This window comes from Penicillium paradoxum (assembly GCF_028828445.1).
Source record: "Penicillium paradoxum strain IBT 22861 chromosome Unknown utg000004l_segment0_segment0, whole genome shotgun sequence".
Lineage (NCBI taxonomy): Eukaryota > Fungi > Ascomycota > Eurotiomycetes > Eurotiales > Aspergillaceae > Penicillium > Penicillium paradoxum.
Genome location: NW_026643182.1, coordinates 1 through 1091786, shown reverse-complemented (window position 1 = coordinate 1091786; position 1091786 = coordinate 1). Strand labels below are relative to the sequence as shown.

General features: G+C 47.3%; 367 protein-coding genes across 367 annotated transcripts, besides 9 other annotated features; 172 read left to right on the top strand and 195 right to left on the bottom strand.

Annotated features, from left to right (window-relative positions):
* Positions 1–205: 205 nt before the first annotated feature.
* N7457_004149 (uncharacterized protein) lies at positions 206–2221 on the top strand (the record flags this gene model as incomplete). The annotated part of the gene is made up of 2 exons (XM_057175194.1): positions 206–743; positions 804–2221. The coding sequence occupies 2 exons, from the start codon at positions 206–208 to the stop codon at positions 2219–2221; spliced, it is 1956 nt and encodes a 651-aa protein (XP_057032241.1).
* Positions 2222–3171: 950 nt separating this feature from the next.
* Positions 3172–3946, bottom strand: N7457_004148 (ribosome biogenesis protein RRS1; the record flags this gene model as incomplete). Its single annotated transcript, XM_057175193.1, has 2 exons — positions 3172–3778; positions 3882–3946. The coding sequence occupies 2 exons, from the start codon at positions 3944–3946 to the stop codon at positions 3172–3174; spliced, it is 672 nt and encodes a 223-aa protein (XP_057032240.1).
* Positions 3947–4222: 276 nt separating this feature from the next.
* Positions 4223–5800, top strand: N7457_004147 (mitochondrial 37S ribosomal protein mS29; the record flags this gene model as incomplete). Its single annotated transcript, XM_057175192.1, has 2 exons — positions 4223–4868; positions 4938–5800. The coding sequence occupies 2 exons, from the start codon at positions 4223–4225 to the stop codon at positions 5798–5800; spliced, it is 1509 nt and encodes a 502-aa protein (XP_057032239.1).
* A 334-nt stretch (positions 5801–6134) lies between these two features.
* Positions 6135–7511, bottom strand: N7457_004146 (aldo/keto reductase; the record flags this gene model as incomplete). The annotated part of the gene is made up of 5 exons (XM_057175191.1): positions 6135–6718; positions 6767–6905; positions 6968–7190; positions 7253–7339; positions 7393–7511. 5 exons carry the CDS (start codon positions 7509–7511, stop codon positions 6135–6137), a joined length of 1152 nt encoding a protein of 383 aa, XP_057032238.1.
* A 495-nt stretch (positions 7512–8006) lies between these two features.
* Positions 8007–10826, bottom strand: N7457_004145 (uncharacterized protein; the record flags this gene model as incomplete). The annotated part of the gene is made up of 1 exon (XM_057175190.1): positions 8007–10826. The coding sequence occupies one exon, from the start codon at positions 10824–10826 to the stop codon at positions 8007–8009; it is 2820 nt and encodes a 939-aa protein (XP_057032237.1).
* Positions 10827–11612: 786 nt separating this feature from the next.
* On the top strand, positions 11613–15064 carry N7457_004144 (uncharacterized protein; the record flags this gene model as incomplete). The annotated part of the gene is made up of 2 exons (XM_057175189.1): positions 11613–11882; positions 11936–15064. The coding sequence occupies 2 exons, from the start codon at positions 11613–11615 to the stop codon at positions 15062–15064; spliced, it is 3399 nt and encodes a 1132-aa protein (XP_057032236.1).
* Positions 15065–15991: 927 nt separating this feature from the next.
* Positions 15992–16309, bottom strand: N7457_004143 (uncharacterized protein; the record flags this gene model as incomplete). The annotated part of the gene is made up of 2 exons (XM_057175188.1): positions 15992–16096; positions 16121–16309. 2 exons carry the CDS (start codon positions 16307–16309, stop codon positions 15992–15994), a joined length of 294 nt encoding a protein of 97 aa, XP_057032235.1.
* Positions 16310–17668: 1359 nt separating this feature from the next.
* On the top strand, positions 17669–19231 carry N7457_004142 (uncharacterized protein; the record flags this gene model as incomplete). The annotated part of the gene is made up of 2 exons (XM_057175187.1): positions 17669–18127; positions 18206–19231. The coding sequence occupies 2 exons, from the start codon at positions 17669–17671 to the stop codon at positions 19229–19231; spliced, it is 1485 nt and encodes a 494-aa protein (XP_057032234.1).
* A 1842-nt stretch (positions 19232–21073) lies between these two features.
* N7457_004141 (uncharacterized protein) lies at positions 21074–22063 on the top strand (the record flags this gene model as incomplete). Its single annotated transcript, XM_057175186.1, has 1 exon — positions 21074–22063. One exon carries the CDS (start codon positions 21074–21076, stop codon positions 22061–22063), a length of 990 nt encoding a protein of 329 aa, XP_057032233.1.
* Positions 22064–23194: 1131 nt separating this feature from the next.
* Positions 23195–24453, bottom strand: N7457_004140 (zinc-dependent alcohol dehydrogenase; the record flags this gene model as incomplete). The annotated part of the gene is made up of 4 exons (XM_057175185.1): positions 23195–23967; positions 24029–24185; positions 24235–24283; positions 24332–24453. The coding sequence occupies 4 exons, from the start codon at positions 24451–24453 to the stop codon at positions 23195–23197; spliced, it is 1101 nt and encodes a 366-aa protein (XP_057032232.1).
* Positions 24454–25191: 738 nt separating this feature from the next.
* atmA (DNA-binding protein kinase TEL1) lies at positions 25192–34425 on the bottom strand (the record flags this gene model as incomplete). Its single annotated transcript, XM_057175184.1, has 9 exons — positions 25192–25211; positions 25272–26238; positions 26298–27359; positions 27439–27834; positions 27878–32328; positions 32386–32717; positions 32832–34172; positions 34244–34286; positions 34344–34425. Coding segments are annotated over 9 exons (8694 nt in total), but the record flags the coding sequence as incomplete, so codon positions are not given.
* A 266-nt stretch (positions 34426–34691) lies between these two features.
* N7457_004138 (nuclear pore complex Nup192/Nup205 family protein) lies at positions 34692–39943 on the top strand (the record flags this gene model as incomplete). The annotated part of the gene is made up of 5 exons (XM_057175183.1): positions 34692–34878; positions 34966–39303; positions 39361–39516; positions 39565–39833; positions 39893–39943. 5 exons carry the CDS (start codon positions 34692–34694, stop codon positions 39941–39943), a joined length of 5001 nt encoding a protein of 1666 aa, XP_057032230.1.
* Positions 39944–40641: 698 nt separating this feature from the next.
* On the top strand, positions 40642–41670 carry N7457_004137 (uncharacterized protein; the record flags this gene model as incomplete). Its single annotated transcript, XM_057175182.1, has 1 exon — positions 40642–41670. The coding sequence occupies one exon, from the start codon at positions 40642–40644 to the stop codon at positions 41668–41670; it is 1029 nt and encodes a 342-aa protein (XP_057032229.1).
* Positions 41671–44652: 2982 nt separating this feature from the next.
* N7457_004136 (putative cyclin-dependent protein kinase complex component) lies at positions 44653–46170 on the bottom strand (the record flags this gene model as incomplete). The annotated part of the gene is made up of 2 exons (XM_057175181.1): positions 44653–44937; positions 44995–46170. The coding sequence occupies 2 exons, from the start codon at positions 46168–46170 to the stop codon at positions 44653–44655; spliced, it is 1461 nt and encodes a 486-aa protein (XP_057032228.1).
* A 1181-nt stretch (positions 46171–47351) lies between these two features.
* Positions 47352–48300, bottom strand: pre3 (proteasome core particle subunit beta 1; the record flags this gene model as incomplete). Its single annotated transcript, XM_057175180.1, has 5 exons — positions 47352–47676; positions 47737–48012; positions 48076–48090; positions 48166–48211; positions 48261–48300. 5 exons carry the CDS (start codon positions 48298–48300, stop codon positions 47352–47354), a joined length of 702 nt encoding a protein of 233 aa, XP_057032227.1.
* A 384-nt stretch (positions 48301–48684) lies between these two features.
* On the top strand, positions 48685–49780 carry N7457_004134 (alpha/beta hydrolase; the record flags this gene model as incomplete). Its single annotated transcript, XM_057175179.1, has 4 exons — positions 48685–48821; positions 48876–49388; positions 49445–49570; positions 49621–49780. 4 exons carry the CDS (start codon positions 48685–48687, stop codon positions 49778–49780), a joined length of 936 nt encoding a protein of 311 aa, XP_057032226.1.
* An 835-nt stretch (positions 49781–50615) lies between these two features.
* On the bottom strand, positions 50616–52203 carry N7457_004133 (uncharacterized protein; the record flags this gene model as incomplete). Its single annotated transcript, XM_057175178.1, has 2 exons — positions 50616–51925; positions 51981–52203. 2 exons carry the CDS (start codon positions 52201–52203, stop codon positions 50616–50618), a joined length of 1533 nt encoding a protein of 510 aa, XP_057032225.1.
* A 399-nt stretch (positions 52204–52602) lies between these two features.
* Positions 52603–53985, top strand: N7457_004132 (uncharacterized protein; the record flags this gene model as incomplete). The annotated part of the gene is made up of 1 exon (XM_057175177.1): positions 52603–53985. The coding sequence occupies one exon, from the start codon at positions 52603–52605 to the stop codon at positions 53983–53985; it is 1383 nt and encodes a 460-aa protein (XP_057032224.1).
* Positions 53986–55692: 1707 nt separating this feature from the next.
* N7457_004131 (ATP11 family protein) lies at positions 55693–56772 on the bottom strand (the record flags this gene model as incomplete). Its single annotated transcript, XM_057175176.1, has 2 exons — positions 55693–56539; positions 56594–56772. 2 exons carry the CDS (start codon positions 56770–56772, stop codon positions 55693–55695), a joined length of 1026 nt encoding a protein of 341 aa, XP_057032223.1.
* A 412-nt stretch (positions 56773–57184) lies between these two features.
* On the top strand, positions 57185–57562 carry N7457_004130 (uncharacterized protein; the record flags this gene model as incomplete). Its single annotated transcript, XM_057175175.1, has 1 exon — positions 57185–57562. The coding sequence occupies one exon, from the start codon at positions 57185–57187 to the stop codon at positions 57560–57562; it is 378 nt and encodes a 125-aa protein (XP_057032222.1).
* Positions 57563–57861: 299 nt separating this feature from the next.
* N7457_004129 (putative NF-X1 finger transcription factor) lies at positions 57862–61371 on the bottom strand (the record flags this gene model as incomplete). The annotated part of the gene is made up of 1 exon (XM_057175174.1): positions 57862–61371. The coding sequence occupies one exon, from the start codon at positions 61369–61371 to the stop codon at positions 57862–57864; it is 3510 nt and encodes a 1169-aa protein (XP_057032221.1).
* Positions 61372–62251: 880 nt separating this feature from the next.
* On the bottom strand, positions 62252–64025 carry N7457_004128 (LYAR-type C2HC zinc finger protein; the record flags this gene model as incomplete). Its single annotated transcript, XM_057175173.1, has 3 exons — positions 62252–63691; positions 63796–63918; positions 64005–64025. The coding sequence occupies 3 exons, from the start codon at positions 64023–64025 to the stop codon at positions 62252–62254; spliced, it is 1584 nt and encodes a 527-aa protein (XP_057032220.1).
* Positions 64026–65599: 1574 nt separating this feature from the next.
* On the bottom strand, positions 65600–66478 carry N7457_004127 (flavin-linked sulfhydryl oxidase ERV2; the record flags this gene model as incomplete). Its single annotated transcript, XM_057175172.1, has 4 exons — positions 65600–65615; positions 65677–65964; positions 66046–66174; positions 66255–66478. The coding sequence occupies 4 exons, from the start codon at positions 66476–66478 to the stop codon at positions 65600–65602; spliced, it is 657 nt and encodes a 218-aa protein (XP_057032219.1).
* Positions 66479–67021: 543 nt separating this feature from the next.
* N7457_004126 (uncharacterized protein) lies at positions 67022–69447 on the bottom strand (the record flags this gene model as incomplete). Its single annotated transcript, XM_057175171.1, has 2 exons — positions 67022–67622; positions 67676–69447. 2 exons carry the CDS (start codon positions 69445–69447, stop codon positions 67022–67024), a joined length of 2373 nt encoding a protein of 790 aa, XP_057032218.1.
* Positions 69448–71821: 2374 nt separating this feature from the next.
* On the bottom strand, positions 71822–72192 carry N7457_004125 (uncharacterized protein; the record flags this gene model as incomplete). The annotated part of the gene is made up of 2 exons (XM_057175170.1): positions 71822–71943; positions 71997–72192. 2 exons carry the CDS (start codon positions 72190–72192, stop codon positions 71822–71824), a joined length of 318 nt encoding a protein of 105 aa, XP_057032217.1.
* A 1512-nt stretch (positions 72193–73704) lies between these two features.
* Positions 73705–74918, top strand: N7457_004124 (uncharacterized protein; the record flags this gene model as incomplete). Its single annotated transcript, XM_057175169.1, has 5 exons — positions 73705–73942; positions 74003–74146; positions 74199–74312; positions 74362–74556; positions 74623–74918. The coding sequence occupies 5 exons, from the start codon at positions 73705–73707 to the stop codon at positions 74916–74918; spliced, it is 987 nt and encodes a 328-aa protein (XP_057032216.1).
* Positions 74919–83360: 8442 nt separating this feature from the next.
* sit2 (putative siderochrome-iron transporter) lies at positions 83361–85359 on the top strand (the record flags this gene model as incomplete). The annotated part of the gene is made up of 3 exons (XM_057175168.1): positions 83361–83677; positions 83753–84366; positions 84422–85359. The coding sequence occupies 3 exons, from the start codon at positions 83361–83363 to the stop codon at positions 85357–85359; spliced, it is 1869 nt and encodes a 622-aa protein (XP_057032215.1).
* A 2792-nt stretch (positions 85360–88151) lies between these two features.
* N7457_004122 (MFS transporter) lies at positions 88152–90029 on the top strand (the record flags this gene model as incomplete). The annotated part of the gene is made up of 6 exons (XM_057175167.1): positions 88152–88167; positions 88234–88504; positions 88563–88957; positions 89010–89071; positions 89125–89697; positions 89775–90029. 6 exons carry the CDS (start codon positions 88152–88154, stop codon positions 90027–90029), a joined length of 1572 nt encoding a protein of 523 aa, XP_057032214.1.
* A 1788-nt stretch (positions 90030–91817) lies between these two features.
* On the bottom strand, positions 91818–92081 carry N7457_004121 (uncharacterized protein; the record flags this gene model as incomplete). The annotated part of the gene is made up of 1 exon (XM_057175166.1): positions 91818–92081. The coding sequence occupies one exon, from the start codon at positions 92079–92081 to the stop codon at positions 91818–91820; it is 264 nt and encodes an 87-aa protein (XP_057032213.1).
* A 3358-nt stretch (positions 92082–95439) lies between these two features.
* Positions 95440–96239, bottom strand: N7457_004120 (uncharacterized protein; the record flags this gene model as incomplete). The annotated part of the gene is made up of 2 exons (XM_057175165.1): positions 95440–95922; positions 95973–96239. The coding sequence occupies 2 exons, from the start codon at positions 96237–96239 to the stop codon at positions 95440–95442; spliced, it is 750 nt and encodes a 249-aa protein (XP_057032212.1).
* A 1945-nt stretch (positions 96240–98184) lies between these two features.
* N7457_004119 (uncharacterized protein) lies at positions 98185–99514 on the top strand (the record flags this gene model as incomplete). Its single annotated transcript, XM_057175164.1, has 4 exons — positions 98185–98226; positions 98279–98955; positions 99012–99059; positions 99121–99514. 4 exons carry the CDS (start codon positions 98185–98187, stop codon positions 99512–99514), a joined length of 1161 nt encoding a protein of 386 aa, XP_057032211.1.
* A 620-nt stretch (positions 99515–100134) lies between these two features.
* N7457_004118 (gamma-glutamyltransferase) lies at positions 100135–102248 on the top strand (the record flags this gene model as incomplete). Its single annotated transcript, XM_057175163.1, has 6 exons — positions 100135–100384; positions 100541–100700; positions 100751–101333; positions 101530–101551; positions 101639–101746; positions 101815–102248. 6 exons carry the CDS (start codon positions 100135–100137, stop codon positions 102246–102248), a joined length of 1557 nt encoding a protein of 518 aa, XP_057032210.1.
* A 595-nt stretch (positions 102249–102843) lies between these two features.
* Positions 102844–104331, top strand: N7457_004117 (uncharacterized protein; the record flags this gene model as incomplete). The annotated part of the gene is made up of 1 exon (XM_057175162.1): positions 102844–104331. The coding sequence occupies one exon, from the start codon at positions 102844–102846 to the stop codon at positions 104329–104331; it is 1488 nt and encodes a 495-aa protein (XP_057032209.1).
* A 113-nt stretch (positions 104332–104444) lies between these two features.
* Positions 104445–105512, top strand: N7457_004116 (putative pre-mRNA splicing factor; the record flags this gene model as incomplete). The annotated part of the gene is made up of 1 exon (XM_057175161.1): positions 104445–105512. The coding sequence occupies one exon, from the start codon at positions 104445–104447 to the stop codon at positions 105510–105512; it is 1068 nt and encodes a 355-aa protein (XP_057032208.1).
* Positions 105513–106143: 631 nt separating this feature from the next.
* N7457_004115 (uncharacterized protein) lies at positions 106144–108651 on the top strand (the record flags this gene model as incomplete). The annotated part of the gene is made up of 1 exon (XM_057175160.1): positions 106144–108651. One exon carries the CDS (start codon positions 106144–106146, stop codon positions 108649–108651), a length of 2508 nt encoding a protein of 835 aa, XP_057032207.1.
* Positions 108652–113236: 4585 nt separating this feature from the next.
* Positions 113237–114523, top strand: gprC (the record flags this gene model as incomplete). The annotated part of the gene is made up of 1 exon (XM_057175159.1): positions 113237–114523. One exon carries the CDS (start codon positions 113237–113239, stop codon positions 114521–114523), a length of 1287 nt encoding a protein of 428 aa, XP_057032206.1.
* Positions 114524–114980: 457 nt separating this feature from the next.
* N7457_004113 (GNAT family N-acetyltransferase) lies at positions 114981–115475 on the bottom strand (the record flags this gene model as incomplete). The annotated part of the gene is made up of 1 exon (XM_057175158.1): positions 114981–115475. One exon carries the CDS (start codon positions 115473–115475, stop codon positions 114981–114983), a length of 495 nt encoding a protein of 164 aa, XP_057032205.1.
* Positions 115476–115750: 275 nt separating this feature from the next.
* fleA (fucose-specific lectin FleA) lies at positions 115751–116127 on the bottom strand (the record flags this gene model as incomplete). The annotated part of the gene is given in 2 exon segments (XM_057175157.1): positions 115751–116079; positions 116094–116127. The coding sequence occupies 2 exon segments, from the start codon at positions 116125–116127 to the stop codon at positions 115751–115753; spliced, it is 363 nt and encodes a 120-aa protein (XP_057032204.1).
* A 697-nt stretch (positions 116128–116824) lies between these two features.
* N7457_004111 (uncharacterized protein) lies at positions 116825–117089 on the top strand (the record flags this gene model as incomplete). Its single annotated transcript, XM_057175156.1, has 2 exons — positions 116825–116884; positions 116910–117089. 2 exons carry the CDS (start codon positions 116825–116827, stop codon positions 117087–117089), a joined length of 240 nt encoding a protein of 79 aa, XP_057032203.1.
* An 821-nt stretch (positions 117090–117910) lies between these two features.
* N7457_004110 (putative glycosyl hydrolase) lies at positions 117911–119154 on the top strand (the record flags this gene model as incomplete). Its single annotated transcript, XM_057175155.1, has 3 exons — positions 117911–118381; positions 118432–118688; positions 118743–119154. 3 exons carry the CDS (start codon positions 117911–117913, stop codon positions 119152–119154), a joined length of 1140 nt encoding a protein of 379 aa, XP_057032202.1.
* Positions 119155–119618: 464 nt separating this feature from the next.
* Positions 119619–119914, bottom strand: N7457_004109 (Glycoside hydrolase family 35; the record flags this gene model as incomplete). Its single annotated transcript, XM_057175154.1, has 2 exons — positions 119619–119885; positions 119906–119914. The coding sequence occupies 2 exons, from the start codon at positions 119912–119914 to the stop codon at positions 119619–119621; spliced, it is 276 nt and encodes a 91-aa protein (XP_057032201.1).
* A 762-nt stretch (positions 119915–120676) lies between these two features.
* On the top strand, positions 120677–121403 carry N7457_004108 (glutathione S-transferase family protein; the record flags this gene model as incomplete). Its single annotated transcript, XM_057175153.1, has 2 exons — positions 120677–121062; positions 121121–121403. The coding sequence occupies 2 exons, from the start codon at positions 120677–120679 to the stop codon at positions 121401–121403; spliced, it is 669 nt and encodes a 222-aa protein (XP_057032200.1).
* Positions 121404–121983: 580 nt separating this feature from the next.
* N7457_004107 (uncharacterized protein) lies at positions 121984–122298 on the bottom strand (the record flags this gene model as incomplete). Its single annotated transcript, XM_057175152.1, has 1 exon — positions 121984–122298. One exon carries the CDS (start codon positions 122296–122298, stop codon positions 121984–121986), a length of 315 nt encoding a protein of 104 aa, XP_057032199.1.
* A 1087-nt stretch (positions 122299–123385) lies between these two features.
* On the bottom strand, positions 123386–125144 carry N7457_004106 (Zinc finger CCCH-type; the record flags this gene model as incomplete). Its single annotated transcript, XM_057175151.1, has 5 exons — positions 123386–124024; positions 124085–124428; positions 124489–124789; positions 124842–124889; positions 124947–125144. 5 exons carry the CDS (start codon positions 125142–125144, stop codon positions 123386–123388), a joined length of 1530 nt encoding a protein of 509 aa, XP_057032198.1.
* A 1684-nt stretch (positions 125145–126828) lies between these two features.
* N7457_004105 (uncharacterized protein) lies at positions 126829–128287 on the bottom strand (the record flags this gene model as incomplete). The annotated part of the gene is made up of 2 exons (XM_057175150.1): positions 126829–127502; positions 127579–128287. The coding sequence occupies 2 exons, from the start codon at positions 128285–128287 to the stop codon at positions 126829–126831; spliced, it is 1383 nt and encodes a 460-aa protein (XP_057032197.1).
* Positions 128288–128893: 606 nt separating this feature from the next.
* On the top strand, positions 128894–130072 carry N7457_004104 (uncharacterized protein; the record flags this gene model as incomplete). Its single annotated transcript, XM_057175149.1, has 2 exons — positions 128894–129225; positions 129277–130072. The coding sequence occupies 2 exons, from the start codon at positions 128894–128896 to the stop codon at positions 130070–130072; spliced, it is 1128 nt and encodes a 375-aa protein (XP_057032196.1).
* Positions 130073–130257: 185 nt separating this feature from the next.
* N7457_004103 (serine hydrolase domain-containing protein) lies at positions 130258–131418 on the bottom strand (the record flags this gene model as incomplete). Its single annotated transcript, XM_057175148.1, has 2 exons — positions 130258–131205; positions 131335–131418. The coding sequence occupies 2 exons, from the start codon at positions 131416–131418 to the stop codon at positions 130258–130260; spliced, it is 1032 nt and encodes a 343-aa protein (XP_057032195.1).
* A 710-nt stretch (positions 131419–132128) lies between these two features.
* N7457_004102 (NCS2 family permease) lies at positions 132129–134005 on the bottom strand (the record flags this gene model as incomplete). The annotated part of the gene is made up of 3 exons (XM_057175147.1): positions 132129–132863; positions 132920–133840; positions 133907–134005. 3 exons carry the CDS (start codon positions 134003–134005, stop codon positions 132129–132131), a joined length of 1755 nt encoding a protein of 584 aa, XP_057032194.1.
* Positions 134006–134321: 316 nt separating this feature from the next.
* N7457_004101 (uncharacterized protein) lies at positions 134322–134531 on the top strand (the record flags this gene model as incomplete). The annotated part of the gene is made up of 1 exon (XM_057175146.1): positions 134322–134531. The coding sequence occupies one exon, from the start codon at positions 134322–134324 to the stop codon at positions 134529–134531; it is 210 nt and encodes a 69-aa protein (XP_057032193.1).
* A 612-nt stretch (positions 134532–135143) lies between these two features.
* On the bottom strand, positions 135144–136995 carry N7457_004100 (MFS transporter; the record flags this gene model as incomplete). The annotated part of the gene is made up of 3 exons (XM_057175145.1): positions 135144–135405; positions 135461–135867; positions 135919–136995. The coding sequence occupies 3 exons, from the start codon at positions 136993–136995 to the stop codon at positions 135144–135146; spliced, it is 1746 nt and encodes a 581-aa protein (XP_057032192.1).
* A 1804-nt stretch (positions 136996–138799) lies between these two features.
* Positions 138800–139737, bottom strand: N7457_004099 (uncharacterized protein; the record flags this gene model as incomplete). Its single annotated transcript, XM_057175144.1, has 2 exons — positions 138800–139256; positions 139310–139737. 2 exons carry the CDS (start codon positions 139735–139737, stop codon positions 138800–138802), a joined length of 885 nt encoding a protein of 294 aa, XP_057032191.1.
* Positions 139738–141686: 1949 nt separating this feature from the next.
* On the top strand, positions 141687–145985 carry N7457_004098 (uncharacterized protein; the record flags this gene model as incomplete). Its single annotated transcript, XM_057175143.1, has 1 exon — positions 141687–145985. One exon carries the CDS (start codon positions 141687–141689, stop codon positions 145983–145985), a length of 4299 nt encoding a protein of 1432 aa, XP_057032190.1.
* A 942-nt stretch (positions 145986–146927) lies between these two features.
* On the bottom strand, positions 146928–147725 carry N7457_004097 (uncharacterized protein; the record flags this gene model as incomplete). The annotated part of the gene is made up of 1 exon (XM_057175142.1): positions 146928–147725. One exon carries the CDS (start codon positions 147723–147725, stop codon positions 146928–146930), a length of 798 nt encoding a protein of 265 aa, XP_057032189.1.
* Positions 147726–150179: 2454 nt separating this feature from the next.
* N7457_004096 (uncharacterized protein) lies at positions 150180–150407 on the top strand (the record flags this gene model as incomplete). The annotated part of the gene is made up of 1 exon (XM_057175141.1): positions 150180–150407. The coding sequence occupies one exon, from the start codon at positions 150180–150182 to the stop codon at positions 150405–150407; it is 228 nt and encodes a 75-aa protein (XP_057032188.1).
* A 706-nt stretch (positions 150408–151113) lies between these two features.
* On the bottom strand, positions 151114–153205 carry N7457_004095 (fungal specific transcription factor domain-containing protein; the record flags this gene model as incomplete). Its single annotated transcript, XM_057175140.1, has 3 exons — positions 151114–151656; positions 152506–152613; positions 152672–153205. The coding sequence occupies 3 exons, from the start codon at positions 153203–153205 to the stop codon at positions 151114–151116; spliced, it is 1185 nt and encodes a 394-aa protein (XP_057032187.1).
* A 793-nt stretch (positions 153206–153998) lies between these two features.
* On the bottom strand, positions 153999–154217 carry N7457_004094 (uncharacterized protein; the record flags this gene model as incomplete). The annotated part of the gene is made up of 1 exon (XM_057175139.1): positions 153999–154217. The coding sequence occupies one exon, from the start codon at positions 154215–154217 to the stop codon at positions 153999–154001; it is 219 nt and encodes a 72-aa protein (XP_057032186.1).
* A 2648-nt stretch (positions 154218–156865) lies between these two features.
* On the top strand, positions 156866–158457 carry N7457_004093 (uncharacterized protein; the record flags this gene model as incomplete). Its single annotated transcript, XM_057175138.1, has 3 exons — positions 156866–156973; positions 157056–157241; positions 157297–158457. The coding sequence occupies 3 exons, from the start codon at positions 156866–156868 to the stop codon at positions 158455–158457; spliced, it is 1455 nt and encodes a 484-aa protein (XP_057032185.1).
* A 1323-nt stretch (positions 158458–159780) lies between these two features.
* N7457_004092 (sugar porter family MFS transporter) lies at positions 159781–161545 on the top strand (the record flags this gene model as incomplete). Its single annotated transcript, XM_057175137.1, has 4 exons — positions 159781–159856; positions 159912–160741; positions 160816–161124; positions 161186–161545. 4 exons carry the CDS (start codon positions 159781–159783, stop codon positions 161543–161545), a joined length of 1575 nt encoding a protein of 524 aa, XP_057032184.1.
* A 2238-nt stretch (positions 161546–163783) lies between these two features.
* On the top strand, positions 163784–165413 carry N7457_004091 (HesA/MoeB/ThiF family protein; the record flags this gene model as incomplete). The annotated part of the gene is made up of 3 exons (XM_057175136.1): positions 163784–164018; positions 164099–164312; positions 164381–165413. The coding sequence occupies 3 exons, from the start codon at positions 163784–163786 to the stop codon at positions 165411–165413; spliced, it is 1482 nt and encodes a 493-aa protein (XP_057032183.1).
* Positions 165414–165553: 140 nt separating this feature from the next.
* On the top strand, positions 165554–166027 carry N7457_004090 (uncharacterized protein; the record flags this gene model as incomplete). The annotated part of the gene is made up of 1 exon (XM_057175135.1): positions 165554–166027. The coding sequence occupies one exon, from the start codon at positions 165554–165556 to the stop codon at positions 166025–166027; it is 474 nt and encodes a 157-aa protein (XP_057032182.1).
* A 10322-nt stretch (positions 166028–176349) lies between these two features.
* Positions 176350–179865, top strand: N7457_004089 (uncharacterized protein; the record flags this gene model as incomplete). The annotated part of the gene is made up of 6 exons (XM_057175134.1): positions 176350–176546; positions 176602–176634; positions 176692–178039; positions 178098–179227; positions 179282–179641; positions 179706–179865. 6 exons carry the CDS (start codon positions 176350–176352, stop codon positions 179863–179865), a joined length of 3228 nt encoding a protein of 1075 aa, XP_057032181.1.
* A 279-nt stretch (positions 179866–180144) lies between these two features.
* On the top strand, positions 180145–181210 carry N7457_004088 (uncharacterized protein; the record flags this gene model as incomplete). The annotated part of the gene is made up of 2 exons (XM_057175133.1): positions 180145–180987; positions 181055–181210. The coding sequence occupies 2 exons, from the start codon at positions 180145–180147 to the stop codon at positions 181208–181210; spliced, it is 999 nt and encodes a 332-aa protein (XP_057032180.1).
* Positions 181211–181893: 683 nt separating this feature from the next.
* On the top strand, positions 181894–183679 carry N7457_004087 (Major facilitator superfamily domain general substrate transporter; the record flags this gene model as incomplete). The annotated part of the gene is made up of 3 exons (XM_057175132.1): positions 181894–182154; positions 182221–182967; positions 183020–183679. The coding sequence occupies 3 exons, from the start codon at positions 181894–181896 to the stop codon at positions 183677–183679; spliced, it is 1668 nt and encodes a 555-aa protein (XP_057032179.1).
* A 198-nt stretch (positions 183680–183877) lies between these two features.
* N7457_004086 (uncharacterized protein) lies at positions 183878–184898 on the bottom strand (the record flags this gene model as incomplete). The annotated part of the gene is made up of 2 exons (XM_057175131.1): positions 183878–184324; positions 184383–184898. The coding sequence occupies 2 exons, from the start codon at positions 184896–184898 to the stop codon at positions 183878–183880; spliced, it is 963 nt and encodes a 320-aa protein (XP_057032178.1).
* A 1341-nt stretch (positions 184899–186239) lies between these two features.
* On the top strand, positions 186240–188333 carry N7457_004085 (putative MFS hexose transporter; the record flags this gene model as incomplete). Its single annotated transcript, XM_057175130.1, has 10 exons — positions 186240–186400; positions 186453–186578; positions 186627–186730; positions 186785–186931; positions 186986–187096; positions 187155–187486; positions 187542–187644; positions 187702–187939; positions 187997–188060; positions 188145–188333. 10 exons carry the CDS (start codon positions 186240–186242, stop codon positions 188331–188333), a joined length of 1575 nt encoding a protein of 524 aa, XP_057032177.1.
* Positions 188334–188697: 364 nt separating this feature from the next.
* On the bottom strand, positions 188698–189819 carry N7457_004084 (uncharacterized protein; the record flags this gene model as incomplete). The annotated part of the gene is made up of 3 exons (XM_057175129.1): positions 188698–188958; positions 189021–189276; positions 189326–189819. The coding sequence occupies 3 exons, from the start codon at positions 189817–189819 to the stop codon at positions 188698–188700; spliced, it is 1011 nt and encodes a 336-aa protein (XP_057032176.1).
* A 401-nt stretch (positions 189820–190220) lies between these two features.
* On the top strand, positions 190221–191341 carry N7457_004083 (putative sexual development protein (LsdA); the record flags this gene model as incomplete). The annotated part of the gene is made up of 2 exons (XM_057175128.1): positions 190221–190574; positions 190634–191341. The coding sequence occupies 2 exons, from the start codon at positions 190221–190223 to the stop codon at positions 191339–191341; spliced, it is 1062 nt and encodes a 353-aa protein (XP_057032175.1).
* A 354-nt stretch (positions 191342–191695) lies between these two features.
* N7457_004082 (polysaccharide lyase family 1 protein) lies at positions 191696–192991 on the bottom strand (the record flags this gene model as incomplete). The annotated part of the gene is made up of 4 exons (XM_057175127.1): positions 191696–192034; positions 192103–192433; positions 192482–192607; positions 192657–192991. 4 exons carry the CDS (start codon positions 192989–192991, stop codon positions 191696–191698), a joined length of 1131 nt encoding a protein of 376 aa, XP_057032174.1.
* Positions 192992–194327: 1336 nt separating this feature from the next.
* On the bottom strand, positions 194328–196200 carry N7457_004081 (putative amidase; the record flags this gene model as incomplete). The annotated part of the gene is made up of 4 exons (XM_057175126.1): positions 194328–194607; positions 194645–195359; positions 195413–195840; positions 195905–196200. The coding sequence occupies 4 exons, from the start codon at positions 196198–196200 to the stop codon at positions 194328–194330; spliced, it is 1719 nt and encodes a 572-aa protein (XP_057032173.1).
* Positions 196201–197488: 1288 nt separating this feature from the next.
* N7457_004080 (uncharacterized protein) lies at positions 197489–198925 on the top strand (the record flags this gene model as incomplete). The annotated part of the gene is made up of 3 exons (XM_057175125.1): positions 197489–197707; positions 197847–198355; positions 198415–198925. 3 exons carry the CDS (start codon positions 197489–197491, stop codon positions 198923–198925), a joined length of 1239 nt encoding a protein of 412 aa, XP_057032172.1.
* A 1190-nt stretch (positions 198926–200115) lies between these two features.
* On the top strand, positions 200116–201147 carry N7457_004079 (uncharacterized protein; the record flags this gene model as incomplete). Its single annotated transcript, XM_057175124.1, has 3 exons — positions 200116–200424; positions 200477–200571; positions 200625–201147. 3 exons carry the CDS (start codon positions 200116–200118, stop codon positions 201145–201147), a joined length of 927 nt encoding a protein of 308 aa, XP_057032171.1.
* A 638-nt stretch (positions 201148–201785) lies between these two features.
* Positions 201786–202714, top strand: sdh2 (succinate dehydrogenase iron-sulfur protein subunit SDH2; the record flags this gene model as incomplete). The annotated part of the gene is made up of 3 exons (XM_057175123.1): positions 201786–202128; positions 202187–202338; positions 202394–202714. The coding sequence occupies 3 exons, from the start codon at positions 201786–201788 to the stop codon at positions 202712–202714; spliced, it is 816 nt and encodes a 271-aa protein (XP_057032170.1).
* Positions 202715–203880: 1166 nt separating this feature from the next.
* On the top strand, positions 203881–205755 carry N7457_004077 (cytochrome P450; the record flags this gene model as incomplete). Its single annotated transcript, XM_057175122.1, has 5 exons — positions 203881–204088; positions 204186–205054; positions 205125–205235; positions 205358–205524; positions 205581–205755. The coding sequence occupies 5 exons, from the start codon at positions 203881–203883 to the stop codon at positions 205753–205755; spliced, it is 1530 nt and encodes a 509-aa protein (XP_057032169.1).
* A 1589-nt stretch (positions 205756–207344) lies between these two features.
* N7457_004076 (uncharacterized protein) lies at positions 207345–207926 on the top strand (the record flags this gene model as incomplete). Its single annotated transcript, XM_057175121.1, has 1 exon — positions 207345–207926. One exon carries the CDS (start codon positions 207345–207347, stop codon positions 207924–207926), a length of 582 nt encoding a protein of 193 aa, XP_057032168.1.
* A 273-nt stretch (positions 207927–208199) lies between these two features.
* Positions 208200–209066, bottom strand: N7457_004075 (class II fructose-bisphosphate aldolase; the record flags this gene model as incomplete). The annotated part of the gene is made up of 1 exon (XM_057175120.1): positions 208200–209066. One exon carries the CDS (start codon positions 209064–209066, stop codon positions 208200–208202), a length of 867 nt encoding a protein of 288 aa, XP_057032167.1.
* An 840-nt stretch (positions 209067–209906) lies between these two features.
* N7457_004074 (uncharacterized protein) lies at positions 209907–211348 on the top strand (the record flags this gene model as incomplete). The annotated part of the gene is made up of 3 exons (XM_057175119.1): positions 209907–210162; positions 210234–210727; positions 210788–211348. 3 exons carry the CDS (start codon positions 209907–209909, stop codon positions 211346–211348), a joined length of 1311 nt encoding a protein of 436 aa, XP_057032166.1.
* Positions 211349–213797: 2449 nt separating this feature from the next.
* N7457_004073 (uncharacterized protein) lies at positions 213798–214253 on the top strand (the record flags this gene model as incomplete). The annotated part of the gene is made up of 1 exon (XM_057175118.1): positions 213798–214253. The coding sequence occupies one exon, from the start codon at positions 213798–213800 to the stop codon at positions 214251–214253; it is 456 nt and encodes a 151-aa protein (XP_057032165.1).
* A 544-nt stretch (positions 214254–214797) lies between these two features.
* On the top strand, positions 214798–216738 carry N7457_004072 (ankyrin repeat domain-containing protein; the record flags this gene model as incomplete). The annotated part of the gene is made up of 2 exons (XM_057175117.1): positions 214798–215165; positions 215217–216738. 2 exons carry the CDS (start codon positions 214798–214800, stop codon positions 216736–216738), a joined length of 1890 nt encoding a protein of 629 aa, XP_057032164.1.
* A 1349-nt stretch (positions 216739–218087) lies between these two features.
* Positions 218088–218852, top strand: N7457_004071 (LITAF-like zinc ribbon domain-containing protein; the record flags this gene model as incomplete). Its single annotated transcript, XM_057175116.1, has 3 exons — positions 218088–218124; positions 218175–218622; positions 218690–218852. 3 exons carry the CDS (start codon positions 218088–218090, stop codon positions 218850–218852), a joined length of 648 nt encoding a protein of 215 aa, XP_057032163.1.
* A 627-nt stretch (positions 218853–219479) lies between these two features.
* On the bottom strand, positions 219480–220580 carry N7457_004070 (uncharacterized protein; the record flags this gene model as incomplete). The annotated part of the gene is made up of 1 exon (XM_057175115.1): positions 219480–220580. One exon carries the CDS (start codon positions 220578–220580, stop codon positions 219480–219482), a length of 1101 nt encoding a protein of 366 aa, XP_057032162.1.
* Positions 220581–221623: 1043 nt separating this feature from the next.
* Positions 221624–222331, top strand: N7457_004069 (uncharacterized protein; the record flags this gene model as incomplete). Its single annotated transcript, XM_057175114.1, has 1 exon — positions 221624–222331. One exon carries the CDS (start codon positions 221624–221626, stop codon positions 222329–222331), a length of 708 nt encoding a protein of 235 aa, XP_057032161.1.
* Positions 222332–222812: 481 nt separating this feature from the next.
* Positions 222813–225341, top strand: N7457_004068 (uncharacterized protein; the record flags this gene model as incomplete). The annotated part of the gene is made up of 1 exon (XM_057175113.1): positions 222813–225341. One exon carries the CDS (start codon positions 222813–222815, stop codon positions 225339–225341), a length of 2529 nt encoding a protein of 842 aa, XP_057032160.1.
* A 1080-nt stretch (positions 225342–226421) lies between these two features.
* N7457_004067 (uncharacterized protein) lies at positions 226422–228284 on the top strand (the record flags this gene model as incomplete). The annotated part of the gene is made up of 4 exons (XM_057175112.1): positions 226422–226910; positions 226973–227223; positions 227276–227359; positions 227423–228284. 4 exons carry the CDS (start codon positions 226422–226424, stop codon positions 228282–228284), a joined length of 1686 nt encoding a protein of 561 aa, XP_057032159.1.
* Positions 228285–230774: 2490 nt separating this feature from the next.
* Positions 230775–231340, top strand: N7457_004066 (uncharacterized protein; the record flags this gene model as incomplete). The annotated part of the gene is made up of 4 exons (XM_057175111.1): positions 230775–230820; positions 230879–231003; positions 231054–231153; positions 231204–231340. The coding sequence occupies 4 exons, from the start codon at positions 230775–230777 to the stop codon at positions 231338–231340; spliced, it is 408 nt and encodes a 135-aa protein (XP_057032158.1).
* A 46-nt stretch (positions 231341–231386) lies between these two features.
* N7457_004065 (1,4-alpha-glucan branching enzyme GLC3) lies at positions 231387–233233 on the top strand (the record flags this gene model as incomplete). The annotated part of the gene is made up of 4 exons (XM_057175110.1): positions 231387–232072; positions 232126–232461; positions 232520–233150; positions 233207–233233. 4 exons carry the CDS (start codon positions 231387–231389, stop codon positions 233231–233233), a joined length of 1680 nt encoding a protein of 559 aa, XP_057032157.1.
* A 1062-nt stretch (positions 233234–234295) lies between these two features.
* Positions 234296–236301, bottom strand: N7457_004064 (F1F0 ATP synthase subunit beta; the record flags this gene model as incomplete). Its single annotated transcript, XM_057175109.1, has 6 exons — positions 234296–235228; positions 235287–235603; positions 235720–235762; positions 235825–235910; positions 236051–236220; positions 236291–236301. The coding sequence occupies 6 exons, from the start codon at positions 236299–236301 to the stop codon at positions 234296–234298; spliced, it is 1560 nt and encodes a 519-aa protein (XP_057032156.1).
* A 1160-nt stretch (positions 236302–237461) lies between these two features.
* Positions 237462–238479, bottom strand: N7457_004063 (cytochrome c oxidase subunit IV family protein; the record flags this gene model as incomplete). The annotated part of the gene is made up of 3 exons (XM_057175108.1): positions 237462–237551; positions 237644–237837; positions 238002–238479. The coding sequence occupies 3 exons, from the start codon at positions 238477–238479 to the stop codon at positions 237462–237464; spliced, it is 762 nt and encodes a 253-aa protein (XP_057032155.1).
* A 631-nt stretch (positions 238480–239110) lies between these two features.
* On the bottom strand, positions 239111–240056 carry N7457_004062 (actin-binding ADF family protein; the record flags this gene model as incomplete). Its single annotated transcript, XM_057175107.1, has 4 exons — positions 239111–239245; positions 239303–239351; positions 239414–239659; positions 239959–240056. The coding sequence occupies 4 exons, from the start codon at positions 240054–240056 to the stop codon at positions 239111–239113; spliced, it is 528 nt and encodes a 175-aa protein (XP_057032154.1).
* A 780-nt stretch (positions 240057–240836) lies between these two features.
* Positions 240837–241607, bottom strand: N7457_004061 (glutathione S-transferase family protein; the record flags this gene model as incomplete). Its single annotated transcript, XM_057175106.1, has 2 exons — positions 240837–241385; positions 241455–241607. The coding sequence occupies 2 exons, from the start codon at positions 241605–241607 to the stop codon at positions 240837–240839; spliced, it is 702 nt and encodes a 233-aa protein (XP_057032153.1).
* A 790-nt stretch (positions 241608–242397) lies between these two features.
* Positions 242398–244071, bottom strand: N7457_004060 (SH3 domain protein; the record flags this gene model as incomplete). Its single annotated transcript, XM_057175105.1, has 3 exons — positions 242398–243781; positions 243836–243919; positions 243977–244071. 3 exons carry the CDS (start codon positions 244069–244071, stop codon positions 242398–242400), a joined length of 1563 nt encoding a protein of 520 aa, XP_057032152.1.
* A 1381-nt stretch (positions 244072–245452) lies between these two features.
* On the top strand, positions 245453–245975 carry N7457_004059 (putative stress response RCI peptide; the record flags this gene model as incomplete). The annotated part of the gene is made up of 2 exons (XM_057175104.1): positions 245453–245510; positions 245569–245975. 2 exons carry the CDS (start codon positions 245453–245455, stop codon positions 245973–245975), a joined length of 465 nt encoding a protein of 154 aa, XP_057032151.1.
* A 1313-nt stretch (positions 245976–247288) lies between these two features.
* On the top strand, positions 247289–248814 carry she9 (putative mitochondrion biogenesis protein (She9); the record flags this gene model as incomplete). The annotated part of the gene is made up of 2 exons (XM_057175103.1): positions 247289–247886; positions 247955–248814. The coding sequence occupies 2 exons, from the start codon at positions 247289–247291 to the stop codon at positions 248812–248814; spliced, it is 1458 nt and encodes a 485-aa protein (XP_057032150.1).
* Positions 248815–249507: 693 nt separating this feature from the next.
* Positions 249508–250499, bottom strand: rip1 (ubiquinol--cytochrome-c reductase catalytic subunit RIP1; the record flags this gene model as incomplete). The annotated part of the gene is made up of 4 exons (XM_057175102.1): positions 249508–249689; positions 249751–249901; positions 249974–250062; positions 250208–250499. The coding sequence occupies 4 exons, from the start codon at positions 250497–250499 to the stop codon at positions 249508–249510; spliced, it is 714 nt and encodes a 237-aa protein (XP_057032149.1).
* Positions 250500–250933: 434 nt separating this feature from the next.
* On the bottom strand, positions 250934–251669 carry N7457_004056 (histone-fold domain-containing protein; the record flags this gene model as incomplete). The annotated part of the gene is made up of 4 exons (XM_057175101.1): positions 250934–251262; positions 251326–251416; positions 251471–251556; positions 251612–251669. 4 exons carry the CDS (start codon positions 251667–251669, stop codon positions 250934–250936), a joined length of 564 nt encoding a protein of 187 aa, XP_057032148.1.
* Positions 251670–252073: 404 nt separating this feature from the next.
* On the top strand, positions 252074–254990 carry N7457_004055 (chloride channel protein; the record flags this gene model as incomplete). The annotated part of the gene is made up of 7 exons (XM_057175100.1): positions 252074–252551; positions 252615–252682; positions 252745–253104; positions 253155–253232; positions 253285–253610; positions 253665–254019; positions 254076–254990. 7 exons carry the CDS (start codon positions 252074–252076, stop codon positions 254988–254990), a joined length of 2580 nt encoding a protein of 859 aa, XP_057032147.1.
* A 2086-nt stretch (positions 254991–257076) lies between these two features.
* On the bottom strand, positions 257077–257977 carry N7457_004054 (uncharacterized protein; the record flags this gene model as incomplete). Its single annotated transcript, XM_057175099.1, has 2 exons — positions 257077–257395; positions 257454–257977. The coding sequence occupies 2 exons, from the start codon at positions 257975–257977 to the stop codon at positions 257077–257079; spliced, it is 843 nt and encodes a 280-aa protein (XP_057032146.1).
* Positions 257978–258126: 149 nt separating this feature from the next.
* N7457_004053 (putative salicylate hydroxylase) lies at positions 258127–259674 on the top strand (the record flags this gene model as incomplete). Its single annotated transcript, XM_057175098.1, has 5 exons — positions 258127–258425; positions 258482–258648; positions 258708–259023; positions 259077–259158; positions 259210–259674. 5 exons carry the CDS (start codon positions 258127–258129, stop codon positions 259672–259674), a joined length of 1329 nt encoding a protein of 442 aa, XP_057032145.1.
* Positions 259675–260191: 517 nt separating this feature from the next.
* Positions 260192–261319, top strand: N7457_004052 (uncharacterized protein; the record flags this gene model as incomplete). Its single annotated transcript, XM_057175097.1, has 1 exon — positions 260192–261319. One exon carries the CDS (start codon positions 260192–260194, stop codon positions 261317–261319), a length of 1128 nt encoding a protein of 375 aa, XP_057032144.1.
* A 452-nt stretch (positions 261320–261771) lies between these two features.
* On the bottom strand, positions 261772–262547 carry N7457_004051 (uncharacterized protein; the record flags this gene model as incomplete). The annotated part of the gene is made up of 2 exons (XM_057175096.1): positions 261772–262482; positions 262539–262547. 2 exons carry the CDS (start codon positions 262545–262547, stop codon positions 261772–261774), a joined length of 720 nt encoding a protein of 239 aa, XP_057032143.1.
* Positions 262548–263787: 1240 nt separating this feature from the next.
* Positions 263788–266035, bottom strand: N7457_004050 (pyridoxamine-phosphate oxidase PDX3; the record flags this gene model as incomplete). Its single annotated transcript, XM_057175095.1, has 5 exons — positions 263788–264024; positions 264129–264222; positions 264347–264499; positions 264745–265747; positions 265852–266035. 5 exons carry the CDS (start codon positions 266033–266035, stop codon positions 263788–263790), a joined length of 1671 nt encoding a protein of 556 aa, XP_057032142.1.
* A 577-nt stretch (positions 266036–266612) lies between these two features.
* On the bottom strand, positions 266613–270416 carry N7457_004049 (pentatricopeptide repeat protein; the record flags this gene model as incomplete). The annotated part of the gene is made up of 1 exon (XM_057175094.1): positions 266613–270416. One exon carries the CDS (start codon positions 270414–270416, stop codon positions 266613–266615), a length of 3804 nt encoding a protein of 1267 aa, XP_057032141.1.
* A 2387-nt stretch (positions 270417–272803) lies between these two features.
* On the bottom strand, positions 272804–273694 carry N7457_004048 (uncharacterized protein; the record flags this gene model as incomplete). The annotated part of the gene is made up of 1 exon (XM_057175093.1): positions 272804–273694. The coding sequence occupies one exon, from the start codon at positions 273692–273694 to the stop codon at positions 272804–272806; it is 891 nt and encodes a 296-aa protein (XP_057032140.1).
* Positions 273695–273738: 44 nt separating this feature from the next.
* N7457_004047 (uncharacterized protein) lies at positions 273739–274169 on the bottom strand (the record flags this gene model as incomplete). Its single annotated transcript, XM_057175092.1, is given in 3 exon segments — positions 273739–273877; positions 273891–273987; positions 274016–274169. 3 exon segments carry the CDS (start codon positions 274167–274169, stop codon positions 273739–273741), a joined length of 390 nt encoding a protein of 129 aa, XP_057032139.1.
* A 5766-nt stretch (positions 274170–279935) lies between these two features.
* N7457_004046 (SAM-dependent methyltransferase) lies at positions 279936–281113 on the top strand (the record flags this gene model as incomplete). Its single annotated transcript, XM_057175091.1, has 2 exons — positions 279936–280252; positions 280357–281113. 2 exons carry the CDS (start codon positions 279936–279938, stop codon positions 281111–281113), a joined length of 1074 nt encoding a protein of 357 aa, XP_057032138.1.
* A 921-nt stretch (positions 281114–282034) lies between these two features.
* erg8 (phosphomevalonate kinase) lies at positions 282035–283552 on the top strand (the record flags this gene model as incomplete). Its single annotated transcript, XM_057175090.1, has 2 exons — positions 282035–282381; positions 282445–283552. The coding sequence occupies 2 exons, from the start codon at positions 282035–282037 to the stop codon at positions 283550–283552; spliced, it is 1455 nt and encodes a 484-aa protein (XP_057032137.1).
* Positions 283553–284704: 1152 nt separating this feature from the next.
* On the top strand, positions 284705–285692 carry N7457_004044 (uncharacterized protein; the record flags this gene model as incomplete). Its single annotated transcript, XM_057175089.1, has 3 exons — positions 284705–285287; positions 285390–285473; positions 285535–285692. 3 exons carry the CDS (start codon positions 284705–284707, stop codon positions 285690–285692), a joined length of 825 nt encoding a protein of 274 aa, XP_057032136.1.
* Positions 285693–286824: 1132 nt separating this feature from the next.
* On the bottom strand, positions 286825–287566 carry N7457_004043 (proteasome maturation protein; the record flags this gene model as incomplete). The annotated part of the gene is made up of 3 exons (XM_057175088.1): positions 286825–286892; positions 286959–287403; positions 287564–287566. 3 exons carry the CDS (start codon positions 287564–287566, stop codon positions 286825–286827), a joined length of 516 nt encoding a protein of 171 aa, XP_057032135.1.
* Positions 287567–287868: 302 nt separating this feature from the next.
* Positions 287869–288673, top strand: N7457_004042 (mitochondrial 37S ribosomal protein uS12m; the record flags this gene model as incomplete). Its single annotated transcript, XM_057175087.1, has 3 exons — positions 287869–288316; positions 288419–288519; positions 288608–288673. 3 exons carry the CDS (start codon positions 287869–287871, stop codon positions 288671–288673), a joined length of 615 nt encoding a protein of 204 aa, XP_057032134.1.
* A 699-nt stretch (positions 288674–289372) lies between these two features.
* Positions 289373–290711, bottom strand: N7457_004041 (glycosyltransferase family 15 protein; the record flags this gene model as incomplete). The annotated part of the gene is made up of 4 exons (XM_057175086.1): positions 289373–289440; positions 289500–289788; positions 289840–290601; positions 290664–290711. The coding sequence occupies 4 exons, from the start codon at positions 290709–290711 to the stop codon at positions 289373–289375; spliced, it is 1167 nt and encodes a 388-aa protein (XP_057032133.1).
* Positions 290712–291489: 778 nt separating this feature from the next.
* On the top strand, positions 291490–294081 carry N7457_004040 (deadenylation-dependent mRNA-decapping factor PAT1; the record flags this gene model as incomplete). The annotated part of the gene is given in 4 exon segments (XM_057175085.1): positions 291490–291617; positions 291673–292143; positions 292163–293899; positions 293958–294081. The coding sequence occupies 4 exon segments, from the start codon at positions 291490–291492 to the stop codon at positions 294079–294081; spliced, it is 2460 nt and encodes an 819-aa protein (XP_057032132.1).
* An 891-nt stretch (positions 294082–294972) lies between these two features.
* On the top strand, positions 294973–296290 carry N7457_004039 (NAD-dependent epimerase/dehydratase family protein; the record flags this gene model as incomplete). The annotated part of the gene is made up of 4 exons (XM_057175084.1): positions 294973–295001; positions 295061–295295; positions 295372–295828; positions 295896–296290. 4 exons carry the CDS (start codon positions 294973–294975, stop codon positions 296288–296290), a joined length of 1116 nt encoding a protein of 371 aa, XP_057032131.1.
* A 228-nt stretch (positions 296291–296518) lies between these two features.
* N7457_004038 (putative oxidoreductase) lies at positions 296519–297856 on the bottom strand (the record flags this gene model as incomplete). The annotated part of the gene is made up of 2 exons (XM_057175083.1): positions 296519–297619; positions 297680–297856. The coding sequence occupies 2 exons, from the start codon at positions 297854–297856 to the stop codon at positions 296519–296521; spliced, it is 1278 nt and encodes a 425-aa protein (XP_057032130.1).
* Positions 297857–298010: 154 nt separating this feature from the next.
* N7457_004037 (putative G-patch domain protein) lies at positions 298011–298796 on the top strand (the record flags this gene model as incomplete). Its single annotated transcript, XM_057175082.1, has 1 exon — positions 298011–298796. The coding sequence occupies one exon, from the start codon at positions 298011–298013 to the stop codon at positions 298794–298796; it is 786 nt and encodes a 261-aa protein (XP_057032129.1).
* A 466-nt stretch (positions 298797–299262) lies between these two features.
* On the bottom strand, positions 299263–301745 carry N7457_004036 (Sec1 family protein; the record flags this gene model as incomplete). Its single annotated transcript, XM_057175081.1, has 7 exons — positions 299263–300391; positions 300450–300916; positions 300981–301183; positions 301246–301392; positions 301452–301539; positions 301607–301644; positions 301709–301745. 7 exons carry the CDS (start codon positions 301743–301745, stop codon positions 299263–299265), a joined length of 2109 nt encoding a protein of 702 aa, XP_057032128.1.
* Positions 301746–302096: 351 nt separating this feature from the next.
* Positions 302097–304489, top strand: N7457_004035 (ATP-dependent RNA helicase SUV3; the record flags this gene model as incomplete). The annotated part of the gene is made up of 2 exons (XM_057175080.1): positions 302097–303352; positions 303406–304489. 2 exons carry the CDS (start codon positions 302097–302099, stop codon positions 304487–304489), a joined length of 2340 nt encoding a protein of 779 aa, XP_057032127.1.
* A 351-nt stretch (positions 304490–304840) lies between these two features.
* On the top strand, positions 304841–308536 carry N7457_004034 (uncharacterized protein; the record flags this gene model as incomplete). The annotated part of the gene is made up of 1 exon (XM_057175079.1): positions 304841–308536. The coding sequence occupies one exon, from the start codon at positions 304841–304843 to the stop codon at positions 308534–308536; it is 3696 nt and encodes a 1231-aa protein (XP_057032126.1).
* A 1431-nt stretch (positions 308537–309967) lies between these two features.
* N7457_004033 (NPA1/URB1 family protein) lies at positions 309968–313476 on the top strand (the record flags this gene model as incomplete). The annotated part of the gene is made up of 3 exons (XM_057175078.1): positions 309968–310124; positions 310177–313085; positions 313153–313476. The coding sequence occupies 3 exons, from the start codon at positions 309968–309970 to the stop codon at positions 313474–313476; spliced, it is 3390 nt and encodes a 1129-aa protein (XP_057032125.1).
* Positions 313477–313722: 246 nt separating this feature from the next.
* On the bottom strand, positions 313723–314650 carry N7457_004032 (Cellobiose dehydrogenase cytochrome; the record flags this gene model as incomplete). The annotated part of the gene is made up of 3 exons (XM_057175077.1): positions 313723–314292; positions 314360–314538; positions 314602–314650. 3 exons carry the CDS (start codon positions 314648–314650, stop codon positions 313723–313725), a joined length of 798 nt encoding a protein of 265 aa, XP_057032124.1.
* Positions 314651–317381: 2731 nt separating this feature from the next.
* On the top strand, positions 317382–319356 carry N7457_004031 (uncharacterized protein; the record flags this gene model as incomplete). Its single annotated transcript, XM_057175076.1, has 3 exons — positions 317382–317793; positions 317849–318693; positions 318745–319356. 3 exons carry the CDS (start codon positions 317382–317384, stop codon positions 319354–319356), a joined length of 1869 nt encoding a protein of 622 aa, XP_057032123.1.
* A 2515-nt stretch (positions 319357–321871) lies between these two features.
* Positions 321872–324600, top strand: N7457_004030 (OPT family oligopeptide transporter; the record flags this gene model as incomplete). Its single annotated transcript, XM_057175075.1, has 7 exons — positions 321872–322159; positions 322215–322775; positions 322882–322998; positions 323054–323599; positions 323656–323833; positions 323895–324184; positions 324262–324600. 7 exons carry the CDS (start codon positions 321872–321874, stop codon positions 324598–324600), a joined length of 2319 nt encoding a protein of 772 aa, XP_057032122.1.
* Positions 324601–325120: 520 nt separating this feature from the next.
* Positions 325121–326017, bottom strand: N7457_004029 (metallophosphatase domain-containing protein; the record flags this gene model as incomplete). The annotated part of the gene is made up of 1 exon (XM_057175074.1): positions 325121–326017. The coding sequence occupies one exon, from the start codon at positions 326015–326017 to the stop codon at positions 325121–325123; it is 897 nt and encodes a 298-aa protein (XP_057032121.1).
* Positions 326018–328362: 2345 nt separating this feature from the next.
* Positions 328363–330906, top strand: N7457_004028 (uncharacterized protein; the record flags this gene model as incomplete). The annotated part of the gene is made up of 4 exons (XM_057175073.1): positions 328363–328457; positions 328532–328665; positions 328758–330578; positions 330650–330906. The coding sequence occupies 4 exons, from the start codon at positions 328363–328365 to the stop codon at positions 330904–330906; spliced, it is 2307 nt and encodes a 768-aa protein (XP_057032120.1).
* A 2057-nt stretch (positions 330907–332963) lies between these two features.
* On the top strand, positions 332964–334226 carry N7457_004027 (uncharacterized protein; the record flags this gene model as incomplete). The annotated part of the gene is made up of 3 exons (XM_057175072.1): positions 332964–333017; positions 333098–333359; positions 333415–334226. 3 exons carry the CDS (start codon positions 332964–332966, stop codon positions 334224–334226), a joined length of 1128 nt encoding a protein of 375 aa, XP_057032119.1.
* Positions 334227–334892: 666 nt separating this feature from the next.
* On the bottom strand, positions 334893–339071 carry N7457_004026 (putative SNF2 family helicase; the record flags this gene model as incomplete). The annotated part of the gene is made up of 12 exons (XM_057175071.1): positions 334893–335195; positions 335258–335434; positions 335492–336525; positions 336579–336777; positions 336833–336920; positions 336970–337069; positions 337132–337286; positions 337341–337620; positions 337675–337759; positions 337809–337829; positions 337886–338621; positions 338671–339071. 12 exons carry the CDS (start codon positions 339069–339071, stop codon positions 334893–334895), a joined length of 3579 nt encoding a protein of 1192 aa, XP_057032118.1.
* A 2754-nt stretch (positions 339072–341825) lies between these two features.
* Positions 341826–345530, bottom strand: N7457_004025 (uncharacterized protein; the record flags this gene model as incomplete). Its single annotated transcript, XM_057175070.1, has 12 exons — positions 341826–342116; positions 342187–342363; positions 342425–343308; positions 343363–343540; positions 343602–343689; positions 343756–343855; positions 343915–344072; positions 344129–344248; positions 344306–344387; positions 344452–344536; positions 344594–344614; positions 344673–345530. The coding sequence occupies 12 exons, from the start codon at positions 345528–345530 to the stop codon at positions 341826–341828; spliced, it is 3042 nt and encodes a 1013-aa protein (XP_057032117.1).
* A 1613-nt stretch (positions 345531–347143) lies between these two features.
* Positions 347144–349951, bottom strand: N7457_004024 (uncharacterized protein; the record flags this gene model as incomplete). The annotated part of the gene is made up of 3 exons (XM_057175069.1): positions 347144–348009; positions 348064–349861; positions 349910–349951. 3 exons carry the CDS (start codon positions 349949–349951, stop codon positions 347144–347146), a joined length of 2706 nt encoding a protein of 901 aa, XP_057032116.1.
* A 1499-nt stretch (positions 349952–351450) lies between these two features.
* Positions 351451–353215, bottom strand: N7457_004023 (uncharacterized protein; the record flags this gene model as incomplete). Its single annotated transcript, XM_057175068.1, has 3 exons — positions 351451–352608; positions 352667–353058; positions 353128–353215. 3 exons carry the CDS (start codon positions 353213–353215, stop codon positions 351451–351453), a joined length of 1638 nt encoding a protein of 545 aa, XP_057032115.1.
* Positions 353216–354471: 1256 nt separating this feature from the next.
* N7457_004022 (MCM DNA helicase complex subunit MCM6) lies at positions 354472–357530 on the top strand (the record flags this gene model as incomplete). Its single annotated transcript, XM_057175067.1, has 4 exons — positions 354472–356090; positions 356147–356282; positions 356342–357322; positions 357411–357530. The coding sequence occupies 4 exons, from the start codon at positions 354472–354474 to the stop codon at positions 357528–357530; spliced, it is 2856 nt and encodes a 951-aa protein (XP_057032114.1).
* A 2206-nt stretch (positions 357531–359736) lies between these two features.
* N7457_004021 (metallophosphatase domain-containing protein) lies at positions 359737–360744 on the bottom strand (the record flags this gene model as incomplete). The annotated part of the gene is made up of 1 exon (XM_057175066.1): positions 359737–360744. The coding sequence occupies one exon, from the start codon at positions 360742–360744 to the stop codon at positions 359737–359739; it is 1008 nt and encodes a 335-aa protein (XP_057032113.1).
* Positions 360745–364588: 3844 nt separating this feature from the next.
* N7457_004020 (uncharacterized protein) lies at positions 364589–365632 on the bottom strand (the record flags this gene model as incomplete). The annotated part of the gene is made up of 1 exon (XM_057175065.1): positions 364589–365632. One exon carries the CDS (start codon positions 365630–365632, stop codon positions 364589–364591), a length of 1044 nt encoding a protein of 347 aa, XP_057032112.1.
* Positions 365633–367424: 1792 nt separating this feature from the next.
* N7457_004019 (uncharacterized protein) lies at positions 367425–368090 on the bottom strand (the record flags this gene model as incomplete). The annotated part of the gene is made up of 2 exons (XM_057175064.1): positions 367425–367766; positions 367842–368090. The coding sequence occupies 2 exons, from the start codon at positions 368088–368090 to the stop codon at positions 367425–367427; spliced, it is 591 nt and encodes a 196-aa protein (XP_057032111.1).
* Positions 368091–368538: 448 nt separating this feature from the next.
* N7457_004018 (uncharacterized protein) lies at positions 368539–369453 on the bottom strand (the record flags this gene model as incomplete). Its single annotated transcript, XM_057175063.1, has 2 exons — positions 368539–368795; positions 368907–369453. The coding sequence occupies 2 exons, from the start codon at positions 369451–369453 to the stop codon at positions 368539–368541; spliced, it is 804 nt and encodes a 267-aa protein (XP_057032110.1).
* Positions 369454–370095: 642 nt separating this feature from the next.
* Positions 370096–371279, top strand: N7457_004017 (uncharacterized protein; the record flags this gene model as incomplete). Its single annotated transcript, XM_057175062.1, has 3 exons — positions 370096–370486; positions 370540–370813; positions 370865–371279. The coding sequence occupies 3 exons, from the start codon at positions 370096–370098 to the stop codon at positions 371277–371279; spliced, it is 1080 nt and encodes a 359-aa protein (XP_057032109.1).
* A 660-nt stretch (positions 371280–371939) lies between these two features.
* On the bottom strand, positions 371940–373472 carry N7457_004016 (MFS transporter; the record flags this gene model as incomplete). Its single annotated transcript, XM_057175061.1, has 1 exon — positions 371940–373472. The coding sequence occupies one exon, from the start codon at positions 373470–373472 to the stop codon at positions 371940–371942; it is 1533 nt and encodes a 510-aa protein (XP_057032108.1).
* A 1573-nt stretch (positions 373473–375045) lies between these two features.
* Positions 375046–376400, top strand: N7457_004015 (MCT family MFS transporter; the record flags this gene model as incomplete). The annotated part of the gene is made up of 2 exons (XM_057175060.1): positions 375046–375384; positions 375438–376400. 2 exons carry the CDS (start codon positions 375046–375048, stop codon positions 376398–376400), a joined length of 1302 nt encoding a protein of 433 aa, XP_057032107.1.
* Positions 376401–377043: 643 nt separating this feature from the next.
* N7457_004014 (tyrosinase family protein) lies at positions 377044–378302 on the top strand (the record flags this gene model as incomplete). The annotated part of the gene is made up of 4 exons (XM_057175059.1): positions 377044–377153; positions 377213–377527; positions 377598–377988; positions 378045–378302. 4 exons carry the CDS (start codon positions 377044–377046, stop codon positions 378300–378302), a joined length of 1074 nt encoding a protein of 357 aa, XP_057032106.1.
* A 207-nt stretch (positions 378303–378509) lies between these two features.
* On the bottom strand, positions 378510–380622 carry N7457_004013 (Zn(II)2Cys6 transcription factor; the record flags this gene model as incomplete). Its single annotated transcript, XM_057175058.1, has 2 exons — positions 378510–380204; positions 380266–380622. The coding sequence occupies 2 exons, from the start codon at positions 380620–380622 to the stop codon at positions 378510–378512; spliced, it is 2052 nt and encodes a 683-aa protein (XP_057032105.1).
* Positions 380623–381211: 589 nt separating this feature from the next.
* On the bottom strand, positions 381212–382149 carry N7457_004012 (uncharacterized protein; the record flags this gene model as incomplete). Its single annotated transcript, XM_057175057.1, has 2 exons — positions 381212–381925; positions 382018–382149. 2 exons carry the CDS (start codon positions 382147–382149, stop codon positions 381212–381214), a joined length of 846 nt encoding a protein of 281 aa, XP_057032104.1.
* Positions 382150–382527: 378 nt separating this feature from the next.
* On the top strand, positions 382528–383069 carry N7457_004011 (uncharacterized protein; the record flags this gene model as incomplete). Its single annotated transcript, XM_057175056.1, has 3 exons — positions 382528–382532; positions 382583–382915; positions 382970–383069. The coding sequence occupies 3 exons, from the start codon at positions 382528–382530 to the stop codon at positions 383067–383069; spliced, it is 438 nt and encodes a 145-aa protein (XP_057032103.1).
* Positions 383070–383371: 302 nt separating this feature from the next.
* On the top strand, positions 383372–383824 carry N7457_004010 (uncharacterized protein; the record flags this gene model as incomplete). The annotated part of the gene is made up of 2 exons (XM_057175055.1): positions 383372–383589; positions 383665–383824. The coding sequence occupies 2 exons, from the start codon at positions 383372–383374 to the stop codon at positions 383822–383824; spliced, it is 378 nt and encodes a 125-aa protein (XP_057032102.1).
* A 220-nt stretch (positions 383825–384044) lies between these two features.
* Positions 384045–384093: a sequence feature (Protein overlapping with rRNA (N7457_004009, KAJ5782235.1) was converted to a misc_feature.).
* Positions 384094–384199: 106 nt separating this feature from the next.
* Positions 384200–384298: a sequence feature (Protein overlapping with rRNA (N7457_004009, KAJ5782235.1) was converted to a misc_feature.).
* Positions 384299–384464: 166 nt separating this feature from the next.
* Positions 384465–384784: a sequence feature (Protein overlapping with rRNA (N7457_004009, KAJ5782235.1) was converted to a misc_feature.).
* Positions 384785–389659: 4875 nt separating this feature from the next.
* Positions 389660–391140, bottom strand: N7457_004008 (uncharacterized protein; the record flags this gene model as incomplete). The annotated part of the gene is made up of 2 exons (XM_057175053.1): positions 389660–390703; positions 390751–391140. The coding sequence occupies 2 exons, from the start codon at positions 391138–391140 to the stop codon at positions 389660–389662; spliced, it is 1434 nt and encodes a 477-aa protein (XP_057032100.1).
* Positions 391141–391424: 284 nt separating this feature from the next.
* N7457_004007 (uncharacterized protein) lies at positions 391425–393695 on the top strand (the record flags this gene model as incomplete). The annotated part of the gene is made up of 4 exons (XM_057175052.1): positions 391425–392965; positions 393023–393194; positions 393270–393626; positions 393687–393695. The coding sequence occupies 4 exons, from the start codon at positions 391425–391427 to the stop codon at positions 393693–393695; spliced, it is 2079 nt and encodes a 692-aa protein (XP_057032099.1).
* Positions 393696–394159: 464 nt separating this feature from the next.
* Positions 394160–394849, bottom strand: N7457_004006 (ankyrin repeat domain-containing protein; the record flags this gene model as incomplete). The annotated part of the gene is made up of 1 exon (XM_057175051.1): positions 394160–394849. The coding sequence occupies one exon, from the start codon at positions 394847–394849 to the stop codon at positions 394160–394162; it is 690 nt and encodes a 229-aa protein (XP_057032098.1).
* A 1563-nt stretch (positions 394850–396412) lies between these two features.
* Positions 396413–397468, bottom strand: lea1 (U2 snRNP complex subunit LEA1; the record flags this gene model as incomplete). Its single annotated transcript, XM_057175050.1, has 4 exons — positions 396413–396775; positions 396856–397116; positions 397253–397293; positions 397390–397468. The coding sequence occupies 4 exons, from the start codon at positions 397466–397468 to the stop codon at positions 396413–396415; spliced, it is 744 nt and encodes a 247-aa protein (XP_057032097.1).
* Positions 397469–398101: 633 nt separating this feature from the next.
* N7457_004004 (putative nucleoside diphosphatase (Ynd1)) lies at positions 398102–400416 on the bottom strand (the record flags this gene model as incomplete). Its single annotated transcript, XM_057175049.1, has 4 exons — positions 398102–400077; positions 400137–400263; positions 400318–400352; positions 400407–400416. The coding sequence occupies 4 exons, from the start codon at positions 400414–400416 to the stop codon at positions 398102–398104; spliced, it is 2148 nt and encodes a 715-aa protein (XP_057032096.1).
* A 1064-nt stretch (positions 400417–401480) lies between these two features.
* Positions 401481–403134, bottom strand: N7457_004003 (ammonium transporter; the record flags this gene model as incomplete). Its single annotated transcript, XM_057175048.1, has 5 exons — positions 401481–402167; positions 402224–402544; positions 402604–402784; positions 402847–403061; positions 403123–403134. 5 exons carry the CDS (start codon positions 403132–403134, stop codon positions 401481–401483), a joined length of 1416 nt encoding a protein of 471 aa, XP_057032095.1.
* A 2994-nt stretch (positions 403135–406128) lies between these two features.
* Positions 406129–409683, top strand: N7457_004002 (putative C2H2 finger domain protein; the record flags this gene model as incomplete). The annotated part of the gene is made up of 1 exon (XM_057175047.1): positions 406129–409683. The coding sequence occupies one exon, from the start codon at positions 406129–406131 to the stop codon at positions 409681–409683; it is 3555 nt and encodes a 1184-aa protein (XP_057032094.1).
* A 1433-nt stretch (positions 409684–411116) lies between these two features.
* Positions 411117–413408, top strand: N7457_004001 (putative C2H2 finger domain protein; the record flags this gene model as incomplete). The annotated part of the gene is made up of 5 exons (XM_057175046.1): positions 411117–411122; positions 411170–411840; positions 411898–412161; positions 412211–412816; positions 412877–413408. 5 exons carry the CDS (start codon positions 411117–411119, stop codon positions 413406–413408), a joined length of 2079 nt encoding a protein of 692 aa, XP_057032093.1.
* Positions 413409–413609: 201 nt separating this feature from the next.
* Positions 413610–414076, bottom strand: N7457_004000 (uncharacterized protein; the record flags this gene model as incomplete). The annotated part of the gene is made up of 3 exons (XM_057175045.1): positions 413610–413665; positions 413733–413859; positions 413945–414076. 3 exons carry the CDS (start codon positions 414074–414076, stop codon positions 413610–413612), a joined length of 315 nt encoding a protein of 104 aa, XP_057032092.1.
* Positions 414077–414588: 512 nt separating this feature from the next.
* N7457_003999 (uncharacterized protein) lies at positions 414589–415861 on the top strand (the record flags this gene model as incomplete). The annotated part of the gene is made up of 3 exons (XM_057175044.1): positions 414589–414858; positions 414914–415401; positions 415465–415861. Coding segments are annotated over 3 exons (1155 nt in total), but the record flags the coding sequence as incomplete, so codon positions are not given.
* A 2358-nt stretch (positions 415862–418219) lies between these two features.
* On the top strand, positions 418220–423191 carry N7457_003998 (chromatin segregase YTA7; the record flags this gene model as incomplete). The annotated part of the gene is made up of 2 exons (XM_057175043.1): positions 418220–420239; positions 420295–423191. The coding sequence occupies 2 exons, from the start codon at positions 418220–418222 to the stop codon at positions 423189–423191; spliced, it is 4917 nt and encodes a 1638-aa protein (XP_057032090.1).
* Positions 423192–423685: 494 nt separating this feature from the next.
* On the top strand, positions 423686–424651 carry N7457_003997 (Sec63 complex subunit SEC66; the record flags this gene model as incomplete). The annotated part of the gene is made up of 3 exons (XM_057175042.1): positions 423686–423791; positions 423900–424210; positions 424265–424651. The coding sequence occupies 3 exons, from the start codon at positions 423686–423688 to the stop codon at positions 424649–424651; spliced, it is 804 nt and encodes a 267-aa protein (XP_057032089.1).
* Positions 424652–425023: 372 nt separating this feature from the next.
* Positions 425024–427603, bottom strand: N7457_003996 (pentatricopeptide repeat protein; the record flags this gene model as incomplete). The annotated part of the gene is made up of 1 exon (XM_057175041.1): positions 425024–427603. One exon carries the CDS (start codon positions 427601–427603, stop codon positions 425024–425026), a length of 2580 nt encoding a protein of 859 aa, XP_057032088.1.
* Positions 427604–427770: 167 nt separating this feature from the next.
* N7457_003995 (uncharacterized protein) lies at positions 427771–430228 on the top strand (the record flags this gene model as incomplete). Its single annotated transcript, XM_057175040.1, has 8 exons — positions 427771–427830; positions 427884–428096; positions 428154–428227; positions 428280–428514; positions 428567–428706; positions 428759–429032; positions 429082–429203; positions 429253–430228. The coding sequence occupies 8 exons, from the start codon at positions 427771–427773 to the stop codon at positions 430226–430228; spliced, it is 2094 nt and encodes a 697-aa protein (XP_057032087.1).
* A 164-nt stretch (positions 430229–430392) lies between these two features.
* On the bottom strand, positions 430393–431602 carry N7457_003994 (uncharacterized protein; the record flags this gene model as incomplete). Its single annotated transcript, XM_057175039.1, has 5 exons — positions 430393–431024; positions 431081–431217; positions 431273–431333; positions 431384–431503; positions 431560–431602. The coding sequence occupies 5 exons, from the start codon at positions 431600–431602 to the stop codon at positions 430393–430395; spliced, it is 993 nt and encodes a 330-aa protein (XP_057032086.1).
* A 148-nt stretch (positions 431603–431750) lies between these two features.
* N7457_003993 (snoRNA-binding rRNA-processing protein NOP14) lies at positions 431751–434521 on the top strand (the record flags this gene model as incomplete). Its single annotated transcript, XM_057175038.1, has 2 exons — positions 431751–432038; positions 432098–434521. 2 exons carry the CDS (start codon positions 431751–431753, stop codon positions 434519–434521), a joined length of 2712 nt encoding a protein of 903 aa, XP_057032085.1.
* Positions 434522–434957: 436 nt separating this feature from the next.
* Positions 434958–436705, bottom strand: N7457_003992 (uncharacterized protein; the record flags this gene model as incomplete). The annotated part of the gene is made up of 2 exons (XM_057175037.1): positions 434958–435992; positions 436493–436705. The coding sequence occupies 2 exons, from the start codon at positions 436703–436705 to the stop codon at positions 434958–434960; spliced, it is 1248 nt and encodes a 415-aa protein (XP_057032084.1).
* Positions 436706–437606: 901 nt separating this feature from the next.
* N7457_003991 (putative G-patch domain protein) lies at positions 437607–438765 on the top strand (the record flags this gene model as incomplete). The annotated part of the gene is made up of 2 exons (XM_057175036.1): positions 437607–437705; positions 437794–438765. 2 exons carry the CDS (start codon positions 437607–437609, stop codon positions 438763–438765), a joined length of 1071 nt encoding a protein of 356 aa, XP_057032083.1.
* A 396-nt stretch (positions 438766–439161) lies between these two features.
* On the bottom strand, positions 439162–439995 carry N7457_003990 (uncharacterized protein; the record flags this gene model as incomplete). Its single annotated transcript, XM_057175035.1, has 1 exon — positions 439162–439995. The coding sequence occupies one exon, from the start codon at positions 439993–439995 to the stop codon at positions 439162–439164; it is 834 nt and encodes a 277-aa protein (XP_057032082.1).
* Positions 439996–440543: 548 nt separating this feature from the next.
* Positions 440544–441305, bottom strand: N7457_003989 (uncharacterized protein; the record flags this gene model as incomplete). The annotated part of the gene is made up of 4 exons (XM_057175034.1): positions 440544–440594; positions 440642–440748; positions 440835–441110; positions 441215–441305. The coding sequence occupies 4 exons, from the start codon at positions 441303–441305 to the stop codon at positions 440544–440546; spliced, it is 525 nt and encodes a 174-aa protein (XP_057032081.1).
* Positions 441306–441620: 315 nt separating this feature from the next.
* On the bottom strand, positions 441621–443228 carry N7457_003988 (uncharacterized protein; the record flags this gene model as incomplete). Its single annotated transcript, XM_057175033.1, has 1 exon — positions 441621–443228. One exon carries the CDS (start codon positions 443226–443228, stop codon positions 441621–441623), a length of 1608 nt encoding a protein of 535 aa, XP_057032080.1.
* Positions 443229–444676: 1448 nt separating this feature from the next.
* Positions 444677–444980, top strand: N7457_003987 (uncharacterized protein; the record flags this gene model as incomplete). Its single annotated transcript, XM_057175032.1, has 2 exons — positions 444677–444817; positions 444876–444980. Coding segments are annotated over 2 exons (246 nt in total), but the record flags the coding sequence as incomplete, so codon positions are not given.
* A 149-nt stretch (positions 444981–445129) lies between these two features.
* On the top strand, positions 445130–447618 carry sip5 (Sip5p; the record flags this gene model as incomplete). The annotated part of the gene is given in 3 exon segments (XM_057175031.1): positions 445130–445489; positions 445544–445761; positions 445776–447618. The coding sequence occupies 3 exon segments, from the start codon at positions 445130–445132 to the stop codon at positions 447616–447618; spliced, it is 2421 nt and encodes an 806-aa protein (XP_057032078.1).
* A 729-nt stretch (positions 447619–448347) lies between these two features.
* On the top strand, positions 448348–449258 carry N7457_003985 (Tetracycline resistance protein TetA/multidrug resistance protein MdtG; the record flags this gene model as incomplete). The annotated part of the gene is made up of 6 exons (XM_057175030.1): positions 448348–448361; positions 448429–448560; positions 448650–448768; positions 448829–448885; positions 448939–449024; positions 449082–449258. The coding sequence occupies 6 exons, from the start codon at positions 448348–448350 to the stop codon at positions 449256–449258; spliced, it is 585 nt and encodes a 194-aa protein (XP_057032077.1).
* A 73-nt stretch (positions 449259–449331) lies between these two features.
* Positions 449332–449773, top strand: N7457_003984 (uncharacterized protein; the record flags this gene model as incomplete). The annotated part of the gene is made up of 2 exons (XM_057175029.1): positions 449332–449632; positions 449706–449773. The coding sequence occupies 2 exons, from the start codon at positions 449332–449334 to the stop codon at positions 449771–449773; spliced, it is 369 nt and encodes a 122-aa protein (XP_057032076.1).
* Positions 449774–450144: 371 nt separating this feature from the next.
* On the top strand, positions 450145–453402 carry N7457_003983 (uncharacterized protein; the record flags this gene model as incomplete). The annotated part of the gene is made up of 1 exon (XM_057175028.1): positions 450145–453402. The coding sequence occupies one exon, from the start codon at positions 450145–450147 to the stop codon at positions 453400–453402; it is 3258 nt and encodes a 1085-aa protein (XP_057032075.1).
* A 3457-nt stretch (positions 453403–456859) lies between these two features.
* Positions 456860–459501, top strand: farB1 (putative C6 transcription factor (Ctf1B); the record flags this gene model as incomplete). The annotated part of the gene is made up of 3 exons (XM_057175027.1): positions 456860–457074; positions 457128–457294; positions 457349–459501. Coding segments are annotated over 3 exons (2535 nt in total), but the record flags the coding sequence as incomplete, so codon positions are not given.
* A 192-nt stretch (positions 459502–459693) lies between these two features.
* Positions 459694–461817, bottom strand: N7457_003981 (transcription factor domain-containing protein; the record flags this gene model as incomplete). Its single annotated transcript, XM_057175026.1, has 3 exons — positions 459694–460436; positions 460493–461681; positions 461731–461817. 3 exons carry the CDS (start codon positions 461815–461817, stop codon positions 459694–459696), a joined length of 2019 nt encoding a protein of 672 aa, XP_057032073.1.
* A 357-nt stretch (positions 461818–462174) lies between these two features.
* N7457_003980 (uracil-DNA glycosylase) lies at positions 462175–463409 on the bottom strand (the record flags this gene model as incomplete). Its single annotated transcript, XM_057175025.1, has 3 exons — positions 462175–462468; positions 462540–462999; positions 463054–463409. 3 exons carry the CDS (start codon positions 463407–463409, stop codon positions 462175–462177), a joined length of 1110 nt encoding a protein of 369 aa, XP_057032072.1.
* Positions 463410–463750: 341 nt separating this feature from the next.
* Positions 463751–465485, bottom strand: pdiA (protein disulfide isomerase PDI1; the record flags this gene model as incomplete). The annotated part of the gene is made up of 4 exons (XM_057175024.1): positions 463751–464105; positions 464163–464602; positions 464671–465049; positions 465112–465485. The coding sequence occupies 4 exons, from the start codon at positions 465483–465485 to the stop codon at positions 463751–463753; spliced, it is 1548 nt and encodes a 515-aa protein (XP_057032071.1).
* A 725-nt stretch (positions 465486–466210) lies between these two features.
* atg22-1 (putative autophagy protein Atg22) lies at positions 466211–468060 on the bottom strand (the record flags this gene model as incomplete). Its single annotated transcript, XM_057175023.1, has 2 exons — positions 466211–467874; positions 467928–468060. The coding sequence occupies 2 exons, from the start codon at positions 468058–468060 to the stop codon at positions 466211–466213; spliced, it is 1797 nt and encodes a 598-aa protein (XP_057032070.1).
* A 1011-nt stretch (positions 468061–469071) lies between these two features.
* Positions 469072–472369, top strand: N7457_003977 (mediator of RNA polymerase II transcription subunit 14; the record flags this gene model as incomplete). The annotated part of the gene is made up of 2 exons (XM_057175022.1): positions 469072–469764; positions 469817–472369. 2 exons carry the CDS (start codon positions 469072–469074, stop codon positions 472367–472369), a joined length of 3246 nt encoding a protein of 1081 aa, XP_057032069.1.
* Positions 472370–472553: 184 nt separating this feature from the next.
* Positions 472554–474795, bottom strand: N7457_003976 (DNA polymerase epsilon noncatalytic subunit; the record flags this gene model as incomplete). Its single annotated transcript, XM_057175021.1, has 2 exons — positions 472554–473667; positions 473735–474795. The coding sequence occupies 2 exons, from the start codon at positions 474793–474795 to the stop codon at positions 472554–472556; spliced, it is 2175 nt and encodes a 724-aa protein (XP_057032068.1).
* A 414-nt stretch (positions 474796–475209) lies between these two features.
* On the top strand, positions 475210–476636 carry N7457_003975 (SHNi-TPR domain-containing protein; the record flags this gene model as incomplete). The annotated part of the gene is made up of 2 exons (XM_057175020.1): positions 475210–476283; positions 476352–476636. 2 exons carry the CDS (start codon positions 475210–475212, stop codon positions 476634–476636), a joined length of 1359 nt encoding a protein of 452 aa, XP_057032067.1.
* A 273-nt stretch (positions 476637–476909) lies between these two features.
* Positions 476910–477293, bottom strand: N7457_003974 (yippee/mis18 family protein; the record flags this gene model as incomplete). Its single annotated transcript, XM_057175019.1, has 1 exon — positions 476910–477293. The coding sequence occupies one exon, from the start codon at positions 477291–477293 to the stop codon at positions 476910–476912; it is 384 nt and encodes a 127-aa protein (XP_057032066.1).
* A 678-nt stretch (positions 477294–477971) lies between these two features.
* Positions 477972–478842, bottom strand: N7457_003973 (ornithine decarboxylase antizyme; the record flags this gene model as incomplete). The annotated part of the gene is made up of 3 exons (XM_057175018.1): positions 477972–478188; positions 478333–478751; positions 478810–478842. The coding sequence occupies 3 exons, from the start codon at positions 478840–478842 to the stop codon at positions 477972–477974; spliced, it is 669 nt and encodes a 222-aa protein (XP_057032065.1).
* A 943-nt stretch (positions 478843–479785) lies between these two features.
* N7457_003972 (cleavage polyadenylation factor subunit MPE1) lies at positions 479786–481826 on the bottom strand (the record flags this gene model as incomplete). The annotated part of the gene is made up of 4 exons (XM_057175017.1): positions 479786–481080; positions 481132–481232; positions 481286–481583; positions 481655–481826. The coding sequence occupies 4 exons, from the start codon at positions 481824–481826 to the stop codon at positions 479786–479788; spliced, it is 1866 nt and encodes a 621-aa protein (XP_057032064.1).
* Positions 481827–483094: 1268 nt separating this feature from the next.
* Positions 483095–484885, bottom strand: N7457_003971 (imidazoleglycerol-phosphate synthase; the record flags this gene model as incomplete). Its single annotated transcript, XM_057175016.1, has 3 exons — positions 483095–483184; positions 483246–484688; positions 484763–484885. The coding sequence occupies 3 exons, from the start codon at positions 484883–484885 to the stop codon at positions 483095–483097; spliced, it is 1656 nt and encodes a 551-aa protein (XP_057032063.1).
* Positions 484886–485891: 1006 nt separating this feature from the next.
* N7457_003970 (deoxycytidine monophosphate deaminase) lies at positions 485892–487319 on the bottom strand (the record flags this gene model as incomplete). The annotated part of the gene is made up of 7 exons (XM_057175015.1): positions 485892–485951; positions 486009–486059; positions 486123–486210; positions 486272–486404; positions 486474–486835; positions 486890–487232; positions 487298–487319. The coding sequence occupies 7 exons, from the start codon at positions 487317–487319 to the stop codon at positions 485892–485894; spliced, it is 1059 nt and encodes a 352-aa protein (XP_057032062.1).
* Positions 487320–487844: 525 nt separating this feature from the next.
* N7457_003969 (putative autophagy ubiquitin-activating enzyme ApgG) lies at positions 487845–490294 on the top strand (the record flags this gene model as incomplete). Its single annotated transcript, XM_057175014.1, has 6 exons — positions 487845–488035; positions 488089–488197; positions 488250–489028; positions 489087–489231; positions 489294–489746; positions 489800–490294. The coding sequence occupies 6 exons, from the start codon at positions 487845–487847 to the stop codon at positions 490292–490294; spliced, it is 2172 nt and encodes a 723-aa protein (XP_057032061.1).
* Positions 490295–491941: 1647 nt separating this feature from the next.
* On the bottom strand, positions 491942–493610 carry N7457_003968 (uncharacterized protein; the record flags this gene model as incomplete). Its single annotated transcript, XM_057175013.1, has 3 exons — positions 491942–493084; positions 493226–493516; positions 493578–493610. 3 exons carry the CDS (start codon positions 493608–493610, stop codon positions 491942–491944), a joined length of 1467 nt encoding a protein of 488 aa, XP_057032060.1.
* Positions 493611–493993: 383 nt separating this feature from the next.
* N7457_003967 (OST3/OST6 family protein) lies at positions 493994–495168 on the top strand (the record flags this gene model as incomplete). Its single annotated transcript, XM_057175012.1, has 4 exons — positions 493994–494338; positions 494393–494490; positions 494553–494908; positions 494987–495168. 4 exons carry the CDS (start codon positions 493994–493996, stop codon positions 495166–495168), a joined length of 981 nt encoding a protein of 326 aa, XP_057032059.1.
* Positions 495169–495815: 647 nt separating this feature from the next.
* N7457_003966 (oligosaccharide translocation protein RFT1) lies at positions 495816–497482 on the top strand (the record flags this gene model as incomplete). The annotated part of the gene is made up of 2 exons (XM_057175011.1): positions 495816–496567; positions 496630–497482. The coding sequence occupies 2 exons, from the start codon at positions 495816–495818 to the stop codon at positions 497480–497482; spliced, it is 1605 nt and encodes a 534-aa protein (XP_057032058.1).
* A 161-nt stretch (positions 497483–497643) lies between these two features.
* Positions 497644–499206, bottom strand: dbp3 (RNA-dependent ATPase DBP3; the record flags this gene model as incomplete). The annotated part of the gene is made up of 2 exons (XM_057175010.1): positions 497644–497800; positions 497864–499206. 2 exons carry the CDS (start codon positions 499204–499206, stop codon positions 497644–497646), a joined length of 1500 nt encoding a protein of 499 aa, XP_057032057.1.
* A 536-nt stretch (positions 499207–499742) lies between these two features.
* N7457_003964 (replication factor A subunit protein RFA1) lies at positions 499743–501854 on the bottom strand (the record flags this gene model as incomplete). Its single annotated transcript, XM_057175009.1, has 6 exons — positions 499743–499836; positions 499892–500790; positions 500854–501397; positions 501447–501537; positions 501599–501750; positions 501811–501854. The coding sequence occupies 6 exons, from the start codon at positions 501852–501854 to the stop codon at positions 499743–499745; spliced, it is 1824 nt and encodes a 607-aa protein (XP_057032056.1).
* A 457-nt stretch (positions 501855–502311) lies between these two features.
* On the top strand, positions 502312–504949 carry N7457_003963 (ubiquitin-specific protease UBP14; the record flags this gene model as incomplete). Its single annotated transcript, XM_057175008.1, has 6 exons — positions 502312–502342; positions 502407–502474; positions 502536–502676; positions 502738–503011; positions 503064–504750; positions 504805–504949. The coding sequence occupies 6 exons, from the start codon at positions 502312–502314 to the stop codon at positions 504947–504949; spliced, it is 2346 nt and encodes a 781-aa protein (XP_057032055.1).
* Positions 504950–592145: 87196 nt separating this feature from the next.
* N7457_003962 (uncharacterized protein) lies at positions 592146–594446 on the bottom strand (the record flags this gene model as incomplete). Its single annotated transcript, XM_057175007.1, has 5 exons — positions 592146–593437; positions 593574–593718; positions 593778–594044; positions 594094–594313; positions 594361–594446. The coding sequence occupies 5 exons, from the start codon at positions 594444–594446 to the stop codon at positions 592146–592148; spliced, it is 2010 nt and encodes a 669-aa protein (XP_057032054.1).
* A 1625-nt stretch (positions 594447–596071) lies between these two features.
* On the bottom strand, positions 596072–596469 carry N7457_003961 (DNA-directed RNA polymerase core subunit RPB10; the record flags this gene model as incomplete). Its single annotated transcript, XM_057175006.1, has 4 exons — positions 596072–596114; positions 596175–596261; positions 596319–596377; positions 596434–596469. 4 exons carry the CDS (start codon positions 596467–596469, stop codon positions 596072–596074), a joined length of 225 nt encoding a protein of 74 aa, XP_057032053.1.
* Positions 596470–596801: 332 nt separating this feature from the next.
* Positions 596802–599615, top strand: N7457_003960 (WD repeat protein; the record flags this gene model as incomplete). Its single annotated transcript, XM_057175005.1, has 3 exons — positions 596802–597097; positions 597160–597881; positions 597940–599615. 3 exons carry the CDS (start codon positions 596802–596804, stop codon positions 599613–599615), a joined length of 2694 nt encoding a protein of 897 aa, XP_057032052.1.
* A 420-nt stretch (positions 599616–600035) lies between these two features.
* Positions 600036–601899, bottom strand: N7457_003959 (Clr5 domain-containing protein; the record flags this gene model as incomplete). Its single annotated transcript, XM_057175004.1, has 2 exons — positions 600036–601713; positions 601784–601899. 2 exons carry the CDS (start codon positions 601897–601899, stop codon positions 600036–600038), a joined length of 1794 nt encoding a protein of 597 aa, XP_057032051.1.
* A 1103-nt stretch (positions 601900–603002) lies between these two features.
* Positions 603003–604304, bottom strand: N7457_003958 (uncharacterized protein; the record flags this gene model as incomplete). Its single annotated transcript, XM_057175003.1, has 1 exon — positions 603003–604304. One exon carries the CDS (start codon positions 604302–604304, stop codon positions 603003–603005), a length of 1302 nt encoding a protein of 433 aa, XP_057032050.1.
* Positions 604305–605075: 771 nt separating this feature from the next.
* Positions 605076–607545, top strand: N7457_003957 (Het-C domain-containing protein; the record flags this gene model as incomplete). Its single annotated transcript, XM_057175002.1, has 3 exons — positions 605076–605407; positions 605459–605631; positions 605687–607545. 3 exons carry the CDS (start codon positions 605076–605078, stop codon positions 607543–607545), a joined length of 2364 nt encoding a protein of 787 aa, XP_057032049.1.
* A 48-nt stretch (positions 607546–607593) lies between these two features.
* On the top strand, positions 607594–607845 carry N7457_003956 (Heterokaryon incompatibility Het-C; the record flags this gene model as incomplete). Its single annotated transcript, XM_057175001.1, has 1 exon — positions 607594–607845. One exon carries the CDS (start codon positions 607594–607596, stop codon positions 607843–607845), a length of 252 nt encoding a protein of 83 aa, XP_057032048.1.
* A 79-nt stretch (positions 607846–607924) lies between these two features.
* Positions 607925–609959, bottom strand: N7457_003955 (FAD-binding oxidoreductase; the record flags this gene model as incomplete). The annotated part of the gene is made up of 4 exons (XM_057175000.1): positions 607925–608017; positions 608117–608292; positions 608356–609630; positions 609713–609959. The coding sequence occupies 4 exons, from the start codon at positions 609957–609959 to the stop codon at positions 607925–607927; spliced, it is 1791 nt and encodes a 596-aa protein (XP_057032047.1).
* A 733-nt stretch (positions 609960–610692) lies between these two features.
* N7457_003954 (NAD(P)-dependent alcohol dehydrogenase) lies at positions 610693–611877 on the top strand (the record flags this gene model as incomplete). The annotated part of the gene is made up of 3 exons (XM_057174999.1): positions 610693–610707; positions 610762–610884; positions 610951–611877. The coding sequence occupies 3 exons, from the start codon at positions 610693–610695 to the stop codon at positions 611875–611877; spliced, it is 1065 nt and encodes a 354-aa protein (XP_057032046.1).
* A 307-nt stretch (positions 611878–612184) lies between these two features.
* Positions 612185–613382, bottom strand: N7457_003953 (putative Ras family GTPase (Rab4b); the record flags this gene model as incomplete). Its single annotated transcript, XM_057174998.1, has 3 exons — positions 612185–613044; positions 613109–613143; positions 613210–613382. The coding sequence occupies 3 exons, from the start codon at positions 613380–613382 to the stop codon at positions 612185–612187; spliced, it is 1068 nt and encodes a 355-aa protein (XP_057032045.1).
* A 1194-nt stretch (positions 613383–614576) lies between these two features.
* Positions 614577–615488, top strand: N7457_003952 (uncharacterized protein; the record flags this gene model as incomplete). The annotated part of the gene is made up of 1 exon (XM_057174997.1): positions 614577–615488. One exon carries the CDS (start codon positions 614577–614579, stop codon positions 615486–615488), a length of 912 nt encoding a protein of 303 aa, XP_057032044.1.
* A 538-nt stretch (positions 615489–616026) lies between these two features.
* N7457_003951 (putative extracellular serine-rich protein) lies at positions 616027–616449 on the top strand (the record flags this gene model as incomplete). Its single annotated transcript, XM_057174996.1, has 1 exon — positions 616027–616449. One exon carries the CDS (start codon positions 616027–616029, stop codon positions 616447–616449), a length of 423 nt encoding a protein of 140 aa, XP_057032043.1.
* A 784-nt stretch (positions 616450–617233) lies between these two features.
* On the bottom strand, positions 617234–618931 carry N7457_003950 (putative mRNA processing protein (Mss51); the record flags this gene model as incomplete). Its single annotated transcript, XM_057174995.1, has 3 exons — positions 617234–617264; positions 617324–617981; positions 618070–618931. 3 exons carry the CDS (start codon positions 618929–618931, stop codon positions 617234–617236), a joined length of 1551 nt encoding a protein of 516 aa, XP_057032042.1.
* A 307-nt stretch (positions 618932–619238) lies between these two features.
* Positions 619239–624875, bottom strand: N7457_003949 (ATP12 ATPase F1F0-assembly protein; the record flags this gene model as incomplete). Its single annotated transcript, XM_057174994.1, has 7 exons — positions 619239–620009; positions 620074–620427; positions 620499–621883; positions 621956–623169; positions 623410–623429; positions 623746–624515; positions 624593–624875. 7 exons carry the CDS (start codon positions 624873–624875, stop codon positions 619239–619241), a joined length of 4797 nt encoding a protein of 1598 aa, XP_057032041.1.
* A 1188-nt stretch (positions 624876–626063) lies between these two features.
* Positions 626064–628091, bottom strand: N7457_003948 (glycosyltransferase family 2 protein; the record flags this gene model as incomplete). Its single annotated transcript, XM_057174993.1, has 4 exons — positions 626064–626174; positions 626550–626841; positions 627141–628004; positions 628054–628091. 4 exons carry the CDS (start codon positions 628089–628091, stop codon positions 626064–626066), a joined length of 1305 nt encoding a protein of 434 aa, XP_057032040.1.
* Positions 628092–632921: 4830 nt separating this feature from the next.
* On the bottom strand, positions 632922–633884 carry N7457_003947 (SSH4 family protein; the record flags this gene model as incomplete). Its single annotated transcript, XM_057174992.1, has 1 exon — positions 632922–633884. The coding sequence occupies one exon, from the start codon at positions 633882–633884 to the stop codon at positions 632922–632924; it is 963 nt and encodes a 320-aa protein (XP_057032039.1).
* Positions 633885–634850: 966 nt separating this feature from the next.
* Positions 634851–635543, top strand: N7457_003946 (uncharacterized protein; the record flags this gene model as incomplete). The annotated part of the gene is made up of 1 exon (XM_057174991.1): positions 634851–635543. One exon carries the CDS (start codon positions 634851–634853, stop codon positions 635541–635543), a length of 693 nt encoding a protein of 230 aa, XP_057032038.1.
* Positions 635544–637508: 1965 nt separating this feature from the next.
* On the top strand, positions 637509–640238 carry N7457_003945 (uncharacterized protein; the record flags this gene model as incomplete). Its single annotated transcript, XM_057174990.1, has 3 exons — positions 637509–637598; positions 637648–638782; positions 638938–640238. 3 exons carry the CDS (start codon positions 637509–637511, stop codon positions 640236–640238), a joined length of 2526 nt encoding a protein of 841 aa, XP_057032037.1.
* A 1270-nt stretch (positions 640239–641508) lies between these two features.
* Positions 641509–642587, bottom strand: N7457_003944 (NADPH:quinone oxidoreductase family protein; the record flags this gene model as incomplete). Its single annotated transcript, XM_057174989.1, has 2 exons — positions 641509–642501; positions 642555–642587. 2 exons carry the CDS (start codon positions 642585–642587, stop codon positions 641509–641511), a joined length of 1026 nt encoding a protein of 341 aa, XP_057032036.1.
* Positions 642588–643014: 427 nt separating this feature from the next.
* N7457_003943 (Clr5 domain-containing protein) lies at positions 643015–644190 on the bottom strand (the record flags this gene model as incomplete). Its single annotated transcript, XM_057174988.1, has 2 exons — positions 643015–643996; positions 644063–644190. 2 exons carry the CDS (start codon positions 644188–644190, stop codon positions 643015–643017), a joined length of 1110 nt encoding a protein of 369 aa, XP_057032035.1.
* A 1967-nt stretch (positions 644191–646157) lies between these two features.
* Positions 646158–646707, bottom strand: N7457_003942 (uncharacterized protein; the record flags this gene model as incomplete). Its single annotated transcript, XM_057174987.1, has 2 exons — positions 646158–646421; positions 646552–646707. The coding sequence occupies 2 exons, from the start codon at positions 646705–646707 to the stop codon at positions 646158–646160; spliced, it is 420 nt and encodes a 139-aa protein (XP_057032034.1).
* Positions 646708–647556: 849 nt separating this feature from the next.
* Positions 647557–652557, bottom strand: swr1 (putative SNF2 family helicase/ATPase (Swr1); the record flags this gene model as incomplete). The annotated part of the gene is made up of 1 exon (XM_057174986.1): positions 647557–652557. One exon carries the CDS (start codon positions 652555–652557, stop codon positions 647557–647559), a length of 5001 nt encoding a protein of 1666 aa, XP_057032033.1.
* Positions 652558–653026: 469 nt separating this feature from the next.
* On the top strand, positions 653027–653623 carry N7457_003940 (uncharacterized protein; the record flags this gene model as incomplete). Its single annotated transcript, XM_057174985.1, has 3 exons — positions 653027–653149; positions 653217–653528; positions 653594–653623. The coding sequence occupies 3 exons, from the start codon at positions 653027–653029 to the stop codon at positions 653621–653623; spliced, it is 465 nt and encodes a 154-aa protein (XP_057032032.1).
* An 804-nt stretch (positions 653624–654427) lies between these two features.
* Positions 654428–658655, top strand: N7457_003939 (C2 domain protein; the record flags this gene model as incomplete). Its single annotated transcript, XM_057174984.1, has 4 exons — positions 654428–656349; positions 656403–656588; positions 656645–657113; positions 657171–658655. The coding sequence occupies 4 exons, from the start codon at positions 654428–654430 to the stop codon at positions 658653–658655; spliced, it is 4062 nt and encodes a 1353-aa protein (XP_057032031.1).
* A 1113-nt stretch (positions 658656–659768) lies between these two features.
* Positions 659769–660859, top strand: N7457_003938 (uncharacterized protein; the record flags this gene model as incomplete). The annotated part of the gene is made up of 4 exons (XM_057174983.1): positions 659769–660066; positions 660123–660446; positions 660507–660616; positions 660668–660859. The coding sequence occupies 4 exons, from the start codon at positions 659769–659771 to the stop codon at positions 660857–660859; spliced, it is 924 nt and encodes a 307-aa protein (XP_057032030.1).
* A 1848-nt stretch (positions 660860–662707) lies between these two features.
* N7457_003937 (uncharacterized protein) lies at positions 662708–663867 on the bottom strand (the record flags this gene model as incomplete). Its single annotated transcript, XM_057174982.1, has 4 exons — positions 662708–663040; positions 663098–663207; positions 663265–663597; positions 663642–663867. 4 exons carry the CDS (start codon positions 663865–663867, stop codon positions 662708–662710), a joined length of 1002 nt encoding a protein of 333 aa, XP_057032029.1.
* Positions 663868–664604: 737 nt separating this feature from the next.
* On the top strand, positions 664605–665648 carry N7457_003936 (uncharacterized protein; the record flags this gene model as incomplete). Its single annotated transcript, XM_057174981.1, has 4 exons — positions 664605–664875; positions 664928–665257; positions 665317–665426; positions 665475–665648. The coding sequence occupies 4 exons, from the start codon at positions 664605–664607 to the stop codon at positions 665646–665648; spliced, it is 885 nt and encodes a 294-aa protein (XP_057032028.1).
* An 872-nt stretch (positions 665649–666520) lies between these two features.
* On the bottom strand, positions 666521–667573 carry N7457_003935 (uncharacterized protein; the record flags this gene model as incomplete). Its single annotated transcript, XM_057174980.1, has 5 exons — positions 666521–666931; positions 666984–667147; positions 667203–667262; positions 667310–667421; positions 667478–667573. 5 exons carry the CDS (start codon positions 667571–667573, stop codon positions 666521–666523), a joined length of 843 nt encoding a protein of 280 aa, XP_057032027.1.
* Positions 667574–667774: 201 nt separating this feature from the next.
* Positions 667775–667871: a sequence feature (Protein overlapping with rRNA (N7457_003934, KAJ5782160.1) was converted to a misc_feature.).
* Positions 667872–667888: 17 nt separating this feature from the next.
* Positions 667889–667990: a sequence feature (Protein overlapping with rRNA (N7457_003934, KAJ5782160.1) was converted to a misc_feature.).
* A 137-nt stretch (positions 667991–668127) lies between these two features.
* Positions 668128–668237: a sequence feature (Protein overlapping with rRNA (N7457_003934, KAJ5782160.1) was converted to a misc_feature.).
* A 23-nt stretch (positions 668238–668260) lies between these two features.
* Positions 668261–668366: a sequence feature (Protein overlapping with rRNA (N7457_003934, KAJ5782160.1) was converted to a misc_feature.).
* Positions 668367–668424: 58 nt separating this feature from the next.
* Positions 668425–668458: a sequence feature (Protein overlapping with rRNA (N7457_003934, KAJ5782160.1) was converted to a misc_feature.).
* A 45-nt stretch (positions 668459–668503) lies between these two features.
* Positions 668504–668537: a sequence feature (Protein overlapping with rRNA (N7457_003934, KAJ5782160.1) was converted to a misc_feature.).
* Positions 668538–668910: 373 nt separating this feature from the next.
* On the bottom strand, positions 668911–669627 carry N7457_003933 (uncharacterized protein; the record flags this gene model as incomplete). The annotated part of the gene is made up of 4 exons (XM_057174978.1): positions 668911–669057; positions 669159–669332; positions 669449–669462; positions 669582–669627. 4 exons carry the CDS (start codon positions 669625–669627, stop codon positions 668911–668913), a joined length of 381 nt encoding a protein of 126 aa, XP_057032025.1.
* A 385-nt stretch (positions 669628–670012) lies between these two features.
* On the bottom strand, positions 670013–671884 carry N7457_003932 (uncharacterized protein; the record flags this gene model as incomplete). Its single annotated transcript, XM_057174977.1, has 2 exons — positions 670013–671527; positions 671729–671884. The coding sequence occupies 2 exons, from the start codon at positions 671882–671884 to the stop codon at positions 670013–670015; spliced, it is 1671 nt and encodes a 556-aa protein (XP_057032024.1).
* A 2287-nt stretch (positions 671885–674171) lies between these two features.
* On the top strand, positions 674172–674839 carry N7457_003931 (adenine phosphoribosyltransferase APT1; the record flags this gene model as incomplete). The annotated part of the gene is made up of 2 exons (XM_057174976.1): positions 674172–674640; positions 674694–674839. 2 exons carry the CDS (start codon positions 674172–674174, stop codon positions 674837–674839), a joined length of 615 nt encoding a protein of 204 aa, XP_057032023.1.
* A 398-nt stretch (positions 674840–675237) lies between these two features.
* N7457_003930 (gamma-glutamylcyclotransferase family protein) lies at positions 675238–675984 on the bottom strand (the record flags this gene model as incomplete). Its single annotated transcript, XM_057174975.1, has 1 exon — positions 675238–675984. One exon carries the CDS (start codon positions 675982–675984, stop codon positions 675238–675240), a length of 747 nt encoding a protein of 248 aa, XP_057032022.1.
* A 399-nt stretch (positions 675985–676383) lies between these two features.
* On the bottom strand, positions 676384–678674 carry N7457_003929 (Hsp70 family protein; the record flags this gene model as incomplete). The annotated part of the gene is made up of 8 exons (XM_057174974.1): positions 676384–676728; positions 676792–677026; positions 677092–677213; positions 677264–677363; positions 677414–677678; positions 677744–677810; positions 677871–678480; positions 678535–678674. 8 exons carry the CDS (start codon positions 678672–678674, stop codon positions 676384–676386), a joined length of 1884 nt encoding a protein of 627 aa, XP_057032021.1.
* Positions 678675–679296: 622 nt separating this feature from the next.
* Positions 679297–680670, top strand: N7457_003928 (uncharacterized protein; the record flags this gene model as incomplete). The annotated part of the gene is made up of 2 exons (XM_057174973.1): positions 679297–680125; positions 680189–680670. The coding sequence occupies 2 exons, from the start codon at positions 679297–679299 to the stop codon at positions 680668–680670; spliced, it is 1311 nt and encodes a 436-aa protein (XP_057032020.1).
* A 743-nt stretch (positions 680671–681413) lies between these two features.
* N7457_003927 (Hsp70 family protein) lies at positions 681414–683809 on the bottom strand (the record flags this gene model as incomplete). The annotated part of the gene is made up of 9 exons (XM_057174972.1): positions 681414–681654; positions 681732–681758; positions 681837–682094; positions 682160–682269; positions 682336–682435; positions 682490–682757; positions 682844–682910; positions 682972–683578; positions 683628–683809. 9 exons carry the CDS (start codon positions 683807–683809, stop codon positions 681414–681416), a joined length of 1860 nt encoding a protein of 619 aa, XP_057032019.1.
* A 3030-nt stretch (positions 683810–686839) lies between these two features.
* Positions 686840–690270, bottom strand: N7457_003926 (uncharacterized protein; the record flags this gene model as incomplete). Its single annotated transcript, XM_057174971.1, has 4 exons — positions 686840–689056; positions 689110–689654; positions 689741–690102; positions 690164–690270. The coding sequence occupies 4 exons, from the start codon at positions 690268–690270 to the stop codon at positions 686840–686842; spliced, it is 3231 nt and encodes a 1076-aa protein (XP_057032018.1).
* A 956-nt stretch (positions 690271–691226) lies between these two features.
* Positions 691227–691750, bottom strand: N7457_003925 (uncharacterized protein; the record flags this gene model as incomplete). Its single annotated transcript, XM_057174970.1, has 2 exons — positions 691227–691489; positions 691570–691750. The coding sequence occupies 2 exons, from the start codon at positions 691748–691750 to the stop codon at positions 691227–691229; spliced, it is 444 nt and encodes a 147-aa protein (XP_057032017.1).
* Positions 691751–692539: 789 nt separating this feature from the next.
* On the bottom strand, positions 692540–693860 carry N7457_003924 (WD40 repeat domain-containing protein; the record flags this gene model as incomplete). The annotated part of the gene is made up of 5 exons (XM_057174969.1): positions 692540–692592; positions 692647–693402; positions 693469–693549; positions 693606–693651; positions 693723–693860. 5 exons carry the CDS (start codon positions 693858–693860, stop codon positions 692540–692542), a joined length of 1074 nt encoding a protein of 357 aa, XP_057032016.1.
* An 815-nt stretch (positions 693861–694675) lies between these two features.
* Positions 694676–695559, top strand: N7457_003923 (TRAPP complex core subunit BET3; the record flags this gene model as incomplete). Its single annotated transcript, XM_057174968.1, has 4 exons — positions 694676–694710; positions 694895–695114; positions 695174–695365; positions 695440–695559. 4 exons carry the CDS (start codon positions 694676–694678, stop codon positions 695557–695559), a joined length of 567 nt encoding a protein of 188 aa, XP_057032015.1.
* Positions 695560–695977: 418 nt separating this feature from the next.
* N7457_003922 (uncharacterized protein) lies at positions 695978–696691 on the top strand (the record flags this gene model as incomplete). Its single annotated transcript, XM_057174967.1, has 3 exons — positions 695978–695996; positions 696028–696089; positions 696200–696691. 3 exons carry the CDS (start codon positions 695978–695980, stop codon positions 696689–696691), a joined length of 573 nt encoding a protein of 190 aa, XP_057032014.1.
* A 647-nt stretch (positions 696692–697338) lies between these two features.
* Positions 697339–699914, top strand: somA (putative cAMP-dependent protein kinase pathway protein (Som1); the record flags this gene model as incomplete). The annotated part of the gene is made up of 5 exons (XM_057174966.1): positions 697339–697818; positions 697877–699229; positions 699303–699359; positions 699424–699681; positions 699744–699914. The coding sequence occupies 5 exons, from the start codon at positions 697339–697341 to the stop codon at positions 699912–699914; spliced, it is 2319 nt and encodes a 772-aa protein (XP_057032013.1).
* Positions 699915–701775: 1861 nt separating this feature from the next.
* On the top strand, positions 701776–702006 carry N7457_003920 (uncharacterized protein; the record flags this gene model as incomplete). The annotated part of the gene is made up of 1 exon (XM_057174965.1): positions 701776–702006. The coding sequence occupies one exon, from the start codon at positions 701776–701778 to the stop codon at positions 702004–702006; it is 231 nt and encodes a 76-aa protein (XP_057032012.1).
* Positions 702007–703259: 1253 nt separating this feature from the next.
* Positions 703260–707113, bottom strand: N7457_003919 (uncharacterized protein; the record flags this gene model as incomplete). Its single annotated transcript, XM_057174964.1, has 4 exons — positions 703260–703615; positions 703692–704471; positions 704528–704858; positions 704933–707113. The coding sequence occupies 4 exons, from the start codon at positions 707111–707113 to the stop codon at positions 703260–703262; spliced, it is 3648 nt and encodes a 1215-aa protein (XP_057032011.1).
* Positions 707114–707625: 512 nt separating this feature from the next.
* On the bottom strand, positions 707626–709167 carry N7457_003918 (uncharacterized protein; the record flags this gene model as incomplete). Its single annotated transcript, XM_057174963.1, has 1 exon — positions 707626–709167. The coding sequence occupies one exon, from the start codon at positions 709165–709167 to the stop codon at positions 707626–707628; it is 1542 nt and encodes a 513-aa protein (XP_057032010.1).
* A 1606-nt stretch (positions 709168–710773) lies between these two features.
* N7457_003917 (RNA-binding protein) lies at positions 710774–712112 on the bottom strand (the record flags this gene model as incomplete). The annotated part of the gene is made up of 3 exons (XM_057174962.1): positions 710774–711560; positions 711620–711766; positions 711820–712112. 3 exons carry the CDS (start codon positions 712110–712112, stop codon positions 710774–710776), a joined length of 1227 nt encoding a protein of 408 aa, XP_057032009.1.
* Positions 712113–712168: 56 nt separating this feature from the next.
* N7457_003916 (uncharacterized protein) lies at positions 712169–712758 on the bottom strand (the record flags this gene model as incomplete). The annotated part of the gene is made up of 2 exons (XM_057174961.1): positions 712169–712254; positions 712623–712758. 2 exons carry the CDS (start codon positions 712756–712758, stop codon positions 712169–712171), a joined length of 222 nt encoding a protein of 73 aa, XP_057032008.1.
* A 3070-nt stretch (positions 712759–715828) lies between these two features.
* Positions 715829–716822, bottom strand: N7457_003915 (general transcription factor IIH subunit TFB6 family; the record flags this gene model as incomplete). Its single annotated transcript, XM_057174960.1, has 2 exons — positions 715829–716271; positions 716438–716822. 2 exons carry the CDS (start codon positions 716820–716822, stop codon positions 715829–715831), a joined length of 828 nt encoding a protein of 275 aa, XP_057032007.1.
* Positions 716823–717522: 700 nt separating this feature from the next.
* On the bottom strand, positions 717523–718504 carry N7457_003914 (putative ribosomal small subunit assembly protein; the record flags this gene model as incomplete). The annotated part of the gene is made up of 2 exons (XM_057174959.1): positions 717523–717531; positions 717593–718504. 2 exons carry the CDS (start codon positions 718502–718504, stop codon positions 717523–717525), a joined length of 921 nt encoding a protein of 306 aa, XP_057032006.1.
* Positions 718505–718815: 311 nt separating this feature from the next.
* N7457_003913 (uncharacterized protein) lies at positions 718816–719160 on the bottom strand (the record flags this gene model as incomplete). The annotated part of the gene is made up of 2 exons (XM_057174958.1): positions 718816–718883; positions 718935–719160. 2 exons carry the CDS (start codon positions 719158–719160, stop codon positions 718816–718818), a joined length of 294 nt encoding a protein of 97 aa, XP_057032005.1.
* Positions 719161–719232: 72 nt separating this feature from the next.
* On the bottom strand, positions 719233–719598 carry N7457_003912 (recombinase DMC1; the record flags this gene model as incomplete). Its single annotated transcript, XM_057174957.1, has 1 exon — positions 719233–719598. One exon carries the CDS (start codon positions 719596–719598, stop codon positions 719233–719235), a length of 366 nt encoding a protein of 121 aa, XP_057032004.1.
* A 1506-nt stretch (positions 719599–721104) lies between these two features.
* gisB (putative zinc knuckle nucleic acid binding protein) lies at positions 721105–722152 on the bottom strand (the record flags this gene model as incomplete). Its single annotated transcript, XM_057174956.1, has 6 exons — positions 721105–721587; positions 721649–721767; positions 721828–721869; positions 721926–721937; positions 722008–722043; positions 722098–722152. The coding sequence occupies 6 exons, from the start codon at positions 722150–722152 to the stop codon at positions 721105–721107; spliced, it is 747 nt and encodes a 248-aa protein (XP_057032003.1).
* A 927-nt stretch (positions 722153–723079) lies between these two features.
* On the bottom strand, positions 723080–724716 carry N7457_003910 (UDP-N-acetylglucosamine diphosphorylase; the record flags this gene model as incomplete). Its single annotated transcript, XM_057174955.1, has 3 exons — positions 723080–723151; positions 723205–723939; positions 724003–724716. 3 exons carry the CDS (start codon positions 724714–724716, stop codon positions 723080–723082), a joined length of 1521 nt encoding a protein of 506 aa, XP_057032002.1.
* A 411-nt stretch (positions 724717–725127) lies between these two features.
* Positions 725128–726693, bottom strand: N7457_003909 (PPIL4 family peptidylprolyl isomerase; the record flags this gene model as incomplete). Its single annotated transcript, XM_057174954.1, has 4 exons — positions 725128–725544; positions 725595–725791; positions 725841–726541; positions 726614–726693. The coding sequence occupies 4 exons, from the start codon at positions 726691–726693 to the stop codon at positions 725128–725130; spliced, it is 1395 nt and encodes a 464-aa protein (XP_057032001.1).
* Positions 726694–729546: 2853 nt separating this feature from the next.
* N7457_003908 (uncharacterized protein) lies at positions 729547–731057 on the top strand (the record flags this gene model as incomplete). The annotated part of the gene is made up of 3 exons (XM_057174953.1): positions 729547–729702; positions 729756–729863; positions 729927–731057. 3 exons carry the CDS (start codon positions 729547–729549, stop codon positions 731055–731057), a joined length of 1395 nt encoding a protein of 464 aa, XP_057032000.1.
* A 1970-nt stretch (positions 731058–733027) lies between these two features.
* N7457_003907 (uncharacterized protein) lies at positions 733028–735493 on the top strand (the record flags this gene model as incomplete). The annotated part of the gene is made up of 1 exon (XM_057174952.1): positions 733028–735493. One exon carries the CDS (start codon positions 733028–733030, stop codon positions 735491–735493), a length of 2466 nt encoding a protein of 821 aa, XP_057031999.1.
* Positions 735494–736627: 1134 nt separating this feature from the next.
* On the bottom strand, positions 736628–737317 carry N7457_003906 (40S ribosomal protein eS24; the record flags this gene model as incomplete). Its single annotated transcript, XM_057174951.1, has 3 exons — positions 736628–736704; positions 736790–737037; positions 737241–737317. 3 exons carry the CDS (start codon positions 737315–737317, stop codon positions 736628–736630), a joined length of 402 nt encoding a protein of 133 aa, XP_057031998.1.
* A 274-nt stretch (positions 737318–737591) lies between these two features.
* N7457_003905 (protein-lysine N-methyltransferase) lies at positions 737592–738920 on the top strand (the record flags this gene model as incomplete). The annotated part of the gene is made up of 4 exons (XM_057174950.1): positions 737592–737825; positions 737990–738547; positions 738599–738734; positions 738799–738920. The coding sequence occupies 4 exons, from the start codon at positions 737592–737594 to the stop codon at positions 738918–738920; spliced, it is 1050 nt and encodes a 349-aa protein (XP_057031997.1).
* Positions 738921–739403: 483 nt separating this feature from the next.
* On the bottom strand, positions 739404–742136 carry N7457_003904 (uncharacterized protein; the record flags this gene model as incomplete). The annotated part of the gene is given in 3 exon segments (XM_057174949.1): positions 739404–740519; positions 740530–741588; positions 741963–742136. 3 exon segments carry the CDS (start codon positions 742134–742136, stop codon positions 739404–739406), a joined length of 2349 nt encoding a protein of 782 aa, XP_057031996.1.
* Positions 742137–742774: 638 nt separating this feature from the next.
* Positions 742775–744654, bottom strand: N7457_003903 (uncharacterized protein; the record flags this gene model as incomplete). The annotated part of the gene is made up of 6 exons (XM_057174948.1): positions 742775–742905; positions 742980–743492; positions 743546–743792; positions 743846–743976; positions 744029–744255; positions 744317–744654. The coding sequence occupies 6 exons, from the start codon at positions 744652–744654 to the stop codon at positions 742775–742777; spliced, it is 1587 nt and encodes a 528-aa protein (XP_057031995.1).
* Positions 744655–746282: 1628 nt separating this feature from the next.
* On the bottom strand, positions 746283–747176 carry N7457_003902 (uncharacterized protein; the record flags this gene model as incomplete). Its single annotated transcript, XM_057174947.1, has 2 exons — positions 746283–746691; positions 746779–747176. 2 exons carry the CDS (start codon positions 747174–747176, stop codon positions 746283–746285), a joined length of 807 nt encoding a protein of 268 aa, XP_057031994.1.
* A 1045-nt stretch (positions 747177–748221) lies between these two features.
* N7457_003901 (J domain-containing protein) lies at positions 748222–749403 on the bottom strand (the record flags this gene model as incomplete). Its single annotated transcript, XM_057174946.1, has 3 exons — positions 748222–748710; positions 748772–749293; positions 749359–749403. 3 exons carry the CDS (start codon positions 749401–749403, stop codon positions 748222–748224), a joined length of 1056 nt encoding a protein of 351 aa, XP_057031993.1.
* A 102-nt stretch (positions 749404–749505) lies between these two features.
* N7457_003900 (DNA-directed RNA polymerase I subunit RPA43) lies at positions 749506–750831 on the top strand (the record flags this gene model as incomplete). The annotated part of the gene is made up of 1 exon (XM_057174945.1): positions 749506–750831. One exon carries the CDS (start codon positions 749506–749508, stop codon positions 750829–750831), a length of 1326 nt encoding a protein of 441 aa, XP_057031992.1.
* A 181-nt stretch (positions 750832–751012) lies between these two features.
* On the bottom strand, positions 751013–753113 carry nfr1 (putative AIF-like mitochondrial oxidoreductase (Nfrl); the record flags this gene model as incomplete). Its single annotated transcript, XM_057174944.1, has 3 exons — positions 751013–752249; positions 752626–752818; positions 752891–753113. 3 exons carry the CDS (start codon positions 753111–753113, stop codon positions 751013–751015), a joined length of 1653 nt encoding a protein of 550 aa, XP_057031991.1.
* A 591-nt stretch (positions 753114–753704) lies between these two features.
* N7457_003898 (uncharacterized protein) lies at positions 753705–757783 on the bottom strand (the record flags this gene model as incomplete). The annotated part of the gene is made up of 3 exons (XM_057174943.1): positions 753705–754878; positions 754926–757364; positions 757431–757783. 3 exons carry the CDS (start codon positions 757781–757783, stop codon positions 753705–753707), a joined length of 3966 nt encoding a protein of 1321 aa, XP_057031990.1.
* Positions 757784–758475: 692 nt separating this feature from the next.
* N7457_003897 (arrestin (or S-antigen), N-terminal domain protein) lies at positions 758476–760536 on the bottom strand (the record flags this gene model as incomplete). Its single annotated transcript, XM_057174942.1, has 5 exons — positions 758476–759183; positions 759234–759803; positions 759870–760082; positions 760134–760247; positions 760324–760536. The coding sequence occupies 5 exons, from the start codon at positions 760534–760536 to the stop codon at positions 758476–758478; spliced, it is 1818 nt and encodes a 605-aa protein (XP_057031989.1).
* Positions 760537–761240: 704 nt separating this feature from the next.
* N7457_003896 (triglyceride lipase) lies at positions 761241–762730 on the bottom strand (the record flags this gene model as incomplete). The annotated part of the gene is made up of 8 exons (XM_057174941.1): positions 761241–761266; positions 761321–761355; positions 761407–761643; positions 761692–761821; positions 761884–761922; positions 761973–762061; positions 762240–762480; positions 762532–762730. 8 exons carry the CDS (start codon positions 762728–762730, stop codon positions 761241–761243), a joined length of 996 nt encoding a protein of 331 aa, XP_057031988.1.
* A 963-nt stretch (positions 762731–763693) lies between these two features.
* Positions 763694–764473, bottom strand: N7457_003895 (uncharacterized protein; the record flags this gene model as incomplete). The annotated part of the gene is made up of 5 exons (XM_057174940.1): positions 763694–763861; positions 763932–764032; positions 764176–764209; positions 764266–764304; positions 764357–764473. The coding sequence occupies 5 exons, from the start codon at positions 764471–764473 to the stop codon at positions 763694–763696; spliced, it is 459 nt and encodes a 152-aa protein (XP_057031987.1).
* Positions 764474–764637: 164 nt separating this feature from the next.
* N7457_003894 (protein PET117) lies at positions 764638–764964 on the top strand (the record flags this gene model as incomplete). The annotated part of the gene is made up of 2 exons (XM_057174939.1): positions 764638–764733; positions 764791–764964. The coding sequence occupies 2 exons, from the start codon at positions 764638–764640 to the stop codon at positions 764962–764964; spliced, it is 270 nt and encodes an 89-aa protein (XP_057031986.1).
* A 913-nt stretch (positions 764965–765877) lies between these two features.
* On the top strand, positions 765878–766795 carry N7457_003893 (glycosyltransferase family 34 protein; the record flags this gene model as incomplete). Its single annotated transcript, XM_057174938.1, has 2 exons — positions 765878–766050; positions 766099–766795. The coding sequence occupies 2 exons, from the start codon at positions 765878–765880 to the stop codon at positions 766793–766795; spliced, it is 870 nt and encodes a 289-aa protein (XP_057031985.1).
* A 1090-nt stretch (positions 766796–767885) lies between these two features.
* N7457_003892 (uncharacterized protein) lies at positions 767886–768700 on the bottom strand (the record flags this gene model as incomplete). The annotated part of the gene is made up of 5 exons (XM_057174937.1): positions 767886–767986; positions 768046–768173; positions 768234–768360; positions 768419–768447; positions 768504–768700. The coding sequence occupies 5 exons, from the start codon at positions 768698–768700 to the stop codon at positions 767886–767888; spliced, it is 582 nt and encodes a 193-aa protein (XP_057031984.1).
* Positions 768701–769722: 1022 nt separating this feature from the next.
* N7457_003891 (beta-mannosidase) lies at positions 769723–772539 on the top strand (the record flags this gene model as incomplete). Its single annotated transcript, XM_057174936.1, has 5 exons — positions 769723–769853; positions 769909–770871; positions 770951–771381; positions 771457–771692; positions 771757–772539. 5 exons carry the CDS (start codon positions 769723–769725, stop codon positions 772537–772539), a joined length of 2544 nt encoding a protein of 847 aa, XP_057031983.1.
* A 2272-nt stretch (positions 772540–774811) lies between these two features.
* N7457_003890 (Major facilitator superfamily domain general substrate transporter) lies at positions 774812–776614 on the top strand (the record flags this gene model as incomplete). The annotated part of the gene is made up of 4 exons (XM_057174935.1): positions 774812–775028; positions 775082–775351; positions 775408–776081; positions 776150–776614. 4 exons carry the CDS (start codon positions 774812–774814, stop codon positions 776612–776614), a joined length of 1626 nt encoding a protein of 541 aa, XP_057031982.1.
* An 875-nt stretch (positions 776615–777489) lies between these two features.
* Positions 777490–779813, top strand: N7457_003889 (Zn(II)2Cys6 transcription factor; the record flags this gene model as incomplete). Its single annotated transcript, XM_057174934.1, has 3 exons — positions 777490–777710; positions 777796–778858; positions 778929–779813. 3 exons carry the CDS (start codon positions 777490–777492, stop codon positions 779811–779813), a joined length of 2169 nt encoding a protein of 722 aa, XP_057031981.1.
* Positions 779814–780617: 804 nt separating this feature from the next.
* On the top strand, positions 780618–781280 carry N7457_003888 (uncharacterized protein; the record flags this gene model as incomplete). Its single annotated transcript, XM_057174933.1, has 1 exon — positions 780618–781280. The coding sequence occupies one exon, from the start codon at positions 780618–780620 to the stop codon at positions 781278–781280; it is 663 nt and encodes a 220-aa protein (XP_057031980.1).
* A 1167-nt stretch (positions 781281–782447) lies between these two features.
* On the top strand, positions 782448–784209 carry N7457_003887 (indoleamine 2,3-dioxygenase family protein; the record flags this gene model as incomplete). Its single annotated transcript, XM_057174932.1, has 4 exons — positions 782448–782941; positions 783031–783351; positions 783631–783934; positions 784003–784209. 4 exons carry the CDS (start codon positions 782448–782450, stop codon positions 784207–784209), a joined length of 1326 nt encoding a protein of 441 aa, XP_057031979.1.
* A 624-nt stretch (positions 784210–784833) lies between these two features.
* On the bottom strand, positions 784834–786889 carry N7457_003886 (Leucine Rich Repeat domain protein; the record flags this gene model as incomplete). The annotated part of the gene is made up of 6 exons (XM_057174931.1): positions 784834–785538; positions 785589–786132; positions 786184–786311; positions 786386–786496; positions 786554–786685; positions 786743–786889. 6 exons carry the CDS (start codon positions 786887–786889, stop codon positions 784834–784836), a joined length of 1767 nt encoding a protein of 588 aa, XP_057031978.1.
* A 413-nt stretch (positions 786890–787302) lies between these two features.
* N7457_003885 (uncharacterized protein) lies at positions 787303–789219 on the top strand (the record flags this gene model as incomplete). Its single annotated transcript, XM_057174930.1, has 4 exons — positions 787303–787569; positions 787621–787701; positions 787758–788954; positions 789022–789219. 4 exons carry the CDS (start codon positions 787303–787305, stop codon positions 789217–789219), a joined length of 1743 nt encoding a protein of 580 aa, XP_057031977.1.
* A 348-nt stretch (positions 789220–789567) lies between these two features.
* On the top strand, positions 789568–790674 carry N7457_003884 (NAD(P)-dependent alcohol dehydrogenase; the record flags this gene model as incomplete). The annotated part of the gene is made up of 1 exon (XM_057174929.1): positions 789568–790674. One exon carries the CDS (start codon positions 789568–789570, stop codon positions 790672–790674), a length of 1107 nt encoding a protein of 368 aa, XP_057031976.1.
* A 1211-nt stretch (positions 790675–791885) lies between these two features.
* Positions 791886–793205, bottom strand: N7457_003883 (Zn(II)2Cys6 transcription factor domain-containing protein; the record flags this gene model as incomplete). The annotated part of the gene is made up of 2 exons (XM_057174928.1): positions 791886–793076; positions 793131–793205. The coding sequence occupies 2 exons, from the start codon at positions 793203–793205 to the stop codon at positions 791886–791888; spliced, it is 1266 nt and encodes a 421-aa protein (XP_057031975.1).
* A 471-nt stretch (positions 793206–793676) lies between these two features.
* On the bottom strand, positions 793677–794282 carry N7457_003882 (uncharacterized protein; the record flags this gene model as incomplete). The annotated part of the gene is made up of 1 exon (XM_057174927.1): positions 793677–794282. One exon carries the CDS (start codon positions 794280–794282, stop codon positions 793677–793679), a length of 606 nt encoding a protein of 201 aa, XP_057031974.1.
* Positions 794283–794974: 692 nt separating this feature from the next.
* N7457_003881 (putative nuclear pore complex subunit Nup85) lies at positions 794975–798578 on the top strand (the record flags this gene model as incomplete). The annotated part of the gene is made up of 2 exons (XM_057174926.1): positions 794975–797503; positions 797562–798578. 2 exons carry the CDS (start codon positions 794975–794977, stop codon positions 798576–798578), a joined length of 3546 nt encoding a protein of 1181 aa, XP_057031973.1.
* A 1178-nt stretch (positions 798579–799756) lies between these two features.
* N7457_003880 (uncharacterized protein) lies at positions 799757–800008 on the top strand (the record flags this gene model as incomplete). The annotated part of the gene is made up of 1 exon (XM_057174925.1): positions 799757–800008. The coding sequence occupies one exon, from the start codon at positions 799757–799759 to the stop codon at positions 800006–800008; it is 252 nt and encodes an 83-aa protein (XP_057031972.1).
* A 732-nt stretch (positions 800009–800740) lies between these two features.
* Positions 800741–802475, bottom strand: N7457_003879 (fungal specific transcription factor domain-containing protein; the record flags this gene model as incomplete). Its single annotated transcript, XM_057174924.1, has 2 exons — positions 800741–802028; positions 802279–802475. 2 exons carry the CDS (start codon positions 802473–802475, stop codon positions 800741–800743), a joined length of 1485 nt encoding a protein of 494 aa, XP_057031971.1.
* An 829-nt stretch (positions 802476–803304) lies between these two features.
* On the top strand, positions 803305–804712 carry N7457_003878 (FAD-dependent oxidoreductase; the record flags this gene model as incomplete). Its single annotated transcript, XM_057174923.1, has 2 exons — positions 803305–803621; positions 803674–804712. Coding segments are annotated over 2 exons (1356 nt in total), but the record flags the coding sequence as incomplete, so codon positions are not given.
* A 3940-nt stretch (positions 804713–808652) lies between these two features.
* Positions 808653–809051, bottom strand: N7457_003877 (uncharacterized protein; the record flags this gene model as incomplete). Its single annotated transcript, XM_057174922.1, has 1 exon — positions 808653–809051. One exon carries the CDS (start codon positions 809049–809051, stop codon positions 808653–808655), a length of 399 nt encoding a protein of 132 aa, XP_057031969.1.
* Positions 809052–809995: 944 nt separating this feature from the next.
* Positions 809996–810751, top strand: N7457_003876 (uncharacterized protein; the record flags this gene model as incomplete). The annotated part of the gene is made up of 4 exons (XM_057174921.1): positions 809996–810224; positions 810289–810423; positions 810479–810565; positions 810621–810751. 4 exons carry the CDS (start codon positions 809996–809998, stop codon positions 810749–810751), a joined length of 582 nt encoding a protein of 193 aa, XP_057031968.1.
* Positions 810752–812649: 1898 nt separating this feature from the next.
* Positions 812650–814227, top strand: N7457_003875 (nicotinate phosphoribosyltransferase; the record flags this gene model as incomplete). The annotated part of the gene is made up of 5 exons (XM_057174920.1): positions 812650–812755; positions 812806–812889; positions 812945–813564; positions 813628–813955; positions 814007–814227. 5 exons carry the CDS (start codon positions 812650–812652, stop codon positions 814225–814227), a joined length of 1359 nt encoding a protein of 452 aa, XP_057031967.1.
* A 225-nt stretch (positions 814228–814452) lies between these two features.
* N7457_003874 (uncharacterized protein) lies at positions 814453–815384 on the bottom strand (the record flags this gene model as incomplete). The annotated part of the gene is made up of 2 exons (XM_057174919.1): positions 814453–815301; positions 815364–815384. The coding sequence occupies 2 exons, from the start codon at positions 815382–815384 to the stop codon at positions 814453–814455; spliced, it is 870 nt and encodes a 289-aa protein (XP_057031966.1).
* Positions 815385–820280: 4896 nt separating this feature from the next.
* On the bottom strand, positions 820281–822647 carry N7457_003873 (transcription factor domain-containing protein; the record flags this gene model as incomplete). Its single annotated transcript, XM_057174918.1, has 2 exons — positions 820281–822014; positions 822069–822647. 2 exons carry the CDS (start codon positions 822645–822647, stop codon positions 820281–820283), a joined length of 2313 nt encoding a protein of 770 aa, XP_057031965.1.
* A 1438-nt stretch (positions 822648–824085) lies between these two features.
* Positions 824086–824403, bottom strand: N7457_003872 (uncharacterized protein; the record flags this gene model as incomplete). The annotated part of the gene is made up of 3 exons (XM_057174917.1): positions 824086–824092; positions 824163–824212; positions 824278–824403. The coding sequence occupies 3 exons, from the start codon at positions 824401–824403 to the stop codon at positions 824086–824088; spliced, it is 183 nt and encodes a 60-aa protein (XP_057031964.1).
* A 345-nt stretch (positions 824404–824748) lies between these two features.
* N7457_003871 (beta-catenin-like protein 1) lies at positions 824749–826993 on the top strand (the record flags this gene model as incomplete). The annotated part of the gene is made up of 10 exons (XM_057174916.1): positions 824749–824775; positions 824826–824880; positions 824936–825165; positions 825224–825330; positions 825386–825620; positions 825671–825764; positions 825824–826338; positions 826389–826673; positions 826739–826856; positions 826911–826993. 10 exons carry the CDS (start codon positions 824749–824751, stop codon positions 826991–826993), a joined length of 1749 nt encoding a protein of 582 aa, XP_057031963.1.
* Positions 826994–827680: 687 nt separating this feature from the next.
* Positions 827681–831503, top strand: N7457_003870 (DNA-directed RNA polymerase II core subunit RPB2; the record flags this gene model as incomplete). The annotated part of the gene is made up of 3 exons (XM_057174915.1): positions 827681–828374; positions 828395–831284; positions 831341–831503. 3 exons carry the CDS (start codon positions 827681–827683, stop codon positions 831501–831503), a joined length of 3747 nt encoding a protein of 1248 aa, XP_057031962.1.
* A 1107-nt stretch (positions 831504–832610) lies between these two features.
* esdC (GTP-binding protein EsdC) lies at positions 832611–833389 on the bottom strand (the record flags this gene model as incomplete). The annotated part of the gene is given in 2 exon segments (XM_057174914.1): positions 832611–832751; positions 832766–833389. 2 exon segments carry the CDS (start codon positions 833387–833389, stop codon positions 832611–832613), a joined length of 765 nt encoding a protein of 254 aa, XP_057031961.1.
* A 1646-nt stretch (positions 833390–835035) lies between these two features.
* On the top strand, positions 835036–836640 carry N7457_003868 (class I SAM-dependent methyltransferase; the record flags this gene model as incomplete). Its single annotated transcript, XM_057174913.1, has 11 exons — positions 835036–835056; positions 835115–835170; positions 835219–835275; positions 835325–835354; positions 835407–835448; positions 835496–835568; positions 835623–835663; positions 835712–835737; positions 835796–835982; positions 836063–836491; positions 836544–836640. Coding segments are annotated over 11 exons (1059 nt in total), but the record flags the coding sequence as incomplete, so codon positions are not given.
* Positions 836641–838507: 1867 nt separating this feature from the next.
* Positions 838508–840114, bottom strand: N7457_003867 (F-box protein; the record flags this gene model as incomplete). The annotated part of the gene is made up of 3 exons (XM_057174912.1): positions 838508–838911; positions 838969–839274; positions 839343–840114. 3 exons carry the CDS (start codon positions 840112–840114, stop codon positions 838508–838510), a joined length of 1482 nt encoding a protein of 493 aa, XP_057031959.1.
* A 747-nt stretch (positions 840115–840861) lies between these two features.
* On the bottom strand, positions 840862–842131 carry N7457_003866 (LysM peptidoglycan-binding domain-containing protein; the record flags this gene model as incomplete). The annotated part of the gene is made up of 5 exons (XM_057174911.1): positions 840862–841038; positions 841100–841167; positions 841250–841717; positions 841779–841895; positions 841957–842131. The coding sequence occupies 5 exons, from the start codon at positions 842129–842131 to the stop codon at positions 840862–840864; spliced, it is 1005 nt and encodes a 334-aa protein (XP_057031958.1).
* A 1511-nt stretch (positions 842132–843642) lies between these two features.
* On the top strand, positions 843643–844890 carry N7457_003865 (putative PHD finger domain protein; the record flags this gene model as incomplete). The annotated part of the gene is made up of 1 exon (XM_057174910.1): positions 843643–844890. One exon carries the CDS (start codon positions 843643–843645, stop codon positions 844888–844890), a length of 1248 nt encoding a protein of 415 aa, XP_057031957.1.
* Positions 844891–845354: 464 nt separating this feature from the next.
* On the bottom strand, positions 845355–846471 carry N7457_003864 (RPC34 RNA polymerase subunit family protein; the record flags this gene model as incomplete). Its single annotated transcript, XM_057174909.1, has 2 exons — positions 845355–846165; positions 846227–846471. 2 exons carry the CDS (start codon positions 846469–846471, stop codon positions 845355–845357), a joined length of 1056 nt encoding a protein of 351 aa, XP_057031956.1.
* A 425-nt stretch (positions 846472–846896) lies between these two features.
* On the top strand, positions 846897–848793 carry sti1 (Hsp90 cochaperone STI1; the record flags this gene model as incomplete). Its single annotated transcript, XM_057174908.1, has 4 exons — positions 846897–846961; positions 847024–847217; positions 847286–848571; positions 848641–848793. 4 exons carry the CDS (start codon positions 846897–846899, stop codon positions 848791–848793), a joined length of 1698 nt encoding a protein of 565 aa, XP_057031955.1.
* A 2076-nt stretch (positions 848794–850869) lies between these two features.
* On the top strand, positions 850870–855631 carry N7457_003862 (uncharacterized protein; the record flags this gene model as incomplete). The annotated part of the gene is made up of 4 exons (XM_057174907.1): positions 850870–851076; positions 851148–851210; positions 851266–853951; positions 854007–855631. 4 exons carry the CDS (start codon positions 850870–850872, stop codon positions 855629–855631), a joined length of 4581 nt encoding a protein of 1526 aa, XP_057031954.1.
* Positions 855632–857418: 1787 nt separating this feature from the next.
* Positions 857419–859329, top strand: ugp1 (UTP glucose-1-phosphate uridylyltransferase; the record flags this gene model as incomplete). The annotated part of the gene is made up of 2 exons (XM_057174906.1): positions 857419–857511; positions 857866–859329. 2 exons carry the CDS (start codon positions 857419–857421, stop codon positions 859327–859329), a joined length of 1557 nt encoding a protein of 518 aa, XP_057031953.1.
* Positions 859330–860822: 1493 nt separating this feature from the next.
* N7457_003860 (uncharacterized protein) lies at positions 860823–863255 on the top strand (the record flags this gene model as incomplete). Its single annotated transcript, XM_057174905.1, has 6 exons — positions 860823–860999; positions 861087–861704; positions 861758–861909; positions 861963–862139; positions 862190–862537; positions 862592–863255. The coding sequence occupies 6 exons, from the start codon at positions 860823–860825 to the stop codon at positions 863253–863255; spliced, it is 2136 nt and encodes a 711-aa protein (XP_057031952.1).
* Positions 863256–863754: 499 nt separating this feature from the next.
* Positions 863755–866438, top strand: N7457_003859 (uncharacterized protein; the record flags this gene model as incomplete). Its single annotated transcript, XM_057174904.1, has 5 exons — positions 863755–864276; positions 864345–865071; positions 865149–865522; positions 865563–865600; positions 865622–866438. 5 exons carry the CDS (start codon positions 863755–863757, stop codon positions 866436–866438), a joined length of 2478 nt encoding a protein of 825 aa, XP_057031951.1.
* Positions 866439–866971: 533 nt separating this feature from the next.
* On the bottom strand, positions 866972–869452 carry N7457_003858 (uncharacterized protein; the record flags this gene model as incomplete). Its single annotated transcript, XM_057174903.1, has 1 exon — positions 866972–869452. The coding sequence occupies one exon, from the start codon at positions 869450–869452 to the stop codon at positions 866972–866974; it is 2481 nt and encodes an 826-aa protein (XP_057031950.1).
* Positions 869453–870458: 1006 nt separating this feature from the next.
* On the bottom strand, positions 870459–871824 carry N7457_003857 (TDT family transporter; the record flags this gene model as incomplete). Its single annotated transcript, XM_057174902.1, has 5 exons — positions 870459–870599; positions 870649–870934; positions 870999–871295; positions 871348–871716; positions 871763–871824. 5 exons carry the CDS (start codon positions 871822–871824, stop codon positions 870459–870461), a joined length of 1155 nt encoding a protein of 384 aa, XP_057031949.1.
* Positions 871825–874925: 3101 nt separating this feature from the next.
* Positions 874926–876042, bottom strand: N7457_003856 (polysaccharide deacetylase family protein; the record flags this gene model as incomplete). The annotated part of the gene is made up of 4 exons (XM_057174901.1): positions 874926–875070; positions 875124–875227; positions 875305–875882; positions 875937–876042. 4 exons carry the CDS (start codon positions 876040–876042, stop codon positions 874926–874928), a joined length of 933 nt encoding a protein of 310 aa, XP_057031948.1.
* Positions 876043–877731: 1689 nt separating this feature from the next.
* On the bottom strand, positions 877732–878878 carry encD (Fe(2+)/2-oxoglutarate-dependent oxygenase encD; the record flags this gene model as incomplete). The annotated part of the gene is made up of 2 exons (XM_057174900.1): positions 877732–878606; positions 878653–878878. 2 exons carry the CDS (start codon positions 878876–878878, stop codon positions 877732–877734), a joined length of 1101 nt encoding a protein of 366 aa, XP_057031947.1.
* A 456-nt stretch (positions 878879–879334) lies between these two features.
* Positions 879335–880819, top strand: N7457_003854 (uncharacterized protein; the record flags this gene model as incomplete). Its single annotated transcript, XM_057174899.1, has 5 exons — positions 879335–879472; positions 879532–879558; positions 879609–879774; positions 879831–880372; positions 880424–880819. 5 exons carry the CDS (start codon positions 879335–879337, stop codon positions 880817–880819), a joined length of 1269 nt encoding a protein of 422 aa, XP_057031946.1.
* Positions 880820–881558: 739 nt separating this feature from the next.
* N7457_003853 (uncharacterized protein) lies at positions 881559–884057 on the top strand (the record flags this gene model as incomplete). The annotated part of the gene is made up of 3 exons (XM_057174898.1): positions 881559–881715; positions 881768–882193; positions 882241–884057. The coding sequence occupies 3 exons, from the start codon at positions 881559–881561 to the stop codon at positions 884055–884057; spliced, it is 2400 nt and encodes a 799-aa protein (XP_057031945.1).
* A 62-nt stretch (positions 884058–884119) lies between these two features.
* N7457_003852 (alkene reductase) lies at positions 884120–885447 on the bottom strand (the record flags this gene model as incomplete). The annotated part of the gene is made up of 3 exons (XM_057174897.1): positions 884120–884787; positions 884848–885178; positions 885229–885447. The coding sequence occupies 3 exons, from the start codon at positions 885445–885447 to the stop codon at positions 884120–884122; spliced, it is 1218 nt and encodes a 405-aa protein (XP_057031944.1).
* A 1417-nt stretch (positions 885448–886864) lies between these two features.
* N7457_003851 (uncharacterized protein) lies at positions 886865–887560 on the bottom strand (the record flags this gene model as incomplete). Its single annotated transcript, XM_057174896.1, has 1 exon — positions 886865–887560. One exon carries the CDS (start codon positions 887558–887560, stop codon positions 886865–886867), a length of 696 nt encoding a protein of 231 aa, XP_057031943.1.
* A 376-nt stretch (positions 887561–887936) lies between these two features.
* Positions 887937–890979, bottom strand: N7457_003850 (uncharacterized protein; the record flags this gene model as incomplete). The annotated part of the gene is made up of 9 exons (XM_057174895.1): positions 887937–888809; positions 888864–889174; positions 889225–889591; positions 889640–889814; positions 889863–890076; positions 890136–890238; positions 890287–890343; positions 890393–890753; positions 890804–890979. Coding segments are annotated over 9 exons (2637 nt in total), but the record flags the coding sequence as incomplete, so codon positions are not given.
* Positions 890980–891296: 317 nt separating this feature from the next.
* Positions 891297–892861, top strand: N7457_003849 (uncharacterized protein; the record flags this gene model as incomplete). The annotated part of the gene is made up of 5 exons (XM_057174894.1): positions 891297–892002; positions 892049–892187; positions 892235–892381; positions 892432–892759; positions 892805–892861. 5 exons carry the CDS (start codon positions 891297–891299, stop codon positions 892859–892861), a joined length of 1377 nt encoding a protein of 458 aa, XP_057031941.1.
* A 341-nt stretch (positions 892862–893202) lies between these two features.
* N7457_003848 (uncharacterized protein) lies at positions 893203–893538 on the bottom strand (the record flags this gene model as incomplete). The annotated part of the gene is made up of 2 exons (XM_057174893.1): positions 893203–893456; positions 893517–893538. The coding sequence occupies 2 exons, from the start codon at positions 893536–893538 to the stop codon at positions 893203–893205; spliced, it is 276 nt and encodes a 91-aa protein (XP_057031940.1).
* Positions 893539–894259: 721 nt separating this feature from the next.
* N7457_003847 (putative sugar transporter) lies at positions 894260–895780 on the bottom strand (the record flags this gene model as incomplete). Its single annotated transcript, XM_057174892.1, has 1 exon — positions 894260–895780. The coding sequence occupies one exon, from the start codon at positions 895778–895780 to the stop codon at positions 894260–894262; it is 1521 nt and encodes a 506-aa protein (XP_057031939.1).
* A 750-nt stretch (positions 895781–896530) lies between these two features.
* On the bottom strand, positions 896531–897190 carry N7457_003846 (uncharacterized protein; the record flags this gene model as incomplete). Its single annotated transcript, XM_057174891.1, has 2 exons — positions 896531–896998; positions 897059–897190. The coding sequence occupies 2 exons, from the start codon at positions 897188–897190 to the stop codon at positions 896531–896533; spliced, it is 600 nt and encodes a 199-aa protein (XP_057031938.1).
* An 814-nt stretch (positions 897191–898004) lies between these two features.
* On the bottom strand, positions 898005–898442 carry N7457_003845 (uncharacterized protein; the record flags this gene model as incomplete). The annotated part of the gene is made up of 2 exons (XM_057174890.1): positions 898005–898160; positions 898218–898442. 2 exons carry the CDS (start codon positions 898440–898442, stop codon positions 898005–898007), a joined length of 381 nt encoding a protein of 126 aa, XP_057031937.1.
* Positions 898443–899513: 1071 nt separating this feature from the next.
* N7457_003844 (uncharacterized protein) lies at positions 899514–900988 on the bottom strand (the record flags this gene model as incomplete). The annotated part of the gene is made up of 5 exons (XM_057174889.1): positions 899514–899701; positions 899760–899925; positions 899981–900282; positions 900336–900658; positions 900717–900988. 5 exons carry the CDS (start codon positions 900986–900988, stop codon positions 899514–899516), a joined length of 1251 nt encoding a protein of 416 aa, XP_057031936.1.
* A 9145-nt stretch (positions 900989–910133) lies between these two features.
* On the top strand, positions 910134–911414 carry N7457_003843 (uncharacterized protein; the record flags this gene model as incomplete). Its single annotated transcript, XM_057174888.1, has 1 exon — positions 910134–911414. One exon carries the CDS (start codon positions 910134–910136, stop codon positions 911412–911414), a length of 1281 nt encoding a protein of 426 aa, XP_057031935.1.
* Positions 911415–913632: 2218 nt separating this feature from the next.
* Positions 913633–913929, top strand: N7457_003842 (Carboxylesterase type B; the record flags this gene model as incomplete). The annotated part of the gene is made up of 1 exon (XM_057174887.1): positions 913633–913929. One exon carries the CDS (start codon positions 913633–913635, stop codon positions 913927–913929), a length of 297 nt encoding a protein of 98 aa, XP_057031934.1.
* Positions 913930–914055: 126 nt separating this feature from the next.
* Positions 914056–914328, top strand: N7457_003841 (uncharacterized protein; the record flags this gene model as incomplete). Its single annotated transcript, XM_057174886.1, has 1 exon — positions 914056–914328. One exon carries the CDS (start codon positions 914056–914058, stop codon positions 914326–914328), a length of 273 nt encoding a protein of 90 aa, XP_057031933.1.
* A 620-nt stretch (positions 914329–914948) lies between these two features.
* On the bottom strand, positions 914949–916557 carry N7457_003840 (uncharacterized protein; the record flags this gene model as incomplete). Its single annotated transcript, XM_057174885.1, has 2 exons — positions 914949–916400; positions 916459–916557. The coding sequence occupies 2 exons, from the start codon at positions 916555–916557 to the stop codon at positions 914949–914951; spliced, it is 1551 nt and encodes a 516-aa protein (XP_057031932.1).
* Positions 916558–917718: 1161 nt separating this feature from the next.
* N7457_003839 (Zn(II)2Cys6 transcription factor) lies at positions 917719–920020 on the bottom strand (the record flags this gene model as incomplete). The annotated part of the gene is made up of 6 exons (XM_057174884.1): positions 917719–918402; positions 918452–918958; positions 919009–919559; positions 919613–919706; positions 919778–919895; positions 919950–920020. 6 exons carry the CDS (start codon positions 920018–920020, stop codon positions 917719–917721), a joined length of 2025 nt encoding a protein of 674 aa, XP_057031931.1.
* A 757-nt stretch (positions 920021–920777) lies between these two features.
* Positions 920778–922000, top strand: N7457_003838 (uncharacterized protein; the record flags this gene model as incomplete). The annotated part of the gene is made up of 2 exons (XM_057174883.1): positions 920778–920919; positions 920973–922000. 2 exons carry the CDS (start codon positions 920778–920780, stop codon positions 921998–922000), a joined length of 1170 nt encoding a protein of 389 aa, XP_057031930.1.
* Positions 922001–922938: 938 nt separating this feature from the next.
* Positions 922939–923261, top strand: N7457_003837 (uncharacterized protein; the record flags this gene model as incomplete). The annotated part of the gene is made up of 2 exons (XM_057174882.1): positions 922939–923045; positions 923102–923261. 2 exons carry the CDS (start codon positions 922939–922941, stop codon positions 923259–923261), a joined length of 267 nt encoding a protein of 88 aa, XP_057031929.1.
* Positions 923262–923854: 593 nt separating this feature from the next.
* On the top strand, positions 923855–925762 carry N7457_003836 (putative acetamidase; the record flags this gene model as incomplete). Its single annotated transcript, XM_057174881.1, has 4 exons — positions 923855–923895; positions 923947–924350; positions 924409–924879; positions 924939–925762. 4 exons carry the CDS (start codon positions 923855–923857, stop codon positions 925760–925762), a joined length of 1740 nt encoding a protein of 579 aa, XP_057031928.1.
* A 2213-nt stretch (positions 925763–927975) lies between these two features.
* Positions 927976–929837, top strand: N7457_003835 (uncharacterized protein; the record flags this gene model as incomplete). Its single annotated transcript, XM_057174880.1, has 2 exons — positions 927976–929051; positions 929108–929837. The coding sequence occupies 2 exons, from the start codon at positions 927976–927978 to the stop codon at positions 929835–929837; spliced, it is 1806 nt and encodes a 601-aa protein (XP_057031927.1).
* Positions 929838–931228: 1391 nt separating this feature from the next.
* N7457_003834 (putative MFS transporter Fmp42) lies at positions 931229–933422 on the bottom strand (the record flags this gene model as incomplete). The annotated part of the gene is made up of 3 exons (XM_057174879.1): positions 931229–932711; positions 932763–932925; positions 933017–933422. 3 exons carry the CDS (start codon positions 933420–933422, stop codon positions 931229–931231), a joined length of 2052 nt encoding a protein of 683 aa, XP_057031926.1.
* A 1731-nt stretch (positions 933423–935153) lies between these two features.
* Positions 935154–937229, top strand: N7457_003833 (Zn(II)2Cys6 transcription factor domain-containing protein; the record flags this gene model as incomplete). The annotated part of the gene is made up of 9 exons (XM_057174878.1): positions 935154–935164; positions 935222–935250; positions 935311–935505; positions 935559–935863; positions 935919–936186; positions 936264–936731; positions 936783–936889; positions 936948–937047; positions 937099–937229. 9 exons carry the CDS (start codon positions 935154–935156, stop codon positions 937227–937229), a joined length of 1614 nt encoding a protein of 537 aa, XP_057031925.1.
* A 336-nt stretch (positions 937230–937565) lies between these two features.
* N7457_003832 (putative C6 transcription factor (War1)) lies at positions 937566–940244 on the bottom strand (the record flags this gene model as incomplete). Its single annotated transcript, XM_057174877.1, has 3 exons — positions 937566–938632; positions 938687–938970; positions 939022–940244. 3 exons carry the CDS (start codon positions 940242–940244, stop codon positions 937566–937568), a joined length of 2574 nt encoding a protein of 857 aa, XP_057031924.1.
* Positions 940245–940983: 739 nt separating this feature from the next.
* N7457_003831 (phosphatidylinositol-3-phosphate-binding ubiquitin-protein ligase) lies at positions 940984–942586 on the bottom strand (the record flags this gene model as incomplete). The annotated part of the gene is made up of 3 exons (XM_057174876.1): positions 940984–941544; positions 941615–941896; positions 942020–942586. 3 exons carry the CDS (start codon positions 942584–942586, stop codon positions 940984–940986), a joined length of 1410 nt encoding a protein of 469 aa, XP_057031923.1.
* Positions 942587–944040: 1454 nt separating this feature from the next.
* Positions 944041–947488, bottom strand: N7457_003830 (uncharacterized protein; the record flags this gene model as incomplete). The annotated part of the gene is made up of 2 exons (XM_057174875.1): positions 944041–946819; positions 946887–947488. The coding sequence occupies 2 exons, from the start codon at positions 947486–947488 to the stop codon at positions 944041–944043; spliced, it is 3381 nt and encodes a 1126-aa protein (XP_057031922.1).
* A 3650-nt stretch (positions 947489–951138) lies between these two features.
* On the top strand, positions 951139–954867 carry N7457_003829 (uncharacterized protein; the record flags this gene model as incomplete). Its single annotated transcript, XM_057174874.1, has 5 exons — positions 951139–953980; positions 954035–954232; positions 954282–954333; positions 954393–954739; positions 954794–954867. The coding sequence occupies 5 exons, from the start codon at positions 951139–951141 to the stop codon at positions 954865–954867; spliced, it is 3513 nt and encodes a 1170-aa protein (XP_057031921.1).
* Positions 954868–955082: 215 nt separating this feature from the next.
* On the top strand, positions 955083–956333 carry N7457_003828 (cystathionine gamma-synthase; the record flags this gene model as incomplete). Its single annotated transcript, XM_057174873.1, has 2 exons — positions 955083–955244; positions 955302–956333. 2 exons carry the CDS (start codon positions 955083–955085, stop codon positions 956331–956333), a joined length of 1194 nt encoding a protein of 397 aa, XP_057031920.1.
* A 204-nt stretch (positions 956334–956537) lies between these two features.
* On the top strand, positions 956538–956798 carry N7457_003827 (MoaD/ThiS family protein; the record flags this gene model as incomplete). Its single annotated transcript, XM_057174872.1, has 1 exon — positions 956538–956798. The coding sequence occupies one exon, from the start codon at positions 956538–956540 to the stop codon at positions 956796–956798; it is 261 nt and encodes an 86-aa protein (XP_057031919.1).
* Positions 956799–957006: 208 nt separating this feature from the next.
* N7457_003826 (uncharacterized protein) lies at positions 957007–957716 on the bottom strand (the record flags this gene model as incomplete). The annotated part of the gene is made up of 3 exons (XM_057174871.1): positions 957007–957091; positions 957143–957471; positions 957555–957716. The coding sequence occupies 3 exons, from the start codon at positions 957714–957716 to the stop codon at positions 957007–957009; spliced, it is 576 nt and encodes a 191-aa protein (XP_057031918.1).
* Positions 957717–958683: 967 nt separating this feature from the next.
* Positions 958684–960451, bottom strand: N7457_003825 (FAD-binding oxidoreductase; the record flags this gene model as incomplete). The annotated part of the gene is made up of 6 exons (XM_057174870.1): positions 958684–959010; positions 959079–959274; positions 959327–959693; positions 959742–959855; positions 959911–960143; positions 960195–960451. 6 exons carry the CDS (start codon positions 960449–960451, stop codon positions 958684–958686), a joined length of 1494 nt encoding a protein of 497 aa, XP_057031917.1.
* A 3203-nt stretch (positions 960452–963654) lies between these two features.
* Positions 963655–966884, top strand: N7457_003824 (exoribonuclease II; the record flags this gene model as incomplete). The annotated part of the gene is made up of 2 exons (XM_057174869.1): positions 963655–963762; positions 963813–966884. The coding sequence occupies 2 exons, from the start codon at positions 963655–963657 to the stop codon at positions 966882–966884; spliced, it is 3180 nt and encodes a 1059-aa protein (XP_057031916.1).
* A 1537-nt stretch (positions 966885–968421) lies between these two features.
* Positions 968422–969147, bottom strand: N7457_003823 (succinate:quinone oxidoreductase subunit C; the record flags this gene model as incomplete). The annotated part of the gene is made up of 3 exons (XM_057174868.1): positions 968422–968887; positions 968946–969036; positions 969108–969147. The coding sequence occupies 3 exons, from the start codon at positions 969145–969147 to the stop codon at positions 968422–968424; spliced, it is 597 nt and encodes a 198-aa protein (XP_057031915.1).
* A 2041-nt stretch (positions 969148–971188) lies between these two features.
* On the bottom strand, positions 971189–972042 carry N7457_003822 (Frag1/DRAM/Sfk1 family protein; the record flags this gene model as incomplete). Its single annotated transcript, XM_057174867.1, has 4 exons — positions 971189–971328; positions 971381–971595; positions 971649–971918; positions 971975–972042. 4 exons carry the CDS (start codon positions 972040–972042, stop codon positions 971189–971191), a joined length of 693 nt encoding a protein of 230 aa, XP_057031914.1.
* Positions 972043–972772: 730 nt separating this feature from the next.
* N7457_003821 (putative C6 transcription factor) lies at positions 972773–973833 on the bottom strand (the record flags this gene model as incomplete). The annotated part of the gene is made up of 3 exons (XM_057174866.1): positions 972773–973352; positions 973402–973752; positions 973802–973833. The coding sequence occupies 3 exons, from the start codon at positions 973831–973833 to the stop codon at positions 972773–972775; spliced, it is 963 nt and encodes a 320-aa protein (XP_057031913.1).
* A 6595-nt stretch (positions 973834–980428) lies between these two features.
* On the bottom strand, positions 980429–981923 carry N7457_003820 (O-methyltransferase family 2; the record flags this gene model as incomplete). Its single annotated transcript, XM_057174865.1, has 5 exons — positions 980429–980742; positions 980817–981271; positions 981340–981463; positions 981513–981642; positions 981693–981923. 5 exons carry the CDS (start codon positions 981921–981923, stop codon positions 980429–980431), a joined length of 1254 nt encoding a protein of 417 aa, XP_057031912.1.
* Positions 981924–982406: 483 nt separating this feature from the next.
* N7457_003819 (FAD-binding oxidoreductase) lies at positions 982407–983915 on the bottom strand (the record flags this gene model as incomplete). Its single annotated transcript, XM_057174864.1, has 2 exons — positions 982407–983705; positions 983799–983915. The coding sequence occupies 2 exons, from the start codon at positions 983913–983915 to the stop codon at positions 982407–982409; spliced, it is 1416 nt and encodes a 471-aa protein (XP_057031911.1).
* Positions 983916–984833: 918 nt separating this feature from the next.
* Positions 984834–991436, top strand: N7457_003818 (uncharacterized protein; the record flags this gene model as incomplete). Its single annotated transcript, XM_057174863.1, has 1 exon — positions 984834–991436. The coding sequence occupies one exon, from the start codon at positions 984834–984836 to the stop codon at positions 991434–991436; it is 6603 nt and encodes a 2200-aa protein (XP_057031910.1).
* Positions 991437–992672: 1236 nt separating this feature from the next.
* dprB lies at positions 992673–994269 on the top strand (the record flags this gene model as incomplete). Its single annotated transcript, XM_057174862.1, has 2 exons — positions 992673–992880; positions 992942–994269. Coding segments are annotated over 2 exons (1536 nt in total), but the record flags the coding sequence as incomplete, so codon positions are not given.
* Positions 994270–994521: 252 nt separating this feature from the next.
* Positions 994522–996546, bottom strand: N7457_003816 (acyl-CoA synthetase; the record flags this gene model as incomplete). Its single annotated transcript, XM_057174861.1, has 5 exons — positions 994522–994562; positions 994634–994860; positions 994915–995816; positions 995868–996166; positions 996225–996546. The coding sequence occupies 5 exons, from the start codon at positions 996544–996546 to the stop codon at positions 994522–994524; spliced, it is 1791 nt and encodes a 596-aa protein (XP_057031908.1).
* A 242-nt stretch (positions 996547–996788) lies between these two features.
* Positions 996789–997230, top strand: N7457_003815 (BolA family protein; the record flags this gene model as incomplete). Its single annotated transcript, XM_057174860.1, has 3 exons — positions 996789–996830; positions 996891–996997; positions 997056–997230. 3 exons carry the CDS (start codon positions 996789–996791, stop codon positions 997228–997230), a joined length of 324 nt encoding a protein of 107 aa, XP_057031907.1.
* Positions 997231–997791: 561 nt separating this feature from the next.
* On the bottom strand, positions 997792–999027 carry N7457_003814 (syntaxin; the record flags this gene model as incomplete). The annotated part of the gene is made up of 5 exons (XM_057174859.1): positions 997792–997853; positions 997915–998194; positions 998263–998735; positions 998790–998958; positions 999022–999027. 5 exons carry the CDS (start codon positions 999025–999027, stop codon positions 997792–997794), a joined length of 990 nt encoding a protein of 329 aa, XP_057031906.1.
* Positions 999028–1000595: 1568 nt separating this feature from the next.
* Positions 1000596–1002403, bottom strand: N7457_003813 (uncharacterized protein; the record flags this gene model as incomplete). The annotated part of the gene is made up of 2 exons (XM_057174858.1): positions 1000596–1002312; positions 1002372–1002403. 2 exons carry the CDS (start codon positions 1002401–1002403, stop codon positions 1000596–1000598), a joined length of 1749 nt encoding a protein of 582 aa, XP_057031905.1.
* A 5195-nt stretch (positions 1002404–1007598) lies between these two features.
* On the bottom strand, positions 1007599–1008426 carry N7457_003812 (eukaryotic translation initiation factor 4E; the record flags this gene model as incomplete). The annotated part of the gene is made up of 3 exons (XM_057174857.1): positions 1007599–1008066; positions 1008127–1008198; positions 1008253–1008426. 3 exons carry the CDS (start codon positions 1008424–1008426, stop codon positions 1007599–1007601), a joined length of 714 nt encoding a protein of 237 aa, XP_057031904.1.
* Positions 1008427–1008993: 567 nt separating this feature from the next.
* N7457_003811 (Mpv17/PMP22 family protein) lies at positions 1008994–1009757 on the bottom strand (the record flags this gene model as incomplete). Its single annotated transcript, XM_057174856.1, has 5 exons — positions 1008994–1009040; positions 1009106–1009411; positions 1009470–1009575; positions 1009637–1009691; positions 1009747–1009757. 5 exons carry the CDS (start codon positions 1009755–1009757, stop codon positions 1008994–1008996), a joined length of 525 nt encoding a protein of 174 aa, XP_057031903.1.
* A 613-nt stretch (positions 1009758–1010370) lies between these two features.
* On the top strand, positions 1010371–1011522 carry N7457_003810 (40S ribosomal protein uS5; the record flags this gene model as incomplete). Its single annotated transcript, XM_057174855.1, has 3 exons — positions 1010371–1010637; positions 1010786–1011043; positions 1011131–1011522. The coding sequence occupies 3 exons, from the start codon at positions 1010371–1010373 to the stop codon at positions 1011386–1011388; spliced, it is 783 nt and encodes a 260-aa protein (XP_057031902.1). The 3' UTR covers positions 1011389–1011522.
* Positions 1011523–1013350: 1828 nt separating this feature from the next.
* N7457_003809 (uncharacterized protein) lies at positions 1013351–1014318 on the top strand (the record flags this gene model as incomplete). The annotated part of the gene is made up of 2 exons (XM_057174854.1): positions 1013351–1013453; positions 1013558–1014318. 2 exons carry the CDS (start codon positions 1013351–1013353, stop codon positions 1014316–1014318), a joined length of 864 nt encoding a protein of 287 aa, XP_057031901.1.
* A 378-nt stretch (positions 1014319–1014696) lies between these two features.
* Positions 1014697–1015840, bottom strand: N7457_003808 (opsin family protein; the record flags this gene model as incomplete). The annotated part of the gene is made up of 5 exons (XM_057174853.1): positions 1014697–1014778; positions 1014830–1014964; positions 1015021–1015508; positions 1015584–1015650; positions 1015704–1015840. The coding sequence occupies 5 exons, from the start codon at positions 1015838–1015840 to the stop codon at positions 1014697–1014699; spliced, it is 909 nt and encodes a 302-aa protein (XP_057031900.1).
* Positions 1015841–1016215: 375 nt separating this feature from the next.
* Positions 1016216–1019215, bottom strand: N7457_003807 (isoleucine--tRNA ligase ISM1; the record flags this gene model as incomplete). Its single annotated transcript, XM_057174852.1, has 1 exon — positions 1016216–1019215. The coding sequence occupies one exon, from the start codon at positions 1019213–1019215 to the stop codon at positions 1016216–1016218; it is 3000 nt and encodes a 999-aa protein (XP_057031899.1).
* Positions 1019216–1019706: 491 nt separating this feature from the next.
* Positions 1019707–1023991, top strand: N7457_003806 (ABC transporter ATP-binding protein; the record flags this gene model as incomplete). The annotated part of the gene is made up of 9 exons (XM_057174851.1): positions 1019707–1019790; positions 1019839–1020026; positions 1020080–1020736; positions 1020794–1021968; positions 1022198–1022202; positions 1022264–1022793; positions 1022867–1022982; positions 1023035–1023222; positions 1023317–1023991. 9 exons carry the CDS (start codon positions 1019707–1019709, stop codon positions 1023989–1023991), a joined length of 3618 nt encoding a protein of 1205 aa, XP_057031898.1.
* An 860-nt stretch (positions 1023992–1024851) lies between these two features.
* On the bottom strand, positions 1024852–1026487 carry N7457_003805 (uncharacterized protein; the record flags this gene model as incomplete). The annotated part of the gene is made up of 4 exons (XM_057174850.1): positions 1024852–1025729; positions 1025786–1025998; positions 1026035–1026296; positions 1026353–1026487. 4 exons carry the CDS (start codon positions 1026485–1026487, stop codon positions 1024852–1024854), a joined length of 1488 nt encoding a protein of 495 aa, XP_057031897.1.
* A 428-nt stretch (positions 1026488–1026915) lies between these two features.
* N7457_003804 (UPF0183 domain protein) lies at positions 1026916–1028499 on the bottom strand (the record flags this gene model as incomplete). The annotated part of the gene is made up of 2 exons (XM_057174849.1): positions 1026916–1028375; positions 1028436–1028499. 2 exons carry the CDS (start codon positions 1028497–1028499, stop codon positions 1026916–1026918), a joined length of 1524 nt encoding a protein of 507 aa, XP_057031896.1.
* Positions 1028500–1029646: 1147 nt separating this feature from the next.
* Positions 1029647–1033328, top strand: N7457_003803 (putative kinesin family protein (BimC); the record flags this gene model as incomplete). The annotated part of the gene is made up of 4 exons (XM_057174848.1): positions 1029647–1030114; positions 1030166–1032313; positions 1032364–1032971; positions 1033025–1033328. The coding sequence occupies 4 exons, from the start codon at positions 1029647–1029649 to the stop codon at positions 1033326–1033328; spliced, it is 3528 nt and encodes a 1175-aa protein (XP_057031895.1).
* Positions 1033329–1033722: 394 nt separating this feature from the next.
* On the bottom strand, positions 1033723–1034847 carry N7457_003802 (uncharacterized protein; the record flags this gene model as incomplete). The annotated part of the gene is made up of 1 exon (XM_057174847.1): positions 1033723–1034847. One exon carries the CDS (start codon positions 1034845–1034847, stop codon positions 1033723–1033725), a length of 1125 nt encoding a protein of 374 aa, XP_057031894.1.
* A 1062-nt stretch (positions 1034848–1035909) lies between these two features.
* N7457_003801 (anaphase promoting complex subunit 11) lies at positions 1035910–1036409 on the bottom strand (the record flags this gene model as incomplete). Its single annotated transcript, XM_057174846.1, has 3 exons — positions 1035910–1036107; positions 1036165–1036196; positions 1036268–1036409. The coding sequence occupies 3 exons, from the start codon at positions 1036407–1036409 to the stop codon at positions 1035910–1035912; spliced, it is 372 nt and encodes a 123-aa protein (XP_057031893.1).
* A 233-nt stretch (positions 1036410–1036642) lies between these two features.
* Positions 1036643–1037729, top strand: N7457_003800 (sulfurtransferase; the record flags this gene model as incomplete). The annotated part of the gene is made up of 2 exons (XM_057174845.1): positions 1036643–1037607; positions 1037672–1037729. The coding sequence occupies 2 exons, from the start codon at positions 1036643–1036645 to the stop codon at positions 1037727–1037729; spliced, it is 1023 nt and encodes a 340-aa protein (XP_057031892.1).
* A 505-nt stretch (positions 1037730–1038234) lies between these two features.
* On the top strand, positions 1038235–1039587 carry N7457_003799 (uncharacterized protein; the record flags this gene model as incomplete). Its single annotated transcript, XM_057174844.1, has 2 exons — positions 1038235–1038355; positions 1038434–1039587. 2 exons carry the CDS (start codon positions 1038235–1038237, stop codon positions 1039585–1039587), a joined length of 1275 nt encoding a protein of 424 aa, XP_057031891.1.
* A 703-nt stretch (positions 1039588–1040290) lies between these two features.
* On the top strand, positions 1040291–1040879 carry N7457_003798 (RPEL repeat-containing protein; the record flags this gene model as incomplete). Its single annotated transcript, XM_057174843.1, has 3 exons — positions 1040291–1040421; positions 1040486–1040586; positions 1040704–1040879. 3 exons carry the CDS (start codon positions 1040291–1040293, stop codon positions 1040877–1040879), a joined length of 408 nt encoding a protein of 135 aa, XP_057031890.1.
* A 496-nt stretch (positions 1040880–1041375) lies between these two features.
* On the bottom strand, positions 1041376–1042261 carry N7457_003797 (translin family protein; the record flags this gene model as incomplete). Its single annotated transcript, XM_057174842.1, has 2 exons — positions 1041376–1042012; positions 1042065–1042261. The coding sequence occupies 2 exons, from the start codon at positions 1042259–1042261 to the stop codon at positions 1041376–1041378; spliced, it is 834 nt and encodes a 277-aa protein (XP_057031889.1).
* A 229-nt stretch (positions 1042262–1042490) lies between these two features.
* On the bottom strand, positions 1042491–1045239 carry N7457_003796 (beta-mannosidase; the record flags this gene model as incomplete). The annotated part of the gene is made up of 5 exons (XM_057174841.1): positions 1042491–1043288; positions 1043338–1043573; positions 1043624–1044054; positions 1044108–1045058; positions 1045118–1045239. 5 exons carry the CDS (start codon positions 1045237–1045239, stop codon positions 1042491–1042493), a joined length of 2538 nt encoding a protein of 845 aa, XP_057031888.1.
* Positions 1045240–1047289: 2050 nt separating this feature from the next.
* On the top strand, positions 1047290–1049694 carry N7457_003795 (uncharacterized protein; the record flags this gene model as incomplete). The annotated part of the gene is made up of 3 exons (XM_057174840.1): positions 1047290–1047519; positions 1047578–1048649; positions 1048708–1049694. 3 exons carry the CDS (start codon positions 1047290–1047292, stop codon positions 1049692–1049694), a joined length of 2289 nt encoding a protein of 762 aa, XP_057031887.1.
* Positions 1049695–1050299: 605 nt separating this feature from the next.
* Positions 1050300–1051710, bottom strand: N7457_003794 (DUF3712 domain-containing protein; the record flags this gene model as incomplete). Its single annotated transcript, XM_057174839.1, has 3 exons — positions 1050300–1050985; positions 1051041–1051465; positions 1051523–1051710. The coding sequence occupies 3 exons, from the start codon at positions 1051708–1051710 to the stop codon at positions 1050300–1050302; spliced, it is 1299 nt and encodes a 432-aa protein (XP_057031886.1).
* Positions 1051711–1053481: 1771 nt separating this feature from the next.
* On the top strand, positions 1053482–1054887 carry N7457_003793 (glycosylphosphatidylinositol-alpha 1,4 mannosyltransferase I; the record flags this gene model as incomplete). The annotated part of the gene is made up of 3 exons (XM_057174838.1): positions 1053482–1054465; positions 1054516–1054623; positions 1054696–1054887. The coding sequence occupies 3 exons, from the start codon at positions 1053482–1053484 to the stop codon at positions 1054885–1054887; spliced, it is 1284 nt and encodes a 427-aa protein (XP_057031885.1).
* A 408-nt stretch (positions 1054888–1055295) lies between these two features.
* N7457_003792 (uncharacterized protein) lies at positions 1055296–1057197 on the bottom strand (the record flags this gene model as incomplete). The annotated part of the gene is made up of 3 exons (XM_057174837.1): positions 1055296–1056539; positions 1056606–1057113; positions 1057192–1057197. 3 exons carry the CDS (start codon positions 1057195–1057197, stop codon positions 1055296–1055298), a joined length of 1758 nt encoding a protein of 585 aa, XP_057031884.1.
* Positions 1057198–1057522: 325 nt separating this feature from the next.
* On the bottom strand, positions 1057523–1057815 carry N7457_003791 (uncharacterized protein; the record flags this gene model as incomplete). Its single annotated transcript, XM_057174836.1, has 2 exons — positions 1057523–1057630; positions 1057669–1057815. 2 exons carry the CDS (start codon positions 1057813–1057815, stop codon positions 1057523–1057525), a joined length of 255 nt encoding a protein of 84 aa, XP_057031883.1.
* A 110-nt stretch (positions 1057816–1057925) lies between these two features.
* Positions 1057926–1060271, bottom strand: N7457_003790 (DNA damage response protein RcaA; the record flags this gene model as incomplete). Its single annotated transcript, XM_057174835.1, has 6 exons — positions 1057926–1059278; positions 1059308–1059737; positions 1059790–1059941; positions 1059991–1060070; positions 1060126–1060188; positions 1060235–1060271. 6 exons carry the CDS (start codon positions 1060269–1060271, stop codon positions 1057926–1057928), a joined length of 2115 nt encoding a protein of 704 aa, XP_057031882.1.
* A 169-nt stretch (positions 1060272–1060440) lies between these two features.
* On the top strand, positions 1060441–1062347 carry N7457_003789 (Y-family DNA polymerase; the record flags this gene model as incomplete). The annotated part of the gene is made up of 2 exons (XM_057174834.1): positions 1060441–1060575; positions 1060638–1062347. The coding sequence occupies 2 exons, from the start codon at positions 1060441–1060443 to the stop codon at positions 1062345–1062347; spliced, it is 1845 nt and encodes a 614-aa protein (XP_057031881.1).
* A 606-nt stretch (positions 1062348–1062953) lies between these two features.
* N7457_003788 (uncharacterized protein) lies at positions 1062954–1064755 on the top strand (the record flags this gene model as incomplete). Its single annotated transcript, XM_057174833.1, is given in 2 exon segments — positions 1062954–1063144; positions 1063162–1064755. 2 exon segments carry the CDS (start codon positions 1062954–1062956, stop codon positions 1064753–1064755), a joined length of 1785 nt encoding a protein of 594 aa, XP_057031880.1.
* Positions 1064756–1065284: 529 nt separating this feature from the next.
* On the bottom strand, positions 1065285–1066479 carry N7457_003787 (uncharacterized protein; the record flags this gene model as incomplete). The annotated part of the gene is made up of 3 exons (XM_057174832.1): positions 1065285–1065684; positions 1065742–1066328; positions 1066384–1066479. 3 exons carry the CDS (start codon positions 1066477–1066479, stop codon positions 1065285–1065287), a joined length of 1083 nt encoding a protein of 360 aa, XP_057031879.1.
* A 1810-nt stretch (positions 1066480–1068289) lies between these two features.
* N7457_003786 (uncharacterized protein) lies at positions 1068290–1068683 on the bottom strand (the record flags this gene model as incomplete). The annotated part of the gene is made up of 2 exons (XM_057174831.1): positions 1068290–1068519; positions 1068575–1068683. 2 exons carry the CDS (start codon positions 1068681–1068683, stop codon positions 1068290–1068292), a joined length of 339 nt encoding a protein of 112 aa, XP_057031878.1.
* A 1015-nt stretch (positions 1068684–1069698) lies between these two features.
* Positions 1069699–1070415, top strand: N7457_003785 (uncharacterized protein; the record flags this gene model as incomplete). Its single annotated transcript, XM_057174830.1, has 3 exons — positions 1069699–1070135; positions 1070199–1070338; positions 1070396–1070415. 3 exons carry the CDS (start codon positions 1069699–1069701, stop codon positions 1070413–1070415), a joined length of 597 nt encoding a protein of 198 aa, XP_057031877.1.
* A 588-nt stretch (positions 1070416–1071003) lies between these two features.
* Positions 1071004–1072695, bottom strand: N7457_003784 (DnaJ domain protein; the record flags this gene model as incomplete). Its single annotated transcript, XM_057174829.1, has 5 exons — positions 1071004–1071174; positions 1071226–1072268; positions 1072328–1072421; positions 1072489–1072532; positions 1072590–1072695. The coding sequence occupies 5 exons, from the start codon at positions 1072693–1072695 to the stop codon at positions 1071004–1071006; spliced, it is 1458 nt and encodes a 485-aa protein (XP_057031876.1).
* Positions 1072696–1073080: 385 nt separating this feature from the next.
* Positions 1073081–1074565, top strand: erg9 (bifunctional farnesyl-diphosphate farnesyltransferase/squalene synthase; the record flags this gene model as incomplete). Its single annotated transcript, XM_057174828.1, has 2 exons — positions 1073081–1073148; positions 1073212–1074565. The coding sequence occupies 2 exons, from the start codon at positions 1073081–1073083 to the stop codon at positions 1074563–1074565; spliced, it is 1422 nt and encodes a 473-aa protein (XP_057031875.1).
* A 1716-nt stretch (positions 1074566–1076281) lies between these two features.
* N7457_003782 (A4/G1 family peptidase) lies at positions 1076282–1077094 on the top strand (the record flags this gene model as incomplete). Its single annotated transcript, XM_057174827.1, has 1 exon — positions 1076282–1077094. One exon carries the CDS (start codon positions 1076282–1076284, stop codon positions 1077092–1077094), a length of 813 nt encoding a protein of 270 aa, XP_057031874.1.
* A 199-nt stretch (positions 1077095–1077293) lies between these two features.
* Positions 1077294–1078694, bottom strand: N7457_003781 (FAD-dependent oxidoreductase; the record flags this gene model as incomplete). The annotated part of the gene is made up of 2 exons (XM_057174826.1): positions 1077294–1078034; positions 1078089–1078694. 2 exons carry the CDS (start codon positions 1078692–1078694, stop codon positions 1077294–1077296), a joined length of 1347 nt encoding a protein of 448 aa, XP_057031873.1.
* Positions 1078695–1091786: the final 13092 nt, after the last annotated feature.

The window sequence follows — 1091786 nt, the reverse complement described above, 5'->3', positions numbered from 1 at the left end:
ACGCGGTCAGACCTTAGGCGTCCGCATTGATAACCGTACGAGACTCTCAGCCGCATACGCGAGTTGGATCTCAACGCTGGTCAAGTATATCTTGTGGCCCAAGGATCACTTGTTTCGAAGCTATTACTGGGTCTAGAACCCATGAAACCTTGGACTCCGAACCTTCGCATACACTCTGGACCGGGTCCTTTAATCACCGCCCAACATGCCAAACCGAACTTCAACAGTGCCCAACCTCGATCTGAGCTATTTCAAGAGCGATTCAAAGAAAGACAAGATTGGTTCGCCTTTAACGCCCAATGACCACAGTTCAGATGGACCGAGTCCCTTGACACCTCGTTCGCCCAAGTCCGCATCAAGCTCCCCGCTCTTCAAAGGCGCAACGATTCGCTCTGTTACACAAGACTCCAACGGCAAGGCAACCAGCCCTACCATCCCCCTTTCGCCTGGCGCGGCTCCCATTGAACCTACGACACCCGGTATCACAGCCATTCCTCAACATTTCCCTTCTCCCAAAGATTCAAAACATACGCGCGATGCCTCGAAATCGTTCTTTGGCAATCTCAAAGCACCGAAATCATCACATAAATCACAGCGGTCAGACAGCTCGGAAAACTCAACCGAACTTTCTAAGAGCCGGGGTAGCTCCAGAGAACGGAGGACACAAATGCCCTCCAAATCATATGAGTCAACACCTGATCTTCTAGGGGCACTTGCCCGTTCAAATGGAACCGAAAGGACAAGTAAGCTCCCACCTCTTCTGCCCATATATAGACCATGTCTAACCGTTTGTTTGAATATAGATGGAACATTCGGCGATAAGAGCTCTTACCCACAAGATGTCAAGAAGGTTGGCACAGATCTAGAGTCGGCGATGCCAAAGAAAAACAAACAACGATTCGCAAGCCTTTTGACCCGATCTCGCTCCATTCGAGTTGACGACTCCTCCGGTAGCAGACCGACACCCCGACGCCCGTCCACTGGTCTAGCGAAGCTGGAGGAGTTCAATCAAAGCGACATAACTACAACGATCCCACCGCGCTGTTCAACTGCCCGACCGGAACGCTCTGTCCGGGGAGGCTTGCATCCTCCTGATCGTCAATTAGACTCCACATCGTTGCGAAAAGAGCGCAGCCATGGCAACATGGTTGCATCCGGTTCCTTGAGTCAAGTTTCCGGCGCCTCAGCTGCTATTTTCAGCAACCTGAAGTCGTCCTCTAGTGGTGCTGCTGACCGTATTGGCAAGGCCGGGAAGGGATTCTTTGGCAAGATTACTCGCAGTGGTAGCACTAACGAGCGTGAACTAATTACCGATGACTCGTACACATGCTCTGTGATCAATCTTCCGCTCATTGAACAAGCGAGAAAGACTCGTATTGCGAAGAAACTCGAAGACTGCCGTGACAAGACCGAGTTCTGGATGCCTGCTTTGCCATACCGCTCCATCGATTATCTCAATTTCAAGGGTTGTGAGGAAGAGGGTCTGTACCGTGTTCCCGGTAGCGGCAGAGAGGTCAAGCATTGGCAACGACGTTTCGACACGGAACTCGACATTGATCTGTTTGACGTTCCTGATCTTTACGACATTAATACCGTCGGCTCGCTCTTCAAAGCTTGGCTTCGTGAGCTGCCGGACGAGCTTTTCCCCAAGTCAACACAATTAATGATAGCTCAGAAGTGCGAAGGCGCCACAACGGCACCACAGTTACTCAAGGATGAGCTTTCCAAATTACCGCCATACCATTACTACCTTCTTTTCGCCATCACCTGCCATCTCAACCTTCTTCACTCATATGTGGACCAGAATAAAATGGACTACCGCAACCTGTGTATCTGCTTCCAGCCCTGTATGAAGATCGATGCATTCTGCTTCCAATTCTTGGTCTGTGACTGGAAAAACTGCTGGCAAGGATGCTGGACTGAAAAGGAGTATCTCGAAATCGAAAAGAAAATGGACGAGCGTGACCAGCGGGTCTCGCAAGAGCAGGAGGCCGCTAAAGCGAAGGCACGTGCCTCTGCTGTCCATGAACGCGCCGTGTCCTCTTCCAGCAGCAGCGCTGGGGAAGAGGCTTCGCGTGAGCGTCAGCCCCCTCGGGAGCCTACTCGTCCAGCGACTGCTCGCACTCGGAAGCCTCCCCCGAGAAACATCGAGACGGCACACTCACGAAGCGTTTCTCAGCTTCCCGAACTCGGTCCACCGCTCTCTCCTATCAAAATCTAAAAGGCAATCTCTCCTTTTAACAAGCTTGTCTTAAATAATTACAGGGTCATGTTGTCGTCTACGTCTTGTTATTTGCTTTTTCATTGGCTGGCCGGATATTTGTTCTATCTGCAGGACAGATAGGACTGGACAAGTTGTTTCAGACTCGACATTCCCTTCCCCTTCCTCCTCTACCACCTCTCCTCCTAAATGACTTCTCCCTTATCTCCATCGTCGGGTATCTGTGTTATCAATCGGCGTTTCTATCGTCCTGTGGTCTCATTATGTCTTGAGATTAACGTTTCCATCATTTCCCTTTTCCCATATGTACATCTTGCTCTCTTGGCATCTACTCCAACAGTTGTGAATGGCTGGCCGTTTTGTTTACTTGTGCCAATTTGCTTGACTTTCATGTCCTCTCTATTTTGCTATGTCTGGTCCATTTGGAAGCGCGATAGTTCTCATTCCATGTTTTGCTTGATATTGCGACATCTACAGATTCCCCGCTGCGGTTGACATTGATTATTATCATTGCTATTGGCTTCATGTCTGTTTTGTCGGATCGTTTTGCAATGGGCATTCTCATTCCCATTTAGCTCTTTTCTTTTGGTTGACATTGTGTATTTGGCGTTCCCTTACGAGATTTGTACAATAGATGAAGTGGGAAAGGCACTTTTCGGTTCGATCATCCAAGATAATTTCTCGTACAATAATCCCCGTAGCATCACACAGACCGATCAATGCTACTAAGCTATCGAGTAAAGGCCATCGCGAATATCGACATATGCAACAAGAGTGCTTTTGGTGAATCACGGTATATCCACAATACATGAAGAATCCCATTCGACTCCCAACCCCAACGCCAGATGAATAAAAACAATCAAGACAAGAAGCCCAGAGGCCCCAGGTAACATAATCGAGTAAAATAAGGGTATGAAAGAACCCGATAAACCAGCTCAATCAACCATCCTTTACTTCTCACGGGCAGGGTTGGATCTCTTCTCGTTCGAGCGCTGCTTACGCTCATTGCGCTTGATCCGCTCTTTGCGCTCAGTCCGCGACATACCACGGATGGAGCTTCCCTGGGCATTAGCCTCCGCCTCCTTCTTCCACTTCGTCTCATCGACCTCAACAAGCCACTGGTTCTCGTCGTCCTTGTTCTTGCCCTTGTAGCCCCAGCGCGGCACCCACTCGCCGGTGGCCTCGTCGTAGACGAGCTTCTTGCGGCGCTCCTTGTCCATACCGGCCTTGCCGGGGTTCTGGTTGAACTTGCCGATACCCTTCTTGCGGGCGAACAGCTCCCATTTCGTGGGCGCCTTGGGGGTGGGCAGCGGCTTGTGGCGCGGGAGGTGGATGTTGGGTGCGGGCAGGGTGAGCAGCACGCCGTCGGCGACGGAGGTCTTGATCTCGCAGGTGGTCAGGAGCTGGTTCAGCAGGACTTGAACGCCGTCGCGGGCTGTCGCTTTCAGAGAGTCGTTGAGCTTCTCAGTCGCAGGGAGCTCGAGAGGATTGGGGTCGTTGACGAGCAGGTGGCCAAGATCGAATGTGTAAGGGGAAGGCTTTGAGACGGTAATGGGGCTAGAAGAAAATATTAGTTTTCTGTGTTTTGCTTCTTTTTTATGTCTTTTTTTGGTCCTGGGTTTGTTTCGTCGGGTATCTGGTTCGGGAGAGGGATTCTTACAGTCTCTCGGTCTTGGAAGCAGCCGCGGCCGCGGTTGCGGAGTTCGCCATCTCAATGTCAGACATGACGATACTGGTAGTATTTCGGTAATCTGTTGATGTTCGAAAGTGGTATCAGCCCGAAGAAAAAAAAAGTTGGTTATCAGATACACCCGCTTTTGCCTTTTTCTGCCATGACTAAGACACCGCGACCGCCTTTTGTTCCTGGGCGGGCGGATTTCGCATCAAATTATTGAGCGAACTGTTAACTGCTGTTGTCCTCGCAACTCAATTCCCATCCACCTCTCCACCTCAGCACTGGTTGTCCCCTCACTGGCCGCGCCGGTGTTCCTGACAACCACAATGGCCTCCTCGTGGTGCTGGAATTGCCTCTCGAGGCTTCGCCCGACGCCGCGAGCACTCCTCACTCCGCCGTCCGCAACGCCCCGGATTTCGAGCGCTCCCTTCCACTCCACCGCCGTGCACTATGCCCAGCCGGCTAAGAAGAAGGGAAACAGCTTGACTGTCATGAAGCACAGACAGTCAACCAGCTTGAGAAGGAAGAAGAAGAAGGTCACTGAACGCTCGCGTCCACCTGCCGTGGGTGAGCGCAAGGCTATGCGGAAACGCATTGTCCTGAGCAACCCCAATGCTCTCGAGATTGAGGGCATGTTGGATCTTTCCCCGGAGACCATGGTTGACTCCCGTCTCCGTGGTAGTGTTCTGGGATTGCCTGTGCCCATGATCGATCAATTGAGAGCAGTGCAAGCGTTCAAGCCTAAGCAGGGTTGGTCGATATTCCGCCGGCCTGGAACCGTCCTTCGCCGTGATACCATTGAGATGGGTCGTTTGTTCGAGGAGATCTCTGCGGAGGGCGAGAATGCCCAAAAGGGCAAGGTTGTCAAGAAGATTATCACTGGTATGCAGGGTTCTGGCAAGACTGTGCATCTGCTCCAGGCTATGGCTATGGGCTTCCTGAAGAAGTGGGCTGTAGTCACCATTCCTGATGGTAAGTATTCGACAAAGATTTACTAGTTTACATTATAATTGTGCAGCTGCTAACGCGTCGATCTTGCAGCCCGCGAACTCGTGTCCGGTAGCACCGCCTATGCCGCCATTGAAGGCTCCAACCCTGTACAATATGTCCAGCCTACCGCGACTTCCGAACTGTTGACTCGCACTGTCGAGGCCAACCGAGAGCTCCTGGCTAGCTTGAAGGTCTCCCAGAACCACCCTGCTCTGAAGATGCTGAAGCCATCCTCGACCCTCGAGGACCTCGCCAAGCTTGGTTTCAGCGATCCCGCTGTCTCATGGGCCGTCTTCCAGGCTCTGTGGACCGAGCTGACCGCTACTGCCCCTGCTGCTGGTTTGGAGAAGGACTTCCAGCCCCGTCCTCCCATGCTCGTTGCTGTGGATGGTCTCGCCCACTGGATGACCGAGAGTGCCTACCGCTCCGCTGAATACAAGCTGATTCACGCCCACGACCTCGCCTTCGTGAACCACTTCCTTTCATTGCTGAAGGAAGGTGATTCCCTGAAGAACGGTGGTCTCCTCCTTTACGCCACCTCATCCTCCAACAACCCTAACCCCAAGGGTCTCAAAATTGCCCTGGATCGTCTGGCTGCCCGCCAGGCTGGTATTAGCGCCTCTTCGCCGGAATACCCTCAGCCAGCAGCCTACAGCGATGCCGACCCTCGCGTCCTGGATCTGCTCAAGCCCGAGGAGAAGGCTGTTAGCCCCGTTGAGTTGCAGACACTCGGTGGTCTCACTCGTGAGGAGGCTCGTGGCTTCATGGAGTACTTCGCCCACAGTGGTTTGCTGCGCGAGGTCATCAACGACCAGTGGGTGAGTGAGAAGTGGAGCTTATCTGGCGGCGGTATCATCGGCGAGCTGGAGAAGCTCGGCCGTCGTGTTCGCACCACTGCATCTGCCTCTAAATAAAGGCTTTTTATCTTGCATTTCTTTCCCCTTGTCTTATCCCCGGCTTTCAAATTTGTGTTTTACGTTACAACTGTATATCGGATGCTAGGGTTTTCCTCGTGTGTTCTTCGCCCATGTACTTTACAAATCTCACTTGGTCTGCTTGTGTCTGTATGCATATAATGGATTTGTTTTGGAAAATTCTTATATCCTTCCTTCCGGTACTATTCCACGATGAGAACATCATGGTTCTGCTGGTCTCACAGCTTAATGGGACCTTGAATCCCCGATCTGAACATGATCACATAGGTCATCCATTAATGTGGTTCACAGCAGATGCAATATCAGTCCCAAATCAAGCATCCAACTTCCTCGGCCTAATAGCCCGGACCAAATCCGGATAATCAAACTTGGCTGCAGTATTCAAGAAAGGTGAATTCCCCGGATGCGCCTCTTTCTTGACACCCTCACCACGGAACAAAAAGCTCATCGGGAACCCAATATCAAACTCATAAGCTCCCTCAATCTCCTCCACATCCTCATCTGACAAATCAAGCGCAAGCCCCTCAATATTGCTCAGCAAGTGCTCAACCTTCCGCCCACCCACAATCGGCGTCACATAGGGCGCCTTGCGCATCACATATGCCATCGCCACGCTCGTAATCGCCGTCCCATGTCGCTCCGCAATCCCCTCCAACACCTTCGACACAGCAATCTCCCGCTCCGTAGTCGGCACCTGCCGTCCCGGATTCCCAGAATTGGCGATCTCCTCGCGCTGCGCAGTCGTCTTGAACTGGCCAGCGCCTAGCGCCGCCCACGGCGCAAGACCCATTCCCTCCGACGCCGCCATCGGGATTATATCCCGCTCGAAGTCGCGATTTGCGGCATTCCATTTACCCTGGTAAACGGAGAACGGGCGGAGTCCGTGATCGCGCGCGTCTATCCAAGGTCAGTTCCAGACTTGAGCGTACCGCTAAACCAACTTACATTGATTTGCCTTGGTCACGACCCACGCGGGTGTATCGCTGATGCCCAGATACAGCACTTTTCCCGAATTGACCAGCTGGTTGAGCGAGGTCATCACCTCCTCGACGGAGGTACTGAAATCCCACCAATGGACATAGAGCTGTTTCGGGGGTTAGCACCGGCTTCACAAACTAGGCATCCTGAAAACCTCTCAGTACCTACCAGATCGATATAATCTGTTCTCAATTTCCTCAGACTAGCCTCGACTGACAGCTTCATACTCTTGGCATTATTGCCGACGTAGTTCGCCTGGATCTCGGATTGGTTGTGCGTGCGGAACCCGGTGGTGTACTTTGTCGCGAGGACGATCTGGTCGCGCACGCCGCGGGCTTCCATCCATTCGCCGAGCCATTGCTCTGATTCTTCGAACTGGTAGTTGTTGGCTCTTTTGGATGGTCAGTTGGGGGTTTGGGTTAGAGATTGGTTACACATGGTTGCAGTACATACGTGTCAATGAAGTTACCTCCGTTCTCGTAGTAGGCGTCTAGAATTGCGAAGGAGGTCTCTTTGTTGCATTCGCCGAGGCCTTGTTTCCTGTTTCTTGTGTTACTATACAGGTACGTGTGGCATTGGGGTATGTCTCATACCAGCCCTCGCCGAAGTTCATGGCGCCCAGACATAATGGGCTCACCTTAACGGCTGCGGTGGGGGCGAGGAGGCGGTAGCGGCCGAGATGGGACTTGGGGGTTGCAGCTGGAGCGAACATATTGGAATTGCTGGGGGATGAATTGGATGGATGGTGGTAAGGATTGAGGGATCGAGGAGTGAGGGGCAATCTAGAGCCACCTTTATAGTGCTTTCATACCCTTGTATGCGGGGTTGACGATGTAGATTAATAATTGCCAGTTTCAATGGCTGGATCTTTACGCACTAAGTACTTTTAGCTCTGTAGGTTGGCTTGTTTTCTATTTGCCTAATTCCTAAGTCCGGGGAATGGGCAGTTGTCAGGAGCAGGGTTTCGCAGTTAGGGTTATCTCCGTCTGTCGAAAAGAGGACTTAAATGGACATGCGACCTGCAACTGGGCAGACAGAATCGAGTATGAACGATCTTCCATTCGCATTCGGTATCAGTTACAAATCTGAATCGAAAGTGCTTGCACTGTGTGTATCCCAATTTGCATCCTTCTTGTCATCCTCTGTTTCATCATCCTCGCCTTCTTCGCCATGCTCATCCTTGTCCTTTTTCTTTCTGCTCATCCTTCTATTTCGTCTTCTCCTTTGCCTTGGCTTTGCCGTTCTCTTTCGGCTCCTCTTTCTCATTTTCCCGTTCAGGACTTAGACTATCACGGTAGACCTCGGGAATGGCGGTGAAAATATCATCCACTATCTCTCGAGTCACCTCCAAATATTCATCTAGATCGGAGTCATCTTCCCTGAGGAGCTCATCCCAATATTCTCCCTTCGGGGGGTATGTCACTGGACCCGGTGTCCAATCAGCAGACCCATCGTCCAGCGCAGTATTGCCGCCAAAGCTAGTTCTAGGCGTGAGTCCCCTGCCCTGGCACCGGGGACACTGACAGTTCTTCCCAAATAACTGATTGGCGTGCATATTCAAATCGGGGTCTTCGCCGACAGGATCTGCGATTCTATACCGTTGATACGGCACTCGGATCTCTTCCCCGGCGTGGATATCTTTACTTGCCCAGAGAACTATGCGGTTGGGGACTTTTTGGTCAAACCCCCACTGCGCATTCTCATGAAACCGACAGGAATGGTTGAACATGCTCAGTCCGGGGAAAACGTAAAGATTTTCAAATGATGGATCCATTGCGGTGAAATCTTGTCCCCGATCCCTCATCCTATTTTGAGTGATCGGATTGATCACCGGCTTGGGACCGTCTCTTTGGGTAAACGTTGAGTTCTTATTTCTTCGTGCGCGTTCCCAGGGTACAGCATTGACCAGCAATTTCCGTAGCACCGTTTGAATAACCCAGGTATCGAACGAGAGATCGCAGAAGACATCTACTCCAAGGTTCAGGAGGATATCGAAAGGCACTTGGATATTGGCTGCCAGAGTGAAGGGGAACCAGCTATCTTTCCACGGCTTGTTCGAGTCAGTGCCTGACTCGAGGACGAGGAGTTCATTGATTTCGTGCGCGAGCAGATTGGGGTCATCTTTGCGACGGTGCAGAGTGAGCTCGAAGACGCTTTTCAGTAGTAGACTCAGAATAGTCCCGTGTCGCTCATTGTTGTGTGAGAAATATTCTGTATCGCTCCACGTCTCTTTGTTGGGTCGCATGGCATCGTGCAACCAGCCCCATTCGATACCGCAGAACTCACTGAAATGGTATGTCTCGCGGGCAATTTCTAAGCAGTCAGGCGCCACACCGCGTGAATTCACATGGTTCAAAGGGCAGAATAGCAGACCGGCTGCCGCGCCCCTTGACTCGCCTGGATTGGTACATCTACAGATCATAGTACGACACACGCAATCGGTCGAGTGCAGGTTCTTGGGATCGGGTACCTGGCCAGAAATCAAGTCCCAATTATTCTCAATATGTTCAACGGCCGATGGCTTGATCTTCTTTTGGCAGTTATCACAGCGTTGTGCATGGAGGGGATGTTCGCTGCCATCATCAACCAGTGCGTTCGGAATGAGATGACCGCGAATAACAGGCTCCTCGTAATGGATCAACGTTCCTGCTCGGATGTTTGTAGTAGCAAAGACTCCTAGGCCATTGAAGGAATTGTCCGGCTTGAGCAAGGGTAGTACTTGGCATATCTTCTGGAGGAAGTTTTGGGTGCTAGAACTGGCCGTGATAAGATTGGCGTTGAGTGCAGTGAGGAAATCTGGTGCTTCACGTTGCACGTCTCCTTGGTCGTATGGATATCGTTCGGCGCCGGAGATCCATCCTCGACTCCATTCGTGTCCATAAAGAGATTGATGGAGCTTTGTCGGGTTTCTTCTTCTTTTCTCCATCTCCTTGCGAATAGGTTCGCTCACTAGTAATCTTTTCCGTGGAACAGACGCGTCGCGATGCGCCAGAGGCCTTCGGAGTTGCCCCTCCATATGGTCGGTGAAATCATCCCAGCAATTCAGTGCTGCGAGGCTGAGGCTGGTGATGCTGTGGAGAGCGTTCCGTAGAGTTGGAATGAAGTAGTTCACCCCATTGGCCTTTCTCATTAATTTGACCTCATCTGTTTTTGATACACCCTGGATCTTCAAGCTCATCATCAGGTGTAGCTGAATCGCGTCCCAGACCCGTGTGTAAAGCCCTGGGCGCTTGTTTCTTTGGCTTGCCGTCGTCAACACTTCGCAGAGAAGCTCTCCGCGGTAGGCATCCCCAATGGCGAGATCGAAATAGCCCAGCAGATAATGGCAATACGCTCGGCTATTCCAGTAGGTTGGATTGTATGGGCTCGTTTTGATTGCCGCAGTGTACATTTCAAGCGCAGTCATATCTGTTCTCATGGCGGGGCGCATTACAGGCCTTGATTCACGAGAAATCCCCCAATGTTGCAGGTTACTTTGTTTCAGAACTCCGAAGCGCTCGTCGCATTCGTATTCCCAAAGCCGTTGTTGCAACTCCACCTTTTTCCCTTCTATGTTGAGACCTCTTAATAGCAATTCTTCTTTGACCGCCTCTTTCGTCCAAAGCGAAGGGTCTTTAACGTTCAGGCCGTGTATGAACACTTTCTGCTCCACTGCATCCAATCCCTGCACACCGTTATAGAGTTCGCCCAAGCCCTCCGCGTTGAATTTGTCTCGTGCATCCTCGCGTGAGATCGGCAGGAACGGATTGCTCATCAGATGCTCATAGACATTGTGGGCTAAGACATGCATTTCCGGTCCCTCCTCATTCTTTGCGCGTGTGAAGGGTCGCTTCGGATGTGCTTTCCATGCAAGTCCAAGAGTATCATCCGGCTGCTGCCAGAACTGTCGTGCAAGGAATGCGTCATCCTCGGTCAATGCCGGGCCTAGCGGCACAGTATTGAAGATATCTGGCCGCTTGGGGAACGCGGGTGGTCTGACGATATCTGGCCCCGGAAACGCTTCGTATAATCGATTCTGCTTGTCCATTTCGATATTTTGAGATGCCAAATGGTTGTCAGTAGTCGCAAGGGCAGTTTTACGATTCGAGAGAAGATTTGACGGCTTCCAGGCTACCCTTGGATAGTGTAAAACTTCCGACGCAGACTCGTAAAGTCGAGACGAGAATATAAATGAGAGATCTTTCTCCTTCCCACCAGTTGCAGTTTGGGTGAAAGAAGTGGCAATTTCAAAGAGCCTTGGGGGATAAAGAAAAGAGACAACATCTCGATTTATTTTTGGAGATGGATATAGTCGACTTGATCATGGTTCAACAAAGAACAGCAAAGAGGGTGGATGTTCAGTCTTCGAGTGACAAAGAAATCCAACTAGTCCTTTGACTCCCATCGTATCACCATCACCTTGGATAGGCTGAAAAGACCTCATGAGAGGTCTTGGAAGTCGATCTTCAGATCTTCACTTTGGAGTCGACTTGCCTGGGAGTATCCATCATAGATACTCCCGATTGTTTAGGTAAACAGGGCCAAACTCAATGGACCAAACGAGGAGACCAATGTAGTCTTATGGGCATCCCTAAATGGCCCTTCAAAGATCTGACTTTTGCGCAAATTCCGCGTACAAATGTCTCCCAGCGCGTAGAGGAAGACTGTTGTAGTTGCTCAGTTGCACCGAATCGGAGCGGGTGAACCGTGCTGGCGCGCCCCATCGACCTAAGCACAGCCAGGATCTTTCGCTCCAAAGTCTTTTTGAGACTTTGAAATCCCCTTTTTTTTTGCTCATGTCTCCTTTGTGAAGGGCTTTGGTTCGTTTTCTGCCATGTACGGACAGTCAAATCACGATCCCTCACAGCCCGAGTGGCGGCTCCCTCCACGCCTCGCGTCGCAGCCGTCGCAGCCGTCGCAGCCAGGGCCTCCACCTCCTCCTCGACCCCCGGCAGCTCCATACTCCCCAGCTGCTACATACTCACCGGCTACTTATGGACCGATTTCAGCTCCCCAGATCCCAAGGTTGTCATCGCCAGGTGCAGCCCCGGATACAACCACGTGGGGAGTGCGGTACAACCAAAATTCCGGCCCCCCATTGCCAGTAAGACCAAGCTTGAGGAGGATGCAAGCCCTCAATAACTAACTGTCGCATAGCCTCGACCTTCAAGCAGAAATGAACAACAACATACCTACGGACAACCTCAGAACCCCGCCATCGCAACCCCTTTTCAGGGTTCCCTAGCCCCTACAAACGCTCAGCCGCCCCCACCTCCGCCTCCACCTCCATATACATCGACATCGCCAGTAGGTGTTCCACAACCGCCACCCAAGATCCCTCAAGGACCTCAACATGCAGCAACCCTACAAGATGATCGGACGGGGAGGGCTCCACTGCTCGCCCAGGGCCCAGGGCCGGCTGCCATGACAGGGTCTTACGCATTCCGCCCTTCACCCGTAGTTAATACAAACACAACGTCTCCCGGCGCGTCGGCTCTGGGCGTTGGGACGCCGTCTGATTGGGAGCATCTTGGTCCTACCCCGGGAGACTTTGACGATGCAGCTTGGTTCCCACCTCGCAGGACGCCTTCTCAACATCGCGAAAGGTTACAACCCCCTTCAGGGCCTCCAGGCGTTTATCCTATTGTGTCCGTGGGAGGCGAGTCTCATAATATCCTGCGCCCAAGGACAGATACAAATGAAACGCATTTAAGTAGTATCTCTGGGGGGACACAGCCAGGACAAGGCAGCGCAGGTTCGCCCGTCAGTCCATGCACAACACCACCTCCACTGGCCCGCATGGACACCAGCAGCTCTGCCATGTCTATGAGCGCACATTCAGAAAGCATCGATAATGTGATAGATGCATGGGCTCGCCCATTATCCCCTGCGCAAAAGCCAGTTCAGCCCGAACATGACCGCCGCCCTAGCCCATTGTATCAAACTAGCCCAGTCGAGCGCTCACAGTCAGCGCAAGCTAATCCGGCTCTTGTCAGTCATCTGCGGTCAAGCTCGTATACTTCTGGGCGAATTGCTGAAAGACCCGAGAGTGTGCCACCCCCGAAACCCGCAGATCCCTTCGAGGATTTGGATCCCTGGTCTAAATCATCGTTAGAACGGTGTGTCGCTATGCTACGTAAGGAAGCAGTGGCCGATTCGGACGAAGAACGATATAAAATTTTCACGGCCTTCATGTCCAAGGAGATCAAGCTCCGAGAGATTCTTTATAATATTGAGCATGAACCTGAAAATGTCCCTGTGACTACGCAGGCTCCTGGCCCCGCTCCTCAGCAACCACTATCGATTCCCAAGAAAATCGAGACGCCGGTGGAATCGGGGCTGATACCCGTTGCATCGGAAGATATCGCGCCCCTCTCAGCAACAACAGAAGACGAGGATATTGATGATGTGGGCAGCGAGTACAGCTCAGGCGGTCGGCCCCTTCTCGGCAAGCAGGCGCGACAGGGCTCGCAGTTCCTTCCCAGCCTATCTACGGTGCCCCCGGGCGCAGATCAAAACGACCGCTTCGCGAGACCCTTGTCGATAGCCATTTCTGCGGATTCGCAGAAGCAAGCATTGGAGCCTTTGACCACAAACCCTCCGCGGCCCATATACACACCATTCCAATATACAGAAGGTCCCCAGAGAGGCTCGGATGACCTTACCTTTGCTCGCCCAGCTTATCAAGGCTACTCTGATCTCCGGCAGGCAGCCATTAGTGGGCGAGTCATGTCAAATACACCGGCACCTGCATCTCGACCGCGGTCCAATACTGCAATTCCCTCCCCAGCCGAACAGGATGAGACTTTCCTTGGTCTCATCCGCCACAAGAGTGTCGCTTACTTGAAACCTGCAGAGCGAAACTCCCCGCCGCTTCCAGTGTTGCCAGAAGTTCTTCGTCAAGGCCCACCGACTGGCCTTGTAGAAGAAATACGCACCATCGTGTGGACACCTCTAAATAAGCAGTCCGACAGCTCCTGGCATATCACTACTCGGGATGAACTTGAGAAATTCTCCGATGATTTCTCGTACATCCAACGTACAGTTGATCAGTGGGAGGAAACCGCGCAAGCCAGGCGACAAAAGCTGGACCAGGAGCGCACGGTTCGTCAAGACGAATCCGAAGAGCATATCGACGAGCTCTTCAATGGGAAGTTGATCGGATATGCGGATATCAATACCTTGGAAGAGGAATTTAGACAAACCGAAGCTCGGGTCCAATTAGAGGAGGAACGACATGAAGTAGACGATTTCATCGCGCACATCTTCAACCCCTTAGATGAAGGCCTGAAGAATGAGATTTCGGTGCTTCGCAAGTCGTACGACTCTGCTCTCAATCAACTCGACCGTGATCAGCAGAACGAAGGCTTAGCAGCCGAGCGACGCAGTCCGTCCGTCACCATGAAAATGGTCAACGAACTTCATAACAAGCTCGAGATTCGGTTCCAGAAACGCCTTGACCTGGCACTTGACTGCGAGCGACGACGGAAGAAGGCTGAGCGGCGACCGCTTGTGTTTATGGGTGACCTGGCAGGTCTGCGAAAGTTAGATGGCGAGTTTGACCAGATGGAGCTCCGCAACATTCTGGAGGCTTGTAAGGATCGTGATGACCGAGCCAACCGACTCATGGATTCGTTTGACGATGCGATCTTGCATGGTCTGGGTATAAATCAGAGCCTCCTGGATGAGGTTTCCTCGAAAGCAAATCGACTAGATTCGGCTGCTCTTCGTGCTTCCGGGCTGCCAGATTCCGAGATTGAGCAGATCCTTAAATCCGCTGCCACCTTTGCGGCGTCGCTCAGAGCAGATTCTGAGGCCATCATCCGCAGCTCTGGGGTTGCGGATATGGCTCTCAACGATGCCGACTACGGAGTTTCCGTCGCCGAAGCGCGATATGCCAATTCAGATCCGGATATTTTCCACCGTCTGGCGGATGAGAAGAAAAAAGAGGATGAAAAAATTCAGATTGATCTAGATTCGAAGTTACAGAGCATTCAGAAGGGGCCTGTGCAGATTGCAGCTACAATTGAGCATCTTCTCCTTGGCTTGCGCAACGAGCCCCAAGCCGCTGCACCAATTCGTCCTCTCCCGGGCTCTGTTCCGACCAGTCCATCCGGGGAGGTTCCTCTACCTCCGAGTCTACGCCCTTCGACTGCTATTCCCGGTCCATCTTCCAGTCCAGTGCCCGTGCGCCAAAGCACAGACGAAGAGTCGGAACACAAACAGAGGCTCCGCAAAGCACTCGACGATGCCAAAAAGCGCAACGCTGCTAGGGTTCAGCATTAACACGTGTTTTCCTGGAGATGGATGTCGGGGGAGTTTGACCACATGCATGACGCGACGAATTTTCTTTTCCAAGATACCCTCTATCACTCTGTTTTGTCTTAATTGTTCAGCTGTCATTTTCCCCGTTACCCACTTTCTGCAGTGTGCTAGTTAAATGAAGACTAGGGCCAAACGACTATTTTGATTAATCTCGCACACATACCTTCACACAACCAATCCTCACTCGGCTGTGGGCCTGTCATATTTCCTCTTCGGTAGTCAACGGATTAAAATAATATTCCCAGCAACACTGTGGATACCGAAGTATGTTGTATGTCCTGTTTGAGTAGCATAGAACGAGACGGAGTCTTTTTCCCCGTCACACGAACATTCTTGGGCAATTCTTCAGGGCTTCCATCTCTCGCTTTCTTTGCTATAAGAGGCGCCACCCTGGCGTTCTGGTGCAATTGTCCTTGGTATACGGTGAATTCATAGGTACCTACCTAGGTGCCTGGATTTTTTTTTCTCCCACCAATGCCGTAAGATCCCGATGTCGTTGTGTGAAGGCATACTGATTTTGGTTTCTCCTCCGCGCCACTGTGGCTGCGTCATAGGTAGGGGCCAAATCAAAGTGATTCAACGTGCAGGACGAGCGAAAAAGGGCGCACAGACGATATCTTCGAACCGTCAAGTTCGTGGAGGACATCACCTTCCACAGCTCACGTGAAGGCGATCGCAGAGCAAGGCACAATTTTTAGGCGCCCAGAGATGGCGATTGGTAGGCGATAACCAAGCCCAAGAGCTAGACGCCAATTGCTGCCGATCGATGGTGATGCGCAGTCAAATTGTGTCTGCCGCAGCTCAACAGACCCGTCTCAGCTTGCCCCAGTGCTTGGGCCCCATCAAGCGTGCAGGGATAACAGATTACCTCGAAACCCAATACCCAATCTAGCGGGTCTCCTGTGCCGCACAGCACCCTGTGCCGCACAGCACCCTGTGCCGCACAGCACCCTGTGCGCCGTGACCCGTCCTCGGATTCGCTGCACCCTCGCACTATGCGATGGATATAAATCACACCCTGGACAACTTGCGGCCGAAAGAGAAGGGCGCATAGACTGCTGCGCAGGACTTTTGGAGCCCAGTCGACATGTCGTCTTCTGTGCTCCTCTCGGTTGCCTTTCGATACTCCACTTTCCAATGACGCTTTAGTCGATATGCAAGGCAGGCCTTAGCTATCACCAACGCATCCTCGATGGTCTTGAACATCCTATCGAGTCGGAGAATCGGAGGACTCGAGACGTTGCGGCGTCTCGAGTTTGCCCCTTCCATCAGCTGACTTCCGTTGCCTTTGGAGATCGGGGCATCGGATTTCTCTTCCCATATCTGCCAAGCAACTAGTCACCATCCCCCTGTGCGAAGGACCATCGCATGGAACCACGTCGATTAACAGGGATTTCATTAGTGCGTTTTTGGTTTCCCTCTGATGCACGGGTACAACGTGGATCGGCTATGGCACGATGTGGACAAAAAAAAGAAGGGCCTTGGGTCCCCGACCTATCCGAGAGCGATGATGTCCTAGCATTTCTCCACTATGGAAAATACCAGCAATCATGGCCAACGAAACGGACCTTGTCCCAATGGCGGGTCCGAGGGATGCTCGAGGGAAATTCCGATTTCTTTGCGGTTGCTCGGGCGGCGATCACAGGCTTGCTGCGCTTCACTACACTGTACAAACCGGATCACGCTGTCAAGGGCGGCTTCTCTTACCTCATCGGCTCGTGCAGCATGGTATCCTCCCTTCCCTTACGTCAGGAGCAATATCATTACCTCCAACAGCGTCTACTATGCAAATACGAGATGCATGCTTTACATTGGCCAATTGTAGAAACAGCCATCTCGCAACTCCCAGGGATCAGCATACAACATACCAAGTTTAACTTTTTGTCGAGACTCCGTTACATTCTTTACCGATTGCGCGCATTGATTGTGGGCAAGAATTGCGCAGCGTCTTTACGAGACACAGCTCTGTGTCTCCGGAAATCACCGTAGCTATTTCCGTGACACCGACAATTGTGTGCTAGGGGGTGCCAGCCACGAAACCCCGGATCTTTCCAAGATCCCCCATTAGTGCATGTCTGTGCGTTGCGATGATGCTGATCAATGACTTGGTCTTAGAGATCATTAAACGGTGCGGCTTTGTTGAGACATCACCCCTTCGCTCTCTCCTGCGGCACATCCCATTGAGCCTCTAAATTCCCCCCCCCTCTTTGCCACCTGGGCACCCAGGTTTCCTTCGCACTAAGCGCCGTTGGAATAAAAATTTTGCAAATCCGAGATCGATCTTCCCGCTCTTGGAGAGATGACAGATACAAAATATTTTGCGCAGGTGAAATGAGCACATGAAATTCGTTGTGTCCCTCTCTCTCAATGGCCCCTAATTATTTAAAGCGGGCGCCAGCGAAGCCCGTTCCATGGTTCAGAGTACCCGCTTCCGTCCATGGGTCGGAAGAACTCTGTGAGTCTACGAAAGTCCACCGTGTGGGAAAATATATCTGTTTGTCGCTCTCTGCAGCCCCTCTTTGATTTCCTTAAGGGAAGTTCGTCTTCCTCCCTTTTCTTTTCGTCATGTCCGCTCCAACCCGGCAATTCAACAGGCTGTCCATCGGTCGAAACATGTCAGAAACGAGCCTGCCTGCGAGAGTGGCCCGCGCGCCGCGGCCGGACCCTTCCACCGACGACAGTGGTCATGAAGACGACAGTTCGTCGGAGGAAAGCTCCGGTGATGGCGAGGAGGGGGATGGGGAGGAAGAAAGCAGTGATGAGGAAGAGTCTGAATCAACTAACGCTTCCTTCGTCGCCCCGTCCGGCATTACCTATGACTTGAGCCAACTAGATTCCGAGTCTGAAGCCAGGGCCATCGTGGGCTTGAGCGGCCATTTTGACGTTGTTAACTGTCGCTCTACGCCCGCTGGATATGACTTCCAGTTGCTAGATCGGCCACAGGTGCATATTGGCTCGGACTCGTCTACCTGCAGTTGCCCAGTCTTCCAGAGTCGGCCGGAAGGGGCGTGTCAGCACATCTTTGTGAGTATGCCTATTGTGGAAAGGAGGCTTTCAAAAAGGCTCGATGGTTTGGGATGATCATGCTAATTCCTTGAACAGTGGCTCCTCGACCAACTGCACCGCTGTTTCCTTCCTGCCCCTCAGTCGATGGAGGTAGCATTGGCTCCAGACGGACGCCCGGACCGCCTCCCTCGCATCGAGGTTCTCCTAAAGGGTAATCTGAAGTCGGTTGCGGCACAACTCAAATGGCAGTATCTATGGGACGAGGAGGATGCGATAGGCACGGGGATGACACGGACAGAGAAGGTCCGAGATATCTTCTCGGCGTTCAGCAAACGAACCCTTCCAGAAGACACCCGCCGGGACTTGACAGAAACGATCGAGCACCCACGAACGGCAGAGCAATGTGTTGTGCAGGGCGATTTCGAAGCGACTATGTTCCGGCTGGCAGTACACGATGACGTGGTATTCAACAGCCTCTGCAAGGTGATGCCTGCAGGCGCGTGTGCGGCCATCTACTTCGACAAGATACAAGAACAGTCACGCCGATTACTCAATGACTTCGACCGATACTGCACAACCGGCGAGTTGCCCGCAGACCCTGTGATCCCAGGCTTAGGCGTAGAGGTCAACGATGTCGTGAGACATCTCCAGCTTTCGGCATCACGGATTGCAGTCAACATTGCGGCTCGTGCCCCGCACGGCTCTGAAGGCGCCGCTGAGGCTCTAGTATCTCTCCTGGAGTCAGTCGTGGCTCGCAATAATGATCCCCTGGAGGGCAATCGCCTAGGCCGCCGTTCCTTCCACGGCGAAGACGAGGACCAGCGCAACCTATATCATTTGCTCATCGGGTCGGTTGAAACAGACTCCGAAACAGACGCGCGGCACTTTGTGCTTCACGCGCTTGATGCCCTGCCGCCGGTGGACCTCCACCAGTGCGCCAACCGCCTGCGCGACATCCTACGTAAAATCGAAGTCAACCGTGCCCCCAAGCCTTATCTTCTCCACCTAGGCTCGATACTTCGTATCGCTGAATCTGCTGCTGGCGGCCCTATGGGATCTGGCCAGAAGCGCCCTGCGGCTGGAAATGGTACTTCGGGGGGATACTCGAAACGGACCCGCTGATCCATTTGTGGATTTTTCTTTTTTTTTACATGCATATGTTTTGTTATCTTTGTTCTGGGAGGCTACCGTGTTCATTCATTGCAATACCCCGCTGCATCTTGTCTTTGCGTTCCATCAGCGATGAAATCACTCCAGTTCCTTTTTTGCATTATCAGCCATGTCTTTCGCATGTTTTGATGCCTTCTACGATCATGAGAGCTGTCAGTATTGCCATAGTCATTTACGCGCACGTCCCTTACATAGTTAGAGACTATTACATTCAGAGTGCTATATCCAAATTTTGCTGCGAAAATTCCCAACCCTATTAGAAGTATCAATCCTCATCTCCGTATAGAAGGCAACATCCCAAGTCCCCGTAAAGCATGTCGTCATTCCAAACCCAGCACTATGGCCCTGGGACCCCGCGTCCACGGTCCGGGCTGTGAGCCGGGCGTGTCACCGTTGCCGCCCAGGGATGAGTTAGCCCGATTTGCGAGGCCAAACCATGGAACACCGGTCGGGCTAGAGTGGGTCACCCACCCTTTTGGGAAATCCATTAATTTTTTTTGTTTCCGAATACGAAAATACACACGAATCAGCACGACGATACAACAATCCCGAGATCAAGATCGGACCTCATCCATGGGAAGTATCCAACTCCCGATCTCAAGATCGGGGCCCTTCGATCTCCGTCTCTCCGCCATTCAAACCCGGCAAATCTCACTTCCATTATCGGATATACGGAGAAACGCGGCAAGCTCGCCTCAACACGCCGCCCTAAAGTTAAGTTCACTAACTCATCCTTCCGTACTCCGTATATTGCCTCGATGCACACTCGTGTGGAACCGTCCATTGCGCGTAGCGCGGCCCAATCTAAGCGGAAATTCCACGTGAATAATTAAAAGTGGATATGCCTCGCCTAGGACAACTTTTCTATCCCCTATAGGGAAATTTACGGGCCCTACGCTGGCGCGGACGTTGTATCCATCTTGGAGGTATGTATGCGATTTGGGATAGTCGTCGGATCCAAGCCGAGTTTAGGCCGCTGGGTTTTGTGCACTTGGGCCGTGCACGCGGTTATGCGCCTGTACATCCAGGGTGGGTAGCGTTGGGGCTAGTGTGCTTAGCTGGTTAGTTTATGGGGGTCTTGGTGGTTTGGTGTCCACCTGTTACAGGGGTATATATCTGGACCGTTGGATAATGGGTTTGTGTCTATGGAGTATGGGGGTGGGATCTCATGGTGATTGACGGGGATGGTGCGAGGAGGTACTTATTGCTCGTGAGATGAATATTTACACTGTTCGTTGCAGGTGGATTAATTAGCAGATTGTGTATTAAAGCGTTGTTGGTGCTTATAGGATGGAGTGCAATGGTGGAGCTTCACTGTATATGAAAATAGTACCCTGGTGCTGCCTGTGCATCGCTAACATCAGTCTATATCTATGCTCGGCGTCAAAGTACATCTAAGATATGTTAACCAGATGGTTATCACGGATCACTATTGGGATTTACTCAATGATATTTGTTCATTCCACAGTATAGAGTATATTTTACTAGAATGCATTGGAAGATTGTTGGCGTCATTCTGCGGAAATGTTGTGGGCAATGAGGCAGAACCCACGTAAACGAGAAAGAACGCGAGTAAACTTCCTAAATCCGCTCAAATTCCCAGGGTCGAACTATCTTTCCAAACTGGGAACTTTTGGATGAGCTCCGATGCCTATTCCGTCGGCGGCCGACTCATAATGTGTCCATAAAAATGCCACAACTCACGCTGTCACTCTACCATCTACAAAACCATCACATAATATCCAAACCAACAACATTCATATCATATTCAAAGCAAAAAGAGAAAAAATGACCATGCGACGAGAACTACAACTACGCGTTGAAACTCTCACATCACGCAGAAACTGGGCGTCATGGAAAAGTACGATCGAGGCACACGCCCGGTTAGAGGGCGTCTGGGGATACTGTGACCCTGATATCCCCGATGAACAGTACTTGGAGCTAAAAGAACCCGAGAAACCACATTTTTCCACCGTACGACCTGGAGCAACTTCCATCGTTGACCTTGGCGAGGCGGACTTCGCCGAACTATCCTCGATTGTGAACCAATACTGGAGTCAGATGCGGGTATACGAAGAGACCCAAGATAGATTGAATACCATCTTCAATCTCATCAAAACTCATGTCAATCGTGATCACTTCCATCTCATCGAGCATTCAAATACCCCTCGAGAGCAGCTGACAATCCTATCTGTTGAGTTCAAACAATCTCCCCTGGAAAGCCTCGAGCCAGAATGGGAGATAATCCAGTATCTGGCGCGGGAGCCTGAGGTACAAGAGTTATTCGCACGATGGAATAATCTGTTTGCCGATTGTGCGAAGTGCCTTAATCAGGATGCTCGGAGGGAATATGCCTTTTGGGATTGTCTCGAGGGAGCGGCGAATCGGGGAAATAAACGGCGGCCTCTAAACTCTCAGCACTGGATTCAAAGCAAGTACTGGCCTAAAAATCTAGGGCTGGAGAGCTGCGCGTCGAATTACAATCAGCGTCGTGCACAGGCTGAGAGGGATTGGGATGCTATCTTCTCCCGAGGCTGTATTGATAATTCCCCGCCTTCGATATCCACTGAGCCTGTATCTCAGAGCTTTTATCCCGATACTGAGAATGATCTGAGTGATCAGCCTACAGAGGTTTGGGATGGTTCGGAGGCAGCTGAGGATGTCCCGGAAGTTGAGAAGCCTCTCGGTACACAGCACGGCGGTGAAGAGTATCAATCTTCTAAATTGGGTGTGGCCATGGCCGGGGAAGAAGACATAAAAGATCACTATTTGGAAGATTGGTAAAGGTATTTGGACATGATTTGTGCTTTTTGGGAGATTTAATGCGTTTCGGTGGAATATCAGACTATGTTTGCTTCTGGGAGGATATAGCCTCCTCCAAAGGGGATTGACATACCTCTTTCCATATGACTGTTGCTAATATGACTCGACTATGTCATTTAATCAACCAGTTGGCGGCCTGTTTTGCTTATCAAGTCTAGGCTTATATACAACAATGCCAGTCTTCGTTTTTTTCAATTATAATTTATCGTGTACACTAGAATATAGTTGTCCGATGTGCTCTATAAAATAGAAATAAAACCCACACCCGCAACTCTTCTATCTCTGTTATGAGCACAGTCAGAAAGCCCAACTCAAGGCCGGCTACTTTCCAAACAATTAGGACTACCATTGTCACCATCCACGGCATGCCCTTTATGACAGCCATCTTGCTCACACTTTTGAGACCAAGACTACCGTTGAAGGACCAATTCTGTGTCCCTCCTGGTCGTACCTTCAAGTCAAGACACATTACAGCTTTTGCATTTCGAGATCATTTCGTGCCATGGAGTGAGCTCGCTGGTCTCGATTTGATCTGTGCCGTGATGTCTGCCAATACACAGGCAAAATGGCCATGAAACGCTATATGCACCCGTTATGTCCAATCGTTGCTTCGGTGGCTGACGGGAGAACGGTGTCTTAGGGCTTTGAGTGGAGCTGCCGGTTCATAATACACATTCTGGCAAATCAATACAACAAGGCCGGCTGGCCCAATGGCAAGGCGCTTGACTACGAATCAAGAGATTGCAGGTTCGATCCCTGCGTCGGTCATCATTTTTTGTCGATTCTACATTGAGGAGAGACCCTTTTCTTTTTGTTGCCTTGGTTTTTTTTTGTTTCTCGAATCTTTTTGGTGGACGATGTACTAGAAACAGGTCTGTTGGTATTCAATGCTACAGATAAAGGTAGAAATACCCATTTGGCGTGGAATATCAAAATTCTCGAGCGCGGATAATCAGCTGGCAGAGATATATATGTGTACAGCATCACTCATATAGTCCATTCGATGTCAAATGGGTTTAACCTCGCACGATCAAAATGGACTCTTCCATCAAACTGATAATCAATTTCGATATATTGCACTCATACATCAATTCACCCAGAAAGATCCAAAACAACCCTCCCCTGCAGCTTACCCTCCTCCATCTCCTTAAACACCTCCGTCAAAGCCTCCATCTTCTCAGTCCGATAATGCACCTTAATCACCCCCCGCGCAGCAAACTCCATCGTCTCAATAGCCTCCGTCCGATTCCCCACCGCCGACCCCGTAATATGCAAATGCTTGCTAATCATCGTAGCCGGATACGCCGTCGCAATCGCCTGCGGATCGTTCTCCGGAACCCCCACACAGACCAGCGTACCATTGAACCGCAGAAGCGGCAACGCCTGCGCATACGCACCGTTCACAGCAGTGCACACAATCGCCGCATGAGCGCCCAGCCCCTCCGTCAACGACTGCACATGCTTCGCCAGTGCGTCGCCATTGTCGTCCCGCGGGAATTGTGTGATATCGACGAAATGCTCCGCCCCGGAGTCATTCACTAACCCCTCTTTGCTGCCGTGGTCGATGCCGATCACGCGGAGACCCATCCCCCGACTGGCGAGCTGCACTGCGAGGTGGCCTAGGCCGCCACCGGCGCCGGAGATCACGACCCATTGGCCTGGGCGGGCGTTGCTGCGCTTCAGTGCTGAGTAGACGGTGACGCCGGCGCAGAGGAGAGGGGCTGCCTCGGCGGAGTCGAGGCCGTCGGGGATTGGGGTGACGTAGTTGGCTGGTCCGACGGTGTATTGTTGGAATGTGCCGGGGTGGTAGTAGCCGGAGATTTTCTGGTTGAAGCATAGGCCGTCGGCGCCGATGCCGCAGGGTTCTGGTGGGGGGTTGTTAGTTTCCATTTCTATATTAGGGGGGGTGGGGGCGGGGTTGGGTACGACAATGTCCGCATGCGCTGGCAATCCATTTAACGCCGACTCGATCGCCGATCTTGAGGTTTGAGTTCTCAGCGCCGGGGCCGAACTTCACTACTGTGCCAACGCCTTCGTGGCCACCTACTTGGCCGGGTTGGGTTGGGTATGGGAGCATGCGCCACTTCGTGATGTTAGGCTGGGATTTAGTTGATGGGAGGGTATGTGCGTACTGTGTTGGTCATGACACCAAGGTCAGAGTGACACACGCCTGAGTGTGTTCTATAAGAGTTAGCATGGTTCACGTAGCAATGTATACTCTACACATACAGGTTGATCAGGACCTCGCCGGCACCGGGCTCTGGCACATCGATCTCGACGAGCTTCGTCGAGACCGTACCAGGCTGGTCGAAGATGAGGGCCTTTTGCTTAGCGGGGATCTCAGCGGCCATGGTGATTATTGATAGATGCGAAAAGGTGAGAGTAGGATACGAGCTCAATCGCACAAGAATCTTGGGCAGAAAGATGATTGCGACATCGAACGCGTAACCTGCCCTTTATATAGCCTGAGTATCCCCGCATTATGCCAAGTCAGCAAGGTGTTAGAAAGAGGAGAAAGACATGGATTGTGGAGAGTCTGGAGTCAATTCGGCGGGGGGAAGCGTCGGACCAGCGAATCATTGGTGCGCGCTGGAAGCATGCTGGCTGTGTTTCGGATAATTGAATGTATATGCCTCGGATCCTGGCTATTGATACGACGTGCATGCGGCGTGCAGGCAGTAATATGCAACGTGTTTGGGCGTGAGACTAATGGTGGTGGTGAGGGGCGATGTGGAGTCGCGGAAGGGCCTCGGTTGTATTAAGATGCTTATGTTCACGATCGCCGCGGGGAACGGGAAGAGTAGAACCTTGGAAGATAAAACAGGAATTCGAGGATAGAAGGGATTTATATATACTTGAGAACCTCCAAGGTCCTTCCAAGCTTTTCTTGGGGATCACCGGTGCGTTGACCTCGGCATTATACGGGATTTGATTAATAGGCTCGAGCACCTACAAAGCGACCCATGCAGTTATGTATATGGTATGATCTTACATATAGATGAGGATGGGCCTATCAATGGATTTTGCCAACTCTAATTCAAACGATATGTGCATTATGAAACTGGAAGATATTAACATCGCAACAAAACTCATGCATAAGATGCCCAACCTAGGAACGTCAGTAAGATAACAGCCACGAAGAAAGAAATCAAGGAACAAGTAAACATACCACAATACAACATGGCAAGGTTCTTCTCATCAGTTGCCTGCTGAACCAACTCATTCACAGTAGCAGTGACACTGAGTGTTTTACTCAATTTTTTCGCTACCACAGTTAACGCGCGGTCAGCCTCACTGGGCTCATTTTCGTTCTTGGAGAGGTGATCAGCTGCACCAGGTAGAGCTGGAGGCCCATCGGTAGCCTGATTATCCTGCATCTGCATCTTCTTGATTCGAAGCGGGGAAACAGTCCAACTATACAACGGGTCATATCGCAACACATCGAGGATGGTCATAATGCTGTATGACTCCTGACGAAGTGCTTCAAGGGTGAATTCACAGCAGCGTCGGAAGACACCTTCAGTCTTGGTGATACCGAATCCGTCAACCAGGTCCCGCGTCAGACGGAATGGCACCACCTCAGGAACAGGCAGAACTCGTCCTTGTTCGAACGCCACACCGAGATCGATATGCACCACTTCTCCGGTCTTCTCATCCAGCAGAATATTATGTCCATGGCGATCACCGAGTCCGAGGACGTGGCCGAGGATGGAGATTGCAGCGGTGCTTCGAGTGTAAGCCAACCGCTTGCTGAACCAGTCATCTGGATTGTTGAATTTCTCCATGAAGAAGTACTTCATGACGGGATGGAAATGCTCAGTCACTTGCCGGTAGGTTCTGACGCGTTGCTCGAACGATCTCGTCTGCACATCTGCGATGTGTTTCCGGCAGGAGTTGGGTTTCATGTCCTTGGGGTAGTATTTTTGATGGGCGGGCATCAAGTAGTCATGTAGGGGAATTGTGTTCGGAACAAATTCGATTATTCCAGCGCTTGGTGTTAGCGGGAGAACCTTATAGGTTCGGATGCCTAGGCTGCGCTGGCGTGTGGGTTGGTGGTCTTTCAGAAGACTGCTGACTTGCTCGAATACTTGTTCCATTATAGCGTCTTGCCGTAGGTCGTCATTTCCACCCTTGTACTGTTTTTTTTTTTGGTTAATAGGAGAAAAGCATTGTCAGAGTCTCGAGTATAACTTACCAGCTGTTTGTAGCGTTCACCGTTGGATGCAACGGCAGTCACAATCTTCGGTGCACTGACACCGGAAGCAATGGTAAACTCAGGTTGGAACTTCGCGACTGTAGGAACTTTACTGTAATCACAATCTGCGCGGAGGTCGATTTTCATCGTCGGTGGTGGCAGTTTGTAGGTGACAGCATCCTGCCCAAGGCGCTGGCCAGTTGTCAAGATTTTCAGTGGGACCTTAGCACCACTCTTGTACTTGCTGTCTGGTTTGTCGACCGCGAATCGCACATAGCTGATATTCACATTGTGCACGGCAACCCAGGTCGAGCCAATGTTACTATCGTTCTTGAGACGTTCCACAAGCTGGTTGGCAGCACGGAAACGCGAGTGGGACGATTGGTCTTTACCCCCCTTGGACTTGCTGCTAGCAAAAAGTTGGTACATGCCATGGAAAGGATGTTCAGCACAGATCCTGAACACTAATTGAGTGAGCAAGGTTTGGAAGCTATCGGAGACATCAAGTAGCCGAGAAGATAACTGGTTCATCAACGGTGCGAATTTCCGACTGGGTACCTCGCTGAGATATCGGGAGACAGCAGAATTTGCAGTCGCACTGTCGGACTTGTCAAGCCACAGAGCACAGAAACGTAGCGCATCATTGTTATACGTATCGCTCTCCCTCAAACAGAGAAGATAGTTTTCGAGGCACTGTTGCAGAAAAGCCTCCCGACTTCGCAGCAAACGTTGATATTCGCGGTCGTCAAGATCGAACCATTGCTTCGATTTGGCGCGATAATTCTTCAAGTAATCTCTTTCCTTGCCTGTAGTGTTTTTCATCATCTCTTCAAGACCATGGACTTCTTTTTCCTTGCGATCGCGCAGTTGTTCTACTCGCTTGAAATCTTCGAGCCCATCAGGGTTCAGAAGTTGCTGATCACAGAATGTTGCAAATCCATGATAGACTCGTCCAGCCTCCTCTCCATCGGAGTTTCCCTTGAGTTCTTTGACCGCGGGGTACAGATATTCTTGAAGAATAGAGTCAGGCTTTTCTAAGCGTGCTTCAGCGACGTGGTGACCCTGAGAATGACTGGTAAGAAATTGAACCGAATTTTTCAAGAAAATTCTTTCGGGGGCATTTGGAGGATACGTTACTCACCAGAGTTACGAGAAGTTCAGCCCGGCTGAGAGGGATGGCTTGTTTATGGAGGTCATTTTGGCCCTTCAGCTGCTGGAGCATGCGGATAGATGCCGTCATCTCTCCTTGATCCCACAAAACGTTGGCGAGGTCGAATTTGGCAGCCCCATCAATGTTCATTCCCAACGCAGCACATGGCTCAGCAAGCTTGGAAAGGCTCATTGCGGACTTGAGTGATGCCTGATAGATACCATGGGTCCTTGTGATTTCCAATGATTGTCGAATGACTTTCGCTTCCAGCAGACGCGAATCCTCAAGACTCAGGTTTGCTTGTGATTTGAGGATATCACTTTTCCTGACCGATGAAGACAACGCTTCATGCCAGGAGAGAATTTCTCCAACTTCGTGGTAGCTGCTCTCGTCAGTATCCTGTAGATAAATGCGGAAAGAAGAAGAAGACCCACCTCTCAGTTTTCAACCAGCTGCTTCTTGCCATGATCTTCTGCCATCCTTCTTCCATCTTTTCGGGACAAGAAGAACGCAAAGTATCGCTGATCTCAGTCATGATTCCCAAGGCACGCATGGAACTTCGCAACTGAATGGCGGACCGACCAGTTTTGAGAAGGGAATCCAATGTCGTCAACAAACCGCTCTCAATCGAGTTAGTGACCTCGAGCAGAGAGCCCGAGGTGTTGAGACTTTGGAAAGTGCGGAAAACAGTTGCAGAAGGTGAAGAGTTTAAGGGTGATACTGGAATGTCCCATTTCTGAAGACTAGTCGCCGCTTGCAACATGCTACCAAAGGCGACAGGAGCATCTTTCGCGCTGCTGGATGCAGACAGCATCGTATTAGCAATGCCTTGAAGGTTGGTAGAATTTAAAGCCTTCAAAACTCCGTATGATTCCGCACTGTCAGTCATCTGTATTTCACTGTCGTATTTTGCACTCTGGAACAGAAGGTTTTTGAATCCAGAGCTTTCGTACTCTAACCGTTCCATGACGCTGGTCAGAGACGAGCTCTGCTGAATGCCATAGAACAAGTCCGGGTCGTCTATGTTCTTGAAAACATCATGTAGCAATTCAGTTGGTGGCTCGTATCTGACGACAGATGACCGACGAGATGTCGTAGCGACCCTGGAACTTTGGATTTCCAGGAAGAGCAGCGAAGTTTTATGCAAGCCGCAACGATGAGCAGCGGAAGATGCCTCTCCAAAATCTATATCCAGCCATTTGTCGCGCTGAACGATAGTTGCTTCGTCTGGCACAGGTTGATTGCGGAGGTAGAGAATGCAGTTGATTACAAGATGGGCATGAGACAATGTGTCTTCACTGACCTCGCATAACACCTGGCGGAAAGCGGCAGAAATTTCTGCTCGAATCTCTCCTCGTTCACCCTTTTCGTCCCTTTCTGAAAGCAAGACATCATGGACCACGTAAGGAAGCAGCTGCACTGCTAACCCAGGGGCTACATTGAGAATTTTGCGGAGGGAGCCGATGACCGGATCCTCTAAAGCGGCATTCGACAAGAAAAGAGAAACGCTGCGAGCCCATTCAGCAACTGAAAGTCCGGAGAAACTTGTTGCCGCAGTGTTGCATCTCTCCTGCTCTGAATTTGAAAGTAAGACCGCGGGACATGTGTATGGGTCCCAAATGAGAGCTTTCATTAGAGATTCGGGAATCACCTCCCCACAAGCCTGGAAGTCTGGATAATTAGCGATATTGCTGACGATCAGCTGCAAAGTACGCTCGACCAGGCCAGCTTCGATGTGCTTTTGCACGTGTAACATATCACAAAGAACCCGAAGAATCCTGGACTTGGAGTGACAGAAAATATCCGACGATAAGGAAGTCTCAGGGGATTGAAATAGTGAGAGATCCTGTTCCCGCAGGAGTAGTTGATTGATTTTTCCAGTGGCAGCAAATGATCTTCCAATAACCTGCGCAGCCCAAAGTCGATACTGAGGCCCTCCGTTGGAACTGTGGAGTGTGTTCCACAGGGAGACGACATGGGAGGTGGGATCCACGTCTTCATGCGAAGGCGAACCTCCATCATCAGATATCTGCTCGAATTTGGGACATAAGAGCGATAAAACGAGATCAGCAACAGGCCTACTCAGCAGTGATGTCACAGAATCTCGATCTTGAAGGATCTCAAAAACCAGATCCTTCCCAACCTGTCCACTTGAAGAGTTCTCAGATGTTGAGAATTGTTCAGCCAATGACACGAGTCGATCAAACGATAACGTTGTCGCTATTTCCCACTCAGAGGAACGAAGATCTTCAAGCAGCGTCACCAACCATTGGTGGAACTGTTTAGCATTTGACTGCACTGTTCTCAATTGACTTTCTTGGGTTGCGTTCTCTGGTGATAACGAGAAAAGTCCGCGGAGAGTTACCAGCGTTGAGACAGCAATACCTGCAGTGAATCCCGGAGCCATTTGGAGATAGGGTTTGCCAGCCTCGAGAAGATACCAAAAAACCCCAAGGGCATCCTCAGAACAATGAATGTCATCAAGGAAAGGCCGCAAGGAGCTGAGTGTCATCTCGAGAGGATAATCTTGAAGGATGATGGGGCCAGCCAGACAGGTTAAGATTCTTATTTTGCGGATCACAGAGCAAGCATGGAGTGAGCCCAAGGCAGGATGTATGGATTCAAGAAGCGAACGGCAGACAAAAGAGACCAGTGATGGGGTCCATATTGATTCAAATTCAAATCCAGTGCGCTTGCAGAGGAACTCCAGCTCATCCAGAAGATACCGTGCTCGAAATGAGGGTTGTTGATTTGCTGGCAATGCACTTTCAGATACACTTTTGTTGATTATTTGCGCCTGAATCTCAAGTGCATAGCTGAAGCTCTGACGCTTTGAAAACGCTCGTTCGATCTGGTCATAGTAGTCGAGGGCTTTGAAAAAGGCAGCAATGATCAGCGGGAATTGGCTTTCGATTTGTGCCATGAACTGGTCTGCACCCAGTAGTTTCCGCAAACGAACCTCAACGCCCTTGGGTTGGCTGCCTTGTCCCGGAGGAGTGCTGATGTCTCTTGCAATGCTGTATGCCTCGGCCTTGTAAAAAGAGGTTGTCAGGAGCCCGATATGTGGGACTTGAAGGTATTTCGCAAGCTCAATTGTCTCCTGTTCCTTAGCACGCATCATCATTTGCCCGACAATCTCATCTTTAACATCTGCTAGCATGTCTTGGAGACTGTCATATCCAAATATACTAAACGGCATAGACATTACACTCTGTGTCTCGGTCCAGGTATAGAGAATTTGAGATGAAAAAAGTCGGAAGAGTTCTTTAGTATCTTGCAGGCCAAGAGTCTGAGACACAGAGACCATGCATCTCTTGGCGTACCACAGTGACTGTGGCACCTGGGCGGGCGTTTCAAATAGATGATATATGCTTCTTCGCAGCAAAGTATGCCATCTTGATGCCAGTTGAGCAAGCACAAAGAGACGGACTGCAATTCCCTCAATCCATTCCGGATCCCGAGGTAAACTTTCCAACACATCATCGAAAATGGCATCGTGATCTTTGAAAAGGAACCGCTCGAATAAAGCAGGGATAAACTTCGCAACATTGAATTTGACTTGAACATCACCTTGCCGAAGGATTGTGAACAAGCTTGTTCGTGGCGACGGAAGAGACTGTTGATTGCCGTATGAAGGGCAGGTGCCGATCACCCCTTGGATGAGCTCGGCCAAGGCAACATAGACTTTAGGAGCCGCTCGTTTTCGCGCTACCAGAACTTCCATGAACCAATTATACAAGTCCATAGCTGACTCCTTTAAAGTATCGTCAGGTCCATTGGTCCAGGACTCCACAAAGCTGGTCATCATGCGGATGCAAATACAATGCGAAGCCTCGCACCGTTCCATCTGATAGGACTGTAGACACTTTTCACCCAAATCTTCCAGAATTGAGAGTAGCGCAGATGGATTCAGAGTTGAGCAGAGCCGAAAGAAATCGGGTAAAACTGCCTGGACTGATAGAAGGTCGGCTTCATCCAGACTTTCGAGATATTCAACGAGAGATGAGGATGAATCAGATCCAGCTTGAATTCTCAGAAATACCGAAAGTTGGATGGTTATGCAGCGTTGATATGTGTCCGAGTCAGAGAAGATAGACAAAGAATTCCGGTTGTTGGCAAGAATAATCTGATCAGTCGTCACCGGGTCTTCGGCCATGAATCGGTCATCCAGATCCATGGGATCTTCGGCTGTAGATGGACTCTTTGAGCTTTGGCGTAACTGCTCAAGCGTTTTGGAGAGTGGAGTAATCAGTTCTTGAAGGCTTGCCTGGATGACAGAAGGAGTGTCCAGACTCGTCAAAGCACCAAGGAGCGGTGATACCAAATCCATGCAAGATTGAATAAAGGTGGTTTCGTGAGTATGAGCAGCCAGAAATTCGCATATCTCGTCCCACAAAACTCGACATCTCCGGTGCAAGTCTTGTGATCGAGACTGTGCTTGCAAGGAGTTAGGAAGACATGCCGTGAAAAGGGAAGCCACTATACAAAAAGACACCAGAATCTGCAAATTGTCTGGGGTAATATGTAACTTTTCTTCGTTCATAGCGTACCATGAGTGCAGAAACGCCTCGGATCTCACGCGAAGCAGATCTAAGATTACTGTATCATCCGGATCTTGTCTAGAGAATTGCTCCAGTGACCATGTTTCCTGCAGCGACCAGGGGTTTGCGGGGGCATGATTTGTATGAAAGCCGTAATCTAATAGCTCGCGGTTTTCATGAAGAAAATGCCACATCCGGGCTATATAGCCTGTTGGCCCTGTAACTTGGTACCGAGGAATGGCGAAGGATCGGTTGGTGCATGAGAGAAGAAGGTCTAGTAGGTCCAACGGACGGGCATATGCAGCCACTCGGGCTGTTTGAATGCGATCGGTCACCGAACCTGCAATATGAGTGTCAGAGCTAACAATTGCGGACTAAGAATGTCAGAATCTCATACCAGCCCAAACTTCTCTCAGCCAGCCACATATCTGCATCGATGCTTGCTGCGCCGACCCAGGATCAAGCTGTGTCTTCGTTCGTGCAATCGAGGCCCATAGCCTCAGCGATGCGTCCGACATGACTGATGGCCCGTTGGAAGAAGCCAAGAGTGATCGAGTTGTCTCCATGGATATTGAGAAATCCAATAAATCAGACTGTAAAATCATACTCATTAGGTTACAAGCGGCTCTTGATGTTGCCGGAGATGAGAATGCACGCGTAGTAAATTCGACGACTCGCGGCCAGTGTGACTTGAATCCAAGCGATTGGGCAGATTTTCCATTCGCAATGCTGTTTTATGCTAAAATCAGCGTGCTGCTTTTCTTGTATACCCAAGGACCCCTTTGAGTGCGTTCATCGAAAGGAAGTTTTCCGATATATTCTCCGCGGGCGTATTTTACGTACCTTGTCAAAGCAATCATTGTCCAGGATGAGACAGCGCCATTGGGGTCAGAAATGTTAAGAACAAGTTGCTTGAAGAAAGATTCTTTGGTCTCAACCTCAATCTCGGATTCAAGAAATGGGATTAGTTGCAATGCGCAAATTCGCTTCGTACTCGTAGCCGATACCGAGTCGCGAACAATGTCTTGGATCTCAGAACTGAAGCGCTGCCTTTTGTTTGAACCTTCGCGTGGTAACCCAGACCTGATATGAGTATTGATATCCTCCGAAAGCTTGTGCAATTCTGCAATCAACCAGATGATTGTCCAGTTATGCTCAGACCTAGCAAGTCCCAGACGAGGCCCATATATTGGTCTGCTTTGACATGCCTCATTTTGATATAGCGTTGTTTCGTCAATTTGTAGGATCTCTTTCTCAGGCCGTCTCACATATTCTGAATGCAGCATGTCGGCTAAGCCTTCGGCATCATGTGCTAAAGATTCAGATGGATCTTTCCGTGCAGTATCCGCGAGAACAACCATCAAAAGCACCAAGGTGGCCAGTAATTCCTCCTTGAGGGTGGGTAGTTTAGTAGCCCATAGGCGTCGAATTACTGGAACCAAGCCCAGGAGAGCGGAACGGGCAAGTTCCGATTGGTCAAACAAGACTTTTGTAATGACTGAATTGATGCTATTGAATGCGAGCTGATGTGCATTTCCAGCCACGGATGACTCAACAAACTCCGTGAGTCCGGCAAGTATGCTTTGGGCCGTGGTCTGAAGAGGAGGGTTTGGACTGGTTGTCAACAGTTGAATACAAATTACAACTTCTTCAATGACATTTCTACTGCCACCGAGTTTGTCCCTGCTGATTGGGGCAGGGGTCATAGCCATCCTGGAGGGCGTTGAACGGCTGTCGCTGGCATCTTGATCTTCGAGAACGGATCGATGACCGCTCCGAATACTCAACTGACTCTCTTCATTCTCCCGGAGTGCAATGCTAGCAAGGCAAAAGCTTATTAGGTTTTCCCAGTCTTGTCCGTCCAGGTGCTCAGCATGAGGGCGGTAGCGTAGAAGCGACGTCAAACACTTGGTATAATCCAGACTAAGCGGTTCCCATAAACCTTCTCCGGGGATCGGTATGGTTTCAGTGATATGATCGATGATGGCGCGGACTGTTTTTGTTCTCAGGTTTCTCAGAAAGACATCAACCGCCATTCGCAGTACCAAAGCACATGTTGAGAGCCGTGATGCAGACGAGGTTTTGGTGTACTTTTGGGCTCGATTGTATATGGACTTTTCTGTTGCGACGAATCGAAAGAGTGATTCAAAAATCTTATGGCAAGCCTTATCATTAAATGTTTGCCTGAACAGGTAGAATGTTGATTAGTTACTTGGATAGCTATCAGGCTTGATCCGCGGTATTTGGGTCCCTACAGCTTAGAGCTCTTCTTATTTTGCTGGAAGATATGTTTCAAATCTAACTAGGGTATTAGCACCATTCGGTCCCTCAGTAGTAAGATGGGAAGCATCAGACCTGCTAGACCGTCGGCACGAGCCTTCTGCTTGTCTGACGAGAGCAGGCCAATGGTCTTGTCGAGAAAGATTTCACCCATCGCGCTTTTATTGGCCGTCTCAGCAGCGCAAGATATACTTGATTATTTGAAACTCAACAATCCTTCCTGCGCCCAATAGGAGAATCCATCCCGAATCAATCCGCCAGCGAGCAACACGAGTTGATAAGCGCGAGGTGATTGTGTTGGAAAGTGGAGTGGCAGTATTTGCGGAAGCTGTCTCACCGCCCGATTTTTGTCGCGCTCCGCTTTACTGGACTTAGGAACAAACAGAGAGCTCGAGCTTCACTTGCCAACTTCACCCCGCCGTTATGGCAGAGCTCCAAGACACTCGGAATGGCCTCCGTGGTCTGTATCAGGACCTCTGTGCTCTTTCGACCTCTCAGCTTCCAAACGTCGATCGCTTGTGTTTCGAATTAGAAACCCATATTCAAGACTTCCGCAAACTCCTAGACAAGCCAGCAAAGAATAATGCAAGTCGTCAAGCTGTTCTGTCGGGTAAGTGATACCTAGATATTTTGGTTGAAATGAAAGCCCGTCTTCGTCCGTCCTGATGACCGACTAACGTGGAATGCGATATCCTAGGGAAGATCACGATTGCCGATGTTGAATACTCGGTGAACCAGGATTTCCAACAAGGTGTACTGCAGCTCGCGGATGCCCTCGACATCGATGAATTGGAAGCCGCAGTTATGTTTCTAGCCGCGCAGGGAGATTCGCAAGCGCTGGACCGGCCTCCACTGATCGCTGCGATAATAAGTTTCCACGAGCGCCGCCTTTTTACTCTCGAGTGTCTACGTCTCATCTTCCGTGAATCGCGCGAAATTGAACATGAAGCGACCCATGCAGTCATGCACGAAACACTTGCTTATGTTCTGGAAATTAAGGACAGCCCTTTTTCGAATGCATCCCTCTTCGCCCGAAAGGCATTAACTTCTATGGCCAACATAGAGAAATGGCTATCATTGCTCGGTGACCAAGTTCAAAAGGCCTCAGTCGTTGGTCAGGAAAATGATCGTGATATAATGGAAGCGATTGAATACCAGCGTGTAAGTCTGCAGCAGCAGCATGAGTCTCTTGGGGCGATTCTATTCTACATGTTCAAAGGGACATACACAAGTTGCGAAGACTTCCGCGTGCTCGTGGGTCAATTGAGAAACTTAGATCGTTTCGACGGACTGTTGTTTCACTACATTCCAGTCACAATTGTGTCTTTCGTACAACACGGCTCTCCCGAAGGCTCGGGATCTGAGAAAGAGGCACGCGATCTGCACAAATTAATCACTGCATCCAAAGATCTTCAAAGCTGGAAGCTGTCAAATTTTCACGCCGCCCTCGTGGCTCTCTGGCTTTCCGTCTACAGTGGATGGTACTTTGATGGTCTTTCCTCGCCATCAGTTGATGCAGAGAAGGAGTCAGAAGAGCGTACTAAGATGTTCATGTCCTCTCTTGACGATGGCGCCCTTGACTTCATGCTCGCAATCTGTTCCAGCGTCAATACCGAAGAATGGGCGGACCCCGCGCGCAGTGAGCTAGTGACCTTGTTGCTCAGGGAGAGTGTTGTATCATTGCCCGACCCTGAGCCATGTTCTGGCTTCATGAAAGATTTATTGATGGAGAACTTGGAAGTTTTCGTGGAATCATGCGTTGCGAACATGCCAGATGCCGTCCGACGGCTGAAATCAGAAGAGGATTCACAACGACTGGACCAGATTACTGCACTTAGAGATGGCCTCACTTCCAACCTCCACCGTGGCTTAGTAGAGGTGCGAACTCATCTTGAATCCCTGCTTATGATCATCTCATTCGCATTCGAACACCGACAAGACGCCGCTCAAGAATTTTGGGCTGATCCTGATGGTAATCTCTATGGATTCCTTCAGTGGGCGTCCAAGCGACAGACTGTCCCTCGGGTCAGTGCTTTCTGCGAAATGCTGTGTTCGATCTCCGAAGGCGAAGAAAACGCAGCCGCGGCGCATCGATTCCTATCGGAAGAAGACAAATTTATGCCCTCTAAATTCAGACGATCCACAACCATGAATTGGTCGCAAATGTTTGCCGAACTGAAACTCTACGCATCGCGAGTCACCGAGAAACCTTCCACCGCCACAACCCCACAAGGGGTACCAGGGATGTTTCGACCTCGAAAACCAGAGCCCGTGGAAATGAACGAACCCGAAAGCCCTGTGATGCTGACATGCTACCTCCGGTTGATGGGTCATTTGTGCAAGCAAAGTGGGCCTATCCGAGAATGGATGCTGCAAAATGAATCTTTCAATGTAGTTAGCACATTGCTGGACTTGTGCAGTGGACCGATTCCATCCCATCTTCGGGCAACCACGTTCTCAACCCTCTCAGCACTAATGACTGACAAAGTTTCCATCACTGGGCATGAAACGTGGGTCCGTCTCGATGGGTGGTTATCAGGGGGTAACATGAGTGCATCGGGCATTGGCAAAGTTCCTTTGGTTTTGAACCCTGCCGTGTGGCACCAACAGCAAGCTCTGCAAAAGATAGGAGAGAGCTTTGACCAAACAAATGCATTTGTCGTTCTGATAAATGCGCTTGCTGCGCCCTCATCCGATTCAATTGGCGATGTGATGTCACTTCCTTTCCCGGATACCCTAGGTGGAACTTATCGCATGTCCGGGATTGAACCCTACATCGATTTTATCTTAGGACATGCCTTTGCACGGAAGATTCAAGATCTCAACGAGTACCAATCCCGCCTTTTGGGCTTCAACTGCCTGAACTTTGTGGTAGCAAGCTTGAAATCCTTCAACGAAGATCTAGTCTTGGTTTTGAGCCAGCCGTCTGTGTCTGATTCCCCAACACAGACTTCCTCGCTGCTCACCTATGTCCGCTCTCATCCATTTGCCCGCGTAGTAGACTGGCTTTTCAACGAGGATGTCTTGAAAGCTTTGTTTGCAGCATCTAAGCAAGACGTTTCCGAGGTTGCAACTGCATCCTCCGACTCTTTGTTAGTTCTCACCTTGCACCGGAGTCTAGAGGTTATGAATTTGCTTGTGGATCTTCAGTCAACATACTTCAACATTGTGAAGCCTTTGGTACACTCCCAACCCGCACCCTCCCGGACGGTTGCCGCAAACTCTTCGCTTGCTTCATTCGAAGATACCGTGCTGAACAATCTAACCCTCATTCCGTCACTTTGTCTTTATTGCGGTACGGCACACGAACAACTTACCGTCATCTCCATGGCTTTGCTAGAAAAGCTCACTAGTTCGAGAAAGCTCAACAAAATGACTTCCCCAGAACTCATCAAGTGGCAATCCTCGAACAAGATTGTGGAGGTGCTTGCATCTGAGGTCGACGTGGACAGCATATCCAGACCTCTTGTATTACAAATGGAGCCCGACGTGAGAGAACTTGATTTCGGCCCCAATGCCGCCGGTTACGTCATCCGAGAGAGCCTCCTAGCTCTTTTGAACAGCTGCCTAGGAACTATCACAGATCGTCCGACGGTAGCTCATTTATTGCTTGGCTTCGACTGCGTGGGCAATATTCTTGATGTTTCGCCAGATGGGCTATTCGCGAATCAAAGTTCCTTGCTGCATGCCATCGTTAATTTCTTGAAGTCTTATCCAGAAGTTCTCGACGGTGGCATTGTATCTTGGGTTGTTCACCTCAAACGCATGGCTTTGGAAGTTTTGAAGCATTTGTGGTCATCAAAACTGGCGAACTATTACACGCTTGGTGAGATACGCGCGCAAGACTTCCTACGTGACATGTTTTCTTGCCAACCCATAATCGGGCCAAACACTGCCTGGAATGGATTCCCCGTCGATTCCGAGGAATTTTGGCTCACAGACGCTACAAATGCTTTCGCAGAATTTATGCTTTACCGCAGTCATCTATTCACATACGCGGCGACCGAGGTTCGCTCGACGGCTAAGGCTAGATCACCTGCTCTGCGTGCTCAGATTCTTGCAGTATTGCTTGGAAACACGCTTGCAGACAACGGTGAACCGATTCCTAGCCCGTCCGTGTTTGATCTTTTCGATTTTGCCGATCTTGACGTTGGACGCGAGTTCAACGTACCCCAGCTATCTCTGCTTGGAGATATTGTTGTCCAGTTGGAAAACAAGCAAGCAGAGGGCGTGTGGAACATGGAAGGGGTAGAGGAAATGATACAAATGCGGAGAGCAGAGCTTGTGGCGAATGCATCGCTCCGCCCGCAGGACGAGGAGCAGTTGGCGGCTGAGGCGCACGACCTGAAATTGTTCATCGCTGCAACAAATCAAAACAAGCTGATTCAAATCAATCGCTACCACGCTCTTCGGTCCTGGGTGGAGCTTATTGCTACGATGATCACTTGTTCTGCCATTGACGAAGGGAGCAGGCCGGCTTTCATCCTGCACTCAATCCAACTAATTCTTCCCAAACTTACGACAGCAATCGAGGCGGATCTTCCCGAGGCTCTTGAACTAGCACGGTTGGCTGAATTGTTGATCGAGAGACTTGGATCTGAAACGCCAGGTACAGATGTGTCTCGAAGCGGAGATGTTATCGACGAAAAGCTCCATCAGCTCTTCCAACTTTCCATCCGAGGCACCAATATGGCTACAGGAAATGTACTATTGAGAGAAACTCTTTACAATATTTGCTCTCACTACATCACGCGCATCACGTCTTCGAACACGAGTCACGAAAATCTTCGACGTCTTAGCCAACAGGTCATCAAATCAGCCGGTTCTGGGATTATCGAGACCATGTGCGATGACGCCTACACCGGCCAAGAATCGTGTCGTGCATCCGCTCTGGTGCTTTTGAACCATCTGGCTGTTCTAGATCGCCAAACTGATTGCATTCTGGCTGAGCTCATCTCACGATCGAATTATTTGAGTCTCTTCCTCGATGCACTCCGATCTCTTCCCCTCGAACTTCAAAATGCCGAGGGAAACGGTCAGTCTTTGCCCCAACATCACATTCCGATTCTTTTTATCTAATCAACAAGTCCAGACACCCCAGCACTACTTGCATACTACGAGTCGCTCTTGTCGTTACTCCAACGGTTATCTCAAACGAAGGGCGGGGCAAATTGTGTGCTTAACTCTGGTCTGTTCCAAGCTGTTCAGGAATCGCGGCTTTTCGCTGCTGATCCAGATATCGGCATTGGTCAGTCAATTCTATTCCCGTTTACTGATAATCTGCTAACCCTATTAGACATTGAAAATCCCGATGCTCTCCAGAGGTACTACGACCTCCTCCTGTCAGTTCTTCGGGTCATTGTATATGCCGTTTTCTCCCGTGGAATTCACAACGAACAACTCAAGGAACAGACCCGGAGGTTCTTGGCTGGAAATCGGCCATGCATGGTGGGCATCTTCAAACGATCTGCCAAGATTGGAAATACATCCAATGCCCACCAGGAGACTTTGCTGGACTTGGTCAAGGCATTCATGGCTCTCGTTTCTGCGACGAATTTTATGGAGGTAGGTTTTCTTGCGATTTACCGTGTTGGATGAACGATCAAGTGACTAACTTTGTTCAGTTTGAGGACCAGGAAGTCCAAGATATCACTCGACCAGCGTTGTTTTCGTGAGCCTTTGCCTACCGATGCTCACTGGATAGTTGAGGAGAAATGCATGTAACATTATGACCCGGTGGAGTGCAGGCGGTTTCCAGGTTGAGCGACTTTTTAGTTTGAATTCATTTTTGCGTCACATCTAAACCTGGCGTATATCAAATTTCCGCCCACTATGAGTTCTCAGGTCCTATCATGGCTTGTCTATTTCGTAGTCATGGATCATGCTCATCCATTCTGATAGACACATCAAATTCGTACTGCCAAGGTTGATGCCATGCATGTCCTGCTAGCCCTAAGCTCTGATGGTCTTACCTCTCAAATCTGATAGCCACTCCCTACATGGATGTTCTAATCTATACCTGCGTCTGTAGCCTGCGTACGAGTGGTGAGACCATCTATACAGACTCTATGGCTGTTCTTCCCCCGTTGCTTCCCTCGTTCCTTCCCCGTTCGCGGGCCCTCTTCTCTCGTTCCCATGGCCACCCTCGTACCTTCCCTGGATACTGACTGTTGACAGTTGTTTGCCTCTGGAACGCTCTTTCCTGTTGCCATTGCCCGTTGCCATGGATCCTCTCCGGTGTTGTTTATAAATTCTCCCTCCTCTTCTTTTTGTTTTCTTCTTTCTCCTCTCCCCATGCCACTGGCTTCTTATCATTTGCATCTGCTCTTGATTACCATAACCATTCTCATTGCTGCTTCCAAAGCTTTTTACAATGCATCCCGCTTCCTTCGCCAAGAAGCCTCCTCGCTATCCTCGCCGTCTGCTCTGTGTAGATCGGCCACCTCCTCTGAAGTCTTGCCTCGCCATCCCCGATCTGGACGATGACTTGGATGCTCTGCCCTCTGACGAACCCTTCGTCCGGAAGTCTGTGCACTTCCCCGACGATGAGGACCTCGTTCAGGTTAAGACCATTCCTGCACGCCCTCCTCGCCTGACCGAACTCGGCAAATTCAAGGTTGCTCGACCCGGTGACGATTCCAGAAGAATGTGCATCTTGTACTACTCTCCTGCCACCATCACCAACGCACGGTTCCTCCGCCAGCGGCCTGACGACCTGGTTCGACCAAGGTTCGAAACACGCAACCCCTGGGGTAGTGTGCAACGTTCCTATCGTTTTGCTGCTGCGTACGCCACTGAACCTCGTTCTCCTCGTTCTGGACCTGTCCCCGATGGTCCCCAGCATACGCCTGAACCGCCTGCGACACCTTCCGATGGGTCTTTGCAAGAACCTGCCTCTGATGGTTCTCTTGATGCGCCGACCTCCGATGGACCACTGCCCGCGACTTCCTCCGATGGATCTTCGCTTGAACCTGCCTTCGACGGTTCACATGCTCCTTCCGCCGACCTGTCCTCTCTGACGCGTGCCCTGCCTAGCAACCACGCTGCCTCCGACATGCCTTCGGCATTGCATGCACTGCCCGATCCCGACGCCGGTCCCATGTTCGACATGTCTTCCTTGATGCGAGCTTTGCCCGACCCCGACGATTCCTCTAATGCATCACCCATTGCGCCTGTACCTGAGCCCTTGGATGCTTCCATCACTCGCCGCCGTCCAGAGGTTGAGTATATTCGTGTGGTTCAGACCCACGTCCAGGTTGGTCCGTTATCGACCACTTGGTTCAACCGCCTCTGCTGGCTTATTGTGTTGGTTGCTTTCTTCCCAAGCCTCATGCCTGCAGCTATTGCCGTACTTGCGCTCCTGTTTCTTTATGGGGCATACACATCATCGGGTGGCAACTAACCCACTGCTCGTTCTCGGGTGCTTGACTTCCTCTCCTCTCCGCTGTCCTTTTTTTCCTTTGTTTTCGCGTGTTTTGTTCTGTTTTTTCCTTGCTCGAGGCTTTTGCCGTTTGCCTTTCCAGAAAACAAAAAAACCCAAAAAAAATTGTCGTTTCTGTTTTGTTTTTGCTCGAGGCTTTTGCCGTTTGCTTTTTTTGTTTTGTTCTGTTTTGATTTGTTTCTTTTCCTTCTTGTCTTTTTCCCCTTTCTCCTTTGACGAGCTGCGGGGGCTTTTACTTGGAACTCTGCCTGTGGGCATGCAGAAAGCAGAAGGATGTGTGGTGGCTTGATGCTGTTGACTCGGGGTAGGTACGAGGCCTTCCTTCTCAACGATGATGGCAACATACTGATCACGAATAGTCCGCTGGAACGTCTCTGTCTGTAAACATGCGGAAGGCAACAGAGCGTGTGGTAGCTTGATTGGGTGGTGACGCGGGTAAGTCTTTCTAAGACCTGAAGATTTCATAGGCTCACATTACACTCGCTTGCAGGTGGCTGGTGGGAGTCGTCGCCTCGAATCGAACCGATCGAACGTCTCTGTCTGTGAACATGCGGAAGGCAGCAGAGCGTATAGTAACTTGTTCCCTCCCCTTGAACCTACTAGATTGATTTTGAAAACAGCATGGTTGAACCGTAAGGTCTTCCCGCTTTTTGTGCTAACATCCTATAGATCGGTCGAACGTCTCTGTCTGTGAACATGCGGAGGGCAGCAGAGCGTATGGTGGCTTAATTGGATGGCGACAGGGGTAATTATTTCCCCTATATATGATATTTTCATGGGCTGACATTGGATTCGTCTATAGGTGGTTGGTGGGAGTCGCTGCGACAAATCGAACCGATCGAACGAACGTCTCTGTCTGTGAACATGCGGATGGCAGCAGGACGTGTGGTGGCTTCATCTTTCCTTTCTAAAGGTAAGTCGAATCCACTTGTTGTTCCTTATTTTTGATTGCATACTAACCATGTATCTCGTAGGTATGGAGAAACATCCTGTCTGTGATCGTGTGGAGGGCAGCAGGACGTGGTGGTTTTATCTTTTTTCCATCAAGGTAAATACCATTCTTCTTGTTCCGTCTGTTGAGCTGTATACTAATCACCTATCTTCCAGAGGAGGGATCGGCGACTCGGCGAACGTTTCTGTCTGTGAACATGCGGAGGGCAGCAGGACGTGTGGTGGTTTTATCTTTTCTCCATCAAGGTAAATGCCATTCTTCTTGTTCCGTCTGTTGAGCTGTATACTAATCACCTATCTTCCAGAGGAGGGATCGGCGACTCGGCGAACGTTTCTGTCTGTGAACATGCGGAGGGCAGCAGGACGTGTGGTGGCCCACATTTTTGGCGAAGACAGAAAATGGTAGGTTTGGGATCACTCTCTTGGCTTTCCTGTTGGTATTCTGGCTGATCATTTCAGCCCTCGGCGTTCTGTCTCTCTATCTTATTTTCACCATGTCTTCCCGTGGTACGAAGAGTCTGGGGGGGAGAAGATGAGGTTGTACTGCAGAGTATGGTTCAACACTGGTCCATGGCATGTGTACATCAATAGCATGAGATATTGATAATCAACTCCTCCATACCTAAATGGTTGTATCATCGACTCCTCGCAAATATAGCCTGAGGCGCATTGCACTAGCTTCTTAGTGATAGTCCTTGAGGCCGGGGGGTTACAGCATAGTGTTGAAACTTGTCAAGGTGCTCTCTGCAGTGAGCAAGTCTTTAGTACTCGGCCGTGACTGTCGGTGTGCAAACACTTTCTGTCTCGGGATGGTGAGTTGACCCATCTCTATCTCGATTTCCACCGATTATGGCCGTCTTATGAGCGTTGCAAAATCCATAACAGCCCAGTGATCCTCGTCATTTGAATCGTTCTTTGCATATGGTCCTCATCAGTAATGATGGTACGATGCGTTTATCCGAGAAACTCCCGACAGTAATTGACACGGAATGCCACCATACACTCTCAAGGATATAAACCGAGGATCGACGCGATGCCAACATTCTCATTTGCTCAATCAAGTCAGGATATAAAAGTTACCCCTTCGTACATCATCCCAGTGATCAGGGCTACACGAGTAGCTGGGAGCAGAGCCAGGAAGTGTCTGCCACAGAAGGACTGAAATGACAAGATCAGCACCAGCACGGAGCGCTGAAATCGATTCACAAGCGATTTGTTCTCTCTCTGGGAGATCAAAGCATGATGCTGACGTTGCGAGGTATCGGTGCGGCGGGTATATTCTCCGAGGAATGCGGTTGGCTACTTTGGATCTGTAGGGCTAAGTCGATGCCGAGATCCGTAAGCTCCTGACATTCCACCATTGGCGTTGGGGGTAGATTTATGATCCACATGGATCTATGTGTGTTGTATAAAAGAGTATAAAAGACCGAGCTCAGATCTATCGGCCCGGTGTCTGCCAACCTACACTACATTTGTCTACAACATTGGAGATGAAGAGGTTAGAAAACGACAAAGCATATTAAAAGGATCATTCAAGATAAATCCCTAAGGCAGGCGACAAGGTACCCGGTAAAACAAACTCGCAATGCAAGAAAGCGCCAGCATAACGCCAACCCATGAGATAAGAGAGACAACACAAACTCGTAAGACCAATAAAAAAAGATCCAGTAGATGTTTATGTGAGGGGGAATAAGTTGTAGACAACCCGATAAGCCCGGCCAGCTGAGAACCAAAACTCTATACAAGTCGTGACGTGTAAATGCGCTGAAACAGATCCTTGGAGGTGTACTCGTGTACGGGGGAAGGGTATGAAACGCCAGAAATAAGAGGAAAATGGATACAGGGTTGAAAATGGGGGGTAAGCAAACGCTCAACGGATCGATGGGTAAGAAAGGGGGGGAAATGGAAGGGGGGGGGCAAGGTGAGGATCATGAACTGGGAGGAAGGTTATGCCATGGGAGGAGTGGCCAAATCTGGTACCTGACCAATGGATTATGGTGGTGTTGGGGTTTGTCCGATCTCTGCAGGATTGCGAGTCTTGTCGCGGGATCGCATGTACATTGAGTCGGAGTATCCATCGGCCGGGGGATCGATCGATCGGGGAAGACTTCGGTGATATTGCTGTTGTTGTTGGGCGACAACCTCCCGTGCATAAAACTCTACGAGCATTGTCCCATACGACTCTAGCTCCTCGACCGTGATGGCCAGTCGGAAGTCGTTGAGGAGGAGGAACTGTAGTTCCAAGTGGTTGAGCTCCACTAGTGGAAGACCGCCAACCTACCGATCCGGTCATGATTAGTTGGTTTCACCGAATCGGGTGAAGGAATCACATACCTTTGCATAACGTGAATTGGTGTAGAAAACATCGGAAAAGAACTTGCTCGCGCAGGTCACAGCGGCGATGACCAGTCGGTGGATATTAAAGCTATCGACAACGAAGAAATGTGAAAGAGCCTCGGCATCTGACTGAGGCGAAAGACCGGGTGAAACAGAAGCGTTTGATCCTTGCGAGTCCTGCGCAGGGAGGCCGGTTGAGCGAGGCGGGGTTGCCATGGGTGAATCCTGAATCTGGTGCGCCCCTGAGGATTCAGTGGAGGGAGATGAAGGGTCGGATTCCTCGGCCGAGTCCCATCGTTGGCGCAGATGGTCGAGCTGCCCACGGTTGACCAGCTCGGTCATGCGATCGAAGTAAACCAACAAGCTTAGGAATACCTCGTAAGTGGTCGGGCAGTATTTGTGAATACGAGTCAAGTAGCTCAAAATTGTGATGCTTGGGACGTTCTTGCCATGGAACGCGAGTACGCTGGTAGCCTGCGGGCTGAGGTTGGAAGTGCCTTCGGGCGGCGGGATGTGGCGATGTACATGTTCGTGATGCATATCATTCGTGGTCGTGATTTTCGTCAGAAGTCCAGCGACCATCTCGATTATCTCCGTGACCGGCATGGAGCTGATCTCATATTGTCGTTGCTGCGATCCAGTTCTGGGAGTGTGTGAGCTCGGACCCAGGAACTCCTCATTGGCGAGGCTCTGGATGTGGGATAAGCTTTGGACGCGAATACGGCTGGGTGAATTGGCCTCGGAGCCTGGCACAGACTGCATAGACCGATATGTAGGTTGAAGTCGCGGAGAGTCCGGCGTGGACTGGTTAGAATATGAGCCCGCCATGGACTCAGCCATGGCCGAGTGGCTCTGGTGCGTAGGTGGGGTACGTGTCGAGTAAGGGTCGGGAGGATAAGCATCCGAATGAGACGTCATTGAAGGCGGTCGCGAAGTCAAGGGAGTGTGAGAGGAAGCGCGTTGAGAAGAGTTGATGTAAGCCGGTACATCATTCGCATGCACAGGAAGCCGGGCAGAGCCTACGGCCGGTGGGGCAATAGAAGTGGGGGTATTGGAGGAGGATGTTGACCTCGATTCGTGAGATGGGGCGCAAGAATAGACTGAATCCGAATTGACAGTGCCCATCATGTCGATATGATCCGACGACACGTGGTTAAGAACAACGGAGCCCATCTCCTTGTTTTTCTGCGGGTCAAGGCGGTCGCAGGGGATTCTCGCCACTAATGACCCCCGACGAGCCAGAGACCGAGACGCGTAATGAACAGAGAGGGGTTTGCATACAGTGGCAAGGGCTAGATCTCAGAAAGGCTGCCCCCGAAACTGAGAGAGAGGGAGAGAGAGAGATGGATCATCGACTGTCAATCGGATCCATGGAGAAAAAGCAAAAAGGCGAAAGGGCGAAAGGGCGAAAGGCACCAACCGCATAAAAAGACGCAAAAAGAGGGGAGGAAATCAAATTCAGGGGAAAGGACCGATATGCGTGAAGTGGCAGGAGTTTGGTCAAGGTGAGGTCAGTGGAGATGAAACCGGTTTCCAGATTCGTCGTCTACAGCCATTATACCTCACAGGATGCTACGATCAAAGACGCCCTCTACAACATCTCTCAAAGAAGTGATCTATGTACCAAGTTGGACTTGTCAACACTCCTGAAAGACGGTGTAGACCCTTTTATAGGCGTTTCTGGGAATATCGACGAATGATACAGCGATCTGCGCCCCCGTGTCATCGCGGAGTCCAGGCCCTGATATCGTCGGTGGGAAGGGAAAATGGGTTAAGAATCCAGTCCGACTGATATAAAACCTTATGGGCATTCTACGGGTGTGGATAATTCCCGATGGACAGAATAGAGATGCATTTCCCTTGCTCCAGGCCATCCGCATGCATCAAATCAGCTTGTGGTGCATGTGGGAGGTGTGGGATATGACTTGTTCAACTGCAGATGGTCTGGACAGGACTAATCGAGGCTGCGGATCTACAAAGTGCGGAGTGCGGAGTGGGAGACTTCTACTTCCAAGGTACGGGGCACACTCCGTCTATGATGTGCTAGACTTGAGTATATCCAGGTCTTGTTCTCTCCGGGCCTATCTATAAATACCACTTGGCAGTTATAGCCCAATAGTCCGTTGGCTGAGCCCTTCCGATCCCATCCTGCTTGATGTGCTCTCGGCCCATTTCTCCCTACAAAGCCCGATGATACAGCGGGGATATGCAGCACTAGTCTCGGGCGGTCGGATTGCCACGGTCAGACTTGTCATATTGGTATTCAGACGGTATATCCCCGGAGTATAGGAGAACGCGAAGAACCATGGGATCATGAAACCATTTCATTTGGAGACGCAACATTAGAACACTTATTAATTCGTCACGCCCGGTCCAGTGTAGCCGTTATCTGGCAGGTAGAGGTGTCTCACGGCACCGGCCTTGGTCAGGACCACGAGACGAATGACACCACCAGAGCTGCCATCCCATTTAATCGCCTCCTGCAAGGCATTCCGCACAAAGTCGATGCCCTCTTGCTCTGTCATCTGTTCCCGCCAGTGGGCATCGGTATAACCGTAGATGTAGGTCGAGCCCGAACCGCCGATAGCGAACGACTGCTTGTGAAGGGATCCTCCCAAAGGTATCGAGTACACCTGACCTCCGTGTCGTGCATCCCATCCAGCAAGAATGATACCCGCACTGTTGTTCAATTAGCATGGCTTTCGGGCCGCTACCGAGAGTAAAGACTCAGGTACACACCTCAAAGCGTCCTTGTTCTCATAACACAATTCCTGGAAGAGTGACGCGGCAACCTGTGTGGTTGGGGCCTCGGCGTTCGTTACGCCGTACATGTTGAGGTGGTAGGAGACAATGTCGGCCACGGCCTGAGTGTCGGCGGCGGAACCAGATCGGCAGCACCAGATGGTGTCGTGCACCTGTGTCAATTTGTCGGTGACTCGGTTGGCAATGTAGGCACCGGTGGTTGTTCGGCTGTCTGCACCCAAAATGACTCCGTCTTTGAAGTTGATAGCCATGCTATTGGAAGATTAATGGGGATGTTGGCAAATGGTAAGGTTGAAGAGCTCCGGCTCAACTCACATCGAGGTTCCCAAGCTAAATGGAGAACGACGGGTTAGTATATGTCGAGGAGCTTCATAGCTTCATAGTACCATCATAGATTAAACTTACTTGACCTCGCCAGACTTCAAGTGGTTCATATCGACGTGAATGCCATCTGGAGATGTTAGTTGGTGCTGTCGGCGAATGACGATAGCTCTACTCACCTTCACCGAGCATTCCTGATGTTCCATGGGGGGCGACCATTTTGTGCTGGGATCTCAAGGGGGAGGAAAGAAAAAAAAAGGATTGCTTCAAGAAACCAGATAAAACGGCAAGGAAGAGCAGGTGAGGGAGGAAGTCAAGGTGATGCTATCATGAACACAGGCAGAAGCTCACAACGCGGCAGCTCGGGCGGTGAGGCAACCCCAGCCCCTGCGATCGACTTATCATCTTTCACCCCCCACGAGTCCCCTGAAGCTCAATTTATCGTTTTTTTTCTAGGAGCTGCTCCTTGCATCTTATTGTATTCAACCCTGGTTCCATTGGCCACATCTGTTAATCAATAAATTTGCAATAACAGAACCTCCCAAAGCTCTTGTTGTCGCATCCGCTATCTGGTCCCCACTCTCAAGGCCCAACTTGAGCGCCATGTCCGAATCTCCTCCGCCTCCGTCCTGGAGCATCAGCAACATGGCCAACAGTGCTGCGCAGTTCATGCGACTCCCAGTTCTCGCCTCGTCGGGTCTGGCTGTTGTTGCAAGTGGGCTTTTATACTTCAAGCAAAAGTACGCTACTGATATCTAGACCACTTGCTTACCGAAGCTAACCACTTTGCCTAGTGAGCTAATCTATCCCCGCAATGTTCCTGTGGATGCACGCACGAATGTTCCTAGTCCTCGTCAATTTGGTATTACCGATTTTGAAGATCTTCAGATTCCCACCCCCGACGGAGAGTCTTTGCACGCTCTTTTCCTCCGGCAGCGACCAAGCCGTTCTTCTCGCAATGTGACCGTCTTGATGTTCCACGGGAACGCAGGCAATATCGGACACCGCGTTCCTATTGCCAAAGCTTTGCAGGATACGCTTCGGTGCAACGTTTTCATGTTGGAATATCGCGGATACGGAATGTCAACAGGCACTCCAGATGAGGCCGGCCTTAAGATTGATGCTCAAACCGGTCTTGACTACCTGCGACAGCGCCCAGAGACGAGAGATACGGAGATTATCGTCTACGGACAGAGTCTCGGTGGTGCCGTTGCTATTAACCTGGTTGCTACCAATGAGGAGCAAGGCGATATTGCCGGCCTGATTTTGGAGAATACTTTCCTGAGCATTCGCAAATTGATTCCTAAGTATGTTTTCGGATCGTTAGTAGATATCGGAGCGATAAGTACTAATCTTTGAGCAGCGTGTTCCCCCCCGCGCGGTATCTCGCACGTTTCTGTCACCAATATTGGACCAGTGAAGATATACTGCCTAAGATCACGCAAACTCCGGTTCTTTTCTTGAGTGGACTTAGGGACGAGCTTGTTCCGTAAGTCATCTACTCTTGCCATTGAGATGCTTATATCTAACGTTTCTTAGCCCCTCAAATATGACCCAATTATTCGCCGTTTGCAATTCTGAAACCAAGATTTGGCGCACACTGCCGAATGGCAGCCATAACGACTCTGTTGCCGAGCCAGGTTACTTTGAACACATTCTCTCCTTTGTTACGGAAGAGGTGCTATCTAATAAAGAATAAATCGACATGACCTGCCTCTCTTGCTTGGAGTTTCCATTCTCCTTTGGCAAAGCCTTGAGACCTGCCAAGGAAGCCGGATTTTCCCTTCAACCATTCGACTTTGCATTTTCCTTTTCTTTTCCTGCCAAGAAGTACAATTCCCTCAAGCTTCCCTCCAACCCTTCGCTGTTGAGTATCTCTTGACAAAAAATTTCGACACTCAATCTGGACATCTGGTCTCGGCCCCAACAACACAAGAACCAATTGACAAGAACTGTCAATTATGACCATGATACCCCATGCTACGCAACCAAGACACGAACTTTACTCTGAATGCACTCAAATGAACAGGGCCTGCCCCTCATGGTCCATATATGGCCCTCAACGACTTACTCAATCGACCCTCATCCACGCGGCGGGTGAAGGACCATATCCATTTGATGACATCGGCTTTTTTTCCATTCTTCTTTTTTTATCTCTTGCCTAATTCCCGATCCATTCTTGTTTACTTACGGTTTTCTCCTTTCTCGCTGGTTACATTGACTCGCGGTAATTACAATCTTGGCTCGATATTGGGCGCTGGGCGTGTTTCTTTTCTTTGCTAATTTTTCTTCGGGCGTTTGCGTCTTTTGTTGCTTGTCGGCTACTTGTCAACCCTGCAAGCTTCCTTCTGTGCAAATATTCAATGGTGAATGTCTAAGAGGTCGGTACGAATGTTATAATACTTTTTCTTATCCATGAAGCTTCCGCTGTGATATCCGAGGGTATGCACAAGAAAGCGTTGATATTGCTGGACAATTTTGGAACTTTAGACTAAAACACTCGTCATTGTCCAGACCGCTGCAGTTGTTGCGTATTAAAGTGCGTCTGTAACAAAACAGTCGCATCGTCGGCCTCCCGTGCTGTTGAGAGCATGTGGGGGCTCTAGAGAAGGAGTGTGCGTCCCAATCAGACGAGCGACGTCGCCCTTTTCAAATTGACATGGTAGTATCTCATCAAATCCGCTGCTCCTCACTGGCAAAACTGGATATATTGGAAGGAATTTTGGTTGAAGCTTGAATATCAACAGGCTTCGTCCCATCAAAATTGTTTCATCGACAGATTGAACCTCGAACTGACTTCCAGGGGGAAACGTATATTCTGTTTTCTTAGGATCGATTGACAGAGGCGTTATATACGATGCCGTTTCCCAAACACGAGAGTCATCCGAGAAGTCCGCCACAAGAATGATCCCATTCGAATAATGCATTGCCTCATCAATGCTATCCGTGAAGCTCCAGGTGACTTTCGTCGTGACAACCTTACCCTCCGCGAGGTAAGTAGAAGTCGCCTTCGCCAAATCATGCCTCAGAGGCTGGAAGATAGGACCTTTATTCGAAGGACATTCCCTAAACGATATTGCAAAATCCCCAATGTCCAGCTGAGAGAGATCCAGCTGTCCGCTGAACAAGTGCGGTTTAGACAAGATCGAAGTACGCGGCAATGACTCCATAGCAGCGGATAGTAGCCGATTCTCGACCTCAACAGCTTTCTCCAGTTTTGCGCGTATATGTAACAGCTGCAACTCGACTTCCAACTGGGTCCATGCGGGCTTCATCATAAATGAGGCCATGAAGTGGGGATCCTGGGCTGTGAAGGAACCCCAGTTGCTTGTCCAGATTGCTTTTGCGATGCTTTGCTGATCCCGGGGAGTAGTGTGCTGGAGTTCAAGAGCTGTGTATTGAAACATGTTTAATAGAACCATACGGCTGAATGAGGCTGTTGTCCAGTCATAGACGGCCATGGCGAGTTGGAAGGAGTATGGGGAGAATGGGAATAACTGTTGTCCTAGTGCGCGAATCTCGTCTTCGCTCTTTCCCGGGGCATCGCCGATTTCGGGGTATGGTACGAGCTTGTCGGTGATCATGGAGTCAAAGAAGGCTGCGTCGAGTGCTGACACTTGGGGTAGTGGTTTCAAGTCTCCACTGGCCATATGCTGTGAAGAGAGTGTGAGGTCGAGCAATGGTGTGGAACTGGTCTGTTCTTCTATACGACCCGTGGAATCTTCAGTATTTGATATCATGAACAAGTTGAATTTTCCGTTCGTTTCTATCTCAAGATGGAGGGCCAGAGATAGGTCGGATGGTTCATGATCAAGGCCTTTCCATAGTCTCAGGCCGTTGACATCTAACACTGTCAAGGGGTTAGCAAACCTCCAAGTCCTTGACTTCGCACCACTTACTAAAAACAGAGGCAATCTCCTCGTCTGTTGAATTTAGTCTTGAGTCAATCAGGATCCATTCTGCCTCTTCTCCCATGACCTTCAACTCAGTAATATCCAGAAACCCTTGCCCATCAACAATGAATCTCGAGGACTCGCCAACGCCGCCTCGAATCGCGTCAATAGGCTTTCCATCGCTACACCAGAGTGTATAGGGACTGTTCACAGTCGCGAGGTGCCACATATCCAGGCAAGTTTAGAACGAGCTGGGAAGCCAAGGGTGGACTGGCATGTTTTAATGCCGCAGCCAGGCGATAGTTATAGCATGAAGTCAATAGTACCTTTTCCCAGACAATGATTCCTCCTGTCAGGTGGATAACCTGCCAAATGACTGTGGACCTGCACTAGCAGCGAATAGACGGCCTGCGACTAACTGCCTCGATACGGAGAACTCCGTATATGCAGCGACCTGACTCCATCAGCAGATCAGCCCCCCCACATATAGTCCTTTTCAGCTCCGACGTCTGCCACCAACTCCTGCTCTTTCTTCGCCGGGAAATGATAGACGCAAGTGGATCTTCGCAAAATTGAGACGTCTTCCGCGACGTCCGGTTAGCTGTTCCTTTTCTGGAAAAGTAACCAAATGTCCAGTGCGAGCGAAGGGAGTGACTGGCAGCAAGTCCGCCACTACTCCGACCACCTCGGTCATGCAGTCGTGTTGGAGCGACACGTCGCCAGTTACACCCCAGATCCTAGTGATCTGGTGCCCATTCAGATCTACAGTCTTGTCCCTTTGGATGCAGACCACGAACAGCTCCGAGCATACCTGATGCATAGTTTCTTCAATGAAGAGGTCCTCCCATTATTCGAGATATACTCTTATTGTCCACCCGACCCATTTACCTGTATCGAGCATCATCGTCGTGAAATCGCTCATCGAAAGCAGCAACACCGGTCGGGAGTCTCCAATCCGCCTCCCCTAATCCCCCTATTTTTCTGTTCTAGTAGCGAGACGCCCATTGCTATTTGCGTTCTACTACGCTCCCATAGTCATCGATTGGGCTATACCAATCAAGAGGACAACCTTGCAGAAGCTGGCGAAGGCCCTGACTTCCTTCACTTCAACCGCTGCTTCTCCAGTACTCGCAGTCATGTTGACGAAGTGCAGCGGGCATCCTATCCCCCCGGCGAGCTCACTCCAGAAGCTTTCGAACTATCGACCGAGCGAATGAAATGCCAAACGGACGTTGGCCAGACAATAATGAACGAGATTTTCCTTAATGCCGGTAATCCGTTTCTGCAATATGCAATGGATGTGGACGAGGGCGAGCCTACCAGCCCAAATCCAGAATCCGAAGAGCAGATCCACCAACAAATCATCCAACAAATAGCTATAGGGGGCTTTTTTCCTAGTCCAGCGTTCCAAATCGCAGAGGATGCCGGTATCGTGAGCATCACCAATACCCCCAAAGACGCCGAACCTGATCTACAATATCTTATCTATGCATCCTTCCTAAGCCATCTCCGCAACACTCCTGAATCCTCTCTTCTCAAGAGCACCGCTCGTCTCTTCACCGCTGCGCTACTATCCAACCTCCCAGCCCAGACGACCGTCAATCTTACATTCTCCATCCCAGAATCTATGTCCTGGTCCGCCATCCATCCCGCCCACGCCCTGAGCCAGGTAACTGATTTGCGCATCGGTGCCCTGCATACCTTCTCTGCTAATGAAGACGAAACCCCCGCCCCGCACCGCATCCCTCCGAGTTATCCTCATGACTCGATATACGCGGCCAGGGTAGGACTCTCCACGCCTTACCGTGTATTTGCAGTCGTACTAGACAGAGCAAACTTTGTCAGCGAGGCAGGTATTTATTTCTATATGGCTGATTGGGACGCGTCGAATGATCCAGATCCCTTTCTGGAGGTCTGTCCCGATGACGCCGAGGTGCGGCGTTGTGTGGGCATGTCTGAGGCTGCGAGACGGCTGGCGATGTTGGCTGTTGACGAAGCGCAATCATATTAAACAGGCGTTGTTGATTATAGCGAAGTAAGCTATGCATTATCTAGATTTAGAGGACAGTACATATCCGGCTAGTGGAGGCGAGATCTAAGTTATGCAACAGCTCGAGAAAGGAAAGAAAGATCCATAGAATAGAATTGTGAATTTGAAGTCAAATCTTCCAAGCTCTTCGGACGAAGTTGGTCTCCCTGTGATACGGTGCATATTTGCACACCAACATTCCCCAGTCTTCTACCTGTTGAAGCCAATGACATAACTGCAATCACCTAAGCCCGTATCCCACACTTGTTGCAATGTATTCCCTTCGTTAATCAAACCCGCACAGAACCGAAGTATAACCACCAACTACCGCAGGAATAGCAGTCCTCACCTTATGGATGACAATTCCATGAGATAGCCTAAGCCCAACTGCGATGCGAACAGGGGTCGGCTTCAGGTCTGTCATGGTGACCGCTGAAGAAGGCCTCTCGATGACCACAGGTCGCATCCATTCCGTTCATTCGTTGCCGGGCTATGCCACCCGCTGACAGGTGCCGCAGGGGCAAGTTCCAGACGACATTTTATCATATAGTTGAATGCGGTCTTGATCGAACGATCGACGTGGCTATATGTACATGGTTGGTAGTGTGGTCTAGGAATGGAGCAGTGGGTGATGGGTGGAGATGTACCAACAAGGAGAGGGAAAGATAAAGAGGCTTTAATAGCTGGATTAGGCGTGGTAGAGGCGATTGTTTGGAGTTAAGGAGAACGAGGTTATGAGAAGTTGGAAGAAGAGAAATGGGAAACTTTGGCAATGTAGGTACGTATATAGAGGAACTGGGGGAGGTGTGGGATGGTTTATGAATCAAGTATATATAAATAGCCTAGAATACTCTGATGAGAGCACCATATAATGACAGTGGTATAAATGAAGTTGGTGTTCTACCTAAATATATATAGACAGACCCCATACATATAAACCACCATATGCAGTGAGCGATATAGTCGAAATTGTTTATTTAAATACAAACAAAAAGCCAAGTAGAAGGGTGAACAAACCACACAAGCATAAACTTATTCAATTGGCTCATATCACTCAGAAAACACAATTGACGACGCTTTGTACAAAAAGCGAACCTCATGTCCGCCAAAAAAAGATAACAGGCCCGAGCCGCGGATTGAACGCGGGACCTCGCGCAATATTGCTCAGGTTTTGAATACCCTAAGCGCGAATCATACCACTAGACCACCCGGGCTGTTGTATGATTACGTACGATTTATGGAAACTATGTTTGGGGACAGCATGTGCGGAGAAATATCGTATTATGCCCTGACGTTATATCCGGGAGTATAAGTCCCGAGAAAGTTGAAATATTGGACTTGTGTGAGAATCCGATGGATATGTATGAAATATTGCCCAGCTCGCTTGGAAATAGCAAGATTAAGAGAACACCTCATTGTCATTTTAGTGGTCGGAGACTTGCTTATGCCTCGCACAATTGACATGCAGAATCGAGGTATATGGCTAAGGAACATCGAGGCTAGTAGGTGGAAAACGACCCAATGGTGGTTTGGCTTATTCTTTTGCGAATTCGCTTATTATTCTATGACTGTTGGCCAATGTTTTCCAAGGATACGTGTCTATTGTCGAAACTAGGAGAATCTATCTATAAAACAGACAAATTGGTAGAGGAGGTACATATAATACAAGCCAAAAGGTTCAAAGACAAATTACTGGAGTCGTTCCGACTCCTCCAGCAATTCCTCAACCTTGAAGTTCTCAGCATCACCCCGGGTGAACATCCGCACAAGCTCGCTCTTGCGGCCACTCGCCTGGCCCTCGAAGTCATAGAAGCGCTGCACACAGCTCACAAGCCAAGTCGCCTCGGGAGCCGAAACACCACCATCAGGAATAATCTGGCCATGCATAAGGACCAGTCCCTTCTCATCCGCCAGATCAAGGTGGTGAGTAACAGTAGTGTGAGGCTGGGCAAATGCGCCGTGCATCTTATAAGCACCCAGGTTCGTGAAGATCACAGTGGAGGTGTGGTTGTTGGAAGGCGAGAGAGTCGATCCCTCAGCAGGGGGGTGGAAAGCCCATTGCAGGAAGTGGATGTCGGCAGCGGTGCCGGTTGCTCCCTCGGGTGTCTGCTCTGCCTCTTCGGCGGTCTGGGGCCGCGGGAGAGGAAGGATGAACTGCGGGTTCTCGCGCGCAGCCTTGATGATGCGCTGGTAAGTTTCCAGTGGGATGGCGGCGGTGATGGAGTGGGGTTTGTCGGCGAAGCGCAGGCGCCAGAGGGCCTCGATCTCCTTGGCTGGGAGCTCGCGGATCTTCTCGACGTCCAGGTATGTGCTGAGGGGCTTGACGGGGCTGGAGTCTTTGGAAACGGAGCGTGCGGCTTTAGCGGTGCGCGATTCCTGAGGAGGAGGGGGCGCTTGGAATGCGGGGGGTGTGCTGGCAGTGGTAGGTGTGGGAGATTCGGGCTCTGGGGTAGCTACGGTGGATGCTTTGCGGCGGAGCTCTTTGATTTTTTCGTCGTAGGCTTCCTTCAAGGACTCCACTGATTCAAGTCCCTCTCTATTTTATGCAATTAGCATACGCCTAGAGCCAGGTGTTAGGAAATGGACTCACTCCTTGGCCTTCTTGTCCAGCTTGGCCCGGTACTTGTCCAAGACATGGTTGGGATCGTGGTGTGATGCGAGGAAGCGGACGTCGTGGACCTGCGCGCAGCGGCGCTGCTGATGGCGCAGCAGGTGAGGGTTGGTGCCACGGATCACCGATCGGAAACCTTGCAGTCGGAATGATGGCATTTTGAGTCTGAAGAGTAAATCTCACGAATCTCCGAGTCTCCAGATAAGAGAAACGCCGCACTATCAGATGACATAATACCTGACATAATCACATTGTTTGGCCCCACTTGGACATCCCCGAGGCGACGACTTGAGCAGATGAATTTATATCATGGAGAAGATAGAGATAGATCTACTAAATTGTTTGCGAAAAGACATTGACTCCATCTCATATCATCCACCGTATTCCTAGATAGTATATCACATTGAATTGAGCAATAAATGGAACTTCATTTGTCAGCACTTTACTGTGCCCAATGGGCCTCGAAGTATAACTTTAAAGGCACCGTCAACAACTCCATCTCACACGATCTTCCACACAAAACCATCCCCTTACACCAAAATAAGAGAAACCAAGAACAAAAAAGAGAAAATGCCGTTTCTTCAAAAAGAATTCTCGATCCCACCACCCCATCCACCAGTGGGCACAGCCCAGCACTCCGCATCCGCACTGCCCTGGTACTCAATCGCGCCGGGGGTCTGGGAGTTCCTCTTAAATGGCAACGCAGAACAAAAAGCCGTGCTGCAATGGTGGGAGCCGAATGCGGTGTCTGAACAGACAGAGCCAATAACACATGCCTACATCGAAGAAGTGTGTACTTTGCGCGGCGGGCTGGAAGATCTATCGCTCGCACAGACGTGGGGTATTGGTGCATATGCGTATCGAAAGCCTGGGATGAAACATGGGCCGTATCGCGCGACGAAGGATGGATGTTTGCAGTTTGTTAAGGTCGTACCTGCGAAGAAATAAGAGCATCGGTTGGAATATGATGATAGCTGGAGATATACATCGCGACCCCATTACGCTTTGGCTATATGGGATTACTGCATTCATTCGCTTTGGAACTTCTTTTTTTTATTTTTTCTAGCTGGTTGTTTTTTTTCTTTGTAATAGGCAATGCCAAAACATGATGCTTGTGATACTCCATATGATGAAAACCCCCGAAGAGGTTAATGCAATAAACTCCGCAAATGATGAGCCATGTCCAACGCTTTTGAAACGTAACTTTTGTTTCTCAAGTCATCAATCATCAAAACCCATCTAATAATCTAGACCGGGACATCGTCTGTAACAGATGTCTCGGTCTGAGTGGGGCGATCTTCCTGGGGAACCTCAACCTCGGGTTGAGGACAGCGAGATTCAGACTTTCCCTCAGGGTCCTCATGGACAGAGTTCTCCCCATCCTGCGCCTGTCCCGCCGATTCCTCTCTCTCCTCTTTCTCCTCTGCCTCTTCCTCGGCTTGCTCCCAATTATCAACAACCTCAGCAGCAGGTGTCTTCGCACGCAAAGACTTGCCCGCTCCAACACCCGAGCGAAGAACCAACCGTTCCTTCTTCGCTCCATCACCGTCCAGAGCAGCATATATAGACTTGCTCACCCACGAGTTCTGAATGGGTGTCCCAGTCCTCGAACTGGCGCCACTACCACCCTTGCTCTTCGAGGCAACCTGAGCCCAGCCGCCGTCTCCAGAACTAGCCTGTGCCTTGGCGGCTTCGCGGGCGGCCTTTGCTTCAAGAGCAGCAACGCGACGTGCCTCTTGTTCTTTGCTGCGCTCGCGTTCCCGGAGCTTCACGCACTCACGCACGCTCATACCACCAATACCGATGGTCGAGGCGCTGCCCATGCCGAAGAGAGGAGGCGTCCAGGCAACGGGCTTCAAGACGAAGACGTGGCGGTGAGGTTCCGGATCGTGGCTTTCTGTCACGAAGCCCCAATCTGCAGCGAGGGAGTGTGCGAATGCACGGAGAGCGGGTTTCGCAGGCTGGAAGCGGAATGAGCGAGTGGACTTGTCTGCAGCAGCAAGGGAGTGAAGACTGGCCTCGTAGCCTTGGAGAGTCGCCAGAGGCGAAGAGGCTGCAAGTTTGACATAATTATCCAAAGTCTCGTCCGAGTAGGGGAGGTTCTCGGCGGTAATGGTTTGCGCGGTGGTTGACTGGTTGATATCGATGCCGAGAGCGCCTGCCAGCGAACGATTCCGCTCGAGACGTGCGCATTCATCGTCGCAGGCCAATGGGGTTAGCTCGGGGTGGCGCTGAGGCGTCTGGACTTGGCCCTTGGATGTTACGGCCTTGGCGGCATTGCAGCGTCTTTCTTGTCGGAGTCGTCCACAACCACAGGTCACTGCAATCTTGGACGAACAGGGAGTCTTTTCGGGACACGCGTATGGCGCATGACATTGGTCTGTGCAAGGGTGGCCGCACATCGTCTTGTTCTTCCCACAGGACTGACTGCAAGGCTTGGTTGCGTCTTCGCAATCCTCTGGGCGATGACAGTCTTTCCGGCAGAAATGGGAGCCGCACTTGAGCGGCCGCCCGCATATCTGACCACAGCGCGCATCTGATAACCAGCAAGGCACGTTTTTCAATACCCGCTTACCGCACAGACAGGCCTTTTCGGTCAAGAATGGACACTTGGGACAGTTTTCCTCATCCGTGTGGCAGTTGTGTACGGCTTGAGGGTGACCACACCGTTTTGGACGGTTACATTGGAAGCTGCAAGCCGGTGGCTTTGCGCCACATGGTTGCGGTGGATATAGAACAGATCTTCCGCAATTGCACGCAATCTCCTCGAAGACTGCTTCCCTGCAGGTATTGCAGGCACCCTTGTGGCAGAGCTCTGGGCATGTGTGCCTTCCGCATTTCAGCATCCGGCCACATATGCGAGTACAGATATGCTCGGCCTCAATATCTTCCTCAGCAGGGCGGAGATGGGATCTGAGCTTACGACGCGCGGCCTGGCGCTCGTTGGCCCTTTGCTCTCCTGGACAACATCTTTCAGTGCATGTATGCCGACCGCAGTGCAGAGTCGCCTTGCACATGCGTGGGCACTGAGGAGGCTCATTGTGGCCTTGATGACAGATCGTCAAATTATTAGTACGGCCGCAGTGGCACTTGATGTAGACATTTTTTAAACACGCGCCACAGGATCCAGTGTGACACAGCTTCTCGCAAGGATGACCACATGGCAATGTCTTGCCACATGGCTTTTGGCAGTTCAAGATTGGATCTTCGCAGGAGGTCCGAGGTGTATATCCGGGGATCTCAGACAGTGGTGTCTTGCCGCAGGCGCAGTTGACAATAACGTCCGGTGACCGCGGACAGTGTGCGGGATGAGAGTCTTGCGGATGACAATTCTTCTGGCATGAATGAATGCCGCAATCAAGTGGACGATTACAAGTCTCTCCACAACCAAAGCAGCCGGTCCATTCATCTTCCGAGCCATCCTCGCTAACAATCCGACTATCCTCCTCATCATCCTTGGACTTGCACAGCATCTCTGTTTGCAATTTTCCACAATAGCAACGAGCATCAATGCTAACCTCACAGCCACCACATAGTCCCTCGTGACAGGGTAGCGGACATGTATGTTCTCCGCATGGCAGTAGCTCGCCACAGATTTCACCGCAGCTCCATCCATTTTCATAATCGGTATCCTGACAACGTTTTGAGGATGAATTAAGGCCGCAGAAGCAATCCTGCGTTGGGCCCATGGCAGTACAAGGCGCACAAGGACCGGCATGGCAAGTCGCGTCACAAGGGTGGGGGCATCCCTTACGAGGCCGTGAACAAGTCTGACCACACGAGTGTGGAGGTAGACCAGCAAGTGGCCTCGGATCGATCTCTTTTTCACACCAGCAAGAGTAGCTCGAGGGGAAATTTTCGTGAGAAAGGTTACAACCCGGACAACGCCAAGCGCGAGGCGTGACGGTCTCCTGTCCATCTTCTTGAGCAGAAGCTCTCTGGGCAGCTGCGCCCTCATTCGTGGACCACTTCTTGACACAGCTCAGGTGGAAAACAGTCCAACAAAGCTCACAGTTCCAAATCTTGGACCTGCGACCCAATTCACTGCAGCAGATAGGACACTCGTATAAATTGTGCGAGATATCCTCGTGAATGCGGGTAGCCAGATCGTCAGCTGTAGATTTCGTCGTAACTTTGGGTGGCGGTGCCCTAGGCTGCCTAGCTTTTCCTTTCCCTTTCGTAGATGGCGCTGATTCCGAAGATGGTCCCTGTGCAAATGAGGGCATTCCTGGTACAAAATCCGCTACATCAGCCCTGAGGCCATGGTCGTGATCCGTACTATCCAATGAGGGGCCGTTCCCAGCCTGATCTGGTCTCGTCAACTGAGCTTCAAAGCCACGAGCTCTCATCCCACGGGTTTGGGGCTCTGGTCGCGGCTCTTGGCCTTCAGGTCCTGCATTTTGACCTTGTCCTCGCCGGGGAGCTCCATTATTTCTTTGTCTCCGGCTTTTTCCTTCTCTGTTTCCTCCTCTCCGCGAGCGAGACGTTTGATCCTGCTGACCAGGCTGAGGTGCTGTAGTCGGCTGTTGCTCAGACTGTGTCGGTTGTATTTGCGGGGCAGGCTGATTTGAAGGTTCGCTCACAGGCGCAGTTCTTTGTTGTTGACCATCACGATTCGCAGGACCCCGTCCTCTACGTCTAGACGGCCTAGAAGAACGTGGATGACGTGGCCCAGTTGGAATTGAGGTATCTGGCTGCGGTGTTGTCATGGCAGGGAATGTGGTCGAGGTCTGAGTAAGGCCGTCTGCCGTACTCATATGCTCGCGGTGGGTTTTCTCACTCAATGCGATGCGCTCAGGTAGGAAGAGAGTGATAGACGTGCTAGCTATGTCCTAGCTTAAAATCCACAGCCAAGTGAAAGAGAAAAAAGCCGGACCCTAAGCAGTGAAAACAAAGGTAAAGGCAAAAATGCTGGCCCGCTCAGAGAATGAGGTTAGAAAATAGCATAAGGAATTATCGCGAAGGCGATAAAAGCTCTCGCGGCAGAATTGGGCGGTGCATTAGGCGGTGACGTAGTGGCGGCCTGCATGTGTGACTCAGGAATCACATAACATGACTCACGGTGGCTCCTGAGCATCCGAGATGCGGGTCGGTGATCTATGGATTCGAGTCATGATTCGTATCAGCGGGAAATTCTAAGCTAGAATCATAGAACACTCAGATATAGCCATTCGCTGATCTCGAAGTTGAATTTCACAAAGATAGAGCCTGAGGAAAAAGGTGGGTAAACGACCCCACTTTCTCTGCGCCAAGGAAATAAACAAAGATCCAGTGTCTATGAGGCTGAAACACCTTGGAGTACGGAGTATATCAAAGCCCTATTGGATGGAGATGAAGAGGTGATTATTCCAATTCTCGGCCTCTTCTTGAGACCATTGACATTATAACACCCTTTATACTCCCGCACACTACAGAGAGACACCAAATAGAGTCCAAGCACAACACAGATTATCAGCATTTGAATGCAATTTAGTACCAGCCCTGAATTAATACAGAATGCAATATCAAAGACAGCGCGTCAAAAGAAACAAGGCGCTATGCAAGTAACCAGCCCATTCACCTCGTAACAAAGAACCAAACTAGTCACCATCGTATCCAACTTTGGTTAACATCGTACACATCGAGAACCAAGGTCCCTTAAATGAACAAAACAATCTCGCCACGATCATTACGTCTGACCCTCAAGGCGCGCCACAGATCCTTCTCATCATCAACTCTGCGCTCACGGTCCGCTCGGCTGCGGCCGTTATCACGACCACGATCAGCATCATACTCATCAGAGAGGTCGCGGTGGAAACGCTTAAGCGCTTTGTTAATGGAAATACCACGCTCACTATCCTTTGTCACAAGCGAGAGGAAATGGTGGCCCAGCTCACGCTGTAGATCCTCTTCAGTGCGTGCGAGTCCGCGTGACTGCTTGTAGACAGTGACCTGGTGGCCGTGGGCGGAGTCAACTGAGCCCCGGCGCTCGTCGATCTGCTTGAGACGGCGGGAGGGTCTGTCGCCGTCGGTGGGGTTGGAGCTCTTGCGCTTGGACTTGTGGGACTCGTCGTCATCGCGCGAGCGGTGCGACTTCTTACTCTTACGGACTTCGAGCTGGCCGTCGCCGCTGGAGGAGCTGCCGCGTCGGGCGCGGGCCAGGGTCTTGGAGGGGAGGTCTGCGGTGGCGCCGCTAGCGCTGGAGACGGCTGAGCCGCCAAACATGGAGGAGACAAGGCGGCCGGCGCGGTTCTTCATGGAGATTCCGAGACCTGCGTCGCCATTGCCGTTGGCTTCTTTCCCGTTGCGGCGGCTGCGCTTGATCGGGGAGGAGGCGTCTTGGTAGGCGCGACGGCTAGTTTCTGGGCTGTCGTCGCCATCGACGGAGGGAGAGCGCATCATGCGGTTGAGGCCGCCGGTCAGGCCGGAGTGGTTGAGCATGGGTGTGCCGGCGTTGTTGATGATGCTAGAGGGGGCGTCCAGCATGGGAGTGTCGACTTCTTCCCGGGGAGTACTGAGAACCTCTGCTTGGCCGCGCTTACGCTTCTTTTCGCTGACAGTGCCGGGGGCCTTCTCCCGGCGCTCCTTCTTCTTGGGTGCGGGTGTCACCAACTCTGTTGACACGTTAGGAGGGAGATCTGAGTGCGGGATGGTGCCGGTTCCATAGGAAAAGCCATTCTCCTCGTATGCGATATCGTAGTTCTTACCTTCGTCATCCGTGTTCGGGTTGGTTTCGACTCGAGTTAGCGATTCGCTGGGCTCAAAGACCGATTTGGCGTTGGATTTCATCTTCATCTGTTCCTTGGGCTCGGCGAGAGAGGCTTTAGATGCGTTTGGGGTATTTTCGGCGACCAGGTAGTCGAACACATTGACAGGCTTATCGTTGTTGACCGCAGGAGCAGGGGTCCGCACTGCACCGGCAGGCGGGGGTGTGGGAGCAGGAGGAGGGGCCTCGAGAGAAGCGTAATCCACGCGGGGTTGCTGGTGGTGGCCATTTTGGTTCTGGTTCTTCTGGTTGTTTTGTCCTTTCTTCTGGCCCTTCTGGGGCTTCTCTTTATAGAGAGCGCCCTGATACTTTTGCGCCTCGCTCATGCATGACTGTAATGGCCGGTCTGATTAGCGGATATCTTCCTTGTGATTCAATTGAGGTATCGTTAAATCCCTAACCCGCTATTGGTAAATGCGACAAGGAGCTGACATACCGTATGGGCTCTGTACTCAGTTCCCCAGAAATGCACCATGCAATCGATACAGGTGAAGGTAGCGCCGCGACAGCCGTTGCGGTGAGGGTCGAGCTTTTTCTTGGTGAGAATATCACCGCAGGCCTAGCATATCAATAATTGTTAGCAATTATTACGCGCAGTGACCCGTGTGTCGAACTCGGACAACAGATAAGACATGTCGGACTCACCTCGCAAGAGAAAGAAACCATTTTTGACACTGAGAAATGCCCCACCTATCAGGCGCTGGCGCAGGCAATAGTCGGATAGAAGTAAATGGCGATTTGCCGCAAGGTCAAATGTCAGATTAGAGAGACGAGATGCGCAGTGAAAGTATGCGACAATGGGGGTGTTTCAAGAGAGGGAGTATCCCTTGGAAGAGACGAGATAAGGTTAGGTATGTGAGTTAGGCTCAATCGAAGCGTCTGAGCGGGGAATCTCTGAATCTGCCAGCCTTCTTTTCCTCGTTTCTGGCGCTTTTTCTTTTTTTTTCTCTTTTTTTCTCTCGTTTTTTCGCGTCGAATTTTGGAAGCGCGCGACTCCACGCTAGTCTCGATTGGGCACGCACTAGGCTACTTTAGGGAGTATTGACAGTCTGCGCGGAGGGAGCAACGTGCATCTCTTTGTACTCGAAGCAGAATGATATGCGGAACACATTGGAATAGAGCGGAATGGGCGACTACGCCAAATATATTATCCTTAGTTCAGGGTTACGAACCGCAAAGGCCCTGGTGCAGCCGATGATCCACGCGGACAGTGTGGTTGGCTAGACGCCAGGCCTGTCAGGAGACCCCATGCTTTCATTTGTCGTCTTCTTCTCAGTTGAACGGACCTCACAGGGAAGATCCGCGAAAGCAGGAAGATTGGCCCCTCGAAATAGGGCCCCTCTATCACGACGGCTCTGCTATTTTGGGCCCAAACTCAAACATATTTCCCCATCTATCCCTTCCGGCATCTACACACGACGGGGCTATCGAGGTGCATATCTGTATCTCATAGCCTGACGGGGGCCCCATTATACCGCATGGGACTAGTCGATTGCTTGGAGGGTTGGTATCACGAGGGTGCAACCTATCGACATCATGGTTGTTGACGGCGCAGCGACAACAATCGAAAGTTTAATCGGTGCTTTCTGCTAAGACATTGAGTCGAATGAGATGGAATGCGTGTTTTAGTCCACTCTGGCTTTGCAGGATGTACCGGCCAGGCTTCGCGGGTCATGCGCCACCTTCCGCACTTGATCACCAGGATGGCCTTGGTGTGTATAATGCCCAGGTCATGCACTTTGAACTAGGGATCGGCAAAAGACCCTGGGTCACGTACTAGTGTACTGCTAGTATTTATCACCGACTCGTAGCTCAATCGCTTTTCACATGTTGAGAGAATCAGGAAAACCCTTCGACGTATGTGTGAGTGCTGACAAGTGGAGATGCTATTGAGCAAAGTTCGCCAAAGTGATGACCAGGAACAAGAGACAGGGAACGAGATTTGTCTAGAGATGTCTGGGTATGTACAATGTAGGTATACTCAGTCGGTACAATGCTAGTCCAGTACATATAGGAATGGACCCCTCGCTATACCAAGAGTCACAAGCCACATGCAGAACATAATAAGGGTATATTGATATTGGTACAGTCAAATGGCGATCTATTACTATACAGGGGAGACCAGCTCCATATGCGCCAACGATCGGGGATCCAAAAGCATCCAAAAACTGGGTAAAAACCAGACGGAGTGAACCAAGCAAACTCAAGGAATAGAGTGAAAATGTCAAGAGTTTATGCCGTCACCCACGGGTAGTCCTAAATGGCAGTTAGCAACAAGATAGCTATACTCAATGGGCCTCAAGCTGATGTCACTAACTCTTCCTTTGAAATCTCCACAGCAGGGCCATCATGCTGCCCCGTGCCCTCCTTCGCTGCATCAGAGCGAGAGGAAGCCGACCCTTCCTTGGCCTTATCACCTTCGTCATCCTCCTTGCAGCCGCAATCATAGAAATCCCCGAGATTGGCGCAATCAAAATCGGGCTTACCAAGCATCGCATTGACCTCATTATGAATAAAACAGCCCCAGCCCGAAGCAGCATTCCGAGATGACACCTGGGGAGGATATTTCTTTAAATGTTGCTGGAAATGCTCGGCACATTCTCCACTGTCATCAATCGTTAGCCCCAGATCTAGTATAGACATCGCACCGGAATGAGTGAGCAGAGAAGGTACGGGGGCTTATTACCAGGGATATAGCCGGGCAAATAGGTAGACATAAGAGCGCAGCGCTTCCTTGTGGTCTTCCGTGGGGGTTTCGGGGAACCGTGCCATGACGGTGTGGAAGTACTTCCAAGTCGCACGACCTAGCTCAGCCCTAGAAATCGACGATTCCACAATCAGCAATTTGTCCCACTACTCCCACTGACTGCCAATGGGTCTCTCCGTGTGCCTTACTTGGCTGTTTCGTTACCTAGCCTCGGCATCACCACGCCTCCTTTCAGTGTGCTATCTTGAATCGTTATCCCCGGCGCGGATGCCGATGCGGAGCGGTCGATGTGGCCGGGGGCGCGGACGGCGGGGCTAGGTGGCCCTTGCGGTCGAATAAAAACGAGGAAAATAAGGCATAATGTGATCGCTGCGCTGGTGACGATGCGCCGTGTGATTTGCCGATTCGCCATGCTGGTCTGGAAGGCGGAAGATTGGGGAAAAGCAATGTCGCCAAGCGTCCGATCGCGGGAGCTGGGATTCTTGAACGGGGAAGAGATTATTCTCTCTCGGAAGACGAGAGGCAAAGTTTCAGCTCGATTAACGAGTTATTGCAAAAGAAAGCTTTGAGACGAAGCTGGAGGGATCATTCCACGTGTCGCACGATACAGCTTAGTCATGGATGTGCGGCGTCCACCTGGGCCTGCGGGTATAGGAGATAGGAAGCCTGGAGGACACTTGAGCTGTTTTCTTTATTACAATGTACGTTTATCAAATGAGACAATTACAAGGATGGTCTTTCCCTCCCAATTGCGTCCTGCGGATCATAGATCTCCAAATCATTGATCTAGCCCATCCAGACCCACATCGGATGTGCTCCGGAGGTCTCACTCTAGTCGCAGGGTTCAGTCTGGATGTATAGGTTGCACAGGTCGCAACATATCAATCTCGGTTATTAGGTGTGTGATCTGTCTGACCAAATGGTTGTGGCCCATTCAAAGCTATATTCGATATCCCTACATTCCATTGTGTTCTGCAACAACCGAATCACTCAAGCTTGGAGGCAAGTCTTCCTTGCGTGTACCCCAATCACTCTCCTTGTCGCCAAGTGTCAATTCCAGCGTCATACCTTGGGTGAAGAACTCGTGCCCAATCCAGCTCTTGGTATAAGCCTTTCCATTAAGCTTGGCACTCTGGACATAGATGTTCTTGTAGGTTTTGTCGAAATTGACATTTCGAATTGTAGCCGTTTGTTTAGTTTCAGGATGAGTGATTGCGACGGCCTCGAAGAACGGAGGAATAATGAGGTATACATTTTGACCGGGATTCGGGAAGAGGCCCATTAGGCTCCACGCAAGGAATGATCCCATGGCTCCTGAGTCGTCGTTGCCAGGTAGCCCATTATGTGTGGCATTGAACGAGGATGGGATGTAAGCGTGGGCTCGACTGGCCGACAAACCCGGGCGTCCGGCATAGTGGTAATCATACACGGTCAGGAAAACTGGCTCATTACCCATGTCTGCCAAGCCAGATGTGTGGAAGTAGTCCAGCCGAGACACGAAGGATTGTGGGCCGCCGACCATCTTGATCAACTTTGCCATTTCGTGGGGTACGAAACTAGACAGAATTAGCCTTCGAGAACTGTCGGGGATTGAGGATTGAAGACTCACAATATGTACTCCCAGATACTGGACTCGAATGTCTCTGAAGGGTTTGAGGTGAGAGAGCACCACGATGCCAAAGCACTGCAGGCAATAGGATCCTGATAGCCCCAAGTGCCATTGATGTATTTTGGCTGGAAGAAGCCAGTAAAGCCGGTATCTGTCCCGTTATCCAATAGCGACTTCTGATCTTCTTTGTACAAGTTCTGCCAATTGGCAGACCGAGACAAGTAAGTAGTGTAGTCTTTCTTGCCGAGGCCTTTGCCCACAACTGACAGAGCATAGTCATTGTATGCGTACTCCAGTGTCCTCGAGATACTCCGCGAATTGGTCCCAAAACCAATGTAATCGAAATCCAGATATGGAATATAATTGAGGTGTTTCCAGCTCTGCAAGCCTCCTCTTCCTTCGTATGACCACTCGAGTGGCTCATTCTCTGCATCATTGACCATAGCTTTGTAGGCAAGCTCCCAGTCTATACCAGTGAGGTTTTTCACATACGCATCTGCGAGGACGATGTCGGCATTAGAACCACCCTGCGTCCAGCCTTTGCAAAGACTCATGCGGCAATCCGGGAGCCATCCTTCATGCTTGAAGGTATCCAGCAAGCTACGGACCATTTTCGATTGTGCCTGTGGGTCGATAATCGTGAGAAAAGGGTGCTGTGACCGGAAGGCGTCCCATAAGCAGTAAAATGAGTCAAAGTACGGCTCCTCGCTTTTCCACAGTGGATTCTCCCCAGTCAAATCTTGAGGTGACAACATGGTGCGATAGATACCGCTCCAAAAACTGCTGATCATATCGTCGCTAACACCACCTGGTGTGACCTTGATTGGACTGAGCTTCTCCTTCCATGCAGTCTCTGCCTTCTTGCGCAGATCATTGAAAGCATCTTCTGGATGGGGTACCTCCGTTTCGGCGTTTTTGCAGGCTTGATCTGAACTGATAAAGCTGACCCCTACCCTCACTGTGACGATTCCATCGTCCGGGCGATCAAAGGTCATATAACCACCAGCCTGGAGGTAGAAGTTATTGAATCCACGAGTGACGAACAACTCCTGTACTGATCCGGCTCGGTCATTCACCCAAATCCCACTGTCATCAACCCCAGCGTCCACAATATCAGCACAGAAATATGACTTGTACGAGCCGGCCCCGAAGCTAGGCAAGAAAGTGCCATTGCCTTTGATTCGACCGCTATCGGCGTTCAGACTGATAGAAGCGTTCTGCCGACTATCCCATAGATCAGTCAGATCCACCAAGATCAGAGGATTTAAATCACTCCCATCTGCCGTCTGCCCCGCTGGGAAGGTGAACCGGTACAGCGCTGTGCGCCGCGCCGCAGTTATCTCAGCCTTGATGCCATTCTCAAGTGTCAAGGCAAAGTAACCAGGCTGTGCAACCACGGAGTCGTTTTTGTAATGAGTCGCGCGAGCAGCTTTGGGAAATTTGCAATTGTCCACGATATTATCCTTGCAATATTGGGGAAACAAAGGGAAATTCCCCATAGATGGGTTCCCGCCTGTGCCGCTGTCATGCATATGCGAGAAACCAGTGACATTACTTCCATCAGTCGAAAAACCTCCAGTGTTTTGACCGTCGACGTCGGCAACTGGTTTCGCCATACCGTATGGCAGACTTGCCCCTGCAAAGACGTTGCCGCCATTGGTTGACCCGATCAGCGGGTTGACGTAGCGGAGGTCATCCTGCGTTGCTACTGTGGTCAGGGCTCCTTGGAGAAGGATAACCATATACAGAGTGGCTTTCTGCAGAATCCCCATGGTGCTGTGGAATGTGAAGGTTGGGGCATGCGCAATGCCGCGTTGGATTCGTCGATTTGAATTGCGAGGACCGTGATGGGGGCAGGAAGCGGGAAAAATAACCGAGTGTCGTTTTCCTGCAAGGAGTATACGTTCTATCTGTAACGTCGCATTGTTCTTGTGATCGATGGCCTAATCTGTGTTAGTGCTGGATGCCAGGGAGGCCTTGTGTGCGGGGTTAGTGTATTACCAAGTGAATGCACCGTGTTGGTGTCTTGGGAATTGATCATTGTCATTTGACAGGTTACATAATAAGAGGTCTATATTCATAACGTCCTGAGTTAATACGGGCAGGTGCAGGTCTTGCCATAGAAACATATATCTTGCTATAGAAACCTATAGAGTAATATACCCGCTTCTTGATGAAATCACCCATTGCCAATACACAGCCATTTATCTACCCATTTTAGGCTGACCTGAACTTCTTGTTGGGATTAAGCCCCTTCGGAAGAGCAACAAACCAAAGAGCATATCTGTACACAGGCAAAGTTGGCTACATCGATAGTTGTAGGTATACTCATTAACACATAGTGGATCATGTGACAGGTCACAGCTCTATTTAACCTTAACTGTAGCGCCTACTTGGCAATATTATTACCGCATCACAATATTATCATCTGAGTTCTCTTTCTTTTCCAAACTCCAATACTCTTGGTTTTCTCAGTGTCCCCGGAATTTCCTTTGCGATTTATCCTGGTCTCATTTCTCTTATCTACTCGGGAACCCGCTTCATCATAGTGTTCGCTAGACAAGAAGTTCGATTTGAGTTGTGGAGCAACATCTCACCAAGGCTTCTTGGCTTGGTGAGAGTGAAGTCATGGAAAAGCACAAAAATAAGCCGAGAAACTTGGATAACATTCCTCTTGAGCTCTTGCTCATGGTATCTGAAGCTTTGTCGCCTGTCGATGTTGCCTGTCTCGCCTTATGCAACCACCGCTTGTTGTCTTCATTGGAATTTGCGTGCCGCAACCTTCCAAAGGGCCGCACTGGGGAGCCCAAGGATGAACCACGGATTGAATTTCTGACGCGGCTTTCTCGTGACTTGTCACCGTATTATTTTTGTTATGCCTGTCTACGCCTTCATCCCTGGCAAACAGTGGGTCTACCAGGCCCCAGACTCAAAGTACCAGACTGCGTAGAGTCCCTGCATATATTGGAACACAGGCTCAAAAGTCCGCTATTCATCAGACATTATCCGAACTATGCACATTATGAATTTTATTTTGTTCATCTCCAACTTGCTATGCGAAGATTTTACTATGGAGCTCAATTTGGAATTCCCGTGCAGTCCTTACTCTACACAGAGGTGGGGACGTATGCCATCACAGACAAACTATGGCTTCCATTCTGGACCCCCAAAACGTCGCTCGATGAAGAAGAATTTCAACAGAATAACAGAACAACGCTCCTGTCTGTTGATGTTCGAATCTGCTCAGAACCCCCATGTCTTTACATGCGAACGCAAGAGCTCGCAGTGGTAGGGAAGCAGAACTTATCCCTGATATACGAAAGCCCAAGACAAGAATATCTTACCATTTGTATGCACATTGGCAACTATACGTCCAAATTCGACACAATCGTTTATGGCCTTATCGAGGAATATCGCTCTGATACAACGAAGAAACCACGAAACCAAGGCCTCTGCAGTGAATGCAATACCTCATGGAACATTGAGATACGGAGTCTAGAACAAAAGAATGTGTGTCTTGTGCTCACCCGGTGGCTTGATTTAGGACCAGGGCTAAACCCGGATGATGGCCGATGGAGAAGTCACATTGAATTCGAGATTTGTGCCGCATTGAAAGAGCACGAAAGGACAGATCCGCGACGGCGATTCGAAGAAGACTCTATTCAAGCTAGGTGCTCAGATGCATTATCAGAGGAGGAGATGTATCGTCGAAACACATCACTTCTCCAAGACCAGGCATATCGAAGCTTGATGACTCGGTTCGGGGAAACTAGATGGTGCTCACGCACAAAAACCAAAAAGTATAGTTCTTCTCGCTGTATCGTAAGTTGAGGAAATCAAGCCGTGAGGTTGGTACATGCCATTCCGGTCCCCGTCTAAACAGGAAGGCGCCCATTCCCGTCCCTCAACAACAGCTCCCTCCTCTCTTCTTCTCCTCCGTTCCCATTTCCTTTCAACTAAGGTTAATTTATTGCTATCTCTCCATTAAGTAAACTTCCTCAATTAGTTATAGACGGTCGAGATTGCAAAGCATGAAGCAAGTTGGGATTCGACATACTCGGACGGTAAATTGAAATTGATTGAATCAGAAATGAGCGCTATACAACTTCGCAACTGGTAATTTCTCCGATTCCAGATCTTGTCCTATTAACTCTGCTCTTCTTCCGAGGAATAGATATCACCATCCAAGATGACTCCCAATTCTTGCACCCACATCATCTTCTCATAATTTGGATAATCACGAGCTGAGGACTCTCTTTCAATCTCTCCTACCCAAGTAGTTGTTAACAACAACCACAAAGGAGAAGCCGATTCTTCGTACCAATGAAGGAAATCAGCAACCAGTCGATTGAGGAGCCTGACCTGATCCTCATGTTCGTCGTTGATCTCTTGATCGCCCCGGCATCCTTATATCCCCCGTGAGGAGATGTGTGCGGGATTTCGAGCTTCTCAAATGTCAACAGATGGATGATGGCGGCATAATGAGTATCGAAGCTTTCCTTCAAGTCAGTGGTCATGCACGATGTGACAAATGGCAGCAATCTGTGAAATTCAAATTCACATTCTAGACCGGAGTGAGAGAGTCTTTACACGAAGCATGATCCCATAATCCGAAGAACTCAAAAGTTTATACCTTGAATTGTTCCGTCGCCTGTGTCTATCATTATGGAGAATATGTCTAAGGAACCCAGGGGTAACTCCCCACTGTTCTCAGACCAGTCAGCAATCGCAAATACCAATTCATGGCTGGCAGTGCGTCCGTTGTTGTTAGGTTGGCTGCCGAGAATATTTTGTGAAGATAAGTCAATGAGCATCTCACGAGCAGCCTGTATGAAGTTGATGTTAGCAGAACGGATCTTAAACCCTATTAACGTTGCCAGAGCCTAAATTAGGCATTAGAATCAATATGGAAGTTGTCAATCCGTGAAAAGAGAGGTGATTAGTTTATGGGCTATGGTGATTCTCACATGAATAGCTGTATCTCCATCAATTATACTTAGGTAGGTTACACAAGTCCCCCTTGGACCAATGGTTCCTGATTCCCCGATTGCTTAATTTGACGCCAGGTCCACAAATTCAATCCTATGGCCCCGGGAACGACCGATATCTGGCTGCGAGCTTCATTTTGAATACGATAAACGTTGCCCTTCTTTTACCCGGAAAGCCAATCCTCTGGTATCACACAGATATGGATTTTACTATTGGTCCAGGTATCTAAAGGAGCTGATACACCTAGGAGTCTAATATGTTCGAAAGATTATGCATTTCATTCATCTATCCTGGAGAAACGTCCCCGATATTGATGCGGTGTTCAAATACCACCACTTTGACTCGCCCTATCAAGGCTGACGGGGTCTCTCTCCAATTCATTAGATTTGAGATTACAAGGGACGAAACCGAAGTGAAACTGGGAGAAAACCGTGCTAGATAAGGGAGACGAGCTCTCGGAATCTCCAAGGAACACTGGGTTTTATCCCAGCCGATCTCAGCTATTCGATCGTATGAGTTACTGATGACGCACGCCCACTCGAAGTCTGCTAGTTTTGTTATGCCTGGATAGTGTCCTATGCGTTGAGGGCGGGGTTGATTTCGGAGTTAGGCATCGGAACACTCGGAAACCCATCATTGCTGACAAAAGCCTTTGTATTGCAGCCTGGAGAAAAATCCCATGCACAAGACCATCGTGAATGCCAAACTCGACTGTTTTTCGCATACTTGGGTCAATCGACCTCAGATTGCTTCTCCCTCTCTCCACCTTATGGTTAGCCATATTAAAACATCTCTCATCGACAATTCATAGATCGTGTAGCATTGAAAGTGAAGATTACAATGGTCTTAAAATTACATCAGAGCTAACGGAGTTAAGAACAGCCTAACCTTGGAAGATGACCCACAATCATGGGAGGTTAGTAATCCCCCAGTCTTAAATCCGGGACCGATATATAAACCCGAAGCCCATCATTACTTCTTGTCCCTCTGTACACATCAAGATAGCCTACGAATATCTCCATACCTTCAGCTCAGTCAAAATGGTCCAGACACTCCCCTTCGGCGACATTCAAGTCCCAACACCGGGCTTCGGTGCCATGGGTTTGAGCTTCGGTATGGGCTCCAATCTGAGCCTTGAAGAAGCCGAACCAGTCTTACTGAAGGCGATTGAACTGGGATGCACTTTCTGGGATACTGCTGTTGTCTATCAAGCTGGTGTGAACGAAAAACTTCTAGGAGATTTCATCAGGAAACACAATGTTCGCGACAAAATCTTCAGTATGTTCTCACTTCATCACATTTAGATACATGGTTTGGACTGACCGTTGTCGGCAATAGTTGCTTCCAAGTGTGGCTTCGATGTCATTGGAGGAAATGGCTCGGTCACCAATTCTGCCTCCCATATCAAGAAGTACATTGAAGGCACTATTGAGAGACTCGGCTTTACTCCTGACCTGTACTATCTGCACCGTATTGACCCTAGTAAGTCGAGTGTATATGTTTGGTTTCAGGTTTCAATTTCTGATTTTAGCAGATACACCTCTTGAGGAATCTATTCCCGCTCTTGATGAAATTCGCAAGGCGGGGAAGACCAAGTATATCGGACTTTCCGAATGTTCAGCTGCCACACTACGCAAAGCGAACTCGAGTGAGTTTTCTTCCGGTCGATCCGAAAACATGGTGCTGACTGTCAATAGTTGCCAAAATCGATGCCGTTCAAGCTGAATACTCAGCGTTCGAGACACTCCATGAGACAGATGGCTTGATTGAAACAGCGAAGGAGCTGGGCGTGGCCTATGTCGCATACAGCCCACTGGGACACGGCTGGCTCGTAGATAACTTCGATTACAAATCCCCCGACGACTTTGCTCCCGATGATTTCCGTCGCAAAGGTATATATCCACTCACAAGTGCGCCCTCCAACTGAGCATACCCGCTAACACTGCTCCTTCCAATAGTCCCCAAGTTCCAAGGCGAAAACTTCTACAAGAATCAGGCCATCGTCGAGCAGATCAAGAAGATCGCTTCTCGGAAGGGCTGCAAGATTAGTCAAGTCGCGCTTGCTTGGGTTGCCTCCCAGGGACTAATCGCCATCCCAGGAACAACGAAAGCAACCCGCCTAGAGGAGAACTGGGCATCGAGAGATATTAGTCTGACTGAGGAGGAGAAGCAGGAAATGCGGAAAATTATTGATGCTGCTAAGCCGCACGGCAATAGATATTCTCCCGCACAACAGGCCTTGGTTGGCCACTAATTCAGCGGAGGGTTTTGACAGCATGACTGTCGTCGACCAACCCAGGTATTTTAGTGGATATCAAGTCATGATCCCAAATAACACATCTATTTTTTACACTGCCCTTGCCCGGCTTAAGCCTGGATGCTCAAGCTCTTATTCGCTTTGGTCCTCAATTGTGTGTTTTCACGGGCTCAAGGGTTGGATTGCTGCTGGCTACAGGCGTGAATAAACGCAAAAGCTCTCCGACACGAAGTAAATTGATTCAATATCGAAAGGTTGTTGTTAGGTTGCCCTCTTAGCGCGCGACTTCGAAGTCGCTGTAAGCTTTCGGTGAATCCCAGCACGGCCGATGAAAGTACCGAGAGATATAGAAAAGAGGACCACTCAACCGCTTTGCGCCCGCGGAGGATGCGGGATCTGGACCCTTCATGCATTGACTTTGTTTGGACAATCTTTGTCTTGTTTGCACTGAAGCCTTGGCCTGACATTTCAGGTTGCCAGTCCCCGAGGCTGCGTGGACGCCTCATGTACACTGCGAGGACTGGCATACAGGGTGGATCCGTGTACGGAGTATTGGGGATGCACCACCATTAGTTGTTGTGGAAGGAGCCTTTGGGATACTATCCCGCACAGCACAATTTATGTAAAAACAAGCTACATTGGGTAAATGAGATAATCATAATCGCTATTATTATAATCCAGTACAGCCTTCACCGTCTTCGCCCGCGAGACGCTGTCCGGCCTACCTCCCTTACCTCCTCGAGTGCCGCTTTTGAGCCTCGGGCTGGGCTTCCGGCGGGCGCGGGATCCTTTCATCGGTGAGACAACGAAGGGAGTAGCATATGAGGGCTGGCACAAGCTGGTTTAGCCAGACTTCAAGGCGTCCTTGCTCTTCGAGGATTGATGTGAAGTCGTGGGGTGTAGAGGTGCCGGAATCGAGTAACCCGCTGGCTTAGATAAATTTATTGTCTCCCCCGAGGAGGGTGCTACATTTATCCATATTGATATTAGTGAAAAATGGAAGAGAAGATAGGGGACGGCCGCCGATGAGGCAAGCTGTTGACGGTGAAGACAGCTGGTCATGAGGTACGCTGTTAATGATGATAGTGCTGATGATAATGATATTAATGTTTATAACAAAGTTGATGAGATGATGAAGAAAGATCATGAAACGCTAGAGGAGAAAAGGAGCCCATAACCTATTGGGTCGTGTAGGATGGTTGATATTCTCACTCTCTGGACTACCTATATGTAACATGTAGGTAGCCACTAGAAGGAGAAGGCGGGGAAGGGGGAGCCTGACTACCCCGGCAGCCATTGTCAACTGACGTGGTATTCAGTATAGTAGGGGTCCAATCAAGGGAGTTGAAATCTCTGTCTTTCTGTATCCACTATTCTAGCAGGAAATATGACTATCTGACTAATATCAAAAATACTGCGTGGATAGGATAAACTAAACTTCCGGTATGCCGATCTCATGCTCCGACACACCCCCTCAGCTAGGCCAGTATGGTCTAGCTGCTTCCTGCACCTAAGTCGGTATGCTATTTCTCTCCCTTTGTTGATCAAATGACCTATGCTGTCAAATAGCTCCTACTATTAGATAGCTTATATCTGTCATCCTTAATATTTTGAGGAAAGCTTTATGCTTTTGCCTGGTGAGCAACTTTATGAGTCCGTCTATAGCTATACTAGCTGTCGGCACCTATTTCACCTTGATTCTTCCTTCCCTGACTTCCTATCTAAGCTAGTGCCGATGAATATTAATATGTCGTAATTTCGTCTCGAACGCCGTATTCTCGCTAGTTAGAAGACTGATAGTGCGCTAATTGTCGCAATTAATGCTTAGTTAATAGGAAGGGATAAAACCGAGGGTATTAAGAAGTCTACGCTACTATTGTAGCTATTTTGTAGTCTCTAAGAGACCGAGGAGCTTAGCTTTAGTAGTAGAGGTGGTAACTATAGGCTACTTACTAGCCTTCTAGTCGATTAGCCCGCCGTACACCTAGTAGATATAGCTAGCGGAGCTCTTTCTATCGGGATAATCCCTATATAAGGTATTACTAGTAAATTATATAGAGTCTATTCTAGAATCTATACTATATTTAATAGCGAGATAGCGGGTAGAATTAAGATAGGTAATAACTCTATTAGCTACTTAATAGTGCTAGGGGCCTAGGTTTATTAAATATTATACTAGACGAGTAGTCGATTTTATAGTATCTAGTCTTATAATCGTAGTAGTATATCTAGTAGATCCTACCTTCTTTTAGTATAATAGGATCTCTTAGGCTATAGCTATACCCTAATATAGAGTTAGCTCTTCGATAGGTATTAGGGTATATACCGCTAGTCTATCTATAAGGTTATATTATATAGTAATACTTACTATATAGCTATCTTAATAAAGCTATAGCTTCTTTTACTACCTATCTCTAATAATACGGATATTAAGAAACTATACTACCTCTCTATAGTCTATTAATTCCTAGTATACTTCTAGATCTCGCTCTAATTATATAGCCTTTCTTTATATATCTTTATAATAAGTAATTAAGATATCGTCTATATAAAAGAAGACTATTAGTCTATTTCCGATAAAGATATAGAGGTCTTCTAGGGCTTATTATAGACCTAGTTTACGAAATATACTAGCTACTTCCTACTACTAAAGTCTAGGTAAGATCTATAGCCTATATAGTGCGCGGCGGAGTTTCTAGTATTTACCGGGTAGTCTAAACCTATTAGGTATCTAGGTATAGACCTCTTTTTCTAGTGTACTATTTAAAAAGGTAGTGATAGTATCCCGCTATCTTAGATCGAGATTAAATACGGTAATAAGGGTAAAGATTATCCTTATAGTCCTTACTACTAGTGTAGTAGCTCTCTTTTCTTCGTGCGAAATAGTCTCTAGATCTCCCCGTACGTATATACGAGCTTTAAATTTAACTAGATAACTATCTTAATCGTATTTATAGGTGAATATCTATATAAGAGGTAGTATTTACTTACCTCTATCCTTTAGTCTCTCTATAATCTTATAGGTTTCCTTTTCTATTAGAGAGTTAATCTCCTTCCTTATTACTACGAGAAAGCCTTCCTAAAATAGATAGTTTATAATATCTTTATAGTGTTTTAGGACTAGGAGGAGATCATCTTAATAACGTCTAATTTTAGGTTTCTTAGTATATAGTCCTATAGCGAAAGTATATAGTAGTGTAGGAGGGTCTTCCTCTATATCGGTAGATCTTATTATATAGATATAGTCTTTGTCTTACCTAGCTTAACGCCTTCGTTTTCTACTAATAATATTACTAGTATTAATATCTCCTATAATTTATCTACTTAGGGCGAGAAGTTCCGCCTATAGTTATCTTTCTAGCTTATTTTCTAGCTTATCTTCTATAGTAGGAATAGCTTTATTATTCTAAGCCTAGTCGCTAACTAGATCCTCTAGATCCCCTAGTATATCTACCCCCTAACTAGGGGTAGTATAGGGATCTTACGGCGGCGTGATAGGGAGCGGAGGAAGGGGTTTATCCGGAAATACGCCTAGCGGAGCTCGGGGCTTATAGATCTTAGGTATTTACTATATAATCGTAGTTTTTAGGGAGGGTAGGACCACTTACTAGTCTACCCCCTAAAGTAGGGTAGTATCTCGCTAACTAATTTCACTAGCTATCTCCCTCTACGGAGAGTTCTACTATATATTCTACTAGTTTTCTTACTAAGATCCTTACTAAGATCCTTACTAAGATCCTTACTAAGATCCTTAATGATTATAGTGCTAAGTTTCTTATAGATTATTAGACTAAGTTTCTTATAGATCTCGATAATCTCTCTCTTCTATTTCGCTAGTCTCTTAACTAGCTATTACGCGATTAAGTACTTAGGTGAACTCTTCTACGGTAATTTCCTAAGGTTCTTACTATATTAGTATTAGAATAAGCTAATATCTATTATAATTAGGGGTATATTTACGAGTTTTATTAAATATTATATCTCTAATAGGCTTCACTTTCCTATTATATAGAAACTAGATTTTCTAGATATTAGATACTATATAGCTAACTAAGAATCCGATCTTAGCTCGTAGGTTTATTTTATTAGACTAGACCTATTTATCGATCCTATAGTATACTAAACTTCTATATAGTTTGATATTTAATAGGTTAATCCTCGGCGCCTACGGTACGAACTCCTTCCGTATCTCCTCCTATAGTATAACCTAGCGGTTTTCGGTAGTGATATATATTAGCGTACGATTTAGTAACTATACCGTAGCGTTAGCGGCCTCTAGCTATAGATCTTTTAGGAGTTTTCCTTTAAGCACGAGTATACGTATATAGGTGATAATTATACTACCGGATCTTTCGGTATAACTATTTATTTCGGAATACCTTAGGGAGTTATAATATATAAGGATACTATTAGAAGTAAGGCTATATTCCGTAGGTTTTCTAGCTAAGGACTTATTATCGTATTAGAAGGCTTTAATTAGTAGATCCTATTAGTTTCTTACTAGTTCTATAAAGCGATTAATCGCTAGCTAACACTTAGGCTTTATTTTATAGGTTATTAGCTAATAAAACCTAGGACCTTCTAGGTAAAAATAAGAGATCTAGCGGTACTTATTCTCTACTAGCGGTAGCTAAATAAGATTAAAGTGCACTCTTCTAAATCGTCTAAAAGTGCGCCCGATAGCTCGTCTTAATATCTATCTTAGTGCACGACCTAGCTAGTAAGTCTAGTATAATATCTACGTTTCTATAGTCTCCTTTCCTATAGACTCTTTTCCGGTAGACTCTTTTCCTTTATTATTAAAACTAACTCTATCTACTATAATAGCGAGTTTTGCTATACTTCGTTAATTAATATAAGCTAGTCTCCGGTGCTAGATATCTAATAAGGCCTTTAATTACTAAGGTTTCACTAACTTTCTCTCTATAAAATAGGCTTACTAAGGCTATATAAGTTCTCCGGGTTAATTAAAGATCTAGAGGTTAAACTAGTCCTAAAGGTTTATATAGACGACTAGTCTATTATTAGGGTCTCTAATATAGTTTATACGCTAGCACTATATCCCGCCCTTCTTTTTTAGTATAGAATAGGATACTAGGTTTATATAGAAACTAGGGGAATAGAGGGTATCACTAAGTATAATCTCTATTTTACCTTTTATTAGATATCTACCTACTAGTCTAACCTTCCCCTTTCCTAGTACCTAGGTGGTACTATCTCCCGTCGTAAGATCCGAAATCTAGGGTATAAAGTCGATAAAAAGGTCTCTATTATTATAGATATAGGTGCTAGATCCTATATTAAGGATCTACCTATCTTTTAAGATAGGTTCTCTATTTTTAGTAAGGGAGAGGGCGTATTTATAGTTTTATATTAGCCCCCCTACTATATAATATAGGGCTTAAGAGTGGTAGCAAAGCTTACTTAATCTTTAAACTCTCCCTTCTAAGGTTACTAATATTACTATATAGGGGTGGTAGCGAAGCTCACTTAATTTATAAACTCTTCCTTCTAAGGTTACTAAGTTTACTAAGTTTACTATACCTTTTCTACCTTCTTTTCTACCTATTTCTTCTAAGTAGGCTCTTTAGCGAGTTTTTGCTTAATCTTTTCTAGCTTTCTAGGGTTAATATAGGTCCCTTCGGGGCGGTTTTCCTTATTAAGATACTAGTATATTACTATTTTATATAAATAGTAGGGGTTCCTATATAGGTACCTCCTCTTTTTAAATAGGATTACCTTCTTAGTTTAGGACTAGGACTTTGCTTCTTAGTGTCCCTACTAGGTTAAAAATGCCCTTTTTAGGGGTGTAGTAGATAATACCTTTTATACCCCTATTTCTCGATTTATTACGCGGAACGACTCGAGGAGATCACGGGTTTAATAGACTTTCTTATCTATAACGATCTCTTAATATCTTCCTTACTACTAAATAGGTAAGACCTCTTTAATAGTATATAGGAAGTCCCTATTTACGTCTCTATTATTAATACCGAGACTAATAGCTTACTCCCTTAGGGTATTCTATTATTTAAGCTATTATTCGATATCTCTAGTCGGCTTTTAGATAGCGAAGATCTTCCACTTTATTCGGACTTCCTCCTCGTATATAGTCGATCTCGCGAAGCGATCTCTTAGGTATACTAGTCTCTTATACGGGGTCTAATAGTCAGTGATAGCGGTATAGTAGATTAGGTCTAGGAAGGTATAAATATAGTTATTTATATTAGAAAGCCCTTTTATCTCCCTATCCTATTTCGATTAGTCCACTTTAAAGATGTCCATTTTATCTCTCTAATCTCTTTTATCTAATTCGGTCCCTCCGTAGGGGTATTCCGGCCTAATAGGCTCTTCTTTCCTAACCGGTCTCTCTATCGGGGGGGTATCTAGGTTATAGTGCTTCCAGACTTATTTTTATATCGTATATAGCTTTACCCGGGCGAACCAGGTGCGCTATTAGGGCGAGTCCTTCAGTTTTTCGCCCTTTGTGGCGGAGAGAATTGTTAATGCTTCTATTGTTAGGGTTAGGTGCTGTATAGCCTCAGCAGGCTACTATACAGCTTTTTGGAGGTTTTCAGGTGCTGATAGGCGCTATATCTTGCGAATAACGGCCTTATTTCGTGCGAACCGGGCTCATAACTGTCAACTGACGTGGTATTTAGTATAGTAGGGGTCCAATCAAGGGAGTTGAAATCTCTGTCTTTCTGTATCCACTATTCTAGCAGGAAATATGACTATCTGACTAATATCAAAAATACTGCGTGGACAGGATAAACTAAACTTCCGGTATGCCGATCTCATGCTCCGACAGCCATGAGCGTCCCAACACCATCTACTGCACCATCATCTCTACCATTATATTAAGCCACTCCAAACCTACCGGGGCCGGCAGACAAATCATGATCCACCATTATTCTAGAACAACTGAATGGATGGGTTTCCACGATCAGAGTAACCGGCATAGTCCACAAAAATTATCGTTGATGTCAAAACCCATGGGACAGATACTGCAAAGCCATCATCGATGAGTGACTCAAGATCAGATTAGATACAATCTGGTGATCCATTTGATTGATAAATCCTATTCTTTGCTAACCCGCATGACCATTGGCTCGTTCTATATAGAGTTTCAATTAATCCTCCGATGAACCCGAAAAGCACCAGATCAAGCTTTTGCTCCGAGTCAGTCGCACGGTCTTTGGTAACCACCAACGACCGAGGAAGGGAACGGGTGAAAGTTACACGAGGCGAAGATGGGCTAGACTGATGTCAGAATTCAGACGCGATCAATAAATAGACTCTGGGATGAAATGTCGCCGCTTCAAACGCGCTCATACGATGAGATATCCGTGGATGATCCACCCCGCCGGGATCGCGACAAGCTTTAGTCCCTGCCTTTCATAGACCATGACGGAAGAGGCTTCGTTAGTTCTACGGGAGGACGAGCTAAGAGAAAGCAAGATTGGGCTCGGGGGATCATGGATCCTGGCTTACAGATATCTGATCGAGATCAGATAACAGGCGTTAAAGTTAAATCTGCATGGGCGGAAGGCAAAAGATCTGTGGTTCCATGGTGTTCAATTGAGTTAAGCTGACGAGCTTCCGAGACAAAAAGCAAGATAAAAGAGACTGGCGGGATACCTTAGGTAGGCCACACAGTCTCATCTAATAATTGGTCGTCACTTCGGGCGCCAATGAGAGCCCTTACCATCTTTAAGGTTTGCGGTCATGTTGGAACCTTGCTTGCACTACGTGGACAAAATAGGCGCATAGCTCGCTTCTTGCTAGAAAAGAGTACGGAGTAAGAGGAACGAAATCGTAGTGGGACGGATACTGCCATAGCCTGCATATACAACCTCAGATCGTGAAGTCGAGAACATCGTACGGCCTACTCCGTGTCGTTGACGCAAACGGGGTACCGCATCAGGCAGGTAGCTGAACGAGGAAACTGCGACCCTGGAAGCCTCGGGCAAAGGTTACGCTAGTCCCGATTTAGAAAGCAACTTCAATACCAGCCAATCAGCGTTGTGGATTTGCCACCGACAGGGACGAATGGTCGGCGATCATCCGCCACTGCAACCCTTGATTGGAACAGCTCCCAGATGGAGGATCCACCCATCCCGAGATTTATCTGATCTCAACGCATCGGGGTCTCCGACCTGAGAGCCAGGCAAAGGAGGGAAAAAACTGGAGACGATCTCGGTGGGCCAACTGCGGGAATTTCTCGCCTGGAAGCTCTCGGGCCTCTGCTCTTCCAGATCCCAAAATATAGGCAAAAGATCTCCTTCCGACACTGCAGATCTTTCCGCTCTTCTTTCCTCCACCCTCCTGTTTCGCCTAGGAATCATTGCCCAACCTCACCTTGCCTCTCTGGAAGCGACTGAGGATCAAATACACGATCCAAGCTTCCTGTGGCCCGATTAAAGGGAGCCATCAGTAATGGGCGTTCCCGAGGCCGATCGAGGCCACGATGACGATACAAGCCTCGACCGAACTATAGCTGGAGAGGGGCCTCAAAACTCGAAAAATGAAAAATGGGATGCAACTGGGAACAAAGTCGGCGCTGGCTCGCCGTTACACGATCCAGAAGCACCACCTTTCTCGGAGGGCTCCCATGGGGGCGACGTGATTGACGATGCGAAGGAATTGGCACAACACCCAGACAGTGTTACAGAGGGTGCTGAGTTGGGTCAACAAAAGGCGGAGGCAGCTGCTCTTGCTTGGAGTTGGCCAGCTTTGGTTCTCATATATGCTTGGTACGTCGACCACAGCTTATTTGCCTCGAGAGACTTGTGATCAAACTCATTTTCTGACAATCATTGAACCCACAGGATCTGGATCTGTACTTTTATGTTGGCTTTCCACTCGAATATTAGCAGCTTTTTGATCAACTACATACAGGGAGGTTTCCGGTCCGCGCCGCAGGTCTCAACCTCCTACATCCTCGCGAATATCGTGGGCGGCGTTCTGAAACTTCCGCTGGGCAAAACCTTGAATCTGTGGGGTCGTGCTGAGGCCCTGGTGGTCTCAACCGGAGTTTACCTTCTTGGCATGATTATCCTCACTTCGTGCAACGGTCCCAATGGATATGCAGCTGGATATGTCCTTTACTGGATTGGCTACTACTGCTTGTATTTGATTTTGAATATCTTCGTCGCCGATACATCGGGGCTGAGAAACCGAGCGTTTGCCTTTGGTTTCATGCAGACTCCGTTCATATGTACCGCGTTCACTGGTGGACTCGCGGCGGACTCAATATACGAGAAATACGGATGGCGCTGGGGTTATGGCATATTCTGCATCGTGATGCCATTTGCGTTCTTGCCCCTTGCTATGGTTTTCAAGTACTTCGAAAAGAAGGCCGAGAAAAAGGGCATCTTTCGCCGACAGCCTAGTGGTCGCACTGTGAAACAATCCATTGTGCACTATATCCATGAGTTTGATGGTAAGTTCTGCCCAACTCAAAGCTTGGTATATTTATACTAACATTTCATAATCAGTGATTGGTGCTTTCTTGTTAATGGCTGGTTGGGTGATGTTCCTCCTACCGTTCAGTCTGGCGCAATATGGCCGCTCTCAGTATTCAAGCGCAAGCTTTATTGCTCTCCTTATCGTCGGTGTCTTCGTGTTAGCACTCTTCGCAGCGTGGGAGAAATGGTGTGCACGAACCCACTTTATCCGCTACGAGCTGATCAAGCGCCCAACCATTCTAGGCGCTTGTATACTAGCCTCGGTGCTATTTTTCAGTTTCGAGCTCTGGGATCAATACTTCTACAACTACGTCCTGATCTCCTATGATATATCCGCAGTTGAAGCAAATTATATGCTCCAGATCTACAACGTTGGGTCTTGCTTCTTCTCGCCTATCATCGGTGCCGTCATCTGGGCCACTTCGCACTTCAAATATATCTGCTTGTTCTTTGGTGCACCGCTCATGATCCTCGGCTCCGGACTGATGATCTATTTCCGTGGTGCAGATCACGGGATCGGCTACGTGGTCATGTGTCAGATATTCATTGCCTTCGCCGGTGGCACCCTGGTCATCGGCGAAGATATGGCTGTGATGGCCGCCGGTGGTCGCGAGGGCACTCCGATGATGCTGGCCCTCATCGGATTGTTCTCGAACATCGGCGGTGCGATTGGCCTTGCTGTTGGTGCTGCCATCTACAACAACGTCTTTGTCAATACCCTCACGGCACAGCTGCCGGACGATTTGAAGTCGAACGCCACTCAAATCTACTTCGATGGCATCAAGGCGCAGGCGACATACCCCTGGGGTAGCCCCCTTCGCGAAGCGGTCGCATATACCTGGGGCTATGCCCAGCGTTTGAACTGCATTGCTTCCACAGCGATCTTGGCTTTGACTATACCTTGTATTCTGGTCTGGAAGAACTACAATGTTAACCAGAAGCAGAACAAGGGTAAAATGATATTCTGAACGGACCCCTCATTGTACAGTATACCCGGTTATGATATACGGGTTGGGGGATTCTGTTCATATCTCATCTTTTATTTTTCGGCTGTGAACAGGTGTTGCACTCTCCGTTCTGCCGAGAATGGCGCCCCGTCGATGTACATTCGTTGTAATTATCTTGTTAGGTGACCCTACTCTCGTATATATCGCATTATCTTACCGTTGAGGTGGCTATGTAGTATTCATCTAACACACAGAGCAACAATCGTTAACATTTGATTGTTTATTCCGTATCGAAGATGCTAAGATATCCGTCACTGCTGTCTGTCATAAATTTGAACTAGATATTTCTTAAGTCCCAACTTTTGATTAGCCAGTCTCATTAAGACCAGGGTCCAAGTAGAGGCACCCAATCCCCGCCCTACTTCACTCTATTCCGAGGAATCTGAAACTGTCACTTTGAAATTGTGCTGCAGAGTTGGTGCATTTCTAGCGTCTTCAATGATCAGCCTTGTGCTGGTGGCAAGGGGACAAATCTGAGATCAAACCCGGATCCAATCTCACGCGGTATCATCTCACAAAAGACAGGAGAAGAAGTATTCTCATTTTATAATCACGAATTGGATCCTTACATCCACAATATCGTTAAAAACAACGATAGTTTACTAGCATCCAGGGACGCTCATCCTTTCTAACTATCGCAGACATGCACGGTACAGTGTCTGCCTTCTGTATTGGACCAGAGAGGCACAGCGATCTGCTAAGTATTCTCAAACAAACATACATTTGATGACGTCTGCGCTTTGTGTATTGGGGTTTTATAGCTGAACGAAGTCTCTACCGCGCCCAATAGCTTAGGTCAGTACCGACGGGACCTACCTAGGTACTATCTAGGCTCTTGTCTGTTCTTATACTGAGTTGGTAAAGCTGTTCGCATATATTCGGAACTCGATTCACACAGATGTTTCACAAAGATGTCTCACACGAAATGAGCCTGCGATGACCGTATCTGAATATACTGGCTTGTATACTTGTGTGATCACCACTGCTCCCTCGTCCACGGGAGGCCCCTCTCACAGGCGATTTCCACCGATTAAGACCGCCACGAGTCTCCTCCAAAGTGGCCTTACCAATTCTTCCGATCTGAGTTTGATCAGTCAGATTGCGCTGTGATCGATCACCAGTCGTGATTTTGACGTGTTCGGTGCTGACACTGAATCGTGCGCCCCAGGCCAGCGATTAGCTTAGCTGGCGCAGCTAAATGCTAGCCACGATGGATGGTCGGAGCAATGGCTCACCGCACTTTCTTTCACAGAAGGAACATATTCATTCTCGCGTCACGTTTCTGATCTTTACTTCTGTTCTGCAAAGTTATATCCGCCCTCACATACATTTCGTGGATCCTCGTCGGACACCCAGAATACCAGATCTGGATCTCCGTCCGATCTCATGATCATTGATAACCAAGCATCTTTGTGGCTTGGAAAACTACCAACTTACATTGGGACCATGGTGGCGTTTGCTGGCGTCTGCTTGGTGAAGGCCTCCCGTCAGCCAGGGCCATGGGCGTATGACTCGCAAGGATGAGGGTATTCCCAGCTACCTTCATTAATTACTCCATTTTCTCCGTTCGTGTTTAGTCGTCGATGACCCCACACACCTTTGCTGATCGTTGCCAAGAGCCTGGAAACCGCCACTACTGGCGTGGCAGGGGAACATGGCCAAGACTCTCTACCTTGGAGTCATATGCAAGATTTGGATTTTGATCTAAGATCCTTTGACATGTCCACTAACGATCCGTCGGATCCTTGCTCTGATAGCCATACGACGCTTTCTATGTGAAGTTCCGTTTCAGACCCGTTTATGTGTTTAGGGGGTATTCCGACTTGTCTTGGTCGATTCCCAAATCAAAGTGCATTGGATCAAGACTGGAAACAGGGATCTGAGAAGGGGAATTGCTATCTGAGCCAACTGCCCCTCGACCCGAGGTCAGGTCGGCATCTCTGTGCCGAGATCGAAATACCCGACCAATCATGGCGTGGGACGGAGGCTGATGTAGGATTCTAGGCGTCGTTAGCTGCAGAGCCAAGGATTCAAGCCACGAGTTTGGGAGGTCGGAGCTTCGCCGGTGCATAAGATTTGTGCATTTGCCTGAGTTGAACGCCAATTGCGGACACGACTTTGCGGGGAGAAACATTCTCCACGGATCCATAGTGCGGGGAAGAGACCCCTTTCTACAGATTTCTCGACGTGGGGATTCATTGCCAAAGCCATTTCGCTTTGCGCCTTGGAGTCGTTCCATCCAGAACGCCCGGACCCCTCAATCAGTTGGGCTCATCTTCTCACCCCGTATTCCCCCTTATGTCCATTCCGACCGATATCCCCGGGGTTATGCATTGCAGCCCGGGTCTGTGAGGCCCGCGGCATACATTGTGACCTTAACGAAATTTAGAATCCGTCCAATGAATGCGTTCAACTAGAGCCTGGGGGCCAACTACAAGATAGGTCCCATTGTCTGAGGACATTGTGCAGCGCGGTGGGAATCCCGAAGCTAGTGACATTGACCAGGCTTGTTTCTGGTTAGAGCGTGATTGGGGGGTTCCTGTGGGCTCCTGTCTCTTTCGCCTTTCCTTTCTTCCTCATCTCTCTTCATACTTTGCTGTCTGTGGCTTCAACGATCCTATCATCCATGCCAAACTGCCCGTCCTGTGTGACCTCGTCTTATACAGAAATCGCATATATCAACCGAAGGAACAGGGACCGGCGCAAAGGTGCCCCACGAGAGGATAGTGCCGCTTGATTTCTCTTTTCTCAAAATGAACGATGGAGAAGGTAAGCGCCTTTCTTATTTCACATCAAACCGACGAAGGGAAGATGTGCAATACCTAATTCATGCAGCAACTCCTTCTGTCGATGGATCGACACCAACAGCAAGCAGTCCGGTAATAAGCCGCGTTGATGACGAAAAGCCTATAGTCAGCAACACTGCCCAGGAGACGGATCTCGAGAGCGGGCTGGCCAAGCAACGAAGCGTAGAAAAAGCGGCAACCGTCGTTGACCCGAATATCGTCGATTGGGACGGTCCAGATGACCCCGAGAATCCCCTCAACTGGCCAATGAAGAAGAAAATCGGCGCGACAGTTTCGATCTCGGTGATCACGCTTCTGACGTATGAAAATGCTCTCTCTATCACCTTGAACCAAAGCTAATACTCTGCACGCGAACAGCCCTTTAGGATCATCAATGTTTGCTCCCGGCGTCCCTGAGCTAGTGAAAGACTTTGGGGTCACCAACATCGAGCTGTCATCGTTCGTGGTCTCGGTCTATCTGTTGGGATACTGCTTTGGGCCCCTGCTAATTGCACCTATATCGGAAATGTACGGCCGACAGTACATCTATACGGGTTGCAACATTCTATATGTGATCTGGACTATCTGTTGCGCAGTGGCACCCGAGATCGGCAGTCTGATTATCTTTCGATTCCTCGCTGGCTTTGCTGGTAGTTGCCCACTGACTATTGGCGCCGGCTCGATTGCCGATATGTTCGTACAGGAGAAGAGAGGCAGTGCTATGGCAGCTTGGTCTCTTGGTCCTATGATCGGACCGGTCATCGGTCCAGTTGGTATGTCTACAGATTGTCGTCTTTTGGTAATTTGATTGCTAATATCAGCTAGCCGGTTCGTACCTCGCCCAAGCAAAGGGCTGGAGATGGACCTTTTGGGTCCTCTCTATTGCTGTAAGTCGCGACCATGATCCGAGGCACGGGAACATACTAATATATCTGGATAGAGTGGAGCTATTGCAATCAGCTCAGTATTTACAATTCGTGAATCCTATGCCCCTACTATCCTGCAGCGCAAAACCAAGCGACTCCAAAAGGAAACCGGAAACATGAACCTGCGCTCTGCACAAGACACAGGTCGTACACCGAAGGAGCTATTCCTCGTCTCCATCGTGCGACCTACCAAAATGCTCTTCTGCTCTCCAATCGTCTTCCTTCTCTCGCTTTACGTCGGTGTGATCTATGGATACCTATACTTGTTGTTCACAACTATCACCACTGTATTCACATCACAGTACGGTTTCTCCCAGGGCACAGTTGGTCTTACATATCTTGGTATGGGCGTTGGCTCTTTCATCGGTCTCGCCATACTAGGATCAACATCTGACAAATTACTCAATTATCTATCCACCAAGCATGGCGGGCCAAAGCCCGAGTACCGTCTTCCGCCTATGATCCCCGGATCTATCTTCGTTCCCATCTCGCTATTCATGTACGGCTGGAGTGCTTATTATCAAACTCACTGGATCGTGCCTATCATCGGAACCTCCTTCCTAGGTATCGGAATGCTGATGACCTTCGTGCGTAACATCCCTACTATCCCGGAATTTACTTTTTGCTGCGAATTGACTGACTGATACTTGAACTGGCTGTTTAGATGTGTGTCAGTACCTATCTGGTCGATGCGTTCACAGTCTACGCTGCTTCCGCTATGGCGGCCAATACAGTGTTCCGTTCCCTGGCCGGTGCCATGCTTCCTCTCGCCGGACCAAGAATGTATGAGACTCTCGGACTTGGCTGGGGAAATTCCCTGCTTGGGTTCATTGCTCTGGCCTTTTGTGCGCTGCCCGTGGTGTTCTGGGTGTATGGTGAGCGCATAAGAACTCACCCGAGATTCCAGCTGAACCTCTAGTTGGATCGTTGGATCGTAGTACGAAGTACTCTCTCCGCTCATTTTCCATTGCATCCAATGGTGTTCTCGATGCAGAAAAGACCAGACAAATAGTTTCTGAGAGCATGGACTGGCGCAACGATTGTTTGATTTATAAACCAATAGCAAAGTATTTGTCATTCAAAGCCTCTAGCCGCTAATTGCGCTGATTAAATATTAACCCCGGCGTTACCCTGTGGATAAGGCTTGAACCTATCAAATCTCTCGCTACTGTAGCAGATTGCCGCGACTATCCGCGATTTTTGACTGTACCAGCCAGCCGATATTGCCGAGGTACCTATGCAGACAGAGAAACAGTCACTAAACCCTCAATCACTAGGACCTACGTGAACTGTATAGTGGCCAGGGGTCGTATGGGATTAAAGTCAGAGTTTCTGCCTGAAATCGCTTTACTTTAGCCTGATTTTATAACATTTTTCACCCCGCTCTAGACAGTGTACTGTAAATACATAGTATATCTAAGGTGAGGGATTCTTGTGTATATATCCTTTGAGCGAGTTGATCCCCATCAGTCCCAATAGACTTAGTTATAGCTAAGCGCCGGCCGTTCAAGGTTGGGATTTCGGGTGAGCTCCACAACTCAGAGACGAGGTCAAATGCGGAGTAAACTTCAAATGTTTTCAACCCACGAATGCCATCCTCCTCATACACCTTGTCCAACCTCTATATAATATCATATATCATAAGAGATAACGATAGAAGCAAAGCATGGCAAGTTGGGCAGACAGAGAGGAACCCTGGCACCCTTCCCCCCCCCCCCCCCCCCCCCACGCCGCGACTGTAACACCCACCGACGTGATCAAAGTGACAACTCAGTATTATCAGGCCAACACATCAGCCTTGGAGCCTTGGGCCACACTTGGAGTGCATCGACATGATACCTGGGAGCTTTGTATTTTAGTGAGCCTGGTCACGCCTCCACATGAAGGTTGAGCTGAGATGCATGTACAACAAAGCATGAGAATCCAGGCCCATCATAGCCCGACCTTCCCCTCTCCCCCGCAAAGCCTGTGGGCTGGAAAGCACTAGTTCTGGTGATATATTAATCATGTCTCCCTTTCTTAGGCATTCATCCGCCTCGGTCTTTCAGATGGGATCTACCTAGATACCTAGGTGCTTATACAAACCGGCGTTTATCGGCATTTGCCCGTATTTCGAATACTCGCAGCCATGCAATCCCGAGTAAGGTATCTGGCTATCCTTGGCGTCCTTGCTCATAGACTCATGTTTCGACCCGATCTTAGCCTTCCATAACGTCCGATACCTCCCCATGCTTAGGGAATAACCCTAGAGAGCACGCGTCCTACACCGTAACTTCGGTTCAAGAACAGCTCCACGATTACCGTCGCACCTTTACCCTGTCGTCAGACCGCTGTCCAATTATGTCGAGTCTAAACCTTCTCAATGGCCGATGAGCCCGACAAAGGCCCCGATTCCGTACCACATCCAGTTTCGTGGCTGAGACACTGAGACTAGGGTCTAATTGTCGTACAATTGGGACATCTTGAGGACTATCTGAGGATATAAAACGGTATACCGACAATGATCCAGCACTAAGATCACAAAAGGACTGCCTTGAGCTCGACTCTGGTTGGCCGAGCCTCGGGGTGGAGAGGGATATGGCCGCGAAGAAAGAACACTAACATCACTAGACTCTCTAACCATCCTTCTCCTCCCATCTCGTACCTCCGAACCTACCTCATCTGTATCCATCAACAGACATATCCTATCCTCCCCTCCGTTCGTACCTCACCCTTCGGCCTTGGGGTCCATACCACACAGAGGACATCCATTTCTTTGTGCCGGGAACTTGATGCTAGTTGAAGCTGCAGGAGCCAAAGCTACAGCGGGCACTAAGCTCGGCCATATCATAAGCTCCGAATTGATATACTGGTCATCAAGCCTACGTGTGCCCAGACACTTCGCATTCGACCCATCACGGTCCTCGACAGCACGCCGCATGTCGATTCCATCGCCGAAAGTGAAGAATGGGCTTTTAGGAAGGGCGATCATCGTCAACTCGCGGACAATTCATACAAGTTGAGACTTCTGTCAGAAACGGGAGGTCCTTCGTTCCACTTCACCCAATTGCAGTGAGTCCTGCAACATGGTCATTTCTACCAGAATTCAGCGTGGATTCTAACACAGAAGACCTCTAATGGTCCCTCGCCGTAAAATGGGGTTGGATTCGGATATCGGGTTTGTACTGGTGTTGGGCTAGCGCGAAACTCACTGTTTATGAAGATACCGTTGTGGGTTTGGAAATTTAAGCTTAGCCTAGTATGAAGCTAATGAAAATGAGATATCAGAAGATAATTTGACGTATATACTGGAATTCAAACCACGAGGAAAGGTCAGATGTAGTTTGGTGTATGTTTCGCGGTGAGGCGTACTTTCCTTAGCAGACAGATGAAGGGACTTCCCCCCCCCCCCGATTTGTAGATAAAGGACGTGGCGTCTGAAAGGACATACATATCTCAACCTGCATAAATACCTGCATGTCAAGATGCGCTCCGTCCGACGGTATTTCCTTCTATGGCCTTCTAATCCCGATGGTCGAGGCTGAGCATGGTACCCAACGTATCTTGCGACGAGAAGGCACCGAACCGGGTCCACAAATGAAATGACGATATTCATGACACCCGGGATACCATCGAAGGGCAGAGACCCATTTCCTGCAGAACAGGGCGCAGCAGCCAATGCGTTGAATTCCAGTTTTCGACCTGAACCAGACACATTCTAAGCGACTCGGGCTGGCCTATTGCTGTATGCTGGAAACTCATTTAAAATATGATGGTCATGTTGAGATGAGAGAGAACCGCCATCAACTCAGAGCCGAGCAATGTCTGCTTATGTGCATCTATAAACAAGAGACCCTTTACTTAGTATCTGTTCACGACTGTTCAACGTCGTGTTGGAGGTGACTAACCGGTTATAGTCAACAGTAGAGCAAGCCCTGAAAGCCACTCCCAATTCAAAAAAGCCCTCTCACCTGTCATTGGAACCTGCTAATGACATGGATTGTCGCACTGACGGGGTAGACCAGGGGCAGACCGGCGACATCAAGGCAAATGGACCCGCAGGTGCAGCGTAAATATGGTTGGTTCCAAAGTTACGAGGCTTCCTTTCAACCAATTATTGTCCTCGCATGCGGCGACACATGCTGCAAATGGGGGGATAATGCTCGGACTACTCCGTAAATTGTCCTAAGTTAAGGGGTTGCCTGAATTCGAACCGCTGCGGCTGGGTCGCTCTCTTAGATTGGACTAATATGGGGTCGCAAGGGAAATAAATCCACAGTAATTAACCGCCACGGCCTGTCTATTGCGAGTGGGAAGAGTTGAACCTGGAAACGTGAGTTGTCACCGCTGTTGGGCTTTCTTCTGACGAAACTGGACAATTTGGTGAACTTATTTTTTGTGAATATTTAAACCCCTTCCTCTCACATTGGCAATCAGATTGCAACTCCTCTTTCGATTCCTGTTCTAATCTTGATTCTTTACCTCTTCATCTAGTGCTCCTTGTACTGGCCTTGATGACGCCGTTTTCACCATCCGGTGGTTCCCCGGGCTACCCGGGCCCATATCGTCGGCACGGGCCCGATACTCGGCTCGCCCGTGGTGGTGGCCCATCAGCTACACAGACACCTACTCCTACGAGGATACCTTTGACATTCCCCGCGGATTATAGCGCTCTCTATGCCTCCGTACCGAATGCTTCAGAGCTGCTGGCTCCTAGCTCAGCCCACGGTGCCTCGACCTTCCCTGGCATTATTGGTCCTATGTCAACCATTCATAGTAATATGAATACCAATCAATTTTTATCCGCTACATGGAATGCTGCACCACACATCCCGAACGTAGACTTTCCCAATACAGACTAGGACACTGTCAGTCCGTATTGGGAGTCTCCTTCTCCGTCGCAGCTGTCCGGGAACCCTTCAACTCATGTTTCCAGGGAAAACCTGAGCGGTGATTATCAAGCGGGCGAACAAGAGTAAGTTATCTACAACAATATTGGAACTCAGTATTAACGAATTCTTTCTAGGCACCGTGAAGCCCGTTTCAGCTGCGAATGGGGAAACTGCAAGTGGACCGGCGGGTTTTCCAGCCGAGAAGTCTTGATGCGTCATGTCAGAACGCAACACGTCTATTCGCAGTCCATCAGATGCCGTAATTGTGGTAAGCTCTTCAATCGCCTCGATAATATGAAGGAGCATCTCGGAAGGATTCATCGTGAATTTATCTAGAACGGGGGTGGGGGAGTTTTGGGGAGTTTTGGGGAGTTGGACGAGGGCCGGGGCTGAGAATCGAGAATTGCAGTTCGCCGATATTGTATTCAACATACAGCTTGACTTTTTTGGTGCCTTTTTTTTGTGAATTGCATGTCTATATCTGGAGGATCTGGGCGCAGGAGGCCATCCCTGCCTGCCTAGGGCTCAGGAAGGTCCCTTTGCTCTGTGAGGCGCCAGACCAGAGGGCCCCCCTAGGGCTCCCAGCAAAGAGCGGACTTTGGACACCTGCATATTTATGGAGTACTCCTGAGCTAATGAAATTGACATTTTTCGTTCTCATCGTCCCTGCGCAGGGAAGAATAAACACGCTTTAGCTTGGTGACATGGCCTAGATTCGAGCGGCTGCTAAATCTGATGATATTGAGAGGCCCGTCACCCTCCTCGGTGTATTAAAAAAATGACCAGGGAAATTCAGAAGGGGAAACAGTTTCCTTGCTCCACTGGGCGATAGCAAGTAACTCATTCTCTATCGTTGAATGTCATTTCAATCATCGAGTCCCTATGGTACAGGACTTTTCGTGGAAGCGGCCAAAAGCACGCCAAATACTGTAGGCTTTTCCTGACCATGAATGGGATATAAAGACACCGATTGATTCGAACCCGCCTCATGCAATAGCGAAGGCAAGTATATCAATCACTCTGGTTGATGCTGCTAATTGATGTGAGATCTTCTTTCCAGAGTGGTAATTTGACCATGTGGTTGTTAGATGATCGACTCCGAGATTTAGATTCTCTACTTCCAAATGGTTTGCGAATTGACAACCTCATGCATCAAGTCTCCGAGGCAGATTATGAACATGACATGTTCAGCGTTGTTGATATCCCACTTCATTATGCCGCGGAAAGAGGCCTATTCGACTATAAAATTGCTGGTTGAGAGGGTTGTAGAATATATATATCCATGGGATATTTTGAGATGTTTCATGTAATTAAAGGGGTACACATTGAGCGTCCACATGCGCGAATAGATAAGGAAAGCTGGGTATAGACACATGGAAGCAGAATTTGACAGAATTAATGCGTTCTAATAAGAATTTGGACGAAAGAAAGGACTGAAGGTCAACTTCAAATGGAGCATCACTCACGAGGTGACGAATCAGTCCCGAGGAATGATGTCGGTTCTAGCTCATGGCGCTGGTATTGATTGGAGTCTGCCTCGAAGATAGGCTTGGAACCACCCATTTCCAGAATATTATTCGACCCATCTGCCTCCACGATGGGGTGCGATGCGTCTGCTTCCACGAGTGGATTCAAGGCAGCCCGTTGACTCCAAGGGCGGGAGCCGACTTCACCTAGTGGCTGTGGTTTGTTTCCATCTGTCGATTTTCCTTCTTCTAACCTCTGAGCGAGATGTCCAGACAATAGACAAAACCCAAGAAGGCTGCCGTATATTCCAATGCAGAAGAAAATTTCCAAAAAGGATGTCGCAGTGGCTGAGTCGTACTGTCCTTTGTCGTCCCAGTCCCATACTCTCGCAAACCAGCGAATATTATCAACCGCCCGCATGAAATTGAGCACGGAGAAGATGGTACTACTGCAAAGCAGAGCAAGAGCAGGTTTCTGTCCATAGAGTCAATCGTGCTTCGTGATACGAGCTGGTTCTGACTTACCTTTATGATTGATCCACTTTTCATTGCTCTGACGAACACATATATGGCCAGTGCTGTAACCTCCCACGAGGCTACCCAGTAGACAACGTCCAATGTAATTGTTATGGCCTCGTAGACTCTTATCAGCTCATATATTCCAAAGCTGAAGACAATCCATATCACAAAGTCGGCAACACTTAAAACGACGATGATCCCCATAATGACCCAGTGGAAGATCCTGAGTGCAGTCGGCGGTCTGCCTCCGCGTGCGGTCATTCCCAAAGTCATATGGATAAGTCGATAGAAGGTGGCGAATAACAGACATATAGCCGCATACATGAAGAAAAAGCAAATGACTTGATAAACCGAGCCCAACATGGCCACCGGGCCGCTGATAAGACTTGTGATGGCCAACACAAGGTACCAGATGTAATACCTACGAGAAAGGGATTGCAATCAGCGCTGCGCTCGCAACGGATGTGTCCTTTGGGTGAAGATCTGACGACACCCTGATGAGTACTCACCAAACCCACGCCCAAATAGCAGCCATAACCAACCATATTGGTATGATCTTCCAGTCAACACCTCTCTGTCGACGCATTACCAGAACGGCGGAACAGGCCAAAAGTGAACTGACCACCATGCAGTCTAGCACGATGAGTGCAATGATCACTTTTAACGAGTTCGCGAAATAATTGACTGGGAGTACTTGCACCATCTTCACAGAGCTTCAAGGAGCAAGAGAGAACATCTAAAGTGCGACGTGTGCGGAGGATCATGAGTGTTCAATATATTCGCCAAGCTTTGGAGCGAGCCTCGTGGCTGACGGCAGACAGGAAGGCTAGGGCATTCTTGTTGATCCTCTTGGTTGGCCAGTTGTTGGATATTTCGGTGGGTACGGAATACAGCAGGCTGTTAGCTTGATTCGTGATGGGTCCATGTTTATCACCTGTGATCGGGCCTCTTTAAACGCATATCTCGATTTTGGCCCCCAGCCTTGCGCGGAATGCAGAATCAGGGTTTTGGTATGGCATCGGATTATTGAATATGGCGATGCTTTTCTTGCATAAAGCCCCTGAAGTTTTGATTGTAAATATTTTTATTAAGAAATTTGAAGTAGAAAGCGGGTTTGACAGTAAGCAGTCTTGGTCTCCGAGTTGAGACGCGGGAGGCGTAAAAGTGATCGACACGCCCGCTCAGCCTTGGAGGCGAAACATGTCGAGAACCGAGTTTGCATTGCCCTGTCGTGTCAAACCACATTGGGGTGCGCGTATGACGTAGGATATTGTCGGTTTTATTGCCAAGTTAATAGACTGGTGTGCACATCTATACCGCTGAATCGGGATTCTTAAAGTACCATCCTAACAATATTAGGCTCATTATCCGGGGTATCCATATTCAGTGTCTCCCCCATCACATAGTAGATCATGATTTATTCATACAGTGTTCCTAGATAGTGATATTCTTTAAGCGAGGTGCATCCCAAATCTGCGGAGGTCTATAGATTGTTGTTTATAGTCACGACTCCCCACTGTGCAGCGGTTTGAACCCTAACTCCGAGTGCCTTGAATCCATTTCAGTTCCTAGGTGACTATCACAAGCCTAATCATCCTCCTCGCCGCCGTCAACCGTGGTTCTTTGCATTAAAACGCGTTGAAGGAAGCGTGGAACACCGAATAATCCCACAAGTCTTCCGAGCTTCCCTTGGATATGGTGAGATGGCTGTCTACGGGACTACGATATAGGGAGTAATTTCAACCCCGTACTCCGAATGTATAAATGGACCTAGGTAACTGAGGCCCGGTGAAAGGCCGAGGCTGCCTGTATAATTTCCGTTTTGCTTTTTTCAAGGCCCAAAGTGGTTACATAAGCACCAATGGCCCTACCTGGAGCCCCGGAGCGTCGGCGCCTCCAGGTACCCGCGAAGGACACTGTCGCTGCCCAATCAGGCCCTGTCATGGGCAGATCCCCCAGAAAGGGACCGAGGTCGGCATGCGGATCGAATTGATCCGAGATATGACTTGGGCTGAGGCTTGTGGAATTTTTTTTTTTTTTCATGTTTCTTGCTTATTCTCGGGTCCTCCAGATTCTGTTCCTAAATGGCAGCTGCCATCAATGCCATCGCGTCGCAGCCATACTAAGTCGCGGAAGGGGTGTTTGGAGTGTAAACGGAGACACGTGAAGGTCAGTCCGATGAAGTTCACTTCACCAATCTCACCAATCGGGGCAAAATATGAACGGTGTGCCGGGATGGATTCTGCCTGAGATGATCTTGGTGGACTGGGATACCCCACCATTTGAGACCGATATTCTAACGCAATACTCAGTGCAACGAAGGCATGCCTAAATGTACCCTGTGCAAGAAACGAAGATTGGAGTGCAACTATCCTTCCCAAAATGACGATGAGGATAGTCCTGTAGCCTTATCCTCTGCCCAGGATGGTACAGAGAGCGGCACTGTGACCCCAGCAGAGTATTCACAGGCAACACGCTTGCTTGAGACCAGATTATTCCACCAGTGGATGACTTCGACGCATCACACTCTGTCGCAAGATGGATTGTCAGCGCACCACCTGTCCATGATCATCCCTCGCATGGCCTCGTCTTGTGCATATTTGCTCGACAGTATTCACGCGCTGTCAGCCTTACACTTGGCGTCGATAGAACCTGAGAATCGGGCTTCATGGCTGGACGCTGCTGTACGATATCAGGGCCAGACATGTGCTGGTCTGGGTAAAATTCTTCCCGCCATCTCCGAATCGGATTATGAACCAGCATTTGTCACTTCTATCTTCATTATGCTTTTTGCCATGGGTGTCCGAGTATTATCTCTCGACAGTCGACCACTAGACCCGCTTTCAGTGGTTCTTGAGTCGCGCACATTGATGTCCGGTCCTGCCATGCTTTTCTGTCGACTAAATCAAGGTGGGATTGAAGCACAGTTGGATGGCTGGCTGTGCGCCCCCGATACACAAGAACGCCTCGAGACCGGGGAAGCTAGTCAGTATGGGACCCACCCTCTCCGATTCATTCATACAGAGCTTTTAACAACATAAACAGCGGTGGGGTCCCCGTAGAGAACACAGAGATTTTATTCAACCTCCACGAGTATGTTCTGGTGAAGTGTGGATGCCGTGTGTAGTGTTTGTGAAGCTGACCACTAGAGCAGAAACATAATGATGTCGTTGGCTCGACTGCGTTCAATGATTGACACAATGAAAGGACCGGATCAACCGATTTACCAAGTAACCTGGCAGCAGCTACATCAGGCGATCGAGCCTTGGCCCAGAATTGGACCATACGGCGGTCCCATCGCATGGCCCTTGTTCCTCGATGACAGATTTTCCTCGTTGCTTCAGAACGGCGACTGGATGGCGCGTGTCTTGTTCCTGCATTATGGTATAGCTATGCGTCTTATGTGCCATCGATGGTACGTACGCGACTGGGGTCGTCGCCTTGTCTTGGCTACGCTCGAACAACTGGACAATATTCCGCAGGAGTGGGAGGAAACCATTGCTTGGATTCGACTCGCTGCCGAAAGGGAGCTACAATTGCTACCATAAGCATTTCGGGTGCCGGTAGGACAAAATTCAGGGTTCAACATGTGTAATTAGTTAGATATTATGGTCAGGGGAAGGACTTTAATTCGTAAACCCATATTCAAGTGAAGATAAGAGGTCGCTCTTAGACGTCGGGGGCATCGAAAACGACTCCAATTTCCCCAACTTCAGTCACCCGCTTATCAGCGGGGTCAGCATCCATAGATGTCCCGTGGTATGGCCCTGTGATATTACTACACTAGAAGTGAATACACCGCTATATCTACTAAGAGACGGTGACAACGTTTAAAATGTTGCTCGGTCCTCTATCCCCGTTCTTCCATACCGGTTGCATTCGCCGAGCGACCTCGAGCCCGCCGATCCCACACGAAAGCGTCCAAAGCCAACACCGATGCCCTCCAACGGTGACATGCACCAACCCTGCCAGATCGCCCAAGATGTGGAGAAACAGGTAAAAGAGCTAACTGCTTCCCTTCTAGAGTAATTTCCCCTCGAAGGCATAATATTAATACATGATGGTGCCATAGCCCCCGTGGGCCTTGCCAGCCTTTTCTTCTTCTCCAAGCGCGACTCCCGTGGGAAGTTCCATAGCACAGAGAAATCGCTGGGAGAGCTTTCTCAAAATGTTCCAACCGATCAGACTCGGGCTTTTGGCGGTCTTGTCGCTGGTGTTGATTATCACTCATCTGCCCAAAGCAAACACTTCGCCTTTGGAATTATTCGAGCGGGATCCCCATCCGAATGCCGGTCATGGGTCGCATCATGGAGGAATCGAGCCTGGAAAATTGGGCGCTATTGCGAGCGAAAGCTCAGTGTGTTCCCGTCATGGATCCGATATTTTCAAGAAGGGCGGAAATGCCGCTGATGCTGTCAGTTTACCTTACATATACCGATATCTTGATTTAGGGGCTTATTTCTGAACTGACACACTGATGTAGCTAATTGCAACTCAATTTTGTATTGGTGTTGTTGGTAAGCTTGCATCGATTCGCTTAGTTCTTGGATATGGACATAGCTAATGGACCCTAGGGATGTATCACAGTGGAATTGGTGGCGGTGGCTTCATGCTCGTGAGATCAGCCAATGGGAGCTACGAATTTATCGATTTCCGAGAGACGGCTCCAGCTGCGGCCTTCGAGGATATGTATAAGAATAACGAGGACGCCTCAATTCATGGCGGGCTGGCGAGGTAAGACAGGTTTACGCAAGGGATGAAAGCCACGCTGACAAGCAAACTAGTGGAGTACCAGGAGAAGTGAGAGGGCTTGAGTACCTGCATAAGAACTATGGCTCTCTTCCATGGGCGACCCTTCTAGAGCCGGCGATTCAAACAGCCCATGATGGGTTCCCCGTCACGGAAGACCTGGTCAAATACATGGAATCTTCTGTTGGCAATGGCGAGGATTTCCTTTCCAAAGATCCTACATGGGCAATCGATTTCGCTCCGAATGGAACTCGTCTTGGGCTGGGCGATACGATCACTCGACGCCGGTATGCGGATACTCTTGCAGCGATTGCGAAGCGTGGCCCCGAAGCATTCTACTCCGGACCCATCGCGGAGACCATGATCGATGCGTTGCAGAGTGAAAATGGCACAATGACGCTTGATGATCTGAGCAATTATACCCTGGCTATTCGGGATATCACCCAGATTGACTACCGCGGCTACAAGGTTACGAGCACGTCGGCTCCGTCGAGTGGTATTGTTGCTCAGAGTATCTTGAAGATTGTCGGAACATACAACGATTTCTTCACGACTAAGGATTCCGTGAACTTGAGTACCCACCGGCTAGACGAGGCGATGCGATTCGCCTATGGTCAGGTAAGAGTGCTTTGATTTTGATTTATTTTTGGTCAGTTGGAGCTTACACGAATGCAGAGATCGAACCTGGGAGATCCCCTTTTCGTTGACGGAGTGTCGGAGTATGAGAAGGATATTCTGGACCAGTCGACAATTGATGAAATCCGATCTAGGATCTCGGATTTGCGGACACAGAATGTGTCTGCATATGATCCAGCCGGGCTGGAAAGCTTGGATACGTAAGTCCTAGGTGTCTTGTTGGATGATTCCTTGTCCGATGCCTGATTCCGTACCTTGCAGACCTGGAACTTCTCATATCGCTGCAGCCGATCACTCTGGTCTCGCCATTTCGGTAATTACCACGATCAATCTGCTCTTCGGCAGCCATGTCATGGTCCCAGAAACCGGTATCATCATGAACAACGAGATGAATGGTACGTCGAACGAGCTCATGTTTCGGCCACATTGTCGACTTACATCTCCACAGACTTCTCTATCCCAGGCTCATCGAACTCATTCGGATATATCCCCTCCGAGTCCAACTATGTTCGTCCTGGAAAACGCCCTCTCTCCTCTATAACGCCGGCGATAGTCGAACGTCCCGACGGCAAATTATTCTTGATTGCAGGATCCGCAGGAGGCAGTCGCATCATCACCGCTACAGTACAGAACATCATCCATTCTATTGACCAAGGACTTTCCGCTGCCGAAGCATTGGCCAGCCCTCGTCAACACGACCAGCTCGTGCCAAACCAAGTTAGCTTTGAGTACGCTTTCGATAACGCAACGGTTGCCGATATGAAATCTCGTGGCCACAATGTTACATGGGTTGCGCCAGGACAGAGTAGTGCCCAGCTTATTCGGGTCTTGCACAATGGGACATTCGATGCGGCCGGTGAGCCGAGACAGCTCAACTCGGCCGGGTATTCCGTATAAAAGGTATGTTGGGGGCAATGGATGCCGGAGTACATATATGTGCCATCTTAAATGTACATGAAGTGCAAGACCATCACATCACATACATCAGCTAGATCAGTGATTCCAATCACTTCTCAGCAGTCAAATGCCATTTCCACTTACACGCGTCCACGCGTAGATTGCTTATCAGGGTGGTCCGTGCTTTCGAGATTCCTTTTAGTACAGAGCTCAGTGGCTCCTTATTCTCCTGAAGACCCAGCTTGACATTGAAGGTTGGTCAAGTTAGCTCTTTTCAAAGATTGCAGTCTTTCTTCCATCAACACGACGCCTTGCCTTGTTACGCTTGTCTGCGATCGACCTCTCCCTGTCAAAGAGCACAAGAAAGCTTCCTTAGTATTTCTTTGAGAGTACATACCTCGCCTTTGATTCGTACAGGAGACTGATAGGTAGGGTTCATGTTCTTTGATGACTTTCTTTCTTTCACTAACCATAATCTCTTATTCCAGTTGTTCGCACCCCACTAAAGAAACCCCTCGATATGTTTACCAGACCTGCGAACTTCATTAACTTGTCGACCTAAACAAGCTCGCATCCACTGTGGTACCAAGCCAAGATGGCTTGTTCTAGCAATATTTCTATTGTTGTTCCTCTTCCTTCCTTCGACATCGACCCCCTCAAGAAGTTTGACGAAGACTTCTTTGACCGTGCCGTTGACACCATCCTGTCCGAGGAAGTGAGCATGGAAGAATCCCGAGAGGAGATGGATGACAATATCGGTATCTCTAGTCCCTTTGGGAATGATGGTACAGCCGACTCTTCTGCCTCCGCTGCCTGTCCCAAAGGAAAGAGCAAATCCAAGTCGCCTCATTTCGCTACACCTTCTACCAGTTCACCTACAAAGAGGAAGAAATCCAAGCCGAAGTCACCCGCTCAAACCATGAAGGACGTGTCAGTGCAGGACGAGAACCGTGATGATCAAATGGCAATTGATGATACGGAAATGACGGCTGAAGATAAGATCTTTGCCTCAATCGATATGGAGAAGCAGATGGAGGTGTTGCAATTCATCGCGGCACACCCCTTCATGGCGAATCAGGCCCGGCCTGTTGTGCGTTCGGCCAGGACGCAATTTACTGACGAAGTGCGCCAGATCGCTGGAAACGCTGGGCTAGATGATCCGAGTACCAATGACTTGATTGACCTTGTTCGCAAGACGTACCTTGAGGATCGAGGGATTACAGCAGCAGAAAACGTATCTACGTTTGGAGATGAAGTGGACGATGAGGAAGAGCCAAGCACCAAACCTTCACACCGCAAGCGACGCAAGAGCGACTCAGATCACTACGAAGAAAAGGAACACAAGAAAACCAAGAGGCGTCACTCAGATAAACATAGACGTCGTAGTGACGAGCCTGTGTCGCTTGATGATACAACCAAGGGAGTGGAGGCGCCAGTCTCAACCGAAGTTTCTACTGAAGTTCCCACTGAAGCCAAGGAAAATGGATCTGCCCAAGCGGATGCCCCTGAAACCCCGATGGGCTCCGTTCTGGACAGCCGCAATGAACCGTCAGCGATGGTTGACTTAACCGGATCATGGCCCGTGGACGAGCTCGTCGTTAAACCTCAAGCCAATCTACGTCAAAGTGAAGATATCGATGCTATCGGCGACCTGAAGAGCCTCAATGCGAGCAATGACGAGGAAGCTCAGCTTTCACGTCACTTGTTAGACGAAATGGCTTCAGCTTATGCCCCGAAGGTATCTATTCCCGAGAGCCCGCCTGTTAAATCAGAGCTGCAAGAACCGCAAGGGCAAAATGGACCGGACTCCCGTGACCATGACAAGAAACAAAAACACCACAAAGCCCGAAATCAGCGTAAACGTCAACGCCAACGCGAACGCAAAAAGGAATTCAACAAACAGCGCGCGAGCTTGAGCGCACAGACACAGACCCAAGGAAACCCTTTCGCCCAGGCAGCTGAAGAACAGACGCTGCCCTCTACTCCAACAAAACAGGCCCCCCAAAGCCCTAATGGAAGCGGACGGAGTTCCGTATTACCCGCGCTTGCTGCCGATCCAGCAAAGTGGGACTTGGATTTTTGAAGACCAATGATTTGCCAGGTATGACTCCAAGTGATGAGGTTCAGTCTAAGTATTTCGTGGGAGCCGGCAAGCCTCAACTCGTTCCAAGAAGCAAGCAAAAAAGGGCTCCCTGGATGTATGATACGTCTATTCCCCCAGAAACGCAACAGCTGTTAGAAAATTTCAATCTGCCCCCGGACTTCTTGTCATCAGATTCGTCCTTGAGTGATGCGCCCAGTCAATTCGATTCTGATTGGGATGATTTGTTTGATTCTCCGTCGCATCTTGCCATCATTCCATCGCCTCCTAAAGACAGCTACCATGTACCCCAATCTGAAAACTCTGTCCCCACAACACCTGTCAAACGCACCAATTTCCTTCATCCAGAACTGATTAAAGCCAAAGCCCCGAAACATTCTCCATATTTCCCACGTGTGCATGTTGGTCCTGAATCCTGCCTCCCATTTCCCCCAATCGATGCAGCCGGTTTTGGACTCATTCAAGAACAGCTTGCGCATGATCCTTTTCGTTTGCTCATCGCAACCATCTTTCTCAATCGTACCCGAGGTGGCGTTGCACTGCCTGTATTGTTCAAAGTCTTCGAACGATATCCGACAATCGAGGCGATGGCGGAGGCAGACCAACCAGAGCTCGTGTCGATGATCAATTGCCTGGGATTCCAAAATCAACGCGCGAGGAAATGCATTACACTCGCTCAAACATGGCTCTCAGAGCCCCCGAACAAAAGCAAAAGATATCGCAAACTTCACTACCCGCGCAAACTAGACGGTCGAAATGTTGGTTGTGAAGAATGCATTGATGAGGAAGACATGCGCGTAGCATGGGAGGTTGCACATTTACCCGGAGTTGGAGCTTATTCCCTTGATAGTTGGCGGATCTTCTGTCGCGATGAGCTGCGTGGAAAGGCGTCCGACTGGAAAGGCACAGATGCTACTGAAGCGGGGTTCGTGCCTGAATGGAAGTGTGTGTTGCCCTACGACAAGGAACTACGTGCCTATCTTACTTGGATGTGGCTGAAAGAAGGATGGGTTTGGGATTACAACACCGGCGATTTGACGGCTGCGAGCGAGAAGATGATGAGAGCTGCGCAAAGTGGCGGAGTCGCTCGTGAGGAAGAAGGAACCTGGGTGCTGGAGACGTCCCCCGTCAAGGCTGTGAATGGATTGCATGCACCAGATTGATTTTGGAGTGTTTGCCCTCAATGTACACGATACCCAAATACTGATATCCCTTGTAATACTGATATCCCTTGTATGAGACCAGAAGACTCCATGTTGGTGGTTGGGTACCTATGCCGTACACTCCGTACTCCGTACATCATCGTAGGCTGTAAAAAAGAGGCCATAAAGGTAGCTCCTACCTCAGGCAGTGGATGACGAGGCCGAGACTGTGAACCCCAAAAATCCGGCTGAACAGTGGCTTTTATAGGCATTGCGTAAGTATCTGGTCTTAGGCTTCCATGCAGCACAACACGTCAGTTGGCGAGGGGGGCCGAGCTTGTTCACCGCATAATCCCATAGTGCGCTTCTTTCCCTCCACTTCACCAATTTCATGCGCCGTACCTGAATGAGCTTATTCTCTGTTCTTTTTTTACTCTTTGCCAATTATTCCAGCGCGGAATGCCGGGTTGCTGCATATTCTGCCCGTGACTTTAAGCGACCAGAAACACCCGCCTTAAGCGCCTAGGGGAATTGGAGACAAAAATAGGATCACATTCCCCTCAGTGGCGGTGCGACAGTCTAGACGACATACGAGGTAATCGACGACCCGAATTCGCGAACGGGTGCACCTCGATCTTCGAACGAGTTCGCCATGTTTCCAGTTAGACTAAACCGAGACGATAGGAAGAAGTCGAAAACTCCCAAGCCGACCTCCAAGTCATCGACCCGCTCGTCAACCAAGGATCGTGACCTCGACTCTCCCACGGCTCGGTCCTCCTCAATATCATCCAATACCGCCCGTCAACGCCGGTCCTCGATGCCTGGCCTTGACACCACTCGGTCGGGAACAGCTTCGTTCCTCGAATCGAGAAGCAGTCTACCCTATCCCAATTTCTCGAAAGCTCACAGCAAGGAGGACGTTCGAAAAGCCAATATCCCCACGCCGGACCCGACCGATTTGACGGAACTCGATGAAGATGGGAAGACAAATGGCGCCGGCCATCACCGCACCGAAAATCACCATGCGCCTCCTAGTCCGCCCTTGACTGGCCTAGACCACGAGTCGGCGAGGAAGGACAGTGTTGTTAACGAGAATGACAAGGAGGATAAACCCAAGAAGAAAGCAAGCATCAGGATCAGAGCGGAGATTAACAGGTCCTCATCGAGTTTACGATCGAAGCGGGATGACAGCGACAAGTCCAAGTCCAGCAAGACTTCGAGAACAGAGACGCCTACAAGATCTAAAAGCACCAGGGAGGAGAGCGAACCGGCTCGCTCGTCAAGCCACAAGTCCAAACCAAAGATTTACGATGATATGAAACTACCCAAACGGTCGAGCCGCTCGACCATGTCCGCCTCACAGTCCAACGTCACACTTCGTGATATCGGCCCAGAGTCGCCCAATGGATCCGACGCGACATCCATTGCTCCCAATCAGCAGCATTCAGTACCACGAAAGCCCATGACCCCGCCCACCAAGCCTCCCTCCCGCACCCAGAACCGATCGTCTATGTCCCACCGCCGCCCTGCCAGCGATGAAGAATCGATCGATTTTGTGAAGCCTATGAACCCGAACGCGTTTGGAGCACCCCCACCGCCTCCACCTCCGCCTGAAATGCCCGCCACTATACCTCGTGTGGATTACTTGTTGAAAAATGGTGGACTGGATCATAAAGTCTCGAGGGCACTGCTGGCTGGCATCGGCCAGACTGATCCATTCTCGCAAGGACAAGCCCACTCCCGGGCTGTCGCTGGGAAAATCTTTGATCCATATAACCGCTTATTAGATGACTATCAGAAAGTCATGAGCAAGAATGGATCTCTTGCTGTGGCTACAGGATATCGATCCGTCGCCCGGCGTCTATTGGATCGTCTCGAAGCAGTATTCGCGCGCGATATCTCGTCTGAACCATGTAGTTGCCAGATTTGCGACCAAGCGGAGTTTGAGGATCGGCCGGATGGGGTGAGCTGGGGCGAGGTTCTGGAGCTCGTTTCTGGCCGAAGGGAGCTTCCGATGTGGCCTCCTTTCACGATGGCGCCAGCTACTGTCGATACCGGTGCACCAGGCGATGAGCATATCCCAATGCAAAAGCTTGACGTCGATGTTCCTGAAGAGTACCGTGAGCACTTCATCAGGCAATCGCGAAAGACAAAAGTCGCCGTCGACAAATGGCTTTACGAGCAGAACGACCCAGGCACTAGTGCTCCTAATGAAGTCGACGATGAAACATTGACCTTTGCTATGCTCACGCACCTCCACTCCCACCAACGCTCCTTATTCTGCTCTTTGCTCGGCATCAATTCTGCTACTCCTGTCCCACGATCCGGTGATGAAAAGCCCCGACCGAAGCCTTCTGCGCTTGTCTCATCGGCCTCGGCCATTCAGCGTCTTTACCGACTATCATCCCTCCCCCGCGACCCGGAGACTGCTATGTTTATGTTGAACAACCCCTCTCTCCACCACATTCTCGCCACCTTATCCGCTATCAGTGATGACGAGTGGGAGATTCTCATATCTGGCCGATTCGACGGGTTCCTTCGCAGCGGCGCGGAAGACACAGGTCCCTCTGTTGCTACATCTGGCTCTCGCTGGGGAAGTCGCTCCAACACACCCTTGGGTGCTGGAGGTATTTCCCGAGGACCGACTCCCAGTTACATGGATGGCAGCTTCCGACCACCAAGCCAGGCAACCAGCGGACTATCCTACTCAGCCTCTTTTGGCGCCCCGATCGCCTTGGACGAGGAAACAGAAATCGCTGCATTGGCTGAAGTCGAGCGTGACATCTTCCTAGGCATGGAAGCCCTCGAAGATGCATTCGAAGCCCTGCACTGCAAAGCCGAAGTTATCCGCCGCGCGCTCCGCGAACGGAGCGCCGGTCTCTCAGTCGCAAACCAAACCCGCCGAGGCTCCCACGTCGAAGCACGTCTAGGCACGCCATTCTCTGGTGTCGGCACATGGGAAAGTGGCGGCGAAGACGACTTCCTCCTTGACGACGATCGCTCTCTTGCACCAGACGATTCAGCAAGTAACATCAGCTCGAACCGCCGCCGCCGGCCGAAGAGGCGTACGGAGCGTCGCACACCCGCACCAGTGGAGGAAGAAGACGAGGAAGACGACGGCATCGGTCGCCGTGATTCCCGCCACTCTCGACGGAGATAAACCGGGACTAGCGGAAGGGAATAATTCATGCGACATGTTTCTTACGTGAAAATCATTGGGGGGAAAGGGCTTTTCTTCATTTCATGCATGGGAAATGGATATACTGTTGCTGCACGCAATAGCTTGACGAACTCATGATACCCCCACCATTTGTCTTGTCATCTTGGATGTTTCTCAGTGATTTCTTTGCATTGTTTCTTTTTCTTGTTATCGGCCCAGTGGCCTTTTTATATTTGTTTTGATGATTGATGAATGCCATGAGCTTCCTTCCCGTTCACCTAGTTGTGGGCTTGGGCTATGATACAAGAATGATTTAGCATCATGCAGCGCTTTGATTTGTTCATATTGTGGAATAAGAGAGACCAGCATCTAGCTATTAGGCTGTACTATTGCTATCACCCTCTGACTTTGCCTTTTTGATCTTATGAGTCGTGGAGACTGGTGCTACTAGCCTCGTCTTTTGCAGAAAGAGTGGACAATGCTCTGAAGGCTCGCGTCTTGCAAGCATCTTGTCACACCATTCCGTTGATATCACTCTGTGCATTGCGCACAGTCTTGTGCCCGCGCGTCACCAGTCAATATTGGATAGCTATCACGACAACATTCCTGCAGAGATGAGCATATCTAGCATGGACTGCTGGGCTGCACGGGGCAGGCTAATACCAGAGACCATACCAGAACAGCCTGGACACATTATTCACATGGAATCTAGGCCACGGAGGCAGCCGATACCAAAGCTTGAGCTCGGCGTAACAGAAGACGGCACGGCGTATAATAACCGAGCAAGGTCCTCCACTTCGAGCAAAAGTCCTTTGAACAAGAGCTGCCCTTCCATTTCTCCATATATCCCGCTCTTGTAGGATGCAATATATCCATATTCCCAATGCTACATCAACCATGCATGTCTGAAACCTGCAGCACGATCATGACTCGCCGACAGCGACCCCTTTGAGCTACTTCGAGGCGGACCCCATGTGATTGTGTTTGAGGACCTTCCTTCTCGGATGGAGTATGTGACAGTCTAGATATTGAAATTCCTTGTGACGACAAAGATAGACACGAAAATAATCCCTTATTTCCTTTCAAAATCTCACCTCAATTCAAGCATCCGCCTAAGCAAAAATCGGAACAGCAGCCGGCCGATCAGTGGGAAGAACCGGATTCACAGGCTTATTCTGGAACTGTACTCCGTCCATATGGCCAGAGCGAAGTCTTGACCTGTAGCGTAAAAGCCCATTGGCTAGGATGTCCGAATTCTTGCATATGCCATCAACCAGACCCACCATAGCTACGAGCATTACTCCATAGTGTTATCAGGAAATGCAGATCTTGGACGCATTCACCATGGACAAAAGCAACACGTCCTTCGTCTAGCAGCTGTTTCTGAGCGAGCCCCGCTCTAGACCAACATAGCCAGTCATTCTGCCGCCCCCATGGACCTCGGCATCGTGATAGCTGCTTTTCGAGTCAATGACTATCGAGAGTGTAGCGTGCCGCTAATTTTCCACTACAGCTCATTCCCCCTGGAACTTACGCCAGTTTAGACATCGACACTGATTCCAACATCCAGAATCCGGTTAAAATCACATGCTGCCAGGCAAGTGGAGATTACCCACAGCTGAAGACCAGGGTATGCAGTTTCAAAACGTCCTACAGCAACCTGGGACCGGAGTGCTCATTCAGGGGGTCGTCTGGTTAGACGTTAGAGTCTGTTCCATGCACAACATAGCTTTCGGCGTCCGGAGACTGTGTTTCACAATGTATATGTCGAGAGGACTGCGAAAGAACGATGGGGCGATCACATGAAATGCGGATTAGCAAAAGTACCATGGGGAGTGGTTTCATTATACGGGGCACGCTATCCAAGGGACTATTTCTTTTTAGCTACATATTCACAAGGTCAAATCTCCGTGCGGAGTGCGGGATACGAAGTACTCCTTGCCTGATTGCGAATAAGCGACTTGCCGGGGTGGGAAATTTCGAGATCAGGGATCGGCCATCGACCATTGAACGGACAGATTTGGGGGTATAATTTTCCGCAAACAAGTCCCTTGCCGATGCTGAATCGATTTATGCGAGGATAAATATTTGTATTTTCTATCAAAATTGGGAGGATTAAAATGGAGTGAAGTTTACCACGAAGTATTGTCGCTTGCTATAAGCGTACAAACTTCTAGAAGGTGGAACACGGGGTAATCCATGGCTTAGCTGACCTATCTCACGATGAACATCTTGGACACAGGCTGATCGCATGACGATATGGTCTTATGAATACCCCCAATAAAAAAGAGGAATCCCGAGAGATCGTATAACTCCATCTCCAAATTTGCCGCTCCAATATGAGAAGTGGCTGCCGCTTCCGCACTGGGCAAATTGCGCTTAGATGGGGTATGGGCGAACTAGGCTATATACCATTCCGTACTCTATATCGTATCCATAAATTCGTCTATGTCATAGTAAAAAGAACATAGTCAAGTGGCGAAAGAAGGTTCAGGGACATGAGTTTGACGTCGCCGGTAGGTGTTATTAGGACAGCTATCTTCAATGTTTTAGGGGGTTAAGCTTTAAACTCTTTCTAATAGGGTGCCAATCGGTGCCAATCGGCGTCAATCTCTTTGATCTTCGACTCTGAGCCCAGGAAGATAGCCGGTGGAATTCGGATCGGCGCCGAGCGGGCCAAGAGCCAAAGGCAAATGTGTGGATAATACGGAGTAGATGAAACAGGGCGTGAGCTGAGCTTACTCGCCCTAACTAGTGGCAAAAAGTAATTGATATCCGATCATTCCATACTCTAGAAGGCCATGGAACATCTGACAGCTCGGTCGAACTGTCGAATGAACTGTCGAATGTGCTACATTCATGCAATATAAAAGCTCGGCTGCTTCCGATTTACCCCTGACGAATCTGAGACATCTCCAAACTGCTCACCCGCTTTGTGTCGGGGCAGACCTTCTCACAAGATCGCTGCTAGCGGCTCAAGGTCGCCGTGCGTAATAATCCTTTGGTTTCCGATGGTTGATCTCCAGGGCTCTAGGGCCAATCCCCACTTGGAACTCCGCTAGCTCGGAGTCTGTCCGGGCATGGGCTGCCCTCCGGCTCATGATAAATGCAACTCTCAGTAAGGAGGTCTGACGAGAGGCTGCAGCTCGCGTGATGTTCAATGATCACTTATTGATCCTTCTATCTTATGTGCAGACAAAGTGATGGGAAATGGGAATGACCGCCTACCTTCGGGGCCAAGTTGCAAAAGAAGAACAACGCCCTGTGACTCCACGGAAAACCTGGAGAATTGATTTGTGGACGGGGGATGTCCAGGTGGACCGAAGCTTAACCCGACCCAATCGCAGGGCCAAGAGAGTTGAATGTCCACTCCTCCGTACTGCTCAATGCATCATTGTAACCACAGCGATCAACACGTTTCGGTATAGCGTATATGCAGGACGTCAGACATGGCGTTCTATTTGCAATGCCGGTCAACCGGAGACCTTCTCATGCGGGGAATGCTTCCTGCTTGGATCCGATAGTGCGCCTTGAATGTCCACGTTTTTTTTTCCTTGCATTTTTCTTGCCTTTCTTTGATCTGAACGAACACACTAACACAGTCTAGCCTCGCCGATCGGCCTAAAAGACTTCCAGGCGAGCCAAAAGAGTGTGGATAAGGCAAAAGCACACTCCGTACTCCGTAGATGTTTTCCAAAGCCCATGGGCGCCCCCATCCTGCTCTAGTGCCCCAGAATCATTGCCCCTGCAGCGAACGTACGATTGAGGCGATCCGAGCCCCCTATCAAGGAACCAGCTTGTGCTTTGGCCTTGGACACTAGATCTAGACACCGTGGCAAGGCTTGGTGGATCTGGAAATGAGGGAAATGGGCTTTGCTTTTTCTATGGATTGTTCCCAGGCAGTTCCCCTGATTTAGTGCCCTTTTAGGTAACCTGAGACTATGGGCTTGTGCGTCGTAAACGTAAGTCATCTAACTAAACTTCGCCGTTATTATCTCACATCGCGTGGCAATGCCCGTCGCCTACTTGGTCCATTTGGGCTAAACTTGAGCTAAATAGGCTAAGCTGGAGAACAATACTCCGTCGACGTTGTATACAGGGATTCACGGGCTCGGGGCTGCGAAAGTACAAAATACCATGAAGATCACTCCCCTTCAGGTGTCCGTATTCCCCCAATGCTATTGACGCACGAGAGGAATGGTTCAATTATCATTCCATTATCTCGGCCTATGAGATTCTAAGTTCGATCTGTCCCCGTACAACTTAGTGTGGCGCTGGGGTCTTTCTTCTCTCGTTGCATCTGCTTCTTGCAGTCGTGTTTCTTTTTTGACTGTAACCTCTGACCCTCGGCTTGATCCTTTGTCTCCTTTTCACGACTGGTGACCAATTGCAGAGGTATAATATAACGTTGATAACTTATTACCCATTCACTGGCACTTGTATTGGGTTTATATATCTCCATTGTCCGGCCTTCATCGGATCGTGGTCAGTGACGCTGGAGACGTCACTTCGCCACCTCCACACCCACCTTGGACCAGGCAATGATAACGACCGTTTACAAAAATTCCATCAAGACATTGCAAAAATGTCGACGCTCATTCTCATGGGCTTAATGCCCAGAGATAATGAGCACTCATTGGTCGCGCGATTGACCAACTTCGCGGAGCTTGATATCGACCCTCTCCCAGTATCTCACCGACGAGGGTTAATAGCGATTTCCGTCATGGCTCTTTTTTCCCTCATCGCAACTGCGGTGCTTCTTGGATTCATCACCTATCGACTATTCTTCTGGCGTGGCAGCTATTCACGATACATTGGTTACAACCAGTACATCATCTTGATCTATAACCTAGTCCTGGCAGATTTCCTACAGTCGCTTGCATTCATTCTTTGTCTAAGATGGATTTTGACAGATGAAATTACATCCGGCAGCGCCGCATGCTTCCTCCAAGGACTGTGGCTGCAACTTGGAGATCCCAGCAGTGGTCTGTTCGTGTTGGCCATTGCCTTCCACACATTCCTTTTGGTTGTCTGGGGGCATAAAATGAGCTACAAAGTGTTCGTCTGCTTTGTTGTCGGTATCTGGGGCGTTGTGGTTTTGATGGTGATCATTCCATTGGCAATCCACGGCAGCAACGTCTTCGTGCCAGCAGGGGCCTGGTGCTGGATCAGCCAGGAATACGAAGCGACTCGTCTCTGGACTCACTACATTTGGATTTTCATCGCCGAATTCGGGACAGTGCTTCTTTACGCCATCATGTACCTTCAGCTTCGCCGACATATTGCAGCCTCTGCCATCCTCGGCAGTCCCCAGCTGCAAAGTCTTCAGCGTCTCCGACGCGTTGTCGGATACATGACCATATACCCAATCGTCTACGTCACTCTATCGCTCCCTCTTGCAGCAGGTCGTATGGCCTCGGCCAATCGTGATGAACCCAGTATTACATTCTTCTGCTGTGCCGGAGCTATCATCACTAGCTCCGGGTTGGTTGATGTCATCCTTTATACCCTCACCCGCCGCAACCTGATCATCGACTCGGAGCCGAGTCAGGACAACTCTTACAACAAATTCACCAGCAGCAGAGGGAGGCGAGCAGACAATATAACCACCATCACTGCAGATCCACACAAGCGCAAAATTGGTGGTTCTTTCAATGATGATCTCGACCGCCACGGCTCGACCGAACAAATTGTGTCCCCCACCGCACGAGGGCAACAACCCCATGACCATGAACTGGCCCCGATCGGAAAAGTGTACCAACATACTACCATTGAGATTACGAGTGAGCCTGCTTACCCCGATGAGGAGTCCAGCGGGCGTTCCAGCAAAGAGAATTTCCCAGAACGGCCGGCTCCTGTAGCATGGAGATGAATCAGTCTATGACCCTTCCGTTTTTGTCTTTTATATACCTCCGAGCCATCCGCGTTTACCACTTATAATCTTTTTCCTTTGTTAATGTGGTATGACCTAGACTCTGTCATTGTTCCACTCATTTCCCCACGATCTTGTCACTACTTTGATGTCTCCTTTCCTCTCTCCTCACCAACATACCTCTCCATGGTCCCATTCCTACCCCCCTCTCTGATGACGGAGCCCATGTATATACTTTGAAAAGGACGGAAAGTCCTCTAGACGAATCACAGTGATTCTAATGTATTTAATCGAAATACAGATACCAATTTCAGAAAAAGAATCCCTCTTCTCCTCCCCTCTAGTTGCGGGGATCGTGCTGCGGCCCGTTGATATATAGTGGCCCCCAAGTCTAACAGCGGGGGGGGGCCAGGGATTATAAACCAAAAGAAACTCCCCAGCACTCGTATCAACTCCTCTATTCAAGCCTCTTACGAAAATAAACCCGTTCGAACCCCTCCTCGATCAGCGTCCCCTCGTTCTCAAACCCTAATCGCCCATAGTACCCAATGTTCTCAACCATCTTCACATTCGTGTACAATGTAACGCTGTGCAGATCCTGCTTGAGCGCTTCCTTCTCCACATAACTGATCATGTAGGATCCATACCCCCGACCCTGGATGGTCGGATCCACCACCGCGTTCTCGATTTTAAGCGAGTTGGTGCGATCCTCTCGGTGGTAGGCGATCGAGCCGACCGCCCGTTCGCTATCTCTCAGGACGAGAATGGTATAGTGTTTCATCATTTCGGCCCAGTCTGCTGTCATGGGCGCTGGGCGCTTGCCAATGCGCTCAATGTATTTCGAATACGCAGCGTCGACCATGGCTTTGATGGTTGGGATATCTTCGATAGTGGCGTTTTGGAAGGTGAGCTGTCTATCTGCCAGAGAGCTGGAAGAAGGCTTTGTGACCATGTTTGAGAGGCGATGAAAAAAAGAAGATTCGGATAGCGGACTCATCAACGCATCTGATGTATAATTGGGAGAGAATATTCCCAAAACACAGTGGTTATACGACTCTTTTCCGCCCCCATCATCTCCTGAGTCAGAACGCCCAGCGGGGAAACAGCCCAGGATCTACACGTGGAGATGATCAACGCAATCAATTAATTCACTAAAAGATGAGTCCAATTGATCGTCAATCTGACATGCATCTGAAAAAGCCGACATAGAATTGCCAAGCCTCATAATCATGCAGGAGGCAGCGCCAGTCTCCCCGCCGACCAAATGCCCTTCGTCCACACATACTCCGAAATAGCAGAGACCTCATGTCCAGCCTGGAAATACAGCCGGGCACCCGGGTGCGCTTTATCGAGCCAGCTGATGCACGCGATCTGCGTCCCGGGGATACATTCCGCATGGAAGTGTCCCTCAACCCAGGAATCGCCCTTGTGGTGCAACTCCCGGATGAGATTGGTGGTGTTGTAGAACACGTGGATACCGACAGTGTGCGAGGTTGTGTCCGAGGTGACTGTGTCAGCAGTGGTCCTGTTCGAGGTTGTCGTGTAGCTTGTACAGGCTATCGAGGTTCACGGCTGGACCGTGGGGAATCGGACGCTGCCGTCATACCTACTATTCAGCACGAAGAAGTTCGGGGAAGATACTGGACATCCGCAATATATTTCAACACGTCTAGCAAACGAAAGAGTCAGTCTGTCAAAGCCTATCGGAATGAATAAAACCCGAAGCAAAATAGGGCATCGCGGCTGGACATATCTGTGGGAGACTTTGGATCTACTTGGAAGCTCCGGGATAGTCATAGAATTGGCTCAGCGCTTCTATCACCCACTAACAGAACGTGATTTTCTCTAGATCTGACTGTCCAATTTGGAAGAATAACATGTTCTGTCTTTTCTAGAGTGGATATGCCCGGCGTCCCTACGTCGGGTACAAAGCTCACGACAGAATAGAGAAGTGAAATCAGGTCTGCAAGATAATGGATATATATCATTTGGCGGATCAATGAGTATTTAAATCGATGTCGTGAAGATCCATGAGTCCTTTTAGCCCTCGGGTGCTATGATCTGGTGATTGATGTCACATTGTGTTATTATAGTTCCTATCAACTGTATATACTCCATTCACCGATGTAGTCAATCAGTTCAGCACGAATTTGCAATTACTCTCATGCCGCACCACCTAGTGAGACATTTATACCAGGTCTCTCAGAGTTGCAATGGAAGGGATGCCCAGTCCCTGGGTTTACTTGGCCATCCTGCCGCTTCTGCAGCCCTGTCTCTCTATGTCCTCATGATGCATTAGCGATGCAGTCAATAAAAGCCAGAGGATGTGAAGATGGCCAAGCATTTGCATTGACTCGCGTGGTATGTTTGTCTCATTGTATCACAGTGCCAACCCGATCGTGAAATTAAGCGAAAGGGTCCATTTTCCACTCTGGCCAACTGTTTCAAGAGAGTGGACCCGGTTGAGAGCACCAAACTCTCCCTTTGGCTGGAGACACAGGGGAAACACATCACGTCTTCCACGATGACATCCTTGGAACTGGAGCTGACGTCAGTCCGGCAATAGGCCGATTTCAATGTTGTGCCTGTGTCTCATAGACACAGCAGTCACTACTTCCCTGTCTTGACCGACTGCACCCGAGCACACAAAAATTGAATTCCGATACAGCCCTAGATTTCCATTGCATTGCAGCCGGGTTCCAGAAAGCGCGGTCGCGTTGGAATCACTTTCGTGGATCATTGCGATGGGCCAATGAGATGCAACGAACAGGCAATCAATTCGAAACCGATGGGCCTCCAAGTGGACTTTATTCAGACGGTGCTGTTCGAGACCCTGATAGAAGATTCAACTCAGATGAACTCATAGCGGGTCTGAAGCGATGAGTTGTTCACAATGGAAATCTGGACTCTTGGTCGTCGACTCGACTCTTTCAACTGACGAACAATAGCGGGGCGCTCAGCCTTGCAAGGGATGAGCGCTCAAGGCAGCGCCTGGATGCCTGTCTGAAGGCCGAAGAACACAACTGTCCCCTTTGATCAGGTGGAATAGGGGGCATTTCTAAATTGACTGTGATCGGACCGGTCATTCTGCAAGGCCGGTTCCTTGGTTTGCCAGCGACACACACTGATGAATGTGTTTCAGTCTCACAATGAGGACGATCATTTGCAGATCAGGGGTCCAGCGATCCGCGACGGTGGACCAGCTTGGAACTGATCGCCAACCAAGGCGCCACAGTCGCAAATATGCATAATTGTTTTGGATTCGCAGCTATGTGTCCAGGAACTGGGCATGGGAATCAGAGCTATCGTATTTAAGGAGGCCAAGGACTCCCAATTCTGGCTTCCGTTTCAATAGTGGTTTCCTTTTTGCATTGGCACCTCTCGACCATGCTGTTCTTACGCCATAGTCTTCTAGCTCCCTCGCTAGTATCGCTCCTACTCACAGGCGATGCGGTCGCCGATGACGCGCGAATACGAGCCCGCGAGGCGCTCGAAACCCTCCAGGGCTGGTATAATGCCTCGAGTGGCATTTGGGATACATGTGGTTGGTGGGATGGTGCGAGCTGCATGAATACAATCGCGGATTTAGCTGCTCTGGACCCAGCAGTGATGGCCACCGCGACATATGTCTTCAATAATACATTCAACGTGGGGCCTGTATCGAACCCGAATCCCGGACCTGAGCACAAGACTGTTTTTACGCGTGGGAATCAACAATCGAATGCTGTCAATGCCAGCCAGTGGCTTGATCAGGCCTATGACGATGATGGGTGGTGGGCCTTGGCATGGATTGGCGCATACGACGTGACCAAGGAAGCAACATACCTGGAATTGGCGGAGGGAATTTTCCAGAGCTTGGTATGTATAGCCTCAGGCCCTCATTCTATGTTTATGCTAATTATGAGTAGGTGGATGCATGGGGCACAAATTGTGGCGGCGGTGGTATTCCTTGGAACCCGTCGAGCACATATGTCAATTCGATCACGAACGAACTGTTTATGTCCGTCGCAGCACATCTTGCCAACCGAGTCCCCGAGAGAAAAGAGTACTATGTCCGTTGGGCTCAGAAAGAATGGGACTGGTTCACATCGCAGAGTTTCTTTGGTGAAAATGGGACTATCAATGATGGACTTTTGGAGAACTGCCAGAATAATGCTGATACTGTGTATGATCTATTGACCCCATGACAATATCTCGCCCCTTTTCTAACATTCTACAGATGGTCATACAACCAGGGGGTCGTCCTCGGCGGGCTAGTCGAGTTGGACAAAGCGGCACCGAACAACACATACATACCCTCAGCCAACAAGATCGCAAAGGTTGCTATCGAAACACTGGCCGATTCCAACAATGTGATCCACGAATTCTGTGAGCCCGAGTGTCTCCCAGACGGCACACAATTCAAGGGCATCTTCATTCGCAATCTGCGGAAGCTGCAGAAAGCGTCCCCGCATGCTCTGTACCAGGAGGTCATCAGCAGCTGTGCGGAAAGCATTTGGGCCAACGATCGCAATGAAAAAGGCCAATTCGGCGTCAATTGGGCTGGTCCCATTCAGGCGGTGGTGGATGCTTCGACACATAGCTCTGCCCTCGACGCGCTGGTCGCGGCAGTTGCTGCAGTGAGTCCTTAGCGATGGATCCAAGGGCTAATTTTCTTTGATTTTGGGTGTTAAATGGAGTTTTCACAAATTGATGGCATATAGAAATTCCTCGTTCTCCGTGTACATACTTGAACCATTGAACTAAAGTTCATGTTTCAATTTCTCTCTTCACGATTTCCACTCAGCGATCGTCAGCTATGGCGCCGAGATGGCCCAATTACACCACGAATCCGGAACAGTATCCACAGTCCATGGAGTCTAGACTACTAGGGTTTCTCACCTGGGCAGTCGCCGTGGGTTATGTGTTGAATTCACTGTACAGGTTGAATGGCCATACGAGGACTGAATCGCAAACAAGGACTCAAAGTACCCCCATATCAGGTTGGACAGATCTGGAATGTTCCAATGCCGGAGGATGATACAAGACAGTTTCCGGAGCTTCCCATTGGCAGCTTTAGAGTCTCTTAACATTTACTTGTGGGAGGGGATGCCCCTCAAATTTGTGCCTGGGCTGGAAATGAGTTCAATTTGATAGTAGCATTGTCATCCCCTGTCAACTGCATTTGTCTGCTTGCCAGATTTACTGTGCGGATAAGAAATCCGGCTTTGACGACTGCCAGGCTCTTCGATAAGTAGAAATTTCCAACTGGACCTGGAGTTGATAGCTCTATGACCCGGTAGTTATAGGCCTTGTTATACCAGAGCGAGCATGCTTCAAGATCTCCCACCCGAGTGATGCGTCGGTCCGGTGTGAAATGCCACTGTATCACCCCGAGTAGACCCGAGCCATCTCATTGTGGTAGCCCCCTCCTGCGGCGACGGATGGCTTTCCAAGGTGACTGGACACAGCAAACTTATGTTGTTATTTCTCCGGCCCTCCGTAGAGAATCAATCACGTGCTGATCTAGCCCTGGAGGCCCTTGTGCACTTAGGAATATTCCTTCGGAGGGGTGCATCGAAATGATACCGCATTGTAATCAATGAGATGGAAAGTCCAGGGACCACGTCGGCCCAGCTTCGAGTTTTCTTGAAACAACATCTTTCAGAATGAGTGGTGGGCACCACTGGATAAATAAACTGGCGACGGTTCTTGGTGGCACACTCGCAATGTGATGATGACAAGGCAGGAACAACATCTTGCACTCTAAAACATGTAACCTTTTTAATTTGTATTCTATCGTTACATTCGTCCTCATCATCCCTAATATCACGTCCAGATCACACAGTATGAGCGTCGCAACAATCGATCCGATTAAGATGAAACCCCTCCAATGAATCGGCGTGCCGGTAAAGCTGCAACCTTTCCAATCCCCCAGCCAGAAGAATAGAGATAATATGACGTGCATGATAATTTGGCCTCGATATAGCTGCTACGTACCAAAGAATCGGGCGAAGTCCACTTCGGCGACTACCCGGGCTCCACCGGGCAAGTTACATCACCACTACCTTATCTCGCCATCGTCCAACATATAAGTTATAACTTCGAGCTACCTGAGATAAAATAATCCTCAAATAACATCCAGTGAATAATCACCAATCTCCTAATCCGAAAATGGCGAGCCATATCAAGCCACTCCTCCTGCACGCCCATTCGTCGGGCCCGAACCCAGTCAAGGTAGCCATGGCACTCGAGGCACTCCACGTCCCATACGAAGTGAAGCAGTGGGAGATGGGCGACGATGCCGAGAAAGGCGTGAAAGGCGCTGTCTATCTCAAGATTAACGAGAATGGCCGTGTCCCTGCCCTCGAAGACCCCAACACGGGTGTCGTCTCGTGGGAATCGGGTGCTTGTATGAACTACGTCCGCCGTGTGTATGACAAGGGTAACACGATCGGTCCGGCGGGCGACTCGGGACAAGATCTGGTGGACTTTGAGAAATGGGAGTATTTCTTGTTGTCGACTCTTGGTCCGATGATGGGACAGACGAATTGGTTCAGGTTTGTGCTTGATTTGGAGTTGAATGGCTGAGTGATGCTGATTATTCTTTTTTATCAGACACTTTAATGCCCAGAAGAATGAGGATGCGCTTCAAAGATATACAGCTCAGAGCTATCGTTGCTATGGTGTTATCGAGGGACAGTTGGCGAAGACTGGGGGCGAGAGCATTCTCCCTGGGCGGGTTACTGCCGTGGACTATCATTTTGAGCCTTGGCTTCGTATGCATTCGTTTGCTGGGCTGTCATTGGATGAATACCCTTTGATTGCGAAGTGGCTTGGGCTTATGGAGACCCGCGAAGAAGTACGGGAGGCATACTTCAAGGTCCGGGGTAAGCAGTGAACAGTGGCAATGAACCCCTGGCAATCGGATGGGCCACGTACATAGGGTGAATGGGAAACAACCCGGTGAAGAATTTTACTACAAAGAAAACTTCATTTATAATAAACCCAGTCCGCAGGTAGATCTCTCAATGTCATAAGTATCAAAGCTCTACCTGGACCCTGGATAAAGAGGAAAGTCTGACGCCAAAGCCATAGGTTTTAGGAGCTGCAATAGACCGGGGTTTTCAAAGTCGCAAGCTGGAATCCTCTGTACTTTCCGAATGTATTTGGATTCTTCAGCTATGCAATGCCTATTAAATCTTTCTCTGTCTGATTGATAATGCATGTTACCATGATTGGGGTGCCGATTGAAGCTATTATATCGTCCCTCCTCACGTAGCCAGAAATCAAATCCCAATTGAATCCTACTTCGCGTGACTATCCTGTCAAAAGAATATTTGGGACATCAATCAGATAGAGCATATACGCCTATCAATCAGGGGGACTTGCTCGGCATCTTGTCTCGACGAAAATTAACCTGTATAGACTGATGCATAAGTGTCGGCCCGGGTATTCTCTCATCTGGCTCATTTCTCCACTTAGCAATCATCATGTGTCGAATCATTCTTACCATACTCATCTTTCCGCTCCTGTTGGCCTACCGCGAGATATGGCAGCGGATAGTCATAACCCGTAAAGAATTTCGCTTCCGGTGGGAAAGAGAGAAAACCATCACCAGTTGGGGAATCATATCGTCCATTAGAAATATCCGGATTAAAGATGCTGTCTCCGATGAAGATATTATTGCTGATTTCGTAACCTCCATGATCAGGCGTGTCCAGGAAGATCAATGGCGGCAGCGGGCACCTCGCAGATGAATATTTCGTCTGGCTGGAAGAGATGATCGAAGCCATCGTCTAGTCCTTCTCTCGGGATGTGGTATTTGTGTGCGAAGTGACTATAGATGATTTTGAGGTTTCCTCCAATCTAGATCAGTGCCTGCGTGTGGTTGGTCCCGGGCTCAGAGTGTTTGTTGGATCGACTAGGCGACTGAGAGGGTGTCGCAGTGGGCATGGGTCTGTAGCAACATGGTAACTGCGTAGTTATTTCTGGCAATGCGGCCAATGAGCTCGTCATCGGATGTTGAGGTGATGAAGGCTGCTGGGATTGAAAGCTAGGACCGGATCGATGATAGCTGCCTCTTTCGCTACAGGACAGGCTACTACATACGGTGAGGAATTTGTTCCAGCCTCAAAGAATGAATGAACTTTAGGGTACATTCTTGGTGTTCGGTGCGTCAATTTCATGGGACAAGAAGTGTTTTCCGTGTTTTCCTACTGTTTGCATGGCGTGGCTGATTGGAATTAAGCATTTATAGGTCATCAATGCCACTTGGGCAACCTGGTAGCCCCAAGACTAGAACTAGGGATTTGGCAATGCAAAGCTTTCAACAACTTGGTCTTTGATGGAAAGATAGCATACAGATGAGCTGATCTTTGAAGCTATTCCTTATGCTTAACCTCACATGTTCTCTCATCTGGAATCTCGGGAGCCTTGCTTTAAAGATGGCGTCCAGCATCGCAGATCTGGAGCTCAAATTAGAAGAATAGTTGGCTTCTTACAAAGAGGACGTAGATGCAGATAATAAGATTGAGTAGATAAAATGTAAGGACTGTCAGAATAAAGGTTCAGTATGTGTCGAGATGTTTACCATATGAGATCACCCGGTGTAGGAATTGAAAATAAACCAGCAAAGAGCAACTATGGATACAGAGTTGAACTTCACATAGAAAATTATGTCTCGAACTATTCTTTCTAGCCCATCAAGATGACCTTCTTAAATGTGTCTTTTGTCTTTGTTTAGCGCTAGCCACCCATTGTTTTGTCTAGCAACCTTTCTTGTAGTTGCGGACTTTGTCGCACATACGAAGACATTCCTGGTAAGAGAGTGTCCGTAGGCGTGGATTGCGAAGTCTTTAATCTTCGCGAGGGACGAATCCACTAGAATGAGAGAGGAGGTGATGATCGTCTCCCAATAGAGACGTCGCTGACCGACCATTGGTCAATCTCGCTCTGGTCACTTGGCACGTCCCATCGTGCAGTTTGGAGGTCAAGTGTATGAGCATTGTGATTGAATCGACATTGCCAGCTCTTCACGGCCTTGCATCCGGGCTTCTGGCATAGGTGACCCATGTAGCATTTGATTGACCGACAAGCCCCGGCCCGGGTGCAGGGGTGTTGGAGGAGCATGTACCGCAGAACATCAACGATCACATTAGAGACATCGCTATGGTCATAGAGACAGCTCATGTCACCGCATTCTCCAGATAGATGGTAGCTATTGCAGACCTTGTGTTCCTTCGCCCGAGCGTGGTATTCCTCGAAAGCTTCGGGTGACGGGTGAGGATAGTATGGGTCGATACGCTCTCCATCTTTATTAACTGGAATGAACTCCTCCGTTTTGATGCTCGGCAGAGGGAGCATCGATCTTAGAAAATCTTCGGAGCGACCCACAACTGTGGGAGAAGACCATAGCAGTTTAGGTGAATCACCTGAGTGTTTAGACGACGGCGGGTGATTCAGTGATTGGTTCGGCATGACATGTTGTTTATTGCAACCGTTGCCAAACTTGCAGATACCCTAGATCGATGTCAGTCATTGTTTGACTAGCGATAGAACTATATAGTCGTTGTTAAATACCTTTTGGAAGTGCTTGCAGACGGGCTTAAGTGCATTTGCACCATTCGAGCCATTAGAAATATGGTGTATGCCGTTTCCACCATTGAATTTCGCAACCGAGGCCGCAGCCGGGCCTGTTGGCGGCTTGCTGTTAGCTAGGGGTGTAGACATGAAGACCGAAGGCAATTCTCTGATAGGCAGATCTAGAGCCTCAAATTCACGATGGAAACCAGCGGCTTTGATGAGGGTGATACGGTCACCTCTGCCTCTATAGGGCGTCAGCAGAGAGCCGTATCCAGTGTCGTGGCAGCCGGCGAAATAAATATGTCGGCATTGGTTGAGGTCCACAAAGAGACGGAACATTTCTAGATTGGAGAATACAGATCAGGACAATGAACCGCCAACAATTCTCGGGAACTAATTACCTCGGATTTTGAAGTCGCTGCCTTCCTTCTTCTCTGCAGCATCAACGTAATCGAAGAGCTCTTGGGCACGGGTAAAGGAAGAGGTAAATGGTGACATTGATCGAGCTTCGTGGCCCATAAGTCCAGCGCGAGCTAACGCCTTCGACAAACCGAGAACGTTCGCATAGACACGAACCATGATGCGACACTGCTCTGCTTGCATTCCCATGGTCGAATGCATAAGTTCCTTGACGGAGTCACTAAGCTCGCGGGCTGCCTTAATGCCGCCTTCGCTGCCGTTCTTCAGGAAATGCTCTTTGAACTAATGTGGTGGGTTAGTTAATTGATTGCAGATTGACTCAATACAGACTCACCAGATACCCATCTCCATCTACGAGGACAAGGACGAAAGGGTTACGGTCCTAGTTGACAGTCAGGGTCGCAGCTCTCAGACCATCTGGAAGCTTGTCAACTCGTACCTGGCCACGGGCTTGTCGTTTGTATTTCTCCCGGCCTTCTTTAACCTCTTCATAGTCACTTTTGAGTGAGCTGTAGTCGTCTAGCAAGCTCTTAAACTGAGCGAGAAGGTCTTGCAGGTTGTCATGTTGCTTCTGTTGCTCTCGTGATAAGGACGCTAGATGCCCGTTCAGGGAATCTATATCAGAATCCCGCAGCATCTTGTAGGAGGTACCGGGACGGCATGTGCCAGTCCCACAATCCGAGTTAATTCGGTGCAGGCTGTCAACATTCGAGTTGGAAATGAAATACGAAGTACGAGTTTCCAAGCTGGGGGGGGTTGAGATGGGGAAGCTATGGTGGGGAAAATTATTTGTCTGTTTAGGTAGGCTTGGGCGGTCAACGCCCGTTAGGCATCAGGTGATTCTCCACCAGGGGCGCTAACGGTGTCACGTGTGCCCCCATCCAAGCCCGCTCAACGGGGACTAGCGTCTGCCCGGCCCGTCCTGCACAAAGCCAATCAACTGCCAATTGGCCTGTTGATTGGTTGTCCGTTTCACCTTCCTCTATAAATAATGGCTTTTGCGAGCATTACGATGCTCTACCGGAACTTTGATGGAGCTTAGAGTGAATTGAAGCTTCTAATTGCGAGTTCACCGCCGAATTACTCAGAAGGATAGAGTGCAAAGTGAGTGAAAACTGATAACTAGCTTCCTTGTATTCTCGATCATTCTACATAAACAAACCAAGGCCCATGACGATAATCCTTGGACCATGTCCTCCCGGGAGAATCCCGTGTCATCGAATTGTGTACCGTTAGCATTAGGGTAGAAATCAGGATCGAGTGGACGTTGATAAGATCCAGCCTCTCGAGTCTCTCACGATTACTTTATGTAGGAAGTGATATACTCACGTATGCGAATATCGGGATAATAACTTCCCATTTATACTTACTCTACCACTCCTAGTCCCTTTTCATTATCACCTCACATTGAGCTTCATCTTACGCCTACATTTCTCCTTGTGGCTAACTTCATCAACACATCCAGGGATAAGTCTGACACTGTCATATATGCTTGACCTGACGGCATAGGGGAAGTTCCGAAAGAGGTTCGATCCCGTAATTGTCAATATCGCAAAGCGATAGTCCAAGTAGAGCTTCGATTGCAAGTTGGGGTCGATCCCCCTCTTGCTTTGATGTTCCATATATACCAGATTTCATAGATTTCTATTCCATCCACGCATGTGTTGATAATATTTGCCACTTTACACTTGCTGTGCTGAGAATATACAGGACGCAGCGTAAGCTGGCTGTATCTAGGACTGTAGGTTCGTGTTCCAGTGGAAGACAGACTATGATGGCTCGTACAATGACTAGATACGAACCGTGGCTTGATTCTGATGCTACAATCTTTTCATAACGAGAACTATGTTTCCAAGTATAAACGTAGTTTCAAGGACATGCAAGTCAATCTGCAAAGGTTCCCATGCGAATTGCATACATTTGCTATAAGCCAGTAATTCCTATCCCTTTTCAAATCAAGGCAGATACCCCAAAAATTGTAGAAAGGTCCGTCCATCAAAGCGGTGATACTGAATACAGCAAGACTCTCCCTGCCGATATGATGCGCCTTTTGAAATTCGTTCTTTACGAGTCGCTTGCGCCTGTTCAACTCGATTACGAATCCCTGACTACATTTCCATAGCAAGATGTATGGATGAAGTGGAATGTGGATTCAGATCGTTGTACTTGAAACTGTTTCATCCAATGGGATTAACGTTCTTAATTTCCGGGGTCGTTGGACAGATTTCAATTGTGCTATTTTTAGAACTAAAATAATTATACTTTGAGAACCAACCATCACAATATGGATAGAAAAGAACATATTTCATTGTCACTCGATCTTAAATATCACCATCATCACTATCCACAGTACCGCTATTTGTAACCTCAATGGATATCTGATCATTTCCATGAGACCGGGCTGCAGCGTTCCAGGTGTCTTCAACTTCTGTCGAAATATCAAACTTCGAATCGATTGACCACCGTGCACTGCCCACGTTTGCAACGTAGACGAAATCATGGAGAAGCCCATGAGGCAATTTGGCCTCGAGCCCCATTCCATTAAGTCGCGGCATATGTTGAGCAGCGCGTCCAGCAGCTAGATATAATTTATCCAGGTATTTAGTTGGAAGCCAGCTCCAACGGGGAAGTCCGTTTGAGATATCCGACGAGCCAGAGCCAAGGGAAGGGCTATCTTCCGACTCGGGACGCTGTTCAAAGAACCAGGCTCCGGACGTGGAAACAAATGTATAGCTCATGAACAAGTTCGTCAGATTCGGCCAATAAGGTGCGGATTTATTCGCGTCCTCTGGCCAGAACAATTCGGGCCCAATCATGAGTTTGTCTAAGCTGAGCGTTTCCAATTGCTGTGATAGCTGATGCAAAGCAAGGCAAAGACAATCATTGCCTGGTTTTGATCTCTGCGGTGACGGGGGAGTATCGGTAAAATTTGGCTTTGCCTCATATACGAGGCCCAGATGCCGCAGGGTGGCTGACCAATTGGATGTAGTAAAATCTATTCTCCCTGTCAGCACAATCGATGGTCTACGAATCATGAGTAAGCGTGACAGGAAAGTGCTGGCGCAACTTACCATCGCGAAGACTATCTCGTAGCAGAGTGTCCATTGCCTCACTGTCGGAAAGCTTGACATCGGTATATTGTAGTCTGGGGAGATGAGCGATCATCTCAGATACAGCCCCCGGTGCGATATTGCGATAGGGATAATATCCACTTATATCGATTGCAGTGATACACTTGGGCTTAGATAGGTGTTTCGCCTCCGTTAGCTGCAGATAGGAACTTTGATACCGGAGGTCTAGAAGGTCCTTTTCTGGGAATAGACAGCCCGTTCTGTGCCGCGTGTGACGTTCTTTCCAGTTTGGCTCTGCTCTCCAATCACTTGGGGAACGAGCATAGATTTCCAGCGAGACCTGGGACCGTTCGTCATAGGGCCATGAGCTCAAGATCTCGAATAGAGAGCTTATCGATTGCGTGAAGGCGTTGTTATTGCCATCACGATCCTCTTGATTCTCCAAATGGGCACGGGCGGCGACATCATAATCCAGAAGAATAATCTTGAAATAGATGTGTCGGACATATCGAGCCCGCCAGTTGCAAGGAGAGGCCGAGACTATCCGACGCAAGTCGTGGACGTTGGCCGAGTTGACGTGGATGTTGGAGAAAGTGAATGTCTCGGCGGCGATTTGCCAGTCTCGGCAGACACACGCGCACGATATCACGTCATTTGGCAGGTAAGAGAATATCTGTAGCAGGGTATCGAAGGGCAATGACACAGCCATGGTGCATGAAGTGGATGTTGATTGGGAGAGGGGCCAACATAGGGCGTGTGGGGCCTGACATTCCAGGCGACTAACTCCAAGCCCCTGTTAACAAATAGTACGACTATGGCAACATGTATGATCAGGTCGATGGCCAACACAGATATCTGTTACTTCATCAACTTCGTCTTTTATCCGACCTTTTCGCCAACATATATTATTCGACAGTGCAGCCATCTAGACTCCTCACTGCTATATCACTCTCCCCACCAACTCGCTCGGACGAATGGCTAACAAGTATTGAGAACATTCTCATCTTCTACTCCTATATCAGTGGATATTAGAGCTGATACGTTGATCCCCTATGAAAACCCACGCTAAACCACTTCAGGCATGCACGATGCTCACCCCTTTTCCCCCAGTCCCCCGCATCTCATTGCGCATGTGAAGAAACGACCGGAAATCGGTTACTCTGGACAAGCTGTTCCCCCCTGCAGGGCCTCGGTCTCACACATTACCAGGGGACTTGGCGTGCATCATCGTGTTGATAAATTCTACGGCCTCTGTCAGCTTGCCTTTTGAATCAACTGCGCAAGGCCATCCGTTACACCGGGTATTAGCTGCATCATGAGGTTCATACTGTTTTCCCTGAGCGCATCGGTGTTCTACGCCATTTTCTACTTTTCCTGGATTAATGGGCTCGATGCGCTGGGCCACAAGTGTATTGAATCCGGCAAACTTCCCACCGTGGATGCGCCTCTGCGAACGGTGTACACGGGGATCGAGGTGGTAGATAATATGCTGGCCCTGCTGGTTACATTCTTCTATCCTACACTCGACGGCTCGAATCCTGGTCTTTTGCTGCACGGCATTGCGTTCACTGGTACTTTCGGCGCAACATGGACCCTGATTGTTTTGGAATCTTGGAGAAAGGGCAATGCCGGGACGATCGCTGCTTAGTATGACATTCTCGCCGACCATAGTAGCATGATCCTAACTGACGGATTTAGCCCGATGGTATTCGGCCTCATCGCTCAGCTTCTCACCTTTGCATTCGGTATTCCATTGACTTGTGGTCTTCAGCTTGGTTCCTCAATTACTGCCCGTCGCCCTAATGCAGATAACATCCGCGTCCCTCGAGCAGTTCTCGCCATTCTCCCCTTGACATTTATCATCGGATTCATGGGGCCGACCGTGGCAATGTCCTTGCCCGCTCCCTCCGTCATTTCCCTAGACATGAGGCAGATTGCAATCGCCATCTGGCAGCCCTGGCCCGCGTATGTGTCGATCCTGAGCACCGCGGGCTTTTACCTTCTGTCTCCGTTCATCTCGGAAAACGAGTGGGCGTCGAGATCTAGCTTGCGCTGGGTCTACGCTTTTGCATTTGCCAATGCGTCTCTGACACATCTCGTAGCATGGATTGTCTCTCTGGCAACTGTGATAGCGCCGAATATGTTCCAAGGCCATTTTGTGGAATCACTCCACCCGGCGAAGGTTTTCGCTCTTCATTTGCCCTGGTCTGGACTAACAGTTGATGATGTCGGTGTGGGTCTCCATGTCTTCCTCCGGTGGGATTATACGATTGGTACTACGGGTGTTTTGGTTTGGGCTTTGTCCTTGTACGTAGTCGCTCACTACCAGCTGCTCAAAACTGTCTCCTGGCCGAGCCTGCTTCTCAAAGTTGCGCTTTTGACTGTGTTCACTAGCCCCGCGGCCGCGGCGGTGGAGCTGATGTGGGAGAGGGATGAGCTGGTGTTTGCCGAGACTGGTAGCAAGCAGGTTTCTAAGGTCAAGAAATCCATATAACCAATGGCGGAGCTGTCGTAAACTTGACTTTTGGTACGTGAATGGAAGGGTTGGCTTTGAATTTACAAATTGAAATATGTTACAATCAACGACTTCATAACTCCACAGTGTTTCTTAGTGCTCAGTATGTGTCTTAGTGTTCAGTTTGTGCAGAAAGAATATATAGACAGCCCCCACAAAATCGATCAGAGCGAAGCAGAAACCCCTTTATCCGACACAATCTCATAAATCGCATCAATGTAAGCCTTGGCATTATCACTCCCCAAAATCCCCGCTCCCATCTTGTTCATAGTACAAGCAATCGTCATCCGACGATCAAGATCCATCACCACAAACGACCCACCCCAACCACCCCAGAAGCAAATCCTCCCCTCAGGAACGAAAGGAATACTATCCGGAACGGGCAACCCAAGCCCCAGCCCAAATCGCAAATTCATGAGCAAAACCAAATCAAAACCACTGACCCGCTCCTGAAGAACCTGCTCAACAGTCTTAGCCCCAAGATACCGCTTCCCATCAACAGTCCCATTTAGGGACATGATAGAGCCAATCCGGGCCAACCCCCGCGCATTGCTAAACCCATTCAACCCGCCAACCTCAGTCCGCCGGAACCCAGGAGTCTGAGAATCCTGAGGCTTCGTCCCGAGATTCGAATATGTCCGTACAGCCACACTCTCCGGATCCAAATCCCCAGGCAGACGAATCGGAGGGGGATCAATAACATCCGCCGCGCGAGGCCAGTCCTCCTCAGGAAGTCCTAGAGTGAAATCCGCACCCAACGGCGCAGCAATTTCATCCGCAATAAACTCCGTCAACGACTTCCCACTAACCCGTCGTACAAGCTCGCCAATCAGATGCCCATGCGCAACAAGCTGGTACGCAGATACCTCGCCGGCCTTATACCACGGCGCCTGTCCAGCAAGCATCTCCGTCGCGGCTTTCGTGTCATACACGAAATCCAGCGTAACTGGTTTCTCCCATTGCGGCACGCCGGAGGAGTGACTGAGCAGATGCCAGACTCGTGTGTCTTCTTTGCCGTTGACGCCGAATTCAGGCCAGTACGTTGAGACTCGTTCTTCGACGTCGAGGAGCCCGCGGTCGACGAGGATTAGGGCTGCCAGCGCGGTGACGATCTTGCTGCACGACCAGACGATGCAGACGGTGTCTTTTTCCCAGGGGCGGGTTGTGGCGGCGTCGGCGTGCCCGCCCCAGATGTCGAGGATGTCTTAGCCGTTGATGTTGACGCAGATCGAGACGCCGACTTCTTTTCCGGAGGTTTTTCTTTCTTGGAGGAGGTCGCGGATGCGGTTGAATGCGGGGTTGCAGGGGCCGTGGATTTCGGACATTCTGGGGGTTTCTTTGATCTGAGGGGTTTGAATATAGGAGACTTGGGAAGCTTGAAGAGGGGGTTTAGTAGGGAATCGAGGATGGAAGTGAGGGGTTATTGAAAGAGACCGGGGGGTGTCTATACCTGGTCATTAGTAGATTTGACCTTCTTAGTACTGACCGGGGAGACAAAGAAGAGTTGAATGCGAGTTGTGACGGTGAGCTTGTACTTTGGGATGGGTTTGGGCATTTATACTGATACAAGGATGTGACCTATTTGCGAGGGACCATTGAAGGTTATGGGAACTGTTTTAAGATGCAAGGACTGAGACATGATGTACCTATACTGCATCACCATGTTGTTTCTTGTACGTGCAATTCAATATAGCGAGGGACCGGATGGACATAGACAAGTCGCTATGGAACGAATTAGAAGGGCTGCCAGACCCCAAGCATCAGCCCTACTATATTCTAGGCCCGAGGCTAACTGGATACAAGGTAATCCGACAAAGGGCGGATGTCATCTCTAAGTAGAAATATAGTTGTGTGGTATTAAAACAATATGTTCATTCCCGGGCATGTAAAACACCTCTGAAGGAGGTCAGGTGTGGATAGTAAATCAGTTAACATCGAAAAAAATATACAAAATGAACATAACCGCTATAATGCCATGCAAATAAAAAACACTCCAATATTTTTGAAACTCCGCTGTGAAAATCCTAATCCGCCTTCACGGGTCGCGCCTCTGTAGGGTCATGGGTTTTCTCATTGACCGCACGATCCTCGGAAGAGGAAGAGAAGGAAAGGGCTTCGCCAGAGGCGACATGCTCCTCGGCATATTCCTCATCGGCTTTCCAGAAATTGGGCTTTCCGTGAGCAGCACGGTTAACCCAGGGGGAAGGAATCCACCCTTGAGCTTCCAAGACCAAGGATCTGACTCGTCCTTGTTGGGGGGAACGATACGTCCGCCGCTGACTTTCTCAAGGATCCAGGCGATACCGTTCAGGGTGATGTAGCTGGTGATACCAGCGATCAGGCCGTAGGCGATACTGTATGTGAACGGCATGACGGCCATGGTAAGGAAAGCAGGGATGGCATCGCCGTAGTAACGCCAGTTGATGTCCTGGGCAGCCTTGGCCATCATAGCACCGACGATCACGAGCGTGCAACCCGTGGCCCAAGGGGGAATGGAAGCAAAGATCGGCGCGAAGAACACAGCAATAAAGAAGGCGAAACCGGTGACACAGGATGTCAGACCAGTCTTTCCTCCTTCGGAAATTCCGGCGCCGGACTCGACGAATGCTGTGACGGGGGGACTTCCGAACAGGGCTCCGATTGAGATGCAAATCGCGTCAACCATGTAGGCAATGGCGCTGCCCTCGAAATCTTGGGTCTCCTCGTCGATCACACCGGCGAATCGGGCCATGGAGTACATTGTACCGGTGGTATCCAGAATATCGACATACTGCGGGTATATTAGTATTGGTGTTTTTCCCGTCAGATAAAAACTTTGCGACTTACCAAGAAAGTGATGAAAGCAAGTCCGAATTCGCCACCCTTACCGGAGATATCCCAATCTTGGGCCAGTAAAGTATGCTTGATGGGATGGAAAGTGACAACTTGCTTGAAGAAATCAAACTTGCTGGTTCCAAGATCGGTGTAAGGGAAGTAGGTGACGGGGGTAGTGCGAGGCCAAGAGATGATAGAAACCAACAGAATGCCGATAATAACGGCACCCTTCACGCGGTACATCATCAGCATAGCGGTCAGGATACCACCACAGAAGATACCAATCCACATTGTAGCACTGCGCATCTTCTCGCTGCTCAAGCAAAGACCAGTCAACTCATCGAAACTGCCATCGGGACAACCAGCCAACTCCATAGGAGTATCTCTGCCACCCTGAACTAATCCAATACCGGCACTGTAGGTCAAACCGATCAATGAAAGATAAAGACCGATACCGACACCCGTTGCGAGTTTGATAGAGGCAGGCAACGCACGTGCCAGCCACTGTCGCATACCGATGAATGTCAAGCCCAGGAATACCCATCCCTCGACGAAAACCGCCGTCAGGGCTGTCGAGTAGGGAACCATGCCGGAACCACGGGGTCCAACAACAGTGTAAGCGAAGTAAGCGTTCAGACCCATTCCAGGTGCAAGCGCAATGGGCAAGTTAGCGAACAATCCCATGCAGAAGGTTGACAGAGCGGCGATAGCGGCGGTGGCGGTAACGAGATCACGATTGACTTCTTGCGTGCACAGAGCGTATTCGGCATTGGTTGCGCAGTAATCTCCCATGTCCTCCGGGGGGCAGACGCAGGTACCACCGGTCAGCGAGGTAATGTTGCTGTTCACGGAGATGATGTATGCCATGGCGAAAAAGGTGGCGAGGCCGGCGCGAATTTCAGTGAAGAAGTAACTACCCTTCCTCTCTCGAGGCTATACGACCGTTAGTCCCCCATGCACTAACATTGCGATATCACACATTGTAATAGCATGACTTACATGTCCGGAGCCATCCAGACGAAACCATGTCCCCACGGGACTGCGGGCAACCCGCAAGTTGGTTTTATCGATCCAGTCGTTGAAACCCTTGAAACCCATTGTGAGAGTGTGTAACACGTCCTGTGCGGGGTGTATACAGGGTGATTCGCTGTCGTCAGACGCGGTATTTAAAGATGGGACTACAGTAGGAGTTGGAAAAGGAAGAAATGGGCGAACGGCCTCGGCCAACCATACACTGATAAGAAGTCAGCAAGAAAAAAAAAATTCGCCTCCATTTGCTATCGCTCTCGAGTAGCCCGGCTTGGCGTCCCGAAACAAGCCGCGATGATGTTCTCATTGGCTGGCCACTTGCCGACTGTAGTCTGGTCCATGGCTCGTAGCTCGGCAACTCGAAGAAAAAACTGAAAAAGATGCCATGTCAGGTGAATCGCGTGACTCATCCATCTCACAGCCACAACGCTCTCGAAAGCAGACATTACAGAGTGTCCTCTTAATCTATCTCGACAATGTGCAATGTAAATCCCTGCACCGCCAAGACCCCGAGGGTGCCGCCCTCACGAGCTCGATCTTATCACAATTGGCTCGTGGAGTTGAGGTTGATAACGGGGCCGGAGAAGGCCGATGACATAACATGGCCTTTATGTAGTGCACAGAGGTCTGGAGAATATCACTTCCTCAGAACCCTGGGGTAGCTGCAGCGTCGGCAGATTCCGATTCTATGTTATCAGAGGAAGATCTGGTATCTCACCCGCTGATACGTTCGTCAGACACGAATCAAGCCTTTTCCACAAGTTCGTATCCAAGCGGTTACAGCACCTGCAAAAGCACTTCCAATAGCACGTGCATGTACTGCGTACCGATGGGGACCCCATCAATAGGGGCTAAACGATGTACTCCGTACTCCGTACTCGGTAGCCTAAACCCGATAAGACGCCCCTTATCTCGCGTGTGCGCGATCTAGCAACAGGGAAAGGTGAGAACATCCCAACGTCAACTATTAGAGACATGCCATTCATTTTGTTCATATAATATCAATTGTATGCCCGGTATATATATGCAGACGGTAGGCCGTCGGGACAAACGTCCCTCCCTCTTTCAAGCAGAGAAGGGACATTGATAATACATACATGTAATGCACGATTAAAGGGGGTCCACGGGTAACATCGGGATGACGCGCATATGGATATTAGTAACAGGGAAAGTAATGCATGTATGCAAGATGAGAACGAAGCCATTTCTAGACAGAGGCCCTCAATCTTTTCTCCGAATCTGCGACAGAGGGAATCTCCATCATGGGAGCGAATTTAGACCTCCTACGCAAGGCGGGTCCCCATTTGATGAATGCCAGTGGGATTGGCACCATAATGAGCGCGAGACATCCAAGCAGTGTGCCAGCCCACTGCACACCTAAATTGAGGAACATTTGTTTTGAGAACAAGGGGAATGCAGCTCCCACCGCTGATCGGATGATGGTATTTGCAGCAAACACAGACGCAGCACTAGGTTGGAGGTCAGTATAGTCAACCACAGTGACACAAAGGGTAATCGACTTACAATGTCAGGTATGAGTCAATCAGGTAATTGAAGCACTGCAGGAAAATGACATAGATACCAAAGCCCGTCACCACTCCGCTGGCGGTGGGAGCCATCCAATGGATTGATTTTGTCCATCCAGTCCAGCCATACCAGAACAACCCAACACAGAAGCACAGACCGCCCAAGATGGCGGGGGGCAGTCGCCATTCCGGGACAGGGATGTTGTTGTTCGCAGCTAACTTCTTGAGATACGCTTTCTGGTCGTACATGGTATATGCACCGGCTAAGAACTCGCCGATGATCAACCCGATGAATGGAAGAGCTCCAACACCAAGGTTCATTCCGTGGATGCCCTGGAATACAACGGGGTAGGCACTGAGCAGCGCGTACATCAATCCATATACGAAACTCATCCACAGGGAGATCTGCAAGACAAGTTAGCTTATTACAATTGGGAACATGTGATGATGACTGACCAGGAAAACAATCGGCTCAGTGAAAAGCATACGGAACGGCCGACTGAAGTTGTTCGTGAGAAGCTCACCCCAATCCAGCTCGATTTCTTCTTGTCTGGCACGGATTCCCCAATTATGTGTTTGGCGTCGCAGGATTGCTGCTTTTTCCACGAGCACAGCGGGGGCATATGTTTCTTTCAAGAATACAAGACACAGACCAGTGGCCAGCCAACCCATGATAGACGAGATGTACATAGTCCACCTCCATCCCAGATACGACATGGTGATGAAGCCGCCAGTGAACGGAGAAGCGAACGGTCCCACGAATACAGCCATGGCGAACATTGCGATAGCCACACCGCGCGTTTGATTATTATAGATGTCCGCGTACACGGCAGGAACAATGGCGATCGGACTAGCAGAAAAGAAACCGGCGAAGAATCGGGTCAACATCAGAGTCTGGACATCTTTACTGGTCGCCGTCGCAATCGTGAACAGGGAGTATCCAAACATGCCAATGCAAATTGGCCATCTTCTACCAATCAGCTCGCTGGCCGGTGCCCAAACCGTCGGCCCCGAAGCAAATCCCAGGACATACAGGGTCACGCCGAGGATGGCGACTTCCGTGCTGATGTTGAAGTTGGCGCTGATTGCGCCAACTCCGGAAGAGTAAATGGCACTAGCAAAAGATGCCACGAAAGTGGTGTAGGCTAGCACCACGGAGATCGTGATCTTGCGTGCTAAAGACCAGTTCTGAGGGTGCAAGGGATCATCTGCATCGTTGAACTCCACAATGTATTGTTCCGGGTCTGGGAGATCTGGAGGATGGGGCTTGCCAGCTCCGAGTGGGAGCCACTGGTCCCGCGGTGTGAGTCCAACCCCAGAGCCGACGGTAGAGCGGTGCTGAAGTCTAGAGGTCTCGATTCGCTCTAACTCGACCTCATTGAGGTGGCTTTGGCGACGGTCAAAGTTCCCTGATCGGGAGGAATTGAGCTCCGATAAGCGGCGATCGGGTCGTGTCTCAATTGTACTGAGGCCTTCTCTTCCACTTTCACTTTCACTAGAGCTACTCCCGTAAGAATCATGGCGGGTTGCCATGCTGATGGAGTATATGCTATGCGATGCAATGTGTTGCTAGCAAGTAATTGGATTCAGGGAACATAAAAAAATATTTATATTTTGTGAGTACCACAGCAAGATTCGGGAATTCGGTTCCTGGGGATCGAGTGGTCACTTTCATCATATCTTGATCGCAGTCATCAACGTCATCGACTGTACCTTTCCCCGGTTGACCCGCCGGCTGAGTGATGGACATCCATAGAGCCAATGCCGCTGTGGACTGCCGCAGCGTTCCAACAAAGTAATTCCCCCCGGCCGCGAGTACACAAGACTATGAAGACACCATCTTATGAACTGTTCGATGCTCATAAAATATCCCAAGAAACAGGATCTACAGCGCCGGGTCCGAGGCCGTTCACTAATATGTCATTAGTCATCATTGGCCTAACCCGCCGCCTACATGGAGGTAACCCGCCCGGGCGTGGATGCCGAGTACAACACCCTCTACAGTGTTCCTAGGCCCTATGTATTTGTGCCTTTTGTTTGGAAGATGCGTATCAGGATCATGGTCGAAGATGAATAGCCCTATCAATATTTTACTCACCAAATTTCTCTGACTTGTCTCCACTCCCATGTGCACTGCTGCAGGGCGTATCCATTAAACCAAGTAATTCAATGAGCATACAGGATTAGTCACAACATCGATTGGTGATTGACACCAAAGATAAAAATGCGTTGAACCCGTGAATGCATCTAATCTTGCTAATTTTTGGGACTCAGATCTATGTTCATGTATCCTGATCCGAATGCGGCCCCAGAGCTCGAATAGGCAGTGTTGATCCAATCGGGGAAGAGATGATCATTTTGATATCCTCGTTGGATTCATGTATCCCTCCCCTTCAGTGTAGATTGAATCCTTCTACAGATACATCGCACATTTTCATCGCGTATTTTCATCGCGTATTTTCATCGCGTATTTTCATCGCGTATCATAACCAGTCTCTCAGCTCTGTACTCGGTACTTCGTACAACAACCAGCCAAACTACGGTATAGAATTCCAAGAGTGGGTGGATTCCAAAGGTGGGTGTTCAATCGAGATTGTGGCATCCAGGGATAAAGCCCGTCGAGCTGAAACCATATAAAAGGGGTAATTAGGCACAAAAGCTGAATCATGGATACTCCATAGCCTCTTAAGTGATTCCAAAGTACGGAGCATACAAAATCAGTTTACCACCTGAGCACCCTAGAAGATCTGGAGAACAATCGCAAACTATTAGGGCAAGGGTGGCCTCAAATTTTGAGGAGCTCATTGTCAACCCTACATGTTGTGGCCAATCAACGATATTTGCAAAATAAGACGGAAGGTGTGACTGGATCTTCGACATGGTCTTCGGATGCATGGTCGAGAAACTTGCGAGGTACGAAACTGTATCTTGGGGATATTCAGCCGGATGCTGATGTTGGATGCATTGCTTTGTCCACCTCAGTACAGGGTGTATCTCCCAGGTTGGTGAACGACAGACTATATAATTGAGAATAGATAGGAATACATTGTCTGTTGATACGAGATCAGACATAGGATTATCAGCGCTTGGGCTTCTCATATATCGTCTCAAAATATCTGTTTGTACATTTTTGATGATGGAAGGGAGAGCAGTTTGTACACACAAAAACATAAAGAGCTAACTGCAATATATGTCTCTAGCTCACTGACAAATGAGATCCCCCACTAGAAAGAACATCGAGGGCTAATTAACGCATAATGTCAATTGGACAACTATCTTCCTCATGCAAAGAAGGAAGGTTGACAGGCGGGCCGAACCTTAATTTTAAGATGAGCATCTATGCCAAGAAACCTCTGGAAAAGAAGAAGGGTCTGAGCCTGGAAGCACCACTGCTGGCTGTAGCAGAAGTTGCCCCAGAGGCGGACCGAACTGGTGAGGCGGTCTCCGTCGCTGTAGTCGATGCTGAGGTAGTGGAGATCGCAGCTTCGGTGCTAGTTGAGCTGCTTACAGATGAAGTTTCAACGGTGTCGGTCTTTGTCGCACTTTCGCTGGTGCTAACGGAGCTCACATCGCTTCCGTCTTTGTGGCACTTTACCACTGTTTCCCAGCCCTCGGCAAAGACATCGTCCCACCATGAAGTTTGGGTGTTAAGCGAAAAGTAACTGAAGAAATATGCCGAGCCAGGTTGGTTGTGCGCGTTTTGGAAAAACTTAACTGCACATTCGTTGTCACATGGGAACTCCCCACTGGCCCAATCAGGACTTCTGGGATAGGTCACGAAGCAGTAATCAGACCTGCGAGCAATATAAGTACATGGCCCTAGGCAAGCGTTATGTATCAGACTCACCCGCTTGTGGCACAAGCTTGGCTGTATTTGTACTGGAAAACCTCGCCGACGGTGGCCACGGGAACCTCGTAGTCAAGCTTTCTCCCCGCGTTAAGCCCGGCTAGATCACCGTCCTTGTCGCATTTAGCGTTGACGTTCTTGATGTACTGCGACAAGGAATCACTGCATGTTGTGGTACACATAGCTTCCAAGTCTGCAGGTTGTGGGTCGAAGTCGGGATCCATCGACGCTACGATCTTAAGGAGAGTTTCATCGCAGTTGATACTGGCGCTGTAGGCATCCTTGCAAGCCTGGGATGTCGTGTCTGCGAGGTCCTCGGATGTATAGGCCCAGCTAGGACCAGAAGTATCGAGATCGAAGGTAGCAGTCGCCTGGCTCAGGGCAGCGGCCAACGCCATGAGGCGAAAGATCGTGGTGTTGGGGCCCATTTTGTGTCGATTTTGAAAAGAGTGACAAAAACAGTTGAAGTAAATGAATCCTGACAGTAAAAAAAGAGAGACGAAAAGTGAGCAGTGGGATGTAGATTTAGTGATATGAAAAAAATGAAAGACAGAAAAAAGGAGCTCCGTATAAAAGCAAGATGGGTGGCTATGTCTTGTTTCTGACCCGGGTCAGCTACATTGAACAGCTATAATAAGCGAGCTTCAAGTCCTGATATGAAGCCGCTAGTACGGAGTAGACAGCCCCCAAATTCTCAGGGGCAATTTCAAAATTTAAGCCGCAAGACCCACGGCGTAAAAAGTCTGCTGGGGCCAATTTCCATCGAGGTCTACTCCGTTGAGACCTGGTGGCAACTGTGCGCTTCTTCGGCCTCCAGCGCTTGCCGTGTCTCGTATTTCGGGTTTGATTCTCGTCTCCAATTTCCTTCTCTCTACTCCGTACCTATAGCGACCGAATCCACTGAAGTTGTGCCAAGAGGCCCATTGCAATCATAAACTATCAAGCAACAATCGGTGCTGCCTTGGGCTCCGTGAGTGGCTTATCCGCCCCTTGCACGCCGCCAAACCCCCACAGTTTGTCCATCCTCTCGGCATGGAATTTCTCTAGAAGTTGGCATTCTCGTAGTTCCACTCCTGGGATTATGATCATGCGCTGAGATCCCGCGGAGCTCCGCCCGAATGCCCTCGTTAGCAAACTATTGTAGGAGGCGCAGGCATCTTTCAAGGTAAGTCTGGCCATACGCTATCCTCGGGGTTTAGAGAGCTTGCCGGTTTGGCTTTTCGTGAAGAAGTTCCCCCATGAAAATATAAACAAAGAAATGATAACAAAACAATTCCCTAGAAATGAAAATCATGACCAAATTCTGATCCTTGTCAAAAAAGAAAAGGGAAATAAATGCTGGGCAGAAAGTAGAGACAGCAAGCCGCCCCCAAAAGGCGAGCAATCGCAAAATGCCTGACCAAAGTGCCAAACACGGATTCTCGCTCAGGTGTACGGAGCATGCCCAATGCAGGTAGCTAGAACAATGAGAGATGCAAAACTTCACGAGGGAGCAGTCTTTGGCACAGGCATGTCAAGCTCGCGGAAAGCCCTCTTCCAAAACTTCTTCTCCGCATTGGTTCGATACCACTCCGGCTCGTACTTGACAAGCGCGGGAAAGAATTCGTGCATCAAGGCCACTCCAGCCTTGGGAAATGTCTTCTACAGCTCTCGTATAGCACCACGGACTCCAGGGGTCATCTGATACTCCAACTCCCGACGCCACTCCTCAGTCTCGTCCTCCATGTCCTAGTCCGAATTCTCGCCGTCATGCGGATTTCTGTGTATCCACAGCCAGCGGCTGTAAGCCTCATTGGGTGTCAAGGCGTTAAAATGAATGACATGAGCCGCTTTGGTGCGTTGGCGGGTGGGCCTCTGGGGAGCAATCATAGTGAGGCGGGCTGGGTTTAACAGCCTTTCATTCGTAGATGATGTTGTATGTCGTATCTTTAGTTAGTGGTAAAAGACTCGTTTGCGAATGTGTATAGCGGCCAGGGGTCAAGCGTAATTTATCGCGTGGTTGTTGCCTGGTTTGTCTGATTCGGTATCGCCGTGAACGGGCAGTGAACACCGCCATATACCGTCCCCGTACCATGACCCCCCATAATTGAAGCCATTTGCAGTACACATATCTCCATTTTGCCCCGAACTCTGGGTGTTTTGAAGCTCACCTATGAGTCTTTGGCTCATTTGACTGGAAGAACCTCTTTTGCGTTAAATTGTTAACTGTGTGCTATCAGAAACCACACCATGGTGCCCTCCAAAACATCAACCCTGTCTGCGCAAGGTATGTAACAATCGAGCGACATGTGGTACTATCTTGTCGTGTGCTTTCTGCATTGAAGTGCTGACGGGAACTCTGATGTTCGCTGTAGCAGACAACGACCGGAGAAATGAAATGTTCGAAAGAATATTAGGAATTTGGAGGCACCTCAAGCTGTTTAAAGAGTCTCCCAAAGTCTTCGTCATTTATGCGCACGGTTCCAAAGCAAAGCAGGAAGCCGTCAAGGAATTCATCCAGTGGTTTAAGGACGTCCGTTTTGACATTCATTCAGATCAATCCCCGTGCGGATACGGACCGTCAGTGATTCGTGCTGGTAATGCAAACGCCGATACTTCACTCGCCGCAAGGAATATTCTGGAGAATCAGCTCTGCGTACTTCCGCAGAAAGCATTTACAAATTCCGCCAAATTTGTCATCTTGTGCGGCACTAACATCCTCGCCGAATACATGAACAAGAGTCAGTTCAATTCCTTTGTCGAGGCTATGGTTGACAGCTTCTCCCAACTTGGACACACTCAGAAGTCGGATAAGGACACACGCGAACGTGTGCGCAATGTCAGCGCATTCTACTCGGAAGCAATGCAGGAGGACTTCCATCATGTCCAAACAGAGTTGGCACTTTTGAACGTCAGATATAAGGAGGATAGTAATCAATTCATCATCCCCTTGCTGCTCAATGGAGACTACAAGGAATGCTTCCCAAAATACATTGTCGACGATAAAACTACCCTTCGAATCGAGCTGAATGACCAGAGATCACCACACAAATGCTTTTTCAGGCTTCTGGGCCTGGTTGCAGCGGACCAGAAACTATTTATCGATGCCTTGAGAAAGAGCTATGAAACATGTTCTAGAGTTCTGGATGACAAGGGATCGCAGTGGGATTCCAACACGTTCCGCCAATATTGTGAAACCGAAAATCTTAAAGCGCTAATGGAGTTGACGAATGATCAAGACCCTCGGATGGATCACAGACCGATCGAGATTGGTAGTATTTGGGTAGCTCTGAGAGAGTATTACTCTTCTGGGCACTTATCTATCCAGCGAGTGTCAGGCCAGGCATTCCCAATTGACTTAAGCTACATAAATCTGACACTTGTGCAATCCAAGTCTTCAATGTCAAACGAAGAAAATCAATCCTTTCCGGAAGCGGGCCCTCCACAAACGCCTATACCTCTGGATGGCCTTTTTAAGGAGAGAATCTTAAAGGACGGCAGCAAGGGTCGGCCGAAGCGAATACTTATCCGAGGCCAACCGGGGGTGGGAAAAAGCACAATATGTAAACGGATAGTAACCGAATACCAACAAAACGAAGCCCTTCGAGAGGAGTTTGACTGGGTTCTCTGGGTCCCGCTGAGCAGGCTCGAGCTCACAGAAGATCTGGAGGATTTCTTCTATAAGGAATATTTCCAATTGACCGACCGAGGGCGTGAACTGGCACAAACACTCTACAGTCGAATTTTAGGGCAGGATAAAGCAAAGACGCTGCTCATTCTCGATGGTTTCGACGAAACGCACGGGTGGGCACCGGGCAAAGCTGATCTTGTTGCACGACTGGCCAACCATGATGCGGTTATCATCACATCGCGTTTCAGCGGGTGGCCTGGCGAGCGCATTGTTCCTATCGATCTGGAACTAGAGGCCCTCGGCTTCAGTCAGGAGACAGTTTCAAATTATCTCGAAAACCGAACCATCGTTCCATCGCAAGAAACCGCCGATGAAATCAAGGGGTTTATCGACAGCAACGAGTCTGTTCTGGAGCTGGTCAAGTTACCCATATATCTAGATGCGCTGTGCTACAGCTGGGATGAGCTGAAGCGAAAGACCCAGTTTGGAAGCATTCCCACTGTCACTATACTATACCAGACAATCATGACCAAACTCTGGCGGAAGGATATTCCTTATCTCCAAAAGCGCGATGCGGTCGATGGATCCCCATTGACGCAGGAGATCGTACAGGCAGTTCGAGACCCGAGGCGTCTCGAACATGTCGTCCATCGAGAGATCGAGTTCCTTGGCAGACTGGCCCTGGAACTTACCGAGCAAAATCGAACAAACTTCGGCAATTCAGAGATCGATGAAATCATCCACCAGACAGAGCTTCACGGCACTCGTCTGCCCCTTTCGTTCGAATTCAACTTGAACAAACTCTCTTTGCTACATTTGAGTGGCCCCGTCTCGAAAGCTAACTACAACTTCATCCACCTTACCTTTCAGGAGTTCATTGCTGCCCAATGGCTGATACAAGATCCAGACCGATTAGATCTTTACATCCGGCAGTTCAAATATAATCCCCGTTTTGAAAATGTCTGGCGATTTGTTACCGGTTTATTCCATTCCAGTGGGGATGAGGAACAACTCCTTCGCTTCTTCGACACAATTGAGAAAGATCCGCGTGACCTTTTGGGTCCTGTATATCAACAGCTTATTATGAACTGCCTCAGCGATGCCCCCCGGTCGCAGAAGCTTGCCAAATTCACTCGACTTGAAATAGAATTGGAAGATCAACTATCGCAGTGGCTATGGTTTGAATGCAACTACATGGGATCCTCGCGACTGGCCGGCAGATTGGAGTTCCCAGAACAAGTAATAGAAGACAGCTTACAAAAATCTCCCGATGATATGAGGATAAGGATTTTACATTCACTGTGCAGCAGGCCAAAAGTCTCACAGCGGATAATAAGGCTGGCGGCCTCCTGGTTGGGAGACAATGTCTCGACAGAATTCATTCTGGGAGTTGTCTACTTTCTCCGGGACTGTCCTGGAGATCTGCCAGACGATATCCTACCAACCTTGACCGGATTGTTGAAAGATCCAGATTCGCGGGTCATAGAAGGTGCGGTTGATGCGCTAGAAAGGCTGCCAGCCCTAACAGAAGAGATCCTACGAAATTTCACAGAATTGTTGACACGTCCAGAGCCGAGCGTTCCTGAGATTGGGGGTAACGCCCTCAAGAGGCAGGCGGCTCTACCAGAGGGAATCCTACAGACTTTAACGGAATTGTTGAAACACCAAGGATGGGGGGTGCCTCACATTGCGGCTCAGATCCTGCAGAGGCAGGCGGCTCTACCAGAAAAGATCCGACAAAGCTTAACCGAATTGCTCAGAGGCCCAATCAAGAACATCTCCATCAGCGCAGCTATAGCCTTACAGGGGCAGAGGGCGGCCTTACCAGAAGACATCCTACAAACTTGGATAAAGTGGTTAAAAGATCCAAACTCGGAGGTTCGTGAGAATGTGGCTTGGGCCCTACGGCAGCAGATGACCCTACCCGAAGGGATCATACAAACGATCACAGAGTTCTTAAAAGATTCCAACTTGGACACTCCTGACAGTGTGTATGACGCTCTGAGGCAGCAGAGAGCCCTGCCAGATGAGGTCTTACAAACCTTAATAACATTGTTAAGAGATCCAGACTGGAGGGTTCGTTATCATGCGATTCAGAGCTTACAGGCACAGGCGTCTCTAACGAAAGAGACCCTACAAATCTTTGTAAAGTTGTTCGAAAATCCAAACCGGGAGGTTCGTGAGTTCGCGCATCACATCCTACGGAACCAGGCGGTCCTACCTGAAGAGGTCCTACAAACCTTGGCGGGATTGCTGCAATCTCCAAGCGAGGATATCCTCATCATGGCGACAACTGCCTTACAACTCAAGGCGGCTCTCCCAGTCGGGATCCTACAAGCCTGCACAGAACTCTTAAAACATCCAGACTGGGAGGTTCATCACGGTGCGGCTCAGGTTCTACAGAGGCGGGTGGCACTACCAGAAGAGATCCTACAAACCTTCACGGGATTGTTAAAATCTCCAAGCCAACATACCTTAATCAGCGCGATGACAGCCTTACGAGGGCAGTCTGCTCTACCAGACGGGATTCTACAAACCTTGACGGAATTTTTAAAGGTTCCAAACTGGGAGCTTGGTGGCCCTGCGGCTTCGATCATACAGCAGCAAGCAGCCCTACCAGAAGGGGTCCTACAAACCATAGCAACATTGTTAAAAGATCCAGACTGGGTGGTTCGTTGTAATACGGTTCGGGCCCTAGCGATGCAGACGGCTCTACCAGAAGAGATCCTACAAACGTTGGGTGAATTGTTAGAAGATTCAAGCGAGCAAGTCAGTGATGAGGCACTGAAAATCTTAGGTCGGCAGGCGATACTACCCGATGAAAAGTTCTGTTCATTGCATATCGATATGGCCAGCATGTCTTTCACGCGCTTGTACGAAATGTGGCTGAAGCGAGCGTTTGAGGAACATCTGATTTGGCATATGAATGAAGAAAGCTTCCAGATTGATATACAATCCGAATGCTGGAACTATTCTCAGGGTGATTTTTTGAACGCAGTCCAAGAGGTACAAAGATCGTTGGGTATGCCTGTTGTTCATGGCTCAGGTGGTTGGTATAATGCTTGAACTGCGGTTTCTCGCGATCATGACTTGAATGATCGACGGACCAGTCTCGACTATCTTCAATCACTATTTCAAGAGGGTTCTTTATAGCAACATAGAGGAAGGTCAATTATCCTTGTTTGCAAGGATTGATTCCGTGGCTCTAAATCCCTACACTCAATCGACCCTTTTAGTCTGGACTGTGTAATTCACTATAAAGCGATACTAGATGGCTGTAGCCGCAGATGCAAGGCGCTATAATGGCACCTAGCTGTATGTACAAGACGCCGAATTATCCATGAGCCCGTATAGATCATCCCCGGAAGTACTGTAGGGCGGACAGGAAACCCTCACTTCTATCGGCAACTGGGGCGGACTAGCTGGCGCAGGACACATAAAGCACGACTTGAAACCCTTGAAATGTACATTTATCTCGTATGTACCCCGTACGGAGTACTGCTGGACCATGTGGCGAGTATTGAGAAAATATAACCCAGCCTTCGGCAACCTATCGTGTTCGTATTGTCCTATTATTAGGATTCAGCCCCTTATCTCGGATCCCAATTTCTTTCTTTGGACTATAGAGTACAGAGTACCCTGGTGGGAATTATTGGACTTCAACTAATGAAGATTTTCCCTAAATATTATTATACATCAAATCTTGTGAGCCTGATCATCAGGTGCGTTGTCAGATATATATATGGGAGACACGATGAAGTGCAAAACGAAGGGATCGTGCGCCATGTTAGAGATGTGAGGTTGAAGATTCTATATATATCAATGCCGAGTGTTCACCCGACGAGAAAAAAACAAGCAAGAAGCCTGTATCTTGGACACGATTGCCAAGGTCAGAAAGAATGAATTAAATAATGCTCGCTCCCAAAAGCACTAGATTAGATACAACGATTTTCTGAATGCCTATACAAACTTCTGCATGGCTGATCGTAAAATTAGACGTATGACACCTCAAGTCCGGTCAAACTTCTTCTGGCTCTGCGCATCCATCTCACTGATCGGGCTGCTGCCCAGCTCAGCAGTCCCTTCATCCCCTGCCAACTCAACAACCCGCGATCCAGGCGGTGGTCTGAACGCGCGCACAGCTGATAAGCTCCCATCTTTCTCCACAGCTGTGGTACCGCTGGTGGAAGACCCAGTAGCGTCCACCTCATGGGGCCCGTAACCACCATCTTGACTATCAACCGGAGGCTTTGGCTTGTTTTTCTTTTTCATGTAGAACACGACAAGCCCGACGATAATCAGAACACCTGCTACGACGCCAATCACAACGCCTGCAATAGCACCTCCAGAGAGAGAAGACCCGCCCGAAGAACCGCCGTCGGCATTGCTGGCCGCAGCGGGAGGTGTTGGGGTTACGGAGGCGGAGACGGAGGTCACAAATGTAGAGGTAGGTGTCGAGGACGATGTGGAGGTTTGTGTCAAGGAGGACTCCGATGCCCGGGATTTTGCAACGATCTCACTCTCGAGCATGACATCGAAGGCTGAGAATGGTGCGCTGGCATTCTTTCTCCAGATGCCACATGCGTATCCGCCTCTGGAAATACAGTCTGTGTCGCGGTAGATCGACACACAGAGATCAGACCCCTCCGGATCCCAGGTGAACAGTCTGTCCTGGCCGATGGGTGAATTTGTGCAATTCTGGGGTTCATCACCACGCGCGATCTCGGTGGCGTTTGTTACGTTGGTGTAGCGGAAGGTCCAGGCGTTCACCAACGGAGCGAACAAGAGCGCGTATTGTAGCAGCATCGTGCCCCTATTCATTGACGCAAAAGGATAACGTTCAGGGAGGGTGAGCAAAAAGGTCGGAATTAAACTTCGCGCAGTCAAACGTGCGGGAGGGGGGATATGTCAGTGATATAAGGGATGCAGGCACCCTAGTCCCTCGTTGGATTTGGGATGAATAAACCTCGTATTCAAATGAGCCTCGTCTGTGCCGGTGTATCTTCTAGCCTATGTCTAGGACCAGTCGAAATCCTGGCGGTGGACCCTCCGATGACTGCAGTCAGCGATGTTTACTGGGTGGGGAAGACACCGATGGAGACCGAAAAGCTAATTTAGATGCATATTCGCACGATCTCGAGCCCATGGCAAGGTTAGGATCGAAGGTAGGATAGTACCTTCAGGATGAACAGGTGGCCAGGGTGGAAGATTCAACACACTGCATCGAGAGAATCCATATTAGCCCCGATTATAATTCTAGAGAATCCTGATAATCTCCACATCCAGACTCTACCTCGTATGTACGGCGTAGTCACTGCATTATCCAACCCAATACTATCTGACACCTGGTGGCTGGCCGGTTGGTGAGAATACGGGGTGCAGCAGTCCTCTGCCCTTACTCCGTACTTCGTGCATCCCTGTCAAAATCGTAGTCTGAATAGGAATCCTTTAGCCTTTTCTGTCTCGATTGTGCGAAAAGGTGCAACTCAAAGTCTGGGCCTGCAGCCGTCGTGCTCATGAAGAATGGTGATTGGTGCACTATGGCCCGAACACGAGGTCATGGACAATTTAGAAAATTTAAACAACAAACCAAAACATTGCATGGGATGTGGACAAGGAAACCAATGATCAATGGGAGAGATGATCTGAAAGGTAGAAAAAGAGCTTGTTGCCCTCTTTTGAAGTCTTTGATATGTCGCGGTCATCGTGGAGCGCGCGGACAAACAAAAGACAGGCCGCCAAGAGTCTGTGCACGAATACTCTTGGCGAGATGAAATGGAGCTCAGCCGACAGGGGTCTAGGTAGTTCTTCAGTGTTGGGTTCCGGCCCACCAGGACTGTGTATTCAGGGGGATCAGAGAATTAAAGTAGCGGCCTGTTCTAAACTGGAATCTCAGGCCACTACTCTGTGGCTAGGCGATTGATATCGAGTCGTTTGGGGTCCCCTTAGTCGTGGTGCATGCTCCGGTACTAAATGGTTTATCAAAGTGGCAAACTACGCCATAGATTCCCAAATCAATGGCCATGCATGTGAGATTGTGGGTGAAGTCCGAGACCTAACTGCCTCAAATATAACTGAAATTGAGCTTGATACCGGTAACAACTTGCTATGAAGATGGAGGATTGGAAATAATAGCTTACCATGATGTAGATACCTAGATCTTATGTGATATGGCGTCAAAATATATGCAGGCGAAACGATCGCTGAGACATAACATTGCTCCAGGACAGCCGCGAGATTGGGGGTATGCTTAACCCTATTTATGTATACACTGAACAGTGTGATCTGCCTTGTTCAAAGGCCCCAGATGTCATCGAATTGACTTGCTAGTCGGTACTGGACGAGCCGAACATAAAACATGACTGATGGGTGACGTGGTATCACAGGGATGTCCAGACTTATTCAATTGTGAACAGCGTCATCCGTTACCCTCCTCAAATTCTATGCCCAACATATCCATGATCGATATTGTTGACTCTGCACGCCATATAGATGGTCCCCAGTTGAAACACAACAACCTTGCACTGTAGGGCCGCTCGAATGTTGCGGGGGAAGCTGCCAGCTCAACATCGGAGGTCAGCGGAGCTCGTCTCCTGGGATCTACAATTCACCAAACACCGTAGCCATGGTAATATATTGCCAGAACCCAATCACATCAGTCGTCTTCCTCGTCCTAAAGCTTAAATAGGCACAATGAGAGGCACCAGGGCAGCTAGCATCATCGATTGGCAATGTGTATTGTCCGTCCCGTGCCGGAGGCTCCTCTAGTGAATGAAACGAACCTCATGCCGTCGACTCTACCTAACCCTCTCGAGACTCATCTAAAAAGATCGCCGTCGTCTGCTTGATAGTCGCCAATCCCGTGCAGCCTGTCAATTTTCATTCCATTGTGGATTGGCTTCTTTCTCGTGGAAAAGCTTGTCTTAGTATCTCAGTACGTATTTCTGACCGTGTCATTGCGATATCTCATTCTTTGCTGTTGTCCTGGGATCTCTCGTTTTCAATCGTCTTCTTGACCCAACTGCGCTTCCCGCGGCCATAGATCAAAACGCTTGCTGACAAGTGTTTTGTATAGTCGAATCAACAGTCGAAAACCTAGGGTTAAGTCCTAAGGAACCCACCATAACCCGTGAGGATGTCCTTCTTGAACCCATAATCCCGGCCCCTCAGCTTGAGAAATTGAGTTGATGAGACCATAGTCCAACAATGACTGACACGCAGAACAGAAGTACTCTTCTCGCGTACCATCACTCTGACAGCATGGCGGCAATCAATGTGATCTACCATGGCAACTCCGCGTCGCCGTCCTTGCACTCAATCGTCAAACGAAGCGGCCATAAAGGCAACTGGGCGAACAGAAATCGAGGTGTGGTGCTTGTATTTTGTATTGTATTCCTCGTTGTTGTCGGAATCATGGCCCTTTTTGGGTACCGGCGATTTTTGAAACGGAAAGTTGAAAAGCAGTCCTATGAGACGACCAAGGACTAGTTATTCAGCTGCATTGCAATTGACACGGAGGTTGCTAGCAGTCAAACTCGGTGGATGGGCCCGCTATCTCATGCAGCTGCGTGCTGGATTCCAGTTCATTGAGGCTTTCCGGGTCTGTCTTCTGTGTGTGCATGCTTGTGTCTGCCGGTTCAAGGTCGGTTGGTGGTTTCGATCTCGGGAACGAGGACTCGTTTTCGCAATGAGGTGGTCATGTCGATGGTGGGGGGTATGGGAGGACTGGGATGTGAGTGTGGGATGTGAGTGTGAGATGTGAGCAATGGGATATGATAGCTCATCCCGACGTTAGAATGCTGAGGATCAATAGTAATTAATAATACACTCCGCGTTGCAAGCTTTCTTGACGTGCAGATGGCCTGAAGAATTGGATTCAACATGTCTGAAATGAAGAACACGTGCTCCGTATCGGGCTAGCTCTTGCTTTGGGACTGTTCATTGTAGTCATACATACCTAGGTACTCGATGAGGAAAGCCCTGTGCTTGGACAAAAGGGTGATGCGTTATGGGAAGGAAAAAAACTCCGGACCCGTTCTTCACCTCTTTTGTATGCCTTCCGTTCCGCCCAACCTGAAGAAATTGCTCCTTCGCGCGCATACAATTTGTCCCCAGGTAAAACACCCATGACTGTGAAACGTGTGTGAATTGATCTACTTGACAGAATACTACCCCAGAGAGTAATCCACGCTGTTTACTGCGAACCCAACTCCGTCCCCTCCCATGCTGTGTCTTCCAATCCATCGACCGAGCGGCACACAGGTGTTTCTAACTCAGGGGTCACCTGCAGGTCGTCGAACTTTTCTAGGAACACATCGAGCTCGAACTCCTCCCCTTTGCCGCGATTCATCGAGTGTACAAAATTGGGATACTGGCTGCTCAGGGCCTTCCGGTCTTGGTGTCGCCAAAGTTGCGCTTCAAAGTCCGAGAACAACGCCTCGGTTTCGGGTGGCAGAGTGACCTCCATCTGCTTTGATGTGAGCTGGACCAATCGCAGCATACCCCTCCCTAGTGCCCACCGGTGAGATGCTGCTTTTGCCGCTATGCTGAGGCTGACGAACGCATCACGGCTCGCCTGGTTGTCCAGGCTTTCGAGGAGAGTATACATCGATACGGTGAACCAGTGAATGTCAATTGGCGGCATACAGTCGAGACCCCAGGATTCGCGTTGCTGTTGGATCAAAGCAGCATTCTGACGTGCGGCCTTGGCACAAAGATCTCCGGCCTTCTGACGAGTCTTTTCCAATTCGTCATCCTCATCCTCGCTCGAGTCTTTGCATTTCGGCAAGCCTTTCAAATACCCAAATATCGTTTGGATAATGGTGTTATAACTCATACTATTACAAATTCGTCAGTAAGGGACTGCACCGACCTTCCTTCACGACGGAGATACGAACTGTAGAGTCAACACGTGTGGAGTGGCATCATTTACCCCAAGGCAGTCAGGTAAGACCTCATACCACCCCTGCAGTCGACTATATAATCGCTCCGCACATGCGGCGGACTCTTTGTTAAATCTTCGGTCTTTGCCTTCGAACAAGTCAAGGCAGACGTCATATATTATTTGGCCCAAGTCACACAAAGCGGCGAAAAGACATTCACTGTGAGATTTCACGGGTTCTGAGTGGATAGGATACTGAACCCACTCATCCATGTGAACGTTACAGCTGGGTGTTGGACTTCGCCACCGTGGAACAGTGATCTGTGCTTCTTTTTGATATGCGAGAGCTGTCATCCTGGATGCAAACCAACACATTTAATTCGAGGCTCAGGCACTTATATGGGAGCCGTGCACTGCAGCAAGGTTATACTCACGAGGCAAAATTGAAAATCCCCCACAAGGTCCGATCAATCGCCCTGCTCTCCTGTATCGTCGTCTCATCGGCGTTTTGGGGTGGTGGTTTGTGCCTTCGAGAAAATTCTTTCGTGGCATTTGCTAGTTGACCGTAGTAGACCCAACCACTTCGATCTTTCCCGATCATACAAGATCTGATTCTGCCATGAGCGAATGCCGCATGCTTTGTCGATGTGGGGAAACTCACACAACATATAAAACACAAAGACCTTGCACGTTCACCAGACTTACCCTGCCTTCTTGTTCATCGAGCAACCGTTTGGCTTCATGATAGAAATGGATCCCTCGGGACGGCTGTTCATCTTTGGCACCATACGCCTCTGAATAGTCAGAAAACCCCTGTTCAGATTTATCAGTGTCACTAACAGCTCAATTACTCCAGACAATGTCAACTTACGCAGGCATCCGCAAGGATAACATTCACCAGAAAAGGTGAACAGAACTTGGCCTTTGGATTTCCGGACTGCATGTCTCGAATAAAAAGATCTCGATCGATCCAATTCAGGTACGGGTGAGACCAAGTGAACCACAAAGACATCAGATGCGATACAAAATCGTCATCGTCGGTCACCGTCGTCCATGGTTTCGCCGGCACCCGAAATAAAACCATCTCATGTAGGCTTTTATCCTTCGACTTTGGACGTGAAGTCTTTCTGGGGACGTCATCAAGCCTTTTCGCCTGGGTAAGAGCTTCAAGTAACTCTGGGCTCATTTCTATTCTGGCACGGTTCACAATGTCATCGACATACATTCTGATCTGCTCTAGGGATGCATGGCTGCGAATCAAATTCAGCACCTGTGCTGCGCAAACCTCGTCGGTTTCCTGGAGAATGAGCAGCAACTGATCTAGGAGCTTTGCCTTTTCTTCGAGGACTGAGATCTTGCGTTTCATTGCTTGCTTCCGGCGCTGATCAGCACTTTCGTCGACCATGCACACGGCGCCATTCTTCTGACAAGTGACGCATGGCACTCCTCCCGAACACTGGGAAAAGGTTACTTGCTGAAACAAACCAGGAACAAAGCCTCGATCTACGGGATCAGAATACCTTTAACTTCCGCCGTTTGCAATTTCCACATGCTGTCCTGGCATTTGTTCGCTTGGGCACTTTCGACGGCCCCGGAGGTCGTTTTTCCGTGTCCTCTGTAGCAAACTCCGGCCACTGCAGGAAGCTAGCCATGCCGGGCTCTTCGCTCAGTCATTCGTTCAATAATCACAGCTCTCCTGTCCCATGGCAGGTAAAACGTTATGTGCGAAAGGGTCGCTTTTTATTGAGATGCAGCCGCCGCGGAGATAGCTTCTCAATGTCAAGTCAAGCCAAAAAAATCCTTTATTCCAATTATCTGTACACCGGAACTTCGAATTTTTACCGTTCAAGGATGAGATAGCGAAACCGTTACAGAATCGAGGAATCTCAGGTATGGCTTTGGTATCATGAGGCTACAGGCGCCCTAAAGAATCTATCTAACGTCTCGAAGCTCTTTGCTGTTTAGCCAAGAGGTGGGCGAGATTCGGATCGGAAACGCGTCTTTTTGATTGGATTTCGGAAATGATCCCCTTCAGCAATCACCAGCTTTCGCGAGCGCGTCAAGTGGGTCCGGCTATGAATTCCATCCAGCCGTTCTATATCGCGCAGTCTTGTTCCCCTTCTCACCGGCAATTCCAACCCTTTTAGTTACCTTACTCAGGGACTTCGACTTTGCTGTCAATGATATTTTTATCGCCGCTAGTCGCTGGCCACTGCATTCTTGGGTCCCGGTACCTGCACTATTGCCTCGTGCTCGCGTAGCCTCAACTGGCGGTCTTGGACGTGGGGATTCACGTCACTAGTTTCACCAGGGGCATGAATTACAGATCGAGTCTTCTCCACCGGGCGTTTTGCTAGCATTGGGCTGAGGCGGCTCGGAATGCCCTTCTGAGCGGCCATCGAGACCAACTCGCCCATTTTCAAAGTCTTGGCGCGTCTCCATACTCAACAATCGCCACTAGCAAAATATGCTTAGCCTGGCGGTGACATGTCAATAATAGCCTTCTTGCGACCATGAAATGTGCATTATCCATGCATTTCCCCATCATGTGACTTGTACTTCACAGCACAGCATAGCAACCGGCATGTGAGATCACCCGTTTCATCCTACTCTTTATCCGTATTGGGAGCCGTGATCTTGATCTAACTACATACCGTAGCCTGACGCTGAACGCCAATCTCTCTATTCCGTATGGAGTACAACGCCAAGACTAATTTTTCCCGGCAATATGTATTTTACGCCGGCGTAAGCAACCTAATTCGCCTCCGCGGATCGGGGCTAGCGAGGCTGGCCCAGTCGGAGTGCCGCTGATATAACATACCGGGATATCCATGGATCCCAAGGGGCATCTCGTGTCCGCACTGGAACCTCACTGGAACCGATGGGGGTGCATCGGCCGCGCTACCACACATTCACCCAACAGCCTTGGTTACCCCACATATCAAGGCTATATATGAACCGGTGTATACCTTTGTAGTTGCTTGGGTGAGGCTCGCAACCTCCTGGGTCTCGGTCTGAGACAGCCAAGAATTAGATCGCTCGATTCACGCCTCGCCTCCCAGCTGCGTGCAGTCTAGCCCCCCCTAGGCTAACATTGCATGTATGGTTTGATAGAGTGGCACCTGGTCAACCGGAAATATGTAAGTCTCTGGTCGGTTTCTTTGACCCGTGTGATAGATTCAGACCGACACTTACCACGCCTCTTCCATTTCCCTGGTTGTTGTTCGTGGGTTTGCCCTGAAAGGCGAACATTAGAAGTTTCCCTCGAACACGCTTGATTTTTGACGCACTCCTCCTATTCGATACACACCCTGAAACGGAAGAATCTTCGTATTGCCGCTTGACTGTAACTGAAAGCCTAAGACTCGTCTGGTACTATGTAGCGAGCATGTATTTGCCTCCTGAATATTGCTTTACCACCCGACACAATACCCGATCCCTACATCTCCCGTCGCCTTAGGCATCCAAGCATTTCCATCCTACCGAGATCGTCTTTCTGCTGCGTACGCTATAATGAACCATATCGTGAATCCAAAATTCACTCTGCCATATCGTCTACACAGAGTTGATTTACTCCACGATGTTTGGCAAACCCACCATATTGCCGTACGACCCACACCTACTGAGCCTTTCTTCCCGTCTCTGCACATATGCGACGATCTCGGAAGATTTTAGCGTCTCATGCAATCTCGTCACAGTCTGATCACCAATCATTGGAGCTCCTAATTCCACTCTGCTAGGAAATCTCTATCTCCTCCATCCTTCCAATCAGTGAAATCTAGCCTACGCTGGTCCTGATGCAACTGGTGTCACTCATCTGCACCTCGCACTACCTAGTGGCCTGGCAGCTTCTCACTTCAGTATGGACAAACAATCAGGATAGAGGGTGCCAGTGACGGCCTATCATGTGAGGAGCCAAGACTCTATTCTGTCGCTGAAGACACTGGCTAATTATCTCGCACTGCCCTCAGACGAACACCACGGCTCCCATCCACGAATGGCCATGCTGTTAAACTTGCGAAACACCATCGGCCCTGAACATGGTGCCCTCGAGCTTCCACTCATGCATTATCGATCATATGCTGTTTCATCAAGCACACGCCCTGTGTATGGGTCCATAGCAGTGGTACTCGACGATCCTCTTAGACAGCCATGACCGATCCCATTTTGCAGAGCCGCGAACCAACCCGCTTCCAACCTCCCGCCTTTCACTTCTACGAGGTCGACATGAAGAAATATGGCTGAATTGGATTGCGCTTGATCCTGGACTCTTCAGTCCGACGCCTCACCATGCATCGACCAACGAGGATAGGACTGAATCAAGACTTTGAGACGGCCCACTGTCACGGCTTGGGTTTACAAATCGAACATCACCGGTGACCAATGAACAACTGATATCTTGTTACCCACGGATATCATCGGTCTCACAGAGCTAGAAAAGCATACTACAAAGAGGTAGAGGGAGTAACGGTCGAGTGCCGGCATGCGGATATCTGTCCAGACATATCAGCTACGATAGTATCTATCTCCACGAAATGAGGAGCTGGTATGAGCCATCGCACATGACCCGCAACAGTATATGATGGCAGAATTGTGCACACCACGCTAGTCTACCGAGTTCGGTGTCGAGTAGGCCATCATGATCAACTGAGTGGGATTGTGAGGAAAGAATAAGAGCGAAATACAACTACATGTCGGTATAGATATGAGAGATGCATGGGTCTTGGTATTTTGTCGCATCTCCCGTACCTTCCCAGTTCCCTGGATGGACACTGGCTCTTGCCCTCTACCACATCGGGCTCAATTCAACATTTCACAGTATTCCAGGCTAGACAGTCACAACACGGCATGGATTTCTTTCTATAATACTTGCTTCAATGGATTGATCGGTTCTCTGGTTCATGCGCACATCTGCACCTTGTATAGAACCATACTTTTTCCTTGACCGTGTCGGCAAATTGTTACCTCATCTCCATCAAGACGTCCTCCGTGTATTCCTGATCTCCCGTCTGTTCCAGGGACCACTATCCTCCATCTTTCCTACCGCTTTAGCTTAACTCGAATCATGACGACGGGGGCAGGACCGTCGCCCGATGCCTCTGCCAGCAATGCGACTGGTGCAAAAGGCAAAAGAAAACGCGTGTCGTTCGCTGAAGACACAACGCCTACTAGGGTATGTATATTCGCAGCACTTGGTTCGTGGAGAAATGTAATTCATCGTATATGCATAGCCTAGCACTACTCATCCTCCCCAGCGGCAGTCACCTGGAATCAATGCGTCCACGGGAAACCAAACTGCCGGTACTAGATCGCCTGGAGCTGGTTTCGTGGTGGAGCAAATGGCCATTCCCCTTGCTCCTATTGGAACAGTGCCTGAACGAACAATACCGGAGCAAGCCTTGGGTGGATTTTCTCAGACCCCAATGCAAACTTGTGATGCGGTACGTAAATCAAGAGCCCCCTTCCCCGTGGCAACTGTTAATGAGAATGAGACAGACGGCGATGCGGAACAACCAGCCGACTAGAGGGGATTCCCCCGATCGCGCGTTTGATAACCTTGGCAACTGGAGCATGTTCCTACGGGACTCCAGTGATGAAGCTAAACTTGCCCAATACTTTGGACTGGAGCGCAAATGTGACTTGAGACACTTTGCATTATCCTGGCCTGTCATTAAAACGTGGATAAGAGCACCGCACGAGCAGACAAGTGCCTTGAAGGATGAGATCAACCTCCTTGTCCAGAACAGCAAGGATGTATTGTCTTGCGTTGAGGACCCTTGTAACGTCTGGCCGCAGCAGCCACTGGAGACAGTGGCAGCAGCTTCTTCAAGACGAACACACATAATGGCATGGCATCTAGTACAGATGTCAAAAGACACTGAGGAATATATGCGATCGAGCGATGCACAGAATTCCCACCGTACCAGAAAGTCCCGTGGCGAAATAGGTGTGATCCTTGAGGTCGATCTGCCGCTTGATGATATCCGCCATCCTCGTCCCCGGCTGACAACCTGGAGAAATGAACTCAATGACCGATTGGACCGCTGCTGGGCTATACTGGGTTATGTCTCGTGGATTCCATATCTGATGTCCTGGCAGAAGGTCCTGCAACATACAGTCTCTGTCACAACCAACACATCTTTATACGATGTGAGAATGCCGACTAGTACAAAACCAAGACCTGGTCACGTTGCGTTGTACCCGCAAACTTCTTCGCTTCAAGAACAGACAACTACTCCGGTGCCGTCTCCAATCAAGATATACTGGCATATCAACAATAACACCTCCGAGAAGCCGGATCTGTGCCGAATCATCACAGAACTTGTCAATGATGGAAACGTCCTTCCTCCGACAGACCAGATTATGACGCAGCATCCTCGGCATTGCAAATCTGGAGCATCATTTCGGGACACCATTCGACGTATGATGGGATGCGGTACTTACGGATTGAACTTGTGTGATTTGATCTTGTCGTATCGATCGACCATTGAGGATGCCTACTATGAGATCAATATTTTCCGAATGCAATGGAAGGTGCTGAAAGGTATCTTTATCGACTTGGATAACTCGGATTTCTTGATTCGGGTGCTTCTGGATGTTCATGATTTTCAGCATGGCGATATTTATGAGACCACTGAATTGCCACCGGTGAAGTGAGTGCTTTTTATCACAACGTGTGGTCAATTGGGGTCGAGGCGCGTCGCCACCGTGCATGGTATATCCTTAGCGTCCTTTTTCTTTTGCCTCTTCCTATGCCATTGTTGATTTTCTTTTTCCAAGTCGCTGGAATTCTGCAACTCATGCCATCCACTGGCTACAGGGCATAGTTGAAGAGTGCCAATACTGCATTGATCGATATTTATATCACATTGTTATTCCTATGGGCCCTGGGCTTAGTTCTGTCTATAGGTACTCACCACGGCAACGGGATTTACCCTTCTAGTGCCTCCTGCAGCCAATCTAATTTTCATCCGTTATCCGTCGTGTATAATTAGATCTAAACCAATTGCTGATGGTGTAGAAGGCTCGCAAATCACCAGATTCCCCCAACTTGCCTAGGCATATCTAAAGGTTCGCTGTAAGAAGTCGGCAAATGGCATCGGCAGACTGGCAAACTCACACCCGCCTAAGTCCAAATGGCGATTGCCAATGAGCCGAGTGGCTATTGGATTTGTCTATTTACCGAGCAACCCGGAATCAAATGACATCAAAGCCGTAAGGATTGACTTATTTGATCCTAGCTCGTCGCGGTGTCCATACTGCGTGCAAGAGCGCTGTCGGCGATTGAAACTAATAGCCGTCGGGTTTTGAAGGGATGCTACATGCAACTGCCAACTGTCCAATTATTCAGACCGAATACTACAACCATAGCTATCCGCGAACCCGATCAACACAGTATCAAACCACCCAATAGATGACGAACCCTGGTCTTATACGTCGCTGTTCGCCCAGTGGAGACCGGAGGGAAGGTGGAAATTGTTCCATCAATCACCGATCCCCCGCGTGGGAATAGCCGTCGGGGATCCACAAGCCACTCGCTCTACACCAACGCCAATCGTCTTTCCCCGCGGCCAAGAACTGAGCACTGGTCCGATGGGCTAAGACCGGCCTCGAATGGATGGAGAAACTACCTGTCGCCAGTCCATCCAGTGGGCCACCCCGCCATTAATTTCCCCAATTCGTTCCCCAGTCTCCACATCTATACCCCCCGGACTGTCCAAGCTCGGCAGCTTGAGGAGGCTATCAGCCATGGCAAAGATGGTGAAGCCACTTGATTGCTTATGGGAATTAGGTTGGCCCTTGGCGTGACACCGTACCATTGTGCCGTGGCTTAAGTATAAATCCGGATGGTTCCCAAACTGGATGGTTCTTTCTTTTCTCCCTTTTTCGCTACGGAAGACTTCTCTTAGAGTCAATTCCTCCCAATCTTGATCTTTCTGTTGGAATTGTGACTGGGGAAGCCACCTGTTTCCTTTCAAAATGGGTTTCGTCAATTTCAAGAACTATCGGGTCTATATCCTCACCTCGGTGGCCTATCTAGGCTCACTGCTCTTCGGTTCGTTGGCCCTGCACACGGTGAATCACAGCTCGCTAACACATATCCTTCACAGGATATGACACGGGTGTTATGGGCTCAGTCCTGGCTCTTTCGAGTTTCAAAAAGGACTTCGGCCTCCCCGTGGACTCGTCTGGATTCAGCAGCGACGAAAATGCCCATGTCTCCTCCAACGTGGTCTCACTACTCACAGCAGGATGTTTCTTCGGTTCTATCCTTGCTGCTTACATCAACGACAAACTAGGCCGTCGATATTCACTAATGATCTTTGCCGTGATCTTCCTCGTCGGAGCCGCCGTTCAAGTCGCCGCGCACCACGAGATCGGCATGATCTACGGCGGACGTGTCATTGCGGGTTTCGGTATCGGTGGAATGTCTAGTATCACTCCCGTCTTCGTCAGCGAGAACTGCCCGCCCGAGAACCGTGGCCGTATTGCTGGTCTATTCCAGGAATTCCTGGTTATCGGTAGCACTTTCGCCTACTGGTTGGATTACGGTGTCGCCCTGCATGTGCCCGAGGGTACAAGCCAATGGCGTATTCCAGTTGCTATCCAGATCATCCCCGGTGGACTGATGCTTATTGGATTGTTCTTCCTCAAGGAGTCTCCTCGCTGGCTGATGAAGAAGGGCCGCCGCGAGGAAGCACTTAGTTCGCTCGCTTACATCCGTAATGAACCGGAGAACAGCGAGGCTGTTCAGACCGAGTTTGCTGAAATAACGGCCGCTATTCACGAGGAAACACGGGCCACTGAGGGTTTGACTTGGAGGGAATGTTTGAAGCCAAGCAACCGATACCGGTTTTTCCTGGCTTTCGTTCTCATGTTCTGGCAGCAGTTCTCTGGAACGAATAGTATTGGATACTATGCTCCTCAAATCTTTGCTAGTGTGAGTTGACCCGGACTCTATTTGATATTATCCCAACTTGTGGTTTAGCCAGAGTCTAATCATGATCCTTCCAGGTCGGATTGAGCAAAACGAACTCCTCCTTGTTCGCCACTGGTATCTACGGCACTGTCAAGGTGGTTGCAACAGCCATCTTCCTGATCGTCGGTATCGATCGCTGGGGCCGTAAGAAGAGTTTGATCGGCGGTGCTGCCTGGATGGCCAGCATGATGTTCATTATTGGCGCTGTCCTCGCCACGAATCCCCCCGACGCGAAATCCACCTCCGTCTCATCAGCATCCATCGCCATGGTCGCCATGATATATCTCTATGTCATCGGTTACTCTGCATCCTGGGGACCAACTCCCTGGGTGTACCTCGGCGAGGTAAGTCCTGCATTTCAGTTCATCACGTTTCCGCTGCCGTCGACTAACATCATCCCCTTAGATCTTCCCCACTCGTCTTCGCGCGTACGGTGTCGGCTTTGGTGCCGCCACGCAATGGCTATTCAATTTCGTCATTACTGAGATCACTCCCCGTGCTATTAACAAAATCGGATGGAAGACGTTCCTCATGTTCGGCATTTTCTGTTTCGCCATGGGTGTCTTCGTCATTGTTTTCTTCAAGGAGACTAAGGGCCGAACACTGGAGGAGATGGATCTTATTTTCGGGGCTGTGGATGAGCAGCAGAGACGTGCTGATGTCGAGCATTCTTTGCAGAAGACTCAAATTATGCATGAAGAGCATGCAGATACTGAGACTGCAGATAATGAGAAGACTGCTCACCCTACGGAGCACAAGGAGTGAATTAGATGGTAGACTAGATATTCCTCACTTTAGAAGATACATGCATCCAAAGAACTTATGATGTATACATATGCTCGTCACATGAAGCACTCGACTCAACTGGACTAGCATTCCCTACAGCGGGGTGACATTTTCTAAGAGTATCTACTAACTATAGTCTGTTCAATCATTTGTCTCGGCTCGTAAGATACATCCGCCTGTCTACAAAGAGCATAGAGCAATCCTGAAAGCCAGCCAACGAGGAACAACCAAGCAAGTGTCACCAGTGGAAACCAGCCCTCCGTCCAGCCCCAGCTGCTTCGGGTCCAGAAACACACTCATTGTAATACTAATCGCGCTAATATTATCAACGCGGAGCTCCATATACATCTCCGAATAATCAAACTTGCTATGGACAGCCCTCGTCCAGACCCGGTCAGCAGGTTAATTGCCATTTGTAGCAATCAATACACTCACTCTCATATAATGATTCTCGCTCGTATGGAAAGGACAATCCAAAGGCCCAGATGTTGCTTGTACTTCAATGATATATCCCAGACCCTTGTCCGTCCAATCATCATCGAGATAGCCATGAGCAACAAGCAAGGCTGCGTTAGAAGTTCGCTGGGATGTAGCACACGCTGGCTCGAGGATGATGTGACAACACTCCTTGGCTGTGTGTGACTTTGACTCGATATTGGAAGATACGTTTGTGGCGTTTCAGCTTGTGAGCCATCGTCGACGTCGGGATTTTCCTTGGGTATATCGATTTTGGCGATACCTCGACGTTCCAAAACCAGATCGGCGGCACATGGATGGATGCTTAAGATCATGGACGTCCCTTTGAGTGCATTATTTTCAACAGTTTCCAGGATCTAGCTTGTGGAATCACACATAAGCCGTTCAACAAGCTGTTGAGGTAGAAGGGCGCAAAGGCAACGTTCCTGCGCTTTCCTATCTCTAGACACGTAGATGGAGAGGCCAGACGCTTTTTAGCTAGGTAATTTCTAATTTCATGATCAATTCTTCGACCTTGGCTACTATTCAATCTTGAGATATACCTAAAATCGAGATAATGGAATTGTCTCGACAGTAGCTGTCTGTAGTAATCTGTAAAGCTCTTGGGATTGGGGTGATATCTCGAGCTGTTGAATGTGACTGTGATACTGAACGATAATCAATATATTAGTAGTATACGCTATAGTTGTGTCTCTGCCACCTGCCTTGAGATTGGTTTTTCTGACAGGTAAGAGATCAAAGACTGGTTTTTTTTTTCATTTTTTTTTTTCAAGAAGTGGCTTTCGGTCTTGCGTCCAGGCGAATGCCAGCACGATCTCGGCCTAAGAGGATATGCGTTTTCCCTCAGCAGTGTCTGGCAGTTCACGGTTCTCGCTTCTTGAAAGGTCAGTTGTAATATAAAGCGTGACAAAAGAGCCTTTTCTCTTGGGTGAACTATCACCATTGGCATCGATTGACTCGGTATTGAGCAACATTTCTCGTTGAGAATGACTGTCCAGGTAAAGCTTTTTGGAACTCTTTAGTTTATAATCTTTGTCAAAGAAGAATACCATTATCTCGTTCAAATTCCTCAAAAAGAGAAGGTCTGTTCGGAGTCGTTAACTTGTTTGATAATAGTCCTGTGAAGATGTTCGATATCATTCCTATCCCCATTCCAATGAAGATGAAGCGTTATGCGAGTCAACGGGCCTTCGGTTTTCCCATGGAGAACGCGCTTAGAGAATTCACGATCTCTGCTCCGCAAGTTTCCGCGCAGTTAGATACACCGACGCATATATTATGTGATGCGTCATTTGGTGACCTTGTCGTGAGATTAATAGGCTTCCACTCGTCTGGCTGTCCGGAGTACGGAGTAGATACGAAGGTGGAATCTCCTGGGGTTATTATTAGCTTGTCATCAATTCCAGCTCATGCTGCAGCGAATGGAATTTCTAAGAGGCGCATATAGTCCGGAGTACTACATCCTGATACTTAGCTTGTTGACAGGATTGCCTCGCGGTTTTTGGAGTCCTCTATTTCATCCGCGTGATTAGCACAGCATTGGAGCACTTAGGTACTCAGAGATGAGTATAACCACCTCCATTGAGATTTGCACCCTTGATTTCGCGTTAGAATGCCTCATGAGGGTGCTATATCTGGCCGTTGTGCCTCTCGGCGACATCGAGCCCCACAATAAATGCCGCGGGGAAACTTCCGATTTCCCTCGCCTTCCTCTTCACGTGTGCAGCGCCCACAGTCTCGATGGGATCCCTCGAAGAAACATGCGCTTCCTTGCGTGCTCAGATCAGCGCAACTGAGGCACAACTTGATGGTTTGAAACGCGATCTTGCGATCGCCGAAAAAGCGCAATCGGAGAACGCAGCGACTACCGAAACCCAGCACGACACGAATGCCGACTCAAGGCGGTGGCCATTGCTCCCAGAGGAATATAAACGATATGGACGGCAGATGATTGTTTCTCAAGTTGGTCTCAAAGGTAGGATATGCTTTCTCCCGGTGGAAGTTGAGAAACGCGCTTCTTGGACAGTTGGGCTGATCGCGATCTTAAAACTTTAGGTCAGCTCAAACTCCGGTCGGCCAAGGTTCTACTCGTTGGGGCTGGAGGACTGGGATGTCCAGCGGCGCAGTATCTTGCTGGAGCTGGTGTTGGCACGATTGGTCTCATTGATGGTGATACGGTCGAGGTGTCGAATCTCCATCGCCAAGTGCTGCACCGCACGCAGAATGTGGGCAAGTACAAGGTGGATAGTGCTATTGAGTCCTTAATGGAGTGAGTGTGATCCTATCAAGAGAAATCGTGTGGAGCTAGGCACTGACGATTTCTGCGACATTTGCTAGTCTCAATCCGCATCCCACGTACATCGCGCACCGAACACATCTCACGCCCGAGGACGCGTCGGCGATCTTCCAGGACTACGATCTTATTCTGGACTGCACCGATAACCCGGCGACGCGCTATCTGATTTCGGATACTGCCGTGCTTCTTGGAAAACCATTGGTTTCTGCGTCCGCCTTGCGCACTGAAGGCCAGCTGATGGTCTTGAATAACCCACCCCGGGCACCAGGCGACAAGACTGGAGGGCCATGCTATCGATGTGTTTTCCCCAAGCCACCACCTGCTGATAGCGTGGTGAGCTGTGCAGACGGGGGTATTCTGGGCCCCGTCGTTGGCACCATGGGTGTCTTGCAGGCTCTCGAGGCAATCAAGGTGCTTACTGCACCTGATCTTGACACCACAGATGGTAACACGGGCCGCCCGCGTGATCCTCCGTCCCTGCATATCTTCTCCGCGTACTCATCGCCCCTGGTTCGCACAATCCGTCTTCGGTCGCGCCGAGCCAATTGTGCAGTGTGCTCTGCTGAGGCCACCGTCTCACTGGATACAATCAAATCAGGATCGACAGACTATGTGTTCTTCTGCGGATCCACAAGTTTACCCTCGCTACTGGGTCCTGAGGAACGTATCTCTGCTGAAGAATACAGCCAAAGATACCCATCTGGTTTGGATTCGCAGCGACACACAATAATTGATGTCCGAGACGAGGCCCAATTCGGGATTTGCAGTCTGGAGAATAGCATCAACATCCCTATCTCTAGCATCCTTTCCTCGGGTTACTCCTCTGGCATCCAGGGGTCCGATAATGAGCAGCAAACCCCACAATTCCCTTCGTGGTTGCCATCTGAGGTTGCCTCGTCTGAGACTACGGACCCAATCTACGTTGTTTGCCGTTTAGGAAACGACTCGCAGATTGTTGTCAAGAAGATGAAAGAGCTAGGTCTGGATCGGCATGGAAAGCGATTTATAGGAGATATTCGCGGAGGACTACGATCATGGAAAGAACAGGTGGATTCCGATTGGCCTGAATATTGATTGATCAAGTCGATAAATATCTGAGCGCCTATCTGAAAACGATCTTCAATTTGCCCATTTTCTCAAGCTGCCGGCCTTCCAGAGTCGCCTGTGTGAGCGAAGAAACATGACGATCTTATTTATATCCACCACCAATCTACATGCACACGTCCTTCATCGAGATTTCCGAGTCGCTGGAAAACACCGGTGGTAACATCAATATCAAACTCTTGGCATCCCTCGCATCGATCTGCAACAGTCACATCTATGCCATTACCTCCGCGCTGGACGTGGATCCTCCTCCCACAGAGCTGATTATGGTTAGGGTTGCCGTCTACATTCGAGCGATCATATACGACGCGCGAAATCGCGCAAATATCATCACCTGCGTTGTTGAACCAACCGCACGCTCCAACTCCGGTGTTATACCAGGTCAGATCACCACCGAAGGCCTCAATACTGGCCGGGATATATGTGTTGTTCGATTGACTGGAGTTTGGGTCAATTCCAGGATGAAGATTCCAATGGGTAGTGCTGCAGATAGGAAGGGCCCTGTAGATGCTTGCTTACGTAGTGGTCTCATGTGGAATTGGACCATGGGGAAAGGGATCATTGGTAGGAGCAGCACTAGCTAATCCCATGTACAGGAGTATCATCATGGTGATGAATCTGGCTGTACATATCATATTGGACATCGTTGTGAATTTCTCCTCTTCTCGCTTTTTTGGCAAATGTAGGTTCTGGTCGGGAACTCGCTTGTGGGCGATGTAGCATATAATTCAGGTCTTTTCATGAATAAAGTCGACGATTATATGATAACTGCTATGGAGGACCCTCCCCTTTTCGGCGTCTTTTTTCATCTATATAGCGGAGTATCAGAAGCATAGAATGGAATGAATCGGACTATCTGAAAATATCGGGGTGAATGGAGTGTTTCTAAGCATTCTCTGTGCCGGAATGGTATAATCTAAGCAGAACAGAGCCATTGACCGTATATCGTTCACTCAATTGAGGGTTTGGCAAGTCTACCATCAAGCGCTCCTAGAAGACCATACATATAGCGCTAGACTCTAGGGAATGGATCACAGAAGGCATTCTTCCATAGGATACACTCGGTCTTCGGCATGCCATGAATACTACGAAAGAATCGATGAATTAGTGCCTACTTTCTTGGTATCTTGAAAATTTGGGACATCGAGTTATGAGCTCTAAAACTCTTCGGTCACTTATTGCCTTGAACCAAAATGCCTCGCAGGGTCTTTGGTCACTCCACATACTTTGCGTATCTTGCCATCCCTAAGGGGAGCTACTATGTGGTATCCCCTCGGAGCATTTCATACGGAAGTAGATCGAGCTTTTCCAAATTCCCAGAAAGCGGTTCAAGAATATCATGAGTACTTCCTTTTCTAAATTTGCAAGATCTCTCGTTTCATCGCCCCGGCCCCCTTGCCTTAGGTCTATAGTGGATATCGAAGAAAGAGACATGCCACCAGACCAGTGGGTAGGTGGGCTCAGCTACGACGCAAAAGCTGACCTCACCTACGACCCACCTAAAAAGTGGAGCAAAAAAAATTAGATTACAATCACATGACATATAGCATGTAATATTATGTATGAAGTAATTAATTTCTAAGCCATACCGGACCTTCTTTCTTCCCCACCCTTCCTCTCCACATCACCAACCAATTACCACCTAGGTAACACCCTTTGCGCATTAGGATTTGATGATTAATCTAATTACTTATCTAGCGCAATTATGTCATCACTAAAGAAATTCAAACCTTACCTCGATTATTAGGAGCTAAGTGTAACTGACCTAAAGCTTATGCCTAACCTTAAGGAGAGAGTGAGTTATCTAATGCATTATTAATACTTTAAATCGCTAATAATATATATTAAAGGAGGGCATATTCTTACTATATTACGGCGAAACGTTCTATAGGGTTACTAACTATCCTAACGAAGTAAGTCTTTATATTCCTATTCTTTACTTTAGCAAAGTTATTAATAATAAATTAGATACGGTTCTTAAACTTTACTAATCTAAAGTTCTATATTTAAAATAAGTATCCCGAAGTCTATAAGAGGCTTATATAGAAAACCGAAGATAGTAAGAAGCCTAGCGGAAGACCTCTTACTAAGGTAACTAAGCTATTAAAAAGTAAGTTTAATTTAGAATTAATAAATTAATAATTACTAAAGTTAATATTAGTATTCTACTAATCTATTATAGATATAGTTAACGCCCGAATTACTATATAAGAGTAATAGAAACTTAACCTACCCCTTAAGACTATTAAGGGTATTACGTCTATAAGTTTAATTTATTATAAAGGACTTAATATTTAACTAATCTATCTAGGTAAATATAACCTATATAAGAGAGGTACTTCTAGAGAGGTTCCCTAAAAAGAAGTTCCCTTATATCGCTTATAAGTTAGATAACGCTTCTAAGGGTCTATCCTTCCTATAATCACTCTATTTAATATATTACTAATTTATTAATAGAGTGCGGAATATTCGCCTAATATAATAAGTGCGATTATCTATAAGAGTTTAACCTACCGCCCCTTAAAGATAAGCTAGAGGTAGAAGAGTTAGATAATGACTTTACTATAGTTAATAGGTAGCTATAGAGTGATTAGTAATAGGTTATTAACCTATTACCTATATAAACTTTCGTTATAATCTTTTATTTAATTATAATACGTATAGAGGTCCTACTACTACCTACTATTTTAGAGCTAGGGTATATAAGGTAACCTAGTAATATCCTTAATATATTATAAATAAATATATCTTTACTAATTATAGTGAATAATAGGAGTAAGGTTAATAGGGTTAATATATTACGAATATATTTAATTTTTCTAAGTAAAATAGAATAATAAGTATAAGGTAGATAGGGTTAATATATTACGAATATATTTAATTTTTCTAAGTAAAATAGAATAATAAGTATAAGGTTAATAGGATTAATATATTACGAATATATTTAATTTTTCTAAGTAAAATAGAATAATAAGTATAAGATTAATAGGGTTAATATATTATGAATATATTAAGTATTTATATCTTTAGTATACGTATCCTACCTTCTTTAACTCGATATAATAAAGAAGGTAGCGTAAGATAAAAATATATCTTTATCCTAATAATTTAGTAGATAAAAGAAATAGATTACGCTTTCTTTTAGTACCTTTTACTAAATATACCTCTTTATAATATAGTTCTTTATAATTTAGTCCTTTATCGAGTTATATAAAGTTAAATAACTACCCCCTCGATACTAAAGTATAAAGGGTATCTTATATCTAGTCTAATCTCTAGTTTTATTAATAAATATTATTATATTAATATCTTACTATACCTTCTATTAAGAATTCTAATACCTAGAAAGCCTATATAGCTATAAACCTCGCCGATTTATAACTCCCTAATATCTCCTAAAATATTAGTTTATACTATAATAATATATTTATTATTTATTAACCCTATATAGGTACTCACTTAGGACCTCCTTTACTACGATAAAGTATACTACTATACCCTAGGCTATTCTATAATAGTATATTTTCTTCCTTACTTCCTTTAAATACTTATTATATCACTCGAATAATATATTACTAATATATTTATAGACTAAGTTCTCGAACTTTACGAACCTTAAAGCCTACTATTAGGCTAAGTATCCGGAGATCTATAGTAATCTTATATTTAATACCTTTAGACGCCTATCTAATAAGGCTATATAAGAATCTATTAGTATATATAAAATATTAAAAGGGTATTATTAAGTAGTTTATTATATTTAATAGTCTTAACCTATAGAGTGGTTCGAAGGGATTATAGCTACCTATAAAGCCCGGCGTACTACGCGGTTAAAACTAGACCTCCCCCTTAAAATCCTTCGAGGGGTTACTATAGTAAGTTTAAATAGATTTATTATCTATTATTAAATAATTAAATAGGCTTATTAATATCTAGATAAACCTTACTACTATAATAGCTTCTATCTATAAGTACTATCCCCGTATCCGGTACCTATATAAGAGTTATAAGCGTAACGGTATACGATAAGGTACGCTATTAAATAATATAACTCTATCTAAATTAATTAATAAGTTATTAATAGTATACGGTAAACTCTCTCGCCGAACCTAATATAATCTATTTAATTACTTTACCGACTAAAAGGAGGAGGAAGAGAAGGAGGAAGAGGAAGAGGAAGATAAAAAGGACTATAAGGTTATATTAGATACCGCACTTAATTAGGTTTCTAACTAAAGGAGTATATAAATAGATAAGTATATTAATAGAGAAGTATATATAGATTTTACGTTAATTAAAATAGCTAATATATTCCTAATATATTATATTAAATTCTTTTATATATAATATACTATAGGATTAATTATTTACTAATATATTATTTCTAAGATCTATAAAGGTATAGGGAAATTTCTTATATTAAAATCCTTAACTATTATATAGGTCCTAGAATAGGGCGAAGTGTTTATACTTTGCCTTCTATGAATCCGAGTAATAAACTCGATAGTAGTTAGCTTTATTCTACTTAATATATTATTAATATAGGATAATATATTATAGATATATTAGGGAACGAGATCCTACCTTTTTTAGGTATATAAGCGCCTTTATAGGCTATATAAGGAATTAAATATCCTAGTAATCGTATAGCTTTCCTTATCTTATTAACTAATACCTAGGGAAAGGTAAGTAATTAAAATATTAATAATAGATTATCTTAAACTTACTGTAGTACTATTTTTACCTAAAGGTAATATTAGTAAATCGAGAGAGGTATCTTACGTCGGCGATAGTATAGCTAGTTCGTACGTTAGCGATAGTATAGCTAGTATCTTACTACCTATATTACCTAGTAACTAGATAAGAGGGGTAGTAAAGACCTTACTTTCCTCTTCCTCGGGAATACCTATAGGTATAGGTATAGTAGGCTTACTATAAGACGGGGGATTAATCTAATTATTAGAGTTATAGATAATCGTATCGTAGAAGACTAGTTTAAATAAATAAGGTATTAGTATTATATATTTAATAAATTAATAAAGTATTATATACTTACCTATAGACTAAGCTCGTTAAGGATTAGTATACCTCCTAAAGGTATAACGACTATAGATATTAGGATACCTCCTCCGATAATAACTAAGAAGATTAGTCGACGAGCTAAATTATCTCTATTAATATATTAATAGAAATTTATAATATATTAAAATAGTTAGAACTTACTATATATAAGTATCTAGTAGTACGATAATATCGCTTACTAACCTCGAGAGAAAATTTATTCTCTGACTATTTCCCGTTAGTATAAGCGCTAATTCCTAAGCGAAGCTACTAGTTAATTTAGTATAGCGCTAGTAGCGTACTAAAATAGACTAGTTATCTCGGCTAAGTGCTAGCGGCTTAGCAGTATAGTACTAATCTATTAATAGAAGGAGAAAAGCTTATATTTAGAATAAAGGGAGGAAGTCGAAGTTCCTCGCGCGGTATTTTAAGGTATCGGTTAAAGTTAACCTATAGGTATAATATATAAGTAAGATATATATAATATATTTATAATATATTATATATATATCGTAGCGGATTAAGTTATAATTAATAATTAACTCACTTATATATTTATTAAGATAAGCTATCGTATCGTCGAGAGTACGCGATTATAGGTGATAGTAATAAAAAAATAATTAAAGATAATAAAAAATGAATTAACCTAAGCGGTATTTTATACTTTATTATCGGGTACGGATATATATTTTATTAAGAACCATACCTAAGGTAGGATTCTCTTATCCGTAGGATTATTAACGCTACGCCCTTTTTATCTTTTCTACCGAAAAGCCTACCTTTAGGGGCTAAATTAAGGACTCCGATCCTCGGTATATAAAGGGGTATAAATAGTAGGAAAAGGTAGATATTATCTAGATCTTTAGATAATTTAATACTTCTATAAGAGATCCTATTCCTAGTATCATTTAAACCTATTATTGAAACCCTATATACTATATTATACCTCTATATCTTTAATATATTTCTACGTGTACTTTTAAATTAGGAATATTATAGACTATCCCTAAGGAATAACATTATATTAAGTTATTATAAATGTATTAAATCCCTTAATATACTCCGTTCTAGATATTTTATTCTTAGTCTTAAGAAGCTAGGGCTTTCCTTCTTTCTAGTAATTCTAACTCTCCTCGCTCTACCTCCTACTCCTTAAGCTTCGTATTAGCTTCTACGATATATATAGCGATCCGCCTTTCTTTATAGGCGAGTTACCTCTTATCGTCTACTTAGGTATAGGAGTTATATACTACTACCCTCTATAGATTAGGTGGACTACTATATATTAGTAATTTATTTATAATTACTTAATATACGATTTTAACTTATAAGGAAGGAAGAGCTAGTGATAATAACCTTAGCTAACTCGAGCGAGTACGAGATAATAGGGTTCTATCGAGTATTAATATTAGTAATAAATTAATAACTTTATAATATATTAAGCCTAATAACTTCGTAATATATAAAGCCTAATAACTTCGTAATATATTAAGCCTAATGACTTCGTAATATATTAACTTACCCTTATCGACTACTAATACTTCTACCTCTACCCATAGTCCTTCCTCTCCCTCTCGATTAGGGCTAGGTTACCCTCCCTAATAAGTTACCTTCCTAAAGAAGAGCCTTACTATCCTCTATCTTAAAACCTTAATTTAAAGAGTCGCTAATAGTAAGACTCTATTTATATACCTCTAGATATAATATTAATATATTATTTATATATTTTTAATACCTTATACTTACTATTTCGTCTAATATTTACTAGCTCGCGTACTATTAGATTTATTAAATAGTATATAGATCGGATTTATAGCTCGTTACGTATTCTATACTAAGTTATATCTCTCTAATCTAGGACGCTTAAGCTAAACGGTAGTTAGTATATAAGTAATTAGTATATAGGTCTTAATAACTTACTATTATATTATATCGACTAACGTATACCGTATTCCCTATCTATAGGACTTCTAATAGGTTTACTCGGCCGCGTTAGTTAAGTTACGGACTTCTTAGAAAATTAGCGGGTCTATTATCGAGTAACCTCTATATAACCTAATAGCGATAATAGGGTACTTTTTATATCGAGCCTACCCTATAAAGGTAGTATCTACTACTATATATAACTTAGTAATAATTTTATAAGTTATTATTTAATACTTACCTATTACCTTAGTAAGGATTATATCCTATTCCTCCTTAGAGAAGTAGTCGGTAATACTCCTTATCTTCTTTATAATCTTAGGTATATCCCTATAATACCGAGGAGTAAGGAGCTCGCTAAGTATACGATAAAAGTATATCTAGTAGAATACTAGGATATAAACTACTATATCCTACTAAGTTCTTTAAGAGTATAGATAGATCTAATAATTAAGCGTCTATAGATAATATCTAAACCCTATTAATATATTAGTAATTTATTAATATTATATTTAGTAAATATTAGATCACTTACCTAATATCTATTTAGGATCTATATCTACTACTAAAGCCTATAGGCTACGGCCGTATAAGTAGTAAAAGTAGAAGGGCTACCCTATAATAGTAGCTACTAGGTTAAATATATGTTAGAAAAGTAATATATACCCGAGTATTATATCTTAATTAGTGAAAACTCGTAAAAGCGTAATAACTAACTCTATTAATAACTTAAATATTTATTTATAATATATTAAATACCTTTATTATACCCCGGATACCACTTCGTAAATACTACTTTATTTATAGATCCCCGGATATATTTAAAGGATATATCGATCTCGAAAAAGTCTAATATAGCGAGATACTCGATCTATATATTATATCTATATATTACTATAATACCGCCCTTATCTACCTATAACGCGCGTACGTATTTCTATAGAAAATTATATTAGTATAATTAGTATTAAGTTATTAATAAAATATTATTTCCTACCCGGAGTTCGATATTAGAACTATACTTATAATATAGGCTAGCGAAGTCCTATCCTTTTCGATAGGTAAGCGCTTACTACTTTTATAGTAAAGCTAATATAATATTAGTATTAATAAAGCTAGCGTATATATTAGCGAGTGTTTTCGCTTAGTTCTTCCGAAGGAACTCTTACACTAAGGGATTTATCTTAAATCGTGCTAGTTAAAATATTAGTAATATATCTTTAATAAATTAGTTTATAACCTATATATCCTAAGGTCCCCTCTCCTAACTCGGGTTATTATATTAACTAGTTCGTTAATATAATAAATTAGAGCTTTAGTAGGAGGTAGAGGTAGATAAGAGTACTCTCTATAGGAGACTAATAGTGCGAAGTGATATAGCTCGGGCTCTATAGGTATATAAACGAAGTATTCTACGCTATATTTAGAGCTAGATTAGAGTATCCTACGGCCTTAAGGATATTATCGATCTATAATAAATATATTAGAAAATAATTAAAGAGGAAATTAATATATTTAAAATATATTAACTTAATACTTACCGTAATCTATACGTCTAGTTATTACTTACTCTACTATTATATAGTATTTATCTTCGATTAGTAAGCGGCCCCTATTTCTATATAACTCTTCGAGTATTATAAGATCTAGGCGGCCTAGCTTTAGGCGTAGATTTAAAAGCTAATATTCGCTTCTATTAAGATATATTCGATTACTATATACGAAATATAGAGTTAGAGGATAACTAGAGAGCTTAATAACTTAGTAATATATTATAAAGTTATTATATCGCGAATTAACTTACTAACTCTCGCTATTTCCTCGTAAGCTTATATAAAGTTAAGTAGTTCTTATACCCTCTTTTTACCTTAGGGCGTACTATTTTATTATTAAATAGTAACTACTACGCTTAGAAATAACTAGGATAGGTTAGTATACTAAATTTATTATAAAGTAGCTTATAAGTTATTAGTTACCTAACTATATTCCGTTAGTAGTCCGATAGTAACGTTTACTATATAATTAGATCTTACCTTATAGTTATCTAACTAATAAGGGCTAGATCTTAGTAGTAATAACGGATACTATAATATAGCGGATTAATATATTAGTAAACCTTTATCCCGGAGTAAAGGGATCAGGTTTTAACTATAAAATAGTTAAGATAGGTATTCTAGACTACTATCTTATTCCTTCTTAGGTAGTGACTATACTTAAACTAGTTTAATAAGGTATTAGTAAGTTATTAATTATACTCGATAATAGATTAACTTTACTAAGTGTATTCGAGTAGATATCCGATCTAATAGTATCCCCCTAGTGTTAACGATATATACGTAACCACTATTATAAGAGCGAGGGTAGTTAGGGAGTATAACTATATACTTAAATACGATCGCCTAGACTAGGTTATATCTATTAGTCGAGAGAGGAGTTAGGAGTCGGGTAGGCTAGAATAATATTAATAACTTATTAATACATTTAGAATTTATTAATATATTCTAAATATATTAGCTTATATCAATTCCGTCGTTATCCGCCTATATAGTTTTAGGACTCGTAGGCCTATAGTCAGATCTATTATATAGGTCGGAAAGCCCGTTAATTTCAGGTTCGGAGAGAGGAGCTATAGGTAGGAGGATTTCAGAGAGTAGAGTATCACTCTCTGCGACCTATACGTACTTATTAACGTTAGGCATTGTTAGCGAAGTAGGTGAGAAAAAGGAGAAATAATAAATAAATAATGAGTTATTACGGAATATTATTTTCTTCGTCATATCAATACTACTTATAAATGTTTTCTGAGTAGACCTCAACTACGGATCCACCGGAAGTGGATCAAAAGTGGATCATAGATGAGGTCAGCTTTTACGTCGTAGCTGAGCCCACCTGCGACCTGCCACCAGACCGAGCTATCGTGAGCCAGATTTACAATTATGGGGCATTAGCAATATGAAAAGCCTCATGATTGGTGTGCTAGATTTAATCGTTCCTCAAATGAAACTAATCCCCACGCAGTTTTCTCCAGTCAATCAACAGCCAATAAGCGCACGCAGGCTCAACCTAGCACAACGTCGGATGTCTTCGGGGAGATAGCAATATCGGCTGAACTTAAGCATATTCTACACCCTGCAGTTCTAGATCTTGTTTGAGTATCACACATACCGATCGAGCCCTCAAACTTGTGCACTATGGGCGTTTCTCCTAGGGTTAGAAATTTCTGTCAAGATCGGCAGCTCAGTCTTGGCCCACAAGTTCTAGAAGCCTCCACCAGCGGACCCAACATCTCTTTCAATAGCAGGGAATCACAAATCCAATGATGTTCGAGGTCCAATACGCTAACTGGCGTTCTTTCGGCATTCGGCTCGGTTCCCGGGACTAAAACACGATAGGCAGCCACTTTCCGTGGAGAACGGGCTCTCCGATGCCTCTATGAGCTACCTCGCTACAGAGTACAGAGTACTGATATAACTCCAGATACTGGCTAGGATGTAGTATGCAACATGTGCAACGGGCGCTGACAAACAAAGTACTGTCTCCATTTAGCAAAAGTACCCAGGTACATACTCCGCACTCTCGTTACGGTATATATAGAGGCAATCGAAGATATACCGTGGCTGGTCGCATATATCCGGGGCATACCTGTCCATGCACATCTGTTTATATACCTTGCACCACACTTCAGCCAAAACAAAATAGATGTTTCTCTTCTTCGTCAGTCTGGAGTGGAGGTCCCCAAAAACGTGAAGGCGGGGCCCAGAACGTGGATCGACGCGGGACTCCAACCCGAGTTTTTGTTTGCCCTTTCACATCTCACCAGAGGACTCGTCGCATGTTGCCTTCCTTTTCACGGCTTCGAATCACATGGCTGCAGGGGAGTTCCTGAAGATCTGGATCTGCTGTGGCTGAAAGGCGCATTGTTATGCGACCCCTTGTAAATATGGCGTCGCGACCGCGATCTCATCAATCAGGCCCATCCTCCAACTCGTCGCATTCCCAGCGCGATACACAAGATGCGCAAAATGACACCCAAAAGGAGAAATCTTCGTACATGGATTCAGTGAAAAGGATCTGGAAGAAAGCTGATCTGGATTCATCCACTATTCTGCTGATGATGAAGTAAGTTATCGAACTTCGGTCTTATGGAGTAAGCTATTTCTAACGTTGAATTCAGAGGTGGTCTTGCGCCAACCATAGCTGTGGCCATGTGAGTTGCCACTGGAAGACCTTTCCTTTTATCAACACATGCTAACTTCTAGTCTAGTTACCAATCCAAGGCTGTTGCTGATGAGTACACGACCTTGGGCTATCTTGTCGCCATTATATCTATCATGGGCTTCGCGATCATGCCCCGCGCAAAGTTTATTCAGATGATGATCTTTGATGTTTTGTCTGTCTGCATAGCTTCATGTTTTGCACTGTTGACGATGTTTTCCAGTGTGAAGGCACGCCAGCACACTGCCAAAAATGCCGCTGATACGTACAATTCCTCAGCGTCGGCAGTCAGTGGTGTTTGGCTGTTCTTCCAGATCTGGATGGTTCACACCTTCCGCGCCAAATATCCGCAGTTGCAATTCCCCGTGATTATCTATGCTATTTTTGCGAACGTCTCCTCGGTTTATGCTCCGCAAACGCAGGATATGCCGGCTGCGATCAATATGGTGACAAAGATGCTCAAATCATTTCTAACTGGTCTGGGGATTTCAACCGCTACGTCCCTTCTGATCCTCCCGAGAACATCGCGCCAGATCGTCTTCAAGCAGATGGCTGGGTACATTGGTGGACTTCGCTCTGCCTTGCATGCCCACGCTGTATACTTTGAGGCATTGGAGAAAGATGATATGTTTGGTCGCACGGAGACTTTTGATGATGCCCGTGAGAAATTCGGCAAGAAGGGAAAGGTCTACAGCCCCGAGGCAGAAGCCATCCGCGGTGCGATCCGAGCGATCACGGACCTCCACGCCAAACTCCACAGTGACCTCACATTCGCGAAGCGTGAGATCGCCCTCGGGAAATTGGGACCTGATGACCTTCAAACGATATTTCGTCATCTCCGCCAGATCATGATTCCTGTTGTGGGATTGAGCTTTGTGGTGGACATTTTCGAACGACTGTCAGACTATAACCGATGGAACAAACCGATCGATCTCAATATGGTGGTGGTCCCAGAAGAAGTACGACAGCGTGTTGTGCACGAGTGGAACGATATCATGAAAGCAGTACATGATCCCTTCGCGATGATGATCCAGACTATTGACGAGGGGTTGTTGCACACATCCTACGTTTTCAGATTAACAAAGCCACCTAAGCGAACACGTACCGGGAAGTCCCCACAAAGGAATTCACCAGGGGAAAACAAAGACGTGGAGGCCGCAGCCGAAGACACTGGTCCTGGAGAAAAGCACTTCACCGAGCATTTTGAAAAGAGACTTGGCGAATTCCGAAATGCAAAGCGCCTCGCTTTGCAGATTTGGGCGGAGGAGAAGGGCATCATACTCCCGCCCGACTTTTTTGATCATCCTACCACGCCTGAGATCTTAAAAACGGACTTTCTGGATAACTCAGCCACGCAAAAAGACCGCAGCCGACGGCAATTGTATCTATTTCTATACGTAAGTTTTCATCTCTCAACCATATCAATATAGTGCGTGCAAGCTAACACCAGCTCAGATGGAACAATTGCTGTACTCAACCGGTCAAACTGTGCTAGATTTTGTCCGATATGCCGACCATATCGAGGCCAAGGGAAAGCTACTGAAGACTAGGCTTGTCATTCCTGGTGGTAAACGATTGTGGAAGTGGGCCAAGTCCTTCTTGGATGCCGAGGAATCTCACGAAGATGATAACATGGGCGACATTCACACCCAAAACAATATCCTTCACCTTGGTGAGGCATATAGGCTTCGCAAAGACCCCGAGCACCTGCCACCAACTACTGTTTTTGAGAAGATTGGGGACAAAATTCGAGTTTTCCCGTGGTTTTTGCGCTCGTTTGAGTCAACCTACGGCTTTCGCGTTGCCTGTGCCACCATGAATATTGCAATTATCGCGTTCCTCCACGATACACAAACGTTCTTCACCGCGCAGCGATTGGTGTGGGCCATGATTATGGTCAACCTCAGCATGTCCCCCACCTCGGGACAGAGCATTTTCAGCTTTGTGTTGAGGATCGTTGGTACAATCATTGCAATGGTAGCAAGTCTATTGATATGGTATATCCCAGGCCAAAAGACACCGGGAATATTGGTTTTCCTATTCGTCTTTGTTACCATTGCCTTCTACATCCCGATCAAGTTGTTCCGTTTCCGAGTCGTTGGCATAATCAGCATCGTGACTACGACCATGATCATCAGTTATGAGCTTCAGGTTCGTCGAGTTGGAGAGGCCGTCGCGACATCCAATGGACAACCTTTCTACCCCATCTATCTTTTGGCGCCTTATCGATTAGCTGCTGTGACAGGCGGTATCGCCGTGGCATTTTTCTGGACGTTTTTCCCATATCCAATCTCTGAGCACTCAGTCCTCCGTCAAAGCCTGGGAGCATCACTGTATCTGCTGGCTAACTACTACTCAATTATCCATGAGACACTCTCTGGTCGCATGCGTGGTGACGGGGGTCACTATTTATTGAAGAGTGCAGCGGGTCGCAAGCTTGAGAAAGCACGGCACAAAGTATTCTCAAAGCAAATGCTTATGCTAGCTGGCCTACGAACATACTCCGAGTTCCTGCAGTGGGAGGTCCCGGTTGGTGGCCGATTCCCCACGAAGCAGTATGATTCGATTATCCTCTGTGTAGAAAAGTATGTTCTGATTCATGTTTTCCATTCTTCATATTAATCTTTCTGTCTCTTCAGCATCGTCAACTACCTCAGTTTGCTAGGTTATGCATCCGACACTCTTATGTACCTGAGTGACGGCGAAGATCCTACAGATACAGCCTGGATGATCGATTTCCGACGCCTGTTCAATACTGCGAAAGTCACGACACACGAGGTCACATCTTTGCTTTGTCTTCTCTCTGCCAGCATTACGAACCGCCAACCTCTCCCACCATACCTCAGAGCACCCCGTCCATACAGCTTCACTAAGCGTTTGGAAGATCTTGATGCTGACCTTCTGAGCCTTCGGCACATTGCTGAGCCGGGATTTGCAGCATTTGCAGTCTTGCAGATCTCGACTCGGTGCATTGTCGGTGATGTGGAAAGATTACTCCGGTGTGTTTCAGTAGAAACTCCGAGGCGAGAGCGTACCTTTGCTAACATGCCTTTTTTGTCCTAGTCTTGTCAAAACTTTGGTCGGAGAATTAGACTTCTCTTTCCACGCAGTCGGCACTGGAGAATCGATGGCTGCGTCTCGAAAGACGTCTCGAGCCGGTTCAAGAGTGGATTTGAGCGATATGCCAACATTCCAACCTGATGGTCGAGATAAGAAAGATTGATCTTCTACTCCTTCTCTCTCTAGAATTGGGTGACACCCTTTGCGTACATAGGACATGCATTGAATATAACGAGGAAACGGCCGTTATTGATCATTATTGCCCGGTGATTCCCTTGGCCCATTGCGACATCGTACCTTCCTCGCGCAGTAGACGTTATCACCAACAAAACCCCGCAGTATACCTTTTCGCACCCTGTCTATATACAAAAGCCTTGTAATCTACGCTTCCGCTTCGTCTGTCCCCGTCGATGGGCATATTGGCTACTATAGACCCACCAGGATGGCTGAAGTTCATGTCGACCCAGCCGTCTTCGCGAAATCCGCCGGTAAAACAGTCCTGATAACTGGTGCTGCGCGCGGTATCGGAGCCGCAACGGCCATCTTCTTTAACGACCACGGCGCGAATGTCATCCTTGCCGATCTCCCTCATCTCCAAGACAGCGCCGAAGAAGTAATCAACAAGCAGATACAGTTCCCAGAGCGAGCCATATTCGTGGCTGCCGATATAGTCAACTGGGCACAGCTGACAGCATGTTTCGAAGCCGCAATCTCTAAATTTGGAAACCTCGACATCGTCGTCGCTAATGCGGGGATCATGGAATCTAAAACTGTCCTTGATCTGGACGTGGATGAAGATGGTCATCTTCTTGAGAATGAAGAGGCTGGAAGGGTAATCGATGTCAACATCAAAGGAACATTGAACAGTAATCTTTCCTTCTATACCTTCCTGCAATTCCCAGATCATGGACATACTAACAAGCATGAAACAGCGCTCCGCTTGGGACTCCACTACATGAAATCCCCCCCAAATACAGAACCTAAGCCAAACAAGTCGATCTTGCTCGTTGGATCCACTTCGAGCTACTTTGGCGGAACAGCAGTTACCGCGTACATCGCCTCAAAACATGCCATGCTAGGGCTTTTGCGCGCGTGCCAGCGTGTGGCGTGTGGGCACGGTATCCGTGTGAATGGTGTCGCGCCGTTCCTGACACCGACGCACATCACGGCTGGCTTTTCAGATTTATGGATTGAGTCCGGTCTGGAGACGAATACACTGGAGCGGGTTGCTGAGACTATTGCGCTTGTTGCTTTGGACACAGCGAGGCAGGGGGATTGTGTCCTGGTGAGAGCGTCATATTATAAATGCTGCATTCGGGCTGAAATGCTAATTCCCGATTTACGAGGTATAGGTCGCTGGAAGATATCGTCTAGAGCTTGAGAAGGCTATGGTAAGGCTCTTGCCGTTGTGGTTGGGGGAAGACCTTGGTGGGTTTATGGGCTATGCTATGCAATTCCTTGCTAATATTGGGGGGTATGTTTTGCCCAAGAGGGATGAGCCGGAGTGATTGAATGCACGTTTCGATACACAAGGTATGAACTGAGCTGCTGCTATGCGAAACCAAATGCATAACTTAGTCGGTGGTTTGATATTGATACTCCATAATTACGCGCGGCGATAGTCTTCACATGGATGTTGCAATTCAATGATGCAATCACACAATTATCAATGCTGTTTCAAGTACGGAGTAGAAAAGTAAGAATACCTTGCATAACGGAATGTTCATGCTCATATCATAATATACAACAAGGGATGAGGTGGCTGGAATGCCGGACATATTGAGGCCTGTAACCCATCATTCCTAGGGGTTTGTTTGGCTGCCATTCTCCCCCGCTATAGTAGAAGGGCCATTCACGGAACTTTAGATGTCAACTCTACTGCGATCAGGGGCCAATCGCGATGCACAGATGGGTCTCCCTTGTCTTGTGGAATCCTCCTAAACGGGCTCCTTGACAGGTTCGTCGACGACTAAGGGGCAGTGGAGAGCTCCTATTACCCACAAGGACTGCAATTCTTCTGTCCCACGTTGATGTGCGTAACACACGCTAGATATGAAGTTTTCTCCGAGAAACGCTGTTCTGTTCTGTTCAATGTCCCAGGTAACCTCCACAACAGCAACCATCTCCCCATGAGGAACGGCAGTACAACCGGATATACCTTGAGATAATTCAGCTGCCCACATCAAAACAAATGAGACGTCACTCAATAGCCGAAGAAATATACGAAAATGAGACCAAAATCAACTTCGGCGTACCGGACAGCGTCCGAAGCATGGGCGATAGGACTCCCAATCCAGCGCTAGGAAGCTCAATCCAGTTATTTGAGAGCGAGTCCTCAACCGAAGAAGAAAAAAGACGCCTCGGAATCAGAGGATGGCTGGTCTTCATCTGCATCGTCATTTTGGCTATAATGGATTCCTTCAATGCTACCGTGTTGATACCAGCGTTACCTGTATGTCCACACCCGCGAATGCCTTCTGTATCCCCAGATACAAAACTAAACACACACTCGATCTAGGATCTGGCCAATAAATTTGGAAAGCCATTAGCAAGCACATTCTGGGTTAACACAGTCTACCTCCTCTTCGGCACAACTAGCCAACTATACTTCACCATGATCAGCGAGGTCTTCAGCCACGGACCCGTCTGGATCATCGCCGTCGTTCTGGCAACAGTCGGTACAGGAATCTGCTGTGGCTCGATGTCTCTCATTGAGTTGATCGTCGGACGCATGATCCAGGGTATCGGCAGCGGCGGCGCGATGAGTCTGTGTTCCGTGCTAATGACCGAGTCCGCGCCAAAGGCCATCCATTCTCGTTATTCATGCTACATCCTGCTTACGCGCATGTGCGGCGCGATCCTAGGCCCCATCGTCGGCGGCTTGTTTGTCGATAATGCAGAATGGAGATGGGCGTTCTATTTCAACTTCATTTTCTGTGCTCTCGGCTTGCTGGCCATTCCGTTTGCTGTGGATCTGCGCGCTTCGAAGTATTTCCTGTCGCGCAAGGAGCAGGTTTTGGATTGGCTGGGTGTTGCGATGGCCTTTTTGGGGCTTGGGAGTATCTTGGTCGGTCTCTCTTGGGGTGGGAGTTTGTATCGGTGGGGACAGTGGCAGACTGTTGTGCCTATTGCGGTGGGTGCGGTGGTTCTTCTTGCGCTTGTCTTGTATCGGACCAAATGGGCTGCGCATCCGCAGTTTGGGAGGGTATTCCGGTCGAAGATGATGACTATGACGCATCTAGGGTGCTTTTTACATGGCTTTGTGGTTAGTCCTTGTCTTTGTTGCGAACTTATGTGATTTGTCTGACATCACCTAGTTTTTTGCGCATTTGCAATTCTTCCCTTTGTACTTCATTTCCGCTCATTATATGTCGGTCAGTCTGTCCGGTATCAGCTTGCTAGCCCTGATTGGGTTTGCGATTGCCCCTACGGCAGTGGTTGGTGTCATTCTTGCGCGAGAATTGAGATGTACTCAGTGGACCATCTCCGGAGGCTGGATTCTGACTGTCCTTGCGAGTGGTTGTTCTATTCTTTTGGATCATACCACGCCGACTGTAGCGTGGGTGTTCTTGTTGTTCACGGCTGGTCTTGGACACGGTCTGTTGCTTTCAAGTTACAATGTTCGCGTTCAGAACTTGCCCAAGGATGAGGATGGGGATAGCTCCCCTTCTATCTTGCCAACGACCATGTCCTACTATATAAGAGCTTGGGGGATGGCAGCTGCGGTTCCTGTCGGGGGAGTCGTGCTGTTTAATTTCTTCGGTTATAGGCTGGAAAGTGTGGGAATGAACCGGGAGTTGGTAACAACTGCCAATGGGTATCTTCTGTTGATGAAAGACGTGAGCATGACAGTCGAACAGAGAGACGCAGTGACATTTGCCACGGTCGCAGCGTTTCAGGTGTTATGGGGGGTCATCACGGGCGTTGCTGGGCTCGGAGGCATATCTTCTGCATTTTTGTGGCGGAAGTACCAATGAGTGGAAAGTGTTAGACATCAAGGATGTTAGCGAATGCCTCGAATTAATACAGCGAGCTAGCCTGATAGAGGCAATGAGAAGGCAAGCCTTCGACGCATGGACTACAAGTTGGTAATAATAACTTGGATTCCGGCTAAAGGCTAACTTGACTTAACAATAAAACATTTCTCGGCTAAGGAATAGGTCGTATCATGGTAATTAAGCGGACAAGCGTTGTCCAGTGATCCTTTCGAGTCTTTCCATCTCGCCATCACTCTTGCGATTTTCTCCTTTCAGCCTGTCAGGGCAAATGAATTCTCTCTTTCCCGTGATTTTCCAGCCTGATAGCCTCTCCTTGCCAAGCATCTCTAGCGTCTTTCTCTCGACGATGCTGTATTTCGAGGGATCGTCCCGGTCAAACTGGAACGGCTGTTTCAAAGCCACTGGCGGGTTGGTGATTACTCGTGGATGTCTCAGGCTGTTGACCGAAATGGAGTGACACATCAAAGGATGAAGAAGAACCACATCGCCCACTTTGCCAGTCATCTCATGGAATTCGTGGCAATTCTTGACAATATCCGAGTAAAATGGTGTATCAGTAGGACTCCCATCAGGTATTTCGCCACGTGGATACATATAGGGTGTCACGCCCTCGGGATGGTTGTACTATATTCACTACTGGTTAGAATCCGGTAAAAGTGGAACGAGAGGCTTGATCGCATACCAAATGCTGCGCAATGGATTTCATCGCATCCGGACAGGTCATAGTGCCACCTGCACGATCCTGGATGTCGGTAAATAGCGGGATAACCAGTAGAGCCTGTTCAGGCGAATCCAAGTAATGGGTAAAAAAGTCGCCATCCACATGCCATCCCGGCAGATCAGCAGGATGGGGCCATGTACCCTCGGTCTCGGGGGAGCCGAGATTGACGATCAAGGCATCGTTCCAAGTAGCCGAGTCCGGTGCTACACGGTCTTCGCCGCCGAGAAGCTCACAGATGGCCGCCCATGCCTTAGGGGCAAAGGTCCTCACCGGTTCTTCCTTGGTGTCCCCCATGTGGGTGACTTCAGTTGTCCAGGTTGATTTGTCGGAGGATGACATTCCTAGTCTAGTCCACACATCTCCGGCCCATTCGTTTGCTTTCTCTTGTGAGAAACAGCCTGGTAGACGCACGTAACCATATCGCATGAAATGATCGATCTGCTCTTGTGAGAGCTTGTGATTTGGTTTGGCTGCCATTGTTTCTTCTTAATGTATTCTCTGACTGAGCAGCGGAACTATAGAATGAGCCCATCTTCCCAAATGCGATCAAAACAATGGCAGTTACTTACTTCGGGAAGGTGGCTTGCTCGATGGGGTCACTATTCTGCCGGCAATTCTAATCTGACCAATGAGACGCTGTTCCTTCCCAACCAAGATAGAGGGGCGGTCACTATCTCAGCCCAAAGAAGGAAGCGGTGGAATCGGATATACAGGCTCAAGATGCAAGTTAGGCTATTCTTACTCGTATCACTTACCCTGCACTCTCTGTTCTTTAAGATGGCGTTAGCTTGGAACAGAATAAGATTTGTGCCAAAAATCCTCCCGAAGCGAACTAATAAATGGCGGTGCCAAGGAAGGATTCCGGCTAAACACTGTCCAGGCCTCGTGCCTGTCCCCGCAGATACAGCTCCAGCTTTCCCCCACCGCGCTTGGCATCACTAGTCAAATCACCCAATGGCCTTCAGGTGGCGCCCAGGCTAGCTTGATCGCTCAATTGGCCACGGAGAATGGTACGAAAACCGTGAATGTGCTCGCCGTACAGCGCACTTGCAACACGAAGCATCCTTTGGACCGGAGTAAGATCTGACCCAGCTGAACAAGGCTACGCAAGGCTGAGGACTCACTGTAAGCACCTTGCCCTCTCCAGGGCCCATTGTACTGTGGGCCTCGGCCCGCCCAACCGACTGAATCTGTGGGGAGAGCGGGCATTCTCCAGGGGAACGTTGGAGAAAGAAGTTATGGTTTCACCTTTCCCTAAGGTTGTAAGCGAGGCTAGCTCTTACCACGCGACTCGACTGCTATGGCCCATTCATCCATACCAATCATGGCTTTACAGGGGTTGACCCGCCGGCAAAAGTCCAAGGGATTGGACTGGGTCCGACACCTTGTGGCCCTAAAAGCCGGGGATGGAACGTTGCTGGTGGACTTGCAGTCTGACTGACTACTGAATCAAGCTAGTCTGCGCATGAATAGACATTGCTAGTCCCAGCTCTGCACGAAATCGGCTCTAGCGTCTTTTGCAGCCATATTCGCCTTTTTCTTTTTTTCCAGCAGAATGACTCTCGATCGCGAAGACGGGGGGGAGCTCTTGACTCAATCAGCCTAGTTCAGGCACTAAGTCAGCGTACCCGGCTAATATCACAATGCTACACAATCCAAGATGGCAAATTTCAATTCTTTAAAAGGGTTGGGAAGCCCCCCTTAGCTCTGCTTTACCCTCGTGTTGTGCTGTGCTAGCTCAGTGGAACTTTCAACTTCCAATCAAGATAATTGCATGCTTGACATCTTGTGTTTATATAAGCACACTACACAGACAACATGGGTATCGCTGTCGGAGCGTCGACTCTACAAACCGAGGCAGCTCAGGCTGAGCAGCCTGAGCTGGAGGAGGTTACCTGGTATCAGGATCCTGGTCTTCGCAAGCTCTATTTCTGGGCTGCCATTCTTTGCGTCGCATCTGCAACTACTGGTTACGATGGGTAAGTCAAGAATCCTTGTTATTGAATGCAAAGCTAAGAGAGCACTCTACAGAATGTTACTTGACACTTCCCAGAATTTGGATGAGTGGCAAACGTATTTCAACACACCAGGCGGCTCTAAGCTGGGATTGATGAACGCGATCTACCAGATTGGCAGTCTGGTCAGCTATCCTATTGTGTAGGTGGTTCTCTGCTCGCTGGGATTGGATTTCGCTGACTCGATTAGTCCCTTCATCGCCGATCGATGGGGTCGCAAGCTTCCCATCGCCATTGGATGTGTCTTGATGATATTCGGTGGCTTACTCGGTGCATTCTCCACAAACTACGGCAGTAAGTCTGAGCTCCCTGGCTCCGGAGACCATGGTATTGACCAATTCTATCTAGTGTACGTCGCCGGCAGATTGCTACTTGGCTGCGGTAACAGTCTGGCCCAAATGGCATCCCCAGTCCTCCTCGTCGAAATCTGCCACCCTCAACACCGCGGGATAGTCACCACTATTTACAATTGCTTGTGGAACTTGGGTGCACTACGTAGGTTTCTTTCCAATACCGCTTGCCGGGTGCTGAGGAGCTGACTGAGTATAGTTGTCGCATGGATCGCATGGGGAACTATGTATATTACCAACGATTGGTCATGGCGCAGTTTGACTCTGCTCCAAATATTGCCCGCGGCCATTCAGATTGTTTTCATCTGGTGTAAGGTTTCCCCCCATCTTTTGGCCTGGTTTGGATCTTAGTGGCTGACCGTGATTAGGGGTCCCGGAATCTCCGCGTTGGCTCGTCTCCAAGGAGCGGTATGAGGAAGCACTGGATACACTTTCCTATTACCACGGAAATGGAGACAAAAACAATACTACTGTTCAATTTGAGTACCGTGAGATCAAGGAGACGATCAGCTTGGAGATGCAATACCAGACCAACAGCAGCTACCTGGACTTCATGAAGACCAGAGGTAACCGTTACCGTCTGGCAATTTTGATCTCTCTGGGCATTATCTCGCAATACAGCGGCAACGCCTTGTTTAGCAACTACACGAATTTGATTTACAACAGCATGGGTATCACCGAACAGAACAAGAAGATTCCGGTTTGTTTTCCCTGTCCATCTCATTCTCAAATGAAGCCATGCTGACCTTGTATAGATCAATGGTGGAAAGACTTTGCTCAGTCTGATTGTCAGCGTTGGATGTGCATTCTTCGTTGACCGGTTTGGCCGAAGACCTCTATTCCTTGTTTCCACAGTTGGTACGTGCCAGTTGCCCCCGGCCTTGAAAGGACTGAGTACTAAATTTCCCTCCTTAGGCATGGTCCTCATCTTCCTCGGATGGACCATTGTCTCATCTGAATTCGAACGTACCGGAGATGTCAAGAAGACAGGCTACCCACAGGTCGCCTTTGTGTGGCTGTACGCCGTATTTTACTCCATCGCCTGGTCCGGTCTCCTTGTCTCCTACGCGCTGGAGATCCTGCCCTACCGTCTGCGTGCTAAGGGTATGATGATCATGAACTTGACGGTGCAGGCAGCGCTGGTTCTTGGAAAGTACGTGTCCCCACCTTCAACTACTCTGCCTTTTGACAAAACTGACCTGTCTGCCAGCTACACTAACCCGATTGCATGGGAGGAACTCCCTCACCACTGGCATCTGTCCCTCATTTACACTGTACGTATTTTGAACTCACCACGTGTCGGGTACCCCTTACGCTACGTGCTTTCGAGGTGCTAATCTACGGTTGCCCTTCTATAGATTTGGATCTTCGTCGAGCTCCTCTTCGTCTACTTCTTTTACGTTGAGACCCGTGGCCCTACTCTTGAGGAGTTGGCTAAGATCTTCGATGGCGAAGATGCTGTTGTGGCACGTGTTGATCTGCAACAGGTCGAGAAGGAGATTGAGATCACCCAGAAAGAGTCGCCTGATCATAAGGAACGTGCTTGATTTTGTGTTGTTACGAAACCTTTACGCAGGACACGCTTTGACGTTCATTATTGGACAAACCTATACTTGCTTGTTATACTCAGCTTGGACTAATTTGATAATATTCTATTTTACGACTTCTTTTTCTGTTATATTTCTCATAATGCCAAAGGGTACAATGTACCAGTGGTATGTGGCTCCGGAATAGACACTTCATTATCTGTAGCTGTTAGACAAGAAGACTAGATTTGCAATTTTGTTATTTGGCAACTTCCTCTAGGTGTTCTGACTCTGTATCTGGCCCGACGCATGGGCACATTTTCTGGAACATCTTTTGAAGGGTTCCTTCTTTTGCCATGTCCACGTTCGCGGCCGCCGATGAACTCTAATGGATGGTTAGAGTGCTTTCTGAATCCATTGCATCTTTAGTACAAGCCTTTGGAATATATGTAGGGATTGTGGGTCCTTTAGGATCTCCGACTAGGTCTCCGGCCATGAATCCAAGTAGAATATTCATATTCTTGTTGGCGAGTTCATTGGTAGAGAAGTCAAGAAGCCGGGTCTTCTTGATGACTAGCTCTTGCTGGCTGGTATGGGCTTCCAGTACTCGTACTTTCATTCGGCCGAAGAATGTGATGACCATGACCTATGTCGTGATTTATTTACTTTAGCATGAGTTATATAGTGGTGTTTTGAGCCTGTACTCACGGGAATGGTATTATACTCTGAGGATTCCTCGCCTTCTAGCCGTGTGATCATAACTGCGGCAAGGGCCATCACCTCCAATCGCAACAGCTCTTCGCTGGGCTCCTCTGCAATCAAAATTGAGATCATAATGTGCGGGGGTGCTCCTAAGGGATACAGAAGTGACTTCGGCACAAACACAGCGGCTGGCGATGATCGAATTGATCCCCAAATAGCTGGGTAGAACCTCTCAGCAACAACCGAAGGTACAACCTCGCCGCTGTAAATTTAGCGTACTCGTCAAGTCACAAAGGATGTTGGTCTCTTACCTCTCCAGCCATTTCGACATCTGCCTGAGGTTTGGTGGGTCTCTATCATCTTCTGGAGGGTAGAACTGACGGCGGAACTGGAAGAACATCCACTCTACACATGAAAACACATAGGATGCTTGGCTATGAAGGCTCCGAAGGAGTCGATCATTTTTGGTGTTCCCCCACCCATCAGTAATCCCTTTCAGTTGTTTCATATATTCGGAGTTGGTAACAACAGGGGGAACCCAGGCGGCTCCTCGCGGTTCAAAGAAAACAGGGCCGGATGGATCGGAATTCGGGGGATGAAGATGTTTACCATCATCATCCAACTCAAGCAATCGACAATTAATACCGAGCAACTTGTAGGATGCTGGGTCGATCTGGGCGGAGCTGTAGATTTCGACCCGCTTGTAGATCTCGTCCATAGCGGCAAGGACTTGACTGCGAGTTTGGAGGTAGGCTGCGACCCGTTGGCTCTCACCGGGTCTCAACATGGAGAGGCTGATAGGCATGTTGCTACAACGGGTGTGCAGTGCAATATAAAATCAAAATGGACAGAGAGATGGATGTTGGATGAAGAGTCCGGAACTCGTCCGCTGGGCAACGAGAAATGTTGTTAACCGATGGATAATGAACCATGACCGGCTGAAGTGTAATAAACTCTCCATCCTCCGCGACAGTAGGGTGTGTCGCTGCCTAAGTAGTAAGGCCTCATCTATATAAGTCTTAACTCCCGTCGAGAGCACCTTCCTCAATCGTTCCTTACGATCTGCACTATGGACTCGACTCAACTTCCATCGTTTCTCTCTTCATACTTCCAGTCCTTTACACACTATCCACTCTGTCATCACAAAACATCGATATCAGCTTCTTTCCTTCTATCAATTCTGAAATTTTCTTATTTACCCCCAGAATGCGCATCCGCGTTGCGGCCGTCCTCCTGGGCGTAGCCCACTGGGTATTCGCCCTGCCCGTTTTGAACGTATCAAGTGATCAGGGCCTGCCGGATGGGATGCCTTATCCAGGACCCAGTGAGCTAGAGATGATTGAAGAAAAAGCGCATGGAACTTTGCCGAACGGACCGCCTCCTCCTGCCCTGAGCGAAGCAGGAATCACCAACCTCAAGCTGATCGCATTCAATGAATTGTTCGAAGTTGCATTCTTCCACCAATTGATCACAAACATCACTGAAAAGGTTCCGGGATATCGCTTTTCAGAGGAACGTGATTATGACTTTGTTTTAAATGGTTTGAAGGTGATTCTGGCTGTATGTAATCCACTTTCTATCATCATTGGCAAGTGATATTTACTGATTCTACGCTGTAGCAAGAGGAGCTCCATGCCCTGGACGCGAACAATGCCCTGTCCCATTTTGCTATTGATCCTATCGAACCTTGCCACTATACCTTCCCCGTTGACAACTTTGATGCAGCCATCGTACTCGCTAGCACCTTCACAGATGTGGTTTTGGGAACCCTACAGGATGTTGTAGAGAGATTTGCTATCAGTGGTGACTTTGGGCTTTCTCGCGAGGTTGCGTCTATTATTGGTCAGGAGGGAGAACAGCAGGGCTGGTTCCGCGTCATGCAGGGCAAGGTTCCCAGTGAACTTCCCTTCTTGACAACCAGTGATCTCAACTTTGCCTTCACTGCCATTCAGAGCTTTGTTGTGCCTGGCACTTGCCCTAACATTGACACGATTCCACTTCAAACGTTCGAACCTCTCACCTTCGTTAATGTTCCGACTGCGAAAACCAAAACCATCAAGGTTTCCTTTACTGATCACCACCATACGAATGAGACCATATTATGGATTACCTATATCAACCAGCAGAATCTGCCGATTGTGGAACCTCTTCGAGTGCTCTCAAAGGACGATGACGATATTATTGCGGAGGCTTTGTTCCCCTACGATGCACATGAGATGAATGGACTGACTATTGCTGCGGTGACTTCTACGGATGGGCCATTCCCCAATGCGTACAGTGTAGCCAAGGATACTCTCGCCGGACCTGGCCTTATCATCATCAACTGATTGGAACGCGTCGTCAACTGCTTGTCTCAGATGACTTCGCGATATACACACATCACTATCATTAGCTGCCCTATGTCTTGAATTCGAAGTGTACATACCATCTCTGTTTACCGTTGTTCTTCTTGTTAATAAACAAAATTCATCACTTGCTCTCAAGGGTCTACTAAATAATACTGATCACATAACCAACCAGTTGTTCAAATGACAGAGAAATAGTTGTATGAGCCAACAATCGACATACAAACACCACCCCAATACTTCCATATCAAGTTTGCATAAAACCACTGCCAGCAGTACCTATAATGGCTCTGAGCCCAATCCACCCCCGATCAGTCCCCGTTCCCAAGTCCCGTCTTACAGTTTTCCTTGCCCAGCATTCGCCGTAACGCTAGAAACCACAGAAGTATAAGCCGTCGCAGCAGCAATATTCTTGCCCGAGAAATTCGTCAAAAACGCCGTATCAGCCTGCTTAAACGCCCCCGACGACCCAAACCCATTATTCTCACACACCCGACCCAAATACGTACTGCAGACGGCATTGGTATTCGTATCAGGCGATGAAAACAACTGTCCCGAAATCGGCGATTCAACCACCGTCGGAATATTCTGGAACACATTCCCCTCTGCTAGAACATACCCGCCGGAACCGATCTCGAAGGCATGGCCCGAGCTGGAGTACCAGTAGTTATTGACCTGGGAATGTATTAGGGTACATAGTCTTTTTCAATGATCATGCTCATGAAGAAAGTATTGGTACTCACAGCATGCAGAAGCGTATTACCCTGCACCTTGGGCGCACGTCCGCTCGTGCGGTAGATATAGTTGCCCTTCATGGTGACCAGATCGCTTGATCCAGCGAAGTAAATTCCCCAGTAATGGTATCCGTCGCAGGTAGCGGAATAATCGCTCACCCCGTTGATGTAGCTGTTAGAGATGGTAACGCGCTTGGAAGCGTCTTCGCCCAGCACGATGTGTTGTCTGCCGATACGTGCTGTCGTGACGTGGTCGATCCAGACCATATCGGCGTTGTTGATTGTGATTGCGTCGCCGCCCCATACGTATTTAGGGTTTAGGTCGGTGATGGCCACGTTTCTGGGTTGTTAGTTTTGGTGGGTTTCGTCTTGGTGTTTGCTTTCTTACTGGATGATGATGTTGCTGGCGCCGCTGACCATGCGTAGACCTTTGCCTTTGATTATACCCGCGGAGCCGGAGCCGATGAGGGATTTGTTGGATTTGACGGTTATACCGAGGACCCCGGCGTTGTCGCTGCGATATATTAGTATGGTGGATTAGATAGGGTTAGGGTCACGCGTACTAGCTGACAGAAACTGATGGTGCTGATGATTGGTAGTTTGTACACCAGTTGTCCTTGTTAATGGCCACTTGGCAGGCAGATGCGGTGCCCCATGGAGCGCAGCCGGTGCCGGTGGTTGTTCCCTCTGTACCGGTGAAATCGAAGGTCTTGGTTAGGACGATCACTCGCGCTGAAGAGTCGCCTAGGTATGAGACTAGCTCCGCTGTCGTACTAGGGTAGACGGGAGTGGCAGAGCCACCGCCAGTCACGCCTTTAGCGAATCCCTCTGCTGCGCCGGAGACTCCGACGGCGGCAGCTTGGGCTGCGAGTGTGGTGATTATGGCTGCGAGTTTCATTTCGAGACCTGGTAATGGTACCTAGGTATGATGGGTTGGTTGGGATAAAAACCTAAGAGAAAACATGTCGAGTGTGTGTCTCTTATATAAGGATATAGAACATCCAAGCTGGGAGGGATAGACACGGTAAAACAAGCATGTTTGAGATCTCAGTTCTCTCCGCATGCGGTTAAACTCCGACATGAAGTGTGCGTTGACCTAACTCTGAGGTTTGGCGTGACATGGGCCCCATGCTTTGACCGGGTATTAGCGTGGTGACCCATGTGTATGCAGTCCACAATTTTGCGGAGAAAGGTAGCTGAAACCGACTAGTTTGTCTATGCAGAAGAGAGTTTCCTGAGAGAGCTTCGGCACTGGAGGAATTTCATTGTGTGTGTCCAGGACGATGTACGGGAGATACACCAATAGGGGGTGCATAAGCCCCTCTTAGGAGGTAATTGGTATATAACGTCCTCCGTGGCCGAAAAAGGCCTTGCAGAACAATTCCAGGAATTAAAGTAAAGTTATTCAACGCCACGGGGCGCTAAATTATGCCAGCGTTAGAGGATCCGGTCTGGTGCGTGAAGATGTCTCATCCCTGGGATGGTCCCCACGTTGAAACTGCATAGTACCAACTCTATGGCCCTTTTACTCAGATGGGATTGGTGTTGCGGGTGGATTTGGGCGTATGATCCAGTCAGCGGTGTTGTTTATCGCGGTCTAATTCGGCAGCACCCCTGTGTTCTGGTTTCTCCTATGGTGGGCTTATGGGGTCAGGTGTGATGTTGGTTTGGGAACAATTCCTCCGTCTTGGCGAAAGTAGTGTCGAGGTAATTTCCTGTGTCGATCCACGGAGAATTGATATGTGAGATTGATTTCGCATCAATCAGGACAGCTCTGTACTGGAGCTATGATCCATGTGAAGACCACCTAAACAGGTAGCTGGTCCTGCCGGACGGGCGTTAGTGTTCTCCACAGTCTCAGAGCTATCAGATGTAACCCACTGCTCTGAAGGCCTTTTTTGTGTTCTAGAAGGACACTCCTCATTTCGCGGAATCAGCTGTGGGCTAATTATAGTCCATGCTAGTCCATAGCCTGTCAAGTGGGCTGTTTCATCTTCAGCGGTCTAGATTCTAAGGATACCGCTTCATCTAGAGCATTTAGGTTAGTTCAATTAGAGACTCGGGTTCCACCGAGAAGTGGACAGTAGAACGGTAAAAATTAATGGGAAGTTTTCAAGGAACTCTATCCATTAGAGAAATCTAGTCTACGTAGAAAACGATGTGTGGTATACAACAAGAAATGACAATGATCAGACCTCGACAACCATTTCAAATGGTTGTTCCCTCCTCTTGACTTAGAAGGGAACAGGCAAGTTGCGCTCCAGGTAGCCGCGCCACTGGGGGAGGGGACGCTGCCACTCGGCGCCAGAGTTCTTCTGCAGATCCTCAATAGCACTGGCATACTTGATCAAGCTAGCCTCGGAGAAGGCAGTGTTCATGATAGCAAAACCGAAAGGCATGCCCGTGACATCGCTAACACCGCCAGGCAGAGTGATGACGGGGTATCCAGCCTGGGCAGCGATCTGAATGCTCTGAGCCATATCGGGGGGCACGAGGAGACCGTCCAGGGTAACGCTGCCTTGCTTCAGGGCAGCATCAATACCCTCCTCACGGGTAGTGCGCTGGCAGAACTCGAGAGCCTGGAAGTAGGTCTCGTCCATGACACCCCTTGCTCTCAAGGGAGGCGAGGAGACCGTCCTGGCCGGAGGCGAAGGCAGGGTGGACACCGGGGAGACCACCCTCGGAGCCGGAGTTGTCAATGTTGTACTGGACGAGGTCCTCGACGGAGCGGACGTTGGTGTTCTCGACCTCGGAGAGGTAGTCGCGCAAGTTGTTGTAGAAGTCGACCTTGATGTAAGAGTAGGATGACTCGTTGGCGAAACCGCGGGCGGTACCGTAATCCCAGTTCCAGCCGTCGGGCGAGACGATCTCCTTGTAGTGGGGCAGCTCGGTACCGTTGATAACGGTGGCACCAGCGGACTCGATCAGCTCAACCAGGTCGAGGAGACGGGTGACTTGATCGGGGTCAGCAAGGGCCCAGAAGGACTCCCAGGGGATACCGAAAACGGCACCCTTGAGGGCGGTCTGGTCGGTCAGGAATTGGGCATAGCCACCAGTAGGAGTAAGACCCTCCTGGGCGGAAGTGTAGTTGTCGCGGGAGTCAACGCCGTAGATGGCATCGAGAGCATAGACGGCATCACGAACGGTCTTACCGAAGGTGCCAATGGTGTCCTGGTGAGCAGACTCGGGGATGACACCGGCACGGGAGGTCAGACCAACAGTAGGCTTGATGCCAACGATGCCGTTGCGCTGAGCGGGGTTGATAACTAGTTTTCATTAGCGAATATTCAAAATCCATGCAATGAGGTTTTGTACATACCACTGCCATCAGTCTCAGTTCCAAGAGCGATAGGCACAAGGTTGGCACCGACAGCGACACCGGAGCCAGTGCTGCTACCACCAGGGTTGACGTTCAAGTTGTAAGCACTGCGGCACTGGCCGCCACGGGCACTGAAGCCCTCAGAGTAGTCGTTGGAACGCATATCGGCCCACTCGCTCAGAGCAGCCTTTCCGAGCAGCAAAGCACCGGCATTGCGGAGACCGTTAACAACGAAAGAATCACGGGGCACAACGCTGCCGAGCAGAGCCCAGCTACCGGCAGTGGTCTCCATGCGATCCTTGGTGGCAATGTTATCCTTAACAATGAAAGGAATACCGTGGAGCGGACCACGGACATTGCCCGCGGCACGTTCAGCATCAAGCTTCTGAGCAATGGTGAAAGCATCGGGGTTCACTTGCAGAATAGCGCTGGAAAATTTGTTAGTTGATTATTCTATGATGCTGAAGACTGAAGATTAAGATAGGAACATACTTCAAGTAAGGTTGAGTCTGGTGGACACGATCCATGTAGCACTCCAGCAGCTGAACGGTGGTGAAGGTACCCTTCTCAAGCTGGGCCTGAATCTCATCCACAGTTGCCTCGGCCAGGGTAAAGCCATGGCAGGGGCGCATGGGAAACTGGCTAGCGCCGTCGCCGTTCAGACGAGGGAAGTCATAGAGATAGGGATCAGACACAACCTGGGATTCGATCAAAGAGTCGGATTCCTGAGCAACAACGGAGCTCACCAAAGCGAGACCGCTGACCAAAGTCTGAAAGAGGGGTGCCATGGTGAAACTAGATTGATAAACCCCAAAAAAAACCATGTGGCAGGAAAGCCAATCTTTTGGGGGGTGTTCGCGTTGTTATACTCCCGGCCCAAGCAATATACGATGGACCGTGGATCCAGCCCCCTCCCCCTGGTCGTTCCCACGTTGTGACTAATCACCAATCACCTGGCCAATCTACCGGAAATGTACATCCTGATCCAGCGCGTGGTCCATATTTCTCAATCCTTTTACCTCTTTTTGCCTTTTTTCGCTTTCTTTGACAATTCTTGCTCCAGTCTCAACAACGGTGGTATCCATTTCCACCGGATCATTTCGGATTGGTGGCGTTGGCCACTATCTTTGTACATGAAAAATTGGCAGTTCAATCTACTTTGGGTCTTAATTAATCTATATGGTCCCAGAAGCAGTGCTCGGCTAGAAGACGGAAACGGTCGACCTGCCTAATTGGCACGTTTGGCTGTGGAAGAATCTGCGGGCCCCATCGCGTCCCTCGGAACCGAATTGCGTTCCGCGCGATCGATCCAGATCCACTCCGTTCCTCTGGTTCCCGCTTGTGATTGGCTGTCGTCTCTGAAGATATCCGGTTGTGCGCTTTTGTGTCACCGCATCCGAGACAACGTTGGCTTGGCCCCATCTTAAGCTCGGTCATTACGTAGTTAGAGAAGTCAATTGGGATTGATACAAGGCGTAAGATAGCAACAGAGCCAATGGGATGGCCGGATGCCAATGGAAAAACCACCCGCTTAGGGCAACCTCGCCTCCAACCGGTCTTCCCACGTGGCAGCTCAGGATTCTGCAGGACCAGGGCCTTAAATGCGTGTTTAATTAATACCTTTTTTTAGTTTGACATGGTCTGATGCTTGTTGTCAGTGGTGCATACCTCGTGGGCTTAACCCGGCTATTGTCACTAATTTCACGTAAAATGACATTCCAAGCCTCCAGGGCTGCTGGTGGGTTGGACTGCATCAAAGTTTGAATCCAACTCCACTGGGAGGAACTATGCCTTCCAAGATTTTGGGTCTGGAGCACCGTGAGTCTGGTACAGCACGTCGTTGGCCACCGAAGTCTTGCCCTGGTGCAGTTATTTGGAACGCAGCATAAGCCCCGCTGCTTCCACTTTCTCATCCAAACTTCGTCTTTCTTTTCGCGGTTCGGTAATATCCCCTCAAGATCGTCTTATCCCACCGGGGGATCGCCATTTTATTTATCCCTGATCATGTCTGGTTGATCTATCTTCAACTTATATCAGAATCCTCCTGGTCATGTTTACTCTCTTACATAGCCTACAATGACCATTCCCGCCGACATCCTTGCTGCACAGGCAGCAGGGAGAATCCCCAGCGACATTTCGCTAGAATATCTAGCGGAGACCTCCGATCGTTCCGCCATTGTGGGAATCATTTTCATGATATGTTTTACTGGTCTTTTGATGCTTCTACGACTTTATGCCCGTGCATTCATTGTAAAGAAGATCGGCTGGGACGATGCATTGGCCATCGCGACGTTGGTAAGACCATCCACTTTTCACCCCAGATCTGCACACCAACACATGGCAATTAAGTTGCCATGCATACGTTGATGAAATGGATATCAATGCATACTTGAAATCAAGCTAGATTAGCCACTAACAGCAATTCCTATTATAGATGCTCTATATTGCTTTTGTGGTTCTTTCTATCATCCTAATCAATATCGGAAGTGGCCGGCACATCGAATATATCCAATATGTGGTACCAATGCCCAAGGTCCGCGAAACTGAAGTCCTAGACCTTGTGGCCCACATCCTCTACACCACGGCTCTTTTCCTATGCCGTCTCTCCGGTCTAGCCTTCTACTACCGGCTCACGGCTCGCTCAACAAAACTGCACATGACCATCATCGCTGCGGCACCACTCCTCACGGCTGCATACCTGCCCCAACTATTCCTGCTCATTTTCCACTGCAAGCCGGTGACCGGCCTCTGGCCCTACGAATGGCAGGAGGAGCCTAGGGAGTATCAATGCCTTACATGGGGACTTGTATACTCCGTCAACTCAGCTCTTTCGCTCGCCTGCGACTTGCTGATGTTCGGCATTCCAGCGGTGCTCATTAAGGGACTGCATATCTCGATGGAGAAGAAGATCAAGTTATCGATCGTGATGTTCCCAGGTGTCTTGTGAGTAACTCTAAAAGCGCACCACTCCCCCCAGAAACCACCACTAACACTCCAACCAGCGTAATCGTGATCTCCGCAGTCCGCGTTTGGCTCGTAGTAGCTGGCCAATGGAAGGCCGACGGCAGTTGGTTTTATAACCCTCTGATGTGCGTCGAGAACGCCGAACTCGCAGCAACACTTATCGCGCTCTCGGTGCCTGCCTTGAAGCCCGTCTGCGGTAATCTCTTCGCCCACCTGACCGAGTACACGTCCAGTCACACCCTCTCGCGCTCGGCCAAATTGCAAAGTCGTGGGAATTCAAAAAACTTGTGTAGCGGTGCTGTCTCCAGCACCGCCGATAACAAGCGACTTCTCAATTGGTCCAAAGTTGGGAAAGATGATTATGAGATGATGGCTTCTGAGGTCTTGGTTTCCCGGGATATCAGAGGTAATTCCAGGGGGAGCGATCGCAGTGGCGATGGGAAAGACGATTCCGATAGTCCTGGAATTCGGGTTACGAATGAGGTCAATATTAGCCGTGATCATGAGCAGGCCGTGAGGTTTGAAAAGCCCGGCTCTAGAGATAGCTAGACGGTTCATTTTTCTTCTTATAATAGAATAGAGACACAACATAGATGTCAAAGACCTTTTTACTCTGCTATAGCATTCTATGCCTTAGTCACGTACTTACTATTGACTACCTAGGTACGCCTGGGCTTTCTATTCAGATGAAAATTCCTCTCTGTAACTAGAACTCGCGCAATCAGATCAATCTGTGCAGCGAAAGGATATACACGCGACTATTCTTTACATATAATGGACAATTTTTGATACAATTCCAGTTCTCACTCTATTTCCATCATGGTTTATCCATGAGGATCCATTTCTCAACATCAAAATTAAGCGCGGCAGATCCGGCACATCTATCTCATAGATCACCAAACGAGTAATATGGGCCTGTCAACGACAACCCCGCTGTGGATGCTAGTGAAAAAAAAACACGCCATAACTCGCAGGGAATAATTGCCTGCTTTGGTTATTGGTCGATAACTCTACCTAGAGAATTGGAGTCGTAGGACTTTTTGGGGGCCGTTACATACTATTGGAGGCGTTAAATAGTGCGGCGCGTAGTTGCTTCACTGTGAAACAAGAATATTTCTCTTATATTCTGTCGGATCGTGATAGGCACTCGAGTATTCTGTCTAATCTATAGTGGATACGATACTGAAATGAGTTCTGGGTGGGTAATTTCGTTGAAGACAAGGGGATTTCCCAAGGGTCTGGTTTATTATAATGTGCATAAGTTTTTTAATCAAAAAAAAGAGATTGCGCTGGATATGTTCTTAAGGAGGGGAGAGATAGGAAATTTCTTACCCCCGGTGCTCAGTTCCATCTGATTTTACCTTTAGTTGGCTACGATTAACGGAATATCCAGCTTCAAACCACACAACCCCTGGAGGCGGGCTTCGGACAGAACAAAACGCGAGCTCTCGGTCTTTTAATCTCCAATTCGGCCCCCAAATGAACGTTCGAAGCACTGTCATTTGTCCAGATACACGACCTAGTCTCATTTCGGTGTAGTCCCAATTGATTATCAATACTGGTGCTTACCAACATTCGTGGTATTTACAAAGCTCTGGTGCAAGGCTGTTGATCACTGAAACTTATACAAAAGAATACTGCTTGACCTAGAAATCATTCAAAATAAGATATCTACTTCGATTATTACAATTTGGCTTGTGATCCTTAGCAAAGCTCTTTAATTTCTACGGCTCTTCATAATGACTCTCAAATACCTCATCACAGGAGCGACTGGAGGCCTTGGAGCAGGAGTTCTATCCTACCTAGTTGCAAATGTCCCCGCCTCAGAATATGCAGCAGCGTCCTCGAAAGAGGAAAATCGCAAACGATTCGAAGACCAAGGAATCGCATTCCGAGTAACAAGCTATGACGACCCTCAGACCTTAGAAACCGCATTCGAGGACGTGGAGAACCTCTTCTTCGTAAGCACCAACACATTCGATGTTGAGAAGCGGCGAAAACAACACCAGAACTTCGTGGACGCAGCGAAGAAGATGAACGTGAAACACGTAAGTCATCGGTATCCCCAGACAACTGCCATAGCTAACATCCGCCTCGCAGGTGTGGTATACATCCCTGGCCTTTGGTGGCTATGGTTCGGATTCCAAAGCAGATGTCCAACAAGCCCATCTCATGACAGAGAACATGATGAGACAGTAAGCTGAAGCCCGACCGTGATAGTCCATCCAGCCTCGCTAACACCACCCAGAGCTGATATTAACTTCACCTCCATTCGCGAGGGTCTATACACGGACGCCTTCCCAGTATTCATGGGTTGGTATCCGAGCACATCGACCGTTTATCTCCCTTCCGACGGACCGGTGGCCTTTACACTGCGATCAGAGCTAGGCGAGGCCAATGCACGACTGATGATTCGCGGTGGGCATGAACGGGAGACGGTACTCCTCACTGCACAGCAGACCATCACATTCTCCGAGATCGTGAATTTAATCAACGAGACGACTGGTCGCCACGTGCAGTTCAAGCTTGTTTCCCCGGAGGAGTTCGTGCAGTTGAAAGCGGCCGAAGATGAGGGTGGGAAACCCGAGGGATTCTTTCGAGCGCTGGTTTCGTGGTATGACGCTATCTCAAAGGGGGAAACGAGCACTATTGATCCACTCATGGCGGATGTGCTGGAACGGCAACCCGTACCGCCGCATGAGGCTCTTCGGGCTTTTTTGACGGAGAATCGGGACTATGAGTGGCATCAGAATTATGTTGATCGCGGTTAGTGGCTAGCGTTGTAGATCAGTTGTGATGGTCAGATATTGAATATGAGTGATGATGCCCGATGTTCCAATGTTCCCTGTTTCCACTGGCACATGTCTGCTCGGCCGGACAAGCCGCGATGCTACCGGCAAGCAGATCGGTAGTGGCCTTAGAGCCTGAGGCACATCATTTTGTGGGTTTGACTGGAGAACCACTGATCAATCGAGCATTGGGATTGCCAAGGAGACAGATTGATACGGTTGAGCAATCACAGATCATTGGCATTCCCATTGACCAGTAAATCCGCTGAATATCTCCATGTTGAAGGGTCAAATCGGCAATAGACAAATCCCAGCTTCTCAAGTCGACCGCCGTGTCCGCCCGAGGCTTGCAAACACCCTCGTTCTGATTGGCCAGGAGTCGCTGATGTCAGCATCTACACACCCGACCCGTCAAACCCGAGGTTACTAGCGAGACTCCTTGGACTTCATTTTGTTGGCAATTGGATTCTTTGGACTTGGACCGTGACTGGACTCCGTGGTCGCTAACTTCCACTTGAAACTCTCCCCTCCCTGCTTTCTTTGATCGCTGTCTTCAATCCCAATCTCCCATCTTCTCTGACCTCATCACCTCGATATTTTTCGACTTCCGATCACCCGCCATGGCCTCCCTCCGCACCACTTCGCGACTGCTCACAGCAGCGCGGCCGATGTTCCGCCCTGCCTTCGCTCGCACCTATGCGACCGTTGAGCCCACTCCCTCCCAGGAGCCCAAGATGAAGACCTTCAAGGTCTACCGCTGGAACCCGGACCAGCCCACCGAGAAGCCCCAGATGCAGTCCTACGACCTCGACCTGAACAAGACTGGACCCATGATGCTCGATGCGCTCATCCGGATAAAGAACGAGCTCGACCCTACCCTCACTTTCCGCCGATCCTGCCGTGAGGGTATCTGCGGTTCTTGCGCCATGAACATCGACGGTGTTAACACTCTTGCTTGCTTGTGTATGTAGATCTAGACATCCGACAGCTCCCGGCCAAGGCTAATCTCCTGTTTGTATAGGCCGCATCCCCACCGATACCAAGGCCGAGTCTCGCATCTACCCTCTGCCTCACACCTACGTCGTCAAGGATTTGGTCCCTGATATGACCCACTTCTACAAGCAATACAAGTCCATCAAGCCCTACCTCCAGCGCGATACTCCCACCGAGGATGTGAGTTTGGTTTCATTCAAGTATCATAGTTGAAATCACTAACATATGCCATCAGGGTCTCGAACACCGTCAATCTCCCGAGGACCGCAAGAAGCTCGATGGTCTCTACGAATGTATTCTGTGCGCCTGCTGCTCGACCTCCTGCCCCTCTTACTGGTGGAACAGCGAGGAGTACCTCGGTCCCGCCATTCTGCTCCAGTCTTTCCGTTGGTTGGCCGATTCCCGTGACGAGAAGACCCTCGAGCGCAAGGCCGCTCTCGACAACAGCATGAGCGTGTACCGTTGCCACACCATTCTCAACTGCACACGGACTTGCCCCAAGGGTCTCAACCCCGGTCGCGCCATTGCCGAGATCAAGAAGATGTTGGCTGTCTAGATTTGTGGATATAAAACGGAGTACTGCGGAATTTTCTTTTTCTGTCCAATGTCTTTCCAGTCGTCTTTCCTCTGTTTCTCTATTTCCTATTTCCTCTTTCCTTTTTACTTTTTTCCCCCGACTACTTGGATGTTTTCATAGGTGTAAATTGTGGACCTTTGTTTCTTACAGGAATGCACTGGTAGTCCATTCGGCTGCATGATGATAGCGCAACCTATACCTTTGTACTGTATCAATATAAACGTCTGATTTTCTAAGTTGATGTCTCAAGTGATCTAATATATAAATATATCAATCCATACTACCCATCTATCTACTCCAGACTCCGTACTCCGTATGTCTCTCCCCATACACGGACACTAAGCGAACCCCAGGACACTTATCCTTGTAGGGATTAGGCTAATTCGGCTACATGCCCACGCTAACCTGTGCCTCCACAAATCGTTATAGCCATTGATCGATTACTCAGCTGGGCTGTTAGCACAGTTGGTAGTGCGCCCGCTTCGCATCACTGCGAGCGTGCGGGAGGTCCTGGTTTCGATTACCAGATAGTCCATTGTGTCATCTTTTTTTTATCTTTTTTTTCACTGCCTCCTACTCTGTCGGGTCACATTCTCACCTTGTTTGCTTTATGCTCTTCTAGCCATAATCAAAAGCAGACTGCAGCAAATTAAAATCCCAACATAGTGATCAGGGGTCTTATTGGGTCTCTGGAAGTATATCAAATGCAGACTGTACCTCACCCCGACATATCACATTGATTGACCAAGGATCACCTATTAGTATCGCTTTTATGATGTACGGTGTACTCCGTAGGGACAAAAGCATTGTTCTCAAGCCGAGCCTAGCGTTAAATACGCCTGCATCTGCATGGTGGGCGAGGTCGGATGATACTCGACGAATGACAGCTCTATATAGCACCCTAGCGGCGGCGCAGAACGTGATGGCTTCTAGGTATCTCTGCACTTTCTAATTAGCCGGGTTGAATCAGGAAGGAGTTCCAACATTCCTGTGGACACTAAAATCACGATACACTAGCTCCCTCGTGGGGGTTTGCATCTCCTCCTTTTCCCTTCTTTTTCTTGTAATGCGTTTTCCCCTCATATAACACAGGCCTGGGCCTTGCTTTTCCTTCCTCTTTTGTCCATTAACCGAGCTTATCTAGAATGGACTCCGCAACTATCTACGCGGCCTTGGTGACGTTACCGTTGGGACTACTGATCTTGCGCACTGTGTACCATTTGTACTTCCATCCGCTGGCCAAATTCCCCGGTCCAAAAATTGCTGCTGCAACCTTTCTCTACGAGTTCTATTACGATGTGATCAAAAGCGGCATGTATATCTGGGAGGTTGAGCGCATGCACGAGAAATATGGTGAGTTTATAAAAGAGCCCATCTAAATATCCGAACCAACCCTAACCATAACTGAAATTCACATGTCACTAACAACACACCGGATGTAATTCCCTAGGCCCAATCGTGCGCATCAATCCACGAGAAATCCATATCAAAGACCCATCTTACTACGATGAGATCCATGCCGGCGCTTCCCGGAAACGCTCCAAAGACCCTAAATACGCTATCTCGTTCGGCGCGCCCTGTTCGCTCGTGGGAACAATAACACACGATCACCACCGCTTTCGTCGCAGCCTGTTAAGCAACTACTTCTCCAAGCGCTCGGTTATCAACCTGAACCCTTCTATCCAAGAAAAAGTCGATAAACTAGTCGCCCTGTTCGAGCAAGCCTACCGAGCGGGTGATGTGCTGCATCTGCATCTAAGCTTCGCTGCGCTGACCGCAGATGTCATCACAGACTACTGCTACGGCTGGAGCTATGGATATCTCGATGGCGAAAAGGGATCGCGAAATAATGACCTCGTCGACGCAGTCAATGGACTGATGGTAATGTTCCACATCAACCGATTCTTCCCTTTCCTCCTTACCATTTTTCGCAATGTGCCACCTAGTTTGGTGCGCTGGCTACAGCCGGCGATGGGTGATTTGTTTGATTTGAAAGTGCGGCTTAGACAGCAGGCCGGGGATGCTTTGGAGAAACAGAGTCTGAGGAAGCTGGACTCGGAGACGAGGCCGAACATTTTTGATTCCTTGACTAGTTTGGATTTGCCGGAGGAGGAGAGGACGCTGGACCGGTTGGAGGATGAGTCTGCATTGCTTCTTGGTGCTGGTACTGAGACGACGGCTAGAGCTATTGCGATGTCGATGTTCTATCTTATCAGAGAAAAGGACATTATGGCGAAGTTGCGTGCGGAGTTGAAGACTGTGCTGCCGACGCCGCTGTCTAAGGCTGCGTGGGTGGATTTGGAGAAGTTGCCTTATTTGGTAAGTTTTGGGATCTCTGTCTTCTTGCTTGTTATGTGAGTTGCTGATCTCTGTTGTCTTTGGGCTATAGACGGGCGTCGTCAATGAGGGTCTCCGTCTCAGTCATGGGATGACAGCACGGTTAGCCCGTGTCTCGCCGACCGAACCTATGATATACCGCGATTGGGTTATCCCTGCAGGGGTGAGTGAATAATTCTGGCTTACGGGGTGCAAACCTCTCGACGTGGCAGTTAGACGACGCACATCATACCGAATTGAATTCTAGCTAGGCCTGGCGAAGATGCTGACCATCCCGTATTGCAGACCCCCGTCAGTCAATCGAACTATTTTGTCCATATGGACCCCACACTATTCCCCGAGCCGAATAAATTCGACCCTGATCGTTGGATCCGTGCCGCGGAGGATGATGAGCATCTGGGACGATATATTGTTGCCTTTACCAAGGGCAGCAGACAGTGTCTGGGGATGAAGTGAGTCGGTCCTACACCCCACATTTGACCACAGTCACTAACTATTTTTCTTTTAGTCTTGCGTATGCGGAAATCTATCTCGCACTAGCGCATATTGCTCGTCGCATTGACTTTGAGCTGTATGAAACTACGATTGATGATGTCTGTGTTTATCGTGAACTGGGAATTGGCTGTCCCGAGGTTGGTATGTTTAGTGTTAGGGCTACGGTCAAGGGCCTAGTGGAGGAATAACGTCATCGGTGCGATCTGTAAGTTTTCACCGGCATGATTTGGGAGGGCTGGCATTTTGCTGGCTGGTGCTGGGTATTTGTGGCATGTGGGTAAGTTCAAAATGCTTTGATGATTTACAGCTATGACTTCTGGAATATCTAGGTATGTGCAGGTTTCAGTTACGAATTAATGAATGGCATTGCGAAAGTAATCATGTCCAAGAACCTTGGAATACATGTAAACGGCCACTTGAGTGGATCATGATATACACCTCATATACCTCCACAGAACTTGATGAAGATAAATGGGCTAAAAACAACGCATTAGAAATCATGTTGGAGCGTTGAATCTTCATTCAAAAAAGAAAAGAAGAGAAGAGAAGTGTTAGTGGGAGAAGGAAGAGACATTGAAACTGAAGCTAATGCAGCAGAAATAGGCGGTGAGAGTGTCTATATCTGAGGCGACAAGCAAGTATACCAAGAGTCAGATGTGAAGGAGTCATTAAAAATGACATGTCAGGGGTTATCCCTGAGCTGGGATGCTTCTTATGGCCGCTTCTCCTAGACAATTCTCGCAAATAAAAGTTTCTAGCCATCTCAGCCCTATTACACCTCTCATGACCAAGATATCAAACTAGGGCTGCGTATAGGTGGATCACAATATGACAGTGATAGATCAAGCCAAAACGTGAGATCAGATCGGATCTGATGCAACTCTGGAAGTATGTGATCAGATTCAAAGATACATACGGAGTACTCCGTACGGAGTACTGACAGCCCAATCAACCCGAACCCAAAGTAAGCTGGCACATATCGTGGAGCAAGGGGGTATAAGGGATGCCAGGGAGACACGTCCCGCGTGCCAGCAAATCCCCTATACATTCACCAGATCAGCCCTTTGAATTTACATAAGAAAATATTCCCTGTTTACACTATAGGTCTGGTGCTCTTTGGCTAAAGGATTGATCGTATCCATCCCACAATGTTGTATACCGCTGATCTCCCGATAGGACTGATCAATATTCCCTATACGGAGTAAGCCCATCTGCCCCTAGAAGAATCTGAACAGCGGCCAGGTAAGGGACGATCCACAGACGGTTCGTCAATTAGTAGATTCTGTGTTTGACAAAGACCCACGAGGGCAATGAAATCAGCCAGATGTGCGCCACCATGTCAACCTCATCCAGTACCTCCGAGATCCATAGCCCCCCCTTGGGGAATTAATTGCATGCTTTGCCTACTCCCTATTTGTTGCACACCACTGGATTGACACTAAGGTAAGCTTTCATCATCGGATAAGCTTTGCTAGGCATGTTCCTGGACGATCATTCCACAGCCATACGCGGCAATTCAGTCCTTTAGCCCGCGCTCTCATACCTAGGCATAGGCGCCCCGCTGCTATGTTGTCGTCATCCCGCCCAGCCATGTTGATCGTTGTCAAGAAGAGCGCGAGGTATGGAGGACGCGCATTGCAAATAACAACAGTCCGTCCAGTGCCCTGAGTTCCCCTACATAAACGAACGCCATCGTATGCCGTTTGCCCGATCCCATCCCAGTCTTTCATTTCTCCATCTGACCATCTATACTCTCCTTTATTACCCAATTATCAAGATGCACGTCTCGTACATTTCCCTGGCCCTCTTCGCCGTCGGCGCCATCGCCGCGCCTGCTGCTCCCAAGCCTGACGGCGACATGACCACCGGCTTCCCTTTCAACCCCAGCGGCTCCTCTACTGTCCAGGACAGTGATGATGGATTCGACAGTCCCTTCCCTGTCGTTATGCACGCCCTTGAGCAAGCCCAATCTTCAAAGCAATCCGGTCACCCATCTCCCACTCAGGGTGCGGGCAAGCCTGATGCCCCTCCTATCCACGCTGCCATGGCCTCCAACATGGCTGCCTCCACGCAGAATGCTCCTAGCTTCCCTGCTCCTGTCGCCTCACAGGCAGCTACCTCGAAGGCCCCCAAGTTCTCTCACATTCCCATGATTTCCGGGACTCCCGTCGCTACTCCATCGCACGCCGTTATTCACTCTGCCAGGCCGAGCTCCGCCACTCCTTCCTCTAGCGCTGCCCTTGCTCCTGCTCCTACCGTATCCGCTCCTTCGGGCCGTCTTGGCGGCATTGTCCACGGTCTCCCCGTCGTTGGAGATCTCGTCGGCGGTCCCGTTGCTGGCCTTGGTCTCCGTCGTTAAGTCCTTCATTAAATGATATCCTCTCACGTGCAATGTTGTTTATTGCTCGTACCAAACTACCATGTTGGTAAATCTCGCTCGCTTTGTTTTTCGATTTATCTGGCAATGGATTGGCGGCGCTTTTCCTTTCTGGCAATCATTCATATATCCCAAGACCTTAGTCTCAAGTAGCTGACAACCAGTATTGGTTTCAATCTTACACATTCAATTCATGGCATCACAAACATTGAATTCATATCTTCCCATAAGGAACACATCTATCCCACATGAACCCTAAGTAGATGGGTATCTACCTCCAGACCCCAACCGATCAATGCATCCCTCCACAGCCTTCTGCATCGCATTCGTCGCCTCCTCCAACAAAGTCGTCAACGGCACCTTCCCAGCCTTCTCCGCCTGAACCCTCACATACTCATTATTCAACACCTTATTAATGTTGACCTTGCTCACGCCACAATCAATACACTTCTGAAAGATCTCCTCCGTAAACGGATCCGCCCCATGAAGCACAAGCCTAACCTCCTTCCCAACAGCCTCATTAATAGACTGCAACCGCTCATACTCCAACTGAATTCCACGCGGTCCATACTCCCCATGAACATTCCCAAACGCCGGCGCCAGCCAATCAATCCCCGTATCCACAAACTCCCGACTCTCCTCAGGCGTCGTCAGCAACCCCTCCAAATCAACGGTATCAGCAACGCCGTCTTCCCCACCCTCAATCCGCCCAGGCTCTGCCTCCGTCGCAATCCCCCGCTCGTGGCAGTACGCCACCAGCTCGCGCGTCAGCGCTAGGTTCTCCTCTTTCTCGTAGTGCGACATGTCCACCATGATGCTGTCGAACCCGCCCATGTCCGCCGCGTACCGGATGATTTCGGGTGTCTGTGCGTGGTCCATGTGCACTGTGATCGGGACGGAGGCTTTGCGCGCGGCTTCGGCGGCGGCGTGCACGAGGAGGCCGTCGGCGTAGTGGATGGCCCATGGGAAGAGGAGGATCATGGCGGCGGAGCGCTTGGCCTCCGCAGCGCGGACGGTCGCGAGGATGCCTTCTACGTTGTAGCAGCACATTGCGGGGACGCCGTAGTGGTTTGCGGAGGCATGATCCAGGATGCGCAGGGCGCGGTTTTCTTGGAGAGGCATGGTTGTTTGGTAGGTTGGGAGGGTGGGAATGATATATGGTAACTGTTTTTGGATCAATAAATGAGCCGGAAATATGTCTTTCACGCTGTTATATAGCCAAAGTCGTGGGGTTGTTCGAGTCGCTGCGCATCCGAGCCTCGGAGTTGCTCCGGCTACGTCATTTTGAGCTGTCTGCTCAGGTACCAAGGGGCATCCCGCGGATATGGGGTATTTGGGGGTGTTAAGTTGTATACCATAGATTTTGAGGGAATATATGTAGGTATCACATTGGAGATCTCAGGCAAATGAAGTTCGGCTACATACAGGCATGACATCTGAGGTGATGGAATGATACATGCTCCCATATATATCTCTCGGGAAGTGAAGTAAAATGGTTTTTTTTCTTCAAGAAAACTAAATGGATATTAGGCCTTTTTTTGTTTGTTGTAATATCTTTTCCTACATAATTGACCATCGGGCGTATACCATCTAAGTATAAACTCATGTTTAGTCTAAATGAGCTGTTCGGCAAACCCCCGAACTTTGAGCAAGTATGCATCAACAACCACAGCACAACGATATTCTCGGGCCAATATATTTAACCGGAAACTTATCACGCTCTTCATATCCAGAATATCTGGCAGAACCACTCTAACTCGGCCCACAGCAAAAGCCAAGGGTCTTCGGAGTTGTCCCGAATCATCCCACCCCCATACCCAGCTTCCCCGGACACTTTCCCCTCATTGAACCCCCACGCGGGTCGAAATACGATTATTTCATTTTGTACAGAGTACATATATACGGGCATTTTCCCAGTCTTAATTTGCCAATTGTATATCCGTTTACTTCCATATATCCACAATGTCTAAACCGGCCATCGGCTTTGTTGGCCTCGGCGCCATGGGCTTCGGCATGGCCACTCATCTCGTGAAAGAGGGCTATGCAGTACACGGTTACGACGTATTCCCTGCATCAGTAGAGCGGTTTACAGCTGCAGGCGGAATTGCAGCTTCATCACTACAGGACTCGGCCAAGGAAAAAGATTTCTATGTTTGCATGGTAGCCTCGGCTCCACAGGTGCAAAGCGTCCTTTTCGGGGATGAGGGCATAGTTGCAGGTAATAAATCCATGAAAATATCCACCGCGTTGTAATAGTTTGGTTAAACTCACATGGCTTTTTTATTCCAGCTCTTCCCCAGAATGCAACCCTCCTCCTCTGCTCCACCGTCCCTGCATCATACGCCCAATCCGTCGCCGCTGAGCTAGCCTCCCTTGGCCGCGGTGATATAAGTTTCATTGATGCTCCAGTCTCAGGTGGCGCCCTCCGTGCCGCTGCGGGTACATTATCGATCATGGCCGGTGCGCCCGATGCCGCGCTGGAGAAAGGCCGCTTCTTGCTACAGGAGATGTCGGATATAGACAAGCTGTACCTTGTTCCCGGCGGTATTGGCGCGGGCAGCAATATGAAGATGGTGCACCAGGTTCTAGCAGGTATCCATATTCTGGGTGCCAGTGAGGCGCAGGGCTTTGCTGCGCAGTTAGGACTCGATGCAGTTCAGACAGCGGAGGCGATTAAGTCGAGTGCCTCCTGGACTTGGATGCATGAGAACCGACTACAACGTATGTTGGAAGAAGACTGGCACCCCGGCGCTAGTGCTTTGACTATTATTCTTAAGGATGTGGTAAGGATGACTGATTTGGGTTTCGAGCTGTGCGGCTTTTGCTAATTGATTTTTCGACAGGGGATTATCACCACCTCGGCGCGTCAAAATCAATTCCCTATCCCGCTCTGCTCCACAGCTGAGCAGGTTTATCTGTCTGCTTTGTTGCAGGGATATGGCGCTGTTGATGATTCGTCGATGGTGCGGCAGTACTTTGCTGAGCCTATCATGAAGGTTTCTTGCACTAAGTCTGCTGAGGAGGCGGCTGAGGCTCTCCAGCTGGTCCTGGATTTGATGGAGGTGACTAATCTTGTTGCGACAGCGGAGGCGATCTCATTTGCGCGCTACCTCAATGTCGATTTGAAGCAGTTCTACACTCTTGTCAGTGATGCTGCTGGTGCAAGTCGCCAGTTTATGACGAAAGGATTGGAGATTATTGAGGGGCGTGGACAAGGGGCGAATGTAGCCTCTGAAACCATTGATGCTGCTAGTGCTCGTCTGGCAAGGGCTGTGCAAAAGGCACGCGATCTGCATTGTCCTTTAAATCTAGGCAATGCTGCTTTGAGCGTGTTGTTCATGGCCAAGAAGTCGGGGTTAGGGGCTGAGGGTAGTGCCCACGTGGTGAAGGTTTTTGAGAAATAATTCAACTTAGCGAACATGAGGAATTATAGATTTCGGATTGCATTTTCTATTGATCTTGCTCCTGATTATTCACAGCACAAATCCAAAATTCTCCATAGCTTCTGTTCTGGTATTAGGCAGTTTAATCTTTAGATTTGTATGTTTCAAGCCCTTCGATGCTCACTCCGAGATGTCTGTATTCTAGTCTTGTAAGATGATTTTGTTTTCGCAAATATAGCCCCTAAGACAGATCTACCTACTTTAAGACACATTTTCTTGTAAACTTGTATGGTACAAATAGTGTCTTAGACGCCCTTCCTTTTGTTAGTTGTTGGGCTTTGATGCAAACACTTTCTGCCTGATCTGTCTGCCTCATAAGAATTATATAAAATCCTCATTGACGCATCTTCCAAGGTTGTCTCACTACACTTCTTATCTCTCAATATATAATTTTCCCTGACGGCACTCAGCACCATCAAAAGGTCTTATACACAAGGCTTCCCTCCATCTGCCGAGCCTCCATATATCTGCCGAGAGCCCTTTCCACAGAATGCGATAAATCTTCTCTCGTGGTTTACTCATCTCTCACACATTGCACGACTCCTCCGCGATGCGGATTTAAGGCTTTCAGTCTCATTCATTTCTCTGGCACACCAAGAGTTGGTCATTGACTACTCAATAGGTACAATCATATCAAGTCTTGGCCACTTCCACGACACGTTCCGAAAGAAAGCAGAAACGCTGACACATATTGACAAGACCCTTCCCTTTGCGAGTTTAATCACAACGCAGTATCCTATACTCACATGTATGTCAGCCATGTGAAGCATCATTAGTTCGACGCTCGTGCTAGGGAGACAACAGAAGGATATAGAACAGCTGCACTCGAAACAAATGGCCCTTATCAGGAAAAGCACAGGTCATCATATGGAGCTGGTAGCTGAAACATATGCTAGCAAAATGAGGTGGCGATCACGCGGACACACAATCATACAAAAGGTGCCAAGAGAATGGATATCGACACATGTTGTCATCGCATTCAGCATGCAGTACGAGAACGCATCATACAACCGAAGTTGGTAGCAAACCCAAGATCAAACAAGACGAGACACCACATGATGAGTGGGAAAAGGCAAGTGTACAGATTGATATGTACATTTCGAGCGAGAGAATCTGCTTCAACCCCTTGGAAACTTTGCAATTATTACTATTGACATCGGAACCACCGTGGAGGGAATACTGATATGGAGCCTAAGTGGTTCCTGACAACAGCCTCCCTAGTTATTCCTTTCCCGGGAGGTCTGCAGCCTTCCTACTGGCTACGGTTCCGTGTATTTGATTTTTATCAGTTATATGGCAGCCCTGACAGAAAGCAAGTTGGAACGGACAATGAATAAACGTCTTGATGATTTCCTAATGATACTGCAACGACTGAGTAACCCTAGGGAAGTTGAGCTCCTCGGGATACTGCGATAGGAGTTCTGCCCGTCTACTGATAAATATTATCCTCGCGATACTGTTTCGGTGATTTTAAGTCATCATTCTTTTCAGTTTTGATGTGGGTATAGACGGCTCTGAAGTTTGTCGCCTTTATAATACCATTTTTTACACGCTCCAAAGGGTTTGAACTCTGCTACTACCAAGCTATTTGATGAACTGACGAATGATTTCCAGGGAGATCAAAGCCAGGTATAGGGTTTTCGATGCCCTTGCCTTCGAGCTAGATGATATTGGAGGAATAAAAAATCTACTGAGGGCACACTTCCGTCTCACAGGTTGCTCATTCCGCCGCGACTTCAACAAGTCTCCACCAGGCATGAGACCTCTTCGACTATGTTATCATCGTCAAAATGATTGTTCTCCGTTAGCGAGGCTAAACATATCACCTTGCTGCAGAGACAAAGACTCTAGACCAACTCCCAATCATATGTGCCAGGTAAAGGGGGTTGAATAGTGCGGTTCTTTGTCAATTTAATAGGGTCGCCTTGTTCTGTCTCTTTGAATATCCCAAAAAAGGGGTGTTCGCAGAAATAGATAAACATTACTCTAGCGATTCACCATAAATAGAAGATCAAAATAAGGAGCTTTGTTATCATTACATACTCCTTTCTAAAATAAGTCTCTCCTGCTCTCTCTCTCTCCGGGAATTTCTGGCAGACCTTTGTTCCCTTGTGCACGGAGTGGAGACTCGATAAAGAATATCTCAATGGCTAATGGCTTTGATGGTCTTCTTTAATCGTGAACATTGACTTTGTCTGACAGTTGCAGCCAACCCCGAGGGGAAGTGCATAAATAGCACGGGTTCTTCCATCTTTTCTCACTATTCTCATCAGGAAATCTACATCCAATCAACCTACTTCGATATTCAACTCCACAATCTACCAACAAATCTCACAATCCTGCAAGCTCTAGATTAGCAGCCACGCAATCATTCAATCAATCAACTTATTACCCACTGTAAACAGACATCATGTCGTGCAATTGCTCAGGTCACGGCCCAGGTCACGGCCAAGGTCACAGCCAAGGTAACACGGATTGGGAATACGAGTACCGTCTGGCTGTTTTCGACATGTATGAAAGCCTGCGAAGAGAGCAAGAGTTCTTGAGCCTCGGCGGTAATCAATCTCGCCGAGACTGTATCGTGAACCTCCGTGCACTTGCAGCCGACTCGGAAGTTATCGTTGATCTCGCAAAGAAAATGGCGGAGGCCTACCCGTGGTGTGAGATTGTCCTTAGTAAACCAAAGGGCCACTTCTTTGGCCCATTCGAAGCAGTCGTCTACGAGGAACTCAAGGGGCCTTTGCTCCAGGCTGTTGCTGATCTCGAGGCTAATGATCGCTCGCCGCACCCGGACCCGTCCGTTGACTTCCGCATCGCTTGCGAGCTGGACGCGATTTGCTATCGCAAACGCGTCCATTTCCAGTAATTCCCTACTGTCGACAGTGTGTTTGGATTGCTTTGGCTTCCAACTGAAATAAGCTCGTTTTATTTGTCCTATTTTCTGTTATAGACTGCCTGCATTCGGCAGCCGCCAGATTGCGTTTCTTTAGCTTTTATTAAGAATGAAATAATTACTTTGACATGATGTTATGTTATAGGGCTCGTAGAAAAAGTAAATACATTATCATAACTCCTCTAAATACTAATACTATGGATAGCTAAGTACTTGAAGGAACATGAATGTTTGGCTCAATCCGATCTAGGTACCTTGCCATCCCCATCTTTGATCCCAAATCAAGCCTAAATCACATTCACCACCCTATATATTTTTGTCTTCCTAATCGAATCTGCGTACTCGATCTCCTTATTCTCGCATTCTGACATAATCATGAAAGCAAACTAAAAACCTCCAAAACAAGCCTGGGGGCCAAAAAGCCAGGGTTGCACGGGCCCTCGCAGCCCCCGATCTCCAAATTTCGCATTTTGACACTCCAGGCCTATCGTCTCCCCACAGAGTCCCCGAAAGCACCATGTCCCTGCAGCAAGCAGGTAGTGGGCCATTATTGCATCAAACTGCAGCAGTCCACCTGTTGACCAACTCTCTGTATGAGTCAACACGCTGGTCAACAGCCTTGACTAACCAAGCTCATAACGAGCTCGGTCTGTTGCAGGCCGTGCTATCCACAACCGAAGTTTATGCTAGCTCGCTGGGTACAGATTGCACGCATCTTGGGGTTCTGAACAAAAGGCTCCAGAGCTGCCATGCCGTCCTCTTGGAATTGCAGGAGCTGCAGCTGCATCCAGACACCTTTGGGGCCCAGAGTCTCATTTCCGATATCAGAGCGCGATTCTCGTCACTGATTTTTGGGCTTAGTGAGGTCAATACGAATATGATGATGTGTGTTGAAGATCTGCGTGAATTGAAGAGGAGTTTTTAACATCGATACAGATCATCCCAGAGGAATATTGATCGGGCGCTAAAATGTGTTCTCGATGATATTCGTGCAGGCAAGCGAGAGACTGACCTTGTTTGGGATATTTTGAATGGTTCTTCAAATCCCGGGGAAGATAAATCATGGGCACGGCTACAAGAAGCGTTGGCGGCTGCGGGTATTTCTTCTAAACTGTCGAACGAGAATCATGAGTTTATTATCTCGAATCTTCGGAAGATAGTAGAGGCAGCCGATCTGCCGTCCATCACCGAGGCGCAAAATGCTCAAGTGGTCGTGGTCCCTGAGTCCCCAGCACAAGAACCAGCGCAGAAATCGGAACCCTGGAAAGACTGGGACAACGAGGACTTATTAGCAGACGAACCGACCGGTCTTCCATTCCTTCCGCTCCCACCAAAAGGCTTCTCGTACTCAGATAGACCTCGTTCACCTCGAGAGCAATATCAGCAACACCCAGAAACACAGGTCATACCGGAGGAAAACTTCCCAATACCGGTTTTGTTGGACTACCACCATCCTGGTGATACATTGAAAGTAACACTGGAGGAGAATCTCCCTATACCAGTGATTCCCAGTCCATGCAAATCGGAGAAACAGAGCATATTCCGGGACCACGATCTCCCAATACCAGTGGCTCCCAGTTTATCCAAGCAGGAGCAACAGACTATACTACGAGAAAACAACCTCCCAATACCCGTATACCCACCCATCAAGCGCAATCCCACACCAGACCTACGAGCCTTCAAAGTCTCAAGATCACACAAGTCCCACCGCGTGAGCCGCATTCTATGGGAAATTACCAGCTCCAAAACCACCTTTATAACCGCCATAATGAACGGCCATTCCCCAACCGTGCAAATCCTCCTCCAGAAAGGCGCCGACGTGGACGCCCAAAACAACGAAGGTCAAACCGCCCTCATGGCCGCCGTCTCCTTCGGCCACGAAGCCATAGTCCGCCTCCTCATTGAGTACGGCGCGGACATGAATAAGCTCACCTTGAAAGGCGAGTCGGCACTCAGCACCGCCGCATCGCGGGGCTTCGAGCGCATCGTGCGGATACTTATCGCCTCCGGCGCGAACATAGATCTAGGCCGTCAGATGGTGGTCGTCAAGACGCCACTTTCGCAAGCTGCCGCGTACGGGCAGGACAAGGTTGTGCAACTGTTGCTAGATTGCGGGGCGAAGATCGACGCTGTCGGCTCGAATGGCGAGACGGCGCTGGCGCAGGCGGCAGGCCATGGGAATATCAAGGTTGCGAGGCTGTTGCTGGATCGGGGCGCGCTGGTTGATCACATGCGATGTCCCTGGCAGACGCCGTTATATAAGGCTGTTACCGCTGACGATGAACCCATGGTTCAGCTTTTGATGGAGCGGCGTGCGGACCCGCTTCTTAAGGGGGGTCTTCGACGGAATGAGACGGTGCTGGCTTATGCAATGAGGATGCGCAGGAGTGCGATTCTGAGGGTTTTTGCGCAGTATGGACATCATTATGTGGATTTCGTTCCCTATCAGTATGGTTGATATCTGTGGGCCCTAAACGCCGCTTGGGACCGCATCTGAAGCGATTATAGATCACGCGCCTTCATACTAGCTTGATCAATATCAATTTGGAATGCTCGAGACTACTTCAGACTTTATGAGCCATAGGGCGTTTTCTAGGTGCCATGATGTGATAAGATGGAGTTGAATCGGGCTTGAGGGTGCCCCCAAGAGTGATTCAATGGTGTAGAATCCTGATCGAGGAACAAACGCATGTTCATTTCCATCATGACAGAATAGTGATTATTTCATCAGTCTCTCCCTCGACTTCCTGTTGAGACAGTGGTGCCTTGGTTCCTCAGGCATCGTGCCTCGTCGACTACAACATAGATAGTCGGGAGTTCTGCAAACACCTATCTACGGATCAAACGTCTGCTGTCATTCCTTGTTTCCACATTGGCATGACGTCGCGTCCAAATGGTATCAAAACGGTACGAGCGTGTTTAGCACCGAGTTTGGGGGCCAACTACCCCGAGGCTTGTGCCTCGCGTATCCTCCTACATGAATTACGCAGTCACAGGGGATTTTCTGCCTCAGCCTACCACTCAGCCGTGAGCTTTTGGTAGAGGGACTCCTCAGAGGGGCATGGATCGGCTGCGGAGCCGCAAGCCGCCGTGTGATTGGGTTGGCGTCGAGGATCGTCGTCTACCTCGGGCGTAAGAATCTTAAAGCGCCCCAGGGGGCCAAAATGCACGGTTTCCGGGGATTCGGATCTTTTAAGGGAGCTGTGAGGAACAAACTATGATATAAAGCATGGAGCGGAGAGTGTCAGATTTCAAATTAGACGACTTTATACTGCATACGGAGTAGATACTCACTATTAGCAATCGACAGAAGTTCAAGGTATCAGAGAGGAGCTGCTATCTAATATGAGCTGTCTCAATTTGAAATTGGTCGCAAAATGAGCCGCATTCCTGTTCAGAGGCTTCAACTACAATTCAGATACTTGCTTCGTTTATAAGTCCGGTTGATATTGGATGCACATCAAAAACGATCGAAAGGTTCAGTGAGTTCTTTCGATCACTTCCAACCTGACAAGGCTCTGCGTCGTAATATGCAAGGATGTGGCTCATATTCTATCTCCCCGCGTATTCCAGGCAGTGCATGAGAGAAATATCTACGTATTCACCATACAACGGTGTATTCTTGCCTGTTATATCTGACGAGCGTATTGATCGCGCTATTTTCATATTAACGTACGGTGTATTACCTACGAGGCTCTGTCCATTTGACTTAAAGCCCCTCCGGCCCCCGGGCTCGATTGAAGGCCTTGGTTTCGCATTTCCCACCACAGATCACCTATTCTCGAATTCCCAGACTCAGAAACTAACATGCCTGAACAAATCACTCACCCGGAGCCGACTTCTAGTACGTCACTCGCATTACTATATTCATACTCAAGCTAACGAACCCCTCAGCACCAGCTCCCACATACAGCGAAGCGCCAGAAGTCATATCCCCTTCACACTTAAATCATGGCCCCGTGAGCCCATACCACGTCACTCGTTCACACACCGGCCAGTCCATCACCGATACCACGCGGAGCACCGTCAGCGCGCTAACACCCACCAACGGCGCTTCGGAGAAGCAAAACCCCAACCAACCAGACTTAATCGGTGAGGCACCAGAATACGAGGCCCCGACATCACTGGGTCCGCCAGAGAAGGTATATCAAGGTCAACCCCAGCCCCAGCCCCAGCCCCAGGGCCATCCACGGCAGTACTACACTCCCTATGGCCATCCCAGCGGGTATGCAACGGCTGTCCCGCTACATGGTGTCCAGTCAGCGCCTACACCGGTTGATTGCCCTGTTTGTGGAAAGCGTGAGATGACCAGTATTCAGCCTGTGAGCGGAGGGACTACGCAGTAAGTTGGAATTCCCATAGATGTTGCAAAGGTGTGGAATGGGTCGCAGAGACTAACCCTTGGATAGTGGCTGGGCTGCTATTCTCTGCTTCTGTTGTTGTCTTGGGTGTGTCCCTTACTTGATGTCTTCGCTCAAGGATGTCGAGCATTCCTGCGGGAAATGCGGTGCCAAGCTTGCGAAGTGGCATAACAGTGGACGTGTGCATGTCTTGCAGAATGGGAGGAAGTGAGGGTTTTGGATTTCTTTTGCCTTTTCTTTTGCCTTTTCTTTGTTTGGAATTGATACCACCTTGTGTTCGATGTCATTATTTGGGGGCTGATCATGATATAGCCTTAGACATATCTTTACGATTGACATTTTTTTAATATCTTCTCTTTGTGATCCCACAGTAATATTCTCCACTGCAGGTAAGAGATACAAGTTAGGAATAATGTTGGCTCTGAGGCCATTGCTGATATCTCTCTCGCTGCCTGGATTCTCAGGATTGTATGTTTGCAGACCAAGCGCTACAAGGAGTCAGGCGAGGGACGCAAGGTCTCTGTTTCCTATCGAGATACAGATTGAGTAATTCGTTTTTGCTTTCGTGCTTGTCCTCCTCCATGAATAAATCTACGAGTGACTCCCTACTCAGCACTCGGGACATCGGTAGAAGTGACCTTATCTCCAGGACTGTGGTAGATTGGGTCTCAAGTCAGCTTTGTCGGGGTTTGGCACCCACGTATGTCTCTGGGGACAAACTATGCTTATCTGCGTAATGACCACAAGTCCTACCCCGTACTGTGGTCGGATTTCAGCTCAAATACCAGAGATATCTTCTAGCTAAACATCTATACAACATTTTGGCCATCTATCACTCTCAATTTCGGGCCTCTTCCGCCTTGGATTTATCCGCTCTCCCCCTGAGCTCCTGGTAAGATGTTTCAGTATATCCATCCGGATCCCACGCCAGGGCTCTGTCTTCCATTTCCTCGAGCTTCTTTGTCACTAGTCGTTCCATCTCACTCCTTTGAGTTTCATCGAGCAAGTCCAATCGCTCTTTCCACGCCTCGCTGGGATTGTCAGTCTCCGTAGGTCCAAAGAACCGCTGGTCGATCTTTTGCCAATATATCGCATCAAACGCAAAACTGTGCAAAATTGCATACACCACCCAGAAGTCCCCACTCTCCCAGCTCTGTTGCATATGGTCTGAGAGTCGGTGCCGGCCACTCAAGCTCTGACCGCTCTGAACGTCCATATCTTCACAATACCTCATTGCTGTGAGGAACGTCTTTAGGCGATGATCGAACACTCGAGTCCAGTCCTCGATGCCTTCAGACCAGTACTCGGGTTTCTCGATCAGGAGCCACCAAGGTGGAGCGTATGAAAACTCCACTGGTGCTGCGTATGTGAACTCCCAATCTACCACGCCGGTAATATGCAACTCTCTATTGAGAAGAACATTGGCAGGCCGGAAATCATCACACCAGAGTGGGAATGGCCCATGTTCATTACACGGCTGGAATAATTTCTTTTCCCGAGCAAGCTTATGAAACAGCTGCCTTGCAATAAACTTTCGGCGGCAATCGTCTGCAGACTGTACCGCATCGCTCCTTTGATGAAGTAGGTGTTGGATATTAAGCTGCGCTAGGGCTTCGATATATGAAGATGCTGTTTCAAAAGTAGCCTCTAAAGGTGGGAGTTTTGATCGAGACAGTGTGCCTAAACGCACGAGCTCATTTATATTCATGGATAGTGGCCGGTTCGTCACTTCCCAGGCAAAATCATCCACCTGACTAAGGGACCCTATCTTCGGGAATTCTAACTTAGAAAGCCGAAGCAAGGTTTTTGCTAGTTCTTTGTATAGCATTTCAAGTTGGGCTTCCTCGATGTTCGGATCAAGGACCCCCCGTTCCTCATTTGGACATCCTGGAGTGTTGAGAGCGTCATACATGGTCGTGGTATGCATAATGTGGCCCATCATGATAAAAGGGCTCAAGTTGAGGGGGCTCTTCTTTTGCACCCGAATGAATAACGAACGGAACAGGAATTGATGCCTGATCCGAGATGTATCGCATCACAGCAACTTCATTCGTGACCTTCTCCTCGGGAAACATAACAGCTCCAGGCTGGGAGAAGCGAATATTAGTCGCGCTATATGTGTACTTCATTTGCAACGTGAGGTTGAAAGAACCCTTTTGGAGGATTGCAAACTCTGGATCATCTCCAGAATCCTACTTCAGGATAAATTTCGCAATCGCTCTTTTGACATTGATATCAAGGAACTGACGCAGCCAATTGTCGGAGACATCATCGGACTGCTCCCATGCAACGTCATCATAATTCATTCGGGTTTCCATGATCCAAGTGGAGGAATATCTGTAGTTGATGGTTTCTGGCGAGTCAATTTGTCTGGGTATGAATGTTGTGAATGGAAAGGGATGTGAAATAAGATCGGGCTAATCATTTGGGTATTAGGGACCTTGTCTGTAGCTGCTCGGGTGAAGTCAACAGTCACGATGGGGAGACCAGCTTAGTTGTCAGAGCCTTGAGCGAATCAAAGCATTTCTTTCATTTGTCTATCGTAGACACGTACTAGATGACACAAACTTCACTGCTCGATAGAAGTCTAGCCTCACCGCTCTTCGTGTTCCCAACAATCTCGTCTCGCTTAAATCTTTCTCGCCTAAATCTCTATACCCAGTTACGGAGTGAAGCAGCTCTAAATATAGACCTTTGTTGCGGAAGGGGAGTTTGGAGTATATCCGTCCATGTGTCTCTCCTCGTTGCAAAATCGAACACATTACACTCATTTTCCACTAGTACGCGATTGTGAAATGCATAATTTTCGTTTCATATTTCGTTCGATTGTCATAAAAACCGGTAAGGCGAATAGAAGCCCAGCTGAACTCGCCAAGCCACCTCGTATCCGATGATGCCGTCACTTGACGACCATCCCTGTCTCCCAAAACAACACCCAAACATCCCAATCGTAGAAATTTCACGACTCCAAAAAACACCAAAATGCTCCGTCTCATCTTTACCGCAACAGCAATAATCACCAGCTCCTCGGCAATCTATTTCTACATTTTCCACGAGCGGTTATCAAAACGCATAAAGCACACTTCCCATCGCGGAACCCTTTCCGCCGCGTCAAACCCAACAACTATAGAGTCCATTCCAGACTCCGTATTCAGCAATGAGTACTTCATGGTCTATGACTACTCCTCCCAATCTGTGCCGCGGAGCTCCCTTCCCAGCAGCGAGATGACGGATCTCTTTCAAAGACTCGTGTGTCGCAATATGATCGCCTTCTCGCGGTTCCCGCAGGCACTGGTACTGGCTATGGCTAGTAAAACCCCACAGGAGAAAAGGAGTTTTAAGGCTGGGTATCTTAGTGCGCTGGATTTTGAGGTTGGGGATGTGGTTTGTGGAGTTTATCGGGTTACGCTGCGGAAGAAGAATCGGGTTGAGTTTGAGATTAAAATGGATGCGATGGATTTTGTGCAGGGGAGATTGGCTATTAGTTACAGTGGGAATCAGGGTCTAAATAGGGATGGCAAGCGGGGAGAGGGACCGGTCGTGTTCTGTAGCGAGACCGTTATGTGGAGAAGAGCGGATGAGGTTAGGAAAATGCCGTTGGAGAGACCTCTTCTACGATGGATGCATGAGACTGCCGCGTGGTGGTTGCTTGAGTCCGGGGTTAGGTATCTCATGGATTTGGAGAGTTGAGTGATCGGTCTCACACGCTTCGTCTTGTTTGGCTTAGAGTGTGAACTGGGTCTTTGATACAATGTGTTTGTGATATCCAAGTACAATGAATGATATTATTAGAACGACTGGGAGTTTGCTCGAGCACTGGATATGTTTGAGATACAATGGGGGTTGGCATATTCTTCTTTGTTAGCAGAGCGCGTCTAACAAGCGAATTACCCTTGAACTTCTTTGCCAATCAATAGCCTTTGTGAACGTCAAAGAGTTTTGCGTTGAGACCAAAAGAATAGCCTTGAGCCATCTTTGTTAACCTAGGGCTTTGTTCTTCGACTCGGCTTTATACTTCATCACGGACACTCCTCCCCCGAACAAGTTATATAACCCCCCATAGCCCAGAGGAAATCTAACTTGCTACCAGATCAATTCTCTCATCTTCATTCCTCATCTACCATCTTACCAACAGACCTTTTTTCTGACTCGTTAGGGTCTATCATTTACAATGTGTAACTACACCTACCACCACTATCCCAACTGTGGACATATCTCCAACTGGAGCATCACCAGCTGTCAAGAATACACCAACAGGCTTCGCCTGGCCAGTCCAGAGCAAAGCATACCCTGCACCCTGATTGAAACCTCCCACAACCTCCTCTCCTCCCCCCAACCCAGCAGGTGCATGCAGTGTGTGAGTGAGTGGATGGCCAGCCTCTCTGAAGACAACCACCGGCCTCAATCATCCAATTCTTACCTGAAAATTGAAGGCCTGGATGGTACACGCCAAACTATTGAAATTAAAGCACGCATGGTGAGTGATTCCGACGGCAATGGGGACTCAGGCAGTGCTGGCCACAGCGACAATGGTCAGTCGATCTGCTTGGGTGCTGTCGTTGGGGAGTCGGGTAATGGGGACATGGGCAGTGCTGACCACAGCGACAATGGTCAGTCGATCTGCCTGGGTGCTGTTGTTGGGCAATCTGGCGATGGGGACTCGAGCAGTGCTGGCCACAGCGACAATGGTCAGTCGATCTGCTTGGGTGCTGTCGTTGGGGAGTCGGGTAATGGGGACATGGGCAGTGCTGACCACAGCGACAATGGTCAGTTGATCTGCCTGTGTGCTGTTACCGATGGATCGGGTCCTCATTGTGAATGTTTGTGTCCTAAGAGCAAGACCAAGCTCTCTAATTTTGCTCAGATGAATCCAGGCTCGAAGGCTGTTGCCGACGAATTGGACTCTCCTGGGGGATGTGTGCTCACTAAGAGCGCCCCAGTCTTCTCTGACGTTTCTCAGGTTAATCCTGCTGTTGTCCACGAATCGGATTCTCGTGGATGTCGGCGTTCGGAGAAGAAGGCGAAATTCGCTGACTTTGCTCAGAAAAAGCCGACCAAGCCGGAGATTACTGCTAGGATCTATGACTGGTCTGTATCTGTCTCTGAGTCTATTCCAGCCGGTTTTGGCGCTTATGGTGGCTATACAAATGACAGTGCTCAAATTGACTCGCTGAACCATGAGACTGCATACTCAACCTCCAGCTATGACAGCAGCTATGAATCAAGCAGCTGTGGATCACTTCACGGATCTAAATTGAGAGAAACCCTACTGAGACTAAGACTTGGAAACTATATCCAGCAGGGAGAGCAGGACCGGGAAGCGATTGAAACTGACTATGACAAGTACAACGCTGACACTTTCGGTATCGACGAGAATATTGATTCTGCTGATCCAGATAACGAGCTTCTTACCCTAGAAGAAATGCTTCAGGAATCGCCAGATAGCCCCTCGGTTCAGGATGACTTGTGTAATCTGCCTTTTATTGACATTGACCATATGCAGCGGCGTATTGAAGCGACCGTCCACAAGCGCATTGAAGAAAACAACACAAAGCAAGCCCGACAAGAAGCCATCTCCAAGTTGTTTGATCACGCACTTCTACAGAAAGACAAGAACGATCGACGCGAACGAAATATCGGATTAGGCATCGAAGAAGACCCGAATCTCTGGGACACAGAGTCCATCACCAACATCTGGGACCCGAAGCCTACCAATGACATCCCCGCCGACGCGAGCACCAGTGGCATCTCTCCATGCACCTGCACGCCACCCAAGAGCCGACCGGACTCACGGATCCCAGGCCCGCAACCACGGATGCACCTCTACCAGGGCAACCTGTTCGCCGCGACCGCAGAAGACGCCCAAAAGAAAGGACTACGGGATGTCCGGCCATACGGTAAGCACCAAGGCGAGTGGGAAGGATTCATGCGTGCATTTTCGGTCGACGACGCCAACCGAATGGGTCTATTGGACGCAGAGCATGCGCGCGGGTGCTGCGACGAGCGGCCCGCCAATTTCCACCTTTTCTACGGGCTAATGCACGCAGCATCAGAGCAAGAAGCCGAACGACGCTGGCTAGACGATATCCGGCGCGTTCCCGGCGAAGACGGCAAGTTCTACGGACTGCTCCGGGCAGACGATCTACGACATGCGCGGGCAATGGGACTAACCGAGATCCAGCACCCCTGGGGATGTTGTAAGGACGGGGTTTTCACTATGCCGGATCGGGAGCGACATGTCTACACCGGATTCATGGGCGCGGTCTCGCTGGATGAGGTTACCAAGATGGGCCTCTGTGAGGCGGAGCCGGTTCCTGGTGAGTGTGGCGAGTACTACGGGGGCATCTATTTCGGGTATGTGGAGGCATACAACGAATCTGATGCTTTTGAGATGGGCCTGATGGAGGCTGCGCATGCTGATGATTGTTGTGCCAAGACCGAGGTTGGGAATTGCTTGTCGATCCCTGACGCGGGGCAATACATTTATTACGGCTACATGTACGCGCGCGACGAGGAGGAGGTGGTGAATAGGGGCCTCAAGGATGCTTTGCTCGTTCCGGGGTTCGATATCAAATATTCTGGATATCTCCGGGCGGGCTCTGAGGAGGAGGCCAAGGCCATGGGGTTGTTTGAGCCCTCGCGTATGGAGTGGAGTGGCAATTCGCGCCTTCCTGAGGGATTCCTGTTGGGGAGTCTTTGATTCTGTTCTGTTTGGATTCTTGAGATTTGCTTGTTTCTCTCCTTTTGATTCTGTCGCATATTGTATGGAGTATGGAGTATGGAGTACGGAGTATTCCCGGACTACCTCAATAGAGAATTGATTTGTCTGATTGTTATCACCTTTCTTTGAGATCGGAAATAAACCAAATGAACTAACTGATCGTCAGTTCGGAAAACGATAGTCGCTGGAGAATTCTCTGCTAAGCGAAATGTGGGAACTGCATACCTCTTTTTGTGGCTATTCGACACCAAAGAAAGTCGGCCAAGCTAGTATCTTAGATCCTAGACTCGGGTTTCGCCCCCAAATGTGCTCTTTGGTCCGATTTGTATTTCTCGATCGTTCGCAGGGGTATTCGTAAATTACCTACCTAAGTACTCCGTAGATAGGATCATAGCGCGGAGTGCTCGGATATCTGAAACACAGGCCCCTTGAGCCTCCAGGAGACGTTGCGTATAATGAGAATGCGTACTCCGTAGAATGCCCCTTTATGCCTGGCCTGGATAACAGAGTACCAGACTCGATCCCGACCCCCGAAAATATCTCGCAAAAGCAGAGCACAGGAAAGAGGCGGAGAGAAGTAAAATGAGGCCTACCGGTTAGGGCTATGATCGCCTGTCTTCACAGAACCCAGCAAACTCTTGGGAATCGATAGTGCAAAGGGCGGACTCAATAAAAGCTCCAGGAACCTGGCCCTGCCAAGAGATCTTGATCTCCAATCCCCTCTGAATCAGCCAATCACCGTCCTGTTTCAAGTGACAAATACCATGCGGGCGTGTGCGCCCCCATCGCCACGGGGCCACGACGGGATCAAGGCCGCAGGCTATACTCCGATCGGTGGACTGACCCGCAACGCAATATCCCAGAGCGAATCTACGGAGTGCAAAATAGGTATCGCAGTCATGATCGACACCGTCGTGACGCCGAAAACCTGGTTAGGGGTCCACTGCCTCGTGCATGTGCTGCCCCGTGGCCCCCAGATAAAAAGATCACGACCCGGCACTTTGGACCGTCAAGCGCTATCCAACTTCACTTACATTCCTTAAGCACATCTTTGCAGCCATGGGGTCCGAGTTTGGTGCCACCGCTGAGTCCAAGCCCGAGATCGATCTCAGCCCCGTCACTATCTGGTGGGCGGTTTGGGCATGTGTCTGGACTTCGGCTGTCCTGGCCGGTATGGCCTATCTCATCGCGCATCGGGACATGCCGACTTTGCGCATTCGAGGCCTTGCTCTGTCGTTAACTTCGATCGTTGTCCTTCATTTATACTGGACTCCGACCCAGTTCGGGACTATGATAGGTGCAATCATGCCTGGTGACTGCGGTTACTGGCTGATGGGTACCCTGTTGCCCTGTGGAATGGCTCTGTTCCATGGCTCCAACACTCGTTTTCAGCATGTTGCTAAGCTCCAGAGGAAGTATGCTCTGGATGGCCATCGTTTTGTCGACTCGCCTCCCACGGAGCAGAAGGATGGGTTGATCAACCGATTCCGTCAACTCCGTTATACTACCAAAATCCTCATTTACGTTGCTATCGCAATGTTTTTTCAGGTACGATGACATATCTCATCCATATTTTTTCTATACTTTGTCTAACTCGTGATATCATGTAGGTCTTCCTCACTATCCTGATGTGGTTGATCTCTCGCAAGTACCACGACTCTTGGGGTATTCCTGGCACTGGAGTTCACGGTACCCCTGCAGAGATACTGGCAGCACAAGGTGCCGGGTGGGAATGGTGGCCCGGTGTCGTTTCACAGTTTTTCTGGTCTTGGGTTGTTGCCCCCGTCGTTTTATGGAAGTCTCGAAAGATCCATGATACTCACGGCTGGCGAGTCCAGACCATCGGCTGTGCTATTGCTAGGTAGGTGCAACTACTCAAGCGATATTTTACTTTTTATTAACATCCCACACAGTCTTCATGCTACCCCAATGTGGCTCATCGGTCTCTACGTCCCTGCCATGGCCCCAGTCAACGCTGTCTGGGTTCCTTCCCAATGGTAAGTCTCCCAAAAACATATGCGCAAGGATCATCAATTGTTCTAACAAAGACCTTGTTACAGGATGTGCCTATCTATCATGATCATCGAAATCTTCACAATCTTCCTCCCCTGCTGGGAGGTCATGCGTCACCAATCACTCCGCCAAGAGACCCTCGACTCGATCGCGCGCTGGGAAACGAATGTCAAATCCGTCAGCTCGGAAGACAAGTCCCTCAACTCCGACACAACAGTAGTTGCATCCATGATCTCAGGCTGGAAGTCCAACACCTCAACCTGCACACTCAACTCGCGCGACAGCATCCTCACCATGGGCGCCCTCGAACACGTACTAGAACGCAATCCAGCACCTCTCCAAGAATTCTCTGCACTGCGCGAATTCTCCGGCGAGAACATCGTCTTCCTCACTAGCGTCGCAGAATGGCGTAACAGACTACCGGAAGCGATGAAGAGCAGCACCAGACAGCAATCAAAGAACAACCGGGATGTCGTCCGCGAACACTTCAACCGCGCTCTACATATCTACGCCGAGTTTATCAGTGTCCACCATGCCGAGTTCCCCGTCAACATCTCGCACCAGGAACTGCGCAAACTGGAAGACGTCTTCGAAAAGCCGACGCGTCTTGTATATGGCGAGGAGCGCGAATGCGATCCCACCAGTCCTTTTGACAAATTCACCTTCGATCTCCCGTCCCCGGCTTCCGTGGATTCCGAGAAAACCATGCAAAACTCCACGACTGGATCGATCAAGGACCGCGTGCAGTACTGGGGTGATATCCCTGCCGACTTCGACGCTTCGATCTTCGATGCTGCAGAGGCTAGTATCAAATACCTCGTTCTCACGAACACCTGGCCTAAGTTCATCAAGGACCGCAGGAACTCGACCGACTCGATTGAGGGTCTGAAGTTCGGGGTTGAAGTTTAGCTACGCGTTTTCTGATTTCCTTTTTGTGCACGGCATGCGAAACGAGTTTAAGTCGTTCTAAGATATGAGTTGAGCCTTTCTTTTTTTTTGTACACTTTACGGCTTTTTGTTTTCTTTCTTTTTTTTGGGTACTCCTACGCTTGTCGAGGATTGTACATACTTGGTCGTTTGGTTGGATATAATATTCGGGATACCCACACACACATATACAGTGTACATATATACACGCACGATTTATTTCTTATTGATAATCAAGACATTCTTTTATCTTACATCATTTGATTCTCCTTCCGCATGTAGTTACAGTGTTAGTCCTAATCTTCAGCCACAGCCATGCTCAATGACCTCAGGGGGTCTTCGCCGCCGGAAGACGGCTTCTCACTCTATCATACATTTGCTTTTTGAGAGGCGAGAGAGTTCCAATTAATGAGAAGACACAGGTCCATTAAGCAATATTTGGTCCAATTGGAACCTGGCCAGTCGATCCGCCAAGTCGGTCTCCTATGTTATGCGGAGTGATGTGGAAACCCATTGCGCACTACTTCGTACTTCGATCTAGCCAAGATGCGTATAGTGTATCTCAATACTCAGGTGATTTTCACTTTGTTCGGACACCATCTCCTTCATCCATGAAGTTAATGATCAGAGCAATCGCCCGAAAAAATGAATGGTTTCAGACATGAAAGAGATGTATGATTGAGCTGTCTACGAAAATGGCTGGAGTCCATCATTGCAGGAGAGACAAAGGATCATTATTTGCGGATACCTCGATCGGATGTCTTGGCTCTTCGCATCCTTCCAGGCCTAGATGTGTCTATAGTTGATCTCCTTCCACATTAGCCCATGCGAGGTCAGAGATTAGTTGCATAGCACACTTCTTGATTCAGCTAGCCGCCTGTTCGCATAACAAACTAGTGACTACTCCGCACCCCGTAAAGAATGATACGATTGATCCAGATACAGGAGGATCGATATATAGTAACCAAGACGAGGGATCAATCTAGCGGTATAGGACCAGACTGAAACCAGATTGCCATTTTTCTATCACGCTCCAATGCCATCATAATGTCTAGCTTGTAGTCCACTCCTCGACTAACACAAAAGCTTTGTATTCCAGCAGTCACCATATTGATTGCAATGGGAGGTAGTTTGGTGATGATCTTCCTGCGGCGAGTTACAGGACAGTTTTGGTCGCTGAGACCTAGCTCAATGCTTCTGTTTCCATGTTTCACCGGAGCTTCCGCTTCGTAAGGTAGGGACCTAGCTGCTCGAAGGAGGACTGCTCATGTTTGCAGTCAGATTTGACCATTTTGCATGAACATATACTCGAAAATGATCTCGCGAGGATCCAAAGGGGCAAATGTGCTGATAGAATAGTATAAGTATTGATTCAATCTATAGGTCTTTCTCAATATATGTTTACGCGATAAGTGAAGGTGAAGTGAGAGAAGTGGTAAGTGACAGTCTAGTATATTAGTCCTGTAGCTACTAAAAGGATAGACACCGAAGAGGGGGACTATACAAAGGAAATAGGGTCTAAAGGAGTCAGTAGAGGGTAATCTCAACATTTGGTCGTAGGCCTAAGTCCCACTGTTTGGTTTCTTGCATCGAGTTCAATACTGGCTTTATCATATATTCATACATGGTATACCTTAGGATCTTCTGGCTACTGAGGTATATGGCTCATTTTATTACAGGTCGATGGACTTCCGGTCTTTTAACAGCTTATAGACCACTACAACCGACACTGTTCTTATTTGACAGACCAAAAGAAAGATCAGCGAACTAGGCGATTCACGGTTGCCCAGCAGAGACATTGAGCGCTTAAGTTCGAGTTAGAACCAGCTCCTATGTAGTACATGGTAGGTGTGTGTGATCATTTAGAGCCTTGTGCCTGAACGCGTACCTGCTCACTGTGTAAAATTAATACTTGGGTGGCGCTTTCTGGTGCTACTCTATAATCGAATGATCAGAGAATCCACAAGAGAGCAATTGACCTTATACCATGTCTCTGAGTCTGATATTCGGAGCTTCAGTGCAATGTACGGGAATTTGCATCGTGGCACAAAGTACGAAATCTCCGAAGTGCACGTTCGGAGGCAAGGTATGAAATCCAAACTCTTGGATTTTTGATCAATGGCTCTGGGAAACGAGGTAAGGCCCATACCTTCTGTAGATATCAGGACCATATGTGGATGTATACTTACTGTAGAGCCGGGTGTCTGAAAATGGACCTGCGGATCCGTTCCCGTCGATGAGCTCTCCACATCTCCACTGTAGCTTGAATGCATACTCTGTACACACCTGCAATTGCCACTCACAGATAACACAAAGGCCTAGAACGAAAAAACCCACTTAAATGCGCGCAAAAAAAAAAAAAGGGACCAAGCGTTGAGGGGTTGATGTCACATGTTGGGCCCCCGCTGGATTTCCTTGATCTGGACCTCCCCAATCTTCTCTCCACCTCTCCAAAGCTATCATCTCCCAGACATGTCTTCGACCATTGACACCTCTAAAGTTCCCACGGATGGCACAGGTGAGCTTCTACATTCATCACCTTCAAACGTTATTTTGATTTTAACAAAAAAAAACAGGTGTTATCCAGCTAGATCCTTGGCTGGAACCGCATCGCGAGGTCCTGAAGCACAGATACCAAGTCGTTGAAACTTGGGCTAAGACGATTAATGAGTCGGAGGGGGGCTTGGACAAGTTCAGCAAGGTGAATTGATCTTCACCGATTGCTATTTTCCATACTAATTTGCTTATCAGGGCTACGAAACCTTCGGTCTTCATGCGCAACCGAACGGCGAAATCACATACCGGGAATGGGCACCCAACGCAGTGGAGGCTTCTTTGGTCGGCGAGTTCAGTATGTTGTGAACTACAGATATTTGAGGCACTCCTGACTGAAACTGGTAGACAACTGGGACGCCAATGCCAATCCCATGACCAAGAACGACTTCGGCGTCTGGGATGTAACGGTCCCGGCGAAGGACGGCGCTCCCGCTATTCCTCACGACAGCAAGATCAAGGCAGGCTTCATCATCAATCCTTGAACATCGGGGGAAGAACAAACTCCGCTAACCAGCGCTGTAGATCACAATGGTGTTACCCAGCGGCGAGCGCATCTACCGAATCCCCGCGTGGATCAAGCGTGTGGTCCAAGACCTGAGCGTATCGCCGGCATATGATGCTGTTTTCTGGAACCCGCCAGCAGATGAGGTATATAAATTCCAGCATGCGCGGCCCAAGAAGCCCGCAAGCCTGCGCATCTATGAAGCGCACGTCGGTATCTCGTCACCCGAGACTAGGGTCGCTACATACAAGGAGTTTACGAAGAATATGCTGCCCCGTATCAAGTATCTGGGATACAACGCAATTCAGCTTATGGCCATCATGGAGCATGCCTACTATGCTAGCTTCGGCTACCAGGTTAACAATTTCTTCGCGGCAAGCAGCCGCTATGGATCCCCTGAGGATCTGAAGGAGCTTGTTGATACCGCCCACGAGCTCGGGTTGATTGTGCTGCTTGATGTTGTTCACAGTCATGCCTCCAAGAACGTCATTGACGGACTCAACGAGTTCGATGGAACTGACCACCTCTACTTCCATGGGGGTGCAAAGGGCCGACATGAGCTTTGGGACAGCCGGTTGTTCAACTATGGAAACCACGAGGTGCTACGCTTCCTTTTGAGTAACCTGCGCTTCTGGATGGAGGAGTATAAATTTGATGGATATCGCTTTGATGGAGTGACCAGCATGCTCTATTCACACCATGGTATCGGAACGTACGTACGGTCTTTGCTTGCGATATAGAATCTCATACTGACTGAAACAAAAGTGGCTTCTCCGGCGGCTACCATGAGTACTTCGGACCTGCCGTTGACGAGGAGGGCGTCACATACCTAACCCTGGCCAATGAGATGCTACACGAGCTCTACCCCGACTGCATCACAGTCGCAGAAGATGTCTCCGGCATGCCTGCCCTGTGTCTTCCCCACGCACTAGGAGGTGTCGGCTTCGACTACCGCCTGGCAATGGCAATCCCAGACATGTACATCAAGCTGCTAAAGGAAAGCACCGACGACGAGTGGGACATGGGCAATCTCTCCTTCACCCTGACCAACCGACGCCATGGCGAGAAAACCATTGCCTACGCCGAGAGCCACGATCAAGCGTAAGCCCAATCTCCTCCCCATTTCAGCTATGCATATAACAATTAACACACCTCCCAGCCTCGTCGGCGACAAAACCCTAATGATGTGGCTCTGCGACAAGGAAATGTACACTCACATGTCCACACTAACCGAATTCACCCCGGTCATCGAGCGCGGCATGGCCCTGCACAAGATGATCCGTCTAGTAACCCACGCCCTCGGCGGCGAGGGCTACCTCAACTTCGAAGGCAACGAATTCGGACACCCCGAATGGCTGGATTTCCCACGTGCCGGCAACGACAACTCCTTCTGGTACGCCCGTCGACAGCTAAACCTAACCGAAGACAAGCTGCTGCGCTATCAGTTCCTAAACGAGTTCGACCGCGGCATGCAACTGACCGAAGAGAAATACGGATGGCTATCCTCGCCACAGGCATACATCAGTCTGAAGAACGAAAGCGACAAAGTCCTCGTCTTCGAGCGCGCAGGTCTACTATGGATCTTCAACTTCAACTCCTCGCAGAGCTTCACAGACTACCGTGTCGGCGTTGACGTCGCCGGCACATATCGCATCGTGCTAGATACCGACGACGTAGCATTCGGTGGACTCGGACGAAACGTCAAAGAGACACGCTTCTTCACCACCGATATGGAATGGAACGGGCGGGCGAATTTCGTCCAGGTTTACATCCCTACCCGGACTGCCTTGGTATGTTTCTTTTCCCCTCCCTTTTCAAGACGAATTGACTGACATCTCGCTCACAGGTCCTGGCTCTGGAAAATACTTTGTAATGCGTACTTGGTGTGTCCGCTCGCACGCAGTCTAGATCGAGCCATCGGTGTGCGAGTCCTAGCTCCAGGTGCGGGTCGCTATAATGTGTTTGGCGTGCTTTGACCTCGTTTCTTCGTATCTAATGTCTTGCATTATATTTCTCATAACTATCTATGTCTGGCCATGTCTCATATCATATACATTGTTTTCATGGAAGTAGCCATTGTAGAATGGGCATGCATATGATATCAAGACGAGATTGCATATAGGCGTGCCTCTATCTAGGTGGATGTCCAATCCAGAATCAATCGACTATATCAGCCCAGAAAATGATAAAAGAAACACGCTACAGACAAATTAGTATTAGTCTAAAGGATTAGACTGCCAGGCTAGAGAGGAATGAACATAACTCTCTCAGCCAACTACATCCGGCTTCGTATGCATCTACATCTACAACCAACCTATACAAGAACCAGAGCACCATGACAAAGGAAAAGATGTCGAGAATCAGGGTTTGAACTCTAAATACACAAAATAATGAAACACGCCGGTCAAGAGGTTTGTGTAAGGTATCTCCAATCCAGACCGGCTTTAAAATCTCATCAACTCGCTAAGATAGACGAACGCATCGGAAACTCCCAGACCCCTCCAAGCCCAGACCAAATCTAGACCTCAATCCCAAGCACCACGAATCCAGCTCACAGTAAGAGGCCAGTAAACACTTCATATTCCCTTGCTCGGGTTCCTTTCGGAGCGAGTCTAGAAAGAGGACAACACAAGAGCTCTCAACGATGCGCACGCGACGATCACCATGCAGCGAGATGGAATGAAAAGAAAATCAAATCCCTTTCCGGTTGCATTTTTGGTTTTCTCTCTTAGATCGGGTAATATACACGCCTCAAAAAGGGGGAAATGGTGTTGTCGCGTACAACGTTGGAACACTTGAGTGTTCTGACAAAGGGAATTAAATGAAACTGGGAGAACTGTAAGAAAATAGGTGGGGAGAGAGAGGAAGGAGAGGAAGGGCTTGAAGATGGAGGGGAAGTTATGACGGCGCTAGCTAGCAAATGACAAAATTACATTTAGGCGCTGCCCTCAAGCTCAGCCAGAATCTTCTCACCCTTGGCGCGAGCGGCCTGGATGTCGCCAACCATGTAGAAGGCGGCCTCAGGAAGGTCATCAGCCTCACCGGCAATGATGGCCTTGAAGGAGGCGATGGTGTCCTTGAGGTCAACGAGAGCACCCTCGATACCAGTGAAAACCTGGGCGACAGCGAAGGGCTGGGACAGGAAACGCTGGAGCTTACGGGCACGCTCGACGGTGAGCTTATCAGCCTCAGACAACTCGTCCATACCGAGAATAGCAATGATATCCTGGAGGGACTTGTACTCCTGGAGCATCTGCTGGACACGGGTGGCAGTGTTGTAGTGCTCGTCACCGATGATACGGGGGTCGAGCATACGGGACTTGGAGTCGAGAGGGTCGACAGCGGGGTAGATACCCAACTCGGAGATACCACGGGACAACACAGTGGTGGCGTCCAAGTGAGCGAAGGTGGTAGCGGGGGCGGGATCAGTAAGATCGTCAGCGGGCACGTAAACGGCCTGGACGGAGGTAATGGAACCCTTCTGGGTGGTGGTAATACGCTCCTGCATGACACCCATGTCAACAGCCAGGGTAGGCTGGTAACCGACGGCAGAGGGGATACGGCCCAGAAGGGCAGACACCTCGGAACCGGCCTGGGTGAAACGGAAAATGTTGTCAATGAAGAGCAGCACATCCTGACCCTCCTCATCACGGAAGTACTCGGCAATGGTCAGACCAGTAAGAGCGACACGGGCACGGGCACCGGGGGGCTCGTTCATCTGACCGAAGACGAGAGCGACCTTGGAGTCACCCTCAAGCTGGATGACACCAGTCTCCTGCATCTCGTGGTACAGATCGTTACCCTCACGGGTACGCTCACCGACACCACAGAACACGGAGTAACCACCGTGGGCCTTGGCAATGTTGTTCTACAGGACAAAGGGTCAGCGAAATATACAATTTCATCGGGGGGAAGGGAATCCTTACAATCAGCTCCTGAATGAACACGGTCTTACCGACACCGGCACCACCGAAGAGACCAATCTTACCACCACGGGCGTAGGGGGCGAGCAGATCGACGACCTTGATACCAGTGACGAGAATCTCGGCAGAGGTGGACTGGTCGATGAAAGCAGGGGGCTCGGCGTGGATGGGAGCGAACTTGGTGGCCTTGACGGGACCACGCTCATCAATGGGGTCACCAGTGACGTTGATAATACGGCCAAGAGTGGCGGGACCGACGGGGATGGTGATGGGAGCACCAGTGTCCTCGGCGGCGACACCACGGGAGAGACCCTCGGTACCTTGAATTGACGTTAGTTGAAGCTCTTCGATATCGGGAGGGCGCACTCGGTGGGTCTCCCAATCGGGTAGAGGACGACACGGTGGCCAGGAAAGGGGGAAAGGAATGCAAGCTTACCGTCCATGGCAATAGTACGGACGACATTCTCACCCAAGTGTTGCTATAAGATATTTGTTAGCTTGGATCCGATTGAATCAAGGTTCAGCCAATCAGATCACGTACGGCAACCTCCAGAACGAGCTTCTGGCCGTTGTTGGTGGTGGTAATGGCGTTGTAAATGGCAGGGAGCTTGTCGCCGTCGAACTTCACTGTGAAATGGCGAATACAAAGTCAGATACGATTCCGTTGATGATTTTGAGATTGATTGCGATGGTTTTGGTGATGGATTGGGTCCAGGGAAAAGATTTTCGCGAGGTTCCCATTTCCGTCAGGAGTCGACAACACGTACCGTCAACGACGGCACCAATGACCTGGTGAACCTTGCCGACGAGGCTAGCATCGGAGCTAGCGAAGCGGGCAGTGAGAGCAGGGAGAGCATTGGAGCGGATGGGCTGGAAGGCGCGGGCGACGGGGGTCGTCCGGGCAAAAGCAGCCCTCCCAAAGGACCGGGCGAGACCGCTAAAGGGATTAAAATTAGTATCCAAATGGAGAAGAGAAAGTCAAGATTGTATCAATCTTAAAATCTTACCTCTTGAACATGATGACGGTGTTGAAGAGCGAGATGTGATGAAGGGGAGAGGTGAGGTTGGAACGGGAAAAGAGGGAAGAAGAGGAAGGGAAGAGGTTGGTGGATGGGGACTGGTCGCCCTTAGCCTTTCCGGGGCGGTTTTGCCGACGATCCCGTGATGAACCGAGCACCAACTTGAGCTTTCTACAAGGGATAGGAGTTGAATGTAATTAACTGAATTTGTTTTTTTAGATCCCGAGGAACATTCTATTTGTTTTTTAATCCTCCATTGTCTCTCAAATCGTGTGGTGAAGTGGTGGCCGAGGAAGCTCAGCCCGTTGCCCTGGAATTCACGCACACACACCGGGGCTTGGCGGCCGGGTGCAGGGAGCCACAGCGCTTTTTCCATGAAGAAATGACATCGTTCCCCAGACCCAAAAAAGGTCATGATGTTGGAATGAGAACTGAGACCGGTAGGGGAAGCGTTGGAGTGGAATATCTAGAGATCAATGGCCCTTTGGTCCGAAGTAGCGCAGCTCGGAAAATCTCTGACGTGTTGGGGGGTCAACCAGTTCCGGGCCAACTTTATATAAGAGCAACTACGGCAAACTTATATATATAAATACACGAAGCTAGTATGATAGTAGTCAAGATCGATGGACTGCATTCACTTTACGGTGTCCTGGGTGGCTCTCCATACAATGAAAAGCGCCCAACTTTGTATAAGATGCATTCTCTAACCCTCGAAACCGTGTGCCGCTCAAACAGGGATTCTCCGCACTCTCGCCTTGGTTCCGAATCACTCCGTAGGCCACGCCATGCCGGAGCCACGCAGATACAGATACATCGCACATCTTGGGATATCTACAGTCATAGACGGAGTACACACACCCCATAGATTTTACACAGCGAATCACCAAAACACATTCTCTCTATGGCTACAAAAGAGATACATTGATTATAGCACAGTACGGAATACACGCATTTTCGGATGCTTGCCAAAAAGGATAGAATGAGGGAACAGTCGACGGCCACGCGCACGGGCGGAGGTCCATCCTCCGATTCACAGACATGCCGGACATGGCTATGGAAAGAACAGCTTGGATTCAAAACGACTTCTAGGTCGTGCGATGGGTACCGCCGTCCGTCCTGCGTAGATATCAAATTATTCCCGGTCGGGAAATCGGCACGCCTATGACTTCTCGAGAGGGGGGCTCTGGACGAAGCCCTTGCCCTCGTAACCCTCTTTGCTGATGCCGTGGATGGGGTTGATCTTCTCTCTCTGTAGCGGGATAGGTTAGCATCGTCCAATTTGGATGCCAGTGGCAGAGACTTCTCCTGACTACAGTCACCGAGGGATGAGGCAATACGTACCAGAGCATATTCGTTGGAGGCCTCCTGCCACTCCTTGGACATGGTAGCGGGCTGCTTGCCAGCAAAGGCGTGAATGCCGTAGAAGAGGGCAACGGAGACGGCGGTGAGCTGGATCACCTTGGCGGCGACGCGCCAGCCCTCACCCTTGGGGGACTGGGCACGGGGACCGTGGGCACCGAAGGCAATGTAGTAAGCTATATCAGAGGAAGAATGCATGTTAGCGGGAAATGCCCAATTGGAACCAGAATCATGGAAGTTCGATGACTCGGGCATCCAAAGCGTATAACCTCGGAAGCCCTAGGGTAGTCGAGAAAATAGGCTATGATTCAAGTGTATATGTTCTAGGGACAGCACATACCAGCCTTCTTCTCCTGCAGGGTCATCTTGTGCCAGTCGACCTTCATGCGGTCACGGAGCTGCATCCAGAGCTCGGCCTGCTCCTGAGGGGGCATGCCCTCCCAGCGCTTCTCGATGTTGGCGAGGGTGGGGTTGGGAATGGCATGGTCCGAGGAAGCGCGAGTCTGCAAAGCATTCACAGAGGCAGTCGGGGCAGCACGGATGGCTGCGGTGCTGCGAGGAACAGCGCGAGAGACGGTGCGAAGAAACATTGTGCGGCAGGCGGGAGGTGGAAGCACCACGTCGAAATCGGGTTCAATTGGGTGGATTAAAGGGAGGCCGTTAGTACAAGAGCCAGAGAGCACGCCAGGACACGGCTGAGCAGAGAGTGGAGGGGGATCGTGGATGGAGAATGACTTGAAGACGTTTCTTGTGGTTTGAGGTGGAAAGGCGAGGATCCGGTCGGGACTAGCGCGGTTTGGGTTTGGCCGCCTCCTCATTGGCTCCTGACCCAACCCGGCTATCTGCCAGTGAGCAACATCATCATTCTCAGCATATGGCCTGATGTTGGTTGTTTTAAGTGGCTTATGGCCTCTGTTTTCTATCCGATTGGCATTATGGCTTATTTTCTCCAAGCTTCCCGATTTCAGCCAGTCGCTCACGTCTTTTGATCACCCTCGGAATCTTTAGCCGCCCCAGTGCTCCGTACGCACCACCCAGTTAAGGAGTAACTTTGTAGGAAAAGCCAGGAGTTGTTGGTTATTCGACTATTCTACACTTGACAAGATCCAGCCCAAGATATCTGCGCCCACCATATGCAGTCTAACCACCAGGCAACAAGATTTGTTGCCAGTTAGCCCCCCAATACCCTCGATCCCAAGATAAAAGATGGAACTCGGCCTGAGATGGATATCATCGACAATCTTGGAATGGGCTGAAAATGAAATCAAAACTCTTGAGACCTCGCGCAAAATGAATAAAACACGGGCCAAGTCGTAACGGTCTTGCATTGCAACTAAGAAGAAAACGGGAGAACGGGGTGCAGAGAAGGTTATGAATTGATCGTTCCGCGGCGCCATCAGGGGCGCACCCCTATCGGTCGCGCAGCCCGGATCCAGCCGGCGCTTTCATTTATGCCTTACCACCGCTGGCCTCCTTCAGGACTGTCTTCCACTCGATATCGGACTTGTCATCGGCGTGGATGGAAGTGACGACGTTGAGGGCGTTCTTGAGGACCTCGCGAGTGCTGGCGTAGATCATAGACCACTGGAAGAGAAGAAAATTAGCCATTGGTCCAGGGCCCGAAGGTGGTGCGTTACTTACGAGAGTGGGGGTGTCGCTGGGCACCCAGGAGATGAAGACGATCTTGCTTCTGTGCGAACAGTCAGGTTAGCGGCTAGGCCGAAGAACAATTGCGGTCAGGGGAATGCGCACCTCTTGCCCTCTCCAGCAAGCTCGTACTCAACATCGTACACGGCATAGCGGGGGGAGGCGCGGCCGAGGCTGTCCTTGGCGTCGGCGAGCTCGTTGCGGAAGACCTCGTAGTCCTGGTCCTTGCCGACGGAGTCTACGACAACCGACTTCTTGTCGTCGGCGATCTTGTAGATGATGTACTTGGTCTTGCCGTGGCTGCGGCTGAATTCTTGGAAGGCAGTGATGCAGTCATCCTGGATCTGGACACTATAGGGGGTAAATGTCAATAAATGGTCGCAATGAGGGGAAACCGGTTTCGAGTGCGGGAAACGACAAACTCACCCCGATGCAAGCTTCACAGAATAACAGTCAGTACTGAATGCTCTAGAACATGGTGTTGAGGTCAATACTAACCGACATGATTGCTTATGTGTTTGGGGGAGATAAAAAAAAGATGTCTAGGCTAGTACACGATGTCAGTGGCTGAGATGGCCAAACTCAGGGGTTCCGTCGAGCTTCTCGGTCTGTCATGAGAAGCCAAAGTGACATGCACTTGAATGACTTACAGGGATTGGAGGAGGCGGAGGTCAAGCAACGGAGACGGATGAGACGGGGAAGATGGAGTTTGAGGGGTGAATTGTTGCCCAGGTGTTGCCATGGCCATGGTGGGGGTGGCTGCACGTGATATCAGACTTTTGGATATTAAAGTACTCGGTACCTGTTTATAACTCGAGTGTCGTGCACAGAGTTGATATAGATTGGTTTATCTTGAGGAAGCTCGAATCTTTGAGGACTTAATTACTCGGAAAAGATCATATAATGTCCGTATATACCCCATTAACCCGCTTGAGATGACCGTTATGCTCTCTTGTACTTCGATGTTTTCTTTTCAGAAGACCCACGAAGTACATAGTACGGAGTACAACGCTCGGAGTGAAATGACAACCCCCCCAACTCGATCTACCTGCATAACATTCCTGATGCACAGGAGTCAACATTTGAGCCTCTCCTCCGTACACTGACAATGTGGGTGTCTGCAAGCTAAAATTGGCCTCCGACCTTCAACCATGGGACACGTCAATGCCGGCTATTTTTGTCCCAGGCCCACTGCGGCACTGACGTGCGTGTATGCATGGGGTTTCAAGGCTGTGGGATGATTTACCTGCTACATGTATCATTTTGTGGCTTGAGAAAGATCAACCACTAAACGGGAGTATTTCACTTGGCGGACAAGGCAACTTCATGCCGAGTCAAAATATATAAACCCCCCGTACGAAATATAAAGGCCCTTGCGAGCTAGGGATATACCACATAGTATTTCCACAACCTTGGAAACTTCATACCCAACTATTTATTTCTCATTCTTAACCTCATAAAATTGCATTATTATAGCATCGATACTAGTTCCAGTCTATTCTTAACACAGCAAGGGCAGAACGGTACCCTAAACCTTCGGCGCAAACTTGGCCCTCATCTTATCAGCAACAGCCTTCTCATCATAAATGGAGTTAACACTCTCATGCGAAATGGTAGCCTCCACCCAGCGATTGAAGCGCGGAGCCTGCTCCAGCAAAGCAGGCAACTTGGCAGAAACAAGGCCATGTTCGGGCTTCGCCCAAGACCGAATTCGAAGCAAGAAAGAACCCGATTGAACCTCGGCTAGGGTCAACTTCTCACTACCACCGAAGAACGGTCCACGCTCCGCTCCTTCCAGCAAGGGTTCAATCTCCTTCACAACAGCGGCAGCCAGCTGCTCAGCGGCAGCATCACGCTCGGCCTCACTGGCGGCGCGAATACTGGCGAAGAGATGCGGTACGACCTTGCTGAAGAAGGCATCGACGAAGAAGGCTAGGCGTGCGCGGTAGAGAGCGGATTCGACTGTTGTTGAGGCTGGCAGGAGATGGGTTGGGTGTGCGTCTGCGAGGAATTGGGCGACGATACCGGATTCGGTGATGATTTCTCCGTTATAGGAGATGCTAGGGACGAGACCGCGCTGTTGGGACGATCGGCGTCAGTATATGACATGCATTACACGGGGGGAAAGAGAGCGATTGGGACTCACAGGGTTGATCTCTAGGTACCACGGCTCGCGCGGCGTGTTCAAGTCGATTGAAACTTCCTCATAGTCGAGGCCTGACTCCTTGAGCGCGATGTGCGCGCGGTGGGCCCAGGGGCAGAGGCGGCTGGTGTACAGGATGATCTTGGGAGAGGCCATTATGGTTTGATCAGGTTAGGTGAGAGGAGAGGAAGGAGTGGACGTGATATAGCCGAATACACGCCATTTAAGAAAAACATTACGAAATGAGGGGCAAGTTGGATTAGTAAATCAAATTGGAAATCAAATTGCGAAATCGAGGGCTTGATTCCGCAAACTCCGTACCCCACAGCTCTGGAGACTGAGCAGATGTGGGGGACCTCCACGCCCGACGATATCTCGTAGGGAACAGTCCTCCACGAGGGCATTACGGCGACGTAAACGAGAAACACCGGAACAGATATTGCACCTTAAATAAGGTCCAGCTTGGATAAAATTGGTCTAATTATGTACATACATTATAGCTTGCACTATATGTGTCCGATATCTTCTGATCAAGCCACCTACAGTGGCGCTCATCCATCAGGGTATAGAAATGGTCTCAAGTGACAAACCGATATATAGTACGTAAGAAGACAGGGCGAGATGTGTTCTAGGATCAAAGAGCACATTGACCGAGTCCGATGCGCCAGCGACCGGCTCCACACTTGTCGTGTGAAGAAGAATATAGAAAGTGTCAAAAATAGGGAAGGACGAGATGACACCGTCACAAAATGGGGGGTATATCGAATACGAGTATAAAACGAGTTGGGACGACCGTTTAGGTCGTTCGCAGAGGGGGATGGCCAGCCTGGGTGTATAAAAAAAAAGCGCAGATTCAAATCGCGAAAGCTGGAAGATAGGGCAGAAGCCTCAACACGCTGTCATCAAGACGTAATTTTGCATGAAAACTGAGAATTGAGAACCGTGCTCAAACTTCTTCGTCTTCCTGGCTGCCGTCGATTATCTTGTGCCAGTGCTGCGGTAGACAGATACAGACCAATGGGAAGGCCTTGATCTCACCCGACGGCAAGGGCGACGAGGCCCCAAGCATGCGCGAGCCATTCGAGACGCCGCTGTCACGCTGCTCGCGGTAGGTCACGCCAAAGTCCTCGGCACGCTCGGGAAGTCGCACACCCGTGGCCCAGCCATCATCCCAAATGCCAATGACTTTCAGCACCTCGCCTCGGTCGAGCTCAAACTCGTCACCTGCCCGTGGCGAATATGCCCAAAGGACGGCGACCTTGTCTCCCGCGTGAATCTCATCCTGGGAGTAGTAGTCGCGGAAATACGACAACTGCTCTGATCGACCACTGGTTATGTTTTCAGGGGAAGAATATTGGTTCGTGGGCGCGGAGAGAGGCGAGCTGTCGCTGTCCAGTCCAGCTAGAACGGAGTTGCTCGAAAGTGAGCCGTGACGTCTCCCAGTCACAGGGGGAATCTTCTTGGACATGGTTCCTGGACTGGCACCCATGCCTTCTGAGTCTGATGTGTCGCTGTACTTGGGCCCACTGCCATACATTGCTGCAGAAGTACGAGAATAGGCGGGCGAAGAACTAGGCATTTCACGTAGAGCGGACATCCGTGTAACTCGGCCTCCTGGGACCATGTTATACGATGTTGGGCTTGTGGGCTGCTGCATCGATGGCGATCCACCCTTTCTTTGCGGATTTGGTTGGTTAAGTGCAGCCTCGTTATGGGTTTCACGGCGGCGTCGACGCATGAAGATGCAAAAGAACGCGAGGAGGGCAGCTAGAATGGCAGCTCCTACAAGGGAGCCAATGACGATCCCAGCAATTGCGCCACCGGACAAACCATGGCTAGTAGATGCAGTAGCGGAAGGCGAGGGCGTGAGAGGCGGCAGAGTGACAGTCGGCACCGAGACACCCTCACAGCGAGTCGCAGCATGGGATTCCGTGCAGCAGCTATCGGTGCTGCTCGTACAAAAAGTGCAGAGACCAATGGTATTCGATGCAAAGCCACAGTTGTCAGGCTCATTCGCAGATCCCCTGACACAATCTCCGGAGAGTGCATCAGATGGTTTTTCACAGATGGTCAATTCGGCGTAGATCAGATCAGTATAATCCTTGTCGGTTTTGGGACATAACTCTGTATTTGCCATAGTCTCCTGCTCGCTCCGGGCCCAAAGTGCGCATGTGTCGACGCAAATTGGTAGAGAGTCATTTGTCGAGAGTTTGCAATCGGATATGGAGCTTTGTACGACACTACTGCACAGGACACTGATTGTATACTGAGCATAGTAGTCATTGGGGGCGCTAGAATTGAGCCCTTGACATCCCAGCAAGTCATCATACCTACGAGCGCCTATTAGTCACTCTCCTGGTCCATTGGTGAATTTCAATACGTACTTCGATGAGATATATGATCCTCGGACATAGTCCTCTAATGAATTATCGAATTCCGTGAGGTTCGATACGTTTCTAAGAAATGGACTAGCAGTGCAGTGTCAGTACCCATTTTGGTGCCTAATTGGGCGCACTCCCACTCACAAGGTTGAATACAGGCTGGAGCTGGTCGTAATAGACGAGCTACTCCAGGCAGGGCAGGCAGTTGACCCCGAAAGGGAAATGCAGGAGTCGGACATGCCGGGCGAACCTGGCGGTGCCGCCTTATATCTGGAACGCTTTAGATGATATCGGCGTGGAATGTGTCAATCGCGATCGAGAATGTTCAAAGAGTAATTGGGTACGAATCGCATGGGCAGACCGATATTCGAACGCGGGAATTAGAATGGTCGACTCCAGGCCACCGAAACTGTCCCAATCTCGAGGGAGAAGAAAAGCGCGCGTAAGAAAGGTAAACGAGTGACTCGGGTTCTCAACGCCCGGTAGGTAAGGTCAACCGAGCCCCGTAGGCACTCTCGATCGAATCGAAAAGGGACAAAGAGTGAGGAGAGGATGACAAGACTAAGTTCTAGGATTGAAGAGAATCAAGATCGGAAGGATGGTCTGGGCTTGTGGGTAACAGGGGCTGGGTACTAAAGACGAACTGCTGGGAAAAAGGAAATTATGGAACACGGAGAGTAGGCATAATCTGTACAAGTCACGCTAAACTCAATCTTGCCAACATTCTACAATAGTACAATAATAGAATAGAAACTTCGGGTCTTCTGGGTGTTTGGTAGAAAGAGTCGAGTGGGAAAAGGGGTGTTGCTCCGCTTTGTTGACGCCTTGTCTCGTTTGGTCAACTCCGGCTATACAACAGCGCAATACGGAGGTGTAAAGATAGGGCACCTTCACAACGATGACGATCGGAGCTTTGATTGGCGACTGCACGGCCAGTTGTTCCTGTCTCCATCGAGAAATTCCTGTCAATCCCTCTTTGGTTCCTGGCGTGTATCCTCCACTCACCAGCCTCGCTAGGCTCTCGTTAGCGGCTCAGACACGACGATCGCTATAACATGCCGTCTCCAAAGGTCAGAAGGATAGGACAGCATGGGCTCGAATCCTTGGGATTATCTTCCGAAAGACCTCCCTTACATACTTCCTGCAAAACAAAAAGTTGGGCTGTAGCATACACAGTTGTGTGAGCTATCGGAAGCGAGGGGCACTCCAACTGCAAGTCCAAGGTACCCGGTCGCAATAAGTAGGGACTCGGCAACTGTATGTACCGGGTACTTATATGGTACCTATGGCTATCATAGAGAAGTTGCAAACCGCCCCGCTTTGGGCAGGCACTTGACAAGTCTGGGTTTCATTGAATGATCAAAGATGATTGGATACCTTATGTCAAAGTAAAGAGTAAATAGAGCCATGGGAAAAGATGGAGTATAACATAGGGCTCATGACTGGTGAATCATAGTCATGTGACCGTTGACATCATCTGATCGGGACTGTCTGTGGGCAGGCTGCCGTCCGCGACTCGTCCAGCAGTCTAACAGTGCAAACGTCTAATCATTGCGACACCCTCAAGCCACTAGTTACAGCTCGCATCTACTATCACAACTCAGAGAACAACCGTGAGCCATGTGTAGCTCCGACATTTTCCTTGCGGTACTCGCTATCTTCTTCCCACCTATCGCAGGTAAGTGAAACCCACCTATCTTAGCACTTCTACCGCTGATCAACACGTCTATCACTAGTCTGGGTCAAGTCTGGCTTCTGCACTGCAGACTCCATCATCAACATAACCCTTACACTCCTGTGTTTCTTCCCTGGTCTCATTCATGCGTGGTATATTATCCTCAAGTATCCGGAACAAGATTACGACGACGCATCCTATGAGCCTATCCCTGGTGGTGGGAGTCGGCGACGTGATCTGGAGAACGGAAACGTTACCTACTATTATGTCTCACACCAGCCCCCTCAGAACCCCTCCCAGCGCGGATATGGCACAGTCAGCCCCCAGGGTCAGCAGGCGCCTAACCCGGCGAACAAACCACACAACCAAAATGAAGAAGGTGGGAATGGTGGTAGCAGCAGTGCGCACCCACCGCCTACCTATGCTGAGGCTGTGAGAGGTGATAACAAGGTGCAAAATCAAGATTAAGATCGAGGCTGGACTCGCTGACAGTGCTTGTGGGTGGCGTCCAAACCCTGTCATTGTATCATCGATCTTTTGATTCCCAGCCGGCTGTACTCTCCATGTCCTCTGTTTTGCCGTTCTTGTAAACGCACTCTTGAAGAACTGCATCGTTCTGCTATGACTCTGACGACGGAATGTTCTATGTAATTCTGAGATTCTGATTTTATTCACTGTTTTCGGTCAGGGCTATGTCTTCCTCCCTGTTTCAATTCTATTTTTCCCCCCTAAGGCTCTGTCTGGATGCGCGTCGCATTGAACTCAAGATGCCGTGTCAATCTTCTTTATCTTAGTCTTCGGGTCCCCTGCACGAATTGGGCATTTGGTTCAACCAGCCCTAGATATAAATCATTGTTGATATCTTTACTTGGATAGTTTATGTATTATCAAATTGCATCCTCATCTTGGTAACTTAAACCTTTTAAACACATATTTTCTAAGAGACGCCATGTGTGGCCCTATGAAATATATATCCCTTCTGATCCCGATCTTATTCGATTAGCCATATGAATATATCCATTAGAAGATTCTCGCATGTCCTCAAGAAAAAACAAGTCTCTAGCGTGTGGGAAATCATTGATTTTAATAGGTATACGACGAGTGTTTCATGTAAAACAGACTCTTGTGTCAATGTATCCAGGTAAACTCTGTCAATTGGTAGAGTAGCAGAGAAGACAAAGGGATTGTCATCGAACATTTCACGTATCGCTCGGTTGGTGCCAGTATATATCGTATTTCTTTGATTTCTCGATAAGTTCTTCTGTATTATACCAGTCAACATGAAGTCAAATATGGAGTATATCAAAGACATGCTTCAAAACGAGATAGTGTAAACACAACAGCGAACTAGATAATGTGCATGAAATCTTACCTCTAACTGACGAGCCGATGGTAAACATATCTGGCCCAGAGAGACCATTTGGTTATAAAATATCATGGAGCTTGGCTTCCTTGGGTGCTTTTCTGGTGCGTGGAGTTCTTTACTCGGAGCTATGGATGTCACGGTGGTATGCCAAAGCCGAGATTCGAGGAAGAGGACCAACAATCCTGGAATTTCACTAGATGAGAATGAATACAAAATCAAATGCCTATGCATACATCAACTGTAAAACAATGCAGATGTCGAAGATTATTCAGAGGGAGCTTACTCCGTATACATCCTTAGTGTAGCAATCTGATAAGGCTATCCGAGGCCAAGTCCCGTCCCGAGATGATCCTCGTTCGTCTCTAAACTCTTGCATATCACGTCCCGCCACACGATTGTGGCCCTTATTTTGGCCATGCAGTCTATGCCACAACTGCTAAGGCAATCGCTTCGGTCAAGCCTTCAACTTACAAGCACTTCCTCGGTGCGAACACAATTCCGCCCTACTGCATTCTCCCTCACCAGACCGACTCCGCGGAGCTTCTCCGCCTGTGTACAATGCCAATTCCGCCTACACCAGGGCAAATATGCCGCCTTCGATGACAGAGAGAGGTTCGCAGCTGATACCGAGAGATTGATCAGAGAAAAGGAGAAGGAACTCGCGGCACAGGAGCTCGCCGCGCGCGATCCCGCCCCGATCCCGGGTGTGGAGGCGGGCAGTTCTGTGGATTCGGTACCTCCTCCCCAAGAGCCCGACCAGGCCACCACACAACCACAAACAAAGAAGAGCGACCAGGAGCAGTCAGCTTCCCAGGAGGAAGATGCCAGTGCTACTGGTACAAGGAGCGGGGGCCTGCCGTCGTACTTGGAAAGCCGTCGGTCAAAATGGTCCAAGCAGTTCACTACAATGATGGACAATGTGCAATCCAACGTCTTTGTAGCAGGCCAACGGCTAAATGACTTGACTGGATACTCCAGCATCGAAGCTCTGAAGAATGACATCCAGTTCCACGGTATGCATAGCACAGCCCAAACCCGCTCCCGCGAAATCCTCGGATACTGATTCTGCTCAATTGTACAGAGGGCCGACTCCGCACCGCCCGAGCGAATGTTAAACGTGCGAAAGAAGAATATGCTGCAGCAATCAATCGCCGCTCCACCTCCCAACGCGAAGTAAACGAGCTCCTCCAACGCAAGCACGCCTGGTCCTCAACAGACCTGGAGCGTTTCACCCTCCTCTACCGCAACGATCACACCAACGAGGTCGCCGAGACCGAGACTTCCCAAGCCCTGTCAGCCTCAGAGCGCGAAGCCGAAGAGGCAGCCGCTCAACTGAGCAAGAGCATTCTCTCGCGATACCACGAGGAGCAAGTCTGGTCCGACAAGATCCGCCGCATGTCAACATGGGGAACCTGGGGTTTGATGGGCATGAACGTCCTGCTATTCCTTGTCTTCCAAATCCTCGTGGAGCCGTGGCGCCGGAAGCGTCTCGTCAAGGGCTTCGAGGATAAGGTCGTTGAAGCATTGGAGAAGGAGAAGGAGCTGAGTCGGGCTATTCTGGCTGAGAGCGCTGTCTCAATCTCCGCATCGCCGAATATCACTGTCCTCCCCGAGGTAATTGATTCTACCAATGAGAACCTGGAGCCCACTGCTTCTCTTTCGGCGGAACCGAAGCTTACTGCAGTACAGAATGATGCTTCCGCTACTGGAACTATTATTACGGCGAGCGACGCCGTGGCGTCACAGTCTCTTCAGAGCCGTCTCTTGAACATTCCACCTCCGGTTATGTCGGTGGAGTATTGGAAGCAAGTTGCCGACGAGTTCTTCAGTGAACGCAGCATTTCTGTCTCGCAGCGCGACGTCACCACTGTGGCTCTCCAGAGTGCTGCAGCTGGTGCAGCTGTGACGGGCCTACTGTTCGCCCTTATCGGATCTCGGTAAAGACCATCGCATTCGAGCATATCAAATTGCCATACCAGAAGGAACTCAGGATGTATGAGGTCATATATGGGTTTGTCAATTTGATAATAACTTGCCCCTGTTGGCTGGGCGGGTATATCTGTACATACTATTGAAGGGAAAATAGATACTCAGTTGGATAGAGACAAAGTCTGCTGTATGATTGTTGAAGAGTTATATCTTGAAACCGAGTACATGGCGACATAGCGAGGCATCGATGTTACCAAGGCAATTGATGGTTTTACGTCAGACACCAAAAGAGCGTGGGTCTAAAACAAAGGAAATAACATGACTAGGTGATACACTAAATAAAGAACATAAGTATGTACTCAAGGAGACCATAGGACATCCTCTGCACTGCCAGGAAACGTCCCGGCTTGAGCCTCTCCAACTCCACAGCTCATGTTCGCCATGGAGAAAGACCAAGAGCCAGGAGGATAGGGACAACAAAGGGAAGAAAGAGGCTCATTTTTTTGTCCATATTAAAACACAGGTCTCTTAATCTTGACAAGACACACGGCCGCTCTGTCTAAAAAAAGGGAAAAAAACACAACACAAGCACATACACAGATGGATAGGAGACATGGTCCCAACCATCTTTTATCTCATCCACACTTCTAATGAGACAATCCGCCCGGTGGCGATGATCAAAAAAGGGGTGTATTCAAAATTCGCTTAACCGATAACCAGGGTCTCGTCCTCGGGGAAGCTGTAGGCGGGAACCTCGAGGTTCAGAGGGGCAGGGCCCTTCCGAATACGGCCGGAGATATCGTAGTGGGAACCGTGGCAGGGGCAGAACCAGCCGCCGTAGTCACCGGCCTCACCGATGGGGACACAACCCAAGTGGGTGCAGACACCTGAAGGAGGATGGGGGTTAGATTTATGGACTATTTGTGGATTGCATGACTGTTCACTTACCGAGCATGACGAGCCACTCAGGACGCTGGACACGGTCCTCATCGGGCTGGGGATCACGGAGACCCTCCCACTTGGCCTCACGGGCCTCAGTGATCTCGGCTTCGGTACGGTGACGGATGAAGACGGGCTTTCCACGCCACTTGATGATGACCTGTTATAGGGTGTTAGATAGGGATCGTGGATATTGGAATTTGCCGGATGAGGTGGTGGATTGAAAACGTACGTTCTTGCCCTCAGGGATGGCACCGAGAGCGATCTCGACCTTGGCCTGGGCCAGGACATCGGCGGAGGCGGACATGTTGACCAGGAAGTCTGGAGAGAAAGAATAACATCAGCCATGAGTTGCTTTAAAGTTGTCCGAATTTCCCCGATCATGCGATGAGATTGTTCAATCGCTTGAGCTCATGCCAATGCTGTTCCCATCTCTTTCTGATTCGAATGTATAAGAAAAACCTACCCTGGACAGTAGCCTTGGCACCGACAGCACTTGCCAGACCGAGGGAGCCGGCCATGAAGTAGGAGAAGACCTGGTTGGAGCGGGGCGAGTTCTTAGACTTGTACTTGCTGAAGTTGGGGATCTTCAGGGTCGAGCCAGCCTCGTTAGCGCTGGCGAAGGGGGACTCGAAGGACGACTTCGCATCGGCAACTCCCCTCCGCTGCTGGCAGGAGGTGACGGCGGCGCGGGAAGTGGACAGCTGCTGCCGGGCGACGGTGCGCAGCAGAGTGCTGGAAGCGGAGGAGAGCGACATTGTGAGGGCAATTGACCACGGGTGGAATTGAGCCGCGAGTGTGGAGGTCGAGGTGAGGATATGAGGGTGGATGAAGTCGGAAGTTGAAGTTGGAGCCAGAGCTTTCGCTAGCGATCGGAATCACGGGGCCTGTCATTGGCTGGTCGATTCCCGTTCACTCCCTAACAAGAACATTCTTCTACAACTACGAGTATTGATTGATATCCTTATTTCAATGGTTCTTGAATTATAATTCATTATTATTGATGTTTTCGTCAAATTTGACTCGTCAATTGCATCCTATCTCATGTGTTTTCTTTTGGGGTTAATATCTAACCCGACCCAATGCGACCATACAAAGCCAAAACCAATGCGCAGGCAAACCCATCACCAGACTCCTATGCAAATAACTAGATGAGGGATGAAAAGGAAAAAAAAGGGATAATATAGCGCAATCAATCTTGCATTTCCACATCATTGTCACGGGTTGCCATAGGCTCGACTGTCCGGTCCGCAATCAGCGCGCTCACAGGGACCATTGGCCGAGGAACCGAGGGCGATGTTGTCTTTGAGTCTTCTCTTTGTGGAGTGGCATCTCCCATGCCTGTGCCATTTGCCGGTGCGGAGGGTGCGCTGGCACCGTTGAGAGTACGCTGGCCCTTCTCCATGGCACCTTGGTTGGCCGCATCCTTGGCTTTCTTCTCCTTGAATTGTTTGTAGGTCGTAGTCTTAGGAATCACATCCGCAAGGAATTCGAGGTTGTCTGTGTGTGAGACCGCCGAAGCTATTGCATGTTAGCATGTCGTCCAACCCCATGCTGACCGTGGGCAGGATAAGCGCGACTAACCGAGATCTTTGTACTGGACCGTCTTACGTGGTTTTCGCTCGGATTTGACCACATTGTGTCCTTGCTCAGCAAGGTATTTGATGAACATCTCCTAGATCCAGTGTTAATTGGCGGCCGAGGTATTCAAGCCAAGAGTATAGCGTACGGTAGCCATTGCAATAACAAAGGTTGCATTGTTCGAGCATTGTACAATATCCTCGTCTAACTGGATGATCTTCTTAACCCGAGCAACTGTAGGAATAGATGAGTATGTTGATCTATAGCGAAAACAGTGTATGTGACATACTGGGAAGTGCGCTTTGTCCGGTGATCTCATCCGGGTCTGCTATAGCCTTGGGGGCCATATTGTTGAATTTAGTGAATTAAAATGCCGTCAAAACAAAGGTACACGATTTGCAGCATGCGCCCGTCGGTTCAATCTGTTGTAGAAGCAAGTGGGCGCGAGCGTGGAGTCGAGAAAGTAGAACGCGTGGCCGCGACGTTATCTGAGGAGGCTTCGTTATCGATACTTGGCGACTTCGCTTCGTCACATCATCTACCTTGACGAGCTCCGTTCACCCCCTTCAAATTACTTGGATTATTGCTTATAGCCCGAGTCTCAACCGCCAGCGTCCTCAGGCTGCGAATTTGATTTTGACTGCGAGAATTCGTCCTCGTGCGCCGATTCGCGGTGTCCACCGCGGACACTGACATATTATCGAGTCGAGTTTCAACCGACTATGCTGACCTCACCCCCTCAATCTATGTTATGACCTCTCCACGCCCCTCCCCGACCATCTCTAGGTCTCTTTCAGTTTCAACAGAGCGCCGCAATTCTCGAAGGCTATCTGCTCGCTCTATTCCCTCCCCGATCCCACAAAATGCTTTCGATAACCAAGAAGCTCCCGCCATCCCAGAAGAGATCAATGAGATCAAGCGATATGAAGATTTTACCACCATAGACTGGGTTCAAGATGCAGTATATGAACAGTCGCGGCGGCGCGCGAAACGGCGCAGTGGCACTAGGTTTTGGGATCAAGAAGGCATCCTTGGCTGGAGGCGCAAAGTGTACGAATCCTACGATGCAGGCCAGGCATGGCTTGTCGTTACACTCGTGGGTTTGGCAATTGGGTTAAACTCAGCTGTGCTCAACATTATTACCGAATGGCTCTCTGATATTAAGTTGGGACATTGTACTACTGCATTTTACCTCAACGAGTCCTTTTGCTGCTGGGGTTCTGAGAATGGTATGTTGGATTGGCAGTGCGATCCACCTGAATTATGCATTAACTGATTCTTTCTCTTGATAGGCTGCCCAGAGTGGAAACCTTGGACATCATTCTGGGTGTTGAATTATGTTTTCTATTTCTTTGGCGCGGTAAGATGAATTTCTCACTATTCTTGACGAGACACGGGCTTGTAGGCTAATTTTGGATCCAGCTGTTGCTTTCGTCTATCGCGGCAGTCCTAGTCAAGTCATTTGCACCGTATGCCGCGGGCTCTGGCATCTCAGAGATCAAATGCATTATTGCTGGCTTCGTCATGAAGGGGTTTCTAGGCGCCTGGACTCTTCTCATCAAATCAATTGCCTTACCACTAGCAATTGCGTCGGGTCTCTCTGTTGGAAAGGAGGGGCCTAGTGTGCATTTTGCTGTGTGTACCGGAAATGTGATCTCGCGCTTCTTTGGTAAATACAAACGGAATGCCTCGAAAACGAGGGAAATCCTGACTGCCTCGGCGGCAGCTGGTGTGGCTGTTGCTTTTGGAAGTCCAATTGGAGGCGTGCTGTTCTCTCTGGAAGTCAGTTCGATTGCGTACGAGTTCATGGGATGAATGCTGACCGTCGATAGGAAATGGCAAATTATTTCCCTCTCAAGACTCTTTGGCGCAGCTACTTTTGTGCATTGGTCGCCACTAGCGTGCTGGCAGTAGGTTTTCCGAATGATACATCAATTCTGGACTATTGCTGATCTGTTTTAGGCTGTCAATCCATTCAGAACCGGCCAATTGGTCATGTTCCAAGTGGAGTATGATCGCACATGGCATTTCTTCGAGTTCCTTTTCTTTATTTTCCTTGGTATTTTCGGTGGTCTCTACGGCGCATTCGTAATGAAATGGAATCTTCGGATGGCCGGGTTCCGCAAGAAGTATCTATCACAGTGGCCTATAACCGAGTCCGTTGTTCTCGCTGGACTTACTGCAGTACTGTGCTATCCCAACATGTTTCTGAAAATCAACATGACTGCAATGATGGAAATTTTATTCCGCGAATGCGAGGGTGGCCATGACTACGCTGGACTATGCGAGTACGAACATTTCCTTCTATCCTTGCGTGAGAACACACGACTGACATATCACAGATCTAAGAACCGATGGTCAATGGTTTTCTCACTAGCTATTGCAACCATCCTACGCACTGGCTTGGTGATTATCTCTTACGGTTGCAAGGTGCCAGCCGGTATTTTCGTACCCTCGATGGCCGTCGGGGCTTCATTTGGCCGCATGGTTGGGATCATGGTGCAGGCATTATATGAAACATTCCCCAACTCTGCATTTTTCGCCTCTTGTGATCCCGATGTCCCTTGTATCACACCGGGAACATATGCGTTTCTAGGAGCTGGCGCAGCTCTCAGTGGAATTATGCATCTGACTATCTCTGTGACGGTCATAATGTTCGAGCTGACTGGTGCACTGACCTATATTTTGCCCACTATGGTATGTGTTTATTCTCAAATTGCCCTCATTTATCCAACCATACTAATACCTACAAGATTGTGGTTGGCATCACAAAAGCCGTTGGCGATCGATTCGGTAGTGGCGGTATTGCCGACCGAATGATCTGGTTCAATGGATTCCCTTTCCTCGACAATAAGGAGGATCACGTCTTCAATGTGCCTGTATCCCATGCAATGACCACAGGCCCACTCTCGCTGCCAGCATCGGACTTCCCCGTGCGCGAAGCAGAGCACCTTCTGAATGACAACAGATTCCAAGGCTTCCCTGTCGTGGAGGACCGCACTTCAAAGGTATTGGTCGGCTATATCGGACGAACAGAGCTCCGATACGCTATCGACCGTGCCCGCAACGAAGGCATGGTCGCCCCGAACGCCCGGTGTGTCTTCACCAAGGAGGCCGCTAACGCCGCCATCGCGCGGAGGGCGTCCGTTTCGCATGGTTCACGATCATCGGATACATTTGATGCAATTGAAAGCAGCGCAGGAGCAGCTTTTGTTGATTTCTCGCGGTATGTAGATCACACACCGCTGACCGTCCACCCACGGCATCCGCTCGAAACCGTCATGGAGATTTTCAAGAAGATGGGGCCTCGAGTCATTCTCGTCGAACATCGTGGCAAACTCACTGGCCTAGTAACTGTTAAGGATTGTTTGAAGTACCAGTTCAAGGTTGAAGCCGAGGAACATACACTGGCAGCAGCGAGTTCGTCTGAATTAGCTGCGCTTGGCGGTCACTTGAACGGCACACCACCTGAAACGCTAGAAGACCGCCTGTGGCGACTCATTCAAAACGTGGCTGGGTTTGTGTCTGGTAAGATCTCTCGCCGGCCGGTCCGGCTGCGTGATCGCAATGCATCCAGGCAATCAGAACGGTCGGATGTTTTGAATGGCACGGAGGATGACGCCGTGGTTGAACTGGAGGATAGAGACGATCGACCTATGATTCCATGAACAGAATAGCAATGTTTTTATGATGATAGAGGTGTTTGCTAAATCAGAAGCTTTGGTCACCAATTCATCTTCCTATGTAATTCCAATCTAGCTTATTGTTGGACGGGCGACAAGAGATTGTCATCGACATTTGAAGGTGAGCATACTATGTGTGTTATTAACCCCAGAATCATTGATTCTAGGAGATCAGAGTACCAGTGTGGCTATGGATCCTGGGATTTATGCTACTGACATGCTGTAATCACAATGCACATCACCACTGAAGTGATATTGAACGAAGACAACTTTGACAACTCTACAACGTACACATATTTCCAGATCTTGCTTGCAACCAGATCCAAAACTGGCACTTAGGCCGACAACTCTCCTCTCAGATTGAGTCGGCGTATAAGGACGGCGACCTTTTGTATAACTTCATTCAACATTGGACCCGAGTAGGTGAAGTCCACATGACTCGGACAAGAAAACAAAGTAGACGAAGAAGTCCTCCATCTTCTGTCCAGGTACTCTTCCCCAACTGCATCACCTTGAATTTCCTTGAAGCTCATATGCCTCCCACATTCCACCAGACGGCGAAGGGTCAAACTCTCAAGACAAAACGCCTCAGACCCTAACTCCTGGAGAAGCGTTCTCCAGCCCCCTAGCTCCAATTCCACGAGATGGAAAGTCAGAGAGCGAATTGTATTTCGATGACTATAAAGAAATGCTGCCAACGCGGCTGAAGAGCCAAATGACATACACGAGAATTCCAAGTCCTGTATTTCCGGCAAGCAGTCAACCCAAAGCTGCGTTAGAAGTGAACTTGATTCGCGAGGCCAGTCAGAATGGAGGCGCAACTTCCTGAGAGATTTGGCAGCTCGGATCACTTTCACTGTCCAATCAGTGAATCCAACCTCGGTACACGAGGATACAATGGTTAATTCCTTGAGATGGGAAAAAGGGCCCATTTGAAGGGATCTTGAGTTCCATTGTGTCCGCGTTTCCCATTGGCCTCTAGCCCTATTGGATAAAATATCCATCGAGAATGATTCCATCGGAATGTCTTCAGCGGCTAGAACCCCGAGGATCAGAGAGACGGCCTGGGAAGGAAAGACGCCGATTTCGCGAAAGATCGGTTCTTTGTTTTTGGAATTGCGCAGCTCGAAAGATCGACAGTTCACCAGACGTTTGATTACATCGTGCCATTCTTTGATTCCACTCCTCTGTGTTAAGATGCCAGCGGAGGAGGGATGGATGATCTCTAGCTTGTGGACATAAGGGCAGAGTATATCATCCTCGGCTACTTCTTTGACCCGGTCAAGCGACTCTTGTGAAAAGTTCATCTTTAAGGAATATAAGAATATTTTTGCAAACTGGCGAAGGCTGATTTGGTATATTGCGCGACATGTGCGGCGCAGGGCACATATATCGAGAGGTCCCATCTCGTCGATGATTTTCATCACTAACTCAACTGGCAGACTGGTGAGGAGTGATATCTGAGATATAGGCGTGTCCATAGTGGAAAGAGCCATAAAGGGCTTTTATAATAAGGGACTAAAGGGACAGTAAGGTCAGAGTGAGGCGAGTTAGAGGAGAGTAGATGATATAAGATAGGAGAAGACGATATTCAGTTACGCAAAGAAAAGAGAGGGAGAATAGAAAGAAATAAGTTGAAGTAACAGATACAGGATGAAGGAAGCCAAACCTCCCGGTGTTGTTTAGGGCTTCGGTCGACGAAAAAGGCTTAGTTAAGGATAGTATTAAATCGGGACATAGAACACCAAGTCATCAGACATGTTTTAGCAACGTAACTATGAGGTTGATAATCATGTTAACGTGAGCCAAATTAATATTCAATAACTCAAATTATATCGCCACTAGATGAATGAGAAGCATTACCTACGAGGCATACGGAGCGTAAAAACGAATGAATTGGGGAGCCAGGGCGTTTATATTCGTAGAACTATCCTTAAAAGATACGTAAATGTCTAACCCGCAAATAAAGAGGCCTAGCAATTGGACAGGAGGGATGAGACATCTCAGTAGTTGGATAGCGGATTCTGCATAAGTTTATGACATAGGACAGATAAGTAGAAAGCTATCTATATCATGACTTGATACCAATATGGTAATACAAAGTGATGAAAGGGAACTGAACAGTTTTTTGCCCGCTGTGAAAAGTCCAGTCGTGGAGATCCAGATCAGGCTGGTCCAGCAGTTTCCACGTTTCCTCTGCGGTACGGGTGCGGAGGCAGGAGATGAGTCCGTCGATCCAGAGTGCCAGAGGCGCTATAGGCAGAATGAATGTATAAAGGAGGTGGGCTGGTGAATCCCAGTACCAGACAAGAGTCACAAAAAAGGTCCAAAAGTACACTAAAGGCGAGCAGAGACAAGTCCAAAGATCGCGTGCTGTGATTTCAAATATGCTGCAGGGGATTATATTAGCTTTGAGAGAAATATTAATACAATGAAATATATGCTTACATGAACGAGTCGGCGGACTCGATCGCACTCTTCAGAATTCCCGCTGCATCTTCATCCCCGAAGTGGTGGAAACAAATATTGAATATCCGACACTCTTTCTTTGATTTCCCCGCAAATCGAGGAACAGCCCGTGCATCGACTGGCAGGTCGATGTACAAGACATTTTGTTGTTTCTTCGAGATTCGCTCCCACTCTTCGACATGGGGATAGAGATCGCTCAAGATAAATTGCACAGGATCTTTACCCTCGGCCTCGAGCTGCTGATTGAGCTGTGCTTCAAGAACCGGACTAGGCCCACCGGCACCAGCACAGATATCAAGCACCGTGTATGATGAAAGATCCTTCAGATATTCTCTGAATACTGAACATGCCTGGGTCGCGAGACTTCCACGGCTCCACCCGGGGATTCTAAGATTCCATAGTTGAGTGAGAACCAGCTGTTCATGGTGGTGAAGCCATGAAGGACACCATGGCTGATCACCAATCTCCAATAACTGCGATCGAGGCCATGAGAAGAGTTGCATTACTTCGAGATATTGGCGAGGAGCAAGGAGCTCGGCTGGGCGAAGGCGGTTGGACGACATCCCCATGCCCCACCCCCACTAAACCACATTCGGATGCCAACAACTCTGTAGACAGCAACGAGGAACATCATCCCATACATTTGACCAACATGAAGGTCGCTATCATCGGTGGAGGCCTGGGTGGTCTGGCGTGTGCAATTGCTTGTCGCCGTGGAGGTATTGAGGTGGAAGTGTTTGAGCGATCCACCGAAGTCCACGAAGTTGGAGCTGGCATACAAATCCCGCCTAATGGCACCAGGATAATGCGCCATTTTGGCCTACTTTCCCAATTACTTGAGAAAGGGAGTCAGGTACAACAAGTGCATTTTCGGAGATACAAAGATGGACATATTCTGCGATCAATGCCATTCGGGGATGATATTACGGAGGAGTTCGGAGCGCCGTGGATGTATGTGATGGTCTGATCTGGCACCGATATTTACGAAGACTCTTACCCCTTTACAGAATTATTCATCGCGTGGATTATCATCGTATTCTGCTCGATGAAGCAATCCGACTTGGGGCTGTCCTTAAATTGGGGGCAGAGGTAGTGGACATCTCCACAGATGAACCGGCCATTCTTCTTGCTGATGGGAGACGCATATCGGTAGATGTTGTGATTGGTGCCGATGGTATGTTCGATAGATCCTTACTTTGTGGTACCTCTGAGGACCCGATCTGACGGGAAAAGGGCAAATGTCTACGGCCAGGAGAGCCGTTCTCGGAGCACCTCACTCGCCAATACCGACAGGCGATATGGCTTACCGAGCAACTTTCTCACGGGAGCAGCTAGAGGCCTTGGAGGACGACAAAATAAACGATCTGTGCAGGGAAATGGCTGTGACTAGCTGGCTGGGCCCAGAGAAGCACACCATTTTCTATCCCGTCCGTGGTGGGAAGGAGTATAATCTTGTTCTCATACGACCTGATAACTTGTTGTCAGGTCTTCGTAAAGAGGAGGGTGATATTGAGGAAATGCGAGCTAGCTATGCCGACTGGGATGAGGTGTAAGGTTGCTTGAAATGTTTAACATTAAGCTCTCGCTGATTACGTTTCCCAGATTGCAAAAGCTGGTTTCTTGTGTGCCATCGGTATATAAGTGGAAATTGACCCATCTTCCTGAGCTGGAATCGTGGACCAAGGTTTGAACAGCACCCCCATCTACTGAGAAGTCACTAATAAATAATTGCTAGGGGTCGGTTGCTCTTCTTGGTGATGCATGTCACCCTACTTTGCCGTATCAGGCACAAGGGGCAGCAATGGCAGTCGAAGATGGGGCAGTCATTGGTAGGCTTCTTGGATTATTGCAGGCTCATAATCTAGAGGCTGAAAACACTGGAAACGACCCTTCAATATCGACACGATCTTCAGCTCAGGATCTCACAGCCGCAGTGTTGGCTCTCTATGAGAAAACCCGAAAAGCACGAACCACACGAAATGTTCAAGGAGCAATCATGAATCGAAAACTCTTTCATATTCATGATGGCTTGTTACAAATGATACGGGACTTTGTATTGGGATATGCAGGAGTCATCCGGAAGAGTGACTGGACCTGGCTGTCCTCGTTTCGACAGAGGCAAACCCTTGGTGTAGATGTGCTGGAAGACTGTGAAAGGGTATTTGAAGACTGGAAATTGTCATTTGAACTTATGTCCTGAAATAAAGCCGATAACCTGCCTAGGCATCGATTGGTGTGATGGCAGCCATGAAAAGACACTTCTGAGACACCCAGGTGGTTGCCTCAGTGACCAGGCTTCTTGCCGTTCTTCAGTAGCTAGAGGCATCAATTGCTCCTCAAAGTGCTGATCCGAATTGTAGATTGTGTGAGCCCAGTTATTATCGAAGATACGCGGACAAGAACCAGCTTCAGCTGGTTCGCTAGGTCGGTTTAGAGAGAAAGGGTTGAAACGCATTACCTCTAAGCACTGCGACAAGAACACTAGAAAGCCTTGATGCGCCTTCCAACTCTACTATGTACATTTGTAGGCAGAAGGATTACAAAAGTCGACCGGGTTGACCACCTCGTTTGCCCTGAGCATCTTCTTGATAACTTTTGCCAGGACCTAGGATGATCACAAATTGCGAGGGAAAATAAGGAAAACACCACAAAGCACACCAGACGAAAAACGAAACCAAGAGCCAGTCATCTTTAATCTCTTCTGCAAGCCCTTGATCATGGCAGATACTCAATGTGCCCGGCAATCCCTTCACACGATAGACCTCGAACGGGTGCCAGAATCCACGCTTCTCGGGCGTGCTCTCAGCTTAGGTTCCGTGGTGACCACAGTCTCTTCCTTTGCGTTGCGCTCACATCCTGCCCACGAGAACCCCAAAACACAGACATTCAACCAAATTGGAGAAGGTCTCCAAGGTGTCATCTTTGAACAGATCGGTCAGTCCCCAGTGCTAAAGAAAGAGCGACCTGGAAACGAATCCTTGCCATCCAACATACGACATGAGTACAAGATTCACCAAGATGTGTCTGCTGCATTCAGACTATACGGCTCTTTGAATCGCAGTGATGTCCACGTTCCGTATCCCTTGGAATTCATCCCGAAAACAGCGAGTTGTGAGTTCTGGGACGATGCTCTTCCTCGGATCCCAGCACGCTACCGTACCCCCGGTGACGCTTTCAAGATGGAGCGAATCCTCCCTCTTCCCAAAGTTACTCGCGAAGCATTGGTCACACATTTCTACAGCGGCCAACATCGGCACAGCGCCAGCGATATTGAGAATATCCTTCGCAATCCTGAGAACAAACACTGTCTAGCGCGAGTCTATCTAGGCAAGGAAATCGGAGAGATACCCCAAACAGAATCCGCACTTCGAAACTTCCCCCTCTTCTTGAACCCCATGCTAGACCTTGGCATGGATGTAACACGGCTTGCACATGCTATGGGTAAAGCATACGCGATTATGCACTGGGGCGCCGCTGTCAATGGAGATGATGTGGAGTTTGTGCTTGGAACGTCAACTTTCCCGATGAATGACCCAGATGAAGCCCTTGCAGGACTTCAGAATCGTGTGGTTGGCCTTTATCTACTTGATTTTGGGCAGTGCGAAATGGTCGATCTGACCGAAGAACCAGAGGTGGTCTACCAAGCCTTCAAAGGTGCAATGGTCACCGGCGACAACCAGCTGTTTATACCACATCATCACGTCACACCGGCGATATTTGCAATGTTCAAGAAGGGATATATGGAAGCGGGAAAAACCATACTGACGGAGAAAGGATTGGAAGAGAAGTTCAGCCTGGATGACTTTATGCGACAATACGAGGAGTATGTCGAGGATTTCTTATGAGGAAATTGGAGAATTGATGTGAGACTGTCCTATTTCCATGGCTTTGTCTATACCAGCATTTCATATTAATCGACTGGTCCTAAGACAGAACTGAGCAGATACTGATGGACCCTCATAGGACCCAACCCTACCCCTTCAAGAATAGTTCTGGCTGGTCAAAAGACCGTGTTCAAACTCAAGCTAAACTGCCTGCTCCAATCAAAGAGCCCACAAAAACATCTATGCTACCCTAACTTCCGAGGCAATGAACCTAATGTTATACCATAGCTCACCTGATATGCAAAATTGGCTAAAGTTGACAATGTCAATGCTGTAAACCATAAGATGTAAAAGATAGTCTTGCTTGATTTTCTGCCATGCTTTTGTTCGCTGATATTTCAAACTCCCCCTTGCCTGGATTGAATCATAGATTCGCGTGCCCCGAGAATCTAGCCATGAGACCCGAATATCACTCACTCATGTTCCGTAACGACGATAGTCGGTCTCATAGCCGTAAACCGAAAGTACCGAGTCCCAGTAATCTTCTGAAATCCACAAGCCTTCATATCGCTCTCATACCACAGCCAGAAAAGGTTCTGCTCATCCTCCGACAATCCCTGAAAGCGCACATTCAGCAACCGCTCACCCACGATCTGATCATGCTCTAGACTCATCGCCTCCCGCTGATTATCTTGCATCAACCGATCAATCACGGGATGCTGCATAGAGCGCATGTGGCACGGGACAGTGAGCCTTACCCGTCGTAAATGCAGAAGCTTGCGACGCAGATCGACGGCGCGGAACAGGGCGCCTTGTGTGTCCTGGAACTGTTCTCCGAAGATCTCGAGGGGGCCGTCGAAATTCTGGATGTCCAGATAGGTACGCAGGTCGTCGCGGTAGTAGGCGCGTACCTTGCGTCGGTTGCGGGCTGACAGTTGGTGGAAGGCCTGTTGGGCCTTGTTCATGGCTTGGAGGCTCTCCTCGCGGAGATCGTCGCCTCGCTGGTCTAGGATGGATATCAGGTCTCGAACATGTCTGTCTAGCATGGGGAGGGAGGGGTTTTGGATTGATTCTTGGAATCGATGGATTGTTTTGACGGAGGTCTGGATGTTGATGGCATGGCGTAGAGCACGGAGAGCTTGACGAATCTCCGGGTGCAAAAGGTCGTCATCTTCTATGTCTTCCTGGATAGAAAAGGCGTGTCAGTGTAGTAGATAAGGAGGGAGGTAGATGTCATTACTCGCGGCATTGTGAAGAGTGGTTGCAAAGATAGTTTGGGGTGAAGAAGTCTGAGTTGGAACAGGCGTTGGTGGGAAGGATATGAAGAAAGAGCAGAAGAGGAGAAGAGCGAGAAGAGTAACAAGAACCCCGAAGCATCGAGACCGCTACAGCATTAGCCCTTTTAGGTGGTTGAAACTGAAACAAAATGGTAAACATCTTCGGTATATCGAAGGCATGTTAACACATTCATGATCAAGCAGGAGCGGCTTGGCCACCAACTGCTGTTGTTTCTTTCTTATTCCTATTTTGAGAGCTCAAATTACGCGGGATCAATCTGATAGTTTCTCGTCTCAGGTTAGTTCCTTCTCTGAGTGTCTTTCTGTCCATGCTCTCATCTGTCTCGTCCATCACCCCTGCCTTGCACTTACCAACCTTGCAGCTCTCAGTTCGCTTCCTACGCTCCTATAACCTGCTTCGCCCCTCAAAAGTACTGCTATATTATACAAATCTTGCTGATCCTAGGCTTAAGAAGCTTTATACTCGAGAATGCGATTGGGATCAATCTCTATTTGGATCATCTTAAGAAGAGGTTCGCTCTTGATCATATTCGTCTAATTATAAGAAAGTAAACCGCATTATCATCACGATATTGCTATTAGGATGTAGGATGGTTCTTCTAATTCATTATTATAATTCCCCGTTCAAAACGCTCCGATCATGTACTAGATTGCCCCGTGGGACAGTGTAGATTGTAGGGCAGTCTATATTTCTTACAGACGAGAGCACTATGTAAAAAGTCCACCAGTCCCATTCTAAGCTACAACTTAGTGAAGGAAACATCGGCATCATATGATGTTTTCTGTCCACCAATATCTACGATATCTTGTTAAAAAACCGGCCAGAGACCGATGCAGGTGCCGTCAATACCTCACCGCGCAATTCCTATCTACATAAGTAGCTATCTTGCAACCTTGACACTGCTCGAGTACCTCTACAGGCATATCAAAATTGCCCCAGGCCGAAGATATAGATCTTGACTAGCGAGAAGACCTTACGGTCTGAGGTCTCACATTCAAATCTTGCTAATCCTTCAATCTCCATAGATGGGGGATCTCTACGTCTACTAAACCATATACTCATCTCTACATCCCCCCCATTCTCGCCAACTAAACTCTCTCAACCTATCCAAAACAGTTGCATCCAATTAGAAAACGTATCTACTTCGCTATATAACCCAAAATCTACCGACATAAACCCAAAAAGCAGACTCAAGCTCCCTCCCGCATACCCACCAAAATACAACCCGCCCCCATCATCCCAGCCCCAAGCCACCAAAGCCCCCCAACAGCCTCCTGGAAAACAATCATACCCAACAGCGCGGTAGCCAAGAAATTCGACGCCGTATTGGTGATCGAGACTTTCGTCGTCGACGGGCCGGCTGTTAGCGCGCGTGTAAACAAAGCCCACATTATGATGTTGCAGACGACGTTTAGACCGAGACAAGCCTGTAAGGAATATTAGTCTGGGAGATAGTATAATGGGATGTATGCAGTGTGGGATATAGTGTTCGGATCTCCGTGAAAGAAAAAAGCGAGATGTGGAAACATACACCGCGAGTGAGCATCTCGATTATGGGCGATGAGTCCAGGCCAAAGAGGTGGGCGAGGGATTGGGCGAAGGCCGTTGTGTGGTTGTCCGTGGTTCTGTGCGACGGGGTTAACGTGGTTCGTTACACGGGTTCCGGGGTCTGGGTTAAGCTTATATTTGTGTATACATATACATATAAAGCATTGGTCCGATCCCGAAGGACGGGGATGATTCACGTACAATTTTGCGAACACGCCGTTCAATGCTGCGAAGGTGCCACTCGTGATTGCGAGGATGATCCAGGGGGATGTAGAGGATTGGGGCTTTGGTTGGGGCGTTGAGGTGGACATGGCTGCAGCTGAATTGGGATTGGATGCGCTGTGGTGGTCCGGGCTATTGCTATATAGATCCAAGCTATAGATCCAAGCTGTGTAGGTATCGAGACCGGGGTGTTTTAGAGTGACGTTGAGGCAGTCCGCATGCCAAGGCTGATAATGATAAGATAGGCTGATATGGATGATCGACGCGAAACATACATACATTATGTACTAAATGCATGCTGTGGTGCCAGTAGCAGTTGTTTTGTAGGGATCCAGAATACAGTATTACCATAGATATGCGGGTCTATATCTATCTACGGCGACAGCCTCTGCAGCCGCCACTTAGCATCCTCCGGCTCGCCCTCGACGCGCACATACCGGAATCGATCATGCAAACGACTGCGTCGTCCCTGCCAGAATTCCACAGACTCTGGGACAAGTCTCACACCACCCCAGAAAGGCGGCAGCGGGATGTCTTCAACGCCCGCAAACCTCTCCTCCATCTCCTTAACCCTCAACTCAAGCAGTGCACGCCCATCCTCATCATCCGTCTGATCAATATCAGCCGGAACCTGCTGCATCCCTTCCACGGTCTGCAACTGCTCCACACTCTTCTTGCGCTGGTTTTCTGCCAGTTGATCCGGCTCCGCGGACCACAGAACCTTACTCTGCCAGCTCGCCCAGCCCCCAATACGACTGCCGCGCTCACGCGTGCGCCAGTATAGCTCGCTCTCCTCGCGGCTGAGCGGCTCGAGCAAGCCCTCAATACGAACCTGGCGCTCGACGGCGGCCCAGCTGAATGTCAGTGCGCCCCATTTGTTGCCCGTGCCGACCTCGGCGGTGATGGTTGCTTCGCCGGGTTCTGGCATGGGGCCGAGTTCATCGCTTCCATCGCCGAGTCCGAAAACTTGTGCGCCTTTGCCTTCCCGGCTGCCCCAGTTGCTGTATACGACCCATCCGCGCTCGTCGAGTTCCTTAAGGTAGACTACGCGTGCGCTGACGCGGCCGGAGGGCATCGATGCTGTTGCTAGGGTGCATGTTTCTGGTGCGGAGGAGGCCGGGAGACGGGGGTCGTGGAACCAGGTGTTGAACTGGTGGAGGGGGCTTGTGCCGTGGATTTGGGAGATGGTCAAGGGTGGGTTGGTGCCGAATTGGTGGGCGCGGGCTGCGTTGGAGAGAACTTCGGTTTCAGTCGCTGAGGTCGGGGTCGAGGTTGCAGTGCGCAGGGCTTCGGCTGCAGTTTGGGTGGTTGGTGCAGGTGTAAACTTAGTTTGAGGTTCTGGGATGGGCTCGGAGGTTGGTGCAATATCGCCAGGTGCGACTTTGAGAGTGTCAGCTCGAGGTTTCTATGACTGCGGGGAGTTCTTATTTGGTGGTATCTGATGATTGGGATTGAAGGAGACATAGCTTGACATGTACACGTACAGATGAGCTTCTTCGGGCGCCGGTAGGCGTCTGTCTGGGGTTCTCGTTCGCCCATTGTTGGTTCGCGATTACTTGGTCGGTTGGTGGAATATCGAAGTTGTAGGCGGGGCTGGCGGGGAATAACTCGGATGCGGAGGAATGACTCAACAGCTGAATGGACAGTGAAAATGAAACGGGCCTGCATTAATTGGAGTGCTAAGTACGGAGTAGATAGAAGAAGTGCAATGCCTAAATATCCCGAGTGGTAGAGAATTGAAGAAAACTTAGGGAGACCTGGAAGCTGGGAGCGCCGCAATTGGAACCCGAACTACACCGTCTCAGCGGAAACTTCCACGACGTCATGCCACTTTTTTCTCTCGGGTTATGATGAAATCGTCTAACCTGTAATTATGTAAAGCCCATGGAGAAGATATTTTGACTCTTTCACTTTTTTTCATTTTAATCTCTGCGCTTAAGCGCGGTGATAGAGCTGGGATGTGCCTATAAACAGAAAAGTCACAATGGTATACAGTGCTTTGATACACGACGCCCTTTTTTTGATCGCCAAAATAAACGCCGAACCTTCGCTGAATGCCATGAAAATGTATCGAAAATCAACAAACAAACACATAATCCACCAGGTATATCCAACCACTGCCGCCATTGCAGACGCCGAACCGGGAATATCCCAACACAGGGATCCAGCCCTGGCAGAGAGATCGTAGGAGTGCAACATAAACATTAAATGGGTATCACCTGGTCACAAAGATTGGCAAGAGAATTTAAAGGGAAGAGGAAACACCCCCGACGAGATCGTGGATCTTGCCGGCCACCGCAGACGGGTATCCGCGCGACATCATCTCCTGGACAATGCTGGCGGCGCTGAGGCGATCATCCGCGCTCAAGAAAGCGCGGGTCATCACCTCGTAGGTGCTAGGCTCTCGCTTTTGCATGCCGAGGCTATCGTAGATGGACTTGGCCTTGGAAACGTTGCCCGCGGCGGCCCAGCCGTGAATCAGCGTATTGGCAATGTAGGCGGTCATCTCCACCTTGCGAGTGAACATGTTTTGAACAACTTCTTCGGTATCAGCGACGCGGTGGTTAGCAACCATCGACTCGAAGAGGGCTTGGTAAAGGCACGGCTGGAGGCGCACGCGGCGATCCGAGATCACGGAATCGAACACCTTGCGGGCACCCTCGAGATCGTGCAGGACACATCCCTTGGCGTGGACGAGCGAAGCATAGTGTACAGCATCGGGCTGTTGGCCGGCGGCCTTCATGGAGTCAAGGACCGCCTCAGCCGCCGCCATATTCACTGGCTCCAGAGAGGCATGTGCGTCGATGAGAAGCTTGTAGGTGTGCAATGTAGGCTGGATGTTGCGTGCCTTCATGCGCTCATAGTATGCCAGGACCTTGCTAATGTCGCGCTTGGTGTTGAGGAAGTACTGGATCATAGAATTGTAGGGTGCGGGACGTGGCTTGTAGTTAGGCATGGACTCCATCTCCTCGAACATCTCCTCGGCAAACCGCTCGTCGCTCACACGGCAAAGCGCATTCACAATGGTTCCATAGGTAACACTTGTCGGGCGCACGTTGTTGGCACGCATCTCAGCGAAGTATGCAAGGCAGTCGTCAATGCGGCGAGCCTTACCCAGCTTGCCGATCAGCGCATTGTACAGGAAGGAAGTGGGCTCGACACCTTCGGCGACTGCACGGTGGAAGACCTTGAGAGCCTCGGTGGCCTCGTCGAAGGTCTTGGTAGACTCCTTCAGGGTGGTGATGTACAAACCGAACGTATTGGCCGAGGGCGCAGAACCAAGGGTGAGAAGCTCCTGGTGATACTGTGCGGCCAGCTGGCGGTCACCAAGCGTGAGACAAGCAGCAACCATGGCATCGAGGATAGAGACCCAGCCGTATTTAACAACGCTGAAGTTCATATCGAGGGGAACATCGGCGCGTGCCATGTTGTGAATGTCGTGAGCCAGGGTCATACGACCAGCCTTAGCAGCGGCAGTAATCAACTTGGCATAGGTAATGTAGCGAGGGTGACGACCAATACGGCGCATGTTGTTGAGACGAGTCAAAGCATCGTTGAGGTGAGTCTCGGCCCGTCCGCCGGTCTTCTCAAGCTCCTCTGCAATAACAGCGGATCCGCGGAAGTCGGTCGCGTGGGCATAGGGGTCAAACGATTCGGCGGTTGCAGACGGAGCGGTGATCGAAGTCTCTGTCATAGAAACGGGACTTTGACGGTTAGACGAGAGGAACACCTGGGAAGGAGAAGCCGAGGTCTGGGAGTTAGACTCCAGATATTCCTGCCACTTCTTCACGACATCGGGACGGCTGACGAAAAGCTTGCCAACAGCCTGATCGACCAGACCAATGGTGTAGAGATCCATGGGAAGGGACGAGGAAAGGGCGACGTCAAGCATGTGTGCGAAGCGAACGGGATGGGCGACATCGAAGAGCATGGAACCACTGCTGACCAGCATGCCAGCCTGGACTTGGAGCGCGAGGGTGAGGTCGACAGGCTTGAGCTGGGATATGCCGATCGGGCCAAGGTTGGCGACAGCGTGCTCGGCTAGAGGGGATACCAAACCGCCGTTGTCGAGCATGGACCACAACAGTGTCATCGAGGATTGAGGGGAAAGAACAGCGGCTGACTGCATAAGGACTCGACCAAAGAGATGGAGCGACTCAGTAATTTGTTCTTGGATGAGGTTAGGGACAGCGGCGTGTTGATCTTGGGTTGCCTTGCGAATACGCTTGAACATGCTACGGGCCTGGTGAAGACCTTCCTCAACATTTCCACTCTTGAGCAGAGCGACCGCATACATAGCTGTCGGTTGGACCAGATCCGGGGTTGCCTGACCCACTGTGTTGAGCATGATCCACAAAGCACGAGCCGCCGAGACATTGCCACGGCGGACATGGAGGGCGAGCAGTGAGATGGCGGGGTTCTGTCGTACATCTGGCGCGGTGGGCAGACTATCATATGCTTCAGAAGCAGTGGGGAGATCGCCCGCATCGGCCGCAGCAATGCAGATGCGAGAGATGGCCTGATCCCGAGCGGCATCTGACAACAAAGACTTGGCTTGGTCCAATGCTTTAATGTGGTCTCCAGCATTGAGTGATTGTTGCACAAATGCTTCCTCGACAATTACAGCCTCCACTGCAGACCATCGGTCCTGGCGATTTTCAGTGACTCCGTCGAAAGAGGAGCGAATCCGATCGAGGAACTGCATGGCACCCTCCTCTTTACCACAAGACAGATAAGCACGGATCAAAGCAGCATAGACCTGGCCGTCCTGACGTTGAACAATGCTGAAAACACCATTATCATCAGAAACAGCAAGGCCTCGGTACTCATTATAGCATTCAACAGCGCTGCGAAGATCGCCAGTGGAGGCGAAAGCAGTGATCATGGGCGCGAAAATCGTGGCATGTGGGATCATCTTCTGAGATTCCATATGGCCGTAAATCCGGATCATATCCTCCACCTTACCTTCCTTAGCACAGGCAATGATAAGTTGACGGTACAAGTCAAGTGGGAAGACAAATCGACTGTGTCGGGTCGTCGCAGTGGCAAAGAGCGTGATGGCAATGGACAGGGAAGTATCTTCGGCGAGGAGGTCCCGCTCCAATTCACTTGAGTGAAGCATGAACTTGCCAGGCTCTTCCATTCCACCGAATCGAACACGTTCCTGCTCTAACGCCTCCTTAGCCTTGATGATGTCGTGAGCCCGGGTGACCAGAAGCTGAACAAGAGTCTCATAGGTATCTTCATCGGGAATTACCCTACGACGAAGCATATCAGAGTAGACATCGAGCGCCTTTGGAATGGCCTGGGCTGCATCAGGGTGAAGACGGATGGCGGCGACCAGCAAGGCATTATATGCCTCGACAGTCGGGGTAAGTCCATCTCGCAGCAAGACTTCAAATGCAGCAGGAATCTCAGCATAATTTTTGGAAATTGCCAGTTGTACGATACGATCCGAGGCAACCCGGGCAGCCTCAGACACCTCTTGCGAAACGGCGAAATCCTCGTGAGCGGGCTCAGCGCTGGCCTCCGCACCTAGCGCGGCCTCTTCAGCCTGTGCTTGCTCCTCCTGTATTTGAATCTCACGGGCTACAGCCTCCTCCACCTGCGCACTAACATCTTCGTTCGCCGCAGCCTTCGTAGGATGGGGCGGAGGGGACTCAGACGCAGCTCGATCCTCAGGAATAGCTTCGTCCGCCGATGGCTTCCAGCCAATACGGCGCTTGAACTCGAACTGAGTCCAATCGCTGTCGTCGCCGTTCTGTTGAGCATTCTGCCAGGCCGCATAATAGGCGGCTAGACCGAGATCACCATTTCCTGACCCGCCCTGGCTGGTCTTCGCACCAGCGCCAGACGAACTCGAGGCATTAGAGAAAGCATTTTGTAATTGCGTAGTGCGAGAGAATTTAGCGGGTTGGGCGGCGAGAGGGTTGAAGGGGGTTGTCGACGCGTATGTCTGCGAGGCGGCGACTACGGACTGAGCATAGCCATGGGTGAAGGCTTTAGTGAAACTCTGGCGCGCGAGGTGGGTGAATGGTTTGAAAACCATTTATCTAATGGGCAACCTCTTCAGTGCAAAGAGGCAATGCTAGACGAGTCAGCGATCCCGGTCGAAGATTATGCGTCTCTCTGTTCATACCTTGCACTCAAGATAATAGCGAAAGTGCAGGTTCATTTGACGACTGCCTGTCGCCAATGAACGCGCAAATGCAATTTATTAAAAAAAAAAGATGTCAAAAGGGACCTGTGTGGACAGGACCAAGAAATTTAAGTGAAGATGAAATTATGGAAACCTGGAAAAAAAACAGTCGAGGGGGCCAAGTAGTAATAATGCCTTCTGGAAAGAGATGGAGTTTCACAGTGGGCCCTGGGTTCTTAGGGCCGATCTTCTCCGGAGAATCCTCTTGTACGGAGTACATACGGATACATACATAGTCCCTCGTACTTCAGACCCTGGAATTTACCTGTGATCTATGAGATATTTGGGACTGCGCCGCCTCATTCCTCAGATCTCTTACGTGTCCACTAGATGCTGTACGGAGTACAGGGTACATCGCTGCGAAGTATCTTGCATATCAGATCCTCACTGTGGCGTGTACGTTCTGTCGCGGGGAGCCTGGAAGATACACCGAATGAAGTCACCAGGGACTCTAGATCTCCATCGTCGAACAGGTCAGGTGGCTGAAAAGTAGTGCGAAGTAGATATACACCAATCAGCGTCCAGACACCGCCCGTTGGAACCCTGGAATAGGGGTGTTCCTGAGGTGAGTCACGTTTCTCTCCGATTCTTTTTCTTCTTCCTTGTTCCCGGAACTGCCTCGCGCCTTCCCCGGCCATTCGGCCTCCCGACTGGCCGACTCGGGGTTACCGGTGTTTGCGGCCCCAAGTAGCTGAGCCCTAGATCTTTTTCTTAGACTACAGAGTAAGAAACCATTAATAATACTTTTTTTTTTTTTTCAAGGGACTTCAAATACTCCGGAGAGAAGGCTGTTGTTATTCTGTCCTCCACTTACCGTCGAGGTAGAGCATAGGGATGAATTAGGGAGTAAATGAAAATGAGAGTGAGCCAAACCCCATTGAATAACATCCTCGGAGACAACTCTAGATACCTGAGGTTCCCTCGCGCTATATCAAATTTGGATGCCCCGATTTTGCAAATGCCGGTGCATGAACTCGTATGCTGTACGGAGTATTCCATAAGGAGTACAGAGGACTCTTCACTTGTTTCTCAACCCTTAAATGCCAAAAACACCAAACAGGTACCTAGGTACATATTTGGTAGATTTTCGCAAGGTCATGATACCAGCCTTGTATCGGAACGTACACAAGCACCTGACGGCTACGGTATAGGTAAAATACTTTACATTACGTGTATCAAATATACAGTAGGTACATACATGTACATAATGTACATGTACATGTACGGAGTACCTTAGGCACATGTACGTACCTCTATATGTACATGTACATGGCTTCCGAAGACTAGACGACCCTCCTAGCATTCCAAGGTTGCACCTGTCAGAATCTCTATCTCATTGCGAACAGCGGTATCAGATACTCCCTGCATATACTCAAGATGCCGTTGTCCTTTCTCATGATTTCCAGGGCTCGGCCGATCCCTCATCATATGATGATTTGATCAAGGGGCTTCTCCTTATTCTTCTTCACTGTGGAAGGTACCTAGGGCAATAGCTCGTTTCACTTCTCTGAAGCAATAGCGCCAGTATGCTCGGAAGCAGGGGTTAAATTGCTGTCTTTGCCTCCGTACCCTTCTATGAATACAATCGAAGAGCCGTTTGCTGAACTGAAAGCCTTTCTCCGGCGGCATTCGTAATTATTTGAAGACGACGGCAGCCAATGGATTGGGGTTCTTTTCTCCAGCGGTGGATTGATTGTATGAGGGCAAGGAAAGAAAATGCCAAAGGGCATTTCCAGAAGGCAGGTGTAACTGAGAATGGACGCGAAGCTCTCGCGAGGCTGTTTGTCCCTTGTGGTCAAGATGGTTCGGATAAGCAGGTCTGTTCAGATATGCAGGCGGAATTCCCTTCATGATATAAGCATAGGCCATCCTTTGTATTCCAATTCAACCTTGAAAGTCACCCACCTTACAAAGGTTTTGTATACCGGCCTCGGAAAAGATTTTATTTCTTTTCTTGTTTTTTTCCTGTGAGTTGGGGCGAGGTGAACAAGAGTGAAGTATTGGGGAACCCAGCTGACACTCAGCACACCCTTGCACTTGCATTAACCAGTGGTTGAACAGAAAGACCTTCCACCAACAGCCTCCCATTAAATTGCCCGATAAGCAAGCTGTCGGTTGTCTGAGCGCAGACTGCATATTACTCAGCCTCATATGCTGTATATACGGAGTAGAAAAAATCCTTTTGAGAGGTCACCATTCATCGGACTCTAGGACCACTCGATGCTAGATAAGTACAATCATAGCTCAAGTAGCTTATCAATTGGATAGTGATCGTCAAGAGTGTCTTTATCCTTGCACAGGCCAATCTTGAGCCTCACAAGTTCGTTCATTTCTTGCTGTTGTTCTAGATCCAAGAGCTGTATACGGTCTTCAAGAGAAGTAAAGTCTCCATAATACCAGTGGTCGATGAATTTCCGATAGATTTCATCGAACATGGAGCTGTATCCTGCTGCTAAGCAGACCCAAAATAACCCAGTCTCCATAGAGTCTTCCATCCGCGGGGACAGGCGCTGTGGCTCAGAAAGAAGCTGTTGTTCTATCAACTTGCTTTCATGGTCGCTTAGGACTTCCAGAAAGGCACGGAGCCTAGGGAGATAACGAATCATAAATAGGTTGAGATCACCTTCCCAGTCCTCCGGGCTTTGCAACAAGAGCCACCAAGGAGCTACCCATGTAAATTCAGCAGGCGCGGCATATGTGAACTCCCAGTCAATAACTCCCGAGAGACAAGAAGTATCGAGATTTATTATGACATTTGAAGGACGAAAGTCGTCACAGTATAGCCTAAACGGTCCTTGAGGATGCTCGGCGCAGATTTTCTTTGTAACATCCAGGAACAAACAACGAGCGGTGAATTTCTTCCGGCAGTCCTCCTCGGTGCTAACAGCATCTCGTTGCTGTAATCGAAGATGGTAGAGATGCTGTACCGCAAGCGCTTTGAAGTAGTCCATGGCTGACTTGAAGGTGTGCGAGGGGAAAGCTTCTTCGGGTAAATTTGCAGACACCATCAACTCATTCATGTTGAAGGTGAGAGGTCGCCTGCCAACGGAGAACCCCCTCTCGGTTTCCTCAAGCGCACCAATAGAATCAAATTCATGTCTGGATAACTCAAGGATAAGCGCAGCCATTTCGTTATAAGCCCTCTTCAAGCTTTGGTCGCTTATTTGTGGATTCAGAACTGGTCTTCCTTCTGACGAAGGATCTTTGAGGAGTCGTGACAACGGTACTCCTTCGAGAAATGACATAACAATGTAGGGGTCTGCCCAGCAGATACCGGAGCCGTACACTTTAGGAACAGGTATCGAAGTAGCCTTGCGTATTTACCTCATTGTCGCCACTTCAATTTGGACTTTCTCTCTGCGGAGGATAGCCCTTCCAAGGGCAGCGAAGCGAACAATAACATCCGGATCATCAATCATACCTGACCCGATAGCATATATTGAAAGCACCACTTTTCCATAGGCATGCGGATACGGCTTTACCAGGTCGATGCTTCTTTGCAAGGTCCATAGACAGAATTCCTGGGTCCCGGCTTGACCAAAGCTTCAACCAAGCAGTGGCCTTCTGTTCCTGTTTCTTCTCGGCAAGATGATCAAAATCCATAGTTATCTGGTGATTGTAGTTGCAAGAAACAAGAGAATGATGACAGACAGTGATGGCAAGAGGGTAGGGTTCTATCGTGAAGGAAAACAGAACAAATTGGATTCCATGCCACTGTATCAGCCACAAAGGACCTGTGGCTACGACCAAGTACCAGCTCTATTTTGTTTGGTTTGCATCGGGCTATGCACTGCGCGCTTGAAGTGAAATTGAAGCAAGCCCCCTATTTCCTTGATCAAGGTGTCTCATCCAACCTTCTAGATAGGGCGGTCTTCGCGACCTCCCGTCTATATTGTGTGTACGGAGTATAGTATATTGTGCTCTACTGCGTATATCAATGGACCTAAGCCGGTCTCGCTCGTTCTGACCCCACTCCATGGGACTGAGCCCTCCAAGGCAGAGAGCCCTGTCGATAATAGATTATTAAAGTTCTCACAATCTCATGAGACTCTCCAGGTTCAATGACGTGTTTTCTAATACAGGCGATTTTAGACAAGTACAAAACCTACCATTACAACTTGCATTGTTCCTAAGTACAAGGCAAACCATACCGATGCCATCGGTCTTCACTGGACCCGTTATCGATCAATGAGCATCTTCCGCTCAATCAAATAGTAAGAATATGTGGGATATGCTTGTCGTTCACCTCCCTATCATCCCACACAACATATACACCAAATCAGGAGTCGAAATGCCTTTGTAAAAAGATACAACATGCCAGGCTTAGGTTTGCATGAAAATCACCAACGACCCGTAGATCACCCGTACAAGGCCTTACATGAACTCTCTGGAATAGAAATTAAACTTAGTCTCATACGGTATGAGCGTTGTTTCAGGGCATTTTGCTAATACACCATACACAGTACGTCATGCCTGTTGAACATCAACCGGTTAGAGCCGGAGACCTCCCGAGGTCGCCTGCCCAGGGCGCCCCGCCCGGACATCTCGGCTGATTAAGCATGGCAGAATCCATCCATGGACGGATATTAGGCGGTCTGGCATTGGTCTAGCCTTTGGATTTGTAATTGCACTTCTGTCCTGATCTCTCCGAGATGACCAAGGATTTACTCACCCGCCATGTGGCTTTCCGACATATCTTGTTTATGGCCATGGATCGTTATTCATGATTTCTGATTCGACATAGTCAAGGCCCTAAGTGAATTGGCTCCTTGTTTGGGTCTGGAAATATCCAAAACCGGACTACTTCGACTGTCAAAATCTTGCTCCCGGTAGACCGGTTTTGGGTGATTTTCAGGCTCAAACGATGAGCTAATTCACCTAATATTGAACAATCTCTGTTTTTGGCATGATGCTTGTTCTCAGATGAGAATTTATGGCATTGCAGAGCGTGTGTCGAGTGTACTTGACTCGCACAGTCAATGAAGAGCCCAGATAGAATTTTCGTACGAAGTACTCCGTACACACACCGATATTCGAGATCACCTCCACGCCCCACCATTCCCCACTACCAACGAACAACGGTGTACAATATAGGCCATGGCATGACAGTCTATACCGGTTGTCTAGGCTGTTGAAGACCCACCATTGTACTTCAGGGGCCGCACAAACCCGCTTGACAATGTTGCATGGCACCAGCCCGAGTAAGAGTGCGATACGATGACCAATTGCAGCCCCAAAAGTTCCTGTGGTTTCAAAGCTCACAATAAGGCGTTGCGTCCAACGAATTGCCACGCTGGATCGATACTTGAAGGTCATATTGGTAAACAAAATATACCATCTGATGGCAGTTGACGAATGATGGCGGCACTATTACAGTATACCCTCGCTTCACGCTTCAGTTACTACTCTCCACCCAACGTCCTTCCTGCGCGGCTATGGCTGAAAAACATGTTCATACGGTGTAGGAATTGCTGAAGCTACACGGAACGATGTGGGGAGGGCCTTGAGGGTGATCCCCAGGGTGGATCCAATGATTCTTCCAGCACGAAACGGTGTACCAAAATGTCCAACACGACTAGAGAGCCAGGCAAAATGAGGTAATCTTGCAGCCCTGATGTTTGGAAGTTTAGGAGCTTCAGTGCGTTGAGCACCGCGTGATCCTTTGATTTTTTTCGTATCAACTACATAGGTGGTACTAAGCGCTCTCACGAGGGAGTGGTACAATCATAGCCTTCTGATTATATCCAAGGCATCATGACGACCATCATGGTGAGACTTCTATCCAGGGGTCGAGGTGCCGTGTACCACAGAAGGGTGAGCCACATATCAACTTCATTGTGTCTGCTTGTCGTGTGGAAAGGGGCTAAGGCAAATCGGTTGTCTGGTTTAGCAACCAGGATTATCATAGCGCAATTAGCAGTGAGCTTGTTAGAGTGAGCATATGAAAACGTCATGCTTACACATAATGTTATCTCTTTCAACCTTGGAATGTTGTTCTTTTTTGTGGAGTTGGACGGTGGAGAAAGAAAGGACAAATGTCATTTATACCAACACATGAATCAAAATACGAAGATACATCCTAGTCATGAAAGGAAGTTTGAGATTATGTGCAGGTTTAAGGTACTGCTCGGTGTGGAAGTTAACTGCATACAAATTCTCCAGGTAACTAATATATCGTTGCTTGCCACGGCTCCCGGGTAAGACGGACAGTTTGCTCTATTGCTTTGAAGGTCATTGTATCTGTATCCACCTCATTTGCTTCTTTTAGATGTTTAATCGTCTTCCTGTCTTCCGTGTTGCTTGAGTCCGGGGTGCCTCTATCAACTCCGATCGATTCCGAGCGATGCTTTTTTTGGTTTCTCTTCTTCACAATTGTATCTTGTATTTTCAGTCCTTGTATCAATCAGTCTTCATCCTAATCCCAATCCTGCAGATCGCCAGTGTATAGGTATCTAGATAGGTAGGCATTGGCTAGACGTTCAGCGAATGTGCTCTGTCCAAAGGATGAAGTAGACGAACCCACCAACTGTAGTTGTTCAACCTCTGTTATATGGAGCTATCACCGTTTCAATGTATTTCCAAACGTCAAATTGATAACAATATATTACTAAGTTTTCAACTATATGCGAATCCTCGGTCAGTCTATTTTTTGTGTTTTGATGGTACATTTCCCCTATACTAAGACTGCCAGGTCGACAAACACTTGAGATATCTCACTTCATGCTGTCCAATAGACACTTTCCAACATGCACCATATCAAAATCCCGATTCTGTCTCGCTAGTCCTCATGTAAGACTGTAACAAAATGCCAATCTGACGTCAGCAGGTTAGATACCCGGAGATATCCTCGAGCACGAACCACTGTCGATCGATTTCCGTGCCGTCTGCCCCAACACGATCATCCGAGGAACGAAAGGTGCGGCACACGCTTTTCCGATACAGATTTACCTAATTTCATTGAATTTGTCAGCATGGTTGCTGGTCATATCAGAATATATCACAACCGCGGAGAGCGTCAATATACAAAGTAAGCATCAAAACTGATCTGATCCTTGGGTAAGGAACAAATTGATATGTCTCCAAAATCTACAATACCACACATCTCTCTCTATGTACATCTAGATAGGTGCATACCATCATTCGGTATTAACCATTAACCACAAGCTTCAGGTCCCATATCCACCAGTCTTGGCAACGGGGACAACATATATATTGTACTTCCCTGATCATACGGGTTACCTGTATTATGTACACGATGTGTTCTACCTACCTAGGTACGGAGTAGCGGGATCGCGCAGGATTATGTACCATGTGTCAATAATACGCCTGAAATAACCTTGAAACAGTCAGTGCTCTCCACCGTACACCGTGGGGCAGTCCCATCGATTGCAGACTAGGCGTTGTGCACCGTACGGAGTACAACTGGGACTGTCGAGGCTCATGTGAGCGAGTAAGAATCCCAGGTACAAAGTACGGCAGGGTTCCACACCGTGAATAGGTCCGTGTCCGGGGGGAGGGGGAGAGGGGGTTTAGATGGAGTCAGGATGGAGAAGGCGTTTTGTGCTTTGAGCCGTTATATTGTACATGCATAACGATGTTGAGATGAACTATAACATGGTCAATATATATCAACCGGGATTTTGTGTTGAGCTAGTCAACACGGAAAGCAAACCTTCCGTGCGCTACAATATCCAGTTGACAATGTGACTCATTTGCGCAGCGGTGTCTACAATTTAATCCCGAGCTACTGACTCCCGTTAGAGTGGAAATACGAGCTCTGAATGATGGCTATGCACCCGATGCCTAAAAGGGAAAGAGGCCCCTCTGGACGTCATCACTGAGTATCAACGCCGGGTGGGATCCACTGTAAAAAAAAGTGATTTCTCGAGGTATTTTGCCAGTGAGATATGGAATGCTACTTCGATCGACATTACCCACGCATGTTATATTAGTATTGAGTGGTCCCTCGCTTGCCCACAAGACATTGATTCATATAGGTCTGTTCCTCTTTCCAGGGTCTAGGATGTACAACATTCATTCCGTATACACTTCGTACATACCACAGACCTAGGACACATATGAACTCCACTAGCCCTTGGTGGCTTGCACTACTAACCTCCCATCCTTCATCACTAGCACAATCCCCTCTTATGCTATTGAAACCTAACATAAACTATTAGGCTATAATTCGGCTTGCGTCGGAGATAGAAGCAATGCAAGGAGCATAATACTCCATTCGGTCTCCACGTGACCCGGCAATACGGGAACCAGGGAGCTTGAGCTTTGCAATTTGGTGCCGAAAGTCGAAATTTCGCCCTAGACGATCGAGGTGGGTCTGATGTATAAAGTCCCTCACACTTGGTTCAATCAGATGCCAGTTCCAAGCTCTCACTCCTCGGGTGGATCTTAGCTAATTTTCTTTTTAATCTTTATTCCGCTTAGAAATAACAAAAATAATTGGGAAAAAAAAAAGCTTCTCGAAGTTTGGTATCTGTATAGACTTGGTTTAGCCTCACGCCTTATGGGGCAGGTTTCCACTTCATGCCGACTTACCGTGTGGTTCTTGTTTCATGAAGGGTACATGAAACCTCCAGCAATCGGACCGGAAGGAAAATCCGTGACGAAGGCAAGATTGTTGGCCAGGTGGCTAATAGGAAATGAGGCGAACGAATTCCGGAAGTTATGGTATCTGCCACACTTTATACAACCCTTGGACGGAGTATGGCACGATCAATATGGACGATGTTAATTTGGCAATCTATATCCGGATACTCCTATATATCGTACAACGTAGGATATAATATACAATATATACAATAATATACGAAGTACTCCGTACAGTACTCAAACTATAGGAGTGGGCCTAGATCATCGTTTCCATGACGATACTCATTTCCCTGAAGACCACACCCGCGTCATCCGTGCCTGGCCATTTCGTAGTCGCATCTAACGACCTCGCACCGCTGCCGCCACAGCTACGTTTCGGAATCCGGAGATGGAACGGGACCCATTAGGTCGCTGGATGGCAAAAAATGAAGCAATTGGGAAAAATGGTTCTTGGTTATCCGAAAGAAAAATCTCCTTCTCTGGGTCTCTGCCGCTTTAGACGGATCGAGCCATTGCTGCCGGGATAGCCGGTAAGAGCTTCCATGTCTGGTGACAAAATCCACTATGTGGCTACTGACCATACATCTCTCTTGGCGAATGATTTTTCATCTTGATCGTGGAGAAAGGGATTGACTGTTGCTCGGAACGTAGTGCTTATAAATTGTCCTGGACCCCCCGTGGCCACTTCACACATCCCCATCTTGAACGATATCTAATATACCCTTTTTACATTAATCATAGCTTTGACCAAGCTCTGTCATCATGGTGTCGCAAACGCTTTTAGAGACACCGCAGCATCCCGTGCGCAGCGACCGCGGTTCGGAGAGTGATAGCTCGCTCGACGAGATTGCGCAAGAGAAGCACAATGCGTTGGTGACTTCACTCGGCCCCAACGCCAAGGGTCTCGACAATTCGGCATCTCCGAAGCGGTGGAAGAGTTTCTGGACGGCATTCCGACACCTGTCACACTTGACCCCGAAAGAAGTCGACGATTTCATGGCGTCATACGTCATCTACAACCTTGACTGGTCCGATGAGAAGCAAATGACCGAGTCTCTGGGCCCCGATTACCAAAAAAGGTTGGCGATTGCTTGAAGTCGTACTATGGAGTGCTGAACCACCTTTGCGCACTCGGCGATGTCGAGAAAATGTACATTCCACCCTGGATGAGCCCCAAGGCTAGCGTGTTGGACAACCAGCTCCTGTACGAGCGCTCCATTGCGCAGGACGTTGGTATGGGGAAGGGAATGAAGGTGTTGGATCTGGGCTGTGGACGTGGTCGCGTCGCTGCCCACATGGCGCAACACACCGGCGCTCAAGTGACCGGTCTCAACATCGACCCAAACCAGGTCGAGCAGGCAACTGCCTTCAACGCCGAGCGTGGACTCCACAACAATTTCGTCACACAGGATTTCAACGACCTCCCGCTGCCCTTCGCCGATGAGACCTTCGACGCCTTCTATCAGATCCAAGCACTGAGCTTGTGCAAGGACCTGCCCAAGCTGTTCCGCGAGATCTTCCGTGTCGTCAAGCCAGGCTCCAAGATCTCCCTGCTCGACTGGATTAGTCTTCCCGCCTACGACCCCAGCAACCCCGAGCACGCCGAGCTCATGCGCCGCGTCAAGCCGCTCATCGGCGCCGTCGGTACACCCACACAGGAGAGCCTCGAGTCAGCGCTGAAGGATGCTGGATTTGAGATTGTCCGGTCGCAAAACGCTAGTATCGATGGTCTCCAGGCCCCACTGATCGATACCGTCGATATTTACTTCCGCACCCTGCGCCAGGCCATCCTTGCCCTCGTCAAGGTGCACGTGCTACCACGCCACTTCAAGACCCTGATCAACCGTCTCTGTTTGGATGGTCAAGCCTTCGTCAAGATGGATAACATGCGTCTGGCCACGACGAGTTACAGCATCATTGCACAGAAGCCCAAGGCTTGAACTCGGAACAAGGTTTCTGACTAGCCCCACTCGAGACGTGAAGCTGCGCAGCTTGGCGATGCAAATTGGGATTCCCGACACCACATGTGGTCATCATCGCGGATGTCAAGCAAGCCCCATCGCTTGAACCCTGTTTCCCGCCTTCCCGCTTCCTTCCCGCTTCCTGGATCGATTGGATACCACATTTAACATACCCTGTACATTTACAGTAATCAAAAGCCGAAAAAAGGCTTTGGAATTTTGAGCTTGGGAGTTTGGGTTTCATTCTTCATTTTTGGGTGTCATTTTTATTTATTTCCCAGAGGCCAGAGGGGTTTCTTGTTGAGCAGGTTGGAGTTTCATGGGATTGCATCTACAACAGTTTGATAGTTGACCATAATATATATTTTTCAAAAATACCTTGGAGTAAAGGTTTGGATCCACGAACCAGCGAAGGGGGAGAGAAAGGAAATCACCTGCATACAACCTTAGTACGGCGTACATTCTTACTTCCATGTTGGCAGAGAGACATGAGGTATCATGAAATCATGACCGTGATTAGTCATCAGCCAAAAACCTTGATCCAAATGAAACGTTGGATCCACATCCTGCACGTGATGCGAGGATGCCAAGCCTGCTTACCTCATCTCGATCTCGACGAGCCGGCCAATTGGGGTTCCTGTGGTGCAACATGGAAATCCCCACTAGTCCCTTTTAGGAGAATTCCATACACCCTTGTCTCCTGATAGCCCTGAAAGGTTCGATCTCTGAGCTGCATCTGCACGGAAGCGTAAGCCAACGCACTCTCCAAGATTCCAAGAATATCTGCTTCAATACTCGTGATCGCGGGGCAATCCCTATTCTCCAAGCGCCCCATAGTTCCCGGCTTTTTTTCTCCCCCACAACAATCCCCCCAATCTCCAATACATATCCCAATACTCAATGTCGCCTCTACCGTCTTCCGTTACGGCGTTGTCTGCGCCCGGCAAGGTCCTGCTAACTGGTGGCTATCTTGTGCTCGACCGTGGCTACACGGGTACCGTCTTTGCGCTCGATGCCCGCATTCATGTTATTGTTCAACAGCTAAGGAGGGGTCACCGCCGCGGGGTATCAAGCTCTGGGCCTGCTGTTAGCGCCGAGGCGCTCTCTGGATGCGGTGCTGCCGAGGATCAGGATGCCGAGGATACCATTGTCGTACGATCACCGCAATTTGTTGATGCGGTGTGGGAATATGGTGTGCAGCGATGCGAGAATGGTGGGGGTGTCAAGGTCATCCAGAAGGGTGATGGGTATGTTTGGTTGTCGCTATCTTTTGCTGAAGCTCATGGCTAATATGATCCTACCATCGCTAGGCCGCACAATCCATTTGTCGAGACCTCTCTCAGCTATGCATTGACCTATATCAGCTACGTTGCCGACTCCAAGGACTTTGGCTCCTTGTCGGTCACCATCATGGCTGACAGCGATTATTACTCGGAGACTGCCGCTTCCAAGGGTCCAGCCGCGCAGGGACGTGGCGGGCGCTTTGTCAATTTCGGGGTGCCCCTTTTCGAGGCTCACAAGACGGGATTGGGCTCTTCAGCTGCGCTGGTTACTGCTCTTGTTTCCGCTCTGGTCATTCACCGTACTATGCAGCCCGAGGACCTCGGTGCTGGTCGTGATAAGCTCCACAATCTCGCTCAAGCGGCTCATTGTGCAGCGCAGGGCAAGGTTGGATCTGGATTCGACGTTGCTAGCGCAGTCTACGGTTCGTGCCTCTACCGACGGTTCTCCCCATCAATGCTGGAGTCCCTCGGCGATGTAGGCTCGCCTGGTTTCGAGGAACGTCTGTTCCCTATTGTGGAGGACTCTAATCCCGACCACCCATGGGATACCGAGTGCGTTGACTTTGGCATGCAGCTACCCCGTGGAATGCAGTTGGTTTTGTGTGACGTGGACTGTGGGTCCCAGACACCCTCAATGGTTAAGAAAGTCCTGGCCTGGCGAAACGAGAACCGCAAAGAAGCGGATATTCTCTGGGCTAGCCTCCAGAATAATAACGAGCGACTGCGCCAAGAGCTCAAGCGCCAGGCTCAACATCCCGATGCCAATCCCGCAGGTGACTTCTCCGATGTTCGCAGCCTAATTCAGCGAACACGCCAGCATATTCGCACTCTGACCCGCCGGACGGGCGTCCCCATTGAACCGAGTGTGCAGACCGAGCTGCTAGACAGTGTTTCAGAGATCGAGGGTGTTATTGGAGGCGTTGTACCCGGAGCTGGAGGATACGATGCTATCGCCCTCCTCATCCGGGATGATCCCACTGTAATTGCGCGGCTGAGAGACCACCTTGCGAACTGGACGAGCACGATCGAGGATGACTTTGGAGGCAAGATCGGCAACGTGCGACTGCTAGGTGTGCAGCACGGATCCGAGGGCGCGAAGAACGAAATGCTAGACCAGTATGCCGGTTGGATCTAGGTTGCTTGCTCTTGTGAGGATTGAAGACCCGCACAAGGCAACCCTCTCAACCCAAGACCCATGATCTATCAACGTATTTCGGCTACCGGCTTACCCCCTCCCCATATTGCATCCTGGACCGGGCCCTCCAGAAACACAGACATGTAGGAAAATTAATTGCACGAATCACGCACGGCTCCAACATCAGCGACTTTGAATCGGATGTTCCTATCTTTACCTTCCCTCTTAATATCCATGTGCTCCACCAGTACCCACCTATCTGCATGCATCGTTTCTATGATCCGACTAATCCTTTCCCCTGCATATGCACCACGAGTCTTATGCGTGGCTGAGAAGTGCCTCTTTCTTTGATCCCGATGTCAAGGTGCCCCTTGTGTGCGACCGTGTCTGTTTGCCAGACATTCCAATACGGACTGACCTGCTTGAACCTGGCAATGGAGGGTGTTCGATACTTCCCAGACTAGACTATTCGGCTTCACGATACCTAGCATGTATGAGATATGGGATACATGTATACATACGGAATAGAATCCATGACTTCTAATGCACAGTACCATTGCAAAATCTAAATTGTGTTGAGGGCCTTTTCGTTGTACGGAGCACAGAGCACAGAGCTCTGTGGAGAAAAGTGACCTGTCTCTTTTTCCATGCGACTATCCAGAGATGCACAGAACTACTATAGCATACAAACAAGCTCGATGGGCCTCATCTTGGCCTCAGAACCCTCTAGTCTCCCCAGATCTTCAATTGACATTCAAAATTAACGAGGTTTCTTTTTGAGAGTCTGAAAAATAGGGGAAGAATCTGAGACTATTATTGCCCAGGTTCAACCAGGGTCAACTTGGCCCTGTCTTTAGGCTTTGCCGATCCCCTATTGCCTTTTGCCTTCTCTCCTTCTTCAACCTCCAACCGAGAGACCTGAGTATCGTTTGGAAGAATTCTACAGCCACTTCGTCCACAGCCACTAGTTGAGGCATTATTGCGCCTCCCGCTTAGTCGACTCCTCACATCTGGGAACCGGTCTCTTCCTCTCTCTCTACCTCTCTGCCCCCATTCCAGCTCCCTCGAAACCGCTCCGGATCTCCGTTGACACTGTTTCCCCTTTCTCCTGGGGAAAAGTCAATTGTCAGCTGCCATCGGGGCATCCTCATCATGTCTACAACCGACCACCCGGAGCCGGGGGCCAACGCGAACGCCAATCCCCAAAACCCGACCATTGCATCTCCGCATGATCAACAGTCCACAGCACCAACCACGGAGCTTCCTGCCCGACCAGACCCTGTCGCTGATACGTCCATTTCTTCCGCCCAGCCATTCGAACAGACAGCCGCCGCGAACCAGACCCAGCTCCACCCCGCAACTGGCCCCAGTGGCGAAAGCGAGCCCGCCCCCGTGACATCGCCAAGTACCACCACCACTTCTCAAACTGTTTCAGACAACGTACCTGCTGTCGTGCTGGGACAAACTAATACACCGCCCTCAATGGATACCGACGAGCCAAAGACCGCGCCCGAAACCTCAACCGAGCACTCTGATGATGGCTCGGGGAAGGAAGTCGAGGAGGATGCTGGTCCATCATTGGCGATAACGCTGCTGTTGACGACTGGATCGCGGCACCCCTTTACCATCGATGGTAAATATCTAAGAAAGCGATCGGTCAATGTTGAGAACTTTGATCCGTTCCTGATGAGTGTTTATACTCTAAAAGAGCTGATCTGGCGCGAATGGCGATCTGGTAAGCTTGATCTCGACCTCCGCATGGTGATGGCATGGCCAGAACACCTCGGGATATGTATATGCAACGAGACCAGTTAAGCTGACACTTTTACCGTTGCAGATTGGGAAACTCGTCCCACATCACCGAGCTCTATTCGACTTATCTCATTCGGGAAGTTGTTGGATGATAAATCGCCTATTTCTGGTATGTCGTCATTGTTCCTGTTTGCGACGAGTGTTGATCTTGATTCTAATGCACCAAACAGACTCCAGGTTCAGCAAAGACCACCCTAATGTCGTACACATGACTGTGAAGCCACAAGAAGTCGTCGATGACGAAGATGCCAAAGGAGCTAAGGCACAGTACAGCCGGGAGCGCGAAGCCAGCGAGCGCAGCCCTGGATGTCGCTGTGTGATCCTATAATCTCGCCGCTCGAACCATCAAGTTCAAGCGCAGACGGCATACTCCCAAAATTCATGCCGTCTGCTGCCAACTCCTTTCACACTAATATCCCCGCTTTCCCTGCCTTGCTCATCTTCTGCCAGCACCTTGCCCTATTTTAATCCGCTAGTCATGACCGCGATTCGCCTAATACCTGCCTGGAAGCAGGAACAATGCCCTTGCCCTGTCGAGGCTGGTTCCTGTTGTCGTTGAACATGTGCGCTCCAGAACCGGCATTTGGACATTTCTTTCTGAGTGGATCTCCGTGCTGAGATCATGTCCGGCTTGTCATATCTCTCACATTTCTGGCCATTTTCGGCCTTTCCCTTTATTTGGATCGCCATACGAGCCACGATTCATCTATCCCATGGAATCCTTCTGCTAGAGTGCTTCGTGTTGTCGACTATGTTTCCACGGGGGTTCGGTCCGAGATCCATTCTTTGCTGTTCCGCATCGTTTTCACCATTGTCCTTCCTCCTTCTGCCTGTCCGACTTCCCAATTTCTCGATATATACCCCCTCCAATCCGACTTTCCTTCTCTTTCTTTCTGTTTTACCTATTATCTGTATGGTTCCGCTCATGGAATCTCGTGTATTTACGACTTTGACCCCCACCTTTTTCTACCTCTTCTCCCTCCCGTTCCTCGCCTCTCGTTCCTTTGCTTGCCTTTGCTAACCGCTCTGTGCGGGTTAGTCGTAGTGTACAGGGTGTTTGTGGAGTTGACAGGTTTCTTTGTCACATATTAAATAACTTCTCAAGTGCATGTATGTTCCTGCAGTCTTAGTTGGCATTGCGTCCTAGAGGATTCTAGGTCGACATATTTATGACCCCGAATAGCTAGCCGTTCGTTGCTATGAAGGGTTCGATGATGTCACACATGGAGATAATCGTTGGCAGAGATAAATCATGGATTGATTCAATGTATCGAACGCACCAGTGTCTTGCTCAACGACAGACAGCCAGGGAATTCATAGTGCATCAAATCCAGTCATCTATCATTCTATTTGACGACATACGGAAGAAGTATGACAGGGGACGTAAGAGGAGAATAGTAGGGCATGTCGACGGAGAAAACGCAGAGAAAACATAAGAACACCATATCATGAGAAAGCATTTAGAAATCCATCTTGAGCCTCTTCTCCATCTCATCATGGAAGGAAGGCGGCTCACGGAGGTCATCACCTAAAAGAAAACGCAAGTCAGCCAAACATACCCCCGAAAACCAAAACTCCAGGAGATGAGACATACCCTGATAAATATCCTCCCACTGGCACTCCGTATCCCGACCTCCAATAGTCAGAATATCCTCGTGGATATTACCACCCCTCATACCGCCGAGCACAGCAGGCCGGAAAGTGCCATCCCGCACGATCTTCAGCTCCATGCCGCGACGGACTGGCTCGGCAATTCCGTATGCACGGCGCAGACCCTCCATCTTCATTGCGTCCTGGGTTGCCCGCCATGCCAGCAGACGTGCCTCGAGAGGGTGTGTCGATGACGGGATGTCGCCGCCGGCGTTTGTCGACGATGCGTGGGCGGTTGCGGGCTGCGTGAGCTTGTTGCGGAGAGTATCGGGCAGACCTGGGGCTGAAGGGGCGCCCTTTGATGGGCGGGCGGCTTGTAGGCCTGCTTGTCGAGTTGTGAGGTTGCTGGTCTGTGTTGCGTTACCGCTTGGGGGGGCGATGCGGAGGGACTATTGTTGTTAGTTTATGGGGGTTATGAAGAGATGGAATTCGAGTTAGACTGAAGGGGCGAAGTTGGATTTTGAAGAGGGTGCTTATTTGGTTGAGCTGCTTCCTTATGGGCTGGACTCTAGGGTCAAAGGTCCCGGGGTCCGTAGCTTGATAACGTACCATGATGACGGGATGGAGGATACTAGGTCTTCGGTTTCAAGCACAGAATCACAAATTGGACAGCCGGAGGTCTGCTTAAAGCTCGTAGGGGAGATAAAGAGTAAAAACAAGATAATAGGGAGGATGCAAGATGACACCGCCGATGATGCTTCAGGCAGAGAAGCAGCGCGTCCAGCTCCTCCGGCAAGGCACAGGAACCGCCAGCGCAACTCCCCCCAAATCCAGTCACGTGCCCTCCGCCGGCCAAATCAATTCTATCGCGATAGATTCAACCCGCAAAACCGAACGCAACAGACCAACCCAAAATGCCCCAATTACTCTCCCCGATTGCCCTCCGGGCCCTGCGGACTCTCGTCCACCGTCCTGCGGCTTCATCCCCTCTCCTCCGCCGCACCCTCACCACATCTCCCGCCAACTCCTTCGCCTCGAAACAATCCCCGATCACCTCCCGCTTCAACTTCCAACCTGTATTCCGCACCACAGCCGCCTTCGGCCTCTCCTCGGTGTCCAAGCGCCAATTCTCTAGCTCGCCTATCATCCGCGCTACATACAACCAGGTCCGCCGCGGTATCCGTACCGGCCAGCGGGCTCGCCGTGGTCGCTCCCCGGCGCTGAAGAACACGCCTGGTCTCAAGGGTGTCTGTCTTAAGACCGGTATCACCAAGCCCAAGAAGCCTAACTCCGGTGAGAGGAAGGTCGCAAGAGTCCGGTTGAGTTCTGGGAAGGTTATCACTGCTTATATTCCCGGTGAAGGTAAGATTTACAACTAAAACTAGCATTGGCATTGGGATCTGATTTCTATGCTGGTGCTGGGTTCTAAAGAGAGGATTTTTGGCTAATTCGGATAAATTGTAGGCCACAATATCCAGCAGCACAGTGTTGTCCAGGTCCGTGGTGGACGTGCTCAGGATTGTCCCGGTGTGAAGTATACCCTTGTTCGTGGTGCGATGGATTTGGTAAGTTCTTCTTTCTGCCTTTATCGCTGTATCCCCGTGCCTGGGTACTATGATATCTTGAGATCATCTGCTAATTCAGTGTTACTAGGGTGGTGTTGGAAGCCGCATGACGAGTCGCTCGAAGTACGGTGCGAAGAAGCCCAAGGCCAACTAAAATGGATTCGGGGATGCAGGTTGATTATAATTAATCTGCTTGTTTGATTATACAATTTTTGGCCTTACCGGATCTGCTGTTGTATAAGAGATCATTGGGCTCCTATTTTGATTTGACATTTTGTGCTCTTCGCATGAGCAACCTGTTTCTGTTCATATATGCATGTAACACTACGAATTGCGACTGTTTATTTTTATATATCTCTTCAAGTCCTTTCGACTCGATCGTGTTCTTGAAATCTTTGGAATTTTTGATAGTATAGAAAATAGTTCTGGGAATCTCAGCTTTACTCCGGATGTATGCAACGAAACAAACCCTAAACACGGACGAACGCTCCAAAATCCATAGTAACACATGTCAGACATCGAAGACAAAGCTCCCGGGAATATCATCGTGACGGGAATCAGAACAAATTAGTAAACCATGGACCTTGCAGTTTTGTGTCCCAGCATGGTAAACTCTCGAATAGCCTTTTGGTGTATTCAGGTGTGACACCCACCATTAGTAGAGCAGCAGGGGAAATACACGTAGATTTGGCCGAGTGGTTTTGCAAGTGCCGCGCAAATGGGTGACACTGTCAGCTTCCGAGATACGCGGCTCTTCAGATCCAGACGAGGGGCTACCGACCCGCGCGCATTGTCACTAACAAGGAGACTTCCATCCGTTGATAGACCCAAAGCCGTGATCATGAGAAGAAAATCAGTCATAATTCTTATCCCATCCGTTTGGCTTTTGCATTTTGTTGATATCGAACCACTTCTTGGTGCCTATGTCATGATTAGTTGGTATCGCTCTGAATGTCTGAATCGCAGGGCTATGAGCTTACAGGAATAGTCCTTCCAGTCGAAGTTGTCTTTCGCCTGGCAAGAACATCTCAAGTCCAGTCGCTTCTTCTCATCCGTTGGGCAATGCGTGAATGGAACATGGTAATAGGCGATATCGTCCCAGAAGTGGACCTCCTCTTTCTTCAACATGAGCGAGGCAGCGATAGAGTGAACTGGTGCATCACCCCATCGCTCATAGAAGAAACCGCCATCCTTGTCCAAAGATGTGAAATACTCAATGTATGCGTCGGATCGAAGCCATTCTAGACTGCCGATCTCAAAGTTTGACCACTGGCGTGAAAGTTAGTAGGGGTAAAGTCTAACCCAATTCAAATGACTTACGAAATGGCACTTGTTGTATGTTTCTCCACCATCGTCGCTGATGAAATCCATGGCATTTCCCTCGGAGACATACTCGGGGTGGTTACTCGTGAACTTCTTCACACTATCCCACAGTGTAGGAATCGTAGCCATGTACTCGTACAGACTGATAACGAAGCTGTACTTCTTTTTGTTTTCCTTCATGAAGCGGAATGGATCGGAGTCGATATCACAGAAGAGCTCGACGCTAGGTTCGACGCGCCAGTAGTACTCATAGTTCATCATGAGTGGATGGCGGAAGAAGAAACCAGACTCATAACGGCACATATGACGGTAACTCTCGGAACCACCGTAAATGATCTTCTTGCGGTCCATTTCCTCGCGCGCATCCTTGGCCTTTTCCTTGTCGATCCACTCTGGGTACGACCAGTGTTCCTTGGGAATAACACCGTAATGGGTTTTGCCCGAGATCAATGCGGTGGTCAATTTTTTGAACTCGTCATCAAACTCGTCGTCGTTGAGGAACACCCAATCATAGTTGTAGTTGCGGTTGAAACGATCTTCGATGGTTCGGATAGATTTGACCATCTCCCAAAGGTCGGAGTTGCGCGCTAGTGTGACAAAGGTGGCATTAACGCGTTCGCCATGGTGCGAACCGATAACGTCGGGTTTTTGAGACTTGACGGAGTCGTAAGTCGGTGGGGTCTTCGTTGCAGGGGAGGTCAAACTGGTGGTAGGAATGGGGATGGAGGATTTTGAGAAGAGGAAGAAGACCGCCAATGCCTATTCATCATTAGCACTGGGCATTCGCGAATGGCCACCGAGCCAAGAGGATAACGACCTACCATGAAGGCAAAGACAAGATAGCGCGCATATCGAATAGAAACAGACATGGTGATGTGGGGGGGGGGGGGAGAGGAGGATGAGGTCCCCGTTCAGTGGCAAGGCAACAACAGAGGTCAGGGCCAACGCAGTTGGGGCCGATCCAAATTAAAAAGCGAGCGACATCAATGGGAAACGGGATCAAAGCAAAGATTAGAGGCTCAGAGATCCCAAAGGTGATTTAGGGGGGAGATTACAGGTGAAAGAGAAGAAAGGCCGCGCAAGACAGTGACAACCGCTTTCAGCCACTTGGGGTCACCCAATTTAAGACATTCCAGAGTTTCGATTTGACCAGGGGATATTATTAACGCTGAGGTTTGGCCCGTGTGGATTCTCTTGATGCGTCTTCATTTGATCCCAGACAGCCGCGATGATGTCAAACCCACTCTCAGGAGACAAAAGGGCAAGGATTCTCCTGTCTCATTGTACTTTGTATACTAAGGTAATCTTGGTTGACTCGTGTTATTGTGACTATACGAGGAATGGGGATAGAAGGGGGCATTGTAGGGTGTAGATTCTAGGGACTCGAACAGCCCTTCGGTTTCTCATCAGGAATCCCTCTTGGACTCCTTAGAACCTCATGTAATGATGAATTCTTTTTTCCAATTCGGCATCATCGCGAAGCTGCGCATCAGAGAGATCGACATTGTGGCTTGGCAGACGGCTGCTGCCTGAGGCATCCACACTCCAGAACTTCCCGGTCATCCATCGCACCTTTCCTCAACTCCCCCCCCCCCTAAGCTATTCACCTCCCCACCTCATTCCCATCCTTTCTCATCCGAGCCAAAGATGGCTTTCTTTGGCTTCGATACCACCCTGCCCAGGGACCGCGATAGTTCCGGGGCCAGGGGGTTCTTCGAAAATCCAGATCCCTTCGCGGACATTGCCCGAGCTAATGCGCTGGAGGATGACGACGTGTGAGCTTATCCTATTTTGGCTTGAAAAGCAGGAATTGTGCTCATTCCCATCTAGCATTGACTTCGAGGATACCTACGATGGTTTAGGAGACCAGCTTCCCGACGACCAGGATGAGTTCAACGATGACACGTTTGGCGGAAGTGGCGCCGACACCTCGGTTGGAAGAGACTTTGATTTCTTTGGAAAGACTGCTCAGGTTTCCGACGCTATTGGCGAAGAACAGATTCGCTACAGCCTACAGAATCCCAATGCAGCTCGAGTCGCTCCCCAGCCCGCGGCCCAACCCGTTCAACCCGCTGCCACACAGACCACCAAGCGCTCCGGCTACGAGAAGTACTCGGATCCTGGATATATTCCAGATTTGCAAGCCAAATCTAGTGTGTGGGGTGTCTCGCAGAAGAAGGTTGAACCTGCTGTTGTGGTTCCTGCCCCGAGTCGGAAGATGATGAGCTTGGAAGAGGTTGAGGCGCAGATGCGTCACCATGGCCACAATACCGCGACTCCAGCCGCAGAAGCCTTTATGAGGTCCATGGTGGAGCCTCAGTACCCCCCCTCAACCCCAGCACCTTCAGAACCTTCCGGATGGATTCGCTCCAGTGCCTCCGGAGTTCCTCCATGCACAGATGAAGCAAGGTCACCTACCCCCGCAAATGCAGCACCCACCGCCTGGCATGCCAGAGCTCTATGGTGGCCCTGGACATATTCCTCCTAGCGGGCCGCTGCATATGATGCAGAATGCCAATCTTCCTCCGCAAAATATGCCGCCGCCTGGCCCACGTCATGCCGGTCCATCACAGGGCCAGCCCCAGGGCCAGCGCTCTCAGCATCCCCAGCAGGTGCAACCTTCTCAGCATCAACAACTGCCACCCCACAACCGGGGCTCCAATAACGGAATGCCGGTGATCACCAACCCGCAGCAATTGATGCACCTGACGGAAGAGCAGCGCAATGCTTATTTGGTGGAAGATGCCAAGCGGGCGAAGCGCAACCACAAAATCTTCCTCTTGTCTCGAGGCAACGGTCTGATGACACCCCAGGACAAGAACTTCATTACTCGGATTCAGTTGCAACAGCTAGTTGCTGCTGCTGGAAATGTCGCAGATTCGGACCCTGAGGCCGTGTTGGCGGAAGACTTCTACTACCAAGTCTACAGCCAGATTCGGGGTGCCCCACGCCAACATCCCCACCAGCCTCTGGGTCACTTCGCCCAAACATATCTCCTCCAGACAGGTAACCGGCTTGGCGGACATCGCCGTGGCAATTTCCAGAGTGCCGATAACCACATGCAGCGAATGCAGCAGCAGGTCCAGCGCGCAGTTGAGGCTGCAAAGGCCAAGCCTAAAAACAAGCAGCTCATCATCGAAGGCAGCTTGGGCAAGATCTCATTCAGCAATGCCAAGGCGCCTAAGCCGATGCTGAACATAAAACGCCCTGACAGCTCAGAGGGACCCAAACCCAAGAAGTTGCAGTCGGATCTCAGTCTCAGTGACCGCAAATCAATTCTTACCAACCTCGAGGGGGTTTACAGTGCATTGATGGCTATGGAAGACATGGAGCGCACGATGCCACCACCCCCTGAAGAGGGAGACGCTGAGGCAATTCAAGAACACCTAGAGTGGAGACAGAAGCTTCACTCGCTCAATCAAAAGCTGTGGCGGTCATTGAAGGTCATGGAACCTATTGTGCCTAACTCAACGACACCACACCCGTTCATCGCATTCCTGTCATACCCCAAGGGCAAGAAGGCTATTCCTCGCATCTTCCGTCATATTGACCAAGAACAGCGTGTCACTATCCTCACTATGATTGTCGTTCATCTGGATAGCTTGGATGTTGTTCGTCTCGCCCAACCTGTGCCGGGTGAGGCCCAGCCGTCGCTCGGTGTACGTGAGGCAATTGATCTGTTCTCACTGGCCGTCATGCCCTGCCTGTTAGGATACGTGAATGAGGCGCCATTCAATATCATCATTGGTCTTTTGGGATTGGTTATCAACCAGACCCATGTGCAGACAGTGGCTCGTACCAAGGTCGGGCTGGGCATTTTGACCATGTTGCTCAGCCGTGCGGAGATTGTTAAGGAGGCCGGTCAAGCTTCCGAGCACGATTGGCAGCAGTGGGTGGAGAAGTTCAACGTGCTGTTCGATACGTTGGAACTCGGGTTGAACGACATTTTCCCCGGCTCGATTAGTTCCGGTGACGACATGTATGTGTGGCAGTTCCTCGCCGCCGTGGGCATTGGTGCTAGTCCCGAGCAGCAGCAGCGCTTGGTCATTGCCGTTAAGTAAGTTTTTATCTCGATCCAGTGATCTTCAGGAACAATGCTAATACATTCCTTACAGGGATCGCGTTATGGAAACCGTGGGCTACAGCAAGACTCTCCCTGCCGATATGGGCAGCCAGCGTCTGAGCAATGTTAACCTGTTCATGCGGGCCATCGGGCTGGATGTTGAGCTCCTTGGTTAAAATAATGCCCAGTTATTTTTTGGGCTACGTTGATTATGAGTCTCCTTGGGTCACACCCCTGCCGGCACGTTGACCATTTAACTATCACTGCCGCCACACCAGGATTTTCGTGTCCCCTCCTGTCCGACTTCCATGTCTCCAGACTTTAATTAGTCTTGAGGTTTCGAGTACTCAGCAATGGGCTCTCGTATATGACATGTCGGATCTAGTTGCTGAAACGCAACTCAATCACGCACACTATCTACGATCTACCACGAGGGGATACAGGCCCTGGTTCATGTCCAATATCCGGTTTTATTTTTCTCCCATACCGGTTTATTTTATTTTTCAATACCAATTTCAATGTTTTTATGTCAATTATCCCTAGTAAGGCCTGTGGAGTTGTCTCGAATAGAGGGTGCCGAGCTCTTCCGGCAGCTGAACCCTGACGGGAATACTCTTTGTGTCTTGTACATCTGAAACGAAGTCTTGTTTGCAGGAGATTCAGGAGGTTCGGGGCATTTCCCTGCCTATCATTCCCGTTTTGAGAAACATAGTGGGTTCGGGTTGATTTCACTGCTATTAGCCGCCGATACAGGTGCATATACTCCGTACATAATGTTCCGTTGATGCTCAGTGGAATGGGGACAATCTTGGAAGACATCAATTCCACAGAGACAGAGAGATACAGTACCTAGGTAATCAGAATAGAGCGAACAGGCAAATCCAATATCAACATCATCAACATCATCAACATTAAACCCCATCGATCGTCTGGGCCGCGTCATGGTAAAGCCATGTGGTGAGAGATAATCCCCCACCTCCAATTTCCCCTTAAAAGTTGCCAGCTGCCCCTCCGTCCGCTTTTTACTCTCCCCATCTTTTTTACTTGCTTCACGAAATACCATAATCATGCCTACTGGTTCGGTTCTTGTTGCTGGGTCAGTCGCTCAATTGCTTGGTATTCTAGATTGGAATCGCAACTAACATTCCCCCGCAGTGGCACTGGCTACATTGGCTCGTTCACCACCCTCGCCCTTCTTGAGGCTGGCTACAAGGTCGTCGTTGTCGACAACCTGTACAACTCGTCGCCCGAGGCACTCAAGCGCGTTGAGCTGATCTGCGGCAAGAAGGCCGAGTTCTTTGAGCTCGATGTCACCGTGGAGAATGCCCTCGACAAGGTCTTCGAGGCTCACCCCGACATTGACAGCGTGATCCACTTCGCTGCCCTCAAGGTGTGTATCACATAAAGAGAGGGAAGCTTATGAAACAATATGTGATTCAATGGCTAATTTGATTGTCTCAATTCAGGCCGTCGGCGAGTCCGGCGAGAAGCCCTTGGACTACTACATGGTCAACGTTTACGGCGCCATCAACCTCCTGCGCTCCATGGTCAAGTACAATGTCACCAACATCGTCTTCTCCAGCTCCGCCACCGTTTACGGTGATGCCACCCGCTTCCCCGACATGATTCCTATCCCGGAGAACTGCCCTCTCGGCCCCACCAACCCTTACGGTAACACCAAGTTCGCCGTCGAGACCGCCATCACCGACGTGATCAATGCCCAGCGCAACAACGCCATCAAGGCTGGCAACGAGGCTGAGGCTAAGAAGTGGAACGGTGCTCTGCTCCGTTACTTCAACCCCGCCGGTGCCCACCCCAGCGGTATCATGGGCGAGGACCCCCAGGGTGTCCCCTACAACCTGCTCCCTCTGCTCGCACAGGTCGCCACCGGCAAGCGCGAGAAGCTGATGGTCTTCGGCGATGGTATGTAACATATTCCCCCCTAACTATGACCGAAGATCCCAAATCTAACATGGACACTCCCCACTAGACTACGCTTCGCACGACGGTACCGCTATTCGCGACTACATCCACATCCTGGATTTGGCCGACGGCCACCTGAAGGCCCTCAACTTCCTGCGCGCCAACAACCCCGGCGTGCGCGCCTGGAACCTGGGTACTGGTAAGGGCAGTACCGTCTTTGAGATGATCCGTGCCTTCTCCGCCGCCGTCGGCAAGGACCAGCCTTACGAGGTTGCTCCCCGCCGTGCTGGTGATGTGCTCAACCTCACTGCCAACCCCACCCGCGCCAACACCGAGCTCGGCTGGAAGGCCGAGCGTACTCTCGAGCAGGCTTGCGAGGACCTCTGGCTCTGGACTAAGAACAACCCCCAGGGTTACCGTCAGCAGCCCCCTGCTGAGCTGCTCGCTCAGCTCAAGAAGTAAATTAACTTCGAAGGGTTGATGACTACGGGAATGTGGATCCAAAATGATCTTACCTTTGTTGATATTAGAAGATCTCGATCTCGCCGGTAGAATACATGAAACGAATTTCCTTTTTGTGATGCTTGTTCTATAAATATGAGCTTGTCTCTGAATCACAGGAGAGTACAACCTCACTTAGTCTATATATATATCAATGGTCAATGTCATACCTACAAACAGGTATGCATCTCACTTATTCTGACCCTTCCGACTCCTCCTCGATCCATCGCTCTTCCCCTTCTTCGAAGCCACATCTTCCCTCTGCTTCTTCATCTTGTCAGCCTCGGCCTGCTTTTTCTCTTCTTCCATTGCCTTCTTTTCAAAAGCCCTCAGCACAGCGCTCTCCTTCTCCGCCTCCTCGACCATCTTCTCGCTAAACTCCCACAGCTTCTTCCCAACCTCGTCATTGCGCACATCTGTCCGTGCATAGTCCATCTCTCGACACTCCTTGATCAGCCAACCGCCTCCACCACGTCCATACTTCTGCTCCATCGCCGCAAACAGGATACTCTGAGCGCCCTGGAAGGGCGATTTGAGGAACAGCCACCAAATAGGCCATGTGAGGACATACAGTACAAGACCCCACAAAGTCCCGCGGGTCAACCAGCGCCGCGTACCAGGTGTCCGTGTCAGACCGGGATCAACCACAATAACACGCGTGCAAGACGGCAGACCGTCCGGCCGCTCATAAGCACTCAAATGGCGCTGGAAGGAGTGCGCGAAGATCGTCAGCGCAAGCTTGCTGAGCCCGTAGACGCCCTTCGGCCGCGCGTATAGAGCAGGGGAAGTCTTTGTGCGCTTGGAAGTGACCGGTTGCTTTCCACGAGTCACGGAATCCAGGTTGCTGAAATCAGCGCCGATGTAGCTTGAGCATGTCGCGAAGATGACCCGCACGTCGCGGTGTGCTGGCTGTGCGCGCAATGCCGGGCTGAGAATGCTGAGGAGGTGGAAGTTTGCGAGGTAGTTGGTCTGCCATTCTGGGTCAATGCCGTCAACTGTTAGATTGCGTGACTTGGAGGGTTCGGTGATACCGCCGGCGAGGATGACGCAGTCAATTCGGCGGGGTGGGATGTTGTCGATCCATTTTGTGGCGAAGGTGCGGACGGAGTGGAGGGAGGAGAGGTCGGCTTGCTCGGCGTAGATGAGCTGGTTATTTGTGCTTTCACGGAGGTCATCGATGTATTCAGAGAGGAAGATGTCGGAGGGTGGTTGGCGGGTTAGGAGGATTACTTGGGCGCCGCGGGTTGCGAGCTCGCGGACCACTTCTGCCCCTATCCCTGAGGTGCCACCCTAGTGAATTATGTTAGATTGTGCATTTAAATCATTGATAGTTCTAGAGTGCTGTATTACCGTCACCATGATGACTTTTGAGCGCATCATTCGCTCGGAGCCATTGCGGGCTCCTTCGAACCAGTACTTCAGCGCGCCGAGAAGTAGCACCCATGGTGCTACGCGGAAGAATGTCAAGGCATATGGAATGGACGAAAAGCCCTCCCGAAGGCCTTGAGCAATGATGGGAATGGGCATCGTCAAGTGAAATGTGAAGATGTAAAGGAGGAAGGAGCCTCAAGGGGAGTATTTTCTCCACGTACACGTATCTCTTATCTTATCGCCACCCTAAATCCGCTCCGCTTTGGACTCTGCATCTTTCTTTCTTGCCTTTGCACCACTGGGATTAACCATGGCCTCTGACGATGAAGAATACTTTCTCCCACCGGAGCAGCAGCGCCCCTTCAGCTCTGGCATCCGCCGGAAACGCGTGCAGTTCGTGCGCTCCTCCGATCTGGACACCACAACTGCGGCAACGCCGTCATCTTCTTCCTCCGCCACCAGCATCGCAGACAGATACCTCTCTATTGTGATGAAACAAGCAGCCCCAGGTACATCGCCAAGTACTCCAATTCAGAGAGCACCTTCACCACCTATCCGCACTCAATCTGCGCCCCCAATTGCGGACGCAATCTCTCATCCCGTGCCAGCACCATCACCAGACCAGATCCTCGACTATTGTGAAATATGCAACATCCCTATTGCACCGCCAACCCCAGCAGACTCAACTACACCAACAGATCAAAAACCTCGTCCCCACGAAGCCTCTCTCGCGCACCAAGTCTGCCTCAAACACTCCCACCCACCCTCGCATCTCGACCGCACACGTGCTGGTCTCCGCTACCTCTCTACCTATGGCTGGGATCCGGATAGTCGGCTTGGGATTGGCGCAGCGGGCCGCGAGGGTATTCGCGAGCCAATCAAACCCCGCGTCAAGAATGATACTGCTGGTCTAGGAACTGGGCTTGATCGAGATGGAGATGCGCTGCCGCCTAAACCGCCGCCAATGAAGGTGCAGAAGCTTAATGCTAAGCAGACGCGCAAGAAGATTGCGGATGACAAGAAGAGGGCAGAGAGGATGAGGAAGACTTTTTATCAGAATGATGAGGTTTTAAAGTATCTTGGGGAAGGCGCATAGGTTTTGATTTCGATGGATGCTTGGTTGGAGATTGATATGCTCTCTTTTCATGACTACCTACATACATGTATATTCTTTTGTTCGGTGATACCCCTGTTATTTTATGATTCGATGTTTATATTGTGAGATTTATGGAGATGCCAACACACTGCTAGTTTTGTGTTTCATTTTAGTTTTAACTTGGATCCATTTGTATGTACTTGTACTAGATACTGTAACTAGGACCGGAGTCCAGATGGTACCTGACATGAACTGTAGTGCAGTGAAAGAAATTCCTCATACGAAGCCTTTGGGGCCTCATCTGAGGGGAAAAGTAAAATAAAAATCCGCTGAGAATAGCGCCTTGAATGCTTGCCGACCAGACCAGACCAATAGAAAGACATACAAGGAGAAGAATGATATCACAAAAGCGCTGGATGCAGCAGGACAGGAGCCGGAAAGGAATAAAGAAAAGCAGAATATCAAGTTACTTGAAGAAACGATATTTCTTTTCCTTCTTTTCCTTCTTATCCTTGTCTTTCTTATCGTGCTTTCCGCTGCCAGATGAGGCGGGGCTGCTTCCGCTTCCATTTGAGTTGATGGACATGCCAGCCATCAATGCTTCCGGCGGAGCTGGGGGATTGAGGTGTGCGGTCGAGATAGGCTTCTTCTTCTGTGGCTGCGGAGTGGGCGCCGGAGGGGCCTCGCGCTCAAAGAGATGGGCTGGGGCAGTAGGTTTGGGGCGCTCGGACGGAAGATCAAGACGACGCCGGTCAACACCAAGGTCACCAATCTGGCGGAGGAAGAGACCTGGTGTCAGCATATGCGTAGTGGCGAGGTAAACGTCTCGATTCAATGCCGCTGAGACTTCATAACAAGCTCGTGACTCGCCGTAGGTAGCACCGCCAGCCATGAAGACAATGATGCGCTGGCGAGGCTGGTCTACAGATCTTGTGCGTGCCCAGGTTGGTTTTGCGCTGCGCAAAGATGCCTGCTGCGATTGCATTTCTTGGGCAGCTAGCGCGGTGTCCGTCTCAGTTTGTGGTCGTGTAAATGGGAAGAGAGTCGGGTCGAGAGTGCCTTGGATCTGATCTTCGAGCATCTGCTTGACGGCCACCTCGTAGCGGCTTAGGCTTAGCTCATCTGATTCGGGTGGTGGGTTTCGGCGGGTAAACAGAGGTTGAACAGGTGGTTTTTCGTCCTTGAGAGGCTTCTCTACACGCACTCCGAGGAGTTCGAGATTAGCAATAATCTCGCCGTCCTTCGATGGGAGTTCAGCGTGCGCCATGAGTTTGCGAATGTCACCACCAAGCAGTCCTCCCCGATAGATGATGTACAGAAGTAGCAGCCGAAGCCGGTCTGGTGGCACAACCGAGTCATCGTCGAGAAGCTGTACGAGTTGCGCTGCGAGGTTCTTTGCCTTTTTGTAATTCTCATCAAGACCGGTAGCGAATGACTGCTCAATGGAGCTCACTTCCAAGAGCTTGCGGGTTTGGAAGTAATTCATACATTCCTGTGCCATGTTAAGGTGCAGCGTATAAGCACTCTTGCCCTCTTGGAACTCTGTCAGGCCACCCAGCATATCCTTGATGGTGTTCACATTAGATTTGTCGTTACTACAGTTCCCAAGTCAGCAGTCCGATTCAAGGAGAGGGGAGGGTCGGCAAAACTCACTCATCGGCGAACTGAGGATTGGCTGCTCGGAATTTGGCAAAGTCCTCGCCTAGCTTTCCAAGCACATCCTTCATATGCATATGGCGGTAGTCAACCCAGACTCGATCGTGCTCTCCAATCTCCATCTCCTTGATCTCCTCGTTTTTGGTCCCCTCATTTATGACCGTTTTGTACATAACCTTGTCTCCTTCCTTGACGGGAAGAAGGTCATGGACCATGGCCTGGTATGTAAATTCGTGAATGAGAGGCGCGAACAAGTCCATGGAACGGTCTACGACGAGCAATACGCCTCGAGGACGGTTTGTTTGAGGAGGAAAGTCACGCTGGTGTTGTGCGAACTGATCCATTTCATTTTGAATGAAACGTGCCAGATGAGAGCACATGACTCCAGCCTCGTGAGCCGGAGAGCGAGGCCGATAATAACGAATGATAGGGTATTCACCCAGAGAAGCGCATAGAGAGACAACCTTGGTTCCGAGTCAGTAAGGAAGCTCATGCTTTCTTCCGGGGTTATATACATGAATATCTTACCTTTTGAGCCAAGTCCTCCAGATGACCTCGAATCAAATTGTTGCAACCGGGGTGGAAGAGCACCGGAAAGCTCCATGGATCCCGAAATGTGATCAGACGTGATTCCCTGGGATAAAAACTGATGTTCATGGTTTGGAAGTCCGCAATGCGCTCGCGCGCCATCTGGGAGCGATCAATCCGGGCTCTCTGCTGTGGATCGAGAACTATATGCTGTGTAAGTGAAGGGACGTCGCAAAGACCCGGGGTTCACTGGTAGCCCACTCACACGAAGTCCACACCAAGAAAGCCTTCCTGTATCGTCCCACCTCAAAGTCTGCCATCAAACAGTCGACCACGTACGATTCTGGAGACAAGATGTACAACGCATCCATATCGGGATTGGACGGCCGTCGGTGTTCGAGCTGTTCGACGTCTATGGTGTGGCGTTGTTTAGTGAGATGATCTCAGTCGCAAAGCACAAGGCGAGCTCACTCGAAACATTGAGATTGAGGATTTCTTCCTCCTTCACGGCGCCGTCAACCAATTTTTTGCTGTTCTCATCCACCACCAAGACTTTCCACTGTTAGGGGGGGGAAGATGCCGTCAGTATCCGCGGTAGAGGGATTGATCGGAAGGGTCGGGCTCACCTCGCGGCCACCGGCATTGCGAATGGTGTTAAGTATAACTAGAAGAAAGATCTGGGTCAGCTCATGTTCCGGTGAGAAGCAGGGGTAGCAGAGATCACCCACTATCGCGTTGAATGTTGATTATCGAGGAGGAGCCCATGCTGGCGGGCAGCCCACAGCCTGGAGCTTCAGGATCAGTTACTGTGAAGATAGAAATCGGAGAACCGAAAGTAAGATTGGTGAGATGTCAGGGAGAACCTCAGGGTGGCAGCGAGAGGGGGTTTAGGTGGGCGTCTGAGGTATATGAAGGAGATGGTGTTCCCCACCATTGGAGCTCAGGGAAGTGGATCTACTCGATAAGGGGACTTTTTTTTGGGTTTTGTCACCTCTACTTCCTTTGATTCTTACTATCTTGCAGACATTTGGTTCTCCTTCGCCACTGTTACAACCGTTAGACTCCTTTTGTCTTCCAATTGATCCTCTCTACGGGATTGGAAGCCCTCGCGTAGGAATGCAGCCATGGTCTGGCGGTAGTCGTTCCCTTTGCGCTTTGCGACCTCTGACTCGTATCGCCGTACGACCGTTTACGACAACCTCCATCCTCCAGCGATCGAAGAAAAACAAACCCCTCCCTTCCACCGACAAGAAAAAATCAAAGACACTTTTAGGAGGTTCTGCTACAAAGGCCGTTCGACAAGATATTGCAGCCGCACGAGACTTTAACGAAGTGGTGGACGCAACCCTGCGCGATGTGTTCCACAAGCTGAATAAAACAGGCGAATCGCTAGAAGGATGGACAAAATTCGAACGTCAAGTCAAAAACGCTTGCAAGGTGGACGATAATAAGGCATCTGCGCAATGGGGACCGCTTCGGCATATCAAGGTAGCGCTGCAAAAGGCCTACCTCACCTCCGGACTTCAGGGCCTGCGGGAGGAGGTGGAATATATGAGATACTCGGATAGCATCACTGCGAGGTTTTCGGAGCCAGTCCTGGAAGCGCAGCGACAAGTGGCCGACCTTCGATGGCCAGCCGAGTGGTATCCACGCGCACGATCAATGCGGCGAACAATCCACCTCCATGTCGGGCCGACGAATTCTGGAAAGACCTACCATGCCCTGCAACGACTGGCAAAAAGTAAGAACGGGTTCTACGCAGGTCCACTGAGATTGCTTGCACAAGAAGTCTATCATCGATTCAAGGCAGATGGGGTTCCATGCAGTCTTGTCACTGGTGATGATGTCAAGTTTCCCGAAAATGATGAAGTTCCACGTATTGTGAGCAACACTGTCGAGATGGTCTCTCTAGGACAGGAATATGATGTGGGTGTAATTGATGAGATCCAAATGATTGCCAATTCCTCACGAGGGTGGGCATGGACTCGAGCTTTCCTTGGTGCCCAGGCGGCCGAACTGCACCTGTGCGGTGAAACCCGTTCAGTGCCGTTGATCCGGGAGCTATGCGCACTCACGGGTGATAATTTGGAGATCCACCGCTACGAACGTTTGAATGGCTTGGAAGTGATGAAACACAGCTTAAAAGGCAATCTAAATAACCTCGAAAAGGGCGATTGTGTAGTCGTCTTCTCCCGCAAAGGTATACACGCTCTGAAAGCAGATATTGAGAAGACCACCGGAAGACGTGCAGCCATCGTTTATGGTGGCTTACCTGCAGAGATTCGGACACAACAGGCAAATCTATTCAATGACCCAGACAATGACTACGACTTTCTCGTGGCAAGTGACGCCATTGGCATGGGGCTTAATTTGTAAGTTCTGCCCTCGGTGGTTACGCATGCACTTTCATACTAACCCATGATAGGAGCTGCAAACGTGTCATCTTTGACACCCTCGTCAAGCGTGTCCCGACTGGACTTCAACGGCTGACCGTACCCGAGATCAAACAGATTGGTGGACGTGCTGGCCGATATCGCCCTGCCAATGCTACAGAAAGCACAAATGAGGAGCCTAACGTAGGGTTGATAACCTGTCTCGAAGAGGTCGATCTTCCGTATATCCAGCAGGCCATGAAGTTGGAGCCTCCACCATTGAGTGCGGCGGGCATCTTTCCCCCAGAATCCGTTTTCCGGAAATTTGCCGCCTATTTCCCACCAGGTATACCTTTCGAATATTTGATCAAGCGTGCCTTGGATATTGCCCAGGTCAATCCGTTATTCTTCTTGTGTGATCCTACCAGTCAATTGGAAAATGCCGAAATCATCGACACTGTCAAAGGACTACCATTCGAGGACCAGTTGAAGTTCATGGTCTCTCCAATGGACCGCAAAAGTGCAAGCTCGCGTGATGTCACCGGTGCTCTAGCAGACTGCGTGGCCGACCACAACGATGGTCGACTCTTGGACATCAACTATCTCAATCTGGAAGTCCTTGAGCAGCCCGTCTCAGGGAGCAATGACTATATGCATGATTTGGAAAGTCTTCACCGGGCAGTTATCCTGTATCTGTGGCTTAGCTTCCGATTCGGTGGTGTTTTCACTGACCGAACTCTCGCGAGTCATGTGAAAGAACTTGTTGAAGAGCGGATGGTTCGAGCACTGACTGAATTTTCCGCCAATAAAAGGCTGCGACAGGGTGCTTCGCTGAAGCGCCAGATTGCTCTACAGAAACAATTGCTGGAGCAGCAACGTATGGGTGTTGATGGAGACTGGATGAAACCTCATGGAGAAGGAAATATGGAAGTCAATCTGCTCGACGAAGCTAATCCGGAAGTTGCAGAGGCTGCAGAAGCTGAGGAGACCGGAGAGGGCGAACCGTCCGACTCGGATCTCTCATTACTCGAGACTTCACCAGAGGCGGAGGGTGAGAAAGAGAGTTCATCCCCGGAGGACATAGAATCGTCTGAACCAACCGAGTCATACTATGACACAGAAGTCCACAAAGAGTGATGGGCATGTATACCACCGGATTTGTATATTATTTTTTTTATCAAACCAATCTCCAATACCCAATAATGTAGACTGTTTATTTTGATTTTTGAGACTGGGAAATTAGCTGTAGATCGTGTACGAAGTGTTACTATAAAAGACCTCCTGTGGAGGTCATAGATACCGCCTTATCTTATCAGTGGCAACTTCGGTCAGACTAATTTTCCGTCTTCAAGATCCAGAACTGCGCGACGGGCCTCAGAGCTACAGTGAAGCAGTGTTTTGCGCACTCGCCATTTTACTTACCATCCATGCAGTTTTGCTGACTTGGCTTTTGAATTCTGATCGGATTTCACTTTCATCTCACCCATCATGGATGATCTTGAGTCTCTGGAGCTGTTCTCGCTCGTGTCGCGAGTAACGAACGAGTTCGAGAACCACTTGGGTATCGCCGACAAGACTCTCGCAGAGTTCGTGATTGATCAGCATGTTAAATGCAATGGCAATTTCCCCGAATTTAAGAAATTTTTCGACGACATGGGCGGCGAGTTCCCGCAAAGTCTGCTGGAGAGTGTCGACCGCATGGTGCTCACGATGCACCCGAAATACAAAAGCAAAAAAGCAGAAAACAATAATGAAGCTTCTCAGGACAATGACGATATGGATTTGCTTGATGCCCTAGCAAAGAAGTCCCGGGTGTTCAAGGGTCTTTCTGTCCCTGATACGGAAAAGCGCTGGGAGGAAGACGAATACACGGACCGCCAAGCGGTAGACGAAGCCGACCTACAAGCAGATGCGATGGATGATACTTTTGCGATGCTGGAGGGCTTGGCAGGAAAAGCGAAGGAGGACAAACCACATGTGCACAGGAACGACCGCAGCAGCAGGAAGCGCAGCCGCAGTCCCCAACACAACGATTATGACCGTGGGAGGCGCAGAGACAAATATCGTTCGCGAACAAGATCTCGAAGTCCCCCGCGGCATAGCAATAATAACGACTACGTGGACGAGTTTGGCAGGTCGATTGGCAAATACGGCGACCGGGAAGACACCTATCGCAATGGCCATGGTGATCGTCGGAGACGCCGCGATCGCGAGGACGATGACGATTTCCGCCGACCGCCGCCAGTTGAGTTGGATGATCACCCCATTCTTTACAAGGTCTATGATGGAACCGTGACGGGTGTGAAAGATTTCGGTGCTTTTGTGAACTTGCAGGGTGTCAAGGGGAAGGTGGACGGGCTTGTTCATATCTCGGCAATGCAAGAAGGAGCACGAGTAAATCACCCCTCGGATTTGGTCTCACGGGGACAACCCGTCAAAGTCAAAGTTGCTAGCATCCAAGGCACTCGCATTGGGTTGTCCATGAAGGAGGTGGATCAGGCGACAGGCATGGACCTTGTACCCCAGAAGCGCCTTGCTTCTGGTGCGAATATGGAACGCCTTGACAATACATCAGTCGATGACCGATACGGCAACCTCAGCTCCGATGTTCCTATCGTTGAAGGCTCCGGAGGTCGGCCGATGAGGAACCGAAAGCGCATGACTTCACCCGAGAGATGGGAAATCAGACAATTGATTGCCTCAGGTGTTGCATCTGCAGCAGATTATCCCGACATTGACGAGGAATATAACGCAACACTCACCGGTGAAGGCACATTCGAAGAAGAGGAAGACGTGGACATCGAGGTCAAAGATGAGGAGCCTCCTTTCCTGGCTGGTCAAACAAAGCAATCCCTCGAACTTTCCCCTATTCGTGTTGTCAAGGCCCCCGATGGTTCAATGAACCGTGCTGCGATGTCAGGCACTACCCTTGCCAAGGAGAGACGCGAATTGAAGCAGCAGGAAGCACAGGACAATGCGGCTCAGAAGGCCGCAAATGTCGATCTCAATGCACAATGGCAGGACCCCATGGTAGCGCCGGAGGAGCGAAAGTTTGCCGCCGATCTTCGAAGTGCTGGGCAACCCAAGCAGGACGAAGCGGTGCCAGAGTGGAAGAGAGCGGGGATGGGCAAGAATGCATCCTTTGGAAAACGAACAACCATGTCCATGAAACAACAACGCGAGAGCCTCCCGGTTTACAAATTCCGGAAGCAATTGCTGGATGCGGTCAAGGACAACCAAATGTTGATCGTTGTCGGAGATACAGGTTCTGGAAAAACAACACAATTGACGCAATACCTGGCCGAGGGTGGATATACGAACAATGGAATGATTGGCTGCACCCAGCCTCGTCGTGTTGCTGCCATGTCGGTGGCTAAACGTGTGGCCGAGGAAGTAGGTTGCAAACTCGGAGCAGAGGTTGGGTATACCATCCGTTTTGAGGATTGTACCAGCCCTGAGACCAAAATCAAATACATGACGGACGGAATGCTTCAGAGAGAAATCCTTCTAGATCCAGATCTCAAGAAATATTCCGTGATCATGCTTGACGAAGCGCACGAGCGGACTATCCCCACGGATATTTTGTTTGTGTTGTTGAAAAAGACAATCAAGCGAAGACCTGATCTCAGATTGATTATCACGTCTGCTACTCTGGATGCTGAGAAGTTCTCCGTATACTTCGACGGCTGTCCCATTTTCTCCATCCCCGGTCGAACATTCCCTGTTGAAGTCATGTATTCCAAGGAACCCGAGTCTGATTATCTGGATGCCGCGCTTATTACCGTCATGCAAATTCACTTAACAGAACCTCAGGGTGACATTTTGCTCTTCTTGACAGGCCAAGAAGAAATTGATACAGCCTGTGAGATCTTATTTGAGCGTATGAAAGCATTAGGGCCCACGGTTCCCGAATTGGTCATCTTACCTGTCTACTCTGCACTACCTAGTGAAATGCAGAGTAGAATTTTCGATCCAGCGCCCGCAGGCGGACGTAAGGTCGTTATCGCAACCAACATTGCAGAGACCTCGATCACAATTGATCAAATTTACTACGTTATCGATCCCGGTTTCGTGAAGCAAAACGCATATGATCCAAAAATTGGCATGGATTCTCTCGTGGTGACCCCAATTTCTCAAGCACAAGCTAAGCAAAGAGCTGGTCGTGCGGGAAGAACTGGACCAGGAAAGTGCTTCAGATTGTATACTGAAGCTGCCTACCAATCCGAGATGCTTCCAACGACTATTCCCGATATTCAGCGTCAAAATCTTTCAAACACTATTCTGATGCTCAAGGCAATGGGAATCAATGACCTCCTTCACTTCGACTTCATGGACCCCCCGCCCACCAACACCATGTTGACAGCCCTCGAAGAGCTGTATGCCTTGTCAGCACTTGATGATGAGGGTCTATTGACTCGACTAGGACGAAAAATGGCTGATTTCCCAATGGAGCCTGCACTTGCCAAGGTGCTTCTTGCGTCCGTAGACTCAGGATGTTCCGAAGAGATGCTGACCATTGTCGCCATGTTGTCAATCCAGTCGGTCTTTTACCGCCCCAAAGAGAAGCAACAACAGGCGGACCAGAAGAAGTCCAAATTCCACGATCCACACGGTGATCATTTGACCCTACTCAATGTCTACAACGGATGGAAGAACGCAGGCTTCAACAACGCCTGGTGTTTCGAAAACTTCATTCAAGCACGGCAGATCAAGCGCGCCCAGGATGTTCGACAGCAGCTTCTCGGCCTCATGAATCGCCACAAGGTGCGGATTGTCTCTTGCGGTCGTGACACCATGAAAGTGCGACAGTCCCTCTGTACCGGCTTTTTCCGTAATGCCGCGCGCAAAGATCCCCAAGAAGGTTACAAGACCCTGGTGGAAGGCACGCCCGTGTACATGCATCCTAGCTCTGCGATGTTCGGTAAACCCTCTGAGCACGTTATTTACCACACCTTGGTCCTCACCACCAAAGAGTACATGCACTGCACCACTGCCATTGAGCCTAAATGGCTTGTGGAGGCGGCACCGACTTTCTTCAAGGTTGCACCTACAGATCGGTTGTCGAAGCGCAAAAAGGCGGAGCGCATCCAGCCTCTACACAACCGCTTTGCTGGCGAAGACGATTGGCGTATCTCTGCACAGCGGCGGCAGGGCAGAGGTGGTGGTGGTGGCACTTGGGGTTGATTCTTATTTTGTTTCCAATATACCAGCTATGGTTGCAATTGTGTTTCTACTTCATGCTGCTTCTCTACATTTGTTTTTTTTGCCTGAACTATCTAGTTCAATGGAGTTGATCCTTCTAGACTTGGATCCTGTATGATATCAGATGAAAATGTTTGAAGTGCACTAAATTCATCCATGTGCAAGTAAGACTGCCTTAGCCGGTAGACAGGTAGAAAACATCTCTCTTCGGGAACGACAAGATATTTCACACCCATTCTCTCAAAAGAACCCCTAGGGTTCACGATCACCTCAAGCGTCATCGGAAAGGTCAATCAGCTCATCGTTTTGACTAGCAGCTTCGGCACGGTCGTTGCTAACTGCAAGATCCTTCTGGTGGTCATATCAGTATATCTGCGGGTTTCAAGTTCCATCCGAATTCCAGGGATGTTACTCACGCAGCTTGCACGACATGCCAGCTTTCTAGATGTTTCGAATGGATCTTTGCATAGTGTACAGGCTGTGCCCTGATTTTGTCCTCGAGCTGAGCTCCGAGGATATGCAGCCGAGAGTGATTGGCCATATAGGTCACGCACCGCTGAAACCATGTGGCTGGAATCGATTCAATGGAGATTAATTCGAAGAGTTCACGATGAAGGGAGTCCGCTTACTCGCAAAGAACTTCCTGGGCCATTTTGATGGCGTCATTGGTAGGGTAAGAATTCATTGCTGAGATGGAATTTGACATTTGTAGAAGACAGGATAGAATTGGCTAAAGAAGGATGAAGATGGGATAAGGGCAAGAGAAGAGCGTAGACTATTTAACATCCAGGAAATGGAATTTATGTTATAGTCATTTGGCTATCCTATTGTTTTTGCGTACATGGCGAATAGAGTGGATATAAATCAACTCAACAACAGGAGCTGGGCAGCGATGAACGCTAAGCATTCTCCAGGGATATATATCAATGGATCGGATACTTCCTTCGCAAGTTTTCGAAGGGACCTCAGGACATAGAGGTTGAGTCTGCCTACGTGATAGGTAGGTAGGTAGGTAGGTAGGCATAGTATATGTGAATCGATACCTTATGCAGGTATAGAGCATGTTCGTGGTCGATATAAAATAGCTCATTGCAAAGGTTGCCTAGATTCAGAAGAAGCTTGCCCTTGATACATGCATTTATAGATATACCACCTTCCTGGTGGAAAGTGCATGGATATAGATGTCAACAGACCCCGAGTGGAGGTGAGATCCTTTGGCGTTTGTTATCGGGAAGCTCCACTGTTGATAAGCCCACACCGCCTGGGCATTGTTACGGCAGAAGAGGGCGGTGTATCCACACTTTTGGACCAGGCGGGGAGACTTCAGCCAATCAACGAGCTGGAAATGTCGATGGCATCGGGACATCTGAGGATAAAAAAAAAACTACAATACTGCACCTCAGCCCATCAATCATGTCGCACATCACAGAGCATCCTTCGCGTGCGAAGAGAAGAAAACTGGACGATCCTAAAACTGCAGAGAAACAGCATGTCACATCAAATATCACATCGGCTGCCCAGCTGCGCGAATTGTTGGCCGTTCAGCAAAATGCCCCATTGGCAAAGCAAGGTGAGCCGAGTCGCGAGTTACCCAAAGCTACGGGGATCTGACTTCTATATAGGAATCATCAAGTTCAAAGAGTTCCTAGTGTCAATCGCACACACAGAAACAGACGGCGACAAAGCGCAGAAATTGCGTGTCCTTAAAGATTATTGCGATAAACAGATTACCAATTCTGGGAAGGAGGATGAGACCTCAGTCTGCTTTCCGGACTTGATTCAGTCTTGGGCATTTGGCGATGGCAACAACAATGAGCCTCTATTGACAAGTGTGCCTTCCGTTCTTGCAATCTTCCTTAAGACGATCTCGTCGGAACTGGAATTCCGGGAATTCGGAATCGCGCTGTGCAAGCATCTGCTACAGAAAGATCAGCTGAGATTGTTTAATCGCGGTCTGACGGCAACAAAGTCCAAAGAGCACCTGATCTCGCCATGTTTGCGTCTGCTCACGGAGATCGTCACCTTTGATGGAGGCGCGGTGGCACGACAGCTGTATCTCCGACGCTATATTACCTTTAAGCGGCTTGAGGTCTTTTTGATTCCCAACAAAGCACAGGAGGCATCAGAAGATGACTCCCACAAATCGACACTCAGACGAAATGCCCAGCGATACCTGCTAGCGAACCTGAGGGTCCAGCATGCTTCTGAGAAGGGTGATATCATCGAACAGCACAAGATCACTAGGTCTTTCCTCGAATATATCCGGAAGGACCCACGCGAGACTGTACTAGAAATTATCAAGGCCATCGAAAGGGACGTGGTACAAGATGCTGCTCTATCCCGCAAATCGAAGAGCAAGTTCTTCAACCGACACAATCTTGAACGACTGGTGACGCTTTACGGCTACGATCGTGAATCAGATGAACCTAATGCTAGCGGTGTCATCATTGCTAACGAGATTCATCGAGTTATGATGAATGTCTGCACGACTCCCGGACTCGGGGTCCTTTTGCCCGAGGCAGGTTGGTATCCAGCCGGAAGCGACCCCGAGACTCTCACTGCTGATGACGATGCCTGCATTGAATTGGGCCTTGATTCACCCATCTATATCGACAAGTTCCGAGACTCTATCCCCGTCAGGAATGGTTCTCTATCTTTCCTCATCCAGTGCCTTCGACCTGACGTAGATAGTCTTCAGATTGAATTACTGGTCTCAATTTTCAAGGTGGCACCAGAGCTCATTGCGGACTTCTTCACAAGGAAGACCATGTTCATCTCAGATCCCAAGGCTACCCCTTCATGGATGGCAGAGTCAGCTTTCCTCTTTTCTACTGTGCAGTTGCCTGTCCCTGCGAACTGTGGTTGGAAGGATAAGCAGCCTATCCTGCCACCGCCGGTTTCTATTGTTATTGAAAACATCCTCCCCCGTCCTCTTGGTCAAAAGATCATGACTCGCTGCCTTAATCAGAATGCAGAGATCATCACATTGTTTGCAGTGCGAATCTTGACCCTTGCCTTCACTAAGCTGCGAGCTGTCCTCAAGATTTTCCAAGCGGATCACGGTCAAGGTCAGCTGTTCTGGAACCAGGCTTCTGCAAAGTTGCTTGCAGAGTTCTCCCGCCGGTGCCCTGCAGTCAAGGATGTTGTGCTTCTCTTCCGCAGAACGGACAAAGAAGATCTTACTCAGCAGGAGGCTGTCGCAGAGCTCTTGACCTGTTACTACGAAGTGATGCCCGACATTGCTCTGGAGGAGAACTTTGACGTCTCGCTGGTCTTGGTGGATGTGCTCAAGCGATTGGAAGCCCCTGACGTTAACGCAGATGATTCTGAGTCACTCTTGAGCCAACTGCAGAGCATTCTCCAAATTGCACAACAATCCGCTTCATTGCGTTGGTGGCAAAAGCCAGCATCCATGCAATATTCACCCTTCACCTCGATTCTCAAGGTTCTCATGGACACTTCGGATAAGGACTCCTCGCGCCGTATCTCCACTCTTCTTAGGACCGTTTTGGTTGAGAACTCTGTTTTGCAAAGCTCTCCCCACGCGTTTGCCTCTATCTTGTCAAGCCTCGAGAATTCCGAGGCTGATGCTCTGCACCAGCAGCTGGTCTTCATTGATAACTGTGTCTCGCGTGTCGCCAAGAAGCCTGTGCATTATCTAGATCTGCTAAGGTCATTATCGGAGGATGAATCTGGAACATCTAGCGCCCTTGTTGCTGCTATTGTTGAACAATGGCCATTCATCGTCAAGAGCGGCGATGCATCCACAGAAGCCGCCGTTGGGGCTTGGGTCGCAAGTCTCCTGGGTAACCTGAAGCAAGCGGGTGAAAACACGAAAGTGCTCAAGGCCGCGCGTGATGCGTTGGTAGAAGCAACGGAGACTAAAAAGATCAGATCTCTACTCAAGAAGTCCTTGAAGGAGACAGATGATGCCGATAATGAGGACAAGATGGATATTGACTCTGATTCGAATATTCCCAGTCAATCCAACAAAGCCCCCACCGTTGACCTTGATGAGATCTTCGGCTTCCTGCCCACTGAAGGCACTACTCACAATGCATTGCACAAATGGGAAAGGGAAGACATCGAAGAAGCAGTAGACCAAGGCCACATCGCCGAGTTGATGCTCTGCCTATGTTCTCAGCACGCAGAGGTGCGAAAACAGGCCTTCTCGGCCATTATTCGTTTCATGGCCAAACTCAAGGAATCCAAATACGCAGAGTGGCGGACCGTGTTTACTCTCTGCGGAGAGCTTCTCGAGACAGTCAACAACATTGGCATGGAGAAGCCTGTTCCATGGATTGTTGGCGAGTGCGCTGCAAACTGTCTGGAAGTCCTCACCAATCCGCTCAATAAGGTGTACGGCAAAGTCAACAAGTTCCTGCAGAAAGCGCCATTCTGGGAAGTGGAGAAGATCCCAACATACTGGGTTGACAAAATCTTGCTGCACGAGCCTGAGTTGGATGACGGGTATTTCGACGAGATTGATTGGCTACTGAACCTATTCATCAAGGCACTCCGCACTGAGGCCGTAAGTTGCTACCCATTGTTCTTGTCTTCAGGTTACAAACTTGTGATTGCTAACATATTGAATCCAGGATATGGAGGTTTACCGCCGAGCCAATGTCTTCGAGCGTATTCTTTCTCTCTACCAGTCCCCGTCTCTCGGCCCTGCAGCTCGCCGAAAGATCTTGCACATTGTCTACCGCGCCGCCCAGGTCGGTGGCAGCACTACCCTGATTACCCGTGCTGGTGTCATCAGCTGGATCCAGATCCAAGCAGCAGAGGCGGGTGCGAAGGAGATTGCTCAGCTTGCAGCCCTTGCACGTGCTTTATATGACACTTGTGATCGGGAACGTGTTGATAGCTGGAGCAATGGGACTCTTGGGAAGGTTGTTGATGAGATCCAGGCCCAGGTTTGAGTTAGATCTGTACAATAATAGAATGCTTGAAACCCCAGGATCAACGTGAACATATCTAGCAAGCTGTCGAGAGTATTCTGAACATACGTTGCCATTCAACGAGAGTTTACAACAGTCTATACCCGCGGGACTTGGCCTTGCGAAAGTGAGGTGTCTTCGTATCACTATCTAGGTACCTATTTGAGACTCTATTTGGACTGGTTCACAAAATGATATGCTATCTCGAAACTCCCTTCTATCCCCCTTTTACACCCGTCTCCGATACTTTGGAGTGGCTGTTGCTCCCGCCGAGACCGAGGCAGAGGAAGATGGGATCCTCGTCGAGATTGGTGCAGGTTTTGTGGAACAGCTTCCTGTGACCGTCGTCTGGGGTAGCGCAGTCCAGTCCGTGTAAGATTTGTTAGGCGCATCTTTCAGCGTAGCCGCGAAGATATTGTGTCCGTTGTCGTGATAAGAGAGCGTGATATCAGAGGGACAATCGGGGCTCCCCGGAGCCGCAAAGGACTGGGCCCATCCTAAGTTCAGCACACCCGCGCTCGTGGAGGCGTTTCTACTCGCGCCATCCTGACTCCATTGCAGACAGTTTGAGCATCTGAAGATCAAGCTGTAGTGGGTTGCATTGATGGTGGACGAGAGCTGGGTTAGCTTGGCATCCCCGGTGTAGACGTCCGGCTTGTGATAGGCTGTGGTGTAACGGAAGGACGTGAGAATGTCTTCACCGTGGGGATAGGCCAACAGCAGGAGGGAATCGGTCATTGTGCCCCCGAGTGAAATACCGCACCAGCCGGTGAAGGTGGCATTTGTTGACGAACATAGCTGCGAGATTGGTTACTATAAAAGACGGACAGAGCGGAAACTACACAGGTTGGACGGAGCTGCATACCAAGTAACCGATGAATTCGGTAGCATCTGTGCTCAGAGCATCGGATTGTAAAGCAAGGCCAAAAGTGAGTCCTCCCTGACTGAGTTTCTCTGGAACAGTCCAAGTATCAAAGGTGATGTCCGTATCCGGGTCTGTGTATGCCACCGGAGTCCCACTCTGGGCCCAAGATGGTGATGAGACTGGATGAAAGAAGGTTAGCTAGTGATTCATGCATCTCTCAGCAGGAAAGGACGAGAGCTTACACAGTGCGACAGTCGCAACTGCGGCGAAAGCATGGGCGAAGACTCTCATGTTGCGATTCGGTTTACGACTTCAGTCGCAGTTTCTAGCATGCCAGTATTAAGAGAAAGCCGTGTGCAACAAAGAATGGGGTGACAAGGTATCTTTTAACATCGAATGCCACTCGGACCCCCGGGCAGACCTGATGGGCGTCACTCCTCATCATTGCCCTCTTTGTCACCTCGATGGGCGCGAGGAGAGGCAGGGATTGACACTCGACACGGACCTATGGGAGAGTTGCTTACTCGGGCCGACTCTGCATTGAAATAGAACTGCGACGACTAGTTTATGCATGTCGTTGGCCCTTGTCAAGTCACTTCTTCAGGCGACCAATACCCTCACTAAAAAAGGAAGACGCAAGCCGCCATCTACAACGACTTTTATCCGAATATGATCGAGGGCGACAAGGGAAAGGGAGCGCTGCATATACCATGAGTCCGTCTCAAGCCCTCAAAGCTACTAAAGCAAGTTACTCCTCATAGGAACCGCTTCTCGCCGAACAGAAGTTACAGAGAAAGATCGACAGGAGAGAACCGGGGATGTCTTTCCGTTTGATTTGGATATATAGTAAACGAAGGCATTAGATGCCATGGAATAACAATAGCCCTGCCGTTATTGGTCAAGCTCAAATCATAGGGCCGATCGTTATATGACCATCACAAGGGCCATTGCCATAATAAGGGGGAGGTGAGGAGAGCCTACATAATGATTTGACGGCTCGCCGATGAAAGACCGGCTGTTGCATCCCAGCAGGGATTGGGAGACGCTAGCTCTTCTACTTCTGACTGGCGACAAAACAAGGCGGCGATCATTACGCCCTCCATCCTACTTTGTCTAGTCCCCCCGGCAAAGGCCCGAGGAAATGACCAACTTTACTCAAATGCGATCATCAACTCCCAAATACCAATCTCATTCTTTATTTTAGTCGGCTACTCCGTGGATTAATGAATCGATGGTATTATTGACCCTCATCTATCACCAAGTTGGAACCGAGAACAAGTGGTACATATGGCTTCGGAAGTGGTATAGCTCCTAGGACCGGTTTCTATGCCCCTGAAGCTAATGGAGCTGTAGGGCGAAAAATTGCTGATGGAGAGAGTTTAAGGGTCACCTAGGTAGTTAACACCATGCATCTAAATACCCAACTAGTCGTAGTGTTGTCACCCACATCTGATTCAAGCCGGTAGAAATTGATGATATCTGCATTACCATGACAGCGACCTTGTTAAGCCAGGTACTTAACCTTCTTAGAACATCCCCTTGGGAAGCAGGTAGACAAAATGAATCTTTTCATATTTTTGAGTATAAAACAAAAACAGTCAGCTGCATTTGCGGCCTTATGACGTCTTTTTAGTACTTTCTTAGTACATGTAGTCAATTGAAATTCAATACAATCTCAAAATATAAGTCTTCTTGGTCTTTTCTTTACGGATAAGCCCGTAGCAGAGTACATGGTCGTTCCTCTGGTAGAGAGTGGAATTCATTTCAGAAACACGTACGAGGGAGTCCCAGGTCGCGTATTCTCAAACAACCTCTCTTCGGGTGAATTCTAAGTTTGGTAACGGGCTGCGAATACCCGGCGTCCCGCGTGGCAGAATATAACTAGCAGGCTTAAGAGACAAGGCAGCCTGTATGTCGCTTGATTCCTGGGGGGCATCTTTTGCAGCAGAACCTTTTTTAGCGGATGTGAGCAAAGTGCGCGTGTCAGTTTCGAGCAGTATCAATTCAAGGGTTTCGGTTATCAGGAAACTCTTGTGCGGGTCCGCGCAACACTAGAATGGTATACACTCGTAGCTTAAACGCCTACATAGCTAATATACGGCTCGTTGAGCTTTGCTCTGGGCTAGGAACCGGTGCAGGCACGTACTAAGGCCGAACTATGATCTTAATAGGACATGTCCGACAGGAGGATGTATGTACTCATGATTGTTAATCATGAATTTCAAGCTTGCTTAGGCAAGGGTATAAGAAGGACTTGTTGACCTGAGTCTAATCACAATTCTGCCTGATGCCGATATATAATGCAATTTACTTATATCCTGGTAGTCACTTATCCTTATACATCAAGCCCTTCGACCTCCCAAATTAGTACAATGGCCTAGTGAAAACGCCACGACTTTCCCAACGGATCGAAAACAAAAAAGAAAAAAAAACTAAAAAACATACAACAGTGAGGATTCGCTGGTGGTCACCCACCCAACTACTAACTCACCGGCGTGTGGCTTATGTGCAGTCAGTAGTCCGGTGGGTGTCGCCGGGGTGAGAAATGGGTGAGCGTCGCTGTACGGTCGCGCGACTCGGGTGGTTAGGGTGAGTGCGCAATAGACAGGGTGAGAATGGGGTGAGCCTGGGTGAGAATCATAATCTGCAGGGTGACCACTTCACTGACCCCTTTCAGCTGAGTTGGCTTTGGTCTTCGGTCGTACTGCCCTCAGCGTCGCATATTTTAGATGACCATGCCCACCATTTATGCAAATTGAAATTCGGTTGGTGGTCAATGCGGCATAGAGGTCTAAGGCCTTTTATTTGTTTTATTCATCTCGACAACATGTACCAGGCACTCAACCCTAGAGGTGATGACAGAAAGAAAGGCGGTCAGGGAAAGGTCACATGACAAATGAGGGGTCATATTCCCACAACTTATTCTTAGCTTAGCTTCTCTCCTTCGTGCAATCTGAGAGTATGGTTTTGCGTCCATTTCCTTCAGTTTGTTCTCAATTTCTGTAGGAACTCATCCTGACCTATGCTCAAGGGTGTGACACTGAGGTTTTTGCACGCGGGCCGGGAAGGTTGCGGTGCGGCGGACGCTCGGGGGTCTCAGGGGCCAGTCAGAAGTGAGGAATCCAAGGACCCGCTCTTACAAGGTGACCACTCCGAGAACAATAGACAACTTGCAGGCGATTCTGACCCACTCGCCAAGGCTGTTTTTCTCCCAATCATAATCAACCTGTTTACCCCATCCGCGATGCCTTCTCTAGAAGGGCCTCCGTTGCCTGGACGGAGCTCCCCGGTATCGAAGAAGCAACGTGTATCCTCCACGGATGACTCGATTTTCCCATACCCTGTTCTTCCAGCGGACTGCGTCACCAACGATCAGGATGGTTATCTACCGGTGGGGTCCTTACACGAGCTGCGACATTTGATTCCTGTGCCTAGTATGTATTTCCACTTGGCGATGGAGAAAATGATGATCAGCTAACTCTATTGTAGCAACAGACTCTGTTGAGTGGGGCGACAAAGCGGCTGCAGCTAAGCGTGCCTCGATCGAGCCCAAAGTGACAGACACAAATCAACGATTGCTTCGAACGCACCACCCATCTCTTAGCCAACTTGACTCAGTATATCTGGTGGAAGAATCGGAGCACAAGTGGATATGGGTGGTGTCGCCAGGATTTGATGAGACCAGGTCGATTGGCGCTTATGCCGGGGGTCTCGAGATTCACCTCAAACCAACTGGGCTCATGGAAAGGACAACTACGATGTGGCCAAAGTACCAATCGGACCCCATCCCTGCTATTCTCAATCCTCGGAAGTTTTTGTCTCGACATCACCTTCACCTGTTACGAGAAATGTTCCCAACTTCGCTCGGCGCAAGAGTTTTCATAAGTGGTTTCATCGTGATTCTGTTCAAGAGCCGTGCCGACATGGAGAATTCCTGGCTGCAAGATGGACCGGCAAGCACCTTTGGCACCTTAAGACTAAGATACGATATTCTTGAGGACACACCGACCCGGACAATGGTTTCAAAAGGCGCTGCAATTGCTGCAAGGCCAGACTGCGTCGAGGCATACGCTGCGCTTGGGTTGAAGATTCGTTTCCCGGGAGGCCAAGAGGCGATAACCGTCCCCACGCATGCATTTATTACTCTCCGATCTATCCGATCAGCTCCTCTCCTTCGAATTGCAGACTGGTATGGTCACATTAAGATGAAACTGGCTCGATATTCCCCCATCAAAAGTGGGTTATCTATGCGAGCGATTGGGTCTGCTCGGCGTCATCCAATGGGTAATTCGCCACTTGGTCAGCAAGTGTTCCTCGCTGGAGATTCAAAACAGGTATGCTTGCTCTGCTATCATCTGTGGCTTCTAACAACTTACCGAGAATAGATCGGGACCATCTCTTTTACCTACGATCCGATTTCAGCAAGGCCCCTTCGTTTCCCGACTGGGTTTGTGCATGATCTATCATTGATCACAAATTCCCAGGAACTACCGGAAGTTACATCCCCTGATCGAACACCATGTGTGGTTGGTTGGGGTAGTTATACAGACCTTCTTGATGGAAAACCAGTCTTTGTGACAGGCCTCAATATTCCCACAGGCAATACCATTGTGAGATCAGGAAGCGGGATATCAAGGGAAGCACAGGCAGCGCTCACAGAAGGCTCGCAGTATCTCTGGGACAGAGAAGTACTATCGCAGAATGTTTCGATCCTATGGCGGACTGAAAATGATGAAGACCCGCTAGGAGGCCTTTCGGGATCGGCGCTATGCCTCGGACAACTGCAAGACAAAACCTGTCTAGCGGTTTGTTTCCAGAACTTTGAGTCCCCTCTATATTCGCGAGAGCTGCTGAAAGACGACCATCGTGGTGCACCACAATACGCCGATCGCGTTAGAATCAAAGGGGGCTTTCTGCTACCGCCAGAGGTCAGAGTCACCCAGATCCTATGCAATCCATCCGAAACACCTACGGCATCGGGGACTTATCCCAGCTGATCGAACCCAACAGCGGGCCTAAGGAGATCATATTCCTCGACTCGCTGATATTGCTTTGTATTTCTAATGTATAATTAACACTTGACTTGGTGCCTAACTCATGGCTGTTAATCAAGGCTAGCTTCTCAATTCTACCATACTTTAGCGCCCGTATTGCACAAGCGAAGTTAGACCTCCGCAATGGGCCTGGTTGGGCCCGGACCTCCTGTTCTGTGTGTCCTCGGGGTTCTTGTCCGTATCTCTGAAATGAGCAGAGACAGGAATATCGTCACTTCAAGCCCATGAAGGCCAGTCTCGTGTGAAGTCAATTTCAGCAAAAATGGTTGTATTTCATAAATTGCATATACCAATATGCTACTTGGCTATACCTTGATTTCAGTTAAAGACTAAACGATGGCCATGTGACAAGTCTTTGAAAGACCGTTTCGATTCAGGGAGTAAGGATCCCCCCTTCACGAATACTTGATGAGATATACCGGATTCGGGATTCACGAGCGTTGTGCAGGGTAAGTGGTGATTTTATTACACAACTGCCCTACTTGACTCATCTGTCGGCCATCCAAGGCACAGCAATGTCCTTCTCTTGGGCTTCAGCCCTTTTCTTGAGACCTTGGACGGTCTGTGACAGAGTGCCAAGCCAAACAAGAATTGAAAATTTAGAGAGAAAGATTTATCGTCTTGAAAGGAATCAGAACGATAGCATCTCAGCAGCACTTCAAGGGAGCTTGGCGCTAGCCCTGTGATCTGTACCCCATTGCTGAGTAACACTAGCAGCAAGGGCATCAAGTTGCAGGATATGCTCCCAATTGGAGATATTGTATGGCTCAGGTAAATTGAGCTTGCAGAATGCATTCTCTTCGTCTTCCCGGAATGGGTCCTATTTCGAGAAGGTACTTGAAGTACTCTGGGCCACATTTCCCAATAATAATCCATATGATGCCGAGGTCGGCAGAACATAGCGCTAGAACATAGGTATCTGCAGTAGCTCGTCAGCAATTTCCTCGAGCCCATACGCTTTGAAGAGTGCTTACCATTGTCCTGACGGATGTACATTGTGACACTCCAGCATCCATATCATCATTTCAATTCCTGCACCAGCACCATTTTCGTATGATTACCGAAGGGAAACGATGCCTTAGCCTCGATCACAGCTTTTGGTTGGGTAGATAACTTTCAGCACTCCAGCTGACCATCATGGGTCGCGACATTTGAAACTTCATCCGGAGTCACAAGGGGTGCAGAAGCAAGATGAGAGCCGGTTTGATCGGTCTTCTAGTACTGATCGAATTGTGACATCAAGGCTGCGAATGGTTGAAAATGGACCATGATTCAACTTGTCGCAATCCCAATCCTTCCAGCATATTGGATGTTACACTCTGCCATGAGCTCCAGGAATTTCAGGGACTGTTCTACGGCTTTTGTTGAAGGTGAGGAGACTGGTGGATGAAGAAGGACGTATCTGCGGAAAGACCACGAATATGGGCAACCATGTGATCTCCAGAGTCTTCTTTGTCGCTTCCGAAGAAAACGCTCGAGAACTTGACGGCCAGACTGCTTTACCAAGGTGTTAGAGATTTCCATGTGATTTTGAGCAAGGGAATAACTCATGTGCTATTGTCTGTAAAAGGAAACCCGGAGTGGGAGGAGAAACCGCGAGCAGCCAAGTTCTTGGTGTTTTCAGCCAAATACTACCCAACAGGTGTTGAATGGCGTGTATGGAGCTATAGACCGAGATAGCAAGAGATCAGATAAATGTCGCAACCTCAAGTCTGGAAGAAAAGCAGAGACCCCCAATCCTAGCCAAGGGGACGAAAGGTGTGTTCCGTCGGAACTCCGCGCTCTCAGGCGTGTATCAGCTAACTGTATCAGGAACGAGACCCTGTCCTTCTTATCCTTTTCATTCCTTTCCTCCTTTTCATCCAATAACACCCAATGAGACATCCCCTGGGAATGGGAGCTTGTGGTTAACGCAGAAGGGCGGGGACACGCCACTTGGCGACGCACCTCTCCAGTAACGCCACAGAAGCTCTGTGCATCCCAATGAGATGCGTCCTCGGCTTATCTTGACTGTGGACGGACTACTTGTATAGAATCATCCCTGTACTTTCCATCAAGTGCCTGGGAATGATGCTGGTTTCCCGCCACTCACAACAGCTCACACCCTTCGCAAAAGACCAGGGGACAGGGATCTGAAGCTGAAATGTGTTATCATCTTAGTTGGGATGTTGCCATCGCGCCTAACTGTTTTTCTTTCATTTTCGAGAGAGATACGGAGTACTCCGTAAAGGATAATCCAATCAAAACAATAATCCAATGCTGGGTTTACTGGGAGAATGAAACAATGAGAATACTCGATCGCTTGGACATGGCTCATCCCAGGGCTGCGTGGTATCATTGTCCCGATAAGGACTGGGGGATACCTCTCTCCTTGCTCTCATCTGCAGGCGAAACCTATAAGGAGTCCTCAGGGCCTAGGGAGTAACCTCAGTTATCAACTCGATACCCATCCCCCGATATGGCTTCAAGGGCGTCCGAGTCGCAGATAGACACGAGTGAGATCTCGGTCAGTAGCAAGGAGGCCATCGAAGACAAGACTGGTGTCGCCGTGATTGCTACCAAAGATGAAGCCGTGCCTGCTAGCGACGACGGCGAGAACTCGGAAGCCATCATTGTCACCGGTGCTGATGCCGCTATCCATCTACTGCCGCTTCGAGATGACTTCGATAGCGTGTTAACCTTTCGCAGTATTCTACTTGCCTCTGGACTTGCCTGTTTCCAGGCTGTGATGTACCAGATTTATCAGGTAATTTCAGTCACTCGATTCCGCAGTCTTCATCTACTAACCCCTTAGTTGACAGTTCAAACCGACCGTTGTCACGATTCAAGGAACCTTCATCGTGCTCATCTCTTACTTCGTGGGCAATGCCTGGGCTAACTTCCTGCCCCGTGGGGAGAAGCTTGAGACTCGGTGGAGGGAGAAGAACGGCCAGGGAAAACTGCCCTGGTGGATCACTGTGATGAAGTTTGTCAATTACGGACCGTGGGGACTGAAAGAGCACGCAATCTGTTCAATCACTGCTACCTCGGCCTCCAATGCCTCTGCGAGCTCCATGGTATTTGCAGCACAGGATCTGTTCTACAATCTTCCCTTGAGCCCGGCAACGGTGATATTGAGTACTATCTCCATTGGTCTCTTTGGGTATGGACTCTGCGGAATTATGCGTCCCATCGCTGTCTGGCACACTGAGGCTGTCTACTGGAGTACCCTACCTACCGTGAAGACTCTCCAGGGACTTCATTGGCAGCAAGTCAAAAACTCGAAGCCGTTGCGGTACTTCTGGTACGCATTCACTGGCATGTCTCTCTACGAGATTATTCCTGCCTACATCTTCCCGTGGCTGAACTCTGTCTCAATTCCGGTACGTATTTGCTCATGTTAGCCCCAGCTTGGTCCATTCAGTGAGAGGCTTTGGAATTATGGAAACACATAACCTGGGAGAAGTTTATTGACCGCAAATGTTATAGTGCCTGGCTGCGCAAAAGGCCACTGGTAGCAAAGCTGCTATTCTCACCAATGTCTTTGGTGGTGCGACCAACAACGAAGGTCTCGGTCTGTTTACGCTTTCGTTCGATTGGCAATATGTGAGTTGAAGCCCTCTAAAACAACGCTATTTGGGAGATTATCTAACAGAAGTAGATTACATCGTTCCAAACATCCCTTCCTCTCAAACTTCAAATTCACCAGGCCCTAGGATTTTTTGTCTGCTTCATTCTCATGATAGGCATATACTATGGCAACGCCTGGGATTCGAGATCGCTTCCATTCATGTCGACGAGACTTCTGGCGAGCAATGGCACCGCGTACCCCATCAATGACGTCTTCCCTGGCGGTGTCCTCGATGAAACCGCCTTGGCCAATTTCGGGTTGCCAAAGCTCACTGGAACGTTTGCCTTCTCGTTGTTCATGGCCAATGCTGCGATTGGTGCCCTCATCGTCCACTGCATTCTCTTCTGGGGCAAGGATATCCTTCGGGCCTACAAAAGTTCGAGAGAAGGAAGATATGATGATCGGCATCATGAGCATATGGCCAAGCATTACAAGGAGACTCCGTGGTGGTGGTACATCGCTGTGCTTATTGGCAGCTTTGTGCTCGGCATCATCGTCTGCACAAAAGAAAACATCACTATGCCCGTGTGGGCATATGTTGTCTCCCTATTGGTTGGATGCATCATTGCGCCCTTTGTGAGTCAAATTCCCCAATAATGGTCTTTATAGGGCAGTGCTAAACATGACTACAGAGTACCATCCTCTACTCTCGCTATGGTAATGGTATCGCCACGAACAATCTGTCGAAGATGCTGGGTGGACTCATGCTTCCTGGGCGCCCCATTGGAAACATGTACTTTGCTGCGTGGTCGCATAACGTCATTTCCAACGCGGTTAATCTTTCCAATGATCTGAAGATGGGCGAATACCGTAAGTGATAACACTCGTTCTGTTAATCAAGATTTCTAATTTGTCTCTTGAACTTTTTTAGTCAAGATCCCTCCTCGAGTTATGTTCCTGACCCAAATCTACGGCACAATTCTTGGTGGCTTCATCAATTACGCTGTTATGATCTCGATTGTGTCAGGTAATCGAGAGCTTCTCACCGGCGGCAACGGAAACTCATCCTGGAGCGGTGCGACTATCCAATCTTATAACACAAATGCAGCATCTTGGGCTCTAGCGCCCTATATTTATAAGGCTGGCACTCCATATGGTGTCGTCCCGATTGGTATAGCCGTCGGCGCTGGTATTGTGATTATCCACCGCATCCTTTACCAGGTAAGTAGCCCTGCATCCCACGACCAACGTTGGCAATCCTCTGGGATACTTGAAGTTGACACTCGATTGATTCTTAGTTTATTCCCAAAATTGGGAAGTTCGACGTCTCGGAGATCAATATGCCGCAGTTTATCCAGTACGCCGGTTTCATTCCCTACAACCAATCCCAGACCTGTGTCATCTTTTCCTGGATCATCGGCGGGTTCTATGTTCAGTACTTCCTCCGAAACTACCGGCCCCGTATTTTCAAGGATTATTCATATCTGATCGCTGGTGCCTTTGATGGCGCCAGTCTGACGGTTCTTTTCATCCTCTCTTTTGCGGTTTTCGGGGCTGGTGGACCATCCCATCCGTTCCCATCGTGGTGGGGAAATAACCAGAAAGGGAACTATGATTGGTGTCCGGTCGCAGAGTAAGGGGCTTGAGTTGGATCAAAGCAGCAGCAATAATTTACAATACATCTTAATCGACCAAGGGGAATGGTCAGAATGTTCTAATGTGACTGGGCCTGGCCCAGATGGAAGGGCATGCTAGCCAGAGCTCTCTGCATGATTTAACACGGCGCGTTTCCGTCCGATTTAGTATCAGTTGTCTCGTCAACATTACACCGGGCTATTCTACAATTCATCTTCCACAATTTATGTGGTTGAGACAGGATAAATAGTAGACATAATCTGTGATCTCGCCATGAAAGACAGCAACTGCGAGGATTGATAGTAACTCCAGCTTCTAATCCATTATTTTCACGCATCTATATATTCATCTAATCCCTTGCAGCCTCTACTATGAGAGACGAGAGCTATAACCAACTCCATGGCATTTGCGAAATTATGCGATGCGGCCCGTAAATCATGAACTTCAAGTGTTTAAAATTTACCTACACTTAGGTCAACCAGAGTAAAACTGTTGAATTGTTGTTTCTGCACCAAGGTCATATCAAATGACGACCTTGACCGGTTGTCTGCGCTCATTATCCCGCAAGCCTCCAACAATAGCTGGGTTCACAAGCAGACATTTTGCCTCCACTGTCGGGTAGAAACATGCCCTGATGAACTCTCGAAAGGTCAATAACAGATTCTTCAACCCTCCTCTGGCAATTACCGTGCTCTCATAGACCGTCTGAAGCCCATCGAATGATATCCATTCGGTGCCTGCACCCTCGTGGATATGTCCGAACACATGGAGTCTTGGTCGAACCCTCCAGAGTTCCCCTAGTAGATGAACACAGCCAAACCGGAGCAGATCCAGATGACCGCGTGGTGGACCATGCGTGACGAGGACATCGATTCCATCTGGCACGGAGTCGGACCAGAGATCTTCACTGCGCGGATATTGAAATGCCCAGTTACCGTTCCGTGCAGAATAAGGACTTCCGTAAATCCTGAGCGTGCGACCATTTGCACAACGAATCGTTGTTTCCTGATTTTCGAGGTAGATTATATCACCCCAGTCAAGCCTGGCGCGCTCCACTGATGCTTGATTTGAATTGCCATTCCATTCTGTATCAAGTAACAGGTCGTGATTACCCGCAATAACAATTTTGGTGGGATGAGGCTGGGCGCGTAGCCAGGTGAGTGTCGCCTGGAGTTCCTTCAAAGATCCCGAGCTTGTAAGATCACCTGCATGAATGAGGATGTCTCCATTTGGGAGGCTGGGTTGGTTATTATGAGTATCAGAGATGCAGACGATGGAAACAGGGCGTGTAATTGGGTTGGCTGGAATTGATTGATGGCAAGTGTAAAGCTTCCGTGCGAGGAATAGACAAGGCTGAGATAGAAACTGTTCCCACTGGCTGGGTCGCTGTCGATGGAGCAGGTCGCTGAGGCTGGACATGGTTGGAGGGAGTCACAGAAGAGAATACAGTTTGGTCACGGATGAGGCTCAAGGTGATGCGCAAGCCTGAGGCATACCACCAGCCTTCTTCCCCTTACATCACTGCATACATATTATTATGAAGGTACGTATCTATTATCTCTTTTATCTCTTCACGTACCCATCTATCTGCCTATATATATTTGGGATTCCCACATTCCGTACCACTTATCAATACCCACTGTTATACTATAAGCACACAAGTTGTATCCTCAAACAATTATACTCATAGATTTTTTTGCTAACCGCTCCTATTCCGAAAGTCCTGGATAATATAAAAAAAATTCAATAACACTGTATGTGAATTAGATTATAATAGCGACGCTGCTGGGTGTTCTGCACCAATATCCTGCCATGATAGCATCAGCCCCTGCTTGTTACTTCTCCGCAGATTTTTTCGCTTCTTGTGAGTAGAAGAATTATTGCCTGTAGGTTCTGGTAGGTCAATTAAGGCATTTCTATTTATGGTGGGATCAGTTAGTCACAGATATACTCTCCAACTTATAGGTAAACAGAATTGAAGTCTTACAGTATGATATTTTGCTCTTCATCTTACGGCTTATGAAGTTGACTCGGCTGCTGAGACCAGGTCTCAATAGAGAGCACCTCTCAGGCTGTAACAAGAAGCAGACCCCCTGAGGTTATCCCAGATTAGGGGCTGCATCCTGGACGTCCAGGGTGATCCGTAGGCCTGAGCCACCCCACTACTCTTTGGTTATCAGCTTTGATGGAATTATGCCTAGGCAGACATTGACGGAGATTTGTCGCAAATCGGACATTAAAGTGTTCTAGATACCACCAGATAATTGGTACCGATGCAAAAATCTCGGGATTTCGTTAGATTGAGATATCGCCTGGTTTTATGAGGTACGCTCTATTCCAGATTTCCATGCTACCTGGGTAGCATATCGGTGTACCTCATGATTACAGTACTGAGGAGTGACTTGGATTGTGCTGGCTATGGTCTTTCTCAATATCTCAGGCATCAGTGAAGGCGAAGTATTGTCATTGCTTCGAAAATTGCACGCGACGATGAATCATGGATTGGCGATCAGGCTACACAGCATGAATCGTTCCAGCCGATCCAGTTCTAGACATCGCCATTCGTTGTAGCAAGAAATATGTGATTCGATCTACATATCCATATGTGATTGCTTTTTACAACCCAAATTCGGCTACCCTCAAACTAAAGAATAAAGGCGATCTGTTTGTATGTGCTTTGTCCTATTGTAGATTCGGTTCATGCTTCAGTTATCTGTTATAGCGAATTCCAACGCAATGCGAGACATAAAGAGGAGTATTTAACTATTTAATTGCAGGATAGATCGCTCTAACATATTAGATTTATGTACTTCGTGAAGATGAATCATGGATTGGCGATCTGGCTACACAGCGTGGGTCGTTTCAGACCATCCAGTTCTAGACATCAATATCCACTGCAGCAATAAATAGTTATATGATTCGATCTACATATACAGAAGTGATTGCTTCTTACAATTCAGATTCGGTTACCCCCAAACTAAAAGATACAGGCGATCTGTTTGTATGTGCTTTGTCCTATTGTAGATTCGGTTCATGCTTCAGTTATCTGTTATAGCGAATTCCAACGCAATGCGAGACATAAAGAGGAGTATTTAACTATTTAATTGCAGGATAGATCGCTCTAACATATTAGATTTATGTACTTCGTGAAGATGAATCATGGATTGGCGATCTGGCTACACAGCGTGGGTCGTTTCAGACCATCCAGTTCTAGACATCAATATCCACTGCAGCAATAAATAGTTATATGATTCGATCTACATGTACAGAAGTGATTGCTTCTTACAATTCAGATTCGGTTACCCCCAAACTAAAAGATACAGGCGATCTGTTTGTATGTGCTTTGCCCTATTGTAGATTCTGTTCACGCTTCAGTTATTTCTTATACCGAATTTTAATGCAATGCACGACATGGAGAGATATGTACCTGTTTAATTGTAGGAGAGATCGCTTTAATACATTAGATTCGTGTACTTCGTACGATGTATGTAGCATAGTAGCAACTGGCAAGTGCCGCACAAAGTTCGCACCCGACACTCCACCGGGTCACCGCCATCGCCACAAGGTGGCTTGTGTGCTTCTCCTCATCCAACCTCTTTTCCATATCCACCAACACTATCTTTCTCCCATTGACCATCTTGTTCCTTAACTCTTTCATACCTTCGCATCGCTTTGACTTCATCCGGTTTTGCCTGTCCCTTCACCAATGAACACATCATTATTGTGAAGCAAACCGCACGCACAACATCACAGACCGAGCCGCCATGGCGCGACGGTACGAGATCGACGAGCTGTTATGGCTCCGCGGCTCGCCCCTCGTCGCAAAGCCTCCCGGCCTGCCTCCAATTGAAGAATGGATGTATGTTGATCCTAGAATTTCTAATTCTTTGGTTGTCCCGCACTGCCAACGTCAAGACTGACCTGACCCTTTAGGCCCCAACCTGACCCAACAACCACACAACGCAAAGCCCATGGCACCCGTGATACCAACAACCCAACCGAGACTACTTCGAACAGAAGACCTAGCTTCTTTGAAGCTAAGCATATCTCTCGGGGATCGAATTCAGGTATGATCGTTTCCCCTGTGTCATCAGGGCTTTGGGATCAAACCGTGATGCAAACACTTGCTGACTGCTGACTGCGGTTGCTTGCATTTTAGAAGACATTGTGCTTGGCCCGCCAAAAACCGCCTTCGCTTCATCTCGTATTGGCGGCAAAGGCTCTCTCGATTTGACGGACCGATCAGCTCGCCCAAATGATTCGGATGATATGAAGAATGAGCGATTCAACTTCAGAGATAAATTGTTCAAGGATCGTGATACCCCGGACAAAGAAGCAGAAAGACGGGATGCGAAGGCAGGACCACTGACTGGCCGCCGTGGTGAGAGGGAAGACTGGAATGCCGGGCGCCCCCGTCGCACATTCGGCCCCGATGAGCAGGAGCGCAAACCCAGACGAAACGGCGAATTCGACAGATGGGAAAACAAAGAAGGCCCTCGCGACCCCAATGCTGAACGTGGCACCCGTGATAAAGATGGAAGATTCCCCACTCGGAAAGAAGGACAACCACCCCCACGATCCAAATACGAAGGAAGCTGGTTCCGCGACGAACATGCCCAAGAGGGGGGCGTTGATGTTGATGATGACAAACAACCTCTGCGCAACCGAGAATGGCGCCAGAACCAAACCCGACATGGTACCGAACGTGAGTGGAACCGAGGTGCCAAATTTGAACAAGAACCTGAATGGTTGGATGCCAATGACCGAGACGAACCACGACGAGCACACACTCAGGAAGACTTTGAGCGCTGGAAAGAGCGCATGAAGGCTGGATCTGCATCATCCACCCAGCCCCCGACACATGTCGATGAGAAGAGAGAAGAGCATGTCGAAGAGCAAAAGCCGGAGACTCGCCGTACTGATGGTGAGATTTTCAGCAATTCTGGCGCTCAATTCATGTCGGACAATTCGATGGAACGCTTCTTCGGGCTCCTTGGCGATTCGAAGGCTCAGCCTCAGACCCCAGAGATCAGTACTCCTATCTCCGCCGATTCGGCCTCCAAGAAAGACTCCTTCCCTTTCCCTGGAAAGGCTGGCAAGTCATCTCGTTTTGCGGGCCTTTTCAGCCCCATGCCAGAAAGCCCTGCTAGAGAGTCGGAGCCAATGCCTTATTTCAATGCTCCACCCCAGCAACAGCAACAACCTCAGGCGCCACCTGGGGGTATGCCTTTCCCCACACACAATGCGGATCAAGCAGGTTTCCAGCGCATTCTGGAGATGCTCGGTGGACAACGTTCTCAAAATGCCACGCCTCAGGACGCAGGTCTGCCGCAACAGCCACGGAATGCTCCCATGATGCACGCTGAGCAACAACATGCTGCCTTATCTCTATCATCTCCTTCCAGAGAACCACCTCGCCGAGCAGATTACATGGGTCCTGGTCCTGAGAATCCCATGCCTCAAGCCGGCGCAAAGGACCCCCAGGCGCTAGAGAGAGCCCACTTGCTTCGTTTGATGCAGCAAGTCCGAGTCGGCCCATCGTCTGCGGGTAACCCATCTCACCAGTCTCCCAATCCTGGCATTGCCCCTCCTCCAGGCCTAATGCCAGAAGGCATGCCACGCCCCCCGCCAGGGCTTTCTGTCCAAAAGACACCAGCCTTCCTCGATGACCCGGCAATTGCAAACATGCAGCGACCGGATAGCGAGCAGCTCCGCCGACGACCCGCAAACGGCCCGCCTATGGGATACTTTGACGATATGCCATTCCCCCAGCTTAACCAAGGCCCTATGACTCCCGGCGGTCCTATGACTCCAGGCGGCTCGCGGCCTCAAGGCCCGAACCAGCCTCCCATGCCTCTTCAACGACCTCCCGGTCTGGAACATCTGCCTCCTCCTGGATGGACTGGTCAGCCCATCCCACAGCAGGGTAATGTGCCAAACCCTATGGGTCCCCCTCCAGGAATACCCGGCCCGGGCCGTGGTATGAACCCCAACTTCCCCCTGGCATGCTCCCCATGCCTGGTAATGCGCCCCCAATGAATGAGCGTCAAGTCTTCCCTCGAGGCCCACCTCCGGGCATGATGCCTCCTCCGGGTTACATGAATGGCCCTCCCCCAGGCTTCCCACCTATGCAACCAAATCCCGAGGCCATGATGGGACTTGGCCCTGGTGCCCAAGGCCCTTTTGGACCTGGCAACCCTGGCCCACAGGGCCCTCCCCCTTCGTCCCGCAACCTGCTGGAGATGTTCGGCCAGCCCAACGGCGGTGACATCCGTGGCGGCATGGTTGGTCCCGGCCAGTTCAGGTAAATCAGACACTTGAAACGAAATTCTATCGTCTCGTTTACATTTACGCACCATCTACCACTGCTCAATGACCATTTATGATTATCTACGCACGCTTGGTGAAGCCGATGTACAGGGGCTCATGATCTTCGTTTTTACATCTTTCATCCACCCAGGCTCTACGCCAATGACATATTTCCCCTTGAGAGAACAAAATACCCATTTTCTTATTTCAAGTGCTTTTTTCTTTCCTCAGATGTATTTGCCCATGCCTCATTTTGGCACAACGATGCCCGTGTTCGATAATTGCCCTCTACTCCCTCCGCGTTTAAGCCTTTGCTGCGTTGGCTTTGGCTTTTCTGGTGTGATTTTGCTGCATCTATTACCGGGATTTTTTTTTCCATCTCCTCTTCGGCCTTCTCCTGGTGTTCTTTGAATCTCTCAAGGAGTGGAGTGTCCTTGCTGTGTCTTCTGGTGTTGGCTCTGATGACTATTGTTGTAACGATTGACTACAACTAGGGGTTGAGAATATGCTTCGACCAAGTGGTGACCGGACAGTCTTGATCTATGGTTCTACTATCTGTCCGATCTTCGCTGATTGCCGGTAGATTAATGACTCGTTTCCCTTAGATGGCTGACCTGCCTCAATCTATCCATTGCTTGGTCGATTTTATGATCCTTGTAGACTCTGTAAGATTTTTCGACCAAAGTTCATCGAAAAATTAGTCAAGTGCTGGGATTAATCCGATCAACTCAAAACCCCCATCGATCTCCATCTTTGACCAGTGTATCAATTAGGCTACAGTCGTTCGACTCGTTCCTTCTCCAGTGTAGTAACTAGGTAGGATATTACTTCGCCACTCGTCTACCGAACCAAACAAGTCAAGGTGTCACTTTCTCTCCAGCGAATTCTAGAGCTAGCTTAGCAGGTCCGTTTTTCAGGTTGAATCTAGGCCAGACGTTAGGGCTAATTTTGCTTTCTGTCTTTGTTGATTGTGCTGCTGTTTGTTAAGTTCGGATAGGATCTTGTACAGTCTCTGAAACCCAGGCAAAGAGCTCATTGTAGACGATTATCTACGTTCAATGCTTCTTCACAGCAAGACTTTGCAGTGAGTCGTACACTGTTACAGTAATTATTGAGCATCGGATTTAGTAGCAGATCAATTTACTTCTACCTGAATTATCTAAAGTAAATAGGTTTACCTCCTCTCTACATAACTAGAGATTCGAAATAATGGGTGTTATACCTTTCGCATGCTTTGTACCTTTTATATAGAAATTTCATATAAGAGGTACCTAATCTCCGAAATTTACAAATGCTTAACACTAAGCATGGGGCTTTCGCTCGATGCAAATAATGAAGCATAGTTCTTCATACCCTAATTCCGAGCAAATGCATGCATTTATAGCCTTTTAAGCCCAGCATTAATATCTTAAACAGAGTAACAATCCGGAATGTCGTAAGTATTGGATAGTCAGATCGCCCCCAAGAGATAAGTTGTTCGCGCGACCACACGTGACTGTCCTTGCCCCAATTTGGGATCGATCTATAAAAAGGCCTATTGATCAACGATATACATACCGTGTTAAGACCAAGGAAAGTATACCCGTAGGTCTCTGTAGAATTCGAATACCTCTAGCCACACTTGTCAAGCCATCATTTCTATGTAGGATTGCCTGTTGGGTTGGGACACGTGCATGTAACATCCAACTACCGTGTATGCCTTCCTCGTCCATCCCAGCGGACGACTAATCGAGATATCGTAGGACGACTAATCGAAACCTCATAAGGCGACTGATTGAAACACGGTAGGATGAAATATCTCGAGCTATCTTCCTCCTTCTTTCTTATCATCTCTTCTTCGGCATCACCCGTCACCCGAGGATCGTCAAGACGTGGACTCGGTGCTTGTATCGCAGACGAAGTACGATATTCCATCCTAAGGTTGAGACACATTGCTACAAACTTGCTTTCAAGGTATGCGTGTAATCTGAAATCTACCATTTCGTCTGGATTGATTGGAGAGACACACAACGCTCGCGAGGGATGTTTGGGCTAATTGATTGACCAGGTTGTCAAGATGGATTTGGAACCTGCAGATATCGAGGTCAGGCTTGAATTGGACGACAATATGGTAGGTTAATGTGCCCGTGTCCTTGCGTGTTTACGCACTTTGTCCCCCAGCTTGACGACTAAGCGTTTCCGCACGTTTAGGTCGCCCGCATAGTAACATACCCCGTTATTCCCTGGGTGCTGCATTCGATTGAAGACAACTTTGATGAGGATAGCAACCTTCCACCTCCTCCTACCATCTTGCACCGCAACTATCACCCCTCCATCCCGCGTACAGGTGCGCGTCGAGCTCCCGCGACTACTGACACTTCTCCTTCCTCTTCGTCTACACTCAGTGTGCAAAGCGAAACACCATCCCCGTCTCCATCTCACGATACACGTGAGTCGTACCTCTCCCTGTCTGGTAAGTGTTGTCCACCAAGTTCATTTTGTGTATCATCGCATAACATCGGACCAAGAACTCATGCTCATCAATCTAGGATCCACCCTTGTCGAACAGGCTGAAGACCTCGTTCATCGCACTACCACCAACTCTCTGACTCCCTTTGTTGAGATGGAGTCCTCGAACCATTCCGAAGCCTCATCTTCTCAATCCATGGCTCCGCCGAGTCAGGTCGAGGACCAGCCCAACCTCCAGGCCTGGGAGTCCCACCGTCCTTCCAGCGATCGTTTCACTATTTACGAAGATCCAACTCACCAAGAGCCCACTCACAGCAGCTTGCAATTGCCTGTTGGCCCCATTCTTCCAGATGAAAACCAAGAGAACACCGTCCCTGCTGATTACATTTCCTCCGATGAAGACAATGAGCAGCAGACCCCAGCCAACAATTGGGATGAAGCATCTGTCGGCCCTCGCGATGCATTCGGCCTGCCTCTGAATCCCCCCGAGGTTTCCCCGTCTCGTGCTAATGCCAACACCCACGTCAACTGGCCTACTCAGAACGGTAGGCAGGTACTGCGACCTATCTGGGCCGAGGCAGATGCCACCGATGATGAGAGCGTGCGGAGTAGCATCCTGAACGATAGCGAAGATTTCAACGTCGATTCGATTGAAGTCCCTTCCCCAGGTGGCCCACGAACCAGGGTGCGCTTTACTCGCCGCGGACCCTCGCATGAGACTGAGCTGGCTCAGCAGCCAGTCCGTCAGTTTCCCAATGTCCGTCGTGCCCTTGACTTCCACGCAAATGGGACTCTTGCGCACACCCCTGAGGTCGATGAGGGGAATGATGCGGATGATGAGGGCGAGGGGGATGGCGAAGAGGAGGAATAATTGTAATCTGGTAACATGCCGCTTGTTGATCTGGGTCGTTTTGCAACCCAGACATTGTGATGCATGTTAGCCAGGAATGCCTGCTCTTTGTTCCGGTGGCTGTTTTCGAATGTAGTCAAATCTGACTACATAGTCACTATCTGTTTGATTTCTTTTTACTAATGAGAAATATCAAAACTGAATATCAAAAACGAGAGTTCCGTCGATGTAAAAACTTGGGCTTAGTTGCAGCACAATGAGGACCCCCAAAGATCCTCAAAAAAATCTTCCTTAAAGGCTTTTAGAAAGACTGTAGAAAGGATTTTGCGAAGACCTTTCCAAAACTTGCTCAGAAAGATGGAGAAAAGCTGTTCGAAATGCCAGAAATAAGTCGCGGTCTTATCGCATTTTCACGCAATCTCTTCGCCAGTGAGAATCTACGTCTAAGGCTATATGAATCATTATATACTGGCTTGATTTTGGGGCAGCGGGCGAGTGTAGATTACCATCCCAGTCAACTATAAAAGAGTCCTCTAATAAGAATAAATGCCCTTTGCAGCCACCCATGGCTGATCTCAAATCCATCCTTCGATGCTCAAGCCCATGCTCCCATATTCCTCCCTCCTTCGTTGATTTTTTTGTGTTATTGATTATATTGTCTTCCCAGTCTCTCGCGCGAGTCATCCTCTAGGTCTGTTTCTGGGGTCCAGCTTGATTGCCCTTGCCTTTGGACTTGTCCTTGGGTACAGCCTTTTGCACCACATCGACATGGAATCCATTTTTCGGGTCATAGGTAACTTCGCCAAACATCTCAAGCAGTTCTTGAATGGTGCTTCGGTCCGTGAGCACCTTGAGACTCATTACCTGGCTGATCTCTACCGCTTTTTTCTTTTGCTTGGCGAACATCCATTCGTCAATGGATTCCTTGATCAGGATCATAATGCACTCAACTTCTCGCTTTTGGCCAATACGCCAAAGTCGGAAGAATGCCTATTATTGCCGAGTTAGAGGATTGAGTTTCTTACTTTTCTTCTTTCCATGCATTCACTTACCTGGTCTTGGACCGCTTCGTTCCACCAGAGGTCGATCAATATGCACTTGTTGGCGACGGAAAAGTCGAGACCTAACCCACCTGTTTTCAGTGAAGCGATCATGATTCTGGTCTCATCATTTTCTCGGAATCTCTCTAGTTGTGTTTCTCGGTATTTGTTGCCCATTCGACCCGTAATCTGGTTGAGCCACGTTAGATATGGGTTATGTATCATCGTGGGTCCTCAATGACTCACCTGGGCGTATTCCCATTTGTTTGTTTGACATAGTTTGACCAGAAGCGTGGTAGTGTTCAAGTACTGCGTGAAGATGACAATTTTGGCAGTTTCGTCTTCGGCAAACCATTGTTTGATTTGGTCGGTGAGCTTGTTGAATTTGGCGCCTGGCATGTAATCCCCAAATCGGTCGATCCAATCCTCTTCGGGGTCATCTTCGCTCTGATGGGAATCTCCGCCCTCGCTGCGACATTCGTCCCCGCCTGCGCTTTTTGTCTGGATGTTGTGTTCATTTAGGTTGTCATCTTCCCCTTCTTTGGCTATTGAGATCCCGCTTTGCTTGGCCATCCACGCCGAAAAGTTCCCACCCGATTTCCCCCTTTTCCGTCGTTTATGAGCCTTAACTCCTCCTTGTGGAGCCTTTCGCTTTTCCTGGCCCGTTGATGCAATAGAAGTAGGCTCAGAACCCTCCTGTGTAGGTGTATCTATGTCGTCATAGAGCCCGTAGAAAGCGGCATTGACAATCCTGATTTTGCAAATCCGGCACTCTCGGTGGACACCGTCGGTATCCCCTTTCCCGTCATCGAGTGCATCGAAGCACTCTTCGCAATAAAGATGATAACAGGAAGTGATTATAGCCCTCGTTGGGAGTCCACTGCAACTAGGACAAAACCAAGTGCGATTATCACTCTCATAAAATTGGCCTTCGCTCATCAGTTCCTTCGTCTTCTTTTGGAATGCTTGAGCGAGCTGTTCGCATTGTCCGGGTGGTCGTGGCCGAGGGATTCCACTTGCTTTTGGGGCAGTCAAAGGAACCATAGGCATTTTTATCTGGTATTTGCCGTTCAAACAACATTTCACGATTTTGCTTGAACGGGATGGGTTTCTCGGGCTCTCTTCGTCTTTCACCCAGGTCTTCAGCTGTTTAACCAACGGGCTGCTCAGCTTGCACACCTTCTGAAGGTAATCCTGTGCCGTAAGTGGATGACTGGCAAACATCTGCAGCTTCAGAATCATCGTTAGGATACACTTGGTCTGCCTCTCAATCTCGGTTTCTATTCTTCTTATTAGCTCAAGGCCTAATCAAAAGCACAATTTCCAGTCAAACCATTCATCTGTTCGAGGAATCGGGCCGCAATTGCATGGTATATCAGCTTTTCAGGTGGATGGAACTCAACGAAGACCTCTCTCATCGTGGATTTTGGGAGTGTGATAAGAGGTCTTCCCAGATGAAGGCTTTCGTGAGTCTTGCGATGGATTATTGCGCGAAGCACATTGATCAAACGTTGTTTAGTCTCTTCGGTCCCCTATACGGTGAACTGTCAATATACGTGGACTTTTTCAGGGTTGAATGAAACTCACATCGCAATAGTTTTGTGTAAACTCATGGTATAGAAGGCTCTTTGGTACCCCGATGAATGAAAACAAGGAATAAAATTCCTCGACACAGCTATGGTTAAAAGTCAGCTTGCATCTATAAAGATCAATTCCGCACTCACTTATGTAGAGGTGTACCAGTCAACGCCCATTTGAACTTAGCACTCAAAGCGCGAACCGCGATGGACGTTTTTGTGTCTCTGTTCCTGATGATATGGGCTTCTGTAAAAACTGTAAATAACATGAATCTCCTAATTGATCTTGTGACATATAGATTCACTTACCATCAAGGATGATTCGGTGCCAAAGAATTTTATGGAAGGGACCTGCCTTTAGGTCATATTCGCTTTCCCACCATCCTTCGACCGCGGTATCCTTGATCTCAGGAGGAGGCTTGAGAACGGGATAGGATGCACAGATTTCCTGGTAAGTTGTGACGCTATAAAGTGGTTAGTAAACGCGAACAGCTCCCATATCATAAGTATTATCTTACACAATGCCTTGCTCCCTAAAGAAGCTGCTGAGGTCATCGGTTTCCAGATGTGCACCAGAGTAATACCCGACAATGGACCCGGCTGCACCGTGCACACAGTGTTGTCGAATCTGTGATATCCTGTCATCAACGTCAATAAGAGTTCTGGGAATGCTTGGAGAGTAGTTTTGGAAACGGGTCTTGAAAAAGGCCTGGTACCAGGTAAGCATCAGATTCCTCGGAGCCACAATTAAAGTCGGGCCTTCTTTCTCAGATGGCAGTTTCCGGTTCACAATACATGCTATAATATGTCAGTCATATGGCAATAACTGTCAATCTCGGATCGAGTTCTTACCCAGCGCTGATAATGTCTTGCCGAAGCCCATCACATCACAGAGTAACCCACCATCCGGCTTACTTTCGCAGGTTTCGCGTTTGCACTACATCGGTCAGTAAGCTTGAATCTCAGTAGAGGGAACTCGAAGTTACCATCCAAGCAGCAGCCAAGATCTGATCAGAGTGTTAGTCCTCAATCTAACTCAAATCATTGGAGGCTGGGCACGAACTTGGTTCACCATGAGGGGTGTTTTCAAGCCTCGGATTTTCCATTTCCCTTCTCCGTCTGACCTTGCTGATGGATTGAATGTCTTTGTCGCTTCATCCAAGATTGCTATATCTGTGCGTGCTTGCCCTCTTTCCTCTGTCGGGATACTCGCAATCATCTCGGCAAACGCTTTGCTCTTGTTCCTTTCTGTTGAAACTAAAGCAGGTAGCAAGGGTTCTTCTCTATTTTTGTATCCACTTTCGTTCTCAAAGATGCTCCGGATTTCCTGATTTGACAACGTCGTGAGTTGGCGTCGATTTTGGCCCCTTTTCTTTGTCTTTTTGCTAGAGGAGTCCTTGTTGTCTACCTCCATTTCTTCGTGGTTTTGGCTGGATTCTGGAATCGCTTCATTGAAGAACACATTTAAAGCAATGTTTCTTGCCGCTCGGACTCGTCCTTTTGTCAATCGTGTGACTTTCAGATTTCCCGGGGCGATATTGTTCAACGCTTTCCTCGGTCCGGCTGTAGGGTGCGGTTGTTCCGATTCAGATACCCCCGAGGCTGATTCTTCATTAGGGGCAATATCCTCGTGGAAAAGGTCCTCCGCGGGTTTCGTTTGAGCATGATATTCGAAAAGTTTGTCAACTTTGGCCTTCCTTCTCCGGTCAAGTTCTGCCTGTTTTCGCTTTTGGAATTCGATCCGGTCTTTGGCGGAAGGGTGTGCCAGGCTTTTGAAGTCGCTCTCGAATTCCATCCATCTAAATCTGTTAATTCAATATCTTCATGAAAAATAGTCTTCGAACTTACCCCGAATCATCTCCTTCGCCTGGCTCAAAGGCCAACCCGCCGGAGTTCGGAGAATTAGGACCTGAAGGATCGTCGTTCTGCACAAACAGACTTTCGGTTGCTTTTTGGACTCCTCTGCCTCGCATTTTAACATCTTTTTGATGCTGGTATATCGCATGAAGAAGTTGCCCACGAAGCCTTGGTCGTTTCGGGGATGCTGGAATCTCGTCTCCTGTCAGGTCGATCGTGACTGGTTCCTTCTCAATTTTGATCTCACGCTCGAGGCCAGGTTCCTGCTTGGTAGTTATGAGACGAGGCCACTCCCAGGTTGGGACCTGCTCGTCATTGCCATCAGGGAATTCTCGTTTGATGGTCTGGGTCCCGTTTCTCTGAAGTTCTTCCTCTATGTTGGAAGATTCCATTTTGAGAATTCGATCCACCTGAGAAGATATAATTGAAGATAGTGACGAGGCTGAACGAGAAAGAGCGAGAAAAGACAAGAAGAAGGCGTGCAATGCAATTCACGGGTGTATACTAGCTTTGTAAGTAAAGCTCTTGTAACGGAAATCTGAAGAAGCAGTGCGGTTGGGACATGGTATGAAGAGGGAGATTTTGCGGTTATAGACAAGATTGAAAACGCTTGGGAATAAGAGACCCGGAAACACAGTTGATGGTATGAGATTCCACTCAAGTTGTGCAGTGGTAGAACAGGGCCCAGGATAAGATTCACATCAGGGATAGCGGCCAAGAACGGCAAAGTAACGGGAAACTGAGCGGATTTCTCGGCTTAGGAGCCACTAGCAAGCGTGAAACAGACCAAGCCAGGTGTTTCGGAGAATCCGAAATGGTAAAAAGAGGCTGGTCAAAGTGCAGGCACAATGCTGCGAAACGAGATTCATAAATAGGAAGGAGAGTGCTGGGCATGATAGAGCAATATGAAATTGCGAGTGCCTTGGCAGTTTGGGGGAATACAACAGATTAGATGAGGTGTTACCTACCTGGTAGAATTCACGGCGATGGTATATAACCGCGTGAGTAAAACAAAGGATGAAGAAACCTGCGACGAGAAAGAGCGCTAGACGCAATGGAGCAATAGAGGTAGTCAGAGAAAACTGCGAGCAGAGTGCGAGTTATGTGCAGTGGTGTGGAACAGATTGAAAGAGGTGCTGTTCAGGATTAGTGATTAGATAGGATTTGGTGCGCTTCAGCGTAACTTGGAGAAGGTAAAATGCCTTGGGTGACATGGAAGAGATTGGACAAGATGTTAAAATGATATCGCGAGGGTAGAATGAGCAGCTAGAATATAGATGCAGTGCTTTGCAACGATATTTGCAAATCAGAAGAAAATTGAGCATCATTGAGTAACATGATCTTGCGAATGTTCTGAGAACTCGGGAGGGACACAGAGTGGATTGTATAAGGCAATACCTACCTGGTAGAATTCACGGCGGTGGTATAACGTCTGTAACCGCATGAGTAAAACAGGATATGCAGAGATCTGCAAAAGAAAAAGGGCACCAGATGTAGTGAGGAATAGAGATAGTCAGAGAGAACTGCGAGTAAAGAAAGAGTACTGTTCAGTGGCATGGAACAAATCGAGAAAGGTCCTATTGAAATTAGTACTCGAAGAGAATTTCGTGCAACTTAGGGCAAATTTGAGCAAACAAGTCTGGAAATCAAGGTAGATTGATAATTGGTCGTAGCATAGATTGGACGAGGCTTTGTGGAGATATCACGATGATAGCTAGGGCTAGGCATGGTGGAAGAACAACAATGAACGAGATGGCCCGTGTATAAGTTTGTCTGGATGTACGGAGCAAGCCAAAATACCCCTACCTCGGAATATTCACGATCGCATGGAATTGGACATGTAGTAGCACTAATGAGCATAACAAATCATGAGATATTGTCAAGCATAGGCCACAATTTGAGAGAAAGGAGGGGGTGTAGCGAGATATATATGATATCACTCACCTTCAAATATTTGACGGTTAGTGGTGTATGTAACGGGTTAGGAGGATTCGTGATATGGGCCAACGCCGTTGATCAGCCAGGCTGCTTTAATAAGGCTCCAAAGATAGGACGCTGGGTAAGCGAGATACAAGCATTAAGTGACGCTAAAGTGACGCCTAAGTAACGCCGAAATAATGGCATAAGAATGGCATAAGAATGGCAGTAGGGTGGCAGTAGGGTGGCAGTAGGGTGGTAGTGAATATCCTAATCTAGCCTACGCATTTGCGAAATGGAAGGCTCAAAGGTTTGGTGTAAGCTCCATCGAAAGCCATAGAACAAAGAGGTAGCAAGCTATTTGCAGGCTCAGTGTATAGGTAGAACTGTAATCTAGAGTCTCAGCCTGGAATCAGGGCACAGTTCCGTCTGCCAGAGTACAATATACACAGACAAGATACCAGAACCTGAATCCACGCACATGAGCAATTTCTATGTAGGTCAAGCTTTCCAACGCATGGGCAGTTATAATTGTTGAGTAACTACAGATAACCCATGCGTTTCCTTATGAACCGCCGAGCGACCTGATCGCAGGGCTGCCACGAGGTAATACCTATGGATTCTCTATATATGACCCAGACAAGAAACGAAATGGTCTTGTGATATGGAAGTTTTTTGTCTCTAGGAGACAATAGGCCTAGTATAAATAGCATATTGATTTCCCTCCATCTGAGGTATCCATTGTAAATATCAATACGATATCTATACAGGGTTTCGTGAAGATAATCAAAGGTTCTTATATTACAAGCCTGACTAGACCCAAATTTTGACTTATTCCTAGTCATAGATCACAACTAATAATAACAATCATACAAGTAAGTAATGCTCTACGTCAGAAGGGGTAAGTAACCAAAATGATGGAAATTTGGAGATTATCCACGCCGGTACAGGACGACCAGAAGGCAAGATATATTTGCTTCAATTGGCTAACAACCAGCCCTGGTTTTGCCATGTAAGTCAAATTGGTATATTGCTTTGTAATTCACTTGGGCAGCAGAAGCACCATAAAAATAATTGCCATCCATCCGATAAACGAGCGATTCAAATCCATCTTTCAGCACGCATTCTGTTCCTGTCTTCCCCCGATTCTTCCGTCCTCTTCTCTCTTTTTTTCTCTTTCTCTTTTATTTTCTCCATCTAAAAAGCTTTCCATTCTGACTCCGATTTTTTTAATCCTCTTCCTCAGCACCGATCCCGTCAAAGATTCCCTCCTGCACACCTTGATACCAAGATAGGGGTTGGGAGTTTTCCTTTCTAGTTTCGATAGAAAGTACCCCATTTGGGTCCTCGTGTACATCCCCAAATAAACCTAGCATTTCCTTGTTGCTGAGGACAGTCTGGATATTCCAGGTCTTTTCTTTTTGCAGATTGACCATCCAGGTGTCGACAGACCGTTTGGCGACAATTTGGACACACTCCACCGGACGGGTTTGTCCAATGCGATAGAGCCGACAATATGCCTAGAAGGTAATTGTCATGTAAGCGTATCAAAGGCCAAGTCTTCTGTGACCTCAAGCCAGTACCACTTACCTGGTTTTGGATCGCTGCATTCCACCAGGGATCCACGAGAATGCATTTATTCGCCATTGTCAGGTTGAGTCCAACACCGCCAGTCTTGAGAGAAGAGAGCAAGATATTGGTGTCCTTCTCCTTGCCGAAGACTTCAATCTCTTTATCCCGCGATGTTGGAGATACCTGCCCTGTCAACTGGATTGATTCGGTCAGTAATATGACCCGGTGTTTCTCCCCAGCCCAGTATTGAACTCACGGTTGCAAACTTCCATTCTTCTTTCGCAAAAATGCCTTGAAGAAGTCTAATCATGTCTAGAAATTGCACGAAAATTACGATTTTCACTGCTTCGTCCTCCTGCATCCATTTTGCAACAAGATCTCGGATCGCTGTGGTCTTCGCTGATGGCATGCCGTCACCAATACGCGAAATCCAATCACCTTCATCCTCATCAGGCTCCTCCCACACATCGTCTGTTTGGTCTCTGGATAGAACTTGCTCTTTGAAGGAATTACGAGGGCGCTTTTTCATGCTTCTCTTACCGGAGTTCTGAGGCTTGGGATGTGGCAAGGACCGTTGGTTGGACTTTGAAGTAGACGTTCGATGGGACTGTTTTCTCTTCTTCGGTTGACTGTCGGAGTATCCAGCCTCTTTGATGGGTTCTTTGCAACTGCTGCAAATACGAGTAACCGTGTCAGTGTTTCCTTTTTGGTCTGGAAGACCATCGAAGCAGCCCTTGCAGTAACGGTGATGGCAAGATGTAACCACATATGGCTGATTCTCATCCAGGATCTCTTTGCAAGCGGGACAGTCCATGAGGTTGTATGCCGCCTCCTTTCCCTGAGATTTACCGATAGTCTGCTTGTGCGTGATGAATGATTTCAGAAGCTCGGTAAAATCTCCCTCTGGCCTTGGCCGGGAATGAGCGGTGTCGTTCATCTTGAGGATCAGTGTACTAATGATGCATGATGAAGTCCCCGCTGCATTTTTGTCTTTTGCAATCATTTCCAATCGCTTGATCACACAAGGCTTAAGCAGAAGTCGAAACATTTTTTGCGCAAGGAGTGGATGACCCGCGAACATCCGTAGGTACGTTATCATAGCCAGGATGCAGTTGTTTTGATTTGGAGTTCCGGCCATCCCTTGTAGGCTGTGTTAGCGTCTGAAATCCCGAGCACTGATGATGTCCCACCTACCATTAAGCATTGCAACGCAAAGGTCTTGCATCTCACCATATAGGTACTGCTCGGCGGGGCAAAACTCGACCTGGATCACGTTTTCCTGGATTCTTGGAAGCATGACGACTGGCTTGCCAAGTATACGGGTACTGTATGTGCTGCGGTGCATTATGGTTCCAAGAAACGCATCCAATCCCTTTGGAACAGAACAATGTTAGTTTTTGTTACTCTAAGGTATAGAGTGGGAAAAAGCTTACATTCTGATATTCCCGGATGAATGTCTCGTATCCCATCCTTTCAGTCGTGTAGATAAAATCAAGGTATGGATAGAGTTCTTCCACGCCACTAATAAATCCGGTCAGCATTCAGGATTTGAGACAGATCACGTCTGCCACAGTAGCTAATGCTTACTTGTGCAGAGGTGTTCCACTCATAGCCCATTTGAATTTTCCACTCAGAGCACGAACTGCGATGGAGGTCGCTGCGTCTTTGTTTTTGATAACATGGGCTTCTAGAGACTAAGTTAGTATTGACGACATTCTGTTTGCAACGCGAGTAGCAAGCAAATACCATCAAGAACAATCCGATGCCAATCAATCTTGTGAAAAGGACCAGCTTCACGATTGAAGGCATCTTTTCTCCATGCCTCAAGTTCTTCGGGGCGACTGATCCCTACTGGTGGTTTTAGTTTCGGGTACGAGCTGCAGATTTGCTCATATGTGGTCAACCTATAGAATCAGTTAATTTGAATCAGGAAGTGGACTCTTTCAACGCGATGCCCTACACAATGAGTCTTTTTCGCATTGTTGCAGCGACATCGCGCTGGCTTGTTCGCGAACCGGCGTAATACTCGAGAACATGCTTTGCTACCTTCTCGTCGCAGTGCGTAGATATTTGACCGGTCCTAGGACAACTCATATTAGCAACAGTCCATTGATGTATTGCAAGGAGTGACACATACCACTGGGTGATCAAACTTCTTGGAACAATGATCAAGGTAGGCAATTTCGAACGACCCGGTAACTTTTCATGCGCAATGATTGCTTTTTGGGGCAGAAGAGCTCAGCTTCTAGACTTTGTACAAAGGCATGTTTCATCGTCTCTTACCAAGAACTGTGAGGGTTTTTCCGAGGCCCATATCATCGCAAAGCAAGCCTCCATTCGGTTCGGTATCTGAGCTTTCACGGCGGCGCTAAACAGGTAAGTTCGTAATCATTGATGGATGTCGCAATATAGAAATCAATCTTACCATCCATGCAGCAGCTCGAAGCTTTTTCCAGAAGTTAGTATAATATCGCACATGAAATGGATCTTGGAAGTTCCCTAACCTGATGGTGTTTGAGGTGGGTCTGGACACCCTTTATCTTCCAATTCATTTCAACGATGGATGCTGAACGATCGAACATTCTTGAATCCTCAATAAGCGCGTTCATATCCTTTCTTGCCTGTGGTTGGTCTTCGATCGGGAGTTTCGTCACCTCCTCCTTCAACGCCTTCGATTTGTCCTTTTCTTTGGAGACAGGAAGTGATTTGCCGAGATCGGATGCATTGGAAGCTCCGTTGGACAGTATACTACTAGTCATCAGACCTTTGACGTTTGCACCAGGGAGCAACGGAGTCTTCCTTTTCTTGGTGCGTTTCTTTGGAGCTGCTTGCTCGGCCACCTTGGATGAACACTCCATAGACTCAGCTTCGGAGTCGTCCTGATTAGAAGATTCTGAAGATTCTGAGCTTGATGATTCGCTATCTGTTTCATCATCGAAATCCTTCTCGTAATCGGGATCTGTCCTTGAGCTTTGGTCTCCCAACTCCTCATCTTCGAGCTCAATGAGCGGTTCTTCTTGCGTGGATTCATGTGCTATAGCTTCCTCCGAATTGGAGTCGGCTGCACTTGAAACTGAATTTCTCTTGGAGGCTGGAATGCAAACTTGCACGCCTTTCACCTTGTTCCGATCGCTGTGCTGAGCTTTTGATTTTGGTTTCGTCTGTGCAGCATCGCTTTTTGCACCTGTTGGTTGCTTTTTCTGGCTGTCTTCGTCATTGGAAGATTCGTCTTCAAGCTCTTGCTGGCTTGCATGACGTGAAACAGAAATAATCTCGCCATCGGTGTTGGTTCCCTGAATAATGGGGCTTGAAGATTCCTGTCGAGGTTCCTCTCTTGTGATATCTTCAATAGTATAATCCATTTTGACTGCAGCTTTTGGGCAATCAAAGAAGGTATCAATGGAGATCCTGATATTTGAAGCAGTGGATACTAGAGATGAGGAATCAGTTTTTGGCTTAGAAAGAAGGATATAAGGGGTTGGTATCGAGGGTTTGAGGTGGAATTATGCTAAGAGAAACATACGGATGAGGAAAAAGAGTATGTAGAGTAGGACACTTTGGAGAGATTGTAAGAGAAATCGAGAGTACTGAAAGCTCTAGGTCGTGTAGATTCAGAAAGAATGCCTGAAGTACGAATAGTGTAGGATAAATAAAAGTGAGCGCTGCGCAGGATGAATGCTAAGGAGGGTAGGCGTTGAGCAGAGCAAGTATTGAGTAGAGTAAGTGTTGAGCAAAGCAGAGCAGAGTAAGTATTGGATAGAGCGAGTATTGAGTAGAATAAGTGTTGAATAGACTAGCTGATAAGCAGAGTAAGAGTGAAGCAACCAGTATGGGCTAGGCAAACGGGAATCTTGGAATATGGTCAGGACATGCTCGGGAAAGGAATAACGGGAAATGGATAGAATGGTTCGTGAAGGAATTCGAAAGAATTTGAGGGGTGACTGTGAGAAAGAGTCGATAAGTAAAAACCAGAAAGAATCTTGTTAAGAGCAGGATAGGTCGAAGATTTGGGTCTAAGTGAACAATCACAGCGAGAAAAGGATAGTGGGTATTCAAGTAGAATTGCTATAGATCAGGTTACTAGTAGCTGGATGTTCACGAAAGTTCGAAGAGATGTGATGCAATGCACAATATATTGTAGAAGACTTGGGCTCGCTTTCTTGCCTATGTACTTGTCGAATTAGAGCCAAGTACATGTAGTCTAGAGCTCGGAATGTATGTAGCAGCTGAACTGCGAAGTCCGCCGAGGGAGTCGTGAAATTGCCTAATGTATGCTGGATAGACACACCAAGAGGAAAGGCCAGGCATAGAGAGGTTTCAACATTTGACTTGAACAAGAAAAAAGCGTCATGGAGATACAAGGAAATCCCAACAAAAGGGGCGGTAAAATCGATCTCACGAAATATTTCAAGTAGCCAAGTACATGACATTCCATTTCCTACATAGTACTGACCTGGACATGAACACTCGAAGTCCTAATCGAGGCCTAAAATGTACTTCAAGATATACGTGGGAACAAAACCTATGGAAGGTGAAAATTCTCCAATTCATGCATAATCCTAACCCAAAGCGCTGGGAATGTATAGTACATCATGCATAAATCGCTAAATATCAAATCAGAAAGATCCTCAAGCATGGACAAATTTTCCAATTTGATGGACCGAGATCCACCACAACATACAATATCGACATGAAGCGTGGGAAATTGCCACCGATTGATTAATTTAAAGATTATAGAAAAAGAACGAGAGGCCGTGAGCTCGATAAGCTCCGAGCCAATCTTAGATTGCCCAAAAACAACAAAGAAAATTCCGGGTGGGAGCCGGTCAGTCGGGTATCACAGTAGACCATAGGAAACCGCGTCGGCAAAGAGACGATGCATGTATACAATGCATATAGACAGTGGTATTTGCCAGCGGGTGAGACATATCATTGACTAGACCCTCAAATGAGGGCGGGATCGAGAGAAAAGGCGTTAATAGGCGATCTTCTCCTCGTAAATGGGGGGTTCGCCCTTCTCCTCGTTCCACTGAATCTTGCAGTTCTCGTCGAGGTAGGCGTCCTCGTCCGTGATGGGGATGACACGTATGGAGTGAGCAACTTCCTGGGAGCTGACACCGAGGGGGTCGCGTGGGATCCAGAGGAGAGGAGGTTGCGAGCTGACAGCCGGGTGGCGGTAAGCATCGCGCTCAACTTCAGCGGAGTAGGTGACGATTTCAGAGGAGCTGGGGACCAATTTGCGCATTATGTGGTAGCTATGGTACTTGTCTGGCCGCAAGAACTTGGTAAACATGTTCGGCTCAGGCTCTGGCGACGAAACTCCAGTAAGACCCTTCTCGGCGGAATCGACACTGTTAGCACCCTTGCCCATGTTTGAAATGCCGCTGTCGCGGGGAGCAGTGGTGGAGGCACTCGGGGCAGTGAGGTCCTCAGAGTTGGAGTTCTCGTACGAGGCGCCAAGAGCGGCCTTCTCGTCAGCAAGCAGGCTTTGCTCCTCTGCTTCGAGGTTCTTAGGCAGGTAGTTGAGCAAAGGCTCCATAGCACTGTTCATCGCAAGGTGGAACAAGATGGTAAAGACCAAGAAGATGATCATCAGGACCATGGGTCCTAGGGCCATCTGGTTGGCACCAGATCCCATGGCGAATAGACCGATCAGACAAACATTAGCCAGGTAGCAACCTACGGTAAGATGCTGCAGAGCACGAGTGTAGCATCTACCCTGAGTGTCGATGGTTGCGTTCGAGACGTACAGCAAGTTGTACCGGTAAGCGAAGTAGAACAGGTAGAGGCCAATTGTGCCGAAGCCCATGACAAGTGGGGCGATGCAAGAGTAGACAATCGCTAGAAGAGAAGTTAGCAACGTGCTCCAGTAAATTGGTAATGGGAACAACATACCGACAACGGTCAACAATGTGAATGAAGGATAGACAGTGCCCCATCCGAGGCCGGCCAAGCTTGACCAGCGAGTGTACATCTTGCGAGGGGTACTATCCAAAAGCCTACCCAGGACCTTGCTTAGAATCAGACCAACAATCTGGAGAAGAGCTCCGGAACTGAAAGACAATCCCTGGAGGATGATATAGGAGATGTAGAAGTTGGACGCGCGAGGAATATTCTTGGCTAGCAGCGAAGCCGCTGAGGTAGGATTATCAATAATGTTAGTGACGACACTGGTGGCTGCAGAAGCGAGTGTCACGACGAGGAAAACCTGAACAACCTGGAAGGCAAAGAACCAGTTCTGGACGATCAGTTCGATAGCGGAGAGACTGGGAGCACCGCTCAGCTTGGCCATAAGGCGAAGAATGATCGGCACCAATGAGATGAGGACAGACATCAAGATAGTCGGCAATAGACCTGTAATAACACCCTTGATCCATGATGGAACGTGGTTGATGAACCTCAAGAAGTGAACCATGTTGGTCAAAGAGTCAATGTTGGAGATGGCACCAACAGCTGCAGTGGGGATAGCCCAGAAAATGATCATAGCACAAACAAAAGCGAGGGTGACAGAGTACCGGCCGAGGCGCTCCCACCATTTAATGCGGAGGTTGCTCCAGATGACCTGAGTAGGGTCCAGACCGATGTAACGGGGGCTCATGTGTAAGGGAAGATTGTGGGCCACAGACTGGTATGAAGCCTGGGCATCAGCCTGATGGAAGAACTCAACAAAGACGGAAGAAACGAGCTTAGTTTCTCCAGCCCGATGCTGCGCCTGCAGTTCCTCGATTTCGGGGTTAAGACGCTCGATCTCTGAACGGGCCCAGTTGATAGTGTCGACCTTCTTGCCAATAATCATCTTGAGGCGGTGGGTAGGGCGGTTTTTGGGCTCAACCCAACGAGCAGCGACAGAGCCAGACTCATCATCGAACTGACCATCGCCAATGTCCGTTTCAGGGTTCTCGGCCGAACCCTGCTTCTTGAGCGCCTTGTTGCGCGCTTTGTTGGCGAGAATAATGAGCTTGGTTTCGGCACCCTCGAGCTTCATGGCGGCAGAATCCCGCTCCTCGACCTTCTCCTCGAGCTCCTTGGTATCGGTTGCGATCCAAACATTCTTGACCTTGTCGCGGCCGAACATAGCACGGACCTTCTCCTTGTTCAGCAGGTCCTCGGTAACGGCAGTGAATAGCACTGTGCGCGATGACAGACGGCTAGCGTAGGCAGGGGATAAAAGGTATGCCTGGCGCAGATTGATGTAGTACAGGTGCTCGCGAGTGACCATGAAGAAAATGAAGCCGAGGTAGATCCAGGCGAGGAAGCAATGGGCGTAGTATCGACCGTAATTGGACTCGTGAATGTTCGAAATGCTCAGCAGGTTCAGTTGAGACTGACCACCTCCACCCGTGGCATTGACGGGCCACAGGATGGGGAAGGTGATACAGCAGCCAACGAAGAGCATGACGGAGCAGAGCTTCAGGAAACGAAGCATCAAGTACGCGTCCATAGAGTGGTGCTGGAGAATGTAGGTATCGGGAAGTTTATACATGGCCATGATCCAGTTCCAGGGTCCGGTCGGAGATTCGGGGGTGCGTTCCCAGGGACGGAGGTATCCAATGTAGGTTCGGGGCATATACATTCGGCGGTTGCTCCCACGCAAGACGATGAAGAGCGCCACCATTACGACGAAGGAGATGAGGGCGGGAACTAGCACAGTGAGCAAAGCCGACAAGGACGGTGAGTTATCTTCCGCGTCGCTCTAGTTTCGTCAGTACACAACCAGCTACATGTATGCGACAGGGCTTACCGCATCCCTGGCGACGAGCCGGTAAACGGCGTCGGTGGCCATTGTGAGTGTAGTTGGCGTGTATCCCAAAGAGCAGAACACTGTGAAGCGGATGGAGATTCAGTCTCCCCAGGTGAGAGGGAAAAAACCGAGAGAAGGTTAAGGTTAATGGGAATGTCCCATGTTTAGGGGAGGGGCTCAGATCTGCGATCGGGCTACGTAATTGGATGTTTTGGTTTGCATGTCCTCGCTAATCTTCTTGGATTCCTCTTTTTTCTTTATTTTTTTCCTTCTTTTTTTCGTCTAAGTAGCATTCAAGTTGCGAAGGATCGTGCTACCCAGGTACTTAATCTCCTTGGCCTCCACAGTGGCGAAACATGTGGTCCGAACTGCCTGCCATTGGATGGAGATCGTCCGGTTCCTCGCAATCAACGACTCCATCGGTCTTGGTTCATTTGGTTTATTATTATCGGTCAAATGGTATGCTGTCATTCGAGACTCACACGGAGAAAACCGCTTGCCGCCACACCAGCCACACCCTCAGCTACACTTCTGGCGATCATGAAATCAACAGGGATCTTGCAAGGGGGACAGTCAAAGAAACTCATATAGATCCAAAGTCGACGATGTAATGATGTATGGCTCCTACTCCGTACGTCTTCCGTTTTCGGAGGGAAATTGGAATTTGTCTTTCGGAACCCCTTGGGGTATCCAGGGGTATCGTGTCTCCACAGAAGTCCCAGGACACGAGGACCGGCGGTTAGAGAATACTGGTCGCCATTCTCTTTGGTTCTTGGGCTTTTGGGGCTTTCTTCTTCGACGTGCTTTGTTTACCGACTGGTATCAACTGCATGTTGTGTCACCAGATGCCAATTCCCGCCAAGTGCTCCGGCGATCGTCGAATGCTTTGGCCTCCAACCCTCCTGTAAATCGAAAATTGGGTCTAAAGAAGAGCGCTAAAGGCTAGTGAGCTGCGCTATTGACCAGGATTTCAGTGGCCAATGGGCCTAGATTGCTCATTGAAGTTTGGTAAACTTAGCGAGGCCTCTTTGAAGCGTCAGCTGCGCCCCAAGCTGGTTTTGGCGCCACAGAAATGTGACTGCATACCGGAGAGAAAGAGCACAAACAGCTGAAATTGGAAATGAAACTGAGAATGACGAAATTTTAAGTCATAGACAATCCTGGATGTGATCTCCAATGATAGGCGGTACAACGTACATGGTACGTGGTCAAAGCCCAGACAACATTGGGCGATCGGCGATCTCAAGGTGGATGCAACCGGACCAGAATCCGTGTGGAGATACCTCGGGTGCCCATCAGACATCTTTGTCAATGTGACAACGGACGTACGTATAGAATATAAGGCTCATCCTTCTTGAACATATGACATTTGGCCGGGGTTCATCAGAGTCTCCAGGTTGGACTCGGTGCCAAGTACGCACCAAGTGCGGAAGAGTCGAGTCCTCCCAGCCATCTCCCTTCGGAGCTTTCGCTGGGCCCATTGGATATAAAATTGCTCCAACTTACCCAAGAATATGAAGTCATCTAATTTGAAAGATACGTCATTGAGATCTATGTAAACTATTTTTAAGATCCTCTTCGAATGTATTGACCCCTCGGACGGGTACGCAGAAAGACAAGAAATTCATGAGAATCTCGTTAAACTGGAACTGAAGGTCTGGCCGGAGCTGTTTGTGCGCCTTGAGCAGCTCGCCAGTAGACCATGGGCGCTCGGGATCTCGTAAATCGGAATCAAATCCTTCTTCCAACAGTACCCACAGAAGGGTTTCGCAACTTGGCTCCCGATCGAGATGGTGCTGTTTGACTGCAATAGATAAATAGTCAAGGAAGCGATTGGTCTTCGTGGGGAATTCTTGGAAATCCCACAGTGCGGCCGTAATGTAAATGAGCGCCGCCGTTCGGCTAACCTCTTGTGTATGCGCATCGCGAACCACATAAACGCGCGAGGCATGTGGCACTAGGGACGGACGCGGTCCACTCGACAGCAGAGCAAATAACGGACCTTCCATTTGGAAAGCACCGAGCCTGTTGGGTGCGTTGGCAAGATATTCAGGTGAACTGTGTCGCCGCATGAGGTCTTCAGCGCCGCGCAGAAAAGTGATCAACCATTGCTGCTCAACCAAGCTAATCCGCAGGCTCCCTGGCATCATGAGGTACCGGACATAGTGTATGAACACTTCCACAGGTTTGTTGGTTCCTGTTCGCGGACGCATGAGTTGGACCGCGCGGTCGACATACAATTGTGCCAACTGCCTGCTTCCGAAGCGCCCTTCGTGCAGGGCCATACCACCCAAGGCCATTGCAAGATCATCGGGTTTGACAGATGCCGAGCCGGAGGAAGCGTCATCGATGAGCTTCACAGCCTCGCCAACATGGCGTTGAATTTCGGAGCTGTCAGCCATGTTATACAGCTGTGCTTTCCACCGCGCGCAATATGACAAAACTACTGCCTTGAACGACAGGGGATGGCCCATCGCCGTACGGAAGATCTGGTTCTTCAAGTGAAGATTTTGACCGGACCAGTACGACAACTTGTGCCTCCAATAATCCGCCAATTCAATGTCGCTGTTGTCGTATTGGATTGGCAGACTGGAGAACGGATCCCTTCGAAAAGCATCAAGAATCGTGATTGGCGAGCCAATCGGTATAGTGAGAGAAGCGTGAGAATGCGATTTCAGACTGGAGAATCTGATTTGAAGCTAAATCACCGTCACGGCATTAGCATCCAGGTCCATCACTAACTGCGGCTGGGCTTACAGCTAGATCGTCCGGCTTTGGGTTGGAATCGCTAGGCACTTGAGCAGGTGAATTTGCTTCCCATTTCGAGCTTTCTCTATCGAGGGAATTTCGCGAAGTTGGTGTGAGTAGTTCCAGTTGAGTTTCCTGCCCAGTTCCTGCATCTTCTTTCATCGGAGATGGTATATGATTGGGGGGTTTCTCTGAGGAGAGTGCCCCATGCGACATTTTGCGCTGTTTTCGTTTTTCCTGTACATGGTGGCGCATAACATGGGCGCGCTTTTCTTTAGACGACGAGTTTTGATCAACGAAATAAAAGTGTTGGTTCTTGGAGGGTTTGTTTTTCGGTTCAGCGGCACGTCGTCGCCTTCCTGGTTTGCCTGTTTGGGGCCCACGGCCAGAGACAGAGGATACTATTAAACAATGAGCCTTAGTCGGTCTGTGCATGGAAATGGGAAATTGACTAGTCGAGACGGACGTACCCGAGGCATCCGTGCCAGGTGAGCCCGACGAAGGGACGGCGCTTGGCTTCGTCAATGTCGATACTTGCCGGCGTTCGTTCTCAGACATGTCGGACTGCGGTAATATGGATTTTGCTGATGCAATGAAGTAGTCAAAGCTTTCTCTCCAACCGATTATCACCAAGATTCCTCCAGGCAAGGACTCGGTGTTTGAAAGAAACCATCGCAAGACATAAGTCCTATGTGAAAGAGTCAACAGGGGCGCGGGGGATATGCGGAATAAATAGTATCGGGGAGATACCCTAGAACAGGATAGTATACTCACGGCACGACGCAATGCGAGGATCTAATTCCCCGAGTGGGAATGATGGGTTGGTCTCGGATGGGTCAAGTGCGGGCACCCGGGGGAGCTGTTATATAAGCGCCAAGTATCAACCATTTACCCAATGGATAAATGGGCAATTTAATTTAATTCTCTTTCGAGAGGCCGCCGCTGGTTATGGACCTCCAAGTACGCGGTATCCATGGGATAGTAGGTATGGGGACCAATGTGCCCCGGAGCAAAACAATGGCTTTGCTGGCTTGTTGATTGCTTCTCATAATTCTGGTCGGTTCAGAGCAGACCCTTGATCTTTGGAGGTGATGGACGCCCGTGTGGAACTTTCTGTGACCCGATTAATCAAAACATACATATGTATAGGGATATACTTTAGCGTATCGGCAAATCATCAAGTATGTACTCCGTACATGGATCCCGAGGTATGTATTGAACCAGACCCCTTTCGCGAATCAGTACGGAGTACGGAGTACCTAGGCAGGTAAAGAACAAATAGGAAATCCACGGCCCCGCTCGCAAAATTTACGTACTTGGACCATCTCTAAGGTACAAGCCCGATATTACCTTGCCAAAGTGGGACCAAACGAACTGCGGTTTTCAGATATGCCTGTATGCCTACTGTTGAAAGGCAAATTAGAGCTTCCCTCTCCGAGGGTATAAGCACCAGTCCTCCCAAGCTGACAATTAGAGGTTGACACTTGTGCGCCTCGTAAGACGATAGCGGGGCGCTTAGCAGAAATCCAAAAAGTTATTTGGAACGCTGAAGAGGACCTATTACCGAGATCGGTTAGCGTGGATCTTACATAAGTAAACCACTTAACGCGTCGGGAAGGGGTCAACTGTTATCCCGGACACGCGTTCGCGTCGCGCGTTAAGTTGCCCAAGGAGACCAGGGAGACCCACGAAAAACTAAGATAGCAAACTTGAGTCTGCGATATCAACTCTCCACATTCCTTTTCTTCCCCAAGACCTGAGAGCTTAATACCCTTCTTTTTTGCTGGCTATTTTCAGGCCGATAGCTTTCAACCATGTCTTCTCTATTCGATGCCGTTCTCCAATCAGAATTGGGCGCTACGCCTTCTCACGACCGGAATCCCCGATCCGACAATTTGCCCAGCTCTAGACACTCGGAGAGTAATGGTCCCATGAGCGATATGAATGCCTTCCCGGACGACCAGGTGGTCGGAGCGGGAAGCTCGGCAATCAGCCGTATGCGCAACCCATATGCCCCTGGCCCCCCGCCGGTAGTCGATGGGGCAGCGGAGAGTGTCCGACAGACATTCGAACACCTCCTCGAGTCATACATCGCTGAGCCATCTTCCTCTGCACCGCCTTCATCGGGAGAATTTCTCAGTGACAAGTATTATATCGCCCAAATCAAGGGGATGAAAAAATTCGAACTATCAACTCTTTACGTTGATTTCACACACCTCAGTAGTGATCCAGTGCTAGCAGATGCCATTGCCCTACAATACTATAGATTCATCCCCTTCCTCACCAAGGGACTACACAACCTAATCGCCAAATATGAACCAGAATACTTCGTCTCCCACCGAATGACTGCCAGTGCCTCTTCGCGAGCCAGTACCTCTGTTGCCTCGGCATATGCGGGCGTCTCAGATAACCCCGATCTCGAGCGTCAGATCCGTGAGAAGACCCGTCATCAACAAACCGACAAACTCTTTGCCCTTGCATTTTACAACTTGCCTTTGGTTTCCAGACTGCGACAGCTTCGGACGAATCAAATTGGAAAGTTGCTTTCCGTCTCCGGAACCGTTACGAGAACATCTGAAGTCAGACCGGAATTGTCGCTGGGAACTTTTATTTGTGAGGGTTGCAAGACTGTCGTCCCCAATGTCGAGCAGACTTTCAAATACACGGAGCCCACAGAGTGTCCCAATAATACCTGCGGTAACCGCGTGGGTTGGCGATTGGATATTGGAAAGAGTACATTTGTTGATTGGCAAAAAGTCAAGCTTCAAGAATCATCACACGAAATTCCGACTGGTAGTATGCCACGCACAATGGATGTCATCTTGCGTGGTGAGATGGTTGATCGCGCCAAGGCCGGTGAACGCTGTGTTTTCACGGGTACATTGATTGTAGTCCCCGATGTCAGCCAACTGGGTCTCCCCGGTGTACGCCCTGAAGCCGTCCGGGATAACGCTTCCTTCCGGGGTACTGAAGTCGGTGGTAGCGGAATTTCCGGCTTGAAGTCTCTGGGTGTGCGCGATTTAACTTACCGATTGGCCTTCCTTTCTTGCATGGTTACCCCAGACACTACGACTCCTGGTCAGAAGCCTGAGCAGCAGCTCAGTGGCCAGTCAAACAATATCCTAGCTTCCCTGAACCAGAACCAGGAGGATGATATCGGAGACGACTCAGCTCAGGAAGCTTTCCTGCAAAGTCTTACTCCAGCTGAAGTCCAGGATCTCAAGCAACTGGTGCACTCTGAATATATCTACGCCCGCTTGGTAGACTCGATAGCACCCATGATTTGGGGCCATCGCCAAATTAAGAAGGGTCTGCTTTTGCAGTTGATTGGCGGTGTCGGCAAATCAACTTCAGCGGAGAGCTTGAAACTTCGTGGTGATATCAACATTTGTATTGTTGGTGACCCGTCTACCAGTAAGAGTCAGTTCTTAAAGTAAGTTTATCCGAATTCTTCATACATAGACTTCGGTTATTAACGAAATTTATCAGATACATTTGCTCTCTGCACCCTCGCGCGGTCTACACCAGTGGAAAGGCCTCTTCGGCAGCCGGTCTGACTGCTTCGGTTGTCAAGGATCCCGAGACAGGCGAGTTCACCATCGAAGCCGGTGCACTGATGCTTGCGGTATGTTTCAAATGTGGTCACAAGAAACTTCAAACTCGTTGCTGACATTCTCGTTTTAGAACGGTGGCGGTATTTGTGCCATTGATGAATTCGACAAGATGGATATCGCCGATCAAGTCGCTATTCACGAAGCCATGGAACAGCAGACAATCTCCATCGCCAAGGCTGGTATCCATACCACTCTCAACGCCCGTGCATCCATCCTCGCTGCCGCCAATCCTATCAACGGTCGCTACGACCCGAAGCAAACCCTTCGCAACAACTTGAACTTCAGTGCTCCCATTATGAGTCGTTTCGATGTGTTCTTTGTCATTCGTGACGATCCCAAGGAGTCCGTCGATCGCAGCTTGGCCGAGCACATTGTCAACGTGCACATGAACCGCGACGAGGCTGTTGAGCCCGAACTGTCCACCGAACAACTGCAGCGCTACATCCGATTTGCCCGCACATTCCGGCCCGTTTTCACCGAGGAGGCGAAGACACTGCTCGTCGAGAAATACAAGGAGCTGCGTTCCAACGACGCCCAGGGAGGTGTAGGCCGCTCATCATACCGCATCACCGTCCGTCAGCTCGAGTCCTTGATCCGTTTGTCTGAGGCTGTAGCCAAGGCCAACTGTGTCGAGGAGGTCATCCCTAAGTTTGTCATCGAGGCCTACGATCTCCTCCGCCAGAGTATCGTAACTGTCGAGAAAGATGATGTTGAGATCGAAGAAGATGAGCATACCCACACCAACAACGCCGATGAGGACCACGAGATGGCCGATGGCGATAACGAGGGTGACAGCCCTATGCGCGATGTTGTAGAGCCAGCTGCCCAGTCTGAACGGCAGAAGACCAAGATCACCTACGACAAGTATGCCAAGATCCTGAACCAGATTGTCAGACGGGTACACGAGGATGAGGTGAACTCGGGCGAGGGTGTTGAGCAGGAAGATCTTGTACTCTGGTACTTAGAGCAGATTGAGGGTGAACTGAACACCGAAGAAGACTACGATCGCGAGCGCGACTTGGCCAGCAAGGTCTTGAAACGTATGGTCAAGGTAAGTCGCACATGTTTCCCTGCAGCAAAGACAAAAGCTGTATTGTTTCTCCCACTGGGCATGGGTCACTAACAATTTTGTTTCACAGGACAAAATCTTGCTTCGTATTGCAGGCACTGGTCTCACTGATGGGACCAACGGTGATGAACAAGCAGATGGAAAGATCCTGTTTGTCATGCATCCCGATTGTGCCTATGAAGAGATGTAAGCGTCATGCCGCTTCTCTCTTTATTTGGTTATTTTCTATCTTTCTTTGTCGACTGTATTGTCTATCTTCCGGAGCTAGGCTATGCTGAGCATTTTCAATGGGTTAAATATACGGAGCAAGGGGTTATGAGTGATGATATCCGTTTAGTTGCGTCTTATGTGTTAATAGGACATGAATGCTATTGAATTTAATTCAAACTTAGAAACCCCGTTTACAAGTCGATGTCCTAGATAGTTATCAGCTTATAGTCAGCTTTCGGAGGACCTAGCTGCCCGCAGTAAAGATATATATAAAAAAAAGAGCAAAAAGATAATGGCAAGAGTGGGGTTCGAACCCACGCAATGTAAAATTAGCAGAAACCAAAGAGAAACTTAAGTCTGCCGCCTTAACCACTCGGCCATCTTGCCACTTTAAATAATTGAGCCTCCCATGTATATTCACAACTAAAGGGAACTTGGCCCAACTTCGCACTTCACTCAAAGCATACCAGACATGATCTCCGTACCTCGTCAAAAATTGAATAAGAATCATCTGATATCTGTATAGCGAGTATATTGCATCATTGTGGTTAAATGCATCGTGGATATCCTCAACAGGGTAGCTTTTGTGAAATTCGACTGCCTCACACAGGTCTCTTACCAACGGTTCCATACTACTCACAGTGAAATCCCTTATCACAGCATCGTTGTAAACAAGGTCATACTCTCGGGACATGCCTAATGTCCAAGTGTTCTGTACCTGATTTTCGAGGGTATATGGTGTGGTCGATACTGCTGTGAGCCCTAGATACCCAGCCAGTACAGGAGTGAAAATTTCTGGAGCACTTCACTTTGCCCCACAGTGTAATGAATATACAGATTCTGGCGATTGTCGCATTTGATATTTCGCTCAATTGATACTAACTAGGGTCGGCAAACCCAGCCGGCTAAGGTTTTCATCGAAGTCTTGTGGCTCCACAGAATAGTTGATTTGCTTCGTAATTCAATATCGGCAGTCCCACTGCGGAGTGTTCCAGAAATTCTTTCGCCTCTCTGTCTTTTTTTTTAGGACAAAAAACGGTGCTGTTGTGGGTTTCTACAAAGCAGCGTTTCTTGTGTATGTATATTTTGTGTTCCGGGCTCAAACTCGAGATCTGCCTCGTGGTAAATTGCAACATCGGCCAAAGCACAAGGCAGGATCCCCCTTCGGAGGCCTCTATCAGTCACTGCAGTTGACAATTCAGATACTGAAGGTTCCAATTGGGCGATTGATCTAAAATGAACTGCATAACTACGTTGTTGTAGTATTTTATCACGCTGTCTGGTTTGCTCTTGGGGTATCTCCGTTATATACGAAGGAAATATACCTTAGGGAACTACATATGAAGAGAGGGGGCAAAAGTTGCTCAAGTGAAAGTCGAACCATCAGCATGCCTATTCTAGGTAAAATGGTTATGATTGTGTCCAGAATGCGCTGGGAATGACCCTGGGAGGCAGAATGTATACTACCAACACACCAAGCCGTATCATCCGATGACCACCAGTTTACCAAATAGGATTCTGATAATTCTACGAATTTGGCCATTCCAAATATGCTGTTGAGCATCATCCTCGAAAATACGACAATTAAAGGCCCCATAATGAAGAATAAGATAGAACAGAACAAGAGCAACACATGGCAGCAGAACCAGACAGAATCATATCTCTCAACTAGACTAGAGGATAAATCCCCATTGCCACTAGAGTGAATCCATGAGCATTTGATTTTAAACGATAGCACTGGCCAACAAAATAAGTCTGGGTATTTCTGGTACACGAAGTGGCCGGCTACTTTTATTTTCAATGCCCACGACTCATCTAAACCTCGCTATGCGGGCCTTTCTACCATACTGGAATTAGAATGAAGTCACTCAGCCAGCGTATTGGATTGGGACTTCCACGAAGAGCCGGCACGATCATACCGCGTGAAGAGGTAAAGCAATGCTAGAAGGAGGACAAAATGCTCGAATCGGTCCTAGAGTGGACGGATCTAGTGGCTCAGCTAGAAGAACGCCTGGTCATTCCATACCATAACAACGAGGTTCTCGGGTATTTTGAGGATAAAAGGTCCAGTCATCAACTAGAAGTAAGCAATATCTTATATTGGTAACCTTATATTCATTTTATCTAAAAAGTCAGATCTATTGGTCTTTCGCTTTCATGAGTCATGAAGGAATGTATTGCTTTTCTCATGCAAAATCGACGATAATCGGGAGTTTTTCTTCCTTTCCCTTATTATCTGGCGCAATGGCGGCGTTGACGACAAGGGTTTCTCTCGAGCAATCAATATCTCTCCCTGTGGTGACCCTACTCCAAACAATCTGTTTCAGAGTTCCGAGTAAATCATACCCCTTCCATCCAATCTGTGATCCATCTATTAAGTCCTGGATTCCATCATGCTGGATGATAGTGAGACCGAATGCCCCATGGATATGCCCACAGACAACCATCTTAGGTTTTGTCCTTTGTATCTCGTGTAGAAGATAACCATCTCCTTTCACCTTAACCTTTCCATCTGCTCCTCTCTCGCCATCACAGTCACCATACAGAGCCGGAGGCCCATGCACCACCAGAATATCAGTATTATCAGGGACCCGCCCGGACCACACATCACGGATCGCAGGATACTGAAAGGCCCAAACGCCAAACTCCGGCGTTAACGGAGATCCGTATATTTTGACCTTGCGCATCTGTGGCTCTGCGAGACCCATGACCGGTATTTCCAATGTCACTGCTTCATCTTGCAGATATTGGATCCCGCTCCAGTCCAATTCTCTTCGTTTGGCGCCACTGATCCCCTCACGTGCAAGAAATTTCATCTCACTTGCTTCATCGAGAACAAGATCATGGTTTCCCGCGATGACGATCTTATGGGTATACGGCTGAGAGGATAACCACCAGAGCTGGGCTTGCATCTCATCGAAAGTCCCATGGGCTGTCAGGTCACCTGCATGGATCAGGATATCGCCTGGTGGCAAAGGTGGAGTAGCATTATGCGTGTCTGAGATGCATATTATACGAATTGGAGGATGGTCTCCCCCTCTGCTTTGCAATGGAATCGGCTTTGTCGATGGTTTCTGGGCCGCAGACTGTGTGGGTCTTCCCAATAGGACACCACATAGCGGCAACACTAACCGCTCTAGCCACGATTGTGGTTGTGAGAGATTGTACGGGGAGGGAAGCAGATGGTTGTTCATTTGTGGTTTCCCTCCAACGATCGCCTTATCGAGTAGGATGGTCCGAGCAAAAAGCTTTAAAAACAAGATACCGCTTTTGGATTCCAGGTCACATGAGCAGCTCTGGTAGTTCAGTGGTAGAATACTACTCTTCCAAAGTAGTGGCCGGGGTTCGATTCCCTGTCAGTGCAGTATCTTTTCGTTTTTGTTTTTGGGAGCTCTACATACGAGAAGGCGCATGTCAGGCATTGCTACCCTAAACTGCGGGAATCGAAATACGGACTACCCCGTACGGAGTACGGAGTAGTCGAGGACATGTCGACGAAAACCTGTTGCCTAGAAACATCGGCGGCAGACCTGCGAAGAACTATCTATATAATGCGCCATGATCATTTTGGGAACTTGGGAGGTGTATAGCCCTCGCATGTGCATCGATGTAGGTTTCGAGCAAAGCGCTTGCATGAGCAACGCATTATGTAGTCAACAACCACTAGCACCCTACATATGGAGTAGCCACAATTAGACAGATTGCTTGTCCATAGTCTACAGATACTGTGAAATAACCAGGCGGCCATGTAGATCGCAGCCTCTATCTGATTTCCACCAGGGGCGAGAAATACTCTTCTCATTTTCGAACGTCCGAGGGGGCATCGTTCTACATCGATGGCACTTGTGCTTATATGAATTGTCCGCTATTTTTAGCCTTGGACCCATGCCGGTATAAGTTATCAGGCAATCGTTCTCCCATTGAGTGAAGAATTCAAACCGGAGGCATGCACCAGCCGACTCGTACTTTGCCACGGTGTTCTTGGGTCCATCGCGCTGCAAGCGGTCCGGACTATACGGAGTACTCCGTTCGTGGAATAAAATATACGAGCGGGCTTGCAAATTCCCAGTCCTGTAGGACAGCCCGTGCACATCTGACATGTAGGCACTGAGGTACTTTTGTTGAAGGCCAATGTTGTTTGTATCTAACCGTCAGTACGGAGTACGTAGATTCTGCCATGTTCTAATTGGTATTGAATTTGTATTTATTACATCCCTGAGGGTTTTATAAACTTCTTATTCTCTTACGATAAGCTTCTTTGCGGTAGACTTTTATCTTTTCGTTTAATCTACTCTGCCGAGGTAAAGACTATGCAATGCATCATCACACTAGGTATACCCGCATACTTCGTACAAGCGAGAAAATTAGGTATCACATCCAGATGAAAATACGAAAAAGAACTAATAGCTCCCTTGAAACACTCCGTACTTTATATCGAATGTAGAATGGCATCAGCAGAATTTTCCTAGCACCCCGGCAGATTCCTACGGGCTTCTTTCCTAGGAAGGCAGGAGCTTACTATAATATGCAGCTTGTTCATCCCTAGTTCTCCGTACTCCGTACTCCGTAGTGGCTTTGGCACGAAAAGCCATCAAGCGAAACGGCAGAGATCCTTGTTCTCTTTGGCGCCTCTAGTGGGATGCCGCGGTGGCTTGCAGCGTCCTTGACACCTGTCAATTCTGGCTAGCGGGGTGGAGCACACAAAAGTACGGAGAACGGTGATTGTTACCTACGATACATAGTATTTAACAGATGTATGTTATGCTGTAAAATGACTACCGAGGTAGGTATTCTCATGTATCTCTTGGTTTACAACATCCATCCCTAACTACGTTTGATTCGTAACTCATGAATTGACGGCAATCCCTTTGAAAAGGGCGGCAGGTCTACACCTTCGTATACGGAGTACCATTCGCATCACTGAGGACAGACTATGGAGCTGGAATGACAGTCTACAGACAAGTCTTTCAGATACAATGAATACCTAGGTACCTAACACCGGACAAAGTGGGTGAAAAGCGTGTTCCTCCCACCCCCACCCCCTCTCCTGTCTTTTATCCCTTCCTGCATCGTACTTTTGATATCAGTCACAAACAGTACGGAGTAATAATAGCTGCCCAGGTGGAATAATTCTCCGTGCCATTCGAGAGGAAAATACCTCTCCACTCGATCCAAGCCACAGAACTTGATTAGCATCTGAGCGATTGGCGTCTAGGACTAGATAACTAGTGCTTCCATGTGGTTTGTTGATCGGTTAGATGATTACCTAGATACCATCCCCCTCGATACATCAAAGTGGCGACTGTACGGAGTATCATCGACGATGATCTTTCTAACGCACAATAGTTTCTATAAGGGGCATCATTGTGGTGGCGATGAGAAGTTGGATCAAGGCTGTTCTTTGTTCCATGTAGAGGCTTGTGATGTTCAAAGCGAGACCCCAGTTGCCTTTCATGGAGGTAAAAGAAAAATATAGTACGACACATACCCAGAGAGGCTCGACGTAATATACAATGGGTGGATACATACGGAGTACGGAGGCCGAAGTTAGAGGTATTATTGTATCTTCTTAGAAGCAAGAACCCTGCATCTACATCATGACAGGTGGAAGCCAATATATTTTCAGCTGCTGCATCCATGATCGACTAGGACAACCAGTGTCTAGACCATGCATGGCAACATCATATCCACATCACCCTCCCCACTTTTAAGAAACGCCTCCTAAATAGCTTCCGGTGCCTTATATCATGCCCTGGTCACCTTCCTATAACAAGGAGATATCGCAAATATACTCTGCACGTAGTTTGCACTCAAAGAGAGAACAAAGCTGCCTTCAAGTAACCCCACGCTATAATCCGTACCATATGTGGCATGATGTACTCTGTGCGGAGTACTCCGTACAGAGGACAGAGTACATAGTAGCATGTGCGATGCATGCAAGTTGTACTCCATATATTCCGCACACAATCACTTGGAGTTGCGTAATCTGACACGTACAATATACAAAGTGCCGCTATCATGTCTTCAAAGGCGAAATGCAGCTAGGGGAAGGCCACGTCGAACAACCCGTGTGGCGGCTGACCGTGGGAAATAATGAAGAAGGATCTGAGTCGCTATTTCGTGAAGGCAACAAAGCCAAGTTTGATAGCCCCCAAGAATCAATAAGTTCCACTTGGACCCGTTCCTGTTGCCCAGGAAATAATACCAGACTATTTACTCAATTAGGAAGGTTGGGTATCAATCCAATAATGATGGCTCACGGCCCCCACAAATCTCATTGATCCCTGTAACCAACCTTGGAACTTCGCTTGCTCCACAAATCGTTTCTCAACATCCTTGTATGTCGTTTGTTACCAAAGCGTTTTACGACAGGGAACGGCAACGGTCATGCATTGTCTGGGACATTGCTCCGTACTAGCTTGACTATGGAATTTTTCGACGTTGGGGGATTGTAGCGGGAAATTCATCAGTATGTACGGAGTACCGTGTTCTAACTAGGTAGTTGGTCTAATTCCCTACTTCTGTACTTCTGTACGCATTCACGCCTGAAAATGGAGCGAAATTCCACGAAAATTCAATTTTGTCATCAATATTTACGGAGAATGGGGTGGTGAAATGAACGCAAAGCCCAATAGAAACCGATGCGCAAGAATATAGGCAGGAATATAAACAATCAAAGGAAACGCCGATCCCAACGCCGTGCTCTCCTGGAAAGAAGTCATGAGCTGATGCAAGAGACAGACAAGAGGTAGGTATCCCAAAACAAAGATAAAAACATCAAGAGATGTGATTGAAGATAGTGGGCAAGACAAGGGAAAGGAGATCGCAAAACAAAGAGAGTGAATGGTGTAATGTGGTATACGCGTTCCATAACCGCAAATCAGGTCACAATGAAAGGTGTAGAAAGGCAAAAAGACGAGCCCAATCAGAGAGAAAAAAAAAAGTCCCAAGGTATCAACTGGCTGGACTGGGTTGCTGGAAGGGTTTCAACACACGCTAAATCGCTAACATGAGGCCAAGGGCGGTGATTGCCCATGTTTACACTCGGATCCGGGATGATCGGAATGCAGATAGATCGATGGACTCAGCCGAGAGAGATGAGTTGTCATCAACTTCGATGGTGCCTGCGGTGGCCGAGGAAGGTTTATTCGCAGCAATGGCAGCAACTCTGGCGAGTTGCGCTGCAGAGGGAGTCGGAGGTGGTTTGGGAGGTCCTTCTTCCGCGGTCCCGTCTTGTTGTTTTTGCTGGTGCTCTTCTTGCTGCTTCTTTTCTGCCATAATACGATCGACCTCGTTGATAGCAGCCTCAAGTAGCATCTTGAACTTCTCCTCCACGCCATCAAGTTCCGTTCCGCAGTCGCCGGATCGCAGGACCTGGTAAGCTGCCGTTTCGCAGAGTGAGTGGGCAAGTTCCAGCTGTTTATCTGCAAAGTCAAAAGCGGAGTCCCTCCGCAGTACGCCGGCCCCAGAGACACCAACAAGCCCAGCTGTAGTTCGGGTGCTGCGGACACAAGAGAGCGGTGATGTTACTTGTTCCATTCCAGCTGGCATGTTCATGTGCATATTCAAGCTCATGCCTTTGCTCAGCAGACCTCCGCGCAGCCCGGTGCGCGGCATCATGGCCATCTGGCTTCGTCGAATGTTGTTCCTGGCGACTCCGATATCCCGTACAATTGCCTCCAGCGTCTGTTGTGTATGGCCATCGTACTCGATAATGACATTGTGCCGTGTGCTTACAAAAGCGTAGTGTTCTCCGGAATCAACTGAGGGGTCCTCTTCGGTGCTGCGCTTGCGCCCAGAACGTGGAGTTTCCTCGGGCACATCCTGGGTTATCCCCACCGCCGTGGGCTCTGGACTGGGGCCCATTCTTTGTGCGATCGGTACGAGGTCATCGGTATGGATGGAGCAAACAGAGCTGTTTTTCCGTCGGCGGGACTTGAAGGTTGTGTGGCGTCTATAGGCTTCGGAGTACTCGTTGTGCTTCTTGTGGGTGTGTGCAGCCAGCTCTGAAACACGAATGATCCATCCAGGAAGATTGTCTTTCATGTGGGTGAAGGCCCCTAGGGCATCCATTGATGCCATGACCAAAACAAATGCTTGACTATCGAGTATTCCGGGGTTGCCACGCTTCCCAAGGTTGGAACACAAGGGGGAAAAGATTCAATATTATATCAGAAGGTATAGCTCAAGGGTTCGTTTCGTCATAAGTCGTGATGTTTAGCAGAGTCGCGAGAAATCGAAGAGCGAAAGGTGTGTGACGAAGGTGGATCGCGATGCGGGCAGCGGAGGGCGCGGCCTTTATTAACCCCCCAATGAAGGACTATGTGTTTGACAGGATCTGCAAGTGAGAATGCAAGTGACGGTGAAGCAGAGTCTGAGGAGGGGAAGAGAAAAAGGGTCGAGAAAGAAGAGGATGAACAAGAAATTGGAGACCAGGGCTGGTACGGTACTGGTACGGTATGTACTTTTGCCCGGTGGACCGTATTGATTTGTATGGGACTAGGCGGTTTTGGTACGGAAAAGACCGGTGTGACTGATGTAGTCCTCCGTACACAAAGTATTTGATAACCGGCACATCCCAAGGTTAACTGCATGGCCTTCTGTTCTTTCAGAATTAGACCGAGGTAGATGATTGGATCGCCTGTACCCTATTCACTCGAGGAGCGGTGAAGCAGGATTCTTCCGGTATGTGTCAATTTATGCAATCCATCTCGCGTAGGATTGGATATACAGCACTATGACTCTAGCTTGATGGACGAAGTACCTAGTTGGACCATTTGATGGCAAGACATGCATAGACCCAACACGTTTATCCCGTTGATCTTCCATATGACAGTACTCCGTAGATCCTCTGAAGAATTGCTCCGAAATCCAAGCCGCTCATTCCTCGGAGAAATGGAGATCAAGTTTCCTGGCAACCGTAATCCATATACATATACTCCGTACAACGCAGAGTATGGAGTATATGGGAGATATCTGAGATGCCGAGCAAGACCAGGGAAAACATGGTATGAGGGATTGTGCATGAATTAAATTACTCCATACACACTGTGTATACTCCATACGACATACCACGTTGTACGTTCTACGTTGGAGGTAGTCTGATTCCATGGAGATATCACGCGGGTACCTGGGAAGTCTGACACGTAACGGTCGGGGACCAAAAGCCGGGGATTCGGGGATTGTAGGGTCCACTCAAGAAATCCCAATACACTCCGTTCTGTACGGAGTATGGAGTATGGAGTACGGAGGCCTACAGAATGGACCTCTTTGAAGCCGGACGATCCCTCCCGCGGAAGACCGGGAGAGCCCGTGGTTGGGGGCCGTGAGGGTCCCACCGCACCGATTGGTAGTGATGGTTGGCTGATCGGCGTCAATCGAAAAGCGTTGATCTTGGCGGTATCGTAAAATGGAGGTCTAAAGGTGCCTACGGAGTACTAGATGCATCTATCAATTGACCCGGAGTACTCTCTCTTATTGATGTCTTGAGATCTCGTCTTCACATAGGACGATACAGCGTCGAAGAGGACCATGGCGTTGCAGATTGGGCTATGCAGACCAACACAGCTAGATCGGAAAAACGGGGAAGTTCCAACTTTCGACTCCCGAGATATGTTTACTGAGAAAGATGCAATTTGAAAAGCCATAAATTATGAGGACCTGTCCAGGTACAACCCAGGAGTCCCTTTCGAAAACAAACCCTAATCCATGGCCTCACGTGATAGATCCTGCCCATATTAGGGGCCGAAAATCAGTAGATGAAAAGTAATTCCTCCTATCACCATCTCAAATGATCGCAAAGTCCCTTCCAAGGCATGATAACAAAGTAGAGCCAAAGCGTCGGAAGTCTGCGATCGATGTTTGTTGAAGTTGTTTAGCGACCAGAGGTCCAAGCTTCAACCCAACCATCGACAGTGTCCTGAACAGTCTGGGCGGAGGCCATGGTAGCCTGGTGAGCAACACGAGAAGCCTCCATATTCTGACGGAACTCCTGGATGTGAAATCGAAGCTCACGGGCAAAGACAGTGTGAACGGACATGGCACAAGCAGCCTCCACGGGATCGGTGGGAAGGCGAGGGACCTCGTCCTGGGGCTGGGATGCGGCCTTGGAACGACGAGTGCGCTTGGTACGCTTCTTGGCTGGCTTCTTCTTCTCGACCTCGGAGGGGACGACAGAGAGCTCGTCGCTAGAGTCGACGGGGCCAGGGCTCAGTTCCTACATGGATGTATCAGCTCGGCCACAGGAAGAATAGCAAAGAGATGAATGTGGTCTAGTGAGTACTGAACATACCTTGGCGTTGTCGTCAGCGATGTCGTTGTCAGCGGCATTGACCTCGATGGTGCTGTTGTCACCGGCGGCCTTGCTGTCTTCAGCAGCATTGTTGTTCTCGGTCGCCTTGCGACGTCCCTTGATGGCAGGGGCAGAGGGGGAAGGCATGTTGGCTAGGGTGGTCTCAGCGTCGACAACCTCTGCTGGCAGATCACGGTGGGTGCATCGCTTCTTCTTGGCCTTGCACGAAGCGCAGGCACCGTTCGCCATTTCGTCGTCAGACACTGTTAAAACGTGTCTGTTGTCAGTGTGATGGATGATAAATCAAATGAAGGGCTCAAAGTTGAAGAAGGATACTTTTCTGGATGGGTTGGAGCGATGATGGGATGAAAATATGTTTTAATACGATTGTGACGCGACGATGCGATACGTTGATGCAACGATGCGATATGTTGACGGGGTGGAAAACAGTTTGAAGGTAGGCGACGATGGCGAGACAAACCCATATTCAAGTTCCACCCAATTTGGAAACTGCAGAGCCACTCAAGGCCGCTGCCTACCACACATTAGCAAATGCCAGATGACAATGCATTTCAAACTACGGGGGTTAGAGGTTTCCAATCCAAGACGACATGATGTATTGGTGAACATCTGTTGCATTCCAATATGATATAATGACCGGATACAAGTTCATCTACACGAAAGATTTGGCTCAAAATTACGGCCACACCTCAATTTCATGCCATCGAACACCACCGCCGTTGCTCTGTCCTGTCTGCTTCCAAACCCACCTCTTGCCATCTTCTTGGTTATTAAGATCTAGACGTTCGACCTCCTCGGGTCGAATAACGACTACTCGAAAGTTTGCCCGCGCAACAGGGTCATGAAGGTCTGTAATCTTTTGGCCTACACCAATATCGGATTCGCTAGGGATTGGGGACCTAGGTTGTCCAGGTGGAGGGTTTCGAAAAGTACCTAGATCGTAACTCAGTATAAGCTGGCGATAACGAGCAAACAGGTATCTTTAGTCTGACGTAGAAGCACCCGAGAAGTAGGACCCGCATCGGAAGATTGAAAAAAGCATACCTCTTGCAATAGGGGAATGGTTTGCAAAGTACTTTGTGACAGCTTTTTCCCACGTCCATTGAGGAATGCTGCTATTACAATCGTCTTTCGACCTCAATGCCTTCATTATCTCAATTCGGGATGTTTTCTCCGCATATGAATTGTCTCCGCTTGGGTCTCCAATTGCATATGCCGTTCCTTTAATGCGCCACTGAGTCATAAGATCTTTCAGCCAGAACACGGCCTCAATCGCATGACCTGACGACTCAAGTTGAGGAAGCTTGTCCATTCGGGCATCAGTTGTAAATGACAGCATGTCACTCTCAAACACCGGTGGGTTGCCACCCCCTTCTACCTGTTGATCCATAGCCTCTTGACCTTTGGGGTGGAGTTCCAGTTCCGGGAAAAATCCACGGCAGCCGCAAGTCCGTAGCCGAGGTACGGGCCGTTGTTGGGCATCATAGCCAACCGTTGCAATGGTGAATTCATATCCGGGTGTTTGTTTGAGATGAGAATCAAGAATATCACGCCATGGAGCGCCCGGGGGATTCTCTGACGACTTGCTCATTGCGACGGCCCTGGTCGAAAAGGAAAATGCTAGGCTCAAAGAATAAGCCGGATGATTTCCACTGTTGGCCTTGATTGCACCAAGGTGTCTTAGAGCCACCCGCAGAGAGTTTTGATGGCTGGCAGAAATGGAAGCTAGCACCATATGTTAATACAAAGATGTTGATGCTATTTCTGTTTCGAACATTAGAGATTGGATTGGTGGATACAAGAGATTGATTGCTTGACTTATTTCCAGCTGAAGTGACAGAGTTCTTACCAGTAGACAATATCTCATAGGTATTGCGAATATGAAGTGAATGGAGTGGAAGTAGAGATAAGTCTAATAAGAAGCATGTTTGTGGACCACGGTTGATCGGTGACATCACGTTTCAGCTGGTCTGTGCGTAATTAAGTACACGGGTATATCATAGATGTATAAAGCCCTGTCGCACGTAGTACATGGAGAAGCATATTGTGATCATAGGATCCTGGCTTAATCGTCAAAAACTGCAAGACACCTTTGAGAGAAATTCCCCTCAACAAAGACAGAAGCTGTGATACATACGGTGGAATACCCATGGTCACGTGCTGGCCTGTTCAAGACTTGCAATCGTCAACCTGAAACCCTGTTGTCACATGGTGCCAATTGATAGAAGTTGCAATGCATCAATTTCAAAAGACACGCATCTGGAAACCTTTGAAAAATGGATACCAATTTGTGGCACCGGGAATCAGTGTCAATAGGCAAATCTTTTCCCTTCCCATTCATTCAACAAACAAACCCGTGAAGCAATACTCAACAGCGCCAGTTGTCCCTTGTGAGATTCCGCCTAGTCGACTGGAATCTAAAACTCATCCACTAGGATGGAAGAGAATCCAAGCTCAGGTTGAGCCTTATTTTGCCGACAATTGGAATTTCGCCAGCGAGAAGGAGAAAAAGGGGTTCCTTGCTCTTGGGTTTTCTCGCGCCTTCAGTCATTTTTTCCCTTTGACTTTAAGTGATCGTATTGATGTGACATGTAAAATGCTTTACTTGTCTCTACTCATTGATGGTCAGTAGTCATGATACAACATTGGGTCTGCACATTCATTGACACGGAGATAGATCAACTGGAAAAAATGAGTTTTACACAAATGTCCTCCTATCGCGACCGAGTTATAAAAATTGCATTTGGAAAGGCAAATCCCGATAAAAGTATTTGTCTTGAATGGATGCTTCATGATACCATCACGTCCATGCAGAAAATAGATGAGGTTTTGGCGAATGATGTTACCCAAGGATTCTGCCAGCTTTTACAAGCTCAGACATCCAAGGAACGGACTTCAATAAAAACGCTGGGTTTATATCTCAAGTTTAGGGAGATAGATGTGGGCAGGCCGTGAGTATAGCTCGTTACGGCTTATTTCTCGTGTGACCAACAGCCATCTAGACTCTACACAGCTCTCCTTAGATTCGGTGCTAAGTTGCATCTCACTACTGCCGAACTCGAGAAGAGCGCTGCCCTAGAAAGTACAGCATTTCGTCACGTCGGTGTCATGAATGACATCTATAGCTGGAATCGAGAATGGAAAGTTTACCAAGAGAACCCAACTGATGGCGCCCAGCCTCTTTCCGCCGTCTACATTCTTGCAAATGAGACAGGCTTACCATTTGAAGCGTGCAAACGGCTGCTCTATAGTTATTGTCGGGAATTAGAGCTTGTTCTCGAGAACACTGGCGATGAAATTCGACATGATAACACCAAGAGCTCGAGCCGCGAACTGGAGACGTACACTAGAGGGTTGGAATATTTTATGCGCGGACTCGAGTTATGGAGTCAATGGACCCCGCGATATCGGCAATAAAAGATTCCATTTGCAACGCCTCCCACTCAATCTCCAGCGCGGATCTACACGCATCTCTATCTTACTGATGGCGTGAAGTAAGCGACTAAACGTATCGTACATTTCTTCTAGCTATACATCAAGGAGAACACTACCTACGTAGATGAAAGTTCCATGGAAATCCTGGTAGGCTAAATTCCGGACCGGCATCAATCTCTTCAAACGCGTAGGGGGGTATGTCCGAAGGTGTATAGCGCTCAGGGGTCGGTCTCAACTGAAAACGAATTTGTTGCCTGAATATGCCTGGATTTGGGCTGGCAGAAAACGAAGATACCTGAATTACTATGAAAGCGAGCTTGATAAATGCCTAGTCAAGGCACCTAGGTCCAACCTTGGAAAGCAGGCAGGTAAAACGAAGCTTTTCATATAGTCGGCCGCATTTGCGGGCTTACAAGGTCTTTGGCGTAGTCTTAGTGGTCTTTAGTGGTCTTTTTTACAGGAATCTTCTGCTCTTCTCAGAATATATATAGTATGAATAGCTTCGATTGTAGTAATAGCTTCAACCAGGGACTATGGTTTACACCTGACAAATCTAACGATTCAATGGTTGAGTGGCGTGAGGAATTCCAAGTGTAGTATTTTATAGGATAATCTTATATTAGTTATTCTCATGATGTATAGCTAAGGTATGGTAAATTGATCTGGAGATTCTTCGTCCTTCACCTGTTCCACCTGTTTCTTGGCCCGGTAACTATTAACCGTATAGATCATGCTGAGGAACATCCCTAGTCCCCCAAGGCCGACCGCCAAATATAACGCACCACGGTATCCTTTCAAAATGTCATCAGGAGTGGTGCCTCCATTGTTGACGTGAACTTCCACCGTACCGGCGAGTCCCAAGCTCAGCGAGATGCTGTAATTGACAACAGTCGTTACTAAGGATGCAGCCACACCCTGATGTTTGCGCTCGACTGAATTCGACAACAGCAAAGTGGCTGCGGGGAACGACATATCCATCCCCCAGGGTGTAATCAACAAGCAAACAAATGTCAATGCCCAGTATGTCTGGTGCACGGGTGCGATTGAGATGAGGACATTACCCAATGTGAAGGCAGTCATTGAAATCACCATAATCCAGCCTGGTCGCATACGACTCATCAGCCAGCCAGTGGCAACACATGCAGCAATACCAGCTGGGCCAACAGGGATAAACTGGGCAGATGCCAGAAGGGGGGTCGAGTGGCGGAGCACCTCCAAAAACCGCCAACTGTAGTAGATCCAGATTCCGAATGAGCCCCAACCACAGGCAATGCAGCCGAGCACAAACGAGACATCGCGACTGAATGCGTGGAATGGAATAAGAGGGTATTCAGCCACCCGGAATTCGACATAGAAAAATGCAGCAAGAAAAAGGATGCCGATTATCAGAAGGACATAGACGTATGGTTGGTGCCATCCCACGATAGGCGCCTGGTTCCATGCGACGTTGACAAGCACTAGCCCTCCAATGCCACAAGCTCCACCAAGTGCATCGAGAGCTTTGAGTAGGCCCATGAAGGATCTGTCAGTGAGAGTGTTGCGGCAGATGGGTGGGATCACGAGCAAACCCAATACGGCGCAACAGATACACACAATGGTCTGGGTCCAATATGTCCATGGCCACCAAGCCAACTGGGAAAAGATTGCACTAAAGACACCTCCCAAAACCGAACTGTTGGGGGCAATGGCACCGAACACGGCGAAGATCATGTTCTTTTTCTTTCCTGGTTGGTAAGTGGCCCCAAGCAGTGCCAGTGAATTGGGCATCAGCATGGCGATACCAATTCCCTGAAGCACACGTGCAAAGATGAACAGCACATAGTTCGAGTAGACACTGAGTCCTGCGACGAGAGACCAAAGTGCAAGCCAACAAAATCCGATGATGAACATTCGACGATAACCAAATAGATCACCGCAACGGCCAAACACCAAAATGAAAGTACCAACGGTCAAGGAGTACCCGGCAATGAACCAGCTCAGAATTCCAGGTTCATTGATACCAAAGTCATCGCCGACAATATCAAGGGACGAAAGACAAATGCCAATATTGACCTGTGCCATAAATTGGCCCATGCAAGCAATGGTCACGAACAGCACTTCACGGATAGGCGAGAAAGTCGCAGCAAGTGACTGCGCCGACTCAACCGGCTTCAAATTCATGTCGTCGCTCCCCATGGTCAATCACGACAATATACTGCTCGCTGGATCTTAGGCAAGGAGTGAATGGTTCGAAGTGGAAAGCTTGAGCTGGCAGCTCTTCTTGAACCCATCGGCCAGTTTTCTTCCAGTGGCGCGAATGGAAAAATGGGGCTCTTCAAGAAATGATGATGAAAATTGGCTATTAGCCTCGTCCTATCAAAAATCAGAATGAGCTCCCTTCTGTGGACCATATCAATCTGATCCACTGTGAACCATTAAAGATGACGGGTCGGCTCTGGATCGGCCTGGAGGTGATCCGAAGAAGCGCAACACGACAGCGCCTGAAAGCCCAAGATTGGTGAATTGAATACGAAGATCCGTTACATCTAGGTAAGTATTTGGACGCTGAGCTTCTAGCTTGGAAGTCATCAAGTTGATACATTTAATCAACGATAAAGGTCAATATATATCCAGAAATCCTGTGTCCGAAATCTCGGATATTCGGAAATACGATTTACAATCTAGAAGAACCACGTCTTTCTTTTTCTTTCTTCCTCTTTGTTCCCCCCTATTATATGCTAGAATGGAGTATGTGCACACGCAGGTTCTAGCCCGGGCAGGAATTTGCTCTCAAACATACTTATGACACATCTAGATTCTAAGGAGTATCAGAGCAGAGCCGAGAAGAGGAAGAATGGGCATTAGTACGGGGGACTTTCCGATTGATTCAAACAGCAAAAACCGAGATTGGAAAAGGAGTCGCAGAGAAAAATATCGGAAAGCAAAACGCTCAACCTGTCCAGAACACAAATTGTGGTTTGGATCGCTCGCAGCCGTTATCTTACTTAGGACAACGCCCAGGCTAGGACTATTCATCCGTCATTGATTTTAATGAGCGGTTGAGTGTCATTGTGTAGTGGCTTTCAGATCCGTTTACTCCGTAGGGAAGTCGAATCGACATTCACATTTGAGACCAACCGTTAAAGTTGACATTCAAAGTCATGACGTCGATTGTATTTTTTGGACCGGGGCCAGAAGTTCAGCCAAATCACTCTATACCCCACCATCTTAACTAAATATCTAAACCATGTCCGGATGAAATTGATCAGATATGATATGACATCTAGACTGGTCTCGATTCAAACACGGAGGTAGGACAATCAGGGGCTGGCCATAAAAGTTTATCCGAACAGGAAGCTAAAGCAATATGTAGAATAAGTGCAGGCGATACAGTTGTAAATTAGTCTGACCTTTTCAGTATCTGGGCATCCAGCCGATATTCACAAGCGATGACTGAAGAAAAATGATGAACTGGCATCAGAATGTGGCGTATATCCACAAAGTATGCTCATCGCAACTCAGCTGTCGGATGAAGACGACCTACACTGCCTATTAATTACGGGCGGTTCGCTGCCCGTCATCTCCGTCCCTCGTCCGCCCCGTTCCATGCCCGTTTACCCCGTTCTTATGTCCGCCCCGATGCCCGCGCTCGGCCGAGGGCCTCATTTTTGACCCTATAGTGTTGATACTTATTGCAGCTTAATCCATTGAATCTGTGAATCCTACGGTATCTGTGAGGAATTACGCGAGCCCTCGTCTCTCCACTAACATGTCTTCAGAAGATCCCGCCAACGGGCAGATAGACAGCGAGAAAGCACCAGGATCTCAGGACCCGAATACAACGAAACCGGGCAGTAGCTTGGGCTGGGCACCGGATTTCCCAGATGGGGGCGCGAGAGCCTGGTCAGTCGCCGCCAGTGCTGCAGGTTTAATGTTCTGTTCCTTCGGATACATCAATGCATTCGGTGTATACCAAGAATATTACCAGTATCATCAGCTGGCGAACCGAACGCCTGACGAAATTTCTTGGTTGGGCTCATTACAAGTGTTCTTCCTCTTTGCCGCTACTCTCATTGGCGGTCCGTTATTTGATCGATATGGATCAAAGGTATGCTCCCCATTCCCTTGAGAATGAAAATATATACTAATCGCCATGACTAGGTGGTGTGGCCCAGTTCTATCTTGTTCGTCTTTTCGGTGATGATGACCAGTCTGTGCAAGGAGTATTACCAGTTCATGCTCGCACAGGGCGTATTGGAAGGCATAGCTGCGGGGATGCTGATGGCCCCGGGCCTCGCAGCCGTCGGCCATTACTTCCTCAAAAATCGTGGTGCCGCCATGGGGCTTGCCGTGGGTGGGTCGTCTGTGGGGGGAATCATCTTCCCAATCGTGCTGACGCAGTTACTCGACAATTCATCGATCGGATTCGCGTGGAGCGTGCGGGCTTGTGGCTTTATCATCCTAGTGGTCATCGTCCCGTCCACCCTCGCCTTACGCCCCCGGCTACCCCCGCGAAAGAAAAGGCTGATCCTGTGGTCTGCATTCCAGCAGCCCAGTTTTGTGGGACTAATTGGCTGCAATTTTCTCCTGACCATGGGTCTCTTTATTCCCATGTTCTACCTCCCGAACTATGCGATCGAGCATGGCATGTCCCCGGCCATGTCTCAGAATCTAGTCGCGATTTTGAATGGAGCCTCATTCTGCGGTCGAATTATATTAGGTATTCTTGCAGATCGATCTCTTGGACGCTTTACCGTCCTCGGTCTGGCGGGGCTAGCGACTGGGATTATCAGCTTCTGCTGGACGCGCGCAACCACGCCCGCAGCCATCATTGTCTATTCGGCCATCTACGGATTTACCTCTGGTGCAGTCGTCTCGATGCTATCGGCGTGCTTCGCCCAGGTGACTCCGGATCCGCGTAATATCGGGACTTACATGGGGCTAGGAATGTTCTGCGTGTCTTTTGGAGCCTTGATCGGGACCCCGATCAGTGGAGTTCTGGTATCTCGGTATGGTGGGTATCTGCAGACCTCCATCTTGAGTGGCGCGGTGATTGTGATAGGGGCCTTGTTGGTGGTGGTGGTGAAGCGACTGTGTGGGAAAGCGATGATTTCCAAGTTTTAATACACTCAATATCCATCATTTAATAGAACATCGCCACTTTTACATGGAGCTACCAAAATCCCAGATCAAATATTTTTTTGGCTAATCAAATGTATTCTTTCTGCGGTGATATCCGAACCTTCGCTCTGCTATTGGGGTTTATGCACCCGAATCGCTCTTGAATATTTATCACCGACGTTGTTTCCCGGTAAATAACAGAGAGGCCCCAGATTCTGCGTATCTCTAGACCCTTTGGCCGTGAGGGCCAATAGCCAAGGGGTAAATATCTGCAGTCGACGCCGCATCGTCTAACACTGCCTATTATATTGTGGCAACCTCGTATGCTTCTAAACAGGCAATGACACCCGGTGATCCTTTGCTCACTTAACTCCAATCTAACTCCAAGGTTCCCACAAGTGCTTACTAGTTGAATGGATGCTGCCACTAGCAGCAAGAGCAATACACGATACGAGTAATACTACGGAGTAGAAGCTCAAACCGGAGAAGAATGTCTGCCCGAGACTTGGTTTGCTCCGCTGGACGACCGAGCTGGAAATTTGATACTGCCGAATCGAAGTATTTAAAGATGGAAACAGCTGCGCACGAATTGAAGAACATATCGTTTATTCATCAGCCTTCCTTGGGAGCCCCAAGTTTCTCCATCATGAGGCTCATCATTCTTTTCGTGCTCCCACTGTTTATGGGCGTTGCTCTTGGAGTTCCCATGGCCCTCAAAAGATGTACGAAGACCAACACAGCAGTCCGCAAGGAGTGGTACAGTAACCTAGAGCTAAATCCCCAGGTTAGGCATCTTTCTGACATATTTATCTCAGGGGATCATTGAAAAAGTCTCAGCGGCGAGATTACATCGCTGCAGTCCAATGTATGCTAGACAAGGACCCTGTACTTCCCACTGCGTCGTACCCCGGTGTGGTCAACCGGATGGGAGATTTCGTGGCGTATGGTCTTCCCCTTCACCCCTGTGAATATGGCATACAGTCGGCTTACAATAGACACCGCGGTAGAACTCACATCAACATGACTCTTTCTATGCATGTCAGCGGCATCTTCCTTGCATGGCATCGTCATTACATCTGGCTCTGGGAAGAAGCCCTCCGCAACGAGTGCGGATACAAGGGCTACCTCCCGTAAGTCCTCCTGATTGAAAGGGCTAGACATGACCTGCTCTGGGAACTGTAGCTAAATGAAGGGAAAAAGGTATTGGGATTGGCCGCTCTGGGCAGGTAATCTCTCCGATAGCCCCATCTTTGACGGCAGCGACACTTCACTTTCTGGAGATGGGGCCTATGACCCAAACATAACAGCAGTATATATCGGCAAAGAAGAGCTCCCACCCGGGACTGGTGGTGGATGCGTCTTATCCGGCCCCTTCAAGGACATGCAGCTGACCCTCGGCCCGCTTGACTTTAGCATGGCTTTTGCACCGTCTCTTCCAGAAAATGCATTTGCATCCAATCCTCGGTGCTTCACTCGCAGCTTGAATGATTGGATTGCAACCAGATATACCAATCAAACAGCAGTCGATCAACTACTGGCCACGACCAATATCATTGATTTCCAGCAGGTCATGACTATGAATCCACCTTCAGTGGGGGGTTGGGCCTTCATGGAGGCGGCCATGCGACTACGGGCCCCGCACTGCAGGACTTTTTCGCATCGCCAGCTGATCCTGCCTTCATGCTGTTCCATGGCCAGGTGGATCGACTGTGGGCGATCTGGCAGGCGGAGGATGAGGCGACTCGTCGGTATGCGGTCAATGGGAGTTCAACCATCTGGTATGGGCAACAGACGCCTGACGTGACGATGGATACATATGTTGAGTTCGGGGTCTTGGGAGCCGCGCGGCAAATGGTAAAAATGATGGACCCCACGCGGAATGGATACTGCTATCGGTATGAGTAACAGTATATACGGAGATGATCGTTGCTGGGATACGAGCTGAGCCCTGAGAGGATGTGTAGTATATTCTCTCAAACATCGGAAATTGCTATACTATGTTGGAACTGTGTCTGAATGCTTTCTTTGCGCAGAGTTAGAATATTCAGTTACAAGGTAGCGTTGAGTAGGCAGAGCAATTGATACTGAATAAAAACATCATTCCGTTATTCCTCATTCAAAGGGTCTCAATGAGTAATATGCTTGCTCCCAGCCGGGAAAGAGCCAACTGGTCGCATTGCCCAGGTCATAATCAATATCACCTGGGTTTAGGCTTTTAAACGGATTGAGGCTACTCTCGGCGCTGGACTGTCTTGTTTCGAGGTTTTCAAATCGGGAATAATCAACTTCCGTTGCTTCAAGAGGCAGGTCGCTCTGCTCTTTCAGGACATTCAACGCTTTCTCGGCACTTTGCTTTGACGCCGCCAAGATCCGAGGCCTGATTTCCAGGCCTTTTTGCATCGCGTCAATCTGGGCGATTGCCATATGAAGGAAAATGTGACTTTTCACATTCGTTTCCCCAAAGCGGAGGCGCCGCTCTGTGATCCGGCCAATACCTCTGACGGTTTCGAGCATCGTAGCCCGGCTTTCCTGGTGAAAGGACAAAAGGCTATTCTCCGACCGGTCTTCCTTGATTTGTGCGATCATATCAAAGCAGAGAATAGTGGCCGCATGATGCATAGTATATCGGAAAATACTCAAAGAGACGTGTAAGAGCCTGTCGAAATCAGGATCTGCTTCCGGTGTGAGAAGTAGTAGAGCGTTATCGACGCAAACCTTGCGGGAGTAATAGTATTTGGGATTATGAAATGCCTTTACAGCGAACGGCCGATGTAGCGCTAGGAAAAACCGTCGAGTCATGTATTTAAGGTGGTTTTGATCGAGAGCATTAGGGTGATGAGCAAGGGGATCCCCAGGAGTTGTTTGGGCCATGGTTCGACTGATATCGCCATGGAGTGTGGACAGTGTGCCGGTCCATTGTAGAATATCCTCATATGACGGCTCAGAAAATGAGTTATTCACTAGACAGACAATTTCCATTCTAACCTCCAGAGACTGGCGAAGAAAGAGTTGCAACGAACTTTGAGTCCACTCCGAGGCCGGCCTGGACTGTGGAGGAAGCGTGGTCGTGCTGTCAAAATCCTCATCGTTCAGATTCAACGGGGGTTTGCTATCAAAGTCCTTTAAGCCCAACATTGGCGTCATACCAGTGTCCATCATGGATTGGACCTCCAACTCCAGAATAGTTGTCCAGAGACGACGCCGCATCTCAGCCTGGAAGAAAGACAACTGGGGAAAATAACGTCCATCCCGGTGCAACCCCATAAAAATGGCGGCCCGCAGAAGCGTCCCTTGAGCAAGCCACACCAGCTGCGGTTTGACCTGATAGAATTGTCTTGCGAGCGAGAGCAGGCATTGAGCCTGGAGCCCAGCAAGAGTCGCAAGCTCTTTGTGCAGGTTTGATGACCACACCTGAGCGGTTTCAACCCACCGGCGAGCGTCGGGCCGGAGCTGCGCTTCCACAGTCATGTCGTGCCAGAATCGAGCCCCAATGGAGATTACTAACAGCAAGTTAAGAACAAAGACTGTGGTAGTACTCGGCGGACTGGCCCAAAAGGCCTCATATTCCCGACGAAATGTTGGAATGTGGAAGATGCGGAATGGACCCTCGATGACCCGGAGATAGTTGTCTACCAACGTGTCAACCATCTGCCGGGACGGGAGACTCTCAATAGCATCGGCAGCCGTGAGAAATGGGACGACTGGACGATTTTTCATCGCCCGAGCCAACCTCTTTGCAGCACCGATAAGAGCCTGGGTGTCAAAGGCCACTACCTCGTGGACTGTGTCGGTGTACATCACATCGCACTAACCGTGATATTAGCTTCATATATAAATGCTCCAAAGTAAAGATATCGAAGCTACCAACCTCCCGATAAGTGTTGATAGTGTGGGTAGTACCTAACAGACGGGCTTTGGACAAGATCCCGCGGACTTCCCCGGTTGGTGGAGGTTCATGCTGGTCTCGTTCCACGGCTGACCCCGTCTGACTGGTCATGGGCGAATTCAACGCCGGCGGGGGTGCGACCGCCCGACGTATCGCGACTCCAGATGGGATCGATGGCCGACTGCCCAGCTCGTTATCCTGGGTCTGATACACACAGGGCATCTCGGCCTTTGCGCATCGGCCACAAGGATCCTCGCGATCGCAGCCAATCTTTCGTCGCCGGCATTCCACACAGGAGAGAAGCGGACGTTTCCGCTTGCGCTGGATGGCCGAGCTCATCTGCTTTTTCTTGTTGGATTTTCGTCTTAGATGGCCGGAGAAGAAGCAAGAGAATAGAATGACTCTCGGAGTTAAGACAGTTTAGGTACCTTTCACCGAGGTCCGTGCCACTTGCTAACCCCGAAGGTCGTTCCCAAAAGGGTAAGCCCCATTGCAATCCACCCGAGTTATACGAGCCGCATAGATATACACGCTTTCTCGTCTAATGAGGACCCAAGAGCTAGTTACTAACGCTGTTTCCAACTATACACGGAGGTCCTGCCAGGCAACTGGAGGTACATGGATTTGAGGCAATCTGGTCGGCCCACGGAAGGCGTCAGGTTCAGGCATTGCCCGTAAGGCCTCTCTGGAGAATGTCTTAATCTGCCCTCTAACGAGCATGAATGCAAAACTATGGGTCGCGGAAATTATTATCAGATTGAAGATATTTCGCAATATCTACCAGAGGTCCAGAGCCTCCTATGTTTGAGACGGTACAATTCTTAGTAAAAATGTAAAAATGTTTCCTCTTTGCCTACCAGCACCATTGAACGTTTGAAAATAGCAAAATCTGGGCCCTTACGCATTCATTTACATTGCTGCCGCGGCCTCAGCGCGTAACTGAGTAGGGAGGTTCCGCATTCTTGTCCTTTTGTATTCCACTAGCCCTCAAAGTATTCTCATACCACAACCAGAGCAGGTCTTGTTCACCCCGACTTAGGGCCAGGAATTGCTCACAGAGCAAGTTCTCAGCTGCGGTGCGCAATTTTAACAGGCGAAGTTCTTCTTCCCGATTCTTCCGCATCAGACCCTGGATGGAGGGTAGCCTGAAAAATACATCGGCCATGTTTGCCTCCACTCCACGTACCCGGGCAAGCGCGCGATGGAGGTTTTCAATGTCAAACACCGAGACTTGCAGATCATTGAATGGCTGTGTAGGGTCGTGTGACAAGTCCGAGGGAATGGTGATCTCGAGATAAACGAGAAGGTCTTCTCCATAATAGCGCATCAAGTCGTACTGGTCTTGATTTGACAGAGCGCCAAATGTTGCTTGCGCTTTTTGGACATCGACGGCCGCTTGGTAGTCCTGAGCTTGCGCAAATTGGGTCACTCTTTCCACGGCTCTCTGGATGTCTAGCGGTTGCGCATCAAGTTGTGAAAATGCGTGTAGAAAGTGTGAGGTGGTTTGAAAACAGTTCACAGAATAGACTGCTGTTTCTAAATCGTCGAGAGCCCGGTGAAGTTGTGGAGCCAAGCAGGGCTCATCAACTACGCCATCGGCGGTTGCGATATCATTGACTGTCAGCTCGTCGATTGTGGTGGACTATGTAATGGGAAACGGATTTATCATTAGCCAAATAGTCCCAACCATGCCTGGCCTCTTATCCCGGTTCAGGCTTGCCTGTGTCTACTCACTTCGGCCATCTCCGTTGAGGACTGTGCGTCTGTTCCTTGGGTGGTGGACTTGGGTTGCACGATGAGGAGTGAAGATGAAGGAGTTGAATAAGAATTTGGACTGTAAAGCAGGTTGGCATCTGACAAGCACATCATGCCTAAGTTTTATCCTAGATGACTATCTGATAGACACATCTTCTGCTCGTTGCTCTTCTTTTTACCATATGTAGACAGCTGTATGCGGACTTTAACACCTGATTACGGGCAAAATATTCTCTTGTAAAGGGAGATCTGCTAAACCTCTGTAGTTGATTTAGAGAATTCACAAAAACGGAGACTAAATTGGGTCCAACGTTGTGGTGTAGGATCTGACGCTGGACCCTGCCCCTCCCTTCCTACCCCGAATCTACTTGACTTCCATCCCACTTCTTCATCTCTTCAACTCCACATCCAGTCCACGCTCTTGATATTTATGGGCACATCTTTTAAGTTATCCAGTTTCAAGACAACCACATCGTTTGGGCCAACAATATGGGGTCGGTCAAGTGAATTATCGCCCGCAATCCGATTTACTGACACAATAAAGCTACACACACTACTATACCATCGTCGGCTGGGACACTCCTGAATGGCAGAGGGCTTGGGTGCAGCTGATCGAAGCTGTCCGCAAAATCATCGAAGAAGCCAAAATCCCCCTTAGCGGCCCAACCCAGTATGACGGCAAGATCACATCGGTAGTGGCGAATTGCGACGACGGAATCTATCTGAACGGAATCGGGGAACACGCACACGAGCCGTTTGTACTCTGTGAGCCGGGCGCTTGGGCTTTCTGCAAGACAGCTCGAAAGCCGTACGATGATGTCGTTTCATCCATCCTTCTGAGGGCTTGGATGTTAGCACCAAAGAACGTTGACATTGGGTATGTTACATCCATAGCACATATATCGAAAGGATTTATGCTAATGTTGTATAGTACTGATGGTGAATATGATGACTGGGCGCGCGCGCGTGAACTCTGCGAGACTTTGTGGCCCGACGAGTCTACCGAGGGCTTCTGGGTAAAGCTGAATTAAGAAGCAAACAGTTCGACGGCGGACATAAACACGATGAGGTCGATCCCATGGGACAATTTCCTTTTGCAGGGCCACCAGTTGGCTCTTTGTGAAAACGCAGAACAAGTGCAGTGGACAATGGATATGCTTAGTCACGGGACCAGGATTCCAGGAACCTGGAAAAGCCACAATTGCCTCACGTCTGATCATTGTAAATGCTTACGGAAACCTTTACGTTTGAATCATAATTTGAGATTCCCTTGCCATATCTTTTGCTAGAAATTCCGAGCCCAATTCGGAACGTATATACGAAGACCACGAAAATGCCAATCGTCAAGAATTTCACACTCCCAAACTCGGCGAAGGAACTGGCGCTGAGTCCAAACTCAAAGTTGTTCATTGCCTTCATATCTTCCACAGACCCCGTTACCAAGCAACCCTGGTGCCCAGACGTACGGGATGCCTTGCCACATATCAACAAGGCATTTGCCGAGAATGATGCACCGGAATTAGCTATCATTGAGGTTGGACAAAAGCCCGAGTAAGTTTTGCCGTGGATTTCACCTCTGAATTTACGAAATAGTTGTTCTGTGAGCATCGAGCTGATGTTTCCAAGATGGATTAATCTTCAAAATGTCTACCGAACAGTGTGGAGTACCAAGAACATTCCCGCCCTGGTACGATATCAGCAAGTGAACGGAAAAGTCACTGAAACGGGAAGATTGGTGGAAGCGGAAATCCTGGACAAGCAGCGTCTCCAAGCCTTCCTTGCCTAACTGCATCTGAAGCCTATGAGATTCGATCTCTTTGTAAATAATCACTTACCTGCATGTGCCTCATGGATTGGGTTTCCAGCCAATATTATACTCGAGCATTCGTATGATTGGAACTGTGTACCACATATAACTAATTGAATTCCAGCATATATTTGTCCCATTCATTTCCTCCCCCCGAGGTTTACGCTTCCTTTTGTACAATTTTACTTTCCTGTTGTCTTTACCAAGCGGCATTATGGACATAGACGACAATACATTGGTCCATTGCACTACACCCCTTTGGGTAAACAACAACCGTTTCAAGGTTACTAACTCACCACCACTTAACCGACACATAAGAGCCAAGGACAAAAAGAACAAAGGCAAAAAACATACAACAGTGAGGATTCGCTGGTGGTCACCCACCCAACTACTAACTCACCGGCGTGTGGCTTGAGTACGGCTGAGCGGACGGGAAGCCCTATTTTCCACACCCTATGGTCGTATGTATTCGATGTTATGGTAGTTATAATCATACGATAGAGGTATAGAAGAGATTATAGGGTTCAAATTTTAAGTTTAGGGTGAACCACCCGCAAGTCATCTTTAACTAAGCCTTAGGGTACCAATAGATTAGATATTGCCTAATTCTAAAACATACAGTTCTTGGCGCTTACATGACTGATTTTTAACATCCCTACCCTTCCGTAACAAAGAATAGGACAAAAAAGCAAAAGCAAAAACATACAACAGTGAGGATTCGCTGGTGGTCACCCACCCAACTACTAACTCACCGGCGTGTGGCTTAAGTACGGCTGAGCGGACGGGAAGCCCTGTTTTCCACACCCTGTGGTCGTATGTACTTTGTAAGCTGTTGAAAATACTATTCACTATGTTTCCTAGCCAATAAATATATCTATTCTTTTGGATATGCGGATCATATTCCCCTCCCGCGATATTCTCTACCCCCGACAAGAAATAATCTGTAAGAAATCCCAATTGGAAGCCATACCAAACTTGGAAAACAGTACATACCCCACTGTGGCACGTCGGACCCTTGTCGAATTGATTGGATTTCTGACCAACGGGTGTTCTTGTACGGAGTAAATGTGGGCTTCACATAGACACCAACATTCTACCCGTGGACAACCCTGGATCTGTGGCTCTCAACGTGGCCATTGGAGCGCTTTATTGGCTGTTCTCTAATACAGACCCCACATAGAGCGAGTGTCAAGATCCTAGTTGGCCTGATGGTTAGGGCGCTCGAGGAGTCACGACCCTCCCTGGGTCTTCTGCCGGGGTGAGCCTACCTACGGGTAGTTGTAATAACTGATGGCGGAGGATGGAGGGCTCAATAGATCCGGGTTCAATTCCCGGGCTAGGCGGCATCATCCTTTTTTCCCTCTTTTTTTGATCTTTTTTTTTCTCTCTTCTCTTTTCATATTGAGGCATCATTGGGTCAAACCTTTCCCTTGGAATAGTTTGCCTCTCGGCATTGCACATAGCCCCCATACGTTTAGGAACACAAGAAGCGATTGCAGCACTAGCATGCACAGCTAGCCTCTCTGCAGGAGAGAAAAACTCGAAGGTCCCATTTCAAATTCTTGGTCAAAGCTCTTTCGTTGGCATGTTTGCATGTCTACGCCCACTTCTGTAGATAGATCAGTCTCATCTAGTTTGTAGAGACACTGACCGCTAGGCCAAAAAAGTGCACACCGTACTAGGTCTACTTTGTCTTGTACCATGTATTCCTGCCTTGACGTAGTTCTCTCCCTTCCCAACCAACCAACGTTCTCCTTCGCTTTGAATCGATAGCCCTTCTCCAGACAATGTTTTTTCATTGCAGAAATTTCGTACTGATACCCAGGTTTTGCTGAATCTGATCTGCTGAAAGTTAACATACATAGGGTGGTGGTGATATCTATTGTCAAATTATCAAAATTGGAATCGTCAAATTGGGGCATTAGTTCTGGCACATAGCAACCGTGAGACCCCCAGTTGCGGGAGCCAAAATCTCATAAAGAAGATCAGAGCAATGACGTAGCAACATTTAGCTAAACAATCCAGCATGAGAGAAAAGCAGGAGAAGGAAGGGGATTGCGGGTGCCCTAGTGGCAGCTGATATCAGTAGGTGATTTGATGACAGGTCCGTCTCAGATACCCTTTTTTTCCTCTTGGATTCATTCATACCCTCGATTGAAATCCGACTCTCTTAGGATTTCAGCAAAATTCCGATGGCTCTTTGTATGAGAGGTGCCAAAAGCAGAGTTTTGTTTCATAGATGAAAGCTTCCCCTTTTTGTATCGTTCATCACGAAGATAGAATATGTTGCGAGACCATAAGTCTTCGAACGACAGTGACGCCGTGTTTTCGAAGCATTCCCGAGGGCTTTGGAGCCTCAGCGAAGATGGAAGCTTGTCACGCATCGTGCGGCGTGCCATGATCGAACGCCCAAGTGTGGATTTTCCACAGAGGATCATCTCTGTCAATACCAGCACCAACATTGATTCATCTTGTCATAACTAGGGCAAGCCTGGAATCTATCCTCCGGAATTCAATCAAAGCGACTGTATTGCATCTGCGACAAGTAAAAGGAAAAGAGGACCTCTCCCTATTGTGCATAGACTCAATCTCAGGGGCTTGCCGCTTAAGTGGGGTATGCCTGCATATTTCGCAGGACCACATAGGAGGTGGCACAGCCGGATTTTCAATCTTTGAATCCCGCTATAGGTCATAAAGCATAATATCCTACATTCTTATATGGACTCCGAGTGGCTCTAGACATATTTAGGCGTTGATTGAAAAGAGCAATCTGATATTTCGGTAGACCTACGATAGTAAGTGATCTTCTTTCTAAGGATATCCGCGTTCAAAAACTTACGTAAAAGTAAGAGAATTAGTGTTATTCTAGAACGAGGACCGTACCAGTATCTTCTTATCGTAAGTTTGATGTGGAGAAAAGAAAGCCGACTTCCCGAATAAGCAAAACCACACCACGATGGGATCTTATACTGATCGAGGAGCCTACGATAAACTCTGCTCGCTAGTAATATCCTTTCCTAATATAGGGAAGTTGATTAGATATGCGATAGACCAATCTACTGATTCTAAAGCTCTCAGAGCCATCATATCGATGAAGAAAGTTGCAAACATCGCAAGCAAAGTATTCTGGAAGATCTCTTTCTAGTCGGATAAATATTGACAGCCTGTCACTCCTCAGAGTAGGAAATCGATAATTTGTCCGGAAGAGGGCATGGAGGCGATGATTGCAAAGGCAAAGGCAAACAAGATGAACGGACGAGAGCAGATGACAGATCTGAATGAGCAACTCCGAGGGGAGCCTGGCCAGCCTGTCTATGCAGTGAGACTGGGGGTAGATACCTTGGTCTGTGAGGTCAAGATGGGGCTTGAGGAGGTGTTCGGAAGTTCAACCACGGAACCGTAGTGCTCCAGTTGGACTCGAAGAGAGTCGACCATATCAGGATCTTACATAGTACAGTCGAGGGTTGTTGATGGTACTCAGTTCGATGTTTCTGAGATAGCCGGGGGAAAGGACAGAGCGTGAGGACTGAGTCCCACGAAGACAGGGGGTATATTCTGTGGTCTGGGAGAAAGCTCTTGGGAAGTGTTGGATGCCTGAGGGTGAAGGTGATGGCACAGAGGGAAGGTGCTCGCTACCTGGCGCGCTCAGAGTCGCTCCCTCTTTGCTCTGAAGGCGAGCCTGCCCACCCGAAAGAAAAGTCTCATGACCCCGAAAGGATCTTGCTTCACCCTTTGGCGCACTGTTGAACGCATCAGAATCTAACCCAGCTCTCGCGCCTGTAATCTTGTGTCTGTGCCTTCCACCTCTGCAGAAATTGACTAGCGATGGCTAGTCACGGTTGCTCTTCCTCCTCGCCCTCGGGCCCCTCCTAGTAGGTGAATCTTTTTTCAAGGACAGATCGAGACAGGTACACGGTGTATTGCAGCTGAAGTTTCGTCCACCCAATTGAGGTCTAAGACCGTTGTGGTGGCCCGAAATTCCTACTACTTAGCGCAAATCGTTACCAACGTCATGCAACCTTATACGATAAATCCTCTTGCCTGGAACTGGAATGGTCTGTTTTCATTACATTTTTGGAAATGAATTTTAGCTCACAACCTAACAGGGAAAACGGGCTTTTCCTGGTTTGTCTTAGCAACTCTCACCACTACCTGGGCATTCTTTCGCCTGCCCGAAACTAACGGACGAAACTGTGAAGAACACGACGTCATGTTTCACGCGAAGCTCAAAACTAGAAAGTTCAAGAAGTATTATGTCAACGTCTATAAGGACACTGGCGATTGTTTGCGTCAGGTGTAGGTCCAATGTTGGAAGGGTGTTGTTTGGACATTCTACGAGAGTATTTTATTTGCAGCTAGCTCTAATTAACAGAAAGGGAAATTCTGGAGTCTGTGAGTTATATTAACTGTGCAGGCAAGAAAGTGAGTGGCGGTGGTTCCAAGAAGGTGGTCTTTCTCCGTCGGTGCATTTTCGAAAATGTCCTCGAGGTTTCCTCGCAGGGACCTCGAGCTATATGCATATCCGCTTCGAGGACAGCTCAAATTTTCGCGAGGCCATCACGAGGACAGTACGAGGACTACGCATAATACGGGTATCCTCAGATCAGAGAACACGAAAATAGCGATCTCACTATCATTATGAAATGAGTACTCTATCCATACATCGTGTGCCATCCAGGTGCTTTCTGCTGCGAAATTCCCAGGCCTGCCTCTAAGGTCTCCATCAATTTAGGAAATTTACCCTTCTCTACCGCGTCAATCCATTGCGCAATCTGCTTCAGATGGAAGCCCTAGCCACGACAAAAAACAACTGCCCCGGCAAGATCCTGCTTCAATGCGCTATCTTGAGCTTCAGTATCTCAGACCGTTCAAAGTTGACACATGGGCTTATTGTAAAATCTCCGTAACTGGGTCTGTTCGTATTCCAGCAGATGAATCCGATACAAGTCGTTCTTTCCTCATTATCCAGCTGCTCGAGTTCATTGCCCGTTCAGGTTCCTGATCCGCAGTGACTGTGGCAGAATGTCTGCGCTTGAAGAGAGCCTATTCTTTGAACAAGCGCCGTTCTCTGGAACACATTCCAAGTCCGCCATTTCTTGTATGCCGGGACACCTGGCATAAGCTCCATCAAAATTCATTCGAATCCGATGTCCTTATTTGCCGAGTCATCAAAAGCGATCACCTCTGGCACTGGGACATCTGTCGTGCAGCGAAGACACGTAGCGTTGTAAGTTCCCCCAGTGCTTTATAGTGAGGACAAACAGGATGTGAGACCCTCAACCCTCATGAGCAATTAGCACTTTCTGTTTCGAATCAAATATAGTCTGTGGAATGCACCCTCAGCAAAAAGGGCGACCTCGCAAGTTTCCGAACCCCCTACATGGAGTCTCCCGCGACATACACTTGCGATATTTTGCACCTTCGGCTCTCGGGCCCAGACTGGCACGGAGTCTAGTCCACTCTCATCCCAAGTGAGTCCGTCTTGGTTGTCCGGGTGCATTTTGCCTTTGGGAATTACAAAAATAGTGCGGAGGCAGTGGGACAATTGTATGTATCGTAAAAATTAGAAGGTATACAGAGAGACAAAGTGGGAGTTTAGCCGGCTCGGTGACGACAAGGAGATCGTTGAGTACCTAAGTGGCTTGATGACAATTTCAGCCGATGCATTGAGGGTGACGGGATATCTCCCTTTTGGGGGCCTATGTATGGATCACAGCTTCTATCCTTTCCTTCTGTCGCTTGTTTCCAAGAGCCCCGTATTATTCGCACCGTCCAGATCGGAATGGCTTGGAGGAATACCAATATGTACATTATTCACTGCCTTGACGACATTCCAACAAAGTTCTTTAAATTCACAACCAGTGGGAAGACGATGCGTTGGTAAATTTCATCTTGTATGTTCTCATCTTCCAAGGTGCAGCCCGTTTTCCAGCGCCAAAATAAGCATTGCTCCACGACTTCGACGTATAGCGGACCACTCTGCGACTCCACGTACTGCAGCAAGCGTGAAGCTGTCTTGAGATTGGCATTCGCTTCATTTTCATCATAGTCGTCTGCTATACGGAGTAATTCCAGAGGTTGACAAAGGGATAGCTCAACAAGAATAAGTCCCAAAGGGAAGAGTATTTCATTTTGAACCAGTGACGAAGTGGCTGTATCTCTGCACAGTGTTGATATTTCCATTGTATTAGAAAGACTCAACACCAAGGCAGGATGACCAAGGCTGTTTGTCGGTTGTCGGATGAACATAATATCACGGGCTCGCCAGAGAGATTTCAGCCAGTTTCCGTGCAGCTCAAGCACGCCATATGCAAGATTGACAGCCATGGTAAGACGTTCTTTTTGGCTGAAGAAAAATGCACCATTCATTTGGGCCTGAAGGACAGTAGACGATGATTCAAAAGTTCCACCGTGTTCGATGGATTGAGGAGACGCAAAAAGCATGCGAAAACGGGAATTGGGTACCTCTGTGCTCATCTTAGTGCTTTCAAGAAACGAAATATCAAGGAAGAAATGAATGGTATGTTGATCACGGCAGGGACATTTCCAACTTTGGCCTTTGAGGATGGCATTGTGTAAACTTTGTGCAAGCCTTCGATTTCGCTTGAGTCGCTGTAGGGGGCGTTTTGATATCCTTTTCTTTTGTATCCGGTTTTGATGATCAGATTGTTCCATGAGCTTGGCTAGTTGCTCGTTGGCGGCGTTTATTTGATTGAGTATACTCTCGTAGATGCCTTTAGAGAATATGTCCTTGAACTTCTTCACTTCTCTGTTGAAAGCGCTCGAATCACTCCAAGATTTCTGTATTGCAGTCTTGGAAATCACAATAAGATTAGTCAGTATGTGCGATGGGCAAAGCTGTGGCCATGGCCAGATCTGAAAAGCCAGCCATCTCAAGCGCATACCTCTATTGGCATCTTATCCCAACCCAGCTTTCGAGACAACGTCTCCAGAAGCAATGAAAGTTGTCTCATAGTTCGGAGGAGCGGCGTATAATTTCGCCCGAGTTTTGTTTGTAGAACGGATTGTACACTTGGTTTCTCCCAAAGGACCTGAATTTCCTCATTTGAAAATCCATCCACCCCATCCTCGTACTCAAGGACGCCCTCCAGAGAGCGTTCTAATGTGTTGATAAAAACCGCTTGCTGAGATCCAAGATGTGTGGCATAGTAATCTAGCTTTCTTCGATACCTCTTGGTTCGAAAATCACCAAGGGTCTCAATACCCTGGACGTAGTTGTCGATTTGGTTGATGATCAGTGGCAGGATCGCGAGCGCAACCCCAGCGGCTTCCATTCCGGACCTGCGCAATGGGGCAAGATTTCCCAAGAACCCAGATTCGACTTTGAGAAAGTGTGAATAGAGATCCTTTAAGTAGTTTTCGAAGAGGTGCAGATGGGTATTTGTGCCCCTCAGCCACAAACCCCGCTTACGCTCCCTGCCAATGTCCCCGTATGCGACGGTTCACAGCTTGGACACTCGGGAAAATCAACTCCAAAACTTCTTGGCTGTTGATTCTAACTGCCCGTTATCATCTTTTCATAATTGTTCGATGCGTGTTAGTCACTTCTTTGCGCAAAATGACCACAATATCATCCATCATACAAACCTGCCTCAAACAGCTTGACGATGTCATAGTTTCTGCAGAACTCGAAGAATATCAATCTGATATCTTGCCAGACTTATGGACCGATGAGCTAGGACGTTTGCGGGTCTGGACAGCAAATATAGGAGCTCACCAGACGGGCCAGTCGTCGCTGGATTATCGATTGCGCGATGCCTCTCATCTCAAGGACCAGACATTACGTGTTCTCGGTCGACTACAAAGAACAATTCAAGATCTTCAAAGTTTTCTGTATGAGCCTGGCTTCAAGGAAGGCTTTTCCAGTGACTCGGATGACAGCGAAGATGAAGGTCGAACTGAGATCCAAGCAATTTTCCATTCTCTGCGGGACACAATCAATATCCTCTTCCAGAACTCAATGTCAATACGAAGGCCAGCACAGCACGATAGACTTGTGGGAGTTAAACGATCTGACACGGCTGTATTTGAACCATTTGACCGACAGCATGTGGAGAACAAATACCCTCACCTGGATAGTATTATCATAGACCGCCTGGGTCTAGCAATATCCCAGCGCCGGGCCACTCTACGATACCGTGAACGACATCATTTCAAACTTGCACAGGGGCTAGATCAGGTCATCAACGATCGTGACGACAGTCAGTCTGCGATGCTATCGGAGACAGTTGCGACGGAATTTGTTGAGAAACCAGTCGAAGACTACTTCGATATGCAGTCTATCGCTTCACAAACTTCGTACAGCAGAACGCTCATTGGGGGTGGAAGTGGTCCGATTATACCACCTGCCCCAAAAGATTCATTGAATGGTGACCCTTTCGAATGCCCATATTGTTTCATACTCATCATCATTGAGAACAAGCACTCATGGGCGCGACATGTGCTTCATGACCTTATGCCGTACGTATGTGTTTTCAATGACTGCCGAACGCCGCACCGGCTCTGGGAAAGCCGTCGCCAGTGGTACATCCATTTAAAAGATGAGCATTCAATTCCCCAGGATTCAGGCGTTTCAGTGGACTGTCCTCTCTGTGGCCTATCTGTCAACTCTGGGAGATTGCTCGAGCGTCACCTTGGCCGACACCTTCAAGAGCTCGCACTTTTTGCTTTGCCACAGTCTGGTTTAGATCAAGATGACGAGTCTTCCACATCGAAAAAGTCGGAAGGTGGTCTATCACAATCTGACTACGAGGATGAAGATGGGTTCGATGCTAAATTTGATAATGACCCTGACGTCTCTATAAGCCCAGATGAAAACCATCTCCCAGAATCATCGCTTTCATACGATATGTCAGAAACGACAGTCCTAGAACACCCTATTTCTCATAACCCCACCACTCATGGCATTAATAAAGCAAAGGCGGGCACACGTGTCCGCGCTTGTGGATATCCCGGTTGCAACAAGGTCTACGCCCATGAGGAAACCTCCCACAGTCATCAGCAAGTTTATCATAACAAGGAATTTTACCGGTGCTCGCACCTTGATTGCAACAATACCTTCCATCGGGCCGACTTACTGGAACATCACATGGAGAGACAGTGAGTAGTCGTGCATGAACAGGAAACAAAGCTTCTCTGGCTGACAAAAAGCGGTAGTCAACTCAAGACCCAGTCCAAAGAGTCCCCGCATTACGGACAAGAGGCTAATACTGGTATTGGCACGCTCAACGAAGAGAACCCCTGTCCGCGGAAAGGGAAGACTAGGCTTCCTAGGGGCTTGGTACATATCGATGCAATTTTAGATCTGGGATATCCTTTCAAGGAAGAGGTATGAGTTTATTCTAGTTCATAATCAGACTCATATATCTTCCGATCTGACTGTTATTGCTAACACTCCATCTAGGCAGACACCTTCATCATTTTGAAGGCGCTTTCAACGGTGCAAATTGACGAAGTCATCGGTCTGAGCCGAGAGTTCAAAGAGCCAGAGGATCAGGGGACAAATGCCGCATATGCGCCCATCACCACCGGAAATGAGGAAGGGAAAGAAGATGGAATACCTTCTGCGCCCCAATTCCATACCGCGGGTATCATTGACAGTAGTGATCATGATTTTGATTACATTGAAGTCCTAGAAGAAGAGACTAGACAGCAGCAACAAGAAGGCCCTGAGATCACGCGAGAACTTGACATGTATATCAATGACAATACGATATATAGGGACAAAGAAGACAAAAATTCCTCCAAAAAAAGCGCAAAGGTATGTTCCAAATAAGGTGGCTCCATGCCAAAGTTGATGCAGAAGGCTAACTGTATATAGATGCTATAGACCCCAGCCGGAGGCTCGGAATCTTTACATGAATAATGTAATCTCAAACAGGGAAGAAAGGTTATCATTTCCAAATCGCGGGAAAGCTTTAGAAGAAGCTACCAGATGAGACTGGCTCGCCTTTTGAAGCAGCCTTTTGGAGCAGCTGATGAATTTCCACAAACCCAGAATGAGCTGGTGAATTTCTCCCCCCGAGTTGCATTTGCGCATATTCACACAAGGACATCCCTACAATTCTCCCTGTTTCTGAATTGGCACCATTCTCCAGCAAGACTTCGACCGCTGATACATGCATGACCTCTGAATATCGCCCAGGCTAGGGGTGTCCGGTTCTGATCATCGTAGTGGTTAACATTGGCACCCTTTTGCAGAAAGAGGTCCCTCACATCGCCTTGACCATTATAAATGGCGTAGAAAGTGGTGTTCGCTCTCCTGGTGAACACTGCGAGAGTATGCTATACCTCTCATCCAGTTGATTCACGTTCGCACCATGTCAATAAAATTCCAACAGTCGCTCTGTGACTTTGTTTTCCAGCCCAGAATAGAGGCCTCCTGCCGACAAAATCTCCCGAGTTCGAATCCGCACCTTTCTCCAATAGACGGATGATAATGTCCTGCTGTCCATACTCCGTAGAATGTGACAATACAGTCCGACCATCTGGAGTTCCTTTGCGATCTAACGCGATATTTTCCTTTTCCAGTAATACCCAAACAACATCCTCATATCCACGGACAGCTGCAACGGCAAGCGGTGTAAGACGACCATCTTTCTCTCCACCATTAGGGTCCGCCCCAGCCTCTAGTAGATATTGCTCCACTCCTACATTCCCACTCCCCGCCGCCCAGGATGATGAAGTTTTATCAAGCCCTCTAACAAGACCAGTTGATTGGTTTCGGGTCTCCAAGTCGCCTCTGTACTCCACCAGAAGCCGGACAACGCCCTCATGGCCGTGATCAGCAGCACAGGTCAATCCCGCGTGCCCTCTTTTCCCCTTGCGTTGAGGGCAATTTGCAATGACGCCTTGTTTAGGAAGAGTTTCCACGAGACCCTGCCATCCGTATTTTGCCGCAGGGAGGAGACGGACGTCGTTATCATCTTCTTTGTTATCTATTGCTTCCAATTGACACCATGTTTCTGAGTTTGCAGAGTCCATCCTTTGTACTCGGGCTTAGAAGTTCCGACTCCAAGAAGAGCGAGAACGGGGAAGCTCCTGAAGAAATTGTATTTCAGAAAGCTCCCGTGCCGCAGTTGATTCGATTACATGGGGCTGTGTAAAATGCCAAGCAGAGTAGTCCCTGCTACACATATCCCATTTGGGGGGTCAGTATAGACTTATCCCGGATTTCATCCCTTTATCCCAAGGGAATCAATAAACCTTCCGAGCGAGATCGGAAGCTCATAGAGAATCGTAAAGTACGGAATATCGCTAGGCAGTCGAAGCTTTAGGGGGAAATATTGATCCTAATTTCATGACAGCGCTCAGGGGTCAGTTTCAACTGAAATCGAATTTGTTGCCTAGATATCCCTGGATTGGGGCTGGTGAAAAACTAGACTACCTGGATTACTATGACAGAGGCCTTAACAAATGCCTAGTCGAGCTACCTAAGTCTAACCTTGGAAAGCAGGCAAAATGAAGCTATTCATATAATCGGCCGCCTTTGCGGGCTTGCAATGTCTTTTTAGTGGTCTTTCTAGTAGTCATTTTAACTGCGTTTTTAAGGGTCTCTCTGGAAGTCAATTTAACGGCTATCTTCTTCTCTTCTCAAGGTATATACGGTATGATTACCTGGTAGTTTCCATCAGGGACTATGATTTATAGTACAGTGATGAGCGGTGTTAAGACCAGGCCAGAGGGAGGCATGGTTTATGTTGTATGTAGGTACTTCGTATGGAGTAACAAATCCGATTTCAATTGAAGCCGACCCCTTAGCACTATGTATACACCTTCGTAGCCGTTCATTGGCAAGAGAGTACGGGGTACGGCGTACTGTCTATAATGCTGCACACCCTCTCATTGCCCGATGAGGCTTAGTCTGTCGTGCTAAGTATATCATTCAGTATATAGTAGGATTCGCACTCAGAGTCTATCTTGTAGATCCATGTGAACTATGCAATTAGCGCTCGACACATAAATTCCTTCTAACAAGCTATAGTCCGACCCCAGCGAAGGAATTCCCCGTCGGTTTCTAGAGCGGCTAACCATGTGCCGCTCACACGATGGTATGCGTCCACACTTCATGACTAGGGCAACGGATTCACCTAAGACTCATCGGTATGTTCGGAACTGATGGAATGTATGATGCCACTGAAACCCAAACTGAAGCGCTTCAGAATTCTCGCAGGACCAAACCTGAGGGCATTCGCTATCGAAGCCCCAGAACTGTATTCCTTATACTCCGTCACCAGGTGAAGATAGCGTTTCCCTATGTACCAAGCAATGCAATACTTTGGTGCTGTGGAAGCAACGCACGAGACCATATTTTTGATTTGATACGCTCAAATTTCGCAGTTGGGATGACACTGGATCCCAAGCCAGAGGTACATGCAAAAATGAAAACCCTCAAGAGACGATACACACTGAACCCCGCCCGATCAGAAAAGAAACCCAGAAAGCTAAGCCCCAGATGAAAAGAAAAGGAAAACAGGCAAAACATCATTGTATGTTCATGAATCAGCAGCATGATGCAACGCATAGGAGAGATCTAGCTCAAATCTCTCACATCTGCATGGCCTCATCACCATCGGCGTCAGCCCCACCAGGTATCCGCCCCTCATTAAGCTCCTTCTCCAACCTTGTGATCTCTTGCAAGCTCTTCGCATCGCGAATCAGCTGCTCGACGCGCTTCCGTTCGTTATCAGTGAGTTTTACACGAACGCCCTTCTCGGTGGGAGCGCGCTCAGTTGGGGCGGAAACATCGAAAGTGCGGGACTTGATACCCATGATCTTCGATGCGAGAGATGAGGGTTCCTCATCGGTTCCAAAGAGATCTTTCGCGGCCGCACGTTCGGCATCCGTCACTTTCTGGAAGTCGAGGAACCGGATGGAGGGGATGCGCCAGATGATCCAATAACGGTAGTTCTAGGGGAATGGGTTAGCTTGTCCATTTAGTCTAACAACCGATACCCCGGCCGGACCGATAGTTAAGGAGCAAGACGAACATCTTTACGAGTCACCGGGTTTTGCAGAAGAGTCAAGTGCGTCAGTCGTCCCAAGTTCCGCAGCGGATCCAGATCCGCTAGCTCGGACACATTATTCGCGGTCAGGACCAGGGTTGTGAGGTTAGGCACCGAAGTTGCGAGCGCAGGCTGGATGTGATTGATACGGTTACGGGCGAGGAGAAGGGTGCGAAGCCGAGGAAAGTGGGGGAAGTTCCCGAGGGAGGAGATGTCGTTGTCAGTGAAGTCGATCGCATCTTGATCCTAGGATCTGTCAATTTCAAATCCACAAGGAACTGGGTGAACCGAGGACTGGTAGGTAGCCCAGCCGTAAGAGCAGAGAAGGCCATGGGAAACAAAACTGTGTCAGGATGAATTGATTCGACAACGAAGCACTTACTTTGGCAATACCCAAGTTCTCAATTGCGGGGATCTTGTGACCTAAACGACCACACAAGAAGACGATATGAATCCAGCTCTTATATCAAAAGTGCAGTACCTGTTCTTTTCAGGCAGGTGGGTGGTGAGTGTACGCACCTCGGAGATCCAGCTCGCGGTCTGTGAGCGGATTGATGTATGTTAGCGAATTTTGGATGAGCTCGACGGTCAAGCGCATTGTGGCGGTAGTGGCTGTTGCCGAGAGCTAAGAGTATATGGATAATTGGATTCTATCGTGACAGCATAGGTGAGATGCTGGAAAACGATATTCGACAAGCTTGGTAAATCAATGCGACAAATGAACCGGAAGCTACTTGCGCCAGGTTCTCTCTACATCATTTTTGCCAGGCGGTGACAGCAACTGCACGTGATATGTCGCCTGAGAAGGTTGGCAACGGTGATGATCACTTTACACGATTAAGTTACTGGCAATAGTTAGATGATTATGCGCATGCGTCTAATAGGCATGTATAAGGCACAGAAATTAAGGGTAGGCTGTTGACAGTATATTAATCTATATTCAAGACGACATCCTCAATCGCCAATGGTACACTCCTCATTACGTGTAAATCACCCGCCTGAGATCAACAGGCCAGCAGCCGAAAACAAAAAAAGGTACTCCAGAGCACAGGGTTGAAATATGATATTAAGAATCGAAAGCAGACTGTCACAGTAGGAGCGCCTTGGTGAAAAGATGAACTCCGCTTCGATGTGAAAACAGGACAGCCCCAAAATGATACGACGCATGTCAAACAATCAAACTCCAAGTGAAAATGCGATGTGGTAGAGATTATGCATAAGTCGGGTCACATTAGTCGTCGGCCAGGGGTGTCATGCTGGGCGACTTTTGGTGGTGAGATCTTGTCGGACTGCCAGCTCTCGATCGACGGCCATTGGTTGTAGGCCCTAGAGCAATTGGGGCCAGATGGTCCCTGCTCTCTGTCCTAACCACCAAGCCTGCTCGGTCCATCGCGATGCCCGAGCCACCACTGCCACTACTGCTGATTCCAAGCCCAATGGTCCCGGTCGAGCTGTTATCGAGGGCGTATTTGAAGCTGGGGGTATTACTGTTGCTGCCCCAACTCGAAGCTCGCTTCGGCGGGCCCAGTCTAGCCGAATCTGCCTCCGATAGACGCCCGCCATCCTCGCTCCCGTCAGACTCAGCCACGCCAAGCTCATACTCTTGAGCACCGTCCTCAAGAACTCGCTCGTAAGAGGTCGCACTTCGGCCGAGGAATGGCAGCATCGACTTGAGTCCCTTTCGTTTCTTCGGGTGATTGGGGTGAGATGGCCCGCCGCGACGCAGCATGTTACCGACGCGGTTAAAGATCCGTGATCGACGGCTGCGTCCGCACAGGAAGAAGCCGACCATAACAACAATGAGCATGAATAGGACGAAGCCTGGGATCCGACGCGGGGAATCGCCGTCAAATAATGCGTCATGCCAATGATCACTGTGGAAGCTATCCGAGTCTGGTAGCAGCTGCACACTGGGATATTGGAAGTCGGCCGGGACACCGGGTAGATTACTGCCGAATCCCACGGGGAGGGCTTCTTCAATCTCCAATGGCACTTGGGAAGACGCATACAAGACGATTTTGCCTAGAGTCCAGCTTACTTCAGTCGAGTCAATTTTGTTGACCGCCTGGAAAGCATCGAGATAACCTTTTTCCTTGCCATGAGCCAAAACTTCTTTGGTGCCGTTGTGCGAAGAGCCAGTCGTATCCTCCAGTCCCACACGAGGTACTCCAATACCATCATGTAGCATATTGATGATCCAAGATGCCTTGAAGCACACCTCGTAGGCCTTTTGGCGATCAACCTTCTTTCCCCATTTGTGCTGCTCGAGGCCATGCTCAATTGAGCCCCAGTCTTGCGAACAAAACGCCTGGACGCGTTCTTGGTAGGTGTTGAAATCATAAGCCTTATCATTATATCCCATTTCGAATATCTCATGGGTAGTGTGCCAATACTCGCTGATTCCGATGAAATGGTTCACATCAAAGTCGATAGCTGGAACGTGAATCCCGTTTAGCAGACACGGTTCATCTGCACAGGGAGCATCCTTATCCAGCAATGGGTACGTTTGACGAAGACATTCATCGAATTTGCCAGTACCGAGTAGGTAGGGTTCTGCCTCGCTCGCCGAAACATCTTTGCTGTCGAGCGTGGTCCGTAGCCCACTAGGAAGACAAGGATCAGGGAATTCCATGATACCTGGTCCAGTTGCGGTCTGTAGAGCTTCCAGATATCGTCGTCGGGCTTCGTGAACACCGAACTCTAGCCATGAGGTAACGAATACTCTATGTTCTTGAGTCGATCCATCAATGTTCCGCAATCGCAGCAGTTTGAGATCCTCGGCGTGCTTCTCCGTCTCTGTGGTATTCGGGGCAAATGCAATCTGGGCTGAAGCGCCCCCCATGTCGAGGAATCCGTAGGTGCTATGTCCCTTTCCATGGTCGTGTTTTTCCGGGGTGTCAAACGCCCCCATGAGGTAGTTTGTCGCAATCCACCCGTAAAGCCCTTCAGTAACGCCTGGAATGACCTGGATGTGAAGGCCACAGTCCGGAAGCAAGAATTCCGAGTTGCCACGAGCGTATGAACAGATTTGATCCAGAAGCAATTGTCGCTCGAGGTTTCCGAGCAGCCGCATGCCCGCGGTGGCAAGCAGAAAAATCGGAGTATCCTTAGCATCCTCGGCTGGAATGATTCCTTTGGCGTGTTCCAACAATTGGGCAAGATGATCCGGTCCAATCAATTCGGGTTTATTGGCGAACGAAGAGACACCTTTTGCGCAAACGGATTAGTGTCGGGTTCTCGGCGACATTGGCTCGACCGGGGCTCACCAGGGCGTATCTTCTTCGTCCATTCCTCCTTGGTTTTAATTTCCGGTAGCGATTTCAGCTCCTCCACATCGGCGTTCTTCCGTGCGATAGAATTGCGTAGCCATCGATAAACGTGTACGCGAGTCCCCTAAGCAATCAATCAGAGGCACGACTTCGAGTCTCCAGAACCATATTGACATACAGACGATCCTGCGTCCAGGACGACACCATAGCGCCCTAATGAAGAGGTTAATTTCTCGCATTGTAGGAGATAGGAGGGAAAATGCATACATTTGCCCATTTGGACTCTTGATTATTCGCAGATCATGACAGACTTGCGAAAAGGTAAGTAGCGGCGGACGATTTCCTTGAAACACAAAGATGTAAACGAGTGACAAGAAGTAACGAAGACTTCCAAGGTTGAAAAATGAGAAGAAAGAGAGAGAGAGCCAGGGCCAAGAGCGACAGAGATAAGGAGGCCCAGAAGCGGGCTGGACGCGACGACTCCGGGGCAATACCAGACGTGACGGGCCCATCTGGGCTTTTCTGTGGCAAAATGGCGGCCAGACCGGTCTGCATGCGGAAAGGTCCGGTAATTTACAAGTACTGTAACGCCCCGTACCTGAACTATTGGAAATTAGTTCCTTTTTCCGATTCCCCCATGTCAATTATCTCGAAATGAGGAGATGAGGAGAGGAGAGGTGGAAATCAGGAAATCAAGAAATGAGGAAATGAGGAAATTCAAAATCAGGGCAATCATAGTATGATACCCCCGATATTGTTTCCTGCAGACGTTTAGCTACGTCTCACTGCAGAGCTGATTGCACATGCACATGGTTTATTTTAATCTTGACAGGGACTCTATTTCGTTTTCCTTGCGCCGTACTCCGTCCACCGAATTCTAGGTGCGAGTTCTATCGGCAAGATATCATCTCTCTGAGGGTATATGACCATCGGATATGTATTCCAGCCTCGTCATCGCGGTAGGGGCATAATGGCATTTGCCCTCGCACAGGGCTTACACTAAATGGCCTAGCGCACGCCAGCATACGTCAGCCCCCCTTCCCCAGTCTAAAACTCGGCCTTGGAAGCCGAATGGGATTGCGTCACTTGATGCCAGGGTGGGCTTGATTGTTCGCAGGCTATCTACTCCGTACTCCGAGTAGGGAGTAGGGCGCTTCCTACATCGTATGTTCATCATGCGTTGACTGGGCAAGAAACCAAGAGAGATCGTGGAAATAAAAATAGCAGTTGATTTGGTTTCACCCGTGACGTTTAGAATGTGGTGAGACAGAACGGTTACATGTTCGCCTTGCGTGTTCAGTCACACGGAAGATGAGGCTGGAACCCAATGTCTCCGACATGTCATTTCTTCGCTTCCGGAGACCCAACCACCTCAGGAACCTGCCCATTGAGCACACTTGCAGGTGTCGATCCATAGAGATCATCGAGCAGTGCCCGTTCCCCAATCTGCTCATCAATAAACTGAGCCCGGTCCAAACCAATCATTTCTGCCTCCTCATGCACGCGCAACTGCATCCCCGGCATGAATTTGAGGATATAGAGCAGGATACAGGAGACTATGAAAGAATATACCGAGATAGCACACACCTCGGCCAGTTGTTTCCCAACTTGTATTCCGTTGCCATCAATGGCCCCGGTGGCCTCGGTCGCACCGTCCAGCGCTCCAATGGACCCCGATGCAAAGATTCCCGTGAGAAATGCCCCTACCATCCCTCCAATACCGTGTAGTTTGAATACATCCATTCCCTCGTCGATGTGTAGCCACTCGTTGATGTCTTGGAAGAGGGCACAGACGATGCTCGTGAGGATGCCGATGACGGCGGCAAGCCACACGGACACAAATCCCGCGGCTGGTGTGATGCCCACTAGGCCTGCGATTGCGCCTTCGCACGCTCCTACGACAGAGAATTTCCCACGGTGTCTGATCGAGTCGACGAGCACCCATCCTAGTACTCCTGCGCAAGCTGCAGTGTTGGTGTTGAATACCACCAGCATCGCCCGCACGCTAGCATTGAGAGTTGAGCCGCCCTAATAAAGGACTGCTGTCAGACTCAAGTTTCAGAAAGGATACAGCTGTAACATACATTGAATCCGAACCATCCGAACCAGATAAAACAGGTTCCCAGGAAGACCAGGGTGGTATTATGAGGTTTCGCTTGCGAAGGTTGATCGATATCTTTGCGCTTCCCCAAAACAAAGGCATAAGCCAATGCCGACCAGCCAGATGCAATGTGAACTGGGCCACCGCCGGCGAAATCCAGCGACGGAAGATTATACAACCAGCCGTTGCTGTTCCAAGTCCAACAGGCCAGGGGACAGTAGACAACGGTTGCCCAGCAGAAACTGAATATCAGTGTGGGGATCATATTACCTCGCTCAAAGGCTCCCCCAACAACGATCATGACCTGCCACAATGTTCATATAAGCTTCGATTCAGCAAGACATTTCATCGGATGTTGCTTACCGTGCACGCGCAAAACAAAAGCTGATAAAAGCAGAATACAATCTCCGGAAGATCAGCCGAACCAGGCGATGGTGCTACCATCACACCTCTCAAGCCGAAATTCTTCAATGTCCCAATGAAGGGGCTAGCATCACGGGCATATGTTAACGAGTAACCCCAGAACATCCATTGGAATGTTACTCTAATCGGATCTTTTATGTCAGTACGACGCACACGGAGGGGATTTAGAGGACTCAGGCTTACACTGCCACCACCATGAAGGACTGAAAAAGCAACGCCAGCGCTGATTTTCTCCGCGCGAGGCCACTATAAAGCAACCCGATCCCGGGTATAATCAACCAGACAATGAACGAGCAAAGGATGATGTACGTATAATTCCACTCAACGCCTGTATATTGTGCGTTGACGTCGACCTTGAGTGGATCTCCACCCAACGAGGTAGATTCATTGTATACTGGCTATAGGACTGTGTCAGCTTTATGTGAACGCTTTAATCTCGGCGCAATGTTGAAGACTTACATCGTCAGCCATGATGAGAGCCAGAATGGATCGCAATCAGAGATCCACAGGTCAAGGTCCACAGCACATACTATATCTTCTAGCAAAGCGGACCTGGACATGGTCCATAACGGCTAGTGCGAAGAAATCCAGACCTCTTATCTATGCCCCGACTACAGCCAAGATTCCTTTGCGTCAATGAGAATCTTAGGACCTATAGTAGTACCAAAGAGCTCCTGGAGATTTCCCGATTTTTCCCAATTTCTATGACTATTAGATCAGTATTCATGATAAGAGGGCTTGGTTCAGTCCGATCCAAGATAAGGATCCGAGAAATTATGCTCCAAGGTGTGGTCGCCATCCAATGATGTGTCGTTCGCGTGGTTGACCCCGGATCTTACAACCATCTGGGGTTTAGACCCTTGTGATCAGTGCCTATCTTATCTGGGAGAAGAGTCTTGGCACACATCTACGTGAATGTACGGAGTACTTGCGTCTATACTCCGTATATAGCCCGTGAATACGAGTTAGCGTGTTTGCGTTGGACATCTAGCTCCCCTACATAACCGGACCCGACAGAAATCGTCTAGTCCATCACAGCGCGGACTGAAACATTGTTTGATGTCTTCTTCTTGCAGTATGTAGTTCGGTCCACTGCCAGATGGTGATATCTAGTTTCTCGTACTATGGAGAGAGGATCATCTTTGAAAAGATATAAACAGAAAAATGATGAACTAAACAGATCGATATGCTAGGCTAGAACGCAGATTGAAATGTGCTCTTGGCTTGGATATCACGCTTGCCGTACCTACTTGCAGATATCCATCCTCTATTCTTTCAATGTGAATCTTCACTGTTGACACCACTCGTCAGTCACCGCAAAACATACGTAATTAAACCAGTTATACACGCCAGTTAGGCGCAGCCTTCTAGGAAACGTGGAACGGCTTAATTTTCAGCCTCTACAAAGGGATAGGGGCATGCCAAAGCCACCTATTGGTACAATTTAAAAACAGTAAGCAGTTCGCATCAATTTCGAGAAACTCCAGCTAGGCAAGGCAATCATCTCCAAACAACAAGTTCAAACTACTCACCCAATGTCACACACTTCCACCCACAAGGCTATACTTGGATTTCGAAGATATATCAGTGGAATAGTATATATTAAGCACTCATCAATTAAATCAACCCGAGCTAGGAAGATGAAAGAAGCTGTCCACAATGGGACGAGCCCAATGAACAGATTCAAGTATTGCGGTATTGTTTGGAAGCAATATTCGCCACGTTTTGTGTGAGGGCCAAAATGGCCTACCTAGTCACCAAGAAAACTGCCATCTTTGATTCCTCAACGAGCCGTGGGTGTTATGTCGGGGCTCTTTTTTGAACTATGTGGTGATCCGGGGGACAATTTATCTTTCATAGGCGATTGGAATCTGTGGTGTATCCATGTCCTAGCCCTTTCGACGTATGAGAGTGGGCCAGAAGCTTGAGAATTAATTCAAGTGCTAACGCAATAATGCTCATTCTGAGCAATCATCAGACTGAAGGAAGCTAATGTAGTCCAACCTTTATGTTGTAGGTATTTGCGTATCATTGCCGAGAATATGTAAACCCACTGGGGTACGCACGCCAGGTCTATAGCCAAGCTAGCAGTGTAAACATGCTAAAAGTTGATTTGTCCCGTCAAAGAATTTTGCGGCATCCCTATCTACTAGGCTCGTTAGGCGCAATCCTGAGCGCGATATTCTTGATGCCCTCAATCTTTCCCATCAGACTGCTGGCGAGGTTGCAGTAAGCGGACAGCTACCCGTGGACGGCCACAGTCACATTATCGCGAGTCAAGTACTTTTGGAAACTAAAACACGGCCGACTCCTTGGGGAAGTTGGGAGATCTCAAAAGAGGGTTAATCGCCTACGGATGCACATTTGTTGGAGAAATCAAATGGTATCTCATTGGGCACTGCTGTTACCAAATCTATATTTGCAGGTACCAGGGCAATCTGATTTACAAGCATTGATAACCTCCAGATTTTCAGTTGATAATCAACAAATGTCACCGGCTCGGTGTGGAATCACCTGGGGTGAGTACTGTAATGGAGGATGGATTTCTATGTCCCTACATAAATGTTGGAGGCTCCGTAGTCCGTTCCTGGCTTGTATAAATGTAGGTGGACTATATATACCCGACTATCGATGGACCCCATAGTCCATACACAATAGAGGAGGCCACAGAGATATATCATCATTCTAAACTCGATAGATTGATTCTCTTTTACAATAGTCTAAGGGAGGATTTAATCATCGGGATTAGGAATATGTACGGAGTAGATCTATACATCGAACCAATGCAATTTCAGCCCTATACCGTTGTCCGTACTCCGTACTCCGTCCATGTTTCAGACCCCAGAGTTCAGCGACAAGAATAGAAACGAAAGTGGCTGGGGCGCCAATACACATTAAGCCTCTCACATCCCTATATCCCTACTCGGAGTACGGAGTACGGAGTACACTGTCCCTTCATACCACAGGTAAGGCAACCACAGCCACACTTGAGGCTCCATTCTCAGGAGCATTTGGGTTTCTTGTTTGGACAAGGCTGACAGGCAATGCAAAAAAGGATGGGACCACAGTGCTCTAAATTGGATAGTCAGTCTCGCATGAAATCTGAGTGGACGATGCGCCCGGCGCTTGTTCAGCTCAAGGCTGTCCCCCTCATCTCCGACTCGCTAATACGGATCTTCGGCCCCCATCTTTTTTTCTTAATCTTCTCTGACCTTCGTTTTCTTTAGATTCCTGGTCTTCGCGCAGTCTCTACTCACTTGGGTCTGCCCACATCTCCACTACCTACGGACCTGATGCACCGGGGGCTTTGAGGACCAGGACGGGAGAAACCCCAACGCCTCTTTGACCACAGTTTCAATTATAGGAACAACCCCCATCCAATGCTTCTTTGATCGAATTATATTGATATTTCCCGAAGGCGACCGGTCAAATTTACCTTCGGGGCTAAGTGACCGTTACTTGAACATGTCGCGCGCCTCCCCACTCAGCGCTCAGGGGCAGTCCCCCGATGCGCTCCAAGATTATGCTCCAGACCCTTACCTGTTGTCCACATCCGACCCAGAGGAGATAATTTTCCAGGCCAGTGCTATTCGCCTAACCCCATCGCGGGGAAGTCCTGGACACAGTGCGGGACCGGGCTCATCCCCCCATGAGGACTCCCGGTTCGACTCCACACTACAGAGGGGCTATCTGGACCCAAGAGCAAATGATTATACGGATCCAAGCACTTGTACCTCTCCCCTTTCTGATACAAGTGGCTTCGTGGAACCAAAAGATATCGAACTGGCAAATGGTTCGAGGACCTGGCAGAATGAAAGCCTGTCCTATAGAGCTGAGGCGGCCAATGTGCTCGTCGACCCGGCATGGTCTGCACCTATCGCACCGAATGGCTTTCAGTGGACAGCATCAGAACACAATCCAAACCCACCATCCACGTTGACAGGCATAAGCCCTGACGATAGTTCCAGTGCAGTGCCGCAATCGATTCCTACATCTTACCAATCGGGCCTCGGGGTCGTTAACGCAGGTGCAGGCAGCGAGCCGTCCCGACTCAGTGTCTCGACTAATCAGGAAGCTACCACGGAGCTGGTGGCGAGTCCCAACAGGGGAAGAAGTCCCGTTTTCAAGATTACAACCTTCTCTCGAGGCGATTCGCCAGAGGAACGCAGCGCATCGCCCCACAGACATCTCAGCCAGTCCTATGCACATCTATCTGCTAATCCAAACGATTTGGTAGATGATGATGACGGTGATCACCACTCGGTTTCGTCGGTTCCTGTGAAGCGATCTGGGAACGGCGGGTGGATTCCAAATTCATCTACCCGCCTGGCTGGCATTGACCCAAGGTCCCGTGGAGAAGAACATGTGCCGAGTCCAAATGATATCCACGTTCAACGCGAAAGGAGCGAGAAAAACGAGGACATTACCTCCTGGTCTAGATCTGTGAGTGCGGCCAATAGCGACGCCGGTGGGGACTCGGATTCGCCTAGTCCACCGCGCCCATACCCACGTCATGTCTCCAGAAGGCTTCGGGCGAGAAGCACTGGGGATCACCCCTTGAAGCAAGAGGACTATTTCAGTCTGAAATCTCGCGCTACAGACCGGTCATTCCCCGGGCCCGGCATATTAGTTCATGAAAGCAGCGAGGACACTAGCGAAGATGAAGCAAGCACTAGCACTTACTCTGATGAGACCCCAGTCGGGGCCGACGTGATTGGCAGATACGATCGCAGTACCCCCGAGATATACGGATCTCTTTCACCGACTCAACCCGATGAGAACCTTCGTCTTTATCCTTGGCACGATCCTCTGCACGATTCGACACCCAGATCACAGGCGATGCAGCCAGACAGTTCTGCCGACGCTATGATGGCCTTTGAAAAGCGTGTACGGGATCTTGAAACGGCATCTCTTGCGGCAACAATTGATAACAATAGCATTATCAATGTGAGCACATCCCTCGAGAACTTTTCCTTTGCCGAGCGACCAAAGAAACGCACCAATCTGTTTAAGCGACAATTTCTGCAGGCTTCTTCGAGGCTGAAGCGCCAGGCATCCGATTTATCTATCGGCCAATCTAGTCAATCTAACACCTACCCTGGGCTTCCACAGCGTGATATACAGGATCCGCCGGTGAAGCAGAGTTACTCGCCTCGAAATGTGTTCTTGAATCGCCGCCATTCGCGGTCGCCAAGCTTGAGCAATGCACTTCTATCAATGACCAGTCAAATGGCCGCTGTCGGGGGCAGTCAGCCTGTTCGAGCAGTGTCGCCCGCACCCATGCCAAGTCCAGAGAGGAGCTCCTTGAGCATCCAGATCAAGGGGCGGAATCGAAGCAGGAGCGAAATTCCTCGACCAAGTGGTCCCGGGCTAATCAATCTGATGACTGCCCACAATGGACCGCCAGTTACAAAGGTTACGTCTCCCGGAGCCAGTTCCGACGACCAGGTCCCTAGAATTACACCTTCTGGCGCTGATATTGGAGGCGCCGAGGATGATAATGACGGTGACGCGAGCGACATTAAAGGCGTTGTGATGGATTTCCCTGCTGTCCAGAGTCTCCCGGTTCCAACATTCGAAGGGTTCAAATCACAGATCATGCAATTGAATCCAAGACTAGAGCCCGCTTTGATCCACCGTCTTGCACATGAGCAAGACCGTCGATACAAGATCTTGATCGGGTTACAGCATGAGCACTCTATTGCAGCTGCCAGCCGTACATGTAAATCTGGCAATTTTTGTGTTGTGCAGGGAGGGCAGCCGACTTTGTTACAGGACCCCAAGGCTCCCACCGATCCCGAGTCAGGACAGATCCAATTCCGAGTAACGAAGTTCAGCCACGGGCACGAGCAGCGGTATGCTCTAGGCGAAGGTACAGTAGCCGCAGCTCAGTTCCCTCCCGGTGTGCCCCTTCCACCAGTCAGTCGTCTTCCCGCCCGTTTCGAGTGCCCCATTTGTTTCGAAGTAAAGACGTTCCAGAAACCATCCGACTGGTCCAAACATGTTCAGGAAGATGTACAGCCATTTACTTGCACATTTCCTCACTGCAATGAGCCCAAATCATTCAAGCGTAAAGCAGATTGGGTTCGCCATGAGAACGAGAAGCACCGGCACCTGGAGTGGTGGACCTGTGCATTCCCCGAGTGCCACCACACGTGCTATCGTAAAGACAATTTTGTTCAGCATTTGGTTCGGGAGCACAAAATGCCAGAGCCCAAGATCAAGAAAACGGGCAAAGCCTCTAATGCTGTCGATGCTGATGCTGTGTCGAGTAGCCGAAGGGAGCAGGAGGTTGAGCGATTATGGAAAACGGTTGAAGAATGCCGACATGACACCAGGCAAGCCCCCCAAGAAGAGCCATGTCGCTTCTGCGGGAATGTCTGTAGCGAGTGGAGAAAGTTGTCAGTCCATCTTGGCAAGCATCTAGAGCAACTAGCGTTGCCCGTTTTGCGGTTAGCGAAGCCAAGCAGTGCTCATGTCGCCAACACTAGCCAAGTGGAACCCGCCCGCGGATCATCATCCGCGACCTATCCCTCTCTCACGACCTATCACCCTAGACACGAAGTACCCGAAATGTCATCCTCCCATCTGCAGCCGCAGTACACGAGTCGAAACGCTAGCGCATCCGCCAATCCTGCGTTCTCGATCAATAACGTTCTAGTCAACTACTCCACCATCTCCGGCAGCGAGCTTTCTATGGAACCCGAGTCCATGACCGACTCTCTGACCCCTGATGATTTCCCGTATGCGAACGCAACAATACAGTTTGGCCAGACCACGCTCCACCCAGCCCAGGCCCAGGCGTATCCCCTGCATCAGAACTCGGTGACGTACCCACCGCCTTATAACGCCGTTCCGAAATCGAGATCCACGGAGGCAGATGCCATGCTGCAGCACTCGTATCCTCTCGCCCAGTATCTCCCTCAATCTTCACTGTACCCCGCAGAAACAACTTACCCGGGCTATCAGCCCATGGAATCCAACATCCCTTACACTTCTTCAACATACTCTTCTGGATGACTCCCCCCAGAAGTGATTTTACAGGCGAAGTCGCTTGACTGCCCTTTTGTGATTGTCCTTTTTTTTCCCCCTTTATCCGCTTTTCCTATCTATTCCCCTTCTCCGTTCTGTTTTCATTTCTTCCGATTACACCGGCTGGTAATAGATGGCGCGAGCTGACTAGAAGAGGTTTGCCGGTTTCCAGCATCGGAAGTCATGCAAGCGGGCTCGAATCCTATGCATTCCTGGAATGATGACTATGACGCTATTACATGCTCCTTTCCCATCCGGTTTCCCAATGTACTCCGTACATATTGTATTTGCTTGGAGATTTCGTTTCAAACCGAATGTATTTCCCAGCAGATGACAGATCAGATTTATGTTTGGGCTTTTCCGTTTTGGTCCTAGACTGTCCCCACTGGAGCACATACCTGTTCGATGCTTTGGATGACAACTTTGGGATGTACCTCCTATCTACGGAGTACCTATCTAGACATCGAGGTTGGGCGTACGGAGTAGTCTATCTGGAGATCAAGAAGGATGTGCCTGAGTGTAGCTTGAGACACAACCGTGCATTGGTGAATTAGACTTCGAGACTCGTTTCAAAGTCAGACATCTCTCAATCCGAAGCCCGAAACTGCATAACACACGCGTATCCCGTATAAACGTGCACCTTCATCCCTTGCACAAACATGGCAGTCAGCATTGACGCCGATCGGCCATGCCGATCGTCTATCTGTCACAGCCCAATCCGGTCCTTGCTTCCTTGCCGCACTTTCTCTATTTTGGGGCAACATGGTCCGATCTTCATGGGCTGAGTTTGTCTTGCATACCTCGTGCAGGGGGACTAACGAACAGGGTGTGCGTGAATAATGTGTGATACGTGTATACCCTACTCCGCTCCTAGCAGGGGTTGTCTTCCAAAGGAGGTGAATCGTCGGCCGTGAGAGTATATTGTGACCCGAGTACGGGAGTCGTGGCGAGAATCAAGGAGCGCTGAGGTTTGATTGGGGTGGTGATGAGGCTCATGTGTGGTATGGAGATGATCACTCAATGTAGGTTATCTGCCCGGGTCAAGGTAGCCGGGGGCTGTGCAATCAAGGGATGACATGTTGCATTCCACGGGCAAGGGTGAACTTAGTGAATTTGCATTGGATTTCTTTTGCCTTTGCTTTTTCCTTTTTCCCTTTTCGTTGAGCATTTCCCTAATTATGCCGGCTCGCTTAGCACATTCCAACCCTTGACTATCGCGTGGTGAACTCAACCGGCTCGGGGCGTGTGGAGCGTGTGTCTTTCGCGTGTAGGGTTTGGCATTTGCATGCATCTGGCCATTTAATACGGTGCTTGGTCCCCAGGACTCAACTTGGGTTTCATGTGCTTATTCTTCTTACACTTGGCTCTCCCACCGGCTGTGCAGTCAATACCTTTATATTAAGACCTTATTATATATAGCCATGGAGGTTCGTGCTCTGCTTACTCTCCACAATCATAATCTAACGCCCGCCAGAACTCCCAGCTGGGCTGGAACGACTCCACAGATGTTCTTCAAGGCATCATGGTCGAAAGAGATGGACACGATCTGTTGGATACTAATCCGTCACTCCCCTTCGACGCATCCACAAACTCCCTACTAGATATCCAACTGGCATCGCTGGATTCCGCTCAGAACAGCCCCTCATTTATGAATCCATGGTCTTCGAACCCGCGGGAACTATATGGCCACCAATACACCCACCACACACGTCTAACGAGTGGTCACGATGTCTGGAACCCGTTGCTGATCACCGGCGTGCCACCCACATCCATTTCGCACATGAACATGCCCCCCCAGATACCGGATCAGGAGTGCGGCTTCTCACATCACTACTCCGATCCCTCTGATACTGGGAGTCAATTCATGGATAACTATCACTCCGCCGATTCGGGCTATGAGGGGACTAGCTGTGCAACCCAATCGGTCGTTGCTTCCTCGTATGGTGTGGATTCGTTCAGTCCACGGACTGTCCCCAAGGACAATATCTCGGCCGAGCCTCGAACTTCCTTTGATCATCCACACTACGGGTCTGGCTCACCGTATACATCAGACTTTGTGGGCTCGCCGTCGCAGTCAAATGATGGGTCGATGCGATGCGATCATGCATCGTGTCCATGGATTGGAAAGTGTCCTTCGGATAAAAGGTAGGTTTTTGAGACTTGCAATCGCTAGGGAACACCGCACCAAACTAACTTCCCCAGAAAACATGAGGCCCGCCACAAAAAGCAATTTAAATGCGACGTACCAAATTGCGCGCGAAAGGAAGGATTTGGCACAATCAATGACCTTGCCCGCCATAAGAAGTGCGTTCACAACAAAGAACCAGAACGTGGACCCAAGATGATGTATATGTGTTTTGGAAGACACTGTCCGCGCCTGAACAAGGAGTGGCCACGGTTGGATAACTTTAAACAACACTTGAATCGGATGCATAGCGAAGAGGATGGGGAGATTCTTTTGAAAAAGTGAGTCTGACATAAAAATGTCGAACTGGGCCAACTAACCCATGAGCAGATCCATGGACTGGTACGAGAAAGTCATTCGCCAACAACCACAACAAACTTTGGACGAGCAAAGCTCCAGAGATGAGTCCGTCTTTGAAGCACAAGAAGACATCGCATCTGTCCAGTCCACCGGCGAATCCGAACCGGATCATGCATCTGTATCTCAACAGAAGGCTGGTATCTTCACATTTGGTACTGGCTCGCCTCAAATCGTTCAGCAGGGCGCGCCGTCGCTTTCAGGCATCGAATCTTCTCACTTCCCTGCTTTTGGCTCTCTGGGTCTCTCGGCGAACCAAGATGCTTCAACTGAACGTGGGACAAAGCCAGATGGACCAGTTGCAGACGCAGCTGATAACCTAATAAATGCCATGACGAAGGTGATGAACAACCGCGGACGGAAGCCAAGTCAGACTATCGATGAGGGTATCGACCTTGGATCCGACAATACTCAACTCTCCCCGTCACAACGGCAGATGTTGCAGAAGGTGCTTTCGGTAGCCCTGGAAAGGTTATCCGATGAAAATGAAGGCACACCCCAAGACTTTGATAACGAGAAACGTGACTGGTTCCAATGTGACGCATGCTCCAAAAAGACAAGGCTACGCTGTGAAATGAAGTAAGCTACCCTGGGCTCTTACGGATTTCCTAATTCGGTGCTAACCATCAACGTCATCAGAAAGCACCAGAAGCGTCATGAACGACCGTACGGCTGTACATTTCCGCATTGTGCAAAGTCATTTGGTAGCAAAGCTGACTGGAAGCGTCACGAGAGCTCCCAGCATCTCCATGTCCAAAGCTGGTTCTGCACGGAACACGTCGGGAACAGTACATCGTGCGAGCAGCTATTCTATCGACTCGAAAAATATACCCAGCACCTGCGTCAGCATGGAGTGGAAGAATATCAGGTTGCAGCATCTGTTGGCAACAACAGGCTCGATCTGGCAGACGGCTCGCACTTCTGGTGCGGGTTCTGTAACCATAGGGTCACGCTAACCAAGCGTGGTCAAGCAGCCCGGGATGAAAGGTTCAATCATATTGATATTGAGCATTTCAAGAAAGGGGAGAGAGGTCAGGATTGGCGTTTTCCGTCTTCGTCGTTCGGGATAGAAGAGATGGCCCAGAGTGAGAATGTGTTCCACACATCCAAGAACACTAGTCGGAGGACTGCAACGGTCGATCAGCGGAAGCGCAAATATGCTATGGTATGACACGTTAGGGGTTATGAATATGAAATTCTAGCCCCGTACTATAATGGAATCTTCTACAATGTTTGGTGTTTTCTTGGGGACCATCACGATAATGAATGTTCAAATATGGAATTGACATGTTATTTCAAGCCATAACTCAATATGACGCTGAGTATCAGGCCAACATAATACCTATTGTACACATTTTTTTCAAAATTGTAATTATTTCTGGGAGGCAGTCATCTCCCGGGCCTGTTTCTCTAATACGGCCACTTGTTCTGTGGGGGAGGGAACATTAATAAGATGAGTGATAGGGTAGCGCAATAAATCTAGTGTTGGTCTTACCATTCTTCTGCACCTTCGTCTCATCCATTTCCAACTTCAACCAGGTCCAGTAAAGAACCTGGTAAACGAACACGCCTCCCAAGAAGACCTTGGCAAAGGGACCGGTGAAAGCCCGATATTGATTCATCTAGGTAGATATTTAGCACGTTGCAATTTAATCATTGGGATCTAATTAAGAAGAAGGAAATAAAACAAAAAGACCATCAACATACCCCTTCCTTGTAGGCACTTGGCTTCTGGGAGTTCAATATGGCTTGTGTGGAGGTGAAGGTGCGTCGACTGATGGGCAGTCGAGCAAATTGGAGAGATACCGGTGTAAGACGACGAATTGATTGTGAAAACATATTGGTAATTAGAAGAACTTGGCTTCTGTTGATATGTAGGTATAAAGAGAAGAAGAGGCCCAGAGCGAAGTCGAAGTTCGTGTTCCACTTTGAGTTTAGTGTGTTCTTGGCGTTCCCTGAGGTATCAAGTTTTCAGGTCGCTTTCTGTCCCTTTTCCTGATTGTATGTATGTTATTTGCTTGGAGCTGGCAACTTCTCTGGTATTTAATATACGGTTTTTGATTTCTGGCAGTTGGCTCGGAGAGTAAACTGGGAAGGAAATAGAAACCATCCTGTAGAGGACGTACGTGCATGTAGATATATATCAGCGAGAGACTTCCCTTTGCGATTTATTGCTTCCACGGGTTGCCGGTTTCTGATCACTACTCAAACTCGACCAGTCATACAAGCAGGGCTACCCTGTACACTTAGTATGCTGTGCATATATGTCCTCCGTGGGGCCTAACAATCGCCTTTCTGTATATCCGCTGCCCTGTTTGCGGGGACCCGATATGTACTAGCGTCTTTCAGTACATACTGGACAAAAGGTGTACTTCGAATTCCTCGAACCTTTGCCCAAACAGACGTTCAACATGGAACAGACAGATGAAATCCAGGATCAAATCTCGCAAGAACTCTTGCATACCCCTTTTGCGTGTTCCTCCATCAGTGCTTTGTCCGGAGGTACTGCCAATTTCGTATACCGAGGCATACTCTCGTCAACTGCAAGTTCCATTATCATTAAACATACCAAAGACTATCTAGCTTCCAATCCAAATTTCAAACTTGCTGCCACGCGAAGCGTTTGTTTTCCTTCTATCAGAAGTTGATTATGGGAGTTGACTAATTTGAGGTCAGCACTTTGAAGAAGCCGTCCTTCAAGCACTTGATAGCGCCTCACCCTACTCCCAGGATCATATCACGGTGAAACCACCTCGCCTCTTCCACTTTGACCGAGAAACGCACACACAAGTTCTCGAAGATCTTCCCAATTCACTCAATCTGAAGAACTATTTACTCTCGGAAGTTTCCCATGGCACGTCGAGGGCCTCAGCGCAATCGCTCGGTCGCGCTATTGGAGGTTGGCTACGATCCTTCCACGAGTGGACAATCCAACCGGAACAAGAGGAGCTCACATCCGTTCTCAATAAGAGTGATGTGATGAAAGACTTGAAGTTTTATATCAACTACGTGATGTTGGTGGACACTATTAAAGACTTCCCGGTGCTCCTGGAAGACAGTCGCGGTGTATTTGAGGAAGTTCGTGATCTTGCAGCGGCAGAGCTGAAGAGACAGGACTATGATGACAGTTATGGGATTATTCACGGAGATTTCTGGACTGGAAAGTACGTTCGGAGTTTGTTTCTTCTAGAGCCGTCTAGAATGGATGGTACTAATGTGATATTCAGTGTCCTCATTCCGAATGTTCCACTGACTGGACAGCCTGAAACGACACTGTTCGTTGTTGACTGGGAAATGTCGCACATTGGGATCCGAGCCTTGGACCTAGGCCAGATGATTGCTGAGCTTTACGAGATGAAGCTCTTCAAAGATGTGGAGGCGGGCGTTTGGGTCATCGAAGGGCTACTAGAGGGATATGGGTCTCTGAGCGATGAAATTGCGTTTCGAACTGCGATGCACGTTGGTACACACCTCATTTGTTTTGGGACTCGGGTCTCTGGATGGGGCAGCCAGCAGAAAATTGAAGAAGTTGTCAAGGTAGGCAGAGATCTCATTGTTCACGGCTGGAAGAAAGAAAGAACGTGGTTCGAAGGGGATACTTTGAGATGTTTATTTAGAACCTAAGGTCGATGTTGAGCCTGGCATGGGCTGAAAGCGTATATTGCTTTAATTGGGCTCATTTCGAAGCGATAAACGAAGCTTATGATGTATGGGTCAGAATGAAAATACTCTTCGAAACCGTGGAATTTACCCAGTGTCAAATAGGCAATCTTTGATACATCGATCTGTCAACTAGCAATAGCAATGCATTTGTTGAATATAGAGCGACTAAGATATTGATGATCTAATTCTTGGGTATATCAAAGGTGTTTCCTTTCGGTCGTTTTGTCCGTGACTGCTGTCCAATTGGCGACATGAGACACCATGTTTGGACAAGACCAAAGGCATTTCCAGTAGCAATTGGTTGTATCTTAGGCTTTGTTTTCTGCTGGAGACCTTTTCTGTTAGTAGATACGAATAGCTGGTTTTTTTTTTGTACTTGGTCTAGTGAATAGAGTTCGAGATCAATGAATGAAATGTGTAGTATGTACCGGATTTTAGGCCGCAGATGTGAATTTCTCGATTGGGGATACAGTAGATATCGATCTTATACAGACTCCAGGCATTACTACAGACAGGGTGTACTGTAATGAAGTTCTTCCATCGTAGTCTTGCCTCCATTTAGATCCCCCACTTATCTCATTTTGAACGATGGTTCCATTCTACGAACAAACTGCGGTGCAAGAGATTAGCGTATGACCTCATTCGTATTTTAGACCACAACATTCACATGCACATATGTTGTAGACTCAAATTTACCTCTCTTTATTGCGTGGCCATCATATTTACATTATTTTCCACGTTGGAAAATTCAGATGGTAGCCTTATACTCCTATGACAGAAGATTGCGACCAACAAAATCCCCTACTGCCTCGGCCTATTTCGTGAGTAGCCGACTTTGATGGAAAGAGTTTCTGTCTGATCGATGTTTGATATGGATAGAATACACTGGAGTTGCCTATTTAACATCAATTGGTAAGATGGCCGAGTGGTTAAGGCGATACGTTTAGGTCACACGAACCGTATTGCGAAAGCGCGTGGGTTCGAATCCCACTCTTATCATTACTTTTTTTGTTTTATAAGTTATAAACTATCTCGGCCTGCTGCATAGTGCCTACTTCTCAATAGGCCTGGGCCTGGAACGCTGTAGCTATCCATGCATACAGGGAATATCATATCTGTACCAGGTATATTCCATATAGTGGCATTCATTCAAATCCTCAATTTGGAAAGACTTTTTGGTATATTCACGAGTCTCCCGAAATCGCTTCAGGCAAACAATGCCGTAAGTCCCTAAGCCTTCCTAATTCCTAACCGTTATAAGACCGATTTGCTCAGTCCAAAGCAAAGCGAAAACGGAAGGGGTCTAAAATCCGACGTACATGTACGGAGTATGTAGATCTACAAGCTCTCCGGGGCTGTTTGGTGGCTTGCACCTGGGCACGAGCCACCGCTGAGTCAGCGGCACATGATATCAGGTCCAGTCGAAAGCGTCCGGGGCAGAAAAGGGCAATGAACCAAAGACCAAAAAAACGAAGGGCTATTCTCGTCTTCTTCACGTCCCTGATTGCCCTCTGACACCTCCTGTCATCACGGTGTCATGCCATCCTCCCACCTCTGCTAATCTTGATTTATGCCGTATTGGGGCATCAAAATGATTGATTGAATCGATTCAATCGATTCAAAAGGAGAATAGAGCTATTGCAATGCTCTATTCATGGGGGTATTATCCATGGGCTGATTGAGGGTGACAATGGCTATTGAAGCCATTCCCCCCATTGAAGAGGGTGGCACGTGCGCTTTGTTGACTAATGGATCAATACGCCACAACAGTGGCTCACGCATTCAGGTAGTCAGCCCCAATGAGCGCGAGTCCTTTCCGCCCTTCTTCCCTGAAGTCTTTGTTCCTCGAGTTCCCATCTTCTTCTACTTTCTTTTAATCTTGACAATTCTCCCTGTGCACTGCGCATGTGTCTTGGTGGCTGACATCGTTCCAAGTCCTTTGTTTTCCCACGCGTTCCCGAGTCCGTGAGACCCTTCCACCTCTGCCCCAATTGCGCTCCACCACCGTGCCGTCTCCGCTAACGTATTGACCAGCAATTGTCGGGGAGAAAGTCTCAAGGCTACTGCTCTGACAGGCAGATCCTTTCCCTTTGATCGGGTGGTCCAGCTGTTGCTGGCGACAACTGAATCATTCGTAAGTCTTGTTCCTCCCGCCCGCATTGCGCAAGGTCGAAGACCCGTCTCTTGGCCTCTTTACCTCTTACCTGTTATCTTGGTCTTCAATTCCTCTCATTGTGTTATCACTGTATCCCCTCATATTAGAGTCATTTGTGCTGACTGTGGTTTCAAAGTGATCCCCCTAATCACCAAACCGGCGCCATGGCTCGTGGCGCAAAGCGCACCCTTGACGAGGTCGCCAACAAGTCTGATTCCGACGACAAGGATTACAGTGATCATGCTAAATACTCCCGTTCCACTGCCCGGAAGTCGAAGGCGGGCCCCAAGAAAAAGTCGCGACCGGCCCCAAAGAAGAGACGACGACGCGACTCCGACGATGGCATCACCTCGGACGAGGAAGACTTGTCTGAAGATTTCGACTTTGAAGAGGCAGAAGAAGACTCGGAGGATGCTGAGGTGGAGCGCAATGTCAGAGGGACGGCGCGTCGACGAACCACACAGAGCCATCGCCCGCATTACGAGGAACCCGATTCAGACGAAGAGCTAGTCAATGAGGCTGGCGAGGAAGAAACTCGAGCTTCTCCACCCCGCAAGAGCGCGGTCATCAAGCTGAAGCTCCCGCCCAATTACCTGGCTTACAGCAAACGTGTAACCCGCCACACCCGTGACGCTTCAGAGGATATTTACGCTCTTACCAACTCTGGTCGACACATGCAAACCGTCGAGCGAGGTACCCGAAGCCCAGAAAATACTCCCACCCACCGCGCTGCGCGAGTTGGTCGCATGGCCAACGCGGCCAAGCGCACGATCATCGATGAAGAGGATGAGGACGCCGAAGAAGACGAAATCATCAACGAAACCACTATTCAGGGCTCGCAAATGGAAGTACTGGAGAGCGATGTGCCCCAAGTTAGCGCTGAAGGTGATACTTTACCAGTGAATGACAGGGATAACGACCCAATTGACGAAGAAATGCCGGACGATGAAGACGTTGTCCCCGAATCAGAAAATGGGGACCATAAGAACGTTCATTCCGAACACACCGACGAGCTTCCAGCAACTCAGCAGCAAGATGGAATTTCTCTGCAGCAATCCTTGGAAGGAAACGCAGAGCAAGAAGGTGAGACTCAAGAAGACTCACAGCTGCGTCGACCAAGCCGGAAGCAGCCACCTCGAAGCTCACAACGCAAGAGCAAAGATGAAGAAAGCGATTTTGAACCAGAAGAAGAGCCATCGAATGATGAGGAGGAAGATTCTGATTCTGATTCGCGTGCCTCTCCCCGCAAAAAGATTCAAGCTCGCGAGGAAGCCGAAGACAGCTCTGCCAGCCGGCGCCCTGGCCTGCGCCAGCGGCCTGCTCGAGCCCGTGAGCCCACAGAAGAGGCTGATGAAATTGCTGATGAACTGGATGATCTTACGTCCGGCCGTTTCCGTCGTCGTGCGAAACAAGCGGTCGTGTACGAGAAGCCGCGTCGCAACCGAAAGGATGTTGATTATCGCATCATTCGACCTGAAATACTTCAACCCACTGAAGACAGTGACAACGAAGTGACTGGATCTCCATCCCGACGTGGTCGTGGCGGAGGTGGTTGGCAGCGCACCTTGTTCTCAACATTCGGTCCATTTGGTGGTGGTGGTAACGCGGCAATCCTCGGTGTTCCTGGTGGCCCTACAGCCACCGGGGGAGTAGACAGCGATAGCAGTGATGACGAAGGTCCTCAACAACCGAATCGTACCGGTCTTGCTTCTGGTGGTGGACTCGCAGCTACTCACAACCAGTCGGCTGATACTGCTCAGAACTCATCCGGAACGCCTGCAAACCTTGGCAAATTCAATAACAAGCAGGCTCTAGCTGATGCAGACCCCCTGGGAGTAGACATGAATGTCAACTTCGACCATGTTGGCGGTTTGCAAGGCCACATTGATCAGTTGAAAGAGATGGTTTCCTTGCCTCTGCTGTACCCAGAAATCTTCCAGCGTTTCAACATTACTCCTCCTCGTGGCGTTTTGTTCCATGGTCCTCCTGGTACCGGAAAGACGCTCATGGCCCGGGCTCTCGCCAACAGTGTCAGTTCCGAGGGACGCAAGGTCACATTCTACATGAGGAAGGGTGCGGACGCATTGAGCAAATGGGTTGGTGAGGCCGAGCGACAACTTCGACTTCTTTTCGAAGAAGCTCGCAAGAATCAGCCTAGCATTATCTTCTTTGATGAAATTGACGGTAAGACGGGTTAACCCGAACCCATTGGTTACATATCGCTAATATTTTGTTTCAGGTTTGGCTCCCGTGAGATCGAGCAAACAAGAACAGATTCATGCCTCGATCGTCTCGACCTTGCTTGCACTGATGGATGGTATGGATGGCCGTGGTCAAGTGGTCGTGATCGGTGCCACTAATCGACCCGACTCTGTCGATCCTGCTCTTCGACGACCCGGCCGTTTTGACCGTGAGTTCTATTTCTCGCTGCCTAACATCGAAGCCCGCCGTGCTATTCTCGACATTCACACCAAAGAATGGGACCCTCCCCTTCCTAGCCACATCAAGGATGAATTGGCGGATATGACAAAGGGATATGGTGGTGCCGATCTACGAGCGCTTTGCACTGAGGCTGCAATCAATGCCGTGCAGAGACGATACCCTCAAATCTACAAATCAGACCAGAAGCTTGTGATTGACCCGAAGACAATCGATGTCGCACCCAAAGATTTCATGCTGGCAATCAAAAAGATGGTGCCCTCTTCAGAACGGTCTACTTCATCTGGCGCGACTGCTCTCCCTCCGAATATTGAACCCCTGCTCCGTCATCCCTTGTCTGAAATCAAGTCTTTGTTGTCGGAGATTTTGCCTCAGCGAAAGAAACTCACTGCTCTAGAGGAAGCTCAATATGAGGAGCTTGATGATGGTGCCGGCTTTGGACGAGAGCTGCTTTTGCAAGAATTTGATCGATCGCGTGTCTTCCGACCTCGATTGCTCCTCCGAGGTCCCCATGGCATGGGCCAGCAATATCTCGCGGGTGCGCTACTACATGTGTTTGAAGGTCTGCATGTCCAAGCCTTCGATCTTCCTACTCTGCTCAGCGATTCCACCCGCTCCCCAGAAGCAGCAGTCATCCAGTTGTTCACTGAGGTCAAGCGCCACAAGCCTAGTGTCATCTACATTCCCAACATTCACCTTTGGTTCCAGACTGTCGGACCTGCTGTGATTTCTACTTTCTTAGGTCTTTTGCGCTCAGTGCCACCTTCTGACCCGGTTCTTTTGCTCGGTATTCTTGAATCATCGGAAGAGGAAGTGGATGCAACCTTGCTCAAGAGCATGTTTGGGTTCTCAAAGAAGAACCTGTATGATCTATCTGCTCCAACACACGATGCTCGCCGTGAATTCTTCACAAAGATCATTGAATTTGTCAAGACTCCTCCTAAGGGATTCCCGAACCCAGAAAATCGCAAACTGCGCCAGCTAGAAGAGTTGGAAGTTGCACCGCCACCGCCTCCAAAGCCCCAAGCAGTACCCACCAAGGAGGAGCTCAAGGCTCAAAAGAAGAAAGATTATCACAACTTGAATCTTTTGAAAATTCGAATCCAGCCTATCATGGACCAAATCAAGCGGTACAAGCGTTTCAAGTCGGGTGTGATCGATGAATCCCAAATCCGATACTTGTGGGATGAAGAAGACCCCAACATTGTTACTAGTGATCTTCCTCCAGATCAACAAAATACCTACCGGCCTTACGAGAAAGCATACGACAAACATGGTGTGCTGGGTCTCCGTGAGACTGCCACTGGGAAGTTCTTTTACAACATGGACATCGTGACAATTGAAAAACGTCTTTCGAATGGATACTACAAACGCCCTACGGACTTCGTGGCGGATGTCAAGCGATTGGTCAAAGATTCTCGACAAATTGGAGACCCGGACCGCACGTTGCGATCGAAGGAACTTCACACAAATGTGGAGGTTGACATTGCCAGTCTGATTGTATCTGAACCAGCTCTCGTGGCAGAATGTGAGCAGATTTATGTGCGTGAGTTGGCTCGCGAGAAGGAGGCAGCAGAGCGCGAGAAACGTGCTCAGGCGGAAATCGAGGCTGCTCCTCTCTCTGCGTCTGCTAACATGCCGCACGGCGACACTGAACCGGGGCCATCTGAGCCAGTTCACCTTGGCGAGTCCTTCCCTACCAATGGCGATGACGAAAAAGCAGTCTCGCGCCCTTTGACCCCCGCAAATCAGTTCAGTCTGAGTTTCGCCAACGGAGACCATACAGGACACTGCTCAGAGTCCAACGAGTTTGGATCCCATGCTGGCGGTGCTAGCAACGGCACCCATGGGGATGGCGACGGTGACATTTTCATGTCCAACTCGGATGATCAGTCGGGTAGCAAGGATACACAGGGAAGTTCGTTCGGACCATCTGCGCAGCCCAAGCCTCCTTATTCCCACACTGCGCCTTCTCAGCAGATTCGCCGAGAATCTGGTCTTTCGAGCTTCTCTCAGCGAGGTCCGATGACCCCAATGGCCCCGGGATCTCAGCCAGCCGACTACATTAACGAAGCATCCACTACTCAGACAACTTCGGACAAGAAGTCCTCTGACCATCTGTCCAACCAAACCTACCACACTCAAAGCCTTCATGTTTCCCGAACCGAATACCCCGATCTTACTCAATACCCTGATCGCGTATCGCAGGAAGATCACCTGCCCGACACCCAACAAGGCGACAGCAGCCAGCCTTCTCCCCGTCCTCGGGACTCGTTGTTTAGCAATGCCGACACCCAGGAGAACAGCGGTTTGAATGGAAGCGAGTCTCAGTCGAAGCCCCAGCCCCCTCTTTTCGATGCACCCAACATGCCAGCAATCAATGCTTCGGCTAACCTGCAATCTGTTCTGGACGAAGAACCCCACGAGCCATTTGTCCTCGATCTTGAAGTTGTTGAACGTCTGCACACGCAGCTGACCCTGTCGACCAGTGGGTTCTCGGTGGAACAGCTCGAACAGATCAACACCAGCTTGATGGACTACTTGTGGCACAAGCGTGGGGAATGGAATCGCACCTTCGTTGCCGACGGTCTCGGCAAGACATACAATGCAGTCCTGGAAGACATGCAGGCAATGCAGGAGATCGAACCCATCAGCCAGCAGACCAAGAATATCTTGGCCAACCTCAGCTTCCAGTGAGAGTTATCTGATGGCTATTCTATGCTTCCGTCCCTTTCTTTCATTTTCTTATTCTGTCAATATGTTGACTCAGTTCATATTCCCCTTTGATCTGGCGATGGTCTTTCTTTGTTTTGTGTTTTTTTGTTTTCTTTCGGACGGCGAGATGGATGGGGGAGCAATGTGAATTACCCAATTTTCTTATTTGTGCAAAATTCGGTCTCAGCGGGTCATTTGACATGGGGGAAATGTATGTAGACTATGAAATGGTCTCGAACAAACAGTCCTCCGTAAATGAGCCAGTAACTACAGATTGTACCTGAGTCAGTTGCATACAATAGGGCGGAACATGTGACGTGACCCACTAAACACCCTGGCCTTTCTGGCCTTTCGGAGCTTGTTGACACATCAACACTTGCTTTTCGTCCCTTTTGCTCATGCTTGAGAGTTGGATTTCAGTCTCATCTTCTCTGCAAGAACTTTATATACCCTTACTCTAAAAAAACCGCATCACAATGTTCGGCGTGGACTGGCTCAGTCTCGCCGTCCCAATCGCCTACCTAGGCATTCTCTTGGGGTCGCTTGCCACATTTTCTTCTCTATACCGCAAGCGCAAAGCCCGTACGTGAGCTATTCCCTAGCAAACTTTTGGATACCTATCAATCTCCAATCGATTGGCCCCGATCTGCCCCCGATCTGCCCGTGTCCTTGAATACTAACATATTGTAGACAAGGCAGCATCTCTAGAGCCATGGTTTCCTGCTCACCTGCAACGCGATATCTACTTCTCTCTCCTCCACCTTGAACCTTCACCAACCTCCGCAAAGGAAAAGAAATCCCCGGCCATCCCCGACTCAATCCTGAAGGCTTCCCTTCTTCGTCGCGCTGCTGAAGATATCCGTCGCCTTATGGCGCTGCGCAGCCAGAAGCAAGCTCTTGCAACGCTTCTCCAGCGTGGTAGTGTTGGTGATGATCTCTGGCAGCGATTCCAGCGCGCGGAGAAGGAAATGGAAGACGAGGTCAAGGATGTGGTCTCAGAGGTATGAGAAGCCCCCCCACAAACCACACTGTGCTTTTCTAACCAGTCTAAATAGGCAAACGCTTACGCTGCTGGCTGGGGTCAGACTATCTTCCAGTCCGCCAACGAGATGATGAATAACGATATCTACCGCAAACGCATGAATGAGCAACAAGGGAAATTGGAAGAGGAGCGCCAGTGGTGGACCAAGAAAAAGACGAGTATCCAGGAAGGGTTCATGAAGGAATTGAATGAGAACTCGTCTGCATCGGCTTTTACTGGCGCGACCCAGACCGCCGACACTACAGCGAAGTCCGTTGAGACCGCATCTACAACCCCTGCTCCTGCTGCTTCTATACAGGGTAGCGATGACGATGCTGTCCTAGTGGAGGCCGAAACCTCCTCAAATACCCCTGCTTCTCCGCCAAGCGCAAAGAAGAAGAAGGGCAAGGGCAAGAAATAGATATGAAAACTTTGGTTTATTAGGTGTTATTTGTATTTTTATCTGGGGTTCAAGATATACTCCCATTGTTAGGAGGTTTGGGCTACAGGTTTTGCATCATGAGGAATTGCATCATTATTATTATACCAGTTTTGACCCACAATAAGGGCAAGAGCTTCTCGTAACAAGTAAAGTAGAGACAAGTAAAGTAAAGACGAACATAAATATACAAGTTTAGAGGTGTCTATCCAAATGCGACTAATAATGTACATAGCCCTTTTTGTGGGCGTAAAACAAAAGAACCCGTTCAACGCCATTCATGCTTTCCCAGTAGATCCGATGCGATGGAGAAGTTAAGTCGAGGAAGCAATTCTTGGGGACTGACATGGCCAGTTACAAAAGCTTGCTATCATCTACTCCCAAGGGCAACCCTAAGTCGATCTGTTCGGCTAACATCTCCTTCGCCGCTATCTTGAGTTTGCTTTCGACTTGAGCTGGATCCAAGGCGTCTGCTCGACTCATCACAATACGTAGCAGACTAGCCATGATCTCCAGTTGATACTGTTCCATCTCATGTGGATCCAATTGTTCGAGACTTAAACCTCGCAATCTTAGGTTTTCTGCTTTGCGATCACCCAACAATTGCAAGAGGCGGCTGACTTGCCCAATATTCTCTTTGCTTCGTGGTGTCGAAGACAAGCGACGGAGGCGTCGTTTCGGCGTATCGGCCGGCACACCAGCCAGTCGCGCAATCTGAAGTACTATCATACGAGCGGTAGTGTCGTCTGGCACAAAACCAAATACCGAATGCATTGAGTGGATGACGACTAACGTCCCAGAGATATCCTTGGACAGACAGAAACATCGCACAATTTGATCAAACAGAGCTTTGGGCATCTGTGCCTGTGCAGTCTGTTGGGCGCGAGGAGATAACTGGGAATACCAAGACATCATGTTCGCATAGAGGTGACGTGCTGATGGGAATCCCACATCGAAAGCAGTACGTCCACGGTCGTATTGGAGCTTGGCGCAATCCCAGAGGCAGGCATATGTTTCCACGTCAGGTCGGATGGCGGCAGACATAGTTTGGAACTTGGTCCAGAGTGTTTTCACGTCTTGCTTTCGGAGTTCCGCGTATAGAAGATGGTTCATAAAGTAAGAGTTTGGCCTGATCTGTGCATCTCCAAGGCACTTGGCCAAGTATTTGACCATATCATCATCACCCCGGCGTGTGTAATGAAGAAGAAGAATGGAAAATGTCTCAATGCTCGCAGGCGGGACGCCTCTCTTCATAAATTGGGGCATGCGGACAGATTTGGTCTCTTCATGTCTGATTTGAAGTTGGGGGGAACTCTCAGCTGTTTGAAATCGCTTCCATACAATATCGATGCGCTTTTGGATCATGGCCCACCCAAGTCGCTCCGCCTTATCGCGTGCAGTTGTGTTTCCGTCACGGAGCCAGCCCGCGATGATTCCATTCAAATGCTTGGTATCGGGCTTGACACATCGTTCATACATGAGTTCGATGACCAGAGCAGCCGAATCGACCTCGCCCATGCCGATGAGCTTTTTCATCCAGCTTGCATAGAAAAATCGATTTTGAAACTGACGAGGTAGCACCTTGAGAGCAGACAAGGAGACTTTGTTCACTTCATGTTCATTGATACTAGATGCATGAAGGTTACCCGCCAGGCCTAAAGCCGCCTTGTACAAAGCAGTTGAGTCGTTAGCCGGGTCTTTTCCAGTGACCATCATATCCTTGAAGATTGCGACCGCGGTATCCAATCGGCCGGCTGTCAGCAGGGCAATGCTGATCTGATCGTAATCATCCATGGTCATTTCCGAACCCAAGAATGTCTTCAGTTGCAGATAAAGCGCCCAAGCCTTCACTTCGGCTTCCTTTCCAGGAAGCCTTCCCCATGCTGTAATGACAGGAATGAGCACGCGTGGCTGACGAGTTCGGTCGTTTGCCAGGAAAGCCAAAGCAATATCCTGGGCTCGTTGGGGGTTATTGTCTGCTGCAAATAATCGTACTCCAAGTTTCCAATATTCTTCCAAGTCTTCCTTTTTTTGGGACAGCTCTGCCTGGTATGCCTCCCACTGCTCCAGTGCAAGATTGGTAGAGCCACTTTCATGTAGAGATGTAATATACGACAGAATCTGAGGCGTAGCAAGGGCCTGGCCGATAGATGCAGCGTCCTGGGCCAGAATTTTCAAATGTGTTGATCGGGTCGCCTGGTCGTGCTCTCCCATTGCTTGCGAATCCCATATTGTGTCGAATGCTCTCTCAGGCATTATTGTCAAAAAACCTGGGATGGTCTGTTTGCATCGTCGATACCACTTCCACAATTCTTGTCGAGCCTGCTCATCCGACATCTTTTCTTGGAGTTGTCGTAAATAATTGTTGAATTTAGTAGCATAGGGATGGGATTCTGCGCCTGCGCGCTTCGCGGCAGCAGACTGTTTGGCAGCTAAACTGCGCCGCTGCTTGACGCCATCCTCCCAATTTTCTTCTTCCGTTGCAAGGCCCTCAAATTCCTCCCGAAGCATATCATCAAGCTCTTGGTCGAAAACCTGATCCAACCTAGGCTGGTCCGCGGGCTTGGGATTTTCCTCGTCATATTTTCTTAGAGCTTCCAAAGCAACCCTCCTATCTTCTTCGGGCAAACTCTTGATGAAAGGGCTGTTGGGGGCAAAAGGTCCCTCCTCCAAGACCTTCAGTTCATCCTGGAGCTTCGCGAGCTCCTTCTTGACTTTCTCTCGCTCCTCATTATCTTCCGCTTCGGGATCAACTTTGCGTCGGATTTTGCTCTCGGGGGACTCTTGTTCATAGAAGGTGACTTTGTCGTTTGGACCGCCAAAATCAAGACGCCGCGGAGTTAGGACGGAGAAGGCCCGGCGTGAAGCGCGTGTCGATGGGCTGCGTGCCACATGCTGACACCATCGGGCTCCTTGGATAGCCTGGCGCAGCATGAAGTCTGAGGTCAATCGGTCATCGAATGCGAGCAGAAAAGTGGAAGAAGTGAAGAAGCTCAGATTCGGAAGAGAACCAATTATCACCTGATTAGGTTTAGCGTCGGTCGCGCTTCCGCCCTTGAAGTCATCCCCATTGTGACGACCAAGTCCCTTCGAGTAACAGCATGGATCTTGATGGGATTGACGATGCCTTGGGCTTGTCAAATGACAAGTCCCAAACCCTGGTATGTTATAACAGTTGCTCATATTTGTGTTGTGTACTAATAAATCATCGCAGGGCGCATACATCTATCAACCGCCCAAACATGGAAAACTGGCAGGCGAACGACCTTCAAAGCGCCGCAAAGTCTCATCAATTACCGCTAGCGATGAGAAATTGGATCGAAAGTGCTTCGTGCCCCTTTTAAACGGAGAAGAGAATGCTGAGTCGGTTCAATTGCGATATGATTCCTACCAGCAGCTATGGCCCAAGCAAGAACACAAGATTCAAGTTAGTCCGACATATTAACAGATGGTCATGAAAGTCGGTTGCTTACAATGCTTTTAGGCAATCCTTGAAGATGTCGATGCTGGAGTTTTGACGGATGTATCATCCTTTGTCAGGAATACCTCACCTCAGACGTATGTCCCGATCATGATGATCACTATTATTGTGCACTAACCGGGGCTCTAGATGCGATGGATGTATACCTACGGCGTTAGTAACAGTCGGTTCAAATGTTTCCTCGCTTGGAAGATTACTGTCACGGCTCAATGATCAATTGCTATCTACCGGAGAGGGCAGCGTGGTGGTCTTGGAATCAGGCGATGCCCCCAATCTAAAAACAACCTTGAAGAACATTATTCGCACCACTGTTACGAACACCGATGGCAACGATGGATACCAAAGATTTCTTACAGATCGTGCTGTATGTGTTCGCATTGGAAATTGATCCTATCACTATACTAACTACTCATCAGGGGCCTCGACTTCTCGGTTACGACCTGGACCTCCTTCATGACTATGTGCAGAGAAAAGGGACTAAGAAGTTGGTTCTAGCTCTCCGAGATAGTGAAGCTTTTGACCCTGGTCTCTTGACAGACCTATTGTCTCTATTCAAGTGCGATCGAGATTCCAAACTTTGGCCGATATACTTACTTACTTTCGGTTAGATCATGGCTTGACCGTATACCATTTACTGTTCTACTGGGGATTTCCACATCTATCGAGTTATTTGAAGGCCGGCTGCCTCGTTCGTGTGTTGCTCTTCTCCAAGGCAAGCATTTCGAGGTTCAAGAAGCTGGCAATTGTGTCGATCGCATCTATGAGTCTCTCCAGACTGACCCGGATACGCAGCTTTGGTTGGGTCGCAACGTGACCAACACTTTATTTGAGAACACAAGTGACTATTTCCAAAGTCCAGAGGCGTTCAGTCGCATGTTCAAGGTGAGACACACTCCCAAAGGCATTGCAAATAGGTTTCTAATTTATACAGTATGCATACATGTCTCATTTCTTTGCAAATCCTTTGGCTGTATTGCTGGCCAATCCAAATTCAGCGATTCTCACTCAGAACAAGCTCTGTGAGGCCATCAGAAACCTGCCATCATTCCGAATGTAATTCTCCCCGATTCTCAAGTGATATCTCAACTAATGTCATTCTAAGGTTCTGCGAGGATTTAGTCGAAGAAGGTTCCACCAAACAAGTTCGAGACATGTTGGAAAATGACAAATATCTCCTACAAGAAACGCCGAAGTACCTCGATGCGAGCCAGGAAAGAATGCGAAAATTTTTCCAGGCCGTCCGTATCATACACACTTTTCTTCAACACATACAGAGTGGGAAGAAGACTAGTATCCCTGACCTCTCTGTCCGCGCCCTCTCGGGCGAACTGTCCGAGTCCACTATCGTGGAAGAAATGTTTGCCACGGCGAAGACGCTAGATTCTGATAAGCTAGATGACATCCTCAACCATCTTCGGGCTATCGCAATTAGTTCGGAAGTTGGTGTGATCCAAGAGGATCTCGGGAAATTGTTGGAAACCTGCTCGAACTCTGGTCCACTACGCAGTGGATACAATATCAACAGCACTGTCACAAAAACAACAGTCGTTCAGCAACGTATCCGGCTAAGCAAAGGCAAAGTTGATCTCTCAGAACAAGATGCAGAATACACCAACATTGTCGACCGGCTGGTTGCCCTCTTGCAAGTGCATCTGACAGAAGCCCTTATAGACCCGCACGACCTGTTCTTACATGAAGTCTTTTTGTTTGATCTGAGGAACCCACTAAAGGAAACATTTGCTCCTCGACCACGCTTCGCTATTGAACGCGCTTTGGCTACTCCCTTCGATTACCTGCTTTCCTCGTCGGATGTCGCTATGACAAAGGTCTCAGCCAAGCAGCCTGCTACCGCGATTCTATATCAGTTGTACCTTGATTCAGGCGCTCTAGTGAATGTCCACGATCTTTGGCAGGCATTCTATGGTATATTTGAGACTGAAGAGGCGGGTGGCTGCGATGACCGAATCGTGATGTCTTTATTCTATAGCGCTCTTGCGGAGTTGAAGGCGTTTGGTGTGATCAAGAACAGTCGAAAAAAGACCGACCACTTGGCCAAGTCAGCGTGGATGGGACTTTAGATTCATATATTCAAGTTAAATGGGATTCATTGCGTATCATATTTCTGACTTGGGGTATCATGGACATAAAAAATACAGTAGCGAGCCGGCTAATTCTAAGACTTGCTTGGTTGACCGGTGGATTGAGGAAATTGAAAATCATGGAGAGCACAAACGCAACGGAATCAATCAATAGGTCGTTGGATTATGTCGTCATTTCCAATCGGCTGTCCACCGTCGCTCAGAACCATGGCTTCTCTCCTGCGTCGGCGAAGCGCTTGCTCTTCAGCACTTCCCTCTTGGAGTCTACGCGAAGGAGCTCGTCCGAATGAACCACCTGCCTCATCCGCATCCACCATCCACACATCACTGTCTGCGTCGTCCTCGTCGTCGTGGTCATTTTCCTCAATCATGCTACCCATCAGTCCATATTTGCGCAGCTGCTTGATCCCGTCTGGGTGCGAGGAAAGCGTGCTGAAAATTGCGCTCATGACTGCGTCATCTGACCACCATGTTTTCATGAGGATCACCACATCGCGCCGGCGAGAAGGCTCAGCCATTGCACATGGGAAAGGATATCTGCAAAGCCACCGACTGATGATCCCCGCTTCTAGTGCATCGGGTATGTTCTCTGGCAACAGAACGGTCAGAATGTTCAACGCCTTCTTCTCTCCCATTGGTCGTGTCTTTGGCAGAATGGGCGAGTTGGTCGTAGAGGTCTTCTCTAGATGTTCTTCTAGCAAGTTACAGAGGCAGTTGATAATGGCAGTAAACGTAGGCAGGTCGGCAAGTCGAGTGCCGATGGAGGTTCGGGCAACTGTAAGGTATCAGATTCATTCAGGCCATCGAAGCCAGGTAGAGTGGATAGCATACGTGCTCGGTTGGAGACCAAGAAATTCAATGCATTCAAAGCCCGCCGTTGGGAGACTTTGTTTCTGGATGCCAGTTCCCCCAACAGTAAGTCACGAGTATCCCCCTTCGTAGATCGTTCTGAAATGATACGCAATGCCCTAAAGAGTATTAGTTGACACATAAGCGGTTATGGATAACGTCTTTTCAGCGTACGCAGCTCGGAGGTCATGGCTCGTGCTTTGAGAAAGCTTCAAGAGGGTGTCTAGGTTGAGAGCTGTAGGATCCGTTAGTATATCTAAATATTGAATCTAAAGATTTGCGCACCTTCTTCTGTTCCCTCGCTAATGATCTTGTCTTCCTTCTCGACGTGTTTGATTTCCGTCAGATCAACGACCTGGCGCAGGTCTGTGGCAATACCACGGATAGCGAAGAACAATGAGACACCTGTACGAGTTAATCATTCGGACTCATCCCATTTGATCAACTGAACATGCCCATACCTAAACACAGCCATAATACACCATCCCCAGAGAAGGGAGCCATTATGTTTGCGGGACTTGGAAGTTGGGGAGATGCGGAGAACACAATCGGCAGAATCCCGATCGGCGCAGCCCGCGGAGGCGGTGTATTCAATTTTTTTGACGACCAGGAAAAAAACCCCAACTCTTGAATCTAAGCCCAACCACACACAATGCCGCCCTCTCAGCTGAAGCAGCTGAAGGCCTCCCTCCGTGAAAATGGAGTTCTTGGTCCTCAGAAATCTAAGAAAGAAAAACGCCAAAATGCGAAGACCGGCGTCGGTGCGAAGAATCGCAACCAACGCGAGATAGCCTTGCAAGCAATCCGAGACCGATTCAACCCTTTCGAGATCAAAACTACCAACAAATCAAGCAAGTTCGATGTCACAACCCGAGATGGCAACACGACTGCCGGAGGTGGCGCTCGCCCGGGTGTTACCAAATCACTGGGTGAAGAAAGAGTAGGCTAGCCTGCTTTCCTTATGTGTAATGATGATAATGCTCACGGTTTTTTAATCAGCGACGCGCCACTCTTTTGAAAGAAATGAACAGTCGAAACAAGATTGGTGGACTAGTCGATCGCCGGTTTGGTGAGAATGATCCTACCATGACACCAGAGGAACGGGCCGCCGAAAGATTCGCCAGGGAAAACCAAAGGAAGATGCGGAAAGAGTCCATGTTCAACCTCGAGGACGATGAAGATGAGATGCAGCTTACTCACATGGGTCAATCTTTATCGTTCGATGGACCGAATCAAGACGACTTCGAGGCGGGCGATTTGGAGGGCGCAGAGTCCGACGATGAGATGTCGCGGAAGCGGAAACGACTCGAAGATGGCGATGAGGCTCAGGAACAGGAGGACTTCATCGACTATGGAGATGAAGAGCAACCAGGGCGCAAAAAGACCAAGGCCGAGGTTATGAAAGAAGTCATTGCCAAGTCTAAGTTCTACAAAGCGGAACGGCAACAGGCCAAAGATGACGATGAAGCTCTAAGAGAGGAGTTGGATAAACAACTTCCTGATCTTTTCGATGCTCTGCGGGGCATGAAGCCTGCAGCAAAGCCAGAGGCGGCACCCAAGCAGGATTTCTCAGAGATGAACCCAGAGCGAGCTGCCATGCTTGAACAGTCGCAGAACAAGGATCCAGAGAAAGAATATGATCAGCGGCTCAGGCAGATGACATTCGATCAGCGGTCAAAACCCACAGATCGCACAAAGACGGAGGAGGAGAAGGTGGAGGAAGAGGCAGAACGGCTCAGGAAACTTGAGAGTGATCGCCTTCGGCGGATGCGTGGAGAGCTGCTCAGTGACGACGAGGAGGATAATATGGATCTGGACGAAATGCGTGAGGATGATGAGTCGGAAATCGACGACGCTACGCATTTTGGCCTTCCAGCCTATCCTACCGAACGGCCTGAACTCGGTGTTGAAGATGAAGACGATTTCATCATCGACGAAGATCTAGTTGAGACCGATTCAAACGCTAGCCTCGACATGGGTGATAGTGACGCGGAAGAGGAGGAGGAGGATGTGTCGAGTGATGAGTCTGAAGGACCAGATGGAGAGGACGAGCTCATCAACGGAATGACGTTACCAACAGATGATGATGCCGCTGGCGCTTCGACTGCTGCTGAGATCAGCAAGGGAGCAAACGGACAGCTAGCATTCACGTATCCTTGTCCAAAGGACCACGCAAGCTTCTTGGCTATTATCAAGAACGTGCCTGTCGAGGAAATCCCAACAGTCATCCAGCGTATTCGAGCATTGCATCATCCCCGCCTTAAGCCTGGCAACAAGGACAAGCTTGGTCGGTTCGCTGAAGTCCTTGTTGAACATGTTTCTTACATGAGCAACGAGACCGAGCAACCTCCATTTGCCATTGTTGAGAATATCATTCGTCATATTCATTCTTTGGCTAAGACCCATCCTTTGAACGTGACAATCGCATGTCGTGCGCGTCTTCGTGAGATTGGCAAGGAGCGCCCACTCGGTTTGCTTCCTGGCGATCTCATCTTGCTTACCGGCATCTCAACCTTCTTCCCCACATCAGATCATTTCCACACGACGGCCACACCCGCTCATCTCTGCTTGGCGCGGTACCTGGGTCAGTGCACTACCACCTCCCTCAAGGACCTTGCAAGTGGTGCATTTGCTTCAAGTCTTTGCCTCCAATACCAGGCCGCTTCGAAGAGATACATGCCCGAGTTTATCAACTACACTTTGAATGCTCTCTGCAATCTTGCCCCTACGGAGCCGACTGTGAAGTTCGGAGCCTTCCCTTACAGAAAGTCACTGGAATCTGTTCAGCTGGCATCCTCCAAGAAGGTCACGCCTCGTAAACTGCAATTCCGCGATGTGACCATGTCTCCATCTGATCCCCAGGCGCAGGAAGAACTCAAAATTTCTCTCTTGGTTACTTTTGTATCCCTCCTTGGCTCTGCTTCCGATACGTGGGCCGAGAAGTCCGCATTCACCGAGATTTTCACACCGGCCCGTGCCGTTCTGCAATACCTCCGCCAAGCCCTTAAGGGCAAGGTATATGCGGCAGCCCGGGAGCCCGTTCAGAGCACCCTGGACAAGATCGATTCCCACCTTGCGCAGGCTCGTCTTGTTCGCCGCCCGCTGTTCTTGCATGACCACAAACCCCTGGCCATCAAGACAGCCATTCCGAAGTTCGAGGAAAACTTCAACCCAGACAAGCACTACGATCCCGATCGCGAGCGTGCCGAGTCCAATCGCCTCAAGAAGGAGCTCAAGCGCGAGCGCAAGGGTGCCATGCGCGAGCTCCGCAAGGATGCCAGCTTTATTGCTCGCGAAAAGCTGCGCGAGAAGAAAGAACGCGATTCGGAGTACGAGAAGAAGTACAAGCGCCTTGTTGCAGAAATTCAAAGCCAGGAGGGTCGTGCCGCCAACGAGTACGAGCGAGAGCGTGGCAGGCGGTAACCTTGCATTTTGCACCGTGCATTTCGATTTCTGTTTTATGTTTATGTTTCATATATCACACTTCATTTCATGTCCTGATGGGCTGGTATATATATCACTATTCATCTGGTTTAAGGCTGGGAATAAAAGTCAAATTCGTCGACATAGTTTGTGTGGTTATCTTCGTGTTGATAAAATCGTAGACATGTATATGGCCCTTCGATCGTTTTTTTAAAAAAATGTGTTTCTAGTGTAGGGTTCTTGGTGCTTCGCTGCTGTACCTTGATATCAAGTGCTGCCAGGTAGTTGCCACGGATGGCCTATCACGTGAAAGGGGCATATCATTGGATAGGCCACATCGCGCTAGTCCCCATTTGGCATAAAATCCACAAAAACGAAAGCTTGAATCGATCAAGGTTATTCACATGTCATTACTTCCAAGGTCATATGTGCGACACTATTGTCTCAAGGCAACGCCAATGCTCGTCAAATATTGACATCGACTCCTCTGCTTCTGTGGTACAGTCTCCATTTTAGTTTTGCCCGTCCGAATGAATATCCGGCGATATGCATCATCGCCCCAAGTTTGCCATTTCGGACTCGACGAAAGACGTTTGGTATTTGGATCCAAGAACACGATGAAACTTGTCCAGTAAGCCTGCATCAATGGCACTATAGCTGCATTAGTGGTAGTGTATGAGGCTGGAGCTCTTTGGCCAGTATTCTCTGGACCCCAGATCGCATGCACTTCAACCGTGTGATCTGTGCCCATCCCAGAAGCCTCTTTGGCGGGGTCTTGCACTGCGTAATGGTAGTTCCAGCTTGGAACACCTGCGTCAGCGTAGATAGAAGACATCTTAATACCGGGGCAAATGTAGCGTATCTCGCCGTAGGCCTTGCTTGCAGGCCGCCAGTAGGGTCCAGCTCCAGGGAATGTCTCTGTCTGATTTGCAGTAAGATACATACTGTTGATCCTGGTCATTTGAGATTGCGTCATATATGGGAACTGCTTTTTGATGAAAGTATCTGCCTCGGCGACGCTGGAAACCTTTTTGGGGACGAATGTTGTGCCTTCATTGGTGTCGTCACCAAATATCACTGGTACTTTGATGAATTTGCCTTCATTGAAGAGACGGTATGTGTAGTCTGGCACCAAATCTTCGTCAATTGTGGGACCATATAGGAACAGCGGCTTTCCCTTTGCTCCTGGGTAGGGTCTGTTGATGTTCTTCGCCTGCAAAGAATGGACATCTAGTTCGCGTAGACATGCCAGTGTATCTTTGCTACTGTCACATGCAGTTGCAGTCACCAGCTCGTCGTATGCAAATTGACTCTCGGAGACATTAAGCATCGTGCCAAAACTTTGTGACTCTGAGGCTGCTGCAACAAAAAGCTTCTCGTCTTTGCCACCATATGCTGATAGCATGAGAGCCACCGAAGTACCACCTGCACTATCACCACCAATGACCACATGCTTGGGATTGCCACCAAACTAGAATGGAATGTGTCAAAAAAGACTAGCTATGAAAGGGGGAAAAGCAGCCTGGCCGCAAGAGAAGACCATCAAATGACGAGTCAACTTACTTTGCTAATGTGCTCATGAACCCACTCCAGTGCCTTTCGTTGGTCTTTCAGTCCATTGTTCAGACTGGCCCCTTCTTCAACCTCTTCTCCTGCAAGAAAGCCATAAGGACCAACCCGGTAATTGAAGGTGACCACGACGATACTGTTTTCAGATGCTTCGATCAGGCCAGCGCCATTATAATTGGCATTTGCGTTTTTCGCAAACCCTCCTCCTTGTATAAAAAGAAGACAGGTAGTTTCTTTGAGCCCTTTGCTGCTGTGGGAGCATAGACATCTAGAAACAGACAATCCTCTCCTGTTCCAGCTGGAACTGCCTTGCCTTCACCTGAGGCAGTGGGGATGCATATCTTTCCATGCTAATGAACGGTCAGTAGATGTCCTGAATAAATGACTACAAGAAACACATACCTCATTTGCTTGTTGAATCCCCTCCATATCCAAAGGATCTTCTGGGGCTGCAAACCGCAAATCCCCTACAGGGGGAGCAGCATAGCGGATACCCAGCCACTGTGTGACTCCGTTGGACAGTGTCTGGCCTTTATAGCTAGCATATCCCAAGTCAACCACTGTAGAAGCAGATGCTAGTGATAGCAATGAGAGAATATAGTATAAAATATTCATAATGACCCACAGCTTGATTCTGAACTGGTCGAAGCCATGCCTTATAAAGAACCCCCGTGGAGTTCAAAGAAAAGAAAACCCCTGTCTGTGTGTGAGTGACCCTGTCTGTTAAGGCTATGGTGAAAACACAACGCTAAACAGCCAGGGAGACCATGAGGACAAGGCCCTTGCACGGCTGTTGGCTCATTGATCTGTGCATAGACGCTCGCAGGGGTGTGTACATGGACGGGCCCAGCAAGGGAGCTTAACGGACCCACGCAGCGTCCATGACTCATGAGAGACATAATTCCTGGTCGTTCCTCGCTGATAGGTAGAATCAAGATGCAGATGATCAGATTCCGTATAGTCCTAGATGTCATTTGTAAACGACCTGCACTGTGAAAACCACCGACCTCGGGATGTGACTAGACAGACAAAGATGTATGCCTTTCTCACCCCATACCCCCAAACAAGAGAGAAAGGACGCTCCTTCCCAGAGGAGAGAAACAATGGAAAGACATCTGAAACCATGCAACTGAGACAAGAATAAGACGACATGTCCAGGGGTGGCTCTCGAGTCTCTACATGGCCTCTTTGTTTAGGGCTAGAGCGTACGGAGTACAGAGAGCCAGCTTTACATGTGAAAGCAACCGGCACAGAATGTCCTTGGAAGATCCTGTATAGCTCAGGAAGTTCTCAATTGTAAGTAAGTAGAAAGGAATGCAATTACTTACCTATGAAGGTAGATGACATGAATTCCAGTCTTGTGTGGTCGCTAGCCTTGTCTGTAGAGGCAGCTCCACCGCATGTTCCCCGCAAAACCCCAAATCGGCGTTTTCTTTTGTCCGGCCGCTCGATCGGTTTTCTCCTGTCATCCTAGTCCTCTAGGCTATATAGACCCTGCCTCTTTGGGAATTCCGCTATGGCTTCCGAAGATGAAGATGATTACATGAATATGGTGATTGAGGAGCCCACCCAAAAGGAAACCTTCTCACAAAGAAAGCGTCGCGAACAACGAGAGGTACCATACCGCACTCATTCCAATCCGACACCATATCTTTATCTGGTCAAACGCCAAACATTATCTGACATTTTAATTCCAAATGCAGGCTGAAGCCCGAGCCCGAGTTCCATCCAAAGCCGAACGCGCTGCGCAAGAAGCCACTCGCCGAGATGAAGCCTTGGCCACCAGCACCCTCAACCCCTCTAATAAGGGGTTCCAAATGATGGCAAAGCTCGGTTTCAAACCTGGCGGGGTCTTGGGAAAACGCCCAACCAATGAATCTGATACCACTTCCGACTCTTCATACAAGGCGCGATCTGAGCCACTGAACGTAATCATCAAAGAAAACCGCGGCGGAATCGGGCTGGACACGGAAAAAAAGCGCAAGATTCGTGAGGAGGCTGAAGAAGCCGTGAAGAAAATTAAACACGAGGAAGGGAATTACCGGGATCGCGTTCGCGAGGAGCGTGAGTTGAAACGCGTCGAAGCACAGGTGCGCGCCGCACAGAAGGTTGCAGAGAGACTGGAAGCGGAAGCGGAGGATGAGGCTACGACCAATGCAGAGGACAATAAGGAACCTACTCACAATAACAAAGAAGACGACTCGATAGACCCTGGTTCTCCACGTGATGGCAAGCCACCGTCTGACGCAGCTCCCAAAAAGAAAAGGCCTATCAAGCCTACATCACAAATCAACGTCCTCTACCGTGGTCTTGTTCGATATCGTGAAAAAAGAGATAGTGATCGCCAGGCACGCCATGCTCTCCAGTCTTCACTTCCCTCATCCTTTTTTCCTAAAGCGCATCTACCTGGATACGATGACCCGACCATGGATCGGGACGATAAAAAGGCCCTTGGCAGTGAAGTGGATCAGAATAAATCTGCACTGGAAATAGAGCTGGAAGAAGACGACGAGGAGCTTGATGCCTTCAATGCACTGCCCCCAACTGAACGGCTACACAAGCTGGTTCTCTTTCTACGTGAAACCTATCGGTATTGCTTCTGGTGTAAGTATACCTATGAAACGGATCTTGAGTTGGAAGGATGTCCTGGCCTCACCGAGGAGGATCACGATTGACCTGCCTATGCCCGTTTGTACTATATGGAAGCTGCACAACGCAGCGATGAATTGACTACTCTAGCATGTGACCTGTGGCCGTGTCGACAGTCACTACTAATCAGTGTACCTTGGTCGCCAAAAAAAGGAGAGAAGAACAAGAAGAAAAAGAAGAAAAGAAAAGGATTCATTATAAACGTGCAGGTTCGGGCCTCCCTCAAACCATAATATACACAAGGTCCTTGGTATCATAAAAAGAATGTGCACAGAAAATACAAAGATATAAACCCTGACTAGCCTAGCAGAAGCAGAAGCTGTCGTTCCGGCGCGAGAGATTATGCAATATATATCCCATGCCACCAATGCCAGCGCACTGCGCCCATATTAACACTTCAAAACAAGAGAGATATGAACAGCTCAAGCGGGGATGCGATCCACCAGCTCCTCCACAGAGCGGTTTTTGCATTTCTGCAGCGTCTGGAAACACTCTTCACAGATTCGCAGGCAACAAAACACGCAGCGATGCCGGATTTCCATGTCAAACTTCAGACAGGTCATGCACGGCATTGGACACCATGTGTTCTGAGCCACGGGCATTGCCCGGTGCTGCTGGTAGCATGTGAGATGGATCTTGTTCAATGTCGGCGCTACCGGTTCAACCTCTGGGGGTACAAAGGGCGAGAGGGCCAGCTCCTCGCGTGGCAGTTCTAATACTGACAGTGGCGGTTCTGCACTATCCGGGGTCGGGATGAAATCCTCCAGCGGCGGGGAATTGGCCCCATCGACTGGGGCTGGAGGCTGAACCGGAGCCAGAGCCAGAACGGGGGGCAGAGGAGAGAAGGCCACTGGCTGCTGTTCTGCGTGAAGATCAGGGTATGATTTCTTGCTCCGCATTCCTGTTGTCCGAGAGGACGCAGACGGGACCGGAACTGGGACCCGTTCAATTGGGCGACGTTCTGGGATCGTATCTCGGGATGAGGGCACCGGGGGGAAGTATGGGTTGTTGGACGATGTTCGCGGCGGTGCTATAATTTCCTCTTTCGGGGGAGACGGGAGTTCCTTGTTCGGCGGCGGCGCCGGCTTGGGTAGTGGCGGGGCAGAGAATGCCGGATTGGGAGTTGTTGACTCGTCGGATGGCGCAGACTCGGTCGCTTTCTTGTTCTGCGCGGATTGCGATTTCGAAGATTTCAAGGCTGCCAGAGAGGGCACACGCAGGCCGCGCGTGCGCTTTTCGGTGTCGAAAATTGCCATAGTCAATGCGACGTGAAATGCGAAAGTGTCGAGTGCGCGAGAGTATACAAAATAAGAAATATAGATATATCCACGCCACTTGCTGCGATCAGGATTAGATGGAAGGGAAGAGATCAAGCCTCTCTCGCAGAGGAGATCAAGCAATTTAAGGAAAAAAGAGACGAGCCAAACAGACGAGAAAAAAAAAAAAGGACCTAACTTAACCAGTTTGATCTAAATCCACTTGCATCCAAGCAAACCTCCTTCAACTACTCCTTCATACGAGACCTGCACATAGTCACTGAATGCATCAAATACCAATAGGTAACATTCCACTTCATTCCACAGAAGATCTGTATCTCATCATCAATCTCATCATCTAGCGGTTTCAGCCTGCCCCTCCGGAGTGGGGGCGATTGGATGCGCAATCTAAGAGCAACGATCTGCGATTTACCCCTGAGCTGACTCCGGACACATTCCACACGGTTCACTTTCGTGACATCCTTCTACATGGTTTACATGGTTTACATCGGTGGGAGAGTTCTTTTGCGTATACGTCAATATCATATTCAGCGGTCAGCTTCAGCGACGGGAATATACGACCTGCGTTCTCGTGCGGCCTAAATCAGTTAGTCGGAGCTTCTAATATGATCAGAGAGCCGGTTACCTCAACATATCGCTCAATCCATGGCTTGCAGGCAGCCCAGGCCAGGAGCCCACCGGTAGCGAAAATGAAAATAAACACCACCGCCTCATCTTTTCGTGAATCGCGTTCTAATACCACAGATCCGTTAGCGTGTCCGTGCACAGATCCAACTCATTCGCGGGTTTCTGGTCCCGAGGTCTGGCCAATGACTTACGGAAGCAAGTCGTATACACGTCTTCCTCCTTGGCGCCTTTGCATGTCGGTAGCTCGTAATCAAGACAAAATTTGCGATTGCAATCATTGCAATTCAGGGGTCGGTATTTCCGAGCTCGTTTGATATATTCATCGGTATGTTCAAGCTCAGGGCTGGAGGTGTCCTCGTAGAAGCGGAGGACATGACCGATGCCGGAGGAGCTTTCGGACTTAGCGGGATTGAGGGGGATGATGGTGCTATTCGAGAAACAAGTACACTTGCAGAAGGAGGTTGGTGCTGTACACATTGAGTATTAGCATCAAAAGATACCGACGCGAAGATGCGATGTCTTGATCTCCCACTGGCCGCTTTGAAGCTTCGGGAAAGAGCCCAGAACTTACTGGATGCCGCGACTAATGATGTGAGAGACAGGAATGCGAAGAAAAGCAGCATTAGCTGTCTGCTGCTCGGTGGGAACCAGGCAGGGAGCATCCTGGGCAAAGCAGTTGACAATGCGATAGACCTGATCTGACCGGCGGCGATGACGAGGGAACCCAGGTCACGTGATCACATACGCAATGTAAACCGCAGAGGATGCCATATTAGTATCATAGTGTATGATGGTTTGGTCAAGATTCTACTTAGGTTCCTAGGCATATGGATTTGACCAGAGACACGCTGGCTCAAATGGCATGTTATTTGCGTTGTAAGCTGTAGGTTTTGACAGCCTCATTAATGTATGTAAAGCACCACATCAGAGTCTAGATACACATCACTCGCTACAAGCGGGGAACACTGGGGGCTAATTCATGATTTCCCCTTAAGCCCCTTCTTCCGGTTGTCTCTCTGTCTCTGCTCCTTAGCAGCATCGCGTCGCCTCTTCTTCCAGGCACGATTGTTCTCGCCGCGATTCTCCCAAAACCATTTTGCAAACTCGGTTTCCTCGTTGGTCACACCGTTTTCCAGACGAGGTTTGGTGACAGGGCTGTCAAATGAAACATCCTCATCAGATTCGTCACTCTCATTCCACGTCATATGCCGGGTGGCAGCAGTGGTGTCGGGGGTGGGGGCCGCACTACGTTGGCCTCGGTTTTGTAGGTCGGTTTTTGTGAATGGCGTGAATGGAGTCTGCGGCTCAGCCATATGAAGCTCATCCTCAGATTCGATGTCATTGCCGAAGAAACTAAATCCAGTCTCTGGCTCTGGTGCTGTCTGGTCATCAGATACCGTCGGGGCAGCCCGTTTGAAAAGAGCTTCGAGGGGATGGACCTCCTTGGCAGACGAATCTTGTTCCATCTCTTGCGCATTCTCGGTGATCATCTCATCTGAGTCGGGCTGGCTCGGTGTCTCAGCGAGGGCATCGCTATCACTATCATTGCCGCTCGCTTTTTTCGATTCGACGATTTCTTCTTGAACTGTGGACTTCACATCGTCATCCGCGTCAGAAGATGCAGAAGATGCTTTAGAACTCTCATCGACATTTGCTTCATCCGATTCACTTTCCGCATCGCTACTCTCATCCGAAGACGAGCCGCTTGAGGAGGTATAATCTTCAGACTCCGAAGATTCCTCTGTGATCTTTTCTTTGCGTGCGCGCTTTTTGGTGTCTTTGGCAGCTGAGTTCGCAGCCCGGGCCTTCTCCTTGGCTCCTGGGATCTGGCCAGGCCGATAATTATCCTTCGAGATCTTCTCATTGGCAGGTTCTTTCAGATTCCCGGTAGAATCAACCCATCCTTTTCCATCTTCAAAAGTGACGGTAGGTGCTGCGCTTTCCTCCGCGGTGCGCAGGAAGCTTGGTTGAGTTACCGTTTTCGCGAACTCGTGAACCACGTTATCCTTTGGGGACTTCTTCTTTGCTTTCTTGTCATCGGATGCGGCGTCGGATGCTCTGTTGGGTGGGATTGTTGCTCGAAACAGACATTCGGATTTGTCGGTGTACTTGGACTTGGGTTGGAGTTTCTTTTCTTTGTTTTTCTTTTCTTTCTTCTCGGACTTGCGTCGTTCCTGCTTGGCATCACTGGACTCGGTCCATCCTCTCCTCACTTTCCGGTCTGTGGGGAGCTCGAAACCATCCAATACACCATCTTCGGGGTCTTGCTTCTTAGACTTCTTAGACTTCTTCTTGGCGCTCGAGGGAGCTTCGAGCACCACTTCCTCTTCCTCTCGGTGTCGCTTTTGAGGGCGGGCCGCCTCGACCTTGAACTTCTTGCCCTTGAGCATCGAGCCGTTCAGCTTCTTTTTGATCTTCTCCGCCTCCATTTTTGGCAAAGTTACGTATCCGTAATTATTCTCCGGGAAAGTGGAAATCTCGTGAAAAGAGACCTCTGTTGCCAAGTTGCGAATAGATGCTGGCAACACAGACGGAAGGATATCCGGGGTGAACGGTGTGATATGCAGCCTGGTCGTTTCAGTCATTGCCAGGGGAATCTCTGTAAAGCGAGAAAGATAGGCTATCGCAAACACCCAACTTGTGGATAAGATAAAAATTTCCAAGTGACGGATTCCAGAGCTTCGACACCGCTCTCTAATCTTTTTTTTTTTGGCAAAAATAATGGTACGGACTGATTTTGTGCCACCGCCCTTTATTTCAGAGGCTATCATTGGCTGGGCGGATCCCGAGGTTGACGATCTGATGTTGGCCTAATGTTGGCCTAATGTTGGCCTTGCTGCCTGGATATTCTCCGGCTTCGGTAAGTACCCAGTGCTTCGCCTCCTCCGCCCATCGCGGTCTTCATTCAGGTATTGACTACTTCCTCGTCCTATCCACATGCAGTTTGGGATCTGCAAAGTGGCCGGTGAAAAAGAAGAAAGCAAGACGCTGACAGGTTCATACTCATTCATAGACTTCCGCAGAACCCAGAAAAAACCCAACCCAACTTGGGTTGGGTTTTAGGGCCATACCTTCGTACCGGGGTTGGGTCCGGGTTATGGCCTTCGACCCGGCTGGGTTGTTGGGGCCCTAAGTTAGGTTATAAACAATATAAACACCTTAAATTATAGGATTCATAACTTATATAGATTTTCCCTATATATTTAAGTATTCACTTTATAATCCCTAATAGGTATATGTTAGGACCGGCGTGCTGGCGGGTCCTGGCAGGTAATATAGAACTAGAGTGAAGGAATAGCAGGGTGCTGGTATATTCATAAACTAATCGCTAAAGAGCTAAGTTCCCCTGGCAGTCTCTGTATGGATGACCTTTGGCGGGTCACGGGACTAGGTCACCTGACCCGGCAGGACTCAGTCTCCCTGGTGCGGTCTCTGGCGGGGGGTCATGCTACCCCTGCTGGGTCACGGGTTCTGGGTCACTGGACCAGGCGGGATCCAGCCTGTGAGGCACTCTCCTAGCAGAGGGTCGTAACAGTATAATTATTTTTTATATAGAATTATTTTTTAGTAAGTCTAGGAATATTAATATTATAATACTAGTAGATAAATAGTATACTAATAATTAATATCTAATTTAAATATATATAATCATATTACTGGACCTTAAATACTAATAAATAAGGAAATTTTATTAAGTTTAACTTACTATACTACTAAATATCAAAGTCTTTCTTAATGTAACTAAAATAAGGAAAAATTATAGTAGTCAATTTAGACAAGTAAGGCACTTTATATAGAGAATTATATAAAAGTTAGGTCTAATTAGATTTTTATTAGGTTATCCAGTGAACCTAACGTTAGGTCCGGTATAGGCCCGGGTCGGGATATTCGACCTAATTCCGGTGTGTGCGGATCAGAACCCAAAAACCGTGACTTTTTGGGGTGCGCCGGTCAACATCCCAATTGTCAAAATCGATGCGTGGATCAAGACCCGAAATCTCAACGTTGATTATATAGCGGCACGTGATCAAGTCCGAATACTCAGGGACGTGCTCAGTTTTACTCGGTGATCAAAAAGCGGCAAGAGGTGAGCACTAAAATAGAAAGGCAAAGGTCTCGAGTGCCAGGCATTATCCGGTACATATGTACTCCGTACGGAGTACTTCTTGAATGTGTAGATGGCTTCATAGCTCATTCCCTTGATTCTGCGCTCACCGATCTCACTTCCCCAGTTACTCCGGACAGATCACAACTCCTCCCCCCGCTCCTCGAGTTACTCCTCTTCCTCCACACTTTTAGCTCCTTCAACCATCTCCATGTCGCTTTCTTGGATTTAATTCTCATCATTTGTATCTCACTCCCCCTTTTTCTATTGTATTTCCACAATACCCCCTTGGGGGGCCCATTCCGCCTCATCCATTTTGGGTCCGTATCGTGAATCAGTCCACTCCCACATCCTTCCCCTCACCACCCGCTTTCCCACAATATGGGAAACTCCCAGACCAAGGAGTCGCGTTCCACAGCCCCCTTGAATCGTCGGGGCCATCGATCCTCCGATGCCTCAAGTCGACCATATCAAGGTTCTCGGTCAGCAAGAGGAAGTAGGCCTGACCTTTCGATTCTTGGGATCGGCAGCAGTCATGATCGAGATGTGGCCACGCTAGAACATCGGCGGGAAACAAAACAAGAGCGCGAGGCTCGTCGCCTGGAGAAGGAGCGGGTGGCTCGACTCAAAGAGAGGGAGCGCAGCATGAAGGAGGAGCATGTCGATGGAGGCTATCTCGTGACACAAGGAGTGTATGTGGGAACTGAAGACTATAATAAAGTAGTGGTGCGCCAACTGATGGTAGGTCCGCCTGAGATCCCCTCGGTGCGAGATATTAAGACTGACAGCGGCTAGATTGAACGCCGACTGGCCCCATTCTGGAGAGGTCTCAATGACTTCTCGGAGTCATGGGCTGAGCATCAGCTTATGGCGGCTGCGCGAGGCATGCCCATCCCCCCGCCCGATGAGATCCCGCCCGAATTGGAGTACAAACTACCCAGGATCGCGGACAAATCCCCTGTTGATGCGACAAATATTCAGCATCTGACAGTGCCGATAACGTCCAGATCGCAGTCTTTTAATTCAGATGTTTCACAGTCCTCCAACCCCCTCAATCATTACCTTCTGCATCTCCGATCGCATCCGGCACATCGACCTCCCCTCTCTTCAGAACAAGAGCAAAGACTTTGGCTGCTCTAACCACTTCTTCCAAGCATAACTCACAGACAGATCTAACACCCCGGGAGCTGCAGCTCCCTAAGGATCCGTTTGTCAATGGACAGCCCATCGAAGTCAACTTGTACAAAGACGCAAGCGAATGTCCAATCTGTTTCCTTTACTACCCGCCGTACTTAAATCGCACTCGATGCTGCGATCAACCCATATGCTCCGAGTGCTTTGTTCAAATCAAGCGTCCGGATCCGCATCCTCCAGAGCATGGAGAGCCCGAACCAAATGCTCCTCCGGCCGAGAGAGAACAGACAGAGTCGACGGAGTCACAGTTGGTCTCTGAACCCTCGGCGTGTCCATTTTGTGTTCAGCCAGAGTTCGGAGTCACCTACGCATCGCCGTCGTTCCGCCGTGGTCTTACCTATGCAGCAGACCCCAGCGCTCGGCTCTCGCCCAACTTCACTTCTCCCGTATCATCCACCTCCTCCTTATCGTCTGCCACCGCAGCTGTGCCAGGTCGTCGTCGTGCTACCTCGCTCTCCACCACCGACCCTACAGTGGTTACAACGGACAGGATTCGGCCTGACTGGGCCACCAAATTATCGAATGCACGAGCTCATGCGGCACGCCGGTCTGCGGCAGCGACTGCCCTTCACACTGCGGCGTACTTGATAAACCCCAGTGCCTCCGGTAATGACTCGCGTGGGTTTGGCATTGGACGCCGAGGAATGCGAAGAGCCACTGCTGGAGAAGGGTCTGGCGGCCGGACCGCTTCACCCGCGCTCAATGCATTGGCTTTCTTAACGGAACGTACAGCCACTAGTACCGATCGGGCGTCTTCTCGCGCAGCCGGACAAGACGCCGATTCAGCCTCTGCTGAAGAAGGATCGAGTAACTCGGCTGCGGCTCGCTCAAGCTCGAGGCGCAATCGATTTGATGACCTCGAGGAAATGATGATGATGGAAGCCATTCGATTGAGTTTGGCTAGCGAAGATGAGCGTCTCAGGCGGGAGGAGAAAGAGGCAAGAAAGGATGCCAAAAAGCGGGAGAAGGAGAAGGAGAAGGAGGCCAAGAAAGCGGATAAGGCAGCTCGTAAATCTGGCTTGTACAGCAATAATGCTAGCGCCTCCGCTCTGGATATCCTTGGTGACTCTAGTCTAGCCAAGGTGGCCAGTAGCTCATCCTCTGTCATGGGCGAGGATGCCGTTGGTGAGGAAATTGCTGCTGGCAGCAAAGGCAAAGGAGTCGACCGTGCATTGCCATCGACCACAGGAGAAATGAAACCCCCTTCGCTTCTTGATCCAACAATCCCAACGGTTCAGTCAGCTGATCAGTCTGAGCCATCACGGCCATCCCATTTACGGCATGTCTCCAGCGCCTCCTCGTCCTTCTCTTCTATCATGGAAACTTCTCCAGACGATCGCAAAGGCGGTCACACACCGGGGGATGATAACAACACTTCTCTTGAACCCTTGTTCAATTTTCGCAGTCTAGCAGCCGTTATTGGAGACGAGGAGAAGGCGGATGAGTGTGCAGAACACGTCGAGGACTCCTCCAATAAGTTACAGACGGAGGGCTCTTGCTCAAGTGCAGCCCCGTCAGTTCATCAACCTTTGACCGACGCAAATCCCGACACAACGACACCTATCGTCGAGTCTCACATGGAGTCTGACGGTGGCTCTGGTGTCCTTCCTAAGGAGCTCGAAACTCGCTCCGTCGAGATCACAAGTTCCGCTACGCACCCGGAGGCTACCTCGTGAAGATCTTCCTATTTTAGTGTTTCTTCTTTCTTATATTGACTTTGTTTGGTATCTAGACACAATCCGGACCGCATGGCATGTGTGGATTGGCCGGCGCATGGGATTGGTTGTTACTGGTGCAGGCATTTTCGACTTTGTTCCTCCTTGTTTATGTTCGCTTTTTATCTTCTCATTTTCTTTACTTTCTCATGGCTTGGTACCATTTCTTACGCTTTCAGGTCAAAGATAGAAGTGCTTTAGCATGCAAATTCGATCAACACATTCCACCAGTTGCTTCTCTGATGTCCGTAGGTCTCCGTAAGTACCCAATACCTACATGTAGGTACCTACATACCTAGGTCTTCGCACCGATCCATACCCCTGTTTGCCACTCGGAGACTTTTGCCGGTATTATGTAACCCTATATATTATATACAACAGTCTGCCTATGTAACGTAGACATCTTCCAACGCTGCTTTTCCCTTTTGCTTTGGTTTTTAAGGGAGGGGGGAAGGACCTTGTTTCGCCTAGATCTACTCTCTCTCGGAAAACCAGAGATATCTCAGTCGAAGGGGGCTATCTGGGGTTTCTCCAGCACGCTCCACCTACATAACATATCGTATAGGGCCAAAGATTCGACACTGACTCTGAGGGTGGATAGCTGAAAGATCTGAACTGCTTCTAAAGGGTTATGGTATGGATACCACTCATACGATCAGATACATTGGCCTGTAAATTCCCTACCACACAATGTTTTCTCCTGGGTATGTATGTATCTCCCTAGCTTGTGCTGATTCACTGGCGCAATGGTAGCAATATGCCGTGTTGCAGAGCCTTGATTTCCATCTTCCCCTACTCGCGGGCGATGGTCAAGGATTTCCATATGGATATCGGCAAGAATATTTCCTTTTATGATGGGATTCTGATTTTGGCATTCTCGCTCGCTGAGGCGCTGACCGGCATGTTCTGGGGTGTTCCCTCCGACCGCTTGGGCCGGAGGCCCATCCTTTTATCTGGCTGCGTTGGCACCACGATGTCGTTGACTCTGGTAGTGATGGCCCGAGCTTCTGGGTCGCTCTCGCTGGTCGAGCCCTTGATGGAGCTCTTAATGGCAATGTTGCAGTAATCCAGACAGTGGTTGGCGAGCTTGTGAAACGACTCGAGCATGAACGTGAGCCTACCCTCCTCCTGTTATATATAGCGAAGCTAACAGTCAATTGCCTATGTTCAGCCCGAGCATATGCCATCATGCCGTTTATTTGGTCAATTGAGACAATCGTTGGCCCAGGTATGTAGAGTCCTCCCATGGGGTGATTATACAGAAATGCTAACTATATACAGCGATTGGAGGCTTGCTTGAAGGGTTTCCATACCTGTTTCCAGCTCATGGTCCTTTTGGGAGACTATCCTACCTTTTACCTCACATGGTTCGCTCTGTCTTGCCTTTTTTTTTTAGAATTATCGGTACCTGGCTATTCTTACAGGAGACCCATCCAGAAATGCAACCTGACAAGGTTCATGGAAATTTCGACCACACAGCGGAACAGCCACTCCTGGTCACATCTGATGCAACTGCCAATGCAGGTGTAGACCTGCGAGTGGAGACTTACGGGACCTTCAATCAGACCCATCCGCGTAATGACGAGAACTGGAATTTCTAAGCCGATGGCTCCTCGCCAACGTCGAAGAAGTTGCTAAAGCCCAAGCCTTTCTCCATTTTTTACTTATCACCCAATGACTTACGAGCTTCTCTTCTTACCCATCTTCTTGCAGGATAAGAATTCTCGAGGGTTGCCGGATTCACCGCGCTCGCTCTTCGATATACCAGGTGGAGTTGGACTTTCCACTCGAACTGTAGACGTGGTTATGTCTAGTGACGGTATCGTCGCTCTTGTGGTTCAAAGTATCATTCTCCCCACGGTGGCACATTACCTTGGCATCTGGCGGCTCTTTGGAATCGTTACAGTGCTTCATCCAATTGTGTATGTCATGGTCCCATTCCTGGTGTTCTTACCACCTCAGCTCCTCTACGTCGGTATTTATGCTTGCTTGATCGTTCGCAACACTCTGTTTATTATCGACTATCCAATTATTTTGATCCTCATAAGTAATACACGATAATGTCGTTCATATCCGTGGCAATGATGAAGATGATGCCTTGATAGAACGTCTATAACGTCACATTAAGAAGAACATGTTTCTTATTCAATTGCTGGGATTGCTCAGAGCCAATACAAATGCCTTGATATCTAGATACCTAGACATAGAAGCAGATACATACATCTGTAGTCCACGAACGAGTCTCTAGATGCCAGTTGACGTTGAAGAGAGTACTGTGTAGATAGGGTGGATGCACCTTTCCCGTTTGGGCTTAGCTTTGTTTACGCAACAACGTCAACACGGCAACTCCAGTCTGTATACACAAACTCTGCCCTGCCTTGCTTCGCTTGATTGTTACCCAACCGGCACCTCTGGGCTTAAAAGCAGACCAGAGGCGACTTTTTACGGCTAACTCTTTCCCATCTGTTTTACCATCTTGCTTCTATCATGTCCAATCCTCTTTCCGATCTCTCATCCTCCTATCAGAACGCACGCGCGCAATCTCAAATGGCGAACTCCTCGCCCTTTGTTCACAAAGTCCTTGATCAACCCTCAGAACAAATTATCCCCTCAAGTCCATTGAAGCGGGGATGGACAAGTCACATCGCGCCAAGTCCGAATGCCTATGACAAAAACGAAAACTATTACCCTAACGAACCCGAGCATGAGAATGAACACGAGGATGATGAGATCAATGACGCCGAATCATATCAACCCAGCGCCAGCTCGCCATTCCAATTTGATGGGCGTGAAGAGACAGTGGATTTCCAAAAATTGCGCGAGATGCGACAGACTTCAGCCCAATCACATCTGCAGCTTGAGCCGCTGGAAGAGGAGAGCCCCGCAAGCTCTCCGTTCCGCCCTCAGGAAAGAGAGGATACACTGGATTACCGAGGACTACGGGAAGTGCAGCCGATGTCACCTGGATTGGACCGGCGACTGGCTCTGGAGGAGCCGATGAGCTCCCCCTTCCGTCCCGATGCAAGTGAAGATACAGTAGATTTTCACCATCACCATGAACAGCAACAGTCATCACCTTTGTCACGCCCACAACTTGAGCCATTAGAAGAAGAGAGCCCAAGGAGTTCTCCCTTCCAGGCCCATGCCCGAGAAAACTCGATGGATTACCAGAGGCTGCGCGAGGTCCAGCCCATGTCGCCTGGTTTGGGACGGCGGCTAGCTCTAGACGAGCCTGCAAGCTCCCCATTTCGCGCTAATGCGCGGGAAGAGACGGTTGACTTTGATCGATTGCGTGCAATGCACAATGGTTCGCCAGTTGCAAATGCACGGTTATCACCCGACCCCGTTAGTTCGCCTTTCCCTCACGAGGCAAGAAATAAGATTTCTAGTTCCCCCGAACCTCTTGGGATCCAAAAAGTCTCGCCCGGAGCCGTGAAATATTCTTCTTCCCCTGCTATGACGCACAGTTCGCCCATCCGCCCTGAAGCACCAGATATGGTTAGTTCCCCAGAGATATGCGATATAGAGCAACGGTCACCGGAACCACTAAGACACTCCCTCCCTGCCGTGGAGTCCTGTCTGCCTACCCATGAGGATGCACCAGAGGCGATCGATTCCCTGAAGCTCCAAATGCATGCGGACTTATCGGGAGTATCTGAACGGTCTTCTCCTGTTCCAGCACCTGTTTCGTCTTTCCGGCGGAATCTGATGGAGCATACTCCTGACCTTCACGAGTCGCGCCGAATCTCTCGTACATCGCTTGGTTTAGGCGCTCAACGTTCGATTGCAGCAACTCCTCGCAAAAGATCGTACGATGAAACGCCCCAAGACCTGGAGGATGACTTGCAAATAAACGATCGCCACAAGAAGGGTATGATGAGCCGGCCGACGGCCCCAGCGATTCATGTTGATTCCCAACAGGCACCTAGTTTCATCCATGATCAGAGCATCATTTCCGCTACAAGTGCTGTACAGGATCGATCCACAATTGGTAACAGCATGCTGGAAGACAAACGGAACGAAGGGATGAGCACAGTGCTTCAAGAAGACGGCGATAAAGAAAACATGTCCCACGTAAACTCAAACGAAAATTCAGTTGCCGACGACTCGATGGATGACACTTGCTTGAGCACGTTTTCCGCCGTACCGGACATGACTACATTTGCAAAGCTTCGCGCCCAGTCACCGATGAAGTCATCGCGAGCCAGTATCGGCTCGGCTCCCACTAGGGACGGGCATCGACGGAGCATCGACCTGACAACCCCGGGCACAGGACGCAGAGCATACAGAGCGAGCACCCATTTAGATGAGAACTCACTCATGGGATCACCCACGCCACGACCTAGAGGCTCTCGGGACGTGGCTAACCAAGTCGACTCTGCCAATTTGCTTGATCTCACAGATCAAGTGGACTATTTCCCTCGCCAGTCCATGCAAGGTGCCCGTTTTTCTCCCTCACGGCGGTCGCCCATGCGATCTGTCCGGCAGTCCATTCGAACCCCCGGAAAGATATCATCACTCTTGGACTTCGATATTCCAGCTGCCCCTACCCCTCGATCCATTCCCACAGTCACTCCTCGCGAATTGGAGTCACTGAAGTCTGGCTTCTTGTCTGATATATCTTCGCTGAAAGCTACTCTCAGCGGCAAAGAGGCCGAAATTGCCAGTCTCAAGCGGGCCGTTGCAGACGCTGAAAGACGTGTCGGTGAAGCTTTAGAAGAAGTCCGCAACGAAGCCGCCAGCAAAGAGGAGCTAGAGATGGAACAAGCCGAGTGGGAGCGTCGGGGCAAAGAGATGGAGACTGTTCTGCGGTCCGCCCGCTCTGAGTTGGTGGAGGGAGAGCGTGAACGTGAGCGTCTGTCTCAAAGGGCGGAGGATGCCGAACTTAGCAAAGAGAAGCTGCAAGGTAAACTTGTCGAACTTGACAGCCAGCTTTCTGCTGCACGGGCTGCTGTTGTGTCCGGCGCCAGTAAAGCTAGCGCATCTCACCAATCTTCCAGTTCAGCCGAGGAGACTGCTCGCGAAGTTCAAGATGCAGTCGAGAAGGTCGCTCGTGAACTGCATGTGCTTTACAAGGGCAAGCATGAGACCAAGGTCGCAGCATTGAAAAAGAGCTACGAGTCTCGCTGGGAGAAACGTTTGCGCGAGGTGGAGAAGAAGCTAATTGCTGCCCGTGAGGAGAATGAGCATCTTCGTATTGAACGTGATACTGCACCGTCGGATTCAATGTCCATGGTTGACGCTAGCCTCTGCGCTCGTGAGAATGAGGAACATGAGGCAGAGAAGCGTGCCATGGAGGCCCAGATTAAGGGTCTGCAGGGAGAAATGGCCGCCTTGCGAGAGGACACTGAACGAATGCGCGCAAGTCTGGAGTCTGAACGTGCGGAGAAGGGGGAGCTGGTTGCTGCTGTTGATGAGTGGTTAGCCATGCAGCAGGCCCCTATGCCAGCCCAACCCCGAGAGCGTGAGTCTTCTGTCGCATCTTCTGTGCAGAATGACCACCTCGATGACCTAGTTCAGCCATCTCGCGAGGTCACCCCCGATGACTTCCGTCGAAGTGTCAGCCGTTCCGGGTCAGGAAGCATCCGTCCCCCTGCCCCTGCGGAAAAGAGAATCCCTAGATTCGGTGCTGCCGGTGGTCATTCCCGCGGTAACAGCGGTGGTCGGTCCGGCATCGCGATGCCTACTCCTGGTCGAGGCGGAATCATGGGCTCCATTGAGAGGATGGGTCGCGGTGGTGTTTAAGGGTTATTCTAGATCTTTATGCGATTCTCAATTCGGGAGTTTGATGTCATTTAATGTTTTCTGTAGTTTTGATTCTTGGTTCTTGTTTTGATTCCCGGACACTGGATGGGATGCGCGGTTTACCTGGGTTTTCATGATGTTTATGTCTATTTTTGTGTTTTCTGGTGTCTATCGAGATCGGTCGAGACATGGGGGGATCGGCATTGGGCTTGGATCACTGTAGGGCAGTGCAATGAAACGATGTAATGATTCCATAAGTCCAGTTCCAGAGTTGCTACGTGTGTATATGTATGGGAAATCACATCCTAGTGTAAGGTTGCAGATAATCACGAACAACCCCGGCAAGGGGACGGAAAAAGAACCCCGGGCCATTTACCCTCGAGGATCGACACAGACTGGCCCAGAGGTCCCCCTTTCTATGCTCCGAGTCCATCGGATCGGATCAATCGCAGATGTCTTACGTCACTTCCTCGTGGAGCTCAGGGTTGGACTCGGTGCTGTTCTGGCAGCGATTACAGTCGAGCGAAGAGTACGGAGTACCATACCGAATTGAAGATGTGCAGATCTGCACTGGGGAGTGGCAACCTTGGGAAAGATCCCCTATTTCGGTATGGTACAATACTCTCCACCCGTGGGACGTGGGACAGAGTACCATGGACACCATTCGAACCCATCTACTGCCGGATGTGTGTACGGCGTGACTACAATACATGTATCTCGATAGGGTATCTCCAATTCGGAGACGATTCTGGTCCGATCGGGACACATCCAAAGCGGAATCGATTTCTCGCATCATCCGCTTCCTATTTCTCCCCCCCCGCACTTGGAGGGGCACTACGCCATGACCGCCCCCCCCCAAAAAAAAAACAAAAACAAAAAGAGGCGCAACCCCGTATTCTCAGATCTCTTTGCTGACGGGCTTTTCCAGACTCGGCTTTCCCCCGGACTAGGTAAACGTGGGGTGAAATTGCCGGGTCTTGGTCTCTTCCTCTGATCACTGTCCCTGGCTCTTGGCAACTTGACTAGATACATTGGCCTTCCCTCGGAACATGTCAATCATTGGGAACAATTCCAGGACATTCTCCGCAATCACACAGCCTCCAAGATACCGTGCTATCGGACTTGCCTTTGACACTTGCATCCAGTCCCCTGTGCTATGAATACTGCGGTACGGAGTTCGGGATATACAGAGACGCTTTGATTCCGCTCTCGAATTGAAGGTCGTTGGACCCGAGTCTAGATGTACGCCGCTATTCTAAGCGCTGTCTACCACTTGCGAGAGGGGACAGCCAATCGTCTGTCAGGCTATGGCTCCGATTCCCTAGCTACATAGTCACTAATGTAGGTGCTGTATGAGGTATTATTCCCGAGACGCTGGATATCCCAGAACCGGCGAGATGTTGCGGTCCATGAGACCTCAATCACGATGTACTCCGTACTCCGTACTCCGTACCCCAGATGGATTTTTCTGGGGCGGAAGATGCCGGAGAGAGCTGAAATTCCGTAATGAAATTACCAAAAGGCCTAAATCCCTAAATCCCAAAATCCCAACATCAGCATTGACCTTTGCCGCGTTCGTGATTGGCGCCCCACGGGATCCGCTTGTCGGCCTCGTGAGAGACAGAATTCTCCATTTCTCCATCCAAGTCCTGATTCGGGTCGGGTTGAGGCTTTTAATGGCGTCATTGGAACCAGAGAGGATACTGGCCTCCGTATCTAGGAACCTAGGAACCTAGGAACCCCTAATCTCACCCGGATTCCTCGATACTTGATCAATACTTCGAGAAGGTACCTCCAGGTACACATATAGCTGCATGTCCAATGGTACATCATGGACCGAGGCACCTTGTCGACATCTCAACGGCGAGTTTCTCCGGAAATCGGCACTTTCCAATGTCGGCAGGCCGGGTGAAACACGATGCGGGATATTCATTTCTGTTAGTTCAGGGGTTCCTGCTCCAGTTTGTAGGTGCATGTAGGATGAGCGTCCCAAGTTGATTGCACATTATTCGGGGGCTGCGATGTGGATTGTGGGGGTCGACTCCGTATGTTTTGAAGAGTCCAGACGGAGTACCGGAGTACTCCGTCTGGATACCTTCTTCCCCATATCTATCATATATCATATATGAGCTCTTTGGTCGATACTCCGCAGTCCGGAGTCGAAGGTTGAATATTCTCGTGACGAGAACAATGGCGTTCCGCTGGAGGCCTGGACTCGGAAGATTACCTAGGTAATAATAAGGGGGGGGGGGGGGGGGGGAGGGGGGGGGAGAAAAGAAATCAAAAAAGGACGGCCCTGGATTGGTAGCACGTACTCCATAGTCCGTACATACACCTGTGGCAGAATGGAGCCTCTAGGGTCGTGGTATTACCTTGAATAGCCGATCTACCCTACATTGTTTGCCCGTTCCTACATAGGGTTATGTAAGGATGCTACTTCTGCAGCATCTCCCCGTAACATCACCAGATCCCTTCTCGATGGATGTCCGGGGAGTACCAGGGAAAACGGCGAGGGCGAACGGGAACGCTGATCGCGGTCCAGAGCCCTAACAGGTAAGTTTGTGCCTCCACATGGGCTCCGAGACTGGAGCATTCTCCAGTCTCTCCAGTCTCCAGTCTTGGCTGAGAAGTCGGGGGAATGTGGGAAAATCCCCTGTTTCCACGTTGACCCGCAATTTAGGATCTTCCCTATTTTTTCTTTTTTTCTTTTTTTCTTTTCTTTTTTTTTTTCTCCCCGATTATTATGTTTTGTGTGATGTTATCTTTGATTTGACTCTCAATTATTATTCCGATTGTTACGATGATTATGATCATTTGTGATTACATTTCCACAAGTACATTTATGCTTACTCCATGGATGTATACTCCGTACATTTGCTCGGTGTTTCTCGGAGGGTTGAAGGTCCACTTGACTAAGAAAAAAAAAAGAGAGAGAGAGAGAAGCGGAAATCCCAACCAAATCACATTCTCCTCTAACTCCCTTTTGACGAAAAGAGAAATAAACTTTCACATGGACAAATCAGCCCTTGTAACGTGACCGGGCCGAGGAACGGTACAGAACAGCCCGATGGCGAGACTCCGATGACGCAGTACCTCGAAGTACCCCCAGAACTCCGTACCAGGCCATAAATTACCGTACAAGGCACTTGTGGGGAAAAAACGCTCGTAATTTATTCTCGCAAACTTTGGGATTCCAGGGTTAGGGGCAATTCAGAACCTGGGGCATACTTAAACCTTCATCTTCCCCCAACGCGCGGGAGTTTGGGAAGGAAAAAAATCGAATAAAAAAAAAACGACCTCTCCACTCCTTACTTCCGCCTTCTCACATGTCATCGTGACATTCTTCCCGTTTCGGCTCTCTCTCACATGCTCAACCTATATATCTCGATCTGACTCGATTGAACTCGATTGTGAACTCGATCTAAATCGATCTAAATCGATATCGAATGCTCCCAAGTCACACAATATGACCGACACCGAATCTGGGAAACGAAAGGCTTCAACCGCCGGTCTCTCCGGCCATAACCGCCCCGTGAAGAGACGCGCCTCAAAAGCCTGTTGCTGCTGCCGCGCTCGTAAAGTACGCTGCGATGTGGTCGAGAATGGTTCTCCGTGCACAAACTGCCGCTTAGATCAGGTGGAGTGCGTGGTGACGGAGAGTAAACGCAGAAAGTGGGTGAATAAGAAACTCAGTATGCACTTCATGGCTGACCTGCGATAACAAGGAAATCTCGCGTGGAGGTTGAGAATCACTCCGAATCACCGGAGGCCTCGGAAGATCATCCTTTCCATCGTCTCGGGGATCTTTCAGGGTTGGCCGATCTGGTGCCCACCTCTCCCTCGCAAGCTTCGATAGACTTGGACCAGGGCCAGCATATGCCTCATCTGCTATGTGCGTCAATGCCCTCACTTTACAATCCATGATGGCTCACTGACCAAAACCCAGACCAAAACCAGGCCCAACGTATTGGCTCTGATGACCACTATCGCCGTCGCATGGTGCCGAACCCAGCAGTCCCGGCCTCCATGCCATTAGCCAATGTGACCTCGCAAATCCAACAATTATTAGATCCCAACTTTGGCAACGCCCGATCAGCCAGTGGATTCCTTCCGGACTATATCCGAGGTCTTCCTGCGCGACTCCAGAAAGAGGACATCGATTACTTGGCCGTCAAGGGTGCCTTGACCATCCCCGATGTGAACCTACGCAACGAGTTACTGAAGAGCTATATCCACTATGTTCACACTTATATGCCATTGCTCGACCTGGAGGAGTTCTTACAGAACATTGTTCAGAATGATGGCATTCATCGCATCAGCCTGCTATTATTCCAGGCCGTCATGTTTGCTGGCGTGGCTTTCATTGATATGAAGCATTTGCAAGCCGCCGGCTATCAGACTCGCAAAGTTGCCCGCAAGGTCTTCTTCCAGCGCGCCCGGCTCCTCTATGATTTCGACTACGAGGTTGACCGCATCTCACTCGTGCAGTCGCTATTGCTCATGACCTACTGGTATGAGACCCCCGACGACCAGAAAGACACCTGGCATTGGATGGGTGTCAGCCTGTCGTTGGCTCACACGATCGGCCTGCACCGGGACCCCGGAAACTCGCGGATGGATGTGCGCCGTCAGCGGATGTGGAAGCGGATTTGGTGGAGCACATATACCCGCGATCGATTGATTGCCCTGGGCATGCGACGCCCGATGCGTGTGAAGGATGATGATTGCGATGTGCCCATGCTGAGTTTGGAAGACTTTGAGTTCCATCCTTTCTCGCCCGAGATCGTGGCTATGGTTGGCAACTCGGAGATTCTCCAGAACGTCAATCATCAGCGCGAGCTCGCATTGATGTTCATTGAAAAGGCAAAACTTTGCCTCTGTGTCAGCCATGTTTTGTCTGCTCAGTACTCGGTCCTCAGCCATAAATTTGGTGGCACTATGGAAACAACAATGATGCTGGTCCCGAAGAAATCCACCGCCGAGACATTTGAGGTGCGGAGTTGTGATCAGGAATTAGAAGATTGGCTGGCCAACCTCCCTGTCGAAACCCAATATGCCGCTTCTAGTGGATCAAAGCTTTCCGAAGCAGATGAAGTGCTGCACTCGCATCGTGCCTTGTTGAAGATGGTCTACCTCACTACATCCAGCGCTTTGCACCGCCCACAAGTCCTCCCAGCCGTCCCTTACCCATCCACAGATGCAGAACTCCAAGACATGTCCCGAAACAAAGTGCGATTCGCCGCGGTCGAGATCACGGCCATCGCTCAGGACCTCCACTGCCTTGACTTGACTCGCTACTACCCAACCACCGGAGTCACAGTGCTTCTCCCGGCAGTCATCATTCACCTCCTCGATATCAAGTCCAGCGACCCAAGCATCCGCATGACGAGCCTCCAACGCTTCTACCAATGCATGCGCATCCTCCAACGCCTGCGTGAGATCTATGCCTCCGCAGACTTCGCCACCTCCTTCCTCGAAGCCGCAATCCGCAAAGCAGGCATCCAACTCACTGTCTCTCCACAAGATGTCCAGTCTTCCTCCTCGTCTTCCCGTGCCCGGAACCTACCGGCCAACTCCTCGGATACTTTCGACCCCACTACCAACCCTTCTCGCCTCCACACCTTGACGCCCCCACCGGATTCCCTCGCACAGAAAATACCGGACCTCACATATCCTAAACACTCCGGTCCTTCCGCGGGCGGACGGTCTACCGGAGACTTGTTCGCCTCGACGCCGCCGCACTCGGACGGAAGCGAGAACGGTAGCACAAACAACCTCAACCCGAGTGTCAATCATCACAAAGATGGTGACGCCTTTGCTATGCCCTCTGAAATGAGCCTCACCGAGCTCATGGACTTAGCAAATGATGCGGAGGTCACCCAAAATGATTTCGATGCCTTGATCAACTTCGATGATCCGGGCAATACCGACTTCTTTACCGACGATAATACGCAACACGCGGCTCATCAGAAAGGATTTGAGTTTGACGTTGACAATGTGAACATGATGGGTTTCGATACCGAGACCAAGACTGTTGATTTCGCCCATTTGGCAGAGAACAACATGCCGGAGCCTGACATTTTGAAGGCCTCGGAATAAAATACTACATTCTAGAGGCCACCGGGCTCCGGTTTGTTCTCCGATCTATCTCAAGGGGCTTTTTGCAAAAATCCCTGGAGTTAGGTAGGCCTTGAGAGGATTGCCAAGGCGAATTCCCGGCCATCAAAATTCATGCTGCACCATGTAAATTTTCTTTTTGTTATACATAGTATATACTTATAATGATGATGATTATGACTGCGGATCGTCCATTGGCCCTTGTGTTTCCTCCATAAAGATAGGATCCCAGAAGTGAGTAGGGAGGGAGATATCTAGGAACTCTCCAAACAGTGTATCGATATCTGCAAACCCGTCGTGCGGTGATGCATCCACATCCTCTCTCGGAGGCTGAAGGTCATCTATTGTAATACCCGCCGCGGGGGGTAGCGTTCGCATTCCATGGCTGTTATTGCGCTGCCTTTTGGCTCGGTGAGAATCATTGTCATGGGATATAAAATTGATTGTCTCCTGCCTCCCCGATGCCGAGCCACCGGTGTTACTATGTCTGTACGGAGACTCCACCACCTCCCTTTGTGGATGGACGGGATCTGCCCGAGAAGAGTGTGGCTGGTTTTGAATCTGGTCTAGTGCTTTTTGGCCTAGCCTGGCCATAGCCTCGGCGGAATACCAATACCGGCTTAAATCCTCCAGCAGCGAGCGACATGCCTTCAGACTGGCTTTGGCTCGGTCAAGGTGCGTGATAAGCCTGCTTGACCGGAGTTGTCGGTATGAGACACCCATCGATAAGGTGATTGAGTATGGCACGATTGGGAGGGGTGGTAGGTCGTCCGCACACTCCGATGCGACGAGAGAGTGAATGCGAACAGCTGCTAGTCCTTGTCTGATAGACGAAAGCCTCGTGCTATCGATGTTCTCGGTGTGTTTGTATCGACAGGACAAGATAGCAACCGAATGATAATAAAGCTCTAAGAAACCTACTTGCGATTAGTTGAGAGAAGCGAGGACACAAAGAGTTTCATGGGCGACATACTTAGAGTCACGAAATCCAGGTCTTCTTGAGTATGCTCCCCCACTATATCCTCAAACGCAGGGAACCCTTCTTCCCATCCACCGGTAGTTTCTGCGGAGGGTCGATAGAATGAAATCACAGTTGCGAGCAGATCTGAGACAGAAAGCCAGACCTCAAAGGCCCCTCGTGGAGCCTGGCCATGGACATTGGGTTTGGCAACCCCGATATCGCGATCAGCAAGGAGAACTGGCCGGCCACCGATGCTTGCATGCATCTTGTCCAGTGTCCATAAACACCAGAAAAGTTTCGTCAACGGATCCGTGGATGTTTGGTCTGGCCGGCCAAGATGCAGTCCTACTGTCTGGGCCTGGTGAATCGCTTGACAGAGATGGAGAGATGCTGCCTCGGCCCCTTCGTACCCCTCACAATGCAAAGACATCAGTGCAAGAATGCGAATCCGTGTCAATCGGTCCGATTCCAACTCTGTGTCCATGGCCACAACCAGTCCTTTGTAAATCTCGGAACAGAACTGGCGCGATGACAAGATTGGGCCGTCTGGCACAAGGCGTAAGTGAGGACGGGCTATACGGGTCTTTGCTGCGGTTAGGCATATGGCTTTTTCGAGGAATAAGGATGCTGAGCCCTCTACTTGTGCATGGAACAATTGCTGATCTACTATTGGCACAATGTGGTTGACCTTGGAGAAATAGATACCGGACAAAGACTGCCGCGTTGCCAAGGGCAGTTGTTCGCATGCCTGCATCCCCGCAGCAAATCGTTCATGCAGCACCGACGCGATGGATTGGCTATCGCTTGCCATTTGGGGTGGGAAACCGGTTGTAGATACTGCATCCGTGAGTTGCGCTCTCTGCACGCCATGAGTTTTCGCCTTCTGCGCAGCTGGGGAGTTGATCCAGAGCCCGATACGATCCCGTAGAGGGTTCCCAGTTGGCTCATTCAATCTTTCTCGAATTAGGGACTCTGGATTGAGGTCCCCCACAAATCGCTCGGTGGTAGGGACCGATGGCGAAGCTGGACTATCGGATGCAATCCGTGCTCGGTCTGTGTGCGCGGATGTAGGACGCCGTTCACTATTCGAGTCATTGGCATGGACGGGGTCCATGGGGCCGTTTTCATACAATTGGGACGGTGGTCGTCGATTGTGATCATTGAAGGGTTCCCATTTGGGCATTAAATGCCGACACCGTTTCTGTTAGGAGATTAGGTGGGTGAACGCTGAGTTCCCGTCATGTACGCACTTTGGATCGTTGACAGGCGGGACAAGCTCTCAAGGCTCGAGTGCGACCCCGTGCCTGGGGGATGTCCGCAAGCCAAGTGAGTTCCATTTAAGAGAGTTCATTGCACTACAGGTGTTTTTGGAGGGAGAAGCGGAGATGTGAAGCGGAGTAGCGTTTGTTATCGATAAGAAGCTCCCGCCATAGATGGCCTCAGTTACGAGCTCACATTGTCTACTGGATACAGGGATCTTTATACTCCGTACATCTACATATATGTATATTTGCTACGATGTACACTTGCGATGGGCCAATGTAGATCGGATGGATATTAGCTACTTTGCGGTGTACGGATCCATATGCATCTGCAAGGCCCATCCATGAATGCGCCCTTCCCAACTCCATAAACATCTTAAACAATACAAAATCAGATCCGAGAGGAATTTTGAATAGTCAGCAAGGTGATGTTCATGTTGAGTTCTGAACTGAATCTGAAGTCTTTGCCTCTGCTTCAGCCGCCACTAGGGCTTCAACCGCGTCATCATCATCAAACTCATCAACCGTGGCAGGCTGGGCCTTGACCTCGGACTGAGACCCAACCGGCGGCTGGTTGATTAAAGTGGTCGCGTTTTCCTTGTCAGAAACACAGGTGGAGGCCAATGGAGCTTTTTTGGGTGGCACTAGACTCCAGTCAATTATTTCATCGGCGCCGTACCGTGAGGCAAGCCAATCATTGCACTTCTTGAAGTGACCATTTTTGAACTATACATCGTAATGTCAGCTAAGAACAGATGTCCCAAGGACGAGCGTCTCCCATCATAGAATCTACTCACAAAGCCATTATGCGCACTTAGAGGGCTAGGATGCACCGATTGTAGAATACAGTGCTTCTCTTTGTTAACTTTGGCAACTCTCGTTCCAGCAGGCCGGCCCCAGGCAAGAAAGACAACGCCGTTGGTCCGGACTCGAGCAACGAGATCAATCACCTTCTGTGTGAATTTCTCCCAACCCTTGTTAGAATGACTGTTGGCCTGATGAGCACGAACAGTCAGACATGTGTTGAGCATCAGGATGCCGCGCTCAGCCCAAGGTATGAGTAACCCTCCTTTATCGGGTGGTGACTCAAAGTCAGGGTAGTCGATTTTTATGCCCTTGTAGATATTGACCAACGATGGCGGGGCTCGCACGGGGGCACGGACAGAGAAGCATAGCCCATGAGCTTGGTTGTGGTTGTGGTACGGATCCTGGCCAATGATGACTACTTTGACGTTGTGCAAGGGTGTGTATCGGGACCTGCGTTCTGGAAATTAGTATAGGGTACTGCTTCAAGGAGGCAGTCTGCTTTACCAAGAGTAGATATCCTCTTCTGGCGGAAAGACCTTGACTTTGGAGTCTTTCTCCTTCTTCAGGAATCGCTTCAGGTTCAAGAATTCCGTGCTGATCACTTCGTCCTTCAGGTGAGCTAGCCAGCTCTCATCCAAAGTATCAATTTCCAACTGCAGTAGCTCCTTTTGTTCCGGCGTCAAGGAAGCAACCCATTTCTGCTTATCAAAGCTGCTTGGCCGTGGGGTCGGGGTCGATTGAGTGCTCGGGGACCTCGGTTTTGGAGCTCCAAAAAATGAAGTGATGCTTCCACCTTTGAGTTTCTTCGGATCGGGAACAGAGCTATTTTCCGATTTACGTTTGATGGCAGGGCTCACCATGATGGGTCTGAGGCGAACGTGAGATGGAAATTTGGAAGGTGTAAAATGAGCTTCCCCAGAAGTTGCTCGGGACCGATAAGAGACCGACGCGGTTCGCGCGACGCGACTGATCTGCAAAGACGAGATTGGCTTTTGGGTTGGTTCTATATGGTAGTCGTTTGGGGAAATATAATATAATGTACAACCTATGAATTTCTTGAATCCAGGCAATACGAGCAAATAGATGCTGCAATTTTACAAACTGAGCGATAGCGAGGAAACCGGCAATCGAATACATATAGTTCGGGTTTAAAACATACAACAGACAAGATGGGGTTACATATTCAGAAAGCAAGTAGAACTCAGAGTTCATCGTGAGCAACCTTCTCATCGGAAGCAGCAGACTCAGTGGCCTTGGGGGAAGCAGCGGTAACATCCCCACGCTCCACGGGCTTCTTTGCGCCTCCATCGAGACCATCCACCTGGTACTTGCCGTTCTCCTTGATAAAGGTGACGAGATCCTCGACAGTACGGGAACCAGAGTACTCAACAGGGGAGTCCTTAGCACCAGCGGGATAGAGCTTGATGGTGGGGAACCCAGTGATAGAATCAGGCACATCGTTGGCAGTGGCGTCGATCTTGGCGATAGTAACCTTTTCGTTCAGCTCAGGAATATCAGCGTAGAGTGCAGCGAGCTCGTCGTACTTGGGAGCAAGACTGGAGAGGATAGGTCAGTGAGGGCCAGGGAAGAGCTATGCTTGGTAGAAAACTTACGCCTTGCAGTGTCCGCACCAGGGGGCATAGAACTCGACCAGGACATCCTTCTCGTTTTCAATGACAACCTCCTGGTAGTTGCGACCAACAACAACGGTGACGGGGCCTTCCTGAGTCTCTGGAATGGGCTCGGACTTGATGCTAGGATCAACTTTGCCATCAAGGACGTTCTTGATGAACTTGCCAACATCCTTCGCGTCAACCTTCTTGGTTTGGTCGTAGGGGTACTTGGCGTTCTTGGTAGTGTCCTGGATAGCAAAAGCGGGGAATTCCTCAGGCTTGAGGTTGAGGTTTCCAGCGTGGGCGCCGTAGAGCTTAGCATCAAGGGTAACAATGTTAATAGCGCCACGGTGCTTCTCAGCAATGGGGCGGAAATCAGCCGCCAATTGCTCGCGCTCCTCAGCAGTCTCGGCGAAGATGTAAGCGAGGGGGATGCCGGCCTAATGGTTGTAGACAGTTAGTTTTGCGCTTTGTCGAACTTGGGACGAGCAAAGGTGCCTGAACATACCGCCATGTACTTCGAGTAGGTTTCGGGACCGAGCTCGCCGACAAGAGGAGTGCTAGCGATCTTGATCCAGTCGAGAATAGCGTCACCCTCGAGCTTTCCGTCGTAAACGGTCTTCTTCTCATCGAAGTCCTTGTAGATAACGATGGAGGGCTGCTTGACTCCCTCAGCCTTGGCGAGAGCGGCGTCGCTAGAGGCAGCGAAGAGGAAGTTGTCACGCTGAGTCTCAGCGAACGAAGTGAAGCTGTCATTGGCATCCTTATCATCGGAAGCGACGTATCCGATAATCACAATCTTATCCAGGGCCTTGAATTCCTCCAAGTTCTCCTCGTTCACGGTCGAGACGGCAGGCATCGACTGCTTGGTCATATATGAAACGATACTGTGTGAAGGGAAGGGTCAATTTTGAAAAGCACAAGAACCGGGTTGTCCAAGACGACTTACGCATCGGCCTTACGGGCACCACCGTAGGGCTTGTGGGAATCCGGGCCACGGAAAACCTTGAGTGTAGGGTACCCATCCACCTCGTACGTTCTGCACAACTCCTCCTCCTCGGTGCAATCCACCTTGACGACGGGGATCTCCTTTGCCTTGAGCTCTGTGGCCGCCTCTTCGTACTTGGGGGCGAGGGCCTTGCAGTGACCGCACCAGGGTGCATAGAACTCAGCAAGAACCAAAGGGTGCTCCTTGACGAAGTCATCAAAGGTATCGGTGGTCAATGTGATAACATTGGCATCGGCCTCGGCAGCTTCGGGCTCAGCTGCGTGAACCGCAGTAGCGCCAAGGAGGCTCAGGACGAGAGGGGCAAAGGACCGCATTATCTCTAAATCAAAATAAGCCCAAGTGCTCTCGAAGCTAACAGAATGTTTAGAAGCATGTTACAAAGGAGGGGCTTACCAATACAAGTGGATGAGTGTGAGATGACAAGATCCAAAGAGCGGGAATGTTTTTATTTATGGGGAAATGAGCTTGAGGACAGTTTGTTCACTAAAAAAGGGCCTGAGTGGAGCTTTGTGACTGGGCTATGCAGGGTTGCAAGGGCGGTCTTTTTGGTGATCCTAGGTTCTTCAGGTACATCCGGAGTACCTTGTACCCAGGAGGTACCTCCACTATTGCCAATCTATGGAGATCACGTCGTTCAATTGCCACGGGAACACTGGTACAGCATACATAACTCTATGTACTCTCTGTACTTTGTGTACTCTGTCCTCCGTACATTACTTCGTACCCCTCCCCTTCGCCATGGACTCCGTACTCCGTATACAACATTGTACATCTCAAGTGGACAAGTGGCCTTAAAAACACTTGTTCTTGGCGAGATTAATGCCCATCTCGATCTTATTAGTCATTCATGCACATAGTTCCCGCTAAAAACGCCCATTATTTCCATATTGCTTCTGCGGGTTCAGCTCCAACATCAGGCCTATCAGATCCCCATAGACCGAAAATAAAACAAAAAAAAAACAAAAAAACAAAAAAACAAAAGAAAAACAAAAGAAAGGAAACGAAAGAAAGAAAGAAAGAACCCATTCTACTGGATATGTCAAAGGCTCCCTTCGTCTATTCCTCCAGTCGCCTCATCTTCTGTGGCTCGAGCGTCAACTATGGTCCCATATCTGGATCCTGCAGGTTTACCCTCCAATTCCGCTCCCAATGCTAAGGCATCTCGTTTCCCACGCTCAACATCTACCAAAAGCATGAGCGGTAGTGGCACGACGATCAAAATCGCTAAGAAGAAAAATGCTGGTCGAATCTCACCATAGCGATCTGTAATGGCACCAACAATGGCTGGCCCAAAAATGCTAGATCCTTTGTCGGTGATTGCATACAGCGCATAAAAAGCTGCCTCGTAGCCTGGAGGAATGAGCTGGCCGAAAAAGCTTCGACAATACGACGACAGTCCACCCATAACAAGGCCATAAACAGCCCCTAGAGGATACATTTCCCAGGGCTGATGAAGACCAAGTCCCACGTGTTGCACCGCCGGGATAAACCCAAGAAGCCCATATAGTGGAATGAGTTCAAACAGAATGATACATGCAATGATTGTCTGCTCGGCCCGTAGGTTGAAGTAATGTGACACATAGCTCCAAGAGAACGCACCAAATACTCCAGCGAGCATGACGATCACATTGATCAATCCCAGGGCGGCAGGCTTCATGTCCAGTTGTGTTTTCGCAAACAATACGGCAGTGCCACTAACAGTGGCAATTCCATCACTAAGAAGGAACCAGGCTGCAAGGAAAATCATGATATCTTTTAATTGTCGTGCTCGAGTCACGGTCTTTGCAAGAGATTTCCAGGCGTACGCCATATATCCAATCCACGAATGGAGCGGTTTGCCGTCACCCCCCAAGAGAGGGGGACCGGGCCTGGTGCGCAGCCATAGGGCTGCAGGGATGGTAAATATAAACCACCATAATCCAATCAAGAAGAGCACCACGCGTAATGAAAATGTCGGTGGATGCACAACCACGACAACTAGGATTGAGAACATTTGTAGAATGACTGCCCCGATATAGCCTATACCGATGCCATTTGACGAGATTCTGGTGGAAAGTCTAAGCTCCAGGGAGGTAATCGTGGGAGACGTCGCTGTTGTTTCCCTGTTATGCCCGAGTAACGACGTGGTGTCATCCGGATTTGGTCGGTCAATAATACCATTTGAGGACAAACGGCGCTCCCTGGGATTTGGTATATGATCATTCGCCGGCGTTGGTTCTTCGATCTCCTTGAGCGATGGATGATGGCGAACCAAAACAGGCAGGAACGAATTCAAAAGGACAAAAGACGCACCAAAACAAGTGTTTGAAATGATTGCAAGCAGTCCACCTAATAGGTAAACTTTGGGGACTACAGCCAAGAACAACATCGTCGCAATTGAGCCAACGAAAGCGAAGATAACCAGGAGCTTCTTGCGATAGGTTCCATGATCAGCGGCTCCTGACATCGAAATTATCAGGATTGCTTGGACTAAAACGCTCAATGAAAACGTATACAAGGCAAAGCTTGCGGTGTTGATCTCGGCGCCGAGGAAGTAGATAATGCACTGGCCGCGATCTGATACCTGGGGACGATACTCTGGTACATCTGATTTGGGATATGATAGTGATGGACTCCAAGTTGCGCTGCACGGTGTGGTCTTGTCGGACAGTAAAACGCCCCGATCCCGAGCCATTTGCTCCAGGGTTATTGGAAGAAATGAACCTGTTCCTAATCAGATATTGTCTACATATGGCAAAGACATGAAGCATACGCACCCATGGCACAAACAACAAATACCTCGGCAGCCCAACCATAGCAGTACCAGCCGGTAAGCTCTTTCTTACTGGTTGGCCTGGTGTCATCGCCAGTATATTGGGGGAGAGACCCAGAATTCTCCTGTACACTCATGGCAGGCGAGGTAAATCCAGAGTCATGACCGGACATGAATCAAACAAGACATAAAATACTCCTTGAGGTAGTCAAACTTAGCTAGGAGACATTATTGGAGATCCCCAGGTGTACAAAGTATCAAAGCGGTGAGGTCATATGGGAGCGGAGGCTGAGAATTGATACAAGATCTGGTATCTTCTTGTATAGGTACATGTCCGAAGTACTGACACCTCGAGTTTTAGGAATGTGTTGTACTGCACAGGCTGTAGGGGTGACTCCAGGTACTTCTAATAATACCGTACTGATTACACATTTACAAATACCAGGCAAGGATGATACTCGAAAATACCAGGCATCAAGGCATTCAACTGAAGGCGGTAATGCATGCAGCGCATCGCGCTTTCATCAGTCAAATCACATCTCCGACTTAAGATTGTTGACCCAATCCACTCTAAGCACTCATTTTCTCCCCAGAAGCCTATTTCTCAGTTATCCCACGACGTTTGAACTTTACCTCAATCGTTCATATCGGCTGTTTATCTACCCTTAATTTCCTGCTCACCCACCGGGTCCTTTTGCCCCGTATCTCGCATTGCGACATCCCTGTTATCCTACCCGAAATATCTCGACTCCCGATCGCAAATCTCGTGATATCTAGTCGCTAGGCAATTCCCAATCAAGCTCTGTGGCAGTCTGAGGTATTTTTCACCGATTCCGCTTCCGATCTGTTGCCATCTCCCCGGAGCCTCAACCGACCGTTAAAGGCCCATTTGAGACCTAAGCCGTGCGCCGAGCTCCTCCGATTATGAGAGTGGCGTTCTGTCTGCACGGCCCGTGAAACGCATGGCAACAAATTGAGGCCTTACCTAGTCTCGTCTTCGATCTCAGCTTCCCTTCCTACCCCAGCGCCGACTGGTTCGAGCCCGGAACAGTGCCTGTGTTTGGTCGCTTGTTCTGCGCCGTGCAGGAGGCCAAGGAGGGGAAAGCGTCAACGGACAACCAAAAAGCAGCTAGGCTGTGCTTCCAGAAATGCCCGGCGTCGTCATGGACAATGTCAACATCGAGGGATCTATCCGACGCTCAGGCCTCAATGACACCAGAAACAGTGCGCCAAGCGCTTTTCACAATGCCGATAAATCTGGTCAACGCACTGTTGTGAATGGATCAGCTCACGTCAATGGCGCACCGAGTGGGCTTGTTATCTCGAACCAACATTCAAAATATCTTGGAGATAAGGCAGTGGAAATCGCGCCAACGGCTCCATTTGAGCTACCGCACATCACTCAAGGTTTCTTTCCGTTTGGAACCCTGGTCAATCGCTCAGTGCAAGAATGTTGGAACGATCTCTCGGAGTTGATTACAGAATTGGCTGCGATACAAGTGCCGGCCTTAGGTGGTTCGATAACGACGCATGGAAAACCAGCTGGCAACCATTCGTCGGAAAATATACACAAGAAGTTGCGAATTTTGGACTTCGCTCATGCCAAGAGGGCCGAGTTCATCAAACTTCTGGTGCTTTCGCAATGGAGTCGGCAAGCTGCAGATGTGAGCAGACTCATTGACATCCAAGGATTCATTCGCACACGACACCAATCGTATGATGCAGCTCTCCAGTATGTCGGCGAAGTGAAGCGAGATCTCGTTCGAGCGCAAGTCGCAAATCCGGATTTAAAAACCGCCGTAGAGGTTTTATCAAAGGGAGGGGTGGCCTCTTTGCCAGATGTGAGTTATCCTAATAGGGTTGCAATCTGTACTTCGCTTACATCTATCCTAGCTTGGTTACAAACCTCCAACGCCGCTTTCAACACGGGCGACGCTCAAAAAACTACTCAAACTCAATCGAATCATCAGCGTGCGACTAGCACTGCACGACTCAGTGCCGTCTCCAATGCAAAACTACCGGGTCCATGATGGCCGGGTCACATTCACTGTTTCTGGCGAATTCGAACTGGATCTTTCAGTCGCTGAAGAATTAAAGACATCACAATTCTTCTTTGTGGATATTCGCTTCCTTTTCTCACCATCATCACCCATTCCGAAAGGACGGATCTTCAATGAACTTGATGGCAAGATTAACGATGTGCTTCGTGATGATGGTTTGATGGGATGTTTCCAACTCCTTCATGGTCTCGTGCTCACAAATAAAATCAACATACTCTTTAGGCAATCGGTTGAACTTTCTCGGGGTCTTTGGGCAGATGCCCTGCGTATCGAGCTACTACACCGGACACTTGTCGTTCAATATTGGCCTCATAGACCGGGGCCAAAGAGCTGGCTCGAAATAGGAGTCAAAGGTGGTCATCGCGGTGGCTGTTCGAGTGACCTTAGGCCCGAAACATCCCATCTTGGCTTCCGATGGATGCGTGACGGTCAGCAGGTCAGCAGCGATGCCATTAGATTCAACTCGGACGACTTGTCTATGGAGCTCATCCTACGAAGTGTCATCGCATTACACACATCACATCTTCTCTTTGCCGCATTTAGTACCCTCAAAAAACATACTCTTTTCTCAAGTCACACATTATCACTACAGGCTCAACTATCACCCACAGAACCTGGAGATTGTCGCCTTGATGTTCAACTCACAGTCCCACGTTCTCTTCGGGTTTCCATTGAACCTATGTCAGGTTCCATTACAATGTGTGGGACTTCCAATGTGCTGGAACGTCTAGAGTGTGATCGAGGTCTCTATAAATCATCGACAGAAGAGATCGTATCTCGCATTACCCGATTACGATGTGTTACTGCAATAGAGGAGATTGAGTCCAGTACGAAAGCACTCGGCCTCGAGCCTGTGAACCAAAGGGCACTGGGGCTTGACCCTCGCAAGCTATTCCCCCTCGGTGTAATACGGACCGCTTTCTTCACCCATCGGCTTTGGAACCGGCATTGGGTCGCTGCAGCGACCAGCAGCATGGATGGTGACCGCTGGTGGCTGGTGCAACTTCGGTCAACTGAGGTATCCAAAATGGCACTATTCCATGGTGTTGGCGATCATACTATACATCTTCCACAAGCTCACCTAGTCAGTGAAATTCTTGTTGCTTCGCAGATGCGACTCGACTACACAACGTGCGCGGAGCTGGTGCATGGTCTTACTGGAATCCTGGCGATCCATGCCAATGCGTCTTACCTGGCAGGCTTGCCAAATATGCACTTTTGGCCATCATTGAAAGAATTGCAGTTAGAACCAGATCTAACTGTTCCGGAGCTCTTATTCAACTGCAGTTCGTCCACTCTTCCACCTGCTTTCCGGGTCACTTTGCCCTTTGGTATAAAGAGGCAATCACAATTTAAAGAAATGATTCGACTATCTTTTCATGGAATCGACAGTCAGAGCCGTTCCGTCATCATGGTAGCTCATGGCACCTTAAAAACTCGCATCAGATCCTTGGTCCCACTCGTTTCAAACCCCGATTCTTCGTTAATCATTGAAGACAAGGGTGCTGGTTTCGCACTGCGTTTAGTTGCGCCCGCGGGTCATTCTGTTGTCGCTGGTCTTTTTGAACGCTTGCACCGACTCGAGTGTGTTCTTTCAATACTGCAGTCTCTCATACGGAAGGGAATGGAACCTCAATCTTTGTCTTTGTCACGAATTTCTTTTGCCTACGGGCCTGAGCACAGATTCTCTGCGTCCTTTGATCTCAGCACCGACGGGCCTTCCTTGTCTGACCATCTAGATGTTGCGGGTGTTCTCTCGAAGACTAAGCCACTATTCCAACTGAAACTGGCAATCAAATTCGAGGGTTCCAGTCCTCATCGCCGCATCCAAGAGCCCCTCACGGTGGCTTTGAATCGGCAGTTCACTGACACCGGTGTTGAATCAATCCTTCAACTCTTGGGCACCACGTTCCCTCTCTTGCGGTCATTGGACCAAATCACTTCCCAATCCAATCAATTGGATCTGTCGATTGTGCAAATCACAGCACGCAAACCTACTGTTTATCTGATACACTACCCTCGATTGAAGTCTCGTTTCCATCTGAGCGCAGTGATGCACCAGGACCGCTTAGTCTGGATGTTAAGGGATGCCAACGGAATGGATCGTTCTGATCGTGGCCAGATCACAGCCGCCATACAAGATAAACTCTACCAATCAAAAGGCGATGGTTGGACCGGCCTCGGAGATGGAGTGGTAGCAAGCATAAACAAGGTTGGAACTCTCATATTTGACCTTCATGCGTGCCTCAGCTCTCCCCATCTTGAACTCGATAACAGAGCCGAAGCAAAACCCCCGCAAGTTCCGAAGCAAATGCAGATCAAGGGCTCGATATCTGCCGCTCCACAGCAAGCCAGGGGGGATACCGACGTCATCACGATTGATTAGGCATTGCAATTCTCTCCCTTTCCTCTTTGACGTAGCTCAATGATTCCTTGGGTTTTCGTTTTCATTTTAATGCAGGAACAACTACTGTGTTCTCTTCACGATGTACTCCTAGACCTCGATATGACATAACATCTAAATGTATTTCTGTTCATGATGCGTCAAGATTATTGAATTGCTGCCAGAACTAACAACGCTCTTCCCTGATCTTCCCTCGGTTGCGTAGCACATCGTATTCAACCCATCTAACCATCGGAGCACCACCCTCGGGCAGCAGGCGTCCAGGATTCATGACATGACAACCCTCATAGGTCATGCAGAACGGCGCAGCTTCGGGGTCTGCAAGGACCAGTGCGGTTGGAAGCGGGTACAGTTGCAAGGCGGAGGCATGATCCCATAGGACAGGCCGTAATGGCAACGGAAATGGAGAAATTGTTCCTTGGTCCAATATCGTCTTGACTAGTCTGCGGGCCATTGACGCTCCAGGCGAGACGGCTGCAGTTTTGTTGCCTTCTCTCTGTCCTATGTCATCTATCTGGCCCTCGCCCGCGGCAAAAGCCGTGTTTGATGACCCATGCATTGTAACATCAGAGTCATTGTCAAGGGTAGTGTTGACAGCACTGCGTCTCAGCCTGCCCGAGATATCATCGCGAAATACGGCGATATCATGGATTGGCCCAAACCATGAAAGGCGTGTAGGATTTGAAGTCCAAATTGCATCACCAGCAGGCTCCTGGGTTTGAGATCTACTCTGCTCCGAGTTCGCTGATGCAAATGCACGTTTAACCCGAGAGGTGAACAAGTCTGGGATAGGTTGCCGCGGTACTGTTGAGGCTGCACCAGCGGAGAATGCTGATGCCCAAGGATCATTATCGCCCGGCACAAAGACAAAAGTCGAGTGTTGTAGCAATGCTGGGAAATCGGATAAAATCAGCGCCAACGAGTCAAAATATTCTTTGTACTCAATACTCCCGGCTCGGCCACCTCCACTGATGATAGCCTTTTGCGCAAAATTGCCGATCAGGACAAATGCCTGAGGGCGCTCAGGAAGAGAGAGATCATTGTAGGTGATGAAGACCTTCTTCAAAGCGTCCAATGTCTTCATGTTGTCCAGATTAACTTCACCCATGATGGCGATCTTGAGCCTGGTTGGTGTTCCCACTGCTTCCGGGTCTCTTTGCAGGCATTTTTCCTGTATACTTCTCATTCGTGCGCCCTGGGCACGTTCACTGCCCATTCCGAGAAAGTCGACCCATCCAAACCCACCACTGGAACTCAATTGACCGCTGTCGTGGCGGTTGCTTGTTCCTAGTGAGATATCACGTCGCTCGCATGGAGGTCCGCATATCGATATACCAACAAACTGACCTCCGATCGCACCGCCGATTCCTGTATTCCCCCCCCAACGCAGCACCGCGCACCATCTCCTCCTCTTCATAGATACCGTCGACAAGTACTATCATGCCTGGTGCAAACCACGCGCCATCTTCTGGTATCATTCTAGCATGGCTCAAATCCAATGCTACACTCCCGGTCAAGTCTACCAAGGACAAATCTCCGGTGGGGGAAATTGAAAGCAATCCTAGGAGTAGATGTGAAGTTCCACTTCTGCCTAGCAAGTTTGCGATAGGCGTCAGTTTATAGGATTGTCCATGGGCAAGATTGGATGATGAACGTTGCAGTGGAGGGATACCAGCAGCACTCAGTGAGCTCTGGAATGACTCATTGCGGAGCAATCGTTGATATACGAGATTGTATCGATCTCGAAACAGTGCAGTTTTGTGAGACGGTGATGGAAACAAGGATGGCTTTGACTTCGTGGCCTCGAAGTATTTCTTGTCGACATTATACGTCAAACGTGGAAGATCAAAGGCGCCGATCACCTTAAGCCAATGTCTTGGGTGAAGCGACAGTTGCGCATCGTCTTCCTCGGCGATCCCTGGGTTTGAAGTATCACCAACCATTTCAACTTGTCCATCGTCTAAACCAAGGCTGGATATCTTCAATGAACCATCTTGGGAAGTCTTTTTTCCAGAAACAACCCTTCCACCACTCATACTACCCTCAAGGGTTTGTAGAATCGTTTTCAGGGATGCTCCTTTTCCATCCTCGACAATCACACCTCCGCCGGCTCTTTTCCATATCTTGGCAACCTCATCCAGGACTCGCTCTGCTAGGCCTTCCTCGCGCCATCCTGAACCACAGTTCTTGCCTACAAACACAGCTAGTGTTTGAAGTGCAGAAGATGAGATTGTGAGATTATGTTTGCGAGTGAAAGTTCGAAAGGCCACTGGGCGCAGCGTTGAAGGAGGGAGTAAAATCGGTAAAATCGACGTTTTGGGGGAAGGCGCATTCCCTCTAGGCAATTTGAATGGACGTGCAGGTGTCCCAAATGCAGGGGAGGATGAAGGAACTGGATCAACCGCCATTTTGAAGCGATCAGGGTGTCGCGGTGTTGAGGTGTCCATACCGTCTGGCTTCAAGAAACGGGAGAAAAGGCCTTGTAAATTGATATTTTGAAGCAACACGAGATGACAATCAGAAAATCAAGGCTAGAATTCCGGGCAGTATACTAATTGTGAATCATATAGCAATGGAGAGTGTAAGAGAAGGTCCCAGGATTCAATTAAATCGAGACGCGTGACACGCGCCGCGCCGGAACTAAGCTCTCTTTCCTTTCCAATTTTATGCTCTCCACCTATTCACCTCACTCGAGTCTCGTACTTCAGTCTTGGTTTGAATTACTTTTAAAAATATTTTCCTATTCTTCCTATTCGCTCAATCGCTGATTTCCCCCTTATATCCTTCTTTTCCCTGACATCCTCACTCGTATCGCAATCACCATGGCTAATCCGCCCAAAGCCCAATCTCCCGATGTCTCAGATCAAGATAAACGAGCCCAACTCGACGACTTGATCGCACGTGCCGCTGCAAAAGATGCGACTAAGGACCATGACTCTGCCTCTGAGTTATATTCCCAAGCTACCGAGCTTCAGGCTGAACTCAATGGCGAACTATCCCCCGACAATGCCGATTTACTATATGCCTACGGAAAATCACTGTATAACGTGGCTGTGAGCAAAAGCGATGTCCTTGGCTCTAAGGTCGCTGGAGAACAACAATCGCAGGCCGGTGTCGCATCTTCAACGACTAAACGTCTCGGAGAGTCGAGCTCCACGAGCGATTCCCTTGTTCAAGATGCAATCGCCAATTCGATGGCTCAACCCCCATCTTTCACCAAGGATGCGGATAAAGAAACAGTACCCACGGAATCCAAGCCATTCTTCCAGTTTACAGGAGATGAGAACTTCGTTGACTCTGATGACTCTGATGATGAAAATACAGAGCATGCGGAGGATGATGAAGACGACGATGATTTTGCTAATGCCTTTGAGGTTCTTGATCTTGCCCGTGTTCTTTACCTCAAGAAGCTGAAGATTGCAGAGGAAGAAGACGAAGGCAAAGGTAAATCAACTGTGATGTCTGTAGACACCAAACATATCAAAGAAAGACTCGCGGATACGCACGACCTTCAAGCTGAAATCTCCTTAGAGGGGGAAAGATTCGACGATGCAGTCACTGATCTGAGAACCGTTCTCGAATTGAGAAACTCACTGTATCCTTTGGAAGATCCTTCCGTCGCTGAGTGCCATTATAAGCTCTCCCTCGCTCTGGAATTCGCTTCGGTCCAACAGAATGACGAGGATGATGGCGGCAATGACAAGCGGAAGATTGATGAAGGGATGAGAAAAGAAGCCGCAATCCAGATGGAACGTGCTATCGAGAGCTGCAGGGTCAGGATGCTCCAGGAGGAGAAGAGATTTGAAGTGGAGAAGCAAGAGGATGAGGATAAGGCAACTGCAACAAAGCGCAAGATCGCCAATGTCAAGGAAATTGTCACAGAGATGGAGCAAAGGGTAACTCTCTCCGGTCTTGATTTTGCCGTCTATCTATTGTGTGTATTCTTTACTAATGGACAATGCAGCTAACTGATCTGCGCCGACCACCCGTCTCGATTGAACACAACGATCAAGCCAACGAGGCTATGCTGAAGGGAGTTCTAGGTCAAATTATTGGGCAATCAGCAACAGACCAGAAAGCCCAGCTTGATGCAGCTAGCAAGGGAGCAACAGATCTTTCTGCCTTTGTCAAACGGAAGTCTGCAAAGCAGCCAACACAGCAAGCCGAAACTTCCTCAAAAAGACCTGCTGAGGAATCACCCGTGGCGGATGGCTCCAAGCGGTCTCGTATCGACGATGCTTCCTCGTGAAAGTATGGACTTGTCCTTTGGTCGGTGTCTTGAAGTTCCATTCTCTCTTATACATCTTAGAAATCGCTTCGATCGAGCAGGGTATTAATGATTTCGATGAATCAAGTTTCGTGCTGGGCTCCAGATTCCAAACGACACCTAATACCGATTTATTGTTCTTGGGTACCGTAGTAAACTTATGTAATATAGACACAGCAAGATCTTAAGGGTATCATGTCGTATTATCCACTGCGCCTTGTCTCACAAGTTCCGGCCCCGAGGGTTTCCCACCGCTCATGAGATTCCAAACATGGCAGGTCGACGTTTAAGCTCGCGTGTTTTCCGGCGAGCAGCAAGTCCCGGACTCCAGATGCCAGCAAACAGGTCCTCACACTCATCTTCGTCTTGGCTGTCGAACTGTGTATTTGCGAGGCCAGGCTCAATTTCCGATTGGTGATCGGCTTGGTTGAACAAGTCAACACTGGGCGGAGACTCCCAGCATGAAGAGACGGCTATTTTCTTGGTTTCCAGGATGAACTTGCCAACCTTGTATCGCTGTGACTCTTCCTCCGCCGCGACGTACTTCCAGCCTAGGACACTATCGCAAAATGTGCAGGTAATATCACTGACCGTGTGTGCACCTGTGACAAGTTGACGAGGAACCGGACGCTGCAGCATTGTATTGGGTAGTGACACGGTAGGTGAAGACGACGCGCTGACTGATATAGCTGTGGCTACTGGTTCCCCTGACACAAGGTAGGCACGGCCATGGCGACCCGTAAACCCTTTGCTGATGATCTGGGAAGTCAGGCAAAGATGCGATGCACAGCCTGCACAACGCAGATAGGAGACATGACCATCAAGATACTTTTCTATCTGCGTGGTTTGGGTCCTTGGGTCCGTTGGAGAGGAAAGCCCCGCCCTATGTCCAGAAGATACGGATTCGGGAAGGAGAAATTTAGGAAATTTAAGAGACTTGATACGCTCTTTGGACATATTAGGCAGGTTTGAACAAGCAAAGGCTTCTAAAATGGCCTTCGAACGGCTCTTTTATAGAAGGGATGTAGAAGGAATAGTTACATGAGTGCCGGTGAGGTCATGGCCATTGCTTATCTTATCTTATCTGTGTTCCAGCTTTCCTTTTTTCCTCTAAAACAGGGGGAAGATGTATATAGGTATGTATATTGTAGTAGTTGTTGTAAAGAGAAGAAGAATATGATAATAATCATGTCAATCTGAATCACTACTAGAACAATTAGAAGCTAGAAGACACCGTGTTTCGTGCAGCTGCCCAAAGAAGTATCAAGACTCAAGATCCTCAACGTTAATCCAGAACAAATGAGTCATGCGTCGTCACTAAATTTCAGCTACCAAGAAGAGCCATTTGTTACTAAGACATGGCTCTTGATCACCATTTAGGACCCAGGGCGCCAAGGTAGTGAGGCTAAATCCACACCATCCTAGGCTTCGAACAAGCTCCATTTCATCGGTACGCTGGGACCGGCTGACACAGGCGACTATCTGGGAGCATCCAAAGGTGGCGATATCGGCAAGTTCAAACAGAGCAATTAGACTAAGAAATGAAAGTCAGCAAGTGGGTCGAAAACACGCAAAGAAAGTGAAGGAAAAGAGACATGAAAAGAAACGGACTGAAGCTGAGTAGATGCAGAGACGTCCATCTGTGCAAGGGAACGCAAGGGCATGACTAGACACATACCTTGATTTGAGGCCGTGGTCAAGTGCATGTTCCTCAAAGAACACAAACAAGGTCCGCTCCTTATTATGTTCCGCCACAAATCCGCGGTAAATGGCGTCTCCGGAGTAATCCCACACTTCAATCCATTGATGGATTCGGTCATGCCGATGCCCGATTCGATTTGGCTGCATGTTATTGAACGCATCCATCCCCAGCGACTCCTGTCGCACGAAACTCCTCTCACCCAGGAATGTCGCAGACAGTTTGTCACAGAAGAGTCTCTCACACTCTTCCGGGATGGTATGTGTCGCCTCCCCCTTGTACTCTGGCCAATTGTTTTCAGGCCAAGTTCGTTCCGCGCTGGAATCGAGCATGTCGTGGGGAGGACTTAAAAGAGATGATTTAGCCCCCGAAGGGACCTCAGGGATACCACTGTACTCCTGGATTGGGAAAGTCAGATCGCGAAAAGTTTACTATCTCGGATTAGGAGGTATTCACCGGCGCCCAGGGTAGTGCAGTAGTGGAAGCCATGGACCTTGGTGGTCGACGGCTCAACACTGTAGCAGGTGGCAAGAATAGTGCTTTGCGATTCTTGATCAAGAAACCGCTGCATTTGTTTGCAATTACTACTTTGGTTATTCATGTATTTCGCCATAATAGTTGATCTTTCGGATGATTGTTCTGAGTGGGGTTCGATGAAAGAAGTGTAGGTCAAGGTATCGATATAGGCTGAGAGTTGGTATTTAAAGTAAGTATAGAAGACACGGTGAAGATGGTTACTGTTTTGATGAAAAGAAATCGAGATGGTCTGATTGATCATGAACGGTGTGGACAAAGTGGACAAAGCAAACGGTGTGGATGAGACGAGCGCCTTCTTTTTCTTAGTCACCTGACCCTCTCTCCATTTACATACTCTTTCTCGCTTTAGGTGGAGTGATTTATGATTCTTGATATCCTTTCTCTTTTTTGTTAAAAAAAAAACAAACAAACTCGTGATGTTCTTCTTATCTCGGTGCTTATTCCAGAATTTGCCTTTCGGTTACCATACGCTAGATAGGTAATGTCGGATCTATGTTATATGGATTGTTTGACGCATTGTATTACTGTATGTACTCCATACAAATGCTTGATCTCATACGTACGGAGTAGGATCCAACAAATCATGGAGCTGTTAGGATGTATCATTGAGGCTAACCTGTCGTGCTTGATATCGGTGCCCAATCACTGCCCAAATTGGTTGGAATAGTTATATAAACAAATAGGTAGTAAGCAAAAAGCATAAAATAATCACAGTTTGAAAAATTGTTATTGCAGCTATGATAATAGTACACTTTCTAGTAAAAAGCCCCCGAGCATGACACAGAAACGAGAAAGGGGAGAAGGAAAGAAGGCTGCTCTAGATAATATGCATGTACACAGTGTGCTGTGTGCGAACTATGATCCTCATGGACGAAGAAGTCAAGGTCAGCACTATTCAAAGCTCCCGGTAATCACTAGGCCGAACTCGTCGGTTTCGAGCCTGGTGACGCTGCGGATTCACAGGCTGGCGGAAATACGGTGAATCTTCCTCCCGGGAGTATGGTGTGCTGAAAGTTGTCCGTTGCTGATTTGAGAAATTGTTCATCCCAGGGCCTGGTCCTTGAAACCCGTTTTGGGACATGGGAAACATCATCGAAGGATCTCCGTTAAACATATTAGGAAATCCGTTGGACATGCCTCCATTGTTCTGGTCAAACAATCCAGCTTGGAGGGGATTGAATGGCATGCTCATGGGATTCCATCCTGGGCCCATGGCATGGGGGAAGCCACCAGCGGACGCCATCGCCATAGGATTCATGAAGCTCATGGCTTCGTTGCCAAATCCAGGCGCCGAGAAAGGCATCATAGGCATGCCAGGCATTGGCCCAAACCCATTGAAGGGCATATCCTGATTATTGAACTCTGCCGGTGGGATAACTGGCGCGCCATCTTGAGCGCTGTTATTGTGGGCTGGGGCGTCGCACTGACCATTCGAATCGGCCTTCGGTTTCTTAGCCACGTTACCTAGGTCGGAGCTTCCAGTCTCATCCCGACTGGCAGGCTCATCTTCGGCAGGTCTTTTCTTGGACTGTGTGAGCGTAGTTTCTGGAACTTGATCGGACGGGCCCGGTTCTCTGTTGGTGGAAAGGTCGCTGGGCTCGGTTTCGGAGACTTCGGGAACAGGTGTATCATCTGGGCCGGCAAGATTCTTCTCCTTCTCTTTCTTGGCCTCGGCCTTATCAGCTTCATAAACCTTAATTTTGGACGCAGCTTCCTCATCGAGAGTGAGGTTATCAAGTAAGACACCCTCTGTGGCACATCCAGGGCAAACAAAGTCACTTTCAATCAGAGCATTTGAAATACAATCATTGCAATATGTCCTTTGGCAACATGGTGTCTTAGTTGGCTCTAAAAACATCCTTTTGTCAATTGGGCATTCCAGACCTCGAGCTTGTAACGCTTTGCTCTCCTCTGCTGCTATTGCTTCGGCTGCCGCTGCTGCCGACGCCTTGGCCTTTTCCTGGTACAGTTCCCAAGCTGCCTTGTCTGGCTTTGCAATGACAAAGTCACCATCCGCGTTTACCATAACCCCTGTATTTCTTGAATCTTCGGTGGAGCCATCGGGGGCTAAGGATTCTGGTTTGTCGACTTTGGTTTGGAGCGAACGTGGTATGCCAGTTGATCGCTTAACTCGGTATTTACCATCGAACTTAGGATCATCATTCGTCGGGCATGCTTGAATCCAGTGGCCTATGCCCAAAGTTAGCAGTCTATGAGGTTGTGTCTAGCTAACATGCATACCTTTTTCCCGGCAACGATAGCAAAGATAGCCGGGAGGCGGAGGATGATCGGGTACATTGACAGGTTTTCCCCTGCCACGCCCGAAGGAGACGGGTGTCGCGCTGGTCAAAGTCAGTATCCCCCATAAACGAAAGTGCGGATAGATTGCTCGTACTTTGCCATTTCCTGCTGTTGTTCCTGCCATTGACTAGCCTGCAGATTGAACAGGGCATTGATCTTCTCCTCTTCTGTTTGCGCATTGTTGAGTTCAAGAACATTGCTATTCACAGATTGTCCTATTCCAGGTCTCACGCGGCTCATTGAAGGTTCGGTGCGAGAGGGTCCACGGGCGTTCACTGGCATCTTGCCAGAGACATAACGAGCGGCACCACCCTTACCAGGGCGTGCTGCGGGCAATCTGCGAGCAATGACCGAGGTTGATCGAGGAATGATAGTAGTATCATCGTCATATTCTAGTGGGAAATATTAGAAGAGTTCATATTAACCAAGGACATAAAGAGCATGCTGAAATGGAGGAACTTACCCTCTCTAGTGTCCTCGTTGTAGATTGATAGCTCAAAGTCACTCCCATCGCCCAATCTACTTTGACTGATAATCTCTCTTTTGAGTTCAAAGACTGAGATACCAGTGCCATCAAAGGTGACCCTTGATGGTTCTTTCTGGGACTTGAATTTGAAATGAACAGACGATGACATTGTATTCAATTGGGGGTGCAACAAAGATGGTCGTAAGTGTATTAAGACCGGGATTTAGGGGCACTGCCGGCATGTACAGTGAGCAGTAGGGGTAATAGAGAGGAAATGTTTTCGAGATGAAGGGTATCCGGTATATCACCAGTGACGACCAAGAAAAGGCGGAGAACAGATGTTATCTGTGCAAACGACAGCAAGTCAAGGGATATTTAGGAAGCGAAAGCAGTGAATCGATAGACCAGTCTATCGATTGGGGATGGTGAGACAATGAATTGTGTGAATGAGTCTTTTTGAATGCTGAATGCTGAGTGTTCAAGTCACTGCATACAAATGTAAATCAAAAAAAAGGCAAAAAAGATAAAAAGATGAATACGATGGTCGCAGGAACACAGCGCCCAAAAGAGAGAGGAAAACAAGGTGTATTCAAGAGATTCAATGGTCTGCCCCGTCCTTCAAGTGGTTTGCAGAGCCAGCCTTACACTCCGGCCTGTGATCGGAACTGCTTGGAAGTTTTCTGCTCCCAGTTAAAAAGAGACCTGTGATGGATGAGCGATTTCACTATCGAATGACCGAGATTGAAGTCTCGCAACCGTTGGCGATTATGGTTGGATGATAGTGGCAAGGCACAATGTCATCAAAGGGTGAAACTGAGGACTGATAAGTTAGGAGGCGGAGAAACTGTGGACCGGCTTGTTGGCTTTTTCCGGGAGAGAATGTAACGAGTTAGAAGAGAAGTTGATGCAACGAGGATGAGAGCTTAGAGTACCACAGGTCGACGGGGAGAGGAGAAGGTGAAGTGGCAAGTGAAGAAAAGTCAGATGATTTGATGAGGTGGCCACCGCCTTCCAAAATTAGATACCGCTTTTTGACTACTATGTACCCACCTACCTGCCTACTGCCCAGGTGCAGGTGCCCGAGCTCTCCAGGGCTGGGGGTTCTAGGGCTTTAGGCTCTAGATAGGATCATCTTTTGATTTCGGCTTTCCGAATCCTCAATCTTCAAATCATTTCATTGGGACTTTTGTCCAATATAAAGGCATCAACATGGGGGTAGTACACATAGACAACTAGGATAGAGAACACAGGCGTTCGATGGTAGATGATTAGAAATTCACCGTGTCAAGCATCTTATATGTCAGGCGATTGCTTCTTTCATATGGCCCGTATGTCTAAGTTGATGGGCTTATCCCTCATTGTCTCTATATTTGTATAAAAACATCAAAATTGAAAATGGTGCTCATCAAACATCAAAACTACAACACAGCCAAGCATTTAAATCTCAGCCTCAAATTGGCGGACGAGGAATCCCTCGCTTTGGAGGTGGTCTTTCACTTGGGTCACGGTATATTCACCGCGGTGGAACTAGGGAATTGTCAGAGAGAGAAAAACGAAACTCATGTTCAGAAGATAATTTTAAACTTACCATTCCTGCTCCCAATGCTGCATCAGTGGTGGTCTCGTTGAAAACCTCGGCAAAGTGCGCGGGGATGCCAGCCCCGCTTGAGGCGATGACTGGAATCTTGATCGCAGCTTTGACATCGTTGATCAATTCCAGATCAAATCCACTGTTGCTTCCATCTTTGTCAATGCAATTCAGAAGAATTTCGCCAGCTCCCATAGCCTCGACAGCTCGCACAAGTTGCCGCACATCGATATCGCGAGTCTCTCGGCCGCCTTTGACAGTGCATTGATACCAGCAAAAGTTTTGCCCGTCTGCATTGGGGAACTGGGTCTTGATTGTGTGGTGGGGGGTATCTTCTGGCTTATCCACATAAACCCGCTTTGGATCGACGCTCACCACAACAGCCTGCTTGCCATAGGCCTTTGATATTGTCTCGATTGCAGTTTGGCCACTCAACTTCTCGCCAGCATTGTAATAATCCTCGGCGGCAAAGACAGAATCGGAGCCAACGCTGACTTTGTCGGCCCCAGACTTGAAATACATTGTTGCCACTTCTAGGGCAGGGACGGGCGTGCCATCGGTGTCGACGGTGTCTTTGATACCTCCGCCAATGGTCAAAGGCACAAAGACCGTCTCTGATGTTTGTCGTAGAATTTCAAGCATAGGCGTATCAGCGATGGGGCAGTTTCGGAATGAAGTGATGTTTAAGAAGGTCACTTCATCCGCGCCTTGCTCGTAATACCGTTTGGCCATATCAACCGGCTTTCCGAGGTTGCGAACGTTGCCACCGGCATCTGCGTCACTCTTCTCCCGGACATCGTATTGATCACCCTTGGTGACAACCAGATCTCCAGAGTCATTTGTCCGGACATCAAGGCAAGCAATAACTCGACGAGTAAGCCCATTTTCTTTGCCGGTGGCAATGTCCCGTGGGAGTGATTGGAATTGATCGCCATTTAGGAATGCGCGGATAGCCCGCAGACCAGCCACGCCACTCTTCTCTGGGTGGAATTGTGCGCCAAAAATGTTACCCCGGCTGATAGCACCAATGAACTCTTCGTCGCCATAAGTTGCAGTCGCCACAGACCAACCTTCACTTTCTAAAACACCTGGCTTGTAGGGGGCAGCATAGGAATGGACGTAATAATACTTGCTGGTCGGTCTCAGACCATAAAAGCTTTTATCCTTGACGCCATCAGATCCAGTGTTGATCGCGGAATTCCATCCAATGTGCGGTACACTCTTCGACGTGTCATCGAACTTTTGAATGCGCATGGGAATCACGCCAAGTCCTGGGACGTCGTTATCCTCCTCCGAGCCCTGGAAAAGAGCTTGCAAACCAACACAGATACCCATGAAAGGCTTCCCCGCCTCGATATGCTGCCGAATAGGCTCTAAAAAGCCACCTTTGTCCAATTGAGAGAGACAATGGCCAAAATGGCCAACGCCGGGTAGAATCAGTTTCTAAAGTGGGATTGTTAGCAAAAACATGCTCGTGAACCAGTGATAGAGGAATTGGCCCTAAGTGCTCGACTAACATCAGCATTTTTCACATCCTCCGGAGATCTAACCCATTCGACATCATATCCGACTTGGTTGATCGCGTTGACCAGGGAACGGATGTTCCCCGCAACGTAGTCCAGCAAGTGTACGGTGGGCATGGCTAAAGGGGTGTAGGCCAGAAAGGCAATTGCAATAGCCGCTAAGAGAGTATTGGATTATCAAGGACAAGCTACCAACACCGAAAAGGAAAGGAAAAAAAGCCCGGATATTGAAGACCTTCGAGGGATTCCTTGCCCAGGTGAGGGCCCGCCAAAATTCGCGCGCTGAGTCATACCCCCTCCTTTTTTTTTTTTTTCTGCCGGACAAAAGAACCTTGGAATGTACACCGAGTTCTTTCTCCGCATTGTTTACTCCGTACCCACGGAGTATGTACTCAGTGAGAATGTCTATAGTCATCATGAGTCGCTTTCAATTCAAATCGAATTTTCTGCCTGAATCTGCCTGGGTTTAAGCTGGCAGAAAACGGAAATACCTGAATTCCCATGACAGAGACCTTAACGGGGGCCTAATTGGGGTACTTATGTAGGTCCAACCTTGGAAAGCAGGCAAAACGAAGCTTCTCATATACTCGGCCGCGTTTACGACCTTGGAATGTCTTTTTAGTGGTCTTTCTAATGGTCTTCTTCCTAGATATCGTCTTCCCTTCTCAAGCTTTAGATGGTAGGAATAGCTTCAATTACGGGCCATAATTTACAATACAGTAAGTAATGAGCACCTGGGCAGTGTCAATAGCAGTCCCAACACAGGCATGTTTAGGCAGCAAGTTCGATTTAGATGGAAACTGACCCCTGAGGACTATACGCCTTCGCGACTTCGTAACTATGTACTTCACTATATTCTTTTTGCGGTCCTTGGCAACCTTAGAAGTACATACCTCCGAGTCACTTCTATGTTGATGATGAAAAAGGTATGAGGAGTATACTCCGTATATTTCCCCCCATTAAGTATCATCCCTTGGGTCTAGTTTTAATTTCTTGTCTTTTTCTTAAACAAGCCGCTTCATTCCGTCCATATATAATTTCAATCTAAGAATTTGATGAAAATACATATAGCATTCCTAGAAAAATGCACCGCCTGTCATCCTTTGTAAATGCATCGTTGGCTTTAATCTTCAGCCGCAGTTGACCTCTCGAATGCCTGGAGATATATCAGTCCGTTCGAAGGCTGCGAGCTTACAGTTAGTTTTGCTGGAAGGGGGGCCGCGAAAGGAATCTTAGCTACCGGATGGAACTGCCGTAGCCGGACGCCTGCTTCTTGCAAGATAGCTGCGCTCTGTGTAGTCAGATTAGATTGTTGTAACCCACAAGCATGCCCCTGGGGAGTGCAGTAGCTTACGTCGTTATCCATATTGTAGCCCTGCGAGTAAACGACCTCGGAGATTCCAACTTGCGCTATCTTGACCGTGCACGTCAAGCAAGGACATCTTGAAGCAATATGTGAGATTTCGCCTGTAGCATAATCCAGCTGTTATGGATTGGACTTACGTATCACAATATAGGATTGCTCCCTCGCGGATTCGCTCTCGGCCTGCCTCCAATAACGCGTTCTCTTCGGCGTGAAGGCAGAGACAGGTTGAAAGACCAACGCCTCCTCCATCTCCGCGATTGCACCGTGGACCTATGATGTTTTGTAGTCAGTGCCTTGAACAATGTGCCATCTAAATTATTTAAAATGTCTGCATCGTACATCCACCTTGGTTGCAGTTTTTGAGATGCCGTGGTGTTCCGTTATAACCTGTGCTAATGACACGACTCTCTCGAACTAGTACACAGCCCACCCTTCTTTTCATGCAGTTGCTTCTCTGAGCGGCAAGCGAGGCCAACTGCATGAAATACTGGTCCCAGTTTGGCCTCAGTCGTTGTTCGTCCGCTAGGTCAAGGGCTTGCAGAGCTGAATGTAGTTCTTCTAGGGACGACGAGGAGTTGAAGAGGCGGACCTGAGCTTTATCGGTCAGGTATACACGTCCGACATCCTTGTCGTATAAGTTATGGTCGTTCCACATCACAAACTTTTCTAAATCTGGAGGATCTAGCTGTCTTCTCCAGCATCTGTCGAAGACAGTTAGTCCTCAATCCTCAGTCCAATAGCATATCATCACGAACCTGTCGGCAAACCGTTTCCAGCGGAGGCTTACAGGTGCATCAACGCTCACAAGAAGGAAGAAGGGGCGCAAGAGGAATCGATCTAGAGTACTAGCATCTGCAATATCTGTGGTGACCCAGCGTTCTTGCCATCGTTTTGTCGCAAAATCAAGTAGAGAATCGGCATCCTGAAATGTGAGCTCTGGCGACTGAGCGTCGTCTTTCTTTCTAATCTCCGATGCTTGCAGCCGCAAGTCATCTCCCAATTCAGATTGAGAATAGCATTTTCCAGTAAGTTCAAGAAGTTGAAACCCTTGATGCCGGATCAAGTACTCAGCAATCGCATGTTTGCCAGCGCAAATCCCTAGGTGTATATTATTAGCTCGTCTTATCGATATAGGCTGTAACTTCACAGTTTTATCTACCAACCTCCACATAGGCCGATAAGCATTTTTCAGTCGCGATCACTGATGGTTGCAAGGTGAGAAATATTGGGAGAAAAGTGAAGAAAGAAGCAGTGGGGCAATGTCGAAGTCGTGTCGCGACAAGCGTCTTATCGTGCCTGATAGGGACATTGGGCTGAAGAAACATACATACCTATATGTATACATGATTGGAAAACATCCCATCTACATCGAAAATTACCGTCGTAAATATAGTGCCACAGAGTGATACCTATCCGAGATACAGTATATCTGAGTCTAGATGATATATGTATATCTAGTCATGGACCTAGGAACTTCACACAAGTCATCTGCTAAACTCACAAGACGCAACCTCAGAAGACCCGCAACCCGTGATAAATAATAAGCCTTTGTCCGGATCCCCGCCCTTTCGTGACATCAGAGCTATCCCTTTGATCTTCTCGTCCTCTCCAGACTATATCACCCCTAGAAATCAGCAGATCGCTTGTCTGTATTGTGTTCTTTTCCCATTTTCTTTCTTTTCCTATCTTATGTCTGTCACTGCCTGCACGATGCAATACACACCCTTTGCTTCCGATATTGAACTGCCCTTCTATACTTCACTGGCTTCCCATAAGATCAACCATGACAAACTAGACGACTCTGCCCGAGCGGTCCTGGGCCTTTATGAGATTCGCCCCTCGGATTCCGAGGCTGCATCATGTCGGATCCAAATCCATGGGAACGCTCTCACCGGTGGCGAGTAAGATAAAACGGGCTCTCCTTCAAAGACGCTCACTCTAACAAGCGACTCAGTGCACCCACCGGATACTACAGAGCTGAGGGCATGATAAAAAATGTGAATACCATTGAAGAATATCGCAGCATGGACAGAGCCCAAATCCTGCATCGAGCTGGACAAATGGTAAATATAAGTCAACACCACTTACCTACATCATACTAATGAATATCCCAAGATATGGGATGCAATCCACGATGGGTCGATATTCTCATGCCCCTCCTTGCTCTCCAGTTTTTTTATTGTATCCTTTGCCGACCTCAAAAAATACAAGTTCCATTATTGGTTTGCTTTCCCGGCAATTCATTCGGACCTTCAATGGGTTGCCGTGCAACCAACCGATCAAGTATCTTACTCCCATCAAAGTCAAGACTTCGATCCCCTCAAGGGAACGCATTTATCCCCACGAGAGAGCACTGAACTAGTGGATGCGGTGCAGACGTGGTCATATCTCGTGGATCCTCGACAACGTGGCTTTTTCTTAGCTCGTAGAGCAAAACATACTTTCAGCAACACATCTCCACGCGATTCTCAGACCAAGGGCGCTCAAAACGATAGATCGGATAGCAACTGGCAGATAGCGCCGCTCTCCGAATACGAGAATGGGTTCTTCGACAACGTTGCCGCTGAAGACCGCTATATCTGTTTCTCTGATCCATCAAATTATGAACAGAACCCTGGGTGGATGCTAAGAAACCTGCTCATTCTGATTAAACAGCGATGGAATCTTGAGCGAGTGCAGATTTTACGCTATCGTGATGTGCCTGCGAAACGTGATCAGGGTCGGAGTACAGTTATTCGACTGGAATCGATTCCAAGACAAGGATCCCGGGGCCCGATGTCATTGCAAAATAAAGAGACGTTGCCTCTGCCAAAGGTGACTGGCTGGGAACGTAATCCGACTGGAAAATTGTCAGGAAGAATTGTCAACCTCACCGAGTATATGGATCCCAAGAGGTAAGATGACGATATGGAATTGTTTACACTTGATCAGGGGAGCTAACTCAACCCGAAGATTGGCAGATCAGTCAGTTGATCTCAATCTCAAACTCATAAAATGGCGGATCAGCCCAATGCTCGATCTTGAGAAAATCAAGCACACCAAATGTCTCTTGTTAGGAGCTGGTACATTGGGTAGCTATGTTTCCCGGAATCTGTTGGTATGCGCGTGATGTACAAGACCTGGCCTCATGGATATCTGTCCTAATCGCCGATTCTCTAGGGCTGGGGCGTGAAGAAAATTACATTTATCGACAATGGAACCGTTTCATTTTCTAATCCAGTTAGGCAGCCACTTTTCAATTTCGAAGACTGTTTGAACGGCGGCTCTCAAAAGGCACATCGAGCATCCGAGGCACTGGCTCAAATTTACCCGGGTGTAGAGACATCGGGTCATGCGCTGTCAGTGCCTATGGCAGGTCATCCCATTGTGGACGAAGGTATGACCAAGGCAGACTTCGATACTCTCAGCGCCTTGATTGATGAACATGACGCTATCTTTCTGCTTATGGATACCCGAGAATCACGATGGCTGCCTACAGTGATGGGGAAAGCAGCAGGGAAAATTGTGATGAACGCAGCCTTAGGTTTTGATTCATTCGTGGTGATGCGACATGGTATCACGGATTCTGAGCTTGGATGCTATTTCTGCAACGATGTTGTAGCGCCGGCTAATGTAAGGTTCTCTGAAAGAAATATTTGATTTGTACGGAACTGACTGCGAAATAGTCTATGAAGGACCAGACTCTCGACCAGCAATGTACAGTGACACGCCCTGGAGTGGCCCCTATAGCCTCTGCACTTTTGGTTGAGCTCTTTGTATCGCTTCTCCAACACTCGCACGGCGCTGCCGCACCGGCCCCTATGTCCCGCGATATCGATCGTGATGACCATCCCCTGGGTGTTGTTCCTCATCAAATTCGTGGGTTTCTCTCCACATTCGAAAACTTATCTGTAACTGGCAAAAGTTACCCGAGCTGCAGTGCATGCTCGGAAAAGGTTGTCAGTGCATACCGCGAGCAGGGTTGGGACTTCGTGCGAAAAGCCTTGAATGAACGGGGCTATGTGGAAGAGTTAAGTGGACTAAGAGAGGTCAGTACAATGTCTACAAAAAAACCCACTCCGAAACTGACACATAGCAAGGTTCACGAGAAGGCAGAAGCTGCACTAGCTGATATTGAGTGGGATGTGGCATCTGACAATGAAGAGATCGAGATCCTTTAGTCCAGGTAGTTTTGATCGCGCAGATATCCTGTGATTTGCCGACTGGGTGACTCTAATACATAGCCATAGCCCTTAGCTCATGATTTTCGCTCAAGGCCAACGAAAAAGGCCTCCTTGGATTCCTGTTTCTTGCTTTAGTCGCTGGGCCGTTGTAACCCGAGAAATTGGAACAGGAAGATCATACACTGCGAGATGATTCTGGTTTTAGCCGATGAACCCTTTTGAACAATTCTTTCAGCTGCAGCTCTAGCTCTTTGTCCTCGGCCCCCTGGTAAAATTTGCAGACAAGATGACCGCCTGCCTTCAAGACATCCGAGCTGAAGCGCAAAGCGGCATGGCAGAGATCCTGTGTACAGTCAGAAGCGTTCCACGTATATATCATTGAGCAATTAGAATCATACCATACTCCCAGCATGGTCTCTGAAGCTGACACCGCTGGTGTTCATCATCCTGTTATAAGGAGCACTTAGACTTCGTTTCCAAAAACCTGAGGTCTGGTACCAGGGAGCAGACATATCACTGAGAACCACATCCACCGTCCTTTCAAGTATCTTATCGACCTCCACATCTGTTCTCTTGGTCTCGATGGTGCGTTTAGAATCCGAATCCGGTTCCAATGGACTGATGGTGGAGTCGTTCAAAGAGCCGGGTTGGCGCGGCCTGCCTCTGTCTGGATTGCGGAGAAAGTCTCGGATGTATGTCTGGATTTCGGGCGCGAGAAAGTTTCCCTGGATCGTAGAAACTCCTCTTGGTGGCTGTGCTGGAATAATATCAACCCCGAGGACTCGACCATGCGGCTGGGTACGGCTTGCAGCAACCTTTTTCGGCGGTTAATTAAGACCTCATTAACAGCACAGGAGCTAAGAGAAGAGTGAAGGGGATAGTTGACATACCTGCGACCATGACCCCGGAGCATATCCCTGATAACAATTTAGAATAAAAAGTTCCGAGCCCAGGTTGAACAACTAGCATACCAAATCAACCACGGTCTGTCCACTCTTGAAAATTCGATATTTCTCATCAATCTACCCACAAAGAGAATGTATCAGGTAATATCCATGGCTATGGACTTGAATCGATGTTGATTACCTGCAGCAATTTGAAGGCAGCTCGGCTTTTCAGCCCTTGGACAGCTGCCTCTCTCGTAAACTGATCTTTTTGTTGTCGAGCTTGCCAACGCTTGGATGATGCCCGCCTTACCTGACTGATTCCCTGTGATGAGTATGTATTCCGCCAGCATCGAATTGTACACAAGAAAAACATAGTACAGGGTGAAGATTATGTGAAAAGGGACTGGAATCCGAAACATAAAAGCTGAGGAGCTGAGCTTCTAACATTTTCTGCCGGCAAAACATAGAAGACCGTTGGTCCTCCAAGTCGGACAGTTCTTATCAACAAACGTCTGCCATGTGCTCCGTACATGTTCACGGGTATGTATAGTTGCATTACATGACAACATGACGTGGACCCCCATATAAGTCCGTACGGTACATATGTACATATATTGGATGTTGACATTTAGTATTGGCATATGACTATGTATATATACATGTACATACGAGACTCCATTTCAGAGCCTATGAAGAGCTATATCGGGTAGAGATTGGACAATATATATGAATGTCATGAGGATGTATGTATTTTCTCTCATTGGATTCGTTTGCGATCCTTTTTTAAGGGAGAAAACCCCATAGGTGCGCCAAACCCAAGAGTCCGTGGTAGAGTAGTCGAGCTACTAGGTTGTTGTTTACTGCCCATGTTTGGAGCCCGCCCACTGGATATTGCATGTTTTCGCCCGAATTTCACATTAAGCTGAGGCTCTTCTTCCTCCTCCTCCTCAAACAAACTTCGATCTCGCTGACCACCAAGTTTGCGCTTTTTTGGCTTAGTCTGCTCGCTCTCCAACTGCCACTGTGACTTGTCGGTTTCGGTGGGCTGCCCCTTGCGATCTAGCCGATTGTTTGGTTTCTTCACCTCATTTGCTGATACCGAAACAGCCATTGCACCCTCACGTGCCCCTGCTCTTGGTTTGGGAGCTTTTTTGATGGGATTGCGATCATCTGACAGAGAGATTTGGCGCCGTAGGGCAGAGCCGATACGTTTCGATTCGCCAAGAGTAGCCCGATTGCCCAATAATTCATAGGTATCGTCAGTATCCCCCAGATTCTCGTCTTCGTATCCGACTGAACTCAATGGAGAATCCACAGGTGCACCTGTGCGGTTTAAGAAGGGGGTGATAGAAAACACCGATTTATCACCAGGCACCGCTGAGTCCTTCTTCGAATTGTCTTGTATACGAACAGCCCCAGGAGTTGCAATTGTCACATTGGCGTGACCACTCGGGCCAGGGCGCTGAAGTGGAACTGTTCGTGAACTGGATTCATAATCATTCCCTGGGTATTGTTTGAGGGAACGTCGCTCCAGAAGTTCATTTTGGACTTCTTGGAACTTGTCTTTAGTTGACCGCAATTGTTGTTTGAGCGAATCAATTTTTCCTTCAAGCGTCGCCCGTTGGGTCTCCCATGCTGAGTTCTGATGGTGATATTCACGCTCCTGCTGCTGTTTTGCTCGCGATTCTCCCGCTAGCTCATTCCGCAACCCTTCAACTTGGGCAGCCAGCTTGGAAATCTCCGTCGTTTGCTGTGATGCCCTAGCCTGAGTACGTTCGTGCGCATGTCTTTCATTGGCAAATTGAACTTCCAGGGAGCTTATTAGCCGTTCCATCTCATGTTTCTCCGCAATGATGGTTTGAGTTGATGCAGCTTGTACGCTAAGCCGCTCAAGCTCTGACTGTAGAGCCGAAATATTCCTGGAGAGCTGGGCTTTCTCCGCAAGAACAGTATTGTAGATAGTCGAGTTATGCTCTCGGGTTGAGAGTTCTTCCTGATTCTGTCAACCTGGCTGCTAATACATCTAGTCATTGAGGCTTACTTTGAGTCGGTCAATCTCACCCGAGGAGGTCTGTGCTTCAAGCTCTAAACGATCGATTTCCTGGCAAGCCTCCTGCAGCTGGGCACATGCTTCGGAATCGGAATTGCTAAAGCCCAAGAGGTGCCCATTTGCTTCTTCTAGTTGCGATCGAAGAGCTTCATTTTCAAATCTTAGGAACAAAAGCTCCATGCGCCGCACACGATCCTTCTCGGTATCTAGAAGACGCACAGAATCCAAAAGGGTCTTCTCATACTCCCTCTCCAAGTGCATAGTCCTCATGGGCATTTCAACCTGCAAGATCAAATTAGATTTCTTTAAAACATGTCTTCATAGGTTTTGGGAGACCACATACATCCATAGCGGATGCTTCTCCGGCCATCGCCATTATGGCAGTGTCCACAATAGCGCAGGAGTCCTGAGGTATAAGAAACGAATGGCTATATAAATCGAAAGATGCAAGCCTTGCTGAAAAGAGCTACTCGGTTAAGATATGTGGTGTATGCAAAACTTGTACAGAAGTATGTTGATGTAAATCACTCCAAGAGGAAGACGCGTCTGCGGGTGATTTGGGCTCCGAATATATTAGGTAAGCTTTCAGGTGGGCCTCCGGGGCCGGGGCCCGCGATTACGTTGATAATGGACACCTGGACTTAATTAAAGAGCTCAACCTGTTCAACTATCTTCAATTGCAACCGATCGATAATTTTTCGGTCAATTGCATTTTAGGTCCAACATTGTGAAAGCTGTCCAGCTCTTTGTTGTGCCAACATGAAGCTCTGGACAGCAATTTTTCTCCTCCTCTCGGTCGTGTCTGGTGTCGTGTCTGGGAGCTCAACAACGGATAAGTTTGCGAGATATCAATCGCTATCTCGCTCAGGCGCTGTGGATCTAGACAGCATATCATATGAAGATCTCACCTCAGCGCCTCGCGATTACTTCGCTGTGGTTATTTTAACTGCCACGGATACCCGTTTTGGCTGCCTCCTATGTCGTGAGTTTGAACCAGAATGGGACCTAATCGCCCAAAGTTGGAACAAGGGCACCAAACCGGACGACCTCAAGGTAGTCTTTGGGACACTTGACTTCGACGATGGCAAAGCTGTCTTCCAAAAGGTGAGCTCTGTCACTCAGAACTGAGTTATGTAACAAATTGACTAACTTGAGCAGCTTATGCTTCAAACCGCGCCGGTGCTCCTTGTCTTTCCTCCTACCGTTGGTCCGTTTGCCAAGGTAGATGGGAATCCCTCCCGGTTTGATTTTACAGGGTACGTTTCCAGCCAAGGGCTATATGTTCTGTCACTCCCACTAACATGCCAATCCCAAACAGCCCAGTCTCAGCCGACCAGGTCTATTCTTGGATTGGACGTCATCTACCTGAAGGGCCCAAGCCACAACTAGTCCGACCCATCAACTACATGCGCATTGTATCAGCGATCACTATTCTGATGGCCGTTGTAACTGTGTTTACAGTGCTTTCTCCCTACCTGCTGCCAATTGTTCAAAATCGAAACCTCTGGGCTGCAATCAGCCTGATCGCCATCCTTCTGTTCACAAGTGGTCAAATGTTCAACCACATCCGAAAGGTCCCATATGTTGCTGGTGATGGCCGAGGTGGCATTAGCTATTTTGCAGGTGGATTCCAGAACCAGTTTGGGATGGAAACTCAAATCATTGCTGCGATATGTAAGTGATAACTGCAACGTTCAGTTTACTGCGTTGTGATTTTAAGCTGAGTCTTGGACTAACATTTGCTTTGCGTAGACGCTATCCTGTCTTTTGCTACGATCGCACTCGCACTGAAAGTCCCCCGAATGGAAGATGTCAAGGGTCAACAGCTGGCCGTCTTGATATGGGCGACTGTTCTGTTTGCGACATATAGCTTCCTTCTCAGTGTCTTCAAGGTGAAGAATGGTGGTTATCCATTTTATCTGCCTCCATTCTAGAGCCAACTTTATTCACAGCTTTAGCATGGTAACGCCAGCCAACATACCATTACTGCAGGTACCGTTGACCCCCCCAGTGTATGCTCAATCTCTGGTTAGTATATGATGAGAAACAGAATACAACCTGTTGGTCAGAAGGACTTATTGGAAAGTTTGAGTGATAGTCTTCCCTTTGCTATCAAATGTGCTCATTTCCAGAACAATCAGGGTTGAATGAAAGGTAGCTACACACATGTGTATATGTACATAGTTGTACGGAGTATGTGTAACTGATTCTACTGATCTGAGGTCTAGTAGAAGAAGCCTTAGAAGCCAATTAAAAGTACACGTAATCCTTGCCTGCGGCTCGCGCCAACCATGTAGGTGAATCTCCCGTAAATGTTTTTGGCATCTCTACTTTTTCTAGGTCTCATATGAAGGCCTTGTTCATATCCATTGAACCTATCGGGTGACAAATCTCTTCCCCGAATGTCTCCAGGACTACGGAGCAATAATGTCAAGTCGCCCCACTCGTATTCCTAACCTGTCCACACCCCTTTCACTACGTTTTGTACGGAGAACGTGAACAGTATATCTTACATTGAAGCCTGATCTGTGCAAGTCGTTTGAAAATATCACTTCCACTACCTGTGTAGTTGTGTTCGACCATGGATAGGGCCAGGCCTGACAATGCCCGTATGGGCAAAATTCTGGCGTCATCAACCATGGGCACGAGCTTTTTGATATTGATTCAATTGGCGTCCAGAATCTTCACATTTGCCTCGAATCAACTAATTCTACGCACCCTTTCACCGGTCGTGCTGGGTGTAGCAACCCAGCTGGAGCTTTTCCAGGTTTCGATACTGTATTTTTCGAGAGAAAGCATCCGGATGGCCATTCAAAAGCAGCCTATCCCCTCTTCGTCTGACAGCAAAAAGCTATCCCATGAATCAGATGCCGCATCAACAGATACACTGTCCGTGGCTTCCCAAACAGTGGTGAACGTGTCTTATCTGAGTCTTGCCCTTGGGATCCCTGCAAGTCTCATGTTTACCATGCTTTACCGTCACTTTGTCTCTGTGGAAGCATCAAATGTCGCGTTCTTCTATCATAGTGTGATCATGATTGGGGCTGCATCACTCATGGAGCTCAGTATCGAGCCCTTTTTCTCAGTGGTACAGCAACATATGCTTTACGAAAAACGCGCGGCCGTTGAGCTGCCAGCAACATTTCTGAGGAGTGCAGTGACATGTTCGGCATTTATATATGCTTCTCGATTCGACTATGATCTTGGTGTGCTGCCATTTGCCCTTGGTCATCTCATTTATTCGCTTGCGCTTATATTTGGCTACTCGCTGGCGTTGCTCAAAGGGCCCAAAACAAACCGATTCTCTTTCTTATTGACACGCATACAATCCAGGTAAGCTGGATCCCATCGTGTCATCTCCAGCGCACCAAGGACGCCACGATAACCATTAACAGAGACCCATCTCGCTACTTGCTGGGACGCTTTTCATGCCAATTAATGTCTATTGCTGCCAACGTCTTTCTCCAATCTACAGTGAAGCATTTGCTGACGCAGGGCGATACTATGATTCTCGCAGCCCTTTCTGGGCTCGAAGACCAAGGTATATACTCGCTAGCGTCAAATTACGGCGGTCTTGTGGCACGGATAATCTTCCAACCCCTGGAAGAGAGCAGCCGGAACCTATTCTCAACCCTGCTGAGCCCCGATGAAAATGGAAAGCTGAAGGATATCCATGTCCGCACTACCAGAAACCATCTTATAGATATATTACGCGCGTATCAGCTACTGTCAATCCTCATTTTTCCATTGGGTCCCATGATGGTACCGCAAGTGCTGCGTATTTTGGGAGGTCGCCAGTGGGCTTCCCCCAAAGTTGGAGACCTGCTCTCTGTCTATTGTTATTACATCCCGTTTCTGGCATTCAATGGAATCACCGAAGCTTTCGTGTCATCCGCAGCAAACTCGCGGCAGATACGGAAGCAAACAGGATGGATGGGCATTTTTTCCGGCTGTTATGCCCTGGCAGCCTGGATGTTCCTCGAAGTAGGGCAGATGGGCGCCTGTGGATTGGTGCTGGCCAATATTGTGAATATGGCCGTTCGAACTGTCTGGAGTTACAGATTCATTAGATCGTACCTCCATCAAAACGGATATAGCCTTTACACAAGTGAAGTGGCCATCCGACCCGCTAGCTTCGTCCTTTGTGCTCTGGCGAGCATGTTCATAGGCAGGCACGGATTTGGTAACCCGCGATTGGAATTCATCAAAGCATGCTCCTTGAGTGCCAGCTATGTGTTTCTAATGTGAGTAATCGGTCTTCTGATATGGTCACATTTATTCCCGCCTAACGCCTAACCAAAATAATAGAGTCTACATAGAAAAGCGATATGTGATAGATCAATTGACAAGGCTGGGTCACATCCTATCCCCCAGCACCGAAGGCGCCAAATCAACATAGTCGACTCGATTTAGTCATCAAATGTGATCTTTGTCGCTGTTTTATCCATATCAACGTCCTTGTAGAATGCACCGTATACATCATGCTGCTTCTTCTTGACTGTGGTGCCAAATTTCAACAAAGCCTCCGGCACGTCTTGCTTAGCCGCCTTAAGGACATTGATCAACCTATTCATTATAAGCATTAGCCTGCAATTTTGTTTCCAAATGTTAGGAATATGAGTGACGCACCCGCCGGATAGTCCCTTGTCAGTTTCAGTGAACATAGTAATGGCATGACCGTCAGCCCCAGCACGTCCAGTTCTTCCAATTCGGTGTACGTAGTCCTCGACGGTAAGCGGGAAGGTAACATTGATCACCAACTTCACGTTCGGGATATCAAGACCACGAGCCGCCACATCGGTTGCGACAAGAACGGTAGCAGTGCCTTTCTTGAAAGCATCCAGATTTCGGAATCTATCTGACTGATTCAAATCGCCATGAATGCCCGCAACTTTGAAGCCCTTGTTCCTGATAAGGTTCTCAACGCGCATAGCCTCCTTTTTGTAGAGACAGAATACCAGGACTTTTTCAGGGGATTGATGACCCCGCTGGGATTTAGTGAGCAGTTGCACAAGTCGGCCTTCCTTCTCACGGCCATCCATAACCTCGACTACTTGCTTGATCCTTGTGTTGGCACGGGGGTCCGCAGATGGATCTCCACCGATGGTAACGGTTACCGGGGTTTTCATGAAGGTTGCTGCGAGATCTCGCACAGACCGGGGCCATGTTGCCGTGAACATGACAGTCTGTCTCCTGGAGACAGGCATTGGCTTGACGATATCCTTGATATCCTGCTCAAATCCCTTGTCGAGCATGCGATCTGCCTCGTCCAAGACGAGGTAATTGACCTTTCCAAGGTCGACCGACCCATCATTCTGGAGATCCTTGAGGCGACCAGGAGTGGCGACCACAATAGAGGCCTTTTGAAGGGCACGGCGCTGCTCATCCTTACCCACACCTCCGTAAATGCATGTCACCTGGGTCTTCTCCGTGCTGCCGAATTTCGCGAGTTGGTCATAAATCTGCATAGCAAGCTCTCGAGTTGGTGAGATGATCACTGCACGGGGTTGGCAAGGCTTCTTGCTTGGCTTAGAATCTATCAATTTCTTCAGACATGGCAGGCCAAAACCCAGTGTCTTGCCACTACCAGTCTCCGCGATACCAATCACATCACGGCCAGCAAAAAGAAGGGGCCAGGTAGTAGATTGAATCGGCGTCGGGGCAGGGAAAGACTTCAGTTGGGAGTACAATGAAGTATCACATTGAGGCAAATGATCAAATGAAAGGATTGGACGGAACTGCGGAGCATCGGGTGAGGGATCGGTGATCTTGATCACCTTGTCGGTCAGGTAACTGTCGATCTCTGACTGAGGGAGCTCGGAGAGAGCAGGTGCTTCTGAATAGGATGCTAGTTTTTCACTCCCATTCTCCTGTGTATCTTTGGGGATTTTTGCGGGCTTGTCGGATTTCTCAGATTTCGATTTTTTCTTTGGCTGCTGCTCAGTTGCCTCGTGGTGGCTTCGTTTACCCATGACTGGTGTACTTGGAAAAAAGGAATATGGCGAGAGATTAGAAGCGATGCGATGAGGAAAGCACAACACACCTCTAAACTCAAGTTGGAGTCTAGATGTAAATGCTTCACCTAGATTTTCCCAGTAGGAAAAAAAAAAAGAAAAAATTAGGAAAAGAATGCGATACTGCCATGTACTTCCGCCCCCTGGTAGCTTACCGCCCAATAATTTCAATATCCTACATGTACGTACGGAGTACATATTAACTACCTACCTATGTAGGTATGTATCTATGGATGTTATATTATGTACTCCGTATTTATATCCAATGTATGTATAATAAGGAGTGACTCGTTTTTTGTAAACTAACATATGGGAACACAAGAGGAAACCAAATGTGACATAAGAAACTGGGAATGAGATAACCATAGACACTCTGTCACAGCATAAACTGCACTTAAGCATGCATCTTATCTCTTAGTGCACATAAACATGGCAACCTTCTAAGAAGAAACCCACCCCTCTCTGCTCACTCTTTCTGCTCATCTCATCTATACCTACTCAATGTTGTAGGAGTTGATAATATCGGCAAGGCGCGAGGCTTCTTCCGAGTAATTGATTGCCTGAGAGGATGAGACCTGATATCGCACACTAGAGAGGGCTATTAGCACTGTAGTCACACCAATAGAATTATTCTCATTCCTACCGCTGCTGGTCGCCAAAGTTGTCAATCTTGGCCCGGCACCTGAAGTTCCAGGTCTGGCAATTGGCTGCCTGGAAAACTTCACCAAAAGCACTTGGGTCGTCTTCACGAAGTTGCATCAATTGATCAGCGGATGTGCCCATGATGTTTCTGCCAGTGTCATCAAAGCAGCTGAGCCAGAGCTGGCCAGTATGGTCACTGACACTGATAGGCATGATGAAACGATACTCTGGCTTAGGGTGGGTTTTATCGCATGATTCACACCGCCACTGACCAGGATCAAGTTCTGTTACCTTTTTGTTGCAGTTCTCAGAAAGACAAGCAGGATAGCACCAAGTGGAGTCTTGCTTGATGTAGATGACGGTTGCTTTCAGAGAGAAGTAATCGGGTGTTTCAGACATGCCCAGTTGTTCTTCACGGACTTGTGCAACAGTTTTGAACCGGTCCATTTTAGTTGTGGAGTTGGTTGCGTTTGACAATGAAGCATGCGATGTGAAGTTCTCCGACCTGCCTTGGGCATCATACCAGCCTCTCAGTCGGTGAGCCTCGCCTATGTCAGGGTCAACCGTCATTGAGCCCGAGCTCAGAAGACTCAGACTTCTTCCACCGAAGTCAGAAACCTTGACTCCTTTGAAGGCAACAATAGACTCGGGTGGCGCATTGAAATTGTTGGCAGATGCACCCCAGATTGTCAAGCGGACAGAGAATCCTGTATTATCGACCAGTGTGAGCTCACGTTTGTCGTAGGGTTTACCAGTGCTTTTTGAGATTATCTGAGATGTCTCGCCAACATCCTTTAACACGCCAATGACATCAGTGGTTGTGTCTTTCTCGACCGTCTGCAAATCGGCAACGGTGGTGAAATTGAATCGGATCTGGGGAACATCATTTTGCTCCTCCGCCTGTCAAATAATATGAGCTATGCACCTAAAAACCATGACAAGAGAAGGAGAAACTTTTATTACCTTCTCAACAATTGTATCTCTCTCAAATGTAAGCTCATAATCGTTGTTGAGATTCGTGAATTGTTTCTTGGCGATTTGGACACGACAGGGGCTCGAAATATAATAGACACTTCCTTCCTGGAAGAGTTCATAGAGCATGTCACACTGGTCATTGAAGCCAGTCGCCCGAATTTCACCGCTGTCATCCAGTAAATTGACACTGAATAGTTTGCCCTCGCCATTTTTGTTGTGCCATGTTTTGATATTGGACTTGCTTGTGCATCGCGCTTTCATGGTCCATTTATTTGAGTATGGGGAAATAGCCTCAATGGGGTAAATTGTGGCATGGGCCGAGGTAGGCGCAGGGGCGGACATTTGTTGGGCTCGGCGATTTGGCTGAACTTGTGCACCCTCCATCTTGGAACCATAAAATCCATTGCTGGAAATTGTTGTGGGTTGACTCACTTCCTCTTCCTCGGCTTTGACCTCAAGTGCTTTGGGCTCGCCAATCTTGTCAGCCTCGCCTAGTTCCTTTAAGACCTCAAGATCCAAGATGATGAGAATTCTATGATGATTAGCATAATGCGAATTTGGCACACAACTACCTCACATACTTCTTGCCCTTAACAGAGTTCGATTGGAATGACTTAAGTCGCACAAAAGATCCCTTCCGAAGAGAACCATCTGTCACCACAGAGTTGGCTTCTAGTAGCAGTCAGTGAGCCTGTCATATTTTAGAGGATATAAAATAAGGAACATCACATACGAGTAGCAAGCATAGTTTGAACATAGTTTGCGATATCACTGAAGACAGCCCGATAGCGTTCTGGTTGGTTCGGCTGAGCTGGCAATGCCTTGATCTGGACGCATTGAACAATCGGCTCCCGCACTTGGGGTTTTGTTTCATCGAAGATCGCACTGTTGGGTACACAATCAATGCACATACTTTAAGACATCATCTTTCTTTTAAAAACAAACCTCAGAGCGCCAACAGTGACTTGGGACGCTGCCTCGGAAGCCATGATGTGCCAATTTCAGTGGAATATGAAACTGGGAATTGGGGAAGAGAGTGGATTGTTGATTGAAAATGCAAGGAAGAAAAATACTAGGAAATTTTTGATGTAGAAAAAAATGGAACGTGACGAAACAAGTCCAGATTGCAAGGTAGCAAGTCAAAAGGACTGCGAGGGGACGCGTGTTGAGGAAAATAACGCGTTAAGTGGCTTAACCCCACCACATGACTTTCTGCCTCAGGACACTACATAGGAATGTATATAATGATAAAAAAAACCCGTGTAGGCGGTGAGGATCAATGCGAACAGTAGCCCCACGCATTCCTGTTCGGCTTGGTCTGTTGTATCTCATGTTCTTCCTTGTCACCTTTGCCTCCAGCGGATACTTCATCTTTTCGACGTGTCGGTTTTAAACCGGGCAATTCTCTCAGCAGTTTATTGCGTTCACGAGACCTCCTTTCTCAATATGGCCTCTTGTATCCATACTAATGCTGCAGGTGTGTGACATCACTACCCTGATAATCGCGGATAAAGCAAGCTAATGAGAAATCCTCATCAAAGATCTGAAACCACCGGTATCTTCCCAGGCTGTCTATAGAGAAGATTGCACACAGTGCTTCGATTCCATTGTACGCCAGCCATCCTGGTCCCCACACTGCTATACACTAGGTCTGACTCTATACTTACAAGGATGACGTTGCCGGTCTGAATGTTTGCCTCCATTGCTTCAATGGTGGATGTTCGGGAAATAGGGATCATGCGTTGCTTCACTATAAACGATTCGGTCACCCTCTGGCTTTGAACATTCGAAGAACCCCCAAGAATGTACAGGTACTGCCCTCATATCTTTTGAGCTTGTGGCCCATCATGCTCACACCTCCGATCAAACTAGCGCGACGAGCCTCCGCCGAAGATTTCTAAACTTGCTATTGCAGCTGAAAAAGAAGAAGATAGATATGACATTACTACGTCGGTAGTATGTTATTCATGCTCTCAGCAGAATGTTAACAAAACCACTGGCAAACTACCTATGGTCATCGATGGTGTTATGAACGCAATGACTTTCTCGAAAAAGGAAGAAGTCAAAGCCTGGGAGCAAGAGTTTGTTCCTTGCAATCACACGCTATGCCTGGCTCAGCAGGACACCAATCAAACAACGTCCACCGGTATTGGTTCCTTGTATTACTTAACTGGGCTGGTGCTAACAGGAGGATACAGAGTCAAACCATTGCTCGGAGTGCGACCTGGGTGAAAACCTCTGGCTATGCTTAGAATGTGGAAATAAGGGTTGTGGGCGAAGCCAATTTGGTGGAAGCAAAGGAAACTCACATGGGCTTACTCACGCAAACTCAACATCACACGCTGTGGCTGTCAAACTTGGCTCCATTACAGCAGAGGGCTCTGCCGATGTCTACTGTTATAAGTGCAACGAGGAGAGAGTAGACCCAGACCTGGCCACGCACCTTGCGCACTGGGGGATCTACCTGGCCGGACGTGAGAAGACAGAGAAGAGTCTGATGGAGATGCAGGTTGAGCATAACCTACAATGGGAATTTTCCATGACAACTGAGGACGGCCGGGAACTCGCTCCAGTCTTTGGGCCTGCCTTTACAGGTTTAGCTAATCTCGGAAACAGCTGTTACCTCTCCAGTATCATGCAATGCATCTTTTCAGTAACCGGGTTTAGTGAGCGATACTATCATCCGTCTAAAGAGCCACCACACTGCGAAGCACCAGCGCAGGATCTTGAGACGCAGTTGCAGAAACTTGCAGATGGTGTACTTTCAGGCCGGTACTCTCGACCTGATTCACGGGTTGTGACTTCCGCAGATATGCCAGAAGTCGCCCATCAAAAGGGCTTGGCACCAGCAATGTTCAAGTATCTTATTGGGCAGGGTCATGAGGAATTTGCAACCATGAGACAGCAGGATGCGTTCGAGTTTCTTCTCCATTTGTTCAAATCTGTTAGCCTATCGAAACACTCCAGTGTGCAGGGAAATCCGGTACAGCACTTCCGTTTCCAAGTCGAGCAGCGCCTTCAATGCTTAAGCTGCAAGAAAGTCCGGTATAAAGTGGATGAGCAAGATAATATCTCAGTTGCTGTTCCCGCACGTCTCATCACCACTTCTGGGGAAACAGAAAGAGTATATGAAACTGTCAATTTGTCGGAGTGTCTGGACATCTTTACTTCGACGGAGATGGTTGAACTTACGTGTCCTGCTTGTGGCAGCCAAGACGGCTTTTCGAAACGATCATCATTCAAAACATTGCCTCGTGAATTGGTAGTCAATGCTCGTCGGTTTGAGCTGATCAATTGGGTACCCACAAAACTTGATATCCCCGTACTAGTTGACGATACGCCGCTAGATTTCAGCTCCTACCTTGCTGGCGAACATGAGGCAGGGGAGGAATACCTTCCAGAGACTGGGGAGTCCACGGTATTTGCTCCGAATCCAGAAGCTCTTGATCAGCTCTTGGGCATGGGATTCCCCACTGTGAGGTGTGAGAAGGCATTACATGCCACTGGCAACATGGATCTAGAGGCTGCCATGAATTGGCTTTTTGCCCACATGGAAGATCCAGACATCGATGAACCTTTGCTCCTTGCTGATGGAGTCAAAAGCTCTGGTTGTGTTGAGCAGGACCCAGCAAAGGTTTCACTTTTGGGAGATATGGGAATTGAGGCATCTCATGCTCATCGAGCCTTGGCTGCGACTGATGGCGATGTCAACAGGGCACTAGATTGGGTATTCAGCCATCCAGACGGTGTGGTGGACGAGGAAAGACCAAGAATTGACGAACCTGAAGTCCAGCCTCACGAGAATACAGTTGGATCCAGCGAGTCGCCTTGTCGGTACGAGTTACGGTCAATTGTATGCCATAAAGGCACATCTGTTCATGCAGGGTGAGTTCCTTGATATGCCTTTATTCTATACTCAGTTAGATTAACGGATCCCAGACATTATGTTGCTTTGGTTCGCAAGACACTCCCTGGGCAAATTGGCTTATCGTGGGTGATGTTCAATGATGAGAAGGTGGTTAAGTTTGAGGATATCGAAGCGATGAAACGGACGGCATATCTCTACTTCTTCACACGAGTCTAATGGATTTCTGTGAGAGTATACTATCTGTATTACCAGTATCCTACATGATATACTTCACTCTGTATTTCTTTATCGAGATGCTTTGGCCTGGTTTTAGGGGATTGTTGATCTGACTATCCCTACTCCTAATCTGACTACCCCTACCTAAATTTTTAGGCATTAATGCCTAATAGTGCCTAAACAATCATATGACTTCTAAATATATTTTTTTCTGCCACTTAAATATTATATGACCCCTCATTTTCTGCCACCTAAATTCCTAGATCATAGAATTCGAGTTTATATAGTGAAAAATATACCTTTTGTATTAGAAAAACCCGCTGATTTCTAAACTAATAATACCTATTAAGTTATTAACCTCGCTTCTTTACTTCCCTTTTAGGAAGTTAGGTGCCCAAAACTCTTAGGTATCAAGCGTATAGTTCTATGATTTTAGTACAAAGGCGGTGAGAAAGGCGGTTAGGGAGAGTTTAAAGGACCCTAGAAAATCAGTCATCAATCAGGCATCAACTAGGGACCCAGCCTAAAAATTCAGGCAGGGGTAGTCAGATTAGGAGTAGGGATAGTCAGATTAACAATTCCCTTAATCGAACCATCCTTACTCTTAATTTAACTGCCCTTACCTAAATTTTTAGGTATTAAGATCTAATAGTACCTAATTTTCTAAGAATATTTAAAGGGGATTAATAATAAAACATCCCTCCCCTACTAATTAAACATCCCTTTCGCTAATTAAATATCCCCCTACCTAATTTCTACCTAATTACTGCCTAAAGATGCCTAATAAAATAACACCCCCCCCCCCCCCTTTAATATTATATGACCCTTTCTACCTAAAGATACCTAATAAAATGACCCCCCTTAAAAAATACTAATAAAATAACCCCCCTTAAAAAAATAAGAACGTCTATAACCGCTTCCCTTGCTACTATTTTCACCGCCTTCCTCTTAAAATCACTAAAACCCACTAAAATACGCGGTACCTCTATTTACTATATAAACCACTATCAAAATATATAGAAATTAAACTAGTAGAAAGAAGGTTATTGTTACGAACACGTGATCTCCTAGTACATTAGTCTAGCTAGCTTTCCTTCTTCTTCCTTTTCTCTCTCTACGCATAATACAAGATTTTCCAGTCCACTCCTTTCTTTTATGATTAGTCGTACAGGATCATCTCTATCAGTTATATAATATTTAAGGGGAGTTATTTTATTAGGTATCTTTAGGTATCTTCAGGCAGTAATTAGGTAGGAATCAGATAGGCGGATATTTAATTAGTAAGGGAGGGGTATTTTATTATTAATCCCCTATTTAAATCCTTCCTAACCGCCTTCCGACCGCTTTTGTTACCGCCCTTTTCCTAAAATCACACTAAATTCCTAGATATAAAAGTTACCTAAAATAAAAATAGATATTAATTTAAACTAAGTCTAGTAATTAAAAGAGTATAATAATAATAATAATAATAACAACAACAACAACGACAACAATAATAACAATAACAATAACAATAACAATAATAACAACAACGACAATAACAACAATAATAATAATAATAACAATAATAGTAATAATAATAGCTTAGGGTATATATTATTAACTAGTTAACTTTTAGGAGATAGGTTTACTTTTATAATAGAAGATATAACCTATACAGCTTTTTTTATTAATTATCTAATACGTATAAGATATTTATATAACCGTAGAGTCTTGTATTAAGATTAGATAAATAAGGGATCTAATAATAGCTAATAGTGTATATATAAGCTATAGCTTCTATAGCTTATATTTTATAACATTTATTTAGATTAACTATAAATTAAGTAAGTATTAAGTATATAACTATAAGAGTTACTATAGGCACCTACCCTTCCCGCTAAGCCCTTTATAACTAACTTCCCGCTAGCCACTACGCCTACTACCCTCCGTACTACTAATCTAGTTTCGCTCTAGTATCACCTATTTTTATTATATAATTAAATTACACGCTCCTACCCTAGAAATATTATATAATCCTATAGTCGCTTAATTTTCTAAAGTTATTCCTAGCTATATACTCCGTATTACCGTAAATATTATTCAATTATAAAAATTATATTATTAGATAGCCCTTCTCGTTTAGTATAGTATCTATATTTTTAAATAAACTTAAAACCACTATTTTATAGTTAAAATTAAGGTTAAAAACTAAGAGGGTGTTTGGAGTCAGGTGACTCCTCCTTCCTCGCCGTGCTATAAGAAGCTCCTTCTCCTAGATAGTTTCCTTCCCTTCTTCTCTTCTGCAGACGAATACAGGATTTCCAGTCTCTATCTCTCTCTTCGTAGCGTAGAGTCTGGTCCTGTCTATCAGAGGGTAGTGCAGATTCTTTAAGGCCGGCCTACAGTCTATAAGAGAAAAAGATCATAGAAAATTAGGGTTAATATATACCTATACGTAGGTATATAGCGGCTAGGGATCGGAAACTAATATTTATAATATTAGTGCCTAAAGATGCCTTAAGATACCTTAATCTTCGCTAGTAAAAAATATAAATACCTAAATTACTATAACGGAGCCCTTAGATTCTTTAATTTTTTTCCCTAAGGTCGATATTATTAATACCTTAGAAAGTGGGCATTTAATATAGGGGAATACTACTACCACCCCCCCTTAGATCTGACTACCCCTCTTACCTAATTTTTTGGGTGTCTAACTAAACATTCTGGTAGAAACCTTTTTTTTCTACCGCGTTTTCTACTACCTAAATATCTATTTCTTTAAATGTTAATTTATATAGTAAAAAATATACCTTTAATATTAGAAAAAGATACTAATTCTTATATAACTAAAGTTCTATTCGTATATAAGTGCTTATTATATATTAAATCTCTATAGTGAGTAGAGGAGATATAAAGGAGAGAAGAGGTAGAAGTTAATAAAGAGAGAGGTAGGTTCTAAGGTTAGAAGATATAAAATTGATATCGAAATTAATTTTTATATAGTTATATAAGGGGTACTTATATTTAGTAGTAGTTTTATATAGTAATAGAGGTACCGTTAGTGTTATTATAAATGACTAGCGAAAGCGGTTAATTAAAGATAAAGGCGGTAAGAAAGGCGGTTAGGATTTCTACTAAATCGGGTTAGAGGGGGGTGGTTGGATCTAAGGGGGGGTAGCCTTATCCGAGGGGGGGGTGGTAGTAGTATTCCCCTATAAATAATATAAGTTTTACTTCTTCCTTTCTATAATTTTAGAGAACCTTTATTATAGTGCTTTCATCTAGAATATAATTATCTCTAATAGCTTAATAGATCGGATTTATCGAGAGTTTATATAGTCTAAGAATACTATTAGGGCTTATAAGATTAGTATTAAAGCTTCGTACTTAGCTAATTCTACTTTAAAAGATAATAAGTCCTTATCTAGTAACTCTAATAATAGTAAGAAGTAGGATAATAAGACTAGTAATAAAGATAAGAGTATATAGGGTTCTAGGAATAATAATAAAGATAAGAAAAAGAATAAAAAATAGTAAGATTAATAATAATATAAGTATAAGAATATTATTTATTATAAATATTATAAAACTATAGGTAATTATTTTACTAAGAGATATCCTTTAAGATCTATCTTATTAAATACTATATAAATATAGTAATCTACGTAATTATAGTAGACATAATAAGTACCTATATCTATATCTAGTTAGATAATTAGTATAGTTAATAGCTAGGATTAGATAGTTATAATTCCTCCTTAATAATAGTGGAGATCTTAGATAAATACTATATTTATATAATCTAGACTTTCGGTACTACTTAGATTTTCTATACTACTTAGTAATCCTATTTTGAAGTATAATAACCTTTTGAGACCGACTACGGGCACACTGTTTTTACTACCGGCACACTATTGACTAAACTCTTTTTGGATATTTCCCGCTGGCTATAATTTATTCATAGGCTATCGTATTTAATATGGTACTCCCTTAGTATTTCGGATAGTACCCGAATCTTATCTAGGTACCCTATCGCGAATGTAGAATCTTATACGCCATCTACACTATCATGCAAAAATGAGGCTATTCCCAGATGCTGATTTAATCGAGTTTTTTTCTACCGAAAAGGGGTTTGGTGCGAAAATGAGGCTATTCCCAGATACTGATTTAATCGAGTTCTAGTGCAAAAATGGAGTTTTTTCCTACCGAAAAAGGGGGCTTGGTGATATAGGGGTTGACTAATCACGTGATCATAAAGCCCCCTTTTTCAGTAGAAAAAAACTCGATTAAATCAGCATCTGGGAATAGCCTCATTTTTGCATAATAGTGTAGATGGCGTGCAAGATTCTACATTCGCGATAGGGTACCTAGATAAGATTCGGGTACTGTCCAAAATACTAAGGGAGTAACATATTAAATACGATAGCCTATGAATAAATTATAGCCAGCGGGAAATATCCAAAAAGAGTTTAGTCAATAGTGTGCCGGTAGTAAAAACAGTGTGCCCGTAGTCGGTCTCTAACCTTTTTTCTAATACTATTAGTTTAACTATTTCTTAAGATGATTAATATACTTCTAATAGAAATAATCCTACTTATTAGATACTTAATTTTAGTACTTCTACTTATACTAGCGATCCCGACGGCCTACGCCCGTCGGATAATAGTTACGGAGCGAAGCGACTAGGTCCGAGGTTATATAGATGAAATATAAATTAAACTACTCTCCTTTATATATCTTCCTCTCTTCCTCTCTTATAAGCTTAGTATTTCCTAGTTAGGGAATTTAAATTATACCCCCCTACCCGGGGGGGGCCCCTCCGGGGGGGTTCCCGCGCTACGCGCGGTTTTCTTGATATTTAGGGCGTATAGCTTCTACTATTCCTCTCTTCCTCTCTTATAAGCTTAGTATTTCCTAGTTAAGGAATAAATCTTCCCCCCCCCCCCCCCCGCGGGGGGGAGGGGGTAGGGGCTTTCTAGGGTAGTTCCGCGCTATAGTACGCCCTAGCTCTTACTCTAGGTAGATCACGTGACCAGATATACCATAGCCTACCTTATCCCTACTCTAGGTAGATCACGTGACCCGGTATACCCTAGCCTACCTTATCCCTACTCTAGGTAGATCACGTGACCCGGTATACCCTAGCCCTCTCTATCCCCTACTATAGTGATAGCTAATAATTATTCTGCCGATTCTCACCGACAACATTAGAACTATGGATTTCGGACCCGTAGGTGATGGGCCCAGTCACGTGATATACGAAGCCTATGATTTAATTGCTTCGCTTCGCTCCGCAATAAACTCTTTTAACTATATAGTTAAGTTAAGTCTATAGGTAGGTCTTAATCTATATATAGTATTCTATAATCTCTAAATAAGACTTAAATAAGAAAGTCTATATAAAATAGGATATATTATCTATAAAAATTATAAAATAGCGCTCTTCTCTATATAAAATAATAGAAATTAGACCCTAAATATTAATATAAAGTATATCCCTAGATTTAGTATAAATAGCTCTTTCTTTCCTAAATAGAAGGGAATATTCTTTCCCTTTAATATATAGTATATAAAGATAAATTACTTCTATATCTAGGATTAGGGATATATCTTTAACTAAGGTTTCTTTCTTTCTTATCTTAGCTTTACTAATATAATAGGCGTAGTAATAAGTTAAGTCGATAATAATAAGTTTTATATAATAAGATATAGAAGCTATAAATATAAATACCGGAATAATATACTAAATTAGATTCACTTCTAGTATAATATTAAGCCTATCTATACTAAGATAATTTAGCTAATAATACTTATTTTTAATACTAGTATATATAATTTTAATTTCTTAGTTTAGTAGTTTTATAATCCTTTTTTTAAAAAGAATAGTAATACTATTTTTATTAAGATCCGAGATAGAAATTAAGCTAGACTTTAAAGTTAGAGTAAGCTATACTTTTTTAAGATAAAGAGTACCTAGACGTTTATTTATATTTATAGAACTTAATTATATAATTATATTACTATAGCTCTTAGTATAAAAAATATCGCTAGTTATAGTTTATATAGAAAGTATATATTCGTAAAAGCTATTAAATATAGACTAATAAAGTATTATTATAGAGCGAAGCGAAGCAATTAAATTATAGGCTTCGTATATTATATAACTAGGCCTATCTACCTACGGGTCCGAAATCTATAGTTCTAATATTATCGGTGAGAATCGGTAGAATAATTATTAGCTATTACTATAGTAGGGGATAGAGAGGGCTAGGGTATATCGGGTCACGTGATCTACCTAGAGTAGGGATAAGGTAGGCTATGGTATACCGGGTCACGTGATCTACCTAGAGTAAGAGCTAGGGCGTACTATAGCGCGGAACTACCTTAGAAAGCCCCTCCCCCCCCCCCGCGGGGGGGGGGGGGGGGGGGATTTATTCCTTAACTAGGAAATACTAAGCTTATAAGAGAGGAAGAGTAGAAGCTATACGCCCTAAATATAAAGAAAACCGCGCGTAGCGCGGAACCCCCCGGAGGGGCCCCCCCCCGGGTAGGGGGTATAATTTAAATTCCATAACTAGGAAATACTAAGCTTATAAGAAAGGAAGAGAGGAAGATATATAAAGGAGAGTAGTTTGATTTACATTTAGTCTATATGACCTCGGACCTAGTCGCTTCGCTCCGCAACTATTATCCGACGGCCTACGGCCGTCGGGATCGCTAGTAGAGATGATCCTATACGACTACTTATAAGAAGGAGTGGACTAGAAAATCTTGTATTATATGTAGAGAGAGAAAAGGAAGAAGAAGGAAAGCTAGCTAGACTAGACTAAAATGCTAGGAGGTCACGTGTCTTCGTAACACCCCCTACGACTAGTGCTATAGTCGTAAACTATCTAATCCTTTCTATCTCTCTCTATTTTAAAAAACTAGTATTTAGATAAACCCCCTATTTTTAGTATAAAAATTAACGTTTAATTAGTTATAGATAGTTAATCCTAGCTACGTAATAAATCTTTTAAATATAATCTTCCTAAGGGGTTTCGTTAGTCTATTAGTAGCTATCTTAGTAGTAGGAATCTTAATAAAGTTTATAGTTCCTATAGTAACTTCCTTACGAAGTCGATAGTATCTAATAGTAATATATTTCGTAGTAGTATAAAATTTAGGGTTAGAAGCTAGTATAATAGTACTATTATTATCTATATAAATAGGAATAGGCTTCTAAAAAAGTCCCGAAATACTAATTTCTATTAATAACTAAATTAGCTAGATAGCTTCCTATATAGTAAGAGCCTCTATAATATATTTAGACTTAGTAGTAGATAATACTATATAAGCTTACTTTTTAGAAGTCTATAAGATAGCTCTACCCGCTATTTTAAATATAAAACTAGATATTAAGAGACCCTTTTTACTATATAGACCTATCTAGTCTATATTATAAAAACTAAAAAGAAGATAATCTCTAATTCTAGTATAACTATTTATAGAGTTACTTAATAGATAAAAGTAAATTATAAGATACTTAGTACTAGTAAAATAGCGAAAAACTTATTTTAACGCTTTAAAATAGTTAGTACCTAGGTTTTTAGTATATTTCGTAAGTCTAATAATAATAAAAGTAATATCTAGTCTTATAGAGACTATTAGTTAGATTAGGGTCTTAATTTTTATCTAAAACTACTTAATTTTAATTTTTAACGTAATACTATTAAAAAAAATAATGGGTATTTTCTTATCTATTAGGGTAATAACTAGTTTATAGTTTTTAAAACTAAAATATATAAGAATCTTATTAATATAGTTACTTTAAAAGAGGTAGATAAAACTATTATCCTTATCTTTTCTATAGTATATATTAATAGTAAGATATTTTTTAAAGACTTCTTTATCGGAAGTATTAAAATATCTTAAAATAGCGATCTTAAAGTCTTTAATCTCTTAATCTAATAGGGATATAACTAATAGATTATTAATATAGATTATAATATATAAAGGGGCCTTACTATATTAAGAACTACCGTACTTAATAAAGATAGAATAATCTAACTAAGTATAAGTAAAACCTATAGATATAAGTACGTTATAAAGTAATTTATATTACTCTCTAGGAGACTACTTTAATCTATAAATTATTTTTATTAGGAGACTAATATTATTAGGATACTATTCTTTTAGTCGCTTATATTTCGACCCCCCTATCCACTATATCGACCCCCCCTCGACCTATATCGACCCCTCCATTGCCTAAATAGGTTAGTAGATTACCCTAATTAGTTAGCATATTCTAGAGATTATATTAGGCTTAGCGTGAGGGTTATCATTTAAACGCTAGTAATCTTAGCAGTATCCCCTAGTATGATATATAGAGTGTATATAGTATAAAAATATTATAGAGTTATATAATCTAAAAATAGATACTAATTTTCAAAAATACTACTAATTAACTATTTAGCTCCCTCCTCGCTATCCTTAATATTTATCCCCTAAAGTCGATATCCTTAGTATATACTATCCTATTTTTAATATAACTTCCCCCTTGATTTTACCGTTACTATATAGCGATAACGATAATCTTTTCACTATACCCGACCGTATTATTAACTTCGAAAATCTATCCGATATAGACTTAGATATCGACTCTAAGATAGGCTATAATAAGGATACGGGTATATTAATACCCGTACCTCCCCCTAGTTAATACCTAACCCTCTAGATCGTAAGCGAGGAGATTAACGGCTTTACCCGTTTATTTAGATATAGTATATCGGTACGCCGTACCTATACCTTTAAAGATAACCCCGAAGACCTTAAAAACGTTATATTAATCTACGACCGTAGGGAATATAGGAAATCTAATTAATACTAACTAACTAAGGTTAATTAGGGCTAGTAGGCCCCGCGAAAGAAATAGAATATCTCTACTCGCTTAATAAAGTATAAATTTACCCTTATACTTCGTAACCGCCGGTATCTATAGCACTAGGAACTTAAGATAACCTAACCTTTATATAACGGTTATAGTCTATCCCTCCCCTCGGCGTACCGATACTACCGTAAATAGGAATTTTAGGAGAATACTAGCTAGCTTACTAGTTAGTTTAAATAGTATATTCTTACCTATACTATCTTAGTCGGGCTTTATATAATAAAAAGTAAGAGGAGGGTAAACGCTATATATAGCTAGGATCTATAAAATTAGAAGTATTTACTATAGCTCGAGTTCCTAGATAGGCTCTCCTTAATATAGGCTCTACTTAGAGAGTTACCGAAGTATAAGGAATAGGTTTACTAAAGCCTCCTTAATAATAATCGCTTAGTTACTATACTTTTCTATATATATAAATTAAGTCTTATATTACTACGCTAATACTACTATACCCTTTAGATAGACTATACCTATAAGACTAATCGGTACTATATACTACTATTAAATATAGTAGGCTCTTTAGTAGTTAGTAAAACCTTTAATACTAGGTTTACCTTTATCTAAAACGAGTAAAAGGACTACTTTATACTAGTACTATAGTAGCTAGCTAGTATTTACTAGCGGTTTAGCGAAGCTAGTCTAGAGACTATCTTTACTAATAAAGACGTTATACTAATAAATATAGTAAAGGAGATATATATACTACCTTATATATATACTTTATTAATTATTAACTTTATATTTATTAGGTTTTTCTAACTTATAACTCTATTATATACCTCTAGTATATCGAGAAAAACGTCCTATCTAAAGCCTATACGTACCTCCGAGCTATCGTACTCACTAACGTAGAGAGGGGAGGATTTACCTAATCTAACCTATAGTATTAATAGGATATCTAGTAATAATAAATAGCTATAAAGAAGCTCTTTAATAAATAGGTATATATAGATATATAAAAGGATATTACTATATACTAGATAGCTTTTATTACCGCGTATACTCACTTCCCTAAGTTTATTAAGTATATCTAACGAGAGTAGTAGAGCTATAGTTAGTATTTCCTTTATTTTTATATTAACCGCTATTTCCGGGTTAATACGACCTCTACTTCTTATAATAAAGCTTCTTACTAGTAACTAAAGAGAGATCTTTAGGTCTCGACTAAAGATCTCCTCGAGATCGTATAAATATTTAAGCGGGTTATTATATACTAAGCTACTAAGATCGAGTAGACTACTAAGGCTTAAATAACTACCTAGTAGTCCTACTTAATACTACTTCTCTATAATATAGAAAGGAAGATATCTATACTTATATAATAGATAGTTATCGATATTTATCGGCGTTACTACCTAGTCGATAGTATATATAAACTTCCGCTCCTACTACCGTCGACTAACGGTCTATATCAACTATACTATAGTGTAATAAAGGTAAGTAGAATCCTATATATTTACCGGATTAGCTATTATACCTAATATAAGAAGAGTTTCGTAGTATCTAATTTCTATCTATACTAATAGCTTTATCGCTATCCCTCCTCTTCTCCTCCGATCGACGATATCTTTATAGTCCGTAATCTAATATAGTATAAATACGGAAGTAGGCGAGCGAGTATTATAGAGCGGTCGGTATAGCGAGATCTATTAGGGTTTAAATACGTTTTAGTAGAGGAAACGGCGGAGATCGAGCGATCTACGGAGTTATAGAGGAGTATATAATTATTAGGGGTCTAGAGAAGTTATAATTATACCCTAGTCCCTACTACGGTAACTATTAGTAGTACTAGGACTACTACTAGTGACGGCCGTAGTAAGGAAAGTGGTATACGGAAGCGTCGGAAGGCCCCTACCCCTAGTAAATATTATAGTATACTAGATAGACTTACCTTAGTATAGAGATTTTAATATATTTAAATAAGAAATAGAGGTTTTCGGGCTATAATATTAATAAATATCAAGGATAGCGAGGAGGGAGCTAAATAGTTGATTAGTAGTATTTTTAAAAATCAGTATCTATTTTTAGATCATATGACTCTATAATATTTTTATACTATATACACTCTATATATTATACTAGGGAATACTGCTAAGATTACTAGCGTTTAAATGATAACCCTTACGCTAAGCCTGATATAATCTCTAGAATATACTAACTAATTAGGGTAATCTGCTAACCTATTTAGGCAATGGAGGGGTCGATATAGGTCGAGGGGGGGTCGATATAGTGGATAGGGGGGGTCGAAATATAACTGACCATTCTTTTAGTCCCTTAGATAGTTCTATCTTAATAGGCTTCTTTAATTTAGTATAAAGGAAGGTAGTTATAATATTAATATAGTATATTTTTTAACCTTTAGAGGTAGTAATTATAATAAAAATCTTAAAAGATATAGGTTTCGTAACGATAGTATAGACCTTATAGAAGTTAAGGTCCTTAATTTACCGAAAACTATAGGTAACTAGCTAAGCTTTATAGGTTCTATTATATTTAATCTTAAATACCTATTATAATATTAGGGATTATCGACTTTTTTCGATAATTAAGGAATATACCGCTAAGTACCGTTTTTAAGTTATCGAGCTAGTTTTTTATATACTACTACTAACTATTTATCTTTTTTAATATAAGATATAGCTTCTTTCTAGCTATTTAGTTTAAAACCTATATCCTTAAACGTTAACTTAGAGGGAGTATATTAATCTTCTTTCTTAAGTATTACTATAGTAAAAAGATTAATTAAGATATTAGGAGAATTAGCTAGAAATTATAGGATATTTACGTTAAAAAATAATCGACTAGCTAAGCTTTTAATATATACCTAACTAGGCTTCCTAAGTCTAGTTAAACGCTATATACTATCTTAACTAGACTTAGTCTATTAAATAGGGGGGACGAAATCTAGATTATCTATATACTCTAGAAGAGTACCTAAATATAAGAAATCTATAATAAACTACTAAAAAGTATTCTATAGCTTTATAGACTATTAGGAAATAGTCTATAGCTCTATAAGAGCCCTAACCCTACTTACGTTAAAGTAGGGACTATAAGAATCCTACTATTATCTCTCTATACTACTACTTAGACTACCTACTATTTTATTATTTCTATTATTAAGAGGTAATTTAAAAGAATTAGGGTTCGGAAGGAGATTATTAAGAGAAGTATTAAGGGAGATATTAAGAGAGGTATTATTAAATTAAATATTAGGCTCTAATATAAAAGGACTAGTAATATCTAGCGGAGGACTTACTAGAGAATATATAATATCTTCTAGATAGTCTTTAACTACTAGAGGGGGTAGTATAGATCTAGTATAAATCTTAAAAGGATTATTAAATTATAGGATATTATATTTATTTTCCGGAAGATTAGTATCTAATAAATCTAGGAGATCTTTATATTCGTTATAAATAAAGTCGATCGAAATATATCGCTCTTAAGACTAAGATCTAGATTAAGATTAACCCTAAGATAGTATCTATAGATTATAGTCTAGTATAGGTAGTACCTCTAGTATCGGATTTTTATTAAAAATAATATTTTAAGAGCGTTTAATCCTCTTAGTACGTATATTATATAGTATATAATTATCTCTTTCGTTATAAGTAATTAATCTCGCTTCTTATATATATAGATCTAGTTTTATAGAGCGTTTTTCCTTTAGAATTAAGAACTAGTATTAATAGCTAAGTATATATAAATTACTAAGATTAGGCTTCTTCTTATAAAAGGCCTTATAAGGGGATATACTAATCTTTAAGGTAAAAAGTCGATTTATAGTATAGTTAATTCCCCCTAGTAGATAACCCTAAAGATATTTTAGAAGCTAATATTTAGATATAATAGCGATAAGGGGTTTAATAAGGTATCGATTTTTAATCTTAATAATACCGTTTAGCTATTTTATATAAAGAAGAGTAGGGTCCTAAATAATACTATTTTAGAAGAGATATATATCTAAAAGCTAATACTCTAAGGTATTATTACTATAAACCCTTTTAACTTAATAGCTAAATTAAGTTTAAAGATAATTTTTTAGCTAAATAAAGGTCTCGGTTACCTAAGACCGAGATTTAAGTAGAAAAAGCTAGTAAAAGCGCGTAGTATTATTAGTAAAAGTAATAAAGTATTTTTCTCTACTATATAATATAATTAAGATTAGACCCTAGATATTAATATATAAATATTCGCCTAGTTTAGACCTAATAGACCTTTCCTTTCTAAAGAGGAGAGTATAACTTTTACCTTTAATATATAGAGTATAGAGAAAAGTAACGCTAGTACCCTTCTTTAATTTAATACCTTTAGTATAGGTTTCTATCTTATAAATCCTATTTTCTCTAATATAATAAGTAAGTTAGTAAGCTAGATCGATAGAAATTATAGAAGATCTATTTTTAATAGTAAAAATAGAGTTTAGAGATCTAATTAGTATTTCTATATTATTTAAAAGTATAGTATTAATCTTATTAATTCCTAGATAGTTAAGCTAGTAGTATTCTTCTTTATAGATTATAAAACTAATAGTAGAATTAGTAGCTTTAAAAGTTATACTACTATTTTTAACTAAGATACCGATATCTTCTTTATTTAGTATAGATATAAAGATTAGGCTAGCCTTAAGATCTAGGGTAAGCTAGACCTTATATAAGATAAAAGATCTAATATATTTATCTAATATATTTAATATTCTTAAAATAATATCTTTATAGCCTTTAGTATAAAAAGTATCGCTTATAGCTATAGATACTAGAACTATATAGGACCTAAAATTAACGAAGATAGATCTATAAAGGGTTATATAGGTACTAGTACTAGAATTAATTATCTAGTAAAAGATATTATTACTATCTCCTATAGATAGTTAACTTTATTTTAATACTATAAACGTACTAAAGATAGTATCTTTAAAGATAGTATTTATAAAGAGATTATTATATTTTATAACTAGGTCTCTAGAAGAAGCTCCTTATTAAGGGAAAATAGTATTAATAGTATAATTTAATAAGATAATATAACCCTAACTATCTATCTAACCTATAATCTAGCGTAGCTAGGGAACTAGGACTTACTAAATAGTATATTATTACTATAGTTATTAATAAAGAGAAACTATATTAGAAGATATACTATTTTTCTATAATAGGTAATTCCTAGAATAGTAATTTCTTAGAATATTATAATATTTATAAAAAATAATATTTTCCTCCCTTTTAAAAGGCTTCTTTTTCTTCTTATTATTATCCTTACCCTTAGGCTTAGACTTATCTTTAAAAGAGGAAGTATTTCTACCTTTTTTATTATTCTTACTAGACTTCTTATCCTTATTAGAAGTATCTTTAGTAGTTATAATATTAGTAAAAGGGGTTAATTAGGAAATATTAAAAGAACGATTATTAGTCTCTACCTCGATAAACTCGATATATACTCTTTCTATAAAAGGCTTATCTTTTTTATTAACTTATAGGTTCTATAAAAAGGAAAGATAACTAGGATTCTTAGTAATAGTCTTTTTAAACTAATATAGTTTAATTATTTAAGAGGGCTCTTTATCTATAGAAATAAAATTACGAAGAGTCTTTTAAAACCTTCTTATAAAGTCTAAGGGAGATCTATTCTTATACCGTAGGTTAACCTATTTTAAATAATAGGTATAGGCTTATTAATAAGACTTTATCGTATATATCTTCCGAAGCTTACTAAAAGCTTTATATATATCTATAACTTAAGTAATAACTAATAATAGTTTAGGTACGAGAGTTTTCCGGATATAAATAAAGGTTTATATATTATAAGATTACTAGTTATTAAGCTTATTTTCGTACTTTTTCTAAAGTGTCTTATTAATTTCCTTAATCTCCTTTATTCTTTCTTAGATATCTATAATAGTAATCGTAATATTATTATCGAGTTATACCTCCTATACTTCTATAAGTAAAGCCTATTCTATAGCCTATTAAGAGACTTCGAAGTAGTTAGGTTTACTTAGGAAGGGAATACTATAAGAGATTATCCTAGTATAGTATCTATTATTAGTAAGAAAGGCTAGATATATAACTATCTTCTAATCTTTATAGTTAGACTATCCTTTTAGTTTTAGAACTAAATCTATATAGTTAATTTTATATCGACTAACGACGAAGTCCCTAATATTAAAGGACTCCGATATATCGGTAGTCTATATAGGGTTCGGCGGTTAATAGGAAAGTCGAACGGCTAATAAGGTTATACGGCGGTTAATAGAAGAGTCGAATAGCTAATAAGGTCTATTTAGCGGTTAATAGAGAAGTTAAATAGCTAATTAGATAATAGGATCTAGTATTCTATCTAGGTATTCGGATACTAGAGAGAAACTAGGATAACTATATAGGGTATATTAGGTAGGTAGGTAGAGTAGGGTATTATTAGGGTAACTAGTGAAAAGTCTATAAAAACACCCTATAGTAGGTTAGTGCGACGTAGTACTAGGTTCTCGTCGGAGGAATTAGAAGATGCGAAGCTTATAGTTATATAGAGGCTCCGATAGCAAAGGACTTATAACCTAATAGAGATAATCCTATACGACTACTTATAAGAAGGAGTAGACTAGAAAATCTTATATTATGCGTAGAGAGAGAAAAGGAAGAAGAAGGAAAGCTAGCTAGACTAGACTAAAGTGCTAGGAGGTCACGTGTCTTCGTAATAGAAGTAAAGAAGTAGAACTTTATAGAGAAAAAGGTAAGTCTAGAAGGTATAAATTTAAATTAATTTTAATTTTAAAATTTAATTTTATAACTATTCATTCTATTTAGGGTACTTAGTTTTATTAGAGGTTTATATAGTAAGATATATACTATTACTATTATTACTATTAACTAGTAAAAGTGGTAACTTCGAGAGAAACGCGGTAAGTAAAGTGGTTAGCTTATACCTAAAAGCCTAGGTTAAGGGGGTAAATATATTAATCCCCCTAAATTATTATCGTTTTATAATTTATACTCTTTTAATTATTAGAGATTTTATTTAAATATAGTAATCTTTTACTCTAAGTTTTAATTTTAGTATTTTTATAGGGTATTAATAATAAAATATCACTCCCCTACTAATTAAATATCCCTTTAGCTAATTAAATATCCCCCTACCTAATCTACCTAATTACTACCTAAAGACACCTAGTGAAATAACCCCCCTTAAAAAAATAAGAATATCTATAACCGTTTCCTTTACCGTTATTTTTACCGCCTTCCTCTTAAAATCACTAAAACCTACTAAAATAGGCGGTACCTCTATTTACTATATAAACTACTATTAAAATGTCTAGAAATTAAACTAGTAGAAAGAGGTTATATAATATTTAAAGAGTGTTATTTTATTAGATATCTTTAGATAGAAAAGGTTATATAATATTAGGGGGGTTATCTTATTATATACCTTTAGGTAGAAAAGACTATATAATATTAGGGGGGTTAATATTTTATTAGGTATCTTTAGGTAGTAATTAGGTATAAATTAGGTTAGGGGATATTTAATCAGCGAAAGGGATATTTAATTATTAATCCCCTATATATATATATATATATATATATTATATAATATATAGTTATCTCCTTTATTATAAGTAATTAATCTCGCTTTCTTTATATATACATCTAGTTTAGTAAAGCGCTTCTTTTTTAGAATTATAAACTAATATTAATATCTAAAAGTATATAAATAGCTAAGATTAAGCTTCTTTTTATAAAGAGTCTTATAGAGATACTAATCTTTAAAGTAAAAATTCGGTTTATAGTATAATTAATATATTTTATTTAGTAAATAGCCCTAAAGATATTTCGGAAGCTAATATTTAGATATTATAACTATATAAGATTTTATAATATATCGATATAAAAGAAAATAATCATAGAAGATAGAGTTTATATATATACCTAACCCTTTATTAATAAGATCCTTTATCCTAATATTATATAATACCTTAACTTAAGAGTAAGGTAGAACTCTTATTATAATAGTAATAAGTGATAGAAGTAAGGTAAGGCTCTTAATATAACGAAAGTGAGCTTCTTATTATAATAGGTATAGGTTAGGGACGAAGAGGTAAAAGGTAGTTAAGCCCCTTCTCTCTTTAATCCTAATATTAGTAAGAATTAGTCTCTATATAAAGAATACTATACTATCTTTCTTTCTATCTATCTTTCTTACCTAACTAATAGCTATTAGCCTAAAAATCTCATATTAATTTATAATTCTAATTCTTCTTCTTTAGTTACTTAAAAGAGATAATAATTAATATTTAAAAATAACGTCCTCGGAGGTCCTCTCGATAAAAAGAATAACCTTCCGAAGATATCTTTAAATTTTAAGGGATAATATAGTTAGCTAAAAAGTAATTCTCTTTTAACCCTACTGAAACGAGACCTTTTTATAAACCTGATATTCTTAAAGAGGAGGATCTAGTTTTAGATCTATTTTAGTAATCTTTAGAAAATTAAATACTTTAAAAAAGAGAGATACTATAGGCACACCTTTTCGACTACCGGCACGCCTTTAGTAATTAATTCTATAGTGGACACTATTACCAAAGTCACTATATTATTAAACCTAGTTTTCGCCTAGTATAATAATCAATAGTTATATGATTAAATATTACTGCCCCCCCTAAAAAAGGATCACCTTATACCGCTACCTCTCTATTTTATAAAGCTATTCCTAGAACCCGCACTATCGCTAGTATTATTAATTCTATATATAAATAATATTAAAAATTCTTAATTTTAGTAGCATTAAATAGTAAATTTAATTTAATATTATATATATATTTTTAATTTAGTTAAAATCATAATTATTAAGTTAAAAATGACGCCGAAAATAATAGGTTTATAGGGAGGGAGAGGGAAGGGGGGAGGATATAGGGTTTATAGGGTTTTTATAGTTATATAACTTTAAAATAGGGGCTAATTTTTAAATATACTACTAAACGACTTTTTAGCACTTAGCTCTCTATTTCTCTTTATTATACGGTATAAACTAGAGATTAATAATCACCGTCCTCGAGTCCCTCCCCTAGCCTACCCCCTCCTATTTCTAGTGGTAATACTACTAACTACGAGCTAATTATTAGAGTCTATTATCTCCCCCTATATAGTTTAATTATTATTATACCTCCTATTCCCTCGCCTATTTCGCCCTAATCGACGTATAATTCCGGCCTTCTATAATTATATAATTTCGAATTACGATAGTTCTCGACGACTTAAGTTCTTAAAGCGCTATAAAGCCCGCGATAAAAGTATAGAGGACTATTAGGAGGACTACTAGGAGAATTACTAAGAGGACTACTAAAAGGATCTTACTAGGTGACTACGCGCCTAGATAATATATAGGTTTTATATCTAGAGCTCTATTACCTATAAGTAGGTAGCTACTAGGTTTAGCTATAACTAGTAATAACGGTAAAAACTAGCCTAGGTAAGGCTTATACCTCCTACTTAGGCTTTATAAATATAGTAGATATATAGATACCCTCTAGTAGATATAGACTAATCTAAGTATAAAACTAGAATAGATAGCTTATCCGGATTATTTAGTAGATAGTAATTAAATATTACTTATACCTTTTTAATTATATAATCTATAACTAAAGTTTCTACTACGGCGAATAAAGGGTTACCGTTAATCTACTATACTTCTTATTAAGATATAAGCTTTTAGCTAATCTCTACTATAAGCCGCTTAATAGTATACTCTATTATAGTACTAAAAACTAATAGATTATAGGTCCTATTTTAGCTATCGAGCTTTAGGTAGCGATATACTATCTCTATATAAGATATTAAGGTCTTATCTAAGTAGAGAAATCTACTAGTATAGTAGTATAGAAAATACTAACTATAGTATATTAGGGAAATACTAATATTTCCTTTAGAAATTAGTCTAATAAGTCTCTATTTCTTTATTTATCTATACGTAAATTATATAGTACTAATAATCTTTTATACTACTTTACTAGGAGTTAATTTTACGCTAATTTTCGTTAATAGTATAAGGGGTATTAGGATCGGTATAGAGGACTTACTAGTAAATATAGGGTCTAGTATAAGACTTAATATTATAAGTAATATACTAGATATAAAGTATTATATTTATAGTCGGGAAGACCTATATATATAAGTAAAGATCTAGAGTAAAAGAATATAACTTATTAAATTAATTATATTATATATTATCTATTTCTTATTAGTTAAGATCGTCTAAGGACTATAGATTAAAGACTTATCTCTAGGGAGGCTAATAGAGATAGTAATAGTAGTCTAAATAAGTAGTAGAATATCCGTATCTATACTAATAGTTATATATAATTCCTATAGCTAACTAAGCACTTTTTTATATAAATCCTCTTTTTTAGAGCTAAGAAATATCTACCTAATATAAAAAATCTTACTAACTAGAGATACCCCTATAATATTTAGTAGAGGTATCTTCTATCTATTAGTCTTATATATATAGTCTATCTATAGAATATATAGATAGGTATATAAAAGCTAGAGACTAACTTTATAGACTATAAAAAAAGTACTAAGTCTATTATCTATAGTATCTATAGTATATTAGATAATCTATATCCTATCCTTTAGAAAATCTATAAAAAAGGCTTATACTAAGGTCCGGCTAGCTAGCCGTTAGAGCTTCCTTTAGGCGCGGATATTAACAATATTATACCTTCGGAGATATAACTATACTCCCCGACTCTTAGTATCCTACTATAAAGTACCTAAAATATACCGAGATTATATCTAGTATACGAGTTAGCTAGTAATAGTCTAGAGGACTTCTAAAGTTTTATACTACCGAGGGATAATTAAGATCGATAGATCTATAAGTCTATAATTATAGTAAGGAATTAGGTTAACGATCTTCTAATTTTACTTAGTAGAATTAAGTCGGAGTCTACTAGTAAATATATAGGCTATTAATCGATACTTCCGGGGTCGCTAGCGCCTAATAAGCTAGCGATTATACCGATATAGACGGGCGAGGGAGTAGTAAAACTAGATAGTAGTAGGCTTTAAGCGCTTACTTACGATTAAAAAGCTAAGAGGTAACGACTAGGTATTAAGTATATCGAGCCCCGCTACTCTTATAGCTTTTTTTTCCTTAGGAGTTATAAGTAGACCGCTAATTTCGATAGTTTTAAAAGGGGTGTACGAGTCTAGGATTACTTAATCTATAATATTAGATAGTATAGAGAGATAGTATAGAAAGGAGAGTTAGATACTAAAAAGTTATTTAGTAGTATATTTAAAAATTAGCCCCTATTTTAAAGTCATATAACTATAAAAACCCTATAAACCCTATATCCTCCCCCCCCTTCCCTCTCCCTCCCTATAAACCTATTATTTTCGGCGTCATTTTTGACTTAATAATTATAATTTTAACTAAATTAAAAATATATATATAATATTAAATTAAATTTACTATTTAATACTACTAAAATTAAGAATTTTTAATATTATTTATATATAGAATTAATAATACTAGCGATAGTGCGGGTTCTAGGAATAGCTTTATAAAATAGAGAGGTAGCGGTATAAGGTGATCCTTTTTTAGGGGGGGCAGTAATATTTAATTATATAACTATTGATTATTATACTAGGCGAAAACTAGGTTTAATAATATAGTGACTTTGGTAATAGTGTCTACTATAGAATTAATTACTAAAGGTGTGCCGGTAGTCAAAAAGGTATGCCTATAGTATTTCTCTTAAAAAATATAAAAGTATATAAAAACACTAAAATATAAAAATCTATAATAAAAGATTATTATACTTAAATTAAATCTTAAAAAGTTAAAAGAGACACATTAAATAAGATATTAAAAATTTTACTAAAGACTTTTTATTAATATAATATAAGAAATAGATTAGAGATCTTAAAATACTATTTAAAAAAGCCCTAAAGAAATATATTTTAGATTTTTAAAGAATCCTTTCTATAGAAAATTTCCTTTATAATAACTATAAGAATAAAGAGTAGAGCTTTCTCTATACTAAAATCTTATAATAAAGAGAGTTTATAAAAGAAGATTAGGAACATTTTAAAACCTAGATCTTTAATCTTTTAAAATATACTCTAAACCTTATATTAACTATAGTAGTTAAAGTAGTTTAGATATAATATTAGATAGCTTAAGATCTAAATACGTTGAATATATATCTTATAAGATAAGAAAACCGCTTTCTAAATTAAGATTCTAACGCTATAAAAGCCTAACTCTTTATTAGTAAATTAGATTAAGAACTATAAGATTATATAATTATATATAATAGTCTACTAAAAGCTAAAGAAATAACTTAAGATAAAATAGTTACTTATATAGTTATATAGTAGTATATTTATTATAAAAAAAAAAAGAATGAAGTTTTCTAACTATTATTAATAAAAAGGGGAAATAGAGCTATATTATCTATAAAATTAATATAAATCGGATAAGCTTCTCTTAATTATTAAAAATAAACTAAAGCTACTATAAAAGGGTAGTTTCTATAAAAGAGATTAAGAATAAAGAAGAGAAAGATCTAATTTTAATAAATATAAAATATTAAACGTTATAAACTCTACTTAAGATCTAATAAGATAATAGAAAAAGAGAGAAAAAAATAAAAAAGAAAAAGCTTATTTCCCTTATAGAGATATAGAGTATTAGATAAATAAATATCTTTAATAATTAATAATCTAATAAATTATAAAATTCAATTAGAAATAGTAATAAAAGAGAAATACTATAGGTACCTAGAATTACTATAGGCACCTAAAGTTACTACGGGTACTTAGGGCGCTAGGCCTTTTACGCTTTACTCCCCGCTAGCTGTAATTTATTTATAGCCTATCGTATTTAATATAGTACTCCCTCAGTATTTCGGATAGTACCCGAATCTTATCTAGGTACCCTATCGGGAATATAGAATCTTATACGCTATCTATATTACTATATAAAAATAAAGGTATTTCTAGATATTAATTTAATTAAGTTTTTTTCTACTAAAAAAGGGGTTTGGTGCGAAAATGAGGCTATTCCCAGATACTGATTTAATCGAGTTCTAGTGCAAAAATGGAGTTTTTTCCTACCGAAAAAGGAGGCTTGGTGATATAGGGGTTGACTAATCACGTGATCATAAAACCCACTTTTTCAGTAGAAAAAAACTCGATTAAATCAGCATCTGGGAATAGCCTCATTTTTGTATGATAGTGTAGATAGCGTGCAAGATTCTACATTCGCGATAGGGTGCCTAGATAAGATTCAGGTACTGTCCAAAATACTAAGGGAGTACCATATTAAATACGACAGCCTATAAATAAATTATAGCCAGCGGGAAATATCCCAAAACGGGTTAGTCAATAGTGTGCCGGTAGTAAAAACAGTGTGCCCGTAGTCAGTCTCTAAAATAAATTCTAGTATCTATCTTTATATTAAATCGACTCTTAAATCTATTTTACTATCTCTAGTTTTATATATTATAGATATCTAAAAAATTATAGACGTTCTAGATAAAAATTACTTTATTATCTCTTATTAAACTATTTTTACTTATTAGTAGAAGCTCTCTTAACTTTAATATAAGAGAAGTAATATATAAGATTTTATATAACGCTTTTAGGAAGCTCTTTATAAACTAAAGAAGTTTATAGGTAGTATTTATAAATAATATAAGTTTTACTTTTTCCTTTCTATAATTTTAGAAAACCCTTATTATAGTACTTTTATCTAGAATCTAATTATCTCTAATATCTTAATAGATTAGATCTATTAAGAATTTATATAGTCTAAGAATACTATTAGGGCTTATAAGATTAGTATTAAGACTTTATACTCGGCTAATTCTACTTTAAAAGACGATAAGGTTTTATCTAATAATTCTAGTAATAGTAAGAAATAGGATAATAAGACTAATAATAAAGATAAGAGTATATAGGGTAAGAATAATAATAAAGATAAAAAAAAGAATAGAAAATAGTAAGATTAATAATAATATAAGTATAAGAATATTATTTATTATAAATATTATAATACTCTAAGTAATTATTTTACTAAAAGATATCCCTTAAAATCTACTTTATTAAATACTATATAAATATAGTAACTCTTATAATTATAGTAGACTTAATAAGTATTTATATCTATATCTAGTTAGATTATTAGTATAGTTAATAGCTAAGGTTAGATAGTTATACTCTTTACTTAATAGTAGTAAAGATCTTAGATAAATACTATATTTATATAATTTAGACCTTTAGTACTATCTAGACCTTCTATATTTAGTAATCCTATTTTTAAATATAATAACCTTTTTTCTAATATTATTAGTTTAACTATTTCTTAAGAAGGTTAATATATATCTAATAAAAATAATCCTACTTACTAGATACTTAATTCTAGTACTTCTACTTATATAATACTTTATTATTCTATATTTAATAGCTTTTATAAATATATATTTCCTATATAAATTATAACTAATAATATTTTTTATACTAAAGGCTATAGTAATATAATTATATAATTAAGTTTTATAAATATAAATAAGCGTTTAGGTACTCTTCGTCTTAAAAAGGTATAGCTTACTCTAGCTTTAGTCTAGCTTAATTTCTATCTTAGATCTTAATAAAAATAGTATTACTACTCTTTTTAAAAAAAAGGTTATAAAACTATTAAATTAAGGAATTAAAATTATATATATTAGTATTAAAGGTAAGTATTATTAACTATCTTAGTATAAATAAGCTTAATACTATACTAAAAGTAAATCTAATTTAGTATACTATTCTAGTATCTATATTTATAGCTTCTACTTCTTATTATATAAAACCTATTACTATTAACTTAGCTTATTACCGCGTCTATTATACTAATAAAGCTAAAGTAAGAAAGATAGAAACCTTAGTTAAGGATATACGCCTAATTCTAGATATAAAAGTAATTTACCTTTATATACTATATATTAAAAGTAAAAGATATACTCTCCTATTTAGGAAGGAAAAGTCTATTAATACTAAACCTAAAGAAATATTTTATATTAATATTTAAGGCCCTATTTCTATTACTTTATATAGAGAAGAGCGCTATTTTATAAAGTTTATAGATAATTCGTCCTATTTTATATAGACTTTCTTACTAAAGTCTTATTTAGAGATTATAGAATACTATATATAGATTAAGATATATCTTTAGACTTAGTTTAATTATATAGTTAAGAAAGTTTATAGTAATAATATAGCTAAGTATAAACTACTCGCTAAATACCTAATAAATAGGGGAGTTATATAGGATCTAACTCCTCCTTATACTAAATAGCTAAATAGTATAACTAAGATTAAAAATTACTATTTTATTAAATCTTTTATTATAATTATAGCGGAATATAAGTTACTAAAATATTTATAAGGTCTTTTATTAAAAGGTATTAACTATACTATAAACTATTTTTTTTATAATAGGGTTTAGATAACTTCTTACGAAGCCCTTTTAGTAGAAAGCCTAATCTTTTAAACTTATAAGTCTTAAGTTATTAATACTAGTTTCTAATTCTAAAAGAAAAATATAATACTAAGCTCGATCTTTATATAGAGAAAGTAAAACTAGTAAGCTATAATAAAGGAGAATATTATATTTTATATAATATATATACTAAGAAGTTAGATAGATCTTATAATATTATTTTTAATAAGTCTCTATTTCTAACTATTTTACTTATTTTAGCTTATAAGCTAGATCTTATTTAATAGTATTATAGTAATTAATATAAATCTTATAATAATCTATTATCTAAAAGATTTATTTTTATTAATTTTTTATAGTTAGTATATAGATAAGAGTCTATATCTAATTATACTAATACTAGTTCTCTTTAATTCTATACTAAAGATATATCTTTAGATCTAGCTTACTTTATTTCTATTCTAATAAGGTCTATATTACTTTAACTATTCTTATTATTTCGCTAATCCTTCTCTTTTTTTTACTAATAATAGAAGAAATTATAGATAAAAGCTTCTTTCTATTTAAAGATCCTCTAACTTAATTAATTCTTAAACTTATTAAAATAGAAAGTAGTTTTAGAAATAGTATAAAGATATAAAGTAAAGAGAAAATTAGTATTTATTTTAATATAGATAAACTAAAGGTTTTTATAGAACCTTAGATAGTTTCTTAGTAGTTTAGAGAATTAGATATATAATAATTAGATTAGATTAATTAACCTTAATTATATTATTTAACTAGAATTAGGAAGTTTTTTTATACTTATTTAGAAAGCCTAGATTCTTATACTCTTTATAATATAAGTATTACTATACTTTTTACTAAGAATACGAATATTCTAGAAGCTTTTTATATATATATACTATATTAAAAAAGTAATACTCTAATAAGTCTCCCTCTAAGTCTAGATATATTCCTAAAGTTTAGGAGTAAGCTATAAACTAAAAGGATAAAGATAAATAGTTAGTTACTATATACTAGGAGATCTCTCGGTATATTATTAATAGTATCTAAAAAGTTATTAAAAGATTAAAAAAGCGCTATAAACCCCTTACTCTTCGCTAAGTATAAAATATTAAATATAATAGTCGTTATAAGGCTTACTTAGTTATATATAGTTTTTAATAGGTTAAAGATTAAGATTTCTAGAAGATTTATATTATTATTATAAAACTAATATCTTTTAAAGTCTTTATTATAATTACTATATTATAAGACTAACTAATATACTATCTTAATATTATTACTACTTTTTTTAATATAGAAATTAAAAAATATATTAAAATAGAACTCCTTAAGATTATATAAGATAAATACCTAGGAAAGTATAATTTACTAATAAAAACGCTATATAGACTAAAGTAGAGCCCTTAAGAATAGTATATTTTACTATAAGACGTTTTACTAGTTATAGGTTTTTAGAAACTATAGATTAATTATTTAGTTTTTATAAAAGATTATTTATTTATATTAATCTATATAAATAATCTCTTAATTTTAAGTCTTTTTAAGGACCTAATTAGCTAATTTAAGAAGGATATCTTTATACGTTTTAATATTTTAGATAAAAATCCTATAGATAGATATTTAAAAATTAATATTATATATAATCCTAATAGCTCTATCTCTCTCTCTTAGAAATATTATATTAAAAAGAATTTTATACATTTTAGTATAGTAGACTATAATCTTATTCTAACTCTCTTTTATAAGAAAGAAATTTTTATTTCTTATACTAAAGATAAGGATATTACGACTATAATTAAAATATAGTTTTATTAGATAAGGATCGGTATTTTAGTCTAGTTAATAATTTTAATATATCTTAATATTACTTTTACGACTATAAAGCTAGCTTATTATATAAAAAATCTAGATAGGTAGTATAAGACTACTCTTAAAAGAATCTTCCGCTATTTTATAAGTATTAAGAATATAATTATTATATATACTTTACGTTCTACTAAATCTAATCTTAGTTCTATAAAACTACTAGATTTTTATAATACTAACTAAATTAGCCTATATTCTAAAAAGGGACTATCTATATTAGGTTTTATTTTTAAGCTTACTAAAGGTTTAATCTCTTAGACCTCGAAAAAGTAAGCCTATATTACCTTTTCTAGTACTAAAAGTAAGTATATTATAAAAGCTCTTATAATTTAAGAAGTAATCTAGCTATTATAGCTTTTAACGGAACTAGATATTAAAGGTCTTATTAAGAAGCCTATTCCTATATATATAGATAATAATAGTATAGTTATACTAGTTAGTAACCCGGAATTCTATATTAATACTAAATATATTAGGGTAAGATATTATAAGCTCCGTAAAGAAGTTAATACGGGAAGATTAATTTTAAGAAGATTCTTATAATAAAGATAGCTATAGATAGACTAATAAAGCCTCTTATAAAAGTTATATTTTAACGCTAGATTAGTTAGCTAGGTTTAGCTAATAGGAAAAAGCTATTTATTCGGTCATATAACACGTATAGGGTTATATTTTATAGTTGCTTCGCTTCGCTCCGTAATTAGATATTAAGGATTAAGAGAAAGCTATTAACTACCTATTATCTTTAAACTAATAGTTAAAATGAGATTATAAATTATTATATAGCCTAATATTTTTAGGGGAATACTACTACTATCCCCCTCTCGGATATAGCTACCCCCTCTTAGATCTAACTACCCCCGTCTAACCCGATTTAGTAGAAATCTTAACCGCCTTTCTTACCGCCTCTAACTTTAATTAACTACTTTCGCTAGTTATTTATAGTAACACTTACGGTACCTCTCTTTACTATATAAAACCACTACTAAATATAAGTACCCCTTATATAGCTATATAAAAATTAATTTCGATATCAATTTTATATCTTCTGACCTTAGAACCTACCTCTTCCTCTATTAACTTCTACTTCTTCTCTCCTTTGTATCTCCTCTACTTACTATAGGGATTTAATATATAATAAGTACTTATATACGAATAGAGCTTTAGTTATATAAGAATTAGTATCTTTTTCTAATATTAAAGGTATATTTTTTACTATATAAATTAATATTTAAAAAAAATAGATATTTAGGTAGTAAAAAAGTATTAGAAAAAAGGTTTCTACTAGAATATTTAGTTAGATACCTAAAATATTAGGTAGGGGTAGGGGAGGGGGTAGCCTTATCCGAGGGGGGGGGGGTAGTAGTAGTGTTCCCCTATGAATATAGTCTCTTATTAATAGTAAACTATTTAATAATATCTAGTTTAATAAGTTTTAGTTCCTTAGCTAGGCTAAGTTATAGGTTAGGTAGATAGTTAAGATCGTATTAGCTTATTAAATTATACTATTAATACTATTTTCCTTTAATAAGGACCCCCTTCTAAAGATCCAGTTATATAGTATAATAATTTTTTTATAAAGAGAGTTACTATAGACACCCCTTTTTATTACGGGTACCCCTCCCGCTAAACCCTTTACGATTTACTTCCCGCTAGCTACTACCCCTACTACCTTCCGTATTACTAATATAGTTCCCCCCGGTATTACCTATTTTTATTATATAGTTAAATTACCCTTAGAAATATTATATAATCTTATAATCGCTTAATTTTATAAAGCTATTCCTAACTACTCCGTATATATTACTATAAAAATTATATTATTAGATAGCCCGTTTAATTTAGTGTAGTATGTATAGATTTTTAAATTAATTTAAAATCGCTTTTTATAGTTAAAAAGGAAGTTAAAAGCTTTATTTCTAGTAGGGACGACTATAGGCCGCCCTCGAAAACTCTATACTACCCCTTTTCCTCTAAAACCTTAGTTTTTAACCTTAATTTTAACTATAGAATAGCGATTATAAATAAATTTAAAGATATATATACATAATAGATTTAATAGGCTATTTAATAATATAATTTTTGTAATTAAATAATTTTTACGGTAATATGGAGTATATAGTTAGGAATAGCTTTATAAAATCGAGCGATAATAGGATTATATAATAATAGTCGGTAATACTAGGGGGGAACTAAATCAATAATATAGGAGGTAGTAGAGGTAGTTGCTAGCGGGAAGTAAATCGTAAAGGGTTTAGCGGGAGGGGTACCCGTAGTAAAAAGGGGTGCCTATAGTAACTCTCTTTATAAATACTATTTTCCTAAATGTTATATTTTATACTCTTATAGTATTAAAAGAAGGTTAATTATTAATAGGAGAAAATAATATCTCTCGCTAGATAATTAATCTTAGTACTAATATCTATATAACCCTTTATAGGTCTATCTTTAGGGGATTGATAATAAAACATCCCTCTCCTACTAATCAAACATCCCTTTGGCTAATTAAACATCCCTTTCGCTAATTAAACATCCCTTTCGCTAATTAAACATCCCTTTCGCTAATTAAACATCCCTTTCGCTAATTAAACATCCCCCTGCCTGATTTCTACCTGATTGCTGCCTGAAGATGCCTAAAGACACCTAATAAGATAACCCCCCTAACATCATATGACCTTTTCTGCCTAAAGACACCTGATAAAATGACCCCCCCTTAAACATCATATAACCTTCTTTCTACTAGTTCAATTTCCAGATATTTTGATAGTGGTTTATATAGTAAATAGAGGTACCGCCTATTTTAGTGGGTTTTAGTGATTTCAAGAGGAAGGCGGTGAAAATAGCGGTAAAGGAAGCGGTTATAGACGTTCTTATTTTTTTAAGGGGGGTCATCCTATTATATACCTTTAGACAGAAAAGGTCATGTGATATTAGGGGGGTTATGATTTTATCAGGCATCTTCAGGCATCTTCAGGCATCTTCAGGCATCTTCAGGCATCTTCAGGCAGAAATCAGGCAGAAATCAGGCAGGGGGATGTTTAATTAGCGAAAGGGATGTTTGATTAGCAGGGGAGGGATGTTTTATTATCAATCCCCTATCTTTATTAATCTTAGGCTTCATATAGTACTAATATATATTACTATAGCCGTCTTCCAACGTAGGATAGCCCCACCCCCTTTGGGGGTTTGGGTCTATCACCCTCAAAAGAAATTAACTCTTAAAAGAAGATTCTGCGATCAGGTACTCTTTGTATGGTAGTACCATATAAAAGGTACCTTACACAAGATATCCTAAAAGCTTGAGATTTCTCAACCCTCAAACCGGCTAGAGGGGAAATAAAAATACGAATGTAAATTATAAGTATACTTTAATCAATTTATCATTTTGTGCTATACGAGACTAAAGGGTTCATCCTGAACAATGTCGCCATCCACAAAATCTATACAGAAATTTCAAATGCCCAATATATCTTTACCAACTCATGGTACTATACTATAGTTGATCCAAATAAAGTAAAATCATATTTAAACAAGGTATATGAAATTAAAATCTCCTAAGCTACCATAGGGAATCAGAGGACCTCAAATATGCGATATCCAACACTGAGGTACCTTTTGTATGGTAACACCATATAAAAAGTACCTGATTTCAGAATCTTCTTTTAAGAGTTAATTTCTTTTGAGGGTGATAGACCCAAACTCCCAAAGGGGGTGGGGCTATCGCGAAGACGGATAGGCGATATTTTGTTACGTTATTTCTTTAGGGGATTGATAATAAAACATCCCTCCCCTGCTAATTAACCATCCCTTTGGCTAATCAAACATCCGTTTCGCTAATTAAATATCCCCCTACCTGATTTCTACCTGATTGCTGCCTGAATATGCCTAATAAAATGACACCCCCCTAATATCATATGACCTTTTCTACCTAAAGGTATATAATAGGATGACCTCCCTTAAAAAAATAAGAACGTCTATAGCCGCTTCCTTTACCGCTATTTTCATCGCCTTCCTCTTAAAATCACCAAAACCCACTAAAATAGGCGGTACCTCTATTTACTATATAAACCACTATCAAAATATCTAGAAATTGAACTAGTAGAAAAGAGGTTATATAATATTTAAGGGGGGTCATTTTATTAGGTATCTTTAGGTGGAAAAAGTTATATGATATTAGGGGGCCCTATTATTTTATTAGGTATCTTTAGGTATCTTTAGGTAGCAATTAGGTAGAAATTAGGTAGGGGGATATTTAATTAGCTAAAGGGATATTGTTACAACCCAACGTACGGAGTACGAATACGGTGCGCATATCCTATAGCACATATCGGGTATTTAGGTTGGTAACCTGACATGACGACCGGTTGGTCGTCATAGTGGCTCTTTTAGTAAACGCTCTACCTTACTATTACTTCCTACGTTTTGCAGTGGTGTCAGGCCCACTTGCCTTAACAGATATTCAATTAGTAGGGGAGGGGTATTTTATTATTAATCCCCTTTCTTTATTATATTATTTTACCTTAGGCTCCCTTACTCTTAGGTAGAGGAAACTCTTCTAAATACCCTACGGCTACGAGGTAGAATTAAGATAATCCGGCTCCGAGAAGCGGGGAAACTAAATTATAAAAGGAAGATACCTATATAGAAAGGGAAGGTAAGATTTAGTCTTATAAATAATATAGAATAGAATATCTTTTATTTTAACTTTATATCTCTTTTATATTATTATTTATCTAGTTAATAAGTACTACCTTAATAAATAGTTATCTTAATAATTCTAAATCTTCTTTTTTAACTATCTAAAGAAATAATAATAAGATAGGGTTTATAATCTTAATAAAGTAATAAAGAGATACTTTTATAAGAAAATCCTATTATCTATAAGATAGAGAAAGAAGAGATCTAGTCTTTATTAGAACTCTTAAAAGTATCCGCTACTACTAACGGAGATAACTAATAACTCTTTAAAACTATCCTAAATCTATAATAAAATAAGAATAAATCTCTAATAATCTTTAAGAAAGAAACCTTTTAAGTCTTTATAATAAAGATTAAATAGCTTAAAAAAGTAGCTAAAATATTTATATATTATAGTTAGATCCGAAATAATTTACTAAATCTATATAGCTAGGAAATCTATTTTAAGAACTCTAATTTTATAGAAGAATTCTTAATCTAAGAAAGAGAAAACTAGTTACTTAGATTATATCTAGAGTTTAAAAAAGTAAATAAAAAGTATAATACTAAAAAATAAAAAATTCTTAGTACTTTATTTTATATAAATAAAAATTACTAATAACTTTAGGGTGTTAGTGTAGAGCCCCCCCCTCCTCATACTAACCCCCCTCCCCTACCTAAATTTTTAGGTATTGATACCTAATGGTGCCTAATCAATTATATAACTTCTAAATATCTTTTTTTCTGCCACCTAAATATTATATGACCCCTTATTTTCTACTACCTAAATTCCTAGATCATAGAATTCGAGTTTATATACTAAAAAATACACCTTTTATATTAGAAAAACGCGCTGATTTCTATACTAATAATGCCTTCTCTCTATATATAATGCTTATTGACTTATTAAGCTCGCTTCTTTACTTCTATTCTAGGAAGTTAAGTGGCCAAACTCTTAGGCATTAAACTCAAAATTCTATAATTTTAGTAGAAAGGCGGTAAGAAAGGCGGTCAGTAAGAACATAAAGGACCCTAGAAAGTCAGGCATTAATCAAGCACCTAGCCTAAAAATTTAGGTAGAGGGGGGCTTAGTATAAGGTGGGGGGCTCTGCACTATCACCCTAACTTTAATATAACTACTTAGATAAAATACTTTTAACTCTAAATCGAATTATATAAAAATTATAGATATATTTTAAAGAATAGACTCTATCCTTAATAAAAAATTCTATAAATATATAAGCCTTTATTACTAATTAAATATAAAGGATAATATAATAGAATAATTAAGATCTAAGAGACTTTTACTATAAATTAAATCTTTTAGAAAAATATTTCCTAAAGTAGAGTAAAGAATAAATAGCTTTTATCTTCTTTTTAAAACTTAATTATAGGCTTTAAGCCTATATCTATAAATATAATCTAACTCTTCTAAAAACTCGAGAAGAGATAGTTTTTATTATATTAAAATTTTAGGAGCTTTAAAACTAAAAGCGACTAAATTAGGATAGAGAGATCTAGATATAAAAAAAAAGAAAAGAAAATTTAAAAAATATAATAAAAACGAAAACTTATTTAAAAAAAGAAACCCTAAGAAATTAGAGTTAAAAAGATAAAAAAAGAAACTTACTTATTATATCTATTAAAGTAAGGATTATCTCTTAAATAAAGAGTATTAGTCTAGTACCCCCCCCCCCCCCCCCCCCTAGCGTACTAAAACCCCCCCTTTAGGTCCTTATATCCCCCCTATCTAATTTCTACCTAATTAGTACCTAATAAAATACTAGACTTTTTCTACTGTCTAAATATTATATAACCTTTTTTTCTACTAGGTAGTTCTAAATCCTGGTTTATATAGTAAAAAGTATATCTTTTATCTTAGAAAAATACGCTTATTTCTATATAAATAGGGTTAGACTTAGTAATAGAGGTTTACTTTAAGGTAAGTATAGAGTAGGACTAGGAGCGAAAAGTAGAGATAAGACGGTATATAAAGGGTAGAAGGAGAGAGAAAAAGGCTATTACTAGGTAAAGGTAAGGATTATTAGTTACTATACTCTTTATAAATTAATATTTATTTCTATTTTAGATAATTCGATACCTAAATAGTTAGGTATTCTATATTAAGACGTTTAAGTGATTTTAGTACGAAGGCGGTAAGAAAGGCGGTTAGGGAGGCTACTTAAGTTTTTAGGAATTATTTTATTAGGTACTAATTAGATAGGGGGGTATAAAGGCCTAAAGGGGGGGGGTTTTAGTACGCTAGGGGGGGGGGGGGGGGGGGGGGTTACTAGACTAATACCCTAAATAAATATCTAAACGATCCCCTAATAAAGAAGATAAAAGTATAGCTAATAAAAATAAAGGGATCCTTATTAAAATAATAGGGAAATAAAATTAGGTTAGAGTAGAGGAATCTACTCTAACCCTATAGCTTTAGATTAGGATAATAATATATTTTTATACTCCGATCTTAATAGGAAAAATTAAAACCTATATAGATCTAGATAGTTATATAGAAGTCGACCTTATTAGTTATAATTTCGTAAAAACTTAAAAACTCTAAAAAGCGAAACTTATATCTCCTATTATTAAAGTAATAGAATATAAAGAAGTAGTTACGTATAAGATATAGAATATTCTTATAATAATTATAGATAGTAAAAGCATTATTAGAATATTTATATAATTTTATATTATTATTAATAGAGATCTAAGGATTTTAGGTAGTTTAGTACTACTATTAATAATAACTTTAGTTAATTAAAAAATTAATCTCTCTCTACTAAACGAAAAATAATAGTTTAATATCCTAAACTACGAAATTATAATCTTATATTAGTTTATAAAAGACTATAAGAACTAAATATATATCTATACTATAGTTAAGATATTTAAAAAAGTATAGTTCTTATTGCGGAGCGAAGCGAAGCAATTAAATCATAGGCTTCGTATATCACGTGACTGGGCCCATCCACCTACGGGTCCGAAATCCATAGTTCTAATGTTATCGGTGAGAATCGGCAGAATAATTATTAGCTATTACTATAGTAGGGGATAGAGAGGGCTAGGGTATATCGGGTCACGTGATCTACCTAGAGTAAGAGCTAGGGCGGGCTAAGTAGTAAGGCGTACTATAGCGCGGAACTACCCTAGAAAGCACCTACCCCCCCCCCCCCGCCGGGGGGGGGGAGGATTTATTCCTTAACTAGGAAATACTAAGCTTATAAGAAAGGAAGAGAGGAAGAGTAGAAGCTATACGCCCTAAATATAAAGAAAACCGCGCGTAGCGCGGAACCCCCCCGGAGGGGCCCCCCCCCCGGGTAGGGGGGTATAATTTAAATACCCTAACTAGGAAATACTAAGCTTATAAGAGAGGAAGAGAGGAAGATATATAAAGGAGAGCAGTTTGATTTATATTTCGTCTATATGACCTCGGACCTAGTCGCTTCGCTCCGTAACTATTATCCGACGGCCGTAGGCCGTCGGGATCGCTAGTATAAAGAGGATAGGAATATAGAGGAATCTCTAAATTTAGGGGATTAATAATAAAATATCCCTTTAGCTAATAAAATATCCCTTTAGCTAATTAAATATCCCTTTAGCTAATTAAATATCCCCCTACCTGATTTCTACCTAATTACTACCTAAAGATACCTAAAGATACCTAAAGATACCTAAAGATACCTAATAAAATAATAACCCCCCTAATATTATATAACCTTTTCTATCTAAAGGTATATAATAGTATGACCTCCCTTAAAAAAATAAGAACGTCTATAGCCGCTTCCTTTACCGCTGTTTTTACTACCTTCCTCTTAAAATCACTAAAACCCACTAAAATAGGCGGTACCTCTATTTACTATATAAACTACTATCAAAATATCTAGAAATTAAACTAGTAGAAAGGAGGTTATATAATATTTAAGGGGGGTTATTTTATTAGGTGTCTTTAGGTAGAAAGGGTTATATAATGTTAGGGGGGGTTATCTTATTAGGTGTCTTTAGGTATCTTTAGGCAGTAATTAGGTAGAAATTAGGTAGGGGGATATTTAATTAGCTAAAGAGATATTTGATTAGTAGGAGAGGGATATTTTATTATCAATCCCCTTAATTTATCTTTAGAACTATAAAGATTTAATAACGTCTTCTTTATTACGAGCTAGATCTTTTAAAGAAAGAGTGTAATTTAACGAAAATACTAAGATAGAGAAAGAAAGGAAAAGAGGAAAAGGAAAACTCACTATCGCCGAGTTTTAGAGAGTCTTCGAGTTATAAACCTTATAAACCTCGGACCTACTCTACGATAGCTATAGTCACGTGACTTAGTTTCTTATCCACGATCGTTATATACTCCCTTATCTAAATTATATTTAGTCCCTAAATATATAGCTTATCGTTATCTTCGTAATCCTATAATAACTTCTCGCTTTCTATAGCTTTAATCTAATAATATAGACGTATTAGGGGTCCGGGTTTTATAGGATATTTTTTATAGAATTCCTTAACCTTTTTTAGTACGTTTTTTAGATTACCTATTAGATACTACTATAGGTCTATATTATATCCTACTTACTCTACTCGATACTAAAGCTTCTTATAATACGTACGAGTATCTAAGATCTTACTAACTTCCTATTTATTAGTTTTATTTATTATAATAAGTAGTATTAGATCTTTATATTATTTTTATAGTAGCTTAGTTTTTAACGTTTTACGTAATTTACTAAGATAGAAAATAAGGTATATCTTTATTAATCCTAAGAGATCTAATTTATATAAATTCCTAACCTTCTCTATAATTATATATAGTCTATTTATAGAGTAAGATAACTTTAGACTTAGTCTATTAGGTAACTAATCTTTTATTATAATAAAAACTCGATCTCCTATCCTAAAATCCTTTTCCTAACGATATTTATTTACTTATTAGATCTAGAGTTTCTAAGACTTATTAATCTACTCCTTTATCTTAGACTATATATCTTATAGTTATAAAAATATATCTACTATATCTTATTTATTAGCGGAGATATACTTAAGATCTTTCTAGTTAAAAGTTATTATAGGCTTATACCCCCTCTCTATAAAGAAAGAAGATTTCTTAGTAATATCTTATAGTAGAATAGATACTATAAAGTTAATTATAGGTAAAACCTTTAACTAATTATTTTAATTTAGTTCTATATATAGATAAAGACGCTAAGCTATATACTAATTTATAATCTTACTCTAGTTATTAATTTAGGAATAGTATATAGTTAATAGTTTTCTCTTAATTCTTAGTATTTAATAAAACTCTATCTAGAACTTAGAGATAAACTATTTATCTTAATCTAATATAATAGTCTCCGATATTCCTAAAATATAAATAATATAATCTATAAAGAGTTAGGCTATCTACTATATATTTATATCTTTATAATAATAAATCGAGATTAGTTACTTATTTAGATAGTCTATAACTATAAATATTATATTAAAGCTATATCGATCCTTTAGAAACGATCTAAAATCTATTAAAATATAATATTAGAGTCGATTAGAAATAGATAAAAGATAGAGAAGTCTAAATATTTTATCTTTCTATAATTTCGTCCTTTTATATATTAGATAGTTATTTATATATTATTATATATTATTAGTCTATTTAGGCTAATAATAATAGGCGGAGATTAGCTTCTTTATCTTTTTAATATTTAGATATATAACTAAAGGCTAGTAATAGACTTTATCTAATAACTAAATATATAGATCCTCTTAATTAGGTACCTCTAGTTTATTATTAAATAATAAGAGTCCTTCCTCTAACTACTAGTAAAAATCCTCTCTATCTTATACCTTTTATCTTAACTTTTTAAGATCTATATCTATATAGTTTACTTATTTTATATAGTTAACGATCTTTTCTATAGCTATTTATATTAGCGCTAATAAGATAGGGTAGATACCTTCCTTAAGATAATTATAAAAGAGTAAAGTAATAAACTTACTCCTATCTTTATATAGTATATCCTTCCTTAAGAGGGCGTTAATAATAATATTTCGTTTTCTAGAACGATATTTAATTATAAAATAGAATTAAGAGAGGAATTCACTCTATCGAATCTATTATTAATTTAGATATCTTACTATTATAAAATACTCTAAGAACTAATAGTCTATAAGGATTCTAAAACGATCCTCTTAAGTAAGACCTTCTAACTCTATACGCTATTTCTATAAGATTTATATAATTATAAGTAACTTCTTATTATATACTTTATAGTTAAATTCTATAGACTATATTAACTTTAAGAAGAAGGTAATAGGATACTAGAAACTATCTTTATAATATTATATTAAGATTCCCCTAAGAATACTATTAGAGATATTAGTCTTAATTTAGATAGGTAACGCTAGATTATAATATTATAAGATTAGAGTAGTTATTAGTAACTTCTTTAGCTTATTAAAAGCTTTTTTATATAGTAATATCTATTTAAACTAAATATCTTATTTAATTAGATAGTAAAGAGGCTTTATAATCTTACTATATTTTAGAATAAACCTTTAGTAAAAATTAAAGAAACCGAGGAAAGACTAAACCTCTTTAATAGTAATAAGGATTTTCTAATCTTTTATAATACTAATCTTTTCTAGATTAACTTTAATTCCTTTAGTACTAATAATAAAGTCTAAGAATTTAGTTTCTTAAACTCTAAACTTATATTTATATAGTACTACTTAAAGTCTTATCTTTTATAGGCGGTTTAATACCTCCTATATATATTTCTAGTAATCCTTAAGGTTCTTACTATAGATTAGAATATTATTAATAAATACTATAATATATTTATCTAAATATTTATATAGTATATTATTTATAAACCTCTAGAAAGTTATAGGTCCGTTAGTTAACCTAAACGATATTATTTTATATTTAAAAGATCTATAATAAGTTTAGAAGGTAGTTAGTTCTTTAATAGCTCGAGTTAGATAGATCTAATAGAACCCCTATTAGATATCGAGCTTTATAAAAAACTTTACTTTACTAATTTATTATAATACCTTATCGATTAGAAGTAATAGATAATAGTCTTTCTTTATAATACTATTTAGTTTCCTAAAGTCTATATAGAAATATAAATCTCTATTAGGCTTCTTCGCTATTAGTATTAGAGATATATATAAAGATAAGCTAAATATAATAAAGCCTTTATTAAAGTTTTCTATAATATACTTTTTTACTACTTATAATTCTTTAATAGAAAGTTTATAAAGTAGATAGTATCTAGGTCTAGCCTTTTTTTCTAGGATTATATTATAATCTATACTTAGATAATAAGAAGGAAGCTCGTTAGATTATCTTTTTAAAAATATAGATACTAGGTTATAGTACTTCTTTAGTAGTTTTTAGAGAATCTTAGAGATTTTAAGATTATCGTTCTTCTTTATTCTAGTAGCTTTCTTCTTTATATTAAAAGTATAATCTAGATTATCGAGAGAGATTAGAAAGATTTCGATATCCTTTATATCCGCTTATTATCGGACTTTATACTTATTAAATATAGATCTTCCGATTATATAAATATTAATAGTAGTTAATACTAATAGTTCTAATTCCTTCCTTCTCTCTAACTAAGAAGTAAACTACTTAGTAACTCTTTTTTTAATATCTTTATTAAGTAACTTATCTCTCTAATCTATATCTATCTAATAAATTCGGTTAAGATTCCTATCTAGCTAAAGAATAATCCTTAGTATTAGTATTATAATTTTACTTACTACTTTATTAAAGAGAGATCTCTTTTTAGACTAGATTATCTAATATCGCTTATAATTTAATAAAATATTATATATAATAAACTATATTCTCCTAAGAATTATATTATACTATCTAAAATTAGCTATAAATATTAGGGCTTAATATAAAACCCTTTTATTAATAATAAGAGAAAGAAAGATAATATATATAATAAGCGCTATAAGTTTACTATTAAAATTCTTTATTAGATATTCCTTTAGTAACTATTTAATTTAGAGTTTAAACGCTTATCTAATAATAAGATTATCGTTTTATTTATAAATATATAATTATTAACTTCTATATTATTTAAAGTAGAAATATAAAAGAATCGTCTATTATATATTAATTATATATTAAAAACTAAACTATTTTTAAGACTACTTACTAGCTTCTATAAGTTTAATAGATAAAGTAATATAGTATTACTACTTAAGAGGGAGACTTATCCTAAGTATAAGCTTTTCCTTAGTCGGTATCTAATTTAAAAGCTTTAATCTTATTAGTAATAGATATAACTTTTATAATAGTTATAACTAGATTTATCTTCTTTTTTAGATATTTATAAGTTATATATTCTTACTTCTTATAGTAGAAGTATCGTTCTTCTTTTATTAATATCTCTTATTTAGTAGTAGATATTAATCTAGTTATAATAGTATTCGATTTCTACTTAATATAGATTCCCTAAGACTAAGTAGTTATAGTAGTTATAGTACTTCTACTTCTAGTAATTAAAATTCTAGTTTAGTTCGACTTAGCTTCTTATTATAGATTAATCTTATACGATATACTTTAATAATACTAAATAAAGATTTTAAATAGTATATTATCTAAGTTAACTACTTATATAACTTATCCTTAAAGGAGATAAGAAAGCTTTAAGTATAAATTATACTTCCTATTTTCTTCTATAATAATAGCTTTCTCTACTAATTATATAAATTCTATAAGGAAATTAATAAAACTCTTCTTAGGCTTTATCTTAAGTTTATAGTATATAGTATATACCTCTATTTATTAATTTAGATTTATAAAAATACTTTATAAATAGTTAATTATATTATTTATATTAGTATAAAGGTTTATAAAGTTAATATTTATCTAAAAAGTAATATATAGCTAAGTCTTTCTTTTATAGTAACTCTATATATAGAGTTTATAGTAGATAGGTAAAAAATAATAATTTATATTAGCTTCTAGTTTCTAATAGATAATAGTTTCCTAAGTCTTAAATTAGACTTCCTTTTTATTACTAAATATTAGAGCGTTAGATATTTTAGTAATCTTATAAGTAGAAGTCTTTATAATTAGTATACTTTATTATATATTAATAAAGCGGAAAGTAAGATCTCTCTATTTATAGATAGTAAGGTCTCTATAAATAATAGCTTTATTTTATTTCTATACTACTTATTCTAAGCGGAGCTTTAGGTTAATTTTATTAACTTAGAGAAAAGAAACCTTCTCTTCGAGTTATTTATATACTCTTACTAATTCTATAAAGCGATCCTTAGTAGAAGTCTTTTATAGATATATATATATATAAAGAAACCTTCTCTAATATTACTTTCCTCTTTTTTAGTATCTTTAAGTCGGATTATATCGTTAATTAAAGTCGTAGGTTAAGGAATATTCTCCTCCTCGGGTTTTTTATTAGAGTTATTTATAGTAGCTCACTACTTACTATAATCTTCGGTTTATTAGATATCTACTATCTTAATAAGTAAGTCTAGTTTTTAGTTAGGGTTCGGGATCTAATCGGGATTAAAGGTTAGTACTAAGAGGCGAAAAGTAGGGATAAGGCGGAGCTAGGATTAATTATAATAATAATCTATATAGCTATACCGTCTTATAAAATTTAAAGAGTAGTCTTAGTATTATATTACGAGCTAGATCTTTTAAAGAAAGAGTATAATTTAATAAAAATACTAAGATAGAGAAAGAAAGGAAAAGAGGAAAAGGAAAACTTACTATCGCCGAGTTTTAGAGAGTCTTCGAGTTATAAACCTTATAAACCTCGGACCCACTCTACGATAGCTATAGTCACGTGACTTAGTTTCTTATCTACGATCGTTATATTCTTTACGAAAAATATATAACTCTTTCTTTTAAATAAGTCTATAGACTATATTATCGATATATTACTAGAAGAAACTTCTTCCTATAGGCTAATCTATCTATTATCCTAAAAGGAACTAAAAGAACTTTAGAAATATATCGATAAGAACCTAGAAAATAGATAAATCCGACTATCTAATAACCGGCCCCTAAAATTTTATACTAAAATTACGGACCCTTATAAGCGAGGGTCCGCTACCTAAACCGTATATCCTACCTAAACTATATATTCTTCCTATATTTTACCTTAACTAATATTTTCTATATAATAATATAGGAAATTAATAGTTTAAAAATTATAAATAAATTAATTTACTATTTAACTATTAGTATATAAGATTATATTAATTTCCCTTACGTTTTTATACTCGCCTATACTTCCTAATTTCGATTAATACCTTCTTCTACTTCCGCCTCGTTTTATCTTAATTAGCTTTCTTAGTTAATTTAAACTCTTTTCGCTTTATCTCTTTAACTTAGGATAAGTTAATAATACTAGTTATCTAGGTATAGCGCCGAGAAGTATTATATCGGGCGTAGCGAGTACCTATAATAGCACTTATTAAGTCGAATTCCTACTATAGTTCGTAAGCTAGTATAGCTTATACTTTAGTATATTTTTAAAGCTTTTCTAGTGCCCTTTTAAATCTCTAACTCCCTAGATCTAATTAGTTAAGCTAGTCGCTTATCCTTCTTACTTTACTAGTAGTTTTTAGAGTGCTAAACTTAGAGTTTTAGGAGGTAGTTAAGGGTATTCTCGACTAAGGGAGATTATTATTATATAGATTATAAGACTCTAACTTATCTATAATAAGCTTAGAATTAATAGACTAAAGGCTAATTAATTTAAACCTAAGCTTAATTATATTTAGCTAGAAGGTTTTTTATCTAATTTCTCTAATTAAGTATAAAAACTCGTCCTTTAAGAATTTATAGTATCTAGTTATTATAGTAGTTTCTATAGTCTTACTATACTAATATTTATATATACTAAATACCCTAATATTAAGAGACTATAGTATATAACTAGTATATAAAAGTAAGAAGAATAAAATAATATTATTCTTTTTATAAAATTTAATAAATTAGTATATTAAATATAATCTAAAATAGTTATATAAAATAAGTCTTTTCCTTCTAATTATTTAACTAATTATCTATTTATAGAAGAGTTAGATCTACTAATATATTAGAGTATTATTAATATATCTAGTATTAGTTATAGAAATATACTTATTACTTTTAATAGTATTAAACTAACGTAGTAAAGCCTACTAAATATTTAGAATTATAAGTAGTAGATAAATAAAACTATTAGTAGAAACTACCTCTAAAATAGTAATAGATTTATAATTAGTAATAGATTTATTAAATAGCTTTTTTTTAGATACCTAGTAATAATAAATTAATTATATCCGATACTAATTTAAAAGCTAGTTTCGTCGAAATTATAGATATCTTATTAGTATATACTATATTTAGATATAACGCGTTAATAATTATTAAACTATCTCTTAACTATAGTTTTATTAAGTATAGTAGCTTACTTAATATTAAGAGCTCGCCGTTATCGTATATAATACTTAGGATTATATTTAAAAAAGCGTTATAGCTAGTAGTTACTAATTATTAGAGGTACTATAGTTTTATTATAATAGTCTTCTTCGAGAATTAAATTAGCTACTATAGTAATTTAACGGCGGTTTATCGAGGCTCCGACCGTATTAAAGTAGTCGATATAGTCCCGTAAAGCTTACTTCTATATAGGATTAAGCTTCCGACTATTAGGTTATCGTTAAAAAAGCGACTTTCCTCCTTTCTAGCGGTATCGTAGTCGGTTTATAGGAACCGCGAATTCTCGCGTAGTTTTCGCGATATTAGGTTTAGACTACTTAGAGAGAGACTCGAGAGCTTTAAGAAGCTAATCCTCTATCTCCTTATTATTTTTAGGCATTTTTAGTGGTATAGTTTATAATCAAAGTGAGAGGATAGGATATAGAAAGAATGTACGGTTTAGGTGGGATATACGGTTTAGGTGGCGGACCCTCGCTTGCGAGGGTCCGTAATTTTGGTATAAAATTTTAGGGGCCGGTTAGTACTATAGGAGTACTAATCTTTTTTATCCTAAAAAAGGATAGTAGATTACCTCTCTATATAGACTATTAAGGACTAAATAAAATATTAGTTAAAAACCGGTACCTATTACTACTTATGTTAGAAATTCTAGACTAATTAGTAGGAGCTAAATAGTTTAGTAAAGTCGATATCTAGGATATATATTACCGAATTTATATTAAGGAAAGAGATAAGTAGAAGACTATATTTTATACTTAATATAGGTACTATAAATATAGGATAATAGTATAGAGCCCCCCCTCCTTATACTAAGCCCCCCCCTATCTAAACGTTTAGGTATTAATACCTAATAGTACCTAATTAATTATATAACTTCTAAATATTTTTTTTCTACTACTTAAATACTAGCGATCCGACGGCTGTAGGCCGTCGGATAATAGTTACGGAGCGAAACGACTAGGTCCGAGGTTATATAGACTAAATGTAAATTAAAGTGGTTACTACTCTCCTCTATATAGCTTCTACTCTTTCTCTTTTAAAAGGTTAGTATTTCCTAGTTAAGGAATTTAAATTATACCCCCTACCCGGGGGGGGGGGGTAGGGGGCTTTCTAGGGTAGTTCCGCGCTATAGTACGCCTTACTACGGAGTACTTAGCCCGCCCTAGCTCTTACTCTAGGTAGATCACGTGACCCGATATACCCTAGCCTATCTTATCCCTACTCTAGGTAGATCACGTGGCCCGATATACCCTAGCCTACCTTATCCCCTACTATAGTAATAGCTAATAATTATTCTGCCGATTCTTACCGATAACATTAGAACTATGGATTTTAGACCCGTAGGTAGATGGGTCTAGTCACGTGATATACGAAGCCTATAATTTAATTGCTTCGCTTCGCTCCGCAATTATATAATCTCTTATTTTCTACTATCTAAATTCCTAGATTATAGAATTCGAGTTTATATAATAGTAAAAGATATACCTTTTATATTAGAAAAACGCGCTAATTTCTATACTAATAATATCTTCTATCTATATATAATACTTACTAACTTATTAAGCTCGCTTCTTTACTTCTATTTTAGGAAGTTAGGTAGCTAAACTCTTAGCTATTAACCTTAAAATTCTATAAATTTTATAATTTTAGTAAAAAGGTAGTAAGAAAGATAGTTAGTAAGAATATAAAGGATCTTAGGAAATTAGATATTAATTAAGTACCTAGTCTAAAGATTTAGGTAGGGAGGCTTAGTATAGAGAGGGGGGGGAGGGGGCTTTAAACTATTATCGTAAATATATAGTTATACTATTTAGACTAACTAATACCCTTACTATATTCTAAAGTTATATCTATAATATACTAAGAGATTACTTTAATATAATCTTCATAGCCTACCTTAATAATATACTAATATTTTCTTTAATAAAAGAATCCTATATAAATTATCTCTAAAAAGTCCTTAAAAACCTTAGACTAGTCTATATATAAAAGCTTTAAAATATATCTTCTATTAGGAAGAGATAGAATTCCTAGGATTTATTATAGGCTTAAAGAGTATCTTTATAGACCCTTAAAGAGTAGAATCTATTAGGAATTAGGAATTTCCTAAAAGTTACTATAATATCTAGATATTTATTAGATTCTATAACTTTTACTATTAGTTTATACTATAGTTTTTATAGATTATACTCTTATCAACTTCTCTATTAAAAAGGTTAAAAAATAAGAAAAAACCTAGATAAGTCTAACTTAATATCTATAAAAGATTTATATTTTACTATCTAATTATAGTATTCTAATTACCGATATTATAATATTATTTTAATCTAAAAAAGGATATATAATTAGAAACTAATACCTCTAATAAATGTATAAAAAGGATTATATCCTAAAAAGATAAAGATAGAAAATAGTACTTTATAGTCTTTTAGTTCTAAAAGTTTAGTAGAGCTAAATTTAACTATTTTATACCGGATTAAAAGCTATTTACTATTATTTATTTATTTAAATATTAGCGTTACTATTTAGAAGGAAATATTTAATTTATAGAAGTTCTATCTAACTATATAAATTTATAAACTTTTATAAAATAGTTATAGCTAAATAAAAGATAAGTAAAATAATATATTCTTATCTTTATATAACTTTTCTATTAAATATAGACTAAATAAATAAATCTTATAGATCTATTATTCTAAAAAGTAGATTTAAAACTAAGAAACACCTTGGTAAAAGATCTATTTAGACTATTATATAATAGAATCGTTATTAAAATACTATTTAAATAAAGTATTATTATAACTAAATTATTAAATATTAGTAATTTATATACTAATAAATCCTAGTTTAATCTAGAATAGATTAATATAAATAATAAAAAAGCTAATATAGAAATAGCTAATTAGACTATATAGAAAAAGTTAAGTTATAACTAATAAATCTTTTATAGAATAGTTAAATATATATACTAAAACTAATCTATATATATATAAAAAGTATAATTAGACTTATAAAATCTAATTAAGAAAATCTAGAATAACGATCTTAAAATATACTATTAAAAGTTTATTATTTTATAATTAAAACTAAGTAATAAAAGTTAAGGTAATACTCTATAAAAAATTAATCTATAGTAATATTTAGAATACTACTAATTCCTACTTAACTCTTCGCTAAACTACTAATAGATTTTAGTATAAGATTATTATCTATAATTTATAAAAATAATATACTTAATAGTATTTTTATTATTATTAATAAGAAAATAAAATAGGCTCTATTTTTTATCTTTCTATATTAATTAATATCTCTAAACTCGCGGAGCTTTTTTATATAGAGATAGAACTTTATTATAAACCCTCATAAAGTATTATATTAGATTAAAATCCTATATTTACTAATAAATTTTAGTTTTAACTATATTATAAAAGTAATATAAAATTATACTTTTCTATTATATTTTACCTTTAAATAGATAGTTAAACTAAGTATATAAATTAAATATTAGAATACTATTTTAGATATTTTATTAATATAGAGTAGCTTATATAGCTAAAACTACTATTAATAATATAATATAGAGACCGACTACGGGCATACTATTAACTAACCCGTTTTGGGATATTTCCCGCTAGCTATAATTTATTCATAGGCTATCGTATTTAATATAGTACTCCCTTAGTATTTTAGACAGTACCCGAATCTTATCTAGGTACCCTATCGCGAATATAGAATCTTACACGCTATCTACACTATTATACAAAAATGAGGCTATTCCTAGATACTGATTTGATTAACTTTTTTCTTACTAAAAAAGGGGGTTTTGTGATCACGTGATTAGTTAAACCCTATATCCCTAAGCCCCCTTTTTCGGTAGGAAAAAAAACTCTATTTTTACACTAGAACTCGATTAAATCAGCATCTAGGAATAGCCTTATTTTCGCACTAAACCCCTTTTTAGTAGGAAAAAACTCGATTAAATTAGCATCTAGGAATAGCCTTATTTTCGTACTAAACCCCTTTTCGGTAGAAAAAAACTCGATTAAATAAACATCTGGGAATAGCTTTATTTTTGTATAATAATATAGATAGCGTATAAGATTCTATATTCGCGATAGGGTACCTAGATAAGATTCGGGTACTATCCGAAATACTAAGGGAGTACTATATTAAATACGATAGCCTATGAATAAATTATGGCTAGCGGGAAATATCTAAAAGAGACCGACTACGGGCACACTGTTTTTACTACCGGCACACTATTGACTAACCCGTTTTGGGATATTTCCCGCTGGCCATAATTTATTCACAGGCTGTCGTATTTAATATGGTACTCCCTTAGTATTTCGGACAGTACCCGAATCTTATCTCGGTACCCTATCGCGAATGTAGAATCTTGCACGCCATCTACACTATCATGCGAAAATGAGGCTATTCCTAGATGCTGATTTGATCGAGTTTTTTTCTACTGAAAAAGGGGGTTTTGTGATCACGTGATTAGTCAGACCCTATATCACCAAGCCCCCTTTTTCGGTAGGAAAAAACTCTATTTTTACACTGGAACTCGATCAAATCAGCATCTAGGAATAGCCTCATTTTCGCACTAAACCCCTTTTCGGTAGAAAAAAACTCCATTTTTGCACTAGAACTCGATCAAATCAGTATCTAGGAATAGCCTCATTTTCGCACTAAACCCCTTTTCGGTAGAAAAAAACTCCATTTTTGCACTAGAACTCGATCAAATCAATATCTAGGAATAGCTTTATTTTTGTATGATAGTGTAGATAGCGTATAAGATTCTATATTCGCGATAGGGTGCTTAGATAAGATTCGGGTACTATCCGAAATACTAAGGGAGTACCATATTAAATACGACAGCCTATAAATAAATTATGGCCAGCGGGAAATATCCAAAAAGAGTTTAGTCAATAGTGTGCCGGTAGTAAAAATAGTGTGCCCGTAGTCGGTCTCTATCTAAAAAGAGTTTAGTTAATAGTGTGCCGGTAGTAAAAATAGTATGCCCGTAGTCGGTCTCTATAATATATTTATAATAACTTACTAAATATAATAATAAGCTATTTATTATTTATAACTTTTATATATATTCTAAGAATAAAATATATAAAAAGAGGATCCTAGTTATAACTAAAAGAATCGAAATTTTAAAAAAATTATAAAAAGATATAATAGAACGATAGTAAAAAGCTTCTAAATTATTTTACTAATAATTTAACTTTATTTATAAACTTATAATATTTAAAAAAAGCGACTTAATAAGGTTATTAATAAAAAGTCTAAAGTTTAAGGTCTATACTAAGAAACTAGCTCTTAAATATATTAGACTATTAAAGGTCCTAAATTCTATTAGAATATAAATATATTAGTTAAGTCTTTTAAATTAATATAATAAAATATATTCTATATTCTATAAGACCGACTACGGGCACACTATTTTTACTACCGGCACACTATTGACTAACCCGTTTTAGGATATTTCCCGCTAGCTATAATTTATTCACAGGCTATCGTATTTAATATAGTACTCCCTTAGTATTTCGGATAGTACCCGAATCTTATCTCGGTACCCTATCGCGAATATAGAATCTTACACGCCATCTACACTATCATGCGAAAATAAGGCTATTCCCAGATACTGATTTGATCGAGTTTTTTTCTACTAAAAAAGGGGGTTTTATGATCACATGATTAGTTAGACCCTATATCACTAAGCCCCCTTTTTCGGTAGGAAAAAACTCCATTTTTACACTAGAACTCGATTAAATCAGTATCTAGGAATAGCCTTATTTTCGCACTAAACCCCTTTTCGGTAGAAAAAAACTCCATTTTTGCACTAGAACTCGATCAAATCAGTATCTAGGAATAGCCTTATTTTCGCACTAAACCCTTTTTCGGTAGAAAAAAACTCCATTTTTGCACTAGAACTCGATTAAATCAATATCTAGGAATAGCTTCATTTTTATATAATAGTGTAGATAGCGTGTAAGATTCTACATTCGCGATAGGGTACTTAGATAAGATTCGGGTACTATCCGAAATACTAAGGGAGTACTATATTAAATACGACAGCCTATAAATAAATTATAGCCAGCGGGAAATATCTAAAAAGAGTTTAGTCAATAGTGTGCCGGTAGTAAAAATAGTATGCCCGTAGTCGGTCTCTATCTAAAAAGAGTTTAGTTAATAATATACCGGTAGTAAAAATAGTATACCCGTAGTCGGTCTCTATAATATATTTATAATAACTTACTAAATATAATAATAAGCTATTTATTATTTATAACTTTTATATATATTCTAAGAATAAAATATATAAAAAGAGGATCCTAGTTATAACTAAAAGAATCGAAATTTTAAAAAAATTATAAAAAGATATAATAGAACGATAGTAAAAAGCTTCTAAATTATTTTACTAATAATTTAACTTTATTTATAAACTTATAATATTTAAAAAAAGCGACTTAATAAGGTTATTAATAAAAAGTCTAAAGTTTAAGGTCTATACTAAGAAACTAGCTCTTAAATATATTAGACTATTAAAGGTCCTAAATTCTATTAGAATATAAATATATTAGTTAAGTCTTTTAAATTAATATAATAAAATATATTCTATATTCTATAAGACCGACTACGGGCACACTGTTTTTACTACCGGCACACTATTAACTAACCCGTTTTGGGATATTTCCCGCTGGCTATAATTTATTCATAGGCTGTCGTATTTAATATAGTACTCCCTTAGTATTTCGGACAGTACCCGAATCTTATCTCGGTACCCTATCGCGAATGTAGAATCTTGCACGCCATCTACACTATCATGCGAAAATGAGGCTATTCCCAGATACTGATTTGATCGAGTTTTTTTCTACTGAAAAAGGGGGTTTTGTGATCACGTGATTAGTCAGACCCTATATCACCAAGCCCCCTTTTTCGGTAGGAAAAAACTCCATTTTTACACTGGAACTCGATCAAATCAGCATCTGGGAATAGCCTCATTTTCGCACCAAACCCCTTTTCGGTAGAAAAAAGTCCATTTTTGCACTAGAACTCGATCAAATCAACATCTAGGAATAGCCTCATTTTCGCACCAAACCCCTTTTCGGTAGAAAAAAACTCCATTTTTGCACTGGAACTCGATCAAATCAGCATCTGGGAATAGCCTCATTTTCGCACTAAACCCCTTTTCGGTAGAAAAAAACTCCATTTTTGCACTAGAACTCGATCAAATCAATATCTGGGAATAGCTTCATTTTTGTATGATAGTGTAGATGGCGTGTAAGATTCTACATTCGCGATAGGGTGCTTAGATAAGATTCGGGTACTGTCCGAAATACTAAGGGAGTACCATATTAAATACGACAGCCTATGAATAAATTATGGCCAGCGGGAAATATCCAAAAAGAGTTTAGTCAATAGTGTGCCGGTAGTAAAAACAGTGTGCCCGTAGTCGGTCTCATATTCTATATCTTACTTTTAGAACTATAAAAAAAAAGAAAAGTCTAAAATCTTACTAATATTAGAACTTAAAAGTCTAATAAATAGGAAGTTAAAAATATTAAAGATAAAAGGCTATTTAATAAGAAAAGATATTTTTAAATAAAATAAAAAGGTTAGTTTATTAAATATAACTAATAGATTTTAGAAGGAAATATAAGAAATATAAAAGAAACTATTAAATCCTTTAAGAAACTTAAGAAAAAGAAGAAGAAAACTTAAAATATATAGCTATAAATTAATATTTTATTAATATAAAGAAGATAATAAATCTAGAGTAAAATAATTCTATATTATTAATAAAATACCTTTAAGATATTATAAAAGAAATAATCTTTATAAAATAAAAAATAGAATAATATTAGAAACTATAGCGTATCTAACGTAATAAGAAAACTAGTCTAAATACTAAGAGAAAAGGAAAGGCTTATATTAGTATCCTAACTATTTCTAATAATCGCTATTATTAAATTACTAATAAATAAAATAGTATATAGAAATATTATATATATTTTACTTAACTAGCGTAACTAAAAGACTAGAATAAGATAAAAAGGTTAAAATCTAAGAAGAGAGGAATTATTTATAAGTATTAGCGATATCTTATTAATTTATTAAGAAAATATATCTAAAAAGAAAAAGATTATTTAGAGTTAGGTGACTCCTCCTTCCTCGCCGTGCTATAAGAAGCTCCTTCTCCTAGATAGTTTCCTTCCCTTCTTCTCTTCTATAGACGAATATAGGATTTCTAGTCTCTCTCTCTCTTCGTAGCGTAGAGTCTAGTCCTATCTATTAGGTTATAAGTACCTTACTTCGTATATCTTATAATCTTACGGTCCGTATATACCCCTTCTACTAGGTTCGTCTACTAATAAGTTTTTCTATTAATAATAAGCTTTTCGTTAAGTCGATAACCCCTCTTTTTTACTAATAATAAGCTTTTTACTAAGTCGGTATCTCTTTCTTATTAATAATAAGCTCCTATTAAGTCGATATTTTTTTACTCTCGATAATAAGCCTTTATACTAAGTCGATAGTCTTTACGTATTAATAGTAAGTTTTTCTACTAGGTTAACGACTTTATCTTCTTTCTATTAATTATATTATCTTCCCTATTATATAATTATTCTCTTATTATTAATAATAAGCCTCTTAGCTAAGTCGATAATATAGATCTCCTTAAGGCTACTTCTAATAAGGAAAAAGAGTTCTATATTTCTAAAGTTATTATTAAGCTTAAGAGTAAGAGTAACTTCTCGGTATAGAAATTTAATATTCTTAAGGCTCTTAGGACTATTAACTCCGGTTATATTTTATTTTTTAAAAGATCTATTCCTAAATCTATAGCTCTCGATCTTCTTAACGCTTCTAAAACGGTAATTTATTAAATATTTATATTTAGTTCTAAATTTAAACTAGAGGAGATTCCTAGTAACTTAGTAAAGAAAAAGATTAGAGTAATTAAACGTTTAAATACTCTAATACTATAGGAATATAATAAAAAGAAAGATATCTAAAATAGAACGAATTCTAGTATTTATTTTTATATTAGATTAATCCTTAAATCTATTCTACTATCTCTAGTTTTATATATTTTAGATATCTAAGAAATTATAGATATTCTAGATAAAAATTACTCTATTATTTTTTATTAAACTATCTTTATATAGTAGTAGAGACTTACTTAACTTTAATACTAAAAGAATAATATATAAGATTTTATATAACGTTTTTAGGAAGCCCTCTATAAACTAAAGGAATTTATAGGTAGTATTTATAAATAGTATAAGTTTTACTTTTTTCTTTCTATAATCTTAGAGAACCCTTATTATAGTACGTTTATCTAGAATATAATTATCTCTAATAGCTTAATAGATCGGATTTATCGAGAGTTTATATAGTCTAAGAATACTATTAGAGCTTATAAGATTAGTATTAAGGCTTTATACTTAGCTAATTCTACTTTAAAAGATAATAAGTCCTTATCTAGTAATTCTAATAATAATAAAAAGTAGGATAATAAGACTAGTAATAAGGATAAGAATATATAGAGTTCTAAGAATAATAATAAAAGTAAGAAAAAAAATAGAAAATAGTAAAGTTAATAATAATATAAGTATAAGAATATTATTTATTATAAATATTATAATATTATAGATAATTATTTTACTAGAAGATATCCTTTAAGACCTACCTTATTAAATACTATATAAATATAGTAATTTATATAATTATAGTAAACTTAATAAATTCCTATATCTATACTTAGTTAGATAATTAGTATAGTTAATAGTTAGAGTTAGATAGTTATAATTCCTTCTTAATAGTAATAGAGACCTTAGATAAATACTATATTTATATAATCTAGATCCTCGGTACTACCTAGACCTTTTATACTACTTAGTAATCCTATTTTTAAGTATAATAATCTTTTTTCTAATACTATTAGTTTAACTATTTCTTAGGAAGGTTAATATATTTCTAATAGAAATAATCTTACTTATTAGATACTTAATTCTAGTATTTCTACTTATATAATACTTTATTAGTCTATATTTAATAGTTTTCGCGAATATATACTTCCTATATAAATTATAACTAGCGATATTTTTTATACTAAAGATTATAGTAATATAATTATATAATTAAATTCTATAAATATAAATAAACGTCTAGATACTCTTTATCTTAAAAAAATATAGCTTATTCTAGCTTTAAAGTCTAGCTTAATTTCTATCTTAGATCTTAATAAAAATAGTATTACTACTCTATTTAAAAAAGGGGTTATAAAACTACTAAGCTAAGGAATTAAAATTATATATATTAGTATTAAAAGCGAGTATTATTAGCTAAATTATCTTAGTATAGAAAGACTTAATACTATACTAAAAGTAAATCTAATTTAGTATATTATTCTAGTATCTATATTTATAACTTCTACTTCTTATTATATAAAACCTATTACTATCGACTTAGCTTATCGCCGCGCCTATTATATTAGTAAGACTAAGATAAGAAAGATAGAAACCTTAGCTAAAGATATACGCCTAATTCTAGATATAAAAGTAATTTACCCTTATATACTATATATTAAAGGAAAAGGATATACCCTCCTCTTTAGGAAAGAAAGAGCTATTCGTACTAAATTTAAGGATATACTCTATATTAATATTTAGGGTCTAATTTCTATTACTTTATATAGAGGAGAGTACTATTTTATAACTTTTATAGATAATACGTCCCGCTTTATATAGACTTTCTTACTTAAGTCTTATTTAGAGATTATAGAATACTATATATAGATCGAGACCTACTTATAGACTTAACTTAACTATATAGTTAAGAGAGTTTATAGTAATAATATAACTAAATATAAATTACTTATTAAATACTTAGTAAACCGGAGGGTTATTTAGGATCTAACTCCTTCTTATACTAAATAGCTAAATAGTATAGCTAAAATTAAGAATCGCTATCTTATAGAATCTCTTATTATAATTATAGCGGAATATTAGCTACCTAAATATCTATAGGGTCTACTACTAAAAGGTATTAACTATATAATAAACTATCTATTTTATAGTAGGGTTTAGATAACTCTTTATAAAACCCTTTTTAGTAGAAAGCCTAATCTTTTAAACCTACGAGCCTTAGGTTACTAATACTAACCGGCCCCTAAAATTTTATACTAAAATTATAGACCCTTATAAGCGAGGGTCCGCTATCTAAACCGTATATCCTACCTAAACCGTATATTCTTTCTATATCCTACCCTCTTACTTTAATTATAAACTATACTACTAAAAATGCCTAAAAATAATAAGGAGATAGAGGATTAGCTTCTTAAAGCTCTCGAGTCTCTCTCTAAGTAGTCTAAACCTAATATCGCGAAAACTACGCGAGAATTCGCGGTTCCTATAAACCGACTACGATACCGCTAGAAAGGAGGAAAGTCGCTTTTTTAACGATAACCTAATAGTCGGAAGCTTAATCCTATATAGGAGTAAGCTTTACGGGACTATATCGACTATTTTAATACGGTCGGAGCCTCGATAAACCGCCGTTAAATTACTATAGTAGCTAATTTAATTCTCGAAGAAGACTATTATAATAAAACTATAGTACCTCTAATAATTAGTAACTACTAGCTATAACGCTTCCTTAAACGTAATCCTAAGTACTATATACGACGATAGCGAGCTCTTAATATTAAGCGAGCTACTATACTTAATAAAACTATAGTTAAGAGATAGTTTAATAATTATTAGCGTATTATATCTAAATATAGTATATACTAATAAGATATTTATAATTTCGATGAAACTAGCTTTTAAATTAGTATCGGATATAATTAATTTATTATTACTAAGTATCTAAAAAAGAAGTTATTTAATAGATCTATTACTAATTATAAATCTATTACTATTTTAGAGGTAGTTTCTACTAATAGTTTTACCTATCTACTATTTATAATTCTAAATACTTAGTAGGCTTTACTATATTAGTTTAATACTATTAAAGGTAATAAGTATATTTCTATAACTAATACCGGATATATTAATAATACTTTAGTATATTAGTAGATCTAACTCTTCTATAAATAGATAATTAGTTAAATAATTAGAAGGAAAAGACTTATTTTATATAACCGTTTTAGGTTATATTTAATACGCTAATTTATTAAATTTTATAAAAAGAATAATATTATTTTATTCTTTTTACTCTTATATATTAGTTATATACTATAGTCTTTTAATATTAGGGTATTTAGTATATATAAATATTAGTATAATAAGACTATAAAAGCTACTATAATAACTAGATACTATAAATTTTTAAAAGATAAGTTTTTATACTTAATTAGAGAAATTAGACGAAAAACCTTCTAGCTAAATATAATTAAGTTTAGATTTAAATTAACTAGCCTTTAGTCTATTAATTCTAAGTTTATTACGGATAAGTTAGAGTCTTATAATCTATATAATAATAATCTCCTTTAGTCGAGAATACCCTTAACTATCTCCTAAAACTCTAAGTTTAGTACTCTAAAAACTACTAGTAAAGTAAGAAGGATAAGCGACTAGCTTAACTAGTTAGATTTAGGGAGTTAGAGGTTTAAAAGGGTACTAGAAAAGCTTTAAAAGTGTATTAAAGTATAAGCTACACTAGCTTACGAACTACGGCGGGAATTCGACTTAATAAGTGCTATTATAGGTACTCGCTACGCCCGATATAATACTTCTCGGCGCTATACCTAGATAACTAGTATTATTAACTTATCCTAAGTTAAAGAGATAAAGCGAAAAGAGTATAAATTAACTAAGAAAGCTAATTAAGATAAAACGAGGCGGAAGTAGAAGAAGGTATTAATCGAAATTAGGAAGTATAGGTAAGTATAAAAACGTAAGGGAAATTAATATAATCTTATATACTAATAGTTAAATAGTAAATTAATTTATCTATGATTTTTAAACTATTAATTTCCTATATTATTATATAGAAAATAGTAGTTAAGGTAAAATATAGGAAGAATATACGGTTTAGGTAGGATATACGGTTTAGGTAGCGGACCCTCGCTTATAAGGGTCTATAATTTTAGTATAAAATTTTAGGGGCCGGTTAGTTTCTAATTCTAAAAGAAAAATATAATACTAAGCTTAATCCTTATATAGAGAAAGTAAGACTAATAAGCTATAGTAAAGAAGGATATTATATTTTATATAATATATATATTAAGAAATTAGATAGATCTTATAATATTATTTTTAATAAGTCTCTATCTCTAATTATTTTACCTACTTCGGCTTATAAGCTAGATCTTACTTAATAGTATTATAGTAATTAATATAAAGGATCTTATAATAATCTATTATCTAAAAGATTTATTCTTATTAACTTTTTATAGTTAGTATATAAATATAAGTCTATACCTAATTATACTAATATTAGTTCTCCTTAATTTTATACTAAAGGCGTACCTTCGGATCTAGCTTATTTTATTCCTATACTAATAGGCTCTATATTATCTTATCCGGTATCTTATTAGTTCTTATCCTTTTACTAACCCTCCTCTTCTCTCTTACTAACTATAGAAGAAGTTATAGATAAAAGCTTTTTTCTATCTAAAGATCCTCCGACTTAATCGATTCTTAAACTTATTAAAATAGAGGATAGTTTTAGAAATAGTATAGAGGTATAAAGTAAAAAGAAATATAGTATTTATTTTAACGTAGATAAACTAAGAGTTCTTATAGAATCTTAGGTAGCTTCCCGGTAGTCTAGAGAATTAGATATATAATAATCAGATTAGACTAATTAACTTTAATTACGCTATTTAACTAGGATTAAGAAGCCTTCTTACGCTTATCTAAAAAGCCTAGATTCTTATACTTTTTACGATATAGGTATTACTACGCTTTTTACTAAGAATATAGATATCCTAAAAACTTTTTATATATATATTATATCTAAAAAGTAATAGTCTAATAAGTCTCTCTCTAAATCTAGATATATACCTAAAATATAGGAGTAAGCTATAAATTATAAAGATAAAGATAAATAGTTAGTTACTATATACTAAGAGATCTCTTAGTATATTATTAATAGTACCTAGAGAGTTATTAAAAGATCGAAAAAGTATTATAAACCCCTTACTCTTCGTTAGGTATAGACTATTAAATATAATAGTCGCTATAAGGCTCGCCTAGTAGTATATAGTTTTCGATAAGTCGTAGATTAAGATTTTTATAAGATTTACACTATTATTACGAAGCTAATATCTTTTAAAGTCTTTATTACTATTACTATATTAAAAGGCTAGCTAATATACTATCTCGATATTATTACTACCTTTCTTAATATAGAAATTAGAGAACCTATTAAAATAGAACTTCCTAAAATCGTATAAAATAAGTATCCGGGAAAGTATAGTTTACTAATAAAAACGCTATATAGACTAAAATAGAGCCCTTAAGAATAGTATATTTTACTATAAAATACTTTAATAGCTATAGATTTTTAGAAACTTTAGGCTAATTACTTAGTTTTTATAAAAGATCGCTTATTTATACTAATCTATATAGATAATCTCTTAATTTTAAGCCCTTCTAAGGACCTAATTAGCTAATTTAAAAAAGATATTTCTATATATTTTAATATTTTAGATAAAGATCCTATAGATAGATATCTAAAAATTAATATTATATATAATCCTAATAGCTCTATCTCTCTCTTTTAGAAATATTATATTAAAAAGAACCTTATATACTTTAGTATAATAGACTATAATCCTATTCTAACTCCTTTTTATAAGAAAGAAATTCTTATTCCTCGTACTAAAAATAAAGATTTAGTAACTATAATTAAAATATAGTTTTATTAGATAAGGATTAATATATTAGTCTAGTTAATAATTTTAATATATCCTAATATCGCCTTTATAACTATAAAGCTAGCTTATTATATAAAAAATCTAGATAGATAGTATAAAACTACTTTTAAAAGAATCTTCCGCTATCTTATAGATACTAAAGATATAGTTATTATATATTCGTCTTCTAACGTAGGATAGCCCTATACCCCTTCGGGGTTTGGGTCTTCCCCCCCTAATTGAGGTTCCTACTAAATTAAAGAATTTTCTCTTTATCCACCACTTCCTATATAATTTTATACCACAATATGTTATCGGAAAAAACTGAAATTTCGGAAATTGAAATTTAGAAGGCACTAAAAGCCTATTATACGAAAAAATGTACTAATATCGCCGAGTTAGCCCGGAAATCTAGGGTTTCGTACGGGCTTATATACGGTAGGATCTATAGTCGTAAGTCTCGTAAGATAGCTCCTAACCTAGTAAGAGCCCTTACACTAGTATAGGAAAAAGCGTTAATATTATAGATCGAGGCTCTTACTACTATATATATTAACCCTACCCCTACCTATCTAGAAGCTACCGTAAATTATATTTTATAAAACGCTAGGTCGGATTATATAGTGGGTTATAACTAGGTATATAGTTTTATTAAAAGGCTCCCACTAAACCTTTAATATAGTACCTAAAAAATTATCGAAAAATACCGAGTTAAAAGCGAGGATATCGGGCGGATTAACCTTTAGTTCTATAACTTTTCTAAGGTTATAAGCTCGTATAATATCTAACTAAACGAGCTATTTAACTAGGATAAAACTAGCTACTAAATAGGCTAGGGTAAGGCCTAAAACGTGATTTTTTTAGGCGCTTCGAAGCCTATAATTACTACTAGTAGTAGTAGCGAGTTAATTACTAGAATTAAGTATATTACTACCGATAGTTAGGTAATACTTCTTTAGTTTTTAGTAAAAGGAACTCGGTATATAGAGGAGTAGTATACTAAGATAACGATCTCTAATTTTCGTATTAAAACTATACCTACTAGCTAGATAAATAATAAAGTTACCTTTAAATAGCTCTACTCGTTTAATAAAGCCTCGAAATTATAAGTTTAACCCGGTAGACCGAGAGTTTTAATAATAGATAATTATCTATCTTATACTACCCTCGAATTTACGGAGTTTTATAAGGCGAATTTTATTATTCTAATTTAGTTTATCCTATATATAACTTATCTATACTAACCGCTCGATAGTTAACCTTTCTAATACCTTAAATATTACTTCCGTACGGCTAATAATAAGACTATTATATAGGATAGAAATATAATATAAAAACGTGATTTTTTCCGGATAATTAGAGATATATAATTAAAGGTATTTACGAAACGGACTATCCGATTATCATTTAAAACCCGTAGGATCTTCCTAGTTAACCCGGAGATTATTCTTACCCCTTTACGGGCTAAAGAAATTAAGGGTATCCCTAAGTTACGGATAATTAATATACCCTCGCCCTCTCCGGAGATTCTAAGTTTAGCTATAAACTCCCCCCTAGATACTTTCGATTAAGTTAAACGACTAAATACGAAGATTATAACGATAATAGAGGATATAACGTAGGGTATAGAGACCCGAACTCGCGATCTTAAGCGCTACGTAAAGCGTAGTATAGATACGGCTTCGATATTAGTATAGCGCGCGGAGCTAAGCGAGGCTATATTAAAGAAGGTCTAGTCCGCTAAACTAACTATAAACCGCCCTAAAAATAGACGATCGGTGCTTAAAGCTAGACCGCTTACGCTCTCACTAGCTAGTGCTAATCGACTTATTGTGAAGAGACTGGATACCGATCAGAAGAAAATTGCGAGGCTCTATGCCAAACACGCTAAGGATATTTACGCGGAATAGTAGGCTTAGCTTACAAAAGAGAAGGCTGATACTAAGGATCTAGCTAGAAGGGCTATTCAGGATAGTGGAGATGGTTTGTTTTATATAGATACTATAGGTGGTCGTTAAGAAATTGAGGTTTTTAGTTCAGTATATTTTTTATTTCTTTAATTTAGTGGGAACCTCAATTGGGGGGATAGACCCAAACCCCTAAAGGGGGTAGGGCTATCTTACGAAGACGGCTACGCTTTATATTCTACTAATCCTAATTTTAGTCTTAATCTTAATATTAATCTTAGTTCTATAAAACTACTAGATTTTTATAATACTAATTAGGCTAGCCTATATTCTAAAAAGGGACTATCTATCTTAGGTTTTATTTTTAAGCTCGCTAAAGAACTAATCTTATAGACCTTAAAAAAGTAAGCCTATATTACCTTTTCTAGTACTAAAAGTAAATATATCGTAGAAGCTCTTATAGTTTAAGAAGTAATCTAGCTATTATAGCTTTTAACGGAACTAGGTATTAAGGGTCTTATTAAAAAGCCTATTCCTATATATATAGATAATAATAGTATAATTATACTAGCTAGTAACCCGGAATTCTATACTAATACTAAATATATCGGGGTAAGATATTATAAGCTCCGTAAGAAAGTTAATACGGGAAGAATTAATTTTAAGAAGATTCCTATAGTAAAGATAGCTATAGATAGTATAACGAAGCCTCTTATAAAAGTTATATTTTAACGCTAGATTAGTTAGCTAGGTTTAGCTAATAGGAAAAAGCTATTTATATAAGCTAACCTAGGAGGTTCTTTATTACTATATTTAAAAGCGAAAAGACTAGTTTTAATCCTAAGAGTTTATAGGGGGTTTTCTTAGCTTATAGGGGGTTTTTTAGCTTCTTCGTATAGCTTATAGGGGGTGTTTAGAGTTAGGTGACTCCTCCTTCCTCGCCGTGCTATAAGAAGCTCCTTCTCCTAGATAGTTTCCTTCTCTTCTTCTCTTCTATAGACGAATATAGGATTTCTAGTCTCTCTCTCTCTCTTCGTAGCGTAGAGTCTAGTCCTATCTATTAAAGATATTACTTACTATAAATATCTTCTTCTAAGATAAAAAAAAACTATAAGTAGCCTAGTAATTATAGATTAATATTAAAAAGTTAGAGATTAATCTATAAATCTTATTTTTTATAATAGTATAAATAGTAGGCCTATAAAAAAATAAGAATTTATTAATCTTTTTTTATTCTATATAACTAAAATAATCTTTTAGCTTTTTAGAGAAATAGGTAGACTATTTAATAACTAGAGTTAGATTTATAGTATTATTAGTAATATTATTTAGAACCTATATAATTAAGATCTAATACTAATAAAAAAAGTAAATAAATCTACTAAATTATATATATACTATTTCTTTATATAATATTAATAAAAGATAAATCTAATAATTTCGGATTTATATTTAATTTTTATATAGTTATTAGTAATCTACTTCTTTTTAGCTATATATAAATAAATAATATTTTAATTTAAATAGTATTAGATAGAATAATTTTATTTTCGATATATAGAAGAATTAAAGTTTTAGGTATAATAAGTAGTCTTAATAAAGCCTATATAAAAAGGAGTTAATAATAGATTAGTATTAAAAGGATTATAAATCTTAGATATTATCTTAGAAGTATCTAAAAGAGAAAAGGGTATAGACTAATCTATAAATAGATTATTAATAAAATTTATATTATAACTATAACTATAACTATAATCTTATATTATAATAAAAAAAGGTTTATATAAAAATAAATAATAAAATATAAGATTACTTATAAAATATATATAGAACTAAGTATAAATAACAATAAAGCTATATAAAGAGAGAAGGGTTAAAGTTAGAAAATTAAAATAACTCTTTTTTTATTTTAAATTACCTTTTATTATAAGAAAGAAACTTTATTTAATAGTACTTTCTTCTCTTATTAAGATAAATAAATTATAGATCTTATATACTTATATATTTTAAAAGTCTTAACTAAGATCGTTTTTATAATTTTACTAAATATAACTATAAAAGTATTAGAAATAGACTCTAAATATCTTTATTTTATAATAATCTAATAAGTATATCCTATATTCTTAGAGAGTAGACTTAATAGCTTACCTTAATCTAACTAGGTTAAACTATAATAGTTAAATATAGTCTATATATACTTCTAATAACTATCTATAAATTTATTATAATTTACTTAGAATAGTTAGATTATTATTAGGAAATAAATTATTAATAAAATACTTATAAAATACTTATAGCTTATATTTTCTTTATATCTACTAAATTCTAATATAAATAATAGCTAATAACTACTATATTAGATACTTATATTAAATTATATAAACTCTCTATAATTTTTATATAGATCTACTCTAATAATTTTATATTAGTATCTAAAAGAAGTTTTAAAAACTTTAAGATAGTTAAGAAATCCTAAATATCTTTTATTATCCTAATAGATATCTATATAATATAAGTATAGATTTATAATAATTAAGTTCTAAAGATATTACTATATTATAAATCTTTTTATCTATATAATATTATTTATAGGGGATTAATAATAAAATACCCCTCCTCTACTAATTAAATATCCTTTTAGTTAGTTAAATATCTTTTTAGCTAATTAAATATATCCCTCTATCTAATTTCTACCTAATTACTACCTAAAGATATCTAAAGATCCTTAATAAAATAATACCCCCCCTAATATTATATAACCTTTTCTACCTAAAGATACCTAATAAAATAACCCCCCTTAAATATTATATAACCTTCTTTCTACTAGTTTAATTTCTAGATATTTTAATAGTAGTTTATATAGTAAATAGAGATACCGCCTATTTTAGTGGATTTTAAGAGGAAGGCGGTGAAAATAGCTAAAAAGGAAGCGGTTATAGACGTTCTTATTTTTTTAAGAGGGGTTATCCTATTATATACCTTTAGGTAGAAAAGGTCATATAATATTAGGGGGGTGTCATTTTATTAGGCACCTTTAGGCATCTTTAGGCATCTTTAGGTAGCAATTAGGTAGAAATTAGGTAGGGGGATATTTAATTAGCGAAAGGGATATTTAATTAGTAGGGGAGGGTTATTTTATTATTAATCCCCTAAATATATAGTTATACTATTTAGACTAACTAATACCTTTATTATAGTCGCTTATATTTCGACCCCCCTATCCACTATATCGACCCCCCCTCGACCTATATCGACCCCTCTATTACCTAAATAGGTTAGCAGATTACCCTAATTAGTTAGCATATTTCAGAGATCATATCAGGTTTAGCGTAAGGGTTATCATTTAAACGCTAGTAATCTTGGCAGTATTCCCCAGTATGATATGTGGAGTGCACCTAGTATTAAAACATTATAGAGTCATATGATCTAAAAATAGATACTAACTTTCAAAAATACTACTAATTAACTATTTAGCTCCCTTCTCGCTATCCTTGATATTTATCCCCCAAAGTCGATATCCTTAGTACATACTATCTAAAGAGGTTAAAACTTAGGAAGAGAGGAACTATTTATAAGCGTTAGCGATATCCTACTAGTTGATTAGGGAAACTTATTTAAAAAGGAGAAGGTATTACTTACTATAGGTATCTTCTTCTAAAATAAGAGAAAACTATAAGTAGCCTAATAACTATAGATTAATACTAAAGAATTAGAGATTAATTTATAAATCCTACTTTTTATAATAATATAGATAGTAGATCTATAGAAAGATTAAGATTTCTTAAGCCCCTTTTATTCTATATAACTAAGATAATCCTTTAGCTTTTTAAAAAAATAGATAGACTATTTAATAATTAGGGTTAGATCTATAATATTACTAATAATACTATCTAGAACCTATATAATTAGAGTCTAATACTAATAAGAAAGATAAATAAATCTATACTAAATTCTATATATACTATTTCTCTATATAATATTAATAAGAGATAGATCTATAAGCTACGGATTTATACTTAATTTTAAAAGATTCGTTAATAACCTACTTCTTTTTAGCTATATATAAATAGGGGAATACTACCACCACCCCCTACCTGATTTTTTAGGTGTCTAACTAAACATTCTAGTAGAAACCTTTTTTCTACAGCTTTTTCTACCACCTAAATATCTATTTTGTTTAAATATTTATCTATATAGTAAAGAATATACCTTGAATATTAGAAAAAGATGCTAATTCTTATATAACTAAAGTTTTTGTCAGAGAGATGATCCTATACGACTACTCATAAAAAGGAGTGGACTAGAAAATCTCGTATTATACGTAGAGAGAGAAAAGGAAGAAGGAGGAAAACTAGCTAGACTAATATACTAGGAGATCACGTGTTCGCAACACCCCCTACGACTAGTGCTATAGTCGTAAATTATCTTTTCCTATCTAGCTCTCTCTATTTTAAAAAACCAGTATTCTTTTTGAATATATTTAGTTAACCCCCCATTTTTATTATAAAATTCAATATTCAATTAGTCTTCTAGATAGTCGATCCTAGCTACGCAACGAACCTTTTAAATGTAATCTTCCTAAGGGGCTTAGTTAGTCTATTAGCTACTATCTTAGCGGTAGGAATCTTAATAAAATTTATAGTCCCTATAGTAACCTCTTCACGAAGTCGATAGTATCTAATAGCAACATATTTCGTAGCGGTATAAAATTTAGGGTTAGAAGCTAGTATAATAGCACTATTATTATCCGTATAAATAGGAATAGGCTTCTAAAGAAGTCCTAAAATACCGATTTCCGTTAATAACTAAATTAACTAGATAGCTTCCTACGTAGTAAGAGCTTCTATAATATATTTAGGGGATTGATAATAAAACATCCCTCCTCTACTAATCAAACATCCCTTTGGCTAATCAAACATCCCTTTCGCTAATTAAACATCCCCCTACCTGATTTCTACCTGATTGCTGCCTAAAGATGCCTAATAAAATGATACCCCCCTAATATCATATGACCTTTTCTGCCTAAAGGTATATAATAAGATAACCCCCCTAATATTATATAACCTTCTTTCTACTAGTTTAATTTCTATATATTTTGATAGTGGTTTATATAGTAAATAGAGGTACCGCCTATTTTAGTGGGTCTTAGTGATTTTAAGAGGAAGGCGGTGAAAACAGCGGTAAAGGAAGCGGTTATAGACGTTCTTACTTTTTTAAGGGGGGTCATCCTATTATATACCTTTAGGCAGAAAAGGTCATATGATATTAGGGGGTGTCATTTTATTAGGCATCTTCAGGCATCTTTAGGCAGTAATTAGGTAGAAATCAGGTAGGGGGATATTTAATTAGCGAAAGGGATGTTTGATTAGCCAAAGGGATGTTTGATTAGTAGAGGAGGGATGTTTTATTATCAATCCCCTATATTTAGACTTAGTAGTAGATAATACTATATAAGCTTATTTTTTAGAAGTCTATAAGATTACTCTACCTACTATTTTAAATATAAAACTAGATATTAAGAGACCCTTTTCACTATATAGACCCGCTTAGTCTATATTATAGAAACCGAAAAGAAGGTAGTCTCTAATTCTAGTATAATAATTAATAGAGTTATATTTTATAAATAGATAAAAGTAAATTATAAGATACTTAGTGCTAGTAAGGTAGCGAAAAACTCGTTTTAGCGCCTTAAAATAGCTAGTACCTAGATTTTTAGTATATGTTATAAGCCTAATAATAATAAAGATAATATCGAGTCTTATAGAGACTATTAGTTAGATTAGGGTCCTAATCTTTATCTAAAACTCTTTAATTTTAATTCTTAATGTAATACCGTTAAAAATAATAAGGGGTATTTTCTTATCTATTAGAATAGCGACTAGTTTATAATTTTTAAGACTAAAATAGATAAGAATCTTATTAATATAGTCTTTCTAAGAGAGATAGATAAAACTATTATTATTATTATCTTTTCTATAGTATACGTTAATTATAAGATATCTTTTAAGGACTCCTTTATTAGAAGTATTAAAATATCTCGAAATAGCGATCTTAAAGTCCTTAATCTCTTAATCTAATAGGGATATAACTAGTAGATTATCGATATAAATTATAACGTATAAACGGGCCTTACTATTTAGAGAACTACTATATCTAATAAAGATAGAATAATCCGACTAAGTATAAGTAAACCCTATAGATATAAGTATATTATAGAGTAATTTATACTACTCACTAGAAGACTATTTTAATCTATAAATTATTTTTATTAGGAGACTAATATTATCCGGATACTATTCTTTTAGTCCCTTAGATAACTCTATCTTAATAGGCTCCTTTAGTTTAGTATAAAGGAAGGCCGTTATAATATTAACATAGTATATTTTCTAACCTTTAGAAGTAGTAATTATAGTAAAGATCTTAAAAGATATAGGATTTATAACGATAGTATAGACCTTATAGAAATTAAGGTCCTTAATCTATCGAAAACTATAGATAACTAGCTAAGCTTTATAAGTTCTATTATATTTAATCTTAAATACCTATCGTAATATTAGGGGTTGACGACCTTTTTTCGATAATCGAGGGATACGCCGCTATATACTATTTTTAAGTTATCGAGCTAGTTCTTTATATACTACTACTAACTATTTATCTTTTTTAATATAAGTGATAGATAGGACTAGACTCTACGCTACGGAGAGAGAGAGAGAGACTAGAAATCCTATATTTATCTATAGAAGAGAAGAAGGGAAGAAAACTATCTAGGAGAAAGAGCTTCTTATAGCACGGCGAGGAAGGAGGAGTCACCTAACTCTAAACACCTCCTATAAGCTATACGAAGAAGCTAAAAACCCCTCTATAAACTAAGAAATCCCCTATAAACTCTTAGGATTAAAACTAGTCTTTTTCTTTTTAAATATTATAATAAAGAACTCCCTAGGTTAGCTTATATAAATAGCTTTTTCCTATTAGCTAAACCTAGCTAACTAATCTAGTATTAAAATATAACTTTTATAAGAGGTTTCGTTAGTCTATCTATAGCTATCTTTACTATAGGAATCTTCTTAAAATTAATTCTTCCTATATTAACTCCTTTACGGAGCTTATAATATCTTACCCTAATATACTTAGTATTAGTATAGAATTCTAGGTTAATAGCTAGTATAATTATACTATTATTATCTATATATATAGGAATAGGCTTCTTAATAAGACTCTTAATACCTAATTCTATTAAAAGCTATAATAGCTAGATTACTTTTTAAACTATAAGAGTTTCTATAATATCTTTACTTTTAGTATTAGAAAAGGTAATATAGGCTTACCTTTTTAAGGTCTAAGAGATTAAATCTTTAGCGAGCTTAAAAATAAAACCTAAGATAGATAGTCCTTTTTTAGAATATAGGCTAGTCTAGTTAGTATTATAAAAATCTAGTAGTTTAATAAAACTAAGATTAATATTAAGATTAAAACTAAAATTAGATTTAATAGAATATAAAGTATATATAATAACTATATTTTTAATACTTATAAGATAGCGGAAGATTCTCTTAAAAGTAGTCTTATACTATTTATCTAGATTCTTTATATAATAAGCTAGCTTTATAATTGTAAAAATAATATTAAGATATATTAAAATTATTAACTAGACTAAGATACTAATCCTTATTTAGTAAAACTATATTTTAATTATAGTTATAATACCCTTATTTTTAATATAAGGAATAAGAATTTCTTTCTTATAAAAGGGAGTTAAAATAGAATTATAGTCTATTATATTAAAGTATATAAGGTTCTTTTTAATATAATATTTCTAGGAGAGAGAGATAGAGCTATTAAGATTATATATAATATTAATTCCTAGATATCTATCTATAGGATCTTTATCTAAAATATTAAAATATATAAAGATATCCTTTAAATTAGCTAATTAGGTCCTTAAAAGGGCTTAAAATTAAGAGATTATCTATATAGATTAATATAAATAAGCGATCTTTTATAAAAACTAAATAATTAGCCTATAGTTTCTAAAAACTTATAGCTAGTAAAGCGTCTTATAGTAAAATATATTATTCTTAAGGGCTTTACTTTAGTCCGTATAGCGTTTTTATTAGTAAACTATACTTTCCTAAATATTTATTTTATATAATCTTAGGAAGTTCTATTTTAATAGGTTCTTTAATTTCTATATTAATAAAAATAGTGATTATAGAGCGAAGCGAAGTAATTAAATTATAGGCTTTATATATTACGTGACTAGGCCTATCTACCTACGGGTCCGAAATCTATAGTTCTAATATTATCGGTAAGAATCGGTAGAATAATTATTAGCTATTACTATAGTAGGGGATAGAGAGGGCTAGGGTATATCGGGTCACGTGATCTACCTAGAGTAAGAGCTAGGGCGGGCTAAGTAGTAAGACGTACTATAGCGCGGAACTACCCTAGAAAGCCCCTATACCTCCTACCCCCCCCCTATAGGGGGGTAAGGGGGGGGAGGATTTATTCCTTAACTAGGAAATACTAAGCTTATAAGAGAGGAAGAGAGGAAGATATATAAAGGAGAGTAGTTTAATTTATATTTTATCTATATAACCTCGGACCTAGTCGCTTCGCTCCGTAACTATTATCCGACGGCCTACGGCCGTCGGGATCGCTAGTAATATTAAGATAGTATATCGGCTAGTCTTTTAATATAGTAATTATAATAAAGACTTTAAAAGATATCGGTTTTATAATAATAGTATAAATCTTATAAAAATCTTAACCTTTAATCTATTAAAAACTATATACTACTAAGTGAGTCTTATAATAACTATTATATTTAATAGTCTATACCTAGCGAAGAGTAAGGGATTTATAACGCTTTTTCGATCTTTTAATAACTCTCTAGATACTATTAATAATATACTAAGAGATCTCCTAGTATATAGTAACTAACTATTTATCTTTATCCTTATAATTTATAGTTTATCCCTAAGTTTTAGGAATATATTTAGACTCGGAGGGAGACTTATTAGACTATTACTTTTTTAACGTAGTATATATATAAAGAGCTTCTAGGATATTTATATTCTTAGTAAAAAGCGTAATAATACCTATATTATAAAGAGTATAAGAATCTAGGCTTTCTAGATAAGTATAAGAAGGCTTCTTAATCTTAGTCGAACGGTATAATTAAAGTTAATTAGTCTAATCCGATTATTATATATCTAATTCTTTAGACTACTAAGAAGCTACCTAAAGTTCTATAAGAATCTTTAGTTTATTTATATTTAAATAAATACTATATTCCTCTTTATTTTATACCTCTATATTATTTCTAAAACTACCCTCTATTTTAATAGATTCGAGAATTAATTAAGTTAGAGGATCCTTAGATAGAAAGAAGTTCTTATCTATAATTTCTTTTATTATTAGTAAAAGAGAAAAGAAAGGTTAGTAAAATAATAAGAATAGTTAGGATAATATAGACTCTATTAGAATAGAAATAAAGTAAGCTAGATCTAAAGATATATCTTTAGTATAGAATTAAAAAGAATTAGTATTAGTATAATTAAGTATAGACTTTTATCTATATATTAACTATAAAAAGTTAATAGAAATAAATTTTTTAGATAATAAATTATTATAAGATCTATACTAATTACTATAATATTATTAAGTAAAATCTAGTTTATAAGCCGGAGTAGATAAAATAGTTAAAGATAGAGACTTATTAAAAATAATATTATAAGATCTATCTAATTTCTTAATATATATATTATATAAAATATAATATTCTTCTTTATTATAGCTTATTAGTCTTACTTCCTCTATATAAAGATCGAGCTTAGTATTATATTTTTCTTTTAGAATTAGAAACTAATATTAATAATCTAAGACTTATAGATTTAAAAGATTAGGCTTTCTACTAAAAAGGGCTTTATAAAGAGTTATCTAAATCCTACTATAAAAAAGGCGGTTTATAGTATAGTTAATAGTTTTTAATAGAATATCTTATAAGTATTTTAGTAACTAATATTCTACTATAATTATAATAAAAAGTTTAATAAGATAGTAATTTTTAATCTTAACTATACTATTTAGCTATTTAGTATAAGAAGGAGTTAGATCCTATATAACCCCTTTATTTACTAAGTATTTAGTAAATAGTTTATACTTAGCTATATTATTACTATAAACTTTCTTAACTATATAGTTAAACTAAGTCCGAAAGTATATCTTCATCTATATATAGTATTCTATAATCTCTAAATAAGACTTTAGTAAGAAAGTCTATATAAAATAAGATAAATTATCTATAAATATTATAAAATAGCGTTTTTCTCTATATTAAATAATAGAAATAGGGCCCTAAATATTAATATAAAGTATTTCTCTAGATTTAGTATAAATAGACTTTTCCTTTCTAAATAGAAGAGTATATCCTTTATCTTTAATATATAGTATATAAAGTTAAATTACTTCTATATCTAGAATTAAACGTATATTTTTAGTTAAGGTTTCTATTTTTCTTACTTTAGCTTTACTAGTATAATAGGCGCGGTAATAAGCTAAGTTAATAGTAATAGATTTCGTATAATAAGAAATAGAAGCTATAAATATAAATACTAGAATAGTATACTAAATTAGATTTACTTCTAGTATAGTATTAAATCTATCTATACTAAGATAATTTAACTAATAATACTTATTTTTAATATTAATATATATAATTTTAATTTCTTAGTTTAGTAGTTTTATAACCCTTTTTTTAAAAAAAGTAGTAATACTATTTTTATCGAGATCTAAGATAGAAATTAAACTAGACTTTAAAGCTAAAGTAAGCTATACTTTTTTTAGATAAAGAGTATCTAAACACTTATTTATATTTATAGAACTTAATTATATAATTATATTACTATAGCCCTTAATATAAAAAAATTACTAGTTATAATTCGTATAGGAAATATATATTCGTAAAAGCTATTAAATATAGAATAATAAAGTATTATATAAGTATAAGTACTAGAATTAAATGTTTAGTAAATAAGATTATTTCTATTAGATATATATTAACCTTTCTAAGAAATAGTTAACCTAATAGTATTAGAAAAAAGGCTATTATACTTAAGAATAGGATTACTAGATATAGGAAGTCTAGATAGTACTAAAAGTCTAGATTATATAAATATAGTATTTACCTAAAGTCTCTACTATTATTAAGTAAGAAGTATAACTATCTAACCCTAGCTATTAACTATATTAATAATCTAACTAGATATAGATATAGATACTTACTAAGTCTACTATAATTATAAAAATTATTATATTTATATAGATTACTATATTTATATAGTATTTAATAAGATAGATTTTAAGGGATATCTCTTAGTAAAATAATTATCTAGAGTATTCTTATATTTATATTATTATTAACTTTATTATTTTCTATCTTTTTTTTATCCTTATTATTATTTTTAGAACCTTATATACTCTTATCTTTATTACTAGTCTTATTATCCTACTTCTTACTATTATTAGAATTACCGGACGAAGTCTTACTATCTTTTAAAGTAGAATTAGCTAAGTATAAAGTCTTAATACTAATCTTATAGGCCCTAATAGTATTCTTAGACTATATAAATTCTTAATAAATCTAATTTATTAAGATATCGGAGATAATTATATTCTAAATAAAAGTACTATAATAAAGGTTTTCTTAAATTATAGAAAAAAAAATAAAATTTATACTATTTATAAATACTACTTATAAACTTTTTTAGTTTATAAAAAGCTTCTTAGAAGTATTATATAAAATCTTACGTATTATTTCCTTTATATCGAAATCAGGAGAGCTTCTACTAATAAGTAAAAATAGTTTAATAAGAGATAACGAAGTAATTCCTATTTAGAATATCTATAATTTTTTAGATATCTATAATATATAAAACTAAAGATAGTAAAATAGATTTAAAGATTAATCTAATATAAAGATAGATATTAGAATTTATCCTATCCTAGATATTTTTCTTTTTATTATATTCCTATAATATTAAAGTATTTAAATATTTAAATATTTTAATCTTTTTCTTTACTAAATTAATAGAAATCTCCTTTAGTTTAGATTTAGAACTAAATATAAGTATTTACTATTTTAGAAGCGTTAAGGAGATCGAGAGCTATAGGTTTAGGAATAGACCCTTTAAAGAATAATATATAACCGGAGTTAATAGTTCTAAGAGCCTTAAGAATATTAAATTTCTATACTAAGAAGTTACTCTTACTTTTAAGCTTAATAATAACTTTAGAAACGTAGAACTCCTTTTCCTTATTAGAAGTAGCTTTAAGGAGATCTATATTATCGACTTAGCTAGGAGGCTTATTATTAACTAGGTAAGAATAATTATATAATAGGGAAAGCGATATAATTAAAAGAAAGAAGATAAAGTTATTAACCTAGTAGAAAAAACTTACTATTAATATATAAAGACTATTAACTTAGTATAAAGGCTTATTATCGAGAGTAAAAGATATCGACTTAGTAAAAGCTTATTATTACCGAAAAAGAGATACCGACTTAGCGAAAAGCTTATTATTAGTAGAAAGGAGATACTAACTTAGCGAAAAGCTTATTATTAGTAGAAAGAGGATACTCACTTAGTGAAAAGCTTATTATTAGTAGAAAGGAGGGGTTATCGACTTAGCGAAAAGCTTATTATTAATAGGAAAACTTACTAGTAGACGAACCTAGTAGAAGGGGTATATACGGACTATAAGATTATAAGATATACGAAGTAAGGTACTTATAACCTAATAGATAGGACTAGACTCTACGCTACGGAGAGAGAGAGAGACTACAAATCCTATATTCGTCTATAGAAGAGAAGAAGGGAAGGAAACTATCTAGGAGAAAGAGCTTCTTATAGCACGGTAAGGAAGGAGGAGTCACCTAACTCTAAATAATAAGATATAGCTTCCTTCTAGCTATTTAGTTTAAAACCTACGTCCTAAAACGTTAGCTTAGAGAGAGTATGTTATTCTTTAGTTATTACCGTAGTAAAAAGATTAATTAAGATATTAGGAGAATTAGCTAGAAATTATAGGATATTTACGTTAAAAAATAATCGACTAGCTAAGCTTTTAATATATACCTAACTAGGTTTCCTAAGTCTTATTAAACGCTATATACTATCTTAACTAGACTTAGTCTATTAAATAGGGAGGACGAAATTTAGATTATTTTTATCTTCTAGAAGAGTGCCTAAATATAAAAAGTCTATAATAAACTACCGGGAAGTAGTCTATAGCTCTATAGGAGCCCTAACCCTACCTACGTTAAAGTAGGGACTATCTTCCTACCTTTATCCCTCTATACTACTACTTAGACTACCCGCTATTTTATTTCTATTATTAAAAGGTAACTCGAAAGAATTAGGGTCTAGAAGGAGATCGTTAAAAGAGGTATTATAGGAGGTATTATAGATATTTAGTTCTAAGATAAAAGGACTAGTAGTATCTAGTAGAGGACTCGCTAGAGAATATAAGCTATCTTCTAGGTAGTCTTTAACTACCGGAGGGGGTAGTATAGACCTAGTCTAAAAGAATTATTAAATTATAGGATATTATTCTTATTTTCCGGGAGATCCTCGTATTCGTTATAAATAAAGTCGATCGGAATATATTACTCTTAAGACTAAGATCTAGATTAAGATTAAGATTAACCCTAAGATAGTACCTATAAATTATAATCTAGTATAGATAGTGCCTTTAGTATCGGATTTTTATTAAAAATAATATTTCGGGAGCGTTTAATCTTCTTAGTGCGTATATTATATAGTATATAATTATCTCCTTCGTTATAGGTAATTAACCTCGCTTCCTATATATATAGATCTAGCTTTATAGAGCGTTTTTCTTTTAGAATTAAGAACTAATACTAATAGCTAAGTATACGTAAATTACTAAGATTAGGCTTCTTCCTATAAAGGGTCTTATAAAGGGATATACTAATCTTTAAGGTAAAAAGTCGATTTATAGTATAGTTAATTCCCCTTAGTAGATAACCCTTAAGGTATTTCGGAAGCTAGTATTTAGATATAATAGTAATAAGGGGTTTAATAAAGTATTAACTTTTAATCTCGGTAATACCGTTTAGTTACTTTATATAAGAAGAAGTAGGGTCCTAAATAATACTATTTTTTAAGAGATATTTACCTAAAGGCTAATATTAACTCTAAAGTATTATTATTATAAACCTTTTTAACTTAATAGCTAAATTAAGTTTAGAGATAATTTTTTAGCTAAATAAATATCTCCGTTACCTAAGACCGAGATTTAAATAGAAAAAGCTAGTAAAAGTATATAGCGTTATTAGTAAAGATAATAAAGTATTTTTCTCTACTATATAATATAATTAATATTAGACTTTAGATATTAATATATAAATATTCGCTTAGCTTAGACCTAATAAACTTTCCTTTCTAAAAGATAGAGTATAACCCTTACCCTTAATATATAGAGTATAGGGAAAAGTAATATTAGTACCTTTCTTTAATTTAATATCTTCGGTATAGGTTTCTATCTTATAAATCTTATTTTCTCTAGTATAATAAGTATATTAGTAAGCTAGATCTAAAGAAATCGTAAGAGGAGACCTATTACTACTTTTAGTAGTAAAAATAGAGTTTAGGGATCTAGTTAGTATATCTAGATTATTAGAAAGTATAATATTAATCTTATTAATTCCTAGGTAGTTAAACTAATAATATTTACCTTTATAGATAGTAAAACTAATAGTAGTATTAAAACTAAAGCTAATAGTAGAATTAGAAGCTTTAAAAGTTATAATATTATTTTTAACTAAGGTACTAATATCTTCCTTATCTAGTATAGATATAGAGATTAGGCTAGCTTTAAGATTCGGGGTAAGCTAGACCTTATATAGAATAAAAGGTCTAATATATTCGTCTAATATATTCGATATTCTTAAAATAACGTCTCTATAGCCCTTAGTATAAAAAGTATCGCCTATAGCTATAGATACTAGGACTATATAGGGCCTAAAATTAACGAAAATAGACCTATAAGAGGTTATTGCGGAGCGAAGCGAAGCAATTAAATCATGGGCTTCGTATGTCACGTGACTGGGCCCTTCTACTGGGTCCCAAATCCATAGCAAATAATGTCAGGTGATATCTATTAGGCCTAATCCGAAAAGAGTATAGTATCTTAAAGTTTGAAGGTCACGTGATCTACTCAGAGTAGGGGAGAACGGGCTAGGGTGTATTGGATCACGTGATCTACTCAGAGTAGGGGAGAGCGGGCTAGGGTGTATCGGATCACGTGATCTACTAAGAGTAGGGGAGAGCGGGCTAGGGTATATCGGATCACGTGATCTACTAAGAGTAGGGGAGAGCGGGCTAGGGTATATCGGATCACGTGATCTACTAAGAGTAGGGGAGAGCGGGCTAGGGTATATCGGATCACGTGATCTACTAAGAGTAAGGATAGCGGGCTAAGTCGTACTATACCTAGCGCGGAACCCCCTCCGGATAGAGGGTATAACTTAGATTTCTTAACTAGGAATACTAAGCTTTTAAAAGAGAAAGAGTAGAAGCTATATAATCTAAATATATAGAAAACCGCGCGGAGCGCGGAACCCCCCGGAGGGGCCCCCCCCGGTAGGGGGGTATAATTTAAATTCCTTAACTAGGAAATACTAACCTTTTAAAAGAGAAAGAGTAGAAGCTATATAGAGGATAGTAGTAACCACTTTAATTTACATTTAGTCTATATAACCTCGGACCTAGTCGCTTCGCTCCGTAACCATTATCCGACGGCCGTAGGCCGTCGGATCGCTAGTATAGGTACTAATACTAGAATTAATTATTTAGTAAGAGATATTATTATCTCCTATTAATAAACCTTTTTTTAATACTATAAGTATACTAAAGATAGTATTTATAAAGAGATTATTATATTTTATAATTAGATCTCTAGAAAAAACTTAAGGGAAAATAGTATTTACTATATAGTTTAATAAAATAATATAACCCTAACTATCTACCTAACCTATAACTTAGTCTAACTAGGGAACTAGGACTTACTAAATAGCTTATTATTAATAAGAGACTATATTAGAAGATATACTATTTTTCTATAAAGAGTAATTTCTAGAATAGTAATTTCTAGGATATTGTAATATTTATAAAAAATAATATTTTCCTCCTATTTAAAAGGCTTCTTTTTCTTCTTATTATCCTTACCTTTAGACTTAGACTTATTATTAGAAGAAGAAGTATCCTTTTTGTTATTTCTACTAGACTTTTTATCCTTATTAGAAGTATCCTTAATAGATATAGTATTAGTAGATAGGGTTAATTAGGAAACGTTAAAAGAACGGTTATTAGTTTCTACCTTAATAAACTCGATATATACTCTTTCTATAAAAGTCTTATCTTTTTTATTAACTCGTAGGTTCTATAAAAAGAAAAGATAACGAGGATTCTTAGTAATAGTCTTCTTAAACTAATATAGCTTAAGTATTTAAGAGGGTTCTTTATCTATAAAAGTAAAATTACGAAGCGTCTCTTAAAACCTCCTTATAAAATCTGAGGGAGATCTATTTTTATACCGTAGGTTAACCTACTTTAAATAGTAGGTATAGGCTTACTAGCGATCCGACGGCCGTAGGCCGTCGGATAATGGTTGCGGAGCGAAGCGACTAGGTCCGAGGTCATATAGACTAAATGTAAATTAAAGTGGTTACTACTATCCTCTATATAGCTTCTACTCTTTCTCTTTTAAAAGGTTAGTATTTCCTAGTTAAGGAATTTAAATTGTACCCCCTACCCGGGGGGGGGTTCCGCGCTACGTATAGTACGACTTAGCCCGCTACTCTTACTTTTAGTAGATCACGTGATCCGATATACCCTAGCCCGCTCTCCTTACTCTGAGTGGATCACGTGACCTTCAAACTTTAAGATACTATACTCTTTTCGGATTAGGCCTAATAGATATCACCTGACATTATTTGCTATGGATTTGGGGCCCATTAGAAGGGCACAGTCACGTGACATACGAAGCCTATGATTTAATTGCTTCGCTTCGCTCCGCAATTAATAAGACTTTATAGTATACGTCTTCCGAAGCTTACTATAAGCTTTACGTATATCTATAATTTAAGTAATAACTAATAATAGTTTAGGTATAAGAGTTTTCCGAATATAAATAAAGGTTCGGGTATTATAGGATTACTAGTTATTAAGCTTATTATCGTACTTTTTCCGAAGTATCTTATTAATTTCCTTAATCTCCTTTATTCTTTCTTAGATATCTATAGTAGTAATCGTAATATTATCGTCGGGTTATACCTCCCTTACTTCTATAAGTAATACTTATTCTATAGCCTATCGAGAGACTTCGAAGTAGTTAGGTTTACTTAGGAGGGGAATACTATAAGAGATTATCCTAGTATAGTATCGATTATTAGCTACGAGAGCTAGATATATAGCTATTTTCTAATCTCTATAGTTAGACTATCCTTTTAGTTTTAGGACTAAATCTATATAGTTAATTTTATATCGACTAACGACGAAATCCCTAATATTAAAGGATTCCGATATATTAGTAGTCTATATAGGGTTCGGTAGTTAATAGGAAGTTAAACGGCTAATAAGATACGGCGGTTAATAGAAGTCGAACGGCTAATAAGGTCCGGTTAGTAATTAATAGGGTGTCGAACGGCTAATTAGAATAATAGGATCTAGTATTCTACCTAGGTATTCGGATACTAGAGAGAAATTAGGATGACTATATAGGGTAGGTAGGGTAGGGTATTATCCGGGACGACTAGTAAAAAGTCTAAAAAACACCCTATAGTGGGTCGGTGCGACGTAGCACTAGGTTCTCGTCGGAGGAATCAGAAGATGCGAAGCTTACAGTTATATAGAGGCTCCCACAGCAAAGGACTTATAACCTATCAGAGAGATGATCCTATACGACTACTCATAAGAAAGGAGTGGACTGGAAAGTCTTATATTACGTAGAGAGAGAAAAGGGAGAAGAAGGAAAGCTAGCTAGACTAGACTAAAGTGCTAGGAGATCACGTGTCTTCGCAACACTAACCTAACTTAGGTTAGGTTTTAGGGCTATACCTTCGCACTAAGGTTAGGTCCGGGTTATAACTTTCGACCCGGCTAGGTTATTAGCCTAAGTTAGGTTATAAATAATATAAACACCTTAAATTATAGGATTTATAACTTATATAGATTTTCCCTATATATTTAAGTATTCAATTTACAATCCCTAATGGGTAGAATCATTCTTTAGTAGGTCTAGGATTATTGATAGAGAAGATTTAGAACATTAGACGGATTTACTATAGTTCTAATTATTAAGGTTCTTTAGTATTAGAAAGTCTATACCTAAACTATATATTATAAATATATACCTCTACCACTTAAATATATAAGTTTTCTAACCTAGTATACTAAGTATAGCATTATTTTATAAGAAATCTTATATTCTATTAAGTAATTAATATATTACTAGACCTTAAATCCTAATAAATAAGGATATTTTATCGAGTTTTATGTTAAGGTGACTGTTTATCAAGGCAGTACTTATTGACTAGGTGAATAATAATACGAGAGGGATACGTAGTTAGAACGAAGGGTATTCGATTCTATATTGGTTATAAGACTAAATCTTGCCTTCCCTATCTATATAGGTGTCTTCCTTTTATGATTTGGTTTCCCCGCTTCTCGGGACCGGATTATCTTAGTTCTATCCCGTTATCGTAGGGTATTCGGAGGGGTCTCCTCCGTATAAGAGAAAGGGAGCCTAAGGTAAAAAATAGTATAATTGCGGAGCGAAGCGAAGCAATTAAATCATAGGCTTCGTATATCACGTGACTGGGCCCATCCACCTACGGGTCCGAAATCCATAGTTCTAATGTTATCGGTGAGAATCGGCAGAATAATTATTAGCTATTACTATAGTAGGGGATAGAGAGGGCTAGGGTACATCGGGTCACGTGATCTACCTAGAGTAGGGATAGAGAGGGCTAGGGTATACCGGGTCACGTGATCTACCTAGAGTAGGGATAAGGTAGGCTAGGGTATATCGGGTCACGTGATCTACCTAGAGTAAGAGCTAGGGCGTACTATAGCGCGGAACTACCTTAGAAAGCCCCCTACCCCCCCCCCCCCGCGGGGGGGGGGGGGGGGGGGGAGGATTTATTCCTTAACTAGGAAATACTAAGCTTATAAGAGAGGAAGAGTAGAAGCTATACGCCCTAAATATAAAGAAAACCGCGCGTAGCGCGGAACCCCCCGGAGGGGCCCCCCCCCGGGTAGGGGGTATAATTTAAATTCTATAACTAGGAAATACTAAGCTTATAAGAAAGGAAGAGAGGAAGATATATAAAGGAGAGTAGTTTGATTTATATTTAGTCTATATGACCTCGGACCTAGTCGCTTCGCTCCGCAACTATTATCCGACGGCCGTAGGCCGTCGGGATCGCTAGTAAAGAAATACTATAATAACTATCCCCCCTTCTCTATAAAACCTATCCCGGGGTTTTAGGTTAAATAAAGGGAAGTATAAGTTATAAGGTAAGAAGGGTTCCTATTAAGTTTATCCTTTTCTCTATCTTCTAGAGCTTTATTAGTATAGCTATAGTAGTAGCTAATAGGCGGGATATTAGCGATCTAGTACCGGAACTAAAACTAATTTAGTATCTAGGCTATTTACGTTTAGACTTAAAGTCCTTTAATACTACTAAAGGGGAGATTTTCTCTATCTTTTACTAGTATAATATAATTATATCTATTTTTTATAAATAATATTATATAAATAAGAAGATTTATAATATAGTATATTTTTAGATTTTTATTATAATAGATCTATACTTATCCTATATAAGTACCTATTAGTATAATAAGAGATACTTAGGATTTTTCTATTATCCTAAAATTTTTAAAAATTCTTTTAGATAATAAAATAAAGTTATTAGAGTAGATCTATATAGAAGTTACTAAAGATTTATATAATTTAGTATAGGTATTTAATATAATAGTTATTAATTATTATTTATATTAGAATTTAGTAAATATAAAGAAATTATAAGCTATAAATATTTTATAGCTATTTTATTAATAATTCACTTTCTAATAATAGTCTAGCTATTTTAGGTAAATTATAATAAATTTATAAATAGTTATTAGGCGGATATATAGATTATATTTAATAGTTATAGTTTAACTTTATTAAATTAGGGTAGACTTTTAAGTTTACTCCTTAGGGATATAGGATATATTTACTAGACTATTACGAAATAGAGATATTTAAAGTCTATTTCTAATATTTTTATAGCTATATTTAGGGAAGCTATAGGAACGATCTTACTTAATACTTTTAGGATTAACGAGTATAAGAGATTTATAACTTATTCTCCTTAATAAAAAGGAAAGTACTATATATATAATTCCTTTCTTATAATAAAGGTAGCCTAAAATAAAAGAGGAATTTATTTTAATTTTCTAACTATAATCTTTCTTTCTTTATATTATTTTATTATTATTTATATATAGTTCCTTATATATTTTATAAGTAATCTTTTTATATCTTATTATCTTATCTTTTATAAGTCCTATTTATTTCTATATAAACCTTTTTTTATTATAGTATAAGATTATAGTTATAGTTATAATTATAGTTATAGTTATAGTTATAATTATAGTTATAGTATAAATCCTATTAATAATCTATCTATAGATTAATTTATACTTTTTTTTTTTTAGCTATTTCTAAAATAGTATCTAAGATTTATAACCCTTCTAATATTAATCCGTTATTAACTTCTCTTTATATAGGTCCTATTAGGACTATTTATTATACTCGAAACTCCGGTTTTTTTATATACCTAAAACGAAATCGTCTTATCTAATATCGCCTAAATTAATATATTATCTATTTATATATAGCTAAGAAGAAGTAGATTACTAACGAACCCCTTAAGGTTAAGTATAAATCTAAGGCTATTAGTTCTATCTCTTATTAATATTATATAGAGAAATAATAAATATATAACTTAGTATAGATTTATTCGCTTTTCTTATTAGTATTAAACCTTAATTATATAGGTTCTAAGTAGTATTATTAGTAATATTATAAATCTAACTTTAATTATCGAATAGTCTATCTAATTTTTTAAAAAGTTAAAGGATCGCCCTAACTATATAGAATAAAATAGGGTTAATAGGTTCCGATTTTTCTATAGGCTTACTATCTAAGCTACTATTAAAAGTAGGATCTATAAGTTAATCTCCGACTTTTTAGTATTAATCTATAATTACTAAGCTACTTATAGTTTTCCCCTATCTTAAAAGAAGACTCCTATTATAAATATTATTTTCTCCTTTTTAAGTATATTTTCTTAATAAATTAATAAGATATCGCTAACGTTTATAAATAGTTCCTCTTTTCTTAAGGTCTAATTTCTTTACCTTATCTTAGTCTTTTAGCTATACTAGCTAAGCGGAAGACTTATAATATTTCTATTTACTACTTTATTTACTATAGGGATTTAAGTTATATCTTATAGAATACTATAAAGTATTTATTTATTAGAGATCTAATAATAGTAATTATTATAAATAGTTAAAATACTAATATAAACTCTATACTTTCCCTTAGTATCTAGACTAGCTTTCCGATTATATTAGATATACTATAGATTCGTTATATATTTAGTATAGTTTCTAAAATTATTTTATTTTCTTATTTTTAAAAGTTATTTCTTCTATAATATCTTAGAGATATTTTAATAATAAAATAAGCTTATTTCGATCTAGATTTATTATCTTCTTTTTATTAATAGGATATTAATTTTAACTATATACTTTAAGCTTTTTTCTTTTTTTCCTTAAGTTTTCTAAAGGATTTAATAGCTTCTTTTATATTTCTTATATTTTCTTTTAAGATCTACTTATTATATTTAGTAGGCTAATCTTTCTATTTTACTAAGAAATATCTCTCTTTATTAAATAATCTTTTATCTTTAATATTTTTAATTTTCTATTTATTAGACTTTTTAAGTTTTAATATTAGTAAGGTTTCGGATTTTTCTCTTTTCTATAGTTCTAAAAAAGAGATATAGAATATATTATATATTTTATTATATTAGTTTAGGAGACTTAACTAATACGTCTAAAATCTAATAGAATTTAAAACCTATAATAGTCTAATATATCTTAGGGCTAGTTTCTTAGTATAGACTTTAAACTTTAGACTTCTTATTAATAACCCTACTAAGTCGTTTTTTTTAAATACTATATATTTATAAACGGAGTTAAATTATTTCGCGGATAATTTAGAAGCTTTTCGCTATCGTTCTATTATATCTTCCTATAACTTTTTTAGAATCTTAATTCTTTTAGTTATAGCTAGAACCTTCTTTTTATACGTTTTATCTTTAGAATATATATAAAAGTTAGGCTTATAGCTTATAAAAGTTATAAATAAAAAGTAGTCTATAGTTATTATAGATATATTATACTATTAATAATAGTTTTAGCTATATAAATTACTCTATATTAATAAAATATCTAAAATAATATTCTAATATTTAATTTATATATTTAGTTTAACTATCTATTTAGGGGTAAAACGTAGTAAAAAGATATAGTTTTATTTTACTTTTATAATATAATTAAGACTAAAATTTACTAATAAATATAAGGCCTTAATTAAATATAATACCCTATAAAGGTCTATAGTAAAGTTCTACTTCTATATAGAAAAGCTCTATAAGCTTAGGGGTATTAATTAATATAGAAATAGTAAAAATTAGAGCCTATTTTATTATCCTATTAATAATAATAAGAATACTATCTACTATATTATTTTTATAAATTATAAGTAGTAATCTTATAATAAAATCTATCGATAATTTAGCGAAGGGTTAAGTAGGAATCGGTAGTATTCTAAGTACGCTATATAGCTAATATCTTAGAGCTACGTTTTCTTAATATACTATATATTTAAAGACGTATTCCGCGATATCTTAGTATATATTTTACTAATAGAAATATCTTTATAGTAATATTAATATTCTATATTTACTAAAATATCCTACTAAAGTATTATTATAATAAAGACTAAGGAGTTTTTTTCTTAAGTTCTCCTCTATAGGGATATAGAGTCTTTTTTTATATTTTATAATACTATATAGATTAACGCCCTAACTTTTATTATCTAGTTTTAATTAGGAAATAATAAGTTTTTAGCGGCGTATCTTAGGATCGCTATCCTAGATTTTCTTAATTAGGTTTTATAGGTCCGGTTATACTTCCTATATATATATAGATTAGTTTTAGTATATATACTTAACTATTTTATAAAGTATCTATTAGTTATAATCTAATTCTTTCTATATAGCCTAGTTAGCTATTTCTATATTAACTTTATTACTATTTATATTAGTTTATTTTAGATTAAACTAAGATTTATTAGTATATAAATTATTAATATTTAGTAATTTAGCTATAATAATACTCCGTTTTAGTAGTATTCTAATAACGATTCTATTATATAATAGTCTAAGTAGATCTTTTACTAAGGTATCTCTTAGTTTTAGATTTACTTTTTAGAATAATATATTTATAGGATTTATTTTTCTTAGTCTATATTTAATAAAAAAGTTATATAAGGATAGGAATATATATTATCTTATTTATCTTTTATTTAGCTTTAGCTACTTTATAAAAGTCTATAAATTTATATAATTAGATAGAATTTCTATAGATTAGATACTTCCTTCTAAATAGTATCGCTAATATTTAAATAAGTAAATAATAGCGAATAGTTTTTAATCTAGAGTAAAATAGTTAAGTTTAGCTCTACTAAATTTTTAGGATTAAAAGACTATAAAATACTATTTCCTATCTTTATTCTTTTAGAATATAATCCCTTCTATATTTTTATTAGAAGTATTAGTTTTTAATTATATATCTCTTTCTAGATTAAAATAATATAATAATATTAGTAATTAAAATACTATAATTAGATAGTAAAATATAAATTTTTTATAGATATTAAGTTAGACTTATCTAAGTTTTCTTTTATTTTTTAACTTTTTTAGTAAAGAAATTAATAGAAATATAATCTATAAAAACTATAGTATAAACTAATAGTAAAAGTTATAAAATCTAATAAATATTTAGATATTATAATAGCTTTTAGGAAGTTCTTAGTTCTTAATAGATTTTACTCTTTAGAGGTCTATAGAGATATTTTTTAAACCTACTATAAATTCTAAGAACTCTACCTCTTTCTAATAGAAAATATACTTTAAGATCTTTATATATAGGCTAACTCTTTTAAGGTTTTCGAGGACTTTTTAGAGGTATTTTATATAAGATTCCTTTATTAGAGAAAATACTAATATATTATTAAAATATACTATATAGATTATATTAAAATAATTTTTTAATATATTATAAATATAACTTTAGAATATAGTAAAAATATTAATTAGTTTAAATAGTATAACTATATACTTATAATATCTATATTAAGTATAAAATATAGTCTTCTACTTATCTTCTTTCTTAATATAAATTTAGTAATATATATCTTAAATATCGACTTTATTAAACTATTTAGCTCTTACTAATCGGTCTAAAATTTTTAAGATAAGTAGTAATAAATACTAGTTTTTAACTAAGATTTTATTTAGCCTCTAATAGTCTATATAAAAGCGTAATTTATTATCTTTTTTTAGAATAAAGAGAATTAGTATTCTTATAGGATTTTTAGATAGTTAGATTTATCTATTTTTTAGATTTTTATTAATATATTTCTAAAGTTCTTTTAGTTCCTTTTAGGATAAAGGGTAAATTAATCTATAAAAAGAGTTTTCTTTTAGTAATATATTAATAATATAATCTATAGTCTTATTTAAAGAAAGGGTTTATATATTTTTTATAGAGAAGACGTTATAGAATTCTTATAGTTCTAAAGGTAAATTAAAAGATTCTTTTATATCCCTATCCTCTTTATATAGGAGCTATACTTCTTTAGGTATTTTTACTATAGTATAGATATATATATAGTTCCTATACTTTTTTATAAACTAATATAGGGTTATAGCTTTATAGTTTAAAATATTAAAATATTATTTTTAGTTTAGTAGAGAGAGATTAATTTTTTAGTTAATTAAGATTATTATTAATAGTAGCACTAAACTACTTAAAATCCTTAGATTTCTATTAATAATAATATAAGATTATATAAATATTCTAATAATTCCTTTATTATCTATAATAATTATAAAAATATTCTATATCTTATATATAGTTATTTCTTTATATTCTACTACTTTAATAATAAAAGATATAAGTTTTTATAAATTTATAACTAATAAGATCGACTTCTATATAATTATCTAAGTCTATATAGATTTTAATTTTTCTTACTAAGATCGGAGTATAAAAGCGTATTATTATTCTAATCTAAAGGGTCGGAGTAAGGGAATCTACTCTAACCTACTCTTATTTCCCTATTATTTTATTAAAGATCCTTTTACTTTTACTAGTTACGCTTTTATTTTCTTTATTAGAGAGTTATTTAGATATTTATTTAAAAGGTAATCTTTACTTTAATAGATATAATAAATAAGTTTCTTTTTTATTTTTTTATTAATAGAGTTTCCTTATCTTTTTAACCTTAAGTCTTTTAGATTTCTTTTTTTAGAGGAGTTTTTATTTTTATTATATTTTTCGAATTTTCTCCTTTTCTTCTTTATATCTAGATCTCTCTACTCTAATTCGGTCGCTTTTTATTTAGATTTCGTTTTCTAGTTTTAAAGCTCCTAAAATTTTAATATAATAAAAATTATCTCCTTTTAAGTTTTTAGAAGAGTTAGATTATATTTATAGATATAGGCTTAGAGTCTATAATTAAGTTTTAAAAAAAAGATAAAGGCTCTTTATTTCTTACTTTACTTTAAAAAATATTTTTCTAAGAGATTTAACTTATAGTAAAAGTATTTTAGATTTTAATTATTTTACTAAATTATTTTTTATATTTAGTTAGTAATAGTAATTTATATATTTATAAAAATTTTTATTAAAGATAGAGTCTATTTTTTAAGGTAAATTTATAAATCCTATATAATTTAGTTTAAAGTTAAAAGTATTTTATCTAAATAGTTATACTAAAATTATTAGTAGTTCCTATTTATATAAAATAAAGTACTAAAAATCTTTTACTTTTTAGTATTATATTTTTTACTCGCTTTTTTAAATTCTAAATATAATCTAAGTAATTAATCTTCTTTTTTTAAATTAAGAATTCTTCTATAAAGTTAGAGTTCTTAAAACGGATTTTCTAACTATATAGATTTAGTAAATTACTATAGATCTAACTATAATATATAGGTATTTTAGCTACTCTTTTAAGCTATTTAATTCTTATTATAAAGATTTAAAAGATTTCTTTTTTAAGAATTATTTAAGAATTATCCCTATTTCGCTAAGAATTTAGGGTAATTTTAAAAGGTTATTAATTATCTTTATTAATAGTAGTAAGTACTTCCGAAAGTTCTAATAAAGATTAGGTCTCTTCCTTCTCTATCTTATAGATAGTAAGATTTTCTTATAGAGGTATCTCCTTATTACTCTATTAGGATTATAAACTCTATCTCGTTATTATTTCTTTAGATAGTTAAAGAAGAAGATTTAGAATTATTAAAGTAACTATTTATTAAGGTAGTACTTATTAACTAAGTAAATAATAATATAAGAGGGATACGTAGTTAGAACGAAGGGTATTCGATTCTATATTAGTTATAAGACTAAATCTTGCCTTCCCTATCTATATAGGTGTCTTCCTTTTATAATTTAGTTTCCCCGCTTCTTAGGACCGGATTATCTTAGTTCTATCCCGTTATCGTGGGGTATTCGGAGGGGTCTCCTCCGTATAAGAGAAAGGGAGCCTAAGGTAAAAATAGTATAATAAAGAAATACCGTAACATTTCACTTACTATACTACTAAATATCAAAGTTTTTCTTAATATGACTAAAACAAGGAAAAATTATAGTGTTTAATTTAGATGAGTATGAGGCACTTTATATAGAGAATTATATAAAAGTTGGGTCCAATTGGGTTTTTATTAGGTTATCCGGTGAACCCAACGTTGGATCCGGTGTGGGCCCGGGTCGGGGGTTTGGCACCGGACCCAACCTAGGTCCGGTGCCGGGTCGGGATATTCGACCCAATTCCGGTGCGTGCGGAAGTCTAGCTAAAATGAACTGATAGCATAACTTAAAGTTGTTCACTTTGTAGTGCATAGCTATTCTCTTTTATAGACGTTATGGACGGGCTAAGGCCGATGGTGAGACATCTGAAAAGAGGGGGGGAAAAGAGAAAGAGAAAGAGAATAGAAAGGGAAAACAACCAGAGTCCGGGTTGGCCCGTCTCCCGTCACACAAAAGAGCCCTGGCCCCACAGACTTGGCAGGCTTTTACGTTGACAGTGGACTCCGTAGTACTCCCAGGTACTTCGTATGCAGGACTAGGATATATATAACCACTTATCCCCCGGTGGCTTGAGTGGAGTCTTACCAGGAAACGGGATTTAATCAAATCCAAGGCTACGTCTCAAAAGCTTGGCGACATCAATCTGATATGCTGTTTTCTGTTTATGTGCATGCATATATCGCCAAGGGCCGGGTCGGACAAGTGGGATTCCACCAAATGGACCCATGGACCACCACCCTCCCTAGAAGAGGTACAATATCCCGAAATCAAAAGAGATGCAAAGCCACCATTCTGTACATAGTAAATCGAGAGTCCGATCTCTCCTTGTCAGATGCCGACGGCCCTAATGCACCTACGTCGACTCGGCTCAACTTTCCAGTGTAGAGTAGTCTCCATTGACAACAAAAACAGCGGGAAATACCACGAAACCTCTCACCGTGACCCTCGACTCTACGTTTGAATGATCACACCCTTGCGACCCATTGCTTCTTCCATATGGAACCCAAAGACGAGACGGTAAAGGTCACGGAGCCAGGAGTACTGGCCGCTTTGTAGCATCGTCTGACACGCATGCGCAACATCGATAGCTCCCACCCGGGCTTGCAGACCAACACTCCTGAAAGCCGGGTCAAATGCCACTACCTTTCTATAATTCTTCAATAACGACGTCTGCCACGCGGCAGAGCCAAATGCATCTGACGGAAGCGATTTCACGAACGAAGAGAGATTCTGGTTCCCACCTCGTTGATAGCCACTGATTATGGCGGCTTTGGTAATCAAGGTCTTCAATCGCGTAAGATTGGGGTCTTCCGGGATGGTGGTCACCGTGTTAGCCGACGACGCTGTGTGCCCGGACGACCGAGAGTTCTCCGAAATACTGGATGCATTGGATGACCACTTAGTATGGGGATTATTATGCCCGTTCCCATAACCCAATACGAGGATATTAGGAATCGGAGCTTCGTCGGGTGAAACTGTTGCAGTATCCTCAAATATGGTTGTTGGGGTTTCGGGGTTGCCGAGTTGGCTCATTTGCTCATCGCCAAATTCCAAATCCGACTGTTGCGATGTTTGATGGAATGCCTGCGAGAAGGTTGTCTGGCTTGGCCGTGGCGTTCCTCGGTCGGAGTTGCGCAGATTATGAAGGGTCCAGCCCTCGCGGAAGATATCGCAAAGCTCCCAGCAGGCTTGAACCGCAGACCCCAACAATTCCTCATCCAACGGCTTTTCTTCCCTCTTGCTCTGGCGGATGCTGAACAGCATTTCGGCTAATGTCCAGCAGGCACCCAACAGAGAGTCTGTCTCCGTGATGCGGGTGCGTTGCTTCATGAGACGATGGCACAAGGTAATATAAAAGTCCAGGGTTCTTTCGCGGAAGGCATCAGGAAGAGTTCGATCATGGGTATTGTAGAGGTGATTGTTCAATTCAAAACTGACCCTCAAGACCGAGTCTGAGAGGTCGGTCTCACGGATTCGGGCTTCAAATAGCGCCTGACAGAAGTCCCGGCAGAGATCAAGAGTCGGATGGATTTGTGAGGCATAGTCATCGTCCCGCGTGTCATAAAGCTTCTGGCAAAGTCTCCAACATGATCGCCATGCATCCTCTTGCGTATCATCACTGTGGCATTTTAGGAGCCGTTCCCGGTGGATATAGCTTAGGTTAGCTAGCGTATTGCACAATGTCCAACACTCATCGAGGGCAGTCCTTAGGGCATTTAGCTCGGCCTCTTTGCTGGCGAGTCCTGGGTACTGATTAGTTTCATACATCTAGCTTCAATAAAAGTAGCCTTTGTCCGTTTACCTTCAGGGATGTCTTGACAAAGGTCAGCAAGGGATATCATGAATTAAAACATGGACAAGGGAGGTGGGATATAGTACCTTCCAGGCCACCCGTGCGAGTGCGCCTCTCAAATTCTTCAAACTCGTGTCTTGTTTGTGCACGAGGTGTCGCCCGCTCGGTACAATCATTGACTAGATTGAGGGATGTTGTCAATGGAGGTGGTGATATTGGACTATTTCCAACCTGAATAAATCATTTTCATTAGCACATGGAATCATCGGGAAGGTCTCAGCACGGTTTACTTTTCTTGTCTTTGGGGGTACACTGATTACATTGGCTTGCTCATCTGAGCTGATCGATGCTGACTGTGACTCCTCTGTACCTGCAAACGTGGATCGCATTGGCGCCTGGTGAGATTCACCATCATTAGCCAATTCGGCAGCCGCTGCGGGTGATTGAGTTCCTACAAAATCACCAAATCCAGGTGGAGCATGTATTACCGATTGAGGAGGCTCATCCTCATCTGATCTTGTGCTGGGGGCCATATGACTTGGGTATCCAGTTTGAATCTGTCATAGTGTGAGCCCACTGTGATCATTCCCCGCAATTTGTACACACCGTTAGCTCCGGTAGAGTAGACATCCCTGATTCGCGTATAGGTTTTGGCGAAATATCTCTATTGGATTTGTCACAGTCATCGCACTCATCGCAGCCATCGCAGCCATCGCAATCTGTCTCATTTTCAGTGGGGGCCGAAGCCCCCGATAAGTTGTTTATCGCGCGCTCAGGTGCGGAGAAGTGGGAACCCTCATTTCCATCAACAGATCCATCAAGAGACCTATCTCATGCATCAGCGACATTACTGATAGAAGACTACAGTCTTACATTGGAATCGAGCGTGGGGAGTAGTATATCGGACTTGCGGACTCGGCGCGATAAGGTAGAACAGATAGCGGCGACCTGACGGCCATGACCGAAGGTATATAGGGGGGTCAAAAGAAAAGCTCAAGGGAACATCTGGGAAAAGACGGGGGAGCAACCGACACTTGAGGAGCTGAACCCGGTCCTTATCCATCGGTTACCTAGCGTATATTACACGTGATTCTGTACTTCATTTGTACTCCGTACCCGTGGACATATCTAGTGCCTGTAGGTAATTAGTTTCAGGTACATGGCATACTTAAATAGCTCAGGAAGAAGCAGGATATTTCGAATATGGCGCCGAGCGTATACTCTGGACTTCGCATCAGTCATGCCATATCATTCCAACCAAGGACTGAGTGCAGAAGAAAAGTCTCGAGAAAAAAAAAATGTACTGTGAAGCAATCGTGTAGCCATTACGGAGTAGTTGGAATACGTTACGGAGTACGGAGTATAGCTCTCTGATTCGTTCCAACAGATGCAAGCGCTTTTGTCCCCAATGCAGTATGGTCAGATGCAGTCCCGCCTCGATATGACTGGTCGGTGGAGACCAAGCTGCATGTTCATCACGGCGCCTATCTGACCCCTCGTTTATCAGGAATGTTCAAGATCGAGTGATACTTCCGTATTTGTTCCCTTTCAATCGCATACGTTGTACTTCGTAGACGCCTTGGGTTGCCAATCCAAAAAGAAAAAGAAAAAGAAAAAGAAAAAGAAAAAGAAAAAGAAAAAGAAAAAGAAAAAGAAAAAGCCTGAATCATCATCGCAATCGACATAATATTTCTCTACTCCGTACTTTTCCATAGAATAGACAACGCATTCGGATAAAGGTATATTGGGTATACTGCAGATCTTGAACGGACGTTGAGCTGCCGGATCTGCCGAGTTGGCCAGAGCCGCGGAAGCGGGGAATTTACTCAGTTAGATCGGGTTAGACTAGGAACAACCATCCACCGTCAACAGTTGAACATATATATACCCATCGTACAACGCTATAGAAAGGGAGGCCCGGTGAACCATCGGCCACGGAGATGATAAGATCTCCCTCGAATGCTAATCAATTGCCTCGGTAAGACGAGCGTATACACCCATGCTACACAAGGACTCGACAGGCATAATTTGACATTTCACAACATAAGAGATGCAAAGAACCGACCTTGCCACTAGTGGGATCAGAGCAATGTCGGGGGCTACAAATAGAGCCGACCTATGCTTGGGGATAAGATTTCAAGTCGCTGAGCTGCACTCCGGAAAATTGATTGAATTAACGATAAACCAAGACGCAAATGCTTCCCTTAACGCCGTATCTTATTTTGTAGACTGTAACGCCACCCTAAATGCAATAACCAGAAGAGTCACCCGTAGAAGACTTCGTCTCCTCTCTGGCGGGGCTTGAGTGAATTGTTACATCTCAACCCAATCCAGTGCCTCGGGCGAATTCCAAACCATGGCAGTAGTAGCATGTGGGAATCAGCCAGGACTGATGATCACATCATTAAGCTAATAGCTTGTTTGACTTGCTCTCACTGTCCCCCAGCCCACAGATCTCAGAAGGCGGACAATGGACTCAGCATGGCCAAGCAACGAAGGCAAATGAGGTACTGGTGGAAGTTTCGGCAGGAACGCTTTGGCTTGGAGTCGATGACAGGTTTACTCGTATGAGGAATCGATTGGCTTATACTTGAGCCTTAGAGCGGTCTTTCTCGGCAGAGTTGTAACTGTGTAAAATAAGCGACGATCCCTGGGATGTAAAATACTGAGCTCTCTTTCGAACGCACCGGAGAAGTTTCTCAATCAAATCAACGTGCGTCATGATCATTCGCCGGCAACAGTACCGTCTGCAGCCAAGCTGGTCCATAGCGTCACTGGAATAAATTAGTTGATTAGTGGAGCCCAGCTGCGATATGTCGGAATCTGCCTACCCATCTGGGACGCCATCATCCAAAAGCTGAAGATACCGTTCCCAAAGGTCACCGACGACCTAAAGCCGAGTTCAGCAACAGGCCATACATCACGGACTGAGATATGGTTACTTACCTTGCCGCATGAGAAACAACGAACTGGAATGATCATTTTAGCGATTGAACACAGCACACAAGCCAAGAGGATGAGAAATGAACAAGCGACGGGGTTGATTGAAGGTAAATGATGTCGCTTTGAACCAGACTTTTTTTCCCGCGAAGATCGCAAAGTTCGATCTAACCCAATCAGGAGGATTGCGCTTTTCTGCCAGCTATCTCCGCTTTACTTTTCCTTTGGAAAAAAAGTAAATGGATCTGCCATGAAGATCCCCAGACTTCAGTTTCTGCAACTCTGCTCCAATCTGCAAGAGCTATGGTAGTCTGAATCGCATTACTTTCTTTTGAATTTTTTATCTGTCTCTCGATTCTAGTTTCCGCGCGAAAATGGTGGCCAATCAATCAGCACGACAGCAAAAACGATCCCGGCTCAGCGATGCGGCCTTGGAGAAGCCTGCCCGGTCAAATGAAGAGAGATCCAAAAGGCGCCGGGTCTCCGCAGCCAATGAAACCCAGAGCTTGCAAACAGTTGAGCCGGCCGAAGATGTGAAAGAGGTCTCCAATAGCGATGCCCAGACGCAAGATGTCGAGTCCAGGCAAAAAACCCCCGCGTCCTGGTCTTTCTCACGCCCTGTCGGCGGTCGTTACAACAATTTAGATCCAATTTTGACGGATGATGAAGCGTGAGGAATATTTCCATTGAAAAATAATGAGACATGTTCTGACATTTTTTTTCCAATTACAGATATCTACTGGTTGGGCTCGATACAGCCGTTCAAGTATTTGCAACCTCAACCTCTCGCCTGTCACGTACCTTACAAATGGAAGCTGGCCAACAGATTATTGGCTTTAGCTTCTGCCCAGTGGATCATGAAAATCTCTATATTCTTACATCTTCGGGCTCTATCAGCAAGTGGAATTGGAGTTCTGGAAAACGGATCGCACGCTGGGAGACTACCTGCACAACCATCTCTACGTGTCTGGCCTCGATTGGAAAAGAAGAGAATACAACTGCTCTTTCTTTCTCTATCACTTTGCAAAAGAATGGAAAAAGACAGGTCTTGATCAATACTTTAGGGAACAAAAAGATTCAAGCCACCACCGCACTCGAGACTAATCAGAAGCTCAATAGCATCAAGGTCACCCGCGACGGTCAAGTGATCGTCGCTAGTGACGGAAAGCATCTTTTCATGGGCACTACAACGAGTGCAGAGCTTGAGAACCTTGAGACTGTCCAGTACGCTTGGCGCGAGACAACCCTTCCCGTCAACGCGACTTGTTTTGATATCAAGGCCCACGGCTCGGGATCAATCGATCTGGCAGTAGGAGAGAGTGGTGGTTCTATTCTGATCTACCAGAATGTCTTGAATACATTTTTCGGCAAGGGTAGTAGCGACAAGAGGTCTTCGCCTAGGAAGTTGCATTGGCACCGAGGCTCTGTCAACACTGTTCGTTGGTCCAAAGACGGTACGTATCTTCACTTCCATATGATATTTAGAGAGAGATTGCTCATCTGAAGCATTAGGAAACTATATCATCTCGGGTGGTCAGGAGTCGGTCATGGTTCTCTGGCAATTGGATACTGGCCGGAAGCAATTCCTTCCCCATCTTTCTTCCCCTATCTGCAACATTGTTGTCTCGGCCAGCGGCAGCTCCTATGTCGTTAAATTGGCCGACAACTCGGTCATGGTCCTGTCGACGAGAGAGTTGCAGCCTTCTAGTACCATCACAGGATTGCAGTTATCCCCAGACATGGGAGGCTCGTTGGAACCTTCCAAGGCATCTGTTGTGGCGAAGTTGCACCCGCAACAGCCAGAGCGATTGATCGTTGCTGTTCCAGCTTCTCACCAGCTCACTCAAAACCAGCATGGTTCCCAGCCTGCAAATGCGGCTGTGCTTCAGACATATGACATCCGTGCCAACTCCAATATCTCCCGTCAAGCCCTCGCCCGAACCAATGCGACTACACTAAGTGTCAGCCCAGAAGGCTCTCAGATTATTGCACCCGATGTCAAGCACTTGGATATAGTGCATGATGCGAAGTGGCTGGCTACGGTCGATACCTGGGCTCCACACCCTCAGGACGTGGAGCCCCTCGATCGCTCTTCCAATCATAAATCTGCTGCCGCTCTGCGTCCGGAGGTCTTCTTGAAGTTTTGGAAGTGGGATGCTTCGTCTGATACATGGGAACTGGTCACGCGTGTTGATGGTCCTCATTTCTCTGAGAATCACCACTCGGCCGTACTCGACCTCGTGTCTCGACCTGGTGCTCACGAGTTTGCAACTCTTGGTGCAGACTCTGTTCTCCGCTTTTGGTGTCCAACTGCAAAATATCGAAGTGGGTTGAAAGCCAAGGATCAGCTGGAGCAGCCTCTGAACACGTGGAAGTGCCGTGGTATCGTTGATCTGAAGGGGTGTCTTGACGCTACCCAGGATTCTCCTCTGGATGTAGCATGTATGAATTTCTCCGAGGATGGCTCGGTACTGGCCATCTGTCTACCATCCACATCGGCGGTAAATGATGGCCTTGTTCTGCTAATCGATGCACGAAACTGTTCTGTACACTACCGACGTACCGGTGTATTCCTTGGAAATCCATGCTCAACGAGTTTCCTGGGAAGCCATTTGGTCGTCGCTTCGACGCACTCGGTGGCTGTCTGGAACACGGTCGACGATGTCGTCAAGACCATCCAATCGTCTGCGTCAGTGGATTCGCCTGCCGGAAACTCACAGCTGATTGCTGTGAACGCGAGAACCAAGTCATTGGCAATTGTCACGAGCTCATCGCACAAGAAGCGACGTAAGGTTCGATTCCATATCAAGATTTACGATGTCCCGTCCTTCGAAGTCGTGTTCGAAGAGAACCTTCAAAATTCCCCGGTTGCGCTGCTCTCAGATGCTTATTCCGGTGATTACATCGTCGTTGATTCTGCGGCAACGGTGCAGCGACTTGGTTGTCTGGACAAGGCATCCCAGAAGAGCCAGAACAGTCAGTCTCGTGATGTGACCGGCCATATTGACAATGGACTGGCCACTCTCTTCAACCGCGGGCCAGAAAGGCTCGTTCAACATGACGATGTGGACGAATCATCTGCTCAAACCAAGGGGCTGGCCAGTGTTTTTGGTGAGACACCCTCTTTCTCTTTGCCTGCTATTGGTGTTCTTTTCAGGAACGTGGTTCAAACACTCGGCGCCAACTAAGCTCAGGGGTATTAACCACGTTGGTGTCTTCTTTGGTGCACTGGTGCACTGGTGTAGCGGTTGGCAGGGGTTTTCTGTTTTTGAACATTGGGATTGTGAACAGCGAACAATGTATGTATACATAAGGGAGCAGAAGTCTTCCAACATTTTTATCTCTTTTTTCTAAAAAAAGGCACACAAATTTATCGTACCCTTTCTTCAATCTACATGAACAACAATAGCTCCATCAGTTTTAACTGTATAATACAATTCGTGCAGGTCAAATGAACTACATTCCAGAGATTATTCTGTATCAAAGCGCTCGACGGTCTTCTTCCCGATCATAACATATTATTTCTTACAAAATATTTGGGGGTTCAAAGATTGTTCAGCCATAAAGAAACTATGTCGTAGATACACGCCTCGCCTTGCCGACACTTTTCAGATCTGTCCCAGGCTAAAAATGAGTAACGCCTTCCTTTCGTGAACATGGGTCAAGTATACATCCAATTCATGATCGTCGTTGATTGAGAACGGAATCTCATTCCCGTTCTCATCCCTGTCAATGCCCTCAATCCGGGTGATGATTGAATAGGGATACCTGGCACCGATCATTTGCCGAAGCTCTTCCAGTGTCCGTGTGGCTAATTTCTCAAGCCAGGGTTTTGGGATTGACTCCTGAGACTGACCCGAAGGACCAACCTGGAACCAGACAGGAGTATGTAGCAATGCAGAACTGAGCATAGGATCCACGTACTCGAAACCATTGCCCGCGTCATGGTGTGCATTGGTAGCGAAAGACGGGTCGTTCGCTGCCTGGAGCAGCGAAGGGTCAATTTGCATATCCCCGATCTCAGTAGCCGTGATGGGTGCACTGGCCAGTGCCTGAGAGGCGAGAGTACTAATTCCATTGCTGATCTCGTTGCCCAGCATGCTGCCCATAGACGAAGTTGTCGAGGTCGGATTTCGAGACTCAGCACGTGCCGAGGATCTCTTGCGTGCCGGGTCTCGCTTAGTTTGGTCATCTCGCAGTCTTTTCATGACATCGCGACAAAGCACTTCAAGTGCCTTAAGTTTGTTGCCATGATCTGGATCGGCTGGCCCAGGTGCGAGAATTCGCTGTAGCAGTTCCGAGCTTGCAATCCATTGCTCTTTGAGTTCTCTCCAGTGCTCATCGCCGGCCTCTAACTTACTTGTGAAATGGTCCACTTTCAAGGTATCATAGAAGGCATTGCGAATCTGTCGGCTTTCCTCTGGGTTGATCCCCAGGGCATTCTTCGCCTCTGCGATTGTCATGCGTCTTTCCAAAGTCCGCATTCGTTTGGTAACGTCAGTACACACAACGTCAAGTGCAAGGACCTTTGCATCTCGTTGAGTAGGATCTGTGTTGAACACCTGTTGGAGGTGCGGGGATTCTTGTATCAATTTGTCTTTAGCAGCCTGCCATCTTTCAGGGCCAGCCGCGGTTTTTTTTATGAAACCTGCTTCTTCGCAGATTCGCTGGAAATGATCTCTAGTTTGACGGTACATCATATTGTCCAGACTGAGATACTGTTTGCTCTCATCGATGGTTGTCTCAGACGGGAAGCGTGGAGGTCCTGGAGGATCAGCTGGTAGCCCAGCCCATCCTCGAGTACGACGACGTCGTTTCCGTGATGCCCAACGTTCAGCGCTTTCTGTTTTCAGGCGGTCCAGTCGCTCTTGGCGTTTTGCAATGACCTCCGGTGAAAGAGCGGAAGACTCGGTAGTTGGACGCTCGGCAGCTGGTTGTGTGGGGAGAGGATGAGAGTCATCCAGTGCACTTTCGACCTTATAGACCTCCTGCTGCAAGGCGAGTAAGCCCTCATCCTCGGGGGTGACAGCTTGTTCCTCAACGTTCGACTGTGATTTCATTCCGTTGGGGACTCGCAGCAGCCAGCGATTCTTTGCGCGCACTCGCATTAATTCCCTCTCTTTGATCTCAAAGCCTTCATCATTCAAGACACGAAGCATATCTCGTTGGCTTGTGTTCCGTTCCCAAAGCTGTTTGACTCGTGCAACAAGGTCGACATTCTTGTGGGCTGGATTTTGTTTCGAGGGGAAACCCCATCGCTTGAACTGAGTCTGAAAAGCGCGTTTGCTACACAAGTAACGTGAATCAATTGGTATTCAATAGATGAGAGAGATACAGGGTACATGTATACACTTACCTTGGCGCAAACTGATAGGCAGTCCGCATGTACTCCATGATTTCCTCCAACGCCTTCTTTTCCTGGATGTACATCTGGAAGCAGACATCCCGCTTGCCAGACCAATCGTACACCATGATGGAGGAGACGCTCCCTCCGTGGAGGCGCGTGTTAGGAGAAATAGATAGAGCTTAAAGATGTGGAGCTTATCAGGCGGTTGTTGTCGCTGCTGTGCACCGTAGTCCCTGAGACTGGCGAAAGCGCAGTTCGGGTCATGTGATGGATCTGCTTCCAGGACGTTTCGCAGTGCGGAACAACGTCGAGGGTGAGGAAACAGAGGTCTTTCCCTAACGCATTTGGATGAATAATGTATGGAAACAGATCGCCTGAATGTATCTATCTGTGTTTATACTTTCAATCCCATACTCCAGACAGTCTAACTGGTAGCGCATATGACTTGTATCCCGATCTTAGTGACTTTGACCTGGTTTTTATTGTTATTATTCGTTCCTTATGTCCCCTTTTTACATAGGGTACATTGTGTCCCTTAGAATTATGTATGGATAGAAGGAATTCAGATATCGCACTTCTTGGGAGAGAAGATGGAACAGGTGCCCAGGAGGCCACAAGGAAAGACTACTTAATGGTAAGTGCACGGAGGTATCGGGTTGGTTGAATGGACTCTGGCTACGGAGTACTCCGGACATAAAAAGGACTCTGGATATAAAGAGCGTTCATACGGAATTTGGAATTCGAGACGTCCGTCAAAATCCCAGGGTGAGGCTGCCAAATTGACCTCCCAAACACAATGTTTTCCTTTACAGAGCACAATTGAATAATTGGATGATTTCATTTCATAAATCTGTCTGTGACCATCGTGGGGGACCATGTCCTGTCCCATTTCTCATTTCCCATGCATAAACTGCCCTCGGAAATGCCATATCTTCGTCTCTAGGACGTTCATCGACCAGCGATTCCCTAGAGAAATCGAACGCAAGCGGTGCAAAAACAGCAATCCAGACGCCGTGTATCCAGCTCATGTCGAGCGATATTCCCATGAAGTTGCAACAAAAACTCCTAGATAGATGAGGGAAAGAATCAAATCGCTCGCTCATTGGACGTATGAACTGGGGGGGAGGGGGGAGAAAGGGGTAACAAAAGGGGGCGAGACGGGGGGGGAAGGGGGAAAAAAAAAAAAAAAAAAAAGGAAATAACAAAAGAAATAACGACGGATCCAGAATCAATGAAGTTTCCGAATCTTTCGTCGCAGCTTAAAAACTCGAGTCCGAAGCCATGTCATGAAGAGTACCCATGTGCTTTTGGACTGAGATTTCCAAGAGACCGACTGTTCTTCACTCTCATCCACAGTGGATCTTCGGGGTTTCTCGAAGATCGCTTCTCTGGATTGCAAGGGAGACTCGTGGTCTTCTGACGTGTTACGCTTTAGGAGTCGTCGGGAGCCTCTCTCTTCAGCTTTGATCTGTTGTTTTTCTAGTCGTCGGATCTTGGCGGCTTCCTTATCCTCAAATGCCTGGCGAGCAGCTTGAACCGTGGCTGCACGAGAGATCGGATCTGTGCTTGTCCGGGTTCGGGATCGGAAAACGAAGTCGAGAGATGTCCGGGACATGGGCGATGTAGTGCCATCAGTCTCCCGTGAGTATTGGAAGGACGGTCGACTGGTCACATTGGTTTGTGAAACCCCCGGGAGACGAGTGAAAGAATCATCTTGAATCTGTAATGACAGGCGGGGTAGAGCCGGACCTGAGACAGTACGTGTTTCGTGGATCGATACGGGTTCTGACTCAGGGCTTTCATCCAGCTCTTCGCTATTGCTCGAGTCTTGGTAGGACTGACCCAGTGGCGGGGTGTACGCTCGGGGTGTTTGGCGCATAGGATGCACATACTGTGATCCAGGCTTGCTCGCACTCGAGCCTGAGCCGTTTGAGAACTGGGATGTTCCACTGGTGGATCGATTGTGAAGACCTGAAGGGGTTCTTTTAAAGCTTCCACCTGTCAGGGACTCGCTGCGTTGGCGATCTCGGTCGAAGTTCATGCAAATGCCCAGCCCCTCTTGTTCAGTAGACGATCGGGACAAATCGATAGAGGCTGGGGCATCATCACGGGAAATCTTCCGTAAAATTGGCTTGATGTGTACTTTGGATTTTATTGATTTGCTTTTGTGAGACCGATGGTCGAGGCCTTCGGAAGATGTGTTCCGTTCGGAAGGATTCATTAACTGATGTGGTTCCAAGTTCCATGGTTGGTCGCCTGGTGTTGTATCATGCATGACCATGCTTGAAGCCATAGAGCTGCGCTTTCTGAGATCGGAAGGGGAACGCGAAGTATCGGAAACATCAGGGAAAGGGGACTGTTCTTGGGGGTTTTCAGGGTCCCGATTTGGATAGATATGATAGGATGCAGCGCGCCCGGTTTCAATACCTGGCCTGGCTTTCCTAGGACGCTGGAGGGATCCAGATTCGCCCAGCCGGTGCCTCATGGCCGGGAATGCCGACTCACGGGAACATGGATCGACGGGAGCCATGATGCCTCTCAGTCACAAAGAACCTTAGTAATGGACCGCGCGAGGCATGATTAGCAACACCCTGCGTCAAAAGAGAACCCGAGGATCTGCAAGATAGCAGAGAGTAGGTGAAGAATAGGGGGGGGAAAGAGGTAAGAGTAATTGCGCGTCAGCGGGGAAAGCGAAGACGGCTAAGATAAGCGCTTATGCGCGAGATGGGAGATCGCACAGGATCAAAAGAAAAAGAAGGTCGGACTCTAGACTCTGGGAAAGGATTCCTTATATTCCAGAAAAAGGAGGCGGCGGTGAAGCCGGAGACAGACGGATCGAGACCGCATGCGGCCTTTTGATTCTATTTACTTTTGGGCGGTTCTCCTTTTCCATTCTCCTTTTCCCCTTTTCTCCTTTCTTTTTAATCTCTCGATTGCACATCGTACGTTGGCTACTCCGTACAGTTCATATGTATTCCGATCTCTTCCCATATCCATGATGGATACACCTATCCAAGTCTTCCCCTTTTGCCCCCTCTTCCACTCCTCCACTCTTGCACTATTCAACTATAGATGAATCTCAACCGGCAAATCCGAGCGCCGATGCCAAGACCCAGGAACTAATCTCATGCACCTGCACATTAAATGATCTCCACCGTGTTTGACATGCGTTGTACTTGGTGGGGTTGATCCCTCTTACGTTTCTTCCCCCTCCTCCATGTTCCATGATTTCTTCTTTTCTTCTTTTCTTCTTTGACCGTGGGTCTCCATAAAATCTATCTGAATTCTACCAATTTTTCCAATGGGTCTGTCTTTGCAGTACCTGGGGTTGTCCCTGTTAGTCCTGGTCGCCTTCTCCGGTCAGGCCTATGCATTTGGTGCCGGTAACATCGCCTCTCTTTCCCGCCTAGAAGGCCAGAACTGGCGTCATGGAGATATCGAGGATGCCCTCCTCACCCTCTACATGGCAAGAGTGGCTGGTGGTAAGAAATTCGGCAAGCTGGACGTACAGCGGGTCTACTTCGGCAACTGGTTACGTGATTACAGCCAGGCTGTCGATGTGGGCACTGTCAAGTATGTCAGTGCCGAAGCTATCCGCATCCTCCTCTGGGTCTTGGGCTTCATGAGCTTTGGGTGAGTCAGGCAAGTACATATCAACTGCTCACATTCACTGAGACCACGTAGATACGGAACCGGAGAGTTTGAAGTTACAACGGAACGACTGGGATGTTACCAGCCCACGGAGCATATCGACAATCCCCTAGGATATGCTGAGGGTGAAGATGCGCGCGACTATGATCGCCGACTGCGTGGTCCTATCGATGAAGAGAGGGAGCTCTCGGTAGATCCCCGAACTGGTATGAAATTCGATCAAGCGGCGGTGGATGGATGACTGACCACTCTATGATCCAGGTTTGAAACACTACATCGCAACAGAGGATATCGGGATCGACAACTCGGCTACACTAGTTCGCCGTGTGCTCGGTCGCTCGATCGAACTAGGTCGCCGTTACGGTCAATCTGGAAACAAGAAAGACCTCTATGAGGCCTTACGTCTGTTGGGTACTGGCTTGCACTGCTTGGAAGATTACGCCGCTCACACGAATTACACTGAGCTCAGCCTGATCGAACTGGGAGAGACAGAGGTCTTCCCTCATGTCGGACGCAATACCAAATTGCAAGTTGATGGTGTCCCCGATGAAGTCTTTCCATGTGTGACTGGCACATTTGGTGGTGTTGACTTCTTCCATTCCGTCCTGGGAGAGCTGTCCGATAAAACCATGCAGTCTGAAATCCAGTCTTTGGAAAATGCAGTTGCCGAATCAGAGAATGCGGATTCATCCGAGAGCTTCTTGCAGACTTTGCTGAGCAAGATTCCCGATGGACTGCTTGGCGACGACAATGATCAGACTGGCAAAATGGACGACTTCAAGTCAAAGGCAGATGAGGCTAAGCACGACGGCCAGAATATCGATCCTCGTGAACCCGAAGAGTGGGCATTGTACCTAGACAATGTCCAAAAGCAGATCTACCCAGTCCTTGAGTGGCATGACCAGCTTTTGAAAAGAATCAGCAAGGCCATCGAAAAGATTCCAGTCCTGCCCGACTTGATTGAACAAATCCAGGACCAAATCACCTTGTTTGTCTTCTCTATTCTAGCTCCCTACGTTCTCCCCATCATCAAACAGGTCAAGACTGAGCTCGAAACCGGTTCTTCCGAGGTGATCCAGAGCAGCCGAGAGCAGCAGCACATTGTCTTCAACGACGATGATTGCTCAAATCCGACTCACTCGATGCTCTCCAAGGATCACTTCTCCAATATTCTGAATGAGCCTGCTGGTCGCATTGCATCGTCTGTTGTTAAATGGACAGTCCCCCAGCTTATGCAATGTTGGGATGATGAGGATGCCGATATTGACCGGACTCTTGATAGAATTATTTCAGGAGTTTTCCACCACCCGGCTCGTCGTGGATCTGGCCGTGATGGAGCTTCTGATATGCATGACATCATGTTCTCCACCGTCGAGAAGTGGTGGAGTGAAAAGAATGATGAGGAACGTGACATTCTCCGCGAGCAGTTGAGCCGCGACGGTGTCCTTGAAGGCCGGAACCACAAAGACGGAGTCCAGGATTGTGGACACGGATGTGGCAAGCCGATCGCCCTTCCTAAGAAGCATGATAGCTCTGGTGAAGGCCATGAGTCCATCGACTCTGGGATCGAGAACATGGCATCTCAAGCTCTGGGAGGAGGCTCGCTGGGTGGCATTATTGGCGGACTCGTGGGAGGCATGGGCTCCATGTTTCTCAACAAAAGCGACTCCAGGCCTGACCGGGAGAGCCCAGAGCCTCAGAACTACGACAGTGGGAATGGTTACCAGAGCCGGCCCCCGCACGAGAGCTACGAACAGTATGGAGGGGACTCCTACACTCAACCAGAGTTTTCTCGCCCAAGTGAATATGGACAGCCAAGCTACGGGGGCTATGCCGAGCCCTCGGCTCAGCGCGAGGAGTATCGTCCTCGCCCCGACGGGTACGAATATCAAAGTGAGACTGTCTATGGACAGCCTCCTGCCCGTCGTGATGACTTCTCTGGTTATGCGCCTCCAATGGAAAATTACGGACGCGAGGAGCAACCTCAATACCAATCGGAGAACCAGAGTTACTATCACGAAGAGCGACGGGAGACCTATCAAAGTGGTTACTCTGGATATGAGCGTACAGAGACATACCAGGGATACGGAGACCAGCCTCGTGGGGAATATGGACAGTAAGCTGACTTATATTATCTAATATTAGCCAGTCCCTTAATATTGACAACAATGTACAGGGATTCCTGGTCTGGCTATGGTAGAGCGCAGCCTAGCTACAATGAGTATGAGAGGCCTCGGGAGGAAGGATATGGTCAGCGGCTCGAGGACGGCGATGGATACCGCGCCGAAGGACGATATGAGGGCGAGGAACGCCCCAGGTACCGTTCGGACTCTCACAGTGGAGGCAGCGACGATGAGGAGCGTTCCCATCACCACCGCCACCACCGCCACCATGAACGGTCGGGTTCGGATTCGGATTAAATAGCTTCGACATTGCCCTAGATAAATGGTTGGGCTAGGGAGTGGGCCCTGTCGTAGTATGTGACTGCGCAGAGGACATCTACCATTCCTTGATTTCGCCGGCTGCCGGCTGCTCTGTGCGAATCACCTTGTCGCAATTGAGCAAACGGAGAGGATCAAGTGCCAATTTCAGCTAGGAATGCAGATATCAGTGTTAGCAGTGTCATTCACGGGCGCAGACAAAAGTTCCTCTGAATTTGAAGGTGAAATGGAACTGTAGGTCAAAACTTACCCGGCGCATTGCGTCCACTGTAGTTTCACCGAGCTCGTGCTCGAGGTAGTCTCGCTTGATGAGACCGACACCGTGCTCACCGGTGACAGTGCCCTCCATTTCCACGGCGCGTTTCACCATGCGGTGCACAACTCCCTCGGCGATATTCCTTTCGCTGTCGTTGAAGAGTATGATCGCTGTCAGTTGTTAGTTGCCTGTCAAATATTTCGATGTATATCAATTTGAGGCAACAATCTTACCGTGGAAGTTGCCATCTCCAACGTGACCACAAATTCCAGCCAGTAGGCCATTCTTGGTCATATCGTCCTTGGTCATCTCCATGATATCGGGCAACTTGCTCATCGGGACAGCGACATCGGTCGTCCAAACGTGATCATCCGGGGTTCTCTTCATTGCCATAACGCTCCACAGTGCCTCCTTGCGAGCACTCCAGAGTTCGGCCATCTCTGCCTCACCACGAGCAAACTCAAAGGACTTGCCTGCAGCGCCAGATACAATCTTTTGCACCATGCTAATTTGCTCCTTAACCGCATTCAGTGTGCCAGTGAATTTGAAGAAAAGGGTGGGAGACTCCTTCCATTGACGGCTAGTACTCTGGCTGGCATTGATACACTTCATCTGGATATCATCCAGAATCTCAACACCAGCCACAGGAATACCAGCCTCTACGACCTTGGTCACACATTCAGCCGCGTTATGAATAGTATCGAAGCTTGCAACGGCAACATTCTGACTCTGGGGCTTGACCGTCAGCTTCAAGGTCGCTTCCGTCACTAAACCAAGAGTGCCTTCGCTGCCAATAAAGAGTTTAGTCAGGTCATAGCCAGCGCTGGATTTGCGGGGCCGTTGTCGAGTCTTGATGATAGTGCCATCAGCAAGGACAACAGTGAGCGAAAGCACCCACTCGCGCATTGTCCCATACCGGTAGGCATTGGTGCCCGAGCATCCTGTTCCGACCATACCACCGATCATGGCACCGGGGCCAGGATCAGGTGGGAAGAAAAGGCCATCCTTGGCGATCTCCTCGTTTAACTCCTCCCATCCAACCGCGGGCTGAACGACGACATCCAAGTCACGCTTGTGGAGCTTCAGGATGCGGTCCATGCGACGGAAATCAATGCACACTCCACCTCTCGTGGACGCATAGTGGCCCTCTAAGCTAGTGCCACCGGAGTATGGGGTTACGGGGATGATGCGCTGGTGGCAGACCTTCATGATCTGCGAGACCTCCTCGGTGCTTGAGGGGTAGAGGATCAGGAAGGGCTTCTCGTTCTCTTTTTGCGAGTAAGAAGACCAGTCTGATCCGGAATGCAACTCCAAATCACCACTTGCCGTCGAGACATGCTCCTTGCCTAGAATCTCGACGAAATCGGCCCACGCCGCCTGGAGGTTGGAGGGAGAGACGTTGTGTTTGGGGGCTTCGATCTCAGAGAGGGGAGTCGTGGATGAGGAGGGGAGAGCGGCCGGTTTCAGGGATCCGAGGTAATAAGCACCAGTCGAGAAGAAAATCAAAGCTATGGAATGTAATTACAGAATCAATTAGCCAAAGATGTACGTCACGGAAGAGAAAAACGCCGACATCTCCGCATAGCATACCGAAGGCCAGGGCTGCAGAACGACCAGCAGGCGACTGAGTCTGATACTGGGCAAATTTTTCCTGTTCAGCGCGCTCGCGCTTTAAACGCTGTTGGGTACTTTCGTATAATTGACTCTTGAACGATTGATTTTCTTTGGCTTGTTGTCTAGACAGTGTGAACTGACGGCGTTGCAGGAGGCGGGGTGCAGGTCGAGCCCGGAGACTGCGCATCGCCCCCTGCAGGGCGATAGCATTGAATTGGACCATTGCGATTGATTTTCTTTTGGGGGGGTTCAAATGCAGAAGGGAAGCTCAGAAGACGAAGTGGAGGTCGGACGGAACTCCGGTGTGGCTTGGCGCCCGGGCCGATTACATTTCACATTCTCCAATGTACCTCTGTACTCTGTACTCCGTCAAGTGAATATGCGTAAGTACGGAATACGGATATGGGGTTTACATGGAGTATGAAGATATAATCTAAACAATCTAACTACCTGAGAGAGTTGGCATCTACGGTCACTGGGTGTCTTTCCATTGCTTACCACCCTCAAATAGCTATCTGGATATAGTATTGGGCTCCGTATGCCGTATATATAGGTATAGGTAAATATATGTAGATAGCGGTATATAGCAGCAAATGCACCACCCTCCAGGTCACTTGACGTATATACGTGGCAGGTCACATGGCATATGGCCTCGACAAAAAAAAAAACGAGAGACACGAGAGAACAAGACCGGTTAATATCCTCGCGGCTAAAAGAGAAGAAAAAACCGATCCACCAGGTCATTCTCATCCGAGTGGAACTCGTCTGGACCTGCGGGGAGCTGTGCGTTGTCGGGTCAATTCAGTCGATTCTCCCGGATATTTAGCATTTGGAGATATCTTATATATATTCCTTGCCCGGTAACGTTGTTCTCGAATTTCTCCTTAAACCCCCCTTCTCTACCATCCCATTGTTGTCCATTTCCCCGGACATACATTATCCCACCAACACACGTCATGGCTACAGCTCAGGTAGGATTTCACCCAACCGTGAAAATAACACATCCAAGTCTAACAGTCATGCAGAACCTCTCCTTCGTCCTTGAAGGCATTCACAAGGTCAAGTATGAAGACCGGCCAGTCCCCGAGTTGAAGAACCCCCACGATGTGATCATCAACGTAAAGTACACCGGTATTTGCGGTAGTGATGTATGTACCATGCCCTGAGATAGTACCTGGATCCAACCGACTCACAGAATCCCTTGTACACAACAGGTCCACTACTGGGAACATGGCTCGATCGGTTCATTTGTCGTCAAAGATCCCATGGTCCTTGGACACGAATCAGCAGGCATCATCAGCCAGGTCGGATCAGCCGTCAAGAGCCTGAAGGTGGGCGACCGGGTCGCCATGGAGCCCGGCATTTCCTGCCGCCGCTGCGAGCCTTGCAAGGCTGGAAAGTACAACCTATGCGAGGACATGCGCTTCGCTGCGACCCCGCCCTATGACGGTACTCTCGCCAAGTACTATACTCTCCCAGAGGATTTCTGCTACAAGCTCCCTGAGCACATCTCTCTGCAGGAGGGTGCGCTCATGGAGCCTCTCAGTGTTGCAGTGCACATCGTGCGCCAGGCCGGCGTCAATCCTGGCCAGTCGGTGGTTGTGTTCGGCGCCGGCCCCGTGGGTCTGCTGTGCTGCGCCGTGGCGACTGCATTCGGTGCGTCCAAGGTCATCGCCGTCGATATCCAACAGCAGCGTCTGGACTTCGCCAAGGACTATGCCACGACCTCGACCTTCATGCCCGGTAAGGTCGCGGCCACCGAGAATGCCGAACGTCTGAGGCAAGAGAATGGACTTGGCGCTGGTGCCGATGTGGCAATTGATGCCTCGGGCGCTGAGGCTTCGGTACACACCGGCATTCATGTCCTGCGCAACGGAGGTACGTATGTGCAGGGTGGCATGGGCCGCAGCGAGATCCAGTTCCCCATCATGGCGGCGTGCTCCAAGGAGCTCAACATCAAGGGTAGCTTCCGCTACGGCAGCGGAGATTACAAGCTCGCCGTTGGGCTTGTTTCATCTGGCAAGGTTGATGTCAAGAAGTTGATCACCAGCACGGTCAAATTCGAGCAGGCCGAAGAAGCCTTTATTGGGGTCAAGGCTGGCAAGGGCATCAAGACCTTGATTGCTGGCATTGATGCGTAACTAATTTCCGCTTTTTAAGGGAAAACAAAACATTGGGAATAAATGGGGCGTTGTAAATTTCTAACAGAGACTTTGAATGAGAGATGAATCAAAAGTTGTGATGAGTGATGGCTCCAGTCAAGAACGACGATGTAGGGTGAGATGCTGAGTAACATAATAAAGTATTCGGTAGAAATGATCCCGAGCGAAGGTCAATGGGGTATCGTGCAGTGTAGTAAACGAGAGAAACGAAAGACCAAAGTGTCAAAAACATATCGCCTAAAATCAGAACGAAACAACAATGAATGTATCCGGTGATACATCGATACTAACAACATCCTTGGTTTCGTTGACTTCCAGAGCCACCAAGACGGAACACATCCTCCCATTCTCTCATCCCACCCTTCCAGCCGTGCCCAGTACCGGAGGCTCTGCCTTTGCGCCGAGTTCTGCGTTGGAGGGGTACTGAATTTTCATCCAACGTCGTCCGACTCCTGATGCTCGAGGCATCACTTCCGTGGCCGTAGAGACCGCCATCGCCGTACTGGATGCCACTTTGGGGGTCATCGGGATCGATTTCTCCAAGTTCGATCTTGGTCAGGATAATTCGCGCCAGCCGATTGAAGACTTCCTCCACACCATCCCCAGTCAGGGCCGAGATTTCCACGGCGACGGGGATATTCGACTTGGCAGCCCAGTGCGACGTTTCCTCGAAGCTGACTTCTCGACCTTCCGGAGCACGGGTAGCAGTCAACCTCGTCCCTGTCCCCATGAGACTAGTCGAGCGAATCGACCCATTCACATCCCAGGGGATCGACGACTGTCTACTGGAGGTACTTGAGGGTGTCGGAGGAGGGCGCAAGTTGTCTTCGAAATCGGACTGCGCGCCGTCCGACGTCAGGTCGGCTTTATTCCCAGCCAAGATCACCGATAAGTTCGGGGAGGCCAGGGCACGCGCATCCATGAGGAAGGTCGGGAGGGAGGCAAAGGAAGCGTAAGAAGCGACATCATAGATGAGGATGGCACCGGCGGCGCCGCGATAGTACGACCTCGAGACCGATCGAAACCGCTCCGTTCCCGCTGTGTCCCAAAGCTGTAGTTTGATGCGTCTCCGGCGGGAGCCCGTACCGAGTTTCACGATGCGCGATGCAAATTCCACGCCTATCGTCTGCGAGGAGAGTACTCGCCCTGTTCAGAGAAAAAGATGTGTCAGCGCCAGTCAGCCAGTCGGAGGTTGGGGCTGTAGTTGTACATTCGTCTTTCACGAATCGGTGTAATACACAAGATCTGATGCCAGGATTCCGATGTCAGCACATGATCGTACTGATCGCGAGGATTCTGGTTTCATGATACTCACTTTCCAGCACCGCTTGGTCCGAGGAGAATGACTTTGACCAGGTAATCGTACATGCTCCCCAGTTCCTATGGTTGATTAGACTCGTTTCCGGGATCGGGGATGGGGAACATACCTGATCTGGAGCCGAGGAAACGGACGAGGCATTAGAAAGGCCTCTTTGACGCGCCATGGCCGGGAGGCCCTACAATGTAGAGAAATGAAAGGGGATTATAAGAGAAGATGAGGTTCGGGAGAGTTGTTGGCCGACCGGTGATCTCCACTTGGGATCAATAGTTTAATCGAACTAATCAACTACGGACAATCTACTCCATATTTATTTGACTTGGATATAACTGCAACTAGTTGACTCCGTACTCCTCCCCCTTTTATCGCTTCTGTTCTTCTGTTCCGGCTCACAATGCTCACTCTGGGATCACGTGCATGCTGCCTCGATGCCTGAGGTTCATCTACCAAGTGTACGTTGGAGATGTATTCGAAGGATTCATACCTCCATGGAGGGACGTTAATGTGATATGCAAAGGAAAGCCAGTCTCCCGAGATATGGTCACTCAGCTGGCATCACCAATATGTCCGTTGATTGCTATTCCCGTCTACTGGTCCTTTCACACTTCGAATCCCCTCTATTGGAGCTATAGCTGGATACTGAGAATGATGAGGTCTGTGTGCAGGAGACGATATGACGTACATGCCGTATGAAGATGGGGATCGGAGACATCTATGACGTCGAGCACGTTCATCGTCTTTTCCGACTTTGACTCTGACTTTCTCGTCATCTTTGGGGGCTTAGGCGAGGCTCATTGTGGCCAAGCTCATCTATTGCAGGACGTCCGTGGGTCACGTTACATTGGACTACTACATACTACTCTGCATTCCGTACTCCGTCCTCCGTACGCCGTACGCCGGACGGAGTGAAATCGGATATTACAGCAATCTACTGTCATTGGTGGCGCAGCCCGTATTGCGGGAGATATTATATGACACCGATTCGGGCAGAGAATGAGGCGAACAGGTAGATCTGGGTACGGACTTCATATGAAGGGTTTAACAATAGGGAGATCCACTCCGAATCCAGATACACAGGGAAGTGGCAATTCTAGAAACCAAATGGAAAAAGTGGAGGCAGTGTCGACGCAAAGAGGGTAGTCTGTAAGCGAAAGGGGCGAGGCTGTGTTTCATTCACTTTTCATTTCCTTTCGCTTCCTTGGAAATTGCTTGAAGCTTTAGAAGGACCCTGAATTTCAGGATCATTATTTCGTCACATTGAAAATTCTCCAGTCTTGGACCCTTCCCAACTTTGATCTCTTAACTTTGACCTCATATCGTTCCGAGATCTTTTCGACACTATTCTGAACACAACTTGAACATGAAGTTCACCTGGGCGACAGCACTTCTTTTACTCTCTACGAGGGTCGCGTCCCTGACCATCCCTCAAACCGAGATTATCGATCTCACTGAACGAGATGCGGACTTCCTGGACCCCCAAGACCCCTCTGATTTCATAACGCTTGAAAAAAGGCGCGGGGGTGGAGGCCGAGGCGGAAGCAGTGGCTCATCCAGCAGCGGCTCGTCCAGTGGCTCTTCCGGCAGTGGAGGAAGCAGCGGCGGCCGTACTGGCTCTTCTGGCTCAAGCAGCGGGAGCACGGGGAGCACGGGGAGCAGTGGAAGCAGTGGAAGCAGTGGAAGCAGTGGAAGCAGTGGAAGCAGTGGCAGTCGCAGTGGATCATCCAGCAATGTCGGTGGTACGACCAGCGCTGGCTCCGGCACTCGCGCAACCTATGGCGGAGGCAACTACTACGCCGGCGGCGCAACCGTCCCTTACAAGTCTGGTTCTCGATCCCGCGGAGGCATCGCCCCCTACTTACTGGGAGGAGCCGCACTAGGCTTCTTCCCGGGTCTCTGGCTGTACGGCGCTTTCGCTTACCCCTACAGCAGTCCATACCGTTACTACGACCAGAATAACAACAAGAACGAGTCGCTTCCGGTCGTCTGCGTTTGCCAGGAGTACTCAGAATGTGGATGCGATAACAACAACAATCAAACCTACTATGAGTCCCTCTTCAACGGCACCGTGCCCAAGAACTCGAGTCTGGTGCGTGTGGTCGATGTGAATGGTACACAGACCATCTACATCAACGGCACATTGCCCAATGGCACCACTGCCGCCGATGGAAGCAAGGAGACATCCTCGGGCTCAGGGCCTGTTGTCGCGGTCATGCACGCTAGCGGGTACTGGGTCACCGTCGCTCTAGTGGCGGCCGCCGTGTGGGGACTCTAAACAACTCGGCAGTACTTGCTTTTTCCGTTGGCTTTTTGAAATTGCCGGATATATGTTGACGATGAGCCCTTAATGCTATGATAAGAGACGATTGGGACGGTGTTTTTTTTTTTGCGACTTTGATACCCCGGGTTGGGACTTGCCCTTTGCCTGTATAACAGTATCTTTATCCACATTCGAAGCGATTTGGCTTCTTGATCAAAAGAGAATGAATTGGTCTGAAACTGCGATGACACGAACAACAAGCCAGTACGGTGTAGAAAGTAAAATCACCCGGAGTGAGGGGGGTTGGACGCTCTAGACCTCAAACGGGACAAGCGCAAACTCCCTTTGGATTCATTTCCCGTCCCAAGGCTTTCTCCCTCTTTCTCTCTCCATCCACTCTCCTGTTTCAAACAGTGTCACTCTTTTGGTCTCGTAGCTGTTGCATTCATTTATCCAGCTTCATTCACTCTTTTGATTTGAATCGCTTTTTCGTCGCAATCTCGCAATCTCGCAATCTCGCAATTTCCATCTCAATATCATAACAAACCAAACAATGCAGTTCACCAAGGCTCTCCTTTTCCTCTCCGCCCTTGCGCCCGGCGTATTCGCTGCCGTTGCTGGTGAAGCCCCAGCGATTACCCAGACAATCACTCTGGTGCCCTCCGGCTACACTCCTCCGCCATCGTCCACCCCGACTCCCACCCCAATCTCAACCTCCACCTCCACCTCGACCTCGACCTCGACCTCGACCTCGACCTGGACCTCGACCTGGACGCCTGTCATCACCAGCACTCCTGTTTCCAGTGCTACTCCCTCCATGAGCCACATTGCTAGCTCCTCAACTCCTTTGATCAAGCCCAGCAATGTTCAGACCCCAGTAGCTTCCTCTACCCCCTTTTCCGGTGCTGCCTCAACCCACGCCCAGGGGGCTATGGTTGCTGGTGCAGCTGCCATTGCCGGTCTCTTCTTGATCTAAACTGCATTTCTTGTACCAATCAAGAAGTGGGTGTTGGAGATGCGCCGATCTTGACGATCTCAAGCTTGGACGCATGGTGTCCAATCCGCCTTAGATACCGGACTGCATAAGCCATCTAGGATGGCTCCCACTTGATCTTTCCCATGGCTTCTTCTTGGGATATCTTTTTCTTTCTTTGCATATTTCTTGACCGATATACTCCTTTTTTTAAACCCTCTTCTTACTTTCTGATCACGGTGATTTTGACGTGTTTTCCGATTGTTTTTATGCCTATACCCTTTTACCTTCTACGTTCAATATTTTCCCTTTGATATCAACCATGGATTTTGTCATCGCAATGCGGTTTCATTTCGTGTTTTGGTGGCTATTGGATTCCTTCTTCGCATTGATGCTTGCGTCTTTGCTCTTGGACGTCATACTACTGTTATTTGACGAGTGTAAGACTAACGAGATTTACTTTTTGTGCAATTGATACTTTTCCCGTCAATTTACGTATTTTCTCGATCTGTAGAATCTCTTCCCTGGTGACTGCTAACGGGCTGCCATCATGTATTGATATATGAGGTTAGATATTCATGGATCCTTTGCATCCCGTATGGATTGCTAGATCCCCTGTTCAGCCTAAGCCATAACCTCGAACATTATGTTGATAGAATTGATTGAATCCAGCGCATTGATTCTTGTAAATAACTGTGGGAGAGGACTAAAACTGATCTTATCTACTGCGATGGCCCCAAAAACGGGTGCCCAAAAATATCGTACAGAAAGGAGAGATGGGACTGGCCTAATCTTCTTTGGCGAAAGCAGCCTCGTATCTATCGCAAACATTGTTAGCCGAATGCCCTCTACTGGGGACAAAGACCAAACCACATACCTCTTGCCTCGGAAGGCCCACAATCCCCAGTTTCCACAAGAAACGTCATGTGGATCCTGGTCGTTCAAATCCCAGCGCAGACTGCGGAAGATGTTCTCGCCAGGCTCGAGAAGCACATCAAACTCACCACGGCACTTCTCACTCACCCAGTTGATGTCACGCTCCAGATCCCACTGCGTGTACCCAGTGCAAATGATAGGTACCTTCGTCTCAAGCAACTGGGGTAGTGTCTCCTCCCACTCGTGAGAGCTAGCAGGGTGGCCCAGACCAGGGTGGAAGAGCATGAAGCAATCCAGATAGGGATCGAAGGGTCCGAAGTACTGCGCCTTGTTCATGGTGTGGAAGTAGTCGACGTAGGTAGTGATCTTCATCTGACCACCGAGTCTGTCCTCGACGATTCCACCGAAGGGGTTCTCGGGAGTGCGCTCGGGAAGCGGGAACTCGCCGTCACGATTTGCCATGCTCTCGGGTCCGATGAAGATAAGGTGCAGCATTGCGCGCGGGTACATGTACTGCAACTGCAGCCAGACGGGACGTGGGAGGGAGGACTCAGCACGTGCGCCGAGAATGAAGATCCGAACTGGGGGAGCTTTCAAGCGAAGACCTTTCATATCAATGCTTTCGCCGGCCTTTGGGGGGTGGAGGGAGTAGCGGAGGGCTGGAAGGGAGGGGGGTGATAGTTAGCCACTGTTATATAGATTTGAAGTAGATGCGCAGGCTCTGCTGCTGTTTCATATCAAACTTACCACTCAGACTCTTCAATCCCTCGGGTGTCAGCCGTCCACCGGAACGAACACTGTACGGACTAAGCTCGTGCAAGACACTACTGATGGTTTGCGGGTAAGTGAGCATGCGGGTAACTTGACGCATGGAGCGGTCATCGTTGATAGCCGCAAATTCACGAGTATAGAGGTAAGTATCCCAGTTAGTCATGTTGATCACGAAGTTGTCATCCTGAGGACCGGGATAATGGAACTCGGGGAAGAAGCGACCGGAGCGCAGATCATGGTCGTCCTCGTTGATCTGGCGCAGGGTGTCACAGATCTCGAGATGAGCCTCAAAGTCGTCCATCCAATGGCCTTCGGAGCAGTAGACCGGCACACCACAGTCCGGGCATTCAAAGTGCGAATGGGCGGGAGGCAGGTTTGCATCGTCGGTATCTTTCCTCGCTTCGGGGTCGTGAGGGGAGACGGGCGCGCGGGTCTGCTGATGGCTTGGGTGGGGGCAGAAGGCGTTCTGCTTGATGAATTGGGCGCGTTTGCGAATTTCTGGCGAGGGCGAGTTGGAGAAGGAGTGGAATAGGTTGTTGGGTTTTAGGACGGCGCGAGTGTCGACAGAGGACCCGCTTGCCGTGTGAGCTGCTCGCTGGGCCTGGGGCGCAGGAGAGGATTTAGGAGCACAGCAAGACTGGCTGTGAACATGCTTGGGCTGCTCCGAGGAGCTACTCAAGGATCGACCGTTGCGTTGCGAGCCGAAGCTGCGGATGAAGGACGGGGAGATTGTGCTTCTCCGTGCGGTGGCTAGGCTCTGCAGGCGAGCCCGAGGGGTTGATGCTCGGACTCCTTGACGGAGGACTTGGAGACACTGAACACAAGTGTATCCTGCCATTGCGATGTCAATTGAGTTGTGGAGGGGAAACTAATCAGACCACGGAGAGTTCTGGGGATGTTTTTGCGGCAACACGTGACTGATAACTGCCATTGATGAACAGGAGATCAACTTGGAGACTTATGAATGCACCAGGCTTATTTCATTGCCCAGGTTGGCCTTCCCTACAAACATATATTTTTTCCTCTCTAGATTGGACAGAATGCATGGGCACGAGCAAAATATCCAGATCCCATTCATGTATTTAACAAATGAGAATCTTGTGTAAAGCAACTAAGACAAAAGCAAGGAATCAATTACCTCTTCATCAGAAGATATCCTCGGATCTACTCCAATCCTGCGAATCTCTGGACTCCCAATATTTCCCATTATGAGCCCAGAATTCCTCTCCGGTGACAGGGCACTTGTCACGGGTGAACCATTGCGGCGCGTAGACCTCGCCGTTGGTATCGCGTTCTCTGCGCTTAGCACGCTGCTTCTCTTCCACTCGGTGCTTCTCATCAGCGGCCAGAGTATATTCACCATCTTCCATGGCACGCTGATCAGGTCGCAATCTGGTATCCGTGGGAGGAAGCCAGTCCTTCAAGCCCTCGGGAAGCGCATTAAGCGTGATGACGAACGGTGTCAAGTTGAAAGGTATGCCCGTAGGACGAGCATTGGCCTGCCAGACCAAGAAGGTCTTGGCAGATTCGGGGTCCTGACCAGAGACAGGCGCCTCGAAACCTGGGGTGTGGCGAGCGTAGATCTTGTCGTTCCAGCGGCCACCAATGCTCCACTTGGGGGAGCCTTCGCTGTCGACGACCTTTCCTGTCACTTGGTAGGCTGACGAAGCCTTCCAGCCACGGGGCTTGAAATCGAGATAGCAGACTTCACCGGTCGTCCAGTTCTTGATTTCCATCAGACCGTAGTTATCAACAGTGGGATTACCCGTGATGATGCCGATGACCGACGAGGTCACCTTCTTCCAGGTGTAGAGTTCCTCTCCGCCGGAGGAAGGGCGCAGCTTCAGGAACCATGTGCCTAGCAGGTTGATATCAAACGATTTTCCGTAAAACTTGGACTTCAGAGAAGATTCACCCTGAACATGTGTTTCTGGTTAGCCCGGATAACAGGTATTGGCGTATAAAGACGGATTCACCTACCCAGTAGTCCCATTTGGGCGACTCAGCCCACGCAGCACCAATCGGTGGGTGGTGGCTGACTTGCTCCACGAAGAATCGATAGCCCTTGTCTGGACGTACATACTCGAAGGTTTCACCCAGAAGAGGGTTAAAGGGCTTTGCAACACGGCCGATAGTTGAGGCATACTCACTTGCGGCATATGAGGCGACATAAACCAGGCGCTCCATTGAATCAGCCCGATCAGCAGCAATGTCAAGGAGGTCGGTGTACTCAAGATCCTCAGCTACTCGCTGAAGCAGTGAGGTCGGCTCGTTAAAGGACACCGGCAGCGTCATCTTCGTCATATCCTTTCCAATCATAGATTTCAGAATACCCTGGAAAGTACATATATAATCAGCAGATGAAAAAAGCGAGGGGAGCAAGCAAACCAATGCTCAATACTTACCCACAAAGAAATCTTCGGACGGTCATCGGCGTCCATCTTGAGTCGCTGTCTTACTGGCTCTTCGTAGCCCCTGAAGGAAGGTGCAATGACGGTAGTCTTCACAGCCCGCAGCTCAGCAGTTTCATCCTTGGGCTCTTCCATCTTGTTCTCGTCGGCAGTATTGAAATCCTCAACCTCGATCTCACCCGCATCTATAGCATCAAAGAACTCCTCTCCGTCAGACTCTGAATCATAGAGGCTGCTGAGTTTGGAGTAGGCAGATGGATTGCGACTGAGGGCGGGCTTTATGAGTGGCTGTTTGGCAGGCTGGCCTGCCTCGTCGGTCATCTCAAAAATGACTGCGTCACTTTCGCTGGCCTCGAGACTTTGGTTCTCTGTCGCCAAACGGGATGGCATATTGTCAAGAGAACGGTTACTGCCTGTTGCACTCTCCAGGGCTTCTTTTAGTGCGCGCTTGGTCCGCTTCCGCTTCTCCTCAGACTCGCCCATCTTAGATTGAAGTTCTTCATGCTCTCGAGCCACGCGGGCCATGCTCTCTTCCCACATTTGACGGATAGCCTCTTCTCTGCTGAGACGAGACTGCCAATAGGAGTCTCGGTCCCGTGAGATCTTGAGTAGATTTTGCACCAAGCCCTTTAGGCTGCTGACTGCAGCTTCATAGGCACTGAGAGCCTGTTCGAGGGCTGGATCCGTAATAGTCATTTCTGGATTCCTGGACTTCTCAGTTTGCAGCGAAGCGGCCACATTTGCAAGAAGATCCAACTGAAGCTTCGCGGATTGCGCAGTGATATTGAGAGCATCCTTATCGGCAGCCGGCAACTCATTCTCGTGGCTCGAACCATAGTCGACAAATTCTTCATCCTCGCCCTCTCCGTCCGGTGCGGTTGTTACATGGCTAATTACTCTGTTCATATCGTTGGGGGCGTTGCTGTGATCAAAGGAACCTCCGTAGATGGAGCTATCTTCGTCTCCAGCCGGAATATCCAGAGTGGTACGGGATGCATATGTGCTGAGTCTTGTGCCACTGCTGCTGCCACCCCCTAGAGACGGAGGAGCCAAGCCCTTGACGCTGGGCTTGTGGGAAAGTCCGGACTCAGACGGGGTATCCGTAGCGCGGCCTTCCGTTTGATCAATCTTAGCCTGGCGAAGCACCTCTGCATTCTTGGTTCGCTGTCGTTCCTCCTCCTTTGCTTCATCTTTGGCCCACTGGATGGCGTTGTTGAGGGACCAGAACCAGCGTTTTGCCTCCACCACATGATTGGCCTTGAGATGATACTTGACTGATGATTTTCCGTGGATTTCAAAGCGCGTCTTGTCCTGCGCATCCATGTTAAGCCTGGCAATCTTCATGTTAATTGCACCGCGACAGGCAGAGCCCGCATCATCTTTAGAGCATGTTAGCAGGAGTCGATGGCATAAAGTCCCATGAAAGGTTCAAGGAGAATTCTCGAGCTTACCTTGATGCTTATAATAACTCAGAACTCCATCCTCCAGAACAAACCAACGCAGCTTATATCCAGTAGTATAATTAGTCCACTTCTTGAGATAACCCCTCATCTCGCGGGCATCTTTTCCTGCGAGCGGGGCATCGCCAACGGAAACGCGCCCAGCTAGTCCCTGAGCATTACTATTTCCGAGAATAGCCCTCTCCTGGATCCCGCGCTGCGCAATGGCGGCAGCCGGGGATCTCTTCAGGAGAGCCCGGATCTTATCATCTTTAGTAACATCCTGCGGCAGCTTTCCCTTTTTATCACGTCGGAAAGGATCCGCGCCATGCGTCAATAGAATTTCAATGAGCTGCGCATCTTTATTCCTAGCTCCCTCGTGCAGGAGCGTGCCACCGGTCTGAACAGTTGTCCGGTCGGTAACCAGATCGTGGCTGTTCACGTCCATTATGCCCTCCGCTCGAGGCTCTTCCAGCAAGGCCTCCAGGTTTTTATAATCGGAGCTTGCAATCAATGCCTGGATTTCCTGGTTCTTGCTGTCGATAAAGAGAGACCGCGCAAGCTGAAGCTGCTGGAAGATGTCAGGATTACGGGCCAGATCTAGGGCTGTCTGGCCCCGATAGTTGACAATCGAATCGTTGATCGATGGTCGGCTCAGCAATTCACGAACAAGCGGACCCCGGCCCAGCTGAGCGGCAATATGAAGTGGCGTGTTCCCATCCCGATCCCGCGAGTTGATATCAAGGTCCTCCGCGGCGGACAGCACATATTCCACGACCTGTGGTTCGGCGCATTGTAGAGCCAGATGAAGGATGGTCGTACCATTGAGACTATTCACAGCCTGCGGGTCATTGGTATCCTTGATGGCCTTGGAGATGGCGGTGGTATCGCCGCTGCGAAGGCTCTCGAAGAGACGAAAGGTGCGAACGGACTGCTCGAGTGACATGCTGCCACCTTCCGTCTGAGTCAATAAGGGTAAGTCTTCAACCGTGTCCAAATCCTCGGCGGATTCTTGGATAACCGGAGGTGGACTCGGGTCCTGGGTTTGTTTGCGACGGCTGTGGCGGCTGCTGCTGCGGGTGTGTTTCAACGAGCCACCATTTGAGGAGGCGGAGGCGGACTCGATCGAGTTGATGTCTCCGTTGTCATCAGGGTCTTTATCTTCGCCTTTGGACTTGTCGCGGTGGAGGAGGGCAAGTGCGATTGCGCTTCGCGAGCGTTTATGCCTGAGAGGACAATGGCATGTCAGTACTTAAGTACACCGTGTTCCTGTACCCCGTTCACATGCGCTCCGATGGCCCGTGTGGTGAGGGGTTCTGGCAGCTGTAGGCGATTCGAGATGTCCTGATACAAGATACTCGATAGACAACAGAAGCGACGATGTGCCAACAATGTCGCTGTCATGTGCACGCGCAGAACCATGGATCGCAGGGATGCTGTCCCCAGGGGAAGAAGTGCGAACTCACCCTTCAGCTCTGTCAGACATCTTTGGACTGTAGCACACTGTACTCGCTCCGATACATCAACAAGATTTAAATCCTAGGGTTGGGCATCTGGGAAGAAATTCGTGGGAGAGGCCTTGGGCCCTTGTTTTGGAGGGGGCAAATGATGCTGATCTCCGCCTTGGCAACATGAGGGTTCCCTCCGCGACACTATATTACGATTGACGATGGAGGGAATATGATGAACTTGAGGTGGTATTGATTGTAATACATGCACTTGCGCAAAGCAAGGCCATCTAGGCCGTCTAGATCTATCATACAGGATATACAAGGCGTAGTTTATCGAGTCTCTCCACTTACCAGGATCACAACGCTTCCCAATTGTCGCTTCAAATCTTCCTTGCCCACATCGTGGGTATCCTCAACCTCACCCCACATATCGGTCTGCCAGGTGACCTCTAGACTCGAGGCCTCGGCCGCCTCCTCAATGCCGAACTTCTTCGTCTCAGGTCGCTGGATGTGGCGGAAGTTCTCACTCCACTCCACCACCAAGCGGACTGCGATGAGTAGACTCTTAGAAGCCAGAATTGCGCGCTCGAGGCCAGCCAAGTCATGTGCGGACAACTCCGAAACCCAGGTGGCGATACTATCCTTTGTGCCCTTGGGCTGGGAAAGGGGAAGGATACTATCGGTATCGAGGATAGGAATGATCTCAAGTCCAGGCCAGACCTTTGTGGACAAGAAGCTCATGATATCTCCCGCAATTCTCGTTTGGATCTGGCGAAGAGTCTCAACGGGCTTGCCATCCGCTCTGCGGTCCAGAGGATGGACTGGTCGCTCGGGCTCCCAGCAGAGTAGCGTATCGGTATCGAGATAGCGCATGGCAGTTGTGATAATTTGGCTTCGGGTGGTATCGATGCCCTTGGCGTCTTCGCGTGCGATATCGGTGGCGCGGGCTGCAATGGAGGTCATGGGAATAAGGTGGCTCTTAAGTGCCTGCTGGGCGGAGGTCATCACATCCCACTCCAGGGCAACGGCGTGAGCGAGGTGAGGCTTTGTGGAAGGGATAGATAGCACCTCTTTCGTAGGTGTTCTCACGGGTCGCTTGTCAAGCAGGACTTGGTATTCGTCTGGATGAAGAGAAAGATAAGATGAGCGGGTGAAGATTCTCTCCGGAAGACAGCCGGTGCCTAATTCGCTCTCATACCTGGCTTTTTATGCACATAAACATCTTTCCAGAACCGTTTCTTCAGCGCTTCGGTGAGTTTGGGTCGAGATGATTCGCCTTCAGAAGTGGAGGGCTCGGCATCTTTAGTTTCCTTAAATTCTGACGAAGCAGCAGGGGCTTTAGGAGGAGGGCCATGAGCAGTAACTGGGTGTGCAACAGCCGATCGGAAGGGAGACGAGTGAATGCGCCGGCATAGCGAGACGGGGTGACGGGCGACGGCGGATAGCTGCGACGGGAGCGCAGCGCGGGCAAAAGCGACCATCTCTCGTTATGAAAAGGACCAGGCCTTTATGGATGAGATCAGAGAGGGAAAGCGAAGGGGTTGAGGCAATCGGTTCCTGAATCCAAAGCCGGAGTTTGGAACTCGAACATTTTGGCCGGGAAGTCTTGGCTCGCCACACGCGCCACATCTTAATGGCCCAGCTGCCGATAGATCTACAACATACAGAAGCATACAGAGTAAACTGTCCGGAGGAAACTATCCGGAATACTGTTTTGTCTCGGGTAGATGATCCCTTTGGAACTCTCTTCTTAATGCATATAAGCCTTCTTCGGGCTGTTCATAGGCTGTTTATAGGCTGAGTAACCTGCATCATTGCATCAGAACCAGGCACTAGGATCAAAACGATACAATCATTTGTTCGAGGGTTGTTCTTTCTCTAGTGTCCATCTTGTAGAGATAGTCATACTGTGCGTATATATTCCAATCAATTAGAGATTATCTGTCGCAGTTTGGAAAAGCAAAACAGAAGAACAACTGGAAGTTCAGAAATACCGCCCACCTTGCATCTAAAAAAAAAAAAAAAAAAAAAAAGACAAATACTCTCGAGGCATACAACTCAGGGGAATCAAAGCTGAAAAGCAAACTGACACAAAGAGTCAAGCATAGAACAATCGCAGAATGACGACATCCGCCCATGCTTTTGTAATTTACAAGAAGAGAAGAAAGGAGAGGGATAGCCTCGATAGATCGAGACAGGCCATCATTTTGTTTTTGATAACCAGGCAATGGGGTGTAAAGAGAAGAAAAACACTGGGCTGAAGAGAAAGGAAAAAAAAAAGCCAACAACGGTCGAAATGGTATCACTCGGTCAGTATTTGACGCTGGAAAAGACTCTAAGAGCCTTACGAGAAGTATAGCACACTGATATTCCGAGGGTTCCTCGACTCAGTTGCTCACTCTCGATTACTTGGCAACACATGCAGAATTGCCAAGTGTAAAATTTGGAAGGAGAGGGGAAAGGGATGAAATCAGTGCACATCTAGAAGCAAAGCAGAGCACATGGGTGTCGTCACGGCATTTCGTCATGAATGATATAAAAAGCCAGCCAATTCAATGGGGGCGAGAATTCTTCGCTGTTCTCCTTTCACTTCCGAGGATATGGTTGCGAGACCAATTTTCGGAGAATGATAGAGAACAGGAAAGGGTCTCCGGTAAGCATCGAAGATCTCATATGAGATATTGCGGATAATACGGTTGCTTCATACGATCAGCATCCGTCCGCTTCTTCATACGCTCCGCGTCATAGTCATCAGCACCATCACGGCTACCCCATGTTGTCTGGTTAAAAGAAAAAATCCAAAGTCAGTCTAGCTCTCGGACACTGAAGCTATAGTTGTGCAATGCAGAAAGCGAAAAGCGAAAAAAAAAGTAAAAGAAAAAAAGGGATCGTAGCCATCAAATCACAACGACCTAAGTCCTGAGAAAAAATGGCTCACGGGGTAAATAGTGGATAAACAGAGCTGCAAGAAGGAGGAGATTGTGATCAAAGCGTTTGTGACGCTGGATTGTCATAGGAAGGGAGGATACGGGGGAAAGGAGGGGCTGCGCTTGGATACACACGGCATGTATGCACCAGAGCACCAGACAAGAGAAAAAGAGAGGCGAAAAGGAACACGAAATGAAAGGCGAAAAAAAAAGGAGATTTGAACATACCACATTCAGTGTCATCACGGCATACATCTTGATCGCACCATGGAAATAACCGAAGAGGACGGAGACTGGCAACAACAGCACGTCGACGGGATACCGAAGATAATGACCGAGCAGCTTGATCCATTTGCTAGTGAAAATCCACATGTAGAGAAGAGTCATGGACTGATCGTGTAAAGACTCTCCCCACGACCCTGTCGCCTTGTGGCACAGCCAGACCAACAGCAAGTCGCCTAGAAGGGCGGGCGGCGATAAAGTGGTCAAGTGGACGGCGTAAGCGCTCCAAGGCTGACGACTATAGAAAGCATGTTAGCCAACTGCATTCTGCGGGAAAGAATAAAAAAAAAGAACAAAAACAAAAAAGGCCCAAACCAAGTAACACCACCGGTCTCAGACCATACCCACCCTATCTCGGCGCCTTGCGCCTAGACTCGGGGAGACCCCCAAAAAGAGTTTGCCTCTTTTTGACCCGATCAAAGAGAAGGCAAAGACACCGAGATGGGTGGGGGAAAGGAAGTAGAGAAAGCCCATTCGAGTCTGAGCCAATCGGAGAGGACATTCAGGGGAAGAGGGAACTTGATACGTTGCACTTACTGCCAAATGTGCTTCTCGTGGAACATTGAGGTCAGATTGCTCCGCCAATTGCTTCTTGACCAGCGGGCGCATTGCTTCAAAAAACGAGGGTTATCTTCGAGGGTAGTCAGCACCTCCGCCTCCGGGTGGTACTGCATATAAGTTTCCCATCCATGCGAGACCATCCAGCGGGTGATAAAGTTATCATCGTCGGCGTTGAGTTGGTACTTTCCCCACCACCACTCCTCATTGGTGAAAGCGTAGGTGAAGGCCTCGTTCTGTAGAATTCGTGTCCGATACGCAACCGTCCGTCCCGACATGCAGGGAAGTCCACCGTCCACATGGGTCGTCGCGCCGCAATCAAAGTTGCGTCGTTCCAGGTACAGAGCTCCCAAGAAGCCCCAGACTCGCTGTGAGAGGCTCGGTTCAATGGCCCGGCGCAATCGCTGGCAGGTTACCACACCGCCGTATTTCTCATCCTTTTCAAAGGGCGCCAGAATCCATGGCAGCAGAGTGCGCGGCCAGCTCACGTCGTCGTCGGCGAGAATAGTGATGGCGGTTTTGACCTCGGGGATGGCTCGAGTCATTTGGCGGCGCTTATTGGGGTGTTTCACGGTGAACAATCGGACCCGAGTTGTTGGCATCAAGCTCAGCATCATCTCGGCCTTCTTGCGATTGGCCTCGATTGTGACGAGAAGCACCTCACGGGGTTGGTTGTCGAGAATTGTCCGTATCGTCTCCACCAGCTCATCTCCACAGCCCTCTAACGATGGAATGATCACCGTCACATCTTGCGAGGTCAATTTGGGGTTCTCTGGTGGTGGGATTGGCTTGAATGTCCAAAAGGAGAACAGATTGAACACGAGGCGGGTATAACGATAAATACTGGTACTGGTTAGCTCGGTGGTTGATTGGGCTCCACACTTGTACTTACAAGAGTGTCACAAACGCTCGCAGAAACGGGAAGGCCATGGTGTGAAACTTGACCCTCGACCTCTTTTTTTTGTAGTAGTAGTCGTCCTAGTTCTCTGGGTGATTTTGGGGGGGGGGAGAGAGAAGATCCTCAGATGAGGTATAAGCATTCAATGCGTTATACCTATTGACCAAGTCCAATGGTCAATTGTCAATTGGCTAGGCGGAGGCCAAGTCAAAACGAATGTCACAAGGAGACCGAGCTTCCTTTGGCCCAAAATGAAAAGAGAAGGGGCAAAGGGGGGAGAGAGAGGAAAAGAAATAAGTACTTTATTGAAGGGAAAGCGAGATTAAAGTAGGAAGAGAGGCAGCACATGCGATGAACTAAAGCCAATAATCCCATAAATTATAATAATGCAATACACAAAAAGATTTATTTGAAATAATCGCCAAAAAGTCAAAAAACCAAAAAAGAAAAGTAGAAAAAAAAACCCAACTAAAAAAACCAACTAAAAAAGCAAACTAAAAAAGCTATGCCCCAGTCTCCGTTGTCGTTTTGAGAGTGCTGCAGGTGTAGTTTTGCCTCGTGCGTCAGAGACCCTGGATCTAGAGGCAGTCGGAGGGTGGAGAGGATTGGCGGCCCATGCAGAGTGGATATATTATGTTACGTATCTTACCTAGTATCTACGTATATTGTACTCCGTACACTGGGGGTTGATTCGAGTATTATTTCAGTGATCATGTGCACATTGGAATGGTTCATGGCTTCAAAGCCTATATTGGGTGCCGGATGGAGGCAACTAGGGGGTTGGCTGAGCTAGCAACCCGAAATGCAATGTCATTCGGTCCGTTCAGCCTGTGGGGAATCTATGAGGGTTGATCTTTAGCCTTTGGGTTGTCTAACCCGTTTATGGTACCTCAACTCCGAGTCATAGGAGCGAAATCGTTCACGATCAAGCCATTTAGGTTAGTGACCTTGGGGCAAGGTTCTTCTAAGCGATTCAATCAGAGGAGGGGTACCTTGTTGCAGGTACCATAAAAATGACAAGGATATCGTTTTTCTAATGTTAACCGGCCCAAAGGCCAAGAAGATCATTTTAAAAAAAGAAGAAAAGCAAAAATGATGCTGCACTGGAGAACATATCCGATCATGCATGCGAGATTGTGCCCTGGTCGGAACTCCCCAATCTTGGAAGGCCCGTGGACCAGGACAAATCCATGGTAAGCTGTCTACACTTCCCAGGAACTCTTGATATTTAGCACGGGATGATATCTTCCATCTTGCTGACCTTCTGCACAGATCATAGGCTATGCAGTGGCTAGGTATTTGATAATCGGTTGATTTGTGGAATGGGATTTTCCTCAATACTATTAGCGTCTTGTCAAGAAAAAAAAAAGTATGCAGCCTCGGGAGGATCCGCCAAAAGTACGTTTTAATAAGAATTTCATCTATTTTGTACTTTCAAGGATCCGGTCTGGCATAATCTCGGGGATCGTGACCCTAAGGTATTGGTCGGAAAAAACTGCCTGTGAGAGGCAAATGCTTAGTACCAAGTCGTTGTGACTCCATAAAAAAAGAGAGGGCAAAAAGGCCTCGAACCGAAGTGGAAAAGGGAAAAGGGAACAGAGAAAAAAAAAAAAAAAAAAACGGGTAATCCTAGTGGCGATCGCTCAAGTGTCCGTGTAACAGCCTGTTCGCTCGTGCTCTTCACAAGCTCGAGTGGGGCAATACCGGTATTGAAAGGAAAGATACCAGATATTACCCAGAGGTACATCAGGTATGTAGGTATGTACCTAGGTACCTAGGCAGATATAAGCATTGTGTAGCAAACCTTGGAAGAAGGCAGAAATACCAGGTTAAGGGCAGCTGCCTCGGTGGCGGAAACGTACCTGTAGTCACGAGTACGGAGTACGGAGTACCTGAGATGAACCTTGGCCTTAAAGAGACCGTGCTGACAAGGTTTCGGACACAATACAATAGCTCATATTGGAGGGGGGAGGGGGTGGAATACGGAGTACGGAGTACGGAGTGTACATATATTATAATATACAATATACATAATTATACATATCCAAACACATAACGTCGTTCTGATGTCCGAAAGACACGGAGTACTCCGTGCGACTAACCCCGATATAGTTGCATTCAGACTCATATCCGACCCTTCAACCGCTGACTCGCGCCAGAGGTCGCTTTGGCGTCTAACCGTGAAGCAGCGGAATGGGGGCACGGCCGAAGGATCCATGGGATTGTAGCTGCAGAAGGCCCAAAGTGGATATCTCGCAGTGATCGTCCCAACTCAACCGACTACGCAATCGGGTACTTTTGATTTCGCTTAGGCCTCGTGTTTCATTCTATCTGCAGCAGTTCTATCTGGGTTCGTTGCATATGCAGATGGGTACATTTGTCCATAGACTTTGCATTGTATAGCCTTTCTCCCGGCCGAGCCGAAACTCGAAAGTACAATGTCCGACCGGCCAGGTCACGTCTTGAGTGAAACAGACGCGTATCTCGGCTGCACGGACTCCCAGGGCCCTGTTGAACCCGCTCAACTCCACCGACGCCGGGAATGGCCGGATTTCTAACTACTTAGTAGGTGTGAAAGGGGGAAGTGGATTGCGCATAGACCCGAAAAGCCCTCCACATCCAGGAGAGTGACCATCGAAATACCCAAACGGAATATATTGATCATTTATATATATATATACATATATACTCCGTACGTGGGTGTATAAAATGGGGGCCAAACGGGATCCTCGAAATCACGGGAAAAAGGGGCGATGACATGCAGTCGATCAAAAGAAAGAAAAAGACGAAAGCCGGAAAAAAAAAAAAAAAAAAAAAAAAAGCCCCCCAGCCAATCTGCCGCCCAAATCCATTTCCAGTAGGAGATGAGAAAAGGAGAATAGAACAGAATAGAACGGAGCAGCCGAGACTATCCTGTGTCCGTCCCCTTTTAGGTCTACGCTGTTGACCAGGGTGTGTAGATTCACCTCCAGGCGCGGAGTACGGAGTACGTTGTAGTCTAGTCTGTATTTTTCAGAAATTCAGATCGACTGTGGGGGGAATTCGTAACTTTTCAGTGGAGCGCAGTTTTGACAAAAGACACAATCCCATTGTGTGTTCTCTTGAAGATCAATTCCCAGTTGTTTCTACTCCGTACCCCTCGCCAAGTGAGAAAAACCGGATCCACGAGAAACCTACGGCAATCTAACTGTCAGCATTGACTAAATGTCCACCGGCAAATGAGAAAGGATACATGGAAACGATAGCGCGATCTGGTGGCAACGGCGTAGCAGCTGCAGGGGGGAACATAATCTAACACGATCGAGTACTACCTAAGGTAGTTTCCACCCGTTCTCCGGAGCTGCAAAGGGAAACCTCCGTTGGATGCTCGGAGGTCGCAGGTCATTGGTATATTCGGGGGAAAATCATCCGTGCCATTCTAACCGCTCTCTGGTGGGTTAGGTGCAGCAAATGGCTTGGTGGCTGGCAATTTACTGCAACCATCGCTGGTAGTCTCGGGATAATCACCGACTTCGGTCTCCACAGGTGGATCCTAATCTTCTCTGACCCGGGTAATTCTGATACGAAACGGGTGAAGCTGGTATTTAATAGGAGAGCCCTAGAGGGCAGCGTTACCATACCGGAGAAGGGGGAATCGAGGGCTTCTCCGTTGGAAGGAAGCCTAAATGCACCTATGGCGATGGACAGGTCTTGGGATTTTGACTTCGACTTGAGATTGGCCACTGCGGCTCTTTCTGAGACCGTCTGGCCATTCAGATCTCAATACAGGCGTGACTTGGGGGAATAGACGCATGATCGCTTACCCGACATGGGTATGTAGAGGAGTTCCGAGCGTTGGCTTATCTACTCTGCTGTCAGTGCGCTCGTTGGCTAGACTTGTCCTTTTGGACGGAGGACGTTATACCCTACCTTGTACTCCGGACTCCGTACCGAGGTTAAGCCAAGGCACACTGTAGATCCAAGAGTCCAGAGTAATGAACGATTGAATTACAAGGTACCAATGCACTTTGATTAGCTACAGTCAGCTTGTCACCCGCTCATCCGTTTCTAGCCAGGTACCTAGGTACCTAGATACCTAGATACCCCGTACCCCGTACCCCGTACTCCGTAGTCCATACCTCTCGCTATATCAAACCCGCGAGAATATCACGGAAATCAGACCACCGAGTCCACATCTCGTATTGAAACGCCAAGGTCTATACCAAATATGCATAAGGACAAAGATCGCAATGCACACGGCACATCCTGACGTCAAATAAAATCCCGTTCATGCAGCTGGGATAAGACTGAGGGGCCAGCGGAACAGCGGCTGCACCTAGACGTAAGAGGGACCGTCGTCGCAGCGGAAATGCACCTCGTGCATCCTCCCCCCGGGCACTAATGCGAAGCAATTACCAGGAATACGTCTGGTGTTGGCAAAAGGAAAAAAAAAAGAAAAAAGGGAGAAAAAGGGAGAAAAAGGGAGAGAAAAAAAAAAGAAAAGAAATCATCGATGTACCTTTCTAGAACACATGTGCAGAACCCCATTTACGCCATGCAGGTCTATACCCTCGGCGTTGGCCGTTGAAATAGGCTGTGCAATATAGTCCATGGGAGTCGAGACCTTGGTCGTTCCGATATTTTACTTGGTTTTGATATGGCTTTGGGTCTTTTAAAATTCCCGCCCTGAGTGAAGCTACATTGAATCTATATGCAGCCAATATTGGATTTGTAGGTCCTAAACTAGATCAGCAAATAAGCAACCATAAGCAACCCGATAGAGAGGAGGGTGGGGGGGCAAGCCATAGCAAAGCTTCAGCCCTATAGTCTCGTGGCCCCCTTGGCAAGATGATCTGAACTAAACCATATGCACCGCACACGTTTCACTCGGGTTTCCATAGCCAGCCTGCAGGGTCGAAACAAGACTCAAAATCGACGCCACCGAACAGCCCAATCGCCCCGTAGAGGTCATAGTCCCCTTCCAAGCCCTCGATGCCCCCGGAATCCGAGTCAACCTCCTCATGCAGATCCCACCCCTCGGATCGGCGTCCATTTCTTGTGAAGAAGATATGCACCTTGCATCTCTTGTTCTTATCCCCACTGCAGATATCATCTGGGAGGGAAAACTCCATCCCCAACCCAACGGTTTCACCCACCTTGAACCCCGTAGTAAAATCCCGGCCCCCAAACGAATCATTCACAAACCGACATCCATCATCAGAAAACACTCCCAATCCACCCCTTTCCCAGCCAGGGGATCGCCACGATGGATATGGCTGCGCAACAAACCCAATCGAAAACCCACTGCAATCCTGCGGCGTCGGGCCCGCCCTCAGCGCCAGTAGTTTCACCTCAAAGTAAATGGTCTTTTTCAGCTCCCGCACAAACGGCGAGTCCTCTAGCGGGAAGTACATCGGCAGCTGACTGAGAACGACACAGTCCCCATTGCCATCGGCGCTGTGTCCACGCCAGCGGCCGCGAGCCACGGCCGAGACGTGGCCACGCAGCTCGTTCGGATGCACGGGTCTCAGATCGTGCGTCTGCACGTCGTGGTACACAGCGGCAGAGGGCTTGGTGGGGAGCCACAGCGGGACCGAGTCGCAGAAGTCATGGGCGCGCTGTGCATCGTCTTCTGAGGCGTTGCCTGTGCCGGAGATCAAATAGCCTGTGATCGGTGGTGGTGGGAATGTGGCTGTGTCGGGGACTGCCTCTTGCCAGTTGTGATATGGGGGCGGGTTGGCCTCGGCCTGTGGCTGGTGCTGGCTTGGGCTCCCCGACCAGGATGCTTGTGATGCATCATAACTTGGCGGGAGGTCGGAGACCTGGTTATGGTGTTGGTTGGACATTGTGGGGTTTCTTGTACAAGGATGGGGGGTTACTCCGTACACAGCGAGGTTGTTTCTTTTGGGAGTGCCACGTTGTGTAGAGATTACCTATTTGACTTCTTCTGCCACTTCTTGCCGTTCTCGTTTTAGGTGTCGGCGTTCCGAGTAAATTTGAGCACGTCCCCATGGATCTTCCCAGGTCGACATCTAAGGTTCCGATGGTCCACGGGTTGATCACTGATCCTTCCGAGGTTATATATTTAGAATGGCCTTTTGGAGCGTCACCTGATCGTCACCTGATTCGGTCCCTCGTGGATGAGAACGAATATAGTTCACATGACAATCTCAACGCCGTTGGAGTAGACCCAATTGGGAACTCATTTCCACCGGTCATCTGTCTCATTCTTGTTCTGCGTCATCCTGTTCTGGTTATATTCCCAAGTCTGCACTGTAACAGCCTGATGCTCCCTCAATCGTCGCAACCATGCTATTCAGACAGTACCTATGAAAGTTGCTAAGCAGGGCATGGGTCAGACAAGCACCCATGTACAGCCATTTCGATTCCTCGAGCTCCCCAGTGAGATTAGGTCACTTGTTTACGAGTACACTGATCTCATCAGCCCGCGCAACAAGCTCCAATGGGCTCCAGACCATGGCTATACACTCGATCTAACATTCTGCCCACCACACTGTAGTGCACCATATGACACTTGTCATCCAAGCATGCACAGGAACTGTGGATCCCCCAATGCCCTCCGCTGCCACTGTCGTCATGGCTTATCATCTTGGCATGGTGGGTAGCCCTACTGCTGGGCATGTACACACTACGCCTGCCAATTTAACACCTGCAAATCTGGACCTGCGCACGGTACAGGCCTGGGCCTAAGCTACTGCGGTGCAAAAGCATCGGCATATTCTCCGGCTTGCTATTGCTGGAAACCCTCTGTTGTACTATTCCACACATCTCGAACCAACCGAGAAGAAACAATGCGGGTTTTCTTCTCTCGAAATGCATTCGAGATCCCTCACCACAAGCCATACTCATACACAGCCGAAGCCAAAGCCGCACCAGAAAGATGCGCAGCGGCAGTATTCCTGGCAGAGGTCGTCCCTGCAGATATGATACCACACCTCAGTAAACTCACCATCTCACTCTGGCACTGTGTCAAGACAACGGCTAGGGAGGACTGGTGTCAGATTGTATCATACGTCGCCGGTATATCAAATCTCCGCTTTCTATCCATTGGCCCTGCGATGGGCTTCGATGAGATCAAGTACGCAATACCGGACACGCCGGAAGAACTAGCTAGTGAACGGGGTCTTGTGCAGATCAGGGACGCTATAAATCAGTACGCTTGGCCGATTGAGATTTCAGAGACGGCTATCCAGTCATTCTACGTGGATATTGGATTTACCCAATACCCACCTATTTTTAAGGTATTCTACTCCTACCGGCGCGCTGAGGACTCAGCTGTTCTTGTAGGAGATGAGCGTATTGCGGGGGATAATTATGCCTTTGTAAGAGGGTGCGAGGGGCCGGTTGGAGAGCAGGGAGGTAAGGAAAGATGGCTTGAGGGACTGGATCTTTTCGAGTTGGAAGATTACGGAGTGGCAAGGTGCATGGCAGATTCTAGACTACCCAAAAGACTAGTAGGACAGGAGATACAAAGCAAACAGTAAAATCCTAGAAAAGACATAGTTAAGCTCTAAGTGGATAACCACTCTATAGAATGGAAAACCAAATCAAGGTGAATTAGAAGAAAGATACAGAATAAGCTACATTAAGTGAAAAAAAAGTAAACAAGAAGAACAACCCCTTTATAGTCATCTAGGTACGTTGAATGTTCATAAAGTGATCCTTAATGATCTGGACCATTTCAAGGATACGATTAAACAGCTCCCTGTGGTAGTCGGGATAGACACACGAGCCGCGGCGATAATGTCGGCGAAGTTCTCAGCCCGCATGGCGTTGTGGATGGCTTGAGGCGATGAAGAACATAGAGAGGAGATGACAGTGCTTGCTGCTTATGACCTGAATATGTGCGTTGATCTTGTGCTGGTAGAAGAGTCCCATGTTGTCGTCTTTGATGGGACCAAGAGGAGGAATGTTGGGGTCGGAGTGGCCAAGATAGATAGAGAAGAAGTTCAAAGGACATTTTGATTTGCTCATTTTCCCACATTAGAAGATTGTGGTAACAACCAGATTGTGACGGCATATATGTAATGGCTTGGATCTCGGCACAGTCTTCATTTTTACCGGTAGAGGCAGTGGACTGGTGAGGCTGACCGATGGATAAATCTCCGAGGATTCCATGTATTGCTCCAGATTCATCCCGCCTTCCAACTCATTGGATTCACGACGATAACGACGCCTTCTGCATGGCATAAAGGGGGTGTGTGATAGTTCGAAGGCCACCTGGGCAGAGATCAGGAGCTGGATTAGCCATCACTGATAAGCATTGGTGCAATACTGGTAGAAAGAGGTGAGTGATTAGTGGGTGAGAAAGGATGAGGATAGACAATGGAGGTGATCAAGGCTAACCTTATGTGAGTAGAGATGATCGAAGACGGTAGAAGTGTTATGGAGAGCAGAAGAGCAGGGAGGTTGAAGTCTAGAGGGCGATTGATCTGGTTTCTTTGCATTGATCCGAGGTTCTTCCCGCTATGGTTCCATGGTTCGGATTGATATGCGCTTATATACATAACTTATATATATACTATATACTCTATATGGATACATATAGACATGATCGACATGTAGGTCATGTCTTATCCCTCTTCATCTTAAGCTATTCGTCTCGACTGCGTCCTGCTCCTACCTAGCTATCTAGGCATATCGTTGTCCATCTCTCTCCTTTGCCGTTATATTGTGGGAGGCTAAAGCCGGAGGATTCAGATGCCTCATCGCGACTCATGGCTAAGATGGCTAGCCTGACAAAGGTAGCATCAATATGACACCTAGGCAGTAGATAGATCGAATGTGGCCCCTATTGTAGACTGCATCGCTGAGCCTATGTGGGCGTTTCATTGATCCAAGGAAATATGGTAATGGATACATATATAGTCTCCTGAGTACCTAGGTACCTAAATCTGATGTAGAGAGAATATGAAATTGAAAGGACGATACTCCGTACGATGAGATTCAAATCGACACAAAGAGCCAAAGCGGTGCCGAATGAGCTCCGCTTCCCAGTCTCACGAGAGTCGAGTTTGCAACCGAACGGAGGTCTGGTTTTACTTGTTTGGGAGTGAGAGGGATAGTATTCCGAGGATGTGATACTAGGGTGCTCCGTACTAGACACAAACATGTTCTCAGCCACGGCGCACTAAGAATAGCAGGTTTCAGATGCAGCCGATGCATTCTCAAGTGGCGGATTTTGAATTTCTTCGCTTCTTGACTGTTGGACACCGTCTCTCTCTTTTTTTTTTCTTGGTGTTTTACTCTCGCTTTTGCTTTTGCTTTTTTTCCCTTATTTCCTTCCGGCCTTCTGGCCTTATTCCCTCGTTTTTGTTTTGTTTGACGAACCTGCATCTTACGACTAACGATTCACGATTCTTCGAACCCTCGGGCTGCTTCGCAGTTCAATGTCAGTCGCTTCCGTTCAGATCAGTCGCTAAACCAGTCCTATCCAGACTCAATCTCCCATGGAAGTATTTTCGCCCGACCAGCCCCGCCGGGCCCGTCGATCATCCATCTCGGAGCATATCCATCGCGTGTTCAATAAATCTTCGGATGTAAGTGAGCCACTGCAAACCTTGAAGAGCTTTATTTGACCTCTTGAAGAAACGACGCAGCCAAAATGCCGGGTTTGTCCCCCCAGTTCCTTTTTTGGCCCGGGAAGCTCTCGCCCAAGAGGCAACTAGCGACAAGAATTCCTATGCGAGGCATTCCTTGTATGACGAGACTGGACCGAGCTCAATTTCTCACTCCTCAATGAACTCTCGTCTTCCATCCGCCGGCACACCGGGATCTAGTCTTTCAGTTGCACCTGGGGGTCGCGTGGAGGATGACACTCCAACCCAACAAATGACACCCTTGGCAACCAGCCGTCCCCATGGAAATGCAGACAACATATGCAAGTCGCCGACCTGGGACAAACCTAAAAAGAAAGAAAAGCGGGTTACAAAGCGTCTGGAAGCGGAGCGAAAGGAACTTGAGAAGCGTTTGCTTGCACTTGAGGATGCCCAGTCCAAGGCCGACCTCGGAATCTACGAAAGATCCTCGCGCCGGCTGACCAAGAAACAACCAGTGAACAGCTCCAGCAGAGATTCCAGTGTCAATTCAGAACGTCCGAGATCGTCAAGTGGGCTGTCCTCGCTATTTCGGCGATCACGCCGGAATTCCAACTCGAGTGATCTAGACTTCCCGTCTCCCGAGTTTAGCCAGCTTAGGACCGATACGAACCCACCCTCTCTGCCCTTGACTCTACCGGAAAGGTTTGGAACAGCTATCACCCGAGAGCTACAGTCCAAACATGGCACCGCGCTGAACCTGTCCGCGTCGAAAATGTCAAGCCCAACGTACAACCGTTCGCTCCACGTTACGGCAAAATCCGATAGCCTTCGCGAGAACTGGAAGATGGCCGAAGCCTGGAAGACGAAGAATGACGGATATCTGTCAAATCGGTCGGTTTCGGAGCAGATTCCCAATGGCAGTCGGTCTATAGTTGGGAACGATGCTCGAAATCGCGAGACACTAGCAACCAACCTACCCTCCTCGGATGATCTAGATCGTGAGCTGTTTTCGGCAGCTTTGAGGCATGATAGAAAGCACCTCCCTGCGATAGAACATCCCCCTGATCGTGTAAATCGGCATGACCGTTCTGCTAGGACTACCAGCATGCCAATGTCACAAAACCTGACCCAGCCTGATCTCTGTCAGCCCTATCCGGAGTCGCCTACGCAAGTTATCACAGCTCGTCAGTTACAGGAGATAACACCCCCAGAGACTCCAGACAATCCCTCGAGCCCATCCAGCACCAGATCCTATCAACCACTTAATCTGACACAAACAAGTGCCACGGGGAACCTTGCTAGAAAAAATCGTGTGGACCCTTTCCCGCGAGCATACAAGTCCTCCCCCTTGCGCTCAATCCTGCAAATACGGACGAACCGTCCAAGAAAGATTCCATACTTCCAAGAGCTCCGCCTGCGCAAAACCTTAACCATTCAAGCCCGTTGGAGCCACAGCTGCCCATCCAGCCCTATCCCGAGGATCGAGGAAGAAGCCGATTGCCCATCGCCTCCTCAAATGGCCCCCAGCGGACGTCAAGTCGGTTCAAGGAAAACTTCCAAGATGCTCCGCAGGCGATCAAGCCGCCCGAGATTCCTGTCAAGAGTGACAGGCGAAGTCAAGAGAATCGGAGAGTATCGTCCACGTCGACTGACACACTTAGAGACATTCCGGCGTCTCCTTTCCAGGTATCTGTCAGATCTCCTTTTCATACTGGGAGTGTTTCACCTGGCGAGAGAAGCAACCGGAGATCCAGAGACCTGTCAGATGAGACGTATACCATTCCTGCGAGGTCTCCCCGACGAACCTCCCGTAACTCCACCGAACTCCCAGGGAATATCCTTTCAATCGGAGGGCCTGGAGGGTTCATACCAGGGCATAGCCGCACACCTTCATACGCTTCCTCCCACGATGGAAACTCAAATTACGACACCGCTGACGAAGACACACCGGAGTCTCCTGGATTCAAACGTAACTCCCTGGCCCAGGCAGACCTCAATCCCCCAACACCCTCGGCCATTGAGGTGCCTGTGACACAGGAGCCTCCTGCCAGTCGACCCGCCCAGCCCAACATCCCGTCTGGCACACATCCTATCACCCAGCCTGGCACCCAGCCTGGCACCCAGCCTGTCATCCAACCCGGCATCCAATCTGGCTTGCAGCCTAGCATTCATCCTGACATTTATTCTGGTATGCAATCCGATATCCACCCCGACAGCCCTCAAATCCGACCAGGTCCTATGAGCATCTTAAAGCGAAGGTCCCAGAAAGCGAAAGCAGCCCGCATTCCGGTAACCATCGCCAAGATATTCGTCATCTGCTGCCGCTGCAAGTACTGGCACGATCTACCCTCTGAGGTATACGCACGTCTCGCCTGCCCAGAGCGTCTTGGAACCGACCTCAAGACGAGCAGGTCCCGATCCAAAAAGCAAAACGATACGGGGCCTCGCAAGCTGACAGGTTCTCGCTCACTGCCATTTGGACAATTCCCAGCTGCTCATGCTGCCCAGAACATGCCTGATCTGCGGCCTGCACCTCTTTTGCCTCGTAAGGTGACCTGCTGCTGGTGTGGACATAACATGAGCCGGTCTTGTTGTGAGGGTTGGACTACTGTTGTTGAAATGCGCGAGCGTCATCATTGAGCTTTGATGCGTTGGGTGTGATGCATGATATCTAAATGAAAACCCTACCTATGAGATGAACGATTACCATGATGTTATGATTAGTTTTTCTTTTCTTATTCTTGCTCATTTTCACATCGATTGTGTTTGGGAAATCTGCATCTGCATTTGCAATTGCATATCCAATAGCTGTGGCTTTGGGGCTAACCAACAGATCGTTTCACGTCGATCAACCAAGTCGATGTAATGAATATCATGGAAATATGACTGAACTGGTTTGAATGTGGAGTTGTTCACTGTGAACCTAGATACCTGTATCTTTTTATGCATTGAGTTTATCCAGATGTTCAACCCAGTCGACTTCTCTCGCCCTGTGTCTCTGAAATTGTGTGTTGCATCCATTATGACACAAAGCCCATACCAGGGGCTACATACCCATAAAAAAGGTATTTCCAATAAGAAGAAAAAGTCAAAGAAAAGAGAGTGCTCAGTCGGATATGCTTCCCAAAACGGAAGGTTGATATATGCATGGATTCTCAGGTGTCAGTTGTTGCTACACCGTGTACAGTCCGCTGATTGCTCTTATTTTCACAGTATGCGCCTAAATACCGACATTTAGCCTGTTATTATGTCTAGGTATCTCAGCTCGTATATTTTGCTTTATACAAAAACTCCTAGTTACAGGCCTGGAGGGATACCTTGGAGTCAATTCGGGCAGAAACTTGGCGGTCAGTCCCCAGCCTCTATTTTCCCGCTTCGTTTTTTTTTTTCTTCTCTTCTTTTCTTCGCCAATTTTTCATACCAACTTCGCTGAGATACCTACGTTGGGCACCATCGCTCAGAATATAATGCTGCATTCTGATTGATGGGGTCTTGCCAAAACAACAAAGTCTTCTCCACACTAACTGCAGCTTCATCTCAAATCCCAGACAAGGTCTGCCACCCGCAACTTCTCAATCCAGCTGTCCCAGTCCATACGGATATTTTCAAGGGCTCTCCTTTGGAGAACAGTCACCACAGCGCCGCGTCTTGTGGCCGTGACCGACTGGAGCTGGATTGCGAGCCGGATTCCTTCGGGGACTCGTGCTCATTTGAAAATCAAAAGTTGCCAGAGCAAGCAAAGGGCCTTCATAGTTCATGTTATACTTGCTCGAGTCTTCCCTTCGGGGATTTCACTTTGTCTACGAGAGCATGACTCCTTGCGCACTACATCTATCACTTCATATAATGGAATCTATTGCTTTCTCACACGTATCTATCTTTCCGAATGTAGTCTCAGCTCCGAAACAAACTACAGCTTGCTCTTCGCCTCACCCACAACGTTCACCACAACCTTGCCCCAGGTCTCCCGACCACCCAGTGCCTGCAGTGCCCGAGGCACACTCTCCAATCCAACAAAGCTCTCATCCTTGAATGATGTCCCCTTGAACTTTCCCTGCTTCACAAGGTCAAAGATCCCCCGCCAAACCTCACCCACAGTCTCCGTCTCGAACTTGGCATACTGACCCCAATGCAAACCAACAATGCTCACATTCTTCAGCAGCACCCGGTTCAGCGCAACCTTTTCAATCTTCCCGGCCGCAAACCCAATAACCAGCAAGCGCGCATTCCACGCCACACACTTCAAACTCGCATCGATCATGCCCACTGGGTCATAAACGATATCCACCCCGGCAGCCCCATTCCCAGATCTCTTCTCCTTACAAATCTTCTTCACAGTCTCCGGCCACGCCTTATCCCCATAATCAACCACATAATCCGCCCCAAACACCTTCGCAATCTCCCTCTTCCGCTCAGTCCCCGCAGTCGCAATCACCGTCGCACCCATCGCCTTCGCAATCTGCACAGCAGCAAGCCCAACCCCACCCGCAGCCGCATGAACAAGCACCCAGTCACCGGCCTTGACGCCAGCGCGCTGCACCAGACCCCCGTACGACGTCGGCGCCGTGACGAACAATCCGGCCGCGTCTTCGAAACTCCACCCCTCCGGCACGGGGAGGAGGGTCTGCTCTGCGGCCAGGACGTGAGTTGCGTAGGCGCCCTGTGTGGCGCCGAAGACGCGGTCGCCGACTTTAAAGCGGTTGGCTGGGGAGGTTGGGACTGCGATGATTGTACCGGCGAATTCGGCGCCGCCGATCCATGGTAGGGGCGGTTGGTGTTGGTATTTGCCTTGGATTTGGAGGATGTCGAAGAAGTTTGTCCCCGCAGAGTGGATTTCGATGAGGTATTTGTCTGGTGAGGGGGCTGGAGTTGGGACTGTTGTTACTTTTAGGTCCAGGGGTCCCTAATACGTAGGTTAGCTTGGAGGATGAGTTGGAGTTGAGTCGAAGTAGATACCTTGACATATTCGCTGACTTGGACGGCACGCATTTTGGGATGTAGATTGGGGTTGAGCAACGGGGGAATTTTCAGTCTGACAGTCTGACTCGAGAGCATAAACCGGGGAGAGGCATATATATAAAAGGAACTGGAGCTACACCAACTTCCCCGCAAGATGCCGAGGTCCCCTTTTTGAATTACCGATCTGGTCTTGGCATAGGGTTGGGTTCAATTACTTCCATATACTCCGTACAATCATTTGGTCGAGTCAAGATTAATCAATTGGTAGGTATCAGTATACAGCATTTTCATCCAAACTCCCTTCAATAAAACAATAACCATCATAAAACCACATAACACCGGGTATGACAAGACAGACAGACCACCCATATTTCAACACAATCCAAAAAGGTATCAAGGTATCACAGCTAGTTAACACAAGTAAAGACAAGACGCAAGTCATAGAAGCAATTCCCGCTTAATATCCAATGTTCGGAGGCTTCGGCGCATATTGATCATGGCTCATGTAAGGCATGATCGGGGCACACATCACCGGCTGAGGCCCAGACTGAGTATGCGACGGTGATATTATAGGATGTGACTGGCTGTGAGGCGGCATCTGCTTCCCATCCCCGTGCCCTAGACGCCCAGAAAGGTGGCCGGCCATATCATACTGCAACGACATGGCACGCCTCCAGTTCTTAGCGTCGTTGTAACCATGTGGGTACTCGTGTGTCTCGGCATGGTAGTGGTTGTACTGAGGGTGGTAGAGCTGGCCTTGACCGGGGAGGTAACCGTTGATTGAAGACGCCATGGGAGCAGCTGTAGACTGAGGGACGACCGCTGGGGGTGTGATGGCTTCGAAGGGCAGCGAGTACCACTGGTTAGGGGTGAGACCGTAGTCTGCTGAGACGGCGCGGGTCGGCCAGCCAATGCTGTTGGGGGTTGTAGTGGCTGGCGCACCCGGGCTGGGGATGCATGATTCGGGAGAGAGCGGGTAGGTTTGGTAAGATGGAGCCACGGTGGAGGTAGTGTTCAGCAGAAGACCCTCGACGACAGGGGATGTGTGTCCATGATCGAAGGATGTTGCCGTTGGGCTGGGGTCTGGGTAGGAGACGGCAGTTGTGCGGTCCACGGTGAGGACGTGCTCCCCCGATGGGCTTGGAGTGAGCTGCTGAATCATGGGAGAGCCCCATTTACGGTCCTGGTCGTGATCTGGGATGGGATGTTGGAGTGTGGAGGGTTGTCCATACATAGGACGCGTCATGGACCATTCATGTGTTGGGGCCGCACTTGTTGGTAGTGATGGCAATGGGCGTTGAACAGTGGATGGTTTCTGCTTCGCATCCTTGTCTGATTTTGGGTCTTCCCCCTGGGCCGACGCCAAACTCTTCTTTCGAGTCTGGCGAGATGGTTTGGTCACCCGCCACTTCTTCAGTCTGCTTCGTAGTTGGGTTTCACTGGCACGGATGTCAATCGATCATTCATGATCCGGTATCGGGTATCGACATTAAGACCACACTCACCTAGGATTGAAGTCATCGGTGCGGATCTGCTTAATGACCTGCTTCAAGGGCCATTCCTCTTCCATATACAACTTGGCAATCAATGCCTTCTTCTTCTCCCATACATCGGAGGAGATGGAAGTCTTCATCATGACCGGGAATGCACAGTCCAATTGACCAGAAAAGGGGCGAGAAAATAGGTAATTGGAGATAGTCACTGAAGATAGTCACTGAAGATCCAAATGATCAACAAGAAAAAGACAGGAAACGGGCGAGCCAACGACTATATGTAGGGAATATACTGCGCCCTGGGGGGGAAAGAAGAGGGTCTTTCCGAGGCAGACATCCCATTGTCTCATCGACAGGAAATCCGGACCCATTAGCGTCACCCCGTGGCGTCGGTCCAGCACGCGGCGTCGATCATGAACGAGATTTGCAGAGCGAAGTCATTGGCCCAAGTGGATCGGGGCTCGACGATCATCAAGCCTTTTTCGACCTGAGCGATGTCATTACTCCAAGTGGATCACGACGGAACAGCTCATCTGCCTGGTCTCACTATCCCCAGTCCAGTGCTTGGCGCATCTGAACAAAGCATTGGAATTGGATGGATCATCAGGATTTGACAGATACTTGTGGTGCTGTTCTTTCTTTCTCGCATTCGACCTGTCCAGAGAGATTTGGAATTTGTCATTCAGGGCAACGGACCCTGAGAAGAGCGATCCCAACACAACGGTTATACGGAGACACACGGCCTAGAGTTCCCCAGGAGTGATTTACTGTGCATTTGGAACTAGGGTCTTGCCTTCTTACGGTCTCCAAAGATAAGCCCCCTCTCTCCTTTCGGCCGCGGGAGGCATTGGGGTCCGATCATCGCTACCTCGGGATCTTCAGGGGAGACGATTCTTCAGTCTTCGCAGACCGTTGAGAGGACCAAACTTTGCTAGAGTACATACAAGATTGAAAAGCACGGAGTTGGAAACCTCCCCCATATGGGGGGCATGTCCGAAAGGGCGAGAACAGAATCATCGCATCATGTGCCCAAATCCATCAGCGCTATCGTACGAATAGCGCCCGAGTTGCTGGGAATAGCGGTTCCCCCAGACCATAAGGACCAATACTGTGACGGCTGGAGGTGAACCCGCTAAAGCACATGGTGTCAGAACTAGTGTCAAGCCGCGCCCCCTCACGCCTTAAGCCAATGGTATGGCGCCCTGGCGTACCAGTTCGTGCGAGCGCCAATCGATCTGGCAAGTTGATCGCCAACGATCTGCCCGGGTCCTCAATAGTGGATATTATCGGGCTCCACGTTTGAACCTGGAGACCGGTCCCCTCACAGGGATTCCCAGAGCACACCATTGCCTCGAGTTGGGAATGTCAAGACATGGGTATGACCTGACGTGAATCGACCTGCACGGGCCCGAAACTGCACGCTGCATGAAGTGTCCCATGCTCCAGAGTGACTCCAGAGTGGCAATCACTGCGTTCTTCGGCCTGCATATGTCACATCTCGACGTCCGGCTTCGGCTCTTCATATTGTAGCCGACCCACTGACCCATGGTCAGAAACAGATCTCGGGAATGAGAATCTGGAGAAATGCCGGCCTATTGCCCTGGTCTATTGCCCTGGTCTATTGGATTTTCTCCCCGGTGGAGACTGGAAACCTAACCTCTTTGTTGACCTTCAGCTAATCTATTTTGATTTTACGGGAGCCCAGATCCTACAGGGATCCTCCTTCGGCTTTCACTCCCGCGCGCCTCCAAATGTACGATGTCAAGGCTTCTTTCTTTGACATGTACTTTGTATACGGAGTACGGAATCCTCCGCGACTCCTTACTCCGTCTACACCAATTACAACTCCAGCTGTGATTTGGAATACTCTCCTATACTTTGTATGCCGGCGTACAACATACACCGTTGGAGGTTCTGGTCCACAAAAGCAAGCTGTCATGGTCATGGATCCTATTATCCATATTATTAGCTTTTCCCGTTTTCTTTCATTTTTCCTGTTCGCACCATTCCCCCTATTTCCATGACGGGGGGAATGTTATGTTATTTGTGATTTGGGTTCTGTTTTTTTTTGTTTACGATATTTCGAGAAAAAGAAACTCGATCCGCGCTAATCTGCCAGGACAGAGCCCAACGGTCCACGGAGCACATCGCGCATCGTTCGGAGTACATCGTAGAGTTTGATCTCCGGATCATCATGGATCTCCTGCATCTCATGGTGAGAGCGTCCAAAGCTTAAGAGCCGGGGCCCATGACCGGATCGAGCATCTCTGCAAGAGGCTTCTTCCGTCGTACACTTCTTCTTCCACAGCTCGGAGACACTGGATCGGTGGGCCCCTTTCCATGTCGGGGAATACTCGGCAACGGTGCGGTGCTATCATGAACTCATGGGTGAAATCATCTGCGAAGGCATATCCGAATCGTATCCGAAGTCGCCAACTCCACTGCCTCATAGCAGCATCCCCTCGACGGGCGCGCTCAATGGCTGCTCGGAGACAACTTACCGAGGTAGTGAGATTTGGCTTTGGGGGGATCGACCGGACCCCGGGTCCCTCATTGGAGAAGACGGGAGAATAGGGGAAAGCCTCCCGAGGAGATCGTCTCTCTTCGCTTTGAATCTTGATTGGAACTCGCTGGATGTTACTGTTTTGGTATTCCATTTATGGTTTGGGAATAGCCCCTCTTCTTTGCCTATCTTGACTACTCATACTCCGTACTCCGTACGGAGTACATCGATCTACCCACATCCTGCGACTCGGGGACTCGGGGACTCGGAGAAAAGGCCCATGCTCTCCAACCGGAATACGTGTGGTGTCGCAATATCCCACGATCTCCGGCATATGTCCACGCTATCTTCCCCGATTTACTCAGCCGCAATGACAGGCAATTTCCCATCCCGCTATGACTATTGATATTAATATCCAGACACTGCTAAATGCCAATAGCCTCCAGGACTAGTGGCCAAAGCAGGGTCTCCCGACGGTTACTGTTGAAATTGATCTTCCATGCAGACCCACGACGGATTGGGCAGATATCCACTCGGCTTGGGGATAATCTCCGGCCAGTACACTATTGATTTAACAAGATTGCCTGAAATCGCTAGTCGCTTCCGATACTTCCGATGTGCATTGATGAAGTCTAAAGACGGGTTCTTGATTCTATTGCGATCCTGATTCTTTGGTTGATGTAATAGATTAACACGGGAGGCGAGTACTCCGTAGAAGAAAAGGAGAAAGGAACAGAGCCAAAAAAAATAAAATAAAAAGAGTTAAGAGGGTAAAGTAATCATAGACAGCTGAAAGAGAAATAATGGAATAATGGAATCGAGAACATCAACACCTGGATTATACACACTCCATAGAGACTATTACAACACTCGATGCCCAACCGGGGAGAAGCCCCGAGGAGAAGACACAGCTAAACCAAACAAGTAGACAATTCCATGAAGGAAGAGAATTATGAAACGGTCGGGGTGGAGTCAACGGGGCAAATAAAGGGCAAATGAATCTTCAACGGCGTCGCTTGAGATGATGCTCCTTGCCCTTCTTGGACTTCTTCTTGCTCTTATCCGGTGGCAGAACCAAGGGTTCGTCTTTCATGTTCCATTCCATAAAGCGCAGGAGATAATCATCGACGTGGCCAGGTTGTGGCTCTCCATCGGGGAGCTCGCCGGACACGTGCACAGGGGTCGGCGCGGCAGTTACGTCCTCCACGGCCAACGGCGTTCCAGCCTGCGCCGGTGTGCCATGCGAAGCACTGTGCTCCTCGAAATCGCCATCATCGGCGTGCTCCTGTTCTTTCTGCGCATTTTTCGCCGCGTCCAAGTCCTCCTTGTCTTCCGCTGCTTCAAAGACACGGGTGCCGCCTCCAACGCGATTGCCAAGGACTCGGTCCATGGCTGCGCTTGCCTCGTCGTGGCCGTCGCGCTCGTCGCTTTCGGCCATCCCTTGCACGTCTAGCTTGGTGAAGTAATCGGTGGTGAATTCACCTTCTTGGATGATCACGTCGTCGAGCATGCGCTTCTGATTGGCTTTGCGAAGGATGTTGGATTCAATGGTGTATTCCGAGACAAAGCGGTAAATGTGGACATCGCGCGTTTGACCGATACGGTGACAGCGATCTTGACATTGCTTGTCCATGGCCGGATTCCAGTCCAGGTCGTAGAAAATGACAGTGTCGGCGCCCGTAAGATTAATACCGAGACCACCGGATCGACTCGATAGGATGAAAGCGAGAATCCGAGGGTCGCTATTGAACCGTTCCGTGAGCATCTGCCGTGACTCGACTTTCGTGGTTCCGTCAAGTCGGAGATAACGATGGCCGTGGATGTTCAGGAACTGTTCAAGAATATCAAGCATCTTGGTCATCTGAGTGAAGATCAAGGCTCGGTGTCCGCCGGCTTTGAGGTCACGCAAAAGTTTATCGAGGCGCTGCAATTTGCCGCAGTCGTATTGTAGCAGTCTCTTATCTGGGAATGCGATGGAGAGACGCATCCGTGCTTCGTGGAAAGGATCGTAAGGCGGGTTTGGACGGTTATTGGTCAAAAGCCGGGTCTCGACTGGAGTCAAGGCAGCTTCGTTCATACCCGCGGCGACGGCAGCAGGGGTGACGCAGGCGAATCTCTGGACATAACCGTGCATCTCAAGAGCCCGCTCCTCGACGGTCAGGATCATCGACGCGAGGACAGAGGATCGACTCGACAACCAATCGGCCATTGAGCGCTTCCGTAGCGGTGCATTGGATAGCGCGTGTTCCTTGGTCCCAGCCCTGAGAAACTCGATTAGGCTACTCCCGTAGATGGGCCGACGGCCGTGGCGTTTAGATTCGAAGTAGAGACATCGCTCTAGCTCCGCCATCCGTCTCTTCCGGCAGGCATTCTCCAAAGATTCCAAAATAGTCTGCATGTTTGACCCGTCAAAGTCCATCTCCCAGTTGGTTCGGTTGTACTGGCGTTCTCGGAGAGCCTTGAACGGACCAATAGCCATGAGCCTGATACTATCGTCGGCCAGCCGTCGTGAGATATCTTCCCGTGATACGGGTGCGAGGTTGAGGAAATCCAGGTCGATTTTAGTGAGTGGATGCTCAAAAAGTAGTCTCCGTCGAACAAGGGATTCCTTAACATTGAAGTCCATAGCTACAGATCGCGGCATTGCAAAGGAGGTGGAGATGGGTCGAGTTTCAAAAAGATCGGGATGGTTGCACACTTTACGAAGTTGCATGAGACAGTGAATGATGGAGAGGAAGTTTCCGGACGCCAGGGTCTCCTTGGTCTGGGCCATCGACATAAAGCCGTCGTAAAGGTATCGTTGACGCTTTGATAGCCTGCAGTAGACAACATGTTCGTATTTTCCAGGCATTTGCTTCTCAACATCAGCCTTCAATCGACGAAGGAGGTATGGACGGAGAACGGTGTGAAGTTTCGTAATCACACCTTTAGCCTCCTCATCCATAGTATCCCTGCCATGCTCTAAAATTTGTTCCACGGGGCGCCGGAACCATTCAGAGAAATCTTTCAGATCAGCGAATCCTTCGACGCCACCATTGTGACCATCCGATGGCATCAAGAAGAATAAAAGAGACCACAGTTCCGTAAGATTGTTCTGGAGTGGCGTACCAGTCAAAAGAAGCCTGGCACGGGTCTTGAACGTAAGCAGAGCTTGCCACCTCTGCGAGCGGAAGTTTTTGATGTTGTGCGCCTCGTCAAGGATCATGTAATGCCAGTCTTTTCGCTTGAGAGACATTTGATCCTGCAGGACGAGTTGATACGATGTGATCAATACATTCCACGCGTTGTCATCTGTCCAGCCTCGTCGTTTTTGCTTGCGTTCTTCTTGATTGCCGTAGTAGGTCATGATCTTGAAACCTGGGCACCATTTCTTGAACTCCATTTCCCAATTGAGCATGACACTAGTGGGGACGACTACCAGATGTGGACCCCAGATGCCATGGTCCACAGCAAGATGGGCGAGGAGGGCAATTGTTTGGATTGTCTTACCTAAACCCATCTCATCTGCCAGGATACCGTTGATGTGGTTGTTGTAGAGACCCGCAAGCCAATCCAACCCATAGTGTTGATATTCACGCAGTGTACCACGCAAGAGGTGCGGAATGGGTGTCTTGAGGCCCGGGGCAGGCGAGTGACTTGTTTGCAAAGCCTTTTCGATTCCAGGCTCCAATGACGAGACCGACTCGGGCTCGGATGGCTTGGTTGCGAGAGTTCCAGGTGAGGGTTCACTCGAAATTTCCCCGCTTGGTTGATTGTCATTGATCTGATCTATTTCCATAGATTTAAGTTCATCGCTGTCATCTGCAACTCCAGCAGGGGTAACTTCCTTAGTTTCCGGTCCAGCGAGTTCCTCTTGCATTGGTGTATCGACAATAGAAACCGCATCGTCAATTTCTAGATTGGCAGGTGTTTCTCCCCCGGTGGCAGGAGAGGCTTCAGAAATATTGGCCATATGTAAGGGCGTGCCTTCTGTTGAAGTGCCCTCGCTAGTTGTTGGTCCAATTGGAACAAGTGAAACTTCATCTGGGTCGTCAAACTCGAAGTCATCCTCAGCCTCGGATGCCGATGCCGATTTCAAATCGATATCATCGTCGTGGTCCACAGCTGGTATTTCTTCGCCATCTTTTGGCACAGGTGTTTCATTCTTGGAGAAGAAGCCCAGCAAGCCAGGTCTGTCGTCATCCTCGTCGTCCTCATCCGACTCTTCCTCACTTGAGCCTTCTTCATCTTCGTCACTATCACCCATGTCATCATCCATGTCTGTGGAGGCATCGCTATCATCCATCAATACTGAGTCAACATCGTCTAGTTGGGCATGTCCAGGAGTTCCGTGCGGATCGGGGCCATCTAAAGCAAGCTCGGGGTCCAGAGATTCGTTGGGGTTTGTCATTGCCGTGCTGTCTGAGACTACGGACATTCGGTCGAAATAAGCTTCAGTGGATAGGTTGGCGTACTTCAATCGGAGCTCCTCCGCCGTCAATTTGGCATCGTCGTCCACATTGCCCTCGTCGTCGGTTGCGGATTCGGAATCTGACATATTACTCTCGTCTTCATCATCTGAGTCAGACGAGACCCCTGATACAGCGTCCTCATCATCCGTCGTCACAGGAGCATCGCTAGGCAGTTCGCCTAAAATCTCCGATCGACGTTTTTCAAAAAGCATTGTGGATTTTTTGATAGCGCGATCAAGGGCCTGCTGGTCTTCCATTTTACGCTCTTCTTCCCAGCGTGCTAGACGGACTCGGTCAATATCAGCACGGGTCAGGTCGAACATCTTCTGAAGATCCTTTGATAGCTGCTTGCGTTTGCCGCGCATTTCCTCCTGCTGCTCACGCAAGATATCTTCGGGATTCTTATGGCGTTTTCGGTACGCATCCGCACACCATTGCGCGAACAGCTTGGCTGTGTGTTGATGACGTTTGTGTTCCTTTTCGAGGAGTTTTTGAAAATAGAGAGCGTGGGAGACCAAATGATCTTGATGCGAATACTGTGGGGGTGGCTCCTCTTGCTGTTCTGTGATAAATGCCGAGCAAACTTGCGAGCTCAGCGGTCCACCAGGCTCAGCGGCTGATATGACTTCATGCCGTCTGCGCGCTTCTACCACAGCCTCCTCCTCTGATAGTATGGTTGAGCGATCCTCTTGTTCCACCCATTCCCTGAACGACGCATATTTCTTCTGCGGTATGTGGCCGGGGTGTCGGATGGGAAGGACGGGCTTTTTCAAGTTGAGGCGCAATCGTGGACCTCTCAACGACCCTTGTTCAAATTCCTCGTCGTCGGTATCTCTGGCATCTAAAGCTCCATCAACTTCATGTGAGAGATTTGAAAGGGATTGTCGATCGCGAAGTGAGCGCGAACTTGTACCGTTCGCGTTGGCACCGGACGGACGAGGTAGGGTAGCGGAGCTGCGAGATCTCGCGCGCGAATGACTCGGCTTTGGTGCTGAGATCTGGGAGATACGCTGCGATTTGTTGGCCACAGCGCGCGAAGCTGGCGCTCTGGGCGATCCATTGGCAGTCGATTTCCCACCCAGCTTCCCGTTGGCATCGGCGCGGGACTGGGTCACTGACAGCGGCGAGGATGTGGCTGGTTTGGTTCCATCACGAGCAGACTTGCCAAGATTCTTATTTTGAGCCCCACGCGTGTGTCTCTTATCCGAGGGAGATTGGAACTCGATTGGGACCACGTTTGTCCGCGACGATCTGCGCTTGCCCTCAGAGAGAAAAGATGTTGGCCCATCAAAGCCAGCCTTTTTCCAAGGAGGCGATGGTGGGCGGGGAGTGGAGCGTTGTGACGAGGAGGAGTCTGTGAGTCTCCTTTTCTTTGATGGGGGTTCTTCGGGTTGGTGAATAGCTTCGATATCTTTCGGCTCGGAAGGAATTGATTCGTAGGGCATAGAATCCGACGTTTTTTCGAACACGGAACCGTTCAAATGCGTAGAATCTGACACAGGCGTTACAATTTCATCTTGGGGTGATGGGCCGTTGGGGCTGCCGTCTTGCATGACTTGTAGCTGCAGACGACAGGGGCCGTTGCTGGCAAGTGACCCCAGTTATCCCAACAATGACGCAGTCGGAGCAAGATATTTTGGCATCAGCAAATAGGGAATATCGAGTAGAGATACTACACAAAGTTTGGCATGCTTATCGGCACTGTGGGGTGGATGGGGACGGAAAAACAACGGGGATGATGAGAATACGTGGAGAGTGGTTTTTTCGTTCGGGCGAGCGATTACATGGTCGCGCCGCGCGTGGATGCCTGAGTCTTGTGACTGGCTGCCTCAGGCCAACTACATTCCGCAAACCTCCATCCGTTCATCATCGATATTCAACCCCCTCTACCCAATTGGCTCTCTTGCCTACCTTTGACACTCTTTTGCTGCTTGTCTTCCAGCATAACAGTGAGTAGTTTCTTTGGCTCCGCCTTATGTTCAACCCTCTCCGGAAGCATTTCTGACCTTCAATTCCTTCCAGATGCTGTCTCAACGGATCTTGGCCCGGCGCCTGCCCCAGGTTGCCGCCCGAGCAATTGCTCCCCGTGCATCCTTCTCCCAAATGCCAGCCCTCCGTGCTGCCTCGGTTGAGGATCCTCTGCAGGTATAACATCCGAATTGCATCCATCCCATGTCTCTATCTAGCAATCCCGGACCTAACCCCGAGACAGAACAACAACTACCCCAACCCTCCCCGAGTCAAGCGAGCATTCAGAGACCCTCACGGCGGCTGGTGGGATGCGCAAGAGAAGCGCAACTTCGGCGAGCCTGTGCACGAGGATAACGAAATCCTCGGTGTGTTCAGTCCCGAGCAATATACCCACGTCTCGCCCAGCAAGGGTTTCTTCCACCTGGGATGCTTCGTTGCTGCTTTCCTGGGCCTGGTCGGCGTTGTCAGTCTGAACTACCCTGACAAGCCCAGTGCTCCTAAGACTTACGTCGATGGCCTGGAGAAGGAGTTGGGAGGTCCCAATGCTTTGCCGGTATGTATAGGACATGATCACCAAAGTCACCCTCGCGAAGACAATGAGCTGACCATCTGCTTTAGGCTCGCAAGTCCGGTGAGGACAAGTGGTGATTGAAATCTGGTTTCTTTTTGTTTGTGTAAATACCAGTACGATTTTCTATATTCGGCGTCTTTTGGGACTGGTGATCCTTCCACCGGTCCTATGTTTCATCAAAACCCGAAACCCCCCGATCGCATGCTCGGAATGAATTTGGATCAAAATCACTTATGTCTTTGTCGTATGTGCCGTGTGATTCATGATACCTGGTATTGACGTTTGGCTTCGTTGATACCACCAGTAAAGGAACAGAACCTTGGAAGGGCAGACCATGCCTAAGCTCCCATCCACTTGGTACTCGCAAGGTCAGGGTACATATGGTCCCTACATATCCAGGTGCTCGCTGGGAATCGCCAAATAACCATAAAATCCTTGCAGCTTTGCAGCTCTGCAGCTGTGACGATCCCTCGGTAGCGCCATTGGGTATTTGGCCCCATCCAGGGAGAACAAGGATCAGATCTCCTTGGGCCAACAATATCTACTTAGGCATTAGACACTTGTAGAAGACAACAAACAAAATAAACTAGAGTCATCAGTGACGCTGTCAGGCGGTAAATAGAATTGTTTAAGACGGGGGCGCCTACGTCAGTTGGTTCGGCAGCTTTTGTTTCACTCTTCCCCCTCTCCATCCCCTTCAATAAACAATCCACCCCTCCAGCCCTGCCACGGCTTTCCACTCCAGGTTGAAAGAAGACGAGTTTCCTGAGAAAGCTCCTTTCGTCCAGGTGCTGGGTGCTTCGCCTTTCAACTTCCTCCATGGTCCCGCATTCCGTTGTTTCTTATCTCCTAACGTTGCACGAATTTAATTGAATCACCCCATGTCGACAGCATCTAGCCGATCCCGAGGAGTCAACCGACGGATTAACAGCCTCCAGAATGATAATAAACACACGCGCAACTCCTCCGCATCGCGGCGACGGCCCCTGAACGCCAACGTGGCATACAGCCAGGCCCTTCGGATCGCCTACCTCGCCTACCTCCTTCACCCTCGCTCTCGTCGCATCCAAAATGCCCCCGTCGCGCCGGCGCGGCCGAAGCGATCTTCTACCTCAATCCATGATTTGATGAGCGATTTCTCCCTGGTCAGGGACTCCAAAAGCACGAGGATCCCCCATGGATTTGTTTCTGAGCTGGAAAGGCGGCTGACCGGTGTGTTAATGGGAAAGGAGAAGAGGAAAGAATACCAAGATCACCTAGTGGTGCGGTCATTTGCTGTGTTTTTGAACGTTTTGAAGGAAGACTCGTTTCGGAAACGCATGGAGAAAGACCGACGAGCTGAAGATCTCCTCCTTATCTTCTACTCGAATGCTGTCAAAGAGCTTAGCAAGGGCAAGGAGCTTGACGACGACAGCTGGAAGTTTATGGTAGACCGGCATGTTGCGCTTTTTGTCCGACTCCTTGCACTTACATTGAAAGATCACGAGTGGTCCAAGGATCGCCCCGAGTTGGCCAATCGATTGTCCGTGCTGGAAAACAAGCTACTCCTGCAAGATCAGGATCTTATGCAAACTAATGGCCCTGCATCTTCGACCGAGAGCGTTGGCACATTGAGTTATAATGTGAATGACATGCCTCTCGTGCAGCATGTGGCCAAAATCTTCGGGATTACTACATCCCAAGCGCAATCCGAGATTGATAAACACAAGTCCAAATGGACCGAAAAGGCTGCTCTGCAGGACTTGAAGACATATCAAGCCCACCTGAACCTGCAGACACACAAGACTTTGTCAAGGGATGATTTCGACTCTGACGAGGGTTATGACGCCTGGAAAAAGAGCGAAGGCCCTGATCTCTCACAGATGATGCTCGCAATTGTACAATGCAACCCCGAGCTGGCCAAAAGCAGCCTTGGGGCTCTTCCCCAGTTCAATTCGAGTCCCCATGAGAATCCTGAATTGGCAAGGACATCATCTGGTCGGACTGACAGAACATCTTATGTCATTGATCAGCCGGTTGATTTGAGTGGGCTTTCTCTAGAAGACTCTGACGAATCTGACACTTACACCTTCATACCGTCGGATCCTAGGGCTTTCTACAAGTTCATTTTGTCTCAGGCCTTGAGCTATGATCTACGAGATCGCGAGCTCGAAGCTACACAGGCTACATCCGACGTGCCTTCCGTCAAACTGCTTTCAAAGCAATCTACAGAATTGCTCAATGAGATATGTCTCCGTTGGCGAATTCCGACCTTTTCCCGGGTCGTGATGTTCCTTGAGGTCGCTCAGGATAAATTTGTTGACAATGAACTCGATATCGATACCCTTGACTCGGCATTCACCTATGCGAAAGAAATTCCTTCGGGTGAGCTGCGCAAACGCAGTAGCTTTGTGGCGTCTGCAATCTTTGATCGGCGACGATGGACCGTACATGATCTTCAAACGATGCAATCGCTACTATCCAAGCTTCATGAGGCGTTGCTCCGGGAGCTCTATGAGGCGATGATGGATTGTTTCGAGGCAAAGCCACGCCCACTGGGTCCAGTGATGTACATTCTTGAAACTCACATCCAGATGGATCCCAATTATATCGAGGATCCAGAGGACATCAATCGGTTCTCCACGTATGTGCAAGAAGGCCTTGCCCAAAAAGCAACGATGAAGTATCAAAGCCTCCTCAGTCAGTTGATCCCAATGGAACAGGAAGCTTGGGATCCGGATCATGTCATTCAGCTTGTAGATGCAATCTCAAAGCTGGCGTTAAAGATCCAGAAACGGTACCGTAATAATCCGGAGATCATGGGGTATGTTGTTGCTTTCCTTCTGTCTATTTGATGATTTTCTAACCTGGAAACAGTGTGAACCCATTCACCACGCTGTGCCACAACGTACTACCCATGTTTGCTGAAGATGCACATGAAATGGTCATGAGGATTATTGAGCAAGCGAAAGCAAGGGGTGAGGATATTTCCATTGAAGATGGGTTTGACCTGTATAAGAAACTTGCTACTGTCAGACGGTTATTCCATAATACCCATGAGGAGTAAGACCTCCTTGTACTATCCCGCTGGTCTTTCTGGGTTAACTAACCTGTCATAGTGCTCCATTCCCATTCCATGTGGAAAGTCTGCTTCAGGACTTTGTCTGGCGATGGCTTCGTCTCACTGACCAAAAGATCATGGATTGGGTCAACCAAGCTACCAAACAAGATGTATTCGCTGTTCGGGTCGATGGGGCTACAGATCTTGCGTCTGAAGATGACCGCCACAGTGTGTCAGTGATTGACATTTTCCGATCTTTCAATCAAGTCGTTGAAAACATGGTCAATCTGGAGTGGGACGACGATCTTCAATATGCGAAGTTCATGACGCATCTTTCAAACTCAATTGGAAAAGGTGTTGCAACTTACTGTGACTCCCTAGAGAAGATGTTTGCGCGAGAGATGGATCGTCTTACTCCCGAACAGGAGGCGGCATTGAACCAAACCACCCAGGAGAAATGGATGCAGTTTGCCAAAGACACCTGGACGAACAAAGATAAAATTGAACCCTTCCAGTTCTCGTCAGAGGTGTGTTGTGATCCCTTGTGAGGTTGATGAGTATTGGGGGGCTAACATTTTGCATAGTCTCTGGTGAAACTGAACAACATCGAGTATGCACTTGCCCAGCTTGACAAACTCGAAAACGATATTAATGTGGACGGCTGCGCCGAGGTCATTGCACGAAATACACCACCACAGCTCAAAAAGGTCCGCAAGTCCACGACTTATGTCTTTACGATCAAGGTAGTGGAGGCAGAAGACTTGAAAGCCTGTGACATCGGCGGTGGCAGTGATCCATATGTCGTCTTGACAGACGAGTATCAGAAACGGATTGCGAAAACCCGCACAATCTACAATAATCTCAATCCCCGATGGGAGGATGCAGTGGATCTCACCACGCAAGGCCCTTTAAACATCATCGCCACCATCTGGGACTGGGATGCAGTGGGCGATCACGACTATGTCGGTCGCACATCGATCAAGCTGGATCCAGTGCACTTCAGCGACTTCTTGCCAAGGGAGTATTGGCTCGACCTAGATACTCAGGGTCGGCTTTTACTCCGAGTCAGCATGGAAGGCGAGCGAGATGATATTCAGTTCTACTTTGGCAAGGCTTTCCGTACACTCAAACGAACCGAAAGGGACATGACTCGTAAGATTACAGAGAAGCTTTCGGCATACATTAGCCACTGTCTCTCCCGTCGAACGCTGAAGTCTCTTCTTTCTCGTGGACTGAGTATATCTAGCGTCTCGAGCTTCTTGAACCGTAACCGGGCGCAGCCAACTCCTTCCGGTCCTACTCCAGCGGACGTTGAAAACGCATTGACTCCGCTGTTCAACTACTTCAATGACAACTTCGCCATCATGAACAAAACCCTTACACCTGAAGCCATGAAGATGGTGATGGCTCGCCTATGGAAAGAAGTGCTTGCCACCATCGAGAGTCTTCTCGTACCCCCTCTATCGGACAAGCCATCCCACCAGAAGCCCTTGACCATCCAGGAAGTTGACATCGTATCACGCTGGCTCGTGTTACTATTGAACTTCTTCCATGCGGTTGACGAAGAAACCGGGGAAGCCAACGGCGTCCCAATCGATATCCTGAAATCGCCCAAATACCATGAGATCCAGTCCCTGAATTTCTTCTACTTCGAACCGACGGAAAATCTCATCCGCACCTCTGAGCGCATGGCCTCGGCGACTGTGAATCGCCAGCAGGCGAGCCGCAATCGCACTTCTGCGCCTGCCCACCTCGGCGCGACGGGCCCCGGTCACGGTGGCTTGGGTCTCCCTGCTGCCCGTCGTGCGAAGAGCATCATGCTCTCCCGAAACTTGGGCACTATGAGGAAGGCCAAGGAGGAGAAGCGACGAGAGGCGCAGGCTGATCCTAACGACGATATGATTCTACGCATTCTCCGCATGCGCCCCGAAGCTGCCGGCTATCTGCGTGACCGAAGCCGTCAGAAGGAAAGGCTTGCTGCGGCTGCAGCTGCCGATGCTATCGTGAAGCAGAGTCTGATGGCCGGGGCTGGAAGCCGCATGAGCGGTATCATCCCCCGCGCCCGGTAAGATCTAGGGGATCCATATGCATCTATCTCCGCTTTTCTATATGTTTTGCCTTTTATTTCCCCTATATATCCAAGCTAGGAATTTGTTTTCTGCATTCTCGTCTTTGAACGGCCAAAGAGGGGGTTCCCGGACAGGATCTAGTTCTTTACGTGGAGTGCTGGGTCTACTATCTCGACATTGACTTCCAGGGTTGTCTATAGCGTTGGATCGGTGTTTTCACATCTGGTTTACTGAAACCTAGGAGTCAAAGGTTGTGAAGACCTTTCTCCTAGATGTATGTAGTGGGAAAGAGGAAACTCAACCCCTCGAGCTTTGAACGCTGAAATGCCCCAGTAGCTCTCTAATATGTGGGATATGTACAGCAATCTTCTCAGATTTAACCGAATTTAATCATCTCTTGATTATGTGCAATGTCAACGTCTCTAGACAATTGAAACCCCTCACAATGACGGTGTACAGGGGCCCATGCTCCCCTCTAACATAGTATCTCTGCGTCGTCAATCTTCTGTCTGGTTTGATTCTTCCTCTTTTCGTTCTGTCATCGCTTTTTCCCAGTCTTGCCTTCTTCGCTCCCATCCAAGCGCTAGCTTTACTAAAATCGTCTTCGTCAATACTATCTCATCGCCGCCAAACTGCTCGAGGGGATAGGGACGCTCAATCTGTTATCCAGTAACGAACCTTTAATAGATACTAACAATGATGAGGCACTTCTCGGGTTTTTCACGCGCTGGTTACTGATACAAACGAAGAGTGGCATGACAAGGACTACGTTCTATTTCATTTAGCCAAACCATCTTCTCGGGAGAGGGACAATGCCCCGAATCCTGCCCTCGTTGCTATACGCCTTCGCCAAGTAGTATGATATTGAATGCCCCATGGACCCGTGTACCTATGGTCATCATGGGTAACAGGAATGAATCAACGGTGACTTCCAAAGGTTCTTGCTTCCGGGACCTGAATCGTCAAGGTTTTCTGAATGGTAGCTGCCTTTGGAGAAACAAGGCCCTTGAAAAGAGTCTTGTTCTTTTGCTCTTCACTACGTCTCTTCTGCCATCAAATTGTTCATTTTCCACATCCTGCAACTTGCAACTTCCAACTTGCCTTGATCTCAACATGTCGACCCGCAAGAAAGTCACTGCTGAGGTATCCTCTGAGCCCATGCCCTCAGACAGCAGATCTTTGCTTAACAAAATTCTGGTCGCTACCCGAGACTTCATCAACCGGAAGATAGACGAAGAACAGCTTGAGAGGGCGGCCGATGACGTCGAGAAATCTCTTGATCGAGAAATCCCCTCCCTCGCGATTTCTTCCCTTTGTGTGAATGATGTTGAGAAAATCCTGAACTTGAAGTGGACTCGCAAGGACCCTGAGCTGGCTAGTGTTCCTCCTCTTCAGTCGCCCCCCGCGCTGGGTAAACAAGCCGAAAACATGATCTAAAGGAAGTATCTAGCTAACCTATTGCTATAGTGCAACATATCACTAGGGTCAATCGCGCACTCGATCGAAGGCCTACAAGTGAGGCAAACGTCCGTTGGATTCTCAACGCCCTCCTCCAAGAGGCATTCGATATCGCTACGACTATCCACCCCCACGCCGCCCAGCCCCTTAACATTCAGGCAGAGAAGGGTTGGAAGTATGGTCCGGTGAAGTGGCATCGTAAGAAGTACTACTTGTCCGGGCGACCAGGTTATGGAGTTTGGTACGGCGAAGACGAAGACTTTTCATTGAATGTGGTGGTCATCGAAGCCAAGAGGGAGGAAGGGGGAAGAGCACAGGCATTAGGGTATATGGGTAAGCATTTACTAAGACCTCCCACTGTATGATATATCCTAAAGCTAACTTATTTAATAGGCTGTGTACATCGCCAGCGGAAGGAGCTGAAGAAAAAGGACTGCACCATCTACGGCATAGCGTCGGATGGGTATGCATTCACCTTTCTAAAGATCGATAACGACTCTAAGGTGAGCTTGTTCGGCCATTTAACCCAAGTGACTGGTTTTAATCTCTACTAGTGGTGTGACTATTCAATGTACACCCGAGACGGAAACTACGACCAGATCCTTGGATTACTGGTCCATATTTTCACCAAGGCCGCAGCGATGTCTCTCGCCCACTCCAAGCAGCCATCCCGAAAGCAAGAAGGCGCAGGCGATTCCGCAATGACTAGGCTTTCGATACAGGAATATGTGAAGATGACGGGCTAGATCTCGAACCATCCACAAGCTCCGCCCCGCGTGTAGGGGCTGTCCCTTGTCGGTCCAGTCCCCTGTGCTCGCCGTGTCCCCTGTGCTAGTCGTTCGTCCTGAGTTGATTGCCCTTCGTTGCTTGAGCAGTCTCCATTTTTATGTAAAGCTTCTCAGCTGAAATGAAAATGAGAGATTCAGAGTTCAGATCTGAATGAGAAGAGTCAATTGTATTCTTGATGCGGAATCAAAGCTCATAGAATATCAGTAAGAGTGTCAGAGGTCAAGTGACCTACTTGTTTGCTCCCACCATATCTAGTCCTCTCCTATCAGAGAGTTTCTCTTCTCTCCACGCCTCCTACGGATCTTATTGGATCTTGGGTTGGCAAATAGACCTAAATTTTGACCAACTAATACTAGTAAAGAGAAATGGGCAAAAATAAGAAGAGCAAGGAGTGGAAGATGTCCACGGGTAGCAAAGCAGGAAAGGAGAATAAGAAGAATATCGAGACGAGAAGAAAGAACGACTAGAGGAATAAGACGCAAGAAAGAAGGCCAGAGCACGAATGGACGAAATCATTTAACATCCATCTTAGGGTTGTTGTCGAAGGTCAGGTCGGACTCCCCAGATCCTTGTTGTGTCCAGTGAGACGTAGCCAGAGTGAGACTAGGGATCTTCTGGATATCTGGTAGACTCAATAAGGTTACTGCGAGGGGTTCAGGCTTCTAAGGAGCCTCTAGGATTTTTTTCTATATCTTGGGTGTTAATCTTGTGTTCAAGAAAGCGGCGAATGACACGCTGGAGACCGGAAACAATGGGCATAGCGTAGATGTAGGGGATTAAATGGCCGAAGGCTGTTTTTGAAAAGAAGAAAAAGAAGGCTGCGGATGGTTGAAAAAAGTGAGAAAACGAGATAAATAGCTGTAGAAAGGCGCCTCTATGGTCGTATGTATCTCTTACTGTGTTAGCCAGATCTATATCATGGGTACAGAGAAGAAGTCACAGCTACCTACGATATACTCCGAGGGCTATAGTCGACCGCCTACCTTATTAAAAACATACTGATCTTGGCAATTCTCAACATAACTGACTGGCTGCCCTTTGAGAGCAAATGTGAGAAGGCAAAAAAACACAAGCAAAAACATACAACAGTGAGGATTCGCTGGTGGTCACCCACCCAACTACTAACTCACCGGCATGTGGCTTATATGCAGTCAATAGTTCGGTGGGTGTCGCTCGGGTGAGTTTAGGGTGAGCGCCGCTTTAGCGTCGCGCGACCGGGGGTGATAAGGGTGAGTGTGCTATAGATGGGGTGAGAATCAGGGTGAGAATCACCTAGAGTCGCGCGACTTGTACACTGACCCCCTTGGCTGATCAGGGTAGATTGTTATTGGGCTATATCTCTCCACCTGAAATACCCGAAATCTTGGCATCTATATATTACCCATACTACCCTTGCTGGATCACGGGTTCTGGGTCACAGGACTATGCGGGATCCAGCCTGTGAGGCACTCTCTAGCAGAGGGTCGTAACAGTTTACCGGTTACGTTAGCTAACGAATAATAACTATGCGATCCTACGGTAATCTCACCAATTATTTATGATCTAAAGTACCCAATTCTGGAACAAGCGTACATACGCTTGTGTAAGGCCTTGGAGCACTTCATAAAGCAGTAGATTAATTCTGATACTAGCAAAACAGACGGGCGAAGGAATAAGAAGAGGATAGCAAGCAAAGAAGGGAGCTATCTAGTCTGCTCCGGATCAGCTGACCACTACCCGTATCCCCAACAGTAGGTACGTTGACCGAGTTTAGCAAATAATCAAAGAGTAAAGCATTTTGAAGCAATTCCAGCGGTTTCCAAACATTATTCACCATCGAAGTATTCATCTGAAGAGCTCTCACCTCCAGAAAAGTCTTGCCAGATATACTCATCATCGATTGAGTCGAACTCAAGGGGCTTATCCGAGTCATTTGCAGCCTCTTTCAGCCTCTGATAATGTATTCTCCTGTCCAACTTTCGTCTAAGAGAAGACCCAGCCGGGATGAGTGACTCGGCAGATTGTTGAGCTCGATCGAATTGCGTGGATGGCTCTTGCGGTTGTGTCGATGGCACAATCATGGCCTCCTTCAATACATAAACCAATAAACTGAAGGTTTTTTCTAGATCCGCCTGAGAATCGAGTGTTGAGGTGACAAACTAGATTGCATTAGAACAAGCACCTTCAATCAAGAGACACTTATTGAATAAGCATACCGAGGAGTCATCATTTAGTCTAACAAAGTGAAAGACTCGCGAGTCTGTTGCAACCCCATATAACGGACAATTTTCCTTGTTTGCATTTTTGCGATGGTAATAAATGAAAGCTTCGACTAAGTTAGCTTAAAAGCAGTCTAGTATGATAAGTGATATAGCATACTCACCTAAATATCCTAGTACTTCTGGAATTCCCTTTTCGGACGCCCTAAACCTCTGATTTTGGGCCACGATAATATTCGAAGCGGCTTCGTCTTCGTCTCCGTACCATAGGGCATAAGATGGGTATCCTGATAACTTAACGGCCTCGCCCTTGTATTTAACGGGCCCGAATGACCATCTAGGCTCATGCGTGATCTCTAGCAGTCTTCCATCTTCAGAACGTGATTCCACTGCTATATTGAACGCCAATAGAATGAAGTAATTCATCCTCCAGCGTATATTCGCTTCTACGCTTGTTTCATTCCTCAAAGCACCGTCAGTCATAGCGAGACTTTTGACTAGATAAAGTCAGCGAGGTTCCTGTCCGATTTCCCTTGCTTACCCAATATCTCCGGCACGGGAACAATAGGGAAAGAATTCAAACCCTGATCGTTCTTGGCAGGCGAGAGGGACAGTATATGCTCGACTTCAAAGGAATTCAACGACGACAGACGAATGGAAGGGACTTCCTCATCACCATCGTACTCGCGCATCAGTTGATAATATTGGCGAAATGAACACTTGCCCTGGGCCTTGCAGAGTTCATTTATGGCGTAGCTCAGCTCCATTGCTGTTGAAGGAACTTTTTAGAAGTTTCCAATACCACTCTCAAGATACTTTGAGTTGACTAAAAATGAATGGCTCAAAGAAGCTAATAAAGAGGCGGCGCTGAACCAGCGGAGCCCTGACCTCGTGACCTGGGCAGTTGAGACTTATGTCAGAACCTAATGTCACCTGCCCAGGCGGATTTGCCTGTTGACATCAGCCCAATACATCATTCAGATATAGGGTTGAAAAAAAAGCCTACTGCTAGAATTTCTTATGCCACTTGAGTGGATCCAGATAGTCTTTTGCGCCACATCCGTATTGCCAATTGCAGGATCAGCCTTGATCTCTGCCGCATCCCAACTGACGTGTGGAAACCTTCCCTTTTTGGTGAGCGGCCACGGATAAACCTTCCGAGCGACTAAATTTGGCCAGCGGACACCGCTGAGGACCGTGCGCAGAATTTCGTCTGAGCCTCATATCCCCCTCTTTCTTTTTTTCTTAGCAGACTCACAGAATTGGATCCGTTGTCAAAATCTTCTTTTCCATCGTAATTTCACCAAATCTTTGTTGCCCCAATAACTAAGGATAGAAAACGGGCTGTTTGGCCGAGTTCTTCGAGTGCTGCAGCCTACCGCGGAGCGAAGCGCCGGGTGGATCAGTAGTGAAGGGTGATTTTGACCAATCGCAGATTTGTTCGTCGATCCTTTTGTGGAACCTGGATTCGGCCCGCTCACCTTCCAGTAGACCATCAATCAATATGGAAGATGCCAAAGAGGTCGTTCCCAAGCATTGCTGGAATGGCTATGAACGATTGAAACGCGCTGTGCGAAAATTCCTCGGGAATAAGATTGACCGCCGTCAGCTGCAAGAAGCGACGGATCAGGTTGACGCCTCGGAAACCAAGTTTCCGACGGTTGCTATCACCACCTTGAGTGTGGAGGACGTTCAACGATCCCTCCAGCTTGAACTAGATGTTGAGGACGCCGAGATGCAAGGCGTGCAGCCGCTCCCCCTTCCTCCCCTCCTCGGTATACAGCCCAAGACATGGATTAGAAGGGAAATGTAGCTAATTGAATACAGTGAGTACCCTTGGCCTAATCAAAGAGGCCATTGGTAACTCGAGAATCAACGAGGCCAGCGCACGCTGGGTTGTTGATGCCGTTATCAATCATGCGTATAAGGCGGCAACCACTGACATCAAAAATGCACAGCCTTTAAGTGTTCAGTGTGAACCGACCTACCAATTCGGCCCAGTGTGGCTGAACCGCAAGAAGGTCATCTTGAGTGGCCGACCAGACTACAGTGTCCGGTACGGAGTGAGTGAGGCTTTGTGCCTCAATGTTTTAATTGTTGAGGCAAAGGGGTCGCCCAAGGCGACAAACCCGATTGCCCAACTGCTCGGGTACATGGGTCCGTATCTCAATATGTACATTGGTTCCTTTTTTTTCAAAAACAGCTAATTAGTATAGGCTGTATTCACCGAGCCCGCAAGTCACAGGGCAAGCGCAACTGTGGGGTGTATGGAATGGCCTCCACCGGCGATACTTGGACTTTCCTGAAAATCAGCAACGACTCCAAGGTAAGTTCAAGCCATATCAGCCAAGACCTGCACTCATATATGTGTTAGTGGGTAGAATACCCGGTGACGGGCCGTCAAGGCCATCTGGAGAAGCCATTTGGCTTGCTGGTATGGATGTTGAAGAGGGCTGCTGCTCTCTCCCCTTCCCATTCCAAAGAGACCTCCGCTGAAACGGATGATGAGACGGGCCCGTGCCTAATGGATCTTGAATCAGCTGAGTGAGAAAGGGGCAGTGTATCCCCAGTGTAAACCCCCCCCCCCCCCCCCCCCCCCGGTCGAACTTAGCTCGTATGTACTGACAAAAAGGGTAAAAATATTACTTATGCCCTTTTTCTCTGGGGTTTCTTCGGTCCAAAGGCCCCATCTTAGGCATCAATAATTCCTCAAGCACCTGGTCGCTATTCACTATATCTTCCGACCAATAAATATATCCATTCTTTTGGATATGCGGATCATGTTCCCCGCGATATTCTCTACCCCCGACAAGAAATAATCCGAAAGAAATCCCAATTGGAAGCCATACCAAACTTGGAAAACAGTACAGAACCCACTGTAGCGCGTTGGACCCTTGTCGAATTGATGCTTCTGACCAACGGGTGTTCTTGTACGGAGTAAATGTGGGCTTTATATGTACATACCCCGTACGGAGTATAGACACCAACATCGGCTCTACCCGTCGACAACTCTGGAACTGGGGGTCTCAACGTGGCCATTGGAGTGCTTTATTGGCTGTTCTCTAATGCAGACCCCACACAGATTGAGTGTCAAGATTCAATATCACTGTACGGAGTCTGGTCAGGTCATAGTCTGTAGAAAATCTGTAATTTTGTCTTAGTCTTGTCTAAATCTTCAGCCTGAGGTGTCAGAGCTATCCCGCTTTACCTTGCGGTCTTCTATAGCTCGAATTCGAATCCATTTAGTACCAAAATGGACTGAAAATATTGACTTCAAAGTGCTGGAAGGGCAGAGCTGGAAATATCGGAGAATTGGAAGGGTCAATTGCTGGGCACAGAGGAGATCTATGTATCTATCTGCAGTAACTGCCTACCTTGGTATGTTCAATATCAAGTATAACAATGGACACAACAGGGAGCTTATGTGTTCTTCCCGCGAAGCCAAAGATATTGGGAAATCAAGTCTCGCATCGTATGCTCAAATGACATGAACTGCCACCCGAAGGCTTCCTCCGTTTCCTTGACATCCAGTCTCCACTTCACACTCGTCAAGGACCCCTCCAATGGCAAAAGCCCATGCGCCACTTCTCCCGGGAAATGCTTGTTACAGATGTCCCGAACATCTCTATTCCAGAAAACTCCATCAGGTGTGTCCGAAGATAGAATGAATTCAGAATTTCCGGCAACACGCTTTGCATCAATTGCGTCGACATGTGCTCGAGCAACGTCGGCAACATGCACAGGCGTTCCGACGTAGGGGAAATGAGGAGTTGTGTTTAGAGGTGAGGGCACACGCAAGCACCGATGCACGGGCACCCTGAAGAAGGCTATCTTCAGTTGCAGACGAGTCAAAGTCAAGTCGGCGATCTGGACCAATCACTACCGATGGCAAAAGGTTGACGAAGTCAAACTGAGGGTTCTTGTCGTGGACGAAGGCCTTGGTCGCATTCCGAGCAAGGGCTTTCGAGGCCCAGTATGCCTGCGAGGCCCAGTATGCCTGCATTGCCCCCAGGAATGGGCCCTCGACGCTATTGTTCACGTCGTTGACTATTTATGGAGCGTGAGTAATTGTATTACGGGCTGGAATTCTACGATGCTTTACCATTGTACAATCTCTCGCTCTCTGGAGCCATGTTCCATTCAAATGGGATTAGTGTCACACCTGAAACTTGGTCAGTTTGGCACATTCAAGATCTAAGATCTACTCACAGGAAGATGTTAGAATAACACGCCGAACTGATGATGTGCGAGAAGCTGCTTCCAGAGCAGTGGTGACTATGGATACTGCTGGCTTGATGATATCTACATTATCGTCGTCGGTCTGTAGGAACATCTCGTTAGCGCCACTAGGAGAGTAGTTCGGAACAGAGCGCCTACCTCAAGAGCCAGCGGCGATGCGAGATGGATTATGACATTAATACTTAGTCGCCCGTAAAGAAGTAGCTCGCCTTTGAACAATTTAATGCCATCCATTTTATTACACATAGCAACAGTCAGAGTCTCAGAGAGTTTTCTTACGAAGCATCCTCGGCGCCTCTAATGAAACAACAGGCAAGTCGATACACCTACTTTCAATTAAATTCCAATACTCAGTACTCAGTCAACATACGATCCTATTCGAATTTCCACAAATCAATATTGAGGAAGCCCTCATGTTCCACAGTTCAAGTCCGATCATAACGTGCGGTGAGACCAATCATGTTTCGCTGGCCGAGCCTTCGGAACCTTTCCCAGCTTCCAGAATTGACGGATGTTATAGCTTACTTTCCCGCTCAATTGAATACATACGACCATAGGGTGTGGAAAACAGGGCTTCCCGTCCGCTCAGCCGTACTTAAGCCACACGCCGGTGAGTTAGTAGTTGGGTGGGTGACCACCAGCGAATCCTCACTGTTGTATGTTTTTGTTTTTTGCTTTTTTTTTGCTACTCTTTTTGATAGGGAGAGTCGATATGTTGAGAATCAGCTGAGAATGAGCTGAGTGAATACCAAGAGCTATAAGTTATAGAAGCAGGCTAGCAACCGTACCCTAAGATATAGTTAAAAAGGTTAGGGTTATAACGTGATTTGCGGGCAGAGCTCACCCTAACCTTCTGGTTTGCACCCTCCAATGTCTTATATACACTCATAATATAGTCCTGTCGAGCGTGATAGCAAGTACATACGACCATAGGGTGTGGAAAATAGGGCTTCCCGTCCGCTCAGCCGTACTCAAGCCACACGCCGGTGAGTTAGTAGTTGGGTGGGTGACCACCAGCGAATCCTCACTGTTGTATGTTTTTGTCTTTGCTTTTTTGTCCTATTCTTTGCTGTGGAAGAGTAGACCTGTCTCTGCAGCCGTTATTTTTGATGATACCACCTATACCTAGCTACTTCTACGCGTTCATTTCTTCAATTTATTTACCATCTCCAATCTTCTCCATTCCAGCTCTTTCCATAGTTGACCGTTGTCGAGTATACTATTATTCACTGCCTTCAATCGTCTTCTTCCCTTTTTCGATCTTCCACTGAATCGCTTGCATCTCGTCTCATTGCGCGTGAGCCCCGACTCTTATGATTCCCAATTTAGGATAAGTTGTAGTCGCCCATGTATGTTCTCCGGGATTGGACATGGAAATAATCATGATCGAACAAGATATACCCCGAGCATTTCTGCAGAAAACATCATTCGACTGGATTTATTCTCAACCTTACTCTTAGTTGCCTTCTGTAACGTCTTGATTTAACCAAAAAGGTAGATTTACGATCATGTCTTCATTGACTATATGGAGATATGAGATTGAACTAATAAAGTGGTCCTTAATCTCCAATCTACTCGAGAGCAATGCACTCAATCTCAACAGGCACACCCTTGGGCAGCTGGTGAACAGCCACACAGCTGCGGGCAGGCTTGTGGACGAAGAACTTCTCGTAGGTGGCGTTCATCTCGGCGAAGTTGGCCATATCAGTCAGGAAGACCTAGACAGAAATCAAGATCAGCAAGATAATCCCCTTTACCGCTTACTTGGGTGGATTCCTGGATTCCTTTCACTATAATGAAAGCAGGGGAAACGACATACATTGACCTTGACGATCTTGTCGACGCTGGAGCCAGCGGCAGTCAGGATAGCCTTGATGTTGTCGCAGCAGGCCTGGGTCTGGACGCCGATGTTACCCTCGATCAGGTTCGCGGAGGAATCAGCGGGGATCTGGCCGGAGACGAAGATCTGGCCGTTGGCGCGGATGGCCTGGGACTATAGATTTGTTAGAGGGTTGTCGATCTGGATATAACCCATGGAGTGAGTAGATCGGGAGTGGATGGTGTGGGGGATGGAGGGGTAAGGTGCAGATGAAGGGGAAAACGACGTACGTAAGGGCCGGCAGCTAGAAGATATTCCAGTTAGCGACTGTTCTGTGTTGATACCATTTCTGACGCAAGAATTGGGGGGGTCGTCTCTGTCTAAGAGGCAGGGTATAGCTGCTTAAAGAGGGACTTGACTCACGAGGGCAGGCATCCTTGGCGGAGATAGCGGACATGTGGGCAGACATGATGGGAGAGAGGAATTGAGGTCTAAGTGGGATGGAAGGACGAAGAGTTCGAGATATAGATAGAAGACGGGGGGTAGTTCGCAGCATCTGGAGGAAGAAGAGGTGTTATATACGAAGGTCGCGATGATAAAGCTGCCCCGCTCTGCGAGTTTTCCCTCGGAGAGCGTCGATGCTCCCCGATGAAGTCATATCTTAACTGCTCACTACTGCGATCTAGAAAATACAATTGCTATTGCCATTATGGTGGATTATAAATTGATTTCATATTAAAGCATAATTCAATTGGGGTAATAGAGTGATAGCGCTAAAGATTGTCTCGTCTCGTCGTGATGCGTTAAACGTCCTGCGCCTTCCATGGACATACTGTACAGAAGATTCTTCGGGGTCATGATTTGCCCAAGTTAGTGAGCTGCTGCAATAAACGAGCTGTCTCCTCGGCGGAGTACCCGAAAAAGACGGGACCACTGAAGGTTACGTGAGAGGCATTCGAGAGTGCGGAGGGAATGCCAGGTTTCTCAGCCGGGTCTTCGCTGACAGGAGCAGCCAAAGGGTTCAGAGCAATAAGGGGAGAGGCTGTCTGATCCATAACAGCCTGGTCCTTGGGCCAATTTTTAGGCCAATCACCACTCCAGGGGGCCTCGTTTCCGGGCTTTGAAACTTCAGCCTTTGATTTATTGTGGTCAAATGGACAACCTGGTTTCTCTGGTGTCGCAACCTTTTTGTCCGCAGGTGGTTCAGCAACCCGAGGTGGCTCGGTTTCGGCTTCCCGCTTTAGTTTCTTGTGGTCGAACGGACAGCGGCCGGCGGGCTTATCGGTAGAGACGTTGGCATCGGTGGGCTTGTCGGTTTGAGGCTCGGGGGACGTGGGGATAGATTCCGCATCAGAAAACGGCGCTGAGGTGGGAGGTAAATGGGTGACAGGCACCGAGATGCCCCAAGGTCTACTTGGTGATTCACCCACCCGGACTTCACGGAGGGGACGGTCAAAGTGACTCTGTCGGTTATCATCTTCGTTCTTGTCATCCTCGCTCTGGCCACCGGGTGTATTGGGGTCCACGTTCTCAGCCCATTTCTCAACACGTTCGGTTGATGCAGAGGTGGAAGAGCGGCGTTCACCGTTGGCCTGGCAGTCTGGTAGGAAGGCTTGGTGCTTAACACCCAAACCGGCGATCATGCTGGTGAGACCGCCGTATTTGGCATCCAGATGTCGCATGTCCTGCGGATTTCGCTGATAGCGCTTGACGCAGATTGCATGACTTCGGGGGATCTCATGTTTGTGTCGTTCGACGTACTCGGCAATTTCTTCTGGGGAGTGTTGATCGAGGAATCGGATGGGGCATCGGGAGACGGGGCATGCACCTTTGGAGGATGGGGCTGACGTGGTGCGACTAGAGCGTCGTTCGTTCAACTCCGCCTTAATGGGATCCACGTGCTCATGGCCGCAGGCGGCTTCGATTTGAATCTTCGGCTCAGAGTTCTTCCCACTAGGGGCCTCGCTGCCATTCCCATTCTGCATCTTATTCGGTTTGGAGAAGGGGCAGTGTAGATCTCCCTGGGTGCCATTCGTTGTGAAGTCCTTCTCCAGCGCAATTGCTGGAGCCGGTGCTTGCGCGAGGATGCACGAGTTGGAGGATATTTGGGAGAGGCCATCTTGAGAACGGAGCAGAGACTTACAGCCTTTGACTCCATTCTTGATGGCCGAAAAAGTATTTTCGTCTACATTTTGGTGTGCAACGAGGGTCTTGATTACATCCATGGAATTCAGCGGTTGGTCCTCCACTCGGAGTTTGCTGTGTACGAGGCCTTGACGGTATTCTTCCTGCTGAGCGAGCAATTTGGATTGAACTTCCAGAGCACGAGGTCTATCTTGGGGAGGCAGAGTTTCTATCACTTCTGTGTACTGGAAGATAAAAAGTTAGCAACGATTCATCTCATTGAATGCATGAAAACATCAAAGGCAGTCAAGGTCTCAGTCAGATAATACATGTTAATCCGTCACCGCCACAAAAGAGTGACTACTGATCTAGAGCTAATCAAATTTTCTCATCATGCGAGACCTGGATGCAAAAGGGAAAGAGGGAAGAAAAAAGGGTGTATTTACCTCTTTGTAGACATCATCCATGTGCTGAAGCAGCTCACTTTGTCTGTGCGTCAGCCGGTACACGGTTAGTAGGAGGGCATCGAAGGCTGTGCCCACGGCCTGAAGCTGGTCATGATGCAGATCCGGCTGCATTCCGGCAATCGCGGCAGGTGACATGAGCAAATGTATTACAGGATATCAGAAAGCATTCATCTGAGATGGAAGTAGCCTGTGGAGGCTCAAACTTCAAAAGCATGCAAGATGAAAGAGCGAAAAACAGGCAACTTTATAGCGATGGGTCGACGCCGGAAAAACGTGAAGCGAGGTGGTCTGTGCTGGTCATGTGAGGGGCTATCCCATTTTAGGCTTTATTGGGCCAAGGCCGGCTGGGGGTAGCCTCCTGACCTTCACATAAAATGCTTAGATGCAGGTACATGCTTCTAGCATGTATGGACATATAGAGTATGGTAATCCTTGGAAAGTTCCTTCTAATGGGAGCTTGTAGTATCGGCACACGTAAATAGACGATGGTCAAACGTACAGTCAACCTGTCTGGGTGAAGATGAAGTGAAGGAACTTGTCTTTGTTTGGTGAGTGGTTCCCGGTTTCTTTCATGGCATGCATGCTGGTCTTTCATTTTGGGCTCTATTGCATCGTTGCTGTGTGCCCAATCCCCGCTGCAATGTCTTCGTTTGCACGCCAGTCGGGCGCAGGTTGGTGTGGATATATATCTGGGCCTGGCAACCATAGTGGCGAGCATACCCACCACACCTGCCCATTGCGTGTTGAAGATAAGAAACCTACACGTACAACAAAAGAAAGACATATTGGGCTCAAAGAAGGAGACCAAAGTAAACTAGACACCCGTGGGAACATCCCCCAATCACCTCCTAGTAGGTACGCCGAATGATTCCTTATGATATTTAACAGAAAACCTTCAAGATGGGAATACTCGATGATACCTACCAGAATCTTCAAATCCAAATAATTATGGAATCTATCCAATCGACTCGCAAATATAAATCCACCATAAGCCCACCCTTGAAGCAACTACTCTAGGTAACTACTCTGAACTACATGTGTCTGACTAGGTATTCAAGTCCTCTAAAATAAGATCTTGGTCTTGTAACCCTTTTGGGCAGCCGCTTACAACAGCCCGGCCGGGCTAGCTCAATCGGTAGAGCGTAAGACTCTTAATCTTAAGGCTGCGGGTTCGACCCCCGCGTTCGGCTATTCCTAAAAACAAACCTCAAGATTTCTTTTTTGCTTTCATTTTTGGATCGGTGTTGTATCTGCTTCATCTTCTCTCTTTTCTCATCTTTTTTTTATTCTGGAATTATGAAATAGGTGTCCCCCTATCCGATCACCAAATGGAACGGACAGCGGAGAATCAATGTTACACGCGAGGAACCACGGACTTCGTACACGGCCAATTGTCCCCACCTATCTGCACAACAGACCTACATGCACCATGCAGATGTTTGTTTCCAGTAAAGCCACGATGACGAGTTTCAGACCGTGTCATAGATTGAAATACGCCATTGGCCCGGGCTAGGTGTAATGCTGTACGATGTGTCAAGGCGGCAGGGCTATGCGTTACATACTGATCCGTGGAGATGGTCTGATCCAAACACATGCCATTTCAACCCATCTGCCTAGGCGGCCTCGACAATCCGACCAGAATGAGTCATTTTTCTGTCTTGATAGTCCGGGAGATGTTTCTCTGGTTCTGGGTGTTGTCCTTCTCCGGACAATGCTCTAAAGTAACCATAAACTTCCAGGTCATAGTCCAACGGTCCAGGCCTTTTGGGGGCACCGGTAAGCAAGGCGAGATGACGAACGAGCCGTATCAGTTTGCGACACACCCTGATTCGTTTGGCCCTGACGATTGCGAGGGGACTGAGCACTAGTTTTGCGGGCTAGTCAATTAGGGTCAATTGGCAGATCAGGACCCGGTTGGGCGGCCTGGCTATACTTCCGGTACAAGTTACTAGTAGGTACCTGTAGCCCACGTACGGAGTACTACGTGGAGTACTGTACGTATACTATGCACGGTAGCTGAAGTACCTATGTTCTACTCGACGGATATGCATTGCGTGACACAGTATTTTATACAGTGGCGTTGGGATCTGACCGCTGATTGTCCCTTCAGATAGAAGCCTGTAGAGAACCTCCGGGAAACTGTATATCTACTTAAAGGACACATATCGAATCTACCTCCGAATCAAGTACAACCCTCACAAATAGAGTATCGAAGTATTCCTAATTCAAAACGACAAAAGCGCCAAATCCGTCGAATCTAGACCCTCGTGAGGGGCAAAAATCCATTATCTGCTTATCAAAACCCTAGCGTGTAATTTTACCAGTTCCCTTTTTTCCCCTCCAGATTTTTTGGGTTATCCCCTTTTCTACTTCTAAGCCTCTGCCCCTCCTCTTTCTCCTCTTTCTCCTCTCTCTCCTCATCATGTCCTCGTCTACCCTCCCAGATGCCTCCCAAGTCGGACTCCCCGCCTCCGATGCCTCCAGCTCCGCCGAACTCGCCAGTCTTAAGGTAAGACTGCGCGCCGCTCTGCGCCAGTTCCCGGACTTCCCCTCTCCGGGAATCTTGTTCGAGGATATCCTGCCTATCTTCGCCGATCCTAGCCTGCACGAGGCTCTGATTCGGTCCCTGGAACTCCACGTTATTGCCAACTACGGTGGCCAGAAGCCCGATGTCATCGTCGGCCTTGAGGCCCGAGGCTTCCTGATCGGACCCAGCCTGGCGCTGCGTTTGGGTGCCAGCTTCGTCCCCGTGCGCAAGCAGGGCAAGCTCCCCGGCCCCTGCGAGACCCAGGGCTACGAGAAGGAGTACGGCCAAGATTTCTTCCAGATGCAGGCCGATTCCATCAAGCCTGGCCAGAAGGTTCTCGTCATTGATGACATTATCGCCACTGGTATGTGATAAGAATGTCTCAAACAAATGTTGCATACTAATAGACTCGACTAGGTGGTTCCGCCAAAGCTGGTGGTGAGCTGATCCAGAAGATGGGCGGTGATTTGCTTGGCTTCATCTTCCTCCTCGAGCTCGAGTTCCTTCACGGACGCGATAAGCTCCCTGCGCCTGTCTACACTCTTCTGTCTGGCCAGGCCTAATTTATATACACACCGCTCCCAAAAAAAACACATCCTTCTTTCTGCGACGATTTCAACTGCCGATAATAATGACCCAATTCTCCAAAAGCCCCGAACATACCCGATTTTGCGGTGAGCATCTTTCATCCGCTCCTTCCGGGCCGTCCAATCAAACTTTATACTCGAGTCATGAATCTCGAGGATCAATGGACTGTGCTCGGAGCCTTGTTTCGCTGGTCGACAGCATCCGCCAGCACTGGCACAGAGCTGCTTGCCAGATGATATCCCGACCAATATAGACAAATAGCTTTTTCAATGCAAGTTGACATATGTATAGACCGGCCAGTCATAGCATGATAAGAGTAGTTCACCAGGGGATTTACCATGTTTTCCAATATTCCTTGCATCTTATGTCCAATTTACTCCACAGGAATGAATTTCCTCATCACCTGGTCCACCCAGCTTATCGGAACCCCCAACTCCACAGATTCCCGAATAGCCCGATTCATCCGAGCGATGTACTCGTGTTTCGGCCCGGCCAGCTGAACACAGTTCTCATCAACATAAACCAGCACCGGCATCTTGCCGTCCTCATTCCCAAGACTTGCTTTCACTTCTTCTGCCCCATCTAACCAGTTCACAACATCCGCTTCTACAAACCACTTATTGTACGACCCAGAACCCTGCACCTTCGGTCTAACATGGACAGGAACACCCGAATGGGGTTTCGCATCGGCAGCACCGGCATCAACACCCTCATACCCATCTAGAATGCGCTCATCACCCAGATCCATCTGATAAAGCACGCCGTAGACAGCATCCTCGGTCCCGGAAACGGGAATTTTATGCGCGGTATCGGAATCTTGCGTTGGGACGCGCAGACCAGGCTGTGGCAGGACATTCGCATAGCCGGCTTCGCAGATTAGCCAGCGCCATCGTGGCAGCGTTGCGATTGCCAATGGCTTGCCGGAGTGGGCGGGGTTTATGCGACAGCGGGATTTCATTTGTGTTGGTGAGAGATTTGAGCCGTAGGCGAAGTACAGGTAGTTTGGGTATGGGGTTTTTGGTTTGGTTATTGCGGGTGCAGGGATGGTGGTTGCGGTGTGTCGCTCTGCTGGTTGGAGGTTGGTGCTGGAGAGCGTTGTTTCGGGTGCGGAGGAATCCATTTTAATTGATATATGCATTTTGGAGTTGAGGATTCGAGGGAGGAGTGGAAGAGAGTAGAGACGTGGATTGGAGGGGAGTCGAGAAATAAGGACATCGGGGAAGTCGATAAGCCCGATTGCGGGGCTGTTGGAGGGCTGATATCACCGGATCCGGGGATACGGAGTCCATACTGCCAGGTTAGACTATCACTTTGGGATAAAAACAGATAGTTCATTAGAAGTACAAAGTCAGACCACTGAATACGAGTGAGATAATAGCTGCGTATAGATACATAGATACATAGAAATAATCAATGTTCAGAACCCCTTGGAAAGGCGCAAATTTGATAAATCAAATGGCAGGGTTATATTCGATGTGCTCCACGATATCAGTAGAGTAGAGCCAAGAATTAACCCACTTCACTCATAGGCAACATGAGCGTTGCGGGAATCGAGCTTCTCGCCTTGATAAATAATAGCAAAGTCATTGGAAGCCCCCGAAGGTCGTACTTCGATCTCATAATCCAAATATTTATACGGTCCATATCTGCCATAATTGTCTTCAAGCTCGTAGTAAGAGATGTCACTAGTGTTCCACTCAATTGTGCAAAGCTCGCTGACAGTACTATCGCGTTGGGTTGGTGGATTCTCACTGTCGCACTGGAGGAATATAGTCTTGATAGCCGTGTTTTTGAAGTCGCTTTCGTTGGTATAGGTTCTGTGAAAGAGATGCTGAATAGGATCTGATTTTGAAACGTCTTGTCCCTAAGCCTCAAAATCAGTAAGTGCACTTTGAAGACACGATATCTTTCTCATTCCTATGCGAACCTTGTATAGATACCACCGGATTTGATTACGGGCCCTCCAGCCCCCTGTCGTTGCATCGAGGTATTTGTCCTTTTCGCGATGCACTCCTTCCACAAACTCTAGTGACATCAGCGTGCCTAAGCTTTGCCTGGCAATCGTAGAGCCGATGTTGAGTGTGTTGAGTGTGTTGCGGCCAGCACCACCTGGTCCGTCGATGAAACCCTTGAAGACCGCCCCACGACAGATGGCAGTGCGACTAGAAAAACAAATCAGTAAATATATATCTCCTTCAATATGCTGGAGGTATAGCGGCCTGCTTACGGGCTCGTTCCAGGGTTCATGTCGCTGGAATGTATCACTTTCAGATTCTTGTACTTGTATCTGTCCTCTAAATGCCGAGAAAGATAGGGACTCGTGCCAAAGCCGCCCACTAGAATGATTCCCTTGAGAGAATGAGAATAATGACGTTAATAGGAGATGAAGACATACTCACTTTTACCGACAGGCCTTTATCTCTAGCGCTTTGGATTTGATCATCGAGCAGTATGTCAATCTCCGCGAACACCTCCGTGAACGTCTTTTGAATATCCGAACTAGAGCTGTGAGCGGAAGCAAGAGGTCATGGGACATGTTTTTAGCTCACCTGGAGAAGTGAATGCTGCCATTGATGATAGGGGGCTGTCTTTCGGTGTCATTTCGATCTGAGCCCCGAAAGGCGTCGTCGGGGATTGCGACGATATTCGGCCTTTGACTGTTTGGCTGATACCGTATTTTAATCTTAGTCTCCCATTCTGAATCCATGATATGTTTGATGTTAGCCAGGCTTAGTTTACTCCAACGTCGGCCCAGTCGTGCTTTACACATCGCTTTGAACTCTGCGTCGACGAATATCCCGCCACAGAGGCCACCTAATTTAGAGATCTAAGGTTAGTTTTTGGAAAGGTCAATCTTGATAGTATTATGAGTCGCTCACCTGCGCCGATGACTGCTTCATGTAGTGTGATGGGCTTTAGTTCCCCAACTCGGTAACTGATCACGTCCTATTTTTGTTTCGTTAATTCCGTATGGCATGGCTGTTTTGCAATGGGGACATAACATACCACGGTCCCACCACCAGCATCACAGATGACATAGACCTCTCCGGTTTTCAAATGACGCCTCCGTAGACCAAGCGATGCCAAACCTGCTGCCTCGGGCTCGGGAACAAACGTCAAGATTGTTTCGCCAGCAGAAGTGCGCCGTTTCAGAATTCCAGCCTTTTCGGCAGCCTCTTTCATTGCCTCACGCGCATAATCCTTCCAGATTGCAGGAATAGTGATAACAACATGGAACGTCGAGTTTGTCACCACCGAGTTACCGCGGGCGCTCCGAATCGACTTGATCGTATGGCGCCACAATGCCTTGAGATATTCTGCAGTACATTCCACCGCGGTTTTCCTCTCTTCCTTGAGCATCCTTCTTGTTTTCAGAACAAACTCATTGGCTAGAATGTCTGGCGGCAGATCATCGTCTCGTAAGAGTAATAGCTTGAACCATTGGAGCGGTTCCGCATCATCTGGAACTTCGTATCCCCAGAACATCTTGCCATCTTCGTAGAACAGCCTTGTAGGGGCCTTACTCTCTTGGTTGGAAGCTCCTGGCCAGCTGGAGATGGTCTGGATCTTGTTTCTCTCAAAGTCGTCTATGGTGGCCCAAGAAACACCGGAAAATCTACAGGCCCATTAGCAAGATACTCCAAGCCAAACTCCTTCCAGAAAAACCGACGTAGTTCCAAAGTCAATGCCAATAACTAAACGATCATCAAAGTCGTCAAAGCCACCCTGCCTTGTGTTTTTCAAGGCCTGAAAAAAGTCTTGGAAGTCGAAGCCGTCGTCTATCACGCGCCGAGAACCGAAGACTGACATGGTTGCTCTCAGGATCAATAAATTACAAGTTATGATCGAGAGTGAGAATGACAGACAGCGCCAGGAATGAGTGTGCTAAGTATACACAGGGGGACTCTTGGGGGTAGTAAGTAGCAATAAAAACCGTGGGATACCTGACATAGACGCGGTCAATTAAATACACTAGAGAGGCTTAAAATGGTGATATAAAGCACTGAACTGTCTACACACATCTATTTAAAGGCTTATTATGCGCCTGGTCAGCTGGATAACGGCGCCAATCAAGCTGACTGCAGGAAAGCCACAGGATAGTCTAGATTGGACTCGCCAACTGTGTTCTTTTATTGGAAGAAGAGGAAATTGTGCAAGCCTCGCTCTCTGCAGCCTCACTGTTATCACAGAGGGGTAAGCCTCTGTCTCGAATCTGTATCCTTGTATTGCACTAGTCTCGTGTTTATTCACCCGTTTACCCAGCGACCATCTCCGCATTACTTGATTCACTTCGGAGTACAAGGACCGTAAGCCCCTACAGTCTTCCGACCCTCCTTCCTACCATTTTCTATTATTTATTGATCGCAAAGTCCTCAATTTGATCCAATAGCCCAAGCCCCTCCAATTTCCAACATTTCACTGGGATTCGAGCATGGAAAAGCTGTATCAGTACGGGGTTTCTTTGATCAGCTCTAGGGATGACGAGTATAGTGACTCCGAGATAGCGCCCATGCACAGCGACTCTGAGCGTGCTCCGCGCAGAGGAGATCATGAAAATCGCCGCCGGGCACACAGCTCACATCGACCTTCGTCACACATGTCCATCTCTGTGAGCTCGCGCGGGTGTCGTAGGCCGGATGGTAGACCTTACGAGACACGCTCCCCGTCTACCCCACCAAATTCCGAGTCTTTGAGTGCCCTGGAACACGCGAATATCGAGCTCAGGGCAAGATTGGAAAAGACAGAGGGCGATCTCGCGGCTGAGAGAAGTCTTCATGAGCAGACCAGGAAGGAACAGGGAGTTCTGAGGCAAAGCCTGGACGACGGAAAGGTCGAACTTAAGCAGATGGAAAATGATAAGGAGAGATGGAAGCGAATGGCAGGGGACCGAAAAAAGCAGCTCAGAGAAACCACCCGTGAGCTGAATCGATTCATTAGCAGCACACAGGGCTTTAGCAAGATGGATGACAGTGAGTTCCATAATAAAGCCGAGCAGCTGCGAGGCGATATTCGGAACATTACGTTATGTCACCTGGCAACAGCCGATGAGTTGGATATCTCGGACTCGACCTATGCTCTCTTCAAACAGCGATTGCGATTGCCCGAATCTATCTTGGGAGAATGTCTCCAATCCTCATCGATACGCCCGGAGATAGTGCAGGCGTTTCTATGGGAGACTCTCCGTGCCGATGTTTTTAGTCGATTCCGATGGGTACCCCAGTTGCCCGCTGAAGCGATGAATGCCATGAGCATCTTTTTAGGTGGGACTTCTCAGATCTCCTCAAAGGTTACTAGGTAGAGTCGATAACTAACACTGACTGTAGCGCCTTTCCAGACACCCGAATCAGAAATTGTTCCCGATGCAAAGCGCAAGTTTCACACGTGGAGGGCGACTACTACTAATATAATGATGGAATGCCTGGCCCTGGACCAGGAACAGGTTATGAGGGATGCTAGCAAGCTTTGCCAAGAGCAAGCCAAGTTGACTGCCAATGATCTCAGTGATCTTCTCCAGCCGCTACACCAAGGAGTCTTCGAGGAACTGCTTGTTGAGATCTTCGACCAGACTTTGGTCTTGAGTGAGATGATTGATACACAGCTGGCGTCTATCACCTGGTCCGATAGCAAGCGCAAACACAAGACAGAGGCCCATTCCGAGAAAGGTCATCCGCGTAACGACAAGGCCTTCCGGCTGATCGTGGCGCCGGGGCTTATGAGACGTGGAAAATCGTCGGGAGACAGTTTTGATGTCGAGGAAATTGAGATATTACCCCCGTTGGTCAAATTGGTTGCACAGAGATATTAAGCTATTGGGCAGCTTGTTACTTTACGATTATAGCTAGGGGAAATCGAAACTAGAGCACTGAAGCATGATTGATATCATAATGAGCATCTACGATACACACTATTTGAGCATAGACGAGCAGCATGAGCCGCAATATGGAATCCCCCATAAATCTCTTTTGGTAAAAACTCGTAATTTAACAAACCCGGGATCTTCTACAGATACTTGGTGGCGTATTTGCGCAGATATCCTAAATCCTGTTTTTTTTTTTTTTTAAAAAAAATAAAGAACTCACCCGGGTGAACCCAAGTCTTCATCTTGTCCAGGTGTGCAGGCGATGGCTTCAAAAATATCACTAGCACCTGAAGTTAGCCACTGCACGCAAAGGGACAATTGCAGCAATGAAGATCAGCTAGTCTGACTGTCAGGGCGGCAATTAGACAACTTTGATTGAGCATGCATTCGTATTCTCTCCAGCCTCGCCCCCTTCCCCCTCTTCGTATTCCTTAGTGCTTATTGACTTGAGCCGCAATTCATCAATTAGAGGACTTTGGAGGCGAGAAAACTTATGACTCGTATCCTGGCGCATAGGCCATGAATATCACTCTAGTTCAAATTGAAATAAAGAAGTTAAACCATTATACCACTTCCTATTGGTCTCTAGGCTTCAATTTAGCGATTAATACAACAACACGCATATACACATACGGAATATAGTATTCAAGACTACCTTTGGAAGAAGACTTATCAGCCTCGCCATCTATCTACTGATATTCAATGTCGACATTCTGGGATCCCTGCTTCTGGTCAGCGATGTAGAAGTTGAATTCCATGGCCGCCCCCGAAGGAACCATCTCCAAAACATAATCCAGCTTCTTCGTAGTCTTTCTCTTATCCGCACTGGTATGATCCTTGAGAAGGGGACTGTCAAGCGGGATTTTGCAGGTGCACTTGACTGAACACAATTCCTGTACGGTCTCATCCAGCCGACGGGGCGGATCGCTGCTGGGACAATGGTAGAGCTCATCGGAAAAGCCATCTTTCAAATCCTTCCTCAATAGACGATAGAAAGAGTGACGGACCGGCTGGGCTTTGGACACGTTATCTCCCTGTATCATGTCAGTCAATTTGTCAGTGGACAAGATATGCATAGTCGAAGGGGAGAGAGACTTGCCTTTTTAAGATACCATTCCATCTGCTTGGTAGCGACGTACTCGCCTTCGTCGGAAAGCCATTCCAGTTCATCTGTACTATGTTTCAACGGATCGTACTTATGATATGATGTAGTTCCCAGGCTCATGCGGGAGATGGTGGAAGCAACACTGATAGGTGACTTGACATTGAGGCCCTTCATCCCTTGTTCGTTGCCATCGTTGCCCTCGTTGCTGAGACTCTCGGCATCAAGGAAGCCTCTATATATTGCGCCACGGCATATTGCTGTACGCCTAGAGAGATAACAATGCCATTAGATTGCCATCAGTAGAAACATGTATAATTCCTTCAAACTTACGGCTTCATGCCTCCGGCTTGAAGAACGGTGACTCCTGCTGCTGCATGGCGGTCTTTCATGTGCTGGTAGAGGTATGGGCTTGACCCTAGGCCACCAACGAGGACGATACTCTGGAGAAATCTGAATTAGCTCTGATATGTTTAGACTGCGGTGTCAAGACTCATATTCCAGCCTACCTTGATTTTCAAGTCTTTGCTCTTGGCTTTCGTGAGTTGTTCATCGACCAGTTTATCAATACCAGCAAAGGCTTCAGCAAACGCTTCCTGGAGATGGAATCTGATAGGAATAATTCAGTACGAGCCACCCAGCGCCAGAGGAGGGCTCTCTTACCCCTTGAAATGGATGCGGCCTTTCTTGATATGCGGTTCGCGAGACGTGTCATCAAGACCGGTCTGTGCAAATGCTTCTGCAGGGATGCTGATGGCGTACTCTTTCTCAGCATTTTGGGGCTTGTATGCACGTTTGATACCCCGTTCCCATTCGCCTCTCAGAATCTCCTTGATACCATTTTGGCTGATTTGCTCCCAGCGTCGTCCTAGTCTTGCCTTTACGATTCGCTCAAACCCGTTGTCAATAAAGATCCCGCCGCATAGGCCGCCTGAATTAGTGGATTTTCTTGTCAGAGCCCGTCTTTTTCTTTTGCTTTCGGAGACATCAAAGACACCTAGGTAGGGGCCGACTCACCCGTTCCCTCGACAGCCTCGTCCAGCGTGATTGGGTTTATCTCCGATATCTTATAACTGATCAAGTCCTGTGCCAGCCATTAGCCTTTGCATTTTCGAGTCCGTCTAGTAAGGAATCATTCCACTTACTACTGTTCCGCCACCAGCATCACAAATCAGGTAGACATCCCCAGGCTTAGCATCATTTTCCTCCTCAGCAAGAGTAGCCAACGCAGCAGCTTCAGGTTCAGGCACGAACGTCAGCCGGGTTTTGCCTGCATCCCGTTCAACCAAGAGACCGGCCTTCTCAGCAGCCTCCTGCATGCTCTGTCGTGCGTATCCTTTCCATATCGCCGGGACAGTGATGACGATATGAAATCTGAAATTATTGACAACATGTTCTCCTCGAGACTTCAAAATCATTTCAAGAGCATGATCCCACAGAAGCTTCAGATAGTCCGCCACCATATCCTGGGCAGTTAGGCCCTCGTCTCGAACTTTTCTCTTCGCGCGAAGAAAGAAGTCAGAGGAGCGAATATGCTCTGGGACATCTTCGTCTTTCAAAAGAAGTAATTTAAACCAGCCGATTGGGTCTGCATCTCCGGGGATTCCATATCCCCAGTGTTTATCGCCGTATTCGTAGAACAACTCCGTCGGAACTTTGCCTTCTTCCTGAGGGCATTCTGGCCACTCGGTGATCAGGTTGATGTTCTTGCGTTTGAAATCGTACAATGTTGCCCAAGCAACACCCGAATATCTAAGATAGTGAGCGTTGTGAGGAAGACGAACTTAGATGGTAGACGTACGTAGTCCCGAAATCAATCGCGATCACCATAAGATCTTCATTGTCACTTAGGTCCAAAGAATCCATAGCACCAAAATCGAGGTCTGAATCTGCATCAGAAGCCGAATCTGAATCAACAGAGAGGACTTCGTTCGTTGCTTTAGCTAAATCCAGAAGGCTGGGCGTGTTTCGAGAGGTGTTCATCTTGTGCAGAAACAAATACTAGGGGAATGAGTTAAATGAAGTAGAGAAAATAGCTGGCGGATTTGACCTTTCGAGTGGATATATGATCGATCTTAAGAGTTTCTAAGCATTTTGAGCCCCACGTCCCTTTATGGGTATTTTCAGCCGATGCTTTAGCCTTCGTTGGGAAATAAATTAGTTTCTCTCGAGGCCACGACTATACCTGTTCTGCAATACGAAAGCTACAGACAAGTTCTATTGGCTCTCGATCCATGTCAAAGCCGAACTTGCATGGGGCTTGCATGAAGCGATTCGCGGTCTTTCTATATTGAGTTGCTCACTCATGCATGACCTGGGCCGTGATCAGGGCAAACGCCCGGGAATTTGTGGCGGCTTACTATCTCCAGGGCTGCCAACTAGCATTTAATACGTGTAGCTGCACTAATGTTGGAGTTGTACGGAGTATTTGTATCTTAATCCTTTTGGTATTTGATTCTCGTTTGCTGATTTGCTGCTTTGCTGAAAGGGGTGGCTCGTATGGTACAATCCCAACATATCTGCTAACATACTCCGTACTCCGTACATATCTGCTGGCTTTGGTTAGTCTGCCTGCTGTACTCCGTAGGACTTTCTTTAAATCGCTCCTAATAAATAGCACAGCCACCTCCACTTCCTGCGCGTGAAACATCTTGGATTCCCTGGGTGAATGTCATGGTAAGGAAAGGAGGGGCTCAACCCGCGAGAGCAGAAGGTTCGAGCATCGAAAAATGCCCCTTGAGAGCAAGTTTCCTAAAATATGTATCGGTTAGAACAGAAGCAGAATTGCCGAGAAAAAGAGCGAGGTCCATTTTCGTGACGGAGTGGTGGTTCCAGAGGAGTCTAACCAGGTACATATAAATACATCCATTTCCCTACAAATGGACAGACACATGCATGTACATGTATGTATTGAGCAGCCCCGTGGATCCATTAGTATACTATGCCCAATGAGGCAATATATAGATGCTCCGCGCCTTCTTCAAGACGAAGTCGGAGTTATGATGATCGAGTAATGTCATTAGAAGGTGAGTCAGAGCTAACTCGCAATTCAGAGCCAAATGAATTACACTTAGAATAGTATCTACACTCTTCCCATCCTCGATATTTCCCACCAAGACAATCGGTATATCAATCTCAAATCCTCAACATGAAGCCCACTTCACTCGAAAGACTTCGATCGGCAATGCACAGAAAGCAATCACATTCCAAAGACACTCCTCAAGTCTTGAAGAGATCCAAGCTTTGTGGCCAAGTCCCTGCGGAGATATTGGACATAATACAAGACGAACTCCCCATGATAGATCAGATCTGCCTGGCATTTAGCTGCAAACAACTTTATGCCCATTTTGTTTCATTCATTAAAAGCAATGATGAGACTCCACTGAAACTCTTATGCCCAAGAAAACAGCGGGTCCCCTTATACCGCAATACCGAACTCAACGAATATCCTCGAATCCAGCTCCTACGCCGACTTGAAAACACACGTTGGAAGTACTGCGTGGAGTGTATGGTTCTACATCCACGCTCAGCATGGAAACCTCCCAAACAATTCAACACGAAATGCCACTGCTACGGGTGTAGTGTTCTCTACCGACGTCAATGTATGCCTTTTGCCGGTATGGTCGACATATGCCCTTGTCTGAGCATCGCATTCAATGAGCGACAACTTGTGATATCTAGAATCACAACCAGCACCTACAACGCCGAGGGCCGATTCTTCGATGGCAACTTCTCTCATGCATTGACCTACGACGATATATTATCACATGAATGCGAAGTATCCAGCCATCCCTGCGCAGAAGTCAAAATTATTACGGACTTGTATATGGGGAGACCCACCCTTTCTCTGAGCCGAGCTAAAAAGTCGCTATATGTGCGGAACTGCTACACTTTCAACTTCTCGCAAAATCTATTGGGGAGGCAGAGCTCAATCTGCCCACACAAAGAGCCTAATAGATGGCTGAAGGAGTTCTTTCTGTGTGCTGGCTCGGATTACTCTGCATGGCACGGAAAGGCCACTGCAAAGGTCACAGAACCCAATCTTCTGAAAGTTGTCACAGTGAGGGAGCTAGGATATCAAGATTGGAATAAGCGAGGGTGGAAGAGTAATCGCAGTGATTATCATTCACCTAGACTACGAGGCTAGCAGGTATCAGAGCTTAGCGAAGGAGCTATTTCAAGGTATACCTTGAAATTTGTGATCATGTCATTCTTACTGTTTTCTAGCTACGGAATGAAAAGCCAAAGTATATTCGAAACTCGTATCAGTGATATCCTTATTCCTAAAATAGAGACTGAATAGATATAGAGGGAATAGAGTTAGTCTTAAGATGGCGAGAGAATAAGATAGTTGCTATTACCGGATCTCTACATAAACCCTCTATGTAGTCATTGCTAACTTTCACCTCCAACTCTAGGTATATGTCCTTACTCTCTTTTTGTAGCTTTGCGTCAGATTTGATCTTAAATCTATCTTCTCATCCTCCTACTGCCGTACCTTCAACCCATTCTCTTTATCTGAAACGGGAAAGTATTGTACACACCATTATCCAGATGTCAGACATCCACAAATGGGCAAGTGTTGAGTGTTGGGGGCCGAGGATGTGCGAGTAGCAATTTGAGCCAGAAAAGTCTCGATTTATATGCAGCAGTCTGATAAGGCCAGCGTGCCGTTGGCAATTTTGCTTTTTGTAAAAATAAGCCTGAGATGGAGAGTAACTCTTTAAGTCCGAAGTAACATTAAAGCCCCCTCGCCGCGGTTACAGAAGGGCAAATCCTACTAAGCATAAGTAGGGCCAATGTGTATAGCATACCCGTGATATTTAAGAGGTAGGGCACCATTAGGAAAAGGAGGTATGGATATGATGAAACGAAACCGCCTCTCTGTAAACTGGGGTTTGGCTATATTCAAGTCCAAACCTATGTACTATATACACACATAACAAAACGAAACAAATCCGCCACAAATGATCCAAGGGTTTTTTCAAAAGGGTATAGTATATTTGTTGAAATTCAAACAATATGTAGATTCGTGATGGGGACGCCACGAGAGCGCATGCTGTATCGTCTCTGGACTCCGAGGCCGCTTGCATGCCGTAGGAGCTCGTATGTCTCGTCTCCGCCGCCGACCATGACCATGCTGATGAGGTAATTCCGTGGGATGCCGCTGGCTGTCATTTGGGCTTCGTCGAGATGTGGGCGGATAAGAGTGGACTCGGCGCGGACAGCGGCGATGGCAGTAGATCGAGACCCGGAATGACTCATTTGTTCTTTCTTTTGGTTATCGAAGCCTGGTGATGGCATGTCGTCGTATGAGACGACAATGATGAGCTTCAGCGCAGATCTCGTTGGTCGGTAGGCAGGGATATTGCGGAGCTTCTCGGAGAAAGTGCAGCCACCGCGTTTGATGACGAGAACCTCGTGGCTATGTGCAACTTCACGAAGGATTTTCTCGTTACAGAGCTCATCGGCGAAGTATATAGTTGACCATGACAGACGGGTTGTGGATGGGTTACCAAATAAGGAGGTAATGACTGCTTCCTCAATATCCGGTAGCGGGCTGGCACCGATACCCGTGGAGATAGCAGCGGGCAGACTCAGTCTGAGAGGCGCGGGTTCAGCCGGCTCATCGCGAAGTAACGAAGACACCGAGTTCATCAGAGACGACAGCATGGCTTTTACAGTTGAGTCCGGGGCGTCAACAACTGCGGCATCTTCGACAGAGGAGGCGGGGTTGTGGCCTCCGAGATGGGACTGTGGCGGGTGTGGATTCTCTGCTTGAGGTTGTTCATCTCGTGGATGAGCCGAATCATTACGTCGGTGAGAGGGCTCTGGGAGAACGTCAATGACAAGGTCAAGCATGGCATTGTCGCGGACCCGGGTGAAGTGCGGATCATAAGGGTCGACGACATCAAAGGTGATCTGGCGAGAGAGATATACCTTCTCATCTTTGCCCAGAGGCACATTGTTGATCACTTGCACCCGGTACCCGTCCTCCTCCCCAGCCATGGGTGTCGGGTCTTCCAGACGTACATCTTGAACCATACTCAATCGAAGCCCTCCAATCGTTTTCACAAGAACTCCGTCTCGGACACGTTCTAGTGCTCCCGGTCCGAGGTTTACACCGCCTGGAAGTGCTGGGAATGAGATATCGAGCGTGGGACGAACAGCCATAGGTGCGCTGGTCGCATTGAATGGGACGAGCTGGGGAGGCAACGTCCACGGGTAGAATGTGTAGTTGGTTGGTGATGAGAGATCGGACACAAACACACTTTGATGTCCAGAAGAGCCCTCCAAAATGGGGCCCTCGGCCATTCCTCGGTCAGGCATTAGTTCCAAGCGAGCCAAGGTGGCAGCGTGGAAAATGTCTGAACGGGATGCAGTGGAAGATACGCCAAAGAACGTGGAAGGAGTAATTTGACATACTCCGCCGACGTTCTGGTCCTGGGGTGGCGATTGCTGCCGACGAGGAGATGGTATCTTTCTCGGGATTATGAGAGGATGACCTTCGGTGTTGAAAACCCAGGGTGCATCGATCTTGTTCAGCGGATGATCCTGATCGAACAGCAGATAAAGATATTTAGCTGTCTCGCCGATGAAGAAGCTCTCCATCCGATCGATGAGCTCGCCAGTCAGAACATCTCGAATGCCAGCCCAGCCGCACTTGGTCCAGCAGCGCCGCTTGAGATCGCTGAGAACCATCTCTCCAACGTGTAGATACCAGGGATCTTGAGTTGCCCGATAAATGTAGTAATTCGATTCGATGAACTCGGGTCGGCCTCCATACCACGGCATTCCGTTGTCAATATCACCAGTGGCCACGTTCCATCGCTCAGGAATACCCGAGTAGCGTGTCCAGATGGCGGTAGTCAGCAAATGAATCTGGATAGCTTCATCTACCTTTCCATCCAGGGCGAGGACTCCGGGATAGAAGGCGCTCAGACTATCGATCCAAAAAGCTCGCGTGGCACCGGTGAGTACATCCCCTACAACCAAATGGGGATGTTGATATCCTTCACCTCGGAATAAGTGGCGATTGATCGCAGCGTGCGATTCTTCCCAGACTTGCCGGAAGGCCTCTGGGGTATGCTGATAGTCCGCCAGGGGGGCATAGTACGAGTCCAAGGCTGCCCAGGGGCTTTCTGGGTCAAAGGGCAGACGCTCTCCTTCAGACAAAAGGACATGAGCTTTGACAGCATATTCATAGAAGCTGTCGATACCCGCACCGATCTAGGCACAATTAGTCTATGTTTGTACTTATTCAAGGTGGGATTTCGGCTTACTCCGGCCCATGGTCCAACCCATTTCCCCGACTCCACATCAATACCAAATCCAAGGAGTCCGATATCACTGCGTCGGTTCCAAACTGCCCAAAATGCGCGTTTACCCAGGTCTTCATATCGCCCATCACCGGTGAGTCGACTCAGGACAGTCAGTTCGAGGACTAGACTGCCCGCACCGGCACTACAAGTCTCAGCAGGCTCAAACGATGCCGTGTTTTTAGATTTGCGCTTTCGCTCGGCATCTGTCGAGTTGAGATTAAGAGGCGCATTCTCGTAGAACGGGATCCCGTGACGGAGGTTGACCCGAGGGTAGGGAAGACCGGTCTCAGTATAGAATGCCGGGAGCAAACGGTGGGCCAGATCCACAGCAAGTCGAAGTAGTTGGCCATCATAGACAAAGCCCTTGTTCCATGGAATGCCGTGTTCACTTTTTTCAAACTCACTTTTATCCCATGCGCTTGCGAACGCGGCTTCCCGTTCTGACGGCTCGTATCCCGTTATGGGTAGCTCGCCGACGGCGAAAAGATGGGCGCTGAGTAGTCCACCTAACACAAGTCAGCAACCGAGTATGAACAGGCAAAAGCCGAGCACATGTGACACTCGATGAGCCAAGAGCAGGAAAAGAGCATACCTAGTCCCCGAATCACGGTTTCAAATAATTGTACCTTGCTATCCAGATCAAATCCCCTCGACCTCTCGCCCTGACCAGCAGGGCCATCTGAACCATCACCGTATAATCTAACAAAATCCTCCACGCCATTTTGGAAATGCGCCAAAGCTCTCTCCCCACTGTCCGGACTCGAGGACAAGATCGCCAAGCTTGACAAGCTGTCAATCAAGGTCAGGGAATAGTTCCCGAGCACATCGTTATTTTCCGGATTCTTCTCGTCGCGAACAAGAGGGCCGCAGGTCAGGGCGCGCAATTCGTCTTCGGGGAACGCGTATTGGAGGTAATTGTCGAAGCCATGGAAGAACATGCGCTCGGTTTCTTGTCTGCAGGCGCACAGGGATTAGTTGATTTGAATACCCTCGCAGATACTGGAAACCAGCTTACCTTAATTCCTTAACTTGGCTATCTCGCATGCCATGTGCGACAGTGAGCCATAGCGACAACAGGAAGGCCCAGACCACCATCATCCAGGCGGCGCGGAGGTTGTACATCTCTCAGCTCCGTCGCGTGTTCGCGCAGCAGATCTGAGCGCCGCAGGGGTCATGGATGGGCGCCAGATGGCCTTTTTTTTTTTTCGTTCAGGACCTCTATAGAACAAGGCTGTATAAACAAGAACTCGGCCACCCAAGGCTTCGGGTGGAATGGGTGGAGGTTGGATTCGGCCAGATAAGCCACTGGGGCTAGCTTTTTTTTTTTTGCCGATTGCATCATTCCCGACTATACTCGACTATGCTATGTTAATGCTGGTTTGAATATTTAATATATATAAAAAAAAGAAAGGAATTCCGAACTATATACTATCTATGTATTGAACAAAAGAACCCCCTGTGGTTTGCAAAGATCTGGGTCCCAAAGTATGGCCTCCCGTGAGTCCCCTGGGATACGACTGTTATATACAACTTTGGGGGAACTCTTACATATCAGGCAAAGCGTGATAATCTCGAACATTCTGTGTACGAAGATCTTCGCAATGCCTGGCTTCCACCGGAAGTACCTAAGCCTTGCAAAATTCATCAGTAAAAATGGTAGCGAGAAGCCATCTAAGAGGCCATGCGCTGTTATACCTAATATCGCAAGGTGTCAGTGTGTCTAATGTAGCACTTGGAGCGTTGGAAAAAGGTGGCATAGTCCTAATCATACTTTCAATGATATCGATGTCTAGACAGGTAATTCTTCACAATTTGACCCAGTGAGTCTCATATTGGAGTAAAAGGTGTAGCCGTACTAGCCGATGTTTTATTCCCGAAGTAAAACATCAGCACTTGCTGTGGATCATCAGCTCGACTTGCGCGGGTCGTAGAAATGGACGCAAACGGGAAAAGAAAAAAAGAAAACAGGGAGTTCTGGAAATGCGTATGTAGTCATTCTATATGTTAGGTACCGTACGTCAGCAAGAGAAGATGCATTGGAAACATCAAAGCATTGAAACTCACCACTACAGACCCATCTAGCAGGCCTTTCCTTCCCCTGTAGTAACGTTGGCACCATCCGAGGTAGCATTGTTGGACACGGAATCGTCGCGGAGAGGTGGAAGGGCGACACTGATGGGTGGCCCACATACGATATCATAACCCCGGCCTTGTTCGCCCCCAAGACCATGCCAGTGGGCTGAAACCGATCGCCCGAGGCAGTAAATCAACATGGGCAGTAGGTTCATCTGGATAACCAGCACCAGAAGATGGAACATAGCCGGCATGTCGAGATGCCCGTCTATGCGATATACAGCAGAGGTTAGAAAAGACGTCTTCTGAGCAGCTTGCACGAGTCGCATAGTCCAATGTAAGACTCACCGAAAGTGAAAATGAACATGAGATACATGAAACATTGATTGCTACGATAAGACCACTTCTCTGCTTCAGGCTGGACATTGGGGGTGATATGAACGACACGATAGATGGCTGTTTTTTCGTCCACAAATTCGACTCGAGAATAATAGGAGACGCCAAGAGCGAGTGCTCGTGAGGTAGACATGTTGCAAGCCTTGAAGATTTGGGAAGAAACGCAGCAGAGGTGATAAACAGAACAACTCGGGAGAGTAGCGCCTGCCTCGCAGGTCTATGAGACATCAACCACAGTGACATTTGGATGTCTGCTCAACTACATGTGTATGTTTACCCTGGAATTAAAACAGCCATCCATCCATTGCTAGACGGGCTGAATGAAGAATGATTTCAAGCTTTGTATATCCCATTCACTTGTCGAGTATCAACTGAACATCAAGGTATACTTGAGACACCCGAGAAGAGCACACGCATGTATAAAGAGTAGGCAGTTGAGTCTGTAGGTCATGGACTAAGATCTAAATGGACCCTTTTCTTAGACAAAGCTGAAATCAAGGGCAAGTTGTGATCAGACGTTGCGAGTGGAAATTTCCTGGGAACCACGGATATAAGCCCCGAGATGATGATGCTATAACCTGTCATCTATTTTGTTGAATCTAGAAGATACAAATAGATTCATGGATGCTCTTTTCAGGAAAGAAAACTAATAGGAGTATTCGACGACAAAATTGCTGTCGATATTTAAATTCTTTGTGTACACTTCATAGATCTGGCTTTGGAGGGCCAGACACAAGCCACCATCTTTGCAGCCAGACATCCTGTAGGTAAAGTCGGGATAGGAGGTTGTTCTGGCTTGCTAACAGAAGTTCGAAGCCGCATTCAGGTCGGGGAAGGATGCACATGGCATATATGTCAAGGTGTTTGAAAAAATGAATTTAACGCCCGCTTATCTTCATTAAAACATTAAAATCACTTATGCTTATTTACCCAGCTCTCCAAGCATCAGGTTTCGATCAGACGAACAAGAAACGACTGTGAAGCTGTTAGACACCATAGGTTTGCGTTCAGAGAAAAAGAGATACTCACTGATCGGTTCATCGTTGGGGGAAAAGCGCACGTCATTGACAGTACCCTTGTGACCCGGAAGTTTGTACAGTAACTTCCCTGTCTTGGCCTCCCAAACGACCACAGTCTGATCACCGCTACCTGCGGCAATCTTCTCACCCTTGGGATCCCAGCTGGCACGGATCAGGTTCTTCTCTAGCCCGACAGGAGCGCCGTCGTAGGTCTTCACGTGTCGGTTGGTAGGTGCGAAGGGGCGGATGTCCCATGTGCGAACGGTAGAATCGTGGGAGTTTGACAACAAAGTCTGTGAGTCTGGGGAAATTTGTAGCGATGTGATGGTATCTGTATGTCCGGCCATGGAATAGACAATGGCTTTTTTCCGGATATCCCAAGCATGGATTGTGTTATCAATACCTCCGCTGTAAATCTCGTTGCCGGCTTCGGACAATGCCACTGCGGTGATAGGGAGTTCGGTTTGAAGATAATCCAGAGCATCCTTCTGCCGAGGGTCCCAGATACCAATGCAGCCGTCATCACTGCCGCTGACTAGAAGCTCCTGTCCTCTTTTGCTAATATCAAGGCAATTGATAATCTCCTCATGGCCCACATGACGGCGTACTCGCTCTCCCGTCTGGACATCCCAACTTCCAAGGGTCATGTCTGCGGATGCCGAGAACAGTGCCCGCGAATCGCGTGACCATTGAAGATCCAACACCGCTCCTCGGTGGCCTGTCAACTGACCATAGTTTTCGCATTGTCCGTATGTATTCCAAAGCACTAATCGAGTAAATGAGATCAGTGAACTATTCAGCAGTCGCATTCCTGTCTAGAAACAAGACGTACAGATGGAACGGTCCATTGATCCAGATGCGATGTGTTGCGCGGTAGGGTCGAATCGAACCGCGAAGATTTCACCGGAGTGCCCTAATACATTGCTCTATTAGCGCGTGTATACCGACATATTCGAGACAGTATCTCACCTGTGAGCTCCATGATAGGAGCATCTAGACCACTTGTGCGAGGGACCTAGAGACCCATGTTAGCGATGTGTAGGCTTTCAGATCATCTTGAGCTTCAAAGGCAAATTTAGCGCATACCGATTGAATAAGAGCTCCATTCTGAGAGGAACCCTTCACAAGCTCGGTTCCCGCGTTTTCGACGGCCTTGTTGCGCTTCACCACGAGTTGTTGAGAAGTCCCGAAGGCCTCTGGAGCAGGACGCTTTTCACCAGACATTGTCACAACAGGCGGCTCCGAGGATATTAAGTGGTAAGAGAATTGGTTGGTGACCAATCGCGACTAAGAGCAGCGGAGAGCAAAAGTTCAAGGCGAGCAGCTGCGGGAAGAACGATAATCCCACCTAGACACCGTCGGCGGTGAGTGGACTCAATACGGGCAACGAGAGCGACCACAGAGGAATGTGCCCGCTGATATTGCATGGCAGAAAACGAGCCATTCACCCCACTGACTGCAGAGGGAGGTACTGCATCCATCGAGTTTTGAGCTCTAAGCACCTCGGGAAGATGTATATTATGCTACATTCATGTGTTCTTTCTTGAATACATAGAGGAAGTAATTTGATAGCCGGTTCCTTACCTAGTGAGAGTCCAAGGAACGTCTTTATTTTCTTACCTGGGATACATAGAAAGATAAAAGAGAAAAAAAAGACAGGACGTTATAAAAGATCTGAAGCTGATAAACAGATATTCATATGTTCACATCTCCCCATACTATGTTTACACTTTTATATTTGATTTTACTAGATATGGTGTTCATAGATTCATAGATCCATAGATCTATATTCATTCCAAAGGTGTCTAGAAGGCGGAGATAAAGGCGGTAGAGGAAATGAGCCAATCAGAAAAAAGTTCCATATGGTCGATTTCGTCCTCTGTAGTAGGGCTTGTGTACAATCAGCAACTCCAACAATCACGGACTCCCCCACAATCTCCCTAATCAACCTGAACAGGCATATTTACTCGTGCTTGTCTGGAAGATAATTACTGATTTTTTAAACCATCAACTTAAGCCATCAAAGCTTAAGTCTGAAGATGTCGTCGACGAAAGCCTCAAGGATAGGGGAGGAGTAAGTGGACCCGATCCAGCTGTCTTATCCAAGGGACCTTCTGCTAATCGATGGCTTTTTTCACAGAATATGGAAGTCAGTAGACCCCAGACATCTTCTATCAGGACTCTGAAGCAATGGCCAATTGACCCCGCTGTGTTGCCATCCTCGAGCCCGAACTAACCAGCCTTATCCATGTGCGCAGGACAAGAGTTGATAAAGTCAATGCGGAGCTGGTCACATTAACATATGGAACGATTGTTGCGCAATTATGCCAGGACTATGATAGCAATTACCAAGAAGTCAACAAGCAGTTGGACAAGATGGGATACAATATCGGAATGCGACTCATTGAAGACTTCCTGGCCAAGTCAGGTGTCGGCCGATGCGCCAACTTTCGGGAAACAGCTGATATGATCGCGAAGGTGGAGATCATCGCAACAAATGGAAATTGAAGGGCCGTGGTAGCTGACATCGCGATTAGGTTGGCTTTAAGATCTTCCTGAACGTCACCCCCACCGTCACAAATTGGACGAGCGACAACACCCAGTTCTCCCTTATCTTTGAAGACAACCCCCTGGCAGACTTTGTGGAGCTTCCCGACGATGGGCGGGCCCAGGATGAGCTATGGTTCTCTAATATTCTTTGTGGCGTCCTTCGAGGGTCCCTGGAGATGGTAAGCTAGAAGCATTCCAGTCGATTGGATTGAGTTCCCTTTGCTTTGGGTACGATCACTGACCTCCATTCCAGGTTCAAATGCAGATCGAGGCACACTTCGTTAGTGATGTGTTGCGCGGAGATGATACCACGGAGATGCGGGTCTCACTTGTACGATACATCGAAGATGAGATGCCACCGGAGGAAGAGTAACGAGATTGCGGGAATTTGTGCATTTACACTACTTACAGAGTGGGCGTTCTGGGGGTTCTCATTGGCCATGTTTACAGGGAATGGAAGGTTTCCCTCGATCGTCACTGTTTCCGATAATTACTTTATCTGTATTCCGTACTCCGTACTCCGTATGGAGACGGAGTATATCTGTCTTCTCTCCTCCCGATTAGGCTTTATGATGTATCTTGCCCTAAACCTCCACGCGATTTATTACGGGCATCGCGGTCAATTCATCATGGGGAATTGCTTTGACTTCCGATGCAGAGGAGTTGAAACCAGCGCAAAGTTGGTGGTCGAGTTGCGATCAGTCCATCGAAATCTCATGATCTCCCTTTTTTTTTTATACGTGCAGATCATCGGCGAATCTGCCCCCAGGAGCTTGAACCGTACGGTCAGAATGAAACCCGTACCGTCACGTAATTCTGCAGTTTGGTCAAGTATCTACAGACCCCCGGCACACCCAAACAGCGGTTAGCGGGACCTTCGCACCCATGTATTCGTCAAGTACTGTATATTACAAACACCTGGTCATACCGGTTCTGTACCACTATCTCCGCCGCCCCTCAACTCTTTACAGATCGAATTTCCTTCTTCCCATCTTTCCTCAACCTCTTCCTAGGCAGGATTTTCCCTTGCAATTGATCTTTCTATCGATCTGTTCGATTTTTTGAATCGTTCGACCGTCGTTATATCCAACCTTCGTGGTGGTCGCAGAATAGTGGCTTACCCTACTTTTAGACTCCCGCTGGGATCCATCGCAGGGCCCATCAGGTATCATATCACCCTTCTGACTTTCTCCTCTATCTTCCTTGTTGTGTCGCTTTGTTCAAACCACTCTCTTTCCACATTGTGTTATCTGCTCGGGTTTCCTACATCCCTGACACCTGCTTTCTTTCTTGTTGCAGACCGCAAATTCAATGGTTATCAGATCGGTGCATTCCCAGAAATACGCCTGACAGCGCCATCCCCAGCCCCGACCTCCGTCCAGGTTGATCCGCTCCGAACAAGCGATTCTCCCGCAGAGCGCAGCGCCTGTCGCCGTACGTCCCCCCCCGGCTCTCTCTCACTGAATCCGTCCTCCCCTTCCCACTGTGAGATCCACATCTCTTAGATTCCCCTTTCATATTCTGAATCTGGTCTTTTTTTTGTTTCTTGCCCTTGGGGTTTCTTTTTCTTTGTATACGGGCTTAGTGTTCTCCTGTCCGCGATTCTGCCCGATCGGGTGTCTGGCGCCGCCTCCCCCCCCATACCAACCACCTCACTTGTGCGCTTTTTCCGCCTCTTTGTACCTCCGTCATCGCCCATCCTATATAGACCGCGTCCTTACTCTCTGCACTTGGCGATACTAGGTGTTTAATCATTTGACAAGCGCTCACCAATTTCGCCAGAGGTACCGAGCATACTTCATCTGCGCCTCCGACCCTCTTTCCTCTCGTTTCCATACCGTCGCGTGGTTTCTCCGGAGGAAGACGCCACCGGGGATTTCAAAATTTCCACCGCCCTTCGTCACATCTTGCGATCAGATACTCACCTGGTTTGCGCTATTACACCTACGCGTTGCTCAGCCCGCGAGCCTTCGATATCCCCTCGAAAGCGGTGACCGCTTTGCCTCCGCATTTATTCCAACGCGTCGCTTCTATCACCCCGCGTTAGGCTTGGTAGCCTGAAACGGTGGTCGCGCGTCGGAAGCTAAGTATATTCGATTTGAGCATTGCAATACCATAGGCAAGGGTGGTTGTAGTCCCACCGTTCGCCACCATGAACCAGATGAATGTCGGGATGAACCCCGGGGCTGGTGGCCCTGTGGGTGGAGTTCCAATGATCAACAACGGATCCACGGCTTCTCGTAACGACGGCACTATGAACAACCCCGACATGATGATCACCAACCTCAACACCTATATCTATGATTACTTTTTGAAGCGTGGGTACCATGATTGCGCCCGCGCACTCATGCAGGACGAGTCTATCAAGCTCAACACCGACAATAACCCCAAGTCAAGTCCCGGAAATCGGCGTGATGGCGATGTCAATGGCATGGACCCCGACGCTATGATGACGGACGGAAAGGACGGCGAAAAGGTCAAAATTCCAGATGATCTCCCTCGTCCAAATATCCCCACCGAAAGTCCCTCATCCTTCCTTCTCGATTGGTTCAGTCTCTTCTGGGACTTCTTCTGGGCTCAACGCAAGAAGGGAAATAGCAGTGATATCAGGCAATATCTTCATCACAATCAGGTGTGTGAACGATCACTTATATTGGGAGCCCGGGCTATGGACTAATCCTGACGTGTAGCATTTCATGCGTATGCGAGAACAGCAGCACAACCAATTTCTGCGGCAGCAGCCCATGATGCCCGGCCAGATGAACCAGCTGCGGAGACAAAATGGCATGGTGCCTCCTAACCTGCAGAAAACAGTGCTGCAGAACAATACGACTGGACTGTATGCTCTATCTGAATATGCTTTCCCCCATGCGAAGTCTGGAATTGGGGGTGAACGTTGTACTGATAAGATTGTTTCTAGCACGCAACAACAACAACAAATGGCGCAGTATCAAAAGACCCAGCAGCTGCAAATGATACAGCAGATGCAGCGGGAACACTCTGATCTCGAGATGGGTGGACATCGACCACAATCACCCGCGTCTGCCGAGAACGCCCCCTCGCCGTCGAAACGCCCACGTCTTGAAGGCGCTGTCAACGGACAGCAGCTCGCACCGAACGGCCGTGGACAGGGGCAAGGAATGCCAGGACAGCCCAACCCGCAGGCTATGATGATGCAAAATGGTATTCCAAGGGGGATGAACCCGGCGCAATTCCAGCATTTCCAGCAACACGGACAAGCTGCGCAACAGAAATCTATGCAGGTATATGCTCAAAACTTGGCCCTTCATCACTCTCGCTCAGCATCAAATTCCCAGGGTATCCCAAATGGTGGCATGATGAATGCCAGTGTCATGGCAAATCAGACGGATCTGGTACCAATGCAGGACGGCCAAGCAATGTACCCCATGGCTGGTGGTCCTGAATTCTACGGCTCGAATGGCCAACTTGGCCAGGTCCGACCTGGTGGTATGCCGACACCTGGCGGCGCCCAAAATGGCAACCATGCTCTCCAAGATTATCAGATGCAGCTTATGCTGCTTGAACAGCAAAATAAGCGGCGCTTGATGATGGCTCGTCAAGAGCAGGATAGCATGGCCCGTGCTGATGGCCAACCCCCGATGCCCGGTCAGGGTGCTTTGCCACCAGGCACCTCGCCAGGCAGTAGGGCGGGTGCGTCTCCCAATCCCAGCGACCAAATGAAACGCGGCACTCCTAAGATGCCCCCGACTGGTCTTCCAGGTTCGCCTAGCGCCGGTGATATGTCCCAGCGTGGATCACCTGGCTCCATGAATCTCAACGGCGGGCCAATCCCGCCAGAGATGGCAGCTCAGTTCTTCTCAGCACCGAATATGCGACCTCCCAGCTCTAATCCCAACTTCACTGGAGCTCAAATGGGCCAGCCAATTCCGGCCAATGCCGGTCAACGTATGCCTGGTGCACAATGGCAGCCAGGACAGCCGCAGATGCCTCCGCAACATTCGCCTGCGAACCAACCCCAGGCTGGAACCCCGCAGGAACGAGGCGCGATGCCCCCTCCACCCGTCACTGCTCCTGGCCGTGGTGGCCACCCCCGCATCACCTCAGACGACTGTCAACGCACCACCAACGCCCCAGCAGGCTACCAAGGCTGCGCCAAAGGGCAAGAAGGACACCAAGGACACCACCCGCAAGGTTTGTATACCCTCAAATCAGTTATATTCCATATTGTCTTCATATTTGCTAACTTGACCTGAAGCGGCCCAATAAGAAGCAAGCTGCTGCTGCTGCCAGTGCGGCTGCAGGTGCCACACCCTCGACAGAAGCTGCTGAGCCCCCGACACCATCTACCCCCGTCACGCCGCAGCATCCTGCCTCCTTCAACAATAAGAATGGGGCGAATGGGGCGAACGGGCCAGCTCCGCCAATACAGCCCACTGCGGCACCTGCTCCTCAGACTATGGTTCAGCCGCCTCCTGACCAGCAGCAATCCTTCACTGACCTCAGTATTCCCGATGTATGTCATTCCATCCCTGCTTTTCATATTGTCGTTGTGATTGACTAACTCCGTCGAAAAAGGCCTCCGCATTCAATCTTGACTTCAGCACTCTGGAAGACCCAAACATTTTGGAGAACTTTGACTTTGACACATTCCTCAATACCGATGCCGACGCTACCGGGTTCGGATTCGACCCTAGCATATCCTACTCGGCGGATGGCGTTGAGACAGGTGCCGGTGACGGCCTGTGAATGCATAAAAGTCTTGACGGTCCTTCAGGTGCTTCACCTCCGATATACCCTTGTTTGTACATTTGATCATTGCTCTAGTGCGTTTTCGCGGATACTCGACCTGTTCTGCTTTCTTCTTGTCTCCCAATTATCTGGATATGTGTGATTCGCGCATGTGCTATTGCGAGATTGGCGTTGGTGTACCCTGTTCATCGCATCCTCTCCTATCCTTCCATTGCTCGTCCTGGAAGCCAGCATCATCCCTTCCCCCAACAAACCGATACCAGGGACTGCTTGGACTCACCGGGCTCGTCTGTATTCGAGATTAGTGCACTGTGACCTACGAGTTTTCTTGGCTTCTCTTCCTTTCTTTCTATTATTACTATTATTACTTGTGGATGTGGTTACTTAATTCCTTGCTTTGTCTCGTCTGTACGGGCAACGTTGATACTATCAGTATGAAGTCCAGTTCCCTACGGCTGACTCAGTGCACTTTCGTCCTTTCTTTTGCAAACGGTTTCTTTTTTGTCACTTCTCTCTCCTTTCATTCGTCTCGAACAGTGTTCTTACAAATGCCGGCCGTTTCTTTTTTTTTTCTTTTGTTACCAGTATCACTGGTAGTGGATCCTTCCACTTTTCTGCTTCTATCCCCAAGGCTGCATGGCCTGTGGTCTTCTTTTCTTTTCTTCTCTTTTCTTTTCTCTACATTTTGCCTGTACCCTCGGATCAGACCCGGGTATCCCGATCAGCCTATGTCAAGGAACCTGGACACATGAGTGACCAGAGGGAATTGGACTGGCATAAAAGAAACCAATTCAAAAGAACCAGGACTTTCGTGACTCTACTTGAATGCTTGCTGTTGGTGTTGGCGTGTTGATGGGAAGTGACCGGATTGATATTGGATTTGGATATTCCCCTGCTAGCAGACCCCAGGAGTTTCGACGTCGTTATGGTTATGCGTTTCATGTTCTTTCTCTGTTCTCAAGCTATGGATCCCAATTCATATATTATTGGACAGTTTATTTGGGTCACCAATTCTCACTCATTTGTACACGTAGACATTAGACTTACACGGCGTGATGAGTAGCGATGGTGTACTGCTATGCTGCGAGGTGTACCCAGATGTTGTTACTCTCCTGTTTTCATGTAGGACGTTCTCAATGTGTGTATGGACACTATTTAAGTCTCTACGTGTCGTCAGTCTCGATGCTCGGAGAACAGTGTCGCTCGTCATATGATCGCGACAATCAGGCTCTGAGTCAATATAGAGTGGTAAGATCATCCGACGACTCAATAAGACTCTAGGCAGACTAGTAATCAATGTTCGTTGTGATTGCTATTGACGTTGCTATTGAAGTTGCTATTGGTGTTGCTATTGGTGTTGCTATTGACGTTGCTATTGACATTGCTATTGACATTGCTTTTGTTGCTGCCTATTGTTGCTGCCTATTGTTCTTCCTATTGTTCTTCCTATTGTTCTTCTTATTGTTGTCCTTATTGTTGTCCTTATTGTTGTTTCTATTGAGCTGTGAGTCGGAACCCTACTTTTCCTAATCGGGAAGTGTCCTCGCCCAGAGCATAAATACCCTCCCTTTTCCACTCCTCCCTCTTCCATTTTCCTCTTCTCGCACAAGCTTTCAAAAGCAACAGATACATCTCACACTGCTCTCATGCTCTGTCCCCATGACAGGGAGAGAAGTCCTTCCTAGTCAGTCTGATCTTCTTCTTTCCACTGATCACACCGTACTATGCTGATGTTTCTATGTTCTGTTGAATCCTACATATGACCTTCGTGAGACTCCGTATTAATTTGCAGGCCACACGAGAAGTCTACCTTGTCTACCTTTGCACGAGACAGACGATTGTTTGTTTCTGTCCCCCCATGAGACGACAGGTACCCAACATTGTTCCAGTTTCACGTCAGCATATCAACCCCTTTCCCCATCCAGCTTGTGTCTACACTAACCTCCCACCACACCCTCCAGACCGACACGACACCTTGCCCAGTGAAGAGAACTCTGAGGGCATTCTCCTGCGCGTCAGCGCAGAAACCTTGGCAGAGGACCTCCCACGCCGGGACCCCACCACGACTAGCGAGGGCGGCGAAGGATGAGGGCATACGTTCGAAACGAGCTACTAGCACGTCCCTCACGTTTAGCAGGTACCCTACGAGCGACGCGGGCGGCGGAGGAGGATAGACGTTCGACATGGGCCTCGCCCTATCACGTCCGGTTGGAAGACCCCCCACGAGTGGCGAGGGCGGCGGAGGAAGGGGTGACGTCTGACATGGCCTGGCCTGTCACGTCTGGTTAGAAGACCCTTATTCGATCGAGTCCCCCCGAGGACCACCCACGCCGGGAAAGCGCCACACCGATCTTTGCACATAGTGCACCGGGGCCTCAACGCCAATCACCGACTGTGTGGGGTCTTTTCAACAAAGACAAATCGTGGGTTCTCTGTGGGCGTTGGCTTATAGGTCCTTGATCTATTCTACATCCAGCCGTGAAGATACGACGCCAACACTTGAACGTCGGCTATCCGCGTATCGATATCCTCACGAAGGGTACATGGCTTCTTACATCCGTGTTCTTGAGCAGATGAATCTTCTAGTTGATCCGAGCATACTGTGTAATGCAGGTCCTCAAGTCTCCTTGATTATCCTGATGCAACCTTGAACCAATTTTTGGACCTATTCGCTGGGGAAAACACCCTGGCTGTGCTTCTATTTGAGACTTTTCCTTGTTTTTGTTCTGAAGGAGCTATGGGATGTATCTGGATTGATGTTGAATGAGTGTCGCTTGATATGAAGGAGGAACAGGGGGATCGTTGGTAAAGGGAAACAAGAGTTGCATGCTTCGATCTTCAATAGCAGAATCAATCGCCATGTCCTTACATGTATTCATTAATTGATTCACTCCCTCTCGCTTGTTGTATGAAATTGATGATCACCGCTGCCGCAAAGACCATGTTCTACCGATCGTAATTGCTAGAGCCTTTTGATTTGATATGCTCATGCCCCATGTCATAGAACTCATAGAACGCTCTTTGTTACAAGCATTGTCATGAATAGACCACTGATCTTAGATATACAAAGAAGACGAGGAATATTACAAATAATCATACAATTTCAGACAAACACAAAAACAGAATATCAAAGCAAGCAGAAAGGCCACCGAGTGAAGTGTAGAAACGCAAAAACCAAAGTCATCAAACACAATTCACCGGTTTCCATCTTCATCGGACATCAAGACAAACACCACCAAGTCTCAAATCAGAAAATGGACAAACAGCTCTCGCGACGAGGTCCGGGACACATTGACATAGCGAAGTTCAGTAGCACATGATTCTCCATTGTAGACAGCGCAGTTAGTAGAGAAGGGCTCCAATCGGCTTATTCTGGGCCGACAGAGACTGGATGGTCTCACACTCGATGCGTCTGACGTTCGGCGATTCAGTCTCGTACGCCTTCTGATCGAGATCAGCATCATCCTTGACAATACTTAGAAGATAGAGGATGACGCTCTTGACCCCGATCTCCTGGGCAATTTCCGGGTCAGGATTGTGGACATGGCAGAGCTTTATCGGACTGGCACGGGAAAGGTAGGGATCTCCGGTGAACTTGGCGAACATCTCGTGGGCATATGGGAACATAGCCCTGGAATTGTTGGGTCTATCTCCACGAAAGATCTCAGGGTAATCGATTTTCAAGACTTCACAAATTGCTAAAACACAGGAAGAAATGATGGTTAGTCAATGTGATGGGGGTTAGTGCAACATTTCAAAGTTGCTTTGACATACTCTTCAAGATCTCGCGGAACGAGGAGCGAGGACTCAACAGAGCAAGCTTTCCATCAAGGCTGCGCAATCTGACCAGTGGATCTTCAACATGATCCTTCTGATGCTCCATGGGCAAGAGGCGACAGTCGCTCAATGGAACTCGATTGGCAGCGTGAGCAAACTGAGGAGGAAGTTTGGCCGGATTTTGCTGAACAGGTTCCCAATTTTGGGCCTCTCGCAGCTGTGTTTCCAATGCCTCAATTCGTCTGCGCTTGATCCATTTGGCCCTGTTGTAGTAGAAGGCAGATGCTTTCTTTTTGGAGTGATCAGATGATTTAGACACGCCTGCATACCGAACAGTACGATCAGGCTGTTTGCGTGACGGGCCACTAGGGCCCTTTTTGGGAGAAATTTTGCTCAGGGAGCCTTTCTTTGGAACAGTAGCCGTTGAAAGTTTATACTTCGAAAAAACACTGCTGCGAGGATCGTTCTTCGGGCGCAGGGATGAATTGAAGGGACTCTCCATAAATTTCCCCGACGATCCCCACACAGACACAGGTGCATTATGCGAAGATTGGTCGAAAGGGGAGTGAATTGGACTCCGAGCAGAATGGTCAAACCCCATAATGGCCAATTGATACAATGCCATGTGCGCAGCTGTGCTTTCCGCCTCCGTTAGAGTTTTGCACCCCCGTGCACTGATGTAAGGTTTGCTGTTGATGGAGAGATTGCAGTACCAGCCCATTCCATCTTGACTAGACTTATAACGAGGCTTTGGAAAACCCTGATCCGCACAGAAGTCTTCGACGGTGGAATCATTAGCTGTCATTCGCGGCTAAGGGAACTGGGTGATATACCTTTGAGCAGCTTCGTCCATACCCATCCAGGGCTTGTAGGACCATCCTTGGGTAGAGGAGGAATCACCCAGTCTGAATTGTGCTTTTGCATCTTCTCGAGAGTCTGACGATATGCAAAGACCTCAGCAGCATGGAGAGAGTCCGAGGTCAGTTCAGCATGGATGATGGTATTCCCCCACAAGGTGAGGTTCACGATGATGTTTTTCCTATCAGCACTGTCATATTTGTACCTAAAATCAGGCTGCATTCGACCCATAAGTGCTATGACATTGAAATAGTACAAGACTTCACTGTCAGTGAGGTAGTTCACAGTAAGATCCTTTAACCAAGTCTGAATACAGTTAGTGGGTTGTGGTGACGGAGAAGAACTTAGGGCTGACTCCAAAACCATGCATCAATACTTACTGGGCTGCCACAGATTCCCGGGTGATAATAATAACCGCTGATAGAGATTTTATTATCCTTAAATAAATCTTGCTCAAGAATATCACCAGGCTCCGATTTATTAGAAGGATTGGCAGAGACACTTTGACCGAATCCTCGGGGGTTCGAACGGTTCTGGTTTCCAGCATGGCGCGAAGCTTCAACCCCATTTGAGGTCAAAGTTTCAGGCAGCGTGGATTTATTCCAAACTTCTGACGCTAGATGAGAGTCAAATTGCCCGTCATTGCTTCTTTTGAAACCCTGGAAGGGACTAGGAGAAACTTGTTCTTGTTTCACAGAATGGCTTTGAATGCTTGGGCGCATGAAAGGTACAGCAGGCACAGGGCGCTCAAACGCCCTTGGAGCCAGAGGAATTTCACGGCCAGCAGGATAAGCAAAGCCGCGATCCGTCGGATCTGCGGCTTCGTGGACCACACTTTGACGGCCTTGCCCTTCGACAAAAGTACTATGAGCACTTGCAAAGTCAGACATGCGCTTCCGAGGCCAAGGCTCAAAAGCGTGCGCTTCAGCAACACTAGAAAAGCCAAAGACGGGCTTCCGAGACACAGGCTGATAGATCGTCTCTTCTGGGATTTGTTGGCCAGCAGCAGAACGATAATATCTCGGCTGTTGGCTCACATAACTTTGCTCCCAAGAAGAACGGCCTTGAACAACGGAAGCTTCACGATCTTCCCCAATAGGGCGAACAATTGTAGTCTGCTGATCTCGGGGCTGATTGTTTTGGCGGCTAGATATATCAAAGCTGTCATAGACAGGTAGTCCAGAGTGTGTACGTCGGCCAAGCAATGACTGATTTTCAGCCCGCTGGTCGAAAGATCGTTCATAAGCATGGCCAAGCAAAGAAGTGTATCCGAACCGAGGCACTGCAGAGTACTGCGGCCCCGAAAAAGTCTTGCTATCTTGATCGGTGGCAGGCGTAAAGCGAGTAACAGAAAGATCATCCACAGGCTGCCAAGGGGAATACCGATGGTCCATAGCCTGTTGACTCGTGATCATCTGGGCAGCCTGGCCGTGAACCAAAGCAGGGTCCTCTGACGCAGTCGAACCGAGCTGTCGGACAGGTTGAGAACAAATCCCGACTCGATTCAAATTGGTTTTATCATCAAAAGAAAAGCCGACACTTTGCTGGGAAACAGGTTGTTGGCTCGTAATCCGCTGATCAATAGACAAAAGCCGTCCGCCTTTATCATGAATCGACCTGTAGCTAGTAGCATGGGGCGGAACAGAGCGCTCTTCGCGCTCAACGAGTGAATAAACCGGGCCTCTAGCCATGGCTAGGTTTCCACCAAGAGGTGGATTAGCCAAGGGCGGCTGAGCAATGGGTCGCTGGCTCATATCCCGTTGATGGGTAGACACATAAGCGTTCTGGCCATGATCCACAAAATCATGAGGACTGATTGCACGGGGTACCCCGTGTTGATTAAATGAAAGATCGAAAGGATGTTCTTCATTGATAGGAGAATGTACCAAACTCCTACCAGATAGCGGCTGCATAAATGATTCAAAACTGCTATCAGCAAAGGAAATATTCCTGCGAGCCGCTGGACCGACAGGCGACTGGTGTGCAGCATTTTGCACACTCGAGAGCTGCTGGTCCCGAGAATGATAATAATCCGCAGGCAGGCCGATAGCTATTTGATTCCGACCACCAGCCAAATGATCGCGCAGAGCAGTGGGACTAGACATCGGGCCAGTGTATGGTATGGCCTCGAATGTTGCAGTCTGCGCAACTTGCTGAATGGAAGAAGCACCTGCGTTTGAACTAGGGCTTTGCATTGCCATAGACACGCCACCACCAGCCGAAATGCCGTACTCATGCTGAGTCCTAGACCCAACATCATTCAGAGAATGAGTGGGTGACAGAATAGCCAAGTCGTCATGTCTCTGAGGCTGATGAGAACGAGGCGAGAAAGGGGATTGTTGCAGCATTGACAGAGAGATAGAACCAGGGATAGATGCGAGCTGCTGAGCTTGATGCTCAGCAGTCCTAACATCAGGACTGGCGATTGCAGACACATCTGTTGTACCGTTGGTGGGGACTGCAGGATGAGTGCCCACAGCCAGAGATGAGGCCGGGACAGAGCCCGAGCCCGAGCCCGAGCCTGGGATGGAGGCTGCACCCGGGATGGAGGCAGAGTCCATCCTGAGCACAACTTGCCTGAGACCGGGCTTGACCTTACTGGCGGTGCACAGTTTGTATCACGATAGGGCAACGCAGCAAACGACAGCGGTAGAACCAGATGAGCACGAACAATTGATGATCAACGCGATGGAAAATGAAAAAAACACGAGTAGGACGCACAGGATGGTGAGTGATGAAAGAATGGAGAGAGGGAGAGAAAAGAGAAGAGGAAGAGAAAGAGAAAGTAGGAGCGATGAAATATGAGAAAGAGCGAGCAGCCATGGGACACCTCTACAACAGCTACATAGTAAAATCGAGTCACTCAGGAAGGTACGATGCCTAGAGTCTGCTCGAGAGCAACTCAGTTGATTCGGATATTCCAAAACACAGAACAGTCAATACTCATAGGTGATCCATACGCTGAAAGCAGTGTTCATTGAAGTAGTTCCTAAAGATACAGTTCCACTTCATTCCCAGACACGACTGGGATAACCAGAGTAGCTATGAATGATACATTGTAGCTGGCGCGTTCCTACAGTACCGACTCGATCTCATCCGGAGTATTCTCATTCGCATCGATATCCTTAGCCTTGCTATTTTCCTTCATGCTCCGCTTGCCCTTCGATTGTGCCTTCGGAGTCTCCGTGGGGCCATCTTTCTGGGTTTCCTTTTTGCCTCTAATCTTTTCACTGGGACTTGCTCCGACCTTTGGAGATGAATTCTTGGGCTCACTTGAGCCGGAAGCCTCACGGGTACTCGTTTGAGATATCTCCTTGAGTGCAGATGTACGCCGACTCCGAGTTTTGTAGCCTGCAGATCGAGCTTCAGCGGCAGCAGAAGGTTTTGGAGGAGCCATCGATGCCGTTGCAGTAGAGGGGGTGTTCGAAGGTGCGCGCGTACCCATTGAAGGCGCCTTGGTTGGAGTGAGAGCTTGGATCAACTCATTGTATTGTTCATCGTCCAGACAAGAGTTGATGCTAGGCTGCTTGCTATGCTCGTAGCTGAGCCCAGACATGCTGGAGATGGGCCGGCTGCTGGTTGAACCGGCAGAACTGTAGTCTGGCATGGGGACATCCTCCCGGGAGGAACGGGCACCTCGCTGACGCCATGCTGTATCATCAACAAAAGCGTCTATGCCAGGTTCAACGATGTATGTATCCTGCGGGTCCCACCGAGGTCCTTGAGAGTAGCCATTCCACTGAGTGGAAGGGATGGGAAAGCCACGGTGAGGGGTCCAAGCATTGTAGGTAGATGGGGTACTGCCACTGTAAGTGTTGTTGCTTGACTTGCTGCTCGTGTTGCCTGTGATGGCATCATCAGGTCTGTCAGGCTTGCCTGGCGAATGCCCATGGGCGCCATCTTCAAGTCCCTTGGTGGCGTTGTATCTCGTAGCTGATCCGTACCGGGCTGCATTTGGTACTATAATCCACATGCTTGGGTTGGGCCAAGCAATCTCCGAGAACTCCAAGATATCTAGAGGTGCATGCTGGAAAGAGAAAGCAATGACATGTCTGAACCGTTCGAACGGAGGATTACGGTTTGGGCGAGAAAATCCTTCAGCAATGATAATTTTGATTCGACCCTGGGAGTCTCCTGCGTCCCAATGCTTTTGTTGAAGTACCTCGGAATGGAAAGGAGGGAAGCGGAGGGTGTCCTGGTTTCCATCTCGGTCGATATTGGAACCCAAGTCCATGATCTGCGGCCATCTGGTCCTCTGTCCATAGATGCTGCCAGCAACAAATGCTCCGTCAACAAATACCCGTGCTTCAAAGAGCGGAACATCCTCGGGCTCCATGCTAGATTCGATCTGGACACTGGGGCGTGGTCTGTCCCAGCTGTGAATGGATACCTGGAAGGGGCTGTCTCTAGGCTGGCTTGGGATGAATGTTGTGAGGACTGGCAATTGATTGAAATGACTGGGGTCGGGTTGGTGTGCGTGCGGACCAAAGTAGACAGGATTGTGTAGATAGGGCGAGTCTCGGTCCTTGGTCACGAAGCATTGTGTCTTGAACTCTTGGATAGGTGTTTTGGAGCCTGCTGGGAAGAGGAGCACATCCCAGTTCCTGTAACGCATTTTGAAAGAGTTGGAAGAGTTGGCAGAGCGGAAGAAGAGTCAAGGCAAAGAGAAGTTGAGGTTGAGATCACCGAGTGGTCTTGCTAGCCGACGTTTGAGGAAGGACCGACTGGACTGGACCTGGGAACCTGTACCTCGGGCATTCCCCAGGGCTACGGGCGTGTCTTACTACTTCAAATCGACACATGAGAACGCTTTACATGAGGATATCTATCATTCTTGCGTCTTCCAGCTAATCAATGATACTTAGGTAACTTGAGGGATACCCTCTCGCGCTCAGTATGTAATGTGAGAGATATCCAAATTGATTACCCAAATCCTTCGAAAGCTGTGAAATCATAGATGGAACAGGCTGCTTGTCCCAAATAGCTCTCATAGGGAAGATAAAAACAAGGTCCAAGACTCAGTTGACCAACCAAATATACCCATATATAAAATGTACGAACGAGGCAATGTTGAAACATGAATGATATCGTGGAGATGGACATCTAAATGTCAAGTGGAAACAAGGGCGTTGACTGAGCTACCAGACCTGAGGACCCGACGATAGATGGGGACGCATGGTCCAATGCGAAGTAGATTGGGAAAACTACAACCCGCGAGCAAAAACTAGGAAATCTCAACAGTCGAGAAAAGAGTGTCCGAGGAACCCAATCCAAACAGAAACAAAGGACCTCCCCCCAGACAACGCCAAACCCCAAGCTCCAACCTAACGCAAAAACTAAACATGCAATCAGATGTGCTTGAGATCCAATCCAAAGGTTTCCATCCATGGGACCAGCCACAGCGGTGATGATTATATAGTTCCACTGCTAGCCAAAGCCAGAGTCCCTAAAGAGCAGTACCTCAATATACCAGGACAAGGGAAAGATTTCGACGGCAGCAGCGCAATGCAAGACACCAAACGAAAGAGCGCAAGGGACCATTATTGCATACGATCAAGGCACTTAGAATCGACAAACGCTGAGGCGCACGAAACAAAGCGTGTTATACAGGCCGTCAATCAGTCTAACAGAAAGAGAAAAAGCGTAACGCAACAATCCTCAAAGCGAACATAATTCAATTTAGCTGCTTGAAGAAAAGAAAAAAAAAGGAAAAAGAAAAAAAAGGAACAAAGGAAATAAAGTGTAACGTAGGGGAAATGGAACTTTTCGCAGAATGCCTGCCCAAGGAGTATAAGGGAAAAAGAAGCGCATGAACAATTCGGACTTCCGTTACACGCAGACAAAGACCCAAGGCGGGAAAGAATACCCGGTAGCATAAGGGCAGAGAGACATCGAAAATAGGATAAAATAATGGAATACGAAAAGTGCGCAAAGGTGGAAATAAGAAAGGGGGGAAAGATACATAAGAACAAGACAGATCGGGGGGGAAAAGGGGAGAAAGCTCAGATCTTGCTAAGGTAATAGCGCTCACGTAAAAAGGAAATGCGTAGCACAGGAGACAAATGCTCATCAAGAGCTATAGCCTTGGTAAAAAAAAAACCAGGGAACGAATTTGTTATGACACAATAGACCCATCATTGGAATGACACAAATAACTCCTGCTGGTGCTTTCAATCAAAGGGAAACGCTTACTGGAAGAGTGTGTCAGCCGACCGCCTGCTTCACATTTGATCCGGGATCGGGCTGCCAGGGTGATCGCTCACCTTCATGGGGGCGAACCCGCCGTACTGGTGGGCCGGGGGCATACCCATGGAGGGGTACATGGGGGGTGGCGGGGGAGCAGGGCGGTAGGGGCTGCCGGCGGGGCCGGAGTTGTTCTGGGAGCGACCCCAGCTGAGACGAACGCGGGAGTTGCCGATGGGGTAGCCCTGCATCTGGTTGATGGCCATCTCGGCGGCGTGGCGCTGGACGAACTGGACGAAACCACAGCCCTTTCCAGGGGGAATCTTGACGTAGGTGATTTCTCCGAAGCCCTGGAAGAAAGAGCGGAGCTCATCCTCGGTAACGTAGCCGGACAGACCACCAACAAAGACAGTGGTGTTGTTGGGGTCGGTGAACTGGTTCATGGGCTGGGGAGCACCGTAGAAGGGCATAGGAGGGCCACCCATGGGAGGGTACATGCCAGCGGGACCGGGCATACCCATACCAGCGGCGCCGTTACCGCCAACACCGGGACCCTTGTTCTTGGGGGTAGCGGTGGAGATACGCATGGGGCGGTTGCCGCAGTAGACACCCTGCATCTCGGTGAGAGCGCGCTGCTGGTCGTTCTCGTCGGAGAAGCGGACGAAACCGTAGCCACGGGACATGCCGCTGATGGGATCGGTCATGATCTTGGCGGACTTGCAAGAGGGGAAGCGGCTCTGGAAGAGAGAGACGAGGACGTATTCGTTCACCTCAGGGCCGAGGTCACCAACAAAGATGGAGTACTCGGGGCCACGGTCATCACGGCTGGAGAGGGGTCAGTTAAGAAGCCCGAACACAATCAATCAAACAAGAGTATCGCTTACCTGCGATCAGCGAGACCGCCGCCGGTAGCCCAGTTGAGCTTGAAGACCCGGTTGGTGTTGGGCATGGGGGTGCCGTTCAGAGACAGGGCCTTGGCGGCGGCGGCAGGGGAAGCGAAGTCGACGAAGCAGTATCCAGCATTGCTCCTACTACCCACATTAGAAACAATTTTAAGAATCCGATCAGAATTACGGTGTCTTACCCAGAGAACTTGTCACGGATCATCTTGACGTTCACCTGCTCGCCCATCTGGAACCAGAGGTTGCGGATGAAGTTCTCATCGATCCAAGGCTCGAGCTCACCCATCCAGAGGGTGGTCTTGCCATCGGCACCCTGCTGGGGGACGGGGGCAGAGTTGGGCTCACCAGAAGGAGGGCCCTGGAACTGAGCAGCGGAGGGATCGGCCTGGCCGGTCATGGTGGTGTCAACGGGAGCCGGGGCGCCAGCGGCGGCAGGGTCCTGCTGAGGGAAAGTTTCGAAGCCGTTGTAAGACATGATTGCAAGAAACAAAGTCCGAAAAGTCGACGTAAGAATATAAGATGGCTGAGCGACTAGAACTTCGTGGAGTCGTTAAGGAAAGACCGGCGTGAGATCAAGTCGTAACGAAGCCAAGCAAAGAGACGGGCGTGAAAGGCTCCTAAAGAATGCAAGGTTAGATCTCATCAATTGTCACGCAAATTGAAGAAAATCTAGAAATGCGCAGTAGAAGAAGATAATTGGGAAACAAGTTGCATATAAGTGATACAACGGGAAAAAAAGGAAATTGAAAGAAGAAAAAGGATGTGTGAGAGAGAAAAAAGGTGTGTAGCGAGCAGTTTTGGCGAATGATTGTTTCAAGCGCAAATGAATTCCGAGCCTCAAAGCGGTGCCAGAAATCGCCAAGACCAGTGCTTCGGGTAGCATATAAATGCGATGATAGTTATTATGGGAGGGTGGAATGGACGAAGACGAACGAAGAAAGGGCGAAAAACGGATGCGCGAGACAAAAATGGATCAGATTTCCACTCGGTTGCTGGGCGATCATCGTTCGTTGGCCGTTTCCGTCGTCCCCGGTTGAAGTCCGAATGCGACCGTCCACCCTCTCAATCTGCCCGCACAATTTCTGGGCATTGCACAGACCCAGGTCTGGCCGATTTCCCATATTGACGATGGTATCAAAATCGACACACGTGCGACCGGTGAATTATCGGTGCGATGCCCTGAAGCGCTGGTCCAGGCGAAAACGTCGGAGCGTAGGCGAGTCACCATACACATTGAATGGTGGAGAACCCCAAAGAAGCTCGCGAGCCACGGCTGATTGGCGCGCCGAATTGCTGGAAGACATGTGACATGGGAGTGATTTCGGCAGCCAAAGGCCTGTCCAAAATGCGATATGCGACAGAGAAACTCAGACCAACTCACCTAAATGATAGGAAAACCTGGGAAAACACTGGAAATGCGCGAGGCAAAAAAAGAGTAATCGGCAACAAGGGAGGAAAAGCAGAACTCCCGATAACTAAACAGAAAAATTGAAACCGAGATCTTCGAACAATAAGAAAAGGGAGGGGGAGGTAGGAAGAGGGGAAAAGAAGAAAATGAAGAATTCAAATCCTCGCGAGATGAAGAGAGAGGGGAAGTGGGAAACGCATTACGTGAGTCGATGTACGGTATGTGTATTACGCGGTATTGGTATGTTCCGTTCCCAAGGTATGTGGTCGAGCAGCTTACCTACGAAGGACGGAGTATGGAGTACATGGAGAGCAGTAGTCCTAGGTACGAGTAGATGGCCTGGATTTCCTCTTTCCCATAGGCATCTTTCGCATCGCAGTATCAATAATATGGCCATGTCGGGCAACTAGTAGGCCACTTTAGCCGGTAGTGCAGAGAGTGCCTTGCCTCTGCCGATCCGAACAGTTGCTCTCTTCTTTCATACATCTGGACCACATACATGTACTTATATTCCCATCAGTGTCCCCAGATTTCTGTCAATGCTGCATGATATCAGATATGCGGGGCTTTTACTAGATTCTTCATCGTTCCAGCATGTCGGGAAGCCCGGAGATTCTCCAGAGCTGATACATCATAGCCTACCGAGGTATACGCTATACATCGAGAGTCCTTTGCCGGCGATCGACCCTAGTCTTCGAGTGTTTCCATCTGTCCGCTCCAACAGAGCAAGAGATCGTAGGGCAACGGGCCAAAAATAAAAAACCTCCCCCAAGCCACAAAAGCCGATCTGATCAAAATCCGAGCAAATCTCGGTGTAAGACCAGAACAAGGGGCCCGGAAAAGCCCATGCATGAAATATGCAAGGACCTGTCGCCGGCCTCGCAATGTGACTTGTCGACGCATCAGGTCCGTGGGCCCTTTTGCCCAAGTCACCTGTCGTCATGGGCTGAGGTAATCTTCTTTGTAGCCTAAACAGTGGGCGCAGCAGGACCAGGATCAGGTACCTGTTGGGTACATATTCCCAGGTACGGAGTACGGAGGACTCGTCGGCAAGTGCGCTGATTCCACATGTCATATTTATATATATATACTGCTATCTACCAGCTACGGTACTCCGTATACGATCCTTGTATAGAACCCCGTTCTCTGTATAGAATATAGAATATAGAATATCGAATATCGAATATAGTAGATCGTAATCAAGAAAACAAAAGACCAGACGCCGTAGACCCATGGAACCAAGATACGGTAATTCCGTTTCCACAATACGGCCATGTCAGCCAGATACCCGGGTTCCTGGTCTAGTGAAGCTGAAGGTGTCTGACTAGGCAGGATGCAGACCTAGGTAGCTCCCAAGCCAATCTTCTTGAAGTAAGGTTCTTTAATTCATACCCTGACGTTGGCCTAAGCAAGGACTCCTCAAACCGGTTTTCCCTCCCGTATCCTAAATCAATACACCCGCGCCCGTCCGGTCATGAAAGAAAAGAACCAGGAAAAAAAAAAGTCTTCCCGAGGTGAGAAGAAGAGAACGAGAAAAAAAAAGGGCTCCATTAGAACCATGGGAAGTTCCTTGTGCAGAGTTCCGCTTTCATTGGCCGGACTTCGGGGGCCGCTCGTATTGGAATTACTGCTTTACCATCAGAGATTTCAAAATGGCTCATCTGGTGCGAGATGGTACGCGACGCGTTTCTTTTGGGATGCAATTACCCATACCGTAGGTACCTGGGTATATCCCGTGGTATTGGGTGAAGCCCTCTCCCTACATGGTGTGTAAGGGATGATCAATTGATTTCATGTCCCTCAAGCCTGTTACTACGCCGTATGTAGGGTTCAGATCTAATCCCGCTGGAGTACGGAGTACGGAGTACGGAGTATAAGAGCACAAGCTAATCCAGCCCTTGCATGGGGAGACACAGCAGCGATCCTGGCACTGTCGGTACTGCTTTAAGAGGCAATTAACCTATGTGGATAACTGTGGCTCAAGAGAGCACACTTGAAGAATAAAAAGAATAAATAGTGAAGTACCAAGACCCTATCTTTGATCTGATATTTAGGGCTTCCAGTCATCGACTGTAACATATGATGCCCTAAGAACCATGGAAACACAGCTCTTCGTTCCCACTAAAAGTAGCTAGGGCACTAGCGGAGCTGAATAACGGGAGCTGAATCACACATCTCAGCCACCGAGATTAAATCTTCTTTGTTTTCACGTGGAAACACAGCACAAACAAGTATGCCCACATCCAAACCATAGTGCTCCTGGAACATACTACTGGCCTTCGCCCGGAGGCTGAGCAGCCCCAGGCCACTAGATGCCCCGATAGCCCCCACTTTCAGGGCTCACACCCACTTAGTTCGCTCCGTTCCGGCCAAAGAGAGTGCCAGGCCCGTCTGTGATTGTTACCTGAATCCGACGTACGGGGCCGCTTACGGTATACTTCATTACTGGAATACGCCGATTCAGCTTGCACCGGGTATGGAATGAATCATCTCTTTTGATTTTTTTGGACTGACCCCACTAGCTCTGGATCTGGATTTTTTTTTTCTCAAAGAAAATGTGCTAGAACTTTCTAGAAGAATTCTCAGGATCCATCAAGTCCGCTCAGGAAAATAGCGAGAAGTAAATGGAAGTGGGACTTGCTCAAACTATGTCATTTGATTTTGTGTGTGGCCTGAGCGTCTACCTCGTATATTGCACACCGACGTAATCGACAGACTAATTATACTAAAAATATATCTCTTCACCTGGGAAGTCAGCTGGAGGGGAAACCCGACGCAATATATCATGAACAGCTGAACTCTTCCATTTCCTCCGGCTCATCCTGCTCCGCAAGCAACATAAGACTCTTCTCGTAAACTCGTGTAGCTTCCAACATCCACGGCTCGTCTACTTCATCGCCGCTGTCCTCGTCATCATCCCACTCATCGCCATTGGCAGGATTAACCTTTTGGTGAGACCTCCCCAGACAGGCAAAAACTTCGAGTCTCGTGCGCTCCGCCAAACTCCGGATTCGCACTTTCTGCGTCTCGGTGGCGAGAGACTGACCGGGCTGTGCGCCGGGGAGTACCGCCCCGCTGAGTGGGTGCGTGGCTGTACACAGAGCTGCGAAGACCGAGTCTAGCTTGTAGAAGATCGACAAGGTTGGCTGGGCCTCGAATGGGAAGGCTGGTAGGGAGGTCTGTGTTAGGCCTGCGAGGGTTATGAGGGCCTCGGTTTGGATTGCCGCTGAACAAAGTTAGATTTTCGAATATGGCTGAAGCAAAAGGTAAGAGTAGATCGAAAGAAACCAGAAACAGGGGAACAGTAAAGTACGGGATACACATGTTGTAGAATACTATCACCCTGTTTCTCGATTCTATTGGATGATATATGAAGATATGAAAGAACTTACGTGTTGCCGACGCCCAAAGCGTATCAACAAGACCCTCGACATCCGCTGCAAGGTCTTTGAAGCTATTGTACCTGCGCTCGGAGGCGGGGGTCTCGGGTGCGTCCATGCCCATATCGGACTTCATCTTGCGGTAGGTGACCCGCTCTATGCCGGTGCTGATTTGGCCTCGGAGCTGGGTTTCTTCCTCTGAGCCGGAGGGGATGGGCTGGGCTCGCTGTTGAGGGAGGGACAGTGTTGGAATCCATTCTTGTCGAGATGCTGAGGGGAAGACTATAGGGATGTCTATGTCTTCTCTATTTCTGCTCCTAGTCGGGAGGCGGATTGGGACATCCTCAAACTCAACATCTTCGTCGGAGTCAGGCTCTTCGATTGGCGCGGGTGACATCTTGAGTGGCCGGATTGGACAAGCTTTTGATGTATACAAGAAACAGAGGGATACGGAAATGAGTAGAATTCCAAGAAGTGTAGGGTTTTTATTGCGAGATATATCAAGCCAAGTTTTTGTTTCAGGCTGTCCTTTGCGAATGTGATTTGGCCGGAAGTAGCCTCATATGAAAGAGCCCACTGTAGTCATTTGTCTCTGATCGTTCCAAATCGTTTCATGCTCTAGAGCAAGCAGTCCATAATACAGCGTACCATTTCTCCAGAGGTGGGATGTCACGCCAAGCCTTGGTCTGTGCGGGAGATCCGGAATGGGATATCTACGGTCTTACGCAGTAGAAGCATGAACTACAACTATACACAATTGGAGTATGACCGCTATTGATATTGAGAGATCATGTATGTACTCATCTAACCTTTTAAACCCACAATTAGCAACTGGACATCACAAAGCCCGATAAATCCAACCAGGGTATGAGCTCCATTTCAGAAGGCGAGAAGATTGTATAAATATGCTGGTATTTGCAGACATGGCAGAACAGCGGACAAAGCGCGTTTCGCTACTATGGCCCCAGCGTATTCATCCTCGGAGTATAACAAGAAAACATAACACCAAAAAGGCTACTCACATGTACATAGGACACTTCGAACCTTTTATCCTGCCAGCGAAAGACACCCAGAACGCCATGCTATCATGCACAAGATCACTCGGGCTATTGAAAAGGTCAGCATTTCCACAACCGTAAACAAGGAACAAAAAGAGAAAGAACTCACCCTAATCTTGCCCTTCCGCGCCTTAATCTCCGCCAACCTCTTCTTATCCTCATCAAAGCTCCTGATAAGCTGGTTCTGTCTCTCCTTCCTCTTCTCCCGAGACTGGAATCGGTAGAAGTCCTCCAATCCCTCAGCCTTCTTCTTCTGCTTCTCAACAAGTTCCCGCATCTCATCCTCACGCGCAACAGAATTCAACTTCGGTCCATGCGAAACAGTAACGAATCCATCCTCGTCCGGCACAGCCAAGCGCTTGTGGTCCTCGCGCTTGCGCGTCTCAGCCACCTGCGTGAACGTCGTCATGAACTCGTTCACCGCCCGCAGCAACGTGCCCCGGTCCGGATACTGCAGTCGCTCGTGCGCCACGTACCGGTTCAGCCCCAGCACGGGGATGCGGTCAGTTGGCAAGTTCTCGCCCCAGACGATGGTCGTCCCGCGCTTGGCGGCCTTCGTGGCGGCTTTTAGGCTGCTTTCCATGCTAGGCTTGTCGGCGAAAATGACAACGGCGTGTGCGCCGCTCTTTTGCAGTTTGCGGTCCCAGGTGGATGGGAAGGTGATATCGTCTAGGTGGCGCTCGAAGTCATCGGCTGTCACGCGCTTGCGCTTCTTTTTGGACTGGGTGTTGGATTCTGTGGTTGTGACGGCGCGCTTTTTGGTGAAAACATCTTCGAATTGGACTCTTTCCACGCGGCCTGCGGCGAGTTGTGTGCCGAAAAGGTGGCGGAGGTGGGCTTCTGTTGTGTCGATGGGGACGTTGACGATGAAGAGGGAGCGGGTGGAATCTGGGTCTGGAATTCGGGGCTCGTGTGGTCGGATGTAGAGGTAGTGTGTGGCGGGTTCGGGGAATAGGGGGGTTGTGGGGAGCTGTATGGGCAGGGTGGTGTACCCTTCTACCTCCACGGATTTGACCTTCATTTTGAATGGAGGTTTGATTGCTGGATTGTTGCGTTGATTGAGCTGAACTTTTTCTGCAGTTTTGCTCTTGGCACAGAATTTTGCCGGGGTGTCAGAGCGGCGCTGCAGGCGGTGAACCTTCTTTTTAGGGCTTCGACAACAGACATCAAGATGGCTCTAGGTAGGCTTATAGCCTAACATAGTATATATTATGCTTTTATGAATTAACTAGTGGTATAAAAGTGTTGCAGCATACCCCCTGAGACATCATGAAAATTTGGACTTCAAAACACTTCCTTCACTACCGATATTTCATGTCGGCAACACCACCCTCAAACCTTATCAGGATCATTGATACCACCATTGGTAATGATATAGATTGCTTCACGTTCCGGGCAGTCTATCAGAGAGTTAGAATGTGGCTAAGCCTCTAGCATACTGAGTAACCTACCTGGAGAATCCTGAATCTTCGCAACTCGCTCATCGCCACGACCTTTCCGAAGGAGCACACGAGTAGTAGAAGCGTGTGCAAGAACATGTCCACCGACGGGCTTGCGGCCGTCAGCTCCAGCGAAGAGGGCACTAGCACCGGGGTCACTCTGGACTTGGTTTGTCTGGACCCTGACTGTGAGACCTAACACCGACAGAGAATATATGATAGAGATCAGACTCACCATCAAGACGCAAACGTTGAACTCTACGAAGGAGATCTAGATCAGCCAAAGGTACAAAACGAACAGAAATATAGATCATATCCCACCTTCCGCCATATGCGCCAGCTTCATCAGAAATTGATTCAACTTCTGCTGTCGATCCGCCAACTCTCCACGCCCACAGTAATCAACCCGGAAGCAGTTCATGATACTATCAATGACCAGCAGTCGATACTCTCCACCAGCAAAGGCCTGAGAAAGAGTATTCAGCAACTCAAGCTGGTGCTCACTGTTCAGTGCGCGCGCATAGGAAATATTCTCCTGCGCAGCATCTGGGTCCATGCCGAACCGTTCAGCAATTTGTGCAATCCGTTCCGGCCGGAATGTACCTTCTGTATCGATGTATGCAACTTTCCCAGCTGCACCGCCATCTGCTTTAGGCAGTTGAGCGACTACCGACATGGTGTGCGAGAGCTGGGTTTTGCCGCAGCGAAATTCGCCGAAGACTTCGCTGATGCTCATGCTTTGGAAGCCGCTGGATGAGAGTTAAATTCTGTTTCTTCACACTTTTTTTTCTCTTGAACTACGGCGATGAAGGATCACTCACCCGCCGAGGATTGAGTCGAATTGCTTGCTGCCAGTGGAGATGCGTACGACTTTCTTGCGTTGGTGGTGGAGTTCCATGGCTGTGATAAAACCCGAACTAGAGGGTAGACATTTTTGAATGGCTTCCTTGACCTTCTCCACCTTGACCTCGCTGAAACCTTTGATTTTCAAAAGGGTTTTGCGAGTGGCGCCGTGAACGGACTGGATATATGCTTCGGTTAATTGAAAAACGTGGGCATTGGTATGGATCATGCCTGAAAAGTAGATGGTTAGGGCATGCTGATACTGACAGCAACAGTGTAGAATCCATGAGCCTTCAGTTTTGTGATATCAGCTGCGCCGATGCCATGAGCTTGGATACTGTCAATGTCTAAAATGAACGCCTGTAGATGTAGAATGATTGCTGGTTAGATGGACATATATGAGCCTTGATTGGGGTTGGGGACTCGATAGTACCTCGTCATCGTCAAATTCATCACTTCCAACCGAGCCCGGCATGGTGGAAAGATCAATTGATTCAAAATGGCTAGATGGATATAACCGATGGGGAAGGGTGCAGAGTGAACAAGAGACGAGATGAGCAACTTGGGATGCTTAGGGTCACGGGTTCAGACTGCTAGCAAGCGCTTACCACTCGAACACGCTACAACTACACTACTAATGCGAACAACATAATTGAGATATTTCTTTTTAGGCTCTCGATGTTCTCCACGAGGACTCTTCCCATCTGGAAGTCCTCTTTTCCACACAAGACAACACAGTTGCAACGGTCCCCGAGTCCAAGCATTCCCCTCAGCTTCAACAGATCCACCATCCTCACAGCCATTGCCACACTTCATCTCCTCGTTCTCTCCTTGGCCCATCCGGGAAAACCGCAACCAATCAAGAGTCGATCGACACAAACCAATCGAGAAAGATAATCCATGAGAATAGACAAAAGACGCCAATCGTAAGACTTGAAAGCGAAGTTAAGTCGAGAAGGGAGCGACTTCGCGAAAAACAAAAAACAAAAAGAAAAGCAACTTTTTCTGTTTGTTCGTCGTATACATGATAGGGGTGATAAAAATTGATAAAAAAAGAACACGTTCCAAAAAGGAGGGGGAAATAAGAGAAATCAAAAGCTCGTGTTGTTTTTTGTTTTTTTTTTTAGAAAAAAAAAGGCCCAGAAACCAAATCCAGAAACCGGTGCCCCAAAACCGAGGGTGTGAGTTAAATATATGCAAAGGAAGAAATGGTGGAGAGGAAGGACCAATTGAGGGTTAGGGAAAATGACCGTAATATAGAATCAGGGAAAAAAAGGAACTCCGTGCATTCCTCGAGTGATGGGGGCGGATGCGCGGGTGGAGAGACAGGTGATCACATTTATGCGACGGCAGTAGTAGGGGCCGCAGCAGGGACAGTGGTAGCGTCAGTAGCCTCAACAGCGGCAACAACAGGGGCAGCCACAGCAGGGGCGGCGGCAACAGGGGCAGCCTCAACAACGGGAGCGGCAGCGGGGGCAGCGGCACCCTCGTTGGTAGGGCAGTCGCGAGAGATGTGACCAGCCTGGGCGCACTTGTAGCAGACCTTGCCGGCGGAGCTGAGAGGGCCACCGTTGGGGGCGGTGCAGTCACGGGAGATGTGGCCGAGCTTGCCGCAGGCGTAGCACTTCATGGCCTGAGCCTGGCAATCCCGGGCGAAGTGGTTGGGACCACCACACTTGTAGCAGGTGGCAGCACGGGGGTAGCCGTTGAAGCCACCACGGAATCCACCCTGGAAGCCACCGCGACCACCACCGGCACCGCGGCCAGCGGCGGGACCGGTAGGAGCACCAGCTCCGGGAGCAGCGGGGTTGGTGCAGTTGCGCTGGAGTGGGATTAGCAACTGACTCGGAGCTTCAAGACCTGGTCTTGGGACAAGGACTTACGGCAAGGTGGCCGGGCTGGCTGCAGTTGTAGCAGCGGCCGTTAGAACCGCCGTTCAGGCGCAGAGTGGGGCAGTCAGCCTGGACGTGACCGAGACCCTGGCAGTTGTAGCACTGCTTAGCTGGATGATTATTAGCACTCTAGTATGGCGATAGGGGGTTGATGTTGAGTGGTCGCTTACTCTCAGTGGTACGGGGCAGAGGGCAGCTGCTGGACTCGTGGCCTGTCTGATAGATTAGGAGGTTGTTCCGAGTATCTATGACTCATGGTCGAACATACCGGGCTGCTTGCCTATGAGATGTAACCAATTAGCGTTCCGGTAACACAAGAGCACACTTTTCCTGGGGAGGTATTCACGTACAGTTGTAGCAGAGACGCTCGGTGGAAGAGCAGACCTCTACCGAGGCGTTAGTTCGACCGTAGACACCAGAATAGTCCCAGCTATACTAACCAGCATAGTGGCCAATAGTGCCACACTTGTAGCATGCACGACGAGACAACATCATTTTGACGGTAATCTATCCATCGCAAGTCAGCCCGGTGCCCGGGTTATAGTTGGTATAGCTCCGTCGATAAGCAGCGTCTTCCCCTCCCTCCCGGAGCTTGTTGGATGTGCTCTTTTTTCAACATGGAGTAATCGCCTGCTTTGGTTGCAGTTCCATTATATCCGATATTCTCTGGAATCCAGCGCATGATCGCATAGTCGTTGCGACTCCGAAAAATTCAAGCGAAAGAGGGGAAGACGTAGATCGGCGGGGGGAGCACGAGGCTCAATCAAAACGGCGGAATACCACATCGATGCCACTCACTCTCACGGTATCTCTTCAAATCCTTATAAATTCTATCACCTTTGGGGTCAGCCGTTTGAGAACCTTGGAGAAAGCAGGGCACGTTCAGCCCACTCGAGAATCAAGAAAAAGTGGGGGACACGAGGGGGACCACACAGAAAAAAAAAATCGAGACCAAGGAGCAAAAAGAAGCAGGGAAATCAACTCACACTCAACAACTTCAAGAACCTCTCAACAGCTCCAACTGATATCAAGCAAATGCACAAAGAAGAGTCGAAAAAGTGGAAAAAGGACCCTGCAAACTCGTCAAACGGCTTTAGCTCCCGGGCTTTTCCGTATTGCGTAAGGTTGCTTATTTTACTTGTATACACGATCACCCTACGAATGCGGTGGCTTGACGGCTTGAGACTGTGAAGAATTGAACTATTGGACTGGCCTACAACCGAATAGATTACTGGGTTACTGGATGGACGGAAATCTTGGGACGAATAAACTCGAATTCTTCACTCCCTACATTCTCCAATGCAACCCGTAGATCCATTCTTGGGCCAAAAAGTGTCACAATGCAATTCATTTCTTCGTTCCAAGGAGATTTCCGCGAGATCCGACTGGGAGATCCCGGGAATGCGTCAAAGGCCATCTAATCTACTCTTCCCTCTCCAGGATGGCAGGTGCCTTAATTTCCCGTCCCTTCAAGAATTCCAGGTTTTCACCGCCCTATAGTACCTCGTTAGTTGAGAGATGAGAGAAGAAAAAGGGAGGATACATACGTAGCTGATCAGGGGGGAAACCTCAACACCGACAGCCTCGCCATCTGTAATGACAGTAGCACCGGCAGCCTCGACCCAACGCTGGCCCTGGGCCATGATATCGGCGCGGCTGGTGTCGGGATCATCCTCACCAGTGCCACGGGCGTTCTTTAAGGGGGAGAACTCATCGTGGCGGTGCACTTCGATAGAAGCGAACTTGTCCAGGGGTGTCATGGGGAACACGTCGAAGACGAACTGCTCAAGCTTGATGCCGTTAGGCTTCTCGGGCTTGGTAAGATCGCCAGTTTCGGTGTTGACACAAGCGATCTTCTTGCGGGCCACGTGGTGGGGCAGCTGGTGCGACCAGCTCTCAATAGACTCGAGGAAGCGGAAGGAGTAGTAGTGGTTGACAATGTTGGCGGCGCGGTACTTGAGGACATCGGGCTGCTTGGGATCCTTGGCCTCGGCAGTCTCCTGGTCAATCTCGGAGTACTCAACCACGTCGGGCTTGCCGTTCTTCAACACAATGAGACCGACGGACTCGGTAGCATTGCGCTTGCGCACCACCTTGGTCGCAATATCAACGTCCTTGGAGGCGGCGAAGCCAATGAACACGGGGTCGGCAACCTTGACAAGGCAGTTATCCACACCGTAAAGGTGAATGTGCTTAATACCGCGGCGGCGCATGTCCTCACGCACACCTGAGACCACGAGGGCCTGGTAGATACCACCGTTTCCATCAGGAGCCACGGCGGCCTAAGTTGAGGGTCAACAATGCTGTTCTCACACGTGTTGAGTTACGTTGTAAATATAACATACCTTGCTCTTGCTCTCAAGCAAGATCTTGCCATCATTGGAGAGACAAGGCAGAACACCTTGCTCAAAGACCATGACGTTGCTCTTGTCGAGACCAAAGTAGTTGTTCTTCTCGAAGAACTCCTCTGTGGGCTTGCGCGTAGGTCCACTGGTCATGACGTACCAGGGGATAACGACGTTCTGACCACCGAGAAGAGACTGCAGCTTGGCAATACGCTGAGCCTGCAGCTGGAATAGCGATTTCTCACTCAACAGACCAATATCGAAGCAGCCCTTGGGGGCAGAGCTACCGAGCCGGGTGCCCTGTCCACCAGCCATCAAGACCACGGCCACCTTGTTCGCCGCAACCTCTTTCAAGCCAGCTTCATACCATTTCTGGATATCTGAGGGATCGGAATCGAGGATGGAAGCCGTGGCGACCTCGGGGAGGGGCTCAAGAGTCACGGGCCCCTGGGTGGCGGGGGGAGGGTTCAAGGCCTTGTCGGCCAGCTCGTTGATCCGAGTGGGGTCAAAAGTTGACAGCTGGTGGAAGAGCTGGGACTTCTCAACAGTGGACAATTCGTCGACAAAGGAGAAGACATGCCCTTGCCCGGCGTCCGTGTATTTCTTTTGTAGTGCTTGGAACTCCTCGGTGGAGGGTTCGCGGGGAACCTCTGGAGCAGTGCCCTGGAGTTTTCCAAGAACGTTGGAGACAGCATCTTTGATTACGCTGGCCATTGTGATTAAGTAGGGTATAGTTGGATGGAAAAGAGAATAACAGAGGCAAATATGGAGCAGAGAAAGTGGGAGAGAGGAGGGAAAGGAGGAAATGTAAATAAAAACCGTGGGGTGAAGCTCAAGCTGATTAAGTACCACACACCGTAAAACCCGCTCCAGTGTTTAATATACCTCACACTGTTTTCTAGTGGGCTCCAGTTTATTTTTAGGGATCTGCAAAGGCGAATAATACCGAGTAGTGCCTGCAAGAAGGTGCCTAGCGAACGCCGAGTGAGACCTACCCACTGGAAATGGCTACGCTAGTCATAGCGGGGCGTGCTGTCCCGCCATGTTGCTACGGCAAGGGGCGAGTATATTTTCATCTTCCCTATCTGTGTATATTGTAGAATAGGGGGTGCAATATGCTATGTTCTAATATCGGTCATTCCGTCGACGATCATCACGGTTATTGTAGCGGCCTCGATCTCGATCTCGGTCTTTCCGGGAGTCTCTTCGAGGGCTCCGACTGTAGGATCGACGACGGTATCGATCCTGTCCATCTCGACGGGGGCTTCGACTGCCTCGATCACGCCGATAATTGCGATTTCGATCTGGGGCTGTCTCACGCGGGGCCTCGCGAGGGACCTCGCGGGTCGGGGCGGGAGCGTCCTTGCTCTTGTTTCGCTTGTCAAAGACCATGCGATATCTAGGATCATCCTCATCTAGAGGCTCATCATCTAGCTCTCGGTACTGGCGCTTCGCCTCAAGATCTTCCACACCACCAAATCCACCTCTCTGTCGGCGCCTGGTGACAGTAGAGTGGCGCCAACTCTCGGATAATTTGGACACCTAGGATGTATCAGTATATTTTCCTTGGCAATAGAGAGAGAAGCTCTTACACTCTGTGAGAAATCCACATGTATCCGGTGGTCATCAATCAGAACCCCCTGCATCTTGAAGTATGCCTGCTCACAATCTTTCTGCTCCTCGAATTCAATAAAGGCATATTGTAAACTGTCCCCAGTGCGCTTATCCCGGATGACCTCGCAAGACAAGATCGTTCCAAAGCGACTGAAGATGAGATTTAGATCCTCATCTAGCATCAGTTAGCACAGCCTTAGGGTTGGTAGGGAGATGCGACAAACCTTGTGTGACCGGGTTGAGTTTGCAAACGAAAAGAATATTCTCTGGGGGTTTGACATCGGCGAAAGGCAAGTCTCCCACCATCTCCAATGTCAGTGCCTGCGCACGAGCCTCGCGCTCCCGACGTAGCTTGTCCATAGCATCTTCATCCATATCATCATCCAAGTCCTCATCATCCGCAATTCTGACGGTGGCCAATTGGGCCTTGGAGGGTACTGGACTTTCAGCCGGTTCAACCAGCTTAGGCGGGTCATCGAAGGGATCATCAAGAACAGTAGTGTGACGAATACGGATGTCCTTCAGTGGTCGACCTCGATCGTCAATAAAGGATTCGTTGATTTTGTCCAAGACATCGAAGCCCTCGACAACCTTGCCGAAGATGGCGGCCTTCCCATCCAGGTAATCCAGGTTATCCCCAAGTGTAATAATGAACTGACTGGCGGCTAGCCGCTGGTCGGGATCGTTCTTGGCCGGTACCGTCGCCATGCTCACAGTACCGCGCTCCAAGTGTTTCAGCTTGCGCGGTATCTCAATGGGGAATGTCCTCTTCGACGGTCCGTCCAGCAGACCCCATACTGAAGATCCTCCATCGCTCTCGGGGGCGTCAGGGCCAAGCGGGTCGCCGGTCTGGAAGGTGAAGTTCTTTTGGACACTATGGACGGGCGAGAAATTGTAATACTTGAGCTTACACAGCTTCAAGAAGCTAGAAGCACACAAAATGAGCTTAGTTTCAGGTTCAGCACACTGGGGAAGCCAAGGAACGGGAGCCACTCACTTGTCACACGCCTTGGGCGCATCATCCACCAGCAGGTCAATTACAATGTCGCCCAGGGAGGTCTCTAAGAGCGCGCTCATGGCGGGGGGTCGGGTCGCGGCACGAGATACACCGAATTAGGCGCTGAGTCGGTAAGACAATTAACAGGAGCAAAAAAGAGAAGAATCGAATCGAAACGAACGAGAGGCGACGTGAGGAAGTCCGGGAAATGCGAAATGCACGAAACGGAAGAGAGAGAGATCGCCGGAGCTTCGACCAATGACCGCCCGCGGGGAGCCCCCAGCCGGAGAGCATCAGCTTTAACTTTCCTACGTCCTTTTTCCTCTGCTCTCTATTTTTACACAGCGCACAAAATAACGCCTCCAGGGAGATTTTCCATCAATAGACACCGAATCCACCGATGGGTAGGTGCTGCGACAGCACTCTAGCGCTCTCCGGATGATCGACCCGGGTTTCTTGTGCAACGGTGCTTGTCAATCGAGCGGCATATCTTCCGAGTGTCCCCGTTGGACATAATGGACATAACCTTACGCTTTTGAGATCGACGTGCAGCGGATCTTATTAAGGACTTTGATCGACCCTGGGATTCCAAGGTTGAGCTGTTTGTGCTTATATCCCTCATGCAGCGGCAGCCCCAGCCAAAAGAAGCATCTCTTCTTGGCAGAGGAGTTCGAGAGTGAGCCACTGAATGCCACTAACTGTCGGAAAAAGCCTAAGCCACCCTGTTGTGCTGTTTCGTCTTTTGATCTCCTTCCCCACTGAGATCACGGCGTCTCGCACCCCAAATACGGAGTACTCCGTACAGAGTACACGGTCCTCCTTTGCCCAGGTCTCTCTACTCACTTCCCCCTCTGTGACTTGTGACACAGCAGAAACGTTGGGGAAGGGGCAACGGGCGGCCTCCTGCAGCAGGATCCAACGGGTATCATCACGATGACCACACTTACCATCTCCGGGCAAGAGCCACACACGTGGGGAAGGAGATCCTGAACGAGCCTATTGCCTCAGGTCTCTAGTCTCTCGATCTGGGGGCGGGAAGTTCCGACCGTCAGCAGTCAGGGGCTTGCCTCCATATTGCCTGCAACATGGAAGGCCAGTCTCAATCCCAACATGTGTTCCTGGCGAGTCAACTCAGAGTCAGCTGGTATTGCCTACTTTGTTTCTCCTGATCTTGAATCTTAATTCCTACTTCCCCCCGGATGTCGTGCATCGTCAAATCTTGGGATTACATGGAGAATCTGTCAAAATACCTGTTAGAGACTCCCTCCAGATTGGTATTTGACACTCAGTGATCTGATGTGCCTTTCCCACTACTTGATATTTTCTCTTTCATTTCCTCTCCTTTTTTTTTATGCCTCTTCTCGTGTCCTGACACTAGGATGTCTTAAGGCGCACGATGACCACATCACTTAAAATTGCCCCAGCCACCCTGGCTCATCTAATTTCTTTGCCCATGTCATACCTGTAACGCGAGACCAACACTCTCCACATTAGCTCCGAGGAGCAATGTGCGAACCTTGCAAGTATCCCAGAAGTTCATGCATCTCCATGGTTCTAGATTCCCCCTTTTAGCCCTGGGCATCGTGGCCATGATCTGGGATGATGGATGTAGAATGATGGGATGGAGCACGGAGTACTCCGTCCTCCATCCTCCATCCACACAGTAAGTACTTTCCTCATTTTCCGGACCTTTTCTTTTCCGTTTCAATCCAGCTGCGTATCGGAAGCGCTAAAGAACACCGGGTGGATCAACCCCCCTGTCGCCGATCAGCCTTTTAAATCATGGATCCCTGCGCGAGGGCTTTTTCTAGAGCGCGCTTGGTTCGGGGGACTAACTCGTGCGCTTGTCAAAGTGACAGGTGTCATGAGAAGATTTACCCATATTTTCTTTTCCTTTTCTTTTCTTTTTTCTTCTCTGATTTTCTTTCTCTTTCTTCATTGAGACATTTGAAGCATCCTGAGACAGCGTTTGTTTTCTTTTTTCCCTCTCGTGAAGACCGTGCGTTTGCGAGAGAGATCCCAGTCTAAGCTGTTCCAGACCTCGATGACCGAGGAAGTTCGGACTGTTTGATATGCACCTGCACACCAATTGAAACTATCGAGCAAACATTTCCAGATCCTTCATCGGACGCCGGACAACCTCCCCCGCGGATCGACGCCAGGTATACTCTGCAAACAGCAACCCGGCAGTTGTCCGTTTCTTATCTTTTGGAAGATCGATGCACCAGATCTTGTCTTCTGCCTCAAAAGAAAGGTGCCCAGTTCAGATCGGCTGAAACCTTGCCTACCGGAGCTCTCCAATTCTCGTCATGGCCATCAGGTCATGTGTGACGTTACGTTGTGAAACCTCCTTCTAAAACGCCGTCTTTGATCTGTCTACGGAGTACGATGTACGGAGTATGTAGGAGCGATCTGGAGTGGCATACGGGACTGTGCATATCATTTCCCCTTAGGATAATGGAATAGATGAATTAATATCGAAAAAATAAGCAAAAGTCAAGCAAAAAAATGTATGAATGAGGAAGCTGAAAAAAGAAAAGAATGACAAATTGGGCAAAGAAAGAAATAGGTACTTTTGACGCACTGTGTATGTCTTCTCTTTTCTATCTACACACACACACACACACAGCATATAAAATAAAATAAAATAATCAGAAAAACAGGGGGCAAAAAAAAGAGATCATGTCCATGACCAAAAAAGAACACAGGCAATCAGACTGATTGTTACCAAAACATGGCTTAAATCTAGCCCTCTCTCCCAGAGACATCTTTCACTTTCTACACATTTCTTGCACAGGCAATGAATCCTGCTTTATAGCCTTCACTGCTAAACCTTCTTGAACTTGTTGAACTATCTACATCGCCATCTCCTTTGCCAGGTGAGTGCAGTGTCCCACGGATCATTGTTTGTTGCCACTGACAGTTCATCAGCAATGGATCATCCATACGACAATCTTGTTGGTCTAGACCAAGCCCAGCATAACTCGGCTCTTCCCATGGCTCGTTCAATGCGGGTGGTCAAGCAGGATCGCAGTCTGGTTGAGCGAGATGAGAAACCCCGAAAACAGAGAAAGCGAGCCCTAGTCGCAGTAAGCTGCCTTTCATCGAATCAGAAAGCCCTACAGGATCTAACCTCTAGTAGTGTAATCGATGCCGGAAGAGAAAAATCAAATGCAACGGTGATCTCAACACCGGTCTGGCTTGTTCAAGTTGCCGGAGCGTGGGAGCCACCGAGTGCCAGTACAACCGAGTAAGCACAAGTTCTCAAGATTCTCACAGCCAAGAGTCACACTGACTTACTTTTGCTCCATAGGTCAACTCTTTAGCCCCTGAAGATGCTGCTAGAGAGGCTGCTAGAAGATTTGCAACCAAGCCTCAGACGAGGTCAGCCCTTCTCTCCATGGCTCCCTACCAGCGAGATGAGTATGACCTGGACGTCCAGTCCAGCTTCTCCCGACAGCCTGTCGGCATGGACTCATTACACTATGATGACCATTCAGCCGGCTACCACGGCCAGACCTCACCAGGGTACATGCTATCCAGCACTGCTGGCGCAATGCTCGACTATGGCTCAGCATGGGGCAACCGGGCCTGGGACCCCGTGATCAACGGCAGATCCACCAACGGGGAGTTCTTCGAAGAACCAAGCCCCAGCATGAATCAGGCGGCCTACGGCTTTGTCCTGCCAGGTCAAGCTATGTCCTCAGCCGAGATGCCCCAGTCAACAGGAGCAATAGCAATGGCCTCGTACACCGATGCCGTAGACCGCACCCTCCCCACACCACCAACCTGCCGAAGCCAGCCCCAGCCCAATGTGACTGGGCTCTCAAGCCTCCCAGACGGCCTGTCGGGCATGTCCCTAGCCGGTGATGTGAAGGGGCCTTTTTGGAACTCGCGGTACGCCCCATCAATCCCTAGCAATGGCAACGCCCTCTACAACGTCAGTTCCTCAACCCGCATCAAGTCAAATGAGTCCGACGACGGAGCCCCAGAGCTTGTCTTCGGCTTCATCCCCGAAGACGCATCTCCGCTTTCCACGGCGCCATCTTCCATGCCTCCCTCTTCAGCCGCAAACCCTCCCTACCCAGCCCTGGACACGATAGACAGTCTGGTGGGCGAGTACAACGCCCAGCCCGATGTCCGTCTGGGACGCACATTCTCACGCGACGCCGCTGGCCAACGCCTTCTCACTATAGCCTCTGACTGTACCCCCGATGTGTATGGGTATAGCAGCGACCGACGGAAGTCAAGGGGTGATGGCACCGATACGCGCTGCTCTGCTCCCACTCTCGTGAACGGCTTACCTTATACCCGTGTGAGACATGCGGATTCTGGCGTTGCTTTCCCATATAATCTTTTACCAGATAACCTGTCCGAGTATAGTCGAGTTGACAATGTGCATCGTGCGCCGATCTCACCATTGGGAGGGCATCAGGCGTACTGAGGTTGATGCTCAGTTACCCCCTTGTATCAAACACAAGATGTATCTCTGCCTTGAGCCAGAACATCATTCCTGGAGCTGGTATTCTCTGTTTTTCTCGTTTTTGCTCTTTTTTTCTCACCCCGGTCTCCTCTTGGTTGGTCGTTTCTTTCTTTCTCACAAGATACACAAAAAGAGATACCCCATGTCACGGCCTTGTTATATCTGTCTTTTGTCCATGTAATGATTTGAAATCTGTTTTTGCCTTGATCTCTGTTTTTTTTTTTCTATGGTCTGCTATGTTCTGTCCTGATTTTTCCCTCGTTCTTTTGTTTCCGCTCTTCCAAAAGATTAAAATTTCCCTATGGACAGACTGAGGAAACACGGCTCCTTCTCTCACATCCGTCCATTATGATTACTCTCTAATATCCCAGAGTGGCTTTGCGCAGTGGTTTATATTTGTCTTTTTGTGTCTGTTTCAAATACGTGTTTTTTTTCTCAAGCCATGTGTCTTTAGTTGAGGGAATGTCTTTAATTTCCTTGTTGCTTTGCTATGTTCTCTGTCCAAGTATTTCACAGGTATAACTCCAAGCGTGGAGGGTGTTTTCTATGTCTTGAAGAATCCATGGAAATTAATGTCTACATATGATATCAGGCTCTACTTGAGTTCTATCTGATGGCCTATCCATAATATAGTACTCAATTACAACCACCATTGCCCTAACATATTCTCACCACCCTCTATATCTATACATCCACAAACACCAAAGCATATCACAAGCTCATCGACCACGTGCCCTAAGAACAAGGTCCTTCCTATTTCAGAGACGTAGGACCTATCCCGATTCCCCGCCTCCCGGGGGCGCTCAACCGGAGGCTACAGTGATACAACCCGACATGCCGTATCTGGGCACGGGTACAATGAACACGATCCTACTGTAGCAGATACATAGTCAGAAGATCATGGGTCCCCGGGCAACATGGACATCATAATGCCCGAAATCGGGATTAAATAAAAATCTTTATTGGAGAAAGGGAATACGTTCTAGGTTGTGTAATGTACGGCCATTGCACGATCCCGGCGGAGACACAGACACAGCCCTTCTGTTCGAGGTCTTGTGCTAGGGTGTGTCGGGGAATTCGGTTCCTGCGTTGTCCACGTTGGTTTGGGGCTGATTGGGATGTTGGTCTTGGACTCGAAGGGGATGGTGGATGGTTTATTGAGGTATCTACCTTCGTACATGAGGGTATTCATATTTAATTTCTTTATGATATTCTTTGTACCCAGGGATTTACATGTAGTTGTTTGAGCCTAAACAAAAGAGAGAAAAGAAACAAGCACTGTTGATACATCATACTCCCTCTGTAACTTGGAATATACAATGGCTTAGTTTACATATATTTGACCAGACCTAACGACAAACTTGATTGATTAGGGCCGTAAATGCCAACTCTCATACTCAAATAGCCATTTGTATAACACCCCTAAATCAACGAAGGCCGACTAACTAGAGCATTGATACATGTAGTTATGAGATCTCCATGACACAAACAAGGCAAACACAAAAGGTCTGAATAGGCCTTAAGACTCAGGCGTCCACCGTTCCCACTTCGATCTTCACTTGGCAAGCATTCAGCCAATAGCAGGTTGGTTAGTCTGGACTAGTACGGACGAAGCACTCAAGTGGCTTTCAACCTATATACCACATAATCACAGTTTGGTGTTAAAAAAACGCAGTTGAATGTATTGCGCAGAGTATAAATGAGCCCCCGCAGACCGCCTTCTTGATCTGCCCGAAGAGTTCATCCGAAATTGCGGGGAGATCCAGAAGTAAGCCTCATGACGTTGAGATTATTCAATCGACCGTGAACCCAAGGATGTTTTATGGAGATTTTAGTTGATGGCCCAAGAATAAGAGCCTATTCACAATCCAATTCAAAGAAATCAAGCCATCACTCGACTCCCTTGCTCTCCTCAATCATCGTCTCCAGTCATGGTCGATTCCCGTGTATTAGAAGCCCAAGTATGGGTCAACAAAACTTATAAGAAGAAGATCAATGACCCAAGCCAATTTCCCCCAGTCCTTGAAGATGGAATTACTGGCTGGAAGACCATCCACGCTCTCACTCGCGCCTTGCAGTGGGAACTTGGGATTGAGCAGCTCTCGGACAATTTCGGGGACACGACTATGGCATATCTCGAAAGCGCTGATGGGATCGGAGAGATGAATGGTGGAGACATAGTCCAGATTGTTCAGTGCGCATTCTACTGCAAAGGGTATAGCACAGGTGGGATGGATGGGGACTGGGGAGATGAGACGACGGAGGCGGCAACGCAGATGTGCTTCGATGCTGGGATCAACTCGGGTCAAGAAATCAAGAATCTCACACCAAAAATGCTTAAAGGTCTGTTCAGCATGGACGCATACGCGCTTCTCCCGACTGGAACGGAGGCTGTTCGATCCGTGCAAAAATGGCTCAATGGTCGATATCTCAACTTTCTCAACTATTACATCGTCCCAGCAGATGGGATCTTCTCACGTAGCGTGCAACGTGCCCTGTATATCGGTATTCAATTCGAGATGAAGCTCAGCCCGACTGCAGCGACTGGCTCATTTGGACCGGCGACTCGGAAGTTCCTTGAACAGAATACGATTCGCTCGGGTCAGCAGGGACCTCTCGTACAAATCTTCACCGGCGCAATGATCTGCCAAAAAGTCAAGCTGACTTCATCAACCGGTGGCGTAGATGAGGACTTCACCGGGTTCTCGGATACGTTCAGAAGCGACACCTCGAGTGCTTTGATATCCTTTCAAAAATTCTCCGAGCTTCCTCAGACTGGCATAGGTGATTTTTCAACATGGTGTCAGTTGCTTGTCTCGACTGGAAACCCTGATCGGCCAGCGACGGCTTTTGACTGCAGCACTGGTTTGACGCCAAGCACAGCTGCGACAATGCGAGCGGCTGGGTATCAATTTGTGGGAAGATACCTCGCTAACAAGCCTGGAAGCACTTTCAACAAGATGATCCAGCCCGGTGAACTTACTACCATCTTCAATGCTGGGCTGCGCGTCTTCCCCATATTCCAGTTCTATGGCGGCGAAGCTTCCTACTTCGACTATGCCACCGGACGTCGAGATGGATTCGCAGCTCACGAGGCAGCTGTAAATCACGGTCTCCCTACCTCCACAGTCATTTACTTCGCGGTTGATTTCGACGCGACGCAGGCCGAAATCAACTCCAACGTAGAACCATACTTTAAAGGGGTAGCTGGTGCGCTTGCCAGACGAGATAATAAATACATCATGGGCGTGTACGGGTCTCGTAATGTTTGTTCGGACATCACTGACCGCGTTGGTGCGAGATGGAGCTTTGTGTCTGGAATGTCAAGCGGCTTCTCTGGTAACATGGGTTTCGCCATGCCCTCGAATTGGTCATTCAACCAAATCCAGACAACACGTGTCGGCTCATTGGAGATCGACAGGGATGTACACAAATTGGGATCTGATATGGGTGTTGGGCCAGCGAGCGACACCTCAGCAGCGTCCATCGACGATTTCATCCAATACATACGTAAAGTCTACGAGCTTGCCCTCACCTACCGCAGCACCTATGGAGGACCATCCATGGATCTGAATGAGATGGTTCTGAATTTCCTTCGGAGCCCTCGATACACCGACAAACGGTGGTGGCTTCTACTGGGCATTGTTGACGGATTCGTCTACGAGGGATGGCTCGGTTTCATTTCCTGGGCCAATGGCAAGATCGTCAAAGTCGAACGTATCTATGACCCCACATACGGTGTTAATCTCCACGTCGATCACTTCGCCGCGAGTTGTATAGGGATTTATCTCAAGGGCAAACCACTCGAGCTTGACGGAACCCCACCCGCAACAGGTATCGCCGACTTTGTCGGCTGGGGAGGGGACTGGATTCAGCATTACGGCTTATGGCAAGACGCTCTCTCACAAGAACCGATGAAATGGTACTCGGGGCTAGAGTTCTGCCGTGCGCGCCTCGCCAAAACGGACGAAGAAATCAAAGCTGGGCGGTTCGATAGCACGTTCAAACTCCGGGATCTCCTTGAGGACGTTGCCGGGTATAACATTGGGATGAATCTTCGAGTCAAGGCACCAGTAGCGACTAACATCGTCGACGAGATCACCTACGCCTTCAAAGGCCCTGGCCGACTCACGCGGTATCGGGACTTTTACGCGAAGCGATTCAACAACAGTCCGGCTGCTGTCAAGGCGGCTGCCACGAGTATGCTTCTCCGTCGTTTACCAACCGGAGCAGACGATTCAATAGTGATTTACGTTGCACAGTCTCGTCTGGTGACGAATCAGTGTGAGAACGCTATCATGGCATGGGATATGCCTTCTGATCGACTATCTGTGTTTTGTGATGGCCTGGTGGAGATGCTCGTGGCAAAGGTCGAGGCGGAGAAGAGGCTAACCTGAAGCTGCAGGTGTATCCAATATCTTTGTGATGGAGACTTGAGGTGATTACACCTTCGTAAATTTGAGTATAATGACAAGGTAATTTCGAGTTAATTTGAGTCAAGTTTAGTTATTTTCCATGAAACAATGTCTTTTAGCATAAGGGTAATACCAATATCTAGAGCAGACTATATTTTTAGACCATGCAAGTTTTGGCGCTGCAATGCCTCCACGAGACCTGCTGGTAGATCGATACCTGCTGTAATTCGAATCTTGCTTTGATTGTACTCGAAGCATCACAGGTTTTTGATGGATCAGATTGCGCTTTTGGCTGATGGTTGCCTTTGGCGTGAGACTCTTGTTCTACTAGGGGGTTTATGTGTGGATGTCGTGGTAGAGATAGGAATATATTGGTTCAAGACAGAAATAAATGGCTGTCAATTGCTTTGAATCTACTCCATACGATATATTTGGTTTCGGATATACGCACAGTAGGCTCAACAGTGGCAGTGATGCATTAGACATGCCGTGTCAAGCAGGCCAACATAGGGCATGGGTTAGAGGCACTCCGCATTTGACTTATGGGGACAGGAGGGGCCCGGCTGGATAAGACTGAGCCTAGACTTACGCCGCAGAGGGTCTGCAGTCTACTCCAGATCCCGTCTACGATAACCAGGGGGATATCCTACAGGCCAGACCGAGTGAAGAGAAACAAGTAAAATGTAATTTCATCCCGGGCAAACAGCCGAAGCCCGGATTCTCATAACCCTGGCCGTCTTCACGAAGACTGGAGATCCTCCCAAAAGAAATACACATAAAGAACCACAACACTGACGCCCCTGCTTTATTTCCCCAGGAGTCGCCAGGTCTTTTTTTTCTTGGGAATCACCAGCTCCAACAAGCACAGGAAGAAAAGAGTTTCCGTCCACGATCTTCACCATTCAACGGGCATCATTTTGGGTTTTAGTCTGATGTTCGCTGAAAAGGAAGATAAACCACTCCCCCCACACACGACCGCCCGCACCCGAGTCCGCACGAGCCAGAACCAGGTGGGAAACTCCAGAGCCAAAGCCGCCACCGCCATAATCTTTCCCATCGCGCCATGCCGCATCATCGGTCCATGTTGATTGTTGCGGATAGTTACAGATGAGGCGTTTAATCCTTGCTCTTCTTGGGGCCCTTGACCTTGGCGACACCGCGGAACTTCTTGGAGCGGTTCTTCCGTTGCTTGCCTGTAGAGAGAAGAGAGAAGGGTTAGTCGGGAAGGAGAGAAAATGGCTTGCGATGGAACCGGCGGGACGAGAGGGAAGAACATACGCTGCTGGCGGGAAGCCTTCTCGATCTTGCTGGCGACACCGATACGGACGAGACGGTAGTGGGGCTCGAACTTCTTCAGGGCCTCCTGGGAGTCGTAGACGAGAGCGAAGCCAGTGCTCTTACCGCCACCGTACTGTGTGCGGAAACCGAAGACGGAGACCTGGTCCTTGTTGGACTTGTACAGATCGGCCAACTTCTCACGGAGCTCGTCCTTGGAGACATTGGGGCGGTTGGGGTGGAGAACGTCCCTAAATATTCGCGAACACATGTCAGATCGATGGGTTCGTATTATTTTTTGGTGCTTGTTTCTGTGTGTGGGTGTTGCGTATATTCCGATTGTGTTTCTTCTTTTCTCTTGTGTGTGGGTGTCGAATTTCCATGTCGCGCGCCTTCAATGTATTTCCACCACACACAGATCCAAAACGAGGAGGGGGAAACAGGGGGTTCTTACACGACCATCTGCTTACGGGCAAGCAGAGGGTTGCGGATGAACTTGCGAGTCCGCAGAGTGACAGGAGCGTCGGCCATTTTGGTGTGTGCGTTGGATGGAGGAAGTGTCGACGGGGTCACTGAGGATGTCGAACTTTCAATTTTCGTGTGGTGTGGGCTCGGCTAGGGTAGACGCTAGCCTATTTGGGCAGGCTGCCTCAGGCTATTATTACTAAGTATTCTGCCTGAGGCAGACAATTTTAGTATGCCCTTGCTGACCTCATTCCTGACTCATCTTCTGTGGGGCTCCAATGAGATCTGCCGCATTGATCTTCTGTGATATCGAATTTATTACTATGCTCATTCGATCACCATGGCCGATCCAATTCACAAATTAGCAGCTCAGTATTTCCAGCTAGTGGAGCTACAGAATCTGGCTCTACCACCAGGCCCTGTGCTGATCCAGCCAGCCGTTCAAGCAGCCCTATACGAGCGCATGTTTAACGAGAATGCCGTCTTTCCCATCCCACCAGACAGCTACCGAAGCCGAGTGCTGAAACAGATTCTCTCGCGCATTGAAGAATCCATTACCGACCCGGAGGAGGATGTATGCCCACCCAGCCAGTTCATGTTTTCTATTCTTGCATTTTCGAATTTCCTATCTCTTTCCTGTTTCCACTCCATGTACATTCCACCTGCCAATGCCAGACCATTTCTATATTCAATGTGATTCCAGTTATCTAACGTATTTTCTCCTATTGTCCGACACAGGAGATCAACGATGATCTCATGGAATGCTGGAGCACACTAGTCTCGCAGCCAAAACCTTCAGCTTTGCAGCAAGCACAGCAGCTTTCTCTGGTCAAGTACACAGCCCCGACATCCAGTTCCGGGCCCTCGTCTGAGCGTACAGTCACGACCTCTGAATCTCGCGGCCTGATTTTGTCTGCTGGAACTACCGGAAACCGGACATGGGAGGCTGCTCTGCATCTCGGTTCGTTCCTGGCGTCCGAGGCAGGTGAGGCTCTCGTGCGCGGTAAGCGGGTTATCGAGCTCGGCGCCGGGACAGGATTCTTGTCACTTGTTTGTGCACGCCATCTTGGTGTGCAATCTGTTGTGGTTACTGATCGTGAGCCGGCTCTCATTGATAACATCCGTGATTGTGTGCGGCATAATCTGCCCGAGGGACGGGACTCAATTCCTATTTATCCGGCGGTTTGGGAGTGGGGGACGCCTTTGGAAAAGTCAGGGGATCTTGCCGGGCTGGCTTCTGATGGAAATGAGGATGAAGCGGGTTTGAAGTTCGATGTGGCTCTTGGTGCTGATCTGGTGAGTAATTGTGATATGGTGTTTGGTTGGCTTTCGTGCTTATATCTCTAGATCTATGATACCGACCTGGTTCCTTTACTCATCTCGACTGTACGGGATCTGTTCGAGAACTATCACATCAAGCAGTTCGTTATTGCTGCCACGCTGCGCAACGAGGATACTTTCCGCACGTTCTTAAATGCTTGTGGTGAGTCTTGAAATTTATAAATCACCGGTGATGATATATTATGAGCATCGCTAAATTATTACAGAAACCAACTCTTTCAATGTTGAGACCCTCCCATTTGAGTCTACACCTTCAGAAGACCAGACAGGTTTCTTCCATTCGACCAGCATCCCAATCCGAACATACCGGATTTCGCAGATGAAATGAGCAGACACTTGAAACTGCGTTTACATCACGAGGTTATGAGTTTGTATAGAGAATATGATATCATGCGAATGATGCAAAAATTAAGTGATCGCATTGCTACAATAATTATCCAACCTCGAGGAAGTTCTGTCCGATGTTGTTGGAATCAAAGCCAACCTGATCATCTCGATGGTTAGGACATAGTATTGAAGTGCACAATCAAACCAAGTCTATACAATGGAATCGTGGTGCATAAGAACATACAGTATGAAAGAGACCAAAGAGTGTACCATCTAGACATGCCTAGGAAACCACCAAAGATGAATGCATGGGTATAGTGTTCGCAACTCGCGCCATTCCAAACCAGGAATCCAAGCAATGCAATAATCGAACCGAAAGAGCAGGAGGCAAAGGAAATGAAAAAGGAGTTGTAGTAGATGCAAGATTATAATGAGTGTGAGCGCTAAAAAAAAAACCAAAGATTATGCAAGGGTGTCGAGTAATCTAGCAGTCTTGATCGACTAGACTCTCCCGTAGTAAGTTCTCATCGATGCTCTGTGCATGAATGGAGATCGGAGCGGGAGGTGGGGGGCGTAGACCCATTATTGGGCCTTTCTGGTTCACGCCTGGGTGCCTGAAGCGGAGGGCCAGTGGGTCAGGTTTAGGTGCAGATACAGCAGGTGCAGACACAGCAGATGCAGACACAGCAGATGCAGACACAGCAGATGCAGACACAGCTGACGCAGATACAGAAGGTGACGATGCCACAGACGTATTGGAGGATTGCACTTGATCAGGCGAGTCACCGTCTGATAGAACTGGTGCCATGCCCCAACGGCCAAGAACCCAGCCACCCACGCGGCGACTTAACGTTGACTTGCGGGGCCCAGGGGTTGAGGTTGTACTGGTGCTAGCGCTGTCTGCAGATGCAATGGATGCGGTATCGGCCTTGTTTTGATGCGCTGCAGCCATAGACGCAAGCAATGACTGGGATGTCTGCTCTGAGCTTTTTGCGCGGTCGGCTGTGATGGCAGGTGCGGAGATCACTGGCGGGGTTGACGATAGTTCGACGCTGGGTGACAAGATGCGTCGAGGAATCCGCATGCCAGGATGCCAGTCACCCATTCGCCTGTGACGGCTAGTAGGAGTATGAATGTCCATACCAGCAACGGAGACGGAGAGCAAGCTGTCATGCGAAGATGATCTGCGCAACGATGAAGACTGTACATGTATGGCAAAAATATCACCCTCGGTGGTCGTGCATGGTTCGCCTATCTGCGATTCGAAGTACGCCACCGATGGAGATGGTTCGGATTCTTCTAGAATAGCTGGCTCTCTGACAACATTATCACCCATTTTCGAGAAGTCCTGTCGGTTATAAAGATCATCGTCAAATGCAGATAGATCATCGGGTTGAAAGTGGTTATCGAAGTCGCCTATCGGCCGGAATGACATATCAAGGCCTTTAAGGTTTCGTGCGCTCATCATAGGAGACGAAAAGGCGGTACTTTCAGGGCTTGTGGCCTGGGAGAAATCAGCGCCGCGTTCAACACGATCAAATATCGATGACGTCCGAAACGCGGACCGAGGGGAGCTTGCCAACGAGTCCGCAGCATGTGACTGTAATGACCAGCGGCGGGAGGAGTGAGGCGGAATAGAGACAGAGGTTTGTGACAGAATGGTGGACATAGAGGAGCCAGACGACTGAGAGCGATGAATGGCTCTCCGGGGAGAATGTGAGCGATTCGCAGAGTGCATTGCTACCGGGCTCACCAAAGCAGGGCGGCGCTTTTTGACGCGACGGTTGAGTGTGCTTTTTTCCCTTTTTCGTCGCCGGAGTCGGTGTGTGGTAATGATGATGAATGTGGAATTCCTGAGACACCCGTCGTTCTTCTTTTTCTGCTAGCTCTTCGCTCAACGTGGTGGAAGACCTTGATGGGGTGGTTTCCTCTTCATCGATGCCGGCCAGCGGCTGATGAGATATCACCTGTTCCCGTAGGTTCTGTACTTCTTCATTCGAGCTTTGAAGCATGTCACGTAGTTCCATTATGCCAACTTGCAGATTGGCATTGTCTTGTAATATGTCCTTGACGAAGCGAGAGACCACATTGGTGCCACCGGCGTTGCGACTGAGTTCGGAAGCGGCGGCGGCACCCTTGAGGCGGCCTGCTGCATTATCTAGTTCGCGCTCGACGGCCCTCTTGCGTTCCATACGCTGGACGAGTTCCGTATGTCGCTCGCTCTCCTCTCGAGCTTCTTTCTCAATACGATCGACTTGATCATGAAGGTCTCGCAGAGTATTTTCTGCTTGTCTCCACCGTTGGACTGCAGATTTCTCATCTTCATGTGCTGACGCAAGACTTTCCTGTAATTTAGATTGTTCTGTTTCCATAAGGGCCAGTTGAGCCTCGAGCTCAGCAGCGCGCGTTGCTGCTACTGTCAGTCTTCGCAACTCATACTCTGCGGTGTCTAATTTGCGTTCTAGAGACTTGACATGATCGTCGGAATCGGCGACCGCTTGATTTAGGCTGTTGAGTTGCTCTAGTAAACTGCGGTTCTCTTCGATGATCCGCGCATTTTCAGCTTGAACTTGTTGCTTTTCGCATTCTAGTTCGTCAATATTGGCGACTAAACGATGGCGGTCCTCTTCCGCTTCAGCCATATAACTTTCATGGCGGTGAAGCAAGGCCTGTAGAGAAAAAGTCAGCGACGACGTCTCAAGACATCCTGCCTCTGCAGTAGAATCATCAAAGAAAGCCATGACAGACGCCAACACAGAGCGAGAATATGGGAGACCGCGATCCTTGGGAGGCCATGGGAGCAAAAAATCATTCAGACTAATACCAGGTGAGGTTTGCAGTATGTACAGTTTGGGTGGTATGAAGGAAAGGATGAACGAGAACAGCGAAGAGACCCATAGTGTGTGCTGTGAGGAATGATACATAAAATGATGTGTCCAACCATGCATGGTTCAGCTCGCACAGAAACACCTGGGCAGCTTGGCGTCTCGTCATACCCAACCAGCGAATAGATTGGCCAACGCATATCAAAAAGAACACGTACCTGTCCTAATCTTGCAGCGGTCTCAAGGTCTTTCTCCAAGCCCTCGAGAGCCACGTTATTGTGCTCGAGCAAGGCACAATCATTGCGGCCACAGCAGCAGCGCAGGGTGGTGGACGCACTTGAATGAGTAGGAATGCTGAAGTCCTCGGAGCTAAGGGGATGATCCATCGGCATGTGTATGTGGCCCCTTGAGGGAGCTGAGTGTGTGAAAAGGCCGGATCATCAGAGAATTCTGTCAGGTATCACTTAGCCCTCCATCAGTGAGTTGTTCGAGAAAGCGGAGATACCCAAATCAGCTGACTATGAGATAAGCGTTAAGAGGTTCGCCCGAAGTGCCAGGGTTCCACCGTTGAATCCTAAGCCGAGAAGGGTTAGGGCCCTTCTCACCGTCTTCGTATTGCTGGGATTTACCGCCTAGGCAATATGAACAACGTCATAATCCCTGGATGCCTGACACCTCACTTGCAACACATTGACGTTTTGATGTAATTATAGATGTATCTGAGTCCCTTCTCACCATGATTTTTTTTTCATAAAAATCACTTATGACTAAATGAAATAGCTTTACACTGATCACTCAAACGTTAATCCCAAAAGGGCACATCATTCTGGCTAAAAGATATGAATTTAAACTTGACAGAGATAGTCTGAACAATAAGGAGGAAGTAGAGATTCGTCGATGAGCGGGGAAGATAAGGTCAAGATGAGACATCACAATGAGCTCCGTGATTGAAAAGCATATCCATGACAATAGAGAATCAAGTATGGAGAGAAGAAAGAGGAAGAATAGAAAATGACTCCTAGAGCGCCAATCAAAGCAAAACGTTATCCCGAACATTAATGAACGCCCCAGCGCCGCCGTCTTCACTGATCTCGTTGACCAATACTTCTGTTTGCTGGTACAGCCTTTCCAGTGCGGCAGCTGATGATTTGCCCAGAGAGACTAAAGAACATCACTGTCAGCATGACTGTCTTGCAAGTGTAAAATGAATCGGGGATGAGAATCAACCAACATACCCAGGATAGCCGAGTTCAACTCTTCAGCCACAGTTACCCGTCCCTCGGGATCGAGATAATGGCCATGCACAGACCGTTTCGGATCAGGGTAAGCGACCAGTGAGAATATATCGTCCAGCAACTTCTTATCGCCACCATTCTCGTCAGAGGGATAGTCTGCGCGCAATTGTTGACCATACTGCACTGCCTCGGTGAGGAGTTGGTTGAACTTAGCGACAACCTCTGGCTCTTCAGTGTCCATGCTGTCTGCGACCCAGCCGTCGCCGTCGTCGAGCTCCATCTCCTGATCGAAGACGGCGTGCTCGTGCTCGTTCGGTGAAGCTGAACGACGTTGCTTCGAGGCAGCAGCTGTTGCTGCCGAGAGCTCGTTGGATCGCCGCATCATTTCGAGGAACTTGCGGCAGCGAAGTTTGAAGTGAATGTGGGGGTGATCCTCTAGGACGTTGGAATAATAGGCTTTGGTATGCTTGAGGGCCTTGTCGATGTCGCCATCGAGAATGGCGGAACGAATTTCTAGGGGCAGTAAGTAACAGTTAGGAGTATCAAAGTGAGGTATATGAACTTACTGTTCCGGTTAATAGCTTCACGATCTTCCTCAACTTCGTATTTCTTCAATGGCTCGTTGCGGCCATTCTGTAGAGCCATCGTCTCCGTCGCTACCTCTTCTGCAAATGCACGGGCTGTTTCCACATATCCGTCATGAGCTAGGAATTGTGCAACTAGCTCTTGCAAAAGTGTCGACTCGTCCAATGGCGGTTGGAGGCCAGCTGTAGATGTAGCATTAATCTCTGCTTGGACATTAAATCTTTCTTGCTAGTGGGAATTAGCCTGCAGATCCCCGAAAGTGTGAAGTGAGCACAACAAACCTTAACCATGCCATCAATATCAAAAACGAATGGCTCCTGTCCAAAGTTCGTTTTGAGATGTACTGGTGGCAATTTCTTCATTCCGACAGAAGGATAAAGCTTCACGTTGCGCAGCTCGTGGAACGCATATCCTGTCAAAGTTAGCCAATGATAATTCTATTGTTGGTAACAAAAAGGACATACCCAAGAAAACGCCGTTCTTGGTAAAGAAGGCAGATCCTGTAGAGAAGTTCACGCCACATCCTACTGTATCGCCAACTCCAAAAACCGGTCCATAAGCGCGGCCTTGACCTTGACTTTCACCAAAGAATGATTTTCCGTCATCGCCATGGTAGGCCCAAGACTCCGTTTCCCAACCAGGAAGCCTCTCAACAGACGCTTTGAGACTGGAAAAACCGATACCGATCATGCTAGAACTAAGTCAGCAACGAGAACGACAATCAATATTCAGCCAGCAGTGAATCAACATACCCCTCCTTCGGTTTTGACTCGATCTTAACTTCAAAGTAGTAGATCCCGCACTGCGGCGGCATGGGATGATCCGCACGCAACGCAGCAGCTTCATGGTCATGCTTGTGCACAGGGCCTGTGTAGCGGACATCAAAGTTATCGTTAGACAGTTCCAAGCCCGCAAACTTGTCCGCAGGGCTCCATTGACTGGGCAGTGGCATGAGGGCATCCGCCGCAACAGGCGGTTCCCTCTCGATGATATCATGGGTCATTCCACGGTGCGACGGTGCCATGCGGGGCAGGTGGACATTGCTGGAGGAGGCAGAGAGGGGGGGGGTTTGATGCTGCGGAGGAGGCATCTCGCTGTTGGGCAGCGATCTTTGCCCGGTGAGCGGTCTCGAGACGGGCGATGTAGCGGGAGTTGCGGAGGTAGGATGGGGTGAGGAAAGCCGGCCGGTCGATGAGGCCTAGGCCGTGGGGAAATTCCGCCGAGCGTAGGAAGCCGGCATACTTGCGGGACCAGGGTGGCAGCGATTCTGTTGATCCTGTGTTTCTCCAGGCGGAGTTCATGTGCATGTCTGCGGCATCCACGCCGAACGGAGCCCGGTGGACTCGACTGTCGGATAGAGGGTAGGAAATTGGGCTGGGATTGTTGAGGAGATGGGAGAATGAGTTGGAAATTGGAGGTGAGAATGCGTTGCCGGATAACACTGAGGCGTAGGAAGAACGACGTGGGATGGAGGAGATACTAGGCCCGGGGTATGAGGTTGGAGCTGGAGCTCCACCGGATGGGGGGAAAGGAGCATCCATGATGTTCGCGGGTCGCCCCCCAAATGATGATGCCACGAAATCAAGGCCGCCGTTTTTGTGTTCCTGGCTTTTGTTCCGTTTTGGGCCTCTCGTTCAGAGCTTCGGTTGATCGCCTGAGATCCTATGCCGGATTGAGGGGTCCTGGGGGTGCGTGGTGATAAGCCTAAGCTGTGATACTGGTGCGTGTGGGGAAGATAACCTGCCACCAGTGCGTGGAAGGAAGAAGTCAAGGGGGAGGTGCGTGGAGAGAGAGGCATAACTTGTGTGGACATGTGCGTGGAAAGAACAACCAAGTCCGCGATGAAGTGCGTGGAAAAGGCGGTGTTGCGTGACAGGCCCGGAAAGAGCAGGTCTTACTTACCACGTCAATGCGCGCGGCTTCACAATACGTGAATAAAAGGTGTGTTCAAAGCCGAGTCAGATGCGTCATTCTATACTGGAGGAGGTTATGTGCAAAGCCTACTCCGTATATGTCTCCAGATCTCAACAAAGACAAGAGAAAGGGATTCACGAACGCCCCCAGGAGGTCATCACACACAAATTGCGGGGAAATGAGGATTCGGACAATACGATCCAGGATGAGAAGGAAAAGAGGGGAGAATAGTAGAGCAATGTCACGGGTGCCCCCTGATCTGGACTAAATGCACAGTCATAAAAGCTCGGCTACTGTGCTACTGGAGTCGGGCAGACTAGGACTTTGTCTGCAAAGACACCAAATGGATGCTTGGGAGGACTAGCAGGTACCCATGTACAACGGGGGAGGTAGGTCCGAGTGGCCTGGGAAGTATATATATAGCTTGCCGTATACTAAGACTATTATAAGAGGACTTGATAGAGCGACAAAAGAATTAATTGCAATTGCGTGATGCTTCCAGAGCGAGAAAGATCTTCAAACAGAAGATACAAAGAAAAAAGAAGTAAACATGCCTGATCCCCAACACGAAAGAAGAAAGGTTATAATACAATAGACAGATACCGAGCAAAATGAACCTGACCCCCGGCTACCCGTGCCAATATGAAAACAAAAAGAGGAAAGCTTTTCATATAGAAAAGCCCATTAGCATGAACATTTTGCCAAACGCCGAACCAGGACCATAGAGAAACCCGAGGAAACAAATAAGACCCGCAAAATCTATAAGTACAGCATGAAAAACATCCGAACTCGTCACGGTCATCCTCAGGCTGCCATGGCGATAGCCGGCGACGAGGGCTCGACCAGATGAGACGGAGCAGGAGTGATATCACCATCCCCGGAGTGGCTCTTCTCACTGGGTACTGCGCTGCTGCCATTGGCCGTATCGGTGCCGGGGGCATTGAGCATGGGCTTCATGTCACTGTCGCCGCTTTCAAGCACGGACACTTTGCTGTCGACCGAGCTGTTTGAGTTGGACATACTCGGGGTGCGCCAGGAGGGTAGTTGCCACATGATGCCTGTGAAGCTGCGCAGCTGTAGGGGCTTGCGCTCCCACTTGCGACACGCGCTTCCTGAACGGTCCAATGCGCGCAGGCCGGCGTTGATGGCTCCCGTGTTCGCTTTTGGTCCGAGGCGCTGGGCAGCTGGGACTTTTGTGGCATCGCCTTCATCACTAAGATTGGATGATATGTTAGTTCGAGGTCTTTTTTTCTGGTACTATGGCGTTGCATTGGAGGAAGTTGGTGTGGATTCCACTTACAGTCTGGGTTTCTTCTTGGGGCCAGGTCGTCCCCGTGACTTCGCGGTAGGGTCGGTTTGTTCTTTTGTTCTTTTGTTGCCTGGCTTGGGACCCGGAACACCCTTCCGACGAGGGGTATCGCCTGGAGTTGCCCCCGTGGCGGGTGTCGAAATGGCGTCGGCATCGGAGCCGTTGTCGGCAGAAGATGGGCGCACGAGAGGGAGCTCGGCGGATGAGGCTGGTGAGGACTGGTCTGTGCCCTTGATGTCGGGGGTATTATTTTGACTGGACTTGATCTGGAAGTCGTGGGAAAACTGCTGTAGGGCGCTTGCAGACAGCTTCAAGACGACCACTAAGGAGTTGGAGGAATTCTTTGATCCTCCAGCGCGGGAACGACCATTTGGAGTACCGGCAGGCATGGTGGATAATGGAGACGAAACGCGCGAAGGTACCGGTATGGTAAGTGGGTGGGAATTCTGGTGACGGAAGGCAATTCACAACCGTGACGTGGTGTCTTTCTACCGCCTGTCGGTCTCTATAGAAGTTTGTTGTGTAGTCGATGAGAGCATAGTCTGATAAGAGGAGGATGAGGGAGAGTGGGGGAAGGGGAAGGGGAAAAGGAAAAGGGAAAAAGAGAAAGAAGGGGCGAAGTAAAAAGGGATCGTGGACCCTCTCATCGTTGAAAAACTCATTCCCCCAGAATGAAGCACACAGGGGATGTGTTGCGGGTGAAGGTCTGGGACTTCGGCCTGTATCGTCATTACGCCTGCCCAGCCCACCACTGGGCCCTGCTGCCCGCCTGCCGGCAAGGCGGTGATACGGGACCGTGACCATACCGTACAATATTACATCCATATACTCCCGGTCCCTCGTCCTTGCACCTCGAGTGTCTTTATTCTCTCTGTTCTTCGTTCTATTCATAGCCCCAAGTGGAATCATGCTCTTCAAATCCCCTCTATCCCCCTAAATAGTCATTATTCCCTACCCAGAGCGAGGCTCAGCCCTTAACCACACTGACGCATGCAAATACGCAACCCTAACCCGTTGATGGATCTCATTCCACACCCGCTGCGTCCCGAAAATGGCTCACTGACCGCATGATGTTTCGAGAGATCCTTAGTTTCATACGCCCTATTTTTTAGTTCTCTCGCTTACAAACAAAACCAAAAAAGAAAGATCTTCTTTGAAAAGAACCGGTGGACCCGTTCGCAATGGATCTGGTGAGGGTATCACGAGTCAACTCACAAAGCCCCAACGCCGGGTCGCCACCGGAACTTGACTTCGTGAACCAAAAAGGCCGGTCAAATTACGCGACACTGCCAAGGGATCGACCAAATATAATACGCAGGATTCTCTAGATTACCTGGACGGAAGGGATCCATGGACCTCAAAATATACACTTTCCATTGCGAAAACAGATCCTAACCTCTAGTTTTTAATTCTACACTAGAGAATCAATCGCGCTTACATACTGTCACTCCCAGCCTTGCGTCGTTCAACCACCTGTGCCACAGCTCGTTGCACCTCAGGACTAGACCGCACTCCGCCGAGGATCAGCCCTTCTCTCATGCCACGTCGGAGTGACGATGCACTCTCACGGTCACCGCGGAAAGGCGCCAGGCCCAGTTGCAGCATTCGCGTCGCCTCGAGATCTGTCGTGCGCGTCAACTGAACTAACTGGCCAACTCGCTGCATAGTCTGCGGCGAGATCTTATCGCCGCTCCCCTTCTCGTTGGAAGAAGGTGGTGCTGATTGCAAGATGAAAATGTGCAGGATGATGGAAGCACGGCGTGCGAGTGTCAGGATTTGGAAGGGAAGTAGGTAATATGAATGTTTAGGGAGCCATGCTTGTAGCGCAGCTGGAAGGTAAGCAATAGGCATGAATACAGCCTGGGGATGCGTAATCACACCCAGCTCGAGCGTCAGCATCGCACCGAACGTAAAGAGGCGCCACTGTAGTCAGACAGTCAGCTTACGCTATTCAATGTTTTTATGCGCAAGATCAAATACTCACGAAGCGACCCCATTTCGTCCACCATAGCCGGTTTAGCACGATCGTCGTGACAAAGCCGCTGATATACTGCGGCAGGATCGATTTGATCAAAGAAGTTGTCAGGAAATCGTACATGGTCTCCTGCTCGCCCCATCCGAGCATATCTGTGCCGAAGCGATCATATGCAAACCGCTTCACTGGATCCACCAGGGTCTCCTGGGCCTGTCGAAGGTGCACAAAGTAAGCATCGCCGTTGTCGTGTCCGACTTTATCAGGGTGATACTGAATAGCAAGTCGGCGGAAGCGCGCCTTGATCGTGCGCAGATCGGCAAACGGTGACACACCCAGGGCTTGGTAGTAGTCTCCTGCAAGCTGTACTTGGTGGAAAGTCTCATAGAGCGTATAGAGAAGGTAGCTGGTGATCACAAAGATGAAGATGCGACGGCGATGGCGCTCATACCGAGGCGTCTGAGGGAGTGGCTTGGGTTCACCAGCACGTATGGTTATACCATAGTAGACACTTAGAAGAAAGGATGTGGCATACTGTTGACTGTATCAGCTTCCGTTCCTGAACACATAGTATAGCTCCCGCATAACGATCCACTCACCTTGGGAAGAACAGCCCACCCAAGTAAAGGCAAAAGCGACGCCATATCTAGTATTCAGATTTCACCTGAGATATTGCAAGACCAACATGTCAAAGTAAAGAAGAAACCAAAGAAGAGAAATCCATCAAGTACCACCTGGCGAGAACAATGAATAGTCCGGGGGGGCTCCCATTTGGCGCCCACCCGTCACCGCCCACCACCACCGCCTTCCTCTCCCGTCATACCAAAAGCCAAATGAAAAAAAAAAAAAGTTTTCTCGACGCAAAAGAAGCACTCCAATCCCTCCACATCGACTCGACAAGCTCCGTGGAGCGCCTAATTGCGTCCACGATGGCAGTTGACGCAATGGAAATCGACGCACTGCCCCTGCGCACCGCCGACGCAGAGCGCAAACGCAAATCCAAGAACAAGGACATCGCCTCACCAACCAAAAAGCGCAAGCAGGCCCCATCCAAAGCCATTGCACCAAAAGACCTCAACCCGGAGTCTCCCTTCACCCTCACCACTGCGACCCTCTACCTGCCCCTGTCGCCAATCTCTATCTCGCCGACGCACGCGCTGGCCTCGCTGCTCGCTGAGCACCTCTCGCCACTGCTTCTGACCTACTTCCCGCCTTTGAAGGGTGTTGTTCTGGCATACTCCAATGCTTCGATCTCCAGCAAGCCGCCTGCGCCTTCTTCCCGTTCCTCATCAGACCCTAACCCGCAGCCGCTTACTCTCGCCACCACCGCCGACGAGTACGGTGTCTTGTACGTCTACCTGACTGCCACTTTCCTGGTTTTCCGGCCGAAGCGCGGACAGTCCCTCGACGGCTGGGTGAACGTGCAGTCGGAGGGTTTCCTCGGTGCTGTCGTATTCAACCTGTTCTCGGTGGGTATCGAGCGCAAGCGTCTTCCCTCGAACTGGAAGTGGGTGCCCCCCGGCGAGGAGGCCGAGACTCCTGGTACCACCGATGACGACTCCGGGTCGGATAAGGACATGTCGGATTTCGACGCCGAGAAGGAGGGTTTCCGCCCAACTTCGCTTTCTGAGGAGGATATCCCGCTTGACGAGGAGGAGGACTCCGCTCACACCGGTTACTTCCAGTCTGTCTCTGGGCACCGGGTGAATGGCTCTGTGCGTTTCCGTGTTGTTGATGTGGATGTTATTCCCGGTTCCGAGCGTGATCGCGGATTCCTCAGTATCGAGGGTACGATGTTGTCTGTCGAGGAGGAGGAGAGACTCTGCGAGTCCGAGCGTACGGGGCAGTCCTTGCCTCCTTCATTCTTCTCATCGCCTAAGAAGGTCTCCGGGACTATCCCAGTGATGAACGTTCCCGCAGCATCAGCAGTGCAGGAGTTGTCATCTGTGGATGTACACCTTGAGCCGAGCCCGAAGAAGGAGAAGAAGGAGAAAAAAGAGAAGAAGGAAAAGTCCGAAAAGAAAGAAAAGAAGTCCAAGTCTTCCAAGTCGAAGAAGAGCAAGGACGAATAAATTCAGCTCTGTATACATGGGCTTGCATGAGCACCGATATCATATATCACTGACTACATTCCTATGGGCGTTCCGGTGTGCTTGTTCTTATTTCCGTTCCAAATGTGTATATGTCAATTGAACATTCAAAGAAATCTTCATACTATTTCCTTAAACCTCGAATACCCAACCCTACCACAAACTACATCTTAATACCCAAAACATCCGCACCACCAACAATCTCCGCCTTGCTAGGCATCTTGCCAACCCTCATCAACTCCGCGGACTTCACCATCACAGGATCAGCACCCATAGTAGCAACAGCCACAACAGTCTCCCCATTCGTATAAAACGCAACGAACTTCCCCTCTCCCTGCTCGCGCAGAATAACATCATCATACCCATTAACCGGATTTCCACAGTACCGCAACTGCGCCCCAAGCGCAGACCAGAATACAGGAATGAACAACTTGGGTTTCAACGAAGACAGCGGTCCACGGCGCGCATGTGCAATCGCCCGCGCCGCCGCACGTCCGGAGTTCTGCGCTACGTTCCAGTGCTCGATGCGTACGGGTGAACCCTTCGCATCAGCGCCAGGGCCGTGGTACGGGTATGTAGCTATATCGCCGACGGCGAAGACATCCTGCAGGCCCTTCACGAGGAAGTGGGAGTCTGTGGTGAGCGAGCCATCTTTCTCAAGGGTGATGGCTTTGTTATCACGGAGGAAGTCCGTTGCCGGACGGACGCCCACGCCGAGGATGACCAGGTCGGCGGGCAAGGTGGTTCCATCCTTTAGATGCACTGCGCCGACGGTGTGGGTGTTTGACGGGGAGGCGGTTGCGTGGCTGACATTCGCAGAGAGGTAGAAGGTGATTCCATTCTTCTCGAGGTTTGATTTGAAGATTTGGCCGACTTGAACGCCCATTACGCGTTCCATGGGGGCGGATTCCATGCCGACGATGGTCACGTTGTGGTTCTTGGATAGGGCGTTGCCGACTTCCATGCCGATGAAGGAGCTGCCGATTACGACGATGTTTTTCTTTGCGTCACCTGCTGCGGCAAGGATGGATTGCACGTCATCTATGCCGCGGAGGGTGAAGATATTGTTCAGTTCGCCTTTCAGACCTTGCAGTGGTAGAGTGCGTGGTACGCCGCCTGTGGCTAGGACGAGCTTGGTGTAGGGGACGGTCTTCCCAGATTTGGTGGAGATGGACTTTTGCTGGAAATCCACGGCTGTCACGTCATCTGTGATGGTCTCTATGGCCGCCTGTGCATACCACTCTTGGGGTCGCCATTGGATCTTAGTTGGATCCGTGATGAGAGCCTTGGATAGCTTGGTGCGATCTATGATCAGGTAGGGTTCTTTGGAGATGATTGTGATAGAACCGGGATATTTAAGCTCTCGGAGAGCTTGGATCAGGCCCAAAGTTCCACTTCCTCTGTTTGATATCAGTCAATGATCAGACTCAGACAAGAGGAGACCTTTCCAGAGGCAGTACTCCCTAGATGGGGCAGGGTCATTGGGAATAGCGTCAAAAGTAAAGAAAGAGACCATAGAAACAAAAACCAAAAAAAGAAAGAAATCATCGCCCGGGAACGATCCGGCAACATAAAATCAAACGGCACTCATGTTGGAGGGATGAGAGGGCTCCAAAGAAAGCGGAGGTCTATGTTTATGTCTAAAAGATGCCAGCAACAAACCGCTAGACCAAATGCCCCCTCACCCCAACCTTCCATTCATCGGGGTTCCGTAAAACAAACGAAATGAGAGAAAATGGAAGAAATGACAGCAATGGAAGGAAATGGGAGACTCACCCTCCGACCACCACCAGCTTCTCCTCAGGCTCCGACACGCTGCAATTCACAACGGGATTGCGCTGTCCTGCTTTGATATCTTCTTCCCTAGCATGAATATACACGCCACCATTTTTCTCAAAGACCTCAAACTTATTCAACGCATTGGGCGCTGGGGCATCCTCAACATCACCAGTCGTTACATTAAAGCAGGCTATGTGATAGTCAGCGTATTATTCATTGCTTCTGTGCATAGACTTGTGGTCCGGAAAAAGAGCCAACGCACCTCCATGCCATGGACAGGCAAGTCTCCCATCACTAGTCACGACGCCATTCTTCAATGGAGCTCCATAGTGCGAACACCGTGGACTGAGGGCATGGACTTTGTCGTCTAGCTTGATCAGGAGGACTTTGCCATCGTCAATCCCCTCAATTTCAGCCTCGATCTTATCTAGCGAGCTGAGGGCCGAGAAGGAGGAGATGTCCTTTAGTTTATATTCTTGGGTCATTGTGGATAGCTTGCGAGTGGATTGGAATAAAGGTTGGAATGGGGAAGTTTGAATAGAACTAAATCCGGGGATAAATGGTGCAGCAGAAGAAGTGGGAGACGAGCGGGGGGAAGGAAAATGGCGCGATGACGAGAGATGAGCACAGCGAAATCGACTGGGATGACCGTTACCCCGACTAATAGAGTATAGCCACGCACTTCGTAGACGGAGATGCATGGTTGAAGAGGGAAGAAGGGAGCGCGGGGGATCTAATAAGGTCTAGATTCTTAGTCCGTCCCATGCATTGACAATCCTGCTGTAGCGACGTAAAGGACGCATGTTGGATAGAAGTATACAGCCATGACATCACTAGCATCTATGAGACCAGCCAATCAGCAGCCGGGGATTGTCACCCAAAACTAGATCAAACAAGTTATAGAAAAGAGATCTCAGAATGGCTTTGATTGCAAGCTGCCGAAATAACAAATATGTCCAGGAAAAATAACGAGTGTGCAGGTTCCTAGACGCCATCGCTGTGCGCGCATAACATGTATAAAGAATGAAAAACATAACATATCGCTTCAAATCTCCATAGCAAAAAGACACAGTATCTTAAAACTTCCGTGACCGACGTTTCTTTTTCTGACTTGAAAGGCTCATACCCACTTCCCCCATGGTCTTGGGGTTCTCTGTAGAGGGCTGGGATGCGCGATACGAGCCTCCCAATAGGGCGGATTTAGGTCTCTGGAGCCTATTCGAGTTATACGTGCTGGGTTCGGGAGATCCACCTGGACTGGAAGTGAGATCAATCACCTCCGAGGCCTGGGAAGCGGGGATTTGGGAGAGTGGGAAAGATTCACGCATTCCCAGAGAGATTTTGGAGATTTTGGAACGAGTGGATAGAGGGGGGGACTCCGTCTCGAAGGACGGAGGGAGTGGGCTGGGATTTGGGGACTGCGCATTGCGCTGAGCACTCATAGGAGAGCTGGAAGAATGCGAGTTGGATGGTTCCGGGGATTCAGAAGACGAAAGGTTGAGATCGAGGTAGGAATGCGCCGGACTGCCCTGCAACAGCTCGTTGTCTTGTGGGTGATCAGAATCCTCATTGCTCTCGCTGATGGCGAGTGATTCATCTGGCTCCGAGGGGCCATTCCGTAATCGGTTCAAAAGTTCTCTCCATGATTCTGCAGAACTGGTTGGGGCTGCATTGCGTTTTTCCCTTCTGGAATCTCTTTGGACAATGGTGGAGTAGGGCGCATCATCACCACCGGTACGGTCAATGGTAGACAGAAGTGAGCCAGACTGAGGGCCGCTATCCCCAGATTCTCCAGGCGGCGCCAGATTCTCGTCAACGACCTGGCGCTCATGTGCTTGACTAGGCGTTTCTTGGTTCTCAGGATCATCCGCGAAAGATTGATTTGCAGACGTGTACGACAGCACAGACGGATCCTCGTCCCGATTCACTGGAACAGACGGCGTTTCTCCTCCAATGAGGGTATGGCCCTCGAGCTCGCGGCTAATCTCAGCGCCGGGAGTCACTGGCTGCCAGGATCGAGCAGAGTGAAACCCCGTGAAAGAAGGGGACGGAATAGGAGGTGTGACACTGCGCTCACCAGATCTACCAGGAGTATGTTGGATAGGTTCATCAGGCATACCCGGGGAGTCATGGGGCGACTCAAGATGGGCGACTTCATTCCCAATAGTGACAAAAGTGGTATCGTCATGGTACATTTCCTCAGGTGAGGCTGGTTGAGCATTCGGTACGGATTCCTGAACTACAGAGACACTTGAACAAGTAAGCACGATCCAACTATCAGAATCTATTTCACTGACATGCTACCTTCTGGGGTATTGTTTTGATCCTCAGATTCAGCAAGGGATTGTGGTGCAGGTTGGAGAAGCTTCGGGTCGCTGAGTTCCGCAAAAGCAAGCTCTCGGTGGCCATCATCATCTCCTTCTTCGTTGGCTAGATCTGGGACTTCAAACTTGCTGTATTGACGGGGTTCATCATCCTCATTGAAGGTAGATGGGGGCTTGCGGTCTCGCTTGGCAAGCAATACATTGATGGTCCCATTTTCTTCCACAGAACGAACCTCAGCCACCCGGTAACCAGACATCTGAGGTTGCCAATTCGTGGCTTTCGACATGTCGAGCTGTCGGAAGGCAATGATTGTGCCAACTTTCACGTCACTCTCAATCATATCAGGAACTGTGCTCATATCGGCGGGAAGAGGAGGTAGATCGTCGGAGGTATCGTTGGGAGCTTGTTCAGGTTCAGGACCATCGTCATAATTGAGCTGATCACCTTCGCCTTCACCTGCGTATTGACCCTGATAATAGGAATCTTCACCTTCGTGATAACCCTCGTAGTTGGCCTGGTCATCTCCGCCTTGGTATTGATTATCATAACCATAGTAGTTTCCGTTTTCGTCATATTCTTCCTGCTCCTCATATCCGTTGTAGACCTGAACACGTTGCTTTCTCTTCCGCTTCTTGCTCGGGCCTCTGAGCTGACGAATCAATGCATTGGCTTCTTGATCCCAACGCTGGACGAAGGGATAAGGAGGCGCAGTCACTTCAACCTCAGGATAGACACACTCGACAGCACGAATGACTAGCTTATTTTGCCAGTCAATATCGGATTGATCCTCATCCTCATCCATATTATCAGGCTCTTCTTGCGTGACTCGCACTGATGGCCTGGGTTGACGTCCGTTTGCACTAGCTTTGGCAGCAAGCTTCTTCCGTGTTTCTTCTTCGTCTTCTTCGGTCTTCGGGGTTCGCATTCCCAGAGATCCAAAAAGCATACGCCGTGAGCTAGCAATGTCGAGGGTGGTACGTCGGTGCGAAGGTTCCTGTTCTGGCCGAGACTCATCGGAGACGTCCTCCGTAGCAGGGGGTTGTGTCACCGTCGACCTACGGGGCGGAACATTTTCTTTCTCGGATGTCCCATCCACGTCGACACCATTACCAGATGCGAGATCGCGAAGCAGCTTCTCGCGCCTAGCTTCAAACTCCCTCTGTTCCTGTTCCTTCTTTTCCTTCTTCTGCTTCTTACTCGAAGATTCTACAGATTCTTGTTCTGGTTTCACAGGTTGAGGGAAGTTCAAGAATGGCTCCGGTTTGAGATGTTGTTCCGGAATGTGCCAACCTCCATTGCTTTCTTCCCACGTGCGCAATGCATCGAAGTCTGCTTCTTTGGGCAAGGCGCCTAGTTCCTTAAGCTTGGAAAGACGGCGGCGTAGTTTGAGGCGGTTGTTGCTCTTTTTAGTGCGCATAGACCCTTCACCAGGAGCGCCTATCACAACTGGTCGTTGCGCCTTCTTCGGAGGTGGAGGAGCTTCCTCTTCAGACTCCGACTCGGATTCCGATGAATCAGAATCCGAGTCTTCGGAACTTGAAGATGAATCCGAGTCAGAAGGTGCCTCCTCCGCAGGTTCTACCTCACTCGAAGAGCCATCATTGGAGTCATCGTCAGAATCATCATCAGACTCTTCATCTGAAGACGACACCGATAAATCCGACGAATCAGAATCAGAGGATACCGCCTCACTTTCCTCAGCCTGCGGGGCCTGCGGGGCCTGCGGCAATTGCGGGAGGTCAGGCATACCCTGGTCTTCCCTGTCATCTCCCTTGTTGAATCTCACAGCCTTGGAATTCCGGGGCGATGAGTCTTCTCCGCGAGATCGCTTGCTGGAAAGAGACGAAGCAGCTGCAAGAGATCCCTTGGAAGTTGGTCGCTTGACTATCGATGTAGCACGTAACGGGTGTCCACTGACATTCCGAGTTTGGTCCCTAATATCAACAAACTGAGACGGCTCCTCAAAATCGTCCTTGAGTGCTTGAAGTTCGCTCTCCAATTCATTTTTTTCGATGTCAGATATTTCGGATATCTCTTCTTCACTCTCAGACTCTGCGGCGTAATCAACAGGATGACGAATAACGGTGCCCAAAGACTCTTCCTGCTCGGGAGGCATAATAGAAAGCTCCTTTCCAAAACCAGTTTCTGGGGGTGGGAGCCATTCTCCATCCCCATCCTCGTCGGCATGGACTGCCCCAGAAGCAAACTCTGGAGGTTGTTCCCAACCAGAGAAGACTGTGCGCCGCTTCTTCCTTGGCGGGATGGTGATTGCAGGCCGTGTAGTAGTGCTTCTTTTCAAAAATGGCGCGCCAAATGGTACGCCATCAATCAGATGCTTGCCTTCGGCAGTAATTTGGTGGCGGCCACATAGCCGTCTTACCCGGAGATCTGCCAATTGAAGGGCACGGATTCTATGAAGCGCAAAATTAGCAGGCAGTCAAACAGAAGATCCCGAGAGCTTAATTAAATGCACATACACAACTTCATCTCCATCTCGAAGCAAGCCATCGACCTCCATAAAATGAAGGCATTCTGAGCCAGCAACCTCGACAACATAATCTTCCAGTCCCCACTGGCCACTGAACTCGGCATCGAAGATGCTCGGTTCCGTTTCGAGTGGCACGACTTCATTTACGTCTTCAAGAAGCTGTGCGACCGTGTATCCGCCATTCGAGAAGGCGATATTCGGTGTGCGAGAGGATGCGACAGCTGCCGTTGATGCTGGGCGATGAGTCCCATATTCACCCAGTGTAGCCGTGGACGAGGTCGTTGTCCAGAGAATGCGCGTGACCGGCAGGCCATGGCGCGAGATAACAAGGTGGAGACGCATGGTGGATGGTCAGTCGCAAGCTAAATCATTGACGCGGTGAAGGTTCTTTTTCGCGTATTGGTCGGGGTTTCGAAGTAAGGGGTTTGAGATGTTGTCTTGATGCGGGGCTGATTTAGTTAGTCCGGGCCGATCTAGCAGTTTCACTCAAGATTCAATGTGAGGACTGAGTGCCTTGGAGTTGGGCATGCGCAGGAAAACGAGGAAGCAACTGATCAGAGCTCAACCCGCGTGGAGGGCGCGCTAACCGCCTCGGGTATAGCGCATAGTCTGGGTGTCAGTGGCGATCCACGATCTATTCCTCTTTGGTGTGGACTAGTTTTTGAGACGGCGAAAATGTAAACAAACTGTCGTATTCAACAAACATCCCACTCAAATGAGTAAATTTATATAATATTAGTTATGACATGGATATATGCTGAATGCTAAACACCGCAGAGGTTTACTAAAGAGTCAAAGAACGAGAAACTACCCACAAAAAAACACACACTTCAACACTGGGATTTGATTGGGTATCGATTTTGAATATAACAATGAAGCAATTCCCTCCATAGATATGCTATATGTGCTGGAATTTTCACGAATAGAGTACCTTAAGCTCTAATGCATTTCGGAACCTAACAATAGGCACGAAAAAGGAAAGAAAACGACCAAGAAAGTGGGTAAAGATAGTGAATCACTGAAGATCCAGGGCTTCAATGATCTGGGGTTCGTGGCACAGGCTTCCTATTAGGAACACCCAAATTCATAGGGCGAAGGTTAGTTCGGGAAGGCTGGCGTTGAACAGGTTGTGGAGCATTCAGCTGAGACCCCGCAACTGGCTCATATTGCGGCGGGCTTTCTTCGTCAACGGTGTTCCGAGGAATTTTCATCATACTCCCTGGGCGTCTCATGGGAGAAGCGGGAGGCGATCCGGACTGGGATTCTGGCGGTGTGGTAGGTAGCATGTCGAATGACTCCGAGGAAGCACGGTTGTCTCGGTGACGGGGCGCTGAGGAGGATCCTTCTGCAGCGGGTCCATCTTCAAGATCCTTACCCGGTTGGGCTGTGGACTTGGCATCAGTTCCAGATTCTACTGTGCGCTGGGAGGAGGCGTCTGGTGGGTGATACTCGCGGCGTGGTCCATCCACTGGACTCAGATGGTCGGCCATTGCATCCTCGTAGCTGGGCGGTGCGTCATCGCAGACATCGCCGGAATTAACAGGCACAGGCTCGCCAGTGGGTCGTGGTGGCATGGGTGGTCGACTGTTTTCGTTCTCTGTTGGGAAGCTGGGCTGAGGTTTCGGCTTGGAGGACGATTGTTGAACTGATGCAGCCGCCATTGCATCCAATAGGGCCTGTGGAGGGGCAATTCCTGAGAAGACTCTTACTGGCATTCGCAGAGGAAGGACAATGAGTTGTGGCTGATATTGTCAGCCAAAAGGTGATCTAGAGGGTTCGTAATTCCACATACCTTCATTTCATGGGAATTTCCATAAGTCAAGCCAATTCGAATTTCCAGCTCATAGGATCTTTCAATATTGCATGTCTCGAAAGACGGAGCTACCGAGTTAGGCAAAGGATAACGATTCCACAACTTTGGGTCGATAGTCCATTCAGTGCCTGCGGGATCACCAGGTTGACCTAACGGGGTACCCATATTGCTGAGGCTCATAACAACCCAGGTGCTACTTTCAGTGCGCGTGAGATCATGGGCCAAGATTTTGGTATAGGCGATCAGTTCCACCTGCAGCATCTGAAGAAAGATTGTGTCCGGCCCATCAGTGAGCTTTTTAGCGAGGAGACGGAGCGGGACGGGTTCATTGCAAGTGAGAATAGATGGATTCGGCAATCGAGCATCAACAGACACTCGCGGAGGCTCTGTGTAACCCTCTTTGAGTGTAGAGGATCCTCGTGAGAAAATGCTCTTTTTCTTGGATCCGGCTTGGACTTGGGAGAATTGATGTTGCCGCCTGGCATAGGTTTCCTCATTGGGGTTTCCGATCCTTGGTGGCTCAATTGGAAGGAAATTTAGGGGCACAATCTATCAAATTGATGAGTACATGCCGCAATGGCCTATCAAAGGAGCATATCACCGCATATCACTTACCGATCTGATATTTTCTTTGTAGAACTGGGGTCGAATGACCGTCGCTTTGACAAAATATTTGATATCTGCCATGCCTGGGAATCCACTTAAAGATGGCGGGAGAGTTTTTCTGACATGTCGAGTGGTGTCTCTAGCTACCTCGACTTTCAACCCAGAAAAATTCAGATTGGTGAGCATGCTGTTGATGGTGCTGCATGAATTATTGAAGGGGAACTAGCAGACTGTTAAAACGAAATTGAAACCATCATCAAGCATCGTTATTACCTTGAACTGAAAAGGGTACTCGTATGACCCTGCAGCAAAGGTATATGAAGGCGCAGGAGACCCATTCTGCATCACACCGGGTGTAGGGAAGACGGTAGCAACCTTATACAAGATCTGCATTTATTGATCAGCCAATGCTCCACTCAAGCTCCTATCAGATCGATTGCTTCGATGGACCACATCCTCTCACCTTGTGAACCTCAAGCTCCGTTCGCTTTTTGTCCGAGTGCGCATTCTGGGGATGCTTAGGACCAGACAGTCGGGTGCGGCTTTCACATTCCAATTTGACCTGGATGCCTCCAATAGCCGCTTCAGTCGGTAGCTGTAGCACAACCTTGCCTGTGAGAAAGTCTAGATTTGTGTAATGGGTGTGGCGACTGTCCAATACAATGTGTGCGGACATGACGGCGGAGCGCCCGGGCACTGGCGGGGCTTTTTCTTTGTCTAGCGGGGGTGTTCAACGGGTCAAAAGGGAGAGCGCGGTCGTTTGAGAATTTTGCGACAAGAATTAGACCCTCGAAAGATGCGGATAGAGTGAGGATCGAGTCGAAGTGGTATCGTGGGGTGTGGAGAGGAGAATGCGGATTAAAAGTGAGGGAACCCGAAATGACGTTGCGAGCGTTCGCAGATCAACTGATTGCCAAGCAACATTCGACTTCCACGATACCAACCAGTATGACCTGGACTTTTGGCAGAAATTCCTAAAAGTAAGAAGGTTGGATCGGGGATACAAGCTGCGCCCCAATCAGACCACAGCCACACTTGTGGCCACATTTTTGGCCAAAAGAGCCTGTTCCGGGGGGTTCCAGAGACTATGTTGTATACAGAGTAGGTCTAACGGTTGAGCATCCCCCCAAAAGACATATAGATCAATAGTCTAAATCTCCCATTTCGATGCTACCTGTATGAATTGACTATTCTACTCGATCAATGTTTTGTACACAGATATTCCCCCCGAGGTGATCGACAAGAATCTTGAACCTCCAGGCACCCGAATTCCCACTCAGAGGCATCCGCGTTTCGCGACCCGCAGTGATCCATCGCGCCACAAGGCTGAGAGACCCCAAGGGCTTGAATTTGGTCTCCAACTCGGTACGGAGTACTGATTCATAGTCCCTCCTTCGCCAACATGTCTAGCATTGGCAGCATGTTAGTCTCAAATGATCCAATCAGACCGAAACACATACCAGCAATATCCAAGTAAAACGCGATGGCATTAAACCTGCAGAGCACATCAGCCTAGTTCCAAAAATATGATTTGCAATCAACCGACTTTCGTTTGTTGCCTGTTACCCTTCCGGCTAGCCACTTGAGCCGGTTGGTCCAGTTGATCAGGTCCAGATGACTGACGCCCATAAGGGTTCCTTTGTACCCTGCATCGCCTCCCCAACGGCTGCTAGCCACGCTAACTAAACCATCATTGGGCCCTTCGATCTCCGCAAGCACTCGGTGTGAGAGCCGAAAGGCGGACCAAATACTTGGCTCCATCGCTGCCCCATAAGAGAAATATCTGGGGTCTTTAGCAGGGGATAAAGTGATGAGGTCATGTGGCACTAACCTGACATCTTCGACATCTGGGGTATTAGGGTTGAAGGTCTCCGTCATATATTTTCGTGTCAGTTGCTCGAAGGCCCCTGTCTCCACATTGAGGCGGTTAAGAGCATAGTAAATCTGGGGCAGCAAATCGGCTGGGTAGAAAAATGGATATTAGTGCCAAAAAATGATTCCGGTAAAATGTTGAATGACGAACTTCCAATTTGATCAAATATATAGTCCGCCACAGATGAACCTACTCAACAGTTAGCAGGAAGGCGATAGAAAAGCAATGCTGCACCAGACCTTGATGTGGAGATGCGATGGTGGTAAGTGACAAGACTTTGAACTTCTCTGGTCGAATATGGCTGATCATGTACCGCGAATCAAGACCGCTTTGTGGTTTATTAGCCTGTGCTGTATATAAGGATTCTCTTGTCAGGAGATCTCACCCCTAATCACAGATAAGCATCAACGCCATTCCAACAATTGAGGAATCTTACCATGCTATGTCTACACAGGATTCTGTCAGAATATGTCGTCTTGTGTGATTAGGGATGGGGCTATACACACGCAATAATATTAACATCTTTCCCTCGAGCTCCGGCCTCGATATCTCGCGCTAATTCTGCTGCCCGCTCCTCAATGGAGCCTGACGGAGGCACAGTAGCCGTGATAACCTCAACACCACGCGCTGTGAGTGCCTCTTTGATCCCACGCCAATACTGAACACCAGGAAGATACCGGCCAGCTAGGTGTAGTTCATCAAACCCGAGCAAGCCATGGGCGAGAACGATAGGGTATTTTGGTGCAGCTAATTGCGAGTCAGCAAGCGCACATAATGGTCAAATCAGCAAATACGAACCATATGTATCACGGACAATCGAGTACTCATCGTAGATCACTCTGCCATGATCCTCTAATCGCGGTTCGAGAATTGGTCTGGCTCTGCATGGAGATGCGTGGTACCATCTGTTGGGAGAGGAATATACAGACTGCCTGTATGTCGAGAATGTCATCGAAGACCATTTGCATGCATTCTGCGTAGGAATTGCATATTTCATTGTGAGGCTCGTGATGGTGGTCGAACAAGGGCCAGGGAGGAATGACGCAATGGGAAAACGATCGCTGCTGCCTCAGGCCAACATGCACTACACCCCTGTAAGTCGACTATACATGCCTTCTTCCACAAGATAAACTAGCAAGGAATTAATGAAAAATGTCATTGAACGTGTCTTGTAGCTCCCCGTAGGGCCTGTCTTCCAAATAATGATGTTGCGCGATCTTCAATATCTTTCCAAACTACAAGTATTTTTCCAACTAGATCTTTCGCAAGCCTATGTTATTCAGGGGTATAGATGCATAAAGAGAGAAGGAATGGTGCATCATGATCCCAGCTAGTATCAAACTCAAGCTCGCCTGTAGGTATCATTGAAAAATATGATAAACCTGTGCAGCTATCCCCTTGAGCGGCACAAGTCACGACGAATGCATACATATAGTCGAGATAAAACACAGATTTGAAGGCAATGATTCACAGGATGAGGCTACCACTAGATTGAGGAGACCAGTACTCTTATGGCCTTTCAGAACCTATCTCTCTATAGACAACCATCTGATGTCGAAACCCACTGGAGCCAAGATGTTCAGGAACTATCCTGCGGCTCTCCTCGTCACGTCTGGCATCAAGTCAAATCACATAGATATTTCGCGGTTGTATTATCCAGTTTGAACAAGCTGGGAGCATGTAAGCTCAGTGAGATCATTCTGTAAGTGCCTGAGAGTAGTCAGGTACGAGTAGCCTTCGGTGTTATGGTGAGCAATAGTCAGGTTCCCATACACAAAAAAGGCCAGCATAAGAAAGAAATCACCAATGACTGGGAAAGTGATTGGTGACCCACATGGCGTACACAAAAAGACATAAACCAGAAAGAGAATGATATTGTCCGACAAGTGGTTGGATATCGATGAACATACACGCAAGCGCATTCCCGCGAGGAAAGAAAAGATAAACCAAAATATCTACATTATGCCTTGATCTTCTCAGGCACCTCGGGCTTGACGTCGGTCGTCACACGGATGAGGTCGGCGACAACCTTGTCGCCCTGTTTCTCGCCAGCGACCTTGATCTCCTGGAGCTTGGTTTCGGCTTCCTTGTTGGCCTCCTCCTCGGCTACCTTGAATCCGCTCGAGTGCTAAATTTGCCAGGCATGTTAGCTCTGCAAGATGCCACATTATGGCAGCTGTCTGGGAGCTGTATCTCACCTCGGCTTCGAACTTCTTGTATTCGTCCTCCTTTTGCTTCTTGTATTCTTCGATCTCCTTCTGGGCCTCTGCCTTGGCATCCCTTATCCGCTTGGTACGGTCTATTTAGGCGCAAAATGATTAGTTTGACGATATGGATGACGACCAAGAAGCTCGAATTGCGTACACTCTCTGGCTAAATGTGAGGTGACGTATTAGTGTCCGTGATAAGCATCGATGAGGGGTAAATATATGTTAGACTTACCTTTCTGCACAATCTTCTGGGCCTCTCTCTCGGCCTGGCATGTCCGTCGTTAGTATCCCCACACTGCGCCCATCATACAACAAGACATACATCGAGGAGGGTCTGAATGCCCGCGGAGTTCTGAGCCGACTGTTGTTCAACCGTTAGCAGCTGGCCACCCATTCCGAGATAGCTCGCTCACCATATTTGCTAGAGACCTCTCGGCTTTGGAAATATGGTAGATAGAAAATAAGGCTGGACAGGGACGATTAAACGGCGAGTCTGGAGCTCCGAGTCCAGGTCGATCGGAGCCACGCATCGCCCCCCCAGAGCGGTGGGGGTTCTGCCATCAACCGCCGCCCGGTGATCGATAAACTGATAATCCCCGACTCGTTTTCGAGATCAGCTGTTACGCCAAAACATTGTTCTTGTGCCATTCTTTGCCAAATCTCTGGATTGAGCCGTGCTCTTGCTTATACTGCCATGTCTCGCGCATCAAAATTCACACTGGCAGCCACCGGCCTCGGCACAATGGGTATTGTGTGGTTTGTCCACTGGGCACAAGAGGCGGACAGAGCGGTATGTTATGACTTCAATTATCGATTCTTGGGCTATACTTACTTTATTGAATGGCAGGCTATGCACAGAGGTGTCGAACGCGATATGGAAAAGCAGCGTATCCGACTAGAACGCCAGGCCGAATTCGAAATGCAAAAGGCCCTCGAGCAGGAGTATCTCAAGCTCCAGACAGTACACAGCACCACAGACGACTCAAATCCTGCCAGCCAGAGTACAAATCCGCAATCATAAAGAAGCGATATGACTATGGATATCATGCTCTGTTGTTTTGCGCGATACAGTTTGCGATTCGGTCTTGATGCGTCTGACTATACCAATGAATACAATGGTGGGCTGATCCCTCATGCATGGGAACAAGGAGTTTAAGTGGTTTGAATATGCATGCAAAGTTGTACAAATATCTGAAACTTGTGGTGTATGATATACCTCATCTGTACTATATAACATGAAATCGTCTCTCTTCCATATTGCCGATGTCCGGGTTTGGTATTATCATCACTTTTTAGATGTCAAGGAGCCTAAAGAGTCTAGATTATTGACTCGATTCGCAGGATCTATTCTACTTTTTCTTGAGAAGAGGATTGAACCCCTCCTCAATTTGATGGGTATGTATGCGGGCCAATGGAATGTGTTTGTACCGGCGTAGTGAAGTTCCATCGGTTCTAGAGCAAATGAATATCTAATTAGAGCATTTAAGCTTCGCTTTCCTTCGAATTAAACCAATCATACTCAATATACCTGCGTGGATTGGGTGTACATAGTGTAGTTGGATTGGGTTGCTGAAAACGGGCATTCCCAATCCGGAGGTATGAATTCGTCCAACCAACGATGAGCGTCCAATTGAATATTCCTACCCTGGTGCTCAGGGTGATTGCATTTAGAAAACTAAGAACCACTTTCTTCTCATTTTCCAATCTATCATGAAAACTCTGGCCCCCGTGCGGTGATGCTGGCCATGATTCCACGCTCAATGACATCTAAACGACCCTTGCACAATGTTCTGATAGTTCTATCAGTGCTATGCTTCTTTTGGGTTACATTCAAATCCTACAGCACATTTTATGCTCTTGAGCTTAACCATGCTTCCAGCCATAAGTCGCAAAAGATAGCCAAAGTGTCTATGCTATATGGAGAACCCAACCAAATGTACGAAAGAGCGCTGCAAAGCCATCAACGCCACGGAAAACGATGGGGATACCCCATGTACATCCTGCGACAGGATATTGCTGTCGGATTTTGGAATAAACCGAGTTATCTGATATCCTTGGTGATCAATGAACTGGCCAAGCCAGCCGGCGAGAGAATGGAGTGGCTGATGTAGGTTCTTCCTCCTTACTATGCCGGAGAAAATACTAATTCCTGAAGGTGGGTGGATGCAGACTCAATTATGCTAAACAATGACATACCCGTGGAGATTTTCCTTCCACCATCGGACTTGAAAGATGTTCACCTGGTAGCAGCCCAGGACCAGAATGGCCTCAACACTGGAATCATGTTCCTGCATGTCCACCCGTGGACGATCAGTTTCCTGACCGAAACGATGGGCTATCCTTTGTATCGACCTCAGATTGATCTTGGTCGATCCGCCGACCAAGAGGCCATGAGACGTGTGCTCAATAAGACGACAGGGGGTCCGAAAGGGCAAGGTTACGCTGATGGGGTCTTCTATCTGCCACGACCATGGATTAACACCTATGAATGGGATTGGGCATATGAAGGCAAACGAGGGGATCTCCTTGTCCATTTCCCGGGCTTGGAAGAGCAGCGATGGCCGCACATGGCGAAGTGGTTGAATATCGTTGAGACCACACCTCATGAATGGAACCTGCCACTTGAGGAGACTGGTTATATGAATAGAACCACAACGTACTGGTCACAAATACGAAGTGCAAAGGATAGCATCAAATTTGCAGAGAAGAAGCTGCAGTCCGGAGAGGCAGTGTCGGGAAATACCAAGGAGGCTGTTGGTGCGTTCAAGAAAGTACTGCGTGAGGAATCGGACAACATGGAGTTGGTGCAACAACAACTCCGAGATCTGGATGCGCTGATTGGAATGATATAGGCTTTTATGTCAAGAAAATACTCCATTATAAATCTTCTTTAATGATTGTCGCTTTGAGATAAAAACTTGACCCGCTACCATATAGTTCAAAAAGATCTAGTTCACCTGCCATGTACTAAATCGTTCAAGTCCTGGAGGTTCCAACTGACTTCAAGTTTTAGTCTTTCGCCTGGTATCGGAATTGAGAAGAACTATAAATTGTATTCTATATGTACTCGGCGCCTGTTCAGCAAGGACATTTCGATGCCCTATCACTTTTGGGACTATATTCTTAATACACTTTTGACTACTTATATACCCAGATAGCCATGGTGCTCAACCAAGGCATTTATTCCTGGAGTGTAATCTTCCTCACAAAAGTCCTCGAAAACCCAGTTTTCTTCGATTGTTATCCTTGCCTCCGATCTAGCCGCAGCGAGAGCGTCCGCTTTCAATTTTCTCTCGCGTCCTTTTACTTCGTCATAGTACTCTAAAGGTACTCAGCCCTCATTTCCAACGCCAATCACTTCCTGGCAAGCTTGAATTAGGCGCAAGTAAGGCTTTGATCTTGCCATGATCCTTGGAGCGCGTGCTCGAGAGCTGGGCAGACCCAGAAAAAGCCGTAGGCAATGAACAATGGCGCCGGCTCGGGTCCATGGATCGGATAACCTTACCTGAACCTCACACGGCTGGGCTCTTGAATGTGGGAAATACACTACACATTGCTTGCATATTATCACCTACATCTGCATTCGAAATATATTGAGTTATTCTAGGATTGGATTGCCGGTTCATCCCATTCAGTCTCAGCCGTTGCTTTAAGAAAGTCAATTTTAAACACGATACTCCTTATAGATACCTACAATATGTGTTGCTTACGGGAAAACAATAGTTGATAAATGAGTGTATTCGTGCGAATTTCGCAACTAAGATCAAGACACAATGGGCGAAATAACAAAATCTCGCCCCAGTGGGTAGATAAAGCAAATATTGTAACCCAGAGAAACGTAGATGCCTTCTGCAAAGCCCACTACAGAATAGAAAACGAAAAGCCAGATTCCACTGTAGCTAATGGCCAGCCACGGGCTTGGGTGTTATCTGCTGTCGTGGCCTAGATAGCCTGGACATCAACCCAGAACCGAGTATCATCACTCTGATACTTGCTATCGCTCTCAATTTGCTGCTGGATCCAAGCTATAGCATTGATGTACGCTGCCCATAAAATTAGCCGAGTGACACCCATGAGAAATCATATATCTGAGCAAACTCACCATTGATGTCATCAGTGTTAGGGTTGTTAATACCGGTTTCTCCGTTGCGGTGGCCACTGAACCAAACTTCATACCCATAGTGGTTCTCACCTTCATGGCGGGCTTGGATGTCCTTTGCCAGGTCCCAACTAGCAGCCGAAGCATTAGCCAATGTACATTTGAGCCTAAAAATAGCACAAAAGCCTTACTTGAGAACGGCACCCTCATCGACCTGGCCCAAGCTCTTGCCCAGGAATTGAGATGCAGAATGTCTCAGGATGAACCAATTCTGCTTGAAGATGCCGAAGTTGGTAGCGTCACCTGTCTTGCCGTCACCTGAAAGTATAAGTGTTAGCACGTTCACTGGCATGAAAAATTGAAATTTTGCACATACCGTAGGTGTAGTCCGTAGTCATGGTCGTGCTAGTATTTGTTAGCCCAATTATCATGCATGCAAACCGAAAAAAAGAGAAACTGACGTCTCCAGCATTGCAATGGCCAGATCACGGGTGTTTCCACCCGCATTTACAACTTCCTGCTTGCGAGCTCCAAGTCCGGCAATAATTTCGGTACCGCGATCATCAGCGCGAGCCGCGAGTACTTTGGAGCCTGCTACCGGAGACGAAAGCACCGCAGAGACGAGGGCCAGGGAACTGAAGACAGAGAGGAGCTGCATCTTGTAATGAGAAGAGAATGCGATTGTAGATTCTGGATTCTGGATTTGTGATGTCGAAAAAGAAATCCGGGGACCAGCAGCTTCCTTTTATATTCTTCAGTTGGCGAACTTTATCCTTAGTCTGAGGAATTCAAACGGGGTAGTCGAATTGGCATCTCTCTGTCCGTGTGAGAATCGGAAAAGATCATCTTGTTTCGAAGCTCGTTGCGTAGCATCTCGGGGCTTTCCTTGGTCTTCGAATTTGGCAACTGAGATGCGACTCCGTCTTTCTCCTCGTTTGCTCCGTGCGGACGCTTTCTGCATTGAGATGGACGGTGTTTCAAGTACTTCATCCCTTCCAAGACCTCAAACAACAGGAATGAGACATCGGAGTGGGGTTACACTTGACTAGTCCGTAGAGAAGCAGAAAATCACAATATGAACGAAGCACTGGAGCAGGATATCTATAAAACCGAATAAGTCGATATATGATATGGGGCAAAGATAACGCGTCGGCTCAAGTGGTCTTTACTTAATTGTTATCTTTATCTAACAATGCGTAGATAGAGGCCTATTCTTTACATCATGGTAGATAGGCAAAATGACCCCTCTATCATCTAAATGCATGTACAACAATGTACCTATACATAGATATGCGGAGAAGTAAAGCGGAGCTCTTCGGGCTACTCGTTTCAATCGGGCCTCCGCCCACGACCAGCCCAAACAGGCAATTCTACGGAACGGATGTGGAACCTCCGTGGCCCTTTCGGTGGATCTACATTGCATTAGCGGCAACCTTGCAGCATCTACCCCGTACAGCCACCCGTGGACAGTCTTCAGAGGTCCGGTTTGTCATCAGTGTGTTTTCATTTTTATGTAGATTGGACGCGTAATGATTAATTCAGGCCAAATAAGGGCCCAATCCTTTTTACATTGTGCACTGCTGATATAAAACGCCCCATTCTGCGCTTTCTAAAACCGCTCAAAATCAAATGTGTCTTGAAACATCAGTTAGGAACTTGTCTTGCCTTTGAAACAAGAACATGGCTTTTTTCAAGCAGCCACTATCCACAGGGTGGAAATTCAAGGATCGAGACGATGGAGCACTGAATTCATGGATGTCTGTGCCGATAGTGCCTTCAACGGTGCAGCAGGACCTCATTGCGAACAAGAAGTTAGGCATTCAATACACCTGTGGCGTGATTCTGACTAAATTCCCTCTCTGATAGACTCGCTGATCCTTATCTGGGCCTTAATGAACTCAAAGCACGCTGGGTCAATGAGAAAGTCTGGGTGTATCGACATGAGTTCCAACGACCAGAAGTCCCTGCGGGTTCAACCGTGGCGCTGGTGTTCGACGGCTTAGACACCTTTGCCTCAGTAAAGCTCAACGGTGAGACAATCCTTGAATCTAGCAACATGTTCCTCGGCCACCGTGTGGATATCACAGAGCTCTCACGATCATCCGGGGAAACAAACGTGCTAGAGATCGAGTTCGATTGCGCTTTGCTGAAGGCACGCGAGCTACGCAACGAAGATCCAAATCACAAATGGCAGGGCTTCAACGGCGATATGGCTCGTTTAGCCGTGCGCAAGGCTCAATATCACTGGGGATGGGATTGGGGACCTGTTATTATGACGGCCGGAATCTGGCGTGAAGTGCGATTGGAAGTCTACTCTGCGCGGGTAGAAGATCTCTGGCCGCAGACACATCTTGCGTCTGATCAGAAGTCGGCGACTGTTACGGCAGTTGCTAAAATCGATGCTTTCAACTCAGAAGGCTATACGGCTCGTTTCAATTTGAAGTTGGGTGGACGCGAGATCTCACACCAGGATATTGCCGTCAACGCAGATCAACCAACTGTCCAGGCTACCTTTGAGGTCAACAATCCTGAACTGTGGTGGCCGCATGGCTACGGCTCTCAGACCTTATATGAAGTGTCAGTATCACTTTTATCTGCGGACAGTAAGGAGCTGCACCAACTGTCTAAGAACTTCGGCATTCGGTCCGCCGAGGTAGTACAGCAGCCGGATAAACATGGAAAGTCGTTCTTCTTCCGAGTGAACGGAGTGGATATCTTCTGTGGAGGCTCTTGTTGGATTCCTGCCGACAGTCTTCTCCCAAGTATCAGCGCAGAGCGATATCGGAATTGGATCCAGTTAATGGTAGGAGGTGGCCAAGTTATGGTGAGGTATGATTGAGCATGTCGCATCAAAAACGCTAGACAACATCCTAGATCTTGGAGACGAGCTAACCTTGGACACAAACAGAGTATGGGGCGGTGGTATTTACGAAGACGACTCTTTCTACAACGCCTGCGATGAGCTCGGTGTGCTAGTATGGCAGGACTTCATGTTCGGCTGCGGCAATTATCCAGTGTGGCCCGCACTATTGGAATCCGTACGACAGGAGACAACGTACAATATACAGCGGTTGCGACACCACCCCTCTATCGTAATCTACGTTGGCAATAATGAAGATTACCAAGTCCAGGAGCAGTGCGGACTCACTTACGACTATGAAGACAAGGATCCGGAAAGCTGGCTGAAGTCCAACTTCCCGGCTCGCTATATCTACGAGAAGCTGCTGCCGGAAGTGGTCGCAGAGTATTCACCGAGTACTTTCTACCACCCAGGAAGCCCGTGGGGTGATGGGAAGCTCACGTCTGATCCCACCGTGGGAGATATACATCAATGGAATGGTAAGGGAATCTACCCCAGAACCGGATTTTGACAGGACTTCTACTTAAATATCTTGGCTAATGATAAATCTACAGTGTGGCACGGGTCCCAAGAGAAATACCAAATATTTGACACCTTGGGAGGCCGCTTCAACAGCGAGTTCGGGATGGAAGCCTTCCCACACATGTCGACTATCGACTACTTTGTGGAAAACGAAGCAGATAAACACCCGCAATCACATGTGCTAGACTTCCACAACAAGGCCGATGGGCACGAGAGACGGTTGGCAACTTACATAGTAGAAAACCTCCGCACGGCTACCGATCTAGAGGTCAGTTATTGCTTACATCCGATCCAATCAGCAGGAAGGAAGAGTTCGCTCACAGTCCACCTAGACATACATCTACCTCACACAGGTAGTCCAGGCTGAAACGATGATGTTCGGCTACCGTGGATGGCGACGACAATGGGGCGATGATCGAAAATGCGGCGGCGCACTGCTCTGGCAAATCAACGACTGCTGGCCCACAATCTCCTGGGCAATTGTGGACTACTTCCTGCGACCAAAGCCCGCGTATTACACAGTCAGACGGGTCATGCAGCCGCTGGTAATTGGCATCCGACGTGAACACCACGACTGGAGCGTGGCGCACGCGGTGCCCCCAACAAAGAGCCAGTACGAGATGTGGGTTGCCAGCAGTCAACAAGAAGAGCTGCGCGGAACTGTCGAGCTGCGCTTCCTATCGATAGTTACCGGTGGGGACCTGCGCGCTCCAGCTGTTTTCGCGGACGTCGCAATTACCGCTAATGGCACTTCGGAAATCACGAGCGGAATCATTGACCATATCTCTGAGCCCGAGCCACACGTTCTGGCCGCGCGGCTGTGGGTGGACGGCCAGATTGTGGCCAGAGACATCGACTGGCCACAGCCATTCAAGTACCTCGATTTCTCCGATCGTGGACTCGAAGTGACACCCGAGCCAGGGACTTCAGCTGACCAGCAAATTCTACGGATCAGTGCACGGAAGCCGGTGAAATGCCTTGTGTTTGAGGAACGGGAGAATGTGCGGATTAGTGACAGCGCTATTGATGTTGTTCCGGGCGACGAGCAGGTGGTCACGGTCACAGGGCTTAAGGAAGGTGACCTACCGCTGGGATACCGTTATCTGGGTCAATAGACGCTTGAAAACTGGGAAACACAAGATCAAATCCTAGCATATAGTAGAGTTGTTAGCTAGACATACAATTCAGGGATTCGGTACTCATTGACTTATGTGTTATAGGATCAAGTAACGGCTGTGATTTGCGTAGACAGAGCTGCTCCATAGTGCCTGTCTAAATGAGAAGCCCCATCACGTTTCCTCACATGACCTGTTTCTCATCTTCGAATCTCTCTTCACCTCCCTGTACAATCCCATCAATTCCCCTGCTGACATGGGCTCAACAGTCCACCCGAAGCAACTTTCTATATGACAGCTGGGTAACAGATATCCATGGAAATCCGTGGATCACCGTTAACTTCCATCATGACCATCAGAATCACTATCAACCGATGGTTCTGCGTGTTGGTACCAAAAACCAAATCATAAGAGGTAAGCTTCAATTTATCTCGTGGACACACTCTAATCTGATTTTCAACAAAGATGTGAGCTTTATACGCATCTGACCATATGGCCAATCCAATACTACCCGGAGTCGCCTTTACTTAGTGCCTGAACGACGGAACCACTATTCAAACCGGTTGTTGGCGTGTCATAATCATCTACAGCGGACATAGCTCAACATCATTGGCGATGAGACCCCTCTTGGGTTGGTGATGGGAGGGTACAACATGCAGTGAACACAGACTGTGGCCATACCAAGCCAATGTCACGCGAGATGCGTGGGAGTACGCGAGGAGATTCGCAAATCATACACGAGTTGGAGAGTACAGCGGGCCATTAGCAGGGTTGATCTGGGGGATAGTCACTGCTGAGACTGGTCCTTTTTCTTTCATATTTCAGACCCCCGTCAACGCTGTGATGCATGGGTTCCAAAGTCATTGCCCTGCTGTATTACAAAACTCGCTACAATGAACATAATCTCGCTGAAATAAACATATAGAGCAATTTGATGATATAAAAAGGCAAGAGAAGCTCTTCATTTAGGCCCTTTTCTTTCTGGAAGTTGAATGGGAACCAAATCATTTTTGCTGATGGGCTACACTCTGGTTACAGCATGGGCAACTGAAATTAATCACACGTGAATGCCAAAAGACTCACCAGAAAATTGATTGATAGCCGGGCCGGTTTGTAAATCAAAGTGTAGTCTCGCACACGTGCGGTATCTCCTAATTCAAGGAGGCCAGGGGCACTGGAAGAACTTTGCTCGTCTTGATGGGTGTTCTAGACCTCAGATTATTCGGATCCTCCATGGCGCTACGATGAAACTAGTGAGAGTTAAAAAAGGAAATCACATGAAAACCATATAAAACGACACAAAACGCAGATGCTTCGAGACTCATCGATGAAAAAGGGATTTGTTTCAAACTGGGTCGTTTAAGAGCGATGAGAAAGAGGAGAAATGGCAAGACAATCGAGCCGGACCGCCTGATCGCCGATTGATCTCCTGTGGATTTGGAACGTTTCATGGGGCTGACAGTCATTTCCCATCATTTGCAATATCTCATATTGCTCGGCACGTCTCCTCTGAGCTCGTTCCTACGGTATCCACTAGAGATCATTAGCCCCATGAAGACATGCTCAACATCCCGAGATCGGCCTGCAAAAAACCAAGGAGACGATGTCGGTGGGGCGGGTGTCAGGATGGAGTCAAGATGGATTTATGGCCTCATCACTATAGCATGAGGCATAAATTGGAGAATTGCCTCAGCGATGTCATATTGCAGGTTTCGAGATTAGTTCAAGACTCCGACAATGCACCCTCCCCAACTGAGTAGCTTCACGAGTCATTGGGGGGTGTCGAGTACTCCGTACAAGTACAACGTCGTAAGGAAGATGTCGTTCGCCGGCTTTAAGCAGTAGCCCAAACTCAATTTCCCCGAAGGGAGCGCCGATCCTTACCCGTCTCGTCAAGGACCAGGCGGAGAAAGCCGAGCGCACAGACCATGCGAGTCATCTCCAGCTTTTCCAGGCGGCGATCGGCGTTCACCTTCACTCTGGGGTAAACGACCATCCCCACTGAGAGGGGGGCAGGTAGCTACCACCATTCAATAGTCAGAACCGAAGGTGAACCGATATGTAAACTTCCGTTTTAGTCAAGGACATCTCCGTGACACTTCCGTCCGATAGATAAACGAACATACCTACCTTTCGATCTCCGCAAAGGAGAGGGAAACCCCCAGTTCATTGCGACAAGGGAATAAATGAATCAATTCACCCACGCCCTGTTCTACCAGAGTCGAGCTGTCCGATTGAAGAATCATAGGTTATATTCCTCCGAAAAATCATCATGACAGAGCATATTCACCCGGGCCAACGAGACGAGAAAGAAGATGCAGGTGACACAACGCACGAAGAACACAAAGAAGGCGTCAAGCTAGAGACACTCCAGGGCTCGGTGGCTTTGGACATCGCCAGACGGACCAATCCCCCGAATCCCTGGAGTGTTCAGATGAGAAAGCTATACTTATTCTTAACGGTGGCGTATCTGTGCTCAGCACTAAACGGTACGAAAACCCTTGATTGCCAAGGCGAACTCTCCGTCGCTGACTTAGTCTAGGATTCGATGGCTCCCTGATGGGTGCATTGCTTCCGATAGAGCAATTTCAAAAGACCTTTGGCGTTGGTTTGGTCGGGTCGAAAGCGTCCCTCATCCAGGGGATGTACACCATTGGAGGTGTCTCCGCGCTACCGTTTGTGGGCTTTTTCCTGGATACCTGGGGTCGACGATGTGGCATGTTTGTGGGATCCTGCGCTGTGATCCTCGGCACTATTCTTGGCGGTACCGCCAACCATATGGATCAGTTGCTCGCCAGTAGATTCTTTCTTGGTAAGAAAGGGAAATTTCACCTCATTTTTGATGGCGTTGCTAATAAGATGTTGTAGGCTGGGGATACTCCTTGGCATCTTCTGCAGCGCCCGCGTATGTCGTCGAGATGAGCCACCCCGCATACCGCGATCTCCTGACCGGTCTGTACAACTGCCAATACTTCGTCGGCGCCATTGCGGCCTCGGGGGCTTGTCGTGGGTGTCTGAGGTTCTCGGATTCCCTCGCGTGGCGCATCCCCATTTGGTGTCAATTGATTACCTCCAGCATGATAGTGCTCACTGTTTGGTTCATACCTGAATCACCTCGCTGGCTCTATAGTCATGGGCGCCGCGAGGAGGCCTGGGATGTTATTATTAACTACCACGGTGAGGGCTCGCGTGATAATGCCTATGTTCATCTTCAGGTCCGAGAATATGAAGATGCGATCAACCTTGAAGGCTCGGACAAGCGAGCTTGGGATTTCAGAGAACTTGTTAATTCGAAACCTGCCAGATGGCGTCTCATGTGTGTGGCTATTGCATCTTTCATGAGCCAATGGGCACAGGGCGGCGTCACTACCTATTATATGGGTGGGTTGTTACGGACTGCTGGGATCACAGATACTACACGAGTACTAGATTTCAATCTGGGATACACCGTCCTTTCTGCTGGAGGGGCCTATCTGGGCAGCTACATGGGCCCCAAGGTTCGACGGAGACCTATGCTGATTGGCACGTCTATTGGGTGTGGTGTAAGTGGATCCCTTTTCTCTTTGTTTCTTTTCCCTGTCGATGCTCTCCACTGACTTGAAATATGCAGCTTTGCTTTGCAGCCCTCTCAGCCACAACCGGGGTGTATGACAAGACCCTAGACACAAAAACGGCCACCGCCTCGATTGCCTTCATCTTCCTCAACGGTTTCTGTTTCAGCTTCGGCTGGACGCCATTACAGGCCATGTACGCCGTGGAATGTCTCTCTTATGAAACCCGTGCCAAGGGCATGGCCATGTTCTCGGTCTTCACCAACATTGCCTTACTGGTAAACCAGTTTGGAATCGGAAATGCAATCGGCGTCATTGGCTGGCACACATACATCCTCTTGGCTGGTTGGAATATGGTTCAGGCAGTGTTCATTGCATTCTTTGCAGTTGAGACGAACAAGCGCACCCTCGAAGAACTCGCGGATATCTTCAATGCTCCTAACCCCCGGAAGAAGAGTACGGAGAAGCAACAGATCTTGGTTTCCGAAACTGCGGATCAGGTGGTGGAGATTAAAGGTCCATAGACTGGTTGGGTGTAACAGATTTGACCATGATTCCTGTGGTATTCTATTTGGAGGAAGTATTTTTGTCAATGTTAGATATTGAGGATAGAACATGGTTCTCTAGATAGGGAATTTGGGCAGAATGAGGACTCTCTGCATCGGTCTCAGCCAGTGAAGATGCGCTGACGCGTTAGTACTTCAAATCCTAACCTACACCGTAGATTTGACTGAGGGGTCGCTGTTTCATTGTCCACTATGAAACATACAGAGGTGAATGCGGAGTGTTTCGAGATGGTGTGTTGAATGCAATGCGCAATGATTGTCACATGTCTTGGCTGGCCGGTGCCGTGTTCGCGAAAAGCGATAGCATACCGTTGAAGTAACTTCTTCCCAGAACATCCCATCGAGTTCGGGATTCTTGCCTTGGATTGACAGTGATGAGCCGAGAGCTGTGTGTAAAGATGATCCGCGCGAGTGTTGGAGGAAGTTGGAAGTCGATGACTCGGAGAAGGTCCGCCTAGATCCTCCCCGATTGGGCTTAGCGCCGCACACTCGTATTGGCAAAGACCATCTGGAGGCAATTGGGCGCGAAGAGCAGGGATCTTAGCAACGTTTAGCAACTTGGATACCGACGCAAAAGTCCCATTTTCCCCTGAAAGATTCACACATGTTGCACCCCGCATTGAAATTTGGTGAGCTTGCATGAACGTCATGTATCTTTACCCCGGGATTCTCACGTTGTCTAATCTACCCCGTGGGATTTTAACTCGATCAATGCGACTTGGATGAAGAGTACTTTATCTATATTGCGCTCGTCTGTGGAGCGTTGCATTTCATCCCGCATTTGATTATCCACTTCCAAGCTGCTCTAGGGCTCTTGGTGGATCCTCTCGGTCATGTTTATCGCGTTCAAGGCCCAGGAAAATGAACAGGGCCTGCGGAACCCTAAGCGCAAGAGGCGGAGCGAAAGGCTCAGCCGACGGGGCTCTACGCCTCAGGCTTGCACATCATGTCGTCGTCGCAAAATCAAATGCGATGGCGAGAAGCCCTGTGAAGCATGTCGGTGGTATAAGAAGGCCGAGCTGTGCTGCTATGCGGACGCTCGAACATTGCAAAGGTAAGGGGGAGGAAAAGTACAAAAGAAAAGGAGCTATACATGATCCCCGTGGCTCAAGTTTGGACACAGAAACTGATCGAAATAGCAACTCGGAAAAAGTGACAACACCGTCAGTCGACTATCGAGGCACATTGGAACGGCTGTTTCCGCATACTGCCCCCGAAAATATTGTGCATTTGTCAAGAGATAAACTGTTGGAATTGGTAGGCACGGGCCGATCCCAATATGCACACCATCAAGATTCATCGACTATTTCCGCGTCCATAGACACACATCCCTCTGTGTTGTCAATGGAAAGACCTGGTCTAGAATCCTTGCACACGATACCGGCGGAGCAACTCGATGAACCTCAATCTGGCAGCGCCACGGACTCCGGTGGACATATCTCAGACGACGTCAACGCGCTATCCTTAACGCCTCGACCTCCTACCTCCTACCTAGGGGTTTCATCTATTCAGGCCGCATTGAAAGTTATTGCGTGGATTCACCCGGAAATTAACTCGTATTACTCACGCCCATTATCGAAAAACCAAGGCGACCAGTCAGCCGACCAATTTCCCCCGTCGCTGGATACACCTCAGTCTGGGCTCCCACCCACGGAAACACAGCTGCTGGATGCATACTTTGCCAACTTCCAACCGTTTGCGCCACTTTTGGATGAAGAAGCATTCCGGACGACTCATCTCGTTGGGTTTAGAAAGGATGATCGATGGCTCGCATTACTCAACATTGTTCTCGCATTGGGCAGTATCATGACCACCGGTGCCGATAGCCATGCCTATCAGGGGTATTTTGAACGTTCAATGAGTTACTTGAATCTACGTGCGCTCGGCAATGCTAGTCTCGAAGTTGTCCAAGTCCTAGGGCTGATGGGTGGATGGTATTGTCACTATACTAACCAGCCAAATCTCGCATATGCGCTTATGGGTGCGTCTCTGCGGATGGCGGTCACTTTGGGTCTGCAGCGGGAACCCTCCGATATTCAGTCGGGGCTTAACACCGCGAGATCTGGATTCCAGGAGTTCAAACGTCGTGTCTGGTGGTCACTGACCTGTTTGGAGACCTGGGGCCATGAAACGCTTGGCCGGCCAAGCATGGATTTCTTTGCCCCGAGCATTACTGTGAACTTGCCTAGCCGGCTTGATAAGGTGCACATCTCCCACTCGTTATCTTCCTGGTAGGATGCCGAGATACTCGTTCTAAATTGACTCTCGACAGGAAACTTATCTCGAGATCCTCCCTTTGACAGAAAATGTCCAATTTGTGAAAATTGCTTCGAAAATTCAAGAAGCGTTAGCGGCGCTACCAACCCTAACGCACACGGAGATGGTTGAACTGGATTCGCAGCTTCTTCAATGGTGGCATGATCTACCGCCTGTTTTGAAAGATTACGAACCCTGTCCTGAATCCCTATATTCTGTACGCACTGTCATGCGCTGGCGATTCTTCAATCACCGCATGTTAATTTTCCGCCCAATCCTGCTTAATCATTCCATGCGACGAGTGCCATTCATGGCAGTCCGAGTCGAGGAACGCACCGCCATTTTGAAATGCCTTGAGATTGCTGAAATCTGCATCCAAGACATTTCAACGACGGCGAAATTAAACCAAATGCTTGGCTGGAATGCGATTTGGTTGTTATTCCAGGCCACCATGGTTCCATTGCTCTGCCTATCTGCTAGCATTGCAGACAACGATTCCGGGGCTTCATTTGAAGCTTGCAAGACGCAAGTGGAGACTGCTATGTCGACCCTGGGTCGCATGAAATCTTACGGACTCACTGCAGAACGCTCCCTTGAGGTAGTTTCGGCCATCCTCGCGGCCAACCTGCATGGTACTAGTGCAGATCCGGTTGATGTGAGCGGGACTAGTCCCAGTCCTATGAACTCTCCTCCTCCGGACCCCATTAACACTGCTCAACCAATTCCCCGAGATCGATTTTCCGATTTGACTGCTACTTCTTTCGAAACACTCTCGTCTCAATATATGTGGGAGTATCTGAGCTGGGATCATAGCAATCTCTGGCCTGAGATCTTTGATCCTGATTCCCAGAATGAGAATATGGCATTGTCATTCTTGAATTCCCCTGGGGGGAATGTGTGAGTGGGTGTTCTCATTGCCTCTTCATTGTATATAAGTTTGTTCGCGGAGAATCCAAAAAAGGTCATTTTCGTTGCTGGGTTGATTGGATTAATCTTCCAATCTCCCCGCTATGGTCATCTCGTACCCCTATCAATAAGTGTTATAGTAGTCTTCATGGGCTAGATATATGGAACCTTGGAACTGACCTCCGTTCGATCAACATTATGTCATAGCAACCAGCTCCCAGGGTTGTCGACACACACATTCCCCAATTTTAAGAGACAAGCTGTGCAACGCATCGGTTTGCTGGCGCCGCAAGAACCGATGTTTTTTCGACGCATCATCGCTATACTCTCATCGAGCCTGATGGCATGTGGGCTGCTTTGGGTGTACTTTCACATGAACAGTGTATCTATTGATTATCCATCACAGTACGAACGCATGCACAGCAAAGTATTAAATCTGAGTATTGACTCTGGTACAGAAAACCCTTTCAACGGCCCGTCCAAAGCTCCTCCCACACCTCCACAGTGCATGATCTTTTTACTCCCTACCTACACCCCATTACGAGCAACCTATTTACGGGACACACGGGGAAGGCCTTCTGGGCTCCAGAGCCATTGAGATTTACTCAACCATTAGGGAAGAATATCCTCATTTTGGACGCCGATAGTCGCCCCCTCGATGGTCCAAAGGATCTATTGAGCAAAGCTCCACTAAATGTGGCCGAACTTCCCCCAGATACTAGCGGACGACTGAACCATTTTATGTTCGGCAAGTTTAAAAGTCACTCGATTATCGCTTCGCGACCTAACAAGACCAGCCATGATCCACGGCTACGACTACAGACTCGTCCAAATCCCCAGAGGAATCGGTCGCTCAGGAACATGGACCAAAGTCCCCGCAATCAAAGAAGCCCTCAGACACTACAAATACGTGGTATTCCTTGACGCAGATGCCATGATCCTCTACCCCAACCTCCCCATGGAATGGCTCTTCAACTACTGGAACATAACCCCAGACACTTTAGTCGCCATGGCCCTCGATCCCGAAGCACCCCACAACCGCGACTGGAACGGCAGCACACTGCTCAACACGGGATTCATCATCGCCCAGCAAAGTCCACGCACCCACGACCTCTTCGAAGCATGGGAATCCTGTCCCACTGAAACGCGCTACCCGGGCTGTCTGAAATGGAGTCGCGAGTGGGCGCATGAGCAGTCTGCGTTCGGGAATCATCTCCGGTATGATTTTAATGGATCGCAGGATATTCGGGTTCTTCCTTGTGCTGAGGCAAATGGGTGTCCTGAGGTTGCTGCTACGGGGTGTGTTGGGGAGCTTGTGAGACATTATTGGGGGGATAAGAGATCCCTACCGGCGGCTGTCGGGGATGGCATTTTGCAGTATTTCTTGTCGCAGTTGCATGGGATCTTTCTTCAGAGTTCGGGGGCTTTGGTTGTTAATATGACCGAGCGTGAGTTTTCATGAGAAGTGCAAGGGAGGGGGAGTAAGAGCATCTCGAGTGTGGAAGGGGATTTTGGACACATTTGCATGATTTGTACAAATGAAGGAATCACTAGATAGTTGACCGGCTCTTTTGTAGGTATGGTGAAGGTAGTTGATTTTGGTACTTTTGGTACCTTGGGTCGTACTATCAGTGCTTTTGTTGGCTCCCTGCGTACCCCAAATATAGTCTCATTGTGACTTCAAATTGGCCAGGTTGTCAGGATAAAACGAGATTTTGGAGAACGGAAACAGCTCCCTTGGCTGTATCTTGGCATTTCTGCATCCCGACCTGTGAGTGACACACTAATCACACAGCGGCCTTGTTCTATATCAGAAGCCCCCGGCGCATAGAACCAGGCCGGTTATTGCCGGAGGCCGGTAGCATTCCGGCCTCCGAACGCTAGGGAAGCTAAACCTGGGGTAGTCCACCAATCAGAAGGCGGGATCTAGGGATCTCCGCTTGGCGGCACATGGTCTATAGAGCATCCATCATGACTTGAGCAGACTACATTGGGCATTCATCTATAATAGATGGGCATTGAATGGCTAATTACTTGATTATAAGCATTTTTAAGCGCCTAGCTTGATATTGGCTACCATATATTTCCATTGAATTCGAGAAAATGCAGTCAAATTGCCTTTTAACCATGTTGCTGTATTAGGCTTAGCGTTGACCCGTGACCTTCCAGTGCCCTTTCTCAGTGGGTAATTGTATAGTTCACCTGGATGGATAGATGGGTGTCAAAATGCCCTAGTTTGGGTATATATACTCATATAATGTGCTCTGAGTATCTTACGGGATAGATAGTGTCCATTGGCATCATGCAGCGGCGGATGTCACCGGGTACACGCTACTTTCTATTCTCTTTCGTAATGGGGACTTGAGGCCGGAATTGATACCGGCCTCAAAGTATTATAAGAATCTGCTCCTCACCCGCCCAAATCCCCAGAGTTGCAAGTCTCTATTCATCACTCAAGGTCTTCTGCCTTCTGCCTCTTCTTTTCCCATTTATTTCTCCCACTTCTTTGCCTTTTGCCTTGGTCTTTGTCCTTCTATACATCATATTCCGTGTACTACAATACATATCGTCACCCCCTTACCAGTCTACTGTGGACACATTCTCTTCACTTTCGCTCGATCATATCATCATGACTCGAACTCAAGTCCCTTACCCCTCCCCTGCTACTCTGAAGCGGTTCCCTCACATCCATGATGACCCTTCAACCATCTCCCACACCCTTGACCCATTCACCATCACCACTCAGACAGGCTTTTTGCCCTATGAGACTGCCCCTGTTGATCTACCAGAGGCTTTTAGTGCCCTGCTGTCCCTAGTCAACCGTCTCCCTGTCGTCAGGCTCGATGGCAAGCCTGGTCTGCTGGCCACCTATGAGCTTGGCCCTGCTGTCAAGGCCGAGCTCACCGACCTAACTGATGAGGTTGAGAAGCTTGTTCTCGCAGATGGCTCCCCAGATCGCTTCACTATTGCAGCCGTCTTTCGTGACTACACCTTCCTGGCTTCGTCGTACTTGCTCGAGCCATGCTGGGAGCACTGGAATAAGAACCCCGAGGGCGGCTATGGACTCGGTCGTGATGTCTTGCCTAAGTCTGTTGCTCGTCCCATGTATCGCTGTGCTGAGATGTAAGTTTTCTCTTCATGCTTTTCCTTTCCTATATCCTTCTTTATACTCTTCTTTATCAGATAACGGCATGGCTAATAATGATGTTCAGTCTCAACCTGCCACCCTTCATGTCCTATGCTGCTTCATATGCTCTGTTCAACTACACTGTTGCTGACCCTGCCAAGGGTCTGAGCGAGTACTCGAACCTTCGTCTGATCCGCTCCTTCGAGAGGGGTCTCGACCCCAAGAGCTCTGAGGCTGGCTTCATCCTGACTCATGTCGACATGGTGAAGGAGACTGGTCCCCTCATCGGCGGAGTCCTGAAGGTCGTTGACTCTCTTGAGCAGCATGGCTCCCGACAGGAAATCAACGATGGATTCCGAGAGATCCTAAAGTCAATGGAGAAGATTGAAGAATCCATGGAAGGCAAGTCTCCCAATCATTCCAACCACCTCAACCGTTCCAAGAACTATCAAAACTGACACTCTGGTAGAAATGTGGGGCAACTCCAAGCCATCAGAATACCTTTCCTTCCGCGTCTTCATCTTCGGCATCACCAACCAATCCATGTTCCCGAACGGTGTAGTCTACGAAGGCTGCGAAGATAACAAGCCCCTCTACTTCCGCGGCGAAAGTGGCGCCAACGACAGCATCGTAAGCAGCCTGATCCACCTTTGCTCAAGGAAATGAACCCCAACTAATCCAACAGATCCCTCTATTGGACCATCTCTGTGAAATCCCCATGCCCGAAACCCCCCCTCACCAAAATCCTCCACGAATTCCGCGCCTACCGTCCCCTCCCTCACCGCGAATTCCTCACCTACATCCGTGAGAAATCCGAAGAAATCGGCGTACAGAAATACGCCGTCCAAGATTCCGAAACTGCAGTCCTCTTCCTGCGCACCCTGAACCACATCCGCAGTTTCCGCTGGCGACACTGGCTGTTCGCGCGTGAGTATATCATTCGTCGTACACCGCATCCTACCGCTACCGGTGGTAGTCCTATCGTCACAGTGAGTATAATTCATTTCTTTTCTCTTCCCCTGTATAATTCAGGTTTCTAATTAGCATCTCCATCCAGTGGCTTCCAAATCAACTCTCTGCTGTCATGGAGCTTATGGTCAAAATCTACGATACTCATCTTGCCCCCAGCGATGTTGCGGATAGCGATGCAGACCTCGTTGCAGTCCACAGAAAGCAAGTCGAGCCTATGATGGAGCTGGTGCGTGATCAGAAGGAGAAATTGGCGAGGGAAGTGGAGCGGTGGTGTCAGGAACGTGGGGTTTAGATAGGTAATTGGGATAGGTTTTGGGGGGTATTTCCGCTTATATTGGTGGGTTTGGATTTTCGGCTGGCTACTCTTATTTGATTTGCTATACTTCCATGAATCCGGTCATGTTAGTGTTATAGCAAAGCTTTTTGGTCATACGATCTGGTTCTTTGATTCTCGTGTGTGTAACTGTTTCATGGGATTGTTTGTTAGCTTATGTCTCAGCCGGTTCAAGTCGATGTTTCACCATTCGCTCGCTTGGGTTCCTTTCTTATCGAGTGAGAGCTCCTCAATTTTAGAGCTGACGTGCCCGGGGAATAGGTTCGGGGGATTTTACTTCTGTTATGTATCAGCTGATACCTATGTCGCGGTCTGTGCTATAGAGTCGTTGACCGCATTTTTATTTGGACGACTAATAGCCCTAGGGACTACCATTCGAATAAAAATGAAAGTAGATAGTTTTAAGTAAAGCTACGCCTATCGGGATCCTACGCTATATTCAGTTGGAACTAGGTATCATTGCTTATTTCGTTATCATAAATACACAGGCCTTGCCCCATACGCCTTCCTATGCCTCGAGAAAATTGCGATGAAAATAAGAGGAAAGTGAGAGAAAAAAAAGTCAGCCGGAATTGATACTCACTACTGAGTAATGATCCTCAGTCCCTTTGTTCGCCCGTAATCAATGGCATCACGGGATATACTGTCGCATCTCTTGATAGTCAATGTCTCGAGTTTTGGAACACTCGAGTCCTCCTCGTGGGAGTCAGCCAACATGCGGACCGTGCAACCAGTGATTCTCGTCTGTGATAGATCCAGAGCCTTCAGGTTCGGCAGTCTTATGCACAGAGCTTCGACGCAAATGTCGTCCATGGCAGGCATTCCCGAGGCTCCGATCTCTGTGATGTTTTCTAACTCCGGATTGGCCCCATCGGGGTCGGAGAGCAGATCAACCAGATCCGGACCGATCAGGTTAAGACAATCGTTCACGCAAAGAGTTCGAAGTGGCGCTTTGCCATGGAAGAGGAAGAGGGAAAGTGTGTAGGGGTTGACCCAAGGTGCGTCGTTGAAGGTGAGTGTCCTCAGATTTGGGAGTTCGTTCTCTGCAGGTATCAAGATCTGCGCGCTACCGTTATCCGCGCGTTCGATTGATCCAGAGTCTAAACGCAGTTCCTGGAGGCTGGCTGGGAGGATTGAATAGAAATCGGGTTGAATGACCGCGCCTCGCAGCTCTAGCTGGCGGATTTGCGGGAGACTTTGATCCTCCTCCACGGGATTGAATCGAAATGATTCCGAGAGCGCAGGGTACCAGATCAACCGCAGTTCCTCCAGGTTGGGGTATACAGACTAGATAGTGTTAGCATAAGTTTTGGTGACTAATTTCAGAGAAAACCGACAGATCCTAGTCCTGGAACCACATCAAGATAGTCCCCGTTCACGCTAGGAAGAATTCTTTGGGTAGATGCGATAGTGAGACTCTTCATGTTCGGGAGATTTTGGGGCCACGGGGGCGGTGGTGACGACCTGGTATGGCTATCCCAAACGCGAGTGAATGAAGCCTTTTCAAGTTTCGGAAGCGCGGATAGGATGCTGCCAACATATAGATGAGGAAGGCTGATCTCTGGTCCACATGAGAGGCTCTTCAGGTTTTGAAATTCCTTGATTCTCGGATAGAATTCGTGGGTTTCGGTGTGAGGGGCTAGAAATGCTAGATGCTCTAACTTGGGGCATCTGCTCATCATGTCAATCACCTTTGGGATGGCAGAGGGCGCAATATCCGTGATGGTGGCAGCGGTTACTTGCGCTCGTGATCGATGGATGTAGTTCCGGATAGATGTCCAGGGTACACGAATTCTCGCGCCAGTGAGGTCAATATTCATCCACAGGCTAGTTAGCCCGATCAGAAAGTGTTTCCAACCTTTGCAGACCCGCAGGATTGCTCTTGATGCAAAGATCAGCTGATGAATTGGAAATCGAGGATGAGGTACTTACACAATCTGCTTGAAGGAAAAGGATTGAAGGATCAGGTCTGCCATCTCTAGTGGCAGGGCTGTGAAGGGATCACGCCGACTTCCTCCAGCGAGCCTGTCCTGCAGTTTCTTTAGTAACTGTGTAATAACCTAGAAGTTGTCAGTCAGTCAAGAATCGGATGAAAGCTGGTGAAAATTTGAAGGACGAAAAGATAGACACCTACTTTACGCCCTGAGTGGTTTGCTGGAAGTTTTTGGAGGCCATATTCGTAGATGGATACAGCCTTGTCAAAGTTTCCGTCCAGGCATAGCACCTTACCGAGGCGCAGATAGCCCTATGTCAAATCAGCCATGGTTGGGACAAGGCAAGAATGGCTCGAATTGATACTTACACGATCCTCATTAGGCGCAAGCTTGACCATGGCTCTAGCATCAGCGCGGGCATGACTGTACTGTGTCAACTTGGAATAAGTGGCGGCGCGATTGTCATAGATCCCAATATCCTCCGGGTTTGCTGCCAATGCCTGATTAGATGGACGGTTAGCCTGACTTGAGATGAAACAAATAAAGAAAGGGCGTACCTGAGTGAAGGACCGAATGGCGCTTTGGAAATCACCAACTTTGTAGGCATTTTGACCCGCTCGTTGAAGAGCGACTGCTGTCTCAATGTCAGGTTTCCTTTTCGGTGCCAAAGCGCGCATTAAACGCGTTTCTGGCTTTGAAGCCATGGTGGAGAGCAGTTGGAGACACGGTAGGTGAGACTTAAGAAGTGGAGTGACAGGAGGTCGCTTAATGCCACGCAGAGAGGAGATGAGAGCCGGTGGTTGGGTATAAATCTAATTCCACGTCAGCTGATGTATTCCTACGCACTATAAATTACGTCACGCTTTACAACACAAAATGATCGCCCACAGTCTCCATAGCTGGATGCTTAGCAGCTTATCTAAGCTTTGTAGTCAATGCCTCTCAATGACATCTATTGCGGTGTTACTACCCCGTACGTCGTAGATAGGTGCGTACGTAAAGGACCGGAACGTACTAATGATTCGCGTCTTTGGGACAATCGCGACTCGGTTCCGCAATCAAAACCGGCAGAATCGGACCGCTACGCTCGCCGCTCAGTTTACTGCGCACCTGGCACATGGGGCGCCCCGTAACATCTGTGTTTACTATCTTCCCCATTCGGCATCCGAAGCCGTCTGCAACGACAAAGAAAGTGATCGCTGCCATGGAGTCGCATAACCTGCAGGCAGCTTCGACGTACGTCAACAATATTTTGCTAGCAAGGGGCCTGCTGAAAAGCGGTCGCGCTATCGATTTTGCCGACCCAGAAAATGAAGATGGGGGAATCGATGGCACCATGGCTCGTGTGATCAACTTGGTCAACGATCTAGTATTACGACGAGACGTGCGTGTGGTACTCTTTTGTGTGAATTGTATAGTCATTAATGAACCTTAGCGTGAGTCTGAACATCGTGAGAGCTTGTCTACGACGATTCGCACGCTTCAAGTCAGCGAGGTGGAGCAAACTGCGGAGATTGTATGTCCTCGTTTCCCTCCGTTTGCGCAGCGCGCTAACATAGAATTCTTCTGCAGGGAAAATTGAAGACGAAAACATCCGAGTTAACCCGCTCATTGGCTCTAGCGGAAGCGCACGAGCGCACACTGAAGTCAAACATGTCCAGCGCCGAAGCAAACATCCGAAGCCTTAAGGAACATGTGCAGCGCATGAAGAGCACAGTTCAACAAGTCCGAGCGCAATGCGCCAATGATATTCGCAAGCGGGATCTAGAAATGCAAAAGCTGAAATCACATCTGGCTGAGAGGCAAAGAGGCAGACGGGAGGGTCTCAGTGTGACCACTATCAACATCAATCCTACGTTGGATCGGTCGCGCCTTCAAGCTAGTGGCGGAGAGCGAGTGAATGACCCCGGATACAGCTTGAAGCAGGAGACGACCGAATTTTTGACGGAATTGTGTCAAAATCTTAGTGATGAAAACGATACCCTGATTGACCTTGCGCGCAACACTGTTCATATTTTGAAGGATCTACAAGGGCTGCCCCAGGCCGATAATGGGGCTGGCGAGAACGAGCAGTCGAGTATGGCTGCGAGCACGGGCGCGCATAAATCTTCTGTCGGGCCCGTTACTTCGCTTCCCACCTCGTGTGAAGACCTCACTGTTCAAATGGAAGCAGTTCTGGACCACCTACGAACACTGCTCACAAATCCCTCATTCGTGCCTCTGGAAGAAGTTGAGGTTAGAGACGAAGAGATCAAGCGACTGCGGGAGGGCTGGGTGAAGATGGAATCTCGTTGGAAACAGGCAGTGACCATGATGAGCGGCTGGCAGCGACGTCTTACTGACGGAGGAGACTCTATCCAGGCTGATGAATTGAAGCGCGGCATGAACCTTGACCTCAGCATTAACTCGACCGAAGATACAAGCATTCAGAGCGTGCCAGATTCTAACCCCATCCCAACGATCCTGGAGGACCAGAATGAAGAGGAAGAATTGAGCGAACCAGAGGAGAAAGTCCCGGCTGTTATGCCCAATATGAAAATGCGGTCCAAGCTTCGCAAAGTACCCGAGCGACCAGATCGTGTTCTGAGGGAACGCAGTGAAAATGCTATCACAAAGCGTCCCCGGAAAGTCTCATTCACACCAGGCTTGCAAGGTTCACCATGTGTGGAGACAGCCGACGACGAAACCCTCCAGATCAAAGCTTATAAAACCGAAACTGTGACCCGGAGGCCAACGAGGCGAAAGACCGAATCCAAAGAATCCCATCAGGTATGCAACGAGAACGATTCCCCAGGAAATTCCCAAGGAGATCCCCAGGACTAATTTCACCCTACAGCCCAAGGTCAGCGAATCATTAAGCGTACATCAAAAGCTAGCTGCTGTCGAAGATGAAGCCCGCGCCGCGCAGAGTGAACTTAAAGAGCGTGAATCACGAAAGCGCAGCCGACCTGAGAAGGCTTCAAAGCCGGCGAATCGGCGTCGAAGTACCCTCACTACTCACGAGCTTGACGATCTGATGGGCGTGGCCCGGTGAAACAAATTGATACCCCCCTAGGCGCTGTACTGTACATACTTCCAGCGCACATGTAAATATGGAGTTCTTTGGTTTTCAAAATCGTGTACAATCGACATGAATTCAATAATCTTTCTTTCGGACTTCAGTTGGACCTCGGTAACTTAGCTTTCGGCTTCTCCGCATCATATGCTATGTTTATTTGAACACTCACCTTTACCCATCAACCTCCACAGGAAACAATTCCCCCAATTCTTGGGCTCGAGAATCCAGCATACCCTAGGAGTATCCTAAAACCCCCCCCTGGTCATCCAATTCTTCTAGGCTATATCCTACCTCAAAACATCCCCGCACCAACCACCACCAAAGATGTCCCCTCCCACTGGTTCAGATACATTCAGAGGCTGGGTCGCCCACGACGCCACCAAACCCCTTACCTACACAACCTACACTCCAAAACCATTCACCCCCACCGACGTCGAAATCTCCATCTCACATTGCGGCATCTGCGGCACCGACCTCCACACCCTTCGCTCAGGCTGGGGTCCAACAGACTATCCCTGCGTTGTCGGCCACGAGATAATCGGCACAGTGACACGCATCGGCAGCGCCGTCGAATCCCAATCCACCCCACAAAGAATCCGCATCGGCGACCGCGTCGGCATCGGTGCACAAAGCGATGCCTGTCTGCGCGCAGACTGCGAGGCCTGCGCCGATGGCGAAGAAAGCTACTGCTCCCGCATGACGGGCACATATAACGGGCGCTACGCAGATAAGTCAAAGTCCTTTGGCGGGTTTGCGGACAAATGGCGCGGACCGGCGCATTTCGTTTTCCGGATTCCGGATTCCTTGCCGTCTGCTGAGGCAGCACCGTTGCTTTGTGGGGGGGTTACTGTGTTTGCGCCGATGCGGAAGCACGGCGTTGGGCCTGGGAAGACGGTGGGTGTGATTGGGATTGGGGGGCTTGGGCATTTGGGGATTTTGTTTGCCAGGGCAATGGGCGCGGATCGTGTCGTTGCTATCTCGAGATCATCGGGGAAGAAGGCGGATGCTGTTGGTGCGCTGGGTGCGGATGGGTTTATCGCTACTGCGGAGGAGAAGGGGTGGGCGAAGAAGCACTCGCGCACTCTGGATGTCATCCTGTGTACTGTTTCTGCGCATGATATGCCCTTTGCGCAGTACTTGAGACTGCTCAAGCGGGATGGGGTTTTTGTGCAGGTTGGTGCGCCTGAGGAGGCTTTGCCGCCGCTCATGGCTTGGAGCTTGATTCAGAAGAGTGTTAAGGTTACTGGGTCGAATATTGGGTCGCCTAATGATATTCGTGCGATGTTGGCTCTTGCGGCGGAGAAGAGGGTTTTGCCTTGGATTCAGAAGAGGGACATGGCTGATGTTAACCAAGCGCTGATTGATATGCATGAGGGGAAGGCAAGATATCGGTATGTCTTGCAGAATGGGTGGAATCAGGCGAAACTGTAAAGCTCGGAAACTTGGAGTTGAACAGTGTACATGGCTTAGGGATATAATATCAGAATGTACATATTGGCTTGAAACGCATGTCTCAAGCTGAGACTGCATAGATTTACAGCATCAAAGTTGTCTAAACTCTTGATCGGGAACTTGATACTGATACTCTTCAATATAGTTTTCCACATCTTGAATCATAGGTAAATCGGAGAAGATTCCGATAAAGGTGACTAGAGACCCAATGCAGAGCCCTAACTGACAGGCAGTACCAAGAGGAGATACCTTTCTACCACAAGCACTTCTTTTCTCTTTCTCTATTTCATAGCCCGCCAGCCCAGAGATCACAGGAGGCACTATAAGAATAAAAGTCCAAAATCCTTGTGCTTAGTTCTGCTCTACCTACTAACCTTAGTCTTTATCTATGTCACCCTGCCATTCCGGAAACAATGTACTCGAACTGTGTTAGGCTAGATATCTTCTAATTATAAGGATACTATACTAGAGTGAACAGAGGTCTATGAGTTTGCAGGCTTCGCCAGACCCTTACGGCAGACGATAAAATTTATCAACTCAAGAAGGCAAGGATCCTAAACGCATGCACTACTGTAGATTCGGTTGTAGTAGCTTAACGACAGCCTCGTCCCTTCCCTCAACGGCCCACATTAGCGACGTCGGGCTATCTATATTATTCAACTCGATTTCGGCTCCTCTCAAAAGATAGATGGGAGCATGTACATTCCATCGGCAGCATCTGAGATTGCAGTTTCCAATTTGGACAAAGTGGCTGGTTTTCTGGTGAATCTGTCACTCGATCAAGAAAAATATGAACAGGCAGAATATCAAGATCAGCAGGATACAGGGAATAAATTACAGCAATCTTTATGTCTATTAGCGAGGATTTGCACGGTTCGTAGTCCGGTCTGCCCTCATTTACAGGGAATTCATCTATTGACGAACCTTTAATCTTTCCAATCACTCTTTCAAGTCGAGTGAAGAAAGCACGCCCTCTGCTCGCTTTTCAACGCTCCATCCAGGAGTTTCTAGTAGCCGAGATACAGTGTTACCAGATTACCAACCCATGGTTACTGAGGTCCATTATAACTACCTATTGCTAGGTTCACTTATATGTAGCTAGTTTCACCTAGGTATCTCAACAATGACTAGGTGTTTTTCAACATTCCCCATCAATATGAACTGTGGCAAAAAATCGTCTTATAAAGATCTCAATCATCAACCTGTTTCAAAAAGTTAGATCCAAGGATCTCTTTCATTGCCCACTCAACCAGTGGTCTCCACTGATCGTCCAAAATCGCCCACACGACCTTTGAAACTCTGGCACACCACTCATCAAAACACCAGCGATGTTTCAAATATTGCAAAAGCACACCATAATGCGCAAGCATAACTAGTGCCAAAGGTTCCCGCTGGCGCAGTAACTCCATAAACCGGGCAGGTAAGCGAATCGCCCACCTCCCGGCAATCGTATTCGCCCTCATCCCGCTGTAGCACCAGCTGAGCATTTCCTCCAGATTCACAATAGCTCCCTTGTAAACCTCCAGCTCATGATCCCGATCCCGTGCCCCGCATACTTCATTCGCCTCATGTAGCCGTCTAAGCATGACACCTGTCTCCTCGGGAATCGGTCCCCGAACCTCCTCCACCTGTAAAATCGGACCGAAGGAGCTTTGCTCCAGGAACTCCCGAAAATCTCGCGGTGCAAAAATAACCTGCTGCACGCCGCGCGTCAATACGAGAACCTGGTACAAATCATCGACGGAGGACCAAGGATCCTGTGCGTCCGGCGTATGCGGGAATGCAAACGTGTAGATCACCACGATTCCCGCAAAAGCAAACATCGCCTTAGCATTGGTCTCATTTACATCGCCCAGAAGCTCCCGGAACAGCGCCAGCGCTTGGTTCTGGTGCGCGACGGCACGGTTGAGATACGATCCCCGACGAGACGGTTCGGGGCCCGTCCGCGCGAGATGCAGCGCTGACAAGGCCAGGATGCCGTGCATTAGAAATGGGTGCGAGAGCGCCTCTTCGGGCACATAGTTGCGCCAGATTGGATCGGTGCGCTCGCTGCGTGACAGCGTGTGGAACGTTGTGTTGCACCACTGCATCATCAGCTCCAGGTCGTTGAGGTTCAGAGCGGGCCCCGCTGATGTCGCTGCATTTTCGCCAAGCTGGCTTAGGATCCCGAGTGAGTCTGCTGCCTCTGTTCTGGAGATTGAACTCGAGGATGACCGCACGAGTCCTGGCACCGGATCGGCTGGCTGTCCGCTGTCGGACCCGAGCGACGAGCGGATTGCAGGTGACTCCTCATTTGCCCATAATAGCGAGCTTGATGACCCGTACTCACATTCGGAACGACGCTTGGCACAGTTGGAGCAGGATGGTCGGGCTTCATCACACTGTAATGGATGAGTGTACTATTCTTGTTTTTATTGTTTTGTGTTGGTCCGTACCTTCACTCGCCGTCTTTTACATTCTGTGCAGCCGTGGCGAGATTTCCGATGCGGTCGTCGGAGGGCCATAGTCATTCAATTAGGAATATGGCCATGGCTTGGATTGGGGGAAAATAGAAAAATGAAGCTTTTGAGATATTTTGGTAAAAGGATTTGTCCCTTTTAAAGGGCAGGCAACAGGATTCGATTCCACAGTATAGGATTATGTAACGAAACCCTGTCGATCAAACATCGAAAAAGGCTTGTCTTCGCTCTGAAACATATTGGTCTTGCACTGCCTCGTTGCCCATCGGTAGTTCGGACCTTTTGATTTGTCCGTATAAGTAGTCCAGCACACTTGGACGAATCAAGTGATAGGGGGGAAAAAGAAATTAAACCATTGAATCAAGCTCAATAAACTTGGGCAGTTGTGCCGAGGGTATCATAGCTAAAGTAACGCTACGGAGTAAACAAACCGCAAATCTCACCCTCCAGCCACTATGTATGTCTGGAGCTTCGTAATCGTGTGATATGCAAAACGCCATAAATGAAACCTCGGGTCTTGGCTTAACATCCTCCTCCGCCTGCTGCTGCCCCTGATGCCCCACTTGCAGAAGCTGCTGCACTATTTCTCGCTCGTCGCGCTTTCTCGAGCACAGTAATTCCTGAGATGAGTGCCAGGAGATTGAACCGCGAGCCGAGATTCTGGTAGATATCCAGGTGGCCGGTTGTTTTGGAACAGATGCTGCCAGAAGAAAAGACCGCCACGACGGTCTGGCTGGACTCTTCGACCAATTTATGATTTTTATAGCCATTGCCAAGCGAGTGGGTTCGTTTCCAAGTGAATTTCCTTTTTGTGCCGTCGTCCATCTGCATGCGGAACCAATATATGCGCTTCGTAAAGCCTTGCGCGTGCAGGTACTCCCAGTTCATCTTGCCGGACTGTTCGGGATTCCCTGTACCGATTTCACAGTCTGAGGAGAAGTGTCGGAACTTGCAAACTCCCACGATGGGTCCATTGGAGTCAGAGCTGCGATGTAAAGTAAGATCCGGCTTTCCTGGCGTGAAGGATGAGTTGTTTACGTGGAACAGGCGTTTTTTGGTTGGTGTGCTGACATCGTAGTCATGGCGCCAGAAGCTGTGCGTGATGAGATATTGAACAGCTGGATTCATGATGGATGTGCAGGACTAAGAAAGTATATTTCGTGTTGAGTAATATTCTTCCCTTTCACAACGGACTAGATGTTGCATTATATATCATCAGATTTATCTTCAAGGCAGTTAAGCCTCAGCCTTGTTTGACCCAAGAATATATTAGAGTATCGTTATAGGGCCTCGGTGAGGTCATCAAGTGCGCCTTCGAGGCTGTCGAGCAATCAAGTCTGCCAGATTCGGCCCCCAGGTGCTGAGCCCTGCCTGACGAGATGCTGGCAGTGCAGCACAACGAGCCAATCAGGTCGTGGCCCCCGTATCGGGTAGCTCAAGGTGCACGTGACCATATCCTTGGGCTGATCCCATCGGACCGGATTATCATCACACCGGGAGAACTAATTCACGTGATCCCCTTGAAGCTCCAGATAATATCACATGATGCAGAGCTTGCTGCCTGGATGCCTGAGAACTTTCGCCGTCGCGTCGAAGCGGAAAGTGAAGTGAAAGAAAAACAAGGCAAGCTTGGAGAAGAGGGATCTCCTGTGACGAAAAAGCCACTACATCAACGTTCTCCGCCATCTGATAAGATCCGTCTTCGTCGATTGAGATTGTCGTCCCATCAATCTCACCGTCCTTAGAGCTGTTGCGGCCCGAAACTTGCATCCTCTGATGCTGTCAACTCGTCTCTTCTGATTGTGATCACCTGCCCCGCGATGTCGTTCCAAGTACCCTACGAGTCCAGCCCGCCTGAGACCCCAGAGAAAATGCAATCTCGCAGTCTCTGGAGTAACATTTCGACAACTCCTGCCGGCCCGCCGCCGTCCACCGCAGGTTCATTCAAACCGCATTCTACATCCGACATCAATGGCGGCTCGCGCATCAACTCCTTCTCCAGAAATGAGAGCGCATTCGCGACAAACCAGCACTCCTTCTCGAGAAATGATTTTTCAAACTCCGTCTTCACCAAGTCCGGTAACATCAACACAAATGATAGCATCTTTGGTTCATCTTTCGGATCTACCGATTATGCCATGCCTAAACAGACTAATACTTTTTCCAAAGCCGCCACCAAACCTAGTCTTCGTTTCGGGGTGATGAATGGAGGATTTGACGACTCGATGAACTTCGGGCAGTCTAATGGGTTTGCCTCGTCTCAACTAAGCGATTTTCACGACGAGCATGAAGACCAGATGGAACGGGAGGAAGAAGAACTTGCGGAAGGAGACCTTGGAGAGAAGGAACAAGCCGAAGAGGAAATGGACATAAGCACCCAGGATCCGTCTAAGAAGTTCAATTTCTTGGACTCGGCTTTCGGGAACCCGTTCGGATCTGAGCCATCCATGGGAGCGCAGCGCAAACCGATCTATTCGAACCCAAGCGATGCCAAGCGCCCGAAACTTGACGAACGCTGGGCGCACCAGTCACCAATCCGCAAGAACCTGGCTCCGAAGAAGCCATCCGCAATGCCATCGATTCTCCACAATCTTGCTGCCAGATCCCGCATTCCCCTTGTCAGAGAGCCAAGCGAGTTGATCCTCGAAACGGAGGACGCCATTGGAAAACTTATGGATGAGCTCAAAGCGGCTGAATTCAAACACGTCGATTTTGATTCTGTCTTGTCTAATGTATCAAAGGAATTGGTGAAGAATTGGCAGGATTGCGCCGACGAAAGCGGTATCGAGCGCCCCTACGGTTTCCAGACTGGTATTGGGCCCGGGGAACAAGCTCCTGCCCTTGTGAAGGCTACCTTCTTGGCTTCGTTGTTGCTCCAAATTCACCACCCTTCTCGTGACTTAGCTTCGACTGCCACCATTAACCCTATGCGCACTGGGGCTGCTGGTATGGTGAAAGCCTTGGTGCGAGTTCCCGCCCCCAAGCCTCTGCCTCAGGTTTTGCTCGATTGGCTCAGCGAAAATCACGCATCGCAGACCAAAGATCTCCAAGCATTGAAATATGTCGAACCGAACCCGACTGCCTCCTCAAACTTCTGGGATATCATCATTGCGTCTGTCCTGCGAGGTCGCTTGGCTGATGCCGCAGATGTTCTTCGTTCCGCAGATTTCAACTATGCCCGATCTGCATTGGAGGATGGGCTTCCACAGCCTGGCTACCGCGGTGCACAGCTGCAAAATATTCAACGCTGCGTCAACAAGGCTCTTCAAATTCTCGAATCATGCCCTGGTGTCCAGTCTCAAAACTGGGACATCAGCGGACTGGATTGGTCACATTACCGGAAAAGAGTTCTCTCGGCCATTACTGACCTGGAGGAATTCGCCGAGGGAGAGGAGCGGGATGAATCGATTGTGCCGGTTCAAGAGAATCGCTTCCAGGCCGTCAACTTTGGCATGTCCACTTTCAATCAAAACAATTCCAACAAGAACCCGATCTCATTCGCTCAATCGGCTCGCATGGCGGAAAGTCGTGTCCCGTGGTCGATATACCAGAGCTTGAGATCGATCTACCGAATTATTCTGGGCGACCCATCTGCTATCAAGGGCAAGTCCCAAGACTGGGTAGAGGCGACCATCGCATTGACGGCGTGGTGGGATGGTGAGGATGACAGCGGTTCCAGCATGGATTTCGGTGCCAGCACATCCAGCGACAATTTCCAAGATTTCCTGCGCTCACGTGGACCCAAAACCCAGGTTCGCGCCATCGACCGCAACATGCGTGGCGCTTACCTGGATCGTCTCGAGCTAGCTCTGAGCCACACTACCAGCGATGCGTCCGACAACGCTGACTTCCGACCCAATACTCTTAGCAGTGTGGAGGTCGGTCTTGCATCTGTCTTCGAGGGCAATGTGCAAGGTGTACTGGAGTTATTGCAGTCATGGTCACTTTGTGTGGCTTCTGCTGTGGCAGAGGTGGCCAGCCTGGGAGGTTGGTTTGAGTCTGGGAGCAGTCAAAAGAAAATGCCTGGTCTGTCTGAGAACGATCTCATGGTCCTTTCTTACGGCCAGGACAACAAGTCCCCGGCTCGCCACGTGCACAAAGATGATATTCTCCGAAATTACGCTTTCGGGCTGTATGAGCGATCGGTTATCGAAAACGACCACAGCTCCCGTGAGGGCTGGGAACTGTCGATTGAAGTATTGAGCCGTTTCGATAATACACACCAGATGAAGAAGGTTGTATCGGAAATCGTGGATAAGCTTCCTTTGGAAAGCCCCGACCAGTTGGACAAACTGGTGGTTCTTTGCTCAGAACTTGATTTGGAGGACCAAGGGCGCCGGGTCTCTGAGGTAAGTGATAAAAAATCATTTGCTTGACCATTTGACTAAATACTAATTTGACCGACAGCGATTTGGCGACATGTTGACATCAAAATCAGAGAATTTCGGTCTTGCCCTCGTCTGCTACGCTCGTGCCCAGAGCCGCCGCAAGGTCAAGTCAGTTGTCGACCTCTTGATTTCCTACAGTTTAGTTCAATCGCGCGCATACCCTGCGACAGCCGATCTTGATGAACAACTTCGCGCTTTGATGAAGGACCCCAAAGCATGCTTGTCGTCCATTGCCCAAGTTGACGAGGAAGCTGCTCGGATTCTCCAGTTCTACCTTAGTGGTTACGCGACTCTCCGTCGGTTCTATGAGATTCGTGACGAGGAATTCGAACTGCAAGAGGGCCAGCAACCGCGTTACAAGCCATTGGCTCGGCGCCGCGCCGCTGCACAGGCTCTTGCGGCTGTCATTGGCAGTGCTGCGGATAATATCTACGGAGGTCTCTATGACCCGGATCGTGATTCCGCAGTTCAAGTGGATGGATTGCTGGCGCTGCTAGGTGAAGCCTGCGCATTTGTGAACCGTCAGTCTCCCCATTCCATGGTGTCCACGATATTACCCGATACTAACTTCCAGCCAGAACCCACTGCAGTTCTAACTGTCTCCCAACAATTCACCATCCTCTCTGCCGTTGAGGACCTACAGACCGTCACCCCTCGTGTGTATGCACAGTGCGAGGAATGTTTCCGGTCCACTCTGCTGGAATACCAATCATCCATCCGTGGGGGATCGGACGGACCCCCCTCTCCCCGCGCTCTGTTGAAGAAATCGGTCTCCAACTTCTCCGCTTCCTCATTCGCCTTTATCGGCAACGACATGCTCGAGTCCGCGCGCACCCGTTCGGGTTCCGGCTCCGGCCCTACTTCCGTCGGCAGCTCAGGTGTGCTTGTTCCCGGCCCGGGTGAGAAAACCCACGCCGAGCGTGGTTGGGATTGGCGCGTCGGACTCCCTGAGACCGCCAAAGGAGAGGATATTCTTCGGATGCTGCGACTAGGATTAGCCCGCGGGTTGAGTCACGGTGTATTGGGATCGATCTGAATTCTGGAGTTCGAGAGGGAGGCCTCGTTGCCTAGTTGAAAACCGGGGTGTTCGTTTTTTTTTTTTTTTGTTTTCTGGGAAATGAATTTAGCATGGCACCACCTGCACCCTGCATACTTGTTTGGAACCCTTTGCTTTTTTTTATGCCTGTGCAGACACAGGCTCTCTGTGTACAATATCAGACCCATTATGTATGCGCTACCTAATGACTTCAAAGCCGAATTCCCGAATTACTCCATGTGTAGGGGAGCTCGTGTATAATAGGTTTACGTATCGGAATCCCCGTCCGGCCTCCTGATTGCCCGAAATGGCAATCGATTTCGAGTGGACCTCAGCCCTATGGCTTCGACAACCCTCGATGTCGTGCTTAGCGTCCAGCGAAAACCGGTTCTCCAGTGTACTAGCGTTAGCGTCAGCAGCTGAATGCGGGCGCCTAATCCGCTCCACCCGATGAGGCAGAGAAAAAGAATTCACCGCTGGAAAGGAAGTCATCGTGATAGCAGAGACAGCATTTAGTATGACCATGGAGTCATCGAAATGCGGTCAACAGCCCTACGACTGAGCCTCACGCTAACGGGGCTGTGTCGAAAAGGAGGCTCTGGGAGTATCGTCATTTTCGCATTTGTTTCTCCTGGCCAGTCGGGGCTGGTCTCTTTGGCACAGCTCACCGCAGTCGCGGGGTCGAGGTCTTCACCGTCTGACCGGATTTCCCCGGCGACAATCTGATTCTTTTTTTCGGCTCTACTCATTGTCACGTCCAAGCTGAGCCATTGGGACTGGACTGGTCGATTCCCCAGGCATCCTCACCTTTCTCTCTCCCCATGAGTATCGCGGGAATGAGGTCTACAGAAACCCCCACTTCATGCAAAGTAGCCCAGTCGAGTCTAGACGATCGTCTCCATCTCCATTGGGGCGCGCCCCGTTCGATGTGTTCCCCGTAGGGCTGGATCACCTGCTCGATCTACAGGTTGGATGTTCATATATTTACTATCGCGCCTCCTCTCTCTAACGTTATAATCATCCCTGGAGTCACTCTCTTTCATTCGTTTCGCGTTCGTTTACCGTTTACTTCGGCACCGTCGTGTCTTTGTCTTTATTATTTTTCCTATTGTCGGCGCGGTTCGCACTTGTTCTACCAATCTTTCAACCTATCTATTCCGTTCGAGGATTCGCAGAAAATGTGCTACAAAGTCGTCGAACGATACTCTGTGTGCAAATGTCTCTACTTCGAGCACTCGGTCGACCCTTGCTCTGCCTACGGCCAGCGCGGTCATGAAGTACAAGAGAAGACGGTGCTGGTCGGCTATACCTGCGACAAACACTCGGCCTATGCGTTATCTACCATTCCTGTCTCGCCTGGTGCGATGCGATGGTCTGATTCCGGCTACGAGAGTTCCAGTGAAACGGAGATAGAAAAGGACTATTGGTAAATTCGGTGGAATAGCATGGCTGTGCCAATTGAGAGGCACAACTTTTGAAATGCGGGATGGTCTCCCGTTTCTCTTCTTTTTCGGATGAACGCTGCATCATTTGAACTCGCTTCGAGTCTCTATTGTCGACACTGGTGTTGGCAATACCCGAGCTGCATTGGGTTGCTATGGGCCCACGCGATTGCACTTTTTTTTTTCCTTTCTCCACTCTGCACTTCGTTGCTTGGGTACTTGCATCGTCGTGATTGCTCCTGGGGAGCGAATTGCATTGCGGGATCATTGAGTGGTCCTGCTATTCTGCATACACAATGGGGTATTGAATACCAATGCACCATGCGGATTCAAAGCGAAATGCCGGTCCATGTCTGGGGGAGTGCAGAGTGCACACGAGTGGTGACGGACACGCCACGGGGAGATGTATGAGAATATATGGGTACGAGGTGATGGGTCAATGAAAGGCCATGATATGTTTGAAGATATGAGGCATTGTGGGCGTTTATTTTGTCTTTGAATGTGTCTGTCGCTAGATTGTCTTACAAAGTCCTGGTTTCAGGGGGACTGGTTCCCTCGGGGTAGCGATAGTAATCCATAAACATGTATCCTTCTCATGGGTCTATTGACAAGCTTGTAGAGCTGCTTGGGCAGTTGAGAGGAATCCGAGCCATCGTGGATGTAAAGGTGCTTCAAATCGTGAGAGGATGAAAATGATTTGAGTGTGGGAGAGTGGCCCAGTTACTGATTCGCTGACGCTTGCGAATGATACTGGATACCGTGGTTAGCCCAATCTCGTTTTTTGGAAGTATGGATTGGTAACTCACAGGTCAATAGTCTTGGTAAGGTCCAATCTCTGGCAAAGTGTTCCAATTGCAGACGTAAGACGGTCTGATCATGATCAATATGTGACTGCAGCTCTGGCGATCCCATGGCCGTGGATTTCATATGTAAATCGAGAAAGATAAGAGCAGTGAAAATGATAAAACAGATCGCTGGATCCACTTGCATGCAGAACGAGCTATTCCATTGCCCTGCAATCTGGGCAATATCTTGGCATGTCTCAAGCACTCGTTGCCAGCTTCCTAGCCAGCCATCTTCGGCCGTCCGGCCACAGACAATAATCGAGGATAGTAATTTGGACATGTGGAGATGGAAAACAGTGATGAGTCTTGCGTGGTGATTACCCGGGGATTCGTTGGTGAACGCATTACGTCGGGGATTAAACCACCCAGGTGGAAGCGCCAGCGAAAGCGCTGAGAGATGTCGTTCGAATTTAGCGAGATGGGTGGCCATCTCTGACTCGGGCCTTAGCAGTCGAATCCCTGCGACAAGTCCAGCTTGACGCATGGCGGCAATCGAAACGATGTGGATGTTCTGCAGTTGTGTACATGGATTGGCGGTGATTGTGGGAAGGAGTCTCCACAAATCTTCCGAGTCAGGTGGTAAATAGAGCGTCGGGGGATTGGTTTCACCATCTGGCGCAGTCTGCTGGTCTAGTATGAGAGATGTGTTCACAAATTTATTGTCGATGAGATACGGTGTGCCCGAGGACAGGTTGGTGTATGAATCGAGTCGATAGATACACCACCACACCGAGCGCCATTCCTGAATGTCTTCTTTACTGAGACATCCCCAGTCGGGATACAGTGCTCGAAGAGGCTCGAGACGATCGAGCCCAATTCGATAGGCCATGCGGGTGAGCCTTGTTATCCGCATCCATGATTGGTGACCTGGGAATTGGTGGAAATCGTACAGTGCTAGCACACAGGCTTTGCGGAACTGGTCAAGAGATGGGGAATCGCCGACAAGGTCATCCTCGAGTAAGCTGGAGCCCAACAATAGATCGATACGAGCATTCAAGGTAGCTTCGTCTGGGAAAAGCTTGAAGCCTGTAAGCCTTGCTGTTATTGTGACTATCACAATAATCAACCCCTGGTCACACACTGAGTTCCGATAGTTATTGAGAAAATTCGCCTTGGAGAAGATCGGATTTGCATCTTTGGCAATTTCAAAATACTGGTCGAGTCTGCAAGGGTTAGTTCAGCGCATATTGTATTGGGAAGAAGCGAGCATACAAGTACTCCTCTTGCTGAGGGGGAATATCATATTGAGCGGGAGATTGACTGAGATCGCTTGTTTGAGGAGATAGTCCGGAGATTGATAAATTCGAAGACTCTAAATCAGGCCGATGAACAGGCTGATGTTCTAGAACAGCGGTTTGACGTATGGTGCTAGCCCCTCTACCTTTAATTCGACGTCCAATGATTCATTAGTACACGGTTGATCCACCAGCGTAGACAGGGAGTGGGGAGATCTCAAGATCTGATACCGGAGGATGTTTGGGATCTTGATGATCTCCGAATGGAGCGCAAGCCACGCGGTGGACCGGGTTTACGTCTTCTCGCTGAGTATGTGCAAGTTTCGCCTCGCTGGAAGCACCGAGAACAGGTTGGTCGTTCTTGATCGCCTGCATTCAAAGAGGGGAATTAGTCAATCAATCCAGCTCTTCAAGATACGGCTACCATGAAGCATAACATACACTTTGCTTTCTTACTATAAATCCCTTAGTGATGACACAGATAGGGAGGGGGACGAGAAATACCGAATACAGGTGTCACAAACTCGTGTGGGCTCTGGGGCCGTGGCCTGGCTTTCAAGTGGCTGGGTGCGGTTGGAAAATTGAGACTGTGGAATCTCAGTGGGTTCCGAATTCTCCATGATTGGAAGCACGAGGGAGTTGAAAGAGACCCCGGTGATGGAACTCGGAATATGTGAGCGGAGGAACTGATCCTGGCCGAGTCCCAGATATCCCGGGGCTATGCCTAGTTTGGCTTAGCGTAGAACCAGATGCTCCGAGGTATCACGTCGGCTGGGAGCTCATTTCTTATTCCTTTCGGCTCAAGATCAAGTCATGGAAGGAATGTCGAGGATTTGACATGTTAATGGAGTGTGCCTGAAAAAGAAATCCGGCTCTCTAAACCTGCACGAAATTCGAATCGGAGGAACTGTTCTGAGGATCATCCAGTGGGTCCTCCGTATTTACGCCACACAGACCTTGGCCCACAAGCTTCACTATCTAGGGCCATGGGTCTGGAAGTTGATGGTGAAAAAAAGGGGTTGCTCTATGGAGTTGTAAGAGAACGATTGGATCAGATATTATACCATACATTAGACTCTTCATTAACTGAGCTTAGTATCTATCCATGGATGTGTAACATGCTGACATCAGGGGGGAAGGCTGATTCAACCCTTTCTCTTCCAATTCGCACCAATCTCTGCGGAAGACTATTTCCTTTACAGCGACAAAGATCGTACCCCGAAACATCATGGGCAATGGCTTCAAAGTCATCGTGATTGGCGGAGGTCCAATAGGGCTGTTCGCCGCCCATGCGCTCCATCGCGCTGACATCGATTTCGTGGTCCTCGAGCGCAGACCGGCAATTGTCGAAGACAAAGGTGCCAGTCTTATAGTTTATCCAACTACCTTTAGAGTCATGCATCAGCTTGGAATTTTGGAGTCATTGCTCCCTCTGGGAGAAGAGTTGGATCACCATTTATCGTTCACCAAAGACGGACATGTGTTCAATGAAAGTCCGAGATATAGGAAAATCCGAGAAAAGTGAGTCAAAACGGCAAATCCCATGAATCAGTAACTGACATCGGACAACCAGTCATGGATATGGTCCTGGTGCTTTCCATCGCGCCGAGCTCATTGAAACAGTGTACAATCTTTTACCAGACGTCGCGAGAGCAAAGGTTTTGACCAACAAAAAGCTCGGCGATATAAAGAGCACAGATAGCGGGGTCGAAGTGACTTGCACCGATGGCACTGTTTATCACGGGTCAATGGTGATAGGCGCGGATGGCGTTCATAGCAAGACCCGCCATTTAATGCGTGATCTCGCTTTGAAAGGTGACCCCCTACGGAGCTGGGATCCCGAAGAGCCTTATACATCCACTTTCCGACTTTTATACGGCTCTTTCCCCGCAGCCTCAACTCCCGGCCAAGGATATGATGTTCAGGATTCTGGAAAGGCAATCATGTATTTCAGCGGCCAGAAGCGTGGTTGGTTTTTCATATATGACCAACTGCCACACCCGACCAAGGAGCGAAATCATTACACCGAGGACGATATCGAAGCCCTCGCCGCAGAATTTGCAGACTTCCCTCTGACGGGCACGGTCAAGGTCAAAGATGTCTGGCCGAAGATGTTAGGAGCGGGGTTGACGGACCTCCAGGAAGGCATTGTACAGCACTGGAGTCTGGGAAGAATCGTGCTTGTGGGCGACTCTTGTCATAAGTTTACGACCCACCTGGGTCTCGGCTTCAACAACGGAGTGCAAGATGTTGTTGTACTCTGCAACCGCCTCCGAGATGCGGTTCAGGGAGCTCCTGATAGAAACCCAGATGCATCTGCTCTTACTCGAGTGTTTGAAGACTATGAGAGAGTCCGAAAGAGCCCGGAATGCTCGCTTTTTGCTGACTTGGCAAACTCGGGATTGGAGACACGTATGCATACGTGGGCGAACACTTTTTACTGGTTGCTTTCTCGGTATTTTTCTCTTCCTTCGTTTATTGAAAGGCTGGTAATTCGCTTTGTGATAGCGCCTGAATTACAAAAGGCACAGGTGTTGGACTATGTTGAGGCATCAGAGCCGATGCATGGGAAGCTACGCTGGCTGCACCCGATGAAGGCTAAAATAGAGTGATATACCTAGATGAGACAATCAAATATATAAATATTTACTCGGAGAATTTATTTTGTTAATTTACCCAGTGGGACCTTTGCTATAGAACCGACTTGAAGTAGAAGACCACTCAAGAAGCAGAACAACTATGGAATAACAACCTAGCTAGGTCGAAGTTCATAATCTAGACCCAACCCCGGTACAAAGGTATGGCCCTAAAACCCAACCTAAGTTAGGTTGGCTCCGGGTTGGGTTGGGTTTTTTCTAGGTTCTGCGGAAGTATAGAAGTTATAGGTAGTATACGGAGTAGCCGCTACTATAGTAGTGGGCCTAGCCCTAACAAAGCAAAGGTTTTGCACCTCTCGTACTTTGTCATATTAACACACAGATTGCTCTTATGCCGCAGGATCACGCTAATGCATTGACGGTCACTTTTATGCCCTAGAGCCTCTTTCACTTCTGTCGCAGATTTTTCTACCTTCAGCTTCAGCCAATGATAGGCGGCTAGACCTCCGCACCAGCCCGCAAATGGGCTGGGCTTTGGGCCCGGTCCCTGGGCCCATCGGTGGCTATGGGCCTAGAGTAGAAGCCCACTGGGCTTTTATGGGGGCCCAATCAATGGGCTTTAAACAATACAAACATGCTAATGCTTGGCAGATACATAAGTAATGCAGATTTTTCTAATATTTCTAGGTATTCAGATTACCCCCTAAATTGACTATAGGTGCCTGGATTGACTGAATTGACTGAATTGACTGAATTGACTGAATTGACTGAATTGACTGAATTGACTGAATTGACTGAATTGACTGAATTGACTGAATTGACTGAATTGACTGAATTGACTGAATTGACTGAATTGACTGAATTGACTGAATTGACTGAATTGACTGAATTGACTGAATTGACTGTAGATGAGATTAATAAATTTAAGATTTATAAAATTTAAGAAAAATGTAAATTAATAGAAAGGTGCACTGACTTCTCTCTATATGAAATATATGTATTTGTACATTGATTCTCTATCACCTGTTAAACCCCCGTATTAGGCTAGATTAGGGCCGGCGCCGAGATCTTCCGCGGTAAGCATATAGACTCAAACATGTGTAAAGAACAGACATTATTCAGCAGGTTTATGAGCGCTAAGACTGTATTTATGTATACAAATAGGCTTTTATAGGGGCCTCATGGGCCCCTATAATGGGCCATGGGCTTGGTTGGGCTTCGAAGGTAGGGCCCAACCAGGCCCATTGCGGAGGTCTAGTCCATAATACAAGATTTCGAAGATATGCAGCATCCGCATCGTGAACCGTCTCCTGTAGGAACCTTGCGGGTTGGCAGGTTAGCGGACCAGTAGCATGGCGGGCATTTGCGATCATCAATCATGTTCTTAGCGATAGACTATACACTTATTCTAATACCAAAGATATATTTTTATTCCTGACGGTGGGAGGTCCTAGTTTCACTTGCTGAACCTCCACAATTAGATGAGGAACCCAAAGAGTCTTCTGGGAAAGGAGTGGTACGTAAGGTAGAAATACTTAATCAAGGAAAGAAGGAAGGTCAAACACAGTAGTATCAGAATGAGCAAATTGGGTCTTCGTCTCGGAAACACCATGGTGTACGACCTATATTTTCGCTGTGTATACACAGCTATATGGTCTGGAACGAATGAAAAAGGCCTCGGAGTTTAGCCATTTCAACGTAGAACGCCCTGGGGGCTTTACGATCGATTTTCACCGGGCAGAGAATTGTCCCAATCCCCAGTGGACACAGTGATGACAACATCGTATGTCCTTTTCGACCTGAGGGTTCCACTTGGCCGTTTCTCTGCTCCTGGGGATAGATTATCCATGCTGCGAAATTTCCGGAGGCACATGTCAAAGCAAGCTGCGATGTTCAATCATATTTTCCATAGAATAGCTCTCCATAGGGGGCCAGAAAGGTGCGGCTTCCGAACCCTCACCGAGAGGAATTGGGGGGTAGAAGGGAGCGGGTCGATGTGCCGAGGCGACATTGACATTAGCAGATGATCAAGGACAATTATTGTGATGTTTGGGCAACTAGGCACGGAGTACACGTACAAATAGCAACATACGTTGTAGAGCATATGCAGGGGCAGTGGAGAAGCAGGATTGAGTATAGCGGCCTCGACTTGAAGTTTGCGCTAACAGATGGGGGCCAATTGGCGATCATTTTCCAACATGGTAACAAGAAATAAAGAGAAAAAGGAGAGAGTAAAAGAGGCTAAAGCAGAAGAAGAAGAAGAAGAGGGAAAAGAAGCTTTCGAATGTCTACTGTTTATCCATAATATATTCGATATTCCCAATTTCTGTTATAAAGGGTCACTTGGATGAACAGGGCGGTTTTATAGGAACAAGCCATCTGCCAAGTCGCCAAGCAGTAGTGGACTCAAACAATGTTTCAACGATCAGGAACTGGAAAGGATATGCTTGTCCCGTGCATATTCAGGTACTTATGCACCCAGCCAGGCTCGGGATGGGAGATTAGACCTCATAGTGATGCCGGCCCCAGGTGGAGATAGAGAAACTGGAAATGAAGCCAACCCAGCCCCCTCCCCCTCCCCCCGCTGGCACCTAGGTAGTATGTACGGAGTACGGAGTACATAGTATCGGATTGATTATCAGCCGAGCCGACCTCGGGGCCTATACACAATGAAAGCTTATAAAGCAAGCGATTTTGTCCAAGGTTCCAAGGTTCTTGGTCTGACTTACTGAGATCGGTTATGTATATACTTAGTTCTTGCTCGTGAACAGAGCGTTTTGATTTTATAGAACCAGTAATCCGAAAGCGGCAAGATAGACTCTTCAGGGCAACATAAGCAAGCAACAGGTGTGTTGCAGCTAAGCGAATTAGTCTTGCGAGTTTCTGCGAGCTTCCATCGAAATAAAACAATAGCAGGTTGCAAAATAAATGGGGTGAATCATGAGTAATTTATAGCAACCTGGTCTTATGTACTTATCAGTTCTCCAATGAACATACTTAATGGCATACATTGGAAGAGAAGCGAAATCACAGATATTGGAAAGATTAAAAAAACCGTGAGATAGATACATGATACATATACGTGGATATACCGGGATAAAGAGAAAGAAAACAAGAAAGAAAAAGATAATGACATTTATCAATAAAGCCTTCAGGACATTGGCACACACCAAGCCTAAAAAATGCAAAAAAGAATCCAGATTAGACTGGTGACTGAATGGTTCCAGAGGGGGTCGAACCCTCGACTTTGGCGTTATTAGCACCACACTCTAACCAACTGAGTTATGGAACCCGTTTGATGAAAGTGGCCTGGGAATTGTGGATCATCAACAAATTAGCAATCGACCTCAAAAAGCCTCTTAGATATCACAGAGTAGAGGAAACAAAAATGTTCGATGTTTTGCTTCAGAACTTTATCTTCAAAATTGAAACATACACAAATATGCAGATATAATTACATAATTATATACATCTATAATTACCACTTCAACACAACTTGAATTCGACAGGATCCCCCGTTCCAAATTACTGGGCCTTTCGCTTCTCTTTCGTACCAACTTTTTGGTGTACCCATTGACTGCTCGCTCCTTGCAAAAGATCACTAGCGATAAGATCCGCATTATCCTCCAATGCCGTTTTGTAAGCCATAGCTTGGCTGAAGACATTCAAGTAGCCCCCAAACACTGGCAGGCACAAGAACTTCTGTGACCAGTCGGGGAGGACGCTAGCGGATACGACAAGGTTGTCGACGGAGCTGGTAGAAATAGGTGGGTACGAGGGCGCCCCCAAAGGATGCATCACCCCGGGGCAAAGGATAGACCAATTAATGGCTTCGCGAGGTAAGGCTTGGAGTTTCGACAATGTCAAGCGGTGTTCGGGGAATAAACGCATACTGTATTCTGTTTAGTCGTCTGACTCAAGCAAGAAGAACCTTTCCATGGAGGTATAGGACTTACTAGTCCACCAGCATATAATTCTTCGTGGGGATATCCATAAGACCCTGTCCAGCCAGCACCCAGAGTCGCAATGGAGTCCCGCGCTCTTGGCCGATTTCTAGCGCGGCCTGGATCACTGCATTGACGATAGTAGGCAATGTGCTTTTACCCCAGGGTTGCATAGCAGCGTAACCCGCTGCATTCACGATGGCATCGCACTGGTGACGCGTTACGGCAGCTTTGATGTCGGCAGCTTTTGTTGCGTCGCCTCGCTCCAAGCTGAAGCGGTCGGACGGGATACCTGGGGCGAGCTTGGAGGGATCCCGCACGAACGCGCAAACAGTGTGTCCTCTGTTGATTAGAGCTGGCAAAAGGCGAGATCCCAGATTCCCAGTTGCTCCTAGTAGGAGGACGCGCATGTTTAGAGATTTTTGCGCCGGACGAAGGCGAACAGTATGATTTAGTTTGAAATGTTATTATGTTTTAATGAAATGATCAAGCAGGGAGCTACATGCTTATAGATAACAATGGAGAGGCAAATCTGGACCGGCCCACGGACTACATCACCTTTAAACACGCTAGAGAGCCGAGTGGATCGGCCCGGCGTATCCTAAGTTCCTCCGGTCCAATGGTTCCAAGGTTTGATCTGAGCATTATTCCTCCGTTTGGCGGGATTTCAGTTAAATTTTTAAATAGAACCCATGGATAAGGATTTATCTTTTAGCATTCATTGAGAATATGCATACTAGTAAGTATATCCGGCCTAATGTAAAAGATCGATGGACAGCTCCATAAAGATCTTACTCCTTGCATCACCACGGAGATCCTATTCAACCATGTAGAATCATTCGCTGGGGAGATATCAATTCGCTTGGCTTGGAGGAGATATCACCAGAGAAGGATGTCTGCCATTCAACCCTAGGCTTTGAAGACCAACTTAGGAGGCAATCGGTATCTGATTATCAATTTCATTGTTGAATGCATCACGTGATTCCGGTCATGAAAAGTACCGCACGTGATCGAACTGTGGCTATAATCGCCCAAGGCCGTGCTCCCTTGAATGAGCTCCGGCTAAATCGTCGGTTAAGAAGGAAGCTGTTGGATTCATCTTGTAGAACAATATCGGAATTTCGTAAGAATCTTCAGTCAAATATCTCCCAAATATATAGTTAGCGACTCAAGTATCACTGACTCGAAAATCTTAGGATATTTGTCGATCCTGCACTCCGTACACCTGACGGGAAGATAGTTGTTGTTTTTCCTTTTAACTTTTCCCGTTGCTTTCCCCTATATTTGTTTATTTGAACCACACCTCTTAAATATTCCGTCTTGCAGCATTGATTTGCGATATTCTCTAGCCACCATGTTCGCAACTCACTGGCTACCTGCCGCCCGGTTGAACATCAACCAAGCGCGAAAATTCTCCTTGCTTTCCACGCACGCTTCATTCCCAGCCACAATGTATCGATTCCAGCTAGAGCGCAAGGCCACACTATACGATGTGCGCCAAGATGAGACCCGATACAGAAAGGATGCAATCAGTGTCTCGGACGACGGGTTGGTTCATGCAATGATCTCAAAGTCAAGTCCCTGTATGTAAACTCCTGTTCGGAACTGGGGTGGGCTTGCGTGTGGGGAAACTAACCCTTGTGTCAGACTCGAACGGGCCGATCTTTATGCCCAATTCTCGCCTTATGCAGCAAATGTTGCGTTTTGACTTTGAGCGGTACCAGGAAGATATCGGTGACGGAAAGTCTCTTTTGGATCCCACTGTCATCTGCATTCAGCGAGGTATGATCCTGTGCGGATTTTGATTTTAAATGGAACTGGAAACTCATAGTTATAGGTACTCCTATTCCCCCTGCGCTGGTATTATGGCGGGAAGGCGTCTCTCGCTTTTCCTTGCAGCCTTCGGAACCCTTGGAGGTTGAAAGTGAGTACTAAAAGAAGTTCCGGGACTAATTGTGTGCGATATTGACGTTATTTAGAACTGAATGACGTGCTCAGCGAGTTCTATGAGAAGTCTGCAACGGTTATCAGTGCGGAGGAATGGATTGAGAAGCATCCTTACCGGGAAAGTTTTGCTGATCAGAATGAGCAAGGCTGGATGGAGGTCTAGATATCCGGTGTCTCGGTCTTCTGGATATACGGAGTCCCCAATATTTGTGGCGCTGTTGCCCGCAAATCAATTTTTTATCATAATACTTTTTAGATCTGCAGTCCTTGATTACGTACTATGATGTTGGTACTAAGTTATGGGATCCGGATCCATCATTATGTGTGGTGTTTCTGGTGTATTGATACAATGAGATATTTGAAGAGTGTAAATTTGAAGATATCTAGAATACCTACGCAATCAGCGTCTCGTTGCTATTACATCACTGTCTGATCCGAATTCCCATTGCACCAGTTTAAAGCTTGATGCCTTTGACAAGATCCCTGCAGGCACGATTTAACAAAGATTGCTTTGCCCACCCAGTTATCTTCCCCAGATCATACCGACAGTGCTGTTATCGGCGGCGAAGGAAAAGGGTTCAGAGTCCTCGCTACTCCCAAGAATGCCACCGTTCAGGCTAAACACTGTATCATAAATTTCCAAGTCTCCCTCGTCCATATCGCTTCACTGTCCTTCCTGGAGAGTGTTCGACACACCCCAACTTAGTCCGCGACCAGATCCAAATGCCCGAGTGTATTTGCTTGCACGAAGGGATCACACAGGGTTGACGGATTTTTATGAGCTTCCGTCCATCAGGAAGCTATAGCTTCTTACGCTACGTGAGATCCTGTTACTTGGTTTCTTTTCGATTATTACCATCTTTTTGTATGAATAAACCTTTTCGGAACGAGGGATGGAGAAGGGTACAAGTCTTCTTTGGAGGCAAAGACAACACTACCAAAGTCGATTTCTGGGTTTTGCATGTTTTATTCAAGTTCCATCTTTCTAATACTCGAGGATATAGTCTTTCCCAATGATAATCGTTTTCACTTATATTTCCAGTGGATGCTCCCGATATATATATGACCGTATATCAAGCAAGTCGATACTTTCTAGCCAATGTCATGGCTTTGATCTAGGCCATTTGGAGACATATGATAATATTCTCAAGCATTGTAAGTTAGTAAACTTGAAGATTTGGAGAGGTGGTCATACAACCCTTGGAAGTTACTTTAAGTGATTTTATTTAGGGGTGCGCAATTGGCTAGGCTTATGTAGCAAATTGCGGCAGCCTCTTACATCAACTAGCATCATTGGTCTAGTGGTAGAATTCGTCGTTGCCATCGACGAGGCCCGTGTTCGATTCACGGATGATGCACAGCAATTTCTTTTTTGCTTTAGCCCTGTATTATTTAGCAGTTTTTTTTTTCTACTCAAGACATTCGCACCTTGGCGTTACAGAATGATTAATCCCTAAATTTCAAATTAGTCTTTCGTGCTCTGTTGTTTGTTTTTTGAACCATCTACTCGCCCCACTCTACGAGTACATAACGTCATGCATGTGTTCCCCCCACCGCATTTATAGCAAGAGAGTTGACATATAAACTGTCTAATACCCAAGAGACCCTCTTAGGAATGGTGATGTACATTTGATTTGGCTTTGTTGATGCATATATTTGCAGCACGTGCCATAGCGGGGCAAATAAGGGCCAAATGATATCAGTGGGTGTGTTCTATGTATATAAGCGTGGTCGAAGCTTAGGGCAGCCAATTGCGTAGGTAGACTCCCCCAAGTAGCCAATGAAAGACGATTGAGCTTCTATAATCAAGGTTTAGCATAGAAGAGAGAGGAAACGTAGAGAGCCGCTGATATGCACGAACTGCAAACAAAACAAACAGATATCGGCATATCGGCGCATTCCCCGCGCTAAATGGATCGTGTCGCAAGAAAAAGCAGAGAAACCGCATTAACCCGGCTTCTGCCGCCTATATCTTTGTTGGATTCGCGTGAATATTTCTAGGAACCTACATCCCTCTACCAACTCTCCAAAGAAGACCGAAACTTCCGCAGAACCTCCAAGATGGTCCAAGATCTTCCCCCGCCACAGGGCATTACCTCGCTCTTGGATACAGATCTGTACAAGTTGACGATGCAATGCGCCGTCCTCAAGTATTTCCCAGACGTTCGTGAGTATTTACCACCTGAGGTTGAGGATTTGGAGCTAACCAAAATGCAGGCGTGACCTACGGCTATACCAATCGAACCCCGCACATGAAACTGCGCCGCGGGGCATACAAATGGCTTCTGGAGCAGATGACAAGTACGGAGATTCCTCCCTATTGCAATTGGATGATTTCTCATTAATGCGCGTCTAGGACTGTCCGTGATCCGCGTTACCGCCGAAGAGCGCGAATGGCTCCGTCAAAATTGCCCTTACCTCAACGAGGCGTATCTCGCGTACCTGGAGACCTTCCAACTCAAACCCACCGAGCAAATCAAGATCAAGTTCACACCGGAGCAAGATACTGGCAGCGATGACGACGAAGGCATCCTGGAGTACATCATTGAGGGACTCTGGCTCGAGACGATCCTGTATGAGATCCCGTTGCTGGCGTTGACCAGTCAGGCGTATTTCATGTTCAGCGACAAGGATTGGGATTACGAGGACCAGGAGGAGAAGGCATACCGCAAGGGTTGTACTTTGCTGGAAAATGGCTGTGTGTTCTCTGAGTTCGGCTCGCGTCGTCGTCGCGACTACCATACCCACGACCTGGTTATGAAGGGACTGAGCCGTGCCGCGGAGGAAGGAAAGAAGAAGGGCTGGACCGGTGTTTTGACCGGAACTAGCAATGTGCACTTTGCTATGAAATACAATAAGGCGCCTGTCGGCACTGTGGCACACGAATGGTACATGACCATTGCGGCTATCACCGACGACTACCAGAATGCCAATGAGCTGGCATTGAGTTACTGGCTCGGCACTTTCGGAGAGGGAGTATGTTTCTGACCTCCTATCTCCAGCATCAAAGAATGATCCAGACTAACCGGTGTTCTCTAGGTTCTTGGAATTGCCCTCACTGACACATTTGGCACACCGGCTTTCCTGAATGCGTTCAAGAAGCCTATTTCAGCACCGAACGAAAAGAGCGATACCAATTCAAACAAAATTACCTACGCTCAAAGCTACATCGGTGTCCGCCAAGACTCCGGAGACCCAACATTCTTCGTCAAGATGGTCCGCGACTTCTATGATAGCCAGGGAATCTCCGACGCCAAGACAATAGTGTTCTCTGATTCACTCGATATTGAGCACTGCCTGCAGTATAAAGCCATTGCCGAAGAGGCAGGCTTTAAACCTACATTCGGAGTCGGAACCTTTTTCACCAGTAAGTTTGATCATTTTGTAATCTTCCTATACCACGCTAACCTATTTTCAGATGATTTCGCCCAAAAGTCAACCGGAGAGAAGTCCAAGCCTCTTAATATTGTTATCAAAATCGCAACTGCGAATGGCAGTCCGGCTGTCAAGCTCAGCGACAACTTGGGCAAAAACACCGGCAATCACGCTAAGGTCCAGGAGGTCAAGAAGACGCTGGGCTATGTTGAGCACACATGGGAGGAGGGCGATGAAAGCCACCGCTGGACGACGCGATCATAAAATGCTCGACATCCGCTCTCTCATTTCCCAACGATTCATAGAATGTTTACTGACTACGAGCCATGATAATATTGACATCGGAGAGGCTAGTGTTGATTTTTGCTAGACATAATATGTCAAAACCATAGAGAATAAGAATACCTGATATCCTTGATCTGTCAACTGCCATCCACCCGCAACAAATCTCCTCGAATAGTATACACATTTTCCACGTGTACTCAAATCCTACAAACCATCACCTGGCCTCTGAGCCTCCTCAACAGCCTTCGAAACAGCCTGAACCTCCGAGATATCCGTAGAAACCTCAGCAGCACACGAATACAACCCCCTCCAACACCTCTCCACAATATGTCCAGCCACATAGTCATCCGGCGGAAAAACCCCATTCTTAAATCTGTTTCCAATCTCCGCCTCATCTTCAACGCTGTCCAGCTCAGGAAACACATCATGTCCCACAACAAGATGATAAATCGCCGATCCCACGGCAAAGAGATCAGTATGGACATCCGCCGTATTGTGTCTCCGAGGCATGAACGATTTCGACGGCTCACGACTCAACCCATCAAGCAGGACCTTCCCATTACTGGCAACAAGCAGACCCTGGAAATCGGCGAGGATGATATCGTGATTCTCATCCAGGAGGAGGTTGCTCAGCGTGATATCGCAGTGGATAATCCGTCTTGAGTGTACATATCCGACTGTGTCGACGAGTTGCTTGCACCATTCCAGTCGCCGCTCCATGCTCACGAATGGGTGTGCGGCGAGATATGCATGGAGGTCGCCGTTGGGGTAGTATTTGAGCATTAACCCGTCTTCTGCGAGGCCGTGGGATTGGATGATGCGTGGATGGGGGCCTAGCATGTGGAGGAGACGGGCTTCGATCTTGATGGTCATTAGGTCGAGAGGGCTGTTGTGGTTGGGGGCGTATTTTAGGACGGTGTTTTCGTTCAGTTTCCCGATGTGGCAGGTGCTTCGTGAGATTATTTGTTCCACGCCTGGTGGGATGAATTCCGTGGGATTGGGATTGGTGTGATTGAGGTTGTTGGGCTGAGGGCTTCCGTTGTATGTCGCATCCTGTAATGGGGATAGGCCCCCTGGGGTTAGTGGGTGTACATGAAATACATGGTGATGCTTACGTCTGGATCATAGGTGTTCATTGTGCGTAGATTGATAATTGGATCCACGGAATGTATGCATTTAATGTAAGCATGGAGTGTCTAAGAGAGAGGTTGGATCGGGATGAATGAAGTGTGGGAAGATGAAGGCGCGTGGAAGGAGACACTGCGACTGGACTGTATATGCAAACCCCGACACCTGAGGGTTTTGTCCATCATGAAGCTGATATCCTACATCGTGATATATAAAAGACAACTTGTGTGAAATAAACGGTGGTTGTATTCCATTGGGTATATCTAGCTCGGTCCAACCAACCCATAGCACTCGACGGTAGCTAGACAAAATGAGATAGTTGAGAAAATAATCCTCCTTGGGCTTTGTGTCGGAAGACTATATTTCTCTCGTCAGATGAAGAGCTTAAAAAAACATCTGTAAACTCTCCCCACAGCGCCGAGTCATAGTCTCAGGACCAACAGGACAACCATCGCAGCAACAACAAGAGTACACCAGTACCCGTCACCACTCCTACAATGGGCGAAGTGAGTTTAGACCGACAGAGTATACAGTATAATAAGGGACAGAAGGGAAACATAATATCCTAAGTATTTCCTCGAATCCAGCAGTTATTATAGCAGTATCTCAACGAGATGTGATGGTATTGTTGTTGATGAGCGGGCTTTCTCTCTTAGTACTGCTCAAGATGTCCAAGTAGCCAGACACCACACAGAGGCGATTTCGCTCTTCATGCCAAGAATGCGAGAATACCGCCCTTTGAAAACCCATCCGAGAATACCTGTCTTGTATTGATACTGTCGGTTAGTAAGGCAAAAGCGTCCCATTGCCGGGTTGAAATTGTCCCTCGTTGGAGATTGAGAATACGAGCTATGTGAAAGGGACCCAGAACCCAGACTTGAGATTGTCCTCGATTCAGACAGCCACGCTCAAACTGACGCAGGTCAGGCAACACAATGACTGCGAGATCGTGATGGTCAACTGAGCATGAGTGTTCCCAGAGCGCTCTGGCTTTGGGTCAGCCATTGTGGTAATCTGGAAATGTGATGGGCTCCCTTTATGATGGTTCGGTGTATAGATGCTTGCTATTCTTTCTTATTTGTTCATGATTCCTTTGAGATGCGGACTTCTCGCTGCCTGAACGGGTACTAGGGCTCTCCTTGCGCGGCCTGTGATTGTCGGAGTTTGTAGTCCTCTCTTTTCCCTGATTTGAGCCAGGCTTATTCTTATTTCGACTCTCCTCCTCCCCAGAATTTTGTGGCCAAGCACGCCACTCACTTGAGCGAGCAGACGAGTTGAAGTGGCCCTGCACCTTCACCAAACTTCACCATTTTTGTAAGTTTGGCCAGGGAGGTCCATCAAAATAGCCCAGCCGATACAAAGAACGGGCATGGGGATCAGACCCGAAATGTCACGAGGTGTGCACACTAGGGCATGGAAACCAAAAGAGTAGAGGATTAGGGCTTTCAAAGATCTGTATGTCCAAATTCACATTCCAAGGCAACTGAAGGTGATTTCGTGAGCCAGCAAACTGTCTATGGCTGATTTGGAAAAGTGAAAAGGACAACAAGGAAACCAGTATGCGGGTTGCGACTTTCCTCAATCGCTTGATGGCCCTGTTGGTTTGAGGAACCGGAAATATCCGTAAGGCCAAGCTCCAACAAGGTGTATCCACGGGTAACTCAACATATGACGATGGGTGTCTTCACAAAAAAGCAGAAAAGAGGTATTTGTTGCCATGAATCTAGTCACTAGATCTTTTGAGCACAATGTGAAGGCAACTTGTGCTCATCGAGGCGAGGACTCGATATTTCGTTGATCGCAGTCCCCGTTGGATGATGTCTCCCATAATGCAGGCTTCGGGCTTGGAAGGGATCGTAACCTTTCTCAAACTTGATTTTGGGGGGCTAAATATTGCAATCAAGCTTGGAGTGTCCGTCGGTCAGACAAAGGGAAAAGTGATGGGATTTTCCTCGAACTCATTTAAGCCGGACAGAAAAGGACAAAACGCCTATGAACCAACACTGGGTGGTCTTCTGCATTTAGATGCAAGAGTTTCACTCGAGATTGCCCGTGAGGACCTGTGGCTCAAACTTGCCTTGTTCCTTCTAAGCAGCATCTTGTAAGGTGAGAAAGTGGGAAACGTCCCCAAATTTCCCATGTTCAGCAATTTCAACATGATTCGGAACATGACAGACTCCCGTCTGCTGAACCAGGAACAACCGGAGTACCACAATGGACATTCATTATGACACGCAAAACGTCTTCATGTGTAGACTGTAAACTCTCCATAGCTGTCCCCAGATGCGTTTGGAGCTGGCCAAAAAGGATGTAGGCCACTATATAAAGTTCAAGGCGAACTGGCTGCAGATATGGGGAGATATTGTAACTTCGACTCTTCTTCAACGAGCTGTATGTCCTCCACAAGCGAGCTCAGAATAGGATAGATGAGATGAAACCCATACCACATGCTCTAGCGCCAGACCATTCGAAGGAATTTGAAGACACATTTCAATACTCCCCGGATTCGGGCTAAATCATGCACAGTGCCCGAAAGCATCAAGTCATATCTAAGATATCAACCTTTCTGCAAGACAGCTTTATCAGCCGCGTTCTCGGCCATAATTTCTTCTTCTGCCGAGGCATATCCGCAAAGGATTTAAGGCAATCAAAGCAATATGAACATTCACAATCGCCTTTGTGGTTTTGTATATCATCAGACGATGGAAGTCCACGGATGCTCATATGATCAGTTGGAATCAGTAATATCGGAGCGAAGACCGGAGCTTTTCCACAGACCAGCTCGGATGATTTCTCGATCTGTCGTTTGAGACCGAGAACGGGCTAACCGATAGTTGTATGTATATAGCAAAGAGTGTTGAAAACAAGATCAACTCAAGTCAAGAGAGGATGTGACAGAAAGTGATTCCCCGGATGATAGCATTTTCTGGCTTGGGATAGAGAATGGACTCTACAAGCACAATTCCTTTGCACCTAGATTCCATTTGATTTCCTGGGCCAAAAAGCAGACGGAAATCCTGCTGAGCGAAGCCTCTTGGTTGGCTCTTTTCACACGTTGAGCCCTATTAATGGAATCATCGGCGACCGTAGGCAAGCCATAAAAGAGGGAGGATCCATGACGAGTGCTGGGCGAAAAGAAACGGCATATAGGCGGTTGAAGCTGCATTTTTCTTGTATAGTGGTTTCAACTGGACATCGACAAACCAATGTGGCAATCGTCACTTGGATTTGAATATGGTTACGGTCCATTTCCTTATCAGACAATGGCGAATGTATTTGAAGAGTCTTTGTTCGTTGATCAGGATCGCAGGGTTGTTTGTTGATGGAAATTTGCACGGGATTTTCTCATTTGTCCTTTGCCCGTCTTTCGCTCTCCAAGAGTTGATGGCCTGATCCTGAAAGTTCAAAAAACGTCATTCCGACACCAAGGATTGTTTCGAGGCAAGCCCTCGCAGCAGATGAGGCCATCGTCCAGTTGGCTCATTGAGAAGTCCTTGCCGGCGTTTTTGGGGGCCGCCAACTCGCCATAATGTGAGTCTGTGAGTCGACACTGTTCACGTATCATCTCGTGTGCCAATTCATAGTTTGAAAATCACTTTGAGAGGCTACTGATATTCAGTTTTCTCGATTTTGCAGTCCTTTGCGAGAAGCGGAATGAGTTGTCCACTTTGTCCAGTTGGTGCAAGACCAAGAGCCAAGTTCATTCCTTTTCATGCTAGTGGACATTGAGCGTTCAACACTAGGGGGACGGTAAAATAGAAAGTAATACTTTCAATATAGACGAAGCTTCCGTGACAAATATCTCCATTCTGGTGGAAGATCTATTAAATCGCCAAAGGCTGGTCCCCAGGAGCAGTGGATTTGTGAGACGCGAGGTTGACTGTTGTAGAAGCCGATGAATTGAGAGCTTTCTATATTGGGGGGGAACGACCAAAATTGAAGTTAAGTAGCGGTTATGGAGACCCAAACAGCAGATTCACAGTGAAGTGAAATGGAGAATGTGTGTCGATGAAAGACTGTAACAGATTGTGCTTGATGGACTCAGTTTCAAAATTGTGACATCACACTTCCAATAAGGCGGCGTCACATTGAGGTGTCAAAGAAATGTTCAGTGTTTTGTTGTTGAGAGTGTAGACAGCGTTAAGGTCCTCTCAGGATGCTGACAGTTCTCTTGGTTCTTGGACGCGTGTATCTGGCGTTGACAGGCTGGTGGTGGCAAAATTGGCAATCCGTGTCGGAAGGATTCCTCATCTACAGGCTTATTCGTATAAGCTCCCAGATTTCGAAGTCTCCGGGGCAGCCTGAAAACTAACACTTGCACTTATTCATGTGGGGGGTGCCAGCACTGGAGATGCGTGGGGTTGGAACGGGGTTTCATAATGTAGGTGGACTTATTGTAGATGAAGGGAGATGTCAAGGTCGGTAAAGAGGCGTGAGCGAGATTTTATATGTCGTCCCCGGAGAAGATCGCACCTTCCCTCCATGGTTTGTCCAATTTAGGAAGGCACGTTGTGACCCTCCAGGCAAAGTGCGTTCTACTGGAGGGAGCCAAATAGATATGGCTCTTCCTTAGAAATAAGTGTGGATAGACCTAGAAAGAGGGTTCAAGAGAAGAGAAAATCTGAGATTTATGGCTAAGAGAAACTGATTATTTATGGGCAAATCTACCCAAGCAGGCGGTCTATCTCTATGTAGATAAAGAACATTGTTGCACATTTATGCAGAGTCTGCGTTTTGTCTGCGTCAAACCCTGCCTTGAAACCCAGGGAATCCTTTTTAATCCAATACATATGGATATCAACAGAACAGTTATGCCTGCTTCGCTAAAGAAACAAAAATGAAAGAATCCCCCGCTCAAGGCACGAATAAAACCCAAAAGAAACAAACCCCCAGTTATATGTACACTAGAACATGTCATCCTCAGACTGGAAACCCAAGTCCCGATCCAAATCACCGGTGATACCAGCCCTTGTATCACTCGTTGACTGGTGGCGTGATGGGCTAACATAATCTGCGTCTTTCAAGGCGAAAGAGAATGGATCAAGATCATGCTCCTCTTGGTCTTGATCCGCCCGAGGCTTCGTATTTTGTGGCTTGCCGAAGGTATCCAAGTTACCGAATTGGGTTAGGTCGGTGTCTCGGAATAGCTCTTGTGCCCAATCGGTGGACTCTTGGTCTTGGGGTGGAGGTGATATATATTGGTTATCAGGCGTTTTGTCGTTGGATGGATTGGCAAAAGAAAGGATATCAGGGAAGAAGTCGACGTCGAGGGATAAAAAGTTGAAAGGGTTGTTCTCAACACCAATAAAGCCGGAGTACTGGTCATAATCGTTGGGGAATAGAGGCGGCGGGGGTTTATGTGCGTTTTGTATGCTGGGTCTTCTTCGTTGCTGATCTTTTTGGATGGACGAGGTTTGACCTTGCTGCATGGGGGTCCTATTTTCAGGCACATGTGTTTCAGATACGGACGGATCAGACTGAAGCTCTGTGGTGCTGGCGGCATTACTTGGTTTTCTGGTTGTCAGAGATGTGGAAGGGGCGTCAAGGTTGTATTCCATAACCCGGAAGAAGGTACCGGAGCCGCTTGACTGCATTTTGATGGCCGCCTCAATGTTGGCAATCTCCATGTCGGCAGCTGGATAAATATCTTTTAGACAATGGAGGACCTGAATACAACGATGGAAATTGTAGACGCTGCTTTCACGGACGGCGGGGTTGTCGGACATAGTGTTCGACAAGTGCGCGACAACGGCAGGTAAAATCACAGTCACACCAGACTGTGGCAGGAATCTGGTGAGGTCGAGCTGATTGAGTCCTTGCATGATATGTGTGATCCCTGCAGCCGCTTCATTCATTTTTGTTCGGGAATCGTTACACCGATCAGTCCGCGATTTGGATTTATCCTTTGAAGCATTCGTCCAAGGCCGGTGAAGTGCACTCGTGGTGGCATGGTAGAGCATACGCAACATTGCACCGTGTAGTAACAGCACGTCCTCCCCATCACAAAAACTCTTTCCAGAGTTTGGGATATATTGTGCATCTTTAGGGAGAGCACTGAGCCATGACTCCAGTTTCTGACCGCACCTTGTAAACTCAGACTCGGATGCCTGTCGAGGGACGAGGGTGACCGTAGTTCTAGTTGTAGTTCCAAATTGACGTTGTGATGGTGTGTATTGAGCGAATAATACTCTGCCAATACATTGACAAAGTTTCGTTTTCTCAATGAACATTGTGGCGAGGCGTTTCTGATGTGACACATCTTGGAGTTGGCGACACTGAAATTTGGCCACCACTGATGGAGAAAATGGTTCGAAATCAAAATCTTCCATACTGAGCATTGGAACGTTGCTCATTCCATCGTTCACCTGCAGTGGGCGCCGCATGCCCATGGCGATCAACCGATCTCGAGAGTGCATGCACCACCAGAGCCGAGAACGAAGCCGTCTAGTCCGTACGTCAAGATTGCCGGACGCAGGGTCTTTATTCAACCCAATTGATTGTGCTTGCGTGTTACAGACTCCGATCCAATCCCAGATATCTCTCTGGGGATTATTCTCCGAATCAGCCCAATAGGTCATCAATAGCACTGTTTGAAGGATCACAATACGATCCTCTTCACAATCAAGAGAATAAATTAACTATAAATCAGACATTAGTCGGATGTTGATAAGACGGCTTGGGTAGAAACAAACCCTTAGTCGAGTAAAAAACGCGTTACGAGCTTTGTTGCGGGTTGAATACCCAGCATCCTGCAGATGTTTTAGGTCGACGAAAGCCGTGCCAACAAACATGATAGCTTGGAACAGTAAGATGCTGATATTTCCTTCCGGGTCATTTTCAGCCACGCATCGTAAGAGCTCTTGCAAGTTCAAGACTGGCATGAAACTATGTACCCATTGAATATAACAGCGTAAAAGCTCATCCCGCAACCCACTCTCTGGAAGTGAAAGTGCGCCGCGGAATCGCAAGAATTCCAGATCCTCTGCGGCAATGCGAGCCGGTAAGGGCTTCAGGAACCTAGGCTCATCTTCCAGGATTGCCGTCAGTGGATCGAAGTCAGGGTCTATCAAATCTTTCACGGCGGACAACATATTTGATAGAGGCAATGCGTGAGACACATCTGAGTTCCCGCGTGTCCGCCATATACCGGCAGGCTCTGAATTATGTAGCCAGGGGGTCTGCGGATCATATCCATGAATATGGTGGCGTTTCGTTGCAGGTTCGATGCGAGACTCGGACAACCTGCGCTTGGCAGCGGGACCTGAAGACATGACCTCCTATGCAAGGTCTTTCATGTGACCTTAGTTGTGAATAGAAGGTACACAATGTTCAGTTTAGGGACACTTGGGCAGTTAATACGACAAAATAAGCCGTTGTCCAAACCCGCAAGGCGGTGTTCGGAACCGGGGCTATGTGTGGGGAGGGGGGTTATTTTGCGGGGGCTTGGCGCCCGGGGAGATCGCCGCGATCCGTTTAATATGTATCGCTTCTTTTCTTCCCATTCGTGACTTGCAATTTGCTGCAATATAATTGGTACGATCTAGATATCAGTATTTTAGCTCTTACTCTAAAAGTCATCTCCTTTAGTTTATTCGCTCTCTTATATAAAACGGATTTGCCGCGGCTTTGATAGGTATGGATATATGTCTGTCTCCACACTCTATAGTTAAATACCGTTATCCAAGGACAATCTTACGAGAAACAAAATGGGTTTTAAGATAACCTCCTAAAGTCCTGCCGATGTTTTCGACCAGTATGGCTATGGCAACAAATTATACCAAAACTCGACTCCTGATGGGCTGTGCTAATGCCTGGGCAATCTTTCCAAGCTGATACATAGATACCCGCACTGCCTACTCCGTACTGAGTTTGGAGAGTACTTCTAGGTTTCAACACAACCTTTATGTGTCGTTATCTGTCATTTTTCTTCATCGGACGGCAGATGCTTTGAAAAAGGTAGGGCTTGGAATGTTGACTGATATATGTATTTAACTTGTCAAATTTGTACATCTGAGTATATTCGCCCTTACCCCAGAAGCGGAAAAAGAGATAAAGCGCAACAACTAGGATATCAAGATCTAGATAACCTCCCGTACCAAGTTCTAATCATGTTTGATACCTGATGAACCAATTCCCGGCCTAGACTTATCTGGGCGAAATTGAGAGTATTCGTTACCGCACCAGAATCAAAGGTATCAACGACAGGCCTGGATAACGTCTAGGTAGACCGGGACCCTCTGTTGCAAAAAAGATCGCATCTTTGATTTCGTTTGAAGGTTGACCTTGGTGTTTTCTATTGAGTGCCGCCCATCTGATTCTGGATATTCCTATTCGCTAACAACACTGCAGTCGATGAACGTTCTCGGTAGACCTGGACCGATCGCCCCCCAAGAGTCGGTTCAAGGATCTCACATTTTCTAGAACTGTGTCATAGAAATCAAAGACCAACAATTGGATTGTACCACGCCGCTGGATACCCAGCATATGGCAAAATTCCTGATATTCATGAAGTTCGAGTCTGGACAGAACACGTTGGATAACACATGTCCTGCCAATGATATATTGTACAAATTATCCAATCGAAAAACCACCGAGCGAGAGATGCCTGTGCATCATATATTTTCCTTTGACCGACGCCGATATGCTTCCGCAGGTTTGAAAAGAGAAAGTCCGAGCCGTATCGCCGGAGGAATAGAAGGTGTAATGATTTTACATACTGCATGGAGTTAGAAGATATTCATGGCATGGATTGCGATGGAATCATTGTCAGGATGGTCCGGACTTACGGAGGAAGGAGGAACTCTCCGAAGCTGGAGTGAAGGAACGCGATACCGGCCTAGAGAATAACACGTAAGTTTTATGCATCACACGGGAATGACGAAGCGAGTTATAACAACGTACTCCGAAGATCACGAGGCTGCGGACAATGGTCTTGTTCTCGGGGTTGGTGGCCTCGTCGTAGATGGTGCTGATGAAGCCCTTCTGGGGACGAGAGCCGGCGGAAACGTGGCGCTGGTTGGGGGCCATTTTTTCTGCGATGTGAGGAGTGAAGGATGAAGTGATGAACACGTTGAGTGAAGTTGATGTTGGATGGATGATCGGACGTCGAGAAATCTGCGGCTTCGGAACGCTTGGCGTCACTGCGTCTTTAGCTTCCGTCGGCAACCGTATTTCTTTCGCCCGCGCAGAATGAACGATGCGACAGCGACAGTCCGAATAAACTGTCCTTGGAGACTGTTATATTTCTCAATTTACCGGGTGCAGACCGCTTCTTGATATCTGCATTGCTAAGTCATATCCTCTTTTCTTGCACGCATAGCAGACCGGGGGCCATTCGTTGCCTGACAATCAAGCGCGTGAACCACTGCAATCATGACCAATGTCGAGGAGCTCTTTAAAGTGAGTTTCGACTCTATGGATAGAATCAAAGCCGAATCTAACTCGATAAGAAACCATCCTCTACCGGAAGCGTTAAGCGCAAGTTTGAGCCCATCCAAGATCCAAGTACGCCCTTTCACCATAACTACGTTGGTCGCAACATTCTAACAATACCGCAAAGATGAGCTGTATAAATCAGCGAAGCTAGATCCAAGTAGCGATGCAAGATCTAAGGGTAAAGCGCCAATGGTGGAGGACGATATTGACGACGGGGAAGCTGGACCCGAGCTCCCTCCAGACTTCGAGGAAGATATCCCGGACGACGAGGAAGGCCGTTTCTTCGGCGGTGGAATGGAACACAAAACAGCCCAAGCAATGGAATACATCGATCAACAAGAAGTTGAGGCTCCGGTATGGGTCCTACGGCACACGGTATACTTCTCTAAATACTGACCGTACGTTAATCTAGCCCGAGGTCTTTGACTCTGCGTGGGTGCGCCGCTTCGCATTGAATTTCGAGCGCAAGATATCCAAAAACGCCGAGTTACGCGCAAAGTTTGAAAGCGATCCACAAAAGTATGTGAAAGATGGGTTAGCTGCCTCTGAGGTGCATGTGCTCATTAAGCTGCAGGTTCATGGCTTCCGAGGCCGATCTCGACACTGAGATTAAGGGCTTGTCAATCTTATCTGAGCATTCGGAATTATACGAGGAATTTGCCAAGATGGGATGTGTGGCATCCTTGACCTCCCTGTTGGCGCACGAGAACGCCGACATCGCGATAGATGCAATCCAGATCATCGGCGAATTGACAGACGAAGACGTGGAGACAGAGCAAGTGCAATGGGATGCCCTGGTCAATGCGATGGTATGTGGAGATATGATAATTTGGGAATTCAGGCCCTAACAAACCTCTAGATGGAGGCGGATCTTATCGAACTGTTGGCCCAGAATCTCTCCCGACTTGATGAAGGGTCTGAAACGGATCGTGCGGGAGTGTACTATGTGCTCAGTAAGTTCTCTAAACTCATGAAATATTGGGTCATTTGAGGAAATACTAATTAAACACAGGCGTATTTGAAAACCTGGCCTCCCAGACGGCACACGCAGAGACAATCGGAAAGGACGCTGCAATCTTACCATGGATCCTGTCTCGCATTCAGCAAAAAGAGGCAGCAGTCACCCAAAACAAGCAATATGCCGCAGAGATACTTGCAATCCTTCTCCAGTCTACTCCAAATAACCGCACGAAGTTCATTGAGCTCGATGGTATTGATGTTCTCCTCCAGCTCCTTAGTGCGTATCGCAAAAGAGACCCGGTTAAGGACTCTGATGAGGAAGAATTCGCGGAGAATCTATTTGACGCACTCATCTGCCTTGTAGAAGAAGATTTAGGGAAGGAGAAATTCGTGGAAGCCGAAGGAATTGAACTCGCACTGATCATGCTCAGGGAGGGCAAATTCAGCAAACCACGTGCACTGAGAGTTCTTGACCATGTCCTGGGTGGAACTGGAGGTGCGCCGGCGTGTGAAAGATTGGTGGAAGCAGCTGGCCTCAAGACAGTCTTCGGCATGTTCTCAAAGAAGGTAATATCATCATATCCCGGTCTTATTGGATCTCACTAATGCCCAAACAGCAAGAGAGTCAAAGCATCGAACATTTCCTTGGAATCTTCGCCTCCCTTCTCCGTCTTCTCCCTGGTGGTTCGGGGCCTCGCATCCGCACATTGGCCAAATTCATGGAAAAGGACTATGCGAGAATTGAGAAGCTTATCAAACTTAGGCGCGAATATGCTGCACGTGTCTCGCCTGTCGAGCAAGCCATCGAACAAGAGCGCAGAGCCTTTGCCAAGGAGGAGCAAGAACTCATGGCTGGCGAGTGGCTGTCTAGGCGATTTGATGCGGGCTTGTTCTCATTACAGGTAAGTCTCCATTCCAGTACTTGATAGGCGTTCCTTTTTCCCTCCCTTTTTGCTAATTAACCTAGACCATTGATGTCATTCTAGCATGGCTACTCGCTGAAGACGATGGAGCAAAGGCGAAGATTGTCTCGGTTCTTGCAGACCGCGATGAGGATTTATCTTTGGTCCGCAGTACTTTACAAGGTGAGTAAATTCCATCAAACTACCTGGTTTTTTGGGCAGAGCTAACTCTAATAGAACAACTGGAAGGGCTTAATGAGGAGGATGCAGGCCATCAAGATCTGAAGGAGATGCTAAGCACCCTTTTGCAGTTTTTGTGAAACACCAGGGCATTCTGATACGTTGTACTATCTAATGAATATATCCATTTAAGCGTCCAGCTCTTGACCATTTAGTCTTTGCAGAGATCCTCGGACATATCATGTTGTTCACCTTAACTATATGATGGACGCACGTACGTGCTTATGTCGGTAGGTAGCCTCAACCTCAGAGTTCCTAGTTCCGAAGCTCCACACCAACTCATACCTTCATGTACACTGTCAACACATACACGTATAGCACTCCACCGGAAATTACCTTTCTATACTTCAGCATGTTTGTCTAGATGACCTCGAATCACGTGCCTACTATGGATTTAGTCTTCGTCTTGTTTGCCTGGGCGGTGTGACCATATCACGTGAAATCTACCACATCGAGCCTAGCGTATTACAGCGGGCTCAGAAGCATCAAGCGTCTGGAGATCAGTCCCTTCATCGCCGTATTGTCGGGGAGTCTCTCTTTCATCCCCCCAGTTTGTCAGACTTGCTTTCTGTATCCGCCTCTGGGTCTCTGACTCTTCTGACTCTGACAACCCCACCTTTTCTGAAACTGATAGGCGACCGTTTCAGCGCGTTGGGCGATTCTCGCGGAGACTTACTCCCACGCCGACGCGCCTCGCGCTTTTGTTCCTCCTTTTCCATTTCCTCCCCTTTCTTTCAATCGATACTTGATACCACCTCACCGACAACATGGCCGACTACGATGATGCATACGAGGAGGAATTTTACGAGGAGGCGGATGAGGGCATCACCTCCGAGGACTGTTGGACGGTGATTTCGTCCTTTTTCGACTCGAAGGGTCTTGTCTCCCAACAGCTAGACTCATTCGATGAATTCATTTCATCCACTATGCAGGAGCTTGTTGAGGAGCAAGGCCAGGTGGTTCTCGACCAAACTTTGCCCCCCTCCGAAGATGAAGTTGACCCCGTCGTTGTTCGCCGCTACGAGCTCAAATTCGGCACTGTCATGCTTTCGCGACCATCTGTGACAGAAGGCGATGGTGCGACCACGATCATGTTGCCACAAGAAGCTCGTCTCCGAAACCTTACATATGCGTCTCCACTCTACCTCGGTGTTACAAAAAAGATTCAGGAAGCTCGTGAGATCATGGGAAAACCTAATGACGATGACGAAAATGAGGATGATGGTGAACAAAAACCTCAAGGCACGTTCCTTGATTGGCAGACAAAGCAGCTGCCACCAGAGCAGATGAAGGAGGAGACAGTCTTCATCGGAAAGATGCCCATCATGCTGAAATCCAAGTACTGTATTCTCAAGGATCTTAACGAATCGTCCCTTTACGCCTGGAACGAGTGTCCTTATGATTCTGGCGGTTACTTCGTCATTAACGGAAGTGAGAAGGTTTTGATTGCGCAGGAGCGTAGTGCGGGCAACATCGTCCAGGTCTTCAAAAAGGCTCCCCCAGCCCAACACCCTATATTGCCGAAATTAGAAGTGCAGTCGAGAAGGGCTCACGCATGCTTTCGTCACTCACGTTAAAGCTTTTCGCCAAGGGCGACAGTGCCAAAGGAGGATTTGGCCCGACAATCCGCTCAACACTTCCATATGTTAAGGCCGATATTCCAATTGTCGTCGTTTTCCGTGCGCTGGGCGTCGTTTCCGACGAAGACATCCTGAACCACATTTGCTACGACCGCAACGACACTCCGATGTTGGAGATGTTGAAGCCGTGTATCGAAGAGGGCTTCGTAATCCAAGACCGTGAGGTTGCCTTGGATTTCATTGCCAAGCGTGGCTCTTCACAGACGAATCTGAATCACGATCGCCGTGTACGCTATGCCCGCGATATCATGCAAAAGGAGTTGCTGCCCCACATCTCGCAGAGCGATGGCAGTGAAACCCGCAAAGCTTTCTTCTTGGGATATATGGTACACCGGCTGCTCCAGTGCGCTCTCGGTCGTCGCGATGTTGATGACCGTGATCACTTCGGTAAGAAGCGACTTGACTTGGCTGGTCCACTTTTGGCCAGTCTGTTCCGTACTCTGTTCGCCCGTGTCACCAAAGACCTTCAGCGCTACGTGCAGCGATGTGTTGAGACTAACCGTGAAATTTATCTCAACATCGGTATCAAGGCCAGCACGTTGACTGGTGGATTGAAATATGCCCTTGCTACTGGTAACTGGGGTGAGCAGAAGAAGGCTGCTTCCGCTAAGGCTGGTGTGTCTCAGGTGCTGAGTCGTTACACATTTGCCTCATCTCTATCTCACCTTCGCCGAACAAATACCCCCATTGGAAGAGATGGAAAGATTGCCAAGCCTCGCCAGCTTCATAACACTCATTGGGGTTTGGTCTGCCCTGCTGAAACACCCGAAGGTCAAGCTTGTGGTTTGGTCAAGAACTTGGCACTGATGTGCTATATCACTGTCGGTACACCTGCCGACCCCATCGTTGATTTCATGATTCAGCGCAACATGGAAGTTCTCGAGGAGTTCGAACCCCAAGTGACTCCCAACGCGACCAAGGTTTTCGTCAATGGTGTCTGGGTCGGTATTCATCGGGATCCTTCGCACCTTGTCACTACCATGCAAAATCTTCGTCGACGCAACATGATCTCTCACGAAGTTAGTTTGATTCGTGACATTCGTGAACGAGAGTTCAAGATTTTCACTGATACTGGACGTGTTTGCCGACCTCTGTTCGTTATTGACAACGATCCCAAGAGCGAGAACTCTGGTGGATTGGTCCTCAACAAAGAGCACATCCGAAAGCTCGAGGCCGACAAGGATCTCCCTGTGGATTTGGCCCCAGAAGAACGTCGGGATAATTACTTTGGATGGGATGGTCTAGTGCGCTCTGGTGCAGTAGAGTACGTCGACGCAGAAGAGGAGGAGACAATTATGATCGTCATGACTCCCGAAGATCTCGAAATCTCCCGACAACTTCAGGCCGGTTATGCTCTGCCAGAAGATGAAACAGCAGACCCCAATAAGCGTGTTCGGTCGATTCTCAGCCAGCGCGCGCACACCTGGACCCACTGTGAGATTCATCCCAGTATGATCTTGGGTGTTTGTGCCAGTATCATTCCTTTCCCCGATCACAACCAGTCCCCCCGTAACACCTATCAGTCTGCCATGGGTAAACAAGCCATGGGTGTCTTTTTGACGAACTTTGCGCAGCGCATGGAGACCATGGCCAACATTCTTTACTACCCCCAGAAACCTTTGGCCACCACTCGGTCAATGGAGTTCTTGCGTTTCCGAGAGTTGCCCGCCGGTCAGAATGCTATTGTCGCCATTGCGACATACTCTGGTTACAACCAGGAAGATTCCGTTATTATGAACCAGAGCAGTATTGATCGTGGCCTGTTCCGTAGTCTCTTCTACCGTACCTACGCCGATACTGAGAAGATGGTTGGACTGCAGGTTGTGGAGAGATTCGAGAAACCTATGCGGTTGGATACCCTTGGCATGCGCAAGGGTACTTATGACAAGTTGGACGAGGACGGCATCGTTGCTCCCGGTGTCCGTGTCTCTGGAGATGATATCATTATCGGCAAGACAGCTCCGTTGGCCGCTGATGCGGAGGAGCTCGGCCAGCGCACGAAGGCACACACAAAGATTGATGTGTCGACGCCTCTGCGTAGTACCGAGAACGGTATTGTTGATCAAGTGTTGATCTCCACTGGTAACGACGATCTGAAGTTCGTGAAGGTTCGAATGCGTACCACCAAGATTCCCCAGATTGGTGACAAGTTCGCCTCTCGTCACGGTCAGAAGGGTACCATCGGTATCACCTACCGACAGGAGGACATGCCTTTCACGCGGGAAGGTGTTGTGCCTGATCTTATTATTAACCCTCACGCCATTCCGTCTCGTATGACCATTGCTCACTTGATCGAATGTCAGCTCAGCAAGGTTTCTGCACTTCGCGGATTCGAGGGTGACGCTACTCCTTTCACTGATGTCACCGTCGACTCAGTTTCCCGTTTGCTGCGTGAACATGGTTACCAATCACGTGGTTTCGAAGTTATGTACAACGGCCACACTGGTCGTAAGCTGGTGGCACAGGTGTTCCTGGGACCCACCTACTACCAGCGTCTCCGCCACATGGTGGACGACAAGATCCACGCTCGTGCCCGTGGTCCTACCCAGATTTTAACCCGTCAGCCTGTGGAGGGTCGTGCCCGTGATGGTGGTCTTCGTTTCGGAGAGATGGAACGTGATTGCATGATTGCACACGGTGCCAGTGCTTTCTTGAAGGAACGTCTCTTCGACGTATCTGATCCCTTCCGTGTTCATATTTGTGACGATTGTGGCCTGATGACTCCAGTTGCGTAAGTTATCTCCGATCTCTACTTCCCTTTTCGTCGCACAACTGACAATTTTACAGGAAACTGAAGAAGGGTCTCTTCGAGTGCCGTCTTTGCAACAATAAGCACCGCATCTCCCAGGTGCACATCCCCTACGCCGCCAAGCTGTTGTTCCAAGAGCTGGCCTCTATGAACATCGCCGCCCGGATGTTCACTGATCGCTCCGGGGTGTCCGTGCGCTGAGCTGCGTGCACTTTCTTGCTAACCCTTTTTTTTCTTCCACCTTTGTACGTTGTACTTTAATGATCTCCTGCAAAAATGCGCATCTGCTTGGCCTGTTTCGCGGCGTCTAGGGAGGATCATTGGCCATGCATTTTCGGCCCTACATAGTTGAATCACTTTATGTGCAGCTTTTCTTTCCTGCGTAGAGATTTAGTTGGCAGTGACTTGATGATCAGATTTACTTTTTGGTCATAAATGAATGTTTGTAACCTGAGACGTCAAGGTAATCTAACCTATCTTTCTTTCGTAGTATTGCCGTCAGACTCGAAGATTGTGGTCCCTAGTGTATCTCGTTTAGAGTCCAAAGACAATAAGACGGGGTTGCATAGAGAGAGCTTTACGTTCTTAGCTGTAACCGGGGTTATTAGAGGATACTCGGTAAACACCTACAAAGAAGTATGCTAACAGTGTTTCAAAAATCCATTTACGAAAGCAGACTACCTATACGGGGGACAAATGCAGGTCATATCTCATTATTCATGGCATCTCAGAGTAAGACCTAAACCAAAGCATAGAACCGTGCGGCCCATGACATCGACGATGTTCTTTGGCTGACGAGATGCCGTTTTTCGTGCTCGCTTGGCTGAGCCTGCTGTTGCCAGAGGCTCAGAGCGGATCTTGTCGTTCTTATGGCTTGTCCCGGTCATTCGGCTCTCGACTGGGTGCAAGATAAGCTTGTCGGAGTCCGTGAGGCTGGAACTGGAGATCCAGGATGGACGTTGTCAGTGACATCGAGGCAGGTGATGTCCTTCTTCTCTTCGTCTTCTTCGTCTTCTTCGTCTTCTTCCACAATTCCTCTCCAACCTCCTTACCCCTTCATCCCCCCAGACGAATTATCATCCCCGCCCATCACGCACCGCGAAACCAGTCCACGCACGGCTCCGGGCTATTTTTTTGAGATTTAAGTTTTTCACAAAAAATCCAAATCAAAATGCACCTTGGCCAAGTCACACGGAAATCCGGACACGACCAAAGCGCATAACAAAACAAAATCCGAGCAAAGAAAAATCCCCAAGCAAAGGTGCAGATTCCAACGGAAGCTCCAACCCCCGCCTACAAATCGGCACTCTATCGGCGGACGACGATACCCTGGCGACGGACGGCGTTGCGGGCACGGCAGTATTCCTCGTCACTCTCGTACTCGGACTCGGAGCAGCTGTCATCGGAGGACTCGGTTAGGTATCCGCAGCGGGAACCACCACAGTCGAGCTTGACGCGGTCACCCTTGCGGGTGATGCCGTAGCGTTCGCAGCGGCAGTGGACTGGGGGTCGCTCATGGAGGACAGGGAGGAAGGGGAGGTGGAGCCTGAGGAGCGGGAGGAGAGAGAGGAGCCGGCGGAGCTGGGTGGGCTGTTGGAGTAGGAGTACTCATCTGACAGACGGGAGCCGGCGAAGCGGCGGGTCAGGTCGTCGACGGTTGGGGCGAAGTCGGCTTCGCGGAGCTGGCGGGAAGCGTAGTGCTTTGTTGGCTTTGGGTGGTGGATGCGCGAGGGAGACAGGGCGCGGCCGGTGGCGATGTCGGCGCGGGAAGCCTTGGGTGCGGAGCGGGTGGGCTTGCCGCCGGGGACATCGAGGATGTTGAGCTTGCGGCCGGTGGTTGGCTCGACGGTGTACTCGACGGCTGGATCGTGGGAGACGTGATAGCCATCCATGATGTAGTAGTACCAGTAGCGGCCTCCAAGTTGCAGCATTGAGGTCTGGAAGCGGAACTTGCCAACCCAGGCGCCGGGCTTGGTCTCGGCGGAGAGTGGGATTTGGCGTTGGTAGTTGTCCCAGGAACCGACGAGGTGGACGGTCTTGACGTTGGACGAGGTCCGGAGAGAGAACTTCAGTTGAACGGCGGCCATGATGGATTCAAAAAAAAAAAAAGATAATTGGATTGAAAGGTTGTCGTAGAGAGCAAGATGCGTTCAAGAGTGTATATTCAAGAAACAACCTAAAACTGCCAGAGTGTTTGGTTGTTACGTATCGGATGACTCTTTGTTGATCTTAGACGGGGAACCGGTCCACGACAAAGAAAGAAGAATAATCGAGCGAGATTATATTATGCGTGTTTGTTGGTAGATCTGAACAGTCAAAGCAAGTCGACCGGCGACAAGTAGAACTGTGTAAATAAGTTGGCAAGTTCGAGGAAGTCCGAAGCAAGGCAGAATCTCAAAGAGCACAGCTCGTTTGAGAGTAAAGAGGGGAATAATTAGAATAGTATAGAACAGAAAGAAAGAAAGAAAAAAAGGTCCAGGCAACCAGTGCTCAGGATCACTCGAATAGGCAGATCTAACACAAAACGCTCGCTGAAGAAAGAAAAGAAGAGAAGTCCGCCTTGGGGTGGCTATGGCATTCTTTTAAGCAGCACGATTCGATCAGCAGTGCAGCATAGTCGTGCAGACTCCCTGGGCGGGTAATTGAGGAAGTTGGTTGGTTCGATGTGCTCTTGCAAGGTGATGTGCTGCTCTCCTGGCGGCGGCCAATGACCGGCGGTGATTTGGCGCTGACGCTCGGACCAGATGAGGGGAGAGTTTCTCGTTGTCTTAAGTCCAGGCAAATCCTGGAATTCAGAGGAGAAGAGAGAAGTCAGCCTCATACTCTGGACAGAGTACACAGGAGTGGGATTGGGGATGTGTTGTCATTGGGCTTTGCCGGAAGGTTGACTCGGGGAGACGACGGCCTGGGACTCGGTGTCTCTTCCTCTACTCACCTTCTTCTTTGGGCATAGTACCATGCACACATTCATATCTTATGCCGACACTGCATTCACAGTCCCCAAGGCTTGCATGCTATACGGGCTCCTGGACTTTGAGATGTCCAAAACATCACCCGTGTAAGGATTCCACACGGAACGAGGTGCATCCCTCTCCTGGTCAATCAGAGGCCACCCGCAACCCTGCACATGCACTATCCGCATTGCCGATGGACCGATCTCCTTGTCTTTCGTGTTTCTGAAAATTCAAAAACAAGCTTGCGCCTTGGGGTTTGGAGGTAGAACAGCATGGCTGAGATCTGCTGACCCCTGGGCACATACCTGTCAACCTAGGTATTCCCACATGCGTCAAGCTTTGCATACCTCCAGACATGAAATTATCCCCTCTCGCCAACACCACCTGGAAATACAGAGGACGCCATACAGAAATCAATGAAGAAAACCAAAGTACCGAACAGAACGCCCCAACTTTCCCGTCATCGTCTGATTGGCGGGCGGGAAAATCCTCCGGCTGATCGTCCGGACGCAACGGTCGACATGCGTGCGAAGAACAAAGAAAACATGGGGTCTGGCGGAAATCCGTTGGTCAGTTTCTTAGCATCATGCGAGCACTAATGCAGAACGAGCCATGTACCGGTGCCGAGACCGAATCCTGGCGTTTGGTGCTTTGGTGCTTTGGTGGTTCTTTTGTTTTTTTTTCTTTTGGCGACTACCCACAACCCCGTTAAATAATGGCATTCTTCGCTTGGAAAATGCAATCTGTCTTCTCTTTGAACTGTCCATACACTATTAGCCATGGAATTATCGATCGACGTCGTGAGTGAACAGAGTCCCTCTGACAATATACGTGGAGTTCGATATTGAATCAACGTAGGACCCGGATTATTATGATCTGGGACATGAAGATTATGTAGATAGCGATTATGCATCGTGAGTATATCCAGTGCTGTCAGATCAATCGTTTTAATGTGGAAACAGGGAAACGACATCGTTAGCATCGTTCATCTATCGGGGAGTATTCGAGAATGGAAGACGGTATGTGTATATTCGAATGCATCGAGATCGCGTGTTAACAAAATCACAGGTACCAGACAGTGAAGGAAGGTCAATCATGGTAAGTACCGGAGCCTCACATTGATTATCTTCCACTTCTCACGACATTCCAGGTGTCCATCCGACGAGCAACAATTTGAAAGTTTGGAGGCAGGGTGAGTTTGATACTCCTGGGGTAGCGGACATAAGCTGACCTACCCAGTCACCTGGTCTGTATCGTACTGGACTCCAACAGCGACAATCCACTCTTTCGCTCCCCAGTGAAAGACCCGAAGGTAAATACCCTCGGGTTTAGAGAGCCATGAAAACCCCGACTGATCAAATTCCAGCAAATCCTGGACATAGGAACGGGCCGAGGCAATTGGGCCATGTAAGGCGAACTCCACCCGAGCCAGGAACAGCAATTAACAAAACACAGCGATGTATCCGATATGTTCCCAGATGGTAAGCATACATCTGGTATTCCCATCAAGTCATCAAGTTCGCATGTTGACCCGCCTAGCCACCGTCAGAGGTGTAGACCTCTTCCCCCCGCCAGTAGACTGGCTCCCACCAAACTGCATCTTGGAAATTGACGACGTCCTCCAGGAATGGACATGGCGTCAACCCTTTGATCTCATTCACATGCGACAGATGATAGGCGCCTTCACACCGACTGAATGGGACGGCTTATACAAGCAGTGCTATGAGTAAGTCAAGCCGGTTCAACACTCATCCATTGGCACTCGCCATAAACCCTTCTGGTAAGATGGTAATAACACCCACACAGCAACCTTACCCCAGGCGGGTGGATCGAGCAAACAGAAGGTGACCCAAGAGTCCGCTGCTCGGACGATAGTCTCCCACCGAATTCCAGCATCAGACTCTTTACAGACGCAGTCTTTGCAGCCGGGAAGAACTGGAACCATCCGCTCGACACGCTGGAAACCATGCGCGGCGCCATGGAAAAGGCTGGGTTCGTCGATATCCACGAGAAGAAGTACCAGTGGCCCATCGGTCCATGGCCTCGTGATCCCACGCTCAAAGAAGCCGGTAGACTGCATTATCATCAGTGGACTTCTGGCATGGAAGGGTGGGGGATGTATCTTCTAACGAAATGGGGGGTTCCGATTCCCTGGACGAAGGAGGAGGTGCAGGTCCTTTTGGCGAGGGTTAGGAAAGAGGTTCAGAATCCGCATTATCATATCTGGCAGACTGTGTGAGTTTACATTATTCTTCTGGATGTGAGGCTTTTGACTAATATCTTCCAGAACGAAGGTTTGGGGGAGGAAGCCTACTGCCGCGGAGGTGGCCGTGAAGGGGGCCGCGAGCGGGAAAGAGATGCGTGTTATTGTTAAGGAGGAGGCTGTATGTTGAGAGTTGAGTATGGAATGATTTGATGATTTGCAAGAGTATGAAGTACTTGGTGTGGACACATTGGGATTTTAGCAGTGGACATTATCAGTTTCTTTTTCTACCTGCACTGTAAAGGAGCCCCAACCCTGGCCACCCACGGTTAGCACGGCCTTTATAGTTGAATAAATGGAAATTATGTTTACAATATTTCATATATGCACACATGGCATTACTTGATTGGCGCTAGAAACATCCCAATGTAAGGCGCACACACATGCTATCGATCTCCGCGGTGCACAAAACAGCGTGGGACGCAAAACTGGGAGTGTGGCATATAAACTCGAGGCAGAGTGCAGAATCATCATGTCTCGTACATAACACGGTACTTTATCAACCATGTTGGCCAAAATACCTATTGAAGAAGGGAACGCTCGATGGCAGTGCCCTCTTAGCCCGGACGCAAACCATATGCTTGAGATTATGATGAGGGACAGTGATGCTTGAATGGGTGGAAGGCAGGGGAAAGAAAGATCGAACGTCCGAGATTGACGATATGACGTGCAAACTATCCAAGTAGCCTATGCTGCTATTCAATTTCAAAAAGGCTACATGAGCCTACTTAATTGAATTAGAGAGTGATTCATTTTTTGGGCAAAGACTACGTTGGTAGGGAGGCCATCAAAATGGTCTGTGTACCGTCAAGTTGGCTCCTCCTTCTCCTTCTTCTTCTTCTTCTTCTTCTTCTTCTTTCCCCCAAGACCTGTGCGCTGTACAGTCTCATCCATTTCCAGCCGGGAAATTTGTCGAGTCACGTTTCCGATAGAGGCGTTTCCTCAAGGAGAATCCAAGAATTCGATCAACGGACGGCTAGTCCTTAGAGAGTTAAATCAACTGGGTTGATATTTTCTCATTGACTGCGACATAAAAGATACTATCTCTAAGCATTGGAGTGTTTATCAGAGCCGTCGTCTCAATATTCCCGCATCTGACATCACTTCCCACGTTTCCATCAACAACGATGGAAAGTCCATCATCTGAACCGGTCACCCCCAAGGAAGAGAAAAGAAACCCGAAAGGATCACAGAGAATTACAGCCTGCGCTTTGGCCGTTCAGAATGGTTCTCGTGTCCGGACGAGCTGTCATAGTATCGATGATACAGGCAGGTGGCACGTCGAGCCAGACGGGTTCATCGACGAAGCCGAACGAGCTGGAGGGCCATATCTCCTATCGCTACCCTGTTCTCTATCCGACTTGGATACAAATAATCCGCAAAGCAGCATTCCCGAGGATATCGGTTCTCATGCGCAAAATCATCTCGACCCTCGTTCAACATGATATATACAGACTATCAATTAACGTCAAGAAATGTGACGATGTTTACGATGAAGATGGCGAGCCTATGATGACTGTCATCATTAGTTCATTTCGCGATACCTTCGATGATTCTTGGCTCCTAGCGATTCTTTTCTCTAAGAATTCGAGCATTAGCAAATTGAGAATCCTAATCTTCACCCTTCATCTTCGGTCGATCTAGCTGGCTTTGCGTAGATACTGCTATGCAGCATACTGTCCTACAGCCAGATTTGACAGCAACTAACAGTGGTGCATCCGCAGTCTACAAACCAACCCTGTAGATCGGTCCTCGCGATGTCCATGAGGTATTCCTACAAGTCCTCGCGAACCGTCCGCCTAAAAGGTAATGCCACAAGCCGGCGGTGCATACAAAACAAAGAAATTGTAAGAGAGCCAACGCATGAAGGGTCCTGGCTCAATGATATCGGAATTCTAGTTCCTTTCGCAGGAATATGTGAGATTTTGTTTTGCCAATCCATTTTCAAACAACCGTTTATTTTGCAGTAAAGGAACGAACTGACATAACTAGGTATATGATTGAGGTGGCCAGTTTTTCAGCACTACAGACGTATTATCCTTGTCCTCGATGTCGAGCTTCAAGTCGTCCGGGTCGATATTCCAGGCTTTGAGACCTCGCTCATCTGGCCGAAGTATGGGATAACGCCCCCACACAAGGGTGGTCTTGTCGGCGATCTTCTGGAAATAAAGATAAAACGGATACCGAGTGTCATTTTCAAAATTCAGAAATTTCAACCTGGGCATATGCTGGGCTGCATAGCCCATCGATATGAAAACCCGGTGGAAATGTTCGTCAATCATCTCCGATGGTCGGTCCCATCCCCGTTCGGGATCACTTAGCTCCATGTCCCAGTCGTCGATTTCGTCGATCATGGCCTGGTCCTCTGCTGTGTAGCTGTAAACCGATTCTCCTAATTGTCATCTGTTAGTATTAGTTTGGGGAATACCGTCGCGATTCGTTCCCTTACCTGATGGTAGCCAGGGTCGCACATACTCAATCTCCAAGATCTCCAGATGGGGCCAGTGTAGCGAGCTTGGCTCTGGCTTGCCATCTCTATCCAAGGGATATAGAAAGTCATACTCAATAGCGCTCCGTTTAAACCTTAATTCACGGAGTTGGACACTGAGGTCTCGCAAGTTGACGCTCACACTATCAACCCCCGAAGGGATGAGATTGAGTTGCGGCAGAGTAAACTTCCAGTTGTCGTCCCCTGGTCCGTCATAGTCTAGTACCCGTAGGCTCTTTGGGATAGACTCAATAAGGGATCCTGACGCTATATAGCTATCGGTAAGCTATGTCTGGAGCCGAGGAGAATATATGACGAGAAGAGGCATAGCTTACCCGTACGACGTGCTTGTATAAACTCCAAATGATCCGGACGGACCCATTCGTCAAGATTTAGCGCCAGCTCGGATATTGTTGGACAGCATTGGATGATTGTTTGAATTGCCTCAGGCCAAATCTGATGATGCCTACCCCCAGGCCAATTTTCATTTGGGAAAGAGAGCTTCTCGATGCACGGAATAGATACGAGATCCGGCATGGGCTGGACAAATTGCGCTCTATAAGGTGGGGTGAAGAACCTGCGGCCATCTGGATATTTAGGATTGTAATCCCGGGCGGCCCAATAGTATTCAGTATGTGGTTCTGGTGCAGGGTCAACTCGACGTCCTCGGATAACTAGATCCAATTCCAAACGCAAGGTCTGGTTCCATAAATGAAGCTCTTGGAAAAGATCAACCATAGCCTGCTGGAAGGCTAGATCATTGGCCTTTCTGACAGGGTTGTCTACACTGTAAGCTTCCGCATTCCCTGTTTTGCGTGTGGTCCAGTCTGACAATTCGTAGGGAATGAGAATACTGTACTCTAGATCCCGAATCCAGGTTCGCCGTATAGCACGATCGCCCGATGTGAGCTTTCGGAAGCTTTCAAGGGAAACTCCACGCTGCCCCTCCTGTTTGTACTCATCATCACTATAGACACATATGCTGCGATAGACGAGGGGTTCAAAAGCCGCCCGCCAAAAGCGACATACAGAAGTGCAGGGAGCGAGAGATGTCTTGTCCTTTTGTAGCCACTTTGCTATTTGGTGTAGTACCTCCATGGGCAGCATTGCTGCCATTGTGCTGCTGAAATGAGATGTGTTGGTTGAGGTTCAGTGTAGAGCTGATTGAGTCAGGCGATTGCTATTGACAGGAATGGATTTATCCCGCAGCGAGGTATAGAAGGGAAGGAAAAGAGAAACCGATGAATTCCAAACGAAGAGAAGGCTTATAATCGAAGGTCTACCCCCCTGTAGCCCCACACTAAGCTTCGCCAGCTCTCGCCAATCGTTAAGCCCAATGCTCGGCTAAGAGAGCCAAGGCCGTAAGGCACCTACACAAATCTTGAGCAAAGCATAGGAATGGTGGGTACTTGATTTGGCAATTTCTTGCCTGTAAGTAACTCAGAAACCGCTTTCTGTCTTCTAGCCCCTATGAAGCGTAGATCTTCTACATGGTACCATGTTGCCCTATGTGACGCTAAAGTGCAAGGACCCAGAGTATCGGAACGAGCACGCTTTAATGAATTACTGTGCTGGTTGTCTTAGTTGGGGTTGCTAAGGATGATCCTGTGGTGCTAATGCAGGGCGTGTAATTGAGCCATAGTCCACTCCAATTTTCTTCAAGTGCTACATCCCATGAATAGCGCTGATTAAGAGTGATTCCATATTTTGTTGCCATATCCCAACAACAGGCACCTGCTATCATGGTAAGCATTCCAAGTTAAGGAGAAGAAGTGTAGTTCTGGGGTATGATTTGTTCTAGCATACCTCTTCACTTTTCATTGCAGGATTATTGCAGTTCCACCTAAGTTCGGTTTAATTGAGCCCCAGATCTGGCACGATGTCTCTCGCACCAGTAGGTGTTGTAGTAGAACAGGGCGAAGCAGTTGTAGATGAAGTTCCATGATCAAAGTAATCATCATCAAAATCGGTTCCTTCAATGCAATACGAAGTACTGAGCCAAATATTGGAGCAATCACTCTTGATGCTTGGCTGGGAAAGAGAAGCACGTAAGCCTTTGAAGCACCAGTGATTGTCAGGAACTAGAACTTACATTCCATGAATAGAACGCATCAAATGAGATGTCCGCATCTGCCAAAATGGAAACGCAAGATGCACTCTCTAGATGAGCAGATTGAATTAGGTACCATGCTCAACCATATATTTGAGAATTGTGGTAATCTATTTCGAAGGAAATACACACCTCCTGATGTTTCATACCAAATGTAGCATTCTTTGGTCGAGTTGGGTGCGGCATTAGAGGGGTATTCGGCATATTCATCCGCTGGCTCGTCATCTGGCAGGTTGCTGAGGTAGTATCCGGGTCCTAGCAACGTGCAGTATCGCGTATTGTTGGTCAATGTGCAATTCCAGAAGTTTAATGAGGGATTCCACTGGACGAAGTTGTAAAAGCTCACTCCTCGTGCCATCCAGTAGCACGGGATAGGTCCATCCGTATTGTCCTCATACACATCACAGTCCTTTCTTGTGTGGTTGGCCAAGGGCGCAGTACTCGGCAGAACAATTGGCTTCCAGGATGTCAGACTTGTGGGTGTCGGAAGAGAGTCCCACGCACGACTGGTCCCCCAAAATCTGGATGGTACCGCTGGAGACACTCTTGCAGGCCCTATGTAACCTGGATACGTCTTGATGTTCCCCACGGGCTGGACGCCTGCGATTGCTGATTTTAGCTCAAACTTTCTCCATCTAATGCAGGAAGAGACACCACTTACAATAGCTATAGTTGCTGTGGAGGTTCGTGCAATTTTCATGAAGCTCTGGGTTCAAGAAGAGGAAATCCGATAGGTTGATACCATTTGCCATGGCAATCGCTCGACAGTAGTCAAACTCTTCAAAGGTGTTAATTTCACAGTGATGTCTCAGCCAGGGCTTCACAACAAAAAACGGTACCTTTAACACGATAGTACTTGCCACATTTCACGTTGGTCCCGGCAACAATATCAGTTGGGATTGGAGCTGCCACAGTGGCTGGAGCTCCATACTTTCCAGTGGCATAGGTATTGACTTCGGAGGGAGCGTTACCAGGGAAGCTCACGCAGACCACATGTCCTACAAGAACATTCATATTGGTGCACATAGAGTTCAAGACCGGGTTCCAGGTAATGAATTGGGTGATAGTAATCCGAAATTTAGATGCAAGACTGACACAAGTGTCATCGGTATCTACCAGGTGGGTTTGGCACTCGCCAGTCATGCACAATGATCCGCTGGTGGGAAAGTCTGCACAACGAAGGTCCAAACCATTGCTAGTGCGTAGATCCCAGGTGCTAGTATTATGCTTAGCCGCAAAGGTGTCACAGTTGTCGCCGCTTTCGATGGTGGCACTGCGACCAGTACAAGCAGTGGGAGCGGCAGAAGAAGCAGATGGACTGTGCCTAGTTAGTATATATCCGGTTCAGGAGAATGAAAATGGGAGTGGGCTGATTGCCTAAAAATCGCGACCACAGTCGGTGTTGGAAGCTCCATATCAGAGGAACCGCAGATCGAAGTCAAGGAGGAGTATTCCTCAGCCAGGTCATCGTTGTAGAAGTAACTATTACTCAACTCCGTGCGGAACATTTGCAGACCACATGAATCGCATACATCCTGACTATCTGTTGCAAGCAAGTGCAATAAACAGTAGGTACCTTCATTGTTCTTAAGACATCTCTGGGCATGGTTCGTCAAATAGTAGTCCGACAAAACACTTGGTCGATAAACTCCAGGAGAGGCATCGGAATCTGTTGAATCTCCAGAGTCGTGATACTCCTGGTTTGCACAGGCACTGTGCACAGAGCTCTGGTAAATGGCAATCGATTTTGAGCATGCATCGGTGCACATTTCATCGAGCATATCCGCAGTGATATGGTCCAGCAATAGGTACATTGTTTCACCAAGCTCCATCGCAGTACAGTCTAGATCAGCCGTCATAGCTGTTATGCAATCTGATGATAGTGGCGGCAAATCATCGGCCGTGAACAGACTGAGCTTCGACTATGAGGGAGTTGCCCAGATGACCACAATGGCCAGGGCTTGGTAGTATAGCTGCATAACCATGCCCTGTGAAAAGTTAGGGATTTTGTCGAGACGGAAATCAGCGATAGAAGTGATCCTTATGACAGTACAGAAAAACCAATTTCGAGGAAAGATACAAACGTATGTCGTGTATGTTTTCACTCTCTATACGTTGCGTGAGAGGCTTAGGACGCATGTGAAGAGAAGTCCGAGAGATTTTTCATGAGCCGGAGACATTTGGCAGTAGTGGCAATTCTAGCCTAATATCACCTAGTATCATCGGATCGACGTGCTTTGATCCATGTACTCCGTATACATCGGACATTGACTGCGCCGATCCGATGATTAGTCATCAATGAGTCAGCATATTCTTCCGGACCCGTGAACCTCAGTCGATTTGCCTCCCTATGGCGGAGGTTTGATCATCGACAAAGGACCAGGTGTTCATCTGGTCATCAAAAAATTGACACGAGGCGATATTCATCGGAGAAAGCAACTATCTCGTAATTCTTGAGCCGTAAAACGCCTTTTCGCTGTCCCGATAAGGAATCAACCTTAATCTGCCTTGCGACCGAATCGAAAATGGCACACGGTGCAGAGGATTGCGCAACTGTCCTAGAACAGTTTGTCCATGATGTGGCAAATCTTCCGGCTGAGATCAACCACCTGATGGAAGAAATTCAGGCCAAGGACAAGGTCATGCAGGAGTGCCGCGCCATTATCAACTCGCGCGACAGCAGCATCCAGAAATTCATCAAACTGAACGGCAGTCTGACGCCCAACCCGAAAGAAGAGCCATATGCCAAGACAATTCTCCAGAATATGGATAAGTCCCACGAGCTGCAGACTGAGAAGATCCAGCTCAGTGAGAAGGCATGCGTCCTCCTCGATCGCCAGATCAAGCGACTCGACGTGCGCATTCGCGAACTGGTCAACGAAGGCCTGCTCACCAACGACCCGCCTCTCCCTTCCCTCTTCGACTCCAAAAACAAGTACCGCAATCCACCCAAGGTCTTCTTCCCCGACTCCGCTCCTTCTGACTCCGCCGCCTACTCAACGCCTCTCAATCCGACCTCCGGAAATGCCAACACCATCCTAGCTGCTGCGCAGCGCTTGAACCAATCCACAGCCCCCCGTGTCCTTGGCGCCGCAGCCCAGCTTGGCCAAACTACAGCGCGCAGCTCTGCACCCGCGACACCAGCAGCAGCCGTCGTGCACCTTCAACAACGGCAACGGGAATCCTCTGCCGGAGCAGTAGACAGCAAGCGCCGCCGTCTGAATCCTTCCCTCAACACCCTTCCTGTAGCATCATCAAATCTGCGCCAGTCTTCCATGGGCCCAGGAACACCGAAGCCCGGCACGCCGGCTGGTAGCCGTGCAGGCAGCGTTGGTCCCCGAGCCAGCATTGGCATCAAGAAGGCACTCACCAAGAAGGTCGCGCCGCACCAGCAAGTCAAGAAACTTAAGACTGCAAGCGGCAAGCCTATCAAGCGCTCTTCCAGTGCTAGTGCTCGCATCAAGGCTTCGAAGAAATCGCCCAATGGCGAGGGTGATGAGGATGATGATTCTATGCTCAGCAGTGCTGATACATCGGACTCGGATAAGAGTGATGGTGCTGCGGATGAGGATGTTGACGACGAGGATGAGGATGAGGGTAACGAAGACTCGAAGGTCTATTGTACCTGTCGCACTGTCAGCCATGGAGACATGGTGGCTTGCGACAATGATGATTGTCCCTATGAGTGGTTCCACTGGAAGTGTGTTGGCCTGACGCGCGAGCCGGTAGGAACCTGGTACTGTGATGAGTGCAGGCGTACATTGGGGAAATAGTTGCCTCACTTGTCTCTTCTTTCTATGATTTGCATGATGTTTGATATACCCATGGCGTTTGACTTTTATGGTGTTGGGTTAGACCAGGCTGGAAAGGATTATCTACAAGTTACTACTTAGCTTACTTAACTGCATAATGGAAGTTCTTTTGAACAGAATCAATTTCACATTCCTCTATCTCTAGAGGAGATTGACCCAAGTCCCCGAAGGGAATAGGAATCAGGAACCATCTAGGTATCCTTCCCAGCTAGAGCCCAGCGTATGTCCAAGCCGTTCCCATCTAGCACCCATTCCGAGGGTCACTAGTGAGCCGGAGCCTAACCAAATCAAGTCGAAAACGCCATCGCTATGCACATATCCTCTTTTTTGTTTCTTTCATGCAAACGTTGTTGGCACAAGGGCGCATGCATTGCGCCAAAAATTAGAGATCAAGTCACGGAAACCCAATGACATGCGAGAACCATTTAGAATCCAAGCCCGTTGCTCAGCCAGGGATCGAAGTATTCGCAGGTCTCGGGGCTCACTGCGCCACCAGGTGCGCACAGTCGGAACACTGGGCACTGGCCGCAGGGGGCTTCGGTCATGCCGTTCTTCACGAGATGCTTGTTCGCAACGGAGAGATCGTCGCCCTCGATGGGCGCCTTGCGTGATTGAGTCGCCTTGACGGCATCTGGGTTCTTGAGGGATCTGTAGATCTCGCCGTTGCCCAAAGCAACAAGCTTGTTGTCGTAGCAGAGCATTTCGAGGAGTTGGACGATGCTCTCTTCGCCCAGACGGACGGGGGTAATACCACTCTCGTTCACGGCGGCTGTGATTGTCTCCACGGTTGGGTAGCCCTTGTATCCATGGGGATAAGGGAGGTATGATTTCTCCTCGGACTTGACGTCTGCTTTGCCGGAGATAGTCTTGATGCGCTTGTTCTTGCGGTCCGCGGCCGGGACTTCATACCAACTCTTCCGGCTCACAGTGTACTCGATGTAACCGGCAACGCTGTTGATAAAACTGGCATCCAGCACGCCGTCGGTGAACCAGGCTCCTCCAGTGACTTCTTCGCTTGGAGCAAGCCCGGCCAGCATGTACATCTTACGGCTGGGGTATTTGACATTGTGAAGAGATTTGATGTAATTTTTGCTTTCCAGCGATTTCAAACAGCGATCGAGGATAGACTTGTGTAGGTTCGTTCGGGTGCCGATGTGGCGCACCCAGATACCTGTTCGCTCAGTGGAGTGGATGACATTGTAGACCATGGCCTCGTCCGGGGTGAGATTGCGGAGCCTTGAGGGGAGGATAGGTTAGTCATTGAGCCATCGGCAGAAAGAGCGCATATAGTGCTTACTTCTCAGCATCCTCGCGATCAATGAGCTTCCATGTCAGTTTTCCATCCTTTTGGAGAAGGCGAAAGAGATTTTGATTGACGAGGGTCTGAGTGCATTGTAGCAGGAGCGCAACGTCGTTCTTTGGGATAACTTTAAGGTTGAGGAAATCATTTTGGTAGAACAGGTGATCGGCGGCGAATTCGTTCACGCATGCATCGTAGAGCTTCGAGGCGAGCTCGGCCACTGCAGGCCCCGCGGAGGTCATTGTTGGAGATGCGACGGAGATATCAGGCAAAATCAAGGTTCATTCGATAGCGGGTCGGGGTTTTCATGTTCAATGAAGCATGTCAGAGTCGGCAAGGAAGTTAGAGAAGCATGGTGTATCGATGTCGACAACTTTGAGTCATGAATGAATCACGAATGGTGTTTTTTTGGCGACTTTTTCTCGGCGGGGAGTGACTTTGACCTAAAGAGGTTTAGCCCGGCGGAGCTTCATTGTCAGCGCAAATGCCTGAGGTGTCAGTTGCCTGAGGCTTAGATTCATTTTGGCCTGAGGCAGTGGAGAATCACGGAAATTTCGAGAAGCTCCGGCCGACTGAGCTCATAACCGCAGTTCATTCATTTCCTCGTGGTCTTGCCTTTGATCTGCATATCTCATTTTACCGAGCATTTGAGCTGTATCACTACAAAATGGCTGACGCTTTGAAGGCAGAGGGCAACAAGGCCTTCTCTGCTAAGGACTATCCTACTGCTATGTACGCGCTACCCCACCTTTAACAATGTGACTCCGTGAAAGCAGAAGCTGATAAAAGACCAGTGAGAAATTCACCGAGGCCCTTGCCATCGAGCCCCAGAACCACATTCTCTTCTCCAACCGCTCCGCTGTCTACTCCGCCCAGCACGAATACCAAAAAGCCCTTGAGGATGCCGAGAAGGCGATTGAGATTAAGCCCGACTGGTCCAAGGGCCATGTCCGCAAGGGTGCCGCTACACGCGGTCTCGGAGATCTTTGTATGTGGCCCAGAATGCGAATGAGGTGTGATAGTTTATATGGCGATAAAATTGCTAACCGAAGGTAGTGGCTGCGTTCGATGCATACCAGGATGCTTTGAAGATCGAGCCCGGCAACGCACAGGCCAAGTCCGGCCTGGAGGCGACGGAGCGCGCTATCAATGCGGAGGCTACCGCAGATGGTGTCACTGGAGACCCCACTGGAGGTCTCGGTGGCATGTTCAACGACCCAGCCCTCTTCCAGAAGCTCGCCAATAACCCCAAGACCGCCTCCCTGCTCGGCGATGCGGAGTTCATGGCTAAGCTGAAGAAGATTCAGCAGAACCCCAACAGTGTTGGAGAGGAGATTCGCGACCCTCGCTTCCTGCAGGTCATGAGTGTCCTTCTCGGGATTGATATGAACTTTGGTGGCGAGGGAGCTGAGCCCCCTGCCCCTGCTGCTCAGGCCAGCGCCTCGCAGCCCAAGAAGGCCCCTACACCCGAGCCCGAGCCAGAAGACGAGGAGGCAATTGCCAAGAAGAAGGCCCAGGAGGCTGGTGATGCGGAGAAGAAGATTGGTAACGATTTCTACAAGAAGAAGCAGCTTGACGAGGCCATTGAGCACTACACCAAGGCTTGGGAGCTCAACAAGGACATTACCTACTTGAACAACATCGGTGCCGCCAAGTTTGAGAAGGCTGATTACGAAGGCACAATCGAGACCTGCCAGAAGGCAATCGAGGAGGGCCGTGACTTGCGCGCCGATTTCAAGCTGATGGCCAAGGCCTACACTCGAATTGGCTCTTCCTACGAGAAGCTCGGTGACCTCGCCCAAGCCATTGAGTTCTACAACAAGTCGCTGATGGAGCACCGCACACCTGATACCCTGACCAAGCTCCGCAACGCCGAGAAGACCAAGACCACCGCCGAGAAGAACGCCTACATTGACCCTGCCGAGGCTGAGAAGGCCCGCGAGCTCGGTCAGCAGAAGTTCCAGGCCGGTGACTGGCCCGGTGCCGTTGACGCTTTCACTGAGATGACCAAGCGCGCTCCCACCGACCCCCGTGGTTACTCTAACCGTGCCGCGGCTCTTATCAAGCTCATGGCATTCCCCGGTGCCGTGCAGGACTGCGACGAGGCTATCAAGCGCGATGTCAAGTTCATCCGCGCGTACATGCGCAAGGGCGCTGCTCTCATCGCCATGAAGGAATACAACCGCGCCTTGGACACCTTCACCGAGGCCGCCGAACAAGACGACGGCAAGCACGCCCGTGAGATCGAGCAGCAACAGCAGAAGTGCCTGGACGCCCAGTTCAGCGCCCGCGCTGGTGAGACTGAGGAGCAGACCATGGCTCGTATCCAAAACGACCCCGAGGTAAGACCCGATGGACTCCACACATGATCAGTATTATCCCGAAGAAGCAATACTAACATCTTCTCCCAGATCATGGCCGTTCTCCAGGACCCCGTCATGCAGAGCATCCTCCAGCAGGCCAAGAGCGATCCCGCCGCCCTGCAGGAGCACATGAAGAACTCGCAGGTGCGGATGAAGATCCAGAAGTTGATGGCTGCTGGTGTGATCCGCATGGGGCGGTAAATTCCTTCGGGCGTAAAGGATTTGGAAACGAATTGACACGATATATCTTTGCCGGCATATTTTTACTTCCACGTTGCTAAAATTCAATTCTGCTTAGCATGCTATCAGTTCCATGGTTGATGCGTTTCAGAGTTTCCAGTACCAATGCTAGGTACCTAGGTAGTAAGATTAGCTCGTAGCGTCTGGTAATCAATGTTTAATTTATGGAACAAGTTCTCCGTACGATGTCGTGCAATCTGCCAATTGCACTAAGTATTGTCAGCCCCCAAATTCGGAATTGCCTGATCCATACGGAGTACATATGTAGGTAAGGAGGTACAAACTCCGTACGGAGTACAATATATAAATAGCGAATCCGGGTGGAGATTTGCAACATACATACTCCGGACAATACACATATCTAATGTCTACTCCGTACTCCGTACTCCGTACAATATATAATATACACATGTGGCTTGTCTAGCCCCATTAATTTGTATGTTGAATGTACAGCATGAAATATGGAATCTCGCGAAAGCTCGGTCACAGCTCGGAATTCGCCGATGCCGTTCGTGTGAACGCGAAGAGAAAAAAACACGAAAAAAGCGCCACACCAACCGAAGTGGGGGTTCCGGTAAAGAGATCAGAATGAACCGTGGAAGATCTTACCGAAGCCTTGACCGACCAATGAGTACTGTCTGTCCAGTCGGGATTCCATCTCCGGGATTTTATCCTTGTCTCCCATACATCGGACAACACCACTGTGCTCCGTGTGGATGTTATCGGGTTGTACTCCGTATACAGTGTACGACACATTCCGGGAGCTGCAGTGGAAATAACCTTGAGCTGAATCGACGCAAGTCTAGGAACGGGATGGAATATGATAGATCAATTCGTCATGCAGCACTTGGCTGCAGCCTTTTCTCATCACCACATTGGCACATTTGACTTTGTGCTTCGTACGGAGTACTCCGTACTCCGTACTTCGTACTTCTGCAACGCCTGAGGAGGTCCAAGTTCCTCGGCACTCCGTAGACAAGACCACTTTTCTGTCCTGTGGGTTAGCTTGAGCCGATCTGCCGAATTGGGAATAGGGCACGATGCGCCTCGATAGTGTGCGATTCGAAAGGATTTTATTGATTTGTTGTTGGTGGATGCATGCCACGTGTACTCCGTACCTCGGGCAAAGAAGAGCTGTTCTCTCTGGCATTGGCATGTACTGTCGGAGCGCCCGAGTGAGCTTCCGACATTCCCCTATATACCTCAATCTCGTTGCCTGGAAGGAAGGGATCGTAGGGCTGACCAGGAAATACCGATCTCCGCCAGACCTATAATAGGGGGCAAAAGGGACACAATAACCCTAACTGGCAGAGAAGAAAATGGAGTCTCTCTGTGGCGGTGCTGGAAAGCTCGGGTCAAATCTAATAGTCGGCCGTAGAGTGGGCTATCACAGCTGTGCCCCTATTTCCAATGACATGGACCACATCTGGTTGCACAAAGGACAGAAAGGACCGAACGGTCCGTTGAGGATGGATGGATTTCAGACATATCTTCATAACATTGAACCGAGAGAGCAAGTTGAGGTCCAGGGAAAACAGGAACAAGATGGGTCGACGTACGTCACTGATCTTCGATCGACCTCGGAGCTTACGATCTCCCCTTTTCCCTCCTTTTTCTTGAGTTCCATTGGCTTGAACATTTATAGATAGTGCAAAAGAAACAAATGCCTAGGTAATGGTAATATACTACTCCGTACTTTACCCTATTTTTGTAAGCCAACAAACCCCCATTCCAGCCACACTTCCCCTTGACGCAAGCGCGGCTGGGCACTCTGAGCTGTGCCTTTGGTCCACTCCTCTTCTTTCTTTCTTTCCACTCTATACCTGTGTCAACACACCAGGTTCCTAACTAACCTCGACAGCCAACGTCGATACCCCAGTACGTTGCAGGGTAGTGAATGCAGGTGAGCATTCCCCTCCCCCTCATCCCCCAGAGTCCCGCCGACCGCCCACCCATGGATCGAGTCTGACCACCTCCCAGCCGGACATTCCCGCCTCCCCAATTTCCCCGTCCTGAACGCAACACAAACCAGGCATTATGGCGTCTGCCGACGCGGAGAAGGCTGAGATGAAAATCGAGGGGGCCATTGAGGCTGCCCAAGATTTGCACCAAGATCCACAATCCCGCGTCAACCCAGACACGGTCGAGGAAAAGGTCGTCGCAGATGCTCGAAAGGCCGGTGTTGCCGCATACCAATTCGATCCCAATGCTTTACCAGAAGATAAGGCCAATGCTGCTAGAGGGGTGCGTATGCGCAAATGGTGCGAGTTCGATCCGGCGCAACCGCCATGCTAACTGCTTGATGTCTCTTCTAGCGCCTGCCGCCTGATTTTCACCATCCCCATAAACCCCAGGGTATTGCTGTAATTACAGATAAGGTGAGGACGATGTGGAACCCTCGACGCGATCCCAAAATATGCTAATTCAACCTAGACCGATGGTAAAGCAGACTATGATCTGCCTGCACCGGAGTCTGCGGCCGCCATTATGGCCGAGGAAGCCACACGCGAAGGTGAAGGGAAGGAGCTCGATGAGGATCTTCGATGGGGGCGCGATCGAACCGGCTGGGCGCCCAAATTCGTCGAGGAGAAACCTCCAGGCCTCGACGACGAAGGCACATTGCTGGATCATGAGACGTTCCTGGAGGGAAGAATCCCTGACAAGTTCTTCGGCGATTGGTACCACAATGCTGGAATTATCGTTTTCGCCTGCTTGGCCTCGTGGATGATTGCCGTGCTCGGCGGTGGTATCGGCTGGGTTCTCATGATCATGGCAGCTTGTAGCACTTACTACCGTACCTCCATTCGACGAGTGCGCCGAAACTTCCGTGATGATATCAGTCGTGAAATGTCCAAGCAGCGCCTCGAGACCGACACCGAGAGTCTCGAGTGGATCAACAGCTTCCTTGTCAAGTTCTGGCCTATCTATGCCCCGGTTTTGTGCGATACTATCATCAACTCCGTTGATCAGGTCCTCAGCACTGCTACTCCCGCGTTCTTGGATAGTTTACGCCTCAAGACTTTCATCCTCGGTTCTAAGCCTCCTCGCTTGGAGCACGTTAAGACCTACCCCAAGACTGAGCCCGATACCGTCATCATGGACTGGAAGTTCAGCTTCACCCCCAACGACAACATGGATTTGACTGCGCGCCAGATGAAGGATAAGATCAACCCCAAGGTTGTGCTGGAGGTGCGTGTTGGTAAGGGTGTCATGTCTAAGGGTCTCGATGTCATTGTTGAGGACATGGCTTGCTCGGGCTTGATGCGTGTCAAGGTCAAGCTTCAGATTCCGTTCCCCCACATCGAGCGTGTGGATGTCTGCTTCCTGGATAAGCCCGAACTCGATTACGTCTGCAAGCCTCTTGGTGGCGACCTCCTTGGCTTCGATATCAACTTCATTCCCGGTCTGGAGTCCTTCATTAAGGACCAGATTCATGCCAACCTGCAACCCATGATGTATGATCCGAATGTCTTCCCAATTGAAATTGCGAAGATGCTTGCTGGAAACCCCGTTGATCAAGCCATTGGTGTCGTTGCGATTACTCTACACGGTGCTCACCAACTCAAGAACCCCGATAAGTTCTCTGGTACTCCTGATCCATACGCTGTGGTGTCCCTTAACGGTCGTAATGAGCTCGGCCGCACCAAGGTCATTCACGATAACGATAGTCCCCGCTGGAACGAGACAATCTACGTTATCATTACCTCCTTTAGTGAAGCCCTGTCGATTGCTGCGTACGACTGGAACGAGTATCGCAAGGATAAGGAAATGGGTGTTGCTAGCTTTGCATTGGACAAACTCGAACAAGAGCCTTCTCATGAGGGTATCTATCTGGAAGTTCAGGCCAGTGGCCGCCACCGCGGTGCCATCCAAGCCGACATTCGATTCTTCCCCGTTCTCGAGGGACGCAAGAACGAGGCTGGTGAACCTGAACCCGCTCCTGAACTCAACACCGGTATTGCCCAGTTCACCGTGGAACAGGCCAAGTCTCTAGACGCAAGCAAGAGTATGATTGGCAAGTTGAACCCTTACGGTGTTCTGCTGCTCAACGGAAAGGAAATTCACATCACGAACAAGCTCAAGCGCACCAACAACCCCATCTTCCAGAATGCCTCCAAGGAGTTTCTCGTCACTGACCGAAAGAACGCTCGTCTGGGTCTTATCATCAAGGATGACCGCGATATCATGCAGGATCCCATCATCGGCCGCTACCAGATCAAGATGAACGATATGCTCAAGATGATGGAGCGTGGCCAGCAATGGTTCCATCTCCACGGTGCTAAGGAGGGACGTGTCAAGTTGACTCTCCAATGGAAGCCTGTTGCGCTCAGCGGTATTGGAAGCGCTGGTTATGTTGATCCCATTGGTGTCATGCGCTTTCACTTTAAGCGCGCCTCTAACCTGCGCAACCTGGAGGCTATGGGCAAGTCTGATCCCTACGTTCGTGTGCTCCTGTCCGGTGTGACTCGTGGCCGCACTGTCACTTTCCGCAACAATCTCAACCCCGATTGGGATGAGGTCGTCTACGTGCCTATTCGCAGTGCTCGTGAGAAGGTGACCGTTGAGGTCATGGATGAGGAGACTATCAACAAGGACCGAAGTCTTGGATGGGCTGATCTCAATGCCTCCGACTTCGTTCGTGAAACAGAGAGCGGCGAATATGAAATTGACGATGACAAGCAGGATATTGTCAGTAAACTGAAGATCGGCAGCGGTTCCCCCAAGGGAGAGCTTTACTACAACGTTGCTTTCTATCCAACTGTGCCGGTTGTGAATCCCGAGGACGAGGTTGAAGAGGAGGAGGACGCCTTGGAGGTTCCTGGCACTCCTGGTCCTGACTCCGTCGATTTCCGCAAGAGCCTCGAGAACAAGCCTAAGGCTTCACACTCCAAGACCGTTAGCGTTGACTCGAAGGCTTCCAAGGCTCTGTCTAATGGCGCAGCTCCCGCTGCTAATGGTGCCACAAATGGCAACGAGGAGCCGAATACCAACGGTCGTGCCAGTCTGGAGACCACTGTGTCTCGTCCATTGACTGCTAACCAGTCTGAGACTGCTTCAGTTCGGTCGGTCAAGTCCATCCCCCGCACTTTTGTCAGTGCGGAGGATCTTTCAAAATACGGTATGTTCTTGTTTTCGATCTTATTATCATTGTTTCAAAGCTAATTGCTTTGTAGAATCTGGTTTCATTGTGTTCAAGTTCCACGAGGGCCAGCTGGCAGTCCCCCATGTTCAGTTGGAGGTCTTGATGGATGACTACATGTTCCCCGCCTACACCTCCTCCAAGATCCACACCACAACCGCGAAGTTCTCTGACGTCGGCGAGGCCTTCGTTCGCGAGCTTGAGTTCTCCAAGATCACACTGCGCCTGGTCTGCAAGGATGATCCCAAGGACTCGAGCGAGGAGCACACAGTCGCCAAGTTGACCGGTGACACGCTGCCCACTCTGATGCGCATGCTGTACACACCCACTGAGCTCATTCTCCGCTCCACCACTGGAGAGGTGAGCAAGGTTACCGTCAGCGCCCGATACATTCCGACGGAGATGAAGCTCGACCCAATGGAGAGCATCAACAACATGGGAACCCTGCGTGTCGACGTTCACGATGCCGCCGAGCTGCCCGCTGCCGACCGCAATGGTTTCAGCGATCCCTACTGCAAGTTCCGCATGGGCGACGAGACAGTGCACAAGACCAAGGTTCAGAAGAAGACCCTGCACCCAGCCTGGAACGAGTTTTTCGAGATCCCTGTCAAATCCCGCATTGGTGCCAACTTCCATGTGGACGTGTACGATTGGGACTTTGGTGACAAGGCTGACTGGCTCGGTGCCTCGGTCATTGACCTTGAAGGTCTGGAGCCTTTCCAAGCCAAGGAAGTTTCCTTGCCACTTGATGGCAAATCCGGAGTGATTCGCCTTAGCCTGCTTTTCAAGCCCACCTACGTAATGCGTGCTCGCCAAGGCTCTTCCACTTTCTCCGGAACCTTTGCCGTCCCCGGCAAGATCGTTGGTGCCCCCGTCAAGGGTGTCGGCTTTGTCGGCGGTAATGTCGTCCGCGGCGCCTCCTTCCTGAAGCACGGCCTCATGTCGCGTCTCAACAAGGACAAAAGTGAAGATACGGTCTCCATCATGAACAGCATCGAGGAACCCGAACCCGCCCGCGGTGACCGTCTCACTCCGGCTGCCTCCCTCGTTGAAGGTCCTAATGGCACCGGCTCCTCCTCCCCCAATACCCCCCAGAAGGAACACAGCCGCAATCGCAGCACCGCCTCGCAATTCGGTGACCGCCTCAGCGTCTTCGGTGGCGCCGGTTCCGGTGACAAGGGCTCCGCGAACATCACCATCGTCTCTGCCGCTAACTTCCCCACCTCCGCCAACCTGCGCGTCATCGTCCGCGTCCAGGGTACCAAGGGCTCCAAGGAGGTCCACAAGACCAAGGCCCACAAGAACAGCTCCGGCACCGTTACCTACGACGACTCCTTCCGCGTGTCAAACACCACCGCCGACGCGCAGTACCAGATCCGCGTCGTCAGCCACGCCACCTTCGGCTCGGACGATGTCCTCGGCGAAGCGCCCTTCTTCGTTGATGACCAGGGTTCCATCGCCGGCCAGGACAAGACCATTACCGTTGGCGACGGTGCTGTCACCGTCCGCTCTAGCTTCGTGCCTTCTGACAACGGTCTCCGACCCACTACTTCGCACTCGACCGCTGGCGCTGATGCCTCCGAGGGTGCTGAGAGCCCTGATTCGCGGAGGGTGCCCCGCCGCAGCTTCTTGAGCAAGAGGTCTGTCAGCGGGGTCTAATTACCCTATCTCCCTGGTTGTGAAGAGTATATGAAAATATGACCTTGCTTTCCGATTGTTTACTAGTTACGTTTTGTTTTTGCTTTTTGGGTGTTATGATATCCTTTTTATTACTTTCGTTATTTCCCCCCCCCTTCTCCATGAATTCAATTGTGTGGTCCTGGGACTCCTCACATCTCACCGTGTATCAGAAGATTGTAAAAATAGTCAAGAATCAATAGTTGGCGCCACCTGAAGGGCGGGGAGATGAGTCCAGCGACACCAGTGTCTCAGTTAAGAATCTTCAAGGGGCGGCTACATGGTGGAATTAGGTCGTTCTGAGGGTTCCATTGTGTCATACCATATACTCTATTTGGCGGCTATGGAGTACAACATACATTCTCCTAATAGAATAAAATGATCGCGGACCCTCTTCGGTGCTTGTCGAAACTTTGCACAGCCCTGTCCGATCTGCATTTTGATGCTTGGGCCGTTGACTTCGCGATGCTCGGATTCTTGAGGGAATTCATACAGGATGTGCTCCGTACATATGTGAGTATACCTCAGTATAGGGAAAATCGCGAGACATGTCTTATATTTACCTTATATTTACGTGTTCTAGGTGTGATTTTTATTTTTAGAATGGTACCTGAATAGCTAGAGCGCTGGTGGAGCAGATAATTTGCGCGTCCCACTTGGACTGGGTCAGGGCAAGTTCTCACGAAATAGGAGAGTCGCGAGGAACCACCTGGGCAGCACGAGGGAATAATCAGGGTAATAGGGGTGTATGGAGTAGAAACGGATCTCACGCTGCCTTCTGCATGTTAATTGATGCTCCATACCTCCAGGATTCAATTTCCAAGTCGTACATCTCGTAACTGGTACTACTTGCGGAGCACTCGCCGGTCGACATACCCACAACCTAGGTCCTCCGTAGTTCGGTGTGTCTTTTCAGACAAAAGACACAACAGCATCAGTTGAATTAGTCTCGAACGAATCGGCAAGTGGCCGAGGTGAAACTTCTTAGGTGAAACGATAACACAACAGGATGAAGAGGATTGACGCTATGTTTCTGTGGGGCGCATGGGGCGCTTAATCTGGTGGAAAAGGGGGGCCTGGATTGTTGGACGAGAGTCCTCCGAGATTGGGTTAGGGGTAGATAGATTGGCTCGACTGTCGAACGTTGGTTGAGCTCTGGAAGAAAACAGGCTGAATGGCCATGATACTGTTAGCTGTTAGCTGTTAGCTCCCGAGCTCGAGCCCGTGGACATGTCAGTGGCTGGCAGCTGACGACATCGCGATGCAAGGAGAGAGCAATGAGAGGTGGAATCACAGGAGACATAGCAGAGATAGGAAACGTAGGAATCACACGAGGGATCGGAATTAGAACTGTAGACGGAGGACTCCGTATGTTGTACTATGTTGTAGAAGGGACCTAATTGGGATCACGCAAAGAGCAAATAATCTAATCACGGGGTCCCCCACTCCCTACGATCGTCCTCCCTGTTCCCTTTATAACTCTGGACCTTTCCCCTCCGGACTTCTTTCCCTTGATTTCCCTTATTGATCTCCTTGGAGGTGAGTGTCTCCCGCTCTTCTCCCTGCCAATGACGGCAGCTTGACATCTCAATTGATCGGCAGTGGCAATTTGGGAGAACCCCTCCTTTTCGGTCTTTTGCCTTTCTGCGAGCTTTATAAACAGAGCCACGTCGACTGGATACCTTCTGTTCTGCCACTAACGTTGCTCTTCAGCCAGTGTCCTCCTAGAACCCCAGACCGACCTCAGACCTCATATCTCATAATTCATAATGACCTCCAAGGCTCTCCCCACTCACCTGCGAGCCCCCGCTGATACTGGGGCTTTCGGTGGAAAGCACCATGGCAAGTCGCAGTCGCACATGGTAAGTCCTGGGCGGTGAATCCGTCTTCGTTCCTGTCGTTTTGGGGAGCTGTGTTGTTTTGCTTGGGTCGCTCCTGCTCGTCGGGGCGGACATGTGGTTTCCCTCGTTGGCTGGTCCTCTGGCCATCTGCTGGACTGGGATTTCTTCTTCTTCTTCTTCTTCTTCTCCTGTTCTCTCCTCTCACTACACCGTTATCACTTTATTTATGGTCTATTGACATCCCAATCTCTTCTGTATTGGAGCCCCTCCTTTGGTCGTGTCGCCATTGTCCATCGCGTCTATTCTCTCCTTTCGCACACCATGTCTGTTTTACCTCCGTTTGGTGCTGAACTGACCCGTTTCTCCTCGCTCCAGGCATTCGAGAGTGCCTCCACTAGCGTCGCCGCCTCACAAATGCGCAATGCCTTGAACGCCCTCGGTGATAGCGTGCAGGACCCCAAGGAGAAGAAGCGTTTCGAAGCGGAGATGGACAACTTTTTCGCTCTGTTCCGCCGTTTCCTCAATGATAAGGCCAAGGGCAACTCCGTCAACTGGGATCGCATCGCCCCTCCCCAGCCCTCCCAGGTTGTGGGCTACGACGAGCTCGGTGCTGACGCCTCCGTCGAGTTCCTGAATAAGCTAGCCGTTGTCAAGCTCAACGGTGGTCTGGGTACCTCCATGGGTTGCGTCGGCCCCAAGTCCGTCATTGAGGTCCGTGAGGGCATGTCCTTCCTTGATCTCTCCGTGCGCCAGATCGAGCACCTCAACCGCACCTTCAACGTCAACGTTCCCTTCGTCCTCATGAACTCCTTCAACACCGATCAGGATACTCAGTCCATTATTAAGAAGTACGAGGGTCACAACGTCGACATCATCACCTTCAACCAGTCGCGCTATCCCCGCATTATCAAGGACTCGCTCCTGCCCGCCCCCAAGAGCTTCGACTCTCCCCTCCAGGATTGGTACCCTCCCGGACACGGTGACGTGTTCGAGTCTCTGTACAACTCCGGCACTCTTGATAAGCTGATCGAGCGTGGCATTGAGTACATTTTCTTGTCCAACGCCGATAACCTCGGTGCCGTTGTCGATCTCCGCATCCTGCAGCACATGGTGGACTCCCAGGCTGAGTACATCATGGAGCTGACTGACAAGACCAAGGCCGACGTCAAGGGTGGTACCATCATCGACTCCGATGGCAAGGTCCGCCTGCTTGAGATTGCCCAGGTGCCCAAGGAGCACGTCAACGAGTTCAAGTCTATTAAGAAGTTCAAGTACTTCAACACCAACAACATCTGGTTGAACGTCCAGGCTATCAAGCGTGTCGTTGAGGAGAACGAGCTCGAGATGGAGATCATCCCCAACGAGAAGTCCATCCCCGCTGATAAGAAGGGTGAGGCCGATCAGGCCATCTACCAGCTGGAGACCGCCGTCGGTGCGGCCATCCGCCACTTCAGGAACGCCCACGGTGTTAACGTGCCCCGTCGCCGCTTCTTGCCCGTCAAGACTTGCTCCGATCTGATGGTCGTCAAGTCTGACCTGTACCGTCTCGAGCACGGCCAGCTGGTCATGGACCCCAACCGCTTCGGAGGTGTTCCCGTCATCAAGCTTGGTTCCGACTTCAAGAAGGTCTCCGACTTCCAAAAGCGCATTGCCAGCATTCCTCGCATCGTCGAGCTGGACCACCTCACTGTTACCGGTCCTGTCAACCTCGGCCGCAACGTCACCCTCAAGGGAACCGTCATCATTGTCGCCTCCGAGGGCAGCACCATTGATATCCCCCCTGGATCCGTCCTTGAGAACTGCGTTGTGCAGGGTAGCCTGAGAATCCTTGAGCACTAGAAATTTTCTGTCTTGGCTCATAGATTTGTTGGCAGTGTTTGGTCTCTCTTTTCTTGTTATAACTGGTGCATCCGAGGGCTATGGGTTCCATGGAGTATGCGAAAGAAGTACTTGTATTACATTACAATAATCCAGCGTCTTTTTCTCTTTCTTATGGGGTTGTGGTCTGCCAGGGACCTTCCTTTGATTTCCCAAGTACTGTGTTACTCAGAACCACCTTCAATGCATTGACCAGTTTGAATTTTGTGCATTGTGAAAACCGTAAGCAGTAGGCTTGTCAGGAAACGATTGACTTTAAGAGCCTTAGAGCGCAGAATGAGTACCTACAACATGGGTAGTCCGCTGTTCCTGAGGTAACCCAAGTGGATCTCATCGCCCATCCTAACTTCTAGTTGCCGACGCATCGGATCTAGCATTTTATAAAGTCTTATAGAAAGATTTCGTATTGTTCCTGTGCTTTTTACCAAAGCCAGCCTCATTCTTATCAAGTATATGTATCTAGATATAACTAATATATTATATATGTATGGAGTAGATAGAGACCATATAGATAAAAAGAATGCAGCGTATAGTTCTAGCCTCAAATGTCCCATAAGTTAGTATGTGAGTAACTCCTGATATATCCTTATATATCCCATGGATACTACTCCGTACATATTACATCAAACCACAATATTGGAAAGACACCGATTTTACCGCTAAAGGAGGCTTCATCGACCGCGGCACTTAATATACCATGATTTTAGGATGCCCTCCCTGAAAAGACAATGGCGCTTGTCCATTGGCATTATGTAAAATAGCGATTCTCATAGCGAGTTGGGGATCCCGTTGTGGGTATCTGGTCACACTCCACGATTGGAATGAATATCGTAATAGATAAACCAGAAACACAGTTCAATTTCTGGTTGGGATGTTGCTGAGGATTCAGAGGGATGGGGTTTGAGGGCGTTGAGCATTGCCCTTTGATTGTGGCCATGGTGGATGTATAAAATGGAGGATTGAAGCAATTCGCGCACGAACCGAGAGAGTTACAGCATACAGCTATCAAGTCTACAGTTCCTTTTTTCCTTTGAGATACTGCATACCACCTGCTACATCTTCAAAATAAGAATTCGAGGAAATGTTGCGTAGACCAATAACGCCCCCCCGGTGATAGGCGGGTAAAAGTTCCCCATGAGCTCGCACCAACGTCATTCGCAGGCAAAACGGGCCATACTACGTGCAGTTATAGACCAGAAGCCATTCAAACTCATTTGCACAAAACAAGATATGCCAACGATGTCTTGAATCTTGTACAGCTTCAAGTTTTCCTTTTTTTCTCTGTATATTGTGACCGAGTACATATATCTCTGCTTTTTAAATATTCCTTTTTTTCTTCTATATACTTCATTTCTTTTTTACATATTTCTTTACACATTCATTTGTTACTTCTCGTCGATACAATTGATATCTGAAATCACAAGGCAAAGTACCATACCTGCTCATGCCGGAATATGAGCGAGCAATACCGCCAGCTCGCACCAGGTCCCTCGCCCTCTTCGGACGATCATGACCATGACCATGACCTCAGATCCGACAATGGGAGTCCCCCTGCCGAAGGGAAATCCTCTGGAACATGGAAGAAGAGGGTTTCCACTGCCTGTCTAGCTTGTAAGAAGTCAAAGAGGAAGGTGAGTACAATTGTATATCCTATATACCCATAATATCTATAACTACATCTACATCATACATAAACTACGTTATAACTAACAAACCAGTGCTCCGGCACATCCCCCTGCGCAAACTGCCAAACCTTCAAAAGAGTCTGCATCTTCGACGAATCCCTCGACCAACGCCGCCGCGTCGCCGCAAAACGCACAGCAGACGAACTCTCCTACCACCGCGACCTCCTCTCCGACCTCTTCAGACTCATCCGCGAAGCAAACGAATCCCACGCTCTCCACCTCCTGACCATCATCCGCCACAATGCACCGCCCGACGAAATCCGCGCTTATATCAATGAGACCCTTGCCGACCTCACATCCCCGAAAAAGGAATCCTCGTCGTCGATTTCCACGCAGGAAACCGTCGCCAAGCTGGAGGATATGCGTCAGCTGATCAATGTCGAGGGCGCCAGTCCGGCGTTCAGGAGCAAGGTGATGGATATTCATTATCTATGCGATGAGGCGCCTTGTTCGGTTCCTGCGTGGCCGTGGACGAGTGTTACCGCGGACGCGGATTTGGTGTCGTATTTGATATCATTGTATTTTGCGTGGGATTGGCCGTTTAATGCATTTTTGGATAAGGAGGTCTTTTTGAGACATATGGAGAGGGGAGTGCTGGGGTCGGAGTTTTGTAGCCCGTTTTTGGTCAATGCGGTGCTCAGTAATGCTTGTGTGGGTGTTCTTTCTTTCTGGTTTTTTTTGGTTCCGTGTGCTGATGGGGTTAGTACTTCTCGGAGTTCTCTGAGGCTTATGTTGTGCCTGGGGATATCTCTTCCAAGGGAAGTGATTTTCTTGCTGAGGCGGAGAGGTTGAAGGATGAGGCGCCTTCGCAGCCTAGTCTGGCTGGGTTGCAGGGCACGTTGTTGATGTATGAGAGGTTTGTATACTGTCGTTGTGTTAGTGGTAGGTGGTTCGCTCTGACGGAGACAGATATGCCATGTCCCGCGAAGATGACCTGGGATATATCATGCTGCACCAGGCTATTCGAATTGGCGAGGCCCTAGGTCTCGTCGGCAGCACGGGTCCGAAGATGGCATCCGCTGGGCTATCCCAGGACATGGATATCTCGTGCAAGCGCACTGCCTGGGGTCTGTTCAATGTCGACACGTAAGTAATCCTACCCTGAATATATCAGACTGATATTCACATATTTTCAGAATGGTCCATACAGGCTTCCTCCGCCCTAGTCTTATTGACCACGTCAACATGGCTCGTCTGGATGTCAATCAATCTGAAGATCAGACCCTCTGGAGACCATATCCAACCCATCGCAACCCACGCCCATCATTCTTCAGCCAGTACTTCGATGAAGCCTGCAACTTGTCAACAATCGCCCGCGATATCTCGCGCAGCATGTTCGCCAACCACCGAAGCAGTACTGCTTTGGGCCCAATCCAGCGTCAAAGCCGTGAAGAGCTATATGATAGTCTTCGTCGCTGGCATGAACTTCTCCCAGAAGACTTCGACGTCCGATACAGACCAGCACCGCACATCATCCTCCTAAAGTGAGTGAAAACCATCTTCATCAGCCTTGTTTTCTCGGATACTCACGCACCCAGAATGCGCTACCACACCCTCACCATCAACCTCTTCAGCTGCATCTCCGGAGATGAAGTCCCACCCACAACCTTCGAACCCAAAACCCCCGAAAGCCCACCCCGCCACACTCCAGAAACCAAATACAACGCCTGGGAAGTAACCCAATCCGCAGCCCGCGGCATCGCCGCCCTAACCCGTCTGCACCGGCGCGAGTACGGCGTCAGTCGCGCGCACCACTTCGCCATGTACGCGATCAACCTGGCACTGTTCACATTGATGGAGCCGGAATCCTTCGACGTGCTCGATGAAGATTTCCTCACGCTTGCGAGCGCGTTTTCGATCATCGCGAGTCGCTCGGCGCTGGGTCGGAATCTGTTTCATATTTTCCGGCAGTCGGTGCGCGGGAAGGCGCAGGGGAGTCGCATTCGAGATGCTGTCGCTGTACCCGACGAATTGAAGGATTTGGTTGATGAGGGATCCGCGGCGAGGGGGTGTATTCGGTTTGATGAGTATGCGGATGGGTTGGAGAAGTTGAATCAGAAGGAGAAGTATCATGGGATTGGGGGACAGGGATTGCAGGATTATCCTGGGCTCGGGCTTTCGGATATGCTGGATCGATATGAGAGTCTTAGTTTGGGGAAGGATGATGTTCTGGTTGAGAGGTATCGCCCCGTTGGATGTTGAAAGGAGGCGAGAGGGAGACTTGGACCATAAAACATATTCGGTGCTTCGTCATTCTCGTCATTTGTCTCCGCTACGCTTTGTTTCTTTGGTGCGACCAGATCTGGTTTGACAGGTACGTGGCCCTGTTTTGTGAAGTGGCGACCCTGTCGTATGGGCTCTGCGATGATATAGATCGGCGCTATTACGCAGAGGGAAATTGGGTTCAGGGCGATTTCGGAAGAGTGATACACGGGTTTCAGAAGATGGAGAGGTGCTGGCTGACAGTCATTGGCGATGCAGATGAAGCCGAAGCTGTCTGACGTCAAAAACCGAGTGGATCGGTGGCGATGAGAATCTTCTCCACGTTGAGATCTGAAAACAGTCAAAACACAGCTTCTGATCCCTGTTTTTTTTTTGTGCGGAGAACTTCTAGTCTCGCCTTTTTTTTTAACTTCCCTGGTGATTCTGTTAGCTCGTAGCCCTTTTCTCCAACTTACACGGTGTATATTCATGTCGCATCATGGACAACCATCGAGTGGAAAGCAACGCAGACCACCGGAATTTCAATGACTACGATTGGATGCCCCCAATCACTCATGAGCCTCACGTCCCTCAACTGCCCTATCCAACGCCTGTTCCCTTCTCACCAAACCCGACTCCGACCGGCCAGACCTATTCGCAACCGTACATGTCAGCCGCGTCTTCATCCTCCTCAGCGCCAGGGCCAGGAAGTACGCCCGCGGCAAAGGTAGCCATCCCCCGACTAATAGCCTCCGATGCGGTGCTCCACGGGCGCCGGCGCTCAGCCCGCGCCTGCGAGCCTTGTCGCCAACGTAAAATTAAATGCGACGGGCTGCGGCCTTCCTGCGGGCAATGTGTATATCACAGTCACCAATGCTCGTACGAGGATGTCAAACGAGTGCGCGACCAGAAACGACTGGGATCGCTGGCGAAGCGAGTGGATGCGTACGAAGCGCTTCTGAGAGAATTAGAGGCGGAGGTGGATCTCCCCACTGCGAAACGGATTCGAAAAGCGATGAAGGTAAGTCTGTCAGTCTTACCCGAGTCTCGGATCTGAAGATTCGAGTCCCGAGTTCAGACTCTGACTAGTTTTGCCTTGGGGTGTATCAGTCGAAAAGTGGGAAACCGTCGATGAAAAATGACGATGACTCGGATGATTCCTCGACGTCGATGGGATCGCTGGATGCGATTGATCAGGTCGATGAGGATCTCAATCGGACAGAGGGTACTCGTGCAGCGGGCTTCTTTGGGAAGAACTCGGAGGTCAATTGGATTCGCAAGCTGGAAAGTGGTGTGAGTATCAAGGGTCCGCAAGAGTCGACTGCCGGTGCGCCTAATCCATCTCACGTGGGAAGCCATCGCGATACGGCGTTTGTCCAGCAGCAGCAGGCGCTGGAAAGGCAAATCCCTACTTCTATGATGGATTATCATCTTGACGGTCTGGATATCCCGTTGATTGAACCATGCGATCCATTGGCTGTGCCTCCGCGCGAAGTTGCAGACCGGTACTTCGACGCCTATCTGACCAATGTCCATCCGACATTCAGCGCCATTCGAAAGATGACTTTCATTTCTCAGTATCAGCAATTCTTTACCAATGCGTCGACACCACCTCGGAAATGGCTGGCCATTCTGAACATGATCTTCGCGATTGGTGCCCGCTATTGCCGTCTCATAGATGGGCCACAAGGAGAAGAGGAGGATCTGCTGTATCTGACTCGGGCACGCCACCTCGGTCTGCACAGCAATGTTCTTTTCGAACACACCGATCTCCAACAGATCCAACTCGAGCTTCTCGTGGCAGTCTACCTCCTTTGTCTAGGACAAGTCAACAGGCACGTTCCTATGCCATTCACATCCTCATCACCATCCTAACCACCTTCCAATCCAGAGCCTCCAAATTCTCCAACATGGCCCTCCGCTCCGCCCTCTCCCTCGGAATCAATCTCCGCCTCACAGACGACCGCACCAAAGACGCCGCCAAAGAAACCCGCGGCCGACTCTGGTGGTCCATCTACTCCCTCGAACACCTCCTCACCTCCATGACCGGCCGAGCCTCCTGCGTCGGCGAAGGCCTCTGCTCCGTCCCCGCCCCACTCCCCTGCGAAGAAGAAACCTTCGACCACCCGAACGCCAAGCGTCTCCTCCAAGATCCCGCCCTCCGCGAATCCCAACTCCGCTCCACCCTCTTCGAACCCCCCGCCCAACACTCCCCATCATGGGTCACCTCCTGCCCGCCCTGCCCATCCCTATTCTTCCACTTCCTCGTCGACCTCACCCTCATCACCCACGCCCTCATGAACAAAGTCTACAGCATCGAAGGCCTCCGCAAAGGCCCCAGCCAGGTAGAATACCACGTCCAAAAGTTCGGCTTCCAAATGGACCGCTGGCTCGCCAAACTACCCCCCCTTCTACCAATTCACCATCCCAAACACAACCCCCTGGCACCTCAACCACCCCCAACTGGACGACCTCTCCGCCCCCTTCCTCCGCGAACGAGTCTCGCTAGCAATGAACTACTACTCCGCCCGCATCACCCTCTGCAGACCGTGTCTCACGCACATCCACCAATCCCGCCCCTCCGGCGAGATAACCGCGCGCGCGAAACTCCGCGCCGAAATGGCAACGCACTGTCTCCAAGCGTCGTGCGCGCTGATCTCCATCCTCCCGGAAACGCCGAATATGGTGTGGTTAGCGCGGGCAGCGCCGTGGTGGAGCGTGTTGCATTTCCTGATGCAGGCGACGACGGCGCTGTTGCTGGGACTGTCGTATTGTTCGTGTGCGGATCCGAGTCCGAGTGTGGTGACGCCGTTGCTGGAGACGGATCTGGGGACGGCGATTGAGGCGACGAGGAAGGCTGTGGCTTGGTTGCATACTACTGCTTCGGTGGATCGGGCGGCGAGGAGGGCGTTTGTGCTCTGTGATGGGATTGTGAGGAGGATTGCGCCTGGGTTGGGGATTGATTTGAGGGATTGGCCTGATGGGAGTTCGTTTGGGGAGGTTTGTGGGCCGAATGGGGGGAATGGGAATGGATTTGATGGTGGGAACGGTGGGAGGGAGAATGGAAATGGAAATGGGAATGGGAATGGGAATGGGAATGGGAATGGGAGTAATGGCCATGATAGTGGGAGTGGTATGGAAGCGTTTGAGGAGTTGGTGGATTTTGAAGGCGGTGTTTTTTAGTTCCGATTGAGCGTTGATACTAAAATAGCCTTATGTTTTGATGAGAATCTGATCAACTTTTGATGTGCTTCAATGGTTGTACGGGTTTGGCCTGGTGTGGTCGATATCTGTGATCGATCTACTACGTATCATGGTGGTTGAAGGCAGTGATGAACAGAGTAAGATTAGGAATCGAGTATGTACTAGATCGAGGAAATTAAGTATGTGAGAAAGAGATAGAGAGAGAGAGGAAAAAAAACCCTCCACAAGGCTAAGTAAACAATAGACACAAACATGAGATGCCTAAGATGCCGATGACACAAACACACGTAACGCCGTAAACAGACCCACGGAAATAATTGATACGAGGCTTCATGGATGTAGAAATGTAGAACAATCAATAGAACGCATGTGGCAAACCCAAGGGGAGATATAAACACCGATGTTCTTTCAAGTCAAAAGATTCAAGTCAAAATATACTAGTCGCAGATGACATTCCAGGGAAAAAAAATGGTGGATAAAATGGAAACAATGCTGCACGCCATAATCAGTCACTAGGTCGGTTGGGGCTGCATCTGGATTTGGAACGTGTGCTGGTGCTCATGTTGCGGGGCAGGCGGGGGAGGGGCCTGGCTTCGTTGCGGGATTGGAGGTCTGCGCTGTTGTCCTGGCATCCCGTGGACGGGGGACTCGGACGACATCGGGTGCTGCATCTGTTGCTGCATCGGAGATTGGAGGTATTGTTGGTGAGGGAGAGGGCGCGGGGGGTGAACAGGAGAATGGTGATGCATTTGCATGTGTGGCATGGACAACGGCTGACCGGGCTGTTGGGATAGAGATTGGCTGTGTGGCAGGTGAGAACCAGCCTGAGAGGACATGTGTTGGTTCTGTTGTTGGTGCATGTGCTGAACTTGCGGCTGGCCAAGGTGCTGCTGACCTGGCTGGGATTGCGAAGGCTGACCCTGTGGGAACATGTGAAGGTTCTGCTGCTGTTGCGGCAAGGGCTGGCCTTGATGCATCTGCGGTGGGGTTGGGCATGGCCGTTTGCGTGACTCGTCATCGATTGAAGTCGTTGCACGTTTCAATGCACTCGTTGTATCTGTTCCTTCGCCTAACTGGGGATTGACTTCTGCCTGTGTTTGGTCGCCGGCAGCGGCGGCTGCTGCTGCAGCCGCAGCCGCAGCGGCCACATCAGCCTTGCGAGGTCTTCCACGTGGTCGGCCTGTCCCAGGCGCTTTCGGTTTAGCTGATGCTGGTTTCCTTGGTTTGGGTGTTGGCAAGGGCTGGCCTGTGGCAGCTGCCCATGCAATTTGATCGGCCTTGCGAGGACGTCCACGTTTCCGCTTCAGAGGAGTACCGTCTGGTCCCAAAATAGGCGTGCCCTTGGTTGTAGTATGTGGTGCGGAGCCTGGAACTGTCGGTGTCATGTTTGCCGTGAATGAAGCCTGCCCTTGAACGCCCGGGATAGACTCGCCGTTTTGAGCAGCCTGTGCAGCGAGCCTGGCCGCAACTTCCTCCTTCCGAGGCCGTCCGCGACGACGCTTCGGAGGCGGGGTAGCAATCTGATCACCCACAGTTGCTGCAACGGTAGGAACCTGCGCCTGTCCGTTGGGCTGTGTCGGCACAGAATTGGGAACAGACAGAGGGGCATTGAGTTGAGGCTGAGAATGGGGTTGGGGCTGAGTTTGAACAGGTTGAGGTTGAGTCGGGGCAGCCTTCTTAGGTTTAGCTTTCTTCTTCTGCGTGGGGCTCGACTCATCAGTCTTCATTACCGGGCTCTCCGTAACTGTAGGAATGACTGGAACAGCTGGCTGCGACGAAGGCACGGCCGTCGAGTGTGTTCCTGGCTGGTAATGCTGGAACTGAGCATGGTGTGGAGACGGCTGAAATTGGGTCTGCTGTGGCTGAGAGAACTGCGGCTGGTGTGCAGCGTATTGATGCTGGGATTGAGCTTGGTGCTGCTGATATTGGGATGGATGGAACGGAGGTTGGGCATGTTGGGAGAAGGGGGATTGCTGTTGGTATGGATTATGCGCCTGGGTTTGCTGCTGCAATTTTTGCAATCTCTGTTGCTCCAACTGCTGCTTTTGTTGCTGCTCCATTCGCTGTTGATGCTGCTTCTGTTGTTCCAGTCGTTGTTGTTGCTCGATTAGTTTTTGCTCTTCTGCCTTCTGCTGTTCCAATTCCTTTTGCTGCTCAATCTGTTGCTGTTCCATGCGTTGTTGCTCCAAGCGTTGCTGTTCCGCACGTTGCTGCTCTAGACGTTGCTGTTGCTGTTGTTCCAAGCGCTGCTGCTGCTGCTGCTCGATACGCTGCTGCTGGAGTTGTTTCTGCTGCTCCAATCTTTGCTGCTGTTGCTGCTGGAACTGCTGCTGCTGAATCTGATGTTGCAACTGCTGCTGAGTTTGCTGAGGCGACTGCGGCTGCGATTGCGATTGCGCCTGTCGTTGTTGGTTCATCGCAAACATGGACGTGTTAGTCATAGACGGACTGGCGGAATTATGACCATCTCGCTGCTGCATGCCCGCGTGAGGGAGTCGATTCATGGTCTGCTGCGGCGACGGAACATTCATAGGGTGCCCATGCGTGATGCCCGTCGAAGGGCTCATTCCCGGCTGCGGCCTGAGGTGGGCCATTGGATTGAAACCGCGTTGGATATTTTGCAACGCCATGGGATCTGGGTTCCGAGCCATGAGATCCGGGGAGCTCTGCGCTGCAAATTGCCCCGAAAATTGGCCAAAACTGCTACTAGGATATCCACCTAACGAGCCCGATGTCGGAGTCATCTTGCGCATATCCGGGGACTGCGTGGTAGCAAAGTTCTGTTGGGGTTGTGCCCGAAAGATCGGCTTACTGCCCGGGAATGGACTGCCATGCTGGGGAAGCGTTGGCCCCGTGTTTAGCAAAGGCGACTGGGCATGCTGACGCTGAGGCTGTGGGCCCAACGGATGCTGGGGCTGGACACCTTGATGTTGCTGCTGTTGAGGCTGCTGTGGCTGTTGAGAGTGGAATGGGTGTCCACCGTAGTTCATCATTTTGACTCAAATTTAGGATTGCGCTGGCACTTGGCCGTAAGCGGCAGACAATGAGAGAGATCCTTTCAAGCGCGAGGCATGCAAGGGCAAGGACAGTCGAAACGATCGCAGGCTAACTTAGGAGGGGATATGTGAAATACAAGATGGTTGGTATTGCCCAAGACTGTCAGCAATGTCGCGCCAGCGCCGCTGATAATTCTATATGGAGGATCGCCACCTGGAGTCGCGCCGAGGCCGCGTCCGCGGGTGTTTGTTGTTCCCTAGAGGCCTGAGGCAGAGACAAAGACCAGGCAACAAGGCAACCCAGAGCTGATTCCCAATCAGGATTAGCGGCTACGGAGACCGGGGCGTGTCGGTCAGCGCAATTCGAGAAAATGAGTCGACGGTCGCTCACTCGAAGCGATTCAGGGGGAACCAGCTGGGGGGATCCAGGGAGGCAGCAAAAATGGTCCGAATCTATTTGCTAGAGGCTTTCACGGATGATAGGCCCCAGCAAAAGTAGATTGGAGATGAAGTGGATGACGCTGGGCTGGAATCCTCGATGGCAAAGGAAAAAAACATTTAAAAAATTAAAATTAAAAAATATAAAAAAAAACGAAAAAAAAGCGGAAATTTCAGTTGCCCAACTCCACATCACGTGAGCGGATCTGGGGGGTAGCCACTCACATTCTGCCCTACACAGTCCCGTCCCAGAAACGAGAAAGGGAAAAAACACTTAATTAGAGATAAATAGAAGGGAATCTTAACAGAATACGGAGTAAACAGATAAGATAGATCCCAAAAATTAAACTATCAGATATACAAGTATAAGTGTCTAGCATATTCATCCATTCCATACATATGTACAAAGACCCGGGTCATCTCCCTACGATCCCAGTCATCGGCCCAGGTGGTTATGTTCCGCCATCCTGGTAAATCGAATCACACCACAAGTACAACACGAAGTACTCCGTACGTACAACCCCAAAAAATAATAATAATAATACAAAAATTAAGCATGCAGATATCATGCTACTTTCGCAGCATCCTTGTCTTCGACCCGAAGATCTGCCAAACAGGGAGCGAAAAAAAGTTTGCCGGAAACTACCCCTTTCAAGGTGCCGATACTCACGATGATCCACAATACAACCACAAATAGGGAGAGGATCTGCATTCAATTAGCCGAGCCCCAGATTGTGGAATACCCTCAAGCCTACCGTGCCGAGAATATTGAAGAACGCAGAGGGAAGTTCCTTGCCTATTTGACAAGTACTGCTGGCAAACACCCCCAGGGGGAATGTGAACCCCCACCATCCGATATTAAATGGGAATGTCTTGCTGCGAGCGATTGAAGCAGAGGCAAAGAACAGCCAAACCAGACCAAAGGCCCAGAGGATTAATCCGACCAAGAACCCCAGCACATAGAAGATGGGACCGGAGGCCTGGTCGAGGGTTCCGGTTTGGGGGAAGAGCCGTTGCGCACATTCCCCGAGCTTCATGATCCTATGAGAGAACATCAGTATGGCAAGCGATGGAGGAACCGGGGTGACGAGGCTTGTATACTGACCCGTATCCACCCTGTCCCAACGGGCCCAGGGGCAGAAATACACTGACAATGACAGCCTTGGGTGGCAGTTTGTGCAATGTCAGACGCTGAAGATAGATTACCATGACCATCAATGCAAGGGGAAGCCCGATACCCCAGAGAACGTAGCTAGTGATCACTGTCCATAGCGCATGTTGAGGGTGAGGAAGAACCTCGGCCACAATGGCGCCTGACGATGCGGCGACAATACAGCTGACAATGGGAAGAAGCCAGACGGCGGTCATGGAAGAGAGGTGCGTCTCTGAGCCGTTGGCCATTCTGTAATGGTTAGCCGGTAGAACATGGTCATTTGATTGGAGAACCAACGGACAGGATAAAAGGTAAAGACAATGCGGTCATCACCGAGATGATCGCATCAAAGATCCACAGACCCCAGGCAAAGTAGCTCACCCAAGAACCCCAGGCAGGAACACAGACAAGACAAATCATATTGATGATGGTTGCAAGTCCCATGGGAATGGTTCCGATGAACATCGACTGAACGGGGTGCTGGATCATAGCCAAAAAGATCTCGGGATACAGGGAGTACCGGAGGGTGGTGAGGATAGACCCCGTGGCAAAGAGAAGCACATTAAAGACGAATATCACCACGGAAATCCAGTACAGCCATACTCCGTTGTAGGGGAGATTATGCAGCAAGATAGACACAATCCCCGTACCCATAGTGACGGCGAACCATCTGGGATGAGTTAGAGATGCACGATATCGAATGGCTTGAGACTTACGAGGGCGTAAAGTTGCGAACCACTCTCCTCCACCCTTGTTCGTGCTTCGTGGGTTGTTCCATCCTTGAGCAGGTCTGGGGTTGAGAGGATTGAGCGGATTGAGAGGATTGAGAGGCATCCAGGCATGCAGGGGGAGTTTCGTTGATAGTCATCTTCGCAGTGAGTTCCTTCCTAAGGTTATTCCTTCTGAAAAAAACACTTTGGATTGTGTAGTTAAGTTGGACCTTCCAAGTTTGACACCTCAAATTGCTTGTAGCAGAAGGTATATAGTATGACTCGACAGTGGTGTCGGCCGATACCCGCACTTCCGGCTTTCCCCACATTTCAGGCGGATCTCGCCATCGACGTGCAATCTTCGTTCTAGGTGCTTAAATTTGCAGGACTGATGTTGTGGATATGTTCCGGGTCCTTGTTTGGATTTCTTAATGTGCATGACTTTTATCCATTTTGAAGGTCATCATCAAATTTCAAAATACATTGTCAGGTCATGAACTGATTACTAAAACAGAGCATTGCAATCGAGCACCGTTCTATATAATTCTGATACTCAAATTTTAGATCTCAATATATGCACTACATCCAAAAGTACCAAGAGTGGAAGGGTATACAGATTGACCCTTTGAGCACTAATTCAACCCGATCAATCCGGAGTTATCTCTGAACCGTCTCCGCGGAGTCCTCGCGCTACCTTGACTTCACGTGAAGTCGAGCATCAAAGGCGAATGTGCGAACAGTTGAGTATGGATAGGGTACCTTGCGAAAGTCTGAATATCACGTGGCATTCAGAGACAAAGGTTACATGGACCAGAGAAGGGTGAGCTTTGTGAAAGACTACCATGTTGACTTCTGACCACTAAAGTTACGGTGTTAGAGCACGGGTGCTAACTCCACCGTCGCATGCACGATATGATAGAGACCGCTAGCCTTGAAAGCAGGCTTTCGTTAATAAGATCTAAGAGAATGGAAGTGGTTATCTCGTATTCCTTGGCGGATCCCAAAATGTTCCAGACTGTTCATATCCTGGGGGAAGGACGCGCTTTGTTCACCCGGATTGTCTATTCCAGATCGGAGGGCTGGGTTGAAGGGCTGAAAAGGGTGGGAGAGAGGGTAGCTGCATCAGTGTTCTCGGCAGATCTGAACTTTCTGATGGGACTGTATTCTCTGTCTTCTTTTGATGCCATTCCTGGATTTCGCAGAATGAGGTCTATACACTGCTCTTTGGGGCCAGCCTTTCTAGCCTTTGAGCAGAATCTGTATCATTGACGAGCAAATATCGAGATAAATATGTCTGTATGCAGTCCCAATTTTTCCCTTGTGTTGTCTTCCGTAGGCACTCCAGTTCCTCAAACAGCGAGTTTGGATCTTCCACTCGGCAAATGAGTTCTATCAAGCATTTTGCCTCGAACTGATAGTGGCTGAGCTCGCGCGCAGACTGCAAGGTCTCTTGCAGCACATGATTGGGGGCAAAAGCTGGGTCTGGAGATGGCCAGCCAGGGTTCTCGAATTCGGTGGGAATGTAACTTGGTAGGCTTCCCTTCCTGGTACCCATCTCATACCGGTGGCAAATGGGCTAGGCCTGTATGTTTCTCGCATTGATGAGCGATTGCTATTCCAGTATCGATCGGATTGTTCTTTGGCCAGGATATAACGTAGATAGGATCCATCGTAGTGGAACGATTGATATGGTAGAGTTAAAGCGATTATTTTCTGTTTTCTCAATTGCCAATTGTTGTCCAGAAGATTCTGAAATTCTACCTACTTGTGAAGCTCCGGGTTCTAGTAAATCGATATTTCCAGGTTCGGCATCTCAAAAACTGCGGTGGACGAGGCATCGCTCTCCATGGGAGGATCTAACCAGTAGGATCGCAGCAGTGCAAATGAACAGGGTGACCAAGAATATGTTCAATTTTGAGTTCTTCTCACTGATGTTGTCGTGCCAGCGCTGGCTACAGAGTACAATGGCAATAATTAAAAAGAATATAGAAAAAACAAAAAGATATGACAAGAGTGGGATTTGAACCCACGCCCCTTTCGAGACACGGAGACAGTTATGAACCATCGGGATCAGGTTGACCTGAACCGTGCGCCTTAGACCAACTCGGCCATCTTGCCAATTGGATGAAAGTAGAAAGCGTCAAAGTGCATCATATTACAAAACAGGAAATGCCAAAAGAAGGTGATCGTTTTGCCCGGCGTTGTGGGTCTGAATATTATGACAGCCTTGGCATTGTCGCTAGAGGACTCACTGTAGACATGCTACATACATGTAGACCTTAAATGCCAGTCTTTACGACGGGGAAGCCTAGCTATTGCCTACATGTAAATAAAGTGGAACCTTGAACACCCCGATATCTTCCGACTCATCCTCTGCATCGAAAGGACTATATTATTTTTTCCATTAAACTACAGTAGAAAGTCTCGAAATTCGAGAAAAGTATAATAAGACTGTTTATTATCTGCAAATCTGCCTAAAAGGGACATTTGAGCTAATAGCTGCAAAGATACGAATTAGCCAGCACGCTACTGCACTCGCTCCCAATCCAGCCTCCTTGCTAAACCATCTCTTTAGCGTAAACCGGAATAAACGACCCGAATTACACTACATGCATGCACTCATCCCTGACGGGTCCGGGGTTACTCGGGCTAATTTCCCCACGCTACCCCGGATAGTTGTCTACAGGCAATAACCCGACAGATATATACCTTCATCCCGAAAACAGAATTACCGGCTATTTGCGGGGAATGGATAACTCTCTCCTTCTAGCGAGGGGTATGCAACTAATTTGTACGGGATTGAACATGGGATAAGTTCCACGCTTGTTGTTCTAGTAGTATCATCTTCTGCATTTTGCATTCCAGTCATTATGCCCCCTTTCGTTGCAACCACAGCCCTACTTGCTGGCCTTGCACAGGCTGCACTCCGTCCCCATGATCACAAAAACTATATCGCATATCAAACATCGTAAATAGGATGGGATATCTTCAGGGAAATACCAGTTTTCTTTTATCACGATGCCCTGATGCTCAGTAGCTTCTCTCGTGGAATACGATACGGTATCCGGCGGATATACCTGCCTAACATTGCCAGTATATTCAATAGGAACGATGTACTCAAATAACTAGATACATTTATAAATGGATTGAGTACTTAAAAAATCACAACTCAGCCTTCAGTCTTTGTAGCTGCCCCTGGAGCAGCCGGCATTATTGCCCCTGCGGGTGGCTGATTCTTACTTTTGAATTCGTCGGCCATTTGTTCGAATGTAACCCACTCGACTCCCTCGTGGCTATTGATATACTCGATGATTCTGTATATATTCCATTAGATCACTGACCAATGATTTGTAGCGATGAAACACACCTTTCATGCATAAGTAAGACGTGAGGCCGACCAGAAACATCCGGATGAATAGTCATAGGGAAGACAAACTCATCATATTCCCGATAGAAATAATCAAAGTGATCCTGATCAAGCAGGACCCCGTTAGCTCTCCCCTTGGAAAAAAAAAAAAAAAAAAAAAAAAAACAGTCAGAGTACTCACCTTCCAAATATCCTCCACATCCCGCGGATTCACCCACCCATGACTATTCGCCGAATTCTTGATGAACATCATCGGCGGCAAATCATCAATATACCAACTCCCAGGAATCTCCACCAGTCCCGTCATATTCCCTTTTACAAGCGGCTTCATCCACGTCTCCGCTTTCTGCGTGTAATCAATCTTCGACCACGTATCCCCCGTCCGCAGCCAATACATCTGACAATCCTCATGCGACATGGAATGATCATACTCGATCCCATATGCAAGCAACAAATCCACCATCTCTGCACTGGCCTCCCACCACGGCGCGACGATTCCTCGCGGCGGCTTGCCACAGAAATCAGTCAGCATCTTGTATGTTTTATCCAGGATATCACGCTGTTGTTCCCCGGATAGACTGGAGGGGTTCTCGTGAGAGTACCCGTGTAGACCGATCTCGTGTCCGGCGTCGCGAACCATGGCGCATTCTTCCGGGAAGGTTCCTAGACTGTGGCCTGGGATGAACCAGGTTGCTTTGATGTTGTACTTGTCGAACAATTTGAGTACGCGGGGGGTGCCGATGTGGCCGGCCCATAGACCTATTGAGTGATTGTTAGTGTATGATCAATGATCCGTTGTAGTGATGCGTTTACCTCGACTGATGTCGCTCACGCTGTCTTCCCCCCCGTATAATCCCAGCCAGCCGGCTACTGCGTCAATGTCAACGCCGTAGCCAACAAGAACTCGCTTTTTGCCCATGGTGCTTGAGATGGATTAGTGATTCCTGAGGCTGGGTCGATGGAATATATAATGAATACTTCCGAGGTTGAATGGGTAACGAAGTGAAAAGAGAGAACCAGAGTTGCGAAGAATGAGCGTAGCGGGTTCCGCGGTTTAAATAATTGGAGCAGCAAACCCCCATGCATCGTGACAAAGGTGGGGTGGTCCTGCGCAACTTTTGGTCGCATTTTCTCCGATTGGCGATATCGATGTTTTGTAGAGGGAAAGCAGTTAATCTTGGTGAATAGATGATTTGATCTCATGCCCATGGTCTGCTGCTGTTCTGTCATTTGGCCTAGTCTCTATTCTGTCTCAGAAATTTAGCTTGCAACTTTGAGATCCTGGAACGAAGGGATTCAGAGACATAAGTGCAGGGTGTAGCATCCAATTTGGAGCCTGAGCTGAGAGCAATTGAGTCGCTACTAGTATTCTAGCCATTTAACTGTGTTAGCCGCTACTGAATACCCTGTAATTAACCCAACTGGCCAATGAATAAACATAAAAAATTGATCTTGACGGAGGGTAAATATGCTGGTTTCAAGGAAATCAAGAATGCTTCTAGCAGCTTTCTAGCAAAGAATATAGAAGTTCTCGTCCTATTCAAAGTTTCCCTTTCAACAAGCTCGGGACCCCCATATATCTGCTGCTGTAATATAGCTGTGTTAACCTGTTCAGGATTAATATAAAGCACCAAACCATCACATAAGAGAAAAAATACATGCTCAGGCCCAAGATCGCCGATAGTTCTCGCACCAAGCAGGTGCATACACGTTTTTATTTCGTCAGACAGAACTGCAGGGATTTCTCAAATCAGTAACTAACTTCCATATCGGAAAGAGAAACATACTCTGCAGGGTCCTTTCCACCCCTTCAGATCCCCCACTTTTGGCGACAGTGTGGCAGATCCGATAACCCGTCCCCATAATAATCAGAATCGCATACACGCCAGGTCAGTTTGTTCGGATTGCACGGGATAGAATTGACCATCGAGGCATTGATCGACAATTTTGGATACATTGTACGCCCAACGGAGGAAGTAACCTAAAATATATACAACATTGAGGAGCAAGGAAATAGTTCAAAGCCAGACAAAAGAAGTCTAGATACCCGGCAGACATGATTGCCACTATTGACGACGGCAATCATCTAGCTGACCGGATTGAAAAAGAAATTGTTATGTGCCCTGGGTTATCATTCGCCGTATGCCGGTCTATGAGGCCCGCCCTGCCCATACGAATGGGGAGACATTTTCACGGAACTTCCTAATTAGGTGCATCACTCTACATGAAAGTTGTTTATCCAAATTATCCAAATTATCCCATCAGACTATTTCTAGCCTGCCCTTTCGATCTTATTTCGGGAGCCAAGTCCATGCATCTCGCTTTCTATTATGCAACGGTAGGTATGTACCGCTGATGGCTTAATTCCTTATATGGGGTTAGTTCTTTTTTAGTATCCTCTTTGACTGACACGCAGAGAACTGAGTAGTTCTCTATTATTTGGAGTGTACTTGGGATCTTGCTTTTACATATCATTGAAGGACTCTGATTGGATAAAATAGAAATTCATTCCCACGCTGTCGAGACTATGTCCTCAAATGCACACCAACATGGGACATTTTGGCAAAACGCACGCAAATCAATTAAGTGCATTGCAATACAAGTGAAACTAAGCTCCAATTGCCGCAATAACGCTCGTCGGTGCAACCTCCACCCTATTCAAAGTGGATTCTTTCTTGAATTTCTCGGCGCGACCATAACTCTCCTTATAGGACACCGTCACCATATCTTGCACAGTGGTAGGGCCATACTTGGCAGCCTCACCCTCCTCACGACAGTTCGGCAAGCACTCGCATACATAGTCTGGGTTTCCACTGAAGAAGAACGGAATCGAGTATCGCTCCTTCCCAGATTTGTTAATCACGCGATGAGTGTTGGATTTATATTTGTCGTTCGCCATGCGCATGAAAAGGTCACCCAGGTTCACGACATAGGCACCCGGGACTGGTTTGACCTGGTGCATGTTCTCAGTGGAAGGCTTCGACATGTACACCCTGCTACTTACGTCTAGCCATTGTCCTGATGGTGCATCGAGGACTTGCAAGCCATCGACATCATCCTGGAGAAGAAGAGTAATGCATCCGAAGTCGGTATGCGCCCCGATGCCTCGATTCAGCTTCTCATCTGTATCTTCGGGCTGGGCGGGGTAGTGCAGATATCGCATTGTTGCGACGGCGCCGGCTGTGAGGGGGTCGAAGAAGGTTGATTCGACACCTAATGTCTGGGCAATAACACCCAAGACATCTTTCGCCAGATCAAACACCGCGTGATAGTATTGCATAGTCGTTTCCTGGAATTCTTGCTTGTTGGGAACTGTAGGAGGCCATTGATTGGGGCCACTGTTCAACTTCTTCTCCAAAAAGTATGGATGACCTTCTGGGATTTCTTCGCCGATGTATAGACCTTCCTTTAGCTCGGGCCCGGTGCCCACCTCTAACATTTGCGATCGGAGTAGTTCGTAGCCCCTGTTGAATGAATTGTTTTCTATCGAGTCAGTATTATGCCAAATTCGGGTGAGTAGATAACTTACGCTTGTCGATTTTGAGCTTTTCCTCTAGAGGAAGATCGAAAAATCGTCTAGAGCAATCCATGACACGGCGCTGCAGGTCCAGTGGCACGCGATGGCCGGTGATTTGGAAGAAGCCGTTGTAGTGGCAACATTTGCGTACCTCTTCAATCAATTTCGATTTGGCAGCGCTATCCCCTCCGTAGAAGGGTGAGAAATCCAGAATAGGTGGTGCTGTTGGAGGAGCCATCTTGGATTGAGTAGATAGATGATTGATGGTTGTACTTGTTAGTCGACATTGTCGCAAGTATATATTTCCCTGCATTTCAACACCGGAAACTCCAAGAAGAATCAAACTCGCACAGAAGTCCGAGATCTTCACTCCAACTGGAGCTCTACCATATTGTATGAAGGATGGGGGTAGGGACCGGGACGTTTCGAAGATGGGGGTTGATGTCGCGTTTCACGATAAGAACGTGCGGGGAAGACACAAGGAAGTCATCAAAAGTAGAAAGCCTATTTTGCCTAGAGATATGCCTATTGGTCGTGTCCTCGCGGTGGCCGTTTGTGTGATATCGGCACGAATGTGAACCAAGGGGTTGGAATGTTGTGTAAGGCGTTGAGTATACGGGGGCATCCTGTATATAAGAAGCCCGTCCAGTAGTCTCCGCGCTAGAGATTCGAGCAGACTAATAAGACTTTCATTATGACCGAATCAAAATCAATTGAGAAAGTGTCTGACCCCGAGGTACATTTGGGCGAAACCACTACGTATACAGACCCCGAGGCCGAGAAGTCATTTGTCAAGAAGATTGATTTCATCGTGCTTCCTACGCTATGTTTGGTATGCCAGTATAGAGTGGTGCCATGAAAACAATCATTAACGGTTTCTTCATCTTCTAGATGTACTTTTTCGACTGCATGGATCGGGTGAGTGATGTGGCTACTGGCTACTCGGAAAATGCTCACAATCATATTAGAGCAATTTGGCAAATGCGAAAACAGACGGCCTCGACAAGGATTTGAACTTGAAGGGAGATGATTACTCACTGTTAATTCTCCTCTTCTACATTCCATTTGGGTTGTTTGACCTGCCATGGAATCTGTTGATCAAAAGGTTTTCAGGCAGACTCATGCTATCTTTCAGTGAGGCATTCGAATTTGAATCCTGTGGATATCTGTGACTGACATATATCATAAAGTGTCTGTGGTTTGGGGTATTTTAGCACTCTCCCAATGTGCTGCCAAAGGCTTCGGTGATCTCCTTGCCATAAGAATCATCCTTGGTGTTTTCGAGGCGGGATTCTTCGCGGGAGCTACATTTTATCTGACGTTGTTCTATACCCGCGGGGAGATGGGATTTCGCCTCGCTATCATGCAATCTTTTGCCGTTTTGGCCTCGGCATTCAGTGGGCTTATCTCATTTGGTGCATTCCAGATAGACCACCCGGTGGTCAAAGGATGGCAGTGGCTGTTCATCATCGAAGGCTCAATGACACTTATTACCGGTATTGTCGCCTACTTCCTGTTACCTGATGGGGCGCAAACAGCCTGGTTCCTGAGTGCAAGAGAGAAAGCGGCAGCGAACGCACGTTTGCTCCGCGATACCTCGTCAGAGGTAGATACGCCATTCAACCTCAAGGACTGTTTTCGGTCATGGAACGACTGGAAATTCCCAGTATGGTGCCTCATCACGTTCACATATCCTGTTGCATATGCGACCGCAATGAACTTCTCCCCTCTCGTGAGTTTCGCATCCCGTGTATTGGGAGAACGAGCCGACTAACAAGACCAGATTGTTCAACGATTGGGATACTCCGTGATCAAGACGAATCTTTGGACCGTTGCCCCAAATCTCGTAGGCGCTGCATTCCTGCTGTGTGTGGCTAAGTCGTCCGACTATTTCCGCGAGAGGACGCTCCATATTGTATTTTCGTTGATGGTCTCATTGATCGGCATGATTATCCTGATCGCCATCGATGTGCAGAACAACAAGGGAATTGCATACTTCGCGTGTTTCCTGATGGCCGCAGGAGCCTATATCCCGTCCTGTCTCGTCCATGCATGGCACAACAACAATAACGTCCATGAGAACTCTCGAGCGGCGAATACTGGGTTCTTCGTCGGTCTGGGCAATTTCGCTGGAGTTTTGAGCGCGGGTACCTTCCGGACTCAATATGCACCCAAGTGAGAATTCATACTGGCGAAACATTGGACACCGCTAATATGAATAGGTATCTTCCAACTCTCATTGCGACTTGTTGTTGCAATGCTGTCTGTATTGTGCTTGTTCTCGGATTAGGGGGCTGGATGCGCATGGAAAATTACCGCCGAGATCGCAAACAGGGGGTAGCCCTCAGAGAAAACCAAACAGATACCAGTCAGTTCCAGGAGGGGGAAAAGAGTCCGAATTGGAGATACTTTCCTTGATTCACTGGCGAAATATCCGGGTGGTTCATAATGTCAAGCAACCCCAGAGGAGATCAATGATTCTGTTTCGCGATTGTTTTGTCGTTCGTTCTCATTAACGAGGTAGTAGCCCTTAGTAAACTCTGCCTAACAGCGCATCTTATAATACGCCGAGATCCACCAATTTGAGGCCCCTGGAATCAATTTGCCGTTTAGCTTGGGGAAGCCCCTGGAGTATTGGAGAACAGCCCCAACACCCGTATTCCCCCGGTATAAGAGACAAATCCAAGACACCTTACTGGATCACGATTTACAAAGACACTAAGAAACACTAAGCTCCTTCGATACGCATCATATCAAAGGATATCCATACCAATCAGCCCTTAGTGCCAGCCTCGTCCCCGCATTCCTATCAGTTGACATCGGCCTTTACCCCGAATGATAATTCAAGAGTATACTTACATAGGCTGGGATGGCTCCAACCAGGGTTGAGCTCCTGGAAAATGCCCAGATCTGTCATTATGAAGCCCAAAAATTACCCCTGTCAACACCATGGCTGTGCCAAAAGCTTCACCCGCGCAGAACACCTGCGTCGCCATGCCCTCAACCACGAGCAGGCGCGCGATGGGCACACATGTGGGCGTTGTTCTGTTCACTTTCAGCGCGCAGATCTGCTAGGTAAGCTGACAAGCTGATGTTGCTCTGCTGGTTAGATCGAGTTGCTGACGAGGTATGGCACGACATTTGGAGCGCCATACAAAGCGAGATATCGAAGCTGGGGGTCCTGGACAGGGAACTTTGAAGACAAGAAAAAGAATCAGGAGAGCTGAGGATGGATCGATTGTCGTGCGTCCATCGCAGCGAGAATTGAGAGTCGCCTCTGCAGCTCGGTCTCCGACCTCGGCGAATAGCTCGAGCCAGGAACCTCCCGAGGAAGATGAGTACTATCATAGTGGGATTCCCTTGTCACCACCTGGCTCGGGTACAGACCCGACGTCAATTTCTATAGATGACACAGATCCATTTTTAGCCTCGTTGGTTCCCGCTGGATCGTTTGAACCGTATGTTGAGCCTATGCCTGGGCAATTCGACGCCGCGGATGGGTCGTTCGGCGTTGAGCTCAATGGAATAGGGGATTACTTTGGGATGGATACTGGTATGTTTTGCGTCAGCTGGTCATGATCTGTGTACTAAACTCACTAGCAACCGACTTCAATCTTCCATTCGCAGCGACTTGCAATTACAACTGGCTATTCGATGTTTCCTCGCTGGACGACGCTTTTCGTCAATTCAATCTTCCTGTTGGATTTGATACGGCGCCTATTCTAGAACAATTTGAACCACAACCCGCGGAATCAACCGAAAAATACGATGGTCCCTCAGCCCTACTCATGGCATCGATATTGGACAGAGGCGAAGCATTTGGACAAACCAACTCCCCTGCACTCCCTAGTCTTCCAGATTTGGATTGGATGGCCGGTGCTGCGGCGTTGGATCCTAATCCTCCAACAAGCTTACCAATGATATCCGAAGATGCGCGTCAGGGAATCCTTGCCATAGTGGCGCAGGCACATCCAACAAGCATCGATAGGAACCGCATGGTCGCCGACTCGCCCCTTCTGACCCTCTCTGCGCTCCAAGGATACTGCGATATGTTCTTCAATCGTTTTAACACAACATACCCACTCGTCCACCGGCATACCTTCGATCCAGATATAGCACCACCAGTATTCCTCGCCTCGATGCTCTTCATGGGTGCGACATACGGTACCCGGGAGGCACACCAGCTAGCAGTAGAAGTGCACGATGTCCTACGCAGTAATCTACTATGCCACCCAGAGTTCTCACCGCAGGCAGATCTCTGGGTCCTGCAGACAATGCTTTTGATAGACTGTTTCGGAAAGATGCGCGCAGGACCAAAGCAGCGAGAACGCGCACAGCTATTCCACTGCGTACTGATTAAAATGATTCGTCGCAGCAACTGTTGTGGCATCCGAGACTTATCCGGCTTGGACCCGTCGGGCGACTTGGACGAAATGTGGCACCAGGCCATGGAGGAGGAACAACGGAAGAGAGTCGCGATACACTGTTTCATGTGGGATACGCAGCATGCAGTGCTATTCTCACAGTCACTTTGTATGTCGGCCTTTGAGATCAGATCTTCTTTGCCGTGTAGCAATGCTGCCTGGGACGCTTCGTCGGCGAGAGAGTGGTCGCAGTATGCCTTCCGTGAAGAAAATAAACCTTTCCTTACAGTTTTGAAAGGATATATCACCCCATCCGCTGTGGTTAGGCCTCGAGATCTCAATGTATTTGCTCGAATCGTTATCCTGCACGGATTGATGTCTGTATCCGCAGACTTGAAACGCCGCGATCAAACGACGCTTCGGTCGGAGACACCTGAGCGCGTTGGAGCGTGGACACCGCGTATGGGTCGGTCTTACGATCTGTGGAAAGTCGATTTCGACGCGGACTGTCTTGCCATCAAGCTTGCCCAGACGGCTAGCCCCCGGCAGTTTACTGGACTGAAGATCTCGGGGTATGCTTTTTATCATGCTGCGTACCTTGCGTTGAATGTCGAGGTGCTCGATTTACAAATCGTCGCCGGCGCGAGTCAAATCCTAGGGCGGACAGTGACTGAGGCCGATCAGGCACGGTCGCTGCGGAATATTACCAGATGGCTCCAAGAGGAGTCTGAGGGATCCTGTGCAGCCGCCCGCCAAGCTGCTTCTTTGCTTCAAGATGCAGTGTTGAGTCTACATGACTGGGACCAGGCAGATTCGTTCCATTTCCCCTGGTGTTTGTATTTATGCACGTTGGCGTGCTGGGTTTTCCATCGTGGGCCAAATCCTGCGTCCGATGAGAACCGCGTCAACACTGATCCCTCTTCGCTGATTGTCATGTTGACGAATTGCCCCAGCCTCACTGACCGGCTTGCTATCGGGAAGATACTGTCCACGTCCTCTAGCAGCGGCGATGGCGAAACAACTCGCGACTGTCCGATGGGCGGTTGTGCATGATGCTATGAAGGTTTTGGTGCGATTGTCATAATAGTCTTTGTATTTGATAGTCAATATGTAGTTTACCCAAAATCCGACATGTTGATCCGAATCTCAACAATGACAGTGTCTCTACCCCGTATATATTTGCTATGGAAAGGATAGTCGATATATCCCTTTTCGGCAGGATCGGCGCCATAGAACGTCGTGCGATCATACGGAGTCAGGGGCAAACCCTCCTTCAACCGCCGTGGCAGATCCGGGTTCGAGATGAAATAACGACCAAACACAACAGCATCTGCACCATTGCTGACGAGCTTAGCCCCCACATTCTCCGGATTGAAGTTTCCGGCCGCCAAAAATGAAATCCCTCCTTTCTTCAGCGTCGGTCGGAACACGTCCAATGATGGCCTGTCCGTGGCTAGAGAGTCAATCTTGGACGTTTCGTCCATCACCTCGTCGAATCGAGGCTCGACCATATGCACATAAGCGGGCCGCGACTCCTCTGGGAGTCCCGCGATCAAGGAGCATAACTTGGCCCAGTGAGCGTTGGGGTTGGAGTCGCGTGTATCTTGGAAATAATTGTATGGGGATAGACGGATACCAACCCGGTCGGCTCCGATCCCAGCGCTGACAGCTTGCAGTACCTCTAGGATGATGCGAGATCTGTTTTCAATGCTGCCGCCGTACTCATCAGTGCGGGTGTTGACATTGTCGTGCAGGAATTGGTCGAGTAGGTATCCGTTTGCGCCTGATCAATTAGCACCAGCAAATAGCCGAAGTCAGTATAGTAATTTTTTTTTTCGCGTACCATGCACCTCAACACCATAGAAACCTGCCTCACGCGCTCTTTGTGCGGCAGAAACATACTCCTGCACTGTTTCTTGGATCTCCTCGACCGTCATAGGCCGGGGTGGCGAAGCTGCGTACTCGGATCCATCGAGTGCGTTTCCGCTGATGGGAATATCACTCGCCCCAAGAACGTCCTTTCCCTCCAGCAATGAGGAAACGGTAGCGCGGCCAACGTGCCACAATTGACAGTAAATAAACGCACCCTTCCCATGCACGGCATCTGTGACTTTCTTCCAGCCGGCGATCTGAGAGGCAGTAAATATGCCAGGCACACCTGGATAACCAGCAGCCTGGGGAAATCAGTCGAGAGAAAACCTCATGCACTGCGCGGTGTACATACAAGTCTGCTAATCGGAGTTGCCTCCGTCAACATAAAGCCTCCTTCCGAGGCGCGCTGAGAATAATACTCGACATTGAGATCATTGGGGACGTACACGCCCTCGGACTCCTTGGTCGCTCGCATCCGTGTGCATGGTGCCAGCACTACACGATGCTTGAGAGTCAAAGCTCCCAGGCGAACGGATTCGAACAGAGGGTCGGAGAGTGCGATTGAGCCCATTGTGGATGTATATAATCAAATTTCGTCTATCTCGTATGTACATTGCTTGGGGGAGTATTTATAGCCAATAGTGGCAATGTTATTTCATAAACCTCTCTCCTGGAGTGGGATTAATGGTGTGATTTGAACAGTGGGATAAAGCATGGAGGATCGACTGTCAAGAATGAGGCATCCCGACCCCCACTGTACAGGGTCCCCCACCCTCCAACAATAGCTGTGCGTGGGGGAATCATTCTGAGAATCCAGTTGATAGATGTTCAATCCTCTAGAATCTCCAGCTATAATTCCTTACTTAGTAATATCTCCGACATTGAGAATCATTTCCCTTTTAGCGTACTTCTCGCTAAAGGGTTCAGAAGCTGTTACAAGCCATGGTAGAAGATATTGGAATATTTCATGGTAATTACACAAATAGAAAAGCTTAACACGATCAGATGAAAATGGACTTGTCTTATGTTTATCCTATTCGTGTACGGTTTGTTGAAAAGATCCTAGAAAGATCATTGACCACTATGGGAGAGCTGCGGTCAGCTGTTGTAGTATATCTAAGCCTCCTATCGAAGATGTCAGGATGCCCTGCCAGTTCCGTTGATACATCCATATGCGCCTCTATTTACAAGTGCGAGCATCGGGACTGTAGATACTCCAAAGAGAGAATGAAAATGAAGTACATAGGGCGTTTAGTTGACGTAGAAGTAAGCAAATGCACCATATCCAAATGAATTGATACTGCGGAGGTTGCCCAGGTGCTATCCATGTTTGACTATGCTAATCCTGTCTTTACACCGAAATCTCTCGACCATCTGGAGACGTGGGTCTTCACCTTGAAGTCAATACCAGCCGCTCCGCGTGTATGTGTCAAAAAGCTCTCCAGTCGCGTGTCCACATGCTTCATAACAAGCGTTATTTGCTCAAGCCGAGAAAAATAAACGCGGTATTGCATCAGTTGTACAAGGCTTAACAGCAATTCAGCATAATGATGCTTCTCGATTTCCAGAATTTCCAGACTCTTAAGCGAGAAGGGAAGTATGTCCACGAGCCGATACGTCCTCCTGGGATGTGAACGGGGAGTGAACAGTCGGAAGAGCTGGAAATATCGCATCCGTAGATTCTCGAGGACAGAAAATTCCCTTAGAGACCCAAACGGCCCAGCGTGGTCTGCAATATTGCTTTCCCAATGACCATCGAAAACGTGATCGGCTTCTATGTGAAGGGTCTTGAGCGTCCCTGTGAAAGGAAGGAGAGCATTTCGAAACTGTGGAGCTTTGAACAGGAATTTCTCTGGTAATAAATGGACATCTTGGTCGCTTGAAAGCACAAGTGCAACATGCTCGAGTTCCGTGCTTGCTGCGAGCCAATCGAGCATACCGCGGCACAAATATGCTTCTGGAATTGTGATTTTTCGAATCGGACGTGATTAATGGCGGATATCCAGGGGCATTTTGTCGGTTTCGTCTGAGATGCACTCGCAAACTGCTCCGCCCTGAATGTTTCGAACCGCAGGGAAATAGAAGAATGGCGTGAGAATTTCCGCATCGACAGATCCATGTCCTTCCGGGACAGCGACTATAACCTCTCGCAGATGTGGAAATGGAGGGGTCTGATGAAAGGGTCGCTGGCGCTGTGCTGCCTTGCGCAAAATATCTGACACGAACTTGGAGTCCACGTAGCTGAACTCGATTGTGTGCAGATGTGGCAAGCGGACTAGAAGTAAACCCATCCACGCCTCTTCGCACGGAAGAAGCAGATGCTTTCTCCATTTGGATCTGAGTTTCTTTTCCTCCGCTTCGAATATCTTGTCCAAGGCATAATCGATAAATCCGACAAATTCTTCCTCGTCGAATTCATACCAGAACCCATGTCCACAGGTCGACCAAACCGCCTGCAAATGTCGCACTTGATTAGCCAGCTCAGGATGACTCCAGAGGTGTATGATCAAACGAATCCAATAGATAGACCAGTCAGGGGAGATGTGAGAATAAAGTTCAGGTTGAAATACTGTATGCATTTGTCGAGAGCACAAGGTCAAGGAATGCAATGTTTTTGTAGCGAAGCGTCCCTTCCGGATGTATTTTGCGATATCTATGAGCACTTCTTTTGGTAGATGCTCCATGTTGTATGGTCTTCGGTTATCATCATCCGTCAATTAGGCCGGGTTGTTGTAAATAGTGCAACAGGAGAAAACAACCCTCTCACCCACCCCACCCCGAATTAACCGAACATCTCTTCCTAAGTGTTTGATAGAGGGATTCAGCTAAGGATGAAATGCTCGCCTCGCTTCGACCTAATTCGGTTTAGCTAATTTACCAATTGGGAAGGCGGAAGACGGATTTGCTTATTGATATTTCTTGGCAGAACGAGCATTTCATAACATATGTACTCACTGAGTACTACTCAGTACGATCTTGATGCTTAGTTGGGACTACTAGAACTGAGTAATAAACGAGTGCTATTTGAGATTCATGGCGGTGGCACATTTTCATCAGTTATTACATCATGAACGAGAAATAATCCTGCAACCAGCCCCCTACCTCACCCACATCTTTGGTATCCCAGCAATCAATTGCGCCAACATATCCATCGGGCCTCACAACGGTGATGCCTATAGTCTGCTGTTCAAGTTCCCCGAACCATATCTCTGTACAGCCAGGGCTGTTAACATTGTCTACATACAAAGTCCACCGACTCTGTTGGAGTAGCTCTGGTAAATCGGCGATCTCAAACTGGCGCTGAGTGGACTGTGTGACCATGGCAAAGGTGAAAGCATTGGATACAGTGGTGTACCGGTGAGATTGGACGAATTGGTCCGAAGGAGATTGCCTCCGCGGTTGTTTCCCATATGACTGATTCGCGCGCGTGTTGATGCTAGCGAGCACAGCATCCAGCTGTCCGCAGATGTATTGCAGCGATGATTGTGACTGGCAAACATCTGGCACAAAAATATAGATCTTGAACTGACCGAGTAGAGGGATGTCAAGCTGAAAATCGACTGGATTAGCATCAATATATCGAGTCAATTGGGCGGGCAGTTGAAGCATTCCAGGGCGAAGATGTGATTTGTTGGATGTCGTGCGTGTGAGCATCCCTGGAGAATACTCAGCGCCAATACCGGAGATAAACCGGATGTTATCGTCAAAGTTCTTGACTAGCTCCTCATCGCCTGCCGCAAATGCTTTGCAATGCTCGGCATCGAAGTTGATGAGATCGTATGCAATCTTTTGTCGTTCCTCTTCATAGGTCTGCAGGAGAGAGGGCTTGGCCAGTCCTCTTGCAAAAAGATTTAGTTTCCACGCCAGGTTAAAGCTGTCGTGCATACTTGTGTTGGCGCCTTGAGCAGCCAAGGCTGAGTGGCAGTGGCCAGCCTGTTCGAGTTAGATGGCTTTTGGAACAGGTTGCAAGGTCGAGGAGAAACATACATCACCTGCAATGAAAATCTGCGCCTCTGAATTCATGAAGCGTTTCGCAACCCGCTGGCCCACAACGTATGTTCCGAACCATTCGACAGTCTTCCACTCCAGTTTGAATGGATGCATTGCAGCCCTAGCACGTGCCATCACATACTCTGTTGTGGCCTTGGATTTTTCCACTCTTTCTCCGTCAGTTGAACTCAACTCGACATATAATCGAGTCATGCCTCTCTCGCGCGGAATCCACAAAATGGATCCCGCCGAATGGGTCCGCAGAGCGACCTTGCTCCAAAGATCAGGGAAGTCGGTATCAATGACACCTGATATAGTGAGTTGAATATTCTTCCAATATGTAGGAAAAGAACTATACCATCTAGTACCCCCCACGCCGCATTGGTGATTTCGCCCTCTAGGTCAGCATCCGGAATAAACCGTCTGACCTTTGATCGAGCTCCGTCGCACCCCACAACATAGTCCGCGCGGATGTTGCGAAATCCATTAGTGGCATTATCCACATAGACAACATCCAGTTTTGTTGATCCATCCGTACCGCGGCCAGCTGACACAAACCGGCTGTTGCGCATGACAAACACACCCCTCGCCTCCAAATCGTCGATCATGACCTGCTCCACCATTCCCTGATGGGCCAGCAAGATATATGGATCGGTTGCACCGACGTGCTTCGGGTAGTGGGTTTTGCGGCCTGTCCGTCTGAGTGCCTCGGTGGCTGTTGACTCCTGTCCAATTGTCAGAGGGGTCTGGGGACTGGAACGAACACGACATACCCAGAAGGCGATGTCATAAACCCGTGCTCCATTGTTAAGCAATGGCTCAGCTAGGCCCAGCTGTTTGAATGTCTCGATGGTCTTGGGCTGCATGCCATCGGCCTTGCCTGTGGATGTCTTGTCGGGCCGATCATCGAGGATCATCACATCAATTCCGAAGCGAACAAGATTACATCTGCCCTCTTATCAGTATATCCTGAAAGCAACCAAAATTCTGACATACGCTAGCATCAGCCCTGATGGTCCTGCACCCACCACCACCACGCTGGTATGATGAACGTGGGGAACCCGGTATTCGTGTTCTGCACTTGGTGACATTTTGAAATTGGATTGCTGGGCAACATAGAAGCATTGATTCTCTATCTTGTACTTATTAAATTGGAGTACACTCCTATCCTCAGCACCTCTGTTATGCGGGGGCAACCCCCACTCTTCACCTATCACCATCGTGTCACCCCACCGTCGACAACGATATCGGACCCTGTCATGTACGAACTCGCGTCACTCGCAAGGAACACACATGCACCCATGATATCTTCGGGTTCGGCGATGCGGCCGTTCATGGCTTCGGACTTCCAGCCGTCCAGGAGATGAGGGAACTGATCGATTAGCCGACAATTGGAGCAACGAGTGAGGTGGGAGCCTACCGATGCCGTCATTTCCGTTCGCACGTATCCTGGAGAGATGGAATTGACTCGGATACCCTAGCAGAGAGTTAGTTGTCTCCACGAATGTGCTTCGCGACGATCTCACATAGTCTGCCATCTCTTTGGCGATCGCTGGACACATAGATCTGACCGCGCCCTTTGTGCCACAATAAGCTGAACACAACTGGCTGCGTACGGCAATGTGACTTGCCATACTCGCGACTAGAACAATACTCCCGTGCTGCGTTTTATTCGCAATCATCTGCTTTGCAGCGAGTTGCGCAGTGAAATACACTCCGAGGACATTGATGGAAAGCAGATCATGGTGCTCCTTGTATGTGAATTCAAGGAAGGGCATATGGCGGTTGATACCAGCACATGTCACGCAAATATCAAGAGCATTGTCAAAGTCCTTCTGGAAGCTGGCAAAACCATCTTGCAAAGATTCCTGTGAAGACACATCCACTCTAGTTATTGTTAGCGATGCAAGCCTGCCAACGAAGCTTATCCAACCTACTTGTAATACGCTGTTCGAACACCACAGTCCTTTTCAATTGCATGGAAGCCTTCCTCTGGTGAAACAACATCGAACACAGCTACATCTGCACCGGCCTCAGCCAGTCCTCGCGCAAATGCCAACCCGCAACCCCGGGCCCCTCCCGTCACCAGAGCTGTTCGTCCTTTCAGTGAAAACTACCAAGGTCAGCTCAGCTCGAGACAAAAGTGGACATCCTCACTCTCGACATATCGTTGGATAAAACTTGGGTTGTGCACTGAAACCCTTACCCCTCAGATATTTTCTCGCCTTTTAAGCTATCGGATACCGGTATTCCCAGACCAAGCTAACCCCCAACTTTGTCCAATCCATGGATGGAGTATAGTACACTAAGCACAGAGATATCCGCTGTCTCTATCTACCATAAGTAGTACCGTTTCACAAACCGAAACACTATACTCATCTGCAATCAAATAGCATTACCCAAACTTGGTTACACACATCCCACCTCACCATGGCCCCTCCCATCCACATCAAAGAGCAATGCTTCCGCACCGAGTCATGCCAATTGCAAATCTTTATTGTCGGCGCCGGCCTCGCCGGCCTCGGATCCGCGATTAGTTGCGCCCTCGCCGGACACCAAGTTGAAGTCCTCGAGGCAGCGCACGAAATCAAAGAGGTTGGAGCAGGTATCCAGATTCTACCCAATAGCTCGCGCGTACTCCAACATTGGGGGTTGGAAGAGGCCTTGACGCCATACATGACCCATCCACACTTTTGCAATTTCCTCGGTTGGAAAGGGAACGCAATCTCCTCTTTGGACTTCCATGCATCAGAGAGTAACTACCCCGGTACTTGGTACCGTGATTTTCACCGTGCGGATCTACACAACTGTCTCGTTCAGAGAGCGCTTGAGCTTGGGGTTACTATGACTTGTAATGCACGCGTTGTCGATGTGACAGTCAGTGAAGATGGAAAAACGGCGAGTGCGACAGCAGCCGATGGGAGACGGTGGACCGGAGACCTTGTCATCGGGGCAGATGGAGTATTTGGGAAATTGACTGAGGGATTGCTTGGTAGAGCCGACCCGCCCGTAAAAACGGGTGATCTTGCATACCGTCTGCTTCTATCGACGGAGGAGATGAGGAAGGATCCTGATCTCGAGGATTTGGTGAAGAATCCGCAGGTTAACTACTGGTTGGGCCCGGATGCTCATGCAGGTATGTCGGTCATAATACAATGGGTAGAACAGGGCTGACCTTTTAGTGAACTATGTACTTAGGGGCGGAGACTTGTTTAATATGGTGTTACTCGTTCCCGATGACATTCCGGAGGAGTCTTTAGCATCGACTATCGAGGGTAATGTGGAGGAGATGTGTGCACTGTTCAAAGACTGGGACCCACGGTAAACTATGTATTCTGTTAATATGAAAAAAAGACTGACCAAAACAGTATTCCCAAACTTCTGAAGCTCTGCGAATCTGTTCAAAAGTGGCGTCTTTGCATTCGATTCGGCGATTTCGACTGGACTCACCCGTCTGGAGCATTTGTGATGTTGGGCGACGCAGTCCATGCTACACTGCCGTACCTGGCATCTGGGTATGATTGTCATTGCTTTATTTCGATCTTCTATATTCTAATACACCCAGTGCTGGTATGTCTTTCGAAGATGGAGCTGTGCTAGGCGAATGTCTCTCTCGACTGCCGAACAGCCCCGACATCTCCAAAACCTCCGCCGCATTCTTGGGTGCCAAGCAACACGCACTTGCTATCTTTCAGGAGTGTCGCAAACAGCGAACAAAAATGATTGTTGAACGCGGAAATATCCAGCAATATCTCTACCATCTTCACGACGGACCTGAGCAGCAAGAACGAGATTGCAAGATGCAGATGGTTCCTACACCCGAGGGAGAAGCATTAGCATGGCGAGACCCGGGCCTCGCACCTAAATTGCTGGGCTATGATCATATTGCCGATGTAGGTTTTCCCCTCTAAGCCTGGAGATATTTCTAACTGTGTTAGGTCGATCGTCGGTGGAGTAAGTCACTTGGAACTAGCGTCGTTGAGGCGAGGCTGTAGCTATTATTGATACTTGGGGTTGAAGCTTATCACAAACCCCCATTTTTGGTATTCGAACTTTACTACCGAGTACTGTAAATCTACATTTCAACAAACCTACTCACAGAACATCATCTTATCATTTCACCCTGTAAAGAAACTCCAGAAGCCAGAACTAGCGTGGTGATCAGATTCTTATGCTCCGTATGTGGTGCTATAACGCGAAGCTCCAGCCACTGCACTACGATATGACATCCAGATATTCCTCCAAGAATACTCACGTAGAGTGAAGGACAAATTCAAAAGGGTTAATTATACATCCACTGTCCAAGAAAAATATTCATACATATAGCCATAGCAGCCTAGTTATTCAAGCCAAGTGGGTTGTCAGCAGTCTGCTTCTGTCCCCCGATACTAGAAACACCACTCTGCAAGCCTTGTCCAGCACCCTTCGCGGTATTCCCGACACCTTCAGTTGCACCCGAGACAGTCTGTCCAAGGCCAGCGGTTGTGTTACCCACGGTTGAGCCGAGGCCGCTGACGGTCGTGCCCAGTGTGTTTGTCACGCCGCCGACTGTCTTGCCGAGGGTATCGCCAAGGCCACCGAGGAGTCCGGCTAAGAGATTATCTGGTCAGTTGGGATTTGCGCTTTGGGTGGGATATATTGGAGACGTACGGTTTTGATCGTTGTTTGACATGTTGATGGTTGTTGGTGGGATGATATAGAGATTGTGTTGAGGAAGTCTTGTTCACAAAGGTTTATGGTGTATCGAGGTCTTTGTGTATTCTTGATCAAATATGTTTGACTCGGGTTGCAGACTTATCTTTATTTATGTCCATAGCATGCCCTACCCCAGAGCTTGAAACCGGTTACATAGCGATGATATAATGAGTGTAACTTGAGAACATCGACTGGACATTTCATGTGGAAAGCCAAGGGGATACCATCCAATTAAAAGCTGAAAGTGACAATTATCCGATATTTGACAGCCACTATGATCGCGTTTGGTGTCTGGCATGATAGATCTGACGTATGTCTGGACCTCATTATTGGTTGATATCATCCGATCGTGGTCCAGTGGCTGAAAGGAGTTTCTGGAAAACGTTTCTTATATTAAACCAAGGGTGGCCAATGCTACTCGGATGAAGGAGATTGGTTGCTGTGATGCTCTTTGGACTCGGGAGCCAGGGGTATGATGTCATGTCCTCTCCACTGCTTTTTATTTAGTGGAGCTCATTAGACTACAGAATTCACAGAATTTATATTAACTGTGGCTGGATGGTTTCATATCTGGCAACATGATGTCTGCACCGACCGATTAATCTGTACAATGCATGATGAATCCTAATTAGGGTGAGTATATACTAGACCAACGCCATGTAGAATAATTGCAGTCTGATAAGTTGCATCACCCATCTTTACAAGCTTGACTTGCCACGAGATTCATACGGCATGAAAAGGACAAGAATGCCCGCTGCTATAAACAGCGCACCGCTCACGTAAACCGGTGCAGCAGTGTTGAGGTCAGCGAACATGGCAATGATCGGAGCCATGATGCCAAAGACTCGATTCGCAGACGCGGTCAATGCATTTCCTGTCCCACGATCTTTGGTGAGAAAAATCTCTGGTGTATACGCATATAGCACGGCATACATCAGGCTGCTCATAAAGTTGAACGCGCAGTTCCAACCTAATAAAGCATTCGAAGTGGTAGCTGTCGTGGACGCAAGAAGGAAGGCTCCAGTCACAGCTGTCGATGTGCTTAGTGCACCCTTCCGGCCAAACCGTGGTAGTTCAACTAACAGTCCACCGAGCAGACAGCCCGGAATGCCCATCACGGCAATAATCAACGAGTTCCGATATGTCAGATAGGTCGACCCATCCCCAAATTCAGCGCCACGAGACTGTTGGATATATGGCAGAAACGCGTTATACAACGGGAATCCGAGGCCGATAAATGCCCAGATAATAATTATCAGTGTTGTAGACCATGCTCGCTTGGGAGTATCGAAGAGAGCGCGAATGTGATCAAACCGCACAGTTTCCAGCCGTTGGCGCACAATATTAGCCGCGCTGAAATGCTGAATTTCGCCCTGATCCCATTCGTCGAGATCAGTTTGAGCCAAGTCTGATGATTTCCCATTTCTTCTGGCAACTTCGTGCACAACCTCCACAGCTTGCTTGTTTTTGCCCTTGCCCATAAGGTATTTGGGCGACTCGAAAATCGTGAAGAATGCGAATCGACAGACAAACATGATCATGGCAAGACCCCCCATTGTGATCATGAACCATCGCCACCCCATATTATCCCCCTTTGTGCATCCATCTTCAGATTCACAAGTCCTATACCCCAGCAGCGGCCAAGCAATCAAAGTGGTGAGGACCTGGGCAAGAGCCCAGTCGATAGACAAAATAGTCAACAGATATTGATGTGATCCAGGCAAGAACTCGAGGAAAATGGCCGAGTCTACGGGCAAATTCCCGCCCACGCCAACAGACCATAATGCCGCGAATGTGCACACGGCAGCGAAGTTGGGCGACCCGGCGGCGATCAGGCCAAACACCCCTGTGATTCCGATCGTCAAGTTAAACGCCCATCTGCGACCGAACACATCGCATCCAAATCCCCAAAATACAGCACCCACCAGCAATCCGATGTTTTGTGCTAGCGTCAAGAACGGTGCCTTCGAAGGGTGAAACTCGTTTGCCACGGCGGGAAGAATCAGGGAGGTAACAATGGGCCACAAATTATCACTTGCCCAGCCGAAGCCGATCACGACGAACAGTTGCCACTGGTATCGACCCATTCCGATCGTCTGTATCGCGCGGTTGAGAACCTGCGCCTTGGCCTTGTAGTTCGCATCGGGCCCTTCATGTTCGGCGATAGTTGGAGACTCGGTTGCAGATGGTTCAATGCCAGGCGACTTGGGCGCTGACATTTTGAAGGTGTTAGGACCAAGGAAGAAGGGAGTCTGGCGTAGGGCGGCCCTTATAGCTTGGCCGCATTCTTCTCACACGCATAGCGGCAACTGCATCGGACTGTCGAATCAGGTCCCACGCGGCAGCGCCAGATCAACTTTATGCATCTCGTTTCAGCAAGGGCTATTGGACTCTTCATGGCGTGATCGATGAGCCGTGTGAGTCAAGTTGGTCTAGGGTCTTCACGATCGCGCATTGGCCCAATTGGGAAACCCGTATTGCTCCCACATTCCACCCCGCTGACGTGGGAGGCTTCTAGGCATACCTGTTGATGAATTCGAGCTTTGAAATGTGCACAATCTTCATCTATACCAGACAAATCGACCTCCGATCCGTGATATTGAACAGAAATTGGAAGTACTCGATTTTGGAAAGACCAGCCCCTCTCCATCTGGGGCCATAACACGTGGACGACATATAGTGATGTGAAATGGGGATATCAACAATCGAATATTACCTTACAAGAATAAAGTGAACTGAATCAAAGCATTCATTCATCGAAGTGTATGCATTTTCAAGGATTGCAGTCATTCATTCAATATTCTCCTCGCGTCAACATCAAATGGTCATCCATTGCCCAGAAACTCCCCGAAATAGGAAACACAGTTACAAGTACCATCCCCCGATACTCGATGTCTGAAAGAACTGATACCCGCCCATAGCTACCTACCTAGTAACCACAGCAAGCCGCATCGCTCACATCCATCCCCTCAATACCGTGTACGATCAAAATCCGGCGTCTGTTCGGGCGGAATATCACCCTCATCCTGAACAAAGTATGGACCTGGTGCAAACTCAAAGAACAAAAGATCATCGAGCATCCCCTCTTGCGAACAAGCGTATTCAACACACTCCTTGAGAAGTTCCCTAAGCCGCACGCGAGCCTCGGGATCCTGATCTTCGATTATGTTCTGGGCCTCTATGATCGAGCCGATGAATTCAAGCCAACACTGACGGGTCTTATCCGCCCATGCGATTCCGTTGCCCCAGACCTCTGGGTTGGGTGGTGTGCATGGTTCGTGCAATTCGTACAGGTCGTACTGGATGAGGAGGTCGTCGATGATTCGTTGCATATTCTCTGCATTTTCGATGTGCTTGAGCGCTTCTTCGATCTCGGGGTCTTTCACTCTTGCAGCTTGTTTCCAGTCGTCCTGATTGGCCTCTTTGGCTTCTTGAGTCTTTGAGTTCATTGAGCACTGCTTATCGGCTTGATTCATATGACTACCATACTCACTTACCACAGGAGGCCCGGGTTTGGCTAGCCTATCAGGGGAGGCCCCAATAGCGTTGTCTGTAAGGGAATTGTCGCTAGGCATAGCTAGCTGCTGTGACATAGTGTCAGGGGTAAGCCTTTTCATTCTAGGAGGCATGATGGTATCTCAAGTGGTTGCAAGCTAATCGGTGATGAACCGAGTGCCGAAAAGATGGTCCGAGTGATGGATAGATAGAAAGGAGCAGGGAAACAGGCCAGGGAAAGAAATTCTGCCAGAGGTTTATATATAGTAAAGGTAAAGAATCTAGAGGCATTTGTACTGGCTCTGCAAATGTTTGTTCCATGCGCCATTACGCTGGCATCATCCATCTAGATATGCAAGTGGTGTAAACCATAGCAAATGAATGGTTTCTTTCACTCATTATGAATCTCATAGACCGCATTCGTCATGAACTTCAACTGTTGATAGCCCGGGCTATTCTTAATCTAAACAGAAACATCTGATCACGATATCAAAAATGAGCTACCACCTCTACTCTTCGCGGGATAGGTGGTCATATACAGGATATGCTCGAGTAGATAGCACTGACGGCCAACAAGTGGAATCTGCAATGCCCTCCATAGGGTATATCTCAGATAAAATAAAAGACTATTCAAAAGCCACCGGGCATGGGAAAGAGTCAAGTCACATGCTCAGTCTACGAGAGTACTAGCAATCCAACCTCAAACGCATGTCTACAAGCTTTTTACGGATGTCCAAGATACGATATCAGTTCAAAGTTCAAGATGTATGAATTGTCCAAGCTAAATTTGCAAGCAAAACCTAGCGTTCAGAGCTAAAGCAAGTGGGAGGGGGACGGAAGCAGGTATTTCTCGTATCACCGAAAAATTCTACCACCGATGATAGAGCCCCCTCCCGGAATGCCTTGTTCAAGTCCAATTCTCCACACGTTCATGTCCAAGAAAACATCTTAGATCATGAGACGCTCGACCTGGTTCTTGATGGCGCGGATCTGAGCCTGCAAGTCACTGGCCTCGTTGGTGGTGATGGAGGCAGCGATGACGGGGCGGGAGACACCGGTGGCACGGCCGAGAGCCATCTTGCTGGGGACGTAGACGTAGGGAACCTGATGACAATGGTCAGTATGGGTCATTCATGGGAGTGTCGATCATGGTCAACTCACGTTCTTGTCCTCAGCGAGGAGAGGCAGGTGGAGAACAATAGCAAGAGGGCTGGTATCAGCAGCCATGATGACAAGCTCGCTGGTACCGCGGTTGAGAGACTTGGTGCACTCGTTGGCACCCTTCTTCAGCTGACGGTAGTGAGCGGCCTGCTGGACGAGATCGAGGAGGCTCTGGGCAAGGGCCTCGTCGGCGATGGGCCAGGCGGCGGAGGAATCTTCGGCCATTGCTGCGGTTGTAGTAGGGAATTCAAACACCAGATCTTGAAAAGAAATGGCTCACTCGGAGGATCACGGCCGTGTAATAGGACGGTAAAAGAAAAGTGAAAAGTTGTGGTTAAGATCAAAGTCAACGGGCATCGTGGGAAATTTTCTGAGCCCAGAACAGAACTGGTACACCGCCTACTAGATCCGGGTTGGCCTTTCTGCAATATGGTGGGGCATCATTGATGAATTCACCGCATCTGATTGGTCTGATTACGCCACCAATCAGGATGTGTGGCCTGACTTCTCAGGCGAAATCCGATATGTGGGGGAACTCTAACCTTGGCACTGTTTTGACTCCGATATATCCAACTTGCATCTGCAAACTACTCATTCACTTCATGCTAATGCCACGCCAGTACATTCTCTTTAGCATACCACATTTTGATATCCCTTGCAGTCATAACTGTATTCACAGAGCACTGTTTTGAAACCTAAAAGCCTTCGTTTAAACCATTTTGCCCCTGAAATAGGTATGCTGCAAACCCCACAATGCGCAACATATACATCAATCTTTACTTACCACTGCTGATATTACCAGAGAAAAGTTGAGATTGTGCTCTCAGTACAAAACCAAATCTATACAGACTAAACGGGGTAATTGTCAACACGGTCGCAACTACTTTCAGCAATACCCCGGCCCACTTGCTGCGCAAATCGTGGAAGAATGGAAGAGAACGAAGAAGAGGGGAAAGGAGACGAGTTTTCCCAGCTGACATACCGGTGAAGCTTATAGTAGGAAACACTAGAGCATTGTGTCAAAGATGACCCCGATACTACATAGTACGACTAGCTGACAGATCTTCGCAGCCATATTGAAGTGGGTTTGATTAATGACTGCGTGATAGGGTAGCTTACATTTACCTGAGCGCTGGTAACATTGCCCTTAGCGCCTCGAATAGTATGTACCAGAAGGGAGCATGGAGATGTCGCCTTCGAATGGTCGATTGGATGCCACAATAAACACATCTCATATTACTGAGTTTTCACAATTGAAAGCTCAACATGGACGAAGATTGTGATAACACACCCAAATTATTCTGGCAGATCGTTGAGCCACGGATCCTCGAGCAGTTGCCTCGCTGTCTTTCTATCTTCAGGGCGCCATTGAAGCATGCCTCTCATAAAGGCCAAAAACATCTCCTTGTTATTTCCCCCAAGGAAAGATTCTGAACTTTCTAAGCTGACTCCCGTCGGAATCTCTAAGTCCTGCTTCCATTTTCCTAACACATGGCTCTTGTGAGCGATCGGGGATTGGGTTGAGGAGGGAAGGATACGCACCATCATCGGTAAAGTACTTGGAGCCTAGCTCCCCACGCTGAACCATATCTAATGGTGGTGGCCCAAGAATGCTCATGACTTCTGCAAGATGCGCCCGGGTTGTATATCCGCTGCCATCAGGGTCATTTCCATAGAAAAGATGTCTCCCTTCAAACAAATCCCACACCTATGATGTCCCATTTTTTAGCCTGCAGTATGGAGTTTGACCAAGGAGAACCTACCATGACACCGACATTCCATATGTCAATAGGGTAACTCCAGTCGGTCCTCAACATAACTTCCGGTGATCTGTAAACGTCCGGCTGCGCGTCGTGGTTCCTTCTCTCATCCCCTCGTACGGCAGAACCAAAGTCGCTCAAGACGGCCATGCCAAATTGCCTTGGTAGGTCAAAGCGCCGTGAGAGATATACTGGTATACCGTTAACAGTTTTGCGAGGTGAAGGATCTTCTAGTTCAGCTTGGGTGAAACTCTCAAGGATTGATAGGTCCTGTATCTCTAGTAGTATATTATCGCTTTTTATATCTAAATAGCGAGAGTTAGACAAGTTTTGATAACTTTATAAGGATATATCCTACCAGTATGGACCAGCTTGCATTCGGTGTGTAGATAGTCAAGGGCAAGAAAGATCTGTATCAGGCCAATCTTCAATAGAATTTCGGTAAACCGATGGGTGGGATTGCGACATAGTAGATCCCGAAAGCTTTCCCACATTGGGATCTGGACGAGACATGGATGATCACCGCCGGGGCGAGGAATGGTGAAGATCTCCAGAGCCTTCCTCACATGAGGGTGGCCAGGGTGCTCTGAATCCCCTTGATTTATCTGCTTGTAGATCTCAAACTCTCTCTGGTTCCCTCCCTCTCGAGTGTATATTTTGAGGGTCACATACTGATGACCTCTAATTTTTGCCTCCGAGTCAGTGTGTTCGAGAGAAATATGTCACTGGCTCAACTTACTCAAGATCGCGAGCGAGCCACACTGTAGAGGTAACCCCAAACCCAAGCTTGCCCACAATCTGATATTTGGAATTAAGCACATCGCCGAGGTTGGCGGGATAGTATTGCCCGTTTCTGAATTCTTCAAAGTATTCCTCTTCAAGCACATGCTCGGAACTGATGATTTCGAACCCGCTGGTCGGAAAAGACAAAGTTGGAGCAGGGGCCTTTCGAAAGAGGTTTGTGACCCATCGCAAAAGTGCGCCCATGTGGGCAACGAGAGAAGAGATCATCTGTGGTGAGGTGAGAGGTAGGAGGAATTCGAAGTGCACACACCGAGAGTTTGAAAGCAATGAGGATTCTCCTTACTCATTAACAGCTCTGGGACTACCTAAGTAGGTCAAAGGGACGGGCCTACAGGAGACAAAGAATGGGTATGTAGGTACCTGAAATACTACCACCGTACCGTAATATTATTGGATTTCAAAAGATTCACGCTAATACTATGTAATGCATGGTTCCTTATACTAATTATATCGACTGGAAAGGTCCTGGGGTAGCAATTGTCTGGCCTGGCCAATACTCCTACCCGCCAAGATTCTTTAGTTTTTGTAAAGATTGTCTCGTAAATAGTCATTGGAATAGGCCACGTGAGCCCTACCTGATTCTATGCCCTTTGTTAATATTGTTTCATAACTAATGCTTGGAATAGGCGACGTAAACCCCACCAGCATCCATGGATGATGATCAAAGCGTAGGGGACTGGAATATGATAGTCAACGGATGTGTTGTTAGTCACCGACCCTCGATGTGCTTATTATACCTGATCAGAAAGACACAACTCCCTCTGGGCCCTTGGATTTAGGAGTCAGGCTTGAGAGACTGGTGAATGGGATGTATCTAATAACAGCGGAAAGGGGGCAGCCATTCTTTGAATAGCCATAATCATTCCGTTTCGTCTATGCGATCCAAGTAGGCAGCGAGGGTATGTTGGATATAAATGCAGAGAGGGGGTAGACATCGGCCCTCATCGGCGCTTTAATATCTATTCCCTCTTGATCACATTTACTTCAGTCTCGCATTCTTTGGGGACATTGGTAATAGTCACATTCGTGCATCTGTAACCTCTCTATCTAGCCTTCCGGTACACTGAGAATCAACGACATCTGGCCTTCTTAGTACATGAGCGATGGAAGATACTAAGTGGACAGGATATGCAAGATCTGGGCTATCGAAAAATTGGGCATTTGCTGTGGATAAATTCGCAGGCCCAGGTGGGGGCGCTGAATTGGTATTCCATCGGAAGCTCATCGTCTTGACGGCAATTTACTAATGTAAGGCACAACAGAAACTCGGGCCAGTTAAAGAAGTTGACATCAGGTAAATTAAGTCAAAGGAGTCACGCTTGTAAGATTGGACTAACTTTGAATTAGGTACCGGGGTAATAACCCCGTACATCAATCCAGTTTCAACCCCAGGGACAAGGAATGGGTTATCAGTGCAATGGTCTCTGTTGAAGATACAGAGGTATGATACAGCATGTAGGGTTTCAACAATGGGTTCAAATGATACTAGGAATAGGATCTCTCATGGAAGTATTAAATTGTCTAAAGATCTAGATAATATCTGCCTTTTCCTGCTATTTATGCCCCTTTATGTGCCGAGGATCGGAGTCCTCAATTTGGCCCCCAAAGGTGGGCTTTTCGGCAGAAAAGACAAAAAGGGCGTAGCGTTGATAATCCTGCGGATAAGAGAATCCTGCCTTAGGCATGGTTCTTAATACGCCCCCTTAACGTACAGCCGTTATATATCGTAAGATCATGTTATCGGGGACTGAGATGAATAAGGTTTCTTAGTCAAAAGGTGTAGCTTTTAGACTATAGGAAGGTGTAAAACTAGCAGTTTTGCACTACGAAAGACGTAGGGGTTTATTCTACCGAAAGTCTATATATTTTAGGGTCGAGGTTTAAACCTGCGATAAACTCTATAAATTTAGGAGCCCCGAGGGGCTTTATTAGTCTATCTATAATGTTTTTAGTCCCTTTTATATATATAAGCTTAATTTTTCCCCTTTTAACTTACTCGCGGATCTAGTGCTAGTGTACGTCGATATATTTTAAACGTCCTAAAATAGTAGGGTTCTTCGTTATCGTGATTATAGACTAGCTATCGCTATATAAAGGGATAGGGGGGAGGTCTATACTTCCTTAGTAAAAATTAAGATCTTTTAGTAGTTTTCGTAGCTAAATTACCTCTCCGCTAGTAATTAAGAGGGCTATATATTTAGCTTCGGCGCTTAATTTTACTATACTAGTCTACTTTTAAGATTTCTATAATATTAGACCCCCTACGAGGAAGAAGATATACCTAGTCCTACTTTTGCTTTCTAGGGCTAATCCGTATAAGGCGTCGATATACCCCTAAAGGTCCTAATTAGGTCTAGATTAGTATATAATTACGTAATAGCTAGTATATCCTATATAAGTAATTACTCTTTATACTAGATCCTTATATTTAGCGTTTAGGTTTATAGTAAACTACGAAAGTATACTTACTATAAGTAAGAGGTCTAGACGTATAACTATATTAGTATAGTTAATCGAGCCTATATCGGATTAGTACTATTTTACTACTTTACTTATAGCGGTAAGAGTCTCTTCCTTTATTAGGATAATAGATAAAGGGATTACGGGTCTTAAAGTTACGGTTTTTAAGAACCTTTCGACGTATATTTTTTACGAAATTATTATTTTTCCCGCCTCTCTATCGTATATTATTTTTATCGAAAGATAGTAGGATAGCTCGCTAAGATCCGACGTAGACTATTTTATCGAAATAAGGTCCTTTATAGTTTTAACGAGATCCGCTATAGAAGCTATAATTAAAAGATCGTCGACGTATATAAAAATATAGACGATCGTATTAGCGCCCCCTTAATTATACTACGTATAAAGATATAGGTCGGAAGTAGATCGTATAAAGCCTTTTATTAATAAGTAGTCCCCTAATATATTAAACTAGTTTACTACTAACTATTTTAGACTATAAAGACTCTTTTTTAGGAGGTAGACTTTACCTTAGATCTCTAAAAAATCGGTATTATCTTCGAAACCTTCGGGGTAGTATATTAAGAGTCTCTCTTTTAGCGTAGCGTTAAGATATATAACGTTTACGTTAATATAAGCTATAAAAAGCTTCTTTTACGTGATTATAGCGAGGAGGATCCGTAGCGTAATATAGCTACCTATACTAGTAAAGGTCTCGGTATAGTCTAGATCTTCCTATTATTAGAAACCTCTCGCTACCTAGCGAGCCTTAAATTTTAGGGGGTTTCTATCCGTATCGAGTTTTAGTTTATATACTTACTTACCGGTAAGGATATATATATTCTTAGCGGGTGCGGGGGTAGGGATTATCTCCTAAGCTTTAATTAAACTAAGCTATTTAAACTCGATTTTTATAGCGCGGTACTACTAAGGCTAAAGGGGTGAGTTACGTGCTTATCGGACTAATTTAGGGTCTTCTATCTATTTAGGGTCTATATTTTTTAGGGTTATTAGTAGGGGTAAGGTTAGGAGATCCTTAGATAATAGGGTTAGTCTAGCTTACGTATATAGGATAGTAGTATATTATATTAGATCCTATATACGTTTTTTGTCTACCCGAGGTATAGTAGTATAGAAAACCTTATTTTAGATCTTATAATTAAGGTTAGCGAGTTCTTTAGTAGATAGTCTCGGTAGGTCTACTAATAGGACCGATTCGTTACTAGAACTCTTATTAATAAGTCTAAGATCTCCCTTAGAGTCCGAAAAAGGGGTGCTTTCTTCGGCGGAAGAAGTTATAGGGGTCTTTTTAGCGGAAGAATTTATAAGGTTTATATTATTTATAGGGTTCTTAGGGTCTATAAGGTTCTTAGGGTCTATAAGGTTCTTAGGGTCTATAAGGTTCTTAGGGTCTATAAGGTCCTTAGGGTCTATAAGGTCCCTAAAGTCTAGGAATGGGAACCTAGACTATTTTACCGACTATAGGGTTTCTAGTGGGACTAGGAGATTAGGATTATTATATAGGGTCTAGTCGTCTCTTTCGTCGAAAATAACGTCTCTCTAGGTTATAATCTCTCCCCTATTTCTATCTACGTTTAGACGCTAGATACGGTATTATATACTATAGTAGCTACTATACCCGATAAGTCTACCTATCTAGGCGTAGGGCTATAAATATCTACTTATTAATATACTAACTATAGCCCTAATCTCTTTAGGGCTTCTTATAACGTAAGCCTTACTACTAGGTATCCGTAGGAATAAGATATTAGGTTTTCTGCCGAATCGTATTTTATATAGTATCTAGTTTAGGAGACCGTCTCTTTTTCTACCGAAATAGATAGTAAGGTTATAGGTTATTATTACTATTTTTATTAGTTCGGGCTATAATATATCTAGGAGTCTAGTATCGTCGAGAATAGCTCTAGTGCGTTCTTATACTATTCGTATTATTCTTTCGACTTTACTATTTTACTTATATACGTATAGTACTAAGAAATATAGACGGGTATTAGTATCCTTAGCCTATTTTTATAGGCGGAAGTTATTAAACTCTCCTCTATAATCTAATTAGAAGACTCCGATCTCTAGTCTACTAGGTAGTAGTATTTTACTTCCTATTACTAATAGCGGGGGGAGATCGGGGGTTATAAAGGTCTTAATTATTATCTCCCTTTTAGCGGAATATAGTTTTACTATTTTAATTATAAGGTCTAGGACGAAGTCTTTATAGAAGGTAAACTATATTTCTCCCTATCCGTCGAAGTCGTCGATACTAATTATCTAGTATCGGTAGCTACCTCCCTAACCTCTAGGTATTTTACCCCCGCCTCTTAGATCGAGGTATACGAGATCTCCTATTTTACTAGATCTATATAAAATTAGGGTTCTATAGGGTACGAGCTAAGCCTTTCTAATTTAGTAGTGGCTATAGGGTCTTTTAGGGGTAGGTAGGCCTATAATATTAATACCTTCTATAATTTTTACCGTTTCCTATAGGGGTTTAATCCCTATATAGTATAGTCTATAGTGCTAGGTATCGATATTAACCCTATCCTTTTTAAGCTTAGTAGGTGGCTCGCTAGGGGGAGTCTCGCTAAGAGAAGTTAAGGTAGTCTCCGAGGACTATTATTTTAAACTACTAGACGAGTTTATCTTCTATATCTTTATTACTCTATAGGTAGCGAGTATTTCTACCTTTTCTACCTAAGAAAAGGGTCCCTTTTTCGGTAGAAGAGATATTACCTTTTTCGGCGGAGTAGCGCCTTTCATTAGTTAGCTAGGTAAACTTACGGCGTTTTTTAATTTTTACGTGCTTAGGCCCCCTAGCTAGGGGTAGGGGTCTCTTAGGATAACCTCTATATTATTAGCCTAAGAAATTAGGTATCCGTAGGTAGTTTTTTTCGGCGGAAATAGGAGTATCGGCCTAAGTTTTTAGGTATCCGACGCCCCCCTACTTCCTACGCCGTTATTAAAACTAACGTTTCTAGATCTAGGGTCTAGTATCGGTATACGTAGCGAACGTTTAGTATCTAATTTTTACCCTTTCGTAGTCCTTTTATAAGAATACTACTATCTAGTTTTCGGAAAATAACCTCGTCTCTATATATCGCTATAATCCTATAGTTAGCGAGCCTAGGCTACGAGATAAGGTTACTACGGAGTTTAGGGAGATATATAGTCTTAATAAGAATAAGATCTCTTCTTTACTTAGTCCCGTCGTCGACTATAATCTTAATATCCCCGATTATACCTTAGACCGGCTAGTTTATTAGGGCTATTTTAATCGTAGTAGTTAATAGTTTCGTAGTACTTAGTATAAAATAGTCTAGTAAGCTAATTATATATTCGTCGTAGGCTATATCGTAGATCTAGTTATTAATCGAGATACTAGTTAAGAAGTTTTATACCTCGTGACTATATTCGACTTATATAATTAGGGTTTCCGTAGTCCGTTTAGGTACTAAATTAGGGTTTTTTAGCTAGTATTTCTTAGCGGGGTACCTCTTCTTTTTATAGAAGGTATATACTAATCCTAGAGGTCCTCGTCGTATATAGGGTCCTTATAGTTTTATAGGTTTACTAGTTTCCGTAGATAAGGTCCTTATAGCTACCTTTTTACCGGCGGCGAGGTTATCTTCTTCTCTTTATAGTTCGCCGTATAGGCGATCGAAGAGGTATTAGTCTAGCTAGTTAGTTAACCTACTAACTATTTTATTATAGTTAAGCTTCTACGGGTACTATTCTAGGCTATTAAGGCACGCTATAAGTTCTGTATATTTTTCGAGTTCGTCTATTTCTTATAGCTTAATTAGTAGACTCTCGATCGGGGGATATATAATAGTTTTATTAGTCTATATAGTCTTAAATACCTCGATTAGGGTTCCGACGTTACGGACGCGGGATACGTATAGTACTTTTATTATAATAGCGCCTTATTCGGCGGTAAAAGTATCCTTTATATCGTATTAATTTTATAATTCCTACTAGATACGCTCGGGTTCTAGAGGGCTTAGCGGTATAATATTTTTCGCTAAGTCTAGGTATATAGTATTTAGGATAGTAAGCTAGGCTACTCCTTTCTATATATTTAGTATATAGTACTTCTCGTACGAAGGGGGTAATAATCCTACCTTACCGTCGATAACTTATTCGAGAAGGTTTTAGTTTAGCACTTACCGTATATTAGCGGCCTAGGTACGGTAATTATTTAATCCTATAAGTTTTAGTCCTTTATATTCTTCTTTTCTTTTAAATATTTTCCCGAGGTCCTTAGTGAAACTAAGGTATCGAAGGGCGTTTTCTTCCTCTTCTCGGATATTATTCTTTAGGGTAGCGTAGCGGTTACGTAGCGAGAATATAAAGCTATCTCGATTAAATCGGTTTAGGTTATTAATCTATATTAATAGGACTTATATATTAGTCTCGATAGACTCGGAGACTTTAGCGGGGGGTCTACCCGCTACGAGCTACCTAGTTAGTCCTTAGGGCTACTAGGTATAGAGATACTTAGTCGACTTAAGTTCTCTAGCTAGTTAATCCGCGGGGTTTAGACGTTATAGGCCCTAGCCGGGGTCTATATTTCTAGTGCTAGCGGGAGCTATAGGACTATTATTTCCTCCTTCGTTATCGCTACCCTCGCCTAAGGCGCTACTATAGTTATTATCGGACCCTAATTCGTCTAGTTAGTCGGCGTCGGAGTCGGAGGGTTCGTAGGGTATATAGGGTATACTAGGTATACTAGATACCCCCCTATCTCGCTAGGACCGTCGGGTAATAGGGGTTATAATGAAATTAATAGAAAAATAGGTAGATCTATAAGAGATCGAGAGGTATAGGTATAAAATAAGAGGTAAGATATATATAAGAAGAAGAGAGAGATCCTAGGGTAAGGACCTATATATATAGGTCTAGGTAAAGATCAGATGAAAAGGTGTATAGGGGCAAGCAAATATTTACTAGCAAATATAGCAAATGGACTATACTACGCAATTTAGGTATTCCGGCTATTAGAGATAGCCGGGCTTATAACCTGTTAAAGATACAGAGGTATGATATAGTATATAGGGTTTCAACAATGGGTTCAAATGATACTAGGAATAGGATCTCTCATAGAAGTATTGAATTGTCTGAAGATCTAGATAATATCTGCCTTTTCCTGCTATTTATGCCCCTTTATGTGCCGAGGATCGGAGTCCTCAATTTAGCCCCCAAAGGTGGGCTTTTCGGCAGAAAAGACAAAAAGGGCGTAGCGTTGATAATCCTGCGGATGAGAGAATCCTGCCTCAGGCATGGTTCTCAACAGTCTCTGGTAAGTACGGCACAAAGGTTTGCCATATATATGCAGATGGCACTGGTACAACTAAGGTAGGGGACAAAAGAAGATAGCGGCTACATGTAATCTCGGTATAGCGGGGGAATTGTGGGAATTCGATCCTGTAGCGTATATACTTGCCAGCATTCCTTACGCAAGACCACTAAGGTGTTGAGAATTGTCCCTAGCTGCCCCCACCTTGGGCTCATCAACGCTACGCCCAGTTTGGCAAAGCCCCTGCTAAACTCCAGCAAGGTGATATATCAACAAGATCCTCGCACCATGGAGGCTGTTAGCACTGGATCCATAGAAATGGGGGATTTTGAGTATCGAGCTGGAGGAGGAGACATGAATAGCAGCTAATTCAAATACTATTGAGATGTTTAGACAAAATCACAGAGATCTATTTCCTTCTCCTGTTGCCTGCAATCACAGTATTGTAGTCAATTATCAGATGAAACCACGTTGAACCCTGTACATACTCGATACGTACATATCTGATCTCTTTCAACAGAAGATTGTCATTTTCTCAAGCTAAGGTACAAAATATCGAGAATTATACATTCATGTAGGCTATGGGTTTTACCAATTTGTTCATGATCAACATTCTGGGTAGTCCAACTTGGATAGAAGTGAATAACATCCACAACGAGGCACATCCTTTTACATACCTAATGTGTCTAGGTATTGAGAACAAATCATACTTTACACTATATGTGCCCTTTTCATCTTTCCTTCTTTATATTCCAAATTCTCTTATAAAAAAGGAAAATAACTCAATACCCTCTACGTATGTACTAGATAGAATGACAAGACAACGGGTATTGTAAACAGCTAATGATGACGATGATGATAATTATATTCGCTCGATCTAGCTAGCTTGTATATACATACTGTTGCGCGCGGCATTGTTCCAAGCAGCTTTGAGAACAATGATGGTGGTGCATCCCGAGTACAGAAATCCACCCTACAAAGCAGTCCTCGCGGGGTACATGCAGCTTCCACCAACCTTCCACGCAACCTCGAGGACTTCGCGACCTGAGAGGTAAGACCACAAATGGCAGTGCAAACAAGAGAATCAACGCATGAAGGGTCCACATCGTGCATCCCCGCGGGCGCAGAGTAGGTAGTCCCCCTTTCTCTCCTTGAATCACTTAGCTGATGTTGATAATGGCCATGACATCATTACTAGCACTGCGCATTTCACAATCATGGAAGATGTTTCTTGCGTCACCTATATATACCGTGTATGTTGTGTTTTCCTGTCATTATGATGTAACAAGTCAACAAGTCAAGGCCACTTTTGCCATGGGGAGCAGCGATGCCTACATCTAGCCGAGCACCACGAACGTTTTACCCAACATCTGAACAGTCGATTGGGTTCTTACTCTATCGTGATTTTTGCATGCACCCAATAACGTGTGGGAAAATACTCAGAAATCCATCAAGACTTACCTCCCTAGGTAACCTCCAGGATGGCTCATCATACACACCATGGATCAACACACCACCTTCACAAGTACGAGACTCTCCACTGCTGCTGCTCCGGTTTAACAGTTCCATAGGATCGGCAATTGGATGCCAGCAAATCATCACGCTCTTCAACAATGGCTGGGCGAGGTAATCCAAACCGTTGAAGACCAAGAGAAACCCCTGCACCCTGTGTTGGAAGACTTTCAACAGCTCATCGAAAAAAACACACGAGTATACATGCTCTTGACTTCGATGTTCAACGAAGTCCCCAGACAGAAGCGATATGGCCACGATCCAACAGGCAACCCAGAGATCCGTGATTATCACCATTTCTTACGTGTCTTGAACCACCTACTCACCACTGCACCCTCATGGAATGACAAATCCCACCGCGTCGGTCTGGTCGGTCTTCCTATCAACGCCGTGCTTGACTGGCCCATGGGCACACCGAGCGGTTATGCCGCCTTCCTCGATCCTGAAATCAATCAAATGATCAAGAAAGTCTTGAATGTCTGGGGCGAGTACTTACGCTCTCCCGCTTCCGCTGATGTACTGAGTGACTCCACCAATGGGTGGTTCGGCGAAAGCGGGCGTCAGGATCTAACGGTCGTTGCAAGCATTGGGCCTGTCGCGGCGAAAAGCCTACAATTCCATGACTTATTCGAGTGTGATCCTTCAGCACCCAATCACGGGTACAAATCGTGGGATGACTTCTTCACGCGTGTATTCAAAGACGGAATCCGCCCCATCGCAGAACCGGAGAATAGCAAGGTGATTGCTAACGCGTGCGAGTCGAGACCGTATCGAACTTCGTTCAATGTGAAAGCCCGTGATGAATTTTGGATTAAGAGTCAGCTGTACTCTGTTCTAGATATGCTGGGTCATGATCCCCTTGCGAAACATTTTGTGGGTGGTACGGTTTATCAGGCGTTTCTCAGTGCGTTGAGCTACCATCGCTGGCATGCCCCTGTTAGCGGGAAGGTTGTGAAGGCTTATGTGGTTGACGGGACGTATTATTCTGAACCGCTCTTTGAAGGTGTTGGGGACCCGGGCTCCAAGCATCATGACATTGATGTTGGGGCTCAGGTTACTTCGCAGGGATACATTACCGCCACTGCCACGCGCGCGCTCATTTTTATCGAGGCGGATGAGCCAGCTATTGGGCTGATGGTGTTTATTGGGGTTGGTATGGCAGAGGTTTCAACGTGTGACATCACTGTCAAGGAAGGGGATCAATTAAAAAAGGGAGATCAGCTTGGGATGTTCCATTTCGGTGGCTCGACCCATTGTCTCCTGTTCCGGAAGGGTGTGAATGTCTCTGGATTCCCAGAACCTGGTATGGAGGATAATGTGCCTGTTCGAAGCAAACTTGCAGTTGTATCGTGAGGGAAATGAGCCTTGGGATTTATGGGCTGCCAGCCTCAATGGAAGGCCTTGGCGGTGCTGTTCCTTCTTAGTATTTTCATTTCAGGGCCTCGTGCTCGAAAACGAAGATTGGTGGACACGGTCTGCCCATGGGGTCAAGTACATATGGTTCTTTCCGACCACTGACTAGGATAGGTCTCGAGGAACTTTGTCTCGCAAAGCAGCATCGACCAGACTGTAGAAATAGCTAGAGTCCTGTGCAAAGTGTCCTGGGGGAGACTTGAAGATAGCTCAGGGAGCCTTGGTGTCTCACTAGTACGTCTCGCAAATAAAGAACCCTGGCAGCAGCAGATATCGAAACGAATGCGGAAATCACAGGAAAGGAAAGGAAACTCCGCGGCGGGCCATGATTGTTGTTTCTGGTCAGCCTAGGCTTAGCTGATGGATAAAGAGGTGACAAAGTGGCGCTGTGGCCCGCGTTGGCCTGACTAGACCTCCGCAATGGGCCTGGTTGGGCCCGGACCTCAGGCCCATAGCCCAACCAGCAGTGGGCTATGGGCCCTACCTTCGAAGCCTAACCAAGCCCATGGCCCATTATGGGGGCCCATGAGGCCCCCATTAAAGCCCATTTGTATGCATAAATACAGTCTTGGCGCTCATAAACCTGCTGATTAATGTCTGTTCTTTACACATGTTTGAGTCTGTATGCTTACCGCGGAAGATCTCGGCGCCGGCCCTGATCTAGCCTAATACGGGGGTTCAACAGGTGACAGAGAATCAATGTGCAAATATATATATTTCACATGGAGAGAAGTCAGTGCATCTTTCTATTAATTTACATTTTTCTTAAATTTCATAAATCTTAATTTTATTAATCTTATCTACAGTCAATTCAGTCATTTCAGTCATTTCAGTCATTTCAGTCATTTCAGGCACCTATAGGTAGTCAAATTAGGGGGTAATCTAAATACCTAGAAATACTAGAAAAATCTGCATTACTTATGTATCTGCCAAGCATTAGCATGTTTGTATTGTTTGAAGCCCATTGGGCCCCCATGAGAGCCCAGTGGGCTTCTACCCTAGGCCCATAGCCACCGATGGGCCCAGGGACCGGGCCCAAAGCCCAGCCCATTTGCGGGTTGGGGCGGGTTGGGCTTTGGGCTTTGCGGGCTGGTGCGGAGGTCTAGGCCTGACAAGGAGCCATGGGTTTTGTATTAGACGCGGATGCCTGAAAGTTCAGGGACATCAATCCAGTGCAAGCATCGAGGGGGATGATTCTACATCGCTCGAATGGAGAAGATATCATGCAAAGAAACACGCCTCGGCATATTCTCACCATGATAGGTCATAAAACCTCGATACATCTCGTGCAGCCTGATGGCAACAAATGTTTCGAAAAAGAAAAGAAAAAAAGATTATCCGTACCCCAACTACTCCTGGCCCAAGAGTCGAACTCCACGCCATTTTCGCCATTGCTGAGCTTCCCAATGCGGTATCACCCGTGGTCATTGTGTTCCCCTCAACAATCAGGTAGTGTTGTGTCTCTCACCCACTTGGCTACCCAGGGAGGATTTCAGACTGACCTCATTGTCCCTTGGTGAAATGGGACCCTTTTCTCATTTTCGCACTACCTCTGTTCCTGCTTTCGCTCCTCATAGCGTTTCATTCACCTTCCGGGCCTGTCTTTCATCTCCGGCTGTTCTATCCTATCTCAATGGTTCCTTTGCATGTGAGACTCACCCAACATAAGAACGATCAAGGACCACCGTTTCAGCCCACAATCAGCTGTAGCCACTTCACATTCGCCTTGGCTCCAACATACTAATATATTATTCCTGATCTCCCTTTACAGCTGCCAGTTACCTGCCCACCCAACTGCCAAATGGCCATCTACCTGCCCCCGCCTTCCTTACCCCAATACAAATATCACATCGTACAAGGCAGGTAGACTATTACCTATTCCTGTACCTTGTGTCGTCAGAACATACAGATTACCTTATGATCATATCATGTAGCTGGGTCCAGCTAAGCAGTCGTAAAACGGGGCGTTCAACATTGGCGTTTTATATATGGGTATTCAACTACTTCGTGTATTGATATCACTATACTACAGCAAAACTCAACTCTTCTATGCACATATATGTTTTTTATTCCCGTGAAAGTGAGAGCCTCTTGGTCTTCGTATAGAGTCAGACCGAGGAATATTGTCACGATATCACGCTAACCTAATTAGGCAGCGATGGACCACATGAGAGTCAACATCCTCAATCTCACGCATCGTGCCAACATTATCAACAGAGAATATGATTACATTATTGGGGGCTTTGCAGCTCTCCCTGTCATGAAAGAGGATCATCGTCAGCTTGATTCTCTTGGTGCATTTCGAGTGTCGCATTACAACAATCTTGGCCCCCAGAATAACGGCACATCGACCGTCCTAGTATATGATCGCTTAAGCTATGCAGATGCCACCGCAGAATTCGCCGCCATTGGCGAGGCTCTCCAACCATGGAATTCAAAAGATTCGAATAGCTAAAGTGAACTCAAATACAAATCCGACTATCCCGTCTTTGCGAGGGAGGTCCGAGCTGATAATTCCATATGGGTGTCAATCGAGCAGAAAGGCCACAACAATTCTTACGCCCTCTCAATCGCCGGTAGGATGGTCATCCAGGGATCATGCGAGGACAAGCTACCGGCACTTTGTTATTCGACTCCGACCGCGACAACTGATCTCGACCGCACTGTGAGAAACACGACGAAGCTGACACTTGCATCCGATAACTATATCCTTGCTGGGTATCGCAATGCACAGTCCTTCCGCTTCCTCGGTATAGCATTTGCCAATCCCCCGCTAATGCGCTTGCGTTTTGCACCGCTGCAGACCTATTCGGGTCCGAACAAGGTCGATGTAACCAAAATGGCAGACTCATGAACACAGTCGTTTCCCGACTCCGGAGCCAGTTTGCTCCAGTTTCTTCGTTCAGTTCCGGCGTCGATGCATCTGAATAACTCTACCGATTCTAAGTGCGCTACAAGTTCCATCTCGGCAAAAGTCGCCGATCACTTCCACCAAAATTCCACCAGAACACAAAGCTGCTGTCTGCAACCCAGCTTTTCATGTCTATGGTGACAGTTCTGGGACGGGTGTCACGGAAAATCAAGTTTATGCACTTCTAGGCAATGATACCCTTTGATCTGGACGTGACTCTTCTTGGAATGCCACTAGTGCAAATCATCATCTACTCGGTTCCTCCCTTATGTTTGAGTTCCAGGATGTATTCATGACTATCGTTACTATGTAGTCGAAAAGCAGCGATAAAACAATGCCAATTGAAAATCAAAACTGAGAGAAACGCCCAAGATACTAACGCCACCAGAAAGAGCAATGAAATTCATAAAGCTGTCGTGATAGATGATTGTCCAATCTGGAGATTGGGAGCTGATGGTGAAAGACGTGACTAGAGAAGTAGCAGAGTGCTCAGATGCCAAAAATGATGAAATAGCAAGGAAGAAAATTCGTAAAACGTATGGTCGTGTTGCACGTTATGGAAATTATTCGTAAATCGGCACCCTCCGCGAGGGAATGTATCCATCATCCTCTGGTACCGTCGCAGGGGTATATCGCTTTGCAGGCGAGCTCCGAGGGCTCGCCCACCCAGCGCCACGGTGATGGAATCCTGCACTACTATACGATCGCTGGCGTTCGGATCCGCTTCCACTACTTGGGCGACTATTACCTGTACTGCCACCACTGTAGCTTCCTCTTCTTAACTCCTCGGCGGTGTACGAGCCTAGATGTCGTGGTACCGGTCTTGGCGGAGGTGGTGATGACGATCTGTAAAGCGGGGGGTCCGGGGCTATGGGTGTGGCGATTGGATCGCCGAAGATGAACTCGCGGAATTTCACGCCGGCTGTTCGTGATCGGGAACGGTCCTTCGGGTAATCCCGCGGGGGATCTCTTACGCGGAACCTGGGCGACGTCTCTGAATGGGATTTGCCGCTGGATCGGGAAGAGTGACTTTCATGACTGCGACGCTCGCGGCGGGGGCTTGTTGGTGACGGGTCTCTGAACGGTCTGCGGGTGTAAGCTTCGTGGGAGTGGCGCCGGGCGCCGCTGCTGGGAGGAGGGGATAGGTGACGTCGCTGGCGGTGCTTATGCATGTTTGCCCGATACCCTGGCTTGCGGAATGACTCGTCCGAAGATAGATCAGAGGGATCTGGCATTTCCGCTGTCCCTGGGCTCAGAGGATGGCTATAACCAGAAGTTCTATCCCGGCCGCTGGAACGAGGTGGGCGTTCCCCTCCCCACGGCGGTGGAGATGAAACCCTTGGTGTGGAGAATCCTGGGCGAGTGCGCCCTGATCGTTTTGAGGAGAATTTAGGGTACTCTCCACTGTAATTTCGGCGATGATGACGATGACCGCTGGGCCGTTCAGGCTCCACATGGGTTTGACGCTTTGATGCCCCCCGCCGTGACTTCTTGGAGAAGTAGTCGTCCTCGTCTGGCAAAGGATCCTTGCCGCTGAAATGATAATGATATGTTCCAAAGTCTGGCGGCGACGCATGTTTCGCATGTTTTTTCAAATAGTCATGCTCCAACCTTCGACTCACGCCTTCGTGCCATTCCAACATCTCAGGGTCTGGTTCAGAAGGAAACGCGTCTCGAGGAATTGACTTGGGGAAGATCTCGCCATTTGCATCTGCGATGTCCCAGAGACTGACAGCATTCTGCAGATACAACGAATGCTCATCGGGGTCCATCAATAGTTGAATTGTCTGCCATCGCACAAAGCCATTCGGAAGTAACGATGGAACTGATGGGGGTTCGTACGGATTCGCTGAAGGCTGGAGACTGTGAAAACATCCCAGCGACTGGTAGATAAATGAGAGTGCGTGCGTCTTGGTTTCGAGAAACAAGGGATCGTAGTTGCCGCCGACTTTGCGGTAGAAGGCAGCCAGTCGCTCGGGGGTGATATCACTAGTACCGTTGGAATCAAAAGTAGGCTATTATTATCAGTATCAGTATGGCCCACTCGGCTACCACGGACCTTCCAGAACTCACCATCAACTGTGCGATCCCGAGACATAACTGTTCCAACAGTGGGGCTGGGCTCTTGTCTGAATTGATCAGTGTGCCCCAGTTGATCTCCGCAGAAGCCATGAATGTGGGGTTTGTGATATTGAGGAGCGCATGCAAGAAAGTGCATCAAAGCATTTCGTCTCCTGGGCTTCGACGTTGGGCGCAAGAGAACACGCCGGAAAGAGCCTGGCCACGAGAGGCGCGGAGGAGCGGTCAGGCACACAGGACCCACTGCGGGGGAACCAAAGGAACGCAAAATATTGGAGTCTCAACGCAGTACTCTCTATAGAGTAGATCGTGAGGTACTGAGTACAAGGAGTCATTTTGTTTCATATATTGCATCCTTATCTTCAAGCTCAGCTCAAATACATGTGACTCGATGTCATCCTTCCCGATCCCCGTGACTCACGTACAATGTTGCATGACTATGAAGCCTAATGTGGCGCAACGTGACCCAATCAGCGACTCAAGATCAGGCAATAACCGTTGTGTAGCAATCAAATGAACAGCATCATTTTATACACTTTGGCCTGATTTGGCCTGATTTTGCCTAGGGGAGCTAGTTATGACGATGTGTTGGCTTGGAGCCTATTCGATTCCTCGGCCTAGTTGAATTCACCTCGGCAGCAGTAATGCAGTCTCTTGCCCCAATCCATAGATATGAGGAGAATATCTATTACACATTATCAGTTCCTAAATCTTCATTTTGTTATTCATTTTGTTATTCTTCATTTCAATTTTTGAGAAATCTGTCATGTTCCTCCGGTATATATTTCCAGTTGTGTGGACCCACACAATCTTCCAACCCAATTGTAACTTAGCACAACAAAGATTTGAGTGGCTGGGAATCAGTCAATGCAGAATAGGTCTCATCGTTTAGACTTGAAAGGTGAAGATAAATCAAGTTGCGGCTGAAGGAATTCAACCATGGACTCAATCCTCCAAAGCCATGGATTGCAGGCTTGGCATTTTCCAAGGGTCCGTATCCACAGCTTAGGGCTCACTGGGGAGCGTAGCAATAAACTTATATGAGGGGAAGCCAAATAAATTTACGCAATGAACGAACAGAGAGAGAAATCCAATATCAGAAGAAGATCATCTATCAGTGGAGAGGAAAGAGAAACGCTTATTGCATTTACCAATGTCGAATGAACAACACCAGCTTAGACCAGCTTGATAAGTAAATTGTGTGATCGCGAATTCTTATTTGCTCATCATGTACGTGGATATTTCATATTCAGCTCATGAGGTCCATAGGGAAAGGTTTGGCCATGAGTATACAGCATCGGCCAGTGAAGGCGCAAGCAAGTCAAAGTCAACATCGGGTTGAGCCAAAAATTCCTCCATGCTTTCTCCCAGGAAGGCCATGTCGTTTGTTGAGTTTGAGTTTGTTGATGCGGTAGCTTCTGTCATGCTAGCAATGTTCCCAAGAGTCCCAAGCTGGCTCGATGGCATCATAAGTCCGTCTGTTAAGGTGTCTGCTATACGAGATGAAGCATTCTGAGTGTGATCTATCTCTGACGATATCCTCGTATCCAAGCATTGCTTGAGGCCTTCCAGGTTATCGTAGAATTCAGTTGCCGCGAGGTTTCCATGGCTGCTCATTGTCCGAAGAATCTCAAAAGCTGCCTCGAACAGTGCAAAATCATTGCTGTTCTCTGGGTATACTAAACTGGAGATGACCATGATCAACGCCGAAGAAAATAGATAATGGGCATAGAAATACCCGAAGACTGGCAGCGATCCATTAGTCCATTCTTCAATTATCAGTGAGTGCGTGTGCCTTGCAGCATGAATACACGCATCGCTGAGTGTTTTGAGGGTTTGACGGATGTTTGTCCGGGTGCCTTCGTCCTGATTGGGTTCGTGACAGGTGGCTTGGATCAGCGTGTGTAGCAGAATTGGCCGACTAGCTAACATGATACACTATATTGCATCAGCCAGCAATCTATTCGTGTAAATTCTATCAACTTACCTGGTTGAATTGGAGATGCAGCGAAATAACATTTTTCGGAATGGGTCCGTCGCGATTCAGCCGAATATGCGGAGGAAGGGCACAACACCACTCCTTCAGCGAAAGCAGGAGCCTCTGTTCTCGCTGCAAGAAGGACTCTGGGAACCTTTTTCGGCTGTAAACTTGGTCGATGACCTGACCCGTTATCCTAGCCAATTGAATACTGGCAACGAGAAACTCGGTGTCCGACGTATGATCGTCGTGGATGTCACCAGGTACATTGGATGGCATCTCAACGTAGACGTCCTCATCGGCTATTTGAACCGGCCAGCCGACCTTTGAGCCGTACATTCGGTCTAATGAATATATCGCCCACCATAATCTAGTCCGGTGCTCGCGTTGGACAGGATCCGGGCATATTCCTTCTGGGATATTGTGGTTCAGACCTAGAGTCAATCCAAGGCGCATCGCGCTGCCGACAAGCAGATATGCTGAATGGCGTCGGTTCAAGAAGAAGGAGTATAGTGACTGCGTAGTTAGCGATTGTCCGACTTCAGATGAAGCGCATTGTCTCATACCAAAAGCAAGATAGATTCGATATGTGCCAGGCTTGGGCGTTCTGGCAAGATGGGTATCATAGTGAGCGCGTTCACATAATAGCCCACACCCGGTACATTGCATTCCAAGCCTGGGGGTGATCGCGCCGAGTAAACCTCCCCAAGCGCGAATAGAGCAAAGAATTTACACTTCAGCACCGAATCTTCGAAGTTGTTCTTGCGATAGATATCTTCAAGCTGGTCACTGGTTGACTTTCGAAGAACTAGATGATATACTCGAGTCACCTGGCTGAAGACTATCTGAAGCAAAAGTCGAGCCCGAGGAAGGCTTGGCCATTCGACTGTGGGATTGCGCATTTTCATTAAAGTGGCCTCTGGCGTGTACTGCGTTCGAGGCATGTGCGAAGTAGCCTCGCTTTTTGTTAGGACTTTCCGAAGCCGGGTGGCGAAGGCCGGACATGCTGCTTCACAAACGTGGATTGGCGGCAATGAAGGATCATATGGTAGAAACCATGCTCTTTCCCCGAGCATTGGGTTTTGAACATGAGTATCTGCATCTACTTCGGGTACATCTGGAAAAAGGCGTAAGTCGGCGTCGCTGAAATGACGGAAGAAGCCTAGGCACCTTGGTCTAGTGGCTGGTGTTCCCTCGGTGTAAGGAATCCAGGAGATTGTGATTGTGATAATTGGTCTCGCAAGCGCTGGTTTTCTGCGGCCAGCTCGTCGATATAACTAGACAGGTTAGCCCGGCAGTAGAGCAGGCTGGGTGTGGAGCATACCTCTCATGCACTTTAACCTGACGATCTCGATTGACATAGTGGCACTCCGTGGGGCAACCAGCTTGGCGACATTTCACACATGGTTGGCCTCCCGTACATTTGATTTTATGTGAATGACATCGCTGGCAACTAAGGATGTTGCGTTAGTGGCAGATATCCGGGCAGTGGGTCTCGGAAACTTACGCGATTGACTTCTTCTGTTTTTTAATAGCTCCATTACCGGTGGACTTTGAAATTTTCGATGCGGACTTCATTACGGCGAATCGAATACAACAAGCGCGGGCATCGGAGGTGTAAAAATTGAACCATTTCGGCGAGGGCAACATCGTAGGAGAGTCGGCAAAACGGGATCTTGCCGAATGTCCAATCATCGTGCGCTATTTGATCCCCATAAGACCGACGCGATTTCTCCTTGGCAGGCTATCAGGACTGTCACTCATCGTGCAGATTTATTATCGTGATCGAAGAGCCTGAAATAGCCACCGATACCGCAAAGTGATCGAAGAATCATCATCAAGTCGATGTCCAAGTCTGTGAGGGCATACTTGCCTAAAGTAGGAAGCCCGCTCAGTCACGTGGGGTATATAGTGCAGGTTGGTTATACGTTTAACATCAAAGTCACCATCTAGGACATCAGCAGATCTGTGTGAGTAGATCTTGTGAGCCATATCCGCGATTCAATACCTCTCATATCATATATCTACACAGTGTCGTATCCTTACGACCACAAGTTGCCAGATTGTTACTTCGGCCAAAAGATCTTTTACCGCTGCGTGTTGGAGCATAATGCAAACATTATACCCAAAGCCAAAAGTGTGAGTTCTCCACATTTGAATGCCAATTGACTCTTTCTAGGAAGCGTGAAGGTCTTCAATACATAATGGAGTTCGGGAAAATGACACGTCGCCGGCGCATTCTTCGACTCGAATTCGATTACTCATAGTTAGCCAGCCGTATTTAAACCATGAGCATCGACCTATTTGGAGCTGGAGAAAAGGCGCAGCTTGCATAATGAAGATGTTAAATGTGCAGTTTGTTCTGAATAGCTTGTCTGACTCGCCAACTTTCAAAACACATGACACAATCGATGGCGAGATCATATATACGCCCCACCAAGAAACCCCGGTGGAGGATATAAGCATTGCGTTTCAGGGTATGTGGGTAGCTTAACTAATGCTATCGAAGAGATGTTAACATCGTGAATAGGCACGACGCGGATTGAGGTAGAGAATTTGAACACCCACATTCCTCTGCCCGTAAGCCAACTACAAAAAACGTTCCTTCACATGGAGCTGCCGATCTACGACTACTTTGGGAATACAACCACCCTCAAGCCTGGCAAAAATTACCGAATACCCTTCAAGTTCATCGTGCCCGAGGAACTACCCATTCATGCATGTCATCATCGATGCGAGAATGATCAAGTACAGCAGGAACACTTGCGGCTGCCTGCAAGTCTCAGCTACCGAGCCCAAAAGTCTCATGGGACTCACGACATGTCCCCAGAGATGGCAAAAGTAATCTACAGCATCAACTTCGCTGTATGGCGGCAAGTCGATAAGGCAGGAAAACCGAAGAAGATCCAGGAGTCAACACATCCGGTCCAAATTCTCCCTACAAGAGAGGAGCATGCCCCAATTCTAGTTCCCTGCAAGAATAAGTATTACCAATTGCGAGCAGAGAAGACTCTGTCTAAAGGAGTTTTGCGGCATGCAGTCGGAAAACTCACTGCCTGGTCTGCTCAACCCCCGGCAATGCACCTGAACGCTCTGCAACCAAAACATATGGATGCCTACACTATTGTGGGAATTGATCTTCGATTTGAGCCTGCCCACCCAGGCGAATTGCCACCAACTCTTCTCATGCCCGAATTTCAGTTACGAGCGATGACATTCTTCGGTCTCAATCCTTGGCACAATTCTCCCGATCTGACTGACATCTCTACATGGGGTTCTCGACAGGGACTTTGGTCTGAATATGTGTCATTGACGTCGGACATTGAAGCGAGAGTAGACTGGAAACGTACACAAGAAGGAAACCATACTGTGTTCACTGCATCGCTTGTGGCATCAGTTTCATTGCCCACCCATCGACTCTATCCACCCACCGGTCATTCATGCTTAGTCTCTCGCACGTATGCATTGAAAACGAAACTGTTCTATCAAGCACATGGGAAGACTCGGGGAACTTCATCAATGTCGCTTTCTGTTCCACTTGAGATTTGTGCCACATGATAATATCTTTCGCTCGTCAGATCACCTCAGGTGCATGACATTGGATATCCAGGGGCTATACTTCTATATATTATACTAAACTGAGAGCGATGGATATACTTCTAGCAACAAAATACCCAAAACCTTGATTTTACTCCGTACATTTCCATGCGCTGTTAAGTTGATGGTAGATCTGTAGCTGCCAGGGAAAACAGGATCGAAAAATGTGAGATCTCAAGCTTATATATCTTAGAATCACAACTTCCAAAGAAAGCCTGCCATTTTCTTCGTCGAACACAATCGAGACCCACATTCTTAATCCTTGATCGACCAATGCCATCGGTTGAATGCCAGCCACCATGAACTCCATGGTTGATGAATTTCCCATTTCAGTTGGACATTCCACGATCGGCATGCCATCCATAGGTCGGCATTTGATCACAACAACCAATATGGGCCTATCATAGCCATTCAATAGTGTTTCCCTGTCTTGATCGCCTGTTATATGGCATGGCCTCGGATATTTTAGCACCAATCAACAGCTGGAAGGCTGGCTGATCGCGCCTTGGTCGGTATTCCAGCTCTCAGGGGACTGCGTGTATCACTGATCAGAATGCCATAATCTGGCATTTCATCGCTAAGGCCCCTTTGTCTGGAGAATAAGTGCAGCTGATTTCCCAAGCTTGGTCGCCTCGGTCTGCACTTTACTACCCCCATCTGCTGACTGGCTGTCCTCAAAATCTCCGCTCCCCTCCAACATCGTATCATTCACGCAATCGTATCACATCGCTCGTGCTCATCGGCTTCGATCTAAAACAATCAGTCTAAGTCTATTGCCTTCTGTCGTCTCTTCTATACAGCTGGGATCAATCTGTTTTCTGCTGGCCAATTTCATATCCCTTGAATCGCCCGATCCACCACGACACAACACTTCAACCCAAATTAAAGATTACGTCGCCATGGCTCTTGTTAGGGACCCATGCTTTTGGAAGCGCTTCTCAACTGCAGTCCATATGGACGAAGAGGCAAAGGTAGTGGACCTAGGCGAAGAAACTAAAGAAGACAAGTACGACAAACTCCCCTTCAATATTTCAAGAGAACATCCACTTACCTTGCCTTTAGGACATCGTGGCTCTCCCAGCAACATCAAAAACGCAAGCGGTCCATTATCTGGGGCTTCGTCATTTTCTTTGCATTGCTCATTCTCATCATCGCCGGCGTGGTTGTATGGTGGCTTGCTAAAAACAACTGGCTCCAACCTGGGCCTGATGCTACTACATAGCGACAATTTTCGGCTCGCCACTGGAAAGCTTTCGCTTTTCGATCCCATTTCAACCTTATCATGAAGTTCGTTACGGCCGCAAAAGAATTGGAGATATACCCGCCGCACCTCCAGCGGTACGACATTGGCATTTTGACTAGATAGCTTTATATAGAAATACATACAACACATCCCCAACTATAAATCCGAGCATGAACTGCATACCAAGCTATGGTTGTTTAGATAGGTAACTCTCGATATGTGTCATCTACCGCAAGATTACCTGCCACAAGGGGCATAGTGTCTGTGGACCAAAGCTCTTATCTCGAACCCACAATATAGCCGATGCATTGCCGTTCAACAATTCAATATTCCAGCACTCCTCCGTGTAGGTCCACGATATAGACAGGGCTCAGACGCATATTAATGACAAACAGCTGCATTTAGTACTCCATGCGAGTGCCAAACTCGGCCAGAGAGCTGTGTTGGTTCTCGGCTAACCTCGGTGAACCCCCGGCTTATCGCGGGCTCCACTTCTCCAATTTCCCCCGCAACTTGGGGGCGTTGGTATAAAACCCCCAATCTCCCCTTCTTTCCTGCATCACACCGCCATTATGCTTCCTCCATTCGACTATTTCACTTATCGTAGCATACGGTAAGCTTGTCGGTTCATTAAACCCACACATGACTTGGCTAATGACCCCAGGAACCGAAAACAAAGCGAGCGAGATCGCCGCTTTACCAGTCTCTCGCATCACTATCACCTCCGCATTGTCCCCAACGACCTGAAAATCATCAACCAGCCTATTGAGGAGCTGGTGCATGACATTCAAGACTCGGTTGTTTCTCCGCTTGATGTATTGCGCACCTATGGAAAGGTAGCCAAAAGAGCTCAGGACCGTACAAACTGTATCACCGAGGTCCTGTTGCCCGAGGCCGAGTCATGGCTGGAGTCGGAGATTAACCTGAAGGGACCATTGGCCGGTATTCCAATCTCCCTCAAGGATTCTATTCACGTCAAGGGTTTCGATGCAACTGTCGGGTATGCCTCCATGGCTGACAAGCCGGTACTGGAAGATGGACCTATGGTGCAGTTGTTGAAAGATGCTGGTAAGATAATGACCCGTCGGGCGCGATTCCATTAATACTTAATACTAATTCTGCCTAGGTGCCGTTCCATACGTTAAGACCGCTCTGCCCATCACGCTTTTGTCTTTCGAATCTACTAGCGGGCTCTGGGGCCGATGCAGTAACCCACATGTCCCAGGATACTCACCTGGTGGGTCAACTGGTGGAGAATCAGCGTTGCTAGCTCAGGGTGGCCGCATTGGTATTGGATCCGATGTCGCGGGCTCGGTGCGCGTTCCTGCCGCCTGGAGTGGTATCTATTCTCTCCGCTGTAGCACTGGCCGCTGGCCCAAGGGGGGTGTGAGCACCAGCATGCCTGGTCAGGAGGGAGTGCCCAGTGTCTTCAGCCCCATGGCCCGTACCTTGAATGATCTGACCTACTTCACTCGTGCGGTTATTCGCATGGAACCTTGGAAGTATGAACACACTGTTCACCCTATCGCCTGGCGCAGCGAGCTTGAGGCCGATGCCCAGAACAGGCCTCTTCGCGTTGGTCTGATGACCTCTGATGGTACGTATTAACCCTAGTGCACCCATCACCATCTATGTCTAACGCTAATCACCCTCAAGGTGTTGTGCCTCCAACTCCCGCCATTGAACGTGCCATCGCAACAACAGTAGCCGCCCTGAAAGAAGCCGGCCACACCGTCTCGGAGATTACAACACCACCCAACGCAGACCCCTTCACCGGTCTGAACCTCGCCTCACAACTCCTCAATGCAGACGGCTGCCATCACTTCAATTCCAAGCTCAAGACTCTGGAACCCTCCGACCCGGGTGCCAGTCAACTTTCCCGCATCGCCCACCTTCCCCGCCCTGTCCGCTATCTCTACTACCTTTACGTGCGCTACATCCGTCGTGACAAGGTCACCGCCACCCTCATCCGCGATTTCGGACCGAAATCCAGTGCCAAGCTGTGGGATATCACCGCTGAGCGCGAAGCCTTCCGCGCCGCCTGGCACAAGTGGTGGAATGCCGAGCCCCAGCAGTACGACTTCATCCTCTGCCCTGTCAACGCTACCCCGGCTCTACCGCACAATGCTATGCGCGATGGTGTCTCCTCATGCGGATACACGTTCCTGTGGAACCTACTGGACTACTCCGCCGGTGTCGTCCCCGTCGGTCATGTTGACCCCATCCGCGACGCCCTCGTTGCGCCGTACAAGACTACACTCAAGCGTCTAGGCTGCAACCACAGCATTGCCCGCGGTGCGTGGAAACACTACGACTCTGCCAAGATGGCTGGTCTCCCCACGGCTGTGCAGGTCGTTGGTCGCCGCTGGCAGGAGGAGCAAGTCTTGGGATACATGGCTGTTGTGGAAAAGGCTCTGGAGCAGTACCGTGACCCGCAAACTGGTCAGAGCTGTCGGTACACCCTGCTGGAAATTGATTAGTCGGATGTGCTCCAGTAATCGGTTTGATTCGACGGGAGATCATCTGGGTTAATATAGGTCTACCTATGTTGTACTCTGCATATGCCTGCAGTCTATGCCGCCAAGGGACGTACTAAATACCTTGCTTATCCTGCAGGCAGCTAGATCATATATAGTATAGTTTCCGCGCTGTCATAGGGTGGCTTGTTACTTTCGGGGCCGAGACAATGAAATCTAGCTTCCCCCAATCATTTTTCTCTTTTTTGGTCTCCTTGAATACTGCGTTCTGTTTGTCGGTCTAACTGATCCCGTCACGGGATAAATGTGGTGTAACAGTCTGCTGCGCGCGGCTTCTTGCGTATTGCTGAGGGAACTGAATCCTGAAGGATTCCGTCTCGATCTGCACCGCAGTCCTGTTGCGCATCGTGTCTGGAAGACTCGGGATCTTTCACCTTCGATCGCCTCTCCCCGCCTGTTGCCCCTCAATGCCAAAAATACCCAAGGGATTGATAATCAATTCCTCCAAACACTCGATATAAATGCGTTCCCGGTCGGAGTAGACGTCATATCTCACAATCAAAAATACATACTCTTGCGATCGACGGTCAATGCCACCTTTAGTCAATGCACACCCTGCAGTCAGAAACTAACTAGCCCCAAGCCCCTTGGCCGGTGTGTCGTCCAGGTCAGCTTTTCAAAGCCAGCTTTTAGCGTGCAGTGTCTAGACTCGGCCATTAGCCTTTGACGTGAGTTCGCGGAAGCCATTCATTTCCTTTTCCACGAGTTATAGTTGCAGGGCCGTATGTGGACGAACTGGAGTATACTAGACCTCCTCGGGGAGCCTATCGGGGTTTGATTCTGCGTGGGGAGGCGAGCAGATACCGAAGTACAAGTTGATCGGCATCATTTTGACTTGGTACAAAGTACTAAGGACGGAGTACTCGGTCCTCCGGCCTTATGCCGATCATCCAGGTGAAGAAATGAAGAAACCCTTAGCCCCGCGGATATAGGGGAATGCGATTGCCTGGGACTTTCGGCCGGAGTGGTAGTTGCATAACGTACGAAATGTCTCATCTATATGCACGGTCAGTTTACCCCATGCATTCAAGTAGCCAAGGTCAATATGAGAGACAAAATAGAGAACATGGAGAGCGAACAATCATCACTAATCCAAGTCCGAATATAGTTTCTTTGTAGCTAAGTATAACAGTGTTTCCTATGATCTACACTCTACACCATCCCATCCTCGAATTTGCCCGAGACAATCAACCCTAGCGAACGACGAGGGCCCACCTCTCAGGACCACTTTTATTCGGAAAAGGCTAACGCCCGTCACTATAGCTCAGCGCACGGGGTCTCATTGAGCCAAGCTCTGCGGACGGTTGCACGTTTGAGCGCAATCCCGACACATTAATGCTCTGGTATTAGACCCGTTCGTGACCGGGGTCTCTTATAGGACCGGGCATATGTGTCCACATTACTGGGATTCCCGGGGGGAGGATATTTATTGGCTGCTATTGTGTGCCTAGTCCACAGACCAAACGAGAACCGGTTAGTCTGCCGAGAAGAGCTCCCGCCCCTTGGTGCGGCAGTCTGGGACGTGTCCAGGATGGCGATCTACTTCGTATTCACTTTGGTCGGTCATTCGGCTGGTAACGGAGGTATATTCGCCTTTCGAACCTTGGTCACCACGTGTAGATCGTGAGCTTGAAAAGTGGCATGGCAAGGTAAATGCACCCAGAGCCCGTTCGTAGTTCATACGCACGATAGTATGAAAGAAAATGGACTTCACTATTGGCACCCTAATGCAAGGCTAATGAAGACTCCACCAAAGCGCCAAAGAGACACGAGTACGGAGTAATAAGAAGCTGATAGGGTGCATTAAAAACCGGCGAGTTGAAAGGAAGACAAGTTAAACTGCCAACCGCCGGGAACCGATCTGCGGTCACGGGGCTCCGAGCTTCTTGGTTTCCCTTTGCCCTTTTCCCCCACTCGAGACCTCCAAGGCCATGATGGGTTGCAGATGATCCACATAACGCTGTGCTGTCAATTCATATCCCGTCATTATATCCTGTCGCCAATACAACACGAGCTCTGTTAACCGCCCTGGAACTGTAATCAGCTCCTTTCCAGGCACTCGCTCTCTTTCCAAGGTTCCCTCTCTTCCATACCATGCAGAATATCAATATCACATACATGTCTCACCGCTTACCGTGCCGGTAATATGATCTCAAATGGCGTCAAGAAAGAAACAACCTTCCAAGAAGAAGGACGGCATCCACTTCGTCAATGCGAGACCGGCGTCCGAGACCGAGAAATTGAAAGCCCAGCGTTTAGTGCGCGCGCATGTTGGTCGCTGGATTTCTGATCAAACGAAGGAGCGATCCGCAGGCGAATCCTCCAATTCGCGACCCCACCCTCCCCGCGACTACCTCCACCCCCTACCCGTCCTCGATCGCGCGGGCCCCGGTCCCGCTTTCGCCCTCGCCTCGCGCCCTTCAAGCTCCCATCTCGCCAGTATCCCCGCTTCCAGCCTCGCCTTTGTGCACGAATCTCCCTCCCGCCAGCTCGCATACCGAGACTCCCCGTTTCCGCAGTCACAAGCTAGCGAGAGCAGTGAGAGCAGTGGCAGCGATGATGCGAGCACCGTGGCAGGGGCATCCTCGGCGCAGCGCGCGATCGTCCAATTCAATGATCGTCCGGTTGAGCGATTGGAGCGGAATTTCGTGGGCGCCTTCGATCCTTTCGTCACATACCCCACACCCATGAACTTCGAGCCCACGCTCATTCATCTATCTGAGCACTATCTAAGAAATACTGTGTGGCCGGGACTTGCGCCCCGGCCAAATAGTGCCTCAACCGCAGCTGATAAGTGGTTGCACCTCTCCATGGATGACTCGGCTTTGTTTACTGCATTCATGTTTGGCTCATTGTGTCATCTCCGAGTACAATGTCAGAATGACTGGATACCACGCACAAGTTTTGGTCGAAGGGAACAGCATGCACTACAGCTGTGTGAAATGGAATCAATTAAATTGATCAATCAAGCCATCCGTGACCCAAAACGTGTAGTTGAGGATGGTGTCCTTCTCAGTGTCATTTGCATGGCTCATCACCAGGCAGAGGAAAATTCGGCACAGCACCACGAAAAAACACCATTCAACCCACCTTTCCCGCGGCTACAGTGGATCAATGTCTACGGCTGTCTACCACCGAATATGATACATATCAAAGGGTTGTTGCAATTGGTCAAATTAAGAGGTGGCTTGACAACTATCTCCACAGAGGGTCTGGCCGCGACCATCTCTTTGTATGTCTTGGCTTTGGGTTCTTTGCAAATTGATTGGCTATACTAACTATCTGCAGCTCGGATATCCTCACTTGCAGTGTTCTCAGCGTTCGCCCATGTTTCGACTTTTGGCCACTAGCCGATGAGCGAAGAGGCATGTCAATCCAAGAATTGCTTGGTTTCAGTTCGTTGGCCTTCGACGAAAGGTTCGGCCGCTTGCAGGGAGTTGGCGCTACTCGCCAAATGATTGAAGCTTTCCAAGCCGTCCACGCTTATATCGGGATCACGAAATCCCCAAACCCCACACGCGATATATCCCTTCTCGCTGATCAGCGCAACTTAACACAACACACCCTCCTCTCTCTCCCTCCAGCTTCCAGACTCGATATATATGTCTCCCAGTCTACACAGGCTACCACCTATGAAGCCCTCCGTCTTGCCGCACTAGTATTCGGCGTCGGCGTTATTTTCCCCATCCCCGCGCAGAACACACCACTCAGCACTCTAGCGCGAGAGATCCGATTAGTCCTTCTCCAGTCCTCCTCCTCGGTGTTATGGTCTTCACCATCTACTCGTTTTGCGCTGCTATGGATTTTGACTCTCGGTGGTATTGCCGCGCACGATACACCCGAGCGCACCTGGTTCGTTTCTGTTCTGGGAGACATATCCCGTAGAACCAAGTTGAGCTCATGGGCAAGCGTCAAGCCCATTGTCACATCCATGCTGTGGTTGGATACTGCCTGTGATCGCGCGGCAGAGGCACTATGGCTGGAGAGTACCAGCAAGTATAGCTTTGTCATCGGGTGAAGAGAGATTCAATGCTGTCATTGGAAATTCTCCGAAACTCGAGAAGCGCAAATCATCCGCTTCCTCCTTCTGCGTTCGCTGTCAGCTGCCAGCAGGCCACAGTACAGCGTCCGCATGTTTCCTCTAAGTCTCTTCGGTGGTTCCAACCACCATCCCTCTCATATCAATTTCGCTGTCCTGGTTATGACTGGTCTCTTTGAAATGAATATATGGCACAAAGTGGGATTTCTCTCTGTGGGATGCATATCACGGTCACAGAAACCGGCAACATGGTTGATTATGGACATGGGCCATACATAAATATACTTGACGGTGCTTTCACCCAGACGGGACATTGTTGTGAATGAACATGTCGTGCTGTGGAACCCAAAAAGTCGCCGGATTCAAACCCGGTCACCAGGCTTTCGCCTTTTCTTTCCTTTCTCAATTGCACATGATGTAATGGATCCAGTTTGGGATCTGGATTTGAATAATGATATCCCCCGATATAATATGGGCTGTGACTCCCACGGCCGCTGTTTAAAACTTAGCATATTTGAGGTATATACGACCTCTTGGATTTCTGTATAGGTCTATAAGATGAAATATCAAAAACAAAGAGAGGAAAAAAAGAGAGAGAGAGACGGTACCAAATCCCCAGTAACGCATGGTCACCAAGCAGGTTGGATCTGGACCGTCAGGCTATGAAATTGAAGTCCTATGATGAACTGAATTCCAGGCTGTTAAGGTCCTCAGGCGGCGAACGTACCTTTATAAACATCGCATTACCTGGGTTCCTTGCTAAAAGGTCTGTCTTGAACTTGCCCTCTATCCCCATTCGATCACATGACATATAGTACGTTTTCCAAAATTGGAAGGACCTGTCTAGCATACACATAAAGATGATAACTTTGATTTTGATTTGAATTTTATATAGGGAACTGCCTGAGTTCGGCTCCATGGGTTTCCCTTTGATTTCTGACAGTGTGTGAAAGAGACTGAAGTCGTAGGTTGGAAATGGATTTTAAGAACATTAAACGCAAGCGAAAGGTCCATCTTATAGATTACTGTTTCCGCTGTCCAATTTGCCTTATCCTTTTTCGATACTTTACAATATGTCGTTAATGCTATGGGCTTGGTAAGTCCTGCGATGATAAGCTGCACTCCGTTGAAACGGGCTACGCAAAGGGCCGGTGGAGGTTTATACCGATCGAGACTGTGGAGCAGTGGCTACGATGAGGTCCGATCACTGACTTGGAAGATATGGATACGGGACTACATGACTAGATCGATGCATATATAAGAGAACAAGCAAGCAATATGCACAACACCCGATTGACAGCTGCATCTTTTTCGACTCGTACACCTCAACATACCAATCCTCTTTCCAAAAGCGTATAAAATACAGAATTTCAACTTCCATATTCCCTCCCCGTGTCTTCATTCCTCAGCAACGGTTCTCGCTCCCTCACAACACAATATTGATCACCAACCAACCCCTCCGGCCCTCTCAACCCAGCCGTCTGATATGCCACAAAGCCAACCAGTCCAGCCCCGATACCAGCAACCAGCACAGTAAGCCCAACATTCACAGGGACGGGATCACCCCTCCAAACCTTCAACGTAAGCGCATCAAGACCCGCCTGTGCAAAATTTCCAATCCCGGCAAGACAGATAATCAGCCCGTATACCTTCCCAAACGTCACGAAACCGAATACCTTCGCTGCATAGTCTGATACGGCGGTGTAGTAGAATGGTCGGTATAGCACGAAAAGAATGATATTCCCGTATGCAGCTGTTGAATGCGGTATGCATCCCAGCACACCGATCACGGTGGCTGAAAGTACAAGGATAAATAGCACGGTGCGGGTTTGGATGATGTCTAGGAATGTGCCGGTGAATGGGACGGAGAGGAGACCGCCTACTGGCAGGAGGATGTCGAATGTTGTGTTGATTTGGGCGGCTTCGTCGGCTGAGAGGAGATATGTATATTGGGAGCGGAGGGTTGCTACAAAATAGTTTATTCGGAGCATCATCAGCACGGTGAATGCTGTTATGAGTGTGAACCATGGTGTGCGTAGTTGATGTAGGGCGCTTTGGCCGTGGAGAACACCCCAGATGCCCCCTGGTGGTGGGGCTATTGGGTGCATTGGTTGTGGATGTAAATGGGGTGCTGTAGTGCCATTATTTCCAGTGGTTGTATTGTTGATATCCAGCTGGGCGTCGATGCTGGTGTGGAAGACTGGGTGATCGACGGTATTTGCTGACATCACAGATGCTGTACCATCATCGAGTAGATCTTGGATATGGCTAACAATGCTTTGACGATGGAGACGTCTTCTGAGACGCTGGCGTTCACCCTCAGTGCGATCGGTGACTGTGTCGTCTATGCGGTCGTGGATCTCATCTGCGACCTGGGCTTCGGCATGTTGAACAAGCTCACCGGCTGTTTTGTAGGATGTCGGTGGCATTATGAATACCTGGGCGGCAATTATGAAGAGCGGCACAGTGAGGTATACTGCAAAGAAGCTTCTGGTTGAAACAAACCCCTGGGTACGCTCGTTGAGCAACCTGAAAATCAGAAAGAGAGCGCTTGACGCATCGAAGGCTCCTGTCAGCATTGACAGGATCAGGCCTGATCGTGCCGGGAAGGTGTTGGAGAGATGGAAAGATGGGATGAACACAAATGGCCCGCCCAGCGCTAGAAACAGATATCCTGGAATATATCCATCGAACGGAAGTTGTTTGGCTGTGCCAAATAGTACTGCTCCTATGGTAAGGCAGACACTGCCGATAATTCCACAAACTCGTGGTCCAAATGCATCTAGGATGGTTCCTACAGGTAGGGCTGAGATATTGGTTACTACAGCAGCGATGGTAAACATCAGGTTTAGCCTGTTAGGTGTTAGCAAGATATACTGGTCTACCAAGAGAAGTGGGCCTTACCGAATTTCCTGCCCATAGCATACATCAACATCTTCATCGCGCTCTATCTGGGAGCAGAGATTGCGATATACTTTCTCGCGAATGAGCACAGGTTTCAGAGCTGCAAACCCAAAAACGACCCCTGCAGCTAGAAAGCAGTACACAACCGCGGCACAGACCTGGGCTTTTACAAGTTAACTTTCATTATATATCAAAGGAACAAGAAGTCGAGAGAGGACAAAAAAGGAGAAGAATCAATTGCACTCCGAACATACCAATTCTCCTCGCAGCGCTCACTTCATAAGCACCAGTGGAATCCGCCCACAGTTGGTTTCGAGGAACGTCCCCCAGCTCCTCGTGCACAGTCCGGTCCGCAGATCCCAGCGCCTGCGCCGAAATGGAGCCCGTACGCCCCTCACGAGTAGTTGTGGGAGAAAGCCCCAAAAATGAGGACCCGAAAAAGGGCGACGGATCTTCATCGGGAATCTCATTCCATCCCGGCCCCGCATACGGGTTGAAGTTCAGTCTGCTGTACATGGAGGGAAACGAGGATGCCACCGACCCCTCGGGCAGATCTTGGTAGGAGTCCAGGTCCGAATCCTCCGAGTCATCGGCCCGGTTGAGAAAGGTGGCGGGGCTGCGCTCCCATCCTTCTAGGAAGGAGATGCGGTTTAGGGACATGGTTATTGCATTATGATTTATTCAGTGGTTGGATAGTGGTTTGTGTACAGAGTATGTAGGTCAAGTAGAGATGGAAAAAAGCAATGATCAGTTAAAGCTCTCGCCAAGAGCTTGTCTGGCCTGCAAGGAGCTCTCAAATACAGAATCTTGGAAGTTGAGTCTCGGCTTGTGCCTTGGATATGCATGGATGCCCTATTCTTAAGGTGCTATTCAGGCATCACATTATTGCCTTGTCTGTCAGGCACCAGCTCACATGACTTCCACATTGGCATTTCCGTTTCCTCTCACCTCTTCCTCCCCAACCATGGGACTCATGCTGATGAATTGATCAATAAGCATGTCTTTTAGTGGACGTTCCCCCGGAGCAATTGGCCAAAACAGGCAGTTCATAACGAAATGGATCCCCACATATCCAGCGAATACACATGGAATTTCAGTACTCAGTACAATTTGTCGATTTGACTTTATAGCTGGACAATCTCGGCAATGCAGCCCGCTAGACTGGTCTCGGGTCTTATCTTCGGCTTCATATACCCTTGGGGCAAGAATCCCTGGGATCAACACAGTCGACGGGATATTTCACCAGATGAATAATTTAGACCGATTTGACACATTGTTGGCATCTGATGAAACGGATCCACAAAATCCGCACAGGATTTGTGCAGTCGATCTCGGCGTCGGTGCAATCGCAATGAGAAATACGGAGTACGGAGTATCGGGTCAAGGGTTGAGGTCACCGCCACTATGTGGCTCTCTGGGGGAGAGGGCCGAGCGACTCCTTTTGCCTCGGGTCCCTGAATCATTCCCGGTGAGAAACACCGGCAAATGAAAGGACAAATGAATAGCTTACCGCGCTAATTTAATTCCACCGAAGCTTGTCAAACGCCTTCCAAGTGTTTTTGAGTTGCCGCCCTGACAAACCGCAACGGATTGATACCGAATCTACGGGATGAGATGGAGACCATTGCATTCCCTGCTTCATGCTATTGGCTGCTGACCTTGGCATCTTAACCAAGGGCTCTCTTTTCTTTTTTTAAACCAAAGGATTGCCCCTATATACCACCCAAAAAATAATGGAAACTTATGGCCAAAAGGGACAAAATCTCGACTATAACCGTTTTGCAATAGCTCACTTGGCACCGCACATCGCTAAGTCTTGCCCTTCTCATGCCGGATTCCCGAGGGAAACCGGCCAACATGGCATGTCCCAACACCGTTCGGGTTAGGCAACGATCAGAGACCTCTCGATCGGGGGTACACGTACAAACTCTGTCGGATGCATGGGGGCAGCCGCTCGCCCAACCAGGACCAGCACAGGTCTGGGCTAGACTCTGTGGTGGAGATCACTGCTAGCGCGACGAGCCCAGGTCCTAAACTATCACGAGTTTTCAGCCAACACGAGTTAATTTCCAACTCGAAACCCGCTCTCCTTGGGGCCACTGTTATATCCGCTCCACTCGAGCTAACCTCCAATACCATCCGTAGCTGGGTATACCCCAAAACCACCGACACAGCCCGTTGATCTGCCAATTATGTATCTTGCACCCCCCACTCATCTCCGCTTTTGTATGGGTGTCCCCATTGACATCGCCATGGATAAGTTTGATAGTTTTATAGTCGGAGGGGCCAAGCCAGCTTGCTTATTTATCTAAATACCGTCGGGCCTGGCCTTCCGGACATGCTTTGATTCTGGAAGCTTTCCGTATTCGCCATTGTACTTTTGACTGCGTAATGAGGGGATGGTCAGTTGTGTCTTTTTGCTGGATTTGATACATTCGACATCAGCTAACTTTTCCCAGCCTCACGTGTCGTCTGCGCCATCTGAAATGTATGTTGTCTATGATTTTGAGAATCTGTCCATCTGTCCTTCTGCAACTGACAGCCATAGGTGACAAAACCGGTTCGAAATGTCTCCGCTGTCAAAGATCGGGCCGCGAATGTGTGCCGGCCCCCGGCAAATCTGAAGAGATCTCTTTCCGACATGGCCAAAATCCATCTTTGCGCGGAAAAGGGCCCCCGAGATATGGCGAGAGTGATCTTGCCTTCCCAGACAACCAGATTTGGGTTGAGACGTCTTGCGAGGGTGGGTGCCGTCGGTTTCATCTTTGTCGCCATGCTAACTCACTTCTCCGGTAGTCGACTTCAAAGATGAAACGGATCAGACGGCAGCAGAGTACTATGTTGTGCCTATAACAGGGCAGGTTTCAGCTTCACGATCATCTTCTGAAGATCGTTCGACCCGCTCATCCACGACAATGGATTCTTCTTTCACAACTCCAACCCTCACCATTCCCTCATACACCGCAGGATCTCAACTTGGTTCGAGATCAAATTCAGTGAATTCGTCACATGTAGCTACGACGCCCATCACCCAACCAAGGATATCCAACGTCACCGAGGCCTTTTTGTTGAGACATTTTCAAAAGTACCTTGCCCCCTGGGTAAGTCCGAGGAGTCCTTTTGTCCCATTCTCCACCCTTTGGACTAACAGCTCAGCTTGACGCATGCGACCCTGGACGACACTTCTCGACGAATGTTATCGAGCGCGCGATTCAATCCCCATTACTGCTCTATGCATGTCTAGCAGTTTCAGCATGTCACCTCTCCCGAACCACAAATACCATCTCCGGAGAAGTCGCGCACGGATACCATGAGCGCTGCATCTCCATCATGCTCCCGGTGCTCGACAAACCGGAATTCGAAATCGGTCTCGATATCCTCCTTTCCTCAACAGTAATTTTACGATTCTTCGAATCAATCTCCTGTACGTGCTTTTCACCGATCATCCATGGGAAAAAAATGTCAAACACCCCCAAACTAATCCACCCAAAACCAAAACAGCCCACAGTCCCCCAAACGACCCACAACACCATCTCCTAGCCGGTTCAGTTTATATCAGCTCCCATGTGGACTGTGCTATCTCCGGTGGCCTGACATCCGCTTCCTTCTGGGTCTTCGTCATCCAAGACATTCAGTTTGCGCTTACGTACCAGAAATGTCTTCGGTTGACCTTTGCGCCTTTCGATAACCACCTACGACACTGGTGGGTCGCCAAGCCTGTCTTAAGCGACGGAGACTGGACGAACCAGGCTATCTGGTTATTGGCTGAAACCGTGGAAGTCTGTTATAATATTCCGGGCCGAAACGGTGATGCTCGTCTCGGAAGTGTGGAGGAGACGGCGCTCAGGCACCATATTCTGGAGTGGGAGCTAGGGAGACCTGATACTTTTGCCCCGTTGCATGTTTCGGCGCCGGATCCCGGCAGTGGGAAACCGTTTCCTGTTGCTTGGTATACAAGCTTGTGGCATGGTATGTTACACACCTGTGGTTTTAAGGGTTATGCTAATCTATGGAATACAGCTACTGCCATTCAGCACATCTATCTCGCCAAGTCGTTGATGTTAATTCGGGAACTAGAGTTTTATGATCGGAATGCGTTGCATCTAGAGCAGCCCGTCAAGTTGAGGGTCCGTTTCTTATTCACTGAAACAATTTGATGGAGTGATGACATACTGACCCCGACAGAGTGACCTCGCTGAGAATCTCAACTTCATGTTCGGAATTGCCATATCTGCTGACGATGATCCCTCGCTACGTATCACAGCCTGTCACGCGCTTTTTGTCTGTAAGTGTTATTCGATCTTGTCGATTGGATTTGAACTGATGTGAAATATAGGTGGCTCATGGATCGATGACCCTCTTGTTCAAAATGCGCTGATTGATCTCCTTCGCCGCACAGAAAGGGAAAACGGCTGGCCGTGGGGATATGTGCAGCACCAGGCTTTGCAAGCGTGGAGGCCGATGTAGTCTTATACCCAGGTTCGTTTTTAGCGTTTACGAAAGACTCAGTAGATTATAATGACTAAGTAGAGCATAGGATACAATCAATGCCTTTAAAGCAAATATTTATAGCTAATCCCCATGTACATTCTCTTTGTAAGATGTATACCAAGTCAGCATTGTTGGACCACGAGCTGTCCAAGTGTATGAGATCAAAGAAGCCAACCAGGACAGATAAATTGCTACCACATAGAACATAGATCGACATCCTAGGTTTAATGCAGCAGGGGTATAATAAAGCAACAGAAAAAAAAATTACAGTAAACCTCCCCTCTCCCAAGAATGATAATCATAGTGAGCCAACTAAAACAGTCCAAAATTCCCGTCAAAAGAAAGTGGCAAAGTGACAAGGCCCTCATCCATCATGCTTTCCAGTGAAAACCACGTATCGCCAAAAATGGGATCCATGCCTAGCTCAGGTGCAATTCCCATCGGCGGTGCGAGTTGCATTCCACCCACGGTGGGGATATCCGGGTATCCCTGGCTCTGCCCAGTGGTGGATGACAGATCTGGGTAAGCTTGTGATGTATCGGCGGATGTGTATGGTTGGTAGTAGCCTCTCGTCTCTATCTGGTTCGAGTCGGAGCCCGATATAGGTGTCGGGTAAGATCTTCCAGATGACCAGCTGGCCTGGGATGGATCGGGCCCGAAGCTGGATGTGCCTGGAGGTTTCATTGGGTTGACCGTTGAGCTCGGGCTCGGGTTCGAGGAATAGGATTGTCCGGGCATCGAGTGCTGGGAGTTGGCATTGTTCGCTCGGTGAGCCGGATCTCCCATGGCTACTTCGCTCAGGAAGTGGAGTGGTGTCATTCCTGGTACCATTTGAGTTGTCCGAGTGGTGGATCCCAAGGGCGATGTCTGGCCATTTGAAAAGGCCTCTTTCAATTCCCGGCCGTGATCTCCTTGATCCCGCTTTTTGATAAACCAATTCCGCAACAGGACAATGATGCTGCCAAACTTCGCGCATACGCGGCCGCCATCACGTGACGCGGCGATGCGATAATGTGCGATGACTTTGTCCAGATAGTAATCGAGTTTGAGACTCTGTACGTCGAGCATGTGGCCTATTCCACTGTCCGCTGGCGCGAGCAAAGAATATATCTTGATCAAAGTAACGACGGGATATGTTGTCCGAGCCACTGACATCGTGGGTAGGCATATAAGTCGATCAATATCAACGGCACAGATGAGATCTATACTTTGGTGAATGCAGTGGATGGCTGTAGTCAACGCTGCGATGACTGCGGCAGTTGATGGACTGGGCGGGTTGTCGTCCTGTGATGGGGAGTTAGTGCCAATGTTTTGGCCCACACTCATGGCGGATTCGTGCACAAAGATATTCAGAACATGTTCTGTGTGAGCCATTGACTCTTGAAACGATGTTAGCAGGAGACCCAAATAGTCCTATCAAGGAGAGAGCTTACCAGTATAAACATCTGGCGGGACCTCTTCTCTCCACTGTGTCAACCGTTCCTCAAACTTTCTCATATAATACCACGCTCTACTATCTGCAAAGGTAGCGATAGAGCCTGGATCATCCACAGACAATTGCGGCCCAGCATCTTCCATTATCAATGCCAGCTTCACCCACCATCTCAATTTCCGGTCGGTAGGTAGCGCATCGGGATGATTTTCGAGAATCTCAAGGCATTCATCCATGTATGGCTGCCAGGTTACTAGATGAACTCTCCTCAAAGCCACCGATGTTCTGACAGAATTAGCCGATCAAACCCCACACCAGGATCATTTGAGTACTCACTGGACAGCTAAGTAATAACAGCCCATCCACGTCCGTCTCGCCTCCGGCCCGTCTGGATCAAACACCGCGCTCATGGGCTTTTTGCTGATGAGCTCGCGGATCATATTGTAGCCCCTCCGAGTTTCAACTGAGCGATGGTTCAATCCAAGTTCCATTGCCATCGCCACGGCCATATGAGTCAAAGAATAGAACTTGAGCTCCTCGAAATTGTCTGGTGGATAGTACCAGATAGAAGTGACCAATATGGTTTGGACTAGCTCAAGAGACTTCTGGCCCTTGATAATGGCCTGGTCCGCGATCAGACGATATACTTCGTTTACGAGGACATGCTGGGCATCGTGATTGAAGACACCAAGGCCAGCAGCAATGATTGCAAGAAACAAAGACGGTTTATTGCGTCGCACGTCGCCCATTGTGGTGCCTGGCGGAAAGACGATGAAAGGAAGTTCCGGGGCCATCTGATGGATAAACCGGTCAAAGGCTGCACTCGCAGTGTCGTAATCTATGATTCCCCGGTCTATCATATCAGCGAACTCATTAGCAGCCTCGGGTTTTGGGGGCGGCGGTAAAGAGGCACTGGCAATCGGTCTGCGCCAATGCCTCGATGCATGGTTAGGGATCTGCTCTGCTGACGGACTACTCGGTCGTGAATAGCGCGGCGCCAGCAAGACATCAGATGAGTCCTTCCCATGATCAGAGCGCCGTCGCTTGATGCCAGCCAATTTTGACTCCCCGCCCATCCACTTTCTCTCGGGCGGATAGTCATCCTGCTGCTTCGGCGGCGATTGTTGCTGCCCCACAGCCCCACCAGCAAAGAGAGCACTGGTAGAATGCGACGCCTGCAGCGTCGCCGTCAGCGCATCAATCTTCCGCTCCAATTCCGCTACCCGACTATCGGTCTTTTTCTGACGCTTGCGCGTCGGCGCTGTCACAATGCACGCCCGCCGCGCCTTGGCACATCGCTTACATGAGCCATCCGGGTGCTTCGGATCTGGGTCACAGCGAACCTTAAGCTGCCGGCAGGGCTCGCAAGCCCGCGGGCGTTTAGCGTCATTTGGTACTTCGTTCAAGGCGTCATTCCGATCGGGGGATTGGTTGCTGGTGTCCGGCCCCATTCCAAATGATGGCGGAGCATATCTCAGCGCATTCCGCCCATCCTGGCCCTGGTATGGGTCTAGGGAAGTATGGGATGGAGGCTCTGGGTAGTCCGGGCCTGTGCTCATTGTCGGTTAAGTCGGCGTGTAAAGTGGCCGTTGAATGTCTCCGTGTTGCAGATGCGGATCAACGTCCATGCAGTGCGGAGTTCATCGGCTACCAATCAAGAGACCAGTCCACTGTTACACATTAGCATAAGCAATATTTAGATGTATCAACATCAATCGCTGTATTATGTGGGTTTTTGACAGCACCATTATTGCTGATCTGCGGGGGTTTGCCATGGGAGAAACACACGGAGAACGGTGGTCCCAAACACCGACCACCGATGTGGAGGATCAACATGCCCCTGGATGGTGGAGTAGCTTCTATCAAGGAGAAGGTTAAATAAAATAACGCTTACCTTTCTTTCTAAACACTCTCAGTTGACGTTTGACTTTTCACCTCGGTTTGTAAAAAAGAGTGAAGTTCTTTTGACTTTGAGTTGCTAGCGCTTTAGGGGCTATGCACGTGACCACTAATATCGTAAGTTGGATTGCTACTGTGGCGATGGGGTGTACAATATGTGTATGCTTGTATGCATATAGCTGAGTAGATCATGATTCTAGCGTGGAGATGAAGATTAGGATTAAATTTGTTGTTTATTGGATCTCGATTGAGGCCAACACGCCCATTGGGATATCAGAAGCACAATTCCTGGGCGCCGTAAACACAAAGCATAAGAAAAGCAAATAGCTAGGCTAATAGAAAAACGAGGGAAATGAGAGAAGGTTTCATCAAATTCACGCTAAATGCAAGGGCACCCCGTTAAGAAAGCTTGTGCACAGGGCACTCCATCTTTCTCTCAAACCAGTCCACAATGCAGTGCTTGTGGAACTTGCACAAGCATTCAAGGCGGGCAAGGGTCTGCCCAACCTCATAGTCCTCCATGCAGATCGTGCACTCCGCTGCCTGGCCATCCTCACCAAGACAGTCCTTTTCCGTAGCCACAAAGGGAAGCATGCGGGCAGTGGGTGGAGGATGAGGAAGTGGGGTTTCCTGCTGCGCTAATGATGTCCGGGAGGGTGCTGGTGGTCTTAGGTAGCCCTCAATGCAGTCCCGAATATGGGATTGGCGGGCCTCAAGAGGATGGCCGGAACTCAATGGAGGGAACTGGCGTCTGCACACTGGGCAGAAGTCGGCCTCGTCCGGAGCATGTCGGCGGGATGGACCGCCGTCACGGTTGGACAGTGAACGGCGTTGTCGAGGGATGTTAGAGGCCGAGGGAACTTGACGGGGTGGAGAGTTCAATGCGTCCAGGAACTGTGGTCGATCATTTGTACCCACAGTGCGTCGTTCCTGACGAGCCTCGGGATTCTGAGTTTGACCCTGCACGTTTGAAGTCAGTCAATGCGAGGATAATAAAAAGGAAACAGAGAAAAGAAAGGTGGGAACTAACTGATGAAGCATGATATGGGTTGTTCATCGTAGACGACAGAGAATGGGTGGGTCGATGACCGTGTGATCGCATAGTAGTGTAGCCAAGAGGGTTTGGGTTAGGATCCGGCACACATGGATTGCAAAGCCGTACTTCCTCGCCTCCCCCGAGAGCAGGATTGACTATTGATGGAAATGATGAACTAGGGTTATCTCCCGTAAGATCGACGATCTGTGGAGCTCGGGAGGAAGGCATTGGCGAAGAGTCGGCAAGGTCAACAAACTCGGGCGGACGAACAATGTACTGTCTAGGAATTGTGATCCGATGAGGGGAGCACGATGCGCAAACAACTCGCCCACACTTTCGGCAATGATGCTTTCTGTACCAGAAACTAAAGACCGTCCTGCAGATTGGGCATTCGGATACCTCCGAGTCCGCCTGCCATTTGGGGAGAAGCATGTCCATGAATGTTGAGGGCGGTGTGTGAGAAAGAGATGAGACGGAGCGGGTTTGATTATTCCAGGACGTAGGGTTCTCGCGTCGAGAAGTACGCAGCGCTTGTTCACCAGAAGACAAGCGAGGGGACACTGGGGGAGAGGAGGAGAGGTCTATTGCCGTTGCAATTGACGATCCAGGTGTCATGGATACAGAAGTTCTTGTGCGAGACGAAGGCAGCACCATTGAAACAGACCTATGCGGCAAGACACTCCTAGAGGTTCCCCTGTTGTCTAGAGCCGGTCCAGCCGTGCCCCCAACTCGTCCCCGTTGCGAACTCGCATCCTCACTGGTGGTTGTGAGGCGCCTTTTTCGTTCTGAGCCCGGGCGAACAGGAAACGCTCTCGCCCTAGCTCCGCTTCCGTCTTGGCCACTATAGTTGGAGGGCTGGACTGTGTCATGTCCCTCTGGTCTTTCACCCGGTCTCGTGCCTGTCCGCGCCATCGGTGGCGGGCTGGAGCCAATCGAGCTGGACGAGGCCGTGCTTGATCCAGGCATTATTATTGTTGTTGTTGCACAGCTCTGTTATGGACACTCTCTGATATTCTGTGTCAATACGGGCAACGAGATCGATCTCGGCCGTCAAGGTGACTGCTCTTCATGAACTGAATTGCAATGGATATGGATATGGATAGCGGGGAGGTGGAAAAGTTGAGTATAGCGAAGGAACAATCCTATAATGCAACCTTGGGCTCAGCCTCAGTGCTGTTGACGCTTTTTGCCGAAGATTGCATCCAGGAGCGAAAGAATGATGCTTATCATGAGGCCAAGGCTGATCTGATCCAAGTTACGAGATGGATCAGGCTAGGAGTCTCGTGACTTTCTTTGCCTGGACTAACAGTGCGATGGCGATTCCAGCAGCAGGTTGAAAGACGGAATCTCCAAGGCCAGCAGAGTGCCAACTGAGGTCCAGATGAGCGGAGAAAGAAGAACGATGAAGTGGATGTTTGGCTCCGATAGTCTGTTATCGTGGGGCTCCGGGCGGTGAGGCCGGTGGCGATTGTCAGTATCGGGCCGATATGCCTATCTGGTTGCTTTGGTCCCATCAGTAGTCTACAGTACTCCTCGGCTTTTTGGCCGGGATCACATACCTTAGAGACCAGGTATATATACCATCAGTTCGCTTGCAGCCATATCCCACAGGCACTGTCAGGCCTATGAACTTGACTGTGAATTACTGTGCGCCAAGAAGGGTTTTCTGTGCTAGAGCATGGGATGCAGGATCCTGCATGATAGTGCCAAAGAGCCATGCATGCCCAGACCTATCTAGGTACTTTGTGTATCGAATCCAGGCTGTGGAAGGGATCAGGCAGGCGAATTCAACATTAAAAACGTGTCTTGTCCCGGCATCGGGTAGTTACATAGTAGTTTGTGTCGGTCCCCTACTCTTCTGCTTTGCGAATATGCCTTGTATACTTTGAGAAATGCTCGGAGTCGTCGGAGGCTCTTCGAAGAAGCGCTAAAACCCACTAATCATTAATTATGATATCAGTAACATGGTGTCCGCTGAGGTTGATACAAGACTAACGAGAAGACTAATAAAAAAAAGCCAGAACAGAAAGAAGCACAGCCTCCAAAACAAAACAGCGTGTGGCCCGGATCCAGCGACAGGAAAAGGATAATGAAAAGCTAATGCCTCTGGACTAATTCCCAAAAAGTGTACCTTGAGATCAGAGATGGAACGCCATAGAAGGAATTTTAGGTAGAGCCACAAAGCGATCAACGTAGTCAAAAAAAATTGGGAGCAAGGGAAAGGAAATTCGTGATTGGCATCAATTCGCCAAGTATTTCGAGGATGATATGAGGATGATATGAGGATAATATCGAGGAAGATAACAAGTAGATAACAAGAGAAGATAGACAGAGTAAGAGTGAGAGAGATAGAGAGGAAGAGATCGAAAAGGAGCAAGAGGAGTATACTGGTGCAAAATACATGTTTGGTTGACTTTTGTCTAACGTTGGTGCTCGCCATGTGAACGTTCGTCGACAAGTTCTGCTGAGCTACCAGCAAATGTTGGCTCGTCTGGGCTCGCTTCGTGGATTTGTTCGTGTGCACGACCTTGCGGCACGTAACCCATGCTCGAGGGTCGTTCTGACCGAGGACCCATCTGCTGGCTCGAGGCATTCGACCTTGACCTTGAAGTTGACGTCATAGAGAGACCTCGATCGCGAGATGGTGAGCTACTGCCGCTGAAAGGTAAGCGAGCAGCGAGACCATCCGCCTGAAGGTGATGCTCGGAAAGAGAAGAGTGATGGCCTGCCTCAGAGTCGCGCGACAGAGTCTCGGTCACAATTGGGAGGTCGGCTGCATTTCCACTCGTGTCTTGTTCACCGGCCGCCTGCGTTTGGCGAGAACCTATTCGACTAGGTAGCTCGATGCCACCTCCAACCGATGTATTGAGCGGGGGCAGTACTGGGTGATGTGTCTCACCTGACTGCCTGGTATCATTGTCCCCATCCGTATCTTGATAAGGTACATTGCCAGCAGAGACATTGCGAGAGTGGCTAGGGGAGGGCGTGCTTGCATCATCCTGATATTGTTCATTGTATTCAGTTCCTCGTGGGAATAGACCTGGTGGAGGTGCACGAGCGCTTCGGACCACCTCAAATCCTTTGGCTTTGTCCTTAGTTTTCCCTTGGAGCAGGCTTCGGAACCAGCCAGTGGCAGACGAGACTGGGCCTGTTGGGTCAGCCGGACCGGTTTTCAATTTTCGGGTGCCGCTGTGAGAAAGCGGCGGACCGCGAACACCGTAGTAGAAATCAACCTCGCGAACGGCGTAGTCTTTTGGCTGCCGTGGAGTATCGAGTTCCATGTCGTCCTTGGGTGCAGCGAGATATGCCGGGACAGGCGTCGCCCGGCCGGATATCCCATCTCCAAATTCATCCTCGGTATTAACTGCTCGCCGGCTGGATTTAGATTTAAGGAAGCTCCTCGATGGACTCTTCCCCTTCTCGAGTGAGAAGCTGCCCTGAGGTGTTCTGCGCCCAGGACGAGGTGGTCGGTAATATGGATCCCGAGGGTGCATGCCCATCATCGTACCGCTAGTAGGTGAGCTAGGGAAGCCAGGTCCTGGGTAGGCTGTCGAGGTTGGTGTTGGGAATCCTCCACTGGGGGCGCGACTGTGCGTGCCGCCTTGCGAACTGGCATAATCATATCCAGCGCTGGCTCTACCATCACTCGCTGTAGCGCGGTTCAAAAGCAGGGCGGAGCTTCCGGAAAGACTACGCGGACGCGATCCATCAAATTGCGAAGACATACGGTCGTCACCATGACCAAGCATAGCAGCCTCAGAGCCCATGCTCTGACGAGCAATGTCGCGTCGAGGAGATCGTTTGGAAAGTTGACGCATACCAAACACCTTGGTCAGGCCACCGCGAGTAGCACCGCCCGCACCAGCCAGTCTTGCCAGAACCTCAATTAACGTTTGAATCGAATTAAGGAAGAACCCGAAGATGAGAACCATGGCATGTAACACGAGGATCAAGTACCCGATCCACCCTCGTGCCGCATCCGATACTGTCAATGATGGAACAAAAACGACACTCAAGATTACTGTCAAGAAACGCACAATTGAAAATAGGCAGTGGTACAGGTTCATGTGGGTTGGTCCTGGGAAAGGTCGGAAAGCCAAGAGAGTGAGTATGGAGACGACTTCGCAAATGGCCAGCATCACCACCTGGGCAATACCAGACGGCTGCAAAGCACCAATAGCTATTCCGCGAGCGATGTTCAAAATGATAGGAACGATACCAAAAGCCGCCGCATCGTCGCAGTATGTGTTGTAGAGCGGACCATACAGCAATACTGTGGGCAGGTCATCGAAGAGGTGGGATTTGGGTCGAGTGGAAAGAATCACTCGGATAACCCAGATGGCGAAACACGCGAGGATAACAAGTACCACAGCTGCCAATGCAACGCAGTACGCGGCTGATTGACGAGCAAGGACGAGTTGGAAGAAGGAAAAGGAAACAATTGGTAAGAGAAGGAAATTGAAGACGATACGGATAAGGTTACCCATTGTGAACGGCATGTTTCTCGCACGCAGATCCTGGTCGGTGTTGTTTGCCAACTCGCGGTGCAGCCATCGAAGTGCAAAGGCAATCTGGAATAGCACTGTTACACAGGCTAGAATTACCAGTACCCATATGATCATGCCAGGCCAGATATCCTGAGACGAGGCCATCCCAACCAATTGATTCAATCGGTCGAGACCATACTTTCCATTGATGGCATATACACCGTCGACCACAGGGTTGCGGCCAGCTCCGGGTTCAATGAAACTCTGGTTGAACATGAGAGTCGACCAGGCTGCGTGACTCACGGCAGGCTGGAAAAATCCCGGGTAGTCCAACGAAAGAGCACCAGTCAACACCACGAATTGAAGATACTGCAGGCAGTCCGCAAACCCAGGAGTGACCAATCGGAGGATATCCTCGTCACGGCCGTAGTTGCTTGTCCATTGAAACAGATCCGTTGTGCCCCAGGGACTATACATGGCAGCAGTGATGGTCGCTATTCCCACAAGTATCAGGATGACCAGGGGGACATAAGCAAGAGCATTTTTGAGAGATGTTCCAAAGTCCGGCGTGACCTTAACCGCGATGCAGCCCAGATCAGCACCGGATGCATCTCCACTGCGAAGCGTGAACAACGGTACGATGGTCCCGAAGCGATAGGTTGAAAGCATCTCATGTTGGACAGAGAATGCTCGTAAGGTTTGCAAGTCACTCCTGCATAAGTAAAAAATTATATCAGTCAGAAAGCATATTGGGGAGCATTGGTCTGGGAATAACTTACAGATTATAATTGAAGACGGGGGCCAAAGGAAACTCGCCTTGCGTGACCGAGTCACTAAACCGAGAGATGTTGTCCCAAGGCGTGAAGCTGAGCACGTCAAACTCTGTGAATAGCGTGCTATATTTCGGGTTTGTGCTGCTCACGTCCTCGATCTTCCCATCCGTCCAGTTAGGGTTTGTCCAGTCCAAGGAATCCGGCGCGGGATACGTTGCAGATCGAGAAACCGTCCCTGATACATTGCCATAGACTGTGACGGCGAGTGGGTGGAGGGGGTTGGTGAGATTGAATTCGACGGACACGTTGGTAGGAACGAATTGTAATTGTAGGGGGTCGGATTCGAGGATCGTTCTCGATAGACAATTCTCAAAATCCAGAAGAACAGCAGCGGCCGGCGATGCAAAGGTTACTATGCAGATCAGTGCGGTCCACCAGACGGAGCTCCATGGTCGTGCTCGTCGGCGTTTCGAAGTGTCGCGCCATGGTCGACCCTGCGAAACGTGTAATCCACTGCATCGCAGCCATCTAGTTCCTTTCCGCCGAGGTGAACATGGAAATTTGTCCAGCTCAATCTCCGCCGAGTCGTACATATCCGCTTCGGGCATCTGGGATGACCTCCTGAGGGAGGTCAATCCCCGGTGTAAATGATCGAATCCACGTTGTGTTGACAATTCGGTGTCGGGGTCTCGTCGGCGGTATGTGCCCCCTTCTCAGGGTCGATCGTCACTCGAGTTTGATGGGAATATTCCGGCGAGAAATGGACCAAGGATCCCGGTGTTCTGTGTGATAGGTTTGGGAGGGGAGTCAGGCCGGTGCCTTGAGATACGGATGTCTGAGTTGGCCGCTAATTCGTCAAACGCGGCACATCCCGGGATGGGAATCGAAAATCAAAACCAGAGAGCAAGGTACAAGCAAAGTGAAAAAAGCGACTTTTTTTCCGCGGTGGGTTGGTTTGTTGTTGTTGCTGCGCCTTGTTTGTTCTGGCCCTGGTGGAGTTTGACGGCTGACTACTCGACTATGCTAATAATAGGGCTATACTCTCTTTTTTCTTTAGAATCATTACAGAGTCAGATCATGAAACAGATACATCTTTTAACGATTCAACATCCTCTCGTCGAGCGTTATCTACGATTCTCTTATCATCATAGCACCTATTGTCGCGATACTCCGTAGATTGGATCTACTGACCTACATGTGCCCTAGTAAATTTCCCCAAATAGTAATCAACCTCCTCCCCTGGTACACCTTCAGGCTCGGAGACTGTTTATTGCCTATCTTACCATGAAGTACTCCGTACCGATCCTGTCTCATTACGAGCTGAGAAACATGTGGTTATGCGATTCGGCGAATCATCACGATCTGTCTCAGCCGACCCCAAATACTCGCTTAAGGTGCGTTGTCTCACCTGCTGATCGGTGACCGCTGCCGAAGAACAAGGCTTTCTTCGTGCCGACCAGTGCCCGGTAAGACATGGTCTCGGCTATACTGTGGAATCATTGACTCTACGAGGCCACTCTGTGGTGTCGGTGTCTCGGGTCTGAACCTTCGAACGCATTGGGACGTCCTGCTTCATATGAGCCAACGGAAGATGCTTCACGGATTCAAAATGTCGGTAAATATAATGACTACTTTGTAGATCTTTAGGGTCCGTTGCCCTGCATTAGCCATCTAGCTCCACTAGGATTTTCGGCCATGGGTCGTTTAGTGGGATAAGCGCGGTGGAACTCCGTAGCCCTGGAGGTAGGACATGCTTACACATAACCTCGAACATGAAAATCATGATATCTCTGAAGTTCGTAGTAGTATAAACTTGTTCGGATACCACAGTAAACAGCTCTTCTTATTAAGTCAACACATGCACCCAGGGGGATATCCGATCGCTTCGTGGTTGACCTCACTTTAACAGAAACTTTGCCTCGCATTTCTACCAAATCCAACAATACCTCAAAACTCAACCCCGTCAGTGTTATAAATACATGATGTGGCTAGGCCAATACTGCTCTGTGACGTATTGTCCATGGATACTTTCCAAGGGAACTACTCCGTACGAAGTAAGTACATAGATATATTTATAGGTAATTATATGTATGCAGTTGATCTACCTTGCTTTCCATCACACCGCCACCTCTCGCTCATTTTCTCACATCTCACTACGCCCCTCTGAGCACTCTAGATGTACGGAGTAAAGGTAGATCTATTTCGTACATACTCCGTAGTCAACTCATAGTTGTGGCATGGTTCGCGAGATATAGCGCTTGTTTCTTTCTGACCTCATATCTATGAATGTCGACTATGGCGTCATGGTCGGTGAGTCTATATCTCTACTTTGAGAGCGAAGTGCTGATATGTGGAGAGTCGTACCTTCAGTGTGGATGGTGACTTGAGAGCTTTCACGACTCAATCTTTTCAATTTTGTTGATGTTGTGGCCGTACTCAAGGTTCCCCCAACAAGCAAAAAATAGGGTTATTGCCGCACACTTGGCAAGACCATAACATATTTCTCGGGACCCATGAACCTGAAAATGTACGTTCAAGGTATCGCGGAGCCTCTCTGGGAGGATTCTTTGAGTCTTGGAATGTAGGGCTGAGATTTTGACAGTTGGTGGCGTGCCGTAAGCCCCACGGTTATTACGGCTACCGTGCATGTATCTACAATGATAACTTTGAAGAGTGCCACGTCGGACTAGAGTATTGCTTATTGAACCGAATACTCCGTAGAAATTCAGGCGTTCATCAATTCTTCCAACCCGAGGTCCACCGAAGACATGCCAATCCGCAGTACGCAGGACGGAGAACTGCGCAACAGGGATCTACCAGGCACCTAGCACCGGATGCACGAACGCCGGGTCTGACAAGCCAAGGTTAATCAAATGCGGGGATTCGAGCCATGAATTCTTTTGTGCTCAAAGAAACTTGCCGAATGATCTCCGGCCAGGGTCCCGGGGGTGATTCGCAGGTTGGGACGTTTTCACCCTCGTCCAGGCATAGGCATATTCATGGCTATCTACATGAATAATAGAGGGACCATGCAAGGCAGCCGCAGCGTGATCTGCATCAATGGCCAAGCTTCAGTTCCTCGCTCATATGTCAAGCGAATTAGGCTCGGGGAAAGCAGGGATCTGGCATGTCTTCTTCCCTGGCAACGGAAGGACCAAAGGGGGAAGCCGCGCATGAAATACCGAAAATGGCATCTGATGAGGTGCTCATTTGAGGAAGCCACATTTACAGCCAAGGATCAGGGCTTCGTTTGAGAGGGTCTTTAGGGCGCAACTTAATAGATTAATTAGTCCCCTTTGAGCCCCCTTGGTGTCCCTTTTGTGTCCGCTAACATTTCGGACGCTAAGGCGAGATTCGATTGCAGGTGAACCCCAACTCCCGATATCAGGGCCATGGGGAGGATCCCGCATAAACCATGAGACCGATATAGCCGAACGATCGAGGGATATAGGTTTTTGGGTAGGTACTCCGTACTGCGTACAAAAGAGCGCATCAAAAGAAAGAAACGAAACTCGTCAGCGGCGGGTCCCCTCAGCCCGATTGGGTCTAGTGGGGTTTCAGTATGAGACGAGCGGGTTGTCTGTGCTGGGGGGCTGTTGGGCGTGTGTTTGGGACAGAGGGGCCGGAGAGGTTGGCTCTCGAATCCGATGCCTAGGTACATACTCCGTACATCCTCCGTACAGCCCCTTTGCTTCCAGGACATGTCCCAGGACGTACCTAGGTACCCCCAGGGCTATTCCCATGCTGACTCCACAACGCCCGACTCCACCGCGGCAATGTGCCTGCGGAGTATCCCCCTGATACCCTTTCTGCTGAGAAACATTCTTCTCTCTACTTCTCTACTCCGTACTCCGTACTCACGGCTGCTGGTCCAGCTTCGTTAACAATTAATTGTAAGCATTTCCCCTTTCTGCCCTTTCCCTAAAAAGGCCAAGTCCGAAGCAGGTGGCCTTGAAATTGGACTAATTTTAATTGATTTGATGTCCCAGTGTCTTTCATCAGAGCACGGGCGCTTCGATTCACACGCCCCTCCTTCCTTTGGCCCTTGACAACTTGGCCCTTTCACCTACTTCCTTTTCTCTTCTGTACTCCGTACAACGTTGCACTTCTTCCCTCTCTTCCCCGCTATTCGATTCCACTCCTGATCTCAGGCAACCCCTGTCGATCCTGAAATCCAAACAGGGAAGATTGGACGACTGGTGTCCGAGTGTGTGATTAAGTGCGATGTGGACAGGGTCTACTCGCCATCTTGCTTGATATGTCTACCGATGACCCCTTCTCGTTTCTGCCTGAGCAGCCCAAACCCACCAAAAAGCCCCATTGGAAGAGTAAGCTATTCTCCAAGGATAAGAGCAAAGCTGCTGCGCAGCAACATCAAGAAATCGCCGACTTCCTAAGTTCCTCCCGCGCCCCGGACTCAACTTCAGCCTCCCCGCCCGTCGACCCGAGATACATTCCTCCGCATCACATTGCCCCTCACCGCATTCCTCCTTCGCAAAACCCCTCAGGTTTCCCTCCATCCAAGCCAGCGCCTGCGCCAGCCCCAGCGCAGTCTCGTGAAAATTATGCGTTCGGTTCTTCGGATCATGAACAAGCCCCTGCACTCCGCGCCACTGCCAAGCCCCATGGTCGCAAAGGCAAGGGGCTGCAAGTGGGATTCAGCAACCGAAGACCAGAAGTGATTGGAGAAGGAGGCGATGAAACAGAGTCACCTACGATTGAGATCTCACGGGCCCGCGAAAGATCTTTGAGCAGGGGTACTCAGCCTGACAATATTGCCGAGGGCCTCTCGGACGCTTCTCGATCAAACCTCCCGAATCTCCGACTGGACACATCGTTGGGCGATGGCGATGCGCGATCCCGGCAAGCTAACTTATCACCGCGACGTGATAGATCGGAGTGGAAACCGCCGCTGATGCAAAATCCACAAGATGCGGACTTCTTGAGAACGTTGCCGTTGAGCGATAATGGCTCTCGATTGTCATTCCGTGGGGGTGGCGAAACAAGCTCCTTCGCAGAACGTGTCCGCGACAGAATGCAAGCCGAGGAAGGTCGCGCACTGCACCATCACTATGAGGAAGATACATCATCTCCGGGAGCCGACGACGATGACCTTCCAACTCCCCCTAGCCCTCCCAGCCCTGAACTGCCCTTGAAATCTTATAACGATTCCGAGTCGGCGTACGAAACAGCCCCAAACTCCGTGGTCTCTCATGCGCCGTCGGTTCCTTTGTCGATGAGCTCGATCGTTGAATCAATTCGGAACCCCCAAAGCCCTGTCAGAAACCGCGCACCACCGAGTCTCAGTCCCATTGACTCCCGAATGCCGACGAATTGGGCACCAGCCAGCCCCGGCAAGGCTTCACCTTCACCAACGCAGGCTCAACCTCCATTCCAAGATCTGCCTACATCGAAATCGGCGTCACCACCCAGTGGCGAAAGCCGCGATGCACCCCGCAGCTCACAACCTAAGTTCTCCCTTCGAAATGTTGCGACCCAAGTTGGTGATACCGCATTTGCGGAATTTAAGGAGTACAACGCACGATATAGGAGTCATATCCAACATGCTGCAGAGGGTGTCAAGCCATCAGAAGAAACATCACTTGCAGAATGGGTTCGGGCTGCGGTGTGGTGGTTTTTGCGAGGAAAGACACGATTGGAAGCATATGCTCGTTCCCGTTCAACATCCCCGCCTACTCACGCTACGCAAGCCGTCGTTGATCTTGGCAAGGCATTGTGGATCAATGAAAATATTGTCCCCAGCCATCGTGAGCTCTCTCGATACGGCAGGTTGAGTGTTGATGCCCTACTTGCCGTCACGAGCACAACTGGCGACAAGGAGCTGGCTGATCTCCTGAGTATACACCACACTCTCACCAATCATCTCAGGTCGCTCTCTATGTCAATCAAACGAAATAACATTCTATCATTGGTTGTCTCTGATAAAGGCTCTCCCACCCAGTTGGATACTAGCATTTGGCTGCGTTACCCTTCCTATGCGCCCGACGTATCAGCAGTCCTGTCTGGCGCAGCAACAAGATCGATGCTTGTTGACGCCGTGGGCAGAATACCGAGCTTGGTGCACATGATGCCTTTGGCTGATACGAGTCGATACTTCAGCTACGGTAGTATGTTCGTACAGGTCTGCGTGAGCTCGAGTGATGATGATGGACAGCAGCAATATGCCATGCCCTGTGCATTGACGATAGTCCGTGAACGGGCGGATTGGTATGTCTTTGCCGCAATCACCAGTCAAAGTCAACTTGTCAACATCTTAGTCCAGTCCGATCGCAAGCAGGGTCCGACTTGGGAGGATGTGGATTGGCAAGTCCGGACGCATTCCATGCGAGTCAAGCTTCCTCGAGGATTCGAGTTGGATGTCATGTTCAAAGAAGAGGATTTCAAGGCCCTTTGGAATATCGTGAAGTATACACAGAAGTCAGAGAACAGTCTCCATCCAGAAGAAGGGGAGACTGTAGTCTTCGAGAACACACTCAAGGTTTTCCAATACATGGATCCGGGTTCAACAAAGGCCTTCCCTCCAGAACCCACCGAAAGGGCTCGAGTCCGTTTGTTTGAGCGATCGGTCATAGTCAGAGAAGGCACCGGTACCCGCAACGCGCATCGAGGATTCAGATTGGCTGTCTTGACTAGTCCGAAGGTCAAGACCTTAAGTAGTATTCGCCATACTTTCGGCCTCGGGGCACCAATAGTTTTCGGTCTTTTACGAGGAGAGGACGGTGCTCCCGCTCTGCTCCTCAAAGTGACCGAGGACGGTCGTACGAGCTCTATGTTGCTGACCTTCCATGAGGTGGAGGAGCGTACAAAGATACACTCTGTATTGCTTGGCATGAAACCCCGGGAGGGAGAAGCCAAATCACCGGAGTTCGCCCTTAGTTCTTATTGCATTGAGCAGCCCGAAGATTCATTCACTGGCCAACCCCCGGTGAAACATCTCCAGTTCCCCGCCGGAAGCGTATCGGTCATTGATCAGGAGCATGCTTGTGCCGAGCATGGCTATGGGCCAACGATTCTATCGGAGAGTTTAAGGGCTTTTATTGCTACTGAATGGGGATCCGTGACAGATCGCATTAACTTAGGTGGGATTCTTCTCTTTTTCCTCTTTTGAAATTGGTCGCTAACTTCATTTGTAGGACCGGGTGAATTGAAAATCGGGTTAGACGTCCAACGCAGCACAAGCATGAGCCTGTTCCGTCCTGCGCAGCAGGATATGACCCTTTCACTTGCGGATAATCTTGTTCGCCCTGAAATGATAAAGCAATTGACCACATTTATGGAAAAGATCACAGCGAAGCCTATGGTCCGTCGACTCGACTTCCCCACCATACAGGGTACGTGTCTGCTTCTGACATTTTGTCCTCTTTTCTAATTCCATCGCAGATCTACATGCCTTCGAGGCAGCCGTTACCGGCTTCCGGGTGCTCTACGATGGGTGAGTTCATCAATCTAAGCTTCTATTTCTTGAATCGTCGCTAATCAGGGTCCATCTAGTATGGCTACATCCTTCACAATTTCCCGCCGGCGCAGTATGGTCCCTATCTACAAGAAGTGGGAAGCTTCTCTGGCACGAGTCCAGATCGTTCGACAAGAAAAGGTCGTCCAGATGCTCGTTTTCTTCGGGGGCTTCCAGCACGGCACGTGCATGAACTTCGTTCTCAAGGGAACTGATATTATGGAATCTTTTGGCCGATCTGGCAAATTCGGCATCCGCATGGTTGACGCCAAGTTCGCGCTGCCAAAGAAGGATGATGACCCGGCCTCCAACTTTGTGTGCCTCGATATGCCTGAGTATCCCATCGAACATGACGACCTCACTATTACGTTCGAAAATGAAGCTGGTGAGTTATGGGTTTACGGGCTTTCAATGGTCTCCCACTAACTTTATTCGATAGCACGCGCCATGTTCAAGGCGGCACTGCCTGGATCAGTGCGAGAGCCATCGCGCATGGGCTCTATCCGACGATAAATCTGTTCTCCCCATGCTCCCCAAACCCCTAGTCTCTCCGTCTCCCCACGTCTCCCCCCACGTCTCCTTCCACGTCTCCTTCCACGTGACCCATTACGTGATTTCCCCTCATGGCCGTCCCCCGAGATCGGATCCCGCATTTCCTGGTGTATTATAACGTGGTGCTGGTCCCTTTCTGTGCATACACTTCAAGAACCTACATAACATATTTTATCATGTCGCATTTAAGCGAAGCTATTGGCACCTCCACGCGCTCTTTGCATGCCGATGATGCCTTGAACCTGGTTACCGATGTCGCTCCTCCTATGCATCTGACTACCACGTTCCGTTATTCAAATGATCCATCAGACTTGGTACCCGCAGCTGATGCCACGCCTGTATGCACCCTCGAGACCACTCGTGTAATGCATTGTCCATCTAATATGTACTTGTAGGCTGATTATGATCCGACCTCCCACATCTACTCGCGCATGTCCGCGCCCAACTACACTCGCTTCGAAACCATTCTATCATCTCTCATCCACGGCCAAGTCATAAGCTATTCCTCCGGCCTATCAGCCCTCCACGGCGCCCTCACTCTCCTTAACCCCCGCCGCATCTCTGTCGGCGATGGCTACCACGGCTGCCACGGCGTTATCGCCCTCTTCACCCGTCTAACAGGCCTCCAGAAACTCGACCTCGACTGTCCCGCCGACCAGCTCGAAAAGGGCGATGTCATCCTCCTCGAAACACCCGTTAACCCCCAGGGCACTGCTTTCGACATCGCCTCCTACGCTGCTAAGGCGCACGATCGCGGCGCATACCTCATCGTCGACAGCACCTTCGCACCACCGGGCCTCCAAGACCCCTTCCAGTTCGGCGCAGATATCATCATGCACTCCGGCACCAAATACTTCGGTGGCCACAGCGATATGCTCTGCGGTGTCCTCGCAACCAACCGCGACGACTGGGCCGCCCAGCTAAAAGCAGACCGTGTCTTCATCGGCACCGTCATGGGTAGCATGGAGGGCTGGCTCGGTGTCCGCAGTCTGCGCACCTTGGAAATCCGCGTTCAGCGCCAGAGCGAGAACGCCGCCCGTCTTATCGCTTGGTTGGATGCTGCGCTCCATGCACCTAACCCCGCATCGGGTAGCGATGAGGCAGCGGTTCAGGCCGTTCTCGGTCAGGTTCTTCATGCGAGTTTGCAGAAGGTTGAGGGGGATTGGTTGAAGAAGCAAATGCCTAATGGCTTCGGACCAGTTTTCTCGATTGTTATGAAGGAGGAGCGCTTTGCTCGTGCGTTGCCGAGTAAATTGCATTTCTTCCAGCATGCTACTAGCTTGGGTGGTGTTGAGACGCTTATTGAGTGGAGGACTATGACGGATGCGACGGTTGATCGGAGATTGTTGCGCATTAGTATTGGATTGGAGAATTGGGAGGATTTGAAGGTGGATTTGGCCAGAGCGTTTCGTGAGCTTGCTCAGTGATTAGAGAATTAGAATAGTTTGAATTGCATTGGATTACTCTTTACACTGAATACTGTGTGTTTGGATCGGAGTATAGGATAGTACCCCGCATCGGCTTCTTCTCCCCAATCGGCTCTCCGTTTTCTTCTTCCCACTTCTTCCGATTTCTCCTTTCACGTCAATTCATCCTGTGCTTCTCAGCGAGTCCTCAATTCTGCATCCATCATGTCGGAAACATTCACAATCCACTACTTCGCCACAGCGTCCCAATACACCTCCAAGCACACAGAATCGCTACCTGCGCCGCTGAAGCTGTCCGCCCTTTTCGGTGAACTGGAGCAGCGATACCCCGGCATTGTCCCCAAGGTCCTATCCAGCTGTGGTGTCAGTCTGGATGGGGAGTATGTGGACGTCGAGGAGGATGTCGGGGTTGTGATACAGGCTGGGAGTGAGGTGGCTGTGATCCCGCCTGTGAGTTCGGGGTAGAGTCCAGGATATGTCAATTGATGTACTTTTTTTTTTGGTACATTTTTGTTCTTTTGGATTGGAATATGATTCAATGACATCCGAAACGATTTATTAATGCATGTGCTATATAATCAAAGAAAGAAGAATTGGTGGCCTCCATCTCTCTCGTTTTGCAGTCCACGTTATCACCGACATGACTCAATCCCCATTCCAACCCTTCTACAGTCTACTCCACGCTCTTCGCCGCAAGAGCCTTCTTCTTCTGCTGCCACAGACAAACAGTGCAGATAACAGAAAAGAAGAAAAGAATACTAAACCCGAAAATCAGCTCAATTTCTCCAAAACAAAATATCAATACTCACCACAACGCAATACTCAATCCCCAGATCGCCTTCGTCTCCAAACAAATCGCCTTTGAAGCCCCGATCCACGAGACATAATCAATCCTCCCGCTGATATTGGCAATGTAGCTCGACAACCGCGACGCAAAGGCATAGACCGTTGCATCTTTATCCGCCAACTCTGCCAGCGTGTTACACTTCAAATACGATAGCGGTTTGCCGACAATGACAGCCACCACAATCAATGCGATGAGCAGTAATGTGTCGAGCACTGCGCAGATCAGGAAGGGTAGGATATCATCCATGTATAGGATTGTTGTGATGATGCAGTAGATTACAGCAATGCACGTCTGTGGGTTAGGGAGACTGTTAGTGAGATCTTGAGATCGAGGTTTGGGGCTAAGCTGTAGGTTAGGGTTAGGAGGGGACATACCACGCTGATTGTGCCGATTAGGATGTTTGGGGGGGTGGCATTGCTGGAAACTATTACGCTGATGAATTTGGCTGTCATGCCGATTATGGCGATGAGGGAGCACGCTTGGAAGAGCCGGGCGAGTTGGAAGGTTGCCCCGAGGGCGCCGTAGCGGGGGAACATTTTGGTCGGTTGGATTGAATGGATGAATTGAGGGGATGATATTAGACGATTAGACGATTAGACGTTGGAGGATTGGGGATTGGTCTGGTCGTGAATATACTCCTGAGAGAGACGGGGACGAGCCAAGAGATGTACGCAAGCCACGACGTAGTAAATATATGGTTGTAAAGAAAGGCTTTGAGTAAATCGAATAACGTAGAATTAAAGAAACAAAAGAAGTGTTTGCTGAAAGAAAGTGAAGCTGATTGTCAGATTCCAGACCAGCCTGGTTCGGCTCTTTATATAGACCAACAAAGCAGTGAGTCTCAACCTCAACTGTCCAACAGTCTAGACCGGATCAAATTAGCATTTCTGGGATCTAGACTCTCCGAGCTAGGCTATGCTCTCCTTTGTGTGTTACAGAATCTGGAGAAACAGGCGCCTCTGGAGTGGTCAATGGCCTCACTCGTGGCTTGCTACGGAGTACTGTCCGCTGGATCTGGCGATCGACATGAATGACAGCTAAATACAGCTAGTAGCATGTACAGCAAGCTCATAGCTGTTGCTAAACATAATAACTACGTACTTCAGACCATCGACCTTGTCCGATTGACCCTGGCGCTTAGAGGAAAACCCTAACTTGCCCCGGGCGCCTCGCACCCACTCATTCCCCTGGGCGTCTGCAGAACTGAAGCAGGCGCTAACATTCCTTGCAATCATCGACTGGGATAGGAAATGCACGGTAGATCAAGTTTCATCGAAATTGATTCGGCCCTTATTTTCTCGGTAAAACAGTCTATTTTCCGATTGGGGCCGTTCAACGTTTTACTCGCATAGCGAAGTGGCATGACAATATATATTCAGGCGGCTCGCTGATCTATTGACGCTTTTGCTCTCAGAATCACTACCAATTGATTATTAGGTCTTCGTGTATACAATTATAGACAGTGATAAAATAAAATATATCCAAAGAAAGAAACAGAACTGTTTACTCGCGCACTCTCCAGCCGCCACTGGTCCGCTTCTGGAAGAATCCTTCGGGGTCGTATGCCTTGCTGGTCTTCAGCGCGAGCGCCTTAGACGCGGGGTCGATGCGACCCCAGTAATCTTCGCGATGGTAGAGATCGTTCATGAAGAGTGGTCGGTACACATCTGGAAGAAGACCCTTGTCGATGTTCTTCTCGATAATGTTGTCAATACCCTGGTAGAGTTGGACGGTGGCCGCGTCAATCTTGGTATCGTCGATTGACAGGCCGTAGGAGAAATCGAGCTCAATAATGATGTATGGTTGGTCGGTTGGGAAGTTCAAGAGGTCCTGGAAGATCATTAGCGAACTTTCATTTCCTTTTCTTTTTTTTTGAATTTTGGGGAATGGGATCTTACTCCACCACGGTCTACGGCTTTCTGGGCGTAGGTCTTCGGCATAGGTTGGAAGGCGATTGAGCCCAGAACGCCGGCAACTCCCAGCACGGAGTTGCTCGTGTCGCGCCAGTGGTCATAGATCTCCTGAAGCGGGTCTGTGCCAACAGTCTTGTTGGGAAGAGGCATGGTCTCTGTAGCAATGGTATAGCGTTGTCCCCTGGAGTGAGTTAGTAAATGACTCAAAGGACACGGAAGATATACCGACTTACTTGAGAATAAACTGGTCATTGTGCTTGAGCAGATCATAGTAGCTGTTCCAGGTCTTGGTGGTTGAGGTGTGACGGATGGCAGTGAACTCGTCGAAGACTCCAGCAGGAGGCTCGGGGCCGTCATAGAAGAGGAACATAATCCAGAAGTCAATCACCAGGCCACGCTCAGAGGTCATGATAATTGCTGCCTTGTCATCAGGGTAGTTGTCGACAAAGTTGCGCACCGCAGTAAGAACCTGGGGGGTCTTATCCGCTGTGAAGATATAGTTGCCACCCCAGACCTTGTGGTCTTGAGGATGCGTTTGCATGGTATATGCAGTGACAACGCCGAAGTTGTTACCGCCACCTTTCAAGCTTTTGAAAAGGTCTGTTGTACGTCAGTCAATGTTTCAATAGTTGATTTGAGATCACCTACCTGGGTGTTGGGTCTCAGTGGCGTGGACGATAGTGCCATTGGCAAGGACAACTTCGTAGTCCACCACATTGTTCGCAGCCCAGCCGTACTGAGTGCTCAGGAAACTCATGCCGCCTGTAAATCATTAGATCAAATATCAAGACATGTTCTCGTAATCAGAATATCATACCGCCGAGCATGTATCCGCCAACTCCCACTCCTCCCATTCGACCTCCAACGATGGTCCGACCAGTGCCGTCAAGTCCCTTCTGGGCCTTTTCCCATGAGAGACCAGGACCAATGATAGCAGTGTGATCCTTGGGGTTGTAGTCAACTTGATCCAAGTTCTTAGTTGAGACTAGCAATCCATCCTGAACACTAGCGAATCCATTGTTGGGCATGTGGCCTCCGCTCTTGATAGCACTGTTTGAAGTTAGCTACCATTGCCACTCGTAGAAGAATGGGGAAACGAACAAGAGGGTATCCACATCGTGCAAGTTCTTGATCACCTGCGCCATTTCTGCTGCACTGGATGGGGCAGCAATACACTTTGGCTTGAGATCACCACAGGCAGTAGACCAATACTTTTTCATCTCGGTCGTGTAGTCCAATGTAAGACGGCGGTCGATCTCAATACCGCCGGCCTTGAGCGTGTCGCAGATATCTGCCATGACCTGAGGTGCGAGGGCCAGGGACAGCGCCAAAGCGCGCCACCCGTTGATTCCGAACATGTTTGTCAAATGAGAGTAGACAATATAGTGAATATAATACTATTCAAAATCAAGGCCAAAAAGGGACGGGAGAAGTATGACCCAGGGTCGGATTGTAAACCCTAACAGATACACACACACGGTCTGAAAGAGATCAACGATGCGGGTCATGGCAGTATATATAATCCTTTGACAGCTTTAGCTTGCCCAGATACAAAATAGGAAACTCCATAATCGGAGGGTATTCTTCAAGCCACTAGTCCGGACCCCTCTTAGACGGTGGACGGTGGACCCGGCAGGAACGGAGACTAATCCGCAAGGATTTGGAGAAGAATCTCCTGCAGAAGCACTGTTCAGGGACGGAGATCTAATTTCCCCAAGGCGGATCCTGTTGGCGCGATTCCCGATTGGGAAGGACCCCTGGTTGACTATCACATAACCCTGGAAAGCTCGCGAATTGGATACCCTTTTGTGACGAGTCGATCACGATACTGTTGAGCTGCAGCTGTGGGGCTGCAGATAGTGCAGACGGAAGCAACGGATGCACATGGCAATGAAGTGGGCAACTGCAAAACCTCGATTTCATGACTACAACATACCTATGTTGTACTCCGTACTGACCGGACGGAACGAGGGTTTGAGTCGCTTCAGGATGCAATGAGATCCAACTTCACGCACGTAGCCGAATGTCTATCTTGCGCCGATCTTGACATACAGCTTTGGCTATCTCATTTCGACGGCATGCAAGGGACATAGCATCGCGTGTAGTACGGAGTACTCCGTAGTAGATTTCTTGTCAATTGTAGATAGCCACGCTTGGCTGACTAGAATCGACAATTTGGTACGGAGTATGACAACATACGTACTCCGCACGTTCCGGTAACGATAGACTGAGCATGAAGGCACAAAAGTTATGCGTTGTGCTTACGCCTTGAGCGAAGTGATCGACATAAGATCACTAGGAAATTTGAAGTCGTCCAACAAGAGCGCTCCGTAAAATGTACTCCGCAGGTACCATTAGGTACTGGAATGCCATTCCGTAGAATTAATCTGTAGAATAACAAGCCGGGCCTCGATAGTCAGAAATTAGTGGCACTAACGCGCTCAGCCACGATGTGAAGTGGCAGACAGCTCGACAGGTTATTGGCGCTCGCCTTCACAACTCAGCACGGCAAGCGCGGAAGTGGAGCGATCAACTGAGACACCCGAAAAAAGGATCAGCAAGTGGAGCATTCTTGGGCTTTACAGAGTACAGAGTATTCGTACGGAGTACTCCGTGCTCCGTACGGAGTACATCTCTCGCCAATGCTAATGCCCGACGCAGGACTTGCGGGTTGCCCCTTGGGGATCCCTGAATTCCTGTTCCTGATGCTGCTTCTGTCAGTCCAAGGTCGGGCTAGGCCTCGCTTACACCAGTTGGGAAATGATTATCGCGACCTGTCAAGTTTTGTTTTCGGTCCGGTGGCGCGGGATCGACAGGCCTAAGTCCACCATCCTGATGTTCGCTTTTCATCACATGAAGCTAGCATGGTTCGCTCCAGACCCGGGGATTGACCGACGTGGATTTGTGCCGTAAACGATAGCGAATACGTTGAGTTCCCACTGGGGAATTGCGATGATCTTCCAGTGACGGCATTCAAGATAGTTTCTCATTAGGGATTGCGGGGGGATTTGGATCGACAGGGACTAAACAAACTTGGCGGTTCATCAAGTTGCGAGGACGTCAGGTCGGGCATTGGTACTCCGTACTTCGTACTTTCGGAGGGAAACGAGACCAGGGGGCATCGTATGCGTGACCAACACACCCCTCGAACCCAGTCCGATAGGCTAGTCCAAGAACCTGGGTCAGCACACGAGTCAGTCACAGGCTGCAGGCGACAGGGAGTTACGGAACACACCCTTGTCTTAAATGTGCCGACGTACCTCCGTACCTTCGGAGGAGTTCGCCGGGATTAGGTGCAATGGCGCAAAGCCCGGGCTGGCGGGCTCGGGGACTATTGCCTCTTGGCGGGGGTCTGTGAACAAGTTTGTGTCCACGACACAGGGGGAATGAATCTGTAGATCTTTCGAATAAGTGGACTAGTTGGGACTTTTGGGTACTGCGCCGTTAGTCCATGCTCGAGATAAAGGATCCCATGGACTTAAGTCCACAATTATCTATTATTATCATGCTTTTTATAGAACCGCGTTGGTAATGCCCCTATCTTATACACCAAATATCCGCCCCTAACTATTCATCTGCCAGGCTCTAATCTCACGCCCTAAGAGCGAATACATGTACGGAGTAGTCATATCACCAACGAGAATCTTGTCCAGTTTAGTGTGGATCTAGCTTGGTTACAAGAGAGAAATCGTAAGATTATGGTGTCGGCACAAAATTCTCCGCAAGTGTATGTACTCTGTAGGGATCAACTAGCTGCATAAGAAAAAGAAAAGACCTATCTTCCAGACCATCACGTACACCAAAGGCCCACATGGAACGAGGGAACAGCAGTGGAACCAAGTACATTCCTGTCAACGTGCTAGTTCCTGCTCAATAGCCACTATTGAAACGAGATAGTCAGGAGACTCAGACGTCGGGACGAATATCATCTCTTCAAAGCGGGGGAAGAGGCGTTGCTGACAGTATTGATCCCCCGTCAGCTTTCTAGTCCGAAAAGTCAAGCGCTCTTTCAATGTTCCACCAATTTTGGTCGTCTTTTGATTTTCTTTGTAGAGAAAAGTTTGTAACAACGCTTTTCTTCGGTTATCAAGTCGGTTACCAAGTCCAAGATAGGTAGGTCGTGCTAATACCAGTGGGCTTCTGATACCCCGCTCCAGGTGGACTTGTGCAGTTCGTCTACTACCTAGGTACGAGGTGATAAATTGGGTTCGTTCCAGGAGCTTCATAATGGTGTCTTTCCACAGGGATAATGCTGCTTTCTGGCCCAGTTATACCTAGAAAAGGGGCATCTCTTAGGTACAGACAGAGCATAATCCCGCTTTATACTTCTCTTCTGTGATGTGATTGGTCGAAATCCTTTCCGAAATCACGGGACGCTGTTTATACCGCCTAGGGCGGTATGGCAAATACGGGCAGAATCAGCCACTTTTCGAGCGACAGGAGCATTCATTCTCCTTAAGCTCTGGCCATGGCACTTACAAGAATAGGGGCTTTGCAGAGGCTGAATGGTGTGAGACAGCTACCTGTCCTTTGCAAATGGAGAAATAATCGTGCAGGATGTATGTCCACCGCGCCCGCCACTCAGCTCCCGGGTTCGTCTGGGAGGCGACACTTTCTGTCGAGCGCAAGGAAATTAGAGTCAGTCGAGGCTGTTCGCAGTGATAACGAGGTATGTCGCCTTCAAACACCTGTTTCGGTCCCCAGCTAACTTTCATTCAGTCTGAGCAGCAACCGACCGAGACAAACAAGCCCCCCAGTGTTCCGATCGATACCAATCTCCTCCTCCGGTCCCAATTCGAATTGCATGGAGACATTCGAGAATACTTACGGAGATGGCAAGATACAAACCCAAATGATTTGGACCCTGTGCGCCATTCGGGCTCCAAACGGCCGTTGGAGCTACCGGGTAAATCCGTTGGCTCGATGCCTAATGGGCGCGATTCGCTCGATGCATGGGGTGACCCGAATAGGCTGAATCAAGACGCTATGAACAAAGATGAGTTTGAAGGTGAACATCTCGAGCAGGGCGATTTAGTTGCCCGATTGAATGCAGACGGGGTGTTCAACTACGGAATCTACGTGCGCTCTCTTCATAAACAAAAGCAATTCTACAATGCCAATGGAAACTGGCGTATTTGCTCTAACTCAGAGCTCGACTATGTTATTAAGGGGTTTGCACCCACGGAACTCGTTGAGCCTTTGATCCCATGGTTCCCAGATGGTGAGGCTATCGCGAACACGGATCTGCAGCTAACCCCAGAGGGAGGCCTTCCGAGACCATTGGGTGCTCCTCTTTTGATGATGTTGGGTAACTTCAAGACCCATATTTTGAAATTCTACAGAGAGAATTCTCAGATATTGGACAATCTCCATGATAAGGTGGCAGATGATGCTGAGGTTATCTGTCTGAGCCTCGAAGACCTAACGATGACTGCTCTTGGCATCGAAGAATCCGAGCTGACCAGTGTCAATATGTTTGCTGTTCATCAGGCTGTTCGACAGCATCCTTTCCTCATTGAAAAGGACTCCAGCTCCTTGTTCAGCCGGATGTATATTGTGCAGCCAAAACGCATCGCCAACATTGTGAAACAGGTGATTGATTGGACCCATGAGCACCAACAACATTGTGTTCGTGCTATCATGCGCAAAGACACGCCTGGGTCCAAAGACCACCCTATGCATCAATTCATAACCAAGGCACAGCGGTTGATTCGCCTTAGCAGAAAGGTTCGCTCTCCAACCATCATGTCCAGCGTAGGACCATCGTCCCAGAGGTTCTTGCCTGGTCAAGATGGGAAGCCGTTGGTGTTCCGTGAAATTGCCACTGAGAATTTCAATTCAAATGACCAGATAATTCTGGAATATCTGCAGCTCTTCTCGGTCCCTGCCGTGGTCATGCCATCTGGCACGTTGAGGTCAACTGCAACACATATTATGCGTGCCACAGGGATGTACAATACCCTCGGTCTAAGTGAGGCTTCAACACGTCTCTTGTTACAAGAGCTAGGAGTCATAGCTCCTTGGGAGAACCTTTACCCCCTTGATCAATATCTGATGCTTCCTGGACATGGCATATCTCTCCTGAAAGACATGGAGCTGGAAGAGATTGAAGCAAACTGCAGGAATCTCACCGCTGATAAATTACAAGATTCCATGGAACACCTGAGAAAGGATTGGGGAGATCTCCCAGTATACTGTGTGGATGATGTGACGGCACAAGAAATCGATGATGGTGTATCGCTGGAAGCCATCCCGGGATCTCGTGATACATTCTGGATCCACGTTCACGTTGCCAACCCGACGGCCTTTATCCGGCATGACGATCCCATCATTCAATATGCAGCCTCACGACTTTTCACGACTTACATCCCAGAACGAACCTATCCCATGCTTCCCAAGGCTCTCACTGAGCCACACTTCAGTTTGGCGGCTGGTCGGCCTGTATTGACATTCAGTGCGAAGATCAATCTGCGTGGACAAATCCTAGACAGTAAAGTCCAAAATGGCAGGATTCACAACGTGGTCAACCTCACCCACAAAACACTGCGCGAGTTCTTCGATCCAGATTCTGACCCAGATTCCGAAGACACCATGGAATCCTTGACAATAGGTGGCAATTTCACCGAGCCATCAATCCCAGAAGGTAAAAAAATTCAACCAAACCTGAGGCCCGAGGACAAAGATCGATTCCACATCATGCGACAACTCATGCTGGGATTCCGTAACGCACGCAGAAAGAACGGCGCTATGGACCTCACCCCTCTTAGTCCAGACCTGTCTGTCTCAGTTCAAACAGGCAACGCTCCGATGGCACCGTACGAGTTACAAGCTACAAACGGACGCTACTACCTTGGTGACCCAATTATTCGCCTTGACATGCGTTCCTACGATCCATACGAAGTTCGTGACGAATCTCGGGACAACTTGATTTCCCTGATCATGAATTTGGCCGGTCACATCTCCGGCCAATTCTGCGCTGCGCGTAACATTCCCGCTGTCTACGACGGCACTTGGTATGATCCGGAGTATGGACGTGTTACCAGCAAGAATCTGGCCGACTTTGGTGGCGAGGGTTTCTATGAGCTCAGCGCGCCGCTGGCCTATTCTTCCTCGGCCCCCAACAAGCACCACACACTGGGCTTGGATACGTATATCAAGAGTACCAGTCCATTGCGCCGATACACCGACGTGATTGCGCATTATCAGATCGAGGCGGCATTGCGTTTCGAGCATGAGCATGGCCGACAGTTCGATGCTCTAATTGACAGCCCCGATTCCGCGGAGGCTGATCTAGCAGAGAATGAGGTTGCTCTTGCACACACTGATCCGGCGGAGTCCCATGATGAACCCACAAATGATGAGATCACGCCCGCCTCCGCCTCTCTCCTCCCCTTCTCTAAAAACGACATTGATGCCCACCTCGACTACGCCCGACCCCTCCGCACCCGTCTCAGACAACTCGACAATTACTCGAATCAACACTGGGCGTGCATGCTTCTCTTCCGCGCATTCTACTTCTCCGAATGCAAGCTCCCCGCCGCATTCCCTTGTCTGCTACGCACCCCGCGCGTCAAGCCTCGACACCTGGATGATGAGTATTCCGGTGTCATGGCCAATCTTGGCGTGGACTGCTCGGTGACTATTCCCGAGGATTTCGCAGACAAAGATAAGTTGGGCATCTTCTGTCTGGTCGAAGCTCGTATCACAGCTGTCGATATGGCAACTCTCCGGGTCACGATGGAGGCGACTCGGTTTGTCAAGCCGTTCGAGCGAACAGGCGAGTGGGCTTGAGACTAACTTCTCCGATCTGTCTGGATGTTTGTACAATACTGTATTATATGTATCTCCAAAAGTAGAAGGCTTCGCCAATCATTATATAATTGAAAATCTCTCCATTGGAAGGTCATCGCCGTGTTGAATGCTTGCTGCTGATAGGGCTCTTTGGATAAGAAGACGCAGCAGCGCGATTTCGTCCCATATGAGGATCGGGTATCTTGCGCTAGGTTGTCCAAGAGGTTCATACATATATCTGTCCAATGCTTCAAGAAAAGACTGATCAACTCAACGGAAAACGACCTTGGAACCCCTGTTATATATAAAGGAATCGATCAAATGGATAGAAGTATGTACTCTGCGATGCTGACAATGAGGTTTTCCAGGCTGAGATTGGGAGCCCTGAGATTCCCATTGCATAGATTGTCTACCTGATAGTGCTCATAGATCGGGGAATCAGAAGCCGGAGATAGGTCCAGTTCTAAACGCTAAATTGCGGGTTTACAGTCCGGATCGTGGGGAAATCGTCCTTGGCGGTATCCCGATACCGTAATGTTCCCCTTTTGGGCTTTGGGCGTGGGCGGATGCATCCGATTCCCCCCGCTTTGCCGGGTTAGCGCCGGGAAATTGTGGATCCTGCATTCTCCCGGGGAAGACAACCATGGCACCACCCGTTATTTTGGTATTTCAGTACTTGCGTTCGGTATTGTGGACCGTAATTTCGCGTATGGACGCATTGGCAGGGATCAGACCATACAATGGGGGCCAGACCTCAATATTCGACCGATTTTGTATCTCTCGAAGCATTCAGCACAGACGCAAAGGGAAGCAAAGCAGGCAAGTGGTCATGATTCGAGGACCCAAGGGTAATCGATGGTATGAAGAGGTGGCAATCCTCGTTTCAGGTAAGTTTTCAATCTCTTATAAAACACCTGCATCTTTCTTAAAAATGACTGTCGAAGCCCTTATGGTCACTATCAAACAGCGGGCTTCTGATACTATCCTGATCGTCGGTGGTGGCCCTGTAAGATTGATCCTGCCTACAGTCCTCGCGCTGTATATCATTGCCATCAACCAAAGTTTCGTGCGGTCAACGTGGGGGCCAAGTGTCGTGATAGTCCGGTCGTGTAGTGGGCCCAGGCAGCGCGACTCAGAGAGATCGAGTGCGCTTGGAGATTATTGCCCTGGGGGCAGAAGACCATGGGCGTCAAGTTGGGGGAGCGGACTTAGTCTTGGTCCGACCTGAGGGTTTCGTTTTATGGCACGGAAATGAAATGCAGGATGCGGAATCTACCCTCGATAACCTTTCTCGAGCCGTGGCGAGGGAATTGAATAAAGATAGATACACAAACGGGTTATATAGTTCGAAGGTGCTCAAAGAATACACCTAAAAGCATATAGTAGATCCAGCCACTCGCTTTTCATGGTCTCGGTCTTCTCTGAAAACCCCGCTGAGAAATTGTACAATTCTCTTTGAATGTATGTACAGAATGACGACTCTGTTGTTCCAAACTGGAATCTAGGGAATGAAGTTTCTTCCCGAATCGCTGCTCCCTCAGAAATATGCCACCAAGCCGACGGCAGCCACTGCTGATGAGCCGATGACCGCCCACGCCACCTTGACAATTTGAGACCTGTTCTCCAGCGTCCGTCCTGTGGAGGCGACAAGATACCGAATGCCATTGAAGAGGTGGAAGGTGAAGGGCCAGGCGATGGAGAACTTGAGGGCAAGCTTAGCAGCCAGCGGCAGAGCACCAAAGGCCGCGACGAGGGTTGCTGAGGACAAATCCCAGCCGAGCCAAGGTGCAACCAGGTAGGAGGTGCTGAAGAGATACAAGCTGCCAGCGAGGAGAAGCCCCGTGTTTCGCTCCATTGCAGAGCTGACGGAGTGCACTTGGAATTTATAGATGGCCAGATGAGGCGCCACTGGTCGTCGGAGGCGTTGGCGAGCCAGCTCTTCCTGACCAGCCTCAGGTGTGAGCACTCTCAGCGGCTTCGTGACGGACTTTGTAGTCTGCAGCCTTTAGGGCGAGACTGGTTAATACGTAGCTCTCATATTCTTCCATATATCTGTCATACCGAACTTGTTGTTGCCATGCCAAGGCCGTGAGAGGCGTGAAAATAGACGGGGATGCTATTGCCGCGCGGCGTAGGCCTAACATACACGAAGCTGGTAACGGTCTGTTCGTTAGCTGACATCGAACATAATGCAGAGATCAGACGATGCGACGGAAGACTCACCCTTCTGCATGAACATCATATTCTTTTGCATGGACGCCATGATGAATGGGGCGTGGGTAGATTCCTCGCGAGCGATACACACAGAGAGAGAGAGATAGACAGAACAGAATAGGGAATGAAAAGGAAGGAAAGAAGAGAATGAGACTGACACGGGCAATGCAGGGGCATACAGCCGAGTATCGTTTAATCCCTGCTAGCATGTATTGTGTATTGTCTGGTCTTGTCACAATCCGATCGAGTCCGTACATTACGGATGATTATATGCCATGGTACTGGGGTAATTTAGGGACTAAATAGTAAAAGGGACCCTGGAAAAGAACAAGCATCACGCAAAGAGAGTTCGCAACGTGGATTCAAATGGGGAATCCGATTTCTTTCGAAGTTTATAACGGGCTAGCACAAGGTATTTATACCATTGCAGGCGGAGGCGCAGCCCTCGGAGGGCAGCAACCATTGATCAATAGATATGGACTCATTCTGGGCAGATAAGTGATTGCGCGGTATAGTCAAGACACCAGCGCTGGATGAGAGAGGTTGGACATCGAAAGTCTCGCCATCGTCGAGGCAGACAACCAACAATCGTTCGACATGCTGTGGCAGATGCTGAGGGGTAGTAAAGGCTTCCTCATAAGGAAAGGCTTCATGAGGAAGCAACTGAGCTCCCACTTCTTGCGATCAACAATGTTGACGACCTTGGCGGCAAAGGGATGGGTGGCGTTGTGATTGCATCGCATCGGCCTAACCGCAAACTCCCGCCACTTGATGGCTGACATCGCCTTATCCAGCAGTTAAGGTACACTTTGATGGGCATAATCAATATATTTGAGTTGCACTTGTCGATTAAAAATGTGATACACAAGAGTATATAAGCTGAGTGGGACGGCAGAATCTACATCACAGGAACATAGCCATTGACGCCTGGTATATGGGGCATTGAGTTGTCAATCAACAGACAAATCAAGGTGAATCCGCAAGGTCTGAGGGTGAAGAAGGGCAAAGAATATATTCTCGTTCATAACCAATACCTGACATTGAGATTAGGCACCATCTGTAAAAACAGATGCCCTCACCGATCACCATAAACACGAAAATGATCTTCAGGGTTCAGCCTTAAAACACATAATTACAAAACACAATCATTTTGTAGGTATTCAGCAAACCTTGACAGACTCCAATGATCATCTCATCACACCAGCATACTGAAGATTCTGCTCCAACGATGCCGCGCCATCCCGTTTCTCTTCGTGTTGACTATAATCTTGTGGTAAGTAGAGATACAAGACCTCAAATCCCAATGCCGAAGCCGCAGCGAAGCTTCCATATGATCAGCTTAGTTTTTGTCATTTCAATATGCTTCACTTACAACGCAATAAAGGTGAATGCCTCGGTCGCGTGTTTCCGGCTACATGCCGCCTCCCCGTTCCAGAGGTGGACACTGCAACTGACTTGATTGTATTCTTGGGCTAGGAAGATGAATGAAGTGAGCCATCTGGAGGGAAGATTAGCGTTGACTACCGTTATATTCTTGGGGATCGAAAATTTTGGCTCACAGATATGAAAGTGCTGCATCGCTTAGTAGCAGAGGTGCAATATGCCATCTGTGGCGGTTTGAGATACAGCTGGTACTAATCGTGATGGCATAGACGACTGGGGTGAGCGCGGCCTGTAGCAATTCAGTGTTTGCACCTCCAAAATTAGGATAGGGAAGACGTACCACTACCATGGTGAAGATTACAGTGAGAGTTTTCGTCTCACGCGCTGCCCAGCCTAGAAGCCCAATGACGACAATTGCACTGATACATTGGACAATATGGGCAATCGTTGAGACTGTCCCACAGGGGTGTTCGTAGAAGCCGAGGGTACCCATCATGGATTCTTGGTCTGAAAACCAGCTGCGGAGTTGGTTGTGGTTTTATTCGAGTCCCACGGAAGTGTATGATATCATCACATGTGATCAACCCAGGTTCAGAGTCACGTGTCTATCAGATTAACTCTATGTAGTGCAGATGTATTAACTATTAGAATTTAGGTACATTTATGATACGCATAATGTTATATGCTCGCGACTCCCAATTCTCGCTCTAGAAGTCAATGGGATGTCTACCCGTCACGTCTGGCCGAGCATACTTTTCGCCTTGAGGAACGCGTTTCTTAGTGCGAACCGACGGCAGCAGGTCGATGATGAAAGAAAAGACAAAGAATGCGAAAATTAGGGCGGCGACTGTTTAAATTAGTTCACATTTTTGCATGGCTGAGACAGGACTTATACTTACCCCATTCCAGGACTGCTGCAGCATTCTTGCGCTTGCTGCTCCCACTCTTGGATTTCATGCATACGCCAAACCCGATCGCAACGCCGATCTCGCAGACGACGAAAATAGCTTTGACCACGAAGCTGATGAGCAAAATTCGGGCTTGCGGGTGGTAAAATCGGCCGATCTGTATGTACTCCAGGCATACCAGGATTGCGCAGACTACGTAGCTTGCGCTATAATTCCAGTTAGTCTCGACACAGACAGGGGCAAATGAGATGTGACATACATGAACATGGCTAAAAAGCCATTATGGAGGTTGTGGTGGTGCTTCGTGTCGAGGATGGACAGGAGGATCAGGCCCACAGCCCCTGCAATCGAAAAGAAGATCGACCCAATGGCACATATCTTGTCGAACCTGCCTTTGTTCCGGGCAAGTTGGCCGGCATGCCGAAGCCAGCGCTCGGATAGCAGGCCCAAGTCCATGAACACGACAGTGACTACACTGCCGGCAATAAACAACGGTTTAAGTCGTTCGGCGCCGATGTGGGAAATATATCTGTGCAATTGACTCAGTTTACGTTGCTAAAGAGCAGGTTCATTGATCGGACTTACGGAATGGTGAGCCCATCGCCCATCGTGGAATATCTCGGCTTGCCGTCCGCGGCCCAGCTTGACAGCATGGCCACGAGCATAGCTACATGAGGCTGTCAGTCAAGCAAACAGAAAGCCTCATTCATGTCAACCCTTACCTATCCACATGCATCCTGAAATCACGGGGAAAAGCCAGAACGAGATAATCCACATGGTGTCTTTTGACGTGACCCCTCGGGTGGCTGACCCTTCAAATCTGGAAAAAAGATATTGATTTGCTTCTTGGGAACAGCCTTCGTTTTATTATTGGTCGCAAGGGATGCTCAGAGGTTCAACTGGAAATGTCGTGCCGAATCATGTATGAATGAGAAGTCAGGGGCCGCAAGTAAGGGTGAAAATGCCGAGTCGTCCCACGACAAAGACAGTCTGCAGAACTGCAACCCCACAGATGTAGACTACCTAATTCGGATTGTACGAAGTGACCCTGTGGAGAGAGGAGCCTATGAAGATCGCAGATCAACGTGTCCCCGGATCAGGGCGGATGTCGATGACATCAGCAGGTGGGCCTGTACGCGTGCATGGCCCCAGGGGTTGACAGTCTTATACATACCAGGCTGTTCTCTCAGTTCTCATCTTTAGTTCATGGAATAACGAAAGGGGTTCTGAGTGGTATCCGTTATGCTTTAGAATATCCAGTGGCATGGTCAAAGTCTATATAAAAGACAAAATCTCATTAACATCGTGTTCGCTCAACTTTTCCGATCAACCACGTCAAAGCATACAGATCGCTATAAAATACACCAGGTGAAAATACAAGAATCAAAGATTCTCCATCGCTCGAATTAGAGCCTCCAAATTCTGACTGCTCACGACGTGTGTGTTGGGAGCATTGACCTTCTTGGAGACCTGCTGCACCACATAGTCCGCCGAAAGCGAGGCGACATCAGTTGCCGACCAGAGGTCGCTGTTCAACCGTTTGAAGATCGCAACCACTTTAATGGGTATCAATGCAGGGTCTGGACTGTTTGATTTGAGAACCAGCTCGATAGTTCGGAGAAAGGCCTTGCACAATCTGCCCCAGCCTAAACTCATATGCCAGAGACCGACGACGCAGCTTTCGAGGACAAGATTCCATTTTGGATCATGTATATCTAGCCTCGAGGTTGCATGAACACCGGCAACACAGAAATAGTGCAGCATGACGATCGGGATAGATTTCCAGCCATGGCGTTGTCTGAATAGGAGGATCAGTGAGCCAATCGTTTCCATGGCGTCAGACTCTACCTGATCAAAATCAATATGGTCAAGGCGTTGGTCTTCCAAATCCGATACCGAGGCTGAGGTTGAGTTTGATTTCAAAAGACTACTTAGGGATAACACAGTTGCTTGGTAATAAAAGCTGATTGGGTTAGAAACATGGCCAAGACTTGGAACAGCGGCGGACTGACTGTAGACAGAGGATGTGTGGAGTGGTATTGTACTTGGGACACACCGATTGAGGCAAACTGTTCTTCCATTCGACAAGCTTTTGGTAAATTTGGTGGCAGTAATCTTCATCGTTGCTCCCCATACACGATCCGGGAAATTTCAAAGCAAACGATGCGATTTCATTCACAATGACTGCAAGTGCACTTCGGAATTGTAGGGTGGTGTAGTAGTTCGGTTGAGAAACAGGGCCATCGAAAGGATAAGGAATCCATTCAATATTCTCATCAAGTCTCGCGGCTTGTTCTGGCGAGCAGCGTAAAGGAGGCGGGATTGGCCATGGGGACACTTTTCGGTAAACCTGCGAAGCGAGTCTGTTTTTCTATCAGTTTATGTCACCGCACTGCAGATCAAATTACTGACGCTTGGACATCATATATAGCCCATGAGACCATTTCCTGGGACAGTTCTCCGGGCGAGAGATCAACTTTACCGTCGCCACTCTTGCCAGAAGATCGACCGGAATTTATATGGAGGCCTTGTTGGGAATACGATTTTGCTCCGCTCATTATAAACTGCGTTCCCAATCTATCAAGACCAAAAGTACACGCCAGTAGCCCGAGCAAAATCCCGGATTGTATAGTGGGCAGGTCTAGGTGTATCTTATCCTTTTCCCAGAGGAGCTGGATTTGATCGTATAGCTTCTGGCCCAAGACTTTCTCCTCCCTCCGGTCAGTAATATGATTCAATCTGTAGGAAAAGCTCTGTTGATAGTTAGAGAGACAATGAAGGCCCAAATGCAACGCCGGACACATACACATCCAAAGAAGAGCAAGACATGGACCAACAAACGAGAACAGTGTTTTCCACGATGGTTTTCTAAATCTTGAAGAAAGGAATCCTGGTCTATCAAATTCCATGTTGGATTTTCCCACATGAAATAAAATGAGAATAGATGACTCGCGGTGTCACTGCGCACGAGCGAAGTCCATGACTCAATTGAATTCACTTTGATAAGGGGTTCCTTGAGAATTGACCGTGGGAACTGTCTATCTTCGGATATGAATTCAAAGAACATGTGGTCCAATGAGATCCTTGAGCTTGGAAAAGGGATGTGGTGCTTCTTCACAGATTGCGCAGCAAGAAGTTCTGAAAATAGGTCTGGCGATTTCTCGAAATGTTTCTATCCATAGGTTTCAAGGTTAATTGAAGGATGTGTACGAGTGACTCGTGGAAGGCGAACCTTGAACACATTCTGAATATTTATGTTATCATGTAAGTTGGCTCGGGCGATAATGTCACCCAACAAATCCTCGTAAATCTCAGCTTTCTGCTTCAATGATTGAAGCTGCAATCGCTGGCGATCTCGCTTGGAACCCGTATAGGTACAGACCCGATTTAATCGTTGGCAGCTCCCGCATTTCGGCCGTCTACCATCACACTTAGCCTTTTGTCTCCGACAAGTAGTGCATGCCTGTGGGGTACGTATAGGGTTGTTTCCGGGAGTCTCATTGGGCAATTGAGGGAGAGAACTACTATGGGCACCCAAAATTACTACGGGCACCCAGGGCGCTAAGCCTTTTACGATTTACTTCCCACTGGCCATAATTTGTTCACAGCCTGTCGTATTTAATATGGTACTCCCTTAGTATTTCGGACAGTACCCGAATCTTATCTGGGCACCCTATCAGTAATGTAGAATCTCGCACGCCATCTACACTACCATACAAAAATGAAGCTATTCCTAGATGCTGATTTGATCAAGTTTTTTCCTACTGAAAAAGGGTTTGGTGCAAAAATGAAGCTATTCCCAGATGCTGATTTGATCAAGTTTTTTCCTACTGAAAAAGGGTTTGGTGTAAAAATGAGGCTATTCCTAGATGCTGATTTGATCAAGTTCTAGTGCAAAAATGGAGTTTTTTCCTACTGAAAAGGGGGTTTGGTGCAAAAATGAAGCTATTCCTAGATACTGATTTGATCAAGTTCTAGTGCAAAAATGGAGTTTTTTCCTACTGAAAAGGGGGTTTGGTGCAAAAATGAAGCTATTCCTAGATACTGATTTGATCAAGTTCTAGTGTAAAAATGGAGTTTTTTCCTACTGAAAAAGGGTTTGGTGTAAAAATGAAGCTATTCCTAGATGCTGATTTGATTAAGTTTTTTCCTACTAAAAAAGGGTTTAGTGTAAAAATGAGGCTATTCGTAGATGCTGATTTGATTAAGTTTTTTCCTACTAAAAAGGGGTTTAGTGCAAAAATAAGGCTATTCGTAGATACTGATTTGATCGAGTTTTTTCCTACCGAGAAAGGGGTTTAGGGAGATAGGGTTTGATCGGTCACGTGATCGTAAAATAGAGGCTATTTTTTAAAGATAGTGCTAATCGAGTTTTCTTACTATAGTTAAGATAGTATAGCTATTAACGCTAGTTTCCTACTATCCTATATAGTAAAACTTCTATCTTTAATAAGTTATTTCGACTAATTTTAGTTATATTTCTAATATATAAACTAGATATTAATATTATTAAGGGCCCCCTTTTCTATATCTATATCTACGTCTACGTCTACGTCCCTTTCCCCGCCTAGTTATAATACTACTAACTACGATCTAATTATTAGACTCCGTTATCTCCCCCTATATAGTCTAATTATTATTATACCTCCTACTAGCTATCCTCTACTGACCTAACTGACGAATAGCTGCCTCCTTATCCCTTCGTATAATCTCGAATCGTGATAGCTTACGACGGGTTAAGCTCTTAAAGCGTTAAGATACTCGCGATAATAAGATTGTCTGCTAAGATAACTGCTAAGATAACTATTAAGATAACTATTAAGATAACTACGGTAGGCGACCACGCCCTTATATAATATAAGGGTTTGCTATACGGAGTTCTATTACCCGGGGGTAATTAATTATATTAGTATACGCTAGGTCTCGCTAGATCTAGTAGTGAGGGTAAAAGTCGGTCTAGGTAAGGCTCTTACCCCTTATCTAGGCCTCGTTAATATAGTAAATTGTTACAACCTAACATACGGAGTATGAATATGGTGCGCATATCTTGTAGCACATATCGGGTATTTAGGTTGGTAACCTGACATGACGACTAGTTAGTCGTCATAGTGGCTCTTTTGGTAAACGCTCTACCTTACCATTACTTCCTACGTTTTGCACAGTGGTGTCAGGCCCACTTGCCTTAACAATATGACGACTAACTTCGGAGACCCTGGGTTCGAGACATGCAGATGTCAAATCAATGTCAAATTCGAGTCTACGGTCTTTGCAAGGAATATCATAGAAATAGCCCCGCGCTAGATCTAGATATACACTTGGGGGTCTACAACTTAAATACACGCACCGATATCTTACTAGCACGGTATCCATACCGTTTAAGCTACCTGTGGATATTCTATGCCTCGGGGTCAAGGCATCAGAAAGAGGGGAGATAATGTTACAACCTAACATACGGAGTATGAATATGGTGCGCATATCTTATAGCACATATCGGGTATTTAGGTTGGTAACCTGACATGACGACTAGTTAGTCGTCATAGTGGCTCTTTTGGTAAACGCTCTACCTTACCATTACTTCCTACGTTTTGCACAGTGGTGTCAGGCCCACTTGCCTTAACATAAATATACGGATACCCCTATATTAGTGTTATAATACCTAAGTATAGTAGTGGGATCGGAGGTTTCTCGTTATAGGATAGTAGATAGTAATTAAATACTAATCGTACCTTTTTAATTATATAGTAAGTAACTAGCGTCTTAACTCCTATAAATAGAGGGCTACCGTTAATCTCCCGACTAGCTCTCTACGAGGCGAGCTTCTATTAGATCTTAATACCGAGACGCTTAGTTATATTTCCGAACTAGGTGTAAAGAGCGAAGAGGTCCTTCGTACCTAATTATATATCGAGTTTAAGATAACGATAGGTAGATTCTACGTAGGATATAGAGCTTTTATTAAGATAGAGAAACCTACTAGTATAGTATCGTAAAAAATAGGGACCGTAACCGCGGATCTATTCTTTATTAATATATACTAGTAGACCTAGATAGTGCTAATACTTATCCTTAAAGGTAGCCTACTAAGTCTCTATATTATTAACTATATACGCGAAGATAATAAAATACTAGTCCTTTTTTATTATTTCCTAGTATATAGTAATTATATATATAATATTATTAACTATAGGGTGTATTTAGGTATCGTCTTCGGCGATATTATTAAGGATATAACGATAGATAAAGGGCCTAGCGTATAACTCGACGTTATAAGTAATATACTAGAGGTATAGGATAGTATTAGTTATAGGAAAAACCTAGTAAAATAGCTAGTAGTTAGTATATAAACTATATAATAGTTAAAATACTAATATTTTTAACTATATTTCGTAAAGCCTACTCCTTATCTATTAAGATAGTATACGGGCTAAAGTAAGAGGTAGTAGCTAGAGTAACTAGAGTAGTATCCTTAGAGTTATATATTGATATAAAGCTAGATAGATAGCTATTTTCGAGTATACTTTATAGAATATAGGGTATTAGGGGACTAGCTACTAAAGACTCTAACTCTAGGGGATTAGCTATAGTAGTACGGATAAGTATTAGTATACTCGTACTACTACTAATAGCTATATAGATATCCCGTAGCTAGCTAAATACCCGATTATAAGTAGCTTTCTTCTTATTACTTAAAAAAGTATAGGTAATATAGAAAGTCTTCCTAATAGAAGATACTCCTACGATATTTAGTAGGGGTATCTTCTATTTATTAGTCTTATATATATAGTCTATCTATAAAATATACGGATAGATACGTAGAAGCTAGAGACTAATTTTATAGACTAAAAAAAGAGAAGTAAGGGAGTTATTAACGGTATTTATCTTATACCTAATAATCTAAGTACTATCCCTTAGGAGATCTATAAGAAGGGCCTATATCGGGGTACGTCTAGCGAGCTATTTTCGCGTTATACTAGCCCTAATATTATTAATATTATAGGTGCGTAGATATAAAGTACGCCCCTCGGCCTCGGCCTACCCCCGAATACTACTTATAATATAATAGGTAAAGATACTATCGGTAATCTAGGTTATAATAGTAGGTAGGACTCGCCTTCGCTTACGCCTTCGGGGGATAATTATAGTTAACTCGTTAACTATACTATAATTATAGTAGGAAGTAATAATTTTAACCTACTAGATACCGCCGGTAGTAAGTCGAAGGTTACCTTTAAAGGGGTAGGAAGTTATATAACGAACTCGCCTTCGCTATCTATTTAGGGGGGCCCGATTAGTCCGATAACCCCGACTACGGCTATATTAGAATCGTATCTTATTAGGTGCGCTACGCTAGGTGACGATTAGGAAGCCTAGCGGGAGGGACTATAAGTTAAGGATATCTAACGCTTTAGCTTTTACGGCTTAGATACTAATAGAGGTAGTATTCGTAATTATTTAGAAAGGGGGTATAGTATCGGGAAGGTTAGGGGGTTAGGGGTCTATAGTGTCTAGTCTATCTATATCTATTAGATATAAGTAAAAATTTGCGAAGCTATACGTACTAGGGCTTATAGTTTGGGAGGTAGGCTAAGCTAGGGTGAGAAAACTCGATTAGCACCATCTTTGAAAAACAGCCTCTGTTTTGCGATCACGTGACCGATTAAACCCTATATCACCAAACCCTCTTTTTCAGTAGGAAAAAACTCGATTAAATCAGCATCTAGGAATAGCCTCATTTTTACACTAAACCCCTTTTTAGTAGGAAAAAACTTGATCAAATCAGTATCTAGGAATAGCTTCATTTTTGCACCAAACCCCCTTTTTAGTAGGAAAAAACTCCATTTTTGCACTGGAACTTGATCAAATCAGCATCTGGGAATAGCCTTATTTTTGCACCAAACCCCTTTTCAGTAGGAAAAAACTTGATCAAATCAGCATCTGCGAATAGCCTCATTTTTGCACCAAACCCTTTTTCAGTAGGAAAAAACTTGATCAAATCAGCATCTAGGAATAGCTTCATTTTTGTATGGTAGTGTAGATGGCGTGCGAGATTCTACATTACTGATAGGGTGCCCAGATAAGATTCGGGTACTGTCCGAAATACTAAGGGAGTACCATATTAAATACGACAAGCTGTGAATAAATTATGGCCAGTGGGAAGTAAATCGTAAAAGGCTTAGCGCCCTGGGTGCCCGTAGTAATTTTGGGTGCCCATAGTAGTTCTCTTGAGGGATTGCAACTTTTCCTGGTCCGGGCTCTAGAGGCGTTATTGGACCCTTAGAGGGCCTGGATGAGCTACTCATTGGTCGATAATAACACCCCTACGCTGCTCGACCAAAAGATCTAGACCGGAAGATCAGGTACGAGTAGACTTGCTCGCACAGAGCCCTTCAGCGCGGAGATTTTGTAAGATTTGCATGGTTTCTATTGGAGAATGCTGTCTGGAAGTGGGGAGGTTTGGATGCACGGTGACCGCTTAGGTAATCAGCAAGACGGTCGACTCGGGCACCACCTGGACTCCAGGGGTCAACGTCCACTACTTCTTTTGAATCTCTACATGTAGTTTCGAAATAGTCATGAGATCAGCAGTGACCTGATTTCTCAATTTGACGTGAAGCACGTCGAGGGGAGTCCTCAATCTGCTCCTTCCTGGGAGTAGACCTCCGCAAAGCCCACAAAACCCAAAGCCCAAAGCCCAACCCGGGCCCAACCCGCAAATGGGTTTGGTTTTGGGCCCGATCTCGAGCGCACCGATGGGCTATGGGCCTAAGTTAGAGACCTCCTGTGGGCTAATGAGCCCTAAAATGGGACCTAAACAGTGCAAACACAAAAGTTGAGGCTGGGAGACCAATTTATTTCCTTGTAAAGCGCAATTTCCCCTATTGAAGGCTCAGTACCAGTCTGCATCTTCTAAACTCCTTTTGCAATTATGAACATACTACAATTTCCATGTTTTAGCTTCTGTATAGATCAGGTCAAAATCAACACGGCAACCATCTTTTTCATACTAGTAAACTATCAGATTTGATCAACGGATCTTACTCACAGACCACACTCAATCAGGCTTTCTACTCCTTTCCCAGCACTCCATATTTTAACAATCTTCAACCCCACTCTTCTCTCAATCAAGTCGTACCAAGCTGGGCTAGTCCGCTCTTCGGAAGAGAACAGGGTGAGCATCATCATATCCAGTCCTGTAGTCTCCCAATGAGCATCAACAGATGGCACAACGATCTCGTTGATCAATAGTCTGCTATACCCGGGCTTCATGGCCTTTTTGACTTGTTGGAGTATGCTCTCACATACGTCATCTGGCCAGTTGTGTAAAGTGGAGTGTATATAATATGCACGGGCACCTATAGGATAAATGTTATGGTCAGTAGTTGAAATAGAAAGTGCTAGATCAAGATGGGGAGCTCTTGATTCTTACCTTTGACTGGCTGTTCGTGATGGAAGTTATACTCCATTCGGATGATAGCTGGATCTAAATCCTTGATTTGGCGAATCATCATCGGCAAGTCTTGAAGAATCAATCTACCAGGTGCGTCTGGATAGCGACTGTGGAATCTCGCCAGGTCATGGCCCACGTTGCCTCCTATGTCCACGAGGAATGCTGCATCAGGACTTGGATCGGCGCCGTCGATCAGTCTCTCCTTCACAGGATAAACACCGGGATCCATCCACAGGGGGCGACCTAGGTTATAACCACCGAGGTAATCATTCAGGTGTTGCCCATAGCCTGCATCCTGTACCCAGGAAAAAATGCCCTTGTCGGTGCCATACGCATACATCAGTGACGTGTCCTGAGAATCTGTGGGATTCACCCAGCCTCGCCGCCGGGAAAATTCGTGGAACTTCAACGTTGCTGAACCAGTGCATGCGGTACTATGTGGAGTATTTTAGAAATCGCGGTTTCACCTATGGGTGTCTGTTTCAGTCGACTAAGCACTTACAGTCCAAGATACCCATGTCCAATCTGAGGAAGACTCAGTGCCCGGGTAAAGTTTGTGGACTTGTATGTATCTTCGCTAACCTCGATGAGTAGCCCCATGGCACAGACATGTCGCATCAGCCGCCCTGAATTATAGTTAGCTAGATTTCCGAGGTTTGGTGATGTGGAGCCCACTGAGAAGCTGGGAGTCGACCCCGAGGCTCACGGCTAGATCAGTGACCTTCTGGGGTTTCTCGCCATTCTGGGCCATTAACACCCATAATCCTACGTCCACGCCAAAGCCTATAGCAGATATCGCACCGATCTATCTTGTAAGCCCTTATTCTTCGGTCAATAGCATTGTAGATCACGTACCTGGCCCCAACAGTGGTCAACCATCGTCTCTCGAGGAGTCTCTAGAGCTTTCACTAAGGCTCTACACTTAACGAGGACATCTTTTCGGTCTTCATCGGTTCCATTGGCCAGGCTATTGATATCGTTGGTGATCTCCGTCAATAAGTGAGGAACGGCGTTAATATTGTTTGGGCTGGCGGCCATAAGAAGGTCGGCAGGACGAGTTGTGTAATTTGCATTCTCAGCTGCCATGCTCATAAATTTGAACAATAAAATCAATACTAAACTTGTTGGCAGAGTGCTAGAGCGGGAGACCCCGTGTTTGTATACTCCTGGTAGTAGGATTCAAGCGGTCCGTCAGGAAAATGGGTCTTGTTGTCATGACTGAGTCGTCGTGTGCGCAGTCACATCTATGGGACGCCTCTGGCGTCATGTAGCTAGCTGCAACTAGACGAAGACATCATGATCTTCCACTAAACCTCCACTACTATGCTCATGACTTATTACTAGCCAGTCGAGTTTAACTTTTGGGAAATACCATAATTCGTGACTTTGAGATTCTTGGGGAGCACTTTGTTTGAAGACTTCGTCAGATGGCGTGAACTTGCACTATAGAAATAGATTCATCACACAAAAGCAGTATAGCCTGCAAATATCATATGTAGCTAGGATATGGCTAGATTTCGATGTCGAATTGCTCGACGTCCAAAGATTTCCACTTCAGCTTCCAGGATCCTATTCTTTCCCTTCAACTCCCACCCCATGCCACTTGTGAAAAACATTCCCAGGATCGAATTCTTTCTTTATACTTCTCAGCCTCTTCCAATTCGGACCATACGCTTCGTCTGGTTTCAATGAATCTGTTTCCATATTTAAATAGCGCCCGACCGGCTCTTCATTTGTGTTGTCTGTCCCACCAAGCTCGGCATACTCGTACCCATTCGTACGACGTAGCTGTGCACAGAGTTGCGAATTGAACTGTCGGACAGTAGCATCGAGTGCTGGATTGGTCCACCCAAACATCGTAACAGCATCATAGTACTCCCCGCGATTAGCGTACGCAGTAGCGCATTGAGGCACTTCGCGCAGCTTGTGTGTCGAAATAAGTTCGACTGCTATTGCAGATATACTAACGTCAGGATTCGCCTCGTGAAAGGTCCAGAGGTCATCTGCTGTCTGTTGAAACGCGACTATGTCGAGGGGAATCGTCACATTGCCAGAGCCCTGGAGGCGGCGCATACCATATTCGCACATTGGGTTCTGAAGGGTATTGACTTGCGCAATGGACATCATTCTAGTAGATTCTGCAATCGGTCCAATGCTAAGCAGCTCCGAAAAGTACTTTCTTCCCTCCTCTTCTAGTCCGTGGTAAAGGGGGATAGCAGAGAGGATGCGATTTGCTCCATCTGGTGTGTACCCCACAGCTATGGTCAAGCAGTGGCCTTCCCGGTGATCCCGGTTGTGAAACTCAGTTGCAAACGATACCAGCTGGGGTAGTTTGCTAGGTGTAAATGTGAGCACTCCACTCCAGACTTTGTCCTGCTTGTAGACACGGGATGTGAAGCGTGTCACCACTCCAAACTGAGCACCAGCTCCACGCACGGCCCAGAAGAGGTCTGGATTTTGTGATCCAGAGGCCTCAAGGATGGAACCATCTGCTGTGACCACCTGAACTGATATGAGGTTATCAATTGTGAGGCCATGTTTCGCTGTCAGCCAACCATGGCCTCCTCCCAAAATGAGGCCACCGACACCTGTGTGGTTCACTGCACCGCCGACCGTAGCCAGGTCGTGAGCCTCTAGAGCACTGTCTACATCACCCCACAGACACCCACCACCAAAGGACACGGTCATATTGGGCTGATCAACTTCGACCTTGCGCATGTTCCCAAGATGAATGACTATGCCTTTCGATGATGATGTCCCACTGGTGGAGTGGCCACCACCACAAACTGCCAAGGGGAGCTGGTTTGCGACAGCAAATTTGACAGCTGTAGAGACCTCTTCGGCAGATTTCGGCCTGACTACCACAGCCTGCTAAAGAGTCAGTAAGACGAAACCGCGACAAATCTGATCGTTGCGGTTTAGTTGCGGAGGGGGAGAGGCCAGGGGGCTTAGTAGACGAACCGATTGCATTTCCGCTGCCACGCTCCATCTCTTGATGCTCGCGGCGTACCCATCATCGCATGGAGCTAACACCTCGCCTTTGGTTATAGCCTCGCGTAATTCGTTCCAGTTAGGCATGTTTGTCATGCTGGAGGGCTTTGTTTTGCGTAGATTGAGGCTGACTCAAAAACAAGAATGTTGCCCCGGTGACTGTGGTGTATATCACGGTAGAAAAAAAGGCAAGTACAAGTAGGACAGGACAGAGGAAGTAAATCCAAGTGGCTAGAGCTATTACAAGGTTGCAATCATGATGCTGACCCATCTTCTGTCAAACTACACTATAGTGACCTCTGTGGGTACATCTAGTATTCCTTTAGTCGTGATTGGCCTGGTGATCTCGACATATACTCTTTTCCTTTTTTTGAGTGATTTGTGGATACTCGTCGACAAAAGCTAAGTATCTCGAGGTTAATATACATTTAGAAATAAGTCTTTGCATCATTAGATTGGCGACCCACGAGCCTCGACCTTCACCACAAGGAGGCATCAGACTACCTGGTACCTACCTAGGTAGGTAACTGGCAAGTTGGAACTCTCGCAGACTTTCTCGGAGTCGGAGTAGACACTGTGAAGACACATCATGGACCCTCGTCGGTGGATATCTTACCCACGAGTCACGCATCTCTGACCAACGTTCAAAATCTGTGGCTTTTCTTTCATCCATATCCCTTCTGTGGCGATGAAAGCTATGGGGAAGACAGTAGTTGGCGCCTCGGATATCGACCCTCGTAGTCTAAATGTAGATAGGTCGGGAGTTTCGTCTCCTTTCCAATACGACTCTCTCCCTCCTCTCTGAGCCCCACATCCGTAGGCCTCATCAATAATCATGATGCAGCATGATGTATCTCAAGCTAGCTACATGACACCGGTGGCGTCCATGTAGATACGTACATGACTATTTAGCCCTACGGTCACGTTGCGCTGTGACATCCTTGCTTATCCTTCGTGCTGAGAAAGTCAAGACAAAGATCATTTTTGTATTCTCAAAAAGCAGAAATGGAATTTGCAAAACCATCTGAACCACACAGAGATCGTTTGTCGTACTTTGACATGTCTCCTTTGGGGAAGCAGTGTGATGCCACCGATGTCGAATTGATAGCACATGAGAAGATCACACAACAAGACTTCGACCAGATCTGGAGATGGAACAGAGTCGCTGTACAACCAATTGAACGTTGCGTGCATGAGATATTCGAAGAAAGGGCACAAGAGCAGCCTAACGCATTAGCTATCTGTTCCTGGGATGGGGAGATCCTGTACGGTGAACTGAACCAGTTTGCTACGAGATTAGCGATTTGGCTCAAGATCCACAGGGTTGGATCTGGCGTGCTGGTGCCTCTGCTCTTTCACAAATCGATGTGGACGACGGTTGCCATGCTCGGGGTGCTCAAGGCTGGAGGGGGGTTCGTGCTACTTGACCCTTCGCTGCCAGAACATCGTCTGCAGGGCATTGTTCAACAAGTCAAAGCAGACCTAATTCTGTCTTCTGTCTCCAATACAGGCCTGGGCTCACGATTGGCTCGGGATGTGATGACTGTAGATCGGGATGTCTTAATGAGACTCAACGATCAAGGGAGCGGACAGCTCCCCTCTGTTTCCTGTTCCTCGGTCATGTGCCTGAACTTCACTTCCGGCAGCACGGGGACTCCGAAAGGGGCTCTTCTGACCCATCGCAACTACGCATCGGCCCTATACCATCAGGCAAAATGTCTTGGGTTCACAACCGAGTCCAGAATCTACGACTTTTCCTCGTATAGCTTTGATGCATCAGTTGGCCAAACGTTTACGGCTCTCGCAGCAGGTGCCTGCTTATGTGTACCGAGGGAACAAGATCGGGAGAACAACTTGGCCCAAAGCATAACATCTCTGCGCGCAAATGTTGTTGCCCTGACACCCTCCGTTGCCCGACTGCTGCACCCGAATGATACGCCTACACTTCAGTCACTGCTCTTCATTGGTGAGCGCCTTTGTTCAAAAGATATTGAACGCTGGTGGGGCAAAGTACGAGTTCTGAACATATATGGACCATCGGAGTGTACCCCATACAGCGTCATAAAAAGCCATGCGTCTTGTCCACAAGAAGCTACTCGAATCGGCACTGGCGTTGGAGTCGTTACATGGGTCGTTCAGCCAGAAAACCATGATCATCTGCTTCCGATCGGTGAGACCGGGGAGCTCCTTCTAGAAGGGCCGCTTGTTGGCGAAGGGTACTTGAATGAGCCCGAAAAGACAGCAATGGCATTTATTCACTCGCCAACGTGGCTAAAGCAAGGAGCTCCAGGGATTCCAGGAAGATGTGGAACATCGCTATACAAAACTGGAGACCTTGTTCATTATAATGAGGATGGAACCCTGACATATGTTGGTCGCAAGGATACACAAGTCAAGATCCATGGACAACGAGCGGAGCTTGCGGAGATTGAACACTACTTGCATGAGCATATCCCTGGAGCAAAGCAGATCGTGGCTGAAAATATCATGTCGGAAGGAGAGAGTTCGGGCCCGGTTTTAGCTGCTTTCGTTCAAAGATTCGAGATTTGGAGGGAGGCGGGGGAACTGGAACCGGTCCGCGTGGTAAAGATGCTTGATATCCCCGATAAAGTCAAAGACAAACTATACCAGTATCTGCCAGGTTATATGGTACCCACCATATTCTTTTCTGTGAGGGAGTTTCCCTTGACAGTAACAACGAAGCTTGACCGAAGAAGACTGCGCGAAATTGGCACTTCTTGTTTTCAGGAATACATGAAAAAACACTCTCAAGACGCGAAGCCGAGCCCGCAATCAGGCGTCGGACTGGAGTTACAGAGAATATTGGGCCGGGCCTTGAGCATTGACCCGGACTCAGTGGGACTTGAAGATAATTTCTTTCGACTAGGAGGGGACTCAATCACAGCAATGCGAGTCGTGTCTGAGGCTCAAAAGGCTGAAATTCAGCTCACAGTTTCGGACATTTTCCAGTGCCCTACACTTAGCAGCCTGAGCAGCCGGTGCCACATTGTGGTTGAAAAAGCCCCGGAAATCATTCCTCCTTACAGTCTTTTTGACGACGGCCCCAACAAGGACTCACTTCTTCAAGAGATTGGAGCTCAGTATGAGCTGAATCCTGCCGCAATGGAGGACGCATACCCGTGCACTCCTCTACAAGAAGGTTTCCTATCGCTTTCATCCAACCGTCAGGGAGAATATATGATACAGCTCACCCTGGAGCTACGGCCGACCATCGAAATCTCAGATTTCTATCAGGCGTGGGGGAACATGACCCGCAATGTGCCAATCTTGCGTACCAGAATTGTGTACCACAACAGCTTAGGCCACTTGCAGTTGGTACTGAACGAGGAAATTCAATGGGGCCATGCAAAGGGACTCGACCGGTTTATCCAAGAAGACCGCAAAATCCCAATGGATCTGGGGAAGTCTCTTGCACGCTATACCTTAGTTACGGATACATCAAGCAAACGTCGATGGTTTGTGTGGACGCTGCACCACGCGGTGTACGATGGGTGGTCATTGCCGCTTATGATAGATATGGTGAATCAAGCATACCGAGGGATCCCGATAAAACCACCAAAATGCGAGTTCAAATCATTCGTCAAGTATATTGGGGAGCAGGACAATCAAAGGACGGAGGAATACTGGCGCAAAACCTTTGCGGATTGTGACTGCATCCCGTTTCCGAGCCTTCCATCCTATGTGCCTTGTCCTGTAGCCGACAGTACGATAATGCATCAAATTCCATGGCTCAGTACCCGGTCAGGCGATGTGACAACCTCAACGCTTGTGCGTGCTGCCTGGGCTTTGTTAACTAGCTGCATGACAAACTCGGACAATGTCGTTTTCGGTGTTACTACATCAGGACGCAGTGCACCTTTGCGCGGTATCGACGAGATCATAGGCCCAACAATTGCAACAGTCCCATTTTACATCAAGACAATACGATCCCAGCGAGCTTTGGACTATCTCGCCGGTGTGCAGCAGCAAGCCACAGAAATGACCCCTTTCGAGCAGTTTGGCTTACATCGAATTGCTAAAACATCCCCCGAGGCTCAGCAATCATGCATGTTTCAGACATTGCTTATGATTCAACCAGGAGAAAGTGACCACGCTGAGGATACGCTTGGGGAGTGGGAAGAAAATCATGAGCCCGAGTGGGTCAATACATTCGCACTGTCGCTTGAAGTGAAGATTGGTATGAATATGGTCAATGCGAGATTCGATTCGAAGGTGATCAAACCATGGGTTGTTCAAACATTGCTGCACGGTCTTGAATTTGTAATGAAGCAACTCGACAACGCAGGATTTGAGCACACTATAGCGGACATCGAGTTTGTCACCCCCGAGAGCCTTGAACAAATATGGGATTGGAATCGTATCGTTCCAACACCTGTAAAAACACGGGTCCACGATATGATTGAGAAATCAGTTCAGAACCAGCCGCTGGCAATGGCTATATCTTCCTGGGATGGTCAGCTCACATACGGCGAGCTGGACCGACTGGCCACGGCATTAGCGGACCATCTTGTCAAATTTGGGGTTGGTCCACAGCTACTAGGACCAGATATTCTTGTGCCACTTTGTTTTGAGAAGTCCAAGTGGGCAGTTGTATCCATGCTTGGTGTTCTCAAGGCAGGCGCGGGTTTCGTGCTGCTCGACCCTTCGCTTCCTGAGCCCCGACTAAAATCGATAGTCGGGACAGTGGGCGCCAAGTTGCTGCTATCATCCCATGCCAACCTGGACTTGAGTACTAGGCTATCGGAGATGGTAGTTCAAATTGGCCCTGATCTATCGCATCTACCAGATCCCGCCTCGTTCAATGCTATGAGTGCTGCGACACAAGCTCGGCCATCCGCGAGGACAATGTATGCAGTTTTTACTTCCGGCAGCACCGGAGCGCCTAAGGGTGTTTTGGTGTCGCATGAAAGTTTCTGCTCTGCGGTAGAACACCAATTAAAGATTTTGGGCTTCAACAGAGAGTCCCGGGTGTTGGATTTCGCATCCTATGCTTTCGATGCCGCGGTCCACAATGCTATGGCGACACTCGTCGCTGGAGGATGTCTTTGCATTCCCTCTGAGAAAGGCCGAAAAGATAACATTGGCAACATCATGGCCACCATGCGGCCTACAATTGCCAATCTAACCCCAACAGTTGCACGTCTGCTAGATCCAGGGGCAGTGCACGACCTGAAGAAATTGATTTTACTTGGCGAACCTGTGACCACCCGAGACGCTGAGCGATGGCGGTCGTATAAGGTCGACCTTGTCAATGCCTATGGACCTGCTGAGTGCACACCAATCAGTACGATCAATGCACATATATCAAACGCAGAGGAGGCCAGTCGAATAGGCAAGGGCGTGGGCTTGGTAACTTGGATTGTGAGTCCAGAGGACCATAATCAATTGTTGCTACCAGGGTGTACTGGTGAATTACTTCTTGAAGGCCCGCTTGTTGGTGATGGGTATATGAGAAACCCAGAAAGGACTGCGGAAGTGTTTGTCGAGAGTCCTCGCTGGCTACTCAAAGGCTCACTTACCCAATCTGGACGTCATGGTCGCCTTTATAAAACAGGTGATCTGGTACAATACAACGAAGATGGAAGCTTGACTTTCATGTGCCGCAAGGACACTCAAGTCAAGATTAGAGGGCAGCGCTTTGAGCTTGAAGAAGTCGAACATCATATTCTGGCCTGCTTGCCACCAGAACGAAGCTTGGTTGCAACCGAAATTGTGCTTCCTGAGGGCGAGAGTCATCTTAAACCGGTGTCGGTGGCCTTCATCCAGGTCGGCCGGAAGGGCACAAAGATTGAGGAGGAAACACCTTTTGCGTACAAACAGCACCCCATGGCCACTGATATCAAGAAGAAACTGGCACTTCAATTGCCAAGTTACATGATACCGACAGTGTTTTTTGCCGTGCCTGATATTCCGCTCACTGTGACGGGGAAGACGGACCGGAGACGACTTCGTCACATGGGCCAGGAACTTCTCTCAGTTAAGGGAAAACAAGAGTATTGCACCCCTGAACAGTCTTTTGCAAATGAAACCATTCGCGATAGTCCGATATTAGAGACTGAGCAGCCAGCGCACATATTGGCTCAGAAGATATATTCCATGCGTCCTTCATGGAGTCAGCACAATCCCTCATTCAGAACAGACGAATCACAGAGCCAAAGAATTGAGTTGAGCGATATCTTCCTGCACTCTTCTGGGCTTGACTCAGTCAACATGATGGAATTGGCATCATTCATTTCACAGAAGTTTCACGTTCAAGTCGGGATGCAATACTTGATGGCCAAAGCAACCACCATCAGAGATCTGGCCCAATATGTAACCGAGGCGCAGGATCATAAAGGTCGCCCCATCGGAGGAGTTTCAACTCATGCCAATCTCATAACTGAGATCAACCGACATGACACTAGGGTGTTGACTGCCCAGCGAGAACTCGCCGGCCATGAGAACATCACTCACAATAATTCACTGATGAACAAAGATACGGAATCTTCGACGGTGTTTTTGACCGGCGCCACCGGGTTTATTGGTACCCAAATCCTACGCCAACTTCTCGAAGACTGCCGTGTTAGTCGCGTTATTTGCCTTGTACGGGGTGAAACGGATGATGCAGCCAGGCACCGCGCCATCGAAAAGGCCGTACAAGCGCTATGGTGGACCACTCATCATGCGGAGAAACTAGAGGTCTGGCGGGGAGACTTGTCACTGCCACATCTGGGACTTGATCCAACACGCTGGAATGCTCTCTCTAGTGGTCAAGCGGTGAATTCAATCATTCACAGCGGTGCCACGGTACACTGGACAAAGAATTATCAAGTCCTAGATGCCGCAAATGTCGGCTCAACTATAGAGCTGGTACTGCTCACCTTGGGTCTCCCTTGCATGAGATTCCTTTATATCACAGGTGGGCGGCAATGGGACCCTCACGAAGAGCTGGATGTCGTGAAGGAACTTTCAGTGCCCGATGCCATCCCTTATAGCCAGACCAAGTTTGTTGCTGAAGTTGTGGTGAGGCGCGCGGCACGACGTAGACTATCGGGAAGCGACCGTCTCGCTGTTATGAACCCTGGCTGGGTCATCGGCACACCAACTGAAGGGTTCTCGAACGCCGAGGACTATATTTGGCGGCTGGTGGCAGCGTGCATTAGAATAGGGGCGTACAACGTTACCGAGGCGGATGGATGGCTTTCCATAACTGACGTTACAACTACGGCGACGGCGGTTATTGATGCAGCATCGAGCACAGAGATGAAATCGGATTACGAGAAGCATACCACGGACGGCATGACGTGGAGGGAATTTTGGACAATCATAGCGGATTTAGGCTACAGACTGAAGGCCAAGAGCGAGGCAGAATGGCTAAGTCTGGTGCGTGCCGATATTGATACAACACGGAACAAGCATCCCCTGTGGCCACTAGCACATCTGGTGGAGACCTTGCAGAACGATGAGCGAGTGGCGGGCAGTTCGCTGGAGAAGCGAGGTATCACCCCATTGCAATTGAGAACGGCTGTGAGCAGGAGTGCCAAGTATCTCATCAGCGTCGGACTTCTGCCCAGACCTGCAGAAAAGCGCGAAATGGCAGCTATATAGCTCAGGAATCGTCCTTTTTGGTGGGAATTGGGGTCTTGCATCCATTTGTCTAGAGGGCCAATCAGCCAAGTCTCTGGATCCATCTAGTTGGTTGATTCCATGAAAGGTCTTCTGTTATAGGACAAAGCGAAAATTCAGGTAACGGTAGAGAATCTAGAGAAATCCGAAATGGAGGGGAGAAATATGGGGCGGTGGATGTTGTGCAGATAGGAAGAGAAAACATGCAGTTAGGATCCAATCAGGGGAAATTACGGATAGGAAGAGGCATTGCTTCAACTCTTTTGAACTTCCTCTACAGATCTCTAGTCATAATTTGGATTGCTACGGTTTAAGAAACTATATACTAAAGTGGGAATATACCGATCTACATGTCAGGGCAAACGAGACTAGTAGATTTCCAGCCATTGGCCTAAAGCGCCAGGCATCAATACCAGTAGATAGCTTAAATGGTAATATGAAGTCTATCATATTGTCATTGTCGGACCAAGTGACTCTCCTCAAAGGAAGAAAGGTAGAGAGTACAGGTATGTTGTAGCTCGTAAGTACGTGTATGTAGTGAAGGGGACAGACCTAGGTACGTTAATGACGTAGCCAACACTCAAGACCAGCTGGTTCTCAAATATCCTTGATATTCAGCTCTGATACCTCATTCAGTTGGAAATATGTGTAGTCAAATGAAGAATAACCTGGCTACCTGGTAGTTCCCTTCACCTCATGCTCGCAGCTCTATCAAGGAACGCAGATCGAGATAACAAGGACAACCATTTTAGCCACAGTGATCTCATTTCAATCCATGCTGACTATAGAATTCGATTGACTGGGATATGCCCAGTAGGACCTTTGTCTGCTGTTTTGATATACACAGTTGGCGTTGGCCAGAACCGGGCCCTGGAACATGACGTCACCGGGGACATTGACATCCAGGATCCTGGCCTGGTTTCTACTTCGAGGCCGAGTTTCTATTTTGGCATTTGAGTGACCAGCCGTGATTTCAGTGGCGGGTAGAGACGTCCTTCTCTTCATGGATGCATCCAATGGAAGATGGTGGCACCGTAATGCAGGTGTTTGCTACTTGGCTATACTGCGGTCAATGTGCAATGATTGCACATCGTCTTCACTGGGAACACAAACGTCATTGCAAATGTTTGCTTCTCGAGATCCTATTGCAATTGAGAGATATAAATAGCTGGACGTTTTCCTCCTGGGGAAATCGTCTCTGACTTTCTCCAACATCAGCCATCTATTACAACTATCTGGCTACCAACAACTTCCATCAACGCTCATCAACTTCTATCACCGATCAATATGCAGTTTGTACGAAAGGCCGAAGAGGCCCTGACTGGTAAAAAGGACGAGTCGACTGAGTCGACCAAGTCCTCCAACCATGGACCTCACTCATCCAACTTGGCCAACAAGCTCGACCCCCGTGTCGACAGTGATAAAGGTATTGTACTTCCATCTCAGATATATCTTATATTCTTCTGACATCTTGCTCACCATCCCAGACCACCGTGCTGCCCACACCGGTATAGATGACCGGAATATCAGCAAGGCGAGAGACTTTGGCACTGGCACTGGCACTGGCACTACTGCTACTGGGACCACCAACCCTCACACATCTACCCTTGCCTCCGGTACTACCCACGGCACCTCTACCACCCACGATACATCGGGTGTGACAGGCACTGGTGCTGGTGTGGGAACAACCCACGGCACAACTGGTAGCACCAATGCCGGCCCCCACAGTTCCAACGTCGCCAACAAGGCCGATCCCCGTGTCGACTCTGATCGCGATCACCGCGCTCGTCATGAGCCCTTCACTGGTACTGGGGCCAGCACCGGTCTTGGGTCTACTCATGGCACTACTCCTGCTACAGGCTCTCACAGCTCGACTCTGGGCTCTGGCACCGGCACCGGCACTGGCACTGGTACTGGAACTGGAACTACTAGCTACAACACCCCCGGCAGTAGCAGCGACAACGCCGGTCCCCACAGCTCCAAAATCGCCAACAAGGCCGATCCCCGTGTCGACTCTGATCGCGACAACCGCGCTCGTCATGAGCCCTTCACTGGTGCTGGCACCAGCACCGGTCTTGGATCTACTCACGGCACCCACGGCACCCACGGTACCACCGCTACAGGTCTTCCCGGTTCAACTCTAGGCTCTGGAACCGGTGTTACTCACGGCACTCACGGCACTACCCCTGCTACAGGCTCTCACAGCTCGACTCTGGGCTCTAGCACCGGCACTGGCACCGGCACTGGCACTACTAGCTACAACACCCCCGGCAGTAGCAGCGACAACGCCGGTCCCCACAGCTCCAACATCGCCAACAAGCTCGACCCCCGCGTGGACTCCGACCGCGACAATCGCGCGCGCCATGAAGCCATCGCCGATTCAGGGCTCACCAGCAGCGCCACAGTTGGTCCCCACAGCTCCGATCTTGCGAACAAGGCTGATCCCCGCGTCGATTCGGACCGCGATAACCGCGCTAAGCACCAGTCGCTTTCGGGCGTTGGGCCTGGTACTGTTACTCACGGTAGCCATACTCGGGATACTACTGCTCCTCACAGTTCCGGGCTTGGGGGTTCTGGACTTGATACTACTGGTCTTGGTAGTACCGGTCACCGGGATGCTTTTGCTGGTAGTAGTTACAATCATCCTGCTACTGGATCTACTACTGGATCTACCGGTACTACTGGTATTACCGGCGCTACTGGTGGTGCTGGAGCTACTGGACTGCATGATTCTGGCATCGCCAACAAGCTCGACCCCCGGGTTGACTCAAATGTGACTCGTGCTGAGACTGGGGGTGTTCAGCGTAAGATCTAGATGGTCTTTGGCAGACTTTGATTTCTATTTGAATGGGGGAGGCAGTAGAAAACAGACCTTTTGATATGAAGCTACGAATCTGGAACTAGGAGCAGGCAATTTGACTCTTTGAATACAAGTGACTTTAATTTTCAATGTTCATTTCATAATGTACAGATTTTGCTTGAGTAGAGAGTGAATAAATCAACAGATTGCCAGAAGCCCACCTCTATATTTCTAAGTTTTGATAGTACAGTGTAGTCCTTGTCAGTCTTAAATACCGAAGACTTCTTTGACAAGTGCCTTTTTGTTGACTATACACATAGTTAGCATCCCGATTGGAAGGGTAAAGAGACCAACCAGAAGTAAAGAAAAAGAAACTCACCCTTCCCCATTGCATTCCTGGGAATAGCCTCCAAAACCTTCATCTCCTGTGGCGTCTTAAACGCCGCCAGACGATCCTTCAATGCCCGTCGCATATCCATCGGTCCCCAGGACCGACCATTACGACCTGAAGCAGCCGCGTCAGGAGCGAGAACAACCACAGCAGCAACCTTCTGTCCCCACTGTTCAGAAGGAAGACCGACAACAGCAGCTTCAGTAACTTGGGGACTAAACCATTGTTAGCACGGATATTCCAATGAAATCACGCAGAAAAGAACATACAGAGAAAGTAACTCCCTCTCAACCTCCAGCGCGCTGACCTTCTCAGCACCGGTCTTGATAATATCAACACTCTTCCGTCCCTGAATGAAATACATCGGTCCCCGAGCCCAATCACCACTGGTCCCACTACCAGCTCCATCAACTACTCGTCGCGCAGCAACATCCCCAGTGCAGAACCACGGTTTACCGCCATCGTCGCTCTGAACGAAACTCTCCCGCGTGGCCTTCTCGTTACCCCAGTAATGGCTGAAGATCGTTTCGCCGCGGAGCTGGATCTCGCCTTCGCGTTCACGGCCGTTGGCATCTTTTCCGTCGATGGGAATTACTGCGCCGGTTTCGAGATCGGCGAGTCGGGCTTCGACGCCTGGTAGGGGCCAGCCGACGCTGCCGTCAACTCGGTCTGCGTTGTCGAGACCGCAGCTGATCGCCATTCCGACTTCGGTCATGCCGAAGCGTTCGAGGAGGATGTTGCCGTTGCTGAGGTTTGTCCAGGCGGACTTGGTTGGTGTGGGGAGGGCGGCGGAGCCGGAGATGCTGAGACGGAGGTTTTGCGGGGAGATGCCTTCTTTTGCGGCGTCTTGGATCTCGGATGGGAGATTGGGGAAGGTGGTCATGAGACGGTTGTAGATTGTTGGTACGGCAGTGAGGAATGTGATGGGCGATTCTGTGGTGGAGGGGAGGAAGGGCGCTGCTAGGCGTTTCCAGACTCGTTCTGGGTTGAAGGGGAACATGAACTCGATTGATGACCCTGCTACTAATGGGGTCACAATTGCATTTACCACGCCGTGGATGTGGTGGAGGGGGAGAAGGTGTAGAAGTCGGTCATTCGGTGTGTACTTCCATGCTTCTAGCAATGAAGATGCTTGCGCTGCTAGTGCCGACTGCGGGATGAGTACGCCTTTCTGTTTCCGAGTTAATGATAGTGCCTCGGATACGGGGTAAACTGGACTTACCGGTCGATTCGTAGTCCCAGAGGTATACAACATCATTCCACCAGACGAAGGCTGCTTCAAGTCTTGTAGTGTTACGCTCTCGCTTGATGCGCTCTCTGTGAGCTTATTGCGGACATTGAATATAGGCTCATGATCGAGTCCCTCCCGCAAGACCTCCATGCCCTTATCCGCATACTTTTCGGTCGTAAGCAGCATCTTGGCCTGCGAGTTGTCCAAGATATACTTCAGTTCCGCAGTCGGGAAAGACGGAGAGAGCGGCAGCGCAATAGCATCACTAGCAAAGATCGCCAGCAGTGTCACTATAGGTCAATTAGCAATCTGAACAACTCCTTCGATGGGGAGATAAGACAACAGTACCTACGTAGTCATAGCTATTCTCCGCGAGAAACGCAATCCGCTCGCCCACCAATTGGCCCTGCGCTCTCGCAGCCTTCCGTTCCAGATCATCCTTGGTGCGGACGACATCGGCGATTAAACTACCATATGTAAACGATCGTGACGAGAGACTGTGTACGACAGCCAAGCTCTCGGGGTCATGGCTCTGAAGTGCGCGGAAGATATGCGTATTCGGGAGAGTCGATAACAGTCTCACGCTGGAGAGCGCAGGAATCCGCCGCGGGGTGTGGAGGCAGACACGCGCACGCGAGCGCGAAAGCAGAGAGAGTAAACTGCTAGACATTTTTGTGAACGTGTATATTACAAATTCATCTCATTGGCGTTGGCGCAGAGGCGAGTGCAGAAGTTGATGTCATCAGATGGGAAGTTCCGCGGAAATCAAAAACATCCGATTGGCGACACCTTCGACGGTCTCTACGCTCTCTCTTCTGCACTTTCTCCCTCACGGCTCGCTTTTTCTTCTCAATGCTTCCTCGAACCCTTCCGGGCTTGCTTCCTCGCCGTCTCTTCTCTGTTTCTGCCAGGATGTCCTCCGCTACGCCGTTGGAGGATGTGATGCGTGACAAGGTAAGCCAATCCCTCCTTGTCTGACTCTTGCATTTCCTAACGTATACTCCGCTATTATAGATCGCTCACGCGTTTACACCTTCGAAACTCGAGATCCGGAACGACTCCCACCTCCATGCGCACCACGCCGCAATGGAAGGCTCGGTGTCGAAGGAGACCCATTTCCAGTTCGTTCCCCACATCCTCAACCACATATACCACGAATCAGTGTCTAATGTCTCGCAGTGTGACCATTGTCTCCGATTCCTTCGAGTCCAAGATGCAACCCGCGCGGCACCGCATGGTCTACGCATTGTTCAAGGAAGAGATGGCTCGGGAGGGCGGCCTGCATGCACTGCAGCTCAAGACGAAGACCCCGGCTGAGGAACAGCGCGAGAAGGAGAGGAAGGAGAAGGCATAAGAAGTGGATTGATTCGGCGTTTTTGATTGCTTGTTATTCTTCTGATTCAGTTCGTCGAGTCGGATACCCAAGACGATGACTCGAAATGTATTACAGCACATTGCACATATGACCCTTATACAATCCCAGCCATGAACTAGCGACGATACACGGGAGCTATCACGTCCTATCATAAGGGGGAAAAAATCGATTATTAGAGAGTATTACAAGGAGTCTAGCACCAAACAGGAGGTCCGACAGAAAGCAACAATCTAGTATATACATCCATGCGCCGCGACATCGCGGGCCCCGAGGCAAACACAATCATCAAGGGCGATCGCGTAGGATTTAGACGCGGAGCAGCTGTACACGAACACGCAGGTACAGCTAGGAAGCAGGGGGGGGAACACACAAGGAAAAGACAATTCGGAGACGTTGCTTTTACACAAAAGAAAAAGAAATGCGACGGGGTGGTATAACAACGAGGGGACAAAAGACAAATGGGAAGATCCGGAGATGCGTCGATCCCCGGCGAAGGTCGTACAGAGAAAGGGCAAGGAACAGATGCAGGGCGACAGATTATTAGCTCTTGTTGGCCTGAGTGACACCGACGGCCACACCAACGACAATAGCAATAATAATAACTACATGCCGTTTTGATTAGCATTTCATCCATGGGCAAGTGTGCAGACAGCTGGAACTTACTGATGATAATCAAAGCGTACCACTTCCAGCGCCGGGCGTTCTTTGCGCTCTGAATGGCGCTGTCAAGCTTGGTGTTGGCTTGCTCGACATTGCGGTGTGTCTCCTCGGCGCCCTGCTGGATCTGCTGGACTGCAGGCTCCTGCTGGTGCACCAGCTCAGCAACCTCGTTGTACAGATGGCTGAGTTCGATCAAATCCTGCTCGATCTTGCGGATAGCAGCGGAACGCTGCAGGGTAGCCTGACGGGCGTCGTTGGCCTGACGAGTGCGAGTGCCGGGGACCTATTTATTATCACAAGTTAGCGGCCGACCGCAGGAATTGCAGGAATTGCAATTCGGGAAAGACATACAACAAAGCTCTGCTCCTGTCCCATCAGAACGTTCTGCACACCCTGCTCCAATTCCTCGGGGGTGGCCTCGGGGTTGGCAATCTCGTATCGGCGGCGCACTTGCTCCTCCAGACGCTTCTGGAAGTCACTCTGTGTCCGCTGGTACTGCTCAATCTCACGGCGCAGGTTGCGGCTGACGTTCTCAACCTGACCCTGCACGCGCGAGTCGCCAGATCCGGGGGTTTCCTTGACGCGCTTGAACTGATCGCGCAGGTAGCGCAGCGCAGTATTGATTTCGTCCTCGATGTAGTCAAGTGTCTGGCGCGAAGCCTGGTCTTCCTTGCCGGTGCTGGAGTCCAGGAGGGCCTTCTGGGCGGAAATGAGCTGGTTCTCGCGCTTCTTGGTCAACTCCGTAATACCCTCGTTGATCTCCTTGCATTTGTTCAGAATGGCGGTTGGGCCACCGGAAGGGCCTTGGTTGATGTTGGACATCTCTGTAGAACAATTAGTCTCGGTTGTCGCATGGTGAGATGCTCGGATTGGCATACCATAGCCTCCATTGCCCTGCTCGGCGGCGCTTGCTTGGCCATAACCACCGCCATAGCCATAGCTCTGTTGCTGCTGTTCCTGGGCTGCATAAGGGTTGCTTTGCTGCCCGCTTCCGTAGGGGTTGTACTGGCCGTAGCCGCCTGAGTTGGTATCCCCTAAGCTCTGGTACTAGGGAAATTTGGATCAGAAAATCGATTCCAGTCAGACACAATGACCCATTGGTTCACTCACACTCATGATGTGTATAGGTTGTCAGAGTCTTGGGATGGAATGTGATATGTAGTTAGGGGGAGATGAAGGAGGGAAGGGTGAGACGGGGCGAAGTGGAGGTGCGGCAGAAGCGCTGGCGGTGTCAGGACAGCAAAGCCAATAAGCCCCGGGTGTTAGTCGCGATGGGAATTAAGCATTCAGACCCATCAAAGGGAAAGGATCAAAAGGATTCAAGAGGAAGAATTTTCTCCAGTTCTCAACAAAGTCATTCGGAATTGAATTATCTACATTATTTTTTTTTTCCCAGAACTACGCACTGTTCATCGATTTTGCAGTGGAGACCCCGAGACTGACATTCCTCCTGTGTGGTTGACGTGCTTCTATTTCCGACAGATCGGCATTCGGCTGGACACCTGGGTTCCCATGGTACCTGGTACTTGGATGTGTCATGCAATCTCCACTACCGCAGCGGTATTCAGTACTTGCTTAGCAGTGGCGATGAGATCCTGCACGTCATAATGTATCGGGAGTTACTCCGTACGGAGTACAGCCCAGTTCCCTTCCAGTCACCTTCGAATTGCTCCCTGACAGGCAACGAGTCGGAAATATCATGCGCAGGGGCGGTTGGAATATCAGTGAAACTTGGCCAATCAGCATACCGGGGGCTATTGCAGCCTCATCCCAGGCATCAACTATAACGGTGGATTGACACCTGAAGTACGGAGTACAGCGCATAAGTGTGGGGAACTTGATATCATTGATCCTATCAGTCTGAGGCCTGGGGGATTCTACGCAGCCTATTTTTAGCCCATCGCATGCATAATAGGGTGCGAGGGCTCGTATCCTGTGGGTCAGACACATTGCTCATCCATCACAAATCGTTGCCTTGGCACATATATGGAGTACTCCGTACAGAGTACAGGTTCTCCGGATCAAAGGTTTGCAGATAGTGGAATAGGCGTGGATGTATCACACTTCACTCGCCCCAAGACCTCTCGATGTTGGACGAGAATTCCGAAGGTGCAGACTTGAGCCTCAAATCGATCTAAATGCAGCCTTCAATGTTCTTACCAGATGAAAGACATGACAATGTGAGCATATATGTACCTACATAAAGGCGTTGACCGGTATATTGGCCCCGGGAAAGCCCGAACCGGTCGAGCTTGCCTTCCAGGAGCTCCTTCCTCTTTTTTGGATCGAACAACGGTCACTTCACCGTTCTCGACATCCATGTACCTACATGTACCTACACGTAGTTACATATGATATAGTTACATATGTAGTTAATAGTCATGTACATGTACAAATCTACGTACTTAAATCTCGTAAGAATGCCCTCTTTATAGAATGAATTATTTCCATTTGATGAATTTATATACTAGAGATTAAACCAAGTATCGTATCATGCCACATCTCAACGTTCTGCACAGCAGTTTTAGAACACATAGAGGGTCCTGCTCCAATGCAAGTGAGAAAAAGAAAAACGTAACGTACGATCCCGGCGTAGAAATACATGCAATGCCTATGCGATAACCAAAAAAAACAATCAAAAGTCACAAGATGATAATACAAAAGTACCCCGGATGTGGAATGCTTTATTCAGCCCTCGACTGGCGTCGTGACTCGACAGGACTGTCGGGCATTTCGTCATCGGCATCCAGAGCGTTCAGGTCATCTTCCTTGGCGTTGAGGTGGCGGAAGACGATGAAGAAGATGATACCGACGCAGAAGGAGGCAACGGCCAGACCGGTGTACATCCACATGATGGCGGGATCGAAGAGTGCGGGGGTAAGGGCTTCGGCAATGGCGGATCCGAACGCGTTCGTCAGGAGGTACATCGACTGCACGAAGGACTTCATGCTGGGTGGCGCCTTGGTATAGGCGTACTCGAGACCAGAGACCGAGGCGAAAATCTCGGCGATACCCATGAAGAAGTAGGCAGGGGTCTGAATGGCGATGTGGACATTGTTACCTTGGGCAACACCGTCGATCTTGGATGCATCGCAGAGCGGGGTACCATAACAAGGTCCGGCGGAGTAGATCAGGTGTTGCACAATCGCGGCGTACATCATGGCCAGCGAGGCGACGATGAAGCCCAGGGAAATACGGGTGATGGGGAGGAAGGGGATCTTCAGGCGACGCAGGATGGGGTAGACGCAGGTCTCGAGGACGGGGATGAAGACGAGAATGGAGATAGGGTCGAAGTTCTGCATCAGATCGTTGGGGATGCCGTGACTTTGCATCTGACCGGCCTGGGTGACGAAGTTACCGGAGAACTGTCCGTAGACAACCCAGAAGATGGGGTAGAAGCAGAACACACGGCAGGCGATCAAGGAGCGCTTCAACTCCTCGATGAACTGGTCGTTCCATTTGATGACGGCGGTGCCACCGTTCGCGCTCTGCCATGAAGGCTTGGGGGCGTCCATGTTGCGGTTTTTGAGCATGATCCAGAGAGCGCGGAAAGCGTCCGTGATGACGGAACCTTGGGGTGGGCGGACGACGTAGGTCTTGCGGCCGAGGATGATGACCATCGTGCCGACAATGAACATGCAGAAACAGAGGAGGTAGGCGGGCCAGAAATCGAGATACAGCTCCATGTAGGGGGTGGCGAGGAGGGAGAGTGAGCCGACGTTGATACATGCGTAGAAGATCATGTAGATACGCTGGATGGTCAGGGCGGGATCGATGATGACGCGCTCACCCTTCTTGGTGGTGGTGAGAGCCATCTTCTTCCGCTTGTACTGGTCTGCGATCAACGGTGCCACGTTACTCTTGATACCACCGGTACCGATACCGATAATCAAGATAGCAACGATGAAACCGCCGAGACCGGCGCCATGGTCCAGGGCAGTGGGAATAGACGTGCAGACCAGAATGAGGAGACCGACGAGGTAGACGAAACAGAAGACCACAATGGCCTTGTACTTGCCGAGGTATTGATCGGCAACGATGGCACCGAAAATGGGAGTAACATAGCACCAGAACTGGAAGAAAGTAACGAGACCGGTGGCACCCTGGTGATCCATACCAAGGGCACCACGACCCATGCTGCCATCGCGAGGTCGCTGAATATAGTTCTGGAACAGACCGGACATGCCGTAGTAGCAGAAACGTTCACACAGCTCGACCATGGCTACCAACCACGCGGAGAGGGGAAGGTTCTCAGCGACATGACGCAGGGAAGTCTTCTCCGAGAGGGTAGGTTCACCACCATCGGGGGTGATCTGGTTCTCCTTGTCCATCTCGGCCTGCATCATGGCCTTTTCATTGAGGACGACATGTTGGGTAACATTGTCGGCATCGTAGGCAGGGCTGGAGATTAGGGTTAGCCGCATGAGTCATGGATTCTTTTTAAGTATATGAAGACATACGCATTAGCCCCATTCTCACGATCTGCGGACATGGCTGATACTAGACCCGCGGTGCCTTCTCTTTCAAGAGGGCGTGATTTAGATGGATAGCAGACAGAGAGGGGAAAAAAGAGAGAGAAGAGCGACCGCGATCTTATTCTATATATGCAATTTTTCCCATTACCCAACATCCGAGACGGAAGTGGGGACTGACTCTGCTATCGCGAAAAAAAAAAGGCAAGAAAAGCGAAAAAGCGAAAAAAAAGCCAAATGAATCCCCGTCCAAAGCTCCCACTAAGACTCATCTGAGAAGGTCCAAAATGGGTTTGTTTGCAGACCGTGGATGCCCTTGCAGTCTATCGCTCGACGGTGAATGGCCAGTCCACGAATGTAACCCCAGAACGGGACACGGAAGCGAACAATTGCAAATTGACAAGCAGAAACCGGAGTGGAGCGTTCTCGGTAGATTGATCAATCAGATCGACGACAGAACTGGTTCTCAGGGCGTTATTGCATCTGGGGATACTGGGAGGGCCAGTCCGAGCCCACTTTTCCGCTTCTCAACGAATCATAGTGGTGAGTCGGTGATGGCCGGTGAGGTAGAAAATTTCCCAATCGAGGACATGCCCGTCGAATTTCGCCCTCGTGGCGAATTTATTTGCCTTTTTCTCTTTTTTTTTCTCTCCGGAGTACAGCCCCTGCTCCGCGTGTTTGAAACCCGCCGGAGTATATTCGGGATCGGACTAGCCGACTCATGGATAGGCATTAGGTATCTTGCAAGTTGTGTGCTGTGTGTGGTGTGTAGGGAGTCATGTGTAGTCTGTGGTGTGAGGGAATTGGGATCATACTCCTGGATCCGTTTCCGGGCACTGCGTCCGATGCAGTCCTCCGTACGGAGCGAATAGGACAATCGTACTCCGCACCTCATGCATGCTGATCAACCTTACGATTGCGCAATGCAACGTTGGGGTTCTTCCCCGCTTGATTCCTTTCTCGCTGAGTTTCACTGTCTCACGGCACAGCATACCCGCTTACCCCGGAGTAGTGTTGTGCACCTGTTCCTCGCTTTCCTTAGGTGGGGATGGACCGAAGATTCGCCATGGTAGCCAATGCCATTCGAAGCGATGACATGAGAGAAATGAGTGTCCCTTCTTCGCTGATTCCGGGGTAATTATTCTCTCGTAAAAAGGCGACGGGGTTGAAAGCAGTGGAGCAGACTGGCCCCGTGCCATATGATAAGGGATTCTGTTAGTCTGTGCTATTAGTGTCAGCCCATCACATTGAAATGGTAATAGAGGGGAAACAAGAAGGGAACAAAGAAGGGGAAAAAAAGAAGGAAAAAAGAAAACGAAAATGAAATCGCAGATGCAGGAAGACGCTCCTAAATAACACCGTCGCCAGGGAACACCAAGAAACCCCAAGCCGTGGCGCATGCTCTTGGGGCTCCGACTTCGCTGTGACCGGGTATTTGGGCTTCAGTCCACCAACCGCAGGATTGCCTATAATATAGGGGCGATTATTATGCCTAACGATCGCCCAAAGAGGTGGCCGCTCCCCCAAAAGGCGTTCGGCTGGTCAGTCGCCAAGGGCCTTGTGCCTAGGAAGAGAGAGTTCACCAAGACTGCTAAGATATTGGCACCTTGGCATACCCGGCACCGGCGGGCATCCGGGTTATATACGGAGTACGGATTGCATCAACCCCGGAGTCTTTCGGATCGGATAGGGTTGTCGATACAGAGTGTCTGTGGCTCAGCCGCATCGTCGTCAACCTCGTTGGTCTCCAGGCCTACAACTGCACTCCCGTGAACCTCAAGTTTACTCGTCCAAGTTTGAGTTGCAAGAGCGCATTGCAAGGCTTGGTTCCCCGGCGCTTTCTGCGATTTAAGACCAGTGGTTGAAGGTCATCCTGCTATCGTAAATGACTCGATACGAGAATCCTTGCGGGATCGTTCCGACATCGCTATCTGTTCCCCCACTGATACCGTGAGGATTGGGTTCTACAGCATACGCAATGACATGGCAGCATCAAGGACCATTGAAGCCAACTGGGTGGAACTTCACAGATGGCATGTTGGTCTTGATTAGCCTGGGGTATACATAATGTGGAATCAAACAAGACCCGCCAACTACTCAGTACAACATACAACAAACTATGTTGTGCAGTATGTATCGCTATACTTCGTACCATCTGTGAGAATAGCGAGTTACGCAATACATACCTCGAAGGGAAACGATTGGTCTCGTCTCCACAGGTCTATGGGTATCAGAGCCGTGTACTCCGTACGGAGTACGAATCTGCTTAACGAGAGGATACTATTCCTGTCGGGACTTGGCAAGGACGATATCACTAAAGAATATGTACGGTGCTGGTCGGAGAATTTTCGGCGAAAGCACATTGCTTAGCTCTCCCCGAAAAAGCTGTCTTTTATTGGCTAGCTTACTCGGGCCTTCTTTCTGTACAGCATAGAGCAAAAAGACTAGATCCTTTCATCTCTCTCCGGCCTTTAAGCCTTTACTCTTTCAGTGAGCCTGGACTCAGAGTGGATTTCATTGAGGCGGCACAGCCTGACGCACTTCTTGCAATACTCCGGGGTAACAGCCTTAGTGGCATTTCCAAACCCGTCCAATGAAAGATTCACCCATTCAAGACTCTCGCTTTCTGTTTCCTGCATTATCAATATCCCTGCCTGGCATCCAAATCAATTCATTGGTCTACTAGCAGGATTTCCCTCTTTCATCTTTACAACTCGGATATCAGCATAACCTACAAGTGAGGAAAGAACAAAGGCACCTCGTCGAGTTTCATAGACACCATTACATCAGATAGGATGAACTGTCCCCGATGTCTTTCGGACACTTACCGGGTAGGAGTATCTAGGGCTCTCTACAAGTAACATAGTAAACATGCTCCAAGTGGCCCCAGGTGAAGTGGCCAAGCGGGTAGTTCCCTTGTAGTTCATCGTCATCCTGGGTGGCTTGTACATTATTATATATCAGAGTTGACTTCCGCGCGCGCTATTTCTTTTAAATCAGTTGCTGATTGGTTATATCCCCATCCTAATCAGTTTACCTTTTTGCTCCTATGGTGCTTGTTTGTGCTGTGTAATCTAGTCGTGGATACATGCAATGAAATCGATTGCCAAATTCGTATACGATTAGCCTTGGGGCATAATGCTATATAGTCCCAGTCCCGGTTCAAAAGGCTGAGATTTAAGAATCTTACACTCGAAATAGCCAGAAGAATACGCGGTGGAAGAGCTACTCATGGTCTTCGAGGGAAGTGAGCTGATATCATATTCAAGCAGAAACCATGTGAGGGCTTGTGGCCGTCCCCTATATTCTAGGAATGCGGTCAACTGTCTGTTTCGTCCTCTATGGAGTCTGTGAAGCCCATATACCAATTGATCGACTACTATTAGGGCATATAATCCGATCAATCACCTACCTTTCAGGTACAAGAAGTCTAAGCCGAATCGTCATGCCAAAGCGCTTTCGAGTCTCTACTGGGAATGAACACATACAATACATTCAAGTCTTGATCACGGTGTCATGACTATAGATGGAGTAGCCAATATCACAGCTCTTCGTCTTTGGACCATGTTGAATAAGCGGGTGTACCCAGGCTGATGGCTCTATACATGACTGTGTTGCCCTTATTGCCAGCTAGGATATATCCCGGTTCCCGCATGCATCTCAGAAAAAGGAGCATACTATCTTGTGGACATGATAATAGTCGACGTGCATGAAAAGAATATATGTATATATACCTAAAGGCCAATTGATTGCTTGGTGATTGATATGCCCTCTACGGCTTCTAAAAAGGAAGCTTCCAAGGTTGGAACATTGTATTAGTCAACTCAGAGGCAATCTGCCAGTACAGCTCCCCGTGTGTGACAGTTAGGTAATAAGATCGGTGCGAAAGATATACTTGACAATTCATTCTGCACAATTTGGCCGGTGGTTGATTGATGTGGTGGAAGGATGTAGTGTACGACCGCCTTTGTCACATCATAGCCATCAGCTGTCCAACCCACCGTATGGCTTATAATAAAAGGATCGTCTCCTTTTATCTGTACCATGATTGAGTTGGATATGACATATCTGGTCTTTGGGATATCGTTACAAAAGAAATAGAGCTGGTTTTCCACCGGAAACTGGGAAATATATCTTCAGATCATATCCCATCACGACAATTATCGTGATAATTCTCAACAGAACCAAACACAAGCCATTTAGAGCCATCGTTAATATAGAAGGTCATAGAAGGTCTTCTTCCTAAGCCAGTGTGTCTGTTACGCATCATCGACCAGCATAGTCGCCACGAGTATATTACCCTCTATAGCACTCTAATACGTGGGAAAGATTAGCGAATGACGTTTTCATCTGCTTGGAAATACCCTAGCATGTCCATATATCTTATATGGTGACTGGTAACTCTTAGTTGATACATTATGTATCTAGATATCAAAGTGGGCTGGAGAGTATGACATCAGATAGCAACCTATTGCTTGCAAGGATTCTCTTTCCCCCCTTAAGTAATGACTCTAACACGTACATGTATATTGGATGTCTTGCATGGTCTCAGTCCACGACAGGGGTCGTCTATCCATTGATACCCATTGATGGTATAGAAGATGTTGAATCCCATCTAAACATGGGAATTCGGGGCTAGATACAAGGCTTGCAATCCACGAGGCTGATCAATCATGACGAGAGATAGAATAGAAAGCTATAACTACATGCTACGCAGGGTGATGGACTGCAACTGCCAAATTCTAGATATACTGGAATCTCCCAGCATGATCCTCCAAAATGATCAACTCTACAAAGCTGGCCCAGGTGCTTCCAAGATTGACCTCGTCAAAGCCCTAGCAACCCAACACCAAAAAGTTGAATGCATCCATGAATAGGTCATATTTGTATAGAACAATGTAAGAAAAATACCATCATACTGGCAATGACCTCGACCTCGACCACGGCATAGGCATCGTAAAATGTGTTTGGTAGAGTTGGATACAAGTCGCAAGCAATCAGGTCGTCCCTGCAGAACTGTGCAGCGGGGGGGGAATGAAAGGGGAAACCTCGGTCCCTATGTCATTCACTCCCAAATTTCCCAGCACCGCACATCGAGTCGAGTCAATTCCCCTCGATTCGTGTCGTCCGTAATCGTGAAATCTGCGCATCGCCATCCGTCCCCTTTTCTTTCATTCTTCATCCTCATCTGCATCGCACCATCATAGCCAGCCACCTAAACGGTGTACTTGGCCTTGGCGCGCGTGCTACCACTGTGTGCGCTGTCGGTATGGCCAGAGAACTCCACCACATCCGCCAAGTTGAGACGCAGCACGTCCTTGAACCGCCGGCCAATAGCCTCGAGGACCTCCTTGCCCTGAGCCTGTGTGCGGGTGTGCTTGTCGCCTTGAATGCTCTTGCCCACTGTGCGTGTCCAGAGACCAACACGGTAGAAGCCCTTGCGCACGTTCACGACCACTCCCATAACTTCGTTGTCATCATCCTCCTCGAGGCTCTCACCGATCGCGGCCAGCTGCGCGTGCAGCCAGAGATCATCAATGGGGACGGAGCGCTTGTCCTTGAACTGGTATGACCACTTTCCACCGTGCTTGTTCTGGGGGTCCTCCCACTCGGGTCGTACACCCTTCTTGAAGAGGTGGTAGTCGGCCTTGAGGCCAAGCTCGGAGGTGGGAGTGATGTTGTTCTAATAGCGATCGAGGTCAGTATGATAATCAACCGGGAGAACACTTCAGATCCAACATACATAGATGCCCCAGAATTCTTCAACGGAGCTGAAGGTGACAACCTCCTTGAGCAAATCGTTCCAGTTGTCGCCCTATTCTCATTGATTAGCAAGCTGATACAGCAAAATCTGACAGGTGTCACATACCTTGCCACTGGGAGGCTTGGTGAACCACAGGGTCCATTCGTGCATAAGAGGGTGCTTCACGTTGAAGTCATCGGCGTTGTGGAAAACGGTGACGGCATCACCCTGAGTCTCGGCGACGGGAGCAGCGTTCTCATCGGCCACAGCCGGAGTACCATTCTCTGCGACGGAAGTCATGGTGAATGGATGTGGAGTGGAGGAAGAGGGGAGACAATTGTCGGAAGGTCGGAGGGGCGAGAATTTCGGGGAAAGCGCAAATCGGCTTTTCACACAAAGAAGGTCAGATTAAACCGAGCCTGGATCGAGTCAGCAGTAAATAGTCTGCTCCAGGCAGTGTGAGGTGACAGTGGAGGTGGGCAACAATTGACTGCAAAGAGTGGAAGTTTTGAAGTTCGAGCCACAAAAACTTGCCTTGCCTCTTTTGGGTTCTTCCGTAACATAATCAGTATCACCGCGACTATATCGGATCTCACTTTTCTCTTACTCCAGTCGCAGAGATGCTTTTATTTTTTTATTTTTTTCATTTTGATTAAGCAGTATTTATTGGGAGATATCTATGGTATCTATTCTATCTGAAGACTGACTTAGTGAAAAGTGCAGAAGAAAAATCTTTCCGAACACGATGCCCGAGCACCGAACCCAACAGCCGAAATTCTTATACAAAGAGAGCGCCAATGTGAAAAGCAATAAACAAGCTGACAATGACCAATAAAACTTCAAGGATATCTCAAGCCAACTTCTAGATTACAATTCCTCACCACTGTTCATCAAGCTAAGGAAGCAGTTCCAGCCTATTCGGTGGTTAGTGACCGGAATAACAACAACAGTCTAAATCATCGGAATAAAAAGGACTCACCTAAACTAATGACGTTAACCACCAGAACACGCAGCTCTAGTGGCACAAATGCAAAGTTGACGCCTTGCACAAACGGCCAAACCATCAGGTTGGCCTTGTAGGCGGGAACAAAGGCGCTCTTCCACCTTTCCACGGGATCAACGCCTTCCATGATAGCCATCGAGGACAAGAAACATGTGAGCTGCACAGGGGCAAAGACTATTTGATCGGCGGCGACACGGGCAGCAGTGGTGGACGCGGTGCCCTTGAGAACAACGTGACGCTGGAGGATACCAAACCACTTAGTGGCAACTGGACCAAAGACGGCTGGGGGAAAAAGACACAGATTAGCAATGGACTTCACAATCGAGACTTATGGTCATACCTCCGCCGTATAAAGCCATGCGCCCGGTGCGGGCGAAGTCATGCTTCTCGAGGCCTCTCCTGTCAACAGCTTGTTGTGCTAGGACATCACCACTTCCGAATAGGAGCTGTTGTGACAAGGGAAGATTAGGAGCTTGTCGGAAAGAAAGAACCAAAAGAGAGACATACTGCACTGGTGATGCTCGCAGTGAGGATTGGCTTCTTAGCCAACTTGGACTGGTACCTGGATTAAACTTTTGAGCTTCAATTCAAGGACGTGAGAACCAAACGAAACTTACCAGCGCAACATAGCGGCGATTGAATCAAGGTATCAGGGGAAGCTGAAGGGGAAGCTGAAGGAGAAGAAAAGAAGGACGAGGGAGAATGCAAAGAGTGAACAAGTGAACAAAAAAAAGGCGATAGGGAGACGCCGAAGAACTATTGACTGGGGGAACAATCTTGAAAATGCGGAGTCGAGATTGCCCTGTCGCATTGCCCAAATAGGAAATGCATCCGCCCGAACCAGATTTTGGCGTGACGTATGGGGTGTATAACATCATTACGAGGACAGGGTTTTGTATAAAAACTTGATAAATCGTTAGAAATCGTTACAGCTCCATACCTAATAGCTTCAAATCCACCAAACAAGATCTACCCCTTCTTGAACGGCGTCAATAATGCCCCTCTAAACAACGGCGATCCATCGATCTACTTCTGGGCCCAGTCAGGTGACACCGCCCTGGAAACCTTAAGTGCACGTGCCACTTCCCCAATCAGGAACTTAGGGCATAGGGTCCCCACTAGGGCTGCCCGCTCGCTTAGCCCACCCGCGCAAATTTCGGGCAAACAGTGCTCAGCGGCGTGAAACTCGACGACCAACTCAATCCCGACAACCCTCCCCGTCGCTTCATAACAACATCAATATGGCTGACGCTGCTCCCCGTGGACGTGGTGGTTTCGGTTCGCGCGGCGACCGTGGTGGTGACCGTGGTGGCCGTGGCCGTGGCCGTCGTGGCCGTCGTGGCCCCAAGCAGGAGGAGAAGGAGTGGCAGCCCGTCACCAAGCTCGGCCGTCTCGTCAAGGCCGGCAAGATCACCTCTATGGAGCAGATCTACCTCCACTCTCTGCCCGTCAAGGAGTACCAGATTGTGGACTTCTTCCTCCCCAAGCTCAAGGATGAGGTTATGAAGGTACGGATCGACACTTTCTGAATTGGAGGATTTGAGCGGGATTCGACTGGAAATGCGACAATTGCACCCAATTGCGCAGTGGAAGCTCTTGCGAAACACGAAAATCTCGAATCAAGATCAGAAACTAACGCCAAATTTCAACCTATAGATCAAGCCCGTCCAGAAGCAGACCCGTGCCGGTCAGCGTACCCGTTTCAAGGCTATTGTCCTCATCGGTGACTCCGAGGGCCACATCGGTCTCGGTATCAAGACCTCCAAGGAAGTCGCCACCGCTATCCGTGCCGCTATCACCATCGCCAAGCTCGCTGTCCTCCCCGTCCGTCGCGGTTACTGGGGTACCAACCTTGGTGAGCCTCACTCTCTGCCCGTCAAGCAGAGTGGAAAGTGTGGTTCCGTCTCCGTCCGTGTAAGTTTCCTACAGAGGTCATATTGGATTTGGTCATCTCTTTTTAGAGGGCCATTGACATGAGGGATGATTTCTAATTTACTATAGCTTATTCCCGCTCCCCGCGGTACCGGCCTTGTTGCCTCCCCCGCCGTCAAGCGTCTGCTCCAGCTCGCCGGTGTCCAGGACGCCTACACCTCCTCCTCCGGCTCCACCAAGACCCTCGAGAACACCCTCAAGGCCACCTTCGTCGCTGTCGTCAACACCTACGGTTTCCTTACCCCCAACCTCTGGGCCGAGACTAAGCTCATTCGCAGCCCTCTCGAGGAGTTCGGTGATGTCCTCCGCCAGGGCAAGAAGTACTAGGTTATGGATGATGCATGATTTTTGTTCGACAATTCCAATGGGTTTCTTTTAAAACTTCTCCCTCTGTGCTAGGCGATTAAAAGATGGTTCGTGTGTGCGAGAGAAATCTCAGCCATGCTCTGGATGTATTTATCACGGGGAGGGACACAAAATAGCGAAGTCCACGGGCCATTTGCCAGCCATTATGTTCTTTGAGCTGTAGTTGTAGACTGTAGGGCAGTACTTTTGACTTTATATATGTAGACCTTGGACGTGGTACCTTCAGATTCAGCTTCATTGTTCGGCATGCGGCCCAATGACCCGATCCTCGATGGAAAGTCGGCTTGACGGGTTGATTTACAGCTACACGAGACTGGCTCAACATATTCTGGGGAATATCATCTCTAATGTCACCATATGGATGCCACCCGGCCACACCTATATATAGGGATGATGTATGAAGGAGCTTTTATCTTACGTCAACAAAGATTCCAACCTCCCCGCACGATATAGTTTCCAAAACCATCATGATTAGCCAGTCCATAATATAGAGCAAAGAACTGGATCGATAGGTGCACATATTAAAGTGACTACTCCATCTACGAAGCCCCGAGTGTAAATCGCTAGTTGTGCCGACTTCTGCCTGCATTTGGGCCGAATATATAAGCTTAGGTAGGTGTGTATCAAGCCAAGTCAGCAAACAGCCATACTAAATCCAGCCCCTAGGTATGAGCAGGATGGAAATGAACTGGCCGTTTTGCCCATAGATCACTATATCCACTCATCTAGCTCATTGAATAGCAGGTTGAGCCTAGAAAATGTCCCTGTAGGTTGGGATGCTTTGACAAAGAAAAGCATGAAAGGCGGCATCACAGTCTAGAAGTGCGACCAGACCCCTAATTCTAGAATAAATAGGCTGCAGGAAATTCATTTAGCATCAAGCAAATTCGTTTCCTATTCCTGAGAGTCAAAAAAAGGGAGACGCTTACCATAAGCCTTTGAGATTCTCTGATGCAGATGAACTATATGTATGTAAATGGGAATTCAAGAAGGTATACCTACGTATAATTGCATCCATTCCTGGCTTTCATTAAAACAATTACTAGATATACAATCCTATCTAAAGTAGAAGTCTAGCGGTGCACTTAGCAGTTATCTCGCACCTACATATAGGCCTCCAAAGGATGCCAAGCAATCGGCCAGTTGACGGTGGATCTGCCCTGCCAGGCTCTCCTGATTGGCTGAACACGAAGTATACCGCAAGCATCCAAGGCTTGTATCTGCATCTTGCCCTTGCTGTATATAACGATGTCATGAGAAAAGACATACCTAGGTAGCAAAGACCCAATTGTTCCGTTATTCAGAATAGTTGCGCGAAGTGTTACTATCAAGCCCATAAAGGGCAGAACTGTGATCACAGTCCCACGGGAAAGAAGCTTAGAAGCTGTGTTGAGACGGATGATCATTCATCATATCACTGCCTAGATCGAATTCAATTGACAGATGGCCATCAGTCAACAGCCACCGAGTAGCATTGATTGTAAATACCCTGGTCATATACAATGATGATTGTGAGGCCCATCCAAAACTACATCTGCATCAAGAACTAGCATCGGTTGTGAATAAAAGAGCTTGGATGAGTTGCTTGGTATTGTAACGAAGCTTGCGATATGTTCCCACACAGGCCATGGAGGCAGACACGCAAAATAGACATGAGAATGAAAGCGAGCGGCTGGGATGGAATAGGCTTCGAGATCGAATCGCTGCCTGAGTGTTTATTCGATCGGTACCTGCCTATTGCGCGCGTTACGCAGAGGAGGCAGCGATTGAGCTGCTTCAAAGTCAAGTATCTTTCGAACTCATCTTCGTCTTCATCTTCTTCTTCCCATCCATCCTCGTCCCATCTATCGCCAGCTTCTTCCATCATCAGAACAATCCAATTCATCATCATCAGAAGTAGCAGATTCATACGGTCACTTCCCCATGGACGAACAGCCTGAACACCCCAGAGACCCTCAGGATGGCCATACTATCTTGCGAGATGCAATCCAACGCATCAGGGCTGCCACCGAGCAATTGGAGCAAGGTATGCATTATTCTCCATCACTCTTCGTCTTGAAGCGCATGCATAGAAGTTTGATACATGGTACTTCACTGCCCATGCAACTGAATACTAACATATATGGTTAGCTTCTCAAGTCCTGTACGCAGAACCGACTGCCCAGTCCTCCTCCACCAGCCTTCGGACTAAAACTGTGACCTCGCCGGATAATAGCCCAACAAAGAATGAGATCAATGAGGCTTTGAGTCCCAAGGGAAACCTCTGTTTACTTCCCGAGCTGGCTTCCTCCAACAATCCCAAGGAACAAGGCATCAATCCTGTTGTTAGTCTTAACGAGTTCGAAGTCACCAACTCACCCACCAAGGCCCCGAATAATACCCCCACGACTCCTGGAAACAGCCCCCTGAAGAGCTTGAAGAGAGGTTCACTTGGTCATTTCAAGTTGCCCTCCTTCGGTAGCCTGAGGCGGCGCGGTATCATCACCGCCAGCCCAAGTGAGAGCGAAGTCACCGACTCTCCAACCAAGACTGCGATGACAGCTGAGAGTAGCCCTGGAAAGAGTCCGAAGAAAGGCTCCTTCCGCCTCCGCGACCTCTCCCCATTCAATACCCCCAGCTTCAGACGCCGAGGCCCAATTCAAGCGTCGACTTCAGGCACTGCTGGGACTGAGAAGGCTGCTCGGCCTTCTATTCTCTCTCCTTCTACCTTTGTGCCTCCACAGTCTCCTCTGCGTCGGGAATCTCCGGTTGATACCTCATCAACCGATTTCACTATGTCTCCGGTCGGTACGCCATCTCTGATGGGTACCCCCTCCCCGCCTCCTGTCCCCTCGCCACTCCGCAGCGAGTCCCCCCTGCCCATAATTGCGGAGGTGCCCCGGCCGTGGTAATGGCCAATGTTAGAGTAGTGACTTGCGGCGCGCTCACCTGAGTCCAGTTGAGAGGACTATGGTGAGCGTACCGTAAGAGAATTATCAAATGTGCACTGGAGAAAAAGTTAAAAATATCAAAAAAAAAACCATTGTTTGAGTTATTCTGCGTCTTCTGTAGAGAGTAGACTAGTAGGACTAAGTGTTAATATCATACTACACAATCAATAACAAACATCGCAGATAGACATCACCATCACTGATCAACCAAGGCTAAACTGATGAGCATGTGAGATATATTTCAAAATCAACTGAACCAAGAGATCAACTCAACTGAACTGAGAGATCATATCCTGTTGCTTGGGAATCAATCCGGAAATGAAATATAAGTCATTCCCCTTACGCACCCTCCTCATCGGCAATCCGAATAGCACCCTCGTTGCCAATGCCATGCGACCAGAATCCTTCCATGTAGAGAGTACTGTAGCAGTTAGTATATTTGGAATAAATAGATATTCAATGGCAAACTCACATTCCGGGGGAGCTATCATGAGCAAATAAGAGCCAGTACCCAAGAATACCCTGGGTAAAGACATCCTGCACCGCGAAGAGAATGGTCTCTGTATCAACACTTAGCCTGAGCGCAAGTGCACCGGCTGCGAGGGAACTAGAATCCCATGTTAGCATTTCAAATCAATAATGTTGTTTCGAATATACACTTACATAGGGAACAATGCCAGTACAGCAATCGCCGAACCAGAGACAGAACCAAAGAACCGTCTTGTCTGTGCATCTTTGCCCCTTGCGGCCCGTTGCGCGTGGAAGCCCACATGGTGAATCACAACCAAATAGGAGATACACGAGATGGTCAGCCAGACCCAGCGTTCACGTTGGTGAATTGCAAATGTGCCGAGTAGACCGGTTGCGAGCACGATCAGCTGGGCGACAATAGCAACGAGCAGATTTGCACCCGGCAGGCCTGAGATCAGGGCGAAGTTGATGAACAGAAGGGGCAGTGTCAGTGCCCAGTTCACATAGCGCAGCCACAAGATCTGTCGCACATAATCTGTGTGTGTGTCCGGGACATGCTTGTGTGATTCGTGGATTGTGGTGTGTTGGAATGTGATACCTTGGCCTGTTGAAAGAGCGAGGTAGGTAATAAAGGAGATGGTGGTTATTAAGGATGTTAGAATATGGAAGATTCTCTTGGGCTAGATGATTGTCAGACATATCCCAGTGGCCATGCCAAGGCAGGTCTAGATGTAGATCCTCCGGGGTAAGCTTACAAGTGGAGCTCGGGCAGCCAGAGTATAGAACACCAGCGAGGAGATGCCCATCAACACAGTGACAACCCTGTGGATGTTAGGATCTCAGAACTAAAAGACCCATACACAAAAGAAACATACCAAAGAGTCCGCTTTCCCACATCGTGGAGGTTCTGGTAGACCTCAGACCCTGGCACTACAGTGGGAATGGGCGCCACCGAAGAGGTGGTGGCGGGTGCCGTCAGAGACGGAAACTGATCAAATGGAGGTTGAATCATAGTGAGTTAGTAGAGAAAAGAATATTGACAAGAAGAAGAGGAAAGAGAAAGCCAACGGTATATGAAGCAAATGACGATTGCATAAAGCAGGATTCAGCTCGGGATGATTGGAAGCACCGTCATCGACCGGGCTACACTGTCGTCATAGCCAATCACCACTCGTTTACTTTGCAACTTGGTCGTGTTATTTGTCGGACTCTGCATGTTCGATGGTCTAGACTATTGGTTGTACCGCAGATTCTAAATTGGTTTGACGATGTGCGACGTCCAATCATACAAGCGCGCGATCACTTGCAGATGATCGACCGGGTAAGATGGAGAGTAGTTGTATATTGTACAGACAAAAAATAGATATAGTACAGGCTTGTACAGCAGCTAGGCATTGGCCTCCAGCCCATGCACTACTGTATCACACCGGTCGCAGATCGCATTTTCGATCGCCACCGGCTCTGGAATGGCGTACCGCCAGCACCGGGGGCACTTGGAGGCCTCGGGCGCGTGCACGTACACTTGACCTTGTTGACCACCTAGCTCAAAGCTTTCTTCATATTTCCATTCGGCATCGCTGATCCCAGCCGGCAGAGGATCACCATGGGATGCCAGGGTGATGGAAGACACAACAAAGAGATCGGGGAGCTCCGACAAGTATTGCTGGAACAATTCGGAGCCACTGGGCAGCACAATATGGACAAAGGATTGCAAGGAGGAGCCAAGCTGCTTTTTACTGCGGGCCTGCTCTTGCAAGTTCTTGATGGTGGAGTGGACCACCGTCAGCTCCTGGTAGCTCGTATCCAGGGATGAATCCTGCCATTCCCGAGCAGGGGTAGAAACGAGACGCCGCAGGGGGTGCTCGGATTGAGAGCGAATGGACTCGGGGGTATGTTCCCATGTTTCTTCCACAAGAACGGGCGTGATAGGGGCCAGCACCTCTTGTAGATAACGATAGATGTAGAACAAGGTCGTCTGCGCGGCCCGACGACTTGTGCTATCCTCGCCAAGGGTGTAAAGCCGGTCCTTGATCGCCTCCATATAGAAAGCAGAAAACTCAAGGTTGGCCCAGCGGTTCATAGTGTTGACAGCTTTGTAGAATTCAAAATTGTCGCATGCCTTTTGCGACGTGAGGACCATATCCGAGAGATGCTTCAAGGCAATTCGGTCTACTAGCTGCAGCTGTTCGTACGGGAGAACATTTTCTGGACGGAAATCGGCAAGGGCTCCCAGCAGTAATTTGAAGGTGACACGGAACTTATGGAGACTGGTATTGACGGTCTGGAGAACCTGTTTTCCAATCACAACGTCGCGTGTGTAGTCACTGCTCGCCGCCCACATGCGAAGCGCATCGGGACCAAGAGCGTCGTACACTGGTTCTTGGTTTTCGGGTTGCTTCTTCCCTTTGCCTTTGCGGGGTTTGAGAGGAGGCAGCAGAGTTCCATCCATGATGGTTTGCGGGTGGATCACGTTGCCAATGGACTTGCTCATCTTTCGCCCATCTTCATCCAAAGTGAACCCATGGGTGATGAGGTTTTTGAATGGCGCACGAGGTGTCGTAGTTTCACCCGAGCCGAGTTGGTGCGAAATATACGTGAGGAGTCCGGACTGGAACCAGCCACGGTGCTGATCGGTACCCTCGAGATACACGTCGGCGGGATGGCTCCGTCCTTCAGTGGGAACATCGATCTCTGCCCAACTGGTACCACTGTCAAACCAAACGTCCATGGTATCCGTTCCACGGCGATACCCCGCTCCAGGCTCGTCTCGCAAAGAGGGAGGAATCCATGCAGCATCATCCGCACTGTCGGTCCACCAGGCATCAATGCCACGCTCTTCAATGGTGGCCATGATATGTGAGACACTATCCTTGGTCAAAACAGCCTCTCCAGTAGTCCGGTGATAGATTGCAGGAATTGGAACACCCCATGCACGTTGACGCGAGATGCACCATTCACTGCGGTTCTTCACAAAGTTCTCCAGCCGGTGTTTTCCAGTCTCAGGCACGAAACGAACATCTTCCAAGGCCCGGAGAGCACTGCTGCGGATATCGGCCACATCGGCAAACCACTGCTCGGTGGCCCGGACAATGATCGGAAGCTTAGAACGCCAATCGTAAGGGTATTTGTGCTCGTATTTATGCTGGGCAAGCAACTGACCACATGATTCGACCCATTCCAATACCGCAGTATTACCTTCTCCCAAGACAGGCTTTCCAGTCAGCCGTGTAGGATCCAGAGGCATGGCCTTCTCTGTGAACTTGCCCTCGTCATTGACAGGAGCAAACACAGGGATGCCACGCGCAAGACACGCTTCGTAATCATCCATTCCGTGACCGGGCGCGCAATGAACCATACCAGAGCCAGAATCAGCCGTAACAAAGTCTGCAGAAATGATGGGTTGCGCTTGAGCTTCGGGTCCCTTGAACAGAGGCCGATATGTAGTTCTCTCTGCTAGCTCGGATCCCATAACAGACGGCACAATGATAGACAGTTCTTCTTTCAGCATCTTCTGGAGATATTCAAACCGGGATTGGGCGATAAGAAGATGACCATGTGTTTCCGACAAGACAATAGCGTATTCCAAAGAGTCACTGACTGCGATAGCAGCATTGGCAGGCAGCGTCCAGGGGGTAGTGGTCCAAATTACAGCACTCAAATCCTTTCCGCGGAGAAGAGGGTTTTCAGAAAGATGCGAGGGGATGTCAACAAGAGGAAACTTGACCAGGGCGGCGGTCGAGATGTGGTCGTCCTGGTATTCCAATTCTGCTTCCGCAAGAGCCGTACCCGTCGAAGGTGACCAGTAAACCGGTTTGAACTTGCGGTAGATAAGACCTCGGTCCACCATCTCCCGAAAGATACCCAATTGTCGCATCTCGAATTGTTTGTCCATTGTCTTCCAGTGGTTCTCCCAGTCAGCCATGACCGCGAACCCACGGAAGCCCTTCATCTGTTCCTTTACAGTTTGTCTTGCCAATTGCCGCGCGGATTTGCGAATTACCGCCGGGCTGATCGATCCATTCGTAATGTCGATGTCGCGCAGGCCTTGGAGAGCCTTAAGCTCGATGGGCAACCCATGGCAATCCCAGCCTGGCACGTAGCGCACTCTTTTTCCGCGACCCAATTGTACACGACAGATGATATCCTTCAAGATCTTGTTGAGTGCATGTCCAATATGAAGATCGCCGTTTGCATATGGTGGACCATCATGTAAGACAAATGGTTGGTCGGCGGGTCTTTCGCGGCGTTGCCAGGCGTAGAGTTCATCGGTGCATCGTTTCAGGTATTTCGTCCGATCGACGGGGGACACACGTGGAGGAAATGAGGATTTAGGAAGTTTGAGGGTCGAGGTCCAGGAGCGGGGAATTGACCGCGCCAGTTCCGGCATTGTCCAGCATGTCCGAGTGGAAAGTGGAAAGTGGAAGGTCGGGAGTTTGGAGCGACGAGGCTCTTGGCGCAAACATGACTGCGATGCCCGAAAGGGTTTAGACTCCGCCCCTCTCCCCGGGCTTGGAAAGTTGATCTTTCCACGTCGACAAAAGGCGTAGGGGATTGCTCTAGATGGAACTAAAGAATTCCACCTAGATCATCACTACCACCCATAACCAATCACCTCCGATGGACGTCAAAGGCAGAAACCCGTGACGGGGTAGCTCGGGTCCCGCGGACTCCGAATCTTGGCTGCTCTCCTGAACCGCCAAGAATGGCATCGGAGTCCTAAAAGGGTGTGCAGAAGAAGAATTGAGACCCCGCAGAGTGGGCATGGTTCTTAAGCAGACAGAATCCCAGGTCTTCTCTCTTTTATTTTGACTATGCTCTCGCAGATCTATTACATGACCCAGACCCAGGTTGGCTTCACACTAGCCCGTCCAACTTCGCATGGATATCTCCAAAGAATCCGAGAAAGATGAGCTCCATGCTCAAGAACCCAAGAAGGAAGCAGGTGCTTTGAAGAGCTATCTTGTGGGTGTCTCTATACCTATTGCAGACTAAAATATTAATGTCAGACAGAGAATCTTTCAATATGGCTCACCCAGGGACTATACCTTGCAGGCCTGCGCTACGGCCTGTGCTTTGGGATCTGGCGTTGGCATGGCACTTGTAAATTTGGTGTTTGGCCAATTCATCACTGTCATCACCGACTATACCTCGAGTCATGCTAATCCGTCGAAATTCCGAAGCGACGCGGGCAGGCTTAGGTATGTGTAATGAAGAAGTCTATATCAACACGAAGAGGCTAATGCAAGATTAGTCTCTATTTCTTCATCATTGGACTGTGTCGATTCTTCCTCACTTATGGATACAGTACATTGTTTACACTGGCGGCATACCGAATCGCACGAAACATTCGCCGCTTGTACCTGAAAGCAGGTCTTAGCCAAGAAATTGCATTTTTTGATGCTGGCAGTAGTGGATCAATTGCCGTGCAAGCAACCTCGAATGGGCGACTCATCCAGGCTGGGATATCTGAAAAACTTGGGCTTGTAGTCCAGGGGCTATCCACCTTCATCTCAGCCTTCGTGCTTGCATTTGTCACTCAATGGAAATTGACCTTTATCTGCTGCTGCATTGCCCCAGCAACGCTCCTCGTGTTGGGTACAGCCGCTACCATTGAGGCTTCGATTGAAACAAAGATTCTCAAAGTTCAGGCCAAAGGTGGAGCTTTTGCGGAGAGCATTCTATCGAGTACTCGGACGGTACATGCTTTTGGCCTTCGAAATCAGCTGCTGCACGAGTTTGACAAGTTCTTGCAAGCCTCAAGGCATCTTGGAAACAAGAAATCGCCTCTTTTTGGTTGCCTTTTTGCGGTTGAGTACACCATCATTTTTGCAGGATTTGGCTTGTGCTTTTGGCAGGGCGTAAGGATGATATCTACTGGTGAGGTGGAGAACGTCGGGGATGTTTTCAGGTATGTTGAACCTTCATACCTTTTAGAAATGCATCATTCTAATCATCATAATCGCAGTGTTCTCATGTCCATAGTCGTGGCAGCTACGAGCTTGACATCCATTATGCCTTACATGATTGAATTTACTCGCGCTGCCTCCGCAGCATCAGAACTATTCCAGCTCATGGATCGAACCTCGACCATCAATCCTTTTGACGAGTGCGGACAGACACCAACGGATGTGACAGGCTATATAAACTTTGATAATGTCTCGTTTGCGTACCCCATGCGTCCCGACGTCAAGGTCTTGGATGACTTCTCACTGCACATTCCTGCCGGGAAGACAACTGCACTCGTTGGAGCTAGCGGTTCTGGCAAGAGTACTATCATTGGGCTGATTGAACGATGGTACAATCCGTTGTCGGGAACGATCAAGCTTGACGGCCAACCTGTTGAAGTTTTCAATCTCAAATGGCTGCGTCAACACGTTAGACTTGTTCAACAGGAGCCTGTTCTATTCACTGGCACAGTCGCCGAAAATATCGCCAATGGACTGGTTGATACGCCATGGGAAAACGAACCCAAAGCCCAGAAGCTAGCTCGGATACAAGAGGCCGCCAAGGTTGCCTTTGCCCACGATTTCATCACCGACCTTCCCAACGGGTATGATACTATCATTGGGGAGAGAGGTGGGTTGTTGTCTGGCGGTCAAAAGCAACGTGTTGCAATTGCGCGCAGTATTATCTCACATCCACAGATCCTTCTTTTAGATGAGGCAACTAGTGCTCTTGACCCCCATGCCGAGGAGATCGTGCAGCAGGCACTGAACAACGTCTCCAAAGGACGCACAACAATTACTATTGCGCATAAGCTAGCCACTATCCGAGATGCTGATAACATTGTGGTCATGGAACACGGCCGCATCCTTGAGCAAGGCACGCACAGCTCACTGTTGGACTCGAATGGTGCCTATTCAAGACTCGTACTGGCTCAGGATTTGTCTGTGGCCACACAGGACTCCGAATATGTTTCTAGCAATGAAGAAAAAGAAGACATGGATCATCATAAGCTGACCAGCGAGTTGACTCAGTACTCAACTCTGACAAGATCAGCCCCAGATAAGCAAATTAGTCGTGATGACTTTGGCCACTGGAAAAGATTGGGACTTCTTCAAACGGTCTGGAGATTGGTCAAATCGACCCCGGAGCTCGGATGGACGTTTGCGATCCTGCTTTTGGGGTGCCTAGCTGGAGGTAAGACTGGCCTGTGTTGGAGCCCTATTTCAGCAGACCGAAGCTGACCAACTGATAGCTGCTTCATTTCCTGGCCAGGCAATCTTGATGTCTAGGTTTATTGAAGTGTTCCAATTTACAGGTGCAACCATGCGGAAGAAAGGAAACTTTTTCGCTCTCATGTTTTTAGTTCTAGGACTTGGATCCCTTGTCGTTTAATTTGTCATTGGATGGACATCAAACGTTGTAGCACAGGTCGGTTTCTTTCGCTGATATCTATCTATGATTGAGCTCTGCTGACTTGGACCTATCAAAGACCATGAACCACAAGTACCGGAAACAAGTCATCAACGACATGATGAAGCAGGACTTGCAGTTTTTCGATCGCCCCGAAAACACGACGGGGGCTCTCACCAGCCGTGCCGACTCCTATCCACAGGCTGTGTTTGAGCTCATGGGCTTCAACGTTGCACTGATCCTGGTCTCAACTGTTGGGGTATTGTCATGCGCCATTCTAGCAATAGTATATTCCTGGAAGCTTGGGCTTGTAGTGGTCTTAGCAGGACTTCCACCCATGCTTCTTTCCGGCTACGCTCGCATCAGAATAGAGGGCGAAATGGACCACAAGATTTCAAAAATGTTTTCCAACAGTGCATCAATTGCCTCCGAGGCCGTCACTGCAATCCGAACCGTGTCTTCTTTGGCCATTGAGACCTCTGTCTTGGAGCGTTATACCCAAGAGCTTGACCATGCGATTGCGGCGTCTACAAAGCCAGTGCTTCTCATCATGCTTCCTTTCGCATTTACTCAAACCGTGGAATATTCCTTCCTCGCACTTGGTTTCTGGTAAGTCTTTTATCTATGTTTCATATATCTCACCCTTTGGGAGATTTGATGCTAACTGTACGGTGATGTCTAGGTATGGATGCAGACTTGTCTCATTTGGAGAGTTGAGCATGGTCAACTTTTTCATCACCTTTTTGAGTGTCTTTTTCTCTGGCCAGCAAGCTTCAATCCTTTTTGGCTTTTCAAGCAGTAAGAGCCACCCAAGCACAGAGGTTCAACCGGGTTTCTAATGAGCATTTAGGTATGACCAAAGCTGTGAATGCGGCCAACTACATCTTTTGGCTTGAAGAGCTTCAGCCTACCATTCGAGAGACTGACGAGAATCGCGACATTGGTCCTGGCGACTTCAAGTCTCTGCAGTTGGAGAATCTGCAGTTCTCTTACCCAATGAGACCTGATGCTCGCGTACTCCGTGGCATCGAACTCCATGTATGCCAACTCCAATCGTGCTCTTCATACATTCTATTGATTCCATCGAACCTTCTTTGTCTCGTTTTATTTATCATACTAACGTTCTATGTAGATAAAACAGGGACAATTCGTCGCATTCGTCGGCGCATCTGGATGTGGAAAAAGCACCATGATCAGCATGCTCGAGCGCTTCTATGATCCAATAGCAGGTCACATCAAAATTGACTCTCTTGCACTAGACCACTTGAATCCATGGCTGTACCGAGGTGAAGTGGCACTTGTACAACAAGAGCCCACGCTTTATCCCGGCACTATTCGTGAAAACATCGCTATGGGCACACCGTCTGATGACGCCTCAATGGTTTCTGACAACGATATTGAGGCTGCCTGTCGGGCTGCTAACGCGTGGGACTTTATCTCCTCGCTACCTGATGGTCTAATGACCCTCTGTGGGGTCAACGGTACACAACTCTCTGGTGGTCAGCGACAGCGCATTGCCATTGCCAGGGCGCTACTCCGAAATCCACGTTTATTGCTACTGGATGAAGCAACTAGCGCTTTAGACACACAATCAGAGAGGATTGTCCAAGATGCGCTGAACGAGGCCGCTTCCCATGGTGACAGAATCACCATTGCGGTCGCTCATCGTCTGTCCACTATTCGCCATGCAGATATGATCTGCGTGTTTGATGGAGGCAAGATCGCGGAGTCCGGAACCCACGAGGAACTACTAGCCAGGGGCCGACTTTATCCCAGGATGTGTGAGGCTCAGAACCTAGGCACATAATAGGGTGAACCCTGATGTTTTGTATGGCTCGAGGGTGATGCTAAGCGCGTAAAATGGTTGTTTAAATAATGTCTATAAAATAGCCGAAGGCGATGATCCCAGCAGAGGACTGATCTCGACCGAACATGTTCATAATTCGAAGCAAATACATAATCTACGAGAAATTTCTCGAAATCCCCTCGACTTCCCTTTGTCTACAAGACCCTCCATCCATCAAGGTAGATCCTTTGCCACGTTGAGAAAGCCGACCTTCTTCCGTCGACATCCGAGGCCTTCAGTTGCTCTCCGCTGAGGGGAATGTGGGGGGTATCAATAACGCTCCTTAGTCTGCTGTCTAGACCTGCATTCTATATCGTGAGCCTCATATTGGCTACCTTGATCCCCTAACCCGGGTCTGCAGACCGCTGGATACTCCAACTCATCTTGGAACTAGTCACCCCCGGACTCCATGCCGATTGGCCCTCAAGCAACCAGACAACACCCAGGCTGATTTGTTATATCGAATGCCCTCCGAGGGAATGCGGAAGGGATCCCGGTTGGTCACGCAGCTGATGTTTACCTTGATGCTATTCTTTCCCCAAACCATCGAGTATGGGTGATCTTCGGCCTAATACCTTCTCGAGTATATCACTGCAGGGACCTCAAATTCCGCTCTTTAAACCCGGATTCCTCTACTATAAACTGCTGGGTACGAGTACTCGATCGATATTCGTGAGGTACAATATGAGGATACCTCGACTTAGAATGAAATGACATTCTGTTCATTCTGTCATATTCTGAGGCAACCTGGGAGCTATCCAGCATTTTGGATTAAATTACATCAATTCAGTGCTATGATTTCTATTTCATTTTGCCTCATTTCAAGTGGAATTGGAGTTATCCGCACAGGAGAAAGCCGCTGATCCACCGGATTCAGCGTAGGAGGTGATAATCCCGACAACAGTCCCATAAGTGCCTGAACCCGTCAAGAAGCATCCAAAGACTATCATAAAGACACTAAAACAAACCATGGGCAGCCAAAGTCTTGATCGGTCTCTGCCTGTAGCCCAGTTGTCATATAGCCACATACAGCCATATGGTTGGAAACAGAGAATTGTTCCAAGCAAGGCGCCAATGAGAGAGACTAGTGCATCAAAGGCTGGAATAGTACTGGCGATAATGTACGCGACCACGGTAATACCGAGGGTACAGCCGAGCCAGTATATCCAGTGAGTTGGGGTATTGCTATTGAGATGTCGAGAACCACGGAGGAGCTGGATAAATATGAACTTGGCCGGTATCTGCGTGCGACGTTGATTTGGGTTAGGATGTGGTTTGTTCTGCTCTGTTTCAGTCGTCCTTACATGTATGACAATTGTTGTCGTGACAACCAAGCCCGGCAAGGCAATCCCATAAGAAATCTTCTTCACAATCCCCCCGGCGGAGCCCAACGCTGGCGAACCGACATAAGAGCCGCAGTAATAGTATATGACACAGGCTACAACGGTATAGATGGTGGCTACACCAGCCTGGCAGATAAGCAGGGCTGACGTGTACCGACGAGGATTGCGCATCTCAGACACGATAGAGAAAAATCCAGGCGTGCCCGAGAAAGCAAAGGTGAGGTTTGATATTGCCGTGATACCCTCAACGAAAGATGGGTTGCCAAATATCTTGAAATCGGAGACCCAGGGTGTCTGAGTCTGCGGTCCGGAGGCAGGCCGGTCTTCAATAGCGACGGCAATCGTGACAGTCAAGACTAGACACAATGTAAGTGCGTGTTCAAAATGGGTATAGGTGAAGGAAGCAACACACCCGCAACCAGAATGCACGGTAAACCCACCCATGCAAGCCAGGTGATACGACCGAGTGTTCGCACACTACTGGTAGCAAACCCAAGGATGGCAGCAATGGCGGCAAAGCCTGCTGTACATACGCCATGGGTCGAGACTGCGTTCAAACCAATCGAGATCCCCAGTATACCAGAGGCACTAACGAAGACATAGTCTGTGCAATCAGTGATACGGCCTGGATGTTGATGTGTTATTGGCTGAGGATACATACATAGACAGAATACAGCCGACAGTACCCAACGGCCGACTGGACCAAACATCAAAGCTCCAGCATCGTCAATGCCATATACCTCGCGATGGTTGAGCTTGAAGGTACCAATCACGTATTCGGACCACGTTGTGATAGCACCAATGGCAACCAGGCAAATGGTACCGGGAACAATCCCCAGGGCATTGAAGGCTGAGGGAATGGAGAGAATGCCCAAGCCAATCTGGTATTTCATCATCAGAATGACAGTTCCCACAAAACCAACCTAGAGAGAGGTCAGCTTAGGGTGAGATTTGCTACGCATTTCCGATCAGTATGCACATTGCGGTAGTTAGGCCCTTCTTCTGTGATTTCCCCAAACACCACATCATATTTCAAGCTCTGCGAAGGCTTAAGAGCCAAATCCTCTTTTGTTTCGCCTGTCGGCTCGTCCCTTGGTGGCTCGTGTATATCCATGCTCAAGAGTCAAGATTGGATATGAATCATGAATTCAAGTTCCCGGGGGCCTTTTCACCTCCCCCTTTTTATAACCCGCGGGAAAGTGTGTCTAGTATCTACATTCAAGGAGCAGAGGAGCCAATGGGAATCAATGCGGGTTCGATTACTCGTTTGATCTCCAAGTGGGCCTATCCCCGCAGTCCCCGCATGCTTCTGAGGGTTTTGGATATGCCTCGTTTCAGGGGCGTGGGGGGTCTTTGACTCCAAAAGACCCCGAATCTTCGGAAAGTACCTTTAGGCCCCTCCGCAAGCCCTATCTTTCAATTGTGCGGAAACTTGTCTGGAGTAAGTACTTGCTTGTAGAGATACTCGTCTAGGATTGTCATGATTCATAATGCATTCAGATATGGTTGAAATAGAAGCTGAAGTAGATCCCATGTCTCAAATCAGTACACTGTCAAGCAACTCACAGCACCATTCTTCAGAACTTCAAATAGAAGCCCCGGGAATCCAAATAGTTCGGTGTTCCCCAAGCCTCCATCCTGGCCATCAGCACCAGTGCGAGGACCCTTAGCCGTACTCTCCTCCCACCCCCCAAGAAACTCAACACTGCTTTCTGGGCTGTCCCCCCAACCACGATTGAGCACCATTGGCCGTTGGAGGGCACGTTCCTCGGTAGGGTTGGCATATGATCCTTTCCAAGTGGCGCGCAGTCGCTCGGAGACTTTATCATAGGGCGATTCCGAAGTCAGACTGTCGCCGGAATCATCCAAAGGAATCAACCAGCGACTTCGGCGATGACGATTGAATGGGTATGAACCTGGAACATTCCCATGAAGAATAATCTTTGTAACTGTCAATTGGGAAGATGCGGCCGGAACCGATGGATCTGGAAGGCCGGAGGCAGGAAAGGCAGGTCCAGGGGTCGTTGGATACGAGATGAAGGCATCAAATCCATGGTGGAAGTAGTTCAAAAACGACTCTGCAGGAAGTGAGGTAAGGTCCCCAACGTTAAAGGCACCCAAATCATCGTCCGAGTCATCGGTTACACTGTTAGTCGACGAGTGGTCGGCATCTGCAATCTCAATTCCTCTGCCTGGAGAGGGACTCAAGTGCAGGTCCCCACCTCCAGTTGCACGATGGATTGAGATTCGGCGATCATTTTTACGATAGATCGCATCGGGTGGCCCAAAATCCGCAATCAAGTCCTGAGGCGTCGTCTCCCCTAGTGTTATATACAAGGGAGAAGCCGTCCGGCGGATCACTTCAAGCTTTCCAGCGCCAAGAACATGCCACTCCTCGATCTCATCCGCGAGCGACTCACGGGATTTACCTATCAAAGCTGACGATCGTGGATACTGTGGTTGTTGTGTGAATAATTTGGCTCGAACTTCAGGCCATGATGACCCGTGGAAGATAGACATAGATGTCGCTGGCAGGGCAGCGGAAGAGGATAACAACGCTACAAAATCACACTGATCGGACCAGGCCGAATGTTGAAGGGGGAACGAAAACGCGATCCCGGGATATGAAAGCACATAGGTGCCATACGGTGACGGATCTGCCGGTGGTACGTATTCTCCTGGGTATGAGGGACCAAACAGGCGATTGTAGACATGCCGGAAACTGGGGCCGTGCGGAGACACGGGTTGTTCTGTTGACTTCCCACCTTTGAGGACATCCTGGTTCTTGTAGACTAAGTTCACTCGAGAAAAGTCCAGGACTTCAATCAAGCGAAGCCTCTGGTCAGGGCCGTCGAAACGAAGGCGTAGGCCGTTTGAGGGTAACTGTAACACCACCGGTTTGCGAAGCGGATCTGCGGGAGAATAGGCAAGGTCGATGGCGGGATAGGATTGAGGATACGACTTCACCCTGGTAAGGACATTATGAAGGGATGCGCCCAGGGCTTTTAAAGTATTAAAAAAGAGTCACTCGACGCGCAGATAGGTCAGACAGAAAGACGTACTGATAAACCCAAGCCCTTTCCCGGGGAATATTTGCGCCTGTGGTGTGGTGGTAGATGTAGTCATATTGGGTTGTATGTTTTCATGGCCCAAAAGATATGGGCTGGTTGGAATCCATACAATATGCGAGCTATGGTTATTAGTTCAAAGGGAGAAGCCCTGGGGAAGCAAGGGAAGCGCCCATGAGGGGGGAATAGCGATAAGGACGGATGACGATAAGCTCACCCGACCAAGTCATGTGAGAGTGGGGCCCGGGGAATGGGGTTCTGGTCCGCGCTACACCGGGTCTGGAAGGCGGTGTGTCGAGGATCTATGTGTTACCCCTTCTGTACAATACTCATCTTACCATCATCATCATCCAATCCATCATTATCATTGGACCAGAATCTATTCTTGTTGATTTTCATTACAGCGCACAACAGATTTTGGGGCTTGGAGGTCCTGATCCACGCACCACCGATTTTGACGATTGCATCAATTTACGTCAGCAATCTCGGGTGTTATCGGATAAAGTCATGTGATTGTCAACCTCATCTATCAATCCGATATCATACATGATAGCAAACAGGAACAAATGTAACCTCATTATTTCCGCATTGGGCAACCCCTGGACGTATGACTGCCCTCCCCGCACGCCGAGCACCTACTTGGAGCCTTCTACTTCATCCTTAGCCCCTTCATCTTTCTAATTATACCATCTCCACGCTTTTTGGCTGTTCTGGCAATGTCGGAGATAGAATTTGGGCTGGTTAGGCGTAAAAAACAGGCTTGATATACCAAGATATGTCGATTTTGGGTAATAGAATTGGTTGATTCAATCTGGTAAGACCAAATAGTCAGTGCTTCTAAGGTATCGATATTGAGATGTAAGTAAAATATCAAGTAGCCTCCCCGATTGGGGTGTCTTGTAAACCAACATTCATAGATGATGTTGAAGATCACATGACTTTATCCGACATCCTCCGAAAATGCTGACGTAAAATGGTGCAAATGGGCAAATCGATGGTGCGCGGATCAGAACCCCGGGGAATGACCCTGGTTATGTAAGCTTTGTTTATGTTTTCCCATTTGAGATGGAGGTCCACTGATAAACACAACCCTGGCAGACGGAGACACCAGGTCAAAAGTTTTGAATCGTTTCTCAAGACATCGAAACCTCGGAAATTCTCCCGAAACAATATTGCAGTCATTTTCCGAGTGCCGCATTATCGCCATGGCTGGCCCACCAAGGCCTCCCTCCACCCTCCCCACCACCACGAGGAGGTCGGGTTTGCGCCAACCGGTTCGACGAGCGGGTTCGGCAGCTCCAGAACGCCATGCTACACCTACAATCACTGCGCCGTCAGTGAGGTCTTCCGCGATCAGTGCATCGCGTATGGCGAGAAGCCCCGAGAAATCAAGCGCTGCGAGTAAGAGAAAGGAGAAAGACTTTGAACGCGAGATCAACGAGGACACGAGCATTCATGTGGTGGTTCGCTGTCGTGGTCGCAGTGATCGGGAGATTAAAGAAAACAATGGCGTTGTTCTATCTACACCAGAAGGTGTGAAGGGCAAGACTCTAGATCTCTCGATGGGTCCGAACGCGGTTTCAAATAAGACATATGCTTTCGACAAGGTTTTCTCCCCAGCCGCTGATCAGACAACGGTCTTCGACGATGTTGTTGTACCGATTGTCGACGAGGTAAGCAGAGTTCCTGTGTACAAACCAGAGTGCTGCGCTAATTCGTTGCAGATGTTGGCAGGTTACAATTGCACAATCTTCGCATACGGGCAGACTGGAACAGGAAAGACATACACCATGTCAGGAGACATGACCGATACACTGGGCATCTTATCCGACGATGCAGGAATCATTCCGCGTGCTCTCTACTCCCTGTTCCACAAACTTGAGGATACGGAAAGCACAGTGAAATGCTCCTTTATCGAACTTTACAACGAAGAGCTTCGGGATCTGCTGTCGTACGATGATAGTACGAAACTCAAAATATTTGAAAATGAGAAGAAGGGAGGACATAGCACGATGGTTCAAGGCATGGAAGAGACCTATATTGACTCTGCTTCCAGCGGTATCAGACTGCTCCAAACAGGCAGCCACAAACGTCAAGTAGCATCGACCAAATGCAATGACCTGAGTTCCCGAAGTCATACGGTGTTCACCGTAACAGTTCTCACCAAACGCACAACTGAGTCTGGCGAGGATTATGTTAGCTCGGGGAAGTTGAACCTCGTGGATTTAGCGGGTAGCGAAAACATTGGTCGCAGCGGTGCTGAGAACAAACGAGCAACGGAGGCAGGTCTCATCAACAAGAGTCTGCTCACTCTTGGTAGAGTCATCAATGCTTTGGTGGATAAGAGCTCGCACATTCCTTATCGAGAGTCAAAACTCACGAGACTACTGCAAGATTCACTCGGAGGACGAACAAAGACATGCATCATCGCCACTGTTTCGCCTGCCCGCAACAACCTCGAAGAGACCATCTCCACGCTTGACTATGCCTTTCGGGCTAAGAACATCCGCAACAAACCCCAGATTAATTCTATCATCTCCAAAAACAAGCTCCTACGGGAGATTGGTATGGAGATTGAAAAACTCAAGAGCGAACTTATTGCCACTCGACATCGCCATGGTGTCTATATGACGCCCGTTGCGTACGAAGAGATGACGATGGAGAGCGAGTCACGGCGAATTGTCAACGAGGAACAGCGTGCCAAGATTGAGACTATGGAGTCAAGTCTCCGGCACAAGGTTCAAGAGTTGCTCTCTATAACGGGAAATTTTAACTCTTTGAAGCATGACAATGAGGAAACTCAGGCCAAACTCAATGAAACACGAGATGTTCTCAACGAAACAGAAAGGTTTTGGAAGGATACTCAGGAAAAGCTGGACGAGGAGAAGATCGTACGGAAGGCTCATCAGATTACGGAAAAGCAACTCCGCCACATCGGCGCCGGCCTAGTTTCCACTTTGAATGGCACTGTTCGAGATGTGGATGGATTGCATGCGAAGTTGGATCGCAAAGACAATTTGGAGGCTGATAATCGGCAAACCTGGCAGACTTCAACCAGTGAAGTATCTCACGTTACGCAGCAGATCGACGCTCGCATGGAAGTCTTCAAGGTGCGACATGCAAAGCTGGTGGGGGATATGTCTAGCAAAATACACCAGTTCGTAGATCATGAACTGAGCACTGTCCAGTCTACTCGGTCCCAACTCCGGGATCTGGGAACCTCCTTTGACAAGGTCGAGACTCAGGCAAAGAAAAATACATCCAGTGCTCACCATGAGATGAATGACGTTCTCGAAGAAATCAAGGTCCTTCGGGAAGAAGTCAAGTCTAAAGTTGGCGAAGGCCTGAATGGCTTGTCAGCTGCTGCTGCTCGTATCTCCAAGGAGGTGATTGGGGAGTTCTCAGAGTTCCACTCCCAACTTCACTCATCATACAGCACACTCGGCAAGGACTTCAAGTCCATGTTTGAGGACATGGCAAGGCACCTCGATGAACAGAAAACAGAAGTCAACAAATTGCGCCTCGAGCTGCAAGCAGCGAACCGCCAGACAGTTGAGGCCAACAGAAAGGCCTCGTCTAATCTCGCACAGGTCCTGGAAGACGAACATGCGAACGCCCAAACAGAGAGGGAAACTCTTATGTCTCATATCCGTGGACTTCTTGAGGAATCAAATCAAAAACAGAACAATCGCCTCAGAGGCAAGTTTGATGCCCTTCGCACCGACATCTCAGCATCAGGCGACTCTCTTGAGCAAGCCACTGCGCAGCACGACAGACACATTGATGAATGGATTTTTAAGGAAGAACAATTTGCCAAAGACATCGCTGCATCTAAGGATGAGTTCAAAACCAGAATGCAGAACGATTGGGAGGTAAGAAAAAAATTACATCTCTTGGCCAAGAAATACACTAACGACTCTAGAATTTCGACCAACGCAATGCCTCTATTCATCGAGCAACAGAATCTGTCCATCAGGAGACCGTACGGATTGTTGATGCTCAAATGAGCGACATGGGCACCCAAATGGAGGCTTTGGATGACTTCGTTGCCAAAGCCCGATACCAGAATGGCCGCTTCCACGAATCCCATCTATCCAGTCTGAATGCTATGGCTGAAAATGTCCGGGAGTCTCGCTCACACATTCATGGACAGCTCGACGGGCTCACCGGACGAGTCGATCAACTCCAGCAGGATGTCGATATACATACTGAGTACCTGGAACAAACCACTGCACCTTTAGACATCGAAGTCCGCCAACCACTCTTGAAAATGCGCTCCGACTTCCAGAGCCACCCTATGAAAGAGTATATCCCAACCGGCGTAACCCCTCAGAAACGAAAATACGACTACCCTTCGGAAATGCCTCAAACTGAGGCGCACGACGGACTTCGTACCCGACACCGCACATCCAAGCAATTTACTGCTTTACCATTCAGCGAGCAAGAGCAACAAGACTCGCCTGTCCCCACTTCCCCCAAGTGGTGGCTTCGCCTCCCAAGAAATTCGTGTACAATGATACCCCGGAAGAGGTAGGCCACCCTCTTCCATCATCCGCAGTCACACCCTCCAACACTGGACTTAGGGAAGTCGACCTAAACGTCAGCAGACCGGCGATGTCTGATGGTGACGACGCGCTACCTCACGATAAGGCAGAGACCATTGCATTGAACGCATCTATAGATCTAGACGAAACGCCAGAAAAGGAAGAGCCTGAGCAGTCTTCTCGCAAACGTCGCCGCTCAAACTCCAGCCTCCACCACCAATCTGACAGTAAACTACCGAAAACAATGTCCTCGAAAAGGATGGCTGGTGTGAAGGAGGGTCGTGAGAATATGCCGCCTTCTGCCATCGGCGGTGGCCGGCGGGTCAGAAACCGCACTGACTAGGTGGATTCCAAGTGATTTTTTGCGTTCTTTTTGTTTTTTTTCTTATTTACTGTCCCTTTTTGATACCCGATACCCGCTGGGCTTTTCACTCTGGGTTGGAGTTCTTGGCTGAGAAAACAGTGTGGGTTGGTCATTCTCTTGTATGTATTCTTTTGTGAGAGTCCCCATAGAACGGTGACTACTTGGCGTTTTTATTTCATTTGGCTACATTGATACTCTTATACGGATGTGCGATTTGATCTTACTACAATAACTGATCATCCGAGATGAGTTGGGTATTATTATGCTTGAAATATATTCACGAGATTCATCAGACTAGCCTGTTTGTAAACCAACTGGAATGCTGACGCCCATGTTTCACCCGCAATGCGCCAAAAGCAATAATAGTCAATCATCAGGAGGGTTGCATGTCTGCTTCACTTTCTACAGCGTACGCCTCATGATCCCCCTGGCGTTGGATGATTTCTTCGCCTGAGTGCGGTGAGAAGGGGTGCTGCACAATTTCCTCTTCATGCTCTCCTTTTAGATCTTTTAGATCCGCAGCCTCCGCAGCATCAATCACTATCTGCAGCTCGCTCATCCGCTTGGCAAATTGATCCATCATCTCCTCAAGCTTGCCCTCTCTATCGTTCCCGCCCACATTTATGGGTAGCCCACCAGTGCCTCTGATCTTCAACATTAATCCATGCCCCGGTAATGCGCCAGGGCTGCCGTTCTCAAAGGTGGGTGCCGGTACCACTTCCGTGTTGAGGACTTGCCATTCTGACGAGAAGCTCTGCGCTGCGGTGACGTGGTACTGTGGAGATAGATGGCCCTGCTCTTGTGGAATCCCAGAGAGGTTTGCCGGTGATGACGATAGGGACTTCGTGCCACTGCCGCCTTTCCCTGGTGCCAGTTCGGTTCCCGGGGTTGTCTGGGCTATATCGGGGGTGACTCGTGAGGGCTCTATGTCGAGGATGACATAGTTCTCTCGTACACCGGGAACAGGAGGCGGGAGTAAGGTAGTCTTGGCCGGGTCTGAACCAGAGGAGGCTTCGATCTCGTGTTGAGCATTGGATGCTTGTGTCTGCGCGATCTGGTCTTTCTTGGAATCCGATAGGGCCTCTTGTTGTGTAGCTAAGCTCCGCAGCGCTGCCTCTGTCACAATATCGGTGTCATCGTCAGAGAATATGTAATGAACTGTCGGGTGATGGTAATCTGAGTTATGGGCGTCTTCGATCAAAGTGAAGAATGGTTGAAATGCGAGGTGAGAAGGGGATTGTTGCTCTTGAACTTCCTCGATATGGGATTCAGTTTCATCCAGAGCTGCATCTTGGTGCGGGGATCCAATTGGTTCTGGGGATTGATGAGTCTCGTCCGTTGGTGGATGGCCCTCTGGCAGTTGTCCTCGTGGCTGTCGATCGCTTGGTCGCGAAGAGGCGGTCTCTGGCCACGAGGATGATTCTTTGCGCAGAGACTGTCGGGAAGAAGAGGAAGATAGGGTAGGATTGTGGGGAGAAGTGTTCAGAGACATCTCCATAGGCTGGGGCTACATCATTTTGGAGAGGAGCTTCAGATAGGATGAGGTTCCGTATCGCGTGCGGAGAGCCGCTTATCGATAGTGCCACGTGATGATTAGATGAAACATAGCTGTGGCCCGGGGGAGTCTTTGCAGTGTTTGCATAGTTTCACAGCCTCAGGCAACCTGCTGCCTAAGGCCATAATTGCGCATTTAGTGCCTGTGATATACCTGGTTGGCATTCAAGCAGCACATTATCAATTCTGTCGCTCTGTAGAATGGAACTACTTTTTTGAATTCTAAGCCCCTGCGAGAAAGGCATCAAAAGGATGATGGAAAGTAGAATCCCGTGAAGTCTGAGTCCTGACCTAGAATACCTACATGTAGGTAGAACGGGGTTCTAAAATATATGTCACCGCGTTTGAGCTTCGATCTAAGACGACAGGACCCACAGCTTCAAACTAAACTGGGATCAGTGTTGCCGGGCCCCGGGGTTTATGTGGGCTTAGTCCGCTTTCCGGACGGGTTCTAGCGACCAAGTTCTATAGGATAAGACCAAAAGCAAGACTTCATAAGCCTTAACGTTTAGAAGCCTACAAGTCATGAGGCAGAGAACCCTTTCTTTTTCTTTCTCGGTAGGCAGGGAGCTAAGAAGAGTTGAAAGCATCTAAGCACATATTGGGGTATTGTTATAGAGAAATGCGCAGTAAGTCCTATCCCTGCTCACCGTTGGGAGTGGGTGAAGTCGTGCATTAGCCCGAGCGTTCTACGCTTTAGGCCATGCATATTTCTCACAGGAGCTAAGCCTCCTTTTTGTATACATGCATATACATCGAATCACCTACCGTGTCCATATACACACACATATATAGCTACCGCTGGTTGATATATTTTCCCACTCGGGCCTTTGCAAACTCAAAGTATGAGCTGCTCCGGGATAGGGTCCACTCCGGCGTTGATCAATTGATCACATCCACAGTATTATTGTGATGCTCAGTCGATAACAAGATCTAATAATGCACTATAAGTTTGCACGCCAAAGAAAAGAAGACTAGGGAAAACAACGCGAAAGGGTATCTCCAATTAGTCCGGCAACACCTTGATAATCACGAGAAGACAAACACAGATCAAGGCCATTATTCCTTGCCCTTGAACTCGAATTCTAGGAGCAATTAGCTTGGTATCCACAGAGGGGGAAAACAACAAAAGAAGCATACTTTGTCGGCACATTGGACATAATCCCTTGGAAGTCTCCAGGTCAATCCAGGTCATTAAGCAATGCTGTCCCAAATATTGATCAGTTCTATCCTAGCTTAGACGCCCACTGTGCAGTCTTACCATGTGGAACGCGTGGTTACATTTTCCTTGTACTGCAAAAGACATCATGGTCAGAGTTTAGTACATATGTATGCGATTGGCACACCAAAAAGCAGACACTTACCAAGGGCACAGTCATCGCCAGGGAATTTGCAGGTAGGGCAGGTGCCATCGAATTGGACACGACAGATACCACACACTTCATCCTCGGGGATATCCCAATGCCAAGTAGCAACGGCATTCCATTCTTTAATGGCAACCTTCATGGTGGATGGAAAAAAAGCGCCAAGCTAAAGAGGTGAAGGGAGGGAGAGCGCGATCCACCGAGGGAAAGCATTGATAAGCTTATCACATGAGAGTGCTTCTCCGCACCACACGCCATTCCACGCTCATGCAATAGCACTCCCCTTATTGCTCTTGCTTCTGCTCTAGGTATTACATTTGACGATTGGCCTCGTTATGTATATTGGTTTGCTTTAAAGGTTCTCTCCTCCTCACCATGGCATTCACAGCCATTCGATCCTTTGCTCCTGCTCGTCTCTTCCGCCCCAACATGTCCATCTCCACAGGGCTCCATGCCCAGCGCAATGTCTCTTTTTCCTCGTATCTAGTGACACCGAAGGAGCTGAATGAAGCACTCAAAAAGAACCCACCGACCAAAATCTCAACGTCCCCGCGCGTGATTCCTCTCTGCGCAGCATGGTTCATGCCGAACGACCCAGAGGGTCGCAAGGGTATTGAGTCGTTCCGTAACTCACGCATTCCCCAGGCCCGGTTTTTCGACCTTGATGCCGTCAAAGACCCAGATTCACCCTACCCACACATGCTTCCTACCTGTGAGACCTTTGCTGAGGCTATGAGCGAGTTGGGGATTCGTCGTGACGACGAGATAGTGGTCTATGACACTGCCGAGCTGGGCATATTTAGCGCACCCCGCGTAGGCTGGACTCTGCGTGTCTTCGGCCACCCCAATGTCCATATCCTCAACAACTACCGTCTCTGGGTTCAAGAAGGTCTTCCGACCGAGAGCGGCGAGCCTGCGCCAGTGGAGAAATCCAAGTACTCCGTCCCGACCTACGATTCGCGATTGGTGATTTCCTTCCGTGAGATGAAGGAGCTGGCTTTGGACTACGGCAAAGAAGGCGCAGAGGAAGTTGAAATCCTCGATGCCCGTTCCTACGGTCGGTGGGCTGGTATAGACCCGGAGCCGCGCCCTGGCCTCCCATCTGGCCACCTTCCTGGCTCCAAGAACATTCCCTTCCAAGAACTTCTGGACCCCGAAACCAAAACTTATCTCCCTGCCGAAGATCTGCGGAAGGTGTTTGAAGAGCATAAGGTGGACCTCAACCAAACGATCATCAGCTCGTGCGGCACTGGCGTGACTGCTTCGATCATTGAGACAGCCCTGGGTGAGGCGGAATACGGCGACCCAAATCTGCGTCGGGTATATGACGGCAGCTGGACGTAAGTGCATAACCCAGTCTATCCCGGTAGTTGCTACTAGTACTAATCCGAACAATGAACCCAGTGAGTGGGCGCAACGAGTCAAGGAAGCAGATGGCCTTATCAAGAAGGTGAAATCATAGGCGGCATGACTGGGGGAAGCTCTCCTCAACATTTCCCCCTCTCTATATCTCTATATCTCCGTATCTCCCTGTTTCTCTACTTTTAGATTGTATACTTCGTCTAAAGATATAGAAACCCTCACTTCTCTCATTAATTCCCGCCTGTTCCTGAAATCGCTTAGTCAGCACATCTCCGACTGGAGGTTTCTCTGCCCATCGCATCGATTCTGAAGGCGCTTTCTTTGGCCCACCCCAGCAGACTGTATTGTTACAAAGATGCTGCAGATGGAAACTTCTGTCAACTGGCTTCTCATCGTGAGTGAAAATCATGGCGGCATCGACCAATATCTGCCACCCACCCCCACATTCCCGTGTCCCTCCATCGTCAAACCTCCTTCCTCAGCTCTAGGCCCGTGCTGACCGGGCGATTCAGACGCGGTTGTCTACACTTCTAGTTTTCCGATATAGGGCGGTCCCTGCCCTGTAATCTCTCACTCACTTCAAACACATTCGTTCATCATCCGCCATGTCGACCGGACGCAAGGTCTTTCATTGTGCTGTGGACGAGACGGCCTTGTCCACCAACATTAGCGAAATTAAGAAATGGACCACCAACGGCGCCATCGATCTCGTGGTTCCTCTCTACAGTGAGTATTTGATTGTTGAATAGAGCTTGATTATCTTCCTTGCAAAGAATTTCAGTCTAACCATTATTATCCGATCAGCCCTCGAACGACTCCATGCGCTGAAGCGGGCGGGATCGCAGGTCGCCATCAATGCTCGCGAGGCAGTGCGCTTTCTCGACCGGGTTACCTCTGGCAAAGATCATATCGCCGCCGACCGAGTTGTTCTCCAGGGTCCTATGGAACAATATGAGCGCTGGGAGGAGGCGGAGAAATTCTTCCTTCCGGAATTCGAGGAGGAGCCCGAGGTACCCGATAATGCAATCCCCAATGGTGGGCCAGCGATCGAACCCAGCGCCAATGAGACTTCGACCAAAAACGAGCCGGATGATCTGTCGCAAATGCTTTTGTCCAAGCTGAACTTCAAGAAGGACCCGGAGGCTGCGTCGATCACCTCCGTCGGCACCCCCAGTGGACCTGGCTCGCGCACATCCTCCCGCAGCTCTCGCACTAGCCCTGATTGCGCCCAGCATGGCTCCAGTAACGGAACAAGAACGAATACTGACAAGAGCAAGAACAAGTCTGCTAATCACCAGCGTACTGTCTCCGGATCCGTCATCCCGACCGCGCCGCCCGCTTTGCGCCCATTGCTGAGCGCTCTGCTTTGGCGCTTGCATACCGGCCCCGATGCTGAGAACTCCGCTAAGACCTGCATTCTTATCTCTAACGACCGAGCCACCCAGGTGTGGGCTCAGAAGTTTGGCATTGGTGTCAAGAACATTCTGCAGCTGCGCACTGCTATCCAGTACGAGGAGCGCGAGTACAAAAATCGCTGCAAATACGTTGAGAAAACCCAGACACAACCCGCCGAACCCAAGACATTGTTGTCTTACGAGGAAGAGAGCGACGAGGATGAGTTGGTGTTTGTCCCCCGTGGTCGTGGTAAAGGAACCCCCCGAGGTGGCTCACGTGGTGGAGCTCAGCGCAAGGCTGCCCCCAAGGCTGCCCCCCCTCCTGTTGAGCCTATTGTTACCGTGGAAGTGCCAACCCAGCCCATTGACCCGGATTCGTTCAGCCGATCCCTAGGAGGTGCAGCTAAGGCACCTGCGGTAGACTTGAACATTCAACAAGGTACCGCCAACGCTACCCGCGGTAACTCGGGAGGCTCTCGTCGCTCGTCCAATGGCCGCCGTGGTGGGTCTTCGCGAGGTGCACGAGGCAATGCTCGTGGCCGGGGTAAGCTCTGGGTTCCTTGATTGTCATGAGCAGAATGGTCTACTCCAAATCATCTCTTTGATGGCAGTCGACCCGAGTGTTTTGTGAACCAATGCATCCAGAACCAGACAGGGTGTCTCTCTTTTTCTCTTTGCAGAACTACGATACTCCCCTCAATGCAGGGATCTGGACCTGGATCTGTCTTGCTGTGGCTGCCTGCAGAGTGTGTTTCCCCTCTTCCCCCGGCATAAATCCTTCCAGAATCCCGGCATGATCGGACCTTGGACACGAAAGGACATGAATCCCATGGTGGATTAAATCCGCGGCTGTGATGCGCTGCTTGGATATGTCTGTTTCAGAAAGCCCGTACTCCCCTTTGTTCCCCTTCACCCTTTCCTTGTCTAGGGGATGGAGATGAGAGGTCGTCGAATTGCGGAAACGTTGAGACGGTTGCTATTTTCAGACTGGGATATGGTATGATGGATTTTCTTTTCTCTTTCCATGATTTACTAGTCTCGCAGGTTATTCCAGTTTATTCCAGTAAATCCATTACTTCGCTTGTTATTTGAGTGTGTGTTGTTCTGTAGCCCTGGAGAGACGTGATAGATCGCCGTTGGATTTCCCCGCGTGGTCCCGTGGGACAGGAATCACTTGACTTTCTACTTCAACTCACCACTTTGCTTCTTACCACCTTCTTACCGATTTCAACTCTTACCCATCTGACCCCAATCGTTAGCTGTGATAATGTCCTCTATTGAACAGACCCTTCCTCCCACCCACGAGCGTCGCAACTCGTTAGAGAAACACCTTCAAACCCGCCCGGAAATGCAGGACCTGAAGGACCGCCACATCTTGCTGGACACCAATGTAGCTCCGTGGGTGCTCCTGAGCCTATTCCCATGAATCGCTTGGGTGTAGTGATTGTTAATATAACGACAGAGCCCTTCAATACGCTCGCCAGGAGCTCGATCGCCAGCGTGCTACAGACAACTTGAAGAAGAATCTAGAGAAGAGGCCCGAGAAAGATGAGTTGATCGAACGTACGATTCTCTTTTTCTTTTTTTTTTTTTTTTCTCTCTTTAATTTCTGATCTTCCATCCGCTATATCACTGACTCTATTCCAAAATCCATCTCGATGTATACTAACACCCGCCAAGGCAACATCCTCCCCGCATCCTCCGCCGCTCCAGCACTACAGGCCCACGCCCGCGAGCTTGAGAAGCACATGCTGGCCGATAATCTCGAACACAAGATTCAGAACCGGCCACAGCCTGAAGATTTGATTTCGCAGGGTATCCTCTCCGAGGATGAGAACCCGCGCTCGCCGGTCTGATCTTGGTCCTTGAAAGTCAACATTGCCACGGTTGTGGTGATATGAGATATGGGTGACACGATCGTTTCACGAGGGCGTTTTATTTTTATCCCGGCGATTGGCAATGCCTGGTCTTTCCTTTTTGTTTACACCTATGTCATCTTGGCGGTTGTCTCTACAATTGTTTTCACTGTCTTTACCAACTCGTGATGTCACTGTGACGCAACATGCTCCCCATCGGTATAGCAATGTCAATATGAATATATGTTATTTTTAGAGGGAAATGTAGAGACACGTCGATTGTGGGTCTATGGGATATGTTGAAACGAGGAAGACCTGAGTATCGACCTCGGGAGTTAGGTGGAAATGAGTGGTTCCTGGCCCATGGAAAGCTATCCCTACGCTGGGAATATACATCACAGAGATGGATTACCGCTGTCATTTGAAATACGCCATTGATCGTTGCTGGATACATGGAGACCTCGGCAGAATCAAGCAGGCCTTTTGTTTAGTGAGATTACACCTCCACAGGGGCCGACAGATCAGGTGTCCAACCACTCGGCCTCTCACTTCCACGCACGAGAATTCCATACGCCGCCCGCTCAACCTTCTCCACACTGTTCTGCATAACCTCCATCTTCTTCGCCAGGTCTCGGAACATGAAATGCCGCCGGGGCACAGTGAGAGCTTCGAAGCCTGCACGCATCGCACGTAGATCAACCACAATGTCACCCTGTGATGGAGCGAGTGTCGGCCTCTTGCTTCCACCTTCTGTGCTGTCCGCCTTGGTAGCTGCTGCATTCCCAGAGCTCAGTGATAGCACCGCGAAGCGCATCATTTCTCCGGTGAGATCGAACAGACCCATCAGGTAGTCCTCTTCTGAGACGAGGATCTCCGATGGGATGCGGGCGGCGCATTCGGCGTGGGTGATAAGCGTCTGCGTGCGCAGGTAGTGGTCAAAGGATAGTGCTTCGATGAATTCTTGGATTCCGGCGCTGATTTGGCGTTGGTATCGCCAGCCATTTATGCCGAGTTGTTCGGGGACGACAGCTTGGAAGAGCTCATGGATTTGGTCGAAGCGGGCTTGGTTTTCTTGGGCGATTTTAGGTGGGAGGGGTTGATTTGTTGCGCGGACTCGCTGAAGGGCGAAGATACTGGAAGCATCCCAGTTAGCTATTGCTCGCCAGGGTAGAAGCGAAGGCATACATCTTCTTGCTCAGAGCGGTAATGTCGCGACTCTTCTTGATAATTCGCTCGCGTCGGTCATGGTGCTCGTCCAGCTCGTCGCGAAAGTTCTCAAAGATTGATAGAACCGATGGAGCTGATGACTCTGCTTCGGCCATGATGGTATCTTTAGGATGTAGCTCGAGTGGCTGGCCTTCCCAGGAGCGTTTAGTACCCATCGGCAAAAAAGTTGGAGGTGGTTAAGTTGCAAGTTGATCTCCGCGCAACGATAAGATATGAGATCGCCGATCCACTCATTCGAGCGTTTCGGGTTTTGGAAACTCCCTTATTATGCCTTTGTTTGATCATTGAAAAGGTGCATGGATTGCTATGGAGTTACATATTCTAATTTTCATTCTTTGTTGACATGAGCCCTCCCTGTGGACTGTCATGGAGTGGAGTGTCTATTTATTGAACAACTCCAACGGATTCTTGGCCGAGGTATCGGTACCTTAGAGGCTTGTCTCCAAGACCAGTCACTGTGACAGTCTGCTCATCACCTGGGACAATATCAATAGCGTTGTCCGCAAGGTGGACACCCTCTTGCTCCTCGAAAACAAGACACTTGACTGGCTTCCGGGCGTTGATCACCAACAGTGTCTCTCCCGATTTCCCAGACTGACGTCTAACATCCAGCTGTCGCTCTGACAAATTGAGATACTTGAATGGTTGTGGCCAGTCGACATCTCGGGCTACGACCTGGTTGTTTACCCACAGCCGGGCAGCGAGAACATGCGGCTCGGGTTCGGCGATGTGGTCGAGAACCCCATCAGTGATGATGTCTGTGGTTCCATTTGCAGTGATGGTGATGTTATCGCGCACAATCGGCGCGCGAATATCCCGGCCTGTGTTGACTGATAGGAATCGCAGCTCAACACTGCCTTGGACTGTTTCTGGTTTATTGCTGGCGATCCAAAGCTCGTACTTACTGGCCTTGGGTGGCTGCGCGTGTGCCACGCTCCAGTCGTGGTGCTCGCGTCGTACGCCAACGGCTATCGGATTCAAAACACGCTTCACTGCATAGTAGGCTGGCTTAGGCTTGAGGAAATAGTCCACAATGGCCCATGAGATTGTCGGCCAGCAGTCGTTCAGCTGCCAGAGTAGTGCACCACCACAGTGTCGCTCGTCGCCCCATTGTCGGCGCCAGCCTCGGTAGCCGAACATCATAGTCTCTGCTTGTACAACCTGGGTGAGATAGATATAGGTCTGGAGATGTTAGCTTGGAAGTGATGAATTACTAGGGTGCTAGTCATACCTCGAGATCTGTCGCGGTCCGGAGATTCTCAACTAGGTATGTTGCTAGTCTTCGTTCATGCCCGTCGGCCTTGTTGTGGAAGTCAATAACGTGGGATTGAGGGAATTTGTCCTCTGGATTCTCGACAAAGTAGTCAATTGTGGAGATGTGGGGGAAGGCCTCCATTCCAAATTCGCTGTTAAATCGGCCACCGAGAGTATCGAAGATTTGATATTTCTCCTGTGTTCCGTGCCAGACTATTCTGGTGATTAGCGGAAGCGCGTGAATCATCTTCGGGGATACTGACCGTTCCACTGGTGCATATCACCAACTGTGGTATCCGATGATATCTTGCCATCTCCCCAGGGACTTCCCGGGTGGTAGAACGTGTCGGGGGAGTTCTCAGCCACCACCTCTGGGAGCAGCTTCTCATAGATATACCTCGCCGGGAAATCTGTGGCTAGCCAGCTCTCTGGGTCTTTATCCTCGTAGTTGTAGGTCAAGCCCTCGGACTCGGCAACTTGATAGTCCTCGTTGTTGCCAGCATAGAGCACGATCGATGGATGGTGGCGCATACGTTGCAGATTGTAAACAGTCTCTTGGCGGACAGACTCGAGCATCTCGGGCCATGTGGGATAGTTTCCACATCCAAACATGAAATCTTGCCAAACAAGCACTCCAAGCTCGTCGCATGCCTCGTAGAAGGCGTCGTCTTCATAGATACCACCACCCCAGACGCTTAATCATGGTTAGCTAACCCCTCATTTCCCGACAGCAAAAGCAAAACTTACCGGATCATCACTTGTCTGCCAGCAACCATGAGCTCAATCCACTTGCGGTATCGCTCGGCACTGATGGCAGGAAGCAGACTATCTGCCGGAATCCAGCACGAGCCGCCACAGAAAATGTCCATACCATTGATTCGGAAGAAAAAGGATTTGCCATGCTTATCGGGTTGTTGAATCACCTCTGCGGTCCGGATACCAAACTTCTTAGAGGTGTGGTCAACTTCTTCATCATTGCGACGCAGCGACACTGAAACCTCGTACTGAGTCTGCTCGCCGTATCCATGGGGCCACCACAGAGCCGGCTGCTCGACAGGGAAGGTCACCTGGGCGGTCTTTCCAGACACTGAAATAGACTGGCGTGCAATCTCGTTACCTCGTAAGCTTAAGCTAAGCTCGGCGGTATATTCTCCATCAACAACGCTCTCCACTTCGATGACTGCTGTCACCTCAGCTGTTTGATGGTCTGCAGACAACTTGGTTTGGGGCCACAAATTAGACACACGAGCTTCATACACTTCGAAGCGTACGGCCCGCCAGATGCCAGCAGTCATCAGCACTGGGCCCCAGTCCCAACCCCAGTGATATTGAGCTTTCCGCACAGCCATGCGTGCGGGATCACCGTTGAACCCAACCCATTTATGCTTGGTGTCCTGAGCCCGGAGTTCGCGCGCCTTGAGAAGTGCGCAGTCGAACTCAACCTCAAGCGTATGCTCACCCTCTGCTTCCAATGCTTTAGTGACATCCACCCGGTGACCCAGAAACATGTTATCACTCTCCAAGATCACCTGTCCATCCAGCTTGACCTTGGCAAAGGTATCCAAGCCATCAAACACAAGCACTATGGATGATCCAGCTGGAGCAGATGGCTTCTCAAACTTATTTCGGTAAACCCATGACTTTTCGTTAACCCAGCGGGCATCCAATTCCTTGAATCCGATGTAAGGATCATCGAGCCTGTTGAAATCATACTGAGGTTAAGGTGGGCCCATTTTGGCTGAGAAACAACAACTTACTTCTTGTTATCAATGAGATCCTGCTGTACAACGGACGGGACTGTAGCCACTGGCAGCCATTCCTCGGTGTCCCGGTCCTTGAAGGACCAGCCAGAAGACAGAGACTGCACAAGCTTGGTCATTTCGAGATGCAATTGGCAATATGAAAGGGGTAGCTTTAGCATCCCCCAGCTTTATACAGTTCCAGACAATCAGTCCTTATCGATAAGGGCGGAGAGCACCCCGTCCCCCCCCCGCTTTCCCTTTTGGGCAAGGCGAGGACTCCGTGGTGAAAGCGGACTAGCGCAACACATGATCTGTATTGTTGCAATCTGTGTCTTTCAAATACCATAAAACACTTGAAATTTGCAAATGAGTCGCTCCCCACCGTGGAGGGCTGGCCACCTCTGGCCACCTGTCGTACTTTTACCTCCGTCCTCTGTGATTTGGGGACGTTCACCATGGATCCACCCAAGAGCTTTGGTTGCCCCGGCACATTACCCGGATCAGCCTGTTCATTCTCACAAGCTCAACATCCGAACTTTTTTTGCCCATAAGCCTATGCAGTGCGCACTGGGACTCGGATCGTTTGCACCTGGACTGATGCACCTGGACTTCGGCTCGATCACTCCGTACTCCGCACTCCGTATATCAAAAGCAGCTCGTGCATTCTGCAGGCCGCTTATTTGGGACATCCACAGTGCCTGAGCTGATTGAACTAATTTCCGTTAGTATGCATTAGAACCGAACCAATGAGCCCGCCTTCGGCAGACAACGAGCGTCCTGCATCCTTCGGGACCCATCGCCTAGACTTGGCATGTCCTTCTGACTTGCCTGACTTGCCTGACTTGCCTGACTTCCCGGGGGATCACTGATCGGAGCGTGGAGTACTCCGTACTCCGTATGGAGTGCACTCTGCAGAGTGGCTTTATATTTCTTTTTGGATTCTATAATCTTGGCTCTCTTTTCTAGATTTCTTCGCCTCCATTTTGGAAAGCTGGGGAAATCAGGGGTTGGAACCTCTAACCGCTGTGTCTCCATCTCGGGCCCTTGACTGGAACGAGCCATGGCGCGAAATTACCTCGGCGTCCCCCCTTCCAGTGGCAAGGTGCAATGTGCACATCAGGTCGGAGGACGGAGTACGGAGTACATTGCCCCTCCTGATACATGGGTAAGCAGACATGAGCACACCCCCTCAATTGAGGAACTTCGCTCATTGGAGGCGTCAGGCGTCAAAGCTATAGAGCCGCTATGGTTTATAGCCCCCAGACGTCAAAGAAATGAGAAGGGTTGGGCTGTCAATTGGCGAAGACCACAGGTTAACTTTCCGGCCAAAAGGAAATTTGAGGATCGGATTTGATGTCCCCAAGTAGGGATTGCCATACGGAGGACGGAGGACGGAGGAGACTGGTCATTTCCCCCAGAATTTCGGCTAGTCCCATCTGCAGGGCTCGATGAAGACTACAGCTAATTCCCCAAACTGCGTCCGGGGAAATTTCCCCTCTTCTCTGGAGAATCCATGCCACACAACCCTGCCATGCACGTTCTGTATTCAGTGGCGTGTGAGGATTAGGAAGCGAAATTGCCTTGGAATGCCCCCTCTATGAACCCCTGGGTTATGCGTGGCACTTGCCGGCTTAGAAGAGTAGACAATTACTCGCAATCCCATCCAACTACCCCGTACCCTGGCTGCTTTATATGCCGGGAGTTGGCACGCTCACATCATCAGAGGCTGAGAATGCTTCCTACCGGTTCCGAGGACATCGCATTTTCCCCCTAAGGACACACCCAAATCGCAGAGACCACTAGCTCCCAACTAATCACATCGTCGACTAGCCAATAGGACCTGAGCGTAAAACCTGAGTTTTTTTTTTTTTCGTCAAACGCATCAGAAAAATGCGGGGAGATTAGGCGGATCAGCCTATTTCTTTTTCTCGACTATCTCCTTTCGGTTTTAGTTCTCTTTTCTTCGTTTCTGCGTTTCTCATTTTAAATCATTTTAAATTTGGGGTTTATCTCGCTCTCGCGCTCTCACAGGGACATATGACTTGCCACCTTTCAGCCATGTGAACCTCGACTCTTGAACATTCTCCTTTCAACCATCATACGACACTTTTGACCTTCATGTCGCCCATCTAGTGACGGCCGCATGGTCAGACTATGCAGTTTGAATTCTTCGTCTAATTCAGAATAATGTTCCATACATTTGAGGGTTTCGAGAACCCGACGGCAGCAACTCCTGCCCGCAACCGGGCTCCCAGTGAAAGACGGGAATCCATCAGTCGCCGAGTGACAACCTTGCGTGCTTGTACATCTTGTCGTCATCGAAAGATCAAGTGCGATGGCGAAAAGCCCTGTGAGGCATGTCGGTGGTATAAAAAGTCGGATCAGTGCCACTATTCAGATCCGCGACCATCGCGGAGGTGAGTCATTCGGTCTCCACTTCAGCCCGAATAACTCAGCTCACCAGAATTGATGTAGGCACGTAGAGAAACTCTCTACAACCTTGGAAGAGTATCGAAGTATCTTGGGGAAGTTGTTCCCAAACTTCGCTCCGGAGTCTTTAGTTAATCTGCCGCGGGAGAAACTCCTTGAGCTCACAACTGCGTTGGGATCATCTCACCTCCACGGGCTGTCACATCATGCCGAATCACCAGCTACATCGGCTTCGCTGGAAGCAAATGTTTCACCTCTGTCGAATGATGACGACAATCTCGAGGCTCTCCAGACCATGCCAGAGGAACTGCCGGATAGCCGTAGTGCCAGCTCCACGGATCTAGTAGAAGGCGTCTCGGATGATGTTAATGCGTTGTCCTTATCTGCACGGCAGCCTTCATCTTACTTGGGTGTGTCTTCCATCCAAGCGGTGATCAAAGTCATCGTCTGGCTAGATCCAGGCTGCGCCTCGTACTTCTCTCGAACACCCCCGAGTGAACGGGAGAACCCAACAGCCTGGTCGCATCGCGCACCTATCACACCCCCGCAACCCTTGATTCCACCTTCGGAGATGCAAATGCTCGATGGATATTTCCTTTATTTCCAAGCCTTCGCTCCCATGATCGATGAGCGGTCCTTCCGTGAGGCTTATTGTACCGGCCGCCGGAGAGATGACCATTGGCTTGCGTTGCTCAACATTGTCCTTGCCCTAGGCTGCATCGCAGCCACTGGGCCCGACGATACAACGCATCAGACATATTTTCTGCGGTGCAAGAGTCACCTGAGTCTGACCTCCTTGGGTAGCTCCCATATTGAGACTATCCAGGCCCTAGGCTTACTGGGCGGCTGGTACTGCCACTATATCAGCCAGCCGAATCTGGCATACTCCGTCATGGGCGCTGCCTTGCGTATGGCGGCTGCCTTGGGGCTGCACAAAGAGTTTGCCGAGACTCGCCAACTGCCAACCCCCGCAAAATTAGCCTCGATCGATCTTAAACGCCGTGTCTGGTGGTCTTTGTGCTGTATGGATACCTGGGCTTGCATGACCCTGGGGCGGCCCAGCATGGGTCGGATCGGCTCCACCATTACAGTCAAACCACCTCTCTGTCGGGACAAGGTAAGTCATCTCCCCCTCTCTGGGCTCCAATGGTATTTGGCTAATGGATGTCTAATAGGAAAATGTCCTCGAAATCCTCCCCCTGGTAGAAAACATCCGCTTCGCGAAGATCGCAACACAAGTGCAAGAATCCCTCGCCGCGGCGCCGTTAGTCAAGCACCAAGAAATGGCGCACGCAGATGCGCAGCTCCTGGAATGGTGGGAGAACCTCCCCTCCGTCCTGAAAGACCACGAGCCTTGCTCAGAGTCAATAAATACCGTCCGCACGGTTATGCGCTGGCGCTACTACAATCAACGACTGCTTCTGTACCGACCAACCCTACTCAACTACGCCATGCGCCGTGTGCCTTATATTGCATTGCGATCGGAGGAGCGCACAGCGATTGAAAAATGTCGCGAGGTCGCCGAGGAATCTATTCAGAATATTGCTGCCACGGCTCAGCTTAACCAGCTGTGTGGTTGGAATGCTGTCTGGTGGACTTTCCAGGCTTCCATGGTGCCGATGGTAGGACTGTTCCTCAACGATCCAACAGTGGATGACCGGCGCGCTTCTATAGAGTCCTGCCAGGCGCAGGTAGAGACCGCCATGATGACTTTAGCCCGTATGCAATCTTTTGGTCATACGGCCAAGCGGTCGCTGGATGCCATCTCACGAATGTACGAGGCTAGCAAGCGGGGACAGGATCTCACCAACCCTGGCTCCTCGGCTCCTGTTGGTGGCTCTTATCCCGCTGGCCGGGATGATCGGGATGTACCGCTCACATTCCCGGAGCCCGGTCGTGATACTATGGCTATGAGCGAGAATGGGTTCCTTGACCCGCTCGCCACTCCATTCACCGATGATTCAGGCGGCCAGTATCTCTGGGAGTATCTCAGCTGGAGTGACAACAATCTGTGGCCGGGGACTGTCAATGACATTGATGGGCGTAACGATACAATGACTTTGTTGACCCCCGATGAAAAGAGCCAGAAATACGAACAACCAGTGTATTTCGATCCCATGGCCGATCCGGGGTACTTTGTAAACGGCGGACCTTACTACTGAGTATTTATCCCGCACTCTTCTCTTCTCTTGTGTGATTTTTCTCGACTATCTTTTTGATTTTCTCCAGCGTGTTAGCATAGGGCATATATGGAAATGAATGCATGACTTCGATATTTTCATCCTTTCTTCTACTTAACTCGAAGTGTCGTTGGAATTTTGTGATACTAGCCAGGTCTATACCTATGTACATGCAGGTAGGGATGGGTACGATTACTCCGTTGATACTCCTTCGAAAAGGGGGCCAGTCCACCCTGCCATATTCCGATGAATTGTACTTCGCACTCCGTACTCCGTACTCCGTAAATCGAGGCAAATGGAGCCGATCGTGCACATCCATACGGAGTACGGAGCGGAATTGATCGGCGTCGAATGCGGGCCTTTCTCATTCCTTTCATTTGCGTCTCTTTAATTGGCTTCGGAGTGACGATCGTTGCTCGCAGTGCCCATAACAAGCCCTTAATGATCCCTAAATCAAAGTCTGGACGAATACTCCGCAACATAAACAAATTACGGACTAAATACTCCGTACGAAGAACGAGCTCACGGTGAAAGAGGCAGAAATGCCAGGATTTCAATTCAATTCCATTCATAATATCCATGTACCTTCATAGCGAAGCAACATATCGAGCGAACGAATCTATCAGAGCGTCTCGTTCTTCCGGATCCTCGTCTTCCAACACCTTCTGAACATGTTTATTGTGTTTCAGACTTGCGATTTGGTTGTATGCATCACCGTATCCAACTGGGCCGAGTTGCGCAGGATCTCGGTCTCCCCTGCGTTTCAAACTGCCGCTGAGGGTTGACATTGCCTCTGTCAGATTGACGTTGCCATCCATTCCCATGTGGCTGAGCGTGTTTCTCAGGATGTCAGCAATGCCCACGTTTGCAACTAGGGGGAGTTGTTTGAGGACGTTGGTGTAGCCTGGAATGAAAGTGCCATTGTATACGATAGAGCTCGTTACAGCTGTTAGGCTCATAGTTCCATTTTCCAGGGTGGCTCCTTGTGAGGCGAGAAGGTTGGGGAGACCGCCAAGTGTGGACTTGAGGTCAAGGAAGCCCGCTATCGGGAATGTGTTGTTGCCTGGTGTCAGGACGACGTTTCGGACGGTCGCGTTGCCAATAATCGGGCCTGACTCGCTACCCTTGAGATCAAGGGTAAGGGTGCCAACTTCAAAGGAGAGAGGGCTTGGGTTTGGAAGCGTAATATTCGCAATGAGGTTGGTTCCATCGTCCGCTGCCGGTATGAGGAGTGTGCTATCTGAGATAGTGAAGCCTTCGAATTTGTTTAAAGCTGTTGCGATATTAGCGCGAGAATGATAGAACTCCGTTGCTATCCAAGGACTTACTTCGAATCTTGATATCTTTATCTAGTGTCAAATGGTTTTTCAGAGCCCCAAGATACCCAGTGGCATCTGCATATAGCGATAGATATGTTTCCTTCTGAAAGACGGCTTCACGAATGAAGGTTTCCCAGGTGGTTTGATTGAGAAGTGGGGTCAACTGATCATTGACTATCAGGGAATAATTCCCCTTGATAGTTTGCCCGGGGATTTTCACTCCTGCCCAAGGGTGCTCATGGCCGGAGGAACGCACGAATACATCGAAAGTTACGGGATCAAGTCGAACGCCCAGCGCAAGTTTCAAGTTCACTTTGGTCTCGAGTGACATCCGCACTGTGTCTGGTGTTGGGTTCATCACTGCTGCAGAGACAACCCGTAAATCGGCATTCTTGATGACAAGCCGTGCGATGGCAGGAATGGCAACTAGGAAGCTTTGGTGTTTGTGTGGTTAGTTCCAGATAGAGAAGGAGAATAGATCCCGGCCTTACAACACAGGCAGGAAGATGGCCAAGAAGACCACACTGCCAATGAGGTAGATACACCAGAATCGCCTGCAATGTCGGCGAAATTTGGCTTTTCTCGTAATTGGGCCCACGAAGGTTTCAGTTTCCTCCAGCTTTGGGTTCAAAAACCCTCGGTTGCCCCCGATGATATATCGTCCTATGCTTTTCGCCATGGTTAAAGATATCGTCAATGCAGACAAGAACACGCAGAGAGCCCTATCTATATAGTCCGACGCCATGATCCATGCAGCTGTCATATGTCTATGAAAGATACCGAGGATCAAAAGAGCCGATGAAGTTTATATTCTGGAGCTTCGTTCCTTTTGTGGGGGATCGTCATCCATTGCTGTGATGTTCTCTCTTACATGGACAGCATCAACGAATCAGGGAGTGGTTTCCAGCGGACTGAACTGGTTGATTGGCGAGACTAGCCATGTTTGAATTCTATACTTTCTCTCGGTTGTCGGATCTTTCGGCTCTCATCCTCGGATAGCATCTGGCCTATCAAAGCCAGTGGCCTTGATTTGGGTAGTCGAATTCCAAAAGTGAACGATGGCGTCTTACACGACAAGTCCACAAGTTGACCTTGAAAGTGACACAGGCCCGAGTGATAATTTCCCAGACTTGGCAGGGGTTGTGCTTATATCTCGCACTTCACGGGCCGTCTGTTAATAAACCTGTTTGCTTGATGCTATCGGTGTAGTTAGTGACAGTGAGGTCAGGTCGTAATAGAGCCATTGACCATGTTCCTCGGATTATAACACAGTCGAACTTGGGTTTGAGTTCTCTTCAAAATTCTCACTCGCTCAGAGATAGATAGTATCATTCCCTAGTCATATAGACCGTGCGTGATGGCCGAAGCCTCAAGACATGGATCGGGATGCAAATGTATCAAATGGTATGAAACGTTCCGGCTTCAAGGAGTTTCTCTCTCCCTCTATCTTTTATTTTCCACAAGGACTTCGTTCCGGCATTGCTATCGGAAACCAAGGTGCCTAGACCCTCGGAAGAACCTCTCAGGGGATTCACGAATAATTCAACCCCTCTCGTGGCTTGCATTAAGGGAACCATCTGAGTTGGCTGCATCGATGTTGTGACTGGTACGGAGTACTGAGTGGTTGATCGAGGAGCATGACATCACATCGAACTTGGCTTGGGCATTTGGATCTGGAAGACATCGGTTAGATCGAATTCCCGCGGATCGAGGATGTGCCTCCCCCGCATTTCCCCGGACTTTGCGCTCTGGGGATTTGAGTTTTGTTGGGCACCTGGGCATTCGCCTTAGTTCCGAACCATGTGGGGTTAGACGCATGATAGGAGATTCCTATTCGAGGAGGATTTTGGGTGGAGTACGATGCTATTTAATACCTATTCTTGTCGGTTATTGTACATGGTTTTGGGTGAGCAGAGCTTACCTCCGTACTCCATATGCGCAGTTCTTATACATCGTCTGCCCCGCTACTCAGTCATTGAAGAAAAAGAGAAATCAGACGAGTGGGGTTGCATCCTCTAGAAGTAGTCTGGACCGCCACCAACTGATCAAGATAGTCGATGAGCCAGAAAATAAAGCCGGTTTTCCAATGCAATAGCTACCGGAGGATATATTTCCCGAACCCAATTAGGCAACCGGGCGTCAGGGAACGGGCACGGACCATGCTGAGTCAGCCCATCCGCCGCGGGGTCACGGGGTCAAGGGGGAACGCAAGTTCCAGACATCCAGCGAATGACTTAGCCACAGATTGCATGGGATGGAGATGAATTGAATCAATTTGCACCTACAGTCTCTACAGATATTACACCGAAGAGGATTTGTTGGGTTCTCAAGTCTGCCACAACATACATTCAGGGCTTTACCAAAACCAATCATGCGAGTTAGCCGAAGGCAATCTAGTCATCTTTAATCCATCGTTTACAATTACCAGAAGCAGGGCCAATTAGAAAGAAATGGCTCTCTTCGGCTCCCCAGCGCGAGTCTTTATTGCCGCAGCCGCGCTTAGGCTCATTCTCCTGGTCTACGGAGGGTGGCAGGATGCCCACTCTGTCATGAAATATACCGACATTGACTACATGGTGTTCACCGATGCTGCACGCTACGTTGCAAAGGGCGAGTCGCCCTATGCTCGTGATACTTACCGGTACACGCCGCTTTTGGCGTGGATGCTCCTCCCCACTGCATGGGAAGGTCCTGCGCCTTGGTCAACACTGGCCTTCGCATTTGGCAAGGCATTGTTTGCTTTATCCGATGTCCTTGCTGGATGGCTTGTTGTGCAGCTTCTTGTGCGCTGTTATCGCTTCCCTGTTGAGCGCGCGTTGCGTTATGTTGCCGCGGTTTGGCTGTGGAATCCTATGGTTGCCAATATCAGTACCCGTGGTAGCTCGGAAGGACTACTCGGTGTGCTTGTTGCAGCACTCCTGTGGGCAACTTTGACGAAGAAGCCTGTTCTGGCTGGTCTTATCTTAGGACTTGCCGTGCATTTCAAAATTTACCCGTTCATATATGGCATCTCTATTCTCTGGTGGTGGGATGCCGAACGCGATGGGTCTGCGGCTGCTCCATCGGGCCTGCTGTCAAAGGCTTTGGCCTTCATTACTCCGTCTCGAGTGAAGCTTACTCTTGCTGCGCTGGCCAGCTTCGTGGGTTTGAATCTCGTCATGTATCTGCAGTACGGTCAACCGTTCCTCCAACACACTTTCTTCCACCATCTGACTCGAATCGACCACCGTCACAATTTCTCTCCTTACAGCACTCTACTGTATCTGTCTGCCGCCGGTGGTGCCGAAACTCGCTTCGAGGCCCTGGCGTTCCTTCCGCAGCTGATCCTCGTGGTTGTTGCTTTGCCCCTCGCTTTGGCGAAAAAGAGCTTAACTACTGCCATGCTCGCGCAAACTTTCACATTTGTCACGTTCAACAAAGTCTGTACAAGTCAGGTATGTGACTTTTCTTCCGGACAGTCTTGTTATATGCTCACGCCGTCCAGTATTTCCTGTGGTATCTGATTCTACTTCCATTCTATCTTCCCTCTTCATCGCTCATCCGCAAGCCGACGGTGGGCATCTCAGCGGCTATTCTGTGGATTGCTGGACAGGTATGTATTGATTGACTCCTCTGATGCAATCGATAGCTTCACTAGCGCTTAAAAATCTGACAAAAAATCTAGGCTCTCTGGCTGCACCAAGGCTACAACCTTGAGTTCCTAGGATTATCTTCCTTCGTTCCCGGGCTGTTCCTTGCGGGGCTATTCTTCTTTGCTGTGAATGTCTGGATTTTGGGCATCATCGTTCAGGATGGAGGCGAAGGTGCCGGCGAGATCGCGGATGAAATTGCAAAGCCGCAAATTGCACTGAAATAGCATGGCTACTGAATGTATCCGATTTGAATGTATAGTTACGGGTTCTAAATTCTAGATGAGAAGCAAAAAGAAATATCAAATCAAATCAAAATCGGATTCACTCTAAATACATATCACTAGCAACGTTTCTGGTGGGTCAAACAACGACTGCCTACTCTAACACATTGCACCAGGGAGCAACAAACCCATCATGCACTCGAGGAGCACATAATAAATCATATCTCTCCACAATGATATATCATCAAACAAATAAAAAGTCGATATCAAATGGCAATCGAGAAGCGTGTTAAAATCCGCTAGGTTTGTCGCAAGAATGGGTATCAGGCTAAACGACGGAAAATACTGAAAACAGGACGAAACGCTCACGGTGAAAAAAGAAGCAATCCTCGACAACCCGGCATGAGCAGCCTAAGGGTTCACGCCGGTGGCAATGAGGGTGTACATGCATACCTGGATGCTGCGAGGACGAACACGAGGCATCACAGCACCGACAATCTGTTGGTTCTCATCACATTGTACAGTAAGGCCATCCTCAAGTTCAACAAAACTTGCAGATGGTCGGCTATTGCGTAGAGCCTCCAGTATCTCAGGGCTCCAGAGACCAGTGCACTCGTTGTTGATGAGCTGGAAGTAAGGATTGAGAGCCGGGCAGGTGGACTCGAGGTCGACATAGCGAATTCGCACGTCTTTCAAAGTAGGCAGCACGGCCAGACACTCAATTGCCTTAATTATCAAGGCTTCAAAGGCTAGGACAAAATCCATGTGATTGATCCCTGATAACTCCGGACCTGCCTGTGTTCCATTTGGTCTGGTTTCTGGCTTGCGACAGCACCCCTTGACAACAATATCCAGTGATCTGAGACGACATTGAGAGCCAAGCCTGGCTGCCTGTTGCTTCATCGCTTCAAAGAAATACCAGCACACTCGACCAGTGAAGGAAAATGACTCCAATAGTGGAGCTGCCTCTGCAACGATTCTACAGACTAATAAGAAGTTGCCTGAGATCATATAGAGTTCGCGAAGGAAGCGATCATTGCTGTTGTGATACCCATCCAAGCTAAGATTGAAGTGTTGAATCGGCGACAAGGGCTGCATCAGAACGTGCATCATGCTGAAGTACGCACCTAAATGGGGTGAGGCGTAAGCACAATGCCATTCTCTCAGGGCTGGCAGTGCCTGCACTATATTTCGCCAGGATTCAAAATCTCGTATCAGATTCCAGGAGCCACGCATAACAAGAGTCTGGATATTTTCAAGAGCAGGTAGGCTTCGGCGAGAGGACCAGATGGGATCGGAGAGGAGATCAGGGCGGAAATGCCGGACCATAGGTGAGTTCTTACAGTGGCCACCTTCCAGCGTGAGAACTCGGGCAGCGGAGAAAGATCGCCGAAGAACCTCAAAGATATCTTCCAAGGTAGCATTCTTATTGGCCCGATGGTACTGAATGCCGTGGCCCAGATTCGGAGCAAGAAGTGATGCAGCTGCTAGAACTGGATTTCGCTCCGCGTCCACGCCGGGAGGAAGGTGAACCGCGCGGTCGCCCCAGACAGGGATCCATATCTCAACGTGACGGACCAGAGGTATCAAATGCCGGTGATTATTGAACCACTCGACACAGCCCGCCAACTCCTCCCACGTGCCCTTGACCTTGACTAAGTAAGAATTCAGTTAGCAAACAGATCAGATTCAACTCAGTTTGATGATCAGTTTCAACTCACTGTGCCGGTAAATTCTACTCCGAACGAGGTCAGTCCACAACCGGCAGACCAAGGCTAGGTTTGAGAGGGCCTTCCGCCGGGGATGACGGAGCGCCTTGCTCCAGTTCTGAGCGGGAAACTTGCCAGGATTTGTTGCGGCTCTCTTGCCAAAGATATAGTCAAGAACAACCTCATGAACTTCCGCTGGGAGACTCACAAACTGGAGTTCAGCTCTGCCTGGCACAGGAATAGTAGATGCGGGGGGAGCTGCGGGGGGATCAGATTGGCCCGCGGGAATGGAGGTGCGGTCCTCACAAACATCCCGACACGGGAATTTTGCACTCGTGCTGCGGGCTGATTTCCCCGGGCTTGCAGGGGGGCAGTGGGCAGAGTGGCCAATGAATTGGCGGACACTGACCGGGAAGGGGGAATGGCGGAGATCATGGTGGAGAATGAGGATGGGAGATGATCGGATGAGTTTGCCATTGATGCGAGTACTCTCCAGGTCAGGATTGGTGATATAAAGAGTCTGTCACGTCAGTATCAAGCAAACAGGTTACGCCCGGCCGTGCATACTCACAGATCGTGTGATTTCCCGGTGTCAAACCCGCATCGGGTCGGAATCGGCCGCAGATCCTACAAACGGGGAATCTGGCTCACGTCCTCCACGTGAATAGAGACAGGTATTGACAGGGAGACCTTTCTCATTACCGATTGGGCTGTTGGGCAGCGCTTAGTTCGGAGCCAGAAGATTGGGAAAAGATGAGATTATGATGGCGAAAGAAAAGATGAAAGAAAGGGGATAGGTAGAGACAGAAACAGGCCGGAGAAATCAAATGAAGCAAACTATCAAAGAAGTAGATGCAATCAACGCAAAAGCCGACGATGTGGTGGGTGTTGAATGATGTAGAGAGTGGAGACGCTGCGCAACACGAACTTTACGATGGTCGCCGGAGAGCGTACTTGATATCGCGCAGAGATCGCAATTTTGGACCAAAACCAAGGACGAACTGGCAGCGGTAATAGTAGAAAGAAGCAGCAAGGTGCTGATTGGCATATTTTATTTGAAAACTAGATCACATACGTGCGTCGTGACAGTGCCGATGCAGTGGATCAGTTGGATGGACTGCATATAGAGCAGCCATGTAAAGTTGACCTTGCGTATGTCCTGCTCGCCAATTAGGAGAAGATTGCTACAGATACAAGAGCTACTGGGGGTTGGGCAGGACATCATGATATTTGTTCTCATAGGTATGGAGGTCGAAGGCATGGATGTGGAATATGGAGGGTATCAATGCAGAAGAGGACAAAATCATTGCAATACAGAAAAATTGAAGCAAGCTACCGCTTGCGCCGGAAGCGGAAACGAAGGCCGTCGTCACTGTCTGAATCACGCTCCTCGCGAGCCCTCTTCGGGCGCCGAGCCGGTGTTGAGTCTAGAGTGGGTTCAGGAGAGGTACGTGCAGGAGCGGACAGCTCGGACCGCGAGGGAGCAACTTCATCGCATTCGTCGCGGGTAGCCTGTGTGTCCTGCGCGGAGCCAGGATCTTGATGTGAGACTCCAGAGTTCGTCTCGGGGGCATTGCTGCTCCAATAGTGATCACCGATCCCATAGTCTTTGCGTGTGACTTCCTCAAGAGGAACAATCACCGTTTGGACACGAGCTCGGCTCCGCGGCTCACCCTTTCGTCGGAATTTCTTGAAGTTTTTGCGCCCATTCCATCGCTCGTCCCATCGGTCCGAGCTTTCATCCATGCGCGCTGGTGCATTTCGGACGGGAATCTCCATTTCTTCTACAATGACCAGATTTTTCAGCTGCTCCACATCCACATCGCCCATGTCGGCGGGATGCGAATCTTCTTCGGCCTTGCGTTGAAGCTCTTCATCTTCCCGATGCCTGCGTGCGGCTTCGAGCACGTCGAGTTTGGGTCGCTTCCGTTTCGGGGACTCGGAGGCCGGGGCTATGGCTATACTCTGTGGGTGACGGTGGGTCATCTCTGCACGACGGCGCTTCATTGCACGGGCGCCAGGGAGCAGGTCTGACACCGCATCGTCGTCGGGCTCTTCCTTCGCTGTGCTCAGGGGCTGCGACGGCTGGGAGACCGGCTGGGTATCATTATTCAGGGTCTGAGTGGAGTCGATATTGGCGCTGGCCTCATCTTCCGGTGTATACATTGGGACTGATTCCATGTCGAACCCATCATCGAACGTCTTCATTTTGCTGACATAGGCACGTACACGGGGAGTTTTGGCTCGGACTCTCGAAGGCTGGCTAGGCTCTGAATCAACGGCCAATACTGATGCGGACGCAGCAGGATCTTCTCGTTTGCTCATTTGCGCAGTTTCTGTCGCTGGTGTAGATGCAGAAACCTGACTAGAATTTTCATCTGTGGGCAAGGCGCGACAGAGAGGTGATGCATCGTTCCCCAGGATAGCATCAAGAAATTCTCGCTGTTCTATCACGCGCTGGTCCATCATCAGGGCAACTTCATTGCTGATTTCAATCGACCATGGCTCAAACTCGCCTTTTGACCGGAAACGAACCAGAACAACACCACCAGGGCCCTGCCGCTCGCTGCCCATGCCTTGTCGCCCCGCTGCTTTCTTCATGAAGCGCACGATGTCTGCAGCGGTTGTGATCCCGTCTTCAACCTCGTAGAAAATCGCCTTTCCTTGGCCATTGTTGATGGGACCCTGTAAATTTTCAAATTGGGCTGGATCACCGAAAACAAACGTATATCCTTCGAACACGTTGAGGCGTGCCGGATTTGGAGCGAAGGCAGCGCCAGGACGTTGGGTAGGTTCTTTCCCGGGGGAGGTAGATGGTCATTTGGATTGGGCCATGCTGATTCGAAGTCGATTTCAAGAGGAGAGAGTGACTCGATATTCTCAAGATCGCTGGGGGTAGCCGCATAGACGAGTGCATCGATATACGAGTCATTTACTATGTATTTCCCATTTACGAGGGCTTGAAGACCCTTGGCGGTATTGCGTTTGCGCTGTACCACGTGTGTGGTTTGGTCGACGATGTAATCCATCACAGTTTTGATATCGAGATCCTCGAGACGCGAGCGAACATGGGCCAGAGGATCCTCACCTCGTACCTCCTTGGAGGAGGTCGATAGGCTCAGTACCACTGGTTCCCATTTGATCCTAACAATATAATCAACCGGAGTTTCAGTCACGATAAGGTGGGGATACGCACCGGAGCGCATGCTGGTATTTGGCCAGCTGGATGATGTGCTCATCGCTCTTCTCTAACGTGTGTTCTCCTTGAACTTTTGTTCCGTCGACAATTGTTCCTTTCTTCGATTCTAGGTCGGTTATTGTGATATTGGATCGCGCTCGTGGTGATAACTGTCTTCAATCAGTCAAAGAACACTTATCACCGCGGGGCTAACTGTACTCCATCTCTCGGGTTGACCGGCGAGATTTCAATGGTCATATGCTTGCGGGATATCGAGTTGTGGTTCACAGCATGGCGCACTAGGAGTCAGAAATGAGCCTAATTGCCTAACCTCCGATAATGAAAGGACCATACCTCCATCTCTATGGAACCGACCGAATAGATACTTCTTTCCGGGGCGCAGCCATACGCGCTTCCCTATGATATGTTAGCAACGAAACAATATCAAATCCAAGTATCTCACCTTCCAGAAAGTCACCAGTCGAATCAAGAATCCACATGACGACGAGCCCGCATGCCGGGGATGTGTTCCGATAGCCTTATGTTGTATGTGAAGACCAGCTTAGGCATCAGCGCGCAAATTGAAACGCGTATCCACGTGACTCCGCGTCAAATTGATTCCGCGGCCTCGCCTCGTCATTCATCGGCCATCGATGGAACGTTGAAAACATGGAGTCATCGGGCGAGAAGCCTGGTAGTCCACGGCCTCAGCCGGCTTCTGATGAGGATTCTGGGACTCTGAAGTACCAGTTACTCGGTCCATCTCTGACAAAAGCGGGCCAGGACTCAGTTGATCAACAAAAGGTGTGCTTGTGGTTATTGCATTTATACGATGTATGGGATTATAGCTAAGATTGAGTTCCTAGGTATCGGAAATTATCTACAACGCGTCAAAGGGCTCTAAGTTCTTTAATCGTGAACAAGATCGAGATCGGAATCTAACGCTCAAGATCGAGCGAATCTTAAAAGAAAAGGCACGGTTGGAACGATTAGACCTGAGTCATGAACTACGACGTGCAGATGAATACCTTGCTGAGCTTGAACTGAGCCGGGATCTCTCTCAACATGTCATCCATGTGGACTGTGACGCATTCTTCGCCGCCGTCGAGGAACTGGATCGACCTGAGTTAAAGACAGTGCCTATGGCGGTGGGCAAGGGCGTTTTGACAACCTGCAACTACCTGGCGAGGAAGTTTGGAGTGAGGAGTGGCATGGCTTCGTTCGTCGCGAAAAGGCTCTGCCCACAACTCGTGCTCATACCGCAGAACTACGAAAAATACACCGCCAAGGCCAAGGAAATCAGGGCTATCATGGCTGAATACGACCCTCTCTTCGAGAGTGCGAGTATTGATGAAGCCTATTTGAACATCACAGCATATTGCGACGAAAATCAGTTAGAGCCCGAGCAAGCTGTGCAGCGGATGCGTGCGGAGATATTGGAAACAACCAAGGTTTCCGTTTCCGCCGGAATTGCTGCCAATGCAAAAATCGCAAAGATTTCCTCAAATCTCAACAAGCCGAATGGGCAGTTTCAAGTCCCCAATGATCGCCAGGCTATCATGGAATTCATGCGTGACCTCCCGGTCCGCAAAGTCAATGGGGTTGGCCGGGTATTCGAGCGGGAGTTAGAATCAATAGGCGTGAAGACGTGTGGTGATATTTACCCACATCGTGCTTTGTTGACCAAGCTCTTTGGCGAGAAAGCTTTCCAGTTCCTGGCACAGTGCTATCTTGGGCTTGGACGCACGAAGATCGAGCCCATTGAGACGCATGAACGCAAAAGCGTGAGTACGGAGACTACGTTTCATGAAATTGGAGACAAAGAGGAACTTCGAGCAAAACTCTGGTGGGCGTCGCAGGAACTTGAAAAGGACCTAGCTCGGACCCAGTTCAAAGGCCGCACTCTTGCCCTAAAAGTTAAACTACATACCTTCGAAGTGTTAAGTCGCCAGACAGTTCCATCCCGAGCTGTCTGTCTAGCAAAGGACTTGTACTCCTTTGCTTTACCAATGCTTGTAAAGCTCGAGAAGGATATTCCAAACATGAAGCTACGGCTTCTTGGGCTGCGTTGCTCGAATCTGGTTAGCACCCAGAAAGTCGGCATCAATTTTTTCGGCGTAGCGAACCAACTTAAACCCGCGCCTGAGCCTACCTCTCAATCCACTCCTACAACGGCTTCGGGTGGAAATGCCGATCACGAGATTTGTGCGGAGGAGGCTTTTGAGGCCGCGGCCCGCCAAGAAGTCCAAGACGAAATGAACGATTTAGAGCAGTTGAGTCAAGAAACACTCGAGTCTTCTGTGGTTCGCAAGCCAGCGGCCTCCGCGGCTCCAGAGGTAGTTTCAGAACCTCCTATGTGGGATTGTCCCATATGCACACGGCCACAGCCTGCCGACGACCGAACATTCAATGTCCATGTGGACTTCTGTCTCTCTAAGCAAACAATCCGGGAAGTGGTGCAGGACACCTCAGAAACAACATCCTTGATACCCCATAGTACCAGAAAAAGGAAAACACCATCCCAGCCTGGCGTTTCTGAAACGGACCCAAAACAAAAGCGGCTCTTTTTTCAGTGATATTCCTTCTAGAGATCTTCGACGACCCAGCTTGACCTTTGAAAAAGTCCAGAAGCCCAGTTCCACTGATGAAACCCGCTGGTTCCAGGCAAGTACCATGACGCCAACAGGAGACCACCGGGTTTCTGCTATTTACAAGCTCGATGCTCGTGCGGAGTGCAGCAATTATTGGTTTATTGCAGGCTCACCGTGTTTCAAGTCTCCACTTGACAGCCGCCAGATTCGGGAGAGAGCCGGGACACCCAAGGGGCGAGTTGGATGAAGGATGTCCATACTGGCAATGCGTTGGGCACTGGTGTAGAACGAAAGCCAAGCAGTAATACAACTCGCATCCGCTAGGAATGATCTCGTGCAGCTCAATACCTGGAGTCCCTTGATCGTTGAAGTAAGGAATTCCACGTTGCGGTGAAGCGGCGCCCTAAACCCAATCGGGTGGCAATGTTTTCGTCACTCGGGTTTCTCCTCGACTTTCTCGCATTTCCCTCCTGTCAGGCCATAAAATCCCTGTTGAAAAGCAAAACTCCACAGGTGATTATTCGTGGCCGGTGCCGTCATGTCCATGTCCTGTGGGACCTTGCAATGCCATAACTTGCACCCCCCGCAACTATGACCTACGATAAACAAAACAATGGCAATCTCGCCAAACCGTTCACACCCACCCTCAGCGCTGCTTTTCACCGGAGCAACAAGGCTCCTTTGACCCCAAAGCTCGCAAATCCAGGCTCTGGATATCCTGCCCGCCGCCTAGCACAACCTGACCACCCCTATTCCACCCCCTCCAAAGACGACCCCCCGCCGTTCCGACCTTTCTAAGCGCCAATGTCACTCCACGGTCTGGTCCCAGAACCACCCGGCGAGATGGCGCTGTATACTCTCCGACCAATACACCTCCTGCCCCCTCTCCGCATACTCCATACTCGCAGTCAACACTCGGCTACGGGCGTCGAGACCGCAGCCCGGCTCGCGGGGTCAAGCCGGAACAATCCCGAAGCTTGAAAGCCAAGTCCGTCCTGGAGAGCCAATCCATATCGCGTCCTAGTTCTGTCTCAGAGGTTACATCGGGAACTCCTCTGTTCTTCCATGCATCCGATGCGCGATCAGCACATCCTTTGGAGCCGCCAGATCCACCTCGGCCGAGACCTTTGGGGAAGACGTCCCCGGCCTCGAGCTTCATTTATGCGAATGGAGATCAAGAGCTAAAGACTCTAGGAGAACAGTCCGGTGCCACGTCCACTTCTGCCAAACGTCGATCGGGAGGTCTTCCCCGCCCCCCGCCTGCCAGTAAACCAACGCCTTCTCCGGCCTCGCGCTTGAGTTCTCCCATGCTTTCAGCCGCCCCTTTACCTACCCCGGAAGATGCGAGACTCCCCTTTGTCTCGAACACCGATAATGGATTGGAGATACTTCCGCGTCTTAGCTCACCACCATCCAGTACAATTGGCGAGAAACCATTCTCTCCACCGATCCGACATACGAAGTCCTCGAGTGTTGACTCGTCCCGCTATAGAATCCACTCATACGATGGCCTAGGGGCAAGCCCGGTCATTTTGTCCGGGAGCGATTATGATGATGGGATGGCACCCATGATGTCAGAGCACATTCCCACCCTTCGTCCTCGCATCTTCAGCAATGGCTCCAGCATCTCAACCGATACATACCCTCCTGCGCCGCTCAGTCCCGGGAAGTCCGACGCCCCGAGCGAGGCAGCTCTCAATGCGCGCACCGAACGCAAAATCATGGATTTGGAAATCAGTAACTCTTCACTGCTCGCCATAAACCGCACGCTGGAACGCGAGATGCGGCAGCAGAAAGCGGAGCTCCGGCGTTTCCGGCGGTTGAGCCGCTCGGGGCGGATATCCATGGCACCATCCGGCCGTTCATTCTCTGGAGTGGCACTATCAACCACCAGTGAACAGGGTGAAGGCGAAAGCGAGTTGTCCACCCGGTCACGTGAAGACACGTCCGACGTCAGCGATGAGGATTCAATTGTGGATGAGAGTATCATGAGTCCAGGTTCGCTAGCCGAGCATGACGCCAAACACCTCGTCAATGATGAGAAACGTGTTATGCTGGACCTGGCGCGACATCAAGAGGTACTGGGGGACAGCCAGAAGATGAACCAGAGTCTCAAACGGTGTCTAGGCTGGACCGAAGAACTCATCAGGGAAGGACAAAGAGCCCTTGAGTATAGCGTCCATGTCCAGGACATTGAGCTAGGAGGCCGAGTGCTAGCACCCGAAGAACTAGGCGAAATTGGCGAGAGTCGTCGTGGTCTTTTGAGCCCTTCGACCGAATACAATGCCCTCCTTTCTCCCGTGCAACCCTCCTCTCCCGAAGTATCATTTGTCGAATCGCCATCTCTTGGAATCTATACTGAACCCTTTCTGTCCCCCGATCTCACTACATGACCTTTGTCATTTTTTGTCTGGCCCTCGTCTCCCGGTGGGGCGATCCATTTTCTTCCATTGCTCATACTATCTGCACAATACCCCTTTTTGATGCCTTCTATTTCTTCGCTTGATACAGGCTATTCTTTCACTCTTTTGAGCTTAGCGACTTGTACCATGGAATCCTGGACTCTTTTTCTTCTTTGCCGTTTTTTTGGTTTGCGTTCGCAATATACACCAGACAGGATGGTCAACCTCGGAATGATAGACCCCTGATCAAATCATCGCAAACCCTTTTCCCTGGCTATTTTGAAAGATACCCGATGTGCAATTATTGTCTGTGTTTACATATTTTGTTGTCTGGATGGGTATATGTTGACCTAAACGCTTGGTAATGATAGATTTCTGGTTTATGTTGGCTTTCACATTTCGTTCTTCGTTATCTCATAACTTATTGACTCTTCTAGAAATTAAAGGCCAAACCTCGTGATTTCACAGTCTGGAATACGGACGGAGATTATCCAGAAGGGTCCATATTGGCATTTCCACTTCACGGAAATGGACACTGGCCCATCCGCTGCTGTCGAAGAGTCTCCTTCATAAGCTCCACTTCTTTCCATCCCTTTCCTTCGAAATACTTTGGTCCCAGATCATGGGTATGATAGCCCTTTGGGTAATACTTGTCACCATCATCACCGGGCAAAGGCTGTCCTAACGCCCACTTGAACCACGCCACAGGCCCCCAGCGGTTCCAAATTGTGGGCTGCACATAGAACGGGGCTCCCTCATATATCAGCAGCCAGTTACGGCCATACGCATTTGGTTTCTCGCTGAATACATCCAGGCGCATGAAGTTCGGACGTGGAAGAGCAAGATATCGCAGGTACAATCGGCGCGACTTGAAGCTGAAGGCGAATAAGCCGCGGAACAAGGCTGGCGGCTGTTCCATCCTAGATGGCAAAAGTCGTTAGTTGCTGCATGGATGTTGACAGGTGGAATGGTATCACATCATTGCTGCTCGTAGACGATCCCCCATCATATACGACACAAAATATTCCCCCAGTGGCTTCATGAAGCCCGGGAGATTGTACACCAGCACATCGATTGTCTTGGCCGCGATCTCCCCGTTACGAGGGTGTGGCTTCATGTATTGGATTTCATACCGATCACTCCACGCCCCGATTTCCTCCAACCATTGCAAGCCGTCTTGGAAGCCAATTTTGCCAGAGGGCAGTGTTTCATAGCTGATCCCTAGCGCATCGCCAAGGCTCTTCCAGTACGTGCCGACGGCGCATCGTTCCATCTGGGTCATCTCGCGCCACTCGAATTGTTTAACAAACCGGATTGGCTCAAGAGCAAACAGGCTTAGTGTATATAGCATGTCAGCTTCGAGGATCTTGCCACTGGCTCGATAGCCTTTATGCAGGAATTTGGTTCGGGCGATTGCGGTTTGCGCTCGCTCGGAGCGTGGATCGAACGCCATGAACTCGCCGATCAGGGTCCCGGTGTCGGCGTATCGTTTGAATGAAGTTGCCGAGTCAGAGAACTGAGAGGTCTTCAAAAGTAAGGTGGATATGGTTGGGATGCCGTATGTCTACCTCGATCAGCTTCAGCACAAGATATTCGAACTGGTTTGTCGTAATCCATACTCGGAACAGGGCAAACTGCAGCGACTTGATGACGATAAATGGAAACTCAGCCTGCATGATGGACTTTTGGATGGCCCAGGCATCTTGATCGGTCATGCTCTGCATGGATTGTCTGGTTGCATAGTAGCTATACTTCCGGTGGAGTGCCTGGCGTCGCTGGAAACGCAGGGAGGATACCAGGGCGAGATATGTCGCCAACCCTAGCAGTACCCATAGTATCCGCTGATATAGTGAGGCTTCTACTAAAGCATGAAATAGCGGAGCATCCCTTATATTGTGGGGCGTGAGAAGCGAAGTCATCTCTATCGCTATTCGGTTTGTTGTTGCGAGTATGAGGAAATATATTTTGGAAATCCCCTACCAGTCCTATCTTTTATATAATTCTGTATATCTAAACGGATCTAGAGGCTTGCACAGCTATCTGCATATATCCCCAATGCTCACAGTGAATGGGAATGACGAGCATGTCAACAGGTGCGGACCGAGGAGGTGATCATCCAGCGCGGGGGTGAGTGCACACTTTGCTGCATACGAGAGTACATCCTCCACACCCCTCAGATATAGGAGGATAGTACACTGAACGATCGAGGAGGCGACATCTAACATGTGGCCAAGGTTTGCAATTTCCGAATCATTCGATGCTGCAGGCCCCTCTTCCGGTGTCTTGGACAAGTCGGGCTCCAATCAGAAATTCATCGACCAGCACGATCGACATCAGACTCGGTCTCTCGGCCGGAGGAGACAGAACCGACATCATACGATATCTTTGAAGAGAGCTGGTGGGTTGTGCATATACATAGTCCCAGATGACATGCCAAGTCTCTCCAATCTACTCCGTACATGTGCCTACAGTCCAGGCGAGGCCATGAGCAGCTTCTTAGACTACCAGATCGTTTCCCCATCCTTTCGCATTTCATTGATCTGCGCATATACGTTGACTACTTCTCTCGCTTGTACTTGTCGCTTAGTATCTACGTCGAAGCTGTCCTCTTTCCACGTACCTAGCTAGTTATACGTGGGCGTCAATCGCCTGATAGTACACGGAGTTGGTCCATTTTACTGAGGCCCATTTATGAGACAATGTAATGTGAGTACCAGTGATGGAAGCATCCCCAACAGAGTCTCTGAGAAAATGTGCTTTCAGATCCCGAGCGTCCGCCGATCCAGGCTTTCTTGGCTGCCCATTGCCAACCTGCGTAGTGATGTTATAGTCACCAACGCAAGCCTCTTGATACATAGTTCTTTTTGCTGAGACTGAGAATTGCCCTGAGGAGTGTATCGACCCTGCAGAACCCATTCAGCGAGCCATCGCACACCTGTTGACCATCCAGAGGCACAGGTGCATTGTTCAGCACAAACCGGATGTAGTCGTTGGTATCGGACTTGGGTGATAGATCTGGATTCTTTTATTTTTGCACCTGTAGGTCTTCAAATAATCTAACCCTAGAGCAGCTAGAACACACACAATGCTGTTCGTCGTGGGATATGTCCATATACAGTGGCTGGTCGATTGGGAAAATATTGGTGTTGCCGTCGTAGGTTTAGCTGATGCTGCTATCACTGTGAATAATGCACAGAAAGGGGATTGGCGCAGAGTCGCATACTCGTAGGGGCACATATTGAATAGGACAAGGATGTCGAGGGTATTCAGGGTCAAATCACCGCGAAGATACGCAGCAAAGGCTTTTGGGCATTCTTAGCAAAAGACGAGGCGAATACTCCGTACCCGGGCAGCGTCGTCGCCCGGCTCCAGGCCATTGGGTCAGGAATCAGTCGACGACAAAGTGTTGTTAAAATCTTCAATCTCGGGGATAGTAGTCAGATTGTACCCCAACTCTGAGCTGTTTGCTGTCCTGTTTCCAAAGAAACCACTTAGCCACTAGCGAGCACTTTCTCATGTTCGGGGTTAGGAGGTTGTGTGGAAAGTCGGCTTCGGGCGCGAGGTGCTGTTATTATACACATTCAAGAAAGCCAGAGCATCAAAAGCCATCTTCTCGTTTGCGCCTTTTGCTATAATTGACCAATTTCTGCGCGAAATTCTCCATGCGTTTCCGATCGAGGGGCCACTGTGTCGGATACCGCGGCGCATGTCGGTGAAGCACATGCACTTGCGATAGTTCGCACTCTGACGGCAACCTCTCTGAGAGATTGAAGCTTAATACATCAACGTAGGGGCTGAGATTTGCCTAACTTGTCTTCGTATCAAAGCCAGATGGGTATGAAAGACCGGTGGGACCGGCCGCAGGCGAAGAGCTTGAGGTCATTGCAGCGGCGCCACCCACCATGGCCAGTAAGGTCATAGTAGAAGTGCAAAGAACCACCATATGGAAGCTCTGTTGGCACGGGATTGAGTCGCTGAAACAAGTTGAGGGAGTCACCGTGCTATAGAAGGCGTATCACCTGCGGGGGAAAAGGCGGTTGGTCTCTTCCGTCGGTGGAATCCCATTTCATTTCCCCGTTATCACCGATGTCATCTCAGGATCGTTATGACGCTGTATCGTACAGAGCCCAACGTGAGATGATCATGGTACTCAACTATGGTCTCGGGATCTCAGCAGCCACCCCATGTGGGGAAATGCCTGTCCCTGTGAAGGACGCCCAAGTCCTTTGAGCCACTTACCCCGTCAGGCCCAAAGGTCAGTATATCGGAGACCTCGGAGGATTTCGCGATCGACGGGATATCAACGAGGCACATGTCATCTCCACTTAGATATTGGCAGTGTCGATCAATACAATCACCATACTACGGCCATAAGGGTCGAAAATACGACACCGGCGAATAGGTACGCCGATCCCCTCGGATGGACAGTTGAAAATCAGCAGCAAAATTCAGGATTCTCGTATAACCCTGGTGATAGGCATCAAAGAAAGACTCCAAAGGCTGGCCAACCCTAAACGAGCACCCTGACTTGTCACATCTTGGCATATGCAGACCACAACAACACTTTGCAGCCCTCTTTCATACCTTGTTATACCTTTTCACCCCCTAGTCAAACACTGGCACTGAAAACATGCGCCAGAAACACCTCCTTCGCTTACCTTATACCAATTTAGGTCAACTTGAGCGCCATGTCGATGTGGCTGCTCGTATCGGACACGAACAATTGGAGTTCACACTTTCTGGTGGCGCAGGGCTCCAAACAAAATGAATCGTCTATGTTTTCAATTTACGAGCTTCACCAGCTGCACGTGGAAGAGATAAAGTGCAAGGGATTCTGCCCCTGGAGGTTCTCTCGCATTTTTCTTTTCTTTTTCCTTCGCAGTTGATACTCTTAGGCTTGCAGACTCTCCCAGACTTGCCATACTAAGACCATCATGCTGGCGCTCAATATTGTTCTATATGCCCTTTGGGGCACATCGTTAGCCTTTGCCCTTATCGAGCTGGGTCTGTCAGCCTATGTCACTTCTGCATATTCCGGCACGCAAGAAGTCGCAACCTGGAGTGCATATTCGGGCTATTCGTACACGGACTTTCAAGTGAAGCCCCCGGGTATCATCATATTCCTTGTCTTCTCTTCGTGTTGGACTGTCCTTGTGACGATTGCCGCCCTCTTAGTGCCGTGGTACTATAGCCGCAAGGGCTTCATGACTGCAAAGCTCAACACTGTCCTTGCTGCTACCTTCGTGGCCATTTACTTTGTCACCATGGTATTCTGGCTGGCCTGCTTCGCTGACATCGCCAACATTCTTACTGGTGTCACAAGCATCAACCCTTACTTTAGTGCCATAATTGCCTTTGCCGTACTTCTTTGGTAGGTTCCTCGGATATTCTTCGGTCGATATGTAATACAGGAAACTAATCTGTGCCTGGGTAGGCTACTTTTTGTTGCCCTGCTTGTCTTCACTATTCTTGCCATGTGCGGTATTCTGGTGTCTGACTGGCCTGGATACCAGTCGGTCAGGAAGGAGAAAGCAGTCGCTGCGAATGCTGGGGCTTCTCACGGTGAGCCAATGAGTATGAATTCCATAATGCACGCACAGTTGTTGTAGAGTGATGCTAAAATCTCAGTAGCTGAACAGCCAAACCCTTAGCCTTTGCGACCCTCCAGCCCTCTGCAGTGCCGAGCTAGGTGACGATATTTTGTGCCAGCGTCACACAGACCTGCACAAGATCAGCCCTGTTGAGTTGGTGGCGCCTGCGTCCAAGCTTCCACTCCGTGGTTGTCAGGTCATGGCCTAACCATGCGGCAGGGATGGTTGTGATGAGCAGAAAAGGCCTGCATCTTCTGTGTGTTTTGAATTTCTGTGTTTTGAATATCGATACCACCCACCGTACTAATATGTGACGACAATATATGTTTTTATGTGATTGATTAAGCAGAGCATCTATGTCCATACAACCCGAACCTAGCTGCTGCCGTACTATTGCAATCAATCAAAGGGCATGCGGGAGGTTAACAGGCCACTCTATCGCTCAAACAAACTGTGCGCACTTTGCAACATACAACCATACAGCCACCGTAGAAAGGAGAATTGTGAAGTCCAAGGAAGGGTAAAAAGGTAGAGAAAAACCCCAAAATGTATGTCCAGGATATAATGAGCCGGCTATCAAGAAAGACCACGTACTAAGACGGTACTCGAACGAAAAAGAAAAGAAAAGAATTGATCGATGAAGAGGCACTAAACAGTGGTTTCTTCCACGGGCTGCTTTCTGCTGTGAGTATCCTCGTGGTCGTGCTTGGACTTTTTCTTCTTCTTGTCCTTCTCATCCTTGCCCTTCTTGCTCATGGCCTCAGCCATGAGCTGCTCAAAGGCCATATAATCGCCTTCTTCTTCAGGGTCGCGTGCCGCCTAGAGAATGGTAAGCATGATGGGTGACATATTTGAAAAAACTGTAGATACCTTCGCATAAATGTTGCCGGCAATGACCAGGGCGTGCGCACGCTCAACGCGCTTCTCGAGTCGGGTACGCTTGTCGCTTAGAATTTGATCACAGACATCGCGCAGCACACTTTGAATCTCGAATTTGCTGCCACGCCAGGCCGCAGCAAGAATTTTGCCCGTAACCCGCTTCTCGTACTCAGCCTTCTTCTCATCAGTCCAGTCTTCACCACCGCGCTCCTCCATTTTGGCCATCTCCTCCATGGTCATCTGAGCATCAATGGCTGTGGAAATGGTGGTCCATGTTTCCTTAGCGAGGGTGCCCTTGTCCTTCAAGCGAGAGAAGAAGCCAGAGATACCAAGGAACTTCTGTGACTTGAGGAATGAAGTACCCTTTTGAACGTAGGTTTGACCGACAGCGTGAAGAATTTCCAAACCGAAGGACTCCATTTTCAGGTTCTCGACCTCCAGTCGAATCTTCTCCTCAAAAGCATGGGAGACATCCTTGCCCTTGTCGGTCTCAGTCCAAACGCTCAAACGATCGATCAGCTTGTTTGCCAGAGTATTGACCCGTTCTTCGCGGGCCTTTCTGCGTTCATCCTCAAAGGCAGTAAGTCGTTCCTGTTGCTCCCTGGACAGACCCTTCTTCTTTTCCTTCTTGCGCAGTTCCTTCTCCTCCTGAGACAGACCGGCTGCCTCCATGCGAGCTTCTTCCTCGGACTTGTCCATTAGGGCTTGCTGGCCGAAGTTGCGCCGAGGAGTACTGGTGCCAGAGCTCCGACCAGAGGCGGGCTTCTCGGAGGGGGCAGCAGCTGTGGCAGGTGCAGCGCCGGTCGTGGGGTCTTGGCCATCGGAAGGAGTAGCTGCATCACCACCGGCAGCTTTCACTTCCTCGTCATGGATGTTGAGTTTTTCTTCCGCGGATTGGGCCAGTTCCTCCTCTTCCATTTCCTGCATGGTGATGTCCATAGTCGCGGTCAGGTCCTTCATAAGTGAAATTTCGCCAATAAGATCGACGAATGCCTCGCCACCAAAGATCATGCTAAAGAATTCGGACGGATCCTCTGTGTACAGCTAATCAGAAACCTTGCGTTGGACATGAGCATGCATGTGATAGACCAACCAAAACCGCCACCAGGTACAGACTCCTCCTTGCCAAACTTGTCATAGCGCTTTCGGAGATCTTCGTTGCTCAGAACTTGGTAGGCTTCGCCGATCTGTATGAGCAAGAAATCAGCCCCGTGCAATGTCCAACGCCTCATTCCTGGGGTTTCGCAAGCATACCGCTTGGAAGCGTTCGTGTGCAGTTTCGTCGCCGGGATTCTTGTCTGCGATAGCGAATTAAAAATAGTGCCGAGGTTACAAAGCTCCACAGGATTTCATACCCGGGTGAGTGACGATAGCCAGCTTTCGGTATGCCTTCTTGATCTCCAGCTCGGTGGCGGTAGGCGGCACACCGAGGGCATCGTAGTAGGCGGTATCAGCAACCATCTTAGTAACCGTGCCTAACTTGAGAGCAGAAGGGTCGATGGAAGACAGAGGTGCAACAATATCAAGATCCAAAGAAATAAGAGATCGGACTCGTGTTGTTTAGGCAGAACCTCCAGATATTTTTCGGAAGTTGGCGCTGATATCATGTGGGGTTGTATGCATGGTTTGCTACGGGTCACGTGGCATTTAACTTTGCTTTTAATCTGTGGCCTTTTCCCCTTTTCCCATTTCGCCCGTTCCCCCAGGTTCTGTTATTTACTTGATTCTGGGCTTCAATCGCTTCAATCTTAGGTCATCTTTCGGCCTTGTCTTGAACACTTCACATTGGGCTATAGCCTTGTCATTGTCCCGAGCATCCAGCTTACGCGCATCTTGCCCGCCCATCATGGGTCTCATCGGCAATGCTCTCTACTACTCCTTCCACCCTATGCAATTAAGGGCAATTGTTCAATGGTATGTTGTGAAATGCGCAGAACTAGCCTCCAGAGTGAGAAGTTAATCATCCATGCCACATAGGAAAGTCTGGCACAACCCGCCCCATGAACGCAACGAGAAGAACGAGACCGAGAATCAAAAGATTTGCTTCAAGTTCTTGGACAAGACCAGCCGCAGTTTCAGTGCCGTTATCAAGGAACTGCATCCCGAACTGCTGATCCCCATCTGCATCTTCTACTTGGTCCTTCGTGGGCTGGATACCATCGAGGATGACACTTCCATTCCCCTGGCTACCAAGGAGCCTCTTCTCCGTGGCTTCCAGGATATTCTGACACAAGATGGCTGGACTTTCACCGGAAACCGACCGGAGGAGAAAGACCGCGAGCTGCTGGTTCAGTTCAACCACGTCATCACCGAGTTCATGAACATGAAGCCCGAATACCAGGCCATCATCAAGGATATCACCGAAAAGATGGGCAATGGCATGGCTGACTATGCCGTGAAGGCAGAGAACGACGACGCCAGTGTGAAGACTAAGGAGGAATACGACCTCTACTGCTACTACGTTGCTGGATTGGTGGGTGAGGGTCTCACCCGTCTCTTTGTCGAGGCCCAGTTCGGAAACCCAGCCCTGCTGAAGCGACCCAAGTTACACAAGTCGATGGGTCTCTTCCTTCAAAAGACCAACATCATTCGTGACATTCGCGAGGATTTCGATGATAACCGACGCTTTTGGCCCCAGGAGATCTGGTCCAAGCATGTGGATAACTTTGAGGACCTCTTCAAGCCAGAGCACCTCGAGGCGGCTCTCAACTGCAGTTCGGAGATGGTTCTCAACGCCCTTGAGCACGCCGAGGAGTGTCTATTCTACCTGGCCGGTCTACGTGAGCAGAGTGTTTTCAATTTCTGTGCAATCCCGCAGTCGATGGCCATCGCCACAATGGAATTATGTTTCCGCAACCCCGATATTTTCAAGCGCAACATCAAGATCACCAAGGGAGATGCGTGTGACCTCATGCACAAGTCGACCCAGAACTTGTCTGTTCTGTGCGATAGTTTCCGAGTGTACACTCGGAGAATCCACAAGAAGAACACCCCGAAGGATCCTAATTTCTTGAAGATCAGCATTGTCTGCGGACAAATTGAAAAGTTCATTGAGACCATCTTCCCAACGCAATCAGCCGAGGCTGCAAACCGCAAGGTCTCTGGCGAGCTCACCGCGGCCGAATTGCAGAAAAAGAAGGAAGACGCCGAGAACAAGAGTGATGTCTATTTCATGATGGCTCTCATGGGCATTATCGTCGTCATCGTTGCCGGTGTTATGATCTTCGCTGCCTGGATGATGGGCGCCCGGTTCGATCTTGCTTTCAAGGAAATCACGTCCGGCAACTTCCGGCCTCCGTCTAAGAGTGCGCTCGAACACCCAGAGCTTTGATCTATCTACTGTCACATCCACGGCGTTACGACCTTTTATTGTCTAATATTTTCGATTCCCCCTCCCGGCGGCACATTGTCTTACTATTTTCTCGCCCATCTCCGGTGCCCCGATGTGTATTGATAATAACATAACTTTTTCTTCTCTCTCTATACCTTCTACATACCTTGCTAATCCTTCCAATCCCCACCCAACCTGCCTAGCACGGATGTCAAATTGCAATCCGCCCCTACCATGGTCGAGGCTGTGCCGAAGAAGTGCTTATATCGAAATGGAGATTCATCTCCCAAGCCAGTGAGTACTAGATTTTTGTCCAACGGTTCGCCCGAGGTGGCAAACATCCATTGAAGATCTGGAACATCCCTATAGCATCCGTTTAGATACCTCTTATCTATAGCTTTGAATGAAACCAAGACTCGTGTGTCCTGTGAACTTTTCCAAAAGAACTCGTGGAGAGAATCGCGTGCGAAGATTAAATGTATGGCATGCTCAAGACAAAATTGACGCAAAGCCTTTCGGAAATGAGTTGATAACATGATTGTCTTGAACCAGCGAACAGGACTGACTGGTCTTAGCATCGCTGAATCTGAATTATTGCCTTCTCTTTATCCGCTGACTCCTATATCCACTTCCAGCAGATGCAAGACGGCTCTGGCTGACCAGATCGTGCATATGCTCAGTTGCCGCAGATCAGCGCACAATAGCTGGGCAGGTTGCTGTGCTTGCCAATACACGAGGGCAGTGAATTCCAAGTCAAACGACCATTACGCATGAAATGCCCTGTTCTCGGAAGCCCATTGGAGTCCCAAACCAATACCGGACTGAGGAATGTGGACGCGTGCACGGCGCTTGGCTGGTATGCACGCTAGCCGCATCCCCCAGAGCACAGGGCGAGCTGCACGCTTCCATATCTTGTCCTGTTTCATGATGATTTACTCATCCGAGGTTTGTGGGTGTGTCATTTTGTATTGGAGCTCACTGGCCCCGAACAAAACAGTGCTCGGTTCTTTTGATGCATCGGTCGAGATGGTCATCTTGCCCGCGTTAACTACGCGAATGTACCACCGTGAAACCAACAAATCTGAAATATCCTCAACCACCAAACATCTGAATATTGAAACAATACTCATAGCTCGGAGATATTGCGATGTATGATATCTATATTGGGAGGATCTCGTGGTTCCCGGGATACGGGACCTGGCGTCGCCGATGTACATCAGATCCGTCGAGCCTAAGATATTTTTGTCCTTAGGAATGCGTCTGCCATCAAGCCACGCAAGCTTGGCCGAGTGCTCATTTGATTTAGATCTCGCCCTGTGACGATAGCGGAAATGCAGCTTTAGCCTTCATCCTCGATTGGCATTCGGCAAGAAAGGGACAAGATCAACACGTCTCCAATCGCAAGGCAATACGCATGACTCTCCGTGCTCCCCAGATGGCCCCAGTAAACCTGATTTCTTCTAATTTCATCTCTCCACTCCGGCGGATCCTCAATTACGTCTCACCTACGGAGCATAGCCTACCTACTATGCCACGAGCTCCGTTTCCCCATGCGGGTTGGGGATGGAAAGTGCCGCATGCAACCCAAATGCGATACAGGGCTGATATAAGTACCATGAGCAGTCTTCTTAATCAGTGTATATCACTTTCCAACTCTGTCACTTCTGGTCTATATTGCTCTATCGTCAGCCCAAGTCTACGCACATAACCGCCAATATGAAGATCACGACCACCATGATCTTAGCCACCGCCATGCTGGCAGGTAGCTCTCTCGCAGCCCCTGGCAGCGGTCTGGTTGAGCGTCTACAATCCCGTGGCGCTCTATCACGACAGTCAATACCCGCCAAAAAGAATGGTGTCCTGATCAAGGAAGGATTCCCAGGAGGCAATGTTCAATATAGCAAAAACTGGGCCGGCGTGGTGCGCGAGAAACCTCCCCCCAGTGCTACCTACAACGCTGTGTCGGCAACTTTCACTGTCCCCAAGCCGACAGCCACCGATGACTCTGGCAATATGCAAGCTGTATCTGCTTGGGTTGGTATTGATGGCGATACTTATTCTAAGGCAATTTTGCAAACTGGGATTGATGCCTACATCCAGGATGGCCAAGAAAGCTATGACGCTTGGTACGAGTGGTACCCCAAGAGTGCGGAGAACTTTGACCTGCAATTATCCGCGGGTGATGTGATCGTCGCAAAGGTCGAGTCATTTTCGCCCAGCGAAGGTGTTGCCATCATCGAAAACAAGTCCACCGGCAAAAGTGTGACCAAAACACTGACTGCGCCTTCGACCTCTGCCACCCTTGCCGGCCAGAATGCCGAGTGGATCGTTGAGGACTTCAACACTGGGAATACTATGGTCCCCCTGGTCAATTTTGGCAAGGTCGACTTCACCGGTGCTCAGGCCAAGGCCAATGGAGCATCATATGGCGTCAAACACGCTGCCATCCTGGACATCCAGCAGAATGGGGAAGTGAAGGCTCATGTCAATATCTTGAATGACAGCGAATTTTCTGTCACCTACCAGTAAATATGCTGTGTCTTTCCATGGAGTTTCCTCGGTTTTGGGCGTTGGTGGAGTTTCTCCTCTCTGTTCTGATTTTGCAATGGTTATATTCAATATATATGCATCTTGATAGATATACCGGAACACACGCTCTTCATAATCCGATAGGCATAGATCTTTCCTTCCCGTGTGCTAAATTCCAATAATAGATGACGATGACTGATCACAACCGCACCAACGCATGCTTGAAAATATTTTCCGGGTCATAATCATGCTGGATGCGTTTTAGGGTCTCGTAATTAGCACCGTATATTGCCTTCATGTTGACCTTGTGTGGTTCGGTGAGAGGAAGGAAGGTGAAGGATAGGATGTTCTCGGAATCTGTTCTCATGATATCCTCGTAAAAGTCCACCCCCCACGCCAGTGCTTCATCGAGCCTGTTTGAATCTGTGACCATGGGCAGTATCTCAAGCACAAAATGCGGGATCCGGGTGCCTAGAACGGAGTCCGCTGAGGGCTGCGGCGTGCCAACACGTAGTTGATGCATTCCAATGAGAGTAGGGGTGTTACTGGGCAGCATTTGTGCGTACTTGCCCAGAACTCTCACCACCTGCGGATTGAGTTCTTGCAGACTGATGGTAGAAGACTTCCCATATACCCTCGTGGGAAGCATGTCTTTGAGAGTGTGATGGAATGCAGCTATTGTGGTCAGGGAAACAGTACTCGTGGCCACGGGAGACCATTCGCTGACTTTGGCCAGCCACATCTGCCCAGTGTCGACATCTGATGATGCCCAAACAAAAAGGATTGCCAGCACTTTGCCTGTTGGACCATTAATCACAGACTGAGACAAATTGAGTTCCGAAGGAAGTCCTTCTTCTGTTTGTTGACGATAGGCGTCATTGTATCGTTTGATGGTCGCCGATATGTCGCGGGAATCGTACATTAGAATACCGGCAAGTACCTAAAGGGGTCATTGGCATCAAACCATTCTGTATTTGCCAGAGGTCTTTCATACCTGACTGAGAGGGTATACCGTAATGGTAACCTCGACGATCACACCGAGTACTCCACCACCACCGCGAATAGCGGTCAACATGTCCTCGTCTGCATCACGAACAAGTCCCTGAGCATCGACCACTTTGGCTTGGAGGATTTGGTCAGCTCCCAGGCCATACTTCGGGGTGAGGAGCCCGTATCCCCCATGAGTTGCCCAACCGACAAATCCAACACTGGAGACCAGAGGGTGTGGCACAACCAAGTCATGGCGACCCAACTCCTCGAGTAGATCTACAAAAAGCACGCCACCCCCGAGACGAGCAGTGCCGTTGTCACGGTTGACATGGATGTAGGCTATCTCCCGCAGGTCAATAGTCACTGCATCCTGCACCTGGGATCGACCAAACATGTCATGACCACCTACCCGAACGGAGAATGGAAAGTTGTTTTCTTTCAGAACCCGGACGAGGCCAGCCACATCTTCAGCTGAACCGGGTCGCATAATCATCGCTGGGACTATGGTATTAATCACATAACCCTCACGTAGACTCTCAAAGTCTGGGGATGAAGGACTAGCATGATGGATGCCGGGGTGTTTGGCGAGGAAGTCGCTGAGTTGGTCCATGCTTGTCGGTAAGCTGAGAAGGTTACCCCTTATATTCGGGTGATGGTTGATTTATATGTGTCTCTAGTGCCTGTCAGAACACTTGGAGTAGGCCGGGTCACAAGCGTACCTTATTGGATCGAATCTAGAACCCCTACGGGGCTATAAAACCCAAGCGAAAACGACGTAAGTGGACCAGAAGGCCACAATGTAGTTGACGGCCTCGTATCTTCCTTAGCATGTTGGGGCCTAATCGCTTAGATTTTGGGCGTAAAAGGTGAGGCATCACTGGGTAATAAGTTTCCGCTTGGACCGTAACAGGGTCTACAAGGCGCGTAAAAGGCTCTACGAAAGCGTATAGCGCTCAAGGGTTGGTTTCATGGCATATAAATCGAATTTGTTACCTCAATATGCCCAACTTTGGGCCTCTCTTAACACCGCTCATGAGTCTGTCAGGTGTCTCCCTCAGTCTATAGCTTCGTAGTTTAGTCTCAGCATTCTAGCGGTTTAACTAAATTGTTTGGAGTCAGGTGACTCCTCCTTCCTCGCCGTGCTATAAGAAGCTCCTTCTCCTAGATAGTTTCCTTCCCTTCTTCTCTGCTGTAGACGAATATAGGATTTCCAGTCTCTCTCTCTCTCTTTGTAGCGTAGAGTCTGGTCCTGTCTATTAGGTTATGAGTACCTTGCTTCGTATATCTTGTGATCTTACGGTCCGTATGCACCCCTTCTGCTAGGTTCGTCTACTAGCAATTTTTTCTATTAATAACAAGCTTTTCGCTAAGTCGATAACCCCTCTTTTCTACTGATAATAAGCTTTTCGCTAAGTTAGTATCTCTTTCTCGTTAATAATAAGCTCCTACTAAGTCGATATTTTTTACTCTCGACGATAAGCCTTTATACTAAGTCGATAGTCTTTACGTATTAATAGTAAGTTTTTCTACTAGGTTAACGACTTTATCTTCTTTCTATTAATTATATCGCCTTCCCCGTTATATAATTATTCTTTTATTATTAATAATAAGCCTCCTAGCTAAGTCGATAATATAGATCTCCTTAAGGCTACTTCTAATAAGGAAAAGGAGTTCTATATTTCTAAAGTTATTATTAAGCTTAAGGGTAAGAGTAACTTCTCGGTATAAAAATTTAATATTCTTAAGGCTCTTAGGACTATTAACTCTAGTTATATTTTATTTCTTAAAGGGTCTATTCCTAAACCTATAGCTCCCGATCTCCTTAACGCTTCTAAAACGGTAATTCGTTAAATACTTACGTTTAGTTCTAAGTTTAAACCGGAGGAGGTTCCTAGTAACTTAGTAAAGGAAAAGATTAGAGTAGTTAAACGCTTAAATACTCTAATACTATAGGAATATAATAAGGAGAAAAATATCTAGAATAGGACGAATTCTAGTATCTATCTTTATATTAGATTAACCCTTAAATCTATTCTACTATCTTTAGTTTTATATATTTTAGATACCTAAGAAATTATAGACGTTCTAGATAAAAACTACTTTATTATCTTTTATTAAACTATTTTTATATAGTAATAAAGGCTTACTTAACTTCGATACTAAGGGAATAATATATAAGATTTTATATAATATTTCTAGGAAGCCCTCTATAAACTAAAGGAATTTATAGGTAGTATTTATAAATAGTATAAGTTTTACTTCTTTCTTTCTATAATCTCGGAGAACTCTTATTATAGTACTTTTATCTAGAATATAATTATCTCTAATAGCTCGATAGATTAGATTTATCGAGAGTTTATATAGTCTAAGAATACTATTAGGGCTTATAAGATTAGTATTAAGGCTTCGTACTTAGCTAATTCTACTTTAAAAGATAATAAGTCCTTATCTAGTAATTCTAATAATAGTAAGAAGTAGGATAATAAGGCTAGTAATAAGGATAAGAATATATAGGATTCTAAGAATAATAATAAAGGTAAGAAAAAGGACGGAAAATAGTAAGGTTAATAATAATATAAGCGTAAGAATATTATTTATTATAAATATTATAATACTATAGGTAATTATTTTACTAGGAGATATTCTTTAAGACCTATCTTATTAAATATTATATAAATATAGTAACCTATATAATTATAGTAAATTTAATAAGTTTCTATACCTATATCTAGTTAGATAATTAGTATAGTTAATAGTTAGGGTTAGATAGTTATAATTTCTCCTTAATAGTAGTAGAGACCTTAGGTAAATACTATATTTATATAACCTAGACCTTTAGTACTATCTAGACCTTCTATACTACCTAGTAATCCTATTTTTAAATATAATAATCTTTTTTCTAATACTATTAGTTTAATTATTTCTTAGGAAGATTAATATATTTCTAATAGAAATAATCTTACTCGTTAGATACTTAATTCTAGTACTTCTACTTATATAATACCTTATTAGTCTATATTTAATAGCTTTTATAAATATATATTTCTTATACGAACTACGACTAGCGATATTTTTTATACTAAAGGTTATAGTAATATAATTATATAATTAAATTCTATAAATATAAATAAGCGTCTAGGTACTCTTTATCTTAAAAAAGTATAGCTTACTCTAGCTCTAAAGTCTAGCTTAATTTCTATCTCGGATCTCGATAAAAATAGTATTACTACTCTATTTAAAAAAGGGGTTATAAAACTACTAAGCTAAGGAATTAAAATTATATATACTAATATTAAAGGCGAGTATTATTAGCTAAATTATCTTAGTATAGAAAGGCTTAATACTATACTAGAAGTGAATCTAATTTAGTATATTATTCCGGTATCTATATCTATAGTTTCTATTTCTTATTATATAAAATCTATTACTATTAACTTAGCTTATCGCTACGCCTATTATACCGGTAAGGCTAAGATAAGAAAGATAGAAACCTCGGCTAAGGGTATATACCTAATTCTAGATATAGAAGTAATTTATCCTTATATACTATATATTAAAGGAAAAGGATATACCCTCCCCTTTAGGAAAGAAAGAGCTATTCGTACTAAACCCGGGGATATACTCTATATTAATATTTAAGGTCTAATTTCTATTACTTTATATAGAGAAGAGCGCTATTTTATAACTTTTATAGATAATACGTCCCGCTTTATATAGACTTTCTTACTTAAGTCTCGTTTAGAGATTATAGAATACTATATATAGATCGAGACTTACTTATAGACTTAACTTAACTATATAGTTAAGAGAGTTTATAGTAATAATATAGCTAAGTATAAACTACTCGCCGAATACTTAGTAAACCGGGGGGTTATTTAGGATTTAACTCCTTCTTATACTAAGTAGCTAAATAGTATAGCTAAAATTAAGAATCGCTATCTTATTAAACCTCTTATTATAATTATAGCGGAATATTAGCTACCTAAATACCTATAGGGTCTACTACTAAAAGATATTAACTATATAATAAACTATCTATTTTATAGTAAGGTTTAAATAACTTCTTATAAAGCCCTTTTTAGTAGAAAGCCTAATCTTTTAAATCTATAAGTCTTAGGCTACTAATACTAGTTTCTAATTCTAAAAGAAAAACGTAATACTAAGCTCGATCCTTATATAGAGAAAGTAAGACTAATAAGCTATAATAAAGAAGGATATTACGTTTTATATAATATATATACTAAGAAGTTAGATAGATCTCGTAATATTATTTTTAATAAATCTCTATCTCTAACTATTTTACCTATTCTAGCTTATAAACTAGATCTTACTTAATAGTATTATAGTAATTAATATAAAGGATCTTATAATAACCCGTTATCTAAAAGGTTTATTTCTATTAATTTTTTATAATTAGTATATAAATATAAGTCTATACCTAATCGTACTAATACTAGTTCTTCTTAATTCTATACTAAAGGCGTACCTTCGGATCTAGCTTATCCTATTCCTATACTAATAAGCTCTATATTATCTCGTCCGGTATTTTATTAGTTCTCGTCCTTTCGCTAACCCTCCTCTTCTCTCTCGCTAACTATAGAAGAAGTTATAGATAAAAGCTTTTTTCCGTCTAAGGATCCTCTAACTTAATCGATTCTTAAACCTATTAAAATAGAGGGTAGTTTTAGAAATAGTATAGAGGTATAAAGTAAGAAGGAATATAGTATTTATTTTAATATAGATAAACTAGGGGTTCTTATAGAATCTTAGGTAGCTTCCCGGTAGTCTAGAGAATTAGATATATAATAATCGGATTAGACTAATTAATCTTAATTACGCTATTTAACTAGGATTAGGAAGCCTTCTCGCGCTTATCTAGAAAGCCTAGATTCTTATACTCTTTACGATATAGGTATTACTATATTTCTTACTAAAAATATAGATATCCTAGAAACTCTTTACGTATATACTATATCTAAAAAGTAATAGTCTAATAAGTCTCCCTCTAAATCTAGATATATACCTAAAATATAGAAGTAAGCTATAAATTATAAGAATAAAGATAAATAGTTAGTTACTATATACTAAGAGATCTCTTAGTATATTATTAATAGTATTTAGAGAGTTATTAAAAGATCGAAAAAACGTCGTAAACCTCTTACTCTTTATTAGGTATAGACTATTAAATATAATAATCGCTATAAGGCTCGCCTAGTAGTACGTAGTTTTCGATAAGTCGAGGGTTAAGATTTTTATAAGGTTTACGCTATTATTATAAAGCTAATATTTTTTAAAGTCTTTATTACTATTACTATATTAAAAGGCTAGCCGATATATTATCTCGATATTATTACTACCTTCCTTAATACGGAAATTAGAGAACCTATTAAAATAAAACTTCCCGAAATCGTACGGGATAAGTATCCGGGAAAGTACGGTTTACTAATAAAAACACTATATAGACTAAAGTAGAGCCCTCGAGAATAGTATATTTTACTACGAGATATCTTAATAGCTATAGATTTTTAGAAACTTTAGGCTAATTACTTAGTTTTTATAAAAGATCGCTTATTTATACTAATCTATATAGATAATCTCTTAATTTTAAGCCCTTCCGAGGATCTAATTAGCTAATTTAAAAAGGATATTTCTATACGTTTTAATATTTTAGATAAAGGTCCTATAGATAGATATCTAGGAATTAATATTATATATAATCCCGATAGCTCTATCTCTCTCTCTTAGAAATATTATATTAAAAAGAACTTTATATATTTCGGTATAATAGACTATAATCCTATTTTAATTCCCTTTTATAAGAAAGAAATTCTTATTCCTTATACTAAAAATAAGGGTTTTACGACTATAATTAAAATATAGTTCTACTAGATAAGGATCGGTACGTTAGTCTAGTTAATAATTTTAATACGTCCTAATATCGCCTTTACGACTATAAAGCTAGCTTATTATATAAAAAATCTAGGTAGATAGTACGAGACTACTCTTAAAAGAATCTTCCGCTATCTTATAGGTATTAAGAATATAGTTATTACGTATACTTTATATTCTACTAATCCTAATTTTAGTCCTAATCTTAATATTAATCTTAGTTCTATAAAACTACTAGATTTTTATAATACTAACTAGGCTAGCCTATATTCCGTAAAGGGACTATCTACCTCGGGTTTTATTTTTAAGCTCGCTAGAGGACTAATCTTATAGACCTCGAAAAAGTAAGCCTATATTACCCTTTCTAGTACTAAAAGTAAGTATATCGTAGAAACTCTTACGGTTTAAGAAGTAATCTAGCTATTATAGCTTTTAACGGAACTAGGTATTAAGGATCTTATTAAAAAGCCTATTCCTATATATATAGATAATAATAGTGTAATTACACTAGCTAGTAACCCGGAATTCTATACTAATACTAAGTATATCGGTATAAGATATTATAAGCTCTATAAGGAAGTTAATACGGGAAGAATTAATTTTAAGAAGATTCCTATAGTAAAGATAGCTATAGATAGTATAACGAAGCCTCTTATAAAGGTTATATTTTAACGCTAGATTAGTTAACTAGGTTTAGCTAATAGGAAAAAGCTATTTGCATAAGCTGACCTAGGAGGTTCTTTATTACTACGTTTAAAAAGAAAAAGACTAGTTTTGATCCTAAGAGTTTAGGGGGTTTCTTAGCTTATGGGGGGTTTTTTGGCTTCTTCGCATGGCTTATGGGGGGTGTTTGGAGTCAGGTGACTCCTCCTTCCTCGCCGTGCTATAAGAAGCTCCTTCTCCTAGATAGTTTCCTTCCCTTCTTCTCTGCTGTAGACGAATACAGGATTTCCAGTCTCTCTCTCTCTCTTCGTAGCGTAGAGTCTGGTCCTGTCTATCATAAATCTAGGTGCCTACCTAAATCTAGGCAGATTGAAATAAATTGGAATTGAACTTCAATTCAAACCGACCCCTACCTAGGTAAGCGCTATACGCCTTAGTAAGGCGCGTATATCGTAGGGCGTATCTCTTGACTCATGTCTGGGGGTATGAATTGCCACTAGTCCATCTCAGTCAGTTTCCCAATTGCATCCTTGCCTACCTAACTCTCTATGGAGTATGCCAATCGAAAAAAGAAGAAGAAGAAGAAGAAGAAGAAGAAGAAATACTGATGTTTTTGCGAGGTATAAACTGTATGGAGTACATCGGAGGCAATGGATCCCCCTATGTTGCTTCGTCTAAGTCTTCGCGTGGTTCATCGAGGCCATCACGGAGATAAATCTATACAGACAGTTTCTATGAGTTGTGATTTCTCACCTCTCTGGTATTGGGTGGTCCAATGCTTGATACAGTCACGGATCGCATCCGGAGTACATGGCTCTTGGTTAAGCTGCCGTTATGCCGTATTGGTCCAACTGCTTGTTTCCAAAGAGCACCGAGTAGATTGGACTCTTGAAAGTGATCTATACGAATAACACCGTAATACAGTCTTGCCAATCATTCGGCCGACCTAGTCATACCCACAGTGTAGGTAGCCCCCTCTTTGGGTCAATTCGCTGTAGTTTCACCATAAGAAATGATTCACCAATCAGCCTTTTTCTGCACGAAACAGCATTAGTGCATCTATATTATCTGACCTCGGCCAATGGTGTCGGGGATATCCTAACTAAGGAACCATAGGAGACGCGGCGGAAGCGTATAGGTGTAAAGGTCACGCATTCCGCATAGTTTCTCAAGAGCGCAGACACCACTAATGAAAGTGAGCCTGTTTAGGGCACGTAGGAAGCTGGGCTCGGGTAATGTTCTCGGCTTAGGATGTATGATGATCGTGAGGAATAACGGTCTTGCCTCGTTGGAATGTTATAGACCCCTGTGTCAACTGATGTGGTATTTAGTATAGTAGGGGTCCAATCAAGGGAGTTGAAATCTCTGTATTTCTGTATCCACTATTCTAGCAGGAAATATGACTATCTGACTAATATTAAAAATACTGCGTAGATAGGATAAACTAAACTTCCGGTATGCCGATCTTATACTCCGACATACCCCCTTAGCTAGGCTAGTATAGTCTAGCTGCTTCCTACACCCTAGTCGGTATGCTATTTCTCTCCCTTTGTTGATTAAATGACCTATACTGTTAAATAGCTCCTGCTATTAGATAGCTTATATCTGTTATCCTCAACATTTTAAGGAAAGCTTTATACTTTTGCCTAGTGAGTAACTTTGTAAGTCCGTCTATAGCTATACTAGCTATCGGCACCTATTTCACCTTGATTCTTCCTTCCCTGACTTCCTATCTGAGTTAGTGCCGATAAATGTTAATATATCGTAATTTCGTCTCGAACGCCGTGTCCTCGCTAGTTAGAAGACTAATAGTGCGCTAATTGTCGTAATCGATACTTAGTTAATAGGAAGGGATAAAACCGAGGGTATTAAGAAGTCTACGTTACTATTATAGCTATTTTGTAGTCTTTGAGAGACTAAGGAGCTTAGCTTTAGTGGTAGAGGTAGTGACTATAGGCTGCTTACTAGCCTTCTAGTCGACTAGCCCGCTATATACCTAGTAGATATAGCTAGCGGAGCTCTTTCTATCGGGATAATCCCTATATAAGGTATTACTAATAAATTATATAGAGTCTATTCTAGAATCTATACTATATTTAATAGCGAGATAGCGGGTAGAATTAAGGTAGGTAATAACTCTATTAGCTACTTAATAGTACTAGAGGCCCGGGTTTATTAAATATTATACTAGATAAGTAGTCGATTTTATAGTATCTAGTCTTATAATTATAGTAGTATATCTAGTAGATCCTACCTTCTTTTAGTATAATAGGATCTCTTATACCGTAGCTACTCCCTAAAATAGGGTTAGATCTTTAATAGGTATTAGGGTATATACCGCTAGTCTATCTATAAGATTATATTATATAGCGATACTTACTATATAGCTATCTTAATAAAACTATAGCTTCTTTTACTACCTATCTCTAATAATATAGATATTAAGAAACTATACTACCTCTCCGTGATCGGTTAGTTCCTAGTATACTTCTAGATCTCGTTCTAGCTATATAGCCCTATCTCGCGCCTCCCTACTATTATAGTAGGTAATTAGGATATTATTAATATAGAAAAAGACTATTAGTCTATTTCTAATAAAGATATAGGGGTCTTCTAGGGCTTATTATAGTCCTAGCTTATAAAATATACTAGCTACTTCCTATTACTAAAGTCTAAGTAAGATCCGTAGACTATATAGTACGCGGCGGAGTTTCTAGTATTTTCCGGGTAGTCTAAACCTATTAGGTATCTAGGTATAGACCTCTTTTTCTAGTGTACTATTTAAAAAGGTAGTAATAGTATCCCGCTATCTTAGGTCGAGATTAAATACGGTAATAAGGGCGAAGATTATTCTTATAGTCCTTACTACTAGTATAGTAGCTCTCTTTTCTTCGTACGAAATAGTCTCTAGGTCTCCCCGTACGTATATATAAGCTTTAAATTTAACTAGATAACTATCCTAATCGTATTTATAGGTAAATATCTATATAAGAGGTAGTATTTACTTACCTCTATCCTTTAGTCTCTCTATAATCTTATAGGTTTCCTTTTCTATTAGAGAGTTAATCTCCTTTCTTATTACTATAAGAAAGCCTTCCTAAAATAAATAGTTTATAATATCTTTATAGTGTTTTAGGACTAGGGGGAGATTATCTTAATAACGTCTGATTTTAGGTTTCTTAGTATATAGTCCTATAGCGAAAGTATATAGTAGTGTAGGAGGGTCTTCCTCTATATCGGTAGATCTTATTATATAGATATAGTCTTTATCTTACCTAGCTTAACGCCTTCGTTTTCTACTAATAATATTACTAGTGTCGATATCTCCTATAATTTATCTACTTAGGGCGAGAAGTTCCGCCTATAGTTATCTTTCTAGCTTATCTTCTATAGTAGGAATAGCTTTATTATCCTAAACCTAGTCGCTAACTAGATCCTCTAGACCCTCCGGTATATCTACCCCCTAACTAGGGGTAGTATAGTGATCCTACGTATAGGGTTCTTACGGCGGCGTAATAGGGAGCGGAGGAAGGGGTTTATCCGGAAATATACCTAGCGGGGCTCGGGGTTTATAGATCTTAGGCATTTACTATATAATTTTAGGTATTTACTATATAATTGTAGTTTTTAGGGAGGGTAGGACCACTCGCTAGTCTACCCCCTAAAGTAGGGTAGTATCTCGCCGACTAACTTTACTAGCTATCTCCTTCTATAGAGAGTTTTGCTATATATTCTACTAGTTTTCTTACTAAGATCCTTACTAAGATCCTTACTAAGATCCTTAATAATTATAGTGCTAAGTTTCTTATAGATCTCGATAATCTCTCTCTTCTATTTCGCTAGTCTCTTAACTAGCTATTACTCGATTAAGTACCTAGGTGAACTCTTCTATAGTAATTTCCTAAGGTTCTTACTATATTAGTATTAGAATAAGCTAATATCTATTATAATTAGGGGTATATTTACGAGTTTTATTAAATATTATATCCCTAATAGGCTTTACTTTCCTATTATATAGAAACTAGATTTTCTAGATATTTAATACTATATAGCTAACTAAGAATCCTATCTTAGCTCGTAGGTTTATTTTATTAGACTAGACCTATTTATCGATCCTATAGTATACTAAACTTCTATATAGTTTAATATTTAATAGGTTAATCCTTAGCGCTTATAGTGCGAACTCCTTCTATACCTCCTTCTATAGTATAACCTAGCGGTTTTCGGTAGTAATATATATCGGTATATAATTTAGTAACTATACTATAGCGTTAGCGGCCTCTAGCTATAGATCTTTTAGGAGCTTTCCTTTAAGTATAAGTATACGTATATAGGTAATAATTATACTACTAGATCTTTCGGTATAACTATTTATTTCGGAGTGCCCTAGGGGGTTATAATATATAAGGATACTATTAGAAGTAAGACTATATTCCGTAGGTTTTCTAGCTAAGGACTTATTATCGTATTAGAAAGCTTTAATTAGTAGATCCTATTAGTTTCTTACTAGTTCTATAAAACGATTAATCGCTAGCTAACACTTAGGCTTTATTTTATAGGTTATTAGTTAATAAAATCTAGGACCTTCTAGGTAAAAATAAGAGATCTAGCGGTGCTTATTCTCTACTAGCGGTAGCTAAATAAGATTAAAATATACTCTTCTAAATCGTCCGAAAGTACGCCTAATAGCGCGTCTTAATATCTACCTTAGTGTACGACCTAGCTAATAAGTCTAGTATAATACCTATATTTTAGTAGACTCCTTTTCTTTATTGTTAAAAATAACTCTATCTACTATAGTAGCGAGTTTTATAGTGCTTCGCTAGTTAATATAGGTAAGCCTTCGGTACTAGATATCTAATAAGGCTCTTAATTATTAAGGTTTTATAGACTTTCTCTCTATAAAATAGGCTTACTAGGGCTATATAAGTTCTCCGGGTTAATTAAAGATCTAAAGGTTAAACTAGTCCTAAAGGTTAACGTAGATAACTAGTCTATTATTAGGGTCTCTAATATAGTTTATATATTAGTACTATATCCCGCCCTTCTTTTTTAGTATAGAATAGGATACTAGGTTTATATAGAAACTAGGGGAATAGAGGGTATTACTAAGTATAATCTCTATTTTACCTTTTACTAGATATCTACCTACTAGTCTAACCTTCCCCTTTCCTAGTACCTAGGTAGTGCTATCTCCCGTTATAAGATCCGAAATCTAGAGTATAAAGTCGATAAAAAGGTCTCTATTATTATAGATATAGGTACTAGATCCTATATTAAGGATCTACCTATCTTTTAAGATAGGTTCTCTATTTTTAGTAAGTGAGAGGGTATATTCGCTAGTCCGAGCTACCCCCCTTTACTCTCTAGTGTAGGGCTTAAGGGTACTAATATACGGTATAGGGGTAGTAGCGAAGCTTACTTAATTTATAAACTCTTCCTTTTAAGGTTACTAATATTACTATATAGGGATAGTAGCGAAGCTTACTTAATTTATAAACTCTTCCTTCTAAGGTTACTAAGTTTACTAAGTTTACTATACCTTTTCTACCTTCTTTTTTACCTATTTCTTCTAAGTAGGCTCTTTAGCGAGTTTTTACTTAATCTTTTCTAGCTTTCTAGGGTTAATATAGGTCCCTTCGGGGCGGTTTTCCTTATTAAAATACTAGTATATTACTATTTTATATAAATAGTAGGGGTTCCTATATAGATACCTCCTCTTTTTAAATAGGATCGGCTCCTTAGTTTAGGACTTTAATTTTTAGTACCCCTACTAGGTTAAGAATACCCCTTTTAGGGGTATAGTAGATAATACCTTTTATACCCCTATTTCTCGATTTATTACGCGGAACGACTCGAGGAGATTACGGGTTTAGTAGACTTTCTTATCTATAACGATCTCTTAATATCTTCCTTACTACTAAATAGGTAAGACCTCTTTAATAGTATATAGGAAGTCCCTATTTACGTCTCCGTTATTAATACTAAGGCTGATAGCTTACTCCCTTAGGGTATTCTATTATTTAAGCTATTATTCGATATCTCTAGTCGGCTTTTAGATAGTGAAGACCTTCTACTTTATTCGGACTTCCTCCTTATATATAGTTAATCTCGCGAAGCGATCTCTTAGGTATACTAGTCTCTTATATAGGGTCTAATAGTCGATAATAGCGGTAAAGTGTATTAGGTCTAGGAAAGTATAGATATAGTTATTTATATTAGATAGTCCTTTTGCCTCCTTTTCCTAAATCGACCGGTTTAGTTTAAAGATATCTATCTCGTCTCTCTAGTCTCTTTTATCGGAGTTAGTCCCTCCGTAGGGATATTCGGGCCTAATAGGCTCTTTTTGCCTAGCCGGCCTCTCTATTTAGGGAATATCTAGGTTATAGTGCTCCTAGACTTGCTTTTATATCGTATATAGCTTCACCCGGGCGAACTAGGTGCGCTATTAGGGCGAATCCTTTAGTTTTTCGCCCTTTGTAGCGGAGAGAATTGTTAATACTTCTATTGTTAGGGTTAGGTGCTATATAGCCTTAGCGGGCTATTATGTAGCTTTTAGAGGTTACTATGCAGCTTTTAGGGGCTGATAGGCGCTATATCTTGTGAATAGAGGCCTTATTTCGTGCGAACCGGGCTCATAACTGTCAACTGATGTAGTATTCAGTATAGTAGGGGTCCAATTAAGGGAGTTGAAATCTCTGTATTTCTGTATCTACTATTCTAGCAGGAAATATGACTATCTGACTAATATCAAAAATACTGCGTAGACAGGATAAACTAAACTTCCGGTATGCCGATCTCATGCTCCGACACCCTATCGCTGCCTGTATCTTCAGGCAGCATGATATGCCTCAGGCATCCACGAGTTCGGACCCGCCGGCCTGAGGCCGTCTCGCCCCTAAACCCTTTGTGAAGACATCTATCATTGAGGACTAGGTACATATAGAGGATGTCTGGATATTTAAAACCTGATTATCCGCCACCCTCATTTCGGATTGCTCGGAAGCCGGTGTCAAATCCGAATCTACGAGCTGCACATGTCGATCAGCGGGAAGCAACAGCTTATGCTGCGAGTACTCCGGCGTTCGCGCCACCGTCACAGCCCCCATCCTATACGGACCTTTATGGGCCCCCTTGTCGGCCTGCAACT